Below are 1,132,386 nucleotides of genomic sequence, written 5' to 3'. Positions count from 1 at the left end.
CTTCTCTGGGCAACCTGTTCCAGTGTCCGATCTAAATCTATCCTCTTTCAGTTTTAAACCATTCCCCCTTGTCCTGTCACTACTTGCCCTTGTAAAAAGCCCCCCTCCTGCTTTCCTGTAGGCCCCCCTGAGGTACTAGAAGGCTGCTCTCCCCAGAGCCTTCTCCTCTCGAGGCTGAAGAGCCCCAACTCGCTCAGCCTGTCTTCATAGGAGAGGTGCTCCAGCCCTCTCATCATCTTCGTAGCCCTCCTCTGGACTTGTTCCAACAGCTCCATGTCCTTCTTGTGTTGGGACCCCAGAGCTGGACGCAGTACTCCAGGTAGGGTCTCATGAGAGCAGAGTAGAGGGGCAGAATCACCTCCCTCGACCTGCTGGCCACGCTGCTTTTGATGCAGCCCAGGATGCGGTTGGCCTTCTGGGCTGCAAGCGCACATTACCGGCTCATGTTGAGCTTCTCATCGACCATCACCCCTAAGTCCTTCTCCTCAGGGCCACTCTCAATCTATTCTCCGCCCAGCCTGTGTTTGTGCTTGGGATGGCCCTGACCCACATGCAGGACCTGCACTTGGCCTTGTTGAATTTCATGTGGTTTGCACAGGCCCAGCTCTCAAGCCTGTCAAGGTCCCTCTGGATGGCATCCCTTCCCTCCAGCGTGTCGATCACACCGCACAGCTTGGTGTCATCGGCAAACTTGCTGAGGGCGCACTCAATCCCACAATCCCACAAAACATAAATGGCCCAAATGTGCCAATATCGGATGCTGAATAAACATAATTTTACTTTTCAAAACAGGGACCTAAGTAGTACTTGTTTTAACAAATGTGCTACTGCTTAAGATTTGTCAGTATTTTTTTAATTATTTCTACCTCCAAGTACATATCTAAAAACTGTCTGTTTCACTGGATTACACGGGTAGATTTTGTTTAAATGTGCCTTATTTGACAATGCTCGAGTCTGTTTCTGCTTGTTTTGGTTCATTTGCTGTACTGTACTGGTTTTGTACCAACTTGTTCAAATAAAATTCCATAGATTAACAAAATGTTTTCATTTTGTGGTTATTTGTGGGGGTGGAGGGGAGTGTGATAACTTGCATGTTATAAATCCAATAGGCAGCTTTCAAACTAGCTGAAATGTTCCATTTGAACTGACTTGGCTTTATCCAGCATTAGTTAATTACTAATGTTTCATTATACTCTGATCACAGTTGTGTTAGGATATTGATTATAAAAACAGGATTCCTGCCAAATGGAACTTTCCAGCCAGGTTGCAATTTTTTCGTCAGACCTTGGTGTAGACACCAGATGTGCACTCTGCCAGTGGAGCGCCCTAAACACAAAGCTTGTGTCTTGCTCTCTTCTTGAAGTTTCAGTGAATTTTGAATTCATCTCAGTGAAATGAAGAGCTTCAGTGGTATCAGTGATGAGGTGCCTCCACCTGAAGTTTATGATCTGCTGGCAAGGATGTGAGTTGAGGAGGTGGGAGAGGAGGGTGTCCGTTTCCCCGGACAGAGGAAAAGACTGAAATTTGGTCTTTTGAACTCAGAGTACTTAAGATTCAGACTGCTGCTTTTTTAGAAGCTGGGGGAAGGCAAAGTATGGGGAAGTCCTTATTGCCCCTGCCCTCTGCTAAAGCCTCAGCTGCTGTATGCTCTCTGCAGAGCTCAGCAAATCTGTACCAGGCTGAGTCTCTCTGAGGACGGTGTCCCAGAATTCACTCTGGTTTGCAATATGGGCTTGACAGTTAGTTACCACTTTTCTATAGGTTGTTACCACGGTGAGAAGACACTTGTTGCATCTTTTGAAGGAACTTCAACAGTTTTATATGAAGAGTAGGGACGAGGAGCTGGTGTCCATGGTTGCTCAGTGTTTTAGCCTGTCTTCAGATACTGCTAGCAATCAGTCAGTGAGGTGATCTGTGAAGTGGGCATCTGTTTGGTTTGGTTGTGGCTGTGGGTATTTTTTGCAACTGTACATGATTTCTGCAAGTACAAAATGGATGGAAAATGAAAGCTTTTAAAATGTTTTCAAGGTTTGAACTAAACTTTACTTGGCTTTTACTAGAAATCTTGTGTGGCTGTGCTGCATGTTCCAAAATGCACAGCTGAAAGAGGGTGAAGAAATTATTTTATGGGAAGGGAGAAGGGTAAGAATTGGTTTGTCTATTGTGCCTCTTTAATTCCACCTGTTTTGTTGGACTAAATAGTGGGATTTAACAGACAACCACAAGTGTTGAATGCTGCAGTTAATTAGGTTGTCTGTTTCTGTTGAGCATGATCCTGGCTTAACTCTTATCCCATTGTATTTGCATGTTCTCACCTGTTTGCCTCAAATGTGAAATGAAACAAAATGCCTGACCTGTAGGGTGGTTTGTGTGGTGTTTCAGCCAGGTTAATGCAGCCTGGCTGAGCAGCGGTTACTCCTTAAACAATCCTATCCCTAGACCTCTGGGGTCAATATCTGTCTTTAACTGCTATGAAGCTCATATGTCTTTCTGCCTTTTTTTGTTTATTGTAACTGTTTCTACCCTCTTTAATTGGGGGTCTTAAGAGATTGCAGGGTCACCATCCCTGGAGATATTCAAAAGCCGTCTTGACACAGTCCTGGGCAGCTGGGTCTAGGTGACCCGACTTGAGTGGGTGGTTTGGACCAGATGACCTCCAGAGGTCCCTTCAACCTCAACCATTCTGTGATTCTGTGTCTCTGGTTGGGAAAGATGTACAGGGAGGGGGAAACAAATACAACTACCTGAAGTCTGTTGCTGAAGAAGAGAGGCGAGTGGGAGCTGAAGAAGGAAAAATCTAAAGAACTAGAACAAAGTGTGCAAAGAATTGCAAAGCAGGTGGAGATACCATATTGGAATGAGCAAAAGATTGGACCTTGCTTTCAGTTCTGCCAATACGTGGTTTGTCTCTGGACTGAACCACTCATATGGTTCAATGAAATAATACTTATGGTGGGAGGGAAAAGCAAGTGTGAAGGCAAACACTTTCCCAACAGTGGCCATTTTCGCAACAGCGGCTCTTCTCAGTGACATCCATTGACAGGACAAGGGGCAATGGGTGCAAGCTGGAACACAGGAGGTTCCACATAAATATGAGGAAAAACTTCTTTACAGTGAGGGTGACCGAACACTGGAACAGGCTGCCCAGAGAGGCTGTGGAGTCTCCTTCTCTGGAGACATTCAAAACCCGCCTGGACGCGTTCCTGTGTGATATGGTCTAGGCAATCCTGCCCCGGCAGGGGGATTGGACTAGATGATCTTTCGAGGTCCCTTCCAATCCCTAACATTCTGTGATTCTGTGATTTTCAGCCCAGAGGATTGCCCAAGTTTGTTGTGCTTTATCTGCTTACACCATACGCAGTGGAGTCCTCTTGCAAGCACTTGTCTCCCCTTGAGTTTGTGTAAACCGCTTGCATCTACAACCGTCCACGTTGCCAGGATTTCCACCTACCTGTTTTCCCCAGTGACGGAAGAACAAACTGTTCGTTCATTTGTTCTAAACCTGGTTTCCACCCCTGACACCAGCACACCCCAATTTGTGTCTCCTACTTACTGGAAGGGATACTGAGCTGCTGAATGTTTTTTGCAGCTGGTGTGCTGATGCAGAACTGGTGCTGGTGTGGGCACCAGCTCAGCTGGGCAGCTTTTTTGTCGTGTTTTGGGATTTTGGGGGGGTTTGGGGGTTTTTCTTGTTTGTTTGTTTGTTTTTTGTTTTTTTCAGTGGCACAGCATAAACTTCAAGAGGCTAAAGAAAGTGCTTGAGAGGCTTGAAGTTTGTTGACCACGTGGGTCTTTTTTTCCTTTTCTTTTTTGCTTAGTGTCCTTAGTCCTTCTGCACATTTATCCTTTCTGTTGATTAGCCTGCTTTCCTCCCGGTTGAGAGTCTACAATAAACAAAGTATTGTTGAGATTGCATCTCTCCGGGAAGGTTTATTCATCTCTTCTCCCTTTAAGAACCCGCAGAACATTAATTGAGTTGATCAAGCACTTTATTAGTAGTGGGGGAAATGTGGTTGAAACCACACCTCTCCCTCAGGCTCTACTCTACTAAATCAGCTTTTTGGAGTCTCTCCTATAAATGGATACAAGTGGTAGATTTTGATTTGGTATAGCATACCCATCTGAAATTAATTTAAATGATTGTAAAGTTAATAACTTGGGATGCTTGTCATGTTGAAAGCTAAACATGCATTTGTTTTCTCCAGTCTGAACAGCTGACCTACATGATAGTCTGTGGTCTTTTCTGGATCCAGGCTGCAATAGCTGGAAGTGCTTGCACTCTGTCTCTGAGAGCCAAAAGCCTGGGGTAGTTGTCTGCCAGGTCAGGTTTACAGGACAGAAGTGTTGTACTGGACACATCCCAGTAGAAATCAGCCCACGTTACCTGGTGGAAATGGGAGAGAAAGCAGTAAATTTTAGTTGGTAATCTCAAAAGCTGGGACTACTAATATTCTCAGCAAACTGCAGAAAGGAAACATGAATTGATCTGTTTTGTCTAAGGTGTTTTTTTTTTTTTAAAGCCTACAATTACAGAGCTAGTAATTAGGTTACAATGCAAGGCTTGACTTAAGCAAAAATTGGTTACATAAAGCCCTTGCTGCAAATATTACTTGCATTATAATATTAATCTTTCCTGCTGCTAACTGTGCTGCAGAGAAGTGTTTAATTAGCTGCCACACAGTTTTGGGTAAAAAAGAGGATTACATTTTCAGAGATGTTTTTTTCATATTGTCCTATAAATTGATCAGTGATTATAACCAGAGTTCTAAACAACTCCCATCTGTATTGACTAGTACAAAGGCATTTATAATGTTTTGTGTCAACACACTTCTAAACTGGTTCAGAAAATGCAGATCCTAGTCCTGGTTTGCCTCACTTTTCTAATAGTATGGAAAACAATTTTCTCTTTGCAATTCAGCGACCAATTGTGTATTGGTAAGAGCAAAGAGTTAGAAGAGTGGGGAGAGTTGTTTAGTGGGCTGGCATGAAATCCAGAAATTCAGCAATAGTCAATGATTTTATTTTTCTGGCAACCTGATTGGGACGGGAGAAACAAAAGTTGTACTTACAGACTTCCCTACCAGCCAGTTGCTATCCCCTAAGAAACTATCCAAATCTTTCAGTAACTCAGGGGCTTTGTTGGTGAGGATGTCATCAAATGCTTGTTTCTGGGGGAAGAACGAAACACAAAGATGCACACCAATGTGTAAGCACAACAATCAGCAAAATTGAATTTTTGGCGGTTTATTACTTGTGAAAAAGAAAGCTGAAGTCTGAAAAAGGTGAGAGTGAAATCATTTGGTCTGACCCAAACTTTGGAGTATTCTCAGTTCTCTTTGTCACTTGGATACATGCAAAGGGGCACTACGGAATTTAGGAAAGCTGAGGTAATTACCCATGAAGTGGGTTGGATGCCCAGAACACAGCATTCGTGGCTCAGCGAGCTGTGTCTTAAGCCAATTGCTCCCTTAATGAACACCTGAGAGCTCCTGGACGCTGAGACACGATGTGTGGGGTGATGCTGCCCATTTATCTGTGCTAACAGCCACCCAACTGTGGCAAGACGGGAGCCCTGCCATAGATTTGGGAAGAATCGATCTATAAAATATATTCCCAATGTCTCACGGTCATGTTTTTGGGGACTCTTTTGGATGTTATGTTTTCTAATGTACGGGGTCTCAAATTTCCAGAATCCCTTAAGCTCAGGCTTTCCGTGCTGTCAGTCAGATGCTGGTCAGTTGTTGTCCCTTACCAGCCCTTCTCGTGTGAGATGTGGAACCTGGGTTTTGAGTTTTCGCTGTGTTTACCTTTGAACTTTTATGTTAGTAGGTTATTCTGCTTTTTTTGTTTCCACAGCATTGAGATTTGAGGTGGTTAAAATATGTTTTTAAAGGCTGAATCAGTCTGCATTGAAGGATATGGGCCTCATTATTTGTATGTAATGGATGAAGGATGAGGTTGTGTGTGGTGGTGGTTCTCCGGTAGCAGAAAGTTTTAAGGCTGCTTTTAAAGGGTTAGCTGTTTCCTTTGGAGAGGGGAAACTGTTTCTGGGTTTCTCTTCTCACCTGCATGGAAGCAATTGAGCTTGCAGACTGTTGTGATCATCCAGTCTGACCCGTGTGGCACGGTTTGTGCAGTTAATGTTCTTGGCCTAATTTTGGAGGAACACACTCAGGCTTGGTTAAATAAGCACCACTGTATGGGAATGGAATTATTTCAACAGCCTTGAAATTCAGGTTAACGAAAAAAGAATAAAACTTAGAAGAGGCAGCTGCCTAAATGGTCCCAAAAATGCAGGCTGAAAGAAAATCAGTATTTCTGCAGACACGTTTGAAGATTTGACATCCTTTTCTGCTGTCTGTTAAGAGCTTGGTAACTGAATGTTGTGGCTGCAAGTAACAGCCAGAAGTTTGCAGTCCAGAAATTTCCTATTTGTACCCTGTGCTGTAGAGTTTCCTTTTTTCAGGTGAGTTCCCCTGCCCCGCCCCCCCCCGACTACTGGGTGATCGTGACGGCAATGACGTCTCCCAAATACAGAAATATTCAGTCAACCCATGAAGCTGATGGTGACACGACCTGGATCCACCTTCTGGAGTGGCATGTTCTACTTGTCTCAACCCTGGAGCTCTCCAGCAATGTGTGACAAAGCTGTTGCAACGCCAGCTATTTTTTTGGGGGGGTGTAGGGTGAGGGGAGAGTCTGTGCCTGGCACGCAGGGAGCTTCCATGGGCAGCTTCCACCTCTGCTCTCTTTACCTTCCTTGGTTTCCTCTTTGCTACTGGGTAGATAGCACAGCACATCCTTTCCTCTTTCTCTGAGGGATGTGTGTTCCTGTACTCACTTGTCAGGCCAGGGGAAGTTTTCTGACTTCACTGTGTGTGAATTACTTACATGTGACCTTGTGCTAGAGATTCCCAGAAAGTTTCATGATCTTCCTTGGCCCCAAAACACTCCTTGCATGCATACGTGCCTATAAGCATATAAAGGTTGCCTGTGAACTCTCTTCCTTTTTAAATTAATTGCTGATGACACGATCTGGGTCCTTATTTTGGAGAAGTGCTTGAGTACGAGCTGGACACATGCAGGAGTTCTCATGGGAGTTTCCCTGTAAAGGAGCAGCAGTACTGTGGCAGTAGTGCTCTTCTACACTAACGTGTTAGCAATAGTGTGGCTGTTCCTAAATGATTAAAGATCATGAGTCAATCTCCCCAGCTGAGGAAACTTCAGGAAATCACTAGGAGATTAAGTAATTCACATTTTTCATACCAAAACCTCCAAATGCACTTTCAGATTTTCCCCTGCATGATTTCAGAGCACTTTCATATCGCTTCATTATTTATTATTGGTTTTGGTCAACATTTTGTACTCTGTGGTTTCTGTCCTAAGATACCGTAGTCTATCTATCTGAAGTGTTACCTTTGAATAAATGGAAGATGGCTGTGCTGGTAGTTAATAGTGAGACATACGGCATCCTTGATTTGAGGTGAACCAATGAGAGGCGGCCCATGCTGGCCTCATCATTGCTTCCACTGAGGGTGAAAAAAAATCTGGTGAAGGAGGAGGTGGGAGGGAGCAGAAGGCCTGGGCTGGATTAGCCTGGACGAAGAAGCACAGAGCTCCTCCAGCTCAGCTTTGCTGAGGTGGTGGACCCAGGGGTTGGCACATGGCAGTTTCTCCAGAGGAGATGCTCAGGTACAGAGTCATGGCTTACATTCTATCTTTGTTTAAATTAGTGATTGTCTTACTCTCACGTCCTGGTTTTCCTCTGCCCAAGGGAATAGCGTCATGAAATCATCTATGGTGTCCACAATGGCATCAGCTAGTGCCTGTTCCACAGGCGTCTGACCAGCCAGACCTGTGGGAAGGAAGCAGATGAAGGGAGGTTAGAGGCAGCGTCAGCAGGAATTTTTGATGACCCAAAGGCAAACTGTGTTCTTTGTGAATGTTTCCATAAACATACGTGCTCTCCAGGGCTTTTTTGATGCTAACAACATGCATTTGACTCCTTGCATCCAGATGCAACCTCATCTAGCTTTGCTTTTTTCCCATCCAGCCTCATATAGCCACCTGAGGTAGTGAGTTGTTCTTTCCATCACCCAAGCCCATGTCCTGACTACTGCTTCTTTATCCTTCTCTCTGCTTTCCACCATCCCAGGACATTCAGTGAGGGTCAGCACTAATTCCTTTCTGTTAATCTTTCCCTATCCCAGCTTTCAATGTCCTTCTCCATCTCGTGGTCTTTCCATCTCTCAACACAACCTCTAAAAGTGCTTCTGTGAAAGTCTGCGTCGCTTTCCCTCTGTCCTGCCTGTTCAGCCCCATTTTGAACCTTCTCGTGACATCCTGCTTGCTTTTGATTGCTTCATGGTAATCAGCCACCTTAGCCAAACTTTGTCTTGTTTGCAGATCTGCTTTCCTCCCCTCTTGCCCTTTGGCTTGCCTGCAGTCTTCTCAATGCTGCTACTTTTTTCCCTCGTTCTCATTCCACAGACCTGCGTTCATGCTTTCACCTCTGTGCAGGTTCAGGTCATCCTTCTCTTCCTCTCTCGGTTCTTTAAGCCTCACCTGGAAGCTCTGTGGCTCCCGCAAACCATATGCCCTTCCTCTGCCAAGTCATCTCCCTTACTGAAACTTTATGCTTTTGAAGGCAAGGGATGTGCCTCTCTGTTTGGGCATCAAGTTCTGTGCACCTTCAGTAAAGAGCTGTTAGTGACAGGCACTTAAAAATGCCATTTCTTAATTGTAAAGGCTTAGTGACACCTATGCAGACTTAACAGCAGAAGTAGCAAGTTTTCACTATGAATTGGAAAATATTTTTTTTCCCCTTCCACGCGTGCTATTTTCCCTGCTGTAGCTGACAGTGTGATTAACACCAAAAGCAGGACAGCACAGTCTGGGTGCGCTAGGATTTGCCAGAACCACAGACTGTGTGGCTGTTGCAAGCCAGTGGAAAAGGTGTTGGGGGAATGCCTATGTCAGAACTTCAGACCGTAGAAGGAGAACAGCCCCAGATGAGCCCCAAGATAGGAGATGGGGCGGGAGGCAGCGTGGGTGGAAGGTAGGCTTTCTCATTGTTTTTCGTTACCAGGTGGACGCTCGTCATCCTCTTCTCTTGCAAGCAGTAGATTGTATCGAGGATGTAGGAAATTGGCAGGAACACAGTATTGCAGACATGCTTGAAAATATGTTGTGCCTTGAAGAATAAGGCTCTGCACTTCTGCCTGTTTCCTCAGTTGGAAAATGTGAGATCTTTTGAAAGGCAGGTTGCATCTCTTTGCTCAAAGTGTAAAAAAGCAGGATAGTACTCGCTTCCCAGCCCCCCTCTTCAATTTGCTGACGTTCAGCACACCGTGAACCCGTCCGCCTTCGACCAGACCAGTTTTGCAGATGGTTTTGAATGACAGCTTGCTGACCTAAAGCAAGCTCTGACCACTCTCTTTGGTTACTTGCATTACTAAGTCTTATATCCCTTTATCTAACCCATCGAGTACTTCCGTAGCATGTAAGTATTTAAAGATGCAAGTGATGTCACCATCTGACCTCATCTCTCTGCCATCTCAGAATTGTTGCCTAAATCTGCTTCAGAGTGCTCTGCCTGCTGACCGTGAGAATCTCTAATGCTTCAAAACCTCCTCCTCCTCCTGGTCATCTCTCTGGTTAGCCTGGCAACTCAAAGTGTAGCTCCAGGGGAAATTGCCCCGAGAGCCCTCAGGAAGCCACAGGTACACACTTTGTGTCGTTCAGTGACAGGTGAATAAAGTTTATTGGCTGGAGAAGTCAGCCCAAACCCCGGGTATTGTATGCAGAGGGGAAACTCAATCAGATGTAAGAAGGGATTATTTCTGAGTACACACTTACAGTGCAAATACAGAGCTCAGCCACGTGACTTCAGCTCTGAACATCGTAGTGTTTCATGTTACGGGTTGTTACTTTGAGCCTTCTTTTTTGTCTGGTCTTTTTTACTTTCTACATGACATGGGGGTGACTCTACGCCCTGTCATACAGCATCCTAGCAGAAGTGCTTTGCTCTGTTTCTTCTTTCTGATCTTGGAACCACCAGGGATGTAGCCTGAGATCTCATCACAGTTGCCACAGGAGCCCCAATCCAGCGAGAAAAATTGGCACCAAATTACAGTAAGGAAGGCTGCTGAGCACGGGCATGCCACCACACAGCACTCCCTGGTGCTTTTTAAACCATCGCTCTTTGAGTGGCACCTCTAACAGCATCCTATATGGTACGCTGCATTTCTGTGCTCAGCGCTTGACGCTGGCACACAAACTGCAGATGCAACGAGAGGCTGATAACTATTAGCAGATTGTGCCTGGGAAAGGCACTAGTACCAGTATTGCCACGCTGGTGTTGACTTCTGCTTGGCTGGGCTTGCCAAGCTGGTGGTTTGTTTCTGGTTTTGCTGTGGATGTATGTTTCCTGAGCATTAAAGGTGGGTGTAGAACAGAGCAAGAAAATAGTCAAGTATGTGTTACCTGATTCTCTGGCAAGGTATCTTGCTATTGCCAGGCTCTGGTGAATGGTAACTCCATCTACTTCCAGAATGGGGAGTTTGCCAAATGGGATAGCTTGGAGGAGAAAGAAAAAGGAAAAAACATCCAAAAGTTAAATCATAGCCCTTAACAGTGGGCGTCTGTAATAGCTGCACTTCTACCACTCAGAGGGTGTGCATTGTTATAGCACCTAACAATTTCACAGTATTGCTGTAGGGAAAGGCATGGGCTAAATAAGAAAGAGTAAGGTTAAGGATATAACCAGACCACACTACAAGAAGGCCACTAAAGCACAGAAACCAAGTATTGCATTTCCTATTTCCTAGCCTTGTGCTGTAAAGGCTGAATGTGCTCCGACACATCCTGAATTCTTTATGCAGGGAAACTTTTCCGTGGAATCTTGGTTTCTCCTTCTCTTCCCTGCTTTTTCGGCCCCAGGAGAGTGACTGCCAAGGTTAAGCAAAGTACTACTGAAGATTTTGTAGTGCAGGATCCAGCTGGAGTATGAAGTGGGAGATTGGGTAAAGGCTACAAAGGTGCTTTTTCATTTACACCTGTTTTAAATTCAGAAGCAGTGATTCAGAGAAGTATCTGTATTTCAGAACTTACATTGTGACAAGACACTTCGCTTGACAGTCATGACTAAGAGACAAATACAGCTTTCACACCAAACCACAAATGCTAAGAGATACTCAAATTTACTTGACTTGGCTTGCATTCAAAAAAAATTCAGTCAGTCATGGGAAGAAGCCTCCAGACTTTAAGTATAGGGGAAGCCAAACTAAGCAGGCATCATGGATATCTGTAAGAGTGTTTGAGATAAGAAATTAATCTTATTTTTCAGCTGTTAATTTAGTAGCATAATGTATGTGACAACGTGGACTGCTATTTTGCCACGTTTTGGAGAAGCTGCTGGCGTGGTATCAAACGGGGCTGGAACCTCAGTGCAAAGCTTAAGCTGGGAAAAACTCACGTTTAGGGTGGTGAGAATCTGCTTGTGGGAACCCGGTGCTGTTAACTGGAGGAACTTTGAATCTCTGCATTTCAAAGGATGCTATTTCATCAATTCCAAGTACCTGATTGCAAGTGCTAGTCACAGCCAAATGCTTTGTACCCGGTTTTTATCTGGATTATACTTTATGTAAATAAGATGTATGCCCATCTTAAGCCTGTCTTGCAATGTAAAAGGGCAGTAGCGGACAAGAGAGACTGTTGGCTATTGGAAACACACAAGGTGCTTTCAAACCCGCGGGAACTGTCTTTATGGGACAGCTGGAATGACACTTGTATTCCTTGAGGTTTTTTAGTTCTTCATGAAAAGGGAAAAATAATGAAACCTCTTGCATTTGTGACCTCTTTATCAAGACAATTTCATCAATGATGACACTGCCACGTGGCTCTGTGGTTTAGCACGCAGTGTGTGAATCACATTAAGTATGGGATCTTAGATGTCAAACGTGTATCTGCAAAAGGAATTTGGCGGCTGCACAAGACAGCCAGGACTCCTCTGTGCATTTTTTTTTCTGCATCTGAACACAGTACTCATGATACCCTTTCCCCCACGCTCCCCAAGTTCAGCACACTGTGAAGCCAGTATAAATTTTGATGCTGGTGGCTAGCAGAAGCAAGAGAGTTCCAAGGGCATGAGCTGCTGTACCCCAGGGAGAAAGCGAGCACTCCTAGTTGTTACGGAAACAATAATAGGCTTGTTGCGCAGAAGACTTCACGTGTTTATCAAGCAGAGAGCAGCAAGGTCCTGGCAAGTCCGTGTATTGCTTCATTGAGAAGCCAGAGAGGAAAAGACGCATCCCCAAATGCCAAACTGGATAGCTTTCTGGTTGTGAAAATGAGAAGAGCCTTGGTTCTGTGCTGTTGATTAGCGGTGCAGAGTGCCCTGAGCATCGCTGCCTCCAAAGCCACAGAGAGCCACAGTCGCGGCGGCAGCAGCGACAGCGACTGAGTTAAGTGCGGGTGAGGGTGAGATCGGGCTGTACCGGGCGGGTTCCGTACTCAGGGCCACCCGAGCAGCAGCCCTGAGTCCCGTCTGGACCCGGAAGTTCCCGGCAACGAATCAGGAGAGGAGGGGGCGGAGCCGGAGGCACCATGGGAGATTTGAAGGGCCCCTGGGGAGCGTAAGCGACCTGGAGCACGCAAACAGGGGTGCGGCAGTTCGCGCAGGCAGGGCGAGCAGGAAGGTATGGTTTCCACTCGGCAGGGCCCTAAGTCCTCTGCGGGTGCCAGAAAAGACATGGCAACCCAAACGGACCTGCCGCGGAAGCATGTGGAGGTGCAGGTGTCAGGCTGCAGGGAGTGCCAGAGCCTGGCCCTGGCACTGGAGGGTAACGGAGACCTCACCTGTGTGAGGTGCGAACAGGTCGACGACCTGATCTCCTTGGTGGCCCAACTCAAGGAGGAGGTGGAAAGGTTAAGGAGTACAAGAGCATCCCAGGAAGAGGATGGCGGGCAGTGCTGTTCCCTGCCTGTCCTGGGGAAAACGGACGGGCCTAATGCTCCCCGGGTAGTGGAGGATCCTCTTCCTCCTCCACAAGGAGCAGGAGGAGACCCAGGGGATGGGGGGGAATGGAGGCAGGTCCCTGCTCGGGGTGGCAGGCGAATCCCATCCCGACCTTCCTCCCCTCCCCACGTCCCCCTGCAGAATAGGTATGAGGTGCTGGAGCCTGAGCGTCTTCCTGAGTGTCAGGAAGACACGAATCTAGGTGAAGGACCTTCTACGGGGCTACATAAACAGAAGCAACCAAGTAAGAGGGTTGCAACCAGCTCCAAAAAGGAGAAAAGAAAAGTAATTGTTATAGGCGACTCCCTGCTAAGGGGAACGGAGGGCCCCATATGCAGGCCAGACCTGACTCACAGGGAAGTCTGCTGCCTCCCTGGGGCTCAGGTAAGGGATGTTGCCAGGAGGATTCCTCAACTGGTGAGGCCCTCTGACTACTACCCACTATTAGTATTCCAGGTGAGTAGGGATGAGATTGAAGAGAGAAGTCCCAAGGCTATCAAAAGGGACTTCAGGGCCCTGGGGCGTTTGGTAAAGGGGGTAGGTGCGCAGGTTATATTTTCCTCAGTTCCTTTGGTGTTTGGTGAAAATAGGGAAAAGACTATGAAAGTACAACAGATTAATATGTGGCTAAGAGACTGGTGCCGTAGGTGGGATTTTGGGTTCGATGACCACGGGGCGGCTTTCATGGCACTGGGCCTGCTTATGCCGGATGGGGAACAGCTGAATGAGAAGGGGAAAAGGGTTATGGCCCAGAAGTTGGCAGGGCTGATCAAGAGGTCTTTAAACTAGGTTCGATGGGGGAGGGGGATAAGACCAGGGCAACCGCAAATGATCCTAGGGGCGACAGGCCTGCGTTGGGGGCAAGGCCGCTAGCCCAGCTGAAGTGTATTTACACCAATGCACGCAGTATGGGCAACAAACAGGAAGAGCTAGAAGCCACTGTACAGCAGGAAGGTTATGATGTGGTTGCCATCACAGAAACGTGGTGGGATGACTCTCATGACTGGAGTGCTGCTATGGATGGCTATAAGCTCTTTAAGAGGGACAGGTGAAGCAGGAGAGGCGGTGGGGTCGCGCTGTGTGTTAGGGAGTGCTTGGACTGTGTCAAAATTGAGGAAGATGGTGAGGATGACAAGGTTGAATGTTTATGGGTAAAGATCAGGGGGAAGGTCGGCAGGGCGGACATTACAGTGGGAGTCTGTTATAGACCACCCAACCAGGATGAGCAGGCGGGCGAGGCGTTTTACAAGCGGCTGTCAGAAGGCGCCCGGTCGCCGCCCCTTGTACTCATGGGTGACTTCAACTTGCCGGATGTCTGCTGGAAATACAACATGGCAGAGAGGAAGCAATCTAGGAGGTTCCTCGAATGTGTGGAGGACAACTTCCTCATGCAAGTGGTAAATGAGCCCACTAGAGGAGGGGCTCTGCTTGACCTGTTTTTTTGTGAACAGAGAAGGACTAGTGGGAGATGTGAGGGTCAGTGGCCGTCTTGGGAATAGTGACCATGAAATGTTAGAGTTTTCGATAGTGGGGGAAGTAAGGAGGGGCAAGAGCAGAACTTCTGCCTTAGATTTCTGCCGGGCAGACTTTAGCCTGTTTAAGAGGCTGGTGTACCAAGTCCCTTGGGAGTCGGTCCTGAAGGGCAAAGGAGTCCAGGAAGGCTGGACGTGCTTCAAAAGGGAATTGCTAAATATTCAGGAGCAGGCTGTCCCGGTGTGTAGGAAGACAAGCCGTTGGGGAAAAAGACCGGCTTGGTTAAACAGAGAACTTAGGCTAGAACTTAAGAAAAAAAAAGAGAGCCTATTTGCTCTGGAAGAAGGGTCAGGTAACTCAGGAGGTCTATAGGGACGTGGCCAGGTCATGTAGGGAGAAGATTAGAAGGGCCAAAGCTCAAGCAGAGCTTGATTTGGCTGCTACAGTCAAAGATAACAAAAAAAGCTTTTACAAATACATCAACAGCAAAAGGAGGGTCAGGGAGAGCCTCCACCACTTGCTGAATGAGGAGGGTAGTGTAGTGTCAGGGGATGAGGAAAAGGCAGAGGTGCTCAATGCCTTCTTTGCCTCGGTCTTTAATGTCAAGACCGGTTGTCCTCAGGAGACTTGGCCCCCAGAGCCTGATGTTAGGGACGGAGGGCTGTGTGAACCTCCTGTAATTCAGGAGGAGACGGTTAGTGACCTGCTGTGCCAGTTGGACACCCACAAGGCTATGGGTCTGGATGGGATTCACCCCAGAGTAATGAAAGAACTGTCAAATGAACTTGCCAAACCACTCTCGATTATCTACTGGCAGTCCTGGTTAACTGGAGAAGTTCCAGCTGACTGGAAATTAGCAAATGTAACGCCCATCTACAAGAAGGGTTGGAAGGATGATCCAGGGAACTATAGGCCTGTCAGCCTGACCTCGGTGCCAGGCAAGGTGATGGAACAGATCATCCTGAGTGCCATTACATGGCACATGCAGGACAATCAGGGCATCGGGGCCAGCCAACATGGATTCATGAAAGGCAGGTCCTGCTCGACCAACCTGGTCTCCTTCTATGACCAAGTGACCCGCTTAGTAGATGAGGGCAGGGCTGTGGATGTAGTCTATCTAGACTTCAGTAAGGCATTCGACACTGTCTCCCACAGCATCCTCCTGGACAAACTGTCTGCCTGGGGCTTGGATGGGTGGACTCTTAAATGGGTTAAAAACTGGCTGGATGGCCAAGCCCAGAGAGTGGTGGTGAATGGGGCAAAGTCCAACTGGCGGCCGGTCACTAGCGGTGTTCCCCAGGGCTCAGTTCTGGGGCCGGTGCTGTTCGATATCTTTATAGATGATCTAGACGTAGGGATTGAGTGCACCCTCAGTAAATTTGCAGATGACACCAAGCTGGGTGTGAGTGTCGATCTACTGGAGGGTAGGAAGGCCCTTCAGAGGGATCTGGACAGGTTAGATAGATGGGCCAAGACCAACGGCATGAGGTTCAACAAGAACAAGTGCCAGGTCTTACACTTTGGCCACAACAACCTCATGCAGCGCTACAGGCTGGGGGAAGAGTGGTTAGAAAGCGGCCCGGCGGAAAGAGACCTGGGGGTGCTGATCAACAGCTGGCTAAACATGAGCCAGCAGTGTGCCCAGGTGGCCAAGAAGGCCAATGGCATCCTGGCCTCTATTAGGAATAGTGTAGCCAGCCGGTCTAGGGAAGTGATCGTCCCTCTGTACTCGGCACTGGTGAGGCCGCACCCTGAATACTGTGTCGAGTTCTGGGCCCCGCACTTCAAGAAAAATGTTGAGGTGTTGGAGCGAGTCCAGAGGAGGGCGACCAAGGTGGTGAAGGGTCTGGAGGGTCTGACCTACGAGGAACGGCTGAGGGAGCTGGGGTTGTTTAGCCTGGAGAAGAGGAGGCTCAGAGGTGACCTTATTGCAGTCTATAACTACCTGAAGGGAGGTTGTAGTGAAGTGGGAGTTGGCCTCTTCTCCCGGGCAACTAGCGATAGGACAAGAGGACACAGCCTCAAGCTTCGCCAGGGGAGGTTCAGGTTGGACATTAGGAAGAATTTCTTTTCAGAAAGGGTTATTAGACATTGGAATGGGCTGCCCAGGGAGGTGGTGGAGTCACCATCTCTGGATGTGTTTAAGAAAAGACTGGACATGGCACTTAGTGCCATGGTCTAGTTGGCAGGGTGGTGCCAGGGCAACAGTTGGACTCGATGATCCCTGAGGTCTCTTCCAACCTGGTTGATTCTGTGATTCTGTGATTCTGTGAGCTGTGAAATAATGTTTGCTTATGCAGGACACCAGCGCTTCTTTCAAGTGAGTGCGAGTAGAGGGGATGAGGGCACGCGTGACTGCTGGACATGCCAGCGTGGTCAGCCTACAGCCATCTTCAGGTCCCCCCAGACCACACGAGGCTGTACAGCAATGCCTGACAACAGGTAACAGCAAACGTGCAGCCAGCTCAGGAGCAATAACCGCCGCCCCTGCAGGAGTCAACCAGCCTCCTTCGGGCCCCAGGAGGATTGCCCCTGGGCTGATGCAGTTGTGGCTGGGCCAACGTGACTGAGCCAGCCTCTGTAGCCGTAACTGTCAAAACACGATGATGGATGATGGTCACTGCTCAGGTTGGGAAACTGCAATTGCTTCATCCAGAAACCAAACAGACCATTTTCTGCTGTGTTCACATCCGGGGGAAAGTCTAAAAGCCACAGCTTTAACTGATGTGCAACATGCTCTAGGTGAACCTGCTTTGGCAGGGGGTTGGACTAGATGATCTCCAGAGGTCCCTTCCAACCCTTAACCATTCTGTGATTCTGTGATGTTTCACTTTGTCAGTCACTACAAGGAAAATGAAAGCCGGTTGGTTTGTATAGATATAGGGTTTTTTTAAGAAACCCTTGGTTACAGCAAAAGGAGGGAGATATCTTTCTGATAGTTGAGGAACATGGATTAAGGTGTGAAAGGCAGCTGGGTAGCAGAGCGGTAGTAATCTCTCATGGTCTGTTTCTCAGGAATCTGGCCGTTTCTGGATTCACTTTTTTTTTCCCTAGTAGTCCACAGAATTGAAGGGAATTGCTATTCATTCCTTGAAAACATGAGTAATGCCTACAAAGTGCTTCTTCCTCAGTGCTGAGTTATTTTCATTAAGATCTGGTTATTCTTTCCTGGAAAAGAAGCTGAGTTTACAATTGAAAATATACAAATACAGCTTTGTTTTGTGTGCAATAGAAATATTAATACATTTGCATGATTCATAATGCAAGTATAAAATTAATTAATTGTGCAATGAAAATCTGCTCTCTTGTCCCACAAGATTTAACTGTCCAAAAGGCCTTTATGCTTTGATTTATAATGAGGCTTGGGGTTTTTTTACTAAGAGGCACCATATCTATTGCCATCGTTACTGAACAATGCACTATTTAGAGCATAACAGATGGTAAATGGGAGATGTTCCTTCCTTTCTTGTGTGTTCAAAATGCCATTTGATTTTTTCTTATAAGGAATAGGAAAAAAAAATTGTGATTTGAATATAAAAATGTAGATTTTTTTTTCTTGCTGGTAGAGTGTATATATATGCTTATACATTGACTTTTGTCAAGTATTGAGTTAATAAGCTGTAAATGAGTGCAATTCTGAGAGGTCTGAAGAAAGCACACTTGTGCTGTGCAGATCATCATTGTAAAAATCTGTCGTTTCTTCTTGACTGCAGGACATGCTATTCTTGCACACCAGAAAGTATGGCAGTATGGCTGCTTTACAGCTGAAGAAAATAGGAAAGAACAGTTAAGGGGCAGAAAATATTTATAGTACATCTCCTCTGTATTGGAGGAGAAGGTATAATGGCTTATAAAGTTGCATTTTCAGTCTGGAAAAGTTTAGGGAAAAAAAAATCTCTTTGCCTTTGAAACATCATTATCCAAAATTCATGTGACAAGACCAAAGTTTTTAGTGACCTTCAGTGAAGGTTGCTGAAAGTGACTTTCATAAGTGAAAGTCCTTTTTGCTCTTGTAACTTAAAAGAACAATTTCCTATATTGATAAATTCATAGCAAACCCAGGAGATAGATTGTGTATATATAAGACACAGGCCTTATAAGAGTAAGGCCTGTTCCTTACACTGGAACAGGCTGCCCAGAGAGGTTGTGGAGTCTCCTTCTCTGGAGACATTCAAAACCCGCCTGGACGCGTTCCTGTGTGATATGGTCTAGGCAATCCTGCCCCGGCAGGGGGATTGGACTAGATGATCTTTCGAGGTCCCTTCCAATCCCTAACATTCTGTGATTCTGTGATTCTGTGATTCTGTGAAGTTTGGCTGTTGCGGGCAGGAATGTGTTCCCTGTGAAAACTAGAGGCTTCCTTTTCCAAGTGGAGAAGAGGGGGGTGGATTTGTGTCACGCAGTTCATCCTAAGGAAGGATGCGAAGAGCCTTCCCACAGGATGGGCACAGTTTGACTGCTGGAGGCAAGGTCGGGCTTTGACAAACGACCTCAATGTGGCCCCTAGACACCTTGTCCATAGCCCATTTTTTGAAGCGCAGCAGAAACCACAGCCAGGCCGTGTACTCAGGGGCTCCAAACTGCAACAGAAAACCATCTGTCTGTACATGAATTTAAAGAGCGTTACCCTTAGACTCATGGATATGGGCTTCTGTGGCTTGCTTTGAGCCTCCTGTGGTGCTTTTGGCCCTAGCTCTGCTCATTGACAACACACATTCAATGAACCTCTGAGGATGTTCAAATGTGCCACATGTGTAAGCATTGTATTAAAACTGCTAAATTTTACATATTTTTGGTGACAGGCATGGTTCGTGTGACTCCAGAAGAACAAAGCACGTCGGTCGGTTCCTGCCACGCTCCTACATTAGATGAGCAAGTGAAAGAGGTGGCACGTGAAGCTGGAGTGTGAGAGGGATCTCATTTGGGTAGAATGAAACCTGAGGGGGCAAATCATGAAACAAGATGCATCGGAGAGCAATCGTGAATGAACAGTTAAGCCAAAGTAGTGCAGGCTGGAAGGATGTGCGTGTCACTTTGCTAGTTTTTCTTTACCCTTGATCGATTAGGGGGCTGCTTTGTACTTACGTCAGTTTATACCCTTGTGTACCCATGTGGATGTCCTTTCCGTGTTTTTCAAAACAATGTTGTCTTGCGAAGTTTCTGACTCCCACTTGAGCAAATACATTTTAAGAAAAAAACCTAGAAAAATCTGTTGCCGTCATCGTACAAACAGCGTCATTTCTCAGGCATGCACAAAATATATGACCTTTCTCTTTTAGTTTCTGCTTGCTTTGTTGCTCATCTGAAGTAGAAGGCACTACGAACGCTTGTGTTGATTTCCAGATTTAGATTGAAAACTCACTGAAAAGAGGAAGAGGGTTGTTAAAAAGCAGGCTGCTTGGAGAACTAAACCTGTAGTCTTCTTTAAATTGAACTTTCATCAGCAAATTCTTGCTTTTCCTATTATCTTGGTTATTAATTGTTTTTAGCATTGCATGCTGGAATGAAATCTCCACAGACTTTACATTTACCATGAAGAAAACCTTGACAGAGGGTGAGTGTAAGGCATCAGGCTGGTCTACAGTCTCTCTTCTCGTTTTAGGAAGGACTCACTGAAGTATCTGTGCAGTGTTTAGGAGCTGGATGCATTCTTTTTTATACATACTTTAATTTTGGTTGGCTTTTGTGACTAGAACTGTGATGTTTATGTAGTGTTTGCCGGATACTAAGCAGGGGAGACGAGGCCTGATGTGTGTTAAAAGCAAGGACATCTGTATAAGTTGTCTCCATCCCATGAAACCCCTAAGGGCTGTGATAACTGTTCCCATCCTGGCATGCCTATAGGTTCTTACTAGTGTTCAGGCCTTCCCTTTGACCATGAGCTCCTCGCTCAGCCTCCTGGGCACGACCCCAGTGGATGGTGCTCACGTGGGCCTCTTTCTCTGTCAAGGACGGGGAAGGGAAACACAACACAGAGCTGAGCACAGTTTTGTCCAAGCCTGGCAGCTGGGCTGGTTGGCAGCTGGTGTGGAGAAACCAGAGCTTAGTGCTGTGCTGTGCTTCTCACCGCTGCTCTCCCCCAGCCAGTGAGGAGCCTCTATGCAGATACAGTTTTTAATTTTCTCCTTCCCTTAGCTCTTTCTTCCTTCTCCGCTCATCTTACCTTCTTCATTACTCTTCTCCTCATCATCTCTGTTCTTTCCTCCTCACATTTATCCTGACTCGCCTCAGCTTTGCTCCCAGACGTGAGTTCAGGTTCCCCTGTTTCCCCTGAGTTGACCTGCTCTTCCCCATGTTTCCTCCTGCCTGTATTGAAATTGTCCATGGCCTTGGTGCTAAGCAGCCTGTGTTTAAGCATTTGATTGTTCCTCAAAACCTGAATAATTAATGGTTTTGCAATGAAGCAGCTTAGATTGATACCATAGTAAGGCAGCTGGATTGGTCAAAGATGGGGGAAAATAAATGTCACAGCCATGCTTCTTCCTACAATCTCTCTGTCCAGATAAGTTCTCCTTTGCCTTGAAAACTAACCATAACCGCTTTTCATTTCCATTCGTATTTGAATTGGTTCATCAGGAACAAATATATGAGATACTTTGCATCTTCCAGATAAGAAGTATATGGAAGATGTGGTTTTTTGTAAGGCTGGCAGAGGAGCAAGGCCCCTGGGAAGTGACTGGCCTGCAGCTGGGGGCGTACAGAATCTGTATCTTCTAGAAAGGGAAGATCGGGATGGTGCTTTGATCTAATCGCAGCCCAGCATTAGTGCTGTAGTTACTACAACTCATGTTCTCCTTGGAAGTGATTGCTAAGCCCTACTTTTTACCCCAAGGCAGCTATTTACAAATCTTAGCTAGAGCTACACAGCAGCAAGTCACTTGGGAAACAGAACAACCGCTCCCTTGAGGAATCCTTGTCTGCTGTCAGGTGCCTCTCAGGATTTATCTATTATCTTAGAACTATGTTCAATGCAATAATTAGTCTGTCAAGTTTCCTGAGGACCTTTCAAGCACCGTCCCACCCCTCTTAAACAGTTTATGGGATGTTTACAGCCATTAGTGCAATGAAAACATCCTTGGCTATGACGATAAAGTCTGTGTAATTGCCATGGCTTCAAATTCCCTGAACGAGCCACAGAACAAAAGCTGTCACCTCGTGCTAGCTTAATATCTCGAGGGATGGTTACTTTATGCACCATTACAGTGTATTTTCTGCTATATCATGACTTATGTCAGTGCAAGGATGCTTTTTGTGAGGAGCCTGTTATGTGTCAATACAGATCTTGAATGAGTCTATGATGTGATAGCATATAGATTTTGAATCGACTGCGGTTTAATTGGTGGCATAGTCAAGCCAAAGTGTGTTCAAAAGGAAATGTAAAATGTGAGTTTGTTTACTTATTTAAATAATTATTGACTTACACAGAGTGAAGGGTCATGTAAAGCTTCTACTCAATATTTGTCTGTTTTTTAAAATTCTGTGCTAAAGCTAGTCAATGCTAATATTTACATACTAGCTTGCTTAAGCTTGTTTATGTTATAAACTATTATAAACTACAATCCTTGCCTGAAATCAGCAACTGGAAAATTTACCAAAGATTATTTGATCAGTGACAGAAGAGAAAAAAAGAAATGTTGAGATACAGAAATTTTAATTTCAGAGTGTATAAGCCCAATGGCTTAGGATTTTATGTTACAATATGCCTCCCTCTCATACAAAAAAAAAGCACCACTTAGGTGTAAACAAAGCCAAGTGAGACAGTATTTCTAGGAGTGAGGAAGTACTTATTTGCCTGAAGGACCATTAAGGTGACAGCTTGCTGGGGGGAGCTACATGAAAAATGCCAAAACAAACAACAAAAACCATCACACTCTTCAGTTCAGGTCAAAATTAAACTTGCAGCAGCTGCAAGTCTGCTTTCTAAATGGCCTTTCTGCACATTAATCTTAATGCACACATTTTCTATTTTCCTGTCAGTTTTACAGAACTAAGAAATAAGTCTTTTCTTCAGAATAGTGACAGTATTTTCTGGTTTATATGGTATGATGATTTGGCTGGGAGGTTGGTATTTGTTGCAAAACCTTACTTTAATGTTGTGAAAATGGATGAAGCGAACCTATCCTCTGTGCAGAGACCTGACTCCTTGTGCTCTTAGACAAACCTGAGTTCTTTGATTTGTTCCCTTAGTAGCTCAAGAAACATGAAGTGCTCTCCTTGTCCAAACTTCTTCCCTAGGTATTTTTCTTTATCATACTTCATAATACTTGAAGTTTTTAAAAAGAAGGACATTATGTTGTACTTGCAGACTCTGCAGTCAAAACTGGTTTCAGATCTTTCATAGGCCAGTGGGTAAATGCAAACATGGTGTAGGCAAGCGGGCATAGCAATTTGTCTGGTATTTCTTAATATCACTTCAATATATAATTATGTAATTAGGTCAATTACTTGGACCGATTTTAATGATTTTCGAGGGCTGCAAAATAAGCAGTGTACCAAATTGCTATTACATTAGCTGCTGTTACATTAAACCAGCTGTAATTCCCCTTACCATTGCTAAACACTTACCACCCTTTGGTTTTCACCAGGATGAGACTGAATGGAACCTGCTACTTTATTTCTTTTCTTTCTGAAGTAGATCCAGTCCAGGCAAAACAGGAGAAAAATCCTGAGCTTCATAAGAAAGATTTGAATAGAGAATATGAATGACAGAAGTGTAGAAGATATCTCAGCAGGGTGAACTGTGCCTTTGTATGCGCAATGGGTTGGATGGATCCGCTCATTTCATATTTACTGTTGAACACAGCAGTAACTGAACTTTTTTGGCAAGGATCCTGTTACCTGCTTTCCTGAGGGCTGGTGCTTTTTCCTCCTCAATCCCCGTCTCCATGGAGGGAGCTGAGGCACGTTTTGAAAATTCAGGATAGGAGAGAATGCAAGTGGTTTGTTTTTCTTATGGCAAATGGTGCATCTCTGCTGTATGCAATCTTGTTGTAGCATTAAGAGACACAAACCCCGTACGACCTAGCCCCCAGCTAGGAGGCAACCATTTCTTGTGTTGAGTCATGGGCTGCAAAGTCAGCGTTTAGGTGCCTTAGGGCAGATCGGGGCAGGGGCTATCGGTCTTGTTGTACAGAGTAAGGCTGTTTACTGCAAAGCCCTGTTGCTACATTTTATTTAGAGTTTTGCTGAATGATTTGCTTGTGGGAGATTACTTTGTCTGGAAATACCGTGAGTAAGGATTGCTTCACAAAGGAGGAGGAGGAGGAGGTAGTCATCAGTTAGTTAGTTGATGTCCAGGCAACTTCCTTAGTAGCATTGTGTTGTTATGCATACAAACAAGATACTTTTACTCGTGTTTTAGTTGGTGAACCTCTTAACTTGCATATTGTCTGCAATGCAGATGCCACTGGTGGCAAAAGCCATCATCACATTGGTGCTTGAGCCAGGATTCAGGGAGCTTTCCAGAAGCAAACGTTTAGCATACTGGTATGAGAAGTAATAGCACTTTCAGACATGCATCCGACTGTTTCTTTGTAGGTGTACATTTTCCTGGTCAAATAGCACGATATATTCCAGTTCCCACCCACTGACTGACTGGAAGCATGCTGTCTACAGAAGCCTGAAATTCAAAGAACTCATAGGCCAGCATAAATTTTGCACAGATGATTTCACAAATCTGAGAGCAGCAGCTCCCATGTTTTACTAAACTTCTTAACTGCTTTGGAATTTCATCTAGGGATCAGTCGTAGTAAAGACTGCTATGAAAGGCCATTATGCAGAGAAAATGAAAAATTAACCCTCGCTAAACCTGCTAAAAAAATTTTCACATCGCAGAAAGAGAAACAAAGACATCCAAAAGTTAAATGACTTGACCAACATCCGTTAATGCAGCAGATACAGCTACAAACTGTATGGCTTAGGATTTCCCGGGTGCTTCTGCTCCCAGGGTTTTGGCAATAATGGTGTTGCAGCTGGGTGTACATTGTAGTGAACAAGTGCTGTACATATAAAGCTTCACTCAGAAGTTCGTGATGTGAGCACTGAAGAAAAGCACAGGAAGGATTTTCCTGCATTGTTTCTTGTGCTGGCTTGGACATTGGGGATATCATCAATATTGATTGGTAGATCTGCTGTTAGAACATCTTGTCCTAGGATATGAATGCCTCTGTAACCTTTAAGTCACTATTTATGCTTTGTCTTTTTAATTTGTCTTACTTAAACGTCAGTGTGCAAAACTCTTCACAGAATTATACATTACTGAGCTTTGTTTCAGGACACAGGTGGGTGTGTGTATGTGTGAATATGTGCATAGTTAAGTATGAAAAAGGCCTACGCAGAGCTTTCCTCTATTCCTCTGAATTCTCAATCTCGCCTTTAGCTCCTGCCCTGCTTCCCTGAGAACTGCGGTGGGAGAGACATAAGCTGTATCACATGGTCAGCAGGCTTAAGCTCCTAAAAAGAAAAGGTTTCTGAAGTTAGCCATCCCTAACTGAAAATATCCCGTTTCCACTGCTTCATTTGCACTCCTCTCTGTGGGTTGTTAGCCAGTGGCTTTTAGACTTGAGCACCACAGACAGGCTTCAGCTGCCACTTAGAGAGCAGCAGTGCTTGAGTATTTGTCATTCAACTGACTGCAAACGTTATGGGGATGACCAAATTTAGCTGCACCCTGCATGAATATGGTAGCCTGCTGGCAGGGCTTATTAAATGGTGTGAAAGCCTACCAAGAAACATTGCTTGATTAATGGAAATCACATCGTACATTAGTCATGCATTTTCCCCAGATTATATGATTTATTCTTCATTCCAGATGTGAAAAGCGCCATAGCCTGTGTCGCAAAACACAGGCGAAATCCATGCAGTGAAGACACAGATATCTCTCATTTCATATCCCAGTCTCCAAACTCAAGATCTGTTTCATTTGAACTAAAGTTAATTTAATGAACAGAAATAACAAATAGCTTTAATAGCTGGAAAGAGGTTACTTTTAACTAAAAAGCATGAAATGGAGTATTGCAGCCCGCAGAGTACTCTCAGAAGGGCTGTTGTTAGGAACAATGATATTCTAGCACCTCTTTTGATACCTTTGTTTTATCTTTACTCTATCAACTGATATCTCTTGTTTTCTCTCACCACCTTCCCTCTCTCAAGACCTTTCTGGTTGCAAAGCAATGTCCTGCTTGACACTCATTTCCAATTTGGCTTTCTAAAGTTGGTGTGAAGGCAGTGGTGTGGTCTTTGAGACTAAATTCTCCAAAGAACCTGGGAAGATTAACATGGATTTGGTCAGCTTTAGGCAGACAAAAGCTGAACTGAATTGATGAGGAGTAAAAGCCCAGCTGGATGACAGCAGCTAAGTCATTTTAGACTGTCTGAAGGTTTGGATGCAGACTTCTGTGAGAGCATCAGGAATGACATTTTGGCTGTCTAGGCAATAGAATTCCCACAGGCTTCATTAAACCCAGGAATTAAATGTGTTTCTGGTCATGAAACATACAGTTACCTCTTCACCTGCTTTGCCTTTCGACAGCATTTCTAGCAGAGCTTTGGATCTAAGATCCCATGCTACTTACTTGGTTTGATTTTGGGCCAGTCTGCTGCTTCTATCCTGTGGTCTTCATATTTCTTGCCCGAATAGGCAAACAGGTAGCGGCTGATTTCTGCTCGTCCTCGCAGATTGAAGTATGTCAGCTTGTACCGTGGCATGCTGGATCCCTGGAAGGGAAGACATCGTGTTGCTTTAAATATGAGTAGCACAACTCCTTTTTACAAAAGCGCACCACATGCTTGTTTTTGTAACACATGCTTGTACAACGCAAAGGACATATTACACTAAGCCACGATGTGTCGTACTTTGCAATCGTTGCATTAGTCATGCTGCTTCATTCTGCATTTGTCAACCACAATATTCAGACACGGACAATGACAGTTAAACCTGCAGTTCCTCCTTGCGTACGTCCAGAAAGATGGCTTGATTTTTTCAGACATATTAAGGACTCTCAGCTTTCATTTACTTTTCTTGTGACTCCAGACTCAGGCCAGTTCTATAACGTGTTTTTCAGGGTGCAAATCCAAACTCACATACCGTAACAGAAGATAGCTGCTGTCTTGAGCAGCAGCTTTGTTCAAGCCTGCCCTGCTCAGACTCTATTGCTTATGGAGACCTTCATCTAAGACCAAATCATGAGAATTGTCAGACTGTTGTAATTTTTCTCATTAACTATTACCCTAGTTGAGTAGGCAACTGACCTGAGTTGTTTTAGAAGCAAAAATATGCTATGGAAACTAGTCTATACTGTTGTTTTGAGAAAATCATCAAATTCTCAGTTTCTTGTACAGAAGCCAAAAGAAAACTTGACATTACTTTGTTAGGTTTTCATGTGAATTTATTCCTTCAGTTCTAGTTAGGAATCATGTAACAGGAAGGCTCTGTTTGTTTCTTGGTGTAACAGGCAACAGAAGAAAATACTCAGAAGTTTGATTGTACAAAAAGGATGGCACATGAAAGGTGAACAGCTAAGGCCCCTTTAAGTCAAAAATAAGCTTTTAAACTCTGCGTACCTAGCACCACAGTAAGGGAGATCTATGAACTCAGCTGAGATTTAAATATACTGGCTAAAAGAAACTAAAACAACCATTCATCTCCTCCCCCCAAAGCAAAGTCCTTTCTCATTTTGGCCTTAGAGTAGACTTTCCATGTCATTTACCATTCTTCTATATCCATCAGATTCAGAGTGTTAGTAATAAAGCATGCAACATGGATCATCTGCACTAGGAAACAAAGGTAACTTTTTTTCTTAATGGGTAAGTGCTGCTACATAACCTTGCAATAGAAACAACCCCCTATTTAGTCATCTTGCCTTTGAAAACACACGCTTGAGGGCAGACATATCATCAGCCTTCACTTTAGAGGGAGAGGCTCTTTGTTCAGAAACTGGGAAAGGTTGCACTTCTCTCACACTGAAAAGAGCAAAAATTCACAGCAATTGAGCACACTGGAGGCTGCTTAATTTATCGTGACAGTTACCTGTTCCCCTACAGCACACAGCAGGGTCAGAAGAGATGATTAGTAAATGGAGATTTTTCACAGCTGATGGCCAAGCAGGAGCAGATACAGAGAGTTACCAATGGAGGTATCTACAAGTGCTTCAAAACAAAGACACCACTACGATGATCTCTTTTAACTCAAGCAAGTGTGTTCCTTTGCACTGTATGAAAGAGGGAAGCTACAGTTAAAATGAGTTATATTAGGATGTGATTAGTTTTCTAGATGTGTTAATTACCAGAAAATATGTTTGTCTGCTGCTTGGCAAACACAGCTCGTAGATTACAGGTGTACCTCTTTCTTTCTCTAAAGGGAGAAATTTTGACAATTCCGAATTTTTCGCGCATGTTTTAGGTAACTGGCAAAACCTTGCTACTCTATTTTCAAATTTTGTGCCCAGATTTGTTACTTGTTGTGCTTTATTGTGCTTATATAATAATACTATATATTATTGTACTTTATTTATTTATGTAGGATGAGTTTGGATTATATGTCTACGAAGTTAATGTAAGAAGAAAGGATGAGACTGTAGCGCTTTCTTTTTACAGAATCACACAATGGTTGGGGTTGGAAGGGACCTCTGGAGATCATCTAGTCCAACCCCCTGCCAAAGCGGGTTCACCTAGAGCGTGTTGCATAGGGTCACATCCAGGCGGGTTTTGAGTATCTCCAGCGAAGGAGACTCCACAGCCTCCCTGGGCAGCCTGTTCCAGTGCTCTGCCACCCTCAAAGTAAAGAAGTTCCTCCTCATATTCAGATGGAACTTCCCATGTTTCAGCTTGTGCCCATTGCCCCTTGTCCTGTCACTGGGCACCACTGAGAAGAATCTGGCCCCTTGACACCCACCCCTAAGGTATTTCTAAGTGTTGATAAGATCCCCTCTCAGTCTTTTCTTCTCCAAGCTGAACAGACCCAGCTCTCTCAGCCTCTCAAATCCCGTTTATCCCGTTTGTCCCTGCTTCTGATTTTGTGTGGTCATTTGAGAGCAAGGAATGGCATTTTTAAAAGAGCATGTGTTATCTGAGGTTCAAATTAGACATACTTAGTGATCTGGGAGTAAAAGGGGGGAAAAAAACTCCACTTGAGTCTTACTTTCCAATCTTTTTAGAGGCAAGCGAATACTACTGATTCAATCTACATTTGGGGAGAATACGACCTTTAACCTGCAAACCCCACAGTGCCTGCTCCCTTTCTCCAGGGGTGTCTGCAGAGGTTTTGAACAGCAATAGAAGTTCCAGCGCCCTGGACTTACTACACCCCTTACACGTGGCTCCAGCATCTCAGCTACCACTAGCCCGCTTAGCCCTGTGTTAGTGGAAAGTTGTCGACAGCTGGAAGGCATTAAAAGCACAAGAACAGAAGATTTTAAGGTACAGTCCTGAGGAAGGCAGTAGACAGCTACATATAGAGCGGGCTGGAGATGAGTGAAGCGTAACATTTCTGGTGGTGAGTATTTGGTAAGAGTCTAATTCTTACCGTGGGAGAACTTTATATACAAAGACATGTATAATCAGGAGTAGTGAGGTGATGTAAAGAAAAGGGAATTTTGGCTGAAGATCAGAAAGTCTTGCTGGCTGTTGTGGTAGACTGTGGAATATTTTGGTCTGTCAAGGAAGCAGGGGAAACTATTGTTTGAAATGTCTAAAGCAAAGCTAAACAAATTTCTAATGAATACACCGTAAGGAGTAATCAAATATTTGCAGGGATGATCCACATTTAAGCTTATGACTTTTTTTCCATCTGCAAACAAAAAAACCCCAACCCTACAAGGAGTTTACCAAAAATGCTTGACATTTTAAAGGCCTCTATAGCTTTACTGTAAGCATGTTTTTTGTAAATGTTTGTAGGTTTTATTTTTTATTTGTATTCTTTGTGAAATGTCAGGAGTAGCGCTTCCTAAACAAGTCCACACAGGTTTCTAAAGGAAAGAAATGGTTGTGTTCGGAATAGCTGTTACCGAACACACAGAATCACAGAATCAACCGGGTTGGAAGAGACCTCTGGGATCATCGACTCCAACCATTGCCCTGACACCACCATGTCAACTAGACCATGGCACTAAGTGCCATGTCCAGTCTTTTTTTAAACACATCCAGAGATGGTGACTCCACCACCTCCCTGGGCAGCCCGTTCCAATGTCTAATGACCCTTTCTGAGAAGAAATGCTTCCTAATGTCTAACCTGAACCTCCCCTGGCAAAGCTTGAGGCTATGTCCTCTTGTCCTATCGCTAGTTGCCTGGGAGGCCGACTCCCACTCTGCTACAACCTCCCTTCAGGTAGTTGTAGACTGCAATAAGGTCACCTCTGAGCCTCTTCTTCTCCAGGCTAAACAATCCCAGCTCCCTCAGCCGTTCCTCATAAGTCATATCCTCCAGACCCTTCACCAGCTTGGTCACCCTCCTCTGGACTCAACAAAGTTAGCTGTTGGTCTTTTTCCTTATCTTCCTTTATCCCATTCTCCCAGTGTGTTTTGTAAAGGAATGGATCATGAAGAACAAATGAAAACCATTTTTAAAATATCCAAAATTATTAAATGATTGAAAAATGTTATTTCTAGGGAAAAAGGTCTATTTGGGGTCTTTAATTTTGTGCTTTTATTTTTATTGGGGAGGGGAGGGAGGCAGGGAAATGTTTAAAACTATTTAAAATTATTTTTCTTTGTGTAGGTTTAGTCATGGCTTAAAAGCACTGGAAGACCTTGGAGGGGAGGATATTAGTGCCCAGACTTGCAAACGTTTAGCCACCTGCTTAGTGCTATTAAACCTGTCCAGGTGAGTTTGTTGCAAAGCCAAGTTCTTATAAATGCAGGAGGGGACTGATTTACCATCTACCGATAAATCTGCCATCTAAGCAGTGGTTTTTCAATCTCTAAAGCCATGAATAGATGGCTGGGTCCCACCTGTACACCTGCCCTGCCCTATGTTGACATCAGCACCTGAGGAAACCTCAGCCCCAGTTTTATCGCATGCAACTTTCAAAGCAGTGAACTCGGCTAGTCTAAATTTACTCTTAAATTAGCTTTAATATTTCAAAGATGTTGACCCTCTTAGCTGGTTTTCTGGCTTTCCTCTGTGGCTTTCTTAGAGCCAGCTTAACTGGCTGTAACATACCTTTAAACGAAAGATTAGTGGATCTCGTGATTAAATTCAGCTTGTGGAGCCACTCGGTGACAAAGTCAAACAGAAAATCTGAGAGAAGGTCAAAAGTGTATGAGAGTGGCATCCTCCGTGTTACTCATGAATCAAAATTCAGGTTGAAGCTACAAGTATCTCAGTCACCTTAGGCCAGATTTCAAATAATTTAAGACTTGTTCATGTCTTTATGGAGATACTGTATTACCTGATGAATCTGGGATACTTTTATTCCAGTTGAAGCAGGACCAAGCAGTCAATTTGAAAACTTTAAGCAAGATTAGAGTGAAAAGCCAGAGCCCAGGAAGGAAACAGCATCATTCTCTGAGAACTAAGATGCCAGTAGTACAGAAGAGAGAAAGCACATGCAGACTGGAAACAGTATGAACGTACCGGGAGGATACAGAAGCAAACAGTCCTGGTGGCTGCAAGGTATGCGATACTTTTGGTTTTACTGGATGACACTGTATGTGCCCCTGCTCTGCTTTAAAGGGTAAAACACAAGCGCACCACGTGCATTTCACCTGCTCAAGATGGGTTTCGGGTGTGTGCCCAGTGCAACCCAGAGCAGGCTGCCTCTGCCAGCCGATGCGCAGTCCTGCACACCCAGCCTGAGCCTTTGCCCCGTGAAAGTAAACACCAAAACTCTGCTGGACTTTGTAGAGGAACAGTGTTTCCTCTCTGCTTTGGAAAATCCAGCCCTCAAAGTAACACAAGGAAATATTCCTCACGCTGGTAACAAACACCAATACCTGGATGCAGATACTCAGTGTGTGAAATCAGAAAAAAAAAACACAACAAAACCAAAAGGCAGCACTTTATTTCATTTGCTTGGATAAGGTTATTAATATTTGAGGTGACAGGCAGCAGAGAGCTTTTCCCTGAGCTGGAGGTGGAAGGGGAGAAACCAGCTAAGTTGAGCTATTTGTTGACAACCATCCAAAGTCTGGCAAAGGACCTCATGGTGCAAAGTCCCCTTTAATTGCACTTTGCACCGTGAGAAATTATGAGTTTTCTTGCCTTAAAGTTTCATCATTGTTAGAGGATTTAAAAAAGCTCAAATGTTCCCTCCAAGCAAGCAAGACTGGTAGGGTTGGGTTAAGGTTCATCTGGGTATTTCTAAAAATCTGGGACTCGAACTGTCTGCCTGGAAGAGACGATGCTTTGCACTGTATGTGTACTTATTTAACATGAGAGGTCTTCATTAATTTAGGAGTCACTTAGGGGAAGGACCACAGCTAGCACCTGACACAACTCTGCCCCAATCGTGGGCCTGCCAAAAAGTGGGAGCTGGAGCGAGGGCTCTGCTGCCTGGTGTCATCAGCCTCACCTGAATTGCAACCAGACTAAGACGTGGCCCTTGAGGGAGCTCCGTTTCATTTCCCAGTGCTAATACAACTTAGGGCTGCATCTGTGAACTCAGGGCCTGTCATTGGCCACTGGGAGAGCAGGCTGGACCTTGGGATCCCCTGGAGGAAAGCCAGCATTTGCTGAAGGGCGTGAGAAGGGAAGGTGCTGCCATGTCTGACAAGGAAGGTGAAGTCGTCCCTCTGAGGACTAGCGAGTGATGATTCAGTCAATGGATACCTCTGTTTATTTTATTATAAGATCAAGCTGTTATATCAGTTTGGAGTGTTTGGGTTGCTGGAGCTGGTATTATACATTCCATTTTCATGATTTTATAAGATGAAAGTATAACAACAAATCAGCTCCCACTCACATAAGCCTACAGGTATCTTTTGCCAAGAAGCGTGTTGCTTTATGAAGTGTGAGACAGAGTTCGTGCCCTCTCTAAGCAATAACCCAGCCGAAGCTGAAAAGCTCGGTGGACGTTTTTCTTTCTTTTTGTGCTTAGTGCTGCTTTCAAAGCAGCTGCTATTTCTTTCCAAGGTGCTTCTGCAAAGTCGGCCTAGAAATTAGATGAGTAGGTTTGAAATAGATGCATGCCCCACAGCCTGATGTGGGTGTGCTGCTGGGGTGGAGGAGGCACTGCAGTTTCAGCCAATTCATATATTTACTCATGTATTTCTGTGATGTCCTAGATGTACCACGCCATGTATACAGCTTAAAGTTCTTATAACCAGTATCAGCTGAACATTTTCCATTAATGGTAACACTGGGATTTCAGAGGGAAAACTATTCCTTCTCTTTCCTAACTCCCAGTCACAGGGCACAGTAGTGCTGATGTCAATTAGGAAACTCAATTTAGAAAGGGAAAGGAGAGAAGCTGGCTGGGTCTATGGGGTTTTTTCTTTGTATATGAAGACAAAAGAGTCTTTACACATTAAAGGAGAGTTTTTTTCTTAGGCTATTATGTCAGGAGTGACCTATCCAAGTACGAAGCATGAACTTTTGGTTCTGATCTTTAGGGGTGGGGGAGAGTTGTGTCACTTTATGGAGTATGAAGAAAGATTTTTAACCAGGAGAGAGACTTACTCTGCCTTATTTCACCTGAGAAACATTAGGAATATTAAGTTCAGTTTTGCCTGTCTTGCTTATTGTCCTTCTCAGACGTGTGAATTCCTCATCCCTGTAATTGGAGAGCCGGGTATTAAAGCAGCTTTCTCCTTCCTCAATTTTAGAAAATGTTTCGCTGTCCAAGTGAGTCTTCCTGCCTTCATTTTTAAATTTTCAGTTTTCAGAGGAAGGAACCAGAGAGACAAGACTTAAATAGTTGTTGTAGAAGGCAAGTAAAGAAAAGCTTCCACAGCTATAACTTTATAAAATGCACTTTGCAGTTTTAGCAAGGTGGGAAAGATAGAAAATGTCCATGTCCAGTATTCCTTCCTTTTGTTTAACCAACCTAACATAATGGTCAGAAAGGTTTGGGGAAAGGCACGCTTGGTTACCTTCTCCTGACTGAGCAATGCCTAAAGGGCAGGAGCCAGCTGGAAAGCAGCCTTGCCCTGTCTGTGGGGCATGGTGCAGCTCTCCTCGTTGCTGATCAAACTGGTTGCTGCAGCAATGACTAAAATTTTTTCCCTCAGATGAAAAATTATTCTCTCTAAAGTCTCTCTGTGTTTGTATTTTATGTCTAAATTCAGAGCTGAAATTGCAAACAGAAATAGTGATGTATTGGCCCTTTTTGGAGAGAAAGGAGTTTGATGGTGAGAAATCGATCCATGCCAGCAAGAACCAGCCACGAGGTGGCTGTTGGTCCCCTTCTGGCTCCTTCCCTGTGAGGAAGGTTGGCGACTGCCTGGCAAAGGCCCTGGCTTAATCCAAGCTGTTTATCAGGATGTAAATAACACTAAGAGAAATAACTTTTGCCTTTCCCTGGAAAAAAACTGAGGGGTACGGTAGGTATCTTACGTGCTGTAGTCCCTAAATGGGGAAGCTAATGACTTTGGGATTCCCATTAGGAAACAGAGAACTGAAGAATCAGCATTGTCCTCTCTTATTGCACAGCGAACAGGAGAAATGCTCATTTTCCTTTTCTCGAGCATAAACTTCTCCTGCTTTTAACAAAGAGTCAAAAATATTAGAGAGTTAAGAGGTATTTTCAGCCTTTGAAAACTAAAAATAGTAATGATTTGTTGATTTGTGGTTTTTTTCTGACAAAAGATGTTTTCATGAATATTTTCTTAGTGAATAAAATAAGAAAATTTCTGCCCCCCTTTTGGGGGAGAAGGATTGGAGAATATTGGCAGATTAATGGAAGACTGCAAATCTTCCAATGGAAGGTTTCCACAGCAGTCTGTGTTTTGACAGAGAATAAAACGAAAAGCTTTAAGTAATTCTATCTAATTCCTGTCAGCTCTTAGTCTGACATAAACTGTCTTCCCAAAAAGTGATGGTCTCTTTTCCTGCACTGCCCCAATTATAGAATATAAACATTTTAATTTGATCCCTTCTTTTTCTATGCCAGAGAGCAACCTAGACCTTGCAGAGAAAAGAAAAAAAGTCTGCACACCCTTTTCTGTTTAATACACAAATCATCTGAAATAAATGTTTATGCCATTTGATGTAGGGTTCAGTTTTGAAATAACAGATCCCAAATGTATTGGTTGTGGCCGGATTCTTCTTAGCATGAGTTTCAAGATTAGGTACATGCATGGCTTAAAGCACATAGGGTTTTTTTTTTTTGGTGAGATTTTGCACGTCTTTACCCAGCGTGCTGGTTATTTGCAACCTGTGGTGGAAATTAGCCTCCTAACAGGAGAAGAGTTTTTAAGGCATTGCTGTGGGATTACTGAGGAGTAATAATGAAACGAGTATGTTGAGTGACCTGATGAGTAAATCTCTGCTGTGTGAGCAAGGGCTTTTGAAAGCTTGATCTGTCAATGTCTGGGTTTAAAAAAAGAGGCTGTAGGAGAGCTTAAAGCAATTATCTGTCCAAGGAAGCTCCAGGCTTGGTTTGATGATGTAGGAAATCGGAGCTCTAGAAAAATCCTTCAAGAACACAGGGAAAAAACACATCTCGGTGAAAGAGGAAGAAATACTTATTCTGAGATATTTTTGTGAAGGTGAGAGTCCAATGTGACTAGACAGTGAATGGATGGTCACTGTCAAGACTGCTGTTGGAAGGAGAATACCAGGGTCCACTGGGTTTCTCCAAGCTGACTTCCAAGCTGCTGCTCTTCATGTGACTGCCCCTCAGGCAAGTGCAGTCATAATGACAAGAATTCAGATATTTGAAGTTCACTCCATTCATTTGAACTGGAGTGAATGAGGGAGCGCTTACCCGTCAGCAGGTACAAGGAGGCAGAGGCAGTGATGGCCAGGGCTTCGCTGGGCTGCCTCGGCAGCGTGCTGCTCCTTCTGCCTCACGTGCCAGGCTCTTCGGGTTAGGGCCTGAGCATCTGTGATGACTTTGCTTTCTGTCTGATCCTCAGTCTTTTGATTTGCAGCTACTTGGCCCCAGTTTTATGTAAATTACTTTTAAAATTGTTTTGTGCAGCCTCCCAAGCTGTAATGAACTTCAAATGAATAAATTGCACACCTGAGACTGTGAAATACTGGTAAATAAAATTGCAAGAGGAGAGCTCTAGGAAAGATGCAGACTGAGGAGTGGTCAGGATAATTTTTCAGGAGAGACTATTTAAGTATCTTATTTCCTCCTCAGATGTTTTAAGAATTCCCTGAAGAGTTTTGTGGTAGAAGAAAAGCCTAAATAGTCTTAATTCTTGCCAACACCAGTCATTCCTGTAAAATCCATGCCTTGCGTCTGTCTCTGTAGTCTTCAGACAAATCAGCACCCCCTCACAATATCCCTGCAAAGCAAAGAGCGCAGTTGCGAGTCACGTTGCTGTGTGTTAAGTCGTTTAGTCAGTTCTCCAAAGGCAGCTGCTGGTTTTGCCAGGATGATTTCATGTCATCCTGAGTTGAGAGTTTGTGGGTGCGAATTAAGGGGCAGGCTGGCAGGGGTGATACTGTTGTGGGTGTCTATGACAGGCCACCGGATCAGGATGAGGAGGGTGATGAGGCCTTCTACAGGCAGCTGAGAGGAGTCTCGCAATTACAGGGCCTGGTTGTCATGGGGGATTTCAACTACCCTGATATTTGCTGGGAGGCCTACTCAGCCAGCCATCCACAGTCCAGGAGGTTCCTCCAGTGCATTGATGATAACTTTCTGATGCAAATGGTGGATGAGCCAACTAGGAGAGGAGCACTGCTGGATCTTATCCTCACTAACAAGGAGGGTCTGGTTGAAGAGGTGAAGGTTGAGGGCAGCCTTGGTTGTAGTGACCATGAGATGGTAGAGTTCAGGATCTCATGTGGCAGGAACAGAATAGCTAGCAGAATCACAACCCTGGACTTCAGGAGGGCCAACTTTGGCCTTTTCAAGCAATTGCTAGGGGAAATCCCATGGGACAGGGTACTAGAAGGTAAGGGGGCCCAAGATAGCTGGTTAGCATTCAAGGACTGCTTCTTCCGAGCTCAAGATCAGAGCATCCCAGCAGGTAGGAAGTCAAGGAAGGGTACCAGGAGACCTGCATGGTTAAACAGGGAACTGCTGGGCAAACTCAAGTGGAAGAAGAGGGTGTACAGATGATGGAAGGAGGGGCTGGCCACTTGGGAGGAATATAAGTCTGTTGTCAGAGGATGTAGGGAGGCAACTAGGAAAGCTAAGGCCTCCTTGGAATTAAACCTTGCAAGAGAGGTCAAGGACAACAGAAAGGGCTTCTTCAAATACATTGCAGGTAAAGCCAACACTAGAGGCAATGTAGGCCCACTGATGAATGAGGTGGGGGCCCTGGAGACAGAGGATAAAAAGAAGGCGGAGTTACTGAATGCCTTCTTTGCCTCTGTCTATACTGTTGGAGGCTGTCCTGAGGAGCCCCGGACCCCTGAGGCCTCAGAAGAAGTCAGGATAGAGGAGGAATCTGTCTTGGTTGATGAGGGCTGGGTCAGGGACCAATTAAGCAACCTGGACGTCCATAAATCCATGGGCCCTGATGGGATGCACCCGCGGGTGCTGAGGGAGCTGGCGGAAGTTATTGCTAGGCCACTCTCCATCATCTTTGCTAAGTCGTGGGCAACGGGAGAGGTGCCTGAGGACTGGAGGAAAGCGAATGTCACTCCAGTCTTCAAAAAGGGCAAGAAGGAGGACCCGGGGAACTATAGACCGGTCAGCCTCACCTCCATCCCCGGAAAGGTGATGGAACAACTTCTTCTTAGTGCTGTCTCTAGGCACATCAAGGATAGGGGGATCATTAGGGGCACTCAGCATGGATTCACCAACGGAAAGTCATGCTCAACCAACTTGATAGCCTTTTATGAGGATGTAACCCAGTGGATAGATGATGGTAAAGCTGTGGATGTGGTCTATCTCGATTTCAGTAAAGCGTTTGACACGGTCTCCCACAGCATCCTCGCAGCTAAACTGAGGAAGTGTGGTCTGGATGATCGGGTAGTGAGGTGGATTGTGAACTGGCTGAAGGAAAGAAGCCAGAGAGTGGTGGTCAATGGGACAGAGTCCAGTTGGAGGCCTGTGTCTAGCGGAGTCCCTCAAGGGTCGGTACTGGGACCAGTTCTATTCAATATATTCATTAATGACTTGGATGAGGGAATAGAGTGCGCTGTCAGCAAGTTCGCTGATGACACAAAACTGAGAGGAGTGGCTGACGCGCCGGAAGGCTGCGCAGCCATTCAGAGAGACCTGGACAGGCTGGAGAGTTGGGCGGGGAGAAATTTAATGAAATATAACAAGGGCAAGTGTAGAGTCCTGCATCTGGGCAAGAACAACCCCATGTATGAGTACAAGTTGGGGACAGAGCTGTTGGAGAGCAGCATAGGGGAAAGGGACCTGGGGGTCCTAGTGGACAGCAGGATGACCATGAGCCAGCAGTGTGCCCTTGTGGCCAAGAAGGCCAATGGCATCCTGGGGTGTATTAGAAGGGGTGTGGTCAGCAGGTCGAGAGAGGTTCTCCTTCCCCTCTACTCTGCCCTGGTGAGGCCGCATCTGGAATATTGTGTCCAGTTCTGGGCCCCTCAGTTCAAGAAGGACAGGGAACTGCTAGAGAGAGTCCAGCGCAGAGCCACGAAGATGATTAAGGGGGTGGAACATCTCCCTTATGAGAAGAGGCTGAGGGAGCTGGGTCTCTTTAGCTTAGAGAAGAGGAGACTGAGGGGTGACCTCATTAATGTTTATAAATATGTAAAGGGCAAGTGTCATGAGGATGGAGCCAGGCTCTTCTCAGTGACATCCCTTGACAGGACAAGGGGCAATGGGTGCAAGCTGGAACACAGGAGGTTCCACATAAATATGAGGAAAAACTTCTTTACGGTGAGGGTGACCGAACACTGGAACAGGCTGCCCAGAGAGGTTGTGGAGTCTCCTTCTCTGGAGACATTCAAAACCCGCCTGGACGTGTTCCTGTGTGATATGGTCTAGGCAATCCTGCTCCGGCAGGGGGATTGGACTAGATGATCTTTCGAGGTCCCTTCCAATCCCTAACATTCTGTGATTCTGTGATTCTGTGATGTCCATTTCCTGAACTCTCAAGCTTGTCCAGCACAGTAATTTGTACAACAACTGTCTTGGCCCGCTGGCATCTTTCCTTGGCTGCGAAAAAATGAGCTTTTTTTCCTATCCCAGCCACGTGTACGTGTGTGTGTATATGTACAAGGGGGAGTACAAATGCCAAATCCTGCCCCCTGACAGTCTAAACTACTTTGCTCTTGGACTGTCGCATGTTGTGAATCCGTTGTACAACTTGCCAAAAATAAACGAAATTACAGGCATGAAAGAAAAGGAATTAGGTAGGTTTTTCAGCACAATATATGTTCCCTGTAGCCGGCACGGGTGAGACCAGGCAAGGTTTTATTCACTTTGCAGGGTTCTCCAGCACCCCCCACCCGGTCTTCTGGTCCCAAATTCCTGGTGTCCTCCTGCTCTGCCCTGGGGTGCCTGTCGCATACCACCCTGCCCAGGAGGCACCAGCACAGTGGGCTGGGGCACAGATCTCATGTATTTTCAGATATTTGGAAACTCTTTTCACAGACAGAGTGAGCCTGAGGAGACCCAGGACATCGCTAAAGCGCTCTTCAGGCATTGCCAGTCTTCTTGAGAGGACCAGCTCTGGCAAGTGTGGACCTACAGCCCTGAGCAACACCCGGCTAGAAGCCTGGGGACCACCTAGATTTGGCCGTAAGTGGTAAACAACCAAGAGCCCATGACTTGTGGTCACAAACTGCTTGGTATGTAAAACTGTAACCTTTGTGTCCCTACACTTAAGAAGAAAGTTCTTTCTGGGCAGCAGCTTGCAGCCGATTTCGCTTTTGTTCATGGAAACACCAGGCAGAGTCTGGCTCTGGGACAGTGCCCATTGCTGCAGATTCCTTGCTCTGCCCCAGAGTACCCTGGCACACAAAAAAGTGCTCCTTTACCTGAGGCATACAGTTACAGAGACTGGTGTCCCACATTTGTTCTTTCCTGTCACAGAATCAATCAGGTTGGAAGAGACCTCTGGGATCATCGAGTCCAACCATTGCCCTGACACCACCATGTCAGCTAGACCATGGCACTAAGTGCCATGTCCAGTCTTTTCTTAAACACATCCAGAAATGGTGACTCCACCACCTCCCTGGGCAGCCCATTCCAATGTCTAATAACCCTTTCTGAAAAGAAATGCTTCCTAATGTCCAACCTGAACCTCCCCTGGCGAAGCTTGAGGCTGTGTCCTCTTGTCCTGTCGCTAGTTGCCTGGGAGGAGGCTGACTCTCACTCCGCTACAACCTCCCTTCAGGTAGTTGTAAACTGCAATAAGGTCACCTCTGAGCCTTCTCTTCTCCAGGCTAAACAACCCCAGCTCCCTCAGCCGTTCCTCATAGGTCAGGCCCTCCAGACCCTTCACCAGCTTGGTCGCCCTCCTCTGGACTCGCTCCAACACCTCAACATCTTTCTTGAAGTGTGGGGCCCAGAACTGGACACAGTATTCAAGGTGCGGCCTCACCAGTGCCGAGTACAGAGGGACGATCACTTCCCTAGACCGGCTGGCTACACTATTCCTAATAGAGGCCAGGATGCCATTGGCCTTCTTGGCCACCTGGGCACACTGCTGGCTCATGTTTAGCTGGCTGTCGATCAGCACCCCCAGGTCTCTTTCCGCCGGGCCGCTTTCTAACCACTCTTCCCCCAGCCTGTAGCACTGTATGGGGTTGTTGTGGCCAAAGTGTAAGACCTGGCACTTGTTCTTGTTGAACCTCATGCCGTTGGTCTCGGCCCATCTATCTAACCTGTCCAGATCCCTCTGTAGGGCCTTCCTACCCTCCAGCAGATCAACACTCCCACCCAGCTTGGTGTCATCTGCAAATTTACTGAGGGTGCACTCAATCCCTACGTCTAGATCATCTATAAAGATATCGAACAGCACCGGCCCCAGAACTGAGCCCTGGGGAACACCGCTAGTGACCGGCCGCCAGTTGGACTCTTCCCCATTCACCACCACTCTCTGGGCTTGGCCATCCAGCCAGTTTTTAACCCATTTAAGAGTCCACCCATCCAAGCCCCGGGCAGCCAATTTGTCTAGGAGGATGCTGCGGGAGACAGTGTCGAATGCCTTACTGAAGTCTAGATAGACTACATCCACAGCCCTGCCTTCATCTACTAAGCGGGTCACTTTACATAGAAGGAGATCAGGTTGGTCAAGCAGGACCTGCCTTTCATGATGTCATCAGACATCAACTAACGAAAGACTGTGAGACAGTTCAAACCATCCTTTCTGTATATCTTTCTTTGTTCTTCTTCTCCCTTTGCCATCTGCTACCCAAATCCCAAGCGTAGATGTGTCTGTCCGTTATCACTGAATGTCCTTGTTTTCTCTCCTGTCCCATTTCATGCTCATGCTTTACAGAGTCATTCCAGCAATGTGTTTAGTTACTTCTAAAGAGGTGCAAAATTAAGCATTTCATTTTTTTCAGTTCTTTATTATAGCTTATTTTATGGGAGTTTTAGCAGAATGACTCCAGATAAGTGAGGTTCTTCAAATGGAAGGCACTTTAAAATGTATATGTGGGATCTGGCAGATTCTTTTTTTTTTCCTTCTTTTTTCCCCCCCTCTTAGACTAACTGGCAAAAAGGTGAAAAATTCACCTGTTTGAGATTTGCAGCATATATGATAAGTCTTCAGCTGACGTGAATAAGCACAGCTTTTAGTGGCATGGCATGCCGCTTGCTAATCCAACACCAGCAACATGTCAGTGGCTCCTGGGCAGCGTAATTACTTGTCAGTAAGATTTTGATCAAAGGTATTTTGAAAGTGAGCGCCGTCTTCAATGACTTCTGCCTTCTAACTGCTTAGAAGAAGGTTGTGTATGGCAGACAGGAACCATAAATCTTAAGAGCAAACCCTTAGAGCAGCAGAGTCTGTTCATCAGTGGCACAGGAGTGTGCTGCACTGAAGACGACTGGCTAACATGCTTGCATGTGCACAAGCCCAGAACTCTAAGAATTACGTTGTGTATATTTTTGGTTTAAAATTTGGAGAGCTTCAGTCCTATTTCTATGTAAATAGATCTGATTGTGTGTCTGGACGCACGTGCATCTGTGGCAGGGAGTAATTCACACTATGTACGCATCTTTAGGGAGAGGTGGGTTCTATTTGGGATTAAGGAAAACAAAAGAATAAACAAAAGTAAACTTACAAAAGACCTCTGTGTCTAGGTTGGTTTTTTTTGCTTTACAAAAGTTGCAACTTTTGAAAGTACCAGTGTTTACAAACAGTTCTCAGGAGCATAGAAGTCCAGGAAAAATTCTTTATAGCTACAGTCTGTTTGCTTGGATAGTTTGAAATGAGCAGTGAATAAAGAATGGCTTTTAACAGAGGAAATGTGTGCAGGAGGATTATGCACACAGGCAAATGACAGCAGTCAGAATTTAAAGAAAAAACACTCTGAACAGCTATTCAGAATACCATTTTGAAGTAAAAAAAAAAACCAAAACAAAACCCAGCAGCAAGAAAACTCTGTGAGTTTTGATAAGGAGAAAAATGGAGCGAGTGGAAGCAGATGCAGGAGGTTTTCCTCTATAGAATAATGGTGGGAACTAGGGTGAGAGTATGTTAATCCATTGGTGAACCAGACGACATTAAATCTGACATTAGCCTAGATTTGCCTTGGTTATGTAAGTGCGTGCGTATAAGTCAGCCTTTACATCTAAAAGAACGTTGCTTTGAAATGGTTTTTCACTTACTGAAAACTCCCTGCAGAAGGCCAGGAGCTTCCCCACACCAGCTTTTTGCTGCTGTGCTGGTGAGGTTGTCTTTTCTTTGGAAAGCGTCTCTCTGACACGTACCCTGATTCCCAAAGCAGCTCAGTACTAATAGCATCAGGTGCTGATGAGAAACAGGGGCTTGCTGTAACAACAGGATAGTGATCCGCATTTTTGCCTCTAGAAAAGCACTTCATAGTTTCTGAAGTCTGATTGTAGCAGTGCCTGTGATTGTACAGATGGCTTAAGTACAGCAGGCAGTTCAGAGATGCCTGTAAGCAGCAGAGAAGGTATATAGATGGGGTGCTTGAGTTACACTCGCAGCCGCTGTGTAAAGCTCACGGTTATCCCTCGCTATGGCAGTAGCACTAGTCAGAGACTCATGTTGAATAAACCTCGCAAAACTCTAAAAATGAAATACTCTCAGTACTCGCCCTACACGTAGCATAATTTGACGAGACTAACCCCCACGCAGCTGGTATAACAGTAGCTCTAGGGAGGGCAGAATAGGATTAGAAGAAGAAAGGGGAAAGAGAGGAGCCAGACTGGCAGTAAGCAAAGCCGAAACAGAACTCACTCTGGTGCAGTGATACGTGGTCCCTTCCTCGGTGCTCCCGAGTCCCTCTGAGTGCCAGCCTCGGTGGAAAAGGCTCATATATATGTTTATTAATATGCAAACCACTCCCCGTGACAAGTATGCAGTCATGACTCTCTCTCCCCCCTCTCTCACACACACAGTCACACGCAAAGCAAATGCATCATTCCCTCAGACAACAAGCAACCTTTGTGACTTTTTGGACTAGTACAGCAAATTGGGTACTGCAGTTTTTCAGCTTGTGTTCAAGGGCAAGGAATATTTTAAAGTGCCATTTAAAAAAAGATAATAAAAAAATAGACACTGGGGAGCTAAGTCAGATGATGGTTGGTTTTTTAAAATGTAAAAAGTACGGAGCAAGCCAAGAAACGTCTGTCTTAGGTTATTCCTAACTAATATAAAGCCCTACAGTACCTGATCTAATTATAGAACAATGCCTTAAATAACTACAATCTCATTAAAACAGAGGACTCAGAAATAAAAGCAACCAGAAAAAAAAAGAAAATATAGTTTCCAAGCCTTTGTCAGGAAGAACAAAGTGATTTAAGATTCAAGGAAACTCTGTCCATGAGTAACGCACATTAGTAGTTAGAGCTCTGTGATGTTACTGCTCTTTATCACTCGTGGATGTTGTGCTTTTTTGTTTGTTTTTCTCTTTCTTTTGTACTTTGACCTTATCAAAGTCCATTCAACATTGCTGTACTTTGCTTTTCTCTTTGTGGGTGACCAGAAAGCAGTAGCGTTGGAGCAAAGCTTTCTGGTGCTGAAGAGATAGGTCTGATGTGTACCGCCACCGCAAGAAATCTGCTTTGAAGCCTCGTTCACTTTGTATAAATAAATGCTTGTGGGCATTCTTCTCAGGTGCAGAGAGCAGTGCTAACCAAAGTGCTCTCCCCTGGGATGAGGAGGTGCCAGATCCTTGTAGCTGCACCATTAATCACTTGAGGCAGGTCAACTCATTTCCATGCAATACATGTTTTTCCCTGGTGTTAACAACTGAGTTTTCAACCGCCAGCAGCCTTCACAGCTAAGAGAAAGTTTACAAAAAAAAAAAAAGACCAACCCCCTCAAAGTGTCTTCTAAGTGGTCTTTACAGGATCAGGAGGAAGGTTTCTTCTCCTGAAGAGAAAAGTAATTCTTCATTTCTGCCAGATTCTGCTCAATATATATGTGAATGATCAAATAAATTCCTGCGCTTCCTAAAATGGGAAGTGATTTGTGCCCAAAGGTTTAAAATAGTGAAGTTAGCAATGTGCTGAACTGATCTAACCTTAGCTCCCTCTGTTGATGGTTTCTCAGAGATTCAGCTTTCCATTTCTGTTGCCCTCTCTGCCTGCAACAGCTGTTGATGACATGAAAAACCTGCCGAACTGCCAGTCGTACGTGGTCAGGCAGGACCGTGTATCAGAGTCTGTCGCACGAGGCTCTGCCTGAAGTGTCTGTCGCTTCTGTCCAGCTTTGTGAAGCTTTAGAACCAGGAGAACAAACCGGTCACGATCATCATTTGTTAAACGAAGCGCATATAAAATCTGGAGGGCGAGACACCCATTCGGGTCAGACGCCATCCCCTCAGACTGTGGCAGAGGCGTGTTCGTAGCAGGATCTGCGGTGGAACGCCCCGTGCCCCAGCGCTTTGTGCTTTGTCAATGTGGCCTTTGGTCATGGAGCAACGGCCAGTTTTCTGGCGATTGGCTGAGCCCCAGGGGCAGCTTTGCGGGCGTGTGGCTGGTGATTGCGTGGAGTCGCGTGTCAGCAAAAGATGCTTTCTGTGTGTTTTATACAGGGATGCAAAGGCATTAACTAAAAATGACACGTTTTCTTTCTTGGCCCTAGATGAATGCAGAGGAGCCATGTGGATTAAAATCAAATCCAAGACTTAGCTCAGCAGATGTCCCTTTCAGAGCATTCACAGGCTATCACGGATCAGTGCACTACAGGGCAGACCTCTTGCCCCGCAATTCCCTAAGCATTGCGGGATCACTCGGGCTATTGACTTGTGGCCAGCCCTTCCCCACCTCTTCTTTCCCTGCTTCTTTCCCAGTCACTGCTCCGCCTTCCACCCCAGTGTTAATAGTTAAGCAGAAGATTTGAAACAAGACCCATGCTTTTGCCCATGTTTTGTTGTAAGTCTCTACAGTGGGACAGCTTGCCTACTGTGGGTGTTGGTGGGAACACCTGCAGCAGAAGCGTCTCCCGACAGCTTGTTTTGGGAACAGCGAGGGTCCAGCTCCCCCTGAGCTGAAATGGGAGTAAGTGCGTGGCCACACTGCAGGCTTTTTGCTGCTGGAAGGGAGATCCCAACCAGGCTGTTATGGCGAGCCAGCTTTTGCATTGGACAAGATGTGACCATCTTATCGAGACTGGTAACCTGCCTTTAGCGCATCTACTTGGGTGTCCAGGAGAATAAATCCACTCAAGCCAGAAGTTTCACTATAAATTTAGACACAGCCATCATGTTCACTTCCTTAGCAATTTCCTCACCCTCTCCCTGCCTTTTTTCTTTTTTTCTTTTTAAATTACAGTGTTATGGTGCTATTACAGACTTGAGTAAATGAACATTTAGTATGAGATATAGGAAGTGGATAATGCTATCTTTCATAATTTTTAAGCCCCTTAATGATGGATATTAGGCCTGTATTTAGAAACCTGCAAATGCACCAAAGGCACTTGATCGTTTGTGTTTATATGTAATCAGGCTCAGCAATTTGCCTTCTCTTTCAGCAAGCAGTAAATTTAGCCAGAGAAATTCAGCTTCAGACAGACCTAATGTTTGGTAAATGCAACTTAAGTTTACAAATAGTTTTGCTCAAAGAAATGCTGTGGAGGGATTGAAAATACCAGGTATTTATTTTTGAAAAAGATGACGCATTTAAACTTTTCATTGTGAATTAATGTTCCCGTTGCTTTTTTCTAATTTGTAATATAACCATTAAAAAAAAGGTGAGTGTACTTTAAAAACGCCATCTGTGTTGAATATAAGCACGTTTTAGCATTTGCAGCTTGCTCTGCTCATGCATATTGCATTGCTTTGTTTACAAAATTTTGTAAAAAGTATACAGAAAGGTCATGAATGCATTTGAAAGAAATCATGCATTCTTATTCAAACATCCTTCCAGTGTTACTGTAGCTCTAGTAAAAGGCAATGTTCAATGAGATCACTGAACGAGCAGTAATGAGATGTGCTTTTGAAGCAGAGCAGCTTAGAGAAGTAATCAACTACAGAGAAGCCTGCAACTTGGGGGTTTTGAGTTTAGCTGGTAACTTCTTTCCTCTGCTCCTGGCAGCAGGGAGCTTTTGTGCATAGAAGAGTGAAATGCATCTGCTGAAAGATTCGTCTTCAAATTGAGACATGGAGAGCAAAAGCAGTGCAAAGCAGACCGTGAGAGACAGTGCTTCATGCTCAGAAGTGGTCTCTTGGCTTTATTCATAAGGAGTAGGAAGGTTCACGGGTGTGGGTGGTTGTATATGAAAGACCCTGATCCAAAGTCCAGTGAATCTGGCTTAAGGACTTGTGCTAATTTCAGCGGGCTCTTGTCTTAGGTGCTGGTTTTGCACTTGAGAATACGAGCAGGGTTGTAATGGCTCATTTAGTTGAAGCATTTGGAATTACTTTTTCTAGTGCATTTGCTTCAGCATTTCATGTAACTAATACTTAGTCCTGAGTTAGCTGCAGACTATTTACTTTTTTTTAATCTTAGAACTCCTGTTTATGAGAAACTGGCCAAGGTAAGGAGAACCCAGTTACCCTGTAGAGTGCATTTACCCTAATAGCTTCTCCGGCTTACCAGAGGAGCAATGACACTCTTCCCAGCTCATAGGGAGTTCCATGCATATATGACATTTGAGCACAATTTCTTGATGAATAGCCAGAGGATCCATCTATTCAGAAGATGCAGTTCAGCATAGAGACACAGAGTGGAGGTCTTTGGTATGTCAGCTGACGGCTGACACATACCCATTTGTGATCTCTGTACTGATGCTTTGTTTCCCATTACATCCTGCAGAAATTCCCTCATGGGACTGAAAAAAACCCCACGCAGTCAAGTCAGGGCCAGTCAGCTGCTTTTCTTATTTCAATTGATGTTTTGATATCCCTCTGTAAAAGGGAAGTAAGAGTTAAGAAATAAATATCTGTGTACAAGTTGCAGAACATAGGAGAGCTTTGTTCCTCATTTCTTGCATGTGATTAAAGCATTGATGAAAATTGGAGATGCTGTCTGTCTGGTTTTGTTTGGACAGTTAAATCACGAGGTTTTGTCCCCTTGTGGACCCTTTCAATTGTATCACATTGCATGAATGGCTACGTAAAGGTATCAGATGTGCTTTACGAGTAGGAGAATAATCTGTGATTCACAGGAGGAGGCCAATGCCATTAGTGAAATGTTAAGCCTCGTAATGTAACGTAACATGTGCTGTCTGCCTGGTTCCATCCACATCAGTTTCAGCAGGGATAACATTACACAAATGTGTTACTTAACAAGCAAATAGCAAAAGCTTTTAAAGAGAAGCCTTCTCAAAAACATGAAGTGGCTTCATCTTGTGAACAAGTACTGGATGGTCTCACCAGGAAGCCCCCGGGGAGTCCTGAGCAGGCACAGGACCCAGGCAGGGAGGGCACACTCCCTTTTTACAGATACATGCTGAAAGGCTGAAGGAGGAGAAATCCTTCACTTCAACCTTTTGCAATGTGAGAGTTCGCCCCCCACAAAAAATCTCTCCACACCATCCTTTGTGATTCAACAAAATGAATCATTCAATATCACAATCACTTTCAAGGAAACGAAAGAGGATTAAGAAGAATAGGGTTTAAAAACTTTGAGGGTTTGTGTTTTGGGTTTTTTTTTTCATTGGTTTGTCGGGGTTGTTTTTTTTTTTTCCTTTTCCAGATTATTGCTGTAGGAGAAGTTTTCTGTTCCTGAAAGTATGTGGGGATGATCTGGCAAAGAGAGCAAGACAAAAAAGATCAACGTCTAAGCCTCAGTTTTGCTACCACGCAAGAGAGTTGTAGGTGCTTTGTGAAGCACATAAGTGAAATCCTTCATCCTGCCTGAAAACCAGAATTCTGCTTTTAAAGGAGCGAGGCGTCCACCATGGGTCCAGCAATGACTTTCCAGCAGCAACTGCTCTAATCGCGATGGAAACCAATACTGGGAAATCCAACATGAATGCACTAGGGGAATACTTGCATTTGTTTTCAGATGACAGAACTTACCCAGTTCCGTAGGTAGCCTATATCTAAGGCTCACTGTGTCCCCACTGTACTGGTATGCTGAAGGAGGTTACAGGAAGTATACGTACAACATATATAAAAAAAACCCTATTGAAAATACTAGTTGAGGAGTGAACTTGTTTAGTTGAAACACTGGATGTCTTTGATTAATGGTTAATCTCGAGGAAGAATTAACACCAAGGGACTGAGGCAGTTCTTGGAACTGATTGCAGAGACAGGAGGAAGAAATGGTGAATTTCTGTCTCTATGTGCCAGAGAAAAAATTTGAACTCAAAAGCTAGGGAAGCTTTGAGTGTGGAAGTCAATAGAAAATTAACAGAAGTGAACAGAAAATTGTCTTGGATTTACAAGCAAGGAAATCATCCATTTATTCTTTTGTGCTTAAGGAGAAAGGGACTACTGCCTGTTCTGCTTCTAAAATACCATGGCAAAATAAAAATAATCTCATATTTGGATTACTAGCTGTTCTCCTTCCTCCCTGAATTAAGCAATAGTCTGAAGTGCTTAAACAGAAGTTACTCAGGTTTTCTTTGAATTTATAGTGGTTCTGGAAAAAGCAAAATAGGTAGGCAAAAGGGGTTTAGCCTCCTCTATTCTTTGCCCCATTCATTTGATGGCTTCTGAAGCTACAGACAGACAGCTCTTACCCAAACACAGCTCGATCACGTAGTGTGTGTGTTCCTGGATGACCTGGATGTGCTGTGCATGAGTCACACACAGCATGTGGTGGTGCTTCTGGCTTATGGGGACTTCAGCTAACGTGTGCTGCCCTGCCCCATGACGCAATCACTTGGCCTCCCAGCCTTTCATCCATGTCCTCTTTTGGGTTGATGCTGTGTTCAGACCCATGGGCATGTCTTTAAGGGTGCTTGCTTTCAGCTGCTTGAAGCTCTGGGTGCAAAACTACAGGTAACCCTGGGCGGTAGGCAGCTGCGTTCCTGATTTGCCCATAGAAAGCAAAGCAGCACAAAGCTAGGTGCATAGACCTGGAGGCCATTTCTAAAACTAGCCATAAATATTTTAGTGCCATAAATATTCATCTCTGTCTTGTGCTTGTCTGCAGTTGTTGAGGCCCAGAGGTTAAACATATTAAGGCAGTGTCTTTTGTTCAATGGCTTAAAGTGCAGCAGAAGGGGAAGGGAGCTAGCATTTGTTTGACATTAGACAAGTGTAAACTGCAAGACTAGTTAAAAACTGACAAATATCAGGCATGATTAGAATGAGAATCAGTTGGGAAAAGCTCTGCAGGGAGCGCAACAGGGGTTTCCTTTGGCTTCAGACTCTCCCTGCGCAGCTCTGGAGAAGAGAGGGTTGTCTGCCCTTTTCCTTTTTCTCAGGTGCCAGAGAGCATAAAATAGCCCTGCCAGTGTGGGGCATGGAAGGATGATCTGAGTCAAAATGCAGTTTGCAACAGCACTTGTGCTCTATGTTCCCACACTTATAACCAGACATAGTGGTAATTATGAAAGTGCAGAGCAAAGCTGCAAACGCTCTCTCTTTACACTGCTTCTGTAGAGGCAAAACGGAAGAAATACTGTCTTTCCTGGTAACATGCTCATTTTAGCTTTGGGGAGATATTTGGAGATATTACTAAGTGCCTCGGATACATTTGGGTAGACAAGACGTGTCCATCACAGCAATCAGCCAGAGATATTTGCTCATAATGGTACAGTTTCCAAAGTGACAGAGATGGCACTGTGTAAAGCGACATAGGTGGAAGAAGTAATTTTGGGGTAAAATGATCTTATAGAAAACCAATTCAATTACTGTTTCTGTCAGTGCAAAATTATTCATCAGCTTCAGTGATTTGAGCTTTAATTCATATGAAGACCAGAGCTTGCCCCGTTTAGAATTCCTGGATTTGTCTTTTCTTCTCAGCATAACAGAAAATAATGTGAAATGCCTCCAACTTTCCAGAGCTGACACTTTCAAGGTCAGTATCGGTACTTTTACTGCCTTGCCAAAGTCGGAATACATTCCACCTTCCACCTGCTTCCCTGACAGAAGTCTGAAATGACCAAGATTCCTGTTTGGTGAGCTGTTCCTAAGAGGTTTCTGGTTTTGAATACTTGGTCCTCCATCAAACATGATATCGTGAAAAATGTTTATTTCTGCCCTCCCTCCTCCTTCCAATTTTCTTTTCAGGAGTTGCAGATAGCATAACAGTCTCTGAGAAATATTAAGACTTTCAAATGGCTCCCATCCTTCAGTTATTTGTTCCTCTCCTTTTTTTTCCATGAACTGCAGACTTTTAAGGGGTGAAAATTTGAAGAGAGCCTCCTGCTTTTGACAGATGCTGCCATATAGCCAACTTTGCGCATCCAGCAAATACTGACTGTGAGGACTGTAAAGGGGCTACATATATTTTGCTGTTAAATTTACAGCCCTTTTTTTTGTTGTTGATTTTGAAATACAGAAAGTCTTAGTGGCAAACTGCAGTGGTATTTGCACAGAGACTTGCTCTTTGTGTTTGCTGCAAGTACTGGGAGTGTTACTATCGCACTACTGAGAGGGTCAGACAAGTACAATTGACACTTCACCAGAAATGTTTCTGGATTTGGGTGCAACTGATGTTTGAGAGTCCTTTGTTAACAGAAAGGAACAAAAATTTTAAAAGTTAGAAGTGCCCCATGTGAAAAGACCAAGTTCTGCAGCATTGCAGACATTGATACTTTTGTCATTGTCTGCTGCGGGAAGGAAAAATACTTGGATGTTGATGCAAAACCTTTGATTTACTCATACATATTTTGGGCCATTCCATCATCCCTCATAAGATCGTAGGAAAACATAAATTGCTTGAACTACAACTATTTTGATGTCTTATCCAAAATATTTACTGTAATCTTAAGGCTTTTGCAACATCATCGTTATCTGTAAGCGTGTTTTTCTTAGCGAAAATAGATTTTTCCAAGAGTGTTAAGTACCTGTGTAAGTTGTCCTTGTCTCCATGGTGGGTGTTTTTTACTGTTTTGATAATTAAGATAATTTCTTACCTGCAATTTCTTGCAGAGTGCTGACCTGTTTAGCAATGTCTTACTTCATGGCACATGGTTTGACATACAATGCTATTTTATACCAAGCATCAAAATTGTGAATATACAGCAGCCCACAAGTGACAGAGGCTGCCCCCAGCCCTCTGTATGTTAAATAATCACTGCACTTCTGCAGGAGATGGAAACTGAGACAAGATAACATATCTCTCTGTTTTCTTTTTTGGTGCTCAGCTTTTCTGGAAGTCGTGGTGAAACCTCTCACCCGTTCAGACAATGCGCCCTTTTGTTTCCACTGACTCAGACAGGGGCAGGAGGAGAGGGAAGCAGGTTGCATCATGGGGCTCGGAGGAGCTGACTGTGTTGTTAGGGTGGGGTTGCACCAGGCTGGTTGCATGCCTAAAGATAAAGCGGAGGTATTTGTCCAACCCTAAATGTTACGCTGTCGGTCCGACAGCTTGCCCTCAGGCAGCTTTCTCACCTCTTCACCGATCTCCTGACCTGTCTGAATGAGTGATTAGGGAGTTTCTGCTTATCCAGGTAATCTCCTGAGTTTGTCAGAAGTCACCCGAGCCATCCTCATCTCATTTCCATCTCAGTCTCCCTGCTGATCTACATATAGCAAGAGCTGCTGCTTTCCCATCACGCAGCAAACACCAGTACCTCAGACAGGGCACGAGATCCCTCCTCGAAGGGTGGCACTTGGAGCTGGAGAGACGCAGTCTACACTCATGGCCAAGTGAGAGAAAAGACATTTGAGAGCTCACGGGCTGAGTGCCGTGTCCTGCACAGATCCTCGCCCGTGTGCAAGCAGGCTTGCAGTCATGGTCTGTGCCTGAAAGAGAGACAGAGAGCACTTGCTCGGGTACCACTGTCTCTTTGCAGATGCGATTTTCCCTCTACTCTCTTTTCCCGTTTGCTGCATTCCCCAACACAGGATGATACTGTATCATTTATTTCTGTGCTCAGTGTGAGAAGCGTAGAGTCTCCTGAAGTGGTGAACACTATCTGCTTCTCACTGCAGAATACATAATCCTGATAAATGGATTTCTTGTCTTCAGGCAATAGAAAAACATTGCAGAATATGTTCACCATGCTGCATACGGCTCTTCTTCCGTACTAACACGCTCCCTACTGAGTACTGAGTACTTTCTGCTTTGAAATTTCCACTTTTGTCAAGGTGTCAGTAGACTTACTAAGTTCCTTTTAATTTTTCTTTTAGCCAAACTCTGCTATTATACAGGCTTTCAGTAATACACTTCTGGTTTTCCTCTAAAGAAACAGCAAAATCAGTGGACATTTTTTCTCTGAATAAAAAAATCATCCTTTTCACCACAGTATTAAAAGAAACAAAAGTAGCTTTGTGTTCTTGATAGTTAATATAATATTTTGCAAACCTTTGAAAGTTGTTGAGTTAAAGTAACTGAAATTAAAGTTGTACATCCATATAAGGAAGTCGATATAAAAAAAAAAGAGGAACAGTGTTATCTGCCTACACCTTGCACTGCGGATCTCTTACCATGAGTGAGGATAATTCTGGCCAAAAAGGAAATGAGAAAAGTCCGCAAATGATAAAATCCAGCTAGCGAGGGAAGGATCCCTCTTTTCTGAGTTGTCTGTGGAGATTTCTATCCCCAGTAGAAGCTGAAGAGAGGCATTACTCTGTCCAACCTGAGATGGATCAGTTACCTCCTGACAGAAATCAGAAGGGGTAAGGTCTTCGAGGACACTGCATGAGACACAGTGCAGTGCTCTGGAATGAAAGTGCAGTAAGAGTTTATCTGGGAGTAGCTATACGTGCACATTAGTGTTTGAAAGCAAGGGAGAATTTTGTCACCTGCAGAAGTACATTTGTTGATTTAGTACTCAGTGGCTCAGGAATGTATTTGCATTCTTCAGGGGAAAAAATAAGGTAAAAATGTTGGCACCCATCCTCTAGTTTTAGCATAGTTTACACTTTCTCACGAGGTTTATTTTATGTAGGTCCTTCTACTCCTAAGCAGAGAACTGAACCAAAAGCAATCACCTGAACCAAAGGCAATGCAGGGATTATCTCTTTTAGCACAATGAGTTGCTGGAAAGAGGATTTGCCCTTTGTATGACTTTGGTTGCAAACACTTTAGCCGACCACTAATGCTGCAGATGACATGTTTGTTCCATTGCTGAAGCTATCTACCTTTGACCTCATTTCCTCACATTATCCACCAATTAGAGGCTAATCAATAGGAACAATTTGCAGTTACTTGTAGCCCAATGAAAGCTACAGATGATGCAAAAATCGATGTTATATATGCAAGAACATAGCAGTAATAGAGTAAATTTTTAGTGTTGCTGCTGCAGATTATGTTGTTAATGTTAGAGACATTTAGGTTGGAAGGCACCTCTCGAGATCTTCTAGTCCAGCCCCGCTGCTCAAGCAGGGGCAGCTAGAGCTGGTTGCTCAGGACCATGTCCAGTTGGTTTTTTAATATCTCCACAACGTGTCTGGGCAACCTGTTCCTGTGTTTGACCGCCTTCACAGTAAAAAAGTGTGTTCTTGTGTTCAGATGGAATTTGATGTGCTTTAATATATATCCATTGCCTCTTGTCATATCCATGGGCACTACTGCACAGAGTGTGGCTCCCTTATCTTCACCCCTCCCTCCCCTCAGGTACGTATGTACATCGATAAGATCCCTTGAGCCTTCTCTTCTCCAGGCTGACCTACCCCAGCTCTCTCAGCCTCTCCATGTATGAAAGATGCTCCAGTCCCTTAGTCAGCTTTGTGGCGCTGGGCTGGCCTCACTCCAGTAAGTCCATATCTTTCTTCTGGTGGGGTGCACAGAACTGTGACTGGAGCTGATGAAGGTACACTCACCAGAAGTGAGAACCTAAAACTGTTTGTGGGCTTGTGCTATCCTCTGGGAAAAGTTTTGTTACCTAAGTATATTACGCAAATTTAGGACTTATTCCAGGAAGGTGTTGCACAATCTCAATTTCTGTAGCACTTGATGTGAGCTTTTATCACTAAGCAAAAGACTTTTGAATCCTACACAACAGAAACGTGAAAACAACCTGGTCTGTTCACGATTAAGTTAGACTTAAACCCACTTATTCCTAAGTGGCATCCTTGCAGTGGCCAAATGGTGATGTTAATTTTTAATAAACTGATTAAAGAAGACAGGTCATGGATGTCAAAACCACTGACGTTATGATCTATAGCTATCTTTCTCCTCTTCATTATTGGGGCACAGTCCCGAAAGTGGTCTCTTCTCTGAATTTGAAATTGGTGACTATCTTCGTAGTCACAGGATGGGAGGGTTATTTAGCAAGTCCTGAATCACTTTTTGACTCTGAAATAGTGAAGGCAGAAGCCTGGAAGCAAAGTTTCATGTTCTTATGGATGACAAACAGGAAGAAATGTAATTCTCAACTTATGAGTACTGTATACAATCAGCCTAACTTATGGAAGTTTATGAAAATGCTGTTGTAAGTAGATTTGCCAGAGGAAATATTTTACCTAATTCTTAGAGACAGGTATCTTTCAAGCAAAGAGAACAAAGACTGCTGAATAAGTAATCCAGCTGTATTAGACCTGCACATAGTTTAAATTTAAAATTGATTAAATCCCTCACCAAGTCAATGGGAACTATCAGCAATTTGGTGAGGCCGAGTGTTTGTTTGTAATATACACATCCTTACTCCAGAAGAGTAGTAGTTTTCATCTTCCAGAAGCTAAGGACTTGTCAAATTGGCTTATCTAGTCTTGGGTGTTCAGAGTGAGACTCGTTCCATCAGACCCTGTTTTCCAATGCTTTCCAGCTGGCATTTACTATACTTGTAGCATGGAAGTTTTGCTGCCCTCCCACTCCGGGAGCCCATGGGGTAGGTATGGCTCTACCCAACATGCCAAATATGTCAGGCCCCTTGGAGAGTCAGAGCAGAGGCTGTACATAAGCTGGTGGAACATGTCCTTTGAAGGTGGGTTCCCTAGCAGCAATCAAGCATTGCAGTGTGCTCATCCCATTCACAGGGGCATATCTGCCACAAGGCATGGTCTCCTCATGTGACCTCAACTTATGTGCTTGGGGTTTTCATTAGTTGGACAAATTTGATTAAGGCAATTTCTCAGCAGTTAAGCAATGCAGATAAATGCAGCTGTTAGGGCTTTGTACTGGGAAAGAAGGACAGAGTAGTAGTGAAGAAGCTTCAAGAAATAGAGCGTTTGTGTAAGGGTCACTTTCCAGGAATGGATAGAAATGAGACCCTGACCAGCTGACACAGACCTAGCAGGGAGGACCTCAGCTGCCTCTGTGTAAAAGACAGAGGAACACCTAAAACGTAAGATACCTTAAGCTTGTTTGAGATTAATCTTTCCCCCTTGAATACTTGTGTTCTGGGTGAATGTTACTTAGCTTATTGAAAGCCATGCAGTCACTAGTCACTTGTAATTCCAACCATTCCCCTGCATTGCCAGTAGGGTACTCACCAACCTGAAGTCAGGTCTGTGGGTTGATCGTATTGACTGGCAGGAAATATCCTGCCTGAGAAAGGCAGTGGACTGCCTTTGCGGGTGTCCCAGGGTGCTCAGACATGCCCTGTTACACACCCAGGGCTTTAGGACTCCAAAAAGGGTATATGCTTTTACAGGTAATTCAACCATCAAAAGCTGCCATGATATTGATTAAATGAAATAAAATGTGGGAGCAGACCTAAATCAACTTCTAATTAATAGGGAAAAAAAATGTTCTGTAGGCAGCAAGCTAATCGATATCTGCCTTTTGTAAGTCCTGGTGCACATCCTTTGAAAGAATTAGGGGTGGTCAGTGTCAAAAGTGTGATACTGTACAGGGTGAAACTCAGCTCTGACTACAACTTGTACAGCTTCAGTACAAATAAGGAATGGTTTCAGAAGAAGAGCTGTGAGGTAGGGTTATATAAATTATTGATACCTCAAGAGTAGAGCAAGGTTGAGATAATATCGTTGCGCCACTTCCAAAGAATATTTGTAAATCACAGAAGAAGAGAACACAACAGATTATCAATAAATAAGCTTAAGGAATAGTGGATAAAACTACACTGCATAATTTAAATCCAAAGTAAAAAAATCAAATATTTTTTATAGGACCACTTATTCAGGAAAGCTAAGGCAAAGTGCTCTTTGGAATATGTGCATGACAACTGGGACAAAGTTAAGATGAAAACAGAAATACACTTTTCCAGCCCACACCCACTGCAATGACTATCTGCAGTAGAAAAGATGTTTTCATATTTTTTGTAGGGTTGAAGCTTAACAAAGTCTTTCTCTTATTGCTAGTGTTAGAATCCCGTTTGTCTGAAATGAATGTTTCTAGTGTCATGGCTAAGTGCTTTACTGAATCTAGATGTAAATTAAAATCTTGACAGAGTAAACTATAAATAACTTCCATAAAAATAAACTCCATTTGGAAACTCATGCTTGAGTGAATGATCCTGTGTTCCATAAACATCCACTCAAATTTCCAAGTTGCTTGGAAAATGAAATAATTATTTCAAAGCACCAAAAGAGCCTCATTGTGGCTTAAATATTCCACGTCAAGCATGTTGTAATGTTTGTACTAATTAACTTGGTGTTCCATGCTTAGTTTCAGCTTCTAAAATACCTCCCTGCACTGAAGATGTTTTGGCTCTCAGCTCTAAGGAGGCTGAGCTCTTCTGTGGGGAAGTGCGAGGGCACTGGCAAAAGGTGATGCTGAGGCTGAAGTTGTGAACAGCACTTCTCTCCTTGTCAAAGGCCGTGAAGGCCCTGTGAAAGCAGGGCTTTTAGGGGTGCAGGAAATGCTCCCTGGCTGGTACAAATGACCACGGCACTTTGGATGATCAGGTGAACTCATTCATGGCATTGGTTTATATGTGCTACATCTTTTAAAAATAATGCTGTTTCCCATGCATACTGTTGGGGGCTAGTACAAAATATCCTGACTGCCTGCTAGTTTTTGAATATCAACTCAATATGTTTTATAAATAATACATAGAAAGACTGGGCACTGAAACAATTAATTGATTTTATAATGAAGCATGAAATCAAGTAGACTTTGAGACAAAGTTCAGAGAAGCTGGTGGCTGATCTGATTAAGATCAATGTCATTTTCTGCTCATTAGAGTCCAGCAGCTGCTGGTGAAGAAGTCATTAGTCTTAGTTTAGTGGTCACAGAACAGTTTGACAGGTTTTACTTAGTGATATGCGAGCGACAGCTCACTCTTAGGGGTTGTCAGTGCAATAGTGACGTGGATGTTTTGATGTGGCCAGGTTTATATCATGGGAAGACAATGGGACTGCAAAAAAGTTCACTGGATGCTTTACCTTTTGATCGCAGAATAAGTTCTTTGCTGAGCTGAAATGGGGAGTCCATTGTGTCCTTATGGGTAAATACATGAGAGTACTTTGTAGAAATATTAGACATCAGTAGACTCCTGAATTTCTTGGGTTTTAAATCATTTTGATGCACAGCAGGTCCAAAGAAATTAAAAATGCCCAACTGCTTTTGCCATGGGGTGTGATTTTATTTTGGTTTCTCCCTTGTGTTTTCCTTGCAAATGGCGACCTGGAAAAGATGAGTTTGAGAGGGCACGGCTTCTCTGCCTGGGAGATGTTTTGCATCTACCTGGTGCCCCGTGGACTTGTGTTTGCACTATCAGGATGTAGTTGAGAAATGTCTTTAAAAGATTTCTTGGATTTATAGAGCAATGCACAGAAATTTCAGCTCCAGGAAGTTGTAGTTGTATCATTGAGTAGTAGCCTAGGTGAGGAAGTGTTCTTTCCCTTGAAGTATAAGCAGAAACTGTTAATAGAAGAATTTTTAGGAGAGTAATAACTACACTCACCTGATGCACGCTACAGAAATCTCTCAGACTGAAGGGCACTATTATGAGAGCTAAGCAGGATTTGGAATTGCCTTGCACAAGGAAGTCTGGTGTTTGCATGCAGAGATTTGCTGATATGCAATGCTCATGTTTAAAGGTTTTTTCCTGGGAATCAAAGTCCTTAAAAAATCAAGAATTTACAAATGTAGAAATATTTTCTCTGATGGGGAGAACACTTGGGAGCACTGGGAAAAGCTTAAAAAGAATGCGAGAACTGAAGAATTTATTTGATACTGTTTCCCTGTTACCCTATGCAGCTATATTTCTTGAATTTAACAGTAGCAAAGCTTACTTTACAGTCTAACATCCCATTATGTTCCTGAAAGAGCAAAAAATGTTTCTTTGAGCCTTCTCCTGAGCTCAACAGTCAGATGGAGAGTTCAAAAATGTGGTTACCAGAAGAAATGATCAGTAACGGTACACAACTTCAGCAATGACAATTATTCACTATATTAGGAAACGGTTTTTTCAATTGAAATGAATTTTTATCAAACTGTGTATATGTGTGCACAAGCATGCAGGCACTCCCAGCAGTTTAGGGTGTATAAGCTGAGCTGCTTATAGCTCTAATTCAAAATCTTCTGTAACATTTATGCATAAAATTGTGGTTTAAAATACCATTTTTAAACCATTTAAAAGAAACGTTTAAAAGAAATATGAACCCTGTTTCAGATGTACCTGAAATAGTCCTCAAAGTAACCTATGTAATTCACCACATCTCCTGACAAGAATCTCCTTTTAGCCTGTTCTTTTGATATCTCATTCCATCTGCTTCTCTCTCTGCCCTGCAGTTTTGAGCTTGCAGAAGAGTATCCATCCCTGACACCATCTCGAGCTGATAGAGCTGCTTTTACATTCTGCCTATCCCCTACTCACTGTGTGTTTGGGGAAAAAAGTTTAACTCATTTCAAAGCTTTCTTCATGAATTATTTCTAGAGGAAGCAAAGCTTCATCTCTTTCTCAGGGAACATGTACCTTTGTGTTTTGGTTTCTGTGAGAACTGCGGGAAAGAAGCTCTGGGAGCAGCTGTTCCTGCTTATGCCTGTTGCAAAGGGAAGGAGGACACCAGATGGTGGCAGAAGCCCAGATGCCTCAGCCCCGGACCAGCTTCCTTCATGTATTCATCAAGTCTCCTCATTTGTATGCCCTGCTCTTAGGAAAGGAGTTTTATCCGAAACGTTTCATTTTAGTGAAGTGCTGGATTTTCAGTAATATCTGTTTTGCTGAAGAAGGTAAGTGTACCCTGATGACTTCTGTACCAGATGGGACAGGGATTACAGAAACTCGTGTGGCGTTAGACCAAGGAAAGCCCAGAAATGGGCTCAGTCCATGCGAGAAAAGAGATTATAGACCAGAGATTGTAACGTGAAGGGAAGAACAGGGTTTTCAGTAGTCTTGTTTCTTCTGGAAAAAAAATGTGAATTCAAGTATTAAATCTCTTTCTAAGGTGTTTATTCCAAATTGCTTTTCTTTTTTTCTGTAGCAGAATTGAAATTTGTGAAGATAAAAATCACAGAAGATTCCACGTGAAAGAAAGATTAGATAATTTGAGTTTGTTTTTCTTTAATTTTAGCACCTGCGTTTGAAAACCAGTCTCAGATTCACATCTCAGATTGTCATCCAGAAGGTATTACTGATAGCTTATTTTCAGAGCAGAGATAATTTTCAACTTTCTTCTCACTTCAGGATAAATGTGTTATCGTGCATCTAATTCAGTTACTGCACGCTATTGCTTCTGTTTTCTGAGGTAAGAATCAACAATGGTTTTTGTATGTGCCATTGAGTCTTGAAGATATTCAGGATAAGACTCTAAACAACATTTTAAAGGAGTTTGTAGTTTAAATGCCCTTTTATTCTGGGTCAGCCTTTGGTTTTGGGCAATTTTATGTGAAGAGCAATTCAAACCACAGGATTATTGGGCCTAAAATGGCTGAAGAAATAGTTACGTATTGGTCTTTACATCACAGCACATCTCAAGAGCTTCTGAAATGTATTACTATCACATACCCTTAATTTTAATGGGAACTGGATATTAGTTCCCCGGGTTTGAGAGTTGTCTGGTGGGAATATATCACAATGAAGGGACCTGCAGAGCTGGACCTGGTGTCTGATCAGTGAGTGCTGGCTCTCAGGGCAGAGGTCAAGAAGGTCACACCACACGTGCTTCCATTGCCGCACTCTGCGAAGTGCCGTAGTTAGAACACGTCAGACCGTCACCTGGAAGCACACTGCCTAGGGCACGGAGAGCCGATGTCCCGTATCACCAGGGACTGTCAGAGCTGTGCTGGGTGCCGTGGTGGATCCCCTGGAGCCAACACTTAACAGGGCAGAGCATTTTCTGCTAAGTGTTCAGGGCTGGGACATCGGGGCAGTAGCACAGCTGTTGCCTAACGTGTATTCCTTATGGATTTCAACAGTTGTCCCTCTGGCTCTTCAAGGATGTGTCGGTCATAGTGAGTTTGCATCCAAGTATATTCTTCCCTCCTTTAGCATATAGAAACTGAAGACCTGTAAGGGCTTCCTTGTTTCTGCGTGTCTCTTCTTAAAACAGTTAGGGAGCCAATACCAAGTCTGGGTTTCTTTTTTTTAACCTCATTACCAAGAGCCATTGTAAGCATTGAGAGGACTCTGATGCATTCAGCTTCCAGGACGAAATTCTCCAGGCTGGCGTTTTACGCAAAAGGATTTTGTTTTAAGCATTTAAAGTGTGAAAATGGTTCCATTTATAGAAATAAGTCACCTTTGACCAGAAATGGAAAACTTCAGTATAGAAGATAACAGTACAACAAAAAAATGTCTTTGTGGCGGTCACTGCCATGACTTTGACAGCAAAAGTTGTGACTTTTAGGGGTTTTCCATAAGCTGTTGGAGAAAACTTCGTGATTGAATGGGGCCAGAGGAAAATTTGTGAGTTAGTAAAAAACTAGAATGTCTTTCCTGTGGAAAATTCTGGTATCACTAAATGTGTTTTTCAACCACAATGAGTGTTAGAAGTAAAAATACTGTATTTTGTATACTGAAATTTTGTCAAAAAACTGTAATTTGGTGTACGTTTACAGGATTCGTGGTACAGCAAAGATGTTGATCTGAGGACCCTGTTCCAGGACAGGTCCATTTCCCTTCCAGTTCAAATAGCCTTTCTAGAGGGTACATAACAGTGCTAGAAGCAGCAACTAAGAGTCCAGATTCCTGTCCCCCAGGTGAGTGTCTCCCCAGGGGACTATGAAGTTGAATTCCTCTTCTCTTGCCCTCTGGACCTTTGACACTTGCATTTCTTCCTCTGCTGTTGTTTGTCTCCAATAGAGATAAAACTCCTTGGCTGTGGCTTGGTGCTGAGGCCCCTCTCCTGGGAGGCAGAAGCTTCAAAGGTCATGAAGAATATAAGACATGGCTAAAAGTCCTCTGCTGTAATGAATGTCCTCACCTGAGGAACGAGACTGGGAGCGGATCTTGACTGGGTTGTTCTTTCCACAGAAAGGACTCCAGGAAAGGATGAACCTGGGATGAAAAGTCATGGTGGAGTCCTGGTAACTCATTCCTGCTGGTGAAATAAGGGGATGGATAGGAGGGATATCAGCCTCTATGGGGTAAGGGGAAGGAGGCTGGGAGAAGGGGATAGGAATTATGCTGAAGCCCCTGTTCCAGCAGGGGCCACCACCTCAGGTACCTCCAGCTTCTCCCTGTCTCAGAGTGACAGCAAGTTAGGGTTTCTGTAGGCTTGGCATAGGCAAAGTAGAAAGAAAAGACAAATGCATAATTAAATCCCACCATTGGCATTAACATATGCCCTCTGTTAGTGGGGAAGGAGAAGAGTCAAACTTGTACAGCTTTACACTTTTGCTAGTGAGATGACCTGTAGATAAGATGTATCCTAGATAAACAGTGCCATGTCTTCTTCTTTGTCCCTTGTGAGCAAACTGTAACAGTGAGACACGCATTTTAATCCTGTGATTGAGTCTAACCCATACCTTGATGTTAACTGGCTTCATACTTATCCTAAAGCTTAGATTATACTCTAGATGTTCAGCAATTGAAAAATTGTTGGTTTTCCATGATGACTAACCCTACCAGAGAAGCACTTGACTAGGCATTTTCTTGAGAGCTTTTCCAAGCCCTTAAGTTTCTATAGCTCTTTCATTCACAAGACAAGCTGGCCTGGCCCATGCTAACTCTTCGTTTTCCTCGGCACCTCTTTGGTGATAATTTTGCAGATATTATCTTGATCATCTTCATAACTGTATTCTGTTTTCACCAGCGGTCGGAGGGATGGCACAGGTATTTGCAGTGTACCAAACCTCGCCCTTGCTTCCTCCAGTTCCTCACTAGGGTACAAGTTTTCCCTTTGATGGCAATTACAAGTGAGGGACTGCACTACAGGAGTTGTTTTTTCTCTTTCATGGCAATCACATTAGACGAGCTTTTCTGCAAGAGCTGCTTGCAAGCAGCTCGCTCTCTCTTTCTCTCTCATTAGTTCCTCTTTTAATTCTTGAATCTGAGTTTGCAGGCTGGTACAAGGGCTTGCAAGGCTTGAAGGGTTTGAGATGTACTCCCCCCCTCTTGGTCTCTGGCTTCTACAGCCACGACCAAACTGGCGCCCAAAACAGCATACACTAATGCTTTCCCTTTTCTGACCTTTAACTTTGACTCTGCATGCAGTGAGGTAATTCGGTCGGTCATGCTCTGCAGGTTATACCGACTATCTCGTGCCCAATCTGGCCCCAGAGGCGAGGGTCGTGCACCAAATTTCTCCAACAAGTTATACAAAGCATCTTTCCCCGAGAAAGAACTATTGTTATCCATTTCTCACTTAAGACCATTGAATACCTCCTTTGTCTCAAGGATCCTGTCCGTGACGCCAATTTAATGTCAAGAACCAATAAGGTTTCACCAGAGGGGGGTGTTCTCCAGCTACAACTGCTCAGATCGCAGCCCTCCTCGGTCAGCCCTGCCCAGCTGGCACGGGTCGGATCCCCCTAAAAACTCTATGGTCAGCCCCACCCGTATGGGAAAGAGCCCCCTTAAAAACTATTTCCCTCCCCTTTCCCTCCCGGTGCACTCGGGAGCAGCAAAGGATTCCCCTCCCCTGTGAAAGGGTTCTTAGTTGATCCTTGAGACGAAGATAAAGCACAAACGAGGCATGGTATTGATTCACAATGGGCTAAGTTTACTTGGAGAATGATAATGATATTTTGGGAAAGAGGAGGAAAGACACGGAAAAGAAACCAAGAGACAGAAGGAAAAATATAGTGAGATTACGGACAGTATAGCGAGGACAGGATAGTCACCACCCAGTATCCAGCGGCGTCCCACAGGTCCTCTGTTTGTCTTTGGTGTTCAGTCTTTTGGTGGTGGTCCGGCACCGTGTGTCAGGGGTGGTCTTTCTTTATACCCTGTAGGTAAGGGAGTAGGTTTCGTCATCTTGACAATGGTGTGGCTATAGTTTTGCATATGCACATACGTCTCATGCGCTATTTACACATCTTAGGCCTCGCTTATCAGTCGGAGTAAACGGGATGTTCTTGGCGGGCTGCTTGCTCAGCCCGGACAATGGTCAGCGACTGATAAGCAGAAGAGGGGTGTGCTGCATCAACAAGCTTGTGGATTCCACAGTTCCGCCGTCTTACCAGTCAAGATGGCACCACAAGCAAACTTTGAGACAATCAATCACTTTACATTTCAGTCTCTCACAACAGGCTAGCCTTTCTTTTGGTCCGACAGCAAAGCTGGAAAGGGCTTTGGATGCTATTTCTTTTCCTTCTAAAGCTAGAATATACCAGTTCAGTGGCCATGTATTTCTCTTTCATTACACTTTCTTCTTTCTGCCAGTTTTTTAGGGGTTTTTTTAATTTTTTTTTTTTAATAATCATGCTCTTCTCACCTTGTTTTGCACTCCTCAGTGATCATAGCGTCAGCGGCCAGAAGTATGGCCATGATTCCTTAAAAGGACTGAGATCCCTGACATGACTGTGAGAGAGGGGAGTGTGAAACTTGCTCCCATCCCACTGAATCTGTAGCCTGAAGGAGCTTTTCAGTGCTGTTCTGCTTCCTTTGCCATTCTAGGTAACAGTCCTTAACGTACACTGAATTCAGCCTGCTTTGCTACCCTGTATTGCTAGTGTGCATGGATTTCTGAGGAGCTGGTCAGGCAGGCTGTTGTCAGACCCATGAGCACAGACCCAAGTGCTCAGGAAGGAGCACTTGTGAATTGTCTGTTGGATGTGAAACACCTTTGAACCTCACTGTGTTGCCAGAAGTGATGATTTTTCTGGAGTGCCCGTGTTCAGGCTGCAATGAAAGAAAGACAACCTTGCTGAAGGCTCAGATCAAAGCTGAGTGTTGAAGTGTGCCACGCCTCTCGATTGACCACTGGGTCTGTCTTTGTGCCTGGACGTTTACAGTCAATCTCTGCTCTCTCCCTGTCCAGTGAATATAACACCCAAGCCTTGCAAGGAGGGGGCTATGGGTTGTGAAGGCACCTCGTGCTGAAGCGGGTACCCCGAGGAGCTGGGCTTGTGAGAATGCCTGCCCTGGGCATTGCAGGTCTGCGAGATCTGTGATGAAGTCTTCACCACCAGTGGTAACTGGAGAAATGCTAGCAGACTTTTCCCAACAACTGCTCAATCCAGGATTCAGCACCGGTTCCAGCTGTTGACAATTACACTCTCCCTGTAGCTTTGCTTGGATGCGGTGTTTGTCACAACAGATCTAACCTGTTAAACAGATACTGCTGTTTGCTCCAGAGGGGATGTCTTTAGTGACAGATAAAATGATTTCGGTGTACAGTAGATAATGTCCTTCAATTTGTTAAATTTGCCAACTGCTTTGGGAGCCTGTGGGATGGAAGGTGTCATGGAAATATAAAGTGCTATTATTCATCCTACATGACTCTGCTCCATTTTCTAAAAGAAAAAAGATGTATACTTCTTTCCTGCATTTTGTTCAATGTTTGGTTGGTTTCTTTAAGTCTCCACATGGAACTACTACCATTAGTCCCTTAGCCTAGGATCTCAACTACTCTCAGGACACTTTTCTGACCTTTGTTAGGCAGTTATTTACCTTACCCACTCCTTTAGTTACTTGAGCAGTCTGTTTTCTGTGACTAATTTTAAGGCACTGATTTTCAGTGCTTTTTACTGAAACACATCGTGAGTTTAAGCATGTAAGTGCATTTCATAATGCTCAATGAGTCCAAATACTTTGCCTGGTTGTACTCACTTGATTGATTTACTGTATTTTCCCAAGTCCCAGGATTAATTACAAACAGCTGAAATAGAAAGGCCTGACAAAGAACTAATCTTGGAGTGAGTGCAGTGAAGACATGTGTGAGACAGCAGTCCAGTAATGCGGCGAACTGCTTCCCATTTTTGATCTGGGCTGGATGGAGCTCAGGTGCTGATCAGTTTTTACAGTCTGTGCCTGCTTTGTTCTGAGAGGACACAGATCTAGCTTTCTGCTGAACACCTTCTTGAAGGGTCCTGCTGTATGATGAAGCAGCTGAGGAACGTTGCAGCCTTTGTGGAGAGGAAACAGATTCTTCAGGGTGTGGCAGTTCATCCTCCCTGTCTTGAAGATTAAAATTATCATTCACACCTTGTATAATGCCCTCTTCCTTGTTATCAGAGTTGTTAATTTGCTGTAGTAGCTGTGTAGACTGATGCTTCTGTTGCTGTGTTCTCTGGAACTGTTTGCATTCCTCTTCTACTCGAGCCAGGAGACATTTTATCTCTTGATTGCTAGGACACAGCTGTGTGGCTTCACGTAAGTCAGCGAGAGCAGCAAGTAGCTTTCTGCTCTTCCTCTTGGCTCTTGCTCTAGCCTAATAGGCTTCAGCAGCAGAATAAGGAGAATATCAGGTTTTGTTCTCCCCACATTTCCCCCTTTTTTGTTTATTGTAACATGTGTTTCAAATTTTGGTGTGTCTGTTCAATTATGGCTTGTCTGGTAGGGGTGTGTGGGATACCTGTAACGTGAGACACACCCCACTGTTGTAGAAAGAAGGCCACTGCTTGTGATACATAGGCAGGTCCATTGTCCATTTTTATTTGTTTGGGGAGGCCCATAAGTGCAAAGCACCTTGTCCAATGTTTCTTAACGTCCTGAGTCCGTTCCCCTGTAGCTGCAGAAGCGACAACATAACCAGAAAAGGTATCCACAGTAACGTGAACATGTTTTTGCCTGCCAAAAGGTGGATAATGTGTAACATCTGTTTGCCAAAGTTCATTAGCCTTCAGTCCCCTGACGTTTACACCATCATGGTAAGTTGCAGTATTATATAACTGATAATCGTTACGCGCCCAAATAATATCACGAGCCTGCATTTTTGTCAGAGCAAATTCTTTCTGTAAACTGCGAGCATTTTGATGGAAAAAGAAGTGAGATAATTGTGCATGTTGAAATCGTTGAGTAAGGGAGGATCATGTTATGGGCAAAACAGTGTACTTATCAGCTGCCGCATTCCCTTCCACCAGAGGTCCTGGCAAGCGAGTGTGAGACCAAATATGAACAATAAAGCAAGGATGCTGTCGTTGCTGAAGCAGGGTTGCAACAGCAAGGAAAAGTTTATACAGCTCTTGATTGCTAATTTCTTTGATAAATGCAGCTTATAAGCAGTTAATAGCACCAATAGTGTATAGTGAACCTGACATAATATTAATAGGTTCGCTTGCAAACAATGTCAGAGCTAAATGTGTTGCAGACAATTCAACAATCTGAGTGGACGCTTCCACAGTAATTGCTGTGTGTTGCCATTATGCCTCTTCCTTCCAGGCCACTATGGCCTTCTTTGTTTTACCTGAGCCATCTGTAAAAACTGGTTTTGCATTTGGTATAGGGTGAGGCACCATCACTCTCTGTGGTTGTAAACAGAGGGAAGGTAAGGCTTGCAGGATTTTATTCTATGGCAAAGTAAAACGGATATCATTCAAATAATCAGCCAGAGCAGCCTGAAATTCAAGGCTGTCCCTCATCAGAGTAATGTCGGTTTCCTTATGAAACAGTAGGTAAATAATGTCAGGATCTCAACCTGTCAACTGCTGTATCCTGAACCATCCTTTCTGAATCACCATAATGACCATTTCCAAAGGGGTCATAATTGTTTTTGTAAAGGTGTGTGATAAAGAAAATCCATTCCAGGGTAACTAATTGCTGTGATTCTGTCACTTGAGCAAATAGTCCATAAGGTTGGAATTTCGTATGAATCACAAAAAATAAAAGAAGCAAATGTAAGATTATACGTCCTGCTTGGGAAGTTGTAAGTTTTTGAATTACTAATGCCAATCCCTGTTTTGCCTTGTCAGAAAGGATTCGAGGTGAAGCTAAATCTGAATCCCCCTTGAAGGTGTTAAACAGGGTACTTAATTCTTCAGTAAAGATTCCCAGCATAGGACAAATCCAGTTAATTGTCCCTAGTAGTTGTTGCAAATCATTTAATATAGAGATATTGTTTACCAAACGAAGTTGTTGTGGCCGTAAGGTTCTGGTAAACAGTACCTGTCCCAAATACTTCCAGGGTGGTTCTGTCTGTATTTTTTCTGGGGAAATGCGAAGCCCAAATTGTTGTAAAGAGTCTTTTAGATGATTTACAGTTTTCATCAATTCTATCTGTGTCAAAGCTGCAATGAGAATGACATCCATATAATGATAAATAAGAGACTGTTTAAAAGCACTTCGAGTCAGCTCTATCGCAGTAGAAACCACTAACTGACAAATCGTGGGACTGTTCATCATGCCCTGTGGGAGAACCGTCCATTGGTATCTTTTCATAGGTGCCCGATTATTAATGGAAGGTACAGAGAAAGCAAAACGTGGCTGATCATCAGGATGGAGAGGTATAGTAAAAAAGCAGTCCTTCCAATCAATTATATATAATTGCCAATCAGAAGGTATCATTGCTGGACTGGGTGTGCCTGGCTGTAAAGCTCCCATAGGCTGCATTACTGCATTGACAGCTCTAAGATCCTGCAATAATCGCCATTTGCCAGATTTCTTTGGTATCACAAATACAGGGCTATTCCAAGGGCTAGTTGAAGGTACAATATGTCCAGCCCTTAATTGCTCATTTACTAATTCCTCTGCCCGTTTTTGTTTCTTCCCGTTAAGGGGCCACCGATTTACCCAAACCGGTTTTGTTGTTAGCCAAGTCAGTTTGAGCCAGTGTAAGAGATCAGTGACCCTTGGGTTAAATGTGTCATCATAGCTGACAATACAATTCCCCACTGAGCTAAAAGATCACATCCCCACAATGTAAAAGGAACTGAAAGAACAAAAGGAACTAAGGTTGCTGTTTTTCCTTCAGGGCCCACTACACACAGAGTACGTGCACTTTGCAATGGGATTTGCAACCCTCCTACTCCTTTCACAGCAGCAGCTACTTGTTTAAGAGGCCAATCTGATGGCCAGTCATTTTTGCTGATGATGGATACATCAGCTCCAGTATCTAACAGATCTGTGAATAACCGTCCCATCAATTTTTATTGTGAGCATAGGCTGATCATTAGTTACTTTTTGATTCCACAACACCTGTGGCGTACTAATACTGCACTGCCGGCACAGTATATGGTATCAATAGCAACTGCGCCACACACTGGCCTTTAGGTATATAACGAGGTGGCTGTGATGTCACAGAATCACAGAGTGGTTAAGGGTTGGAAGGGACCTCTGGAGATCATCTAGTCCAAACCCCCTGCCAAAGCAGGTTCACCTAGAGCATGTTGCATAGGGTCACATCCAGGCGGGTTTTGAGTATCTCCAGCAAAGGAGACTCCACAGCCTCCCTGGGCAGCCTGTTCCAGTGCTCTGCCACCCTCAAAGTAAAGAAGTTCCTCCTCATATTCAGATGGAACTTCCCACGTTTCAGCTTGTGCCCATTGCCTTGTCCTGTCACTGGGCACCACTGAGAAGAATCTGGCCCCCTCCTCTTGACACCCACCCCTAAGGTATTTGTAAGTGTTGATAAGATCCCCTCTCAGTCTTTTCTTCTCCAAGCTGAACAGACCCAGCTCTCTCAGCCTCTCTTCATAAGATAGATGATGCTCCAGTCCTCTGATCATCTTTGTAGACCTCCACTGGACTTTCTCCAGTACTTCCTTGTCTTTCTTGAACTGGGGGGCCCAGAACTGGACACAGTACTCCAGATGTGGCCTCACCAGGGCTGTGTAGAGGGGCAGGATAACCTCCCTTGACCTGTTGGCCACACTCTTCCTAATGCACCCCAGGATACCATTGGCCTTCCTGGCCACAAGGGCACACTGCTGGCTCATGGTGAATTTGTTGTCCACCAGAACACCCAGGTCCTTCTCTGCAGAGCTGCTCTCCAGTAGATCAGCCCCCAACCTGTACCGGTGCATGGGGTTATTCCTCCCAAGGTGCAGGACTCTACACTTGCCTTTGTTGAACTTCATGAGGTTCATCTCTGCCCAGCTCTCCAGCCTGTCCAGGTCTTGCTGAATGGCAGCACAGCCTTTGCTGTATCGGCCACCCCTCCCAGTTTTGTGTCATCAGCAAATTTGCTGAGTGTACACTCTGTTCCTTCATCCAGGTCATTGATGAATAAGTTGAACAGGACCGGAGCCAGTACTGACCCCTGGGGAACACCACTAGCCACAGGCCTCCAACTAGACTGAGCACTGCTGATCACAACCCTTTGGGCTCTCCATAACATGAATTTAATTTGACCCATATAACCTGAATCAATAACTCTGAGTATGACAAATATATTTTGCTTTCCAACAGAGGAACGGCCAAAAATCTATCCTACCAATCCAGAAGGGAGAGGCCCACATACATCGGTATCTATGATCTTAGTCCTTTTATCATTCAATTCTATATCGGTGGCTAAGGCCATATCCAACCCAGCGCTGCCGGTTGTGCTGGCAACGAGTTCTGAGACTGTCCATTTATCGGATTCACGGCATGCTGGCAACAGCAATCGTGGCTTTGCTGTTGCAGATACTTAGCATGTGCACAACAGACCCTGTTGTACTGGGGGGCACCGGGCCTTGTGCCCCTCTTCCAGTTTCCCTGTACGGGGTTTCCATCCTTATCAAATTTTGATTGACACTGATTGCTCCAATGATAGCCCTTTTTACACTTAGGACATAATCCTTTGTGTGTTTTAGGTCCTTTTGATCCTTTCTGCTCATGTTTTTTCTTTACTGTCAGATTTGGACAGTTCTTTCTAATATGTCCCATTTGATTATACTCAAAACATTTCACTTCTCGTCCCATGATGAGTTGCTGAGCCAAGGCACTTGCAATTAAAGTAGCCTTATGCTCTTCAGAACCTATGTTCTGACAGGCTTTAATAAATTCTGCTATACTTTCGCAAGAGTTTCTTAGAGGGGCCAAAATTTTTTTACAATCTGCATTTGCATTTTCATAAGCCAATTGTAATAACAGCATTTCTACTGCATTTTCATCATCAATCTGCCTGCTCAATGCAGTTTGTAAACAATCAATAAATGTAACATAGGGTTCTTGAGCTCCTTGCCTGACAGCCGCAAAACAGGGCTGGCGTTTCCCTGCCTCCGGAATGCATTTCACAGAATCACAGACTGTTAGGGATTGGAAGGGACCTCGAAAGATCATCTCGTCCAATCCCCCTGCCGGAGCAGGATTACCTAGATCATATCACACAGGAACGCATCCAGGCGGGTTTTGAATGTCTCCAGAGAAGGAGACTCCACCACCTCTCCGGGCAGCCTGTTCCAGTGTTTGGTTACCCTCACCATAAAGAAGTTTTTCCTCATATTTAAGTGGAACCTCCTGTGTTCCAGCTTGCACCCATTGCCCCTTGTCCTGTCAATGGATGTCACTGAGAAGAGCCTGGCTCCATCCTCATGACACTTGCCCTTTACATATTTATAAACATTAATAAGGTTGCCCCTCAGTCTCCTCTTCTCTAAGCTAAAGAGACCCAGCTCCCTCAGCCTCTCCTCATAAGGGAGATGTTCCACCCCCTTAATCATCTTCGTGGCTCTGCGCTGGACTCTCCCTAGCAGTTCCCTGTCCTTCTTGAACTGAGGGGCCCAGAACTGGACACAATACTCCAGATGCGGCCTCACCAGGGCAGAGTAGAGGGGGAGGAGAACCTCTCTCGACCTGCTGACCACACCCCTTCTAATACACCCCAGGATGCCATTGGCCTTCCTGGCCACAAGGGCACATTGCTGGCTCATGGTCATCCTGCTGTCCACTAGGACCCCCAGGTCCCTTTCCCCTGCGCTGCTCTCCAACAAGTCTGTCCCCAACTTGTACTCATACATGGGGTTGTTCTTGCCCAGATGCAGGACTCTACACTTGCCCTTGTTATATTTCATTAAGTTTCTCCCCGCCCAACTCTCCAGCCTGTCTAGGTCTCTCTGAATGGCTGCGCAGCCTTCCGGTGTGTCAGCCACTCCTCCCAGTTTTGTGTCATCAGCGAACTTGCTGACAGTGCACTCTATTCCCTCATCCAAGTCATTAATGAATATATTGACTAGAACTGGTCCCAGTACTGACCCTTGAGGGACTCCGCTAGACACAGGTCTGCAACGGACTCTGTCCCATTGACCACCACTCTCTGGCTTCTTTCCTTCAGCCAGTTCACAATCCACCTCACTATCCAATCATCCAGACCACACTTCCTCAGTTTAGCTGCGAGGATGCTGTGGGAGACCTTTTCAAAAGTCACTTTTAAAAAAGACTTTTAAAAGACACTTTTCAAGTGTCTGTTTCAGACACTTTAAAGCCAATGTAGAGACCTGCTGTAAACATTGTCAAGATAACCCTGCCTGTGCTTCTGGTGTTGCATAGCGACTAATTCCCAAATATTCATCTAAGCCTCCTGCTTCTATATTTTCCAGATTGTCCAGTTTGTACCATAACAGCCTCCTGGTACTCCGCCAGCCACACTGACTATTGTGCAGGCGTTAAAATCATCCGTAAAAGTGACTTCCAATCATGTGGAGTCATAGTATAGGATTCCCCAATAGCTGTTACTATATTTAAAATATAGTTATTTTGCAAGCCATGATCTCTCACCACCTTCCATACTTCCTTAGTCATTTCATAAGTAAGGGATTGATACTCAGGAGAATGATTTGGGTGATAGATTACCGGCATTGCCGTCAGCATGGTAAAATCTTTACGAGCGGCTTCCTCTCTACAGTTTTCTGCTAGTGGTTTGTATTTCATTACACGAGACTCTGATGTCTTTTCAGAAAAACCAATAGGTGACACGGCAGATGCAGGATACGGAGGAGCTGTTGGTGTTAACTGTGCTCTGGCCGTAGCTGCTGCCGCTACTGCTGCTGGCTGCAAGATCTCTTGCACCAAAGAGACGGCCGCAGCCGTTTCTTTTACTGATGTTAATGGTGGGTATAAATTGGACTGTATCTCTGGATCTGTGAAATCAGGATCGTAAGGACCGTCTGATTCTCTGGAGACTGTTTCATATGCAGGCTCCTTCTGCTCCTTCACATCCACCAAGGTATTAATAGGAGTGGATACCTGAAATTGCAAATGCTCCTCTGCAGGCTGAAGTGCAGAGAATGCTGGAAAAACAACCCTCCATGTTGCTCCTAAATCCTCAGAGTATCAAACTGCAACGTTTTCCGTTTTTGTATTTCTTCCCCCACTTTCACCCAGATCTTTGCATCGTAGGTCCCTGATACAGGGAACCAGGTACAGTTGTCTTTGATCCATACTAATAACTGCACCAATTTCACTAATTGGACCTTATAGCCCTGTTCGCGTAATATATGCTGTAATACCTCAGTGGAGAGCTTATGCTCTTGGGAACTAGCCTGTCCCACTGTCCCATGTTTACTGTGATCGTGGGACTCACCGATCCCTGTGTTTCTCAGCGCGCTATCCCCCGACAAACGTTCAATGGCAGAGTCGCCTCCGGTTTGTTAGTTTTCAACCCTGTTCGGGTGCCATTTGTGGCGAACTGAAAAGACGACAGGACTCTGCTGCTCAAGGAAGCAAAGACCTTTATTGTTATTCTACTACCCTATTTAAATGCTACAAGCAGGAGCTGGACTACGCAGTTCAAGATAACATTCACACGCTAAGCACCCATCACCCATCCTGGCAGGAGCCACAGTGTTCTGGGCTCAAAACATCAACAATCATTCTAAGTTGTCAGTGCTGTGTTCAGAACTGACCTTCAGCACATGTTTACTTATTTCATGCCTCAAAGGGCCCTGTGAACTGGTCACTGTTCCTTTATCTTAAAAGCAAGCAAAAACTATTCTCAGTGCAGTGTTCTTAAGCGAATCCTTTGCTCTTTAAGTAAAGCGCAGCTGTTTGCAGGCTGATGGTCTCCCTCAGTCATCAGTAACTTAAGAGTCTTTGGGGTTCAACATCAACTTTATTCCTTGGATTCCACAACGCATTTACATTTTAGAGACCTAAGGAAGCTTTTAGTAGTGTTGCTATATCTGATGGAACGGTTCCTTCTTCTCCTGAGGAATAAAAACAAGCGTTAGTACAGCTCAAAATATTTCACATAGACAGACAGAAGTCTAGCTTCTTAAAACTGTACAAAACCCTCTACTTGTACGAGTCTGTCATTGATTTGTGGGTCAGACTCAGAGGGCACTTCCTGTCCAACCAAACAATAATCAGCACAAATACATCTTTGTAGTTTAACATGACAAAAAAAAAAGGCTTGTCTGCATCCAGAACCTTTTTTTCAGAATAATAAACTGCAGCAACCTTAATTCACTTAAGTGGACAACACTGTGTGCAAGAGACTTACCTGCATCTGCTGCAGTCATATCTTCTTCTAACTTCAGTTTCTGCTGGCTGATTTTCAGCATGGATTCTTCAATAGTCCCCTTACTGATTAGCTTTATGACTTTTACCTCTCTGGAAAGCACAAAATAGGATAAATCCATTTTAATAGTTTCTTTGGATTAGTGCACAAGGGGAGGATGCTGTGCCTTTGCTCAGCTGGCAGTGGTTTAAAACAAGAAGGAGGAAACGAACAAACGGGCAATACAAAGAGCTGCTAGTTTTTCTGTCGGGACCAACTGTGCTCTGTACTGCCAGAAAGCTTGTTTTCTCCTGCACTCCCAGCCACCGCAAAGTCTGGATGGTCACAAAAAACTCCGTTAATAGAAACAACTCAACTTCCACCTCATCCCATACTACACTTGAAATACCATTTATTAAACATATTCTATTGCTCAGGCTAGCTTATTCTGATGGAGGAGGACTCTAAAAAGACAGATTTGTAAAATTTGCTAAGAGGCTCAGATTAAATGGCCAGATGCTTTACCCTTAGCTTTGCTACGAATATGCATCCAGCCTAGGACTAAAGAAAAGGTTAGTCCTTTTGAAATCATTTACGGTAGACCCTATCAAGTGACAGAAACAGGAGTTGATCCTGAGATCATGGGGAAACATTACCTAAAAGAATATGTTATGTCTCTAGGAAAGGTTTTGTCCTCTCTCCACAGGTACATCACTGTGAGCGCACCATTATCCCTGGACGTGCCTGTGCATCAATACCAACCTGGAGACTGGGTGTACCTGAGGACGTGGTCAGAAGAACCGCTAAAAGAGAAGTGGAAAGGACCTTTCCAGATTTTGCTCACCACCTACACAGCTGTCAAGCTCGAAGGAGTCACTCCATGGATACACCACAGTAGGATCAAACCAGTCTCATCACCAGAATGGACTGTAAAACAAGAGGGACCTTTATGTTTAAAATTAACTTGGGGATCACAAAGTTCTGGGTTATCTCTCTTACAGTGATGTCAGGAAATGCAGAAATTGATACAGATGGAGAGGCCAGTGCAGACATCGACAAGAACTTAATTCTAACTTTGATACAAGGGTTTGGTAGAATGCGCAGTCTTACTAGTGTAACAGAATTTGGTTTCACTCTTATGACAGGGTGGCACTTCAGAGCTTACAAGTCTCCTGAAGAGAACAAACAGCTTTGCCAAACAAACCCAGAGACTTCAGATCTGCCTTGAAATAGTTCCTAGCACCAGAAATTTGAGAATTACAGAGAATTCGAGAGTTATAGAGAACTGGAGAAAGGAGGAGAATGTAAATAAGGTTTCTTCTGGCAGCAAACAGGCTAAGACAATAAAATTACCTACCCCACACACAACCCAGACATGGTTTATGCAAGTCTCTGCTTAAAATGGAAATTTTATTCATAAAATATTGTCTTTTTAGCCTCCTTTGATAGCTTGCCTCCAAGAAAAGCCAAGCATAGTCATTAAAAAGTCTTACCTTGTTTGACCTACTCTATGGCATCGGTCTTCTGCTTGCTTGTCATTGTAAGGGTTGCAGTCAATATCATGCAGAATGACAACATTTGCCAAGGTCAGATTAATTCCTAAACCGCCAGCTTTGGTTGTCAGGAGGAATACAAATAGACCCATATCTGTATTGAACTGATCTATTAGGTGTATCCTGCAGAACACAAGAAAACATGCATCAGTCCTTGTAGAAAACACCACACTGGCTCCCGAGTCGAATACAGAAGTTGAGATGATCCTCCCAGTCAAAGGGAAGGGGACTAAAAAGGACAGTTGAATTAGGCAAATCAACACATGGCTACAGGACTGGTGCCATAGCCAGGGGTTTGACTACTTAGACCATGGGACTCGTTTTGAGAAACCCAGTGTTCTGGCAGCTGACGGGGTCCATCTGTCAGAGAAGGGGAAGACCATCTTGGGTCATAGGCTAGCCAAGCTGGTAAAGAGGGCTTTAAACAAGATTTGCAGGGGGAGGGGAACCTCAGTCCATCCTGATCCAGCCAGTCCGATGCCAGGGCCAGCAATAGGTGCCCAGAGACTGGAGAAGGATGGCAGGTCACCTGGAGAGCGCCGGAAGAGCCGCTGAAAAGAATTTCAGGCAGCAAGGCAGCTTCGTCAGGGGCCCAACTGAAATGCCTCTATGCAAACGCATGGAGCATGGGTAACAAACAAGAGGAGCTAGAGACGTGCACATACCTGCAAGGCTACGACCTTATTGGCATCACAGAGACATGGTGGGATGACTCTGATGACTGGAGCTTTGGAATGGAGGGATACAGGCTTTTTAGGAAGGACAGGCAGGGGAGACGAGGAGGGGGTGTTGCGCTCTATGTCAATGACCAGTTTGAGTGCATGGAGCTCTGCCTGGGGAGGGAGGAGGAGCTGATGGAGAGCTTATGGGTCAGGATTAAAGGGCGGGCAGGAATGGGAGACATTATAGTGGGCGTCGGCTACAGGCCACCTGACCAGGAAGACCGAGTGGATGAGGCCCTCTACAGACAGAAAGATGTAGCCTCACGTTCACAGGCCCTGGTCCTCATGGGGGACTTCAACCACCCTGATACCTGTTGGAAGGACACAGATGGGCACAAGCAATCCAGGAGGTTCCTGGAATGCGTGGATGATAACTTCCTTCTCCAAGTGATAGAAGATCCGACGAGGAGAGGTGCCATGCTGGACCTTGTTCTCACTAACAAGGGGGGGCTGGTGGGGGACGTGAAGCTCAAGGGCAGCCTGGGCTGCAGCGACCATGAAATGGTGGAGTTCAAGATCCATAGGTCAGCAAGGAAGGCGCGCAGCCTGCTCACCACTCTGGACTTCAGGAGAGCAGACTTTGACCTCTTCAGGGACCTGCTTGGGAAAGTCCCTTGAGATAAAGCCCCGGAGGGAAGAGGGGCCAAAGAAAGCTGGTTAGCATTCAAGAAAGTAGCGTTAATTTAGGATGAATGTTCTAAAACTTGGAAAAATAGGGAAGCTTATTTCAGCTGTCTCTAAAGTGACCTGTGGAGGCAGGACTGCACATTAAAAGCTCTAAGTATTGCTTTGCAATACTGCACATGCACTAAATCACATTGTAATACTCCACAAAAAAGCAACTGGGTTGCACATACAGCCAGCAGACGTTAATTTAACCCGTTATTTAGAGCCACCCTTTAGATGGACAGGAAAAGATGAGTCAACCATCTCTAGTACCAACCTTCTCTTTAAGGTCAGAGAGAATGCGTTCCAGTGCTCTAAACTTGCCAGAATCCAAGATCTGATCCATCTCTAACTTGAAGTCATTGACGTAAGAATATTGTTTAGAAAGCAAATGCAGCTCAAAATCTGTCATTACTGTCATATCTTCAAGGATAAGGTCAGGGTTAGCATCGTAATGGGTGGGTTCCTGTTAGCAAAAAATGAAGGCAAATAATGCAATACACAATCTCGCCAGACAGACAGGAAACAACAGAAACACCACACAATAACACCCAAAATTTCTGAAAGAACAAAGTAGCACGACTAGACATGGGCAAATGCCAGAGTGTGCCTCATGCAAGCAACAAAAGATGAACACTGCCACCCCAGGTTTATAGTAGAGGATCATTACTTTGCAATTTAGCTTTTACAAGAACCAAAAACTAAGAAGAATATGCTCAACCTCCATAAAAATTACCTAGTTCCCATCAAGCCCTATGACCTTTGACCCCTGAATCAGACCTCTTCCCCTGAAGAAACGTTCCCTAAAAGGGAGGTCCAATCCTTGGAAAGATGGTAGAAGACATGGGAAGCCCAGCCCAAGATGTAGGGTGGGTAAAGGGATGTCATGCCTGGAAGAAAGAGGAAAAGAAAAGCCACATCTGGAGAGTACAATGGTATGAGTAGGAATAACAAGGGACAAAAATCCTCCATAAACCAATGGGTGACTTCTTCCCTTCCCCCCAGCCTTGACTGGCTTTATTCTAAAACAAAGCTGCAGATATTCAAAGCCAGCTGTAACTTTCTTAGAGCACCTGCTGCATGTTCAGGTTTTTTTTATACTTCAGAAAGAAGCAACAATTTTCCCCCAACTCCACAGGCATTAACCCCACCCAAATTAAAAAAAATAATCCTCCACAGTTCAATACTTACGCCTTTCGGGTTTTACTTCTGTACAGCCTCGATTTCTTGCTACTCAGAAAATACTAGTAAACTCAAGTGCCCACACAGGATTTTTTTCATAAGTACTTTGGTTTTAAATTTTGGGCTGGAGGGATGAGGTGTTAAGTGGCAGCTAATGAACAGGAGATGACTGCAGTCCCACAACTGTTCTCTCCATTCCAATATCTGATACAAAAAAAGCCCACCAGTGTTAAACACAGACAGAGCTTGATTAGAGCACTGGATAGATGCAGAGAAGGTTGTTTTTTTTAAATTAATGTGCTAATTGTTGCTCCCATATCATATCTTCTCTAATGTCACACAGTACTTAGGCACAAGTTTTGAATTGCAAGTACAAGCCATAGTTTAACCGCTTAAAGATCACCTTCTTAAAAATCACAGAATCACAGAATGTTAGGGATTGGAAGGGACCTCGAAAGATCATCTCGTCCAATCCCCCTGCCGGAGCAGGATTGCCTAGACCATATCACACAGGAACGCGTCCAGGCGGGTTTTGAATGTCTCCAGAGAAGGAGACTCCACAACCTCTCTGGGCAGCCTGTTCCAGTGTTCGGTCACCCTCACCGTAAAGAAGTTTTTCCTCATATTTACGTGGAACCTCCTGTGTTCCAGCTTGCACCCATTGCCCCTTGTCCTGTCAATGGATGTCACTGAGAAGAGCCTGGCTCCATCCTCATGACACTTGCCCTTTACATATTTAAATGCTTTTGATTTAAAAATGCTTTTGATGAAAATACCATCTTGGAAAGTAAGTAGTAAGTATATTATTACTGTACCAATACTACAGTGCTAAATGACAATGATTAGAAAAAGAGCCGTAATCAAATTATGATGGAGGTGAGGCTGACCAGTCTATAGTTACCCGGGTCCTCCTTCTTGCCCTTTTTGGATGTAATCAGGCTCTTCTCATTGACATCCCTTGACAGGACATATAATATAATCAGTTTATGAGCGTGAGACATTTCTACAAAGCAAGGGCTTTGTAGTCACATTCGACACATGTCTGGGCATGAGAAAAATCCAGCAAAAGTAAACGAGACCCTCACATACCATTACTGTTAACAGTTTTCTTGACGTTCTTTAAGAGATCACAGTATAGTTGTTCCTGTTTCTCAGACATGGCGCATAATTCAATGAAATATTTTTTGGGAGGTAGTTGTTTAAGGACCTGACAAAATAAAAACATACCGGGTAAAAACTGTACTGTAGTGAGTGGTCAGTAATTCTGTACTATCTTACAAGCCTGCTTTTAAGCTTCGCTGTTCATTCTCCCCATCCCAACTCCTTTCATTGGCTGCAACTTCGCTGAGTCAGCAGTTCGACTTACAAACTCAGAACTCGTTTTGCATTATACATCACTCCCCCCAACAAGTAACATGCTCTGGACATTCCAAAACCACATGAAATAATAATACATGCAATACCTGGAACCTACACTCATGCTAGTCAGAGATACCCCCTTCAAGCCAATGACTACTAAGTATGCAAGTGCACAGAAACATTTTTCGGATCACTACTAAGTTTTCCTTTCTTTTATCTATGCAATTCTAAATAGAAGAATTTAAATAGGGTTTGGATTTTAGAATGAAAGAGAAACATTTTGAAGACACCAAAATAACTTAAAACGCACATTTCTAGTCATACATATGCACAAATGCACATTCACTGCCTTAATCCTTTCAGTTAAAATAAAACATCACTACTCTCAAGTCACAAATATTTTTGTGGTTAATGTGGAGGATTTCTCACCTCTCACCGCTTAGCAGTGCACTGAAACATCTTTCCGTGATCTCTCCTAACTAAATTTCCCAACTGTAAACAGTCAGCAAATAATGAGCATCAAAACCCAAAGCTGCAACAGCTCACATTTTTACTTGCAAACTCCTAAAAGATGAAAGATCGCTTAAGTTTCTTGCTCTTCCCAGACAAACAGGTAGAACTAGCAGTGATAAGATTTGACATTAAATTCTACTGTTAGTCTCAAAGACTATCAGGCCTTTTGATAATATGAAACCATTATTTGAAAGATAAAACATTACCTCATCTTTTATTCTTCTCAAGATGAATGGTTTTATTATCTGCTTTGCATGTACAATCCTCTCCTTTTCATATAGGCTTTGTGCTTCAGCACTCTTCTAAGGAAAATATTGCAAGAATTCAATTACAGCATGAAGTTTTCAGCTGTACCAATGCTGCCTTAACTATTCTAACTTCATGGAAAACTCAGCCACAACAGACAGATCTAACAGGACCATTAGTGTTCTGAGATACCCTGTTATGACACATTTTTACATTAAAAGGTTTATTTCATTGTTTCATTTTCTAGATTTTCATAATCACACTACCTGTTTCCGTAAGATACCAATATAAACCAGAAGTGATAAAGCAACATCAGCGTCCTAACAAAAAAAGTTATTTTCAAGAAGAGAATATATAATACTTACTGCTTTTGAAGAGAACATCCTTCGGACTTCTCTTGTGCTCCTGCTGAACATACACGGCATGACAAAATTCAAGAGGGACATCAATTCCAACAGGTTATTTTGAACCGGAGTCCCCGTTAGCAGTAAGCGATTCTTTGCCTATTTGTCCAAAGCGGAAAACAGCAGTGGGAAACATTAGTCGAATAGGTTAAAAATTAATATTGGCAGAAACAACACAGCTATGGAGAACGGAGAAAATGAGCTTGGTTTAAATTGTAACTATTTAAGCTTTAAGTATATTTAGATCTCATTGAATAATTTCCTGTTTAACTCAACAAAATGGTTTACAGATCTGTGGGGAACTGAACACGTATCAATTTAAGACTATTCAAGAAGTCTAATCCAGACGTAAGAAAAGCCTTCCTGGCTCTATTAGCGTTTTTCTTGTTTGGTTGGTTTTTTTTAAATTAATGTGCTAATTGTTGCTCCCATATCATATCTTCTCTAATGTCATACAGTACTTATGCACAAGTTTTCAATTGCAAGTACAAGCCATAGTTTAACCGCTTAAAGATCACCTTCTTAAAAATGATTTTGATGAAAATACCATCTTGGAAAATAAGTTGTAACTATATTATTACTGTACCAATACTACAGTGCTTACATTAATTGTCATAAGGTGCAGGTAGCGTATGGAGCTCATGTTCTTGAGCACATGACCTTCGTCAAAAATTGCATAGTTAAGCTCCAGCCTGCGAAACAGCCCTCGATCACCTGGGCTGCTAATTGCACAGTTGTATCTGCCAGAGAAAGACATCGTAAAAGACACGTTAAAGGCAAATTTAACATGAACATACTGCTATCGCAATCTTATTAAATTCCCTAAAATCGTTAAGAGCTATGGACAGAACACACGCACGAGGGGCACTATGTCAAACCGCCTAGAAGTAACCAACCATAACACAATTTACTACTGGCAAATAATTACAGTCTACTTGATGAACAGTGCCCTCCATAACACTTTCCAAAAAGCTGTGCAAATCTATCACACAGTAATATGTATCCATTAGTATTTATTAATAGATAGATAAATACTATCTAAAGCACCTATTACACAGTACCTGCTATGGCATTAATAAAATTCCGAACTTTGTTTTGTTGTACCACTAGAGGTCAGCAGGAGCTAACCGAATCTCACTTGTTATTTAATTATTGTACTTACGTAGTTATAATCACATTGAAATCCACAACTTCATTAATGATGTCCTCCCTCAGATCTTTCCGATCTTCTTGGGATCCTGTGAAAGGACAAAGCACACAATGAACACAATTACTTATATATATAATTTATAGACCTATAAAAATTAAGACAGTACACAGAAATACAGTCGGCAATAAATGTGTGTTTAAACAACTGTCTTAAAACAATGCTTCCATGAGCAATTCATCTTTTCTTAGGCTGACCGTGCAAGCAACTGTATCATTGGCTTAATTTCCACATTACATTCCTCACCATGGTAAACAAGGACGTTCAGATGAGGACACCACAGATGAACTTCTCTTACCCAGTTATCTGTAAGACATCATTCAAATAAAAACCAAGTCATTTATACTTTATTACGTCTTACATAACTTCAGACACACCTCAGCATTAAGCTAAACATCTGATTTTAAAGCAAATCCCTTTAAATTCTCCTGAAGGTTAAGAAACTTTCTGTCAAAATGATGGAAAACTGATAATATTCAAGAAAATCAAACAACCCACAAGCGGGCTTTAAATGACACTTGCTTAACCAGCCTGTGCTTCAAACCCTTACAGAAACAGAACCTACACAGTCTGTAGCCACCATGTAAAACAATACAGTGCTGAACTTTTCAGCCCGATTTCTTCCCTAGACAGTTCATTCCTCAGAAAGCAAATCCCTTCAGTTGTCAGTACTTGCATGCAGAAGTGTTTCATCAGGAGAGACAGTGCCTCTGGGATTTGGCAAGCAGCCTGACAGCTTGACCCGGCTCCAGGAGTGCAGCCAGCAGAGCGACCACAGGCAACAATACCGTGCCCAAGGGGAAGCTACCTGACAGCCAACACAAATGCTGACCCCAAAGCACAGCAGAAGGAGGTCTCTGGCAAACGCCACTTGACCCAGATCAGGGCTGAGGAGACTCCTTTGGAAAAGCGTCAGGAAAGCTGCAGGGAGACCGCGCTTCCCAGGCATCCCCATGCTGGTCGGCTTGGACCAGCCTGCCACTGTAACTCATGAGCCTCTATGAATCTCTTCACAAAAGCACCTTCGTTAACACTTTTATGTACACCTCAGCTTTGAAGTAACGTGCAGTTTTAAGAGTTATTTAAAAAAATGGCTTCTAGTGGATTTTAAAGGCACACTGAAAATGGCAACTTTGAACTGATGTTGAACGAGCGGAAGCTTTTCGGATGTTAAGAGAAATTTTTGATGCCCAAATAAGTATTTTATATTAAAAGCAGCATCTTCTGTCTAAATTAAACTTGCCACTTTCTCCTTTCTACAACCATTCAACAAAACCAAATTTAACTCCACAGAGAACTAGTTTCTGCTCAAACTCATCAGCTTCGCTGATGTATTTTATTCCATCATATCCTTCCTGCTTCCCACTGACGTCATTAAACAATAAAAACACACAATAGCTTTATTTTTTGTAAAGCATACAGCGCTTATTAAAAAAAAATCCATGTTAGGTCTGATTAATTCAGAACAAGCATGCCTTCAGTGTGGTTTGCATCCAATTCAAATTACTTAAGGAGTTGAATATCACCATAAGAAAACTAAGTTTTCTTTCACAAAATTATCTTTGTTTCACAGTCTGTCCAGGTTTTTTTTTTTATAACAAACCAATACTTTTGAATCTTGTAACTTACCTAACGTTGAAGCTGGCACAACTATCAAATGGGGACCTCTATTGCCCTTTTGGTAGAGATAAGCTAGAAATGCAATAGCTTCAACTGTTTTTCCTAAGCCCTAAGAGAAAACAAATCCATTTAAACAAACTTACAATCTGTAGAACATAATACTGTTTTGTACTCATAAGACAGTTACAGTCTAGTCAATGTCAACTAAAGATTACAAACGTGGGTAGAAAAATTGTCCTGTTTAACCACATTGTTTCACAGAAGACAATTCCTTCTTAAGTACAATCGCAATCAAACTCAATTATCTTTTCAGCTCAACATTTGAGCATCAGGGATTCATCTTTTCCATTTATGAAGTTTTTCATTTTAGTTCAGGTTCATCCCTCAAACCTTCTTCAAAAATTTACCTTCCTGAAACAGTGCTGCAGACAAATGATTACTTGAAAACTAATTGTTTCTTTCCATTTGAGCCACTTGTACAAAGGATATTCCAGCTATTTCTGAAGTGGAATTTAGTATGGAAATCAGATTTCTTTAAGATAAGCCTGTGTTTCCACCAATGCTCATCTTCCTGTCTTCTGTGTCATGGATTTAAAAATTTATCTTACCTACCACAAAATATGCACATAAGGTAGTTCTTACAAATATGAAACGTACGGAAGTTGAGAAACTCTGCCTAAGTCTTAGTGAAGCAAACCCATCCATTCACTCATGATTTGTCACAGATGAAGAGCAGCCAGGATTAAAAGGAACTGGCAACACATTTAGCAGCTGCATCACTAAGTTTGTTCTGTTGTACAGTTACTGGTGGTGTCAGCACTAAACAAAACCTCAAACCCATCAACTTTTCTCTCTTATTTCAAAGCTTATGGGGAGCATAATGACAAGAGATGGTCAAAATGCTGGAGAAGCAGAAAAGCTTTCTACCTACTGAAAGGTATTGTTAACTACCTGTTTTGAAACTGATAGAGAAAGGTAGAAGACAGGGGCTCACTACAACTAACTGCTGGACAGCAGAATGAATTCTAGTTATGGGCAAGGAACTACTAATATGAATGGTTTGAGGATCATCCATTGTGATAGAAACTGCTTCCACTGCAGCAGAAAACACCATGTGACTTGTAATTATCGGTGTCCATGAATCTTAGGTTACCTTTGACTTCCAAATTGAAAGTGAGAGCTCAGAAGCTTCTAAACATTTGGAGAAACTATTTGCAACCTAAGTTATATTAGCTAAAACAAATGACTTACACTCTGCTTGAGGTTTCTAGGAAATTAAATAATTTAACAAAGTCATTTTTGTCAAACTTTTAACGATTCTTAAACAATCAGTTTCACGCTTACCATTTCATCAGCCAATATGCCATTCACCCTGTGCTCATGCAGCAGCGCCAACCAGTTCAAAGCTATCTTCTGATACGGCTTGAGTTCCAAACTGTTAAGAAATCAAGATGAACGTGTTACCATCTTTTATTTGTTTCTCCATGAAACACAACTTTACACTTATATTAATGACAGAATGGTAGTTTAACACTGCCTATATTTTAATGCAGTCCAGATCTCCTGGTGTAGTGAAAAACACAACAAACTCTATTTAATCAGTCACGTGAATACCAAAGGGCATTCCTGAAATTTCTAAGTAGTTTATCTGAATTTTCATACATCTTAAATGATCAAAACGAATGTTACAATGAATATCTTTCTTCTAAAATCAGTCATCTACAACCAGTTAAAAGCACTTACATAACTGCTAACTTTTAAAATACACAAAAAGTTGAGTGGCATTTAGCAGGTGCATCGCTAATTTTGCTCTGTTGTACAATTATTGCTGGTGTCGGCACCAAACAAAAAAACAAACCCACAAAACCCACAAAACACACTCTACAGCAAGTCACACAGAATCAATCAGGTTGGAAGAGACCTCTGTGATCATCGAGTCCAACCATTGCCCTGACACCACCATGTCAACTAGACCATGGCACTAAGTGCCATGTCCAGTCTTTTCTTAAACACATCCAGAAATGATGACTCCACCACTTCCCTGGGCAGCCCGTTCCAATGTCTAATAACCCTTTCTGGGAAGAAATGCTTCCTATGTCCAACCTGAACCTCCCCTGGTGAAGCCTGAGGCTATGTCCTCTTGTCCTATCGCTAGTTGCCTGGGAGAAGAGGCCAACTCTCACTCCACTACAACCTCCCTTCAGGTAGTTGTAGACTGCAATAAGGTCACCTCTGAGCCTCCTCTTCTCCAGGCTAAACAGCTCCAGCTCCCTCAGCCATTCCTCATAGGTCAGACCCTCCAGACCCTTCACCAGCTTGGTCACCCTCCTCTGGACTCGCTCCAACACCTCAACATCTTTCTTGAAGCGCGGGGCCCAGAACTGGACACAGTATTCAAGGTGCGGACTCACCAGTGCCAAGTACAGAGGGACGATCACTTCCCTAGACCGGCTGGCTACACTATTCCTAATAGAGGCCAGGATGCCATTGGCCTTCTTGGCCACCTGGGCACACTGCTGGCTCATGTTTAGCCAGCTTTCGATCAGCACCCCCAGGTCTCTTTCCGCCGGGCAGCTTTCTAACCACTCTTCCCCAGCCTGTAGCGCTGCATGGGGTTGTTGTGGCCGAAGTGTAAGACCCGGTACTTGTTCTTGTTGAACCTCATGCCGTTGGTCTCGACCCATCTGAACCTGTCCAGATCCCTCTGTAGGGCCTTCCTACCCTCTAGCAGATCGACACTGTGTTAAATATTTGCAACTCTACTCTCAGAGACTACAGTTTTCAAAATCCCCATCTTCAAGGATACCTTATCATCCGACACCCTTCTAAGTATAAAAATTTCGTCACCAAGCCAAGATTCACCTAAACTCTTTTTTCTTGCAATGAACCCATCCTCCTGCGAAATCTATGGAACACAAACTTACACAAATCTATCAGGTCGTTAGCACTTGCCAATACATTTTCACTGGCAGTACCATCATCCTGACAAGGTTTTAGCACCATTCAGTTTCTCCATTTTTGTGCACGTTGATGTTTCAAGCCAGTATTATCCTCATTTTACGGAGGGACAAAGAAGAGAAAATACACAAATACATTTTCTAAATGTCATAGCAAACAAACTGTCAGAGAACAAGTCAAGATACCAGAATCCCGATGCAAATACAAACTAACACAAGGCCTGTCCACCACTCCTGAGTGCGCCTGGTTTACAAAGGTGAAGGACACCGGTGTTTGAATCAAGAGCGTACGGCGGGGCTGTGTGGACAACCCACATGCAGTATCACTGTGGCTCCCCTGCCCGCAAGAGGGTATTCCCTCCTATCTTGGCTGAGAAGAGATCTCTAAGGGCTGTAACTGCTCTGCCACCATGTCCTCATCCTCTCAAAACACGTGTTACCATCTTAACCAAGGCTAACTTCTTCCCCTGCTTTCTACTATGGGTCTGCTACCAAGAGCAGAGGCTGCTTCATTCACGCTTGCTAGAAGATGCAACTAATCTAGCACCAATTTTTTTTTTAAATAATGGCTCCATGTCACAATCCTCCCCACTTCAATCATGAACAAGTGCTTTCTCCAAGAGCTCTTGATCTCTTTGCTGTTGTGAGAATTGCTACCCATGAGTCTCATTCTCACAACCTTGTGTCAGCCACACACCTCCCAAGTAACATTGTGTCTTTAACTAAAACTTAAATTTTCCTATTTCTTTCCTCCTTCAGAAAGTGCAAAACCTTCTAATACATTGACTTCTGCAGTAACTGGGGTTATATTTATAATTATATTGTTTTCATGTGTATTTATGCATGAAGTTATTTCACTGTGAAGGACAGGCATTTTCCTTTCTTATTAGTACATTTAAAGAATTGAAGAATACAAGATCCTTTGGATTTGCCATCCTTTCGTTAAAATGGAAGTAATTTCCACACAGATTTTTCTGAATTTTAAACCAGGGACCTGTTAAAATTTAGCACAAGACGTCACAGGCATATACCCTCCTGGAATTCCTTCCTTAAAAAAAGAAGGGGTCGTATGATCCAGCTATTCTATGTTAAGGAACTGATCAATATTGCCACATTGCAGAGTAAAAGCAAGTTTAGTTAAGGTGAAGTGTACAAGCAGGCTATGCTTTGACTCCGGGAGGCGAGGGGTAGGGGCGCAGAAGAAATGAAGTGATGCCCTCTACTGACAGCCTGCCATTAGAGTTTTGGGGGTTCTTGGTCTTTCTGTGTTTTTCTTCCATTTTAAACAAAACCCAGGAAGTTTACCAACACTCATAGGTTAAACCAGGCTAAGACACACATGTCAACACTTGCAAAGAAGTTTTCTAACCACGCACCTGTATTTAGAAATAAAGAGAGACGTAAAAAACATGATTTTTAATAGGCAATTAAAAAATTTCAACATTTGTTTGTTTTGATGCCTAAAGCTTTGGTTGGCATGAATATAAATCCTGCAATCTATAAAATAAAGGCGTGGAGAATGAAGACATCTGTTATTCACAGAAACTGTATTGTTTCCTGTCAGCACCTTAACATTCATCTCCAAGTTACAACAAGAAAAACTTTAGCCCCTGGTTTACATGTGAAACATACAATGTTGCCGTGTCGTGCAGAACACAAAGCATATCCTCAGATGCCCTTTGGATTATTAGAGGTTCTGACATCCTCCCAGGTTCATTTTTTTCAAATGAGGTCCAAAAATGCGACACCATCACAGACAACTGAACCCATGAGCTTCCACAGCACACTTTGAAGAAAGGTCTACCAGAGCCCCGGGCTGCAGCAGTGCCCCACGCCGCATAACCACCACGCCAGAGCACTCTGCTTGGGCTTACTTTACACCACTTGAAGGTGATTTAGGATTCCACTTTACTGCTTAAGGGTGAAAGCTGGCCTCAACCTCGATCCACAAACCCCAGTTCCACTTTAAGTAGTTCCCATTTCTAACCTGGTGCCCTTGCTGCTTCCCTACAGTTTGCTTTGGTGCAAGGTGCTTCTGGATTTCCTGCTAGTTTGGTTTTCGTAGCAGTTTGTACATGTGCAGCCAAACAAAATGAGAGATGATAAAAAAGCCGAAGCCATCCTCCCTTGAGTCTCTATCTCCTAGCTCATATACCACTGCAGTATACAGAACATGATGGACAAGTAAGTCCGTCTTTCACTGTTCAGTTCTCCCATTCCCCTAAAAGCGATAAGCTAAATATATGCTATGTCAGAATTTCTATGTAATAGCTTGGGTCAGTTTAACTTGCGTGTACTCCTTAAGAATTTGTGATTTTTATAAACAACAGGCATTGTTAAATTCACAGAAAGTCTTTAAATGCTAAAAGAGATAGCTTATTTTGAGATAAGAGTAATACCGTGAATGAGAGAAATGAGAGGATACAGCAAATTTCAAACAGATACCCATGTTTCTATGTTAAAAGAAAATTCAAGCAGTTAACAATTACAAACCTTAAAAATAAGAAACTAAATAGCATTCAACTCTCTCCAGTTCATACCCCTGCATTGACCAGAGGCAACGGGAAATTGCATTGGGCACACACAACAGACCAAGGAACAGAACACCTCCCCAGAGCCCAGCAGCTCAGCTGGGCTCCTTCTGGAGCGAGTCTCGGCTCTGCCCTTGTTTCTTGGCACGCACTGAACACAGGCAGGTATTGCCATTACGTGCCCGTGTTTACAGCCTGTCTGCTGAGGAGATGGCACTGGGAGCTGCCGTTTCCAACACTGGCCAATTCCAACAGTCTGGAAAAGAGAACGCTGTTAAAATATAATTCAGTGCCAATGAGTTTTTTAGAGGAGTGAGGGTGAGAAGGAAGGGCGATGGGTGCCCAGAACTGCTTCCACCGAGGAAAGAAATCATGCTGTCTGCCGGCCTGGCAATGTGTGCCAGTGGGGTGTCACCAGGATCCTGAAGCAAACAGGAGAGGAAGGTGGGAAGCCAGTTTAGGAAAGGGCCCACCAGGAGGGGAGGTATCTCTCTAATGGCTGTCGCATTAGTAATGCATGTCTGTCTTGAGGTGCTGTACAGCGTGAAGCCAGTACAGGGCAGGCTTGCACCAAAAGAGGAAAACATCACTGAACATTGGTCCCTTGCACAAAAGCTACCGAACACATGACATCAGACCAAGACAGAGGGAGCTGAACTTTCCTTTCCACCCTGTCCTGCAGTCTGCTCTAAACCCTCAGCTTCCCCTTGCCCTCCACAGCCAGCCATGTTCCCAGGGCTCCTCCCTCCCTCTCCTCACAGCCCTCACAGCCCTGCTTTCTGCTGACCACCCTTTAGTTTGCCTACCCCTACATCCCCATCTGCTCCCCTCGTGCTATAATCCCCAGTTCTCAGCAGGGCCGAGCTGTTCCTCATGAACTTCTGCTCCAGCATCTCTCATTCAGGCATCACACCTCCAAGCTCCTCTTCTGTCTCAGCTCCACACTTGGCCTTGCTTCTACAGCACAGGCACCTGGGACTGACACCAGACGGTTTAGTAAAAGTGGGCCTCAGAGCAGGCCCTAAAAGGCCTACTCTGGGTAACCTTTAGACAGAATCGACTTCCCTTTCAGTCATTTTCCTTTCAGCTAAAATAACTGCACTTTCTGAAACTAACTGCACGTTTTGCAGGCAGCGTCTGCTTCTGGGACTGATAACGCTTAAAGTTATATCTATCACTGGCTCTTGCTTGCGCTTATACTTAGAGAATCCAAGGTCTCTGTTAAATTCCTCACTAATTACAAAGAAGGGCCAAAGACAAACAAGACTGTGAACAACATCTTTGTAGTGTCTAAATTGACCTGATTCACAAGCTCTGGTGCCAGGAGAAGAGAGAAATCCTGTGAGAACCAGAACAGCATCTTCTCCTCGGAGCCACCTGCACGTGCCAACAAAAAGGCCTCAATCGCGCCTGCGCGGAAGCGGGGTCATACAGCAGACAGTGTAACTATGGGGGGATTACAACCCCCAGAGACCACCCAAGACCCCTTCCCCAATTTAGTACGCATGCGCAAAGACATTACATAATGTATTAGCATACGTATAAGGTTTCTTGGAGTAGGCGGCCTTTTCTCGGAATTGTATGAATATTCATTTTTCTATAATGTATATAATGAGTGTTCTTTTGTGCCTCGGTGGACGTTACGTGGAGCGATCCCCCATGTCCCTCGGCCAAATAAATTAATGCTTGCTCATTAATGCTAAAACCCGGCGTTAGGGAGTTTTATTCCCAATTTCGGTGACAGGACCACCCTTCCAAATCTTCTGCCCTCAGAAAGCAACGTGCAATTTTAATTTGTGAATACGAGGAGTACTCAGAAAGGCGCTCTCTCAGAGCACACATCTCCATCTGTTTTGTTACCTACTACTCTCCCTACGCAGACAACATATTCTGGAGAGAGGCCACAGGACCCTGCACAGAGAACCATCACTTCTCAAAATGAGGAGACAGACACCTAAAGCCTCAAGGACATACCCCAGCGCTCTTTACACAAGTTAGTGTTTGAGACGAGGCACTCCCAGCTAGTCATCTCCAGCAATGAACACTGGATAAAACTACCCTCCTGGAAAATGTAGCTCATTTACACTACGAGCATTTCTAAATTGCCAAAGGAATTACTCCTTGTAAGCAAGAACATTTTCATCTCTCTCCACTTATTTTTCCAAGAACGATGTTAATTTTTTTTTCCATGTATTTTAAGTGTTACTAGATCAAGTTAAACATCTGTCTTAAATATTTGTTCTACAGAATAAGTGTTTTCAAGTATTCTTAATAACTTTACAAGTTTGAAATTTGTTTAACTCTATCTGAAAAAAATCTTAATCCGACTTAAAAAGCTATTTTAATTTACGTTTTCCTGGAATAAGACCTTCAGTTTCCAAATAAGTAGGCTTTAGTCTTAATCGCAGGCTGCAAGCCCTAAGATCTTCCTCAGTTCTTCTAATAATGAACAAGGGGTAACAACTTCTAGTGCTTTACGTTGTGTTACGAGAGATATCATTACGGTAAAAAGAGACCTTAAAACCAAGCCAATTTCTTTAATGCTGAAACTGAATCAGCTCTCTCCATTATTCTACCACTCTTATGAATTAGTAGCGAAACCCTTGGGTCACTGAGCTACTGAATCTTTATAAACAATTAAATCCACACTGATACGAAACATCTGCTAAAACCTGCTGCAAACTGCTTCTCCTCTGGGCAAGTATTCACACTGCTACATAAACATGTGGCTGCTGACAGCAGCAATCTTTATCAAAGACAAATTTTGAAGGCAAACAGGCCCATACAGCTTTTTTTCTGTTAAATATTTTACACAGAGAAAAGAAGAACAGCCCTGTAGCAAATATTTCTGCAAAGAATTAAGCTCAGGCAAAATCCAACAAGTTTAGAAAGGAGTAACTGTATGACAGATGTTCTGTGAGAAGCCAAAGGCTTGGGGCAAAACGGATTTCTTTTGCAGCATACCTGTACCTTGCATTTTTTTCAAGTATCCTCCTCTTGTTTCCCTGCCTTGCAACACAACATACAAAGATCATTTTGTTTTCCTTAAAAATCTCTTTAGTATCTCTTACTGTTTCACAGTAAAATATTTCACACACTGAATAATAAATGTTATTGTTTTACACATACTGAAGAAGTTATATTCTGCTCTGAAAAAATACAAGTGCTTCTTGCATACATCTGTGGAGGAGGTTTCAGAACACATACTGATGAAAAGACATATCAATTACTCTGTAAGAGGGCCTATGCACAGTTACTGCTTTAAAATCCAAAGCACTAACAAATTAAACAAAGAAAATCTGCCATAATGCACTTCAGATTTCTTACCAGAACATTGCTTTTATCAGGTCTCATGTCTTGCAGTTAACTGAAACTGCATGAAACGTGAGGGGAACAAACCAACCACAGGAAACATTTGAAAGTAACAACCCAGTGACAGTAGATAAACTACTTACCAAGAGATATCGTTTTCCCTTCTGTTGTGGACTGTGGTTTAGCCTTTTGATGCTTTACCTTTTATTAATTAAAACACAGCAGCTCGCTCCACTAAAAAATGGCTGCATTGCTCAGCTGCAAAACCATGCTAGAGACTAAGCTGCAGTAGATTAAAGAAAAGACAACAAAAAAAAAAGACGACGACTGTTTCTTGTATGAAACTGAAAATATCCATGCTGGCACCTTCAATCATGGAGCTACCCCAGAAGCTGCTGCTGCTGCTGCTGTTCGAACGTCTGCAGTAAAGGTTCTGCCACGGTCTTGCCTCCTGCATGGGTTTTCAGCTCCCAGAGCTCAGAACAGGCTAGGAAATACCTCCTTCCCAAGTGAAAGCTCTAGTTTCTTCTTCTGAAGTGAAATCAACCAACTTTCTATGCTACAGAGTGAGTGACAGTAATGTCAGCCAATCAGCTTGAGTTTGCCAGGAAAATCACCCCCTAATTCATTCAAAATCAGGTCATATGACACTATTTGAAATGCTATTGGCTTAGGAGGAACAGAGCATTTTAGCCTAATCAGGATAAGGCCACCCATCTAAGCCTCCCTAGGCTGAAGCTACCTTGACTCCAGGCAGGCTGGGGATAGGAAAAGAAGAATGCAGACCTACCAGAGCCTCCCAGCTGTTAAAGGGCCGGAGCGCTATTATCTTCTGAGCCTTTTTCTCAGAACACTGGGGAATCAAAGCCAGTTCGCTCGGGGAAGCATCCTGCAGGAAGGCAAGGATTTTCGCTTTGTAGCCATCCTCCACCACCCCATTGCCGCTGCTGTAGTCCTTGTCAAGGGAGCTACCATCGCCTTCGGAAGCTGACTCGTCCTCCGAGTCTGCTGTTTCTCTGTTAGTACTCCAAATGCTCCTCTTGCCTTTGTCCTTCTTCCAAAAGCCCTTCTGCTCCTTCCTGGCAGATTTCTGCTTCAGCTTCATTTCACTCTTGTCACTTCTGCTGCTGCCAGAGGCTTCAGGCCAGGGGATGGATTCCAAACCTATGCATGCAATATAGAAAGCAACAAGTCAACGCATACTGGTGAAAGGCAAATATAAAAATCCACTGTTCTTCCAGAATAAAACCTATAGAGACATAAAACACAATTCTAGTATTTAACACACAACAACTTAACAGCAGGTGTTACGAACAGAAAAGAGGAGCAAACACCAGGCAAGTCTGTTTAAAACATGGAGATAGTACCAACTGTGAATATAAGACGATCAATGCTGATTTATATACTGCTCAAATAGCAGAAGCTTTTAAGTAACTATCTTAAACTACAGATGATCAACGCTATGTAATACGTGTGAGCTCCGGAAACTCTGAGGTAAGAGCAGGTAATTAAGAACTCCGATGTATTGCTGGGATGAGATACCGGTCCCGCTCTGCCTGACTGCAAAGATATTAATTCTGCTGATTTCAGAAAACAAGCCTACTTTCACCATGGATATTATATATTTTTTCCACTTTAATGCATCTCAGTACAGCACTAGAGGTGGGACAAAAAGAACATGCACTTCTTAAAGAAAGTGGGAGAACGAGGTATTTCCAGTCAAAATAGGGTCTTAAAGTAAGATAGAGGTTATTTCACAGAACGTGATCAAGTCATTTTCAGAAATTACTTGTACGGATTTTTCTTCCTTCTTTGGAAGAAAGCACTTGCAACACTTTCTCTTCCACCCAATGCCAGCTTGATGCTGATTGACTCCAACCCCGATATCTACCTTCTGAGAAGGAGATGCAGTAAGGACCCAGCCTCATGCATACCGATAGTTCTCTCCACTTGAAAAGAATGCAATTAAGAATACTATCGTATCCCAAGAACACTTAAATAGCTGATACAGCAAAACATATATATATATATCTGACAGCTGTCTAACAGTTTAATCAACTCATTAAATAGTATTTCAGTTATAACTCACAGATTTACCTGGAATCACACTTCTTGCTCCCTACCAGATTTAATGCACCGGTATTTATAAATTGGTTGCATAATTTAAGGCCTATTTCTACTATTTTTCTCTCCTATTTCTACTATTTTTCTGAAAATGTCTTCAGTCATGAAAGACTGGTGTTCTTTACTTGATAAGCATACACAGTGAGAAGTTACATACCAAAATATAAATAGTTCTAAATTATCTACTGTGTATTTCTTTAAAATAAAAAGTTAGTAGCAATTCTGGATGATCTATAAGGCAGAAGATGGCAGCGTTAAACAGTCAGTCAGTTAGGTTAGATTACCAAGTGTGCAGTATTTAACCCACCAGAGTCTAGAAACATGTCAACTGGTGTGTTTATATGAAGATTTACAGGTAAAAAGAATCCACAAATACTGTGTCACAGCACCACGGAGTCACATCAAAACCTGGCAAAAGTTTTCATCAACAATAGCTTCACTAACAACTACTGTCAGCCTGAAAAAAGGGAGGTTTTTTATGAATGGGCGCCAAAACTTCTACATGCCACAAGCTGCTCTCTTGTGCATTCACCACAAAATTATGCAAGTTTCTTCTCAGAGCTTTGAATGCAAAGAGGTTACAGATCTAATTATCTACAGCAGAGATGCCAACCGGTTTGATCAATATTTACCTCGCTGAATGATGCTATTTGCTGAAAGAGGCACAAACCACATCACCCAGAAGCACTCCGGGTAACAGGGGACACAGTTCCTTTCCTCAGTGAGCCTAGGGTATTGTTAAGGGCACAGCTACAGTACGTACAATAGCTGGCAAAGTATGCTCTAGTCTTAGGAGTCACCTTAGGAACCAGAGGAAAAGCAATAGCTAGAAAAAAGCCCTGCAAGTTTTCTCACTACAATTCTCTATCAAGAATTCTAAAAACCCGTGTTTCAGCTTTATTTTCCCCAATCCTTCCCCTTTTAACTGGAATGGAACCGTCAAGCACAGAAACCAAACTGTTGCATGAAGCCAGGTCCAGTGAAGCACTGTTTGCTAGGCTGGCTGGGTGATAATTCAGTAAAGTCTCCTTTGTAACCTAACCCAGTGCTTTGGTGAGGAGGAACAAACCCATACCCCAGCAAATCTTGCCTCACAAAATCCACAGCTCTCCTCCAAGAAGCAGAGGAACATCTTAGTAATATTATTTTTGCTTTCATGGAAAACTCTGCGTTTCCTTCATTTTGTTCTAACTGAGGACAATATTTGGTTCAATTTCAACACAAAGATAGTCACCATCCTCCATCCAGCCTCCAGTATTTACTGTAGAATTCCTTTTCTCTACCATAAGTGGCTTTCAAGGATGTCTACTGGGATGCCTGGGAGCTGGCCTCATGACAGCACTGTAGGACTGTGCGTAAGATCTGCCAAATATCAACCTGAATGCACCAGGATCATTTACATAGTCCCTATTTATTAGCAGACGTCAAAGGAATCATTCCTTTAAATGTAACCAATTCATTCCTTTTAAAGATTTCCCTAAGTCATACTTTCAAATATATATGTAACCAACACCACTCCCATAACACAGAAGAACACTAGCAACACATGTTGAACTTCATCTATTTGAGGAAAAACAAGGAATGACCTGAGGAGGCAAGGTGATCGGTAGCCTGTGACTCCCACTGATGGTCACAAGATCTGAATGGTACTCAGCGCCTCACATACTGCTACCTGCCATCGACCACTTCCATGAAAGCAGAGAACAGGCTAGTGGGATGCAAATCCACAAACACTAAAGAACAAAGCAGGTAATGCCATTCAGAATTGCCAGGGAGAAGAAAGTACAAAAACCTCATTCAGATGGCAAGATTTGAATTTGATAGGATTTTCTGACAAAACACACCACGTTCAGGCCACCACTGTCATTGACCAAGTCAGGTAATTCCACTTATTCTACAATGCACAGAGAGAAAAAACGGTACTTACGTAATCAGCTTTTGGCTTTTTTGCGAGCTGCTTATTTCTGGTTTTGCAGTTTGTGGGAGAACCTTTCAGTTTCTTTTTACGAGAAGCAGCTTTAAAAAGAATCGAGGCAGAAAAGAAGAATTAATTATTTCCATTAAGTTCACCCCAAAACAGCAGGATCATTCAAACCAACACTACAGTAGCTACTTATTAACTGCACAAGATGTTTACCAGTCTCCATAATCGTTTCCTGTTATAGTCCACAGATACATTGAAACTTCAAGGAAAGCAGCTGCTTGAAAGTATGTGCTTGTTTACCTCCAAGTTTTCTTCAGTAGTTTAGCAACTACCTCTCATATAGAACAACTGAAATAGCTTTTCTTTTTTATAATTGCCAAGTGTTTTACACGCAAGTTGCATAAAAGTACATGTCTGTCTGTTTTTATTCAAGCTGACTGCTTTTGGAAAGTTGGTAAGTAATCAAGGCTGAATCCCAACCGTGAGCTGGAGCCAATCTGAAAGTGCTGATGCCTGATTTCTGGCTCAAGTGCACACCGGAGAGGTTATCACAAAACAGTTTTCAACATTAAATCCAAACGTCTGAAAGAAAACTATGCATATTAAGTCAGTGATAACTAAATATCACTGATAACCATATTACTTATGAATAGTTCATACGAGCCAGAACTTTCTTAATATCTTTGGGCCCTGGTGATTATCAAGATATTATCATCTTAGCATTAAGACCTGCCCAGTCAGGTGCATTTTCTGACTGACGCCGTGTGCAGCTCATGAAGGCAAGAACACATTAACGCTATTTCTGCGCGTTAGCTTTGCTTGAAGCAGCAACTGTTACTAGACCAAATTACTGTAAAAAGTCCTAGTTCATGATCTGAAATAGTATTGCAAGTTAAATCTTTTTTGGAAGCCTAACTGCCTGCAGAGATCTGATCTCTGATACCAGCATCTCCAGCCAACTTCCCCTCCCAGACTGCCAAAGGAGACCAGTGAACAAGCACACACGGACAAAAAGCACGCTTGCTTTCCAATCCAAAAGAGTGCCTGGATGACCAAAATAGTTTTAGTTGTGAAAAATTAAGTAGCCACATCTTTGCGAAAAAAGACATTTTGTGTGGAAATACTTTCAAGTAAATTTTCTACTAGACTTACTCACACTCTCTGACATCAGAGACGTGACACGTAAATATTTAAAAAAAAAAAAAAAAATCATTAAAACATCCCAAAGGCAGAAAATTAAAGCATCAGCAATTCTTCCTCACATGAAGCATCCGGTGAGATACCAGAAAATACTGGTAAGATTTTTTCAAATTCTACATATTTCTGTACACAGGTATAAATTTATAAAGAGGCACAGTTCAAAGCATCCAGAGAACGTGCCGATGGAGGGGAGGCAGCTCTCCTTCACTATTCAGACCCTGACCTTTCTGCCCAAGAACCTTGTTTAAACAACACTGCCAGGAAAAGCCATGCCACTAGCTTAAGCCTGAGAAATGTGCGTTTGTCTTGTTATCCAAGCTAAGGGTTGTCAGGCTGCTGTTGGGTAAAGCACTAGAAGTCATGGAGGCCTCATGCTATTACTGCTTAGCCTCAATGAAAACTGTGTTCAGGATGAATAATTCTGAGTCGAAACAGTGACCCTGCAAACCTCTTTGCCCTAAAAAATACATGGGCTCATATAAGAGTATTTCAAAGATCTCCCTGCTTTGAAGTCATGGGCTGAGCACTCAATAGTCTTTAAAGAAAGCCCGATCGTGAGCAATTTTAGAGGCAATTAAACTGTAGCAAAGGATCTGGATAACCGTGGTCTCAGGAAACTATCAACACAGAACTATTTAGTAATCCACCTGTGGTCTTTGGAAACCCACCACATCTGCAAATGACAAAACAAAAATCCAACTTTGAAGACATTCACTTTGCAAGGTACACTTAATTATTCCTTCCTGTGCTAAGAGAGCACACAGCTGAGGGGATGAAGAAACTCTGGTACTGCTAGACGGGAACCATCCTTGGAGTGAAGGCAGGGCACACCAGGCCTTCCAGAGGAATACTTGTTCTTTCTATAAATTTTATGATTAACGAGCAATGAGACAAGCAGCTCCAGGGTTTCAAAGTTTAGAGAGGCATCTGTAATTACTTCCACTGTTATTTGCTGCTGCCACTACAAAAAAAACCCTTATTACTGTGACTTCCCCCACCATTACAAAAGAAACAGTCATATCTGACTTCAAATAGCAGTGAACATCAGACAGGTTTACATGAGGCTGCAGCTCAGAAGCACCCTCAACGATTTCATGGTTTTCCAAGATGTACAGAAAACAACACCAGAAACAAATCACAAGCAGCAGGTACCACTATAACTCCACAACTTTCACTCATTCGTACACGTATTTTCAGTGTGTCACATCTAATCTTCATACCTACAAGTCATCTGCAATGCTTCTTGTTTTAGCTATATACAACTACTGAATTGAAGCTATAAACACAAGTTTTTGTCATTTTCAAAGGACAGAAAAATTTGAGGATGACTCGGCCACACTTTTTTAGCAAAGCCATGCTTCACAAAACTGTATCTTGTCCCTGACCTCTCACACAGTCAACACTTCACAAGAAGTAAAGCATATCATAAATTGACACAGATAAGCAGATGTTCAGCAACGTCTCCATTTTTTAAAAACATGTCCAAAATGAGGTGATTTATACCATCGCTTTCAGGCATGCTTACTCCTAACTACATATTTCATACAACAGCTGTGATTAGTGAGAATTTCACTGCCAAGAAGATTTTTCTCTGGGCTTGTATTGAGAGGATGTGAAAGAGCATTCTTAGATCAACACAAAAATGGCCAAAAGGCAGGGCCTACATACCAGAAATCAAAGCGGTTTAGTTCAAACACTGTGACCTGCAACAACATTTAAGGATATATATTTGCTTAAATTGGTTTAATATTAATCAAAACCCTTGAAAAGTAATCATAGTCTTCCAGGAAGGGATTTTCCAGCAGCAGCACTACTCAGTAGTAGTGTGTCCCTCAAAAATATGCCAGCTCTAGTTTTCTATTGCCAGCATCCAAGAAGTCCTGTGTATAGAATCTGATCACGCAAACAGTGATAACCTCAAAACATTGGTCTGGTTGCGTAAGAAAAACCAAACCACAAAAGCAGCCTTTCATTAAAATTAGCCGAATGTTTTAAAGCTTTCCAATAATTGTTAAAAAAAAAAATCTTTGAAGTTGCATACAAAGATCAGAAGATGAAAACACAACAAGCACAACAGCGGGAACTGAATTAGCAAAAAAACTTCTAATTTAGAAAGTGAGTAAAACCGTTCTCCCTCAGCACATGAGCTTCCTAGACACATTGCTTCCAAATCCATAGGATACTGCATGAAACCAGTATCCACATGAACCACTTAAAACAAATAAAAAAATCAAGAGTGATCATAAATAGCTTTTTCCATCGATACCCAACCATGAAGAACTCTCAGAAAAAACACAGACAACTGAACTGCAAACAGATGGAGACTGCTGAAACAGATCAGCTTTTCATAATGACGTTTATATTCATACCAACCTTCCACTCTTCCCCCACCAACCCCAGAAAATCAGTCAAAACGATTAATGTAAGACAAGAGATTTAATCATGGACTTAGGTGATGTCAACAAACAAGCCCAAAGCCCCAGAACGATGACCCTCTTGCATGCTTACCACCTTCTACACATTCCCACATCATGTGCTGGGTTCTTTGGTTTGGGTTTTTTTTGTTTGCTTGGGTTTTTTGCTAACAGCATGAGACAGCATAAATTCAGATGCAGAACAAAAAACGCTAAATAAGCGCTGAGGGCTCAAAGGCATGGTTTGGGGGATGTTTTGCTAGAGAACCATGGGGATTTGTCTAATGTTTAAGACTAATAGTTCTTATTCAGAATTACAAGCAAGTCTTGAAGTCAACCTGAAAAGAAAATTGTGATGAGCCTTGACACAAACAATATCTAGTTAAACATACTCCAGTATATTTTTTCCATACCACCAGATTTCTCACCTACAACATTTAGGACTCCTATTGCTAAACCATTACTATTTGCCTCAACTTCTGGGCAAAGAAGGAACCAGCAAGAACAGAAACACTTAAGGACCCACACGTAAAGTAATCCTGAGGTCACAGAACAAATTCCCCTTTTTTTGTTCTATTTTTGGATTTTGGTCTGCATCCTCTTTTCGTCTTTCCACTTGCAAAGCCTGTCATTTCAGTTTTGTGTTATTACAATAAACAAACAACAGTATAACTTTTAGCGTATGCTTTACCACTTTTTAAATACCAACCAAGTTTACTTCACTGAATTAGCTACAACTTCTCAAGTTTGGTTTTGGTTTTTTTTTTGTTAAACATACCTTTGTCATCGAACTTCAAAGCAGCATCTATTGCTTCTTCTATTGTGCATGTTGATTCTATGAACTGCAAAAAAAAAAAAAAAAGTCAACTGCTAAGTGGTGAGATTTAATCCAGTGGAACAGAGGAGGACAATAATAGATCAGAGTGATTGGAATATACTTTAAAAAACACCCCCAAAATACACGTTTATAAAATCCAAGAACAAAATTAACCAGGAACCAAATTAGCTAGACCGATCACAAAAGCTGTATTTGGAAACACTTTAAACAACCTACTGGAATACATTTTTAATACAATCTCATTTATTATTGCCTTTTTTCCTACTTCACAAACATACCATGCAGGTTTACTTGAAAGCTTTTTTTCAAAAACTATACAATGTTACTATCACAAAACCAGATGAACCAAAAAAGTAATGCCTTAACTCATAAAATGTCTGTATATTATTATGTCACATTGGTCGATTTCCTGAAAGCACATGCATGAAACTTATAACACGCCTCAAAGTTTATCTGTACTTCCTTGCAGTCCTACATTCTTTCTCCACCCACATTTAGTCTCAAAATAGATCATTTTTACAAATTAATTGGATGTTGAGACTTTTAGAATGCTTTTTGCAAGTGAGATAACTGCAACAGAAGCAAATGGCCTAAAGGTTACAAATACAAAAAAACACAAAAAATTAAGTTATGAGGAATCCTGATTCCCAAGTATCTGTCCACATTTGTAAATAGCATCTTACAATTTTGCTATAAACACACAATTTCCTTTTCAAAAGGCTCATGATTTTTCCTTCATAAGTTGAGTAGGGTTTGTCCGGACAGACTGTTCCAGATCCTTCATGAAGGAACCACAGATTTGCCTATTATTCCTCTGTGTTCCTTCAAAAAATGTTGTGGATACGTAACTGCGGTCAAAAATTTGCACAGCCTCTATGTACTGCAAAGCTCTGCTGATACAGGAGCTATCTTACACTCTCTTGAGAATAAATACCATCAGCACTACATACCACTGAGTAGTTAAAAACACCACTGCAGTCACAAAACAGCAGTCAGACACACCATGTGTCATTTCTAGCTAGTTTCTAAGCTACGATGAACTGTTCTCAACCTTTGGTTTAAATACATTCTACGTGACCAAAAATTGAAACTTCATACCTTCTGGACATCTACAATGTAAATTTTATTATCATGTCCAGGAGAAAAATTCCAAAACTGCTATTTGCAACCCCTTCTTTCTTCCTAAAGTAGAAAGCCTAAATATAAAGCTTGATCCACTGGGACAAAAACACCCAGCGAGGAGCACTAGTAAAATTCCTGTATTTCTTTAATGACATTTCAACAACCAGGAAACTTAACAGATTCATTTAAACACATTCAGCTTTGAAAACTAAAGCTAGTGAAAACCTAGTAAACTATCAGCACTGGAAAATAACCTTGCTAAAAATATATTTTACTGTACTGAAGGTATTTTACTCTAATAAGTTACCATGTTACTGGAGATTTGTACTACCCATTGGACAACGGCCAAGCGTTCACAGGTTCATATGTCAGCACAATCAGAAAGAATTGTAGTAAGTTCAAACCTAGTCTATTTTTGCCTCACTGAAGTACGAAAGGCTTTGAGTATTAAAGTTCATAAATGCAAGGGTGCAACATTTCACCTGTTGAAGAAGATGGCAATGATTTTACTCATTCTGCATTTAATCAGTTAGCTGCACTCCAACAATGGCAGTTATCAATAGTTATTAACCAAGACAGATATAACCAAGATTAAACATCACAACAGAAAGAAATAATAGAAAAACTTCCTATACACTGGAATTCACTGTTGCTCAGTTGATCTAAAGGGGGTGTGTGTATATATATATTCATTTCTATATATACATAAGTGTCTGTGTATGTATGCATGGCATACAGAAATGTTCCATGGCTGTAGCTTCCCTAAAATACATTACTCTCATATACCCTTTTGCTAACAAGAAGTAAGGCATTTCTCTCTAATAAAGTCAGAGGCTTAGGAATACTGCCTACAAAATAGTCATCAAAATAAATCAAAAGAACAGAGCATTATTACTTGTAGTAGTTCTTGGTCACTTCTTTGGGGAAAAAGTTCCTTCAGTTTTTGCAGCTTTGCGTCTCTGATGACTTCCTCTACAGACTTCTTCACAGCTGGCAGCTGATGCCCACCATTTACATATGCAAACTGGGGTAGCTCAACTTCAGGCTGTTCATCATCATCATCATCAGAGCTACAATGTACGAGGGAGGAGAAAAAGAATTAAAATTTATTTTTGCTTATGAATGTTTTACTCTACCGCAACGTAACTGTAAACCAAAACCAACAGGATCACACAAAGTGTGTTTAGATGCATCCAGTAACACTGAATCAACTTGTACCCAAAGTGATACCTCCTATTCAGGACAAAATAAAGCATATGTGATTAAGTACAGTCTTCTGTTTGCAGCAAACACATTTCAACTTAGCAAAGGAAAGAAGAAAGGAGGAACAGACAAGGGAAATACCATGACTTACTCTCATATTGTGCTACAGAAGTTTATTTGCCAAGTTAGCAACAACCATCTTAATACATTTCATCATTTCAGCTACCTGAATTACATCAGACCATCTCAAGTTTGACTCAAACAGTCTTGCTAGTATTGATTTGCCCAACAGATAAACAGATGTGGATCAGTTCTTTGTAAATCTTTCCACATGCACTATCAACTCTCTGTTATAGTTCGCAGCTCCCTGAGGAAATTCAAAGATCCTTACGCAGCATCTTAAACATCTAAACATGAAAAGAACCTTTCTGAAAAAAGCAAAGTCCTGAATTTACTGGAAGACTTATTATTAGAGCTAACCTGCAGGAAAAGCAATCCCTATGTATTTTTCACGATATTCAGTTGCACATACAAGACTGAATGTAAGCACAGGTCTCCCATCCTACTGCTCTCCACACACACATAAAAATCTCCTTTGCTGAAAGAAAATTAATCGAACTGTATGGAGGTTTGCCATTTCATAGGGACTTCACCATCAGAAAGGCTTGCCTGCAGGTCTCTACACAGATAGAGGTGAAACACTAAAAATACACCTGTTTTTCCTCACTATGTCTTTCTTTAGCACTTGCAACAGTCAGACTGCAATACAATTTGGAAAAAGTAGTAACATGCCACTTACATAGAAGATACACACTATTTTGAGACAACTGTTCAAACAAGCCTTTTCTCCCTATTCCATTCAAAAGGCACACACAGCCACGGGGACTCTCTGGTTGTGCCTCTTAGAGTGAAAAAAATCCTCAAAACAAAAAAGAACCCAAATTCCTCTACAGTCCACCAAGCCATCTCGTTGTAAGCTTCAGAAGGTGAATCCCTCATCCGCTTCAAAAAGTCTTAGTGAACTGGCATATTAAAATTCTATTAGCATATTTCAGATCTTTTTGCCTTGATAAGGAAAAAAGGTTCTTTATAAACTGCATTCATAAAAGAAAACCAATCCCAATGGAAATGGTGACACTGCAATTACCCTATCCCTTCTTATTGGGGATTAACATCTCCATACTTGTCCACAAAGCCAGAGTCGCTCCCATCATAAATCTTGTCCTCTCTGTATAACCACATTCTTATCAAGCATGAAGAAACACTCATTTAACTGCTAAACGAGTATGACTCCGACCCACAAAGCCTTGTGTTAAGACTTCTGCTTTTTTCCAACAGAGTCTAGACAGTGACTCTGGTAGTGAAGCTTGCAGCACACTTCCTTTGAGGAAAGCCATGCTTTCTGCTCTGAACTTTCTGCTCTCTCTCTTGTTTAGGATAAAGGGGGCTGGGATACCCTGCACAAAGGAAATATTCACAAAACCCCTGAACAGGAGGTAACACATGCACTAAGATGCACAATGCAAAGACACTCAATTGACAGATTCTGTGCAAAGCCAGGCTAAATTCAGCACAAGCCAGAGCTCATAAGCCTGGCCAGATCCAACCTAGCTCCTGCCACGCTCTCAGTGGTTTCTTTAAACCATTCCAACTGCTTGTGTGAGATCTCTGTCTACATCTTGTCTCTCCTGCACTCTCAATGCTGCCTTTTTAACACCCACGCAAGTGACTCTTGCACGCTATTCTCTTCCCTCTCAGCTTATTCAAAAATATACATTTCCAAATCACTAAAACAAAAAATTTTTTTTCACTAAGCATAGCAAACACATCATGTAACTGATACTTAACTTTAGCTCGTGAACTCTTACACTACACTCTGAAGCTCTACTTGCTTTGCTGTCCACTATGGTTTCATTAAAAAATGAAACCAGCTAAAATCAACTCCAATATTGTTTAAAACTAATAAAGCAAATATTTTATGGTTAAGCTTTCAAGTGCCATTAAAAGGACTTCAGAGGGTCAAATGCACAAACATGTAATGAACATCACACGTATCATTCAACATCACAGAACTCCTCCCTCCTAAGTGTCTTCTCTGAGAAAATGGCTTAAGAGATGGATTCTTCTTCCCTGGAAACCAGGGAAGTTTAGTTAGGGGCAGGTAAATCACAAACCAGTAAATCAGAACCTAGCCTCCGATTTTCAGTTCAGTATTTCAATTTAGAACATTACAGCAGGTTGCACAAACATTACAGAAAATTGGCTTAAAGCTTACATTACAGCCGCTTCTCTCCTTGGAGCCTTGTCTTCTTTCGCAGCAATGAAGTTTCTTGGTTCTTCATCTTTGCTGCCTGAAGACGAATCTGGGAACCGTACTCCTCTTGGACGCTTCAAGTAAGACCGTTTCCTTGTCCTCTTGGCTTCAGGAGATTCTGGGATGGCAGAGTCCCCTGTGCAAGCCATTTCAATAGGAGAAAAGATAGGAGACAGTCATTTATGACTTAGGACTTCAAATACTGATCTGTACTTAGAGCATCACATAGCTGTCATTTCTTCTTACACACAGCAATCATTGAAACAGAACTCACATCCTTATGCTTGGAAAATTCCTGTGAGCTGTATTGTTTCAAGTGGTAACTGACCTAGCAAAAGACTCCCATTACATCAAACAAATAATTTTTATGCCACAAAGTTTAAGAGATGATGTATTTTAGGTTTATAACTACTTATAAATACATTTTTGGTTTTGGAAGAATGAATAATCAGCAAAAACCTCTGAACTACTTCCAGGCTCATCAGGACATGGACAGAAACATACTGGTGTATCTGATGGCTCATTTATGATCTGCTTGTCTTGACAGCTTTTCAGAAAGGGAACCTCAGTGTTATACCGCAGAAAATTAGAAAGCTGCACCGAGGAACCTGACAGGGAAGTTGCAACTTACCTGTCTGCACCTTATAGAGATAGAATCTATTTAGCCAGTCTTTTCCACATTATGCTCCAGATGACTCTTAACAGGGAAACTCAGCATATGGAAGGATGTTTCATGTTAGATATGAAGCACCAGGATATACAGAACCTACATACCGTCAGGATGTGTCACTGTGAAGACATCTCACGAATCACATGCTACCTTCAATGACACTTGCAAAATTGACCCACTATGGTGCATTAGCACATATGAACTTTTCAGTTCTGAACATGCTTGTGAGACAACCAAAAGCATAAGCAGACAGTCTATTTATATAATTCCTGAATTAGTCATGAATAACGCATGACTAAGTCCCCCAGTGTCAGCTACACCTGAAACCAACACCATGCATGTATCCAGATGGGGAAAACATGACCACACGGGGAAATCTACACTAAACAGGTCTTGAACCTGAAGTGGAAAGAGGATTAGAACACTGTAAAACAAAATCAAGAAGCCTGTGCTTTATTAGATTTTGCCCTGTCGCCCTCGTGCCGCCCAGCACCAAACGCAGCTAAGGCGCAGGATGCTCTAACTGCATAGATTGTGTATTTCAAAGTGGTTCTAACTAAAACTCTGATGCTCCCATATGAGCCTGGGCAAGGTCAAACATCTGGTTCAATCCTTTGCCTACGGAGGCTAGAACTGTTCTGCTACCATCTTTAGAAAACCCTAAGGAAAAAAAAAACCCAATTTTTAGTTGATACACGAGGACTTGAACATGCAGCTTCCAGCTCTTCTGTTCTTTAAACCTGCATTAAACAGGACTAAATACTTGGATGCAATTGCCACCTCTTGAGTGGGCTATTTCAGGTCAGTAATTGAGGAAAAGCGCTCTGAATAGCCCTCCTGAAAGGGCTACTAAGGAATGCCTGCAACCAGAAGACCAATGTTTGACTCTAAGGCCAAAAATAAGAAAGCACAGAAGTATCCCTAAATGGACACATAAACCACAAAAACAAAACGAACAACAACTGATTTTTGCTATTGTACAAAGAGACACCATGAGAATAACCAGACCAAACTGTCTATGATTACATGGAGACACCGTTCAGTTATGGATGAAGGTACTCAAATGCAACTGTTTTTATAATGTCAGCGCAAATATTTTGTTCAGTGTAGTCAGGAAATGCACAGCTTCAACTGCTCTGGAAAAAACTTCACCTTGACCTTTTTTTTTTTTTTTAAAAAAAATCATACTCACTACAGTCTTTCAGTAAGCATATGTCTATTGCAGAGCCATAACACATTGCCCTATAATTCTAAATATAACCTCCTACACAAACCATACCTCTCACTCAGCCTCTTCTCTCCCAAATAAAAACAAAACTGAGGTAATACTTAGAGGCTTACCACATTTACTACCACTGCACAACAAACACTGTCAAACGGAAAGTAATTTCCACCTAGTTTGGGAAAGCAGGCTCAAATGCGTGCTGCTCAAGTCCACAAGCTAATTCATATGCCATTTTCAAAGGAAAGTCCATTTGCTAAAATAATCCTAAATATCAGTGTTACCCTAAGGCGCTTCTTAAAGAGACCATTTAAAAATGATGATTACTTCAACATAGCTTCCCATGAACCCTCAGAAAACTTCACTAGGTACTGCAGTCATTACTTTTTTTCCAGAAATGCTTTAAGTAGAATTATACTCTGCAAAGCGTGACGTAAGCAAAGGACACGGCTTCCTCAGATCATAAAGAAAATGACAACAGATGAGAACACAAAAGAGCTGCCGCAGTGCAAGCGAATGATGTGACGCTCTGAACACTGTAACCTAAAAGTGCAGTCATTTGCGTTAAATATTTGAATTGTACAGAGAGGATATCAACAAAATCATCCATCAATAACACGATTATACATAGAAGCTTAATTTCATCTACAACTTTCATTTCAATTCATTGCTGAAGCTTTGTAGGCATGCTTTTTGAACACAAATCTCATTTTCAAATTCATGAACGCAATTATTCTAATTTGTATAGTTCCAATACAGTTCTGCAGATGCGGACAATGCTGTTTGATTTTTAAAATGGTTAATTAATTCCTTTAAATGGGTTACATGACAATCATGGGCAAATAATTGAAAAAACATCACCAAACCACCCCATCTTCTTTAAACACTCAATATCTGTGAAAGATGAAGCAGCATGTAAATGCAAAATACTGGGAGTTACATCTCAATTTTGAATGTTAATTAGCACCCCAGTTCTACACCAGCATCTGTGTCCATGGACTCTTATTTAAGTTGGCCACTTGCTGTAATTTTGTCTGCACTTCTACTCTACTCTGTCTTAGTGGCAGCTACCATCATCTCCCACTAGTTTTCCTCACAATTTCTTAGCCTTCCACAACAGTTCCTCCTTTAGGCTGCCCTTCGTCTTTCCTTTTATTACCTCATATCTAAACTCATACTCATGCCACTAAATTGGATATTACATCCCTTCTCTTCCTCAGTTCTATAGAATAATCCGAGGGAGACCAGTATTTTGAAAAAAAAAACCAAGCTCCAAAGTTTGTTGGCCTTGGTAGTTACGGTCCACCTGCATGCTTCCACTGACAAAGTCAAGTCCACGGGCAGATTAAAGGAAAAAATATAATATAAAAGAAAAAACATATGACAAAATAAAGGAAAAAATAAATCACAGAGACAAATAAGCCATAAAACAAACAGCACCATCCATTACTTCACACCTGCATTCACAGTTCAGGAAGGAACCTGCATTCACTAACTCCTACACCGCACAAGACAGTGACTTGTCACAAACATGAAGACGACACCCGTTCCAAAGTGACTTCCTCAGAGTGCCAGTTTTTCCATGTGATCCATTACAAAGCACACACATGCAGAAGTCACAACTAACTGCTGTTTGCTTCTTGTGTTAAGTCCTTCCTGCCACCAAAACTTCCTCTCTGCTAGTGGACAGGCTACTTAACTCCAGACTGGCAACTCTCAAGCCAAGATCTAGAGGGTTTTTGTATTTTTTCAAACATAAAGCGCCGGTTAGTATATACTAATGTAATCATGAGAGCACTCCAGTCAACTGAAAACAGTCAACCTGCACTAAGCCAAAATCCAGGCAATAGTAAATATCAATCTACTATAATATTGATTTGGCTCACCTTTAAAAGGTTAACTCCTCCCTGTACGTCAAAGGTTCTCTGTTATCGCATAGATAAGGTACTGTGATAAACTGCCTTCCCACCAAGGGAAACTTGTATGCAAAACAACTTATATTGTTGCTCCATTACTGACTAAATGCATAGTCAAAGTCTGTTTGATCTCTCCAATAACACTTGTGTCTTGACACCTGTATCACAAGTTATACGGAATGTCTGAAATGTATAAAATAATCAGCAACAAATAATTTTTGTTCTTCCATTCTTACTCCTTCAGTAGCAGAAAAGCTGCTGGTGAATGGGATTATGCAGCTGACAGCCATTACAGTTGTTTATTCGTTTTAACTGATGAACCCAAACAGAAACAGCACCTATCTAGTGTATCAGCCAAACAAACCAATAACTTACTACACAAGCAAGTTTTTCACACTTCCGTGAAAACCACAAGCTACTGCCAGGAGAGAGGACAAACACTGCTACAAAGCTATTAACACAACCAGCTTGCGAGAATCAGCAGCAGGTTTCTCAGCTCTTTACAAAACCAGGCCCATCTGAAAAGAAACTGTTTTCTTTCTTTTCAGTTTTATCTGTGATACGCCACATGGCATAACCCTGGGACTCCAGTAAAAAAGTTAAGTCTGTGTAGTGTTGCGTTTATCGGACAACAAATGGGTTTTTCTCTGAAAGCCCCGAGACACTGTATTAGTGTAAAATATCAGTAAGAAGAATAAATAAATAGGAAACCTTAACACACTTTAAACACTCAAATTGTGGCTCGTACACTGATCTGAAAAAATCATTTCAGCTTTGGTTACCAGAAGGTTTCTGCCTCGGCCATAACCGCACAGGTGCAATTACAGCGAGCACCGTTACACATAAGGATACTTTTGCAGAAACTGCGTGTGCGTAGGAAAGCACATTTGTAAAACAAAGCACCAACCAACACAGACCCAAAAGACAACAACTGCTCATTTCTAGACACCAAGCGCTGACGCTGCTCTTACGCTCCCTGCCCAGCACCCGACTCACCGGCTCTGTGTGTCACACCCGACGGGGCAGCACCTGGCTCGCTGCTGCCGGCGGGAGCTTCATCCTCGGCTCCTCCGGCAGCATCGCCCGCCGCGGCGCAACCAGCCGCCTGCACCTGCGCTGCCCAAGGACACGCAGTTTCCTCCTCCGCGGCTCTTCTCTTCCTCTCGAAGCGGAAGCGGCCCAAGTTGTACAGACTCATGCTCTCAGCCGAGCGCTCCCGGCTGCAGGAGAGGAGGCGGCTCGGCCGGGCGGCTGCTGCGGGAAAAACCAGCGAGCGGAAAGAGGTGGCAGAGCTCGTCAGACACAGCTCGGACAAACGCGGGCGAAGCGACCGGCGGCCGGGGAGCGGCGACAGGGCCGCGCCGACCGGGCGCTCCCGAGCGCGCGTCCCCGCTCCCATGGAAATGGGACGCCCGCGGCGCTGCCAGACAGCGGGGAGGCACCTGCCCACCCCTGCCCCCAGCTGCCCGGGGCCCCCTCCTCCCTCCACGACGGCCAGCACCCCCCGGACACCCGCGACACGCCTCGCACGCACCTGTCGCGCACCAGGGCCGACGCCGGCGGGGCGCGGAGAGCCCCGGGCGGGCAAGGGAGGGAGCGGCAGCGACACCGGCCGTGCCGGGCCGGCCCCCGAGGCACCTGGCCGCCACCGCCGCCGCGGCGGAGAAGGAGGGAGGAAGGGAAGGAGGGAGGAGCTGCCGGGCGGCGATGGGAGCGGCGGGAGCACAACGCTCCGCGATGCTGGCGGGAACAGCGCGCCTCCTTCGGGATCCAACGCGGTGGCGTCGGCGCTCGCTGACGACGTCACCGCCTCCCCACCAATCACCTCGCCCGGACGGGGCGCGGGGCGCCGTCGTGCTTTTTCCCTCCAGACCGGCGCGAGCCCGTTCGGCTCCCGCGCGCGGGGCGAACGTTGGTGCGGGCGGGCGTGCGTGCGGGCGGGCGTGCGGGCGGGCGGGTGTCGTGTGGCGGCCGCGGTCCCTGGGGGTCTCCCCGGGTCCCCGGCGGCCGCACGTCCCCGCGTGGGCGCTCCGCAGGGGCTGGGGCGGGCAGGGCGGTGGCGGGACCCGCCCTGTCAGGGCCGCTGGGCCTGCCCCGCCGGGGGCCGCGCTTCTGGGTGGGCTCGGCTCTCGCCGCCGCGCTGCCGCGGGGAAGAAGGAGATTTGCAGCCTCCAGGCCCTGGTACCGCGCGGATGCCCTTTTGGTACCCAGCGACCGCGTCTTCGGCTCCTGCCACCCCCCAAGTTGAAAAGTTTGGGTGGGGGCCTGCAAAAGGACCATCGTAAAAGCTCTGGAGCAGTAAAAATACGGGATTTAGGGCAGTTCTCAGCCTGGGTTCCTCAGCACACTTCCAGGAGTGTGTCCCTTTGGCAGCACGGATGGGACAGCCCCTCCTCGTGAAGCCTTGGGTCAGGACCCGCTGCCTGGCTCTGGATGTCAGTCGATGCCTTGCGGCAGCAGCGCACAGGCAGGGTGGTCCGTGCAGGCAAAGGCCTGTGGGGTTAGTGGCATGGCACGGAGAACCTTGCTGGGGCTGAAATGGTGTCCTTGAATACCATAGAGCCATAGAATTGTTTTGGTTGGAAAGGACCTTTAAGATCATCAAGTCGAACAGTTAACCTAACACTGCCAAGTCCACCAGTAAACCAAGTCCGTAAGCACCACATCTACACGTCTTTAAACACCTCCAGGGATGGTGATTCCACCACTTCCCTGGGCAGCCTGTTCCAGTGCTTGACAACCCTTTTGGTGAAGAAATATTTCCTAATACCCAATTTAAACCTCCCCTGGTGCAACTTGAGGCAGTTTCATCTCATTGTATCACTTGTTACCTGGGAGAAGAGGCTAACACCCTCCTAGCTACAACCTCCTTTCAGGTAGTTGTAGAGAGCGATAAGGTCTCCCCTGAGCCTCCTTTTCTGCAGATTAAACAACCCCAGTTCCCACAGACGGTCCCTCAAGACTTGTGCTCTGGACCCTTCACCAGCTTTGTTGCCCTTCTTTGAACTCTCTCCAGCACCTCGATGTCTTTCTTGTAGTGAGGGGGCCCAAAACTGAACACAGTATTTGAGGTGCGGCGCCACCAGTGCTGAGTACAGAGGGACAGTCACTTCCGTAGTCCTGCTGGCCACACTATTTCTGATACAAACCAGGATACTGTTGGCTGCCTTGGCCACCTGGGCACATTGCTGGCTCATGTTCAGCTGGCCATCGACCAACACCCCCAGGTCCTTTTCCTGTGCCCCAAGTGTAGGACCCGGCACTTGGCCTTGTTGAATCTCATAGAGCTGGCCTTGGCCCATCGATCCAGCCTGTCCACATCCCTCTGCAGAGCCTTCCTACCCTCAAGCAGATCAACACTCCTGCCCAACTTGGTGTCGTCTGCAAACTTAATGAGGGTGCACTCGATCCCCTTGTCCAGATCATTGATAAAGATATTAAAGAGAACTGGCCCCAGTACTGAGCCCTGGGGAACACCACTTGTGACCAGCCGCCAACTGGATTTAACTCCATTCACCACAACTCTTTGGGCCTGGCCATCCATCATACCATACAAGGCAGAGCGGTACTGAAAATACCTTTACACATCTGCCCTTCAAATACTAGCCACCTGTGAAATAAAGTGCTTCAAGGCCTGGCAGAAATGAATAAGTGTTATACTGAGGAGACAGGTGCAGCAGCCATTAAAAACATTCTGGAGAGGTTGTGCTGTCCAACAGAAAAATATAAAAAAAGCCACTTCCCCATCCGTCGCGCCAGCTGTGTACCACTGGGCTCTCAGAGAGCTTCTTCACTATTGACATTATTTTTCATTTAAATTGCAGTCACCCAAACGCCCGAGCGAGGGTCATGGCTGTGCTGTGCTAGGTCATGTGCCACTGTCAGCGTTACTTACTACCAGGCTGCATGGAGGCAGGGCTGAATGTGTTGTCTGACAAACTTGCTACAGCCTGAAAGCTGGAGGTGATCCAGGTATTTCCAGAAATGCCACCTACGCATACATTACCTCTACCTGCAAATTTCTTTCTATCAAAATTCATTTCTATCACCAGTAGTCAGCAAATCTAGGTCTTGGCTACCTCATACTGAATCATCATCATTATTATAATAAAGTTTGGTTTTCTGAAGGGGACTCTCCTGGAAGTGGTTTGGTGCTCCCTTTGCCACTGTGACTTTTACAACACATTGTGGGGCTTGACAGTTGCGTTCACCCAGCATGAGAAGCTGGTTCGACTCATGTGTGCCTGATTCCAGTTCTCCTGCCCTTTCCATCAGCCAAATGGCAAGAAGTGGTATGGGCTTCAAAAGGCTTTTCCATCTCACACATCTAAATGACAAACCCATCTCTCATATTTACCAGTAGTGTCTCCTCTTACTCCAGCCTCAGGGCTGCAGCAGAACAGTTTGTCATTTTGGTGTGTGCTAGAGCAAGAAAATAAAACTCAGTACTGAACAGGCAGATAAGCTTTGAGAAGCAAAAGGATTTGGAGGAAGCCCTTTCCAAATCAAGCTTCAGTGAAGATGTCTTGCCTCCAAATCAAATACTAATCTAATATTTGGATAGCAGATGAGTTGAAGTTGTTTGGAAGCTGTGTTGTGTTAATCCCAAATTCTAATAATAAGTTGCAGCTGAACGTGTAGATTGAATGGAAGACAGATTTCCGCCACAGAGGTGGATGCCAAGGCACAGGTGGATTTGCAGACGTGGCTGGTGGTAGAACAGTAGATGATGGAGAGATCATCTGAGGTTATCCCCTCAGATTATCCCCTGAGGAGGGCTAAATTGTGATGGAGAAGGATGAGTGCCTGGGCTAGAGACACTGTTGATATATAAAAAGGCAACTGTTGTAGGGCTCTCATAGGAGAATTCTGCTTTGCAACTCAGATCTAACATAAATAATGAAAACACCAGGTCAGTCTGAAAAGGGGAGAGTGATCTGCCTGTCAACACAGGGTCGAGCTACTACCAACTTGAAATTCCACCCACTTGAAAGGCAAGTTACCCCCCAAAATGGGAATAAAGCAGTTCACAGGTACATCAGAAGCTAAGCTGGGTGAGGGTTATAAGAGGACAAAGGATGGACCATGAGGACACTTTCACCTGAGCATGTGGGTTTAGCTCCTACCTGGGACCTGATAACCATCACAAAGCTCATCAGCTTCTTTGCAAAGTGTTAGTACTGGTGTTAGCATTTCTGATGTGATTGCCTCTCACAAACTTATAGCAACACATAAACATCTGTAGTTTAAGAATCCTGACAAGATTTAGACCACTCTTTCTGTGAGGAGAGGATAACAAAATACAGGTGATTGATAGATGTTAAGCCACACTGTTTGACTTCAAGGACACCGTCAAACAAGGATGGTAGATGTACAGAGACGAATAGGCTGTGAAGCTGAAAAACTGAAAGAGTAATAATAGAAGAGTTGAGAAGAAAAAGATGAAACTGGAGAAACCAAGTATAAAGGGAAGCATACAGGTCAGTCTGTATTTGTGACTCAACAAGGCAGGCAGGAACACCGGTCTTGGGGAAAAAAAAAAAGACATGAGTTCCAGAACTTGGGAGAGAAAGCAAGTACAAGCTAAGAAAACAGTGAGACTGAAAGGGATTAAATGCAACGCTCCAGAACATGTCAGATTTTGAAAGCATTTTGTTAACAGGAATTAGCATGAACCTAGAAAATGCTGCAGCAGATTATTTCATTTTTTTACAGTGCTTTGAACTAGAAAAGACTAGCTAAGTGGTAGGTATTATTATTATTAACAAGCTACCATGAATTCCTGGCAAGCAAGGCAGGCAAAACATCTTTTTTGAGGTGCTAATAACACCGGTTGGACAGCTCGCGCTTACTGTAGAAATGACAGATAGCTGTCTGCTATTGTTTTGAAGGCTGATTTGTGAGATTTTTTGGAAGAATGGTAGCAGAAATTTGAAAAGAATCTATTTATATACAGAATTGCTTTACATGCAACATTAGAGCTGTTAAATTTGACTTGTTTTTACTTAAGCTACAGTTTTGTTGCTACGCCAGTGATAAAGAGGAGCATACCAGATGGTATGTAGGCCGCCTGAGATAATTGTGAAGGTTTATAGAGCAGTGATATATAATAACGGCCCAAACACTGAGAGGAGCAAAAGAAAACAAAAATATCAGATTAAAATGACTGTTTTGGGAATTGATGCAAATTGAATTTGCATTATCTTTAGTAGAAGTAAATTCAATTTTAAGGGTTTGATACTAGGAGTTAAAAATCTATCCAGATATGAAGAGTCACATTTTATGTTGCTCTTACAGATTGACAAGGTATTAGTAAAATTATTGTTCATCAGTAAACAATGAGCCAAGACAAAATGTGTCTATAGCCATTCCTGACAAGACCCTTGTGTTTCAACTAGTGTTCTTTCGTCTTTGATTCATGCCCTTTTTGTGCCCTGTCACCTCAAGCAAGAGTGGCAGGGGTGCTCGTTTGTATTAAAAAAAAAAGTGAGGGGGGAAAGTCTACATTAACTACAACGTGAGAATACGCTGAAGCTGTTGTACGGTGGTATGAAGTCAACAGGGTCTGTGACATGGACAGCTCATCATAGCGCATGTGTTGGGACTTGCCCCCAAATTTTGTATAGGATTGGTGGGAAGTGTTTCTGCTTTGTTATAAATTGTGAGCAACAAGACAAGCTGTCAAATGCAGATGGGTTTGTACTTGATCATAAATTAAGAAAAAAAAAAAGAAAATATTCTAATAAAATGTTGAAACTAGTTCAGCTGCAGCTGGAAAAGCGATGGGAGTTGTACTTAGTACATGACGTTGCTGTAGCAACCTCTCCATACCTAAACATATGAATATCCAAACTATTTTAATGCGTGAGCCGCACAGCAGTTACAGAGTAAGGCCTCAGGTCAGAACTGCCCCGGAGCTGCCTCTTTTCTCTCTTACCCAAAGGGGTGTTCCTTTTTGTTGTCTGTTGAATAGACAGCTTATTCTATTCAGCAGACAATAAAAAAGAACACTCTTTGGGGAAGAATAAGAGAGTAAGACTGGTTTTGTAATATGACTGGTTTTGTATTGGTATTCCTTTACATGAGTCTCATTTTTTTTTGTGTCTGAAGATATTTTCAGTGTCTAGTGTGTTTCATGTTTACTAGGAAAGTGTTACTCCAGGTTATTTGGGATAGTTTATTTCAAGCACTATTATTTCAAGATTAATCTTACAGAAAATGAATATTTTTTTGTTTTACTTGTAAAAAAATACACACATCTTAGTTATTTTCATTTCCCCCCCTTCTCTGAAGTAGTCAGTTGCTCTTTTTAGTTTTAGATGTATTTGATTAAGAAACAAGAAAGAGAAAAACTGACTGCAGAATTTAGGACATTCTGCTTGTTACCCATTTCTTTCAGTTAGGCAAATGCTATCTCAGAAATCAAGCTAAACATTTTTAAAACTGGCTAGCTCTCAAATGGCTATGTCTTGTCAGAAACTATGCATCCATGATACTTCCACTGACTTTTTTTAGTGTTTTGAGGTTTATTGTCATATGTTTTCCAGCATGATGCTCTGGAAAAAAATATGCAATATAATTCAGTACTTAATCATAGAATAAGTGGATTCTGCACCAGTAAAGTTGGTGGTTATTCTCCATAGATGGAAATGGCAGCGTGCTCAAGCCTAATATGCAGAACTTTCCAGCCTTTCACGCTGTGCAGCCCTCCTCCTGCAAAGACTTACATGCATGGTAAGTAGTCCTCCTCCTTTGTATGCCATTCTTTTACTTCTCAGTGAGAAGATAAACAACTTTATTTGGGAATAGTAGAGTTTATGAAGCTTGATTTCCTATTAGTTTAGGTCTTTGTCCTCCAGCTCCTTCTCTGTCCCTCTCTACATAGTGTCTCAGCTTCCCATTTAAGTCCCTCATGATCCCCTCACCTAGGAGAGAGCTGCCTCACCATAGCACACACTGGACGTGCTGAGCAGCTGACTGTGGAACAGGACAGTTCTGCTTTGTCCTCTCCAGTGGGTTTCACTTCCAAGGAACTTCTGCTTATTGTGAGGACTTCTACTTCTCTTTCAAATTTGGTTGAAATTTGGATGTCCGTTTCAGAGGTTTTTGTGGGGAGCAGGAAGGGAGAGTTTGCCTGACTGGAAGCTTGTCCTCCTTAGGAAACTGGGCTAGATGTTACATTGGCCAAACAGTCCCCTATAGCAAACTACAGTCATTTGAAGATGCCATTTTGATGCTTGTGAAATTATTTATTTACAATAATAATTATAGAAGGAATGTGCTAAATTTTCTCTAAGTTCTTAGGAGACTTCAATTCTTAGGCATTTCCGTTCAAACTGATTTTTTTTTTTTCCTGTCTAAACTAACTTCATTTTGGTGAGAGGGTTGGGTGTGTATTTGGAAGGCGCAGAGCAAAAGGGTCCTGTTCCCAGAAAACAATCTCAGAGAAAAGCCCAAAGGGCATTTCTGGACTGTTCAGGTGCTGAGAAGTTGCATCAGCACTTGACACCTTACAGAATCACAATAGCGTACAGTGGTTAGGAGTATTTGCACTGTCAGGCTCTCTGGGGCGTCACCGCTGGCCTTTGTACGCAAGGTCTTGGAAGGGACACACAGCAAGATCATGCCTACGTCAGGGGAGTTCTTCTTTGGCCAGGTATTACCTATTAATGCTCCTACATGCTTAGATGGGCTTCCCTCATTGTTTCTGTATCTTGCTCTTCATATGTAATAGGATTCTTACAAACTTTTCTACACAAAGCAGGAATTGCTCCTGAAGCATGCTAAATGGTACTGATCCAAAGGAGTAATGCCCAATCTATTGCTGATTGCACAGAGTAGAATTCCACCAGTTACTTCCCAGAAACACTTTCTACTTATGAAGTAAGATTTTGAAAACATTTATTTCATCTAAACATGGAGACATAAGTAAGTTGTTTGCTTACAAAAATGTGAATATTACTTCTAAAGTGCTGTATATTTTCTCAAAGTGCATTCACGATCTTAAAGTAATTAAACTGTGTGCAATACCAGCACTGGAATAATGGCTTAAGTAGGCGATTCAGTCCAGAGAGTGGGGGGGAAATAATAAACTTTACTGCTCTCCATATCTGTTGGAGTAGCAATTTTATTGTGAGTGGCAGCTACAAAGATTGGTACCACTTCCATTCTATGTACCTCTTGAAGGTGTGGACCTTCTGATATTACAGTTGACATTTCTTCTTGTTGTTCTAAGAAATGAAAGCAGACTAGTCTGAACTAGCCTTGCAGGTTGCCTGATGAGCAGCTCAGTTTCATGAAATACATTTAAACTTATGGTTTATACCAGAGGACTTTCTTCTGTCCAGATCTGTTCCTTACAAGCACATGCTGAGTTGTAGATAAATCTGTCTGAGGCTGGAATATCCATTTCATTGGAACAATCAGGGAGTTTCACATTTCACTCTGCTCCTGCGATACTTGCATTCGGGCACAGCAGATCACCATGCAGAGTTCACCGCAGGACTGCAGACTATGTTTAGATCATTTAAAACATTCTTGATAGGGCATAGTCAAGGATGATCATCTACTGCTGCATTTGCCTTCCCTCAGCACCCCTGATTTAGTGGCATCCTACATATCGTAAAGCACTTAGAGTCAGTACTGGGTCAGAAAGGAAAGCAGTAGTTGCTGTTTATTTAATACTTAAGGAGTTAAATACATTTGAAGAAAATGCAGCTTCATCAAAATCAGTTTTACCTGAACTGCTGAATATATGACCTTTGGAACAATAAGAAGGGACATACATGTCTTATTCCTATAACTAATTGCTGGTGTTATTAACTAATGAAATACACAGCATAATAGAAAGCCTTGCCATTATTTTTAAAACAGCACTGGTCAGGAAGAACACTGGATTACATTTTGAAGATTATTCAAAGGTTAAGATGTTATTTTAAAAACTGGGGACATCTCTGACATTATAGTTCCTTGTATGACAAAACCTGCTGTAATGACTTGGGAACTTTCTTTTAATACAGGTCTGTGGATGACAAAACCTGCTATAACAGTTCCTAAATTGCTTGGTTCCTAGAAACTTGACATATCTAAAAAAAAACAGACATGTGCTTAGGGTTTGATTCCACCAGATGACCACAGGATGCTACGGCAGTGAGCTTAATGTGCTCCCTATAAAGCTGAGAATGGACCCAGAATGGGAAGCTTAGAGAGAATTTTTGAAGATATTTTTGTACACAGCACCTTCATTTGCTAAGTTACATTGGAAAAAATGCCCACAGTTTGTTAATTAGATACTGTTCTTCAGCAAGACAGTTTCCACTGTTTATAAATGCATTTTTTATTTCTCTTCATACTAGATTCAGAGTTTGTACATTACAAGGAACACTACTAGCATGTTAAGGCTATCAATAAAAGCCCAAGTCAATAGCTGATGACTGAAGAAATAACCGTAACAAGGCTTTAGAAACAAACTAGTCAGTATGAGAAACGGGGTTTTACAGGTGATAGCGATCCTGTGGGCATGAGTCTGCCAGTCCTCAGGACTTTAAAGGGAAATTAGGTTCAGAACTGTGTGAACATACATCATTCTCGAGGATCTCGGGTTGGTCACCCGCAGCTGAGACCTCCCATATTATTTGCAGATCGCTGACTAATCACTTTGTGTTTCAAGGAACAGTTTGGTGAGGAGCAGAAGCTCGGAAGTGCATGTCAAAAAATATTTTAGTCCTTCTGACTCAAGTTTCCAACATATACTCGCGTGCTTATTTTTTGGCTTACAGCTATCAGGCTACACTGCTGTAACTCTCCTGTACTGTTGCATTTTTGACATTGCATAGTACATAAGCTGAGAGAGTAAAAATGAACAGGAAAGTTCTTTGGCCCAACGTTCATATATCTGTCCTCATATTTCAGCAAAGCAATGTCACAGGGGCTTGCATAAATAAATACAAACATAAATAAATACACATAAACAGATACACATTGGCACAAACATACGTATTTTTTTTTACAAGTTTTATTTGTAAAACCTGATCCAGCTGTTTTTTCCCAGCTACTTTTAAGAGACAGCAGAACTGAACTGGACTTCAGAAAGAGTATCTTTCAAGACAGAATTTGGCTTTAAGCAAATAACATTTATTCACTGGCACATCATTAATGCATAAGCAGTAACAGAGTTCTGTCCTGTGCTGTTCTGAATCTCAGAGAAACTGGAGCAAGGCATATACAGTCTTTCATTAGATACATTTACATGTTATTTTATGCCCCTTCCTTTGTCTTTAATTCATGCTTTTAAGTTCTAAAGCCTCATTTTACTGCAAATAGAGCACTAAAAGAAGGCTTGTCTTGCCTGCACTGGACAAAAAAATCAACTAACTCTAAATATACTTAGACCAGTTTTTTTTCTAACAGAAAAACTTAAATAGTTCTTTGCACTATTTTTATACTTTCTTCAAGTTTCTTCATAACCTACTATAATTTGTTGCCTCAGTTTTTGATATTTAAAAGCTTGAGTAAAGGTTTGTGTAAATGACTTATTTTGCATACAGGAATAGAATAAATACAGGTGCACTTCCACTCCTAGGATCGGTGTTGCTTCCTTCATTTCTGTTTCTGTAACTGGATCAGTGCATGTTGTTTCATTTTACTTTGCTTTCCAGGAAAATAAGCCTTATTCCTAAAAACACACCTTAATATTAGAAAAATGTTATTACTTCTCATTGTCAAACTTGATAATCTCGTTAAGAAGCTATCTTTAAAACTTGGATTTAGAAAGGCTCACATAGTTAAACTGGGATTTACATAACATTTTTTAATAGTAACTGCTTTTTAATTCACTTTTGTCATATTATTGTAACTTTGCATGTGATGATTACTGTTATTAGGCTGCATTTAACTATTTGCAAACAGTAAAAGTTCACACATTTGGGGAAAGGATGACAATTTTCTGTTGGTATCTGTGTAGTGAGATTTTATATTTACTCTAAAGTGAAAGATAATTTTCAGAGCCACAACACAACCAGCTGAAGCTTGAAACACTTTTAATGAGAGGGAAGGATTATGCCACTAAAATGCCAATAAGTATAAGCACTTAACACACACCCACCCCCCGCACCCCTAAGGAGCAACAGGCAGCATGGATTTGTGAAAAAGCAATGTCAATCCAGTTTAACTCCTTTCGAATCAGAGCAGGAAGGCTTACGAATACGGGGAAGACAGCAAATGTTATATATGTTGACTTCAGTAAGGCTTTTTGCAGTGTGTCATTATGACATATCCATAATTTGGGGTATCCTGTAGCATACCCGTAAGCCATAGAAACACGATCCAGATTAAACTCCGTAACTGGTTAATCATAGAACCGTTTTGGTTGTAAAGGAACTTTAAGACCATCGAGTCCAACAGTTAACCTAACACTGCCAAGTCCACCACTAAACCATATCCCTAAGCACAACATCTACATGTCTTTTAAATACCTCCAGGGATGGTGACTCCACCACTTCCCTGGGCAGCCTGTTCCAGTGCTTGACAACCCTTTCGGTGAAGAAATGTTTCCTAATACCCAATTTAAACCTCCCCTGGTGCAACTTGAGGCAGTTTCGTCTCATTGTATCACTTGTTACCTGGGAGAAGAGGCTAACACCCTCCTCGCTACAACCTCCTTTCAGGTAGCTGTAGAGAGCGATAAGGTCTCCCCTGAGCCTCCTTTTCTCCAGACTAAACAACCCTAGTTTCCTCAGACGCTCCTCATAAGACTTCTTCTCCAGACCCTTCACCAGCTTTGTTGCCCTTCTTTGGACTCTCTCCAGCACCTCAATGTCTTTCTTGTAGTGAGGGGCCCAAAACTGAACCCAATAGTGAATGGGCAGCATAGAAGAATGTATCAAATGGGGTGTGTTCGTACGGCTTCTGTCTGATCCTTGTATTTACAACCCAGGTTAGGGGATACACACTGCACATACCGAATTTGAAGATGACACCAAACTGAGACAGGGCTGTAAGAATGCTGGAGGTCAAGATTGAAATTGAAAGTGATCTTGCAAATTAAAGAAATTGTTTGAAAAAATTACATGTTATGCAACAGCAAAAAGCACAGGTTCCACACAGGACAAAGAGTAGCACAAATACATTTGAGGGAAGGGAAAAAAAAGCCTACATAACCATTCTGCAGAAGCAGATCTAGGAGTGATAACAGGTCACGCCACTATGAAAGATGGAAATGCTATGTTTGGTTGTATGAAAATGAGTCCATCCCCAAGACTGCTCTGCTGTTTGAGTAGAACAGTTATAGCCAGTGCCCACTAAGGCAAGAGCACTGTGTCCAGTTTGGGACATACAGCTTTTTTTGTTGTGGCTGAAATGGAGACAATTCAGAAAAAACTTCTGTTTATTCTCATTTCTCTAGATCATGGCCTTTAAAGAAAGATTAAATGAATGGAACATGCTGAATACAAGGCAGAAAATACCAAGGAGAACATGTCTGCAAGTACACGGAAAGATACTGCAAGAGGTAGAGAAACATCTGTCCCCTATTTTTATGAAAAACAGAACAAGTAGTGATTGCATTAGGCTTAAGAAATTCTTTCAAACAATAGAGACAATTAAACACTGCAGTGTAACATCTGGTGAGGTTGTGAATTCATCATCATTAGAATCTTTTAAGAACCAGGTAGGCAAACATCTGTCAAAGCTGACATAGATATAGTTGATCCTGCCTTCGGGCAGAGAAAGAACTGGATGATCTCCTGCAGCCCTTTCCAACTACGTTTTTTTAATGATTCTTTCTCTCTCTTCCTCTGTTTCATTAGTATGCTTTTCCCAGCTTCTTCATCTGCCTTCTTGCACTTGATTTTAACAAGAACAACACAGGACAATTCAGAAAGTCATGTAGACCTCATGGAGGCTTTCCTTAGTTTAGCCTTTTAATTAATTTTCACCGTGCAAGACAACAATATCACATGAGCAAGTCTGTGCCATTGATTTTAGTACATTACAGTTTTCTTTGGTCAATATGTATATACTTCAAATGAGAAAAAACAATAAGTCTATTTACAGTATGGGTTGTAATTAGATTATTAGGGTTGTAACAAACCCCCAAATTCCCAGCTCCTGCTTTTGAGGTAAGAACAAAAAGAGGGAAAAAGCAAATACTGAATAAGGACTCTGGCTATGATGAACTGAACTACAGCTCCTAGAGATAGATACTACTGCCTCTAGCTACCCGCCTCTTCTTCCCTCCATGATCTCTGCCTCTTTGTAATGTAGGGACAAAAGGAGAAACAGGCCATGGCTTTGCAGGCAGAGTTCACAGCCCCTTACAGTAACTGCAGCTGTTGCTGAGGTCAGATATTTGATGGTTTGCTAAGGGCTGGGGCTGATGAGTGTTCTTATCCCTGCTGCCAACCACACTTTGTGATGGACATCAGAAAGACAGATGGACAACCGTGGCCGGCACTGAAACAGGGTGACTTCCCTTCTCCTCCTGCAGTCCCAGCAAAGCCAAGAGCTGGAGCACAGAGGTCATCCAAATAATGCATCTCCAGCCGCAGAGATGGGGAAATCAAGCTGATATAACAGTCCATAAAGCAGCTATCGACCAATGGACATGACCCCACATAAATGCAATGTTCTCCCTGGTTTGTTCCTGTACGCCGCATTTATAAAAGCTCCCTTTTTCACTGTGAGAACCAGCACAAAAGGAGCTCAGTACCAAACAGAATTAATCCCCAGAGTTTTTTCAGTTTCTGACTTTTTATATTCACTTCTTTTTGGAGAGCAGGGCAAGGGGAATATTTAATAAGTGTTTCTGAAGACATGCTTCACATTTAAGGCTTTGTTGAGATTTTCAATTAAAACAGAATAAACCTTTTGGGATGAAAACAAATGTGCCTTTTAATTGGCATGGCACATTAAACACATTGTGTTGCCTACATTGCAACAGCCAAGAGGATATTTGCTAAGTATTCCCTAGCAAGTACTGTGGTGCCTTATTTTCTAACTCACTGCTATGCTGACAGCTCAGTTTTCAAATACTCATTAAGTGAGGTCATTAACATTTCTGTCACTTCTGTCTTAGGTTTATAAACAAATGAAGTTCAAGTACATTCTCTCCTTTAAAAAGACTAAGAATAATAAAATACATATTCTTAGGTCTTTGTCTTTTCTATGGATATTTGGTCAAACAATCTAATCACGGCAGAATTTTCTACCAAAACAAGTCATCACAAAATTATAGAATCATAGAATGGTCTGGGTTGGAAGGGACCTTAAAGATCATCTGTTTCCAACTCCCCTGCCACGGGCAGGGACACCTTTCCACTAGACCAGGTTGCTCAAAACCCCATCCAACCTGGCCAACTTCCAGGGAGCGGGCATCCACAACTTCTCTGGGCAACCTGTGCCAGTGTCTCACCACCCTCACAGTAAAGAATTTCTTCCTAATATCTAATTTAAATCTACCCTTTTTCACTTTAAAACTGTTACCCCTTGTCCTATCGCTACATGCCCTTGTAAAAAGTCCCTCTCCAGCTTTATTGTAGGCCCCCTTCAGGTACTGGAAGGCTGCCATAAGGCCTCCCCGGGCGCCACTCGTCACTGGTTTCGACTTGGACATCAAGCCGTTGACCACAACTCTTTGAGTGCAACCACCAGCCAATTCCTTATCCACCAAGTGGTCCATCCATCAAGTCCATGTGTCTCTAATTTAGAGACAAGGATGTTGTGTGGGACAGTAGCAGATGCTTTGCACAAGTCCAGCTAGGTGACATCAGTTACTCTTCCCTTATCCACCAACACTGTAACCCCATCATAGAAGGCCACCACATTTGTCAGGCACGATTTGCCCTTAGTGAAGCCATGTTGGCTGTCAACAATCACCTCCTTATTTTCCATATGCCTTAGCATAGTTTCCAGGAGGATCTGCTCCATGATCTTGCCGGGCACAGAGGTGATGCTGACTGGCCTGTAGTTCCCCGTGTCTTCCTTTTTTCCGTTTTAAAAATGGGGGTTATGTTTCCCCTTTTCCAGTCAGTGGGAACTTCACCAGACTGCCACGACTTCTCAAAAATGATGGACAGCGGCTCAGCAACTTCATCTGCCAGTTCCCTCAGGACTCGCAGATGAACTTCATCAGGTCCCATGGACTTGTGCACCTTCACGTTCCTTAGATGGTCTCGAACCTGATCTTCTCCTACAGTGGGTGGTTCTTCATCCTCCCAGTCCCTGTCTTTGCCTTCTGCGACTTGGGTGGTGAGGCTAGAGCACTTGCTGGTGAAGACTGAGGCAAAAAAAGTCATTGAGTACTTCAGCCTTCTCCATTTCCCAGGTAACCAGGTCTCCCGTTTCCTTCCGGAGAGGGACATCGTTTTCCCTAGTCTTCCTTTTATCACCAATGTACCTATAGAAGCTTTTCTTGTTACCCTTGATGTCCCTGGCCAGACTTTATCCTATCAGGGCTTTAGCTTTCCTAACTTGATCCCTGGCTGCTCGGACAATGACTTCTCTGCTAAATTTCGGCCCACTAGCAGTTTTCATTTCTGGCAGAAACCTGGTCGTCAAGCGCCTAAGCAGGGAGAGCAGGATGAGGGATGCTGCTGCCTTCGAAGGCAAAGCAAACTGGTTCTCATGGCCGCTGGGGGAGGAAATGGCCAGCAGGGTTTGTGATGCACTCAGCAACATCCCTGTAAAGACTCACCTCTTTCTGCTGCTAAGACTTTTCAGAGACTTAGATCTGTCAGTTGTGATAGTAGTCATACTGAATTAGTTTTGAGAAAATGATGCATATAAGTTTTTCTTCTCTAAAATACTGTAAAACCCCCATGTAATAAAATTTTACTTAATTAATAAATATAAAATAATTTCATAATTACATGGATTATGTCCTCTCCTTCTGTTAATATTGCATATTACCTTATTTCAAAATTAATCCTACTATTTTTAATAGGACTAAGTGCATAGTAAGATATAATTTAGCAGTAGTAAGTACAGAAGAATATTGCTCTAAGCGAAAAGAACAAATCTATTCAAAGCAACAGTACAGCATAATGCATACTTACACCTTGGCAACTAATAAGCTCCAAAAAAGAATATGAAAGAAAAGAAACATAAATCATTTAAATATCGACTTGATACTCAAGGAGGTACTCTGTGCTCACATTAAATTCAGAATATAAGGAAAGAAGAAATTTAGTGGGGTTCGTATCTTGTTGGAACAACTAGTAAAAATATATTTGACATTTAATGACAATAATGTGAGTTCTTCCCGTGAACCTTTTATGGATATTGTATCTTCTCTCTCTTATTCTGAGCAAGTATTCAGGATGATTTCTTCCTATATCTTCCAACATTGTTTTTTCCACACGTTTACATTCATTGTGGGGAAAAAAAACCCACAGAAAGCAGGATGTACGACACAAAAGCAAGTCCCAGCCAGGAGCTATTTAAACTACAGCTCAGCTGCGCCTTTTTCAGTAGCAGCTGGTCAGATTTAAGAGTCAGCATGAATTTTTAACCGCAATTAGGACTAAAGCTCACTACACTTGCAGTCAGGCTCGCGAACTTAGGGTCAGGACCAGTTTTGGGGTGGTGTATAGGTAGCCCTGAGCTCTGCTAACCAGGAAGTTGGAAGTGATGAACAGCTGAATGTCCACTAGATGCCAGGCTTCCTTTGCGGAGCGGAGCGAAGCGCACTGGCGTCCCGCACGCCTTGTGCAGATGGCCTCTGCATTTGCTCTCTCACTGATGGAGTGGACACAAGCTCTAGTGTTTAGCACCAAATCCTGATCCCATCCACGTTCAATGGCAAACCCTCTGGATTTATCGCTGGTATCTCCTGGAAATTTCTGAGAGAGGGGAAAACACTTTTCAGAAGGATTGAAAATAGGAGTTATCAGTAAGAAGGATTGGGGGTTTCCTGTATCCCTCTTTTCTGTATCAGCAGAAAGCTGGCAGTGAAGAGAATGGGATGAGTTTTGCGATTGACATACTCAATCATCAAACCAACCTAGCTGGACAGTGGCAAGGAAGATTGCTGACTCTGCCTCCTGTGCTCCTGGTGCTGTCATCGACAGGTAGGTGACCTCCAACCTCTGGCTGTCATCAAACAGGCCAGGCAGCAGCTGAAAATATTGACTTACAACTACATAGGGGCAATATTTGCTTTCTGATTATCTCGCTTCTGTAGTTGAGAGAGGCTTCCAGAGTGCAAGCATCCCTCTGTGCAGGGGGAGCAGGGGATGATGGGCCAGTAGCTCTCCCACCACCAGCAGTGCCTGAGGCAAGGCACGCTCCATCTTGCATGATGGACCAGCTAGAGCACCAGCATGGGGCACACCACGCTCCAGCTGGACCGCACACCTCACCAGGAAGTTGCAGACATTTATGGTGCTACTCCCTCACACTGGCACAAATTCAAGCTTTTCTGTTGGGATCTGGGTTACCTCTAAGGAAACAGCATGGTGACTGGAAGCCACACAGGCTCTGATTTCTGAAGAGATCAGAGTGCTTGTTTTCTTATTAAGTGGAGAGTCCAGTGGTTTGATTCCCTCATCATTAGTCCAGCTCAGTAGTTGTTTGCTGTGAGTAGGCACCTTAATTTCAAAGGGCTGCTCACATGGGAAGAAAATACCTGATTTGAATAAGGGCCTCTGACAAGTTAGAAGCTACAGTAGTTAAATTACCTATTGCTAACCTAGAACATTAACTACTCAAAAATGCCTGCCTATATTGTTCAGAAAGCCCTTTCTTGAATTCAAAATAGGGTAACTGATATGAAATCTTTCTGGAAAACAAAACAGACCAATTAATTTGGGAAACATCACTACTGGAAAATAACAACTGCTTTCTTCTGTCTAGGGTGACATAATACAAATTGCCACTCTGCAACAAACACTTTTCTTTAGCTTAATTTAAAAAAAAAAAATCTAACTTCTTTTGTTCATTCATTAAAATGAACTTTGGTGAGCAGAACAATTTACAAGTATTTAGTATTCGTATCCATATTTCTCCTCTCAGATCTCAGATTTTGCCTCTGGCTCTGCAGGTCCTGTGTACCTTTATGGCTTGATTTGCAGAGAGCATCCTGCTCAGCTCCCACAGACTCCGAGCAGAGATCCAGGCGCTTGAGAGTTTTGAGAAAATCACTCGGAGCGGAGCAGTTCCCTGCTCATCTACTGGCTCTTCCCGATAATCCTGCCATACACTACACACTGGAAACAATTAGGGGGGATAGAATAGGGTGCTCTGCCCCTTTGCCTGTCATCAGCTTCCCTGTTGAGATCAAGTTGCATAAATGTTAATGGTCCGGCCCGTCTCATGCTCGTCATTGTCGCATCCCTATACCCAGAAAAACTCTGCGGTATTGAGTCAGAGTAATCGGCGTACATGAAAGGATTGCTGCGGTATTAAGCTTTGTCAGCACCGTGAGCTGGAGATTTATTTTAGAGCTTGGTTTTTCTTGTGAGTAAAAACGAAAAACAATAAAATTGGCTACTAGTATCACACACAGGAGAAAACGTTGTTCTCTAAACACATTAGAGGTACCAGCCATTTTACACTGGGCAGATCCTCCTAGATAGAGACATTTCTTTATTCATGTATCTCAGTGAGCGGTAAATGAGGCATGCTCACAGAAGTTATTTGGGATGGAAATGAGTCTAATTAGTCTATCCAACTCAGGAATAGCACTGTGAGGCAAGTCTGGGGAAGATGGGAGTTAGCAACAGAAATAGCAGGGGAGAAACAGAGTTATGCGCTTTCCGCAGTTAAGCAGAATATTTATTTGAGGTTTCATTTGACAGAATAAACAATAGATAAGGGAACAGTTCAAGCAGGCAAACATTTCTAAGAAACTGGTTTAAAAACATTCTTATTTTAATTGCAGGGTCTGTAAGCAGCCTCCTACATATTCCTACCTTAATTTTCAACTTCATAATTTGTTGTACAGTAAACAGTAAAAAGCTGCTCCCTTACTTCAATGCTTTCTGAATGGGGCAGAGGCAGATGTGCTCCAAACTTAAATTATACTAATAAAAACTAGTGTCTTTTAAGGTTAGCAAGGGCATAATGATGATTTTAAAATAAGCTGCTAGAATATGAACATGTATTTTATATACTGACAAATCTTTTAATCGGCGAGAATCACATCTAGTAACGAATCACATTCTTGGAGTGAATAATTCAGCCCTTGACGCCAACCTCTGAGGGAGAATACTGTGGTCATGGTGTCTGAACAGTGTGGTAGCTATGGCTACCTATATAATTCTTAGCAATGGAAAAAAAAGTGACAATGACATTAAATTTAATCAGGTTCCCCTTTTCTGTGGTTCCCACTGGGATGAGCCACTAGTGTCTTGCCTTAAATATTCAAAGCCTTCAAAGTTTGCATGTGTTCATATACTGGGACAATATCCTGCTAATACAGAACAATGGATCTGTCATGTATTTCTCCTGTGAGTAGCCGTAAGTCTGAATTTAGTATAGGGTATTATGATTGCTGCTTCTTTAGCGATTGTCTTTACATTAGTCTTCACTTAGAACGAAGAAGAGCAGTAATGAAATGTAGGCAAAAATACAATGAACTTGGCTATTTTGGTTTGGAAATATGGAGCAAAGGACTGTGTCTTCTTAAAAAGATCCAGCTTTATTTCCAGTCACACTTCATCTGATATGAATGAGCTGGTACTACATATCACATGGCTGAATACATTTGGGAAACATGACCTAACATATATTTAGGAAAGAAAGCTTAGAATCAAACTAGAGTAGTTAAATGCATGAATTAATTACATTTTCTTTTGGTAAAGTTCGTAAATACTTTTTGTGTTTTGTTTACAGAGCTGAGAAAATGTGACTTTTATTAATAGTTACTTGTTCAGGAACTTTCATTCGGATTTCCTTCACCTGAAGTAAAAGTCAGTATTGAAAATGTTGAGACTGACTGCAAATATTTGTGACTATTGTTTTGAAGTAGATATTTAAAAACACAGTCCTTAAAAACCATTTTTTTTTTTATTTTAAAGTGAGAAAGGAAAAAGGGAAGGGTATTTTTTGCTGTGGATTTGGAGGTAAAAGTTTCACAGCAGGTAAACATGCCACAGTGAAAAACTGATGCCTGTAACTCTCACAGTTAAGCACATTTAACAGAAAATTGTTGCCTTGGTTTGTGATTAGAAAATGATTGGATCTGTGATGATTTTGTATTCTTTCTCTGACTTTTTGGTAGCTTAATGATGGTTACCTCTTTGTCTGGCATAGTAAACACCAGCTTGTTCTTAATACTTTCTCAGAGAATCAAAGCCACGATTTGGAAAGTGTCCCTAGTAAAGTGTACCTTCTCTCTCACACATACTCACAAATGAGTTCCAGTAAGTAAGAGAACACATAAGCACCTGCCGCTATTTCCACGTGCAAACCAAAGCACTTGAGAAGAGGTGACTGCCTCTGCATGCCACATTCTTACAACCTGTATCTCATTAAATGATGTGCGAATAGGATACCTATTTGTCCTGTTGGAACTCAAACTAAAGAAAATGCCACTCTCTTCTACAATATAGTTCATCATAAATGAAACAGGATGTTATCCACCCTTATTTATTTTTCTAGGTTATTATATGGTTGTATATGCTACTCATGATCTTGCTGCCTGAATGCTTCTCACAGTTATGATGTGGCTCATGTGAAAAAAAAAATGTTTCTTTCTCTTGCCCTTTCTTTGCTCCGTTCAGAACAGATCAAGGACCCAGATTTATTTTATTTTGTTTAAGTAATTAATGTTAGAAAGTTAGGTAGATATTGATCATGTAGCAAAGACTACATGTTCTTCCTTTTATTTTTACAACATAAAATCCATTCTCTAGGGAAAACAATTTCCAAAAATCTTGTTTGAGCCAGTGCAGTTTGCATCCTAGCTAGAAAACCAAGCTCCATGGTGTGATCAGGGACATCATTCTCATCAGCTTCAGTCCCCAAAGCTGCAGCACCCTAGGTGTAATCTAACAGTAGAAGTAGACTTTTAAGTTTAATGGAAAATAACAGCAACTTTTTAGGCACAGTCTATCCCTAAGGGGTCACAGAAACGCTTGCCCAAACATTAGCAGGAGTAGGACTGTCTGTATTTCCCAGACACGCTTGCTTTCTCCACATAGAGATTTTCTCCAGGTGGGATACAAAGAATTTGGCCTTTTGTCTAGGTTCTTACAGGCTGCCCCACTCAATGTGAGCCTCTTGTTCTGAATGCAAATTTCACACCAGTGGCTTTTACACATGCACAGACTGATGACCCAGCATGCATGCACTAGTTACAGTTCTTCCTCAATTTAACACACACATGAAGGTCGGATGTCTCGGGCTCCCCATGGACGTGTGCTGCGTAGCACATGCTTCTACTCAGGAGATGACAGATAAAAATGGCAAATCTTCTCAAGGCTTCTGGTTACCTTTAAGGTTGAAGAGAAGAATGAATTCAGCCTGCTCCTCAGTTCCTCCTTGCTCATTACCCAGATGTTCTTGATGATGATTGCCCAGCCCTGCTGCATGTAATACAGATTTTGGTTTGCGATCCATCTACATTTTAATCCTGTGTTTGCTCCTGTTGAGTGGACACCAATTCAGATTTTGAACGGGACTAGATAAATTTATGTTTTCGAACATCTGTAGGGCTGGTAATCCACTTTTATTTTAATATATGTTTTACTTACAATTTTCCTTCAACCCCCCCTCACCAAGGCCAACCTACCCCTCTTACTGCCACTTTGAAAGCTTTGCTTTGCAGATTGTATCACCGATGTGATAATGCCAGAAAAAAGGCTTAGGGGAATAATCACCCCAAACCTGTTGACCCTACAAAGTGGTGTCTGGTCTAATTAAGACCTAATAATAAGCTACATGTTCAGATATGGAACAATATGAAGCAAGTCAGAAAAACCGAAAGAGAGTTTTACCTCTTGCTGAGTCAGAGTTGTTAACTGACCAGCCAAGTGCAAGAGACGACATCTGCTTTGACAGAACCACTTTTACCTCTCCAAAAAAGTGACACCCAAATTTAATCTATTTAAAGGAGTAACAGATCTTTCTCTTAAACAGAGCAGCAGCAAACACCTGAATAGTAGTAGCAAGTTGAACAGATCAGAAGGAAATAAAGGGCTGGGCCAGTCGGTTAAAAAATACTGTGCCCCCAAAACTGGCCACATGCTTCCTACCTCTCTGCTGGCACCTGTGAGCTCAGAGGTGTGAGGTGAGTCAGCTCAGTTTGCTGATCCGACTGAGGCCTAAAATGGACGGCAGGGGAAAAAAAAAATCCCATTTCAGATTTAATCTTGATGCAAGTAGGTGGTGTGTTTTCCTTCATCTGTATCTTTTATGAATATTTGGAAGTGTGTCAGCTAGTTAGTCATGATGCTTTAAACAAATATTTTTATTAGCATTTCCCCTAATATAAATAAAGGGTGAGTTCAAAGTAAATGACTATTAACAAGGCATTTCTTACCCAGCCACGCAGCAAATCTATGAACTGGGACACCTAGATGTGATAACTCCTGCTAGCCAGTATGTGTTTAGATGAACCCAAATGATAAAAAGGTGTTTCCCCACAGAAACAGTATAAACTGGTTTGGGAGCAGATATCACAGAGGTTGAGAGGAACAAGAGTCTTCCATGGAACTGGTGACAACAGGAGGGTTCACTAACAGCCAGCAAGGTGCGAGCACCACACCAGAACTGCAGAAATCCTAAGGGGAATTAGCATAATTATGAAAATATTTCATCGAAAAAACACTATTCTCTTCCCTGGACAGAGGACGTCACTGATAAAGTACCCAAAGTGCTAAACCTGGAAATGTGATCCCCAAAGAGGTAAAAGCAAATGAGATGTACCCACAGCGACTACTTCCAAAGCATAGTAACAGTCTTCAAAATAGTCACGTAATCAATAAAGCCATTTAAACCAGAGGGAAGTCTGATCATCTCAAGATTTGGTAGCAGAGCTGTGTTAATAAAACAACATTACCAATGGATAAAAACACCCAAACAGGAAGAGCCTTTCGAATGAAGGCAGCTAACAAGAGTCAAGGGATTTCATCTTGACCAAATGGTCAGAGATATACACTCAAGCAGAAATGAGGAGCTGGATCCCTGCCATCCCACAGCAGCTGAGACACAGGATAATCTTATGTAGAATACAGATTTCAGATTATGTGGTTAATGGGCCACAAATGAACACTTTTGCCTTCAACTGCTAGCTCCTCCAGCCCATGTTGTAAAAAGCACACATACCCCAGCTATCTTTTGGTATTTTAGATGTATTCCCTTTTTTCATGCAAACTCAGTCAATCACAGAATCTTATGCAAGTATGATTAAAATAGTGGTTGGCCAAAATTAAAAGTTCTTCCTTCAACTTTCTGCATTAACCATGGGGAAACCACCTGACTTGCTTTATGAGGTATAAATATACTAACCAAAAATGATACTGCTACAAACTGGGGCTATGCAGGCTTAATGAAGGTTTGGGTTTTTTGTTGCCCGATTCCCTGGATCCCTGCGATAGCTCTCCAGGGGGGAGCAATGTAATAAAAAGGGTAAGATGATACAGCCCTTTAGAATAACAATCTTCTTAATTGCTTTATGCATCTCTTCCGTGGACTCGCCTCAGGGGAGCACACCCTGTTGGCAAACAGCAGGTTCTGTAATAGAGGTATTAAACGGTGATTCCAAAGTGCACCAACTTGCATGTGCCCAGCAGAGCCCAGCTGATCCTTTATCGGCTCAGCACAGGGTGATAAGGTTGTTTATTGTCCTGCAGCACAGCAAGGTTAGTTGTAGCTAATTCCAAAACATGTTCCTGCAAATCAGTATAAGATCGAGTGTTGGGACCATGTTAAGCCTGGAGCACAAGCTACACATCTGCAGCTCTGAATGTCCTTCTGAGCTAACAAAAATTCCGACCTGGTGCCAGGTGTCTCCCTGTTTAATATCTTGAATCCCTTCAAAATGGGGAATAGCTTTCCTGGGCTGCTGGGGACCCCAGGGATACTATTGTTGTCACAAACTGGAATGTGCGGCGTGACGTCGGTGGTGCCCTCTTTTTGGGTAGGATTTGGTGACAAGCAAATATTGTACCTTTGTCATTGTGACAAAGACTCACTGTTCTTCCCATTGCACTAAAATAAACCAGCTAAGTTGACACAGTTGGGTTTCAGATTCCAGGGGACAATGAGTCTCACTTGGGAGAAACTTTTTTATTTCACAGACTGACCAACACAGACAATATCAGCTGGGGACACATCGATTCTGTTTTGTTTTTCTGGTGTTTGTGAACTGGCCTGTAAACTCTGCTTGCTTCAGAAGCCAGTCACTGCAGAGCTTGTGGGACAGGGATTAGAACTGGTATTACAGGCTAAGGATAATTTGATACAGTTGAAGTGTTGGTTTGTACAGTTTGCACAGATACCACAAACACAACAAATAATTTACAAAAACCATCCTGTCAAATACGAACACCACTGTCCTTCAGGAGAGTAACCACAAGAGTAAGGTCCTTTTGAAAGAGGACACTGGCAAATTAAGACTTTCACACATACTTTTTCCCAGTGTGATTCTATGCCAAAAGCCAGAAAGTAAAACTCATATAATGTCTCTTCTGGGCTAAGCATAATGACTGACTAGATGACTAATGGCTGGAATACATTTGCACTGCTCACTCCTCCCTGTGACCCTGCAGGACTAAGGCAGCTCTGACAGGAGGAGGAGAGGGTTCTGCACCATGCTGGTGGGCAGCTGGCTGCAATCTCCAACTTACTCAACCTTGCACTAAATGTATTTTAAAGGGAAGGAGCAGGTCTTCCCTTTTTATTATGGGTCCTTGTGAGGCTGAAGACAGCATTTCTTTTGTTCACTTTGAGACTGAGAAAGTATTTCATGGATGCTTCTCTCTGGCTTTGGGAGAAAGTCTACTCAGAATTGCATCTTAAGATGACCTGATCGGGATCTGTGTCTGCATGAGTGGCAGAAAAAGCTATGTCTGCTGCTCTTAGAAGCCAGAAATAATCCGATACACATTTGCACTTCCTAATGACGTATGAAGGCAGAGCTGTGACTAAGTAATGAAAGAACCCTTCCTTCATTCTTGCAGACATTTTATTCCCCAGTGTGTACATCAGTTGAATTCTGAAAGATTTTTGCTGCTTTCATAATTTGCTTCCTTGCACCATAGTTCAATATCAAATGTTACATACTCTTTGCTCCCTTTAAAATATTTTCCCTTTTTTTTTCATACCTAATATACTTACAAGAGCAATTTTAGTTGAGGAACAGGCAAAAATTCTCTTAGTAAGGATAAATAGAGAAAAATAGCTTGCTAAGAAAGGTAGACTGCTAAAAACTCACCCAGGGCTCACCAAACAACATAAGGACATTTTTTTTCTTATCTTGTAGTAGCTTGCTAGTTTGCAAGTACATTCATCTTCTTTCCTTTATGTCACTACACATCACCTAAAATATATGTATGTGTGTATTTCCTATATGCAGAGTTAATATGAGCTGATCAAAATTTGTCCCGTTAAGAATCTTTGACCTATTCCTGCATCGTGTCGATACTGTGATAGAGCAGACACCTGTAGACAGACAGTGTACCGTTCCTCAGGTTGTGCCTGTTACAGCCTTTGAACCTGCAACTTTGAAAAAGAGTGGCATGTGGTGATGTGGGAGTACAGTGAATCTGTATCAGTCAAACAAAATTACTAGTCCAAGGGGATTTGTTGTGTGTTAAAATGCACTGACTCTCTTCAACCCAGCTTAGTGCTGTTTGCTTTTGTGTGATGTCAGGGAAATTCTTCCCAGTAAATAATAAATATTTAGTGATCCTCCCTTAGATTAGATATGTCAAGCTTCTAGACACCTGACCATTTTTAAATGGAATAGGAAAGAAGGGGCTCAGTTGTTCCCTTAATAAAATTATGTGTTTCAGAAGACAGCTTAGGTCACCAAAAATGGCAACATAGTGCCTGTAACTTTCTTGACAATCCTTCTGATGGCTTTCAACCTTTTTACCTCTGAAAGGGTCTCCCAAATTGCACAGATTAATGTGAGAAATCCTGCAGCCGAGTTGCTCTGTTTGCGCAAACCCCAGAGAAGCAGGGGCACCTGACTCCTGCCCGCTGCAGACATTGATGGATGTCCCCGAGCAGCGCCGGGTTCAAGTGCCGGGATTCCTGGCGCACAGACTGCGCACCGCTCTTCTCTCAGATGCCCTATCAAGAGCTAATGTGGCGACAAGGCGTGCCAATCCCTAAGGTTCAGTGTCTGGTAGTTAGACTCATTACAATTAGTCAACTTGATATATTGTTTACAATTTACACCAAACAAGCTTGGGGCTAATTATGACTTGGCTAGTTTGTCTCTTTGATGTCAAGATCCCCTGCAGGAGGCCCAGCTAGTGAACAGCTACTACGTTTAGTCTCAAGCTCAGGTACAGAGAATCAACATGGCCTTCAGATTCAATTGTAGCTGTGCAAAGTCCTCAGGCATTAAGAGTTATATTAGCACAGCTGATAAACTTGCTTTGAATGGATTTATTTCTACGCCCTCTTAAAACACCTGCTATCCAGGACAGCAATGATTAAGAAAAAAACCCCACAGCTGTGAATTTCAGCCGTTGCTCAGTGCATTCAGACACAGCAAGACTTCATCCACACAAAATGCAATGAGAGAGCCCCAAATATTGCTTAATTGCACTGAAATTTATGGGTTGCATTTCCAGTTAAATTTGCGTTATTGTGAAAGTTATATCATAAAAGATAGGTGGTTTGACCCTTTCACATAGAATTCTAGGTTTACTCTGCCATTGTGTTGCTAAAATAATATTGTATTAACAAAAGCTACGTGATCAGACAAGCTGATGTATTTATTCTACAATTTCAAATCACAGAAATTGTTAGTAAAGCTTTTAAGGAAGAAACTAGATCTAGTCAAAGGTGAAATAGGAAAGTAAAGGGTTTCCCAACAGAACATAGTGCTCCTTCCCTCGATGAGAATTGTGAGCCACAAAAATCCCCTTTGCCGTGGACACCACTGTCAGATCATTGACCTTGACTCTCACTGTCACCTTTGGCACTGGGTGCATAACTCACGCTACAACCAATTATACCATCGGCATGCTCACAGCGGCAAGAAATGTTGCGGTAAGAAAAGTCTAGCATCACATAAGCTCTTTTAGCTCCTAGATCAAATTTGTACATTTTGTAGCTACAAGGTTGTTTTTTTACCCTTCATTTTTGCAGCTCGATATGGGAAAAAAGTTTCATAGTACTTTTGACTTCACAGCGGTAATAAAGAAAGTGCAGCTAGGTTTTAGCTGGCAACTATGGTGGTGAATCATGAGACAAAATAGCATTCCCTTTGTTCTTGCATACTTGGATGGAGTCTGCCCTGCCTCTTGCAGAAGTCAAAATGTACATCTATTCCCACAGTAAGGCAATGTGCCAGAGTGTGAGTTTATTCACTAATTTGTGGTTTACAGTTCTAACTGCACTGGGTTTATAGACAACATTTTAAAACTATAATCAGAATGAAAATTCTAATAATTAATTAATTTACTACCATATAATCCCTTAAATCAAACCCCCACATCATAATAGTTTATTCACCCCATCTTTAATTGTTTAGTTATAATTTGCAAGTTATCTAAAATAAAATGAGATATGGATCTCAGCAAAGCATTTTTTTAGACTCGATGGAAATTTTGAGTTTCTTAGTTACTCTGAAGGTTGGAGCACTTTTATTTTCATACCTAACCTTACAGAGTCAGTTTTGAACAAAACCAGAAAAGATCCCAGCCTTAGCCTAAAAGGTTGTTGCCTTTGGGTGACAACTGTCACCAGCTGGGGAGGGGAGTGGAGGGAGGGAATTCAGTGGAAAAACTCTCATTTGTCTCCCGGAAAAGTTAAGAAAAATCCAACATTAACAACTTAGGATTTCCAAGTAAACTCTACCCTCTTCCTGAACAGTAGTTTTATCAATTAGTACATAAGTATTTTATAAAATTGAAAGATGGTGAAAACTGGTGTTAGAAGCAAAACTCTGAAAAGTGTTTTACAGTAAATTCCCAGCCACTTTGTATTCTTTTACCTCTCTCTATTTTTCTGTAGTTACAGTAAAATTTGTTTAACTACTGAGGCAAGACAAGATTAATGGATGGAATAAAAATTGTGGTCATGAAAACATTAAAATAAGAGTGAGCAGTCAGACAAGATGATGCCTGTAAATGCCACTTCCCTTGTCTGCCTCCAAAAAACACACTTGTGAGGAGCACTGATGAGGGAGAATCCCAGGTAAAGTCCCTGAAAAAAATACCATGCCTAAAATGAAATCAACCCAATTTTGCAGACCTTATTTTTGAGATATTTCAGTTGTGGATTTATCCCTTCAAGGATTAAAAGAGATATGCCCTAAACCTGCAGTCTGAAATTGGATGCAAACTTTCCCCACAATTTTAGATATCCAGTCAGCTTATCCACAGAGATGGGGATTAACCACGACTTTTGCATTACCCCATCCCCACTACACAGTGAAACCTGCAAATTGAAACACCAATATCTGAGAAAGTCCTAACCAGCTTCCTCATGAGACTTTAGCGTAAAAAAGGAGCTTTCTGCTGGATTCCTTTGGGGAATAGCACACCGTGCCAAATTCTTCACAGGGACCAAACTGAAGTCCTCCTGAAACCTCACATGCATATCTGAGAAGATAACTTGCAGTCACAGCAATTATTTTCAATATTTGAAATGTAATTGCAAATTTACTAGTTACAGATGGGATTTTCTGCTTCTTTTGAAGCTGCGGGACCATTGTTTTGCAGCTGCGGCTGCTGTTATCTGCTATGTTTAGTCCTCTTGAAAATCTCTGACCTCTGCATTCCCTGTGTCATAAAAAGAACAAAGCAGTGAAAATTGATTAATAAAAGTCTTCGACTCTACCAGCAAAGCAGTGATGAGCATCCAGAATTTTTATGAGTTGAAGAGTATGTCCTCCAAGACTAAACACCTCTTATTTCTAGTCTTTTGACCCACAGGAACCTGTTCCTCTCTCCCTCCAGTGAGTAAATTCACCTGGCCAGCTGACAGCAAAATTATATCTCCATCCCTTCTGAGATAGAAGGATAAAGTTAAGGGAATGTTATAATGCCTTTATAACATGAAAACCAGTGGCGAATCTGAACCACCTGAGTTCTGTCTCTGCAGGACAGTGATAAATGTCCACTTGAAGTGCAAAGATCAAGTGCTGGGAGAGCAAGGTCAGATGCTTTACATGACATCTAATGTGACTGTCATTTCTCAGGCTCAGTAGCCGATGGAAATGTGGCGACGGGATGAGCCAATCACTAAGGTACCATGTCTGGCATTTAAATAAAGTGAGTAATTCCAGCAGTGCTAAATGATTAGAGATCTAATTGCCATTGTCTAATGAATTCCTCTGTGGCGTGGCATGTATGTTCAAAAAAGTGTTAAGCTGAGTCTGGCAAGGTACTCACACTAAAAACACATTTTTAAAAGATTAAATTCAGGTTTTCTACTCCTAAATAGTATCATGAATTAATAAAAGGTTCCATGTAGGCGTATGTATAAATAATGGACAACCATTTTGCTGTTTTATTGGGAATTACCTTTCTATACATTGAAAATTTGGCTCTAGGGAAATGCTGTTGTCTGTATTAAACACCCCCCCAAGATCATGAGAATTATACAATTCAATTTTTTGTTTCAAAAATCATTATCAGTTTCTTTTCTTTGAAGAGCATATCACCTTATGATTGTTTCAATGTACTAGTGACAGATAGAAGATATAAAGCATTAATTAAAGGAGTGGAAAATATAATTTATTGGGAGACTGAAGATCCCTGTGTATGCCAGTTAAGGTGGCTTGATCACACTCTGAGTACCTCTGGGTGAACAGGAATTTGGTCATAGATTGCTCTTCAGTTGATTTAACTCAAGCCATTACACCATCCAACGGTGTCATATAACAAGTGTAACTTGGGTAAACTCATCCACAAAATTACATGTCCCTTTTTAAAATAGGATAGTCGTTAACCAGTCACACCGTTCCCAAAGACTGTCATGACCTTTCTGTTCCTGGCGATGTCTAAATACAGAGGAATTTTTTTTTTTTCTAGAAAAGTATGTTCTGTTTCAAAGAAATGTGAACAAAGTCAGGCAATCCAATGGCCTGTGTAACACCAAGGAATCCCGCAGGCTGCAGCGCTGTGATTCCCATCTGCTTGTGCAACCTAAACATTTCCACTTGGATTCAGATTTTGACACTTGCTTGCGCCACCTCCTCTTACAAAAAAATGCTTTTCTCTAGAATCTTGATTTTAATTCATTCCTATTCCTGAAAACTTTAAAAATCATGCAGATAAATGTAAGTCTTGTTAGCTGAACATCAGCTGACACGGGGTTTTATCTGCCACCGAAGTCCATCTTCTTCATAAATGGGGATGTCTTCTAAGTGCCTCTCCACATCACTTTCTGATCTCCTCCTAAAGGTCAGATCAAAGTGAACAGATGTAGGCAGATAAAGTTGAATGCAAAGGGGACTGAGGTTTATTTTTCAGATCCTGTGATTGACAGCTAAGGCCTTGCACAGTGACAGTGTCACTTGAGAGACCCTACACTTTTTTTCCCAGGTTTTCTGCAGTCTCTGGTGTCACAGGGGGACAGCCCCCTATGGTAATGCCAGGCTCCTCACTGTCAGGGGGCTAAGACCTGGACTAATTCATTGCGGTGCAGTTTAATTAAACTGCACCGGAGTTGTTTCCCTGGTAAAATAAGTGTGGGAAGAGAATGTGTGTCAAAAGAGACATGCCTCTTACTGTGTGTGCTTTATTGTTACACCACAGCTAATATATTGTGGGAATTCCCATGGAGTCAATGATAAACTATATTATCAAGCTCCATAAAATAGGCATTCTACTAGTGAGGGTTACTGTAGCCCACAATTCCATTAATCCTCCTAATTTATTATATTATAGCTGTATGTGAGGTCTCATAAATTTATTATACCCCTTTCATCTTGATAAAAATGCTTGTTTCTCCTCTCAAATAAAAACCCTTATTATTTGTTGTGTCTGTCTCTAAAAAATAAATGTATCAGCCACTTGCAAGAAAATATGATTATTGGCTGAGAAATGTAAACTGCACTTGACATGTCTTCTGCCATAAAATTAAAGAATTTTATTAAACCTTGCTTTCTGAGTACAAACACCAGTATATGAAGGCCCATTGAATTTTTATTTGCTTTTGTTTTAGAGCACTCCATTCTCTTTTATTTTTATATATATCTTTACAAGGTTTTTTAATTTAAAGCCACAAAACCTGCATCTGTCAGCTTTGCCTTTTATGAAGAAGGCAATTTTAGAGACTCAACATTACATGTCTCTTGGAAATTGATCTGGGTGGCAAATAAAATCATTCCCTCATTTAGGGCATTTCACATGAGTAAAATATTCATCAGTAGGTTATGTTGCAGTAATCTATACTACAACATTTGATGTATGCTAATATACGTGCTATGTTAGGTAAGTCTATATGATGAAAATAACAAACTTCTCCCCTAGAGGTTGTGTCCCTGAAGGGGATGCAAAGTGGCCTTCATCTTTCACCGCGGCTTAGTGGGTGGGATAGAAAGACTGCTTCAGGCACAGCCTAAAGAGAGGAAGAAGTTCTCTGCCAGGGATCAAAGCAAAATATGAAGATGATCTTGGTTTAGTGGTCTCACCACAAGCAATGTCAAGTTTGGTCAGGGAACACAGGAAAAGGCTTACTGATTCAGCCCAAGGGCTCCTCTAGGCCAGCATCTCTGATGGTGGCCAGAAGTAGGTGCCTGACTGAGAAAAGGCAAAGCATATGACAGGTTCCCCAGCTACTGTCTCAGCCTCAGACTGCTTTCAGCTCAGAAGATTTCTCGAGAGTGGTGTGGTTTGTCTTATTTACTAATCCTCCACAGATCTGCCCTTCAAATATTTCTCCATTCTCCCCTTGAACCCGTGTAAACTTTTTACATCCACAGCCACCTTTGGCAAGAAGTTCTATGCAACTACTCCATGTTGGGGTGAAGAAGCCATCTCCTTGCATTCATTTTGACCCTGGTTCCTCCCCACATCATTTGACAGCCCTAGATTTTGTATTAGGTGAAACAACAAACAGCACATCCCTGTCCATTCTCTCCATGCTGCTCCTTATTTTGTTGATCTCTACTATCCTTCCACTAAATCCCCTCTGTTGCAAGCTGAAGAGTCCAAGACTGCTCAGTCATTCCTCATGCAGAAGCCACTCCTTGGACACCTACATTTTAAGAACAGGATTTCCTCACCCTCCTGTATCTTTCTGCCTTTTTGGATTCTACTCCAATTATCAAGGTATATTATAAGCTCTGTTATGTGATGACCACCTACTAATCCAGCTCTCCTTGTGAGCAGAGTGCAAGAAAAGTGCTTATCCAGAGCATGCAAAAATATGTCAGTTTTGTCAGTAGACGATCTGTCTTTTTACTCCTTGCAACAAATGAGGCTGCCAAGTTAGTCAATATTTGTGCATTTATTACTGCAATGGTGTTTTTTCCCTGCACACTTGATGCTTTACACAGTCTTTTTTTCTAAGACATGTACTGCTGCGGTTGAAGACTTTTGTGAATAGCTTACGGAAAGAATCTCTGGATTTGTCCTCATCAGACCTTAGGTTTACGTCCAAATACAAAGCGGAAGCAATTAATAAGCCCGCTTACTGTCTGTTAAAACCTAAGAAACTCTACAGAAATGGAGGCACCTGTATCACATAAGAGGTACTCAAAGCTGGAGAGTCGTTGTGAGGGCCCTCCAAGGTCAACTCATTAAACTGTCTCAGACTGCTCCAACAGGTCCCAGGCTTTCTGCCATAGCAGTCAGGAATAAACTGAAGCTCACTTCACCCGAAACACAGGTAGCCAGTGCTCTTAATAGTTCTTAACACTGGAAATACCCACCACCCAAGGTACAGCCCACGGCATTCACTATCCATAAACATAGTACAAGGAAATGATGCTGAAATCCTACTGAACAGGAGACTTTAATACTCAAGACAGGATAGTCTAAATGAATCAACCAAACGTAAGTCTCCCCTAGGCCACATTAGGACAAATGTCGAAACTAGCATGTCACCTAGATCTGTAAATTGTAGGGAGTTGCTAGTGTTAAAGATTACTTTTAAACATAAACAAAAAGGCTAAAGGAAAAAGTTTAAAATGTTGTGATGTGGTCTTAAAAGAGGAATAGGGAGGAAGGGTAAGAAGGCTAAGAAATGCTCTAGGCAGAAACTCAAATGTGAAAGAGGATTCAGTGTTACCTCAAAAGCCACACGATATTCTCTATTTCAACACAGTTTCCTGTTCCAAGCTAGAAAAAGTCACTTTTTAGAAGACATCCCAAGAAAAGCGAAGCTGTTATAAGTGTCTGATTTGGTGTAATTAACTGTAATTCAAGAAATTAAGACGAAGCAAATTATTTCATTGGAACCTGGGAGGGAAAAAAAAGTACTGTTTTTCTAACAGTCTGAAAAATAATGACTGACAGGTATTTCCTAAACATGACTTTGCTGAGATCCTTGGGGAAGCAAAGGATAGATTTAAAACCACGTTGAGAGTGTAGCGTCATGAGCCTGGGTAATTAGTAAAAACAGAAGCAACACTAAGAGAACAGTACCTAGTATCCATGCTGGCACTTACCTGGGCTGTGTGTGGGGGGGAGTGGGAGGTGAAAAAAGCTCCCATTCTCCAAAACAGTTGATATGCTTTGTCACCATGGGAGAAAAAAAACTTTCCTCCTTAAGCTGTTTAGAATAACCTGATGGGAGTTGCTTTCTATAAATATTTATGAAAACCCTCAGCTTGGAACATATGTGTCCAAGAGAGGACTCACTCATTTCTGTGATCTGCACTACAGTGCGGGTTCGGACAACGGTACTAAAACTAACAGAACAACAGGATTTTCTTGGGAGTAACAGGGGTAAGAATCTGCTCCATATCATAAAATCTGCCTCTTTCCACAGCAGGCTTGTAACTGGACCAGGATGGGATACTGGACTCTTAGTTGCCTTAAAATAACATCATGTTTGATAGGGAATGAACTGCCACTCATGTCACCACTTTTAGACTGTTTTGTGTCTAAAGGTTTCTGATCTCAAAACAGAAGAAAGAACTTTTAGACAGTAAACCAAGTACATGCCTTGAAAACCAAGAACATGTTATTAGTTCAACGTTTAAACTCTTCGGCCACATTTCTGTGACTAGTTCTGAAACCACAGTGAGACATATCTTCCACAGATGCGTTAGGCACCACAAGATAGAGACATAGTTGTGTAAACCTGAAGTAGGTCGTAGACTGGCTGTGCCATGAAATGTGGTGCTACTTTGGCTATCAACTCTGTTGCTAAAATTTCAACAAAACTTGTAAAGCTAAATAAGAATGAGGTCTTAACCACAGAGCTGGTACATCCTGGGACATCGCTTCATAGAGAAACTCACTGTTGGAATGGCAACGTTTCACACGCTTTTACCCCCCTTGACCATTTACTGTCAAAAGGCGGTCTTCATTCTTCAAATAAATACGTTGCTTGTGATGATTTTATTATGCAGCACAGCCCTGTGCTAAACTGTTTTCTCAGTTATGGACATCCTCCTCCAATGTTAGGTGTGGATTTCCGCTGGCCAGCAGATTGTTTCCTGCCTAAAGATGCCTTTTTTTTAAATGCATGTATCCAAATCTTGCCTGTAATGACAAAAAAAAAAAGCAAACCAACCACTATGAGCTGCCAATGTGAGTTTCTCATTCCAGATTGCAAAAATTTCTCCTTTATCACTGAACAGTGTTCAACAGCTATTCCTGAGGCTGCAATCTTAAATTTGCAGTCCTATTTTCAGTATTTCACTTAGTCATATTTAGCAGCCAGGTGATGAAAACAACTTAAGTCTTTAAACCTCTGTACAATTAGTATCCTCAAACATGAGCAAATGTGTTCTATACTATATTAAAACTATCCATTTTCACAGAGAAAATTGATCCATCAGAATTACCAACCTATAAAAAGTGTGTTTCAAAATCGGTTTTGTGCAATACCCATTAAATACAACCACAGTTTACGACTATCACCTTAACTGTTAGCACAAAAGAAATTTTAAGCAATAGTTATTCACCATCCAGTTGGAGAAGGATGTCACTGCTTTCACAGAGAACATTTACTGCCTGCCTTTTTTTTCTTCTTTATACTATGTGAAATTTAATTCTAGATTTTGGCTAGGCAAAATCCAGTATTTGAGACAGAAGGAATGTGGACCTGAATAGGACATTTTATCCCATTTATCCTTTTAACAATGATGCTAGTAATAATGAGTAACACTCCCCATTATTAATGGACACTGGTTGATTTGGGTGTAATTTACATTGGTCAAATGTTTTGGGATAGCTGCATGACTACTGCCATCACTGTCTAGGAGCAGGGGAAATGGTCTTCACATAAACTGTAGAAAATACTTGGCTTTTAAAGCCAAGTTGCACAGATTAGAGGAGAGTATGAATACACTCACTGACTTGTAGGACGGTTTTCTAAAGATCTAATTTAGATGTATAGACCAGAGTGAGACTAGGACCAGGTGGAGATTAAAGCTTTATCATTTCAAGAAGGAAAGAAAATTTAGTAGGATTTACTGTGCACAGCTACAAAAGCACAGTTAGTGATTTTCATATAAGCCAGCAAGAGAAGGCAAACTCCACATTTTTCACCAGTGTTTAACTCAGCTCACTGACACTTGTAAATTCTTTTGCCTATTAGAACAGATCCTGTTATTAGTTAATTAACTGGGGAAAATGCATGCTTAGGAAAAACATTGCTATTTGCATTTCGTAAGCAACCCAGCTGTGTAGGCTCATAGGACCCAAACTGAAATTGGGAAAAGAAATGAGTAAGACGTATTGGGAAAAGAGATAATCAATATGTCATAGAATTCATCCATTTTTATCTGTAGGATGATTTGATATATTTGGTTAAAATATGAATTAACCTGTCATACAAGACAATTTTCCTTGAACTGCAGTGGACGAGTATGACTCCATCGCGTGTGCTGCACATCTTATCTTATTGACACATCAAGAAACTACAACAGCTGCACGTCTTGTGCAAGAATAGAAATGCACCAACGTACTAATGAAGTCACCTCCAGACCAGACAGCAATCCGAATCTCAAAGCTCACCTCATATATAAATGTTTGGGAGAACTGATTTGAATCATACCCAGAAGGTTGATGCTGGAAGGCACTATGAGAAAAGTGAACGCTAACAAAGAGGACACTTCAGGGAGACAAGCTTGCTACAAGGTTCCTTGCTCTGGAAATCAAGAGGCTTCTGCTTTGAGTCTATAAATTGACTGAACTCAATTGTGACGTGAAGGGGTGAGAAGGGGTGATGCAGGCTAACAGTACAACTTTTATGTTGCTTTCTATTTGGAGTCTGGAAATTTAGTTGAGAAAAAAGATCAGAAGCTTACAACACTTGGCAAGGAAATAGAGATTTGGGGCAGAGAGGTGTGCGGGCAGGGAAAGGGTCCAAATGTGAATTACTCTAATAAAGTTGAGAAACATTCAGTTCATACAAGGTTCTTCCATGTTTATTGGTAGCAGTCTTGAATTGACAGCATATAGTGAGGCTTGGATTTAAATAGCCTCCAATGACAGCCATTTAAAGAGGCTGGTTTAATCTTAAAACAAAACAAAAATAAAGCCATTACACTCTTTGTCTGGAGGAAAGTTCAGGGAAAAAAAAGGATGAGAAAGCTGTGCAGTTGGTCAAGGTTAGGAAGAAGATCTAATAGAAATATATGACCCAGTTTCTCAACCTGGGGAATTTTTTTCGCTATACTTCTGTGGAGACTTTTTTGGACTTTGTTTTTTTTGCGGTACTGCTCTAACTTGCAAGTGCTTTTGTCATGGCTAATACCTAGTGAATAGATGAAGTGAATAAAATTTTACCCCTGCCTTCCAAATCTTTATATTACTGTGGTGGGTTGACCTTGGATGGCTGCCAGCTGCCCACCCAGCCACTCTCTAACTCCTCCTCCTCAACAGGAGAGGGGGCAAAAATAAGATGGAAAAGCTTGTGGGTTGAGATAAAGGAAGGGAGATCACTTACCAATTACCATCATGGGCAAAACAGAGCCAATTTAGGGAAAATTAATTTAATTTACAGCCAATTAAAATAGACTTCAATGGTGAGAAACAAAGATGAGGTTAAAACAACACATTCTCTCCTCTCCCTTTTCCCTGACTCAACTTCAGTCCTTCATTCCCAACTTCTCTCCATCCCTAGCCCTCCTCCCTGAGCAACACAGGGGAATGGATTTGGGGGTCGCAGTCAGTTCATAACAGCCCCTCTCTTGCGCTCCTTCCTCCTTACACTTTTCCCCTTCTCCAGCGTGGGTTCTCTACAGGCTGCGGTCCTGCAGGAGAAACCTGCTCCACCATGGGCCCTCCATGGGCTGCAGGGGAATCTTTGCTCCAGTGCCTGGAGCACCTCCTCCCCCCGCTCCTTATTTCACCTTGATACCTGCAGAGCTGTTTCTCACGCTTTTTTCTCACTCCTCACTGCTGGACAGCCTTTTGCCCTTCCTTAAATACATTTTTTCAGAAGCACAGCTGTGCCCTGCAGTAGGTTCATCAGAGCCAGCTGGCACCGCCTGTGTCCAGCATGAGTTGGCCCCTGGCCTCTCCCCACAATGACCACCCCTGCAGCCCACTGCTGCCAGCACCTGGGCACCTGCACCCAATACTATTACTCATGAAATTTTAGTGATAAGGCCATAATTTGGCCATTTTTTTGAAAAAAAAACAAACACACAGTTAGAGAGAGCAAGGGTGAGTATGCCAAGGGACAGAAACCCAGATATGCATGCGATCTCCCTCCAGCACCTCCTGTTTTTCGTGTGCTTGCCTGCTTACACTTCAAATTCCTCTTAATACGTTAAAAGGGATGTGTTAACATGTTTGCCATTGATAATCAACCGAGGCAAAGCAATTACAAATTATACTGCAGGTGACAATCCTGCCCCTTGGCATTCAAGGAAATATCTCCCAAAGACTTTTTAAACATCTCCGGGTGAACTGCAGTCTCAGTGGGAGGAGGAAGGACTCACCACTAGCAGTTTCTGTGCTGCCCGCAGGAAGGCTCGATTCCCATACTCTGTACAAGCACGGCCTGTCTCGCAATAACCCAAAATTCAAATATGCCCGATGCAACCCAAGTCCCACTAGACATAAATTTTACTTTCACATCTCCAGCCTGCCGCCGGGGCTGGTAGGAGCCTTGTGTCTACACTGAAGATGTGTTTCCAGGGGGTGGTGACAGCTCTCAGAAGAAAGCAGCGAATGAAAGGGGAACATGACAGGGGGCTCTGTCTGACATGGACCTTAGCAGCATGGGAGAGGCTGCAGGGAAAGCAGAGGGAGGCAGCGCAGCTTGGCGGGGGACAGGACGGCCGGCATTAATTCTCACCCTCAGACAGAGCCTTCTACCAGCAGCTCCAATCAAAAAGAAAAGTTTACTTTTAAATCATAAAGAAAGTTTCAGGATGTTAAAAAAAAATAGAAGTCCACCATAAATAATGTAAATTACAATAAAGAAAAATTTAAAATAGACTAAGAGTAACATACATTTCTGATCAAAACAAAGACTATTTACCTCCAGTTACGCACACACAAACCAGTATTTTTTGATAACTAGATCACTTTCTGCCTTGTCTGTTTATGTATTTTATTGATTTTTTTGAAACTCTTGTTGGAGACTGTTAAGAATTTGGAGTAAAGCAGTGTGTTGTAGAGACCAGAAATACCGTGTATGTGAAGTAACTGAGTGCGCCTTTTAAAACTTCAGAAACAGTCTGAGAAATAATGTGAACATTTTCAAATATAAGTTTTATATTTCTGGAATTGAGAGATGAAAATTAAAATGAGGATCACAGCCAGTGGATAGTTAAAAGCTGAAGTTCAGCATTTACGCATGGATTAATTTCATCAGTTGTGATTGATTACCCAGCTCAGAGAGCAGTTTTGCTTCCACTATAAGCTGGCTTTATTGCTTACAGAACTCATCTTTGCTTAAATGAGAAAAATGCCTGTTCACAGGTAACAGTTTAGCCACCCCGTACACACTCTGGAGAGAAAACAGTCAGTGAATGTAAAGGCAACGGCAGCTTTGGGATAGGAGGACTTGGATTCCCTGGATTTCACATCGCTCTGCCTGCTCTCGCAGATGGAGCAGCTGGTGGAGCAGAGGCTACAAGATATACATGCTCCCGTGTTTGTACCGCAGACACACTTGCTGACCAAATAGCAGCCAGCTTTATGAATCCAGCCTTGAATCGAGAAATCTGAGTGCTGTTCCTCTGTTCTTATTTTGCTGGGTTTGGTTTGGGGGGGGGAGAAATACCGATGCAGATGTAGCATTCCTAGATAAAAACTATAGTGCAAAACAGTAAGTAAGGGCTGGTGGTTTTCTCTGCTTTAGTCTGAGAATAAGGGGAGCTGGCAGCCATTTGAAAGAATAATATCTTTCAGAAGCTCCCTTGAAAAATATTGTTATGAATTGGCCTCTGATGACTAGTGAAGTATGTTAAACATAGGATCTGTTCTTCTTTAGAGTTCTGTAAACATAATTGCACAAACTTCAGTAAGTTTTAAGGTCAGGGTAAATTAGAAATATGCTCTTATTCTATCACGAAGTTCAATCAGAAAAAAGCAATGATTTGTCATGAAGCAAACCCACCAGTATTTCAATTTTAACACAAATTCTTGGACAACTAACTGAAAAACAACTTCCAAAAAAAACAGTCTCACTTTCCTCACATATGTAAGAAAGCAGTGAACATCTCTATTAAGTGCAGAACACAGTCTTAATAGGGAGACACTCTTAGCACCACTGAATAAAAACCACATTAAAACATATTTCAGAGACATACTGGAAGTGTCTATCAACAGTAGATTGCGTTGCTACATTCAGAAAGCCAGACTTAATGCCAGTGTTACCAGGCTGGTAAGATCTGTGAACAGCGCCAAGATAACATCTTAAGTTTATTAGGTAAAAAAACACGTCACCTATCAGCTATCATCTTTGGCCAGCACCTGGAACAAAACAAAACACCTTTGCAAGGGGGCTTCATGCAAGTCTCCTCTGCCACAACGGTGCAAACACAAGAGGAGAGGTGTTAGGAGAAGTTGCACAACAGTCTGGAAACCCGTCTGGAAAATAAGCAATTAAGAATAAGAAGCAGCTGTCAGTCACTGGCCATGACATCAGGCCCTTTCTGAACATGCCATTAGGCTCTACATGTCATATCTAGCATCCCTGAGCATTTTGCTTGGCGACATTTTGCTTGGCGAGAATCTTTTAGGGACAGAAATTCAACTAGGACTCCCAGAATAGGTCAGGGTCCGTCTTGAATGAACAGAAACAGAAATACTGTCTCACAAGGGTCATGCTCAGAGGTTATAAGACATGAATTCACAAAAACATGATGCTTCACTGGAAAGGAACTAAAAGACTTGCCGGCACAGACCATCTTGAGAAGGGAAGGGTTAAGAGGAAAAAGTTCTTCCAAAAAAGAGGCTTACTCAGTCAAAAATCAACACAGATATCTTTATAGATGATCTGGACATAGGGATTGAGTGCACCTTCAGTAAATTTGCAGATGGCACCAAGCTGGGTGGGAGTGTCGATCTGCTGAAGGGTAGGAAGGCCCTACAGAGGGATCTGGACAGGTTAGATAGATGGGCCGAGACCAACGGCATGAGGTTCAACAAGAACAAGTGCCGGGTCTTACACTTCGGCCACAACAACCCCATGCAGCGCTACAGGCTGGGGGAAGAGTGGTTAGAAAGCGGCCTGGTGGAAAGAGACCTGGGGGTGCTGATCAACAGCTGGCTAAACATGAGCCAGCAGTGTGCCCAGGTGGCCAAGAAGGCCAATGGCATCCTGGCCTCTATTAGGAACAGTGTAGCCAGCCGGTCTAGGGAAGTGATCGTCCCTCTGTACTCGGCACTGGTGAGGCCGCACCTTGAATACTGTGTTCAGTTCTGGGCCCCGCACTTCAAGAAAGATGTTGAGGTGTTGGAGCGAGTCCAGAGGAGGGCGACCAAGGTGGTGAAGGGTCTGGAGGGTCTGACCTATGAGGAATGGCTGAGGGAGCTGGGGTTGTTTAGCCTGGAGAAGAAGAGGCTCAGAGGTGACCTTATTGCAGTTTACAACTACTTGAAGGGAGGTTGTAATGGAGTGGGAGTCGGCCTCTTCTTCCAGGCAACTAGCGATAGAACAAGAGGACACAGCCTCAAGCTTTGCCAGGGGAGGTTCAGGTTGGACATTAGGAAGCATTTCTTTTCAGAAAGGGTCATTAGACATTGGAACGGGCTGCCCAGGGAGGTGGTGGAGTCACCATGTCTGGATGTGTTTAAGAAAAGACTGGACATGGCACTTAGTGCCGTGGTCTAGTTGACATGGTGGTGTCAAGGCAATGGTTGGACTCGATGATCCCAGAGGTCTCTTCCAACCTGACTGAAAAAAAAAACAAACCCAAAACCAAACCAAACCAAAACAAAAACCTGGCCATTTTCCCGGTGTTTTTCAATACAGGCTCAAAACAAAGTGAATTTTTAAAAACATTACCAGAAAAATTACGAGAGTGGTAATTCTGTGCTTTTGTGCTCCATGAACATACCCTCCATTTGGGGACTAGGGAAAGGGCTAACTCAGTGCTCTGGCAAAACTCAGCACAGGTAACTCCATGCTGACTACTGAATTTCTCTGCATATTGTCAGCTGGACCCTGATAACAACAAGAGACCACAGTCACTTTCACAGGGAGTTCTAGGAAAGATCTGTCTGACTTAGTCTTGCAGGCGCAGTTTGTGAAACTCTATGAGCTCTTCCAGGGTCTCCAGCACATAAATTGCAATATAACTGCAGAGCAGTTGTTGTTAAAGGACAAATAATTATTTAGCAACGAGTTGAAGGCAAAAGAGCAAGTAATTGCTTGCTTTCTTTATAGGTTACTTAGACTATAAAATAGAACTTTAGGCAAAAAGTATCTTTCACCATTAGTTTTTAGCTCAGTAGGTGCAAAATATTTGCGGTACAACGTGAGTGTGGACTCCTTTTAAAATGCAAGATTTTCTCCTGTCTGTTTAAAGGTATCAAAGAGGGAAGTGGAAAGGAGAAATGCCCCTAGGAAAAGCCAGCTAAACTCTGCTTGTGATGAAAAGAGCCTGGAATATAACATGGTACCAGCTCTCCAAACCCATCTTTGTGCAAGGAAGTAAATGTTAAGGCTTGAAATGGGAAACTGAAAGAGGTCACTCTGCTTTTATGGAGCTTTTCCTTCTTGTCAGACCAGCGGGTTGTGTGTGTTATGCTCCTTATGGGTCACTGATAGCCTATCACAAAGCCCCCTCTGTTTGGATACCATCCCCAAAACCCCACCAGCAGGCAGAGCAGAAACACTATGGCGGAGCTACCATCCAAAAAGCTTCCCAGCACAATAGCTGCTGCTGTCACGGTAGGACAATAAAGTGGATTTTGCGCTGGTATATTTTTCTCATCATATGCATGACAGAAAATCTAATGGGCCTTGCTAGTTTCTTAGTGGCTTTTAAGGCCCTATAAAATAGCCTACTATCAGTTTGATCTGTGTTCTCAAGATGTCTGCCTGAACATCAGAGAGCTCCAACAGGAGCTATGTTTTCATTCCCCCAGCCTGCATGGAAGAGATAAGCTAATTAGCTGAGAAATTAGAGAGGGAAACTATTAGCATCACAGAAGTGAAAACGAAAGCACTATGAGAATTTATAGGTGGGGAACACCTACCTACCCACCTACTGCTCTCTAAGGTCCAGAGGTGTTTTGTTAATACACCTTTTATTTTCCAGGGGAAATCTGTTCCTGCCAACAGTCCTGATCAGCAGGGACTTGTTTAATGTTGGTGAATAAACGCTTTGTCCTTCAATAGTCTACTTGCAGTTGATCTCCGACTTTATGGAGTTTCAAAAGGAGCCTGTTTCTAGAGGACAAAAAGATTGGGCTTCAAAATTACTGGTGACAGGAGCTACAGACAGAGATTTGGGTAAACAAGTAGAAGGGAAGATGCTTCTCTTTTGATCAATACTTCATGTCTGGCCACTGAACTCACACCCCTCTCCTTTCTCTCTCCCTCTTGGCAGCCTGGGGCTGTCCTATGTCACTGTGCAGACAAATCACTTCTCCAGTGGGACTGGTACATCCTCATCATTACCGTGTATCCATCATTATCCTCAATCAAGGAGAAAGTACAAAACTTTTTGATTTTCCTTTCTCAGTTTTGGTTATACTCATCTGACCTATTACAGCTATTACAGAGAGAGAGTGCTCCAAGAATAAGACACGGATGGAATGCGTAATGTTTTTGCAGCGTAACTTACATTCTTCATTCTTAGAAAACAAAGATTGATTTGTTGTTTTCAGTTTTATACAGATCCAGATCCACTATCTTGCTCCCATAATCACACCTGACAATGTATTAATGAAAAGACACGAGTCTGAATATATCTGCTGCACAAATACATTCTATCCCTGGCACAGATTCTGCCAGAATCCCTCAGAGTTAGGAAACACCTTCCTTTGCAACAATTTCCCACATATGCAGGAAAGCTTTCCATGGACTAAGCCTCATGCAATTTGAACATCATTAGCAAAGTCAGAATGGTGGTCTGGACGATGCTGAAGTTTCACAGAGAACAGTTAAAACTTGTCTCTGACGTAGCTCATATGCAACTTCAGACTTTGAAAACTCTCAGGTTCAGGTTAATTTCCAGAGAATACTTCCATAACTGGCATTCATCCTATCTGAAATGAAGGCTGCAGAAAATGTTACACTGGAGTGACATTTATCTTACAGCAGCTTCTATTTGCACCTTACAGACTGGTGGCAAAATGTATCTCTATCCTGCAAGCAAGTGCATCTAGAGGCTGAAGTTCTTCAGAGCAAATAGTGTCACATGGGTTTTGATGATACAAAGTAGAGAAAAATTGGAACAATTGAACTTTTGTATTCTCTTTAAAAAATGCAAAATATATTTTAAGTTTTGTTGCCACCATATGAAAAAATATGCAAAAGTGTACAATCAGGGAAAATCCAACAGATATTTCACACATACTAATCATACATATAGAAAGTTAGTTGCAAACCACTCCATTTTAACTGCTTCCCTGGGAGATATGAAAATATCCTTATCTCTGCTGAACACTGCAGAAATCAAGGATGGTGGTAAAAAGGAACAGAGACAGGAGCAGACTTCACTCCCCTGAAGTCATGGGTCTCAGAAGTTTTGTTCCTAGCCCTGACCACAGTTGACTTTTCTTTCTGACTGACAAGGAGATCCCCTTTCCTGTCACACCTCCTGCCACATCTCTTTCCTCAGTTACCTGTCCAGACCCCTAACAGAGGGAGTACTACTAGACCTACTCCAGACTGCCCTAACAGCACTTCTTCATGACTATTCCCATGTTGTCTTCTTGCTGCTGGAGTGATTCTCTTTGTTTGTCTTCTCTGTCTCACCGCAGATGCGTTCCCATAAAGAGGTGATAAGGAAGAAACTCATTCCCTTAATGGAACTTAAGGGGACTATGCTTATGAATCACTCCTTTTTTTTTTTTTTTTTAAACTCAGCTCCTTCTCAGAAACCTTCTCTACATAGCAGCAAAATGAACACAACAATGAATGTAGTGCCCCTTTCCTCTTAACTTTCTTTTAAATACTCAAAATACCTTCCTTTATATATGCCAAGCTTTCTCAGTGCCCGTTCCTGGAATTCCTGTTACCTTCATGCGATCCCACAAATGCAAGCGACCGCCTAGGAAGAAACATGCTCCAAGAGCCATCTAACAGAGGGAAACATACTGCTTCGCTGCAATGGCAAATTCGACTGCAGGGTACCCAGACCACTTCTACTTCAGGCTGAATGGGTGTACCACTGCACTAACCCCATCACTGTGCATGGGATTACTCAGATCAGTGAGGTAATTACAAGTTAATTTTGCAGCAACATGCCCAGTACTTCCCATGTTGTTATATACAAAAAACCCTTGCAGCAGCTACTGGTGCTCTCCCAACAGCGTCAAGAAATAGGGCGCAGGCAGAGATGCCCTCACTCATGGAAGTGGAGAGGTGTCTCGGTTTTTCCAGAGTACGTAGTTCAGAAGAGATGAATATGCATCACCGCCTGGTGTGCCCAGGCCATTTTCAGGACAGAAAACACTTGTTGTATTACCTAAACATATGTATTACAGTGGTAGTCAGGCTCTTTCACAGACATCTGGGAACAACCTGGCTTCTTGCACTCCCCACCCCTCTCCTTTGCATCGCAGTGTAAAGACATGGGATTATGTGGCCATGTGTCCTACAATAGTCCCTTTGAAGAACATGGAAAACAGTAGAAGTTATTAAATCTCTCTCAATAACCTCTTGAAAAGTCAGAAAGTTTTTCTGTCAACTGTTAAGGAAGTGTTTCTTCTGTTAACTAGTACTTGCACTAAACACATATATTTACATAAACATTTTGTATATTTACTGTTGGGTTTGAGAGACATGATGCACATGTCACTGAGGTCAATAACATTTTAATTGCTAAAGAATTTTTTTCAAAGCCACCTGGGAATGGTTAAAACAGGATACGGGGCTTTTATTCCTGCTGGCCTTCACGAAGTGAGCTCTATTCTCTGCTGTACACACGATAGTTGCTATGCATACAGATAGAGCCTTAACAATACTATTCTGACATTTAAGTATTTCACCCTCTGTGCAGGACAGCCTGTTTGTATTTTTAAGCTTGCTTCTTGGGCCAAACGCAAAGAGACCACTGTGTGACTCTGAGCTTATCTTCTGTATTCCCATCTAAAAAGTTAATGCTTGGGTGTGTCGGGTATCACCTGGGGATTTAAGCAAGAGGCTTTTTGCAGTTAACCCAATCCCGTGACCTACTCTGAATCACTTTTGATTTGAAGGCAGTTTAGTTAACTACCAAACTGCCCCTTCCATTAATTGGAATCAAATTCTCCTGAAATGTGGGTGCACAATAATTCCTATTTTGCCTCCTTAATGGCTCTATACATACTCTTACACCTTAGAGCAAAGGTACCGGTGAGACACAGGTGGGGAAGGTTGTTTTGTTGTGCTCACCTTCTCGAATGTGGTTTCCTTTGCTGAACATTTTCGAAGTATCAGCATCTAGTTATCCTGGCAGTTGTCTATATAGAGGTTAGTGCCTCCTATAATACGATCAAACTCACTTTTTTCCATCTTTCAGCATCTGGAAAAGCAGGGTAATAGGCATGAGCCATCTCATTTCTCTTCATTACTCATTGAAAAGTCGGTACCCAGCCTGTGTGCAAAGAGTGGTGGTCCTGGTCGCTGGGCAGGCACTCTTGTCTGGGGGCTAAATAAAACCCTATATATACCCCTAAGTGAAGGGCTGCAATACGATTTTGTACTGATGCCACAAGGAAACTGAGCAGCTAATATAGGAAAACTGTCTTTATAGCAAATTGTACAAAATGGCATAGGCAGCGGCTGAGTTATCAACTGGATTTTAGACTCAGGCAGGGAGCTCTGGGGGATTTTTCTGACAGGACTACTGCTCCAGTGTCCCTGTGAGCCAGGCTCATCATCCCACCCTGGGTCACTCCACGCTGTCGCTGCATTAGCCCACAGAAGGCACCAGCAAAGTGCCTTTTATCAGAAAAGAGGGATATTTGATACATCAGTGCCGGTTACTTTCAACAGTTTGCCAAATTATAACTGGTTTATAAATCCTTGCTTATGGCAAGAATAAATAACAACTGAAAAAGGAGCATCAACCAGAACTGTACCTGGAGAGATGGTATGTTGCTAGCGTCTCCGTCCTTCACTATACCTGCTGGTTTTGTCACTTCCACTATTAGACTATCAGAGACACATGGCACGTATTGCATCTCCTTCTGCAGGCTGGCTTGCCCACTTAGGGGATGATGTACGTGACAGATATTCTGTGTCTTACTTCCACAACTGATGCAAAGACAGAGACTTTACAACAGAATCACTTATGTTGACCTAGGAGACACATGGACATGCTTGTACGCAGCAATTATCATCATTCTGTCACCCTAATAATTCCTTGAGGACTGGTGCCTTTTTCTTACTGCCCCCTAGGTTTTTAGAAGCAGCAAGATTACTGGCTACATTTAAGATATACATTAAATATAACTTTTGGTAAATGAACAACACCTCTTGAAAATCCTGCTAGGAACTGTCCCCAGGGTATTTCCTTTGGGAAAACCTAACTCAATTTTGGTGATTTAAAGGTTCTGTCTAGTTCTTTTAAATATTCCTTTGACATTGTATTGCTCTGCTTGTAATAGATTGTTATTGCCCTATATTGAGTTTGCAGAGTAAGTGTAAATCTTTTGTGATGCGATTGTGCTACCCCAAATTCAATATTGTTCAGAGGTCCTTTATAACTCTCTGGTTTCACTGCAACAAGCGGGACAAATTTTCATTTTTACTCTTTTAAATTTTTATTCTCTGTTCTGAAACTCTAAGGGACTATATTTACAGGCAATGTCTAGTGTGCTTTTCATGAACTGAGAGCTCAAGTGCCATGGTGGGATCGCTGTTATTCCCCTTCCCCAACCACTGATTTACAATATATATAGGGAGAGAGCACGCGCATACATGTCCCAGCATCCTGTAGTAGTATTCCTAATACTCTAGAAAACCAAAAAGCTTCCAGTTCTCATATCAAGTACATCATAGCAATTCTTGCCTTAGATATACGTAACATATACATTTTCATATAACATTACCAGCCTAATTCCTTATATTGGTACTATAGGTATGGTAACTAGCTACATAATACATACTACAAAAGACTTGTTGACGTAGGTAATGAGCAAGTGGCAATCAACATGCTATACAATATATAGCTATGCTTTTTCTATACTGTATCTATACATGCAAATGCATATGTAAACAGACATACAGTGGAAGATTTGCCTGTTTTTACATCTGCCCAAATGTTTTTTTGCGAACCCTTCCTAGATGGACAAGTGGAATTTCACAAGCATGGTGCCAGGTACAAGCACACAATACTGACATCTACAGTCAGGAAACCTTTCCTTTTTGATGGTATGGGCCCAAAATGTCCTGAAAGCATTTGTAGACTCTGAGCACATAGAACCCCATCACAGGTCTTGAGTTTCTTCCTAGATTGCACACACAGAGCCAGCGAGAGCATCCGCTTGGCTCCCCAGCTCCTGCCTCAGATTGCCAAGAACGGTCTGGGTCAGGGAGGGTAGCCCTAAACCTACTTTTGAAGTCGACTTTGCAATTGCATTTCAACAAGTGCGCATGACAGTCCCAACTCAAGGGCACCATCCCTGTGCTTGCTCTTGTTCATCACACAGCTGGTGTCCACAAGGCTCCCTGCTGCCCAATTTCCTCATAGAGGCTTAAATTAAAACAAGCAAAACTTTGGAGGCAGATCACATTTCTTAAATAAGGCAAGCCACACATTAAATTTCCTCTCCCCTCTTTTTATAATATTTGATAATGACAGTAAGTGTAGGATGAGGTTTTAAAATTTTGTCAGGGAATGCGTGTATTTTTGTATGAGGATATTTTCATTTTGCATTCTGCCAAGTAGCTTACTAGGCAGAAAAATAAATTGAAGAAAACTCTCAGCTTGTGGAGGGATCTCTTTAAACATCAAGTGTTCCCCAAGTCCTTGTGTTTCCCTAAATGCTTTGACCCCTTTTACTGTTCAGGTTTAATTTGGAAAGCCACACAGACTGCAGAGGCACTGTTTCTTCTGAGGAAAAAAAGAGCATTCTTTTTTTCCTCATCTTTGTATTAGCAAAAATTATCTGTACCGCCTAAGGCTATTTAGGAAAGAGACTCGACGTTTATGCAGGTTAATAAAGCAAAGAAAGAAAATAGTTTGTCACTATTGTGTAGCTCTTCTTGTTTCATTTTGGTTTCCAGTTGGGGTCTCTTTTTTTTTTTCTGTGAGCACACATAGTTCTGGGGAGGTAGGATTTCATTAGAAATGCTAAAGAAAACCAACCTTAATTAGTCTGAAACACATCAGTAAACTCAAGCTTGCTGGCGCAGAGTCATGTAGTGTGAAAGGCCGATACACTGGGGTCAGTCACGGTGAGTTAGTGGTTTAGTAAGACTCCCATGAGTCTACCTCTCACAACTATAAGCGGTCAACAAGACAAAATAGCCTTGATCAGCATTCGAAGTCATGCCTCTCTGGACAGGATGGTTAGTTACAGTTTTCTGCCTACTAATGTTGCAATTATTCCTGGTGCCCTTTGTATTCCGGCTCTCTTGCTCTAAAATGTTTGGCTCAAACGCTTTTCCCAGGTGAGTGTGCTTTGACTTTCTGTAAGCTAAAGGTCCTTTGTGAAACGTGGCTTTGACTCAGAGAACACAATCTGCAAACATTTTCTAAGACATTTTGGGCTAAAAACTGCTCCGATGTTCAGGTAGACACCCCAAGTAGTACAGGCGGTGCTGGCCGGGCCAACAGATGTACCTGCAGTGTACCAAAGACCTTGGGGTGAACTAGTCTGAATTTTTATTGAGACCCTCAAAACATTTAGAACGCAACAAAAAGTTGTTGGGTTTTTTCATTGGGTTTTTGTTTGTTTGTTTGTTTGCTTTTTAACATGCCCAGCTGAAAAACTGAGACTTTGGACATGTTAGGAATGCTTGTAGGAAAGTGGAGATTGACACTCACCAGGAAATGAAGCAGCCAGTGGTCAGGGAAGTCCCAGGTTGGATGCAGTGAGGGTGTCTGTGTTTGGCTTTGGGCCACAGATGTTACAGAATGGGATAATGTCCTCACCAAGACCAGTAAAACTTGGCTAGATTCAGTCTATTTCAAACACTGGGACTCCATGCCAACAAGAAAAAGGGATTTAAAAACAAGTCGCTTGATGGTATTATTTCTTATTTGGTGGCTTTCTGCTGGTCACAAAGCTGAAGCTGTCTTGGGAGGGAGGACAAGGAGGTCTAGAGCAGAGATTGCTGGGCATTCACATGAATTTTGGAGTAGAGGCTTGGCAAAACAAATGGAAAAAAAAGTTTCAATGCTACTCTCATATTCTGCGTTCTGCAATAATGTGAATCGACAGAAATTCCTGATACAGAATCAAAAAATGTCAACATTGCGAGACACTGAGCAGCACTGCAAAGCATTAGAAGCTATAACCTAAACAGACCCAGCTAAGATAAGCATCCACAAAACCACAAATGTGTTCCAAACCTACCTGTCCTATTTCCTGAACATAGAGCAACAGACTCACCAGAAAATCCCAAAAATATCCTTGCATCCTCAAGAGCTTCTGCTTCCCCTAAGAAAGCAAAGGAAGAAAAGGCATATTCCAGTGTTCCCCCTGACGTGACTGGAGAAACCACAGAAACAACCCTGGAGAGGCTTCAGGGGGAAGTTTATTGGATTATAAGAAGCTGCCCAGATTAGTGCAAGGAACATGATAAAAGTGCGGGATGCTATTGGAGACAAGTCCCAGCACAGTGCAGTGGAGTCAGGCTCCTGGGGACGCAGGGAGAAAAAGGGGCCCCAAAGCCAGTTTTGCCTATTTTGTTGGGTTTTTACCTCCATATCTTTGTGGAGATCTCTCTGGCTGATGTTTAGCTTTCTCTGTAGCGATTTTATTGCTGCTACATAACACATCCCAATGCTTAACAAAAGAATAAAGCTGCCGGGACAACCCAGCTGATCACCAGGCTCTGATACGCCGAGCTGCCATCATCTGTCTTTTCACCGAGTGCCTTGACTAAAAGGAAGCTGGAAATAAGAGGCTAGGAGCCAGTGCCCAGTGACACTGCAGGGACCACACGAGGAAGATCACCTAACGCATTTTGCTTTTCTTATTGTTAGCTTTGTCTGATCCTGAAGTACAGGTGCTGGTAGGTGACTTTTCCTAGGGTCACTCCCTATCTTCACACTCTGCATTAACTCTTTCACTGCCCCATGGCAACAGCTGTCACACACCCCACGTGCAGCATTTTGAGAAATTATGTGGAAAATTGACAAAGAATTTACAAAAAAATCTCCAAATGGTGAAGGATTTGGGATGACAGAAGTACACTGAAAGCAAGACAGATTATACTTTCAGTCTTCATGGAGCCTGCCTCCTTTGGGTCACATATGCACAATAAGGCTTAGTGATTTTGTTTCTTAAGAAAAATCGTAGTGTAATTTACATGAACTGGAATTTCTGAACTGTGGAATTATTCTGTCTGCAATGGCTAGCAGAGAAATAAAATCAAGCATTACCTTTCTCTCCTTTACAGGTCCTTTCCCACTCTTCCCCAGCCTTTGTGGGATCTGTTTTTCCAAAGAGTTAAACTGGGTGGTTCTCAGGGTTTTACAAGAGGCATAACTATTCCTGAAAAACAATCTGATACATTCAACTTAGCAAGGCCCTGCTCTTTCCCTCTAATCTTTCAGCAGGACCCAAGGGAGGCTAAAGCTGAGATCAGCCTATTCTCCCCTCGAACTTTGATTCACTATTAAATTCCGCCTAATGACGATGACTTTGCCATCTCACGTTCATCAGCGGGCTACATGCAGAACAATGCGGGCCCGGTGGCGTATAGAGGGACATTGTTCCTGCCTCCCGGTTGCTCTGTTTGAGCAGCATCACGTGAAAATCCTCATACACGAGAGACATGTAAAACCAGCAAGTGGTATTACTCTCCAGGGTGCGACGGTAACTCAAGTCATACCTTGTGCATGGGCGTTTGTATTTATGTGATCTTCTGTTGAGTTTAGAAGAACAACAACAAAATAATGTATAAATAAATACCGGAGAACTCAGTGGAAAATGAAACACAACACTGACGGAGGAGTCTCATGCATGTCCGCTGCCCAAGCGACTTAGTGATCCGTGCTAAAATCCTATACCTCAATTTGTATGTCTATGCAGGGCAGAAGACTATTTTAATAGACTTTTAAATCCCTGATTCCTTACTCATTTATAAATAGCACTGCCTTTAGCAAGCCAGCATGTTCCCCATCACTACTAAACACTACACAAAAATTGACACGCAGATTTCTATGCCATTTTACAAAAGTGCCCTAGCCAGGAACAGCACTCATTACTCCAAAGAATAACTTAGTTTTCTTTACTGTCCTGAGAGTTTTTCGATTTCTGTCTGAGATTTCCAAGGAGAGACATGTGCATGTATATCTTACGTGATACCCGCAGGGTGCCACAACCCAAGCCGCACAGATCGTGCTGTGGGACGCTGTACGCTTGAGGTCGGTACACACAGCAGCACTGTCCCTGGGACTGCGGGACAGTCAGGTCATGCAGGTGGCCAAAGTCCCCTTCTCCACCCATATTATTCCACCAGGTACCAGCCCTACCGTACAGTAATAAGGACCACAGTTCACAGTGTTTGTCGATCTGGTTTTTTTTTCTTCCCTATTCTGCACTTCCGAAGGCACAGGTAGGCCATTACGGGTGCACATTGTCAGCAGCAGCAGCTGAATCTTGCATGTTACTTTAGGAACACAAGCAAGAAAACAACAAAAGCCTTTCATTTTCTGGACTCACTTCCCTCTTCACACGCTATGTAACTCTTTCACTGTCCTGCTCCGATAAATAACACGCTTGGTACAAGAGCATTATAAACCCTCTGGGGAAAAAAACGACAAAGGCTGGGAAGCAGTAGTCCCGGCATAGAGCATTTTTGATGATAGCAATTGCTTGGAAACTACAAGGATTCTGTGTCTTTCCATCTTTCCTTCAGCTCTGTCTCCGAAAAAAAAAAAAAAAACACCAAAAAAACACACCCATACCTTTAAAAACAAATTAAATTTCATTATTTCAGATATTTTTCTAAACTACTTTTGCAACTAAATTAACTAGTTTAGTTTTCTATTCACTGAAGTGCACACAGCTACTCAAACTAGGTGTTTTTTTTGAGCTGGAGCCTGAATGTGTTAGCTCATCTTTTACCAATCCAGCTCAAAGAGTATCCACTGCAAACATGAATAGTGTGCCCTTTATTTACCTCTCTGCTTTTTTTACAGTAGCAAAGACATTTTTAAACATTTCATATAGAATGTTCAACCCAAAGAAGCTGTTCATTACCCAGAGGCAGCAGCAAAACAAAGTAGAAGGAAAGTAAAAGAAAAACCCTAATACCATGTATCGAAAAGTACTAGACATTTTTAGGTTGCTCTGCATGCACACACATCAGCTTGACTTGGGAACACGATGTCTAAAATCATGCTAGCATCAACATTGCTTAGGGACAAAGAAATCCATTCCCCCAAGCACAAAGCTTAATCTAATTTTCCTCACAAAGGCTATTATGAGGTTTTCACTCGAGTCACTAGAACACAGTGATGCAGACATCAAATCAGGTACTAGACCCAAATTTACTAAAAATCAAATTTTAACGGGTTTGTGGAAGTTTAATATACAGTAATTAATATCCAGAATAATTGATCAGAAGTAACTGGTGAAAATAGAACTTTATTCATGGGAATATCAACATCACTAAAAAAAACAAGGTTGAAGATACCTATTCATTTATGAAAGGACTTCACGTAGGCTCACTTTCACTGAGGGCACTGAAATTTGTGCGCATTAGATCACAAAATACTGTAACGATATTACCCTCACAAGGGAAGAGAAACTGAACTTCAGAAGCTGGATTTTTTTTTATCATTATTGGCCAAAAGGTCTTTTAGTCCTTTTTCTGATTATACCAACAAAAGAACAAAGAAAGATCTAAGTACTGGCAAAGAATGTTTTAACCCATGTTCTCATCAAAGAGAAACAAATTACTCTGCCCTTATCTCTGAAAGGAGATCCAGTCTCAGAGTAACTTGGCCTCATGCAAGGATGTGCCCAATCCCAAAAAGGAGAGCTCCAGAGTGAAAAGGAAACCATTGGGCTTTATTATTATTTTTATTACCTGCTACATCCATTTCCATATCAGGCACTCACGTGTTAGGATTCATTTGCCTAGCTGGTCACAATTTCTCTCCCTTTTCAAGACAGTGATAATAAACCTCAACTCACTTTGCTGAGTCTTTCAGCCATTTTGAAAGATAAGGCACAGCCCTCCTGGGGGATTATCGCTCAAGTGTTTATCAGCCAAATTCCAGAAGAGAGAGTCTGTGGGCTAGAGAGCTTGAGGAGCAGTGCCTCGTCAAAACCTGCCTTCAGAAGGAAAGCGCAGAGCTCCCGTGAAGTGCCTTTGCTTCCGCGGTTGCCATTTCATTCTTCCGTTTGGCTTATTTTGTCCGGTTTCTCAGCTGCTTGCTCCACAAGCCTGTTTTGTACTTTGGAAAGCGACTGCAGTATGTTGAGCAACCTATCTCACCTGAGGTCTTCCAATTATAGCAATTTAAGTTGGACACCAGGCAGCTCTGTTAAAGCAGTAGATCTGCACACCTCACACAGATGAGCCCCTGCTTGCAATGTGGGCAGTTTCTCCCCCACCTTCACTAGGACAAGCAAGTCCCACCCTCATTCCCGATACACCCCGGATTCAACCCCACACATGTTGCTCCCAACATCCTTACTGGTGGCCCATGATGGATTTCACACTGAAAATTAAATTGCAATTTATCTTGCATCGAAGCAGCACCCCTGTTACCACTTCTGCTTGGCTCAAACCATCTCATACTACGCTAACACCTTGACTTATCATTGCGACAGAGGCAGAAAGTGGCATTTCTTTACTACATAGAAATATATAGGCAAGAGCAATTTATTATAACTACACAGATTAATGATTCCTCAACATCTAAAGCCAACCTGCACTGTCAGTTACATTCATGCAATTACACCCAAGCCAGGACAGGTAACAGAAATGTGAAACGACGTTGCTGACCTTTAGGAAACAACATACTTTTAAATATAAGCCACTTTTTAAAATGGTCTTTGAATAAAATATAACTAACTGCTTTGATCAAGAGTATGTCAACTATTTTTCTTTCCCTTTCCCCCTCCCCCCCGCCTCCATTTTGCTGCTTTGTTTTTTTTGGCAGAAGTGTTTACAATCAATGATTATTTCATAAAGCAAATGTTATTTCAGATAGGAAGCAAATTTCAAACCTCCAGCTGGCCTATTAATCATAACAATCTAAAAATTCTAAACTTTGGGTCAATTCTTCACAGTGCAGGAGAAGTAAAAAGATTGCTGTAATATCATGTTTTCTTCCATCTTTCACTCACCTTTCAAAACTCGGATGTGAATGGATTTTTCTCCTCTCAAATCCTCTCCCCTTTAAATGCTTGTTGTCTCTACCACTGATCAAGTTTCTGAGAAATGACTTTATGTAAAAGATTGAGCAAGATAAAGTTGCCACATTTCGTTTTATCTTTTTGGTTGAATTATTAGGACTTAAAGTTGTGGTGACAAGACTGCTACCTTCTAATAGCCCTTGTTGCCATGGGAGTGGGCTTTTTGAAAAGAACAAGGCCCACGGCCACCAAGACCTTTTTTGCTATTATTTCCATCCTCGGCCAACACAGAAATCCTTAGTCACAGACAGGAAAATGCGGTGTAGTATACACGGTAACACTTGCTGACAGTGAAAAACAAAAGGAGTGGAAACTAATACTGCAGAAAGCTGAGTTGCATCACAGCCTACAAGCAAAAGCATTTCTCTGCTGTAAAAGAAACGCTTTGTGCATCCAAACAATTCCCTCTATCTGGGTCTCTTCAGAGATAAAAAGGAAAGGGGGCTGTCATCGTACAAAGTAGGCATTTTGGAACCGACAGGAATTTATTTTCCTCTGGGAAGAGAAAACACCGTGTGGCAAAAATAGGCAAATGAGCAAAAAGCATCTGCCAGTGGTCCACCAGCCCTGGTGCCCGGCCACCACCTACACCTGGAGTGGGATTAGCCACACGGAGTGGATTAATGGGGAAGGATTGCTGTTGGTGTAGACAGGGAGACCTGCTTCTGCCACCCCCATACTGAGAAATGCCTTCAGTCGAATAAAGAGCATTTAAAGCCCAGCTGGAAGACTCCATCCAGAATCACCCATAGGAATACAAAGACCAGGGGACAGGTTGGGAAAATCTGGTGCCTTTCTGTAGGCAAACGTTTCAGAGGCTTAATGTCTGCATTCAGTTAAACCTTAATTAAAGAGGTCTATCAGGTAAAACTCTGACTGCAAACTGATTTTTGCGCTTTAGCATGTTCTACAGGGGTGAAGACTGACAAAAACTACAGACAAATCTGTAGTTGAGCAAAGCACATTGCAGATTTCTGGTAAGAGAGATGTAAATAGAATGTGGTGTCTGATGAAAACTGTAAACAGTTTACCGGTGTGACAGACATTGACTATTATTTTCTACTCACAGCAATTAAAAAAAACCCACTTTATTAATACCTAAGTATTCTTTTTGAGGAAGATACTAATTTAGCTGCAGTCTAAGACAAAAAAAATCAGAAAGGTAGAGAAGGAGATCTCTGTGGATCCCACTGAAGACAGTTATCTATGCATTCTATCCGGTTTTTATATATCTGACAAAACCCATAACTGTTATGCTCCTCAGGAATTTCCCATATCAAAAACCGGCTTATAAAAGCACAAAAATATTTTTGAAAGAATGCATCAGTAGCAAATTGCAACACACACACTGACATAAACACACACACACTTTCCTGAGAAGATGTCTTTCCAGACAAAGGGTAAGAATGGAAATATACAAACAAATTACTATGAAAGAGTACGTTGAATGGTAAAATGCATCTCACTTGCAATGCCAGGTTGCTCTCAAAAAATATTCTGCTTTGTTTATCCAGTCAAGTTTTAAATGATGGTGCACTTATTCTTCCTGTGCAGCCTCAGCACAGATCTGAATGCTTATTTGAAACCATAAAAAAAAAAAAAGTTTCCCAAAGAAACCATCATGTTCAATGCCTTTTGCAATTTTCAGATTCTTTTCAGCAAACTCCCAGGACGAGGGATTTGACACTACCTCACCCATAGTGCTCTCCTGAGCACAGGTTTGCTGTATTGATGAGGCCAGTTAAAGCCCAGTGTTGAAGCAAAGGGGAGCAAGTCACCTCTGCCTCCCATGTCTTCAAGGATGATGGCCTTGTTTGAAATTCAAGCCTCACAATTGTGACAAATGCTACTTTGATTCTGTAGTGCATCATCTCCTGCAAGTACCTCAGTAACATGCTTAGACCTGGGAGAGATAAAGCCTCCACAGGGCAGTAACCCACACACTTTAGCTGAGCTTTATGGCAGGAAGGCAGGGAAACTGCTGATAACACATAACAAGTGACTTGTCTTAAAAAAATAATAAGAAGAAAAACTCAAACCAAAACATCAAGACCAGCATTGTGTTGCATACTGAGATGCAGCAACAAAAAAAACCCCACAACTGACACCATTGCTTCCTCCTCTTGCTTGTGTTACCATCTAACAAACTGATACATAAGTAAAGTTACTGAATAGAAAATGCCTAGTAAGTGTCATCCCTGCCTCCTTGGGAAATAATATTCAAAAATGACCAAAATATCAAGAGTATTTTTTTCCCCAACTGTGGTTCTTAGTCCCCACCTTTAAAGCAACAGCACCAAGAAGAAAACAACCAGGCACCTGTTCTTTACTGTTGCTTTTTGGAGGGTGAAAATTGTTTCACCTATCTGGGACAATCTACCTGAAATTTTAAAACATCTTAACAAATGAGCTCAGTTAAAACCAGGTTTATCAAAAAGAGAAAGCTTGATTAATATAAAAGGAAGAAGATATTCAATGTATGCCACCTATTTATTGCAATGCGGCTCCTTAATGCTTAGCTCTTCTCATTTTTGCTGAGTGGCAATGCTACTTCTTATCAACAGAATGGGATTTTTTTCTTCACATGCCAGAAAATTTACTACCAAGTCCTCTGAAATTAAATCGTATACAATGGTATTACTGCAGTTTGCACTAGAAGAAATTGTTTAGGGTGTCACCAAAAGGCATAGTCCTGAAGAAGAGTTTAATCAGGCAAAATTACTACTTACTGGTAGTTTGTGATAAGAACTGCATGAATGTGTAAATCTGTAGGTAAATGAAGCTGTACCCTTGATACATCTGTGAATCTATACTATGTTAGTTGGATAAAACCTTAGTACTCTGTCTTGAGCAACTTTTATTTCCTATGAGTGAACAAACAGTTACATTGAAATAAAAGACTTGTTTTCAATTGGAGAAGCGAGCAGCTGATACTACAGGTCAAGCTGGATGGATCAAAACATCTCAGCAGCTCTGGAGAATGGGCCAGAGGAAGTCTCCTGGAGCAGAGTCGGGAGGGTGGGTGTAGGTACCCCAGGGGAGGGCCTCTGGGATCACAGAGGTCTGTAGACAAGGTGGTTTCTTTTAGTTTCTCTCCCCATCTCCCACTACTAATCTGCACGGCTCCTGCAACATCATCCTTCTCCTCCTTCTCTTACATATGGGGCACCCATCTTCAGTTAACACCTTTTGCTCAGAAGGTGACTGTATTTGCATTTACACACCTACAAAATGCGCTCTTGATTCTCAGTCACCTGTGCATCCCCCAGGCACTTTCATGCATCCGCCAAGTTTTGGAGAAAAGGGTTATAAAAGGGATAGGGGCTAGGAGAAAAGGACCAGATATACTGTTAAGAGAAGGGTCAGGACCACAGGACTTTCTACTCCTGCATCCATGGGAAAGGGCACATGATAACTATTGATGCTTGGGATAAAATCTGAGGTACTGGTATTACTATCAGCTATTATATATGTGACTAATTCATGCTTCGAGTGTAAATAGGTAGTTCATAATGAAACAGTAAGCTGCCACTGAAACCTTGCTTACTGTTAAATGAATGCAGTGTTTGGTCAAAAAGTGTAAACAGAAAGAACAGGTGCTACGATGTGAAATAATTCTGATGGCTGTCATAATCTATTTTCAGAATAGATTTTGCTTGAATTTTTTTAATAAAATCTAAGTAATGACAAAGCAAATCAAATAAATGAGGCTTACGACACATAGATAGGTCACTCAAAACATACTGAAGAAGGATGCGTATTTTAAGGATTAAAAGATTGAATAGGAATTGAGGAATGGGAAGTGCTGATAAGATATTCACTAGCTAAGGAAAATCATGGTTCTCTGCTTACTTTTTTTCTAACTACAAAGAAAAACATCAATTCATTTCCTGGAATGTCTGTGCATACAGTGTTATTCCTCATATACATAATGCTGGTCTTCTCACTAAAGGACATATTTCATATTAGAAATACTTGCTATGATCAACAAAATGCCAGCAGTTTTCTTGAGGAGCCCTGGGAGGTGCCTCTAATTCTCTAATCCTAAATTACATAGACATCACTTCAATTTAATTTATGTAGGAGAAATGTCAAGTGTCCATAGAGTTGACCTCCTGGGAAGCATTCAGAAATGTAGATGTAAGGCCCATGCCTGTTCCTATTTAATCACGTACATCTTTAGAAGGCGAGACTTGAAATTGAGTAGGGGTATTCTCTTGATCCTCACCTTTTTCCAGACGTTTATTTCAGAACTGCCTTCATTTTTAGTGCTCAACTTACACTTAGTATTTGTCTTCTAAGGTAGTTTCATAAGGATCTGGATATAGCACTTCATAAAGAAAATTGTCAGGCAGACATCTCTATAAATGTCACTGCAATAAGTTCCACCGATATTTCTGGCTATGCTCAGGTGGCTGAACATTTATACCAGACTCTTCCTCGTGGACCCAAGTGCCTCCTGTGCAAGTAAATGGCTAAACAGATCCACATTTCCATCTTACCTCCTGCCTCCACACCCCTACAAGCATGTGTTTTTACCCTGACTTTCTTCTTTCCTCCAAGGGGATGGTGTACTGGGAGGAAGCACAAATAAAAAGCCATGGTCTTTAAATTTGATTTGAAGGTGGCGAGTTTTGTGGTGGTTTTGATCTCCTCCAGGCATTCCATAATCGTGGGCCAAGTTGCCTAGAGATCTTTGTCTCCCACACTTCCAAATCTCTCAGTTGTGGCTGACAGATCCATTGTTTTGGAAGCATGTAGCTGTCATGGGAGGTCATGATCTCCCAGGGATGAGGCAGTCCCTTCCCTACTTTGGGTTGGGCTTTGAAGATAAAAATGGTAAATTTGAACTTGGGCATGAGTGCGTTTGATAGAAAGCCTTCCCTTTCGCTCCTTGAAGGCTTGTGCCAGTAGACAGCAGGCATCGCAACAGCAAACCACAGATTACGGTGATTGTTATTAACATTATGGTTTAATAGCCGAAGTCAACTGGGTCAGGGCCCGTAGTCCTGTGGTACTGCAAACATATAGTAAGTGGCAATCGCTTAGCCAAAGCACTTACATTTGACCTTTATATTCCTTCTGTTGCAACCCCTAGCTTGTCACCAGAAAACCTCCGCAATGACATCAGTGTGATGTCAATGTGATATTGCCTTATAAATTTAATCTGAAGATGAGAACTGGAAGTTCCTGAAAGTGAATCCTGTGCAGATCATTTAGAAATATAGACATGAGGCTCATGCCTGCTCCTGTATGGTAAAATTAAACAAAACCCACACCAAACATGTTTATGTTACACCACTGATGTGGACCCTGCACTTTCCTACATCGTATCTGAAACATATACCATTTCAGGGCATATTACCTTCTTCCGCAAAGGGGAGGTAACATAAATATAAATACAGGCAACATTTGCTGCCACTAATCTAACAGGCACATGCTCAGTTGGCCCCGACGGAGCCCTTCCTTATGGCTTTCTCAGGAATCAACTCTGCCGCTTGTCGTGCAACTTCAGGGTGGTTTTTTGTTTGTTTGTGCTCATGCTCTGTCATCTATGGGTACCAGCAGAGTGGATTAGAGCTGCCTGTCAGCTTTCTCTGCCTGTGCGAGCTCACAGAATAGCCTGGGCTCACAGTGCGCTGGCCCTGCTCATGCTCCTCTTGGCAGAGGAATAAGCTCCGGTTTCTGGCAGCGCATCCCCCTGGCACACGACAGATGTGGGGCTGCCCTTGCCCTGGTGCAGCTGGGGAGCCTAACAACGGGACTGGCTGGGTGCTGCCCCGGCTTTTTTCTGCTGTTATGCTGGAAGAGGAATAAAGCATGTTTATAGCAGTATACCAGCGTGCATACAAAGGGCCAAACCGGTGCAACCACACTGGAGTAAAGCAGAAGAAAATAAATACAAACAAATTCTACAAGGTTTAAAAAAAAAAAAAATTAAAAGCAATGAAGTTACATTGGCTCAAAAACTGGTTAATGCAGCCTGCACCCAACATCACACGTGCCTCCTGCTCCCTCCCCAGCCCGCGTCAGTAGCTGGGGGTTCACTGCATGCTGATCCTTGGTCAGATAACCAGAGAGCCATGACTGGAGAAAAGCAAACTGCAAATGGAAGCATTTGTGCTCCAGCCTGCTCTGAGCCACCTGAAAGAAGCTGCAAGGCAATTCCTGTGCTGGCCACTGTCACACATGAAAGCTGCTGGATCCCTGCTTTCAAAACAGACTCGCCCGATACGCACCCTCTCGTATTGAGGGTCACAGCTATACACATTAATCAACCAACGCTACCTAAAACCTAGACTACTGCTGGAAAAGCAACCTGTTGCTGGCCTGTTATCCTAATGGGCAAACCCCATCCCTCAGGGAGGGCCGGCGTGCCACGCTCGGGGCTGTGGTGGGGGCTGGCAGCCTCCCGGCATGACATCGCTGCCCGGTGCTGCTACGGGCACACAGAGCACCTGCAACAGCCCTGTGACGGAGGCGGCTTTGGGAAAGAGCTGGCCACTAAAAACCCTCTGTGTCCTCAACAGTACCCTGAACTGCAGCATAGAAAGGTCAAAATCTCCCTCAACCTGGTAGCGTTGCTGCATTACGAAGCCACGTCATCTGCCCTCACACCAGGCAGACGGGAACATTTAATTATGGTAGGTAAGCGCAGTCGTCTCAGGGGCCAATTTGGGTGAATCAGGAGGAAAGGAACCTTACTGGCATCTTTCATCCCTTGTTCATCCATGAAAAGTTATATTTAGCTAAGCTGCCAGCCACTACTTATTCACGTGGTTTACAAAATCCATAGATAAGTTGTCATTTAGAGATGAGAGTGTTGTTAATCATACTAAAACCGGAACAAACAAGGCACTGTATCATTCGTTGGCAGATGCTGTAGGTAGAGGTAGTCCAAAGTGCTGAAGGAAGCCTTACCAAGTCAGCTAAAGCCTCCCAGGAGGAGCATTTGCTAAGCTTTTCAGGATTCAGTCTGGTTCTTAACAAGGGGGTAGGTTTTGTGGTGCTTCCCCTTCCGCAAATGCATTTCTGCACAGAGGGAATTACTCTCACCAAGGTCCAGAGCACCCTTTTTCCCCTCACTAGGTAGCATTTGAAGGTCAGCATGTTTGGGATGAGGTGGCTGCACCACAACGGAAATTTGAAACAGGAACCCAGACTGAAACGCCCCAGTCAGTATGGTGGAGCAGACTATTTTGGCTTGGAGACAAACATCGTGGATTTATATTTGAATTTGCTAAAATGTCAAAAATCACTACAGGAGGTGTCAATGAAAATATGAAATCTATATAAAAAATAAAACCAAAAAAACCCCCACCACTGGTTTTTTTTTTTCAAGAGAAGGGGAATAACATAGCTTCTGCCCAGCTTTGATTGCATCGGTATCTAGGAAGCATGAATGGCACAACTTTTCTGCATTTTTTCTTCTGCCTTTTTCTGCTTGTACAGAACAGGAGCATTAGTACTTGCAAGTACAGTAAGAAATAAAGAAATGTTAGTAAAAAATTAATAGCTTACAAAGCTGAACTACTTAGTGCAAAAATTGTAATTCCTACTATCAATTTTTTATTTCAACCAGATTAGGTGGGGGTTTTTTAGGTTAAAAAAAAGGATTGGTACTAAGGTTTAGATTTTAAAAATGAAATTCATCCATTATTCAAGTAATTAATTATTTGATGAGTAACACTCCTTGGAAGCTACTTCATTGCATTATCATTGTTTCTATTTTGTAATCATGCCTTTTCCTGCTCTTTTATGGTATGAGAGCCTCTGAAAATGAGGCAGCTTTGGGTACCCTGGAGTCCAGAGTTTTCCAGATATGGGAGAAGGCAGAAATTATCACCCAGCATGGAAAGGAACCCTGAACACTGGGGAAAAGAGTCCACATATTAGCGGTTGAAGGGCATGGGGTAACTGTGGTGGTGAAGTGGGGAAAAGAAACCTGATGCGGAGGAGATGCCGCCTTTTGTGATATCCTCATGTGTGAACAAAGGGACCGGGGCAGCGGGGAGAGCTCTCAGCTACAGATTCCAGTGACCCACTTGCTCTGGCAGGGCCTGAATTTGTTGACCTCCAGCATCTAATTCAAATGTTAACTAAACACTTAGGCTGCATGTGAGGAGGATGTTTGGAGAGCTTTGTCCTTTGAATTTTTATTTCACCCATTTATTCGGTTCAGTCTCTTTGGGTTTACAGCATGGGTACTTGTGAAGATCAAAACTGACAGGCTGCAGTGCAAAAAGAGAACATGAAAAAACAAATTCTCAAAAACTCTCAGTCTCTGCTTTAGTTTAATGTACATTAAATATTAAATAATTTTCGTAGGTAAAGTCAAGAAATGCCGATTATTTGAGAAGTAGGCTGGGACAAGGGGAAATGAGGTCACCTGACAAAGTACAGAAAGGTTCAAAAAAATACATGAAAGAGGGAAAAAGACCCAGCAGAGGGACATCAGGAGAGGTCTGCCAGAAAGACTGATATTCTAAACACCTGGCTTTTCAGTTGTTGATATCTTTTATGTATCTTCCAGTTGTTTTAAATTCTTTTATAGCCAAAAGTACTTAGGGAGCTTTTCATCCCTAAAACTCAAGGCAGACAAAATGCTTTCTCCCTTTTAAATGGATGGGAAAGCGATGCACAGGTGCAGTCATTTGTTCAAGGTCCCCCAAGGAAGTCACTGACAAAGTCAATTAACATCTTGTCTACTCAACCACAGTGCCCTGCAGAGAAGGCGATTCTACGTGATGTGGGTCAAATTCATTGCACAAGCCATACCCACAGATATTTTAAGTCTGTTCCTCAAAATGATGGATAAAGCACAGATAGCTGTTCACTTCCAACTATTCCAAAACTTCATCCTAGCTCAGAGCTTTGTCTTGTGCCAGTGTTTCAGCATCATATGTTACATTTATGTAGATGTATGTATCTCTCCATAAAATATACTGATGATGCAATATTTCCATTGTTAAGCTGTCAGCAAAATGTTGACCTTTGCTCCTTCTAAAACAAACTTTCCTGTCAATCAAAATCTTCTTATACATGGATATGACATTAGACCTACGAATAACAATCTTGTTGATGGACAGCTCGTCTGCAATGACTCTCTGTTTAAATTGCCCGGAGTTTAAAGCCTTGAACAGCCAACTAACCACACTGCCCTATAACCTGAGAACTATCCTTGAAAAAATACAATTCATAGTCATACAGACTGTAAGTTTCCCAAACCAAACAAGTAAGCTGGAGAGTTGTAAGCATCTGGGGCTACACCTGAAAAGTAAGGGAATCAGAGAAAAAGTGCAAGTAAACAGCTGAAGGTTTGGTAGAGCTGCTTTTTTTTTCCCCCTCCTAAGGAGGCTGAGGTTTAAATTGGGAAGTTTTCAGCACATTACTTTTAGTGACTACTAGTTTAGAAAAAACAAAAGGTGAAACAAATAGTAAAATTTAGATTAAAAAAAATAGCTGATTTCTAAACCAAGAGAGTCAGTGACAAAAATTACAGTCACCTTGGGACTACTACAACTTCCACCAGCTTGATGCAGTCACTCTAGGAGATCTCACAACTTCTTTATCACAAAGGTAGGAGTAAGGAGCTAGCACCATTGGTTAACATGGATTTACCACTCAACAACTTAGTGTGTGTGGTTATAGGTAGATGCCTTGTCTTCAGGTCACTGGGTAATTTGAGTTGGAAGGGACAGCAGAAAGTGTCTAGTCCAACCTCCTGCTCAGATCAGGGTGGGCTAGGAGATCAGACCAGGTTACCTGGGGCTTTATCCAATCAGGTCTTGAAAACCTATTCATCTTGGTTGAAAATTATCTCCTATCTAGAGTACTTTCAGGGAGCCTGGCTTCCAAGGAACTCTTCTTCTTCTACCTTTTACCAAATAAGGACATCAAAAATTACTGTGATAGAGAGGAGGAAAAAAGCACTCATTCATCAGGGTAAATTAGAAAGGATACACTTGTTTGAGCCAATCATTATAGCTTCCAAATAGATACCTGACTGCATTTTGTGCCATTTTGCTCGCTTTGCTGCCAGAAGGGCATCAAAAAGGCTTATCTGTCTCCTGCTATACCATTCATACACTGTTACCATTCTTACAACTAGAAAGGCTTTAGTTGACTTGCCAGCAGTCATTCAGGCTTAGTATCTTACTTTAAAAGCTCCAGCCAAGCGCAGCCACGTAGGAGTGCAAAACCACAGGGGTCCATGCAGCAGAACCCATTCAGTTTTAGTCATGTCCTGGCCAACAGGACTCTGCCAAGTAGAATAATTCTCAAAAGGCACAATGTGGTGGAAAAGATCCTGTCCTACAACGCCTGACTCTTACACATGTAGGATGCTGAACGATGCAGAAGCACCACATTTATCAAGTACCCTATCAGCCTCTCACACCAATATTGTTTACATGTGCCAAGACCATTTAACCTCACAGCTTCCTTTGTAGCGCTGTGATTAGGAAGTGGGTTATTTCCCAAGAGTCCACAGTGTAGCTTTTGCTTCTCTTTTTGCTTTGTCTTTCTCACGTATACTCTCTTAGCTCTAACTGTAGTCCACACTTCAAAGCTATGGGAAGAGAAAGCTTTAGAAAAGAGAACATGGCCTGCTGATTTGCTTTTCTCCCACTTCTGCCAGCTCTGAAGAAGTAACCAATTTTTTCTGTGCTAATGAGGCTTCTCTAGGTGTAGGGGAAGACAACGCTCCTCATCTTTACATGGGAAGAATTAATGTTCTTGGATTCTACAAAGAATAAAGGATTTGGTTTTGGGGGAAGACTGTGAAGATAAACTATCTCACAGAATCACAGAATGTTAGGGATTGGAAGGGACCTCGAAAGATCATCTAGTCCAATCCCCCTGCCGGAGCAGGATTGCCTAGACCATATCACACAGGAACGCGTCCAGGCGGGTTTTGAATGTCTCCAGAGAAGGAGACTCCACAACCTCTCTGGGCAGCCTGTTCCAGTGTTCGGTCACCCTCACCGTAAAGAAGTTTTTCCTCATATTTATGTGGAACCTCCTGTGTTCCAGCTTGCACCCATTGCCCCTTGTCCTGTCAGGGGATGTCACTGAGAAGAGCCTGGCTCCATCCTCATGACACTTGCCCTTTACATATTTATAAACACTAATGAGGTCACCCCTCAGTCTCCTCTTCTCTAAGCTAAAGAGACCCAGCTCCCTCAGCCTCTCCCCATAAGGGAGATGTTCCACTCCCTTAATCATCTTCGTGGCTCTGCGCTGGACTCTCTCTAGCAGTTCCCTGTCCTTCTTGAACTGAGGGGCCCAGAACTGGACACAATATTCCAGACGCGGCCTCACCAGGGCAGAGTAGAGGGGGAGGAGAACCTCTCTTGACCTGCTAACCACACCCCTTCTAATACACCCCAGGATGCCATTGGCCTTCTTGGCCACAAGCGCACACTGAAACTCAAGTGGAAGAAAAGGGTGTACAGATCACGGAAGGAGGGGCTGGCCACTTGGGAGGAATATAAGTCTGTTGTCAGAGGATGTAGGGAGGCAACTAGGAAAGCTAAGGCCTCCTTGGAATTAAACCTTGCAAGAGAGGTCAAGGACAACAGAAAGGGCTTCTTCAAATACATTGCAGGTAAAGCCAACACTAGAGGCAATGTAGGCCCACTGATGAATGAGGTGGGGGCCCTGGAGACAGAGGATAAAAAGAAGGCGGAGTTACTGAATGCCTTCTTTGCCTCTGTCTATACTGCTGGAGGCTGTCCTGAGGAGCCCTGGACCCCTGCGGCCCCAGAAGAAGTCAAGATAGAGGAGGAATCTGTCTTGGTAGATGAGGGCTGGGTCAGGGACCAATTAAGCAAACTGGACGTCCATAAATCCATGGGCCCTGATGGGATGCACCCGTGGGTGCTGAGGGAGCTGGCGGAAGTCATTGCTAGGCCACTCTCCATCATCTTTGCTAAGTCATGGGCAACGGGAGAGGTGCCTGAGGACTGGAGAAAAGCGAATGTCACTCCAGTCTTCAAAAAGGGCAAGAAGGAGGACCCAGGTAACTATAGACCGGTCAGCCTCACCTCCATCCCCGGAAAGGTGATGGAACAACTTGTTCTTGATGCTGTGTCTAGGCACATCAAGGATAGGGGGATCATTAGGGGCACTCAGCATGGCTTCACCAACGGGAAGTCATGCTTAACCAACTTGATAGCCTTTTATGAGGACGTAACCCGGTGGATAGATGATGGTAAAGCTGTGGATGTGGTCTCCTTGCACTGCAGGAACTTAGTCATTGCTGAGCACCAGGACATCATCACCCTTGGTCAAAATCTGGAGTGCAATGACTGGGGATTCTCTCAAGTTTTCACTTGACACTTACTTTGTGATGACTTAGTGGAACTGCTAAGAAACTGGATGTGGGGACAGTCCTGGTTATATTAGTGCAGTTTGTGTTGTATAAAGTACTAAAAGTTGAAGAGTGCTGGGTGCTCTTTGACACTACCAGATCCATCCCTGCTTCTGTGCAGGGCAATAAAAAACATGTTCCATCACCTACAACAGGAGCAGACTCAGGTACAACCAGGTGGCTTGCAGGACAGATTTCCACAAACCTACCCCAGATACTTAGCCACAGGGCTCCTCCATTCACACATTTTCCTTTCTGCAAACCTCTTGTCAAAAAAAAAACCAAACCCATGTCTCATATCTGAAAGAGAATAGGGTCTACATTATTCATCAGGGCCACAGCACAGGTCTGTGTAATTTACAGATTCTGTAATTTAGGAGGAGGCAAGAGAGGAGGGATTGAAAATGGAATTAAGAAAGAAGGAAGCATTATGTTATTCTACATTTAGTAACCATAATGCTACAGAAATACTACTGTAAGCAGCAGTGTTTCGGTGCAACATCAGAGAAGATTCACTTCTACTAAAAAAAGTTTTGAATTCATGGAAATTTCTGATTAAGATAATTAACAACTGTACCCCACACGGGATCCAAAACAAAAAAAGGTGAACACACAGAATGCCGTACCTGAAGTATTAGAGTCAAAATGTTGTTGTTTTTATGGGTGTTACTTTCAGATTTGGGAAATTACAGGCACCATGATAAATATTTCAGGTAGTTGATTACAATGAAAAGTAATTAACCCAGCTACAACAACAGGTGTTGTATGGGGAACTGCTGGCTTTTATCATGAAGTTGTGGGTGCATGTGCTAAGTGCGTTCGTCATTTTCTGCTTTCTTTTATTCAGTGAATGCCCTGGGGAAAGTATTCTAGTGCCAGCATTTATAGGATATAATTAAACGCCATTAAATATGTATCTGACTGCTAACAACTGTGTAGAGAAAGAATAACCTAACTATGGTTATGTAAGGCTGTCTGTTCAGCTGGCTTTGGTGGTAGTAGTAGTCCTGTCTGATCTCGTTTACCCTGTACTTCACTGCTGGTTTTGAGTTGAGCGGCAGAACTGTTATTTTTTTGTGTCACTTTATTTCATTTTCTAATTAACAAATGCACACAACAGGATTCAAAGCTCTGCTTGCTTTAACAGAAATAGTCCAAAATATCCATAAGTATGAACATGGCTGTCCGTATATAATTATGGAAAAAACGTTAAAAGTGCAAACTAATAGATGTTCGGAGAGCTAATGCACAGCACACACAGGGGTTTGAATGGTGTTACACTTGTTCGCTCAGAGCCCGCTCCTGACAGCCTGGCTCAGGCACAGACTCAAGCACTTGCAAAGGGAGGACACTAAAGTCACTGCCAGAATCAGACTCACGTTTTCGATTCTCCTTTCCCGCAGAAGTCACCCTTACATAGAAAATGCCAATGAACATATTGCAACCTTTTTTCTTCCCCCAAATAACGCGAAATAAATGCAGAAGCTTCACTCTCCCGCTCCCATCTGCATTTGGAAGGAGGCAGAGGAGCTGTGTCTCTGCTTTTCCTGGCTGCCTCTAACCTGATATAACCTTCCCTTGGCTCTGAGGGTCTTGAACAGAAGATGAAGTACAGGTGAAAAATGTAGCAGACAAGCGAGGTGAGCTGCTCCTGCAGAACGGCAGGAGGAAAATAACACTGGTTTTACTGACCCAAACTGCCTTCTCTATCAATCAGACAAGACCCACATCCTGTGCTTCTTTGCAAGAGATGTCTTGGGTTGCCTGGGCCAGTGTGTGATTGGAAATGGGTCAGGAGCAGCAGTTTAGCTCAGGGCATTCTCTGTGCATATGGACTCCTCACAGCCCACAGGGAGAGACAAGCTTCCACCTCTTGTAGGGAGGGGAAAAGCCCATGCAGTCAGCACTGGTGAGCTGCAAACTCTCTGAACTCAAACTTTGTATTTTCTCTCCCCTTCGTGGGTTATTTCTCATTAGGAGTATTCAGCAACATCAAAAAGAGAAACATTGTTATAGATTGCTGTGGATTTCCTCACCAATAATAAACTTAGCTGCATACATTCCCTAAGGAAAAGGGCAAAGAAAATAACATTTATGATGGCACTTGTTATTTTTCTCCAGCAGGAATAGATAGAGGGGATGGGTTTGTTTGTCTAGAGATAAACACAATTGTCTCTCTTAAGCCAGTTACATGATTTACAGGGGAAGACTTTTCAGCTTCTAAACAGCCTTAACAGCCTCTAAACATGATCATAAAGTGTAATGTTCCTCCTGTCTGAGGCTGCATGAGTTCAAAAGTCATCTCCCGCTTGTGCAGAGATCAGCACTGCCTCATAAACTGTGAATTTACGGGGAACGGGTTACATCCACTGACCCCCAGAGACAAAAGCTGAACCTGACATTGATTATTTAATATCTTACTGACAAATGCAGCTCAGAACAAAAAAATATTTGACTCCGGGCATTTGTAAGTCTGAGCTTTTGGGTTTGGGTTGGACTTTAAAGTTGCGGGGTTTTTTTTGTGTTGCCTGCCATATTACTTCCCATGATCCAATATAGATATGAACATCTTACTGAAAATAAATTAAAAATAATAAAAAAGGCATTTTGCCTTATCGCAGATGTAAAGCGGTTCAAAAAAGCAGACAACGCGAGGCAGGTAGAAAAAGTATTTGAGGGTAAAAGGCCCATCACCACTAGCAGATTTTTCAGCATTAAGAGCCTACCCTAAACCTGCTACCTAAACAGTGACTGGCAGCTTGCAATCCAAGTACAAACACATTTATCTGTCAGAAAAGGCTTCTTGGGAAGCCTGTGCCTTGACATCTCAAGATTGACTGATAATTTTAATAAAGCCTGTTATCTGGCAGGGAGCCATTTACCCCCAACGTTCGGTAACACCGTGTCAGTGCGTACGTGCGCACGCACATCGCACATGTGCTGAAAACACGGCCGTTTCCTGGCACCGGGAGCCTTTCCCTTGCAGAAATACTGCCGTGCTGACAGAGGCAGAACGACTTTGCCCAGACAGCCCTGCCCATCCGTGGCCGTCAGCGCGGGTCCCAGCAGCCCTGTGCTTGGCACGTACCCCCGTGTCGTCAGCTCCCCGGCGTGCCTGCGGCTGCCCCTGCTCGCCCAGCTCTGCCAGGCTCCCCGGGAAGCTGCTCTCCCACGGGGAGGACCTAGAAACCCAGCTGTGGGGAAGCAGCTCTCTTTTTTTATCCAAATTCAAGCAGTCCCGCTGGAAGGGAAGGATGGATGCCTCCTAGGAAGGGCCCAGCCGCCTGCTGTCTCCTGCGACTGAGGCTGTTCATGCCACACCAAGTAAGGTCTCATGCACATTTCTGCCTGGAGGTTTCTGCACGTCACCACATAATCCCGACAGCTGGAAGGGCTGGTGAATATACTTGCTATTCCTCTCTGAAAAATACATGCACAGAAATTAAACCCATCATCAAGAAAACTGATTTCATTAAGAAAGCAAAGTAGCTGTAACAACAGTCAAACGCCAGGCAGCTGTTAAATAAATTCCATGGTCTGAAGCTAATAAAAACCAAGCAACTTAATAGCTTCAGGAAGATTTTCTCCCCATTTTATGAAAGAAATAGTTACAAAGATTTCAGCTAGGTTCTGTGTTAGTGTTATGCACTGCGTAATTTTGTTTACTTTTCCAGTTTATCTTTGGAAAGAACACAATCCCAAGTGGGATATCTGGCAACAGCTTGAGAAAAAGCAAGACTAAGCATCTTCAGTTGTAGCATCTCTTGCCGTACATGCAAAAGTCCACCTGACTTGACCAACTTATAAGCCACTGAAAAACTCTGCTTGAAAAAGTTCAAATTGTTGACAGACACACTCTCTGAGCTACTGAAAGGTGCTGCATCCCACAGCTCCAGGGTAAATAATCCTGAAGAGGTTCCCTTGCAGCTGCAGCCCTGGGCAGAGGAATCGAGTACAAGGAGACCACGCTTGCTCACACTGCTGCCTCTCAAAAAGCAGGGAGGACAGCAATGAAGACAGCAGGGACAGCAACACGATGGGAGATGGGAAGCCGGTCAAGCACAGGAGGAGCCAGGCTGCTGCAAGGGCGAGCGGTGGGTGCGCGAAGTCCAGGCAGACAGCTTTGGACCTGTGAGCCTCAATGCTTCCCTGGGGGCAGCAATGACTTCTGAACCCTGAGAAAAATGGACTTTTAACCATCAGTAACAACAGTTTCCTTCCAGCTTGAGACCTGACTCCTGTAACCTCTTAGCTCAAGTCACAGAGGATCTAGTCCTTTTGATGGACAACATAAATGTTAATATGAAGACACACAACAGAAACTCTGGTTTACTTTACTAAAAACTTAGAAAAATTAAACGTAGAAATCACAATAAAGGCATTTGAGGGCACAACATCACAGCCTAAACATTCAGGAAATACTAGAGCTGAAGTTGCTGTCACAAACATACTGCAATACCTCCTTGAGTTATGTTAGCACAGACCGTTTTCTTTTTTCTATAGGACAATTGCTGTATTTAATGCATTTGGGGAATGAATCAGGATTGTGTAGCAAGAAAGGCTGTTGCCTGTCTCAAGGGTTGCAGAAATTGCAAGTGGTCTAGAAAGCAGTCAAGGGGTGGCAGAGTGGCCTCGCACTTTAGACCAAGCACCAGAGCGAGCCCTTCCTAGACCGTAGACCTGTCCTCTGCTACAAATGTGCTTAATGCTGGTGGGCAAGGAACACAGCCAGATTTTTCACAGGTGGGATGTGATTTCTATCCTTCTTGGAAAAACCTGCTTCTGAAAAGCTGAGTAGCAACAGCTAGAGCTGAAGCAGCAATAGCCATGATGCCTGCTACAGAACCATAAGCATCTTGGACTGACCACCCCAAGCTGGTCCAGACTTTAGGCACAGGCTCATTATTTCTTTTCCTCCACCTCCCCCCCAAAAAACCCCAAGCACCCCACCCTACTGCCTTATCCCAAAAAGTAGTCTTAGAGTTAAACTGGTCTCTCTGAAGCACTCAAGATACTGGGGGAGGGGGGGGGAAACTACAGAAAAAAATATCACAAATAAAATATCTGCTTTGTGTACAGAGTAGGGTATAAACTGCATACAGTAAGGTAAGGGGCCAACTGAACCACGTACTCAGTAGGTCAGTACATACTCTCACAACAGCAGTTACCCATCAAATGAACTAACTAACCAATATTGGCATCTTGTGCAGAAGAATAATACTCCATGATCATGTAATTAAAAAAAAACCCCTCATGATCATTTATAAAGACACTAAAACCAGCCTTAGGAAGTGCCTTTTTGTGACAAAAACTAGTCTGACACCCTGCAACTTCCAAAATCTTTGTCTTTCCAACTTTTATATTGTTTATAAAATACCTTATAGATGGTTACTTTTTGTACATAACTGAGTGTGCAGAATGCCCTTCAGAGGGATGCATCAGCTCAGCTCCCATACACAGAGGGGTTGTATTGCTTCTGGGAACCAACTGCTAGAAGACTGCAGAACACAGTTTTGTTTTCAGAGTGATTTTAGACATCAGTTTATTTCTAAAGAGACCTGTTTTGCATTGCGTTTTAACTAATTGAATGAAAAAAATCAGATCTCTTCCTTTGGCCTAGGCTTTATTATTTAGAAAAAATAAAAATCAATAAACTGACAAGCAATTCTTTTGTGACACGGACTCTAATTTAAACCTCACTTCAGCCAGGCAGCAGGCACAGAATTTGTGGCACAAGCTGTCGAGAGATGCTGAAAGTGAAGCCTTGGCAAAATAAAGCTTTGAGGGAGTCAGTCTGTAGTATTATTTACAGACAGGACAGCTGTGCCGGTGACTGAAGTAAAACACCCTGACTAAATATAATCTGAAGCCAGAGATAAGTAAGTGTTTCAAAGCTATGTCCCTACAAGAGGCACATGTTTAGCTTTTCATGCATCACAATGGATGTCCCACATGAACTTTTTTCTTCTTCAGGTTTCCTTCAGCCCCCGACTGTCCCTGTCACCCTGTGCCAGATGGGAAGTGAGAGCTAAGCTGATCCACCTCTTTGTGGTGGAAACCCCCCGAGCTTCGGCTACAGGTTACTGAAGCCTTCATGAAAAATTCAGAGCTGGTATAACAAGCTTGCTGAAAGTAAAATGCATGTCACATTATCCACCCGCCCTTTTTGCTAGCACTGAACTACCATCGCTGAGAGGTAAAAAATGTGTATGTAACAAACTTGTACAGGGATATAGATGAAAAAATAAGCATTAAACTCATTCCTGTTTTCACCTTTTATTTTAGCAGTAAAATTAATATAGTGTAAAAACTAAGGAGCAATAAAAGAACACAGAAAATTGATTTATAGGGACACATAGGGGAAGGGGACACTGAAAACTGCTAAGATGCTGAAAAGATTGGGATGTGGAAGTATTTTGTGCCTTTCTCAGTAGGTAAACCTTTATGGTTGTGCATTAGATGTAAATTAAGAGTGGTAATATACCACTTAGTTTCAAAAATTTATTTCAGATGCTAAATTCAGTGCCTTTTAAAGGTGTGATTTGTCGTAAGAGGAAGAGATCAAGCAAAACAGTGGAAAGCAGAACAGCCTGAGTAGAAACTGGCTTTGTAATTCAGCCCAACCTTCCCGTTTGTGCTTTCATTCTGCAAGTGCAAGGAGACACACACTGCCAGCCCTTACGAGCTGGGCAAACATGCAAGCTCGTCCCTGCCATCTGAAACACAAAATACTTGAGATGGGCTATGGAAGTAATACAAACGCAGCCCACGGCTCTGTTCATTAGAGACTGCAGGCCCTTTCAGCTGACTGCCTGCCATGTCACCTCCCCCAGGGAGTTTGCTTCTTGCCTACATACTCTATATTTGAGTATTTGTAGGGAAAAGCATAAATACGAGAGGTGCATAAACCAGAGAGAGGCTGTGTAGGGATATACCCTGGTTGGGATAAACAAGGAGTGTGCAGGACATCGCTTCTTTCCTTATCAAGGCTCCAACTTCTGAGACTTTGTCCCGTATCTGTTTGTCACTCAGTGATATTTTTTCCTGAATTAAAACAGGGTCAAGCATGTCTCTAGATGTCCCATTATACGGTGGAGAAGAAAGCCAAGCGCAATGGGTACTCCACATGCTGCCTCCATCTCTGCCTGCCAGGGGAGTCCCATGACAGGCACGCACCCAGCTTGCCGTGGGGGAAGCAGCAGCATCCCAACTCTGGTCCTCTGAAGGAAACGGTTCCTCAAAGATGCAGTTTGTCCTTCACATGTGAAAATCCCATGCAAATGAAGTGTGGCCAGAGAGATGTCCATGGTCATCTTAACAAAAAATGTACAACAACTACATAATTTGAAAACTGATTCTCAGAAAGTAGCATTAGTACCAACTAGTCATTTAAACAGCAATCACATTATCACAGCAGAGAGAATAATCTCAGTGGAGCTTTAATGGTGGGCAGGGCTTGACCCAAGTACGAGGAAGATGCAGGGAAAATCTAGCATCAACACACAAACACTCTGTAACTTCCTACAGCACCAATACTCTCTTCCCAAGTAAAGAGAAGCCTGTGCTTCATCCACAACCTACACAACTCGCTACTACACACATGGGTGAGCGTTGTTCTTTCTTTCTTTTGGCATTTTAGCCTGTAAGGCTCCATTAAGTGTATCAATACCTGCAGCTTAATTTACAAGCGCTTTTACCTCAACAGTTTCAGCTCTGAGGAGTAAAGTTACAAAATAACCTTTTTATAATGACAAAATTTAACAATAAAATTATTTCTGGTGGGCTCAGCAAGCCATCAAAAATAAAAAATTCTTGACATGTTTAAATGTGCTGTGCATATAAATTGCATTTCTAAACATTCAGTAAGCATCAAAAGTCTTCCCTAACCAAAGAAATAAATACAGGGATTCAGGATAAATATTCGTGCAACAACTTTAATGGATCTCAGAGGGTCTGTTGATGGAATTAGTTGGGAAAAAAAAAAGGAAAATAAAAGACCTATGCAGGGATCTTGTTATTTGCACAGAAGGGCAGCTGCCTCTGAGGTGAAACAGCATTGCCAGTGCTGCAGCCTTGCACAGCAGCTTGGGTCATGACTTACGGATGTCGTATTGATTTGAAACGGCATGGGTAATCAAATAGGTTAAAAACAAAAAAGAAGATGGTAATGTAGCTGCAATATAGCAAGACCTTAGTGTTGTTAAAAATACCAGGAGACCATTAAATACTTGAAGTAAACTGAACTCCAAGTCCAAACATCACCTTATAAATCAGCTCCCACAACGGGGTCCTCTGAGGGCAGAGGGTGCACAGTGAAGTTCAGGAGCGTGCTTCAACTCTTAAAGCCCTCTCTTCATTAAAGCATTATTGAAGTCATCTTCACTTCTCGCAACCCTCTCTACTATGATGTTTTATGCTTTGCTGCTCATCAGGTGAAAATATTATCACCTACAGTCATAACGCAGACCAATTTAATGGAGACAAGAGTGTCACTAAGTCACCTAACATACCTTTTATAGCACTTACACACTAGTGCATGCTACCTTAAACTTGGGGGCTATTGGTGGATCCTAAAATTTCCATTTTATATTTCATTTGCTGTTTAGAAAAGTAAAAAAAAGCCAAACCCTCCTGGGAGAATAGAGCAAGCCTTCAAGATATTTTATGTGCTGTCCCCTGCTGTGCCAAAGCCTCACACTTGGTAAGGGGTTACAGATGTTGAGCAGAGCCTTCTCTTGGGTGTGTGGGATGGTGGGAGCCAGGGTGGAGGGGACCCTTCTTCCACTCTGTCCCCATTAATTCCTTGCAGGGGCCAGCAGCGCAGAAAGGAGTGACCTGTGATGAAGCAGTTGCAGCTGCATGACGCCCCCAGATTTTGCTGCCTGGGAAAGGAGGAGTTCAGTGGGAAGGGGTCACAGGGGTGGCTGGGCATGCAGTGCCCAGTGGATTTCAGTAGCTCTGTATAAAATGTGGGACCCAAGCATGCCAAGTGCAGCATACCCCAACTCCACAGCAGGATAAGCAGCATACACCTCCCTTGCCCCAATCCCTTTTCCCTGAAAGAAAACATGGGTGCACGGGTCAGAAAGGCACATGGTGCTTGCCGACCAGCTGGGCAGTCGGGGCCCAGGGCAGCAGGTCATGCCACAGAGCTCCCTACCTCCCGGGCAGGCAGCAGTCCTGCCAGGCTGGGCAGCCCTTCACCCTACCAGCTTGCCTCAGCCAAGCCAGGACCCCACATACAACAGCAGCCCTAATAGACTCCCCAAACATAATCTCCCTAACTGTTAAATTGTGCATGGGAAGACAGATTCCTGGAAGGCATCTCACTTCTTGTACATACAGGCAACAACAAGTGGCCCTCAATGTCATTTATAGCAATTACTTTCTCCTGGAAAAACCGACCTTCGCCATTATTAAACAGGATTTGGATCAAGGCATAATTACCTGCCAGAATTACATGCTTGCTTGGGGAATTTAGATAAGATTTTTCAGGCTAAGAAGTTGCTTGTGCAGATGACATGTTATTTCTGCACATGTATTTCTTACTTTTCCGATTCCTTTTTGCTGAGAAAACTTGAACATAATCATTTCTGCATGAATACTCACTGACAGGATGCCACACAAGACTGATACGTACACAGGCTACTGAGAGCGTGCAAGTAGCTCAGACACACTGGAAAGAAAACCAGAAAAACTAAAAAAAGTCATATGACCACACCTGTCTTTCTACTCACTACTTCCCCCTCTTGCCAAACTCAGAATTTAAAAAAAAGAATAAGTAAAATCCTAAGCATTTTTTGTCCTAATGAACTCTGAGATTTGCGACATGTTTTTACTCAAACGAGGTAAAAAAAAAAAAAAATACTTGCAACTCTTTCCCCAAATTACATGTCTTCTATTGCTGTTTTGTAAAACTCTGGCTTTTGAAGTCATATGCATCATGTCCAACTCTGTCATCAAACACTGGTGCAATTACCTTAATGAAAATTATTAATAATTCACTGTTTTTCTTTTATGGTATAGGAAGGCTTATGACAGTTGTGAATAACATTCAGTTTTGTTTGCTAAGGATTTTTTCCTTATTTTCCCCTATCTCTATTATCTTACAACCTAATCCTCTGCCTACCTGCCCCGGCTGCTTTTACACTCCCTCATTGTTTACAAAATGAATAATTAATGGCTGATAACCTGCAGCCAAATCCCTCTCACCCTATTTCTCCTGCCTGGTCTACGCCATTTTCTGGTTTATTCCAGCAGCTTGGTTTACAAGCCTTCATATCACTTACATGTTTGAAAGAAAGAAATGGGAGCAAATAAAAGCATAACAAGGTGAAAGTTCATGTTAGCATGAGCTATAATACTTATCTACTTGTAGGTCATTTTTGCAGCATTTGTTACATAGCAAAATTAAATATGTCTAGCCTTATCTTTATGAAGTAATACAAAAACTGCAAGGAACATCTAGTACAGCAAGAAAATCACTGAAAATGCCTTGACCAGTTTCTAAAAACATTTCTTCTGTTTTCCATCACCAGTCTGTGTCATCTCTGTCCCTCAGGGCATCTTCCCAGCATCCACAAGTGCCACTTGAATTCTCCACCCCTCATGGCTCAGCAAAACACTGGTGTCCACTTACCACTTGTATTACCATATTTTGTCTGTCAATGCACAAACATCAAAAAATGATCTCTGCCCCAACCAGCAAGTGACAGCTTACAGAAGTCTATGAAGCAGAGCTATCTCATGGGCACGCACAGCCCCTCCATGCAGGGATGAGCTTCCGCTTCCCTGCACAGCGACAAAAGCTGGGTCAGGGGATGCTCATTTTGACTTTCCTGTGATGGCCCTGACTTCTGAAGACTCATTTTTAATTTAATTTTCCAGCTCAGCATCTAAACTAAGACCCAGCCCTCTTCTTGCTTCCATTACTTTGCACTAGCAGCAGCTTTGTTCAACTCACTTGTGGACATTGGAGCCCAGGTGCTGGCTCTCGGCTTGCAGGTGTGTTCCTCAACACCTGCACAAGGAAGCTGAAGCTGCCCAAACTGCAGGTGAACAATAAAAAAAAAAAAGTACGTGTGTTCCAGGCTAAGCATGCCATGAAATTCAAATATTGGGCATCCATTTTTCTTTTTCAAGCTAAAGTTGAAAAAGCATCAAAGAGGCACCCAAACTTTGGCTACAGCTGTAACCAGGAGTGTTCAGATACTGCACTAACAATGAATACACATCAGCCTAGTTTAAAACAACTGAAGCGGGCTTTTGCATACAGAGTAGTGCTGATGAACTTCATATCATTAACATAATACCCATTCAGTTGGGATTTTATAAACCAAAACAGTAAAGCATGTGTGCTTGGTTTTGTTGACGGTTCAAAAAGTTAAGATGACACACCTTTGCAGTTCTCCCACTGATATACATCATGTAAACAACTACAAATCCTGTTCAAATTGTTAATATATATATATAACAGAATGCATTACATACTGTAATCTTACCGACAAAGAGAACCAGATGATAAAACAAGTGAAATGCAAAAAGTGAAGCTAAGAAATATTAAATGCATGTAAATTGTAAAAACTGGTAATTTGGAGTAGGAAAGCTAAAATCATGTCCACTGACAAATAATTTAAAAATAAAAAGGCTCTCTCACTTACAGTTAATTTGGGGCCTGATCCTCTGTGATGCCCTTGGCAGAGGGCAGAATCAGATTCCTGTGTATTAGCGGCACTTTCGCCAACACAATGAGCTGGTGGTAAATCCTCTGCCTTTCAAGAGGAGGTAATTAGTCAAGCAGGCTTGAAGATCAATGCTTTGAGACTTGATTTTGTTCCAGTGCCCATTCACTTGAAATTCAGAAAGAGACGTGATTTTCAACACGCCACCTCAGAGTTTCTATTTTGCCTGATGCCTGTGCAATGAGAGAAATGGCAGTTTCTGACAGCAGCTGCCCTGCAGAGTCCCAGGCTCTGGGCAGACTGTGCTAGATCCAGACACTGCCACTGCTTCAGATCACTTTTCTTTCAGGCTCCCTTGAGATAATCCAAGACCCCAAAACCATCCCCTATGGGATTTCAGGGTCATTCGCTGTCCCAGGTTAATGATGGTCCTGACATTGGGGGCTTCCCCCAAAGCCATGCACATTGGAAGGTCTGAGTCTCTCTTCATCACAGCTGACTCCTGAAAGGCAGAAGACCTTCAAGGCCCAGTACCTTTGACAGAACTACAGGTTCCTGGCAGCCTGCAGAACCTACCTACATCCCAAGAAATGTTACTTGAAACAGAACTTTTCTGCAGAACAGTTTGCAAAACATGCTACAAAGCAACACTTTTTTCCCCACACCATTAGTTAATTAGAAAATCCTGACAAGTTTAATTGCTTAAAGTTAGGGATTTAACAGAGATGCACTTGAAAAAGTTTCCAGGGCCAGAGGGATGAGGACATGAAGAGTGGCCAGTGGACCATGAGCACCTGGCACTAAGATATGGATACCACCAGTCTCACGGCTAAGCCTGGCAACACAACTATCCCGGCCAAAATACCATTGCTGGTGTCTCACTAGGAGGCAACATCTAACTTCTGATCATTTCTGCTTTCAAAGACTAGCTTGTAGTGGTAACTGAGTCAGGAGGTGTTGGCTCATTCCTGACTGTATCACAGAGCTTAAGCAAGCAGCTCTGAACTGAGTATGTTAATTCCGAACATAATCCAGCATGGTACTTAGGCTTACTTCATCCAAGTGCATAATAGGACCTGCACGTTTTGGGTGGTAAATGCTATGAAGTACACAAAAAAGAGTGAAGAAAGTAGGGTGGGGCTCTGTTGAGATGAAAAGAGTAGAAAGAAGGTAGAAAGCATCCTGCATTCACAGGTGAATAAAATGGGTCAATAAAAGATGGCATAGGTATATGGCAGATAAAGAGAACCTGAACATTTTTTTAAAGAAGGTATTAGGAAACACATGAAAATTAAAGATGAGACATGAGGACATAAGCAGATAGTTGTCATGAGGTAACTATGAAACTACTGCATTAAACAGAGGGGTGAGAAAGGAAACTTTTAGTGGGATTTCCGAATAAGCAACATTAAGTCTAGTCCAAATCCCAGATGGTAAGGAATAAATGGAGAAGAGGAAGAGGGAGGTACACTGGGGAAATAGAAAGGAGAAATTATATCATCACAACAATATAATAAATCAAAGAGTTATAGCTTTCTTAACCTAGCAAACAATCAAGGCATTTTTGAAGGAAAACCTTGTACTAAGAAAATACACAGTTGCTTTATTTCCAAATAAATACAACAGCTAAACCTTCATATTCTTTGTATTAAAAAAAAAAATACTGACAAAATAACTTCTGAGAAGTTTAATACTCTAATCCTCTCAAGAGACTTTTAAAGACTCAGCAGTTAAACAATTTCCACTAATAAGACCAGAAGCATAAAGATATTTTGAAAAATTATATCCACTTTTGTGTTACATTCAGGGTTTGGGGCTTTTTTTGTATTCACACTATTGCCAAAGTAGCTGAGAAAAAACTAACTTGTTAAGAAACTAAATAATTTTCTCTTTTCTTTTTGTGACGCAAGTTTTACACAAAGCTTCAAAAGGAAATTCTGTGTGTTCTATTTCAGCCATAAAATACATGTTATAGTACCACTGAAATGCTGCAAGACACGTTCACGCTGCACTCGTATGGCCTAATGCCACCTGGCCAAGAGACATTGGTAAGGCAGTCGAGCACACACCCTGTCGTGTGTGCTCAGGTTTTATTGCCCCTTCAAAAAAAAACATCATTTTGAAAAGGAACAAAACTAATGCCAAGAAAACCCCAACCTGGGTAAAATTAGAGTCAGCTAAACTTGCAGCCAAAATGCAAAGAGATCTGAATACCAACCTTCTATTCTGGAAAAATATTTAGCTGATGCATTGACTTTTCCACCGTCACACTGTACCTTCCTGTTACAAGCAGGACTAAACCTTTCAGTGCTATCGTTTTCAAGTGAAGCTGCTCTTCATTTGTCCCATTTATCACCTTTTCTTATGAACAAATTACCACCTCTTTTCAGACTGAAAAGGAGCACACACACGTGCAGCTATGCGAATTTTCAAAACAGGCCCAGCAACGGGCTGGGCTCAGTACTGTGCGCCGGGCTCTGCCTACCCTCCAAAATCCCTGTCTGCTAACCGAATAGATATTCATTCATGTAGGGGGCTTTTGAAACACCTCTTATGGCTGCGTAGCAAAGGGCAGACACCCACTTTAAACACCATTGTTTTGGAGCCCTCTAGTAGAAGATTCACACAGAGCTGTAGTAGCAGCCTTTTCAATGGGTAGTTCTCGTGCCAGAAGAAATTGCTGTGCTCGCAAATTAACAGTTGTGTCTGCTACAGAAATGGGAAGGAAGTAAATTTCTAAGTGAAGGAGACGAACTTTCCTATTTTGCTTTCTTTTTTTTAGCAGGGATCTGTTCCACATGACCCAACCAACAGAAATGCCCCTGGATATAAGTACTTTGATACTTTAAGTACGAGTCTGGTAAGGGATCTATTACTTTTGTGAGGGGAGAGATGTGGTTTATGACTTAGATGATCATTCAGTTTTCAGAAACCTAAATGGCAAAGATTAACTTCTACAAGGTTCTCTCAAAATGCACCACGAGCTGGCATTTGTGCAGTGTGAAGGAGACCCCCAGGGCAGTGATCCCGTCAGTTCACCTGCTCTAATTGCTTTCAGATACATTAAGCGCATAAATGATTACGAGACGTTCAAAGCCAGGGTTTACCACCCTTATCTGAGTGATCACATTAGAGTCCTAAATGAGACACGCATATGAGTCCAGCTAAAACACACATATATTTGTTTGTGTGAGCAAGGCTTTGCAGGCCCTAAGGCTACCCACATAAAATCACCAAAGCTAGAAATACATAGTGAAACTTCAAGCACCAACATCAACACGAAACATGCTGTGATTGTTTTAATAATGTTTTATAACAGCAGCAACAAGGGCTCTCCCTCCATGCACGGGATCCTTGTTTTAATTACGCTGGATAGCTTGGTTTAGTTCGGTTTATGGGCACATCCTGTGCACTCTCGCACAGTTGAGTAATCCCATTCAATTCCAAAGGCTTATTTATGAGCATAAAGATGACTTACAGTAATAAAAAGCTACACCCTTGTCGTTCCAGCGCTCACCTGCTTACCAAGAATGTTATCATAATACAAACAATGAAAAAAAAAATCAGATTCCATTTTCAGCCATGCCTGAGCAAAGCACAACCATGCAGAGAAGGATAAACAAGGATCCTCTCACAGCCTCCAATTCCTGCACTGGTTCAAAGTGAGAAAAGGAAATTTGAACTACAGTTCTTAGAAGGATGAAAAGTTCTTGTTTCACTGTGGATCCAAGACACATAATTCTGACATTTTTTGTGTCATAGAAATGAATGCCATATTTCTGGGTTTTTTTTTTAATGCTATAAGCATTTCTTTCTGATTTTATATCAAAACTAAATTCTTATGCAAACAACCTAATTTTATCAAGCTTTCTGCTTTGTAATATAATTGCAAGTTCTTACAGATTATAGTTCCGCAGGAACTGTTTGGGTTTTTTTTTTTAAATACATGCTTTTGTTATCTTTTGGTTTACCTTTTACACCTACTTATGTCAGTGTTTTTATTTCAACCAGCAATAAGCCTCCATGTCTCAGTCTTACTTTCCCCTCCCCCCCCCGCCACGGAAAATACCCCTCACCTTCCCAGTTTTTCATCCTGTTTGCTTTGTGTCTCTCTCAGATAGAGCCCTGCTGCAGCAGAGGACAGGTTAACATCCTGGGGGTAGAGCCAGCTCAGAAGGAAACAGATCTTTCCCTGCCAGCCACAAATTATTGGTATTCTCCCTACACAGAGGCAATTCAGGGAGAGGCTCCTGCCAATATAAACTTACTTGGCCTGTGTAAACAGAGAGAAGGACCAGAGAATATGAGCTCTGTAGGGAGATTACTTCCTTGTGATAAGGAAGATACTTCCTTACTTACTAAGTAAGTTTTTAAAAGACCAAGACCTCAAATGTTGAGAGCTTCGAAGAAGGATCAACTTATGCAAAACTTGTGGGCAATTTTTTGAGCAAAAATGTTACTTTGCATCAACAAATTGCATCCTTTATTTAGGCTTCAGAGACCAATGAGATGGAAAGAAAAGAAAAAGTTAAAGAAAGGAGGAAGGGAGCAAAGGCCTTGCCTATAACTCCACAGCTTACCCTTGCCAGTGCGATGTGCTACACTGGCATGCCAGAGTGACACTGAAAAAGTCTGTCCCCTGATTTTTGCCACCTACTAATGTCTCCTAAGTGATGTTAGCTTACAGCAGAGAGCTGCTGTTTCATATCAGCTAGCAGACTGAGGCACTGAGAAGAGCAAGGACAGACTTGCAGCAATTTCAAACATCTGTGCTGCTTTCTTCATGGGTGGGTGGGGTGTGCTGAATTTTATCTTGAAGCTTTGGGTCTGTCAGTTCTGTATTCTGAAAACGTGGTCCATGCCATGCACAAATAATTACTACAGTGACCAGTTGTGTCCAGTCCTTGTACCTCTCTCTCATGTATACGTCAAAAATCACCCGCTCAATGGCCCAAAGGATTTACTTTGACATGGTATTTTTTTTTTTTTTGGATGAACAATATTGTTAAATTAAATCACCAAACCATAGATCTCTCGATGGACAACATTCCTTAAGATTCAACAGTCTTAAGATTGATTCTTGGCACAGTTATTGTAAGAACTTATCTTTGTATTTGATTGTGAGCATTTATTTTTGTTCAATATTTTATTTCATGTTAAAGCTCATAAATTGAAACACAAATTGGATCAATATTATCTGTTTTCAGTTATATCATAATGAAAATCATCTTGCACAGTTTATAGCAAAGGCAATCTGTACACCCCAGAAGAAATTACTGTGTCACCTGTGTAATGAGCCCAGCTTCTATGCTTCACGTATTACTCAGGTCTTACGTCTACGGATGATGATAGATTAAAAATAAACACTGCATTAACCAGGACAGGAGTGAAAAGGTAAAAAAACTCTCGTGTGGGTTTTTTGTTGTTGTTGTTGTAGGAGGCAGGGACTAAACCGAGGAAACAAACCCGGAGCCAATCAGCAGGGACAAATAAATTTATAAAAAAAAAATGTTAAAAAAAATAAAAAGACACCACAAACCCTAAAAAGAGTCTCTGGAGCCCGCAGCACGGCGGCAGAGCCGGGAGCTACCATGGACAGAGCCTCCCCGGGGCCGGGCTGCCACCGCGGTGAGCAAGTACCGTCCCCGAGCAGAGCAATGCCTACAGGGAAAGATTTCTTCGTGCAAAAATAAGTTGTAGGCACGCCGGCAGCATCTTCGGTGCTGACAAGCGGAGTTACAAAGGATGCGGAGCGAGAGCGGAGCGGCCGGTTCGCTCGGCGCTGCTCCGTGGGTTGTGGTTTGTTTTATTTTTTTTTTTATGGCCATTTCTGACTTAGGTCAGGCTTCGCTCTGTTGATTCAGGGCATCCTTCGGGAACACCTGCCTCGGAGCTATTACCGCGTTGTTATTAGGCGAGCACAAAAGCCATGAAGTTCAGTTGCAATAAAACGTTAATAAAAGAGTTCATTGCAAGGTGTGTAAACCTAAAATTTTAAATTAATCAACAGAGCAGCTTATAGGTAACTTCAAAGGTTATTTTGTTAAACATACCTGTGTCCTACTATTAACAATACAAAAGCTGGAAGTATGTTTTATTTTGGACAAACTATTCTATCTACAGGTTGATCCTGTAGAAGGGGAAATCATGACCCCTCATGGATTTTCATTTTGGGTATACAGTATACTCAAGACGGGAATTCCCTATTACCAATTTTGTAGCCTATTACTTCTGAAGGATGGTTGCCATTAACACCTATTTTTCCCAGATAATGTGATGCTAAAGGGAATTCAGAAATGGCAATAAAAAAGCTGAAATGGATCTGCTGATGCTGCACTTCAAAGAATTTTTCAAGAAGCTCCAAAAGCAGGGCTCATATTTTTAAATAGCTCAGCAGGGGCCAGATGCTAACACTGTTTTCAAACCAATTAAGTATCATCAAAATCTGAAACTGAACTCAGAGGTAGAAATGAAAATATGTAAAGCTGATTAAACTACCTGATGCTGCCCATTAGTAAAATAAAATGTTTCTTGCCCCAACTGAAGATTTTTCTGAGAGTATCAATTTTCTCTCCAAAAGATTAACACTCAAGTAACCTCACCAAAAAGCCAGTGAACTTAAAAACAAATTAAACAAAATGCAAAGGCACATTTAATTATCAGAAACAGTTTACTTCATCTTACCGTTAAGATTTGTAAGATTTGCAGGAAACGCAAATTGAGATTCATGTGCAAGGGGGCCACAAATTTTGGTGGGGCGTGGTACTGCTCAGAATTGTCTCTGTAACTTTTCCTTTCAGTCAAATAGACACCTTGACTTGATGTTTTACGTTTCTTAAATTTTAGTTTTTGAAAATCAAGAGGATCTGTCAAAATTGATGCTTTAATGATAAAAACTGTTCTCAACTTTGATAATACCTTGGGTTTTTATTTAACTAAACAAATTAAAGGTCTGCCAAAGGAAGACGTCGAGCTATTTGTTCCCAATCTTTGCTACAGACTTTGAAGATTTTTATTCAGTCTTGCCTGCCAGTCCTCTGCATAGACCCTGATCCTGCACCACCATCTATTTCAGGAATCACCAGGTCAGGTCCCTACATTATCTCCACCAATGTAGTCAAGGAGTGCAAGTGTAATGAATACAACTGCAGAACACGCCCACAGATACCTTAAGTGATTAAGAGGCTGAGTTTCCCTCCCCTGCTAAGTGCCCAGCTGCCACAGAAACAACCAAAAACCTCTGAACACTCAGCAGCTTTTGAAAACCAAAAGCCTGGCTTTAGATGCTTGTCTTTCATTTTTCTTATTTCTGTTTTGGGGAATAACTTCTCTTGCTCCTTGTTTTAAGAACACTTGAAATTATGACCACAGAGTCTCTAAGGTAAGTTTTGACCCACCGTTTTCAGTTGGGCCAGGAAGATGCTCTTCTATTTACTCTCCTTGATTACTTGGAAAAACAAAAGGAAACCAAAGATAGGAATATTCTTTCCAGACATTACTTCCCTCAAGGGTGGGAATAATAGCGGAAAAACTATAAATCACTTTTTAAACTCTCATTTAACCAGGGATACATAGAGGTTAGTGCTCACTACACACACCTCTATAATTGAATAGCCACACACACACACACAGCCAGGGACCCTTTGGCATAGGAGAGCATCGGGAAGGTTGTGCTCTGGGGCTGCCACCACAAGCTCTGGCTCTGGAGGTGCTGCAGGTGCAGGCCTAGGGATACCTGCCATGGAAGTGTCACCCAAGAATCACAGCAGCCCCAGGCAGGTGTGTGGCATTGCTAGACACTTCCTAGGACACTGCCAGTCCCCCAGAGCTGCTTAAGTTACACTGGACTGTGCCCCAGCCCCTGGAGCAGCCCAAATCTGCAAGCCAAGGTTGTGAAGTTGCCATTAAAACCACAGCACATAATCTTCACACCCCTAAAGGAGCCCAGCTGAGAAATGGGTTCATTGCAAAGATACCTAGCAGCCTTTGCAGGATTAGCTAATGAAACCAACTAAAAATACCTTTCCTCCAGATGTGCATCACTCTTGCAGCATCAGCTTTGAGCACTGCTCACTGCAGTTTCCCTGGTGGGGGGCTGTCAGGGATGGAGTCCACAGTCACAGGCAACAGCAGCATCCAGGTGAAGCAATCCCATTACTTGCTAACCCCAAATTTAGAGCCAGCAATGCTTCCAAGCTTTTTCTATCTTTCTCAACAGGCAAACCCTGGGAACCTAATGGCAATTCAGAGCCCTTCTGTCCCAGTTTCCACCCTCACAACACCAGACTGCAGTTTTTCAAGCCTTCTCAGACAAAAAGCTTTCAGGGTATTCTGCAATGTAGAGAGGAAATCACCAAACTGTAGGGTAGGGAAGAGGATTATTTGGATACTTTGCTAACCAAGTAATAGAAGTATAATTGATTTAATCCAGAAGTCTTTCTATGACCAGAGAAGAACCACATGAAAGCTTGCTATGAGAGTATTTTTGCAAGACGTTCTGGTAAGTGGTGCAACATAACAATGCAAGTCTGTCTGTGCTTATCACAGCTTTGCTACAAACATTGCAGCACTGGTAATTTCAGAAAAATAACAGATATTCTTCCTACCTAAGAGGTGACAGAGGCTGGTGGGACTATATGTTCTGCACATCAGACTGTGCCTTACCTTCTCACACACCCTGGAAAAGTACCTCAAGGCCATACTCTCACCCACACCAGAGAGGAAGCTCCAACAGGAGCAATTTATGCAGCCTGGTTTTGGCTGCCTCACCTCCAGGTACACCTCATCAAACTTAACGAAGGAACAACCTATGGGTCATGAGAACGATTTCGCTCTCAGAAGCCTGCATCCAGTTGCCATCCTTCCCAAGGTGTTGCTCAGCTTCACCATGCAACAGAAACCTCAGCCTCTCCCTCCCTCTCAACCTACCCTAAATAACAGGCTACAGCTGGGGCAAGGCATCTGCTCTGCATCTTGCTTCCCCGGGTGCTGGGAAAGGATGACCCTATGAAGAGGCACGGTGAACCATGCCTTTCATGCTGGTGAAAAGCCTGCTCCAGGCTGAATACCCTTTGCTTTGAACAAAGTCTTGCAACTGGAAATGCTTTTGAAGTGACTGGAAGGAAGTGTGTGGTGTGAGAAGGTGGTGGCACACAGCCTGCACTCATGCCCTGCCTTTGGCCTTGGGCTCCTGTTACCCACAAGTCACTTAACGTTGCTGGGTCTCAGGTCCTTCTCCACAGCCAGGATAATACCCGCACTCCCCCCCTCCCGGACACTGAGGAGTAGCTTAGGGACTGAGAACCGTATAACTAGCCCCTATACAAGCTTTAGTCCATCTCTCAACTGTACTGTTTCTGTAGGGTTGAGTACATATTTATGACAGTCATCCTACAAATCACCAGAGCTTGCTGAGAGTCAGCATTTTGGGAGACCTTTATATAACACTGGCCCTTAGTTCAGCATTAGTACTCGCATGAGAAAAATAAAATAATTATGATAATAGTAATAAAAGAATGTGTGGGTAAATACAAAACAAATACTAAGGTGATATTTTTGCCCACAGCAACTGAAATCCAAAGAAAAGCAGCTGTACGGAAGTACTTAGCCCGCTTTCCATTGCTTTTTTAAAATGGAGTGCAGAAGAGCCCAGTGCCGGCTCTGACAGGGATCCCTACTTCCCAGCTTTGCTCTAACCCTGTGGACAGCCTAATCCCGCTCCAGTGGAAACCAGCAGCAAGCCTTCTCCCAGCCTCACCGCGGGCAGTAACTCTCCCTGTAAAACACTTCGGCAAAAGGACTAGCCTTTCTATGTAAAAAAAAAGACAACACCAAAAGATGCGCCATCACCCCCCCCCCTTTTTATAAAGGGGACTTTAGAAAAAAGATGTTGCAGGAGACATTATCGTGCACGGCTCTTTCAGAAGCTGGGGTGGTGGCTTTAATAAATAAATAAATAACTACAAACTCCCTCCTCGCACTGCTCCCAGGGAGAAGCGGGGGCAGCCCCGGCCGGGGCGCACCGGTGCCCGCCGGCTGACGAGGGAGAGGCGGGAGGCCGGGGCGTAGCTGCCGGCCGCGGATGCCGCCCCGGAGCCAGGAGCGAGGAGGATCCCTCGTCGGGCAGGATAAAACTATTGACTGTAGATAAGCGAGGTGCAGGTGGGGACTGAGGGCACGGCGGCGGCTCCGGGCGGTCGTTAGCGGCGCCCGCTCCTGCCCGGGCCCCCGATGATTGCTTTTGGGGTTTATGGGAAGCAGGTGATGTCGCTAAACGGTCTCAGGCTTATTTCAAAGTGTCCTCTGAAACAGAAAACTTTACACCCGGGAGGGGGGCGAGGAGTAGCCGAGCGCTTCGTCAGGGCATCTATCTCCAGAGCCTGGAGGAAGGAAGCAGAAGAAATAAATAAAAGTCCAGAAACTTGCAGAGTCAAACCCTTTCCCCTGCCCGGGGCCGCAGCTCCGACAGCTCCGCTGGGTCGTTGTCGCGACTCACCCCCGGGGGTCCCCGGGGCTGGCTGCAGGCTGCGCCCGCTCGGGACAGAGGGACCGGCCACCCTCCCCCGCCCCGGCCTGTCCCGCCCCGGGGCGCTGCCAGCACAGCGACCACCGGCAGCGGTGACGGGGTCCCGCAGCGCCGGGGAGGACGCCGAGGGGCGACGTGCCCCCCGCACCTGCCGGACAAGGGCTCGGTTCCGCTCTCAGTAAGAAGATTTTGGAACCGCAGCTTCGCACCACAGACCGTACGTGCTCGCTGCCCGTCTTGTGCACCTCTTGCTTCTGCCTCTGGATAAAACTGTGTTGCTGAGCATTGGATGGGAACGAAAAACCCCCAAACGAAAGATCTTCAAACATAAAAACATTAATGGGTGGTTGAAGATGAAATGATACGCTCTGACCCGGTGGGATCGAGGGATTTGCTTGTCCCACACAGATCTTTTAAACACCGATCTGACAAGTCGAAGAGGGGTTTGCCGTGCCGGTGGGCTGGGTGTCTTATTTCAGCGAGTCACGTATCATTACAGAGGCACTTTTACAAGTTTGCGGTGAGGCGACGAGGCATTAAAACCTGCTCGCTCGGGAGGAAAACCCGCGGCGGCAGCGCTTGGGGAAAGGGTTAACCCGCTGGCCGCCCTGCCTATGAAATGATGGTAAATTACCCGGCGCGTTCTCCCGGGGAAGAAATTAGACTTCAAAAGGGCTGGAGCCCTCCTGAATATATATCAAGCAGATGGGCTGATGCGCTGTCTCGCTGATGTGCAGTTGATTAACCGCCCCATAAAAGTGCAGCAGCCCCTCTCGCCCGCGGCGGGTGCGCGCCGCCGCCCGTCGCTCTCCCGGGCACCCCATCAGCAGCAGCGCGCCTCTCCGGGGCTGCTGCCTCGGTATAGAGCAAGGGAGGGGGGGAAGGGGATGTCCGCCGCAAGGGACCGGGAAAGGAAGAGAAGAAGGGAGCAGAGGGGAAATAATGAGAGGAGAGAGACGGGGGAAGGAAGGAAAAAACACCGAGAGAGTGGGGAAACAAACTGGGGTGAAACGCAAAATCTCGTAAGCAGAGGGGATTTGCTCTCCCACCACCCAAACCTCACTTTCCCTGGCACCGCTACAGAGAGCCCATGCCAGCCTCGGCACAAGCTCCCATCGCAAGCCCCGGCTACGCGCCGTGCAGAAGCGGGTGCGGCGGGCCGGCACCCCCCCACCCCGAGCATCCTCGGTTATACCGAGCTGGGGGGGGTGGGGGTTGGGGGTGTCGCACGCATCCCTGTAGCAGCTCGGTAAAAACGCCTTCTCCCTCCTCCCGGTCCTAAGCGGGGAGGGAGAAAAGCACACGCCAGAAAGCCACCCATTGTAGCGTTGAAATGCTTCGCCGTTCAAACCGCCTTTGACACGCCTTGGCCGGGCTCCCGAAGGCATCCTGTGCCATTCGATAGCACTTCAGAAGAGGCCTCTCTGTCTTCCCCGCTCCGCGGCAGCCTGGAAATGGCCAACGCCGAAAGGGACAGGGCATTCACCGCGCAAGGGCAGCGCGGTCCGCGGAGCCGCGCTCCCACCTAACTCCCCGGGGGGTGCAGCAGCTCTGAAAAAAGGACTTTGGGAGAGTCAGCCTGAAGTTAAACGGAAAGATGGCGGCAGGGCAGCATATGGCTTTCCGGGGCCAGACCCCAGCTCCGGGAGGGCCGCCGGCTGCGCTCCCCGGTCCCGGCCGCGGCGGACACCCAGCCCCGGGCAAAGCCCCTTGCAGCGTCGCAAGGACTTGGCCAGGGCAGGACAACTTGCCCCCTTGTCCCCGGGGTGCGCCGGCGGCGCCTCGCCCCAGTCTGGGCGCTGCGGGGCTGGGCTGCCCGCGGAGCGGACGCTCCCCACGCCGGGCTGTCAGGGTCCCCGCCTCACCCACGCACAAGCCACCCCGTCGCCCCTTTCCCCTCACTTTTCTTCCCCCCGCTCTCTCGGGCAGGCACGTCCCGGGCAGGTCCGACGGCGGGTGGCCGGACCCAAGGACGGCTCCTGCCGGGTGCCGGGGTCGGTACCCGTGGGTGGCAGTGTCACAGGTGGGACCACCTGTGTCGGGGGTGCACAGCGGAGCCCAAGCCGGGAGGTGCCCCACGCGGGGACGTGGCTGTGGGGCGGAGAGGGGCCAGGGCGCTTCCCCTGCCCCTGCAAGGTAGGAAGCGGGGGGTGACTGCGTGTCTCCATCCCTGCTGCAGCGGCTCAGACCACGATGAGCGTGTGCACGCGTGTGCATGAGTCCACGCGTGTGCACGCCCGTGCGCGCCGGCCTCCGCGCAGGCTCGCCCGTCCCTCTGTGGGCTCCTGCCTCTCCGCGCTGTCGGAGCAGACACGCTGGGCCGTTCCTGCGTATCCTTTTCTCCTCCTTTGTCTCCCTTTCTTTGGCTTTGACTCTTTCAGGTGCCCCGGCGGTGCCCTCGCGTGCTGCTGGTTGCTGGGAGGTGGCGTGGCTGCCACTGCGCTGCTGTTGTGCGAGGGGAGGGAGGGAAGGGGGCTTGAATGCTGGCTGTTGTGCTCGGCTGGGGTGGGGGGGCCGCCGAGGAGGAGGAGGCCGATGATGATGATGATGGAGGGGAGGGGGTGACGATGGAGATCACCGCGGGCGCGCAGCTCCCTGGGGAGCCGCCTGAAAGGCCGCTGCGCTCACCAGCTGACAACGCGTGCTCCGCTCCAGACACGGCGCACCGCGGCCGGGAGCGAGGCCAGACCCCCCCTCCTCCGCCCCCCAGCCCCCGCATTGTCCGCCCCATCGCATTGTCCTCCCCGCTCTAATTAAGAAACACTGGCCCCACGGCCAGCTCCCCCCCACCCGCCCCCGTGGTCCGTGCGCTTTTCTGGTCTCCCCTCGCCGGGTTTAACCCTTTCTCCCCTTTGCGTCCCTCCTCCCTCCCCGAGGCCAGAGGTTGAGCACACAGCAGCCGGAGAGCTGCAAGGCAGCGATGCGCTCCGGCCGCCGCGCTGCAAACTCGCCCGCCTCGCCGCGCCTCGCTCCCCACCGGCCCCCCGAAATCCCCGCACTAAGCCCCGCCGCCGAAACGGGCGGGCAGAGCCCCGCACCGGAGTCCACGGCTGCGGTTTATTCGGCGACCGGTTCTCAAAAGGCAACGGAGCCGCCGTGCGCCTCGCACAAAGGCGACCACCTCCCCCAGCCACCCTTCCACACCCCCGCGGTCGTTTTGCACACCCCGGCGGATTTTTTAGCGTTGAGCCAAAATTTAACGCTCGGATAGTGCGCTTCTGACTCGCTCATTTCAAATAAAAGCCCGTTTAAGATGATAAAACCCCAGGAAGCAGCAAAAGGGGCGAAACTGCTTCCAGGGGCTGGTGCGCGTCCCCGCTCTTGTTAAAAACTTTGCGCTAGTCTGTACAAAACAAACACTGTCGCAAGCTCAATAAAGCGATTTATCCATCTTCATTACTTAAAGAAATGTTGTCTCTTTGTTTGTTTGGGAGATATTAAGCATGCTTAGCTTGCAACACATAGTTGATTCCTTTGCTAGTATCTTGGATACTTGGATCTGACTTTGGAAGGTAGGAGCTAATTGCTAATAATGGAGAGAAAGGAACCAGCCAGCATAGCGGGAGTGGCCTGGCATATGGGGAATGAGCAGTCTGAAATACTCAATATTCAAGTTTCCAAAATATTAATGAGATTATAGCAACCTGCAGCTATACGTTACAGCTTGTTAACGGAGTGTAAGAGAGGGGGGCTGCCAAGCGGTTGTTATGCAAACTCTATAGCTGAACCTTAAAATGGAAATGCTGCTGAGTATCTCTTTCAAATAACCGTTTAGAAAAAAAAAAAAAAAAGGCAGAAAAAGACGCTCAGACCGCGAGCGCTGCGCTGTAGCTGCGAGCACCAACCGCGCCGTGCGGTGCCGTCGGGGCAGGGACCCCGTCCGAGGCAGCGGGGAGGATTTTGAGCTGCGCTTTTCAACCCCTCCGCGTGTCCGCAGCCGCAGAGGCAGCGCCCGGGACGGCGGGGCCGAGGGAGGGTGCGCGCACCCCGTCACCCCACGGCCGCCCCGCCGGCACCCCCTGGACCCTCTCCGCGGGGTGCTGCCCCGAGTCACGGTGGCAGCCGGTCCGCCCGCGCTGGACATATACCCCAAACAAAACAAATAAACAAAACAACACCCCCAGCCCCCCCCAAAATTGGTGATATCTTGCTCCGCCGCATCCCTCCCGTGCTGAGAGCCCACGCGTGCTCCCCAAGAAGCGTGACCGACTCCCGGAGCCCAGAAATAAATGCCGTAAACCGAAGGTGACCCACCCCGAAAAAGCTGGCGTTTGTTAGGAAGGGAAATGACCCTACCGATGAACTTTTCACCCCGCGGGACCGCGCACCGACGGCCTCGGCAGGTACGGGGCGGCGGCCGCGGGTGTTCGCGGCGGGAAGGGCAGGGCACGGCAGCAGCCCGGGGTTACCGGGCAGGCAGGTGCCCTATTTCTTCAGGGAGAGCGACACTCTCACGGGCTCCGCTCCCGCGGGGCCTGCTCGCTCCCAGCCGCGCCTGGTTAACTGATCGCCCCTTAGATCCCCCCAGGTGTCACCTGCTGAACCCAGCGGGACCCCGGCACAGGCACGGCTCCTGTTTAGCCCGGGGTCTGGTGCCACAGACAGGCTGGGCAAAGCATCAGCTCCCCCCGGGGCTTAACCCGAAGCCAGGGGCCACATCCTGCTCCCCCGGCGACCCGCCGCGCTGCTCGCGTGTCCCCCAAACCCCACCGGCTTTCCCCGCCCGCTCCCCACCCTTTCGGCACAATTTACACATCCCCACGCGAGACAGAGGCTCCGTGGGGGGACCCGCTCGTGTCCCGACCGAGTAGGGGGCAGAAGGGAACTATGTGACTCGAGCGGCGGTGCCGGGACAAGTGGCTACCGAGCAGCGCCCAGCCCCTCAGCCTGCACTTGTTGCAATTACCCCGGCTCAGCTGGGAGCGGCGGGACGCAGACGGGGCCCGATCCCGGCGGTGCGGGCAGTGGGGGCAGCCCTGCTCCACGCAGGGCACAGACCCCCCCGGTCCCGGGGTCCCTCTGCAGGGAGCCGGGCCGTCCCGCCCGCCCGGCGCGGTCTGCCGGCTCCCAGGGGCATCACCTCCCGGGGGGCTGCCCCGCTCACCCCCCGCCACCGGGTTTTGATACCACCCCGGCTCGGGGCATGCGAGGAGAAAAGCTAAACCCAACCGCATTTTCAGGCTGGTTTTGTTTTGTTTCGTTTTCCCCACGTTTATTTGATCTCAAAAATGTTTTAAAATTAAAATACATAAAACAATGGCAGCTGGCTTTGCTAAAATTAAAATAAACGATTCTCGTCGTAGAAAAGGTTTTTTTTTTTAAAAAAAAGCAGAAATAGTAGCAAACACTCCATAATAAATACGTTTCCTATTATCACGAAAGCAAAATAAAACGGACATAAAAGTTTGACACGACAAGACTGTTTTCGTTTTTAAGAAAGCATTAGGATTAAGTGGCTTAATTAAATATTGGTCTCCAATTGGCAGTTAGTTAGTAGCTTTTCTCTTGAAACCGCATCTCCAGCCGCTGATAAAGTGCTTGCGCCACGATTCCCCCCAAAAGACGCCGGCATGGTGCGCTAAGGAAAATCCACCTTTTCTCCGCTATTTACAGGACCAGACGGTGCGTTATTTACTTTTTTTTTTCTGTGTGTGTGTGTGTTTCCACAACAATACGACACAGGGCAGGATCGGTGTCCTGGAAGGCGCGGGTGTACGCCCGGGTGGGGAGGGCGCCGGCGGCACCCCCGCCCGCGGGCAGCAGCAACAGCAGCGGGGCCGGACTTTCTTCTTATGCATCATGTGCTCTCCGGCGGCGCAAGCCGGGCTCCGCGCTGCGAGGTGTCGTGTTGGCAGGAGGGAACGGCAACGACTTCTAGGCAAAACAAACTTTAAAAGTGGTAACTAAAAATGAAAAAACAAAACCCCAACCAACCCTGACAGATAGGGCGGGTACAGTCACTCGCTAAGAGCCATTCCCCTGGACAAACCCAGGAGCTGCCGGGGGCGGGAGAAGAGGGGGCGGATTTCAAAGCGACCGAGGAGAGCCGATGCCATCCGAGACGGCACCGCGGCCGGCTGCTCACCCTACGGCGGAGTCCGTGCTCCGAGGGGCGGCCGCGGCCCCGGGGGGGTGCTGGGGAAGGTGCCCCCGCCCTAGCTAGCCTCGTCCGAGTCGCTGTAGTGGGATCGGGGCGAGAACTCCCCGTCGCTCCTGTGGGACCGGGGCGACGTTTTGCTCCTCTCTTGCGGCGGCTGCCCGGGCTGCGGCATGAGGAGGGCGGGGGAAGGGGCTCTCTGTCCCATCAGGGCGCCCTCCGCAAAGGAGGGGAAGTGCAGCGGGTCGAGCTGCACCGAGTAACCCCCCGCGGCCGGCGGCGGGGGGAAGCGAGTCCTGCCGTGCCCGGGGGGCGAGGCTCTCGGCGGCCCAGGCTGCGGCGCCGGCGGCGCTGGCGGCGGCCCGGCCACGGCAGCGCAGGGCGGCTCGAAGGGAGCCCCGCGGTGCTCGGCCTTGCCCGGGGTGTCGGGGGGGGCGGCGGGGCTGTGCAGCAGCTCGGCCAGGGCGCTGATGTAGATCTGCGCCATCTGCAGCGTCTCGTACTTGGAGAGCTTCTTGTCGTTGTTGAAGGAGGGGATGACATTGCGCAGCTGGTCGAAGGCGTGGTTCAGCCCGTGCATCCGCCGCCTCTCCCGCGCGTTGGCCGCCAGCCGCCGCTGCTTCTGCACGCCGCTCACCTGCGCCCGCAGGCCGGGCCCGCCGCCGCCCCGCGGCCGCCCGCCGCCCGCCGCCGTGCCCCTCGCCCCGCCGGGGCTACTCCCGCCGTTCCGCGCCGCGCTTCCCTCGGCCGCCGCCTCCTCGTCCTCCTCCCCGGGCAGCAGGTAGCGGGGCGAGGCGGCGGGCAGGCGGGCGGCGCAGCACACGCCCAGCCAGCCCGGGGCGAAGCCGCAGCCGCAGCTGCCCGCCTCCGGCCCCCGCGATGGCTCGGGCGCCCCCGGCTCGCGGCCACCCCCGGCCCAGGCGCCGCGCGGCAGGCTCATGGCGCTAGCGCGGGCGCCGCGCGCCCATGGGGGCAGGGCAGGGCAGGGCCGGGCCGGCTCGCAGCGCGCCCGCCCGCCTCGCGCGTGGCGGCCCGACGTCTCCGGTGTCGGCCGGGCGCCGCGCCCCCCTTTAAGGAGCGGCACGCGCCGGGGTCCCCCCCGCTCTCCCCCTTCCCTCCCTCGCGCCCCACCCCTCCCGCCGCCCGCCCTCCACTCGCGCCGGTCGCGTGTCGTCGCGGCCAATGGCGCGCGCGCGGGGGCCGGCGCGTGCGGGGAGCCAATGGCGCGAGGGGCGCGGCCCGCCCGGCGCGCGGCGCGGGGGAGCGGAGGTTGGAGATGGGGGGCGGGTGTGAGCCGCGGCCGGCGGCACGCGCGGCGGTGCGAGGGGGCGGGGGAGGCCCGGGAGCGCCCTGACCGCGCGACGCCCAGCACCGGGCAGCGGGAACCGGCGCCCGGTCCTCCCGCTGCTGCCACCGCTGAGGACGCTCCGTCGCGCCCGCCGGGGGGAACATCCCTTTCCTTTCTGCCGGGCCGCGGGCAGCCCCCGCCGGCCAGACCCCGGGGGCTCCGGTGAATGCCTGCCTCGGCGGCCACGGCGCCCTGCCTCCCCGCGCCGGGCAGGGGTAGCCGTCGGTGCGTCCGGCGCTCGCTTCGGCCGCAGCGACGCTGCCCGAGCCAGCGGTATGGAGCGCTGCAGGCCCCGGGACGCGGCCGCGGGGTGCCCCGGCGGCGCCCCGGCAGCCCGGGCCCTGCGGGCGGCGGGGCATGAGCCGCCGCGCTGCTTTGCGGGGGTTCGGCTGCGAGGCTGCCGAGTGCGCGCCCTCGGTTTTAGCACGTTAACCCCGGGGACACGCGGGAATCCCTCCCGGGACCCGGTAGGTGAGAAACGGCAGCGTTTGCAGCCGAGACGGCACATGTGAGCTGCACCCGGAGCTGCCACGTTTTCGGCAGGGTCCCGGTCCCCCGCGAATAAGTCCTTTTGTTCGGACAACAATGGCTCCCCAAAGGTGGTGGAGAAGGAAGTAACTCCGTGCACGCATCTTAACTTTCCTTCCGAGCAGCCTGCCGCCGCTCCTGCCACCGCCGCCCGCCCAGAGAGGAGAAGTGGAGGTTCACCCCTGTGAATAGGCGTGTTGAGAACAAAGTGATGGGCACAGTGTGGGGCAGATATGTTTTTTCAAACGTGAATAACTCGCAAGCCAAGGAGGGAGCGAGGGAGCGCAGCAGCTCAAAGCCGTGCGGCGGTGACATAAAATGAGCAACCGCGTTGGTTTATGAGGCTGGCCGAGCGTGGTGCAGGCGCCCGGGGCCCACCTTCCATAAACAACTGGATGTTTTCGAGCAAACAGAACGTTGATGGTTTGCTTTCTTTGAAAAGAAACCGAGGCAAGCCGTCACTATTCTTTTCTGCTTGCAATTATGTTTCAAAGACAAAGCTGCTGGACTTTCTTTTCCCCCTGAACAAGTCATCAGTTTCTGATCAAAATGAAAACGTTTACTTGGTAAGAAAGATGAAAAGGAGCAGAAGTTTAAGCCTTGTTTCTGTATATTATCCATGAGGTTGGTAGGCATCTATTTGTATCTGGCAGCAACTTTTATAAGCTACTATCGTATTACCACACACACACACAGATGCTTTTGTCATTAAAAAAAATGAGAAGTCCTCTCTCCACCGTGCTGAATGGTACTGTTTGCCAGCTAAATACCCAGCCCTCCCTCTTTTCTTCCCATCCCCCGGCACCACGTGCTCCCTCACCGGGTCCTGGTGGTACAAGCCTGCTTTGCCAGGAGCCCCGCTGTACTCTCCTCCCCGGGGTTAAGCCTGTGTGTCCCTGTTTCGAGCGCTGGGCGCTGCGGCTGCGAGCTGCTCGATGCGAGGACCGCAGACCAAAGCTCGGAGATGAGCGTGAGCTTTGCCAAGCGGGAGATGCTGACAGGCGTTTCCAGAAGCCTAGCAAGCTCGCAGGCATGGGGAGAGTGATGACGGCGCGGTGCTGAAGTCTCGAAACACCTTGCCCCGGCCGGTGGGCCAAAGGGCTGTTCCCTGACAGCAGGCCCAATCCTCCAGCCCACAAAGCCACCGACTTTCCAAGGCCGCCTGGCCAAGACCCTGGCCATGGAGGGGAGCGGTGTCCCATTAGCATCCCGTGCGGATGTGGGGCAACTGGTGCCCAGGAGGGGCCCTGGCGCCTGCGTGCCCAACGCTCCCGGCAGGGCCAGGGCTCACAGCAGGTGCCGGGGACTTCCCTTAGCAGGACCGCAGTGATTTTACGGAGCACGGGGGAGATCAGCCTAACCCTGGCACGCTCCCTGGACAGTCAGTCCGGCTGAGAAACACTACCAGCTGCTTATTTTTCAAGCGCGTGAATTTTTCTGAGCACGTGCTTTGAAACTGGAGGCATTTGAGACTCGCTCCACAGTTCGCCTTTGAAAGGGCATGCACAAAAAGCCGTTTCCCCCCCGCACCGCTCAGAGAGGGAAAAAAATATTTCATTGAAACCCCTTGCTCTGCATATGCCCATATTGGCTGTGCGCGTACATGCACTCAGAGTCAAAGGCAAAGGGTGGTTTATGTCAGCGCTGGGGTTAGCTCTGCTCCCCCAGAATAAGATAAATGTAAGTGATGAAGAACTCCTGGGGCTGGCTGAACTCATTTTGTATTCAACACTGCCCGGCCCTTTTCTCTTCCCTTTCTCCCTCTCTTTGTATGTTCAAGCCTACTTGAGTTTCTTTTTTTCTTTTGTAGAAGTTGGTTCTTTTGAAGCGGCTCGAGACACGCCCTGCCGCAAAGGGAACTTCACGGGAGTCGGAAACACAGGCACACCGGTCTGAAACCCTTACTGTACAATAGCAGGAATGTAGGAAGCCTTGAAAATGAATCTGCTCTCTCTAAGAAAGTGTCAAAGCTTTCAGAGGAAAACAAACTGAACTTATCTCCGTATCTTTATGCAGATTTCCCCCTGCTCCTCCATTCCCCCCCAAGTCTGGTTAAGCGCCAAGGCAGCAACTCAGGGTCAGGCACATATTAGTGTTACAGAAAAATGGGTTACAAAAGGGGGGAGGAAACAGACTTGCAAAAAGCCTCCTCTATCATTACAGCCAGAGACATTTTCAAAGCACATGGGTCAGCCCTCAGCTTAATTGTACTCTATAGTCTAATTGCTCATTCAATCCCATTTCAAGATCAGCCGCCTGCTCTGCGGGCATCACCACTGGTTAGGAAGTATTTTATTCCTTCTCTTCCCTTGCCCCACTTTCTCCACACGTTCTCCCATTTCCTCCATTCCTTTCAAAAAGCGGGGGGGAACCCTCTCCGTGTCTCTCCCCAGGCCCATGATCTGGCCTTCAGGCAGTTAAATGTGCGAGTGGATAAAGACAAAGCTGTGAGTGTCACTTACCGAGGTCAGGTAATCCTCGCTGAATCCCAACAGCAACCTGCCCATGCCTTTGGCAAGGGGAGGGAAGGGGGATTCCTGCCCACCTGGTGACCGACCTGCACCCTGGAATGGCAAAACCCATCTAGACGCTACTATGGTGGGCTACAACAAACACATAAAGACAACGCACAGTCTAATCATTCTCAGTCTCATAGACTGCATCATCAGAATATTCACCCAAAGAAAGTGTTCATATTTACATTATTCAGAGCAAGTGAGCTTAAAGCAGAGGAGGGTCCAGCAGCAAGTCTTTCTTAGATGACTCCTATGATCAGTGCCTGATGCTTTGCTGTCAAGTGTGTTTTAAACACACATTAGCAGTGACGACTGCAATGTCACAATGTTTGATGCTTTGCTGTCAAGTGTGTTTTAAACACACATTAGCAGTGACGACTGCAAGGAACGTGAAAGCCCAGGTACCTGGGACATCACTACGGACTCCAACGTTTGTGAAACCTGCCCCTTTCCACTCGTGAATAATCAGGACCACATTGCCGCTGAAGCAGTCGTGCCCTCATTTCTGCAGAGCAATATTCCTGGGCAGATCGCTACAATTACCCAATGGCATTCACGTCAACTCTTTGAGGCTCTATAAAACCAATTCCCGTTTCTTGGTGACATTTACCACTGTAAAGATCTAGTGCAGACTTATGCTCTGGGCTGAATCCTGAAGACACTTTCTGTTGTGTACAGTTAACTCTGGTGCAAGTACTCCCACTGCCTGCAAGAGGAATGCAAAGCATCGCTATAACAATACTTGCCTACCTCCTGGGGTCATTGTAAGGCATAATGAATTCAGCTTTGTAACATATTGGAAATCTTATCTATAGTATTTATAACTACATACACTTTTCTCCTTTATTTAAATGGCTATAACTGTTACTGGGAATTTAATTTATGCTCATATTTTAAAACCAAAAAGCTTCATATTCAAGGAAGTGTCACTAATAATAAAAATTTTCCTTTGGTCACTTTGTTTTAAACACGTTCTTGTTTTTACACCTGCTTGGCAAGGAATTTTCTCTAAAATTGCTAAATGTCTTCAGTCCCACCAAAGTCTCTGAGAGTTGAGGCATTTCTCAGCTGTGGGACTCTTTCAACAACAGGTCTCCAGAAAAAAACCAAAACCATCAAGGACCAACACACAGGGGTTTGCAGGGCTGTTGCCATGCTTTGCTAGGTACTGCCATCGCCCCAGGTGATCAGAGGACCTGGTTTGGAAGGCAGCGAGCAGTTTCCTCGTGTCCTAAGCTTGGAAAGTCTGACCCCAGAGGTCTGCATGTGCTTGGTTACTACTTCGGACAGCAACTGTAACCCGGAGAGCTGGCAATAGCTCAGGACAGGCAGCTTTTGGGTTAGGATCTGCATTACCAAGTACATCCCAGAGCTAAGCTCTTGGAGGAAGAAAAGTTAATGACTTAAAAATAATTATACCCTGCACAGAACTGGAAGCATTTCCTTGCAGTGCAAGGCTGCTTTAATGCAATGGAAACACTAGTATCAGACCCAAGGGATCTGGTTGTGTCAGAGGCTTTATGCCTTCCCCATCCTTGATCTCCTCATCTCTTTAACAGCGATGTTATTCCAGGTGTAGTTTGTTCGCCCTTTGCAGCAGGAAGAATTTTGCCGGGCCTGTGTGCACTCATACGCACCATCCAGAGGTCCATCGTTTTAGTCACTCTTGAAATGAGCAACATAACGCTGTCTCCTGCTTAACATACTGCATGTTAGAAAGTGCTTCAAAAGCAATTGTTGTCTAGCATGCTTTCATTAGGCTGTTAATTAGTATGTTTTAATGATATAAATCACTTAACCAAGAAAATGAGCAGTGCCATCAACAGTTTTACAGTGTAAGAACAACACTTCATCTGGTTTAAGATCGGAGAATTAATATCCATCCATCCATCCATCAAGACAATATACTCCCTTCAGATCACACCTCGTCACCTCTGCTTGCTCTCAATGGCTCTTGCACAAGAGCCCAGGGAGTGTAAGTACTCAGACTTCTAGGCACGTAAAACTGCTGGTATTAGGTATTTTTTTTTAAACTGATTGCCACAGCTTTCCCTCTTTCACTGTCACTTTAGCCACTGCACAGAGTATAGTTATAAAGGTTTGCTTTGGGAAAAGATTCTGATCTAATTTAGCTTGCAGACTCTCTGTGGCACAGTAGTAACATACTTCAGTGGAAAAGTGGGAAAAAATAACATTTGACATGTAAGCATGAGGAAAAAAGGAAAAATCTGACATCTTAAACGGTCTGCATTGCACCGCAACAACAGCATTACTAGAGCAGTAACCTGGGAGTGTGGGGGGAGTTTGCTTCAATCGTACTGGGCCTTCAATACAGGATTCTCACATCCATCACCCACAAAGCTCTCGGAAATTAGGCAGCCCTGTGCTGGAAGGAGGTTTCTTAGTAGTGGAAATGCTAGCCTGGAATTTGAACCTTTGCAGGTCTCCCGAGGAGAGGTGGTCTCTAAAATGCAAAGAGTAAATATTTGCAGTCACAGAAGCCACAGTAATGCAGAGAACAGTGGTCCCTCTAAGGGGAGAAAAGCAAGTGAATGGACCCAAGCTCATGCTGATCAGCACCTCACATCAATCCCGCAGAGCAGAGAGTTTCCCCATGAAAGAAACACTTGTCAGCCAAGAAAAAATACTACCTTGCCATCCACGAGAAATCCTCCTGTTTAATCCTTGACAGCAAAGAGCACAGGGGCTTCTAGGAACAATCAACGTCTAACACAACACAGCACCAACACAACTTTCAGGACCTACTCCTGTGAAAGGCTGTGAAAACAAACCGCTATGAAGACATCTTTGTCTGGTCTACTGCCTCATAAATTAATGTCTTAAGAATTTTTAAATACTTGTTAAAAAAGTAGAACCAGAATAATTAATTTTCTTTTTTTTTTTTTTTTTCCCCTACATGGGGTTAAGACACACATACATCTCCCAGCACAGAAGGATTTTAAAATGCTCTTAAACAAATTCTGTGTATGACAAAAATTAAGCATTTTTTTAAAAGAGGTTTAAGCTCTAGGGGCCTCTCAAGATGCCGAGCCACGCATAAGACTCTTTCCAGTCTATGGGACAACAGACAGCCTCAGCAGAGTGTTGTTCACAGTGTCTGTGATGGGTGTCCTCATTGGTTGTGTTCAGAGACAGCAATACTCTGTTGCAGTCCTATAGCTCTCAGGAAGTGCTTCTCCTGTGGCAGTAGGCTTGCAAAATCCTGCTTGTGGCAAGATCTGTACCACTGGCATACCCCTCACCTGCAGATGTGTTTGCTCCAGAGCTGGAGAAAGACTTGCTATAGTTTGTAAGCATTGACATTTTCCAGGTAAGTAGGATGCTTTGAACTCCATAAAAGTTCTAGGAATTCCCACAGGGTGAAGCCTAATGGTCATCTGCAAGAGCTATGCTGAGGCAGAAGGTGAGGCTAGACACAGCTGATGGCCTGCTGAGGCCAGGCACTTGAGAGCTTTCATCAGGAACCCCCAGTTTTCACTGAGGCTGTTTCACACTGCCTGGGTGTATAGCCCTCGCAGTCCATGTGCCATCCCCTGTGTGGGTCACACAAAGGTTCAGTGTGAGAACCCAAGTGGCTCAGCTTTGGAGGGAGGGATGGCAGGAGTAACCACCGTCCCACCCTGCCTTGTTTGTGAGCATGAAAACCCACTTCTCGCTTCAGCGCAGCTGTTGCATCCGTGCCACTGGAAGTTATTTTTGCTGCAGGCCTGAGGGCATTTGCATCCCGATGAGACTGCGAGGAGACAACGTCTTGCCGGGAAGGCAGCGTACAAGCAACGTCCAGCAAGAGCTGCTTTGCTAATCAAAAGCCTGGTGTCTCCACGGGTCCCCCTGTGCCCCACCACAGCCTGCTGGGCATTTCTCTCCTACCTCTCCCAGCGAAACAGGTCTCCTGGCTCGGGGCACCCGCTTCGGTGGTGCAGTTACTTGGTGGGCACCATTTGCAGGTCAAGCTCATAGAGCCCAGGCCACGCAACCGAAGATGCCCCCCCAAAGCCTCACTCTCGTGAGGTGGCAGCGAAGCCCACCGCCCCGTCCCCGTCCTCCCCCCCGAGCCCCTCGGGCGGGGTGTACGCCCCGGGGCTGCCCCTCTGCCGGCGGCAACAGGTTGGATATTGTAGGTGTGGGCGATTAAAGTGTCGCCGGCACAATGGCGGTCTGTGTCCCATTCGCCACGCCCGGGCTCCTCTTTGGAAAGCGCACACAAGAGGTGACACGGCGCTGGCCCCCGCCATTATCCCGGCGGCATAGCGGCGCGGCCCGCCCCGTCTCCCGGGAAATGGGGCTCCCCCGGCCGCCGCGGCACCACCGCGGCCGCGCACGGCTCCGCGCCCCCCGCCCCAACGCCCTCCCCCCGGAACGGCTCCCCCCTGGGGGAACCGGGGGGGACGGCGAGCGCCTGCCGGGGGAGCCGAAAAGCTGACGGCGGCGCCCGTGGGGCACTTCGCGGGGACAAGGAGCCCCCGGCCGCCGCCGCCGCTGCCTGGGACCCGGTGAGCCCGACCGGGGCCCCAGCGCCGCCGCCGCGCTAGAGGCGGAGGCGGTGCCGCAGCGCCACCATCCGGGCGGCGGCGGGCACGGCGGGCGGGTCTGCGGCTCCCCGCCGCAAACACCGTCCCGTTCCTTCACCGCCGCTCTCGCCGCTGGTTCCCCGCTGGTCAGGCTGGTCAGGCTCGCGCTGAGCCCCTGTCCCTGCGGGGGCCGCAGCCTCCCCGGCGGAACAGTGACTGCTCACACCCGGGTTTGCTCCCACCCAGCCCGCAAAGCCCGTGACACACAAACCGCCGTTCTTTTTCCCTGCGGAGCAGCCTCACCGCGGCTCGGTGTGGCCGCTCACCCCGCTCCCTGCGGGTGGCCGGGCTGTCGGCAGCCCCCGGGCCAGGTTCAAGCCCCGCCACCCGTGCCGCAGGCGGGGCAGAGCCGGGAGCCGTCTGCGGGTCCTGCCTCCGCTCCGGCCGCAGCGCCCCGGCTCCCCCGCGGGGAGCGCAGCCCCTGCGCAAAGCAATTAACGGCAGCGAGGAGCCAGGGGCAGCCGTCCGTGGGTGCATGCAGTGGTTACTGCAGGAGGTGGTAGGCAGAAGATGTGCCTGAGATGACAGATAGATAGATAGATAGATGATAGATAGATAGATAGATAGATAGATAGATGATAAACAGTAAATTCAAGCCAGGCTAAGAGACAGCAACAAATTCAGCCGCTTCCCTCTGCCTGTCATTAACACAAGCGCTCAACCAAGCAGTGCCACTTTTGTTTGAGAATTAACCAGATTAAAGCCAAAACTCTCCATAAGGGAAAAAAAAAATCCATCTATATTTTGTACAAAGGGAGCAGTCTGCTGGGTTCAGCAGCTTCTGACTCCAGCAGCAGAGTAACCAGTGCTAACAGTGTTTTTTTTTTTTCCCATCTTTTCCCCTTTTTTTGGCCACGCTTGTGTAGGTGTCCACCATTCACTCAGGAAGATGAAGTGTGGGGCAATGACTGGAGATATGTGTGCAAAAGCACTGCACCTGCTATCTCCTTGCATGACTTCAACCTATGAAATAGAAGTTCATGTCTGTACTCTGGGTTAAATTCTGCTTATACTCCAGCAAATGGCTATATACCATAGCTAATAACCCACTAGCTGTAAGTTTTAGAAGGAAAGCTGCTTGTATGTGTCAATATTTATAGAATAAATGTTTAGAAATATTTATGGAAATAAGTTTTCCCTTTTCAAACAACCCAGATATAGCAGGCCTAATATAGATATGGATGGGCCTACATTTGTCAGGTGATACAGCAAGCCTTTAAAACTGAAGATCACAGTGATATTTATTGAAGACAATAAATACGTCTTTCAAAAGTCAGATTTCCAGGTGGTATCAGCTCTACTTCTACCTATCTTTTATCTTGATGTAGGAAAAACAAAGCCTCGTGTGTCCCTTAACAGCAATACCTTCTGTATTGTATAGATAGTCTAACAGGATTTTTTTTTTTATCATACAAAGTGTTTTAGGGAATCCTGTTTTGTTGGGGGAGGTGGGGGGATGAGGAGAAGAAAACTTCATCTGCAATTCCTAAACCTGCAAAGATGTAAAACCAATGCAAGCAACAGCAGATATTATTCAGAAGGGTCTGTAAAAGTTAGAGCAAGACAAACCATTCCAGTGTTGCCTGAGCACTATTTCATAAAGCAACATGCTTTTCTGTTACACTACATCAATTTCTTGCTGTGTTTGCTGCCACGCCGCAGAGACTATTCCTTAAAAATGTGTCAGATAGTAGGAGCAGTGAGTAACCACATTATTAGCTTTGTTCACAGTATTTTCTTTCTTTCTCCTGTTCCCTTGTGTGTAAGCAAAAGAATTAATTAGTAACAACATGGGTCAGCTGTGATTAGTCTTACTGTGGTCCACAGTGAATATTCATATGCAGGGAATATTCAAAACCAAACAAGACCTCCCCACTGTGTGTGTGAAGAAGCATGTCCCTGGCCGGTGGGGGAGAAAGGCAAGCTTACCCGCGGTGGCAGGGGGACAATGCACTCACAGGGCTGCCCACTCCCCCCTTTTTTTTTTCCTGGAACTTGACAGGGACACGAGCTAGACTGGCAGAGCGAGGCAAATATAACACAAATAACCTGTGAGAAGGGTGGTGTGTTGTGTTTTTTTCCCAACTGTGCTTTTTAATTTCTAGCAGTTGTCTAACATTCACCACCTTCACACAGGCTCCCAGGCAAAATGCTTGCCACAGCATCTTCTGGCTGCACTGAGTGAGAAAGGAGGGTCCCTCTGCAGTTGAGTTAGGGCAGTAAGCGGCATCTCTGAGCCTTTCTTTGCGTGGCAATAAAAGTTAGATTCAGGTGGGACAATTTCCTATATGTAGAAGGAAAATATGATATTTCCATTCATGAGGATGGTTCCTGTGGATGTTTGCAGATGGGGCTTTGGGCCAGTTGATGATACATCCCGTACATAGTCAGAGAGCTGACAGGAAAACCTGCATAGTTAGAAGGGGCTGCTGAGAAAGTGAGGGCTGGTTTGCATCTCCATGGCTTGCCACAGTTTTCCAGTTATGTCCCATCTATAGTCACGTACCAGCATGAGGGACAGGGATACTGCACTCTGAGTAGCAATGACGCTGCCACAGCCCACAGCCCTGCAGGGAGGGAAAGGCAGGCAAAGCTCGGCTGTCCAGGTGTGAACCCTCAAATTAGGGGTGGGAGGCACCTTTGCCCTGATGTAAACACCGCTTTCCTTTCTCCTGCTCTCCTTAGCCTCCTCTGACTCTGGTGCTGGATTTGCAAATAAAGCTGCAGTTAATTTTTGTTTTGGCACTCCACAGCAGTACGTTATCCCATGTTGTGTTGGCGCATCACCCACTTGGAACAAGGAATAGGTGTCCTGGTTTGGCCCAAACCAGGCCAATTAGCTTTAAAGAAACCAAGGTCACTGCTAAATTCCTCACTGCTTACGAGTGAAGAGCCGAAGGGGGGTCACACCTGCAGGGAGGAGCAGACAGGGCAGGTGACCCAAGATTGACCAACGAGGTATTCCATCCCATACATGTCATTCTCACTTTCCTATTTATCGCTAATGCACTGCCTCCTGGAGGTGGGGCCCAGGAGGGAGGGGTCCTCCTCTCTTCCACTGATTGGTACCAGCTTTGCCAATTCTCCAGTTAAAAGCCTGCAGGCGTGATAGCAGTGGGAGCTACTGCATTTTCCCCTCTGCTGGTGCTGGGGGGAGCAACTCTGCCTAAGGAGGATTTCCAAGCTCTCGATCTTGGTTTTGTATATGTTTGTATATATTTGATTATTTCTATTATTATTATACTCTTTTTCATTACTATAGTTTATTAAAACTGTTTTAACTTTCCAACCCATAAGTCTCTCTCCCTTTTCCCTTTCCCTTCGGGTGGGGGGGGGAGGGTTAACAGAGAGCGTCTGCCATCGGGTTAATAGCTGGCCCAGCTTTAAACTGTGACAGGAGGACGCAAGCATTTTTTTTTTTTTTTTTTTTTTTTGTTGGAAGGGGGAAAAAATTATCCTGCGTTGAAAGAAACATTTGCCTTGCTAGTGCTGGTAGGAATAATTAACTCCAGGAGCACTGAGCTGTCATATTATGGTGGAGGGGTGTCCTGTGCTTGCTGGGCTGCAGGTAGCTTTCTTTTTTCCACTGGTATAGCAGTTATTAATCCCAGGCACTGTGCTGCAGGAATTTGTACCGAGGCACATGCGGTCACTGTGCCTGTTCACGTGTGCCTTGCTTTGGACAGTGTGACCAGCACCTCTGTGGAAAGCTCCCTGTTGTGGGATGCTAACTTGGTGCGCAAAGGCCTCCTGCCCGGGTACGTGGCACTCTCTAGCTGCTGGTGGGCTCACACACCGCTTCTGGTGGGAGCGGGGGAGAAAAGTCTGACCTGTGTATCTGCCTCTGTTGCCCTGCTTAGGAGCCTCAGTTATGTAGGTAACAGCCGCTGCTGTTCTTAAGGGGCCAAACCTGGTCTGAAATGACTGCTGGGGCAGGAGCAGCGATGGCATTGTGTCTCTGGCCTGTGAACAGGACAGCTGTTGCCTCTTCCCACTGTCAACCCACACGGGTGGTGCAACCTTCTCCTTGGCTCCCTGCTTGCCTCTCTCTCACCCCAGTATCCTCAGCTAAAAGTCCTTCTCTGAGGATTCTAGGAGGAAAGATTTATTTTTTTGCCTTACAGCAATGAACTAGTTCTAAGACACTGAATTCTTGCTTCTGCCTCAAATTTCCTGTGACCTTGAGCACAGTAGTTACTGACCTGACAGTTCAGTTTTCCGGCTGTAATATTTTCCTTCCTTCTGATGAATGTTATAGAAATAAATTCTGTAGTACACGCAAAGCGTCATGCCACTGTGATGAATAGGGTGGAGGGGCAGATTTTGTAAGTCTCAACAGACAGTAAATTTATTTTTATAACTATACTTCTTGAAAGGTATTTTTTTTCATGAAATCCATGGCTCCTGTAATTTTGGGACATTCGTACAGTTTTTTGGTTAGGAATTCATTGGGCTGTGAGTCATTCTGCCTGCACTAACCTTCCTTTGGAGGCTATTTCTGACCTCATGAACGACTCCTTGTGTGAGACGTGACAAGCTGGCAGGTTGTGATGATGCGTTTGCGGTTGCCTACCGGTCTTGCCGTGACACGTGGATGCGTGTGTTCGTGTCCCAGTGTTTATCAAAAACTTTGTCTATGACTCATTCTTAGAAGCAGATACTTGACTTTGACACTTATTTCACAACAGCTCTGCAGAGTGAAGAGGCAACACGGGTATCAGGACTGAGAGAAAAATGGGTAAAGCAGGGCTCTGTTGGCATGACACCTTTGTTGTTTTGGAGACTTTTTTCGTTAGTTACACCCATGAGGGTGCATGCAAGAAGCTGGTTTACTTTTCATGTCATCACCTTTGTGCAGATTTGAGAAATTAAATTTATCTGGAGTGTTAACCTCCAGTGTGCCATACGGACCCAGCTACAGCGAGTGCTCAAGCACAGAATGGCAGCTTTGCGTTCTCATCTCTTTGTAGCATCCTACATGACTTGGGAAGAAAGACAAAAAGATACTTCTAAAAAATTTGATCTATTTAGGGAAACGATACTAGCACTTTGCTGTGTGAAAGCAAGAGGGAAACCCAGGCAGCTTTGGCTCTGGTTGTGCTGCAGCTGAGCCAGTGACAGCTATAATCATTCACTTGATTGGCACAGCAGGACTATTGTTTATCTCCAGGTATTTCACCTTTGGTCAACAGAAACATCTCACTGACTGGTTCTTTGAAATCAGATAAATATGTTTTCTTCCACTGCTCACTTTTTGTTTGCAGCTGGTATGTCAAAATGGTTGTGTGACTGGAATCACCACGCAAACAACTCATCCTTATATACAGCTGGCTTGTATTTCCAGCAGAGCTACTGCAGCAGAAGCACTTGGCAGTCTTTCACACTATTACTTCACTGGAATTTTATTTAAAGAAAGGGAGAAGTGTCACATAGGGTTTGCCTTAATGTAGCCTATTATAGAGAGTACATAGGTAGTATCTGTAAAACTACCCAGCTCTAGAGATGTGTGTCTGTGAGCATGACAGGGACAATGCCTATGTTAAAGTGAATGACTTATGATGCCAGCAGGACAGCACTTTCCAAGAGGTCATGATTACTTTACAGATCGGGAATAGCCTAAAACTGGGCCCTTGATCATGCAAGCATCTTTGTGGCTAAGGGAACCCCTGCTAGACACACTGTAATGTGCATAAGGGTAGGGTCAGTGTCTCAGTTTGCCATAGCTCTGCCTCAGAGGAAATAAGTAGAGCTTGCCTCTTGGCTGATTTTTATGAAATAATAAAAGTAGCCTGATTATAAAAGCTTCTGGCATCATGATTTAGTGCCCACTGACGTATGAGCCTGCAGCCAGGCATTGTGCAGGCACCTTTAAATTTTAACCTCAAGTCACTTTCAATAATCTAACTTCCTTTAGATTTTTGTGTTATCTGGATTCAGATTTGTTTTAAATGTAGCAATGAGTTGAGGACTCTTTCCACTGCATTTTTGAAATTATAAAGTGAAATCCCATAAATGCCTGCTAAGCTTAATAGAAAATTGCAAGAGGTCAAAAATATTACTAAGTAAACGAAATATACTGAATGTAAAAAGCCAGCAGACAAACTTTGGATGCTGCAAGTTAAACCATCATGGCTGATGTTATTGCAGTACATTCTGCATGACTTATTAATGACAAGGCCATTAAGTTTAACACATTACTGAAACTTAAGGATTGAGAAGACCATAATGAAATATGGGCTAAATTCTCTCACGCTAAAACTTTTGTCAAATCTAAAGGCAGCGTATGTCCTGTATCAGAGCAAACTAACTTCTGTGCAAATAAACACAGCAGAATGTGATTGTTTAAAAATAATGACCATGTTCCAAGAAAATTCCTAGATTACACTAAAAAGGATGGAGGTGGGATGTGGTATTTCTACAAATCCTGTCCTATACATGTCACTGCCAATGAACTCTCAAATAATTCTCCAAAATGCTGTCCGTATATGTTTTCTGAAATCTAAGCCTGACATTGATAAACATGGTAAATCTTGGTGATTTCCATGGATGCTCTACACTGAGCTGACTCACAGCAGCCTGGCGAGCTTATCCCATCTCCATGGGCTAAATCCCCTTCAGTAATGGTGTGGCAAAACAATTTACGCGTGGACACCTTGCCACAGACCGAAAATCCCACAGCACTCAGCAATTAAACAGGAGGAAACGTGAGTTTAGAAAACAATTTTATTAGACAAATTATTTAGACAAATTATACACAGAAAGCTCTGCCACTTGTAACTGAGGCCTCCAAAAAGTGTTTTGTGTATCTGTATAATAGGCAACACATCAAAATAGGCCTATTTTAAATATCGTACATGGTTAACAGGTTTTTTAATAGCTAAAATCACTGCAACATCTGGTATGTCCCTATGTAGCTTGTTGGAAAGAAATTGTCTTTTTTTTTTTTATTTTTATTTTACTCAGAAGTGTGGATGAGTTCATGAATGTTACAAGTGGGAAGCAAGTTGTGCATGCTTTTAGACACTTGCTACCCTGGAAACAAAATGGCCTTTTGCATGATAAGAATTTGTTCTGCCTTACACAGTAGACAATATTTGAAGATTTAGTACAAAAAACAGTGACAGTACAAGATGCTCCCCCAGAACAGAATTAGCATCAAAATAGAATAGATCCAAAGAATATACCTTTTAATTTATCCTAAAGCAAATCACATAGGCTGATTCCTATTAATCCTAGCCAAAGAATGAGTTAGGTTAAAATAAGTATATGGTTGCATTAAAAACAAAACCAAACCAAACAACTCACAGGATAAACTGCTTGCTTTCTACTTAACTGCATTTTAGTTTTAAGGATTACAAATTGAAAGCTCTTCCTACATTTCTAACAGGTAACAGTGTTACTTTAAAAAGCTGGTGCCGAAGTGGGCACTGGTTTTGCTCTCACTGCTGTTCTTTCTCTTGTTCTATGCAGTTGGCACTAATGTAAAAAATACATAGCTCCTCTAAATCTAACTTAACGCATAAAGGGTTAAAATGAGCGCCTGTCCATATTTTTTTCTCCTTAGAACCATACGTGATCATAATTAAGGCCACATCTGTATTTCTTGAGGGCTTTTTTTTTCTCCACTAATACCATTATTGTATTGATCAACTGTACTGATTTGGGAAATAATTTATTAACCTTTGATCTATGTTTAAACTTCTCTAGGAGTTATACTAGTTGTTCGTGAACATGGTATACCTAAGAGAGAGTTCCATTCGTCTAATTAATTAAAAGTAAAATTATCAAGGTTAGCCTTATAGAATGCTCAATAGCCAATGCAAACCTAACCAAAGGAGTTACATCTAGGTACAAATGTTAAATTGCCCTGGATGTTCTAATAAAAAGGTATAAAATATGCTCTGTTGGCAAATGATGCAAGTCAGAATAACGTTAAAGCAACCTGTCTTTTCTATATGAAAAGACCCCCTGCACTGTACATCTTTCCTGTATACAATATATTTTTACTAAAGCTTTATTAAATGAATTGCAATAGCAACGGCTGCCATTTTATAACTATATATACATGTATATGTATATATATATACACATACCTGCGTGTATATATGTATATATATATATGTATGAGATACTAATTTAACACAACAGAGGCTTCTGCCATATGATACAGTTTACTGTACATAAGAAAAACTTTTAACACTGTACAATCACATAAAGGTCATATGCACTGTTGCAGTGCAAAAGTAGATTTAACTGTAGTCTTTACTGGCATAGTAATGGCTTTTTGTAATCCTACAAAATTGCATTCTCGTATTATGGGGCCTGAATGGTCTTTTAACTTCATTTGTTTTGATTTATTTTTTTTCTTTTTTTTTTTCTTTTTGCCTTTTTTTTTTAATTTTTCCATTTTTTAAACTGCAGGGTTTGCCTTTGGTCCACAGTTAAAAGGACACACAGCAGTGGAGCGCTGACTGGATGCAGCAGAATACATGAAAAGGACTTAAGTTATTGCAATTATAGTAAAAAAAGGCAGTGGGGGAGGAGGAGCGAATGCCCTTCTGTAAAGTAATCCTCAGGGTTTTTCTATGCATGAGTTGCTGTACGTTTCCTATATTTAAAGTATACGAAAAGCCTGAAGTAACCAAAACCTAACGTGGTGATAAACCAAAGAATAAGTGATTCAAGTAATAAAGAGAATAAGCGGAGATAGAGGAGACCAGACTGAGAAAGCAGAGAAGAGGAGGAAGAGTTGTTACTAATAATCCTGATTCTTAAATAAAATAAAAGAAAGGAAAAAAAAAACCAAACAGAAAATAACCCCCAAACAAACTAAAAAAAACCCTCAAAAAACAAAAAATAAGGAAAAGAAAAAAAGGTTACATCCATGTTAGTCCCACAATATTACAGCTGCTCCTTGCAAAGGGAGTCCTAAAAAAGAAACAGTGAAGAAACTTGGTCTTTTGCTCAGATGGAGGTGCCTCGGTCTGGGTCACTACCAATATTCAGCCCCAGAGTAGGAGTTGGTTGGTAAGGGATAGATGACATTGTTTTGATGGGGCTTCTGAAAAAGCCTCCGTTGGGTGCCCTGTGCCTGAAAGGGCCAGTTCGGTGCTCGGGCACACTGCTGAAGGAGAAACCCGAAGCGGCTTTAGCAGACAGCGTGCGGCTCAGAGTCTGGATCTGTTCTGGTATGAAGGTGGTTGTGGTGATGTGAGTGTTTCTGAAGTCACTGATTTGCTCCAGTGCCTGACGTGTGGGTAAAGTGTCAATGTCCAGCGGGGTCAAGTCAATCGACGAGGTGGAGAACTGTTTATGGGGACTGTCGTCATCTGTGCAGAGGCTGTTCACGCGCCTGTGGAGGTGCTCCAGGTCGATCTCCTTGTCGTCCTGGGGAATGAGAAAAACGAGAGGCACCGCTCACCATCGCCATTTGTGCTGGGCTGCAGCTTCACAGTGCGATCAGAACTGCTCGGGAAGCACAATGCACAATTAACTACAGCTGCCTGTTGCCTGAGGGCCTCTCTGAATGTCATCAGCAAACACCCCCACCGCCTGAAGCTGGGTGGACCAAGCCAAATTGAGGCAGACCCTTACACCACAGCTACTTTCAAATCCTGAATCCGAACAACAAAGCTCCAAGCGCTACCAGCAGGTTTCCGTGAGGAAACGCCAGGCCTGGAGCTAGGTGGGTTGGACTAGCAACAGGCGAATAACAGTAAACTTTGTGCCATGAAAGCAAAGCATAATCTCAAATGCTTGGGATGATGCCAGTTCTTCAACTCCGCAATGAGGACTAAATTTGGGTGTCTACATGGGAGGTTCTGAGGGATCAGGTTGCCGTCTTTGTCATCCTCTCAGGGCTTAGGAAAGGGCTAAAAACATCTCAGGTTGTTTTTGCCTTTATAATATAAATTGTGGTGTAGAAAAGCTGAACTTCCAAACAAAAAAACAAGCACTGGTGACTCATTGACATCACACAGAAAGGAGTACACCAGGCAATTTTAAATTACGATGCCAACAGAGGGATTAATTATCCCCTTACTTACAAAGAAGCAATTGCATTGATTCTGATGGAATTACACTCTCGTGAGTGAGAAGAGAAGGTGGCCTGGGGTATTTATTATAATATACCATCCCTCCTCTTACCTCTGTCCCTTTTCCTTCTTAAATCTCTCCTCCCAGAGAACTCAAACAAGTTGGTTTGTTATAATTGAGAATTTAAAAGCACAGAAGTTAAAAAAAGAGGAGAAAGTCCTGGGTGACACAGTAAATCACCTGTATCGTGCATACATATTTTTACTGAACTGCAAAGCTTAATTCAAAGCGGCATTAAGTATACATGTTACAGGGGTATTCCCTTAGTCTAGGTAGTACAACTCACTCAGAACAAAAACCAGTTTCAACTAACCTTAAAATTTACCTTAATCTCTGTGAAATCTACTGGCTCTTCCAGGCCACTAGAAATATCTCACACTCTAGGACCGCACAGAGGATAATTAGGCAGCCGATAGATGTGCACTGATGACTTCCAGCCTTGATTACTGCAATTCAATGACTGGCTTGATCCAGAGCTCCCTGAATCAATGGCAAAACTCCTAGTGTACCAAATGGGCTTGAGATCCCTCCTTTGTCTAGGAATGAAGTCAAGCACTCTGAAAAAGTCCATACCTAGAACAAACTGCAGGAGTTCATCTGCTTAGCAAAATGGATCACCAAATATTTGCACTGGTACCATGCTGAACACAGAGCCCGACTGGAAGGAAACTGACAGACCAGCTTCCCTCTGGGATTTTATCATCTGAGGCCAAGGACAGGGAGACAAACTAGGGGAAAAGGGGCAGGGAACAGGGCATCAGGGATCTCCCAGGGACTGGTTGGTCACTGACTATAGAGGCTCTGGTCGGAGCTCATCACGGGAGGGAAAAAATGCATTGCTCGTTTCTTGGACTTAGCTTTCTGTCTATAGTTTATTCACATGTGGACATAGACATGGATGCACATCACAACCACACAGGTGACACCAAAACCAAACGCATTCACCAAACGCTCTCTCCTAAAACTTTGGAGCTGCATATGGATGCAGGAGAACTGGGCCGCATTGGAAGTTACAGAAATACACAGAGGCTTCGTTAGCATGTGCAAGTCATGACTATGTCTCTGAGGGACAGTCCTAAATATTTTGGGTTTTTCTGAGTTTTTTTTTGTTGTTTGTTTTTTTTTTCTTTTTAGATTTTGAAAAACATACAAACACTGTAATTTAAAATGCCAATCGGGAAACAATTAGAATTTCATAACTTCTGAGCCTCTATAAGTTACTCAAAATATTCCTCTTCTCTTACAGAGATGCATTTGGGGCTAGGGTCAGACCAGTGGAAATATATAAGCAGTGGTATTTTCCCATGCTTAGCCCACAACCCGATCTCCACCCAATCGATACACCAAAATGAGACCCACTCACAGTAAGATTGTGCATATCTCCACAATATGATCTTTCCTCTTCTCTCTTGTGTGATCAGTAGTGAAATATTCAGCAGTTTTCACATTTAAATTATCATCAGGCTTCAGAGTCAACATCCCATTGAGATTACTGGGGCGGTTCATACTTCTCTCAGAGCTACCGTTTAAGGCTGTCTGCAGACTCAGGCAGACATCACTGAATGGATTACTTCTGGTACACGACCAAAATGTTATCTTCACAACCATAAGACAATTTTTTTTTTTTCAGTATAAATGCTTGCATTCTGGAGCACAAGATGGCAGCCACCAGGAAAAAGGGTTGGTTTGCTGACCACAAACTGGCCCAATCTGACCCCCGACTCTGGACTAGTGGCCTGGAAGAGCCAATGGATTTCATGGAAGCTAAAATGAATTTTAAGAAAGTTAGTTAAGATGTATTTCTTTGCTGAATGACCCCCACATCTAGGATAGTGGGGACATTCAGCACATACGTCCACGTTAAACTCAGTTTCGAGCCAAGCTTTTCAATTTAGTGTTGAGATGTAATTTTAAATGTTAAGCTGATGTCCACGTAACAAAGATCAAGGAGGCCAAATTATACCATGTGTGGAAAGTATACACTTGAATTTCTCTGTGTTTGAAAATTGAAATAGGAAATTTTATTGTTATATAAAATATCCAGGTTGTTTTTGCCTTTTCCTTTGTTATTTATTTTTATGTTTTGCACCAAATAAATACAAAGTATCAAGTTCTGAAAGTTTGGGTAAACAGTAATCTAGTAAATTTTATAATTTTTAATAATTTACCATTTAAAACTATATGGTTTCCATTCCTGAGAAACCCAATTTAAAGTCTAGAGATTTTTTTTTTTTTTTTTTTTTTTAAATAGTGGTCTGGTCCAGATCTTGAACAAAAAAAAGCTTGGGAATTAAAACAGGTAAGAAAATTTTAAATGTATTCTAACATCTGTGCCAATGCTGTCTAATTAGGTAGTGTAATTAATCCTGCCTGATTACACAGCATTAGATTAGCAGGAATAAACACAATGGAGAAACTGCAGAGAAAGTGAGACCACCGCACACAAATGAACAGCAATACCTCACAAGCTACACAGATGTGTCTAAGCTACACAGATAGAAAAGCTATAATTGATAGTGCTACATTAAAGATCATATTTAGGTTCAGCTTTGGGCATCGCTGCCAAGTACTTTATAATATCTTTTTTTTTCCCTAATGTTTTTTCTAGTATCTTGTAGAGGTAAAGACTTAATTGTGAAGGTAAGAAATTTGTTGTAAGACCGCATAAGACTCAGATGGCTGGTAAAGGGACAGGTAGATTGCCACGGGAAGGAAAACAATACACATGCAGGTGTAGAAGCAAACTCATCTCCGGCATAAAATAACATATCTCCCCGTGGTCTCTATCCAAGATTTTCTGAGACAAGTCTGCAGTAGAATTCAGACATAAGTCTGGCCTGCATCTGAAAAATCTAACGTACTCTTGCTTCCCTGGACTTCAGATTAAATAACAAGAACTGAAGTTCATGGAAGTCGCAAGAGGTTAACATTTCTGAAAATAAGGACAAGCTTATTTAAGAAGCTAACTGCTGATTAAAGGGCTAACCTTTGTGAATCTATTTTGAAAGACTCAGCCACTGAGCTTAGGGGATATATTTTGTAAGGAGACGTCAAGAAACCTTTGAACTTACTGGTGAGAATTAGCTCTCACCAATGGGAATAATAAACTATATATTGATGTATTAATAATGTACTATTCTACAAGTAACAGTTTGTGTTTTACTCAGAATAGTTGCATATTTATACATCATCAATATATTTTTTTTTTCATTCAAGCTTTTCTAGAAAGAATAGTTAAAGCGATTTTGAGGAACAACATTTACCTTAAAAAATCAGGAAGCTAAGTACATTTCTCTGAATTTGTTTCCCCACCCTCTCTAATGCTATAAATTAAAGGCAGCAATCTTTAGGCATGAAAATTCCCCAGGAGAAATGGAGGGTCTAATACCTCTTTTGATGGAACTCGGGAGCCTTTCCTTTTATTCCACCACGTTTCCAACATTGCAATGAAACAGGATAGGAGAATCCCAGCAGCGAGGATGCAGAAAACACCTGCAAAACTTTTTATGTCCAGGGCACCTCCTTTCTGTTTGGTATCCACAGATGAGTAAAGATCACATTGACCATTCTTTGGCCACCACTTATGCTTCAGTATGTCCATGTCGCCGTTCTGCTGCAGCTCCAAAATCCTTGAGGAGAAAGCACAGAGTCAGGGGTTACAGTGGGGTGGTGGAGGTGGCACCTGAGAGCGTGAGGATGTAATCCAACTACTTGCAACCTTCCCATGTGTCTCGGAAAGCCAAGCAGCTGATGAATCCAGACAGACTGATTTAGTCAGAAAAGAAAGCCAGAATATGGGGTTGTCTGTAAGACTGAGCGCATGGATACCTATGCTCCACTCTAGATACAGGAAAGCACATACATGTCTCTCTCTCTCCTTTTAAGACCCTTAATGAAAATGCTTTACTTAATATACTGTATTTTCTTAACTGGCTTTCACTACAGACTATGTCAATTGACTTTTGCAGTGCATTAGGTACTTGACAATATATATCTTCCATTTTAATCATTGGAGAAGAGACATTTCAACCAAAAAAAAAAAAAAAAAAGGAAAATACAGTTCAGATGTACCACAAGATACACGTTACCTTATCGTACACTGATCTTCATCAGGTTACCTACCTGATGCTGTGGAGAGAGAGCAGAACTGTATTAGTTGCAGTCAGTAAAGACCTAAACTAATCTTGCTCAGTGGGAGCGTGTGACCTGCTTGTAAGGGATTTTCACAGGAAGGTTCTTTGCTGCAGAACTGACTCATCCTTGTACCTACATACCCAGCCCACTGCCAAAGATTTACTGGGCAGCTTGCAAGGCCAACGTATTTAGCTAGACTTCCTGTGGGGTGAACAGTTTGAGAAACGAGAATTTTGTTTGGAAGAAGATTTTTGTATTTAATTGATTTATTCCTGAGGAGAGTGGGTTTTTTTTTAAAATCATCCGGAAGTGACTAGACGAGCAGCTGGGTGCATCTGGTTACCCAAAATAAAAACTTCAACAATTACACTTAGAAAGAATAAAACGGGGGGAATGTTTTCCTTCATGTAATAAATTTGTTTTTCATTTCAGTGTTGAAAGGCAAACAATTACTTGTGCAATCGTTTGACACAGCATGCAAAAAATCCAAGTGTATACAAACTGGCAGAGGTCTGGGATGTTGCTACCAGAGACTGTACTGCATCGAAGCAGGAAGAAAAGCTGTCCCACTGACTCAGGGCTACCATAACAGCTCACTGCAGTGCTCTACCTCAACCTCAGAAAAATAACCTATTATGAAAGGGAGTTTGAATGCACCTCAGAAGCACAGGGCAACTGCTCTACACAGACATCATTTGACCTCTAATGCCACTTGAAGGTAGTCATGTCAATGAAGCCACTAAATTTTCTAAATGACCATATACTTATGCTGTGGTCCTACCAGGAATGGGAGACTTCATGCAGCCATCAGTGGCTTAAACCCCAGCACAGCTCTGAAGTGAGTTTCTGCTTCCTACCTAGGAGTACAGAATCACAGAATCAATCAGGTTGGAAGAGACCAACCATTGCCCTGACACCACCATGTCAACTAGACCATGGCACTAAGTGCCATGTCCAGTCTTTTCTTAAACACATCCAGACATGGTGACTCCACCACCTCCCTGGGCAGCCCATTCCAATATCTAATAATCCTTTCTGAGAAGAAATTCTTCCTAATGTCCAACCTGAACCTCCCCTGGTGAAGCCTGAGGCTATGTCCTCTTGTCCTATCACTAGTTGCCTGGGAGAAGAGGCCAACTCCCACTTCACTACAACCTCCCTTCAGGTCACCTCTGAGCCTCCTCTTCTCCAGGCTAAACAACCCCAGCTCCCTCAGCTGTTCCTCATAGGTCAGACCCTCCAGACCCTTCACCAGCTTGGTCGCCCTCCTCTGGACTCGCTCCAACACCTCAACATCTTTCTTGAAGCGCGGGGCCCAGAACTGGACACAGTACTCAAGATGCAGCCTCACCAGTGCCAAGTACAGAGGGACGATCACTTCCCTAGACCAGCTGGCTACACTATTCTTAATAGAGGCCAGGATGCCATTGGCCTTCTTGGCCACCTGGGCACACTGTTGGCTCATGTTTAGCCAGCTGTCGATCAGCACCCCCAAGTCTCTTTCCGCCGGGCTGCTCTCTAACCACTCTTCCCCCAGCCAGTATGTCCCGTGGCTGAGATCCTGACCTTTTCAGAAGGGAACTGCTCATCCACCTCTGTACTGTAAGGTGCACAGTGCCCTTGAGGAACAGACTGCAGGTGACACCTGTGGCTTTGGAGATGCCTGAATCACCTTGTTCACATACATAGCTTTGTGTTTATAAGAAGTGGGACAAATTCTGTGCAATGCCTGCTGACAAAACATTGCTGAAGGTCCAGCCCTGGAGAATGGCGAACAACATTAGAGTTGCCTGGGCTATATTTTGAATTGTCCCAAACCCAATGCCAACGTAGGGAAGCCCCATCCCGAAGCTTCCGGAGTGGGCAGGGATAAGCCAAGGATGGCAGGAATCTCCGTTCTGTTGCAAGAGACAGAATAGCTGTTATGAGACATCCATGTTCAGAGGAGCTTTGGAGACACGGAGACCATATGCAGGATTGCTGTCATTGCTGCCTACAGCTGCCTGTTAGGAGTCTGTAGAGAAGGTGGAGCCAGATCCAGTGACAGGAAGAGATACAACTGGGACAAACTGGAACACGAGCAATTCCAACGGGATAAAAGGAAAATGGGAGAGGTCAAACACTGGAACAAAGAATTTGTGGCATCTCCATCCTTGGCGATACTCAAAGGCCCACTGGGCAAGGCCCAGAGCAACCTGACCCAACTGGACCTGCTTCGAGCAGAGGGCTAGGCTTGAGACCTCCGTAGGTCCTTTCCTACCGTAATTACTTCTCTGCAACTGCAAACACAGTCCATATGCTACTCTCTATCATGGCATGCAGTGCTTACAGACATAACTCACTTGAATTCTGGTTCCCACTGCCCTAGCATCCTGCATTAGGACTTAAGTGAGTATTTTGGCCCAAATATTCCAGTCTGTCAGGTTAGTTGGAGCAGCAGATACTCAGCATAAACATTTGTACAAGTTCTTGTGAAGTAATAGAAGATTAATTTTTGATGCCCAATCCAAACCTGTGGCATATGTGTTTGTATTTAGGAATTGCTGTACTATCTACGCAAGGCAGTAACAGACGACATTGTGGGGCTTATTTCTTCCAGCAGCAGCTCTAATCCCTGAGCAGGGCTATTTTCTCTCTTTTATTCAGTCAGTAATAGAACGAACCATCCAAATGATTGCTCTGTTCTCACTAATTAAATGATTCTTCACTTGTCAGGATAATTCCTGATTACACAAGACATCTTTTCAACAATAGGCATTTGCATAAAGACACTGAACTTTAGCTTGTTCCTTAACAGAGATTTATTCCTAATTGTACCCCTGGTAATTATTGTCAGTTTTCTTTATGGATGTAACAAGTAAGTTCAATTATTTAAGGAAAACATAAAAAAAGGAGCAGAGACCAGGGATAGTAATTGTATCATTACATGGAAAAGCTTGAGAAATGTAAAGCTTATAATGGAACCTTGTAAAACTGCAGCTGAAAACAGATGTTGAGAGATAAAATACATATCAAGAGAAATTATAAGAGTATGACTATCTAACTATATTAACTTCATGCAGAGAAAAAGGGAGATCCCGCTTCTGTTAGACTTTGTAAACACTTTTGTTTCTGAATTCACTTGTTTGTGGAACCAAAATAACAGTTAACATATTAAGAAGATTTAAAACTACCAACCTGCTCCTAGTTATGAAACTTCCTATTTTTGTAGCACATTTTCAGAAATGAAAATCGTACTTTTATTGAAATTCCATGAAAAACAACACGAGAAAGGGAGGTTTCTTGCAAGGCACTGCTAGGCTGGCGTGCTGCAGGAGCTGCCCACACGATGGCACTCCTGCCATAGAAATACAGGGTTTTGCTGCGGTTTCTGGTGGGTGCCCTTCTACGATCTAATCAGATACCTATTGGGTGGCAGACACTACGATCAGTTTGATATTTGATTTTCAAATTTAGTAAATGACTAAAATAATAGTACATTAACTAAATTCTCTGAATGACAATGATGCGCTAAATGCCATAATTCCAGCAAATACCTATTTTCACAAGTCCCAGATTCTTAAAACTGAACTTTTCCTCGACAGCCTTGGCTCCTTTGAGCCTACTGTATTGGTGTGGAGTAGTATTGCAACACATAAGCCAGTAGTAAGAGTGGTGGAAAGTAATAAGTAGAGTGCATGAGTTCCTGCTGTTTTGAAATACCATAGTCTTAAGAAGCTTACAAAATAAGCCTATATATTGAAATAAACTGATTTGTCTGAAAAACATGACCTTTAAAACTTGCTTATGGATAGAGTGAGGTTTTTAATATATTTTTCTCTAGCAGGCAAACTGTTACGGTAACATTTTTCAAGGCAATGATGTAAAGTTATTAAGCTGCACAAAAGAACATTTGCATGCACTTCAACTAATTTGGCCCTGAATTCACAGTGCCGAGTGATGTCTAGTGGATATAAACGCAGAAAACTAAACTGCCTGTGGTTTCCAAATCTGACAGTGATGTGAACAAACCCTACTGCATCAACGGGAATAGGGCTGGATTCAACTCAGTAACTACGTACTTTGCTGCTGGCAATGAAATGTAATTACTCCTGCAAAATACCCAAAGATTAAAAAACCCAACTTATTATGATAGCAAGGTGTCACAAATGCTACAAAATTGAGACATCTGTGACAACACTGTTTTTTTGATTTTCGTTTACTCTGAGTTACCAGTAGTGAGCAAGAGACACAACAGGCCATTTACAATGAGATCAGAAACGCCAGTGCACGGTCTGAGATGCTGAAGGTTACCGACTATCGTCTTCCTGCACCAGGAACGTGTTATCCAGAGGGATAACGTCACCATCGGCACTGACAGAGAGGATGAGATGATGTGCTACTCTGGCTCTGGTTTCCAGGATCAGGCTGCTGCAGAGAGGGGGTGCACAGAGCTGTGCAATGAGTGCCCACTGTCAAAAGGGGGAGACAAAGTAAATTAAAAAAAAAAAAAACAAAACTATTTGTGTACCTCAGTGGGCTGTGCCTTGGGGGCCTGAGGCAAGGTCCCAGCCCTTGTGCCAGGTCCCAGGGAGCTCTTGGGTAGCTGGCACAGGTCACGTTTGGGAGGGCTTGGTGCCTGCAGATGGGTCCAGGTGGTTAAGAGAGCTTCAGTAACTTCTCCAGTGGCTAGCCAAGACTCAAACTCCTCGGGCAAAAGCTCCACACCGGAGCTTTTCTAACAAAAATCTGGTGCCAACTCTTTGTAGAGTTTAATTTCCTTCTTGTAAAACAAGTTATAAAACTAAGCTGATTTGTGACCGTGCTTCAGTTATCAAAGTAGACAGGTAGGAACACACCGGAGAGGGTGGTGGTGGTGTGTGTGTTTCAGTGAAGTGACTGCCTAAATCTTTCTTATTCACAGCAATAACTGGAGTGGTTGCCAACTCCCTGTTGCATCCCCCTGAGCAGGTTTTAGGCAGCAGAGCAGCTTTCACCAGTGCCACCTGTGAGGCCTTGGTGCTGGAGAGAAATGGCTGCTGCCCAGCTTGGCTTGCTGCCTCCTGCCTGGGGAAGAGGCAGTCCCAGCCATGGGGAGGGAAACAGGGAATAAGGACACATGCAAGTAGGAGGCTCTTGGGGGGGTCCTTTTCACCTCCTCCCCCACCAGTGGCACCTCATTATCTCACTGAGACCTGATGAGTTTTCATTATTTTGACCTTATCCATGAGGCCTTGCAGGAGATGCACATTGATCCTCAAAGCCTTGACTTTGATGCTATCCCTAGTCCCAACAAATATTGTCATTCCTCAGCTGCCCAAAAAATCATTTTTGCATCATATTACAGCCATGGACCATTATGAAGCTGCTAAGGAGAGTGAAGGATGTATCTGTATTCAGTAGGGGAATATTCCTGTGCAATTTTGTCTTGCTAAACACACAGAATAAAGAGATAAGGAATGGTCAGAAATAAACTCGTGTTTAGAAAGCTGGTGGGAAGGTGTTCATCCAGAAATGGCTGCTTACCCAGCACCAGCTGCACTACCCAGTTAGCCATGCCTAGACCTAAGCCTAGAATTAAAAGGGGCACCAGATCATTGTAAAATACAGCCCAGAGGTGAAGGAGGTGTGATAAGGTATAGGTCAGAAGTAGTTGTCCTGGGGTGAAAGAAAGAGGGGAGCAGTGCCAGTGCCTGCTCCTGAGAGGGCTGAGGCGATGCTAGGGGAGCTTGCAAGATGAGCAGAGCACCTGGAGGCAGACAGATCATTGCTATTCCAGTCCTTCCTTTGACTACAGGTCTTGATATCTGTAAACAAAAATGCTGGTTTTGAAGAGACTGTTTTCTGGTTTACTGTGTGGTTGTTTTTTTTTTTTAAGCCAGTATTTTAATGAGCTGCCAATCACGAGCTCCATGAAAGGAAATTTTTCACACCAGCCAAATGCAGCTTGGGCTGCCAGATTAGACGAAGTCTTGCTTCCTCTCCACCCATTCCCACTGCTTAACCCAGTGAAAGAGCACCCTTGGGGCCAGCTGTGATGCCAGATTTCTGGCAGGGACTCCAAGCAGATTTAAACTCGAGTAACTTGTGCTCCACGAGGGCAGGCAGGCAGTCACCTTCCGATCTGCCCTTCAGCAGTGCTTGGTGTCACTCTGCTGTCGCTAGGAAGTGAGTAAGCAGAAACAAGGATAAGCGTCTCACCTTCTAGATATGATATAAGAAAGAGTAGTAAACCAGACCTGCTGTTGAGCATTAAGGATTTGCATATCAAACAATTTAAAAAGAGAGAAAGCAGCAGACCTTCTGTTTTGCTCAGCAATAAACCGTTAGCTTCAGAAAAAGCAGCACTCATGACTTGGATCCCATAAAGTAGTATGGCTTTGTTCAAATTAGTGAACTTTTTACTTAAATCTGTTAAAGTTACATAGACACTCTCTCTCAAATACAGAAGGCTAAACTTACATGAAACAGCACCTGCAGTAATAAGAAATAAGATACTAACTATATTTATTATATAGCTGTGGTGGAATTTTATAAGGATGGCTCTATAATAGTTTTATTAAAGCTGCATAGTTTTGCTGAATACTAACAATTCAGAAACGTAGGTAAAGACAAAAATCAAGATATTCAAGGTCTTCTGCTTACTTTTAATACAGAAAAAGTTGAGGTGAGTTTAACTGCCCTTTCACTATGCAGATCTTTCCTGCTTAGGAGCAAGTGGCAATAAAGTATTAGTACCTATTTATAAATCCTAAGTGACAAGAGAACATCTACAGACAGTCGCATAAATATCGAGTTCATTAAGCTCAGTGCTGTTATGGTAAACACCAAATTAAGTCACTATGGTGAGTGATGGTACCTTATTAAAACAAAGGAATGTGCTTTCACAGTATATTGGTTCCTGTGCACTACCTGTATTCCAGTCCTCTTTTAGAAAATTACTTGAAAAATTACAGTTACTAAGCTTTATGAAAATTCAGTACTTCATGGCCACATGAATGCCTGGGGCCTAATTTTCCTCTTGCTTTCATCACCATAAACCAAAAGCACGTCCATGCACGTGAAGGCAGGGACAGCTCATGGAGTCTGCAGAACAAAGCAGACTTTGATGTGCTCCCTGCAGCCAGGACAGCTCTGCACCTCCTCTCCTCAGTTTGCACTGGGAAAGGCTGTCTTGCTAACTGCCATGCTTCCAACATCATTTCCGAGATCCAAAGATCAGCTGTGATGTTGCACGTGATTGCTGCAGAACAGAGATAGCACTCCTTCCTAGAATGACACTGTCTTCAAACTGTCCCCTGCAATAATGCTTGTGCAACACCAGAGGCAGTCATAAATGACATGTTGATTATACAAGGAGACAGTATGATTACATACATACAACTTGAAGACTTGGCTCGCAGGTTCCAAGCTGCATGTAAGCAAATCGGTAGCTCTTTTCAGAACTGATTTCACACAAAATCAGGAAGCCCCAATGTCCAAAGTCAGCGGGAGTTTCACTATTAACTTACAGACAGCAGAGACCAACATAGAGCACACTTGGGGACCCAACCCTTCTGGTTAGGCTGTCACAAAAGTGGCATTTGTCTGCATCAGTAAAGGATACCTGGATTAGCCAAAAATGGAAAGCTTGGACAGTGCCCTTTCAGTCACCACACACTTCTTGGACGTCTTTGTCCCAAAATCTCAGCTGGCTGAGCATTTTCTCTGCTTGTCAACTGCCTCTTACCTGAGAAGCCCTGTGGTTCACAAGCTATGTAAAGAATTGCTTTCCTGCTTAGCAGGAGAAAGCAAACAATTGAAAAAAGTACTTTAGTTTGTTGGTTTTTTTCAAGAGTGAGATGCAAACGGACACTTATTTGAGTCAATTACTATTTAATGTATCTCATTCTTAGATTTTTTTGAACACAAAGTGATAAACACCAAAAGTTTTCATTAAGAAAACAACAAAATGAAATATTAGAAGATTTTTCTTGTCTTAAGGAAAAAAAATATTTTTTAAAAAATAGATCATAAGGAATAACTAACTAATCTGTTTAGACTATCTGTTGATGTCCTATGATGATAAATAAACAAGGAGTTCACTGAACCTGACCTAGCGCTGAATGAATATGCAAGCCTCATCTTCAGCTAAGAAGCAATTACATGAGAAATCAAATTACTAACATGATTAATCTTAAGAGTTGTGGTGACTATTGAACTTTAATTTTTATATATTGTATATGTTTATGCTACCTTTAAAAGTCCAGCGCTCATTACAGCTATGACAATATGATCTTTGCTAATATCAAAGTTGGGCTCCAATGAATTGATAACAGGCAGAATGAAAACAAGCCAAAAAGATTCAAGAGAGCTGAAAAGGAAAAGACAGTAAATCCCAGAGAGACCCAGGGCATATCTACAGCCAGAAAGGGAACACCTTGGGTGGTCTTTGAAAATGTCAGCATCATCCTTAAGCACACTGTGATATTTGGGTTATTGGGTGCAGGAAAAGATCTTTCACGTTAGTGCAAGAATCTGGAAATTATCATCTTTGCTTGGAGTCATGCTTCAGGCAGGGCATTCTTATACAAACTACCTATATGCACATTTTGAGAAACAGAAGACACATCAGTCACATTAAGTCCTGTTAACTGACAGTCTAGAACAGCCCATTTTTAAAGTAAGAGATCTAGATGACACTTGCATATTTAACATTTATTTGACATTTACTTAAGCAAAAATGATAAAATACATAGCTGATGATTCTTTCAGTTTTTAAAATTGTTTGTCCAGTGCTTTTTTTTTAAGCCCTTAAAAATAAAAACCAAAACCTTCAAAATTTTCTTTTAGATAGTGTTTAAATGAATTATTTACATGGCTTGATTTAAGTATCATAATTTGGATTATAAAGAATCCAAATCAATAGTTCAAAGCAATCTTCAAGGTGAACAGAGTTGCTGATAGAATAGGAGAAGCTAGTCAGATAAATACAGAGTCTGAAGATCAAATCACAGTAATATGCTTTGTGTCTGAAATTTGACATTTAAAAATATCTCAAAGGCTTTTATCTCCTAGGCACCTGGTTATAGTAGTAAAAGCTTCCCAGATCCATTCCCATCCAGGGTTTTATACATACTGGGGTTTGAAACCAGTACTTCTGAACATGAGCACTGCACTAAACAGCCTTATAGATTAATGTTATACTGAGGAGAGTCCTCTCCAAACAATCCTTTGGACACTGAAAGTGAAAAAAAGTTTAAGGTATCCCACACAATATATTAGTGCTCCAAAATTTATTTCGTTAATTTTATTTGTTCTCCCAAGCAAAAGTGTTTCATAGAAGTACCATTTCTAGAGACACCCCCAAAATACGCTCTTTCTTTAAAGCCTCTCTCAAATCATACTAATGAATACTCTTCAAATCTACACACAGAAGTATAGTAGCTATCTAGGGAAGCCACAGGAATTGCCACAATTCTGCTTAGGAAATTGAGAGTCCCTGCCAAATTTACAGAAGACACCGAAGAGCGAATTCGACCACCCTTAAAGAAAAAAAAAAAAAAAAAAAAAGATTTCTTGTGCTAAATCTCCTTGCAGTTTGAGAAATGGTATCCCTGCTGTTCAGGCTAAACACGTGCAAACCACACTTGTGACACAAGCCTGGCCCAAATTACAGACAGATCTGCCTGAGATGGGGGCCCCTGGAATTATTGCCTAGGGCACCTCGGCTGCTCTGGGGCTAGCTCTGCCTACTTTCCCTTCCAAAGCACAACAGGTAAGCCTTCCTCAAAGACACGAGATCATAAATTTCTCTACCTTGATGAGCATTCAGATCTTTTAACCTCCCCTGGGTGTAGAAGGAAATAATGGAAGATTAATACAGCTCTGCAAGCAAAGCAGCTGCCTGGCTGCTGTGCTACACTCAGTCTGTGCACAGCCCTAACTGATGCAATGCGTTGCTGCTGCCTTTCACAACCACGTTGCTCTTATGTATGGGGAGATAAGCTAGGAATTGGTCTAGTTGCTCTTCTTCACCAGACCTAGTGATTACCTTCAATAACACATCAGCGTGCCAGACTGCTGACCCTCTGTCGCTTTTCTGCCGACAGGAGAGCTTGCTGACAGATATTGAAGACAGAGCATCTTTCAGTGCCCTTGCAGGACTACCAGCAATACACAGAGGTGAAGCCTGGCACAGAAGCCCTGCTAGCTACTGGGGATTACAACAGTTAATAATTGGTGGTTTATTGCCCATCTTCTACTGCAGTGTGTGCCTTGAGGGGCTGCAGTCTACTTTGCATGATAGGAATCAGGGCTTTAAGCAGCATGGTGTTTACTTGCAGGATCACACTATGTGAGATTTCCATATTACAGAGGAGTGCTTTGATAAGAACAGAGTGCCATACAATCCGGATAAAAATCTGCGTGAGGACCGAGTGTTTATTCTGTTTATAAAGTCATTTCCCTGGTGATGCTGCAGTTTTGCAAGAGCTGCAGCCACCTAGCTTGGCTGTATTCTTGTCTCCCTAACTTTGCCTAATCAGGTGCTCTGGTCCCTTCTGCATGGCAACAAGCAAGGGCTGAACCTGTTCACCTGCGTAACGTCTTTTTTTTTTTTTTTTGCCTCTGGGTTTTAGTGCTTTGGAGCAAGGCAGCACAATCCAGACCTACCATTACTTTCGCTGCTGGACGAAGCAGAGCAGAAGGAATTGGCAGGAGGATCTGAAGCTTTGCATTTCACCTTGTACTTTTTTTCCCCTCAAATCTAGGCCCATATTATTCACACAGACTTGAGGGATGTCTGTTCTGTGCAAACCAAGTTTGTTAGGCAAAATATACATGCAGCAAAGCCACTAGCATACCTAAGTCTCAAGTCAGAAATGGCAGCCCAAGCAGAAGCAGGAGGAAATAATTGCTTTTCTTTGCAACTAATCCATCCAGGTCAGAACTGAGACTTTTTCACAGAATAAGAAGAGAAAGAGAGTAAGAGTAAGCAGAGTGAGATTAAGTTCTTGCCACCTCCAGGAACATAGCCCTCATGCCCTATATTTCTAATATTTCATATTGGAGTGTCTAATGATTATATTCAACAGCAAACATCCAGAACCATAAGTTAGGAACAATGTAAACAGGAAAAGTTTCAAGGAGTAATCTCAAGCTCAATTTTTAAATGGAATGTTTTTAAAAAAATAAAATCAGCTTCCTGACAAATCAATAGTACAATCTGTTTTTTTTTTTAAAACTCCAGAATGATTTTAAAGCATTTGACATTGTGACAAAATTTAGTGATTTTCATGAGGAATTCTGCCTTCTTTCACTGCATATCTTGAACATCAAAGCCCACATGGTTAAACCAACTAGTTTTCTTACATTCTGTTCTTAAAAGTAAGCAACACAATTTCAGTATTTATTTTTTTCAGTCCTAGAGCCCCTAATTGTTTCTCAGTGTTTGGGGGTTTTCTATGTTTTTAGAAGTGTGGGGTTTTTTTTCACGTCTCACCAATCTATTGGCAACTGACCTGAAGATTATATTCCATTCAGCTCAGGGGAATAGGAGACGTACGAAACATAAGCTTGCACAGCAATGACAGCACACATCATTTGTACCCTAAAAGTGTTTTACAGCTTGACCAACCAAATCTGCAATTACAGGAGATGCTTTGAAGCAAAAATCTTCCATAGTCAGCCAGACCGGATAATGGGCACACTTACCCTCCTTTGTTGTACCTACTGCCACTTCTTTTATAAAACGATTAATACCCCTTGCAGTCATGCAATTTCTACCATCCAAATCTCAGAGGAGGAACCTTGGGAGCACTAAGTGAACCTTTCCTTCTTTCTCCCTTTCCTCTCTTCCCAGCAGGCACAGCCCACAGAGCAGCTTCCACAGGGGCCACTGGGTTGGGCTTGCTTGTGCTCTCATACACAATCCCACAGCAGACTGGTGTGGTTCACTGCTACTGACAGAAGACAATGCCAGGGTTTGCCGTTTAACATTGCAAAACTTATCCCATCATTTTCCTGTGCTTTGTGCCAGATAAACTGTGGCCAAAAGAAATAACCCCAGAAATAAAACACAAGGTGCTCCCAGGTGCTGTTCTATCAACACCTCTCCACAGAATGCCAATGGCTTTGTAGGGAATTTAACAATTTTATAGTGTAGGTCAAAACCAAGTGAGACTTGGCATTGAGATTTAATTTGGATAAGCCAGTGAGCCTGCTCAGACGATCTGTGCATATCTTTTTCAAGATCAAGGGCACGAGGTCAAATTCTGCAGCTTCTTTTTGATAGCACAGAGAAGCGAGCTCCTCCTTTCTGCCGGCAGAGGCAGATCCAAGAGCTGGACGAGTGCTCCAATTGCTGCATCGCTGCATGTTGCTCGGCTCAGAGCACAGGGCAGGTTTGGTGGCAACCAGGTCCCATCAGAGAGTCTCCCTAGCAAGGTCTGCTGCAGTCAAAAGTAGAGTTTGGAGGAGAGATGCAAGAGAAAGGGAGCCATATTAAAAAAAATAAAGTCTCCAAAGTTTAGAGGAAGAATCAAGACTATCCCAAATTCTCTTGAAGAGCTGTCTGGCAGGAGAGATGGGAGTGTGAATGGTGGGATATTCCCAACCCTCATTTCCCAGTTTCAGAAAGTAAAAGTTTATTTGTGGGAGGGCAAAGGAGGATATTAACAGGTTCTTATTTTTATCCAGCTAGTTCACATTTCTCTACCTCTGTGTCAGACTGAAAATTAGGATTCCACCGAATGGACCTGTCACCATGCTGCAAATTCGCAGCTGCAGAAGATGATGCACAGTAAATCACTGTCCTCTCACTGAGAGCTGCCATAAATAATGCCACAGGAGTTCTCCCCCTGCAACCAGCAGCTGCCTGCAACTGCTGGGAGCAGAGCTGTAACACAGCCCCCAGGTAGGGAATGGAGAGAAGGTAAAACAGAACAGTCTGAAAAATAAGATCCTGGCATTTATCATCACATTAACTTGTAAGCCTTTCAAAATATTTGTCTCTTCTCTCCCACAGGATAATTTCTATAAGCACGTTGTCATAACTTCAGGCAAATTTCAGGAACGTGCTATCTTAATTTTCTAAAAGTACCTAATCTTAAAAGTATTTTCATTGACAGCAAATATTATCACTCTGTTTTTACAGAGTAGAAAGCTGAGGCAGACCCCACGACGCTGGTACAGCAAGATCAAACCGCAGGTGAGTGGTGGAAGCAGTGGCTAAACCCAGTCCCTGCTCTCTCTGTTCCCTTTTGCAGTGGGTATATTTGTTTGGTTTTGTAACAGAAGGGGGAAAAAAAGAGAAGGCAAGGAAAAAGAGAAGTTTGGCAGGCTACATGACAGGTGGAAAAGGCCAAAGACCTGAAAGTGTATTAGCCGTGACTTCCCGAGCAAGCAGTTGGCTGACTCTATTGCTCACCCTCTACATCAATGACAGCTTTTGAAGGCTTGTGCTGCAGCGCAGCCTTTCCTGTTGGTCATATGCAGGCACAGGCACAGCCCCAGGGTTACTGGCAGGGCTGAGGCTATGCAGAGCTCAGCCTAAAGGAGGACCCCCAAGGCAATGGGCTGCAGGGTAGCTGGAAGGGACATGGCCCTCACAGCAGCCGGGCAGTACTGCAGCCCCTCTCCAGCTCTGGGGGGATTAGAGCAGCACCAGTGGCCAGGAACATAGCTGGGTGATGGAAGAAGGGACTGAGATCCTTCTCTACATTCCCAGCAAAGCTGTAACATTTCCCAGCCCTTTCCAGCACCACTTGGCAGCTTGAAGCTTTGCACCATTCATACCTTGCATAACACACTGTCCTTACCTACAATTTCTTCATCTAATTTGGGTCAGACCTCACAAATACCTGGAGACAAACTTCAGGGGATACTTCTCTCCCTGGGAGCACTTGACTGAAGAGACAGACCAAGGATATGTATTGCAGTACATGTCATGGACACTGGCTGCAGCTAGGAGTAAATAGCTAAAAACCCAAGGTAATCTCAGATTCATTCTTCTCATGCTTGGCAAAAAATAGCAGCAGGGGCTTTTTGCAGTGCACTCTTGCTGCTCTAAGATTCATATAACTATGATCAACTATATAAAAAAGTTTTAATTAGGATTTTGCTAATCATCAAGCATCTGGCTAAACTTTCCCTTGAATATTTTTCTAGTCAGCATGGAGGTAAAGTGGATTTGCCAGAGTTCTGTAAATACCTTTTTTTTAATAAAGATGTACCCAACCTCTGAGAACTGGGTAAAAAAAACAAAAAAAAAAGACTCCAGGAACATTCAGGAATGGCTGTGATTGACTGAGGAGATAGCGATGCTAGAGGGAGCTTTCCATGGAGATTGCTATATGGATACTTAGGGCTGAGCAGATTCCAATGAGGTTTTTTGTATAGGCTAGTTTCTAATTCTGATTTCAATTACAAACTAAGATTTTTTTTTTCCTTCCAATCCTTCCTTTTTGGTTGGGCTTCAGGTCAAATTGGATATTCTGGCCAAATTTCTCAGAGAGAAAGATATATACATAGAATTTAGTCAAACTGGGCTCCTACCCTGTTTGCCCAATTCAAGTCAGGACTGGAAGACAGATCTCCGTTATAACAAGGATTATCAGGTAGAGAAGACAAGTCATGCCAGAGAAAGTGATAACAGACTCCTGCTCCTGCAAGTAAATCTCTAGTTTAGGAAGCTACTGCAGAGTGCAGGAAAATCAGATATAGGAACCTGCTTGTATTAAGGAGAGCTGTAAGCCTCTGTAAAAAACAGACACCAAAGCTTAGGTTTCTCCTCGTCTTGCCCCCCTCCGAATGAGAATTTTTGCTTTCCAGCCAACTCTTCCAAAAACTGGAATTAAATACACAGCACAGCATTTCTCTGTTGGAGAGGACCACCTTCAGCTGTATTGCTGTTGGACCAGAGCCTGCCACTCATCACCCTCTCTAGCATATAGAGGACATGTATGCAAAAAGGCAAAGCTCACCCACACTGCCTGCTCAAGAAAAGCTCTTTATACCAGTTGGAAAGATTATGGAGGGCTAGCAGCAGCACTAACTACTTTTCAGAAGTCAAAGCAAACCCTGTGCCTCCCAACACGTACCTTCTCTCCATTCCCATCTCTTAGGATGGGCAGAGCGCTGCAGCCAGAGATCCCAACCAGCAACATATTGAGCATGAGGCCATGACTGCATTGTAGGAATGAACCAACTCATGTTGCCCAAGGAGCCTGTAATTATGGGCTGTGTCTTTTTATTGTGTGAGTCCAATTACAGGTGAACGGGATCAAATAAAATGGAACCAGCTGCAGAATAGCGCAGCAGAGATTTTACCCTTGCTGGAAACAGAAGCCAGCACAGCAAGGCAGCAACTAGTATAACAGGGGTGAGAAGTGTATTTTGTTTTAATGCCACTGCTGCCAGAGGAGAAAGCCAGGCCAGGCAGCCCAGCACAGAAAGCTTTTGCAGGCAAAAAGATACTTAGACTTGCTAATTCTCTTCTTACACCCATTTTACTTTAGAGCAGTAATACTGACAAAACTGTTGGTTCTTGTTCACATCTACAAGAGAAGCCAGGCTTTACTTCTTTTCCTAATAGGAGAGCTTCTTAAGAACCTGCATATTTGCAATTTGAATTAATATTTAACGTGATACACTATGGATTTTTAAAACTTATTTTTAGTACAAACTTTGAGTTTATGTTTCAAGTGAAACCCTTTAGAGTTAAGAATGAAGTTCAGTTATTGCTTGCTTTTTGTTTCTTTTTCTTAAATAAATAAAGCAAAGAATAAATCCCATGTGAAGACTCACCAGCTGATAGGGGGTTTCAGTAGAAAGAGAGATTCACATTTAATTTTAAAATAATTTTTGGGATGCACTATGTTTTCAGGTTTCTCTTTTGTAATGTTTGCTCAGAGGACATGAACCTGTTTTGCATTTGGCACTATCGCCTGTCTTCCCAGCCCTGTGCATGACCCTGGAGCTAGAAAGAGACTTTACTGGATAAGTGACCACGTTACAGTGGTTTCTGGGATGCTTCAGCCTTGTTTACCCGCTTAGATTTTGAAGTCAGGGGAAAGAGGGCTGTGCTTGCAAGGGAGAGATTTAGGTTCACAGGGTTGCTTGAAGTCTTATGTCCAGAAAATGCATGGAGAAACCTCCATGCTCCTTGGACACGCTGATCCTTTGCATTGGCAGCATTTCCAACTATCATAAGAGAGCCTTTTCCCTAAAATGCATGCTGAGAAAGGCCAGTGAAAATTTCAGGTTTGCACTGTGTTAGCCGTTCATCGCTTGCAGTCTGCCTTGCTGTGGGGAGAACTGCCACAGCGTTACTCTGAGATGCTTAAAAACCAGAAAGGAAAATGAAAGACATTTCCTTCTCTTTAAATGTATCCCTTTTGAAAGGCTATTATCCACTTTTGGGGGCTCTGATTCACGATTTTGGGGTGTGCAGTGCTGTAGGCCTTCACTATTTCTCTTCAGCCTGCAAACACGGGGATGCAATACACTCCCGTTTACCTCATAATACTACTCGACTTCTGCTTTATAGATCACAGATTAAAAAGGAGGCAAAACAGGTCACACGCAAAGCCAGGAAGGATTAGAGGATAAAGGGTTATGAGCTGAGGTGGAGACAAGCAGTCATACATTTAGGAAAGAGAGGTGGAAATGGGATGTGAGCGGAGACTGTAAATACCTGGCAAGTAGCAGTGCAGGCAATGGGAGGTGATTAGGCTGGTAGAGATATCTGGGAGGCTGATGTTGAGGCAGGACATTTTACTGAGGCCACCTACAATACAGGAAAGAAATCCTGGCAGGGGGCGGGGACCTGCGGCACTAACCCCGGTGAAGTCCCCCTTAGCTGCAGGGAGACGTCCCAGGGCTGGGAAGGTTGGTGCACTAAAGGGACATGGTGCTGGCAGAGTCAATGACAAATCTCTCCCTAACTGGGGCCCACAGCCCCGTGGGAATTTAGTGCCTAATTCCCTGTCAAGCATGTTTTGACCTTTTGTGCCTTGCTGGAGCTGCTCTCCACAACTAAAGGTTTAGTGGGGGGGCGGGGTCATCAAGCTGATTGACCTTATTTGGCTGGAAAGGGACCGGTGACAACATGGGTAAGTAGCCAAGGAAAGCAAATGGGCTGATTTCATGGTCTCCCTGCCTTCTATCTCAGTAATCATGTATGAGGGCTTTTATGATAGTCTGATAATAAACAGAGTTACCCGGTAAATGGCACTGGAGAGACCGGTACTCGTGTGCTCTGTAGAGACATGTAAAAATGGCACAACGCTTGTTAGTCATGGGGCCTTAAAATGTAATGAGTTTAATTTCTTTTCATACTGACACACAGTTTATAACATCTGTACGTTTTCTTCCAAGCTGAGAATTTCAGGCAACGTTTTCCAAAGCAGCTAAATAACATCAGAATCTCAGGATTTTGCAAATATAGACCATAGGTTTGGGCAATATTTTCTTTCTTGACACATTATAAACAGTGACGGTGAAGGTCCACCCAGTCCATCTCTAACCACCAGGACAAGCCTTGCCCATCACTGAATCCCTATTTGAATTTTCCCTTCCTTGCATCACAACTATACATATATATACACAACTATATTCATGACTTGTATCTGACTCCATCTTGTATGTTGCTCTACTGTAGCAATATGCCAGTGGAGTCCCAGCAGGTTTGGGGAATGCCAGCATCTCAAAAGGGATGCAAGTAGATCACAAGGAGCACATGTTGCAACATTTTCTCATGTGCAGGTGCTGTTCAAAGAGAAATGAATATTTCTCTCGCTGGTGCTTTTTGCTTTGGTAGGATACGAGATCTCAGTGCGGACAGTCAGACCAGCAGACACACACACACGGCTGTGTTAGAGAAGGGTAGCAGGCAAATTCCATCATCTTTATGGAGCATGCAATACTGCACATGGCAGTCGGGCAGCAAAGCTATTTTTCCTCTTGTAATTACTTACAACAGCACTTAACCTGTGCAGCACTGCCCTGCTCCCCATCCTGCCCTGCTGAAATGCTACAAACAGCAAATGAGGTGTGAAGTCCCCACCTCACCTCAGGAGCCATCAAGTATGATAAGGTACAGAGAGCTCTTAATTAGGTTACCATGGTTTAAAGGAGCAATTTATATGGAAGCATGCATGAAGCTTTTGAGAGACGCTGAGATGTCCCTGTCTCGCAGTGCTTGTACAACATGAGCTCCAGGTCATTACTAACCTTGACAGAAAATACAAGATGGCTACCCAGCTCCCTCTTGGTTGCAAGGGACAGGAGGGAAGAGCAGTCATATGAAGCCATACTTACACTATCAGACTTTCCTCCAACATACAGTACCCACCGTGCAGAGAAAAAAGTGATGCAGCCGTAGCTATGTCGCTTATAGCTCAATGCCCTTACTGTGTGCATCTGATAAGATGCTGGTTCAGAAAAGGTCTCCAGCACAGCAACTTCATTAGGAATGGAGACCACGGCCTTTCAAACATGGGAGTCTTTCTTACTCACTAGATTATTATCTGTTCCTACTGGGCTAAGTTAAGCAAAAACACCCCTCAGCTGACTCATTTCAGCAGCCAGCAGTTGCTTAGTTTTCCTTATTAGCACCTCGTAAAAGATTTCCCAACATGTTCAATTTCAAAAACTTAATAGTTGAAAAGCAAAAAACTAGCTAGAAAAATAAGATAAAAGACAACTATAGAAAAAATCATTATCTTAATTACAGAGCAGCTTTGTTCTCTAATGGAAAAGTAATTTTTTCACAAGACAGCATTGTTCTAATGGAGGATGCACTTTAAATAGGACTGCGGTTTGCACACTGCACTGAACTCCTAACCCCTCACAACTTGTATTTACTGCATTTCAGAACTGTACTAGTGGATAAAAAACCACCCATTTTTTCCCCACGATTGCAGACTCTTTTTGTAGAGCTCCCCTGCTATGGAACTAAATATCCCATGATATTCAACGAAGTAAATCAATAGCAATGGACATTTTGCTCAGTGGGTTTTGGGGATTTTTGGTTGGTTTGTTGTTTTTTTTTTTTGCCATGGCAGGCATTGCTCTCTCATCTCTGCAAATACAGCAGACAAACTTGCAGAGATGGAAACGTGATCCTCTGTCTTCTGCTCCCTATGTGGCTGTTGGTCTGCTAGGTGGTTCTAGGAAACTGTAGCTGAGCCAAAAAGAGGTTGTTCATCCCCGAGGAAGTATTACCTGCACCCACTCATGCTTCTGAGATTTGGTGCCTCAGCTGCAAGCTGAGGGAATGCCCTGGAGCCCAAGCTCCCTCTTTGCACTCAAAAATGGTGCCACCACTCTGCCCTGAGGTGGCAGGCTGTGCATTACTGGCTGCTTTCTTCCCTGCTCCCATCCCCTATGGTCCTATTATTCTGTCCGTCTCCAAGGTAAAGCCGAACGTGGTGGAGTACTGTAGATGCCTGCTACACAGAAGACTGCTGAAAAGGAATTATTGGCAAATAACCTTTTTGTTCTGTGATAGCTCTTCTGTGTTCTTGCCACCAGCAAAATAGAAAAAAAAAAAAAGTGAAACACCACAACCCTTCTTGATGTAGGCAAGTATCCCTTTGCTAATACCGTGTATTGCACTGCACTATCCAGTTGGAAACCGATCTTTATGTTAATTCTGAAAAATCACATGAGCTGAAATCACATAACTTAGAATAAAGTTGTCGCTTTGCATGTTTGGAAATTCATTAAGGGCATCCTACCATGCTGAATACTCAACTGGCTCTGGCCAAGGAAATCTGTAGCTGATTCTGAAGATATAGCACTATTTTACACAGCTCATATCCTAACAGAAACATCATTACAAGCATTTCTCTGCTGCATTTTTCCCTTCAATGCTCTAAATACTCAATCAAATTCTCCAACAGGGTTATCCTTTTAGATGGGAATATAGAACCTGTCCCTTTCAGATTTTGCACAGAAGCATGCTTCTCCTGGGTAGGAGTAAAGACTTGGAGAGCATTAGGTTAACTCTGAGACTTCAGGCCATGTGTCCTGGATGAGATCTCGTAAGACTTACAGAGGACATACAGGATGGAAGATTCATGCAAGCCTTAAGCTGAAGTCTTTACATGGGAGGCCCTTCTGATCAACAGTTGCTCCTGAAAGGTTCAAGGGCAGTTTATAAAGGAGTATGCCTCTTTTACAGAGACAGAAATGCGCAACCAATCATTGTCAGGGAAATCATTATCAGTGGGGCAAGAAAATTCATGTTCATGATTACAATGAGAAGGCATGACAGCTATGAGGACTCCCGAAGAACACTGAAGTGACTTAAAAATAGGAAGGTACTTGAAGATTCATAGCACTCTATAGGTTGGAAAAGATGTTTTGTTGCCACTAGCTCACTCTGGTAGTTGACATCACCACCAAGTTGCCTGCTTCCAGCAGACGCACATGTCCTTTAGCTAGCAGAAAACACATCCTATCTGCTTGTTTGGATGTAAGTGGGACAGAAAAGAACACCAGTGCTAAAGGGCAGAGCCTAAACTTCCCAGTAGTATCTGTAACGCCTGTAATACACCAAATGAGATGTTAGAGGTGTTGTATGATGTTATTTCTCCTTGAAGCTAGAAAGTATTTCATATTTGCCCCAATAGCTCCTGAATACTCTCTGTCAAAGTGGAGAGAGGGCCAAAGCACAGATCTGATCTTCTAGGGGTATGCCAGTGGGAGGATTCTGGATGGATGGTCCCAACACTGTTGCCAGAAGTGCTCTTGAAGGTTTTGAAAGTGTCATTGTAGAGTACCACAGGAACAACTGAAGGCTGAAGGAGGCTAAAAGTATATTTCCCAGCACGCTTGTGGTCAGGTTTAGTAATTCATGCTACTACATCTTTCTTAAATATCCAAGGAACTAGGCTGAAGTATACCCCCCTGGTGTGTCACTAGAAGAAGAAAGGATCATTGGATTTGGTCACGAAGGTGACCAAAGCTATCATCAAAAAGGCTGCCCAAAGAACAGCAGGACTCATAGAAGCATATTGGCAGCTTTCAGACTGGCAGAAGATCTGAAGTAGGGTCACTTAGCTCACAAAAGCATTGCCCACGCAGCACGCATGAGTGGCATGGCCACAGCACTGTCACGGGCAGAGATCCCATACCAGAATCTCAAGCCGCTCACCTCTGGCAGACCCTCAGAGATGACAGAAACCGTATTTCCACCTTCATCGAAGATAGACACAATTTCAGGTGCAGCACTGCGTAGAGGAAGCGCACCTCCTGAACGTAATGAGAAGAGTTAGGCCCAAAGGTCTTTTTCCACTCATATTTAATGAATTAGTTTTTTTTCTCAGTGGTCCACTTCAAGTTCACAAGATTAGTTATGACAAGGACATTTCCTTTTCTGTCAAGAATACATCATGCACCATGGACCCATTCTTGATATGGAGAAACCATAATAAGATTTATTTCTGATCCTAAGCACTGCTTGAGAAAGTAGTTGCAATTCTCTTCATTTATCTATGTAAAAAAAAAAAATCATTTACCTGCTCAACATCTGTTCAAGATTCTTTTTGGTAAAAGCTATATGTAGTGCAACATAAACAGGAAATCTAAATATTCTGTGCAAATGTCAAGACACACTCTAAATATTATGATCCTACACAATGCACCATGTCAAACGTGACAATGAAGGCAGGATTTACTGCTCACAGTCCAAATACATAAGCCACCATTAATTCAAGTGCTGCCAGTAGCTGATCTACTTTGTGTAGAAAAATTACACTCAAATGTGAATCAAAATTTGAGCTACGCAAGCTCAGCTTTCAAAAAAATACTTGAAAATATAGCGCTGCAATGGGAAAACAAAAACTACAAATTGTGTTTTCAGCATCCAGCTTGGCATATATAATTACTCATTTCCGAGAAGGCAGTTTGGTTCAATTTTTGATAATTTTAACTCAATATTTTATTCATCATGGTGGCTTGTGGAGTATCAGTTAAAATGGGAATGCTCATACTTGCAATTCCTCTTTTTGTTCAAACAGAACAGCTCGTACTTCGGATTCCTGTTGTTGTTAATGCACTTGCAGTCCTGGCTTTCTTGCAACATTTTTTCCTAGCGATAGGTGTAATATTTCTGAACATTACCATCCATCGGAGAAGAGCTGGCTTTGTGTTAAAGATTCAGAAGTAACAGCCAAGCAACACAGATTCAGTTCTTCACCAGGCAACAGCCGTCCTGTGCTCTCACAGGAGAACCTGATTTGCAACTTCATTGAAGAGGAGGCAAAGTAATGCAAAGTACAAATTTATCTTTTATTCTGAGCTGCCAGGGAAAAATATATTTCCTCTACAAAAATGAATGCCTTTTGGAGTTTCTCATTCAAATACAATGAATAACCAATAGGCTATATCTACTCTTCTGTCTTGATCCATAAATATCATTATGGAAAGTGTTTCTGCAAAAGAACTTTGTCTAAGGGATGCTGCAAAGCTTGACTCTCAATTCTAAAAATCTGGTTGCAACCCTTGGAAATTAAAATTAGGTCTGTATAACTTTGATATAAATTACTTCCTTTCTTTCTGTACTAGAATAACTTAAAAACACGTATCTCCAAAACTGAGAAGACAGTCTCTTAAATCATGAATCAAGTCCAGGCATTCTTCCTTTAGGCAAAAATCCAAGTTTTGACAATAAGTAACACTGATTTTAGAAAGTTAATATCCCATCAAACTTTAAGGCTATTGAGGCTAGAAAGGATCATCATCACAGCACGGCCTCCTGCAGAAGAGAGAGAGGGAGAGACAATTCCTCCCACAGCTCCCACCGCAAGCCCAGCTGGTGCTAGAGTGAAGGCACATCTTTCTGAAAGATAAGATTTAAAATCTCCAAGTAATAGAAAATCCTTCATGCCCCCCTTCCCTGACCATGGAATTGTTCCAAAACTTAATTACCATTGTTCAAAAGAAAAACACAAACAAAAAAACCCAAACCCCCAGCTTTAACTCATGACTGAGTTCATCTGGCTTCAGTTTCCAATCTTTAGACTTTGCTATGCTTTTCTCTTCCAGATTAGAGCACTCTGTTATCAAAATTTTCTTCCCAAGTAATCACACTATAATCACACCGTAATCACACCACAGCTGATCACCTTTTCTCTCTCGTTTTGATAAGCCATATAGCTTGAGCTTCTAACATCTTTCATGACAAGTCATGTTTCTGAGATTCCAGGCTGCTTTTATAGCTCTGAATTTTTATGACGTCTGTACCAGAAATGAACTTAGTATTAATGACCAATAAAAATCTCACCAGTGTTGCATATCAACAAGTCCTTTTTGCGTGCTCAGTAGCGTCCAACTTGCATATTCAATTCCCATTATTTCTACTTAGGACTCTCCAAATAATTAATTTTAGGGGCTGTTTGTAATAGAAAAAGATAATTTGATTTCTAACCAAATATTTCATCTGGCCTGGAGTAAAATGCTTTGTTTCAGATTTAAGCACCTAAGAACTTTCATTTTTTAAAGCAAAATGAGAGACAACTAGATATAAAATTAATTTTGAATAGAAAAAAATGTTATTAACATTTTTATGTCAATATTTAACATTCATTTTTGGGCCTAGTCTCTGAAAGAGAAAGACATTTATGACACCATCCCAGAATATTTTGTCTCCTCTTGCTTCCTTTTCCCTCCTGAAATCATCTCAACAATTTCACAATTTCTATGGGGACGAATTTGGGTTAAGGTAAACTGCAAAACTGAGACACAGGGACTACAAAGGTCTCAATTCCATGCAGTTTATTCCACTTCAGAGCGAACCAAGTAAAGTAAGAACACGGTACTCTTCTTTCTGAGAAATAATCTTTACACGCACAATTATTTAGATGACTGTGGATTGTAACAACCTGAACGCAGGACCCCAATACATGCCAAAAGAAAAGGAGAGTGCCCTGAGTCACTCAAGGCAAAATGCAGCTTGGAGAAACTTTATTAACCGTAATGCAAAGTTAGCACTGAGTGGCGCAGCTGGCAGCTAGGGAAGCAAAGAAATATTCCTGTTTGAAATGTGAATACCATTGATGTGAAAATTTTTGAAACTAGAAACACTGGACCCAGCGATGTCATTTTAAAGTCAATTTTCAGAGAGCTAACACAAGAGCAGTCAATACGTGAATAAACCAACACATCTCAGTGAACTATTTATTGTCAGAACAATAGCTATGATACACACTGCCACTGTTCTGGAAAACAGCCTTAGTATTACTTTTTAAAAGGGAAACGAATGCAATAAAAGGTTCTCAGCCACTGCAAGAGCAATAACAATATTAATGTCATTTGAAAAGATGGTCAAAGCACTCTGCTAATACTCATGAATCATCAGCTGCTTTTGCAATGTAAGTGCTGTGTTTGGAAATTGCATTTCCCCACTCATTCATATTATTCTAACCATTCTCCCAATCTTTTTGTTTTTTAAAGAGTCACTACATCCCTAAGAAAAAGCAAACATGAGCCTTGGATGTACTTTTTTCCTGCTTTCATTATAGAAAGGAAAAATATGCTTGCAGGTGCCCTCTCTGAGCAAGAAAGACTGTCTCTCCTGACAAGCAGCTCTGCAATGTGACCATGAGCAGCTGATGGAGTTGCTATGCTTATAAAGAGGTCCCCTGTGGGAGACATCTTCACTTGTGATTAGGTTTTGGCAGAGGCAGAGGGACCCGTGATGTAGGAAGGAATAATGAAAAGCGCTTCAGCCATTTTACCCACCTGAAAACCGAGTTACACTACATCTGAAGTGTTTTTGGAGAAAGCCCTGTTTCTCCAGGAGAAATGCACCAGGACAAACCTTGTTTCTGACACACAGCGGATTCCTGTACAGGCCAGAAGTGATGACCGTCTCAGAAATAAAACAAGCAGAAGTGGAGCTGACCTTGATCCATGGATTTTCCTGCAATCTTATGCAAGAGACCATTATCTTTCTAAAGGGCAACAAGACTAGGAAAAAACCTAATATATGAGTGAGGACCTGGATGGAACAGGTCCTTAGTGAGGTTTTGTGCCCCTGCATCAGAAGCACTAAAGGAAAACAGCATTTGGGCTTTTCATCCTAGCTGCTTCTACCTTTGTTCCCGAAACTATGCGCCTCCTCGCTAATGAAGGCTGCAGATGGGAGCTGGGGAGAGTGGCGATGGACTGCCCTGCTTGGAGAAGAATTCAAAGGAATAAAATGTTGAGCATGTGACTGCAGCACTTTCAGACTGCTAAGGAGACTGGTTAAATCACCAAACAATAAAAAAAATCCCATTCCTTTGTCTCCCTCCACCTCCTTTCTGTCCTTTGGGATCTAGCCCCTTCCACAACAGTCCTCTCTTCCTGCATGCCTCTTTCATCTGTCCTGCCAGCCCCTGTTGAGAGGGATGACCATCTGAGATAGGGCTGAGGGGAACCTACGCTCCACTTTGCCATTTATTAAACCATTTGCCTCATAATATAAAATGTGTGGGTTTTATTCCCTCTCCCCACATGCTCACCTTAGATCTTCACAGCAGCCTTTTCCATAGGAGGATGGTGTGGGGGAGCTACATCTGCTATAATGTAGCTCCCTTGTAAAGGGGAAAAAATCAACTGAAATCTTTATTTCAGAATGCCAGGAGAGCTCAAATACTGACAAGCAAAAATCCTTCCAAATGAAGTTTTAGTGAAACAACGAAGGCTGCCAAAATGCTTCAGAGTGTGAAAAATTGTGAATAATAAACAAAATGAGTTCTGTTTTACTAGCAAATCTCATCACATAAAAAACATCTGTCCTCTGAATCATCCTGCATGCTGGCTAGCAGACTCCACGTTCACAGCACGACGTCTGCACTGTCTATAAATATTACTACGGCCAGTAAACTCAAGGCAATGGCAAGGGGGCTGTAAAACTATTGAGGGTACCACACACTGCGATGGTTGTAAAAAATGCCGTAAAAGAAAAATGATTTTTTATTAAATCTTTTGTTTGGGAGGAACTTTGCATTTTAACAGGGCAGTTAGCAATCAGGATAGCTTTTCAAAAGCAACAGTCTCTCTGCCCACAGATCAGATTTGGAGGCCCGTGAAGTCCTAAAATGCCTTCAGCTGAGAGGTGAGGGCCCATCTCCATCTGACGAAGTAGGACGTTTAGTGCTAACACAAAGCTCAGCTTGCCATCCCCTCCTCTCTGGTCTTTTACAGCTTTTATCACACTTCATGTAAGGGGGAAGGCGAGATGCAGCAAAGAGCCTAAACCAGCCTTTTCTGATACAGTTTTGCTTTCAGCAAATGGAAACCGCAGTTTGCAAACTCGCTCTCTACCCAGATGATGCCCAGAGCCAGTGTGAAGCTTCACTGCAGTCGCAGGGGCAGGACCTGGCCCCGTGGTGTGCTGCACAGCGTGAAGGGCCACCATTGCTGGTGAAGGAGCTACTCTGAGCTGCTGCTCACTCTCAGGACACACTTGACAACTCAGGGTCTGTGGATGGCTGATGGGTCACCTCTGTCTGCTGGTACCAATCTAGCCATAGTCAGTATGGCAAGGCAGCGCATGCCTTTCACTTGCAGTGAATTCAAGTGAGAGTGTAGACTGCCAAGTCTGCCTGTAGTTTTATACGTTGTCAGCTGAGACCAGACCTCTGTTGCCTCGCTCAAATATTTTGAACTCAAATACACAGAAGTTCAGGAAAAAAAATTATTTTCTTCTAAAAGCTCAATACGCAACTGCGAAAGCTCAGTATGGAACTGCAAAGACTGACATCTAAAAAGCTACACACAAGGCAGCTAGAACTAAACATCATCCATTTTATTTATCCCATGTAGCTAAAGACAGTGGCAGTGTAAGAAAGTTGCATGGGACCTGATGAGCCAGCTGTTGTGCTGTAGTGTAATACCACAGATGATGACCAGGCTTTTACTATTCTTTTCCTACAATTGGATACAAATCAGAATGGTGGGGGGTTCTGCAGTGCATCTATCTTATGAGATGAGACAAGACTTTGGTCTTGACCTCTAGACAGTTTCCTGATCTTAAGGCAAATCCTAAAGGACCTGCAACGCCCTGGCCAGGGTGGAGACAGCTCACATGAAGACACTGATATTATACAACTCAGTGGAACTACCTTCAATTCAGGTGTCAGGACTGTCAGGATTATGACCAAATTGAGGGAACTTTAATATTAGAAAGTCAGACACAGTATCTTCTCAGACTAGATAGACAGATATGGATTATTTCAATGGAATAAAAATAAATATATTGCTTACAAAATAACTGAATATTTTAGAGGTTTAATATCACTTGTCAACATGCTCAATCATAACAAAACACGATACACCCTAAAGATTAAGTATGACACTTGCGTAATGCCAAATGAGTACTTTGGGAGTTGTTTTTACATATCAGAGGTTTAGAACTTGGCCCTAAGAGCATTAATATTTCATTTAGGAATAGCACGTTAACAGCAAGTCCAGCAAGACCCTTCATGGTACACTATAAAACACGTCTAAAACAAACTCTACCTCACCCACAGAGAGGTTCAATCTTTGGATAATTTAACACTTCTCATTGCTATTAAAAATAATCCTGCAGACTGACAGAAATTCAATCTGTATCATCTTTTCTATTACAACGCAGTCTCTCTATATCAGGACATGCACAGCCTAATCAAACACAAATGTTTACTTAAACTAGTTAAGCTCTGTGTATTTTGCACTAAAGCCAGCATATCGCATCTAATTAACCCTTCTGCTTGTCTGGCCATGCTGCTCGGATTGTATCTAGCTGAGTACTAAACCTGTTACACTGGAGTTTAAGTAAATAGCTCACGAGGGAAAATTTGCACTCTGATCATCTTAGCCTTTTGTCGTATCAGCTAGTAACATTTTTAATATGGCCTGTATTCCACAAAACACATCCCACAAATACCTCTGCAGCTGCACTAAGGGGGAAGAGGGCAGCACTGCTTCCATCCAAGCAAGGTTTGCAGAATCACACTATAGGATATAAGCGCAGTATTTGCTCCTGCAGGCACAGTAACTGAATTTCCAGGCTATAATTGGATGATGTGGTTTGCAGCGTCTCCAGAATCCCTTGATGGAATTACATCTGCCTGATAAATTATATAGTTTTCAGAACTGTATTTTACACAATGCACGGAGCCCTATGTCCTAAAGTCTTGATGGCTGCCATCTACCTTTTGCTCCTGACATGCCAAGAGAGGCTTAAATTCAATGAGCCGCCCTTTACTCAAACACCAGGCAGAAAGGGAATGCCCACGAGCTAATGGGAGCCTCCTCCTTGGCCAAAGCACCTTTTTCCTTTCACAGAGCGCCATTCCTTTTCCTCCCCAGGCTAATGGGAGAAACAGGAGGCGGCAGGGAAATGGGACATCTGCTGCTGTCTACAACTGCTTTTCTACCCACAAAAAAGCAGTACAAACCTGCAGAGCCTCAGCCACCAGGTTTTCATACATTCGGTAAACTGCAAACATGATTAGCATCAGCAACAGGCTGCTGAGTCTGGTTTGACCCAATATGTCTTTATTAAAGAACCCCAGCGATTAAAGAATCCCAGTGTTCTTTTACAGCTGAAATTTTAATATGTTGAAACAAAGTGGGAATGAAGAATTAAATTTTGTGTTCCTCTGATGCCTTTAAGTAGAGGATGGTATATGCTGAGGGAGTGGATTTCAATCTGAGAATGTAGAAGGAATTAAAAAATAAGCTATATATAACTGTAGTAGTCCTAATGGCAGGCTAAGCCCCCAAGAACAGATGAAAGAACAGGGTCTGCCTTCCTCTATCTATCCCCTGACTAAAAGATAATACACAGTCAGGTTTGACAGAGAATAAATGAATGAGAAAATAGGATACTTATTTAATTAGTTCTTTCTGCTTCTAATGGTAATGTGGCAGAATACGAGACTGAACAGAACAAGGTAGTTTCCTATGGCATAATTAGGCCTTTTAAGGAGGGGGAGAAAGGCATCAGTCAGCCCAGGCTGGCAGAGAAGGGAACTTCAGTGAGCACCCAATTTCCATAGCTGGAAACTCACAGCTTCTTTAATTAATGCATCTGATAAAGCATTTAGGATTTTTTTTTTTGTTCTGTTTTGAATTATTAAATAAAACACAACCGTTACCTGTCAGTTGAAAAATACTAATTGGGTGTTCTTTACGTTAGATGATAATGGAGTTCCCAGACAAAAAGATGCTCCCTGGCCCTGAATATGTAAAAGATAACCTTAAGTTTTAACACCTGAAAGCTTTTTAAACAAGAAGGTGAGTAGGAACAGGACACAAGGAATGGAGGTCACCAGAAGGGAGGACTGTCCCAAACCTCTCCTCTTCCTCCCCTTTAGAGACAAAAATAACCACTTTGGTTTTTAACTGAGTGCCCTGGAGCTGGGCGCTCTCCCTTTTCTAACATACATAGCAAGGGGCATCTTAAGACACAGCCATGTACACCCCACTGCCACCCCTCACCCAGGGGGAAAACTAGGGAGAACAAACACCTTTTGACATGTCATTCAGCCCGCTCAAGACACTGCTGGAAACACTCAGATAATTTGGTTACCAGCAGCTTGTAAAACAAAAGTAGAGCAGGATAAAAAGCGGACCTTGTCAAAGAGCACTTGTAGATATGTGAGACATGTTCAACACATACACCCATGTATCATGAGCAAACATACTGTCAAAAATTCTAGTTACAATAAAGACGCAACCTTAACTAAAATTCTTTAATTAAAAATACTATTTTGGGCAAAACATAAATATTTTCATTGGGCCAAAACGCATATGCATACTCACATATACTCATCCCCAGGTGAAGTGTAACCCTATTATAATCCTACATCTGCAGCATTAAAATCCAGAGGCTCACATAAATTGATTTTTTAATGCATGTTTGATCTCTTCAAAGAATCCTGCCCCAAATCTCTCTCTCTGATGAGACTTCTCCTAATGTGTCAAGCCTCCAAACAGCTTCAGTCTCTGTCTGCAACATACATCGCAGCTCGGCAGAACTCTTTCCCTTAAACTAATCACAGTTTTGCTCTAACCTACACTTCTGTGAGATGTAGGACAAGCATTCTCTTAAGTGCATCTCTGTTCATTTAACAGCCTAATTTAGGGTACAATAAACACACACAAGCACAGATCAGGATCATATCTGGTAAGAAACTGCTCTGACTGAAGTTGACAAATACCTAGCAACTGATTTTAGTTGGAATTGGATTGAACTACCCAACAGGTCAGTAAAATTAGTTATCTACCTGAAAATTACTATAGCTTCTCCAAATTGTCTCACAGAATTGCATAAAAATAACACACAGGCTCAAATGAGGAATTCTTGCCAGGACACTGAAAACAGCCTAGAAAGTAGTGTTAAAAAAATGTGGTCTGATATTGATGACAATACTCTATTTATTCCTAATCCAATGACATTAATGTTTATGTCTTTCTTCGTATTAATAAACACGCATTTCCTTGCAACACACAGAGACACACTTCACGGATCCTTCAGTCTTATTTATCAGGTAGATAAGCATTTCATCAATTTTTTTTGCTTAGCCACGCTTTGCACGGTGTTGCCCTCTCATCTCTTGCAACAGTCTAATTATGCAATTAGGACGTTTTTTCCTTTTTTAAAATTCAATTCAGCCTTGTATTTCAGCATATTATCTTTACCTGGGGTGATGAGTAACACCTCTATTTAACTTTTATGGTTAAATTTTCGAAGTCTGATTCTGTTGAGGCCATTCCTGGCAGATGTTTGGCATTGGCTTGCTCCTGTAGAGCAGGTATCTAAGTTTATCAGCCTGCAGGATTGCAGCCAGCCTCCCCAGCTGCTCATAAAGCATTGTATCAGGTACTTCCACACTAATCTGCCCTCACATCCCACCACTCCGGACTTGGACTTGACATTTTCAGTCCAGTCCGTACAGAGGTGCAAACTGCTGTGACCATACAGTGTGTTACTTGCACCTTCCCGCAGACACAATAGATATTGGTTAGACACCTGGGGGTCTGACTGCACTCCAAAATCAGTCTCTCTGAGTGTCCTGATGATGTCCACCGTGCCTCCACAGGAGCAAAGACCCAGAGCCAAAAGGGGGGTCAGCCCCCATCAGGCAGCTGGCAGGCACATGAGTGCAGCAGCGCTTGTGGCAACAGACTGCTTCATTTTCAAGAACTCAGCTTTGTTTTTCTCGTAAAGGGAAAAAAAAATCAGCAAACCAGCTGAGAGGTGACAGGGGACTAAGCCAATGTCTACTAAATTCCTGGGAAGGAATAACTGGCTTTGGTGTGTTTTGGATCTCTCCCTCATTTTGCGGGATTATTATTTTATCTCACATATGCATTGCTTTATATGAGCTTCAGTGCCACTTCTGCAAATACCCCGCTACACCTGATTTTGAAAAACCAGAGCAAAGTATAATATCTTTGGAGAAGAGAGAGAGAGTTGATAACAACACTACAAAACAGACTTTATATCTTGCAAAAAACCCTTAGTATCTGAAGTCATTGCTATTCCTTTAATCATTCCAGTTAAGCTGGAACAGAGAGTTAGCAATTTTCTGAGCAAGATTTGCTCACTGCTAGGAGCAAAAAGTGAGCACAGCTAACATTAGACTGGGCAGTGCACCTCCTGGACATGTTTGTAAGCTCCTTATTGGAAGAAAATAGTCATACACTTTTCCAATAGTGCTCCTTGGACAAGGAGAAGCTCGTTCCCCTTTCAGATGGGTTTTACATACAACCACGTATTTACGGTTACGTGTACCAAAGGGAACAAAATAGTAAGTAGGTTTTTTTTTGCCACTTCCAAAGAATCACTTTAAAATCGCTGCACCTAGTATCACTTTAAAAAACAGAACAGGTGAACATAGCATTATTGTTTCCAGACCCATATGCATTTATCTCAGAAACTAGAATATTGGGTTTTCTTTATAAGCAGAAATTTAGCATCTCACCATTCTATTAAAACTGGGATTTGCTAGATGAATTAATGGATTTTGTTTACAGTTTCTATTCAGTTTATTTATTCTAAATAAATACTTATGAGAGAATGAGACAATATCAGCAAATTGAAGTGATAAATTTCATGGTTTGTGGTCATCATGTTACTTCTTTTTTACTATTAATTTATTAAAATGGTAACACATACTATATAAAACAAATTAATATATGACATGTATTTTTTTTTTAAATTTACATAACCGTTATTATTTATACCAGCAAAACCAGCTGTTTTCAGGGTTGGGTGCAGAGCCCTGACCTAAGCTGAATCACTAAGCCCGGATAACTGGCAGCAGCTTTCTGAATATGCATCATTGATACCAACCCAGTATGACGGTACAGGAACCCTAAAACTATTACTCTTTGAAAGGAGTTTGTTCCATAGGTTCCACGCAGAGTGTCTCCACTTCTGTCCTTCTTTCCATTTTCTGCTCTTGCTGCCTGCTAGAGCCTGGCAGTGCATGTGATGTGGCTGTTCAATAGACCAAAGTATGAAAAATACTTAATAATGACTTTTTCTCACCATGCTTAGCATGCATGAAATGAATGAGGCTTCCTGCACAAGGGATAAATCTATAACTAAATGTCAAAAACTATAACTCTCTCTGAAGGTAGCTTATTAAGAATTTGCTATGGTTCATTTTACAGTGACACTTCCATATTCAGGAGTGTCAGAGTACAGAGGAGCAGCCTGGGATCAATTCATTCTGACATGAAAAAAAAAAGAAGATTAAAAAAAAAAGGGAAAGGAGGGAGAACAGAACTGGTATCTAACAAAGCATCTGGACTCGTTCAAAGATAAAGCAGATTCAAGATTCATTATCGAGCCCCCCAGTCCCCATCAGACAGGCTCTGTGACACAGTCAGGGTGATTATAGCTCACCAGAGGAATGCATGGCAGTCCTAAAGCCCCATTTGCTTAAATAGCGTGATACAGTTCTTTCTCCCAAATCGCATATTAAAGCTCCATGGAAAAATAGCATAAGTGAAATACACAGTATGCATATGCCAGGAAAGACCAACATCAAGGCTTTTGGAGGAAAGTAAATTAATGACTATAGTAAACTCAGGTTTCTGATACTATGAGTTTTTAAAAGCAATACTGGAAGCAATACAAGGTTTTGCTTAAAAGCAATAGCAAAATGCAGCTCTAATTCTGCAAACTGAGAGAAAGAGAGCAAAAACAGAGGTTTGAGGTTAACAATAAAAAAAAAAATATCAGTTCTAGGGGCTGGCTAAAAAACTGCGAGTGAAAACTTCTCCTCTGGAAAATGACATCTCTGTAGCAGTGTGCCAACCTCACCAGAACACTGCTGGGGAAAGCTTCAATACCACTGGAAAGGGAAATGCCTCCCCCAACACACAAACTGGATTACTGTTTGTCATCATCTTCTGATTGGAAAACGAGGAATGGGCATTTTCCACCTTTAGAGAAGGTTTTAGACCTCTCATACAGAAAAATTGCGAAGGAGGTAAGGTGTGGCTCGAGGGAACCAGCGCTGCTCAGCTCGTTTGCTGCCTCCAAACTGCTGCAGAGGAAAAAGGTGAAAACGAAGCAGGGAACATGAAAAGCTACAATGTGCCCCTGCCAGCTCAGCGGGACCCTTGGCAACGTGTGTCAACAAATGCATAGTCCTGAAGGTATTTATTTATGAATTTGCTTTCACAATGGCTGTCTGATAGCTGAGATGGGACAGCTACCAAACTATCTGGGTGGTTATTAGCTAAGTACTCAATAAAAGGGGTTAGGACGTGTTCTGGCAGCTCTGTGACATATAGCAGTATTCCTGGGAACATCTATTACTGCCAGAAGTTTGATGACACTTGTTTGCATTTAAGTGCAAACTCCTGGAGCAAGCCTGAACCAGAGTTTGCAAAGCGCTTTGGCTTTGTTCAGCTCTCAGACTTCTCCAGTTTTGGGGCAAACAGTTTATCCACTTACATATCTTATTTCCAAGTTTTTACACTAAGCTTTATATCCTAGCATTTGTAAACAATAATAAAATAAACAAACAGCCCTCTCTTCATCCCTTTTATCTTTTGGGGTTATTTGTGATGCCACATCAGAAATGAAACCTATCTTCTAATGAACTAAAAGCACCAGCACCCCGAGACCTATGCGTCTTTCATAGAGGCTGGTCTGTAAGAGTCTGTTTATGAGGAAGAAAATTACTGCCTGGCCCAGAGCTTGGACTTTTACGTGCTCCCTGCCTATAAATTTGCAGGCTGTGCATAAGAAAAAACCATACGGAGAAAAAATTGGGATGGTCTTAAAGGCTCATGAAAGGAATAGTAATTGTAAACCACTCAACATACCTTTATGATCTTGGGTGGGGATAACGTTATCAGTGAAAATGCACAGGTATCTCTAGTAAGCTAGCCATTTTCTCTTGGGGCTTCCCGTCCCATATTGGCAGCATCTCACCTCCACAGCTCTGGCTTTGGGCATCAGTGAGGCTGGACATGGCCTGGAAAGGAGAGATGGTGCAGGGCTGGGGGAGGCCTCAAAGAGACACGTCTGGGCAGAAAATTAACACTGGGGGTCTCTTCTCATCTCCTTTTATAAAGCTGTGAACAAATGTAACTACAAGGAAAGGCCCTTGACTTTCCAAAATATAAAGCCTGGTCAAGGCCATGAGAAATTACCCATGATTTCTAACAAGTGGCTCTTCGCTCTCTGTTGGGGAAGGTGCCTCAAACTGATCAGAGGCATTACCCGGGCAAGAACAACTCAAACGCTGCTTCTGCTGATTTTTCCCTCCTTATGAAAATGAGCAAAATCTGACGTTAAAGAGTCGCCTGATATTTCTAAGGTACTGCTGCTGCATCCAGGGGCAGTTTTCAGATGCTTTATACTTTTTATTAACAGAGAGAAAAAGCTGAACAAGTTTGAATTTTAAACAATGAACAAGCCAACAACTCACCATTGCAAATAGATACATAGAGATCAAATGAAAACAAAAAGATTTTAAAAAAATCACTATTTAAAAAAGGATATTTAAAAATGTTGCTAAGGAATCTCCTGATTCCTGGGACGACTCTGCATGCTGTCATAGAGGATGCCAGCAGCTCTAGCACCCAAGTACCTTGCTGCCTAGAGACTGTTGCTATGTGAACCATACTTAAATGCTCCCCATGTTTATTCTCGCGTGTGTAAGTACAGTAAGCTTGGCTTCCCTTTTGGTGACATACTGCCCTGCTTATTTGCTCTGTGCTCCTTGGCGGCTGGAGCTGACTGATGGGCCATCAAATGCGATGTGAAGGGCAGGGCTGGTCAGGGGGTTGTCTCAAGCCCTATGCTTTTTGCAAAACTCTTCCTGAGAACATCCCTGCACGGCAGCGACTGTACCCACGCTTGGGTCCTGAGCCTGATGTAAATGAAGTGCTTGGAGAGGGACCACCATGGTTTAAATCAATGGGAGTGCGAACACTTCTAATGCCCTAATACAGGATAAGAGGCTTCTTTAGTAACTGATGGAGTTAAAGGATGATTCACATCAGCAAAGTTAATTACATGAGCACATGTTTCAGGACAAAGCTGAAAAAAATCAGATACTTAATTTCAAAACCCTTTCCACTTGTGTTTTTTAAGTGGCTACTATCTAACACTTTTGTGCATTTTTAATCGCACAATTTTTGAGTACAGAGAAACAGGATATGTAAGTAATATATATTACACATATATTACATTTTATATTAAAAATGATTTAAAAGACACCTCTGATGCATATAATGCAATAGGGAATCTGTGCTCTCTCCAAGAGACAAAGCAGGAGGTTTCTTCTGGAAATTTCTGTGCAGAAGACATTCACATTTGCAAAGGAAAAAAACGAACAGTTCTCCTCTCACCTGACATCATTTTCTGCCTTCTTTCTTCTCCCTGTTTTAGAAGAGCTACTTTCTCACTCACATAAAGAAGAGATAATACCTCTTATCCAAAAAAGCACCCATTTAAATCACATTAGCATTAATTAGCAGAAAAAAATTGATATTCTAACGATGATACTAATTACTTGCAGAGATCTCAATACCTTCAAAGCATTGCATGAGAATGGGTAATGTGTAACTGTGCATGCCTTTTATCAACTCCAATAGTATTTGACGTTCATTAAATATTTTCTGTAATTAAAATGCACGGTACTTTGTAACTGAAAGTCTATTTGTTTAAAAGACTAGAAGCCACAGAAGCAGCTTTCTATGATGGAAGAAAGTTTAATTTTCTCATCAGAAGAATAAAACATGTTTAGCTTAGCACGTTTACTGTTTATCTTATTATTGGAGACAGCACTGTACCTTGCAGTTGTGTGTCTGTTTTTCAGAGGGACTGTGGATAAGTACAGTTTATTAAACCCTGCTGAGACAATCTGTTGTTTTTGTCTGTTTTAATGTTGTTATAAGTCAGTTAAGCATGTACCATACTTGTTAGCTGCATATATACTAATTTGAAGTATTGATGGGCTGTCAGTACAAATACCTAATGAATATTAAAATACAAACTCAGATACAGAAATGCAAAGCAGAGCCAGCATGTGGTCAACATTTTGAGCGACAGGCAGAGAAAGGAAAAGACCAGAGTTCAGAGTAAATGACAGTAAACACTCATGAAATGAACCTGAAAACAAATCACTAGCAGCTTCCCAGGAAAGATGTAGGAAAATAATAATTAACGGTCTCAAAAACAGGGACTCTAAATATATACTGTGAACTTTGTCTTCTGCCAGCTGATTTCAATATAAATGAAACAAAGGATGGTTAAAGGACCAGTATGCCAATAAGACAAAGAGAACTAGAGAAAACAGAATAAAGACACTGTAGCAGGGGAGGGAGGGGAGGGGAAAAGGAGAAATCTCCCACTGTCTCTTCCGTGATGCTAATTTTCTGTTTAACAATGGCTCTAAAAATGGATAGCAGTCAATACTTTGCATACTCCGCATAATATAGTCTTTCAGTAAAAGCATGTACATACAAATGTCTCCTGCTTCAAGTGAATGTGGCAGGAGTTGGGCATGTTTCTCCCTATTAGATCATATTCAGAGCTGCAGCCAGCTGCTTGTTAGAGATTCAAAGCCCTGTGCACCATTCAGTCTGCGTTCAGAGGCATGCTGTCTCTCCTTCACAAGGTTTGAAGTGAAAAGCGAATTACAAAGAGAAAGCCCTTGGGCCAGAGGAGAAAATATCAAACCCTTGTGAGTGGGGAGGCAGCGGGGTAGAGACATGTGAGCAGCCACAGGGCTGATGAAATTAGGAGAAATAGCCCAAGTCGTGCAGGATCTGCCTGGAGTTCGGTCGCTGCTTCCTTCTCCCTTTCCCACCTCTCTGAAATCACAAAAGCGTCTCAAGGGTGACGTGAAACTGGTACATCCACCAGTTGCAGAAAAGGAAAAAAGAAAAGAGCAGTTGAATAGTCTGGAGCTCGTGGTAGGGTCCCACCTGGAAACACCCTGCCAGCGCAGAAGGGACCCCAAAAAGGGCCCAGTCCGAAAAGCTGCACCCAGAGCTGGTGGCTCCTTCACGGGTGGAAAGCCTGCATGGACCTCCTGCTCCTGCCCTGCAGAACAGTGACCCACCACTGCCCACCCAGCAGGGACTGCAGGGATCTGCAGCATCCCGGGGATGAAGAGACTGCAATGCAGATGCTGTGTGCTCATCAGTGTGCGGGGCCACGTGGAGGCGTGGGGAAAACTCTGCCTCCGCAGGTGACAAGGGAGATGCAAAGCCGAAGTGGGCTCCATCTGTGGTCATTAGGGAGAGTGGTCAGTTTTGATTTAGAGGTGAGTGATGTTTCTCAGTGGAGACCTTCGTGCAGGAGACAATGGGGGGAAAATCTGCAGATTTATCTATGGCAGAGCATTCCTAGTTTGCAGCCAACAGCTGTGTTTGCTGATGGGGAAGAGAATATGCCTTCACGGATCATATGTGCAAGGGCTTGTCAAAATTTCAAGCATTACATAAACACCTAGTGGAAAGACAGACAGCAAGCCTTTGAAACGAAAGGGAAAATCAGTGAAATTGTAAAATTACGTTAAGAATCAGAATCCCACATTACATTAAATATACGCTTCCCTAGTGGTATCAGTCACAGAAAGATTTAACAATAATCTTCTGATTTAAATACAACTTAATATGACCAAATACCTTACCTTACTGGTTGAGCTAGAAGAGAAGGGTAAACATATAGGTTTCTTTAACATCTCTCTGCCCCCTTTGCTGCTCCTCTTCCCCGGTTCCTCTTCAAATGTCTTCAAATGTACCCCTATAAAGCTATGAGGTGTGAAAAGCTCTCTGCTTCCCCGATCATTTGGGCTCTGGCTGCTGCTTCTCCAGCCCAGGAGAACACTCACAGCGGTGGCTCTCAGAAATATGCTTGAGGAACTGTGGCTGGGTGACAGGCTGGGATAGTAAAGCAGAGGAGGAAAGACTAATCATAGCTTGGCAAGAGGTACTTCATCACCTTGACTTTACAGGTAAGGAATCTCTTGGGGTGAAGCAGTATGGGCAGGGACAGTGCTGGTAGAAGAGAAGAACAACCTGCTGGGAAACTTCAGGAAGAAATGACTTTTTGGTCCACTGGCAGACGTTGGGTAGATGATGGAAACTCAACTACAGAGACCAGGCGAGGAGAAAGAGCACACGTTTTGAGTCCAAGGGGACCTACGGTTTTGGGACGGTGTAGAGCTGAAGTTTGCACTCATTAGATCTTTCTTACTCTAAGCAAAATGTGTATTGCAGAGAGCTCAGTGCAAAGCCAGCGCCAGACTTTTAGCGAAGAAAAGCGGGATCTGGACAAGCACTACTGCCTAGGTCCAACCAATTTGCAAGTCACTGTTCTCCTAATTTCCAGGTTTTTTCTTTATTTGCTTTCTGCCATCAGAATAAGGCCTGGTACACAAAGGTAGATGTCAAGCAAACATTCAGTTCAGTTTAATATGATAGAGTGTAAACAACACAGACTCTACATTCAACACTCACTAAATAAGACTGCATTATTCCTGTCTCTTGTGGCTTTTTTCATTGTTTCTGGCAGGAAAACAGAAAGGCAAGAAACCACTCTGAGATAGAGGTTTTGTTTTGATAATAACTCACTAAAGGCCTAATCCTGTTGGGTTTGAAAAATTTTGGTGGGACAAAGGATGTTTAATTTAATCAAGTATTAAGGTCACAGGCAAAACAAAAAATAATGCAAATAAAGATGAAATAAAATGGAACCCTTCCACCAAGAGGCTGAAGGCAAGAAAAAATAATAGTCTAACTGATGGCTTCATGGATGAACAGCTATAAATATTTGCTATGTCCAGGAAATATCTGAAACATCTGAAATCACCCTTTAAAACAGAAAACAGCTCCTATTGTGGAAAGTGGACATGCCTGTAAAATGCTTCACTGTGCAGGAGCAGCGCTGAACTGAGCAGGGGTACAACTGTGAAAACAAGGCTGCACGCACTAATTTCCCTGAAACTAGGGAAGAGAGGAGGAATGCAGGCTCAGCTCCACGTGCCTCCGCCCGGGGAGGAATGTTGGCTGCAGTCAGCTAGCACGGCTCCTGGAGAGTGGGGCTGGAGGGACAGGAGGCCAGGGCACCGTGGGGATGTGCTGAATGAGGCAGAATAAATCCCCGCTCAGCTGAAGCTGACCTGGTGAGCACGGGGAGGTGTAAGTCTGCCCACGGGGATGAAACGTTTCTGAATTCAAGCAGCCATCCACGCATCCATCACCCAGGCACCAGGGCAAGGAAAGCAACCTCATAATGACTCACCCATTTCCCTTGCTCGGTCAGCTTAACAGCAATGACAACAGAAGAAACCACCTTAGCTAATATATGCAACCTCGGGTTCCCATCAGTGTTGCTCCTGCCTGCTGCCTTCTTCAGCCCTGCCACGTGCCAGGCCCCCTTGTCTTGCCTTGCTATTACCTGGACGCTAGGCATACAGATTAGCTACTGTACAATCCTGCTGCTTCAGCTGCAGACTCGAGCATCATCTGCTGAGAGTTTTCGAAATACCGCTTTTTGCACTGCTCTGGTCTTGCAGTTTCCGTGTTGTTAAAGGTCCATGTCTTGGTTTGGCCTAAACCAGGCCGATTTTCCTTTCAGTGATTTTTGCTTTCAGCTAAGTCTCCTCTAAGTAACTGCACTTTCTGAAACTAACTACATGTTTTGCAGACAGTGTCTGCTTCCAGGACTGATAACGCTCGAAGTTTGTAGTTATCGCTGAGGCACCGGTAGGGATGTTGTGCAGTAAGGCTCTTGCTGTACTTTTTCTTAGAGAAACCAAGGTCACCGCTGAATTCCTCACTGCTTACAAGTGAAAAGCCGAATGGGGGTCGCAGCTGCAGGGGGGAGCAGACAGGGCAGGTGACCCAAAATTGACCAACGAGGGTATTCCATCCCATACACGTCATTCTCGGTATAAAGCGGGGGGATCACGAGGGTCTCTCTCCTCTCTTGCTCGCTCTTGCTCTTTCTGCTATGGCCGGTGTCCAAGGAGGACTCCGACTGTTTTCCTGCTGCCCCCGATCCCGATCTGTGCATCCCTGAATCCAGCTCTCGACCGTTGCTAGGCCCAGCCTGGGCCTTCCCGGAGCCTGCCCTGCAGTGCCGGTGGTGATGTTGCCGACATCGGGGGAGCTCGATCTTGGTTTTGTATATATATTTGTATATATTTGATTATTCCAATATTATTATTATACTCTTTTTCGTTATTATAGGTTTATTAAAACTGTTTTAACTTTCCAACCCGTCAGTCTCTCTCCCTTTTCCCTTTCCCTTTCCCTTCGGGTGGGGGGGGGGGAGGGTTAACAGAGAGCGTCTGCTGCAGGTTTAATCGCCAGCCCAGCTTTAAACCGTGACAGTCCAGAAAATAAACTGGTCTCTGGCACTGTCTTTGGAGGAATTGAGGAAATGGAAATGTATCGCAACTAAATTTCACATTTGAAGCTATGTAAAGTTAGTTCCAATCACGCCATCATTTGTCAAAAATTAAGAGAAGGCCATCATTAGGCCTCATTTCAGCTGGTTCGAAATCAGTAATTAACTTCTCAGAGAAAACAGATATTTTGCAGGGAATCAGAGATGGCATTTTTATGTAAGATGTACTTTTTGAGCCAAAGGAGGCTGCACATTGACAGTAAACATTATGCCAACAAACCTTAGTAGGTTGGAAGAATCTTCTTCTACCCTAATTGGGGATGGTTTTCAACAGTGGGGAGATTAAAGCTGAAGTAAGGCAACACATTTAAACTGCAGTAAGCAGAGCATTAGCAATGTGAGATGTTCCTAGTAACCACTTGCAGAAATGACGGAAGAATAACGACAGCAGCAATCAGCTCTGCCCTGCACTGCTGCTGGCTGAGGAACCTCAATCTGGGAAGAAGAAAGCAGGGAGGGGGGCAAAGTGACATTAGCCCATCACAAACCCTAAATTACGGGGCCTCCAGAGTAGGAACGCTCTGGCTCACAGGTGCTTTGCTCTTGCTGGGATCTCACACAGACCAGACTGAGGAGCAGTTGCAGGCTACGTAACTGCTAGCAGACCTTGCTGGGCGAGCTGCGCCAGTCACAGGCGTGGAAAGGCTGGGTTTGTCTGCAACCACAGTGCTCAGTGGCTTTTGCATTGGTTGGTTAGCTGTTCCTTGTTCACTTTTTTAAAAAAACTGGGAATTTGGGAAATGATAGAAAGGCCTGTCTTATCTCACACCAGAAAATGCTGACACAGGCTAAAATCAGCAAGCTCTGTAAAATACTGCAACTCATTTAAACAAACACATCCGCACACACAAGCATAAGTATTAAGAATAAAGCTGACAATCATAAATCGTGCCAACCCACTGTTCATACAGGAAAGGAAAAGAAAGCTGTCACTTTGGTGCTCAGACACCGCAGTGATGGGCACCATACAAATGGGTAGTGCTCATCTACTATAAATTAGATAGCGGTTGCCTAAAAAACGACCATCACAGAGTACAAAGCACTGAAACTTGGGTAAACCAATAATATATTTCCTGTAGCAAGACAGACAGGAGTGCCACAGGAGAGTGAGCTTTTTCTTATTAATGACTAGATAAAATACTTGATTCATTCCACTTTGAAAAAAACCAAGCTAGCAGAAGCACAGGGAAATGAAGAGGACAGATGAAGTACCAGGAAAGGCAGAGAACAGATCTGCTTTGTCAGGGAAATGAACTGAGTGATCTAACAAGCCTTTTCCATCTCCAGCTCCTGTTCCTGTCTTAAGGGCAGGGTTTTCTTCAGTTTGCAGAACCGCCTCTGCCCCAGTCAGGGCAGCGTGGGAGAAAGAATGCAAGGGGAAATTTCCTGGCCTCTTTCTTGAAGGGGTAAAGGCATGCAAACCTGCTAAGCTGCACCCTTGCCTCGTCTTGGAGGGTCTCAGCTGCCATGGCTTTACCCAAGGACTAGTGCAGCATTTGCTGCTCCAGCTAAGAACTAAACTGGTAGCTTTTATGTTATAAAATAAATTTAATACTACCAGGAAAATCAATTTTATTTTGTTTTGTTCTAAACTGGGATCTACTTGCTGACACGGATCATTAGGTAAAGTAGAACCAAAAGGACTGGGAATGAATGAAAACCTATTTAACAGAGCAGCAGCACTACCTGTACGGAGTAACAACAAAAAGACAAGGTAGAGTATTTAAGGTGGTGGATGACATTTCATGTTCATCTCATCATGCCAGCATAGTTCAGCTGCTCTGAAATTTGCTCATGTAAATCAAAAAGACAGACACAACATACTGTGGCAATATGCAATTTGATGAGAGAAAATTAAATTCCATACAATAGCAGCACCCATCACTGCTATGGATGTAGGCCCTTGGCACGTTTTTTATTATAATCTCTGTTATACAAGGCTTTGAAATGTGGCCATAAAAAAATTGCTTCATAATAAGACTTGGCACACAGCACAAGAAGATCTTAGTCCAGAAAAGAGTTGTTGATTTCCTTTCTTCTCCCTGCACAGACCAAATCCTAAATTCACTTATAAAATGAAAACAAGTAAATACATTTCCATTAAAGAGGAATTAAGCATGACAGTTTGGCCTGTCTTACACGCAGAAGAAAGTAAAGAAGGTTGTTCCTCATTTAGAAATATACTGTCTTTATGGGCCACAATACCAGCTGGGACCTAAGCAATGAAATCTGGCAACTCTGCAAAGTGATTTAATTGCTTAGGGTATTTTAACAAGTTCCACAGCATACAGGATAGCTATCCTTAAAAATAGAGTTTGTTTTCTTAAAGCTCCCTATTATGCTTCATCTAAATATGTAATCAGAACTGCCCCAAAGCCATTGGAGCTTGTACAGCTATGAGTTTTGTATTTCCACTGGGTCATGTGGGTAATTCAGCCCAAGCAGACCTTGCAAAACGGGCGAGGGAAGGTATCTCTGAGATGTTGCTGAGACACAAGAGCTCCACAGATCCCTCATGGTAGTACAGGCCTTGTTTGGTCTACTTTCCCAACACGGACTTTTTGCAGAACCTGACTCTTTTCTCCCCACAGAAAGGATGCTTGGCATGCTGGAACAGATCTGTGCCAAATGGCAAGAGATCTTGAAGGAATAAACAAACCAGGGAACAATGGTTTTTACAAACATCCTCTGTGCAGGCTGATACATACAAAAGTTCTGGTTTTAAGATGACAAGAGCCTGCACACTGCTAACTAAAAATGAAATTTGAGCATATTTGTACTCACTAAAGAAGTAGCTGTCAAAGGCAAGTATCAACTTCAGCAAATACTTGGTTCCTTCAGTAACAAATTGCACAAACAAAAACCCCCAAAGTTTGCTGCAGCGAGGGGCAGCGGTTGGACTCGATTATCCCTGAGGTCTCTTCCAACCTGGTTGATTCTGTGATTCTGTGATTCTGTGGTCTACTCAATGACTAAAAATAGGTGAGAAAAGACTTGCAAAATTCTGAATTATCCCTGCTTTTTCTCCAGTCAGTCTGGAAGGCAATGCTTTAATGAAGTCTTTTTTAAAAGGCATAGAAATAAAGCTGATTTTGCAGGACATATGGAAAACTGTGAAGTTTGAAAAATTAAAACACAGCTCTCCTTTTTACAAATGTGACAGTGCACAAAGTTAAATGCTTTCCATAGTTATTCATGGATGATTACAAAAGATTTAAATAGCAGCTTTATGAGTTTTAATGAAGGCAGAAGGCATCCAACCTGTGAGACTGCTGTGTTAACAATATTGGCAGGGACTGTACAAAAGCAAGCATTTTTTAGTAGGACTGGGTTGCTCGGTATACGTAGCTCAGACTTTTGAAAAACAAAACAAAAAACCTCTCTATTTGGTGAATTTGATTCCTGGCTATTGTCTCCCAACTTTGCCAATGGCTATTATATACAAGTATCCTTTATGTAATAGATCCCTCTATTATGTTTTATTTCCTTGGCTCCCACCAACAGTTTCTAGAAAGAATGCGCTGTTATTCACTTAAATTGGACAATTCAACAATAGTGGAGGGAATAATGGAGAGGAACCACAATCCCTCAAAGTGATAATAACCTGCAGAGATATTTCACTGCTCATTTTTTAACCAAAACCTGACATATCTCATTATTTCAGAGTGCAGACTGCCTAATCCAGAAGTATATCTATCACAGGTAATTCAGGTACAGAACTGACATTGCAACTATTTTTACTAGTACTAGCCAAAAATGAACTATGTCTCAATGATCACAGATCAAATCTCTCCTGCAGATATAGCAGTACACCTGCATTAAAAACTTCCAGTTACTGGAATGAAAACATGCAGCTGTCGATTCAAAGAAAGTTTAGGGAAGAAAGTGTCTCTGTTTGACTCCATTTATTACTTTCCAATAGCCCATCCCTGCCAAATAACAACAGCAATTTATATGTTATTTAGCATGTAAAAATCCATCAGAAAGCATAATGAATTTATCTATCAAGCAGAGATAACAGTAGTTCTAGTGCAAAATTTCAGTCCACAGGAAACGCACTGGAGTCTGGCTTTTGCTGGAGAATCGAAAGCAAGCCCAGTTTTGCTAAAAGGTTCAGGACCCAGGTGAAGAACACTGAGGCAATTTATGTTGTTCATCTCACAGCTCTTACATGAAACCAGGCTCTTGGTGGCAATCACAAATACTACCTCTGACTACAAGAAAAGGAGAAAAATAGACTTTTTTCTACCTTCATCAAGGCTGTTCTGCATTTTTTTGCAATGAAGTGTAGTAAATCTCAATAGCACCATAGAAAAAATCAAGATTCCTGTAATTGCCCTGCTACAATGAATAATCAGAGGCCAAACGTTGTGTTATTATCATCAGCTACCTCTCTGATGCAATCTGCATTTTTATTCTCCAGGTTTGCAAAGAATAGACACTTGCTTGGAAGAACTGTAAGTTTTAGTTTACAATGGCATTTTCTTCTGTGCTACCATTATCTTTATGCTGAAGGAGTGTGGGTGTGAGACAAGTGAATGGAATTGATCTCCCTCTTAAAAAAAAATTGAATAACCAAATAAAGTTTTTTTGCTGAACTACAGAACACATTCACATGAGGCCCTTTCCTACACAGATGAACAAACTTGTAATATTACATTGCTACTAAATGACATGATTGGGATTTTTCTACCAAAGGCCACCTTCAGTTTCAGAGTAAAGCCAAAAAAAATAATACCTCCACCCAAAAGAGAAGAAAAAAAAAAGAGAAGGCAGCAGTCCCAAAAAGTCAATGTGGCCTGGCCATGGTAATTACCTCTATGAATTTTACAGGCACTGAAGTCAATTTGCCAAGGAATGGTATCTCCATCTGAAAATTACTTCCTTATTTATCATTAAAATTCAAAATCTGACAAGAGTTTCTTCAAAAGTTTATTTCTTTAACTTATAAATACATAAATAACAATAACATATGTTTCTTTCCTGATTAAAAGTTTGCTGCCTGTTGTCTTGTGGCTGCCTCCTAATTTATCATTTTTACGGAGGTTTCAGTAAAAATTATTTACCACGTTGAGGGTTGGAGTGCACAGCTGATAAGGAACAGTACACCATATCAGCTGGGAATTCATCACCTGGACATGAATGAGGACAACAAAGGTTGGGGTGTAATAGTGACTAACAACCACCAGCATGATGAAGTTGTGGAAGAGGCAAACGCTGTACCAGAATACTCGGAGCAAGGTATTTCTGATTCAAATTGTGGAAGGTACAGGTGCGATCTCATGTGAAACACTCTGCACAACTGCCCTTACCCACCTTCAAGAAACCAGAACTGGTGCAGATATGAGATACATGGATGAACAGGAGAACAGAGACCTTAGGAGAATCAAAGCTTTTCTGACTTGCATGAAGAAGAGGAGAACTGAGAGTGAGTGAAGGCAGAAACAGTGACAGAGAAAAGCAATATGAAGGAATAGCCAATGCTAATGAAAGCAAACAGTTACACACTGGCTATGAAGAAATCTGGACTGTGAAGAATGCCCTGGGAGCAACACCAAGGAGGAAAAGCTTCCCAACAGGAACAGCACCAGAAAAACAACAGGCCTCGCAGGAGAAAAGAGTCAAGTGAACAAAAATCCCCCAGACTATTACTGAGGTGGTGCCTGATGAAGTTATGAAAGGACTTATATGGTATGCTTGCCTATCATAGCAGGATAATGAATTCAGTGACCCAGCAGATCCCTTTGATTCCTACAGTCATACAACAGCAATGAAGCAAATTGCCTGTAGCTTTGTCACTTGGGTTTTCTATCAGACAAATGAAGATCTTGGACTGCAGATCTGAAACAAGGACGCCAGTGCAACAGTAATGGGTTTTGGCATGCCCCATTGGTGTTCCCCCAATGGTAAGGGGGACACGTGGTGCATGAAGGACACTAGACCTCTCATCTCACCACTCCTCCCCTTCTCCTCTCTGCCCTCCTCCTGCCAGTGACCCTTGGTATTCCCCCTCCACAGGCCTGCCTGGGAAACCTGGTGTGGGGCACACAGCTTGCCCAGTTGCAAACCCCAAACCTAGCTCCCTGTATAGCCAAAATGTGAGAGGGACCTCTGCCCAACGACCACATCAGAGGCAATTCAGAGATCCTAAGGTAAAGTAACCTCTGGAGACTGTTGTGCGGTGCACAGCTGCCAATAGCTGGCTTTTGAAAAAGGTTTAGCTTTCAATGGTCTAGAGTAAGTGGTCTTTCTAAATAAAAACATCTATATAATAGTAATGAACCATTAACTTTATTAATGCCAACCAGGCTTACTTAAAATATTATTATAAGTGAGCATATAAATAGCTAAGTAAATGCAAAGTTATTTCAGAGCTCCACAGGGGATATTAATAATGATAACTTCACTACAGTGAGACCCTGAAGATTCTACTCAAAAGTTAATCATAGAATAGTTTGGCTTAAGAAGTTATCCTCAATGCACTTCAGGTTAAGGTAATTCCCGATCCAGCAGAGATTTATTTACAGGAACCCACTTTTAGTACTCAGAGCTTATAACACTATTACTCTGGTTTTATTATTAATGGGTAAAAAACAGAAGCTAGAGAGCTGAAGGTCAAATCCAAGTGTTTGATGGATGGGTCGTTCAGGGACCAGCCCTCCTTCCTGTGAGGATTTTACACTTTTTACTCTGTGCTAACCTGTGATACTGGGAAGCACTTTCTTTCCTCTCACTCCTTAGATGTCCACAAAGGAATATAAGATTATCTCTCGCTTCACCAGCCCTCTAAATATCCATAATCTCAAATCACTGTCTCTAGTGCCCTTTGCTGATAATAATCCTTGATACACAATGTCAGCACAACTATGAAATTAAAGCATATTATGGCAAAATGCCTTCCAACACTGTTAAAAGTTTTGCCCTCCCACATGAAATGAATCATTACAGTATTAGTTTCCTTTTGGTTTTGCTGTCAAGTTCTCTGTAGCAAAAAACTGCCAAGGGTTTCATAATGGCTCCTGTCACCTTGCATCCGATCACCTCGGAAACACGTACAGTTGACTTCAGCCATTGCTTTATCCATAATTTTGTCCTAAAAAACCCCAAGCCCGTAAAAGCCACAGGAGAAAAATTCCCACTTTATTATCCTATTGAACATGTCATGTTCTTGAAATAAACCAGCATCATGAGGCTTTAATCCTCTTTCAAATTCCCCTAAATGCCATCAATCAGAAAACTGTCAGCTCAAGTGTGACAAGAAACCTGCTTTCATTCCCCTGAGACCCTGGAGAAATGAGTATTATTAGCCCATTTTTTCCTTTAGAGGGGTTCATTACAAAAGAGTGAAGCATCGAGAAATGCAGTCTCCAGCACAAGATCAATATTGATACATCCCCTGCTGAGAAGTTTTAAAATGCTACCCAACATGCAGCAAAAACCTTTGCTGTTTTCCAAGGCGTGTGGTTCAGAAAGGTGCTGGAAAACTGGCTGTGCGACTTGAGCAGGCACGTGACAGAGCCTCCCTGCAGCAAAGCTGAAACACCTGTGTGACAACCTGTGTGCAGACTCCTCTTGACCCTCGCTTAGGAAAGACAGACTCTCAATAGAGAAGCAGACATCTCTCGCCCAGATTTTTGCCAGTAAATAAGCTAAAGATCCTTCTTCTCATCTATGTCTAAACATAAAATGACCATCAGGCAGCTTGGGATATTTCAGAACATCTCTGTTTGTGTCAGGTTGCTCATCAAAATAACAAATTCATACCAAGATGAGCCAGAGACATAATCCTGTCCTATTAGATGTATCTTACTTAAAGGGCTGTGGAGCATTTTCTCCAGATTTTGACAGAAATGAATTTGATCCTGTCTATGGAGCTATGGACTGAAACAAAATTAATAGGCACTTCTCCTCCTTCCCAGACTTGTTTTGCATGGAAAGAGTTGTTTTATTTTAAGAAAAGAAGATCCTGGAAGAGCATATTTGAATAGGTATATGTTGTAATAATGCTTCAAGTCCCTGCTCTACTAATGTTCTCTGTAACTGTTTTACCGAAAAGAGCATTGATAGATTACTCTTATGAACACCTGGCGTGTTTACATATTTTTCTGTATCTTTTATTGTGTCTATCAATTTCTGTCTATTTACAAGGATTTCAACTTCCTCAGTCAATACAGGCAAAATTCCAGTGGGGGAAATTTAGTGGGTGGAGAGGTTTAGTAGTTGAAGGTATGAAGCCTTCTGTTTTGTGTTTATAATCTGGTAAAAATATTCATAATTCAGTTAGTGGTAATGGCATGCTGTTATCACGCATGGATCTTCTTCAAGCTCATGCAAAGAAGTTTTCAGACTTAGTTCTGCCTCTGCTTCATAAAAAAAAAAGATAACCAAACCAATCCACCCATGTTAGAAGTGTCAATAGGCAGGCCCAACGTTCAAAAGCACTGAGACAGAAATAACAGCCTGTGGGCCCCATCCACAATGTAACACGATCAGATGATGCGAGATGTGCGGTCAGTCTCCACTTCTGTAGTCTCTCTTCCCTAGAGCATAGGGAAGCTGCAGCTAAGCGCTGTGGAGAGGCTAAAGCACATTAATGAGAGTTCATGTTATTTAAATATGCTTTGGGGCTCCTTCGTAAATTATTTCCCACTAGAAAATGGACAATCCGCATGGAAGATGGGCATATGTATGACTACTATAGCAACTGGAAGAATGACTTCATAGAGAATGACCCATTCCTTTTATCAATCGTTTCAAATGTCATCTTGATTATTAAAACCCAATAATATTTATCTAGGAGGTCACATGAAAGACACACAGGATATTGATTCAAATCAAATGATCTACCAACCACTACAGCCCCAAACATTTTGGTCACTAAGCAGTATTAGTAACTGATATTTTATGCTTCTTTGAACTGCTACTTCTTCTTCTGGCCATCAGCTTTCCTACCCTCCTCCAAGCATACAGGTTGTAACCATCTGACAGTAATTGCCATGACAACTGATGCTGGTCCCAAGAGTATGAAAGACAACACTGTCAGCAAAATTCAATAAGCAGTGTAATGAAGTAGAACAGATCATGGGAAGTTAGTTGTGGGTTCATGGTATGGACAGTGAGCAATGTGGGTGTCCCAGGGCTATCCACGTCCCAGGCTGGAGCATTCACATATGCTGCTGAGAGCGACCTAAGTGCCCTGAATAGGACCGAGAGATGCTGCAAAGGATCAAACTATAAGCTTGGAGGAGAAAAGCAGCAGGCTGATGGCAGGGGAAGAGCAGTTTAAAATGAAGTGAACAGATTTGCAGACAGTAGGGCCAGAAAGGCCATTACAACACCTGGTCCAGCATCCTGGTCCACAAAGGTTCTCACACTGATGTAGGAAAAGCCAGAGGAAGATTTTCAGAGCACAAATCAGGATTAGGCACCCTTCTCCCAGTCATTTTCAACTTCCTAAGACTTCAGCTTACTCATCTTCCCATCCCTGCCACCAAGTAATTATCTGAAGACAAAAATCTAACATGTTCTTACAAAATTGAAAAGAAATAGGCACACTTGGTTTTATCTACTCAAGTTCTAATAACCAAGGAAAAGCTTTAATTATAAGCATAGGTTAACTGCATGGCATCATTATAGGGCTGATTTGGAGCTGGCTGATTGAATTAATTGCATCCCTTACCTTCAGGTTTCTTTGATGTGGAACCTTAATTCAGACTTTCCTCATTTTATGATGACTGATTCTGGAATTATTATAAGCATTCTTTTCTGTTTCTTTCTATCAAATAATGGGTTTCTACTTTCAACTTTAACAAAGATTTCAGTTTAAGAGTTTCTAATGACATTTAAGTATCTAGCTAATACTAGCTAATTTGGCTAACTACAGTGTTATGGTGTAGCCGACAGGGTAACATAGGAGAAATGGTTTGCTAAGAGCAGCAGTTTTGACTGACAAGGCCTTGAGCAATGGCCTTATAATTTTGTAACTTGTTCCCTATTTTGGGTTAAAAACTAATCCCTGAATATCATACTATTTTCTCCTTCAACGACAAATCACTCCATTTCATTAAAATCAAGTCCAAAACCATAGCTGAAATTTCTTTGAAAGCAAGCCTTTCAGTGGCTCAAGTTCAGAGTGGGTAATAAACCTCCAGACAGGAAACAATCCTGTAGAAAAGCAAACGTTGCCAAGAAAGCTTCCTGCAACTCTGCTGTCAAAGCACTATGACTCAAGGCAAGCACTACTAATGCCCCAAATGAAAGCGATGCAGGCTGCTGAAAAGAACAGCAGACAGAAATAAGGAACTTTCTCCCCTAGAGGCAATGTTTACATTAGCGCTGGCAGTATAGCAAGAGGCTCATAAAGTCCAGCATTAGGCCTACGGAGAAAAAGACTTTGGTTTGTAGGCAGCACACCAGGTATATTGCCTTATCCACAAAGAGTAAATAATCAGTTTTACCTGCAAGCTTCACAAACTGAACTTTAAGAAGGCACTTCCAGATAGGAATAAACTACCCTGTTTATCCAGATCAATATATCAGTTGAGATCTGCAGCATTTCTCCTGCTGAATAAAGATACTGCGCTATTTACACAGAGGTAACTTGCACCATTCCTATTAAGATTCAGCCCTGTGATAATTCCAGCTGTAAAGGATAGGCTAGATGTATATTAGTGATCTAAAGGGCTGTAACATTCAAAAATTTTAGCAAGGAGCTTATCATGGCCTAGCCAAGATGAAGGGCTGGCATCTCTACTTTTTCCTCAATTTGAAAAAAAAGATACTAGTGTGTATGCAAGTGCCTGCAGGGGCTGAGAAAACTTCTCTGTGAGCAAGCAAATCTTCAGAATTGAACCTGAAATGCAGCACTGCAGGAATTGTCTTGAATTGCAAGAGGCTGAAAGGAGCACAGCATGGTCTGCTCCCAGTCCTGCCAGCCCGGTACAGAAGTCTCCCGGTGAGAGTCGCTTACCCGGGCTTTATTTCAAACACAAGCAAAAAGATGACGACAGTTCAGCCCAATGAACGGACAAACCACTCACACTTCCTAGAAACTGGGAAAAAAGAGAAATAAAAAATCCTCTCTTTCACAATGAACAGCAGTACCGATCCCAAACACCAGTTTTGTTTTTGAGGAGGTTTTGAGGCCACCACGCAAGGGGGCAAGCGCCTACAGCCCCTCTGCGCCCCGCGGGCCCAGGCCTTGCCCAGCCGCGCCGGGGGCTGCTGCCTTGCACCCACCCAGGGCTTCACCCCGCGGGGCTCTGCTGCAGACCACCACCCCTGTTAGGCAGTGCAAGGGACGACAGGTTTGTACACAACGCTGAAGCAGCTAAAGAGGTCTGTGTTAACTGAGCCAGCAGTAGGAAAGCGCTTTGGGCAGAAAAAAGGAAACAGCTGGTGGTGCCAAGGCAGCAGGTAACTTGAAATAAAGCTGGCAGGAGAGAGAGGAAGGATGCTGTGCCCGCGCACAGCCCGTGGCTGTGCCGGCTCCGCAGCCTGCAGCCTCCCTTAATTTCAGAGGCTGCTTCTCTTAGCCTCTACCCTTTAAAAGACTCCAATGCCAAAACCACCCTGGATTTCTTCTACAAAAATAGGGCTTCGGAGCAAGTAAACAGTTAAGCCATGTGGCCTGTGCTAGGAATAAAGAAGAAAAAGCTGGGAAAATGGGCAGAAAAGGGGTGGTGGGAGAAGCGATGGCTTTGCTAGCTGGCCGAGTGATTTGCGGCATTACCTTGGATGTGCTGTTCATCCCCCTGAGCTTAGTTTCCCACTGCAAGTTGGAGTGACAGCCCCTTCGCTTGTAAAGCAGAAGGAGAGGGTATTGCTACGCGTTATTCCTCTGCTCTCTGCTGCTGGCCCAGCTACGCACACAAACATTTCATTTTGGGATGAGGATAAAATATAAACAATGCTGCCAGCACAGTGACCTACTTATATATGCAGCCTTGGATATATTTGTTCTTGGGTTAAACTCCTGTCAGTGGCTCTTTCTAAAACCCCTTATTTTCAAGAGGCCTTATATATTTTATTGGGAGCAAGATTGCTACTCTTAAATTAAAAATGAGCGTTGTAGGTGTTTCTAATTTCAGAGGGACATAAAGAAGATCAACAAACCTTCACTTCCTCTGGGTTTTAACCACGCTTCATTTTCAATTGCTTTTCTTGTATGGATTTTACACTTTCCTCCAGATTTATATAAAATGTTGGAAGAACGCAGGGGAATTTGATGCTGCGAGTGAACCCCAATGACGTTTTGAAAGCCCTGATTGCTGCACAAGTGTGACTGTCAGAGCTGACACCTTTCTGAAGCTTTGCATAGTACTTCACAGGCAAAAAAAGAAATGAACATAAATTCCCTGTTTCATGGGGATGTTAATCTTGAGCCTTACATCTAAATTATGCCAAAGACGTATTTATAGGATTAAATTCTCCTGTTAGGTAAACCAGTATAAATCTGGTGTACTTCCGTGATTTCAAGTTCCATTGCTAATTAACTAAAGTCCCTCCAAATCCAAGGAAATTAATACAACCAAACAGTATTAAAAATAGAGTGCATACTTCTCAGCTAACTCAAGGCTCAGTTCTGCATGCTTCCCCTCATGTGCTGCTCTAGGAATACCCCAAGAAAAGCCAAAAAAATTCAGTCCTGGGTCAGGAACTTCTAATCCCTGCTCTCAAGGCTGCAAATCCATGCTTACTACTCTGCTACTTTTCTCTTCAAATATCAGTGTCATGGAGTTTATTTGGTTTTTTTTTCATTTAAAAATTTGAATTTTTAATTAAAAAAAAACAAACCCAAAACAACAGCTGTCTTGTCTTATGGGCTTTCTGTAGGAATCTGATGTCTTTGGAGATACCGATGATGTCTTCGGTCATGTTTTATCATCCCAGCTATGAAACTGCAGCCAATAGTTATTTTGCCCTTTCATGCTTGTTACCAGTTGAAACCTTTCTGCTTTGGTGGAAGCAGCTGTAGTACGTAGTTATCCACAAAGCCAGGTAACTAAGTAACAGCTTTTCTTCACTGCTTTGGAAATTCACCTATTGTTATACTATTCTTTCAGCTGAAGACAACAGTAGCAAACATAAGGAAAAAAATATTTTTTTAATTACAATAAGCATAAAAGGATCATTACCTTTCCAAACAACTGTCCTTCTCTCCAGGGTCAGTCCCAAACTGTAAGGGCTTTTAGAGCGAAACAGCAAAGCCTCTGCATGCTATTAAGCATATGCGAGAGAGAGAGGTGTGCCCATGTGCCATGATAAATTACTACCACTAGGACTTAATCAGGAGTGTAAGCACCCTCTTGGGCTAGGCCAAAGCCCCTCATTATATTGTGCTGTGACTATAATGGACTGATTATTAAAATCCTTCTGCTGAGTGTGATCATTTGATTAAGAGAAAGACATACTTTACTAACTCACTACCAGGCAGCAGCAAAGAGCAATTTTCAATACCTTGCATATGAATTTAAAAAATCAGATTTTTCCTGATTAATTTTGTTGTGTGGGATTATCAACCCTGCCTTGCCCTCCTCTCCTCCTTTTTAAAAACTTTTTGGCTGGTCATTTAAAGCATCTATTTCTGTTCATTTAGTCTAATTTTATTCTGTTTTATCTATTGTTTTATTGAGCAATTTCAATATTCTGGTTCTATATAAGACTTCTCCCTTAGTTAGGACCTGCAGTCTGTAATAACAGCAATCAAGGCAGTTCATTCTGACAAATGTATGTCAGAAAAAGACTGCTGTGACTTTGAAATATTGAAAGTGACTGATAACATAATGTGTGAAGCAGAATAAATGCATACAAATGGAAGTTTTAGCTGAGCATTCAAAGTATGCACTAAATACAGTGTCAGAGCTCTGCACTGAAAGCTCTATGTGCAGGTGGTTACAATGGCAAATTACTAACTGCATTTTGCAAAAGTGTTTTATGAATAAGGTGGCAAGCACAATTTTTCCTCGGCCATATCATCCTTTTTTTCTGCTTGCACTTAGTCATAAAGCAGAATGAAACCATATTTAAGTACAAAACCTGGGTCTGGAAAGGCACTTGGTTTTTATTAAAGTTATCAGAGCTATGATGGCTGGGATCAGGGCCCTGCTTTATTTTGGGCTAACCTAACCTGATTGGCACTAAAGTAGCAAATAAAACACATTGTGCAAACAGGAGTCCCAAACATAGCCGGCTGATTCATGTTAGCAAAATGCTTCTATCTGTTTTGACCCCTCAAAAAATTACAAAGCCAAGGTGACCTTTTTTGGGACCCTGTTCTGAACCATGCCGATGCTATGGACTGGGTCTGTGAAATATTTCAAGGGAAATTTGGATTCAACTGGTACAGCCTAGTTAAGCACACCCGCTGCCTGTGCCTGGGTTTTGATGTCTTACAACCTTGTGCTCCTTGTTGTGCTCGTGCCAGGACAAGCCGCAGCAGCACTGCTTCTCTGCCTGGCCTGGGCACAGGCTTTGTAACACCTGCAGCAGCGGGGCAGCTGGATGCATGCTCCAGGTGCCTACGTGTCTGCTTCCCACTCAGACCTTCGGGGGCTTCAGTATGCCACGCAGCCCAGGTGGGCTATGTGCTAACTGAAGCACACAGCACGGAAGTTTTCCAAAGCCGCTTACTGTTTGCACCATGCCAGACAAAAATCTTGACACCAGCCCCTCTGCAGCTTACTGCCTTGGTTTCTTTGCCACCACCAAGTCTTCTCTGGGATTTGGACAGAGGTCCTTAAGACCTAATGATACCTCATCCCCAGAGCATTTTTTCCTGAAGGCTACTGAGGTCCCATACATTCAGAGAGTAAAGGCTCCCCCAGCCCATCTTCACCTTCCAACCAATCCAATCCTCTCTAACCACTGCGCTCAGACATACTGGTGACCCTGCTGGGGACACTGTCCGACTCCTCCCCTCAGTTTCCACCTGACTGCTCTGGGGAGCAGGCTACCCCACGGGCTTGCTCTGAGACACAGCAGAAAGCTTCTCTGGGTAGTTTCCTTAGATTTCTCACTTTGCTAATCTCCTCACTCCATGGAGCTGAGCAATCAGGAAGGCTCTATTTATTCACCCCCCACAATCATTCACAAGCACCCAGCTCCCTCTCGGTCCCTCTCCTCTCACTCTCTCTGTCCCTGCCACCAGCTTTCTTCTTCCTCACATCCTATTTCAGCAAGGACAGACATCGCTGGTACAACCCTGCTACCACTCTTCCTTGGCTCTACGCTCTGGAGAGTTTCCACACACTCTTTTTTCCTTTCCCTACCTCTGAACTTGACTGAAGTCATCAAACAAGCCTGGCACAGTCCTTTGCCTACCTACAATCCAAGGATGGGTGACAAACAGCAGATAAGTGTTTTATGGCAGAGGAAATCTCTGCAGGCTGAGGCAGCCCCTGCTGCAGCAATTCCATGGATGGAAGCAAAATTCTTAGCTCAGGTATGGATCAATCCTTCCAGCTGTCATACCATCAAGTTCACTATTTACCAGAGCATATTTCAGCTTTGAAAACAAACTTTATTTTCAGGCATTTTTATTTCATTTCATTTTTATCTGGAAAACAGAACCAGCTGAAGACTAGCTTTATGGTCCAGCTAAATGTTAATTACCTTTTAAGCCAACAAAATGGGTTAGGAAAGATCTATTATTCTCTCCTGTTTTGCTACTCTTGTTCCTTTTAACTGAAATATGTTGACCAGTGCTTTGAACAACTTAGGTCAAGAGGCAGGAACATTTGGCAGGTAGTGCTGGTACGAGGTAGGAGAGCTAAACTCTTATTTGTGGTTATTGCAGTTTTGTTGTCAAGAGAGCTGCATGGCTGGATCCTTCCTATTTGCAGGGAAAGCTTTGCACTCACTTTCCACCCTGCTTTAAAGGCAAGGCTGCTGCCCAACTGAGTCGGACTGAGTAGTGAAACTTGCTCCCCTAGAGACTGAAGCACACTAATCTCAGAGAAGGTAGCCACAAAACCAAAAAAGTACCACAGGAAAGTGTGTGTTAACTGTAAACCTAACCTCTTCTTCAGTAATTCATAAAAAGGCAAGTTCTTGGAGGGAAGCCACTCGCTGAGGCTTCTTTTAGCTTTACTGTCATCAGATTTACAACTAAGCAGTTTCAAATTCTGCAACCATGCACTTACTCACTCTATAAAACTTTAAAACACATGAACAACTCAGCTTACAATAAATGTTGCTTCCATATAGCTGGATGAACAACACTGTTTCCACTGACTGTACTGCACACACATCGCTGGGTAATATCTGGTCATTTTACACGCCAAGTCTGAGGTGCCTAAGGCTACAGAAGTGGATAGAAAGTAGCAAGAAATAGCTTGCAAAGCAATATCTACTGGCAATTGAACACATTACATTAGACTGTTTTCTTTGGGGTGGTTCATGGGTAATGATGGGGAATAAATATGCATAAACAGCCTACCTGGCTTGCCTTTCCAAAACTTTGAATGCAGTGCCCTTTCTGAAAGTGAGCACTGATTAGGAAAAAGAGAAGGCATGAAGCTGTCTTTTTTTCATGGCATCTCTTTTCCAATGTGCAGCAGCTCCTTCACCACAGCATTGTTTGGATGCAGAGGTGCCTTCCCATGACGAAGCCAGCAGGCAGTTCTCTGATTCTCATAGCTCTATGCTGTATGAATGCAAGAAGATCTAATGCCTTTCCCTTATGATTTTCTTTCTCGTGCTTCATCTCAGTGCTGCTACTTCAGGATCCTTTAACTTACCCCATCAATTAATATTATGGTATATTTTAAAAGCCCATTAATCTGCTTGCTGCCTTTATATGTTTTCATTAATTAATTTTCCATTATGTGCATGTTATAAACTTCAGACTTGCTGCAGAATCTTTTAACCCATCTCATCAGTTAATATTACAGCATATTAAAAAGTTGCTAAAGTCTGTGTTTCTGTAGGCGTCTCCATCTCTTTCAACTTCTAATCATGACTCTACTATGCGACCTGCAAGCACCAGAAGCACACCATCAGGAATCAATAAAACCATTTTTCATGCTCTCACAATGCGATGTGTGGGAGCCACAGCTTCTCTGTGGTCCTACAGCCAGCAGCCCCCGCTAGCAAGTGAGATGCAAATGGATAACAAAGCCAGGAAACAATTCTGATGACAGTGCAGGAATCTTTAAAACCTGCAGCTCTGCATTAGGCAGTTAATGGAGTAGGATGCAAAGGGACAACGTTAGATCATTTGGTCCTTAGGGAGAGCTATTAGCAATGTGCTCATACACGATTACAGAAAACTGTAAATTGATGAGATGGTCGTGGGCTTGGTAGAAAAAAGAAGAGACAATAGCAGTGGGACAAAAGCTTTCTGCTAGGGCTTTATATGAAGTAATGGATGCCATTTTTAAAAATCAGATTGAAGCTACATGGTGTCTCCCCATGAGTAAGAAATCAAGCAAAGGGGGCAGGAGACCTGCATGGATGAGCAAGGAGCCTCTGGCAAAATTCAAATGGAAGAAGGAAGCTTACAGAATGTGGAAAAACGGACAGGCCACTCGGGAGGAATATAGGAAGGTTGTTAGAGTATGCAGGGATGTGACGAGGAAGGCTAAGGCCCACTTGGAATTAAATCCGGGAAGGGATGGCAAGGACAACAGGAAGGGCTTCTTCAAGTACATCAGCAACAAAAGGAAGACTAGGGAAAATGTGGGCCTGCTGCTGAATGAGGTGGGTGCCCCTGTGACAGAGGATACAGAGAAGGTGGAGTTACTGAATGCCTTCTTTGCTTCAGTCTTTACTGCTAAGGCCAGTCCTCAGGAATCCCAGACCCTGGAAGTAAGAGAGAAAGTCTGAAGACAGGAAGACTTTCCCTTGCTTGAGGAGGATTGGCTTAGAGATCATTTAGGCAAATTGGACACCCACAAATCCATAGGCCCCCATGGGATGCACCCATGAGTGCTGAGGGAGCTGGCAGATGTTATTGCCAAGCCACTCTCCATCATTTTTGAAAGGCCATGGAGAACAGGAGAGGTGCCTGAGGACTGGAGGAAGGCCAATGTCACTCCAATCTTCAAAAAAGGGCACGGAGGACGACTCAGGAAACTACAGGCCAGTCAGCCTCACCTCCATCCCTAGAAAGGTGATGGAACAGCTCATTCTGGATGTCATCTCTAAGCATGTGGAGGAAAAGAAGGTTATCAGAAGTAGTCAACATGGATTCACTAAGGGGAAATCATGCTTGACCAATCTGATAACCTTCTATGATGGCATGACTGGCTGGGTAGGTGAGAGGAGAGCAGTGAATGTTGTCTACCTTGACTTCAGCAGGCTTTTGACACTGTCTCCTGTAACATCCTCATAGGAAAGCTCAGGGAGCGTAGGTTAGATGAGTGGCCAGTGAGGTGGATTGAGAACTGGCTGAATGGCAGAGCTCAGAGGATTGTGGTCAGCGGTGCTGAGTCTAACTGGAGGCCTGTAGCTAGCGGTTCCCCAGGGTTCAGTACTGGGTCCAGTCTTGTTCAACTTATTCATCAATGATCTGGACGAAGGGACTGAGTGTACCCTCAGCAAATTTGCTGATGACACAAAACTGGGAGGAGTTGCCGATACACCAAAGGCTGTGCTGCCATTCATGGAGACCTGGACGGGCTAGAGAGCTGGGCGGAGAGGAACCTAATGAAGTTCAACAAAGGCAAGTGTAGGGTCCTGCACTGAGGGAGGAATAACCCCATGCACCAGTACAGGCTGGGGGTTGACCTGCTGGAAAGCAGCTCTGCAGAGAAGGACCTGGGAGTCCTGGTGGACAACAAGTTCACCATGAGCCAACAATGTGCCCTTCTGGCCAAGAAGGCCAATGGTATCCTGGGGTGCATTAGGAAGAGTGTGGCCAGAAGGTCGAAAGAGGTTATTCTCCTCCTCTACACTGCCCTAGTGAGGCCATACCTGGAGTACTGTGTCCAGTTCTGGGCTCCCCTGTTCAAGAAAGACAAGGAAGTACTGGAGAAAGTCCAGTGGAGGTCTACAAAGATGATTAGAGGATTGGAGCATCTCTCTTATGAGGAAAGGCTTAGGGATCTGGGTCTGTTTAGCCTGGAGAAGAGAAGACTGAGGGGGGATCTTATCAATGCTTACAAATACCTTAGGGGCGGGTGTCAAGAGGATGGGGCCAGACTCTTCTCAGTGGTGCCCAGAGACAGGACAAGGGGCAGAAACTGAAACACGGGAAGTTCCATCTGAATGTGAGGAAAAACTACCCTGAGGGTGACAGAGCACTGGAACAGGCTGCCCAGGGAGATTGTGGAGTCTCCTTCTCTGAAGATATTCAAAACCCGCCCAGTCGCGACCCTGTGCAACCTGCTCTAGGGTAACCTGCTTTGGCAGGGGGTTGGACTAGATGATCTCCAGAGGTCCCTTCCAGCCTCAACCATTCTGTGATTCTGTGAAGCAATTTTCCTTGTGCTGGAGTCTTTGGACATCAGTGACCTCCAAGACACAAAATGAAAATCTAAGGAGAGAGAATTAATAGTGAGAAGACAGGAAGAACACATATTTATGACTCAGGGCAAGAACTTTCCAAAACTCAGGGTTTTGCTGATTAGATAACAAAAGGACAAGAGAAAATCCATACCATTTATTTAAGCAAATCATTAGCGATATGCTTAAGGGGGAGTCTGAAACACTACCCGATGGCTCTCTTTGCTTCCAAAGTTTTGGACATCTGAAAGTGCAACACTTGCTTCTAGTGAGGTGTCTTTAGGCTTGCCATGGGGAAACCATTACAAGACTCCATTTCTTTTCCCCCCAAAGACAGAAAGAAGTGACTGGCTTCTCTAGCAGCAACATAAATTCTTTGTGACTTTTTGTGATTTATGCCAAATTCAATCTGAGGTTTCTGCAGAAGCTGTATGGTAGTTGTACCTTCCATACATTATGCCATTGCATACCCCACCTCTCACAGATGACTACCAGGAGTTATGCAACTGCTGCTTCTTTTGGCACACAGACAACTTCGAGTGTCCATAAGCTTGTGCTTGGGCGGGGTGAGTGCCATTCGGGGAAACACAGCTGAGGAACAAGCAGCAAAAGTCCCACACTGTGAGCTCTGAGGACAATCTTGCTTTTTTTTTTTTTCCCTGTTGTCACTGTTCCCTTTTATTTCAAAGTGAAGTCTTTGGGGCAGAACGCACATGGATGCTCTTGGGACATGAGGAATGCAAAACAACTACGGCTTGATTTTTCAGCAGTACTGGGTGTTGACAGCTTCTAGTTACCTTCTAGTTACCTAAGTGAAAAGCTGGCTGCTGGCCTTTGATGAGTATGAAATTAGTGTTTCCTCTCTCTCTGCCTCTAATGCACTGTGTGGCCAGGACTGTAGTGCAGAAGAAAGCCAGTAGAGGAAGTGGGGATGTGAGCGGGATCTGAGAGCTTTGCTGCCACCCCCTCCTTAACCCCCACCAAAAACCAGCCACCAGCACAGTGCTTGAGCCATTGCTGCTGCACTGTAGGAAGCATACACATCCTATGAAATACTCTGGAAAGAGTTTGCAATTATATTTATACCTCCCAGCGGTGCAATGGAAGTCTTAAAGTTTAGGGCTGAAAAGACTTCATAACAGGTGTCAAAGTGTCAGCACACAGTTCCTCATGAACCAAATGACACATCCTCTTCAAACTCCCCTAGGACATTTGGCAGTTCCTATTATTAAAGCCTCTGTCATTACCTTCAAAGAAAAATATATATATAGAGAAAACTGACATGCTGTCTGGAGGCTGCTGGTGCTTAGAAGGTTAAGTCTCATTGGCAAAGAAAAGAGGACAGCAATCTACCTGAGCACATCAACTGGCTGCCTAATGGCATGGCCAGATGTGTTTGTTAAGGTCTGCAACATGTGAATGAAGCATCAGGATGCTACAACAGGTCCATCATTCAAATGTTACCCAAATTATTTTCTGTATTATTTGTGCTACAACCACACACCTATTTTCAGGATGGACTTGAAGCACCTGCTGTTGGAGAGTTTGGCAGAGTGGTCATAGGCACTATGTGGGACCCCAGCTGGCCACTTTGACATCCCAATACAGCAAAAAGCCAATCTCATTCTGCAGTCAGACCATTCACTGCTGCTCATGTCTTTGTTTTGGCCTGGAAGAGATTTTCTGCATGTGAAAAGGAAAGGTCTCAAAGACCAGTTTCTTTACAGTGCTTTCAGTTGGTTCCCCTTCTCCTTCACTAAACAGTACTTGCACAAAATGTTTTTTTGAAGGCATGTTGTACTTTGAATGGTATAACTTTTCTCATCAAAAACATTTTGTTCATCCCCAAAATGTTAGACTTCCTCGAGTCTGGAAAGAATAATCCCGAATAGGGTTTCATCTTCTGTGGTGGGGCTGGAATTGATTTTTTAAAAACCCAGCAAATGTACACGGAATTTCTAAGTGATGTGCACTTTGCCACACTCTCCACTAATATTTCACCATACCCAAACTTGCATTTGTAAGAATAATTTTGGTTTTAAATTGCATCAGTTCAAACATGTGGGAGCACTCACTCTTCTCTCTAAACGGTATAGGCATTACCTTACACTTGTAAAATTATAAACACAATATGGACCAAAGCAAGCAAGTGTACCTCAATGGCAGCACATTCCTGTATGATACTTGCTTAATCGCATCAATTTAAAATGAAGTATATATTGAACCTTTTTTGTTAATTTAGCTGTAGCCTAATATAAGCATTTTCACTTTTTCATTCCTGGGTAACAGGAGGCTCATTCCGTACTGGTAGGACTACATCCCTTGCAAACACATGGGCACTAGCTGGTAGCAGCAGTTTGAGGCTGGGAGCAGGGTGGCTGTCAGCACCAGCTCTGCACCGTGCTCAGGGCACTGCAGCTTGTGCACCCCTTCACTGTGGTGGGTACCAGATAACCAGGTGGTCATCAGCTGCAGTCCCACATTCCAAATGCAGGTACGCGGTCACTAGGACCATCACCACAGCTTTGGTTCTCACAATGTTCTCAGTTGTTTCAGGCTTCTTTTTAGCACCTCACAAAGTGCCTGTGGTATAAAGGGGCACGCCATCACGATTAGTTACAGGAGGAAATGACATGAGGGAATTTAATTTTTGCAAGCCCCCCAATGTGTTTTGATGGCACCTCAGCATTTCAAACTGGTCACAGGTTTAATGCCTTTCTTAAGTAGCCTATCTGACAGGTAAACTCCCGTAGAGACTAGAGTACTTCACAGAGGAGGTGAATATCATTGCAGTCCCCAAAGGCCACAGTATTTTGCATGTGTTAATCCCCTGGAGAGCAACAGACATGCCAAACATAGAGTGTTTTTGGAAATCCCAAATGCCTGAACTTTACCACAGTGTTAACTTGACTGCAACTCATGCCCTATAGCATTGGAGAGAAGGGGTGGGTGTTTACACCTCTCTGTCTCTTTTCCCATTTCTCTGGGAATCACCTGAATGTACAGAAACGTAATCAAAAGCCTTAAAATCGTGCCCGTGCTTCCTCCACTGAGCCCAAAATCTCCTGTAAGCTTGTCAGACCTTTTACAGCTGCACCCTAGGGATTTAACACTGTGCAGCTTAGGGGTTTATATGAAATTTCATAAAAGAGAAGCTCTGTATTTTCACATAAATATATTTATTTTGGGAAAGATCAAGAAATGCCAATATATTTCAAACCAGTTCCCTACTACATTAAAGAATGTGAAATATTCATGTGAACATTTCCTAAACCTATACAGTGACATCTATTTCTCTGTTTAGCATGCAGGGTGCAGCAGCTGAAGGTTGTTCAGCCTTTTCATTAGGAAGAAAAGTAAGGATGATTTGTGAAAACCAAATGGAAGTAATCATAAGGAACAGTACTGAAGGATTTTTAGAACAAAACCTTGTAAGCTACCTTGTAAACATGCTTTCTCTTTCATGTGTTTGTTTCTTGTGTTTCACAGCTTCAAACTGTAAATTTATATTTATGGACATAATTAGAAGTGCAATATAATATGCTTTCATAATACAGACATAAAAATTTAAGAGGCAGCACACACATTTTCAGAATATATATCTCAGGCTCTCTAAATTCTCCGGTAGGTAACATCACTCCAAGCAAATTCCAATTTCTCTGTTAAACCATTACTCTTGAAAATGTAATGAGTTACTTTCTCATCAGTGCTAAGTTTTGTGTATCCATCCAGACCCTCCTGTGGCCCAATATCTCACAAATAATCCTGTTTTTCATCCACCTGAACTCTGATAACTATAGCAGAAAACAGAAAGTGAGGAAATCTGGGTGCCTATGATCCCTGATTCCACCAGGGAAAAGCATCTGACTTTGAGAATTCATTTGTCTCCTTATGCTATGGATTCCCTAAGCATTAAATGGAAATGGCATTTCCTTTCCACTGGAGGTGCTAATATTTAAATATTGCTTCGAAGATCCTCAGATAAAAAGAGCTATATATGTGCAAATTTTTTTGCTTCTTTCTGCATTCCTACACCTTCAAGACATAATAATACACTGAAATGCTGAAATTTTGTTACCAAAATAAAATTGTACTTGGAAATGTCAGTCCTGCATAGACCAATGATCCAGAAGTTGCTAAAGGCAGTGTATCAGAACAACTTGCAACCTAGCCTCTCCAGGTACTGAATACTGGGATGAAGAAGGTAATTGCCTACCAGAACCAGCCGTGACCATTTCCCCCATGTACCGAGAACTGTAACAAGTATATAAATGATGTCAGAAGCAGTCCCTAAGGAGGGGTTTGGATACATCCACCTTGACTGGAGAGCAGTAGCAGCAGGGATGAAGAATGCTCAGCTGTGTGGGCACGAGCCATGCCATGCCACTTGGCAGGTTAATTGTATTTAGTAATAAAGACACAGCCTATGAAACTCCCCTATGTCTTCAAATTTTTGTACTCAAGCTTGCATGGATAATGACTTAACACCTTGACTAGCACCTGAGATCTCCAACAGCTGGAAGCATTTCTCAGAGACATTACAGGAAGAAATTTTATTCCTTTGTTTTGCATGGAGACCCCGAACATTACAGAGCCAGAGATTTTTAGCAGAGCCAGCCTGGTCATGACTGGAATATTAAAGTATTAAAGTATTCAGTAAATAATTGCCTATAATGCTAATGGTAATGTATAAAGCATATATATGTTTCATCGAAATTAAATTTTTCGTTGATCCTGTGAACTTCTGTATTATGTTACTGCAATGTCAGCACAAAACTCAGCCAAATCACTCCCAACATAGAACGTATTCAAAGAATTCAAGCCTTCTCTGTTCATGCAGTATGTGTGATTCCTCTGAATCTGCACATTGTTAACTTATTGACTACTTTTTCCACCTACATCATTCTATGGACTGAAGGCAAAGGCAGTAGCCTGAATGAAGCATATTTATATGACATAATGGTTCATGTTCATTATGGCAACCACACAAAAGAAATTCCATCACAGCAACTGTAAAATTTTGTTACATGCACCTAACAAACCGTTAGAAACCAGGTTGAGAGAAGAGGTTCAGAATGAAAAAGGATCATGAGATTAGCTCACATCTTCTCCTAAAAGCCAGACTGCAGATATTACACTTTTCATATGTTTGGTTGTTTTTTATATTTCACACACATCCTGATTTAGGAATCAATACTACAGTGAAGCACAAATATTGCAAAGGCACAATACATACAATTAATTTAGTATTTCCGATCCTAGTAGAAACACAATACCAGAAGCACGTCTAGAGATCTCACTTTCGTAGCCCAAGAGATCGATTAGTATTGGGATAAGCATCTAAGCGTTTGGGTACTAATAGGGGTCTTTTCACTGAAACATCAAATGTTCTTGTTCATCCCCTTCAGTTTTCCCACCAGTGTCCAAGTTTACTTTTTTCTCTTTAAGAAAAGGCTTCTGTAACAGGGAGGGTTGAGTTATGCTGTCCCTCTATAACAAATGAATCAGCTCTTTCCTCATTTTCCTGCTAATGAAATTCAGCCTCTCTCATTAACGTTTTCCAAAAGAAACAAGAACAATTCAAATAAGAGCAACAGGAAGTATTTTTAATGCAGTTTCTAGAAAAGTGAATAATCCTATGTCTCCGAGGAAATGAATGCCTATGTAAGAAATGAAGTGGATTGCAAGCACAAGATGTTTTCACTTCACAGAAAATTAAATTAAAAGAAAGGTCCAGAGGTGAGAGAGACCTTCCCTTAGGACCTGCTCCTCCTTCTCCAAACCCTTACCTTTGTGAGAAAACGTCTCGATAGGGGCTACCGTGCTGCAGTGCAATTCCATATCCTCTGTCTGCAACAGTGTTCCCGACTGTGTAAAAAGAGCAGTCTGCGTCATTGATGGCCACATACTCCAGTACCGCTGCATCCCACACAAAGGCGTAGTTCCCATATTTCACCTACGGTAAACAGAGGAAAAGCTCAGACTACGGATGGTGAAGTCCAAAAGGATGTCAGTGCACCTAAAAATGTGGCAGTTTCAGCACAGTCTGTTCTTTAAAGAAAGTGAACCTTGGGTGCCCAACAGCTGGAATGGAAGAAACATCATCTGAGAACAACGTGCCACCAGGGATACAGTGCTGTGCAGGAAAACTGTACCCAGGGAACAAAGGAAACATCACGCTCCCTCCATCAGTACTAAATTCCACCCCAAATCCCCCACTAAGTTTTTTCTTTGAGTCATAAAAACAACCATTTAGAGGGAAGGTAGGTATTCACATAGGGAGAAAAGCGTAGAAGGGTAGGCATGGCTAACCAGATGGAAGACCACTGTTCAAGGTGGTCCACATTTCAGTCATGCTTCAGGTTGCCATAGATGTCATGAACACCTATTTGTCTTTTGGGCTCTGTGCATGATTGTGAGCAAGATTACGCCAACTAGATTTTTTTGGGATTATTTTTCTCAGCATGAAGGGTTTTCACTTATCTTAAAAAACTTTCATACAGCAAGTTTATGTAAGCCATTTTAACTGTTTGACTAAGATAAATCCAGAACAACTCATTATAATGAAAAGCTTTTAAAGTAATATTTTACTATCCATTCATATTTGAAACAAATCCAGATTTTTCTTTTCATTTAAATATATGGGATGTATACAAAATTTCAGCATTTATTCATAAGCAAGCTTTTAAAAACAGAAATTCAGTCTAAACAAATCCTTCCCTATTTCAGTGAATTTCTACTTTCCAGTCAAATCCTGTTTTTCTGAAAAAAAAAAAATAATCTCTAGCGGCTCCACAAGATCTTTTACCAGTTTTCTGTTTCGTTGGTCTCTGTGTCACACCTGAAGAATCACATTGCTTTTTTCCTGACCCTCTGCTTGGCTTCACTCAGTGCTTTCCCTATGCCATATTAGCCAACTAAGCTGTAAAACTAGGCTGAACACATTGACTTTGTACATCTAATGGGAATAAATATGTGACAGCTAAGTGAAAAGTAAACAAAACACATAAAGGCCATCTGGGGCCAGGCAGTCCAGAGAGAATTCAAAACCAAGTCAGCATATCAAAATAAGCAGTGTCAGTACACCATTTAGATTAGGCTTTGACAATGTAGATTATGTTTTTAAAGACTGTTTACATATAAAAGTTACTGAAGCAAACCACACTGGCTGCTTGCTCACAAGATGTAGTGCACAAGGAACAACTGCATTTGGGACACATTCCTTTTCATGCATAATCAAACTGAATTAGACACTGCAGGCCTGGAAAGGGAATATTTCCTATTTTCCATTTGTAGGCATGGTATGGGGAGGATTTGTGCAGAGTTTGGAGCAGAAAGGGAGTCGTATTATCTGTGGACTCCGCATGATTGGCAGGATAAAAATTTTTTTTCAAAATACACATACAGACAAATTCAGGACTGGATCAGTTTTAATCTTCAGGCTCTGAAAATGGTCAATAATGGGTTTTTTTTGCCTCACAGTGGAGGTTTAGGTCTATCTAAATGGCCAGCGAATAAGAGATAGAAGTGAACTCGCTGTTAACAAACAATACAACTTGTATGCTTGTCTTACAGGCACTGCAATTCACAGAGCTCTTCCTAGCTTGGGTTATTCTGATCTTCCTACAGGCACCACTTGTCTAAGAAATAGATAGCATGACTGAGAAAAAAGCCCTTCCTAGGAGCATTTAAAAGGATAATGACTCAGCCTGAAAAAGAATCATGATGTGCAGACAGCAAGGGAGGGAAATAGGAGACAAAAACAGAAGATCAGAAGCAGGGAAATGAATCCTGAAAAGGATCAGATGGACTTTCCAAACAAAGGAATTAAGGAAAGGTGGGGTTCAAAAGATGAGTAATGTGGGGAGATAACCTTTGAGGTGATGGCAACTGCAGAGGGTTATGTTTTGACACCTGCTTTTGTCCTAACCCGCCCTTTTAACATCCTAGTGCATTGAATTCACCTAAGTGCTTGTAAAGAGACTTATCAGCTGCTGAGCTGGTCAGGAAAAATTCTCTTGATGTGGCTGCCTTGCTGTAAAACAACTCACAACAGTGAGAATATATAAAAGTGGTAAAAGCACTTACTGTCAATGTCTGTGATGAAGCAGTATATATAAGATCCTTAGAGCAGACCTGATAATATCAGGGTTCAGGTTCCCATAAAGATATTATTTTTCATAGATAAGATCACAGTGAGCCTGTGTTAAAGCGCACAGGGCAGGAAAGAGATTGAAGAGCCAGAAGGGATCATCCCAGCCATCTACCTTCAACACATGATTGCTCCATGCAATAAAATACATCCTTTTTAGCATTTTTGCCCTATCCATTTACAAATCTAGGGAATTCAAATCCATGGAGCAAACCTAACTTGCAATTGTCATGCTTGCGATCACTACCTTTATGGAACTACTCCTCAGTCTAACAGTTTTCATTGCTATTCAACGTATTTATTTTTATTACTTATTTTTTTAAAATAACTTTCTTATGTCATTCCTAGTTATTTTTCCTTTTGCAGTTCTAAATACTCTCACTTTAGGGCTGACACCTTTCAATTATTGATGAACCTTTCTGCTACTTAGCTGAGCTGGATATAGCTTGCTTTAATCTTTCCTTGGAAATCTGTAATTTCAGTCCTCCCATTAGCAGTGACACTACTTTTGAACTCTCTCCAATTCTTTATTTTTACATATGAGAAAAACACCTGTCTCACTAAGAGAGAATCAGTTATCTGGCAGCTCAGGAGGCATATGATTCCCTTTTTAGCATACCCTTCTTCTGAGATTCATAGTCTAAGCCGTCTGCCCATGGATCTTTCACAGAGCTTAAGACTGGTTTTAGCCTAAAGATCTAAGAATAAAATTTTGCTAGAGTATGGCATATCTGGAACACTGCTGATATTTTACAGATTTGCACCTACAAATAAGGGGTAGCTACACTGAAAAGGGGGAATGATGCTCTCTGTGAAAGGAGAAGGGAATTTCAGAACAAAATGTCAATTAAAAATCTATATCCTTCTCTCCCTCTCTTACTATGAGAAGCACATGTTTTCTAGCTTTCCAATAGCTATGCTGAAGACTTCCCCCTTGGGCCTCAAAACGAACAGCAAAAATTCTAGCTGTGCATTATGAGAAAAAGTTAAGGAGCTTACAGTCAGTCAGTTACGGGGTCTAAATGAAAGCAAAATCTCTTTCGAAAAAGCAGTGGTTCTTTGTAATAGATAAAACTCACTAGTCGCAGAAGATCTACATCCCTGATTCTATGTTCCCACATCATTATATTGACAATTTGTGTCGAGATAATAACATTTCAGGATGGTGGCAAATCTGAATGCCATTCATAACACGACTGTGCAGCCCGGGATTGCCAGGGAAACGTTTGTAGCAGGGCAGTGTACTATCATTCAGCAGCAACCCCAGCTTTCCAGTCTGCCAGGGTACAGAGAATTGACACTTCAAATGGTCTCCTTCCCTGTGGCATCCTGCCTGTCAGCACAGCAGAGACTAAAAAGATTTTTGGAGTATGTGATGACCATTGCCACAGAAAAAAAAGAAAAAATTACAGGCAAAACTGAATCTGTGAGTTGTTCACCAGGGTATTTTGAACTCATGTGCTATGCTGGTTGTTAAGTGAAACTGGGAGGTACCCTACCAGACACAAACGCTTGACTTGACTTCACAGTTTTGTGAGCAATTCCAAAGGAGTTACTGTAAAAAGAGCTGTTACACAGAATAGGGGCCATCATCGCATAGATGGTGTAACTATTCTATACAGCTGTTATATTTCTATTTTCTACCACTGCACATTTACGAGACTTTTATTTGCTGAAGCCCTGCCTGTAGATATTAGTTAAAATTTATCTTTGATGACTCCACCAAAAAACAGCTGAGTTATATGAGGAAAGCATTTAAAGCCATTACATTGTTGCATATGCACATATTTTATGCCAACACAGATATGGATAGTATTTCTTCTTACAGCTAACCTGTTCATGCAGAGTAGGCTCAATAATGTATATGTGTACAACTCCAGCATTCTAAAAATACATTTCAAGGTCTAGAAAATTATAAGTTTCAGAAAAAAATAATTGTAAGTAAACAACAACCAACTACTGCAATTTTTCATGCTTGAATTCTTGGACAATATCTTCTCTGTATTTTAAATTCCTCCTTAAAAGAAATACAAAGAACCCTTGTGAAAGAAAAAATATACACAATAGGGTGCAGGTTAAACAGAACTGGTAGTTATTTTTCCTGCAGACATCTTTTAAATATTTCATCATACATAAAATGTGTTACATATTATAAAAACAACACAACTTTTAAGGCCAGGGAAATCTTAACTTTCAACTGATTAAAATGATATTAATCTTCTGGAAGAAAATCTGAATAATATTAGATAATGCTGATGAAACACGTTTTCTGAATATCCTGTTCCTACACCCTGGCGACACAGCGGTGATGCTTTTTTCTACTCTTTTCCATTACAAGACAGGCACCATCCTTCCCCTTCAACTGTTGTACACCTTTCCCTGCCTATGAAGTTGTCAGTTGCATTTTAGCAAGGAACACATGAGCAGAAATAGACTCTTCCATAGTATAGCAGCAGCAACTCCAGCTCTGACCTAAAACCAATCAAGGACACTGATCAATCACTTGCTCCTTACAGCGCTTTGAGGGTCATCTTCTCCAATATGGACCATTCCACTGCACCGACTACACAGGGAAAAAACACCATCCGACGCCGCTAGCTCTATGCCTATCAGAGTGGACCTGAGACTTTAGCATATACAAATACAGAAATTAAATTTTTGACATAATCTTTGCATATTCAGCAATCATGCAGTAGCTGCAGACTGCAAAGGGCTGTACTCCATTCTACAAAACAGTCTCGCCAAGGCTCCTATTACACTAGGAATGAAGAAGAGGGAACAAAAATGAACGAACATTTGCAAACATACGAGTGAAAGCTAATATACATAAGGTGGATATTGTGCTCCAAAATGGGAAAAGGCAAAGATAATGTTTGTTGTGGAAGTTTAAAGCTAGATTTTCGCATTGTCAGATGTTGCCAAACAGCTTGATGACATTCACAATGGAGGTTTTTTTCAGCAGAAAGGAATGGAGACACGTTGATCTCCATAGTCCGCTTGCAAGAGGCCAATGAAGTTGCTGTTTATCGGACTAAAGTAGAAGTCAGACCTTCTGCCTCAGAAAAATTCCCATTTGCTAATTTGTTTTCCTCCAGGGACAAAAGCTTCAAGTGTTGGTTTTGTTCACAAAGGGTACAATTCTGGCTAACTTCCATTTGGATCCTAGCGAAATAAAATCTCACATTTCAGCTTTGTTGAATAAAACTAAACTGACTTATTTAGAGTTCTCTCAAAACTAAACTTTCTGTAGTTCTGAAGTACAATTTTGGAGCTTCTTGCCCCACACTCCCTTGCAGGCCAGCACGTGTGGCTGATCTGCGTAACTTCAGAGTGAAATGCAGTCATGCAATCAGCAAGGCAGAATATGAATCTGTCCGACAGCTCTCTCCAGTGCATGATGGGAGCTGGATTCCCATGGTGGTATTACAGAACAGAATAAAAATTTCTATATATGTAAAACTCTATTCAGTCATCAAGGCAAGCAGCTAATTAAATAATAATAATAATGACCCTTTATGATGTAATTTTGCAGGGTCTATATAAAGCTATTTAAATTCAAGGGGAACTATTTGACAAACACTGAAACTTACTCCTTGTACTTATTGAAACGGAAAAGTGCAGAATCATTTCTAAAAGCATTATTGAGCTAGTGCCCAGGAGTGAACAGCAGCAGGAAGTGAAACACTGGGGAGCTTAGGGGAAAGAAGAGGAGGTTAGGAATCCTAGCCTCATCTCCTCTTCAGTATTAAGTTTATCTTTTATTACGTTGTCATATCAGCTTCAATGCAATATCTATTTGCTCCAGACAAAACTTCATCAGGAAAAGCCTTAATTCCTCATATGCAACTTGCCACCAACAACTTAAGAAAAGCCTCATGATCATACATTCACTTGTTACGCTGGGCAGATCTTGAATAATTCATGTGGAATTAGAAGAGTTACTCAGGTATGAGAGGTCTGTAATAAGAGGGCGCCTTTGTGTTAGAATTTTTCCACTGCTCAGTGCATTCACATTTTGCCATTGTAATTAAACACTTCTTGTAAGTTACAAGAAAGAAAATAACAAGCAGAGCAAAACAGAGAAGAGGCCAAACAAAGGTACAATTTCTGAGGGCGATGGGAGGACGGAGCCAGCTGCTTCTCCAAGGTAATCAGAGCAAAGCACTAAAAAGGCAGCAGATCACGCTGATTGCTGGTATGCAGCTGAACCACAGGTTCATTACAGCTAACATTAATTTCAGATGGAAGAGGAAAAGGAGAAAAAAAACAACAGAAAAAAATTAAATCTCAGCAAAGCAGAGAAAGGTAAGGAATTAATTTTTTTATGCTTCTAATTTGTTTTATGACAACTTAGCGGTGCAGATACTAATGGAGACTATTTTAAGGGTATCAGCAATGAAGGTCACATACATAAATGATATGAAAGCACATCAGGTTTCTCAAAAACTTAGATCTGTGGTAGCCAAGTGGCAGTCTCAATAATGAGGCAAATTTAAACCAAATGTCACTAAAATGACTCCCCCCTCCCCTTCTGATATATTTGTATTTTTGTGGCAGCTAATTCCCAACAAAATATTTCCATGAGGAAATGCACACAGACCAATCCTCTTAATTTGGGTGAAAAAGTAAAATTCTGTGGATTAAAGTATCAGGAAGAAGATAAATGCAGGTCAATTTAGAGAAGCAGCATCCCTCTTTAGATTAAATCAATCCAGCATGATACTAACTGAAGGGTTCTTGTCCCCATTCTTTAGAATAGAAGCAGAGTCAATCTAACTGCAATTCTTGGGTAGCATTCCTTATTCAAAGAAATACTTATTGAATACCAACTGCAAGGACAGAAAAATCATCAAAAGTCAAAAAACTACTCATCAAAACCATTCATCATCTGAAAAAGAACTTTCACCACAAGGAAATTCTTTGCAAAACTACCATTACTGAAAAATCCTCCAGTAAAAGCTCATTTGAAACAATACAGTTTCATTTTAGAAACTTATTTTAAAGAAACTGTCTTAACTTTCAGTCTTTTATATTCCTTGTACAAGAGCTCTGACCACTTTCATAGTGGTAATAGGATTCAGGATGTCCCACTATTCATGCAAAAGAATTTAACTGTCTTCTTTTGAATCATTTTATCCTCCTCTCTTTGACAAGCATCTCCTGCCCAGGTTTGGATGGAGCCAGCTTGGCACTGCAAGTCTAGACACAGTATTTTGAAGCTCCAAAAGAAATAGAAATGCTTCTCAGCCCCTCTTTTTTCCCTCTCTGAAATTACATTGCACAACAATTTAGCATGTTTCACCTCAATTTGGGACCCTGCAGGAGACAAGAAGCACTAACTGCTGACAACCTGCACTGCACCTCACAAGCTTGGGGCAGGAAGGAACAGCTTTGGACCATAAAGCTCAGTGCTTCCACATCAGTTTGCTTTCATATAGACTTTGGTGGTCTTGAAAGCTACTTCTTCCTCTGGAAAACCTGCACAAATCCATCAGTCATCTTCTCTAGCAGTGAATTGTCCCCTTAAGCACAGTGGTTCATGTGGCTGTGAAAAGAAGCAGTCTGAGATTTGTCCCAACCCCTTCAGGCTTCTACCTTTCAGAGATACCTGGCATCCCCTTTCCTTGAGAGTTCAAGAAGCACTACCATGGGGTGTCTCTATCTAAGTATTTCTTTCGGGCTGTAAGTTCAGGCTGCTGCACAGACTGGTGCCACAGACATTTCCAGCACAGAACTCCGGAAAAGCTCCACAGAGGACTTTCTGCCCTATGGTATTTCCAGCTAAAGCAACTGTTTTAAGCCAGATCAGGTCTCCTGCAGGCATGTCAGTCCCTTCTGACCACGTGGCCCAGATGGCAGATGCTGCACAAATAAATGTTCCTGTATCCCCAGGTCACTGCGTTGATAAGAGCCATTATTCCTCTAACATGTGTGTTCCTAATGCCACCACACCAACCCTTGTCACTGGCTTGTCAGGTCTTTGGAGATCCTGCTGCTGAATACATTTTAGTTATCACAAGAAGGTACTTTGAACCCAAAGGAAAGGAAAACATTACAGATCTGAGCTAAGGTTTTCTCTTTCTCTTGCAGTTTAGGACCCAGGGAAAACATCAGGAGCTGTGGGAGGAGGATGACTAGTGCAGTGGCATTTTCTACTCATTTCAGACTGCCTGCTTGCTATCACCATACAGACAACTGAGAAGATGACACAACCTAAACAAGCTGTCACTTATTGTCCCCATAGTCTTAAAAGCTGGCTCCTCTCTGCTGCTGCCCGCCCCATAGCAAGCTGCTGGGGGAGCAGGGTGCCAGGGCGAAAAATACAGACAGCACATCTCCTGCAATCCAAAACACTCAGCATTTCGTGGTCACCAACTAAGAAGTCAAATCCCTCATATAAAACAGTTAATACAAAGAGTACAGTTACAGTCATTTCAAACGCACAACTAAGCCTCTGCCAGGCAGAGCAAGTCCAGGTAAAGGAGCAGGCACCCTGGTTCTTTATGTGCAAAGGTAAATAAAGATGTAAACAGTGTCCAGAAGGAGTTTTAAGCTCAGACAGCACCCTAACCAGTGTAACTTATGCATCTGAACACTTTTCACATCCAGCTAAAGATTTTATATGTTTATGGCAACTCTAATTTCAGGTGATAGTTGGGCTTTCGCATCCTTACAGAGTGAAATACTTACAGCTTTTGCCTTAAAGTGTATACAAATTAGTTCATCTCTGGCTACAACCTGTGCAGGCATTTCCACTCATCTAAGTCTATAACATCCCTTTTGCGCACCTTTGTAAATAACAAATGAAGTGCAAGTCACAGGCTCCCATTATATTTGTTTCTAATTCATCCTGACCTGCCCACACAAGAGCTCAGATGCCAGAAATGAGTTTACAGTTGACAGAACTAGGAAACAGCAGCCAAGCATCAACTGAAAAAAAAACGTGTTGTAAAACCATCACTCGATTCCTTATTGTGCTGGAGGATACATTCAGGACTGATATTTTTCGTGAAAGATTTCTAATCCTTTCTTTCTCCTGAAACAGAAATAAACAGAAATTCCTGGGCAGTACACATGGCACAAACTCAGAGAAATAATGTTAAACACAGAGCTTTTGCTTGATGGAAGTAATAAATGGAGATGGACAGGAACTAGTCATCTTTCTGCACAAGGAGTTTCAAGATTTTGAATTAAGGAAAAGTATCACAGATGTTGGGACCAAAACTATTAAAAAAATCCAAACTGGAGAATATTTTATTCCAAAAAGTTGACTTCAACCTGAATTATTTTCCTTGCAATGGATTAACATTTCAAAATGAAAAAACATTTTGATCAATAGTTAATAGTTCAATATATAAATATCCTATGATGACATGTTAACAGTTTTAGAGCTTTTAAAGATAAACAATGTATTATAAAAATATCTCCTTACTTACACAGTTTCAGTTTCAATTACTGTAATATTCCAGCAGATAAACCACTAATGACAACTCACTCTGGTTTACTTGATCTATGTTTGTAGGCACCTTAAAAAAATCTAAACATATATAAATAGAATCATTAATACAATATGCAGTTGTATTTCCTGCTTCACTTTTGATTTTCCATAAGTCTGGGAAATCATGGAAACTTATGTCTCCTTACGTTTTGCCCAGGCCCCTCAGATTCAAACTTGGACAAAATATGCTGTGAAATTTCATCATATCATAAACAAGAAGAATAGTTTTTTGGTAAATATACAATGCAAGTAGTCATCCAGTCTTATTTATTTTCTTAATTTGAGTTTGACGTGTATACCTTGTGTCACTGGCATTTTTTTTAAAAATATAATACAATTGGGTGAAATTTAAGTACTTGTTCTAGTCCTACCACATTAACAAAAATGCCAAGGCGTCTTTGAGATGAGTAGTGAGAAAAGTAGAGTTGAAATATTTATGGAATGGAAAAAAGATGGTACAGGGGTTTTTCAATTTTAATCATGATGATACAATGCAATCAGCTGATTTGCCTTCTTAAAATGAAGTAGCATTTCACCTAGAATTAGGAATGTCAGTTGAGATTTTCTTAGTTACGTAATGCACTTGCAAATCAGGTATTTGTGCATGCAGCGTGGACAGCTAAGTGCCCAGCTAATCATGCACACCAGTAAATATCTTACTTGAGTGAATGAAATAATTTCATTAGTTAGCACCAAACAATGAGAAAGGAAAATGAAAACCACAAGCAACAGCAACATAAAATCATCAACTTGATATTCTGGCACTTCATGCAATGTGTGGCAGGTATCACCCAGCATCTGTGTGGGGATGGCTTGAAAAATGACAATACCTTGTTAGGAAATGTAATCTCATTCAGTGGCTTCTTATTTATTTTACTGAAAACCAAACTGGACCATGAGTATAAGAAGAATGAATATCTAAACCGATGGTTAGTTGTTAGTTACATTTGTATCTTTACCTAACTTATATATAACTTTCAGAACTATGCCATTGAGAGGGATAGTACATTGGACATATATATACTAAATGCAGTGAAGAACTACAGTTTTTCTCTGGCTTTGGAAGAATTAGAGAGAAGCCACAGTACTTCACTGCACCTGGGAACATGGGAGCTGACAGCATAGTGGCAAGGGTGGAGAAAAGGCCTTAACTGGCTGTCAAAGCAAAAAAATAAAAATTTACTTGCCCAGGTCTCTTCTATTGGCATGCTCCTCATTCCTTCAGTATGTTTTTTTAAATGGAAAACAATGAACACAATTTTCTTCTTCACTTGTTTAGGGAGATATTAAAGGGTGCTACACAGCTTCTCACAAATTGGAACTGTATGTCTGACCAAGTTCTCAGGAAAAGCAGCTGTGTGCCTGCATCTGTACGCATAACCCACACAAAGAGCTATGCAGCTGCGCGGTGCTCTGTGTGTAGGTACATCTCCTTTCTGTGTTCGGTTACATTAAAACATCATACACAATGCAACTGCACACACGTGGGTTCTTCTGAAAATACAATCCCTTCAGACACAAATGGAAAGCATAATTCCTACTGATGGACATCTACATCAAGCCCAATGTAGTATCTTTGTTGCTATATCATTCATGTTAAATTTCAGAAAAAGTTTAATTCACAAGATGTATACAAGAAAGCAGAAGAAATACAATGCCAGGAAAATATATCCTCCTTTGTCTTATGTATGACATATCTATGCAGAGCGTATTTTATTGTAGCTGAAGAAGATAAAATTACAATACTATTTTCTTGTCTCTTTTGATTTCTTTTTAGTTGTGTTTATTCTTTTTGTCATATTTCAAATTATTTAGAACTCAATAAAACAAGCTCAATGGGAATCTACAGCCCAGTACAGGCATCTACATTTGGGAGCTACTGAATAAGAAATAGTCAGTTCACTGGACTTACTCTGTACCTACACGGGGCACACACTCAAAGGAGAACCTAGGCCTAGCAATGTTTGAGCTGAATGAACAAAGAAATAAAACACAGACATGTAAGGGCATAAAATATGCAAGAGCATAATAAAACTAAAAAAAATCTACAGATTGAGTATAATATGATAAAGATTAAATAAAAACTGCAGTCACATAATGAACATAAAACTTGTCATAGGGTGTTAGAAACACCTCACAGCTTACAAATTTTATAGAGTAGTAATAACTAAAACATGCTGAAAGCTGTATAGAATGTGTGCAATATAAATCATGAAAGGATACAATACAATTTGACACACTGTTGCAAAAAGTGTACCATGCAAAACTCTATGGGGACTGAAGAAACTCCACCAGGCCTAGGACTACTATTAGAAAGAAATTCAAAACAAACCTCCCGCAATTTTCTGTTATTTGGATGTAATTTGTCTTTGTTCAGCTAGGAATGGATCTGGATGTTATATAATGTTATGTAAAGTAATTCTTACTCTTATGAGATTTTCTGTCCACATTACTCAGTTCATGAGGTCTGGAACAGTCAAGTCAGCTTCCAAATTGGTGGATGCAAATACAAACAGATGAGGTCTGCTGCTGACTGTTTTCAATGGATGCCAAATTTGGGCTAATAATTTTTCATGATGTAGGGAGCAATTAACTCTGAAGATATGAGAAAGGGTGCTGTAGAAAGACAGGACAAACCTTTGATGGGATGTTCTAGGAAGGTGGAGGAAATGGGCGGAAAAGCCAGTTGACGAGAGACTGAATTGGGCGATTCAAGATTTTGAAAAGCGGTACGTTAGTTTGAGAGTGGAGAACTACAGCAAGAAGGGTAGTAAAATCCATCACATGCAAAGAATTTATGTGATCTTGAGTTACATGCTTGGCTGATATTTCTACTCCTTTCCACTAAACTTCATTTTAGTTTCATGAAACAGCTGTCATGTCTGATAATGCGGGGAGACTCTCAATACCACAATATGAGAGGATGTATTCAGAAGTACAATTCTCTAAATCAAGATCGTTATTGGCATCTACAGAAAGACAAAATAATACCCTGAGTATTTTCCACAACTGTTGTCATTCCCAAACATATGTTATATGTCGTTATTTTAGCCAGAATTTTGGCATGAGCTCTTTTGATTTACTTTTGGGTTTGTCTACTTTCTCTTCCATGATCTCATATCATGTTTCATTTTTTGTTGTTCTGCTCTCTTTGTTGTGTTCCATCTGCCACTCACTTTGTTAAATCCAAAATGATTTAATGATTAGCCTAATCAAGAATAAGATACTGTTTAAAGAAAACCATCTCCTTCATTTAGCTTTCAGCACAACTATAGCATAAGCAAAGATGTTCCATTTAATAATAGCATCATCTGAAGGACTGAAAGCGTTTTGCAAACACTCATTAACTGATGCTCACTTTTTCCTTTTGTGAGAAATCATTCCTGCCTTTGCTGTTTACACATGCCTGATCTGCACCTACATTATTGTGTGCTGTCTTCAGACTATGCCGTGAACTGCAATGTTTGGGACTCCAAGAGAGATTCAGATAACAACTTGTGTGTAAAGACAACACTTGAGCAAAATTTTAGCACTTGAGGCCAAAATTTTGATTCTGAAGATACTGCTGCTTATAAGCACCTAATTTTTTCATGCCAAATTCTGCTTTTGAGCAAGCAGTAGCTGTGTGCCTCTCCTCTACAAGGGATGAGCAGACTGGTATCCTCTCCCTTACCAATGCTCAGTGAAGACCCATGAATGATGTGACAGGGTACCAGTGCCCATTGAGAGGCCCAGTCCAGCAGCCTCATACTTGAAGTGTCACATAAAACGCAACCATGCTCAGAACTCCTGACACATGTGAAACATAATTTAGAGGTCTTCAAATTTGGATTTGTTATCTTCTTCCGACCACCTGCAGGGTAGGAAGTTAGCTCAAGCCATTTCTCCATGCTGCAGGAGATAGATTTCTTTTTTTTTCAGTGTCTCCCAGAAGTCACAAATTCAGACTGTTTCGGACCAAGGTATGTTGCAGTATCTTGGATCAATCACAAGAAAGATGTCCCTGCCATTCATCTCTTACACACAGGAATACTCGGGACCTGCAGCCAGCACTTAGTGGAAGATTGATGAAAAATTTTGAGGTTTCCTGGGTATTTGTATCCTGGTTAGGGACAAGACTCACTAGTGGGAAGGTGCCATGTCCTAGATTTGTTTACTCACAGGTTAAGAATTCTTCATAGAAAGATATTACAAGGAACTCCCATCCCAAGGTCAGAGTGATAAAACAACAAAAGCTTCTGCTCTTTGATTGATGTTATGACCAGAACCCCTTGGTACTTACAGACTTGTATAATACAGCTGCTTATTTACTGTTTTTTTTCATTACAGATGCATTGTATTTTCCACCCATCTTGATACAGTCCTTGGTATTTATAACCCTCCCTCCGTTATATTCAGCAGGGAATGGGGTCTGTTTTAGTTGATTAACTAGCCATCCTGAAAACAGCCACAAACACCGATCAATCCCTGTGCAGTGGGAAAACTTTAGAGCTGGGAATGGTAAACAACCCTCTCCTGCCATTGCAATCCCAGCGAGGGTGTTGTGCAGTCTATCTAGATGGAGCATTTTATGCAAACTGATGGAAGAATGAAATGTGATTACAGCCTGGTTAAAATGCTTCTTAAAATACTCCACATGGCACTTTAATCCTCTCCTCCCATAGCTTGGCTATTAAAAAGAAGCTGATTTATTGTAGTCACACTTTCAAACCGGACAACTCTGCCACCTAATTCAAATACAAAGAGACATAAACTGCTTGCTGGCAATTTAACTAAAGAGAATAAAATAGTGGGAAAAACACAATTACCATTACTCTTCAGCCTAAGGAAAGATTCTGCTTATTTAACAGAGGAATTTTAGCTTTATTTTTAGTTGACACACTTTAAGAAAGCCAGATTGCCTACCTGGCATACCTTCCTCAATGCCATGCTGTTACTTCTAAATTTTTAACTTGATGGCTGGAAAGTTCACTCCATCTACATTTCTTTCCAAGAAAAGCACTCAAGGAACATCTTCTCAGTTGCTTGAATCAGGTCAGAAAAAGACAGTAACAGGAGGCATCATAGTATATGGTGTAGGAAAAACACATTATTTTGTTTGGCTTTCTAAGGATTTTGTTGCATATGAGAGGTGCCAGGCTAATGCCAGAGAAGGAAAGGTCTTTTATCATTTTCATTTGTTACTGCCTATGCAAGTACACCACTGACACATGCCAGTCTTGCAGGTTTAAGTAACAGAAGAGAGAAAACTATTTTTCTACATCCATCTAATCCTCTACTCTACCCAGCTGGGACTGCCATGTTGACTCTAATCATGCAAAACCTGCAGGAGCTGAAAATACTGTTTAGGTGATGTTTAGAAAAGCTCCTCTGCACATCCACAAAGGAGCTCAGAGAGACAACGTCAGCAGGGAGAACCCAAATAACTTTCTGCCAGGTTACTCCCTGATCCACTGCAGGAGCCATCCACAGCCCACCCAATCCCCTACATCTCAACCTCAGGATTTTGTTGGCATGAGTATGGTTTAAGCCCACAAAAGTTAATCATATATTCTGACACTCTGCTGAGCAGGACACTAATTATTTTTGTGTAACAACCATCCAGTTTGAACCACCAGATCTGGTGCTTCAAACTGGTCCTCCTCCTCCTTGCTCCCTCCTTAAACACAACATAAACATTTTTTTTCCTCAAAATACTTGGGCTTCAATAAATTGATATATTGCAACAAAATGCAGTTTTAGTAGAATATTTCCCACTATGCATAATCAGATGACTGAGGACAATGTCAAAAAGCAGCCAGCAGCAAAGTCTGCTTGGTCCAGATGGTTTAAGATTGGGCCTTAGAGATCTCGACAGCTCTACAACCTGTACTTGCATTTATATGCACATAGCTATTTAGAAGCACAGATCTGAGTCTGTAAACATAAACACAATTTTGGGGATGCATAGGTAAAATTGCGGATTCCTCTTTTGTATTGAAAAATTAGCCTTTTCTGTGTTTTATTTCTCTAAATGATATCTTAAACCACACTGGACTTTCTCCTCCCTCCTGTTTTGAGACTAGGATGACTTGAAGGGCAGTCATGTGTTTTGATTAAAGCTTCTGATACTTAGATACTTGATGCTTATATATGTGAGAGACTAAAAAGGTTGATTTTCCTAAGTATTCTGCCAGTGCTTTTTAGTTTATAATTTAATTTTCCTGCACCATCCTTATTACTTCACTAGCATTTCATTGCCTACCAATATGCTTATTAAGGTATTGATTATTTAAGGATGATAGTCTAGAAATTTGCTATCAGAGCAGCTGCAGGTTCTCTTTGAGCTATACTCTTTTGCTTTCCTATTACTTACAGCTGTAAGAGTATTAGAATAAAAAAATTCATAATGATTTCATGAGGGACTATTAAATGTCTTACAGTGGAGACTTGTTACAGATCTACACACTGCAATTGCATTTGCTCGTTTCTGGAACAGCCTTTTCGTTTGTTTAGTAACAAGTTATTTAACAGAAATTACATAAATCTGTCAAACTGTTTTATGAACGATTGGTGTAGCAGTTCCAAAAATACGAAACAAGATCTCTCTGTTACCTCTTATACCTCTCTCACCATCTTAGACTTGCAGCCGCAGAGTCCCAGCCATGCTTTAGAGCTGGAATATATAGCACATTTTATACACCCCTTTCTCATTACTTCTATTCACGTCTTTTTTTCTGTTGCTTATATCCTTTAAACAACCTTACATTCAATCCCATCATTTGCATTTGTTAATGCATCACAATGTATTTAGGTATTATTAAAATATGTTAATACACAAAAATGACAGCTGGAAACCTTTAAGCAAGAAAGTGAATACATTACCAAGTTCTGTGCCTGAAGCAAGAGTGTGCTCTCCTGTCTCTATCTATTGATCATTAGACAGAGCCTGCATTTCCCCTGATCCGTGTGTGATACGTCCCCAGTGCAGCCCACCACACTGTGAGCCTGCAAGCGGGCTTCAAAGTGACAGTCAGAGGTTTGGAAAGCTTCATCTGACTGCAAATTGAAAGTTGCAGAATTCATTGCACAGATAAACAGTGAGACAATGTAAGCCGATGGAGATATCAAAGGGGATGTGTGACTGCATAGCGAGGTGAAGAGTTGAAAGAAGAAAGGCTCAGAGAGCTGGGAAAAAGTTGGAGTAGCTGGTATCTAAACAGAAAGGACAGAGAGTCAAAAGGCAGAAAAAAAGAAAAAGTAAGAGGGAGGGAACAAAGTGAAGCAAGAATTCAGAAGGAAAAGAATGAACCGAGGTTGCTGGAGCTGCGTAGGAGTCTGTGTAGTCCCCAGACCCCCTCAGTATGGTGGTGTTATTCATCTTCATGAACCTGGAAATGTTATAGAACCTCTGTAGGAAAAGCACTAAGTTAATGGAGATAAAATGGAGAAATAAGAGCTCACAGGACCAGAGTAATAGATGCCTAATACCTTTTGTGTCCCCTGTAGCCAAATGAGAGTGCTCCAAATGCCAAACTACTCTTCTCTGTCACGCACTTGATAGAGTTTTTCTTTCTTAGGATAATGAGAATCCAAACTGAGGAATCAGAACATGGACACGTGTCTCTGCCATGGCAAGGGACGTGAGCCACAGAGACGGTTCGGTGAGGGAGCTGCTGCTTTACTACTGCTTTTGCATGAGTGAGTTAAAAAAAGCAGGGGAAGGACAGGAGGAACCAACAAAGGAGGAGACATAATTCAGATTTCTATTTCACCCTTATGCAGCAATTTTTGACAGACCTTTTGCAATGATGGTTTTGAAAATGGATATGGAACTAGATCTGGGCACAAAAGAAAACGTGTGGTTGTTAAACTGCACAAATTCAAATCTTTTCATCACCCTCCCATAGGAAAATGGCTACAAGAAGTGACCTGAAGAAGTAACAAAAAATACTTCAAGGAGGACATTTTACTCATCCCAAGTTTTTCTTCCCTGTAGGTTGCACAGAAATGGCCCACATCTGATGCGACCAGACTAGGAAAGAATATTTGTAGGAGTTTATAACCTCCATCAGGAGTCTCTCTTGTTTAATAAAGAGCAATCTCAGAGGCCTAAAGGATTACAGGACTTGTTATGTCATATTCATTCCAGTTCCTGCTAAATCAAAATAAATGAACACTTGCCAAAGTGGAATGACATGCAAGCAGCACATCCCGTTTCTGAAGACACCAGGCGCTAATAGAGCAGAGCAGCGAGTGCTAAGCTCAAAGTCACCCCTCAGTAGTAAAACCTGAGATAACGTACGTTCTACTCAAAAATCCAAAGAAGGGTCTATCCCTGCACAAACTACTGACACACAAGGGGGTGTTCACTGCTCTGCTAGCATCCCAGCACAGCTTGCTTGTCCCTCTACAGTTTTTGGTGATTTAAAGCTGTTGGTCATACTCTTTTTTGGCAAAACAATGCCACAGATGGAAGAGCCTAGGAAGGTAGCACATACAATTTTAGCAACTGCATTAGAAGTAGATTTATTGGTTGGAAAAAGTAGCAAAAGTTTATTATCTAGCAAAAGTTTCCCTGTATTGCTTTTTCATTGTATATACCCAACATAATTCCACTGTAAGATGCCACATCAGGATCAACATCACTGTAGCAGCAGTGCGCAAATGACAACTGACACCCTACAAAACTGGCCCCTCAGTACCTTTCTGCCCCAAGGAATCTACCTCTCCTGATAAACAGAAGGGAGAACATAATCTTGTTTTGGTTTTAATTGAGAGAATAACAAGCAGCAGAACTTGCGTTTTGCTGCAAATATATCCATAAAGACATCTGTTTTGCGCTCTTTACTAAAGCCTGTATTTTACTCATGAGGTGGTTTGTAACAGCACCCATGAGAGCTGTTTCTCTTTCAGATCTCTCTGGGGCTAATGTATAATAAATGCACTCATCACATAGTAAATACTCAGAAACCTTTTTCTATGGAATATGACAATAGCATTGCTGTTAGACCCAAATATGCACAAATTAAGCTACTCGTTTGTAGGGGTGGGTTCAGCATCCTTTTCTGTTTATGCCACCCTTTCTAACAGGTGCCTCCCTAATACTGAGTGTGGCCAGCTGAGAAAACTTCAGCAACAAATAATGCTAGCAAAAAATTTCCTTTGAGCATTATCCTGACATGCTCATGCTCTTCTTTTACAACACTGACTGAAAATGCACTCTTTTTCTTAAATTATTTCCCAATTGTCAGTTTTCTTACTCCCTGCTCCCTTCCAAAATTTCCCATCCCCTAAAAATCCCAGCTTCAGGAGGGAGCTCAGAATTTCTACAATTAATCACTTGCCAGCAAAAATGAAAGCAACACTCATGCTGCTTAGTTATTCAGAAATTTAAAGTCTCTCATATATGAAGTTTGGGATTATGGTATTCAGATGTGATATGGCCACAGAAACAAACGGGGATACATACTACTCTGGCAGCAATTCCCAGCGTTGCACAACACCAGAAAAAGGCACAAGGAGATATAAGGAGAATAAACTAAGTATTGCCAGCTACAAACTCATACAGGTAGCCATGAGCAGTTACTCTGCATGTTGTGGTCTAGCTACACTCACTGTTAGAGCGTGATGTTGCGGTCCTACCTTTCCCACCTATCAGAAATATCCAAAGCTCTTCAGAAATAAAAAAAGAAAAGGGAAACTCCTATTTGTTATCTCTACAGGTGGAGAATGGGGGTTATTTAACACAAAATTAATTCTACTTTTTGCATGTGCGTAAGGATTGCATTAGACCAAATGCCTGGCAATGCACCACATGCCTTATAGTGGCAGCTACCTGCACAATTCTACAGAGCTGGTCTCCTAGTGTCAGGACAGGGATGCACTCCGGGTGTTTCCCTCATGACACCATCCTAATTAGTCCAGTTCTACACAAGAGAAACCCCAAGGGAAATCTCCACTGACAGAGGAATCAATTTTCCTTTCTGGACTGTGTTGCCATGTAAAAAGATGAATACAGGGTTAGAAATAGGCTAAGGTGTGAAGTACTTAGCTTTGTATTTGTCCATCAGGGTGAAGGGTGGTAACCCTCCCTATCTCATCCATGCTCATTCCTCAAAGGGCTGTCAGCCATCCTTCAGCTGAAAAGTCAGGCCTCAGCTCTCTGAAGAATGCAATTCTACAGGATTCAAGCAAAATTGGTTCCTCAATTTTGCTTTTTCTTATTTTTGCCATTTCTTATTGCTATTTCTTATTTTTATTGCCATTTCTAGCCATGGAATATGATCTTGTTTTGATGATAGGTACTGTACAAAATAAGCCACCAAGAAAAACAGGTTCCCAGCTTAGGCACTCCCAACTACTCTCTAGAGAAGGAAATTGTTTATGATAGCTATGAAACAAACTTGGGCACCTAAATTAGGCACCTAAAGTTACACACGATGGGAGTATAGCCATGACGGTTTAAAGATCTAAGTGAAGCAAGGTTTTAAGAGAGAATTACCTTTAAACAGAAGGGATATATCTGGGGGGGGACACCCCTAAATAACCAAGCTTTCAGGCAAACAAACCTTATCTGAAAACAAGCAGAAAACTTCAAGATTAGAAAACTGTCTCTGAGATTAATGCAATTATGTTAATCAGTGAGACAATTCAAGAGAAATGTAGCTGGTACCATTGAAGCTGGAGAAAATGAGAGATAATAAGGACCAATTGCTCAATAAAATTCCCCCCCCTCCCATCTTTTTATATTGTATCAGACTGTTATGAACTTTAGCTCCCATGCTCATCTTTTGAAGTTATGCTGTAGCATTCCTTTGAGGATGAAGGCTGAAAGGTCAGACACAGAGAGGTGTTTTTGTAAGAAATACTCTTCCTCTGATAATGGTCATGTTCATTAACTTAGTTCATTCTGGGGTATACTGGTTCTTTGATTTCACCCACATCACACTATGATGGTATTTAGATGACTATAGTGTGAGTTCCTCTCTCCCCTCTTATTTGGCAGCTATAAAATAAGCCAAATGAAGGGAAGGTGCATAAAGAAAAAACAAAACAGTGCTGCTCAGTTGATGGATAGTGATCATAGTACACCAGAGACTAGCTGTCAAGGTTTTTGTTAGTGTAATAACAAAGGAGAGTGTTACAGAGTTTGAAGAAAAGAGTGTCTTGAGGGAAAACATACTTTACAGAAGAGTCCTGGGAGAAAGCATAAAGATGCTTGCTTGAAAAAGGAGTTGGACTGGAAGCTCACACGAGTGATTTCCAGTTCAGAAATGAGAAAGCTACAGGGAGAGTCAGAATTGACCATGAAGGGCCTTGAAACTCAAGACAACTTTTTTTTTTCCCCCACTTTTTTTTCCCCAGGAGCATTTTCAATAGAACTAAATGTGGAAAGAGTGCTTTGTAAAGGCCAGAGAAAACAACACTGAAAACTACTGAAGCGATGGACTGGAGGTTGTATGGGTAAATCATAGATGTGTTATGGAAGGTAAATCAGTGAAACTTAAAGAGACACACAAGATTAAGGAATAGAAAGCCACAGGAAAGAAAATCAAGATGAGGACATAGCTACTGTAAATTTTAGGTTGAACTAAGTTAGTGGTCAGGCATGAAAAGATAGTAGAGGAAAACACACCAATTTTATTTCAGATAAAAGGAGCTCAATTCAGTGTAAGAGAAGCAGAACTGCAAGTTGTATCCCTAGAGCCACTAGCTGAAGTGCTAAAGTGACTAGCAGGTATATGCAGACTGACCTTTGAACAGGTCATGAGCAACTTGGATGGCATTTCAGTGAGAGCAAAAGGTGGAAGGTACATTCAGGAGCACATAAGATGAAACAGGAGAAGATGAACTCAGGTAAAATTTTCAGGAAACTTTGGAGACTAAAGGAATATGGCAGTAGTTGGCTTGCTTAGTTGTTGGATGAACACATGTCCATGTAGATCCATTTCTTGATATGTAGGCTGACTCAAATTTTGTCTTACATTTTCGTTTGAATAAAGCCAAACTCTGCAGGAAGTAACTTTTACAGGTGTTCTACTCAAGATAAAACCTGTGAAAACTCCCTATAAAGTCAAAGTTAGATCACATTTTAGTGTATGCTTAGGAGCATTTATGAGGGAGAGCAAGCCTTTTGTTGAATCTACCTTGAATTTTGAGAAAATGAGGCAGCAGTAAAACAGTTTTGCATTTAATTTTTAAAGCTATGCACAGAATCTTCCTCGCACCCTGTTAACTGTCACAGATCAGTCACTATACATCCAAAACACATTGACTCCCTAAGCTAATCCAGATAACTATTAGCCTTTTGATAATACCTGAAAGTAACACCACGCTGCATTTGTAGTGTTTTCTGGTCACGATTCTAAATTTTTGCACCACTGCAAGTTTGTTTAAGCCCTAGATATGGAAGCAAATATACACAGGATTATAGGAGAAAAAAAAAAAGAAAAAAAAAAATCTTTTTCCAGGCTGATTATTCTTTTGGCTCATCCAAACTGAAGCCAGTTTGTGATAAGGCTATGAGAAATATGCTTTGCAATGAAATATACTCCACTCTCCCACCCCCATAAACTGACATGTTGACAAGCTATGAGACATTAAACATGCTAGTGTCAGTGGATCAGGCATTTCTTCTGTCATTATTAACAGCACTTCACTGGTAAGCCTGGCTCAGGTTTTATGTTAAGACTTGCTTTCCAGGAAAAGGATGTTATATATAATAAGATGGAGCCATACCACTCATGAAAATACAAAGTGAGGACAGCAGGTGCATTTGGTACCCCCAGGCACCTGTCAGCTCCAAGTCGTGGACTCTGCAGGAGACAGTAATTGAGAAAGAGGTAAACTGCACCTTCAGCTGTGGGCTGAACATGTCAAGGTCTTAAGGGTACTCCTGAACCTTATTACTTGTAGAGCAGCAACACAACATCTCATCGGCCCAAGAAGCACTCTTCCAGAGGCAGAGGGGAACCAAGGAACCAGTGTCTGGGTTGATAATTAGTTTGCTAACCAACAGCTGCATAGCATAGCTGATCCCCTTGTAGTGAATTAAGATACATGGGGGACTGGAGTACAGTTCCATCATTTTTGTATGCTCTTGCCTTTTTTGTTTCCTATCCCTTTCTTAGCCACTGTCAAACTGCTGAATCACAGTACAGATCCAACATCCAAAAAGTCTGTCTTGGTTATCCCTTGTTTTCGGTGTCTTTTTATTTGCCAACTCCCTGGTCAGAAATGTTAACAACAAAGATGTATGGACTTGCATATATTAACTAGATCTTTTTATGGTATGCTCAGTGTATCTGCCACCAGAATGGCAATTCCAATGGCAAATTTGTGAGTAAATCAGGATAATTAGTTAATTCCGGAGTTTTTTGGCCCATCAGTAGAAATCTTCATGCTGTTGCTACTGCTGAAAACAAATTAAGAATAACCATGTCCAGTTATTAACAATTTGTTCTAGCATAGAATCGCAAATCGTTATTACCCCTTTCTTCCCCAGACAAATCACCTTAGCAAAGCTTTGCTATGGCCTATTCATAGGTAGTTTAAACAATATTATTACTGTTACAGTATTCTCAGGAAGGTAAAAGTGCCATCCACAGTGTCCAGGGAAAACAAATGGGCTCAGCAGTTGCTAGCATGTTTCCACTGGCAATGTAAGTAGGATCACAAAACCCCAAAATCTCAAGACCAAATTCCTTTTGATACTGTGTGCAAGTTGAAGAGGAAATATTAAGAGAGCCTAAGAGGAGTTTCTTTTAATGCACCATCCAGAAGCATTATTTTCCCTGGCAGTCATTCACAAGTTTCCTACTGGCTAAATATTTTGCAGACAGTGGTTTCAAACACATTCGGATTCTGCCTGTGCAGCCTGGGAAAGGAATTTTCCACTTTGTACTGCTGAGAAAAAAGTAGATGCTGTAGGCTGTGGTATCATGTTCAGAGGAACAAGGTGGGTAGGACAGGGCATTAGGCACTATTATACTCTAGGGAAGAAAGAGCAGACAGGGGCACAATGGAAGTGCTTCATTATATTTTAAATGGGAATAGTTCCAAGGATAGGAAAGCCTGTGGTGCTTGTAAAGGATTAAGCAGGGTAATGTGCTTTTTAAGAAGACATAAAGAGGTATGTAATGTGATATGTTTAAGCTTAAATGATTTTTCTTGGAGTCCTCAATGAATGTTTAAGCAGGCATGACTTAGGCCTCTGTAAATCCTCTCCAAATAAATAACTTCTGTGAAAATAGAGGTACCTTTGACAGAGTGAGATGCATATTTCATAACCTATGCAAAAATGGAAAATCAATTCGAGATACATAGAACACTTAGGAATATTGAAGAAAAAAAGAAGATAAAAGTGAATATTCTCCAGAATAATCCAAACATATATAGGAATACAGCTACCTCCTCATCCATTTTGATTTGACAGAGCAGGAAGACAAACAACTGAATGCTTCCCTGCCCTCAATTCACATCTTCAGCTGCTTTTTGTTGCCTTTTGAGAAGGGAAGAGACAATAAGTGGCAGAAAATACCTGAAGTGCCAGCATTTTTCAGGCTGTCTCCTATTTGAGGTATTTAAAACTCAGCTCTCTCTTCAGGGTAAATCTATCCAGCTGCTCTCTAACCAGACCTGATGGTGTAAATTGCTGTTCACTATGGATGGAACAGAAGCACACACCGTGATAGGTATGCACCTGATTTATGAGAAGAACAGGACCAATAAGTATCAAAACCTGAAAACTTACAACGGCATGGTCTTCCCATCTTATTTCTCTTGCCTGTCCCGCCCTCCTGCCAGGAAAAGCCGGTCAAAGTGTTAGATTGATGCAAAATGGGACTACACAATCATTGTCATTTGGCTGTATTGTATTTTCACTCACACAGATGCCATTCCCCATGAAGTCACTGGTACAGCAAGCATGCATTCCTGCTGGGTGAGCAGGATGATGCAATGAGTAAATCAGCAGTTGATTCCCCTCCCCTTCCCTATGTTTATATATATATTAAACATGCTACTTTCCTCAAAATAAAAAGACTGCCAGCTCCACTGTAATTTGCAGAATAAGAGCAAGACAAAACTAAAGGACAAAAATGTTTGGCAAAGCCTCTTCTGCAACGGGTACTTGCAAACCCCATTTAACCTCGGAGAGGGTGCAGCAGGGAGTGTTGTTAAAGAAGAGCATGTCCACTGTGTCCATAACTCCTTCCTGCACACCTCTCTCCCATGGTGGTCCCTCCTACCATGGTCCCTTCATAGTCATTAGGCAGCCTAGTGGAAATCCCTCTCTCCGTACCCATTTGGAAGCACTCAAGTCTCAGCCCTCACTTGGCACTCCAGGAATGGGTGACAAGGTAAAGGCCTCGGAGAGCTTGGACAAACTGCTGTTCAGTCATACTTTAGTGCTGATTAATGGCAGAAACAAAATGAAGCAGAGAGGGAGACCTGTTGGCTTAGCTTGTCCAGAGTTATAATCTGGTTGAGTTAATAGCTCTTATGTGGCCAGTTAAATTCATTCAAGACCCTGAAGAACATTACAAAGTATATAAATAGACCGAGGGGACCCATGAATTCTTTCCTCTGAAATGTTTTCATTTTTTTGAAGTATGATACAGAGATTATAATCTCTGCCTCTTATGAGCTACCTTTTTAAATATTGATTTTTCCTTGCCTAAGATTAGCTTCTAACATCACATTCTTCATCCAGCTTTCTTCCTGAGCATGCCAAATACAATCTTCCAAAAGCTTCTGTGTGAACAGCAGCTGGCAAATAATCTTTTTCTGTGTCATTTCTTCCTGTAAGGTGAAAGAAGGGAGAAAATGCACACACATAGATGGACGTGTATGTTCATTAGAATCAGGCCTGAGCCCTCTGGTATATTAAAATTGGAGGGTGATTGGCTTGCTCACATGCTGAAACTTGGTTTTCCAGCATCATCATTTGCAAGTGCTTATTCCTGGGAAGCAGAGGCATAGGAAATTAAAGAACTCAGATATTTCTGGTTTTGTAGGTTTTAGGACAGCAACTGCCATGTTTCCAGGAATGTGAAATCAAAGACTGTAAACTGGAATTACCTGCCAGCATGATACACCAGTTGTTTTTTTTCAGCTAAAAGCCATTAGTCAAACGCAGCTGTGTTTGACGTGCTCTGGTTTTTGATCCTTCTGAAATCCTTAGTACAACTGGGGGAGGAAAACCAGAAGGAGGGCAGCTTTTTTTTTTTTTTACAAAAGGCAAACTCCAGGTTTATCAGCCCCTTACAAATCTTCAGACTGTCTTTTTTCCTTGCTTTTTCAGCTTATGACTTTATCTAAAGAGGTTTCAAAAGTGCAGTTCCCCAAGGCCTCTCTTGCCTCTTCTTTCATGCTGTTTAGTCCTTCAGAGGAGCAAATATGATCTCAGTTATAGAGAAGGTGGATTAGTGATTTTTAAAACTCCAAAGAATCTTTGTTATTTTATAGTTCTTTTACTATCAAGACTTCACCAGTGATCTCATCATGCTTTTTAACATACTCTTTTCTCTTATGTATTAGTATCCAGTGTGAAAACACCAGAAATTACAGGTTTTCCTGGCAAATAGGTTTTGGTGGAGACAAAAGGCAGAGTCTGTCTGGATTTTTAGAAGTCTCTAAACCAAGCTTCAAACAAGTGAACACACAACTTCATGGATATTCACTCTAATCAATTTTCACATTTTGAAGCTTAAAATAAAATCTATAAAATATGATATTTCTCAGATTTGATTTAAAACTCTGAATATGAAGATATAATGGTAGGGAAAAAGGTTGTATACAGTCACTTGTTAACTCATATTCACTCTCATACTGAACTCTTTCATGGACTACTGTTCTTATAAAGGTTTTGCTGTCAACCAAAAACATGGGAGGGAAATACTGCACTCACAAATGTGCCTACAAAAATTGACTCCTGCTCTCAGTATTTCCACACTGCTAAACCCACTACAGAAGATGGCTGTGAGACTCTTCTTTAAATCCAGATCATCTTTTTCTGCCTGCCTCTCCCAAAACATACATGACTCAGAGCTACAACTGAAAGCCAAGATTTTCAGTGTCAGGCATCTACAGAAATAAGTTAATCAATGTCTTGTAATCAAAGTGCTTTAAGCTTTGTCCAGTACATTGCCACATCTTCTGTCTTCTGGGGTTACAACTCCAGTGCTCCTATTCTCATTTTGCATCCTGATAAATGCGTTCATCGCTCAAACCTATAAATCCTTTTCAGAGCAAACACTCTAGGTACTTACATTTTAAAATGTCATTGAAAACAAGCTACATAGCTGAGAAGCCCCAATCCTCCACGCTGATGCAATGGGCTTGCAGAAATTGGTACCAGGCATCATCATTATCTGGGTGCAAATGCATCCCTTATAGTTAAAAGCAACAACTAAGCAAATGTGGTGTTACAGCAGAACATCTCCAATGGGAAGGAAAAAGTAAGTCATACCAGTACCTTTTGAATGCCTGCAGTCGACTCCAAGACATTGTTCTCCGAGCCATTACTTCTGTTAATCATCCGCCACATTTGGGAATACATGCTGTCCCTCTCAAAAGGATTCAACCCTTTCACTCGGACGTGCTCATAGACTGCAGAGTCCAACACAGTGCCATAAGGAATATCCGTCTGCCTTGAGAGATCCTGGAGAGACCTTAATTGTAGGTGAAGAAAAGAGATACAGGAGACTTGAAGAGTCCACTTTTTCAAGAGGAAGGAGCTGCAGGCAAGCAAAGTGCAACACATAGGAAGACGGCTGTCAAGCCAGTTTCTTTCGTTTTTTTTTTTTTTCTTTTTTTCTTAAAAGACACAGTAAGACTGAATTTTTTTTTTTTTATGCTTTAAGACACAAGGAGGAATATGAAGTAAAATGAAGGGGTGGAAAAAATGAAAATGGATGAAAAGGGAACAATGGAAGGAGTAAGAGGACCCTGTGAAATGCTGAGCTCTTTTGAGCAGGGGCAAAGGAGAGAAGGGAGCATTGCAGTCCCTCCAGCCATATGCAGCAAGTTCAACAGAAGTTGGGTAACCAACTAGGAGAGTACAATGCCACCACACACCCCGCTGCTGGGGAGCGGGATTATTAGCACGAGAACTCACCAAATCTAGCCTAAAGCACCTGGGCTGAGTACCTCTATGTGCTACTGGGTTACAAAGTGAAGAGCAGCTTTTTGGTGGTATTCCTGCACTGAACTGTGCACCCATCACACAGGTCACATGCTACATTATTTTCAGCAATAGGAAGATTTCTGTTGTGATTTCATGAACTGCCTTTTCATCACAGTTCATGTTATTCAGTTCAATAAATTTGTTCTACTTTACATATTATCTAGTCTTATCTGTTCCCTATAAGCAAGAAAAACTAACCAGTTTAGAAGTTTCTGAAGCATCATAAATATGGTTTTGTCAACCCTGCTTTGGACTTAAAAATGTATAATAGAACCCTTTAAAGTCTCCTTACCTCCTGGTCTTTATTCTTCTGTCCTATAGAATTTCTGTCCCGTACCTTTGGTTCTTTAATGGCATTCATTAAAGTTTCAAAATAACTACTGCAATATGTCTACTGCCTAAAACCCATTACAGCTTTCCTGGTACAAATTAACTTTGTATAAACTGCACAAATCTAGTGGATGACACCTAAGGACAAATCAAGGGGCTGAATGCTGCCTTACAGTAGGCAATAGCAAATTGTAAAAGCTCATCGCAGCCACAGAAAATGCAAACATAAATGTAGGAAACTCATGAATTTCCAAGTTGTGTCTCTGGAACACGTAAATATAGAGGCTAGTGAAAATGGCCCTACAGGGGGAAAAAAACAGGAATTGTTTGGTGTTCCAGGGATGGCACTGAAGAAAACAGTAATCAGATCTCAAAGGATATGTATGCCTCTGAACACAACAGAAAGCAGGAAAAGAAGAAATCAATAGAACTCAATGGCAAGGGTTTAGACGTTAGTTGAGTCAAAAAGAAATCCTTTGAAATTCAGACATATGGGCTTAGACAAACATTGAACGAGAGCTAAATTCTAAGCAGATAACATATAGCAAATATAAGGAAGGAATAAATTTAATTTTGAAGAGTAAATAACTAATGGTATTAAAAAACCCATAATCCTTTCCTCTTTCTCCAACAAGATGGCATTTCTCTTCAAGAACGTAAGCAGCAGGGAACCTGCAAAGAATCAGTACTCATATGGGATCATCAAAGATGAGCTGCTAGATGAAGCTTGTCCTGAAATCAAGTATATTGGCCTTCTACCGGAGGACTGAGACATGCCCTTTTCTAAGAAGAAAAATGTGAGACTCTAGTAGACTAAGGTATCAGGAGAATAAGCTCTGCAGCTAATTTGTACTTGAAAAGTAAAAAAAAAACCAAAAAACAAAAACCCTATGAGTTCTGAAAGATTAAATATGAAATCGCTGAGCTGTTAGCAAAAAAGTGAAACCTCATTACAGCCAGTGTGTGAAAGGGAAGCAGTAAATATTTTTGAAAGCCTCTAGTGGTAATCAGGGGAATTATGAAAGTAAACTACTAGGATGTTATACTTAGGTTTAATAAATAAACTGAAATAAGAATTGATACAATTTTAAAGATCACTCCTGAAGATTAGACATAGCCACCAGGTACCTCTCTCCAGGGAAAGCAATTCAATCATCTATTACACTTTGAAATTACTAAAAAACCCCAAGAATTTCAAAAAGGTCTTCATCTCATCAAACAATATACAGAAGGTACAAGTATGGACAAGCTACAAAGGAGGAATTTAGAAACACTTCCTGGCAGCTCTGGATAGCATGAGGAAAGCCAATACTCAGCTAGAGTGGGTGCTCTCAAGGAACTTCAGGGGTAACAAGAACAGCTTTTGCAGATCTAAAAGGCTGAACAAGGAAAGTGTGGACCTGTTGAGGGGGACAGCAGGCACAGCTAAGGCTGAGGTGCTCAGTGCCTTCTCTGCCTTGCTCTTCCCCAACAAGGTCTCCCAGGTCTCTGTGACTAGAGACAGGGTTCAAGAAGGCAATGAACAACCAGCAGTAGGTAGTCAGGTAAATCCCAACCAGACAAGGCAGGGATTGACTGAGAGCACTAGATGCATAGAAGTCCAAGGGACCTGGCAGGCTGCATCAAAGTGTACTGAGAGAGCTGGCCAATGTCCTTGCAAGGCTGCTTGCTTTAATTTTTGAAAGGTGAAGGAGATTGGAGGATATCCCTGACCACTGGAGAAAGGAAATGTCCAAACTATATTCAAAAAAGATAAAAAAGATGATTCATGGAATCATCATGGCTGGTCATCCAATAGCATGGAGTGAGTCCTCTAGAGCACATTTCTGAGCACATGAAGGAGAAGCAGCTGACTGGGAGCAGTCAACATCCATTTACCAAAGGTAAGTCATGCCTCACCAACCTGGTAGCCTTCTACAGTAAAATGACTTGGTTTGTGGATAAGACTGAAGAAATAGATGTCATTTACCTTAACTTTGGCAAGGCTTTCTATACTGTCTCCCACAATATTCTTGTATCCAAATTAGATCATTGGGTCTGGCTAAGTGAGAAACCAGATGGATAAATTCCTGGTTGCATAATCAGGCTCACAGGGTGGCTTGTAACAGGTACCACAGAGATCTAACCTGGGACATGTCTTTACCAATAACCTGGAGGAGGTGAGTAAGCACCCTCTTGTCAAGTTTGCAGACGACATGACATTGGGGGACCAGTTGATTGCTCAAGGACAGGTTGCTGTTCAGATGGACCTAGAAAGGCTGGAGGAACAGGCTGACAGGAGTGGTGTGAAATTCAGCAAGGACAAGTGCAAAGCTCTGCATCTGGGGAGGAATAACCTCCTGCAAAAACCCAGGCTGGAGCACAGCTCTGCAGAAAGGCACCCTGATAGACAGTGGTGGGCCTTGGTGAGAATTTCTCTCTGTTTCACCATTAGGCAGAGTGTTGTGTAGAAGTAGGTGTATTACTGTTGCATTGATAGTCTATCTATCTGTCAAAAGCATCACTGATGAAAGGCACTAGATAAACACAACATGCTATATTCATCCATTCTGTGTTACTGCTGCTGCTGCATATACACTCTGTATCTCCTGGCAGTGCTCAGAAGTGCAATGAACTGCCACAGGATGCATATTGTAATGTCCTGTAATTGCTCTGTTATTTGTCACACATATTGCTAGAAAAGTATACAAAAAGTATTTATTGAGTCTCCAATTTCTAGTGACAACACCTAGCAAAAATTCAATCATTACTTTACAAGACTCTGTATAGCCTTATAATTTCTAATATAACAAGCAACAAAGCATTTTTCTGAAATATTATTGCTAACTGGTATACAAATGATATGTTAGCTGCTGCCACAAAACAGTATGGTTAGAAAAAGAACAGAAGAAAAACAGCTCCTCTGTATATCTTGTGGCTATAAAAGCAACCTTGCTATTTTCAGAAAGGCAAACTAACACAAGACTCGAGCTCTTAGTCCAGAAGAGTACTACAATCAGGTATGGGAAGCTACTACAAACAAGTCTCAGAAGCAAGCAAGAGTGCCATCACACACAAAGGCATCACCAGCAGGGAAATAACAAGGAGAAGAATTATGTCGATGCCTTCAGGAAGGCATGTTGTAGCTGCCAAGTCTGGCATTAACTACAGTCTGCAGTTCTTTACTGTTTGCTGTGCTATTCCAAAACACAGTATGCCTCTCAGCTGCCCTGCTCTGCATCTTTACACAGTTGCAGGTGATGCTTTATGCTGAGAAAATGATGGCAAGAGGACAAGAGCAAGACAAATATGAGTGTAAACTCTATGGATGTGCTAAACACTGTTGTCAGCAGTAAAGCCCAAGTTTTGGTTCGTCTGACCCTACACTGAGGAGTGAGAAAGAAGTTTTGCAGCCTTTGAGGTGTACACGTGTGTGTGCTGCTGTGTAGGCAAGCTGCAAAAATGTAAAATACCTATCACATCAGTGACTTCAACCCCTTGCACAAACATGTCAAATGGGATCATAATATATATAATGTCCTTCAGAAACTGTTTTTTATAACTTGCAACTCTGCAGACTACTGGTATGAGATACACAACCTAGCAGCTAAGGTACAGCAAAACAAAGAGAAATGACAAACCATGACAGAACTGATAAAATTATTAAACTATTGAGGTTCCTTTCCAGAAGAAAGAATTTTTATAACTACTTTGCCTCCAGCCTAGTTTGTAGGTTACACATTGTTTGATGTACCTTTATTCCTGGATTAAACAACTCATTCTCTGCTCAGAAAAATGCGTTCAGAGGAGACATAAATCCCCAGCCTCACTATGTCACCCATTCTCACCACACAGTTGCCACACCAGATCTCAAAATAAGGAAAAAGTATTTGTCAAGCTGACTAATTCCCACGGGGTATCCTTTGATGCCCAGAATCTGATACCGTTATCCACCCTGGATAGGAATTTAATTTTGCAATAGTTTCACTGATCTCAATTGAAGTACCTGCAAAGCAAAGTACACATCTAACAGGAGTAAGGGAATTATAATCCCAGATTTTAAAACATTTATCTCTTTGGTTTATAATTTTGAAGCAATAAGGTAATGAATGATAAAAACCATTTAAAAATAAAAAAGCAGATATAGTTGAAAAAATTGTTATAAAATAAAATACCTTTAACTGAGCTTGCATATAGACAAATTCTACTTCCAGGGAAGTGACCATGCAGTCAGGTCACAGTTCAGCTTATTTTTGGTTATCACTCGAAGCATTGTGGGGAAAAAATGTTATGTGTGGTCTTTATGGTAAGTTTTTTTCTCATTGCAATTACTGGGATAATACCAATATTATCCCATACAAATTAACTACAATATAGGGCTATTCTGAGCATGAATTGAGTCATTTGAGGATGAATTATTAACAGATACATGTATTTTTCAGCATTTGTTGATTTTATTTAGTATTCTGCTCCTTAATTAGGCAGCAGTTGCCAGGTCACATTCATTTTCTGCCTTAGTACAAATAAATTACTTTGCAATTTAAAAAATTATCTCTGCTTCTAGTTTGAAGAAAAAACCCCATATTACGATTTGTGTATATTTCTTTCCCCAAAGCATACCCTCTTCTCTAAATTAAAATCCTAGACTTAGAAATGGTAACATGATGTTCATATATGTCAGCCAAAAGCGTTTAAAAAGTGCACAGAAAATGTAGAAAAACAAAAGGTCAGCTCCATAAAGAAATAACCAAATTCCATTTTAGGTGATTAAATACCACTGAGGTCAGAGGCTTAGGCATCAAAGTATATTTGTAGATCTGGGTTACAGATTGATTTAGGCTAGCCATGTTGTAGACTTGCAAGAAGTTGTCCTAAATTTTAGGAAAAAATAACTGATGTCATGACTTACACTGAAGTCTTTATTTCTGACTAATTCAGATAAAGCTTTCCAATGCTATTTTTTTTCTTTTTTCTAGGACATTAAAGATTAATTCACAGCAGGTTTAGGGAACAGGCTACAGTAAGCTGAGAGATCTGACTGTTGGCAGTGAGAGCTGTGTCAGGAACTAGTAATACCACTTGCTAGCCTGTTTGAGGATCTGGGTGAACCACGTTAAAGGAAAGGTTAAAGAATATTCTGTTTTTCAGAGTAGGGAAGTATCTACTCCCATTACTGCATTCTTGTGCAACCTCCCTTGCAGAAAACTTGTAGGTAGTTGTATTGAGCAGTTCAAAGCCTTGGGGACGTCTTAGCTTCAAGTGAAACATAGAATCACAGAATGGTTAAGGGTTGGAAGGGACCTCTGGAGATCATCTAGTCCAACCCCCTGCCAAAGCAGGTTCACCTAGAGCATGTTGCACAGGGTTGCGTCCAGGCGGGTTTTGAACATCTCCAGAGAAGGAGACTCCACAACTTCCCTGGGCAGCCTGTTCCAGTGCTCTGTCACCCTAAAAGTAAAGAAGTTCCTCCTCATATTCAGATGGAACTTCCCATGTTTCAGCTTGTGCCCATTGCCCCTTGTCACTGGGCACCACTGAGAAGAGTGTGGCCCCCTCCTCTTGACACCCACCCCTAAGGTATTTCTAAGTGTTGATAAGATCCCCTCTCAGTCTTCTCTTCTCCAAGCTGAACAAACCCAGCTCTCTCAGCCTCTCCTCACAAGAGAGATGCTCCAGCCCTCTGATCTTCTTTGTAGCCCTTCGCTGGACTCTCTCCAGTAATTCCTTACCTTTCTTGAACTGGGAGGCCCAGAACTGGATGGTTTAGGAAAAATGTTTTGAAAAGAATGACTAGGCAAAACAAGGATGACAAAAGACATGCTTTACCGTTAAATCTCCATTATTCGGAGGCAGAGATGTCGCCTATCAAATAAGACATACTACTTATAACATGGAGAATGTAACGTGAAGTTCTTATTTTACAGAAGACACAAGATACAGACTCTCTGCCATAGTGCGTACAATGTAAAGTCTTAATAAAGCTTCCACAGTTCTGAAAGTGGACTAGGTTTAAATTTGAAACCACCTAACACCTGCCTTTCATATGACAAATCCTGACTTCCCCTCAGCCCCCTCTGCCACTCCCCCAACTTTCCTGCAAGATTTCAGTGCCTGTGAGAAGGTGGTGACACTCTCCCTTTACCCAGGAAAACAGTGCAGTGCAGTAGGCTGAGTAAAATCAGTCTCTGCCAATGGACACTAATTCTGTCCTAAAGGAATAATAAAACATGTTAATGGCAATACTGGCTCAGTGAAGAAATTCACAACATCAGCACCTATGAGAAATAGCTGGAGACCTCCAAATTTATTTGGCATTTACCAAGAAAAGCCACTCTTAATTACTATTCATTCATGTTGCATTTGAAACAGTGATCCAAAGATTTAAGGAACATAGAAACTATGCTTTGCTGCCACAATGTTTTGTCATTTCAGATACTGACTGTCTTGATTTAAATGTCATCTGCAATGCGGGTCAAGTGTGAACAAAAGATGCATCTAGAAACTACTTTATGACTTGCATGCCTCTACTCCTGATATTTGCTGGCAGAAGACGAAAAGCTGAGCTCCCAAAGGTATTAAGAGTAGCCATTTTTCTGGAAAAGGAGATTAACGCCCACTCTTATTCTTCTTGTTCCTCTAAATTAATTTAAATGTAACAACTTGACCCAAATTAATCAGTGAAGCAGAGAACAAATGGCATCAAGTGAGGTTATACAGCGAATATCTACTTCAAGACTCTCTAGGGAAAGGGAACAATTCACTAGTCCTCTCTAGTGCATTGCCTAACAAAATTTGTTATGCTTTTCTTCTCAAAACAGGCTTCTGGACACCATGAAGCACTGACTAGGAAGAGAGACCCAACCTTCATACCAGCCAAGAAAGGGAAGCTGCAAGAGCTCTGAACACAAACTGGCTACATATCCAACAGCTGAAATGCAGTAACTACCAAAATATTTCATGGAAATGAATCCTCCTATCTTTCATAAAAGATATCACAAGGACCATACCTTCAACAACACACCGTAATATCTGATGCTAGCTGGAAATCTGAAATGAAAACCTATTAACTACTTGTTACATCTGTGCAAACCCACTGACTTAAACTTCTTTCATTTTTCTGATTTCTCTGAAGCTGGATGGATAGCACTACAAGCAGAATCTGGTTTATTTTCTTTAAATACTTAAATTCATTTCCATTCTGGCTTTCAAAGCTCCCCAAGGTACAATTTGATCTGTTAAAAAAAAAAGAGCATCAGCTTTTTTCTTTATTGCTTATTCATGTTTCCCCCTTTGCAGTAATTCAACATGGTAAATAAACAGCCTCTCTCTTATGTGCTGGTTTGAGTTGCAATTTTGGCAGTTTTGTAAACTAAAGTTTTACACTCCCACAGTAGTTAAGAGAACTTCATTCCCTAATGGATACTTAACACATCTAATTACTCTATTTTCGAGCTGCAAGCACTGTTGAAAAATATCTCCATTTTTTCATTCCAGGAGCATTCCAGCAGCAACATTTTCTACTGAATAAAACATTTTCAGTGACTTTACTCATAAATAATACAGCACAAAGACCAATGTAGTCCCAACTGTACATAATAACCTCAGAATTCCAGGGTTTTCTAGTGACATCATAATAAACTGCAAGAAAGCTGAAGATGTATTAAATTATAGTTTGGGTATATTTTATCCTTTTTTACACATGATAAGAAAGCTCAAGACATTTGTCACAGTAATTTGAACATTTTCTGGCCTACTTCAAAACTAGAAGGGACATAATTTCAAAGCAGGATGCAGAGGCATATTTCATATTTGTAAGGACAAACTGAATGACTGAATATATCATTATTATTTATTTTGCATATACAAGTTCCCATGTTGTTTCTTCACGCTCCTTAGTCAAATGTAAAGCTTTTTAAACTTAAAAAAAGAAAAACCAACAACCTCCCTCAAAACCTCAAGATCAAGGTTGACAAACATTGACGCAGAATATAATTTTACTCGCCTAGACATTGTGAAGGGATTATAATTGGGACTACAGAGTCAAGCAGTTGGGTTGTGTCAAAATATCCCTGCAGCACTCCATGATCTCCAAGTCTGTTATTAAGATCTCAAACGAAAATGATAACTTGATTTAACTGGTAATAAAACTCTATCAGAGGAATGATTTGCTCACGTGATTTTAGTCTGTTTTACATGTCTCTGTTTTAAGAGTGCTTAGCCCTTTAATAGACAAAAGTGTTGAGGTGGTTAGCCCAGAAAGGAAGGATAACAACCATGGACACTTCATTTCCAATTGGTAATGAATAAGGAATGGTAATGCCTGGGTAATTTGGGCCACAGGACGCTAACTTCCCCCTCCGCCCCCCCTCACCCAAGAAGCAGGGAGTACAAGAGGATGCTCCTAATCAGGAGAGTCAGGAGATAACCATGAGGGCTCTTGGGTCTGAGCTTCAGCTTCCAATCGCAAATAAAACTTGATTGCTATTGCAGATGTTTACTGGCCTATGTGCTGGTAATGCCTGGATTGGTTTTAATGTATAGAAAATCCTCACCTAGAGGAAAAGTGCCTTAGTGAGACTGTGTGTGGTTGGCTGGCATGGAGTGATGCTTGAACCTAACCTACAAATTCACAGGAGGCCAAGGATCCCCCTGCCCAGCCTACACTAGTGGCTCACTGTCTTAGGGGGCATTTCAAAGTGGTTTGGAAAGCAGCTGAATTAGAGACAGCAAGACCTTAGGTGATGATACACAAAAGAAAGAGACTTGAATCAACAGCTGGAGTGAGAAAACTGAATTTTCCCTAAGGTCAGCATTGAGCCTGACTTGAAGGTCATATTCTTACCTTCCTGGAGGAAGAAATACAGCAGAACGGGCCTCTCTTCTTTAAAGTCACTCTATCATTTTTGTGAAGAATGATTTATAGGAAAGGCTGACTTTGTCACTCTCACATACTTTCATGGAGTTGTAGCCTCAAGATCAAAAACCTACTATGGAAAAATGACCAGCTGCCCCTTGGAGTGCTTGGCTACCTAATGCTTCACTGTATTTTCTAGTCTATGCTTTGACCCAAGAGGAAGGATTTTGGGGTGGGGGAGGTCACTGGAGCAGTGGGAGTGAGGATAACTCAGCATGCAGCTTGCTGAAGGAGAGGAGACTGGATAACAAAAGGGCAGAGAGAGAGGGTAGGAGACCTAGAAAGGTGCCTGTGGTATGGAGAGATGAGGTGATCTGGAAAAAAGGAATGGAAGGTGTGGTAGAAAAACAGTTCACCATAAAAGGAACGAGAGAAGACAAGGACATTCACGTTAGGAAGGCATGAAGCAAAAGAACCAACAGACAGAAAAAAGAGAACAATATGATCTGTTAATGTAGTAAGAGAGCACCTGGGAGCAGAAGGAGCAAAGATGAGTAGTAAGTGAATTTTTATTGTTTGTTACTATTAGCACATCTGTGCCTTGCCAAGAAAAGGTAAACTCAGCTTTGAGCTCCTCATACATTGAAGAAGCATTGGGCTCCTCCTGATCAAAGTGTCAGAGCACAAGTGTTGTGGGATGCATTTGAATGGAAAGCATAACCTGAAAACACACAGCAACAATTTATACTTTCCCATTTCAAATACTGATACACTGGTGTCACGGTTTAAAGCTGGGCCGGATATTAAACCTGTGGCAGATGCTCTCTGTTATCCCCCCCCCTCCCCCCAGAGGGAAAGGGAAAGGGAAAAGGGAGAGAGACTTCCGGGTTGGAAAGTTAAAACAGTTTTAATAAACTATAATAATGAAAAAGAGTATAATAATAATAATAGAAATAATCAAATATATACAAATATATATACAAAACCAAGACTGAGCTCCCCTGAAGTCAGCCACGTCACCACCGGCACTGCAGGGCAGGTTCCGGGAAGGCCCAGCCTGGGCCTAGCGATGGTCGAGAGCTGGATTCAGGAATGCACGGATCGGGATCGGGGGCAGCAGGAAAACAGACGGAGTCCTCTTCGGACACCGGCCATAGCAGAAAGAGAGCGAGACCCTCGTGATCCCCCCGCTTTATACTGAGAATGACGTGTATGGGATGGAATACCTTCACTGGTCAATTTTGGGTCACCTGCCCTGTCCGCTCCCCCTGCAGCTGCGACTCCCCTTCGGCTCTTCACTCGTAAGCAGTGAGGAATTCAGCAGTGACCTTGGTTTCTCTAAGAACAAGTACAGCAAGAGCCTCTCTGCATAACATCCCTACCGGTGCCTCAGCAATAACTACAAACTTCGAGCATTATCAGTCCTGGAAGCAGACACTGTCTGCAAAACATGCAGTTAGTTTCAGAAAGTGCAGTTACTTAGAGGAGACTTAGCTGAAAGTAAAAATCACTGAAAGGAAAATTGGCCTGGTTTAGGCCAAACCAGGACAACTGGTTATCTCAAACTCAATTGCTTCTTTCAAAATACATATGTGTGCATACATATGTACGTATATGTGCCACAGAAGAGTATCTGCCAGAGGCAAATAATTCTGATCCTAAAGACAAAGTACCTCCAGGGAGACTGGCAGTCTATGGTATATTGCTATTTTTTTAGCAATAAAAATTTCTTCCTTTTCTCACATTTAAGTACAACATTCATACTCCTTTACATGTATCTATACATTCACCCTCCTTTCCCTCAGTTCATTCTTTATCAACTTACTGGATGGAGTTCTCAATGCGTGTGATGGTGAGGAAAGCTGCGAGGTTTGCCGTGTAGGAGGAGATGACAATCAAAGCAAAAAGCCACCAAGCTCCCATCATCAGTCGGGTTGCCAGGGTTGTGTATGGAACCTCTCCTCCTGTGGGGAAGAAGGAAAAGCAGGAGTTTTCATTTGTCAGAAGGAAACCCAGATCCTCACTGCTCATGCATTGCTTGGGAGAACTAGGCCCCAAGGTCAACAGGATAAACCAGTTTACTAAAGCAAGCTGTTTTAGTAAACTGAGCAGGACTTGGAGCCACACTTTCTATGCAATGAAAAGTACTGAAAGAAGCCCACACTGTCAGCTGTCATTACTGTATTTAATCTCTTTTGCTATTGTGCCTTTAATTGCAATTCATCTGCCAGTCCTGTCCAATAATGGAAATAGACTTCAAGATCTCAGAACAACACCAGCAAAAGTAAATTCTTACAATGTTCTTTCCTTAGAGATCTTATCTACAAACCTTAATTAAACTTTTCTTGCATTTATGAGAATATAAAGTTAAAAAAAACCCATTAAAACACAATTGCTTTTCACAGTTCTGTAGGCAGGCATATGCTCATGAGAACCATATGTATGTGTACAACTTGCTGTAAGTGAACTTGGACATGCAAAAAAAAAAATCACATGTATTGAAGAAGAATGCAAAATTGTTTTGTATTCCCATAGTTGCTTTCCTTTAAAATCCAACTGCCATGTAAACAAAACATTAGCAGCAATTAAACCTACCAGGATGAGCTGCACACCACCGCTTGTGTGACCAGAGCCCAGTTTAGCAAGCCATGAAAAGCATTATTTTTTATTCAAATAGCTGCCCCCAAAACACACTAGTTCAGAGTCTTGGAAAGAACTCTTTCAATTAAAAACATATGAATCACAGATTTTTAGATGAAGGAAAATTCATTGTTTTAAAAATATACATTTTGTCTGCAGTATAAGTTTGTCGCAGTATAAGTTTGTCGCAGCTACAAGTAACTAGGGGGGGGCATGTGAATTCAGCAAACCCACAGCCAAGATGTTCACCCTTTCCTCTCCCTCTATACTCAGCAATTTGAAAAGCTGTCATTATTTTTGAGGTAGCTTTCTCAGATGCATATTTTGAGGTAGCTTTGTCTGTAAGTATTTTGTGCTGGATCTTCACTTACATAAAAACTCCTTCATGTTTCCCCAGCAAGTAGGTTTAAAGGGAATACAAATTACAATTATTCCCATCCCAAGTACAAATAATTTTCAATTATGTACACAAACTAGATATTTAATCAGCTCTTGAATATGAAGGATCACCTTACTGTTTTGTTCAAAGTTTGTCCTACCTATACAAAGCATTGGGAAATCTGCATCACCATACAATAAACAAATTTGAAGCTTTTTTCCTATTTCAGTGATACGGAGTTGTACCATATGTGAAATAATAACTGACTCCATTCATTTACATTTTTGGTGTATAAGTATTTAAATCCTTTTAAGAATTCCAGTATTGAAAGACAAAATCTGTATTAGACTGGGCAGTCAGAAATAAATTTCCTTTTATTTCCAAGATGTTACGTAATTATCTGAAATAAGAATCTACTGATCACATAGGGAGATATTGTTTCAATATAAGGACTTTCAAAGATGAACATTAACTTCAACATCTGAAGACTTGGTTTTCTTTCCCACATAAATTTTGAACTATTTTTGACACAATATTTCTACTTTACAAGAGTTTTTCCAACGTCTTCGGAATACTTAATTTAAAAATGATTTTTAATAAAATGAAAAGAGCAGATAGCTATATCAATTTATTGGAAAAGGCTGTTTGTTCTTTTAAGTTTCAGGTGCCAAGCCCTGCAGATAATCTTCATATTGAATTGAAATGGGTAGAATGGTAGAGAAGAAGCCAATTATCTCCTGGACATCCTTGCATTTTCATTTTTCAGCTTAACAAGTAAAACTTTAAGTTCTCACATTTTTTTTATTGAAATGAAATGTCAGAAAAGAGAGGACCACTGAAAGTCACACACCCGCCTTCTGGTTTTCAAGCGAGGACACTGTGCAACAAGTGACCATGAAAGCCATCATAGACCCCTCAGCCACAGCATTCTCCTACTGCTCATACAGTGTAGTTTTCCCATACATCGGTAAGGTTGTCCCCACTATTCCCTGTTAACTTTTCTTTTTTAACACCCATGTTAACAATATACTAAAAAACAGTGAGTGCTGCTGGTCATTGCAAGTGCTTCTAGTCCACCCAGGTGTTTGTGAATCTTGTTCTTAATTCACAGTTGTACCTTGTATAACAGCAGTCAATAAATGAAGCTTAAAGACAAAGCTTGCATCCAGGTACACATACAATAAACACGTATCAAAATAATTCATCGCTCCTCCCCCTACTCTAAAATATTTGCACTGATGCTTCTTAAACCACAATTTCTAAAGCAGGAATGACACCACAACTTCATAGGTGCATGATCTTTGAAACAAAGAAACAAAAATCAAAGGAGGTCTTTTACTGCCATAGTATCATTTCTTTGGCATCTGTTAGGAGACTTAATGCGATAGAGTCTTGTTCCATTGTACTGTTTGCTAAAACACTTCCCACACCATGACAGCTCACCTTAAGCACCTCTTTGCTCCCTTCCCCCAGTTTTGTTTCTAGGGTTAAAGGTTTCCAGAGTTTTCTTTCAGTCCAAATTTACGTGTTTTCTCAGTGCAGAAGAGTACCAAGTCATTCAGGAGAGCAACAATCACTGGTTTTCCATTAATGTTACCATGACAAAGAGCTACAGATCTAACCATTGCTATTGTGGACTGTAAATTAGTATGCAGAAGGGACATGCATGTAAGCCTCCCTGGGCTCTGCTTCCCAATATTTAGTATGAATTTCGGGTGCTTGGACATCTTTATGGATGACAGCATATTCTAGTTATGAATGGCTATGCACAGGACACACAGTGTAAAGGAGGAGGGAGCCAAGATGAAACAAGCCTTTCCCTGTTATTGTCTTTCATACCATACCAGCAAAGCTTAACAACCCCTAACAGCAAAGGGGGCCACCTGATGCCATGTAAACACACTTTGGTGACCAGAGTAAAATCTGTCCTATCACACCTCATTCCTATAGCAAAATCCATCAATGGGAATTGACATGCTGGTTGTGGTTACGCTAAAAACACTACTGTTGTAGCATGCTGAGCAACACTTAAAAATACTGAGCTCCACTCATGAAACAAGTGAAAATCAAAGAAGACACTCAGCAGTCCTGGAGTTGCTTTGTCATATTAAGAGACAGACCTCAAATGAATACAGAGGCTGTATTATTCTTTAAACTTGGCCCTTCCAATGCACTGGCAGAAAGGTATAATGTGACACCAAATGCCACTACCTGTAGATCACCTATGTTGTGGCCACAGCTCCTAGTATAATCCATCTGACACTTTTGATGTGTACTAAAAATAATTTAAAAATCTAATCTGCCTTTAAAATTTTCAGATTGCATGTGCAGAAAGGAAAAGATATTTTCCAGAGTAAACTGAACTAGCAAAAAGCAATCTTATTGGGAGTTTTCTGAAAGAGTTGAATTACCGTAGAAGTGACAGTGAAAGAAATTACTTTTAGTTCTCCCACTCTCATCCAATGCAGCTCTCCTTTATCAACCCTAGACCAGTTTAATGCTGGCCTACTTCAGATGACAGGTTTAAACTGCATTTTATGAATTTTTGCTTATTCCTATTTCTTTCCAAGTGCTTCAAGCTAAATATCAGAAGGTAAGAAAAATAACGCAGTCTTGACAATGCAAACAATATAATGTATAATTATGACAGACCTAAATATCAGGAAAAACACACCTTAGGAGATAAAATGTGAACCTATACAATTCCCATATAGATTTTTAATACCTTTTAAGTTATTGTCCCTTGTCAGCAGTAAGTTTAAAGGTTTCTTCGAGTCAAAAATGGCAAGAGGGGATTACAGGCAAGGAGGAGGAATGAAATAATGAGAAAAATGGGCAAAACAAGGAAACTGAGGATCACAGCCTGGTGAGATCTTGGTATTCTATAATTCTGGACTAAATTTGAGTAATCCAAAATGCATAAGCTTTCTCCAAACATCTTGTTCTCAGGGATTTTTCAATTGTTTGCCTGAATAAAAACTGCATTCATCTGCGTAGTCCAGAACTACAAAAGTGTTTCAGATAGAAATGGAAAAAATTCTTTTTTTTGTGGACAAAAAGAAATGGTGAAATGTTTCTTGGAGAAGTTTTAACTGCAGTTGGCATTTCTGAGATCAAGCCTGGTGGCAGCCATCTTGCTGAAAAGTGATGCAATTTTTGTTACTAGTCATCCAGGCAGTAAATGTGCAAGACAAGGTCTCTCTCTGATTTAATATCAATTTAACAACTTCACTGGGAATGCACAATATTTATAAATAAAATTCATTTGCTTAACAGCTCAAAAATATTTTTTTTATTATTACTAAAGCAAATAATTTCACAGCATAAAGCCCACAATGTTGAGAAAACTCAGAATTGATTATTGAGAACAATAATGCCTTTTGAAGATTAATTATTGAAACGTACTTTATAAACAACTACCCACACAGAGAAAAGCTATAAACCACCATTATTCTATGCCCTGAATTGGGTAACTTTACTAAATGATGTTTCTGGGAGGAGTTGAGAGCTGGATTGGGAGTCTGCTGCAACCACTCCATACGTGAAGAGAGAGGCTTAGATGAGAAGGCTCTGCCCTTCTCCTACACAAAGGGCACTAGGGGAACCACAGCTGCCAGGGAAATCCCAAAGACCAGGTTCTTATAACAGACAAAACTCAATTTGTCACCAATGCTTACCATCAAGGCTATCCTACCATTCTCACTTTAAGAACGTATCTCAGTTGCAAATAACTTTGTCAAATTTCAACCACTTAATATGCAATAGTCTCTGCCAGAGGTCTGCAGTGAGCTGAATTTTTGGGTAAGGAGTTGTAGCCAGATTTTTTTCAGGTAATTTTGAGAACCATGACAAAGATGGCAATTGTAACTGTTTTGTTGAGGAACTCTGATGCTATCAAACTTGGAAACAAGGATCTTGATTGTGCTTGGAAAAGGAAGTTAAAGAAATAATAGGGTGGGTTATCTGGGGACAGATTTTGGTTTTGCTTTTTCTTGCAAAAATTCTGTCCACGTTTAGTGAATTATTGGCCTTTGGAAAAAAAACAGAGGACTGGGAGTTGGCTGCAGTTTAGCCTTTAGCTTGTTAGAACAGTCACATCAATTATGCTGTGCATCTGCAATTTCCATTTGCACAAATATAAAGTGTAGAGTTCTGTTGCAAACAGTTTAGATCAATGTATGTCTTATGTTGTCTTTGTGAAAGGGACATTTAATAGAGAGTAGGTGTAAGGAGAGTGGTTTGTATTAACAAAGAGGCAAAAGCATTTTATATTTCAGCTATTTTTGCCATGAGAAACAAAACCTAAAGTTTGACTGAGCTCTGTTATCTTTACAAAACTCTGCAAAGTAGGGCTCTTCAAAAGCAGAATCTTTCAGGGCATTAGCCATTGCTATTGTTCTGTTAAAAACTTTCTTGACAATATAAAATCTCTCCTGTTTTCAATTGGAAATGTTCAATTCAGTATAGGACAAAAAAAATACTTCACAGTCAATGAAGCCTGTACCTATTTATACCAGCTGTGAAATAAATGCAGCTTGGAAGTTGTTGGAAAATCTCTCATAATGAATTTTTCTTCCTTTATTTTCATTATCCACCCATACTTTTCCATTCTTCCTTGAACTGTGCAGAGTGCATTCATTTCCATAACACATAAGCTGGTATGTCATAACCTGATTTTGTAATATTACATTGTGTGCTGAAGTTAAAACCCATTGATCACAGCAGGCATGCCAAGTATTCTTCAACAGGCGAATGCAACCCTTTGAATCTGTAATGCCTTCCAAATACGCTTGTAAATCAGTGGGTGAATTCCCTAGCCTTGCAAATATTGGCAGATTGCAGGGGATTGAGATAGGGAAGGAATTGAGCATGAGGCAGGGCTGGTAGTCAGATTCTACAAACTCTGGACAAGTTCAAGAGCCAGCTATTGCTTTTATTCACCACACCACCTGTTTCTCTCCTAGCATTTTGTTTTTATTAAAATATAGTGTTTTTTTAAAAAATTTATATATGAAAAGAGACATTTAGATATTTTATTTCACACATGAAACATTTTTTCAGGTCTTACTTCCTATAAAGAGCGCACTGCATCTGGGTAGTATTACTATTAATACTGTGACAATACTCCAAATATATTAGGTAGTAAGTTATGGGAATTGCTTTTTTGATTTGATAGCCTTTTATGAGGATGTTACCCGGTGGATAGATGATGGTAAAGCTGTGGATGTGGTCTATCTCGATTTCAGTAAAGCGTTTGACACGGTCTCCCACAGCTCTCCTTATTTATTTCTTCCCTTTCTGTTACAGGGAGAATATCTGAGACAATCTTTTTTTCTCCTTCAGGCTTATTTCAAATCACTCCTAGTCATCTGAAACCTGTAAAGGACTTTGAGAAGCTGCATCTTATACATGCTTATAGGTCCTTACCAACAACTCAGGAAGCCAGCTAACCTGAGGGTATATGCATAACCTTGTGCAGGTAGATGTAGGCTCCCTCTAACCTCCTATCAAGGAGGCCAGGCATGAGCCAGCTCCAATCTGAGAGAGAGATCACCATGCTACCTTGTCACTCTTGGTTACTGCTGGCCAGTAATCACCCTCTGAAAGTCCTCCATTTGCTACTGCTGTGCATCTGTTTAGATGTGCTTTTGGCATTTGACTTGCATACTAAGGCTCATTGCTCAGCTCCGTTTCCTCATTAATAAGAAGAAAATACCCATGCTGAGATTTCAAATGCTTGGGCTAATCAAGGACCAGTGGCACTGCCACTAAGCCCTCATCAAGTTGTGGCCCAGTGTACGCATCTCATAAATCTGGTCAGAGGGCTTTGACACATAACCTGATGGACAAATAGAAATATCCAAAAGATGGCCCAAATGACTACTCACAAACTATTTCGCTTGAAACACAAGATACTTGGTCATGTTCTTTGAAACCCTCCTCTCTGAAGCTAGAAAATGCTGTAGCTGCAAGGAAAGAGCTAGTGCTACCCAGTGCAAAGCATTTCAGCCTGCTACAGTGTTGGCTCATCACTGGGTTAGCAAACTACAGAGTGTTTATAAGTTTTAGTCTCTGCTACTTCTATTGTCAAATTATTTTTCTATCTGTCTTCAAAAGCCAAGCCTGCCCAGTTTGCTGTCTCTACTGCAACGGCTTCATTCTAGTAACAGAGGGCTAATCATTTGGCCACCAGCCTCCCTTGTAAAACTCTGCCAAGATACAGCAGGAACTGTCATAGACATCCTTGATTAAAATTTTGTTGGAAAATTAATCTATCTGCAAAGTCTGTCAGACACAGCTATTCACTACATGTTTCCAACCACTTGTTTATGCAGAGCCCCCCTTTTCTCCCTGGATCTAATTTATACACAACAGTAGTTAGAGGCTCTATAAAGCTGAAAAATAATTTGTGACAATATCACTAATAAGGGCACATCAAGGAGGGCAGCCAGATACAACATCCCTTTAGGTAAATGGGAGTTGTACCTACAAAGGTCAGCTTTAACTCTGTCTTAATCCTCAGGTACTACATACAGGCTTTCTGTAATGTTCACCATTTCCATCTAAAGAATGAATGGGTCAGAGACTCTTTTAAATCACTCTGAAGCTGTGACTAGACTGTGCAGGATTCAGCCTCAAAATAATCTAGATAGAATTGTGCTCTGTCTGCTACTACTTTAAAAGCTGCTGCTTTTTTATAGCTGTAAAACTATTCCATAAACCAAACCCCTATTCATCCTAAAGATAATGATCAGGTTTGCAGAGAAGAAAGCAGAGAATGAAAACAGAGAAAATTTGTTTCATGGGAGTAGCAATAGCAAGTCAAAACCAAAATCTAATGGACTTTGTTTAAGGTTATATTAAACAGAAATTCAAGCCTCTGATTAAAAATGAGAACAGTACAATGATCAACATTTTTAATTACTTTTCCATTCAGGAATTTTTAGATAAAACCCAAACATTTAAATATATACTGAAAGTATAAAAAAGGGTCTAATAACTGCATTCCAGAAGAAAGGCATCTAATGTGATAATGGAAAATCTAACCTCTTTTCAGCTGAGCTAAGATTCCAATTTTCTGCATCACTAGCAATGATAATGTTACACAAACAGTGCTCAATCATTAAATAAATTCCCATTAAATCAATGTCCTTAAAGGCCAAACAGTCCTTTAATAATTACCTGATTAAAATGGTGTTAGCGTAACATATTAGTTATAGTATATTTATAATTCCCTTCCCAACAATAAATAATTTCTTTCCACCCATCTTGTGAAACAGTGACAATGAGGCAAAAGTTGGGAAGGGAAGCATGTCATGTCACTGCATAGCAAATGGCTATGGTCTAGCTTCTGGTATCGGTGATACTTCAACAACATGCAGTAATCAGATTTACATTGCTATTATGTAGTATTTACAGCATGAATCTTCAAGAGCTATAGGAATTAATTCCTGGCTTTTAAGCCTAGACCCACAAAATAAATGACTTATTTCAGACATTAGCAACTTTGCAGTGGTCAAATTCCATCTTTCTGTGGAATTAGCAAAAGATTATGTTTTCAATTGAAAATCAAAGTGCATCATGGATAAAAGAAAATGTTACAAATAATAGTGTGCAGTAATTTAATGCCATTACCTTGTAATGACTTGTGCAACATAATTACACTGAGACAGGGGATGGACAGACTTTACAGTGCTTCTAAACTTTCTTGAAATGTATCATAAAAGTATATTTTGTTTTTCTCTTCTGCTGCCATTACAAAAGAAGAGTAATGACTGCAGCCAAAGTTTGAAAATAGAGGCGTCTACTTGTAGTTGGTGAAGTTACTGGGAGCTCTTAGATGAAGCATTACTAGACATACACTACACATATCCAGATGATGAAATATCATGCAAGTCTTGATATTTGAAAGTAAATCTTTTGCTTGCTCTAACTATGACCAGATTGGAACTGTGAGGCTTGCTGCTCACCTCTAATGAATAAGTTGGCCAAAATTTCTCATATTAATGCTGCTGAAATGCATTTTTTTATCAGAAGACTTAGCAGGGTTTCAAATTTAATTTTGGGGTTACCAAATACAGTACCATTCAATTACATAATCATAAGCAATCGTGCAATAAGCCTAGCAATTTTACCAACAGCAGTTTGCTCAAAAGAAGCTCTGACCACGTAATCTTTCATTACCACTTTTACAACACAGAACAATAATTTTACATGATATAATTATAAACATACACACATGCGGAGGCAAACGCAGACTAGAGCTCCATGTACATGTGTAACAAACACAAGGAGCTTCTAGGGATCCTCTTCTATAGCACTGTGATGGGTGCTGTTAAGATTGTACCTGACTGCATGGTCCTAATAAAGGCACTATTTGCAGCCACTGTGAATGCATCAAAATGATATATGCTTGCTATTATTTTAGAGAATATTGGCTCCTGATCTTAAAAAATAACCTTGCACACTGGTAACCTTCTGATTAGATTTCAAGAGATGCTAAAACCCAATCTCCCTGTTACTAATGGTTGGATTCAAATTCTTTAAAGCCTCAAACAATCAACCACAATTATCATCTATGGTACATATTCTTAAGGGCTAAGAAGCTAACTGTAACGTACAGTTTTCATAGTGGTGGCCTTTCCATAGGCTACTGACCGTGTTATATGCGATATCTTCTGGGATGGCAAAAAGAACTGTGCACAATGGACTGAAAATAGGCCATCTGTACATACTATTAACATTAAACTGAACAATGTCATTAATGAGGTATTAAAGTGCTGCTTTAGCTAAGAGCCTGTCAGGGAGGACATTATGAACACGAGGGAGAAAGAGTCCCCTATGACTGAAACTGAGCAACTATGAACAAAACAAAACAAAAGACAATTCAGTGAGACCATAGGGACAAACAGTAATTCCAGTAAAGCCTCTGCATCTTTTGACAGGTACTTTTCCCCATCATCTTTTTTTTTTTTTTTTTTTTACCTCTACACAGCTCTGTGATTCCAGATTTTGGAGGTAGTTTTTTCTTGAACTTTACAAGTATTATGAAATGCTTTATAAATCTATTCTTGCAAGATTTCCAAGCATCCATCATCACAGAGTTGCACCTGACCACTTCAGAGGGAAGTGAATCACTGACATCTCAGATACATTAGTTTAGTTTTCATGTCACTAATTCTAGTTACCCTTTAATTTTCAGAGCGCTTCTCTGCAATGAATTCCTAACCTTATGGAATTCAATCATCACTAAAGCGGGAGCTCTAATTATGTTCCTAAATAACACATTCTAAAATTTAGACTACAATTCTACTTCAGGTACATCCTGTAATGTTATCGAAGTGATCTCTCAAACTCAGATGACCTAAGGTAACAGTATGACAGTTAATAGTGAACAGAGGAAAGAAGAAAACCCTCACCCTGTTAAGTTTCACTGAGAATAATGCTATAATTTCATTTATCAATGAAAATCACTAATATAAATGCTTATGTTTGAAAGTTGAGTAACCTGTTTTTTACTGTAAATCAGCTATCACCCTGATTCATGACTCAGATTTGTTAGAAGTGAAAAGCGACTTCAAAGATTACTTTACTGGATAGCAAGGATTTTCCTCTTTGGGGATAGATATAGAAAAGAAAGAAGCTATTGTAAGAATGGAATACATGCTTATACCTAAAAATGCTCTATTAGCAAGTATATCTGGGCAAGAACAACAAACACTCCCACTCAACAGAATTATTATCACCGTTCCTTAACAGCCTGTTTGCAGAAGATTTTCTGTCTTTTCCCTTCACTGTTATCTTTAGTCTATCATAGTGTGGGGGAAGCAGACTCTTCTGTCAAAACCACACGTGTTTCTTCATCTCAGTTTTTGTCTGGTACATGAGGTATTACACATTTTTAACCCAACACCATTTAACTAACTTCGAAAGCACTGGAAAGGTAAAGTCCTACTTTATGATCTCTCCCTCCCCTATTGACAGTGGAAGAATAAAAATTAAGCAGCAGGATGTTCCTACACCAGGACACTGCTGTAATGAAGGCAATCCCCTTAATTTGCATGCTGGGAAGCTGACTAAATAAAAATACAAATAAAAAACCCCAACAGCTCTCATTTTCCCATATTTGCTGAGAGTGGACCTTCATCTCAGCAATCAGGGAAAGCAACGGGTTGGTTAACTTAATCAAAAGATTCATTTGGTATCATTACTTGATGATCTTAAAGGTCCTTTCCAATCAAAACGATTCTATGATTATATGATTATTTGCTTCCTTTCAATAGTAATTTTAGCCTACTCCTTTTATGTAAATTTTAATATTACAAGAGCTCTGAGGAAAAAACACTCAGCAGCTGAAGAAGGGAGACTTTCCTGTCAGCAGCTTCAAAACCTCTTTGCTACTCCTTCCTTTACAGTTTGCAGGCAATTTTCCTGGCACCTACCCATCAGTTGGTGTTGTGAAGAAGAACTGCATGGGTGAATAGAGCTATGGTACAGCTGTTGCAGAGGCGGGACTCCCCACAGACCAGAAAAGCAATGGAAAACTACCATGGGTTCCTCTCTAAACCCATGTCCATCTGGTGCCTTGGATATCCTCTGCTGAAAAAGGCTGATCAGTTTGTACATGAAATTGCTGTCATCCAAGCAGAGAGGGAGTACTTTTAATAAAGCTAAAACTCATTTCTCACTTCCTCCCTACCATAACTGCCAAAATTACCAACTTAAGTGTAAGCTTCTGTGCAGGAAAATCAAATAGCAGGACAAGTAAGGCTTGCCTCTTCAGCTTCTAAACATCCTTGCAGATAAAAATATGGGTTACAGTCCTCCTCCATGCAAGAAACATTCAATTCCTGACTAAATTGTTCTTCCTCATTCCCTCAATTAAATATATATTATACACAGGTGAACTCTGAAAAGTCAAAATTGATTACTTAATCTGAATCTAACTTATCCAGCCTTTACCCAAATATAGCATAAAGTCATATTAGAAATCATGAAAATTAAAGAAACTGTTTTGAGTAAAATATTCACCTTAGGATGCTTTTGAAAGAACACAGAAAGATGGATAGATGCCACAGACATCCAATGCTACTTTCCCTTTTGCCTCATTTGGTCTTGATCAGCATTTATACTATAGCCAGACAGACATTACGTTCTCACAGTCAATTAATCAGGCTTGGAGCTAGTCCTAGGGGAATGAAGGTGATTTTGGACTTTCACACCACCATTCATTCTTCACCTCCTCACAGAAGGTGTGTCAGACACAACATCTCCAAATATATTGCCTCATGTACACAGTGCTATTACTCAAGTAAGCAGGTGCACACAAGATATAGCAATCCATTATTTCAGATGCCTCTGAGAACTGCCTGAGACAACTTCAATTTAGGGGAAAATCCAAGCATATCCCCTGGCAGTTCAATGCTAGTGATATCACATTGCTGCAAAAAACTGCCCACGTTACTGAACATTTTACTTGGAGCATGGTTATTCCTTGGAATTACATTTTCAAAAAGAGGCAATCAAATAAACCTCTGAAAGTGGTATGCACGTAAAGCTACGTCCAATGTTTGCAAATGTGTACTGTACACATGACAATAATTCTTGGTATATGTTAGTTCCAATGATCACTTGTAGTTTCCAAACACATTTGAGAAATAGGACACAACTGCCAAAATTTAGTTATTCTTTGAGGCTGTCAAGAGGGCTGGCCAAACCATTGAGACATGTGGAAAAGGAGCATGGGTATGACAGGGCTGCAGTAACTCTTTCAGAGACATGACTTTATGAAGGTACATGTACATATTAATACATAAGCCTAGATTTAATATAATAAAATGAGAATTTGGGGGTTTCATGTTTAAATATGGAACTATAATGTCACAAATATACCTGCTGGTGTATGTGCTAGAAAAATGTGGAGACATAGTTTGTTTCCTAATGTGTTTGGTATCTGACCTTCATTTTCCCAACTTAGTGCTGTGCATTTTAGGCTCAGCAAGTCTCTTCCCCTTGTTACAGGAATATGTCAAGACCTGGCATTAGTTTGAAGAGCAATTAAAATTGCTAATTAATGAGACTGGCATTTAAGTTTTGCTTTCTATCAGAAGACATAAAAGATGTTTTTATGAAAGAAGATAGGTAATATTTCAATTTTACAACTGAGAACTGATATACAAGATATTAAAAGAAGTTTCTATGGTCAGACAGCAGATCAGATGCAGAGTCCGAATTATGAATTAGGTCTTAGTCCTAAAGCCTTTGTACCGGATCTATTCTGATTTGCTAAACTTAAAAAATAATTAGGCTTCATCACTAAATATCACATGTGAAGATATAATTGATTTCTAACACATTTTTTTCAAAATGCTTTCAGAGTTTTCCCCTGAATATTAAATACATAGAGATTGGTGTACAGTTAATTAAGAGAAAATGTCACAAAGAAAATACGTTGTTACAGCATAATGGTTTTCTACTGATAGGGGTATGCCGGGAGTGAGATAAGCAAGATGGAGTAATTTATTAAGCAACAGCACACTCGAGGCAGTGCATTTCAGGAGGATTATATCACCCCTTGGGTGGTAATACAAGGAACAAGACTGAGAAGTCTGAGTGGCTTTAACCATCTGAGAAGTATTATAATGACTTAGAAGTGCCAAGCCTTGAAGTCTATTTTATTGCTCTTCTGAAATGTAATTTAAACAAGGCAAACAGTAAGATTTGCTCATTTACTGGGCATTATGAACATAATTGGCCATTACTGACACCACTGATGACCAATCAAAACCTGCAGTAGTGACTAGAATTTTAAACTAACCAAAACATTAAGGATTAAAAAAATGTCCCACTAGTGATGTTTTCACATAATTCATTCCATAACTTTGCTAGGTTAAGCAAGAGTATTAAGATCTCTGAAGAAAATAATATTTTTGCAGGTAATACTTTAACCACCCATTATCCTATGGTCAAACCCTATTTATAAAGCTATAGTGAATGTTTGTTTTGCTGCAATCACTGAGAAGTGATTAAATCTTGAATGATTCAGCTATTTTAAAGGTATTTCCTGTTATAGCAAAAAAAATTCTCCCCGGTTCTCTTTCTTACAGACATTTCCAAGAGAAACAGAGACTTGCATCTTTACCTGCATAATGTAAAATCCTTCCAGCCCCGTTCAGAAATACCTCCTCTTACAGAAAAATTCAAAGTAAAATGAAGAGTGGGATAAGAGGGAGACAAAGTCTTTCTATTGTGTCTTTTATATTAAATACAAAACATTGTAATTTTCTATATAACTTCATTATTTTGTCTACATTTAGTTGAATTCTATTGAACTAAGTAAGCTTTTCACTGTATTCTGAAGCAAAATTTGAGAGGCTGCTCTCAAAATAAAATCCTCTAGAACATTCCTTTGCAAGTTCTTGGTAAAACTTATGCAGAATTTCACCTGTCTCAAAAACCGATCTATTATACAAAAAGGGCTGTGAATAACTAAATCCTGAACTTCTGTTTCTGAAATCATTGGTTTTCTCCAGTAACAGTGACAACAGAATGCTCTCAAGAGTACTTCATAACAAGAGCCCGTAAAGTAGTAGGAAGCTAATAGAAAACCTTCATGAGATTAAACTAGGTTCTCAGCAAGTATAAATAGACATTGTGCCATTGCGGTGGGTTGATTCAGTTAATCTCCATGAAGTTTTTAGCAAAGATTTTAGTAAATCCAATTTCCTCTCTGAGACAGTTCTTTGGTCCATGTTCATATAGCAGGTTTCCAACATTGGCATGTTCTAATGAGGGCAAAATTTAAGGGAATAGCAACAATACCAGGGCTGAAGAGAAAGAAAAATGTGGTTGTACAGAATACAACAAAAGTTGAGCAAAGACTATATGATATAGCATTATAATATATCACTCAGACTGGTTGAGGTAGGAAGGGACCTCTGACAGTCATCTTGTTCAAACATCCCCTGCCTAAGCAGGGCCACCTAGAGCCAGTTGCCTAGGACCATGTCCAGATGACTTTTGAATATCTCCAAGGATAGATATTCCACAACCTCCGTGGGCAACCTGTGCCAGTGCTTGGTTAGCTGGGTGGCCCCCAGCATGCAGTGGTGTATGGAGTTCTTCCACCCCAGGGGCAGGACTTCGCAACTCTCTTTGTTGAACTTTGTAGACTATATAATAATAGAGGCCTGGGCAGGAGCCAAGTCAATGGGGAAGTCCAGGAGCAACAGGACCAGTGAGGTCATGAGTGTTACCTAAGAAGAAATCTACAGCAATGGTGACCACCAGCTGCAGTGTGAGGTAGGCAGACAGCAAAATCTGTGAGGAGTGGATTGAGAAGCCAAGGGGAAATATGGGAGGGGAGAGAGGAAACCCACTGAAAAGCAAACCTTAACAACATTTTCTGTTCAACTGGCAAAAGCTAATTTTGAAAAGAAGCAAAATACAGAGCTTTTGCCACTTAGTTTTCTAAGATGAGCAAGTGGAAAAGAACAAATTCAGAAGTCATGACACTAAATTTCAACATAACTGAAATCCTCCACACTATGAATCTACAAATTTGCTTCATCTTTAGACATAAATAAACAACTCAGAGATAACAGATGTGCATTACAGAATCTCATGCCTGGATGAGTAGTTCAGAGCCAGAAACGTTTGTTTTTAATATAATCCAGAGTACTGCATGGCCAAGATCACCGAAAAGTGCATTACAAGCGGCTGTCAGAAGCCGCCCTGTCGCTGGCCCTTGTACTCGTGGGCGACTTCAACTTGACGGATGTCTGCTGGAAATACAACATGGCAGAGAGGAAGCAATCTAGGAGGTTCCTAGAATGTGTGGACGACAACTTCCTCATGCAAGTGGTAAACGAGCCCACTAGAGGAGGGGCCCTGCTTGACCTGTTGTTTGTGAACAGAGGAGGACTAGTGGGAGATGTGAGGGTCGGTGGCCGTCTTGGGAATAGCGACCACGAAATGTTAGAGTTTTCGATAGTGGGGGAAGTAAGGAGGGGCCAGAGTAGAACTTCTGCCTTAGATTTCCGGCGGGCTGACTTTAGCCTGTTTAAGAGGCTGGTGGACCGAGTCCCTTGGGAGTCGGTCCTGAAGGGCAAAGGAGTCCAGGAAGGCTGGACATGCTTCAAAAGGGAATTGCTAAATATTCAGGAGCAGGCTGTCCCGGTGTGTAGGAAGACAAGCCGTCAGGGAAAAAGACCGGCCTGGTTAAACAGAGAGCTTAGGCTAGAACTTAAGGAAAAAAAGAGAGCCTATTTGCTCTGGAAGAATCGTCGGGTAACTTGGGAGGTCTATAGGGACGTGGCCAGGTCGTGTAGGGAGAAGATTAGAAGGGCCAAAGCTCAAGTAGAGCTTGATTTGGCTGCTACGGTCAAAGATAACAAAAAAATCTTTTACAAATACATTAACAGCAAAAGGAGGGTCAAGGAGAGCCTCCACCACTTGCTGAATGAGGAGGGTAGTGTAGTGTCAGGGGATGAGGAAAAGGCAGAGGTGCTCAATGCCTTCTTTGCCTCGGTCTTTAATGTCAAGACCGGTTGTCCTCAGGAGACTCGGCCCCCAGAGCCTGAAGTTAGGGATGGGGGGCTGTGTGAAACTCCCATGATCCAGGAGGAGACGGTTAGTGACCTGCTGTGCCAGTTGGACACCCACAAGGCTTTGGGCCTGGATGGGATTCACCCCAGAGTAATGAAGGAACTGGCAGATGAACTTGCCAAACCACTCTCTATTATCTACCGGCAATCCTGGTTAACTGGAGAAGTTCCAGCTGACTGGAAATTAGCAAATGTAACGCCCATCTACAAGAAGGGTCGGAAGGATGATCCAGGGAACTATAGGCCTGTCAGCCTGACCTCGGTGCCAGGCAAGGTGATGGAACAGATCATCCTGAGTGCCATTACACGGCACATGCAGGACAATCGGGGCATCGGGGCCAGCCAACATGGATTCATGAAAGGCAGGTCCTGCTTGACCAACCTGGTCTCCTTCTATGACAAAGTGACCCGCTTAGTAGATGAAGGCAGGGCTGTGGATGTAGTCTATCTAGACTTCAGTAAGGCATTCAACACTGTCTCCCACAGCATCCTCCTAGACAAACTGGCTGCCAGGGGCTTGGATGGGTGGACTCTTCGATGGGTTAAAAACTGGCTGGACGGCTGAGCCCAGAGAGTGGTGGTGAATGGGGCAAAGTCCAACTGGCGGCCGGTCACTAGCAGTGTTCCCCAGGGCTCAGTTCTGGGGCCGGTACTGTTCAATATCTGTATAGATGATCTAGACGTAGGGATTGAGTGCACCCTCAGTAAATTTGCAGATGACACCAAGCTGGGTGGGAGTGTCGATCTGCTGGAGGGTAGGAAGGCCCTACAGAGGGATCCGGATAGGTTAGATAGATGGGCCAAGACCAACGGCACGAGGTTCAACAAGAACAAGTGCCGGGTCTTACACTTTGGCCACAACAACGCCATGCAGCTCTACAGGCTGGGGGAAGAGTGGTTAGAAAGCAGCCTGGCGGAAAGAGACTCGGGGTGCTGATCGACAGCCGGCTAAACATGAGCCAGCAGTGTGCCCAGGTGGCCAAGAAGGCCAATGGCATCCTGGCCTCTATTAGGAATAGTGTAGCCAGCCGGTCTAGGGAAGTGATTTTCCCTCTGTACTCAGCACTGGTGAGGCCGCACCTTGAATACTGTGTCGAGTTCTGGGCCCCGCACTTCAAGAAAGATGTTGAGGTGTTGGAGTGAGTCCAGAGGAGGGCAACCAAGCTGGTGAAGGGGCTGCAGGGTATGACCTATGAGGAACGGCTGAGGGAGCTGGGGTTGTTTAGCCTGGAGAAGAGGAGGCTCAGAGGTGACCTTATTGCAGTCTACAACTACCTGAAGGGAGGTTGTAGTGAAGTGGGAGTCGGCCTCTTCTCCCAGGCAACTAGTGATAGGACAAGAGAACACAGCCTCAAGCTTTGCCAGGAAAGGTTCAGGTTGGACATTAGGAAGAATTTCTTTTCAGAAAGGGTTATTAGACATTGGAATGGGCTGCCCAGGGAGGTGGTGGAGACACCATGTCTGGATGTGTTTAAGAAAAGACTGGACATGGCACTTAGTGCCATGGTCTAGTTGACATGGTGGTGTCAGGGCAACGGTTGGACTCGATGATCCCTGAGGTCTCTTCCAACATGGTTGATTCTGTGATTCTGTGAAAGTCTCTGCCGTCTTAGTGGTCACAGTATATTGCAGATTCAGTGGGTATATTGGCTAGTAAGACAAACCGTTTCAATGCACTGGCCATCATTTTATGTTTAAATGAAGGGCTTGAAGACAGAGTAAAAAAATACCACTTCTCAGTTTATACACTTCTATATTAATTGAGCCTCCCCAGTTACATTGCACCTCTATCCTCAAAATTGTCTCTTCTAATAAAAAATCACATGTATCTTAAAATAAGAAAAATAACTTACATAAATAAATGCACACTGATCTCTGTAATGAATGAACATAAAATTAAAATGACATCTGAGACAAAATATACCTTTGTATTACAAGAGTCTCAAAACGGTACCTAGACTGGTCACTCCAACATGGGGAAAAAAGAAACTGAAAGCTAAGTTCAAGACCTAAGTTTAAATTATATAAGAAGCAGTGACATTAAGTTTCAGTTTACCTTTAAGGAAACAATTAAAAATACTTAGATTTTGCTACTGAGTATGACAGTAATCATAGACCTGCCTTAAAAACTATTGGACTGGTCTATGCTGACTTTAGTCTACAGACAATGACACAGTATTTTTCTCTGATGTTTCAAAAACTGCAAAAAGTTAAAACTTGTTAATAGAATTTGATCAGATCATCAGAGTCAAGGCTGAAAGAAAATATGAAGTGACACAGTGGACCAAAGCTACCCGCAAAAATCTGCAGAGTTTTTAGCTATTTCAGAAGCAACAAGCAAAAGAAATCCTTTCTGTTTCAATCAAAATAGGTTATGAGTTTCCTTAAAGAGTTACTTCTGTGTTTGCACCAAAAGCCTCTTTTGTCTTCAGAGCTGCGGCAGGTCTGGAGCTACCCTGTTTGCTTGCAAATCTTTCCTCTAGCTCAAGGAAAGAAAGAGAAGATGATGCCAGAATGTGCTCACTAGCCTCAAAGAATCCAGAACTATCAAAGCACTAGCAATCCTTGGTTCAAGCTGCTTTGTTTCTCTCAGTGCAGGATATAAAAACACCTTTGGCTGTATGTTTTGATAACAGAAATGAGTACCTTGTGTTCTAAATCAGCAGCTGAAAGACTTCTTAAGCGAACGTGACAGTATTTGAAATGTCCCATGCTGCCACACTTAAGATATGCCAATCACAATTAATAGCAACAGATTTGCTATTCCAAAACAAATAAAACCTGCAGAGTTTTTCTGCTGAATGAAGAGCTGATGAGTGAAAACAGAAGCAAAATTACCACAATAGCCTGTCAATGGAAATTACTTTCATTTGTTTGTATTCACAAGGGTTACTAAGCAATAACGCTTCAGCTAATACAGTTTTTGTTATATTAAAATTGAATGTGAAATACAAGCTGATGTTATAAATGGATCTCTTACTCTTTTGCACTGGATTTCTGAGGTCTTCTGAGTCTTTATGTTTAAATTGGTCTGTAAATTTCATATATTTTGGTATCAATCCTATTAAATTTGTGTCATTTTTCCTTCTAGCAAATTAAGGACTACCCTCTTGTTTGAAGGAGAGATATATCTACAGCTTCCCCTCACTCAGTAGGAACCAAGTGAAGATTTTGTATTATTCTAGTGTATTCTAAAGAGTTGTGCTGAAAATCCACTTGGTAGGGTGGTAAGATTTCTCTCTGTAAATAAATGTCTCTCACCTTCCAAGTTATGTGAATTTCTTTTTCTGAAGTCCCACAACAGTTTTGGTGTTCCCAGCTGCCATGTCCCACCAGCAGGTTTTACTGAGTTGCGCCTCATGACCCTCTTACCACAGGGCGTGGATGAAGAGCTCCTTGAGCAAATTCCTTTGCTTTCTCCAGTAAATTCTACTTTTTTGTCATCTGGCCCCACTTCTTCTCATCTAATTTCTTCCTCATGTTCATGCTTAATTCAAGGCTTCCCTCTAAGCCCTCCTCAAGCACTCGTTTTTACTGATAGGTCAGAAAAACCTTTTCTTTGTAAGCTGAGTATCTATTGAAGGGCTCCCTTGCAGGCTACTACTCTGGACCTATGACTTTGGGACACTGGGAAACACAGGCTTACTTCGATAGACATATGGCAAACAATTCAGATAATAATTAATGAGATTGAAGTGTGTGTTTAAAGTAGCTTTTCCTCCTTTAAACCTTTGCTGGGCAGTCTCCTATAAAGCTTTTAGGGACTAATGATGTTGCGAGTACAGCAGGGATGCTAAGGCTAATACCAAGCAATAAACCTATGTAAAATTACTTACATTTATCCAGTAAAAAAACTAATTCACAAGTTTTAACCTAACAGGCAGACAGATGTAATGAGTCTAGTTCTGTAATGGCCCAACTGCTCTCTCACAGTTGGATTCCCTAAACAGTTACACTGGGAATATTTTGGACAGAAAGAAAACTTTATAAACCCACCCACATATATTCAAAAAACTTTTGTAGCTCTCAGCTGGCTCTGAAGTCTCTGTTTTTCTTTAAGAAAAATCCACAGCAAACATGAAACAATCTCTTCAGCTTTGCTTAGCTAGCCATCACTGCTCAATGCAAATGATAATTTTAAAAGTAATGTCTCTAGGTCAATGTGTTCAAAATCATACCTCTTGTGGAAATCCTCAGCTTCAGCTTTTCTTCTTTTTACGGATGGTGGTGTTAATTTAGCTTTTTTTCCCTTCTAGGAGTTTCATATTTGATTTTCATGCATACTTTTAGCTTTTATGGATGTCATCTGATTGTATAACAGAGAATAATATAATTTCTAAATTACATGTTGCCAGTGTTACATAAATATGATGCTTTTACCTACAGTGTTCCATCCAAATTCATGTTAAAATCCAAAAAACTATCTGGGACTTCTGAGGCTGCAGTGGCCATGGCTCTTTGTAGAGCAGATGCTCCATGCAATTACAAATAGGTGTACCTGCAGTGCCAGTAGTGACTGACAAAAAATTGCATGGATATGCCAGAAGGTATTCATTCTGTTTTCTTGTGAACTGTTATTATCTAAATCTTCTTTGTTCTCATATGAAGCTGTGTCTTCATATTCCACTTTGTATTACAATCCTAATTTATAGACCATCATTTTAAGTAGTATACACCAAGCCAAGACTTGTAGTCCCTGATGTCTTTAGGATGCATGGTTAAAGCTCTGCCAGAAGAGGTAGATTGTGAAGTACTTGGGAATATAAACAGAATTGGGCAATTGCCTGGGCTACACCAGATGCTAGATGGGATTGAGAAAGCATCCAGGAAGGCCAGAGAAGGTTGAGTCTAAATATTATACAGGAAAATTGAGATAAATCAGAAGAAGGAGGAAAGAATATCAGATACAATAAGACCATTTAGTACTGGTGACTAGTCTAAGTTCAAAAGCCAAATCCCAACATTTTCTGTCTGACTGTGTAAGAACATAGCACGCACAGTAACTACGAATAATTCTCCATCAGATGATGAGAAATACTTTTTTTTTCCTCCAGAGAAAATTCTAATTAGACAACTACAAATCAAAACAAGCTGTCATGTAGTGCTCCAAACTTCTCAACAGTTCCCACTCTGGGCAGCCAAATGTCTTAAAAACCTTATCGCACAAAGCTTTCCAATGCTCCCTGTCCCTCGTGGGCTGTGGGAGGGAGGCAGGGAAGAGGAAGGTCTCTGTAGCAATGGGAAGGATATATAGGCTTTCTTTCAGAGGCAGAGTCTCCTTCTGTCTCTTACCTTGTTGCACAAAGGATCCATACACAAACCACATGGAGTTGTAGAGGGTTGTGGAGGTCATGGATCCCATCTGAAGGCGCGGGGGGTTGAGCCAGTTCAAGAGGTAGACCAGTAGCCCTACTAACAGCACAGTGCCAGCTATGCACGCCCACAGGGAGAGGTCAAACGGTGCCAAGCAGGCAAACATGTCCACTGTCTTCTCTGCCTTTCGAAGCAGCACACCCACTGAGTAGTCCATGTAACGCGTTGTGAAGTCCACTACATTTTCCCTGTCGGGCGTAATGGTTAGGGCAGAGATTCCTATATCAGCTTTCTGAGGAAAGAGGGAGAGAGAACAACATGCATAAGTAGGAGCTACAGAAAAGATCTTCATTCCTCTTTGCTTTATGGTAGCTGAACTTATGGAGAAGCAAATGCCAAGGCCAACGTCTTGAGCATCATATATGTGAACATAGAAATGTGACTAGGGCTTGAACAGAATAGCTGTACCACGTGTCTTAGTTTCTGTAAGCAAACCTCACTTGCTGGACTCAGGCACATTAGCTGTCCACGTTGTTATTTTCCAAGGAATCAAAATACACTGAATACAGATAATAGCTGGAGGAAATCTACTTCTGGTCATTTTTCTCAGCCTGGCTTACCGAAGCTATCAGTGTCATTGTGGCAAAAGGCAGACCTTGTGTATAGCATTTCCAGTCAGAGGAAATTAGTTGCCTGACAGAGCCACATGATATCCCACATTTTGATGACATGATGATCATGACAAAGGGGATTTCGGGGGCACTTGAAATTCTGAAAAACAACAATTTTGGCTTCAGAGTCTGAAGTGCAGAAGAGCAGATATTCCATGCAGTTCCTTTACTATTTATTCCTCTAGATCCTCCTGCTAAGCAATTCCTCTCTATGCCTACCCGTCCTGCAGCTACCTTGGACTTGCTTTGTGCCATTTACGTTTTTTTGCAATTTAAAGAACCCATTTCAGATGAGAAAAGGATGAATAACATTCCTTGATCTAATCATTGTACTTCACAGCATGTCTGGGTATTAGGTCTCCAGAGGCACCAGTGACAACTACAGCAGGTGCTATTTTACTTTTCACACATACAGTTAGAACTGTAGTGAAAACAAGAAAGGGTATTTAAAGGAGACACATTAACACCATTTAAAAAAGCCCAAATACTGAACAAAAAGACTATAAATTCTAGATATTTTTATATGAAAAAGAGTATTTAAAATACTTTAAGCTGTTACTAGTTTGATTTAATCCATTTCTGTTCTGCCTAAAGCAGTGTGTGATCCTTTGGAAGTGGATGAGGAGAGCACAAAGGCTTGAAAGTCTCAGTACTGTGTCATATTTTATTAACTCTCTTGAATTTCTTTCTTCTTGCCCAAAGAAGGCAGAGATTACTAGTTCCTTAGAAATGTGATGTGAAACATTAAGTGAAAAGGTATGGCAGCTGAAACTGATTAAAATCAAATTTGCAAATCATCTGGGCTCTTTTAATACAATCTGCAAAACACTGCAGCCCATGATACAAACATAGTTTTAATCACTGCATGTAAGATTTTGGTTTAAATGATGTTACTTTAACTTCATATTAATTGTTCACTGGCTTGAGAAAGCAGTGGAAGATAGCTGGAGGCTGATGATTTGTATGAAAAAGTGTTTGAAAATATTGATTTGCTTAAAAGCCGTGAATTAGAGCATCAGCTTTAATTTGTGGGTTAGATTCTCTAGTGTCTTAAGTGAAGCTGTGTTGATGTGCACAGCTGAAAGCATGGCTTCATGAATTCACTTCATGTCCCTTCCTAACAATGTTTTGTGAGTGATGATTTAACTGCCCCTTGCCCACGGGCAGCAGCAAACTCAGTCAGTAACCCAAGTGAAAATTTCATCAGAGTTGTCCACGGAAACATTCAGATCATCTGAGTCTCTATCCTCTGATTATAAAACTTGCTAGTCAACAAGTGACTCGAGTAATTCACAGTATCTGCTAACAGTTAAGCCCTAGCTCCAGTGAGCAAGTTGCAGTCATAATTTGAACTCTTTTCCACAACTGAATATAAATGTATTTTAAAACTAATTTACAAATGTGAAAGCCCAATGCTCTATACTAGTTGTCAACAGTTGTCAAACAGGAAAACATGGTTATATTTAATGAATAAGGGTTATTTGTTTTTTTTTTCCTGAATGTACATCAAAAAGTGAAATAGGAATTCAGGGTTAAAGGAGGACACATGGAAACAAAAAGTCCATAAATAAAGATACTTTTACCAAATAATAGATTACTATAGGACTGAATGACTAATATATTTTTTCTGCTTTTTCTGTCTTTTTTTTTAAAAGTGAAACATATTTCTCCATGAAATACATTGAAGGGCATTGCATGAAAAAGCACAGTATGTGGTATTTGTGGAAATACTGCTCCTATTTTACATTTCTGGGGAACAGTCTCTCCAAATTCCCCAGCATTATGGTACCACTCAGTTTATCAGCTATGACAGAGGAACAATGTTGTCCTAATGGCAATGTTGCGTTTCCTTTGTCATACTGCAGCAGCAATCGTGATATAATTATGTTTTGCCTTTAAAGAGTGACAGTAAAGTAAAAAAAAAGAAAGGAGATAAGTCCCGACTTCTCAGTACTGTGAAATTCCACTGGAATATGACAACTAGTATTCTTAACTTAGTAAATTGAATCATAAACACCACTTTACCAGAAAACCATATGTTTAGCAGAAAACCAAGCTTAAGCTTAACTTAATAGTTGATCTACTGATGGTGAGTATTCTTAATTACATATAGATTCTGTCAACTTGTATCAAAATTGGAAGATGAAAAAAATTAAGTGCTTGTCATTAACATGTCAAATTGGATCAGAGAAGATATCAGTTTGAAGAAGTCAAGGTTTACTTAGTGCTTCTGAGATAGAAAGGCAAATGCATGCGATTATATCAATATTTAGATGTAAAGCTGCCAATCATCTGAATTATAAACACGTAAAACTCTCTGCTCACTAAATTTTCTCAGTGCCAAAATCAACCATCTATCAGCATCTTAGTTGTCTGTTTAACACATTTCTGACGAATGAAACTGTGACTCCTGAAACTGACTGACTGAAAAAAAGAGCGGACGGCATTATTTTTCTTTATGTGACCTGCTCAGGAATTTATATTCCTTAACAGCAGTTCTCCTGAGGTCATTGTAGAGCAGCATCACCAGAATCAGAAAATCCAAAATAAATGACCAAATGGGTCTGATAGCATTGTTCCTGGTGTCACGAAACCAGCTCATCAGCAAAGCCTGGAAAACCCTGAAATGCCCCTATGTTATTGCTTAAGCAAGTGCATCTTGTACACATAGAAAGAAATCTTATGATTCCTGTGGTTCATGATCAAGAACAGGGAAAATAAATGAATCTACTTTAAATTGCTCCTGTGAGGTCTTTAATTTCATCTATTTTCGATGTTAAATCAACTTTCAAAGAATGCTGGAAGTAATAAACCACAGTCCCACGTTACACAATTATAAATACGGACATCGAAAAATTAATCAGACAGATATTTTTGCTCAAGTTAACACACATACATCCAAATAATTCTCCTTTTACTCAGCTATTATTTTTTCTTCTCACTTTGTCCTCCCTGTATGCTTGCTTCCTTCCTACGCTACTCTCCTTAGGAAGATGCATCAAAAAAAGAGCCTTGTAAGAGGCTTCTACTTGTCTTGCAGTTTCTCTTAGAAATGTTTAGGCATGTATTTAGTTTTCCTTTTCTGATGGACCTAAGTGGAATCAGGCAGTTTTCCCTTTGCTATTTGCTTCCTGATGGCTACGCACTGGAAAAAAATCCTAGCAATCAAGGTAGTATAGTGAAATGTGGAAAATAATGGTTGATGGATGTGAATATCACTGGGAAGTCCAGAGCCATGCTGGAAAGCCTACTGTCCTCTCCCAGAAGTGGCATTAGCCACTTCTCTTGCCTGCCACACAGGCTCATCCCTGTGGTAATGCAGACTTGAGGGCAATGAAAGGAAGTGCTGTGAAAAGACACAGATAACTAACAGCAAGAGAAAGATTTGTGGTAAAGCACTGCTCCCCTGAGATGGTTTTAGCCTCTCCACAGAAAGCTGCTGCTCTCTGAACTAATACTGTTTGTGAGCTGAAGCTCTGCAGGATGAATTGAAAGCCTTGGTCATTTGACAGGAGAAGGGCAAGAGCACCACGTGCCTCTCTCAGAGAGCATTTCTCCTCTGTAGACCTTCTGGTTCAGGTACACAGCAAACAAAGCTTTCCATAGCATGGTTACATTCAGTTTATTTTGACAGGAGAAGGTGCAGAGAGCAAAGGTGCACCTAATATAGGTCTCGACAATCAAAGGAGGGGAGGCTTGAATCAGTTTCCAAATTCAAATTAAAGACCAGTTGCTTTGATCTGCTATTTTCAGCTGCTATTTTAGCAGCGAACAGGGACCTTGTCTTCAAAGCTGGAACAGAGTGAACTTGACATAGTCTCACATCTGTGAGGCCAGCTGCAGACCTAGGTCATACACTTGGCACCACAGGGCTTCTGCCCTGCACTGCAGCTCAAGCAGGGCTGCTGCAAACAAGAGCAGGCTGGGACCGCTCTCACTGGTACCAGGACCTGCATCAGAGCCCACCACACGCTGGATCATGTTAATGCAAACAGTATATGTTGATCTTGAACACAGAAATTAATGTGCTTGCTGCAGCAACTGCCATTTATTTCATATGGCACATCTTCTATAGTGGCCACAGACATCCTTCTCAATGAGATGTACTCAAAAAAAGAAAGCAGCTATTTTCCATTACCCTTGAGTGGGACTTGTCTTTTGCAGAAATACATTGTTCCCAACTCATTTCTGGCTCATGCACTAACAGAAAAAGAGCACTCCCTCTGTTTCTGGATCTCCTCCACATGTTGGCCAGACTATCGCGTAAGACTTGGTCGGGAAAACAAGGAAACACACTGTTTTAAACAGGTTTGACCTTTAATTTAAAACTATTCTCTGCTCCTTTGCTTCCCCTTACAAAGTTGCCAAGCAAATAGATATTTGAGTTCTGGAAGCAAAACTCAGTTCACAGTAAATAAGAAAGCAGCCCTGAAAGCAGCCTTTCAAGAACAGCTTGCACTTGGTAAGGGGTAGACATACACTGGCTGCTCGCCCAGAGGTTCTCTTTTACCTCAAGAGGGACAGAGAATGGGAGAGAAGGACATGGTGAAGCTTTACTGTTAATTATATAAGGCTTAAGGAAGATAAAAAATACACTGCTGTAGTATTGTGAAAACATGTTTTTTGAATTCCAAATGCAGTTCCATTAACTCTTCATACTTTCTAACTGCACAGAAAGATTTCATATCTGTTAAGACTCATTTATAGCAAAATTGTAGCAGACTAGTAAATCTGTTCCACTCATGACCTCTATTTACAGAACTAGGTGGTTATCACCTTAAGGGTGATACATATTTTTCAGTGAACCATTTGATTTCAGTTCTCATGAGTTCTGCCTTATGAATCATTCATTTCAAATAAATAAAAAACGTTCAAGACCCACTTCCATCTCCAGAGCTGTCTAGGACTAAAACCCCTCCAGCCTGTGTTAGGCAGTGGCCTGCTGAGTCCTTTGCAGAGTACTGTAGAGAGCAGGGTATAGTATAACATCAAATTTAAGGAGCAGAAAAATGACAAAGAATAAATCAATAAGCCATTGTGGTGTTACGTCTCATAATCAAATGAGGGATTTTTAGTTGTTAAAGTTTAGAAGATGGAGGAAAATATACTCTTCTAAGTGGCTCCAGCTTACCATCTACGATCACATCTTCCAGCTTTGTAAGTGCATAGGGAAATGGCAAAGAAAGTTAATTACTACAGTGTAGATGCATGAACCGTGCTAGGGGTATGGCATGGGTAGTTGTTTTGCATTCCAACAGGCTTCCTACTGCTCAAGGCAGAGTAGGTTAAACCTATCACTATTTTTTTTTTTTCCCATGGGGATAATTTTTTTGGTTTTTGATTTTTTTTTCTTTTTGTTCCCTTTACTGTAAGACCTATTTTCCAGCATTTTGCTAACTTTTAGCTGACGTATTTAATGATTAGGACCTGTATCTGACCACATTGCTCCTTATTCTTTGCTGTGATTATCAATTAAATTCCACCTGCAGATTTGGAAAAGCACTTCCATAAACAACCAGTAAGTTATTTACGCGAATGTTTACTGCAGTTATTTAAGGAAAACCAACAAATGTAGGTCTCTATAGCTGTAAAAGCTGCCTTTACAGTTTACCTAAGAGGAAATAAAATATATATGCTCATAGCACAAATGAGACATCAGCAGAATAGTCTGCATAGTCCTGTCTTTCTCCCTTAATGGGAGAAACTGCAAACCCACAAGATGTGAAGAGTGGAAAAAAAAGAAAAATATGGCACATTTATTTGGTTTAATTTATTTATGATACAATATTGAAATTTAATGTAAAATTAAGTAGACTAAATGCTTTATTAATTACAGAATAGAGAACATACTACTCTTGATCCACACATCTACATAATGTAAGTGTTATTATATATCAATAAAATATGTTCTGTTGATTATATACTTCATGTATTCATCACACCAACATTTTTCTAAGTGCTATACATTATTTATGTAGTGCATCACTGATTACTGCAACACCAGTCTTTCCTCTTTCAAACAGCCTCTTCAAGTCATTCGTGTCAGGTCTTGCCAAATTAATTAGGACGCTGTGCATCCCATTATTTGACTGTATTCAGTTTTCGTACTGCTGTACTTTGGTTGGAAAAAAGAGATTGCCCTGCTTCTTAAATAGTTACCAGCAAGGAGTATTTCTAGCTTTTTCTTTACCACCCACCCAATGCACCTGGGCATACTGTCAAATGGTGGTGACACAGGCACTGACCAAACTGCTATCACTGATTCGTTAAAAAAGGTTACTGGCTGATGAAAACATAATCTATCACATATTATTTAGCTTTATCACATAACCTTATTTAGTAAGTTATTAATAACCTTACCTTAAATACCAGTTCTCCTATCAGTCCATTCCATGACCCATCATCCTGAGGACTCCCATACTTGTGATCCGGTGCAACATAGATTTCGTATTTAAAGCCGAGGTAAGTGGCCAAGGATTCCAACACATCTATTGAGAAGCCCTGATACTTCTTTGGTTTTCCCAGAACATTTTCAGATACCATGACAAAGGGCTCTTCCTAAACAGAAAACAAAGTAGGCAACTGTTGGTGAAGAAATTACATTTGTGTGCTGTTTTTTTTAAGTGTTAAGGGGGAACTATTTAAATACTGCTTATAAAAAACTTTCCTACAACACATTGTTAGTGGTGCCTCTTGCATTCTGTGAAATGCTATTTTGTTATGTATTTACTTCAACAGAGAAATTTTCTTCTCTACTATGCATTTCAGAAGTAAATCTTCTGTTGTAACGTTACAACTGAAATGCTTTTCAGTAATGCCTTCTGTCTGCACTTGGCAGAGCAGACAAGCACTCATAAGTCTCTCCATAAATATGGAGGATTCTACAGCACTGCCAGCTTCCACTGGCTGGGCAAACACTGTATCTGACAAACACAACTACTAATTCATGCTGTAAGGAATGAAAAACATGGCAAAATAGGCTGTGCCGGAGAAACACGCATTTCTCGTGCCCTACTGTAATCTGAATCTGAATACAAGCTGGTTGAATTTAAGTAGTTCTATCCAAAGAGCATCTGTTTGATTAGTTTAGGGATAATCAATCATGGGCCTTAAGTTTGCCTGTAAGAACAGTTGGTGACTGTTCATCAAAAAAGATGACCATAATAAAGGATGCAGATACTCAAAGTTGGAATTGGTTGGTAAGATTTCCAAACAATATGCTTTGCTTTTCCTTTTTTCCAAGATCTGCAACTGTTCTCTCAATTTTTTTATTAATATTTCTAATAACGTTCTCAGAAAGAGATGATTTTTTGGCTAACTTTAATCTCTTCCCCCCCTCCCCCTATTATTCTTCCTGTTGAGCATTTAATTTCTAGACATTCTACTTCACATCTTTTTAAAGTGAAACACAAAACCAGATCATATTTCTGAACACAAAAACCATGTTTGCCATAGATGGATCTCACTTAGGCTTGTTCTTTATTTTCTCCAAGAACATCTGTCTGATCTACTGAAGTAGAGCAAAACTATCAAATCCCCCAAAAAAGCATGAAGGCACTTAGGTATTTTTTTGGAAATATGCTACATTTCTTCCTTTTAATTCTTTCATGGTGCTGTTAGTTAATATCAGTTCATCAGAAATATATATTCTGATGTGCAAAAAGTTAGTTCTATCCTGTCATGGTTTGGCCATGACAAGCACATGAAACCACGTCCTGACCACTTCCTCCTAGTCTGCATAAACCACAACCATACAGAAGAAAACAGAATTGATTTTCCATAGTATTTGTGGCCCAAACTTTAACTGTATCTCCACATGCATTTTTGTCGGTGTTTAAATATTTTTTAATTTATTATTCTAATAATAAATTGAAGCCAAAGCACTTTCCACAAATTTTTCACTAATATTTCACTAAATATTTTTAGTTTCTTAGTATGTCACTCCATCTGAACAGGTATCACTGAACTGCAGGCAGGATGTTCTCAGAATAAGAAAGCATAATTTGTAAATGCTTGAGTTAGCATTCATTAGGATAGCTGCATGCTGAGGATGCTGCCAAAGAAGCAAGGATGTAACCAGACCGCACTAGCAGGATGTTCTTTTCTGTCTGCAGGAAATCCAGAAGAAAAACCTAATCCCCCAAAACCAAACCAAAACCCAAACCCAAGCAACCAAAAAACCACTAGGGAAAAAAAAAAAAGCTGAAGGGTCGACTGTCTCAAGTTATTATTTCCCAGTTGCCACACAGAATTTCTTTCTTCCAAATTTTCCAAGATCAGTCAAATGGAATAAAAATGGAGGACAGCAAGTGCAAGTGAATTTTTAAAGTAGTTCTCCAGCATCTGGGTTCCAAGAACAGTGAAGGAATGGAGACTAAGTTGATGAAAGCCTCTCCTAAATGAAAACACAGAGTGAATTCAGCTTTGCTGATCACTTGGATGAGAGATTCACAGAAACACAGAATCACACAGAATCAATTAGGTTGGAAGAGACCTCTGGGATCATGAGTCCAACCATTGCCCTGACACCACCATGTCAACTAGACCATGGCACTAAGTGCCATGTCCAGTCTTTTCTTAAACACATCCAGACATGGTGTCTCCACCACCTCCCTGGGCAGCCCATTCCAATGTCTAATAACCCTTTCTGAAAAGAAATTCTTCCTAATGTCCAACCTGAACCTCCCCTGGCAAAGCTTGAGGCTGTGTCCTCTTGTCCTATCACTAGTTGCCTGGGAGAAGAGGCCGACTCCCACTTCACTACAACCTCCCTTCAGGTAGTTGTAGACTGCAATAAGGTCACCTCTGAGCCTCCTCTTCTCCAGGCTAAACAACCCCAGCTCCCTCAGCCATTCCTCATAGGTCATACCCTGCAGCCCCTTCACCAGCTTGGTTGCCCTCCTCTGGACTCACTCCAACACCTCAACATCTTTCTTGAAGTGCGGGGCCCAGAACTCGACACAGTATTCAAGGTGCGGCCTCACCAGTGCTGAGTACAGAGGGAAAATCACTTCCCTAGACCGGCTGGCTACACTATTCCTAATAGAGGCCAGGATGCCATTGGCCTTCTTGGCACCTGGGCACACTGCTGGCTCATGTTTAGCTGACTGTCGATCAGCACCCCCAGGTCTCTTTCCGCCAGGCCGCTTTCTAACCACTCTTCCCCCAGCCTGTAGCGCTGCATGGGGTTGTTGTCGCCGAAGTGCAAGACCCGGAACTTGTTCTTGTTGAACCTCGTGCCGTTGGTCTTGGCCCATCTATCTAACCTATCCGGATCCCTCTGTAGGGCCTTCCTACCCTCCAGCAGATCGACACTCCCACCCAGCTTGGTGTCATCTGCAAATTTACTGAGGGTGCACTCAATCCCTACATCTAGATCATCTATAAAGATACTGAACAGCACCGGCCCCAGACCTGAGCCCTGGGGAACACCGCTAGTGACCGGCCGCCAGTTGGACTTTGCCCCATTCACCACCGCTCTCTGGGCTTGGCCATCCAGCCAGATTCCCTACATACAGGCTCAAAACTGCTGGAAAAAAGTGTTTCCACAAAAAAAATAATGTTGTAATGTATCCATCTAAGCACGTGATGCACAGAATTCTAAAGATTTGTGTGTACAAAGGGTGTTTTAGAAGTTGATAAATTTTCATATTAGAAAGGATTTATTCTTATCACTTCTAAGTTATTAGAAAAGTTGCTCATGAACTGAATTTTTATTAAGTTAGTTAAAAAGCAATTGCTAATTGTACTGATTCAAACACTTTAAAATGCAGTTTGTCACAACTAATTTCAGTCTTTTATTAAGCTATGTAATATTGTTTGCCATTGAGAAATTTTAGAAAAAAACCCCATGTCCAGTGTGCTATACACAATATAATCAGCTTTATGCAAAGCAACTAACACTTCCAAATTTCTGTTGAAGCCTGGAGCAGCAAAATATTTAATCATATCCCCAATGAAACAAAAAAACATCTATTGCTATGTTTTTTTTAACTGTTTCATTGCTATGTTTTTTTTTAATTGTTTACATTTCTCAGAAGACATTGAAAGAGGACAAAAACATTTGTCCTGATTTTTCCCCCCCATAAACGCTGCAAACTGAAACTATGCCAGCTGTCTTTTTGTACACTGGGAGGGTGTTATGGGAGCTCCTATGGAAAGACATATACATCCTAACAATACTGATGTTAAAACGATTGTCTCCATCCTTAAGAAAGCAGATCTTGTTGAAAGAAAATACACAAAACAAAATACAAGAAAGCTGGAGAGGGACTTTTTACAAGGGCATGTAGTGATAGGACGAGGGGGAATGGTTTTAAACTGAAAGAGGGTAGATTTAGATTAGATATTAGGAAGAAAGTTTTCACTGTGAGGGTGGTGAGACACTGGAACAGGTTGCCCAGAGAAGCTGTGGATGCCCTCTCCCTGGACGTGTTCATGGCCAGGTTGGATGGGGCTTTGAGCAACCCGGTCTAGTGGAAAGGTGTCCCTGCCTATGGCAGGGGGGTTGGAACTAGATGATCTTTAAGGTCCCTTCCAACCCAAACCATTCTATGGTTCTGTGATGAAAACAAAACCAGCCAATATATTTTTTAACTACTGAACAGAAAAGTAATGTGAACAAAAAAATAAGCTCGTAGAAAGTAGGTGTCAAAAACTCACAAGTTAACTAACGAATTTGGAGGTGGCAAAATTCACCTGGATAATGAAGCTTCCATTCAACCTCAATAGATTCATGAAAATCCTGATACGCTTGCTCTCCAAAGCAAGTGGTAATTCAGACTATATCATTCTTAGAGAAGCCATACAATTGCCATCCTTGGAGATACTCAAAACTCGCCTGGACACAGTGCTCAACAACGTGCTCTAACATTAGCCCTGCTTCACACAGATGCCGTCCAAGGGTCCCGTCAAACCTAAATTGTTCCAGGATGCAGTGAAGTGATCAAAGGAAGGCCACTGTTTCTGCTTCTCCTTTTATTCCACTTTTGGAGACACCTCTCTAGGGGACTGGTGAGCCTCTATGGGGCAAGAGCAGACTTGACAGCCTGTAAAGTCAGAGAAGTCTGGAAAAGCAGAGAACTCACAATGTGCATGACTGTGGAGGAAAAAAAAAAAGGAAATGAATGGATTGCTTGCCCTTAACATCTTGGTTTTGAAAGATGGATGATCTGCCTCACTGGGCCCTCTAGCCATCAGATATATTTAGGGGATGGCTTTGCATCCAACCTTAATGGAGATCCTTTAAAAGAGGAGCTACTTTCCTTCTACTTTACCCCCAATGTGGCCCCTTGTCAACTGAATGCAGCACTACTAAGCCCGTGATAAGGGCTCCTTCTGAAAATAGCTCCATGGTTATCACTGTTTGGTTTCTTCTTGGAATCCAAGCTGTGCTGCCCTGATACAGAGTAGGATGTGTTTAAGACTCTATGTGGATCAAAGGATTTTACACAGTGTTGCAGGTTAACCCTGGTAGACAGCTAAGCACCGCACAGCCAATACTACCTGCAGCAAAATGAAAGTCAGCAGCAAACAGGTAAAGTTTATGTTGGGTGAAGCTGTGCGTATTGCTTTTTACAGCTGTAAGTAGGCAAAGTCTGGCTCCAGAGATGATTACCTCCCAAGCAAGAGAAGCTGCAAAATGCTAGCAGACTGGTACATCTTAGGAAGGCTAAAGGCAGACCCAAGATCAAAGCAACACAGTGTAAAAAAAGGAAAGTGATGGGAAAGATGACATGATAGTACAAGTACGTTGGAGAAGTAGCTCACAAAAACACTTGTCTCCATTCATTTGCCTAGTATCACTAGGTTTAGAAAACTTTTTAAGGAAGAAGTCACACATTAAGACTGACATAGGTTAACAACATGCTACATATTAAAACTGATATAATTTAACATCCTCCTCCCACCAGGGCAACTAGCTGCGTTCTCATGCAAAAGCTCTGGTGATGCTTGCTTTGTTTATTAAAGTAATTCTACAGTCAACCATCACAAATCTAGTCAGTTTTTGTCAGGTGAGTTGATCTGATTGCAAGGGGTCCAGACAAGTGTCAGAGCCAGGACAAGCAATGGAGTAAGACTGTACAAGCAGAAGTGAGGAAGTACCAAGAATATTCCCTTTTTGGTATCAGGGGATGGTTAAGCAGCTCAGAAATCTCACCCAAACCTGTCTTCTGATGTGCAACACAATATTATTTGAGCATATTTCACAAATTAGAGTTTATCACCGAAATACTTGGTTGAGTAAGAAGAGTTATCATCACCATTTTCCATGTGCAGAACTGAAACACACAGATTTCATGACTTGTACAGCTGAGAAGTGAACCTAAGTGTGCTGGGTCAAGGACAAATGCCTTAACCATAGACTGTTTTCCCTTTATCTTATTTTAATGCTTTAAAATATTTGTACTTACATATGTATCTGTGTTCTGGCAAACCATGAGTGTAAGAGCAGGAAAACCAACAGAGGAAAGCAAGCATTAGATGAGAACAAAGGAAAGTGGGATCCAAAAATGAGATGTCTAGACTCAGGGAGAGAAAAGTCTTACTCTTGAAAAGACTGCTTGCCAGGGAAGAACTGTGAGTGGACAACAGAGACTGTACCGTGCTCTAGTCCAGGGAGAACTGATAGCAGGGCAATACAGGCACGAAAAGAAAAGTCACGCATCCAAAACCTAGCCCTCAACCCCTGCCCTGAATTTTACACAGTAGAAAGTAGTGGATAGAGAATTTATTTGTTCTATTTTAAACAGATCGGTAGAAATCAGAGGTTGATAGTATAGAGCTTGGAGCAGTCTAGATTCAAGATTAGTAGGAAAAAATGCTCCACTTGATTGCTTATTCCAACAAGATAAAGGGCTAACAGTTTTGTCTATTCAGGACTTAGGTACTGGTGCACCTAAAAATGAAGTAACACAAGGTTTTTTAAGTGCTTTAAGAGTCTAAGATTAAAAGTACAAAATATAGTTTTTATTTACCCTCATGAAATTCTCAGACATATGCTGATAATTTGGATGTAATAGTTTGTCTGAAGTAATCTTTTTATATCCTTTCCTAGACCACCTAATAAAGTTAAAAATAAGAAAGAAGAAACAAGCTTTTGGGCAGAGAAGACCTTCATGTTTAAAAACAGAAGGAGCAATATTCAAGCTAAATAGCAGAAAAGAACAATTACTCAGAGTTTAACTTGAGCATGCTAATTAATCAGACAATCAAAGAGAAACATTGGTTTGTAACTGTGCTACAGAGGTGGGTGATAAATTTAAGCAATAAATTCAGGCCTTAGAGGAGGCAGGGAGGGAGAGCAAGAGAACACTGCTTGTGAAGCGTTCAGGGACAACTTACATGTAGGGAAATAGTATAACCCTAAACCCAGAGTCTCTATTCGGGATGATTTTTAGCAGACAGTAGAATAGTGACTTTAAATTCCATGCTTTGATAGTAATTTTTTAGTTCTTCAATGAAAACCAGGTTTTGGAGGTTCTGGTATTTTTGTACAGATTCTCTCTTTTTGGACAAATTACAGAAAACTCTCTGCAAAGAAGAGAAAAAGCACCATTCAAGTCTTCAACACAGCACTCTAACTAAATATGCGAGAGGAAGAAAAAGTTGCATTCAGTGGCCTCTTCACAATGAAGTGGTGGTCTCAGTCCAGCTGTTAATCATTTTATGTGCACACCACAACATCAGGAGATCGTTGAATGGGCAACAAGATAGATTTTCTCTGTAATTACAAGGGTGGATTCTGTGGCTTTGAGACTTATTTCAGGATAGAAGCTATATGGAGCCATGACACATTTATGAGAGTCTTATGCTTCCAATAAGATAAAAATGCTTAAAAAATGCTAGGACATACTTTATAAATGGAAAAACAAAAGCAAAACAAAATGTTTGGGATTATTCTCCTGCTCAGCCAAATCCTCTTTTCCCCTTAGCATGGGTAGAAAAATTTCCTAGCCAGGAGGCTATATAGAAATTATTAAGTAAACAAAAAGTTATTGGCTTGTGAGATCAGAAAAACTGATCACTGCTGGGATTTACAACACACACTGGGGCTTCACTCTAAAACTGCAGATGGATGGCCTTATGTGCTCCTACTATGTTTGGAAGAGAGTTTTGAAATCAGGTAATTATATTGGTGATTAGAATTCATAAAACACATGAAAATGACCTCTGTGTCTACTCATTAGAAATTTCTGAATGCACTGGGATATAATACTTTAATATTGACACTCTGTATTCAGTAAATGGGACTCAGTATTCATCAAATCTTCCCTTCTTCTCTACTGAAAGTAGGAGGAGAGAGGGAAAAACAGAAGCAAGAAATGAAGCTCAGTTATGGGCAAGTCAATCTGTGCTCAGCACTGATCCTAGAAACAGTGGACATTAAATAATTTACATAGCCCAAGCAGAGCCTTGGCGATCACATGAAGTAAATATTCACTCTGACACTTTAAAACACCCATCACCTACAAACGCTAAGAAACTGCTCCCAAACGTGAACTTCACTCTCATTACTGGATCTCTCAACTGCCTTACAATGGCTGTTTGGATGGCCAAGCACAGCCATTATAACCAAGAAGAAGCAGTCAGTCTCATAAACTATAACCAAAACGTTTTCAAGCACAGGATGCTATTGTCTTGTTGCTGGGCATAATTACTTTTTTCTTGACTCATAATTAACCCCCCCACTTTTAAATGTTAGCTATTTTGCATTTCTTACCTCAAAAGATTTCAGTGAAATAGGCAGGCCCAAACACTTAATTTCCTCAAGTGCTTTGTTGGCCACTGTTTTGGGGATTTTATTTGGCTAGGAACAGCACAGCAGCTTGCTATTTTTAATTGAACAGCAATGTACATTACTTCATGTTAGAATCAATGACCAAAATTTAATTGAAACATTTCATTCTGTCATTACAGAAATTCTCCCACTAGCAACTGTTATCAACGTTGCTGCAAAACATAACACAATCCCCACCCCTTAATAACACTAAAACAAAGATATAGGTTTCAAATCTACAAAATCTTGGATAATTAAGTTGTTATACTCATTCAATATCCTATTGTGCCAACAGGCTGCGTAAAAGTATGGGCATCTAAAACCACTGTTCTCAGATCCTGTGCTTTTCAAATGCACTGATTAGAAAGTCAGTTGTACTAACACAAAAGTCGCCTTGCCTGCAGCAAGAAGTTAGTTCATGACCCAGAAGCTGAATACAGTATTAAAGGAAGGGAATTTTAAATTTGGCCTTTATTTACCACTGTACTTATGCATGTGCTTTGCCTCTCCTTTTTTTTTAATGACAGCTTTATTGTAATCTTCAACAAGACACGAGTTTGTGCTTTCAGTTACAGTACTTTGAACAATATTTTTTTTCCTGAATCAAATAGCGGCTTCTGGATTTATTATGCTATTTAGTTAAGTGCTATTTAGAAGAAACAAACAAAAAATACTAGCCACCCTCCCTCCCACCTCCATCTCCCATTGCTCTGCAATGGGTCTAAGGTTTCTTTCAAAGCGATCTATGGCAATGGTCTATTAGGATGCAGCCAAGCTTTGTGTATTGATTTTGATTCACAATAACTTAATGCACCTAATAGCTCTTTCTGAACCATTATAGTTATATGATAGGAATATGGATTGAGAATGGAATCGATTGGAGTGTTTTAGAGTATGTCTAAACAGCACAATGCTAGCTTTAATGTAGGTAGTTCAGATACTGGAATTAGCAGAAGTGTAGTATAGGTATATTAACCTGCTGGGAGCTGCATTATAGTTCTTCCACCAGTCATACAAGAGCTCCTATTCATAATGAATTCACATAATACTTCATGACATTGCACTGTCATGCAGCTCACCTCCTTTTTTATCTCACATAGTATGGAAGGATAATTACAATCAGACTAAGAACCTCTTTCTGTTTAAAAGCCAAATTTCCTGTGTGCTCTGTGAACTACATGAATCACTCTGCAACGCAAATACACTGACAGAGCAGAGGGGTAAGTGTCAGTGAGAAGATAAAAGCTAAGGAGCCTTGAGAGGTAGCCCTTGACATACAGATGAGTTAGGTCAGTCCTACCAGGTTTTGCATTGCACCTACCTTGCTGTCAAACTGTGGCCCCAGCCAGGTCCCAAAACATTTGAATTCCTTGACATTCACCTCAACTAGTATATAGCACCTACTACTTTAGAAAAATGAATTGGAAATACTAGTTGAAAACAAAAGGGGCTGTGTTTCCCAGCAGGCTCCGAGATTAAAGCTTGTAAAACAAACGATCACAGTAGGCATGTGCAGTGTGAATAACTGTAAGGTTTATGACCTACCTGTTTTAATACAAGCTAGGTATCTCAAAGGGACATAAAACAGCTATTAAATGTAACCTGTGCCCAGTCACTAACAATTTCAATTTAGCCCTTGTACAGGTGTGGTGGAGGAAAGAGGAATGGAAAAACAGGCTCTGCCTCTATCAAGGGGTATTAGCTTCTGTTGTCATAATAATTTTAATTATTAATATTTTGAGGAAATCTCATCACAGTACAGTGCCACTTGAGAAAGAAAAAACAAAGGATTTTCCAACAGAAAACCAAATATATATGCAAATGTTTGCAGACAGAGGAAAATGGAGTGGAAGGATTTAGGGGAAGAGACTACATCAAACCTAAATCTCTGGCAAAGAGAGGAATGCCTAATTCAAGGCACACTGTGCCAATGGGTGCTTGCGCTCAGTTATCAAGACAGATCAGTTGCAAGGGAACAGCTGAAATGGCTTCTGTCCCCATTTTCTACTTAGTAAAGTAACCCTAAACAGGGCTGGCAACCCTCAGAAGAGAAGCAGGGTAGATGGCTGAGGGCAGGAGGCACTTTAGGAACCTTATTTATGACCCATGAATAGAGATGGGTCTATTTATGGGTCATCGTTCTTAGTCCGCAAGAAAGAAATGCACAAATTCCGCTCCTCCTCTATGCCTTGTTGCTTTAATACTGCCACTTTCTCTGCAATGATATTAAAGATTCAATTTTTTTCATTAAGCAACCAAGTATATTAAATACATTGATGTGCATGTAACGATGGCTTGCTGTCTTCATATATGGAGTGTAGAAATATGGCCAATATAATGGCAGAGACAGGTCTGCGGAGGTCTGGCAGGCATTAGCATCCCAGTTGACTAGCAGAGAATAGAAAGTTTGGGCATAATTCAGTGTATGGTACTAATATGTATTCTGGAAGTTTGTGTCTGTGCAGTAAGCTAGGATATGTACAGTCAGCACCAGTAGGCACCAGAGATTAGGGAGCAACTTTTATATGCTAATAGCTTCTGAAATGCTGAACAGGAGCACAAGCTAGAAAAATAGTAGGTACTATTTGCTATGCAGGGTAAGTAAGGAAAAAAGGTGAAGAGGGAGAAAGACACATATGAAGTCTTCTCTTGAATGTTCACAATAATTATCACTGCCACATAAAGCAATTGTTACCAACTTTTACTCTTAAAGTTTCTATCTGCTTGAAAGCAGATGCTAAAAACTAGGGAAGTTCAGGAAAAAGCTGTCTCACTGTGGAGCTAGTATTTCCCAGCATTATTCTCCTTGTTTTCTAATGATACCTGTCTCAACTGAAGACCAGATATCTTTCCTTATTTTCAGAAATTAAAATCTCTATGTGAAGAGCATGAGATAACATAATCAGTCTTAGAACTGCAATGAAAGTGCCTGTTTTTCATAACTAAATTGTTTCTAACCAGTACCTTCATAAGATGAAAACTTTACTTAAGAAGCAGTATAAAATGCACTATATAGAGTCTGGGGATAACAACACTATTACATTTCCTGCACACTCTGTATTTAAAAATACCTAAATTACAAATAATTCTGACTAAAGTTTCTGAGAAGAGTTAGATCAACACAATCTGCTCCTGCAAACCCCTCTCCTCAGTTTGTAATTCTCTATACATGTTACTATGTTCTTTTCTGCCAGTAATACCAACCTATTTTCTTTTATTTGCCTAGAAATAGATGGTTCTATGGTTTCATGGAAATGCAAGCTAGAAAGAATCTCTAAAAATTTCTTTCCTCTCTCTGACTCAGGATAAAACTACCTAGACTAAGCAAGACAAACATGAACCTTCTTTTTCTGGACACACCTCTGACAAAGCAGAGTCCACAGCCTTCTTACAACTGGATGCCTAAGTATTCTTAGCATTAGAAAGTGTAATAGGAGCTCTGAGAGCTACACTTACCTTGTAATGGGAAACATTTGCTGTAACTATTAATAGTTTGTTTATCCTTAAAATAATTGATAAAACTTTTGACCAAAGAGTAATTAGGTTCCATTTTTAATTTTAAAGATATGATAATAACTTTTTAGAAAAGTAAAAAGCGATTCAGAACCCAAGCCATTTAAAAATATCCTCCTTACATTAGCAAAAGCAAACTATTATTAAAACCAGTAAAAATAAATAATTTTTTTAATGTCAAAATTACAGTTTCAGTAAATACTTGTCTAGAATCATGCCCTGAAATCTGATTTCAAATTTCCAAATTGGAAAATCTGCCTCATGAAAAGATATTCCAACACTAACTGACTTTTCCATAGGTGAAAGCCAGTCACATCATGCATATCTCATACCGAATGACAGCTGTCATGTCAACAACCAGGATAACTACAAAGAATAGTAAATAGTGAGCCTAACTCTGCCATGCATCCTTACTCTTGATTTCACAAAGTCACAGAATCGTCTAGGTTGGAAAGGACCTTTAAGATCATCAAGTCCAACCATTAACCTAACACTGCCAAGTCCACCGCTAAGTCATGTCCCTAAACAATATCCCTAAGCACCACATCTACTTGTCTCTTAAATACCTCCAGGGATGGTGACAAAACCACTTCCCTGGGCAGCCTGTTCCTCTGCTTGATAACCTTTTCCGTGAAGAAGTTTTTCCTAATATCCAATCTAAAACTCCCCTGGTGCAACTTGAGGCCGTTTCCTCTTGTCCTATCACTTGTTACCTGGGAGAAGAGACTAACACCTGCCTTGCTAAAACCTCCTTTCAGGTACTTGTATACAGCAATAAGGTCTCCCCTCAGCCTCCTTTTCTCCAGACTAAACAACCCCAGTTCCCTCAGCCGCTCTTCATAAGACTTGTTCTCCAGACCCTTCACCAGCTTCGTTGCCCTTCCCAATGAAATGAACACCTCTACCACTGTTGCTATAATTTACCACCATTTCACTGAACATTTTTCTTGATGTGTTTGTCTATAGAAGATCCATTCTTTCCAACTTACTTTCAAAGGTGAATGTGAGCAGCAAAAAGGAAGAGAAATCAAGACACAGGGATTTGTTGCTGCCTAGGAAATTATGCATTCTTTACAACTAGCAATGGAATATTCTAAAACTTGAAGTATTTTTGAAGTATTTTAACTACAGCACACATGGTATATACATCACTTATAGCTTTTCTGCCATTCAAATTCAGGTGCATAAATGGCCATCAAAGAAGGATTTATCCCTTACAGGTAAAGAATAAATATGTTTGTTCAAAACACAAATACTACAACTGACGAAGATAGTCAAGTAATGTTTCTTAATCTCACCACCTCCTAAGGTATTTCTGTTGCCATAGGAAATTCACTACGGTGCACTATAGTCCAATATGCCGATAATGTTGAGACACAGAGCAACATGTAATCCAGTAGAATACATGCCTTAATTAAAATTATTTGTTTCTTTTTAAAGATTGTAAGCACTGGTGCATAGAAAGTGCAGCCTGACAGAATGAAGAAAGATTCACAGAATTGCACACCATTCAACTCTGAAAGTGGGGAACGGGATCAGGACTACATGAGAAAAGTGAGCACCAAAAAAATGGGAGAAAATAGAAGAGGCATTATCTATCAGACTATTCTGATTGTATACTATTATAAATTATTTATTCATTACTTCCTGAAGTATCCCATACATAATCTTTGCTGCAATTGATCTTTATTTTACAGTCATTCACTGATGTTTTTGTCCTGCTATTTTGTTATCCTTTATCACTTATGACTGTTTGTTCCTCTGCATGTGCTTAAACAGTGTCTTATTTCATCTCTCTCATGCCTTTCCTTTTTCCTATTGCTTTGAAAGCTACTCCAGCTTCTTGGAAAGACTTTTGTTACTTTATTTAAACCAGCATTGCAAGTCAAATCCCAAAGACAGTCTCAGCTTTTAAAACTAGGACTTAGCTTCATATCTTACTTTTCATCTTTTCTCTGAGTGGTAAAAGTTCAATAGAAAAAGGGGACTGAAGATGTAGACCTCCTGCCAGCTTGTGTCCCTAAAGATATTTTCTGCTCTCGGGTTTGTTTCTTTCCTAATCTCGGCAACAAATGCTCATGCATTTAATTCCAACCATTGAGAAATAAACTAGTCCACATATGATAGTATTTTCCCTGGTGTAAATCACGCTTTTTTTTTTTTTTGCTATGCTGGTCTACCCTTCTGCCAGCCCTCTCAGTACACCATGTCCCACAGTGCCCACCTGGAACCAAGGGTCATCAAACAGCCTCAGGTCCACCTGGCTCTATGCAAGTAACCTAGGTAATAACTCTCAAGAAATAATACATATGGATGTACAGCAAAGCATAGTTCAGTATTGCTTACTATTGTTTTACTTTCCTTCATCCTGCCTGCATTTCCAGAACCATCCAGATATGAAAATACATGCCTCCTGTTTGGGAGCGGTATCAAATTTTCATGTAAAGTCACAAATATATTTTGCACCCTTAGGAAGTTATACCTTATGCAGTTTCAGAAAAGGCTCTGTACTTTTCAGTCAAGGTGTTAATTCTTTAAAATGGGGAATTTCAGACTTTTTCCTTTTTCAAACAACAGGGGCTTTTCTAGAAACATGATTTTGCGAATATCTGCTGGCCTATTCATTGTTAAACAGGCCAAATCTCATTCCGTTTCTGACAGCTTAACGTTCATATGAATAATTCATTAATTGCCACTGCTACTAAAATGATATTATGAAAATATCTGCTGTATACTAGCTCCCTTTCAATAAAACTGAGCAGCTGAAAAAGAGGAGGATAAACTGAAATACCCAAAATGGATATCTAGCTAAATTTGTTCCTGGACAATTGTTCATTCAAGACACCCTGAATTTTTTTGGAGTTGTTATGCTGACCTTTGATTGAGCTACATTTCAGAAATTCACCAGCAAGTCTTTTAACTTAAAAGTAACTTGTCAAACACAAAGTTCAAACTTCGGTTGCATGTGGGGAAGCAGTCCAAGACAGAGACATTTGATATTTAAGTAAGACAAAATAAACCTTTTCTAGAAGTGTAGAAAGTGTGGTACTAATCCAAGTCAGATTAAAATGTTGAATCACATGTACACAGACATGACTATAGTTTCCCTCAGAATAAAACACAAAGAATTGTTTCTTACTCCTATTTATGCAAAGGAGAGAATTCCCATTAACTTCAGAGGAGCCAGGACTCACTGCCAAATGAAACCAAAGATTTCCAATTTGGGGACATACTGTATTCTGTCATATTCACAAAGAGATTTTGTTTTGGATCTGCAGATACGTAGCCCATAATTATTAAATTTAACTAGGGAAAGAAATTAGTAGATGGATGCAGATGACGGGAATTGTTCAGCACTCGCTTTTTGAAGGACTGCTTTTGGGAAATTAGTCACAATCATCTATCATTTTCAGACTGCAGACTGTTTTGTTTCATAATAAGTATAATGCAATATAACCCAGGTGTTGCAATTTGCTATCCTCTCAAATTCTACTGCAATTTTTAGAACCAGTCCTTTTCAACCTGAAGGCATAACAATATGAAATTGGAAGAGGAGAACGGGTGTTATCTAGAAAGACACGAGAGAACTGAAGAGTTAACAGAACAAATTAACAAATTAATATTAACTTCTCAAATCTCAATGAAAAAAAATCCATTCATATTCAAAGGTATTATTATTTAATTTAGCATACACATTCTTGTTTCCCCAGATCAAGACCTTACTGTTAGAAACTGTCAGAATTAATAACAGTAAATAATCATTCATAGTCAATAATAGATTCTTTGCTTTCAACAGAAGGGTATTGACTTAATTGAAGAATTCTGAGAAAGGCAGAAAACTATGATAAAGAACATCGCTAAAATAAAGTTGATGGGTGAAATCCCTCCTGCACTCACATCAAAGGCAAGAATTGCACATTTTCTTCACACAGGTTAAATATAAATCTCCAGTTTTGTCCTATCCAGCAGATATAAAATCAGATGAACACTGCACTTCCACATATTACTATGGCCTTGCTTTACCTGAAAGAGTTCTGTTGATTTGTCCAAACTATAACTTGACATTTTTATTCTATTTCACAAAATTAATGGCCTTAACTGCAAATATTCTTTGATAATAGCTGTAAAAAGAATAGGACCTAATGAAATTCTAGTCAGTGTCTTTGTTGATTAAGTTTTTCTAAATTGAATAACAACAGAGGGACTAAAAGTCTAATTTTAAAATGAGAGAAAACAAGTATTAATATTTTTTTATAGCTTTGCTTTATTTCCGGTGTTATGGCATCCCAGCTAAGACTCCACTCAAATTCAAATATTATACTTATTTATTCATTCCATTCTAGTAAAACTAACATAATTGCACCACTGTAATAAGCTATATGAATAAAGATGGGAACCAAGTTATAATTAGCAACAAGTAAAGCCCTATAAATTTATCGTATAGCAACATATATGTTTGAAGTAATGATATGCTAATGACAGCTATATTTCAAGTCTCAGATTAAGCTAAGACTTAGAAGCCAGTATATCCTCATGAATAACCCTTACTTATACATAGTAAGAGCAGTAAGAGAAGCTGCCAGAGGGTAAGCACCCTAAATAATGGTTTGTCACCCACAAGGGTGGCAGCAACATCTGTGGATATTCAAAGATTAGAAGAGGCTAGAAATAATTAGCACTTTGCAATTCTGGCATACACACTGTCCAGCTTCTCTTCAGGCTTTTGGTTAGTAGCTTGATTTTCTGACAGTGTCTGTCTGCCTGCCTGCCTCTCTTAGCCATTAGAATTTGTGGATGAGGGAGAAATGGTATTTTATCTTCCTGATTTCTGGCATTTGTGGGGAAAGTACCATCAGTCAAGGGGACTGCTGGTGAAGAATATTGTTTCTGGCTCGTGAGTTTAGGTAAGTATTTGCTTCCTCCTTTTATTCACACAGTTTACAAAATCCTTGCCTCTCATCTTTGCTGAGCAAAATCAAATGAACCTTGATTTGTAGCATGGTTCACAGTCAGTTTTGTCTAGATTGCACTGACCAGCCATGCAAAGCTCTACAATTTTAAGAGAATAAAGGAAGTTTTATGCTATGAAGCCAATATGAATCGTTTGCATCTTCCCCATATATTGCCTTCAGTGCACATTCTACATAAAACGAGAGTCAGTTAGCAAAATAATAGCAGATTTTCACAAAGCACAATTCAGACTAATTGTGTTTTTCACTAGTTGTACATGGAAGTTGTCACTGGTTGTGCTTTAAAACTGTCAAAATCAAATGGCTTTTGTGTGCTCATGTGAGGCAGCACGCGAGGACTCTGGTATGCTGTGTGCTGTACTTTAAATGTCTGCCTTCTGTTTTTATTATTAATATAGAATCCTATCAGCATAACTAATGACTTTTTTTTGTATTTTTGCAAGTTGATAAATATTCATGCTATAATGACTTGAAAGAAGAATGCTCTCTGGCAAGCTAACTGAAATAACTGGGGATGAAATTAGAAGAATAGACTGAGGAGTGAGTGAAAAAGGAAGAAATAAGAAAAAAAAGTCCAAGACACTAATTGGAATTTATTTTGCTAGACAACATCCACAGATCATTTTTGTCCACACAAAATTATACTCAATCAATTAACACGAGTATCAGGCAAAATACGACCAGCCACCGCCACCATGATGTTATTTTGAAGAACATGTAATTAAAGTGTAAAAAACCCCACCCTACTGTTTTGTCTTCTTCTGTGCATTGCACTTATTTGGTTGGGTTTTTGTTTGTTGTGGTAGGTTTTTTTTTGTAGATACTACCACAGGAAGTTCTCTAGTGTACTAAGTTGGAACAGACTGGACACCCTGACAGATAATAGCTTTTAAAGACTCATAAAATAATTGGAGGGGCACAAAACTGCTTTGTCTGTGGCACTGACACTCTCTTGTGATTTCACTTTCCACCCCTGATGGAGCCTTTTCTTTCATGATGTAATGTCAGCAATGCAAACCATGGAAACCAGTCTTGCCTTGCTCTTTATAAGCAAGCTGTCAGGACCTCAAACACCGCATCAGTAATGAAAAACACAAGTAGATAGTAGAGAGAGGGAAGTAGCTCAATATAACCTTTACAGTTCTGCAGCCCTGGGTCAACTTTGTGTTTGGGCGTCGGTCCAAAGAGGCCTATACTTCTCATATTCTTGTATTTCTTTCTTTCTTTCTTTCCACTCTAACAATTTCTGCTCAAGCAGCCAAAGTTTATGACAGGGAATACACTGGTCTCATATCACAAAATACCTTCCTATTCTGGTAGACATTTTCTGTTCAGCTTTAAACCAACAGCTTTGCTACAGCTGCTTAATGCAATGTGTCCACACAGGGGAAGAACCTGGCTGAAGAAGAGCTAGGAAGTGACAGTAGATGTTCTACTGAACTAATGTAACTCACCCTAAGTTGATCTTGAATATTTTCCAAGCATGACAATTTGTGTCAGACTGCATTCAGTTTGGCAAGGTAATTGGAAAGCAGCTACATCTTATGAATCTTTTAGAATTTCAGCTAGGTAAACTTTAGCTAACAGGGCACTTGAAGTTGCCCTTTATCAGTTCGTATGGTTGTGTTATCTAATTTAGTATGTGCTCGTGGAAGAAATGGGTTTTAATGTGTTTGTTTCACTCTCTGAAATGAACTGTACTGATAAATAATTTTATTTTGTGGAAATTGCTCCAATGCTCTGGTATTGACAAGCTGAAATCAGACACTCGAACACCGACTAAGTTCTTGGTAAAATGGTGTACTTAATAAAAAGATGAGGCAACAGGGAGAAATACATTCCTCCTATTGCAAAAGGACGAGGATCTGCTTACCAGCACAGTCACCACACGCAGTACCACTCCTCGCATGTTATTCTCCAACTTTCTGTCTGTTAGTGACCCATTCAGACCAGTGATGGGATTCCAGCAGCCAAGCTGAAAGAGAAAACAGAAATCATTTCCTCATTGCCCATAAAACTTTGCCAGTCATTTCTCGTAGGCAGCTTTAAGCAGGAATGTACGAAATAAACAGAACACCTTCTGGAATCAATGGGATGGAAAGTCAGGGAAGGGCTTGTGCACAGATTCATCTTTAAATTGCAAATGAAGCAATTAGGGATATCAATTTGTGCTTTTAGATACCAGTGTGCAATGGATGACCGCATCCAGGGTTTGGGGGTATATGTATTGCTTTAGAAGAGCTCAGGGAGTACTTCTACATTAATGAAAAACATTTAAAAAGTGGTATGGCTGTAACGATACTTCTGCCTTACTTTCAGTGATACACTAATTGGAGAAATAATAGCTACCATAATTTTAGCATGCTGTCTGCTCCAGCCCATCTTTCCTAGTGGAACTCTGATGAAAGGAATTACACTAGTTTTAATTAAAGCTTATACTACTCATTGATAATGAAACAGCAGTGATTTTTAGCCAGGTTAAAAGTCACGTTTAAAGATGACTGAGGAAAAGACCACTGGATAGGCACATTACAGTATTGAGAAAGGACTGCAACAGATAATCCAGAAAAAGAATTTCAGCTACAAGATGCTTTGCATTGGTGCTATTGTATTTCTTGGGCTTCTATGGACAGAAGCTTTTTCTCAGCGATCTCTCTAGGACTAACCACCTTTCAATCTGAATTTAGTAGATACTGACCTGTAATTTAGCTTCTCTGAAAATATAACTTCACAGAATCACAGAATCACAGAATCAACCAGGTTGGAAGAGACCTTGCCTACATTCTTACATGATGGTAGATGCTTATCTTGAGTACAGAGAAACAGGCCAACCAACCACTCATCCTTTAGCACCCCTTACAAACTTTACTGGTTTCATTTTTGGAATTCATTACCACATTCATCTGACCTGTACAATTACCAGTGTTAAATCCAAAATCCAACAGAAGGACAACGACTGACTTCAGAGACTTTGGAGCAGAGACTCATTTATGGTATGTAAACTAATTACCCATGGAAACCTGTTACACAAAGAGGTAGGTACCTGCAGGTACCAGTTCTTGTTCTGAATTGCCTTCTCCATGGACTGTGCATGAAATCTACGGAGGGATGCTCATCTTCTGACTCAGGTAGCTAACTTAAGCCTCTAAACCCAGAAGGTTTTCATGTGCCTATTTAGAGGCATGAAAGATCTTGCTCTGACAAAACCAAGATGAACATCAGTAGGTTTCTGCTGGGCCCAGTGGCCTCTACGAAGACTAGTCTCTCAGAGAATTCAACCCTATAGTCTGTAAGAAATATCAACTGTAAAACATCCAAAACATTACTGTGCTTTAATGCATAGTCACAGAAACGGCAAGGTGTCTGAATCAGCTGAAGGTGACTGTGAAAGAAGTGGAGTACCTTTGCTGACCATGACTGAAAACAAATTTACAGAAAGCATTATTTTCAGTCCTTTATGGTAAAAGACTTTGTATATGTGTTTCATAGATCTTTCAAAGTGAGACAGAAAACAAGGAACAAACTCCACGTGCACACTTTAACAATTTAAGAAGTGGACCATTTGAACTATTTGTTTTCTTCATTACACCCATCGGGCTGTTTTAGAGCAACTTCTAAATTATTTAATTTCAATATATTCATATCAATTCTTCGAGGATGTCTCCTTAAGAAATGGGTGCCTCAAAAAGTAAAAAATCCAGATCTTTCTGCGATGATATAGAGGTTAGGTTTGACTTGATGATCTTGAAGGTCCTTTCCAACCTAAATGATTCTATGATCTTATGTTTCCTGAAAGAAGATGGCCTTAAAACAATGTAATCATTTCTCTCTGCCATTTTCAGAAGTGCTCAGAGCTGTCCTAATTCTTCCCACTTTGAAGTCAAGGTTATACTACTGTCAGGGAATAAGCAAGAGTAATGCTGAGCATACTTTAATCTCAAGTAATAACTAAATCAAGGACTTAGTGGATTCAGAACTCCAGCAGAAATCATTGGTAGTAGCAACAGGATACAAGGAGGAACTGAAGTATGAGGCACCATATTCATCTCTTGCAACTACTCATCTTTCCAATAGCTATTTCTAAATAAAAGCACAAGCTACCACTGGTGGTTTCCTCACTTCACGTTCCCATCTGATCACAAAGACCAGTCACTGATTATAGTAGCCATCTCTGTTTCTTCTATACCTCCACAGAGTGTCTAGCTGTTCACAGCAGTATGGATGGACTGCTGACACATTCCAGGCCCTCCTCACTCCTCTGGCAAAGCCCTCCAACACTTTGAGCTGCATAACCTAATTGCTGAAGTGTGGTACCTGTAATAATGCAGTGAAATGTAGTGAATGTATTTGAAGTGTGTGCACTGTACACTATATGTGATAAACTACTACCATCCTATAAAGCACAGCATTTGATGGTCTACGTTGTCTGTACTAAAAATACTGAAAACGGCACTAAGTTCAGAACAAAAGTGCATTAAATTAATTCGTCGATTGTCATTCTTAGTCACATAAAGAAACTAATTAGAACTTAGATCCAATTAGCATATCCAAATGTATTGTAAGTATAATTACCACAGAAACTGTACTGCTTTTGCCAAATTTAAAACCCTAGGAAATTACTGAAGAGCCTTTGTATCCTTGTGAGGTTAAAGTCCATTTTTAATTATGTACATTAATGTGTACATATTTATATAATTAACTTTTTAGCCTAACCCATTCTACCTTTCTAAGGAAAAAAAAAAAACCAACATAAGTGATTCCTGTAAATTTAGCAGCACTAATTTTCCTTTAAAAAGGTAAATTTTTTTTTCAATTATTCTTCATTTAATTTTCAATTCAATTGTTCCTTTATGCAGCACAGTCATGGCAAAGACAAACGTGCAGTGCCTTGCCAATAAAGTTGAAATTGATTTTGAGTGGGAGCTGCTTACTGTTATTAGGTGAAAATGAATCAACATTTAGTGATGACAATTTGAGCTTGTCATTGCAGCAAGGAGCAAATGTAACTATTGCTGAAATAGCAAGGTGGAGGTAGTATGAAGCTACTTCTTCAGCTCTACCTCTCGCTTAACCAGTTCTGCAAAACATTTGTTGCTTCTGCATTTACTTACTTTTTCTTTTGTTCTGTCTCTGATAGTTGAAATGAGAGAATAGACCAGGCAATAATAGAATATCACATTAATTCTGGTTGATTTGTGTAGAACATTATGGGTGATGGGAACTCTATTGAGCACAGTACTTGTCGTCTTCCTACCATATGAATTTTGTCATTTATAGTGCTTTGTACTTCAGGTGCAGTTTCTTTTATTTATTCTAATGACAGCATTCACCCTGCCACATTCAGATTTAAAATGATGAAGATGGAAAAGTTGTCAATGTTCTGCTTCCTTTGATATCCAATTTACAATCTCTTTCTGATCATCCCACCTCCCATCTTGTTATCCCCTCTATCATCATTATTAGAAGGGGTTTTGCTCTCCTGTTTTGCTGGCAGTGCCAAAAATTGACCTCCCTTTGCAGAGGTGCTTCTTCATTAGCATTTTTTGCCTATATGAACTATGCATTATGAAAGGTCTGTAATTAGTATATCAATATTAAAATAGGCAAAATCTATTTTATGTGTATGTGCAATTTCCAGACACTGATTTATAAGGAATTTGGAACTCTAAAATCTACAATGCCTTTATGACAGAACTTACAGATAGATTTTTTTCCCCTACTTCCTACGAAATCAGTGAACTCTTCTCAATATGTGAAAGCTTTCACTTCTTTTTTTCTGTCAGAGTAAAATGCAGATTAAAACTGTGACAATTAATTGAGAAAAATACACTGGCCTGGTGTGATCACAGTTGAGGACAATCACAGAACATAAGTAAAACCAGAATAGCGATACAAATGCATTACTTAAGTGCTTGTCGCTACAGGAGAGTGTAGAGCGTTCTGTTACTTCAATTAATATAGCAAATATACAGGAAATGGTTCATCCAGCACTGCAATACAACCACCTCTGAACTCAGACTGCATCACAGCAACACTGCAAAACAGTCAGGTGCAGAAAACACTCTAGAGAAGCTGCAAAGGAAATCTGAAAGATAAAACACCATTACATCTGCAACTGGAGTTGATCAGGACACCAGGATTACTATCACTCCTCTTTCCTTTATTTTCCTGTCATTTAAAGAAAATAAAAAAATAAAAAAAGAACAAGAACTTGGTTTTACTACAGACAGTCTGACAAAACATTTCCTGTGGAAATGCCCACCATAGAGCACTGTTGAGAAACTGCTCCATCAGCAGCTCATAAGAGAGCCAGTCACCCACAGAAATACCAGCCTCCTTGCCTGCAGTACCCATATGTTCTTCAGAAACTCCATTCTCAATTTTCACCCAGGTCCAACCTGCTTTAGGAACTGACTTCTTCCAAGATATGACTTCAACAGAAGAAAGGTGCATTAATAATGCCCTTTTCCATTCCAAAGCATAATAAATTCACACGACTCAGAAAGACATCATGAAGCTGTCATGAAACAGCACTCAGCTAGGAGATTCTAACTCCTAGGTGTGCTGGGAAGACTCTAAATGGGGTACACAAAAAAAACACACCACTAAGAAAAAGGGTTTTTTTGTGATGTGTGGATTCAGCATTTACAAAATTTGCTAGCACACCAGTTTAGGCAAGATTCAAGCAAAAGAACATAGAAATAGTTTTGCACAGAGTATTCCTGACGCCTCATCAGCTGTTGTTTAGTATGTCCAACAGTGACTGGAAAATCAGACACCAAATTCCATAGATGAAAGACTATGTCTCACAGAAGAAACACCAGAAAATATATTTCAGTTGTCATTCTGATACTATCAGTTATGAAAAATTTAGTTGGACACTCTGTCACCTGGTTAAAGAGTCCTTTCAGTTCAGCTCCCTAGCTGGCACCCAACAGTTGGTCAACCAAATCTGCAAAAAGTCTGATGGCCAGGTGTTCACTGAGGGCCTTTGTACTCCTCGGCTGATGAAAGAAGCAAGGATCATTTTGTTCACAGCAGTTTCGACTGGTTAGCAGGAAAGCTTTCTGTGTTTAACTTCTCCCTTCACCGGAGCTTAGGTAGTAGTCAGCAAATAATAAGTTGTTAAAATCAATAGAAAATACTGTGTTCGGCAAATTGGATAATGTACAGCAGCACTTGTTTCTCCTACATTCTGTGTGGTGAAACCATATAGTTCTGTGCATTCAGTTAACTATTTTGTACAGTACGTTCTATTGCTTTAATTTGTCTCTAGACTAGAAGGAATGACCTGCCCCTAGACTCACTCTGTTATTTTCAAGCTATGTTAGGAGAATGTGAATACCCAAGTTTAGTTTTATATCCAGTGGATTAAGGATTATAATTGCATCAGTCAAGGTGGCCTATTTGTTTTATTAACCGATCATAGACACAAACGCAAGCAACTTAAGTAAGAATTTCTTTCCTCAAAGCCAAAGCACATGGCAAAATAACGCTGTGCACAGCTAATGTTCTGCTTTGGGGACTGCCCAAATTTCCTTTTCTTATTGAATTGAAATAAAGAAGCTAATAGCAATTTACCTGCTGGTAACCTGCTGTTCGTTTACCTACCAGCTCTTGACTCAATATTTTCTCAAGGACTCATGCACCCAGATTGGTGTCAGAAGTTATAATTGGATGTTTCAGACCACTGACAAATGTTGAATTTATGGGGAAAAAAGCATAGACTGCATAGCTCTTCTTACACTGGGTGCTCGACTCATGAAGCTCATGCTTAGCACCTAGGCCAAGCTTCCAGAGGAACTCTAATGGTATGATTATTGGAAAGTATAGTAAATCACCACACCTCAAAGATAATGAACCATCATTATCAGCCAGTGAGTGGTGTCATTCTAATGGTCCCTCACTTTTTTCACCTTCTTCTCTAGCTTACTTTCTCTATTACTACTTTCCCTTTCATTTGAAACTTGGTGGTTTTAATCTATCATTTCCCACTTTTAAGTGTCTTCTCTTTTATCTTTGGAAAACACCCTTTTTCCCTTCTCTAGTCCTCTCTCTGAATTCAGTACCCCCAACAGTTCCCTAACCTGTGGTTATCTTGCACTTTCCTATATTGCAGTGCCTCTTGTCATTTCTCTGTGTACTTTCAGCATACTTTCTTTCCTCTTTGCTTTTCTTTCCCTTGATCTTCCCTGCTGTTTCCTGTGCCTTTCTCCTGTCTTGCTCTTTTTGTTTAGGGCTTGAGTTGGTAAAGGGAGCTCAATTTTCACTTCATCCAGCTTTGACTCATCTTTCAAATCACTTTGGGTCTTTCTCCTTTCTCTTTAGCCCTTGGATCTACTTTTCTCTCAGGCAGTCTTCTCTCTGAGGAAACTTCCCCTCCACTCCTCCCTCTCCTCTTGTGTTATGAGGGAGATGGGACTTAACAAAATACATTACTGTATGGCTCTGCTTCTCTTGCTTTCACCTTTCGCATTTTTTTCACTCCTGTCCCCTGAAATCCTTATACAACTCTGAGGAAAAGATCCAGACAAGGTTATCAATGAGCCAGATGGTGATCTCTTTCCCACTGCCTCCATATTTCAATTCAAGTCAAATACTCAGAAAAGCCTGTTCTTTGACCCAATGCAAACATTGCCCCTTTGCCATTAGGTGACTGCACTGTGCATGGCTGTGCAGGAAAAGCTCCTGTGAAAGGTCATGGAGAACAGGAGAGGTTCCTGAGGACTGGAGGAAGGCCAATGTCACTCCGGTCTTTAAAAAGGGTAAGAAGGAGGACCCAGGCAACTACAGGCCGGTCAGCCTCACCTCCATCCCTGGAAAGGTGATGGAGCAGCTCATTCTGGATGCCATCTCTAAGCATGTGGAGAAGGTCATCAGAAGTAGTCAACATGGATTCACCAAGGGGAAATCATGCTTGACCAATCTGATGGCCTTCTATGGTGACATGACTGGCTGGGTTGATGAGGGGAGAGCAGTTGATGTTATCTACCTTGACTTCAGCAGGCTTTTGACACTGTCTCCCATAACAACCTCATAGGAAAGCTCAAGAAGTGTGGCTTAGATGAGTGTACAGTGAGGTGGACTGAGAACTGGCTGAAGGACAGAGCCCAGAGGGTTGTGATCAGCGGTGCTTAGTCTAGTTGGAGGCCTGTGGCTAGTGGTGTTCCCCAGGGGTCAGTACTGGGCCCGGTCCTGTTCAACTTATTCATCAATGACCTGGACGAAGGAACAGAGTGTACACTCAGCAAATTTGCTGATGACACAAAACTGGAAGGGGTGGCCGATACACCAGGAAGCTGTGCTGCCATTCAGCAAGACCTGGACAGGCTGGAGAGCTGGGTGGAGAGGAACCTCATGAAGTTCAACAAAAGCAAGTGTAGAGTCCTGCACCTTGGGAGGAATAACCCCATGCACCGGTACAGGTTGGGGGCTGATCTACTGGAGAGCAGCTCTGCAGAGAAGGACCTGGGTGTTCTGGTGGACAAGTTCACCATGAGCCAGCAGTGTGCCCTTGTGGCCAGGAAGGCCAATGGTATCCTGGGGTGCATTAGGAAGATTGTGGCTAACAGGTCAAGGGAGGTTATCCTGCCCCTCTACACGGCCCTGGTGAGGCCACATCTGGAGTACTGTGTCCAGTTCTGGGCCCCCCAGTTCAGGAAAGATAAGGAATTACTGGAGAGAGTCCAGTGAAGGGCTACAAAGATGATCAAAGGACTGGAGCACCTTTCTTATGACGAGAGGCTGAGGGAGCTGTGTCTGTTCAGCTTGGAGGAGAGAAGACTGAGAGGGGATCTTATCAACACTTAGAAATACCTTAGGGGTGGGTGTCAAGAGGAGGGGACCAGACTCTTCTCAGTGGTGCCTAGTGAGAGGACAAGGGGCAATGGGCACAAGCTGAAACATGGGAAGTTCCATCTGAATATGAGGAGGAACTTCTGTCCTTTGAGGGTGGCAGAGCACTGGAACAGGCTGCCCAGGGAGGTTGTGGAGTCTCCTTCTCTGGAGATGTTCAAAACCCGCCTGGATGCAACCCCATGCAACATGATCTAGGTGAACCTGCTTTGGCAGGGGGTTGGACTAGATGATCTCCAGAGGTCCCTTCCAACCCTTAACCATTCTGTGATTCTGTGATTCTGTGAAAAATCCCGGTGGTGCTCAGGGATTGCCATGCACCCTGTGAATGATTTGCATCCAGCAAGCATTCACAGGGAAAGTATCCGTTCTTCATTTCCCCTGTACCACAACCCAGAGCACAGAGAAAGCACATGCATGCAGGCTGCTGGTATGTTCTGGCACTGCTTGAATGCCAAAATGACCTCTGAGAGGAGGCAGGTTTTGTTCTCCTTTTGCAGAAAATTGAGGTAAGAATGTAACATCTGACAAGAGCTTGTTGCTTTTTGGTCAACAGCTGCAGAGAGGCCAGTAACTACCTGAGATGAGTAACACACTTACTTTTCAGACTTTATGATTTGACCTGACTTGGCCATATGTCACCTAGGACACACTGTGAACAACAGGAAGTTGGGAAGGAAAAGTAAAGCTTCACTGAAGACAGATATTAGTCATTGTCTAACATGTACCTTTATGTGATTTTTTTTAACAGTATATTTTACTATCTAGAGTCCATGTTATCACCTTGTTATACTTTATCAGGTGACGTAAATAAATTAACTTAAAATGACATAAATACACTTTTCCTCCTCCAAAAGAAAGAGAAAGTAATAATCTTTCCCCAAAACACACATACGCACGCTTTCTTTTCTCTTCAGGATGCAAACCCTCCTTTAGACTATCAAAGTTCTTCATACTGCCAGAGTAAAACTCATGAATATCACTTTCATTTTACACTGAAAGCTTGCTCACTGATGTCTGAATTATTCCAGGGAAATTGATAATACCAAGTAAGTTCAGGTTTGTGTGCACTTTAAATACAGTCACTTAGATTTTTAATTGCAAATCCTCACCTCCTTTCTCATTAAACATTTTAAGAGTTCAAAAGGATGTCCTTTATCTAAATCATGTAAGGTCTGGAAAAAAAATTTAAAAATCAGGGTTTATAATTGAACTCCATCCATTTCGTGCTGGTTCACCACTGCATCTTTATGAAATCAAAGAGAAAAATATTCAAAGTTACTACTCCAGCTCATAGCAGACCACAATATATAAGATTTTTGTATCATAGTAAAACCTTTGATCACACCTGACCAGCAACAAATAATGAAAAATATTGTTTTCTACTGGGTTGCATGAAGCTCCCTCTCTACAGGTAGCAACAAAATGTGAATGGCATGTTTCAGCTTCTCATCAGTTCCCTGGGAGTATACGAACATTCTTCAATAGACTCCCAGCTTTGTCTTCAGCTTAGTAAGGTGCTTTTTCGTGATTTGATTTTTCAGAAAGGGTTTGACAAAGTGCAATATGAACAGAAAGATTTGCGCTGTTGCAGGGCTCAAAATTCTGGGGGCAATGTTCCAGAAGTAAATCAAAATTGTAATAGCACAGAACAAACCCAGCACTATTTCCCTCGGAGAGAAGTGGGTTTAGGTAGCAGGATTCTGAACAAACCCAGTCCAATAAACCACGTAAGTGAAGCCTTCAGAGCAGAGTAATTTGGCCTATGATGAACGCCCTGTTTCTGCAGCAGACCGCTGCCAGTGCTGAGTTACGTGGGTACCTCGACACTGCATTGCAGTTAGCTCTGTGAGCTGGCATGCTGAGAAGTACCTTGGCTTTTTTCTGCAATGAAAATCTCCCCTTGAATATAACCACAGAATTAGCAGTCTGGGAGTCAGTTCTGGAAGTAAATCCACATGGAGATTGTGTATTGGCTGCATCAGTCTCCAAGCTGGGAAGAAAAAGAAAGGCTGTTGTCTAGCTCCAGCCCAGAAGCTGCAGTAGTAGAGCAGTAGTACAGACCTGTGTTTGTACTAAAAAAATCTGTGCTTGTTTTAAAGGCAGCTGACAAGGAATGCTGTGTTTAGGTACACATGGGGTCCAATGAGGCTACAGAACATCTGGACTAATCTCAGTGGCAACTCTTCAGTCCCGTTTTTGAAGTGCAAGCAGAATTATCACACCACTGCTGGCAGAAACGCATCAATGAACTCTACATCTGGTTATCTTTTCATATGAAGCACAATGTTATGAACTATACTTTTTTTCAGGTATAACATACGGGAATTTCCCTTTTTCTTTGGCAGGCTAAAGGATTTTAAATGAAGCAACACTCCACCACTACTTACTCAAAAGTAGATGTATTTATTTATTTAGCTACTGAATGCTCCTTGAGCAGTACTACTGCTGTGGTTTTCCTGATGCATGAAAAACAAGACTTGCATTCACAGGACTTCGATAAAAGGTGGGAAATGTTCCTAAGATGCACATATGGAAATACATGTTCTGAAAACCTTTGAAAGAGAACACCCTCATTTTTAAATATACACTTACACTTAGAATGTTTGGCATTGCTACATAATTCTTAACTTTAGCATGAAATACAGAGTAAGAAACAGATGCAGAAAAACACATCCCTGCCTTACTCCAGGCTCTGACGTACTGGCATGAAAACACTCCTTCCACACCCCAGATACAAAGTCAAAGAGAGGAACATGTGATAAGATACTGTTTTTATCCCAAAGACTGTAGGTCCCTGTCTCCTCAGACACGTTCACCCTCGCATCACCAACATGTGAGGCAAAGGAATTAGTACGGAGGGAGTGTGACAACATGCACCACTATTCAGTACCGATGCTATGTGTATCTTAAAGCGTATTTGTACCTGTCTAGAAGCTGTTCAAACTTATACCACATCAAAGTAGCTTATGCTCTCTGTTCAGCACCGAAGAATTTGCCAGCTCCTTCTTAAATGCAGTACAAAGAAAGAAAGATCCAATGAGAACATCTCCTATTCATACATGCCAGTGCAACATGCTTCCCAGGCACAGGGACGATGAAACACCTGCTCACAAAGCATCACCACCACCAAAAAAAAAATTTAAAAAATGCTGATGGAGCATAAGCAATTAACTCATTTTCATTTTATATGTGCATATGTGAAGGCACTCCTGAGAGTGCCTAAAGAATGGAGACCTTTGGTGAAAAGGGGCAGACCAAAACAAGTTGTTACTCAAATACGGCCTTCAGGTTTCTCACTACAGAGAAGCTAACAGGACAATGCAGCAAGTGTAGCACTAGATTATAAACTGTTTTCCGCCGATTCTCCAGATTCCTGTGATGCTTAAATGGGAAATGCAGAGATTGAAACAATCTTTGCTCACACATAGATCAATACTCCGTTCCTAAATCCAGGATTTGTTGTCAGTGTTGGCAGAAAAAAAAGAGGCTTGCTAAGTTGGATATGTCACAAACTTACTAGCTTGATGCTGGCTAGTAAATTAAAGCAGCATTTTGTCACTGACTTGTCAGAAAGTATTATTCCGTTATAAACCATGCTCACAGGGTGCATGGCTAGAGTGTCACCAGTTTTCAGTGCATTATGGACCAGATACTACAAGTAATTTACTGAATCATATATTTTTGAGAGTTTGGTAGCAAAGTAAATAAGGTTGTGGGATGTTTTTTCCAGTCCCTCAGCACAGAGCATCTTCTTAGGAATCAGAACTGACAATGAAGAAATCAAAAAACAGCACAGCAATGACCAAGCAGAGTACCAGTACCAAGCAACAGCTGAGAAGCAGCAACAGCTTCTTCTGAAGGCTGTTTTTGGACCATGAGGCTTGGGACAGTGGAGAACAGAAAGGACAAGAGTGAACTTGAGGAGATGATTGTGGCCAACAACCTAGATTATGAAAAGGAACTTCTTCCCACTAAATGCAACTGAAATGAGAGCAGGTGTGTTCACCTAGGGTCCTAAAGATCTGCACAGGGGCCAGGAGCACTGAGAAATCTTTGAGGAACTAGATCATGGTCCGTCTCATACCAAGGGTCCCTCTTTCCATTGGGTCCAGACAATCCTTTCTAAGATTTTTGTTTTCAGATGATCTAGCCTTAGTTCCAAAGCACCGCCCTTTTCAGCATCAATAAACTGTTACTGAAACTATTTCTGTGCTAGAGGCCCTGACAGAACTGCTACACTGATAACCAAATGTTACACTGAAAATGTGCAAAAGCAATTTCCTCTCTAACTACCAGCACTATAAACTCACCTTCTGCACAGACAATACATTCAGCTTCCTTCCTCTCTATATACCACAGGACATCTGCTACATCATTATGTAGAAGAAAGGCTGTCCCTAAAACAGACCTGTGCTCCTATGGCCTTCTGATGATGCCCTCAATGACACCTCAGAGGCATCATCATCTGACTAGCAGGAAGAGTGTAATTCTGATTGTACAGTGGTTTTTGCTGGTGGTGATGCTGTATGCAATCACAGCTGAGAGTTAGACTTTACAAAACTGTTTAAATTGTTACACTTGTGCACGTTACAGAACATATATGGTTTAAGGCAAGTTTGGAGCCCACTGTATTTACTACCAATCAGGGCTCCACAGAAGAATATCTAAACTCCAGCAGGATCTGTTAGTAGCTAGTTTAATGGAGCCACATACAGGAGTGGGTGCTTCTGTATTAGAGAAATAGAGGCATGAGTGAGCATAAATTTCACATGCTGAAGTAAGGGTGGGAAAAAAGGCTGCCTGTTAAAGAAGGGCTCAGATGAGTAGTATAACATTCTGTAAAAAAGTGAAACATTTTTATATGCCTATTATTTACTATTGAAAACATAAAAAAGCAGCACAATAAAATAACATTTCAGAGGCAAGCTATGATGCTCTGATGGATAAAAAACTACTCTGACAATTAGATACAAAGTTTCTAAGTCATCTTTGAGAAGTGCTGACAACAACAAATCTCATTTACCATCAGTTGGACAAAACTGGAAGGTTAAAGAATTTTGGGAAGGAAAAAGCTGAGTTTTGCCTACCAAGAAAAACCATTTTTAGTAGATTGCTCTGAAGAACCTGAATGGCTGACAGCGTGAGTGATTTTACAAACTCATTGCTCCATACAGTGCAAGTATTTGCTTTTATTATGGTAAATAAGCTTGTCAGAACAATCTACATATCATAAACATTTAAATGGCAAATGGTATCTAGTAAAATACCCAAAGGCTTAAATAAAGGATCCTTGTGGAAAACACTAAGCCATTAGTTTAAAAGATGAATTGACACTTCTAATAAGCCCTCTCTAGAATAGCTGAATTAGTAAACCAAATTTTTATTACAAATGAAAATCACTGCTTTAATGACACTAGAATTTGCCACAAAAATAAATTAGCCATATATCTTTGTAATTAAAACTACAGAAACACATTGTAAATCTATCTTGCAAAGGATGGGAATTATATTTGCTACGACACTATATTCCCACAATAGATCCTGTTTAGCATACACAATGCTGAAATTGTATAAAGAAACTAAGAACTTTAAACCACTGAGATTTTTTAAAATTAGTTTAATATTGCAAAGCTTCTTCTAAGAACATATTGTGGTATATATGGAAGTGATTATTTAACCAGTTAAGTAGTTATACTGTGCTGATCACTAACGTTTCTAGGATTTAATTTTAAGGGATAATATCAATTTTAAAATAGTCTTTCCATTTGAAAAGATCTACTACTTTTAAGAAGGGACAAATGTCTACCTTAAGGTTATATTAACAAATGAGTAATTGGGCTCAAATTACCTTCTTGAGCACATTACAGCTACTATACTTGGCCTGATCTCTTGTTGCTTCCTATTTTCAACAGCACCCACTTGATGTGACTGTAAACAATCCGAGGTAGGAACTATGTTACCGTATGCATTAGTAACCTGTGCAATGGAGCTTTTTACTGTAATCATAATTATCATTAGAGATATAGCTGAAATCAAGTATTTTATCCTCATTTTTCCCTGAGTTTCAGCTATACCTTGTTTATGTTGCCTGCCTGATAGCTACCAGGCTGTTTCCCCTGTATAACCAATTACTGAGGGGTTGGAAACGTCCAGAAATTCTCTCTCTGTATGATCTACCCGTGCATATGCCAGAATCACAGCCTTTATGCTATGCTGATGAAAGTAAGTATATTAAGCTCCTTCCCAAGACAAGAGAGAAATTTCTTCAGTTGGAAAGGTGACTTAAAAGTATTAATATCCCTCCAAATGTCACACAGCCCAGGAACAGAATCCTCGAGTCCTGTTTCTCAACAGCCTGTGGGTACCACTGCACTATCTTCCAATGCACACTCGAAGCTTTTCATTAGGGACACTAATTATCTTTCAATCAGTAGGCCCTAAGGTTAACAGCCACACTAGAGAAGGTGTAAATACCTTCAGGGCTAAGAGTGCTTGCTTGAAAGCTGACTCTTGTCTGTACTACTCTTGTCTGAGTGCTCGTCTCCACTAGTTGCGACAGAGAATTTTACTGTTTTACATAAACTTAGAAAGAAGACATTATTACTACAGTTTCTGAATTTACACAAACTTCCCCTCTTTTTTCATTTTTTTTAATATCATGGTCTTCTAAAATTTCACTGTCAGACTAACCTCCATCTATGCAATCACAGGTAATATGCTGTAAGTCTGCTACTTCAGGCTGAAGAGGAGGAAAAAAAAAAGTCAAAAGAGCCTATTACCTGGTGTGGCATCTATCCATTGTCTAAAGTGGAGATGAAGGCTATTAGCCCATCAGCATTAGTTCTGATTTAAAAGCTTTACTCTAGACACTTTCATTAACTGTGTTGACATAGCTATATATTATTCATTTAACCTGCACTTCATTGCACTCCTAATATGCAATCACGTCTTGCAAATGTGAACCTGAATATAAGGCATTCAAAGCTAGAGTCTTGGTTGGTGTAAATCAGAGTACTTTAGTGAAAATAAGCCTCATTAGTTTAGATGAGGATCCAACCTTATCTCTACACCTGCAAATGCAACTATATTTCTTCCTAGAATAGGTCCTGAATATGTCTCCATTTTTAGTACAACCCCTGGGATTTATGCTCAGCTCACTTTTCGTTGCATTAAAACACTCATTAAAATGAGAATTTGTAATGTTACAAGAAAGGTAAAATGCTTCTATGCAAGATGCACTAAAACTAAGTGAATAATTCATCTATTTTTCATATACAAATTTATTCATGGAATAATATCCTCTAATAGCTCTTGTTATGGAGATTACAGGCAGTTTCTCCACAGCATTCAATGATCAGAAAGCTATGCTGGTTTATTTGGCTGGACACATTGCCCTTACAGAACATCTTTGTCTCATGATTGGACTGTCAGGTTTCTGGCATGAACATCTGCATTTATTACCAGCTTTAGAACCCATGAAAATACAGACCACATACATACTTTCTAAAGTAAGCATTAACAGTAACTTAGTGTAAGCATTACACAGCACATGATAGTCCTGCTCTCAGTAATTGTCATTCTGAGTTTTTAGCAAATTTAAAAACCTCGAACAATCAAAACTAAGTCCTTAGGCAAACAAGTGGTAGTAAGTCCAAGCCCCTAGCACTCAAACCAGTCTGTCTACTTGTTTTGTGGTTTTCTTTAAAGATAGATTTGAAAACTCAGAGTACTATTAACAATGTGTTAAACTATAATATATTCACTAATATCCTTCTCCTCAAGCTAATGGGATTCATAATTATCTCACTTCAGTAGCTAAGAGAATTTCTTCAATATTTCTTTGCAGTTACTTCTCATATGTTATTTCCCTGATGAAATCAACGTTTAAGCCACTCCACCAGGTCTATTCCTACCTTTAATACACTGGCATCTTCTATTCCCATCTCCAGATAGCTGTTAGGGTCATATATCTTTAGAAAAAAGTTCTCTAATCAGCCCATTCTCTTTCTGTGCTAATTATCACTACGCTTAGACTGACTATATTGCATAGACATATTTTGAATTGTGTAGGCTTCTGTCTTCCTGCTCATACAGAAGTGTCATTTTAGCTCTGCTGGTGTAATTCCATGAAGGGGCTAGGCTTGTAGAGAGAAGTAATATATTTTATTAGACCAAGAGATACAGTCAGGGAGAGAACAAGCTTTGGGCTTAGAAAACTAATGAAAGGCCTCTGAGACAAAAAAGCTTTCTTGTTTTTCCTCCAACTGTATTATTTGGTCTTATAAAAGATATAACCTTTTCCCTGTGAGCCTGGCTGTCCTTGGTTCTAACAGATTACTTACGACAGAGACAGGTCAAAAAGGAGCTGTAGAACAAAATACAGTAAACCAAAAATCCAAAAACACAGTTAGGGAAGGTAAAATCATAGCCTAGATAAATAACAACTCCTTACATAAAATTGCCTACCTGACAGTCATGAAGATGGTCTCTCAACCTCAACATCATGATAAGATTACTTGCCAAGACTACTAACCTCTAGACCAAAACACAACAATCTGTTTTTTGGAGAGAGCACACAGGTGAGTTGCTAATTAGCACACAGTCAGCTATCTGCAGAAAGCAGGCAGGAAATTGGACGGCACTCAGGTGAAGTTATGTGCGTCTAAGAGATTCAAGGATATGAAGGGACTGAAAGAAGGTCTCCCCACGTATATCTGTAGCAAAAGGAAGGCTATGGAAAATACGGACTTGCTGCTCAATGAGCAGGGGATCTAGAGACAACAAACACAGAAACAGCTGAGGAACATGCTTTCTTTGCCTGAATCTTTACCGGTGAGGTCTGTTCCTGGGCTTTCCAGCTCCTGTTCCCGGTGTCAGAGTCTGAGGGAATGAAGACTACCATTGACTACCATTGACATTGTCTACCCATGACACAGAGAAATTGATGAGGGGATGCTTAAACAAGCAAATGAGTCCATAGGACTACACAGGATATATCCGATAGGGCTGAGGGAGCTGGTGGATGTCACTACAAAACTCTGATGTCTGAAAGGTCATAGTGACTGGAAAAAGGCAAACATCACACCCACCTTCAAAATGCCCAAGAAAGAGGACCCAGTGAAGCAAAGACTGGCCAACCTGACCTCAGTTCTTTGAGGGATTATGGAGCAAACCCCTTTGGGAGCCATTTCCAAAGACACAAAGAACAGGGATGTGCTGAAGAACAGCTGGCAGAGATTTTTCAGCCAAATCATGCCTGATCTGCTGTTTGCTTTCTGCAGTAAGGAGGACTGGCTTGATGGATGAGGAGATGGCAGTTTGTTTGACTTTAGCAAGACTTTTGACATGGTCTATATTCTTGTAGCTGGGGCTACTTTAGCAACAGCATAGCCAGCAAAGAGCTAGGTTTGTTCAGCCAGGAGATGAGGATATGAAAAGGAATCTTATTGCTGCCTACAATTGATGGAGGGGAGGGTTATGGAGAAGATGGAGCCAGACTGCTTGGTGGTGGTGGACAATGAAAGAATGAAAAACTAGTCACAGGTTGCAGCAAAAGCAATTCTTTGCTGTTAGAGTGACCAAACACTGGGAACAGAGGACCAAAGAGGTTTTGTTTAAAAGAAACAGCTTTTGTGTCACTGCAAACTATGATTTTCCCAAGAAAGGAAAATCGTTGTAGATGTCATAACTCAAAGGCCATATAGTCAGCATGGTTAACAAAACTAAGAATTGAGGGAAGAAGGGAAGGACATGATACAGGTTTCCAGTCAGACAGCAGTGAGATGCCAGGCATAACCTAAAAGAGAAGTGAAGGACAGCCCTTTCCATCTGAAGGTGATGTTCCCTAGGGATCAAGTCAGGACATCTTGTCCATGTGCTTCACAGGCAGTTGATGCCTTTGAAAGGGGAAAGCAAACTTCTGTAAGTAGAGTGAAGAAAAACATTGGAGATTTTAAAGCCTCTCCTTCATCCAAGCAATTTCTATCTCTATCTTCCATTCAAAAAAATCCTCTTTTCCTATAAGACTTTGATTCTTCAAATCCCAGCTTATCAATTAATCCAGATTGCTTTTTACAGTAGACAACTGCTCCTCTAGTTATCTGCAAATTTTACCAATGACAGTTGTCTAATTTCTTGAAGAAGGCTGATAAAAATATTTAAAAGGAAAACAAGCCATTTTTCGTGAATACAAACAGACCTCAGTATTAACAGCAGCTGGAATACAGAATCATAGCATAAATTGATGTATTACCAGACAGGTATAATAGATGGAGGTTTAATCAGTAATTATTAAGATCACCCTATGATTTGTGCTATGAAGTATCCTTTTTTTCATTTATTTGATATGGGCAATTTGAACTATATAGGCTGAAGTTTTCCATACCAGGTGTCAGTTCAGGGTAAAAGAAACCCTGTCGTAACTCATACACACATATCATTTGAATTAACAAAGCTGGTGTTCAAATAAATTGGTAATTTTCTAATTTCTGAGTAGTATTCAACTTTGGAAATGTTTTAAATTCTTTTTTTTTAAGTGATAATACAGTAGGTAGTGTTTTAGCATAACTTCTACCAAGTTCCCCTCCTATTTTTCTACTTGTTTCACACTTCCTAGCTGGAAGTGTTCCAGGTTTTGTCTTTGACTGACATTTAATTTATTTTTTTTAAACTAGGGCAAAATTTTTCCAACTCTTTGAAAAAGGAAGATTGCAGAAAAGAAAGTATCTGCAAAATTAAAAAAACCCCTAAAGGCGTCATGACCTACTGTCCCGGTTTTAACCCAGCAGGTAGCCAAATACCATGCAGCCGCTCACTCACTCTCCTCTGCCCCCAGGGAATGGGGGAGAGAATCAGGAAGGTAAACGTAAACAGACTCATGGGTTAAGATAAAAACAATTTAATAATTGAAATATTATAATAATAATAATAGTATTAATAATAATAGGATATACAAACAAGTGCTGCACAGCGCAACTGCTCACCACCCACAGATCAATGCCCAGCCTGCCCCTGGCTAGCGATCCCCGAGGACAGAAACCCTGAAGCTGCATCCTGGAAGAGAGAAAGCTTCCCAGCCAACCCTCATCTATATACTGAGCATGATGTTGCATGATATGCAACATCACCTTGTTGTGCACCTGCACACTAGCAAAGAATGGGAAGTCCTTGATTTCTTAGCAACAACTAAAAATATCAGTATATTATCAACATTCTTCTCATACCAAATCCCATACTCAATCCAAAACACAACAGTATTGTAGCTACTAAGAAGAAAATAAGCCCTATCCCAGCTGAAACCGGGACACCTCCTTTTAATGCTATTTGGGATAGGAAGCTCAATTCATCAAGAAAACCAGCATTCTGTGAAAAGTTTTCATATGCCAGCTGAAGCATTTCTGAGATACACAAACAGCTCCGTTTGCTATTTTCACTTTTAAACCGACCTACAACTCAGGTGCTAGATCATCTTGGCAAAATCTGCTTTATACAAATTTTAAAATCCTGTTAATATGCCTTTTCTTGACAGAATGGGAGAGAAGTCTTAATACATAGCTCAGAACACTAGAATTAGAGCTTTAGATTTTAGCAGGCTTTTTACAGATTGTTTTCAATCAAACCACAAAAGGCACTTTTAAGAGTATGTATTACTAGCATTGAAAACCTGAAATTTCCTGTGGACTTCATGAAGCTGTTTTTGACAGATTAAATAATGGCTTGCTACTAAGCAGTCATAAAAAACCCCACAAAACTATTTTATTGGTTTGGTTTCTGCCACTTCTTCTTTGATGAAACAATTCTTTGAGCATCGGGAATGACTATTTTTTTTTTAAAGCAAAGAGCTCTTTTTTCTTTTTGTTTAGTAGAGCACAGTGTTCTCATGTAAAATACCTAAGGAAAAATGCCTCTTTGAATAGGATAGACTTGTCTTTTCTAACATAGGCTTGACTCAGTGATTTATAAATTCTTGAGGCATCTGGCCAGCTATTTTATTGTAACTCAAACTCTCCCACTTTGAAATCAATCTTAGGCACATATTATAATTTGAATTAATACCTTAAAAAACAACAACAGACCCTTCCTTAAACGTAGAACAACAAAAGATAAAGCAACTTCTGACACTCAAGAAATAATATATTTTCTATTCTTTATCTAGTACAGAAATCACATTAAAAAACAACTTGTAAACATCTAAGTCTTTCACTCAGGTCCTAAATCAATGACCCAAGAAACTGATGAAAGCCTACTGACTTCAGGCATTTCTGGATCTGAATGCTCTGGCTTAGATGCTCAGCCCCATTTTTATTTTGCTCTTCTCAAATTCTTAAGGAATGTAGCTGAAAAATTCACTGTGAATAAATTATCTCACAGAATGAACTGCCTCAGTTCCTGGTGATTTGTTCATGGATTTTAGGTATTCACAGGATTAATAAAAAACAGAGCCTCAGACCGCCACTTCAGCATTTCACTTTTTTGACTGAATGTCTGAAACTCTTTATCAGATCATCTAATAGGAAAGGACTCTGTGGCACATCCTTGGCACAAGTATTTAGCAGAGAATTCCTAGCCAAAGAGAGAAGATGAGCTACAATGGATGATTTCAAACTGTCCCCAAAGACCCGCAGCTCTGGGCAGTGCCATGGGCCTGGCAATGGCATCAGCATTTCTAGCAGTCCATGAAGGCTACAAAACTACATGAAACCAAAGTAATATCTTGAAATATTAATTTTGGAGTCATATATTGGTTTTAATTTCTGCATCTCTTAGTCCCAGCATTCCTAGACAAAACACATAAGCAAAACCTTCAGCGTATTGTCAGAATTTACGAAATGAGTCAATAAGCAACGAGAGCAAAATTCCATAAGAAATAATGGGTGTGAAGTGGACCAAAAAAGGATGGGATTAGTTGCAATACAGAAAGGCTCTCTCCTGAACCTTTTGTGTTAACAATTTTGTAAAACCTCTAATTATTATAGCACAAGACCTGCAATTCTAAAATCTAGAGTTTAATATCAGGCTTCTCGGATTTGCTTTTGTTCTTATGCCAAGCAGATGTATTTGCTATGTATTTGCTATTTGCTTTCTCTGCAACAGTGAAACAGCACAAGAAAAACCAATCCAAAAAACCAGAAGATGACAGAAAGGATACTGTGTGTCATTAGAATAGTAAAATTCATTGCAGCTGCAGAAATCCATATAATCTGAGTTCATCTGTAGAGAATGCATGGAGGAAAAAACCCCAAAGCCAACTTTTTTGGCTCAGAGACAGGTTGCACAACATGTAAATTAGCTAGTTCTCACAGACCTATTCCTAAAGCTTACTGCTGCCGTATCAGGTACCTCCTTAAAATTTATGGGTAATAGATGTAAGTTAATGCAATTTACAATTTTATCTTGCCTCATTCAATTACATGGATCCAGCTAAGCCCATAAGCACAAGAGAACTGGACTTATAAAGACTAAGTTAAAAGCAGAGTTAGGATTTTTCCTGTAATGAAGCTACTGTCATCTTCCTCCAAAACACAGCTAAGATGAACATGAAGCCTCTTCTGTAGCACAGAAGTTTCTACACTTGCAATGCCTGTAGTCCCAAGTGGGATATGTGGGAGAAACTTAGGGTGATGAAGAGCTTCCCATTGCCCCATACCCAATATCTTGTCCAAATGACCAGAATCAGACATAAAGGTGTGATCTTGCAAAACAGGAAAACACAAAAAAAAATAACTCAAGGAAAGACACGAAAAATAGACAAAGGTCCTGGCCAAGCAGTTCTGGGTCCAACTAGCTCAATGAAAATTCAGTATCTTTTCATAAGTCTTCATTACCTCCTTTGATCATTATCTGCCTCTTTATGACCCATTCTAAATCTTAAAGGGTAGATTATCATCAATGTCACATTAAAGAATCACCGTTCTCTTTCCACCTCACACTCCTACCTTTCAAATCATAGGAATATAATGAATCTCTTAAAATGTATATAGTCAAAGGTAAAATGTTGACAGCTGTGATGAGAAGAATGAATTTCCCTTTATCTAAAAGTCATGCTTTTCAAGCCATATATATCTAAGAGGAATATAAGTGTTGAATTTCTTCCTTGACACAATGTTCATATAAGAGGAGCAATTCGAATAGCCATGGTTGATGCTGGTCAGAACTGTAGACAAAGTTCCAAGTATACTTCTGTAGGACTCTTCTCATTCTAAGTGATCTTCAAACACAATTCAGTAGGAACACGTTGGTAATGATGAGTCAAAAGAAAAGAAAAGAAAAAGGATAGGAAACAAATACTACTTTTTAAAAAAATTCTCCTCTTAATGCTGTCCAACACACAAGGATCTCATTGTCAAAGATAAACTGAGTGATCCCTGTTGACTGTGGCCATTACAAACTATTACATCATCTTGGTCTGTATTCAAGTAATATCAAGGGATTCCAACAATTTGAATGGGCACTAAACTTAGTGCCTGAATTCCCTTTCTCTAATTCAGGATAGATTAGCTACCTTACCTCATTAGGCTGCTAGGAGTAAAGTTTCATAAATGCCTATCACCATTTAAAAGAAATAAACTTTTATGAATACCAAAGTGACAAGTATTTGGTTAGATAACTGCAGGCCTAAGTCTAAACAGGAACAGTTCAGAATGAGACTCCAGAATTCACTTTTGTACCAAAATTTTCCATCTTTTTAGAAGTTTGTGACATTCCAGCACTCCCTTTGCCATAAAATCAGCCCTGAGCTGATTGCCTAGAGTCTGAGCACTCCTTTACTTCCCACATACATTGACAACGGTAATACTGACCTGGCTACCTTTCAGTACAAACTGTCTTCTGTGAAGCTGACTCAAGCAAACATTCACACAAGTTCTATTCACATTCACTGCACAAAGCACTCACAAGAACACCAAACATCCTATGGTATGATATTTTGGTTTCAAGCCTGTGGCTCTCAAAATCTCATGGTTTATTATGTGCTGACAGGCAGTTGATGCTATGGAAAACACAAGTCAAATGCCAGATTACTTTTAAGAGAGGCTGAAAACTGATAGATAATATAGATGGAATTCTATTAACACAAGGTGTGAGCTGGCCTGTAGAGTTAATGCAATAATAGATTTCTCTTCTCCACCCTGTAAATTCAGTTCCCACTGCTGTTAATGAGAACAGTACATTTAATTTTCTTTGCACCATATCAACAATCTGATATCACAAACATGACCAAATTAAATGCTTTCTACCTTGAATGCTGATTTATCAAATACACAAAAACATATCTGTAATATGAGACTAGCTTAAGTGCTATGTTTAGTAACGCAACAATATTTTAAAAGGCTAAATCAAACAGGAATTGTGAAAGAAATTTCAATTCAGTGATGCAAACTGAAACATGATGTAGATGTACTTAACTTATAAATTCCTGAGCTACACAAGCTGATATCTATTATATCTGTACTTTAAAATAAATGTCATAAATTGCTATGGAGGCCAAGGAGATTTCTGAAAGTTTCTAGAGACAGTTCTAATTTTGTCAGGAAGTCAGATACCTTTCTTTGCAAGACTATGATCCATCATCATACATGAAATCCCAAATGGTATGCATTCTCAGAAATAATGATCTAATATTAAATATTTCATTTACGTACTGAATTACTTGGAAGAATTCTATGTGATCACCAAAGATTATTAATCATATCAAGTTGATTAATTTTAATGTGAAACCAAATAAATCTTAAGAATTTTGGACAGCGCTTCTATTTTAACACAGTGATATTGACTGAACTCTCTTCTCCACATCCTAAAAATAATAATACTGATGGAGAAAAATTCAGGGATCAATACGCATAAGACTGAAGAAATTCATGACCCAGCACCAAATGAGCAGTCTTGCAAGAATTTTGATACCACAAATTAGAAGGAAGTGTAGAATCATAGAAGTGAAACCCAAGTAAAACAGAACATGGCTTTACTTGCCTTAAGAAAAAGGGATTTTTGTTTTTTTTTTTTTGATATGAACACACACTAAATCACTCAAGCAAGACCTCAGATTCTATCTTGACTATATTTTTGAGACATAACTGATTTGTGTGATTATAGTCTTACTTCAAAGCTTGATGTAAAAAGCAACTAGGATTCACTGGGTTTGTTTCTAAAAGTGGGTGGAAAGGAGTATTATTGGCATGTTTGTTGAGACATTCCTCTATTTCTCATTATTAGATGTAATTGGTAAGAGTACTTTTTAATGTAAATTACTACCTTTGCTATTTATTATGTGATGGCATTATTATGATTATTGTTGTCGTGTTTAGATACCTAATCAGTAGTAATATTATCATCATAATGATGACTGGGAGAAGAACTAAAGCTTCCATTTGGTGAATTAAAATACAAGAAGAAGCAACCTCTGTTCCTCTATCATTTTGAGATGTCACTGTCAATCATTGCTGCCTTACAGTTCAGCATCTGCTGGAAATATTTTCCTTTTCCACTCAAGCTCAGCTGCAGCTCAACTATACCATATGTGAATTTTTAGATTTTTCTCATTCACATTCAAGAAATATTTCATTTATTAAATTAAAATGATTAGGACCCTCTCCAGTTTCATAAGGGTTATTTAGGGGTGACAGTCAGTCACTAGCGGCTTGGACTGGATTCGAATCAGTGACGTAAATAAGGGACTTTCTGTAATTTGTTATAATTTCCTAGGCCAAGCACAATGATATTTTACATGTTCACGTCAACGAAAAGCATGTAATTTGATCAAGCTGCAATTGTAAACTTCTTGGCAGAGCCTGAGGGAAAGCAACGACAATAATAAAATGCATAGGCAGGTTGTCAAGAGAAGTGAAAGTACTTTCAACTGCACACTTCTAAAGAAAATCCTACAGTGAAGGGGCTGAAAATGTTGTCTACAGCAGTGCCCATGCCTATCCTGGAGCTGAAGGATTAGTTTATGTACTGTGGACATGCTATTATTAAATGAACTCAGATGAGAGTTAAATTCATTCATTTACTTAACTCTATTGTTGGCAGTGGAGCAAATCCTCAGTGATGTAAATTGGAATTGGAGCTGTGACAATTTCTAGCAGAGAGTGTCTGACCCTAGAAGTATTTATTTTGCTTGAAAAAGTAAAGACAGCTTATACGTAAATGAGATGCAGCTTTCCAGCTCTGTATAATTTGTCAATATAGATGTTAATTTCACAAAGACTGAGCAATCTCTCTTCTTGAATAATAACAGGAATTGATCCCACCAACCCTTACTTGCAGCAGTAATCTTATTATGGTGGTGGGACTAGAGGAACAAAATAAGGGCTACTGTCATGAACATTTTCAGGTGAATGCATATCATACGATACTTTCTTTAATATAATTTCTTTGATATGTTTCCTGGTCTCTTTCAACATAATGAGTGATGCTAAGAGCTAAAATGAAATGCTAGGGCACCTATTAAAAGTCAGCTTTTCGATGGATTTTCAGGGAGCAGTACTTTTGCAATTTGATCTGGATGTACGTAAAAATATGATTTTATAGGGGAAATCTGATATCAGAACTACTGCTACTCTTTCTCCTCTTCATTATTAAAGGATTTATACCTGAATGCAGAAAACATGGAGCTTAAACCTGTCACATGAAGTGTTTCTTGGGAGAATTTTCCCTCCTGGGAGTTTCAGGTATAAATTCAGATTCTCTGATTTATTCCTACTCTCGATATCACTGGTCTCAATCTGCAGACTCTGCTTTTAAGGATTTGAAAAGAGCCTTAAAGCATCTTTAAAGTCAAGAGTGCTAAATCCATTTCAAGGTGTGTCAATAAGATCATAATACAGGCTATAGACGTAAAATATTTTTCAAAAAGGACACATTTAAAGTGTTTTCTCAGACACACCACCGAATTAAATCACTTCACCTGAGAACTACCAAGAGAAAAATGTCAGGTGCAGAAAATGAATAACAGCATATTTCATTTCACCTTCTCCTTAAAACATCTAAATTTATTTTGTTTTCATTTTCATCTGACGTAATTAGCATTGACTTCAGGATTTTCAGTTGACTAACAAACAGCTCTATCCTGATTGTAACATACATGTTGTGAGACTGTTTCGATAACATTTCCTAATAATCTTTCTCCAAATAATTCTATTTGTAATAAAGTTTCTAATAAAAACAATGCATACTTTTGCGTGATACTTGCATCCTGTGATGTAAGTTTAAATTACCTAGAACTCATCTCAAAATAAAGCTTGGAAACACCTGTTCTATTTCAATAACTATTCTAAGCTTTTGTGTTTGGAGCACTAATTTAATTGGTGAATTAGTTAGCTTAGTTAAACATACAGTCTTGTTTGATTTTTGCTATGTTTTGTTTATTCCAAGTTCTTTTCTAATGTGCCAATATTATTTCTGTCCTCTTTGGGTCTATGACTCTCTTTCATTCATTCTTTATATCCCTTCCTCTTTCCTTTCTTATTTCCTGCTGTTTGCTAGACACAATCTCTCTATCCCTGCAGAAAGCAGTGGATATTATTCAGGAACATAATAAAAGCACACAGTGAGGCTTGGCTTCTATCTACCAAAAATGCCATGAATGTCACTGGAATTTTAGCCTGTACTTAAAAATAAGAAAGTGCCAAAAGACTTGAGTGTTTTTCAGACTGGGATGATTAGAAGATGGTAACTTAGGAATCACAGCAGTAATAACATTTATCTGGACTCAAAAGTCAATTGTCGTAATTAAAAACAAAGGAGTTCATTAGTTTGCACTGAATGGAGAATGGTCAACTTGTATCATACCAACTACATTAAAAATGGACAACCAGCATCTTCCAGAAAAATTTATTTTTCATATTCTTAATGACACTTAAGTATGTGTAAGGTCATTCACCGACACTAAGACAGGTAGAGTAAATAAGTATCTGCCAGCCCCAAATGGTTGCTTGAAATATCTACAGAGCACAAAGCCAGAATGCAGAAAGATGTATCAACTTTTTTCTAATACTTTTTCCTTGGCAGTGACTACTGCCACTGTCAGAAACAGGCTATAGGGCTAGGTCGATTTTCAGTCTGACTTCGTACAGCAGTTCTTGTCCTACAAAAGAAAAAGACCTACATGCCATATCACAGAGCATTGTCAAAAGAACCTCACTGATGTTCAAACCTCATCTATCAACTTTATTTAGGAAACTAGCTTTATGCAGGATAGCACATACCACATAGGCCTGCTTAGTCCTATTAGAACTGGGACACATTTTAAACAACTAAATACGTGTTTCATTGCTCTATTATTATTTTTAGTAAGGATGAATTTAAGCATAGCCTTAACTGTTTGCCTGAATCTGGCCCTGTACAAATTTCCTTCTAACATCCATACTTGAAACTTAAATCACCCATAAACAGCCTAGTGCCTTCAAAAATTACAAAACGTGAAGCATATAATCAAACATCAGTTGCCTACATCACTGAGACAAACAATGTTAAATCATGCCCAAAAGCAGTTTTAAATAAATACATAAATAAATAAAAGCTTTGTTTCTTTTCACTGAAAAAGGTGATTTGTCCAGGGAAAATCTGCTTCCCTTTTCAGGCCCCTCTTCCATTGCCTTCCCTTCACTCCACAAATAAATAAGTAGCAATTATTTTGTGCAGTTTGCTGCACACCTCTTCGGTAGACTCCTTTTACATATGGAGCTATGGAGTTGTAGAACTCAGAACAGGGATTTATGAGCCATGTTGTCTTCGATTGGGAAAATCTTAATAGCTTTTAAAAAAATAAGGGAACGCAAGTATCTTATCAAAGAGGATAAAGCTAGAACTTCTATGAGCCATGCCTGTGCAAAAATATTCTAAGGGTGTAAAACCAGAATTCTGGAAATCATTAAATAAGGCTACTTTTTTCTTCTTAATTTATTGTTCATTAAATGCATTTTTATTTCTTTGAAAAGTTACTATAATGCTGTCTTAGCAGGCAGTGCATACCATGTTTGTGTTCTTCTCTTGTGTAGACGTAGTGACCATGGACCCACACAACATATATTTTGCAGTCACACTTACAATTTTCAAGTTGTCAGATCTCTGTATTATTTATTATTCCTGCTATCATTTCAGAATATTTTTATGAGCCAAGACACTTTTTCTTTTATCACCAGGAAAAAGAGCCAGAAAATATACTAAAAGCAACATTCACATTTTCCAAGACAGAAGTTTCACAGAATGCAGATAAAGGTGCCCTCAATGTTTCCAAAATGCATATGTTCCCTTGACATTCAAGTTTCAGTATCAACTAACTGGGAAATAAAAATGAAAAACCTGATGCTTCTAAAAAGACTTTAAAAAAATATATTTGTTGGCCAAAGATATACTTTAGAAAAACTCTTATCTTACTAAATTTTCCAGTGAATGAAAAAATTATAGACATTGCCTGCCCTGACAGGTTATCAGGCCATTCAGTTATCCCATTCTCTGATAAGTATAAATTACTCTGAAAGAAGAAAAATAACAAAGGAAAAAATTTCTTGGTTTATATCACGTATTTCACCAACATATAGCTATTTGAGCATCATGTAAGGAAGTGGAGCACAAAATCATTACACATACAAACAGATGAAAATAAAAGAAATACAGATACAATTTAATTGACAGTGCTGAGGTTTACACTGTTAGATACCTTTACAAGAAAGTGACTGACATCTATTTTTGGTAGATGGGTATGGAGGTGGCTAATAGGGTCTAAACATCATTACTTTTATATAGATGCCTCTCTCTTTTTCCAAAAAATAACATCAAGTCAAATGTTGCCCAATTTGATTGCAGATGGTCAAATGTAGTTAGTTCCATCTTTTATTTGATTTCTGAGAAAAGCCTGAAGTAGATATCTTAGACCATATATATAAAAGACTGGATGTCAGCACTGCAGTCCCCTTTTCTCCCTCCTCTCAAAGTCAGTTTGCCTAAATTTCTTTAAGTGCAAGATTTTTCAGTTCACTCCATTGATTTATCTTTTTTCTTAAGTAAACGCTGACCTTTCCTTCTACTTCCACCTTTTCTCTCAAGGTGTTTTAACATAGCCCTGTCCTTGGAAAAGTAAACTTGTTAATTTTAGCCAGAACCAGACAGCCTGGCATTTCCAAACTAATGATCTAATAAAACAGGCCTCTGTGGAGTGACTACTGGGGGTACCTTATTGAAACTCATTATTGCAGGCACACTTATTGAGAATAACTAAGTTATATCCATATCCTACAGAACTAAGAAAGCATCCAGGATAGAACGTGGTTGGCATGTAAGGAATCTGCTCTGTGATGGTTCCGCAGGCAACCCAGCCTGCATTCTCAGATGTTCAGTGCCATGAGAGCTTGGTGTGTGTCCTGGTTTGGCCTAAACCAGGCCAATTTTCCTTTCAGTGATTTTTACTTTCAGATAAGTCTCTTCTAAGTACCTGCATTTTCTGAAACTAACTGCATGTGTATAACTGGCCCAGCTTTAAACCATGACAGTGTGCTAACTCTGAGAGAACGGAGGGTGGAACAGTGTAGAGACAAGCATGGCCAGGCTCTGTACTAACAAGGCAGGTACGGGAACTCGATGGTACCTCATAGCAGATAAATTACATAGCTACTGTCAAATGACAGATAGTACCCCGTTCCATCCAGAATGCTGGTCACTGAGCCAGCAATTGCGGTGAAATCGTGCCCGTGGATGAACTTTGCTCATTATAATCTCATTATAATACCAAAACACACCTCTCCCCCTGAGCATGCCCTCTGAATTTTTCTTAGCCTATACCTTTAAATCGAAGCGAGAGAATTTTGCATCAATCAATAGAAAAGGTATGTATGACTAGAGTCACTCAAGCTCCACCTAAACATAGGAAAATAGTATAAAAAATCCTTAAGAAAGAGGCAAGGTGAGGGAAGATACCATCACTGAGAAGTCAGGGAGACATCACTATGGACTTCTGGGAGCAGTCAACGGGCTGAACCTCTCTTCCCCACCCATAGGGATGCCTTTGGGTAAGATTCGTACACTTGGTTATACCAGGTGCTTCCCCGGGAAACTTAGAAATCAAGCTTGTATTTGTAATCATATTAATAGTGCTATATAGTCATCCTGCAACATATATATGCTCATAGGTACCTAAGCATGCTTTGCAGACAGTGTATTCATCACTGACAATCTAAAAGAATCTGTATCTGTTGCTTGAATAAATGACCTTAACTGTGGAACTGGTCGCGAGGCTTTTATTTTGGTGGCCGCACGATTTACGGCATAATCTGGAACCGTGTTAGTTCATCGACCGTGACTGGGCCCTGCACTATTAGGGCATCCGGATCTGTGTTAGTTCAACATATTAGCTGTTGAATGCAGTCGGACTGATAGTGCTGATTTTAGCCTATTTCAGCCAAAATTTAAGGTGTGACATTGGGCATCACTCAGAGGCTGAGCTCAAGCCTCCCCCAGCCCCTCTAATATCTGAGGACAAGCTGGAACACAAGGGGGTTTAGCTTCTGCCAAATTAGCCCTCCTACACACAACACACCTTAAACACGACAGCCTCTAATGCTAAAAGAGTGATGACAAGTAACTTGGTCATTAGTCTATCTGTTTGCATTTTGCTTGCATTTCTTCTGGCAAGCATTTCAGGTCAAGTTAAGGGGTATGCAGCTCTCCCAGTCTGAATACCACTCAGTTCTGTGGTTGGGTGGGAGATATATGAGGAAAACCCAAATTGCATCAGGAGATGGAAGGCTGGTCTTCAGACATTGTTTGGAGAGAGTTATCAGTATAATTTCCAGCACTAAATTTGCATGGACATCCTTTAAACAGCACTGTGCGCTAACTTTGCACTTTTAGACTGGCTTTCACTGTGTTGAGCTACTTTTTCTTCTACTGATGTTTGCATCTTACTTTTGAACACAGATTGCTTCAGCATATCAACGAGAGTTTTTTCTTTTTTGCAAGTGGGAGGACACTATGTTTCTAACAGGATGTGGAATAATGACCTAAGTACAGTAAGGGGGTTACAGATAGGAGTGAAAATCTCACCTCAGAACTGCGATATATCTGGGTGCAAACCCCTCTCACAGTATGTCTGTGCATCAGGCTCACTAGAGTGAGGAGACAGCTTCTGTGTCTAACACCCTTCCTGAAATTGGTTCACAAAAATATAAGACAGCCATTTCTGATGAAAAAAGATCAACAACCTCTTTTGCACAGGCTGCTAGAAACCCATCAAATGGTTATAATTTCTGCAGCAGGGTCTGAGCCAGGATTTGACCATAGGCTAAAAGAAAAGCTCATGTTGACATTCCGTCTCTAACATAAAATCCCAATGCACAAGGAAAATGTTTACGTGTATTTCTTGGATACAGTCTGTCTCTTATTTAATCAGTGTAAAACTTAATATCTCTGGCAAAAATACTCTAAGTACTGTAAAAGGACAGATTTTACGTTTATATTACCAATAAACCTAAGACAAATTTACACAATTGCAGTTGTGTCTCACAATGAAGCATTTTCACCCAAAACTGTTTAAGGAAAATATAGACAATTCTTCATCTATAGTCAGAGAAATAAAAGTGCATTTACAGTAAACAGGCAACATAACGTATTTAACGGCAACTCAAAAAGAGGCTATAAAACCACCACTTTCAACTTTAATGGAGAAAGAAACACTGATTTCATGATTAGCCATAAATGCCATGCAGTGCAGAGAGTTTCTTTTACAAAAAAAGATGACTCAAAATGAAACACAAAGTAATTCAGACCACAGCTAAGAGGAAAAGACAGCATAATAAGAAAATGAGAGAAGAATCAGATATACAGTAAAAAAAGAAAAAGAGCAAGCCATTTAGAAAAGGAAATGTAGATAGAAGTTTGATCTCAAGATATAACAATGACTTTGCTTGCACAACATCAGGATGCCTTAGGACAAGGAAGAGATCACAGCAAGCACTGCAACAGGCAGGGGGGGCTGCTCCACTCCACTATGCCAGAAGCTGACAGGAACCACAAAAAATGCTCAAAAAAGACAGGGCCACTCCACTGCTCCGCACTCCACAATAACCTGAAGAGCTAGCAGGCTGCCTCGGCTGCAGCTTTATAAAGCTAGGATTGCCATGTTTCTCCTGTGTTGAGGTGTAACGTCCTTCTCTTGCCAAGGAGGATCTTGTCTAATCCTATTCTAGAGCAGCTTCCAGGCACTTGACCTTTTTTCAATTTATGTATTATTTATTTTTGGATGTCAGTTCAAGACTTATGGACAGAGCTATAGTTGCACCTACTGTATTCCGGCCCCTCTTCCTCAAAGTCTTAAGCAGTCACTGCTACATTGCTGCCAGCAATCTTTCCTTTTTGGGTATAGTAGCAGTGAAGCATGCATCTGGTGGAGCTCAAGAGTATTTGCTGTCTAGCTGGTGCCCTCTCTTACCTTGCCCTTACTACACTTTGCTGTACACATACTGTACAAATCAGCATAGTACCTAGACTGCCTTCTGAATATTTTACTAGCAAAAACAATATTACACAGTAATAATTCTTTTCATACAGTTCACAAGTGATTATCAGTGCTCAGATTTAAATCCTGTTATTATTAGTGGTAGGACAATGATTGCTGACCACAAACGTGTGTTTGTGCACACAGGTGAATGCTTTGACGTGGAGCAATGAGGGAGAATAAGTGAATGTAAAAACATATAGTAAGAAATTAGGCCCAGTGGAACATCAAATTTTGCAACCTACCAGGTACAATTACAAAGGGATGAAGATCTTCGAAAAAGTAAAGCAAGTACAGCTGAGAACTGTATTCCGTCTTGCAGCAATATCAAGTTCTTAAGGTTGTGGTTTAAAGCATTTGACTTCAGTCATTCATAAATATGGTGCTAAAAGCCTGAAGCCAAATATTACATTTATTACTTATGTGAATAGTTTCACTGATTTTGACCACTGGAATAAATGAAGATAAATAAATGAATGAGGATATGCAAAAGGGGTTACACTGTTACATGCCTGCCTCTCATCATACTTTAGCATTTCTGATGTGCTACATTACCACTCAGTCTTAAAATTAAGAATTGGGGTAAAAAAATAAAAATCAATCTTTCAAAATAATTTAAATGGAAGTTTACATGAACGCACATGTCCATGCACATACACATACAGCTATATTAATACACATTTGATGATCATGAGAAAGTCAAAGACCTGTGCTTACAAACACGGCCACAGATTTAGAGTGCATACATTTCCAGATACTAAATTTCCACAATCTAGGCCTGATTTTTATACAAGTTCCATGAAGAGACAATATCAACTGAAATCAGTGCCTCATTAGATCAATCATCACTGGGTAAAACAATTCAATCACTTTACAACCAGAGGACAAAACATACAGCTTTTTGACCTGTAAAAAAACCCTGAAAATCTCTAGTGGTGTCCACAGATTTGTAGTTCTAATTTTATTTAGAATAAGCACGGAACAAGCAAGACACAGCGCATAAGTCAAGTGAACTCAGGAATATGGTATCCACAGAGACAAATTTCTCCTACCTTTCTTCTACCCATGTCAAATAGGCGGAACTCACATCCAGGAAATAGGGAAAAGGAAGAGGCCAGGTTGACAGTAACCAGAAGAAAAAGAAAGAGATAGAAAGATTATTCCCTGCCTAAGCATTGAGGGAGGTAAAGAAGAAAATAATTGAAGAAGAAAGTGGAAGAGAACTTGCAAGGCCACCTAACTTCACCAGTTTTTATAAGGCAAAGGAAATGTAACTATACAAACTTTAAAGACAGACCTTTGGTCATATGAATCTAGCAAGTCATCATATTCCCATGCAATTTTGCGAAGCAAACTGCTGTTCACCATCAGAGTACAACATGATGCACTTTATTTTAAAGCTCTGTATGACCTTACTGAATGAAAGGGTTGGCTTCTAGCTGTTAAAGGTCTACTTTAAGTACAAACATCTACTTTAAGTACAAGTCAAGGGAGTTGAGAGCATTCTGTGACGATGCACTGAGCAGTAAGAAAAATAATTTTTTTTTTTTCTACCTGGCTGTTTTTTTTCCAGGGACTTTTCACACTAAGCGTCAAATCTGAAATGACTGTATTCTTTTCCTCTTATGAATTAATGTTAGAAAAATCATGAACAAAACCGTATTGGGCATAGTTCCTTCTTATATAGCACAATATTCAAGTCAAATGAATGGAAATGTCTACATGAATAAGGCTTGCTTATTAAAATACTTCATTCAGTTAACAGGAACACATGACTTGATTTATTACAGTCCCACAGCACATCAGTAGCCCACAAGTGTCATGTTACAATATTTAGCAAAAGATATACTCTTAAATAAAGTATTTGTGAATAAATCAGCAGCGATTTCTCTGCGGTGTCTGAGCAAAGTATTTGGCTGATGACTTTTCTTCTTTTGGTACAGGATGAAACTGCAAAATACATTTTAAAATCTTCAATTATTTTGCAAGTTGCAGAGTTTGTCATTGGCCTTATTAGTCTGACATTTATCCTTTTGTTCAAATAGCGCTGCCTAATAAAATGTCCATATCTTTTTTTAACTACATAGCTTTCCTACACTCTTGAGGCTTTAAATACATTTTAAATATTAACAAAGCTTTCATAAAAATGTAGAAACAGGGGTGGGGGAGCTACTAGAAAATGCTTTACTCTGTCTCCTTTAGTTTTGTGTGGAAGTATTAATCGAAATCTTCATTAATATTGTATGAATTCAGAGCCTTCACGCAACTGGAATGCACATTACTTCTTACTTACATTACTTTTACTTTAGGGTACTCCATTTAACAAAAAATTTAGGAGTCTGAGGATATTTATGCACATATAGAAAGTGCTATATTGCGGAACTCATGTTCCAGGCAAACTTCTGGATTTACAAAATGGAAAATTGAAATTCAGTAGGAATGTCAAGGAGCATTTCCAAAAACATGTGTTTGATATGACAATTTCAGCTCTGGGAGAGACTGATTATTGAGTGCTCAAGACTTATGGTTAAGGTTTCCTTCTGTCCTTCCAAGACTCAGGGTGAATAAACGTGCACTGTTCACAGATAGAAACATCCACAGCCTCCAGGAAACTGGGAGAGGTTAAACAGAATTATCAACTGTGCTGCTATATACAGAACTATGGGGGAAAATAACATGCCCGTTATAGGTTAAAGTCACAAATAGCAGAAGCTGTCATGACATGTAAGGGAAAGTCCTTTCTTAGATAAACTGTTAAAGGATAAAAATTGTAAGAAGAAAGGAACAGTTTCATATTAGCAGGATATTACTAATATCCTGGTATCTGTACTAATCTCCTGGGATCTGTGCTGTTTGACATATTCATACATGATCCAGAAAAGCTGATGAACAGCATAGTGACAAAGTTTGCATATTGTACTAAATAATTCAAAGGAGTAAACATGAAAATGGATGACAAAGAATTCAGATAGATCTCATGGTACTGAGTGACCATGATACAACAGATGACATTTAATGTTGATAAATGTGAGGTAAACGACATCAGAAAGAACTATTTTAACTACAAAAGGATAAAGGGGGGGGGGCATGCCAGATTTGCATGAATATCAAAACTTTAGAAGGCTTGAAAAAGCATGAAGAAAAATCCATTAACCTAGGTTCATTAAACACAAAGGAACTGTCTTGGTCTAAGAAGTCTTTAAAACCTGCACTGCTGAAAGGCGTGATGGTTTATGGAAGGACTGCAATGTTCTTCTATTTTTCCTTAAGCATTCTTCATCAGTCTTTAACAAAGAGTATTGGAATAGAGGACCTTCCCAACCCCTTCTTATATTATCTGAAATAGGTTTGTTGCAGCCAAAATCAGACCTTTCTTATTTATTATTAAATACTACCATTATCTTTTCGTGATAATATTACACTGGAAAACACTGAAACAATGTGCAAATACTCACACTCACTCCTCCTCCCATTAATGCAACTCTATTCATTCGCCTATAGCACTGCCTCCCCTCCCATGCCTACAAGCCTTGCGTACCCAGACAGAAGCTTCACAAATTGAACAGTAATTTTTTTTTGACCACACTGGTTCTGCTAAATTAGTCCAGCTCTATATATGAAGAAAAAGTCAGAAATTACTAGTTTTGAAAAAATTTAACCTGAAAAAGCAACATCCTGTGGGAATTCTGCTACTGAACTTCACTGAAATCAAAATTTCACTTATGGACTCAAACAGGTACTGAAGAATTTCAACAAAAGGCTTTTTGGAATCAAAGAAAAGAGAGGAATTGGGATCACACTTCTAACGGACATTTTCTACACAATAAGTAGAATGCAGCAAAATTTACATGAATCATAGAATCATTTTGGTTGGAAAGGACCTTTAAGATCATCGAGTCCAACCGTTAAACTACCACTACCAAGCCCACCACTAAACCATATCCCTAAGGACCACATCTACTCGTCTTTTAAACACCTCCAGGGATGGTGACTCAGCATAGATTTTTTTATTTTCAATAAGACTTATTCATATCTTCTGGCTATGACATTTTTGATTCCAAACAGTAACACAAAAATAGATAGATATAAAACCCAGAACTAATCTGTGAGCTCCAGTCAATATTATGACTGTACTGAACGAGCCAAATGATATAAGTAAGCATATTAAATTTATATTCATGGTTCACTTGTATGGTGTAGACTTATCATTATTCAGTATGTGACTTTTATAAACAACGTCTCCAGTTATCTGCCTCTGCTGGAAACCCACTTCAGTGTTTTCATTATATGTATTACACACAATCAAGTTAAAGGACTTTTCAAAATTTTTTTAATTTTAAGTGTCATCATATGGGGATAGAGAGCTTCTCATTTTCAGTATTTTTATTTGCTTTTATCAATTCTCTAAATACATGAAGTACAAAGCTGATCTATATATTTACACCAGATGATGTAAGGCAGCTGCTTAGCTCATGCTCCGAGATTAAAAAAAAATAGAAGAAAATTGCCTGTATTAGGCCTTCTCCAGGACTTTTACTAAGAATCAAGTTTACTTAGTTTGGGTTTGACTGTACTCATGTAGCATATGGATATTTTTCAGTTCAGAATGAGTTTATATTTGCCTACAAGACTACACTGTAAACATAATGATAAAATCTCCATCCCAGAAAGCAAAAACTAAACTAACTTAATAGTGGTTCCTCTTGAAAAACTGAGCTATTATGTTAGTGTGAATAAGATGATTAAAGGAGAAGTCAGAACTTAATAAAATCTTTGAGAGTTATATAATTTGCCTTCTTCTACAAAAGATAAACGAAACTTTCCTACCCAAAATGAGCACTACATTCTGTAATACTTGAAATGCATTAAATGCACTTTGTAATTTCTGGATTATAGTTGTCTGTCTTCTAATGCACATGTCCAATGTGGTAAATTTGCAGGCAACAACTTTAAATTTTAGTGTTGGAATACATCCAAGTACCATGCCTGTTGAAAATGAAACTGGAAATCTTTTATAAAGCATGTTTGACTGTGTAAAGTTTGCAGAATTTGTCATTTGAGATTGTTTTTGTAATCTTCAAACCAGAGGTTACTCTAATTCAAGATATACCAAATTGCTGATGTTTGGGGTGGAGAGGATATATTTCAAGAAGGGACAAGACAGAAAAGCTCCTTAAATTTATTCTAATGGAACTACTGACATTCTGTACATGCAAAATCAGAAAGGGCTTGAGGGGGTCACTTGTTTGAAGAAGCTACAAACCTTGTGGGGAACAATTAGTGTCATGCTCCAGTACAGTCTCCTCCCTTTGCTTCGTTATGCCCATCTATTTAGAGTTAACTATTTGGGAACCCATTTCCTGATGTCTTTCTAATTACACATCAGAGCCCTCACAGTAATGTGCATACCAATTATGCATTCGAAAGCACTTCTGCATTCAGTGACAGCCTAGTAGGCAGAGAAATGAAGTAATAAAAATAAATGTGAAGAAGGGAGATACAATGTTAGGACTTAGAAAAGATGTATTGCACTAAAATAGAGGCAATTTGTTTCTCCAGTCAGAATAAAAATACATAAAAGTATATTCACATAGTAAATAAACATCAAGTGCTATAAACGCTAAGGCCAAGGAATATGAAGATATACTCTTATCTATTTGTGTGTGTATATATATAAAACTGACTGCAGATATCAATGAAAAAGGCATGATACACATTCTGGGAATTATGAAGTCTATCCTACGTAAGGAATTTGCAAGCTCCCATTTTTTTAAAATCAAAGTACAAAAAGGAAATGTCTCCACTCCAGGCTGAAGTACTACCTCAACCTGATGCTGAGGATGTTGCTTATACCATCTGATACATTCTTGCCTCTGATACTGCTGTGTAGATACTAACCCATACTGTAGACTTAGAAATTTTCCAGTTCTCTCTCTCTCTACAGCAGATGTCTTGCCCTGTCTTTACATCCCATGAATGGCGTAGTTGTATAGCTGGCCTTCTTTGCCAGTCATCCAAGGTTTTACTATATGTCACAACAGACTTAACAGCTAGCAGCTAATTATCAGGCAAGATAGTTCAGGCAATCAGCTCAGTTCCTTAGAATAATAATAAGAAAAAAGACAATTTCTATCGAGATGTTAAGCTGCACAGAAATTGTAGCGCAATAGAAGAACAAGAATAGGATTGATTAGAAGCTATGATATGTTCACAGATCATGCTGGGAAGCTCTGGTAAGCACAATGCATCTCTAATGCACATCAATATAGACAGTCTGATGATGGCCCTTGAGAAGGGCAGTGTAATCAAGCTGCCGCTCCGAAAGACAGAGCCAGTCCAGCAGCGAGCACATGGGTTCTCTCTTCTCAGCACCACTGGGAGCGAAGAATTCATCTGATAAATATGGCTGTTCAAATGATTTTTGCTATTAAGTAGGCTGTGAAATTCAGGGAGATATTCTGGGTTTTGCCTTATAATGGCACAATTACTCACTGACAGAGCACAGTAGCACCATTGTGGTGAGCCGCTAGCAAACATCAGCCTCAGAAGCTGCAGATGACATATAATTTGAACAGAAGTTGTAAAGTTTTCCCCATATTGTCTTGGGAGCTTCAAAAACCCACTCTCAAAACCATGAAGTTTTGCAGTAGCTTTTTTAAAGAGAGAAGTTACAAAATGAAGGCACATATGTAACTCTAAACCTCCAAATCTTATTTTCAGATGCTCAGCTGTAATCGTGTAGGCCCTGTTCACCAATGAACAGTAGGTGGGTAGTAATTTTTACAACATTTACCCATTTATTTCAACACAGTGTCTAAAGTTATACTTCTTTCTATGAAAAATCTTCAACAGTCTCACTAAGTCTCTCAAAAACATATGGTCCTAATCCTACTCTTTTTAGTAACAAAATGAAGTGGGGGGGTAAGCAGTGATATTCAGCAAAGGAAAAAACGCTTAAGTTGAAAAGTCGGTAAACTTCTAAAATGTAGTTTACATTCTGCGTTAATTCAGGACCTTGAATTAAATATAGATTTTAAAAATAGCTTGAACAAATTTCCCCTATCCCCTGTTCTCTGAAAACTCATATGTAATTGAACTTGCAGGATTTTGAAACTAAAATTGGAAGAAAAAAAAAGCACACTTCTCCACTAACAACCACACTTCTGTCTGAAAACATTGATTTCTTAAAGGTATTTCACTGACATTTTAAATGTCATAAACTATATAGAGGTACACTGTTGGCAGCAAGCTCTGCTCTTGCAGACCAAATGCAGGAGGAGATGAGAGGGCTTGCACCAGCCCTTGCGAGAGATGGCCATGGTGATTAACTGACCCTATCCTTTTGTCCCCCTGCGTGAATAAGTGTGGTGGGGTACAGGAGTCAGGAGGGGCACCTCTGAGATCACTTCACACAGGTCCAGTGCAAATGGTTCAAATGAATTGCTTGTGCCTAGGCCCTTAGATCATGAAGAACAGCACAATCCCCGAAGCAGATGAAATGAGCAGAAAGCTTTCCAGGACTGCACTGCGCATGCACTCTGCACACCATGTATCTTCACGGGAGGAAGCATGCAGGGGGAGAGCAAAGTTTAATTACTACCCCAAGGAGTAAAACTCACTCCATGCGATCTTTTAGACTAGGGGCTACAGTTTCCCTTTGTTTTTTCCAACATACTACGTCAGCTTTCATAGGGTGAGGCATCTGAAGATGTCAGATGATGGTAAGTTAGACACTCAAATTCACAGGAAATAGCTTTGCTACCAGAAAGCACATTTGGTTTAGAGCAGGTACTTTTTTTTCATGGTGAAAAAAAAAAAAAAGCCACCAGACAAGTAACCAAGAAATCACAAATTTATACATAGTGCTTAAAATTCACATGGATAAATCATCCTTGGAGCTTAATCGGCCATACAGTTGTGAACATTTTGTTAAATGAATTAAAGACCTGTAAATTTGTAAAAATGCCTTAATTGTTATTACTTCTGCATCTAAATTTAGGAACTTAAATCTTTAATTGGGCATGTAAATTCAAGTGCTTTCATCTTCCGAGATGCATAAGACTCTCAGCTCCCATTAACTTTGTAAATTTAGGTTGTCTATCCCCTACGAAGCAAAAACAACTCTCCATGCTTCTAGTGTTTTCATCAAGTATACTTTTAGTGTGGGTTGATATTTCCCTCTCTGAGGAACAATTATGTAAATAAAATTAACATATATGCATTTATTTACATTACACACTTAAAAACACAGCTAAAATTGCTTTTACACAGTGTACTGTTTCATCTTACAGTGTTACAGTTTAATGATTAATATATACATTTTTTCTTTATTTAATTACTGTTGTGTTAATTATATAAATATCCTACCACAAGAACGAATGGGAACTTTGGCTATGTGGGCTTTTTTATTTAGTATATATTCCACCACACCATTTCTAAAGTACCCTAAAGGGTCATAAATGAAAATTTACACCTAAAGGGTATCTAACATATCTAAAGGTTTTCAAGCAGCTTTTCTGAATTTTCTGGAGATAATTTGGTCTTGTTGGATGAAAAAAAAATGAAATGAAGCATTCAATCAAAAGTATATATATGTATGTATGTATTTGTGTGTGTGAAGAATTCTATCTAGCCTACAAGAAGATAAAAACAGCTTACTGTGAAGAGGATCTATCACAAAGAATAACTCAAGCCAATGGAAAAATCAATCCAATATGCCACAGATAGAGCATGCAGTCTAGCAAATCCACTAATGCTCAAACATCAGGAACAAAATTTGAAGAGTAAACATGAAGGAGTACCACATGACAGAAAAAACAAATCTGAAACAAGATAGAAATGACCATAATAAATGATATCCAATCATAACCAGAGACCATAGCATGACATAAGATAAAAGCATAAAATAAAACAATATCCTCCTCATAAATCTGTTGTCAGGACTCATGGTAGCTCTAATGAACTGCTCCATCAAAGCCTAAAACCAGAAATAAATGGCAAGTGACCCTCTTCTAATTCCCCATCCAAGTCACTTGGCTCATTACACACCTACATTAGAGTGATAAAAGTCTGGTAAGTGAGTCATTGGGCAGAACAAGAAGAAAATACAATTTGATAGCTTCCCTGAGTCTGTCTATCTATCATCATATTAGGGAGGGGCAAAAAGAAGGAAAAAACTGATGACAAAAATATTAAGAGTTAAGAAGGTAAGGACAAAAGTGCTGGAGGTTAAGAAGAAAAGAGAAACCAAGAAGTAAAATGGCTCCCTGTAAAGCTATTAATCTCAGAAGTTAAACCCCAGGCACAATTTCCTATGACTGTCTCAGGCGTAATGTATTAATTATTGCTATAAAGAATACTGTGATGGCAAAGCTCTGCATTTACCATTGGCACTTGGGAAGAGAGGAGATGGGGTGACTTTTCAGTCAAAGAGGGGTTAACAGAAAGAATAGGAATAAAAACAGAGAGGTAAATAATACGTGCTACTGTCCACAAGCAACCCATGAGTCTCTTGCAGACTTGCAGCAAGTGATCCCTCCCAGGAACTCAGGCACCCTCTGAAACAGAGATTTCCAAAAGATGTATGATTGCCAAGAGGGAAAAGCCTCAGGGCTTTAGAAATAGAAAGACCTGGAGTCAGAAGTCCATCTCACTTTTGGGGCATTCAGGATTTCTGAACACCCTGTATTTGAGGCTGGGCAATCTATTTTCACACAGAGCGCTCTGTGGCCTAGGGCTTTATAGGAAAACTGTAGGCCACCAGCTTTTGTGGGCATGCACCTATATGTACATACGTATATGCGCATACATATTAATGAGCTTCTGAATGAGCTTAAAATGAAACAGCTCAGCCAAAAATTTTTCTCAGATATCCCAGGTCTTTCTAGTGCTCTGTGCTTTAAGAGAGGGGTGCAATTTAAAGGCATTATAACTATTTCTACATAAATAAGATATATGAATAATAAATTATTTGAGTCTTAAAATTACAAGCAGGCACTGCATTGAGAATTCTCTTCACTAGTTGAATTACAGGGAGAAGTCCAAGGGCAGTGGCAAAAAGCTAATGATAAATGTTTCTTCCTGATTAGTTTTTTGACTTATTAGGAAGTCAGTAGTAAAAGATGAACAGTGATCTTCTAACTGTAAAGGGGAGCAGAGGAGATATCTGTATCCAGCTTTTGGCATTTCACACTGACCGCATGTACTTGGAACCCTCAGATGACATAAACAAAGCAAAAGAAACAACATGGAAAGCCAGCATAAGAAGCAGTCCTATTCATTCCCTTCCCACACTTCTCCTGAAACAGCGCTCCCTCCCCAAAACTCAGCTGTTCCCACATTGACAGGGACACAGGACAATGAACATCCTTGCTGTTGTATCACCCAGTGATATCAGAAACTAAAGAGGAAAAGAGATGTCTTGCCATTCCACGTTATTGAAGGGCTCCTCCCTACCACCCACCTTGATCTCCTATGTGTTTGCCCCATACTCACGTCTCTAATTTGCACCAGTTCTCAGCCAAAAACTCACCTTCAAGTGGTGATTGTCCAGACCAGTCAAATACCATACACGGGCTATGTGGAGAAATGCACCAGCCAGCCAGGTTTGTATTTCCAAGTTAAAAGGTTGGCCTTTCTACTAATACAGAAATAGTCAATAAAGAATACCAGCTAGTCATGAGTCTGTCTCCTTCAAAACTGCAGTAGGGGATGGGACATATCCCACAAGACTGACTTGAAATAACAGCTACACGAGAAAGAAGGCAGGGAACTGTGTGGCAGCCCTGAGGCACTTCATAACACCGTGTACCAAGATTGCTGCATCAAATATACTGCATTTTTAAAACATGTCATGATTCCTCTTTTTCTGCTGTGTTGAAAGATATGATTGCTTCCCCTTTCAGTAAAGACACAGACAAAAAAAATTAATAGCAATCTCTCAGCCTGGTTCTTGAATTGTTTTTGCTCCTTCTAATTTCCTGCCAAAGCGTGTAGTCAGTTTGCAAGGTGACATTTGCAGAAGCTCCTTACAGACTGATTGACTAAACTGCTGGGAGCTGAGAGAATTCATATAAAGAATGACCTTCATTCATTATAAATCTAGACTTGCTGATATTGCCACATGCCAGAAAAGCCCACCCACTCCCCACTTGATGCTCAGAGAGCGTCACTGCTGGATGCAGATCAGGAGCAGGACAGCAAACAATAGGCTGGATGATCTGCAGAGTTCCTGATAACCCTCTGGTGAAAAGTCAGGTCATGGCGCTGCCTACTGAATGCTAGACAGGAAAGGGTAAACTTTTCCTGGCAGACATCCTACATAGTAAGAAAGAGTTACCTGGAGGGTAATAGCAACTTCAGGCAGAAAACATGCAAATCTCTTCTCTTTGTGAGCATCTGCAGGCTCTCCTTGTGAGCATCTGCAGGCTCTCCTTGTCTTTCCATTATGATTTGCCTCCCTTTCAGCCTCTTCCTTGGAAGCTGCCACACTCTGGGTGTACCTCAAACTTTCTATCACTGACATTTCTACTTCTCTGTCATTTCAAACCAAGCAGCTCAGGACAGGGGCGCTCGCCAAATTTGCATTTGGTACAGAACAAGTCATTGCTCTGTATAAAAACATCTAACACAGATTAATAACTTTGCTATGCCACCAACAATGGCAAATTGTGTTTTAAATATTTCTTAGTACAAAGCAGCATGTCTGTGCTTCGGCAGCCGAACAGACTCTGAACTGCTTGCGTGGCTCCGGACATGTACCAAATTGTTTTTATTTTACTTCTTTGGCTTGAAAAAACACATTGGCAAAAGACATGTTTGGTTATTGTTACCCATTCACTCCTTCATAAATACTGCCATTACATCGACCTCCTGAAATATATGGCAAAACATAACTTTCACCAAAAATTATCCCTTTGGGAGCTGCAAGCTATATATACAAAATCTGTGGCATTTCTAAATTACAGACACTCCTGCAGTATAAATTCACAGCCTTTCTGAACCAATAATGCTATCATTGAAGAATTTGCTTGATTACTTTGAAGTAAAACACAGAATTGACTGAAGTTCAACTACAGTCCTTGATTTAATTTAATCAGATTTAATCATGGCACAGAAATCAAAGCTCATGTTTTTGTGATGTGTTTCACAAAACCTTCCATAATAGCATGTGGTTAGGAAATCGATCACAGTTTAAGGCTCCATGTACAATTTCCAAGTGCTCCCAAATACCAGGCAAGAAGCATTGGTTCAGGGGTAACTCAGGGAGCTTGCAAAACTTGTTTTAGAGGGAGATTACTAGTTAACATATGCATCTGAGTTAGCTGCCTAAAATTGATAGGTTTTAATAAAATAGTGACTAGCTCATTATTCCAACAAGCAACTAAAATGTCATTAGCTTTTTCACTGCTCGCGAGACACACAGACTTTGTTTAATGTGTTTTTAAAACATTTCTATAAAATTAAGGAAAAGGATATATTGTCATGATGTTTGTATAAGGTTGAATACATAAATATTCCTATACGCATATACCCACACATCATAGATCAAACCAGTGAGCTCACTCACAAACTTCAAGCTGAAATAAACAGTAAAACCATCACAAGCTTCATGGATACTTATTAATCCACAATACCCAAAACTTGCTCTGATTTCCTAGCAAATAACACTTGCACCAAAGCAAAAAACCTTTTGCTCTTGAGTTAAGGTTTGTGAAAAAGAGACCAGTTCTAACTCTCGCCAAGAGAGGGCACTGAAATATCTCAGATTATTAGAGGATCTCATACAAGAGCCTTACACCTTTATATCAAGTATGATAGCAAATAATCTCTTCAGACATTTAATTTTAAATTCTGTGGAGCATTCAACTGATGATGTATTATTTTTAACTAACATCCTCCCACCCTTGAGTAAGCGTACTGTTGTGTTTGGAACTGGAAGAAACAGAAGAAGATTATGGATAAAACTATCAGTCCTTATGAAATAAGATTTTACTTTTTTTTCTACTTCAAACAGGTTTTTCAAAGCAGAATACTAAGAAACACCTGCCTTCTACAGCCAGGTTCATAGCAGTGGTAAGTTTTATTTTCAATTTTAGCTGACTTCTTCAGAATGTGGGGACTTTACTGCTTAGCTCTATCCCATACTTTCTCTTCTTTCAAAACCCAACACAGCAAGTCGGCGGGCTGCTTTTGTTCCCAACTCTTAATGATCTTGTTACAGGTAAGAAGCTGTGCTGTGCTGTTCAGGACTATTAATTTTTTGGAAGAAGTCAGTATATCCATTTTTTTGCCTAAGGTTATCTCAAGACTTTTAGGTTGAGATGTTTAAATTGTCTTACTCCAAAATTTTTCATTAAAATATCTGACCTAAGTCTGCTATATGTGGTCTCCAAAGGACTGCAACATCTTCAAGTCAATGTCATCTTGCAATTCTGAGTCTACTGCTATCCTCACAGTTTGAAAAATACAGCTGCCAAAAGCCAGCACCTTTCTCTTTTTCACACCCAAGTGCAGATTACTGTTTTGCCGAGTTAAGATAACCAACAACTGAACAAGTCACCTTTCAATGGACAGATGTAATACACAGGAAAATATTGTGTCTTCTACAGAAAGATTTTGGGGTTTACGCTCAACAGAATTTAAGAGAGAGGATAGAACCTGGCCAATCTAGCATGATTATATATATTTGCGCTTGCCAAGGTACCTTTCAAAATATATGGTAAAAGTGTTTCAAAAGAAAAGAAAAGAAAAAGAAAAAAGAGAGACACACACTTCCACTTAATTTTCTCAATGGTCTTTGAAGGTTTAGAGCAGTTTTAAGTCCTTTTTTTTTTTTTTAAATGGATTTAACTAGACTAGACACATATATGGACTTTGCCTCTCTTTGTGAGGTAAGTGGAATGAATAAGTAAATATAAAATAAAATAATGATGAGGACAAATATTTCTTTACCAAGGTAACATAACATTCTGTGGTTTCTTTATTGATGTTTCCATTTTCTCTTGCAGAAATTATTTGCCTCAATATGCTAAAGCAGCACAACATAGAAAGCAGCTTCTAACGACTAATGGACTGACTGACAATTTAGATGTTACAAAGCTGTTAGAAAAGAGCCTAATAAAACTTAGAAAGAATACACAACTGAACTAAAAAAGAATTCAGAGGAATTGATCTGTAATACATGTGGGGTATGTTGTTACATACTGAACACATTAAACAAATGGGAATGCAGTACACTATCAGAAAAAGATCAGAATTTAATAAGAAATTAAGAAGTTTCCTATCACGTTTGTCCTCATCCCCCGCAAACTGTAAAAGCAGAAGGAAAATCTTTGCTGTGAAATCAGTTTGATGTGAAATTTACTCCCCTTTGGACTGAACAGAAATGCTTCAATATGTAGGGATGCTAAAGAAATTTGTATTCAGTGCATCAGTCCCTGTTTAATGCAATCTGTTGGTGGCCTACAGTCACAAAGAGACATAAAGACTGTATTCTCATGGGGGAAGATATCCATCACTTAGTTGGTCTTGTCATGTTTGCTTTCCTGCAGACACAATAAGTGGCAAAGCTAAAAGCAAGCAGAGTGTAAGGTCTTCAGCAGTAAAGTTAGTAGCAAGAGAGGACAATAACTTCCACATGCTGTTCAGCATACAACAAGCCCCAAGGCCAAACACTGAAATCAATTTAACTATCCAGAATCAAGCGTATCAAGAGACTCATCATAACTTTACTGTAGACCAAACTAGCTGTGAATTATTCTAGTCTTTCAAACATATTTGAAAAGGTAATTTGTGAACAAGTAGGTCACAAAATATTGGGGAAATACAATTTACCTTAGTCTACACTGACCAAAAGGTTGTACTTTAAAATCTTTCTGCTAGCAACCAGACACACTGAGTATCCAAGTACTGTAGATTTGGCTTCTGGATAAAATATTTCCATATATCATCACCATTGTAGAACAGAAAGTCCACCTTATTTGTTACTTCCTCTGCTACAGACTGTTACACAGATAACATAAAAATCCATCCATGTGGCACTTTGTTTTCCAGGTTACAGCCCCATTCTGGAATAAACTCCATTGAATTACACCCACCGACGCCCATCACTAGCTAAAATTCACTGTGTGAACAAAATCGCTCTGACAGTGAACTGCACCCCCTCTCTAATTCAAAGCTTGGAAGGTTACTCTTCCTGCAACCTTTTCTGAGCAGATATTTCCAGTGTGCAAATGAACCTTTCATGCCCTTTATGCCATTCCCTGCATCCCTGCAGCAAAGCATGGAAAGTCTCAGACGTTATTCTTTGCTAATGTAACGTTACTCGTGACACACTTTGCAAGACAAAGCAGGCTCATGCAGTCTCCAACGTCAGAAGCAGAACTTGTAATTTGAGGAAAAAAAATGAATGAAGCAGGAAGAAACATACACCTAGCAGCAGGCCTGAATGGCTGGTCCGAGGTTTGCAATGCCAGGTAGTTGCTGCAGAGCAAAGACAAACAGGAAGATGAAGATAACTCTTAATGAAGACAGGAATGGATACAAGGAAAAATAGTTTATAAAACTGTTTAACTTCTGTGGCATGAGTGGAACTGATACCCCCTTTAAGAAGATAATAAATATTTTAACAAAATTGCATTAATTGACACTGTTCCAGTGAGTGATGAGTGTGATTTAATCATGGATATACGCTATTTAACTAGATCATAACTAAAATATTTAATTTCTTACTTCGTATGTTTATGTCAAATATTTGTCTCAAGTAATATAATACACAGCTTAAAATAAACTGACTAATGAGATCTCAGACATGCATTTCAACACGGAAATCACACATTTTTTCAGTAGTTGATAAATTCAGAGAGCTAAGAGCACCCAAGTACTAATTCAGAATACCAATAAGTTTAGAGTACTGAAACATTCTAGAGCCAAACTAATGCAAAACACCAGTATAAAGGCTTTAAAATATAATTCTATTATTTTTAAAAGCAATCAAGTTATACTGCAAAATCAGAAGAAGTGTATACAAACTGCATGTTGCATGAAAATATTCATATAAAACACTGATGGCTCATTATTAATGCACTCCATTAGAATGTATACTTTAAATCAGGATTTTATGAGCTGTAAGTACATTAATTATTATAAAAGTGCATTTAAAAAAAATCCAGCATATCAGACTAATAGCTTTATGACTAGACAAGGCACAGAAGCAGCCTGGTTCAGCATGGATCAGGAAAATGCAGCAAAGATTAGAAAAAATCTGAGCTTCAAGGGACACAAGGAAGCAAAGAGGAGATGGAAGAAATACAAAGAGGCAAAGCAGCAGGTAAATGAATTGGAAGCACACAAAACTGCCACAGACAAAACATACGAAGGGTAATATGATTAGCACAGGTGAGCAGGGTGTGGCAGTAACAGAGAAAAGAGAACTCTGGGAATATCTGCAATAACACTGAGATCGCTTGTGAAACTGTGAATGGCCCAGCCATAGCAAAACAACCCTTATTTCTTGCTCTAGCTATTGGCTTGGCTCCTTATCTCTGGTTTTGCTTTGGCTTCTTTATCCATCTCTCCTAGATAGAGATGTCGGATAAGTCAATGAAAAAAACAAGGGTCTTTTTTCCAGGGGTTTAAGGGACACACCATTTCCTGTAGCATATCATGCACTTTACTCTTGATATATGTTTCTGCTGTCTGCAAATATGTTAAAGTTATTAGTTATACCTAGTAAGTTATTAGTTTAAATCCAAATGTTATCAATTTCAATTTATTTTTTTAAATCAAACATACCAGTTTCGATACATTACACTACATTTTTCTAAACCAAGTCATAATATGCTTTACATATATGACAAAATTAAAGTTAATTTGAGCTGAAATTTCAATAGAAGCCCTTCCGTAACTTATCCCATCCTACCCTTTTCTGTTAACACTTGAAAAATATTCTATCCACTGCAATACTTGAGATAGAAATGGCCATAATAAGTTTCACAGGTTATGAGAAACGGAGAGAAGTACGATTGGAAGTAAGGGTGAGACTATTTTCTAACAGACTTCTCCCACAGGTGCCAGACACACCTTGCCAGATTCCTTAAAACATAATATTTCCTCCCATTTACTTCTAGCCTAAAGAGTTTCAAAGCCTTGTTAGTACTTACAATTTCCTGAAAAGCTTCATTTTTCAGAAAAAGAAGTTCTGTCAAATTAAATTTGTTCTGTTTATCGAGATGAAAATGTAAAGTATTTCAGACTTAATACATATCACTTTTTCTATTACTTCTGCTGTGCATTTTAAAGCAGGAATACACCATGACAAGAGTATTTATCATTGATTTTTATTGCAACTTACCCTTTGATTAAGGCATTATATCATAACTTTAGAACAGGCAAAAATCTGAGCACTGTAATTTTAAGGCTGAATCATAAAAATCCTTCAACACTATCAAAGAACTATAAATATTACGAAATTATCAAAAGCTTCATCATCCTCATCTTTATAATTTGTAAAGAACTCAAAAGGTGCAAGGAGGTGGCCCTTACCAATTTACACAGAAGTAACTTTTATCTCTGGAAATCACTTTTAAGACTCTCTTGATTGCAGGATACAGCTATAACCACTTTATGGAAAAACATATCTCAGCATTGCCATAAATGTAATATTGAGACAAAATGAAATACCACTTCTACTTCTGAAGTTCTTTTGGCAGATAAGAAAAAGTAATTGAAAACTTTTACTTTACAAATGATTATTTATGCATAGTAAACTGCCATATTTTGAAATACGTAAACTGAGTAATTTAGCTAGAAATGATACAGCATCCAAGTTGAAATCACAGGGATGTTTCTCTTTGTCTTAGTTTCTTATCTGTCTTAAAAACACCACAACAAAGATTTACTGTGCTTTCAGCTGTGTTGTGCTAACAACAACAGAAAGCAATTTCTACAGTTTGACGCGTTATTTCTCCTTTTTCTCTTTAACAGTTAACCACTGTACCCATGTGCATTTTCTGTTCCAACCCAAACGTGAGACTCCCTGTCAACTCAAGCTATTCTCCCTGGTTGGGCACTACTCTCCTCTTGCCAGGCAACAGCTGACCCTTGACTCTGCTAATGTAACTCTTTCTGACACTTGCCTATAGATGTCCATGTCCTTCTGATGAATTTGAGAGCCTTTAGCAGCTTCATGGATTTTTTTTCACATTCCTTCCCACTGTAAACCTACTCCCATGGCTGTGGAGGCTGAGGGTGGTAGATATTACATAGAGAGATATGTAAAAATATAGATATATAGAGGATGCTCTCAGTGGAAATCCCCAGGCCCTGCATTTTCATTGAGTTCAATTACCAGTTTCCCAATCAGCTTATGACTTGGCTAGCTCCCCTAGATCCCACATTCCGCGGATGGAGGACTACAGGAATTAAATGTTTGGGTTTGGGTTCTCCCTGCTTTAGTAGAAAGTGACAATGAATACGCTGTGGCCACCGAGGCAAGGGTCACTGGGCTTATCAGGGGCGCTTACGCCACTGCAGGAAAATACTGCCTACTGCTGTCAACAAAATATCATTCAGCATCATGCTCAATGAAATACAGTCTTTCCACAAAAAAAAAAAAAAGAAATCACAGCCTTCCCAAAAACTAAACAAAAACCAAATCAACTTGCTTTCATCACTGCTATACATGAATATTCAGTGTCTAATAAGACATGTTTTCATATTTTCCTGCTAACAGGCTAGCTTGGAACAAAGAGATCTTACTGCGAAAAAAGACAGTTCTGCCTACTTTAAAACTTGTACCAGCAAAGTTTTGATCAACATAAGCCTTCCAGTCCTTTCAGGTGTACCACAGGGGCTCATCCAACATTCATCAGCCTACAAGACAACACAGCCTTCAAGGAGAAGTCCCTCACAAAATGTGCAAATTAGAAACAATTTATTGAAAGGTCGGACCAGGTGATCTCTGAGGTCCAACCTGGGCTGTTCTACAATTCAATGATTCATTATTGTGGGAAAACACAGTTGGCAGAACATAGTAGGCCATCTAATTGTGTCAGTCTTAGCTTGTGGTTCTTGAAGAAAAAAGCACAATTTACCAAATCTTGTGAAATCTGTGTAGATCTACTACCACATATTACGGACTAAGATCTGTGTTATAATCCTTAGATGTATCATCCTTCCGAAGGCTGTGTATTGAGCTCTTAATTCTGAGAACTCAACAATACTCTTTATCACCTGCTTAAGCTAAATGACCCATTTCCTACTACCATCTCTTCATGTCTCTTGTTAAAAGTAGCAGCTCAATTTTTTATCATCCCTCTCTCCTGTCTACACGGTTTTCGAATTACTATTAATTTTTGACTAGGATACCCAATTTACACCCAAATTTGGATGGAAATATTTAACTTATTGAACATATAGGTATTACCTCCCTCTTCACATGATAAATTAGCTACAACACCCCCTTCTTTTGGATTAATGGAGGATTAAACGCACTTATTACTTCTTCCTACTACTGGAAAATATATCTTTGCTTCAGTTACAAGTATTCGTGAAATGAAGCAATTTTCATGAGATGATAGCTTTGATGGAAAACAAACCAACTCTAAAGAGCAAAAGACAAGCACTGAAACCTTTTGAAAACTTGAATTCTGAAAGGTACCTATAATTCATTGAGAATCCCCACCTTAAAACAAGTAATTCCAAGTTGAGCTATGTTTTATCTTATGAATTTCAAGGATGATGAACCACATTCTTGAATGAGCACCCACTGAGTGCTCCCTTAAAGGTGAAGAGAAGTCCCTAATGGGATTTCCAAAATTGCATAAGAAGCATTAAGACCATTCTTAAATCATACACAGTTCCTTCTGACATTATTCAAAATGTCAGTTTTGAGGCACTTCAAAGTTCCCAAGCACTTCAGCTCTCTGAAGTGAGTTACAAAGCTAATTTGCTCAGCTGAAGTATTTGAGTATAAAAATTCACCACAACTTGCCAGCCAGTTCTGCAGATCCATGTTCACTGGGAGGCTTTCACAGCTACTCAAGCAGAAGAAAAAGCCATATAACCATAGTAAAGGTATTTCAAAAGTAGCCCAACCAATCATACTGAGAACTGTAAAGGGTTACTAACTGTAAATACCAAGTTTGGAAAACCAAAAATGATATAATTCCTTGGCCTGGTTGACCTGCGGCCAACTGCAAGTAGTTGAAGAGGAAGAGAGGAACCCAAAAATGAAGGAAAAATGTCTAATGGATATGAATTAAGTTTTACATGCTACATTAACCTGACCAACATTCAAATCCAAATTCTCTTTCCCACTGTAGTTATTAAAAACCCACCACGCTATTTCTGCTATTCAAAATTTTTCAAGACAAAAAAATCTCTGCTGCAAAAAAGAAATGAATGAAGTTCTGTATCATTCTTTGCTCTTATGCCCATTTTGAAGCACAGAATAATCACACAGAAGCCTCTGTGGTTCAGCACTTGCCTAGCAGCATCAACCGAAAACAGGAGTTACTGATACAATTCCTAGCTTTTTTTTTTTATTTTTTTTTGACTGATCTTTCTCAAGTTTCCATTGTCATAACAAGATATTAAAGGAAATTAAAACTTTGAAAGTGGAAAATATTTCTCCTGTTCGTTGCTGTCAAGACAACTGCATTTCAACAGGAGATGGGTAAAATGTAACCTCTTATCCCGCTGAACAAAAAATGGATAAAACCCATGAAACTATATAAGTTAAGGTGCATAAAAGAGATTTGTCTCTTTCTAATGAAAATCAGTCAAAATAGGCAGTTCCCAATCCACTGAAAGCAGCTTTCAGTAAGAACATTCATATTAGATTTGACAAGAATGGAAATTCTGAGCAAAAGAGAGACGGACTCATCCCTGCCAAAATTGCCAGGAGAAATAGTACAGAGCACCAATGTCCCAAGGGGAATTTCTGTTTGACATCAGTGCTTCTCCCCAGGGTCCCATTGCACTCTCCCCTCCGGCCACCTTGCATTTTCCCTTTTTTTCCCCACTGTTCCCAATGCAGAAGCAAACCCCTCTTCATTCCAGAGAGCTGCAGTTACTCAGAGGCTTGAAAGATTTTTTGGGGGTTCAAATCCCACGCCTCTCCTCTAGCCCTATAACTGTCACAGTTAAAAGCCATCCACCTGCATGCTGAAAACTGGATAAACCTGTGTCTTAATTGAGTTGAATTTTAACCCAGGCACTTATCCTTATTATTCTAGACTGGGAAATCTGGACACCTGCTTGTCTTACAGCCTAAAATCACATTTCTGTTTTACAACAGGTCCTTCTATGTTCAAATGCCTGAGCACAGGGGAGCTCAGCAGACATGGCTGACTGTGCTGCTTCTAAGGAGAAATGGGTGGGATAATATGTCTCTATTGTACTACAGTTGCCTTGGCTTTATGGGCATTAGTTTGGAGTTTGAGAGTTTGTGTTCTGGGTGATTCCACTCATAAACCTGATCCTGGCTCTCATGTATTCCTAGTGGATGTCCTGCTCCACGGGTGAATAATTCACGGGGAACAGGTTGCTCATAACAATGCCTGTAGTAGCAGCTCTGCTCAGCACTTATTAATGATCCCTAGAAGAGGGACTTGAACCTTGATCTTCCATATTCCTGTGGCAGCATCCACCAAGCCACTGAATCCATCTCTGGCTTCTTTACTTTGCACTTGTTATGAACACTGAAATACTCATGCGTCCAGACAAACAGCCCAGGGTCAGGGCAGGCACCTAGACAGTCCAATACTAAGATTTAGATTCCGCCCCCCCATCTGATTCAGAGAGTCCAAAATCTGACAAATTCTCCAGCTGGTACACTACTGTTTACTTTGAGTCAGTCTGTCTCTTTTTCTGCAGTCTCAGATTTTAAAAGAAAATGCTTTATTCAAAAGCAGAGAGAGGGAAATTTAAAAAATTTTTATATTTTTTAAAATGCAGGAATATAATTATGGCTAGAGGCATTTTTTCCATTAGACTCAAATATGCATTGTTTGACTTTAAAGCTAAATAGAAGTGCACTTTCAAGTAAATCACAGCTTGCTACTAACACTAGTTTCATTGTGATAACATGCAAATTCCCAACACTTTCCAGTCGAATTAAATTTCATTGAAATTTCACAAAAGATTTCTGCTGTAGAAGCTAGCAGAAAGTAAAGAATTGGTGACCACATCTTCATCTATTTGCACAGCACTAAATAAAGAAAGAAAATGGCAGTCTTCAGCAGGTTTACAGCAGATTAGAGTACTGTGCTGAACTGGAACAGTAGGTCCCAGTTCACCAAGGTATTTAATTACCTCTTTACCTTTAGTACTAGAGTAGTTTATTTCATTTCTAGCAGGCTGCTTATGTATTTAAAGTTGCTTTTAAAAGAGTATCATGTTAGTACTGTGCCAGGTCCATTTTTTCTATCAACACTAGAGGCAAAGCAGTCAGACACAGCAACATCTCTTTTCAAATCACTAGAAAATACACCATCAATAATGTATCTGTAAATTGCAAGTATATCTTTCACTCACATCATAAATTGCATGTCAGTCTTTAGAAACAGCTGAAACAGATCATAGCTTAAAGTATCAGGTGCTGATATATGTAAATTTTTAAAATCACATTACAGAGCTCTTCCTTTGATCACAATCACAAAGGGAACAGGTGAACCCATCATTTATCTCAAGCAGCTAATGAAGAAGCTAAGTAAGAAGAAAATACTTTGTCTGCTCTTGGTTACTAAACAGTGTTAGTTAGTAAGTGTCAGCAGAGCTGTATAACTTCTCTTTTTACCTAATGAAGCAAAAGGGAATAAGAGATAAAAGGTGCAAAAAATAAGCTTTAACTTTATAAGAAGAGACAGCAACTTCCCCAAGATCAAAATCTACACTTGGAATATATGTCGCTTCATGATGCACATGTAAGAAAAATTTATATACCGGATAACAAAGCAATGCCACTGTTGTAATCAACAACTGTTCTCAGATGAAGTGGAAGTAGCAATTCTTTTACCAGATTGAAAACAAAAAATGCAATACAATTTTCCCATCTCTGAACAAACAACACAACTACAGAATGTTCCACGTAACCCTTAATAATCTGTGAAATAAAAACCTGCATGCATTGGCTGCATGGGGAAGGTTCCTGCCATTCCCACTGTCAGGAGAGGAACAACACAACTGTCAGGCTTTATGGCCAAAGACCTTCAGTCACATTCATATAAATGCTTTGCACTACAGATATCCCTCGGATTAAAACAGATAGCATTTCCTTCTTAAGGTCATCAAATTAAAATCATTTAGAACAGAGCCATACAATCCTACCAGACAAATATGGAGGGCTCAAAGCATTCTGGGTTACCCAGGTGCCTCACCCAGTGTATCCGTTTTCCTACATGCCCACAGCTCTGTCCTTACTCTGAGGCATCCTTAGGTGTCATGAATGCAAAGAAAGCCTTGACGCAGGTATCCTGGTGCAGAGAGGAAGAGATGCAAGAGCCTGACATGTCATCTCCTTTCCCCACTGGGAGGAAACAACAGAAACCATCTTCAGAAGAGAAGAGAAATGCACAGGAGGTGGGTGTATGCTAGCAGGGATATGGAGGCAGAGCAAAATGCACCATGGTCTCCAAATGTTCACATGTGGTAAGAAAATCAGTGTGAGAACAGGAAGAAAGTCCTTTAAACCTCAAAAAATGTAGCACAGAGCCTTTGAGGACAAGAACATTCTGAATTACAAGGACCGCTGGAAGAAACATGAAAACCATTTTCTTTCTGCAGTTCTGTTTTCTACCCCACTAAGATATGAGACAGTGCTCCTCTGAGCTATCAGCTCCCTTTTGTTAGTTTGTTTGTTGGATGGTTATTCACAGGAATGGCAGCTTTTGTTTCAACAGTATAGATAAAAGTATTGCACTGAAATTTAAATGTCAAAGAATACATACTCAAATGCCAAATACCAACAGACAAATGCCAACAGAGAAATGTCAGAAATATGTGTCTCCCACTGAATATAAGTATATCTGCACAAACACAAGCCACAGTATGATATGTAAAAGCAAGCGTTTTGCTACAGTTCCTTTAGGACGGTAACACCACTGGTGTCAATAAAATCAGTATCTGGCAGCGATCTGACTGTATTACTCCAAGTACCTGACTCTGCCAACACATATAACCTAAGCTATACGCGGTCTACAAGGTGATGGATGGCATTTACAAACATAACGGTACAAAATTTGTGTTTCAGGCAAATCCCACTCCTGAATTTGCTAACTCGTCACTAGATGAAAGACCACAACACAATGAACTTCCACATGAATGCGCCCCACTGCGTTCCTCCAGGTATGACAGTAGCCCATGAAAGTTGAAGGAGGGGACATACAGACAGTTTCTGCTAGATACATGGCTTGATTTGGCCAATAGAAACAAACACAAACATGAATTCTTGGTGTTTCCTAAATTGTTTTCTTTTTTGAGTCCTAGGAATATTAACCTGTGAATATAAGTGAGCTTTTCAGGAGTAACCAAATGACTCTGGAACGCAATCAGAACTGACTTCAAGCAGAATTTGGACTCTTGAGAAACTCGAGTGCATTTTACAATTTTACTTGCTTTAATTAAAATCAACTGATTGTTCCTCAGGAAAAAAAAAATTCTTTACACACTTGACTTGGTGTGAACTTCTAGTTCCAATGACTTCAATGGGCCTTTTCTCATGATTTCACCCTTCATTATCTCCCATAAAAGTACTTGGAAACACGTTAATTAGGGAAGATGCATTTGTTTAGAAATTTCAGTCAGTCTCCTAATTGCAGCTGCTTCCACTAGAGTTGAGAAATAAAAAAAGTTAGCTAGTTCTGTAGTCAGACCACTAAATACATGAAAATCTGAAGTGCACTTTAATTAATGTAGCTAACAAAAATATGTCTGACTCCTGTAATTATTGTGATTTGCTTCCAACACTAGTGGCTCATACACTGTAAAGTAAAACCTAATCAAAGATAAAATATGTGGACTTTTGTCAAAAGAGTAAAACCAACATATGGCATTTTCCCCTTAAAAATTTTATTCTCTATCTCTGGTATCAATGTTTTAGGTTCCCCAGCTTGTTTTTTTTAACTTTGTGACATTGATTATAAATACTATATTTATTTTAAATCCTTTTACTATTCAATTTAGTGTTAAAAATTTACAATATTTAATTGGAATTATTTTGAATTATTTTTGAAAGATACATCCAGGAACAATTATCACATTCTTACAATATACACAGAAATTTCTTTCTAAAGAAAATAACTTTCTCTACACCAGGACTCTTTCGAAAGCTGTCTCTGGATCACTGAATGCTGTTTAGAAAAAAAAATTGGGACAGATTAAATCTGTTCTGCTCTGGACACTTTCTTCTTTTTAACCGGCTGCAGCACATCACAAAACTCTAAGGATAGACATTTATAGTGCAGCCTTCAACAGGAGAATTTTCTTATAATCTCTATATTTAATTTTTAACAATCATCTTGGCAAACATAAAAAAATTACACACTTTCAGTGTCTTACTTTTCAACTTTGTTTTTCTCCTGAACAGGGTCTTGTGACACTGAGTTTCATGGTCTAATTATATTCTGTGCAAAACTATTCTCTTTGACCAACTTCAAATCTATTTCTTTTGAAAGACAGTGAATGTCTCTTTGTCCTTGAACTATGATAAAGGGTAAACAAGGAAGGTTCAAAAAGCCTGTTTTTACTATTTCATTGTTTTGTACAACTTATGTGTGCCCATGTTTGTTAATCTCTTCTTTAAAAGTAAACTGTACCATAGTTTAAACATGCACTATAAATCTAAATTATAACATTGGAAAAGAGTTAGAAAGACTAGGGAGTCTTTTTGTACTTCTGTATTTCCAAGACCTTTCTGTGGGTGTCTGTCTCTCTTCTATCTTTTCGTGAAATGGAAGAACGTAATTTAATGCTTCAGTCGGGCATTCACCCAGACAGGCCTGAAGTCAAAAAACAGCCAATCAATTAAATTAAATGCAAAGATACAGATTTGTCTTAGGAAGGACTACCTGGTTGCTCTAAAGAATAAATAGCTCCACGATGCATACCATGGAAAATAAATCAAGTCAAAGTATGTTGAAACAGACTGAAATTATAAGTGAGGGAATAAGGAGTCATCCAACATTCTGGTTGCCTAAAGACTTTGCGAAGTGCACCTCCACATACCAAGAAGATCCAGCTCCGTTTAGTTTCTGAAGCTTCTGTCAGGATCTCTGCTCAAGGTGACACAGCTATAGGCATGTGTGTGTATTAAGGTATTGACAACAGATGAAACAGCAGGAACAGAATAACAATTCCAAATAATAGCGGAGGAGAAATTTCAGGAGTTTAGAGACACTTTTAACTTCTTATTTATCTCTCCCTTCTTTCAGAGCACTTATCTGTTACTGCAGACGGTATGCAGACAAATGATGTACTTCATCATATAGTGACACTGACACATGGAACCAGTTTACATACATTAAGATAACTTTCTCTGTCATTTGCTTTCAGACAATCACCTCAGGTTCCTCACATAAAAAAACTAATGTGATCTGATACACTAAATGAAGAGAACTTGGTATTATCTTTCAGGAGGTCTGTCTTTGAAGGAGACCTGCTCCTGGAAAAGTCTATGAGTCTTTTTATTTCCTAAAAGGTATGATTTTTGCTACTTTCACCATCCCAGATAGGCAGTTGTCTGAAGTTAAGGGTATGCGTTGCAAATAGAGACCTGCTTCCACCATTCCTTACACAGGACTCAAATTTATTTTTACAGGCTAGCAAAAGTGAAATACCAAGAAAAAGTAATTTTGCTGGAGATGTACACCATTTCCTCAAACAATCTAAGTCCAAGTATCTGGACTGTGTCTGGCAGCTGAATACACAACATTATACTTATTCTGTAAAAGTTAGTTTCTACTAAAACATTGTGTACTCATTTCATGAAGACAAGAGATTATAGAAATTTTGTCTATGTCACAACAGATTTTCTCTTTCTGTACCTATGAATTTTAATCATCTAAGGGTTGCAGCATCCCACATTGACCGTATCGAGTGTCAATCTGGGTGTTCTAAACATAATTTAATGTAAAATTTGCTATTTTGGAAATGGGTTGCAAGGGTTACAAAACAACAGCTTTCACTGTTCTTTCAGGACACTTGACCAGCATTCTGTATTACAAAAACCCTGATCAATAGAACCTACTGCAAGGACTCTGCAATAATAAAATAGATGAGTATCTAGAAGTTCAAGACTTTTCTTCTATTTCTTACTCCTCTTAATGATACACAACAACACATTATCTGCCATCAAATGCTTTTCTGTTAACATGGAACACAAGAAAAGTTTTTAAAAAATCAGTAAAAATAGTCTCTTGTTTAAATACATGTAGCCTCACCTTGCGGATGCCTCTGCCAAGATCTTCTCCATAATTTGTCCCCAGAATTTCAAAATGCACATTGGGATTCCCCCCATTTTCTGCAAATTCCAGTTCTCCAGTCAAGCCATTCACTCCACCCTATTGGAAAAAAAGGAGAATGGAGTGAAAACGCAGAAGCAGCCAATTATAACAACCTTTTGTTTCTCCAGTGGATCTGTGCACTAACTATGCAGAATACATACACAACTACCAGAATTAGCACAGTTTTCCAAAGACCACATTTCTCTAAGAATTCTGAAGCCTAAATTGTTCCTGCATCACTTAAGCTCTTCACAGAAGAATGAAACTCAGCAATGCTAAGCACATGCAATACAAGCAACAGTCTTGCTCTTAGTGTATTTACACTCCAATTTTTGCTCTTTGACCCATCAGCATATATGTATAGAAACTCTAGCCCCATTAAAAAAAAATAAAGCTTTGCAACTAATTTTAGTGGAAGCAAAACTAAAGACAAATATATAAAAGAAATTGCACAAAAATTAGTTCAGTTTGTTTATTTTTGGTTTTTTTCCCCCAAAATGCTTCTCACACAACAGAGATTTCCACATAAGATCAGTTTGAGTTTTGGATCAAGTTACGTGTTTTTTGAGCCCAACACAAGTGATCTGCACAAAGGAAGAGGGGCTTGTCTAGCTGAATATAGTGATTTTTCTGTTTTCCTCCACAACGCTTCTCTACTACTAAGAATGCATGAGATGATCAACAAATGCAGCATATTTTCAAGCTTACTTTTACTTTTTTACAATTTAGTCAACAGGGGTTAAAATACTAAAGATGAAACAGTGAATATTTACTATAAAGTATCAGAGTTGAAAGGGCTACACACGCCACAGCAATACTCAAAATATATTCCAGGGTTAATTCAACATGACACCCATTTCATCTTTGTATAAGAACGGTAATGATGTGAACTGTAAAATCAACAGAGCCATGTGAAATGCCTACAATGAAAACCTTTAGCCTTAAAAAAATTCTTCAGTTTCCAGATTCAGTGAAAATTATATGATTAACCCACTTTCTCCAAAAAACTTGAACAATATTTTAAGTATGCACACAAAAAAAATCTGCCTCTGGTGTTAAACCATAGCTTTTCTTCAAAACATAAGGCAAGAGTTTTGCAGTTGTGATTGCTTTTTCAGTTAAGGGCTTTGTTATTTGAACTGAAAAAAATGGAAAATAAACTCTTGCAATATAAAGTACCTAACCAAGCACATGAGCCTTGCTGAATCATTATTTTAAAAGCTTTATTCTCACATCTTCGGTTTGGAGAAGATCCACGAAGAAGTACAAAATTTGCCTTTCCATTGCAGATTAGTATGAATTAAAAAATGTGGTCATCCTTTTATAAAAAATTAATATGATTATAATAAAAATAAGGAAGTTGATCGTTGAGATAACACCTTTAAAACTTACTAGAGACTAAGAGACTAGTATCATCAGGGAATAACACAAAAATATTTCATGAAATGCTACTTTCAGTTAAAAACAAGATAATACTTTGTGTATATTTATATTTTTAACTTTAAAAAGGTCTTTTCTATAATGTTTACTTTTTGGACAAGATACTAGAACAAAAATTAAAAAAAAAAAAAAAAAAGGAAAAAACAACATCCTGATCAGGGGTACATCTGCACAGTCTTTTGCAGGAAGACTCCAGGTCATTTCACCCTTGTTGAGAGCTGGCCAGGCAATTTTGATGCATGTCGCTATAGTTAGCATGACAGGTTACTAATTAGCTTGAGCACAATCCTGTAATAATCACACCTTCATGGCTTTTAGATTGGGGCTAGCACACCGCTGGCTGGTTCAGAGTAAAGACAGAGTGAGTTTGTCTACCTGCAAAATCATTTGAACATATCCTTAGGTAAATAACCAAGTTTCACAAATATAAACCTCTTCTGCTAACTTAAATTTGGCTACATCCTATTCACGAACCATAAATAAAAACCTGTTCCATATACTTTTTTTCTCATATGGTCTCATCTGGCTTTTTGATTAATTAAGCTAGAATTTCATGGTACATGTGATGCAGAAATGCCTGCAAAGCAGCGAAGATCTGCAAGGCTTGGGATCCCCATCTGATCCCCAAGAGCCTCCATCTGGCTGACTTGCCCTCCCTGACAGTATACACCTGTTCCTAGTCCTGCACCACTCTGACCGCTTACCATATACTGCTTTTATTATATTATACTTCATATTTCCTGTATTACTTCCTAAAACGTTTTCCCCCCCAACGTGAATTAAAACTGTGGGCCTGAGGTAGGTAAAGTATGAACATTGTAATTAAACTGTTATAGACCACCTGAGCTGCACTATGATTTCAAGTGAGCCACAAGCAAGGTCTGGAAAAAGGAAGGGAAAAATCTGGAACAAAACGATAAAAGAAAGGAAATATTCAACAAGAAAAGAATTAAAATCTGTTAACACAGATGCTCTGTACAGCAAAAAGTGTTTTCCTTTTTCTTATTTTGTGACAAAGTAGTTTTAAAGTGGGAACTATCAATATAGAAAATTAAAGTGACTTTATTTTCCAGATTGAGAGTTCTCCTAACAATTTATGGGATACTAAGACAGACTCATGTCTAAAAACTAAATGATTTTTTGAGACTTGAGACAGCAATTTAACATTTTAGCCAACTTTTAAAAAATTTTTTATAATCTTTGTCCTTATTTGAGCAAATATGATAAAAAGGAAAGATCATATGAAGAAGAATTTCACCTCAGTTACAGAAATAGTAATGAAGTAATGAAATCCACTTTTTAAGAAAACATAGGATTCTTTGGAAACACACGGCCCCTACCATATAGTACAGGTTAACAGTACTATATGTATGAATGAATTCCAATTCCCATATTTTGGAATTCAATCTCTATCCAAAACCATTGTATAAGTTTATCTACCTTGATTTTTAAATGGCTGCAACTGTTGGGGCAAGGTACACACTGTAAATCTGTTAGTTATTTTCATTTGTCTGAAATCCAGTGGTAACCGTTGCAACAATTTTTCTCGTTCATCTATTTTGGCAATTTTATAACACTTTGAAAATTTCTCATGTAAGACTGTCTGTGATTAGAGCTTTCTTTTCTAAACTCTGTACATCTGCAAACAGCGTAATAAGAGCTCAGATTAGATGGGAACGCTCCTGACTTGGAAAGAGCAGAGGCAGAAAGATAAAACAGTGAAGACAAAACCGTCCATATAATACCAACAACAATACTAAATCTGATAGGAAACTTCTTGAAGGTCCTGATGCCTCCTTGCTGCCTGGGACCTACCTTGCTGGACCTGCAGGCCAGGCAATCCTGTTATTGTTCTCTACTAGTCCTCACTGTCCCACACAGGCCTTTTACAAGACTTACACGAACCTGTTTCGTTGCTTAGGGCTGATGCAATGGGACAGCATATTGCCTAAGAAAAGTTTCAGGACACTGCTCCATTTTTTCTGCATAGCCTTTCACAGTTTGGATCCCTCTAAAACACTTGATTTATGGCATGCATTTTATCCCTCTGCTAATGTATAGTGGAAGGAGATCCCATAGGAAATGGCTATCTATATGACAGCTACTGATCCAGTAACTTCCTGATGAGATTTTTTGAAGTTATTTTAGCATTAATTATGGTAATGGGTAAGAGTCAAAGAACTATTTCATTCCATTTAACTTACAGAAACAATGCTATTTGGGGAAAAATGAAGACAGATTTATTATCTACTCTCTCAAATTCCTCTAAGGTTGAGCTTCAACCATGCAATTTCCTGACACATTTAAAACTGAAGAGTGAAATGTCAGTTGTTAGGACAAAAATGTTTTACTTAGGTTTCTGATCACTGCTCTGGGCTTTGCAGTTGTTATAAAGCTTGGCCATATAGTTAAAGCTTACTTGAGTCCTGTCTAGACTGGCAGATAAACAACAGTTTATATATGCTTAGGCACTACTATACTGTAAATCCCTGAAGAAAGCACTATTTACCTAGCAGTCAAGACCTCACTTGGGAATGTCAGCTTGCCAATCATCAGTTATAAAGTATTGCACTTGCTCTCACAGTTCCTGTTCAAATTTCCTCTTTTTTCTTTTTTTTTTCAAAATTTGGTTATGCTCAGACACTAGCTACTTTGTAATTACGGAAAAAACTGTGGTTACAGGCAGAAAAAAATGCTGTAAACATTAAATAAGTGTTTCACATTTCATTTTTGAAAAAAATCCGATACTGAAAACATTTTTGAGTTTTCAACTCAACACACCATTTTTAACTGCTAGCGAAGAGAGCTTAATCTACTACCTGAAAAACAATTCAGCATCTTTTTTGCACATCACCACTGAACATCACTGACATTTCTGAGACCAGAACTAGTCGACAATCCCACCCATGATTCATGAAACAGCATGAGGTACAACTCTTTTTCCACAAAGAAATAGGCTCTATGTTGCTGCTAGCACTAAAAATTTGCTGTTTGTCAGTAAGCTAAACAAATGTGACTGGGAAGAGATCAGGTAAGCGTGAGAGAGGATATATGCAGTTACTTGATGTAATTTTTCTGAGTTGATCCTCCATATACTGCTGCTTACATTTATTTTCAGACTATTTGGGAAGATTAATTTTTCCAACAGTAGAATTATTTTCTAGTAATACTTATTTCTCTCACTGTGACATAGCTTTACTGAGAAATAAACAACTCAGCATGTCTTTGGGGATATTTCCTATTACAGAAGTGAATTTATAACTAATTGCTAGAGCTGGCCAAATTCATTAGAAGGATTATATTTCCTGATGAATTTAACTATTCAGTTCCAGAATGCATAGAAACAGATATTAGATTTTAATAATTGTGGTTGGCTTAAAATGTTTTTTCTTTAGGCTCTGTCCAATCAGCTGAATTCACACAGAATTTTGGAGTTGTTTGTAGAAATAGTGACACAGGAATCAAATGTTCAACAGTGAAAAGTAACAAACAACAATAGGGAATGATTCAGACACCTATTTTGCCATCTCAATAAATGTTTGAAACTCTAATACCCCCTCATTCTCTCCTCTTCCCTATTAGCTCATTAGCCATAAAGAAATCAGTTTATTTACCACCAGAGTTCTCCTATTTTTAACATGTGCTGCTGTAGGTAGAACATCAGCACCCCTTTCTCTTACCTTCTTCAGTGTGTAGCTTACAGAGATTTCCCATCTCTCTCATTTTTTCCCTCCCGAAATCAGAGGGATTCCCTCTGCAGCTAAAACACTGCCAGATATTGCTGTTTCTGGATCTCTGATTCTAGAAAACAGTTTTTCTTCTAGAAAAATCTTCCTCTAGAAATAGTTTTTCCTGCTTTTTTAGCACCAAGAGCTCAGTTGTGTGCAGCAGTAGATGGCAACATCACCTCCGCTTTGCTGCTGCCAGGAGAACAACTACTTCAGTTGCTAGTCCTTTTCTAAAGCAGGCAGGCTGGAATCTGGCATCTCTTCCTTAACTCTTTCCCCACCACCACCATACTTGGCTACAATGCAACACCCACTGGAATTACATTGAGGTGAGGGACAATCTGGGACAAGATGGTGATTCCAGCTCTACGATACAGGTCGTTATGAAGTTAGAGTTAAAGTTGTGCAGGGGATGGAAGTTCTTTTTCCAGGAGCATTTAAGAAATCTCGGAACGTATCTTCACCCCCAACTACAACAATATCTTCTTCTTATGATATTCCATTATACGTTACACTGTTGAAACAGTGGTGATTTCAAAATGAAAATGCAGAACACCTTTTATTCAGAAATGATTTAAATACCACATGGTAACTTTTTCCTGTTTTCTTTCAAAATTAAGGAAAAATCGTATGTTTTTGAGAAAAACTTATTTCAGTTGGTTTTAGAGGATGTTCCAAGATGACAGGAGAGAAAATACGTTTAAAGAAAAAAAACAAGATGGAAAATGGAAGCGTTCTCAAGAAAAGGGATGAAGTGGTTTTTATTTTTTCCTTTCATTACTTTTAAATTTTATTATTTTTCTGATATGTTGTCAGACATTCATCAATGTAAACTTTTAAATTTCAGAAGTACACAGCTGTGATCCTGAAGTTGTTCTACATAAATGCTTTAGTGAAACAAAAGGGAAGGTAGTCCACAAAACTAAAGCAGAATTCCTTTTTCTCGTGCAATTCCAGCTCTCAGCTGCAATCTTTAGCTTTCCTCTGCCTAGGGATTGAAACAGTACGGACATACATACACAAAGGAAATTTCTGTATTCCATTTTGGGTTAAATTTTGACTCTCAATTTTAGCATGTTACTTATAGAAATTAATCTCTGTCAGCACAATGCAGTATAAGGAGTATGTGGATTATTTATTCAATTTACACCAATAAAATGGCTTCTTATCAAAGCCATCTCATTCAAATTGCAGAGAAACCCAAAAGCAACAGGACGTAAACCTGGTTAGCTGCACAGGTCAGGAATCCCCTTGGCATTTGGTTCATTTTCTAGCAAACTAACTCAACCCTGGAATTTCCACTTGCTCCTGCCTTCTTGAATGCTTTCATATTTCTCCTGGCCATTTCTGTTCATGTTTCAGGGTTAAGAGCTACATAAATTGATCTTCAATACAGTGCAGCTCTTCTGTGAAAGGTCACAGAAGGAGTTTGTTTTATTAATCACATCATTTTAGGAGGTGAAAATTGGAAGAAGATAAACTCGATAGCTAGGATGATGTGGCAAAGAATGGAATAAGCTCTGTTTGAGATGCAAAGAGACAAGATGGTGGTAAGAAACAGCATAAAGGATGTTTACGTAGGAAAACAGGATCAGTCTCACATCCACAAACACCACAAACAAGCAAATAAACGTAATGCAAAACAGTCAGCAGCCCTTTCCATGGTGGAGTGCTTCTAAATTTAGAGATGCTAGTAGGGCTACCAGACCTTGCCTGAAATTCCAGCTCAGATAGTAAATTCTAATTCTAAAGTGGAAGTGGGTATTTTAAGTTTTCCAGCTCAGGCATCCTATTCAGATTTGAGTAAACAGAAATAGCTTTTAGTTTATTAAAGAAAAAAAGTGCAATAGTATTTACAAAATGCAAGTTGAGAAGAAAAGTTCCAGAACCAACCTTGCCTGAAACATAGCCTAAAATACGTGGGACTGCCAAATGTGAATTTGAAATTGCTCTGGTAAGTTAAGAGCAATACAGAGTCTCTTAAAGCCATATCCTGCCCCTGAAATAAGAAATGTGTCCTGGATTACCCTTGCAGTCTCATGACTTCAGACTATTGGAATGGAAACTGAGGACAGCCACCAAAGTAAGCCTTGAACTGTAATTTTGGAGCTAATGCAGATTGACCCAGGACTGGGGAAAAAAATAAGCAGTGTTCAAAGGAGTCTTACATTTTGCCTGTATCGTCATAATTTCTGGTGTAGTTAAAGACCTAATGCAGAACAGCAACTTATTGAAACAACATTATATTTTAAATTATTTTTATGTCCTTTTAATGAAAGCCATAAATAAAGCATCATTTAAAAAAAATTTTCTTAACAGTTCCCAGGGTTTTTTTTCATTTACACTGTAGGCACTGCCAGCACTTTAAATATAAGTATACATTACCAGCAAGTACATGCAGGCAAACGAGAAGGCAGTTTTATGACAGACATCAATAACATAAGGAAACTGAACCAAATAAATTATAGAGAAGAGTGAACTACCACTCTATGCATATTTTGACTAAATACTGACCCAGAAAGATGTGATAATTGTCTCTAAGTATGTGGAGGCTGTAAACATCATGAAGAAAGGGAATAACTAAGAAAAAATATCTTTAAAGACTGAAGAACAGGACAAGCATCTTGGACATGAGCATGATTAAGTTATGCAATAATAATCACAGGGAAGCAGCAAGAGCTTAACACTGGACAAAGCACTGTAGAGACTGTTGCAGGGAACAGTTCTGCAATGGCAGGGTATAGACTACATGAGTTAGGGTTTTCCTTACTCTCATTTCTATTATTTCACTATATTAATGTCAACAGCAGTGCAACAGCAAATTCCACAGAACATTACTCAAGCATAATGATGCAACCTTTTTCTTTCTTTTACAAATAAAACAGTAAATTTATCTGCTTTACCTCTTAACTGTGACACTTTTACAACAGGATATTATTCATACTTGAAAATTCTACTTGTTTGGTAGTTTTGGTAAACACACTCATCGACTTCATTTCAAATATGCTCATTATGACATGGAAAAAAAACCCAAAACAATTAAAGAATATTTTCATTCAGAAACTGTAAATATATCAAAACTACTGCTTTGAAAAGACACTGCTGGTACCGGCAAGAACAGCACGCACCTCAGAAAGAACTACTGCCTAATACAAGTACTTTAGAAATGAAAGATGAGGAAATACAGGGAAAAAGTACCTTCTTGATGGTTTCCAACATGGATCGTCCTCCTTGCCAGGGTTTAGAGTTCTTCCTGATGCAGGTGAGGCTGGCCATGCTGTGCCACTTCCTGTCCTCCAGCTTCTTATGAAAGGCATTTGCCAACAGGAGGACAGTGTCGTATATATACAGGTTTGAAATCTGCAAAGACATTAAAGGGGAGTATTAGCATTATTATTTGTGGTCTCCTGCCAGCAGCCAGAATTATAACTTATTTTGCCTCACCCATAATCTTCTGGTAATTAAATGACTTATTTGGTATTAAGAAGAAACTGTAGAGTCAAAAAGTCATATCTTTGGCTCTGGTAAAAACTGCAGCTAGGAGCTGACATGCTATAAGTGATTTGCAGAAACAAACTACACACATGTGAAGTACAGGCAGCCCAATCATTGGCACAGCTCCATTTGCAGGATTTAAAGCCCTACTCGTGAACGTAAACAGACTTTCTTTTATTTTTAACCAGTTGCCTACAACTTACAATTTTTCAGTCACCAGATATTTGGACACCATTAAATTATCTTCAAGATTGTTTTGTTCTTTTGAAAAACAGAAACTCTGAAAATTTAAAATAAATTATTTCATCGTGGTTTTTGTGCCTGAATTTTGCAGTCTATTCTGATTGAGGCAATTTCTGGAATGAAATATGACCTGTTGAAATCTTTCTCAGTGTGCAGTTGCATGTTGATTCTGCAACTTATAGTGTTTCATGTCAGAGTATTTGGCAATGGCTGTTAATTCCTTCCAGGATGAAACTTACTGAGTAAACGTGTGTATGTTTCACTGTGAGCATAGTTACACACAGGGTGCGAGAAAGTTTCAGTTTGGTATCAAAGAGAGAACAGTTGAATTCAAGAAATTACTTGTGTGTCAGTTCCACTTACCCATGTACTATTTCTGTATATGTATTTTAAACACTCACAGGACAAAGTCAGATGTGAAAGATACAATTCAATGTAAAAGAGCAGAAGCTCAGAATTCATGAACACTTCTGAAACAAGTAATTTACAATACAGCTTTGTTTCAGTCATTTCTGCCCTCAAATGTCAGGAACATTTAAGTTACTAACAGTGTCATAAAGATATACCTCAGCTCTCCTGAACAGAGGTTCTTGGGAAGAGAAATGATGTTCAAAAATGAGAAGGACCTTTGGGAATATTGTTTTTAGATAACCTTTTGGTCATTTGAAGCCATGGGGCCTGAAGTTATTGAGGGAAACTCAAGTTTTCTCAGCTGCACTATGAAGGGGGCTGTAGAGCATCCCTAGTGCCTGAAAACAAATTAGTCAGCAGCAATTTGCTAACTGAGGCAAGGTCGTTATTTTTTTTCCTCCATCAGTCACAGACAAGTCAAAAGACATTTCCCAGATTTGTGGAATACGTTGACTGCTCTGTGTAAGCATTTCTTCAAGATGGTCTGCTCAAAAACCTTAAAAGAAGAAGGAAGCTTACAATAGGAAAGTATGCTAAATTTGTGGAGAATGTCCCTATTGTGCCTCAAAAATATCCAAAGACTGGGAAAGTCCTGCAGCTATTCGGAGGGGGTGTATGCCAAGAAAGCAAAATAATGCTGAAGATCTGAGACACTGATTGGTAAATCCACACATCACCTTAAAAAAAAGGAAAAAAAATAGTCTCTCTTCCTGCCTTACTCTTTTCCATTTAACCTATTTTTTATGTTTTTATTTTCTTATGTAAATTTCATTTTTATTTTAGCTTTGCCTGTGTCATCTGCTATCTGCTCTGTACAGTTCTCACATGAAGGTTTTGTGACAGACTCCTTCCCTGCCAAGCATCCAGGAAAGAGATTGTCTTTCTCCTTACCTTGCCAGAATTTCCTGGGGCATTTTGCCTTCTGTGTTTTATTGAAGGAGATCTAATGGTCTGCTGCTTTCCCTCCTGATAAACTCCCAGGATACTCTATTGCCATTACAACTCTTCATTGTTAGTGCCACAAATGCACAGAACTTCTGATCCTTATTTCGGTTTTCTTTAAACGACAATGATCCTTCACTCTCTCTTTCTGGAAGATGTTTCTTTATTATTACTTGAGCTTCTCCTGTGACTTTAGTGGCTGTGAATATTTCCATTTCAGTATTCACCCAGGAGCTAATTTACTTTCTGCAGATGCACAGTCCAGGCATCACTCTGCATGATGGGATTAAAAGCATGGATTGAGGATGTGGGTTCTGATTAATCAAGCATTTTTAAAATAATTTGGATGATTTCTCTGTGTATTGTAAACCTACAAAGAATTCAAAGCATTTCAGCTAAAACCGTATTTCCCCAAAGAAGTCAGCACCACAGGGACATTTGTTTGAGGGAGAGAGAAGGAATTATTACTATGCTGTGAGGCAAGTTTATTTTACATAAGCCTTTGCCAAAGGAAAAACAAAACCCTCGAGCGAGCAGAGACAATAAGGTCACTAACGAGACTAAATTGGTACATGAAGGGCTACAGATGCCAAGTCATCATTTCCCAACAAAATGACATTGCTTTCAAGGTAGCTTCTATAACCTAATATCATGGGAATAGAAGACTGTTGTCACAGTTCATGAGGAAGGATGCACTCACTAATCTAAGAGTAATATAGCTGGGCCTTCATCAAGTATTAACAGGGCTCAGGAGTACACAGTTCATCAATTATTAAGCATTGTTATTCCTTCACTAATAGTTCAGCTCAACATTTACAGCAATCAATCACTAATAATGCAATGATAAAGACACTATGATTAATTTCTGCTTCTCCAAATCACCCTTCCCTATCACTACCAGAAGTATGCTTCATTAGTAACTGTCCCTATGCACAGAGTGGGGCTGTAACTTAAAGTCACTTTACACTTTTATTCATTTCCCACGTAAATTCACCGGGACATTTAATGCATTGCCTGGTATCCATTACTGATCCTTTATTTATTCCAAGTCTCTGACTAATGTCTGGACACTGCATTGTCAAGCAGTATCTAACTGCATAACTTCCTGTTGATGCAATTCAAAATTCAGATGTGATTTTTTTGTTCCACACTGTAGAAGAAAGATATTTAGCAATCAGATTGAGTATGAGTGATTAATCTAGATTAATGGTGTTTATTTTACGTTAGACTACTGCACATAGTTTTTAGACAAAAGGGTCATGGTATTAAATACTTCTGTGAATCCAGTTTTTAAATTCCTGCCTCCAAAACGATACAAATTTACGGAAGTTGTTGTTTTGACTTGGACAATCCCAGAGACACAATGAAAGATTTTCACCAAAATATTTTTCAGTGTTTTAATAAAGATGTTGAAAAAAAATAATTATTCACACAGACTTTAGGGGGAGTAATTCAGAAAAAATAAATCAAGAAATACACCCTTATAGTTTCCAGAGCACGTCTGATTAGTCACACTTTGATGGCACAAAAAAAAGCATTAGAAATTTCAATTTATAAACTGTTCCAACTCCCCACTGGAATAGAAGTTAATTTATAACATTGTTGAGGAGAACAAAGAAACAGTGAACAAACCCCACAGCTACTAAAAGGTCTGTGCATCGTATGAAGACACAGGGGAAACTGTGTCAGAGTTTTTCTTCCTTTCATTTTTTACTGTTGTCTCACTCAGCTACTAATGAAGTGCAGCCTTCTCAGGGAAAGCATGAAAAAAGCAACTCAACTGTGCAGAACAGTTAAACCAGTCAAGCTTCCATCATTCCTTTGAACCAAAACATTATGAAAGCTTTCAATAGGAATATTACAGCTCTCCAAGCTGTAAGTGGATCAAGAAGCACAGGTTGAAGTAAAAGGTTCAATCTAACACATTAAATGGAATTTGCCAATTTGTAGAGAATAAACTTTGATTTCCACAAATTTTCTTTCCTACAGTCAGTTCACTGTTGAAGCGAAAATAAAAACAAAAGTGAAGTTGAAGAGAAAAATAAATCAAAACATGAAGCCTCCCATCGATACATGATTCTTGTTTTTTGCCTTGCTGTGGTTAGTAACTTTGTTCATGAAAACTTCTCTTTGCAATTTCTAGTGGCTGCACGTAATCACACCATCAGTTTTTATGCATTATCCATAGACTACAAAAGTTCCTCCTAGGACCATGCTGCCATAACAGAATGGCACAACCCAAAGAATTTTAACAGTTCCTAAATAGTCTCTAGAGATATCATAGACTCATAGAATAGTTTGGGTTGGAAGGCACCTTAAAGATGATCTAGTTCCAACCCCCCCTGCCACAGGCAGGGACACCTTTCCTCTAGACCACGTTGCTCAAAGCCCCATCCAACCTGGTCTTGAACACTGCCAGGGAGGGGGCATCCACAGCTTCTCTGGGCAACCTGTTTCAGTGTCTCACTACCCTCACAGGAAAGAATTTCTTCCTAGTATATAATCTAAATCTACCCTCTTTCAGTTTAAAACTGTTCCCCCTCATCCTATCACTACATGCCCTTGTAAAAAGTCCCTCTCCAGCTTTCCTGTAGGCCCCCTTCAGGTACTGGAAGGCTGCTAGAAGGTCTCCCCAGAGCCTTTTCTTCTCCAGGCTGAACAAGCCCAACTGTCTCAGCCTGTCTTCATAGGAGAGGTGCTCCAGCCCTCTGATCATCTTTGTGGCCCTCCTCTGGACTCACTCCAACAGCTCCATGTCCTTCTTATGTTGGGGGCCCCAGAGCTGGACACAGTACTCCAGGTGGGGTCTCACAAGAGCAGAGTAGAGGGGGAAAATCACCTCCCTTGACCTGCTGGCCACGCTGCTTTTAATGCAGCCCAGGATACGGTTGGCCTTCTGGGCTGCAAGCGCACATTGCCGGCTCACATTGAGCTTCTCGTCAACCATCACGCCCAAGTCCTTCTCCTCAGGGCTGCTCTCAATCCATTCTCTGCCCAGCCTGTATTTGGGCTTGGGATTGCTCTGACCCATGTGCCTGACCTTGCACTTGGCCTTGTTGAACTTCATGCGGTTCGCACGGACCCACCTCTCAAGCCTGTCAAGGTCCCTCTGGATGGCATCCCTTCCCTCCAGCGTGTCGACCACACCGCACAGCTTGGTGTCATCGGCAAACTTGCCGAGTGCGCACTCAATCCCACTGTGCATGTTGCTGACAAAGATGTTAAACAGGACTGGTCCCAATACCGATCTCAGAGCAACACCATTTGTCACTGGTGTCCACTTGGACATCGAGCTGTTGACCACAACTCTTTGAGTGCAACTGTCCAGCCAATTCATTATCCACCGAGTGGTCCATCCGTCTCTCCAATTTAGAGACAAGGATGTCGTGCGGGACAGTGTCAAATGCTTTGCACAAGTCCAGCTAGGTGACATCAGTTCCTCTTCCCTTATCCACCAATGTTGTAACCCCGTCGTAGAAGGCCACCAAATTTGCCAGGCATGATTTGCCCTTGGTGACGCCATGTTGGCTGTCACCAATCACCTCCTTATTTTCCATGTACCTTAGCATAGTTCCCAAGATGATCTGCTCCATGATCTTGCCAGGCACAGAGGTGAGGCTGACTGGCCTGTAGTTCCCTGGGTCTTCCTTTTTTCCTTTCTTGAAGATGGGGGTTGTTTCCCCTTTTCCAGTCTGTGGGAACTTCACCAGACTGCCACGACTTCTCAAAAATGATGGATAGTGGCTCAGCAACTTCATCCATCAGTTCCCTCAGGACCTGCGGATGCACCTCATTAGGTCCCATGGACTTGTGCACCTTCAGGTTCCTTAGATGGTCTCAAACCTGATCTTCTCCTACAGTGGGCGGTTCTTCATTCTCCCAGACCCTGCCTTTGCCTTGTGCAACTTGGGTGGTGTGGCTTGAGCACTTGCCAGTGAAGACCCAGGCTACCTGCCCTTGCTTCCACCCTCTGTAGGCCTCCTTTTTGTGTCTGATGCACATCCTATGCATCTATTGACCTTACACAATCCTGTTTATTTTAAGAACTCTAACAGGATCACCGTGCAGTGTGCTGTGGCCAAAGTTTTTCATGCTATCAATAGTTGCTTACTGGCTGCTTTATGAACAATTAGTGAGGAAAAGGCTCTTACAGCTAACCTGAAACAGGGCAAGGCCAGACACCTTTTCCTCCTTTTCACCTTACATATTTTCATTTTAAGCAAGGACACTCTTCAACACCTTCCTGTTTCTCTCACTCCTTTTTTTTTTCAGCATCACAAAGACGACTGCTCTTTGCTGCTAAGTCAGATATGCTCCTCCTGCACCGCTGCCAATACAGTAATCTTTCTACAACTTCATAAAAGACCATGCAAAAAAAAATCCAAAAGTAAAATTGACATCTTAAGCCAATTCCACATTTCTGATTTGCCATAGCTTTGTCATGACGAAGCCTAATCAGATATATCACAGAGATACAGGTCTTGCTCTTGAAAAACTATGTGAAGTCAGGAGGAAAGTGACCATGATCCTGTTGCTAATTTCATGTGGTAGGAAGGCTCTTATAGTTTAATTATGATTTGTAACTAACAACCCTGAAAATAAGGTCTCTTTGGAACATAGGCATAGATTTAGGTGCATGCACCAAGACACTAGAAACAGATGATGCGGGTGCTCCTCAGGAAGGCTCTTCTATTGACAACACATTTGAGGCTTAGAGAAGCATGGCAACTCAGGAGACATTGGCTACAGGGAGGAAATTCTCAGTGAGATGACAAAAAAAATGTAGCGGGGCAACAAAACAACTACCCCACTGACTGGAGATCAGGTGTCTTTTTTGGATTTTTTTTCTCAGTTGCTGTGGAGTGGGAGAGTTGTTCACATCCATTCACATCCCCACTCAAGTATTTTCTTGTCATGTCATGAGCCATTAAACTACATCAGAGAGGACAGGAAAAATAAACATTAAATAACAGTAAGCCCCTGAGGAATAACCTTGAACATATCTAGAAAGACAGTTCCCAGGTGAGAACAGACTGGTATATGAACTACCTCCATGCTTTGAGAGAAAGGGTCCTTCGGATCACAGAGTGATGAAGATATTCTGTGGTTGCCACGGAAACAGCGCTGACTTATGTTTTGGGGGACTGGAAATGTCTGTCGAATAATTGTTAACCTTCCAATTGACCTTCTCACCAGCTCCTGCACATCCACATCGTTTATTTCCTGGAAGATAAGGCAAGGGAGAGCATATGCATAAAAGTTAAAATACAGAAATGCTACCACCAGATTATAAATAAAAAATAAACTGAGAGGACCAAGAGGCATGTGATTGCTACATGGCTATTGTCGAGCTCTGCCATAGCCTCAAAAAGAACATATGCATACTCATTAAAACAACTGACATACCACCCTTACAATAATTGCAAAAGCTTAAAATGTACTGTGCCCAAACCTCACCAGATCTTTGTAGATGTAACTGGGCTTAGCTGTTTCATTTTGGCTTTTCTCTCCCTCTCCTTTTACTTTTGATCTTTTACTTAAAAGTGTTTCATAGCATCCTTGGCAGATAATGTGTAAATCAGTAGGAAGTCATAGCATGATGTATTTCTAAGTGTAGCATTGCTTAGGAGCTGTGAAGGTACAGACAATTATTCAGGCCTTAAGCATTCATTTTCTGGAAACAGAATATCAAGAACCTATAAACAATGTGCGAGTTAGTAAACGTTTACCAAAAGGACAATGAAGATGTATTAGAGCATTCTAGGTGTGTATGTACTTGCTTATAGCAAGACCTAATTTAAAAGCAACTTTTTACTCCACAGGGTACCTATTAAGGTTTACAGCTGAACACTCAGCTCTACGGACACACACTTTAAAGGAAAAAATAACTAAGTAAATATATCGATATGTGAAATATTAAGCTTAAAATATTAACTTTAAGACAGGTTAGGGAAACCAGAAAAATAGTTCTTTACATAGTATAAATTCCTGCCGTCTGGGAACACAGTGTTTTACACCACTGAACAATGAGGCCCTCGGGGAACACGGAGCAAGAGAAGCATTGGCTCACAAACAACAGCAACTGACTCCAGCCTTCACATAAAAACATGAGCTTTAGTTAAACACAGGCTTTTTCCTGACGACTCAAATAGGGTCAGCTGGTAGCTTTCAAGGCAATTCTGTGTCTGTATTTTTCTGTAAAGCAGGAGAATGAATCTACAAAATTGCTCAATCTTTTTAACTAGAATCTATTGGTCATCATGCTGAACTGTTTGTCCGTAATCGTCTCAACTACAGAGGCTGGAGCCTCAGACTTTCTAGACGTTTACATCTGTGGATATTCCCCTAGAAAGGGAGGTGCTTGAGGAGCTCCTATTAGCAGCTTGTGTTTAACGTATCTTTGCATACATCCACAGTTTATTGAATATTTCTGATTCTCATTTGTGTATTTATAGCTTTACATTTTTTGAAGGATACAGCACATCTCTACTGTTTTACCTATAACTAAATGCCATAATCTTTTTTCGTCTCTAGCTTCCTGATCTACACCCATAATCAAGAACTTGGGAGACACCAGCAGATAGATTTGAACTCAAATTACAGAATCTTTCTTGCGAAAATGAAGCCAAGCTTTTTGAAAAAGCAGCTCTTGAAATAGTAAGACAACTATCCCTGTAATTTTGGCTTTTTTTTTTTTTTTGAGCTTCAGTTAACATTCTTTAAATTAATTATATTGAAGCAACTTCTTTGGATATACTGGTATTTCTTTATTTCCCTTAAATTTTCGAAGGAAAATACGAGATGTAAATTTTAACTTCTCTCTTGACTACAGTAAATGTATTTTATTCTTCTTCACAGATTGTCATAGTTTCTGAATTCATCTGTTATTAATGTTATTTATGAAATATAGATTTTTTTCAAACAAAAATAATACATGGTATCAGCTGTGTCCAATGCAATATCTTGTGTTTCTGGTCGATTAATTCTTAATGTACCACAGCTTAAGATGCTGTCTTTTCATTTAGTCTGTACCATTTCACTAGCTGCAAGATAAAAAAAAAAAAGCTGTTTTAGCAAAATGCATGTAATTTTTTTATATAATACTTTCAATATAACCAGAAAGGAGAGCTCAAGAAACTTCTTATGTTGGTTTTAAACTATATCCTTTCTCACAGGATTTTAAAAAAGTTTACCTGGTTTCATTATACATTCATGCTCAAACTGTAACAGCAAGACTATTAGATTCGTTCTAATAATGTAAAAACTGATACCTGCATGGCCATGTTATATTGCTAAATAATACTTTAAAAGAGATTTTGACTTTCAGCTACTCAAACATTTATCTTTTCTGCCTCAAAAGTGTATTTATTTTTCCTGTATTCAGCATTTTTTGGTGCATTTTAATTAGAATGTTCTTACTTTAACCTTTAGGTTACTACATCATATTTTTATACATCACCTGGGAACTAAGAGAATCCAAACACCAAAGAGATTTTTGTATGGTTGCCAAGGAGGTATATACATCAGTAGATTAATGACAGCTATTATTTTAAATGCTGTGAATTCCACCAATTATATAATAAATTCAGATTTTAGGTTAACAACAAAGCAATGCCATGCAAACCCAAATTCAACTTGAGTCATTTGCTGTATATTTCTTTGTCACTTTTTTAATACTTGGCATTGACTGAGTGACGAGTCTTTTATATAATGACTCTAATATCATCTCTCATTCTTGAATTTTGGATCTGACTTAAGAAAACTATATAAAGCAACTATTGTATAAGAGGAAACAATTTTCATTTGCACTTCAAAGGAGGATACAGTATAATGATATAAGGATGGCAGATGATCTGTTATACAAGCACCAAATGTCAAAAAAAGTTACAAAGTTGGCCAAGTTGAACTGAGGTGGCACCTGTATAAATTTAAGCTAGGTTATGTGGGGTTTTCTTTGGAAAAATCAGAAGTTCAATATGTAGTTCCAAAGCTTTCTTTTGTTGGTCTGAACTTGGAATAAAGGGGAAGCTGTCCTATTTGAAATGGGACAAGGATAAAATTAGATGTGCATTTCATCCAAGTAGACAAATAAATAAGGAATGAAATGCTATTTTAAATTAATATCTCTTTACAGATGAATTAGAAAAAGGTAACTGAAGAGGATCACCCAGACATATCAGGCAGAGACTCCAGTGGGAAGCAAGACTATGTACTGGACACCTAATATACATTGCCATTCAGCTTTGTCTCATTAGGGGGCCTACAGGAAAGCTGGAGAGGGGCTTTTTACAAGGCCAAGTAGTGACAGAATGAGGGGGAATGGTTTTAAACTGAAAAAGGGTAGATTTAGATTAGATATTAGGAAGAAATTCTTTACTGTGAGGGTAGTGAGACACTGAAACAGATTGCCCAGAGAAGCTGTGGATGCCCCCTCCCTGGCAGTGTTCAAGGACAGGTTGGATGAGGTTTTCAGCGACCTGGTCTAGAGGAAAGGCATCCCTGCCTGTGGCAGGGAGGTTGGAACTAGATGATCTTTAAGGTCCCTTCCAACCCAAACCATTCTATGATTCTATGATTACTTTAAGATAAACATCCTAGGCAGAGACTTACTATTCACCACAGAGAAACCACAGAAGTAGTAGTGAGAAACATGGAGGGAAAGAATTTATTCACTTGCTCCTGTAATAAGCACCAAACAAAGGCAGCAATACCTTTTCTTATGGAAACATCTTAACTTTGTGTCAAGAAGATGATTCTGGACATTCCCTATTTTCCAGTGCATGTCTTCATCACATCCTTCATGACACTCAGAAAGGGGAATGTTTCTTCCTCCTCCAAAAGCCAGCAGCAGTGAGCAGGGGACAGAGTGGGAAAGGGTGGCCACTGCATGCCCCCTTGAGGCCTCTGGGCTGCCACTACCCATGCCATGGCATACTTGTGCTATGCCCTTCCTGAATTTCTCAGCACTTCCAAAAGAGGAGTAGTTGAGAGGAAGACATAACTAGATGAAGCTCCAAGACAAGTAAAGGGAGATCTTGAACTGCATAATCATTTGCTCCCTTAGGTTTCTTAGGTTCTGGGGAGGATGATGAAAAAGAGAAAATTGATAGGAGAAGGAGAAATAAATTTTTAGCTTTCACAGAGAAAAAAAATCCAAGCGTTTGGAGAAAGCAGAGCTATGTCAGTCTGTCCATTGGCTCTCACCTGTCTGAAAAAAAAGAGCTGGCAGCTTGGGCGACGACCTGTACCACCTGACCTGCTGTCACCATTGGAAAATGTAAGGGTTCAAATGACTGTCTAATGCTACTATTAATCAATTATCCATATTAAAACGTAGAATTATGTGAGCTCCTGAAACTGAGCTGTGATTTTAGGACCTGATCTAGCTGCTCGAGCTCAAAACATAGTCATGTTCTAGCTCTTCTTCATGGTGGAGTGCATTGGGCTGAACAAGCTGAATGCATCGGTCAAGAACTAGCCCTCTCCTAGGAAATATGTGTTCATCTGAAAGTAGCCTTTGAATATAACCTTGTGGGTCCGTCTGTCCTCTCTTGTGCTATGATGGGCAAACCTGTTGGATCTTTTTCCATGAACTGTTCTTTAAAAGAGTTTGGGGCTTTTCTAATTCTTTCCTCAAAGAGGGAGTTTTTCTAGACTCTGATGTCTCTGGTAATTAGAAACCTTCTACTAACTTTTGCCCTCAATTTATTCATGGGCAATTTGGACTCATTTATTCTTGTGCCAACCTTGTCCTCTAGCCCTTGACAACGATGCATTTATTCACACTCTATATGTGTTTATAAACAGAGAGCATATCCTCTTTCAGTCTTTGTTTCCACAGACTAATCTAGCCAACATTTTCAGTCTCTTCTCACACAAATCAGCTTTTCTGTGCACCCGTTCTATTCTAATTTCAATAGAGCTGGACATAATTGTGCACATTATTGCAGAGGAAATCCAACCAATACTTTGTACAGTAGCATGAATATTTTCATCTCCTTTATGGTAACTGTAGGCAGTGGAAAGCGTTTTGGGCTGTCCTTGAGTAAACAATAGTCATAGAGAACTGGTGGTAGCCTTGGGCATAGTAAGATGACTGAATGTTTTAACAAAGGAAAATGCTAGAGAGAGACATGGATTTAAAATAAAAAAAGGACATTTCTTTCATTTAAAAAGAACAAAAGAAAGAAAGGTGATGAAAATAATACAAATGCCCTTCTTCAGTTCCACCAAATAAAATCTAACCTTACTGTACACTTGTGATTTAAGGGTTGTAGAAGAAATATAATTTGACTGTCCTGGGCTTTTTCAGGTTATATTTACTATTGAGCAGAGAGAAAAAAGCAAGCAGAGACAGACAGACAGAGGGTGGGAGAGCGTGAGAAATCCATTCTCGCATTTTGTTAAGGCATATTTGATCATGACTACATTCAAATCTATGACTCCTGCAGAATTTAAATAAAGAATTGCACCATCTGCTTTAAGGCCCTGAAGAAATAGGAACATTTATTTGGAGAGTGTTTCCTCAGATGACTGCACTGATCAGAAGAGATTTGTATAATTTGCAAAGGACTAATACAATGTATTATGCTTTAGCAAATTATGGATCCTTTCATTTTATGGGAACAACCCCCCTCCACCCACACATGCATTTCCATTATGATACACAGTCTTCAAGCAAATTTTCTCTATTACATAAAATAGCAACTAATGGGACAATAAAAATTAAGGAACTCTTTCCAGGCATTATAGCATTTAAAGCGAGCAATTAAAATAACAGATGTTACCTCACAAAGCCTAAACATATTCCTGATCACAAAACTGAAGGTGTTATTTCCTTTTGCATTACTATACTCAGTAAGTGTGTTGTATCCCCTTGGCACAGTGATGGAAAAGGAAAGACAATTCCAGCTTATTTTAGTATCTCAATACAAGGAATTATTTGAATCATAGGTGGATTTTGCAAAACAATGCATTTTCACTGTAACAGATCATCTTACAATTTCAAATTAGGAGGCCAGAGAAACAGTGTTACAGTTACTTAGTTTACAGTCTTATTTAGCCAATACAGGCACACACACACAGATGTCCAAGTTGTCTAAGATATCACAAAAGATTCATGTAAGCAACAAAACAGGCAGAGCTCTGAGATCATTTCACAGTCATATTGAAGTATTGTGGTCAGCAACAGCTAACGGACAATTGTATCTAATCGACTTGGATCTGGACATAGCTATTTTACATACCACACAGTAAGGGGCCCGTAAATCACTGCATTTCCAAATCTTGCATTGCTGAAGTGGAGGCATTGCGATCTCATTACTAGACTTGTAAAACGTTGCAATAAGCAAGTAATGTTATGCAACATTCACCATTCAGGAAATATTTAAATTTCTGTTGTAATTTGAACATAGTGATAAAGAAAAATATGGCAAAACATTATTCTTTCCATTATCATTATCTACAAATCTTATTTATTGCTAACCTGATTTTTGCGTCCGCAAAATATTGAGATTATTAGCATTTTGAAACAAACAGAACTTGAAAGTAAATTACTTAAGTGGGAATACAGATTTAGGTCCAGAAGCAGATTAAGATGAGATAGCATTAAACATGTTCACCTTCTTTAAAACAGACAGCAGGAATGACTGAATGAGATACAGATATTTTAATGACTATGGTTTACAGCACAATTTGTCAGAATTAACTTAATTGTGGCTTTCACCCACTTCACGTACAAGACTATATAATTTAGAAGGGACAATGTAAGCTTCTCTGCATACATCATTCAGCTCTCCTAGCTGTTGGAACTGCAGTGCAGAAAAAGAGTTTTGGAGTTGAGAAGGCAGCTGAGTGGTACCACTCAATTGCTCTGCTGTTTCATCTGCTGCAAGGTGCAAATAACAATGCTCAGAAAGCAGATTTTTTTCCCACAGAAACAGTAATTTCTGAATAAAAAGCAAAGAGAAAGCATGTACACTAGGAATGGATCATCAGTTTTATTTTATTTTTGAGGGTGGAGGAGCTGACACAGCTAAAAGCAAGCACCTTCTTTTGAACTTTCCAATTCAAATAACATTTAAAATGAAAAATCAGCGGCAGTGTCTTTAACTTGGAACAGCAAGCCACTATCTGGGCTCTGCCTAAGAAATTCTTAACTAATCTATTGGTACTGAGGTTAATGGTGGACTGCTTTAGATTTAGTTAATGCTCTTTTTAAAATAATAAGTGTTAACTCTGAAGAATAGAGATGAGCACTCTACCTCAAGATTCCACTCATAACAAGTGTATTCTAGTTTAATATAACAGGAAATAGAGAACACGTATGTTGTTCACATGACCGCCTGTAGCTTAAAGCTGGGTTCTCAACCAGTGAGGCCTCATTCAGTGCTGGAAAACACAGACATTACCGATCAGGAGCAATGCAGGGCCCAAACTAATAATTTCTATTGAACCTGGGCTGTCTTCACAGCACTTTCTGAGGCATAATTTTCTCCAAGGAAAACTGGCTACAATCTAGTTTAAACTAGTAGGTCAAAGTACAACCCCAATGCAACAATGTTATACCTTACTATAACCTTGAAAAAAAAATGCTTTGGATTAAATTACCTCACTATTAGCACATTGTACTAATGAAAATCTGGTAATTAAGCATGAAAACAGAAGTGCACAGTAAATCCAGAAAGCAGACCTGGACTTTACATTCAATATCTCCAAGCAATCTTTTATCCTGAGAATATATAGGATTCACATGATCTACATGTTAGGGGAAAGTTATCTCCCCAGGGAATTCAGCCTTTCTGGACATAAATTGCAGTTCATAAAACAAAAGAAAAATCTGAATGTCATCAAAACTAAGACCAACTGCATTGTTCAACGTTTTATATGCAAAGCTACCTCACATATTGACTTGTCATATTTCATCTGACAAGCATTCATGGTAGAACCTATTTCACAGTTTAAAAATAGGATATCAATTTAACTTTTTTCCTTTTTTCCCTTCATGAACATTCATATATGACCTGATCCAGAAGTCCATTAAAAAGCCTTCCACTAATGTCAGTAGGTTTGGGTATCAACCATGACTGAATTCTAGGGGAATTCTTAAAGCAAAAGGAAAAAACGGCATTTTGTTGTTATTATTTTTATTAAGTAAAATATAAACACAAGCACACCACTACAAAAGATTACATATGAAAGAAGACCTTAAAAAGACCCTCTAAAAACAGTCAGCTCAAGTCAAATGTGAAATCTCAAGATACTCAGAAGGAAAGTTTTTTTTCATTTTGTTTTCCTTTTATTCATTCAAGGACTTCTGTTTAAAATAAGCAAGACAAAGCAGTGAAGTCCAAGAACTTGTCATTCTATATTTATTAAGGAACATCCACTCCCTCAGAATGCCTGATTTTTGTCATAGCTACTGCTTCCTGTTGGCAAAGTCAAGATCAGCATGAATATTGTCAGTAAGCCTGAAAACAGGATTCATGGTTGACAACAATGTTCACTTGACAGTTACCTCATTTATAATGATCCAGTGACAGTCAAAAGCAACCAAATTAGTCTCCACGACCTGAAATAGAAAACAAACCAGCTATCAGTCAGCTTGCTTATGAAAGTCAGAAAAAAAAAAAAACTAAATGGATGCTCTCTGCAAATGACAAAAACTGAAGCACGTGCTCTTGAAGACCTTTATTATTCAACTGAGGATAGAGAACCTTTAGCAAAATTCTGCAGAAGCATTTGTGTTATTGTTTGACTTGCTAATTAAACTTGGAAAACACATTTCATTGCCGGCATCACAGAATAGAATATGTTTCAGTTGATTGAGGAGAAAATGAAATCATTTTTGTCTTAATATTGTGTGTTGAGAGGCAGCAACAGCGAGGAAGGCAGAAAATGAATATCAAGTAACTCTTGTCAGATTTCTTCCTTTAAGGCTTTTCCAGTGTACACCTACCCTGGAAGCCTGTGAATTAAAAAAAATGAAACAAACTCAAATAAAAAAAATCCACACCACAAATGCTGGGGGCTCACAGAAATGCAAAGACCAAGGAGGAAACGGTTCTCTTGAGAAAGAGGGCTGTCACAGGGATGATGAATGATGACCTGTCCCAGGCTCCAGGCACAGAGGGCTTCTAATCCTCCTCCCACACATGTTCTCCTTTTCTTTTCTGAAAATTATTCCAGGAGCTGCCTCTGTGCTGGACTGAAAACGTACTTCCTAACTCATCTTTCACTCAGCCCTATTCTTTCCCTCCTTGAATCCACTAGACTTTTGTGGTGAATCATGTTTGATTCACCTTCACAGCTGAAACAAAGAGGGGAAAAAATACATTTGGTCAGCTTTGATTAGCTAGGAAAGATCATCAACAGGAGGGAGGCCAGAAATGAACTATAGAAAAAGCTAGTCACCTTTACATTTTTTTTCTAAATGAAACTGAACTAGCATTGACACTGAAATAGTTTTAAAACCAAATTAATACCATTTTATTTGTGTAATCACCATGCTCATCTTGATTCACAATTCAGAACTACTGGATATTTAAAACTGTGTTGAATCCCAGAAAAAAAAAACAAAGACAAAAATTGAAACAAGGCTTGAAACTTACAATGTTTTAACATTCAAGTAGATGACTAGCGCTGGGCTGTTATTACTTGGACCATTGCACAACAGTCATGTTTGGCTTTTAATGATGACCAACACAAATAGCAGTTGCCAAGGATAATCGCAATTTATACTGTGAGATGTCCAAACGATAACAATTTAACTGGCTACAAGCCTTAAGTGCAGCAGAAGACCCCATATTGAAAACCTTCATTATTAATTTAAAGGCCATTAGAATTAGGGTCACCGCTTATTTACCAGAATGATAGGCAAGATTGGAAATTCTGGTCTGGAGAGACTGGGGAAATAAAAAGCAAGAGCAGCAGTATATGAACTGACTTCTTATTTGAAACTCTCACAGCACCAATAAGAAATTAGGGGAAATGAAAGCCATAGCTGCAAATGTGCTCCTTGAAAATTTCAGTATTATTAGCAGTAGGAATTAGGGTCCTCACTTTACATGGAATTTAGACTCACTACGTTTCTCTGTGGTGACAACAGTACATTTTGTCATGTTGCTTTGACATTTTCTTGCATTCTTCACAGTAGGTGTCCACATGGCACAGATAAAAGAACAGGATAGAAACTGAATAACTACGTCATGGGAGGCATCACAACAGGCCCAGCCAGGATGCTTGAACTGGAGCATAGCTTTTCTAATCAGATCTCTCATATCAAACCAGTTGGAACACAAACACATTCAGGAACAGAGAAAGGTTAAAAATGGACAGAACAGTAACAAAGTTCTGAAGGGAGCATTTGCTCCTTATATAAGGTTCCCAAGCATAGAAAGTTTATGCAATTTACAACATAAGAAATGCCATTTAAATTTTCCATAAGACAAAACAAATCAACACCTTGCTGAAGCAGAAACAATTCTGCTTGTCAGTGTACATATATTTCTGCTGAAAGCAAGCAGAATTTAAAAAAAAAATGCAGCACATCTGACATATTTTCTGGTTTCTTGTCAGGTTGCTGGCAACCTTGTCCCTCCTAACTCCTGGCTCCAGGATGTCCCACTGGGAATGTCTGCCCTGCCCTAACTAATCTGCTCAAGATGAGGTCTCCTGAGGTTCCTGTGGCTCTGAGGCAGCCTGCCAGAGGGACGCCCTTGGAGTCAACACTCCCAGTGGTGTTAGGGGAATGACAATGATAATTAGGTTCCACAAAGGGCTCCTAAGCTCTTTCTCTGCTTCAAAATGGCAGTCAACTAAAACTTCAGAATGAAGGAATCCACAAAATGAAAATTCACATTTTCTGTTCAGTTTTTAACAACACAGTAAAAGTGGGGTTGATCACTTCTTTGCGCCTGAAGCTTCGGCTGATCAGATTTTAATGCACTTTATCTTCCATTAAAACTTCAGTTTTAGTTCATTTATTTTCTTTATAAATACTTGGTTCTGTGTATCTACTTTGCCCAGGCTCTCAAATTTCAATTAGACAAGGCCTTTTCAACAGAGTATGGTTCTAAGTGTCACTGTTTTTATTACGTACACCTCACAGACCACTTAAGCCAGACTCTGGAAGAGGCTTACTGATCTCACAATTCACTCTTATTATTTCAAACAGCTCAGGCTACCTGTGACAGATTTATCCACGACTTGCAAATAATATGATGAAATGCATCTATTTTTCAGTCACAGCTGAAACTCCTCAACAGAAAGATCATATTTTATCCATTAAAGTTTATGCATTCATGAATCTGCTTAATATTAAAGCCATTTTCAAAAAGCTTATGTCAAATTGAGATGAACTTGTAATGTACTCAGAGACATTCAAACTATTATACTCTAAGTTTAGATAGGCTGCAAATAGCCCCTGATTTAAGAATTCACTGTCCCTTTCAGTCTGCCAGAAGCTGCTTTTTGGCATTTTCTTTAGCCCATCCACCCATAGCTTGTTCTAGTATTGACAGTGGTTGCTTAAAAAGATGACTGATGATGCCCTGAGAAAGGGGCCAGATTTTTTTTTTTTACATTTTATTTTATTCTATGAAATATAGATTTACATCTAAACTAGGACTCAGCATTAAATTGGGATTTCAAGGTGTGGTGGTGCAGACCCCCTCCCCGGCTGCATTATAGCATCAGGACCAGCCAACATTAATCAGGGAACAGTGAGCGGTCTGAGCCAATCAGGCACTCTCTGATCCTGCCTGCAGCTGCGGTGAGCAGTCTCAGGCAATCAGGCACTCCCTGATCCTGCTTGCTGGTGCAGTAAGTTGAGATGACCTCGTACCTCCCTGTCCTAGGCACAAGTACAGTGAGTCAGTACAATTAGGCACCCCCTAACCGCACCAGTACCCCCAAAGAGCTGGGATAACTGGGCACTCCCCAACCATTCCTGACTCCTGTAGGCTGTGAAATGTACACAGACTCCTCCTGCACTGGACCATCTCCTGCTCTGAATGGTGCCAAGACTGCCTGGCAAGAATTATGGCCACCTTGAAAAAAAATACTGACCAAAGTCAATCATCTTGAGATCCTGTAAATACTGATCCTAAGTGAGGCCCTTTGAGCTCTCTGGGATCTTTGCAGGCTTTGACTCTGCCTGTCCCCTTGAGTTGGGACACCTCTCAGGGCCACTTTCATGACATCCAGGCTTGAGTCATGAGATAATTTCGACCATCCGCCAACAGAAGCCAACAAAGGGAAAGAGTAATTCATTATTACTGTTTTTTTTTAAATATAGTGAGCAATTCACTATATTTCAATTTTGCGAGACTTTGAAAGATTATTGGATTCCAAAATTTATGATCCGAAGAAAAGGAAATATCTTAAATATACGTTAACCTCTGTATCTGTCTCTATTTATATCTCTATCTGTTTGTGTATCTCTGTGTGTATATGGATATACAATTTGATTAAAGTAATTTTTTTGGAATCTGGAAACTGAATCACTGTATCAATGATAATAGATTGTTGATTATTAATTGATTAAGTATTAATTAAGAAATCCCTGTATCCAATTCCCTTAGACATAAACTGTTGACCAAGTCTGGGACTAGAACTGGATCCAGCCGCACTTTGACTCCTCTTTGTGAAGGAGTTTAGAAAGCAAGGGGGTCCTTTCTGAACCTCGTGACTCAATGAGAGGGTCCTCCTTACTCTTTTCCCTTTACCTTTTTCCCTCTACCCCTGCACACTCCCAATCTCATTATAAACCATTCTAGCCCAGTTCTGCCCCAATTTCTCCTTTGTAGTAAGTAATGGAATGAACTTTGCCATTCGAACTTTGTTAAGTTGTGCTTTTAACAAATTCTCATTAAAATCACTTTTGCTAATATCTTTGGTGGTGATCCTTTAAGCGACCTAAAACATTCCACTCTCCCTTGTGACACAAGGCTATCTTTTCATCTTTGGGTCATTCTGTCTTACCTGACGAAATCCTAGTCCCACTGAGAGCACTCACAAAGGAACTGCCCATTTCAGCAGGATCAGGATGCTGCATCTCAGTCCCTCGCCTCTGAACATTTTTTCTCCCAGTACGGCCTATATTGTCCATTTAATTAAGGTTGGGCAGTGCACATTCTGACTATGTCTGTTATGAATTGCAGGGCACTATACTATTATCATCATCATTAATAACATTCTGATATTTTCCAATTATTGTGCTTCTTACGTTTTTCAGTGTAGAAAAATGCACAGGCACATCCACAGTTTTACAGAAAATAAATACAATACTATGTAAACCTTCGGTTCTGATGCTTGAAGAAGAAGGTGGTTCAATCCTAAATTTTTCTTCAAACACTGACAGTAATCATATGCATAATCTCACAGTCAGAAGATTCTCTTGATCAGCAGTTATTAAGCACAAGTTTACAAGTTTGAGATTATATTAAATCAGTCCAAAAAAAAAAAAAAATCTAAGGACAGCAGCAACACAACCTAGACCCAATCATCCATCAGTAAAACAGTCATTACTCGGACACAGTAAGCCTTTACAGTCATGACACAATGTTCCACAATGCCCTTGTCTATCTACTAAGTTTTCTGTTTTGTTTACTTAAAAAAAGCCACTGCATTTTCACTTGGAAGGGATGACAACAAATCAGATCAAAGTACAAAACAAAAGAGCATGGCTGGTTCTGCTTAAAATTGATCATAACCTAAAAGTGCATATAAAATGTCTTCAATAGAAGTATATAATGCAGTTGTGTAGAGGGTTTCTATGACTAATTTGTTGAGAAAGTTAAAACACTTGTTTGTTATCTGAGTGATGATTCTTTTCTGGTTGAAATTCATATCTGCATGCACGTCAAGTGAGCTGGCATGAATTTGTGTTCTGTGCCAGGGAATAATAAATGTACAAAATAATGCTTGCAAAGGCATAAAGGCAATAATGAAAAAGAAATCTGACACCCTGTATATCAGAAGCAATAAACCAATTTGATGAGGCCATGTAGGAGGTAGGGGCTTCAAGACCCCAAACATTTGAATGCAATGCAAGTTTCAGATTCATCTGCTGGTTCTGCTGGCTCCGTGACAGGAAGCAGCGCTGTGCGCTCCTGAAAGGCAAGGGACAGATTGGAAATTTCCATACAAGACAGAAGGCAGGTGAACATATTGTTTATGCAGCTCACCTCTTAAGCTAAAACTGAGAAAAACTAGAGTGTGCTTTCATAATGAGGGCTGAACACCAAAATTCTACACAGATTTTCAATGGAAGAGAGCTGACCCTTTCCAAAACAAAGAAAACCATGCATGTATTTGACAAATTCTCTTTTCATTCTTCCTCTAGGGAAAATCCTACTCGAATTCTGCTGTGGGTTACTAAACACCCAAAGCTATACTCAATGCCAAAAGCTCTCTAAAGCTAAACATAGCTGCTAACTGGCAGAGTATTAGGAGACAGTATCATATATGCCTGCCCTGTTCTTACTGCTCCCTCAGGCATTTGCTTATGGCCACCTTTGGAGATAAGACACTGAAACAGTCTTTCATCTAACCCAAGATGGCTGCTTTTGTGCTTCCAAATATATTTTGCTTTCTTAGCTGTGATGAATCATATTAGCAGTAGCTAAAAGAAGCATAAATTTATTAATTCTGCATCAACTGTTGTGCAGTTCAGACTTTTTTTATTTACTGAAAGGGTAAATATTTGAAACAATACTAAAAAAAGCATTTTGTGTTGTTGAGATGGCATTTTTGCTGTGCCGTTGAGTACCGCCTACTATGCAGGAACATACAGAAGCAGATGAACTCCAGTATGAACTGGGGAGCTGCATCCTTGCAGTCTAACGCCTGTAACAACTCACGCATTCCCGTCTCACCCAACTAAATTGGTGTCAGAGAACAAGCAGAGCACAGACAATATAGCCAACAACTTAATAATTTTTCTGAATTCAGCATTTTTTCATCTATAGGCTGTTAGTATTCAGTTATTTTTAATGTCATATCACATAATTCTCCAGTACTAAGACTCAAAGCAGCAAGTTAGCAGGCCAGTTCCGAAACAGACTTCATGAAATCATGGAAAAACTGAAAAAGAAATTCACTCTCTACCCACTCAACCAGTGCTCAGACTGAGAGTTCACACCTGAGTATTTGAAAACATTGTGTCATTAGTTGCATAAATCCTGCAGCTAAGGATACAGCCTGATGAGTATGCAGTGCCATTCATACACAGTCATAGAAATCCACAGCAATAGATATAAAAGATCATTCTTAACATCTTTATAACTTTAGAAATGTGTTCATGTCAAACTCCAGCAGTTCTCCTAACACTCTATTAAATCAAACTTTGGCTTCATGAGGAAGGTGTTCCACTTAGTCAAACACAGATGCTATTGAACTGATGAGCAAGAACATGGATGAAGCAGAAAATAATTTTCTTTTTCTAAAGGATTCAACTACACACCAAGGGAGATTTTGCAGAGAGCAGAAAAATGCTGTCAAGAAGACAAGTGATGAGCAAGGACAAACCATCTGTCATTGGCAGTAACTCCAGAGCTTCTGAATCTTTGGAAGAGCCTGACAATTTATCACAACTATTTCTATTGTTCATGCTCAAAACTTCAAGTGGGCTAAATGCAAGACCATCGAAAGCAAATAAAGCAGTAGTAGTGCCAGCATACAAGCTTTTCGCATGTGCAACAATAAGCGAGAAAGCAAAATAGCTTCCCAACAAAAGTGTGTGTAATTTGATGGAAAATGACACAAAAAGTTCTCTACATCTCTTCTTCCTTATAGATATGGGCGCACAGGTGCGAGCCAAAACTACAAAATACAGATCAGAACCTTTACAAAGGAAACCCAGGAAAACTGTTCTGGATCTTCAAAATTCACCTCCACACATATGAGAGAAGTTGGACAAGTCTTGCAAACACCTAATGAGCAGTAATGTTGCATGTATGAAAAGACCCATACAGAATCTGGCCATCTCAAGTATCTCCTGTTCGAAATGTAGCGGAGAGCTCCTGGGCTTCAGTTTTACCTTTGCTACAGTTGGGACTGTTCTACAACAAGCCACACAGATGCCATGACTCTTCTCAAACATGTTGAAGAAAAGTTTCTCCAACTAGAGCTGGCCTTCCTGTCAATTTTCTGCTCCACCAGGAGCTGTGGTAGTAAACGTGAATCTCTTTCTGCTGGACCACCACCAAGCAAACCACATTTTCCATTTGATTTTTCACAAAAGCCACCTGGTTGCATTGCACAATCCCTTGTTTTGGAAATGGCTGGTATTGAAATAATTTAGAAAATGATTTAGGAAGTTAGTTTTCCCAAGAGTTGACCTGGGACACAAACTCCCTGCTAAGCTCTTCCAAACATCCTCTGTCTACAATATGTCCGCTTTAAGTGGTCTTGTAATTTGAACTGCACTCTTCCAACTGGAAGAATGGTAAACTGCTTTTGTTCAATACCACTAGATGTGTTGCCCGTGTCTTTTCATAGACCAGCCTCTTGGAGTCACCACTGCTGTTTTATAGGTGAATATATGCCTTGACTTAATTCTCTCTCTCAGGTCATAGCAATATGCTGATCACTAAGATATGATAAAAAAAAAGCTTTCTGTACACATATGTGAGACAGGAAGCCACCCCCACCACACACACACACAAAAACCCCACCCAATCCAAAAAACAACCACCAAACAAACAAAAGTCATCAGAGGCCATTTCTTAACATTTCCTTTAACTGAAGAGATGTGATTTGACTAGTTTGGGCACCTAGAGCAGTCTCCTGTAGTATAGATGTCTCCTCAAGCAGTAGTATGCAAGGCAAAATATGAAAGTTAAAGACTATTAAATAGCTAATGTACAGGTAGTACTAAAAGTTAGGTGACTACCTTAACTGATCTGAAGTTTGGAAAGGTAAATGCATGCAGTTGTACTATTTAGTATATTGTACTATGCTAAATACTGCAGGATTTGTGCATGAAAATCCTGAGCTTGTCTCCACGTTCTCCCCCCTACCTTTTTTTTTTTTCCTTCTAGCTGCTCATTGACTAAACCACCACCATTTTATCAGGCTATCTGTACCATTTCTTCCTGCTGGTGCCACAGCAAGACCTTTTCTGTATCTCTGCTCTTAGCCTTTGAGCTTCTCAGTAGGGAAATCAGTTGCTGATTTATAAAGCTCATTCTTGCACACCAAAAACTAAAGCTCATAAAAACCTCTCTTCACCGAAGGCAATATTTTTGGAACCTAATTTTAATCTCTACCCATTTCCACTCTTGAGAAGGAAAAAACCCACATGTGGCAATACTTATTTTTATTCTTATGGAGCACCATCTCTTTCTGGGATTCCTTTCCCTCAAGTTCTTTCTAAGCAAAAAAAGAATACATTGGGTGAAACCTGATAGAGAAATCCGTAGGCCACTAGTCATCTAATGACCAAGAATTAAAAAGCAAGCTTCTACAGCACTTGGGGGAGGAAAGACATCTAGTCTCCTCCTAAGGACAGGTGAGATGGCTGGCATGGCTTCATTTGCTTGTCTCATGACAGTGTATTTCTTTGAAAAAGGAACAAGTGGTTGAAGTACTTGATCAGTTTTCCCTTTTTTTTTTTCAGATTTATTTCAAAAGATGATACTTTTAAACTAAAAGAATTGAGTTATTCCACTAAATAATTAGTTTTATATTGACTCGACTTGCTATCCTAATTATATTTGAAACAAGTCAAGCTCCAAGGGAGATTTCATCTCCCTTGCCTTAAGATTTTAAGACATAGAGGCAGTTCAAGTAGACAAGTCACTCCCATGCTAAAGAAAACAAGTCAACAGTTAAATGTTCAATAAACATAAACAAACACAGCATTAATACTTCAGTGAGTATGACCACAGGCTTGTATTGAGAACACAAAACAAAAATGAAATCTGTCTGATAGAAATGGCCATTTAAAGTTTTTCATTTCCTTCAACGTTGAGAAAAGCTAATAATGTATTTATTTTATAGGGATCTAAAACCATGCACCCTCCTCTGAGGTTAGCCTGTAAATTATAGTTTTAAAACAATACCTATAAGTAATTTAAACATATTTCATTTTAAGGATTATTTTATTGTTACAGTTGGTTTTGCTATTTCCAAATTTATGTTTTGATTTATATTCCGATTATCCTTGTCAAAAATGTTTGTAATATCTACTCTGAAACAAAAAAATAAAACCAACAAAACCAGCACAGATCTGTTCTCAATCTGCTTGGCTTTAACTCAGAAGCATAAGCACATTACACTACCTGCACCAGAAGACATTTCCTAGAAAGCAGAATAGTATTCTCAATGAACAATAACGTACCTCCCACCTAGGAACTGATTATTTCAGAGTACAAAGTGATTCAAACCCTCATGTAAATTCAGATTCACTACTGTTGTACAATTGCCTGTACCTTCCCTTCTTGTTAAGAATTTCTTATAATCTCTTTGATACATAGCTAGATTTTGTTCACAGTGATAGTACTAAATCAATGCCTGAAGGTCTCTTGTTCTTTATCTGTTATTTTTTTTTTTTCTATTTTGAAAGCTGAATTCCATTTGGAAGTCTGAAATCTAAGCAGAAAACTTGAATATTTCAGTTGAACACAGGCTTGGAATCAAACTGGTTGTCATCACCTTTGAAGGTGAAGAATCAAACATAAGAAACCTAAACCTATGCTAAAGTCTCAAAATTTCCTCTTCTGTATGGATTAAGACCTGGAATCAGAGATTTCTCCAAACTCTTTTGTTTGTTTTAAACACGTTACCATCTCCCACACTTGAACACACTCATGACCTACCCTTTGAGTGAACTTGCTCTAGATGGAAGGCCCTTGACAAGTCCTCCAATAGAGGGAAAATAGTTGCCTTGCTGATTTCGACATCTTTGTAACCGACTCCACCAAGGCCAGAATTTCTCCCCAACAGGGAAAACTGGGGATTAATGAAGCTTTTTCATAGATTTAAATTTATTCTATCCATACACATAAGTTATTTTTCTAAGCAGAATGAAAAGTTCAATTCCTGTTTTTAACCCTTTGCTGACCTTATAGGTAGCAACAGGTTTATGCAAAGCCTTATTGATATGAAGAAACCCTTCAAACTGTTAACATGACATGAGATGCTCAGACAAACAGCCATTAACTCTAGGCTCTAACTTGTAGAGAAAAAAGAAATGTCAGTTTGACAATGGATCATTCTTAATGTACACTTTAGGTAATTAGGCTGCTAGTGAAGAGAGCTTTGGACGCTGCAGGAAAAAAATACAGGTGATAAAATGGTATCTGTCATAATTTCAACATATGCTCTTTTGATAGCTCATATAAAAATATGCAAATTCATATTTACTACCTCTTTAAACCTGTTGCCAATATGGAAACATACACATAACATTTCTAATTGTGAATCATGATTAACCAGATAAAGTTATCACTTTAGTAAGGCAGTGAACAGTTAAGACTGAAGAAAAATACACTTGTATGGCACAAGATTCATTCCCAGTGTGCATTAGTATGGGTTGGCTGCACTCAGCAAAAGGACATTGATTCATACAAAACTTGTAAAGGAATCATGTAGGGGTAGAATTTTAAATAACCTTGCCCTTCTCATCCATATCTGATTTTATACCTGAGTAGTTCTAGAGATTGTAGTGCAGTTACTCTTGCTTTACACTAGTTTAAATGAGAATAAGAATAGTTAATTAGGATAGAAACCACTGTCAGAAAGAGGGTGAAAAACATGGGGTTTGAGGAAGAGCTTGAAGGAAGGAAGTGGAGAACAGCAATACAAGAACAGGTTGACTGATTCAGAAAGCTATTTGGTAGTGTGAACAAATACTTTTAGATTGCCACTATTTAAAAGCAAGCAAACAAAAAACCCAAAGACAAAATATCAGTTTTCTTAATAGCAGCCAATTTCCATAAAAATCCTCCTGTCCACCCCAGGTACCAACAACCCAAATTAATTAAAAATAAAAAAGATTAATTTGGCCAATTTTTGACAATTGTTTTCTGATAGTAGGTGTGGGTGCTGTTGTTTTTAAAAGTTTGAAAGTATTTCATCAGGAGAACTATCAAACATATAGATTGAACTTACATCTCCAAACTGAAAACGTAAGGCTTAGTTCACCTTCTTTTTCCAAGAGTATCAAGGGCCAAATATTTTAGGGCCAGACCCTCTGAATTGCTCACCATTCATAAGTTAGCCAGATTTTCTTCAACAGGGGCTGCAGGGTGCTGAGTGCTTTTGATAACTTGCCCATTCCCATTCAGGTTTTTAAATATAAATTGAGTGCCTTGAAAATCCAGCCCTGATTATGCTGGCAGAGTGTTGTGTATTTTATTAGTGATATGGAAATGTGGTTTCAACTCCTTTTGCATCTGTTAGCAAACTCAACATCTAGTCTGACTGCATTGCAGGGAAAGTATTAAACATCATACACTACAGAATATAACTGTGCTCCTCTTTTTTCTTCTTCACTGTCCACCTTAAAAGCATTTTTTGCCAAGCATCAGATTGACATTACTGAAACAGAAAGTAACAGAAAATGATTTTCCTATCATAGGCATTATTAATGAAGGTCACCGTTCAAGTGACAAAATATCACTAAAGCCATCAGCTCTTTTCGCTTTTCAGCTTTATGGTGGTGCCTCTCCTGTCATTCCACATATCTGTAGAGAACAACAGTGGCAGAAGTTCAAGCGAGATAGCCTGCACTTCCAACTTGCACATAAACTTAGCATTCAGCTCCTCTCCAAGTATGCAGGCTGAAAGCATTTTTTCTGGTAATAGGAGTTCAAGAATCAAGAGCAGTTTAATAGAGTTCTAACTGGCTGCAGGCTTGAAGCTCCCTATGAAAAAAATCCTCTCAAAAGCACATGTACCAAGACAAAATCTATTCTAAAGTTATTGAAAATATTCTGACCACTAAACTGTAATATCAAGTGTGAAGCCCATTGGACTTTTTGGTTTCTATGCTTCACAACAGATCAATAAAATGGATCACTCTTACTAAACATCCAAAGGCATGGCAAGCCCAGAAGATCTGCACAAGGACTCACTGAGCTGAGAGAGGGCATGGATTGAAACAGCAGCCTTTTTTCATAATGGTTCTAAATTTTCCTAATAAAGTCCCTCTACATTTTGGGGAAATCTGCTATTAACCGGCTTTCAGCCAGTCGACTACATGAACCTAAGACATAATATAAAGATTTTTAATATTACCATAATGTATTTATGATAAGCAATGTCTGTCCTAACATCAACCATGCAACACAGTTCAGATTCAGCTTCTTCCCAAAAAACTGCTGGCCAGAAATCTGTTTGCATACCTTAGATCTGAAATCCTTCATATATATCATTGAAATTTATTAACAAAATAAGGTTCAAGGTGAATACAAAGTACTCTGTATTACCATTAATGGTTAAGCTAACAGAAGTACAACTCAGAAGAAACTGATACAGGTTAAACTATATTCCAGACCTAAAAAGAAAGAAAATATGTATTTTTTTTCATCATTGTTTAATGTTGATTTAAAAGCTGGTTCCACACAGTACTTGCATCCAGATCTGAAGTGTCCAAGCAGCATCTGTTTTTTTTGAAGGACAGACATTGGGGATACAAACATGTCACAATTGCAGGCTCAGGCACACCTGAAATACAGCTGCAGCTGGGACATCAGCTCAGCTCTAATACGGGACAGACCCTAACAGATTGGAAAGAACTTTATCAGTGAAAGAACAGCATGACTGACCAACACGTCTTCATTTACAGAAGAACATGAAACTTTCTAGCCATCAAATATAGGCGGATATTCTAAACGACTTCTATTTTAAGGTATTAAAAACAAAATGCAGAAGTGTAACAAAATGCAGAGGTAGTATAGGAGAGGCAAAAGCTGCAATCATAAGGAAACCAGAAAACTATCAGCATTTAACATACACAGCGTTATTTGAGCTATTCTGTACAGTTCTTTAATAATTTATAGGGATTAAGTTGCTAAGAATTGTTTCTCAAATTTTCCTTGTGGAAGAGTTGCCCCTTTCTTTTGGCTTACTGAACAAATAGGCTTAAATTAGATGCTTCCTATCATCTTTCAAAAATAAATTGGAAAGCTTTGATGGAGAAAAATGAAAAGAGTGGGAGAACTTTAAGCGGATGTGAACATTCCAGAAAAGGGAAACAGCATGCACTTTGTTAAAAATACAATTAGTTCTGCGTTTTAAGTTTGTGAAAGTGATGATAGCCTTAGCAAAATGAACTATAAAGAAAAATGAAGACCTTTTTAACTTTTGCAAAAAGAAGCATTGAAGACCATTCTAGTCTAAGCCTGGATTCCAACTGTATTTTTTCATGGAAAAGAAGCTAAAACCACAATTTTTAATTGCTTTTTTTGAGTTTAGATTGATAAACATCAGTAACTCGACTCATACTTATGGTAACAGTCCCTCTAAAGTCAGTGTAATTACTGAGTTGATGAAATTACTCATGTGAGGAAAATAATTCATCTGTATAAGAGATAACCGGCACAGGTACCTTGATGTAAATTATGAAAGACACATTACAGAATGTCATAAATTTTCTAGAATCACATTTCTTTTTCCCACAGGTACTGTCAAACATCTTTTTACCTTTAAGCACTGCATTTTTGTAGCATTCTTTCAATCATCCTTTTTGACTAACCTGAACAAGAACAGTGATATATCTCTCCTATTCCAACTATTAATGTTATGGGCACATGGTCTTTGCTTTTGGACGTTGATAGAAGCAAAGTGACAGAACCAATAGCCAGACAATCCTTGAAGTGATACATGAGTTTTACAAAAGAATGATCAACAAGATAGAGCACTATTCTCACCAGACTGATTGATAGGAAAAACAAGTTGGCTATAAGGCTGTCTTTTCAGCTGGGAGTAAGTATATCAGAAGTCCTCTGTGGGCCTTCAAGTATACAGAGTGCAAAGCTGAGCCAGTCAGAAGAATAACAAGAAAGAAAAAGAAAGAAAGGCAGAAGAAAAAAAAATCACAATAATCTAGGAAGTTCATTATCTGGTCTATTATGCAGGAAGGAGGAGAAATACACATCTGTCATGAAGAAATAAATTACAGTGAAGTTTGCTGTTCACCTAAGCAAAATTCTGAATGTGTGAGCATAATTATGGCCCATCTCAAGTCCAATTAAATCCCAGCTTACCCGAGGAAGACAGGCTGGTACAGCCCAGTAGAGCTGTGTCAAATGTCAGGTGGCTCCCTGAGCCATTTCCCAAAGCTAAGTCAGGGAGAGGATGGTGCAAAACCCTTCCCATGTCCCCCATCCCTTCGCCATCCAGGAACCTCACCCGTGAGCAAGAAGGGACAGTAATCACTTCACACTGCCATGCAATTAAACCTAACTGCTCAGATACTGCTAACTGCCTGCAACTAAACGCATTTCTGTAGCTGCTTTTAGGGGCACACCGTACTCCCTCTAGGTGCTTCATATATGGCGCTGCCTACTCTGATGAAGGGCACTTACGTCCCTGTCAGCCCCAGACCTCTGCCTGGAGTCACCATACTTTCTCATCTGCCAACGCCATGTTTGATCTCCATCACTGAAGCACCATCAGGATGAGAAGAAAGATTTCAGAAGCACAGGAAAACTGTACCAGCAGAGCCTTTGCTGGGTATTTTATTGCTTTTTCTGGGTATTCCCCTCCTCTGTTTTTTCAGCTGCTGGCCCTCTAGTGAGCAAGAGGCCTTCTCCCTGGCTGTCACAGCAAGAGCAGCCAAGGAAGCTGTGACACATTTGCTCTCACTTCTTGCCACTTGGATAGGCAGTACCTTTGTACCACATCTTTTTATGGTACTTTTTCTTATGCAAATGCTACTTTTTCTTATGCGTACACTAAGCATTTTGTCTAGAGGAGTTAAGAGAATTTAAAAAAAAAATACAAAAGAAAAAATTAAAGGGAAAATCTCTTCTGTGATCAACCAGAAACTTGGAGAAGGGAAAGGAAGGGATTTTCTGTAGGTATGTATTAAAGTTCATGAGAGACAGATATGGATTAAAGCTCAGTGAGAGAAAAGAAAGCTCTAAGGAACCATGAGAAATTCAAGTTCAAATCATTTTCTGCACTAGCATACTGGAAACATATTAAAAGCCTTCATTACTGCAACGTCTGATGCTTGCAACATAGGCTACAAAATACAACTATTTGAAAACACAGCATTGTGTGAGCTAAAAAACCCAAGCTTATTTCCTTTTGTCCTACAACACGCAATTCATGTATGCATATATGCATGCATCACACATTTATTCCTATTTGTTTCATCTACCATGTCTTGTCCTAAATGCTGTCAGCTTTTTCTGAGAGATCAGAAATGTATCTTTGTACATGTGAAAATGTCCTTTACATGAGTTATAAATCCAGCCCCTAAATTTATTTCCCAAACCAGGCATTTTCCAGGATCCTGGAACACAAAATATTTTCCTCATGAACATCACAGAAAATTTCTTCTACTGAAAAAGATTCAGACTTTGATCCATGACCTCTGTACGCCATAACATGTCTCAAAAATGCAAGAGAGGCCATCAAAATTGTTTATTGTGTATTTATTTCACTCTCCCCTGGGCAAAAGAAGCTAAAAGCAGAAGAGGACCATATTTCTGTTAAAATATGAATCTTCCTGAATGTATGTTTCAATAGCCAACAGGTGACTTTTTTTTTATATTTATGGCAATAAAAGATACTTTTATCACTATTGTTCTGTGCTTGTACGATATCTAACAATGGCATACTGGCATGTGACTGAGCAATAACTGAAACAAATGAGATACCTTTTCTAGCAAGAAATTATCACTGTTCTTATGATTATACTTTGACATTTTAAAGAAGGAACTATAATTTTTGCCTTTACTTTGAGAACAAATGCCACAAAAAACTTGGAATTAAATATGCAGTACTGTATCTCCCAACCTCAAAATCAAATTTGATCCGAGCGTAGCTAGGATTAGAGGTATCATGACAAGAACTCCTGCTTTGGTTCAATATGAGAAGGGATATGTGGAAAGAAATGAAAAGTCACACTCCTTCACCTAATGCAATGAAAATAAGGGTTGAGATCTTGAAATATTTCATGTTATAAGCACAAAACCTCTTTTTGGAGGCAGCAGGCTTTTCATTACATTCCAGGACCAACTCCGTTTGTAGTATACCCTTATACACAGACCAAGCTCCCCACAGCCACCCGGAGCTGTTTCACTTGTTTAAAGGACATCTAAAGCATAAATGTACTTGGCATCACCTAGCTGAAAAAACGTGCATGGACTGCCTCCTTTGGAAGGCATTGTTCAGTCTGTGGATGTATGCTTCTTGAAACCCTATGGCGTTTTTTTGCAAGTGCATACATATTCAGGGAGATGGAGGCACTGAAAACATTATGCTACATTAATCAGATCTGTGAGTTAAAGTCCCTACAAGCGAAAATATTGCTACCACATTTTTTTCCTCTGCTCTTTCTCTGGACCAAGGGACAAATGGAAAACACAGGAAGTGTCACATCATGCTCCCACATGCTGAATGAGCCCATATTTCATGTGCAACAAGTTTCCATCTGTTGCGCTTGAGACAGGGCAGTGCATTGCAGATATGCAGGCATGGTGAACATGCACCGGATCTGCGTATTAGCCATGGGTGCTCTTTCTCAGTTGGGCATAGAGCCTGGACTTTACATCACTTACAACTGTCACAGTTCATTACCGAGACACTCAAAAAGGCTCTAAGTAGGGGTGCTAGTTCCCCTTTGCTCACTTCAGATTCTGTCACATTATCCCCTTACTGACCAGAGCACATAAATGGGAAAGAGGAGGGAGGATGTATGGCTGTACCTTCCTTTCCAGGGCTAGATAATATTGAAAGGAACAATTGTGAAATGTGCTACAACAATTACATGGAACATAACATAATAGGGAATGGTTTTTGTTCATTTTTAATACAGTTTTGTCCTCGATGAGCTTCTGGTCCTAGACTCAGCTGGAAAACACATTACTACAAATAAACGATAATAATGGTGAGGTAAAAAAAGAGACTGAATTTTCTGAAACCAGCCTCCTGCTTTGAAAAGCAAGAAGGAAGGTATTTTCTACCAGCTACATAAGCAAAGCAGGACTGTTCTCACCTATATTCACACCAGCAAAAGTAATATCCAGTTTCCCAGCACTGTTGCAGCTGAGCTGGTGGGCACAAGTGAGCACTTAAATAGCACTTAAACCTTGATAACGCTGACCTAACACTGCCTGAGGCCCGTCTACGTTAGAGCATGTGTTGGTGCTAGTATGAATGCACCTACAAAATTACTAAATCAGATAATAAGTTGACCAACATTGATGCAATCATAATGCATTTTTCTATATTTTAGTCCGGAAACCTTCCTTTATAATCTCAAGCACGTTAATTAACTGGAATTTTACCATCTCAGCTGTGTAAGCATGGAGGAAACTTGAAGGAAGCCACAAGAAAAAGGACAAGGATGAAAATGAACACAGTGATTTGGAACATTGCCTCTGGATTAAATGTACACACTACTAAACCCCTGACAGCTGTTCTGTATAAGCACTACTGAAATATTATTACTCAGTATCTATAGTAAGTGCCATTAACTACAGATGTGAAAGAATACATCCAAAAACCTATATCTGATTTAAAAAAATGTGACCTATATAATAAAGCAAAAATGGCACCCTTCTAAAAGGAAGTAAACGTCAGGGAAAGCCTGTGGATATTGAATCTCAGAGCACTGAGCCTCAGACAACAAAATACCTCAGAGAAGAAACATTTGCAGTTTACACCTACTTGGCTTATTTTGCATCGTGTTTCAATCTCAGGAAGGCAACACAAATCTTTTAAAGTCTCCACCTTCTTTTTCAAGCCTTTACCTTCCTCTTTGCTCAAAATGATGATATAAAAACAACAGAAAAAGGATACATGGCCATATTAAATTTGATCCCAAATTATATCCCTTTCAAAGATAATTTTAAGAAGCTTTTATTCACAGAAACCAAAATTATGTTGTTTCCATGACAGCACAGAAAAACCTAGTAAAAGGAGCTTATATTATTTTATGCAAATTATTTATAACAGTGTCCAAAACTTAGAAGTGAAGGATCTATGTTGGCTAGTGAGATAATGAAGCCAATATAAATTGATTCAGCCTTTGTCCTTACATAACCTGGAAAACTGCTGTGTAATGTTCATTGAAACAAGTGACTTCTCTTTACCACAGTACTGTGCTGTAAAATAGGTCCAATAAGCTCATGTTTTACTATCTGAGCTTCTGGTCCCCAAAAAGAGAACTAAGTCAACAGACCGCTGCCAATTTATACTTGCTGAGCTTACACACCTACATTTTAATATGCATATTTGAAATGAGATAAGATTTTATATTTTTTTAATATTCTATACATTTTATATTGTGGAAAGTAGGCGCAAGAAAATACTTCCCCTAAAAGTCTATTTGCTGCCTCAATCTTAAAGATAGGAACAAACCTTTATCTACAGCCTCAGGACCTTTGACCTTGCTTCATGCAGTGGAAGCTGACTGTTTTCAGACGATTGCTGTTATTTGCCAGTGCTATCACTTCATTCCCAGAATGATGGGATGATATTAGGGATTTATTAGGGTAGAAGCACAACTTGCTTATGGGAATGAAGAGAAAGTGTCTCTGAAAATAATCATATACAGATACTTAAAGGACTTTTCCAAATAATTTTGAAAAAAATAGAGTTTCCGTGTGAAGGGCTCTTATCTGCCCCTGCTTTTGTGACAATGATACTTTCCCATGCTGAGATACAGAGAAACTCACCTTCCTTGTGTTACTGTGTCTTTTCTTCATAGATGAATATCAATGCAAATGACTAAAGACAGAAGGGACTACAATGAATTAATTTCTTGAAGTGTCTCTAGCTCTGTAATTAAGGCAGGTAAATCATGTAACAAGTACCGACAAAGAAAAGTTAGCCTCTATCAAGCTTATTTTAAATAAATAAATAAAAATCAGTCCCAGGCATACACATCCCCATGTGGCTATGTCTCATTTTATTAGGTTTGTGCTTTTTCACAGTTTATCCAGTTTCATATCGAAGGCACAAAATTCCTGCAAGGCGTTGAGACAGATGGTGATACATCACCACCACTGCCCCCCCGAAACAGAAATAATGGAAACTTGTTATTATATTTAAACCAGATCACATATAAGTGCTACAGCAACAAAGGCAGCACTCTTACAGTGATCACAACTAGCCTGATGTTAAGCCCCTGGATAGAATACAATATTCCCCATGAACCACTTTGCAATGACATTTGAAGCTGGATGTGAACTTTGAATTCAAGAAGCAAACTCTTTAGCTCATGGATTGCAGGAAGCTGCACATCAGAGCCCAGAACAGTATCAGTATAGCCGTTTAGATCTTACAAAATAAATCAAGAGTAATGTCCTCAGAAGGAGGCAGTGTAATAACTGATGTACCATGGCAATGCTTGGGAGACACAGAGATTTGGGCAAAAGCTGTTTAAGACCAGTTGAGTTACTTGCAGTTATTCATTCCTTTCTATTCCATCACTGTGCTAAACAAAGTCCTTGGGGTGAAGCATTTACAGTTAATTATGGAACTGGTATAATCTGTCTTGCTTTCAAATTAACAATTTATCATAGCAACAAATTAATTCTCCCTCTTTTTTTTTTTTTTTTTTTTTTTTTAACAGCATATTAGCACATCAACCATAGCGGCTAGCCTCATTTCACTCCCCCTTATTAAGACAGTTTTTCCTTTTAATTTAGAGAAAGCATGAAATTTTACCACTGGATCTACATCTCAGCTATGAATAAGTTATTGAGAAAATTTTAATTTCAAATACAAAATGAGTTACAGACACAAATTTAACCAAGGCTAAGACACTGTACATAGTGCAGCTGATGAAATCATTAACTTTTTGGATAATAGAGTTTTTTTATTTACTTCTTTCTTAGTTGCTACTTTCACACAACACTCCAGTGATTCCAATAAGCAGACAATTAACAGTTCTCCTAATAAAATATTTCATTATGGTTCTTTTCACAAATTCATTGCCTTCAAAATCTGTAGTCCTCACTATTCATAAAAAAAAAAGAAAGAATTACAGCAAGCAAGATGCTTTCATGTAACAAGTTGTCAGTCTGATTGAATCAAAGAATGAATGGAACTAAATTAAAATTATTCCATGAAGTTTTGAAAAGAGTTTTCTTCAACAGTAGTTGGTTTTCAGTTCCCAGGATTTGACTGAAAATAAATTTTAAAATACACCCTGAGAAAACACAGTTATTCTTGTAGTATTTGTGATCATGTGAGAAACTAGGAATATTTCAAGAGTTATTCAAAACTGATTCTTAGGTGTTTTCCAGACTAAAGACTGTTTAGTTAGCTGGACATGCCCTCCGATGCTTATTTTCACCAAACTTTGGGACCGTTTGTGTTTCCCCATTCATATTACTACATACTGAAAAACACTGAGTAATCAGAGAAAATAGAGCTTTATTTCTAGGTTTTTCTCCCACCATGATAATTGCTTCTCAGAGTACTCCTGCAGGAGAATCAACAGGGGCATACCGCTGAACATGGAACAATGGCTTCGATGTTAGAGGCTCTGAGCACTTATGAGGACCAGTGGACAGTCAGCACTCCAAAAAATCAGGCTACAGAGAAGTACATAAGCTATCCTAACTAAATGCAAACACATTAATGCTAATTATGTTTGCTAATACAAGCATGTGAATATGTTGTCAGAAATGTATTCTTTTGCTCATAGGCAATACGTACACATGTCCCGCAAAACTATGTTTGAAGAAGTGTTTTGATACACAAACTGAAGTATTATGTTTTTAGGTAATATTGAGAAACTGAGCTTTTTCCAGGATAAATTATAACCGTTTTATTTTAATTTTACAGCTGTATGCTTTTGAAGATAACCTTTCAGCTACAGGGGAAAAAGTAGCTCTGCATATATATATATATATATATATATATATACACGTAGATGCGTTTTACGCTAAACAATCTATTTTCTGTAGTATACTTTCAACAGAAATGGAGAAAAGCCAAAAGAATAAAAAAAGTAATTGAATTATGATCTATTTGAATGAAGCACAAAAAGCAAAAATCTCACATGCATCCATACATCCTTCTATTCAGAAGTCTCTCTGGGGCCCTGAGCCAAAATGAGTTCTATGTAGAGTCCTGTACATACTCTACAGCCCCACTGAATTCTCACGGCAGATGGTTAATCTGCATATAAGAATATATTATCTGGGGAGCTTACTTTAACCTCTCTAACAATTCTGACAAATAAAACAAGAAGAGAAGATGACAGACACCCCTCTTGGCCCAATGCCTGAACCAAACCCCTTTTAATTATGTATAATGACTTTTGCCTTGGCCCACTTGCTCTTTTATAATCACAAGGCTACCTGTTGCTAGGGTCCTCTCTTATTTGCTCCAACCAGCATGCTGCACTTTCATGTCAAATTATATATATCCAAAAATGAAAATTCCGTAGCACCTAAGGGACTGATTCCCCACAGCTTGAATCAACGATAGCAATGCTGAGATCTTCACATATAAGCTTTCAAAGGGCATCTTAAATAAAACTACCTTCAAAACCAGAAATGAACTAGTATGAAATACAGAGATAGTTCCACAACTGCATGCAAGTGTATGTGCACTTGCCTTTATGTGCATACAAAACATTTAAACTTTCAATAACAAAGCAATTGGAAAACATTGGATGTACGGCCAGTACACCCTGAAAAATGACCAAGTCCCTCACCCTCCCAGATAGCCTAAATAAAATCAAATAAGAAAACACAGAAAAGAGCAAAGGAAGCCATGACTGATAAGAAATCAAGATATGGGGCAACTATGACACTGACCAACTAAGAGGGAGGAGGACTGACTTCCCCTTGTATTATCTACTTGCATGTAATAATTCCCACAGGTTTGTTATTAAAATAAAAGCTGTTAGATAATTCACAGTGACACATATGAAAAGACAGATTTCTGTATTTATGGTGATGTTTACTAACTGCTAGATGCCTTTAGCCACTGCAGTGATGCTCTCCCCCCACCTCAGAGCTGATGTTGTCAGAAATAGACAGGCAAGCAGGGGAAGCTCAACAGAAGAGATGAGCATAATTGTGTGGCACCTCAAAGCTCCCCCTTGTACTTTCCAACCTTTGCTCTTTTCCTTCCCATTTTCTATTAGTTTCCCTTGCTGTGCTTTTCCTGAACTCCAGCTCAGCATAAAATCCCACTACCAAAATGTCAAGGCAATAACCATATCTTTATCTCTCTCCTTCCTTTTTTTCCCCTGCAAAATATATACACACTGAAGGTGTTATTATGACTATATTATTTTAGGTAATTAATAGTTCCAGTTCAGGGTAGGAATCGATTATGCTCCATATACTGTAGTGCATTCTGGAGAGCTCGCAGTCCATGTTCATATACAATGTACATTACCAATTATATGTAAAACATATAGTTGCTATTCAGTGGAGAAATGTGGAAATAACAGTATGCCAACTATGAGGCTATTTAAGAATCCTAAATCTTATATAAATAATAGCAGGTACAACTCAAATGTTTAAGGATCTGTAAAGTTTATTTGCTAGAATAGACAGAGTTATGAAAACTGATTTCTTGTGCTTTGCCTCAGACATTCAACACAACCTGATAAAAGCCTGTAAAAAGTCCTTTTTTTTATGCAGGAGAAAAGGCACTTCTGGTGGTCAGTGGCATGTTCTCGATCACTCCTTACACACACACATCCTGCTGACTGCTATTCATTAAACCTCCAAATACAGCCCCAATCTTTCTGTGATACCGCTAATTGACAATTATGAAATGGGAAGGATCCCATCTGGCTGCTCAGTTGCATCAACGACACTTGTTCATGAACCTACCCTGCTCGCTTTTGAGAAAGTCTCCTCCTAAAGTGCCTCCTCTCACATCCTACTTTGTTTGGTGGACAGGCAGAAGAACTGATTCAGGTTTAAAATGATGACAGAATTCTTTGTGTACAATTTCTAAGCAATCCTTCCTTGTTGTTGTGGTTGATTTTTTTACATCTTTTCCCTACACAACAGGTGTTTGTGGGTCAGCAGGCAGAGACTGCATTGGTCAAGAGTAAATGGCAGAGTAGACAAGGCCAGTTTGGTATATATAGATCTTTATTATATACATATATAGACAAAGTCCCACTAACTTCTATTGCATCATGAACGCATAGAATCATAGAAATATGATTATATTATTATGATCATACGCATATTCTATCATACTTCATAGAAATGAAGTATGTCAAAAGCAGGAACCCAGCAGCAGATATGCCTGTCCATCTGCAATAAGTGACAGCTTCAAGTATTTATACTGCAGCTTTCGGAGCCGAAACAAGAGATGGAATACAGCCAATTTTCTTGATCATTAGTCAGCTGTCCAGACATCGGTAATGAAGACATTTCAGGTATACGTTTTTTTCTCTCTTTCTTTTTTTAAAGTAATGGATATATCCCTGAATCCCTCCCAAAACAGGTGCCTCATTCAGTGCAAGGAACCTGTATACAATTCTACTTGAAAAGACACAGACACACCATTGTCAGTGAAGCATCTCTGCTGCCTCACGTGAACAAAGACAAAACACCCAAACCAGCAGAAAACGGGGACAAACTGTTAATGAGGAGCAGCAATCATATTTTTCTGGCTAGCTTTACAAATTATAGACAGAGGGCAAGTCCCTTCACCTTTGAAAATGACAGCATAAGCGCTACCTGGCAGAGCAGGGCAAAGAGCCAGAGTACAATATCTGTCATTCCTTCTTAAAAAAAAGGAAATAAATCAGGATTAAATCCATACCTGAAAAAATTAGGTTTTTATTTTAAGATAGGCTTGCAGTGTTGAGATTGAAACACTGTTCTGTGCCAGACTACCTACTTGTAATTCCTGTAAACAGTGTGAATTGACATCACTCCCCCCCACCACTCCACCCCCAAATATCAGTGCCAAGAAATGCTGCTCTTAAAGGTCTAGCCAGCAGCACTGTAATGTGGAAAATGAACAAAATGCACCAGTGATCCACCTCTCTTTTCAAACCCATGGTTTCTTTGCTTTGCTTACAAAAAAGGAACCATTGCTGGTCCTACAATGCAAAATCCCTGGTGCATGGCTCTGTCCCTCTGCGGACTGCATGGTCCTGCTCTCTCTGTGAGCACTTGGAAACGCGGCCCTCTCTTGGGAAGGCGAAGGGGAGCGAGGGCTCCCAGGGCAGTGAGAGTCTGCAGACTTGACTGCCTTCTCTCAGCACTGTTTTGTATTTTCCAAGAATCAAATGCTGCATCGAATTTGTTGCACAAAATGACAGCTGAGCAGCTGAGCTACTCCTTTCCCTTCACTGAGTTAATAGCATCAGACACATATGCCACTGCAGAGCGCAGTCTGGTTAGTGACTGATTTAAGTCTCTTGCTTTACACATTACCTGGATTTTTAAGGCTAAAAGGCTGTCACACTGCAGGGACTATGTCATTCTTTGCATCTGGTACAGAAGCTAAAGTTGGCAGTAAATTAAGCACAAGACAAGGACAGGGGCAGGATGTTGACAACTACCTGTTGTCAAAAACCTCACCACAATAATATCCTTTTCTGCTAAAAAAAACACCCAAACCTACATATTTGTTTTAAAACACTTCTTTCCATTTTCTATTATGGTCTTTAGGGATCATATACACCTTGGAGCCTCATTCTCTCAGCTGGCACGTTCCTAATAAGGCTGCTGATGCAATCCATATTAAAACTAAATTGTTTTAGGATACCAGGAAAACAAACAGAACTGCAAGCTGGGGATAAAAATAGGCTATGCAACTTCAAGGGACCAGCAAAATTTCTGCCTCTAATGTATGTTTATGAAAATTCACCTCAATTCCCATTCTCTCCCACCTCTTTCTTAGTACACTGTTTGAATCATAAATGCCAGCAAGCAACAAAATTACTATCCTGAGAAATAAGGAGGAATCCTCTGTAGCAACAGTGATTTCTTTCAGTTCCCTGGCTCATTAATTAGCAAATATTTTCTTCTAAATGCCCATACACTATGTCCAGGAGAGTGTCTAAGAGCAGAGTTTAAAATAAGCAATGGCAGAGCTGCTGTAACACCAGCTAATGAGGTGCCGTGGAGCAAACAATTCCCACTGTCTGCAGTTTGAATTTACAACGATTTGTAGGATCAGACCTTCTATTATTAGAAGCCATAAGCTATTAGCATTTTGAAGAAAGTAATAGCAAACAAAAACTTTCAAAGGGTTTATTCTCCCATTTCATCATGCGCTGGTTGTTTAAACCTTATTTTAAGGACAGGGCATCTCAGAAGCCCTGTCGCCTGGCCAATTTAAAGCAATTGTGAAAGTCTATTCCCATATTCCCAAGAACTTAATTTCACTAATGCTTAGGTGTTGCAGTAAAAGCAAGCTGGGAAGCACTTTTCTAAAATATTTACAAAGCTGGGTGGAAAGAACTACTGGATTTCAGAAAGGAGACCTGTATTGGCCTCTGTAATGCTCCATATAAGTATCAGAATGAAGAAGCAGTTTAACAGCACAAGTATTTGCTAGTAAAGCTATAAATGATAAAAAGAGGAAGACAGTTATTTAGAAAAGCAGTATTAAGGAAATTATAAGAAAAGTTTGGAACTGACATCAAATTTTCATATGGGATGAGATAACTTCATGTGCCCTTACACTGATGAAGTTGTCTCATGTACAGGCATTAGTCTCTCATATGTTCTAAGACTCAAATTATGTTTCCATAGCCAAAGTCCTAAACTGACCCAAATTTAAAGTTCCTTTCACTTTAAGATAACTGGACTCAGCTCAGTGGAATGAAATAGCCAACCATGAACAAAAGTGAGGTCCAGGAAAATGAAATTCAGTGTATTTATACCTGAAATTCAACTAATACTGGGTTCAATGTTTTTTAAAAAGCACAACAGATACTACACCTCAGCATGGCTCTAAGAGTTAAGCCCAAGACATGTGTGTCTTCATCTTTGGTTTCATCAGAAACCTTTGCTTTCAGAGAGAGTGAATTTGTAATAGAATAAAACATTCTATTCCAAGTAGAAAAGTGGACTGTAGAGAAATCATTCTAGAATAGCTTTTCTGGAACACAGATCGAAAAATCCTTATTCTTCTCTCATACAAACTACGCCACTACCTTCCCCTCCTACATTTTCAGCCACAACTGAGAAAAGAAACTGAATATCAAAGTAAAACTAAGCAGAGTGACTTCAAATGTAAATGAGAGGAGGTAAAAATACAGAACTTGCCTCCTAAAAGTATTTCTCAGCTTTAAATACAGTTGTACAATTAGATAAGGAAGTTTGGTGGGGGGGGGGCAGGGAAGAGAAGACAAGAAGGTGGTGTAATTTCTGTAGGTTCTTGACAAATCCTGGCAAATTCCTTTGCTCATCAGATAGAAACCTAGGATGGTGAAAAGGGTACTTCAGTTAAAAAGAGAAGGCTCTTGTGTTCACTTTACTAAACTGATGTCCAAGGAGAGAGAGGGAGATACAAGGAGCAGCAGAGAGGCATGCTAAACACAATATCCCAGGACAATTTCATAGTTATGCCAGGCACAATACCATATTATAGCTCATAGACACTTGACTACCTCTGGGGTAGATCCCTTGCTTGTGCACTTCTTTTTTAAAAGTTGTATCCTGGTAAAGTCAGAATGCTCATTTTCTAAAAGTAGTAATCATTTGCGTCAGTATTTAAGGGCGTGGCCACGTTTTCTAATTAGATTGTAAATGTTTTACATACAACTATTTCAAATGGTTTCATGCAGCAACTCATTCTGTAGTCTAGGTACTTTTCATTACTCTAATTCCACTGGTTTAATATTTCAAAGTGATTCACTCCTACTCTCTCATGAGGTGTTTATTATATATATTTTAATTTTTGCTGATAGTTTCTTGTAAAGTATTGCCAATTTCTGGGCAATAATTTTAGCCATTGCTTAGCTGGGATGCTACAAGTGAAGCCAGGAGACCTCAGAGGAAGATGCAGTCATTTTGGCCTTTCTCATCTGAGAATCTGACAACCAAATATTTTTCAAATTATATTCAGAAACATTTGGCTTGCCAGATAGGGAGACTACTTTTTCTGTTTGGCAAATCTCGCAAGCTATTTGCATCACCTGAATTGTCCCTTTCTGAAATAAGGAAACCTCATGAAAACCCATTACCTAATTCCTAAGGCCTTTGTATTTATACCATAACAATATAATCATTCCCAGCTTACTGACAGCTGAAAAAGACAATTATATGAACCTGATGTTCTGATCTGAGTAAAAATCCATTATGTCCAAATGTATGCAAAAGGTTATTTTTCTCCTTGACATGTGGAACAATTCTTCAGATAGATTTTTTTAAATGTCTAAGGACAGGACTAATTCATACAACAACAGAAATCCCGACTTTTTGAATGGCCATTTGCATCTACATTGCTATCTTTACATCTTAGTCTCCAAAATTATTTGAGTTGAATATGAAAAAGTAAGAGGTAGTGTCAGTCTCATCAGTGCGCCTCATTGCTGGTTCAGTTCATCCCTCTCCACTGCCCAGCTCCACCAATAACACACCAAGCTTAAATTATAAATTATAAATTATAAATTATAAATTAGCCAAGCTGAAAACCTTTCCCAGGGGCAGAACATGTTGCCCTCCAACCCGCCTGCCCCCCAACCCCCCACCCCCCCCCAAATTATTTCAGTATATATACAGTGTTTTCTGTAATTGCAATATCTGGTTGACTGGTATTCTTCAGAGAGCATGTCAGCTACATGTCTGACTTCTCCTAAATTCATCTGCTGTGTTTGTGAGGGAAAAAAAAGCAATATATACATCAATATTCCATGCAAAGTTATTGCTTTGATTGGCAATATTTTGACATTTTGATAGTATAGATTCTATATAGTATAGTATCTTTTTTTAGAATACTTACTATATGGTAATTTCTGGGTAAGATATAATCCATACTACAAAAATATAGGAGGAGTGTTGCTTTTAAAAACATGTATTAATAATATCTCTGTAGCTTTCTGCTTGCAAAAGCTTCTTACGTGACTGCTGGTAAGGGGATTATTTCTTGCTCTGGATTTGCATGTTTCTGTTCTGTTTTCTCCAAGGTACCAAGGTATTAATGAAAGCTTCTTTACATGACATTCATTACCAGTTTACAGGATTTGTTTAGGGTATTTAATGTGAATATAATATCAATATTGGTCAAAATTTAGATCATATGCAGAAATAAACTGCATAACTACTCAGCATTTTACTTTTGCATAACTACACTTGCTAGAAGGAACTGAAAACAACAGTTAATAACTGCTCAAATTACTAAGAAGAATATTTTTTATTACCTAACATGAACAGCCAGATTAGACAATCCACTGATGTAGAGGATGGAAAAAGAAAGACATATAGAAGAAAGGAGAGAAGCAAAAGACTCATTCTGAAGGGACTGTTTCAGTTCATAACCCTCTGTTCCTTGAACAAAGACAAGATAAGATAAAAGAAGAAAGGAGGACCTCTGCACTGCTGCTTTCTTCTCTACCTTTACTGGGCACAGGTGCAATAGCTGACCTTTCCTTTGATAGTATAAAACGCAGGATGAAATTCTAATAGCTTATATGCAGTACTTGATATCAGTAAGAAACAAGTGCTGTTTCAATTTCTAGTCCAACTTCCCCTCCTCCCCAAAACAACAAACAACAACGAAAACCCCTCAAGAGTGATTATAACTTGCTAGGAGTGTCTCAGCACATTGTTTAGGCAAGGACAGCAGGGACTCCTCTACCCATCATACTTGTGTCTCTTCTCCCACAGTGTCTGAGCATGTCATGAACACTTCTTGTAGCCCACTGTGCTAGCTACAATCAGGTTAAAAGAGAGGGATGACCCAGAAGACCTTCTTCCCCTTCTTGCTTAGCTCTTCTCTCCACTGGGAACAGCCACTTTTCAGATAAAGGCACAGCGGGGCTTTCTTTCACCTGGACCTTCCAGTATTGCAGCTCAGCATTTTCTTAAGATGGAAAGAGCATTATATAGAAAAACAGTTAAGCTGTTAGCACTGTCTCTACCAGGTGCTCAACTCAACTGCAAATCTGCGTTTCCTCTAAAATACTAAGCCTCTACCAAAAAGGCAGCTATCAATCTTTTACTTACTACTGTTTCTGAGATGACCTTTCAATTACTTACAGGAGCATGACCTCTGTGTTCTTGCTGTACAAAACCAGAAACAGAAACACAACAGAAATGCCAGAACAGGGCCTAAGAATCCCTTCTTTTTTCCATTCTTTTGCTTGCACTGTAGAAGCCATGCTATTTAAAAGGAAAGGAAGGGAAAGAAATGGAGGGGACCTTTCCATGGAAGTGCTGGATTTCATTCCTCATTCTGTAGCCACCGAAAACACATTAGAGACCTAGCAAAACACATTCCCTTTCTGTAGCATTCTAGCCTGAATCACCAAGTAAATATCTCAAATGCTTTTTACACTTTAGAATACTACACTCTTCAGACAGCAGGCTAATGAGACATTCCTCTGGGAGTTTGTTAAGATGCTAGAAAAGTTCCTGAATTACAGTGTTAACTTAAGCTTGTTAAAGCAGCTATTCAGTAACTTTCCAAATAAATGATTGCACTAAGCATTCTAGCTAGAAGCAGCATTTACTGGTCCATTTGGACTACACACACAGTTCTGACTATAAAGTTTAAACAGTTTTTTTCCTGACTGTTCCAAATACTATTTAGGAATATGAAGTGATAAAGACGATATATCACTAAATTGCCTCATTTGAAGCACAAATCTTGAAAACTACACGAGAAAAAGGTGTCAGATAAGTTATCACAAGACAAATGATATTTCACATGCTTGTATTATTCAAACACCTGGAAGTGGAATGTAAGACAAGGGCACTTTGGTAGAATGTAAAACAGTTTTTGCATTAATCTTGGTCTAGTTTCTTCTGCATGGCAAAAAATTGGGACTGAGATCTGTAAGTCACCTATGCTTATTCAGTGGGAGATACAGCTGAGGGTCTGGCCTTTTGATGGGGTTGGAATCAGTCCAATTTGAAATTACTCAAGCAAATGTCATTTAAGATCAATCTACCTTCCGCATCCTCTATTACCCTTGAAAACAGAAACATGCCCCTGCATTTCACAGCACTGAACGTCTTTGTTATTAGGTCATTTTACCTGAGCTAAACTAAGCCAAGTGGCTAAAATCCATAGCAAAAAGATCCTTTCCCAAGTACTTTAATTTCAAAAAGACAAACATGTGGCAGCCACCAAGAAGTGAAGGGACTTGTCCACCTTTACTGAGCAAGTAGTTAATAGCAGGCATAGGAGTTTAGATTACCGTCCCCTACAATTAATGCAAGAGGTCATCATATATCTTCAAGGTTTCTTTTCTCTATTTTATTATAAATCCCCCCTGCTTCCATGATGACGGAAGTTTTCAATTTTCCTTGGAAATAAATTTTAACTTCTGGTTTCACATAATCCTGAAAGCCAGGGCTTGTAAATGGAAACATCAGCAGACACTGAAATGCAGCAAAGCTATAAGGCTTCTTTAATGACTTCATCTTGGCTAATACAAGGTATTGCTAGTCAACAGAGGGTAAAATTTCATTTTGTTATTTATGCAATACGAATAAAAAAATAAATTAGTTTTTTGCTCAATGGCATAAAAGGAAAGTGCTGAATTTTAAAGTCCACAAATCTCATGCGGATTTCACCTCGACTCAGATACTATACTGGTATTTGGAAGTACAAGCTTTTCTGTGAAATTTCCATAAAAATCCAGTTTACCTACTTTATAATTTTAAAAGCTTAAACTATAGTGCAAAGTTTGTGTTCTCTTGTCCTGGTTTGGCCCAAACCAGGCCAATTAGTCTTAGAGAAACCAAGGTCACTGCTAAATTCCTCACTGCTTACGAGTGAAGAGCCGAAGGGGGGTCACACCTGCAGGGAGGAGCAGACGGGGCAGGTGGCCCAGAATTAACCAACGAGATATTCCATCCCATACACATCATTCTCACTTTCCTATTTATCACTAACCTACCGCCTCCTGGAGGTGGGGCCCAGGAGGGAGGGGCCCTCCTGTCTCCCACTGATTGGTACCAGCTTTGCCAGTTCTCCAGTTAAAAGCCTGCAGGTGTGATGGCAGGGAGAGCTACTGCATTTTCCCCTCTGCCTGTGCTGGGGGAGCAACTTTGCCTGAGGAGGATTTCCAAGCTCTCGATCTTGGTTTTGTATATATTTGTATATATTTGATTATTTCTATTATTCTTATTATACTCTTTTTCATTACTATAGTTTATTAAAACTGTTTTAACTTTCCAACCCCTAAGTCTCTCTCTCTTTTCCCTTTCTCTTAGGGTGGTGGGGGGGAGAGGGTTAACAGAGAGCGTCTGCCACCAGATTAATAGCCAGCCCAGCTTTAAACCGTGACATCTCTGTAGCCTTTAAACTGATTTGGTGTTTTCCTAAGCTTTGTCGAATAGTTTCTGACCTTCTTCCTCTCCTCCAACTGTCTCTTTAAAATATTAATACTCAGAAGTCAAGGGAAAAAAAAAAAAAGCATGTATGTTTGACTAAGAGATAAGGACAGTAGACCATGGCTCCTAAGATGAGAAAAAAAGACTCCTGTGAACAGCTTTAAAACACATTGAAAAATAAAAAAGCTACCTAATGAGCAAATGTACTCAAAAAGAGGCTTCCTCTACTTCTTTCTACATTATGTAATTGCCCAGTTTGGACTTACAGCATAACTTCAAGACAGAGAAGTGATCTGGGGAGTGGGGGGAAATATACACATTAAATGAAATTGTGGTATTGTCCATTAGGTATAAAACCAATTACTCAATTGGATTTCCAAGTTCTCCTTTCTATTATAACACATTACCTCCCAAGACTATAACCATTTCTGTAAATATGGATGAATATGTATTACAAGAATCAAGACTTGTAAAGTGTTCTATTCCTGAAAAATGCCACTGAAATTTCCATTATAAGTACACTGGTTCTACCCAGAAGAGAGATTTAAAAACCTGGAGGAAGTGTGATCACGTTTTATCTTTCTCTAAAATAATAAGACTATCAAATATCCATTTAATCTCATCATAACCTCAGTAACCCAAAGCCATGTGTATTCTATTTCCAAATGGTATTTTGATTAATTTCAGGCTTTGCAGCTGCACAATATATTGTAAACAAATATGAGCTTGCTCCACCCATGCTCTGACCTGAAAGTCAGGAGAAGCACACACTCCATATTAATACACCCTTTCTGTCAGCAGAGGCAATTAAGTGATATTCAGCATTATACCATCTGAACTTGGTTAGCTTCCTACCTGCTCTAACTGTGGACAAAGAAAGCTCATGTCTGCCTAAAATGTATTCCATAGGCACAATCCATCAGAAATTCATCTGTTACCAACCTCCTGCCCCAAACATAAAGGCAGTTACCTGCATTACAAAAACTCCTATGTGTGTGTGAACTCACAGGTTTACGAGAATGTGCAAGTTGTAATATGTTCTCTCTAGTGAAATATCAGAACAATTTAATTTGACTTTTTCATTTCATCCACATACAAACATCTTGATATTGTTGTTGCTAGGGATTTATGCTTTTATGCTTGTATATCTATTATTCTTCTTATTAATATGGTATTATATTTATACTTTTAGTTATATTTTAGCATCACGAAATGAAGATGTTTCAGAAGCATTTATTTTCCTAAATTTACATTCCAAAAGAAACTTTCAAATACTGGCTTTTCGTTGCAGCTCATTAAAGTTTAGAGGTCTCAAAAATTCTCTCTTCTGATCAGGTCCCTTGACAGCTAAAGTTGAAAATATTCCTTTCTTTATATACACTTAAACACGCAATGGAATTCTCTTTCAGATATTCTGAATGAGTAATTTATAATGCAGATAGTTGAACTTGCTTATTATTATTTGAGGACCATCTTTTGTCTCTCCAGTCTCTGCCATCTCCACACATATTGTGCTGTTGCTTGATCAGATGCTGGTACAATAGTAGAAGTTTGAATGCATATCCTTACAACCTGGGATTTGTAACCCCATGGATTTCACACCTACATTACATGAATTGTCAATAGTGATTTTGTTATAAACATAACTTATACGTATTACGTATAAAAAACAATTAGATACACCAAATAAAACACAGGAGTATATTTAACTCTAAGAGATACCTAAGGCATGTATGATATTGTATCGACATCAAAATATTATACCATAAAGTCAACATTTTTAAAAGAGTGTAGGCAAAACAATACCTAAAGCATACACTTGAACACTAACCCACGTGCTGGGATTCAAAAAGATCTACATCATATAAATTTCCACTGAGGAAAAGTGTGAGTAAAAATCAAAGGGAATTTTAAACATCTAACCTCCCTACATGTCAACGATTGATTTTCAGGTATCAATATACATTTAATGGCAAAATTTTGTATGTCTAATATATTTAAGAATTTAAACTGAACGTTGGCATTCATCTCAAGTCATTTTGCCTTCAGATTACGAAACTAGATTTAGCCTAATCTATATGAATAGCTTGATGGAGTATTGCTGTTTCATCATACCAGGAGCCCACCGCATGTATATAAATTTAGAGTCAAAGCCCACTTCCTTCTCTGCCTCATAGAGTAGCAGTTACCTTAAGGACTGATAACACTGATATTGGAAACCTCACTGCTCTGTGAGTCAAATGCAGGAATGTATCTTGTCCTTTTTTGGTTCTGAAATTAAAAGCATGACCTGTCTTGATCTTCCTATTGCGATGTCAAAGCTTGTTGAATTAATTGTGTCTGACATTTTTTAATGAGTCTTTGCTTACAGCTCTAAATATTTTCTAAACTAATTTCAAATGACGTATGTAAAATCATATGAATGAGACATGTGAGAGAGGTCCTGATCATTTCTGACTGTGAAGGACAGATTCTTCTAGGAACCCCAAATGCTGACTGGTAACTCCCAATTTTAATGGTAATCTGATGCCTAATTCTCCTAGGTTCTTTAAATTTGATGTAAAATTTCAGTTTGAGTCACCATCTTTTTCCTCTACAACTTGAAACAATCAGAATATTTCTGACTTTCTGCTACATGATACTGCTCAAAACAGCAGACCTCATCTCAGGGATACACACTTCAGTACTTCTTGAAGTGTCACTTTTGACACTTAGTAAGTTTTAATTTTTGTTGCTGTTCAATTATATAAAGGGCAAAGCACAACTATTAGAATTATAATAAAGTTAAGGACAGTAGTAATTATATTAATCAAAATAAAGACCATTTTACATTTGCTTACTATTTAGATTGCATACATTTGCATGTTATGTCTAAGCATAAAAACGAAACAAAAGCAGTAAATTAGTGACCAGGAATGAGCTTCAGCAAAGAAAACTGCAGGAAAGTATATATGAAATATCACACGCAGCCTGAGAACTGTCATCAGAGTAACTGTTTCCATAACTATTTCAGACTTATGAACAAATCTCTCTTTGATATTATTCCATACTCATAGAATAACTCTGAAAAATTGAAATGAATTTTTCATTTAATAGTTCTCCAGATCCACTCTGCAGTCTCAAAAGAATTTTGAAATTCTCAGCTCCAGCCTAGAGATTATATGCATCTAATACAAGATCACGGGCACAATTTACTGTTGTAATCGCGAGGTCTTTTACTGGTTCAACGACTGAGGCAGGGTAATACAATTCTGAGTTACCATATTTGAAACAATGGAAATCTCATGTTTGCTGCTTTTATAATGAACTTTACATTTGCTAAGTAGCTGTGTCACATGTTCTTGCCCTCTTTTTACTGTCTTTTTCCTAACGCCTCCAAAATCGGTTTCTATTATACAGCAAGAAAGCTGCTACAACAGCAATGCAAAACACTGAATTTCTTAGTTAGAAACATTAATGCTAGTGAAGCACTTTGAAAATGTAAAAAGCCATGGATATGGAAAGTAATTTTACTAAAAATAGTAAAAGGGCAATGGATATTGGCACTCTTTATTAATATAGAATATTTTCTTATTGTACAATTATTTCAAAAAAAGACATTGTGAAATCCCTACGTAAAATGAAAACCTTTGTCAAGCCTGTGTTTAGAGCTGCATGGGCAAGAAAATCAGTTCTAGTGTCACAGGGCACAATAAGCCAAACTGTCTCTCTCCAAAAGACGGACATTGTCTGAATAACCTCCTCAGCACAAGGGCTCCCTGTGCCAGATGCTAACTGGCACAAACTAATGGCAGAAATAGCAGTCGCCTCTTCAGTGTGAATGGGCATAGGTTAACACAGCTCCAAGTTCACAACAGCAAAAGAAGCGCGTGCTCTCTTATCAGTCAACAACGTGGCAAGCATCTTTAGGAAAATCAGTTCAACACCATGTCCTTGAAAGAATTATTTTTTTGTAAAGCAGCAGCCTATTTTGAGGCTGCTCGTGCTACCAGAATGAACTTTGCTTGCTTACATTGTTCTCACTGTTTTTGCTAAGTTATGTATGACTCGGCATCACTAATGCCACATAGACATAAAAGTAAATGACCTTTTATTTATCAATTCTGAATTTTTTATTATTTTCTATTTAGGCAATAAAGATTTATGTTTTAGGCCATCTTCCATTCTCTTTCTCATACTGGCAAGTAGTTCTTAATTGATATGTTAATCTCACAATGTACTGTCCTATGAAATAAAGAAACTGCTTTAACATTATCAAGACTGATATAACTTGAAAACACTTAATTGTTACCGAAAACAAAGGTACATTCCTTGAAAATAATTTAATAAACTGTTTAGGTTATTATATATATATGTATAGGCAAATAATTTGTTCATACAAATGAAAGATATTCCACTGTACAAGCGGAAACTACAGTGTGAGAGAACATGGTCCTCTGCTTTGGCGTGTCATGTAGACTCAGGTAGTCTGTGATACTGACTTCCACCTCTGATTAATGTCTCCCTTAGAGTGACTTTGGTATTTGAGATGGTAAGTCTACTTCAGCATTGCTGAAGTTTACAAGCATAAATGCCTGTCACATTTCAAGGGAGACTTAAGGTCCTTTAACACCTTACCACTTCTGAAATTTTTTCCTAGTCTTACTATTCGAGTTCCACCTTGTTCATGAGATGGAAACAGTATAGAAAGTTTAATAAAGATCAAAACATGTATGCCTCAAAAGAGTTTGATTTAAAGACTGTAATTAAATGATGCCCCAACATGATGCATTACCAGAAACATTTGTTGTTGGTTAACCGAGGAAAAATATTTACCCATCTGTCACACAAAACAGTGTTCCTGACATTCTATGAGGAACTAATTGCTATGGATAATTTGATCTTTAAAAATGCAAGATTTGTGGTTCCATCATCACCAAAACTGGAAATGTTAAAGATAATTCATTTGGGATGCAAGAAGGAAGGAAATGCCACCTTAGAGCCAGAGACACATTGCTGTCCCTTTAGAGGAATATACAAATATTGAAAAACACACTCGTTTTTGGAAAATGTTAAAAATAAGAGCACAAAGGCTAATTTCTCTTTCCAGAGAATGTGTGTATTCAGAAGGCCAACTGTAGAGGTAATGTTGCACTAGATAAATCAAAATGTATGCAACAATCTACAGAAGACTAACAATAGAGAGAAACCCACATGTAAGTAATGTGTTCAAACTGCAGAAAATTAAATGTTGTTACCTTTACCAATGACTTAAGAAATTCTCTACAATAGCTTGGTTTATGAAGAACACCTAGGATTCAATGTGAACAGACATTTGTGGCATTTTTTTTTCCTTTCAGTAATCACAATGGATAGAAGAAAGACGTAGACAATAATTTTGCACCTCAGTGGCTATGGCTGTAAAACAGCACAAGAAATTAAATTAGGATATGCACACTGAATAACAGTTTATATCCAGATATAACGTTCTGATGTGTACAAATAAGGCAAACCATGATTTAGATCGAAGTATTGAACTAAGTCTTAAAGCAGAAGTACTTTATTCCTCCTATGCTTTTACATTACCTAATGCAAGTAGGCACTCAGCAGACCTAGTCTACAAATATTACATATGAAATTGTAACAGGTAGTGTCTTCTGTAGCTAAAATTCCCCCCAGAGCAATCAGAGTTGACAGAGTATGCTCTTGGAAGGTGAGGAGTTACGAGCAGGTCAGGTACCAGAGAGATAACTGTCAATGAACAAAACCTTAGTAAATTAGAAAAGATGCAAGTTGCATGGTGCAGTCATTATAACTACATGTACTTATGCATTCAGTATTACTCAGCTCTTTTAAATATCACTCTTTATGTTACAACATATTTGAATGCATTAACTATGGGAAACAAAACCTCATTCCTTCTTCACAACGGTACAAGAATTTAAACTGACAGTTTTACTGGAATTTCCTTTCACTTTCAACTATAAGAGGTTTTGTCATATTTTGTGTTACCTGAGATGATTTTAGATTATCTATTTTATTTCCAAGGTTTTCAGCAATAATTCAGTTTGAGAGTTCTACACACATTTTAGTAATTCTTTGTACCAACCAATTGATACTAGAGCTACATTAGATATTCTTACTATTTCATGGCTTTGTGACAACGTCAAGAAACACCCTTCACATTTCAAGTTTTAATTGGTGATGCAGATGCAGTAAGAAAAGGCATTTCATCTATTTGAAGACTGTTAATAGAAAGTAACATTGTAGCCATCTTACATGAAAAGTGGATCATTATCTGCTAGGTTAGAATAACAGAATCATAGCAATTTGCAACAACTAAGCAAACAGCCCAACAAGTGGAAGAGTTGGCACAAGGGAGCTGCAACATTCAATTAGGAACAGAGAGGAGGGTGGAACCACAGCAGTCAGAAAATTAGGCTAGTGTGGGACCTCAGCACGAATAAATTCTTAATGAATGGGTATTGATGAGGAAGTCCTATAGGTCAAACCCCATCTGGGCACATGCATAAAGATGAGAGAGAGAACCTGCCTTCTGAAAGTCAGCATCTGAAGTGTGAAAACAAGATAGGTTATGTAGGTAGACAGAGAGATAGGTAGTCAGGTGTATGAGGAGTACAAAGAAGCAAGTGAATGTTAGTTACCAGAGGCAGTTGTCTCAGCATAACAGCTGCCTGTATATTGTCAAGTTAATCACAGGTGAGGTAACAAAAAAGTTTGAGGAAAGGTTTGAAGCAGGATAACGAAGTGGTTTAGTGTGAATGAGTAGTGTGCTCTTTCCACGTGCAAGGGAAAGTCATGGCAGAAGCAAGAGCACTGAGAAGAAAAGCAATGAACAATAATAGACGGGCAAAGCAAGCAAGAGCTGACACATGACCACTTAAAATATGAAAGGCAACATTCAATACTTTAAAAAAGGCTCTGGGAAAAAGCAAAATCTTGTTATTCTACACCACCAAGAAGGCAGACCTGAGAACAGGTAGATGATTAAAGCAAAAAGCTAAAAAAATAACATTTCATCAGTATTTTGAATAGCTTCAAGCTGGGTGAGATTGTATTTATCAAGACCAGAGAAAGATTTTGCAACTGCAAGGAACACATTGTAGCTGTGCACCTTTTATTGAGAAAGTCTGCACACCTTAAAGTTACTTTCTAGACAGAATTAGCTATATTTAAACACTGGACAGACGTGAAGATCCTGAGAAAGGGCAAAACTGAGCAATAAGGCATGGATGAGAATGTAGCAGCTTGTCTGGAATGACTAAACAAAGAAAGAATAAAAATTGCTTAAGTTTAGGTGATTAGACACTGAACAGATGTCTGAAAGACATGGAACACATTGAAGTTGGAGGAAGATCCAGAGAGAGGGTAAATCTGTGAGTCATCAGCACAGAGCAGATCCTGAATTTATGTTTGCAAACATAATTTTCCAGACATTACGTACACAGAGAATACAGCAGGAAATAATGATGTCCAATTGCAAATCACCAGCATCCATACTGTGAGAGTCATCCATAGGATGAAAGCTTGGGTTACTGAGAAATATTTGATTGATAAAACTCATTGTAGTAACCTTTGAGAGACAAGGACTTACTGATGTTGACAAATTTTGTTGACTAATAACTATTGCCATCAAAATCTTAATGAGAAAAGAACTTCCATTTCCATCCTAAATGTGATTTTTCATATTTCAAAATTATCATGTAGTGAAGAAATGATGCGAATATATATTTATACCTTTGTTACCATTAATAAACAGAGAACTTCAATTCATATGGAATTATCAGTATGAAAAAACATAATACATATCATTAATGTAGAAAAAATGAAACATCTTTGTGTAGAATGTGCAGAAATGTGCAGAAGAATCAAATTCTACACATTGAACAAAAGACATTAACAGCAATGCATTGTGTCAAACAAATCCACCCTACAGCTATCATGTGAGATAAGAGCTCCTTGAAAAAATAAGCACCAACAGGAAAATCAATTAAAAGTCATACAAAAGGAATCAAGGAAGACTTTTTGCGAGAAACACATTAATTGTGGAAAAGCAGAAAAATGCTATTTATTTGCACAGATATGCTTTGGTGTGAAACATGCTTTTGTGAAAAACATCTAATACTCTATTTGTCTTAAAGTCATCAATTGCCTTCTGCCTCAGAATAAACTTTCACCACTAAGTGCTGCATTTTAAGGCAAAACTGGTGAAATTTTCCTTGCTGAAAATCTGGTATTTTTGTATATCACATAATATTAAATCAAAATAGCAAAACCCATCAAGACAAGAAGTGAAATCCTTGAGCAAGCTGAAGTGCAGGACTAAGTGAACTGCAGAATGAACTCAAGTCAACACAGTAAAGGAGAAGCAGGCTGCAGCGGAAGTTGAACTATGAGCTGTGAGGAGGTTACAGGGTTCTCCACCCTGACTCCTGAGGAATATGTAAACAAGCATCAAATTTAATAGGTGGATCAAACAAAGAAAACCAAAAATCTTCAAGCATCCTGAAGACAGAAGTCCCACTTCAGTCTTACTGAGTGCAGGAAGTGTGATTGCATTGGACGAGCAAGAAATGTGCACAGAAGGCAGACACCTCATCATCTTCAAATCCCAAGCCCTCTGTCTTGAGGTCAGATTGACTGAACTGGATAAATGCAAAAAGACAAAGTAGAATATTGATAAAGTTTGCAGGGACATCATAAAGCAGTCACATCTCCACACTAGCAGGCTGTGTGCTACTAAGGAGGAAGGGCAATTCAAGTCATCAGGGCATTGACTCCTGGCAAGGTGAAAAAAAAAAACAAACCACAAATGGGACTTTGCGTGAACACAACCAGATCATCTCACGAAGGAGGATCTGACTCATGATACGGAAAATTTTACTGTCAGATACAAAATAAGTGGGAGTTGCATGCTGATTTTCCCCCGACAATAGGTGGTAGGCTCCACAAAGAGAGTGAGCTATTGGCTGTGGTCCCTATGGGCACCAGCAACAAAAGGAGAGAAGGCAACACTGTGCAGAAAGGAATCTATCCACAGCAATATGGAATCAAGCAGTAATCACTTAAGACTGAGAGGCTGCAAATGATTCCACAGAGACAAAGACAGAAAAACTCTGTATTCCTCAGAAAAGGAGGTGGCAAAAATCTTCTTTAAAATTGGTATACAAAAGGAATGAGACCATAGCCATATTATCTGTATGTTTCCATGCAAATATTAGAAAGTCAACAGGGCAAGAAGGATGAAGTGATACACCTGATTTTAAGTAACAATTGCTGTACAGGGCATCTCAAAAACCTTGCTCAATGGGAGATTTACCAGGCTAAACATTAACGGAATTTCATAATATATTGTGGTAAAGGGAAAATTCACTATGATTTACCTTAAAAAGAAGAGGTAAATATATACAAAAGAGCAGTCAAATGAATAAAATGCTCTTAAATGGAAACTATATGAATCGTACTGAAGTATAAACTATATCAAGTGTTGAGAATGCAAGCAAACTATGGAAATACACTTATTTTGAATCTGTTCACTTAAACTGATCCTCAAAAATCATTAATTTTCCTTGCCCTTCACTGACACTTTCTCAAGTCTTTATGCAACAGAGTACCTCAAACAGAAAAGTAGCTTTTCACATCAAGCAATATTACTTCCCAGTCCTGTGAGGGAATGCACATTTGTACCAGGCTTAAAACTGTATTTCACACTCTTACTACATATGTGTATATTTGAACTCAACAAATTTAATTCTGTCGAATTTACTTTAAAATTCAAACAAAGCATTTGTCAAAACTGAAAGCAGCTCCAACAATTTTTCCCAGGGGAATTCTATGCCTTTATTCCTCTTCTCCCAAGGGAAAGCATTATGCAAGTGAGACATACCTCTTTACTTTTGTAAGATACATTAGAAGTATCAAAAACTTTTAGTATATGTATCTTCCTAGTATTGTACAAACTTAAAAAATTCCTTGAGCAAACACTAACAGTTATACCTCAGGGAACATCACTGCCCTGATAGAGAAACAGACAATATACTGTAAAGCCTCTGATTTGGCTGCTTGATATAGCAAGAATAGTTAACAGAAATGACAATGTGAGATTAAGTTTTAATTTTGGATTAAAATAAAAATTCAGTTGATTTCATATATTCTTAATAGTTTTCTGGAAATAAATCTCATCTCTCAGATCTCCAGACTAGAAAAAAAATTAGCACAAATAAAAGCATCTGTAAGTTATCAGAACTGACCCTGTGTTTCATTACCAGTTCTTTTGCTGAACTTCTGTACTATTAGTACATACACCTACATAGATTATACGTAAATTTGCTTGTGGAAAAATAGCTGTAAGAAATCAGATATTAATGTCCTTGCTTCTACCTATCAGTTTTACCTTTAGACCTCAGGCCTAAACAGGCACTTTCGTATTCTTTTCTTCAGTTGATCATTTTCCTTTGATAACGGACAGAAGTCAGCTGACGGCACTGATTTTTGGATGTGTTAGCAGTCTTTGATGTGGTTCACCAAGTTTCCCATGGCTCATCTGCATAGACAATGGCAAAGGTAGGGAATATAGTCTGAGTGGTTTGTCTTTTCACACACTTCAGGTGTGATCAGACAGCTGGGATGGGAAAGTGTCAGTACATTATGGGAACTCTCACCCTGTTCTGCTCCCTCTCTTGTTCAATGTGCTTGTGGTGGATCCAGCTGCACTTTAGCCTGCATAAATCTGTCAACTAGTTTGAAGACAGCACTTAGCTTTCTGCGTCCTCTTTGAACGCTGGTTTGACAGTCTGCTTGGATTCACTGTTGCAAGCCTAATTAGGATCCTCAGTAATGGCAGGCTGGCAGCCACTATCTGAATGAGATCAAAATGAAGATTGATGAAATGGACAATGAAAAAGTACTTTCAGCCCAAACTTAGCACTTGGCAATATGGATACTTAAACGCCCTAATCTGGATGCCTTAACAGCAAAGACAGTGCTGTTCTCTCTGTAATGAAAGACCCATGACCGTAATACACCAGGCTGAAATGTAAAGTGCTTGGCTTGGAAGTCAATTTAAAAGCTAGTCAGAAGAGCAGCATGGAAAAAAGTCACATAACTCTGCAGAGGATGTAGACATTTGAAAATCTGGTTTTATTCCAGCTTGGAATGAAACCCAAGAGTTTTGAAATTCTATGAAAGATATTTCAGAGCCCAGGCTCTCAGGTAGTCTGCCTGACTATCTTGGAACCACAGACCATAGGAAACTTGAAATTTTTTGATGTAAAAAAACCTCTTAGCTGGCTTCAGTCAGGACCTGAGCTCTTAAAGTCAATGAAGCTTTTTCCAACATTTAACTAATTTATAGAACAGAAACCACAGGCTTTATTCCTTAAATATTGATTCCAACAGCAGCGTACTGCTGGCATGATTTCTGCACTACAATCACACTTTTTGGCTTATGTATGTGTTAGACGAATATATGTGAAGCAGTATATAAATAAAGCATGTTTTTATTTTATAATTATTAATTTCCACTTCCTAAAATTAAGGCAAACTGTTTCCAAAAATAAAAAAAAAAGTAAAAAAACCCAAGAAGCACAAATCAGATCCACATTTGCATTGCTACCATGAGGATGTGCCAAAGAATTAACAGGAGATATGAAGTGTGGTGTAATTTACACATTTTAAGTGTACATTTTAACCAACTGGTAAGTGTATTTTGCAGGCTCTTCTCTGTGCTGATCTGCAGAATATGGACAGGCTCTGTGACATGGCTTTTCTAACACTAGCTAATGCTTTTGGCTCTAAGGTGCACAGTTCAAACACGGTTGGTGGTTACCACACACTGGTTCTTCAAAGTTGCCCAATTTAGAGTCTGACAGACAACCACATTGATAAAGAGCTGAGCATGCACCACCTACCCTCCAGACTACCATCTAACTCCATCTAAGACCAAACCACCAGAGCATTCAGAGAAATAGATCTTCACTGAGAAGGCAAAAATGACTCAAATATTTTATAAATCACAAAACAGTTTACAGCCAGACTGACACATTGAATCACACTCTGAAGGGGACTAAGAGCTACTGTACAGCTCAGGTTTGCAGAGCTCACATCAATTTGCAGCTAAAGAGACAGAAAGTTATATTTTGCCCTTAACAGAACATCAAAGCACCTGCAAAAGTTCTGACCCAAGCACCCTGAGGCTTCCACGAGGTACGTCTCTACCATGTTATCACCTGGGGATGCTGGAGATGCCATGGACCCCATGCTACAGGGTTTTCCATGAAGCAAGAATTCTGTAGACCCAAGAGCCCTTCTCTCCTGAGAGAGGAAAATTTCAGTACTACAGTGTTTATTTATGAAAAACATATCTATATCTGAAAGCTGCAAGGGCTCTCAGGACTCATTATCTCTCTTTGTTCATACATATCTAGGCAATTCAAACATGAACTCTGTTTTAAGGAGATCACACATGAAAAGCTTTCATTCCTCAGAGCATCTCAAAATTCCAAGTATGTTATTTTTGAAAGTCTCTGTTTAAATTAGAGCTTGTGGGAAGCTGCTTTCATCATTGGTTGACTGAAACTGGAGAAAGCTTGAATAATCCACTTCCCTTTCCCTTTTCCTTCTCCTACTTCCCTCTCAGCACGTCTCACTTCTTGTTCAATGCAAAAATGGCAAATAACATATGTAATAACCTGTGGGATTTTTTCCTACTATAATCCCCCAGAGAAATGCTCATTCACACAATGAGAATCAGTCTATTTCCCGAAACTAAGGCAAGATGGCACTGCCTGAAGACCTTCTTGTGGCCTGTCTCCAGCTACCTGAGGAGTTAAAAGGAGTCCCTGCTCTGCTACCTTTATAACTAAATGAATGTCTTATGTGAACCACTCTTTAAGGCTACTTCATTTACCGAGTTCCTAAACAAAGCTGACAAAAATCTATCTCTTCATTTAATCTCTTCTGAATTTGTCCATCTAACTCCTCTAATGCTGGCTCAGAAGCCAGATAAAGCACAAAAAGACCAAACAAAACAGACTTCTTTCCTCTTTTAACACAGCAGGCCAACAGTATCATCTTGCAAATTTCCTTTTCCTCTTTTTCTTTCTTCATGTGTTTTCATGTCCAGCCACTGCTTCTTAAATTAATTTGTGCTGACAGCGTAAACTCCTACTGCTTCTCATTCTTTATTTGCTCTGAAAAACAGGAACTTCTCTAAGATAAAAATATTTGTCTATCCTATGATAAACATTGATTCCCTTCCCCAGCAAATGTCATGTAGTTCTCAAGATTACGTTTCAAGAAAACTCTAACAGTCTGGAGTATGGCATCACTTTTCAGATTTTGTTTCAGAAAATTATAGAAATAATAGAATGGTTTGGGTTGGAAGGGACCTTTAACAATCATCTAGTCCAACCCCCTGCTGACCACCTCTTCAATGTTCAGGTTCATCGGTTATCATGTATCTATAATGTAACTAGTGCCAGAGCTGACTGATGGGTCACCAGTGAACACGCCAGGAGAAAAAAGGATGCAGTCTAAATGCCAAAGAAGGGCACTCAGTGACTTCGGGGCAAGTTCTGTCCTAGAGGATCCTGAAAAGGTAACATCATGTGATGTACTAGCTACTTTTTCATATTACCACTCTTTTTTGCATTCATCAGAGGACAAGTTTTCTGGCAGCTTACACCAAAGAATCTGGTCTCAGGCTTAATGTTACCAACATCCCAAAAGCAGGTTAGCCTAAGACACACACTTTAGTACCTGTGTAATTAGCTTTTCCAGGAGCAATACTGAGAGGTGTCTGGTTTTTTTTCATTGCAGAATTTGGGTTTATTGACAGCTTTAGTAGCGTTGACTGCCCAGTCACTTGCAAGTAGAGATAAAATGAGTGAACCTTCAAGAAAGCATAGGGCTCTTACTAAAGATAGGGCCCCTAGCATGGATGATGTAGGAAACCAGTAGACAACAAGTTTTTACAAAATCAAAGTGATACTTTTTACACCTATTCTCACAATCAGCAGAAGCAGCTGTTATTTTCATTTATGGAAATACTGAGATAAATCGCAACCATTAATTTTCCATTTGAAATGAGAGCATCTAGGACAAAAAAACCCAAATCTTTTGAAACCATTTATAAATAAGCTTAATAATATAAATCCTAACTAGAGAAAAATTATGTGGGGAGGTGAGAAACTAATATTGCCTAAAGCTAAAATCAGCTCTTGATACCAGCAGTCCAGAATTCCTCATGCTCTGTGGAGACCATGAAGTCAGCTACTGTCTGCTAAGTACTTCCAAAATAGAATAAATTATCTTACAAGAGTCTTCAAAAATATCACTACTGATTATGAAGTGTCCACAAAAGCAAGCTGAATCTTGAGGTATCCGTTGTTATAGCAATTGTTTCTAATGTTTTTCTCATGTACTAAGCATTTTTATTAATGTGCTGTTAATCTATTTGCAGATAATTATCTGGTTGGGTTGTCAAAATTTTAAAAGAAAGAATTTAAATTGTCATGAAGATTACTGAAGCAAAACAGTGGCAAAAACATTACAGCCAGAATAAAACTACAACACACACACTGAACAAAAGCAGAAAAACATGGGAAACCCTGCTCAGCTGAATTTCATAAGCAAACTCCCAGCAAACACTATGAAAGGGGTAATCACAGAATCACAGAATGTTAGGGATTGGAAGGGACCTCGAAAGATCATCTAGTCCAATCCCCCTGCCGGAGCAGGATTACCTAAATCATATCACACAGGAACGTGTCCAGGCGGGTTTTGAATGTCTCCAGAGAAGGAGACTCCACAACCTCTCTGGGCAGCCTGTGCCAGTGTTCGGTTACCCTCACCGTAAAGAAGTTTTTCCTCGTATTTATGCGGAACCTCCTGTGTTCCAGCTTGCACCCATTGCCCCTTGTCCTGTCAAGGGATGTCACTGAGAAGAGCCTGGCTCCATCCTCATGACACTTTCTCTTTGCATATTTATAAACATTAATGAGGTCACCCCTCAGTCTGCTCTTCTCTAAGCTAAAGAGACCCAGCTCCCTCAGCCTCTCCTCATAAGGGAGATGTTCCACTCCCTTAATCATCTTCGTGGCTCTGCGCTGGACTCTCTCTAGCAGTTCCCTGTCCTTCTTGAACTGAGGGGCCCAGAAATGGACACAATATTCCAGATGCGGCCTCACCACGGCAGAGTAGAGGGGGAGGAGAACCTCTCTTGACCTGCTAACCACACCCCTTCTAATACACCCCAGGATGCCATTGGCCTTCTTGGCCACAAGGGCACACTGCTGGCTCATGGTCATCCTGCTGTCCACTAGGACCCCCAGGTCCCTTTCCCCTACGCTGCTCTCCAACAGGTCTGTCCCCAACTTGTACTCATACATGGGGTTGTTCTTGCCCAGATGCAGGACTCTACACTTGCCCTTCTTATATTTCATTAAATTTCTCCCTGCTCAACTCTCCAGCCTGTCTAGGTCTCTCTGAATGGCTGCACAGCCTTCTGGTGTGTCAGCCACTCCTCCCAGTTTTGTGTCATCAGCGAACTTGCTGACAGTGCACTCTATTCCCTCATCCAAGTCATTAATGAATATATTGAATAGCACTGGTCCCAGTACCAACCCTTGAGGGACTCTGCTAGACACAGGCCTCGAACTGGACTCTGTCCCATTGACCACCACTCTCTGGCTTCTTTCCTTCAGCCAGTTCACAATCCACCTCACTATCTGATCATCCAGACCACACTTCCTCAGTTTAGCTGCAAGGATGCTGTGGGAGACCGTGTCAAATGCTTTACTGAAATCGAGGTAGACCACATCCACAGCTTTACCATCATCTATCCACCGGGTTATGTCCTCATAAAAGGCTATCAAGTTGGTTAAGCATGACTTCCCCTTGGTGAAGTGAAGAAAAGGGGAAGTCGAAAACGCGGCTCACAGGTGCTGGGCGACGGTTCCGGAGTAACGACACAATCCCAATATGAGTATGGAAGTTCTCCGTTTAATGATTACACGTACAGGATATATATAGACTGTAAGCAGAGAGCACGCTGATCACGCACAAAGCCCGCGTTTCCATTGGTAAAGCCTTGCTGTCCACGCGTACTAGTAGCATATATGATTGGTCTATATATTTAGATACACAGAGCGATGAGCACCCCCCTCCCCTTTTCCTGTTTCTCTTATCTGTTTGTTACAACTGCCAAGTCCTTGTTTTGTTGCATTTTTGCAGTGTTCAAGGAGAGTCCAAGGTGACTCGCTCTGGGCCTAACTCTTGCTCAGAGCCTGGATTGCTCAGACTGCTCAGTGGCATGAAATCATGCCCCTTCTCACTTAACCAAGCCTCCACAATTCCCCCTTCTTGTTTTTGAGCAAGCCAGGCCTGATTAACAATTTTTGTTACAGATTGCTGCAAGCAGGAAAATAAGCAAGGCACTATTAGCAGAATAACCATGATTATAAGCGCTCCCATAATAAGCATTTTTATCAGGTCCATCAACCACCCTCCAATTCCAAAACTGCCAAGCCAATTTTCCAAAAACCCATGACGTTCCTTCAATTTGTTCGTCGAGCTCATCAAGTCTTGAATCTGTCTATGAATGGACTGCGAAGAGTCATTCAAATCCATGCAACACATCCCATCAAAATCCTGACATCCATGTCCATGCATAAGCAAAAGAAAGTCTATGGCAGCTCTGTTTTGCAAAGTTGCATGCCTAACACTATCAACATCATTTGCCAAGGCTCCTAAGACCTTGGAGGTCTCATTGACCCTTTTTCCACTCCAACAAGTCAACCTTCTTAACTGCGCTATTGCATGCGCCGAAGCAACCCCAGGCGCAAGGAAAGATGCGAAGATTGCTTCCGTTTTTGACCATAATTCTACTTCCTCCTGACAGTCCTCACTAAAGGAGGACGTGCTCCACCTTTGTCTAAGGCGATGTAATTGAGTGTGATTTAATATTAATTTCTGCGAGGGCATTAGTAGGCTTAATTTGCCCAACGTGCATGGACCTCCCACCTTTTTACTAGGTATACCTGGCCAAGCTCTATCTCCACAAATTAGGAATAGGCCTTTGGGTAATTTTCTGGGTAGAATCGGTAATGTTTGAAGTTCAAGTCGGTCAGTTTTCTTACACCAGATTGATTCATTTCTCCATAACTGTTTGATAGGTGTAACATCCACCTTCCCTGTGAGATTGTTCCACTTCGTATGGTTGACGTATTTAAAATATCTACAAGCTTCAGCTCCCACAGTTCCCAATATATCTAATTCTTGGGGTTCTAGTGGACTGACTGGTAAGAAGTCATCCCATACATCCCAATTGTCAACACATTTTACTGCTGTCTTACAAACAAAGTGTAAGGCCTCACTTTGTCCTGTTAGCACCTCTTTACTCTCTGATCTGTTTAGGGGCATCCCCACTAAACAGGTGTGGAAAGGTTGTTCAGGCTGAGCTAAAGAGGCACAAAATTGCGTTTGATTCAGTGTTCTCATTAGTGTAATCCAGATATTGTTACTGCCTTCCCAAGGTGTTTTAGGATGATACACAGTATCATGTGTCACTAACAGAGGTAACAGTATTAAGAGGGACCAGACCAGTCGGAATTTCTTTTGGCCCATTTTGCCCTTCGCTTCTTACACTCCTTTTTCGTCTTCTCCCACTTCCCTCTTTCTACTTCCCACTCCACTGGTATACAATTACCGTTACTACATTCAATAGCCACCAGTAAGACTATTCCCCCAAAAACACACGTGTTAGTAAACCACCCTGCTTGACAGAATTGGTATTCCTCCTCCGTTAACGGTTCTGTACCTGCTTTTAGCACTTCGTTTCCCAATTCTATCTGTTCTTTCAGACACCTCCTACACCATCGACATGCATGTGATGCTCTTTTCCAAAACTTCTTATCACACGTAAAACACCTACGCAAAACCCATGGATCACATTCAAAACCCCAAATATTACTCATACACACTGGACACTTGATTTCCCTCCTGTTTGTAAATAAACTGTAGCTTTTTATCTTTTGGCAGATGTGTTAACAATTGTCCAGTAAAGTCCTATAAGGCCATACACCACTCAAAGTATTGAGCTGCAATAGGAACGGTTAGTGATGCAGGATCTGTGGCCACAAGCTCTCGACATCGCATCCGATCTTTGATGATAATCTGTGCCAATAGCTCTGTAACGAATTTGATCATTCTGAATTCCATTGACCAATTATTGCATACGGAATTTGCCTGTCAAACAAAGTGATAATTTGTATTTCCTGATTCAAATCAATACGATGAACAAATTTGGAATGTAGCCTGCTTTCTATTTCTGTAATCAGTTGCTGTACCTCTGCGCTTCACTGTGGTTCGGGCTGCGAGCTGACTGCTTAAGCCTGGCCTTTCTCCAGTTTCCCTGCACTCTGCAGCTGGTTGTTATCAGGTGACCTTGAGCATTATACTTGGATCTGCACAGTTTCACAAAATGCCTCAGCTTCTCACAGCAAAGACACATCAAAACACAGTTATCTCTCCCACTCAGCTTCGACTTCTTAAGGCAGTTTTTCTTAAAGTGATCTTCTTGCTCGCATGTATAACAACGATGGACTACCTTAATTGCCGCTGCAAAAGTTTTTGCTAAATGTTCCATCTGAAATGTAGTGGTTTCTACCTTCCCGCAAGCATCCATTAGCTCGGTTAAGGTGGGGTCACTATTTGCCATCCCTGCAGCAACTTTCCTGCAGTCCTCATCTGCGTTGTCCCTTGCTAACCGTAGTAACAATGCTTCTTTTACAATTTTCCAATCTAATGGTTGCCAAATATTTCTTCCCTCAGGACTCGCACCCACAATCACCAGATACGCTTGTGAAATTATAACTCCTTCTAATAACGCATCTCGAATGCTCCCTTTCCATTTCACTCCTTCCCCCTCTTCCCCTGTATTCGCGGGCGGACGCTGACCCTCTCCCTCACCTCCCACATTACCAGATGGATGCAAACCTCCCCCCCCGCCCTGATCTAAAGGTGGAGTAGGGAATTGCAAAGGAGGTTGAGGTGGCCCTAATACTTGTCCCGAACACAGAGGGGGGTTTGGGGGAGACAGAGTCACGTGTCCCGAGGCGTTGGCTGAACGATGCTGCTGCAATTCCATCTTTAATTCTTCCAGTCCTCTACCAAGCTTTGTCATGTCAAGTTCGTGTCCATTTCGTGATGGTAACAGTCCTTTAAGTCCTTGTGATTCTGGTACTGCTGACTCCATAAATGGCAACATTAACAGTGGTCGTTTAGTGCCGGAATGTAAACTTTGTTCAACAGACTCAGGAAACGGTGAATCTGGTAAAGGAGGATATGAAGCAGGTTTACCCTCCTTCTTGTTCTCTTGCTCAGTCTCAACTGAGGAATAATTCCCCTGTCCTGTAAGAATGTCCATAGTTACACCATGCAAGGGGTCATTCGGATCAGTCCTTCTCCGTGCAGCTTCATTGACTGCTCGTTGTGCCCATTCCAACCCCCACAAAAGGAATTGGGTAGGTGTCAGCAACAGTTTCATTAAATTCCGGGAGTCACGTGGGCATAAAAGATCAGTAGAAAAAATCCAGGAATCTATATTCCTCGTAGCGTCCGATTTTACTCCATATTGTGTAACTGCCGCCTTTTCTTGTTGAAGAATTTTCCAATCAATCGGTTCCCAGGTAGCTGCTCCATTCTGTTGTACCACAGGGAATGCTCCTATTCCGCCCAAATCGGCTACTGCGTTCCACTGTCCCTCCAGGATGGCATCACGAATCACTCTGCTCCACCTTGGTGCATGTGGTGCAGGTGGGGGTGGGGCATTGCTGGTATTGTCCCTGTTTTGTAATCCTGGAGCAAACGCTCCTGATTGTTGCGGCTGTATCTTTAAATCTTTCAGTCCCTCCGTCAGTTGTTGCAATGCTTTAGCAATGTCCTTTTCCGGGTTCCCACGGTCATGTGGCGGTGGCATTGCAGACCGCGATGAGTCAGAGTATGAGGGGGGTGGAGGGAATAGTGGGGGTGCGGAAGGAGGGGGCCTGTCTTTCTCTCCTCCCAGACCCAGCAACTGGGCAGGGTCAGGAGGAGCCGGCCACTCCTCCCTCTCCTCCTCCTCTTGCACTTCCTTCTTTCTGTCAGTTGAGCTGCTGGCTCCCCGAGCACTAACTTCCTCTTTCTCCTGAACTTCTGCTTTCAGAGTACTGCTGCGTAACTGCTCAATGCTAAATCCCAGTTCTATCGCAGCCCGAGCCGCAGCGACAGATGGCTGAATCGGGGCCGACATACCTTTAACCGGTGGTAGCCCAAAAAATCGCGCTACAGCCCCAGGAACTTTCACCTTCCTTATAGGGGGAGTAGGGACTGCCAGCATCTGAGCTGCTGCACAGGCGACCTCTCTCTCTGCCTTCATGCTTTTAAGAGTCTCTATCACATTCTGCCACAATCTGCTCACTTCCTTCACCTCCTTTTCTTCAGGATCTTTATCAATAGTCCTTTTCCACATCATCTCCCCCATTTCTTTCCATTCCTCCACAGAGAATACAAGCGCTGTGTCCTTAAAACGTACCCAGCGCTGTCCCGGCTTTATCAATTTAATCAGTTGTTTTATCGTTGTCTCATTTCCTCTCTTAGAGAAGATACTAATGAGCAACGCGGAGGCAGCTTCCATCTCCATAGCTGCCCCCCGTTTCGGTGCTTGTGTGCGCTGCACAGCACCAACCGGTGTCTGCTCTACCTTTTCTTTCAAGCAGCACCTATTCCTGGGAGTGGAGTGGCCAACTCTTCCAGTGTCTGCTCTGCCTTTCCGACCCAAGCAGCACCCTCCCAGCCATCCTTTCCCAGCACCCTCCAAAAAATTCTACCTACCGCAGTTATGGAATTGAGCTCGCGGCAAGAAGGATGTCCTTTTGCTCCGTGGTAACCATCCTCTGCTACCAGTTGAAGGAAAGGGGAAGTCGAGGGCGCGGCTCACAGGTGCTGGGCGACGGTTCCGGAGTAACGACACAATCCCAATATGAGTATGGAAGTTCTCCGTTTAATGATTACACGTACAGGATATATATAGACTGTAAGCAGAGAGCACGCTGATCACGCACAAAGCCCGCGTTTCCATTGGTAAAGCCTTGCTGTCCACGCATACTAGTAGCATATATGATTGGTCTATATATTTAGATACACAGAGCGATGAGCACCCCCCTCCCCTTTTCCTGTTTCTCTTATCTGTTTGTTACAACTGCCAAGTCCTTGTTTTGTTGCATTTTTGCAGTGTTCAAGGAGAGTCCAAGGTGACTCGCTCTGGGCCTAACTCTTGCTCAGAGCCTGGATTGCTCAGACTGCTCAGTGGCATGAAATCATGCCCCCTCTCACTTAACCAAGCCTCCACAGTGAAGCCATGTTGACTGCCCCTAATGATCCCCCTATCCTTGATATGCCTAGAGACAGCACCAAGGACAAGTTGTTCCATTACCTTTCCGGGGATGGAGGTGAGGCTGACCGGTCTATAGTTTAAAATCAGATTTTTGCATCACTTGTCCTGTCTAGTGAGGCAAAACCCCTGAGCTTCTTTTGACTTGCAATCAGAGAATCATAAAGTTATTTAGGTTGTCTGGCACAATATCCTTCTCAAAGCTATCTTCAAAGTTATATCAGGCTGCTCAGGGCCACCTCCCCGGGTCCTCCTTCTTGCCCTTTTTGAAGACTGGGTATAAACTTAATAGGGTATAAACTTCTATCTTTACTTTTGAGCAAACTAATGAGATAGCTTTTTCAGTGCCAAAGGGAACATTTTTAAAATAGAAGAAATAATGACTATTCTCCTCATTTCAGTCTAACAGATGGACAAAATTATTTAGATATTAATTGATTATGAGTCAATTAATTGTGCTTCATGGTTAGAAACATTCAACACTGAATTTTCCTGGTAGCTAGGAAATCAGTTATATTTTGGGGAAACCTAGGTAGGCTAATGCACTGGCTACAGCTCTATTTACTGGTGGGAAGAAAGGAGGCAGAACAGTTCTGCCAACCAGGCAGCATGACTTTGGAGGAAGAATTGGATTAGAAATAGTTATGTCAGATCTTATCTCCACTTTAAGTTAATCCTCTCTAGCTGTCATTTTGTTTCAAAAAGACACTCATCCTGTGACAGTCAATTGCATATTAGTTTTGCAGATGTTCAGAGTGGGCTTTTAATAACACCTACATGAATCAGCCATCCTCAGTTATGTGAAAATGTGTACTTTAATACACTGACTGTCTCTACCAATGTGTATATAATAGCTTTGTTTCATTAATGTGTTTTATATCTTTTTTAAAAAAATTTATTTTGTTTGGCTGGTTGAAGTAATTTGCTCTCTATGGGAAGACATTTGTCTCTCAAGAGGAACACAACCGAGTTTATGGTGAAGCTATAAAAGCAGAGAGGAAGGATAAGCAGTAACCAAGACTATCAGATCCAATTAAAATCACTGGTTTAACAACAGGAGAATAGAATTAACTATGATAGCAATTTAAGAAAGCAGGACAAAGAATAGCCAACACAAATAGAAGAAGAAAAGAGTTATTACATCTTTAAAGACCATAGGAGGTGAGCCCTTCAGTTATTTGTTTTAGTCCAGAAAACAGCATACTCAGCAAGACCCCAAAGAAGATTAAGTCAATGACTAAGTCATTAAAAGCCATGTAGAGTAACAGAAAGAAATTTATAGGAAAGTATAACCAAACAATTGTCTGCACAACAGCAAATATTATGAGATTCTCATAGAGTATATAATGCACCATCTACTCAGTACTTAATCACTAAAGCACCTCTTCTCTCAAATAAACACACTAGCAGTTTAACTATAGTTTTTGTAAATATTTGTAATAAATTACTCATGAAATTCGAATGGAATTAGAGAGTTGTACTTAGACTCATAAATCTGCATTCCAAGTTACAGATTGGGATAGAAAGAGAATTAAGGATAGAAGAAGAGATTTAAAAGCTCATTAGGTAGTTCCAAAATTCAAAGAAGAGAGTAGGTTCAGATCCAGAACACTGGTCAAAGCTTACTTATAGCAGGGTATTTTTCTCATTTTATTATATTCCAGGATGAAGAATTTTATTGTATAACTACAAAAATTTTGATAGTGTAAATATTTGTACTGATAAGAAGACACAGAACAATTATAGTCATGCATACATCTATATAATGAATGTACGGGCATTTTTTATTAACTAAGTACATTTTATTTTTATAAACAAAATAATACACTACAGCTTTTGCTGTTGACACCAGAGAGGTAGACCTGGTTCATATCTTGCAATTGTGCTACCCTCTGGCATAGGTTAGAAACAAGCATCATGTGAATATCCATCTATAATAAATGTCACATCTCTAAACATCACAAAGCCAAAACAAAGAAAACACAGAAAGAAGAAAAATGCAGAGATATGATGTGACTTTCTTATGTTGTAAAATGCACAAAAGCTCCAGTTCATATTGGCTTCAGACACAAACTTCAATGAGGGTCTCCGTGTAGCATCAACACCACAGTAAAGGATGTAAAAGCACAGACAACCGTTGTACGATCCACAGGGTGTATTGGTACCACCAGACTTGTAACATCAGGCAGGCTTTTGTCTCACTTTTTACATCACAAGCATATGAGGTATGGCTGATGGCAAGACGAGCATGCCCGTATCCTGCTTCATCTCAGCTGCTGTTATTAGCAACCTTAATTAAAAAACAAAACCAACACACAGCCAGCACTAATGTGCCAGCTGAGCTCCAGCCTACTGATATGCAACCTTACTTTTCAGGAACAGCAAGGTACAGCCCTGGTTCTAAAATTCGTATCAGTGCAAAGGACCTGCCCATGGCCGCCAGCTCCTGTTCTTCTAGATCTAGACCCTCTGTGTTGGGATAGATTTCCCATGATGTTTCCTCTTCATTTTAGATACTAAAATAAACCACCTTGGCTACAGCAAGCACTGCATTCTGCCCCAAGCACCCCAACACTACATTGCGAACCTGAAATTCACTCTCCTCCTGATACTTTCCTGAAAATACAGAAACAGAAGGGATTGCTTTAGGTTACAGTCATGGTTACGGTGCATATGATACAAATCCCTTTGAGGCTGACTTACTTCACCAGTGAGACTTACTTTCCTCTTTCATTTTTCTGTAACTAAATGTTTTATCTTTTAACTTGTACCCTATGGTAAGCAAGTGCATATAAAATCTATGCCAACATCATTCCATTCATCAAGCACAGAAAAATGACAGGAATTTTCACATCCAGTCATTTAGCCATCAGCTGGATGACCTATATGCAAGGCTCCAAGAACACAAAAAGTCAAGGAATTGGACTAAACGGTAAATCCAAGAACTTCCTCAGATTTTTACTGAAAGGTAAAATCTAGGATCCTCCAAGACCCTGCTTCCCTTCTTGCAGGCTAAGAAAAAGCCAGAGACTCTTCTGCCACATTTAAAGGATGAAAGTTTCAACTTGTCCAGCATTCTGAACACGTTTTCTGAACATCCCTTTACTATGTATTTGGAAGATACTATGAAGTAAAAAAATCCTTTAAGCCTCTAGCTCAGTGTGCAACTATAAATTCTGTGTTTAAAGCTGGAGAAAGACAAAAAAAGAAGATATATTTCATTACATTGTCATTAACAACAACAAATTACCGTGGAGCACGCTGAATGGGATTTATTCCACCACAAGCTATGTTGTAGAGAATAGACTCAAAAAAGGCAAGTATGCTTTACAGGAGAGTGCAGGTCTAAAGAGCTCAACCACTCTTAAAAAAAAAATTGGTGAGAAAGATGACCTTAAAAATTAGAGCATTCAGCTTACCTATAAGAAAGACAGAGGAGCAGAATCACTGACAGTGCAAGATCTGATTTTAGCCTCTGAAGACCATCTCTCCTAGATAAATTCCAGTACAATCAACACATACACTTATGATAAAATGTTAGGAAAAGGAGATAAAAATAGCAGTAGGCAAGTTCATATGGCTGCTGGTGATCCTTCACCTTCATCACTGCCACCTAAAAGAGAACTGCTTGAACAACTGTTGCCTTTAGAGACTTCAGACTTGTATTTTATGTAAGTAGGATTGTTTAAAAATTCCCAGAGATCATGAATAAACTTTCACAAAAAAACCACTGAAAATCTCTGAAGGAAATGATCCTTCATATCTACATGATGGAAAAAATACCTTTTTCATTATTATTAGCGTCAACTAGCTGTGAGCTACTACCACATTCAGTAGTGCTCAGAAAATTATGATGTACATACAAATGTGATAAACTATCAAATCACTCCTCAGCCTAATGGGATATCCAATAGGCTTCCCATGAGACCTGTGGACGCTTTTTCCCTCTGTCAAGGGGAAGAACTGACAGCTGGAGGTGGCAGTGTCTTCAGCTCACAGACCAAGGCCTTCCAGAGCTTGTCTGTCATAACTCCAGAAAAAGTCCCTGGCTGATGCTAGGGCTCCTTCACTCATGGCTGACTGTATTTTCAATGTCTAAAGTCTTCTGCTAGTCAACGTAATTTTCCTCTTTATCTGCAAAAACGAATCAGCTCCATCATCCCTCCCTTGTAGTCTTGTTATCAGCTCCTGAATTCTTTGCACAAAACAACACACTCATATTTCTGCACACAGTTGATAAGGCAGTTTCCTTAGCTAAACAGAAATAAAGTTGTAAGCAGAAATGTACTGACAGCATTTTGGCTCCATTGAGGACACCTGGTTTGCTTCCTGAAGTCTTGTTTCCCAAAGCTGCTTTGTTATCCTCAGAACCTCTGTTGCAACCTGAATTTCCTGGCCTGTTCCTTCTCCTACCCAGCCTTCTCACACTTGGCTTTAGAAGTCCTTGCTTTGCAAGGCAGGCTTAACACAGGGGTGGTTTCTCTCTTCCTTTTCCTAAACCTTTCCTACTATTGTTTTGAGATGCCTTCCTGCCAAGGCTGACATGGTGATAGAGACTTTCTTGGCCCAAAGAGTCCCTGCTCTTTTGCTAAAGCACCAGATGATTTTTTTCCTCTTTTTTTTACTTTTGTTTTCTGCCACTTGACCCTGGATTTTTGCTCTCATGCTGAGGTGTCAAGGATATCCTATTCCTTTTCCCCTATATGGCTTTTCATATCCTGCAAGTTCATCACAGATCAGAACAACACATGCAAAAAAACCCCACCCAAATATAAAAAGCAAACAAGTGGCACACAGTTCACATCAGTCACCAGTGCTGTCAGACAGCATAACAATTTTTGTGCAAGATGGTTGGTTCTGAGGTGCTTTTCAGTAATCACAAAAGTTTCAGTGGAAATATTTTGCTTTACTTGTGGGCCTGGGTGATTATTTGCGAGTACAGAAAGACCTCACCCTACTGAAAAATACTGAACAAGTCACCAGTATAGCCCTGGCAAAGGATTTTCCCAGATGCTGCCACAAACTGATCTGGGGAGAGGTCCCAATCTCTGCTAGCTCCACACCTCCACACTCCTTAGCCCCAGTGAATGTCACTATTTCAGCAGAATTTTTTCCCTTCTGCCTCTCCATCCCCAGCTCAAAGCAATGAAGGACATAGAGAATTTGGCTGGCTCCTCTGTCGCTTTACATTAATCCTTTAGCCAGTAAGAAGAGAAGCTGTGATACCTGCTCCCAAGTCTTCCTGCCTTTCCATGCCCCACAGAGGGTAAATTAATACATACGGTTAAAGAGAATGTTAGTTTTTATCTCCATAGCCAGAACAGTGGATTTACACCTTAACCTCAGTTTTCTTGAGTATGTAAGTACAGATGTCACCTCTGAAAGCTCTAGAGATACAAAAGCTGGAAAGAAAGAAGGGATCCAACATAAAAAAAAGCAATGCTGCTTTAAAAAAAAATTCAAACCCAGAATGTACTTACTTAAAAATAAGAATTTCAAAGAGTCAGAACAAAGATAAATTCTACCACAAGGAATCTCCAATTTACAGACTGCCTATTTACACAGGCCAGTGTCAGACAGAGTCTGTGATTCTGTGATATTTACCCTGGAAAAGTTGTTACTTGCATAGTAATGAAGCCCACGCTTACTACAGCTGTTGCAGAGTGAAAGAACCCTCTTCTCAGCTAAACAATGAGGGAGTTCAGTCAAATCAGTCATCTAAGAAGGGACCAGGCAGCAGAGACTATGTAAGGTCTGGGGAGAGAGGCTTAATCCAAACTAGGCAGCCAAAAGCATCTCCTGGGCAGAAAAGCTGTTAAAAAACCAAGGGCTTGTCTACATATGCAGTTGTTCCTTATTAACTTTGTAAGGTTTACATGTGAAATCCACTAGGTTAAACTGAATTTCCAAGTTAAACTGATCACACACAAGGCACAGTCTTTGGAATAAGCATGTTCACACTTGAATGGTTGAGGAATATCTTAACCCTTTGGCAGTCCAGAGGTTTTATAGCTTGTTTGCCCATACAGTCCAGCTGCTGGCTGAACTGCAAAACAAGTTTTTAATATCCATGGCAAAGCTATCCCAGCAAATTGGAGAGCAGTTGTCTCGTAGTTCATTTCCCACCACCACCAGAAATAAAGTACGGCAGCAATCATACCTCCATTTCGGTACCTCTTCCTATTGAGAGGCTCCTGCTGTCAGTTTTACCAGTCACAACATCATACTCCAAATAAATGCTGTTATGCTGGCAAAAACTGTAACGTAGCACCTGATGTGAGACTCTTTGAAGCCCACTCACGAAAGAAGATAATGACCTTTCCTGGTAGTCTTATAGTCTCCAGAAAAGGAGAAACATTGGGAGTTTTTTGTTGTTGGGTTGGTTTTTTTTTTGTGTGTGTGTTTGGTTCTGTTTTTTTCTGGGGAAGGGGAGGGGATTGTGGGCTTGGTTTTGTTGGGTTTTTGTTGGTTTTTGGGTTTTTTTGGGTTTTGGGTGTCCAATGCTGAAGTGAAAACTCTAAAATAAACTGTTAACTTTCTTGACAACACATACATGGCAACTCTAAAAGATGACAATAACTTTGTTACTATGCTCGACTGTGTAAAAGTAAATGATAAAGAAGTGTTGGTTTTTTTTTTTTTAAAAAAAAGAGTGTTTCTCTTTAGGAACAACACAGGAGTTTTGTTTCACTGAGTAATTGTAGTTAGAGCCCTGAACCCTGCTGCTTTCAGGTTGAAATGTGAAATATATTACAATGCCACTTCCTGAAAAATAAAACATTTGTGACTTGAGTGATGAAAACAGTGCAGAACAATCTAAAACATGCCCACAAATTGTTTACAACTTATAAAGCACTGCAGACATGTGGATAGAGCAGCAAACCCTCATTACTCAGAATTAGCAAGCTTCAGTGTGTAATGAGGACAGCAAAATGCCTAGCCAAAAAAAAAACAGCAGCAAAAAAAATTCAAAAGGAAACAAAAAAGCCATCTTCTAACTGATATTCCTAAAAGATTCACTTAAGACTACATATGCAGAGTTATCTTTTAAGCCTCAATTTCTGAATACCTAGGCAATAAGAAAATACAAAAGAAAAGTAATGTAAGTTACAAACAGATCCAAAGAGAAATTATTGCAGAGAGAAAGTGCATTTCTATGGAACAGAAAACAAATATATTTTAAGCCATTGGTTGATGATGAAAAGTATACATAGATGTAAAAAAACACATTTGAAACAGTACAGTGTTTTGTAAAAAAACCCATGCCGCTCATTTAAAAAAATAACACAAGTCAGAGTTGAATGCTATATGCAAGTCTTCTGTCTCTAAATCCTAAATAGCTTTTTGAAAATTCTGTCTATATTGCTTGCAATTTTTGTTTAAATACATAAGCATAACTTTAGCCTACCATCTTAAATTCTTCATTCATATCCAATCCTTCATAAATTCCATTACCTTACTACTACTCAGTGGTAGATAACAGATCATTATCAAGAATTATTTTATATAAAAAATGAAATGCCAATCAGGTAAATGCATTTTATCCACAAATACATATTATATATATTTAAATAATAATAAAATTGTCAATTGTAAAGATTTTTTAGTGATGGACACAACGAGCAAGGAAATAACAATACAATATCCACAAGCTTCAAAGAGAATTTTGAGGGCTAATTCTTTGGCATATTTCCTAAATGCTTTTCCTCATGCAGCATGTAGTTATATGTTCTGTATGCACATTTGTGAGCATGAAAAAACACCCTTGCATGATGGGGTGTTTTTTCATTATGATCTTTGAAAAGAGAATATTTACATTTTTAGTTGGGGTTGTTTTGTTTGTTTGTTTGATCGATTGTTTTTATGAAGTCAAATAAGCTGAATCTTTAGACAAACAGCTGCAGTCTTTGTCAACAAAACAAGAAGTTACCAGTGGCAAACACATACCTCTGTTATGAATGATTTGGCTGTCGAGGGGTTCATTATAAGAATAGCCCGTCTCAGAGTATCCCGGTAGCGGTTCAGTTCTTCTATTCGCATAGTAGCAAAGAGCCCCGTGATCATTTTATTGATGTTGTTTTCTACTTTCTGCAATGCTACATCCATTCCCTGTTGAGATACTTTGTCCAAAAACTCTTGTATTCCACGGATATCTAGGAAAATCAAAAGCCAAACAAGGTGTTAATTGGTAAGTGGAAAAAAGACACCAATAACTGTTCAATTCATCTCACAGAAGCGTTTTGTTCAGTGTCAGGTAGACCCTTATGGGTTTTCACTTAATATTCATTGGAGCTCTTCCTGAGCTATGCTTATGGCATTCCTTAAAGTACTAAATCAGGAAAAAGAATAGCCACACATCAGCTACTGTCCAAAAGAATCACTAGAAAATAAACCTACAAATACTTCTAGCAACTTTCCTAATTTGGTCCAATCACCACACTTGGTCCTTATTTTTCTTAAAGGACTTTCATGCTAAAATCTATAAAGAGCAGTGAAACTACAATGACTGTAACACACAGTACTGCCTTCAAAAGTGGGTTGTTGGAGGGCAACTGAGGGAGAGAAAGGTAGGAAGAACATTGTTTTGTTTTGCAGGACTCGAAATTATGTTATCCACTGCAATGCTATGTAGCTTAATGTATCTAAGTGAAGCTTGGGCTGTTCACTCAGCAAAAAGTCTTAATGCTGTTCTAAATTGCACAGCTATTTATTTCCTTCAAAACAAAAGCCAGACATACAGTTGCAATGGAACCACCTGTTCTTGTCTGGTACTGCTGCTGCTGGCTGAATTTAACAAATTCTTCCATAGCAAACTGCTCTAGTAGAGCTTTCTGGCTCACTTTGAGTAAACCCTTCTTTAAAAATGACTTGGAAAGGAAGAATTGATCAGCAAAATGCTAACTGTGTTCATCACCTAGCTTGTAATATCTTTAATGTCTCCCAAACTGAAATGCCAGGGTACTCTCACATTGTGAGTCTACCTCAAGCTGGTCCAAGTCTTTGAAAGGCCTTTTCCAGTGGTGAATTCCACAAGAGCGAGCAAAAAGCTTGTTTGTTTTTTTCCCTGCTCTTTTGCATAGCTTTAAAAACCCAGACTCTAAGCTTAAAATTTAAAACCATTCAATGACCTCATAAGTCAGAGCAGGGTCTCCTGAACCTCGGGAAAATCCCTCCAGCTTCACTGAGTCCTCACTGTCTGACCCGTACTAACCACCACAGTTTCTCAGTGGTGAGTTTTTTCTGGAGCTAAGTCACCAGTTCCCCGATGTGACTCCTCTCCCCAGCAGTCTCTCAGACCTGCTCTCCCAGAGGACATTCAGTAGGACATCCTTCCTTCCCTGCTGACATGCCAGCCTCCCACACATCCATCTGATTTCATTTAGAGGAAGACACGGTCTTAGAGTCAACAAAACAGACAATGTCTGACACAGGCACTAATTATAGGGGGAAAAAGAAAAGGAAGCCAGTAACCCAACATAAAAAGAATTTCTGAAAAAACATTTCTTTAAAAATAAAGGTTCCTCAGGTTTAGGAGGGCATTTCTGATTAAAACCCATCAAAAAAATATTTCTCCCATTAGAATACTAAATCTGGTCTCTCCTAGGTGCGTGGTGTTCAATCCCATCCCTGGGGGATTGCAGTTCCTCCTCTGCTTCCCTCCTACATCCCTGGTGCTCTATCAGTTCCTTGTTTCGATCACTTGTTTTCCAGGGGAATGGTCAGACCTGAGGCCACAGGCTGATCAGGTGTCTTTCTTCATGAAACATCTTATATTTGAGAAAATTTCCAATTAGATTTTCACAACTGCTTGGCTACTCTGAGATCTTTCATCCTCACCTATCATCTTCCCCTACTCCCTGTCCTTCTTATACAGGGGGATTGGGGGAGAAGTCTGGTCAATCCTAACATGGGATGAGTAAATATGGAATGAAGAATCTCAAAAGCGTTCATACTACTGGAAGCACCTTAGATGCAGTTTGCACGTGATGCAAGACGACAGCAAAAGGCTGGAAAAGCAGACTGAAAGCAGACTGGAGGGATGCCTGAGCACGATAGACTCTGAGGCCCTAGAACAGATGTTACCCGAACAGCCATAAAATCTACCAGGAAAGGGCTCTTGGCCAGCCCTTAGGGTGATCTATTTTGCAGCTGATACAAGTGACACTGCACTGGTACATTGCGATAATAGCTCAGGGAAACCCCAAGACAAACCACAGAGAGAACAGTGGACTATGTAACTGTTGTTTATCAGGATTGCAGCAGCTACATTCTCACAGGGGTACACTGACAGGTGACAGCTTTTAGAGGAACTGAAATTCATTTTAAGACCAGAGGAAATAAAGAAAATCACTTCTTTTGAGAAAAATATTGTGAGGAAGTCTTCTAAAATTTTTCCCCCAAACTGCCTAGACCCTGGCATCCTCTGCTAGCCGTCGAGAGAGCAGTGCTACCAGCATTCAGCTGCGGTCAGTCCTGCAAACATGAAGCAAATGTGGCCGGAGGTCTGGGAGAATTATGTGACTTGCCCGTCCCAGCAAAGCATCAGCAACACGACAGAGAAACGTGTGTGATACATCCTTGAGAAGATTATGGAGATGTCACATATGGATTTAATATGGGAACTATGACAGTGAAAGTATAAGATCAATGCAACTAAGGTCTGGCTAGTAACCATGGCAGACAAACATTACACAGCCCAAAGGGATCCTAGCAGGAATACTCCCAGCATCCAGAACTGGCCTGATAGGCCTTCAGGGAAAAGCTGAAAATACCTGAGCTAGAAATCTTTATGCTGACTTTGCTGGAAAAACTGTACCAAAACTAAACTCAAGCTTTCCTCTTTTCCAAGCCTGGTGAATACTCCTTTTACTGAGCTATACATTTGAGGATTTGAGAGGACTCAACATACTCTGAAGTTTAAATTTCTAACAAACACAGGTGATTTTGGCATTTGACTTCAGGTCATGGCAAAATAAGAAATCTGAGAAGTTCTGGGTTTCACAGAAGTCCAGCAGTCCTATCAAGAAGATCTGAGGTTTAGACATTCACACCTTGATCTGCTTATTTTTGACCACAAACAGTAGCATAAGGAAAACAAAGTTCAGTCTCCACAGTAGAGAAAACACTCTGCCTGTCTCTCCCCAGCAGAGGTGTACTAACTACAAAGGATTACAGATAGCCATCCTCTTCCAGGGCCAGATTACTGAGATACTTCAAATTATAAAGAAATAGCCATGTAATAACTTATAATCAAACAGTCCTCAAAAATCACAGAATCACAGAATGGTTAGAGTTCGAACAGACCTCTGGAGATCATCTATTCCAACCCCCTGCCAAAGCAGGTTCACCTAGAGCACATTGCACAGGGTTGTGCCCAGACAGGTTTTGAATATCTCCAGAGAAGGAGACTCCACAACCTCCCTGGGCAAACCAAAATAATTCAAGAGGGTTAGTCTTGGAAATCGGACTGTCACAATCAGCAAATTGAGTCTCTTGTCTAGAGCTTTAAAATACCATGAACTGGAAAGAAATGGTATTTTAGGCATTTAGGCTATTTTAGGCATTCAGCACTGCAACCCCATCCTTCAGACACTGCTGAAATACCAGTATTACTAAACACTTGAAGAATAAACACGAATAAAATACATGCTTACCCTAAAAATAAAGTTCCATAAGAGAATCAGATACTAATTACAGCTTCTATTTAATATCTAAATCAAGAAAATTAAATTCAATCTAATCAGAGATGTTAGAAATTTTTTTTGCACTTTAAATACCAATTTAAGAAGCAACAAGATTATTTGAACTGCTATGAATATGCCTAGTTTTATGCAAATGATAAAGATAACTTATTTCCACTTTAACCCCTTCATTCTAAAGTTCCTGAGGCTCACCCTCAGGTATCTGAGAGTTACTCAACATCCAGGCAAATGGAACAAAAACTGGATAAAACTGACCAGTTGGAGTCAAAATTATTGAAGTACAAGGAATACATGTAGATGGAATCTAGATACACTATCAAAATATCAGGGGGGAAAGGTTACTCTAGGCTATGAAAGCCTTTCAAAAACTTAAATTCTATAGCATATATCCATATATTCTTCTCTGACACCAGAACAGGGTAAGGAGAAATGATCAAAGTTTTACTTCTCCTTTCAAAACAAGAACATAATTTCACTTGACCTGAATTTATAAACACACTGGAGTTATTGGCTGATATTCTGTATGACCTGTGTTGTCCCAGAAGTCAGATTATAGGATCAAATGGCTTTGTTTGCCATGAATATCTGCAAATATAAACAAAGAAACAATTATATTTAATCTTCACCAAATGCAGGGACAAAAGGGACAGAAGTCCAGTATTATCCTACAGTTCTACATTTATTAGGCAACCATGCCAATAGTACAGTATCTGTGTGACATGCTTTTAGGAAAATGGCACCATTCTAATGGAAAAGATACCAAACCAGGATTCGTAAAACTTCTTTACTGCTTCTGCCTTTGGCATTCATACAACACAAAGGTGTGGGCAGGAAATAAAACCAGACTTTGCTTATACCTCAGCTTACCCAGTAGAAGAATGGAAGTATTGGTGTTGCTCATCTGCTGCTATGAAACAGCAGAGAGCACATAAAAACATCCTGCTACTTAAATGCTATTTAAATCATGATGGTGCTTCCAATATTTCAGCAACAAGTCACTAGCAATGATCGTATTCAAAACATATGCCAAAGAACAGATGCTGCCACTGAATAAGCAGCATTATCTTTCCTGCGTGGATTGTCTGAAAGTGGCACATATCCACACTGCACTGTGGAATCATCTTTCTAATAGATAAACTCCTCCTGCAGAAAAATCTGGCAAGCAACATGTGGCACAGATGGCTCTGCTGCGGAGACACAGGACTGTTCATGTCTGGAACACAGGTGTTTCTTGCCCTGAAATTTGCTAGCCAACATGTTGCCCAGCCAGAAGACGCATTTCTATTTTCTATTTAAATCAGATGAGTCACAGTTATTTCCAGAAACGCAGAACTGCCCATTACCATCAGTATTAATTATCCTCCATACTGATGAAAGCCAAAGTTACCACATAGAGGCAGACCAATGCTGGAGCCAAAGCTGCTATCTCCTCTCCCAACTCAGTGCCACTATTAGTATTATGCTTTCTGTTTTTTCACTGTATAGCCATCACTTCTACTCTACACTTGCATACACAAGACCATAGTACCATTCTGCAGTCAGATACTCAGTATCAGCTTTAAGGTTGAACCAGGCTAGAAATTTAAAAGAAACATTACCAAACATTCTCTTTTTAACCAAAATTGTGGCTGATTTAAGAGATTGTGTAGTTGGCTTGGAAAGTCAAATACACAAAGAGCAAGGCAAGCAAAATTTATCAAGGAATCTTGGAAACAACCTTCCCTGACTACCCATACATAACCATGCCATCACACAGCAGAGGTCTATAGGAAGGTCTTATGCTCTGCAACGCTGGTGCACAGAAGGTCCAACACTGGACACATCAGCCTGGTTGCAGCCACAACTGAGGTGCATCTGCAGAGCAACCTGTGTGGGTGAGCGCAAGGCCCACACCTCCTAAGCTCTGAAGACCCGACTGATATATTCAAATAGAGGTACTCAACATAACACTAATCAAGCTGAGATCTGGATTCAGGTGCCAGTTTTACCACAGACTTGTCATTACTGTGTCAGTTACTGTGGACCTGACCTAAGAAAGACCTTAGGAAATGAAGCGCAATTCAAATTGAATGCAAATACTTAAACTCACATAGTCTTTTCATTGAATAATCTTTGACACTGGAGAAACCACAAGAAACAGGTTAAGTATCTCAAATGCTGTTGCAGAGCATGCTCAGTGCAGAGCTAAGCATCCTTCACAGACTATGGGTCCTATATCTAAATGTCCTCAAATGACGGACCCAGCAGGAACACTTGGACCTCACCTAACACAAACAATAGCATCATTTAATGGAAAGCGCAGCAGTTGCATGGCAGAAAATATGCACAGATAAGAGACAGGGAAAAGGAGCCAGTATTTTCAGGAGATCAGGAGGATTTAAAATCCACAGCTTTCCTCGACACCAGATTGCAGGAGAAATTGTGTCTTTGCTCTTTTTTCATTGAGGTCTCTATACTGTATACATGATAAACCTGGAACAAGAAGATTATTGACTTCCATAACCTGATTTTAATATAAAAAAATAAAATGTGTTCCTTCCACGAGGGTCTTTTAATCACTGGGTCAGTAGTTCCTCTCAGTTCTTTGTTCTCTTTGGCCCTATGTAACTTTCCTTTGTTATCTCTGTTTCTATGCAGAGGCATAATTTCAGAGGGAGCAATTTCCCTAATCCACCTTGGGGAAGTCTAATGATCAGGACATCCTAGAATTAAATATGCTGGGGTTCAGGCATCTCATAGGAAAACCAGCATGCATATGCAGTGAAGATTTTATAAGCTGTACAAAATGAACAGCAAATATTAAATAAACAACTCACATGCTAAGTACCTCTTATACCCTTATTAAAATTGAGAAATCTGCAAGAGAGAAGTAGATGCAAAGTTTCTAAAAAATTTCAGATCACACTATGATCACGAGAAAAGAAATATGACACTATTCACCAATGGTAATAAATTAATCCATCCACCTCTATCGCTGTATTTCACTTAAATCACAAGGTGCTCACTCAGCACTTTGGTTATCTCAAACCTGGTTTACAGTCATTAGCTCATCCTCCCTCTGATACCATTTTAGATCTGAGAACATTTTTCTCACAGTATCCAGATGATAAATACCAACTGATTCAGCTGTAGCAGTAAAGGTGAATGCACCTGTCATAAATATTCATTGGTTGATTTACACAAAAGACCACTTTATTTGTACAGTTGATGAGAAAAGCATTGTATAACAAATGACACTGTTCAAATTCTTATCAAGAAAGCTTTATAAGTCTAGCACAGAGATTCTTCCTTACACAATGATGGCTAACATGACAGCAACTATTAATTATGGAAATGAACTGTACACAAGGGAGATGTGCAGTTCCAGTCAGACTCCGATGGTGCCACTGCTCTGCTTAAAGCCTTGAGCAAAGTGATTGCATTCCTGTGCACGTGTTGATATTTATTAACATGGTTAAGATCTAGACTGAGGAAAACAACAATTTAGCATGATGATTCAATAACAGTCCTTCATCCTACTTTCACAGCAGTGGGATTCCCTCTCATTAGTCAGCCTAAATGTAATTCAGCGATCCTCCAAAGTAAAACAAAGAAATAATAATAAAACAAAACTACATTAGCTCTTTCATAATAGCATTTGGGAACTCTGAGTAGTTACCTGAACTATTTCAGCTAGATGATCTAGATTCAGAGAATATAGCACTAGTTCAAACTCATTATAAGTAAATTCAAGCTCGAGTGTTTAATTACATATGAAATCTCATTTATATTATCAAAATTTCTGGAACCTAACAAGTGGGGATGATATTTCTTGGGGGAAATTGAAAAATTGTAAATGGTAAGAATGACTGTTTTTTCCTCCCTTGCTTGCAATTTTCTGAAATTTCACACATCAAAAAAAAAGACAACAAATTTTCTCAAATTTCTTAATATCATCCAGTTGAAAAAAAGGAAGAAAAATATACTTACATACTTTTTTTTTTTGAAGACATTTCCATCTCTAACAGTAATAAAAACAAGTAACTTTTATTTTGTTGTTTGATATGAACTATTGTGGCACTACCGAAATGTCTATGTAATCCTTATTTTAAAGGATCATCCAAATGTCATTTACATTAGCTACTTTTTGTTTCATGCCATATATCAATTATTAAAGAATATCCCTTAAATAAGAAAAGTCAATACGGACAATCTCACATAGCTGAATCAATGTTGGGGGAGAGATATTAACTTTCGCAGTTTTCACATCCTGAAAGACTTAAGTTTCCAACCTTACTGGTGACTGACACAAGATTTTTCCTTTGAGTTTCTCATTTTTTTAACTGGAAAGAAAGAGGAAAAAAAAAATCAAAGGATAAAAAAAGATAAATAAAATTGAAGCTGGAACTAATCCTTAAGAGTATCAGCTGCTACCTTAGCTTCTCAAAAATAGAAAGGGAGTCAGATTACGATCACCCCTCACTCGTAGAGCCTGACAATGCAATATGTTCTATAATCACATACTTTTGACTGTGTAATGTGCTTTCTACCTCTTCGTTCAATTTTTTTTTGACTAGTTTGCATTAAAGATTTCCAAAAGACTTCTAGGAGTTGCCTTTGAGTAAAACAACCTCTTGCAAAGAAATAAATTTTCCTTGTCTAGTGCCTCTGAAGATGATAATGGCTTAGAGCCTAGTGATGCTTATCCTCAGCATTTACTCTCCTGTTAAAAACATGCCAAACTTGAAAAATTATACTTAAATCCAATACAACTGTTCAACAGAGCTCTATAGCCTCTGCCTAGATATATGCCTTAATTTAATAGCAAGTAATCCATACTTCTGTCTGTATGATACACCAACCCTGTAGAACACTACTGCTCCCTGTTGGTTTTCATAAGCATGAGGAACCATGCATCCCTTTCCAAGGAGGTGGTGAGGAATAGTGAAGTGACTATCCTTGCAAACTTCCTTGTAATAAACCAAGTGTGACTATGTGTGTTATAAGCTTACATAAGACAAATTATTCTCTGACTGTGCATCAATCTGCTCCTCAGTAATTTTTTTTCAGTTGATTAAAAGTTTACACTACAGAAATAAGACTATTTTATGAGTGGACTGGTGCTGTGAAGAACATAAGCTAAGAAAGTGATGCTGATAAACTAAGATTTAGAAATACTGCATAAATATTTTCTAGCCTTTTCCTGTCTCTCTGCTTCCTCTTTTTCTTGACTGGTTAAAACTCTTAGTGAGAAGTTTTCTTTTCAATTTATGACACTACCTGACATTTATGAAGTTATTTTGCTTAACTCATGCCTTTTTTCCAATGGTGGTGTAATTTTTTCCATTCAACATGCAAAGTACTTTGTTCAATAGTTTCCTTGTTTGATAACTGTTCATTCATTTAGCTGCCAAAATATCAGTTTACAAACTCAATTTTAATACTTCTGAAAAAAATACTAAAACAATGTATTGAGAGCTGAAAAATACTTAGCAAACAGTAGTGGAGATCAGTAGAAGGTTCATGTATTCAAATAATCTTAAAATAAGTCACTTTCCTTCTTGCTTGCAGACTGTGCATGTACAAAAGAAATTTCAGACCTCTGCAAAACCTTGAGATAGCACCTCGTTTACAGTGATCACCCATTTGACAGATATTCAGAGAACATCTACAGTTCAATTTTGACCTCAGCACTGAAATTCTAGATATAATAAAGAATTTGGTCTTCCTTCCTTACTAACACAACACAGTTGGCTGCCAGGCCAAGCCTTCAAATACTTTATCCATTCCATCCTTAAAGACAGCAACATGAGCGAATGACAAAGCCTCTCTTGCCTATCTACATATTCACTTATAGCTCCTGGAATGCATTTCCCCAACTATTATGTGGTTAAAAAGCAGAAGCATGGCCATTGTTCCACCAGAGGAATTTTATAGAATAGTTCAGTTATCTCAGAAGCTGAATAATTTTAGGATCAAACAAAATATATATTCAATTTCCAGTGGTACTGTCAACCAGAAAAAGCAAGTTGTTATGAAAGTTCTCACAAACAGCTGCTAACTGGCAATATAGTTAAGTGATACATTAAAGTTACACAGATGAAAAAATACATGTTCCTTTCCTTATCTGGATGACATAATAAACACTAATGGAAAAAAAATTTCAACAATAAGCTTGAATTAATTATATGTTTATTAAGGCACAGTGAAGTAAATGAGTATGGGAAGTTGGCAAGGAGCCAGATGAGTAATAAACAGCTTTAAGACTGTCTGGAGACAGACTTGAGAATATTATAGTCATCAGGCAGCTGAAAACAGCCTCAGGGTAATTATAAGCATTTGCAATTGATTAAAGAGAGCATGGTTCTTTTACAAATCTTTATTAAACTTGCATTAGAACTTTAAATGATTTGAAAATGTTATGGTTTAGAGCACACCTTTGTCAGTGGTCATCATGTATTTATTTCTGGAAAATGTGTCTGCAGGAAAGCATCAGTGGAATTACTTACTCTATATGGTTTTTAAAGGAGATACTAGGTATCCAGGGTCCATACATACAGATGGGTATCATCTCAGAATATCACCCCTCTTACAACACAGGAGGCAGCCTCTCTGCAATCAGCTCAGCCTTTCGAGTTCCAGATATAATCCCTTCTTTTCCAAGATCTTTAAAGAACAGTATGCCAGTCCTATAGCATTATACTCAATTTATTTGAAAACAACCACCTTCCTGGGGCAGGGATAGGGAGAATGTTCTCTTTTATCTTCATAGTTTCACAGACCTCTTGACTTAGGCTGGAATCATCAGTAGTAGAGATCTCACTGCTTTCCTCCTTGAGATTGTATTTTATTTTGTGTCTTTCTCTGAAATCCCCCCTCAGATTGAGCTTGAGATATCCTTTTAGTGATGTGACCAGGTATGTCACACCACCGTCTTCATCCTTTCCTAGTGCACAAATAATCCGAAACCCCTGTGTATGCTGAGGAGCAAGAGGACAGACCCATGACAATGTTTCTGCAAGACAGATGGCCCCTAAACTTTTTCCTACTGCTAACCTCCTCCCTTCCCTTTCAGCAAAGTCTTCAATTACTTCTTCAACCTCCATTTGCTATGCGAATGCCTCCTTTAGCCTCACAGAGCAAATCCTCTTCATAGCCTTAATGCTTATTCTGTTTCTTTTCTGTACAAAAGTTAAAATTAAATTACCACCTAAGGGAACGGCAAATATCCATTGCCAAATACACATAGTATTAGTAGGCAGGTAAAAAAACCTGTAAGTGAAGATATGTTAGTCCTGGAATCAGTAAATATCGCATAAATCAACAGTCATGGTTGCATATCAAAGGCATACTGGGTTTAAAAACACAAGGTTAGGCCAGAAATTTGGACAGAAAAGTGTGGTTTCTTAACTTTTTTTTTTTTTTAATATAAAATACAGAAGGGTTTTTAGATATTGCTGCCACCACTATAAAAGAGAATGGGAAATAGGGAAAATTCATTCTCCAGAAACAATTCCCCCACCCTTCCTAGATAAAGTGCAGAATCTTTCTATCTCCTTTGGCACCAACAAAACATTAAAAATAAATGTTTTCAAACAGCTAAACTTTCTCCCTTTCATCTTAGAAATGCAGAGATACCTACACTGTAAATCGCACAAAAGTCACAAGTATGTTCTTGCAATGATTGACCAGTTTCTTCATAAAGAATTTACTACTACAGAAAAGCATCTACATATTCCTGGAAAATACAGTGAACTGTAAACAGCCTGAATAGTAAGACTTGAATTACAAAAGTTTGCCCCTTGTTGATACATCACAGAGATAAAAACCAACAATATGCTGGGATTCTAGGTCAGTTACTCTGCTTATATAGCCTGGGCTTACACATTCAGATCTCAAATGACTAATTTCTTTTCCTCTGCGACTGAATGTGTAAGGGTCTTTTTCATGTTACTATTTGGGGACTGGCCGTTGTCAGATGCCAGTCTGTGAGTGAGGCAGGATTTGCTGCTTCAAACTGTATTTTGTTTGCTTTGAACTTTAAACCATAAAGTAAAGATGGAATAACTTGCAAAGCTTGCTCAAAATGTTTACAGATGTCAGTGTCTCTCTTTACAAATCTAAACTTTGCAGTTTCCAAAGGTATAAGTTATACATTTATAGTGCCCAGTCTGAAAAAGCCTCTGCAGCACAGTGATCCTACAGTTTGAGCTGAGCAGTCAAGAGTGAAAAGAGGAGGATCTGATTTGGATGCTTAAATGAAGTAAATTTGTCTTGGACATACTGTGTGAATAGTAATTTTAATAGCAGGTTGAGAAAGACATCAATCTAATGCATAATTTTGCTGCATTTCATACCTCCTATTCTTTAACTCTGCAAGAAGACTGTCCTTAACGGCATTTGAAGCAGCACAGAATTGTCCTTGAACACTCTTAATATCCTCATATGGACAAAATCAGATTTCGTGTCCTGGGCAGGCCTTTATCTTGTTTTACCTCAAGGAACAAAACACACTGAAGGGGGCTGACTGCACTGTTTTCACTGGGAGTTTGATCTAGATGATCCCAGCAGAGAGCAAGGATGGGGGAAAAGACGACTCATCTCATTCTAATTTTCACAAGTTCATCTGAGTTTATACACTAATAGTAAAGATACAATTGTAGTAAATGAAATGCAAACAAACATCGCCTAAGTCTGCTCAAGTTAATATGTTCTCTTTTCTCACCTCCCCGCTCGTTAACTGTTACTGTGTGTTAGCCTCACATTAGTTACTGGCAAGGCTCTACCGCTGACAGAAGACTACAGCTTTACTAAAATCTTTCACTAGTTTCTCAGCTTAACTAAGTCAACAGCAGCAAAATACCCTTTGATTATTATCAAGGTGTCTTTTGTTTTGTTTTGTGTTAGAATAGTCAGCCTACCTACAATTTTATGTGGAAAAAGACTATCAGTTAACATCTTAGATGCTGATTATTTCAGAAATGCATTTCCACATCACTTCTTCAACACCCAGCTGGTTATAACTTAATGAAAGAATTGCTTCCTTCAAAGACTTTAACTTTCATTGTTGGTAAAGAACCTTTAAGTAGACTTGAATCTTCTATCATTTAGACAGAAGAAGTGTTAAAATGTTAAAACTGGATATACTAGTCTACTTATATTCAAAAAAGAATTTAGTAGTTTTAAAAAAGGATAACATTGGGGAAATAACTCTCAGCTCTGTAGAAAGACATTTCCAATTATAAACAATTCTCTAACTCTCTGATAATTAAAAGGAACCTATGATAGACTACAAGATAAACATCAAAAGCAATTCAATTCATAGGATTAAAAAATATGATATTGATAAATTGACACATAAATGCTTGCAGACTCTTTTAAATGTGTAAGGGTTCTGGTTTAGCACAGCATTTACTTTGGATATGAGCCCAATGTTACTGTAGGAAAATTTATTTTAAATATGAAAGGCACATTTTCTTTCACAGAGTGACATTATTACTGGAAATAATTTCCGTAATACAACCAAAGTATTTTGTTATAAATCATTAAATTAAAGCACTATACAAAATAATTTCTCAGAAAGGAAAGTACTGGAATTCTGCTGGTTTCTGGAACCAGTCTAACAGCATTTTCATCTTTTCTAACTTACAAAAATATGGCAACAATGGGAAAAAATAAAGGATTAACACATATCAGAATCTATATTCTCATTACTTCTCAAGTGCCATTTACTGCTATGACATCACTTAATATTAAGATACATACCTTAAGAAGGAAAAATCACCACATACAAAAAAACCACACCAGGGCAAGAAATTGCTCTGTTGGCACAAGTGTCAGTTCTGCAGAGGACCGTGCAGAACATAGCAATAATCTCTTCCTAATGTCAATTTAATTCTAATGCAATTGTTGATCTCCCACCTACTTTAATTTTTAATACTAAATGTTATATTAAAACATCTAATATTAACTGCTGCAAGCAGTTAAACTGAGCAAAGCTTCCAACCAGAATTTGATTTTAGGTCTGTATGAGCTGAGAAAAAGAAATAAATCTCACATTGCAGCAAATCCTCTCAGGCAAGCTGAGAAATGGGACTGGTATCTTCCAGAGGAAATGGCAACCACCCTTAGCTGCACTGACACTTTGACCAATGGGCTGGCCTACCCCTGGACTTCCCCCCCATGTCTGCATGCCCAGAGTTCATAGAATCATAGAATCATTTTGGTTGGAAAGGACCTTTAAGATCATCGAGTCCATCTGCTAACCTCACACTGCGAAGTCCACCACTAAACCATGTCCCTAAGTACCACCACATCTACTTGTCTTTTAAATCCCTCCAGGGATGGTGACTCCACCATTTCCCTGGGCAGCCTGTTCCAACATTTGATAACCCCTTCAGTGAAGAATTTTTTCTTAATATCCAGTCTAAACCTTCTGTGGTGCAACTTGAGGCTGTTTCCTCTTGTCCTGTCACTGGGAGAAGAGACCAACACCCACCTCGCTACAACCTCCTTTCAGATAGTTGTAGAGAGCAATAAGTTCTCCCCTAAGCCTCCTTTTCTCCAGACTAAAGAGTCTTGATTTCTTTTTAAAAGAGGCACAGAAGCTAACGGTAATGTTCCATTCCTCAAGCTCTCACAGGTTCTCAGGCCAACTGTCTTTTACAAAACACGAACTGATGCTGGGTTTTTTTTCCTCCCCAAGCATTTCACATCTATAGACCCACCTAAATGAATGGCTTTCTCAAACATCACAGAATAATCAGAGTTGGATGGGACTTCAGGAGGTCACATACTCTAACCTCCTTCTCAAAGCAGGGCAAATACCAAATTTAGTCTTCTCCACTCTATTAACAAGTGATTTCAGCTCCTTTTTTCTTGCCCTGAATTTCTCCATTCCTCCCACTGAGCAAGCCCCTTTTTGGTCAATACTGAACCTGGGAAGAGAAAAAGTGCACTGCTAACATACTGGAAAAGCTTTGAGTATATCAATAAAATAGCAAGAAAAGGAGATATAATTTGTTAAGATTTATAATAAGCTCCTGGCAAGATTGCTCTCTAGGGACTGCTAAGAAAACAATGTCATCGCGGGTATGAGGAAAACTACTACTCTAGATCAAAAATGGGTTAAGAGAATTAAGAATAGGCAAAATACTATGTCAAGTCTAATGATTTCACCTGAAACAGGGTAGTGAGGAATTAGAGAGGCATTCCAGTATGAGCAAGAAGAGGGATTTGAGAGACAGAGAACAACTCTCAGAGTAATGGAAATAACAAGAGGCCTCAGGTTAGAGATAGTGATCTGAAACTTCTGCTTTCTTGTTCCTTATTAAAAGTGAAGGAGGAGATAGTCAATGAAATCAGCAACATAAAATTTTATAAAGAAACTGTAGGAAGCAAAAGGAGAATATAGAAAGTGCTTGCTGCCCTAGAATGGCTGTTGAAATCAAGGATATAGCTCCATTTAAAGAAACTTTATACCTTTGCACAGTTAATAGCCCTATTCAGAATTGCAAGTTAACTTAAAACTCAGGTTGCATTTAAAATCTTACTAGTAATGGTATTAGTCCCAAACTATGCACTAAACAAAAAAAAGACAACACAACCCCCTCAAGAAAACACAAAAACCCCACCCAAAAGACTCAAACCACACAAATGCTTAGAAAGGGGTCAGACTGCTCAGTATATACTAAATGCAGAATTATTTTTTTTCACCTTTTCCTGATGTACATGATAGTGATCACTGATCAGAGTCAGATTACCAATCTGTCTGGCCAGTATGGCATTACTTGTGGACTACTGAAGTCAGAACACGATAGAGGCTGGTAGAAAGACTTAATACCTGCCACATGTCATGTCTGGGCATGATGTGTCACTGAATGAGCTACTGGTCTGAAACTTATTCCTTGCAGGCAGGCATCCATGTTACATAAGTCACACTGTAATGAGATTCTTACCCAGAAATCAAGGACAAAATGACATGGTGCCTGAACTGCATTCTCAAATTAAATACTGAAACTTGAATAATTTAAAACTAGCATTTACAAGTACAATTACTCAAAATATTGATTATAAAATGTGTCTGATATTTTTAAACTTAAAAATACATGTAAAAAGATATCTTTTAGATGGCAAGATTATGGTCGTCTTCATAGGTACACTGGTACTTAAATGCACAAACTCATAAAACATGAACAAAAATACTCTGCTGCAAGCTTTCTGGAATATTTTTGTGTGTGTGTGTTCCTTATCCTATGGCTGGTGTTTTTAGGTTCTGCTTTGTTATAAATAGGAATTCTCCCATTCATCATTTTCTATCGTTCTAATTTAAGAATCTATTATGCAGCCAGGGAACAAAAATCAATAACACCTGACCTGAATGAACCACATATTATGCACAATAAATTGCTGAAGTGAGCGTTTTTCCATAGCTTAAAGATTTAACTTTGAAAATAAATTTTAAAATGTTCATCCAAACCAGTCATGATTACTTATGAATAATGGATGCATCTGAAGAAAACAGACCTGGTTTCAAAGCAATTCTCCATAGAAAAAAGATCATAAAATTATTTAGATAATGCACCTATACTAGAGAAATCTGTCCAGCTCTCCTCTCAGCTATAGAAAACATCTGTACCAAACCTGGCTGAGTCACCGAGCTGAATGGCATAGTCTTGTGATGCTGCTGTCTGTGTCGCAGTTACTAGCACACAACCACCATCAATTCAGCACCTTTCAGGAACACTGAATGAATTCAAAAAAGAAGGAACATTGTCTTCTCCAGGCCCTCCTCCTCAAGTTCTGTGCTCTGCATAAGTTATCTCTACAAGTTTTATATTTATGAATAGCAGCTCATTCTTGCTGAGGTCTCTGACCTACATTCACCACTGCTTCAGCTTCTGGCCATCAAATATATGCCAACACACACAAGAGATTCACCACGCAACAAACAATTCTACAGAATGTAGAATCTTACATGTTGCCTCTTGAATTGTCATCTTACATTTATACAGTCCAAAAAACAAGAGAACTTGCTAAAAATGTTTATGCTTCATAAATACTGGCAGAATTGAAAGCCAGGTAAGTTCTCCATTTATCAGCTAACTCTAACAAATTATCAAATAAACCTGTAAATGTTGATGGACTTTAGAAATAGATTTCTCTGAGGTGCTGTGAAATGCTGACAGAACCATAAATGTTCATAAGCAAAACATAGTCTATTGGAAGACTATAAAGATGTATTATGACAGCTTTCAACAGAATTATGGATTTGACAAAAATCACCCTGCTAAATAAATACTTACCGTAGTCGTTATCATAAAAAATAATGAATTTCTGCCAGGCATATTCTGTGACCACCCTCAAGATGACATCATTTAAGTAGACGGGGGGGCGGACGGAGAGTGTGTAGTCATCGTTGCGGTTGCTCCTGGTGAGCCCGCAGCCGCTCCTTGGCGTTCCTGCCGTTGAGCGCTGGATGAAGAGGTGAGGGATATGCATGGCGTCTGCCAGAGACTGCAGGGATCCTGCTGACGTGCAGCCAATGGAGCTGACAAGGGCCAGGATGCCTTGGTTCATCAGGTCACAGGCTGTAAGAAAACACAGTGATATTGAAGGTGAGAGTGGTTCAGTGCACAGGGCCTATTTTGCTGTTGAAACACAGATACTGGAAACTGAAAAGCAACGGGTTTAATCAAGTGAAATATGGATAAAATTCTGCACATTGAGTAATTGAGACCTAAAATTCATTAAAATCACAAGGCTTCTCTATTAACTTTCAGCTGTCTTGTGGTGAAAGCTGGGAGACTGCCCTGTCTACCTTGCCCAGAAATGAATTATCCCTTGAAAACAACACCCACCCCTGGGCCTTCTGAGGAACATTAAGAACTGATTCCAGCTACCGAATTAACATAACCACCCAAGGAGACAAGCACTCTTCAAAGTCTAGCACAACAGCTCCATGAATAGGATCTTTGCATTACACAGAGAAAACTGAAAGAAATAACAGCTCAGGCTTGCTGTCAACCTTTGAAGACAACTGAATATGATTATGTACATTAACTTGTCCAAGCAAAAACTGAGTTGCTTTTGGGTTTTAACAGATATATGCAATAATCTTATGTAACTTCCTATTTCTCTTTAAAAAAATAAAAACAAAACAAAACAAAAAAGCTAGTCTTATAAATAGCAAAATGTTTTCAAAATTCAGTGAACAGTTTACATACATTTACTCTCCTCACTTCTGTAAGAAAGGCATGGAGTTGTTTATGAAAAAAATAACACCTTGTAACTAATGGTCCTGTTAATGAGGGCTGAGTTACAGCAGACAGTCTGAAGTACAATACCAATGACATCCATATTAATACCAAAGGTGTTTATCATGATTAATGTTAATGCAGTTAATAAATATCAAAAGAATTAATAATGATTAGGTCTGTAATTGAAGGATCGCCCAGTGAAATAAAGCAGAGTCAAGTGTTTATATTGGGTTTCTAACAGACTTGAGAGCTTGGATGAAGAAACAAGGGCTTGTAGCATAATTCCCCAGAGCACACCCAAGGCTAAATTCTGAAATACTCAATTTGCCACTGGCAAAGCTACATGTGCATTTAACCTGCATTTACACATGTAAGTTAGGTAATGGGACAGTAAAGAGTAATATGTATTTACATATGAGTATCTAATACTAAACTGTGCAATTACTTATTTTACAGGAATATTCTGCACACACAACAGGTGCAGGCAAAACCAAGAAACCCACATGTGAGAATACATTCCTGTAAAAACACAAAAACATATTTTAGCGCCAGACCTGTTGTCTCATATGATATGGCTCTTACTCACAGTGAATAAGGATTTACTTCACACTTATTGATCTCAATGGGAATATTTACAGTGGGAGGAACGGAGTTCCACATTCAGGCCCACGTGGAGATTGACTTCGTAGCCAAAGGACAGCACCAGAGGTCATGAATGCAGATAACCACCCTCTCATAAAGCCAATGCATTATTCTCATTAAGATACAGAGATCTGGAACATGCCACGGTGGATTCCCAGGGCATACCAATGCCACTGAGGTTCTGTCCGATGGGAACACTTCTGAATTCCTTCATGCAGGTAAATATGGGAGGGTGAGGGTTCCCACAGAGAGGTTTCAAAGTGTTTTGGCTTAGGATAAAGTGTTCATTCTGTATATGCTCTGAACATAGCTCAGCTTCTGGGCTTCAGGTTAAAGGTAATACGTTTTCAATAACCACAAGTATCCTTTTTCAGAAAAGTACAAAATATCATTGGTAATTGGACAAAAAAACCCATCAGTATCTCACAAAACTCTAATATTCAGAACATTTCAAAACAATCTTATTAGCTATTCATCTTTTATCTTGATTGTTACGTTCTTTATCATCACTTTCAACAAAGATAAAGACTTGTCAAGTTATCTTTTTAGGGAGATGCTGAATCTCTCTCTTGATATGGTTTTTCTGCACCAAGTACTGCAATATCTAGGTTGCATATCCCAGTGAGAATGTTACTGCTTGAGAAAAACTACTTTTATTGATATATCGATCTATCCATCAATAAATACCTGTAGCTATTTATATGTCAATATATATCTTTATAGCTAGATATCAACAGACGAATAAAATTGATGTTAGATTTTGCAAAAGCCTGCTTTTAATTCCATGAATATTTAAGTCTACATGGTCCTGATGCCACCCGTTCAAATAAAATATGTAGTGTGACCCTCCAGTCTCTCAAACGTGACTTTAAAAAATATAGCAGAGTCGAACTGCATTACAAAAATTGCCTGAAAACGTCTAAATTTCCACGCATGCTTTCAAACTGAGAATAACCAGTACACTCCCTGTAATGCTATGAAGCGGGAAACATGCTTTTTGTGAAAATTGTTATTGAAACATGAAGGGGAAGAAAACAGCATGGAACATTTAGCTCCACAGGGTCGAATGCTAATACTGGCAAACAAACTGAATAATGGATTAAAATCTTCTCTCTTGACACTGCACCACATTTGTTACAATAGCCTCAGGAATGAAGTCGCTCATGTGTCTCTTTCTTCCATGATATGCTTATGAGAATTGTCTGTGCTGGATTGGGGCAACATGCACTTAATTATGCTCACAAATGGACCTTATTCCTGTACACTTAGAGACTATTTAATACACAGAGTTAGCTGCTGGAGAAAGGTCTGTTAGCTCAGAAGCAGGCTTTTCTAGAAAACGAGTGCATGAGTTGCAGAGTTCACCTCTGAGCCAGTCTGACTGGATTATTCTTTGAACAGAAATATAATTTCTACAATATATACATATACAAAGTAAAACCTATACGATATGTCAAACTATCATGTATGATATTCATATATTCCTTAGCCAAGCAAAACTTCTGTTGGCTCCAGTGAAAGAGTTGATTGGTAAAAAGCATAAGACTGAGGTCTACATGTTTTCCTAACCCTTTTTTCCCACCACAGACAAAGGCTCTATTAAGTCCTTTTCCTAGTGAACCAAATCTTTCAACTGTATCTTATCAATTGACTGAAAGCTCTAGTTCAAACATATTTGAAATCTCGGTTGCATTCCCTTCTTGAGCCTGAAATATCCAAGGTATATTTTGTCCTATCTGGGTTGAAAAAAATCCACACACTCACATATATGTATAACAGGACTTAAATGCTATCTTGCCATTCAAAACTCTGTTGCAGTTTAATTTACTACAACCTCCTTAGAGATTGTATTTCCAAGCTGGTACTTAGTCTACTGCCAATATGATCAAGGAATACTATTTTGCCATCAACTAGAGAAAGAAAAATATTGCCATGTCTTTTAAGTCCCTCTATCAGGACAATAGAAATGTCAAATTCAAATGGACTTGTACACAGCTTCACTGCGAGTTTAACAAAGAAGGAACAGAAAATTAGTAATAGTGTTTATAAAACACTACTGTTCCATACAGTAAGTTTTGTTTAAACATAAGCTGTCCAGACATTAATTTGCCCTCATAACCACCAGATAGCAGATACTATTAAAAACTGGATCTTCACCAGCTAAAGGAATAAAACCGATCATAGAATTTTACACATTGCATAGAGAGAGTATCAACAATGTCTATGAAATAAGATAATTTAAAATGTTTCTCCATTGTAGATATACATCGCACATATGGCACATAGAATGTATAGCAGACACTGGCATGCACCCAGGATTACATTTACCTCTTCAGTTTATCTTGTCTTTCTCAAAATGCAAAGTTACTGAATTTCCAACACTGGTAGGTCGATTGCCAGTAACAAAAAAGTGATCTTTTAGAGTAAAATCTCTTCTAAGTTAGTTTGGCACAGCATCTAAAGAAAATAAAAAACCTAATTTCATGTTCAGTATGCTATTTTTGTTAAAATAAAGAGTATAGCCAATGCAATTTGAAATAAATAATTTACATCTAGGCTATCAGCTTGTATAAGCACTTCCAGCAAAGCAGAATTTAAATGGTTATGGTTACAAATGTGTCCTTAAAACGTGTTCTCTGTAAAATGGAAACAATGGTAGGTCCTTAAATAACTACTAGTTGCTGTAATTTAGGAAAACAACATAACAAAACTATAAATAAAAGCAAGTTTAAAAACAGATTCAGGAATAAATAAGAAGCACCAAAAAAAAAGGACTACTAAGATTTAACTATTGCTATGAATGTGAACATTTTCTTATTTTTTTCTCCATTTTTCTTCCTAACAATAAATCATACCAAATCACCCTCATACACCACAAACTGACAAACCAAATTGAAAAAAATTAGAGTAAGATCTCTGGAGACTTCAGTAACAGCCTAATTTTGCTCCCATTTAAATTGCTGGTTAAACAAAGTCAGACCAATTCTTAACATTATTTTTTTGAAATTGTTAAGTATTGTGCATAAAGAGTGGGTAGTATCCCTTTAAATAATCAGAAATGTATTCTAGGGTCCTTTCCATCTTCTATAATTTAGAAACTACCAGGTTCCTTCCAGCACTGTTGTGTTGCTTGACTGAGCAGAAGTTAGAGTTAAACCCTGTTCCCAGAGTCCTGGGTCCCATGGGCCTGACTTGGACACCCCAGTGTCATTCCCCTGGATGTCCTTTTCAAAGCTGGTATCACTTCAAACCCACTGCTCGTGGAGGTTTTCCACATATTACCCACAGAGAGTAGTGCCTCAAAGCTATTTAGCTGAATGTGAAGCTGGAAAAAAAGAACTCTCTTCACTCATATCCCTGGTTTGGGATGGAGGGTGAGGGGTTATAAACAGGTTTTTTTCCAGTGCATCTGCTCTGTGTTTTGGAAGTGCTCCAAGGACTCTGAAACCAGGAGGGCTCCATACGATCGGGCCAAATTATCTTTCTCTTGATTTCTGTAGAAGGTGAGTAGTGCATTTCCACAGAAACACTTTTTATCTTCTTACTCTCTTTTGGTGCCTGTACGATTCACCACCAGATGGATCAGAGGTTCCCTGGAAGGATACTCAGATTCGTTCCCTATTCCAACAAAATAGCCAGGAACCTACAATATGGTCAGAGGTCAGGGAGAAAAATCTAGTCCATAAGAACCTCAGGTTTTTGCCATACGTTAGCCATGGAGAGAGTATTTACAGATTTATTAATGTATTCTGGAAATTCATCATCCCTTCCATCACCCTATTTGTACTAATCCACATCCAAATCAGGATAAACAGCTGATTCAAGAGGCAAAATACAACATCAGGTGACTTCAGCACCTATAAATGGATATGAAGCAATCAAGCTTCTATGTAGCTTTGAAAATATAAGCTATATTTATTTTTTACTTTGAGAATAACACAGTGCTCACTGCTCCTCAAATCCTTTCTTAGTTTCAGGATGCTGATGAAGACTGAGGGACTGTAACATGCAAATTCCCTGTTGCAAAGGGTAAGGAATAAGGTTAAAGTCTGGATTTCTTTCACTGAGATGTTCTGCTCCCTCTTCATCAACTGGCCATGCTAAGCACAATGCAATTATTTTGGTCTTGATCACCTTTAAAAAACAGTCCCAAAACTTTAACAAATTAATTGAGGAAAGATATTGCATTCACAGGAAAAAAGCCATGAAAACTTACAAAAAGTTCAAACAGATAAACTACAGGTCTTTTTGTTTGGTGTTCATAATCTCAGACACAAGAAGTAAGGATAAAATATGTTTGAGACCCATGATCAAGTGAACCTGGCCTCAAATTTTCAATAAATCTTTTTAGTCACTTTTGGATAGCAATTCTGCTCTTGCAACTTATTTTTCCTTCATAACACAATGGTTCATCCCAGACTTAGAACTGAATTATTTTGAGATGAACACATTTTTAATATATCCTGAAAACTATTCAGAAGGAAATAAGTGTAAGATGGGGGGAAAAAATATTATTGACTGGATTTTAAAAAATATTCTCCTCTGCAGTGCAGATAACAGTCTATCCTGTTCCTTTTCTTGATAAGGTTATAGAAAGCCATTTCATTTACATATTCTCTGTAAACATTAGTCAGTCTCCCTCTCTACTACATTATACACAACTTGGACTGCTAAGAGTATTTTAAATTCACTTTAATTAACCTTTAAGGGATTTTAGTTTGTCCTGACTGTAAAACAAACTTGTATTTGAGTCTTAACAGCTGTGCTTCCTAAGCCCTGGGATTTCTTTGTTTGGGAAGAATAATCCAAATTTCTGATATCTAAGAGTAAAAAATATTACCAGAGAGCACATTTGCATCTCTGTTGTACAAAACACCACAACCACTTCTGGATGATTTTATTGAAAAGCATTTTGTGACAGTCTTTTCTGGGTCAGATTTCTTCCTGTATACAGGCTTTGTCGATTATGGTAATGTTAAATCCACCACATTAAAATTTAATAATTCATCTGAGCCTTGAAAAAAATAAACTAGAAGTCTCACAAGTTTGGAGGGAGGCAAGATTTATACACAAAAGGTATTTCTGACACCATCTCTTGCAGGATGCAATGGGAGAGCTTGAAAGAAACACAGCTTGCAAAGGCTACTAAATGAAATGCTCTGCAGGTTCTGTTTTTGGACAAAAGTCCAGATTTATTTTTTTTTTCCTGCAAGCCAACCTACAGCTCTTCTGTTCAATTCTACAGAGGCACACAGAGGGCATGTGTCTTGACAGATTAGTACACCAGGCAGAGTAACAGCAGTACAACTTCCTGTATTTTTCAGATCTGGTTTCACCTGGTATTCAACAATTGCACCCAGGTTTTGTCTCAGAGGAGCGATGGTCCTAGCCCTTCAAGAAGCCTGAACTGCTTTGAAAAACATTAAAAAACTCACAACATTTTAAAGAAGTTACACATCCACAAATCTTCAACTGAAGAATTGCTTTAGCTTCCATCTCCTCTAGCATGTGAATATGAGTATAAGCCCAAAAAAGTTGGCACAGCTTTTCAGGGTGCTTATGGTTGAGAGGTAAGAAGAGGTTGTGGTGCTGACAGACCTGGAAAGAGAAGACTGTGCCAGCCAGCATGGTTGTATCACAGAATCACAGAATCAAACAGGCTGGAAGAGACCTCTGGGAACATCGAGTCCAACTGTTGCCCTGACACCATCATGTCAACTAGACCATGGCACTAAGTGCCATGTCCAGTCTTTTCTTAAACACATCCAGACACGGTGACTCCACCACCTCCCTGGGCAGCCCATTCCAATGTCTAATAACCCTTTCTGTAAAGAAATTCTTCCTAATGTCCAACCTAAACCTCCGCTGGCGAAGCTTGAAGCTATGTCCTCTTGTCCTATTGCTAGTTGCCTGGGAGAAGAGGCCGACTCCCACTTCACTACAACCTCCCTTCAGGTAGTTGTAGACTGCAATAAGGTCACCTCTGAGCCTCCTCTTCTCCAGGCTAAACAACCCCAGCTCCCTCAGCCGTTCCTCGTAGGTTGTAGAAAGGTTTGATACGAGTGCTAATGAGTGAAGAGAGGCAGGGAAAGAAGGAGGTTAAATCAATTAAAGCCAGGCAGTGACATTCACTGGAGAAAGGGCTAGAGACGCATCACAAAATTGACCTCTAGGATCCTGGCATCCCAACAGAGATGTCTATCTGCAAAGTTAATATAGTCCATTGAAAAGTCAGGAATGCGAGGAACTCCAGGCCTAGATTTCAAGAATGACTCCAAAATCCTCCCTTTTCTTGTGCTGATCCCCAACTGACACAAGCCAAATCTCACCTACTGCCAGCATCCTTGCTAAAGTGTTGCATGAGCAATTTCCATTCATCCATTCAGCAAAATGACAACTTTTCATTTAATGTGTAACCACTGGTAGATTACACTTGATTACCTATTTAATGATGAAGCATATATTGCTTTTGTCTACTGTGCAACTTCCTCCATCCCTTACTTTGTTCATCTTCACCTTTGCACAGTTTCTGAATCTTTTAATTTCCCTAACCAGCACTGTTCAAGAAGTTAATAAGCAGCACATAGTGTCTGATACCCTTTTTAATAGCGAACTTGCCTGCTGCAGAGGAGACACTTGCTGCATAGCAGCAATTATATGGGAACAAAAAGGCTGAGTCTTAAAGCAGCTTAATATAAAATTAAAGGCAATTTTATCAAAAGATAACATCCTGATAAAATCATAGGGATTTACTCTAGTTCTGTGTTCTCTGAAAGCCTGTGTAGAAGTGTTGGGTAAAAAACATCAACAACAAAACCTGTTTAAACCGTGAGCATCAACAATTCTCATTTTATGGACTTGCTCAAAACAAGCCAGGACAACATTCTTGTTAAGAGAATAAAACTCTTGATGCCATTTGACAAAAATTACTTTCCTTGCCACCTATCTGTCAGATTGTCAGGCAAATTTCCCTTCCGGTCTTTTATCTTGGATCTAACTCCACCTTCCTATCCACTTTTTCTTCCCCTGAGCATTGCAGAGCATTTGATTTCATCCTCCCATTTGCTGTTCTCCCTCTCTCCTCAGGATCTGGCTCCATCCAGGCAAAGCAACTTGCTCTCCCCTCTTCATGTTTCCTCCTCCATCTCTTCTTTTTCAAAAAATTTTTCCCTCCCCACCTACTTCACCTGATCTCCTCCAATGTCATAAAAAAACAAGATCTAGAGGACTACGCACTGAACTGAGAATCTGAAGGCTCATATCTTGGTCCCACCTCTGCCATTGCTCGGTTGCATGACTTATTTTGGATGAGTAGTCTGATTTTTCTCATGCTTTGGTGATTATGATACTTTGACACCTTTGTAAAACACTTTTGCATGATCTAAATACAAAGGATTACATTTGTGTGTCCCCCCCCCCCATTTTTTCCAAGGTTAGAAGGCCCATTTCTTAGCATAACTCACATTGCCAGAAGTCCCTTTACATCCTCTCTTTTCTGAATGCTCATGTTTCGTAGCTCCCCTTTCTTGCCCAAACTATTAGCATGGAGACAACAGGCTCTGCTGGAGAGATGCAGTGTGAAGCACAATACCACAACCTAGTCCAGGGCAGACAAAAGAACATACAGCTGGTAGCATTAGTTTAATTGGAAGCCCTACAATGGAAAGAGCTGCCTGTGCTGCCCTGGATAAGCTTGGCATTCTCCCAAGCATAGATATTACTGAACAATACTGCTCAAAATAAGACCATCCCCCAAAGGAAAAGAAATCTGTGAACAGCAATCTGGGAGAGCTTTCTTTCCTACAGTGTAAACAGCAAACATTCAGGGAATGTTCTGTTAAGGGGACAGTAGAGTAACTTTTTGTGGCATTGTAGAGAGAGAAAAGTATTTTCGTAAGGCCAAAAAAGTCACATATTTAACTCTTAAAAAAAAAAAAAAGAAAGAAAGAAGGAAAAAAGAGGCAATTCTACTAGACAAGTGAATCTAACAGAGCAATTTTAAGAGCAAACAAATACTAAGGCCAAATCTTGCATTTGCCATGAAAGAGGGAAACAGACTTTACATCAAGATAAAAGAGCTTTGTATGAGAATAGAAAGAAAGCAAGACAGTACATCAGTTGCAAAAAATACATGGGTGTGAAAAAACGGAGAAGCCTGTAGGAGTTCAGAACATCAGTTCCATTAGCAACTTAGCCACTCAAGAAAACCTTAGACGAGTCAAAACAACTATCACCATTATTATTTGCTAAGAATAGACATTGTGCTTATTTCGCTGACTGACACACAGAATAACAATGATACGAATACAAATATCAACTACCTTTTATAGAACACTTTTTTATTTGTAGCTCTGAAAATGCTTTGCAAAGCAGCTCAGCATCTTCATCTCTATTTCACAGAAGAAAAAAAAACCAGATGTGCCAAGAGGAATTACTTGCCCAAGGTCTGAAAGCAAAGCAAGGAAATTGTTTTCCATGCCAAGCTAAAACATGCACAAAGACTGAAAACAAACTTTTGTTGCAGCTTTTCATTGTTTGTTTTGTGCATTAGTGCGCCATTGAAATTGTTTTATGTTCTGAGCCCAATATAACTAAGCTTTATGAAGACGAAAGAATTGAAAGGCAAGGCGATGTGGCCTACAACAACGTGATTAAGTGACAAAGAGTTCCAAATGCATAGCTGCCCCGGAGCAAGAGCACGGTTGATTATGAGGGATGGGGGACCTGTGCCGCAGTACTGAGACACAGGCATGTATGTAATGGGGAGTGAATGAGGTAAATAAAAGCAGATCTGTAGGTGGGAGACAAAGTCTTGATAGGTAACACAAAATGCCAGCAGACATGGGAAATGTCTTATAAGTATTTAATAAAGGAGTAATCACGTCACAAGGAAAATTATAGATACAGTGTTCAACTGAAGAGAAATCATAAAAGTATTGAGGTAAGAGGGGGAAAAAACCCATGCATGGAAAATTCACCTCCTGGGAAATAAACACTCATGATCAGGCATTTTGGAGAAAGGCATATACTTGTATCAGACTAGGTATCTGGCACTAGCAACAGGAATCCAGCATCTCAGCCTGTATTACTCACAAACATGTTTTCATATCTGACATGCAGCTTGACTGGTTCTAAAAAACTCAGATAAGCTACATACTCAATGACAACCACTTAAGACAGTGAAACCCAGAACAAGACGTTTAAAAAGGTTTGAGAGTACAAAGCTTATATAATGAATATATGAATTCAGAAATGTTAAAACAGTACTAGCGGAAGGCATAGGGGTAGCAAAAAAGAGAACCCACAGGTTTTCACAAAGAACAACAATAAAGGAATATGAAGAGTAAACGGATGTAATCACAGCTTTGAGGTCATGAAGAAGGATATTAAATGTCAGCTGATAAGAGATGAGGCAGTAGCATTTGCAGTTGGGAAATAATAAACCCATTTAGACATCAAGGAGGAGGATGCGGGTTGCTGCAATGTGGGAGTAATGGAAGAGAGCAGAAGATACAGCAAGGAGGCCAGTGACAGTGATACCGTAACAGCTGAAGTGGTTGATAGCAGATGCATTGACAAATGTGTCAGTTAAAAGGGCATTGTGGAAAAATCAGCTTGGTGCATGTTACAGACAAAGCAGCAGCATGGCTTGGCAGCAGCCTCAGCGTGTGACGAGGAGAGAAAAGACAAAACGTGCCTAAGTCTGAGAGTCTAATTTTGCTCTCTTACTCCAGGAATAATAATGGTGCAGTGTTCGTTTGGTGCCAGTTGCAGCCTTTTACTGAGATTGCTTTGACTTTAATGGTTGCAAGAGACGCCAGGAAAAGGAGGCAATGCAGCTTTTCTTTTCCCTTGACTTTTTCCAATGTCACAGAAAAAGAAATTTGCATAACTCAGAAATGGAAAACTATACATTTTCAATAAGGAGCATTTGGGTAACACTAAACACTTAGCCTTAACTGGAAGCAGCAGTTGTTCTAAACCAGGCACACGATGGTAAAACAGGATTGCCAGGAGACTTTAAACCCACCTATGACAATGAAGAGACACGTGTCCAAAAGACATACCCAACCAACTATCAGAAATCAATTGGCACAAATCCTATTTGGAATCAGAGGCAAAACTTCCCTTTGCCTGTAAGTAGCATTTTAGAACGGTACCTCTCCCTGACAAACACAAAAACATGTGAGGAGGCAAAAAACAAGCGGTCTCAACTTCCAAAACTGGTACAGAAGAAGTTTTCCACAGCCTGTATAGCACAAGGCAGCAGTGCCACATGCAGGAACACCGCGTGGAGTGAAGCAGTTGAACTGCTGAGTACACTCGCTTGCTTTTCCCTCAAATGGAAGTTACAATTTTCTTCCTAGCTCTCTTAAAAACTTTTAATTGCTATTGGATCTAAGCAGCAGAGCTCACTGCATTACTTCAGATACCAGAAGCTTTATTCCTTCATTGCAGTCTAATTCTGTGGGTGCAGCATTTCATGTAGTGAATGATGTGATTTTCTCCCCTTCTCCATCTCTTTCATGAAACACACTGCCACAATAACTCCATAAAACAAGAGCATTAACTCCACTACAGGATTCTGCCTTCTTGGCACATTTACTCCTTTTGCATTGGTATCACCTCACGAGTTTCAAGTGAGTTGGTCTGATGTGATTGAGAGAGGAACCAGGCTTACTGCGTACATTGAGAGTTCCTAGTTGTGGATTGCAAATAGTGTAATTCCCTTCAGCTTGCTTTTTCTACGCAACATCACAGGGGAGGCACAAAACTCAGGGGTGTTTGCTTCAGATGTCAAATGCCTCTGGGGCATCACGCCTGTGTGTTTAGCTCCAGTACTGAGTTCTGCACCCATGTGGAAAAAAAGAAACCAGCATCACTTAGCTTGCATAGCTTGCAGGGATGCCCCGAAACTGGTGCTAAACCAGAGTACTACATACCACCGTCTGATCTGCAGTACTACAGACATCACACCGTAGGAGAGCAAAGAGGCAAAAAAGAGAAAAGAACTGACATAAACAGTATTCTTTTCATTCAGGCACGTCCAATACTTTATGAAAGCAAGGAAGTATAGTTATTCCCATTTTACCCCAATACCTGAAGGATATAACAGATTAAGCAGCCCATCTGAAAAGCTGGAGTTACAAAACACAAGTCTCTCTTTCTGCCCAGTACTTAGGTAAGCAGCAAGAGGCTGGTCCCTATATATGTAGGTGGCACTCTAAATGCCCCAGTCTGCTGTTTGAATCCTGTGTGCACAATAGAAAAAAACGCTGAAGTTTCAAAACTGTTTCTTTAGGACTGAGTAAAGCACAATTTTCTTAGTAACGTGAGCGCACTGTCAAGGCTTTGTAGTAATGCCTACATGGTCTTTCTGCCATTGGGCTGGTCTGATCAAAGAACAGACACTGCCTGCCTTTCCCACTGCATCTCATTAGTGTGCTGCAAGAGGAGTTCCATGGAAAAAAAGGAAGAAGGTCAGTTTTCAGAAATTTAATTACAGCTGACTAGCTGCCCAGAGTAAATAATTTCCAAATGCATTGTAACGCATGAGTTCGCATAATTCTAGTACATTATTCCATTGTCTAGAAGTCCATTTCTGCAGAACTTGTATAAAACAGGGGACTTAAGCTTAGCAAATAGCCCTGATCTCACTTCACCAGTTTTGAAAGGTGTGAAGTTTTCTGACTTTTCCAAGAGTTATGCCTGATCTTTACCTGTGAATTAGTGAGGAGAAAGTCAAGTACACTTTGCCATTTCCCAAGTTCCATACAATCAATTATTTTCCTTTGTTAGCAGGGGAATTTCAGACTTCTATATACTAAGGCACTGTTAGTTAGCCTGCATTTTTCTCTCATTCTCTCACCCTTGCTGCTTTTGATACCAGCTTATTTTTAATAGGAATGTAGTCGATACACCAAAATTTTTTTTTATGAATTAGATGCAAGCATTTTCTTACTTGGTATGTCTGCAGCACCCATACACACAAATATCTATGTATACACAGAAAATATCACATGACTGTCTCCAACTTCTCCTTGTGCATAGCAATATTCTGGTACAAGCTGCATGGACCAAATGCAAAACCAAGAGAAAAAGACAGGCTTCAACTTTAAGAACACATTTACCATCATTTATGGAAGCTCCCTGCATTTCTAAGCCTTTAAATCATCCAACCACAATAGAAAATGAAAGCCTTTTCTAGACTGAAATTGACATTTGAATTAATGCAGCTTTCATTCCTTGTTATTTTGTATGAAGGCAGATGAGCAATGTCAAATGCCACAGAATAAGATGATTTGTGCAGAAGTTTGAAACATATATAAGGACTGTTAAATTACCACATTTCCCAAAGTAAGAAATAAAAGGGGATACAGAGTGGGGAGGGGCGGGGGGGGGGAATCCTCTTATTCTCAGTATCACTGCCATTTCTAGAGCCAAAACCAAACACTGTTAAAATCCAGGGATGTTAAATAAAGACTGGTAAAGAGTAAGCCTAGTATATTCAAGCACCTCTAGGATTTGCAAACAAGAAACTGGTAGAGTATTTAAAACAGAAAAAAAATCTCCAAACAAAAAAACTGCCACCCACCCCTGTTCTCAGTCTTTATCTATTTAAAAAATAAGGACACAGTCTTGGAAATGCAGTAAAAAGCACTCCTTAAAGCAATTTTCCCACTAATTTAACAGCCTCAAAGTTTCTTCCAGTAAGAAATGCTTTTATCCCCTATCACCTCCTATTTTTTGGACTGCTTGGTGGCCCATTTTTGACAAAATATGTACCTACCCTCCACAGTGGAACAAACTGCAGTCACAGTTTCACCATGGAACTTGTGTGTTAACCTCACTTTCGACATTTGCCATAAAGACAATCACCTATATAGATATTCCTCTATCTACACCATGATTTGCAGTAAAGTCCTCTACGTGAACTTCCACAGAGGAGCCTGGGAGCTCTGTTCCCTTGTATTTCCATGTACAGATTCTTGGGAAGGTCTCCAAGTTTACCACCAAAATCCAGATTTGCAGATCTCACTGGAGAACAGCAGTGAAATGTACAACAAAAGCTCTTATGAGGTGGGAGGAAGTTTCAGAGGGCTGCAGATCTCAAGTCATCCTCATATATCACCTTTTCTAGGATCTGATTCAGCTGTTTCTCAAAAACAATAAATATGCTGTTCAGGCCATGGTTAGTTCTGAGATACTATCCCCAATCAACCATATCCTACTGCCTTGTAACCACGTATATACTGAGATGTCACTGTATCGCATGTTTCTATCAGCTAAAGGACAGCTTTCTTCACATGCAAATTTTTTATACCTGAGAGTATACAGAAATAGAAACTCCTCTGGCTGCATAATATGTAAACTGCCCACTGCCTTTGGTTATTGTCTTTTTGCTGTTAATAGGAGCTGGCACAGGCTCAGGATTCACACTAGCACATCCTGCTGCAGAGCTAGGGACTACGGTTATTAGTGAAGTGTTTTCTCCTTGCACAAAGAAAGACTATAACACATGATACTGTTTCAGCGGACTGATACCATTGTTTTATTTTTAATAGATACAACTGCAAAGGGAATTGTTAACAGTACTGTTGTTATCAAAAATAGATTAGACAAAACAACAGACTTTATAGAGAATGCTGCTCATGTGAAGAATGATAAAATTAGCAGGGCAACTGCTTTAAAATACAGGCTATGACCACTTTCCTGCAGCTGAAATAAAGAGCAATTCTGTGAATCGGAAACCTGACCACTTCAAGTGAGGGGATTTTTAAATAGCACATCCTTATGATGTTAAGCAAGCCTGGACAAACTAGACCAGGGAAACCTTACATAAAGACAGACAGCCTGGAACTGGGGAGGTAGACAGCTGTGAGAGAGAAGGAGGAACTGCTGGCTGGCAAAGATCTCTTTTTGTCCAACTTTGCCATTAGTTACAAACAGCCATGCTTCTTTCCACATTCATTTAAAACACCAGCCAAGGGGAACTCCATCTTTCTAGATTTTATTGTTTTTACCCCATAACTTCCATTACAATACCACTTGGTTTTCCAAGCTAGTATGAACAGTGAACAGGAAGGGGTCACTGCCAGATATACTATAAATTATGGCAATTTAAACAAACTAAAGACCAGGTCTTCCAAACAGAACTAAGCTAGCACATACCAAAAGCAATCTAAATTACAGCGAAAAAAATTCCAACCAGTCCAATGCAGGCACACTGTAGTATTTTGTTTACTTTGTATGCCATGCATTTACTCTATAATATAATATTAAAAGGACGACTATTATTGCTCATAACAACTGCATTATGAATTTTACCAATTCAGGTCAATCAGTACAGATGTATTTAAGGCTATATGACAGAAAGTGGAATTGAAACTAAAGCCTTGACTTCATCTTTTCAGGAAATCTGTCGCTACCAGAATTCCAGAATTAAATTGGTTCACCTGAATCTGGGCTCATAAACCCTTCTCTTTACCCACTTGCTCTGCCACAGTGCCAAATTACTTTACCTTTATGTGATACAGCCCTTGCAACCCAAAGGCAGACATTTGTTGAAGGCCTGCAGTACTGGGAACATTTTTTTCATTAATTATAGGTTTGCTGGAAAACACAATTTTTGTTGCCCTGCTTACTTGGAGACACTTACCACTTGTGAGTAATGTCTACACACATAATCAACACATAAGTGATTAAAGCGATCATTCAGGATGTGGAGGATTTAGACTCAGTTTTCTTCTTTACTTAACACCACCACATCGTGTGCCCCAGTCCAAGGGAGCCTGTTACTACTCAGACAGGAATATACTGGATGGTGAAGCCCCAGACTGCCTCTCTGACCATTTCACTTTGTGTAGGTTGTCAAACATGTAATGGAACAAGGATGGTAACCCAAGGAGTCCAGCAGCCTCCTATTCTCCCATCAGACACTCTCTCCTTGTAGTACAGTGATTATGAGAAATATAAGTTGAAATCTTTTGTGGCAGAAAAGAATTTGTGCCTCCTATATCCTGACTGCAAGCACATATCACTCAGCTATCTTGCAGAAGAAGAAATCTCCTCCCTTTGGAATTCTCTGAATCTAGACTCTCATCCCCCTCGCTACTTCTTACAAAAACTTCAGACAAATCATTTTGCTTCGGGTAGAGAAGATACCTCTCATCTACTGGAATAAAGTTTTTTTTTCTTATTTTATTCTTTTAATCTCTTATTTTCAGCAGCCAAACCAAGTAGTCTAATTGCACACAGGCATGAAATCCCACATCATCCAAGTTGTCTTTAGTAGACTGCTGAGAAAGTATATGGAACACATATTCAGCAAGCATCTTAAAGGAAAGGAATTACAATTGTCTCACTCCTCTTAAGGACAAGTGCTACAGCACACAAGTGAGCTAGGATAAATGCACATTGCTACTACTGTATTTCATGTATTTAATCTTACCCCATTGTGACCTGTGAGAACAGCAAGGGAACTTAACCCCTTTACTGCAGATGGTCCCAGAGCATTTCACAAATCAAAAATTTACACTATTCTAGAGCCACACTCTCATAATCTTTTTTTAAAATGTAAATGAGATGTCCCTCTGAAATCCATGCACAAAAACCCTGATATAGAATCTTTATCCAGCAATATAAAGAATCCTATGGTAATACTTTACATAGAATTCAAAAGACAAATGTGTATTATTTAATTTAATTTAGGGTAGATGTCATTATAAAATCAAAATAAGTACACACCAGGATTTCATGTTTAACCAATATTTTGCCATTTTTTAGATTGTCAGAGAGATTAATACTTACGAGGAATTGTCCAAGAGAGGTCACTTTTTTGTGTTATTCAAATTTAAAAACAAAAACAACAAAAAACCCTCGAAACCAAAACCCCCAAAAAACTCAAGCCAACTAAAAACCTGCCAAGCAAACAGGAAATGCAAACAGGACAGTAAAATGTCTGAACATAAAAAAACCCCAAACTAAAACCATATAATGCTTCAAGGATTATATCTTAAAATCAAACCCTTCAAACTTTTGTTCCATGCCAAATATTGTCTTACAGAAACCAGGGACACTTTTTGCCATACTACAAACAAAAACATAAACATGAAAAGCCTCATTTTAGGCACTGATGGGAATCTACCCTGTACTTCATCTAACTCTGCTTTGCTTTCATTCTTTCCCGAACGGAAATTTCTTGGCTGTACTAGTTTATGGGACAGATATGTTGTTAAGCAGGGGCCACAAAGGAGCACAGACAGCTTTATTCATGAGACAGTGATAACAGATATTGAATTTAGAGTTACATGGAAGACAATTTACCTCGCCCATGTATTTTGAGATCTCAATAATGTCTATTGCTTTGCATCTGAACAAAACCAATACATCTAAAAATTTTGCTATCAAAACCATTAAAACCACAAAAATGACAATGACCAGCCTTCAATCTTTGTCTATATTTAGTGAAAGAGTGCAAGTGAAAAAAAGAAAAGTTAAAAGGATTGGTAAGTATTCAGTTTTACAGACCAAAACTGCTGCAACAGGAAAGACTGAACCAGAGTTGTTCCACGGTAAGCTAGATATAATGTTCAATGCACTCATCTGCAGTAAGGGGGAAACCAAAAGTTCAACGTGCTGATCTAAAAATCACTGAAAACATAAATAGGAAGGCAAATATTCTACATCCTGTCACCATGTCAGCCTGTCTGGTTACTTTGGGGCAAAAAAAAAAAAAAAAAAATCCATTGTCAACCTGCATAAATATTTCCAAATAAGTTCTGCTGCAGCATGCACAATAGCTCCATTTTTACATACAATAGAAAAAAGTGTCAGTGTAACTCCCATTAGCGAGGGCGGCATCGGGCTGTAACCGGGCGGTTTTTGTACTCGTGACCCCCCTGGAGCAGCAGCCCTGAGCTTCTTCCCCCCCACCCCAGACCCAGAGATTCCCGGCAACAAATCAGGAGAGGAGGAGGCGTAACCAGAGACACCGCGGGCGATTTAAGCGATTTAAACGCACCACCCCCTGTTAATTGGGTGATTGATTGATTGATTGGGTGATAAAGAGCCTCCTGGAGGACAGGGACTAGTGCCTAGTAGAGGAGAGAGGGAGAGTCAGCAGTGACTGTATGAGTCAGCAGTGACTGGGTGTGTCCCAGTGCAGGAGAGGCTGCAGTTGTTTGCAGCTCGTTGGGGAGGGTGCTGACTCCCTCCCAGTGCACAAGGCAAGGAAGGTGCCAAGAAGCTGTGAACCAGGGATATCACCAACAGGTATTTCCCAGCTCAGTGAAAGAACAATGGTATCTACCCGGCGGAAGAAGACCAAAATGGATGTAAGAACCCAGACAGAGCTCCCACAGAAGGAGGCGATGGTGCAGGTTGGGGGCTGCAGGGAATGCTACAGCGTCTCTGTGGTGTCAGGGGGCTGTGTGCGCTGTGAGCAGGTAGATGATCTGCTCGGCCGAGCGGCACAGCTGCAAAGCCAGGTTGAAAGGCTTCAAGCCAAAGTAGAAAGGCTTAGGAGCATTTGGGAGGCTGAAATGGAGATAGACTGGTGGAGCCAGGCTTTGCCCTCCCCCCAACAAAAATAGGAGCACCTGCCAGAGAGCTCCCAGGATTGAGGGACAACTGTATTCTGCCCCTCTCAGGTGGAAAACAATAACCTAGAGGAGAAGAGTGAGTGGAGGCAAGTCTATGGCTGTGGCAAAAGGTGAGTGTCCTCCTTGCCTACTTTGCCTCCACAGGTGCCTCTGAGCAATAGATATGAAGCCCTAGTGGAATACAGCCGGTCCAATGGGGATGTCGTGGAGAGGCAACCTATATCAGAGGTCCCACCACAGTCAGAAAAACCTGACAGGCGTATAGCTACCTCCTCCACAAGGAAGAAGAGAAGAGTTTTAGTGGTTGGAGACTCGCTCCTAAAGGGATCTGAGGGCCCAATATGCAGAGCTGACCCCCATCACAGGGAGGTCTGCAGCCTGCCTGGAGCCCGAATCAGGGATATCACCAGGAAACTCCCCAACCTGGTGAAGGCCACAGACTACTACCCCCTGCTGATCTTCCAGACAGGTGGGGAAGAAGCTGCATCCTGGAGTCTGAGGGGGATGAAGAAAGACTACAAGGCCCTAGGACGGTTGGTGAAAGAGTCTGGGGCACAAGTTGTTTTCTCCTCCCTCCTTCCATTTTCAGGTGATGACGTGGGATGGAATAGTAGGATTCTCTCTATTAATGCCTGGCTACCAGACTGGTGCTACAGGCAGGCCTTTGGGTTCTTTGATAATGGCTGGTTTTATAAGACAACAGGCATGACCGTAATACATGGGAAAGGTTTATGTCGTAGGGGCAAAAGGGTTCTGGGACAGGAATTAGCAGGGCTCATTCGGAGAGCTTTAAACTAGATTCGAAGGGGGATGGGGTAGTAGCTGGGCTTGCACCACTGGGGCAACGCTCTAGTGTTGAGGTAGACCAGGAGGCCCCCCATCCCCCTGGGGTGAAATCAGTGTGCTCAGCTCGCTCCCTGAAATGCCTGTACACCAATGCGCGCAGCATGGGGAATAAACAGGAGGAGTTGGAAATCCGTGTTCGGTCGGGGGGCTATGATTTAGTGGCAATCACAGAGACTTGGTGGGACACCTCGCATGACTGGAATGTGGTCATGGATGGCTATGTCCTGTTCAGGAAAGACAGGCCACTAAGGAGAGGTGGTGGAGTTGCTCTTTATGTGAGTGAGCAGCTAGAATGTATTGAGTTCTGTCCAGGGGCGGATCAGGAGCGAGTTGAGAGTTTGTGGGTGTGAATTAAGGGGCAGGCTGGCAGGGGTGATACTGTTGTGGGTGTCTATTACAGGCCACCAGATCAGGATGAGGAGGGTGATGAGGCCTTCTACAGGCAGCTGAGAGCAGTCTCTCAATTACAGGGCCTGGTTGTCATGGGGGATTTCAACTACCCTGATATTTGCTGGGAGGCCTACTCAGCCAGCCATCCTCAGTCCAGGAGGTTCCTCCAGTGCATTGATGATAACTTTCTGATGCAAATGGTGGATGAGCCAACTAGGAGAGGAGCGCTGCTGGATCTTATCCTCGCTAACAAGGAGGGTCTGGTTGAAGAGGTGAAGGTTGAGGGCAGCCTTGGTTGTAGCGACCATGAGATGGTAGAGTTCAGGATCTCATGTGGCAGGACCAGAATAGCTAGCAGAATCACAACCCTGGACTTCAGGAGGGCCAACTTTGGCCTTTTCAAGCAATTGCTAGGGGAAATCCCATGGGACAGGGTACTAGAAGGTAAGGGGGCCCAAGAGAGTTGGTTAGCATTCAAGGACTGCTTCTTCCGAGCTCAAGATCAGAGCATCCCAGCAGGTAGGAAGTCAAGGAAGGGTACCAGGAGACCTGCATGGTTAAACAGGGAACTGCTGGGCAAACTCAAGTGGAAGAAGAGGGTGTACAGATCGTGGAAGGAGGGGCTGGCCACTTGGGAGGAATATAAGTCTGTTGTCAGAGGATGTAGGGAGGCAACTAGGAAAGCTAAGGCCTCCTTGGAATTAAACCTTGCAAGAGAGGTCAAGGACAACAGAAAGGGCTTCTTCAAATACATTGCAGGTAAAACCAACACTAGAGGCAATGTAGGCCCACTGATGAATGAGGTGGGGGCCCTGGAGACAGAGGATAAAAAGAAGGCGGAGTTACTGAATGCCTTCTTTGCCTCTGTCTATACTGCTGGAGGCTGTCCTGAGGAGCCCCGGACCCCTGAGGCCCCAGAAGTCAGGATAGAGGAGGAATCTGTCTTGGTAGATGAGGGCTGGGTCAGGGACCAATTAAGCAATCTGGACGTCCATAAATCCATGGGCCCTGATGGGATGCACCCGCGGGTGCTGAGGGAGCTGGCGGAAGTCATTGCTAGGCCACTCTCCATCATCTTTGCTAAGTCGTGGGCAACGGGAGAGGTGCCTGAGGACTGGAGGAAAGCGAATGTCACTCCAGTCTTCAAAAAGGGCAAGAAGGAGGACCCGGGTAACTATAGACTGGTCAGCCTCACCTCCATCCCCGGAAAGGTGATGGAACAACTTGTCCTTGGTGCTGTCTCTAGGCACATCAAGGATAGGGGGATCATTAGGGGCACTCAGCATGGCTTCACAAAGGGGAAGTCATGCTTAACCAACTTGATAGCCTTTTATGAGGACATAACCCAGTGGACAGATGATGGTAAAGCTGTAGATGTGGTCTATCTCGATTTCAGTAAAGCGTTTGACACGGTCTCCCACAGCATCCTCGCAGCTAAACTGAGGAAGTGTGGTCTGGATGATCTCTGTTGGAGAGCAGCGTAGGGGAAAGGGACCTGGGGCTCCTAGTGGACAGCAGGATGACCATGAGCCAGCAGTGTGCCCTTGTGGCCAAGAAGGCCAATGGCATCCTGGGGTGTATTAGAAGGGGTGTGGTTAGCAGGTCAAGAGAGGTTCTCCTCCCCCTCTACTCTGCCCTGGTGAGGCCACATCTGGAATATTGTGTCCAGTTCTGGGCCCCTCAGTTCAAGAAGGACAGAGAACTGCTAGAGAGAGTCCAGCGCAGAGCCATGAAGATGATTAAGGGAGTGGAACATCTCCCTTATGAGTAGAGGCTGAGGGAGCTGGGTCTCTTTAGCTTAGAGAAGAGGAGACTGAGGGGTGACCTCATTAATGTTTATAAATATGTAAAGGGCAAGTGTCATGAGGATGGAGCCAGGCTCTTCTCAGTGACATCCCTTGACAGGACAAGGGGCAATGGGTGCAAGCTGGAACACAGGAGGTTCCACATAAATAGGAGGAAAAACTTCTTTACGGTGAGGGTGACCGAACACTGGAACAGGCTGCCCAGAGAGCTTGTGGAGTCTCCTTCTCTGGAGACATTCAAAACCCGCCTGGACGTGTTCCTGTGTGATATGGTCTAGGCAATCCTGCTCCAGCAGGGGGATTGGACTAGATGATCTTTCGAGGTCCCTTCCAATCCCTAACATTCTGTGATTCTGTGAGTAAGTAATTTGTTCTGAGTGGAAAAACTGGATCAAATTCAAAGCTAGTATGAGCAAATGGAACTCCATTCTGTTACTGAATAGTTAAAAAAACCTGCTATGCTTTCATTTGCCCTCTATTTCTTTGGTACCAGTTTTCCTAGGGGAAAGTTGCCTTATCCCATAACATTTACTAGAGAGATAAGAGAACTCCTAAACCTACCTGATAGTACTGCTCTGTATCAGTTGGGAGGTACTTTTCAGTACTCTTGAGGTTAAGAAAAGCACTGCATAACATCAGGAGAATCACATTACATTGCTGGAGGTAACACAGCTTCTAATCCTAACAGAGAGGCTTCATCACTCTTGCTTATCCCTCAGGAAGCATGGGATAACAACATCAAGGATGCTTCCCTCCATACTTACTACAGACAGGTCATTTCAATTTGCCGAGTCATTGGATAGGATCTAAGGCATCAGATCATCCTCAAAATATCACATTTAATTAAAACTTTCTTGTCCCCTTACTTTTGTCATTCTTCTTTCATCAAATGCAAGCCTGGATATCAAACCTCAGAATGGCATCTTTCTTTGCTGCTGCCAAAACTAACCCTAGTACAAGGGATATTTATGTTTCTAAGTGACTTGGCATGTCACTAGACTGAATGTACTTATAAAAAAGGTTACAAAAAGAAGCAGCAAATTAATCTTGATTTTTTTTATTTCCTTAAACAATTGTAAGGTACTGCCACATCTTATTGCTTCATAGAATCTCTCTCAAGGACTTGTAAAGAGAATGTTGTTAGAGACCCACGTATCTAAACAACGTCTGCAGGTTGAGAGAAACATAGGTAAGAAAAAAGTGGAGCAGGGAAGAGTGTGTTTATTTTTTTTCCACTCCCTTTGGCATTTGTAGGGAGGCTTTGGAGCTATCAAAATTCTCAGATTTATAAGCAAAGCAAGCAGGAGGCCCCAAATTTCACAGCCTTTACAGAAGCAGACTTCCTGTTAGCTCCACCAAGGAAATATCAGCTCACAGTGACAGCTCACATCAGCAGCTACCTGAGAGCCATCACACTGACTAAATAGCCTGGAAATGGGGAGCTGTGAGTCATCAGCTAGAAAGTGCTAAGAAGCTGTCAAGAAAAAAAACCCCTGAACCCAAAACACATACACAAGTTACTACATTGTTTTTAGCCAGAAGTCAACATAGAAGTAGGTCTTCTAGTTATAAATTATTTTTGGTGCTAGAGAGAAGCGATGTGCAAAGGTGATCTCACTAGATAACAGTCCCCCGCTGAGCAAATAGAGACAGTAACTACTCTTGCTAGCTCACTGGCCGTGGGGTGACTGGCCATAATGTGCCAAGGCCAACTTCAGGAGAAAAATCTTTTCTGTGGGAAACAGTGACTGATGTTTGACCACAAGCACCATGGTAGCATTATTATAGAGAAAGCAAACCGGAGAGATATTGCATCCCTTCAAAAACAACTCAGAAAACTGCATTGATTTTCAGCTTATTTAAAAGAAAGAGGGGGAAAAAGAAACTGAGAAAAAAAAAAAAAATCCCTGTAGATGCATATTAGTTACAAATGCTCTATTGGCTCATCTGGGCAAGAACTGCAAAAATAGGAACTTGTGAGAATGGTTGTTGGACTGAGCGCAGGCCAATCAATCCATTATCATTTAAGTGCAAGCTGCTCTGATAGAGGCATTAGTTCCCTGCTATGTCATATTTGCCAGTTTAAGGGAAGGAAAAAAATAATAAAAAAAAGATGTTGGAACCAGAGACCTCTAGGATTGGTGTTCCCCAATGCCTTGCATATGTCAGAGAGAACTTTGTTCATCGGATGCAATGATTTGTCACAATGTCCCATGTTTACAGCACACGAGAAATGTTCACTTTTCAGAACAAGTGATTTCCTAGGAGTAGGGGCATCTAGATTACATATTCTCATAACATCTAGGATGGAAGAAATTAAATTAAAAAAACTGTTGCCAAGCCAACGTGTAGTAACTCTCATCAGAATGCAATTTTCAAACAGCACACCCATCATGCTGTGAAATATGCAATAGACTCCTTGCCAGAAAGACAGACAAATATTTTTCTTTTAAAAAGAGAATTTGCAGATGGGGAAGGGGAGTTGAGATGAATATAAGGAAGTAAACATATATATTATCCAAAAACTTCACTAAAATCAAAGTACAGAAAGAAACATCCACATGCCCAGAAGAAGATGGCAGTATACCCTGCATTCATTAACAGCCAGCTTATGGCTTGCCAACTACCTGAACTTTTTCCAAATGCTTTAGCTAGCTCAAAATTGACTGCAATCCATTTTGGCTGCAAATTTAAAAATATGTCCTTCCATTCATGTATATTGCAATCATTTTGCCGGTGCTAAAGCTAAGCATTACAATTACAACATGCATTACTCAAGCATTTATGTGCTCTATTTGGTTATTTTTATCACATTCATGCATGCAAGCATACATCTCAAATTATTCAGACCACATCAATTTCAATTCATTTAAAGCGTAGAAAACCTCTGTGTTCACTCCAGAAATTAATACATCTAAGAGACTCCTTATCCAGAAATGGGAAACATTTCTTTAGCTGCCTTATTTTTAAGGCAATCTGTGTTTATTCTTTAGCTTAACTGGCAGCAACATTAGTTTAGTATGCGAAAGTTGTTTTCTACCATCAAAACACTTCATGAATGCTACCAATCTAGGGTCATTTTCCTATCCAACTTTGACTTAGGAGGGAAATACAGGAAAAAACTCAGATTATTTTCATGACACTATTTCATACTGCATGGAAACTTGCACAGCTGAACTGAACTTGTTTTCTTGACGTGGCAGTTTCCCAGTGTACTTCCTAGACTGAAAAACGACAGTAAACTAAAAAGATAGCACCAGAAAGATATTTCTTGGCTTTTGTATATCTGAGAACTTCTCCTTACTATTTTTTTTTTTTTTTTTTTTTTCATCGACGAAAGTTATATTATCAGGATCTACCACTCTGCATGATTTGTGTGGCACAGGCGGGAGGAACTGTATACAAAAATACATACCTAGTCCCATTACTTAATTTAGCAACTACAATGCTGAAAATACAATCCTGGACACTTACCTGTTTGTCAATATCCTCTGATGAACGTGAAGAACAACTAATATAGTCATTATAAGTGCAAAACACTGTATTTTTCAGGGTTGCCTGTTATAATTCCCCAAGGGCATGCTATCTCCATCAGCAATACCAATGTTGCGTCTTGCGTTTCTGTGTCTGTGTGTGGGTACACACATGCAGTTACCTCCCATATCTTTTGTCAAACCAGTGATTCTCCTAAGGAATTATTTTCTACTTCTTTAAAACAGCAAGGTTGCATTGGAACAGTTTTCCACTAATGTAACTGCTTAAATATTCTTGTCATACTCTAAAAAAAAAACCAACACAACAAATCATAGAATCATAGAATGGTTTGGGTTGGAAAGGACCTTAAAGATCATCTAGTTCCAACCCCCCTGTCACAGGCAGGGACACCTTTCCACTAGACCTGGTTGCTCAAAGCCTTATCCAACCTGGCCTTAAACACTGCTGAACAGCCCCAATTCTCTCAGCCTGTCTTCATAGGAGAGGTGCTCCAGCCCTCTGATCCTCTTTGTGGCCCTCCTCTGGACTCGCTCCAACAGCTCCACGTCCTTCTTATGTTGGGGGCCCCAGAGCTGGACACAGTACTCTAGGTGGGGTCTCACGAGAGCGGAGCAAAGGGGCAGCATCACCTCCCTCGACCTGCTGGCCATGCTTCTTTTGATGTAGCCCAGGATACGGTTGGCCTTCTGGGCTGCAAGCGCACATTGCCGGCTCATGTCGAGCTTCTTGTCAACCATCACCCCCAAGTCCTTCTCCTCAGGGCTGCTCTCAATCCATTCTCCGCCCAGCCTGTATTTGTGCTTGGGATTGCCACAACCCACATGCAGGACCATGCACTTGGCCTTGCTGAACTTCATGCGGTTTGCACAGGCCCAGCTCTCAAGCCTGTCAAGGTCCCTCTGGATGGCTTCCGTTCCCTCCAGCGTGTTGACCACACTGCACAGCTTGGCATCGTCGGCAAACTTGCTGAGGGTGCACTCAATCCTACTATCCTACTAATCCTACTCAATCCTAGTCCATGTCGCCGACAAAGATGTTAAACAGGACCGGTCCCCATACCAACCCCTGAGGAACGCCACTCGTCACTGGTGTCCACTTGGATATTGAGCCGTTGACCATAACTCTTTGAGTGCGACCATCCAGCCAATTCTTTATCCACTGAGTGGTCCAGCCATCAAGTCCATGTCTCTCCAATTTAGAGACAAGGATATTGTGCGGGACAGTGTCAAATGCTTTGCACAAGTCCAGCTAGGTGACATCAGTTCCTCTTCCCCTATCCACCAGCGCTGTAACCCCGTCGTAGAAGGCCACCAAATTTGTCAGACATGATTTGCCATTGGTGAAGCCATGTTGGCTGTCACCAGTCACCTCCTTGATTTCCCTGTGCCTCAGTATAGTTTCCAAGAGGATCTGCTCCATGATCTTGCCAGGCACAGAGGTGAGACTGACTGGCCTGTAGTTCCCCGGATCTTCCTTTTTCCCCTTCTTGAAGATGGGGGTTATGTTTCCCCTTTTCCAGTCGGCAGGAACTTCCCCAGAGTGCCACGACTTCTCAAAAATGATGGATAGCAGCTTAGCAACTTCATCCGCCAGTTCCCTCAGGACCCGTGGATGCACCTCATCAGGTCCCATGGACTTGTGCACCTTCAGGTTCCTTAGATGGTCTCGAACCTGATCTTTTCCTACAGTGGGCGGTTCTTCATCCTTCCAGTGCCTGCCTCTGCCTTCTGCAACTTGGGTGGTGAGGCTAGAGCACTTGCTGGTGAAGACTGAGGCAAAAAAGTCGTTGAGTACCTCAGCCTTCTCCATATCTTGGGTAACCAGGTCTCCCGTTTCCTTCCAGAGAGGGCCCACATTTTCCCTAGTCTTCCTTTTGTCGCTGACATACTTATAGAAGCATTTTTTGTTGTCCTTGACATCGCTGGCCAGATTTAATTCTATTAGGGCTTTAGCTTTCCTAACCTGGTCCCTGGCTTCTCGGACAATTTCCCTGTATTCCTCCCAGGCTACCTGCCCCTGCTTCCACCCTCTGTAGGCTTCCTTCTTGTGCCTGAGTTTATCCAGGAGCTCCTTGTTCATCTATGCAGGCCTCCTGGCTTTTTTGCCTGCCTTCCTCTTTGTCGGGATGCATTGCTCCTGAGCCTGGAGGAGGTGGTCCTTGAATACCAACCAGCTTTCTTCGGCCCCTCTTCCCACCAGGGCTTTATCCCAAATAAAATCACATGAGCTAACGGGTGCATGTCACAGGGCACTGGCAGCAGAGGGGCTGCAGGGCGGCCTCTGTGAGGAGTGGCCGGGGCTGCCCCAGGCCGGACACAGACGGTTCCAGACGGCTCCAACCAACCCATCACAGGGCATGGCTGAGCCCCGCAGCCAAGATGGTGGCACCCCGGGGAAAGAATATTTAAGAAAGGGCAGAAAACACAGGATAGAGAAGGAGGGAACATGAAGAGGGAGAGGGGGTGATGAAAGTAGCAGAGAAGACAAAGGTTGGAGCAGGAGGAGGAGAAGGTGCCCCATGGCAGAGCAGACATTCCTCAGGGACTGTGGCCCATGCATCCATGCAAGATGAACATCTGATACCTGAAGGGATTGGATGGGAGGACAAAGGTCACTGCTCTGGGTATATTTGTAGCCTGCTTCCTTGTAGCAACAGATTTACCACAGCACAGTAGCAGTAAACATTCATTTTCGTCACGTGTATTGTTACAAATCTCACTTCAACATGATTCTGACATTTTCTAGTAGAAATGCTCAGCTCTTTACAGATCTCTTCCACATCAATAATGAGTTTCAGCAGTGACAAATGATACCCTCTGCGTTTTTTTCTCACTCATCTTCTCAATACCTATTTTCTTCAGTATTCCCTGCTGAGTACCCTTTAAAGGTTTGAATCATCTTTTGACATAATAGACAGGCTAGTGGTTCAACAAAAAAGTAATAAATCTTGCAGGATCAAAACTCCAAATACTACTGGAGGAGGGAAAGAAGCATTCAATAGGTGGGATGTCTATGCCAAATCAAGTTATCTTAGCTGAAAAGGATAGTTAGGTTGTTGTTGAAGACAGAGGCTGATTCAAATCTTAAACAATTTTAAAAAGAAAGTATTTCTAGCGGTGAACCATTTTACTTCAGAACTGTCTATTAAAAGACATAAATGTCTCCCAATAGAAAGCTATGTATTTTGTTTTGCTTTGTTCAGTCCTTACATGTACCTCTTTTCAGGTATGAGATTTAATATTAGGAACCTGTGTTTCATATTTATACACCTCTCATTCTAACAGCTAATATCAAAATGTTTCACTTTTAATTTTGAAACATGATAGCAATTTCAGAGTTTCCAAAAACTCTGTAGAACTAATTTTGCATATGTTTACCTAGAGGTCAGATACTTACATGCGTTTCTTTCTGTTAGCCTGTCTCCTTTGCCATACATCATTCCAAAGAATATTTCTACCAGCTGGCAACAAGCATAAAAATTTGCTGCAATGTACCAGACATTGATATCTGTCAACCATAATCACTTAACCAAACAGCCACAACTCTTTTCACCCAGATGAAACTTGCTATCTAAAACCAGTTCCTCCTTTTAACAAATAGCACTTACCAAATACAGAGCAGGCTAGTACAGACAAGACCATAAAGAGTATCCATGGTCAAATTCCTCTCAACCTGGGGCAAAATATGGATACAAAGGCCCCAATTTCCCTTCTTCTGTGTGAACACACGCAGGGTGTCTCACTGCCTGACCACCTAATTCTCCATACATGTTTGATTCAGAAAGAGAAATGCCCTACTTTCCTGGTGTCACTTTGGTTCAGTCCATGGCATACATAGCCATGACAATAACAGCAATCTGGAAAGTATTTGACTAGAGAGGGACTTGATAGATAAAAGAAGAAACAGAAATCAGACAACAAAGCTGTTTAGAGTCAGGTTTCTGTATTTGGACATGAGAAATCCTGTAGCAGTTCAGTAATAATAAATGTATTAACTAGCTGTATTATTATATACTACTGCAACGTTTTACAATTGTTTAATTTGGTGTTATTAATGATATCATGCAAACACATCAACGGTCATGAAAAATGCAGTTTTTCACAGTCGGGCTGTAGCACTTGGAAGAAGATGAAGATCCATAGAGAAAACTTAGTTCTACTGAAGGCAATGGCTAAACTCTCCTCCTTTGTAAATCCTACTCCTAGGAGCAACCTCCCTTTTCTTGGAAAGCAAGGGACTGTGTGCCTACTGTCAGACTCTTACAAAGTTTTATTTTATTAGAAGGAATGTAAAAGACTTCACAGTCACCTACTCCAAAGTATATCTGAAATGGCAAATTCTGCTTTTTGTTTCAATGACATCAGAAGTTTGACTGAGTTAATTAATTATTAAGGGTAGAAGAGGAGACTTTTGTAAACTGCTATTGCTTCTGAGTTTTAGTGGTGGCCTCTCCCTCTTTACAGTAGCCCTCTCTATAATGAAGAAATCTTCTACTTTTTACATGGTATAAAGCTATGAAATATAAGAAGTTTATGTCGATGCCAGCAATCCTTCCAATATCTCTGGAAACACTAATTCACCTGTTAAACAAAAATTTCTAAAATTTTACCATCATTTTCTATCTCTGTTTCTTTCACTCCTCCTCCTCCTTCTACTTTTTTAATTAAAGCTTCTGAGGAGCACTGATTGAAAGGTCTTTTATCCTGTTATTGCTTTTTTAATTCTTTACCTCAGTCCTTTTATACTCCTCCTTAATCATGAATGCAAATAAAATTCAAAGTGTAATCAGCAGCTGCCTAAGGAGAGCACTGAGCTCTGTTGCCATGGGAACAGCCAAGTCAGTCCTTGACCAAAGGCAGAATCACACCTACCTTTTTGCCTTATTTTCTTCATCATCCTTCAATCCCTTCAGTTTCAAACCACACATGCTTCCCTGGAACATGCAATATCTGACAACAAATATTTGCCACTGATCTGACAACAAGTGATCACCAATATGAAGGTCACTTACGTACAAAATCAACCACCCGCAGCGGTGGCTTACGTGCTGTTCCTCCACATCAAGCATCATCCTAGGGCTCATGGGAACGGTGTAAGGGTCCTGGGTGCCCAGAGATAACCACTCACCCAGACCTTGCATCTCTAGAAACAGCACTTCCTCAGTGAACTTTTTCACTTCAACATCTAGAGAAATTACATTATTGCCTTCCTATCAAATGTCTCTAAAAAAAGTCTAATTGACCTGTTAAAACAAACTTAAAGGATCCAAGACAGAGGAATTTTCAGATAAAAATAGGAAAATTCTCATGAACTCATGACTCCTTTTCTATTCTGAGTTTATTTGTCAAAGTATATCATCATTACATCAACAGTGTCCATCCCATTTTAGGTGCAGCTAGCAACTAACGATGCCACCAAAGTTACAGAGCACTAGATTTTAGTCCAATTATTAACAGATGAAGAAACTAGACAGATGTTCCTGCAACATTATAACACAAATGTTTTTAATTTGATAGATGCTTCCAACTACCTTTATCTTGGGTGTTACTCTATGGAAAAAGAGGAGCAACATATAACAAAACTGCACAGACAAGGCCACAGTACTGTTCCCCCCAAGTCTGATGGTGCCCTCATGAGGTGGGTTGACCCTGGCTGGATGCCAGGTGCCCACCAAAGCTGCTCTATCCTCACTCCCCTCCTCGTCTGGACAGGGCAGAGAAAGTATAGCAAAAGGCTCGTGGGTCCAGGTAAGGATGGGGAGAGATCACTCACCAATTACCATCATGGGCAAAACAGACTTGACTCTGGGAAATCAGCTTAATTTATTACCAATCAAATCAGAGTAGGATAATAAGAAATAAAACCAAATCTTAAAGCACCTTTCCCCCCACCCCTCCCTTCTTCCTGGGCTTAACTCCACTCCCAATTTTCTCTGCCTCCTCCCCCCGAGTGGCAGAGGGGGATGGGGAATGGGTGTTGCTGTCAGTTCATCACACGTTGTCTCTGCGGCTCCTTCCTCCTCAGGGGGAGGACTCCTCACACTCTTCCCCTGTTCCAGCGTGGGGTCGCTCCCACGGGCGACAGTCCTCCATGAACTTCTCCAACATGAGTCCTTCCCCACAGGCTGCATCACAAACTGCTACAGTGTGGGCTTCCCACGCGGTCACAGCCTCCTTCAGGGATCCACCTGCTCCAGTGTGGGGTCCTCCACAGTCTGCAGGTGGATATCTGCTCCATGGGCTGCAGGGGGACAGCCTGTCCCACCATGGCCTTCACCACAGGCTGCAGTGGAATCTCTGCTCCAGCAGAGCACCTCCTCCCCCTCCTTCTTCACTGACGTTGGTGTCTGCAGGTTTGTTGCTTTTGTGTATTCTTACTCCTCTCTCCGGCTCCAAACGTGCAGGTTTTCTTCCCCTTCTTATATATGTTATCCCAGAGGCGCTACCACTGTTGCTGATGGGCTCAGGCTTGGCCAGCAGCAGGTCCATCTTGGAGCCAGCTGGCATTGGCTCTATTGGCCATAGGGGAAGCTTCTAGGAGCTTCTCACAGAAACCACCCCTGTAGCCCCTGCGCTACCAAAATCTTGCCACACAAACCCAATACACCTCAAAACCTAGATTTTCTGTGTAGTGGCTCTTTCTCACTAAAGAGCACCATGCCCCTCAGCAGTGCTGACACGCTACAGGAAAAGTAATATATTCAAATAAACTTACATTATACCAACTATTTATATGATTTCCAGGACAATTGTTCTAACACCCTACACTTCCACCTGCTCACTACTTTGCTGAGGTTCTTGCCATACTTTGATACTTAGCATATTTTGTCAGTATAAACAGCTTAGCCCACTGTTTCCAAAAAGGGGGGGAAAATGACTTTGGATTGTTTCTGAAAACCCCCAACAGGGCTGGTTAAGATACACTTTAGATAAACTACAAAAGATCTGAAGAAGAAGTATCTGATAATGATGGCCAGTTTTGTCTTATTTCTACATGCTTCACCACAGCTGGAGCTTTTGCCCAGCATTTGATAAATGACCAACTCTTCCGTTGTTTTTTGGTAAGCGCACTGGGACTCAACAAATTGTAAATACACTTGAGTCATTCAACACTAATTGATCTTTTCAATAAATAAGAAACCCTGTAATCTCATAAACTCAGACAAAATCCTCAAGGGACAGCCATTGTCCTGACTGAGGCAACTGGATATTTAAAGCACTTACATGCATACATACTTATACACAAACACACATATATATACACATATACACACATTCAAGAAAGTAAACGGAAACAAAATAATAAATACAAACATATTAATTTATTTCCTTTAACTTTTATCTGGAAACTACACGAAACGGCCAAAGTCTAGAATTTCATGCTTATTTAAGATTTGGTTAATCACACTTTTACCCCTTGGCATTTGTTGAATGCATGTTCATTAAGTGGAATTCTTAGTTAAAATGTCCCAATTAGGCCACAGTTATCTCCATTCACTCTCATTATGCCAAATCAGTCTCATCAGAGATGTCCCACTGATGTCCCAACTCTCCTGTCTGTTCTAATGAAACAAAAGTAAATCACACAGGATGCCACTGCACACATTTGGGAAAAGGCAAAACCGAAATATATCGCGTTCCCCTGCAGAGTGAATTTCATTCTGAGACATTCCCAATTATATCTCTGGGAACAGAGAGAACCAGCTTGCTCCTTCTTTTTAAATTGAAATCTGACAATTAACTGTACACAGCTACTTTCCTATAACGTCTTTATTCCTCTTTCAACCATTTGAGAGCTGAGTACTGCACACAGCATACTTGCAAGGAAAACAAAAAGGCAAGTCCTTGAACAGAACTGTGTTCTTTCTAACCCTTCATACAATTAACTGTCACATTAAGAAACTAGGAAGCCCTTAGGTATAAGCAAAGCTTGACATTCAAAATGCTCGTTAAACGTTGGCTACATAAAGCCTATGAAGCATAGTACGAGGTCTATGTTGTGGTTATAGACAGTATTTTTTGCTGGCAATTGTCAACTCAGTTTGCTTATTGAAACATCCACCATGGCAAGAAGTCTTCAAAAGTTTATTTTGAATGTTTATCTTATTTTCAGCAAAGAATGCAACAGAGAAACTGTCACTAAAACAGAATCAAAATAGGAGATAAACAAAAGATAAAAACTAAGAAAAAGAAAAGCAACCTGAGAAGAAATTGCTTGGATACCCTATTAGAATGACACTTGTTTGGCAGCATGTCTTCCTGGATTTATGCCAGGTGCTTACTCCAAATAAAAATGCATTGGTATAAGACTTGAAGTAACTATGAGCAACTAACCATAATATAATCTATCAGATGCATCTAACATTGCAGTCTCTTGTGGACAGCCATTGTCTTGATTAAGAAAGACAGATATTAAAAAAAATAAAGAAAATTAATTAAAGGGAATGACTATAAATGGTAATGAGGAAAAAAAGGAGTAAATGGGAATTACATAGAGTGTATGACTTAATTCTTAATTTCTTTGATTGGGTATGATTCTCCAATGAAGGAAGCAAAAAATATTATTAGTATAAAGGACTCCTTGACATGGTCAGGTTTCCTGTTTTCTGGCAGAGTAGTGAAGATGGGGAAAAAGGTGAAATAGGTTGAAAATACATTTTATCTTCCAGGTTTTATTAAAAAAAAAAACAAACAGAAATGCAGCAATGCACCAACCTCTTTACACATATTTGGTTTGTTGAGGCAGGGCTAAACTGGGAAGTCCAAACTCTACTGACATTGGAAAAAAAAATCTACCTATTTCAGAACTGGTAATCACAAAATAAACAGGGGCACTCTGCCCTCCTCTTACAGCCTATGATTCTTTTCTATCTAGAACATTAACCATGATAAAACACGATGTCTGTACCTACAATTATGCCAACACTGCCTCTGGAGGGCCCATGAGTTCTTTTTCTCTCTTACTGTTTACTGTGCTGTGTATTTGTAATTCATGTCCTTTAATCACACTAATATATTTTATCCAAAGGTTGCTATTGTTTCTCCTGTTTTTTTTACTCTCACTCCTGCTTAATACATTCTTCCAAAACCAAACCCTGGTGCTTGTGTCTCTTTCCCAGGTATCTAATTTTAAATCAGGTTCGCTTAGCAAGCCTCTGTTAGCACCGTACATTTTATGCTCTCGTGAACATGACATGTAGCGCACACTCAGCTCTTGCAAGGTCTTTTACCATTCTGTTGCTGTACATTCTCTAAAACCAGCCTTGTGGGAGCACAGAGAAGTTCCCTACTCTAAAAGAAAGCTGTAGAGAACCACATCACACACTGCCCTCTGGAAATCACCTGAAGCTTCAATTGGATGATAATGACAGATTAGATAGATGGGCCGAGACCAGCGGCATGAGGTTCAACAAGAACAAGTGCCGGGTCTTACACTTCGGCCACAACAACCCCATGCAGCTCTACAGGCTGGGGGAAGAGTGGTTAGAAAGCGGCCTGGTGGAAAGAGACTTGGGGGTGCTGATTGACAGCTGGCTAAACATGAGCCAGCAGTGTGCCCAGGTGGCCAAGAAGGCCAATGGCATCCTGGCCTCTGTTAAGAACAGTGTAGCCAGCCGGTCTAGGGAAGTGATCGTCCCTCTGTACTTGGCACTGGTGAGGCCGCATCTTGAGTACTGTGTTCAGTTCTGGGCCCCGCACTTCAAGAAAGATGTTGAGGTGTTGGAGCGAGTCCAGAGGAGGGCGACCAAGCTGGTGAAGGGTCTGGAGGGTCTGACCTATGAGGAACGGCTGAGGGAGCTGGGGTTGTTTAGCTTGGAGAAGAGGAGGCTCACAGGTGACCTTCTTGCAGTCTACAACTACCTGAAGGGAGGTTGTAGTGGAGTGGGAGTCGGCCTCTTCTCCCAGGCAACTAGCGATAGGACAAGAGGACATAGCCTCAAGCTTCGCCAGGGGAGGTTCAGGTTGGACATTAGGAAGCATTTCTTCTCAGAAAGGGTCATTAGACATTGGAATGGGCTGCCCAGGGAGGTGGTGGAGTCACCATCTCTGGATGTGTTTAAGAAAAGACTGGACATGGCACTTAGTGCCATGGTCTCGTTGACATGGTGGTGTCAGGGCAATGGTTGGACTCGATGATCCCAGAGGTCTCTTCCAACCTGATTGATTCTGTGACTAGAGATTTACTCTTTCCCTTTCTACACAATACGTAGAAACTGAACCCCTTACAGTGCTTTGCATCCCGATCCCATTGGTTTGAGGCACAGGCAAGCTCCTGAGTTGTCTCATGGTCTGAGAAAAGGAAGTGGAAACACTATTTTTTTCATTTGAAGCAATGAAGTCCCAAGACTTCACTTGGTCTTCAAGAAGACTAACTCACATGTCATTTAGCTACTGATGTAGGAGCTAAACTTTAAAAAACTTAAGTTCTGCATGTAGAATAATTTCCCTTTTGTTTGTTGTTTACTTGCAAAAGACAGATGTGAAAGATGCATTGTTCACTTTATTGAATATTTTCTTGCATTGTGAAAACTTAAAATCAATACCTGGGGCTTCTTTTAGAACCAATCTCTGTCTTTAATTTGTACTAGTGTTGTGTTATGGCACATTTCCCCCAGAAATGTCTCAAAACTATTTAATATTGCTGGAAGTAATGCACAGATACAAAATGTATATTCATTATTTGCTTTCTGTGCGTTGGGATGGTTATGAGGTGAATAGAGAAAAAATTATTCTATACTTTTTTTTTAAAAATTTATTTTAAGCTTAACTGTACTGTGCCCTTTTCAGGTAGCTTCAGCTCATTTAAATCTCACATAAATATTTATTTATTCCCATTAAATTTTTTTTAAAAGAACCCTCTATTTTTTCCTGTAAAATCTGATTAGAAAAATTCTCCATCTTGCATCGGAATGTGAGATAGGCTATGAATTAAAAACACCCTTCAAATTTAAGTCAGAATGTAATAATAACTACAACAAATGCATTTTAGTATACAATTGCCCAAATAAGATGTCAAAAGTCACCTCATCATTAATTGTTATATATCTTCAATTTTAACTTCTGAAACAGTTTTGCTTTCCTTGTCAGTACCAAAATAAGCCAGTTACTCTTTTAATCTAATAGCCTTCATTTTTTCTCTTGAAATAAAATGTCACTTTAAAAGCAAAGGTTAGTTTGATGAAAAATTATTTTGTTCTATTTTTCCTTTCTGATCAAGCAGCCTCTGCAATTTCAACATGAAATTATCTTCATCCTCCAGGAGTAATCTGCATGAAATGGATTGTTTTAAAAATAATGTATCTATCATTCTGACTGTGAAATGTAAAGAAGGATGGTACAGCTGTCAATTTTCCAGTGCAAAAGAATAGTGTGTAAGGTACTGAAATACTTTAGTTAACAAACAACTGTGATATTACTTCAAACAGCATTACCTGATTGCAAGGTCAAACTACAAAACCAAACCAAACCAAAAAACAACCGAACACAAACAACCCACACTCCAAACACTCAACTTCAAATCTGTGTTTGGCAACTACTTATCTGACTGATTCACAAAAAATTGCACCTTTCACTTCTCTCTTACGGCTGAAAGCTGCTTCTGTATCAGACATCATTGCCCCTTTCTCCTTCCCCAGAATTAAACAGGATGAAAATATATTGCACTCTTGGTAACAAGACAGCTGATAATCAACACAAGCCGTAACAATGTTAGAACTCCTAGTAGAGCAGTATGGGGTTTCATTGCCGTTTCTGGGAGGTCAGAGCTGCAATAAGTACAGCCAATTGCAATGTAAGTAGCTTAAGTAATTCTAGTTTAACAAGTCTAGTTCATTTAAATTAAAATTTTTCTAGTCGCTTTTTTTAAGTCAGAGCTGGGTGGAATTATTTGATATAAAAGTAGAGTTTAGGGACACGTCAGCATCATAACACAAGTTTTGGGCATTTAAATGGCTTTTATGTTCTCCACAATTATTGCTAGTTTGTTTCAGCTTGCGTTTGCATACCCTCAGAAGAGAGAGCTCTAGTCTATGCGAAGGAGGAAACAAAGCAATTTATTTGCATCTTGTTTAATGTGACTATAGAAACTACTAATATGTTTCCATTGTGGTTGCCTTTCTAGGTTTCTTGTTTATATGCTTCAGCTGTTGTCTTTAATAATAAAGTTAGTCTCTTATTCAGGAAGCAATGTCTGAATATGAAATATTATGGATCAGATTGCTTTTAATGCAGATAAAAGCATGGCACAGTAAAATAAAAAAATAAGTTGTAGTGCCTCCAAAAAAAAGGAATTTATAGCTCAAAATCACACTTTGCAGATAATGTTTCATTACAGCTATATTCACTTTGTTTTAACTGGAAATTAAAGCAGTGTTTAAGCAATAAAAATAAAAATTTCATTACAATCTAAAGAAGTAAGAAAAGAACAAAGACCCTAATGACAAATCAAAGGAATCCAGAAAAAACACACTCTCCTTTACCACAGAAGGAGACTTTTAACTTTCATCCCATTAGTAAGTTTTCCTTCACTTGCAAAATTTCTTGAGATATCTCCATTCTCCAAAAGCTTCATTCCAGAATATATGATTTCATAACCTCCCTGGTTACAGGAGGTGATTTTTTTTGCGGGCGAGAAAATACTAAGATAGGTACTACAGACTTGTATTTCCCAATTTAGAATGGAGTGATTTTCAGGTTTTATTTATTTGGTTAGTTAGTTAAATAAAAGATGTCACTTCTAACCTTATGAATGCTTAAGGTGTAACTCTTCCTCACCCCTTTAGAAGCAGATCCAGCCTCCATGGCTTTCCTCAAGGGTCTGAACCATGCATTAGAGGAAAGAATAAAAGGTTTTCTTCTCAAACAACAAAACAAGCAGCAAATCTGCTTGACAGATTTGGCAACTTCTCCAAGTCAGAAATACTTTCTCTTAGGGTTGACATGAGGATTTCTTTGAGTACCTGGTGTCCATCCTCGATCAACACCTTTATTCAAAGGAAGGACACAACACAACTTCAAGTCAAAATGGTATTCACATTCATAGTCTGTCAGACAAAGTGTAAGTCTGCACAAGCCCAGTAAAACACCTGCATGGTATTGACAGACAGTGAAGTACTTGAGGTAGGAATGAAATACCTTGGAAATTATGAGTTAGCCGGATATTTTGTGGAAGACAGCCTAAAACCAGAAGTCATTTCCCCTGCGTATAAGTATGGTGAAACCCTTTGTAAACATTGATACTATTACATGTACAGGACTTAATGCTTTCTTAGTTTACCATAGAATGGTTTCGGTTGGAAGGGACCTTAAAGATCATCTAGTTCCAACCCCCCTGCCACAGGCAGGGACACCTTTACACTAGACCACATTGCTCAAAGCCCCATCCAATCTGGCCTTAAACACTGCCAGGGAGGAGGCATCCAGAACTTCTCTAGGCAACCTGTTCCAGTGTCTCACTACCCTCACAGGAAAGAATTTCTTCCTAATCTCTCACCTAAATCTACCCTCTTTCAGTTTAAAACCGTTCCCCCTCATCCTATCACTACTTGCCCTTGTAAAAAGCCCCTCTCCAGCTTTCCTGTAGGACCCCTTCAGGTACTGGAAGGCTGCTATAAGGTTTCCCCAGAGCCTTCTCTTCTCCATGCTGAAGAGCCCCAACTCTCTCAGCCTCTCTTCATAGGAGAGGTGCTCCAGCCTCTGATGTGGTGCTTAGGGACATGGTTTAGAGGTAGACTTGGCAGCACTAGGTTAATGGTTGGACTTGATGATCTTAAAGGTCTTTTCCAACCAAAACAATTCTATGATTCTATGATTTACAGATAAAAATGTTCTGCAGATTTCTCCAGCTGTGCTCCCTTAGCAGATTGTGCGATGCAGCAATCTGTTTGAGAGCGGCTGTTAGTTCACATGTAGTTTTATTTGCATCAGTGTAAAATAGCAGCTTGCTACTTTAATAAAACATGCTTTCTCTGCCCTATTCTGCTAGAAAGATTTATCTATTTAATTTAGTTTTACATGGAGAAGAGTTTTATTTTTAAATAAATGATTTTATTTTTTAAAAATTAAAAATAATTTTCAATTATATATTTCAGTAGTCTGAGAAGTCCATGTAGTCTTTTTGGAATGTGTGGGCTTTCATTTTGTTCTGAACAGAATTTTAAGTAACATCAGTTGAAGGAACCAGAAGCATAACATTTCTACGGAAAGCCCTATGAGATACCTTTGCAAATAGATTTAAAAGGGTGTTCAGTCTGTACTTTGTTTGAAAAATACCTCCATGCCAGTCATCAAAATGATCAAACGCACAGTACACTTTCAGAGTTATATGCAGAAATGTGCCATCTTTGATAGCAATGGTAACTACATAATACGTCGGAAATTTTCAAACAGTTAGTGGCTAATTTTAAATATCTAGGGAGATATTAATGATGATCTCTTACCCCAGTGCCACAGCTGCAAATCAGCATGTAATTTCAGTTGAAATAAGTAAGCTATAGGAGACCTCTGAGAGAGGTTTTAAAGTGTTTAAAGCCCACTTAAATTGTATTTATGCCCATCACTTCCCAGTGGGACTGACCCTGACCTTCTACACTCAGTGATGTCTGTTAATACAGAGAGGCCTGCGCTGTACAAGGCCACTGATCTCTCCTGTAGCTTCCCTAGTTTTCAGTCTCTCCCATCATACTCTGCTGGGCACCAGGCTCCAGCCAGGAACCTAAGAGAAACACTCCAAACAGCAGCTCTTGACAGCTGTGGGCCATTTTCTGTGCTCTCCCTGAATGCTTTCAAAACACCTCTGTTTTGTAGAGAGCACCCACCCTACTGGTGCCTTAATTTCTGTCTTCTTTCTGTCTTAGGCTTCTTTCTTAACCCTGCCTTTTTACTGTTTAGGTAGAATCATTTAAATATGCTGCTCCATAGTTCCTTCCTCAGTTGAGGAATGTTTTTTGTCAACAACATACAGGGTTTTTTTTGTGTTGGGGGGGGAGATGGTGTTGTGGTTTTTTGGGTTTGTGTTTGGTTTTTTTTAACATTCTTTTAGTGCTTAAGTGAGTTTGGTTAAATATAACTTAAGACCACACTTCCACTCACTGCTGCTGCATGTCAAGAGCAGCTGAACTCACGTCATCTCCTTTATTTTTAAAATTCAAGGACCAAATTTTTCATAAAACATTTTAAAATGTATATAACACTACCTATTTGTATAAATGTGATTTCTCAAAAGAGCTGGAGAACTGAGGGTGAAATTAAAACATGAGCTTTACTGCACCTGCATTGACCTTTCCTCTAAATGTTGTAAGAGAGAGTAAGGAGGAACGATCCAATACGCTTAATTTCAGACACACCTCTTGAGAAACACCAGGCCCCAAGAAAAAAGAAAAAAAAAAAAATCAGTGTTTGTTTGAAAATGCTTCAGCAAACTGCAGCCAAACACAAAGGTCAGCATCTTATTCTTTTCCATATGAAACAAATCATAGCTTTAGCTGATTTCATCAGGTATTCTCCAATGTTTCTTTTATTTTTTTAAGATTTCCATTCTGCCTCTCAGATTGCAATTGCTCTGCCATTCATCAGATTAAATCTTTACCAGCTACAGCCTCACCAGCCTTTACAAAGGCTCCCAGATAGTTTCCACAGATACAGGGCACCAACCATTTGTCACTTTTCTGCAACAGCTGAACTTTCAGATCGATTACAAAAGGAAGCAGTCATAAAGCAAACAAGATGTGTCACCGGTTTGGATTCGACGAACTAGATTTTGCCACTCTGACAAACAGCATTAGTCTTCCCCCGGGGGGATAACCAGGTTATTCATAAAGCAAGGCACCAACTACACCGAACAAGGGTAAGGACCAGACTCTACATCATGCATATATGTACCACTACACACACAAGGACCCCTCCAATTATTCAATTCCCGTTCTTACTCTTCTTTCAAATTCATACAAACCATGCCGTATCTATTCAGCACACTAGCTGGTTGCAGAGTGTGCCATCTTTTCATATGCCTCATTTGTCTCCAACTAGATTTTTGAATGGATTTAAAATAGGCATTAACACACTACTCTGAAAAATATGCTAGACTGTTTGGATATGGTTATGGCATATAAATGGGATAAAAGCATTAACTTACTCCCCACTTCACTACCTAACAGGCAGATTTATTTGCTTTTTCCCTGTGCTTCTTCCCTCTCAGGCAGTGGGAAGTAAACCAACACGAGTGCAAAAAAGCCCCACTTTCTGAACTCACTTGAACTGGTTGCCTACAAAAGTTCCTGGAGCAATGAGTCCCACTGCCTGCAGACTGTTCTTTTGTTTCTGTAGACACTGAGATGATTTAATGGACTTTTCTCCAACATACAACTCCCATTCAAGTACTGTGAGAAACAGTGAGTGAATAAATGAATAATTCTTTATTCATCTTGTTTATACTGCTCATGATTTTTGACAACACGATTGTATTCTCCTCAAGAATCCTATTCTATTTAAACTCTCTGTGCCTAAAAATTGCAGAGTTCAGCTAATCTGAATTTCAGCTGACCATCTTTTTAATAGTGCTATGTTTGAAAAGTCAGTCACAAAGCCTCAGCTGAACCCAACTGCATTTGTATACTGCCACTACGGATTTTACATTCAGTTGAAATATCTATAAAAAGGCTTTTCCCATTTAATCGCAGTAAACCTTAGGCTAGTAGCAAGAAGTTGGTATATTCAGTCCCCTGTCCCTTCACTGTTTCACAAAGGAAATACACTCCAAAATAAACATCTAAGGTAGAACAGCGAACATGATAGCAACGGCCTATTAACATCACTAAGAGTGATGGGAACAAAACATAATGGTAACTTTATGCGAATAGTGAAGGATAGGCATGAATTAAGCTAATTGTGGCAGTCAGTACATCAGAATAAGATGAAGTTAAATATGAATATCCATACTGAGAAAAAACGACTGGAAAGCAGACAGAAAAACTAATACAAGTGAGCTAAGGTTTATCTTACTGAGGACAAAGATAAGTCAAATCTTTTTACCAAACCCCTCTCTCATCCTCACTGCTGATTCTTTTTGCCATATTTCTCTACCTGCAGCATTCAGCAGGCATGAGCTGTAGAAAGCGATCTGTGGTTCACTGAAGCAGACTAAATGCCCAAAGCCGCTATTTTCAGTTTTCACAGCAGTTTTCAAAGTCATTTCTTATTGGTATTAAAGATATAGCTGCTAAAAGTGACTGAAAATTAGTTTTTAAAAATAACCTTTATTCAAAGTGCTCAGGAAATGTAACGTCCTCAAGAGCCAGACTAAAAGAAGAGTTATCATACTTAGTCCTTCTCCATTTTTCAAAGAAAAGGCATTACATTTTAATTCCTGGCTCCAAATAAATCATCTGGTTTGGATTTTATGAAATCCTATGAGAAATGAATAACACAGTTTGAAGCCAGATAGAACTCAAAGTAACAAAAATCATGTCGAACTAGCTCACTGCATAGACTGACTGACATTTGAGCTGAAAGCCATCAGAATGATGCAAGAGATTTTTGTGCCCTCCAGATTAGACCACTGACACTGATGTTCAAATAAATTTAAATACAACTATTCATTTCTCATCTGCTCTCACTTTTTTCCTATCTTCTATTATTCATTAGCAGCCAGTCCTGTTTTGAAGTCAGATTCCTGCCATAGAGCAGTGTGACTCCCTAACAGTTGAATGGCAGGCTTGCCCATTTAATGAAGTAAGGCATTAAAAAAATATTCAAGTGTTCTTAGAAAAAAAAACAGAGACAACCCTCAATATCAACCACATGCCAATGCACTCTGAAACAACCCAGCTTGCCAGACCTTTACTGCAACATGGGAGTTATGTGGTTTTCCCCCAACCTTGTTAGATCTCAGTATGGGTGCCCTTCAAATCTCCAGCTCCTGTATACCTGAAAACAGACTCTATGCCACTGACATCCCATCCACCATATTCCCCAGTTCTTGCAAGAGGCCAACTACATGAGGCATGGTTTGGAAATGATAATGCAAAGATAAGAAAGACCAGGAAAATAGTGTGCTAAAGCCAGTCTTTGCTGCTTTCTGCCTTCGGAAATGATCTAAAGCTCTTTCATCTTATGCACTCCACTGAAATTCAAAAAAAGCTATTCTGACAGCTTGGTTTGGTAAGACAGCTGGCTATTGTGGCTGCAAGACTGGAGGTAGAGTGGTTGGTGTTGACAGAAGGAAAGTAAAAGCCCTACAAAATTACTCATTTTCAGTCTTCCTGTAATCACCAGGCAATCTGAAATATATCAACAGACTCCCACAAATAATTTTAACCAGAGAGAGAAGTGGCCCTATGTTTTACATGATACCGAGCACAGGAAAACAGACCACTTTATTTGACCTAGCACTGGTAGAGCTGCTGCTTCTCCCTCCACTACAGGTTTTATGAGAACGTTTGTAGTTCAACAAAGCACCCAGCCATAACATCCTTAGCGGGGGGCGAGGCATGAAACAGAGCACCTCAGTTCTGAACTCGACTCTTAAACCCTTGTCATAGGTCCAGGTTTGCCCCACAGCAGCCGAGGGACATTTCCTCCTGCTGTAGCCTTTGCCATTTTTCTGCTGCAGCTAAAGTGTAAAGATCAATGTCAAAGGGAATATCTCAGCCAGCAAAGAGAAGATGATACTAGTTCCATTTCCAGTGGCGAGATTCTGCCACTCTGCATCAGAAATAATCACGCCTTTTTACTGTAGAAGACCACGAGGCCATATATAAGCTCAGGCACAGCTTGTGGCAGAACTCTGCTTTTTGGAAAGGTCAGTGAGAGATGTGTTACTGTAGGCCCACACAGGCTCACAAAACATTAACTTTTTTTTTTAAAGGATTTCTTACAGCTGTACTCACAAATAGAGTAAATTATCTTTTTTTTTTTGAAAAACTACACAGTAGCAATGCTGCAAAGCTATAGACACTGCAGAGCAAAAATGATCAGAACCTGCAAACGATCCTAAAATCCACCCTCTCCCTCAAAGTTAATTTAGTAAAGTTCTCACAAATGTTCGTGTTTCTATAATTAAATGGAGTATAAAAAAATAATAAAACCTGGCATAACTGCAGTGCCAAAATAATCCTACATCTGCCCAATGAACTGCTTGGCAATCAGCCAGATGTTACATTTTATTTAAATGCGTGTACCACAACACTGACAATATCCCCATGTAACTTCTCCTTTCTTTTCTTTCTCCAATAGCACCGAAACTCTCAGAATACCTCCTGTGGTTGATTCCAATAGTTCAACATCAGCTTCTCAGTTGTGATGACTATCTATTAGGCCTGGATCTCTGCCAACTTGAAATTATGTACAAAAAGTGCTGTATGTAGTAATAGGAGAATGAGACAAGCACATGCTTTTCACCTTAGGATATAAGGTTATGTATGCACTGCTACATTTTATTACAATACCAATGACTTTCTCAGCTATAGCACAGCATCCTTCCCCTCAAGGGATGTAAAGACATAAGCAGAAGATATCAACCAACAGCCCTTGATATTGCAATTACTTAATAAGTTTTAACTGTATAATTTAACAAAGCAGAAAAAAAAAAGTAGTATTTGGAACTGACTAGAATCCATACATTTCCTCAGTCAGCAAATGTGCGCTATATGGGATCTTATTTCACATCATTCCATAAACCACACTTTCCCCCTCTGTTTTTCTCATTACGACGACGTCATTGTGCTTTTGTCTCAATATTTGTTTGAATAAACATTACTTTTATGGTTTGCAAATGTGGGCAACAAAATTGAGCCTGAGAAAATGCATCTATCTTCTCAAATGGCCTTTTCATTTTCGTGTACAATACAAGAATATTCTCCCAGAATTTTCCTAAAATAAAAACTTTTGGAAGACACTTCTCTGGGATTCAGAAAGCTACCTGTAATGAAATTATTGCAGATGGCCACAATGATGTGTTCACACTGTAATGAAAGGTAAGTTATTACAAGGCTTAAATCGCCCCAGTCCTTTAGCTAAGATCAAGTTGAGCAACAGTATAATATCAGATACACCCTCTGTCTGAGGGACAGCAGAAAACCATATTATATGTTCTAATAGTTTTTTTCCCCTTCTCCAAATATTTTATAATTCTAAAGGTTCAGATTCAATGAGATTTTCACCAAGGTCAAGTATCTAAACTGAGCTATTATGAAGCATTTCAGAAGAGTCAGTCTTCCTTATCATGTCAATAAACTGTGCATTAAAAAGGATTTAAGACCACGTGCAGACTGAAGGGTCAAATCCTCATTTTGTAAGGGAAAAAGTGTCAAAATACTGTCAGACTATAAGTGTGAACTTTGCTGGTCCTCAAACTATTAGAAAAATTATATACACTCTCAAAGTTGTATTTGTGCTTGTTAACAAAAAGAAGGAGCTATTTTAACCAAGTGAGGTATTATATCTATATATTTCTCAAAAATCAAGTGAAGCTGCTCTCTGCCTACTGCTGACTTTATAATATTTTTATCAAATATATCTAATGTTTTTATTTGCCCAACATGAGATTTCATAAGGAAGCTTTGTCTTCAGGAAGTGCCAGGTACTCCATTTCCAAAAACATAGGTCTCTGGAGTTTCCTGTGCTACCTACTCTGAGAGAAGCAATGAAAAACACTAGTTAACTTTTACCTCTTCACCACTCACACCTGTGCTATCACTAAAGCATGGGCTTTTACAGGTCTCATTATTATCTGGGACTGCCACAGGTATTTCATGACAAAGCCAATATAAACGAAAACAGTGTTCTTTTCCCCCCTCAAACTAGGATCCTAACTAAGAAATATCGAGCATATCAAACCTTTACCAGCAAAAGCAAGCAAAACATTTCCCCTTTCCCCTCTGAGTTATTTTTCTAACTACACTCAGTTTTAAAATGGCACAACTTAGAAAAGGTAAAGTACACAGCTACTGATAAACAGTGTATTTTTATACTCGTTATGCCCTTTTGTTCCCCCTCCCACTACTTATAATAATATTCATTAATGCCCAACCACCCACCTGCTGATCCGAGAGTGCATGAGGGAATCATTGTACCTACACTAGACTCTGAGCCACAGTTTAACAGTTGCAAGAGGTCCAGCTGAGGTATTACAACAATAACTTCACACAGTACTTTTAAAAAAAGAAAACTAAACAAAAAAGAGAAGAAAATCCCCTTTTCTGTTCCTCACACTGCAGAGAGAAGTGCTGCAGCTGCACACATACTGCCATCATCACAAGATAAATATAGCAAAACATGTGCTTTTGCACTTTATACGATCACACATTAGTATAAACGTTTGAATACATACTGCCCGGTACTTAGGTAACTGTATTCTTGCTGCCAACATCTTCAGTTTCCTGGCCTGGAGGACAGAACAGCCACAGAAGAACTCTCCTCCCACACCCCTGCTCTGCTCTTACCCAGGTCTATGGGTCCACAGCTGTTACACGCTAAGAGAAGACTTCAGAAAACATAGGAAACTCCAAATGGCCAACTCTACGCGTTACAAAACCCATAACCACCTGGACCACCGCCTGGCTTGCTACTCCAACATCGTATTTTGCACACTAAGACAGTACTTCTTTTCAGAATACACAATGGCTTTATGCAGCCCAAATGAATTGCTCAATTCTGGTTGTGGTAAGACATAATGGACCATAATTTATTTATTTTCTCAAGATTTATTGAAAACTATTTTCTCATCTCAGAAACAAAGATCTAAGTTGCTTTTATCTAATTGGTCTCCTGTAATTTCTCATCTAAACCAAGAACCTTCTCTAAGCTATTTCATTATCTATTGTTTTTTTCCCCCCATAAAGTTCTCTCTCTTCAGTAATTCCAGCAATCAGAATATGTTAATACTTTTGATCTATTTTAAAATATTTTTTGTAGTGAACTGTATGTTTTGCTTTTGATTACTGTAACAGATTATAACTATCTCTTTACCATGCCTCTGTATTGCAAACTTCACACTAATATGTACTTGTTAAATATGTAAAAAGAGATTAAGTTACCCACACTCAAATCTTCCTGGATTTTCTTAAATCCATTACAGTACCTACTACTTCATAATCCTATTTCTGTATAGCAGAAAATTCACTGTAAAGACTGATCATTTTACTATTAATAACACTCTTACACTCACTTACCTTCTAGGAAATTTTTCATATATGAATGCATCAGAAAGTCAAAAGTCAACTAGCTTCCCCCCCGCCCCCATTCCTTACTTCAAAAAGGAAAAAGAAAACCAGCTTTTGAAGAACCAATTTATCTATTGCTTCATTTCCTGGTACAACTCAGAACCTGATAAACCCAGGTAAGAATCTCTAGAGGCAGGTGTAGAGATGTAACAACACTAATGATCTACAGAAAAAAAAAAATCACAGGAGAGTAACTTTAATGAGCCCATAAGAAAAATTCCTCACAATCTACTTGCAACATTTAATGTTTAATTGAATGTTTTCCTAACAACATGTGGAAAATAAGTGAAAACTCATAAAATAAACATTTTAATCTTAAAATTCTGTTTGTTCACATTCACTAGCTTACATTATTAATTTCTTAATTATTCCATCTGTAGCACCAGCACTGGCTATTCTGTTACTATTCAAGGAGACTAAAGAGACTGACTTGTTTGAAAGCGACAGTCTGAAAGGTGAAATTGAAATTGAAATGCAAACTATGCACTCATTTGGGAAAAACAGGCTTAGCAGTCAGTGTCCTAACTCAGTGAACAGCTCTTTTCAGTAACACATATATGATGTTACATTAAAACAAGATCATGTCATTGCATTACATCCAACTGTTTCACTATAAAACAATCAAGAGACAATGTGACCAGGAAAAGAAAATGTCCTAATCTCTACTATGAAAAAGTTGCCTTTACTGATTTTCACAGCTCTTTTTTTTTTTCTTAAATCAATTGTGTCGTATTTTGACATATCAATCACATTGTGAACATGTCAGAAACCATTGCTGTATTTTATGCTTTGACTTATGTCATTAAATGCCACACAAATGAAAGAGCAAAGCCTGGAACTGAAATGAAACTCTGCTTGAACTGAAATATCTTAATTTTCACATTATATTTCTCTGAGAGAATTTTAATCAAAGTCCATACAATATAATCAGAGGTATATGGATTTTTTCCGTAACTTTTCCCACTGAAAATTTATTTTGACAAAAGCAGTCCATACCTTTCTACTCTTGGGTCATATTAAATCATGCTTTCCCTGCATCAAATTTCTTCACTGTTAGTATTTAGCAATAATTAGTGTTATCAATCCAACACCAAACCGAACAACCAAACACAATATGACCAAATATAATACATAATCCACTGCATTTTTGATTGCACCAACAAAGATAATATAGAAAACCTGTGTTTCATCAAGCATCTTGAGAATTCTGCACAAGTCATACTGTTTACAAAGAATCACAAAAAGAGCTGGAATGGATCTTAAGAGGTAATTTCAGTCCCTGCAGCAGGACCAACTATACATAAACTATTCCTGTCAGATATTTGTCTAATCTATTCTTAAAAACCTCCAAAAGTTGGAAATAATGCAGTATCCCCAGGCAATCTATTTCAATGCTTCACAATCTTTACAGTCTAAAAGTTTTTCTTAATATCTAACCTCAGACTCCCTTGCTGCAATCTACTTCCATTATTTCTTGCTCTAAGTACATTTGGAGAATCCTTTGTTCCTACACTCTTCCAGTCATTTTTGATGTCACTGAACAGTGTTGCTGTCCTCAGTTTTTAAAGTTAAATAAACTCAATTCCTTCACCTCGCCAAATATATTCATATTTCTAATATTGACAATCCCTTTTGTTCCTCTCTTCATCCCCTACATAGTAGTTCAGTGCATGGAAGAATACAACAAAGGACTCTTCAAACTTATGCAAAAGCGTTCAGTGATACAATTTACTAGACCACTAACTGAGCTGCATTTCTGCAAAAGGAGCATATAACCAGCGACAACATACTCAAGCAAGTCTTGTTGCTAGTTCGTACCTTCTTTTCACTTCTACTAAAAACTTGTGAAGGGGTTGCACTAGTCAAAGAAGGAAAGGAAGAAAAATTGCAGAGGTACACCCACGTGCTCCACTGAATGTGGTGCCTTTGCTACAAAACACAGTTCCTGAGGCTTCTGTGAAACACAGGATCTACTTCTCTCTTACAGTGAATTATGGAAGTCCACCCTGGAGCAGTCTTACAGCTTCTGTGCAAGTGAGAATCAACAGCAGCAACAGGATGCCTTGTCTGAAGGACCAGCTTTATACTTTAAAGCTTGGAGGTGTAACTCTAACTTAGAGGTGTGAAAGACTTCTAAAACCAGGGATCTTCTTAACTGCTTAGAAATTCTATCTTCAATGAAAGGCTCTAAACCATAAATTTTACTGATCTCTTAAATGCCCTCTCCACTTATTAGCTGGTAACAAGCTACAGAGCATTTTTAGGTTGATAAAAGAAAGGGAATTGTGAATGGTGTATACCTACTTCTTTGCTACAGTAGATACATTTCTTTAAGGTTAACTAAAAGTTCGTTTCCTCCACCTCTTTTGCTAGCCAACAAAACTAGCAAGTCACATCCTCGAGACAGCTCTACAAAACTGCGATACAACATCCTTAACTTATTTGTAAACCACCTATTAAAAACATTATGAAAGCTTAGATAGGGTAATTCATTAACTGTTCTTTAAGCAAGTTGATAAACAGTTATCTGAAAGCTATTAATTACAGGAATACTGTATACTTGCACATTAGAAGCAAACAGAAAATATATTAACATGTCAGGTTTGTAAACAAAACAAACTAAACAGTTGTCATCATTCCCAATTTCTCTGGGTTGGTAAAAATGAAACAGATGATAGGTGGCAGAAATTCCAGTCACTAAAGACATCAGCTCCTCCTTTGTAACCTATAGTCATGCTGTTTTAGCCCTAAACCATCCCAGCCCCCTATTTGTCTGTAAGTCTCATTCCTTGTTTATGTATTTAAAAATAGTAATAAAAACTTGTCCTAGAAATTAATTATATACTCCCACCACTCACTCCTATGCCAAAATAGATCAGCCTCAGGACTATCTAATATCACCTTTAAAATTATCCTGAAAAAATGCAGCTCATCTGTAATAACCACAGAAAAGCAGAAAAATGTATGTTGGAAAAGACCTTTTAAGGTCACCTAGTCCAACCCCCTGCGCAAAGCAGGGCTAACTTCAAAATTAGATCTGGTTGCTCAGGGCATCATCCTGCTGAGTCTGGAAAACCTCCAGGGATGGAAATCCCATAGCCTCTCTGAACCCCTCTTCCAGGGTTTGACCTCCCTCATAAGGAGGATATACGGAAACATGTTCCTCAATATAAAACAGGACATAACATGTACAGGAAAATAGAACTCCAGCTCTTAAAACCATCGAAGTTATACAAAGGCAAAAGGAGAAAGAGAAAAATTTTCTCATCAGAGCATGCTGCCAGCAGCAAAAGAAAACATAATACATAAGTATTCCCGTGCAAAGTGTCCTTCCCTGTAGCCAGCCTGCAGAGGATGGCAATGCCATTCATTTTATAGTGCCCTAACATCATGTTTGAATTGTTTCTTTTCTACAGATACAGCAAATGAGTCTTAGAGACATTTATCATAGTCTCAAACAAGATCTCCTTCCCTGTTAGACATGCACTCCATTTTACACTAAATGTAATTTGGACAAGGCTGAGATGGTGGGTGAAAGAGCTGCCCTTGCTGTTAGGTCTAAGAAACACCTGAGAAACTTCCCCACAACTGTGCCTTTGGGAGTTACTCAATAAATTGCTGACTCCACAAGAAGCATAACCCTACAAGTCGAGTCTGCTTTTTTTGTTAAAATAGCTTCCTTACACTTATGGACTGATTAAATACAGAAGCAAAATCTGTCTGCTTTTATTTCTCTTTCTACAGCCTCATTTTATGTAGCACAAAAAAAAAAGTGAAGCTTCATTGCTTTCTTCTTTCAGTAGAAGAATATGAAACAATCTCCGAGCATGACAGTTACCACCATGAAGAAGAGTAGCTAAACTGTACAAACATTGTAATAGAAAGATGATTTCCTGAATTGAGACAACAATTATGCCAGCCTTAACTATGGAAATTATAGTACACATAATCTAATTCCTTTTATTTTACAAAGGAATTCAAGCCACTGAAATTTATGTAATTCATCCAACTATTTTATTGAACAAGCTCCTATATTCATCTCTTTTGCACTTGACAAAGAGATGACCCTACTTTCCATTTCTGCTTTCAAAATTAAAGTTACTGCAGGAATGAATTGCAGTACTCACAGCTATTATTGCCTCTCCAGCCCTCCCTATGGAGGAACTAAAAGCAAAAATCTGCTCACACACAGAGAAAACTTTATGCTCAGATACGACTTTGTGAAGCAAGCAGGCACCGCCAGTACACAGAGGCAAAGGCGGCAATGTGTATATTCAGAAGCTGTGCTATCTTTTCACTGAGAGAACTGAAAGTATTTCATTTAAACAGAATACGAAATCATTCCAAATATCGGGCAGAAAATTAATACTGACAGGATAAAAGTAATGGCATTTACATAGCCCCATTTGCCGATTTTTTCTAAACTGCAGACTAAAATACAAATTAAAAATAAACTATCTTTGAAATATGATCCTTGAAATGTTGAACACGACAGAGGCACATTAACCAGCAGCCTCAGTAGACTAGCCTGCATTTAAATCTATTCAGTTCTATTAAAAAAGATAATACAGCTCAGGATGTATCTAAATATATCTCCAAACTGTTTGGACAATTCAACAGATAATGTGGGTGTTCTAAGGATGCCCTTAGTTAGCTACATAACTATACTTAAATTTCAGCTTTCTTATTGCTGTAGAATCAAAGGTGTAAAGAAATTTAAAACCAGGTATTTTTACCACAAACTTTTCAACACCGGGTAGTTCGTTAAGGCTGGGATCATACACAGGTCTCATCATAACTTTTTCTAACATGAAAGATGAGAGTGTTCAAAATAATAACTGCAGATAGGATCTTGAAAATACACATTGAAAAAGAGTAAACCAAAAGTATAAACGTGAATGGAGAGGAAGAAAATAAAAAATACTCCTTGTGATCGTCCTACAGCTATGTTTGAATGTGCAGGATTGATGACACTGAGTCCATCTCTCTGATGCATCTTCCTGGAAGACTTGCCATCAGTTTGAAATTAACACAGCAAAAGCTTTGCTGTCTTTTTGGGAAAAGACCTTTTTGTTTTTCAAAGCCCCTTCTTGTTTTAGCTGTCTTTCCACTAAGGATTGGTTGGACTGGTATTTTAGTTATACAGAAAGCAGGAGGAAAGGTGGTTTCAAGTAGGGTACTTGGTAGAAGAAACCACCATGCTTCTACTAAGTATCGTCCATGAACCTACCTTCTCTCCTGCTTTCCACATAGCTAAAATACTTCTTTATGTCTTCATCAGCATAAACTGAGGTTACTGTAAGTTCTCCCACTAGGGCCCTCTCTATCATCTGTGTTGCTCTGCTTGTTCTAATGAAATTTATCTATCTGTGAACTTCAACTTTTCTGGAACGTGAACAGCTCCAAACTTCAGCACCTATCTTAGGCTACTTTCCTTTAATCCTTCTGGCCATCACTAGCCAAGCTCACTACAGGTCTTGCTTTCCTAACAACAGGAATTGCCTAATCTTGCCTAATAATGTTGCCTCATTTCCTTGTCCCCAGGCTCCTTACCGTTTGGGCTACTGCTTCCACCACGTCAGCCAAGCCAGCATCTTCTAGTTTTGGCCAGCTGCTTACACAATCATTTGCCTGGATTACGATAGCCAGGAAATGTAAATTAAGCTTTCTGTTCTCTTCAAATAAGCCAAGGGAAAACTGAAATCTGCACAATGGCAGTATAAACCACTTGACTAAATCTTTCTGTCTTTAGACTGGAAGTGTTTTTACAGCCACAAGAAAAACCTGTGACTCTTTGGGAAATGCCACTGAAATTGGTTTTCTACATACAGCCTTACAAAGAATTGTAATAACAACAGATTAAGTTCAGCTACTGTGCTAGGTAGCTATCATTATCATTTGTTGAGTGTAATAAAGATTTTTGTATAATTAATCAGTCATGAATTTGTTACGCTTGGTTTTGCTTGTGTGTTTTTTCATTCAGGCAGACTTTTGCCCATGTACAAAAGTCACAGGCTATGGCTGGAATTCCAGTGCCATTTTTAGGTAGAATTTCAGAGGATGAGAACTGTCTATCATCACATCTTCTACTTGGTCTTCAGAATAAATATTGTAATACTGCATCCCGCTACACACGTGGGGCCTATGACCACAAATTAACATCGGAGTAGTAGCAAAATATTTTGTTTTCTGAACAACTCATGCAACCTAAATCTATATTTAATGATACTGATGTAAATAAAAGAAAATGTTGGCCTCATTTGCCCCAAACATCTGTTATTAATGTCATTATTTTTTCTTGAGAAAAATTCCTTGCTTGCTCTAATCATATTCAACAAAGTTCTTATCTGATTTTTTCCTATTTTATTGTTAAGTAATATTCCACATGATTTGCCATAAAATGATAAATTAGCATCAAGAAAAAAAAGGGATATGCTGCTTAGCCCCTGCAAAATTGAGAAATGTATTTCAAAATCTTTGGTTGATGACCAGACTCTAATATGGAGCAAGTCCTACTTTTATTTAGAGGAAGGAAAAGAAATAAAAAGCCAAACTCCTTCATTTTGCACATAAGGCTTGGAAGTTGGCGTAGCCGAAACATTCTGAAGCCACAAGGAAGAGATGTGGGGAAAAAAAGATGTGGTGTAGAGGATGAACAGTGGGAAAATGAGTAAAAAGTTATGAGGAAAGTGAGATCAAAACAGATGTGAAAGTGAATTTAGGAAAGTAATGGGACAAAGAAAGAGACACATACTTTGAAAAACAAGTAAGAGGATATAGTATTGTACAACAATGAAGAAAAAGGTATATAGGGTATAGATTGAAGAAGAGTCGATCATGAGAAATCATGGCAATTGAAACCCTAGCAGCCAAAGCAACATCAAGAAAAAACAATAAGAAAAAGAGCTGGCATTCAGACAAGCTAAAATTAAGAAGAAACGAGGCTGTTATACTGAAAACAAATGGCAATGAAGCTATTGCAAAGTGCTAGGAGAGGGGAAGATGTAGAGTGGGAGAATAGAAGAGACAGCGTAGAGACAATCTAGACTTTCACATTTAAAGTGGTTCGATTACTTTTGAAAAGGAAAAGCATGGATTTATTACTTTCAGTAAGCAGAGGAGCTGGGGGAAGCTCTTCAGAGCGGGATCAGTTCTGAATCTGAAGAACAGCAGATACAATATTCTAGCAACAATTAATATATTAATCATTTACCGCATCACGCAAGAAGTAAAACCAGACAATCCTGCAAAGTGAAGAATCCTATCTGAACAACCAGGGAATCTAAGCATTTAATATAACACATTCAATGTCAATTCATCAGGCACAATGGCTGTTTGTTTATGTAAAATAATGTATCAAAAGCTTTATGAATTTTGGCTCAGGGACTTGGAATGTTTGATACTTGAAATTTTAATAGGTTCGAACGAAGAAAACTCTCCAATGAATAAAGCTGTTTTATCTTACAGGCATCTAATAAACTGTTTAAACAGAATTTAAAATATATTAGCTATCAGAACCAAAACTGTTTTAAAAATGAACATATGATGAGTTTAGGGATTAATTTTCCTGACAAGAATCTCAAATACATCACAGAAGTATTGTATAATGTATATAATGTGTCAGCTGCTTTTGTAGCTTTCACTAATCTATTTCTTAGCCTTTAGAAACCTTTGCTCCTGAAGCACGCACTCCACCTTTACCATAATGCCATCTCTGTATGCCAAGCATTTTTACTATGGGAGGAAGTGGTGATGCATGCGGAATTATTATGTGGCTCAATGAGCTGTGACACAAGGTACAACAGTAATACACTCAGGGTTGAGCAGTGAATTTTAAGGAAAAGCCTAGACTTGAGGGCAGTTAAGAGCCTTGTCACCACATCAAAGAGAGGTCTCGGTAGACGTAGGTGAAAGGAAGTTGGGGTGCACTGTTTGGAGGTCAGGCACTGGCCACTGGCAGTGGCCAACAGAAGGTGATGCTCACCAAGTTTGACCTTTTGCTGCCAGGATTATACATGCTTTTGGGATGGTTTAAATGAATAACACTGCCTTCTGCTGCTGGACTCCAAATAAGAGCAGCAACAGCTCTTCCTTAGGAGATGAGGAAGTGGACTGCATCTGGCTGGGACAGAATTAACATTTTTTGTAGCAGCCCAAATGGAGCTGTGCTTTGGATTTGTGGCTAAACCAGCACTGATAACACACCAGTGTTTTGGTTATGGCTGAGCAGTGCTTGCACAGCTTCAAGGCTTTCTCTTCTACCCACTTTGCCACCCTGTTAGCAGGCTGAGGGTGGGCAAGAAGTTGGGAGGGGATTCAGTTGAACCAAATTGACCAAAGGGGTATTCTATATTGTATGATGTGGTCAGCAATAAAAGCTCAAGGAAAGGTGGAGGAATTCACAATGTTTGTGGGTATGGCGTTTGTTTTCCCAAGCAACTCATGCTTAAATCTTGCTTTCCAGGAAGTGGCTGGACATCTGCCTGCCAATGGGAAGGGGTGAATAAATTCCTTATTTTGCTTTGTTTTCATGCACAGCTTCTGTTTCACTTACTAAATTGTCCCTATCTTGATCCCTCAGTCTTCTCACCTTCCTTCTATTTTTCTCTCTATCCTGTGGGAGAGGGGAGTAAATGATGGTGGATGATTGGCTGCTGGCTGGGGCCAACCCATCTGAGGAAGAATTTTTTATTTCTCACAATATAGCTTGAAATTATAATCAGGAACAATTTATATCCCTCACAACCACCATGAAAAATACAGGAGCTTCTCTCATACCCAGATGCTGCAGCACTAACATTGCAACAGGCTGATAATAAGAAGTCCTTCCCTGTTCCAACAGGTTGTACACCACAAGGTGCATGGTTCCACTTGGGAAAATAGCTTTAGGCTTTTATAAATATATTTAACTTTTCTGACTTGTTTGACAGATATTTGACTACAAGAGCCAGAGGTAGAGGAACAGAACACATGATTAGAAATTTTACTGTGCTTACACAGCTCTGAAATATGATATGTGTTGGTGCAACCTACGGGCTCAGACTCCCAGTAATCTATCTGAAATACTAATTAATGACAAAAACATATGAAGCCAGTTTAACATTCCTCCTGGGTGGACTTCCTCAGACATAAGGATTACTACATCATCACTCTGATATATTTGTATTTCTCAAAAATATGGCATCTTCTCAAAACTAAATAGCAGCTTGCTGTGCTTCTGTGAACCAGTGCAATTTTGCCTGCTGCTGTTTTCCTAGGAGAGGAACATGATGAAACACTGATTGGAATGATAGATCAATGTAGTACTCAGATGAAAACCAGTTGAAAACAACAGTTTCTCACCTCCACAGTATCTGTGCATTGATCTTAAAATTTTAGATCCTGGATTCAAATCTGGAAAGCACTTTAATTTCTAAATACATCTGTCAGCAGACATCTGCCTTACTTTGTATCGAAGACAGCTGTGGAAGAGTTAATAACAAGGAGAAAACATAAAAGTAATAAAGTCCTCCATCATGATTAAGAGTCAAATATTAATATTTTCAACTACAGACAAGTCCAACAAGCTATCTCTTTTTATCTCTTATTGATCAACACAGTCTTAATAAATCGTAGGTATGAAACAATGGGTAGAAGAGACAAGGAAGGCCATAATGCTATACATTTAGCATTAGTCTAAAGAAAGAGATGAAATATGTAAATTATGCTGCTATTTTCACTGGATCTTTTGTCATTGTTCCTTCAGTGAATATGAGGGACAGAAGTGAGGAACTTCAAAAGAACAGATAACATCTGAAGAATGGACAAGCTGACAAAAGAGATTACTGATGAGATGTGAGAGATCAGCCCAGCACATAATCCTCAATATCTGTGTAAGAAATGAAGGAGAATGTGAAGGTTATGTACAGGATTACTTTTACTAGCAAAAGTGTCTGAAGGACAACAGAAAAAAAGTTAGCATTATAGACAGTTACCATAAAAAGGTTACCATTAAAAGTCAAACAGCAGTCACTGCTGCTTTATAAAGCGGAAGCCACGTGCTACATGAACAGGACTTCTTACAAGGCAAGAGGTCTGTTCCAGTATGGAAAATGCCACAAGGAAGAGAAGGAAAAACAAAATAAAAATCTACATGTCAGGAGGTTGCTAGTCTTCACTGTCCCTTGATATTAGGCATCTCTCTCATCCACTAAGTCTTGGCTGTATTTCATAGACTTTTCCTGTTTTCTTTCTTGTGTGATTTTCTCAGTATGCTCTGGTGCTCACACTGACTTCTGGAATCAACACCTTACTACTACATATAGGATAATTTTATACTTCTCAAGATTAGTATTTTGAGCTGTCTGCAGGCTTGCCCAAACACCCTCAGTTAGGGCATATGCCTTTTAGTTTATCCTAAAATGGCTATTTTGCAGTTGTGTGAGATACAGGTCTCTTAGAAATGCATAGTTTCTGCTGTACAATGCAGCTGCTGCACAAAAAGTGATCACCGATTTCCTGAACTACATTCACATACCAGGGAAGTAACAGAACTTGCCCATTTTGTCACCACCACATATCACGGTCCGACATGCTTGCTCTAACTAGAGAGAAAGAGCCACATAAAGTGAGCAAGACACTTGGAAAAGGAAATCTTGTGATGTTGCACATGCTTAGTGCTTTGATGTGCATCAGTAATTTGAGGCAGGTATCCAAATGAAGTTGTGAATCAATTTAGGAATTACTCTTTAGAAATGATGTGGGACTGTAATGTCTTTTCTACTTTACCAAGAATAACAAAACTTTGATCTTATTGACTTCTTACAGGAACCATTTACACCTGCGAGAAGAGATTCTCATCAGTCCCAAAACAGAGCCCACCGAGTGTTGCACATGCCTTGCTCAGAAACCTGGGTCATGCTATGTTACTAATCCATAAATTTTAATGCCTGCCTGCCTAACAGGTTTTTGTATGACTCAATGCACTAGTGTTCTTATCATCTGTGAAAGGTACTGAGATACCTTGGTGAATGCTGCATTTTAAAAATATGAATAGGGAGGCAGTTCGATTATTTAGCATTACATCTCAGTAATACCCAAGTGCTTTGGAGTTTCAGGGAAAGTTTGCATGTGAAGAAACCTGTATGAGTGTTAGATGCAATGCATTACCTTGAAAAATTACTTCTGTAGCAGCAATCAGATGCTGCTATATCATCTTATAGCTATCATCTTTCATTTAATTGTTGCAGGAACAAGTTCATCAGACCATCAGAAAAACCTCTTTGAGAAGCAGAACTGATATAAATCAGCGTAGCTCTAGTGATTTTAATAGAACCACAGCAATTTATGCTAGTTCAAAGAAATAATTTAGGCCTTTTGTTATTATTGAAACTTGAAAAATAAATAATTTTACATATACGCTGTAAGCTACAAGGACTAGAATCATACCACATACGGCAGACGGAACTGGGCTATAGTCAGGCCACCCAAAATCTCTAGTAAATCTCACAATGCTACAAAACATCTCAGAGTATAGCCCACTACTAGTGTTTTTGTTGTTTGTTTGCTTTGTTTTCAAATATATTTGAAATATGTTCATCACTAGTGTTATTTATATGTCAGCCCATACAGAATGCTGTTAAAGTTTTTTTTCTAAACATCTGCAGAATTCCCCTGGCTGTAAGTAATTGCTAGTGCTACATTAACCTCTTTTCAGTGAGGTACCTTACATTCAGACATTAGGTCAGTTACAGATAACTTCCACTATTGACTTTTTTCCTATGTCTGTGCCAATACCTGAAGCAGAACTACAGATTCCTACTGTATGGAAATACATTTGCGACCTTTTCCTCGTTAGCTGGAGCTACCTTGATTCTATCAGCCTTGGCTAGCAACACTTTCCAGCTCTTTCAATATCTGACTACTGCTTTAAGAAGGGAAAGAGAAGGAGGGAAATCTAGGATTTAGAAACAGTTGTGAACCCTCTTTTGCTTCCACTCCAAAGGACTATTAAAATATTTTAAAATGAATGTCTGAAAGAAATGTCATTGATGCACCTATAGCACAAGCATTAAGATAAAATACAGAGGCATCTGGAGTGTCCATTGACCATATTTTCAAGCAGTTACAAAGACTTACTTTTATGGGTGAACAATCCCTGGCAGAAGAATTCTTCTGTACAGGAAGAGTAGAGAATAATAAAGATGATTTGCTTTTTCTAGGACTCAAGCTTGTGCCTTGCCATACTGTGAACCCAAAACACACTGTATAAACTGTATTACTGTTTCCCTAAAGGATCTGATTTGCCACAACAGGTAAGTATGTGCATAACCTTGATTCTAGTCTCTCCTACTGGTGTATCTTTTTTTCTAGATTTCTGAAAACATGAAGATTGAACATTACCCAGTAATACAGCACCAATTTGTTGGAGGAGCTATCTGTGGCTAGAACAGTTTGAAGATTTCTTAGTAATGGTTTCCAAGCACATAAGTAAGGCAACACCGAAGGCCAGAAGTTTTTAGACAATGAGAAGCAAAGAGGGTTCCTGTAGTCCAGTATATTGACACAGGCTCATACAGGTTTACTATATAATTGCTTTCACTACAAGCTTTAATTCGTAAATGAAAGCCTCTGTATTTTCTACATGCTGATCATGAATCTCTTTATAAGTAAAATGATCAGAATATGTAAAATGATCAGAATATATAAAATGGTCTGTGCATAAGAAAACTGACTAGAAAAAAGAAAGTTAAGTTTGAAAATAACAGCTTTGCCTGAACCCCCAGATAAATTATTTCTCTGCTTTTCATTTCTATCCAACTCTAATTTTTATTTAGATTGCTTTCTTCAGAGAACCGGAATATTATCTCACAAAGGCTTTTCACAATCTCAGTGATCTTCATTGCTGTTCCTCCATAAACTTTCTTTTAAAAGTTATTATTATCCTTACTTTTTCAAAATTATTTTTCCCCGACAAATTCCCCCAAACCCTTACATATTCTTTTTGTGAACATTAGTGTTCCATGGTAAACATTTTATCATTAAAAAAGAATAAAAGGAAAATAATTAAAAATTAGTAAATTTTAGAGAGGGAAATTTCATTGTATTATACACTTATTATATTTTGAAGAACGTAAGGGTAACAGAGAGAGAGGATGAAAGTCTTTAGACCTATCAGTCTTGCTATACATGTGGAGCTCTAGCAGTGTCATGACCTCAATTCCCCCATGATATTTCCATCAATAATACTAAGGATGTGGGTAGAGTTTTCAACCTCTTCATCTCTTTCTGCTTATTTGTGACTCTCCAAATCCTGGAGCTAAGAAACTCACCGGTTTTCTGTCTTCTATTCATATTTTATAAAAAAGTTAATTACAAGACTTAGAAGTCAAAAAGCTGAATGAAGCTCAGCTGATTTTAATGTAAGGACAACGAAAGATAATTATCTAATCTACAGCAAATTCACTGGCATGTTCAGCAAAATAAAAGGTTTTAAATATGTATTTGAAAGTAGACATTTGTTGGCCAAATACTGATTTCTGAGAATGCTCATCTGATGCAAATTAATTACCCAGTCTATACATTTTCAGTATTTGGAAAATACATTTACAATAAAATAAAAATATATTTTAAAGCATGCATCAAAAACTCACTATCCTCTTTACAACTAAGTAAGCATATACCAGCATAGCATCCTTTTTTTTAAAAACATCTTCTCTGATTTCTGTCTTCTACTATATTGAGGTACCAGAGCCCTACATTTTTAATAATATTTCTAGATGTAACTTCAGATCTTCAAAGGTGTTTAGATACCTAATTCTCTTTGACTTAAATGAGACTTAGGCAGGTAAACAATAAAATGTGCTTGAATATGAAAAAAAAGAAATTGTCATATTTTTCAGGAAAATATTATTTAAATGTTTAAAATGTACCTTACATAACTACAATCAAGCAAACAAAACATTATCACAACTATATAGGAGGAAATTTTCAGCTGGTCAGGATGCTTTCTTTACTGAATTCAGTGATTATTTAAATGGTCATTGACACCAGGGCTCAATTTTGGGGGTAAAATGTCTTGGAGACTGGTTCGGGGAAGGTCTGGATAACGACAAATGGCGCTACCCCACTACCTGTGAAAGTCATCTTCCCTTCTAATCTGCCCTCACCTGAGATGTCCTCCCCTTTCTCTCTTTCCCCAGTCATCTTTGTGTTACTCCTCCCCTAGATTATGCCCACACTAGGATGTGAAACTGTCCCCACACCAGCTAGCAGCAACTCCCAGTCATTGTGCTGAGGTTAAGAAGTTCCAGAGGCCAATTCCCAATGGGTGTTTTTATCCAGTGCCCTGATTTTTGAAGACAAAGTGAACTTGCTGGAATACATGATGGCTATTCATGTCAGTCGACTCAGTGCCTGGGGACACAGTGTCAGTGTCCTTTACGTCTCTGTCTACGTTGACACTATTTCTGCTTGCCCTGCTTCTTATTTCTCCCATTAAGTCAGCTTTTACAGAGCCATGTCTTTCTAGCATGGGAAAGGGAAAGGAAAGGGTGAGGATCTGCTCCTGGGCTGCAGTAGGACAAGCAGGACAGGTAAATTGAAAAGAGGAGGACTGGGAAGTACTAGAGGTGAGATGAATAGAGCTTTCTCTTCCTGCTGACACTGGTAAAGAGATGACTATGGTTTCCTCAGAAAAGTTGCCCTCTATTGCTGCACAGACATGGGCAGGTACAAAGGGTTAACCAAAGACAACATTCAGATTTGTCGCTTACTTGAAACATCTAAAACTTGTCTCCTTTGGCTTCAACAACATAGTCAGTCTGCTGCTGTCTTTAGTGCTACTGCCTATTTTGTCTGCTGTTTGGAACCAACCCTTCATAAAGACAACAATGACAGCAAAGATCTGAGGACTGTAGGAAGGCTCAAGTGTCAACTTAAGGTAAATTATTTCTTTTTTTTTTTTTTTGTTCCAGAAATGAGTACTGCTAATGAAATCACCTTGATTAGTCTCACAAACAAAGTGTCAACATCTGAATGATATCACGAATGGATGTTATGTGAGAAAATTTAAAATGTACATTTGCCATATTATCTTTCAGTTACGTAAAAATGACGGCAGTTGAATGTGAACCTCCTAATGTATGATGAGTAGGGGAAAACCACCGTTTGAAAAGTTCCAAAATACGCATTAGCGCTAATTAGTCTTCTGTAATAGGATTAAAGAGCCACAGTTAAGGAAAATTTAAGCTTATTTCATAATGATTTATTCTTATATGGCATTTCTCCAAAGTGCTGTTTCACCAGCAACCTCTCAAGTTTGGTCAAACCAACCCAAAGTAAATCTTTACTAAACAACAAAAGAAGTTCAGTCTCTTTCTTCTTGGCATACTAGTTATATGCCTGAAGAACACACAAAGTAACTGAAACTGCACTATTGGAATCTGTGTAGGTGTAGAAACATAATGTTAGGAACGTACTTTTGTATGACAACAAGGTATAGGTCCCACTGGTTCCAATTAAACTTCAAAGAAAGCCTAAGATTACAGAAGATATTTTAATTTTATAAACCGTGCCTAACACTTGTTCATGAGCAATATTCAGAAGTGGATCTAAGCAAGACTAAATAAGTCCACATAAAGAATCTGAAAAGATACGATCTATATGTTTTTTCAGCCCTCAGTCATATGTGAAATCAGCTTGGGCTTCAGGTTCAAATTCACTTGTTAATGATGCAGGTCATCTGATCCCCTTGCCCAGGCTGGTACACAGTATGGAAAGCAGTACAGGGTGGACCACAGAAGAAGCTTAAGGAAAAAATCCAGGCATGATTAAAACAAGTAGATAAAGCACACATGAGAAGAGTGGAGAACTGCCTTCTACCATAACTTTAGGGTTTCTTTTTTTTATGGCTCAAGGGCATATAAACAACATTTTGATAAGTGGAATTCATTGTAATATTGGAGTCCAAGTCTTTTACTACATCACTTTCCATATAAATTCTAAATTCAGCCTCAAATGACTACTGTATTATCATAGTCTTCTATATAAAATATAGCAACTTTCAGAAAAATACTGTCCTACAATAATTTACTCAATGTTTATATACTGTTTGGGTTTTTCAGAAAAAATTTGCAACAAGACTGAGGTATGAAACAAACATTCTCTTTTTAATCTGAACATACTCCCACAGCAATTCCTTTTTTAAAAGCAAATCTGGTAAGTCGTATTTAAAATGGGCCCGAGCTATATAAATCCTTCTAAGTTTTTGAGTGACAAAACATCTAGAACAGTAAATCACAGGAAGTGTTGGGTTTTTTTTTAAGATTCAGGGGAATAACTGCCTAGCTCTTTCGCTTAAGTATGCAAAAAGCACAAAAACACATCAATGGTTGAGGAAGCAATATACAAATCCCTTGCATTTGCATGTAAAGTACTGGGGTTTGGATGTGCAAATATCTGGAAAAAAATTCCTGTTTGTTATACCATAAGTAACCATTGCATTTTCTGAAAATGAAAGCATGATGCTTTCGTGTCTGGCCATATTCCAATTTGGGTAATTGCATCCTACCTGCATAAATTGCATTGGCAGTTTTCATTAGGCATGATATTATTCTTTATTTCCAACCTTACATTGTTGCTATATGCTATTAACACACAGTTTTTTGTGCTTCAGCCAAGAACTGGCTGCATGTCTGTGAAGAAAATCTCACATATTCATTGTTTCTTTTTTATTCATCCATTCCCCACTGCTCCCCAAAAGCAGTATTATGGATAAAGTTAAGAAGCAACTGTGAAATCAATAATACATTGCATTACGTCTCTAATTTTACACACACCTGCCACCTTTTTTAAGGTTATAAGATAACCTTAAAAAATAAATATTTTTTTTTGTTGTTTTTCAGACAATTGTTGAGGTAGTTATAAGCTTTTGTGTGTTTGGTTTTGTTCTGTTTTGAATGTTTAGGTATTTGATTAGCTGACTTTCATCTGAAACTAAATAATAAGGTTTGGAAAAACATGCAGCCCTGATGCAAGTCCTGATGCAGAACCCGAGAAAACCAGCACCTGTGTTGATGGACTGGAAACAATAGCAGTAAGGCTGTGTCTCGAATGCAGAATCTGTCCTGAGAGAGATCTTTCTGTTTATTTTGATATGGCTCTGTGGATTTATGTTCATTTGCAAAATTCTGCACCAAGCTACTCTATTTCTTTACAGTTACAGTACAGTTCCTTTTGCCCATAGTTTGCTAGTTAGTGTTTATCAAATAATGGTTTTCAACTTTTCAAAGTCAATTAATTAAAAGAATAATTAATTAGATATGCATTAGCATCTCTTCCAAGATATTTGTTGAGAATAAAAGGCTGAGTGGATTTGGTTCAGAAAAATTGTCTGTCATGATGTAGGAAAAGTCAGAGATCTTGGTAATAGAAATAGGAAGGCAGTTTGGAATAATTTGTTGCAAAGAACAATCTCCCTAGCTTTTTTGTTTTGTCTTGTTTTTAACTCTACGGCCTCTGCAATGGAAGATAAAGTATCAAGACAGCAGCATTAGCCCCATTTTGCAGTATCAGTAGCATAAATAAAAAGACAGCTTAAGGACGGTGCTCAACTGTACATTCTTCACCGCCTTTGTTCTGCCTGAAGTAGAAGTTAGATAAGGTAAGGTAGTTTCATCTTCATTTATCCAAAGACCTTGTTGACATTCCATAAGCTAGACTCTTGGAAGACATTTTGTATACCTTCAGCCTTGATGAGCTGAAGACAGGAACAAATGCTTTCTTCCGTGGCTGCAGAGAGTTTTTCAGACCATCTACCACAATTCCATCATAAATGATAACCAGGAGGAGGTCATTATTCTCTCTCTTCAAAAGTATGATTATCCTAGAAAAATATTTTCTTATATGTTAACGTATGAAACCAGTAATGGATCTGGGAGAGGAGGAGGGGAGAAGAGGAGGGCTGCAAAGGACAGATTATAAAGCACAGTCAATCAAGTCTTTATGCAATTGTACTGAAAAAAAATAGCACTCTAAATGGACTTCCATCAGGCCTTGAATTTTTTTTTTTTAATTTCAGCAACTTTATAGGATCTAACAGAACAACTTAATATCTTTTGGAAGTTAAAAGAGCTCCATAATGACATGACATCAAAAAGGTAATTCCCAGGGTTGGAACTAACCCCAGGTACATAACATGGATCCACATTGGCAAGACTGTGGCTGTTCATTGATTTCTGATGGATACCTGAAGAAATAACTTTTCTCTTAGTGGCACAAGATTACCAACACCACAAGAATGCCAAAGGCATTCTCTCACAGCTGCACTTTGCTAATTCACTATATCTGACAGCCAAGGCAGACAAAGAAACTGTAAATCTTCTAGACAAATTTTTATCTTTGCCAATACCTCCTGAAGATTTCTACGAGATGGAGATGCCAGTGAAGAATGGTCATCATCATACTTAAGAATTGCGATTAGCCTTTCCGGAGACACACCAAACATTCCTTAAAGTGACGAACCTAGAGAACTTAATTGTATAGCCTTATAAAGACTAGCTAAGATGTTTAAAGACTAGCAGACAGGTTGGGTATTACTGTGAAGGCTCCATCCTCTGTTGTAAAACCAGATCAACAATGATACTCACAGTCAAAACCAGAAATCACTTCCACTGATACTTGAATTGACTTAGTACACACATATGATCAAAACGAAAGAAAAAAAAAAGGCAGAAAATGTGCTTGCCGAGGAATGCTGTTTCATAGCTAACAAGTCAGTTGAGCACTAAAATTTGTGGTGGTATGAAAAGATGACTGACAGCCTGAAAAATCGCAGTGACTTGGTTAGAAATCAGTTGCAGTGCCATTTGATCCGCAAATCATTTTTTCTCCCAGTTTCAAGGAGGTGACCTTTCCTTTGTTGTTTGCCTCAAAGGTGATAACGAAAGAGGACAGATCTCATATTCTAAAGGTTGGAAAACACTTTAGAGGTGTTCAGTGTCTGACATTTTATCTCTTTTAAATTAAGACTACATTTTTTATCAGCAGAGATCTAGCATTCATAACTATAGACTTCCACTAAGTAATCAAATAGCTGTTCTTTTAGCAATGGAAATAAATTTTCTGGTTTTCTAAATCTTAAAACTAAATATAATGAACCTATCCCACATTTAGGCCCATGCTTTCCTAAATTTTTTAGTGGAAAGTAAAGCTTTACATCTTGTATTTGTACAGCCAGTGCAAGTCTCCACAGACTGTGCTGGACAGAGAAATGAGTATGGCCAGGGTAACCCATCCAGAGCATTGTTGAAATCTCTGTTGCATGAAAATTTTAGTTTTTCTCTGCTAAAGCCAGGAGCAGAACTGTGAATATTACTCATCATCTTGCACACATGAATCCACAAGTCTCAAGTGCCTTCACTGACTCAGAAAGGATGTGCATTTCCAACACTGCTCCAGTGGATGTCAGTGGAACTTACAATTTGTTTTGAAGTTATTTTTCTATTAAACAGTCTAACTCCCAATTTTTCTGTGATTTCCAAGCCATGATCTTCTGAGATTACAGTAAACAGCAGAACCATTAAAGTATTTTCAAGTGCAACTCTGATAATGGTTTATGGTGGTTTGAATATTTTGTTTGAGAACCGATCATAGTCCATTGATACATAAAGTCAGGAATCACAGTTCTGAACAGAAAATGCTTTTACCACAGATAGACATACTACTTCTAGTACTATGTGCATCCTTTATTGGTAACAGAAAGGAATGCTAGTGACCTATGAAGTACATAAAATATGACTTAATATCAGCAGACAGCATCTCTACATCAGTGAGATGGAGCAACATTACAAAAAATGAATATTCAGGAAATGTTTCAGCAGCAAAACTTGAAAGGAAATCCTTCCCTATCAAAGAAATTTTGGTGCACTGAGTATGCAAATTAAATTCCACAATGAAACTGTTATGACAAAAGCATCTTAATGTTCATCTGAACTATTAAAATAAACATAAAATGTTTCGATGAGACACCTTTGTTACTCAGTGTTTTCTTCACATTCTTGCCATAAATTAATCCATTTCACTGTAATTCCCTGACACTGCTCAATTTAGTGGCACCGTAGGTAATATTAAGAACTGCTTCTTACTTCAGGACATAAAAAAGTTGACCATTTTTACAAATAGGGAGTAATACACTTGCATCTTTCACTACAAATTCTCTCCATTCCATTTGTGTTTTATTTCCATTTAAACCTCTAAGGCATACTGTCTGCACTGTCAGCCTACACTCTAGATTTGATGCTTGGATTGAGGTGAATTTAAAAAACAATTCAAAAATATATCCCTAACTATTGAAATGTGATTAGCCTGATGCAAATCCCCCTCTTCCTCCAAGTCCTGACATGATCTGACTGACTGCTCTTGAGGGTACTGGACTTTTAAAAAGCAGGTATTAAACCATTTCAAAGCACTTTTTTTGTCTCTTTTGGGTGCCTCTAGAAGGAATATCCATCCCAAATCAGTAGCACTTTTGGTCTCAGGCCAAATACTAGAGCACTCTTTATCTCCCACAGCTTGCAATTAGAGCATCTTTTTCCTCTCGGGGAAACTAAACCCTTGGCAATGGATGGAACCAGAGCAGTTCCAAGGCTTCCTGAAGGTAACTGACTGATCAGTCGACCTATGGTTTTATAAAATACCTTTCATCTTCAGAAGATGGTTTTCTTCACCAACTGTTTCACTTATATTCAAGAAAAATGAAGTTATACTAATTCCAAGTAGATAGCAAAAGGAAAGTTTCTCTGTCTCTGTCAAAGTTTACAAAAATCTTGAACAATAGTTTTGCTTTGAATCCTTGACATTTATTAATGTAACAAGTTTTCACAAGCTGACTGATTGAAATGCTTTGCATCCTATGTATAGTAATTATTTTAAAGATTGATGATACTATTTTTTTATTCAGCCATAATAACTGTCTGTGACAAAAGCACATTGATTTCAAAGAAGGTATGAATTCTTCATGTGCATTTAAGCTATTACTGCTTCCTGAGGTGTAGTGGGGATGTTGCAAGATTTTTTGAGACAACTCTCAGGCAACAGAAGAGCTTCAGATCTTCTTGGACTGTCTAAGACCATGTGTATCAGTTACTACATTTCTGTCAGCTGTCCCTGTCAGTGTCCTTCTAATAAGGGGGCAATCACCATCTGCCTGTGCTAATAGCATCACAGCTAAGTGCTGCCCTATGACTGAATAAGAGACATCGGAACTTAACTGCAGTTATATATGGATGTAGGAGGAGATACCCTTCGTGGTTACAATTTCTGACCAATTGAGAATATCAAATAGCACTCACTCACTAACGTGTTCCGTCTATCCCTCTTACCCACCTTAAAAATCACATTATCTGGAAGAACGCCATAACAACGTTGCTCTCCCTCAATGCTCAGGAATAATGGAGCAAATCTCAATCCAGATAAGGGATATCTCTTATGTAGTCAAGCACCACCTCTTTGGTTATACAGCAGTACAAAGGTGCTCTTTCTTCTTATTTTTAAAGCACCACACTGTATCTGATCGAAACTGAATTGTAAGATATCTGGCAAGAAAAATTGATCAGAATATAGAAAGGATAAATACACAAAACCCCCACATTTTGTCTCATGCCTGCCACCATCAGATAAATAATGTTTACTAAACATATTGATGCTTATACATTTACTATTGCCCACTGTACAAGCTGAGAAGCACAGACCAACATAGGCAAGCAGCCATACAAGCAATGACAAAGACAGACTAAAATATTTTTCAACATAACATAGTGGGAAAGCTTTATGCACTCAATATACTACAGTCCCATTTAATTTCAAGAGTTTTGTTAAGCATTGCTCTAATTGTACATCACTTACAGTTCTCGATATGGGAAGGGGGATAATAGATGTCAAGTCATTGTGCTAGTAGCCATTCATTCAATTTATATTTTCAAAATAAAAATCATACACGACTCAAAAATTCTTATGAGCACACTAAAAGCATCATCACAAAGCCATCTGTTTTAGGCCATGTAGAGCTCAGTAACAAAACAAATGTTGCATTTCATTTTCAGATCTGGGCTTATTGATTATTTTATCTCCTGTGCTGCAGAGTATGCCAGAAGGCCGTGCTCTGGAGGCAAGTTGCAATGAAAAGAGACAATAATTTTATTAGTGCTAGAAGATGCATAGCTCTGCTTTGGGAAAAATTACACAGCTCTCCAATGAGAAAAAAATAATAAAAATGAATGAGGCCTGACAAAAAGCAGAAAAAAGCTTGCACCTTCCATAAAATTGATAAATGCTGAAAAGGATCTCAAAGACAAGTGTAATGATGCTTAAGCCGATGACATTTCATTATTATCTCTCTGTAGTTATCTAGGAGAGTAGGTGAGTCCTTGATGCATTCTATACCATGCTGATCACTATTTTGCCAACCGAATTAGAGATGAATCATCCACAGGATCTGCAGAACAGTCTAGTGCAGCTCCTTTTGAGAGAACAGCTCCTTTTGACAAAGCAACACCTCCAGTAACAGCATTACTGCCAGTTTTATTGCCTGTTAACAGCACCTAGAGAATTCAATGTTTTTATACATCCACATTTTTAACAGTTGGGAATGGCACAAGGAAATGTTGCACACTCTCTCAGTGGGTGCTGTTTGCGGCACTGTGATCTTTAAGAAGATGTGGCAGAGTCTCTCTGCTTCACATATTTTCCGATAGAAGAAAATAATTTGTCTGGAATTGTTTTGACCCACTGTTTTCCACTGACAGAAAGATGTCTTCAACTGACATAGCTGGGAACAGCAAATGGACTAATGACCACTGCAACCCATGCAGGTATTCCCTCTCCATCACCATTTGTGAAAGGGCAAAAATCAGTGTTGTCTCAGCTGGGAAAGAAAAGGTATTTAGGTAAGTGGGTATATACCCCTCATACCCAAGTAAGAGTAAAGACAAGTTGCTCTTTCTGTCTGTTGTGCAAAGGGGACTCTTGGACATCAGCACTAGTTTTAAGAAACCTTCATAAGTAGCAAACACAGCTGTACAAAACCAAATTTGTCCATAAGCTCACTTTTTCAAAATCTTGCTCGGCTCCCTTCTGGACCAATTTACTGAACACTAACTCAGAACATTGGGTTTGTTTTTCACCTACTCTCTGCATAGAGAAAGTGATTCAGTTTCTTATGAATTAATTTCTTCTCACTCCACAAATTCTTAGATCTCTTGGTGGTTTAAATTACTTATCTCTAATACTAGCATATTAACATCAGTCCTGTCCCTTCTCTCCCAGGGTTTTATATACCTTGATGATACCCCCCATATTCTAGTACCCCTAGAACTTCACAAATCAAATTTGGCTAATCTGTCACGTCTTGCAGACTGTAAATTAGAGGTCTCTGCTGCAACCTAATCTCAGCAATGTCCTTCTTATCATAAGGTAACTGGAAGTGCACAAATTACTCCAAATGCAATTTTATTTATATTATTTCTTAAATTTGTGCCAAAGTAATTTAAAAATAATTATAAGCATAATTGTCTATTTACAAACCCATATCAAGACTTGCCTCTTTTTTTCTGCTGCCATGTAGTATTCTATGCAGACTGCATTTTCTTAAATTAAAGTCTGCATTGCTCTCTCTTTTCCTGTTGTAGTGTGTGTATCATTACAGAAAGCAGTGCTGGATTATTTTAATGGATTAGAGACATACTGTATTTAAGGACACAACACAAAGTCTGAGTTATCAGCATCAGCCAAAGTTTGGTTTTGCAAGTGGCACAATCATTTTGCAATATGTCCTTCTCCAAGGTAATTTATTTACAAGGTATACATAATTGTTTCTAAAAATGATTGATGCTGCCTAGAAATTCAGCCAACATTTACTGTCATTCACCCATTAAAAGAAACAACAACCAAACCCTGCATTTTAAAGCACTTGAAATGTTCCCATTTGTATACCTTGACTTACTTTTTTATAGCAGTCACTTTTCAATTATAGTAACAAACATTTACTTGAAATTTAGCTGATGAATACCGTATGAAACAGTCCTATAATATAACAGCAGGGCTCTGTGGAGAGGTAAAAATGGTTTTACAGACACCAGAACTGAATGATTAAATTGTGATAAACTTTCTCCAGATCCTTTTTATGATTCTCTAGAATCTAACAGGAGGGATTTAATTATCTATTAAACTCTACATAACAGTTGAAATATTTGGGCTGATGTACGAAGCACACTTTGAATTATAAGTGAAATGTCTTGCCATTCATCAGCAATTATGCCCTTAATAAGTTCTGACTATTGTCAAACCTTTCCAGCTTGTCAGTGAAGGTGTGCAAGAGCTAATCTCTACAGGAAGATTTATGAATTCAAAAAACTCTCCAGAAAGCTCTCAGTAAAATCAGCATTTAGGATCTACCAATAATTTTTTTGCACAGTTTCATGAGAATCACCCAGTCTGGGATCAGAGTGAATAATACAAAGCAAATGCATATTATTCATCTCTCCAGGAAAACATTTGTAAGCAGATCACAGTTCCTCTGAATGTATTCATTACCACACAAAACTGCAGTAAGCACAAACCCTTCTATTAATTTTAGTGGGCTCTGGATTAGGTCCTATTTTAATTTCCTCTAAATGTATTTTAAGTAGGATTTTACTTGCTTAGAAAGAAACTTCTATGCAGAGCTCATTTACAGAGCACTGAATATTTGCTGCTTGGTTTATTTGGGTATCACGTTATTGCTCACGTCAACATGAATGACATGACACCATTCTTTCCCATTGCAGGAACATGACTCTGATCCTAACGAAAGGGAGCATGTAAAGGTAATGGGATATTTTAATCTCTCTAGAGAGGCTAGGGGATGAACTGTATTAGGGTGTTTCACAAAATTCCTACACCAAGCCAACAGTGCTTATCCCCAGAAAAACTATGTAAATTGTACTTACATCACTATATGATACTGACAGTCTGCAATCTTTATTTTGAATTTATTCTATCCTTGATGGGATTTCGGAATCACAGAGAAAAAAAACATAGAAGCAATGGTAAGACTATGTCATTTCTCGGGTGACAGCATTTGAGAGCTCACAGATAGGACTTTGGGGTCCTGCTCTTTAAGCAATATCCCACACGGAAAAAAACATCATATACTTACTGATTTTTTTATTTTTCTCTACTGTGAACCTAATAGTTTCTTACACAGATTATTAGTATGCATAAAGTATATTGGTTAGAGTAGACAGAGGAATACTAATACTGTCGTAGCAGAGTTCCACGACGCAATCCACGAGAGGGCTCGGAGTAAATGCACGCAGACCAATATGGTCGTTAAGCAAATCTCCTTTATTCGCATATCTGAGGGTACATTTATACTATTTCACTACCGTGCACGCTCCGTGTGCGTGTCATCTTAATCCTAATTGGTTAACATACCTTACATGTACTAATACGATTGGTGAGCATGCTTTGTCCACGCGCCTCTATATTAGTTCTGATTGGTTTATGCTAACAGGCCATACTATGCTGTCATGACATTCTTCTTGTATCAATCTTGTTTCGACTTCTACATATTTCACTTGTCTCAGTAGCCAAGGTCCTTGCTCGTCGTTATGATTGGTCAGTTCATCACCACCTACTACCACCCCCTTGGACATGGCTTTTTCAGTACGTGACCATTGTCTCGTAGAAACCCCACAAATACTATGCTCATTTATGAACTTGGTGGTATTTTCAGGTTCCTATCAAAATCTTTGTGTGTGCCTGCAGTACACAAAGTGTACCTCTATCTCTGTATAATCTTTGAAGGAAGAAGTTTATCATTCTAGTCTACGAGAACAGCTGTCTATGCTACCATCCCGGGAACACATACACAGTATTTACCCACTGTCACACAGGATATACTACAAAAGTTGCTTCTTACTTACATTAGTTCTGAATCAGAAAACTTCAGTGAGCAAGTAATTAACAACTCAGTAAAACTACTCTTCTCTCTATGCCCTCTTGTCAAATGTACAGAGACGGGAGTAAGGGCATCACCAAGTTACATAAATGCAGTCTTGACTATCCAATATAAAGCTGTAAGCTGGTCATTTATCCACTAAATTTTTAAGATCACATATTTTGCTAACTACATTGTGTTTCTTAAAGATTCAAGAAATCTTCCTTTAATTTAGCTTTTAAGCTATTTGCTTATTCTTTGTTGTTCTCCTATACAGAATCATAGAATCAATCAGGTTGGAAGAGACCTCTGGGATCATCGAGTCCAACCATTGCCCTGACACCACCATGTCAACGAGACCATGGCACTAAGTGCCATGTCCAGTCTTTTCTTAAACACATCCAGAAATGGTGACTCCACCACCTCCCTGGGCAGCCCATTCCAATGTCTAATAACCCTTTCTGTAAAGAAATGCTTCCTAATGTCCAACCTGAACCTCCCCTGGCGAAGCTTGAGGCTATGTCCTCTTGTCCTATCGCTAGTTGCCTGGGAGAAGAGGCCGACTCCCACTTCACTACAACCTCCCTTCAGGTAGTTGTAGACTGCAAGAAGGTTACCTCTGAGCCTCCTCTTCTCCAGGCTAAACAACCCCAGCTCCCTCAGCCGTTCCTCATAGGTCAGACCCTCCAGACCCTTCACCACCTTGGTCGCCCTCCTCTGGACTCGCTCCAACACCTCAACATCTTTCTTGAAGTGCGGGGCCCAGAACTGAACACAGTACTCAAGATGCGGCCTCACCAGTGCCAAGTACAGAGGGACAATCACTTCCCTAGACTGGCTGGCTACACTGTTATTAATAGAGGCCAGGATGCCATTGGCCTTCTTGGCCACCTGGGCACACTGCTGGCTCATGTTTAGCCGACTGTCGATCAGCACCCCCAGGTCTCTTTCCGCCAGGCTGCTTTCTAGCCACTCTTCCCTCAGCCTGCAGCGCTGCATGGGGTTGTTGTGGCCAAAGTGTAAGACCCGGCACTTGTTCTTGTTGAACCTCATGCCGTTGGTCTCGGCCCATCTATCTAACCTGTCCAGATCCCTCTGAAGGGCCTTCCTACCCTCCAGCAGATCGACACTCCCACCAGCTTGGTGTCATCTGCAAATTTACTGAGGGTGCACTCAATCCCTACGTCTAGATCATCTATAAAGATATTGAACAGCACTGGCCCCAGAACTGAGCCCTGGGGAACACCACTAGCGACTGGCCGCCAGTTGGACTTTGCCCCATTCACCACCACTCTCTGGGCTCGGCCATCCAGCCAGTTTTTAACCCATCGAAGAGTCCACCCATCCAAGCCCTGGGCAGCCAGTTTGTCTAGGAGGATGCTGTGGGAGACAGTGTCGAATGCCTTACTGAAGTCTAGACAGACTACATCCACAGCCCTGCCCTCATCTACTAAGCAGGTCACTTTGTCATAGAAGGAGACCAGGTTGGTCAAGCAGGACCTGCCTTTCATGAATCCATGTTGGCTGGCCCCGATGCCCCGATTGTCCTGCATGTGCCATGTAATGGCACTCAGGATGATCTGTTCCATCACCTTGCCTGGCACCGAGGTCAGGCTGACAGGCCTATAGTTCCCTGGATCATCCTTCCGACCCTTCTTGTAGATGGGCGTTACATTTGCTAATTTCCAGGCAGCTGGAACTTCTCCAGTTAACTAGGACTGCCGGTAGATAATCGAGAGTGGTTTGGCAAGTTCATTTGACAGTTCTTTCATTACTCTGGGGTGAATCCCGTTCGGGCCCATAGCCTTGTGGGTGTCCAACTGGCACAGCAGGTCACTAACCATAGCCTCCTGGATTACAGGAGGTTCACACTGTCTCTAACTTCAGGCTCTGGGGGCCGAGTCTCCTGAGGACAACCTGTCTTGACATTAAAGACCGAGGCAAAGAAGGCATTGAACACCTCTGCCTTTTCCTCATCCCCTGACACTACACTACCCTCCTCATTCAGCAAGTGGTGGAGGCTCTCCTTGACCCTCCTTTTGCTGTTAATGTATTTGTAGAAGCTTTTTTTGTTATCTTTGACTGTAGCAGCCAAATCAAGCTCTAATTGAGCTTTGGCCCTTCTAATCTTCTCCCTACACGACCTGGCCACGTCCCTATAGACCTCCCAAGTTACCCGACCCTTCTTCCAGAGCAAATAGGCTCTCTTTTTTTCCTTAAGTTCTAGCCTAAGTTCTCTGTTTAACCAGGCTGGTCTTTTTCCCCGACGGCTTGTCTTCCTACAGACTGGGACAGCCCGCTCCTGAATATTTAGCAATTCCTTTTTAAAGCACGTCCAGCCTTCCTGGACTCCTTTGCCCTCCAGAACCGACTCCCAAGGGACTCTGTCCACCAGCCTCTTAAACAGGCTAAAGTCTGCCCGGCAGAAATCTAAGGCAGAAGTTCTGCTCTTGCCCCTCCTTACTTCCCCCACTATCAAAAACTCTAACATTTCATGGTCACTATTCCCAAGATGGCCACCGACCCTCACATCTCCCACTAGTCCTTCTCTGTTCACAAACAACAGGTCAAGCAGGGCCCCTCCTCTAGTGGGCTCATTTACCACTTGCATGAGGAAGTTGTCCTCCACACATTCGAGGAACCTCCTAGATTGCTTCCTCTCTGCCGTGTTGTATTTCCAGCAGACATCCGGCAAGTTGAAGTCGCCCACGAGTACAAGGGCCGGCGACCGGGCGGCTTCTGACAGCCGCTTGTAAAACGCCTCGCCCGCCTGCTCATCCTGGTTGGGTGGTCTATAACAGACTCCCACCGTAATGTCCGCTCTGCCGACCTTCCCCCTGATCTTTATCCACAGACATTCAACCTTGTCATCCTCATCATCTTCCTCAATTTCGACACAGTCCAAGCACTCCCTAACATACAACGCTACCCCACTGCCTCTCCTGCTTCACCTGTCCCTCTTAAAGAGTTTATAGCCATCCACAGCAGCACTCCAGTCATGAGAGTCATCCCACCATGTTTCTGTGATGGCAACCACATCATAACCTTCCTGCTGTACAGTGGCTTCTAGCTCTTCCTGTTTGTTGCCCATACTGTCTGCATTGGTGTAAATGCACTTCAGCTGGGCTAACAGTCTTGCCCTCGACACAGGCCTGTCGCCCCTAGGCTCATTTGTGGCTGCCCTGGTCTTATCCCCCTCCCCCATCGAACTTAGTTTAAAGATCTCTTGATCAGCCCTGCCAACTTTTGGGCCATAACCCTTTTCCCCTTCTGATTCAGCTGTTCCCCATCCAGCATAAGCAGGCCCGGTGCCTTGAAAGCCGCCCCGTGGTCAAAGAACCCAAAATCCCACCTACGGCACCAGTCTCTTAGCCACGTGTTAATCTGTTGTACTTTCATAGTCTTTTCCCTATTTTCACCAAACACCGAAGGAATTGAAGAGAATATAACCTGCGCACCTACCCCCTTCACCAAATGCCCCAGGGCCCTGAAGTCCCTTTTGATTGCCCTGGGACTTCTCCCTTCAATCTTATCCCTACCCACCTGGAATACTAATAGTGGGTAGTAGTCAGAGGGCCTCACCAGTTGAGGAATCCTCCTGGCAACATCCCTTACCCGAGCCCCAGGGAGGGAGCAGACTTCCCTGTGAGTTGGGTGTGGCCTGCATATGGGGCCCTCCGTTCCCCTTAGCAGGGAGTCGCCTACAACAATTACTTTTCTTTTCTCCTTTTTGGAGCTGGTTGCAACCCTCTTACTTGGTTGCTTCTGTTTAGGTAGCCCCTTAGAAGGTCCTTCACCTAGATTCGTGTCTCCCTGACACTCAGGAAGACGGTCAGGTTCCAGGACCTCATACCTATTCTGCAGGGGGACGCAGGGAGGGTAGGAAGGCCGGGATGGGATTGGCCTAGCACCCCGAGCAGGGACCTGCCTCCATTCCTCCCCATCCCCTAGGTCTCCTCCTGCTCCTTGTGGAGGAGGAAGAGGATCTTCCACTTCCCAGGGAGCATTAGGCCCGTCCGTTTTCCCCAGGACAGGCAGGGAACAGCACTGCCCGCCGATCTCTTCCTGGGATGCTCTTGTGCTTCTTAACCTTTCCACCTCCTCCTTGAGTTGGGCCACCAAGGAGATCAGGTCATCAACCTGTTCACACCTCACACAGGCGACGTCTCTGTTACCTTCGAGTGCCAGTGCCAGGCTCTGGCACTCCCTGCAGCCTGACACCTGCACCTCCGCATGCTTCCACTGCAGGTCCGTTTGCGTTGCCGTGTCCTTTCTGGCACCCACAAAGGACTTAGGACCCCGCCAACTGGAAACCATTCCTGGACTGTCCTCTTGCCCCGATGGGAGGGAGACCGCACCTTCCTGCCCGCCTAGCTTGCACAAACTGCCGCGCCCCTGTTTGCGTGCTCCTGTTCGCTGCGCTCCGTGTCGCTTGCGCTCCCCAGGGGCCCTTCAAATCTCCCGTGGTGCCTCCGGCTACGCCCCCTCCTCGCCTGATTCGTTGCCGGGAACTTCCGGGTCCAGACGGGACTCGGGGCTGCTGCTCGGGGAGGGGGCCCTGAGTACGGAAACCGCCTGGTACAGCCCGATCTCACCCTCGCCCCGGACTCACCTCAGTCGCTGTCGCAGTTGCCACTGCTGTTGCTGCTGTCGACTGACTCTACGTGGAATTCCTCTCTAGATCTCAGAATTACCAACATGTGTTGATGTTGATTTTATCCCATTTGTGAGTATGTCCCATTTCATCTTGTAGCAGGATATTTCTTGATCCTTTCATCCTAAACTCCTTTTCCCCTCACCAGTAATGATTTTGGATATACATATGACAGATAATCAATACTCTGCAAGCGCTGGTCAATGCAAACTAAAGTGCATAATGCTTCTTGAGTCACCATCCCCCAAATCTCAAAGCACTTACAAAGAATCCAAATTCTTTATCTTATTACTTATATACCAAATCTGTGCATTTGGTTCGTTTGAACTTTCCTGCAGAGTTGAAGGAAAACTGTGAAGAAACTTTCAGCTAGCCAAAGCCCACTAATTGCACTGTGTTCCCAGGATGTGATTACTGAAGTGGAGTGTAGGAGTAGAGTAGCTTTTGTTAGTTTTATTTTCATAATCACACTACTAAAGAACCATAGCTAACGTCCACTTGCATTTATAACTGAAGACTACAATTCATGTTGGAAGTCAGTAACAGCAGCAATAAAGGAAAGCATCATTAAATGGATGTGGTTTGGTTTTCCTCCAAAGCTACCATCCAGCCATATTTCATAGCTAGATGGACAAGATACAACCTGCTACAGTGCGCTGCAGTTAGATCGGCAGCAGGCAGCACTTCTTGAGTTTATGATTTGTCTGGAACAACACTACACAGATTTTACCACAAAATTAGGAAGTGATTCAGAATTATGCAAGATTCAAATGTGTATATATGCAATACATATGCCTTTATGTCACAGGACTAAAACTGGGTAAACATACACAGGGGAACAGTGGGGGAAAAGTGACAGAGTGAATGAAGTGCTCTGGAGATTTTGCTCTTTCTGCGTGTATGAGAAGAGAGAAGAGAGCAGATGCTAAAAGTGATAATGGCAAAAGAAAAGCATGAGACAGGCAAACAGCCCAAACAAATTATGTTTCAAATTCAGCAACTCCTCCTATACTTTGTGGATATTTTTTAAAATGGAGATTTACTTAAGAGTGTAAGAAATATCTTACTGGGCCTGCTCTTTTGATCAATGATTGCTCTACCCCACTTGAAACTGAGTACACTGATCTACACTGTTTCTCTGATGGTGGCAGTAGAAAAAGCTATTTGGGAGCAGATATCTGCAGTCTGTCCATTCCTACCTCCCCTTCGCAGGCGACTCCAGTCACTCACCCAGGAATGCTGGATGGAAAGGGCTTCCCTACCCCTTCCCCGAGATGTCTACTATGAAACTGCTGCCCACAGGTTTGACTAATCCTCTGTGAACCTCCCACTCTTGTCTGTCTGCATTTTCTACTCTGGCAACAAATTCTAGAAATTCAATACCACTGTTAAAGAAAACAAACTTTCTCTTCTACATTGTAAATGGATTTCTCATAGTTTTGGTGCATGCAGTCCTGTTCTACTTTATGATATTTTTATCTCAGTCATATCCTCACCACAGCATTTTCTTCTCCAAACCAAAGAGCCCCAGCCTTTTTACCCTCCCTTCAATAGCTCATTTCTTATGCCAAGATTACTGTTACTTGGCTTTTCTAGAGCTACTAACAGCCTTGCCACATTCTGCCTACCATGGTCCTAGCCCCAGAAAGTGTGTTTATTGGCAAAACAGAAAATACTATGGTCTGAGACTTGTACTGGAAGAAGATTTTTTTTGAAAAGTCTGATACTGTTTAAGAACAGAACAGCTCTGAAATATCAGATCTTTTTCTGATACCTTGGAAGACAGGACACACAGCTTCATGGAGCAAATTAGAGTAATACTTTCTGAAGGCATGAAATGAAGCATTTAAAAGTAAGATCAAGCAGACTCACATTTTCAAGAAATAATTGTTATCCCCAGAGTAACTCCAAATCCTCAAGAGCTCTGTACATTTCTCATGCAGTCCAAAACAGGAAAAAAGGCAGGTCTTAGTAATCCTAGTGAAGGTGAGTGCTACAGATAAGAACTTGGTAAACTGCATTATTAGTGTCAATGTTGATAAATACATTCAAATATTTTCTCATTTTTGTTGTCTCTGTAGATTTCACATTGCTATAGTAGAAGGCTAAGCAGATACCATATCTGTAGAAAACAAAGATTATGAAAGATACCTGAAGTGGATCATTATAACATAACAACTGTGGGTCCTCCAGGACAAGGATATATTACTGTGATAATACCTGAAATCCTAACACTTCAAGATTTATTTAGCATTTATGGAATACGACACAAAACCTGATCTCAGGAGACCTTTTCAAGACCTCAGCACTTTAACACAATCTACTTAATAAGTAAGAAATAAAAATAAATGTTAATTCTGTACTACTTTGAAAGCAGAGAACTGTGGGACAGATCAAAAAAAAATTCAGGTGCTTACTCTGTCAAAATCAATGGATCCATGTAAATGTTAGCCTAAGTGTTATAATTCGGCAGTTTATCAAATATATTTTGTTTAATGTGAAATTATAGGTAGCATTTAATTGGTTTCTAAAATCAATGCAAAGTATTTCTGTAGTCAACTTGCCATTTTGTGAACTGAAATAAAGAAACACAAAAATGGTAATTTGGGAGAACTTTGTTTTGCAGGTTGTCAAAACTGGATATAATTTTCCTTAATTAAATGTAATTATTAAATTATGCAGTTTTAATTAGTTACAGATTTCAGATAGCTGTTCTCACCAATGTTGAAAGTACCCAAACCATGTAACTCATATATGCATTCCTTAGTACAAAATTTGTCCTAACTAATGACAGCTCATAATAACATGAAATATTTTCTTTCCCTCTCCTTTTTACTGTAAAAAAAAATGGAAATTCATTGCTCTTTCCAGTTCAATATGGTGACTTCTGAAAGTAACCACTCGACAGACACAATATAGTACAGAGGAGATCATGCTCTTGTTTTTTTTATTCTTATCCTCCACACAGACTCTTGGGCTTTACTTAATTAAACGTCCACTGTCTCTCTCTTTGTTAGCCAAGGGTGATCTTGAGTAAATTAATATGACAGACACTTTCCATGAGTAAATAAATGAAACTCCTGAAGGCTTCAGTACAAGATACAATTACATACTTACCCAAGAAGAAATGGTTTGTTCCGTGTCAAGATTAAAACCAGAGAGTTCAGGAAGAGAAGAATTTTAAACTAGAGACAAAAATGACAAACTTCACAAACAAACCTTCAGCTGAGATTTTCCTCATAACAACAGAAGGTCTTTTTACTTGTGCATTTTACCATCCATAAAAAGTCACTGGTTCTAAATATATAGCATTATTATTGTTATAGACTTCAATACCTTCATCATGTCCATGAATTAAACAGACTAATGGTGACACAGCAGACCTGAAACACCAATCCACACACTCTCTTCAGTATTTGGAAAGAGACACAAAGGAATACAAATAGGACTAAGATAAATTCCTTCATTAATTTCATTAAGATTTTACAGAAATCTGACCTATTTATTAGACTGAAGCATCATAGAAAAATGAAGGGTTGGACCATCAAAAAAACCCAGAGGGCCCATATCCAAAATGAAGACCATGAAGTTGCTCTATTTTTGTATTATCTTTAACAAAAGCACACTGTTTTCTGCACCCATTCTACCCGTCCACGACTGGGCTCAGCTGGGACCCAATTAAAGCTGAATATATGCTTTTTCAATACCCATAAGTTTGACCTCAGGCACACATTTCAAAGCACTAATTTTCATGTTTTATGTATTTCTAATTCAGTTTCAAGTTTCAAAATAACCTAAATAATATACCCTCTTTTAAAGTTGTTTTTGTTTTTCAAATGAATTTGTTCCTTTTAGCAACTGGTAATCCAGAAAAGAAAAGAAAAGGGAAAGGGACACTCTGGCCTTGATGATGTATATTTAGGAAAGAAATGGCTGAGAGCAAGCACTGTGCCACTGCGATCTGCTTTCCTGAATCATCACTTCTCAACAACTACATTTGTATGGGAACATACATGTGTTGTAGAGCTACAATTTTATGCCTTTCAAGTGCATGACATTCTAAGTTGATCAATGCACTACATGAAGGTAGGATTTCAGCCAGGAAGACAACCCCATATTAGCTTTCATTTAGCTAGCACAAGGACAGCAAGACCTGGAGAGGCTAGAGAGTTGGGAAGAGAGGAGCTTAATGAAGTTCAACAAAGACAAGTGTAGGGTCCTGCACCAAGGGAGGAATAACCTCATGAACCACTACAGGCTGGGGGTTGACCTGCTGGAAAGCAGCTCTGCAGAGAAAGACCTGGGAGTTCTGGTGGAGAAGTTCACCATGAGCCAGCAATGTGCCCTTGTGGCCAAGAAGGCCAATGGTATCCTGGGGTGCATTAGGAAGAGTGTGGCCAGCAGGTCGAGGGAGGTTATCCTCCTCCTCTACACTGCCCTAGTGAGGCCACACCTGGAGTACTGTGTGCAGTTATGGGCCCCCCAGTTCAAGAAGACAAGGAACTACTGGGGAGTGTCCAGTGGAAGGCTACAAAGATGATTAGAGGAATGGAGCATCTTGCTTATGAGGAGAGGCTGAGGGAGCTGGGTCTGTTTAGCCTGGAGAAGAGAAGACTGAGGGGAGATCTTATCAACACCTACAAATACCTTAAGGGTAGGTGTCAAGAAGACGGGGCCAGACTCTTCTCAGTGGTGCCCAGTGACAGGACAAGGGGCAACAGGCACAAACTGAAACATGGGAAGTTCCATCTGAATATGAGAAAAAAACTTCTTTCCTTTGAGGGTGACAGAGCACTGGAGCAGGCTGCCCAGTGAGGCTGTGGAGTCTCCTTCTCTGGAGATATTCAAAACCTGCCTGGACACAACCCTGTGCAACGTGCTCTAGGTGAACCTGCTTTGTCAGGGGGTTGGACTAGATTATCTCCAGAGGTCCCTTCCAACCCTAACCATTCTGTGACTCTGTGACAACAGCAAAGTCAGAGGTGTGGCCTTCACTGCATCCATCAACCTGTCAGGTACTTCAGGCTAGAGATTACCAAAATCTGTGCTCTTTCAGTGGTCCTGTTCCCTTGGCAGGCTAAAAAAAATGAACACGTAGTCCCACATGTGGTATCGTATATTCATTTATTAGCTAGACACATCCTCCAAACTGAAAAAAATCTGCAGGAGAAATGGACATCTTTGCCTCAGATATGCACTGTCTTTCCAAATGTTGTAAGATGAGCTAAATGTGCCCAGAAGTAACAACACATGGATGATCCTTTATCTAAAAAATCCCTGTAGAGTCTGAATTTGTATGACTGTGTATGGTAAAAAAGGGAAACACTTTTCAATCGTCATGTACATGATACACATCCTTTCCTTTCTTCTTGAGGAATTAAAATCTGTGATTTTTACAATTCAAGGTAGTCAGTACATTCACCAGTTTTGGATAACCTACCTTTCAGATCTCTGCATCCAAATTTAAGTAAAGCCTCAATAAATCTCTGCAAACTAGATAGTCGAAAACCTCTTATAATAGCAAAAAAATAGTGCCTTCCTCATATAAAGCTATAGTTTTGCAATGAAATGTGTAAGTCTGGGGTTATTATTCCAACAGTAGCACCACGCTAGTGCAGCTGTACTGTCTCTCCAGTCAGCATTAAACTTATTGCCAAAGTTTTGATCAAGATGCATTCCGCTGTACGATGCCATTTTTATACAATGTCTTTCTCACAGCACAACGACGTATTCTGACTATAGGTCCTTGATGGGATTGTAACTAGGTCATTTTCTAGCAATTAAAGTGTTTTCACAGAACAACAGCTTGTTGACCAAACCAATCCTTTGATACTATAAAAAAAAAAATCCTCTAAGAGTCAATAATGGGAAACTATACACTATTCTGTATGTAAACAAGATATTTGACATATAAAACGCCCTTAAAGTAAAGGGCTAATGGAAATAATCCAGTATCTCTTCAAATCTCTTATTTTTACCTCTGTTTTGGTAGTCTCAAAGCATGAATTGAAAATAAACTTGTATGAACAGTACGTTTCAGTCAGCAACCTGGTTTAATTTTATTATTTAGACATACAGTAAGATGTAGCTATAAACTAGAAGTGAAGTTCACAAGCACGTTCACACGTGAATAATGCTTCAGTAGTCTCGTACAGACTAACTGACTAATAATGTCATGAATTAAAAGCAGTAACAGTTTTAATAGAAACAAACCTAGCTAAGGGTGTACATTAAAATGCTTCACGTGTGGCATCACCTCTTCACACACAAATTGAGATCATTTTGCCATTGTTTCATAATAAATAGAAAGGAGGGCAGGAGGTGGAATTGCAAAGAAATAAAGACACTTAGCACTGAACTGTTTCATACAAAGCGGGAAACACTTTCTTTCTGGAAGAAATACTTTTGTGGAACACAGATGCCATGCTGTTTATCTAATGACAAAGCAGTTGAACCAGAAAGATGGATGGATTCTCACTGGCATTTCCTGCTGACCGCATTAAGTACCATAGCTGAGACATTTTTAGACTTTCCTGGAATTACTTTCGTAAGACTTGATTGAACTAAGTGTGGTCTATGCAAATCTCTGACTATAATGAAAACTGGAATCAGCAAAAAGTTTTCCTTGCACTCACTCAAACCACAGCAAACATAGCTATGTAGCCTAAAATGCAGAAATAGTGCTTGCACAAAGACTTCATGGTTGATAATAACCTTTCTGTGCATCATCAGAGGATTTGGGTGTTCTTAGATTTCACTGTGAATTACAGAGGAAATGAGGTTAAGTTTCCACATTACTCAGAGTGCAATCAATTATAATACTTCGAATTAAAGCAACTGTCTCTACAAATGCTCATCACTACCCTGCAACATGAACTAGACATGCTAATTTCATTAGGACATTTTGAAGCCTCAGTTATACGTCTCACAATGCAGTCCTCCAAACGAGCTGCTCAGATTTGCCTCAAATTGCCGAGACAACAGTCAAAGGCAACTTTGCTACTATAAAGCTTAAATAGGATTGAACGATAAACTGGGACTACCACACTGCTAAGGTCTTCAGCCAGCCAGCAACCCCTTCTACCCCCCAAAAAACAACAAAAAAACCCCATGTACAGTTTAAATTGACATAAGCATCACTCACCACTTTGTGGCTAACTCAGTGGCTAAAGTAACAATGCAGAAAATTATCTCAAAGGACTTTCAGAGAAGAAATAATATGATTGCTGTCATTTTTAGTCTGTTGAGACTATTGTTCTCAGAATAATTTAGCCTCACTCAGATCTACCTTTCTGTGTTAGTTTTTAAGTTCAATTTCTTTTCTTTTGTAGCTGTAAACCAGTTTGCACAAGCCTGTGCAGCCCTTCTCAAAGCACTGAAGCTGTGCAGATGAGCTGCACTGATTTACATCATCTCAGAATTGGACTCAAAGACTTTAAGTAGCATGCTGAGACTGGATATGTAACATCGACACTAGAGCATCTAGGATTTGATTGCAATATAATGAAGAGTCATTTAAGTAATTACTTTTGCATAAATTACTCTATGCTGGTATGTTCCAATCTATAATTGCTGCACATTGCAAGCACCATGGTTACTAATCACGGGGAGAAAGGAATTCAAGACCTGGAAAGAGCAAGAGAAATTAGGTAGAGCAAATATACCATTAGACTAAGGAACATATTATTCATCTGCCATCTTGACATGTAGTATGTGTATAAGCAGGAGGGTAAGAAAAAGGACCCAAAAGTGACACACCTACCTACCTCAGCCCAGGTAACACTTCATTGTGTCACAGAAACTATAAGCAAACTGACTAGATTCAACCAGTATAATAAATTCCTTCATCATGGTTTAAATAAAAAGATAAATCAAGATGCCACAGTAGCAATGTTCCATAATTCCATAAAACCCAATAACCTTAAAAGAAATTGTTCCATTCATTAAAGAAAACCCTGTGTCCTAGATGTAGCAGCCTCCCAGCTCACCCCTGTTTTAGGAAAGGAGTCTGTGTCTGTAGCAGAAGTCCTTATGCTGATTTCCAACAGCAGAGGAAACTACCACACAGGACCCCTGACAAATGCAAGGAGAGTAACATGAAGTAGAGCACTGGTAACTTGAGGGAAAGCCCAACCATTCCACAGATAGCATGAGAGCAATAGCAGCTACTGACTTCTGATGCATATGTGTAAGCTTTTTATGATCCTGGCCTGAATTACAGGTTTTGCAGTCAAAGACAAAGCAGTTTTGACTGGTACTCATTTTTTGTTAGGAGCACTTGACACAGCTGCTCTCTTATGAAACTAAATGTCTCGTGACAGTAAGCGTAGCATGATGGAGGGTGTCTGGCAGAGATGCCGAATGATCTTTGGCCTTTATTTATATGTGACATTTCCAGAAAAAACATTTTATTAGATAAGCCATTAGGGAGCAATCCTTCAATAAATGGCTACAGCCGTGTTCTTCTGGCAAAGATAAGCTTCTGAGAATGCAAACAGCAGGTTAGGAGAATACATTCTACAAAACAAAGTAGAAATGGAAGAACAGGAAGGAGAACCCTTAAAGGGAGTCATATTTGGACTGAATGACTCCTGAAGTGTCACCACATTAAGAGCTGCCCACAGCACTTATCCTGGTAAAGCACTGGCACTACCACCAACCTCAGCTGTCCCACAATTCATTGACTGATATTAAGTAAACCATCTGCACGTCACCGTTGTCACAAATAATGTTTACATACCCTCAGACTGCGTTAAAAGCAGAGTGGAATTTGATGTAAATACAGGCAAATTGAGAACAAAAGAAGACAAACATGATACACCGAATTTTCCAAAACACCACAACTCAAAATAGTTTTCTTTCACAAATTCCATCTACAGTCCTGTCTCACATAAAAGCATGCAAGTTACAAAGACTGTAAGTTTACAAACTATGAAAAATAACATGTGGGAGAACATATCATGTCATTGATAACAGCTTCAGTCATCCTCAGAAAAAATCGTGACCATATATTCAGGAAACTGGGGCAAAATCTGAACTGCTTCCCTATCATCTGAAATGAAAGCACATTCAAAGTTTCCGCATAAGGCATGGAGAGAGTAATTAGTAATTGAAAGACATAATTAAGGAATACAACATAGAGTGAGGAGTACAGGAAAGAACAGCATTTTTTTTCCCCCACTGCTTAGAGGTTGTGTTGGTGGGCTATGTTATCTAGCAATCTGAAGTTAAAGCTAACAAAGTCTTCTCTGTGGGAATAGATTTATATACACATATCACACATATAGCTACATAAACACATATGCCCAAACATAAGCTAATCCCTTTAATGAATGCAGCCCACAACAGTGTAACCATTACAAATTTTCTTTATAACAGAAGCTATATTCAGATGCACAAACACAATGCAGTCTTGCTTGTAAAGTACTACAAGCTTTATCCTTTCAGAACTTGAAAATAAGGCCTGGTTATTTTTTCTCCTCAAATTTCAGGTCTCCTTGGGCCTAGATTTTAAATCCTCCTGATGTTAATTTCTGCAGCTTAATTATGATACCGTGATACTTCTTCCCCACTAGACATATAGTCTACAAATATACAGAGAAAACATCAGTTCCTGGCAAGAGCTCTTGGCAAAGATCTTGGCAAAGCTCGTGGCAAAGATCCTTCCCCCTTCTCAGAGCCATTTTGAACATTAAGACTATGCAAAGAAATACTAAAATTTGTCATGAGATGGTTAGGATTTGTTGAAGCCCCCTTTGAAACCCTGTTGAAATGTTTGAGTCATGTTTTGAGCTTGGCCTTCTCCCCGAGATGAACAGAACTGCAACAGAAAGATGCAGAAGAAACAAAAGAAAACTACAGGAATGGAAAAATATGTTAGCAGACTAATCCCTCCAAACCTCTACACTTCTAAAACTGTTCTGAAGAGATGAGTAAATGTGTATCAAGACAAAGGTGTTACTTTGCAGGAAATCTGCATTAGATATAGAAGTTTCTGCTGCTCAGTAGTACTGCAAGTTGCACAAAGAAACGGCTTGCGATATACTTATATGTCTGAACACAGCTGCCTAATATTGGGTATAGACAGCTATTAGAAGTTTCCGGTTGGGATTAGTCTAAATACTTGATCTATATATACCAGCTGGTATTATAACCTATATGATATGAAGGAATTTTCTCCTAGAAGGTAAATAAGTAAATGGAGTAAATGAGATAGACAGTGGCAAAAACAAAACTTCATTAAGCAAGTTACAGTTATCCAGTCATTATTCCATCTTGTAAAATTATCTTTCAATAAATACAGACTTCTGAAAATGAAGAAATGAATCAATATGGACAGATGGACAGTCATGTAACCTTAGCTCTTCCCTCTACTCTCCAAAATTAGTGATAACCAGTGTGGTGTTTTTTTTTGTGAGCCTCCCAGCTGCATTCATTGTTACTCATATTTGTATATGTATTGAATCATGAGTAATTAGTTGCAACCAGCTTAAAAAAAACCCAGACCTAAAAATGAGGCTATCAGGCTATTCATGATCAGTGAAAATCATCACTGAGATAAATATTTCTCTCACAACACCTCTGCCTATGATATGGAAAAATTCAGAGAAATACAGCACTGTATGTGTAGATTGTGCCAGTTGTCAAGTAGAGGAGGTTGTCAGTAGCTGAAAGGGAAAAAACCCCTAAGAATCCCAGCTTCTACTAACAGAAAAATCCTTGCTTTCATTCTTCTTTGAATGAAAAATACTACATGACAATCCAACACTAAAAAAAATGTTTCCAAAAGTACCAAAATCACTTATTAGAAGAAAGGCATTTATATAGTCAAATCAGGGTACAAGCAGTCATGGAAACTGTTAATTGTCCAAAAGGACACACCCCTTGTATCATCTTTTTCATCCTGAAATATGGTCTCTTCTGTAGACAAATAAATCAGACATTATGGGGACTAGTTTTACCGCAGTTACAGGAAGAGCAGTATTTGCCTTATAAATTCTTGCAGTGCTCTTTTCTTCATCCCCACTAGCTAAGCACTGGCTAAACAAGATGAAATACTGATATAGTATGGCTACCTTCATATTATTAAGGCACTAAAACCCTTGTTATTACTAAAATGTCAAAATCAAGACAAAATTATTTTCAGTTGCCATTTATCTTTCAGTGGTGGCAGTAAAAGCTGCTGAATTTTCTCGCAAAAACAATTTCAACTTTCAGATTAAGCCACTACATACTGTTGCCTATAGAGCATCTATTGTTTTTGATACCCACAACGAGCCACAAATGCTTTTTTGGCCACAGATGTTAAGGGTACCTAAGATTTCATTTTAGAAGAGCACAGAAAATAAGCTAAGGTTTTTCACCTCTGTCTCCCCAGAGAACAGCCAGGCCACATGTCATCTCTGCTCACCTCAGTTGTGAGTAGATTTTAATACACTGTCCATGTTACACCTGGGACACATCTTCAGTGGCCACACAAAATAAATTTCTGTTTTTTTCTGTTTTATTTTACATTTTTATATTATATTTATACGGTCTATTACTAACGTAATAGTTTGGTCTGACCTACACAAGGATATGAACTGTCCATGTCAGGTGAGCAGAACAGATCAGGGACCAGACATTCCCCCATCTCGTCTGCATTACTCACGTGAATCCAGCATGTGACTGCCAGAATAAACCACAATTTCCAGCTTATGTGAGATATTCTTTTTTCCAGCTCTTATTATTAACAATTATGGCTGTTTTATTTAAAATAAGATCATGGAGTACTCGGAGAGGAAGCTATGAATTAGATTCAAAGTGCTTGGTTTCTCACTAAAATAGTTTTGAATTTTTATCAGCAAACAGAAAGATTTATCACCTAACTCTAAGAAGCAGGACTGAAGTTTTACTTACACAGAGACACACGGCCAGACCCCAGAGCTATCACATGTGTATTTTAAAATGCACCACTGCTAGAAATTGTATCGTAATAAGTCAGTATAAAGCATATTCTTTATAAATCTCAGCCTGGGAATAACTCAATTCCTCAGACTCTCCAGTCCCGGCTGGTTGAAGATTACTGCACAGCAAAAAGGCTTGCTGGAGATTTTGTTGGGGTGCTGCCAGTTTAAGTTCTGGTGCAACAAAAGGTGTTCTTTGCTATGAGGGACACAAGGACAAGATGCAGCACCTGATGTGATCATTAGCTGCCTACCTGTTTGCTTGCATTCCCCAGCAGCACGGGAGGCTTGATACAAAATGCAAGCTTCAGTTGCTGTGTAAGTGACTGTCAAAAGATGAAACACAGCTGAAAAAAACCCTGCCTTATCTGTACAATTCCACTGCAACTAGAAAAAGCAGCTATACAAAAATGACATGGCAGCAAGGAAGGAAAGAGAAAACAAAGAAAGAGTGCAAAAAGGTAAAGAGTGTGAGAAAGATCACTGCAAAGGGTACCTTTAAAACAATAAAGTGAACTGGATGTCCAGAATTGCTCATCTAGAACCCTAATATGACCTGTATGTTCAAAATCTGTCTAAAACTGCTTGTGGCTTTAGATCTTTCCACAGCACTAATAAGCTGGAAATATGTGGCTCTCATGCCTCTTCTTTCCCCTCTATGAATGGAGACGTATAGCAGATGAGTGAAAACATCTAATGGAGTTACTAGGTTTTGCGCGGGCAAACAACTGCTGAAGATGCAAGGAAATTGAAAGATGAGGACAACCAACCACAGGAAAAAAACCCATATCACAATCAAAAGAGCATAGTCCAACTATCTATCATGTTTTAATATGTCAAAACAATAATACCTCTATTAACCAGTCTAATCAGCTTCCAAACTAGAAATATTTCCTTAAAAAATATTTATCAGTGTTAAGGGAAGTTTCTTATTCAAAATTGTAAGGACTTAACACCAGACAGAGAGAGTCTATGTTGCAAAGAGAGTAGAACTATCGATCTGAAAAATATTTGTGATTCCTAGTTGAAGGTGATGTTTAATGAAGCAGTAAAAATGCAAAATTATCTTCTGTCTGCAAACTCTCCAAAACATTTCAATGAATTTATGTTGAGAACAGGCTGCTTACAACAGTTACTAATACAAACCATTTCATTGCAGTCTTGGAAACAGGCATTTCAGACTTTTATGGCCATATTTTCCAAGTCATGCACACTTTATGCTACAAACACATCTGTTTGAAATTAACTCATGAACATGATTATTTAATGTGCACAATAAAGTCAGAGGGTCTAGCTGGCCATATGCTAACAACTGAACTGTACACCTGCCCTCAGTTTCACTATAGATCAGTTTATGCATCAAACTAGAAAAGCCTGGGGAATTTTGGCTTTTTTTCTGGTTTTATTTTTCCTTCTGTATTTGTACACCACTGACTTACAAATATAACATACTTTGTGTCTGAGATAAATGTTTTCTTACATGTTGTTCAGCACTTGGAGAACACTATCAGGCAAGGCTTGCTTTTCAAAGCAACTCTGACAAATAATTGCCAGCACGTACTTAAATGTGTGTCGATAACGGCAAACCTGACACTCCTAAACATGTAGGAAGAATTCATTGTGTAATTTTATGTGACCCTACTCAGGATTCACAAGGAAACAAAAACAATGCCAGAAAAGCTACATCCTGTAATGATCTACTTTCCAGTTACAATGAGTCAAATGTAACTATGAAGATTTATGCTGTGCTAATGTTGATGCTTCATGTCTTTATGCTGCTCGTAATGAATTTATCAGCAATATTCTTTAGAAATGCTGGCGCTATGCTCAAGAGCTTTGTTCACCTTTCACTGCTGAACTCTACATTCCTAAAAGCATAATAAGCAACAGTTTGATGTCTGACACAATATATAAAATATACATTTTAAAAGATTTGAAATACCAGTGTTACTTGTGGAGGCAGAGAACGAACTGCAGAATCTTTGGGGGTTTTATTTTAAAAAAAGAAAGTATCACAGGAGTTACTTGTCAATATTTCCATTAAATTTATCAACTGAATCTGAAATATTTATGCCTTCAAAGTACAAATGGAATCTTCTTATTTCATGAGCATACAAGGCAATCAGGAATCATATCCAAGTGTCTAGTATTTTAGATAATGACTGATATCATACTGAAACAGATTTTCTAAATACATATTTTTGGTATAAACTGGGGCACCCCTTGCTTGACTTGAAAAATTACTTTAACATTATCATTTGGAAATGAGAGCCAGACAAGCCCAGGACACAGGATAATTAGAAACACCCTGCTAGTATATTTGCCCATCCTTCCACTACTGTTGGCTAAAATCAGAATTCATGGCCCTTAGTTAATGGTCCTCTGGAGATTGTTTCGTCCTTGAATTTGTCTAACTGCTTTAGGATTTTTTTTTAAACTATATAAACTTTAAGTATCTACATCATGTGGCAAGGAGATGCACAACAGAAATATTTGTTGTGCAAAGAAGTAACTACATTTTGTGTACAAAATGTATTTGTGTTCAAGTTAAGTAAGTTCTTGGCTATTGTGTATAGGATTCTGAACACGCAACTGAGCCAAATAACAGATAGTTGAGATAATTTGAGTTAATTCCATTCTGGAGAATATCTTCCTATAAACTACAACGACTAGGAGACTATAGTTAATACCTGGACCTGAATTGTGTGATAAGAGTAAATTTTCTTTTCAAAACTAAGACTGAGGAAGATCTTTTGTTTGAAATTATGGCTATTATATGTGAAAGAAAAATCATAATATTTAGCTTGCATGAAAATAAATCTTGAAGAGTCAATATTTAGTAAAGACAATTCACATGTGCTGGAGGACTGATCCTTTCATATTAGAAAAAGCCACAGATCTACAAAGCCAACTACAAGTCTTGTGGATTATAGCTACACACTCTCAGCTGTTATGCTGCAGAGAGGACAGACTTGTTTAATATTCATTACTCCTCTTGTTTGCTCAGTAGAGAGGGTATTTGAACCCTACAGTGTTCAAATGGACTTTACAGACTAATTTCCCTTGGGTAGTCTTTTTGTTGAAATTCCTATAAATTGATATCTAATCAAGGGAATAAAAGGGGATGGAGAGAAGTAAACAGTTGCAAAGCTTACTAGGGTTCATGAACTTAAAAGTATTTTCTTTTCTGAGAGCACTGAAGTTTCAGACATAGGAAGATTATTTGAATTTCAGCCCTAAATTAATTCTATCAGATAGTGTTTTCTTCTTACATTTGCACAGGTGAGGAGAAGACCAATTTTAAAATTATCAGTTTCGTTAATATGAATAAAATGTACATTTATAAATGAGACAGTCTGTTACAGAACATGAAAAACTCAGAAACAGAAGACAGTCCTGCCATTCTATTGATCTCAAAGAAACAGGATTTGCGACAAAATATCATCTATTGAATGAAGTAATGCAACAGGTTGCCTCTGGCAGTGACCAATAGCTGATGCTTTATAACACAGTAAATAAAACCAAAATGCATTTAGCCACCCGTGCAGTGTTGTACATAGAGGAGGATAGGCTTTTTTTTTAAAAATTTATTCTTGCATCAATTGGCTTATATTTTCTAACGTGCAATTTGTTTATTCTTACTTTTACACAAGAAACAATATACTTATCTTGGAGGTGGTGGCCTAGAACCGACTTACAAGATGCTGTCTTCTATAACACAAGAACAACCCAAGGCAAAAAAATTAAAATGATAATCCATAATTAACAAGGCAACAAACAAACACAGCTATATACCACCTTGAACAGAGAAAATAATAATACTTTTAAAGGCTTTCTTGGTTATCTTAGCCTGATGGTCTTGTGATTGTTCTCAGCTTCCAAGTTTTAGTGCTATTGTTTCATAATCTATCATTTGCCTTGGAAAACAATTTCTCAGCCTTTATAATGCTCCTGCAAGCACAAATATTGTTCTTTGCTGTCTAAGATTAATTTTTTACTTCACCAAGATAATCGGTTTGAAAGAAGCAAAAATTCTCTACAGATCCATGGTAAACCAACGGGAAGAGAAAATGGCAAAATTGAAGACAGGGCTGAGGTGACCTGCTCAATGAATTACATATGTTTAGTTGGCAGAAGTCCAAGGTATTATACTGAAGAGACCCGTCTAAGTGATGAGATTTCCAACGATTGCTATAAATTAAGTGAAACACACTGAGCAGATTAACACTGAAACTTCTGCACTGACTTGTAGACAGTTCCTTATCCCTAGATTTCCAAAGGATATAATGGATGATATTGGAGCATACTGAACAGCACAACACCGAAACCTCCATAGTGGTTTACAGACAGCGCTTCACCCTCCTTTACCATTCAGATCTTGCATTAAAAAACAACCAAAGTATACAAATAAAACCCAACAACAAGTAAGCAAAAAGGCCAAGTAGCTAGGGTTGTAGTTTTCAAGTGAAAAGATGAGGAGGCTCTATCTTACTTTAACACCAGCTTTTTGTATGACATGAAAACATCACACTTCCCCTTGCTCCTATGTCTTCTCTCACTCTCTGCTTGAGCTACATGTTCCTGCAATGCATTTGTGTGATGTCTGCCTAGAGCAATGCGGTCCCAGTATCAGCTAGGGCTCTGCTACCTTCCACTGACCCTTTACTCATTCATCACAGTTTAGTAGTGACTCCAAAGTTTGGCTGTGAGTAATAACAGGAAAATACCAACAGTCTGGGAATTGATCTTTGATTTGAATAAAAAAAAGTTATTTACCAAGCTGCATTAACCTGAAAAAGCCCATGAGAGCTCACTCTTGTGTAATATTAAGTCCTCTTTTTGACCTACAGTCAGAATCCAGAGTTGGATCCATACTGATCTTGTCAACTCACACTACTTCTTTAGAGGATCTTTGACCAAAGATTCACTTTCCCAGAAGGACCATGCCTTTTTTTGTTTGGGTTTACCTTTTATTACTATGGTGAAGTTGGTAAAGTAGTTCTGACCCTGGGCTGTTAATCTTTAATGAAAATGCTGCAAAATTGATTTCAGAGCTGTGTCAAACATTATATGAAGGTTAACAGGGTTTAATAATTTAAACCAGTCATTCACCAAACATGATATTACAAGTACTTTTGCTTTCCACAAATGTGCATCGTGAGTCTTACATAAAATGCACCGGTAGCTCTCTTTTTATTTACCAACATCTCTATTGCTCATTCCACTTTCATGTAGGCATTTTTCAAAACTGTCCCAATGACTGAGTCATCAGGCTCTCATTTTCAAAAGAAACTTCAAGAGAAATTCTCAAAATGTGACAGGAGAATTTTGGCCCAAACTACTACTAATTTAAATCTGAGCTGGCTATCGACTGTCATTCAGGCTGGTGAGAAATCTGGATAGTTAGTCGTGGTCTAGAAAGCCATGATCTGACATGCTCACAGCATGGTTAGTACTACATATGACTGACCCTGGAAAGCCCTACAGATGGCCAATACAATAACGTTGATAAGCCCTTACTAAGAAGGGCACCTTAGCCACACAGGCACCTGTGTGGTGCAGTTTCCCACTCCTGAGGCATCTCAGAGAATAGCCCACATTAGCTAGCAGCAAGGCCCAGCAAGTGTCAACCTGAGAAGTTACACAATTAATGGTGTCCACACTTCCTATATTTCAGGCAGGGGTTAACTTGGAGCTGTGCTGGACCTGTATACTGCATGCACTGCAGTCAATGGGGTAGATCTGCCAGTTGAAACTCACTTGAAACAAATCTAGTCAGGGTGCTCCAAGTTTACTCTAGGAGGTGGGTGGGGGTGATTAGAAGATGGGATTCGAAAGCAAAATCCCCATTCAAATTGAAAACTCAGCCCTGCACAGCTCCCCACTGTCCTCCACTGCACAACGCAACCATGCCTGTATCCTTTTTTAAAAAAAACAACCTTCAGTTTTCCATATTCTGCAGTGGATTTACAATTCACACTGACCTCATGAAGTATAACCAATTACCAAACAAGCTCAGGTCCATCTACATGAGCTGTAGTTGCTGTAGTATGGATCCACTTAAGATTATGGTGGATAATTGAAGGCAGTTCCCTAAAAAATGTTGAAACTTGCATATAAATAATGAAATAATATAAAAACACGCAAAGTTAATCACTTCGTTGTCTGTAGGACCAAGGATGGGGGTTAGATTTTTCAGTAAAGTTTTAATATCTGATCCAAGTTCAACCCAATGGGCACAGTTCTGCAAATGCCTCAAACAGAATAAAGTGCTCTGGTGAGAAAAGTTGTGCTGTTGGAAAGCATTCATGTGACAGGGCTATGGGAACTGTGACCCATAAATTAGACGTCACTGAGTTTATCCAGAAGAAATCCTTCAACATAGGAGTATATCACTGCTGGAGCAATTACTTTTCAATGGCTTGTTGGGGAATTTTTTTGTCTTTTAAAATTATTTTCTAACCCAGCAGGGTCACATTAACACTGAGTGCTGGTTCTGTTGGAGCTTGTCCAATTGTAAACTGAAATTCCCTGACCTTTGAGGCTCAGAGAAGACCTGTTAACATAATCTGAACTGATCACTTTTCCTAATTTAAACTGTTGGGGTTTTTAACTTCATTTTCTGAAAAACAACCACAGTGTGTGTAACAGACACTTTTGGACTCTATAAATTAACCTGGCTTGACCTCCAATAGAGAAAAATGTTTTAAAAGGGAGAAGGAGTAATTATTAAGCTTTTTGTCTGTGCTGCTTGTCAATTTGCATAGTATTATCTGTAATGCTTTGCAAAGCTTTTTTTGGAGGTCATCTAATCTTGTTAAATCTGTCGCATGGCTGCCACTGTATCAGACTTAGACGATACATTTGCACGACACAAGTCCCTAGCAATGGTGATAAATGTGTTTTTCTGGCAGTCCGACCACGCAGATGCTTATTATATATGTATGCATGCATTTACATTATTTAATCAGCTTCAGAAAGGAGAAAAAGGTCTCAGGCACCCAAGATATTGTTTGCTTTTGTATGCACTTACAGCTTGCTCATGATAGTTGTAAGTAAGCATTATTTGCTAGCTGATCCAGAAAGATCATGAACTTCTTAGGGATTCCACACTGTTAGTATTGTTACTGTTTATTTACATGGAGCTAGCCATGCAGATGGAATAATAACCAAGAATATCTTTACCCTGTCTAAAACACACCAACTAGAAGCTAAAACATAATAAGTGACATCCAGTTCAGGGGAAGACAAATGTCGCTAGCTAGATTATTTGTATCACAAATTTCCTGCGGCTAACAAAATACAAGAAACTAGTAAGTGGACTGTACACAACTCATCTGCTTTTATAAAGCACGAAGGATTGAATTCATTTTCACTTTAGGAATCCAGTCCATATGCATGCCAAGATCACAAAGAGTTGAGGGGAAAATCTACAGGCAGAGATCAATCCTGTAAACCCATAAAGACAGCAAAAAAAAGTTTCAGGCACATGTATGACTAAAAAAGACAGATAAAAAAATACAGACACTATTCAGAAGTTGACAGTTAAAAGGTAAATTGCAAGCAAGCCATTTATTCTCCTGAATATGAGAAAAAGGAGCATATCTGTGTCTCAGCATTTCACAAATCCAAAGGCTAATATTTATAGACTTGACGGATGGACCACTCGGTGGATAAAGAATTGGCTGGATGGTCGCACTCAAAGAGTTATGATCAATGGCTCGATGTCCAAGTGGACACCAGTGACGAGTGGCGTTCCTCGGGGGTCGGTATTGGGACTGGTCCTGTTTAACATCTTTATTGGCGACATGGATAGTGGGATTGAGTGCGCCCTCAGCAAGTTTGCTCACAACACCAAGCTGTGCGGTGTGGTCAACATGCTGGAGGGAAGGGATGCCATCCAGAGGGATCTTGACAGGCTTGAGAGCTGGGCCTGTGCGAACCGCATGAAGTTCAACTAGGCCAAGTGCAAGGTCCTGCATGTGGGTCAGGGCAATCCCAAGCACAAATACAGGCTGGGTGGAGAATGGATTGAGAGCAGCCCTGAGGAGAAGGACTTGGGGGTGATGGTTGACGAGAAGCTCAACATGAGCCGGTAATGTGCACTTGCAGCCCAGAAGGCCAACCATACCCTGGGCTGCATCAAAAGCAGCATGGCCAGCAGGTTGAGTGAGGTCATTCAGCCCCTCTACTCTGCTCTCGTGAGACCCCACCTGGAGTACTGTGTCCAGCTCTGGGGCCCCCAACACAAGAAGGACATGGAGCTGTTGAAGCGAGTCCAGAGGAGGCCACGAAGATGATCAGAGGGCTGGAGCACCTCTCCTATGAAGACAGGCTGAGAGAGTTAGGGCTGTTCAGCCTGGAGAAGAGAAGGCTCCGGGGAGACCTCATAGCAGCCTTCCAGTACTTGAAGGGGGCCTACAGGAAAGCTGGAGAGGGACTTTTTACAAGGGCATGTAGTGATAGGATGAGGGGGAATGGTTTTAAACTGAAAGAGGGTAGATTTAGATTAGATATTAGGAAGAAATTCTTTACTGTGAGGGTAGTGAGACACTGAAACAGGTTGCCCAAGGAAGTTGTGGCTGCCCCCTCCCTGGCAGTGTTTAAGGCCAGATTGGATGAGGCTTTGAGCAATGTGGTCTAGTGTAAAGGTGTCCCTGCCTGTGGCAGGGGGATTGGAACTAGATGATCTTTAAGGTCCCTTCCAACCAAAACCATTCTATGATTCTATGATCAACCAATCTGTTTCAAGATCAGCATAAGTCCATAAACTGCTACCAACCGAGATAGAAAACTTCAGTTTAATTATTGTCCCGGACTAGCATTTCTCACTGCTAAATTATAATTGCTTGACCATGCTGATTGTTAGTATTGAAGATGGTCGCTTTTATTTGGTCAAACTTACAAAACCAGAAAATGCTTATAAACACAGAGAATTAGGTTCGGTATTCCTATGCCACAATGCAGTTATAGGTGAACTATGTCTCAAAACTCATAACTGCTTGGAGACAAACTTAATATTTCTGATATCTTCCATTTCAGATCAAATTCATACAATAACTAGAAAAATTGAACAATACTAGCTACTGTATAGGAAAAATATCACATACATGTAATGCTGTCAACAATGAAAAATGTTTTGATGGGCAAGTAAACAATTAATTTATTGCTAGTTACAGTCATGATAAAGAGTGGATGAATTAAGGGGACACATTTTCATTTTGGTGAACTGCTGAATTAATGTAATTACCAAAAGTATTATCTTAATGTAACCTATAATTTAAACGGATTTTGCAATTTGAAAGGCAATTTATTCTTGTCAATTTAGTGACAGAATGTGAAGAACTGAAAAAGACAAGCTCGGGTAGTCTGAATACTGACTCCTGTTCCTTCATCTCCTGTGAGGAACTTCAGCAAATATACTGGTGGAACAACTGTTTTGAGATCGAATGTTGTTGCTTTCTGTAGAAAGGTCTATTTGCTGGGCTTACTATGGAGTTAAATTTGTTTCACACTTGGTGTTAGATCTTCACTTTCTTTCTGGTGGGTTGACCTTGTCCAGCTGTCAGCTGCCCACCCAGCCGCTCTCTCACTCACCCTCCTCAACAGGGCAGACCAAGAAAATAAGATGAAAAAGCTTGTGGGTTGAGATAAGGACAGGAAGATCATTTACCAGTTTACCATCACAGCCAAACCAGATAGAACATGCAGGAAAGCAATTTAATGTATTGCCAATTAAAATAGATTGGGATGGTGAGAAAAAAACTAAACCACCTTCCCCCACTCTCACCTTCTTCCCAGGCTCAACTTCACTCCTTCATCCCCAGCTCCTCATCAACATCTTAGCTACTTACAGCAGACACCAGACACGTTTAGGTAAACAATGACATCATATTTTGCAGGAAAACATTGATCTATTAATGCCAGTTTATGCTAGACAATTTCCATACTCACATTAGAAGATACCTCTAAATGACAAGCGGCAGCTTGAAGATCAACTTGACTCTGAAGGCAGTAATAAGTTATCAAAGTCTGTAGATTACTTTTACTCATTTATCTTTTCAAATCAAGACCCACTGTCAAGTAAGAACTTACCAAAATTTAAAGGAAAGCAAAATTAAGAACTCAGGGTTCATATTACTACATCCTGTTAATAACAAAAGTGTACAGCGATGATTAACACAAACACTACATACAGCCATCTTCCCTGAAAATATTACTTTCCTTTATAAATAGAAAATGAGTGTTAAAAGCAGCATGAATATTTATATAATTTATACTTAAATGGTGTAGGTCTGGCAATTTCAGCAGATTTGCCCATATTTTACAGTTGACACATCTAACAGTTCGTTCAAACCTAACTTACCAATCTGCATAATTGGTTTTGAAAGAATAAAATTCACAACTAATCATTAATTTTTATGGCTCAAAATGACTTTCACTCTATTTCTAACATACAGTAAGTTATTTTAGGTAATACGGTAATATCATAAAAAGAATTTTGACCTTTACTCCAAAAGTGAATTTTTAGTGGCAAATAATTCTTTGCCTAGAATCTTGCAAATGTAATAGATTTTAGAAAAAACAAGTTCCTCAGATGGTATCATGCAGTGTCACGCACAGATTGCCAGAAAGAGAGGATGGCAAAGTGACCAAATTCACACTTCTGCTGGTGAGCTGATCTGCCAAAGATTGCAATAGAAGCTGATTCCCAGGTCTGCAACTATCCAAATAAAATATTAATTCATGTCGCAAGCTGAGTATACTGTAGAACAAGACAGAGATGCATTCTGGCTATTTTTATACAGGTTAAATGATCAATAAGTACGGACTGGAATCAATCACTTTTCTACTGATATGGGCCACTGTATATTTCTACTTGTACAGCACAAGGAGGTGGATTTTCGAAAGAGAACCGGGAGATACAGATCATCAACAAATTCTGTTAAGTGACAAGATATGACATTCCTCTCAGCACTTTGAAAATTGCCTACATCAAGTGTTTCTACTTCTACAATAAGAAGTGAAAATTATAGTGTTTCCAGTATGGCCTTCAATCTTTCTCCCTTGGTTATGATTACAAATGTCCAAAATTTCTGGATATATTTTCTCAAGCGAGAAAACAAATATTCGTTGGTCTGAATATATTGGCAAAGAGAGACATATAGCACCTATCATTTGCCAAGAAAAATATTTTTAATATATACAAAATATGTGTATATCTCTCAGATGGTGGACTATGCAGCATACTATTTATATTATTGCTGCTTCTGTTTAAGAAATAAGCCAATGTATTCAGTACTAAGTCATTTCGAAGTCTTCCTTGACAATCTTATTGATGGTTATTATACTAATATTGGCTCAAATTATCTCTTAACAGAGCTTTTCAATCTTTTCAATATTCTAGAAATTAAACGTCACAAGAGAGAACAAATTATTGCTCAAGAGTCTGTACCTTTGTCCTCATTAAGGCCTGAAGTGGCTAAAGAAGGGAATGGAGCAATTTGCCAATCATTTCAAGTGTGACTATTGTTTAAGAAAGAACAACTCCAGTTTGCTACAAGTCAACTTTCGTCCAGTCTCATTACAAAAATGCTGGCGTGTCTGCTTCTCTAAAGAAAGGAAGCAATGAACTCTTAACAGCAATGGCAATATAATGATACTAAGCAGACAAGATATTTTAAAGGAAAATCCCAACTAGGGAAAAAGCTAAGTACTTACCATCCATTTAACAAACTCCTTTTGAAATATCTATTAAAGCAAAATTAGGTTTTTTTTTTACAATTACATCAAAGTAATCACATAATTTTACATGAATGTGAAAACAAAGTGGAGTACTGTATAACTCCAGAAAGACTACTGTTTGTCTGATGGGGAGTCTCCTGTCTTGCACAGCATCAGCACCTTACTTTTCAAATGAATTAACCCTCCAGGCAAGAAATTCACAGAATCACAGAATGTTAGGGATTAGAAGGGACCTCGAAAGATCATCTAGTCCAATCCCCCTGCCGGAGCAGGATTACCTCATGCCACACAGGAACGCGCCCAGGCGGGTTTTAACAGATAGAATGAGGGGGTGGGAGAGGTGGAAGATAGTACACGTGCTTAAGGAGGCATGAAATACTTTATTTGAAATATCTCTGTACCTTTAAATAAGAGCTGTTTGACAAAAGACTTGATCCAAAACTTTGATCACATATAAAGATCATTTTTTGCTCTGATCTGCTCAGAAGCACTTACAGGACAATCACCTTTGACTTTTACTTTGGGGCAATTTAGGACATTGGTTAAAGAGTGAAAAAAAAAAGTTCAGTGTTAAGCCACGCGTATGAAAAAAGAAAAAAGTCAGCCATTCGACATTACTAACACTTTAAGTGGGCTGTGAACTAACGTAGCTATAGGCAAGTCAGAACTCTGGGCCCGGACATGCTTTTTACCCCCCACAAAGAAGTTGGCTGAGGTGAGGGAATAGGCAGTGGAGGTGGAAAAACACTGAGCTGTAGAAGAGACGGAGTTGACTTTTGCTGGTAACATGATCATTATCTCACAAATTTAGTTACTCCTAAAACTCTGCTTATACCTGAATCAACCCACTCCCAGTAAACAAACTTGATAGTATTTCTATAAGAATAAAAAACTAAAAGGGTGGGGCAAAAAGTCCCCTAAATCTTCCATTTGTTAGAGTACTACAGAACTGATTCCTAGAGTAGGCTTATGAGCCGTCAGCAGAGCAGGGACAGATTTTTTTTTTTTTTTTTTTTTTTAAAAGTTTGCTTATGTTACAGGTTAAAATATACACCATCTCAATTTCAAGGTCTCCAAGGAGACAGGAAAAAATATGTTCCACTTTCAATTCCACAGATATAAAAATGTTTGAAAGTGTAAACTTTAAGAAAACTTTAAGGATGTAATCTTTAGATGATCTGAAAATCATCTAGAGAGAGATCTCAATTTTCTAAGCTGCTACACTGGGGGTGATATAAATTGATGAAGTATGTTCTTTTATGATTTTGACAACATCGTATCTTCCTAAAGAGGCCAGGAAGAAGAGAAGAGAAATCTCATAAGAGAAATGACAGACTCTGTTATTGATCAGCTTGGTGAAGATGCTACCAAAGTGAAACAGAAACTATGAAAGATTTACGAACAATTTCCAATAACGCTTTCTCTACTATAGAGATGCTCCATGGGATTCATCCTACATGGGCTCAGGTAGAAAAAGCTATTTATTCATTCCAGAAATATAGCACAATCCATACATAAATCTTTAAGAGGATCATGTAAAATAAGTGAATAATTGAATGAAAAGCCATTTTTTTTTACCAGATGGCTTCACAATGAAAAAACTGGAAACTGTAAGAAAGCAGCAAGAACACGCACCTCCATTTAAATATTGTAAGAATCAAGCCAAACCTTACTTCAAATTACTCTGAGATTAAAGAAGAAGTCTAATTAACTTAGCAAATATTTGTGCTGAATCAGGTTAGCTGCGGTCCTTCAGGGGAGGACAGGCTGATGAATCTGTTACCATCCTCCAGGCTCATGTGTGCTCAGTGAAAAGTGAAAGGTGGTGTTTTCAGGAGAAGGGCATAGCTCTGGCAGGGAGAAGGGGGACTCTTAGCAAAGACACCTGCTGATAGTCATCCAAGTTTGACAAAGCAAGGATTTCAGAGCTGGGAAATTCCTAGTCTGAACTCCATGAAGCTGGAGAGTGTCTCTATGTACTTAATTTATTCAATATATCCATGGTTGGACTCGATGATATTACAGGTCTTTTCCAACCTAAATGATTCTGTACGTACTGTGCAGCATGAAGTACATATATCTCACTATACACAGTTGCCTTTGAACACAAGCCACTTTTGAACACTTGGGACAATTCGTTTCTGGGTGCTAGGAAAAAGCCCTGATGCTGTAGGCTCACATATAACAGCATCTGTTTCCATGTACCATGTGCATATTCTTTCTTACTATGTATATAAGTTCTATTACCCTAAGAGAATGCATAATGCCGTACTCCTTTGCATTTTCTGTTTCTATCTGAAGCTTAAAAGCATGGGAGGGGTGTGGGGGGAGGGGTAGGGCAGGGAATCCAGTCTCAAATTTCCTGAAGTAACAGGATCTCTTGTTTACTCTTGTTACACAGGGCTCCAGGCCACTCATTGCTCTTTTATCACAGCATTCTTAATTCTTTTCTTTCAATATGTCATTTACATTTATATTTAAATATGCAAATTTGAAAGCTAGTAATGATAAGCTGGAAGTATCAGTGGTTTCCACTAGTTAGATCTAGTTCTGTATCTAGAGTCAATTACATAGGTGGTGGAACCTGCCGCTTCCCTAAACAAATGGCAGACCTCAACGATGACCCCCAGTTACAGAATCACAGAATCACAGAATGTTAGTTCATGTTAGGCTAAATGAATCTTCACATACCTTCATAAAACATAACTAAAATTCATTGAAGAAGACTTCCAATTCACAAAACCACAGATGTCTGGCCTTAGATCAGATAGAGCTGAAATCATCACGAACAGGAAATGCGTATTTCCACAGCATACAAATTCAAGGACCTTCACCACCCAAATAAAAATGATGCTGTCTGTTTCAGCAGCCCCTCTTCAACAAAACATAGAACGCTACAGGCTGACATTTTGAGGTTACGAATTCACAATTCTTGTGAAGATTTTTGTCTACTGTCTATCAGTAGCTGCTCTAATACATCTTCTATAGCATATGTGCAATTGCAGAGTTGCAGCTTGTCGAGCATTTGGAGATTCTTGACTGTTAGCTTCTAGAAAGTGCTGCCATAGTGTAGTGTGTCAATAATCCATGTTACTCAGAGTGAAGCATCAACAGATTAAACTATTCCCCAATTACGCCATACAGCACAATGGACTGTAACAGCGGTGAACGAGCTATTGTGTCACTATTAATTGTTTTGTCATGGTCTGTCAGAGAATACTAAAGAAAATTCAAGTCTATAGATTGCTGGTAAGATAAAATGCAATGTCTCATGCGAACACATATGAAATCTGCTTGTGAAAGATTTACATGCAAAACTCCTCTTAGTGTCATGCGAATTAGCTCTATGAATTCCCCACATGCTTATGGCAGCAGGATAGACCCTTGCGACAGCGTGGCAACAAAGGATTTGGAAATTTGTTACTGCAAAAGCATTGAGAATTTACTGGTAGGTAGGCTTGTTGTCTTTCATTTACTCTTTTCTTCAAATGAAATAGCAAGTTGTTTTTAATCCTTTTATACTCAAACACCTGAAAGGCACTGGTATTTATCTTGCAAAACTTCAACTAAGTAATTTTTTTCCACCTCAAGACCTCCTTTGAAAAGCATCTATACTCCTAAATCTCTCTCGCTTCCCCCTCCTGAGTATAAAAGGAAACATTTGTAAATGGGTATATACAAACTTATTTATGCCATTTTAATTCTCAGGGCTTCCAGCAGCAACAGAGAGAGAGGATTTCCTGACACTTAATAGAAAACAGGACTGATGGAGTCACCCTACATCAGTGAAGCATATCTATGACACCAGTGCAAGCAACTCTGCCAGTATCAGGTTTATGGGAAGTCCAGGTTGACTGTGCACATGGCATGTTGTTATGAGCCTTTAACTGGTCCCACTAAAGGAAGACACAGAAAGCTAGGGTGTACGAAACATGCCAAAGTAGAACCCAAAGTCATTCCTGCAATGCCTGTGCTCTAAGATTACCACTGCAACAGGGTACGACAACCCATATTGTCAGAGGCAAATAACATTCCAGGGAAGAAGTCAGCAATATTCAGAGATTTAACTTTTTTTGTCTTCTCTTTGCTATTTTCAGATACAAAAAAGCAGCTATGTAAACAAGTCTTTCATATGAGAAAATATTGGGTTAGTCCTTGAAGGCCTCGTTCCCACTCTCTCCCTTTCAATTTATTCCTTTATACACTCATCTAATATGTTGTTTCATACCATCAGAGGCCTCCAAATAAGACTTAAAATTACATATGACACCTCTAATGTAATTTTCTGTCTTCGTTTAGACAGATGGTCACACATTACAGCCCACTCTGTTTAGATTCACACAAAAACTAAATAAATCCTGTGCATCGTACTCACTTTAAATAGTACCCAAGCTTAAGACTAACTGAGCTAAGGTAAGACATAATCAGGATGATGTTATATACAAGATACAACATGGCAGGGCACAGGCAACATTTTTACCAAGTCTACAACTCACATTGGGTTAGAATTAAAACTGGGTGGTTTGCTTTGGGCACCCTTTATTATAGTCTTGTGTTTCCTTTTAACAAAGTTTGTGCTTAGTCTTTCTGTTCAATTTTATGCAAACCACAAACAAATATGTCACTTTATTTTAACTTGCAGATTTTTGATTCACAAGAACAATGGAAAAAAGAAACTTAGATGCCAAAAGCAGTCTGACAACACCAGACCATCAGAAAACACATTAAATTAGAAGTTTGTATAGTTTCTGGCCTCACATAATGAAAAAGAGAACAGCTTTGGCTGCAGGGCCATTCTAATACAGAAAGATGTGTTTTAATAATGGATGCAAAGTATTTTATCAGCACAGCAAGGAGGGATGAGGGTGGGAAGATGATGAATGACTTAAAATTCTGCAGGGGGTTTCTACTGATGTAGTTGTTTAGAAAGATGCCATGCTCTGTCACACTGCTTTCCCTTTCTCCGGGCAATAATGAAATGAGTGCAGCTAGGGAATCATAACCTCATGCAAGAGCATGGCATGGTCTTATCTGTCTTTAAGATCTAGTGCTTTACTATCTGCAGTCATGTGGCATCAGCTCAGAAGATGAATTTCTTCAAAAGAACCAAGTCTGAGTGCAGTCCCTTTGCCTGCAAGAAACACAGTTTGGTTTAGCAATCACAACACGACCTTTTCACTGCACTCAGAGAGATATTAGGATACCCCAGGTTTGTTTCAGACTCTTTACTGGCATTGCAAAACACTAGGACCTTTTTGTTAACTCCCTCAATGCTAAATATTCATAGGACTAATTATCTGTAATTACCATCCATGAGCTATTACAACTACAGTAACCTTACATGCTTTCATCCAAAGACTTACTTTTTTTAACAAAGCACTAAGGTGTACTCAATCTCTTTCACAATTTATTTCATGGTGCTGTTGCCTAGTGCCTAACCTAGATATTGACCCTTAATATCAGCATTAAAAGCAGTTGAACTTATATGCACGTACATATTCTGTTTAAGACCAATTCACATTGCTGCCAGTGATCCCAAAAACACACACTTACATTTTACTTTCTCTAGTACCAAAATAAAATGCATAAATTAAAAGCTAAAACTCCAAATAGAAATACCTGCAAGTTGGATGTGGAAATTTAAGCCTCACTATTCTTTTGAAAGTAACCTGCTTCTGGAGAGAAAACGCACTGGTGGAACATGGGGATGCTGATACCATTTTAGAACCAACAATTTTGTATTTATTGCATAACAGAAGTCACAAGGGCTTGAAACCATTTTTTCAGCTTATTTTTGCTCATTGTTTCTTAAGGAGAGAGTACTTTGCTAACTTTAATAAGACTGTTCCACAGGTGTTCCAAGAAAACAACTGGAAAGATACAAGACTAATTAACTTTGGAATGTGTAACCGAATAGACAGCTTCACATACAGTACCTTGGAGCATGTCACTGTATTTAATGACACAGGCAACACTCCTAACAAGTAGCAAGCTGCAAATGCTGTGGCTAAAGCACATAGACAACAAATTAAACCAGAGGGAAAAAAGCAATACTTGGTCTTTAGCAGGGAGCAAACCACAGGAACACCAAGTGTTGCATGCAACATCTATCAGGTGTCAGGGATTTCACACAGCATACACTAAATGCAAATACTGGTGTCATTATATAGTATCCCATTCAGCTGCAAATCAGAGCTAACAAGAAGATCCTGAGTCACAAACCACAGCCCCCCTGGCAAATTACACATAAAATATCCAGGAGAACACCATCACAGAAGACAATTTAACAATATTGGAGATACAAAGATATAAAATTAAGATGGATTTTGAGTCCAAGACCTGGAAACTACAGTAAAAAGCTCATTACAAACAAGTTAGATACAGAGAGAAACTGTAACGCACAGAGCCGGAGCCGGCTCTGCTGCTCGTGCAAGTGAGTGTAGTTCCCAGTGTTTCACCTGAGCTGGGACTCTTGGCCCTCTTGAAGGCAGGAGATCCAGCCCATTATCTCCTTTGTACGCTTATCTTGCAGAAAGAGCATGAACAATGCAGACTCTCTAGCAACAGGTTGTGCTTTTGAGGGTCTATCTGGCTATGTAGCTGGATATTGCTGACTGAATACATTGTGTTTAACTGGCTTCGAACACAGCAGAAGAGGCAGCATCACTCAATCTATTGAACTGTTAAAGGTCATTTATTGCAAATTTTGGGAAAACACATGCTTATATTAGATTCCAGAGAGTAAAAGGATGCATTGACAAAGGGCACATTTATTAGAGAAGACCTAATTGCGTACTTAACCTTAGGTACATGCTGTCTTAACGGCAAATGAAAATGTGCCAAGCATGCTATATTTTTCAGAACAAGGGCCAAAGGCAACGGAAGAATCAAACTCTCAACAGAGAAGCCTCTTCTTTTTCCCCATTTCATCATGGCTAAAGCAACCTCTGGATGCCCTCAGATTAAAATATCTGCATACTAATAAATAAGATGCTTCACAGAAGAGAATCTCTGCTCTCTGCCGTCCCAGTTGTCCCACCCACCGCTCTGCATATATATATTGCATTCTTATGCATTATCAATGGAAAAACAATTGTCCTTAGAACTAGTGGACAATATTTGGTAAAAACAGTGTTATATTTAACCTGTTTGGTTTGCACCTTCCTATCTCCATTTTGTGGAAATTTCTATCAAACCTTGCCTTCTTACCAGTGCACAGCAAAGCAAAATGTCACACTGAGGGAAAGTGCCTCCAATCATCTCCAATTAACCACTATGCCTCTCAGTAGCTGCTAAAATCACAGGGTCTACAGGGACCTAAATTGTCCTCCAAGGCTTTAGAGGGAGATGGTGCATGATTATGTATTGAAAAATCCTCTTTGAGAGTAAAAAGGAAACAAAACGACATCCACATGTGCCCAGGAATGGAAAACTGAACTGGGAGAAAAAGCACAACACTGATTTCTCCTCTGCTTGAAGCTGATCTCCACAGTCCCGTACCGGGGAAGTGACTCCTTGGTCCCAGAGTCACTCTGCTAGTTTTAGAAGTCTTTAAAGAACTAGTCCTTGGGGAAATGAAGGGGACAAAACCTCAGCCTACAATCATGTCCATCTCCGCCCAATAACAAGGGACAAGAGTGGATATATGAAAGGAAACCTGCCTGGAAGGTGCATGGGCAGCCAGAATTTTCCTCCTACAGTGAGAGGGGAGGATGTTGTAACAGACAGGGTTTGTATGCCTTAAACAACTTGTTTGACAGCTCTGGCTGGAGGAGGGGATGGGTGCTACAGAGGCCTGCAAGTCTGGCAAGAGATAAGGGCCTTGGGAGCAGAACAATGCCTTTGCTGTGCCTTAACTGATGTGATTTACAACTCTGGCTGGAGGAAGAGAGAAGTCCTGTGGAGGCAGGATGGTATCTTTTCCTTGGGGCCAACCTACATCTTTGCAACATGAAGGCATCAACCACACTTGCTCAGAAGAGGGTTCATACAGTGGACACCACAACTAGGGGGGATCATGACCATAAGACACCCCTTGGGGGACAACCAACTCATTTCGAGAACAATCTAAGACTACAAATGCGCAGGCATCCCAATTATCATGAGAAGCGAGCAGAGGGGGGAGACAGAAGATAGCAGAGATGTTACCACCCTCTCCTATCTTCCATGCAAATGACCTAAACTATTTAGAACTTCTCGCTTGGGATGTTGCTGCTTGTGCTCCCGCCTGCCACCTGAGGACCAATCCTGCAAGCGATTTACCGGAGGAGCAACTCTGCAAGCAATTTACCAACTCTACAAACAACTTACATAGCTGGATCCAAGGGTGGTGATCTCTCTTTTCCTCTCTCTCATATTCTCTATCCTCTTTCTCTTTTCTCTTTTCCTTTTCTCTCTTTTCTCAATGCATTTAGAAGCCGAAGACATTGACGACCATGCTACTTTCCCTGTATTAATATATTGTCCTTAATTTCATACCAGTTATTTGGTGCCGTTTCACCTTAATTTACTCCAAGGGATTTATGAACTAGTTGCGACCAGGTTATAACAGATGTGAACTGCTTATTTACAGAAAAAACACTGTGTGCTCCTTGTTCTGTGAGCAAGGATCATGTCAGTGACAAAACAGAAATGAAATCAAAAATTCTGTGGAAAAACAACTTGTGAAGCATCAGCAGCTGCGATGTAAGACAAAACCCATGTGGAGAAGCATGCGCGTCTCCCTGATTTTGCAAATCAATGGTTCCTTGGGGAGAAGAAACTGTTGTTACATCAGCCCACCATAGCTCCTGACAACCTGGGTGAAAGAAGCCTGAATATAATTCAAAGCAGACCAGCACAGAGGATGGGGAACTGGCACACGCAGATTTGGATATTCACCCCAGTACATCAATCTTTAGGATTGTTCCAGTCTTCATACCACATACTAAAGATTTATACCAAACCTGGGGCTTGGTCCCAGAAGATATTTGTCTTGCTGAAGATCTCAGAAAAAAAGAAAAAGAAAAACTAACAAAACAATAAACACTTTTTACTGTATTTCCTCTAACCAATCCCTTCTTGTGCATGGGTGGTAGGGGGTCAACAGTAAGACTACTGTGAGAACATGTGATTGTAAACCCTCCTGAGACTGTCAAACGCTGAGCAGGTGTGTGCTGTACATGCACCCTCCTCTGTTAACACAAGAAACCTAATGGCATAGTGACATATTTGCCACAGTCCAACATTAGAATATAAAATAAGCAGGCATTTTAATACTAGCAAAATAATTTAAGATCCCAATAATTTATCCAAGTGAATATTAACTATGCTTCTTCCTGTGACAATAGCAACCTGTACTAAAAATAATGTTTTCTCTCCTTTTGCAATGCTGTCAGCAGATATACAGAGACTGAAATTTCAATATGTGACAAGTCGTGTTTTTTGTATTCTCAGAGGTGTGAAAGTATGGAAAACAATAAGATTCACAAGATAATATGAAACACCAAGAATATCTGAGCCTAAACCAGTGTTTTGTATTGTGAAAATACTGCACAAATATTATGTAATTCTAGCAGCACTTTAATAAGCAAGCACATATTTTCCTTCACAATTTCAGATGAGAAATGCAGGAAAAGAATTGTGCTTTTGAAGTTGGACAGAGACCTCCAACTCAAGTCTTTTCAAATATCCCAATCAGGTGTGTATTAACCAATACCACACATTTATTCTATTATCTTGTATTTTGAGGCTTCAAGTGAAGGAAGGATTTGCTTGCTGTTAACAGCATTCTGATACAGTTGGTTGGGCTTGGTTTTTTAAAAGGATTATCTGTGATTTGCATTTATTCTTGTAGATTTTATCAGTGATGTTAGTCACCTCTTCCATTCTGTTCATATACCCTTCTAGGTTTACCATGAATGGATGGGCAGATCATTTAATTTACAAGAAAAAGCATGGACTATTCCCAAGATGAGGAGTGAGGGAAAGACTGAAAAGCCCTTTATTAATGATCCATGCATTATTTATCACTTTTATAAAACCAGTCCAAACTGTTCATTAAGATCCAATGAAATTTTAAGGTATTCTGAGAAAGGTGAATAACAGACTATGCAGAAGACAAAATGGTAAGGTTTCCACACTGTGGAAGAGTACATGAAGAATATAGAACAGTGAAAGGGGATTAAGAAATAATTTACTTAAGAGAAGGATAATTTAAAAGTGGACACGTGCCAAGGCTGGAACTGCAGCTTATCTGAACAGTCTTAGGCTCCTACAAATAAACAATCAGGCAAACAAAAAAAAATCTACTTCTGGCAAATTCCTAATCCTCTAATTACCTGAAAGAAATCTGTTCCCTCCCTGAAAGTTCACTTAATAGCAGAATCTGTACTTTGTGGTATAAAAGCATATTTTAAAAAATCTTGGAGTTATGAGAGTAACACTGAACACATTTGATAGAACACAGTGTGTAATGTACTGTCTGAATGAAAGACGACTCTAAGCAACTCATTTCAGATACTGAAGGGATGGCTGAAGAAAAGGAAGTTTGACATTTCTCAGAACCTCAGGAGTCCCCAGAAAGATGGTCTGCAACAGGAGAAAAGCTTAATTTCTCTGGTCCTTTCTCCCTCCTTCACCTCCTTTAAAGTTTCATTCAAAATAAAACTCAAAGCTAAAACAACTCCTCAGTGGGTTAAAAAATGCTATGATTTCACCAGTCAAAATGGCAGAGCTCTGTTATCCCAACCAAGCAAAATGAGCTCATGATTTGAATCCTCTGAGGGCAACTAAACAGAACCTGTAACCAGGTGGATAGCTTATCTGAGTTGAAGCCTAATTTAATAGCCAGTGTAGCCCTCCTCCTTCCAGGGGTCAGTCTGAACTGTGGATCTGATTTTGAGAAACGGCAGTATTTCATAGTCAATTGAGTGGAAGCAATATTGTGAGGTTAAAAATCCCCACTCCAGGAAAAAAAAAAAGCAGCTTTCAGGTTGACACATTACCATTTCTGAAATACTTAGCTACACAACATCCGCATTTTTCTTTTTACTGAAATTCAAGCATTAAGGAAGAAAAAAACTCTTCGGTTTATCCCTCCACTAAGTGCTATTTTGTAAGTTTTTTTTATTCTCCCAACATTTTCCACCTGCTTAGGTCCAGATTCCGCTGCTAATACCTACATTTTACATTTTGTCACATAGTAGGGTACAAACACCAGCATCAACAGAAACAAGGCAACTAAACTGTTCTTATAATGAATGCTTTGCAGTATTAGATTTTAAAAACTTGTCTGTACCTTTGTCAAATTTCAAAATACACTTTAAAGGACTTCTACTTTTATTGCAGTTTTCTTCCATGAAGTATGTGTTCAGGCTAATTAAAGAGGCTCCAAAAAAAATCTGCTTCCACACAGTAAAAAAGTAGGTATAGAAAGCTTGCAGAAGAAACCTTTTTCTCAGTGATGATTACAGAAATCACTACATCACATACGATTTTTCAAGGCTGCAAAACCAAACCAGGAACCTCTTTTTTTCCTTATGGAAAACATCTATTTAAGTCTAAGTCAGAGAACTTTAGGAATATTTTAATTAAAGTGTACTCTGTATCACAAGCAGTCTGAACATGTAAATTCAAGGATAACTGCTGAAAGTAGGAAAATATGCTGTAGAACATCTTTGATGCTTAAACAGTCAATAAGGGTACAAGCCTCTTCAAGCTATTTAATTGCAAATTGCAAAAACTGCTTAATATCGTCGCTATATACAGTAAGTTCTTTTATGCATAAATATGTCAAGGTCATTTGGTGCTACTACTGATATAAGAAGCCATTCCAGTATAAATGTTATTAATTGGGGGATTAATCAGTCATACAGCAATGCTTAAGCAACTTCTTCACAAACCTTGCAAATTCAAGGGTCACCTCTCCAAATATTTAAAAAGGACACTTACTTCTTTCCCCAGTTTATAAATCTCTCAAGGACAGTAACTCGGGTCCCAGCTATTAACTTACGAGGAATTTCTGCCTCCACAGAGGAAATCACCTCATACCCTTCAAGCAGCAAATAAAATGGTGACTGTTACTATCACTCTCTGTCCTCAGTATGTTATTTCTTGCACATTACTAAACAAAAACCCTTACTATGATTTCATAAAATGAAGTACATTCACCATTACCCACTTTAGCTTTTCCATGACAAACTAAAAAGGATCGAGTGTGGCAAAGCACCTTTAAACAGTGTACTGTTTCCAGGTGAATAGTCTCTATAAATTTAAAAATAAATAAAATCATAACTAATTATAAAAAAAGCTTATCTTAGTTTAACTACCCTAGAAGAGTGTCGCTATGTGAGGCAGTCCTGTTTAATGGCACAATCATGACAACAAAAAAAACCCACTGTGACTAAAATAATGAAAGATGCATTACTGAGATATTTAAGAAATGACTGAAACTTGACCTGTCCTTTATGTTTTGATACTATTTAACAGTTTGTAGCAAAAAAAAACCCAAACCCCAAGAATATGATGTGAACAGAAGTCTCTAGAAATGAATGAGAACCTTAGGACTTAAAAAAATATTTTATTCCTATTTCTAGCACAAATAATTCAACCTCTTGTTTCTTTTCAAAGGCTACTAAAATTGGAACAATGAAATCAACACAGATGTTAATCACCGGTGTTAACTTCCAAATCTTATGTACTGAACTAACACACTCCCTAAGATACTAGTTTAAAATGTAATCCAAAAGAAATTACTGTTCTGATTACTGGGGTTTGTGTGCATCTTTTTTTAAAGCTTGATAAATTCTTCACTTTTCCCTTTACATCAGGACATCTGATACTGCTGTGGGAAAGGAATAGCTTTTGGGTTGAAGAAGATTACAAAAAAAGGAAGAAATTTTTAAGCTGCTCATACTGCATTTTTAAAAAAATATATGAGAAATTTTAAGATATTTGATAATTTTTTTTCAGAACCACAGTCACTAAAGACTTACCTGAAACTAATCAGAGTAATTTGAATTAACACCTAAAATGAGCGATAAGGATGTCATTAAAGTAAAATTTGAAAAGATGTGTATTAAGTTTTGGAAATTAATCAAAAGCCTATTGTCCTTCCAGATTCCTACCATGTTTGCCATTGACACAAAATGGAGATGAAGAAAACAATATTAGGTCAAATAACAAGAAGAGGAGCTCTAGTTTTTAAAGCTTAAAAAAATTAACAGATATTAGACATGAGTTATTTAAAGTTATCCATTCTATTGCAAATACCGTTCACTGAAACACTATTCATCTGCTTTTTTTTTCCTTCACTAGAGTAACCTTCTCCAGCTAGAAAGCACAGACTTGATTTAATTGTTTAGAGATTGAGATGAAGCCCGTATAAGTTCATGTTTTCTCATGATGCCAATAGGCCGTGGGTTGGTTCATCTGGAAATGTTAAATCAGAGGATTTCACGTCGCTCAGAAATGAGTCATTGGGTAATGCACAGAGTCTGTAAACATTGGCAGCATCCACCCATACAGAATACAAAATCCCTTAAGAAATGAAATAGGTTTAGTATAACAGTAATACTTTTATATAGAATTCATATAACTTTGTATATACACACCTGTACATATATATAAAAATTTATACACACACACTGTATGTACTATCATCTACTTACTGTTTCTTAAGAAGGCTGTACAGCTGAAAGTATTATTTAATTTGAACTCTGCTAGCAAAACACATCTGTCAAACTGTTACTCCCTGACCATTTTTCTTCTACTGTTTACTCTTGCCTGTAACACCACAACAGGTTCGATACACACATATTTACAAAGGCTGTAGTTTCCAAAATGGCCTGTTTCTGTTCCTCTCTTTTCCATCCTGTATCTATTGCAAATGCAAATCCACAACTCTTCTATAGGTGGCTTTATATAACCGCCTCCTTTCCCTTCATGCAGCTGAGGAGAAGGCAAGGGGTGAGTAAGCAGAGCATCGACTCCTATCATCAGACACAGTTGGTGGGTCAGCCTCTCCATGTTAAGTCTCTTTGTAAAATGGGGCAATTGGCCCAAAATTTGCTGTGTCATTTTCTAGGCAGGAAGATACATAACACATGTGAACTATTACCTAGATACGACAAGTGCTCCGAATGCTGTCTTTCTTTGGTTTTATGACTGCAATCCTTTTTCAAGATCCACAGCTGAACTCAGCACAGTAATTCATCTGCTATTTTAGACAGGAACTTCACCAGACACAGCTTTACCTAAAAGAGAAGCGATACTGGCAGCACGAGTCTGCTCTTCTTGGCGTGCTTTAATACATGACACCATGACATAAAGTGCCTTTTTCCTCTGAGGTGGGTTCGTTGTTTTTTTTTCCCTGCTCATTTCACATCTACTTTTTATACTACTTGATGAGTCACAGCAAGACAGACAACTTAGATAAATTGGATCATAGCCAGTAAAACCCATCTCACAGCTGCTCTCTACCTCTGCAACAGAAACATCCTTCATCATAAGATCTGTTAAAATAAGCTGTCAATAAAAGAGCTGTTGGCAGAAAAGGCCAGTAGCAATAAAATCAGAGATAAGGCACTGCAGCATCAGTCAACATTCAGTGAGGAAACAGAATCATACCACTGCTTTACATTTAATCAGGATTAGGCAGAAGAAAATATGGTGCCAAATATTCAATGTTTGTAAATCACCTGAGCTCCACTGAGCTTTACCTATTGACATCCACTAAAAATACAAGTCTCTTTCTCTGGAAATGGAATGATATATACACTGATCTGGAAGAGAGAGGAAGGTGTTTACACACTTGTTAATACCTTGTACATCCTGTCCAACATTTCCCTTTCAATGCAGTGCCACATGGACATATACCAGCCTACCCTGAGCAGGTCAGCAATTTCTACACAGAAAATGGCAGCCCCGGTCCTTGATGTGGTATCTAGCTTAACTGCAGGCAAGAAGCTGTACTGCCTGGGCTACTCTAATGCTGGGTATGAAACAACACACTATTTCTCTTTGCACTGCACAGCCATAGGAATAACCTTAATAGTCATTCTTGTTGCAAAAGCACTAATATAGTCATTTTACATGTGATGGAAGTAAGGCAGAGAGACAGTAAATAAATTGTCCAGCCACAGACAGAGCCTGCAGTACAAAAGAGATTTTCAAGTCCCAATCCATTGCTGCCACTTCTAGACTGTATTTTCATCTTCTTAATGGTCCACTATTGATCGCTGTATAGAGCTCCTTTCAGACTCCATATGTCTTTAGCAGAAAAGACAAAACCAGCTGATGTTTATTGTCACGAAGGCACTCCATTGTCTCAGACTGATCTACTAAGAACAAAACAATGTTCAAAACAATTCAACACAAGGCACTACATCTGAGTAAAAATAATCTTCGGTTCTTCCAAGGTTTCACAATACTTCTCTTTGCTTATAGAAAAATACTTATACAGCATGTCTAGAATTGCATCACTACTGTTTAGCTGAGAGCTAGGAAGAGGCAAAAAAAATTACCCTCAAAACGCCAGTTACAAAAAGAGACTGTTTCAGACCTTTGAAGTACCTTGTTATTCCATATAATCTTCTGAGGTCTCAACATTCGAGTAACTTATCCACTTCACACAAGTCCTGTCAAGGCCATTCAAATGGGGTGGACAGAGGAGGTCTGGTTCTTTAAAAGGACCGGGCAGAGCTGCAACTCTCCATGTATAATATGTAAGTCCCAGTGAAATCCTCAAAATCGAATTTAAATTATACTGAAGCGCACAGATCTCTTGCAGGCTCCTTACCAAGGGAGGCCTATCATTCAAACACCACAGAGGATTAGTTTGATTAGCTTCCAGCTTCATACTCAGCTTCTCTAAGAGCCTGGACAAGAGGGGACATGGCATTAGCTAGGAACATCTACTTCCCTTCACTGAGGACTGTGGAACCTAGTGAAACATGACTGCTTTTCATCACTTAGGTTGTAGAAAAATTTTTTCACTTCTGAAATTAGCTGCTAACTGAAGCCATATTCACATGATAGTTTGAAACCAGATTTTAATGTTTGAGGTTTAATTGCAAAACTGTCACAGATGATGTTGGTTGGCGCTATTTCCCACTGTCAATAGTTACGGCGCTTGCACAGAATATGAAACTCAGTTTCTCCCCTTTTGATCAGAGGGAGTTGAAGCTGTATCCCCCACTGTAACCATCTGGCTATTTCACAGGCTTGGGCAAGGTGCTCCCAGTTTCTCCCACTGACATTGTTGTTTAGAAAAATGGGCTTGAATATTTTAAAGAAAAAGGACTGCAAGTCTGCCGCTCATCTTCTATTCCTTTTAAAGTGACTATGGATTTGGTCTGTGAATTTGTCTCTGGGCATCCTGTTCATCCAGAGATGAAACACTGCAACCCGCTCATAGTTTGAAACCTCTATGTATTCGTTTCTGAAGAGCTTCAGTATAACTTGGTTTTGTTTACCATGAATTCCTTTTTCTAATCACTGATCTGAATCCTTCCCTCTGTGCATAATCCCTACTTGAAGAGAAAAAAAAATGTTTCAGTGCTTTCTTGTCATGCTTTTTATTCTTGTACTGTGAATCAATACATTTTGCTTTAAGGCATTTTCCTTCACATTCTTTTAACCAGCAATGAGCTGAATGTTCATCAGCAGCTGTGGGATACAGCAAAGAGAGAGCAAAACAAAGTGCAGGGCTATCAACTGCTTGCTTTGGGAATGAGAGATCAAATCCAATGAAGGACTTACGCATCTTTAATCTAACTTTCCAATGACTGTGTCACAGAGCACAAACAGCATTCAGGGTACCCTACCCCGGAAACTGTCAGACTTCATGATTCCATTGACACTATGAACTGAGCAAGAAACAGCCTGAAGTCTGCAGATTGATCGTACAACTGCCAAAAGTTCACCAGCAGAAGTACACCGAAAAAGGTGTCAATCCTTGTCATGCTGCATCTTCCATAATGTGAGGCACCTTGAAATGACACAGTCTACCAGTCACAGCATTCTCCTTGTAAGACACCTACCCATTCCCTGTTTGCCCAAGACTGTATAATGTTCATTCGTCCAGTTTCATAGCGAAACACAGCAAAGAATGGAAGAGGCTGCAGTGATGCTGTCCTTAGTCCCCTTGCATAAGCAACAACCTAGTGTTGAGAATTCACAGAGGGGAAAGGACAGCTCTTGGCTCATTCTTGCTCCTCTGCTACAGTGGGCCTTACCTCTATACCCACCAAAGGAAAAATGCCCCATGCAGCACACTGAATAAGGAGCTAGGAGGTGCAGTACAGTGAAGATAAATCAAGGTTTACAAAGCAGAGGAAGGAGTGCAACTTCATACTTGAGAACTCACATGAAAGAGGTCACCCTAATCCCTTTTCCTTGGACTGCCCACATGCAACATTCAACAACTGATTACCTGAGAAGTTTAAAGCAAAGCCAGAATAGCTGTCAGGCCTCCTTGGTGCTAAAAATCAAGCACTAGTCAGTGTGTCAGTGCTCTTTTCCTGCAGTACTGTTCCACCCTGCAGTCTCACTAAAGCCCTTCAAGCCTCTTCTCCACTGGTCTGAGTGAGGTCAGTTCCACACTTGCCTTCCAGGAGCCTCTTAACAATAACGTTACTCAACATCCATTTTTCCCAGTAAAAGTTTGATGGACTTATTAAATGAATTTTACAAAGCTTACTGGAGAAAAATATTATGCCTTTGAAGTCTACAACATTTCCAGCAAATTCCTTTTGTTATGCAGTATGCTTTCTACTTCATAATTAAAACAACTTTAAAAGTAATCTGCTGGTTTTTATACTCAAGCTTTCTTAATTGTTATCTTTCTTTATGAGTAATAACAGCCTTCCATTTATACAGCATTATTATATGAGAATTTGCATGTTAAAAGAATATGTACTTTCCACAAATGCACGGGCATTTTTTGTCCATATACCTCATATGGGAAATATATTAAGTTTTCATATTGAAATTCGGTAGGTACCAAAAATGCTGATGAGGATAGTTCTTATACTGATAAAAGGAGGTTAGGAAGTTTTACTTCAGATGGGAGTAGTCTCTTCAATCACTCAGCTTCAGGAGGCTCCTTGTCTCCCAGATCAGGTCAATAAACTGATGGACATTTCAGGCTGGGCGACCGCTGTACTCTACTGACTTCCACTTACTATAGCTGGCCTAAGCTTCCTGAAGGGCATTGGATTTATTGGACTGCTATGACAACGGTCATTCAAATTTTTTACCTGCACTACTTTTCTGGAAAAAATAAAAAATCAACTACCTTTCATATGACATTTTTTTTGGCCTAGCTGTACTCAGCCTGGCTGGGATGGAGTTAGTTTTCTTCATAGCAGCTCCTACGGTGCTGTGTTTTAGGTTAGTGACCAACACAGTGCTGTAACACACTAATGTTTTAGCTGTCGTTGAACAGTGTTTGCACAGCATCAAGGCCTTCTCTGCTTCTCACTCTGCTCCCCCAGTGAACAGACTGGGGGATGTGCAAGAGGTTGAGAGGGGATACAACCAGACAGATGATCCAAAATAACCAAAGAGATATCCCATGCCATATAACGTTATACTCAGCAAAAATGGGGAGAGAAGGGGGTTTAAGAGAGTTAGCATCTTTTGCTTGAGAACTGGCTGGGTATTGGTCTCCCTGTGAGAAGTAGTGAGTGATTTCCTTTGCATCACCTGTTTTATTGTGTTTTCTTTCTCTCTTCTTCCACTTCTCCACTTATTACACATATTTTATCTTGACCCACAAGTTTTTTTGCTTTTACTCTTCCTTTCCTCTTCCCCCGTCCCAGTGGCAGGAGGGGTGGTGTGTGGGGAGGTGAGCGAGCAGCTGTGTGGTGCTTAGCTGCCTGTCGGCATTAACCTCCAACATTAGTGTAGTTTCCTGCTCAATTCTGCTACCCGGAACTTAAGTCAAAAGAGAGGGAAGGATTTGCCTGTTCACAGCTGTCATAGTGCGTGACAGAGAGGGAGAAGAAGAAAATGGCGAGAGGTTTGGTGCAAGCCCTCTGTCACTCTAAGCACCATCGAGAGTAGCAGACTTAGACTTGCAATGAATAACTGACTACTACTGCTACACATTTTGAAACAGCATCTAGTCCTGTGTGAAGACATCAAGACAGTGGAGATTTCCTTATTTTGTCTAGTCGCTTATGTCACTGCTGAATTAACACATTATCATTAAAGCTTTTTAATTTACCTGCCTTTAGCTCTCCATCTTACTTTTTGTTATGCTTTCTTCTTCTGATTAGAAAAAAGATATCCTGTATTTTCCTTCTTGAGAAGGTGTTTCTGCTTTGTACTTCTGCTTTACTTACCTCCCTATTTTCTTAAAAAAAAAAAACAAACCAACCTCTGGTGATATTTATTTTATCACCAAAAATATTTCTTTCATTCTTTCAACCTTTTTTTGAATCTCATTTTTGGAGTTAAAAATGAAGTCATCAGTAGACTGGAAAACAGTAGTTGTCAAGGATTCAATGTAGTGATTTAAAATATGAGTCAGGAGATGCTCAACCTGGTACACAAGAAATATTCGTATTTGCTATTCCAAATGGCTAATTTCCCAAAACTATTCAGTATTATTTTAAAGAGCTCTGAACAGAAGGAAAACTTTAGAAATCTCTGACTTCTTTAGAATGGTTTATTATATGACATCCTAAAATTTCTGATGACTTTCAAATAGCTCCATAATACCATACTGATGGGAAACATCACAGAGAGGTAGGCGGACAGAAAAATGTATTTCAGATAGCAATTTATTCAAACTACTTATGAATCGTTGAATCTTTTCACTTACTGTCTCCATCCTTTTGCTGGAAAGACCTTATTTTCATGGAATCATAGAATGGTTTGGGTTGGAAGGGATCTTAAAGATCATCTAGCTCCAACCTCTCTGCCACAGGCAGGGACACCTTTACACTAGACCAGGTTGCTCAAAGCCCCATCCAATCTGGCCTTAAACACTGCCAGGGAGGGGGTATTCACAACTTCTCTGGGTAACCTGTTCCAGTGCCTCACCACCCTCACAGTAAAGAATTTCTTCTAATATCTAATCTAAATCTACCCTCTTTCAGTTTAAAACCATTCCCCCTCACCTATCACTACGTGCCCTTGTAAAAAGTCCCTCTCCAGCTTTCCTGTAGGCCCCCTTCAGGTACTGGAAGGCTGCTATAAGGTCTCCCGGGAGCCTTCTCCACGCTGAAGAGCCCCAACTCTCCCAGCCTGTCTTTATCCAGTTTCCGTGGGGAGTCCATGCTAATGCCAGATCAAAATACTCAGTAGAGATTTTTGAGGCCTTCCAGAACAGGTGGAGCGCACCATGAGGATATGTTGCAGAGGGCACCAGCTTCAGTATAGACATCCATCCCTTCAGTACTGCGCTCATCAGTTGTATGTGGAAGGGATACAAGAAATGTCTTTGCAGCGGGGGGGCTGCAAGTAGTCCCCAGGGACTTCCCCAACAGGTTAAAGAACTGCTAATTGTATTTTGACCACAAAGAAGGAGGAAAGGAAGATGTGAAGAAAAGTATTTCAATCTCTGGGCACACACCCACATCCCAGTGGGCAGGACGTTCGCCAAGCCTTTGACAAAGAGTAATGCTACAATGAAGCGGGTCAGTATGATCGGGAAATTTGAGATTCCACCAGTTTATGGCTGTAAGAATTTCCTATGACCATCCTGTGCCATTACCTTCAAACATATTGCAACACTATATATATGTAGTGACGCACTACACATCCATGAAAATTCAAGAGTATTCAACATGAAAATACTCTTTGCTATCATTTTTCAGCATTAAGAAGAGTATTTTTGATCTCCTAAACTGAGAGCACAAGTTGGCGTGAACTGGCTGGTGTACCTCAGGGACTTTTTTAACTTGAGGGCAGAGAGCGAAGTATTTGAGCATGCTCAAATTTCAGAGCTGCTCTGCATTTTCACAGGAAGGCATCTGAGCAACACTGGCCCATCCAACTGCACTCTCCCCAGTGCTGAAACAGCCTTACAAAACAACACATTTTTTTTTGGGCAAGAATTCTCAGGGACTATCCTTTGATCTCTCTTAAAAATAGATGAGATACTTCAATATTTTATATCTTAGCCTCTTCCAACCATCTTGTAGTGTTCAACTTGGATGGCAATTTTCTTCTTGCACACTGCAAATATACACTCTATGAGTATATAAATGTGTATTTCCATATATTGTGCAATACTTGGTTATTGACTTTGCAAAACTAGTAAACTCTGTTTCTTAAATTCTACACAAAAAAGCTAGCACTCAAATTACAAGCAGTAGAGCCTACTAGGAATAAATTACATTAAATACCTTCTACTTAGGCTAATGAATTATACTTTCAGAAAGAGACCATTCAAAGGGCTGCCTGTAATTGTTTCACTGATAAAAAAGTCTCCACTCATAAAATGGATAAGTCTACAGAGAGAACAAGGTAGCTTAAGGATTCAAACAAAGAATTCTTTCCAAGAGAGATTCAATACCAACAAGCCATTACTATAATCTGTTATTTGTGCTTTCTAAATGGTGATTTTTCCAATAGATCGGTTTACTGATTTGAAGCTAAACCTTCTGCACTCTTGAAGTCAGAAACTAATTTTTAAATGAACTAAACCTTACATACATTTTTCTAAAAGGCCTCTTTCAAAACAGAGGAGGGGAAGAGTTGACTGGATAAATGAATTCCGTTACCCAAGAACAAACACAATACAAAGCTGTTTATACTACCTTGCCTACACAACAACTATAATATTTTTCTTCTATATAATAGCATATTCTGCATTTACAGAAGAGAGATATTATATGTTCTGACAGACCTGTTCTATCCTGTTCAAAAAATGACATGCATCAATGGGAAAATATCAAAAGAGCACAAGAAGGATATTTTTTATTATTACAGACATGGTAGTCTGTTGTAAATTAGCAAAGGCCATTATCAGCCAGAGCACTGATATATGCTCCCTGACACGAGCTCATTTTGGAAGCTGTGACATCCTGATTAATGCTATATATTAGCACTGCATTTTACATGCTATATATCTTTAGAAAAGTGTATCACCTTGGATAGGATTTCATTCTAGTTCTTGGCAGATGACATTCAGGAGCTTGGTATATGCCTCAGTTAAACGTTTGATTGTGACTACTAATTATCACTCAAATTAAGACAAGGAGCAAAAAGCCTAACAACTGCTTTTTGGAAGAAAGGGTTTCTTATTTTTATAGTATCGAAATAAATGTACAAACAACATCCAGTGAACTTAAGGCGTTAATAAGACATAATAGCTTTTCAGAAGTTAAAACAATTCAGTTGCTTGCACTAAACACTGCTTGTACTTGCAAATTTTCTTAGATGCTGTTTGCTGGAAACTCTTTTTTCATAGGTGATCTGTTTCTGCAACAGCTTCGTTGTTTCATCTTTCATACAAAAGCAAGTCAGGGCCTTATGAGAAAAGCTGCATTGGAGATGAGGCGTAACGCTACTGGGTCGCAAGCACACCATGTTTTGTAATGCCTGCGTTGACTTTGGAATTACTTTTCTGCTTTACAAATGTGGCTGAGCTTAAGCTACAGAGATATTCATCAAAACCAGGTAGAAAACAAAAGATAGCTGCCATTTTTTAAAGAATATAGAAAGAGATATTTAAAAAGAGATTTCCTATTTACATACCACAGCTTTTGGGAAGGGGTTCCTGCTATATCCATTCCCATGTTAGGAATAACTGACAAGGAATGAGAAACAGTGTGCCCAACGCCACATACAAATTGTGGCTTAACAAAACCAGTCAGAAGTAGAATTCCATAATTTATCTGCCTCCAACTTTCTAAACCATGTCCCTGATCCTCCCTTCACAGCAACAGCACTGCACCAAACTTACCTCCACAGCTGCCCTTCCCACCTCTCAGTCTGGATGCTAGAAAGGCAAGATCAAAAACATACAAATGCTTTCATCATACAGGTAATCCACCCAAATTCAGGAGAAAATCTAATTTATTTTGCTGAAAACAAGAAGAGAATGATATGCTTTAAAATAATACAGCTTTCAGATCCCTTCAGCCAGCAGCCAGAGTAAGGCACTACCAAGAAGCTCAGACACTTCTGTGGGACGTCGATTCAAGTGAAGCCAGTGAGACACATCACTGTACCACAGGTGCAACTTCAGCAGACCTGCATGATTTTCATTTGGCTTCTTTACTTTTAAGCCAATTGAGTTGATCAGTTTTGAGAGACAAATTGCCTTTATGTAGTGTAATTTATTCAGCTGGCAGGTACAGAGCTCCAGTTGTATTCAAGACATGCACAGTACAGGTTATGTCCAGAGATGGCAACGAGGGTGTGTGTGGTCTGTAAACCTTGGAAATTCATGTTTCAGTAAGAACTGCCTGAGAAGAGAGAAACAACAATCAGCTCGCCTTCAAGAGTGATTCCCAACCATACGATGTGGATGGCTGTGAACATCTCACACATCATTTCCCTTACTGAGGACCAGAGGGAAGAAAGTAGACAGGAAGAAATTAATTTCAATCAATACGGAAAGCACTGTCCGGGGAAGGCTGATTTTAGAAATATAGAGGCATGCACCCTCATGGTGCTTCTTTTAACTGCGGCTTTGTTTGAAATACATTTGTTACTGCTTTGTGGGACCTTACAGTGGCTCAAGACTTCAGTTTCTTCACAGCTTCCCCCGATGATCTTGCCCTTGGACACATACTGGCATTCTCCCTCCTTGCAGCTTGTTCAGGTAGGTCAAATTCCTTGTGTTTGGTCAGCCCAAGCCTGTGTATTTTGATTTTTCCTGGGTGGATAGTGTCAGACGAGGGGAGACTAATGTATTATCAAACAGCTTTTGATTTAAAATTAGCTTATCTATTGAATCTCTTTCAACTGGCCTTTTGAAAAGGATAATATATTCCAGCCACTGAGCAAAGGTCTCTTCTCTGGCATTGATTGAAATAAAAGAGCAGTTTTGCTTGAAGAGGATTCCCTTTCTGACCCTTCTTTCACTTGAGACTTTTGCATGCAATTTCGGTGACCCGAAGCAAATCTCTAGCATATAGTCATTAACCTCAAGAACCAAGGAAGAGTGAAACTTGGCAAAAGACATACCTATTTCCACACTTTCCCTCCACTGGCAAATCCCCCATTTTGCTCAATTTTCTAATCATTGTTCATTTATGCCTTACCAGCTAATCTCTCTAGTCACAAAAGAAATAATTAAAAGATTGCATTCATGTACAATTAATGTTCAAACTGATTGTGACTGAAAGTCAGTTTTTGCTTTGACATAATTATGTAATTGAACACTAGAAAGAGGCAGGTGAAGACCACAGGGTTTGGTAGGCAAACATGTTGGCTTAACCCAGCTGGGTTTCTTTTCTGCTTTGATGCACCCATATAGAGAACTGATAATTATTTTACAATGGAAAGTCCTTATTAATCCCATTACAACCTATACTGCCTGCTCATGTAGCCCAGAATACTATACACTGGGAATGAAGACTATACAAACAACGTGAGCTATATCAAAATTAATCTACCACACCAGAAAGGACTGGTAATTAAATTTGCATAGAATCAAGTCAAAACTCTCACAGATCACATATGCCCACAACTGCACACATACTTTTATAAAATACAAGGGAAAGCTCTACTTCAGATCCTGTACTTTTGCCGTACAGCACTTGTTGATGATTTTAAAGATGAAGGTTTCCTACTGGCAAGTGATTTAGGGACAGAATTAACACTAGGTCTGCTAAAGAAATTCAATGAAAATAGGATTTTTAGAATGCCTTTAAAAAAATCAAAAAGGGCACACAGTGGAGAAGTGTGAGGTACAGCATTTTTAAGATCTTACTAAAACCTCCTTCAGACTCTAGCTAATGTTCAAGAGCAAGTACATTTACCACTCTTTCAGTTGCCAGCATTATTGTAGCTGTTTCTCATTGAAGCTACAGAAATCAGAAAGTGCCTCGTTAGGTCATATCAGCAGGAAATCTCCTTCCCACAGTGAAACTCTTCTATTTGCTTTGACAGACACAGATTCAGAAAAAAGAAAGCTTGCCATCACTGACTCTTCAAGTGTGCGCAGCTCGAGTGAAGGTGTGCCATTCAAAAAGCGATGCCCTGCAACATTTTTTTTTCCAAGTAGACTGAGGATGTGCTGAATGCTTACATACACTGCGAAATATTCGTGCTTGCTTCAGTCGTAGTGAGCTAGTGAGGTTCAAAGGCCCTCGGGTCTTAAAAGATCATCAAAAGAACTGTCTAGGAAAGGATTTTATTGCTTGGAAAACAGACCTCCCAGATTCGCAAGTTGCTCAACATAAGAGAGCACAGAGATCTACCCCCACTCCACAATATCTGCCACGTTTTTTCAGTAGATAAAACTGTTTTTCCTTCAAACAGATACACTGCTAATGAGTTTGAAGTTTGAGATGTTTTATCACATGGTACGATGTAGGCTTTAGCATTTTTAATGGAACAGTTGATTTCAGATGGTACACAGTATTTCCTCTTTATCATAGCCTGTAAGTTATAGGAAGCTCATCTTTGATTTTAATACCTGTTTTACTGTGATATTTTCCAATTATGTTTTTTTTTAAATCTTTCATTTCCAGCATTTTTACAATTATGTGTTTTAAGATTAATGTGAATTACCATATGGTTTAAAATGCAATAGACTTCAGTGAAGATCTGCATGAAGCACACCTGGCTAAGCTTGGATAATAGCATTTTTGTCTGTATCATATTCAGTGCTTAGCTCATAATCAAAGCCTAGTACAGATCACATAAAGCTCTTGATGAGCTGTAAATGAGCCTCCATCAATCCACAACCCTAAAAGCAAAACCCACCTTGTGGCTTCAATATTTTCACATGTGCCACCTTATGTGAGAGTGGTAGATTGGTGATAGACCCTCTCAGGGTCAGGTTCTTCATGCTAAGTACCTTTGAGACTCAGCAGCTGACTTTAGGAGCCAGAGACCTAGTGGTTACGTGCAAAAGTGCATGTGATACTGCTTTCTCAGTTTGCACCCACAATTCATATGAACATACACACATACTATTTCCTCATGTAGAATGACTAGACCTACATACAGAAGATCCACTCAGATTTTAGCTGTCTTAGTAAGTCTTATACACCAGGTTAAGAAACCTCCTGCCCAGACACTTATATGCCAAAGCATCTAAAAGTGCCTAAAACTGTTATGAAAATCATACTGCATTACAAGACATTTTGTTGTTGCACATGACTGCAGGCACTGCAATATTGGCCAACCTGAACACCATGGTGCTTCTACTGCATAAGGCCAGTTAGGATTCATAAACTATGTGCCACTGCACTTACACCCTGTGAGTAGCTCAGCACATACCTAACACAAGCTCACAACACCCAATTAAGTGCAAAGCAGAGTAGCAGAAACACAGTAGGAGAAAAAGAAATATGCATCTTTACAGTAACAACCTATTGGTAGCAGGTAAAGGATTGCAGGCTAAACTTTTCCCTACCAGGAGCAGTTCAAACCTTCTGATTATTCACTCTTGGTCGATAAAAAGTCTAAACTGGGTCCCTCAGTGCATTTTCTCTATTAGGAGAATTATTTTTATCATTTATTCTATTAGGAATAGTGTAGCCAGCCGGTCTAGGGAAGTGATTGTCCCTCTCTACTCGGCACTGGTGAGGCCGCATCTTGAGTACTGTGTTCAGTTCTGGGCCCCGCACTTCAAGAAAGATGTTGAGGTGTTGGAGCGAGTCCAGAGGAGGGCGACCAAGCTGGTGAAGGGTCTGGAGGGTCTGACCTACGAGGAACGGCTGAGGGAGCTGGGGTTGTTTAGCTTGGAGAAGAGGAGGCTCACAGGTGACCTTATTGCAGTCTACAACTACCTGAAGGGAGGTTGTAGTGAAGTGGGAGTTGGCCTCTTCTCCCGGGCAACTAGCGATAGGACAAGAGGACATAGCCTCAAGCTTCGCCAGGGGAGGTTCAGGTTGGACATCAGGAAGAATTTCTTTACAGAAAGGGTTATTAGACATTGGAATGGGCTGCCCAGGGAGGTGGTGGAGTCACCATCTCTGGATGTGTTTAAGAAAAGACTGGACACAGCACTTAGTGCCATGGTCTAGTTGACAGGGTGGTGTAGGGCAGCGGTTGGACTCGATGATCCCTGAGGTCTCTTCCAACCTGGTTGATTCTGTGATTCCGTGATTCTCTTGAAATTGAACAAGTGCCTGAGAAACACTGCAAAATTCAAAGGGACAGAAAGAAAGAGGTGACTTAGCACATGAAGAAAAGGAAGAATCCAAGGTGCACGCCATCCATCCCATCTCTGTGAAGGGCAGAAGCAACAAGAGACCTGCTGGCCTCTTCCTGGGGACAGGGCTTTATCTAATGGACTTCAGTCATGCATTTTCACAGCCATTCCTATCTTTACTGGGAGGCATGCTATTCACCACTCTTAAATAATGATGAAATGAAGTAAAAACACTACTCTGCAGCAAGACTCTATCGCTCCTAATGACCTAATCACAGATGACCGGGTAAAGCTTGATTTTAAATTCTACATTACACCAGAATAACCCCTGTATGTCCCAAGATCACTTTATAAGTGAATATAAAATCATAAACTTAGGCAACAAAATTTTACCAGGTCAGTTATTTTCCTACCAACCATTTCTGTAAGCTGGAAAAATTAAAGTAAAACTAAACATTAAAAGCCTTAACCTGTTTGTCTGTACAACAGTTGGAGACTTTCTGCCAAACTGATGTGCTGACCTTTGAAATGCAAAATAGAAGGAGGAAAATACAGGAAAAATTATAGGAAGTTGCAATACATTTAGGCTATCTCTACTGTAAGTGAAGCACCATCTAAGTTCCTATCCATATTCCATCCCACCCAAGTCAGGTAACTTTTGCCATTATCAATCTCATGAGAAAATGTTTTGCAGGACTAGACGTGCTCCAGCGCAAACACCTCAGTAAGGACGAATAAGATCTCCACAGGGAAGGCTCCTCTTTGTAAAGGAAAAAGTTAGAGCACTAAATTTTAATGCTACTCTCATATTTAAATTGCTATCAAGAAAGAATACTTTGCATTTTCATAACACCTAATTTATAGGAATTTCAAAACATTCCGCAGATATGAATAAATTTTGTTACTTGCCTCCTGTGAAGCGTGAGCACGTTATCCCCATTTTAACAAACAGAAACTTAAGGTGTTGGGATTACGCAATTTACCATGGTTACAAAGGAAGCCTAGGGAGGAGAGAGAACAAATGCTACAACCCTCTCAGCTTCTCTTCCCCTCTGCTCCACACAACTGCAGCTTTGCAGAGTAATTTTAAAATGTATCTCTATTTAAAAAAAACTAAATTGAACTTTATGTTTGTTCTCAACATTAAATGAAATATCCCTCTCACATAAAGGGGAATACACACCTTTAGCAAAGGGGAGGGGATATGTCAGCATGTTCTCAAGGTCTTCCTTGCTGCACAGTTCATTTGTCTTCAAAATATTCTTCCAGCATAACTGACTCCAGACCACCCCATCTGCTAAACAACAAACTGTTCTGTTTCTTCTCAGTGGGAACACTGACGCATAAAAGTCAAAGGGTTTGCAAACATACCCCAGGACTCATTGTGAAACATGGGATTAGCTAGAGTTAAACAAATATATTTTTTTGTTTCAATGGTATAAGTGAAAAATACGTAAACTATTTTGTGTGTATGATTTTAGGGCAATCTGGGTTTCTTTTTTCCTCTATTATTGTAGTGGGGGGAAAAAAGGCAAAAAGAAATAGTCCTCCTCACCTGAAATTAAATGATACTTCATTTCAGTTGTTAGAACTTTTTTCAAATTTGACTTTTTCCAAAATAAAAAAATGTAATTAATTAAAGATGGAATGTTATTGTTTTTTCAAAACATAAATTTAAAACTAGTTTGTAAATAAACAATATATTTTAAAACATTTCTGCCACCTTCACTCTAGTTTGCAGTCTGTCTGCAAAGATTCAACTTTCAGACACCACCTTCAAGGGTTATGCTGACCAAGGAAGTAGGACAGTCACTGAGTAAAAGAGGCTCCTAAGTAAAAGAGGCTCCTGTCATAGCTCAAAGGCCACCTATGCTTACCCCACAATTTCCTTCTTAGGGCCAGCTGTGAAAAAAGGAGAATTGGTAACATATGGGCCTTCAGCTCCACGGTTCCTGCATGGAATATAGATCTGCTAAAACAACCCTGTGCTATGCAAGCTTCATGGTCCCAGTGGGATGCTGGGTTTTGCAAGGGAGAGAGTGATACAGCAGTTTGAGGGATGCACGTCAGCTGCCAGCCACCACCGACTGCTGCTGCAGCAATCCTGCAGCCTCCAGGGGAGCAGAGCACACCTGAGCCCAAGCCCGAGCCCAGATGGCTCTGAGGGTGCTGTGATCTACACCCACCACTGCAAAAGCTCCCACTACAGCCCACGCAAGCAAAGTGTGAAACACAACCTGAATAAGACCTACTTGTCTATTCTCCACTCTGATGTCCTTTCCCTTCTTCCTACAGGGGATGTGTTAACCCAGAAAAAGAATCCAGGGTGATATTCCTTAAGGAAAGGTGGAACAACTGCCCCTGAATTCTTCTGAAAGGTGGATGCACAGGACCTTAAACCTCAAATTGATGATCACCAACCAGCTGGCCACAGCACTTCAAGCAATGGTGATAGCAGTTGAAATCCCAACACATGACAACTGGACTTTGTTCTTTCAAGAAACTGCTCTTTCTCCACAGAAGCAGATACTTTAGTTCAGGCCCAAAAGACATTTATCTTCAAGCTAACACAAAGAATCCCAAACAGCAAAGAAAATTCAACAAGTGGAAAGGAAATATCATGGGTTTTCAGAGACTCCAGCCCTGCAGAACCTACCCGTTTCACAAGACTTGAAGGAATATTTCTTATTTGCACAAGTGAGTCTTAACAACAGACGAATTCAGTTATTGCCCATTTAACATCTCTCCCTCTTATTTATCACTTGTAAACCAGACTGCCCTTTGAGGTCAAAAGCAGTTGAAAAAAATTTTATTTCCCAGTTTGCATTGGTGTTAAAGCTCCCCAAAACACAGTGAGTTCCCTCCCTGAGATAAGTCCTGGAGTCAGCAACTGAACTGTATTCTCTTAAAAAATAATTGGAAACTCAGTATCATTAACTTTATGGAGAAAACCCTTAAAATAGCAATACTACAGGTTATTAGAGGTGAAGAAGTTTTAAAAGCTCAGTGAACTTTTCATGTTTCAACAAAACATCAGTTTTGCTCTTGATCTGCTTGGCTCCAAGCGTGCTTGAATGGTTAAGCTAGCTCAACTCATTGTCATTCCTAGATACAGGTACATTCAATTTGCATGAATAACGCAGCGTTAGTCATGCTAGAGATCATACTAACGTGTCTATGTTCAATTTTTTTTAAGTTCTTTTCCTTAAAAACCAAACCTTAGCATTTTTATATTCTTTTTGAACACTATTAAAAAGAACTTTGATATGTTATTTATTTAAAGAAACACTGTCAAATTAGGATTCATGTTTTAATGTAATTTGCATCCAAAGACTTTGATAATACAGTAAAAAGGAATGGACTGAAAAACATGCCTGGAAAGCACCTCCTACTATTACACTGGTAACCGTATAATGTCCATAACTTCCTAGAGGTAAGGGGTTTGTGCTTTTCTTTAAACCTAGATGGGAAGCTCTGTTTTTGCAAGCTTAAGTTATTTCACTCTACACAGGAATAATTCTGGGAAGTTCTATAACCAGTATTGTACAGAATGAATGACATACCAATCATTTTTTCTTCTCCCCCTCCCCCACCTCCTTTAATAAAAAGGAAAAACATGCATTTAAGTGTTTGCTGATTCAGGACCAATTTTACTAACTCAAGACAAAGTGTAACTTGGAAAAACAAAGCACGACACATGTGGATTTGCAGTTTTTAAATGGTCTCTACTGCAAAGCACAGAGTGTCCAACGTACTTCCCGTGTACCGTATTACACTACGTGAATTTCTCAAAATATGACCGGGGTGGTTGTTTCTTGTCTGCTTAAATACATCTCAGGTCATTCCAAGTATTTAATGACAAGACATAATTGGCAAAAGTAGAAAAAGCTGTATAAATATTTTAATAGAGTACCATTTTTATTCAGTTTTGAAACTGTTTATTTTAGCAGGTGGTAGGACCCACCTTTTTCTCCCCCCCGCCTTAAGGGTAAATTATAATTAAATCTGTCATTTAGATATGAGAGTAAACCAAGGATATTTTGGTAGGAAAGATACTGTTCTGACAGCTAGGTGGTGTTCCTTTAAACATCTCACTTGTTTTCACTTTCATAACCTACAGTCTACAAAACAGAAACACGAGGACAAAAAATGCCATTGCTATAATTAGTGAGAAAGGATTTCATCCTTCATGCATCTTAGACCTACCCTGCAGGAGTTGACATCAAATGCCTCTCAAGAACTGCATCGTGCCAGCAATCCTCACTGATGTCATGTGGATGTTGCTACCACTCACCACCATTCAGGAGGGCATCAGCACCTTTAAGGAGTGGGATTTTCATGTAAGTGGGAAGATGATTTTCTGTATAGCACCCACTTTCCAGGGGCAGTGGAAGGGGTGGAGAAGGAAAGCAACATTACTACTGCATTCTGCTCTCCTGATGGTTTATGCAAAGAGGAATGGCATTTTCTTTGCAAAATGGAAACAGCCAGTCAATTGCAGGAAAACTACTTAAGCCTCATGCAGCTGCCAACCATATCCTCTCGGGACAAACATTTCAATTCAGTCATGTTTTGTAAATGAGCAATGACGGTTTGGGAGGATTTTTTCTTCTTCTAAAAACCAAAAATTTCTATATAAAGTCAGCTACAGAACTCTGCAATGGGCTTCCTAATATATGCTACCAATACCTCAAAAGCAGCTAAGGAAAAAAGAAATTAACCTGCTATGTCTCATGAATTCAGATGTGAAGACTTACTAGAAAAGGCTTTCATTTCAGATTCATGAAACGCTTTATGAAATAAAGGCTTTCCAAAGTTCTTTTGTGTGATCCCAGTTTGTAAGATGAAGCTATAGGGATGAGCAAAAGGGCTGCTGAATTGGTTAAGAAAGTAGCTAAGAACATCCTTTGCTCACCATCCTGACTTGTCATAATATGTCATTACTTTAGGAGGAAGAAAACAAAACAAAACATGTCCAGTTGCATTGTTGATATGATTTTAACCTCAGGATAAACATGTGGACCAACTCTCAACATCATCATTATTTGTTGCCACTATTATTCCAGAATCTGCAGTTCTGGAGCAAGACCACAGCAATGTTAAACCAGTGTGTGTTGGCAAAATAAAAAGGCTGTCTCTTTTCCCAAAAAACCCAGAGAAATCTAAACAAAAGGACAGAAATTATTAAAAACCCCCAAACAACAAAAAAAATCCCCAGTGGCATAATACCGATGAGAATTGTATATCCACTCCCTTTCTATTGTCCTCTTTTAAATAATCATTTGCATCTTTTCATGTCTCTTCCTAGTACACAGAAGGGCATTTGTAGTTGAGGAGGGTCTTTAGGAAGCCTTCTGAAATAGCACAAATTTTACTGTAACTTCCACTGCACAGAAAGAGCCTATTAACCACATCCATAAGCAAAAACTCCCAAGAAACACATGAATCCTGAAAGGATGAATGTGATTTGACTCAAACACCAATAGGGTAATGTGCCCGTTCCCTCTCCCAGAAACTGAAACCAAGATATAAACCCAAATTAGACAATCCAATACCAGATATTTTCATCAGTCTCTTTCAGTGTTTGTTAGGCAAACCTTTGCTAAATTTTCAAATCAAAAGCTGAACAGCCCTTCTGCAGAATCGCTTCTGCAGACCATAATTACAATGTGTCAAAACTGTGACTTTAGCACATGATCTCCATTAAGTTTAAAATACAATCTAATGTAACAGTAAAATTTGCTCTTATATTTTATCTATGTGATTATCACCAACACTAATGAGAAACTGTAGCCAAATTCCATGCAACTTCTTTCTTTAACATAACTTGAGACTGACCCCTAAATGTAATGAAGCCCATTGGCATAACAGAGGCTCCATCGTAACACCCCGCCTAAAGAAGGGAGAGGTGGAAAGTTTGTGCCAGCCTCTGGATTAGGCAAACCATAGAACTGTTTTGGTTGGAAAGGACCTTTTTAGATCATCAAGTCCAACCGTCAACCAAGCACTGCCAAGTCCACCTCTAAACCATGTCCCTAAGCACACATCTTTTAAATACCTCCAGGGATGGTGACTCCACCACTTCCCTGGGCAGCTTGTTCCAATGCTTGATAACCCTTTTCGTGAAGAAAGCTATTTGCCTCCCTATATTCAGGGAGAATGAATTTCTCAAAAATATACAGTATGTTTGCAACAAGTTCTATTTTGAAATAATTGTCCCATTAAAACAGTAGAGATTTATCTTTACAGATAAAAGGTACATTATACATTATAGTCTTCCTCTTATGAAAGAGATCTTGATTTGTTTTGAGAGTTTTAGGTTTTGTTTTGGGGTTTTTTAAAGATTTTTCCGAGCCTTAAAGAAGATTTGTTTTTCCACCTTTTCAAGCTAAAGGACAATGAGATCGTATTATGTGTTTTGGAAGCCTGTATGCCTTCCTTTGGAGAAGCATTCAGTTTATTCACAAGCATTGAACAGTACCAATTGACGAGTTTATGGTCAACAACCTTATTTTCCTCTCAGCAGGTCTAGCATAGGAATGCAGCTACAATGTAGTCCTTAAGTCAACTGGGATTCAACTGAACTGCAAGGGAACTTGGGAATCCATGTACTATCATTATTATGAATTTTCTGCATCACTGACTTCCTGAGTTTTCTTTAAATGAAAAAAAAAAGCATTAACTTCTTCCCTGTCCCTCATTTCACCTACACACAGGCCAAGCATCTTTTCTCTGGCACAACAGAGGGCATGGCAACTCAGTTTTGTCAATTTTTTCTGTGAAAATGGGATTACTTTAATCATTAATCGTAGGACCAGCGACTGTCTCTGAAAGAATGCTGATATGTCTTCATTAACATGCCTCAGAGTACTGAGAAAAGTGAAGGAAAGTATTCAAATGGCTGTTTTGTTTAGATGTATGTGCTTCTCATGCTATTTAAAATTAAGAATGATTGATTTCAGAACTTTCACAAAATTTGCAATTGGGATATAATGGGAAGGAAAGAGAAATACTGATCTTTGAGACCTAGGCAAGTAGGATCCATACCAGTGAAAGACTTGTGAGTCACAGCATGCCTTAAAAGATAAGAACAAGGGCTGCAGCCTTCCCTGATGAAGGACTGTTGTAAACACATAGGCACAGCAACACGACACCCAAGCCAACGATCTGGTGAGCATGTAGTGATAGATTTTCAAGTGGATTTATGACTCCTTCTTACCTAAGCAGTACATCCTAAGCTCAAGAAAGGTTATATGGGTGGTCTAGCAGGCTTTATTTCTTATATAGCAGCTCTGAAATGATGTTCTTGAAATTGAATTTATTTCTTTAAAAAGTTTTCTAGCTTTTTCTTTTTTTAATGTTCCTGTGACACTATTTGTGTGCTGACTCCCATAACTTTTGAGCAACACCACCTGTGTGACACAGATTACAGAAGGTATGTCTACTTCAAGCAATATGTCTTCAAGCAAGATGGGTTTCCCCCATATGTTGCACCTCAGAAGTGGTCTTCCCCCATATATTCTATGCATGCCAACCACATTGCAAATACTGCTTGCCAAGGCGACCGAGAGCCAAGGTACTGTGATCCCTTACAGATGTGTTAAGTACGTAAATCTACAGTAGCAAACAAAAGGTCAGGATGAAGCTCCTTTGCTGCCTAATCTTGTTGACATTTAAATCATTGCTGGTGATGGTGCTTGTGTAGGTCACTGTGGCAGCTCATGAGAAGGCATATCACCTAACTCACAGAGACAGATCTCAGGCACTTAGCTCCTGCCTTAGCAGGACATCAGCATGAAAGGACATCCACTCTGAGTCATGGTTAGCACTTCACAGAAAGTCTGGCATCAAACAAGTTTCCCTAGTTACTGAGAGGGAGCTTGCAGGGAAACATTGCTATTTGCCTCCTCTGTTCTGGATGGAAAATACCTTGTCAGTGCTGCTGAAATGAGGTAACTATTACCACTACATCATATGTGCAATCTCATTTCAAACCACACTATCTCTCCTGTTCAACAGCAAAGTCTAGAAGGGAAAACAGGAGACCATGAAATAAGTAGTACTGACAGGTTCAATTTAATAAACAAGAGTTTTGTGAGTATTGTAAATCAGAGTCATTCAGACTTTGAAGACTTCTGACAAGTATTTCAGGCCTCCAAAAAGAACACTAGAAGAGATTAATCAGATGAAACATCTTTGTGAGTTCTGAATACAAACTGATCATTATATACAGTGGTGGGGGTGTCTCTTCCTATGTCCACAGACACACACTTCCACGGATATTAATGGAGAGAAGAGCAGTCTCATTAGTGTTGTATACTTATCTATTTTTTTTTTTAGTCTGGGGATTTCTTGGATAAATTTAATTAAACTGTTCATGTGCTTTCACGCTTTGAGAGCTTGGCATGGGCAGTTGAAACGTGTGTGCTTACTTGATAGTGTGTTCCATTTGCTTAACAGACTTGGAGGGAGGCGGAAAAAAAAAAAGGGGAGAAAGAAAGCATGTCCTCCAAGTCACTTTGACTAAAACCTGCATTTCTACTTCACTCAACATAAAATCATTAAACGTGCTTGTCTGATTATAAAAGGACAGAAACTGATTTTAATTCCAATACCCTGGTCACTCTACATTAGCACTATACAGAGAAGACATGATGACACTATTTTTCCCTTTATTTTGTGTTTTGCAATGTAAAGTAGGTTACATACCATTGCATGGGACTGTAATATATCAATACCAGCCTGGAAGCTGAAAGGATAATATGACCTTGGCAAGCAAGTAAGAATACACAACACAGTTTTTAATTCATCGTTATCTAATTGCTGACTCTTTTTTTCCGGAACAGCCGTTATTTCTATTTGTCAGGTTTTTTCAGTGTGAACTCTAAAGTGGGTAATCTCACGTCTGAACTGCTTATTTGGGCATAAAAATTGAGGATAAAATGTAGGTCCTGCTGTAGTTGAAGGGAGTTTTGTCACTGACTTCAAAAGTGTTATAATTTTCATCCTTGCCTAGCAAATCTTGCATACGTTTTCCATGAATACCCAATTCTGTCAGCTCTGAAATGCTAAGTGTAAGTATAAGGGGATGCTGCAGGAAAAGTATAGGAGAAAAATGGAGCACTCGGTTTAGATCTATATGGAGGACTTGAGTGAGAGGCCAAATTTGGGGAGGCTACAAAAGAAATAAGGGAGAAAATAGAAAGGCTGTAACAGCAGCATTTATGATGGTTTAAAGCTGGGCTGGCTATTAAACTGGTGGCAGACGCTCCCTATTAACCCTCCTCCCCCACCACAGAAGGGGAAGGGAAAGGGAAAAAGGAGAGAGATTATGGGTTGGAAAGTTAAAACAGTTTTAATGAACTATAATAATGAAAAAGAGTATAATAATAATGGAAATAATTAAATATATACAAATATATACAAAACCAAGATCGAGCTCCGCCGATGTCAGCCACGTCCCCACCGGCACTGCAGGGCAGGCTCCGGGAAGGCCCAGGCTGGGCCCAGCGACAGTCGAGAGCTGGATTCAGGGATGCACGGATCGGGATCGGGAGCAGCAGGAAAATGGACAGAGTCCTCTTCGGACACCAGACATAGCAGAAAAGGTGTGAGACCCTCATGATCCCCCCGCTTTATACTGAGAATGACATGTATGGGATGGAATACCTCGCTGGTCAATTTTGGGTCACCTGCCCTGTCTGCTCCTCCCTGCAGGTGCGACCCCCCTTTGGCTCTTCACTCATAAGCAGTGAGGAATTCAGCAGTGACCTTGGTTTCTCTAAGACTAAGTACAGCAAGAGCCTTTCTGTATAACATCCCTACGGGTTCCTCAGTGATAACTACAAACCTTGAGTGTTATCAGTTCTGGAAGCAGACACTGTCTGCAAAACTTGCAGTTAGTTTCAGAAAGTGCAGTTACTTAGAAGAGACTTAGCTGAAAGTAAAAATCACTGAAAGGAAAATCGGTTCTGTTTTAGGCCAAACCAGGACAGCAATTTACTCAACTATCAACTTCATGTATGTAAGGGAAGCACACAGTGTGTGAAGAGCTATACCATTTCATAAGCTGGTAAATTCTGCTACAAAAAACTTTAAATGTGGGTTTTGATTAAGATCCTTTTCATCACTGAAAGCCACACAGAACACAGAAAAGCAGTTTTAATTACTGCCACCTTTCTGTTCATCCTATACTTTTCAGGGAAAACAATATTGCAATAATATTTTTTGATATTTTACCTCACTTAATATGATGAGTAAATCTTTTCAATGCATAATCTCTCTGCTGTAAATTTTCACCTAGGAAAAGGCTCTGGGGAAAAAAAAAAAAGAACACATGAGCAAAAATTCACTAGGCAAGAAACACAACCCTACTTTCATCCAAAAACCTGAAAGTATTCAACCCAGATGTGCAACACCAGAGTGTAAGCCGTTCTTTCACTTCATAGTATTTGAACCAGTCTCCCACCTATTTTGGTTTGACTGTGGTAAAAACAAAATAATACTTTCATAGCCCTATTCAGTAACTATAGCCCTGCAGACTATAGATTCATATAGGAAAGGGGATACAAGAGTGGAAAGCAAGCTAATCCCACATTTATTAACATAAATAATTTACATTTAGGTGGACTGCAAAGTGAGTTGCCTAGTTTTGCCCTGATTTCACTTACGTCATCCAGTCTAGCACCTTTAGCACAAGGTCAACCAAGTTTTGTGTGTAAGCATCGGGTATGACAGGCTAAGTTTCCTTCCTTCTGTCCTCAAATTCAGCCAAACTACTATATTCACATGTCCCAATGGCAAGACCTTTTGTGACGCCAGCACACACGTCTGCCCATATAGATAACTAAACACCTGGAGCACACTATATGCAAACACAGAATAAAAGTGTGCAAACTAACCTTTGCGTTGTATTCTCATAGATGCAAATTATAATCACCTCCTCTTTCACCTTGTGGCAAGGAACAAGGACACCCCTGTGGAATCTGGTCCTTTCCAGAAGTACAGACAATCCTGATCTCCAGGCACAATGACTGCACAGATTAGCTTTCTCTGGGTATACTCCTATCAAACTCAGATGTTTCTCAGTTATCTGTGCAACTTAGCTAGCAGTATCCCATCAGAAGTATCTTCCCCTCAGAAAGGTGCTGCACCCAATATCCATTCATCTCCGTGTTGCTATAATTAATGCTAAGCTCCAAATTGGATTAGCCGTGTAAGGCAGCTCCGTAAACAAGTTAATAGGATCTCTCTGCTAGCAGTGCTGTTACCAATATCCAATTACTGTAACCAGGTATTAATCTAATGCTGTTAATCTGTCAGATTCTAAAACTTAAAGCACACCACTGCAACATTTTAATACAATTAAAAAGTAATTTTTCCCCTTAACTAAAATACACATACTAATTAACATTTTATTTTGATATCACAGCAATGGATATGTAGAAAATAAACAAACAAAACCCCCAAATCAGCTCAGGGCCTGGGACTTCCACTACTGCATTAGTCAAACAGTGATTTTGACCTTTTTATTTATTTGCCTGTTAGGTAGAATAAGACCAATGTGTCCAACCCACTTCTTTGGGTGGATAAATGGCAACCTGTTTCTAACAATTCCTCTACATTTCTTTAAAAACAATTAATAAAAATAATAAGGATTACTATCAGAATCCACTGTGGAATAATAAGGAAAAAACTTGCTCATTATTTAAAACTTTTCTCTCCTAGTTTCTTTTACCCAACTCTTAAATACAGTCTATCAAACAAGAAATGGCAAATTACTAAAAAGAGAGCCAACAGCTCATTTAGAATAGACCACACATTGTGTCAGCTAACTGACTGTTTTTGATGTTCTGTATAAGAAAGGGACCAACCCAACAATCACTATTTCTGGTTTACACACCATAGTATGGGTAAGGGATTCAGCTTGCCCTGAAGCAGAAAGAGCTTTTAACTTAGCATTGCATCAAAAGACTGATCTTCTCAAGAGTCTGAGGAATAAAGGAGACATTAATTAGGGGTAGAGCAATAGATGCCACCTTAGCTACATTGTGATTTTTCTGTTAACTTTAAGCATGAGAAAGAAGCATATGAGAAAACAGAAACTAGACTGTAGTTAGTAAAGCATAAAACAATAGTGTGAGGCTGGTGTACAAGCCAGAAATGTGAGGCACAAAGTCATATGCAAGTAGAAAGAGAGATCAAGGGTAAAACGAAACTGCAAGAAGTAGAAGGAACTAACATAAGCAACATCAGCTTCAAATGTGTAAGATAGAGAAAGAAAAGAGCATGTTAGGGGATATATAAAAAGGTTTCCAGTCCAAAGGTAAAGACACCTTTGCTAGGCACTTAACTGACAGAAGCACTCTTATGGAGAAATGGGGAAACAGTGGAAGACAAAGAATGATCTCTAAAAGCCAGGGACTTACAGAGCAGCAGCATGAAGGAGCACAATTGAATGGCAAATGTATAAGCCCACATAGACTCAGAAGTTGCAGAGTTACATTCTCGGTGTGGTGAGCCACAACTAATATTTCCCAGCTGCCGATTTACTTACTTAATGTGGCTCTAGTGCTTCTCGACCTGAGTAGGCATATTCACTTTAGCACTTATTCTTCTGGTACAGAGTTACTGACTCAGGTCTCAGCTTGATCTTGAAGCACAAACTTGTGCACCAATGCACAGCATTGATATGTCCTACAACTCTTTATATGGAAAACAACTCTACTCATGTCTACATTATATTTCCCTTATGAAAAATCAATAATTTGAGAAAGACTTCAAAAATCAGCAATATAAAGATAATAAACATGCCATTCATCAGCTTAAGTACTATTAAAATGGTACATAATGGTATATGCTAGTAAATTCCAGAAGAAGCAGCCCTAACTTTCTCTTCCATGGGAGAAACTGGCTAAGATTTAAAGACTGTAAATAAAACATTATCACGTTACTACAAGTCTGAGGTACAAATTATCAGAGGTCCATCAATTTCTCCTTGTACAACACAAGCTGTAAAAAACGCACAATTACAAGACTGTGACTTGTTAGTCCGCCCTTTTCTGACACCCCACATAAACTTGTTTTACAGTAATAGGAAAAACCCTTAAATGACGGAACTCCAGACCACTCACTGGTCCGCTAATAATGCTCAAGTAAATCTTTCAGAGAGCTTCTACATGCCTTTCCTCATATGCTATAGCTCACACTGCTTGTATAGTACTATAATAAAAAGTTATATATTTTTAAAGGCCTGATAAACAAATCCTCCCGTCTCTTAAGAACACAGCCCAGAAATCTTTGTTTCATTTTATACTTCCTTAGATAACATAGCTAATTGCAAGTGCACCTCATTTAAAAAATAGAAGCATATAAACTTACAGTATGTTCTAAATAATACCAGTGAATTGTTAATTAAATATAATTACTACTTATTCAGGATCAAGAGAAGGACGACTTTGGAAAGCGTAATCAAAAACAAGCCAGGAGGATCAGGACATGCAGGAACAGAAACATAACTAACATGTCGTAGCAGAGAGAACACAGGGAGATTGCCACATTTGGCCATCAAGCATAGATCTGACATGGAAAAGAGACTTCATACTCCAACACATCAGTCTCTGCTGGACAGCTTTTACCTTTATCTCTGTCACTCAGTAATGAGAGAGCTTATATTTTCTTTCAAACAGTTGCTACAAAGTAGAGCCACTGAGACACCCACGTTCAACATATCCACACACACGTATATAAAATATTGATTCTTCCAGGTTGAATGAATAAACTGTATAGCCAGCAGAAGTTCTCTGAATTTGAGATGTCTTGCTGTCTGGAACAGAGCAGGTCAATGGTTCAGAAATCTTTTCTTAACCCTTCTACAATCGCAAAGCGCCCTACATAAGAACAGAGAGGGCAAGCTGCAACACTTGCCAGTGCTTGAGCATTTTATTTTAGTTTTTTCCTTCTCCAGGCTAAAAGGCAAGCAATGGGAAGACAGATTGCTAGATATCTAATGATTTTGCAACATAAAAATTGAGACGTACCAATGTTGTGTAAAGTTATCCTTTCTAAATAAATCCGTGTTATTTCCCTACCCATAATTCAATTTGCAATAACTCTATTGGCATGAGAAGTTATACAAGTCTTGACAAAGTTAATATATTGGCTTTGGCTCTATAGGGAAGGTATTATAGTGGTAATGGGTTAGACTGTCTTATACACTATCACAGCTGCAACATCCTGGAAACATTCTGCACCTCACCTACTGTTAAAACTATGACCACCAAAGGATACAAGTCTCCACTGAATCCCACTTACCAACAGCTGAAACCTAATATCTCCAATCCAGGTGAATATTAAACATGTTATATGCACTTGCTAGAGCCACAAAACAATAAAGCCGATGTAGGGTTGCATTTTTTTTTTTTTTTCTGTAAAGAAGTAGATGTGAAAAGTAGCCCGTGAAGGTATGGAGCACAAGACTAGAGAAACATGATACCTTCATCAAAACACATTTTTGTTGGGTGGTAAAGAACAGCTAGGAACTGATTCCTAGTTCATATGCAAATGAAATTGGCCAGGTTTCTCTTTAGGACCACAGTAAAGATAATATGGTCTGTGGACTGGGGCTATTAAGAGAAGACACTTCCACTCCGTTTTGATCCTCAGACCCTCCCCAGCTAACAGGAAGATTCATGCACAACAATATCAGAGGCAGGCAAGTTATTTACATGAGACTGTCGTGCCTCAGAACTTCACATGTTCCTCTCAGGACACACCAGGACATGGGTAGGTACATCAGGACACCTATTGCTACTGCCACATTATTTTCAGGCCTCTCTTGATGGCCAGAGTACTCAAGGAAACCCTAGCCAAGAGTATGTTTCCTGACAGATTCCTAAGTGGTACATCATCCAATACTGAGAAACTTCCCAGCACTTCTTGACTCCACCATCAGTCTTTGCTGGACTTCCCTGCCTGATCTGTTAAAAGACTTCCTTGTCATGCATCATAAATATACCACACGAAGAGCACTTCTTCTCTTCTGAGCTACTTTTTAACCTTCTACAACAGGGTAGAGGCCTGCTTGTACCCTTCCCCCTTATATTCTTCCAAACACACAGACAAAAATAATTTCTCCTAAAAACATAGGACACCCTGCAGTGCCTTAGCCCACGTGAGCCTGTGTCAGGATGAATACTCTTTTCTAACACAAGACTCCTTTGTTGGACTTCCTAAGAAGTCCCTACCTCATGCACACACCTTCCCCGGCCTTCTCCTACTCACCATGTTGGTAGCCCATGGCCACAACAGAGGTGCTGGAGGAGGAATGGGAGAGTAGGGGCACAACAAGCAGCCTGCCCACATACTCATTCACCACACAGTCTGTGTACAGTGCTACCTATACACTGAACAAATATTTCCCTACCCACAGTGCCACCACATAGTCTGGACACAGGTGGTATTGCCCCTCCTCAGCATTCATTCTTCTTTTTCTCTCCTGCATATTCCCCATCTCTGTTGTCTCTGCTCCTTTTACCCAAAGTAGTAACTTGTCAGATACGTTAAGTTTAACTTTCTTGAGAGCAGGTGATCTACTACTCAAGCAGAGATGTGCAGAATTCTTGGGAAACACTCACTTGGGAAACACAAACACACAATCCCGGCTGTTCAGCTGCTGGGCCACAAGCACTTGGGAAGCTGGGGTACTTGAAGCCCATGATGTTTTGCAGCTTCAGCTTAGCATATGGCAAGACAAATCCTGCAACTCCTGGTCTTAGACCTTTTATCGCTCCCTGGCTTCCAGGCCAAGTCCCTGCTGGAAGCTTCTGCAGTTGTAAAGTCCCATTGGGGGTCATCACACTTGCATACAGGGCAGTAAATCCAGAAAACGTATTATAAACCATAGAAACACTTTGTTATCAAGTATAAAAAAATATCTTGTTAAGTGCAAGCAAACTGTAGTTGCCTTGCAAAGGGAGTACTTAACCTTGACAGAGGTTCTACATTGAGCAGCACTGCATGGATTTACCCATCCACTGAGAGAACAAAAAAAAAAACCAAATACAAAAAGGTAAGTCTCTTTGCCGTGACACTGGGATATTTTACTCAGAGCACAGTCAGATTACCTAAATAAAATTATTTTTTATTCTTCTTACTGCACAAGCACACAATATTCAAAGCACACTTATGAAACACTTTTATACAGGCCACTTGTATTTACCGTGTCCAATACAAACTGATACTATTCTAAAAGAGAGCATTCAGCCACAGAAAAAGATCCCTCAAGATCTTTTCAGATTTACTTCTATACTAGAGGCTATTTCCATGGAATGGCAGATAACTCAGAAAAGTGACATAAATACAAACTATGTCTGTCTTGACCCTTACAGGAAATTGAAAAATAAAGCATTTCTTGGAAAGACTGATGGTCTGAAAGACCATCTAACTATGCCAAACAAAAATTAAGTTACTAGGCTCCCCTCGTCTTTTTCAGTCCTTGCATCAAAATAATGAGCCATTTCACATTACATTACAAAATACAAGCCATGCATTCAGAACACGTTTGTTATCAGATTATTCATCCCTGCTCAGATGTGTGTGGCATAATGACAAATCATGATCACACAGCTGAACTCAGATTCGGCAGCCCAGAGAGTGCAGGACATAGTCTGGGAGAAAGTACAGTTGTGGTGGAAGAGGAGATGATGGCTGATCTCCCAGTCCTGACCACAGGTAGCCAGAGACTCAGAGTATTATGTCCCAGTGCCAGTTTAGATGCTGAGGGATTTCAACCTCCAGCTACCACTCCAGAAGGGCAGGACAGTTGGTCCTATGTTATTGCCTTCCTTTGTACCCTAGGCAGTCTGAGACATTCTCTGAAGCATCTGTAATCTGGGATGTAGCTCTCCGTCTCTTATTTCCAGATTAAAGTCCACCCTGAGTCACAACAAGCAAGGAGGGCACAATAAGGAGACACCACTTTTTCTTCAGTCTTTTCCTGCACTGGAGTAAGAAGAGATGACAAGGTCAGCATAAACCTTTGTTCTCAATATGCAATATTGTGGAAAGAAAAAAAGATGAAAGATGCTGTCACTCCTTAAACAGGTCACCAGTATTCCTCAGCTTTTTTATTTTTATCTTTTTTAAACCATATGTCAGTCTGGAAGACGAGCACTTACGTGAAGTTTGGGTCAGGGAACAACCCTCACATAGTCACTGCCTCTTAAGTCTATCCTGCAGTCCTCTTTCAAGATCCCTTAGCTAATTTCAATGCATTCATGATATAAGGTAATCCCGAAACGGATTCATTGACATGTAGCTCCTACTCCTTAAGGGGCTGGTGCAGGTTCCCTAACAGAGGCTATTGATGCAGGCCTTCCCTGCTCATTCAGTGTGAGAAAAAGGTATGGTCCAGATAAACCCTTGTCGCTCACTGTGGCTTCCTCCTGGCTACCTCACAGCTTTAGAGAAGAACGGGTGAAGATATTTTGGCAGCTGCTGGTCCACAGATAGACCGAGGAACATTCTCCCCAGAAAGAGGCTTTCCACTGGCCATATGATATTTCTAAGGCTAAGTACCTGGTTAAGGGAAGCTTGAAATTGTACAGATGTTTGAGCACTTTTCTTACAAGACATTCCTCCATTCCTGAAGTCTGGTGTGCTTCCTTTTCCCTCTCTGTTCTCCTCCCAAAGAAGTGCTGATTCCACATGTCAGGCTGCAGCCTCTTTGTCAAAGCCCTTCTGGATATTCTCTGCAAGAGGATTACAGAATCACACAATGATTGGGGTTGGAAGGGACCTCTGGAGATCATCTAGTCCAACCCCCTGCCAAAGTAGGTTCACCTAGAGCAGGTTGCACACGGTCATGTCCAGGCAGGTTTTGAATATCTCTGGAGAAGGAGACTGCACAGCAACCCTGGGTAGCCTGTTCCAGTGCTCTGTCACCCTCAAAGAAAAGAAGTTTTTCCTCACATTCAGATGGAACTTCCCGTGTTTCAGTTTGTGCCTGTTGCCCCTTGTCCTGTCACTGGGCACCACTGAGAAGAGTCTGGCCCCATCCTCTTGACACCCTCCCTTAAGGTATTTGTAAGCATTGATAAGATCCCCCCTCAGTCTTCTCTTCTCCAGGCTAAACAGATCCAGATCTGTCAGCCTTTCCTCATAAGAGAGGTGCTCCATTCCTCTAATCATCTTCGTAGCTGTCTGCTGGACTGTCTCCAGTAGTTCCTTGTCTTTCTTGAACTGGGGGGCCCAGAACTACACACAGTACTCCAGATGTGGCCTCACCAGGGCAGTGTAGAATAGGAGGATAGCCCCCCTCGACCTGCTGGCCACACTCTTCCTAATGCACCCCAGGATACCATTGGTCTTCTTGGCCACAAAGGCACATTGCTGGCTCATGGTGAACTTGTCCACCAGAACTCTCAGGTCCTTCTCCGCAGAGCTGCTTTCCAGCAGGTCAACCCCCAACCTGTAGTGGTGCATGGGGTTATTCCTCCCTTGGTGCAGGACCCTACACTTGCCTTTGTTGAACTTCATTAGGTTCCTCTCTACCCAACTCTCCAGCTTGTCCAGGTCTCCATGAATGGCAGCACAACCTTCTGGTGTATCAGCTACTCCTCCCAGTTTTGTGTAATCAGCAAACTTGCTGAGGGTACGCTCGGTCCCTTCCTCCAGGTCATTGATGAATAAGTTGAACAAGACTGGACCCCATACTGATTAACTCCATGAACAGCTGTTATTACTCCAGAATAGACCTCCTTGACCTTCCACGTGACTTTGCGGATAGCTCTGTTAAAACTGTTTTGCATGTACACACTCTATATTGAAAGGATGGCATAGATCTTCTCCCTGAGTTTTGGGCAGAGGAACTCTCCAAAGAAGCATGCCATGCATGGAAGCATCCCAGCAGCAGTGGGAGATGGATGGTGTGGGCCATGCCATATGTACTTTAGAGAGATGTGTTTGCAGAATTGGGTCATTCCAAGTGGGTCCCTGTGAGGTGCAAGTCATCTAAACTGCCTGCATACACTTTGGAGGGTGGGTGCTCCTGAGGTTTCACCCACACACACCAGATGGGGCACCCTACCAGCACCACTAGGCACTAGCCAGGGAAACTGGATCCCTAAGGAAGCCTATCAGTGCAGTACAGATGTGTCCACGAACACCTAAAGTCAAAGTAGACACACCTTCAAGACTGGTGGATCGTAATGACTGATAAGAATTCATAGCTGCCTTTATAGCATTTCATAATATGATAACTGCATGGCACAAATATCAAAAGCACTTTTTCTTGGGCATTTTCCCAAGACAGTGATTATGAGCATGGGATAGACTCTAATGTCCAATAATGACAGAGGTTCACCAGCTATACATGCTATTTTTTAAATAATTCTTCAATATCTGAAGGCTTTAGTCAATAAATGTTCTAAGTTGGCAATGTAGCAGTTAAGATTGAAAAGGGGCGTTTTTCATGCTCTTATGTGCTCTTAAAAATTTCAGTTACCCTCTATACCATTAACAGAAAATACATCAAAAATCATAATACTCTATGCATCTACAGATGGCAAATGTGTAAGTCCAATGTTCAATGCATACAGTATGGAAAAAAAAAAATCAGTTTTCTAGTGGCTTGCTGTCTAACATGATGAATTAATCACTTCTAGGATAAACTATGGAAGTTCCCTTCTGTAAAAAACAATAGTGTTCACACACCACGGTATGTAATGGGAACTACAGAAGAAACTGATCTATGCAAACACTGCATGGATTTATTGAGACTGGTTTATCAGTTTTAATTCATCTAAGCTCAAAAACATCCTGAGCTCTCAGAACATATGAGAAATTACTTCTATTTGGCTCCAAAAGAAAACATTAATTCAGGTCAGTTTTTCTTGAGATTTGTCAAAATAGTTTTATGACCTCATCAATACTTATATTCATTCAAAATTAAGTTAAAAAGAAATCCCTGAACACAGGTGCATTGTACAAGTCATACCAGAACTTCAGGAAAATGGTTTAAATTACTCATACCGGAATCTGTCAAGGACATTAGATTTAATATACCTTTTCTTGCAAAAGTACCACAGGGTTTAAAATGGTCTGCTCAAATCTTTAGCTTGACCTCTCACCATGAGCACAACAGTGCAAGCAGCATAGTACTTTTAAGCCTCATTACTGTATAAAATAAAAAGGAAGAGAACACCTCACATTATTTCCAGCAGTGCTTATCAGAAGTCACGGCTAAACCTTGTTAAGCTTATGAAATCCCATAGAAGCACTACACAGATTCGTAGTAGTAAATATAGTTATTCTGTGTACAGAAGTATACTTCTACTCAGAAGTACTTTTATTCAGTTAGATTAATTAATCAAAACTTCAGGTCATTTCACTGGTTATACACGGTTTCTGCCTAAGGTTTAAACTGGTATTAAAGATTTAACATATAAGCTGCAGTTCATTTGCTGTTTGTACTCTCTGGTACCAGCTCATGGGTGTCTCTAGGTCACCAACAACCAAATGTTCAGATATGTACACAGAATTTAATTCATTAATTAACTGCAGACTTTAACATAAGAAGAAAAAAACATTATATTAATTGCAAACAAGAGCGAATCAACACTATTTTTTCCCCAGAGAGCTTTATACTATTACTCTACTTGTCTACCACTTGAGATGGCAATTACCCTCAGGAATTAGATAAGTCACTTCAGTTCAACAGACAATTCATATTACAAGGAACAGTAAACCATACTTCAGCACATATGAAATATCTTACCTCTGGGGTTTTCCTCCCCCATTTTTTCCACCGCTAAACACTGGATACAGACTATGAAAAATGTAAGTTGAAACTGTTCTTTTAAGCTCAAATATTCACAATCCAACTATAAAATTTACAGTATGGGGAACTTTCCTGTAAGGCATTTACCATTATTGATCCCAAGATGTGCAAGCTAATTATAACAAAACTGTGTTCATCCTACTCACCCATGGATGCTCCTAATGTTGCTTTTTGTCGCTATTACATAGTGTATATAGACACAACATCTGTAGAAATGACCATGATGTTCCAGGAAGAAAGTCACTACAGGAACAGCAGTTAGAACAAAAAGTCTTGAGTTATGTCTCTTGAATTTTATCCCTAACTATAACACAGTGTGTCAACTACTATGAAGCATTTAATTGTCTCTCATTTGAATTGAGGATGAGTACAGTAACATTTACATGCAATATACCCACATTAATCATATACACACATGCATTTTCTCCACATTTATCAACATCACAGATTTGTTACCAAGTCTTGTAATCAGTATCCTTGCCTAAAGCTCCTATGCGGACATATAATTGTTATACTAACCAAGTAGGCCTCCAGAAATATTATACATTATATATATATTCAATATAGTGATTGAAGTTCCATGTAAAAAAAGTTTATTTCAGTACACTACATGAACCAGATGAAAGAGCGCAAAAAAACCTGTTTTGTCAAGTTCTGACTTGGATCATGACTTCCATCACTAATTCAAATATTTTTTTTTTTTTAAAATAATATTGCAGTCCCAATGCAGTATTCTGTATTGGTAATAAAACACAGATAATCATGTGCTGTTATCATTTTGCTATTTATGTGGTGGCATTAAGTATCCATAAGCAACAGTAACTGTTGTTGCAACTGTTTGTTTGCTGGAGTCTATTTAATAAAAAATGTGTACAGAAAATATCCTAGACAATGATCTACTCCTGCTGCCTTGGCTCCGGATAACTAAAAATAATAATAAAAACAAATATCATGACTTTGTTAGTGCAACGATAAGTACATAGCAGGTCTCAGCAGATGACAGGGTGGTCATAGGACTTTGGTTCAGCTGCAAAACCAGCTGGAACATACTTGTATTTACTTGGAATACACCATTTAACACACCAGAAGTGTAGTGACCCACGGGGGACCAGCAAGTGACGAGTCATCAGCAAGTGATGCTGTTTACACAGATGCTGAAGAACATCAAGTGCTGGCTTTGACTGGTTTCAGTGACAGAAAACCCTGAGTCCAGAAGGGCCCTAAAGGCAGAAAGCAGAGTCTGAGGACTCAGAAAGCAGAGGACAGTACTTAAAAGCATTTTTGTACACAGAGACCCTGATGGCTTTAGTCCAGCTCTCATCTCTTTGACTCACCCATCCCTGACTCTGCCTTGACCCCCCATATATATTCCAGTCTCGGTTGTATTCCTTGCACAATACCTCTGCTTGCTGCTGCCCTCTAAGTCTCCTCAACAGAGCTCACCAGCCACGTCCTCTGGGTATCACATTGCACACAGACAGTTAGATTTGGGTTTTTTTTGTAGTTTATCTAAGCAGTTAACTTATCTGAAAGTCTTAAGTGATAGCCAGTCTAATAGATCTGAACATCCTATTGACTGGAAAATCTACAGGGTTGTTTTCAAGTTTTGAATCTTGATGAAAATTCGTTTGGCAAACTGATTTAGATTAAGCAGTGGTCTGAGTGCCTGAGATTCAAGCTGTTTTCCCAACATTTCCTTGACACAGAATCTATTATTATCAGGTCCTTGGGGAAACCTGAAGGAGACCAAAAACATCACATCTTTGTCTCTCATCTCCAGACCTTAAATGCTCCTTGATGGGCACTGCAAGAGAGCAAATTGTCTCAATGTAGAAGAGTAAATCTGTGAAATCAAGGCATGCTTCATACAATAAACAACAAGAAACTACCGAATTTCTATATTTAAGTTACCTTCCAGGTATTTAGCAAAAGAATTCATTATTCAGCTCTGTTATTGAAACATTTTCCCTTGGTACTATCATTTTAACATTCTGTTTTGAATTAACTCTCAAGGCATATTGATTCTTTTTCTCTTTTTTTTGTCTGCATTTTCCAGATTAGGAACTGTTCATTGCTAATCTCAAGTCAAAGTTCAAAATAAAAATAATACTAATACTACTTCTGCTAATAATGTCAACTTCTTCCCAAACTCTGCTACTATAAACCTTGTACTACATAATATTCACAATAGATGTCTAGATTGTGTATAACTTCAGAAACAGTTGCTATTATTGCAGAAAGTATTTAAATACATAAGCACACAAATGCACACATACATACGCAAAAAAAATATTTCAAACTCAACAGACCTGCACTAAAAGAACATTAAGGATGCAATGCCAAGTCCTCAAAACCTAGGCAAAGTGCCTGTATTCAGTTCTCTAGACACTATCAGTTTTTAATTTCACAAAGGTACTTTCTATTCCCCTTCTACAGGATGAGTGCTTCATCCAGTGTATAGCGTTGGACCACATGACATGAATGAATCAGGGCTGAGTAGTGAAGGTTGTTGTCTATGCCTCATTTGTTGCCAGTGCTGCAAGGAGTTAATAAGTGGAGTTGGAGACAGAAGAGAAATGAGGGTTTGGTGGTGAAGCCAATTGAATGCTACTCTGGAGAATTGGATTCCACCCCATCTGCCATCGAGCTCCAGTGTGATGCTGGGCAAACATTTCACAGATGGCTACTAATTGTGTCTTTCTAATTTCCTGCATGCACAGTGGGCAACACCTGAGGCCAGATTTACAGAAGTGCTAAGCATCCAAACTGCAACTGTATTTGACTGAAGCGGTTTTCTGAATGGAAACACTACCGTAAAAACAACACTTCCGAAAATTCAGATCATGCCTCTTCAAACAAATGTTTGCTTGACAATTTTGGTCATAACCCCCTGAAGAGTCGAGCGTGTATTTGTAAAATAGAAAGGAGACAATAACTTCCGTTTGGGTATGGTTAGGACAAATTCATTAAAGTTTATGCAGCACTTCAAGACCATGGCCCTCTAATACAAAATTCCCACTACAACACTGATAACGATGATGTAGAGTATTTCGTGAGAAGCTCCAATGAAGTGTACTAAATACAACATTCAGATATACGTTGGAGAAGATTGAAAGTACAAGTACATGCACTGAAGAACTAACAATTTCCTCACTAAGTCAGTCTTCTGAGAAAATAATGTGCGACCCCACAGGAAAAACTGTTTTACAATATAACTATACACAAAAAGGTAAAAGATTACTGATAGAAGGCAATTTTAATTCTGGTATCTCCTATCTTTCAAATATTTGATTTCTGCAATCCTAACATTCATATTTTCTTATACAATTTGTACTTATATGAATGCAGACATATTATATAAAGATTTCTGTCAAATTTCATAACAGTTTGTAACTGTTGCCTTGGCAACTAAATTTAAACAGATCATCTGGCTGCAATCTTGACCCCTTCTTTCTGAAGTTGTGTTGAAATTTAGTTTTTCAGTACTCCTCAATACCCTTTTCCTCTGAAAATGAAAATATACCACAGAGTGCAGCAATAAGGGTTCTATGAGATTATGGGCAATTTACGTCCATTGCTGTTGTACACTTCAAAAATCAGGCTGGTTGATAGTAGAAGTCACACAGGTTTCCTGTTCTCGTCTAGTCCACTTAAAGAATTATTTCTGAAATTAGCCATACCCTCAATTCACACTGAGGAACAGGTACGGAAGTTTTAGCTCTATTTTTCAAACTTTGTAACTGAACTCTATACTTTTGTCTTTACGGTTTGTGCACGCTCTCTTTCTACACATATGTTCAATAAATTCAAGATAAATGTTTCACAGTAGGGCTTATCCTGATCCTGTTGATGTACTGGTGGTTATACCTTGGCCTTCCCCTTTTCCTTTTATCATTAAATCACAAATTGGAGCCACCTCAAGGCTGCTCTAAATTGTGCTCAAGTGCTATAGAGTAAACAAAGCCCTTCTGGACTCTGGGATTTACTCTAGCCAAATTTTTTTCCCTTCTCCTGCTCCCCAAGGTGTCCTCTGACACATACTTCATATTGCAGGCTGCAAAGAGGAGTGAAACAAGACAGCTCTCCTGGCATGATGCCACCAAGGGATTTTCTTCCCTCCAGCATACTCCCTGGGCAGTAAGCTGTGCCAGCTGCCCTGCTGCCCTTATCTGCCAGAACAGCACAGAACACCATGAAAGAAGACAGAAGATCTAGGCCGTGATACCAAAACTTCCATTCTGCATTTTGTATTCAGGGTGTTTCAGATTAATGCTTTTAAAACCACAGCTCTCAGGTTGAGAAAAAAGTTTTGTGCTCTCCCTGCCCCTTTGACTGCAATAGGCTAAAGTTTAGGGACTTAGAGCACACAAGTCAATGGGTAATTACTGGCAGATAATGAACGCAGATTTGCAAGAGTTGGTTATGCAGTTGTCAATCTGTCACCAGCAGCAAGAAATACCACCAGCAGTTCCTGCATCTAAGGTATTTTTTGAATGTTTCTGTAAAGAACTTTCTTCCTGTAGAAGGAGAATCACAGTTATTTACATGCTGTTTATGTCTAAACAATTACTTTTGCAGGCTATTTTAAATAATATCAGGAAACTTCTATTAAAAACTCAACAACCTAAATTTCTGCTGATAATAGTGTTCACCAAGTGATAGTTTCTGAAGAAGCACTGTGTGAAGAACTGTCAGTTTTCATTTGAGTTTTGCATTAGAAGGATGCATTTGGAATGATAAATTGTAAATTACAGCAAACTGGAACAAAATTTCATAAATACTAGTTATATTAACCAAAGCATGATTCTGACACACTTAATACGAGACAATCAACCAAGCTCAGCTCCAATTAAGCTCAGCTACTAACCAAATAGCTGCCATTGCCAGAAATGGTGATTGCTTTTGAAGTTCTGAGTTACAGGTGGGAAAAAAAGTTTTAGCATGTGGTATGTCATGTGGAAAGGGAAAACCTTGCGGCTGGGATACACTGGGAAATGGAAACCCATGTGCCTAAGAAACACTGAGCAATGCTATTAAGATACAGTTTATGCATATTTAAACTTCAATCTACATCACTTCCATGTGATTTCTTTTTCGTGGCTTGATGTACGTCTCATTACACTCTTCTACCTTTTTACCAAGTTGCACTCAGCTGAAGTTATGCACTGAGTGAGATTTTCTGGTATGTTGCCATTCTGGCCATGGAGGCCCACATTTGCCAGGGGCAGTGCTGAAAAAGACATCAGGCAGATAGATATATTTCATTCCGAAAGGAAAAACTTCAGTGAGAGGCAAACCAGACACACAGTGTGCTATTCTGAATTTGCATTTGATATCTAACTCGCTACACACCTAGAAACCAAAAGCCACTTAGAAGTAGAAAGCTGGCTTTGGAGATAGCCTTTTTTATTAGAGGGCAAGACCTGCATGCTTTGATTAATTTCCCATTCATTCAAAGGGAATAATAATAATAATAATTAAAAAAAAAAAAATCCAGGACTGTACTGTAGTATCAGCTATTTTAAGACAATTATCTCTGGAAGAAAATTGAATGATGGATGTACTGGCAACAATTCCTCCTCAGATTTACACACACTTAACAGCAAAAGTGGCAACAGATCCCCAGCTTCACGATTCCATCTGCAGCATTACAAATTCTTGTTTATGCTCCTTACAGAGAGACACACATAGAAGTGCTGTGCTCATCTATCAACCCTAGTAACCTGTGCCATAAGCTTTCATAATACAGTGCCTGATCTCACTTATTTACCACAGTTTAGTCTTGGAGTAAATTCTATATTCTTTTTAATTTTTTTAAATGTTAAATACACTTAGTTTTAGCTTAATGCTCATGTTTGTGACAGTAGACCTTGATCCACTTCATGCATGCCTATGTTGCATCAATGAGAAGAGGGCAAAACTACCTGAGTCAGTACATCTACGTACATCAGCTTTAGCATAATAGTGTTGCTACAGCTGTACCTCCTCTAGTGCTAGCTTGTCTTCATTTACTTAGAATTTAAAATTATATTCTAATTCCACATTTTAAAATAAGAATCTGAGCTTTCCTCATAGCTTTCCCCGTTTAGAAATGTAGTTCTGTATCACCTTTAAGTATTTCTTCCTGGCTACATTAAGGATTTATCTAAATTCCTTCTGGCTGTCAAAATCTTACAGCAACAACTTCCCATGATATTATTTCCTTTTATGCTGAGCTTCTATGCTATGAAGATAAATGGGGCATACAAGAAATTGATGCCAGACATGCATGCAATCAAATTATAATTATCTTCACATGTACTATAGCTCTTATTTAAGTCACTGTTCTTTCCCAGATGAAAACCGCCCTTCTCAGGGCAGGGGTTATTTGCTGAGGTTTCACACCACGCTAGCACACTCCTACCACTTTTTTCTCTTGCTTCAGTCACTGGAAAAGGTAGCTGCTGGGCAAAACAAGCTCAGACAACCATAGATCTGTGTGCTTTGTTCTCTAGGCTTCCATGTTTGCACACAGAAACTACACAACACTTGAACATAAGCTCTGTCAACAAGAAGATCTCATCACGCTAAAATTAATAGAATTTCCAGAGCAGATAGAAACAATAAAGCTTCACAACTTTTGTTTTTATTTTAACTTTGCATCCTCAGGAAATGAAGCATAACAGTATTTATGCTGATATTTCGTATTCCATGTTCATTCAGATCGAAGGAATCAGGTTTCCCTGGCAACTTCCATTGCTTTGCCCCCACAGGTTGCTTTAGTCTACCATCACCTTGGCACCTGCGACATAGTGTGACTAGTATGGCTCGGATAGAACTGTACTTGCTCATGCCAGTACCCCGCAACAGCCGCTGACCTTCAGCTGGCTGCAGAGCCCATCACCGAAGGACCAAGGCTCTGAAGCCTGACCTTGCCTTCCTGGTGGAAGCACAATTAATTCTCACAGATCTTTCCCACAGCTTCAGGTTGTCAAGCCACAGAGCACCAGACTGGGTTAAACTGCCCCCAAAGAGACAGCAGCTACAGCTACAGGGCAGCTCTCTCGTACAGCTGGCAGTCTATTTAAATGAACTGATATTCAAGAGCTGAAGGGAGGGAATTTGAGAGCGTGACAGACAGACGCAGGGTGAAGTCTTGGCTTCCAGAGGAATTGCCGTAATGTCTCTTAGCAGGTGGTAACAACGAGAAGGAAAACCTACAAGAAAAATATGAACTTAATTTCTATCACTAGTTGTTAATAGTAGCTGAGGCGCAAGCCCTTTCACAGCTGAACTGGCATTTGGATTGATCAGTATTGACAGCTTGTTTACCGGGAAGATCTCAGGAACTAGAAGTGTTCACCAAGTAGCTTAAGCTTCTTCCTTCCAACACAGGGAAAATACAGTGAGGGGGAGGCTAGCTCCTCACACTCTGCTGCTGCAAGAGGAAAAGAAAACCTTTTACTTTCTAGTTTTGCATTGAATTTAGAAAATTTGACTTGCTAATCTTTTATACGTTGGCATTCTTTCATCTTCTTGAGAGATAAATATTTTTAATCAGGCAATTCCCTTCAGGATAACAATGATTCAAATTATACTGATGAATGATATAAATCAGTTATTAGGCATGAAAAATGTGTATATCAAAGCCTAACAATGTTTATACTAACAAGAGTGCAAAGCTTTTTTCCCCTTCTTAAAAAAAAAACTCTAATAGTTTTCTTGTACACTCAAGAGGGGTTTTTTTTTCTTCAAATGTTAGAATAAATCCAGCAGTTAACTGGTGAGTTCTGTTTGCAGTAGAACATTATTAAATGTGGAATTAATCAAATTAATGGGAGATACCATGCTGTATCCCTGCAGATATATAGAAGAAGGTGTTTTCAAAGGCTGCTTTTTTAAATAGAAAATTAACATTAAAATGGCACTGTTGACTTTAAAGCCCTAGACAGGGTTGCCTTTACTCCCCCATTATTTTGCCAGATATTCATCTTGACTCAGACAGCATCTGACTTTTAAGGATTTTAAATGATCAGCACATCAGGCCTTCTCCCAGGGGAGTTCAGGCACAGAGCTCTTCCTCTCTCTGTCCCTCATCCTAGGAGTCTGACTGTGACCCTTGCTGCAGAGAAGGTGGCTTTAATAAACCAGGATGTCTATCAAAGCTGCCCAGCACTCAGCTTCTTCATGCAGCAAGGGCAATGCCTGGATGACACCATGAGGGTTTTACTGGCAAACACCATGCCAGGCAAATGGCTGCTTCAGGGCACCTTAGCTATATCTGGCCATTTCGCAAACCAGCTAAGAATTTGTTGCAGGCTGCTGCAGATGTTGTAGTGAGGAGACAGTGATTTCAGGCAGAACCTAGGGACAGTATAACCACAGGCCTTGCTTGTAGAGACCCATGTGTTAGCACGAGTAACCACTATATAACCTGACCATATACCATGATTGCCTTTAACTTGTTCCCATGGAGACATACAGGAACACGCTGCTCTCAGCAGACCTTGGTGGCTGCTGGACAAACTTAGCTGATGAATTTGTAATGGAGGAGCCTTTATGTGGTTCCCACCTAGTCCATGTGCATGACACAATCTACATACCTTGTCTTACCTTTAGGTTAAGCGGCATATCTATACGTAACACTCCTTTACCCGACAACAGAAACTATGAATACATTTGTTTACTTTCAAGAAAATCCTGTGAAACCTCCAAAGACCACAATGCCCACAAACCTCATCGTGGACGGGAGCTGCGTAGCATGATAAACTTGAAGGGGTTTGTCCGATGTTGTGATAGCCAAGGTTCCCAGCATCAGAAGGGACTTAAGCTTGCTATCACTCTCCCCACTATTTCTCTTAACATCAGAAGGGACATAAGATTGCTATCACCTTTTACTTTTATTGCTGTCACCTTTTCTACTACTTCCATTCTTTATGCAGTAAACTTGTTAATCAACCTTGAGTGTCTGTGCTTTTCCTATTGAGATCCCAAAAGAACTTGCACACCCTCTGTGAAAAAAAGAATTCATGGTGTGTATCAAGCTATTCACATGCTTCTGTCAGCTACCATACTTCCTTAAGTTAGGAGGAAAAAAAAAAAAAAGAAAAAAACCAACTCTCATTAGCCAACCCATTTGTTTTGCGGATAACACAAGGACTAAGATCTGTAACACAGGGCTAGAAAACATACAGTGCAAAATCAAGTATCAGACCTGTTCTTTCCAGCTGTACTCATCATGGTTTTCTTTCTGCATAGGACCAACATCAGGAGTCTAATCTAAGAGCCCACTTGTGCTTCACCTACTGTTCACAGAAGTCTTGTCCGTCCCCATCTCCACAGTCACCAGTATGTGCAAAGTGCTCCATGAAAACCAGATTGACTATTGCCATTATTTTAAGCTCCCTCTCAAGATAAACAAAATTGAATGTCAGATCTTCAGCGTTCAAAGAAAGGAAGACATCTTAATCGGTGTTCACAAAAGGATCCCAGTAGAAGATGAAAACAGCAAGAATCTACAAAAAAATGACATTCTGAAAGTAAGTCAGGAAGCCCATTCAATATCCAAGCAACTCCCTACAGAAGGGCGATAGAGGACAAATAATGCTGATTTAAGTTATAGCAAAATTAATTCATTTTGTAAACAAAAAATTCATATCAGTAATGAGCAGTATAAACACCTAAAGCAAAGCAAGATGCAGCTGCAAATTATGGCATAACATCTTTTTTTTACAGCTACTTTCTTTGTCATTATGGAACTAAGCATATTGTTTAGCTGTTGGTTGCATTACAAATATTGCAACAATATTTGTTTTATGCACAATACATCTGGTGCAGAAGATAAAAATTCAATATACAAAGCATATACATGAAGATATTTTGTTTAAGTTAACACAGTCACATGAAACATCCCACCTTCTTAAAGGAAACCAGAAGAACTTCCAAGTTTAATTTTCTGTGCAAAAGGTAGGTGTGTTAACAGGGATTTCTCACAAACCATAAATCAGAAGGTGTTCGAAGGAAGGTATTTGGCATGGAGAAGTAGTAAAGACGACGACCAAAAATTCTTGCTCAGAAACATTTTAACCTAGTAGTGTAGAAATACAGAAAATACAATCCTGTGCACAAAGTTCATTTCCCAGCAGTGGGTAAATGCCTAATTCAAATTGTTTCTGGCCAATATTTCATGCTTTAATCAACAAATATATGTTTCAGAAAACTATCTGGGGGAATTAAAAAAGAAAGCAAAACATAACAAAGCATGGGTCCTGATCTGATGTCATGAAGGATATTCATTAATGCAGCAACAGATGGTTAATCTGCAGACTTAAAATATGTCAACTTCATTTAATTAAAAGTCAACATTATTATACTATTGCCATCATAAAATCAGGTTCTGACAGCATGCCAAATTATATTGCTGCTTTACTTTTAAGCAGAAACTTTTTGTTGAGGAGCAATACACTCACCACTTCTCCTGTGAACATTCACCTGTCTCAATAAATACAGAGCAACTTCTCCTGTGGGCTTCCTCCTGCAGTGGCTCTCCCATGCACAGCAGGATTTTGATACCTCTACTCCTACATTCGGTAGCATTTCAGGCTGCAGCATGTTCTGGAGCTTACACAGCTACGCTACTATTGGTACTCAAGCTAACGGGTTTTGTGTCAGATTGAATAGCTCAGCTATCACCCTGGAATTTGCAGAGTAAATAAACAGCAGTGGGTCTGACTGTAAGTGAGGTGTAACTCCTTGTAGGGGTATCGATAGCTGGCTTACGTTATTTGTAAGGAACTTAACACAAGGATGCATCTGACACCAAGTAATACTCATTCTTTAACATCACATGCCACCAAAGTAAATTGGCACTGAGGCATGAGGACTAACTACTAGAGCTGGCTGTTAGCACTAGATAGAGCAGTCATTACAAAATACCATGCCACCAAAGTTACCCTGATCTCAAGTCCATTACATGACCAAAATTCTTCTAAGGCTTCTCAAATATTTCATTGAAGAACACCTCAATTCATCCCCTAATATTTCTGGACTTCAAATCCCAGATGGCAGGGACTGTACCATTGAGGGACTTCAGCCTGTGCTGCACCTATAAGCTCTGCAGGAGTATTATCTTGAAAACCTCTTCTCCTTGCACAGAAGACTCCAGGTCTCAATGGTAGAAGAGCATGAGATACTGGGCCCAGAAGAGAGCAAGCACTCAGCAACCGCCAGTACCAGAGCAGAAAGGAATCAAATCCTGACGTGTGGGCCCTGCTGACATCTGGTTACGAGTTGCAAGCCCTGCTATAAAAGTGATAGAGACAGGCAAAGTCTCATCTGGTTATAGAATACTTCTATGCTCTGAGGTTTGTTGCAGACCCAGTTCTGTTAGTAATATGAAATATCATCTTAATGGCTTGGATTAATTTGTCACTATCCCAAGAATAAGAAAATAAATATAATACTTTTATCTAGGAGAATACCAAAGCTTTCTTTTTTTTTCTTTTTTTTTTTAACCTAACAAAAAAGCACCCAATAATTCTGAAGTATAACCCCCCATATGTCACTGACCCACAAATATAAAGTGTAAGTAACAGCAGCACCAGGACATACCAGCTCAGGGGTCAGAGCATGAGAGCTTATTTTTTCGTTCCAAGAAAAAACCTATAGGCAGTCTTTTAAAACCATTACAAGAGTGCATGGTCTGCAGAGAGACTGTGAAAAAAATTCAGAATGTTGTTTTGCTGTATGTTCCCAGACATCAAACAGGGAGCTAAATTCCTGACAGTCGCATCTGCATAATTAACCAGCAGCCATCTAACCCTTTGCTAGCCCCTATGGACATTTTCACAGCTGCTACAGTTCTGAGCAGCAGAGCTGGACAAGAGGTCAGAGAGGAGGACAGAGCCAATCACCCAGATGCCACAGTTGGAAACAAGCAGCCGAAGCCTATGTTTTGCAGCTCCTAAGCACACCTCGTATTTGAATGCAGTGTCTGTATTCAATCAACACAGCAGGCAAATCAATGTAGACAAATTCATCACTGCTCCAGTAAAAAGGTGTATAATGACAATGAATAATAGAGTATTTACACGTGCCTCAAAGTATTAAAGGATGCTAAGCAGAACTTGGTAGATGCTACAAAAACTTGGTAGATACTAACTTCTTATTTACATTTTCGTATCTGTGTCTTTTCCTCCAGAGTTTTTAAAGCTTACTCCTTGCATGCACATAAAAACAGTGACAGACACACTCTTATTAAAAATATAAAAAACCCCCACCATACTAAATTCCTCAAAGCTGAAGGGAGAAATGGGCTGCAGAGTTGTCTTAGCACTTTGTATTGGTTCTTATCTTATTTAGAGACTAGATCAGCCACTCCAGATGCTAATCCCAAATCTGGATGCCACAAGAAGAAAGTATGAGAGTTACATACATAGATGGTAAGAAGGCAGGCACTAGCAAATGCTGGTATTGCAAACCAAGTGGGAAGGCAGAAGCTGCAGGGAGCTGATGCATTCCTGACTCCTCTTTCCCATGCACCAAACTCACCTTGGGTGAGTTTGCTGTTAACAGCTGTAGAAACATGGCCATGCAAAAGAAGAGGTCTCTTAGGTAGCCACATCCTAATCCACTTGAAGCTGTAGTTTCATGTAGATACTTTCCATTATTATCAGTGGACACATAAAAACCTCAGTGGAAACACAATGTACAAATCTAAAGACAGAATACAGGTATAAACCAAACATGATTCTAACAACCTCACCCAGCATTCCCTGAAGTCCTATAAAGAGTGGAATTCAATTGGGTCCAACTGTGAGAGAAATATACTTGCTGGTAGAAAAATATGCAGTGAACCTACAATCTCTCTATTGTAGCTTGTGTGCTAAATAGCATGGAATTTCAGTAAACATGATGCCTTGCTGGGTACAGAGATGTACTCAACTTTTTCTGATATTCAAAGCAGTAAACCTGGAGTGAATGCTAATTATGAGTAATATTGCTGTTTTCACAAAGAAAGCATTTGGGGAAATAGGACTTTTTCCTTTTTTGTAATTGAATTTTGAGCACTGTGATTTACTTCAGTGTAAGAAATCATCAGCCAGTTTTAATGGCTTAAAATATTTTTTTTTTCTTTTTAGTCAATATGATGAAAAAATGATAGTTTTCATATAGATAGCAAATGTTTACACCAAAAACCTCACTGAGATCAACTACTCTAGTAACTCATGTCTGTGGAACTGGTTGATGCCCTGATGCTTAAACACTTTTTTCAAAGCAAAGAATGAGAGTCCAAGGACATCTCCAGTAAAGAAAATTTTTCAGAAGCAAAACAGTTCAGTTCGCAGAGCACTTCAGGATATGTCCCATGTATGTCACTATGTCAAAGAAAGAAGAGAGAAATTACAGGAAAACAAGAACTGCTTACAACCTGATCCAAAGGTCACAGGGATCAAAGGAGACACTCATAAGGACTTTGGCAAACTTTGGGACTTGATCATAGTTAGTCAGAAAAGGACATTTCAGAAATTTTACTATTTTCTTATGTTATTGCCAATCTAAAATCAAGAATAAGTTCAAAGAACTAACAATAAATACATACAAATATTTGAAACACTCAGAGCTGGTCAGTGGTAATACACTATCATTCTCACAGCATCTCTCAGTAAAGTACTGTGAGTATTAAACTCATATAACTCCTATACATTGTAAGTACGATAAAAAGAGATCATATTCAAAGATAAAACATATGCCGATTACCTGATATTTTTGGATATCACAAACTTCACTTTCTAGTTCAAGTCACTTATTTTAATCCTAACTAAAAATAGCAGACTTGCCAATTCTCTCTGCTAGCCTGATAAGTAGTCTAGACATGGTTAGATAATAGCATTCACCTTTTATTAAACATTTGTTAATAGTTTAATAAATCCCAGTGAAATAGTACTTTAGGACAGTCACATCAGTTAATAAATTACAAGATATTTATAACTACAAAGATCAGCTTTGTCCTGAGACACCTGAATTAGCATAAATTATGAACTTACATATTTTATTGACATATGGAATATAAACATAATTGATTAAAAACATACTGGAAAATTCTCTTCATGCTCTCACAAATACAGGCAAGTAATAGTTACATTTGTTATGACAGACACTCTAATGAGCAAGTAAACATCAAGATATTTTGTGCCATTCAAGAAACCTTCAGTTTTGCAAAAAGATATTTACAATTTCCCTAATATTTTTCAGCATTCAGTAATCCTCATGTGTGAACAGCTTTAATGAGAGGCAATTCTCAGTAGTACTTAGAGCCACAAGTCTGCCACACGTTCCTCTACATCTTGAAGTATTTCCTGAAACAGTTTCTCTTCTCAAAATCCGTATATCCTTGCTTTTCTAGAACTACTTACTGAAACTACACCCACTATCTCTGAATACCATGCAGCATTTTACAAAGTGAAGATACAGTATATTTTCTTACAAGTACACCAATTCACACAGCAAAGAAATTTTTCACATTAAAAATATTTGAAGCATGCATGCTATTTCCAGGTTATGTATTTATCTAAGCTTTGTCCTTCAGCTGTCATATATAATTTGAAGCCATCACTGCCTGGCACAAGGTTTAACAACAAGGAATGAAATAATGCCTCTATGTGGCTCAGGAGTGTACTAACACAGCAAAATATAAATATGTGCTGACCCTAAACCTGCAAAGAGCATGTGTATTAGTTGATAAGGGATCCATACAATCGGTAAGTCACAGATCATTCTATTGAATGTTTCAGTTTGTTGCAGTAAACCCTGACAGCTTCAGCGATCACAAATGCTTTCCTAATTCTACAATAAAGGGTTTAATATTGCCAAACACATTTATTCCCTCCAGCTTTCTTTACCTCTGTCACGGTTTAAAGCTGAAAGGAAAATCGGCCTGGTTTAGGCCAAACCAGGACATTCTCCCAACACAGTGCATGAAAAACAGCAGCCTATACAGTATGGCTACAATGAACGAGCATATGGGCCTCCATTTAAGAAGGATAAATTTGTTCTCTGCTGATTACTTAGAGAAATACAATTGGTGTCCAGCTTCTGCAGCTACTGCAGAACATTTGGGTTTCCCCTACCTCTCTTTTTCATAGACAGGAGAAGGATGAAAATTCCCTTTCTAATGACTCTGCAGAAAGGTGAACATTGTTGCTGTCTTGGTGGGGAAGAAGGAAATTCAATTTATATGTTAATGTGACAAGAGCTTTGGTTAGGATTGTTCCCATCTATTCCGAAAAGACTAGGCAGGGAAATTAATCCACTGGCAGTTAAACTGAGAAAAGCAGAGTCATAAGTGATTTCCTATACAATCTTTTGTTAATTTTTGTACTCGGCCACAAATCAAGACATCTGATCATAGTGCTTTCTGTTTAGAGAGTCAAGGCCACAGCTTCTATCAATGGCCAGGCAGAACCTCAGTAATGAAGAAAACAGCCAAGAATTGTATCCAAAATACTGTACTGTAATACATTGCCAACAGTCAGGAAAGAAGCTCTGTACACCTGAAATAACAATGAGTCTGTTATCCTGGGAGCACTCCAAAACAGTTCCATATGTCTGAATTTTTCCAAGTAGACCATCAGACACCAAAAGTAGAGAATTCCTACCCTTTGGATGCTAGCATGCAGCAGAAAGACCGAGACTCTGGGGCATGACCACATTTGACAGACAAAAACTATCTGCATTGGAGAGCTCTAGCCTAGGTTTACATACTAAGGGGATAGGGGCAGGGAGGAGTGCTGCAAGCCTGGAGATGTGAACATGAGAGATGTACATCATCAGAGTGGAATAGTTCAGGGCAATCTGCTCCAAACATAATACGAAGAAAGCGCTGACATGCCTCCCCTGCCGTGATCAAGCCTGCTTAGAGCCCTATCTAGACACCATACTAGCAGAGCAGGTTTTGCCCTTTATTTGAAGGGCAAGCGATTCTCTGCAGATAACACTCCCCCTGGCACATACTCTGCGGGGAGTGAAAAGACAATTTGCCCCCTTACACAGTGCCTGCTGGGTCCTGCTGCATGGTACCCTGAGATCAGCATGCCAGTCACGCTCTGGATCTAAATGCTCTGGTATTTCCTGCCATCTCTTCCTGCTCCCCCCTCACATGCTTCAGAAGTCACAATAATAATAATGCTAAAATGGAAAGCAAAATATCCTCATTTAGACAAATTTTAAATACTAATGGCAAGGGATGCTGAGGGGAGACCTTATCGCTCTGTACAACTACCTGAAAGAAGATTGTAGCGAGGTGGGTGTTGGTCTCTTCTCCCAAGTAACAAGCAATAGGATGAGAGGAAATGGCCTCAAGTTTCACCAGGGGAGGTTTAGATTGGATATCAGGAAAAATTTGTTCACCTGAAAGGGTTGTCAAGCATTGGAACAGGCTTGCCCAGGGAAGTGGTTGAGTCACCATCCCTGGAGGTATTTAAAATAGGTGTAGATGTGGCACTTATGGACATGGTTTAGTGGTGGACTTGTCAGTGTTAGGTTAATGGTTGGACTCGATGATCTTAAAGGTCTTTTCCAAGCAAAATGATTCTATGATTAACATCTGAAATTCTCCTTCGTGGCTTCCAGTTTCCCTCCTCCCCATCAACATCATCCTCTGTTTCTCCCCACCACCACCACTGCTCCATTACCAACCCTACAGGGCCAGGTTTTCCCTTTCCATCAGGCCACTATCTTTCACCCCTACCTTGGCTGGATGCTCCTCTCTCCTCAGACCTACATTTCTCTTATCCTTCACCTGCTCCACTTTCCCTCACTCTTGCTTTCTCCTTGCTCTTCTCCAGAGCTGCCTCAACACCACCCTTCTTATAGCACTCAGTAGCAACAGCACTGATAAAACACAAGTAAATTATTAATCTTTTTGGAATCTGTGATGTAGCTAGGTATGCAACGTCTCTCAGGTGTTAGCTAATGCCTGACTCTTCAGATTTTATTCCTCAGTAACTCCTGCGCTATAAAACACATGATTTACTTGCATGCATCTCTGTTCTTGCTTGCAAGTTAGCTATATGCAAATGTGAAGTCAGACATTGGCGTAGGTTTCTGAATTTTGGGATTCTTTTTTCTTGGAACTTATTTCTACAGATGAACAAAACACTCAAGACAAACGCCTTCAGCGTATTTATAGTTGAATATATTGTACAGTTCACTAGCAGCTACTCCCTGTGGCATTTGGTTAATAAAAGCTAAGCAGCTTTGTTTGCTTTACCGCAACCCTGTCTTGTTTGCCCTTTAATGGCTTTTTTCTGTGAGGCTTTTTTTCCTCCACCATCACTCAACAAATAATTTTAAGACAGAAAACAAAACCGACAATTCCTAAATGTTCCTGCACCCAAAGGGGAGCTTCTCTTACTGTCATGAACATTTAACTGTCTCAAAAGCGCAAGGCAATTTTTGCTTTTGTTTACTAGAAAAACATATTAAATACATGATAAAGTTTAAAAAATTAAAAAGAATTTTTAAAAAGCAATAAAAACTACCAAGATCCTATCCTCAGGAAAAGGAGCAACTGCACTTTGGTACATGTTTTGGGAATGATAATGGGAAACTTAGTTAACAAAGCTAGAAGTGAGACATTTTTGCAGGTGCATAACTGATGATTTGACACAGACACTGAATGAACAGCAATTTTCCAGACATTACGCACCTGAGTCCCCAGCTAGAACTCGCAATTGCATGCTTAACTGGGAACAGGCACATTTAATGTCTTTCCTACACAGAGCACAAAATATTTTCCTTGCCTTAAAGCAATCTCTGTTACTCACAAATAGATTTGAGAATGTATGCAAGCATAGAGGTAACCATGCAGAAGTTACATATCTTATTTAGGTGCTAGAAGACTGATCTCAAGTTCCTGGTGAATGTTTTTTTCAGTAAAGAAAACTTGTGAGGGTCAGACCCTAGCATTATCAGGTAACTCCTCTGGTTCAATATAGAAGTGTACTCATCATCCCTCACCTGTGAGTTGCAGATGCTGAGCACTTCTTGGGGGCTGGGGGGGCAGGGCAGGGGGAAGTCTCCTCTAAGCATAGTATGGAAAGTAATGAAGGCAAATGCCTCTAAATTCACCTGGAGGAAGAGATATTTACAATTATATATTTTCTTGTATTCTGAAATGGTTTTTAATTCTCCCTATCCATTACCTCTGAAGGTAAAAATTCATTATTAAACAGATGGCATCAATAGGTCTTATACTCCCACTGAATAATTTATTCAGAGCAACACGAATTTAAAAATCAAGCAAAGAAACAAAATTAATGAAGAAAACACTAAGACAGAACTGGACAAATCACTGATAACACAAATTGTAAGTTATCTGGTTGTCATGTATTACTTCTCAGGTAAACAATCCATGAATATATATTGCAGGTAATAGTTTTGGGGCTTCTCTACAAAGGATAAGTTTGCATATAAATAGGCAAGGACATCAGTGTGTATCACAATTTTTCCTCATAACTACCTTTTTTCTTCTAAGGATTCTTACTGCAATTATAAAGCATGCAGTAAAGAACTGAGACTATCTACACTGAGCACAGCCACAGACTAGCTAGTGAACTACATATTTACCCCTAATTTGCCTGGCTGTAATTATTCTTCCCCAGCTAGAGAGAGGGGAAAAAAAGAACCAAAACTTATCAAAATCCCACCATCTCACAAAACAGGAAAAAGCTACCACACTTCCATTTCCAAAAGAAAAAATGTCACAAGGCTGAATATAAGGAAAATAAATTGTTTTCATCAAATTCTCAGACCCTGGGGAGTTTCAGGCATAGCACTTCTAAAAACCATAGTTGATATTTAGCAGGTGTTCTGTGTGATTTTGAAGAAAAATTATTAATATTTTCACGATCACTGTCACTAGAGTTTCACGATACTGTAACTAGAATTGATATTTTCTGCTAATACAGTATTCGGATGAAGGTGAAAGGTTGTCAAAAACAGGAGAACCAAGGCCATACTGAAAGCACAAATACTCTTATTCAAAATGTGTTGGGTACCGTATTTTGCAACCGAATTGCCTAGAGAGGAACTGAACAACAGCTCAGTCAGTTTTCTCTTCTCACCCAGTTCTTAGATTATTTCTGAAGTACATCTATTCATGTGCAAACACCAAGCTAGGGACTTCATTAAATGATGCCAAGTTCCTAAAAGGGACTATCTGAGAAGTACATCACTTTGGTTACTTTTTCGAGGAGAAAACACTCCTCTTTAGACATAATCCCAGAATAAATCCAGCAACGTTAACAGAATGCTTTTTGATTTGCATCGCAGTACTGAGTTCTGACATGTAGCCCTTGTTGGCACTGGTGTATTTTAAGGACTTTTACTCTATCTGGAGATCTAATGCATAGTGGAATGAGAAGATAAGGACAACAGACCAAAGATTTCCCAACACATTTACCTAAGAACTATCAATGAAAGACAGGTTTTCTTTATTGTGTCCATGGCTTTGTGCTCAATTCCAAGCCCTTCACTTACATCTAAGAAGACAAAAAAGGATCAGGGACAGGATTCCCTCTCCCCGAGGTAATTTCTGAAAGTGATTTTATTTAATTCATTGCATTAACTGAGCAATAGATTCCATTTTTCAATAAAGCACTGAGCCATTCTCATGTAAAATCAAAAACGATTTCCTATACTAAGCCTATTATCTGCAATGCATCTGGTTGGCATCAGACATTTTTAAACAATATTTATCATGTCAAATGGTAGGGTGTAGCTTCAGTTTTTATTCTTAGTTTTTCCCTTGTTTGCCAGTTCACTAACAAAATAAAACCCCCAGACCCAGACTTTCTCTTTTTTTCTTTTGCAGCATCAAACTTTTCCATAAGATGTATTATGAAACATACCTGGAGCCTTTACAATAACATTGAGCTGTGTTATGTTTCTAAATCAAACTAAGGAAACTCATTAGAGCTATTCAAAGAGTGCAAGAACAGTTCTTCAAAGGAGCATCAGTAAATTCTAAATATACACATGCTTACTTCAAAAGCTCTCAGTTTAGCAAGAATTGGATATTCAGAAATACTTCAGGATCTAAGCAATGTCAAGGAAAGATGAGAAAGATGGAAAAAAGCAGAGTGTAGCTTTTTCTAAGAAGTGATAGGGAATCAGACTTAGCAATGCAAAATTTTCAGAACAAGGCCAAACACCCAGGCAGGAGAGAGCTGCTTTCCCAGAGGTGAGAAAAAGACTAAGATTGCCTCCTAGGACTTAGGCATCCTAAGGCCAGATTTTTTGTTTTCATTACACTGTACTGATGTAAAGATGACAAAGAAGCCTCCCATGATAGGTTTGCTACTCTCCTATCAAGTTCAGTAGTGCCTATCCACACAGTCCTGATGTGAAATCACTTCTTCAGTGCTTCATCAGTGTAATGCACTTAAAATATCCCTAGACAATTTAAGGTGTTAGGATTTGGGGTTTTTTTGGTTGTTTTTTTTTTTTTTTTTTCAGGGGGAGTGTCTTGGCTTGTAAGATTTTTTTGTACACTGATTTAATTTAATCATAGTCAATATTATGATTCCTCCTCAGCTCATTTGCAAATTAAACTAACATTGCCTCTGCGACATCCTCCCTTTGCAGCAGTTTGTGCACTACAACAGGAGCCATTCACAGCCTCTGGCTCTTTCCAGGCTTAGATTTCCAGACCATTATGCATCTCTCTGTTCCTCACAAAGCAAATCCTGAAGAGAAACTGTGTTTCCTAACAGAAACTACAAGCCATGTTAGAACATCTTAACAATAGCCACCCATGTGAAAAAAAAAAAAGAGGGGAAAAAAAAAAAGTGTCTGCCCAACTGCAGTAAATACGAATGTTTCCATGCAGTTGTTCAATTTAATCTCCAGGTGTGCAGTTCTGCCGTCTTCCCACTCGCCATAGATTACCTGTAAACTGAGATGATTATTGGGTGAAGGAACCTGTATTACATGTCTGTTAAAGAAATGTCTTCACCCTAGGTTTCCTGCAGCAGAGTCTCAGATGCCAATTACCAGCAAAATAAATAATTTAATTGAATAATGTAGCCATAAGGACAGCTCAAGCTGGGTGCCTCCAGGGAAGGACCCAGAACAAAAGAAATCCCTCGGCATTTATATACAACCTATGCACCCGCTGTTCATGAGTCCCTTGCTCCAATGGTAATTAGTGGTCTGGGGTCCTTCTGTTTCTTATTGGATTCTTGGTCTTCCAAGCGAGATGTGAAACTTCTTATTGGCAAGAGTTACAGCTTCTGCTGACAGCTGTAGCCTCTTTATCTTCCAGTTTACACTGGTCTCAAGGCCATCCTTCTCAAATCCAAGCAACAGTTCAAGTGGGTTTCAAAAGTTTGCACCAGTTGCGGCCCAGGGCTTCCGATGCTAAGCAAGACTATTCAGATAAAAGAATATAGTTAAAAGATGCAGTTAAAAGAATTTAATTAACTAAAATTATTCTACAACAATGTCCACGTTACAAGGGGCTGCGTGCAAACACAACAGTGACCAGTCAATTTAGCTGACACTGCACTGAGGGGATCAGTTTCCAGGACTTTGATTAAGTCCTGATGGGAAGGAAAATACTTGTACAACAAGCTGTTCTGACTTGCAAATGTGGAAGTAGTGAAAGTAGTCAAATTTTGTCTCACAGTAAAGTATGAGAAGAAAGATGCAAAAGGCCCAGTTGCAATGCTGCTTTTATCACCCTAGGGAAGTGGGCAAGTTTCAAAATTTCCATGTATCCAAATCAGAAAATTACTTCAAGATCTGAGGCTGAATTTGAGCTGACAATTAATCACCCATTATTTCCTATTATTATTTCATCCCGTCCTTTGCAAATAGCTCGATGAATCATATTATCCTGCTGCACAAAATAACATACCTGCCATGAAAATACATTGAAAATTTAATGTCTTCCCATACAAGAAAGAAGGTGCGTGCATGAATAGTGCTGCAAGTACTTAATCTAAATTAACTTTATACAATTTATAATTTATATAATTTTATTCCTCCCATATTCATTACCACTGATTCCTTCTCCTTCAACTTTATTTTGACTGATTTTTCATCCAATATCTCTAACAATCCCTGTAGGGACTATAGCATATATTGAAATACAATCTGGGCTCTGCAGTACTGTATTCTGAGTCACACAAAGCCTTTGTATCTTTAAAACATTGGGGGTGGAAGAGCATGTATCAGAGTGTCTGAAAGCTCAGCAATGTACAAATTAGTACAGATGTTCTCCGCCAAGGATTTACTGACCTACTAGAAGGCACTCCAAATACAAGTGATAGCTATATAAATGGAGAACTGGTGGTCTTCCACATCTGGCCCAGGTTTCAAGTTCACCATAGTTGCAATGCAGATTCTGTTAGGAAGCAATTTCAAGGACATAGACCTAGAGTTCAAACCCATCTTGTACTTGCCTGAATAAATCCTTCCCCTTTTTGTGATCTCCAGTCACTGGGACTAATCAACAGTTTCAAATATGAGACATTGTCCAAGCTCAAATCAAGTCAAAGAGGATCCTTCCAGGCCCAATGCAGGTACCATCTGTGATGCCCAGAAGCAGCAAGCATGCTGTAAATACTAACAGGGTAGCCTCCACAGTCAACAGCGGTTTTACTACTCATTTAAGAGGTGCATGATAAAATCCCACAGGTGCTATTGCAATCCCAAAAAATTAAAGAAGGGCACAACCTCTTGGGGTTTTTTTTATTATTACTATTATTAATGATTGATCATCCAAAGCACATTGTAGTAAATAGAAAATCACTTGAGCAGGTTTTCATACGTATGGATTTACATATTTAATGTTTCTACAGACCTACCAGTGTCAAATTATATTATGCTATAATCCAAGCTCAAATAATTTCAAATACTGGCACACAGGACAGAGTTAAGCATTCCAGTAAAAATCTATTGTTGATCATGAGTATAGGCCTCCTACTGAAGTTTATTTTACCTTTTAAAACGAAATACAGGCTCAGCTACTATGTAGTTAAAAATAAAGCTCACTTTTCTAGATACAGCCAATGTATTCATGCAACTATTTTATATATGCACAAAATGCAAAGACACAAACCTTGGTATTTTTGCTTAAGATAGTTATTCTAGTAATTCCATTTCTTGACTAGGGACAACTGGGAAGTGCTGAATTCACTCCAGACTCTGCTGTTAATGATCACTCAGTGGCAGTGGTACTTTCCGTGATGTTCTCAGCAATTACGTGCCTGGGCTCAAATAGCAGCATGTAACAATAACAGCTTCAGGGCCCTGCCCAGATTCTGCCTGGAAACTTTTACTCTTAAAAGAAGATTTCTCATTAGTGAAAGATTTGGCCGGGCAGGAAGATGACCCACTAATGGCCACCCTCATCAGAGCCCCAAAAAGAAAGGTGATTGCATGCTAGGTGCACAAGAATACATGTCTGAACTCACCTGAGCTGGCAAATTGCCAAAAAGTAAATAGCAGCTCCTTTGTTCAGCCTTAGCAGGCCATAAAAGAAGCAGTCTCATCTGTGTTACCAGAACATGGTCCTGTAATACAGCAGAGGCCAGCAAGATTGTTCTTTCCTGATGAACAAGGACTAAACACATACTCCTCTGCAGCATCAGGAGAAACCAGAAGCTGCCCAGAGCAGATGTTGCTCCACTGTGTCACAAAGTTAGCAAACTGTTAAAAGACCTAGCAGGTTAGCTTTAGTTATTAGCCCCTGCAATTAGCGGATCCAGAAACAACCTGATAGCTCTTGAGCCATGACTAAGAAAACCCATTACAGAACCCAAGCTGGCAGACCGTGACTTTGGAAAGGAGGAGAAAACCACTTCAAATTCAGCTGAATGCGTCCCCTTGTTTTTCCCCTGTGAAGGATTTTTTTAATATCCTTATATCCATGTACTAAACGCAACCTACGCTCAATTACAGTTATGTCAATTACATTGTAAAAATAAAGCTACAACCTTAACATCTGTGTCTCTGTCATCCTACTCTGTGTATCTAAGTCAATGAAGCCATGGTTTTTGCAATCAGGAATTCTCCATGTTATTTTTTCCCTAAACTAACATTGAGAATCTCAATCTCTTTCATTCACACACACACTTAACTTTACCTTGTAAAACCCTCTTAGAAATGTTTGAGGAACCCTCCCATCATTTGCTTGTATACTTATAGGAAAACTTCAGCAAGTTAATTACCTAGGAGGCCCTCTATCACACTACCAAGTCTGGCAGTAACCAGCCAGATATACACATAAACACACCAACACACACACATCAACTACAGTGTTCTATAAAAAAATCACTTTAACTGCTTCACCTTTCAAAATTGCTTAATTTCTTCTGGTGAAGGAGACTGTATGAATCACTGTTGTAAGCCCATTGACAGAATGCTCAGCTGACACTTGCTCAATTGAATAAAAACATAGAGACCAATAGAAGTTTAAAGTAGCACAATTCAGAACGTAATTGTCTAAGGTCCTTTTTTTCTTAGTCCCCCTAAATCACAGCAGTGCAAAGGTTTATGTTGCTCCAATTCATATATCAAACTATCAGATCTGAGACCATTTTAAGCTGCGCATTGTTACAGTTACTAATACTTCACACAAATGAAGAATTGTTTGTAAGCTGCAAACAGTAATAAACCTTTATATGAATTTCTTGCAGTCATTTTATTTCAAGTTGCTTAAAAGTTAATTATCTACAAAGCATTTTCCTATTCCTATAGGCATTCTGTGCTCAGGACTTTCTTTGAAGCTTCCCAGAAGGATGTTACGTGAAACAAGAATGCAAGCAGAAAGAAAATACATGGACTGGAGACCACCTGACCACTTTTAAATGATCATGTTCTGAAAAGAGAAGCAGAAAGCTTAGAGATATATGTATTGATTCTGGCAGTAGTGCTTCATTAACAATAACTCACAAAAGTGAAACAGGATCAATAATTTCTTACGAAAAATGTAGGTCTTAAACATTAACTCTTCAGGCCCCTTATTGAAAACATCACCTTTAATACTTCTACATTGTATGTAAATGAAGCTTGGCTTCTGACAGAAGTATAAAACAAGGTACGGCTATTTGAAAGTCCAACCCTCCCAGCAGGGTTTGTTAATTTTTTGTTGATATCCTTAGGTCTAACAGGTTGCTTACTTCTTGTCATCACTCTGAACATTTCCCCTTCGTCAGATTCCACCACCACCTTTAACTCAACTCAAGGAAAAGCCCTTCATCTTTCATTTTCTCCTTCATCTTTGCATGTGATATTTTTCTTTGTTCATTGTTCTTTCTAGTTTTAAATATTCATCTGCAACCCCTTCAACAAGCTGCATTTTTTAAAGTCCAGAGTAGAGCAGATTTGCATCCAGCCACTGAGTTAATTCTGCTAACGCAAGCATAAATCCTTCTTTAAAGATGTCCTACACCTGCAACAAACATAGCAGTAGCTTAAAATTACAAAAGTCCAAGAAGCTTCAATATAGGACTTAAAAGAAAGAGTACCACTGCCCTACCACATTCATCGCATTTATTCAGTACCCTTCTCTTCATCTGCAGCTCTGCCACAAATCACCTGTCGGCAGCTTTAGAACTAAATCTATTTGAAATCTTTATCCTATGTTTTAATTTCTACTCCTTCCCTCCTAACCTCCCTTTGCCCCCTTTCTTGTCTTCAGTCTTCTCAATCCCACTATAAGAAGGCTTTCACATTCTTGTAAGGCCAACAGTGCTACTGTTTCATCATGATTCTGTTCCAAAACACAGCTGTCAGAGGAACTTGAAAATTCATCTGCTAATTCACCAAGTATTTTAACATACCATGATGTAAATAAAACATTGGTTTCCATATAAATTGACTGTGGTCTTTAAAAAGATGTCATTAACTCCCTGTTTTGACTGGATTAATTCTTTTCAATAAATCTAATATTTTTAAATGTCATGTACATTTTAGCAACGATGTATTGAAAAGGATTATTACTCCATAGGGTTTAATTTCAATGAGGACACTACATGAGAGAGAGAGAGTGATAGAAAAGAGAATGGACTGGCAGAAGAAGGACATGAAAGAATCTATTATCCAAAAGACATAATGAAGGTAGATTGAACTCACATACTAGGCATATAAATTTCAAAGCAGAAAATATGATTTCCAGTGATACATATTTTATAAGTCTCTTCTTAGCTAAGCCAAATTTTCAGCCAAAAAAAAAACCAAAATCAAAATGTAAAACAAAATTGAATGAGACAAAGAAATAAACTAAATGATGTCAACTCTTCTCCTGAGCAGCTGCTGAAACAGTGAATTTAAGCTTTTCACATTGAAGGTCAGGATACAAATTAAGTTGGATTAACAGATATTAAAACTTGAAATAATTTTAAACTGAGAAATTTTACAAGACGTGTAATCTTAAATATCAAAATACATCTCCCACACACCTTATGCAACCCTAAATTCCTGGGGAAATATTGTTCTATTTTACTCCATCTGCAATTTCTATTGCAACTACAGCAAGAGAAATTGTAGCCAACACAAAATACTTTGAGAATCATCAGTAATGGTACGCTTTGTCTTTGGAACCACATCTTTAACATTAATTAACAGGCAGATAAATAAGAAGTGAGAATGCAACTGGATTTCAACAGCCCTGAATCACCTTTTTCTCTTTTAGGTTGTCCTACCTGTACGTCACTGAGGAAGGAAAGGAAAGGAAGCACAGGATATGCTGTGCTGAAAGTGTTTTGGATTTCTAGTTTTGGTTTTGTTTGTTTTTTTTTTCCTTTGAATACCTAGATACCTTGTTGGAGTCGCCTTGTTGGTTGGGTGGGTGTGTTGCCAACCCTCTTTTGTGTCAGCTTATTCAGGCATGTGCAAAGAAACTGCACCAGCAGTATATACACAGCTTAAAAGTACAAAGCAATTTTTTATTGATGAGCGCACACACAATACAGCAAGTTTAAGAGTCACTAGGCTACTCACTATCCTGATAAAAGACTCAAAGGGTTTTTGCTGGCCAGGCAGATACAAGCCCAGAGGAGAGAGGTCAGCCTCCGGAGCTCACTGGAGCAGTTTCCCCATGTGGCCAAGCTGCCACCCTCCACCACCTCTGCTGACACCAAAGACCTGACTGGCTCACAGCTACTTCTGCTGACCTCCAACCAGCCTCTCCATTTTCTTTACTTCAGTTTTTTATACTTTTCCACATCGTCTCTTTTCCTCTCGATTCTTTGAGATACTAACAATCCTTTTTTCTATAGTTCTGCCTCTGCTTGTAATTTTACCTTTTTTTTTTTTTTTTTTTTCCTTACAGGCTTTCTCACAGCTCTTTCTCATAACTTTGCAATTTTCTCAGACATCTGAGTCCACGTTATGTAGCTGGGCTGTGATGGAGTAGGATCTTGGATCCCTGGAAGAGACACAGCTGAACTGGGTAGGTCAGGAAGAAGTTACAGGGCAGATGCAGGCAGAGGAGGTTACAGTGAATACTACAGGGGTAAAATTCTCATTTTGACACAAGTGTCTAGATCCAGCCTAAGACAGAAATAAAAGTACCTTGATTGTTGCACTGGGGAAAAAACAAACAAACAAACAAACACCACAACAACAAAACCCCAACAATTAAAATATCTAGACATGGCCTAGGCTCATATATATTGCAACACTTGATCTTCAAACTTCAGCATTTATTAAGTTATGGAACTTTCTTGTTAAAACAATTTGCCACAAAGGACTGATACTTTCCTCACCAGCACTGGAAGACTTTTGCCCTTTGGCAATTTCAGTAAAATATCAGAGCTTATAATGTTGTTTGTTACCTTGCCCTGATTGCTTATCACTGAAAAAGTAATCTCAGAAACACTTTCTAGCAGTTAACTTACTAAACATAGATGTTAGTGAAAGAGTTAAACACAAGGGCTTTAGAAGAGCATTTTTTGCCCTTCCTTATGACCCCATCCTCTGTTGAAAATTGGTTAAATCTTTACAGTATGTGGTTGGATTTGTTTGAAATCATATTTCTCTTCTTTTGTGATTTAATCTTTACTTTAATCTTCAGAATTCCATTGCCCTTCTGCCCTGTAAACCCACTTACGATTGCACACCAAAGCTCTTGGGGTACCCTCACATGCTGTGCCATAAATCCCATTTCTCAATATGCACACAGGATACTTTTGTTCATCTTATTGAGGCAGAACAAGTCTAATTCTGTGCATTAACATATCCTTATATTTGGGAAGCTGCTGTTTAAGTATCTCATGTAGAAGTATCTCATTTCTTTATTTCCTGGAATGGAAGTCTGAATGCTCTGAAGACTGAAATGCACAAAGCAAGTCCAAAGCTAGAAAATAAATATAACACCATGTGAATAAATACAAAATTATGTTTTCTTCTTGAACTACCATATCTCAGCTCTTCATCAGCTTCCTGAAATTTTTTCAGAAAGCAGTAATAACTTTCTATATCATGAGAACAACTTCTAAGTTTCTTAATCACACGCACAGATACCCTGATGCAAAGTCAAACCAGTCTACCCACTTCAAAATACACAACTTGAGATGTGTCATCTCTTCAAATACGACCAAACTGAAATCCAAGTGCATACGTACTTCTGACAGTCCTCAGAAATTACAAAGAAAAGACCATATCTGAGATCTCAAACTGCCATGTTTCCTCATAGCAACACCTACACGGATACCGAAATGTGCTATTTTCCCTGAAAGGACACCCCTTTAAATGCCATAGACAGGTAACAGATTTGCCTAGAAGGCACTGTTTTCCCATTATGTATCTGGCTTTCAAAAGAAGAGGAAGTTGACACAGTGATCAGCTGAAGTAAAATTTATAATAAATGATGCTTTCTGCAACTTAGCCCCAAGCATTTATGCAGTCTAAAATATCAATACATCTCAGAATTCTTCCAGAATGAATAACCATTTAAGAAAGGATGCAAATATAACAAAAGTAAAAAAATTCTGCTTTCTAGACAGAAATTAATACCTTCCCTTTATTTTCAAGTTGAACTTCAGGGCTTAAAAGCCTTTAGCAGTGAGAAATATTTTTTTCTATAAGACTAACTGACAGATACACAAGTTACATAACCAAAATGACAGAAACACTTCAGAGATTCAGAATAGTAACGTACCTTTTTAAAAGGTACCCTGTCTGTGCACTTTAATATATAACCGATGAGATTGGTGTTTTTATGTTCAACATGTGCTCCTGAGTTTTATTAAATCTCAGCAGCAATTTATTTATTTTAACCTCTGTCATATTCCTTGTTCAAGAGCATGAAGGATTTCTTTTTTTTATAGTATCAGTAGCCCTTTCAGAACAAACATTTAAAAAATATATGTAATAACTACCCAAAATGCCTGTCAATTTTTTCTGATTCTCTTTCTGAGCACTGCATGAGTGAATTAAAATTATATATCACAGCTATACTTGCAAACCTACAATTAGTATTTCAATTTTTAAGATAGTCTAGAGAGGATTTTCAGAACTCAGATTTGTTATCGTACCTAAAGAAAGATGGAAATTTTCAGCTCCCCTGGCCATTACTCTGCAACAAAGATCCCCAAATGACATGTTGAAGTAAACTTCCAATTAATTTTGGGGTCACAGTTTCTCAGTAGGGGCTATCTGGATCTTACTTCAGTATGGTATATGAACACAAAGGAGGAGAGAGTATATGTTCTCATTTTTAGTTGCCCCTGAAGCTCAGAAACACTGAAGTTTAACTTAACATTGTGTAAGTTATCACCCAAAACCTCCCAAGCAGCAAAACCTGCCAGTTAACCTCACTGGCAGCACTTCAGTGCTGCCCTTGCTATTGCTATTATCCTACACGTTTTGAGAAAGGAAAGTCAGGCTTTGCGTCTTATACTAAGACAGAATGTAATGTATTTTAAAACTGGGCTTATTAGGTCATTTCTCTTGTATGAGGGTCAGCAGCACTAAAGCACTATGGGCAAGTAATATTTGTTTAGCTGTTCTTTCATCAAAAAAGCTCTTCGATAGCAAGACTTCAGTTGCTGAAAAGGATAACAATGATTTCTAAGTTACAAGAATATGAAAACAACTGCAAAACAAGTTTACACAGTTACACATTTTACATATGTGGCTGATAACTTTCACATTTGAGACCATAATACCACGAAAAGCGCTTGGGCTAAGAGGTCTTGCTCATACCACAAAGGAGTTGAAATTTCCCTAAGAAAGAAGTGATGACTACCAATGTTTTTTTGACAAACTCTTACAGTTCTTAACCCAACATCACTAGCAGATGATCCAACAGACAGAAAACAATTCACCTGTGTTACTGCAAGCAGACTCTGCTATTTCATTACACATTTAACCACACACAGAGTTAAAACAACATGTTTGCATAATGTACAAAACCAGGTAGATCTGTGAAGAAAGTTTGTTCTGGTCTTTTAACCTAGTGCAGTAATTCACAACCATTGACAAAGACAGGAAAAGCTATTATCACACAGTTTTGGGGTTGGTTTTTTTTAAACATAACTTTTTCGAGGTTCTGTTGGGTTTTTTCCCCACTCTGTTAACCTCTAACTTTTCCCAAAGTCACTATTTCCTATTTGGAGAAAGCAGCAGAAGCCAGAAAAGAATTACTGTTCCTCATTAACAGACTCATCCCAATAAACACTAATCACTCCACTTCTATAGATTTCCAAGGCTGCCTCAGCTGGAACTGTCAATGAGCTCTGAGAATGCAGAACCAGACAAATGAAGGGAATTAGAGTTTGTGGAGGTGAGTATCATCCATGCTTATCTCCTGCCTAGGCTCTGGGGAAGACTTAGGTGACTCCAAAATGGCAGGAGCAACAGCCAACGCATAACCAGGACACTGCTTATGATATCCAAAAATAAACTGGAGAAAATAAAACCCAATTCCATCAAGGACATGTTCACAAAGAAATGTAGAGATTTAAATATTATTTCAATATACTTAATCTCAAGACTAGTTAAATAATCAGTAGAATCTGAGCTCCAATACCAGGATGGAGAGAGATGCAGAAAATTTCAGGTTGAGAAAGCCTGTAACTTTTTGCCAGAGTCAAGTGCTTATACTTTCCATCTAAAAAAGAAAAGAATGTCACTCTTCTTCCTTTAAAATATCTAATAACTCAGTAGGAAAAGGACTCATACCAAACACAAGACTATAAGATTCAGTTTCCTCCTCAAACTTCCCGTCTTCTCCCATTAGCCTTAGGAATACATCACCATAAAATTAAACTTTTTAAATGACTCATTATCCAAAAAAGGACTGCAGAGTTCATAGGCTATTTGCAGTGTCCATGGTCATCTAGACTTTGTCATTGTCTTCACCTTATCTGTAAGTATGCTAGGGTACGCATCCTGTGCTGCTTTTATCTGTTAAATTAAAAGAGATAATGGCCAACATACGGGTAGAGATCAGAACAGATGCACAGAACAAGTCTCATTGTCTGTGGATATAGATTCATGTGTGATGGTTGTGTCTGTTTTAACTTATCTAAAGAGACCTCTTCCTTCTCAAAGACATTTTTCTGCTGAGATTACATTGTTGACATACCAGACTTTCACAGCAGTTACTTACTAGGGAGCAGGATGTTAAAGATCATCTCTGTTTTCTACTGGTAACATAACTGAAAACAAAATAACTTTCCCTTTTAATTTTACAGTCACTCAAACTTAAAGAGTTTCTCCTTTGTTTCTGGGATGACATCGACATGCTTTATTTTTACATGACTTCCAATTCATTTTTATGACAAAGCCCTTAATATTGTTAATTTTCTCTCATTTTGTAAAAGCCAATGTTATTCAGACTGTTCCAGTTCTGAAACTTTAAGTACAGCATTTTAATGACATTTTCATAATTTTATGAGTGTCATAACTGGCAGCTAATCACACAAATGACATGAAAAACTGAGTAATTCTTGTCTTTCAGCTCAGTTTTAACCATCTCACCAAAAGCTATGGAATATAACTTAAGTCTTCCATTGCAAATAGACCTACCTCTTTAGTTCTTAAACCTGCATCTCATATTTTAGCTTGCCAGAAATAAAATGCCAGTAATTCAGTGGGAAACTCTCTTAATAGTGAGCACATTCCATATCTCTATTGTTTGTTTAAAATTCCAACCAAACAGCAACTTCAATTTAAGTGCACCCTGTAAATGCAGAATCTCAAGATGAGAGTAAGTTCAGCCACACCACTACAGTCAATAGGCTTTAGAATTAAATCAATGATGTCTTCCATGAGCGGTGAAGTGAATAATTGCCAGTGCCCTACTGTAGTCAAAAACACCATTCGCAGATTCATTTTAGCCTTCTCTAGAATAACATAGCAAGTAAATCTCCATCAAGTCACCTAGCAATGCATTCCAACTTTTTTTAGCCCTTGCAGCCCCAGGTGAAAGAATTAATTTAACAACAAAGCACTCCATCTGACTGGGAAATCATTGCGTCATTGATTTTTTATCACTTCATAGTATCACACCAATATTTCTTAAAGAAAATTTACTAAGCCTTGGAATGGCAAAGTGCACTGGGCTCAGCCAGGTGTGCAATTCTATTGACATCTTGTGTTTGAGGTTCAGATTAGAGAGACTTATTTTTCTAAATAAGATAACCTCTCACAGAAAATAATTATGATCTCATTTTGCTAGTCTCACATTTTACATGTCTTCTTTTTGGTTTGTGATCCCTATATCCTTAATGCTTTAATCACTGCCCAGCAAAATTCCCACTGATAACAGGTTTCCTAGGCATTTCAAGCCTGAAGTAGCAGCTTAAACAGATATGGAAAACAAATGTCAACTTTACTTTGAAAAGTGAACCACCACATCCTCTTAGAGATTTACCTTTCCCCTCTTCGGGCAGTCCAGCTCAGGACTCATTCATGCAGCATCCCACCTTTATGGGATTTTGTTTTGAAAAGGCACAAAACATTTCTCATAGTAATGCTACTAGATCTCCTAATGGAAATCTTGACTAGGAAGCCATTGAACAATCACCACAGAGCAGAGGAGGAAGATAAATAGGATCTAAATCTATCATAATCAACTTCAAGAGGGCCAATTCTTTTGCTCTCTAGTTATTAGAAAGGAAATGACACATGCATATGTCTGTCTTTCTATCCAAAGTTATTAACAGTCTTGGTCTAGAACCTGCTTGTCAGCTAACAAGTCTGAAGTATTTGTACACAACTAAATTAATTTAAAATACACAAACACATAAAACAGGAAGATGCATCTTTGAGAAAGCAGAGGGAAGATTTTCATTTTTTATAAACAATAAAAGTTTTATTAAAAACTTGACTGTATCAATTTAAGGAATGCATTCTGACAGCAACAATTAATTTTTAGAGAGCTTCCAGTTAGCCAAACAAATTGCATTTTGGACATTTACCAGAACAGTTTCTACAAAAGATTACTATCTGTTTAGAATAACACATTCGTAATTTTCATTATCATCCCACTAATACAAAATCACCAGTCTCTTGATCATTTATTCTCCTCTTAAGATCCAAGGTTTTCCTGAAAATTCAACATTATAATCCATTTACTTGAAACAGATTTTTCTGTTTAAGGTCTGTCCAAAAGCTTGTTAAAATAAGATTGGAAAACTAAACGCTATCTAAGCTCTCTAATAAAATCATACTTCCATTTGTTCTCATGATAGACTAGAGAAGCGTTGTATTAGAATTTAACCTATCAAGTTTCATGTAAGGTTTACCAAAGCAAACAGACGTTATCTTCATGTGCTAACTGCAAACTACTCTTCCCTTCTTGTAAAATTAATGAGACAAAGGCTCAGTGGCTCTCCTCTCTCCTCTCGCCTTGACGGAAAGCAATTTTCTTCGTGTTTCTGGATCTGATAAACATCAAATAATGAAAACACTCATTTGTTCTGAGCTGCTTTTTAGCTGGGCAGGAATACGGACAAGCAGCTCAATTAGAATAAAAAAGACTGTGTTAAAATCTCAATGTGAGTGCAACATTAAGCACATTCTCACAAAACATAGGGTAGCAGTTCCCATGGCAATCATAAGTCTCACTGCACATCTATTAAAGTAGGGCCTTTCTTCATATAAGTGCCAAAAGCACAGATAACTTGCCAACAATTTGTATGGTATGTATTTACATGGGTGTATATGCCTCCTCTATTGCATTAGTGTGAATCTTACGAACTACGATTAATGTCACAGTTGTGGTCTTCCCCATGATCACTGAAAAAAGCCACTATGGAAAATTGTTTATCATGTTATACGCCATTTCTCAAATATTTTGACATGCCTGTCATGATTGTGTGACCTTCAAACCACAGACACTCTTTAAACATCCCCTGATGCCAGTTAAAAGGGTCAGAGTCAAGATTTCAGAGTAGCTGCTAATACTGCATGCCCCGTCCTCTTTGCAAATACAACTTAATGGTTCATACTCCACTAATATTGTTTTTGGTTCCTAAGAACCTTCCTGCTTTCTCCTGTCAACTTCTTTTCCCGTTGACAAAACAATATTTCAATTAGTATTTAACCAAAAAACATAAGGGTCTCAAGTCTCTCACCACCATCACTCTGACAGCCCAGATCTCACTCCTGGAGCAAGTACTCCGGTTTTGCTACTCTTCCCTCATTTCGCTGCTAAATTTTTGTTTTCTCTATTGCTGTCTGCCCCCCAACACCCTTTCCAGTCTTCTACAGAAAGCAGAAAAAATATTCATACTACTTTCTGAAATATACTTTGTAATCTCCGTTACACAGCAGAAAATGCTGGAAAAAGCTTCAAGAGATAACGACAAACTTATATCTGGGTCAGGTTCAAAATGCAAAGTGTAGGCCTGAGTATTGGCTTTCATGGCAAGGTTTTGGTAGCAGGGTGCGGCTACAGGGATGGCTTCTGTGAGAAGCTGCTAGAAGCTTCCCCCATGTCCAATATAGCTAATGCCAGCTGGCTTCAAGATGGACCTGCTGCTGGGTCAGGGCTGAGCCCATCAGCGATGGTGTTAGCACATCTGTGATATTTAAGAAGGAGAAAAAAACCTGTGCAACAGCAATTGCAGCCGGAGAGAGGAGTGAGAATATGTGAGAGAAGAAACTCTGCAGGCAGCAAGGTCAGTGAAGAAGGAGGGGAACGAGGTACTCCAGGCTCTCTGGAGCAGAGGTTTCCCTGCAACCCGTGGTGAAGACCATGGTGAGGTAGGCTGTCCCCCTGCAGCCCATGGAGGTCCACGGTGGAGCAGATATTCACCTGCAGCCCATGGAGGACCCCATGTTGGAGCAGGTCCTCCTGCTCCCACAACCCTGAAAGAGGCTGTGACCTTGTGGAGAGCCTGTGCTGGAGCAGGGTCCTGGCAGGACCTGTGGACCCGTGGAGAGAGGAGCCCACAATGGAGCAGGTTTGCTGGCAGGACTCATGACCCTGTGGGGGACGCATGCTGGAGCAGTCTGCTCCTGAAGGACTGCACTCCATGATATGGACCCACGCTGAAGCAGTTCATGAAGAACTGTAGCCTGTGGGAAGGACTCACGTTGCAGAAGTTCATGGAGAACTGTCTCCCATGGGAGGGACCCCACGCTGGAGCAGGGGAAGAGTGTGAGGAGTCCCTCCCCTGAGGAGGAAAGAGCGGCAGAGACAATGTGTGATGAACCGACAACCCCCATTCCCCATCCCCCTGTGCTGCTTGGTGGGGAAGGAGGTAGGGAAATCAGGAGCAAAGAAGGGAGGGTAGGGGGGAAAACGTTTTAAGATTTAGTTTTTATTTGTCATTATCTTACTCTCACTTGATTGGTAATAAATTAAATTAATTTCCCCAAGTCAAATCTGTTTGGCCCATGATGGTAATTGGTGAGTGATCTCCCTGCCCTTATTTTGATCCACAAGCCTTTCATTGTATTTTCTCTCCCCTGTCCAGCTGAGGAGGGGAGAGATAGAGTGGCTTTGGTGGGCACCTGGCATCCAACCAGCACCAACCCACCAGTCTGGACCAACTGTCTCAAATGCTTTCGCACTCCTGACTAAATGGCTTATTTGGGAGCCTCAATTCATTCAAGAGAGAAATCTGTGAGATTATCTAGATTAGCTATATGATATGTTATTATAATCTCAGTGCTCTCATCCCAGTTTGCATCTTTTATAAATACTGATGCTCTAGCGAAATCTTGAGTTACGTACGGCATGAGTAAATTTTGAGAAGTTTTAGTATGCAGTTACGTTTCAGTGCTTTTCCAAACAAAGTCTATACAAAAAGATGGAACTTACCTAACTCTCTGAAATCTTACAACCTCTTTCTAGGAGTATGAAGCAAAAGGAAGATCATTATTCTTTAGGACATCTGGAAAGTCTCACCACTGGATTCATTTAAAGCATTAACAGGAATCACACACGTACCAGAAAAATCACCCTTTTAAGTCTGTCCCCAAATAAAAAGTCTAACAAACAAACAAAAGCCCTCTATTCAGAATGACATACAGACCAAATCCAACTCACTAGACATTTTGAAGTGCTAAAAGACTCAACTATTTAGTTCTAATTTTGAAAACATGCTGGGATGTACACTGGAAGTCTGACCCTGAAGTCAATTATCTGCATTGCAGATATGAGTAAAGTCATGCTTTTGAGAAACGTGTGGTATACATATTTCACTGGCTATGTCTTAAACTAAGGGTAAATAACTTGGTGACACTCACCTTACCTAATCATTGCAACAACAGCTGAAACAGTGCACTGATACTTCTTTAAACTAGTAAAACACACATTTCAAGATAGCCGTATGAAAAAAGCTCTCCAAACAACTTTCATTCCTAGCTTGAAGTTTATCACAACAGAAGTTCAATATTTAATATAAATAATCCAGAAACTCTAAGCAGTTAGACACAGTTGAAATTGAATAGGCAGGCCTATGGTACAGTAATAGGATACTAAAAGAGAACTAACAAGATTTGCCTTCTGTGTTTCACTTCTCTGAGTCTTATTTTTCCTAACACTGAAAGCGAGCAAATTTGAAAAAGGTAGATGAAGTTCTCTGCAAGAGGACTTTATGAACCCTGAGTGTGCTGTCACTGTGACAGACTTAGTAGCCTGCAACTAGTCACGGTCACCTGTCCAGTGCTCCCTTCACTTGCCATTTACCAGTTAAGTAGGCTCCTTCCTCACTGCCAAACGTCTGACATATAGTATTTCTGAACTCGCCTTCATAGATATCTTTCCATCTACTGCCTCATACAGCTCTGCAGACCTTCACAGGTCATCTTCACACCTTATGGAGAAACAGAGCTAGCATGTTCGATACCTAGTTTATCCCAGGCAACTCTGGCATCTATTTTCAGTTTCCATCCATCTCTGAGTTATTTTTTTAGAAAAATGAAACAATTATGTGCACATGATCTCTTGAGCAACATGTAAGACATTTTGATGACTAGAAAGAGTTCTTTGAATATGTTTTAAAGCCTGAAGAATCCTTACTGATCCAGTCTGCACTCACAACCACACAAGGACTTAAGTAGTGCATTCTGGATGACCAGCAAATCCCAAGCATTGCAGAACTTCAGTCTAGATGTTCACTCAGAAATGCTTGGGATATAATCTCTCCTGTCTACAAACCCAACCTAGAATTGAGAAGTACTTCAGACCTGTCAAGAATAGAAAATGTGGGATCATCAGAAAATAAACAGCTGCAAAAACAGTGTAGCATTTCCCTTTGTAAGCATAAAGTCAAACAAGCTGGTTCCCATGGGTAAAAAGTCAAAACATTCCATCCACTGGCCTGAAAATACACAGCAATAACACTAGCACTTTAGATAACAGCACGCTGTGGATCTTCACACCTCTGCACACTCATTAATGCATTCTCAAGAAGTGTTCAGATACAGAAGTATGACTAACCTTCTTAGTGGATTAGGAAACAAGTATGTGGTAAATTTCTGACTTTCCAAACTGTTTATTTTTAGAATCATAGCCTTACCCAACAGAGATGGAAGACGTCTTTTAGGAGACACTAGAACACAGATTTATGTAAAAAACAGTGCAAGTCATCACTTCTAACATCTGTGCTCGTGAGAAGTTGAAAACGACAATTTATAAACCATACCATACCATACAAAGCTTACAAAAAAAAGAAAAAAAATTGTCAAGAAGTGAGCTTCACTCAAAGAATTTCAAGCATGAATTGTGCAAGCTATCAACACATGGTGATAAAAAAGTTATTGGGTTTATTAAACAAATAACGAAGAAAGTGATTCCAAACAGGGAGGAGTAACAAAAATAGCACAGTAAACCTTCAGAAAAAAAAAAACATTTACTGTTAAAGAGCTTCAGATATGGCAGATAAAAGATAACATACATATAATACAGTTGTGCTCATAATTAATCTGTATTTCTAATATAGCAGAATATGTATACTAGGAATGTATTAAGAGATATTGCCAAAGTTCATATGCTGCATAAAAGAACACTCAGATACATATTTTCTCCTCATCATCTCTGCTTTTTTTTTTGCAAGCTATTCTCCTGATTTCCATTTTTTTTTCATCTCATTTACTTCTTACCATTCTTCTCAGTGTAACTTCCCCCAGCTACTGACCATCATTTTTTTTTTCCTTCTCCCCCATTAACCAGGTGAAAACATTTGGAAAATAAATAGTGATACAAGATGTTTCTGTAGTGAAGGTCATAGGAGGATTACAAAGCTGTTCATTAAATTTAATTAAACTTAACAATGTTCCTTTGCCTGCTGAAAAGGATTACAGTAATGAATTCAAAGATGGAAAAAACGAAACCCAGAGAAGGTAGGGTCTGTCCATAGCTCCCAAAAGAGAAAAAAAACATTTGGTGTGTTGATTAGAGTTGCTGGTGCCTCAGACTTTCCATTTATTTTTGCAAATTCACTGCTCGCTTCCCTCCTATACACTACGCTGAGCACCAGTATTCTTGTAATGTAATGGGCGTATGGAAGGAGGCTATGCAAGACTAGACTACAAACCGAAGTTACATACTGCCGGAACTAATTCTGAGTTAGAGGGTCCCAATTCACTAACAGAATTGACAAAGGTATAGGATACATCACGCATTAAAGGTAATGTTCTCCATTTAGGAGAGTTGTAAGAGCATCATACCCTGAGGGCTGCCAGTCAGGCTTTGCAGGGGTGGAGTACATGAGGCCAGAACTCAATATAGAAACTTCTGCTACCTAATTCACACTTAGTCATACCTGCATAGTCACAACGACCTGAACAACAGCTTGGCTGGCACGTAACAGTCTAGAAAGCTGAGAACCTTTCATTACAGATAAAATTAGAAGTGGAAATAAGATGCTTCTAAAGGTTCAAACATATTTGATCCAATCATTTGATCTGGGAAATTCTCCATGTTCTATTTTAGTTTATTTTATTTCAGTTTAGACTAAAATTCCCTAAAAACTCAAGCTGCAGCAACTCACAATGCACTTTTTGGATTAACTAAGTGGTAAGTTTTCGAACAGGGAAGTGAAGAGCTATTGAAGCTATGCAAACTGGTGAAGAGTTATGAAAATCTTTACGGGCTGTACTGTAGAACTTCAAATAATAACACATTTAATACTCAGTGACACTAGCCTCATAAATCACATCAACTAGATCTTATTAAAAGGGGAATGATCTTCACTTTATACATAATCAGTATTGACACTTGGTCAGAAGAATCTCACAGCAATGGGAGACTTTACCCAAAGAAGGACCACAATCAGACATTTATTCTAAAATAAAGTCAACTGACAAAAAATAAATAATCCACACTTTTTTTTTTTATGGATTTAAAAGGAAAAAAAAGGTAAAGCTTTCTATACTATAGCACAAAAGATTATTTACCTTTTTGAATATTCTAATATTCTTCTGTATAATTAGCAATTATTTTTGACTTATCCAGAAAACACAGAGGGTTCAAATAAGAACCATGACTGAACCCACAGCTGATTTCAAAATCAAAATTGGGATGTCTTCGTTCCCCGATCTTTGTATTCTGTTGTCATGTCTTATAGGATCTTGATTAATGTCATTCATAAATGAATGAAGGAACCACATCTATAAGCAAGGGTCCTATCTTGTAAGGGCAGTATGTTTGACTTTCAAGCAGAAGTGAAATGGAGCTTTGCTTTTTCTGTATAATTAGCCCATTGATCTTCCAGGAAATATCATTCATCTAGTTCCATCCTGTCCATGTCCTCTTAGCCAGAAGTGTAATTAAAAAGCCAATTCCCTCAGGTACTGGTAAAATTAAATGGAACATGGGATCTCACAACACAGGACATTTTCCAAAGCTAGTAAATAGCAAAGAGAGGTTAAATCTTTTTTATGCTCTGAATATTATGGGTCAAATTAATTCCTAAGGTAGCTGTGTGGAAGTCATGGTAATTTGCCCCAAGGGAAGATTTACAGAAGATATAGGACTGTCTTAGTGTTCATAATTTCCTAAATTGCAAAGCAATGGCTGACATACTGCAGGTTTAAAATTCTGAAACTTTTTAAATGGGTATTTGTTGCTCTGGAAGAAGGAAACAGCACTTGTTACTCTAATAAGTATGTCAGTGCTATGGTCTCTAACAAGTCTCTAATTAATATATTTAACTATAACAATGCACAATCTGAAATTCAGCTGCTTAGTCTTTATTGTGATGTGTACATTTTCTTAACAGAAGTGAGGATAGACAGGAGGACAAATAAAAAAAGATAGCACTAATACTATTAAGGGAGACTACATGATGCTGATAGGGCAAAAAGCTGCCTAAATTCACAACTTAAGTGTTCAATCAACTTGGAAGTGATATGGTACTTGAAGTGAATGACACCAAGTTATAGTGAGAGTTTATGTAGCTCATGTTCAGCATTGTCAATTTTGTAAGGTCCATGTCTTCTGGAATCCAACTGATATTTCATTTCAAGGCTTTCTCCTTGGAAATTTGATGCTAAATATTAATGCATTCAGTCTCTCTCAAAGTTTGCAGTCAAGGGCAGAAAGCCTTAATAATCTCTTTTAATAAGCTGTGATGTTTTCTAAGAAAAAAATAAGAGCATTTGGTAGATTTCCACCACCTACAATCCATGTCCCTTACATGCTTACCCTATCTGATACAGGTTTGTCTGAAATGGGGCAGAAAAAGTGAACATCATGTTCCACAGAATACTGCACCAGTGATGTACAGGACAGCTTTGTAATATTTTCAGTATTTGTCTCTATTCCTTTCTTAATGCAGCCTAATGTTTTGATGGTTCTTGAACACTAAGCAGATGTTTTTACTGGAGTAGTGACAATGATGTCTAACTTCTGGGGAATAAAGGAGGTCCCTGACTAGTTACCTTTGATTAGAGCTTCTTAATGCATCAGAGCTCTTGTATTATTATTATTTTTGAGTTATTTAAAGTAAATCTGTAAAACAAGTTAATTTCCAGATATTATAGCTCTTTCCCCAAATTTCTGTCCATTTACCAGTATTCAAGATACACCCTGAATGAAGAAGACTGTTTCAAGAAGTTTTTCCAGACGTATAATTATCACCATATTTTTGAGAGCTGTTTAAAATTCTTTCTCAGCTCTCAGAAGTTGTGTACGTACACAACCATTCAGTTATGAAGAGATAAAAATGTTCCAATTAAATACAATTCCAAAAGCTTTCCATGTAGATTCGGTATAGTGTCTAACATGTCTCACTTTGACCGCACACTGTACTATGGCCCACTGATGCCTCTCCCTACAGCTCATTTTTAGTAATATGGTATGTACTGTAATTAGATAAACGAGTTCATATGTCCCTCTGTTTTCTGGTGCTCTGCCTTTTGTTTCACGTGATTCCTTCTCTCCATTCATACAAGATGCTCACTCATCTAGAGTCTAGAAATATTTAATGTCACATCCTTTCCGGTTTGCTCCAAGATTTCTGAGAGCATATTTTTCTATTGTCATCAGAGTGTATGTTACATTTGTGCCAAATATGAACTACATGTACATTACACAGCATTACACAGGTAATACGCTACAAAGCAGATGCTTATGGCTGCTTCCTTGACTGTTCCACCATCAGAATTTCAATAAGTGTAACCCAGAGTAAGCACACAGAAATATGGCCCTATTCAACATTCAGTCTGCTTCAGGCATCCTAAAGTAACAATGTACATAGATTGACTTATCTGGAACAATTACAATGAATTTTCTCAAACTGGTGTTGATGGTCTAAGACAATCACATCTCAGTTTCAGATGTGCAGTGTCACTGGGGAAGACTAATAATATGAATGAATAGCAGAAAAAGCAAGTACCCTCCTATTAGCTGCAGGACATCTGTGCAGAATCTGTAGTATTTTATATGGCACCTTAACACTGTGTATATAGGATGTATACAAAATTTGGTATAGATGCTTATAACGGCTTGTACAAGTTTAAAAAAAAAGAAAATTGGTAATATATGTCATTATTAAAATGAGTTAAAAGTATAGCATTAGGTGCTACATCTGCTCTAACACCTTTCTGCCAGAGAAAAAAACCTGAGTAACACTATAGGCACTGGCTAACTGCTTTTTATGATATACAATGAATTCTGAGATAAAAAAATACCTGTACAGAATCTGTCTCTGTATTTACACTGATTTTACTAAGATAAGAATTCATCCTTAGTTATTTAATTTAGGAGAAGTCCCTGTTTTAAAAGAAAAGGTTTAAATGTTGTACAAACTGCCTGAATAAGTGACAGGCATCCTTGGACTGCATCCAGGGGCAGCAGGCACATCTGGGAAAGTGGAAGTCAAAGAGCATTAGTTATATTAGAGGATTTTAAAAATAAACTGACTTACAAATCTAAGTGGATTGTTATTTCAGACTGCTATAAAGAAAAGCAGGAAAGTCTCTCAGAACTGTGCAATTCATGTCAAATTCTGTCTGGCTCAGATACATTAATCGGGTATTAGTCAATTGAAGAGTACACAACAGTTTAACCTAGTGCCAGTAATAGCCAAAGCAGGGTTCCTGTGCTTTGCCAATGAAAGTGCCTGCTAAGAAATAACTGCGAAGAACACTAATAATCTATGAACATACTTATTTTCTCTTACATACACCTATATCACATCCCTTTAAGTACCTACCATGTGAGAGCGCGAAACCTTGGCGAGATGAAAGGGTAGAGAGGAGTTCAGGTACAGGGAAACCACACACAAGTAAAATTCTAGTCCCAGTAGTGTTAATGTAAATGCTTTTGTGCCTCTAATAGGATCAATTAATTTTACTCTAGTAAATTTGCAAGAGTGAAAGAGCTACTAATTTCTCCCTTCCTAGCTGCTCAGTCTGTTATATACACATGTATATTTCTTATTTCCGTGATTTTCAATTACAACACTTTGCTCTTTGTCGTCGGAAACATTTCTTTTTCTAAAATCTAATATAAAATACATAGCTTGCAGCTAAATATTTTTCTACAATATGATTTGCTAGCACAGTCTTTTCAACAGAGCTTTTTCATTGCTATTGCTGAAGGAAGAACAATTTGCCTCAAAAATGCTTCTGTTTTTCAGTCTGCTGTTGGACTGACCACCATATAAAAGTGTACTGCGTGGCAAGGTTTTGGTAGCATGGGGGCTACAGGGTTGGCTTCTGTGAGAAGCTGATAGAAGTTTCCCCCATGTCCAACAGAGCCAATGCCAGCTGGCTCCAAGACAGACCCGCCGCTGGTCAAAGCCAAGCCCATTAGCGATGGTGGTAGCACCTCTGGGATAACATATTTAAGAAGGAGAAAAAAACCTGCACAACAGCAATTGCAGCCAGAGAAAGGACTGAGAATATGTGAGAGAAGCAACTCTGCAGGCAGCAAGGTCAGTGAAGAAGGAGTGGGAGGAGGTGCACCAGGCTTTGGAGCAGAAATTCCCCGGCAGCCTGTGGTGAAGACCATGGTGAGGTAGGCTGTCCCCCTGCAGCCCATGGAGGTCCACGGTGGAGCAGATATTCACCTGCAGCCCATGGAGGACCCCATGTTGGAGCAGGTGGATCCCTGAAGGAGGCTGTGACCTGGTGGAGAGCCTGTGCTGGAGCAGGGTCCTGGCAGGACCTGTGGCCCTGTGCAGAGAGGAGCCCACGCTGGAGCAGGTTTGCTGGCAGGACTCATGACCCCATGGGGGATGCATGCTGGAGCAGTCTGCTCCTGAAGGACTGCACTCCATGATATGGACCCACACTGGAGCAGTTCATGAAGAACTGTAGCCCATGGGAAGGACTCACATTGGAACAGCTCGTGGAGGACTGTCTCCCATGGGAGGGACCCCACGCTGGAGCAGGGGAAGAGTGTAAGGAGTCCTGCCCCTGAGGAGGAAGGAGTGGCAGAGACAACATGTGATGAACTGACCACAATCCCCATTCCCCATCCCCCTGTGCCACTGGTGGGGAGGAGACAGAGGAATCCAGAATTAAGTTAAGCCCGGGAGGAAGGGAGGGGTAGGGGGGAAGATTTTTTAAGATTTAGTTTTTATTTTTCATATTCCTACTCTCATTTGATTGGTACTAAATTAAATTAATTTTTCCCCAAGTTGAGTCTGTTTTACCTGTGACGGTAATTAGTAAATGACCTCTCCCTGTCCTTATATCGACCCATGAGCCTTTCGTTACATTTTCTCCCCTCTATCCCATTCAGGAGGGAAGTGATAGAGCAGCTTGGTGGGCACCTGGAATCCAGCCAGCATCAACCCACCACAAAAAGAAACCTGAAACTGAAGAACATAGAAAGCTTCCAACACAAAGAATATTAAGAAATACAGTTGAGTATTTGGATATTCTACGAGAAGCCACATCTTAATGTCAGATTTACATAATCTGTCTAAAGATAAAAGTAAGTAAAAGTCATCTTTTATCTGATCTTTTTATTGACCTTCAAGCAGTGATGTAGAAACAGTAAAAACTTCATGGCACTATTTAAATGAAGGCGAGCTGAATGCATAAAAGCTTGTGCTAATCAGTTACTGCAAAAAAACATTCAGTTTCAGGCTTCCTGGAAGTAGTTATCCAAACTTTTTCCCCATCTTAGCATATTTAGATTTTTGGAATGAGTTTGCTGATGGCTGGATGCCTTTCTAAATAGGACCATATTTCATGCTTGGTCCTTAAGCTCTTTAAGAATTGAGGTAAAGAATTATTCTTGAAGACATTCAATGAATAAGTCTGATTTGAACTATTTACCAGTGACATCAATGAGCTTCACTGTCTGAGGATCATGGATCACTGCAGCCTAGGATTAGAGTATTTTGTCACTGCACATGTATTTAAAAAGGTTGAGCCTGGAAGAGTATGATAACCTGATTGCAAAACTTCTCTGACTATCAGCATTCTGTACCGCTCTGAAATGTACACGTTAGTCTATAGAATGAATGGCCATGCATTTGTGTGCATAAATCTTACCTGTTCCAGGAGAAAAGTAAATCTCCCTAACAAATTCTTCAGCAAGGAGAGACTGAAGTTATGGGAAAGACAAATCTGTCTGCTGAACGGAATACAGTTTTTCTGGTGCAAACTTAATTTTATTTATATGTCCATAAAACCTGTCCTACAGGGAAATCCACCCAGCATTAGACTATTACTCTCTTGAAAAAGAACTGTCATAAACATGTAAGAGTGTAAGAAACATCAGCTCTAAGCTACTATCAGTACTACTCTCAGAGCTAGAAATTATTTTACTATAATCAAATAGTACTAGATAAATGTGAACATCAGTGGGATATTATTTTGGGTGGGCAGAACATTGAGAGACTGAGGCTTAATTTATTTGAGCTAAATTAGTGCACCAAACACATACTTTTGTTAAACATTTCTTGTTATGTCAAATCTTTCCTCTTAAAAAGTATAAACCCCACAAAAAGTATATTCTTTTTGTGCTTATGGCAGTAAACATAGCCGAGTAGGAATGGCAATCATATCCTCCTTAGCCTTATCGCACTTTTGCTAGAAAAACATCTGCTAAACTTGCAGCATAAAATAAGTCCATTGATAATGCTTTGTTGAGCTCCTTAAGTTAATAAGCTTATTGTTTATCAATTGTCTAAAACAGCCTAAGTCTTTAACTGATCACCAGTGAGCACTTAGTCTGCAAAACCACTATGGTTCTTCCTGATCATACACGTGGTCACAGTGAAAATACCTGGACTAGCCAATGCTGAAAGGATGTTCTAGTATTACCATTATCACCTAATTCAGAAACCACAGGAAGATGTTTTCCGCTCATGATGGTGATAGCACCTATATGAGCTCTTGGGCTGCTTTTGCATTCTTATATAATGTACAACATGGATCCCTGACCACCTGGGATGTCACCCATGCAAAGTGACACTTGGGCCATACCTTTAGGTTTTCTGTGAAAAGCAACCAGTGTGCAACAGCAATAGGGGCAGGAAGGGAGGGTTTGTGCACATTGCAGAATCAGGACACTGCTGGATGCATATCTGGACTCAGATTGGCATAAAATAATTTGAAATAATTTGCTCTGAAATATATAGTATGAAGGTCTGCCAACTTCTCAAACAAGTATCCCAGAAGCATATACTTTCTTAACAACAAAAATCATCTGACAATTATATTATATACCAAACCAATTTATAAGTACTTGTGAAGACAGTACAGATATGGGAGGTTGACTGGGAAGATTGGACAAAAGCATAAAAATAAGTGAAGTAAGTTTGATATCCCATTATCACTACATATGGATACTACAGATATACACATAAATAGAACTGTGTTCTTCTTTAGCTAAACAATAACCTCTCTCAACTAAATTGTCAGGCATTTGGACTGTACAGTAATACATTACTGTATAGTAATACCGTCCAAATACAAGCACAGTATCCTTGTTTCCTTTCTGATACCTATGGAGGTAAAATAAACAACCAGATGAGAACAACCACAGTAACTCATTTGATCAAGGTCATAAACTGCTAGGGCTCTAAATATAAACCTACTTTGAGGACTAAAAGGTCTGTAGATTAAGTACAATGGTTAGCTGACCTTGAAGTAAACATGTATACATTCAGCAATTGCGCTGATAAACCAAATGTGATGATGTTAAAAAAAAGAGCTAACTAGCTTGTAGCTCTAAAACAATAGACAACGACTGAGAGAAAAAAATGTATTAATTCTATTGTTTTTAATGAACCTGTAGCAAAAGTTGAAAATGCAGAACTTGAGGTGTGATTGCATGTAAGAGAGAGAGAGACTGGTTCAGCTAAAATGAGGAACAACACAGACCATAAATTACCCATTTTTTTAAATTTAAAAAGTTCAGCTTTAGAGGTTTTTTTCTGTTGCCTGATTTTCCCAAGTGAATTAAAATTTGAAGAGAGAAAATTATAAACACATCTGAAAAATTCAGCAGTTTTCTGCTCCGTTTGTGATTTTAAGAAGCTATCAGAAAGCTTTTTCCCAGGAGATTTCTCATTATTTTTCCAAGAATCAAAAGTCTCAGGATAAAATTTGAGATTTAAAAAAAATCCCTTAGTATCTTATCAGGTGCCAAAAGCATTGCTGTTATATGTGCAAAAGTTGCCTATTTTTTAAGAGGAGAGGGGTAAAGAATGAAGTTTAATGCTATACAGTCCAAAGTCAATTAAGAATAAAACCACACTAAAATTGTACTTGTATGTCATTTGTCTCCTCGAAAGGGCTGAGGTGGCAGATTCAATGCAAATACTATCTGCACTAGCCGGCCTCTGTCATTCAGGACAGGGGCATCATGTCAAATGCAACCTTTAAGGAGGAGGAGTGGGGGACCAAAGCCATGCTTTGGTGCACACAACCAGATTTAAACAATTTAGTTACATGTCTAAGAGTTAGTTGTTTAAATCTAAGCTACTCGCACAGATACTCTTTTTGTCAAAGGAAGGAAAGAGGAAACTCCAACGGACTCTTGAGTTCATCTGTCTTAACATAGGATGAATTACCCTTGGAAGGTATCTATGTTTCCATTTATTTTAGAAGGGCTTAGACAACTATCTTACATGCTGAATTTAACATAAAAACCATTGTATCAGCTAGTGAACAGAAACAGTCACCCCAGCTGCTATTATACACTTCAGGAAAAGGTAAGCCTGCAAAAATTATCAACATCTGGTTTGTAGCACATAGGCTTCAACTCTGCAAAGCACAGGAGCTATACCTGTAGGTCACTGAAGTTCCCCTTACACTGTTAAATGGTAGGAAGCCTTTTTCCGGTCCTCTTTATGAAGAAGAATTTCACTTCACAGGAAAAAAAAAAAAAAAAAAAAAAAAAAAGAGTGGAAAAAAAATCCATTATGAAATGCTGGAATTTGGAATTGCAGATCTGTTGGCCTGTAGCAATGAACTTACAGTGCAAGGCTGGGCAGATCAAAGATAGAAACTGAAAACATCCAAACTGTGCTGACACTTCTAATTTGATCTGCTGCTGAGAATAGGCTGCTTTTGACGGGGCTGTGTAATTTCCCATATAAAAGGATAGAGAATGCCCAAAATGAGGAGCGTACAGTCTTTAATATGTTTTTCCTTCCCAGGCTTTAAGATGTTGTAGCCCTTGCAGACATTTGGAAATACCCTGCTTAAAATGAAAGTAGTAAACAACACTGATCTCTACCAATTTAGCAGTATCAAGAAAGAAATGAAAAAGCAGCTCAAAAGGCACCGGGCAGTTAGAAAAATAAGGCTGAAAGGGCCATTGTGGACCAGACTGTAGGTTATAAACTCATTTTTGAAGATTAAAATGCATCCTAAAGAGTGCAAATAGATTATTATTATCTACTCTAGATATTTGCTCCTTATTGAGAAGCTCCATTCCTTGCAGCATATTACTTAATCTTTTCCAGCAGTGTCTCTTCATGCTTTCATTGGCTTTAGTGAGAGCTAGTGTACATTAGGCATGACTTATATGGGAAAAACCCATAACTAAAATGCTCATGGCTACCACTTTTATGGGATGCTGCCAGCAATATAGACATTTTCTCTTGCTTGTTTGTATTAGGTCTCAGATTAACTTGCCACATTCTAGTTGAACAACCACATACGACCCTCTGGCTACCAAAAAGGGGAAAAAAGCCCAATTTTCATTAACTGTATTATGATCTATTAAGGACATTAAAGTGCTGAAGTTTGTTAAGGTGAACTTTTGATAAAAGCTGACAGAAGGCACTTTCTGTTTAGATTGTGAAGTGATGCTGCTTTAGCAGTGACCTTGCAAGCCCACTGTACTAACAATGTATGCTGGGAAAGAGAACATGCTTGACTAGATTTTCTTATTTGATTTCAATCATGTTTCTTTTAAATTTGACTAAGCCATGTGCTGCAGCATACATTATTCCCATTTTCCCCCTCACGTTTTCCCCGAGATCATAATTTTTGGCAACATTAGGCTCCTACCAGTTCCTTCAAAGTCAGAGTTGCTGTTTACTGTGTGGGAAAACAGTAAGCATGACTCCTCAGCATCCCTGCAGCCGAGGCACTGGCTGCTGTGAGATGCCAGGTAAATCACACGCGCTCCCCCTGCCTCATGCTCTCCACCTACACAATGGCGATAATTCTTTGTACCTGCTTCAAGTGCCGCAGAGATTAAGTAGGTTTTATCGGGAATGGCCTTTTGGTTCCCAGGACAGAATTAGTTCTGCGTCTTACATTGACATTTTGGTTGATTAGGGGGCTTTGTTGTACTACTGTGAGCTGCTATTAAGTAATGTTTTAATATGATCCTAACGGGAAGTGTACCAAATTTGCTGCCATTTCATCAGCAAGAAGCAAACAACAGCTTCAGCCACTGCCATCCTCCAGCTTCAAACAGCAATTTGGCTAGCAGCAGGCAATGGGAAAGTAGGGACAATATTATCAAGTATGTTTGAAACAGCTGCCTTTTTCGATACTTCCCTGAGGGGATGGAGCATATGATTTCTCAGACATACACATGCTCCATTGGCCCAATCAACAGCAGAGCAAAGTTATTTCTAAATTTAACTTTTGTTTAAAATAGTAATTCTATGTTTTTCTATCACATATAAGAATAATTACATTTTTTAGAGAACCTTAAGCATGGTTTTATTTTTCCTGAGCATAAAAATATTTTAAAATGTCTCTGCCAAAGAATAGTGGTGACAGGAAAAAGCATAAGATCAGCAGATATAGAAAAAAAATGGAAGGAGAAAAACCAAGAGTAAAGAACAGAAAAACAGCACCACAAAAAGTGCGTCATAAATGCTTTGTTTCCTAAACAAGGAGAGAGAAAGATGGGCCAAAAAGAGAGTAATTTTGCAGACTTCATTCAAAAAGAAATGTATAGAGTTTGGGTTTTTTTAACTGTGTAAGTAAAATTCAGGTGGATTCTGCTGATTGGTGATATTAATACAGAGCACACAGGAGACAAATGGCTTGTATCCGAAATAAAACAAAACATTACTTCTTGGCAAAAAAGTCACAATGCAGTCTAAAAAATAAATCAGGCTAATTCATTCTCAGAATGATATGTCAGATTTAAAATAGTTACTTTCTGGTATCATTACGATGAGACAGGAATCTAATATCTCCATCATACTACAGAACAGTGATGAGCTTTATTGGCAAAGCTTTCACTTTATTTACTGTAAAATTGTTAGCTTGCTCTTTTCTGTAGACAGCAAGACAGTTTGTGTATGATTCAAAGACAGACAACATTTGCCCGATAATTTATTGTATATGGTTTCAGTGAGTTTTTCTCTAAGGAATGGAAAGTGCTGTACCCTATCAAGCCTTTCTCTCTCCTCTGCAAGACAATCGAAACAGTTTTCAATGTGGAAACAAAACTGATAAAGTCAAAACATCCTTTTGGATTGTATTATCCAGTTCCAGATACAATACAGGGGGAGAAAGGTATTAAATGCCCCGTAATTCACAATTGCATTGATCAAATTTAAATTGCTTAAATCATTCTGCAGAAAGCTATAATAGCTTACATCATGATCCTTCAAGTATGAGTTAAAAACCCCAGTGTCAGGAAAAAAGAGCTTCAACATAAGTATTGTGTGGAGTCATTAATTGTATTATATATAATTTCCACTTTCTTTGCATGACCGGCTCTATAAAGTTTGGCTAATGCACTTGTAGCTATATTTCTTGAGTTAGTTCTTAATTGCCAAATGGACCTCCTACTACTCTGTTGCTAAGATTTAGTCCAGCTAATAAATAAGATCACAAGCTCCCTGGAGCAGGACTCACCTTATTATTTGTGTAAAACCTAAGCACAGTGATAACACTACAGTTAGAAACCAATATTATCTATTCACCACAGTCTGTTCCAATGAGCCACTCAGAACTGTGGTCTTGCTTTTATTTTCAAAGCTTCAAGTGTTCCAAATGTTCAATATGTATTAAAAACCACAACTGTAGCTGTTTGACAGTTGAAGAAATGAGGTTCAGTTATTCACCATACTACAAAAACAGGACAATGTGCAAATTTTTGGTCTGAGGCTTGGGAGTGGAACAGAGAAATGATGAACAGTTGTGCAGAATTGCTAACTGCAAATTTCAGTGACTTCTAATGTTTACTGATAACCAGGATCACCATCAAAATTATACATTACTACTGAGCAGTTTAATATGCCTAGATTCTGCTTGGCAGTTATTTCAATACATCTACAAAATCGCATGTGAATGTAAATATTTTAATTCTAAACACTGAGATGACTTTTGTGATATGAAAATCTTACAGACAGCCATAACATTGTTAGGTGCTCTCAAGCACCTTTCCTTTTTCAATCTCAAAATGTATTAAAAATAACGGTCAGTTTTGAAATGTCACCATTATTCTTTTTAGTAGCTTTTAGCAGCAGGGCAACATCCAGTCAGAAACTAAGAGTCAGCATTGGTTTATATAAGGATGATAGCTATATATGGAATATGTCTGAAAATAGCCCATCATCATAAGGAATCCACCAACAGAGAGGCACTTACACATACATATACAGGATGGGAATCCAAGTAGATCCTGGAGTTCCTCTCTCCTGCTTACGGTAAGGTAAGGACAGTGTAACACATCAACAGTTAATGCAAATGTTTGATTATGACTTAGGTGTTAAGAAGCGAAGATATTTTAAGTTGGAAGCACTGAAAAGCACCTGTACAGCCAAACTTACAGATCTGTTTATTTCAAAGCTTCTGAAGCTGAGTGCTTCAAAACCATGTCATGAAGCTGAGCTAGCCTCACCACCATACCCTCACAACTTCTGATGTCAATACTAGAAGGCACAGAGGACTCTTGGTCTCATCAGTGGGAGTTGGATACACCACCTACATTCAACAGAGTTCTCCCCCAACAGAATGGTATTAGTCTTGCTCTCCTCCAAAACCATTACACTTGGACATTATTAATGGTTCCTTCAGCTACAAACAATTTTTCTGAATATTTGCAATGATTAATAACTAAAGGGACATAATGCACACCCTCACAGATTAGCCATTCGATCCTTAAGTTGTCAGGTATGATGTTATTTTGAAGTGAGATAACACAACTTGGGTATTTAGGTGACAGCTGAACAAACAGATGATTAACATGATGTGCCAGTGTTTAAAGCAACAAGACAAATAGGACACAATTAATTTTTCCTTTCTTTCAAAAATCAAAACATTAAAAGGACTCATGTTAATATCTGTGTGTACAATTTACAAGAGCATGTAATGATCTGACTATGGGTTTCTTTTTGATAGAATGAGAAGAGAGGCAAATGTCAATAGGAGCTGGAGATTCTCTGCAACTGAAAGTCAAGCCTTTAATTTTCAAATTATTGGCACTTTTTTTGAAAGATGTAATTATGTTTTAAAATCTGAAGGTTTTTTTCAAGCACAGTCATCTTGTTTAATTTTTAAACTCTCTTTTCCAGTTCTTTTCTTCCCCCTCTCATCAATTCTATTTCCCTCTCTTATCCTACTTTACAGAGGGAACTACTTCAAGGGCAGTTATGCACCTGGACTGCAAGAAGCCACTCAGAGCTCCTGCTGTGAGGAGATTCGAATGAAGAGTCAGTTTAATCTGTGCATGTAAGATAGGCCAGTGCTATTTAAAATGACAAATTTAGGCCTTGGTTCTGTAAAAGAATTATGCATATGCCTAACAACACACATGAGTAGCCCCTTTGCTTGAGTTTATTGTAAGGCTAAGAACAGTTTTCAATGGCTTAGAGATTTAAATTCCATTTTCAACTTTGTCTTACACACCTATAAGACTTCATGGTTTTGAAAACGGAACTCAGCCTTGGTTGTCATTTCAGTGGTTCATTTTATATACTAACTGAATATATATTGTACAGTACCTTCTATTCATTTTTCTTATTTAGCAATGCAAAGGAGTGAATTTTTAAGACAGCACCTCTTTGGAAAGGGACTGCCTACTGTAATAAATAACACCTAAAATCAATGACAGTTGTATGTTGCTTAAAAATGAGCTCCGCTTTTTTGTCATACCTTTCATCATTTTCAGGCTTTGGACATTTGGTTAGGAAAAACTTGGGGGTTGTCTGACAGATGAGGCTGTGTAGTTAGGTTCATGATTAATACGACAATTAAATGAAACACACTGTATAAGTTCTAAAATTTAATATTCAAGAAGTGAGTTAAATTAGGTAGGGGGGAAATAGAAATGCATATATATATATAGGTATATATATATACAAAAAAATCTTAAACTGTTGAAAACATCATATTGGCAAAGATCTAGGATGTGTCAGACACTTCTGTGCCCAATAAAGAAAAGAAGTTTAACGAACGTATGTACTTGAAGTCAATTTCAGTTCCCTAGGGTACTTTTACTGTGGATTATGTGTTTACAGATGAAATACATAAGATAATGTAAAAATTTAGCAACACCCGTAATGGCTTGGGCCAAAGGTCCATTTACCCAGTGTGCTGACTGTGATGTGCAAAGATGCAAGATACCACAAAACTGATACCTCCCCTTCAGCAGTCCCCTTAGCTTTTGGAAATCAAAGATTTAGCGATATCAAGAGCAAAAATCATGCAAGTCATCTACACTTGGAGAGTTAAAAAATTTTGCATGATAGACAAAGGACGAAGGGCCAGATTGTGTAGCATTTATTTGAATATTTCTTTATCTCAATGAGTTCTTGTGATGCCCCCTAGTATTTTGGAGCACATCAGATTTCAGTTGCATGCTAGCTCAAAAATATATACAAGTAGTGGCCAACACCTCATTTAACTTGATTAGGACATGTAGAATTGATTGCTTTTGCAAAAATAATGCCATAAAAAGTGGCTAATACTGTAAGAAAACTGCACTTGTGGACCCTACCAACCTCTTGCATTTTCAGCTAACAAAACACACTGCTTTTTCTCCTTTGCAAAGCACAACACCTGACCTGAGCCTCCCAAACAGTCACTGAGATGAAAACGATAACAGGCTTACTCAGTAAGTGGGGCACTGCTTCACCATGCCCATGGGGCCCTTCAGCAGGCATGAGATGCCTGTACAGGGCAGAAAGAATCCTGCCCCCTCAGCTGCCATCAGTGACAGACTGGTGAACCCCCAAACACAGGGTATAAAATTCTCCCTTTTTTATTTTTAGTCATTAAGTGTTTTCTTACTCCGATGTCCATCCCCATCAGGGCCCCAGCATATCACACTTCTCCAACCCTTGCCTGTGAGGGACAAGGAACAGGAACTACCAAGTTGGCCATTGAGACAATCCTCTACTGATCGTGCAACGTAAACAGTTGGGTAAACAACCTCAGTTTTTTCTCCTTTAGACATGGTCCATGAGCTTGATCATTCACAGGAAAATTTGTGTGAATTTTGGAATTCCAGGAATTCTGGAAATTGAATTTCCTGAATTCAGTGGAATTAAATTATTCAAAAACTTGATAAACCTCCAGAAACTTGATAAACCTGAAATACCGACTTCCAGACTGCATATGCATTTTGGCACCTCTCATTCCAGCAGAAATGATTTTTAAAAAGCTTAGACCATGAATAGATTATACCATTTTGTTACACAGGAGATTAGCAATGATACCTCATTCTCACATAACAAGAATTAAATTCAGTTTAAAATGAATTATGAAAAACAGTAAGCTGCATAGTGAGTGAAATTTTCCTTTCACTGGAAATTCTTTTCAACTTCCAGTTGTCGCTTTGCTGCATTATGAAGGTCGAAGCATCTTCAATTCTGCAGCAAACCACACTGTAAAAATGACAATGTGAAGGCTAAAACGTACCAAGCATTTGCCATGTCAACACATCCCCAGTGAAAATCCCTTCCACTTCATGAACTGGACAAGCTGTATGTTTCATTAAGTCACAGACAGCACACTCATTAAAGATCGATGGCATCTTCCAAATGCATTTTGTTTTTCTTTAGTCCTAACATATGGTCATAATAATGCATCTAACAGTAAGCTTGGGCACTGATTTTTAATGAAAAATAATGTTCAGACTGGCCCATGTAATCTGCTTTAATGTTTCTGACCTTGTTCTGAAATGAATCCCCATAGTTCCAAAACATTCTCATTCCAGGTTCTCAGTTCTCTTGCCAAGAAAGGCAGATGCCATGTTTGTAACTTACAATGTCTCCATTTAAATCATACCCCTTCATATAATGCTGGTATTTGTTTCCCCTTCCTATGTGCACAACTCCCAAAGAAGAAAAAAAAAGGTCCAAAGCATTACCTGTAAACTAACGCTAGTGATAGCAATGCAGATATCCCTCACAGAGGTGCACCGTGCTTCTTTTTAGCATGAGAAACGCTGTCATTTCAGAGACATACTACATCAGCCTATTTTACCATCTGTGTAGGAGCTCCGCGAGCCCAGAAATTATCACAGTGAAAAGTGATCAAAGGTCTGGCAACTATAGCGACATATTTCATTTTTGAATGGAAAAAAAAAGCCCCACCACATTTGCTGCTAAGGCACTGCAAAGAACAGCTTCATACATTGGGGTCTTCTACCACGTGTACCAGTCTAAAAGCACAAACTCTCAGCTTACGCTTGCACTTTTGTTTCCATCACCTTTGCTGATTACATATACAGGCAGTGTCAACCTGTTCTCCACTAATTTTCTTTTCTGGCATCCATGTGATGGTGAATGCTTACATGTGTACAGTCAAAGTAAGAGTGATACAACTGCAAGACATCAAGTACATCATTTCAAGGCGTCTGGAGTCTGTACACAATATTGTTGTTCATGGATGATTTGAAAGTCATTTGTCTCTAAGTTTCTTCAGGGCTGCATCCAAGTGGTAGGCTTATTTATTTACCATCATATTTCTCTTCGGGTAGAACTACACACATTTTCCGTTCAACCACCAGACTAAACTACCTACTCAGTTACTCAGATTTTAATCAGTCTTTAGGTACTATTTAACCTTCTATTGAATCATCAGTAAAATTTAAACACTTACTTTCCCTTGTAGAGATGCTGGCTTCAAGAAGAAAAAAATTAATGAGAACATGTTTTTAGTTCCACATTAGCTTAGTTGAACATTACTCTTTCCTGAAATACTCACCGAGTCCATAAATGCTTGGTCTTCAGAGCCTTAACTGCAACTTTGGCTATAACTAAAGTTCTCCAGCCAACATCTTCACCACAGCATGCTTACATTCCTCCAGGCTTTGCTCAATAAACTGACCTCCTAGACTTTTAATTTCCCCATCTCCAACCCTGATCCAGAAACATACTTGTTCCTCCAACACAAGGACTAGGACCAAATGTTTTGGATAGTCCTACAGCAAAGAGGCACTTCAGTCACTGATATACTGTGCTCTGTCACTAACCATAACTCCGTATTTAATCGTAGTCCATTGGCCACACTTCTGCACCAAAATAAAGTTACACAATCTGCTTTCATATCCATCTTCATCCTACGCAACTACTACATGACTATTTTAAGTCTTCAAATTCCCAAATTCAGATTCTAATCCTAGATTTAAGCACAGTTTAGTGACTCATAACTTCACCAATACAATCATTAAAAAAAATCAGCAGTCCTTTGCAGAAGGGCTTATCTCTGTCCTGTTGATTTTTTAAATATATCAATGACAGGTGTAATGTGCAAAAAGCTGAGAGAGTTGACTCCATCATTCTTCTTCCAAAGAGATTTCTAAGAGTCCTTTCATAACAAGATGCCACTAAGAAACGTGTTAGAAGTATAAAACCAGGATTAAAACCTGCTCCCAAATTCCACATAATTTTGATCAGTTAATGCCTTTTATTCCTGATTTTCCTACAAGGTACGTGTCTGTATTTAACTTTTTTATTACATGTCATTAACATTCAAAGCTGCAAATGAAGTTTGTATCAGAGTCAAATGAATTAACACCAATCCAAGGAAGAAAAATGTTCAATTAAATTCCAATACTTCAATTTTCACATAGATTGATTTCAAGCTTACATGTCACAATAGTACAAAACAGACAAGACCTAATTAATCACTTTATGTTTTTATGATGAAGTAATATTTGAGTAGAAAAATCCTTCACCAGTATGTTTATCTTCAAACTCAGACTGTTTGGACAGTCTGGAGTTCACATATGGCAAATGGCTCGGATATTTTGCTCAATTGTCAGTTTTGCTCGAAAACTATTTGTCTCTTCTATCTAATTGTGTCGCAGAAATCTGCCACTTTTCATGTATGGATGTCTTTTTAGTAGTGTTGTCATGAGTTTGCAAAGCACTTCAGAACTGGGGGGCTGGAAGGCACTATGCATATTCAACTTATTATAACATTTTGTTATAATAAAATTTATTCTTGACAAAGGTTCTTTTGTGGTTTTAATATTTTATTTTTTCTTCTTTCCCCCGATTTGTACTCACTTCCCTAATCCTTCAGCTGTCTAGAGGTTTTTCTAAGCAGCTGCAGCAACTGGGTATTGTGACATTCCTTTATGTTTTCCTATAGCTAATGCTCAGCTTCACTCACTTTGTTGCGTTTTAAATTCTGTTAGACTTATTTAAAAATACACTTGTTTTAGACCTTAGAGTGGTTTACCTGCTGAGTTAACAGTTATTATTACCTGTAAGGGGAAAATGTATTTTGAAAGAAATGAAAAACACACATTAGTGAAGAAGCTTTTATATCAGCAATTAAATAACTTATCTGAATTACAGTGACAGATTTGCAACTAAACTAAAATGCCACTTAAAAATGACACTTATGAGACCATCAACGTGGCACAATTACTTAACTTGCTGTAAAGGAACGTAATTCCTCTAGGAATGAACAATACTGTAGCAACCTGAAGTCCACATACTTCATTATTTTAGTAGAGATGAAAAGACACATTTTCCCCTCACTTTTTCATATTCATTTAACAAAAGACATACTTTGCAAATGTAAATGTGTTTCTTTATTAACTGTTGGGTAAGATCTTGGTGAAGCCAGACATGAAGCCAATTCTTAGGTTTAACAAGAGGAAACACAACTGATGAAACAGCAAAGACGACTATTGCTGAAACGTCCTCAATCTCAGAGACAGTTTTTGAGGGTGTCTTCAAGTAGTTGGCAAAGAACCAGAAGTACTAGCACATACAGCTCCCCCGATGGCAGCTGGGTGCCAACGAGATTACTGGTACACATAAGATATCCAGCACTGGCTGCATACCGTTGGTACTGACATACGCAAATCCAGTGCAATTTTTCAGTTGTAATTACACTGACTTCACTGAAACTGTTTAAGTGCTTCAAGTTAAGCATGCATTTAATCACTGCTGCTATACTAGAGTAATAATTTGTGAACTGTTCTGTACCCTCCTAGGATTAAGGATGCAGCCTAATTACAAAATATACTAATACCAGTGGTAAAAAGTATTTTTGCATTATTCGCATATTGCGTAAATAGCATATGTATAATTTCACTGCAATCAATGGAAATCACAGATTTCCATATCATATGCTAAACGCTGAGGTTGATTACCATTATATTTAATTTATACTAATCAGTGTGAGCCAAGTGGGGCTTTAATGTCACATGGAGATTTATAGCAATTATCTCTTTTTTCTTCTTTTTTTTTTTCTTTTTTTAAAAGAGAAAAAAGCAAATGTACGTAGGGCCAGAAATGGGTGTTCATGTACAACACACACAATTGGTGCTTAGAAAAAGAGAATATGTATTTTAAAACCATTTGCATATTGCTATTTGAAAATATTTCAATAAAAAGCTTTGTCTTTCCTCTTGGAGATTACTCCTGATCACTGACAAAAGAATTTAGTAACCATTTTAACCCCATTTATTTCTAAAGGTCTCTAGAAATAGTTTATTATCTTTCTCAGAATTCAACAAAAATAAAACAAACTTCCACATATTTTTTATGTTGGAGAAAATTACAGATTAAAATCAGATCAGCACATGTCAGCTTATGGTATGTACGTATGTTACCTCAGTACAGTTATTGTTTTATTTTATATACTGACAGTTCTAAGGTTGTATGTGTCTTGTATTGCATGGACACAGGAGAAAAAAGAAAATAGAGTGAAATAAAAACAATTTTCTACCATGCTAGCACAAGACTTCCGATCTTTCAAGGGATACAGCTGAAAGAAAGGAAATTTCATTTGGAATGACAATGCCAAATCTCTGATTCTCAAAATACCATCAAACAACTGACAACTCTCACACAACTGAGGTGACCCCTGGAAGTAATTACCTAGAATACAGAATAAATCAACACTGGCTTTTCATATTTTATAATCTGTTTGGCTGGGGCTTTTTTTGTTTGCTTATTTGTTTATTCTCGGGGAAGGCAGGAAGTTGCACTAGCTGTGTAGGGAGGACAATGAAACAAGAGGTCTATACAACCTTCCATGCTATCTACTACTTCTACAGGAAAAGAAAGAGTCTGGTTTTCCTCTTTGTGCTTTGTTTCAAAATGAAGTGTTAGTTGTAATGCCATACTAAATGAAAAATAACAATATGTGTCTCTTAATACATCTAGATTTTCCTTTTTATTGAACCAATTCCTATTTATGACAATAGTATTACAGAAAAGAAAAATCAGGTCCTATTGTTTTTACACAAGCTTAAAATCTGCTCCCATGCAAAATAAGGTGAAGTCATCTGAATTAAATCAATTCTGAGGTCACAGATATTAAACATTAATGCTGAAACTTCAATAGTTTAAGAAGCTAGAGGGTCACAGAATCACAGAATCACAGAACGTTAGGGATTGGAAGGGACCTCGAAAGATCATCTAGTCCAATCCCCCTGCCGGAGCAGGATTGCCTAGATCATATCACACAGGAACACGTCCAGGCGGGTTTTGAATGTCTCCAGAGAAGGACACTCCACAACCTCTCTGGGCAGCCTGTTCCAGTGTTCCGTCACCCTCACCGTAAAGAAGTTTTTCCTCATATTTATGCGGAACCTCCTGTGTTCCAGCTTGCACCCATTGCCCCTTGTCCTGTCAAGGGATGTCACTGAGAAGAGCCTGGCTCCATCCTCATGACACTTGCCCTTTACATATTTATAAACATTAATGAGGTCACCCCTCAGTCTCCTCTTCTCTAAGCTAAAGAGACCCAGCTCCCTCAGCCTCTCCTCATAAGGGAGATGTTCCACCCCCTTAATCATCTTCGTGGCTCTGCGCTGGACTCTCTCTAGCAGTTCCCTGTCCTTCTTGAACTGAGGGGTCCAGAACTGGACACAATATTCCAGATGCGGCCTCACCACGGCAGAGTAGAGGGGGAGGAGAACCTCTCTTGACCTGCTAACCACACCCCTTCTAATACACCCCAGGATGCCATTGGTCTTCTTGGCCACAAGGGCACACTGCTGGCTCATGGTCATCCTGCTGTCCACTAGGACCCCCAGGTCCCTTTCCCCAACGCTGCTCTCCAACAGCTCTGTCCCCAACTTGTACTCATACATGGGGTTGTTCTTGCCCAGATGCAGGACTCTACACTTGCCCTTGTTATATTTCATTAAGTTTCTCCCCGCCCAACTCTCCAGCCTGTCTAGGTCCCTCTGAATGGCTAGCAGGGTCCTAGCAGGGTAAAACACAGACCAGAGGTGGAAGGCCAATCAAAAATAACAAAATTGTAGGATGGATTTCAAGTCAAGCAAGCTTACATGGCACATAAGATGATATAGTCCATTTCAGGCCGATGAGGCAACGTGAAAAACAAACCAATGGGTAACCCGTGACAAAAGCTTGCTCACTTAAGACAGGGAGGGTAAGGATGACAATTCTGAACTAAAGCCTGTGGAAGGAACTCAAAGGAAAAATATGGTATCTTCTCACCATGAGAACCTGACAACCTATACTGGGATCATGAAAAATTGTTTACATTCATATCTTTCTACTGAAGCCAAAATAACCATTTACTTTCTTCAGTTACTGACTTGCAGAAAATATGCTAGACTAAAGACATATGAGATAAGGCTAACCTAATTATCTCTTTGAAATTGAACTATCATGAAATTCTGAATTTAGATCCAGAGCTCTGAATTAATTCTGTCTTTCAAATTATTGCTCCTTGCAATGCTCATCTAATTTAATACTAGCAATAGATGAATTAAAAAAAATAGCAGAGAATGTTAGTAGAAAATACTATTCAAGTTATGTCAGAAACTATTTTCCTTGGAAAAAAAGTAAGAAAAATCCCATGAATAGGCTACCTGAACATTTCAACTATTCGAATGGCAACAGTAATTGAAAAAAAAAAAAATTGGGTAGCCTTTCTTTGGGACATCTTTTTAAAATCAAGATTCCAAAGCTAACTTTATGTGAATTAGTTTATGCCACTCTGATTTAGAGATGGACAGAGTCAAAGAAAAGGACAGCTGGCACAGAAGGGGGGGAAACTCTGATCAATCCACAAACATTTCCTTCAAGAGGAATCTCGGAAGGCAAAGGCAGAAACAGAAGGTAAGGCATGATGAAAATCAGAATCATATTTCAGAAAAAGATTTGCTTCATTAAACAACACGATGCTCAAACTCATCCATTTCAATTTCAAATGCCAAACCACTACAGTTCATCACAGCTTCCACACTCTGTCACGTCAGCTTTTGAAGGGGATTTCCAAGACCTAACAGGCTGCAGAAGACATTTCAGAAGCAAAATGTTTTCCATAAGGAAATACTTTTTTGTAGTAAATAAAGAGCAAGGTATGGCAAGATATTCCCCCAATCCTCATCCCCCTACACGACTCAGTGGGGAAGGAGGTACAGGAGTCAGGGATGAAGGACTGCATTTGAACCCGGGAAAGTGGGGGAAGTGTTGCTTTAATTTTTGTTTATCACTAGCCAGATCTATTTTAATTGGCAATAAATTACATCAGTTTTCACCAAGTTGAGTCTGTTTTCCCCTGACAGTAACTGGTAAGCAATCTCCTTGTCTTTATCTCAACCCACAAGCTTTTCCATCTTATTTTCTCCCCCTGTCCTGTCAAGAAGGGGGAGTGAGAGAGTGTCTGGGTGAGCATCTGGTAACTGGCCAACATCATCCCACCACAATTGCAGAGGCTGTAGTAACAGAGACAAGAAAAGTGCAGTCAGCAACAAAATATTCAGCAGGTACCTTAATGTGTTATCCTGAAATTACACGTCTCAGGAAAGTGAACTATGATGAGAGAAAAGGTGCTTACATTTTTAATGCCTTCCCCTATGCAGGTTACCTGGAAGCTAAAGTGACTCACAGAATCACAGAATCAACCAGGCTGGAAGAGACCTCAGGGATCATCGAGTCCAACTGTTGCCCTGACACCACCCTGTCAACTAGACCATGGCACTAAGTCACTCAATGTCAGAAGGCATCATATCATAACACGTGGTTAGTGCTGAAAGATTGGGCGATGTTAGTTTCTGCTTAACATTAATAGCTGCGTTGGTAAGGCAATATCAGGTCAGGTTTGCAGGTCCACGTACTACCTACACTAGAGCACACGGTTCTGAGAGTTCCTATCTGAAATCTCCATTTCTTTGTTGTTTAGAAAGACATCGATTTCCTTATGGTGATTCAGTGTCTATCATCACAAAGTGGAAAAGCATGAAACAGGCCCAACACGTAATGTAATTTAGGTCATTATTTAGAGGTTTAAAATTATATGCAGGAATGCAGAAGAGCTGTAAGCTTTTTAAGGGCAACATGCCATATAGACCTGTATCTTACTATAAAGTGATAATATCAAAACAGATTTATGATTCTGTAAAATAATTAGGAAGCGTAGATTTTGTATAATCCCTTTTACATTTATCAATGTTAAAATGAATGCATAAAGTTCATTGTACTTTGCAATACTAAGCACAAATGCAGATCAGCTCTTTCATCAGAGTATCATTACATTGTATTACCATAAAAGCTGTTTTCTTATAATATGCTTTTTGCTCTTTCTTACTGCTAGAAATTAAAGACAAAATTACCTTCCTGAAACCCCTTACAAGGGACTGAATCCAATTATTACTCAACCAGTGAAGTCTGAAACTTACGCTCATGCAGAGAAAACAGTACTTGGAGTTCAGGTGCATCAAGTATGCCTGAACTCAGAATTCTCTCTTTTTTCCTCATGTCACTACATTGTAGATAAGATTCTAACCAAATTTTCACTGAATTTTTTTTCAAAGATCAAGAAGAAAAAGGGTAGGGAAGGGAAGTGGTTTTGCTTAGGTAGTCTATAAGAGAACTCCAGACACTCTTGCTTTTAGGATGGGTATCATATTCATCACCTCAGAAGTTAAGCATCCAATTCTTACTTTTATTGGAACGAGAAAGAGAAACTCAGGATCTTGGCTCAGATTCTGTCCAATGAAAACAATGCATATCGAGACAAAACACAAGGCTGTCTTCTCAAGGATAGAAAAAGAGTAGTTTTACTGCTAAAATTAATTCAGTCTCAACAGAAAGAAGCATCAACACTGCTTGGGCCTATTTCTGTCTGAATAGTTTGTTGATTTTGAAGATAAATGTAAAAGGAAAGCAGTAATTAAGATTTATAGCAGCATTCTTTGTTGCTGTATCCAGTTGGATATTTGTCTTTCAGTTTACTTATCTCACTTTTGTTTCAATCTCTAAGAATATTAACAAAGGCAACAACTAATGCACAAGTAATGAAGAGCTACAAGTAAGATCTAGAAGTGTGCAGACAAAATTTTATACTCAAAATTATTACCTCATATACCAATCTCAGAAATTAGTGTCTGGAATGACTAAAGCATAAGTGAGACCAGAATTTGTCCAATTGCTTTGAAAATGAATGCATAAATATAAAATTGTGTTAGCAGTTTCACACAACACTAAATTTCCTTCCCTTACGTTATTTATTCTTAACATTATTTTCTTCTTGAAAATGTGTTTCACAATTGTGTTTAACTAACAGAAAATTCAGCTTGCAGTACTGATACTGAACATTGACACTGAATTGTTATCATTGCACTGCCCACTTGTATAACCACAGCACTTTTCATGGTGAGTTACAATATATAAAAATAAAACTCAATTTTTGTTCTGAAATTTATCATCCAAATTACAGCAAGAATGAGAGTCACAAACCAAAGAAGAAACTAGAAGAAAGTAGATTATAATGGTTATTAATATACAAATGTGGCAGAGGTTGGGTGAAACCTGTCCAGACCTTTCCCGTGATTCTGAGACATTGAAACTTTCATAGAAAGTAGAGATGTAGGAAGGGTAGTAGTGAAGCTCTTCAATATTATCAAAGAATCAGAGGAAACAATTCTTTCGCATTGCATGGGGAAAGTCAGGAGCATGACATCTTGAGGAGAAATGCTTCTTCATGGTTATTCAGATATGCTGTTTGAGATAACTAGGCTTGTGATCAAGTGCTTTTGATCACACAATCCAACAACTAAACCATGGACTCAGTAGGAGACCAGGGGCAGGAAGATCACACATGCCTTGTCCAGATTATATAGGAAAAGCAGGCCAAAATTCCCACTGAATCTGGCTCCATGCATATAACCGGAGGACAGAGAATGCAGCAGATACAGTCTGTTCCAAACAAATGACAAATGCAGTTTGACTAACCTGTTGTTAGCCACACGAATCCTGCTCAAGAAATCTGCAGAAATCTAGCACACAATAGTCAATGATAGCCAGCTGAGTTAGACATTTTCCTGTTTCCAGTGGTATAACAACACTGTGAAAATCTAATACTTCTTGGCACATTCTTACTGCTTTAAACACTACAGGCGAAGGGGGAAGAAAAAAAAAAAACCAACCAAAACCCACAAACCAACAAACTGGTTCCCAGCCAAATCCTATTACTTGGAAACATAAATTTACATGCTGAGCATGTTTTTTTCTTTCTTATCTCCATTTTCTCATTTTGCAGCACTAAAAGTAGCTTCAGGGTGCTTTAATATTTAATTCCATTGAGAACCCTCAATGCTTATATCTAGCCTTGTAAACTTAAAAAAAAAAGCTAAACAGAAATATTGCAAATACCATTGCCAGCACTTCAACATCAAGAAAGATCAAAAGAGAACACATGCATTAACACATCATCCAATACAGTTTTTGATGTTAATAATTACCCAAAAAAATGATTGCCACACACAGTGTTTTAGTAATTTATCTAACATTTAACTTTGACACAAGACAACATATCTGCACGGATAAGAATCAGGTCACACATCAGAGCAACTGGGATGCAATTAATACACTATATTACTTTTGGGTTTCTTTTTTTTTTTTTTTTTTTGCATAAGAGATTTTGAAGAACCCAAGAACATTCTCCAATCTAGGGGAATTCCATAGAATACTTTTCTAGATTTGAAATGAGAGTCTATCATCAGAGATTTATCAGTGCTCTCATCCGGGTCACACTAAGGAATTTTTCCAAATACCATAACTTTCTTAGGGCAATGATCATCCATAGTTGAGAAAGCTGGTGACCATTTAGCTGGGAAAGTTCCTGGGAATAACTTTTCTTTACATAGTGAACTTCATGATCTTAGTTAAGTTCTAAGTTAACTTCATGATCTTAACTGATCTCAGTTAAGAAAAAAAACGGACTTATTCTGTGTTTATCCCTAAATGACAGAAATAAAAAATTTGTCAATGCACTCTTTTAAAGGAAAGTGTTGCAGAAAACATATACACCTATTATATCAGCAGTTCTCCCTATTTAACTGCGGAACTTTTTTACCTTCTTCAAAATAAATTTAGACTATGCATTGGCTTCTCTACAAGTCTACATGTTTTCTTTTCCAAGTGTAGCACGCCTTTGTGCCCTAAAACGTGAAATTAGTTTTAAAATAGCAATTCTGTAAGGTGCTCCCTTTTCAACAAGTTTTATGGGGCTGAAGGCCTTTCAGCCCACCACCGTCTTCTTTTTTCCTTTGCCTTCCAGACTTAACAAAAGCATTCACACTTTCCTTTAGAAAAGAAGGCAGAAACTTTATAAAAAAGCACAGGAGAAAAAAAAATAATCTACCTTATTTTGAAAGCTATCAGTTAGGAAAAATATCTGATCCATTTATAAAAAAAAACCAAAAAACTGCAATGTATCACACCCTTCTCCTTTGCTGCACTGTTAAAGAATCGTACTAATATTCGTCATTCAATATCTCCAAGTTTTATTCAGCTCCTGAATACACTGACTGAACAAATTTCCCAATCAGTCAGAGACTTAAAACATAGGATATCAGAAGTCATATTGATTGAAGTCAACAAATACCACATGCAACGCACTTGTCTCTGAAGTGAACAGGAAGGTTAATGTTTTGTACATTGTTTTGGCCTTAAAGGTAATATATTTCATTTCTTTCCCCTATTTTTTCCCCCATAATCAAAGTAAAGACAAGCAAATTGTAATCATATTCCAAGAATTAAATCAGTAATTTCAACACTGGCAGCATTAGAAGGGAGCTTGCTAGTCAGGCCTGGTTCAAAGAAGCTGTAATCACAGCAAGTTCCTTTTTCTTGAGCTGGGTGTGGAAGGGTTCGCTTTCTCAAACATATTCATGAAAATAGGACATATTTGTGTTTAAGGAAAAAAAAAACTAAAGACTTGGTTACAGTTAAAAGTACTTATTGAATTTGTAAATTTGTAAGTATCAGTTCAGTCTGAAGACACAGAAAAATGTTTTCACAGCAGATAAGTAAATCTTTATTTGGTGTCTGTATTGAATGTTTTTTTCTGAATTTTAAAATATTTAACTGTAGTTTTTTTATCTTCTCAGTTTTAAGAAGATAGTAGATCAATTTTCCTATGACTGAGGGTGCAACCATCAGCTGAAAAAACAGGTCAACAAACATATTCATCAGCCTGCAGGCAAAACATTTTGACTAAAACAAAAATAAAGTTTGATAATATACAGACAAGCACTATACATGGTCCCCTATGAGCCTTCTCCAGCATTTTTCACAGAATGGATGGCTGAAATGATATTAGAAATGCTAAGGAATATTTATGCTTAAAAACTTTCACTAACTTCTAATTAATGTCAATTTACTGCAACAAATTGCTGTCTTGCAATGTAGGACAACCTCACTGAGGACAATGCTAATGCTCATCAGAAAAATGTTTTCCCTTTAAATCAGAGCAAAGACATATAAAGCCTAGCGAAGATATATACAGCATAGGAAAAGCTTGTAAAACTTCAAATGTCAAGGAAGGTGCACCTAAGAAAGAACTAACAATTTAAACATCATCAATTTCATGTTTTCATCACAGACCTCGAACTCCTCCCTAATTTAGCAATCTAAAGGTTGTACACAACATAACTGATATGAAATAACATTTTCCTTTAATGCCAAATCATGTAAGATTCTGTAGTTTTAAATGGGGTTCATTTTTCAAATGTGAATGTCAAAACAAAGCTCAGTTGGTTTGAAAGAATCAATTCAATAAATGAATACAATGTAAACATTAACCCTAAGTATGAAATTTGAGCAACATCTGTAAGAATGTATACAATTTTATTAATTGATATAATTTATGTATTCATTCCTTTTCCCACTCCATAGCAAAGCAATGGCAAGATTAAAGCAAATATGTCTATACAAGTATTTGAAGTATAAAAATTATCTTGCAACGGAGCTTATGTATCTCAAACTGTTTCTTCCGAGCCATAGCTGTAATTTTTCTCACTAAATATGACAGCACAGCAAAGCTGTTAACATAACATAAAAATTGTTAATAACTAGAACTGAAATGCCCCCACTACAAATCACTTCAGGCATGGGCAGATATTTGGAGATATGGCTATGAGATACTTCCACTTCTGTCTCTCTAGTAGACTTAAGCCCACTTTAAAAATCTTACCCACAGATTATCAGGGAAATAACCAGCTTTTTTGGTTCTCAAGTATTTTACAGATAGGAAAAAAAAGTCCCAATGAAAAATGACCTGGAGCAGTTTATTCTGTCAAGCACATGGTTTTTCTTCACCAGGAAGGAAATGAACAATGAAGAAAAAAAGAAAAAAAAAAAAGAGTAGACAATATGGAATTTACTGAGATCTATGTTTGCTTAAGTGTTAAGCCTGACAGCTGAGGATTCCAGTTTTGCAAGAAACCCTTCACCTCACATGACATTACTGGGAACTCTCACAAGCACAGACTCCAAGAGCAGGGTCGGAGCTAGCACATGAAGGTCTGCCTATGCAAGCCACAGGAATATGAAAGCTATGGAAAAGAAATGATCAGTCAGTCACCAGCACATATAGAGGGTCTCCTGGGTGGCACTTCAATGCTGGAATAACCAAAAGCAGAGCAGCAAGATGCTGTTTCTGTGGCTGAGTTTTCTGCCTATGCCATGCCATTGTGCTAAGCTGCACTGAGCACAGGCCAAAGTGCATTTAAACACCAAACTGCTGAGCTTTCAATCTCATTTGCGGGGCCCCAGGGTACCAGGGCTCCTAACCGAGCTGCACTCGAGGAAAATGCTCTCTTCCATCAGCACTCCCTGACTAACTGATAAGGAAAAGGGATCTGTCTACTTTGAGCACACCCAGAGTGAGGTGGCTGCTCCTCTGAGATGCGTTGTAACAGCATCTTGAGCGGTCGTGTTATTTCATGCTAGGATTCCTACAGCATCCCCGTTCTCTGAAAACATTCCCCTCCCATAAACTGACAAGAAGGAATGACAAGAGAGAGATACAGGAAAGCATAAGCAGAGATAATAAGCATATGAAATATTTCCTCCTTTCACCATTTCTCCAAGTGTGACTCTTCCTCTTACCCTCTTTTCCCCTGCCTTGCATTTTATTAGATGACCTTCCTATTCCAAGTCTTGAAGATTATAATAGATTGAGTGCAGATAATGGAATGAGGATCAGTATTTCAGCTTCCTTGGGAATCTCATATTCTGATTTCCAGAAATAAGATACCCTGTAGATGAGCTCCTAAGTACACACTTAGCTGCCAAAAGAATAGGTCTGACTTTCAAGTATAGAGTAACTTCACCTATGAGCTGTTGAATATTCAACTCTTTTCAACGTCAGTCTATTTACTTAAATATTTTTCTTTTAAAATCTCAGTCTACTATGTTCTTAAAATCATTCCTCACAAATACCCACAGGATAAAGACCACAACCATACTTGTTCATTGACAAAACACCAACAAGTCCACGAGATTTACAGATTCCCGTTCACCCAAGGAGACCAGATGGGAGAAGAAGAAAAAGTTGTGACCATGTCCCAGATTTCTTTCATGGTTACAGGTTGTTAGAGAAGGCTTGGGGCTGGATTTTTATCTTGAAATGGCGAACACATCTGAAGACTAGAAAGCCCTCTTGGGTTCAAAATTACAGGCACAGTCAGAGAGAGAAAAGATACACTTCAAAGCTAATTGAAGTCATTAGCAGTAGTTTGAAGACAATAAACTGTATTTAGCAAGATTTACAAAACGATTAATGAATCAGTCAACACACTGACTTCCCTGGTTGTTTAGTGTTTGTTTATTAAAGAGGAAGTGATCATTTGCCATGGAAAATGAACTTTTCCAGGATATCACTCTATAACTGAAAATTAATTTTTCTATTTAACATCATCTACTGCATCTACTGTTTATTGCATGCTTTCAGTAGTAAATTCCTAATTGTAGCAATTTATTACAGGTTATACAGATTTTAGATGGAATTAAATAAATTAATATAGCTTTACTGATGAGTGCACCCATGCTAAGTATCATTCTTCATATCTACTTCTGTGAGCTAAAAACACGCATCACTGACGCATACATTGTCTTTTTTTTTTCTGTTTTTTTTTTAATAGATTCCATGCATAGGTGGGGGAGAAAAAGATGAAGGTTAAGAAACCACTGTTCCAAAAGATGTATTGAGCGTCTTTAGCTAGTCTGTGAATCTTTTGTAAATATTCTCATACAGACAAAGAATTTGAACTAACTGATGTAACGGATTAATTTGCTTCAGCAACTGTGTGGTTCCAGACACAATCCATCTAAAACATAATTAAAATATATTTGGTAGATTCGAGGCTAAGCTTTTTCAGAGCAACAGATTACATTAGAAAGATTTTAATGAAGACAGGCCTGATTAAATCCATGCTTCCTCTTTCGGATAGGAACTGGGGAATCCTTTGAATGAGGTTAACATACCATTTACCAACTACAAGCATATGGAAAATAAGAAGAAAGGAAGGAATAAAATAATCATGTGGTCTTTTGAGTTTTTAGTAGCAAAAAATGAACATGTCTAGCTTGTATTCACTTCACTAGAAGAAAAGCAAGTGGCTGTTATGTATCATTGTCACCAGAGCACTATTATCTACATATTATTCCTGTATCACTTCCAAAAAGTACTGCTGTTTTCCTATTATGTCAGGTATGTTTTAGCATGCATCAACCTCCACAGCTGAACTAAATGCTAAGTACTCTGTGAAATAAAAACTGTTTAGGTAGAAATGTGCCACACTTGTGAAATAATTTACATGAATTAGAATTCACATTAGCAATGTTAAATACTGTCTGATACCTCTAGATGAAAAGAAGAGTGTTGAGTCTCCTGTGGGATGACAGGATGCTTTTATAATTTTCAAAACTTATCGAGGAAGACAGAAGTAAGGTCCTCCCCAAACCCCAAATGTTGTGGGTTCATTTCCCAGCCTTGTCACATATTTTCTATTTCTTTCACTTTAGGCAAATCACTGATAATTACTGTCTTCAGCAGATTTGGGAATACAGCAATACTCAATATTTATTCTCTGTCTGCAAAATGGAGATAATTTTTTTTTTACTACCATGCTGCATGGATGCATTCATTAGCACTTGGGAGACATCCAGATGCTAGGGTGGCAGAGATCATATTAATAATCTCAGTGTTAATGATCTAACACTTACAAATTTCAAAACAATCACCTGAATAAATGTCCAGATGTTCAAAAGGATTTACCACCTCAGGGTTCCTGTTATAGACATCTTGCCAGCCCCTCCATCCCCCCAGTACTAGAAACACAGTCTATTAATTTTGGCCTCTAACTACGAATTCAGAAGACCATGTTACTTTTTTAAAGATCCTATACTGAGCCATCTTCATTTCCCAGAAAGAATAGGTGAAATAGAATATCTGGAATAGAAGATTCCCCTCCATCTTCTTCTTTTAAAACCTGCAGGAAAAGTGAGGGCCGTCACAAGCAGTGAGCTGGGACTTCATCTTCACAGGTTCAGAGGTGTTTTAACAATGTCATCAGGTTACCAGGCAATAAATCTTCACTGGCTCACTGTAATACTTTGATTTCCTGTTAGGATACTTACCTAGCAAGATGAACATTGCCTGATGTTCACCTGACCATTTAAACTTCCCCACTGTCATCACACACAATCCCTTGAAACATGCAGCTACTACAACCTCTTCAGTGTATGATCATAGATTTGTAAGATATTACAAAATTACTACTTAGCACTCAACGTTGCACCTAGTTACTATTTAATGTGAAAATTCTATTGCAAAAATACCTTTTGTAGATCAGTTAGGTAAATTATCTAATGCTATGTACAAAAAGCTTAGTGCTGTGTTCCATCTTAAACATTTACACCATGACTCTGTTGTAAATCACCACAATGATACGTTCACTTTGCATTTTAAAATTGAAGCAATCTTTCTAACAGTAAGATTCAGATGAACATGCAGACAATATCACTTATGGCTGTTTGAAAGATTAAATGTTTATTATGGTAGTTAAAAAATAATGCTAAAAAAGATTACTGAGCTCCTCTGCAAGCAGATCATAACTAAGGGAATGTATTTCTCAATGTTAGTTTGTTAGATCACTGAAATTAGGTGTAACTGAAATACCAGACACACACATACTGCAGAAGAAGTAAGTTTATACACAGACCCTAGTTAGAATTGGGATCTTTTAACAGTATTTTTCAGACTAGAGCTAACTGTGAATGTATTCTGCTAGCATGAAAACTGAACTTCTAGCAACACTTAGAAATGTGTCTCAAGAAATAAGATGATTTTTCAACAATACAGTTGAAAAAATTAATAAAAGCCAACAGATTACAAGAGAGAGGAATAGCAAAGACCTTCAAATACAAAGATATATTCTAATAACCATACATACATACTTAATGCCAGTTGCAAATAATCCAAGCAAGAGTTTATTATGTTCATGCAGACTCAGTGTCAGCGAACCCAGAATCACTCAGAATAATACTGAAGACAAGGGAGCAAATTCAGAGTGACCCAGCGTGTGACACAGTCACACAAAAAAATAGACAGTATTTTTCAGATAGGCACACGCTTGCCCCGTGTGCACTCACAGTTGACCAAATGAGTGAGACTGCCATTAGCAAACCCTGAGCACAAGGAAATAATCTGTTCAAAGAGATGGGGTATTCTAGCCCGGGTTCAGAACTGTGCTTACCACATTCACACAGCCTGCAGGTAGCTCCGAGCACAGGCTGAGGGAATTCACATCTCTCCGCACAAAGCTGCGCTAGCACAGGCACAGATAAAGACGTGTCATAGAAAGAACTGAGCAAAACAAGGGAGCAACGCACAGGTCAGAGTGTGAAAGAAGGACTGCCAAAAGAAAAATAATCGATTACCTAGGACTCCATCAGCAAACCATCATGCACATCCTTTGTTTTTCTACCATGAGCTTCTAAATTTCTCAATTCAACAGACTATGACCTTAGGATATGCCTTATTTTTAGGCATGCCATGCTATACAGAATTACCTCTGCTTTTAAAAACTGCAAGAACAACTACTACAATGAGAATTTTCCCATTAAATATTAAAGTTTTTCTTTACTATAAATATTTTATATTTTAAAACGTTGCATAATACTTTTAGTACTGAAATTCCACAGCCACGAAGACTTAACGTTATATTGTATACTTAGAGGATTCTTTCAATCCACTTTGCTCAGAGAAATTCCACTTATCCTCTTTCATTTAATTAGTGATTCAAATACTAAACTCGTTTATTTTTCTTCTGGGGAATCTCATGTCCAAAGTGTTTCTAATGATATAGAAGTGTATTAAAATATAATAATAACAGGTACGTTATTTTTTACTGGGACTAGTACATCTTTGAACAAAGCTAAGCCAGTCAAATGGATATGATTTAAAGGCTTAACATGGTGCATAAAGAATAATCCTCAGAATTTTGGATTTTATTGATTCAAAAGCTATGCATCCTCCAATTTTCACTTCATTAGGCTATTTACATTTCATAATTATTTTCTTTTTTATATTTTAATTAACTGACATCCAAACTTGCCTTGATTCCTGATAGCTCTTTATGAACGGCAGGATTCAGGCTGTGACTGACTGACTCTCTCCTGCAAGACTGAAACATGAAAAACTTGTCCTTCGACTCCACTGATCCAGTGTGTCCTTATGGAAACCAAATCAAAGCACACTGGCCCTTAATTTCAGTCTTTTGTAGCAACATGAGCACTTTATACTGGGTCACTCTGAGAGCCTTCATTCTCAGTATAGCAAGTGAGTATGACACCTTTTTTGAACGTGCAAGATTTTTAATGTGGAACACTAAAATAACATTAACATAAAGCAACATATAGCAACATGAGTTACGAAAAGTGAAATGTTGGGAGAAAATCTGGCATGTATGCATAGTCCAGTGACATTACAAAAATAGCACTCACTTCCACTTCGTTTTCATTAACTATTTTCCCGTTTTGTTTGTTTTCTCTGTGAATGTATGCTGTGACACATACTTACTTCTCTTCATTTACAAGCTCTCTCATCAGTTTGAACTACATACTTGTACTTCAGTGGGGCACTCAAGGAGAAGGAGTGAACATTTTTCATTTCAGAAACTTGCAAAGATCTTTTGTTACAGTATACAAATCTCAAAATACAAAATTGCTTCATGAGAGACAGGCAGATTTCTGACATTCCAGAGAATATAAAGCAGCAGTTGCTTCTTTACATTTCACCTCAGGGAGACTTTCACACGTGACACATTCTCCTGTGCAATTTATGCAATGGAGAAAGCCCAGCCTACACAAAGAAAAATTAAAAAAAAAATTGCAGAGATTATTTCAATGACTACCAAGCACTATTACCAGTATTTTTAGTAGCAGTCCTGCTCAAGGTAAGTGATGTGCTATTCAGGAGACCTCTGACTATGGCCACCTAGTCTAGCACTCCCAGGGTTATTAGCAGTATTTAGCTAGATCGAAGTGATGGCTGTCTTTTTAAATAGTATTGCTAAGAAGGCATATACATAGCACAAGTGAAAAGGGGGCTGAAACGGAGCACCCATCCTGTAGCAAATTTGATCTCTACAGAAGGAAGGGTTCCCAGAATTGTCTTTCTAGAAATTGCACATAATGTTTCAAGTCTATTTCCTTTAAAAGTAGAGAATTACATTTTGCAATTCCTGCTAATAATAGAACTAGAGAGAGAAAGGAGAGCTACAAGGAACAGTTCACATAATTAAAGATTTTCATAAATAATCCTTCAGCTTGCTACACAGCTGAACTTTCCTACGAAGTTTGAAAGGGAATTATATCCCTTCCACTGAGCACTGTGGGAAGGTTCAAGAAAGCTACACAGGGTGTTATTCTCTATTCAGCTTCAGAGGTGTTCTGAATTGTTTCTACAGACCCCTGTTACATATATGTATAAATCAATTTATAGACCTAATATATGATATAGGTTTTTTGTTCCTTGGAATTATGTGATAGAAAAATCTTAATCTTTGAGATTATTACTATTTGCATGGAGTTATTTTGACACTAGCAGTTTTTCAGCGTAAAGTCTCCTTGCTGATAAACGAGGCTTACCAGTTTGGGACGATGAGCTGAGCTCCACTACTGTGCTGTGAGAATTTCCACTGCTCAGTACAAAAGCTAAAAGGCTATGGAGGTTCCCATGCATCCATGAAGATATCTTTGTTGCATAAAGCAAAAAGAGCAAAGCCACACCACTAAGAAGAAATGCCAATCATCCCTCACTCACCTGGGAGATCCCAGGCCAAGGCCCTGAACAGCCCAATCTAGGCTGCACTCGAACCTACGTCTCCTTCAACAAACAACAGTATTCTATCTGCTGCGCTGCTGCAGGGATGGACTTTTTGTCTGTCTGGCATTATTGCAAATAATTAAACATTTAATGCCATTCACCTATAGCATAGGACAGCAAAGCTGAAACTCTAGATTTAACGAGTAGTTAATTACTAGTACAATGTGGCACACTTACAAATGAGAGGATTTCTAAGAGCACAAAGCAGTAATGGGGTATATTCGAGACGAGGGTTTGAATCAGGCAGCACGGGAATTTGCATCTTGGCTTTCTGTATCTGTAGTTTTGGGCCCTTACTTTTGATGAGAAGTCTTGACACTGCCAAAACTGGCAGGAGTATTCCTACAGAAAGTTTTGGTTTGACAAACCTGTCTGATCTTAGAAGCAGAAGCAATAATTTCTCTCTTCTCCAACTTATTCCAAACAATCATTGGGAATTGCAAGAATTAGATACTTTCTGGGATGACTGTCTGACAAAAAGGAGATACACACTTCAGATTAACACAAACAACTACCAGCACGCCTAAAGAATTTAAACAGAAAACAAATTGAACTGGGAAGCATTCCTAATCTCAAATGAACATGAAGCAAGTCCCATGCCCAGATCACACAAGCAATAAAGCAGGTCTAGTGTGGAGACCAGAGAAAGAGCATCTTTCTGAAGAATGCAAAAGATTTGAGAAGTATATAAGCAAGAGGAGGGGGTGCTCCTGACTGACAGGAACAGCAGCTTGGTCAGCAGTTGACAACCAGATATCACTAGTAATGACCTGGTATCTAATGGAACATAAAATATAAAGACAAAATAACACATACATGGTGCCAATGTAAGGTTTTGTATTTACAGTTTCGGAAACCACATTGGGCCTAGTACACAGAAGGCCACGGGTACACCTCTTGAGCCGATGGCACACAACAGGACATTTCTGTGATTTTTTTTTTACATGCTTTTCACTATTTTTTTGAAAGATCAGATTGAAATTGCACATTCTCATATAATAAATACAGCCTAGTTAATTTCCTCCACTTCGCTACCCATTCTTCATTAAAATTGATACAATGTAGACATTCAACAATAATTGAGAAGGAAAAGAATTCACAACCATCGCTTTTGTTTATAAATACCCATCTTATCTTAGAAAAAACTACTTGTCCTCCTGTCTGATACACATTAGTTTCCCTGTGGAGAGAGAGCATCTGTCTTTGAATTGTACAGTGCATATAACCGATTCCTCAAGAACTGATTCCTAATCAAAGAAAAAATACATTTGCAGCATTTAGCTGTTTCTGTAGAAGAGTCTGCATCTTTTCATTGCATAATCTCTGTGCACACATTTAAGCTCTTTATGATACAAAAGGAATACATTCTGTCACTTTAAAAATCAGTCATTGGGAAATGGGTAATGTAAAAACACGATAGGCAAGCAGTGCAGTGTAATGGAATAAGCAATACCCAGAGACTGTGCTACTCTGAATTCCCTAGCACTTTGCTAGCATCAATTCATAAGAGCTTATCTCTTGCCCTGTGTTAATCAAGGCCTCTGACACTGACTCTGCAGAGAGTACTGATAATAACAATAATAATAAAAAAGGTTCAGTGCTCGGTCCTGCGTTTGCTGTTGTACTTTTGTGACAGGTATGACACACTCTACTTCCCATGATGGCTGGGGTTAAATAGCCTACAATAGATGCAAGTTCCAATGCACTGCTAGAACTGTTCAACCGTAAAGCAAATACTGCTTAGCACGTTTTAAATAAATACTAAAGAATTAGAGAGCACATGGTAGAAACATTAATCTCATAATCCTCCTATCATGTCCGCTGTTTATGTGTACACAGACAGGTGGTTCGGGCTGGGGCTGATGCCTGCCATCAGCTCCAGCCCTGAAATACATGCAGGTCCTAAATTTAAAAAACAATGAATAATCACATTCTGTCTGAAGTTGTTGGATCTGGCCTGGTTGTTCAGGATAGCCTGCTAACTGATGAAAGTGAGACGTGCATAAACCCAGCCAGGATACATAGCAGATAAAAGATGCAGTTCTTGTGCCCAGAGCCCCTTATATAAAGAGAATAAGCATCTTCCTGCTTTCTGTTTGGAAAAGGTGCAAAATACACAACTGACAGCTATATCCAGATTTCAGCCTGTAAGACATATCACACAGTAGGACTTCATTAATCATTATTTTTCGCAATCCACCAATGCTGCTCTTTCGCACCTTTTTCTAGAGAGCATAAGCAGCTACTTGGTGTGACACACCAAAATCACAAACGTCCCTAAAACCTGACATGCAGTAGCTAAAGAAAACTGGTTTTCCTCAAATCAAAATCAGAATGTCACAAAACAAATGTACAGTCTAATTTTATTTCATTCAAAATAATGGCAAACAATGAATGCAGCACAGATCAGATTTCTGTTGAGACTTAAAAGTCTTTTGAGATCTTTCCTTATCCATTAGCTACCGTCTATCAAAATACTGGATGTGCTGTGCACAAATGCATGCAGGAGGAAAAGCTGCAGCTGATTTATGTTTTTATTATTTGACACTAGCAGAGTGTACCGCAGCTCAGAAAATGCAATCTCTAAAACGATTTAGGTCTGGATGATTTTATGTCATTAGCATATTATAACCAGAGCTCAAAGGTGATCTTTGAACTGGAGGTATTATCTCCAATTAAATGGAAACTGACATCCGTTAGACTGGAAAATAAATTAACTCCTTCCATAAGGAATGTAATTCCACTTCTACCTGTAAACTACACAAAAATTGGTTCCTCACAAGTGCCAGCAAGATTTCTACAGTAGGACTAGTTGATCTTTTTAAAAATAAAAAAATCCCCCCCTTTTTTATTTTTTTTTTTTAATGTATTTAACAAATCCCCAAATTACATGCTAGGACACTGCAGGAAGATTGTTACATGTGCTAGCTCATTTTGACAGCTGGGTTGCACTACCTACAGCAAATACTGATGGTAGGAGCCTCTCAGAAGCAGATTAATTGATGAGAATGGGAGCAGAACTGGTCCTACAAGAAAACTCTTAGTCACTGTCAAATCCAGGAGGAAATTTAAAATTAAACCCTTAGAATTTTTATTGTTATTTAAAAGGCAAAATATTTCCTTACTCTTACACAACTCCATTATACTATTCATTATCAGGGCTTCACTTCGTTTATATGCTTCTGACTTCATGACTCATCCCTCTAATCCCTCTCTGCTTTGTTTTGTTTGTTTGGGTTTTTTTGTTGATCTAATGGCACAGGAATAAAACAGGAGTGGAAAGAAGGAAAAGAAACAGAGGACAATTTATACAGAGTTCTCTTTCAAACTGAGTTTTAGGATATGTGTGGAAGGAGAGGGAGCAGAGAGAGCAGTGATAGCAGGGAGAGTGGTGGGAATTGAGGAGTTGTCAGTGTAATAGTTCTCTTATAAGTGATGAAGTCCACAACCTTTTCTCTTCTCTACTGGACCTAGCAATGCTTGCTCTTTCCATCAATATTGTTCTTTCAAATCTGCACTGTCTCTCCTTCAACATAAGTTTGCTCAAACCTTCCACTGTCTGGAAAATTTGGGTCAAGCTTTGCATTGCATTGCAGTTTTTAAAAATCATGCAGCTTTCTCCATTCCTTGCCAACTCTCCCAAAGCACAGGAAAAAAAAAAAAAAAAAAGAAACTGTATGTTATTTTGCAGAGGCAATGAGACCCTTTTAAAGAAAATAAGTATTAAGGCTTTAACAGTAACGTTTTAAAGCAGTTTTTAAATCCTTCCTTTTTATTCCTCCTTACTGTTATTTCATCCCCAGAAAGTTCTATGTTGGGAAGAATTATGATCTTTACAATGAACTTTCCAGTGTTACTGAGGTAAGATTTGAATATGGTTCTCATAACAAATAGATTGCTTTCTAGTTAACAACATAGCAAAAGACCAAAACATGAACCAAGTCTTAAGGACTCAAGAATGTTCTATGTTTATCATTCCTTTATTTTGATGAAACTAACTACTGCAGCATGCATTATAGAATCAAACAGTGCACGAGCTCAGCAATGGGTGAATTTGGTCATACAAGTATATTGAGGTTAATTTCTTCCATGCAGGAAAAGCAAAATACACACTCCAAGAGAGTCTCTCTTTTTCCACATTCCTTAAGATTAATTAAGTGACTCTAAGACTGTTTACTTTTTACAAAGCCTGTGATGTTTCACTGGGATTTTAAAAAATGCCTACATGACATGGTAGCACAACTCCCATTGATTTTTCCAAGAAACTGCTTCCAGATTACTTGCATGCCTCTGAAAATCCAGAGTCCTGTGCTTAAGCCTCCATTCTGTTCCAGTCAAATATATATGAAAGCTTTTGTGCTGCAAATACACTGTGTGCTGCCTAGGACAAGCAGTGATTAAAGAGAAGCGGGGGGGATGAACCATGCTAGGGGCATCCCCAGAACTGAGAACCTGCAAAGTGCATCTCACAGGTGAAGGCTGCTCGTGAGGGAAGTGTTTAATTGCAAAAACCAACAGCACAGTTCCTGCATTCTTTTCTAAAAGGATACTTTCTGACAAGAGATGCCCAAGAAATTCAAAATAAGCTTCCCTAAACATTATACACCTAAATGAATCATGTCCTAGTCTCTGCCAGCCCTGGTTGGCCAAAGTGAGTTGACTTTTCCATAAATATTTGGAACAGTATTTTGGCTGGTAAAAAGGGCTGAAATTTTATTGATGTGACAAATCAGTAAATACATATGTGAGTGCATCTTTGTTTCTAGTTCAGGACCTGTGATTCTCAGTACTGCTTTGAATGAAATCCTCATTTCTGCCATCTGAAAACATGTGGAAAGCCTGGGTGTTACTTATCTCCTATTTCTTAAATGCATCCTGAGGGACTCTGAAAAAGTCTGAACCGAAATCACTGCTTATAATTTAGCTATTAAACACTAACATATAGAAAAGTAAGTTTCAGAGAAAGTGAGCTTCATGCGCTTATACACAAGCCCTCATAATACAGAGCTCAGAATATTCCAGAAATGACGAGCCACATCTTTCACCGCATTTAAGATTCAGCTTTACTGTTCAATCGCAAAACGTGGCCTTGAAGTGTTTCAGGAAGAAGTAAGGAAGATGGGAAAAGGGGATGCGGGTGATGTGGCAGCACTAGGTCTCACCAACACAGTTGATCTAGTGAAGTCCATACTGCTGCTCAGCCTGAAATCACTGGCCATTTCAGCCCCAGTATTAAGAGAAAACAAGAATAAACTGCAGGCCACCTGCCTCTACATATCACAAGGTGGGAACAGTTTTGCTCTCAATATACAGCAGTACTTCATTTCTCAGATGAAGCATGGCTATGGACATGCTGCATTAAAGAGTAGATGCCAGCAATTAGCAAAAATGAGTCCTATTAATTTAAGTAATTTTTAAAGTATTATCATTATCACTATTATGGACCGAATGGGGATGAAAACGCTTAACAATTTAAATAACACATTGGAATAAATAATTTTCCCATGTTTTTTTCCAGCCACATTTCAAATGGCAATATTATATATTGGAATGCCCCTTGCTGTATGTGTGGAAGAGACGCTTAAGTACTACACATGGGTATCATTACAAATCCACACCTGTTTACTACAATGATGAAAAATGTAACAGCTGATCATATGATCTACTGCTATAACTAGGCCTGAAACAGAAATGCAACTTCATACTAGCAAAATAATACTGCAAGCACAGTAGCACAATAATTTTAATAACATGAAGCTGTCTATTTCCCTGGTATAGGAAATGTAAAGATAAATCACTAAAATAAAATACATTCATTTATTTTGCAAGTACACTGAGATAAGATTTACTTCCCTTTTGATTTGTTTTCTACAGAAAATATTCATATTATGAGTTTGTAATTGGTAACTTATAAAAATAGAAAACAGGTTTTTTTCATTTTTTTCAGTTAAAGCAAGAAAGCTGGAGTGAAGAGGCAACGTGACATTCTTGAGTGTTAGCACTTCATCACAGAGATCACAAAGGAATACTTCCTCTAGAAATGTCTTCAGATCTTCAGCAAGACACAATGTCATTCAGTATTCAGTATGTTTTCCTGCCCCGTTTACCTCTGACATCGATGCAAGCGGAATCATGACCTCAACAGGCCAGTTGCTTTATCTTGTACAGCAAGTCACATAGTTACTCCAGTGGTGGTGAAGAGCAAAAAGATAATTCAAAAAAAGCTGGAGAACCCTGAAAAGTGACATTATATTTGATAGATTTGAAATATCACTTTAATTCTGTTTCCAAGAAGAAATGAAAACAGCAACACTGTGGCAAATTATTGGAACTTGAAAAAGTGGATGGATAAGAAAAAGATCGCATTGCAAAAGAGAAAGACTCGGGGAGGTAAAAAAATAGTCTTGGGATTTAGCTCAAAGATGATGCTCATCAGTAAACCCCACAAGATGAAGAACTGTATCATCAGTGCCTGGCTCCTAAGGCTCCAGGACCCCAAGGAGAGGTCTCACTTAGAAAGCTCAGAAAGTAAAAAGCTGAAAAAGCTCAGTTGTGTTGATACTTACACTTGGAAGACAAATTTAATTTGCCTGAATTATACCCTGTTTTCTTTTATTCTAAGTGGATATTATTGTAAATAAAACTTTTTATCAGATTAGTCAGAACAGTGAGCTCTAACTAAGTATTTCCCAAGTGCGTAATCAAACAAGTTTTCAACAAACATCTGGTTCTCTCAAGTTATATTCTGTGCAAAGCTATAAGTTTGATGCAGTTTTTCAGAGTTCAAGGAAAAATTATGTGGAACTTCTTTTACAGCAATTTCTAAGCTTTGCAAGTTTTATTTCTTTACTTTCAGAATTCACTTCCTTGCCCTAACCTCAAATTTTAGAAATCTATCCAACAGGGCTTTTTTTTTAATTCCTCCTTTTCCTTTTTCTGCAGAAAAAGTTCAGCCTGTAGATATGTATTTAAACAAGGCATACAAAACATCTTCTTAGTAGATATAGATAACAAAATTTCAAAGCAATGGTAGTGCATGAAAAGGGGAAAAGACAAAGAGGAAAATTATCCATTCCTCAAAAGTAACCGACTTTAGAGGCACAGCTCTTCTGTTAAAAGCAGCCATTATATAATTACCAACTTATATATTGGTCATTTCCAATATACATAATTCCTGTATTTTTATCATTTTTTTTATCCTCTAAGTGGGAGCCTTTCCTGAGTCCCTGTCAGACTGCAAACACAGAATGAAAAGGACAGTCTCTGCCCTAAAGACCTACCAGTCCAAGTACAAGGCATGAGACAACTTACAGAGAGAAGCCAGTGAGAATATGAAAACAACAAGATACTGGTGGTCAGCCTGACAGGCACACCAGTTGCCTGACTGTTGTCCAGCTTTTTCTAGAGTCAAAGGGTGTATTAAGGAAAGATGTAATGGAGAAACAGGGTGGTGGATGTTTTTGTGTGTCGACAGAAGCGCTTCCTAAGCTAAGAGGAGGAGGCGTACTAGCATGCTAACATGTGGGTGACAAAATCCTTACATCATGGTCTGTCTGAAACAGGGTGCAACGATGTGATATCACACAAACAATATACAGGCTGGGAAAGGCTTTCAGCATCATTAACAGAAAAAATAAGGATCTTTTTCAGACATGATAGAGAGAGGGCCATGAGAGAGGTCAGCTGAGAGCAGGCAAAATGCTCTAAGTCACAGGTTAAGAAAAATATTTTGGCTGCAGCTCTGAATAGATGTAGATCAGAAAATACGGCATCTGCCAAGACCTGGAAACAGAATATTGCATTATTAGGATATGAAATGTTATTACTTTTAGATTTGTGAATGGCTAACAAAAGCTGTATGTTAGAGCTGTCATGTAAGAAGAAAATCATGTAAGAAGAAAGCAGATGCCGGGATACAAAAGGTAATCAAAACTGAGAATGAGACCAAAGCTATAGGCCAAACAACAGAAAAGAGATGGAGCTAATGGAGAGGAGATAAAGAGGCTTTATCCCCTCTGAAATGACAACCAATGCCAGGTGAAAATTAAACATTTCCTGAAGACATCATCACTGTTTAAAAGGACACTAAGAAAGAAACAACACTGCTATCAATGTGCTGTTTCTCACAAAAATATCTTTCAATCAAAGCAGCTGTTCTAGATGCTACCGATATCTCAACCACTAGCTGGGGACTGAGGGCGTGCAAGGCAGTTCCTACCCACCCCTACTTTTAACTCAGATACACTGCCTTCATGTTTTTCAAAACATCACAGTATCTCCAAGCTAACTCTTTCTCAAGCTGATGAGGGCAGGGCACAGCATCCTTATGATACTTTGAAAAGACTCAAGAGCACTGACTGCTTCTGTGTGATAGGAAGTTATTCTCAGGGATCGTGATTACGATTTCCAAAAGCACCACCCCGCTGCTCAGGAAAAGACAGCATTAATTCTGGGAATCCAAGTAAGCTTGAGAAAAGAACACCATAAATGCAATTTGTCAAACAAACAATCATAAATACCTCATAAAACCCAGGAGACCTGAGGCAGCTAGACAGCAGATTTTAAGAGATGAATAAATTAAACAAATGGAATACCCCACAGATTGTTTTTCTTATACTCTGTAAGTACTTAGGCTTCATTAATACAAGACACTATAGAAAAAAAAAAAAAGAGAAGGAGGAAAGGAGACACTTCCTATTATGCCTTTCAGTTCAGTAAAGCAAATGTTAGCTTAAGCAAACTCTCCTTTTGAGAAATATGTGGAGATTGCACTGTGTGTAAGAATGGAATGAAAAAGGGGAGGGATAAAATGGACAAATGATAGACAGGTGGGATTAATACTTTCACAAGGGGAAGTGAGCAAGTGCAAGTCTAGTCTTATCTGTCTATCTATAGTTCTGACTCCAGATAATGTCTAATTCCACTTCATGAGAGTTTAAAAGAAACCTCTGTTCACAAGCCATACGATATCAAATGTTCATGCAGATTACACCAAAAGCGTTCGTACTTGCCTAGTAAAAACCATTAAGAGCTTGGGAATTAAACATTAATTTTCAAACACCAAAGGAACAAATCATCATGCTTTTAAACCCACACAATTTTGTGCATCTGTAAACACACACCCACACTGTTCTGTACATATAGGAAATTCTCATTAAATTAAATCTGAGCCCACTTGCAGAGCGTGCAATGGCACCACAAACAAATTGAAAGGTATTACAGAAAGTTCATGAATAATTTAAGAACGGCACAAGCTGTCTTAAGTGTTGCCAAAATGCAATAACACTAATTTTGAAACTGGAAGAAATATTTAAAACAATGTATTCTTAACTAACTACAGCACAAGCCACACTGCCATACTGAACCTAGATTTGTAGGTGTTTCTGCCTGTATAGAAGTACAACAAGATATTCTAAAGACTTGAATCTAGGCATTTGTCTTACCATCAGAAGTAATTATAGATACACTTGCTACAACACTTCTGCATTATCTTCCCACACAAAGGGAAAAGATACTCCTCTTTTTCATCATCACTGCAAGACATTTTCAAAGGTACCTTTTCACACCGTGGGGATCACAGAATCACAGAATCAGCCAGGTTGGAAGAGACCTCAGGGATCATCGAGTCCAACCGTTGCCCTGACACCACCCTGTCAACTAGACCATGGCACTAAGTGCCATGTCCAGTCTTTTCTTAAACACATCCAGAGATGGTGACTCCACCACCTCCCTGGGCAGCCCATTCCAATGTCTAATAACCCTTTCTGTAAAGAAATTCTTCCTGATGTCCAACCTGAACCTCCCCTGGCAAAGCTTGAGGCTGTGTCCTCTTGTCTTATTGCTAGTTGCCCGGGAGAAGAGGCCAACTCCCACTTCACTACAACCTCCCTTCAGGTAGTTGTAGACTGCAAGAAGGTCACCTCAGAGCCTCCTCTTCTCCAGGCTAAACAACGCCAGCTCCCTCAGCCGTTCCTCATAGGTCAGACCCTCCAGACCCTTCACCACCTTGGTCGCCCTCCTCTGGACTAGCTCCAACACCTCAACATCTTTCTTGAAGTGCGGGGCCCAGAACTGGACACAGTACTCAAGATGCGGCCTCACCAGTGCTGAGTACAGAGGGACGATCACTTCCCTAGACCGGCTGGCTACACTATTCCTAATAGAGGCCAGGATGCCATTGGCCGTCTTGGCCACCTGGGCACACTGCTGGCTCATGTTTAGCCGGCTGTCGATCAGCACCCCCAGGTCTCTTTCCGCCGGGCCGCTTTCTAACCACTCTTCCCCCAGCCTGTAGAGCTGCATGAGGTTGTTGTGGCCGAAGTGTAAGACCCGGCACTTGTTCTTGTTGAACCTCATGCCGTTGGTCTCGGCCCATCTAACTAACCTGTCCAAATCCCTCTGTAGGGCCTTCCTACCCTCCAGCAGATCAACACTCCCACCCAGCTTGGTGTCATCTGCAAATTTGCATCAATCCCTACGTCTAGATCATCGATAAAGATATTGAACAGCACTGGCCCCAGAACTGAGCCCTGGGGAACACCGCTAGTGACCGGCTGCCAGTTGGACCTTGCCCCATTCACCACCACTCTCTGGGCTTGGCCATCCAGCCAGTTTTTAACCCATCGAAGAGTCCACCCACCCAAGCCCCGGGCAGTCAGTTTGTCTAGGAGGATGCTGTCGGATAAATCAGTGACTTTTGCAATGTGGTCAGTTCTTTGCAAACAATTTGAAAATCACCAGGGGGTTTTGAAAAAGTTATTTCTTTAATAAAATATTTCATCAGAATATGAATAGGAAGAAAGGCTCTGCATTTCAAATATTCGTTACCCAGGTAGAGATTTAAGGTCAACCAAAAGGACCACATGAGAACCTAGATTGTTTTATTTCCTCCATGCATATGTTTTTGCTACCAGTTACTATGTTTCCTTCTTTTCACTTCATGCATGATCCAGCATTTTTATATTTCTTATGTCATATTTGCACCTTCTTAACAAGGACCTTTCATAACAAAGTAATCCTATTTATTTGTTTAGCCATGTTGACCAAAAACTCTTTGTGGTTACATTTGACTACTACATGACTGCCCACATACTCACTAACCACACAACCTCCAACACACCTGGCTATACACAGAAGAAGAAAAATCACATTGTCTTTATGCCAGGCAGCATGTGTGATTATTTACAGCTTTCTATTTCAACACAATTACTTTGTTAAGGCCACTGTGATTTTCACTATTAGGCCAGTTATCTGTATCTTCTGAGTTTTATTTGCTCTAACATCTGGCAGGATATTATATTGAGAAAAGATATTTAGGAGCCACTCAACGAATGGCATAGAATTTAGATACAAGATAAACAAACAATAGGCTAACCATAAAGAAGACCAATAACTTTCATAAGTGAAACTCACTTAGTACCATCAATTCTCATAAGTAAATAAATAGAAGTTATGATTATTATTCACTGACATTTAATACCTGTGAAAGAACAAACCTTGTTCTAGATTGGAAAAAGCGTGACAAATGGATTAATTCTCTGTTTTGGAAATGAAGGCAGACAGTTCTTAGTTGTGATGAAAGCTGTAAGAGTCCCAAATTACTTAAGAGTGAAGAAGTCACTCAGGTTTCACACTCCTGAACTTTCCTGGACCAAGATGTAAGTCTTTGGGACTAAGCAGATAGGCATTTAATTTTTCAGATATAAGACATAAATGTCAGAGATTCACAGCAGAGAACTGATCAAAGACAATAGGAAATGGCCCGACACTAAAATCTTAAACCCAAGCTAAAAGTCCAAAAGGAATAGTTTTTATGTTCCCTCACATCCCTAAACTGAGCTGATCTTGGAAATATATTTTTCCAGGGCGGGGAGGAGGGCTGTTTGGTTTTTTTTTGTCCATGAAATACTGCGGCAAGTGTAACGCTCAACTGGACAGCAAGAAAACTGTTCCACGAGGATGCATAACCAAGGCCATAGTTTGCAGGACAACAAAGGCAAGCTAATGATTTTAGCTCTGCTCTTATGTACCAAATCAGCAGTTTCAAACAGTTACAACTACTCATCTTGACTGAAAATAACAGGGCTGCACAGGTGTAAGTGGAGGGCAATTATACAATGAAAAATATAATTTAAGCACAGCAACATCATTAAAGTTGCAGCACAGCCTGATTTACAGCTCCCAGAGGTACTATGTAGGGCTGGCAGTTTAGAAAACACATATTGTTACTTGTAAATTGAGAACACTTTATATGAAAATCAGTGAAATATAGAAATGAAATTCTAAAATGTCATGGTTACAGATCCACTTCTTTGTCTTGGGCTTTCACCCTCTGAATACAGTACTGATTGAAGGAAAGGCGTGCATACAGAGACGCGAGAAGAGAAGAACAGAAGGTTCCTAATGCATAAATGGTGCTTGGACTTTGACCAGACTCAAGAGGCTTAAAGCCAATTTAACATATCTTCCTAGATGTCTTCCAAGCATGTGGGAACATCAGAAATGCATGTCCTCCCAGCAATGCTGGTGAACCACGTGTGCCTCCCTCATACATCTTCAAGGCCAATATAGCCTATATTAAAACTGGTTTCTTCTGTAACAAGAAGAAACCCGAGAGCAATAGCAGTGGATCATAAAACACTTCAAGATAACTTAAGCATCATCAGTATAACAGTTTTTGTCATTCTTTAATACCTCTCCAAAGACTGTGGAAGATGACAAAGCTTCCAGAAAGCAAAATCAAAAACAATACCAAGGATAAATTAAATTTTGAATTTATTGCTAGGCATAACCATGAAGCATTAACTATGTACAAAATTTCATTTAAAGTTATGAAGAAAATGACCAATCTCCAGTGTTTTTTAAAGAAATTAAGCAATAATTTTATTCTAAGTGAATGTTCCAGAGGGTAAATGACTTCTGCAGTGCAATAAATGGTACAGCAAATTGAGGAGTATATTTTAAAAGTAAGAGCAATTTTCCTTCTATAACCTTCACTTGAAAGAGCATTATTGCTATTTTATTAAATGGACTAAATGAAAAATAAATTAGAAGGCATTTTATAGGGTTTAAATACACTTAATATCACAGTAAGATATGTGGATTTAAATGGCAACTTTCTAAATAATACTGCATTGGCAGCACAGAATATACAGAACACTTCAAAGAAATAATCAGGCAACATGACGGGACATTCACTATTGTTTCCTAGAGGACCCATGAACGCTATCAAAGATCTATTCCATCTCTGCTTATGCAACTCATCATTCAAAATTCCACTTCATATAAATCCAAGATTTTGGCAAGTTATTTCTCCCCTGCTAAAAAAAATTGTGGTAAAATCTAATATCTTCAAGACATACAGTCTGTACAATGTATGTATGGGGGAAACTGTTAGATAAATCTTGCATGGCAATCTGATACATTTCCCAAACAAGAGAAAGAACATACCACCGATGTGCCAAAAAAGTTGCTGAGCAAGGTTATTTTCTTAATATTAGGAGAGAGATTCAGTTATCAGAAAATATTGAAGGAGTTCTTGATGTCACAAGATGTCCTACAACATAGCACAAAATAATTAGGATAACAGACCTTACATTGAAGCTGCACAACACAATAACTTGTGATATTTTGCCAAGTTGCCTAGTGGGAATGTCAAAATTAAAGACTTTTGTTTCATTACAAGAACAATGCCTGACATATTTATCTAGCTTGTAGGTTAACTAGAGTATTCCTGTTTCCATGGATTTAGTTTATTTTAATAATGTAGTTAATAAACTTATATAAAATGGCCAAAAAGTATGGGTCTCACCTGACCCTAAAAGGAAGTTGTTGCCTTATGTAGAAAGAGAAAAGCCACTGAAAAAAACTATGTATTGCCACTGTATGGTATTATTTTTCATCAGCCCATATTTGAGTCCCTGAGGATTTTCCAAGCTGTTACGTGTCTGTAGGTTGACTCTGGAACTGTTGCTGAGGTTGATGGCAAAGCTAGGAGCCCTCGGGTGAAGAACTGCGTAGCCAGGCACAGTTTGCCTTTAGCATGTGTGAATAGAGAGTGCAGTGTCATGGCATTTTACTTTCTCACAACACTCATTTCATTTCTTTATAAACCTCCACTAAAATGTATTCAGTTCCTTTTTTATATGTTGGCAGTTCAAGACTGCCTCTTTACCTCTGTTTTGTGTATTTTCTTGGCTGAAAGTTTTCATATGATGCTTTGTGAAGTTGCATAAATATGAATATTTATTACTTGAGCTGCACACAGTGAAAAGGCATGTGCAGAACCATGTGCAGCAATACTCATTGCTAATTAAAAGTCTGTAACTCTGATTACTCCAGGCATTTTTCCCTGATGGTGCTATCAGTTTCTTGTTAGCTCCCACCAGGATATTCAGCCTACTTTTGGCACAATCCCAATTTTGCAACAGGGTGCAGATCTTTGCCCTTTTATGCAGACTGAAGGCATAAAATTTTGACATACAGAATGTTTTCTCAGTATCTGAATACCAAAGAAAAATGCTCACAGCTATGAAAACAAATATTAAAAAAACCCAGAGCAACATGCTTAGCCTGATTTTAAAGAAAAAGCATAGGTTCACTATCACTCTTTCAGCCTTTCCCCATTATTTTGAATTCACTGGCCAATGCATTCTCAAAAATAATGTGCAATGCCTACTGAAGGATAGAGGAGGACCATCACCGAGAAGCCAGTCTGGGAAGGTTTCTCTGGCCCTTTGCCACTTGGGTATCACTCTTCATCACTGATAACAAAAAGTTATCACCCACAGGCTGAGTTCCATGACCTGAAGTAAGGCCCTTTGCTGTAAAGTCAAATAGTACCTTTGGAGAGAGGGATGAGAGGAGAAAGTTAGACAAACTTTATTAATTCTTTCAACCTAAAACCTCTTGAGATATCATGATATTCAAACAGGCTCTGACTGAATCCGACAGGAATCTCTTCATAAATCATGGGTTTATTCAAGGTCTTTTGAGCTAATACACTTGAGGCACAGGTTTTCCTGTTGTACAAAAATGAGTAACATCTAGAATCATTTCGAGACTTCCTCAGACTCCCAGTTCAGAAAAGTGAATTACTAGTAATAGTTTCAAAGCTCAAACTCACTCCTCTCAATCTACACCGGGCTAATTGAATCACTTTCCAATTTCTCTCACAGTGCCTTCTTATAACTCTTCCTTGCAAACCCAAAATTGCTCCAAATCTTTCAGAGTTCAGGCACGACCTGTGCTCCACAAATGTATCTTAAACATGCTTTCAAGTCTGTCACAATACTTTCCAAGCTAGGGATAAAAATCATACATATGTCAGGAAGAAGCTTAATTCTGTGGAACAGCTATATTTGAAAAGTATATGCATAAAGCTTTTTAAAGATATGTGCATTTTTAAAAATTTATATTCATAGTTTAGGCAAATATTTGCTTTTTAAAATTGCAAGAGAGAAGTTTGGGAATAAAACAAGAAGCCTTGAATAGCCTTTGTGAACAGAAAAGGACTAGTGGGAGATGTGAGGGTCGGTGGCCGTCTTGGGAGTAGCGACCACGAAATGTTAGAGTTTTCGATAGTGGGGGAAGTAAGGAGGGGCAAGAGTAGAACTTCAGCCTTAGATTTCCGGCGGGCAGACTTTAGCCTGTTTAAGAGGCTGGTGGACAGAGTCCCTTGGGAATCGGTCCTGGAGGGCAAAGGAGTCCAGGAAGGCTGGACATGCTTCAAAAGGGAATTGCTAAATATTCAGGAGCAGGCTGTCCCAGTCTGTAAGAAGGCAAGCCGTCGGGGAAAAAGACCGGCCTGGTTAAACAGGGAACTTAGACTAGAACTTAAGGAAAAAAAGAGATCCTACTTGCTCTGGAAGAAGGGTCGGGTAACTTGGGAGGTCTATAGGGACGTGGCCAGGTCATGTAGGGAGAAGATTAGAAGGGCCAAAGCTCAATTAGAGCTCAATTTGGCTGCTACAGTCAAAGACAACAAAAATAGCTTTTACAAATACATCAACAGCAAAAGGAGGGTCAAGGAGAGCCTCCACCACTTGCTGAATGAGGAGGGTAGTGTAGTGTCAGGGGATGAGGAAAAGGCAGAGGTGTTCAATGCCTTCTTTGCCTCGGTCTTTAATGTCAAGATTGGTTGTCCTCAGGAGACTCGGCCCCCAGAGCCTGAAGTTAGGGACGGGGGGCTGTGTGAAACTCCCATGATCCAGGAGGCTATGGTTAGTGACCTGCTGTGCCAGTTGGACACCCACAAGGCTATGGGCCTGGATGGGATTCACCCCAGAGTACTGAAGGAACTGGCAAATGAACTTGCCAAACCACTCTCTATTATCTACCGGCAGTCCTGGTTAACTGGAGAAGTTCCAGCTGCCTGGAAATTAGCAAACGTAATGCCCATCTACAAGAAGGGTTGGAAGGACAATCCAGGGAACTATAGGCCTGTCAGCCTGACCTCGGTGCCAGGCAAGGTGATGGAACAGATCATCCTGAGTGCAATTACACAGCACATGCAGGACAATCGGGGCATCGGGGCCAGCCAACATGGATTCATGAAAGGCAGGTCCTGCTCGACCAACCTGGTCTCCTTCTATGACAAAGTGACCCGCTTAGTAGATGAGGGCAGGGCTGTGGATGTAGTCTATCTAGACTTCAGTAAGGCATTCGACACTGTCTCCCACAGCATCCTCCTGGACAAACTGGCTGCCCGGGGCTTGGATGGGTGGACTCTTAAATGGGTTAAAAACTGGCTGGATGGCCGAGCCCAGAGAGTGGTGGTGAATGGGGCAAAGTCCAACTGGCAGCCGGTCACTAGCAGTGTTCCCCAGGGCTCAGTTCTGGGGCCGGTGCTGTTCAATATCTTTATCGATGATCTAGACGTAGGGATTGAGTGCACCCTCAGCAAATTTGCAGATGACACCAAGCTGGGTGGGAGTGTCGATCTGCTGGAGGGTAGGAAGGCCCTACAGAGGGATTTGGACAGGTTAGATAGATGGGCCGATACCAACGGCATGAGGTTTAACAAGAACAAGTGCCGGGTCTTACACTTTGGCCACAACAACCCCATGCAGCTCTACAGGCTGGGGGAAGAGTGGTTAGAAAGCGGCCCGGTGGAAAGAGACCTGGGGGTGCTGATCGACAGCCGGCTAAACATGAACCAGCAGTGTGCCCAGGTGGCCAAGACGGCCAATGGCATCCTGGCCTCTATTAGGAATAGTGTAGCCAGCCGGTCTAGGGAAGTGATTGTCCCTCTCTACTCGGCACTGGTGAGGCCGCATCTTGAGTACTGTGTTCAGTTCTGGGCCCCGCACTTCAAGAAAGATGTTGAGGTGTTGGAGCGAGTCCAGAGGAGGGCGACCAAGGTGGTGAAGGGTCTGGAGGGTCTGACCTATGAGGAACGGCTGAGGGAGCTGGGGTTGTTTAGCCTGGAGAAGAGAAGGCTCTGAGGTGACCTTCTTGCAGTCTACAACTACCTGAAGGGAGGTTGTAGTGAAGTGGGAGTTGGCCTCTTCTCCCGGGCAACTAGTGATAGGACAAGAGGGCACAGCCTCAAGCTTTGCCAGGGGAGGTTCAGGTTGGACATCAGGAAGAATTTCTTTACAGAAAGGGTTATTAGACATTGGAATGGGCTGCCCAGGGAGGTGGTGGTGTCACCATCTCTGGATGTGTTTAAGAAAAGACTGGACATGGCACTTAGTGCCATGGTCTAGTTGACAGGGTGGTGTAAGGGCAACGGTTGGACTCGATGATCCCTGAGGTCTCTTCCAACCTGGTTGATTCTGTGATTCTGTGAATACACAGTTCTTTGCATGTGAATGTAACAAGCTGCCCTGTCCTGTAGAATTCCCCACGGTCTGCTGTGCCAAGGGCAGCTTTCTCTATGCTGAGACAGAGTTTACAGTGGCAGATGTCTCACCCTTGTAGTCCAAATTAGTCTGGCATAGTGAGTAAAGGATGCAGTCTGAGGGGAAAAAACAAAGTTGTTTCTAAGGCAATTTTGTAATACACAAGTTGTGGTTTTTTTTTCATTTGGGTACCTTGCTCTTCTATGCACTCTGCCTTTTTCTCCAATAAACTTCTCTTCAGGATTAATGACTCATAAAAGCTATTAGCCTATGATTCATAAAAGCTATTAGCTAAAAAATCATGGCCAAACGGAGTGGCACTTGCAGAAAACTGGTACAATTTATTTATGGACACGTGTAAAGCAATACTTTGAAAGTATAAAGCTATCTTAAATCATGGTCATATTTTGTTATGCTGAACTTTGTCATTCCTCCCTTCTCCTATTTTTTAGTTCTAATTACTGCCTTTTCCTTTTAACAGGACTAAAAGACTAGATGGCTCATTCATAGGCAAAGGCAGCTAAGCACAGAACAGATAATGACAGCTCATTTCTGACTGGGGACCTTTGGTGCTATTGCAAACAAACCCATAAATCACTACCAGCATTAAAGAAAGCAACAAAAAAAATCTGTCTCCTTTCAGATCAAAATGATTACAGAAAACCTACAAGCTATTGGAGTTATGTGAATAACACAGCTGGTGTATTTCTTCAAACATATAAACAAATGCAGGTAAACAAATGTCATTTTTTTCACTGTTTTGTGTTATTTCAGCTTCTTGAAGCCAAAAATGAACATGCATTCCCATTCCAAATGGCAATAATTAAATATCACACCACAAAGGTACCTGTCCATTTGCTCTTTGAATAGAACTGAAGAAATACAGTACAAAATGCCTTCTTGATAAAAATCTTCACCTGAAATGTACATCCATGAAAATTAGGATATTAAAATGTAAAAGCTTCTCCAGATATGGGAACATAGTCTATCAGGTATTTATTAAAGTAATTTAGAGGCACAAATGCAGTAACAAATATGGCTCTGTGCTACAACAGTAGCTAGTGGGCTGAGTTGCAGCAGAGAGGTGAAAGTTCGAATTTCCAGTAGAAAGGAAATTGCTACAAATGGACAATAACCAAGATGTTGCACAGACAAATTATCCGGTTTGTCAGTCAATAGTTACATATTTTGAAAAAAACTATATTAGAAGATCACTTATACTCCAGCTTGATTGATGATTTGTCACTTCTGCTACCCTTTTACTGAGCAGCAGACCAATAAATAGATAGTGACTTTGAGTGACAGTAAACCCAGAATTTCAAGTAAATTAGAGAAAAATAATCTGTATGGATAGGAGTCAAAACAAATATCAAAGTGTGATTTTTTTCTCTTCTCATACAGAATTGGGATGTAATTTATTTTTGTAATGACAGCTCTGAACTAAACCATCTGCTTTTTTTTTCTTTCCTTATTTTTCTTACTTTTTCATGTAGACTATTATACTCTCGTGTTTCTAGGAGTCAGCAGCGAAGGCTAGATTTACTGAATGGCAACACTCTTCTAGGGAACAGTGTCTGAAGATGAAGATTTACAGGTCACAGCATCTAGCCAGATGAACCTGTGCAACTGTCTGCAATGGGGTAGGTCAAAAAATGAGCTTGGATGTGTACAAGTAAGCAAATACTGAGTGGGCTCAGGAGGGTCCTGGTACCTCTGCATCTATCACTGAATCAAAGTGCTACTAGACTGCTGGGTCCTGCCTGGCTGTTCGCACTTCAGAAAAATTGTTGAAGACTGAAGATTCAAAAGGTAACCTCAAGCCCCGAGTGTAAAGAACCGGGAAAGGTATGCCATAAAGGAGCGGTAATTTGTTTCACTGATCTAAAGGAACATGAAGGAGTGACTTGATTACAGTCTTTAAGTACTACATGAAGCAGAAAAATTTGATAATGGAAGAATCACAAATGAATGGCCAAAACCTGAAGTAAGATTAATTCAGTCTAAAAATAAGGAGAATATTTTTAACACTGGAGGCAATGAACCACTGAAGCACCTTATCATGGGTTGACATCAGCTCTGCAGCATTAGAAACATTAACATTAAGGTTGGCGCTTTCCAATAAGTGGCGCTTTCCTATAAGTTCTATAGTTTAGCAATGGCTCCTGGAAGAAAGGTCTCTGGTTAAACAGCAATAATGACCCCTTGCAACCTCCAACACTGAACCTAGAGAAATGATCAGGGGGTTCAGAGGGAGAAACAACTGCAGTGAATGGGTCTCGATTAGCTGACAGTCCTGCACAGTGAACTCTTGTAGCTGAGCAGATGATAAGAAGGTAAGATATGCTCAGTTTCCAGGAGATAACATAAACAAATTGTTATAGCATCTACTACTTAGTAGTTTTATTTGAAAGTATTTCAAATTTAGTGACACCCCTGAATGATTCCTATTCAGGAAAAAAAAAAAAAAAAGGCAGCTTAATTAAATTCTATGAACTCAAGAATTCGAACTGACAAAGGCGGCCACAACCAAGATGTGTTGTCAAGGCAACATGGGCCAAGAATTGCCTTTGATATCTGTTAGACCTGACAGTTGATAATATTAGGCGTCATTTGTACAGAATACTGATGCATCTAGCTGCAATTTTAATTTCTAATGAGAGGTGAAAGCAATGCCTATAAGCAAAGATAAAATCTCATGTTTTAGAAATGTGATGTAATTTTTAGTTTGATTTTTACTTATGTCAATCAAGCAATACTGAATGTAACCCCTCGATGTTGGTGTCAGATTCAACAACACTGGTAAGGAAGTGTTATCTCTGAGGGCTCAATTTAATTTTTAGCAGTTCAGGGTCTGATAAATGTTGGAAGTTAAGCAAAAATGGAATTCTCTCCAGCTAACTCAGATAGTTTATTACAGCATTAATAACTCCATCTTTGTCATGTAATTAGAAAGTAAAATATAGAAAGGTATTTGAAAAACATACCCTCATGAGCAACCCAGTTTCTAAAAATGCATAAGAAAAGATAATACAGGAAAAATTATTCTAATTTGTGACCAGCACTTGAGCAAGCCAGAAATAAAATCAAAGACACTTAACATACAGAAGTACAACCATTTCAAGTGTGCTTCTATAGGCAGAAGACAAGATATAACCCAGACCATTATGGTCAGGAAAAAAAAAAAAAGACAAAATTAAAGTGTGAATATTTGCATCAGAGTCCTGGGGCATTCACTAACTATTTTTCTTGCTCCATCGGGCATATCAGTAGTGCTGGACAGCACATGTCTCTGCTTTTACTAATTATTCATTGCTAAAAGATCTTACTGGAATAAGCACAAACCTGGAGCTATATAGTTGTCAGAGAACTTCTGGTTTTCCTCTCTCCCTCTTCCCTCTCTATTTTAGAAGAAAAGCATGACTGACAAAGCAACTGATATTAGTATCTCTCTAGCATTACTCTGTTCCAATTGGTTTAGAAAATAAGAAAAATCTTGTAGAAATTCAAGAATAGGTGAACAGAGTAATTCCCAATATTACTATACAGATTCATCTGTATCCAGATGTTCTTGAACACCCTCAAACTACAGTTGCTTCTTAAGAGAATACAAATTAAAAGTAGTTCCGTGAAGCTTTTCTACTGAAGTTTTTTTTGTTACTCTATTCTCCGACAAGCAGAGACATTAGAAGTTCATTATAGCTGTAATCACAGTTTCCATAGCTCATATTCAGGGAAACATTTTGGAGTTTCTACTTCAAAATACTACTTCATTAGAAAATGAAGGTTCTCTGAATCCCCTTCTATCATAAAGCACATTCAGACCCCACCACATTTGTCATGCAGGTCTGCAACACATCTGTTGCAGTTCTGAGATCAGATCCCCAGGTTGGATGGGGAAGGTGCATCCCTCCATGATCCCTGCATATTTTCCCAGCACCTTGTACTTCTCTACTCACTCAAAGGGCAAACTGTGCAATTCTAAAAATAACTAATTTTACAGCCTGTGGTGGGTTTTACCTTGGCTGCCTGCTAGATGCCCACCCAGCCGCTCTCTCACTCCCCCTTCTTGACAGGACAGAGGGAGAAAATGAAAAAGCTCATGGGTTGAAGTAAAAACAGGGAGATTGCCTACCAGTTACCATCACAGGTAAAAAAGACTTGAGTTGGGGAAGGTTAATTTAATTTATTGCCAATTAAAAATAAACTAGGATGGTGAGAAATAAAGACAAAAAAAAAACCTAGAAGACACCTACACCCAATGTACAACCTAAAGGCAAAACAACTAAAGAAAGCACAGTCTCTGCATGTCAGACATAGCCATAGGTCCATAATTGTTAGTCATTGTCCAAATGTCACATTCAAAGTGTCCCATCTCAGCTAAATGACAAAATTCAGAAACTATTTGCCATAATCGCAATGGACTAGGTCTTCAGCTTTTGCAAAATGGTTGCATATATCTGCATTGCAAACAATAGAGAGCAAAACACAATTTCTCTCCTGAGCAAACTAGTGAGGAGACAAAGCCCTGGAAACTGGAGTCTCCTGAGTTGGCAAAAAGGAAATGTTCCACCTTGTTGGTTGAGCATTTGGTAATAGTGGCAACCAGCACCAAAGCAGTGAGTGGAAAGTTATGTCCATACAGCCCAAGGCTTGATATCTAAGTATTTATTCTTGAAAAAGTTCCATATAGGGTTTTGGAAACAAACAAACAAACAAAAATACAGAAAATGTGGACAACAGCCTTGCATATACAGTACTGTGTGAAAAAAATGTGTGGAAAAATAGACTGCATTATGGAATATAAGTGAGATACAACTCATTAGAGGATAAAAAAACATATGAAGATTGAGAGAGATGATTCATTTCTATGAGGTAAATTGAACCTCTAGAAATTTATATATTTCTAATTAAAAGTCCAGAGAAAAGAATCAATTACGTTTCCAGCCTGGTCATTAGTTCTTCTCTGTGCTTTTCTTATTGGATCTGATTGCCAGTGCTATCCATGTAAGAACTTTCATTATTTCATTGTTTTAGCAAAGTAGTGTGAAGATGAATGGCCCTTCCCATGCTACTGAAAGAAGATTAAATGAACAAAATAAACATGCAGCTGAAAGTTAAAAGCATGTAAACGTATAACAGACTAATTTAAGGATTATCACAATACATGAAAGAAAATTACTTTCATGAACTATGCTTTTCTTAAAGCCAGGCAGCATCCTAGAATTGCATTTAATTACCTGAAAATGAGCACAGCTATCCACAGTATCTCTAACACTCCACTTTCATAGTGGTGTTTTAGATGTAACGCCCGGAGAAAATAAGGAAAAATGAAAACAGAACTGTTTATACAAGACCAAAGATTCACTTGGTACATTCACATCTTTGGAACAACATCAGTCTGCTTAGCCCATAATGAGCACACCTATATGTCCTAAGACCTCACTTTCAACTACAAAATACATGCATGCAGATTTTCAAATTGATCCCTAAAGAACTTACAGCTGAGTTTCTGATCCTTCTTGCTTCACGTAACTATGAAGCACACTCACATATTTTTTGCAGATTATATTTTAGGTAGAGAGAGGTAGTTTGGTACTTCCATCAAATAGACAGTAAGTTTTGCTGTCTTGGAAATTCACAGCAGAGAAACTGAGATGAGAAAGGAATTACTGGGAATTAAGGATGTAATAAAAATGCATACTTTGTTTTTTTTTATTTTGGGTCATTTTTTTACAAGCTACATATGCAAAAGCATATGGGCGTTCAAAAACAGATTAACCAATTTCATAGAAGCCCACCCAGGCCTCCAAAACACAATGATAGAGCAGTAGCAGGAAGCTTGGAGGACAAACCAAACAAAGTACTTGTCTATTCTTTCCCTAAAGACCTGCCACTACCGCTGCCAGCAAATGACCCCATGGGACAGTCATGTTGTTGCATTTAATGAATTCTCTAAATTGTTTTGATTTCTTTTAGCATTGCTAAATTAGTTTTGGCATCCAATTCCTCTTTTTTAAACGGGAACATGTTTGAACCCTCAAACGCCAGCTCTGAAACCTCATAACGCACTTAAGACTGCCAAAAAACCCTACAGTCTTACAAAAGAACCGCTCTGATATGAAGATGAAGGTAGGCAAAATACAGCAGAAGGAAGAGAGAATACTTTTATTTGTAACTTTTATCAAGAATATAGAGGGAATACATTATCCTCCTTAAAAATAATTCTTTGCTAGTGACATGCAAATGCCTGAGCATTACAGAATCACAGAATCACAGAATCAACCAGGTTGGAAGAGACCTCAGGGATCATCGAGTCCAACCGTTGCCCTGACACCACCCTGTCAACTAGACCATGGCACTAAGTGCCATGTCCAGTCTTGTCTTAAACACATCCAGAGATGTGTGGTGACTCCACCACCTCCCTGGGCAGCCCATTCCAATGTCTAATGACCCCTTCTGAGAAGAAATGCTTCCTAATGTCCAACCTGAACCTCCCCTGGCGAAGCTTGAGGCTGTGTCCTCTTGTCCTATCGCTAGTTGCCTGGGAGAAGAGGTCGACTCCCACTCCACTACAACCTCCCTTCAGGTAGTTGTAGACTGCAAGAAGGTCACCTCAGAGCCTCCTCTTCTCCAGGCTAAACAACGCCAGCTCCCTCAGCCGTTCCTCATAGGTCATACCCTCCAGACCTTTCACCAGTTATATGGCAAAGTGTTCAGTAGTTTAAGAACTGTGAGAAAAGAAAACCCACCATATACCTAGCCCAAACTTCTGCTGCCTCCAGCTGTGACTGTGAATTACAATTATATGTCTTCCTTGCTATTAGAAAAGAACAAGTTATATTTCATATTCTTTTACAGGTGTGTAGAGAGAAAAAAATGAGGTCATCTCTCAGTCTCTTATCTCTGATCTAAACTTTTATATTTGCACTTTTTTTTCATAAAATACATTTTTGTTACCTGCATTGACCTGATCACCACTCATGTATGGTCTTCCTTTTCTACTTGCTAATATATAACACATGGTTATATTAGACAGCCAAAACCATACACAGTATTACAAGTCTGAGGTCAACAAGACTATGTGTCATAATGCTAAATACATTTCCACTTTGTTGATATTTTCTCTTTTGTACCCACTTGCACTATCCTTTTCACTGCAGCTCTGATCATTCTTTTTATTCCTCAGGGTCTTTTAAGTAAAACTAACTAAGGTCAAATCCAGTTCTAATGAAATGTGGAAAAGCTTTGCCACTGGCCTTAGTATTACCATGAATTGACCGTTAGTGAATAAAAGCTATGAACCTTTTTATCCTCTGTATAATATTCAGTCTCCACAGCACATGCAACACTTCTAGACTTTTTCTGATTTTCTAATGTATTTACATTCTCCTGCAAATATTCAATGTCTTGCTGTGATGACCACCATCTGTTTTATTTTTAATTTGCCATTTACTGTATAATGTACATGTATATTGTATAAGGTATGTTATAACATAGCACACTGGGGGTGCACATTAGGGACAAAGCTGTTATTTACTTTGTACTGCTGCTGCACATTGGGTCATGATACAGCTTCTGAGCACAGCAAGTATTTCCTTGGGGCTGAGATGCAGGTGAGTGAAGAGAGGGGAGGAAGAAGGTCTGTGAATGGGAAGCTTACCAAAGGGTCATGAGCCTGGACAGCAGAAACAGCTGAGAGAAATGAGAAGCAGACACATAGACAGGCCTCAGAGGTGATGGATAAAAGCCTTTATCTGGAGACCGAGAGGAGACCACATAAACATTGCTCTCTAGCCACAGAATCCATGCGATGAAACCAAACCTGGAAGAAAGGCTGTGGTGGTACCAAGGACGGAATGTAAAGACTGCAAATGGAGAGAAGTCGGGCAGAGTAAAATTTGTAACATCAGTTTCAGTTTACATGGCTATTTTGAGGGTTTTTTCCTGCTTTAAAATATTAATTGCTATAATTTATATTCAAGGTGAGCCTGGCTTTTGGATTTAAAGCCATTTTTGTCTTTTGGGGACACTTGCTACAGAGAAAAGTCTAGGCAAATCGACCTAGAAGATGTATCTGACTCAGTCTCATCACACCTACAGAACGCCAAATATTTGTGAGACTTTTCTATCACGCAAAATATGAACTCATGAGCTCTTGTCTGGAGACTGAGAAGCTTTATTACCCACACACAAACTTGCACTTCTGCTTGCACCCTCTCTTCCATAGATACCACAACTCTGCCAGGAAGCCTCCTAAAATTCATGACTGTTGCATGTAGAAACTGCAGTCATGTTTTTAAAATTTATTATGTATGCTTATTGGAGAGCTAGCTTTCTAAAAATGGGTTTGTGTACAGTAAATTTTAATTTCCAAGACACTTGCCCTATTCTGCTCAGTGTCCGTCTCCTTGATGACTTACTGTTATTAAGCAGAACTCCCTGGCTCTTTCCTGCAGGTAACGCTTGATCTCTCTCATAATTTCAGCAGTAGTACTGGCTTATTTTGCATAATTAAAAAACCGCTCTAGTTTATCAAGCACTTTGATGAAATTCATGTTTATATGAACTTACAGCGAGGTGTTCTCTAGAACTTTATTTGCGCTTCAAGAAATTCAGTTTGAGACATTATCCCCCTTGTACTTGGTAGATATTCTTCACTATTTGGTAAATACACCAAAACACAAAATACATCAAATAGTTGTTTGGTAAGTACAGTTGAGTTTTGTCTGCTAAGTAACTGAAGTGTTTTTCAATAAAAGGAGAGGAGATGAGAGGTATATACAAATGTGAAACTACTTTATACCTGATCTGTTTTATAACCTCTCGGAAAGATTTTATTCGTACATTATCTAAATGCTGCCCAAATCCATTCATTTTCCAGACAGATCCATGGCAGTTTTTGAGGAATCTTTGGCCCTTTACCTTTCCCTGCCTTCCAGGAGGCTTACAGAGTTCCTGGAGCATGAAAACTTTTAAAATGTAAAGCTTTTACCATCATCTAAAAGCTCTCATGGAAGCTTTCCTGATAGTTTCCTGCAGAACTAAAAGAACTTTTATTTTTCCAGGTTTCATAAAAATCATCCAGGGATTTGGAGCACAGTCTTCTCAGTGGTTCAAGAGATGGAGATACAATAACTAAAGTTTTGAGGTTTTGCCTCATTGAAGACTAAGAAAATTTGGATGAAACATTAATCAGATGAAAATTTTAAATGGCACAGACTATAAAACCTGTTCAGGACACTTACTGCTACAAGGGGAACTGTCCGAGTACACCAGATGTACTGCCTTACTTTCAGATTCAGCCTCTGACACAGTAGGTTATGCACAACACCAAAACCCAGTCCAGACACCCACTGCCCAGCTAACCCTCTTTCAGTCAGTCTGCTGAGGAGTTGAAAATACCTGCCTAGAACAGAATAAAATGCAGGCATCAGTCTGTGAAAAGAGTAGGTAGGGAAAATATCTTGGCAGTAGTGACTGGTCACTATTTAGTTTGTAAGAAAAGCTGAGGAAAACCATTACAAGAATGAACAGATTCCTGCAGACTCTGGACTTAGATGTCAAGATGGGACTGCTCCTCTATAGTTTCGGCCAACTAAATACTCCCAAATGGTAATGCCACTTGCATGTACAGCTTTTACAGAAGGAACTGATTAAAACCCTTATAACTCAAATATTAATCTAATCGAAAATTCCATTAACAAAGAATATTGGAGTGGTAGTGTATTACAGACTAATCAGAATTCATTACAGCTCTCTCCTGTGGTGCTAATGATTCATTGGTTTTCCAGTAGAAAACTGAGGGAAATCTCTAGCAGCTTAGAGGAGCTGAGAAAAAATGTAATAGCACCAGCTCATACTAGCAAAACGCTGGCGAAGTATTCCATCTTACAAGGGAAATACCATACTGAAGACTAAGCACATATCACCGTGGTCACACATACAAAGAAAAGCAGGTGCTTTAATCACTGAATTCTCTCAAAAATTAAGAACTCACTCAATTCCCTCAGTAGTCTCAACATAGCAACAAAAATCATAATCATATTAGAAATCAGCTAAAAGCACGGGGGAAGCAGGGAAGTGCATATGTGCAAGTTCAGTTTTCGAGTCCAAGTGTTTACGTAAATTGTGGAGGAAAGCAACACTAAGCATGTGTGTTTTGTATCTGAGGGTTTTCTTTTTTAGTTCTTTTTCTCTGAGGCAATGCACATTTGATTGTAGTGGCATGCCTTTTAATAATTGAAGGCATTTAACCTGAGTTGCAACCTAATTTTCTGCAATCTAATTTACAGCTCTTCAAGGCACAAGTTCTTTGCACAAGAACAAGCAAGAGGTGCACTGTGGGCTGCCACAATTTTGCCATTTGTTTTTTATTCTTCTACTTCAGAAAGTGTCAACTATGCAGTAAAACTAGCTAATATTTTGTGGCAGATTATACAGTCTGTGGTACTGTTCCAGAGTTGACAGTGACATGAATAAAGGCAATTTGACCTTCCCTGGAACACATTACAGCAAAAATGGGATGATAACATGAATCAACACTATATTCCATTTTCCTTCTCCATCCACAAATATTTATACTTTTAAATGCTACATTCTGGTACCTGCAAAAATAGTAAACAAATAGCACATCGAACATAAGAAAATGCACTTTCTGTATGCTTTACGCAAGGGTGATACAAAACCCATGTAAGCACCTAAACTACTGTTCTACAAAAGACATAACAGGATACCTGTTTTTCATCATCCATCAACATATATTTGCCAGTAGTGTGGAATGATATAGGAAATACATTTTTATAAGCCATATTCTGCAGCTACTATATCAAAGTTGAGGCAGTGCTGAAAATATCAAGGATGAGTAAAGGCCAGATTTTACGTTCAGATTATATGTAACATGCAGCATGCATGAAATTCAACAAGGCCAAGTTCAAGGTCCCGCATGTGGGTCGGGGCAATCCCAAGCACAAATACAGGCTGGGCGGAGAATGGATTGAGAGCAGCCCTGAGGAGAAGGACTTGGGCGTGATGGTTGACGAGAAGCTCAACATGAGCCAGCAATGTGCGTTTGCAGCCCAGAAGGCCAACCGTATCCTGGGCTGCATTAAAAGAAGCGTGGCCAGCAGGTCGAGGGAGGTGATACTGCCCCTTTACTCCGCTCTCGTGAGACCCCGCCTGGAGTACTGTGTCCAGCTCTGGGCCCCCAACATAAAAAGGACATGGAGCTGTCAGACCGAGTCCAGAGGAGGGCCACGAAGATGATCAGAGGGCTGAAGCATATGTCCTATGAAGACAGGCTGAGAGAGTTGGGGCTCTTCAGCCTTGAGAAGAGAAGGCTCAGGGGAGACCTCATAGCAGCCTTCCAGTACCTGAAGGGGGCCTACAGGAAAGCGGGAGAGGGACTTTTTACAAGGACATGTAGTGACAGGACGAGGGGGAATGGTTTTAAACTGAAAGAGGGTAGATTTAGATTAGATATTAGGAAGAAATTCTTTACTGTGAGGGTGGTGAGACACTGGAACAGGTTGGCCAGAGAAGCTGTGTCTGCCCCCTCCCTGGCAGTGTTTAAGGCCAGGTTGGATGAGGTTTTGAGCAACCTGGTCTAGAGGAAAGGTGTCCCTGCCGGTGTCAGGGGGGTTGGAACTAGATGATCTTTAAGGTCCCTTCCAACCCAGACCATTCTATGATTCTATGATTCTATGTCCTCTCACATTTAATCCTTATTTTGCTCTCATAAACACAATCCTTATTGCGACATCAATTAACACACATGCTGAGGAATGAGGCAATGAATAGATGCTTGTGAGGCCTAGCAGAAGAACAGACTTAGATGGCCTGGTATGTCTTTCCCAACTCTGAATTCTCCAAATCTTTGAACCATTACACTTTACTTCAACTTGCATGTCAGTAAGAGAAGAAAAGAAAGAACATAGGATATCTTAAGCAAGCTTGAGTTCAACCTTAAGCAAAGAAGCAGCTGAAAATAACCTACATCAACCTTACATTTAAGAGACAGAATCATACCCAATTAATTTTAATTAAGTTACTCCATTAGCACTGATTTTCTTTGACACTGAAGTGCATGACCTCCTCTATACTATGGGTTAGCACCAAGGCACAGCTTCCATCATAACAAACTACCTCACTTAAACTTCATTACGTTGTTGCACTAATGGAGTGGAAAGGATAAAGAGAGCATCTTACACTTCTTTTGCCAATATCTTTGCCCTCAGAGAGGTATTCTGCTAGTTCACAAGCTCATAGATGCACTATAAAGATCACAGAATCACAGAACGTTAGGGATTGGAAGGGACCTCGAAAGATCATCTAGTCCAGTCCCCATGCCGGAGCACGATTACCTAGATCATATCACACAGGAACGCGTCCAGGCGGGTTTTGAATGTCTTCAGAGAAGGAGACTCCACAACCTCTCTGGGCAGCCTGTTCCAGTGTTCAGTTACCCTCACTGTAAAGAAGTACTGTGGATCATTTGCTGGCAGTGGTAGTGGCAGGTCTTTAGGGAAAGAATAGACAAGTACTGTCTGCTACAATAACTTCAGTATAAACTTCTATCATCTGCATAACTTATTTCTATCATAATGTGGCAACAGGAGGCATAAGATAGCATATCAATTTTTTCTTCCATTTCAGCTGCTTTATTCTAATCCATTCATAGCAATTCCAATTCCCCTGCCATCCCATGTGCCTCTCCTTTCCACTCCAAACCTCCTCCCACTCTTGTATGGAGTTAAAATTTAAAAGCATTTTGAAGATAGAATTTAGAAGAATACAAATATATCCCGCTTCTGTTGTCATCTTGCAACACGTCCCCTGAGCAGGAGACAGTAGGCTTCACATTGTGCCCTACAGGCAAAAGAAACATTCACTTGCAGGAGAAAAAGTACCTTTCTATGACAAATTTCTATATCCAATTTAGTGACAACAGAGATGATAAGCAAGAGGAATTTAGAGAAAAGACATTGGCCTCCTTTTTCTTTCAAATATATTTACTCAGCGCACTGGCAGCTGATCTAGGTGCTAAAAGGGTCCACAGATTTTAATAAGATCTCTTCGATGGAGATAGTGCTTCCTGAAACCTAGTAACTAATGTAATATTTTAAAGCTCAATCTAAAGATAGCTGAAGTCTGTCACAAGAGATTGCTTTAGACCACTGTGGACCTCCAGAGATAATTTTGATCATTTGACTACTAGGCTTTAAATAGCAAAGAATGCAATTTTGAAGGGACTGCATTCTTAAAAACAACACCCAAAAGTTAAATTATAGGCAGAACTTAATGTTAAAGCCCTGGAGACTCTTTAAAGCCATTTCTCCTAAGAAATGAGCCAAATCCTCTCGAATTATCAGAGGTGTCAAATCTGCTTTCAGTAGAAACTTTCCACAGATCATTTCATTAAATCATTTGATTTTGGCTATTAAATAAAAAGGAAACAATTTTGCAGGAGAGCAGAGAGGGAAAAATATCTATAATTAAGTATAGCAATTTGAAGTTGCATTCTTCACACACCATTACTGTCATTAGCAACATACTAATATGCTAGCAAAGTCACGTGCTAGAACTAGTGAATAAGGAAAAGAGGATACAGAGTTCATTTGAAGAAGTTCAGCAAAGTTCATTTATCCCCACAAACATCTGAACTGCTTGCTCAGCTTTATATGTGGAAATAATGAAAACAAAAATGTTAATCAAGTGGTACCTGTGGCCAACTTTCTGTACATCTCCATCACTATTTAGTCTGGGATTACTGAAAAAAGTGCAGAAAAATATTTTAGGATTTTGATTCATCTTCTGCTTGGTACAAATTGTGTTCTACTCTCCTTTTTAAGAACTTGATCCAATTTCAAATAATTCATATTATTTGTACATATATTAACAAATTGAAATGGAATTCATACATTTGTGGCATGACCTTGTCTTCCATTATACAACTCTGGGTCACAGAGGGCAGTGATAAAGCACCAGTACGCCTGCTACATTTGCAGTAATAAAAACTGGAGAGAGATGAGGGAGAAAAAGAGAATTCAGCTGTGTGTATGAAGGGAAAAGAAAGGTGACTGTCATGCAGAGAAAAGGAGATTAAAATTTCCTAAAATGAATAATTTAAAATTACACAAAAATGCATTTAAATAAGTTTTTCCTTAAGTGAATCTTAAAAACCATACAGCAACTGCATTGTTGAAGTCTTCAACAACACAGAGGTTGCCAGACTGCATCAGGGTATTGGTCTATGAAACCAGTAAGCCAGTGACAGAGGCTTCAGGGAGCTTGACCATGCAGCATCGACCCCATTGCTTTGGATAATTCTTATTTTCTTCTAGTATTTATTATGCATCCTGAAAGACAGGTTTTGCTTATTTTTTCTTAGTATATGGAGCTATAAATGTTATTGAACGTAAAAAGAACTCCTTGTATTACAGGCTGATTCTGTTTTGCCTATCTTCATTGCTGCAAAGCACAGGAGAACAAAGCAGACTGTACTAGATGGATGATGACGACTTCTGTCTTCACCAGACCTTTAACAGATAGCTCAGAAGAAAGCAAAAACTCCATAATACCTCCTATTGTACATCATTATAGTGTTATAGAAAATGTCTTCATACATGTTGAGGCTGTTAATTCTTTCAAGTATGAAGACTGAAAGCCTAAGGCAGTTTTAAGAATCAACATCACTGTAGATCTTCCCTATGCATATGTAAGGAAAATCTCTTAACTTCCTATTCAAAGTACGGACCCCATACCAACTGAATTAATGTACACGACTCCCTGTGTCAAAAACATTTCATGGGACTGCAGTCACATCCAGAGCTTAGTAACTCTCATAATAATGTGGAGATTTTCTTAAATTATTTTTTAAAAGCTAAGCAAGACCTAATAAAAACTATTTTTATATAAGCCTGTACTGCACTCCACTGCCAGGAAGAAGAGCCCTGCTGAGCACCCTAGCCATGTGCTGAAGCTGTGACTCCTGAAACTGCTGTGAGCATGAAGTTTCAAAAGAGAGCTGATCCAACAAGCTGCAGTTTATGAAAACAAGCAGTTATCAAATCCCAGTATCCTGGCTTCATACTCACAATTATATTTCCACTGACCAGGAGACTCACTTCTTTTTGGCTGGCTTTATTTTCTCCTAGATTGGTAAACTGAATTGACTTGCCAAAGGAACGAGTGACCAACAGAGATCATCCAGGGGAGGGGAAAAAAACATGTGGCCAGGAGTGGAGGGAGGAAGTTGTTAGATCATACAACCTCACTTGTGCATTAAATGTCATAATTTAAGTCCCAGTACTCCCAGACCAGACTGAAATAACACAGAACCACCTTCTGAGGTAATAACCACCTCCTCAAAGGAATGAAGACTGTGAGACCTGCTTATTTATCACCTGGCAGTTTCTGCATTCATTTACACTTGCACAAAGGGACTGCCACCAAGTTTAGGGGTATTTTATATTTCTTCTTCAAAATTTTAATGATGGTACAGGCATGTAATGCACTACTCTGGACTATTCTGGTAGGGAATATTAAATATATATTTTTAACAAGTCAGCTGATGGATTGTATGACAAAGCTGCAAAGTCTGAATACTAGAAATATGGAACTCTGAGATCCTGACCTAGGTGACCTGGCTGATAATCGAACTGTCACTGATTCCTTCTTAGGCACTGGAAAAGGACAAAAAACCCCAAGAGCAATCAATCAATATAAGCATTCTGCTCAGTTTGAGATATTTTAAAATTCTTACCTACAAGTCAATAAACAATCACCATGAGTAAAGAACCCATCTTGAGTTTTGGCAAAACTTTTTTATATGGGGATTTTACTCATCCGCTTAAAGCCCGATGATTCAACATCCCATCAGCAAAAGGTCTGGGAGGATGCCATTAGAGCATCAGATTGCAATACATTCGATTTCGCAGCCACTGGCCTAAGGCATAGGGCTGTAATCTTATCTTTGCAATTTTTTCACGTTTTTCATGTTTCAAAGACTTCCTGGTCTGTGCCACCATCACACCTATGCAAGATAATGCAAACACCTGGATAGGCTACAGAGTCATTCCCCTTAGTCCTAATCTGCTTTACATCCAACAGAGAAAAAGGGTACGTACTTGCAATGACCTGGCCTTATTTAGCTATTTCTCACATTTAGTTCATAGTTTGTATTTAGTTTGTTGAGACAGACAGATGACAGACAGAGAGACAGATATTTTAGTGCCTCTCACCACAGCATCTAATAATGGATCTAAATAGCTTTTTGGGCAGAAAAAATGAAATGAAGGTTGAGATGCGAGAAGGATGAGATTGAAACTTCTTGACCTCTGACCTTTTAAGCTGAAGAGTGATGTGTCCTCTAAATTTCCAGCCAAGGAACATAAAAGGAAAAAATGTGTGCTGCCACCGTGGTCTAATCATGCATACTTAGGTGTTCCTAGCCATCAGCACTTTAGCATACTTGACTAGTGATGTATGAAGTAGGCCACCCCTGAAAATTGGTTTTCTTGCCCTGTGTCCGGCACCCATGTAACTAGAGGCCATAAATACTTACGCCATTCAATATCCTCTTACTTTTATTTTTTTAGAATGATTTATTCACGTAACCAGGTTAAAATTGCAGCAGTAATTCAGATTGGGGATTGAAAAGCTGTCTGGCTTCAAGGCACTTGGGAGTTATTACCCATTTAGACTACAGGCAGAACAAGCCCTGTAGCCTGATTTGCTGACATTTGTCCAAAAAGGTTTCAGCACTGCTGTGTTAATCGACTGGCCTTGATTTGGGAAGGGGACAGAGCACAGATTTACTCCTCTCTTTCACCATAATCTCAATTCTTACTTCTGCCCTCCTTTGGACCACTTAAAATCTGTCACCAGAAATAATTAGTGATACTGAAATGAAACATTCCTGTTGATTCTGTTACACAAATTGTTTTAAGAATTGTGGTTCACTGGAATTAGCCATTAGCTACAAAGTACAGTAAAACAATGTTTCTAAGATAATAATCCTGTTCACGGAGTGCTAGCTATTGGTCTCGAGTTGACCCTAGAAGAAATAAAAGATATTGCAATAAAAAGGAGGTGCCTGCTTCATAAAAACAGCCCATCTTAATTTTCAGGCACGCCACACCTAGAAAGCAATTGCTCCAAAATTTTCATAATTTTTAGACTATATTCCAAAAAGTGACTTGCCTTTCTCCCTGATACAATCCTGTCACCACAGAGCCGATTTTGAAAGCAGAATTACTCACGCAATTCACAGCAACATAATGACACGATATCTGGATTATATCCCCTGCCATTTCACCTCCTGGATTTAGTGAGCTTTCCATGAGGCGACCTAGAAAGTGAATAAAAGTGTATTTTCTTTTCTAAACTGCAAGACAATTTTGATTCTTCACATCTGCAAAATAATATTATTAGCTGAGTTGGGACAACAGTCCCGAGAATAGCATATCTAAGGGAGCTGGAAAATCAAAGAACATTCAAATTGATTAACTACCATTAATTGCTCTCACTCCTGCTTTAAAATTGGATGAACAATAGATTATCCCTTCCCACCAGTGATAACACAGGAGCAACCCAAATGTAGTGAAATTATTTTATAAATATGGGCCTATCAGTTCATGGTTCTTGCTCTCATCTCAACATGGATCCCACGTTGATTAAACACTTTCCTAAGCAACATGTTAATGCAAGTGTGAAAAAAAGCAAAAAGCAGTGAAAGATGTTAACACATTTAAGACCAAAAGCCAACTTGACACACAGAAGTACACTGAGAAGCCCTTCACACCTGCTTGCCTGGATGCTGGGGTAGCCATCCTGAGGAGCACAACAGATCTGTATCATTTCTCCTTCTGTCACCGCTTCCGTATTGCTGACATGCAATCAGTATTTGCCCAAAAAGCACATAATTTTTCAACTGAACACCAGAGAGCACACACAAATCATGCAGAACTGGAAAGAATGGGGGCAATATTTGTTTTATTTTGTACAAATATTACTTCTACCTCGGTTTTCCTCCTTGATGCTGAGCTGGCTAACTGCACAAGTCGCAACAGAGGAGGGGAAAGATGATTCCATCCCAAAATGATTTCTGAAGTATCCTGTTAACCTGACCTGAAATATGAAATTTCTGCGAAGCTCTAAATCTGGTGACTGACATCTCCTTTATGTTAGCACAACTTACAGAAAGGCACCTGGGAGAATTTTCGCTGGCTTCTCATAGCTTACAAACTTACTTAGCATCGTATCTTAAGACATAATTGCAGAGCTTACCTGCAGGTATTCCAAGGCTACCTGCTTGAAGTGCAAGTCTGTAGGTCTTTCCAAAGGTTACATTTTTCTCCTTTCATTCTGAATGTATCTGATCAAAGAAGTTATTTTAAGTCTTTTTAATCAGACATTGGTCAAAGGCCTTTATGCTGGCATGCAGAAATTAGGAAGCTGAACCTCTGAGATCCGCCTACGATGGAACAGTTAGCTTCAAATTAACAAATCCAAATAACTGTGATGGCACAGAGATCAGTGAGCAAGACAGATATAAATACTAATTCAGTACCAGGCAGCTCTCACAGGTTCTGCTGAGCTTCATCCTCATGCAATCTTCAGTATCAGCAGGTTCTGCGCGTCGTAGGGTAATAGACTTTCACTGGGAGGAAAGAAGGGAATAAAATGCAACAGCTCCCATCACCTGAAGGATACAATGAATATGGAGTTCTGTGGCAGGACATAAAGCAGCTTTCTGTGCCAGGGCAGTGGAAAAAAACCCTGCACTCTGGAAAGGGCATGTGTGAGTTCACAAAACTGCAGTCCAGGCAAAGCACTAAGAGAAACACAGGGTGCGCCTGAGCTTCATCGTACCCTGTCTAAAACCCTGGGTGAACTTTGCAATAGCTACAAATGTAAAAATACCAGCTGTCCCTTGACAGCCTGCTCCTCATGCCAGAGGTAGCAAATATTAACGTTATTTACAAATCTCTTGCAAACCTGCAGGCATTTGTGCTAGACATAATGGGGTTTCAATTCATTTTGTGAGGAACACTTGGCTGGACAGTGTGAGAAAAGCTAGAAAGTCTGTGTATGTATACATAAACAGAATATTAAATACTGCAGTAAACCACAAGCATTTCCAATTATTTGTAAAATCTTATCAATCACTGGAATATAGAATCAATTCTAAAAAACAAACAAACAAACAAAACGACCCACCCCACCATCAATCTCACCAGCTGGTAAGAATGCTTTAAGTGCTTTCCCTACAGTTGATTGTGATTGCCAAGTTTGCTTTTGCAAGAAAATAAAGATACTGTAAGATTTTCAAGTGTTCAGCACAAGATGACTAAGGAACCCTGAACTAACATTCATTATTTCTGTCAGCAGCCAAATTCAAAACTTCTTAGCTCCTCTCTAACTTCAAGGTGTACCTTTCTGTCCTTTACAGTTTTAGACATGGACAGAGTATCCTGCACCTTTGGACCAGCATGGTCGTTACACTATACAAAAAACATATCCGTGAGAAGCACAGATTTATAGGGTATATATTCTTCCTTCTTCATTTATAAACACAAATGTATTTTGCTGCATGGTGCTGGAAGGAAGAGCCTGCTAGAAATTTAACCCTAAGTACTAGGTTCACTATACGTACAGCTGCAGATGCTGGAAACTAAAAAAGAAAGTAACGGTCAGTGCCATTTGTCTTCTGATCTGAAAATCTAGAACTGAGATTTTCACCCAGACTACACTACACAACTCTACACAGGTTGAGTTGCCCAGTTGCTTATGACAGCTCACATTAGAAAGCTCCTTCAGATAGAGTGAATGTAAAATCCAAAATAAATGTATTTTATTTACATACATATAGGATATATGTTATCACTTCTTGCATCTTCTAATTGCTTCTTGCACCTTTCTAATGACAGAAATATATTCTCATTCTTACCTAGTAGCTAGGATAGATAAATAAGCCACTTTACTAATTATTTTATAGCAAAAGGCTCCTGTCTTTGGTGCTTTGTTGGTTGCAAAGCAAACTAATCTAAAGTCTATGTGCAGATTGCCAAATGAGATGGCTAACGAGAATCTATGAGACACACAGTAGACAAAAACAGTGCTTTACCTTACTGGCTCTCATACAAGATTGCTTTTCTTCTTTCTGAAGAAACTGTGAGCTTTTTGAGTGAGAAGGAAGGATGCAAAATCACCACTTAACTAGATTTAATGAGCCTTTGCTTTTCCCATTCAGTAATTTTTTTCACTGTGGATAACTTGGTTAGCAATACATCATACAGTCTACACGATATTTGTGCTGTTCTAAATTAAACTTCTTTTGATGTAATACGTTTCTTATTTTCCCAGCCTAAGCAACTTAGTCAACAAGAAATACAACAAAAATAAGGGATAGAGACACCACAGCGGGGGAAAAAAAAAAAAAGAATTTGTGAAATTCTCCACTTTTCTCCACTTTTTTATATGGTACATGAATTATATCTTCTTGATCTGTCTGTATATCACATTAAGAAGATTCTACTCAATATACAGTAGATATAATTTATGCATAACCATCTCATAAGAAGCTATGTCACAGATTTTCAAAGGCCTATCACTCATTCCAATACCCTCAAAGAATATTAGTAGAAATTAGGAACCTAAATACCTTACAGGATCTGAGCTTTTACCATTATGTTCGGCAAATATCTAACACTCATTTTTTACAGTACAATAGATATATTCCACAGTACAACCAAATTATCTGAATCATGATGCAAAGATTTTACACATTTTGCTTTTCTTAACATGGTCGAGATCTGTTAAGGCTTATTGTGTTTGTAATAATAAAGGAACATTTTTCCTTTATAATTTATATTTCTTAAGGAAAATGGGCAAGAAAGAAACAACAATAATCAGCAGCAAAGATGATGTAAACAAAAATTAACATTTAAAAGTACCCTCTTGAAAACTTAACTTTTTGCATTACATCCCAAAGGAGAGAGATTAGTACTAATTGAGAGCAGTATCACTGCAGTAATTCCAGGAATAAATTACATGGTCCCGGTTCAAAACTAAGAGAAAACTCACTGATATGTAATACACAACACACAGATTAGATACACTCTCAAAAAAGAGAAACTTTTAATCTTAGGCCTCTCATATCTGTGGTATGAGGTCATGTTTATCTCTGCCAAACACTGTGTTCATTCCTCTTGTCATTTCATTTTTATATATAATTTCTGTTTTGCTTTTGCTCTAACTGCATTTTATAAGTTTATTGAATGTATTACCAAAGACAAACTCAATTTAATGAATTATTTTGACCTAGCCACTGGGCTCAGCAATGTTCATCCTGTCTTTCTCATGCCCCATCAGTGTTCATAACAATATCATTGCTCTCCTTTTGGAAGTCACAAACAGAAAAAGCATCAGATAAAAACTAAATCCTACTTGGCAGATATATCAGACATTTTTCCACTGGATCTGCTGCTCATCTTTGAAATTTCCACCTTGGCTGACAGCAGTCGATTTTCTCCTAATTAGCACCTGTGTATGGTCCTTCACAAATTATGCCAATTGGATCAAAAATACTATCATTTTAATCTGGTAATGTTTTCCATTCAGATTTTGCAAATAATTAATTTTGAAAGGTTTCAGAGAAGCATTGATTTCTTTTTTACCTGGTATGTCTCAGTCACCTCATGTAAATAATTCTAGCATTCCCTTGTTTTATTATGTGGAGATGTACATAAGTAATGCAAGTCAGCAGACAATCACAGCCATACATATGGCAAAGTTAAGGGTATAAATAAGGGGCTCAATAAGCCACAGACATCGTATTGCTTTTCAATCACAGAGCAAACATTGAGTACATTAAATGGCATTTATAAGATTTTTGGTTGGGGTTTGGGTTATAGAGCTCAGCTATACAAATCTGAACTTCCAAACTGGCATACCGCTCAAATGAACAAAATCTCTTATCTTGGAACAGGGCCTTCTCTAGCTGGGATGCAGACAATGCTGCTATTTATCGTGTATTTGGTTACAGTTTGTATAACGAAAAAAATCCCACATTGGTATGAAAGGTCCATACGGAACGACAGTAAATTACGATTTGTAAATCAAAAAACATCCAAGCTACTGAAAAGGAACATGGAGAAATAGCAACTCTTGCAATGGTTTGGGAAAAGAGGAAAACACTTTTATAAAAAAAATTCTCACACCAGACTTCCAAGAAAGGAACTGCATATGATCGAATGAAAAGCTAATAATTTCACTGGAAATAATAGTGAATTTTCTCATGAGTTTAATTTATAGCAAGTACAGATTCACACACATACAATAAAAAAAAAAGCCAATTTGGCTAAGGTCTATTGATTGATTAGGTCACTGTATAATTCAAGAGGAAAAGAAGCTTTTGATTATTCCACAGGAATAGAGCTGGATTACATCTTCCCTGTTTCGCCTCTATCTGAAGCTAAATGCACAAGGTGATGGGCAAAACAGAAAGTAGTCCATAATGAACACGGACTTTGTGAGTGTGTCTGTAACTTTGTAATTGCAAAACATTAAACTGAAAGCAAAATACTACTACAATACTTTTACAGGCAAATTTTGCAGTGCACTGCATTCCACTCTGTACTTTCCTGAATCTGATGGACATCTGTTTGTAAATAAGGACATTCTCCTTCTTTACAGCAATGAGGCTGGACATGGAACTTATCAAACAAAAGAAGAGAAGGAAGCAAACACTCTTTCTTAGCATCTTTTCATGTAGGTCAAGAAATCATAACTAAAATTTACACCTGTCTCCTCCCTCTCTCTGGAAAAAAAAGTATAAATAAAATCCAAGAAACCCTAAACTTACTCAAAACCAAAGCACAGTGTCTAGCCTTTCTGTACCAGAAGAACAATGGGAGAAACAGAGCTGCTAAGTGAGGAAACACTGTAGGTCAGTGGAAGAAACTCCTGCGAGGCAGCCACATACGAAAGGACAAATGACTTGTAGAAGCATCCTTCTACCAGTGTATTTTCCCTCGTGCCAGAAGCTCTCCCAGCAGAGCAGAGGTGGATTCATTTTTCTTTCTCTGTATGGTTCACTGGCTACTTCATGTTGTTGGAAGACTTCTAGTACAGATTGGCTCTCAATTATTTCTGGGATACCTCAACCTACACTACAAAGGGCGTTTCCCTTGCAAGAATCACACATGATTTTGTATGAAAGCAGAAACTTGCCTCTAGATGTAGTGAAGGAAAGAAAATAAGGCTTTAGACTCTTTGGGTGTGGGACTTTACAAAGGCACACACAACTGTCAGAATACTCATTATCCAGTGATGAAAAGATGCTCCATAGAAACACGGGTGCTTTTCTACTACCTCACTGTGAAATCTGGCATGAGCCTCAGCAAAAACTTAAATTGCCAGTGCCGACAACTACAAAAATAAAATTAAGTATAAATCCTTCTACTAAACAGGTGTGAAGTTCTGCAAGTCCTGATACACTCTAAAAAATCCCTTTTTACCATAAAAGCACACAAATAATAAATTGACATTAAACAATAAAAGCAGGTTTTTAACCATTTTGAAGAAGCGTCATAATTTTGCTTGTACACTAGTCTGATGAGCAGAAGTTGAGCTTCTCACTACACTCAAAGCTGCACCATTAACATAAAAATGTATGACATCTATAAAAGTTAATAGGCATAACGCTAAAACCTGCCAAGTATAAGAGCAGAATAAAAATGAAAGCTCTTGCCTTCAGAATCCCTGTAACTGTGAAATCCATACCCATCACAGCACTGTGCCCTAGGTTTTTCTGCTCCAAATATAACACTGCCAGAATGTTATTTAAGCAGTGCTGTGAGAGCTCATTACATTTTAGAAACGCAGCCACTCGTCAATAGACAAACTAACCAAAAAAAAATAGATATACATAGTAGGCATATTTCACAAAGGGTGGGAATGAATAAGTCTTCCCACTCTATTTTAAGTACTACTGTTAGCTTGCTTAAATGAAGTCTGGCATCATGCATTATCTGTATTCATGCTTTCAGACTCATAGCAATAGCAAATAAAGAACAAATTCAATAAGTCCATTAACAAAGGTTTTCTTATTACCATGCTAAAGGGGGGAATGGTTGATGTCTGCAGTCTGTCAGTTCCTCCAGCAAGATCTGATCCCTAAGAAGAACGTATAAATTGCTCTCCAATTGACCTACTCATCTGTAAGTAGGCATAAATTATCTCATTGAAATACATGCAAGATCAATAACAATAAAAATTGGATTTTATGCATGTTTATCTCATTCCCCAATTAAGCTTCAATTGTTCTACATGCCTATAACAGTGCTTGATGCTGTCTCTGACAAGAAATATAAAACATAAACTCAAGCCTAACTGTGTTTAATTAAGAAATCCCTACACTCCAAAATAGATGGTTGCTTAAATTACTTATAAAATCACCATGAAAACTTACCAGTGCAGATGCAAAGACTCATTGTTTCCACTTATAATGATTATGAGAAAAGAGGATCATCATCTTAACAACAAATCAGAAAATGAGAATAAGCACATGCTCATTAACATCACATCAAACAAGTTAGATGAGGTAGGTTGGGTAGGCTGGCTGAGTAGAATTTTATGATCCTTCTAATAAAATACTTGTTGAATTTCCCGATACGTATTAGTGGAACAGACACTCAAGTATGAAAGTTGGCCATTTGGTCAGGCAAAAAATGTTTTCCATTTCACGTCCCTGTTACTAACCCAACAATATCATTCTCCTGGAACCATTAACAAATTCCCCTCTGACTATTATATTGCAAGCAGAAAAGGAAGAAACCAGTTTTTACACATCAGTAAAGCCCACATGATCTGCTTCTCTCTGCATAGCTTGTCTCATCAAATAGGATCTCAAATACAACCTAAACCTCATATGGTATTAAAAAAAAATTACTGTTCAGGGACCAGTTTGTCTAATTCAATATCCATCCACCTGTGGATAAAAACAAAGACACTATTTGATAATATACAGTAATCCTTTACAGACTTCAAGAGGCATAATTCTTACTCTAGCTAATCACATATGGAGGTAGACAAGATGATCTCAGCTTATCCCTTCAACCAGTTTGTCTTTTGCTCTTTAATTCCAGAGAGAGTGTGACAGGTAGACAGAAAAAGTGGACAAATAGAGTTAATCGAGTCAACAAACATGGAAAGTCCAGAGCAGGCAAGCAGAACCAGAGTCTCGAGGAGAAAGACAGAGCAAGAACGCAGGTCATGGGGACTTGCCACCGAAAGCTCTGCTCAACAACCACGAAGAGGAGCATGGGTAACAAGCACAGGAAGGCACGTGCAGCAAATACAGGTGTAGCCCAGCAGTTCTGCTCTATGCACATCTGCTGCTGAGGTGTCTGTAGAGCTGAGACATCTATCGCTATAAAGCTTTGGAAGGAGTTCTTGATTTAGCACCATGTTGGTTTGATGGCATGAAAAAATTACCTCCTTCCCAGTAATGCCAATTTCAGTAGCATAGCATGTACCTGTGTCAGGACATTGGACATTTGTACCTTAGTGAATGGAAGAAAGACATTATTTGTAGATTTTGAAAGTGGAAATACAATAAGTATTCTTAACAGTTTCTCATCAGTCACCATTTTATACCTCCTCTTCCTTCTGTTGCTGGAATTAAGACATTTGATTCCCAGTACCTCTTCCCCAATTCTTTCCACTTGTCTGCAAAAACTCATATGTCATAGCTCTCTTGTCCTCTTCTCTCACACTATATAGGGAGAATATCAGAGACCTCTTCAGTTTCCAGCAGCTCTTTGTATCTTCAGATGCTTGCCCTGTGCTGCCAGGTATATGTGTACCAAGTTGAAGTCTTCCTACAACCACAGAGCAATGAATGAAGTGATGAGATGAAAGGAAACAGCAGCTCCTTCAGTGTAGGAGTATCAAGAGGTGGGAAGGTATCATAAAATATGTTCCTCTAGTCTAAAACTCTTGCACTGGAAGAGTGAGATAACAGAAAGTTGCTTGAAGTTACATTTAATGATATCCTGAATGTCAGTCATTCACAGAAAGTTGTTATACATCTCAAGCTTTGGGTTTGGTTCTTTCCCAGGGGTGTGGGGCTTATTTGGTATGTGGATCTACAGTGACAGCACAGGCAGAACTGTTCCTCGGATGAGAAGTTCTCATCTCTCATCCTACAATTCCTTATGGAAATAAATAGATTCCTGTTACTGTATGTTGAACTCACACAAATTACTTTCAAATGTACCTAGGAGAATAATAGTGTTGGGCACTTCTGTAACTTTCCAGGTATGAAACCCCAGCCTGCTGAATCACACTGTTATGATCTGCAAGCATCAGCTGGGCAAAACCTACTGCCATGGGAAGAAAAGTCTACGAACAGTTGGTCTCCCTCCTCTTGCAGCCAACAAGCCACATGCCAATTCCTCTCCTCCTTATCCCATCATGCTTTCACATTTGCTGATTTAGCCTATTAACATAGTCTAAGTAAAAATCTTAGCTGGAAAAGTTGTTTAAAGCACTACAGATGTATGACAGATAGTGAAGTAAAGCCTTAAGACACGTACCAAGCATTACAAAATGTTGCTAAGCCTCCTGTTTACTGCAATCTCACGTTTTATTTATATACATTGTGCTGTACAAAATACATGCTCATAACAAACAAAAGTACAGAAATAAAATATGCCACAAAAAGACAAGAAATTATTTGGTGTCAAGATTATTTGGACAGTTTCAAGGGCAATTCTCAGTAACCACTCTTTACATGGCTCTCTCTACATGTTATAGTTATTTAATAATAGATATTGTTAAAGCTTCTTGCTTTAAGAGCTTCTGCTTGAGGCCTTACAACGTTTTCTTGTAAAAATGTTTCTAAACGATAAAATCTCCTGTAAAACTGCATTTGCACCCAGACAATTTATCAGAGACCCCTTTGGTTATAACTGAGCAGGGTAATCTCAGGGGAAAAAACCTGTATCATGAATGAAAGAGCCTAACACTGGCTGTCTTTTGGCAAAATACCATGTAGGACTCTGCTGCCTGTTTTAAACATGACCGTGACATTCACTAGTGCAATTTTTTTCACCAATGCTTCAGACCTATAATTATTCTTTCGCTATAAATACAGAACCCCCTTTGCACAAGTGATTAACCATCTCTGCGTGGTTCCCTTCAGGCCTCTTTTTGTATGGTTAAATTAAAAATAAAAGAAAGGTACATTTAAAGCAGCGCTGTGTCTGTAAACCCTGGAGCCAAATTCCCACAATTGCTTCTTTGGGGATTACATGCTCATTTAGCCAGTGGATGCTCTTACCAGGGCTCCCAGTGCTATGCGGAAGTTGGCTGGAGAAAGTTATCACTTGTGTTGTGGAGTTACTTGGTGAAGTGTCCTGCTTTTCCTTCACAACCCTGCACTGCAGTACACACAAATGAATAACACACTCTCTGACCGCTCTTCATCTGAAAGCACTAGCTCATCACATAAAAAATTACAAATGTCAAATAGCGTAAGTGTAATGAAAATAAATTTGCTCTCCCTTGATTTTCTCTTCATATTTTTGAGTAGGTTATTGTACTGTATATGCTGTAATAATACAACTTCCGATGGTCCTTGATAACTTGTTAGTAGAGAAAAATATATTACATTATGTGGTAATGTCTTGCAAAGACATATTCTTGAGGGAAAGAAAAGGAAAGAGTGATAGGTAGAAGAAACTATAAGTAGGCAATAAAAATTAAGTAACTTCCAAAAGAGACCAGTGACTTAGGAAAACAAGCACAACTGAAGACAGCTTTGACTGGATTTTATTACCAATGTACCTGTAACAATAATTTTAACCATTGCTAGCAGGTGGGATGACACAACAGTACTAATATAATTCCCAATCAATTTTCTCTCCTCCCTCTCTACCTAAATCTGGACATTAAAAATGATGCTGCAAATCTGCGTTTTGTTAAGAGAAAGAATAACTGAAAGAATTTAAAAGCCTGGAAGGCAAATTTCTTTGAAGTTTTCTGCTCTAAAGTCAAATACTCGAATTGACTCCAACTCACTACAACAGATAGATGGATGAACACAGAGGCCTCTCAGTGCTTTCTTGGCATGTTGCCATTAACTGAACAGGAGCTGGTATTTAATAACCTTTATCTAAACAATAATTCATACAGGATTAAACTGCTTTATAAATGCTATGGCTTGATGCTGCTGAAATTATTGTGACCTAATTTGAAGTCAGTGTTTTCAATGAAATCATCCCCTGATCCATTCTATGTGTATGTTTTGGCTTACATGGGGGCAGTAGGAGGTTGCAAGGATATCTGATGGAGTGAGTCGCAACGCACCCACCATTTTTTTGGTGATTCTTATGTCAAATACATTACAGAGTTAAGCAGCCTAAAAATCTGCCTAACAAAGAGAAAGCTAATGAACAGAATGCCAACCTCCTGTACATTGTACAGAACATCTTCATCAACTCCAGATAAGTAATAACAAGTACATTTGTAATTCTGGCTTCCAAATGGTAAAAAATACATCAGAAGAACAAAAATAAAAAAGAAAATATATCACTGTAAGAACATGAAGGAGAGGAATCTTGGGAAGATTCACCCACTTCAGGTAAAAAATTTTGGTTTAGACACTGGCTATTTTCATATCCATGTTGTAACTACCAACTTCACACTAAAAAAATCTTGCATTTCAGGAACCCATCAAAAGAATTTAAGCTTTAGAGAAGAGAAGAAAAACAGTAAGTGATGTGTATTATGCCCTAGCCCAGAACTAAAAATTGAAATGAAGAAGTAGAAGCAGGCTTGGAAGAGGAAAGTATATGTAGTACTGCTGTATGTATGTAGTTCAGTACTAGGACACCAGCTCTGCTGACATATTTTTAAGAAGTCTTACATCTACCACCAATGGTATAAGCAGTACAAAAAAAGCAGGCACTCAGCCATATTGAAGAAACACTATAAAAATAGTACCTAATTTCTTTTTTAAGTGATCTCTATTTTGGTAATCACAGCTTGATAAAACATGAGTGATACAACTACATACTATGGATAAATAACCTCTTTAGATCAACTTTAATTACTTTAATTTTATTAAAGACATTTTTCTGTATGAGTTTGCACTTCAGAACATTTATTAGCTGGTTGAAAGTATTATCACCTCAGCATCTAATTTGGAGAATGAAGATCCTTTTGCTTGATAGAATTGTCCCCATCTCTTTAACTCAGGAACAACATAGCAAAAGGCATACATGAGCCATTAGGGTGTATTTGTCTTATCTTATTTGTGGTATCTTTCATAACACGCAATCCATACAGGTAAAAAATGCAGTATTAAAAGCCCAGATCCTGCAAGCAGACACTGGACTAGGAGACATAAATTTCACTGTCACAAACTTAATATACTCCCCTTTAATGTGGGCCACTTCTTATTCCTCCATTTCTCAGGTGCACAAGTAATAACTTCAAAATTATAACCTCAACCATTTCCAGTGATGGACAAATTGAAGGAAGCATTCAGCAGTGTTTAGTATGCCTTGGTAGCCTCTATTCATCCCTTTAGATTTTATTTCTCCTCCTACAAACATTTGAAATGAAATGAACAGGCAACACTGAGATAGCTGTGCAGTTGTAACTCCCTGCTACTTTATGGGGTGAGAGTGATAGTTTAATACAGCTGAGCTTTTGACTGGTACGCTTGTTTAAGGCTCTGCAAGATTTCCCAGTGAAGCCATTTCTGAGAATGTTAGGATTGCCCTACAACCAATTAAATTACCATGTTCAGCACTGCTGAAGTTGTTATCCTTCACCTTCGAAAACATTAACAATGCAAATTAAATATACATTATATTAACTGAATAAAACATTATGCTCTCTTGCCCTCTTACAATAATGCAGAGCAAGGAGCAAAAAGTGAATTGGGCAATAAACTTGGGCTTGTTTATCCTGTATTCAGAGTTTTAGTTGGAATAAACAGATTTAATTTGTTTGTACAGCTATTGGAAACAACCAGAATGTGATGCCACAGGAAGTGGGTGAAGGGAATGGAACAGATTCGTGATGCTCAGGGATGTCAAATTCTTGCTGCTCAGGTACGGTGCCTTTCACATGATAGCAATTATCATCCTCTGAAACCTGTCCTCTGTCCCATCCCTGGATTTCTCAGCGTCCAAAAACACACATTATGCTAAATATCACTCTTGGGAGCCTCCAAAACTTACGAATGGCAAGCAGTATTAGCTCAGTCTGAGGAATGTTTCTCTCTTCTACTTAGACATCTGCATTGCATAATCATAGCCTTGCTTTTTCTGATGCATCATCATCACACAATGCAGACAGCCCAAATACTGATGCTGTAAAACAGATAGGAAGGCTGCGCTGCTGGCTGTGGGCTGCTGCGAAGAGACAGTGGGGAAAAGCAGCACTACCATTCATAAAAGGATGCACTTTCAGTATCTGTTTACATAATTTTCTGGAAAATCTCATTCATCAAGGAGAAATGCTTTCAAATCAGTAAAGCTAAATATCTATAATCCAAGAACCCTAAAAGTTAGCTGAGAAAATAATTGCTTATATCCTGGTACTAAATTTCAGAATAAAACTTGAAATAGTGGAGATTTTCTGCAACACTGAAAACGTTACTATTGCAATACTGAGGGAGGGCGACCACATAACTATAGGCCTCTCACTGTGGTATCAACCATCACAAACAGAATAACGAAGAATTATAGAGATATAAAGAATTAGAGGATAGGTTATAATTGGTACCAATCAATCTGATAACAGTATAAGGCTGAGATATAGAGCAGGTACACTCGTGGGAAAACACAGATTTTATAATATATTTTAGAAAATTCAAAATTAGGCTTTGTATAAACTGTTATTTACCTGGAGAGGCAAAACTGCATGAAATGGCAGTTAGGGAGGCAACTAGGAAAGTTAAGGCCTCCTTGGAATTAAACCTTGCAAGAGAGGTCAAGGACAACAGAAAGGGCTTCTTCAAATACATTGCAGGTAAAGCCAACACTAGAGGCAATGTAGGCCCACTGATGAATGAGGTGGGGGTCCTGGAGACAGAGGATAAAAAGAAGGCGGAGTTACTGAATGCCTTCTTTGCCTCTGTCTATACTGTTGGAGGCTGTACTGAGGAGCCCCGGACCCCTGAGGCCTCAGAAGAAGTCAGGATAGAGGAGGAATCTGTCTTGGTAGATGAGGGCTGGGTCAGGGACCAATTAAGCAACCTGGACGTCCATAAATCCATGGGCCCTGATGGGATGCACCCGCGGGTGCTGAGGGAGCTGGCGGAAGTCATTGCTAGGCCACTCTCCATCATCTTTGCTAAGTCGTGGGCAACGGGAGAGGTGCCTGAGGACTGGAGGAAAGCGAATGTCACTCCAGTCTTCAAAAAGGCCAAGAAGGAGGACCCGGGGAACTAGAGACCGGTCAGCCTCACCTCCATCCCCGGAAAGGTGATGGAACAACTTGTTCTTGGTGCTGTCTCTAGGCTCATCAAGGATAGGGGGATCATTAGGGGCAGTCAGCATGGCTTCACCAACGGGAAGTCATGCTCAACCAACTTGATAGCCTTTTATGAGGACGTAACCCGGTGGATAGATGATGGTAAAGCTGTGGATGTGGTCTATCTCGATTTCAGTAAAGCGTTTGACACGGTCTCCCGCAGCATCCTTGCAGCTAAACTGAGGAAGTGTGGTCTGGATGATCGGGTAGTGAGGTGGATTGTGAACTGGCTGAAGGAAAGAAGCCAGAGAGTGGTGGTCAATGGGACTGAGTCCAGTTGGAGGCCTGTGTCTAGCGGAGTCCCTCAAGGGTCGGTACTGGGACCAGTTCTATTCAGTATATTCATTAATGACTTGGATGAGGGAATAGAGTGCACTGTCAGCAAGTTCGCTGATGACACAAAACCGGGAGGAGTGGCTGACACACCGGAAGGCTGCGCAGCCATTCAGAGAGACCTGGACAGGCTGGAGAGTTGGGCGGGGAGAAATTTAATGAAATATAACAAGGGCAAGTGTAGAGTCCTGCATCTGGGCAAGAACAACCCCATGTACCAGTACAAGTTGGGGGCAGACCTGTTGGAGAGCAGCGTAGGGGAAAGGGACCTGGGGGTCCTAGTGGACAGCAGGATGACCATGAGCCAGCAGTGTGCCTTTGTGGCCAAGAAGGCCAATGGCATCCTGGGGTGTATTAGAAGGGGTGTGGTTAGCAGGTCAAGAGAGGTTCTCCTCCCCCTCTACTCTGCCCTGGTGAGGCCGCATCTGGAGTATTGTGTCCAGTTCTGGGCACCTCAGTTCAAGAAGGACAGGGAACTGCTAGAGAGAGTCCAGCGCAGAGCCACGAAGATGATTAAGGGAGTGGAACATCTCCCTTATGAGGAGAGGCTGAGGGAGCTGGGTCTCTTTAGCTTGGAGAAGAGGAGACTGAGGGGTGACCTCATTAATGTTTTTAAATAAGTAAAGGGCAAATGTCATGAGGATGGAGCCAGGCTCTTCTCAGTGACATCCCTTGACAGGACAAGGGGCAATGGGTGCAAGCTGGAACACAGGAGGTTCCACTTAAATATGAGGAAAAACTTCTTTACGGTGAGGGTGACCGAACACTGGAACAGGCTGCCCAGAGAGGTTGTGGAGTCTCCTTCTCTGGAGACATTCAAAACCCGCCTGGACGCGTTCCTGTGTGATATGGTCTAGGTAATCGTGCTCCGGCAGGGGGACTGGACTAGATGATCTTTCGAGGTCCCTTCCAATCCCTAACGTTCTGTGATTCTGTGATTCTGTGAAATGACAACTGTCCCTAGAGCAGCTCCTAGTAAGATCACAAGACAGTTTGTCTGTAATTAAATCTTATATAAGTTACTTATTCTGAAGAAAACTAAATGCTATCCAAAACCTCATGTTGTATAGGTAGAGAGCCAAACAAAACACTAAAACAAAAAACAGGAAAATTCCACCTCCAGGAGCACTAAGTTTTCTTCTGCTCCCTCTTGACCCTCTTCTTCCATCTTCTCCAAACCAGATAAGTTGTTTACACACATGAGAATACTAAGGAGCAAGAAAACAAAAGCAAATTGTCCTAAACGGTAAGGGTTTTGTTCGTTTGTTTTTAAACCTATACATTATGGTGAATCTCTGTCTCAGTCTGAAATTGAATACCTTAGATTCTACCTGCATGGAAATTTGTTTCAAAATAGATATTCTTAAGTAAATAGCTTCATGGACATTCATAGCCAATAGTCTCTGTAGACCAGAAGAAACCATAAAAATATCCTATCAGAAACAGTTATTTCCCTTTTAGTTCATATCCTAGCTTAACACCAATAAATTTCTGTGGGTACAAAGTAACCTTCATCCCACTTTGGCCCACATCAGATTTCTTGTTACTAGTGCATACAACCACATCCCTGCAGATCTGTAATGAGGAGGTCTGCCATAGGGAACCCAGCCAAGGAACATGCACTCCTTCCAAATTTAGTGAAGTCCAGAGCACAGTATACAGAACGACAAAACTCAGTTCAATTTTTTCAAGAGGCAGACTGGAAAAAGCAAAGGTAAGCCTCGTAGAGACCATTTAAATTTACACTTTTATACCTATGTTCTATATAATTCTCTAGCTACAGTCAAGAAATGAAACCTTATTATTAAATTCAACTTACATGAATCTGGAGATAAAGAAAAAATTTAAGAAATAATCAGACTTCAGACTCTGAGTGAGCTCTAGGAAAGTTGACAGAGAAGCTACCAAAAGCAGGCAAACATTTCAAAGCTCACTTTCATCCAAGTGTAACATACAATCTGGGAATCATATTTTACTTTTTCAAAAGTTTGATATTTCCAAAACTGCAATTAATTTTATCTAGATATGTATTGCAGCTACCAGATGTAATGACTGCATGACAGGCACTTTTGCAAAGTAGTTTTTATGCCAGGTAAAGCTTTAGAAAATGTCTATTTCACATGCTCAAGTTGCTGCTACAATGATAGGTTTAACAGAAAAGATTATTGATGTACTTTAAGATGACATCATGTACGTTCTTGTAGTCTTGGTAACTATAAGAATTTTATTACAAGTTAATATCCTGTACGTACCCACATACACCTCTACCCAAAACTATTCTTTTGTTTGTTTTTTTTTTTTCTAATTGCAGTACTTTCTTTTCCATTAATGCATTGCTAGGTATAAATACCAAGAATTTATACACATGACTGATTTGAAGAAATATCCTCAGATTCCCTACATAGGCTGAAAAATGCAAACCCATCCCTTTCTTGCAATGTCACTGTTCAGGCTTTCTTCAGAGTCCAACAGAGGTTACAGGCATGGGTTTCTACTCAATTCCTATTTTGAAAGTGAGAACTAGAGAATTAGGCTTAAACCCTTCATATCCATTTCTGTGATCTATGCACCAATTAAAAAGATATACCCTCCCCCCTTGGGAGATAACTCTTCAACTCTATTAATAGAATTTGAGAGTCCTCAGTAGAAACTAAGAGAAAAAAAGAGATCCTGGGTTAGTCAGCCACTAATTTAAACTATTCAACTCATTACAAGTAGGTGCATTTCATATTTTTCTAAAGGTTTCTTTCATTTCCCATTACAAAAGAACCAGATACACAAATACGTTTTAGACCTTGGAATGATATAATTTACTCTTGCTTGATAAATATTTACATTAAAAATAAATTTGGTTAATTTTGCATAAGTTCTGTGTGTCGCAGCTGAGGTCCTCAGAGGCTGCAATCCTTTCTTCTTCAGGTTCCACAAAGAAACAGAAATAGCACAGATTTTTTTGTACACGAGAGTTTCTCCAGCTTTTCTGTAGTCTTTATAGAATACAGCTCTCTACAGAAAAGAGATAACTACTTAGTACTAAACTCTTCTGACTGAATTGAAAAGTCTGTTAACCCCTTCAGCAGGCACACATGTACCCCCCAATACTTCTAAAGCTCTCCGACTCTCAAGTCTGAATAGTAGTATGTGTGTAAAGACTTACACTTATCCTGTGAAATCAAAACGGCCAGCTTAATTCACCTCAAGAAACAGACCAATTTAAAAAGCTGGAGAAAGTGATAATTTCCTAGGATAAGGGAACCTTCATTCACTCTGTAATCCTGCAGCTGAGTAGTAAGTAGAGATCTCCTGTGACACAGAGATCTCACCAAAACACGCATTCAAAATCTCTTGCTTCCAGCTGGGATGTTTGTTTCTCAAAACTGTACAAGCCCTCTTATATAAGTAATACGAGTCTTGCAATGAATCCTGCACGGCTTCCCAAGTGGCTCCATATCACCAGTAATGTTCAAAATCTGAGAAGGTTGCACCAAAGGAAGACTTCAAGTCATTTTAATTGTGTTACAGTCAATAAACACATTTTGTTTATTTCACTTCTGCATCTTCTAGAAAGTAATAAAAAAGCCACCATGAACTTTTTGCATTTGCCCTTTGGATAGTTTATCAAAATCTCTAGTATTAACACCACTGCACTCTAACAGGCATGATATTATGCATGTTTGGAAAGGCACTAACAAATCTTTAAATGTTACTTTCACATTTTTCACTTTGTACTTTCCCTCACTATTTTCCCACACATCAGTGGCACAGTTCATCTTGCCAATTTGTGAGAAAGAAGTCTTCTCTGAAAAACTATGATGGCAGTCTGTCTCGTTTGCTACATTGCTTCTGTGGCTTTTTAACAAACCTTTCTTAAATTTCCTATATTTCAGCTACTTTTTTTTTTTTTAATAAAATTGAACACCCCTTTGCATTGTGAAGAATCTGAGTTGAACTTTGAAATAAATTCTGCTGAAATTTTGAAATAAATTCTTGCATCCACCAAGATCTCATACAGCAAGAAAACTTTGCAAAACACACAAAATATACAGTAAGTTGATAACTTATGCTGATTCCATTTCGTTTCTATTTATTTTCAACCTTAACTTCAAATAAAATCACTACAACAGACACATTGTTGAGTCCATGGATTTTTTACATGTAATATTTTCCAACTTGCTATCGTACGACTGTTCTCACTGAAGCTGTCAGAAAGATTTGCTGAACCTGGTGCTTCCAAGCATGAGCAGCCATGCTGATTTTCAGAGGTAATTGAGAGTCTGGAATTTTGATTCTTTCATAATGCTAGCTAAAGCCGAGTACTTTTCTTCTAGATTCTTGTATATTCATGTCATAAAAAATGGCCAGATAAAAACAAGCACTATCATAAATAACAAGTGACTAGCCAGAAATAACCAACAAGAATAAAATGGGCAAGGACAGAGGAGCAGATATGTTATGGTCATCCCTTAAAGAAAAACTCAAGCAATCCTGTAGAATTTTTTTGTGGAGGAGGATACTATAGTTCAGCAATACAAGAAGCATTCACGTGAAGAAAAACTACTCAAAATTCTGCTTTTCATTACCAAATCAAATGTGAAATCACTTATCCACAGACAGTTTTGAACTCACTTTTTTTAAATGTTTTAAAATAAATTACTTCTTCAGTTTCAGATAAGAAAACAGCATCTGCTGATTCATAGCAGCTTCTAACTTTCACATAAAGTTAGATTGCACATGAAATGAATGTCTGAAGAGCAGAAAATCACCCAAAGAGGAGAAATGTACGTGAACTGGCAAACCTATCACATGCATCAACCTAGTTTAGGGACTTGGCACAAAAGACAGTGTTAGAAATTCCCCAAGATATGGTCTTGGCATGGTCAAATACATTTAACAGATACACTTCATTTAAAAAAGTGATTTGAGCTTTGGAAATAGTTCTGCTCAAATTCCAAGGAATCTTAGGATTACAGCACTTGCTAAAAGCAAGATCTTAATGCATTGCCTTTCTTCCTAAGTTTATTGAAAGAAGAACAGATACTCGTCATAACCAGCCCCATTTGTTACATCCACAACTGCTTTTTATATGTGGAAACCAATTCTTAAAAAATTTTGATGCTACATACCACATTGCACCCTGTCAAATTATTTTTGATGGCATTTTGTCTGCAAAGGATCAGAATCTACCTCAAGCAAGCCTTACTGACCTAAAGGTGCAGCTGGCAGAAGGTTTAAGTAGCACTTTACATGAACTATGACTGCTTATCCTCCCTTCTGACACAAAAACACCCTTCATAACACATTTTAATAATATATTTTCAGGCATGAATTGATGAGGGTCAAGGGATCCTATGCAGAAAGAAACAAGAGAGTGTTACAGAAATTCTTCATGCTGTATTGCAATATAAACAACTAAATGTTAATTTCCTCCAAGGCTCTCAAAAAAACTAGTTGACAAATATTGAAAAAGAAGTATGTTTTATACTTATAAAATTCTGAATTTAGTGTGACTCATAGGGCCAAGCAATAACTTTGCACAGGGCTTCCCAAGTCAATGAAAAAAATATTCCAACTATGGAATTCCTGTGACCTATCAATATAAAGCTGTTATCTGGTATTGAAAGATACAATTTACCTATTAGGAAAGAAGTTGTTGTTACTAGCAAAGACTATAAAGAAAAGTCTTGCTTTCTGGCATACAGAAAAAATGCTTTTCTGAATAGTTATATATTTTTTTCAAGATAAAGTTAAGGTAGCACATCTTCTAATGCCATAGGTGAACTAACACAGCAAAGAAAATGACTTAAAAACATTTTTCTTAAGTTAGTGTTTTCAGAGGTTTGTTTTACACTCAGTTACTACTATTCTAAATCAAGGTCACTGTGTTTGTCTAATACAACTGAGTTAGGCAAGGTGCTACTTGCTCCTATGCTGCACAGGTATCTCTAGACTCTCTCCCCATCTCATCAGAGGAAGCAATTTGTACCCCATGATGCATGGAACTCAAGCCAAGCGCACAGAAGAATACGATTTTGGCTCAGCATTTGATTCATCAGTGCCAAATTAAGATGAAATAAAAAATATATAAGAAAGAAAATATTGGAAAGGCAAGAAAACCAAGTGGAAGTTGTCTTCTTCCTTCATCTATACCCATTTACTCCCCTTTCCTTTCATCTATCAGTGAATTAGGATTAGCAAAGACTTCTGGAAGAAACTCAAATTTCATCTGTTTCAAGTAGAACTACTGAGCCTTTTTACAAATGTCTTGACACATCTGTCTTTTTGCATCACTTCACACTTGAGACTGCAGCCATTAGAGAGCATGTCAGCTGTTATACTAACAGGTAATTTTTTTTTTTAAACTCCTTCTGGTAGACTGAATGGATTTCATCTTCTCCAAATACTCCTCTTCGCTGTTCAGGAGACAAAGTTTTGGCATCCCTTTTCACTGGAACGGCATCTCAGAAATGCAAAAGTCTCTTCTTTTAGGGCAGCTGGCTGCTTCTCTATTTGACCAATTAACAATGGTTTGCTCTTGGCTTCTGGTGCCCAACATTACAGCAAAGCTGGTCCAACATCTGGCTGCACCTGGAAAGGGGATATCACACTCCCCCTGCCTTTTGCAAGGGCTGGCTGTCACAAGGCTTGCCACTGAGCCACAACTTGGTGCTAAAGAGACATAACATAACATTTCTGAAAAAGAAAGTAGCTTCTTGTTGGCTTCCTTTCCTGCACCAGGTCACAAAGGGATGGGATGAACATAAATTGTTTACCTGTAACATGAAACTGCAGTTTCTGAGTACAGCTCGCTGGTATTTCATGATGACTGAGCCCGGTACACCATAACCCTCTTGTCATAAAATATAGTGTCAGAAGCAAAACCTCTGTAGACTTTTACTTATTTAAATGCTTTTTGTGGCCTGGCACTCTGGAAGATTTCTTGTGACTTCAAAAATTTTTCCTGATACCACAGGGCACAGCCATCACCTGCAGCCACATTTTCTGCTTTGAGCAATAGCAGAGGGGCTACAGCCACCTGGTGCAGCCATCCAGGCAACCAGGGGTGCAGGACACGAAAATGCTGCTAAGAGCTACAAGTTCCTGGAGAAAGTATGCCCTTTATGTAAACAAAATAATGAATACCAGCTGCCACAGAAAATTAAGTCACTGATTTGGAGTTGCTTAAGTATATCCCTGCTCAGGAAAGCCTTTAAGCAGGTGCTTAATTTCCACATGAAGTTAAGTCCCATGTGTTAGTGCTTTATACGCTCACATAAAGATCTGAAATCCAAACTCCCTCTTGTGTGTCAACAGCACATGAGAGGCTGCAAGGCTCCCATGTCTATTTCAGGCTCAGAGTAAATGGTGCACAGGGATGTCTTCTGATTGCCATCAACAGTACCTGTTGCATCTCCTCTTGTGAGTGCTCCGCTAACAGCTGCATCCTTCAGACTGTCTTAGCTCACCTCTATACTCTTTCAGACTACAAAACAAAGAATTGTAAAAGATTGGATTTTGAGGAGAAAAAAAAAGTTTCAGAAGGGCCAGTAACCACAGAAGCTAAAGGCACACCAACAGTCAAATAAAAAATCCCACAGTAGATATCCTTTCGAAAAGATAACATGAAAGGTTAAGGTTTTCTGATGTGATTCGTGTTTTAATAAAACACTGCCTAGTTTCAAAATCTGTCCTTGTAACTGCTGTATTTTGGTCAGATAATTTTTCATAAATTGATATTTAGTCAAAATTACTTGGTAGTGTACAATATAAAGGTTCTAAGTAACAGGGAACCAGGCTAAAATATAATTAGTTTCCCCACCTAGGAGAATGACCTTCATCATTCACTTCAAGCTTCACCTCCAGAGTGTCATGGCTCATTTCCTCATGATCAGAATTAGATTTTAAAACACTACTGTCCTCCATAAAGTACACTTTCTCTCTGATTATATAGAGAGAGGGGAGTTTTTTTAAAATTATTTGCATCACATAAATACCCAATTGTCTCAAATACAAACCAGAGCACTTACTAAGAATACAGCCTGTGCTCAAAGAGCAGATTACAACAACAAAAGCTTGTAGATCAAACAAAAGATATTTGAGAAGGGAAGGAAGAGAAGCAAGGAAGGCTCAAAGGGTAGAATTAAATTAATTAAGCAATTAAGGAATTAAAATTAATTACATTGACTTTTTTACAAACACAAATATAGATGCATAAAGTAAATACTGATCTGTATGCAGTCGGATACATATTTGTACCTAAACTGCCAGATGAAACAAAGACTTAGTGACTTTTGCTTAATTCAAAGAATTTAGTCAGGAAAAGTAAAAGCAAAATCCCAAATTAACGTTATTTTACGAGAGGATTTGAGAGAACTCCATATAGCAGAAAACAACTGAATGCAGCAGTTTATTGCTTGGTATTTGCCAAAACCTGCTGCAAGCTTGCAGGCTGTGAGGCCTGTCTGGGAATACACATTTCTGGTTTGGCAGTGAAGATTGACTGCTGTAGTGATTTTGGTTGACGTTGCTTCACAAAAAGACAGGAAGAAATCTGTATAGGGTGTCCATTACTTATTTAAGCAGATTACTTTGGGGGACTGATAGCCTAGGGTGCTAGCTAAATAATTGGCATCTAGGAAGATGAAGCATCTCTCATTTGTTTTGTCTCTATACTTCTGTTTGTTAAAATACCCCAAAAGCCTTCAGGCACAGTGGCTTTAAACATTTAAATATACTACTGATATTATTTAATCACATGACAATTTGTAAAGCTCTCTTAAAAGTAAACCACGAGCACTGTGTCAGAGTACTTCAACACAGCAGACTGAAGCACTGTGTTTTATATATGAAAACATATACTGGGCACTTGTGAACTGCAAGTGGAAATACACATATTGCAAAATCAGAAATTATCCAATCTGGATTTAAAGTGTGAGTACTGCAGAATATCAGCCTATCTAGCTACTCCTATAGTAATGCGATAACATTCACACCGCACTCCACCATCAAAGGGCATCACACTTGTCCAGTTATTTATTCATTTCTTTGATTCACTTTTTTAAAAGAGGTAAAGAGGTTAATAGCCTGCCTCACAGTCACCTGCTTTTTAAGCAAAAGGCTGGGAAGGAAATTCTTTCAAGCCTATTAAAATTCCTGTCTGTCATTTGAAAGTTGAAGCTCTGATAGAAATCTCAAACTCTGCCATAAAAATTAGATGAGCCAAACTTTGGCAACTGGCACTGGCAAATGGCATCATTGTTAGGAAAATCACTCTTGCTGTTTTACAGTCATTGGGAAGCAGAAGGGAAAAAAAAGACTGCAGAAAAGTAGTGAAGTAAGTAATGCAAACTCTGAAACACTAGTCCTTGGTTTCGTGTGTGATCCCACGTAAATACCTCCAGCCATATCGTTGCACCTGATGGCTGTGATGCAGCTGAGTATAACAGTGGGATGCTACTGGGTTTCCTGGTCACCTGAAGAAAAGTGGTTTCCATGGAAACACTACTATTCTTTCTTAAAACCACAACAAAGACATGCAGCAGTCACAAAGTGTACGTTCGATGGGTTTTAGGTACTATGTGAGACAATGTGGATAGCAGTAACTAAAAGATGGTAGGCTCTTGCCCTAGCCTGCACTGTAGAAAGCCTCTTTTTTCCCCTCTTTGGCTCAGTGATTTGGAAAGCATACTTCAGAAAAGCTTATTCAGCTGCAGTAATATCTGCATTTTAAATTTTTTAGATTTGCCATCTATAAATACTAAGGACTGTTGAGGTTTGCACCTCTTTTCCTGAACCTCACATTGCTTAAACAACCCTGGAGAAATCCATTCTTGATGTTCTGGGGTTTTTTTTTTATTTATTTATTTGGATTTGGGGTGATTTTTTTGGAGCTGAAGGTAAAGGATTTTTCTTATCTTCAAGGATCTGAAAGTCTAGTGCAGCTTACAGCTGCCAGAATTTGCTTTTAAACTGCAAACAAGATAATAGAAGGTGTCTTGCAATTGGAGAAAACATTAGTACAGAAAGAATTAGGAACTAGAAAACATCGGAGCCCAAAATTCAAAGACTGGAGAGCAATGGAAGTCTTGCAATTACTGTGAAAGCTGAAACAGTATGAGGCCTTACTCAAAATAAATCTGATCCCCTTTTACGGTTTGCAGTATGCTCTGGGTAAATTACTTCCAGGTAAAGGAAGGTTACAATAGCTTTAAAATTGTTGCTGAAAATGGGTTAAACATGCATCCTGCTCCTCATAAACTAAGCCTCTATTACACATCCCTTTTTTAGTTCAGTCAGTGCTCACTCTCCCCTTCTCCATGATCTTCTCCCATGCAACCACTGTCTTCCCAACTGTCATGAAGTTATCACTAGTGTTGTAAAATCTTTTTTTTTCTTAAGCTGCCAACACTTGGACTCCCATAGCACATTTATGCAAATTGGAAATCTGATTGATTTTGTGGGGTTAGAAGGACTAAAATGAGAACAAAGCCTGTGTAAGAGTACCAGGCTTCTCACCCAGCACTTTGGGAACAGGGCACAGTGCCACCACTGCTGATACATTATGTGGATGCACAGAGGATAGGTAATTCAAAAGATTTTTTTGTCATATTTTCTGAAGTACTGATGATACAAGTAATTTGCAATTGCAAACATTTCCAACAGTTTCTGATTTTACAATGGAGTTTTATATCACTATTGAAATGCTTCTCCTTCTCTTTGCCCTTAATTTTTATAGTTCAAATCCTAGTTGAAAATGATTTTTTTCCTACTCAGTAATATCAATGCACATCAAAATCCATTTTATTGGGAAATAAGAAAGCAAACCTGGAATGAAACAGAAGGGCAATAAAGAAGTGCAACCCTGTAAAGGTTTAATCTCAAACCAAGCATGTACTGGGTTAATAAACAGCACAAGGAATGCTGAAAAATTTGGAGAAATAAGTGATAAAAATGAAAGAAAGTTTAGCAGTCCATGAAATCTGTGGATTTAAACAGGTTTCTACAGCAATCAGAAAAATAGGAAAGGACAATCTTATTACATTCGTCTAGTCTCAAAGGTCAAAGCAGATGTATCCATCAGGCCGTACTTTCTGACCATAAAACTTTGCTTGAATAAAATCCTGCATGTGACCTTCATACATACTGCTGTCCTACAAACCTCTGTTACTCTACAGCTGAATCCCATTTAGTTATGACTCACTGCCTTATTTACTTCACTGATCACAATAAGCTTTCAAAAGCCATTACGAAGGCTTGAGTTGGTGTCTGTAAGCATACTCTGGTGACTAACCTGAATGACAAAAAGGTTGGTTTAAAAAAAATAAAAATAAAACTGACATATATATGATTGCAATAGGGAAACTTGTCAAACAAAGCAGATTTCAAACAGCATCAGTCAAATCTATTTGTCATGCGTTGTAGGTAGCCTATAGAAGAAAACATTGGCCTACTATATAGCTATTATTTAAGATAGGTAAAACATGATATTGTCAAAAAAAAAGGTAGGAGAAAGGAACAGGATAAAAAAATATTAGCACCAAATAGAAAAAAAAATGTTTGCCATGAGGTTAAAAATATTGGGAATGGATCTCTGAGGACCCTGCACATCTTTGGATGTCTGTCCTGCCGAGCTCCAACAGCCCTCCAGATGCTGCAGATGCCTCAAGCACTGCAAACACCTGCAGAGTTTGCTCTGTAACTCATAGTGTGCAAGTGGAAATGGCAGCATGGGGGCTGTAGAAACTGTGCTGCCTAAGGAGGCAGATCAGCACGAGCCAAAGCATTACCTCTGGTTCAAGTTACCAAAGCCCCTGCTCCCTCCACTTGGTTTGGGATAGGAACTACATCAGACAACAATACCTGCACCAATGGAAAGCACCTTCCCCCAAACATAAGTAATTCAGTATTGCAAGAATACGACCTTGTGGAAAACATTTAGAAGACAAGGAGGGTTTAAAGAATCATTAGCAGTGGATTGAAACAGATATTTAGTAGCCTGTCTACCAAGGTAACTCAGCAGAGAATCCCACAAAAACACACAGGCTATTGCATATTTCACATTAGCCATTCAGCAACCATATGATCATATTATTAATGAGAAATTAAGGATTGGAGAAAATAGCAGGCTTTGAACCATAAAATTTAGACTTTAATTATTAGTGTATTGAAGTAAGCACAAGAATAATAAAAGTAAGAGAAAGATAAAAGAACAAAAACTGATTTTCTGACAAACAAGGGAAGCAATGTATTTATTTTGACCAAATTTCCCAGTGAAAGGAAAAAAACCCCAGTCCACTAAAAAGAAATATAGAAACATGACTCTATTCAAAATAATTACAGTTTAAGTATATTGTAGAACTCTAAACCTTTTGAAAGCCTATCCCACCACTATTTAAACACTGCTGTAAATTGGAGTCTCACAAGGAAGAAAGTAAAGTTTACGCTAATATATATTATTATTGCCACCTAGTATGGATATAGCATTGTAACTCCTTGCTTCGTAGTGCTAAAATACCAACTTGCTACCATGCAAAAACTGACTATCCCTACCTTCCTTCATTGTCTATAAAAAGAAAACTTAAATTCCTGCTTTCCCTTTGTAGCACCTGACATGGGCATAGCACAAAAAAGCCAGGCATGATATTCTTCCTCTCTCACTCATACAAGCATACAAATATTTTGAGAGATCAAATAAAAGAGTATTATAAATATTGTGAAGTATTTTGTATTGAAGAAAGAAAGGAAGAGAGAAAGGAACATGCTGTGTTGGACATTTCCACAGGTGCATGTCACTGACACATCTCAGCGACCTGGCTGCAGCTGTTGTGAGGGCCTGGGATGCACCGTCTACGCATATCAGTCATCCTTCTTGGCCACTCTCCTCCTCTGCAAAGTCTTCCCTGTGCCCATCAGGCTGGAGGTACGCACACCTGGCCATGCACCTTGCTGGTCCTCACCTCGACCTACCAACCGGGCTTGCCCTGGACTTGAAAGGGGCAACCTCAACCTCATCCCATCCTGATGGGTGCCCGTGCTACCCCACGATGCTGACATGCAAACATGAGTCACACAGTAAACTGCCATGCATCATGCTTGCTGTTGGCCCTCTCTGTCGGAGCATACACCAAAGGGGAGAAAAATTTCCCTAACTTAAAGAAACTCAATTTCACCTCCTATTTCCTTGCACTATAACATGCCTATAAATTGTCCCTGAGGGCACTTCCAGTGATATTACAGGGCATGTCATTCACAGCTCTTCTAGGATAAACCCACTCAGCTTTGCAATACAATCTCATCCCTCCAATCAGAACTGTTAATGAGATGCCCTAAGGTACAAATGGAAGACATTTCAGGACACCATAATAATTTATAAAAACAGATTCTGAAGGAAGAACAGTAAGTACCACACAGCAGCTGATCCTCTCAAATTCACTATCTTTACATCCCAAAATCAATATTAAGTATCTGAGTGATCCTGTTTACATTGTTTAGGAGTTACTTGCTAATTTTGCTAATAAAATGAAATAAAAGGTAGAAATAATACATGTTGCCTATTAGCGGATCATTATGAAAAATAAACTTGTAAATATCTCCTCTGTACATAATGTCTTGTTTTATCAGATCTTTGCTCATGACTTCTTGTTTTTTGAAATTCAAAATCCTAGGCAAATATTTTAAGAACTTACTCTAGTTACTAAAAAGGGCATATTTTAAACAAATTTAGACCAATCTAAAGTTATTATTATGGCTCTAATGCTTTAAGTTAACATTTTACCAAACATTAAAAGCTCTTTTTTTTAAAGGCTATTCTATAGTTTAGACAAGATGAAAAAAACAACAGATATTGTGAACTAAAACAAAGCAAACTATATAATAAATAATATAAATAATATACATCAATAAGTAGTAGAACATAATAATAAATAAATAATTTTTGCACATTAGGCTCTACCTGATAGGAGAGGCCATGGTACCTTGGACTCATATCAATGTTGTTATGCTTCCAAGGAAAGGGTCACACTGGCATGGAAATGGCAAGTTTGGGCATACTGAATGCCATACACGTTTAAAACCATGAGATTTTGCCTCATTCTAGTATTTCTTTTTACAAATAGAACACAGAAATAGCCTGTTTAAATGATATTTTTCTGGTGTTAGTATAGTGCATTTTGGCTACGTGTTTTTCTAAGGCATAAACCATGAAATATGTGGCAGTTACAGAGGTCCTCTTCACTGCTACTAACACTTGTAAGAAATCCAATTAAGAACAAGGGGCAAGTGATGTAAAGATGTGGAGGAAAGGAGAAAGGGAGGAAACTGGTGCAAAGTAATTGAAACATTACAGTGCAGCTTATCCTTATATTCAGTTAAAACAAATAAAAGAAAACACATTAACTGTGGTAAAAGTTCGACAGCAATATTTCACAGAAATATGCATGCAAAAGATGCAACCTTTGTTCTTCACTCAAATTATGCCAAACAAAACACAGGGTACTTGAAAGATAGTGAATGTGAGGCTTTGATAGCCACGTAGCTATATTTCACCATGCATTTACAAGAAACAGTTTTTACTGGCAAATACTTTCTGGAACTCATCAATATCACAACAGACCTTTTCGCCCCTAACACATGGTAATAAAATTTATGTTACATGTACTCCATTCACATTTCAAATATTGACTATACTAAGATATTTTCAAAAATGACAAATGTAATTTTTGCAAAAAATAAGCAAATGAATATTGAAATATCGGGTCATTAACTCCTTTGGAATGTCCTACTTCACTAGACACTCCTACTTTCTTTAAATTAGAAATAAATAAATAAGTTGCTTAAAACATCATTCTGTGAAATAATTTGCAACTGCTTTAACACAATGAGAAAGGAAATTAATTGCTAAGTGTCAGTGTTAATCAATGTTAACCACAGAACGTCATCTAACATCATGCATCCTGGATGAATTTGAAAAAAGCTTAAACAGTAACAGTGCAGAAAGTATCTAAAAAAGATTGACCTCACTTATCCATTTACCCCCTGTGGATTCTAAAGGTATCCAATAGTTTCAGTTTTTATGTTGGTCTTTTCAGATTGAAATAGATTGAGTTGATTCTGATTGGAATACTTTCAAAATAACTTATTTTTCTGCCTCAGCCTTATCAAGCCCACACTAACGCTTCTCATTACACAGGTCTATCCACTTGTAAAATTTAACAAAACAAAAAAATTCCTAAATTCTCAAAAATTAAGAATGATGCTGATAAAAAATTGTCATATAAGCATTAAAGACCTTTTCATTAATATTGTCTTGTCAATAGTTCATTGAAGACAAACAGGTTTTGACCTTCGACTTCACAAGTATCGGAGCAACTGTTTGCAAGTTTGCTGCTTAAAACTCAATTTATACCTTAAGTGTCAATAGAGAGCCAATAAGGATATAGAAAGTCACCAAAATTTTGTTTTCTTGTTAAGAAAAGTTTCATAATATACCTACAATAACCATCAGCTGCATCTCAGAGAGAAGTTAGTGTGCCAGAACAGCAAAGAAATAATCAGTTTAGGAAACAAATTTGAATCCATATTTCTCAAGACTTCATATAGCTGTCTCTCCAGACAACTGCTCAGTCACACCAAGGATATACTAATCCAGCTCATAGGGATTTGAGATATTAAGTCGTGTTATCATCCTACCACTATCACAGGAGACCAAAGCAACATCCTCATCTCTTGTTCAATAATTGGGGAATGACAAAGGATGGACTGAGCACAAAATCATATTGGACACAGGTGGCTTTCTGAGTTACCAGGTTATCTCTAATCCCTCCTATAAAATAGGTAGCTTTTTCAGGTGTAGGTGCTGAAAACGTTATCCACACAACAACCTATGTTTTTCAACTAAGTGCTGTTTGTTACATGAAATGAAACTGAAAAGTGATATTAAGAGGTCATAAAGTAAGGACTATCAGTTTGACGATAACTTCAAAACAGCTTGCAAAACAGAGAAGATGTAGGCAAACTTTGTCTGACTTCTCTACTATTTTTCAAGAGCCTCTCCTTACAAAATAGATAAAAGCTAAGCTATAGCTTGAAGTCACTAGACCAACACAAACTACAGCAGCTAAATCCAAAATTAAATGCAATATTTTATATTCTGTGTAAAAAGAAGCCCATAAAAATTACAAATTTCTCACAAAGCTAAGAAGCTATCAGGGTAGTATTTCACATGTCTCTGCAGAAACAACAGCAGGAAATCTCTTTATATGTCCTACCTTCTTGAACCGCCTGAAACGGATTGTTGCCATCCACAAATGTCACTGAACACGTGATTTTCTCTGTTTGTAAGATTTCATCATTCTGATTTAGATCAGCAACTGCCATTCGAAAAACTTCCTCATCTTTTTTGGCAGATTCATCAAAAATTGCCCCTGGGGGGAAAAAAAAAGGAAAGAGAACAGAAATCACATTGCACCTTTCACCTGTAGCTTCCCAAAGCATTAATCATAAGCACTTAAGACATATTTTTTGCTATAACATCATCCCGTCACTCACTCCTGAAGAGCAGTTGTCTCAACACAGAGCCCAGAAGCTACTTCACAATATACAGAATTTCTACATTTTGACATAATTTAAGACATAAATTGAAGAGAAACATTGATTCCAGCTAGAAATATTGGGGAAATCTAATTAAGCACAAAACAAATTACCTATATAGCAACATGGCCAAGAAATGAGAAGTAATTACCTTTCCAAAGGTGCCATTTAATACATTGAATGACCACAACAGGCTAGGATATACGTTTAACATCATGTCTAGTGACAATTAAAAAACATAAAATTCAAATGAGGTGAGAATAAGCCTAAAATGGTAGCAGCACTGGGAAAATGAGTTAGAATTGACAATCACAATCAATAGACAGGTCAGCAGCTGATATAAACTATTTCAGGTCTAATTCCTGTTGGATTTGTAAAACAACCACTCCAGCTAACTGTCTGACTCTTGAAGTCAGTAAATTAAGTTTAAGCAGTTAATTAAAATAATTTCTGCCTTTATAAATCTGACAGAAAGTGACTGTTTTGCCTTTTCCCCCAAAACACTCAAGCAGAGCATCATAAACAGGAAACCATTAAACGCAGGAGGAGTTGGCAGAGTGAGGGCATCCAACCCTTGCACAGCCAATTCTTCATGTGTATTGAAAAAGAACTCCAAGGCTAATCCAAGCCAAGAAGTTTTGGGTGGTTTTTTTTGCTTTCTTTAAAGTACAGTGTCACTTTTAGCATCACTAATTTCCTATTATTTTACATTTGCGTCTTGTATCAACTATTTATGCAGAGGTAGCTCAAATTACAGTTATAGTCCTATGAAGAATGTGATATTGTTTAAAACCCTCAAACCAGAGCTGTTAGATTTTCAAGCACCTTTAAAGCTTTCATTTCCAGGCAGTAGATTAAAGAGACAGAAGGGATGCTTCAAAAACAGACTTTTGAAAACTATATTTAGTCATTATGAAATTTCTTCAGTTTTCAGGTTGGTGCATTCTTGAGTGTCTGCTATCAATACAAAACTCAGCTACGGCAGCATATGTGGCAAGGCAGCCAAAGATAACAGAAAATGCTGATCACCGATCGTTTCGGGTAAATACCTGCAATCAGTGCTGAAAAGAACTGAAAAAGATTAATATACAGGCAATGGCCACTATAAGAGAAATAAACTTCATACAGTGTTTATCATCGTTTTCCCACTGACCTCTAATTATCAACTCCCTGCCAGCACCACTCATCCTACATGAGCATCATCTCTTCCTACAGTCTGACCGCTTTGACTTCAGCATTTTCCCTCCTGAAGCTGCTGCCATCTGGAACAGCTGTTCTTTACCTCTCCACCTCATTCACCTGTCATCTGTGTGCAAATATCAGCTGAAAACATTTATTCTCTCCCTTGCCCCCATTTCTATTTCCCTTGTTTTATTTAGCTCTATAAAGCAAAGCCACACGTGGCCAAGAATAGGCTTGGTATGCAAGATGCTGCAAACCGTGTCTTCTCCACAAAAATGACTATTTGTGTACCCAGGTAGCATTTAAGGGTATAAAAGACTTTGTCCAATGATATACCTTAAAACATGATTGTTTCTAACCTCATGGAACAGTTCAAACCAAAACCACACATGCTTCATTTTGGGGATACATCTATACTGACAATGATGACATAGCCCAGCAATCATTGTTAATAAATATTTGAAGGAACAATTTTACATGGTTACTAAGTAACAAGGTTAAAATTAAGAAGAAAAAAAAAAAGGAAAATAATGATAGTAATTAGGCAAATTCTATCCCTGTAGAGTAATTCTGTAACAAATGCCATACTGGAAGGAAGTGAACACGCACAGGTTTTGTGCACACACACAGGGCAGCTGTTGATGGTGTTGCAGAACAGCGTGGCAAAACAGAGACCTTCCAGCCAACACTGTGGAGTACAGTTTATTCTACAGCTGGGAAATGTCATCTCAAGCCTGGCTTTGTCCGCAATATAATCCAGATCATTTATTGAGTAGAGGATACAGAAAAGTCCAAGTAATCTAGTGTTTCTTTTGCATCTGCCATCACAAAAATCCACAATCAGCCCCATAGCCCTTCCGCTGGGCAGCAGAGAACTGCTCCCAAGACAGTGCATTCACCAGTCCAGCATCAAGTTTCTCAACAGATGAACCTTCTTGAGAATCTTACTTGTTTCTTTCACACACAGATATCCCTAATAAACTCCTATGCTTTTTCTCCCATGTCTCAGTCTGACACAAATCCTACCCCTGACAGCATCTGGACATATAAGGAACTGGATTAGATGAAATTCCATGTAGCCTTCACAAATGATGCTTTTTCTCACAGTAGTACAATTACTCCAGTTCTGCTCTGACCACTGCTTATTTTATTTACCATTCCATGTATCGGATGCAAGTTTCAAAATTTCTCCTCTAACCAATACTACATCTGACATTTTAAACAAGCTACCTCACAGAAATGAGACATTACCCATGCTCTAGTGTGGAAGTATCTCCATAGGTAAAACAAATAAATATATAGGTGAATTGCAAAAAAAAGTTGTAACCATAGTTCCTGCCTGAGCATCCTAGCAGGAATTAGATTGTCTTCCTTCAGAAAATAAGGCCTTATTCACTAGAGTATCTAACTTAGCTACACAAAAAGCCTTTTAAGATATCATAAAGATGACACTGTTCCTTTCAGGAGATGTCAGTGCACAGCAGCACATGCACTACACTTCAAACAGTGATAATGAAATTTTATTTCATAATTGATTCTCAAAGTTTAATTTCAGTTGTTAATTAAAATTAGAAAACTAAAAAAAAATAAACAAAAACCCACAAAACAAACCACAAAAACCCTGTTTCATTTTGAAATTGTTCCTATTCCGATATATACATTTTTAGGTCCCTGTGTTTTATTTCAATTGTATTCAATTTGTTTATCTATCTCTCTGTGTTACACGGGTGGGGGAGTATTATTTTTATTCATTTTCTAAAAGAAAAGCCATTTCAATGAAAAGGCAAAAGGCATTGTTCGGATTGTGCTGATGTGGCTGGAATATTTTCCTTTTCCTGTGGTTTCAGGAATCATCCTCTGGTTGAGAGGAGTGAATTTTCTGATGTGAAACAGGTCTACTGGAATTTTTACAGCTAGCTCGAAATGCAGCCTTTAACTACTTTTGCATGTGGTATGATTTTCTTGTATGAGGTATGATATTCTTTCCTTGCTGAGGCCTGAAATTACACTCAAGTTTTGATGCTTATTCTTTCAGACACAGTCTTTTAACTAAGTCAAACAAACAAACAACCCAAATGAGCAAATAAAGGGTAAAATTACTTTAGATTACTTCTATGGTGAGAGCTACATACTCTCTCATTTCCTCATGTACAGCTGCAAAATAAGAGAACTGAAGTGATGGCAAACTTATTTGGAGTATGCGTCCAAAATGAACCCTTTGGGCTATAAGAAAAATTGTCACAGAAAGTAATGAATAGCTGAAGAGGAAAAGCAAATTATTTCTACAGATACTGTAAGACACTTGCTCTCTAGAAAATGATGCAACAAAACTATTTACAGAGGGGAAAAGTCTTCAAAATTATACAAAAGTAGATGCTGTTCGTTTTTCTTCCGACCCCACTGCTCACCTCGGCTGAAACAGGCCTCACTAAACATGTCATTTCTAACTATACTCAAGGAGTATTCCCATGATTGCATCAGGAGCCAACATGCTGACACAGCAACTACTTGGCACCAGTTTCCCCCTCCTGTTTTATTAGCATGTCATTACTTTCAGCTTTATTTCAGAATCTGCATGAGGGCAGCACAAATGTAACTCTCTACTGGCTTTTTAAAAACACTCAGCACATCAATAATGTCCTGTATCTTAGCGGAGAATTATTTGTGTTTAACTATCTCATTCACACTCCAGCATGTCACCAGAAATCTGTCAATTTAAATGAATATAGACCAAATCATACAAATGCTCAATAAGTTCACCAAGTACCAATGACATCATTAGAAAGGTTCTTCAAAGATCACTTGTCCTATTGACCCATACTTATAAAAATATAATTCAAATTAGATATTATCAGCAATTTCTAGAGTAATTTGCGCAGTCTACTGGCATCAGCCCAGAAAACGTAAAAATGGGAGAGAAATGTGTCATGACTGCAAGGATGAAGTGTGAAGAGATTTAAATCAATGTTCATCTTCTATTAACTAAGAAAGGACAAAGTCCACTCATTGCAGTGTTTTCAAGTATTATAATTTTATTATCTATGAAAGTATGACATTTCTGGACCTCAGCACCCCATTTTAGTCTCAGGAAATTAAGTACCTCATTTCAAAGAGGAGGGGGAGTACATGGATTAAATGCCATTGCGAATTGAGGTCACAGATCAATTTCAGCACATAAGTTTGATCTTCACTTTATAACATTGCACACACATACTTCACCAATAGAAGCAATATACACTTTGCCCAATTATTTACTAATTCACAAGTCCAGGAATGTTCGGAGAGAAAAGGAAGAAAAAAGGGGAAATGTAAAACACAGTAACTTTTTGAGCAACTATCCAATGTCCTCAGTAGCTGCTGATACTATGAAAATTCTTTGTCCCACTGATATCGCCAGCCTGTTCCAGTGTCTGAACCCAATACCACTGTATTTTCTCAACCGCTGCTATTACATTATTATTATGAATGACAAACTGAATGCAGCTGCTGGGAGAAGTATGACCATGCTGTTAACACTCAGAACTGGAAGCTGAGGGGTTTGAGTCCTCAGGGCAAACCCCATCTGAGATGTCCTGCAGGGCTATGAGTGCACTGCCACAGGTCTAGCTCCCCAATGGGAAATCAGGTTAGGAGACATTAATTTCTTGGGGCTTAAATCAATGAAACTGATATTTGAGATCCTGAGATACATTGTAGAATAAAATCCCATGTCATATCTAGGCCATATGAGTGTTCTGGTTGGGAAAATTTTTATAGAATCCATTCATTTTTAACTATAATGGCAAATGCCTGGCTATACCGCATACTATCATGTCTGATTGAATGAATATCACACACAGCTTTAGAAGGCCAACTATATTATAAAGGAATTATTGTCAACAAGAACAAGAGGGACTTGACATGTTTGAGAGTCTGGCTGTGCTCATGTAGGAATTTAGAAAGTCACATACAGAGACCTTCCCTTGTGTATGCAGCTCCCATTACCATGGTATTCAGCATGCACTACTGCAACTGGACCCTAAATTTCACTCGTGACACATTTAGAGCTGCTGTTAAGTTTCTCTGTTGACTGATAGGCAGTCGAGTACGTGCAATCACATCTTGATTTTGTCAATGAAGGGAAAACATCAGCATGCTTCGCTTTTCTCTTTTAAGTTGACTAAGTTTTGGAAACTCTTTAGAAAGGGCACAGTAAGCTTGATTTTGTCATAGCACAAAGTGAGTGGAAATCCACTGTCTCCTCCGTATCAGGAGGGAGTTTCCAGCTGATGTGTCCTCAGCTACCTTGCATGTCACACTGCAGATGCCAGGCATAGCACAGGGCTTGGCTGTCAAGCCCCCCAGCCCTCGGGGACCACGGCTGGCTCACATGGGGCCAATGTGGGGCTCTAGCTCAGGGTGGAGTCAGTCCCTTGCATCTGAAGTAATTGGCCTCACGCGTTTGCTCCCCAGACGCTCCCTGCTTTGCACCACGGGGATCTCAGCATCAGAGTACACCTAGGCCAAGTTGAAATTCTTGACTACACTACTTGTTAGTTCATTTTAATTTTTCAAGATTTTCACAGCTCCCATGATGACGGTGAAAGAGACCGCAGGGTAGGCCTAGGAGCAACTGTGCCAGATCCTTCTGTGGAGAAAGTAACGTCCCCCTGCCTGCCAAACTGTAAAGGCAGCATTTCTCTTCCTACTTTATATATCTTGTATTTTTACAAGCACAGCTCAAGAAACTGAACAATACATCAGCACATATCTTTCACTAGTTATCAGGAGACATGTAAAAGAAAAAATAATCAGCTTAACAGAATGCATTCGTCAACACTAAATCTACACATAGGTATGGAAGATCCACTTGTGACTTTAAGTGGTACATGTGAGACCAGAGAATGTGCAGTGAAGTTTCTGGATTACCACTGATGGAAGAATGCTCAAGCAAAAGAAGTATCAGGACTACTGTCATTTTTTTTTCAATGGACTTTTGTAAAGGTCTGCTTCTGTTAGAGAAGGGTTGATATTTTTCCAGGCTATGCCATAAGCAAATGCCAGTTTCCCTGAGATCACTGGCAGTGGTTAACCATACATTACATACCCTTGCATACAGGTCGATGCTATCTCCAAAACACATTCTTTAATCAACCACAACTGCATCCATTTTTAATCTAATAAAAAAATAGCAACATTAATAAATACACAGTCCACATCTAATCAGAATATATGAAAAAAACCCACCGCAAACCCAAAAAACTCACACTATATTCAAGGGAAGCCACCGTCCTTGCAAATACTGCCGTCTTGTTCTGCAGTCTGGTGGACAAAGAAATTGTACGTTACTGGTATTTAAGGAATTAGAGAAGCTACACTTTTAGTTGGCAACAACAATTCAATCAAAGATTAAAGAGCTGGATTGGAGAATGAAAGAGTTTTCCACCATGTTTCCCCATTCACACCCAAGTTCAGCAAATGCTTTGTATGCACGAGCCTAACTTTAGGCATATGAATAATCTCAAGTCACACCTTAAAATGAGTCTCTGTTGAGCTTAATACGGCACTATCAGCTTTGCATGGCACCACTTACTCTAACCACTGCAGAAGGGACCTCTGCTCACTCTGAGAGCTACACCATAAAAATACACAGTCCATTTCCGTTCCTTTTATAAGTGATTATCCCCCTGTTCTCAGTGCAGCTATATGGCTGGAACATCACGTAAATGATACAGGAATCCCTTCTCTTCGATGCTTTTTGTTTTCTAACTTTACACATTTGAAACAAAGAGGTGTAAAGAGCCTTCTTTGCCTCTGTCTATACTGTTGGAGGCTGTCCTGAGGAGCCTCGGACCCCTGAGGCCCCAGAAGAAGTCAGGATAGAGGAGGAATCTGTCTTGGTAGACGAGGGCTGGGTCAGGGACCAATTAAGCAATCTGGACGTCCATAAATCCATGGGCCCTGATGGGATGCACCCGCGGGTGCTGAGGGAGCTGGCGGAAGTCATTGCTAGGCCACTCTCCATCACCTTTGCTAAGTCGTGGGCAACGGGAGAGGTGCCTGAGGACTGGAGGAAAGCGAATGTCACTCCAGTCTTCAAAAAGGCCAAGAAGGAGGACCCGGGGAACTAGAGACCGGTCAGCCTCACCTCCATCCCCGGAAAGGTGATGGAACAACTTGTTCTTGGTGCTGTCTCTAGGCACATCAAGGATAGGGGGATCATTAGGGGCACTCAGCATGGCTTCACCAAGGGGAAGTCATGCTCAACCAACTTGATAGCCTTTTATGAGGATGTAACCCGGTGGATAGATGATGGTAAAGCTGTGGATGTGGTCTATCTCGATTTCAGTAAAGCGTTTGACACGGTCTCCCACAGCATCCTCGCAGCTAAACTGAGGAAGTGTGGTCTGGATGATCGGTAGTGAGGTGGATTGTGAACTGGCTGAAGGAAAGAAGCCAGAGAGTGGTGGTCAATGGGACAGAGTCCAGTTGGAGGCCTGTGTCTAGCGGAGTCCCTCAAGGGTTGGTACTGGGACTAGTTCTATTCAATATATTCATTAATGCCTTGGATGAGGGATTAGAGTGCACTGTCAGCAAGTTCGCTGATGACACAAAACCGGGAGGAGTGGCTGACACGCTGGAAGGCTGTGCAGCCATTCAGAGAGACCTGGACAGGCTGGAGAGTTGGGCGGGGAGAAATTTAATGAAATATAACAAGGGCAAGTGTAGAGTCCTGCATCTGGGCAAGAACAACCCCATGTACCAGTACAAGTTGGGGGCAGACCTGTTGGAGAGCAGCGTAGGGGAAAGGGACCTGGGGGTCCTAGTGGACAGCAGGATGACCATGAGCCAGCAGTGTGCCCTTGTGGCCAAGAAGGCCAATGGCATCCTGGGGTGTATTAGAAGGGGTGTGGTTAGCAGGTCAAGAGAGGTTCTCCTCCCCCTCTACTCTGCCCTGGTGAGGCCGCATCTGGAATATTGTGTCCAGTTCTGGGCACCTCAGTTCAAGAAGGACAGGGAACTGCTAGAGAGAGTCCAGCGCAGAGCCACGAAGATGATTAAGGGAGTGGAACATCTCCCTTATGAGGAGAGGCTGAGGGAGCTGGGTCTCTTTAGCTTAGAGAAGAGGAGACTGAGGGGTGACCTCATTAATGTTTATAAATATGTAAAGGGCAAGTGTCATGAGGATGGAGCCAGGCTCTTCTCAGTGACATCCCTTGACAGGACAAGGGGCAATGGGTGCAAGCTGGAACACAGGAGGTTCCACTTAAATATGAGGAAAAACTTCTTTACGGTGAGGGTGACTGAACACTAGAACAGGCTGCCCAGAGAGGTTGTGGAGTCTCCTTCTCTGGAAACATTCAAAACCTGCCTGGACGTGTTCCTGTGTGGTATGGTCTAGGCAATCCTGCTCCGGCAGGGGGATTGGACTAGATGATCTTTCGAGGTCCCTTCCAATCCCTAACGTTCTGTGATTCTGTGATTCTGTAATGAGAAATTTTACAGGTTTTTCAATCTGGCAAACTGCTAGAGGCAAAGTCTGTTTCACATACAGTGAAAGTAAGAACAGTGCAGTTATCACCTAAACACAGAAAAGTCTCTCTATTCTTCTGCTGAAGCACGGCTGTTTTTTAATGTTCCATTGTCACAGTAAAACAACCAATATAGCTCTGCTTGTTTCTGAAGTCTGTTATTTGTTTTAAACTATTTGATTACAGAAGGGTATTCCACTCTATTACACCTTTTTTTAATTTTCCTTTTTTTCTGTCTAGAGTATACTACCCATTTTGGAAGTATTAAGGTGGCTTGACAGGTTGACAAAGAAAATAAAGACTCATTTTTTATGAGCTTTTCTGAATAGATTTACATGCAGTGAGAGCCAATGCTTCAGGTATTGTATTGTCAAACCTATTAATTACAAAGAAATATAGAATTTCTAGGAAAGCTGAAACACAAGACTGAAGGTATGGAATCAATTGTCTTTGCATTGCCTTTACAAAATTTAATTTTAATATGTTCAGATGTAGTCTGGGGTCAATTCATTTGTCCACAACAGGTGCTGGAGATCTGTGGAGTTCTTAGGAAATTTTGAGAACTACTGCTCTCACGGTTTGCAGTACTTGTACACATAGTGGATTTTTTTTTTTCTACTTAATTCTATTGCAACATTGTGGATACACGTCAGTGTCGTTCGGAATTGTGTTCACATTTTGAAAGAACAGACTCTAAGATCTTATCTTCCTTATTTACACTGTACATTGTGCATGTATGCCCAAGTACAAACACTTCCCAATCACCATTGATTTATTTTAAGCTCGTCCTGACAGACATTTCTAATAGTTCTCAAGTTCTAAACCACCATTTTACACTTATATTTAATAAGAAAAATGGTACAATTTGTCCAAATCATCTGCTGTGTCTCATTAATCTCATTAAAAATACAGCTGTCATTTGCCAGTCCCTTTTAGGAAGTATTGTTGGCTAGAGAATACAATGAGGAGGAGGGCAGAGGGAGTGGAAGGCAAAACATCGGGGTCCTACTAAAAAATGCATTTATTCAGGTGCATTTTTTTTCTATGCAACATATAATCAAAGGCATCTTAAAAAGACAATTCTAGAAAATCTCCTGGTAAATAATAAAGTTCCTTCTCAATTGCTCTACATTCTCATTAACTAAAGTGATCCTTCAGTAGAAAATGAATGTAAAAACTACTATATCAAAGGAATAACAATTGACATACATCTTGCATTTTTTAGCTAACTAATGGATTGCACAAATTGCAGAGCCTCAAAGAATTTGTTCCTGCAAATTGAAAAATACTGCACAAACACCTGTTGTGTCATTGGAGACTGCTATCTACTTCTGTAGTTGTAGCAGGACACGATATTATCATCATATAAACAATACATTTTATACACAATGTACCTTTCACAGGATAAGAATTAAGATATCTTCTGTGCACTGTTCCACTATAAACTTGATGTGGTGATTAACTACAGTGATATCTTCACATTCATTATGCAACAAATGAGCTGATAATAATGAGAAGCTTTTCATGTTTTCTGTCATACCCATAACTATCATGTTGGGGTCTAGCTGTGAAAAGCATCTGGTTTGGTAGATATTATTGCCGTATTATTAATATCACATACAGAGAGTTAGTGTGATGATCATAAATTTGCTGAATAGTATCTGCATTCTTGAAAAAAATATTAAAAAGAAACCTTATAATGTACTTTCAGAGCTTGCTTATATGTTGTTTTAGAACGAGAGCAAACTCTCATTCGATACACTATTTCATCATTTTTATTAGCCTCTACTTGTGAATGCAAGAACACTTCACAAAGCAATGTCAACAGGGATGACTGCACCCTAAAAAACCCCTAAACTGTTGTTAAGCATTTGTCATTGCCTAATGTCTTCCGCTCTCATACTCATTTTAATTCTCCTTTGTAATTTTTGAAAGACAAACTAATACTTTAATTAATCAAACGATGCAGACTGATAGGTAGAGATGAAGGGAAGACTGCTGCCAAATCATTTCTTTATGACATGGAGCAGCTGCAGTACCTTACTCCACTAGCACCTGAATTTTGCAGAGAATGAGATTATCAATATTCTAGAGGTGTTAATACACCAACATAGGCCTACATACACACACAGAGACATAAAAGTGCAAAGATTACAGTGTGAGATTTTTCTGGAGGGCATTTTTCTGCTTTTTCCCTCCTATTTCACTTTAAAATCTACACAAGCCTTTTGCGACAAATAGTTTAATCATTTCATGTAGTAGAGCAGCCTGGCTTACAACACTGAAATACAGGTATTGACATTGGGAGAGTGTTACAGGAATAAGACGCTATTTCTTGAGCACCACAGTATAAAAATCCAGTCTTCCATTCATTGTGAAAAATAAGACAGAGAGGCGCTGAGTCAGCATATCATAGCCTCACAAGAATGGCTTGGGTTGGAAGGGACCTTTAAAGATCATCTAGTCCAGCCCTCCTGCCATGGACAGGGACATCTTTCACTAGATCAGGTTGTTCAAAGACCCGTCCAACCTGACCTTGAACACTTCCAATGATGCGGCATCCGCATCTTCTCTGGGGATCATAGAGAAGTACAGACAGATACCTGTTAATTATAGTGCTTTAAAAAATCTATTCGATCCCACATGTACTGCTATGAATGCCACGGTCAAGAATTAAATAACAACAGGGAGGAAAGCAGCAGTGAAAAACTGTTTTATGTGCCTGTCTAAAAATGCAAAGGCTGACTCTGAAATTAATCCTTTTCTTAAACATCTTTTCTATTCTTTAGAGCAGGTTTTTATTCTGCTGGAGGAGAGGCATTCAGCAAACCTACGCACACACACGCTCTTTGAATGGTGATGGAAGAAACCATACAAATTAGTCTCATAGTCATCTAGCCCATTTTCTTGCAAGGCAGGACTGTCCTGTTGAGTGCAACTTACATTGCAGTTGAAAATAAAATATGTAACCTCTTTCACTCTTATGTCACACAGAGGGTAACAACTCTTATGTAACACAGAGGGCCCCCAACATAAGAAGGACATGAAGCTGTTAGAGTGAGTCCAGAGGAGGGCCACGAAGGTGATCAGAGGGCTGGAGCCCTCTCCTATGAAGACAGGCTGAGAGAGTTGGGGCTGTTCAGCCTGGAGAAGAGAAGGCTCCGGGGAAACCTTCCAGTACCTGAAGGGGGCCTACAGGAAAGCTGGAGAGGGGCTTTTTACAAACAAGGGCATGTAGTGACAGGACGAGGGGGAATGGTTTTAAACTGAAAGAGGGTAGATTTAGATTAGATATTAGGAAGAAATTCTTTATTGTGAGGGTGGTGAGACACTGGAACAGGTTGGCCAGAGAAGCTGTGGCTGCCCCCTCCCTGGCAGTGTTTAAGGCCAGGTTGGATGAGGCTTTGAGCAACCTGGTCTAGAGGAAAGGTGTCCCTGCCTGTGGCAGGGGGGTTGGAACTAGATCATCTTTAAGGTCCCTTCCAACCCAAACCATTCTATGATTCTACGAAATCTGGAAGCAATTGGTTTCTAATTTCAACACAAAAAATACATACAAAAATGCCCTAAGAATTAGCCACTTTCCAAATAGGGTACAAATGACCCTGCTTCTACTAACATGTTTCTTATTTACTTCTCAGTACAGATTTTGCTGAACTAGTGTTACTCCCCTTAATTGTAAACTTTGTATTTTATTATTTTGGTAAAAGGACAATCCATGCTGCTCTAAAATTTGCTCTCCAAACATTCAGGGCTATGGGCTCAAAGTGACTTCACGATCATGGATGTTGAATATTTAGATTCCTTGCCATTTTTTATAGAACATAGTGCCATATCATCTTTGTAGTTCTTACATTAGAGAGAATAATTTCTACTTTCACAACTCATAATTTACATGTGTATAAAAAAAAATAAGACTCTCAGAATATAACTCACCGATAAGCTGAGTTAGACTTTTTATTTCAAAAATTTCATCCAATAAATTCTGGTAATGACGCTTCTCTTTCGGAAAGGGCAAAAGAAGTAGAGAGTAAGGAAAGCTTCATGTCATTCTACAGGATACACACCAAATATGACCAATAAGGCCTGCTTTAAATTATTTCAATTCTCTGCTGCAATTTGACTTCATGCTTTGTTTTTAATAACCCTACAGTTCTTCAGCCATATAAAGCTCTGTGAAAATTATAACACTGTGATATGAAACGCTTGTGAATTTACATTTCCCAAAGCCTCACTGCAAGTCAATTAAATGTAGTCAAGTTCTGCTGAAGAGTAGTTTCCAGAGTATGTCTGTAAAAAAAAATTTTTAAAATCAAGTCATAGTTTCTGATTTTAAGACAGAAACTGTGTGAAGAATGAAGAACAGCTGTTTCTTCCATTGGCTTCTATTATTTTTGTGCTCTTAGAAAGCAAGCTTAAAAGGTAAGAGTGAGGCAGCAGTTGAGCTATTGCCATAAACTGTGGTTGTGTCAGACACCTCTTTCAATCCAAATATTCCCTTCCTCTTTCCCACATTTGTAGAAGACTTCCTAAGAAAGTGCTATACAACAGGCTACTTACAAACCTGAGGCTGAGAACCTATTGCTCTACCATTTAAAGAAATAACCATAGAAGAAATAAATGGAGCATAATGTATGTCAACCTCCAGCTCCAGCTCCACAGTTGCTATAAACTCAAATCACCCCAAGTTCACAAATATTTTTGAGAAACTGGCCTGATCTTTGATTTTTTTAATGAAACCTAGAATCATGCATTTGGTTTAAGTTATCTCCTGTCAAGAACCAGTTATAAAAAGACATATGAATGTGAATAATTATATTCCCATTTTAGAGATTAAGGAATATTAAGCAGATGTACAGTGACTTGCTCAGACACTCAGTAATTAGTTGCCTGTCAAAGCTGGAAGAATCTAATAAAAAACTGATTATTCAAAGTACCTGTCTTGATTTCTATCATTTAACACATATAATCTTGGGACACTGATATTAAAATAACAGTAAGTATGCTATTATTATAGAACCCCCACCTTATCTAAAAATTTCATACTAAAAAGGAGTTTGTTTTTTTTTCATTTGGAGGGGTTTAGGAGTGGAGGCTGTGGGTTTTAGTTCGTTTTCTTGGTTTGGGTTTTTTGTTGTTTTGGGTTTCTTTTGTTTGTTTATTTGCTTTTAAGTGAAGTGGCTGTAAAATGAAGGTGGCAAAACTCTTGTGTGCAATGCCTTGAAAATCGTTCTAACTTGAATAGACTTGATATTCAGTAACTTAGACAAAAACTTTTTTTTAAACTTTAACATCTTGAAATTGGAAAAAAAAATTGCGAACTGGAAAGTAGCTAAAGAAAATAAAAGTTACAATTATACAGGAAAAACAAGAAAAAATACTGTGTCATTAACCATATTCAAATTTAAACATGCAATGTAGAAACTGGAAAACAAATTTTAAAAAATTTCAGAAGTGATATGTGTGGAGGGATAAAAATTGTTGTTATTATTGCATGATGTCTACTGATGAATTCAAGTTTGTAAGGGTCCAATCAAAGTGAGAAAGAAACAGTTTGGCAGCAGCTGGTTGTAGCCAGCAGATAATTTTGAGAAAAATTTCTTATTAATTTACAAAAATGATAAAAAAGAACAAACAAAACCCCCACTATCATAAAAAAAACCCCAGATTTTCTTTTTAGCAGAACACTAATACAACCTAAAATATTTCCTGTTACCAACATCCTGGAAACAGCTCAAGGTTTTGTTTTCCTTGAGTCAGCAGAACAGTACCTGTAAAAAATGTGCATTTTCTTTTCTGTCACATTTGATAAGTACCCAAGTGATGAATGCACAGGGAACCCCACGCAAGAAGCATAACCTTCATACTATTCTTCTTGTAGTCATTTTTAGTATTAGCAACTCTCCCAGCTCAATAGTTTAAGACAAGACATTTCTTATAAACTACTTCTGCAACTTTGAGAAAACAACACCAGTAATCACTGTACACAGGAAATATGAACATTAAAGGAAATTCGGAAATTGTTTTACAAAGCAAAAGGACACATGTTATGTTCAACCCTACAGTCCAAATTCTGCCCCCTCCTTTGCACTTAAAAACTTAAGCAGATACAATTAGCTCCATTTTCCAGTTACTTGTGCTTTAATCAAGTCTTTTTATGGTTTGAGAAAAGATGAGTAAACTTAGCTTACATTGACTTTGCCTGCAGGCCTATCACATGATTAGACATAAAGCTTTAAAATTTGTCTGCAGGTTTTGAATCTCATTATTACTGTATCACTTAATTATTACTGCATCATTATTAATTAATTATTACTGTATTATTACCAATACATATAGAATACTTTGAGTATATTGTGGCACATTTTATCTAAGAGAATGTTGAATTAATTTGCCAAATGACTCCACAAGACTACACCAGAATTCTACCTAATATAAATGCTTCTTGCACCCATAACTCCTGGTACTTGATTTTCTTACCAGAGGTTAGTAAAAACCCAGAAAATTAAGCACTGCTACATGGATATCCCTGCAGACTGTTCCAAACACAACTGGTTTCTTTGAAGATTTGGTTTTTTTTTTTTAATATACATATTTTTTTTTTTCTTTTGTTGGCCTGCTTCCAAACAAAAGAGGGTATCTAAATATCCTATATTTAATAGTAACAGAAAAGACCTTTCTAGGAATTAGATCACAGCTGCAGGCATGACCACAAATCCCTCATTTTTAAAAGTTGGTATTTCTTTACTGAAGGCATGATTTCCCTTGCAAAACATCTTAGACACCATTCGTACATAAGCATTTCCACTTTTCTCTTTTTTTCCCCCCACGCACAAATAACACTATTTTCCTCTTTGGTCTTAAGAAATAGGATGCCAAAACAAGACTTCCTGAAGCATAACGTAAAATTTACACCAGGTAGTGAAGAAGGGACAAGAACGCAGAACCCTGCCAGATGAGTCATTACCCTACAGAATCTTCCCATGTTTTTCTTCCCATCCCTCCTTCAGTTTCATGGGCTTTATATTAATAAACTTTCAATTATTTTCTGTACTGTAGAACATCTTCACCAGTGCTGAAAATACATCTGCTGCAGAGTACCAGGATGCCTTGACAGTGGCCGGGACGTTTTCATGGGACATAGTCTAAACTCCTGAGACAGAAAAAACCTGAGCAGAGATCTTGAGCGCTTTTTACTAGTTCTTAAATAAGAGGAAATTGCAGGACCTCCTTACATTCCACAGTGTTTTGTAGGTAAGGGAGTTCATGCATCTGACTCCTGTAGAAGATTCAAGGCTGTAAACCCCAAACGACTTTCATACTATACTTCTCTGCTTCTCACAACTCAGGAAAAAGCCAGGTTTGAAAGCTCATCTTTGTCATCAGCTATGCTTACAGAAACCAAGGTGTATCGTGGCTGAAGTTTCAGCTTTCCTCTTTGGTCATCTCAGAACAAACATAACCACAATACACATGTGCAGACCATGAGTGTTTCTGATCTGAGTCCCAGTAGCTGATACAAGTTTGATGACTGGGTAACTTTTTACCCCGTTGACTACATAAAGCTGGCTATTTCACCTCATATAAACTGGCTTTGGAATAATTACTTATCCTCAGAAGGTTTTAGTCTCTATTTCTGCTTATCTTATTTCTCTGTGTCTGAATACATACGTGCAGAAAATTGGGAAGAAAACGATTACTTGGGCTTGAAGATGAATGACTTACCATATTTTACTTCTCCAGTACTTTAGAAAATCCCTCAATATTTCTTTATGTAAGGTGGCAGGGAAGTTCCCTTTCCTGTCTATGTAGGGTATATAAATAAAAACATCACTCTAAAAGGTTACATTATTATATTTACAGTCTGCAATAAGCCGGCCTGTAATATGAAATTCATGGAAACTTTGATTAAAAAATGAAAACACATATACAAGCTCAGAGAAGGGGAACACCATATAGAATTATCATCTATGCATACTCATGCATACACACTCTCTGAAAGAGAGTGAAGCAAAAGAACATGTTTCCACAAAGAAAAACGGCACATTACATTTTCAAAGTGAGGCAGAGCCTTCTAAGAGTATAATAAAAATTGGTCAGGTAGAGGTCATTTGGGATTTATAAGCTATATCCTAGAATGTATAAGAACAACAAAGCTAACAGAGACTAACTATTCCATTACAATTCTTCAGTGTTAGCATATCTAGTCCATTATATATGAGTCCACATCTCAAGCTTCATTTTTCGGAGATGGTTACAATCCCAAAGAATAAGGACCCAAAAGTGAAAAAGAAGTGAATTTGAGATAAAAAGCACTTGTGGGGTTAGTTCTGCTTCCTTTAAGTAAACACTTATGCTACTGAGTCATTATAAAACCTCATAATTTTCACCTAGATTTCCATAAATAAAATCTTCCAACTTCCTCTTCCATATGACTGTTTACCATACTACAAGAATAGATTTGCATATTACCTGCCTTTTTTTGCACTTGTTCTTTTTTTATTAGGTTACTTTATTCTCAGAAATATGCAGAAGAGTTAGAGAGAATTCCAGGAACAAAAATAATACCTGAATTCATCTTGAGATGGGAAAATTTATGTACAATAAGATCATCAAATAATGATTAAGAGTGATTGAGCAGCCGTAATCACTTCTTAAATGCAAAAGGGAAAATATTATCTAATAAACTCCCATAACGAGATTATTTTTTCCAAGAATCCAGCAGTAAATAGCTATCCATCCAACCTTCATTGGCAGTATCTTTATCTTGTAACCTGTATTTCCAAAAACATTTGAAGAATAAATTGCAATCTGCAATTCTACTCTCTTTTCATTAAAAAATAAATCTACTTTTGAAAATATCTTCCTGTATCTCCTGGGCTGCTTTTTGCAGCCTTTTCACTATTGAACACTATATTCAGTTTTTATCTACTGTATCAAAATCTTGGTATCATCTTCTGAAAGTAAAGGGGAGCAGAACCAAGTTTCAATGAGTGACTGCTCTACTGCAAAGCACGCAAGTACCAGGTTACCCTCAGATAATGGAAATAGTAACTGTGCTTTTAAAAAATATTTATTACCATTTCAATAAAAAGAGAGCCTGTAAAAGAGTCGTTTTAAGCAGCAAGCAGGAAAGCAATCATGATAATCACTGCAGAGAGGCTAACCCACCTTTCACCTACTCATGCTGTTCATGTACTGAAATAATCTTGGTAGGGATACAACCAAGTGCTTCTTTGAGAAACTAGAACTAATTTTCAGAAAGGTTATTTGTGACACATTTCCTGAGAAACCTGAAAAACTCTGTGGGTTTCAGGAAGAGCTTGACACTTGGCCCACATTCTTCAATAGATTATCAACGCACGCAGGACTGCTCAGTATCTCCACACAGCTCGAGCACAGATCATCATCTTTAAAACAAAACTATTCAAAACCAGATTCTCACCAAGCACTGGAGACCCAGTGCTGGTAGGGCATGGAAATTAAACAGACAAAGGTTTTTATCAGTCATGGGAAACCAATGCTAAGAGCTTAGCTCTTACTCCAGGAAGCAACAAATCACCAGTAGATATAGACTGAAACCCTTCATCAAGAATCCTCATACATTCATCAGCTTAAGCTACACTACAAATGAATTGAATACAATTGACTGTATATTTATATATATCTATTTGAATATATATTCAATATATTTGCTTTTTTTAATTCCAAATCCTACAAACAGGAGTCAGTGTGAAAAGAGCAGCTCTGGAAGCTGCAGATGAGATTTAAAAAAAAGAGGCAGAAATGGCAAGTAAGTTACTAAAAAAGAGTTTCTAGCTTTGCATTACTTCCCATGGGCTTGCAGCGGGGTTGGAGGCATTATCCAGGCAACCTGAAGTGGCTGCAGTTGTTTTGCAACAGAATGCTATTGTGCAAGTGAAGTACTGTGCTGAAGTACTGCAAATATAGAGTAATTGGAGGTTCACTTTTTACATGTCATTTTCAAGCATCTCTCTTGCCAAATTAAAGGGCTTGGCAGGTGATTAAATAGTGGCCTGAGGTTGTACTTAAAGGAAAATGTGGCACAGGCTGCAAGTCAGCTGCAAGGTAAACACATTCTTGAAGAGTAGCTGATCACGTGCCACCCTAGGACTCAGTGTAGTTGAAGTAATCGGAACTAGAAAAACAGCATTTATAGGGTGCAGACAGTGTTTTTCCTACACATTTCAGCAGGCCCAAATTCTGTGCTGTGCAGGACAGGAGAAAAGCTTACCCAGTCAACATTCACTAGGCTGATTTATGTAACAGGCCTTTCTCATGGATGCATATTATTCTTTATCAATAATTACTATTAAGCTACCAGACCTTTTAAAGCTGCTCGCTAATCAAAAACCCACCAGGACCATCCATTTGCAGCTGAAGAATACAGTGTCAAGGAAATTTCTCTTAATATTGTGTGAGGAAGAGACACTTCCTGCAGCTTTGCTGCCTTTGAGAGGCAGGCGTGCCAAGTGCTGACAGGAGAATGAATAGAGCCAGTCATGCTAAACATGCATCCTATTATTTTGGGCTGTGTTGGTCAGATCCACTGTCAACACATTTTCTGTTTCTCCCTCTGCCTCCCCCCACCACCATCTTTTGTTGCTGTTGTTGGCAACTGACACTTATCCCATTGGATTCAAGAATAATATGCTGCGAACCATGCTGCATCTGCCGGAGTCGCTCTTTTAAAGAAACACATCCATGTTTAATTTATTTTCTTTTCAAAAGGACTCCAGAAATAACCCCTTGGGAAGCAGGAAGTGGTTCTCCCCTTTTGAAACTAAACCAGTCTCTTGGGGAAATTCACTGTGTTCCCTCCTCACCACAAGCATGACAGAGTTTCAAAAGAAGGTGCTGGCTGGGGACACACACCTCTCCAATGCATGCATGTGTGCTGCTATGCACACACATATACATGTATACACGTAGGTGTGTGTTTATTATCGCTTTACAATGACTAGGTTCTGAAGGGAGCAGTCTCCCAAAATTTAATCATGTTCTTTTTAAAGACAAGTAGCCTCACCAGCCATCTGATCAATAACTCAGTCTAAGTCAGCTCTCTGTTTGTGGGCAGAAAGAGCTCACATTGAGTTAGAAACCTCAACACGGGACATGCAAGTTGGTATTCAAACATGGGCAAAGTCTGAATCCACTACAGGTATTTGAGACAATTCCTATTCTACCACTTTTAATGAAAAACTGCAGCTTTTCTACAGTTTTTTCACATCTAGGTAAAGAAATAATTCTTTAAGCCAAAATAAAAAGTTAAAAAATGAAATGAAACGAAACCTAGCAAATGCTAATGAAAACTGTTTTATCTTGTAAAGAGATTTACAAATGACGAGAGGAAAGCAAGGGGGAAAAAAAAGGTGTTATCCTCTAGGAAAATATTTTACCTGCAGTGTCACAAACAGACACATTTCCTGGAAAAGCACTGTCCAGGACTTCAGTAGAGTCTTGACCTTATTCAGATGTATTTTTCTACTTGTAAATGAACATGTAGGTGGAACATCCCCCAAAAAAGCATGAGGTCTAACATAGATTCAAACTCAGAACTTCTGGACCAAAGACAGTGACTTGAAAGACCTCAAAAGCCAATGACAAGCCAGAAGGCAGCTTTCGTTTTGTTTCATTTTCAAAATAGATTAAAAGGCAACTAGCCTTGAGCTTAAAGAACAACAAAAAAATGTGTGCACACTGCAAACTACTGCCTTTCAGGCTTCCCCTTAGGGAAAACAACACGTTTGTCAGCATAGGGAATGCTACCTCTTGCCTTCCCTGTGGACAAGTAATGGAACTGCCTGAAGAGATGCTAATACTGCAGCCACTATGAATGAAATCAAAAGATGACAAAAGGAGAAGTTGCCAGGGTTCTGGCCTACACACATTTGAAGGAAGACTGAAATTGCAACCTACAGGGAGAGGCTGTCAAAGGGATGGATGGCAGAAAGTCACTCTGCTAGACAAAATAGGAAAGACTGCAGTATCTATTCTTTATCAATCAGATTGCATTGCATTACTCTTTTTAACCCTCAAGCTTCAGGAAGGAAGACAGGCTTCTAAGGAACCCCAGGTTATTGCAATAACAGGGAATCAAAACGAGAAACAAATCGTGTTATGGAGACCAAGATCAAAAAAAAACAGAGGTCTATTAATCTGTTTCAGGAAAGTCTGGACACCTGCAAAAAAAAGAAAATATTGTCTAAGCTGCACAATATCTTAAAAGTGACATCCAGAAGTTGAATAAACAACATAGCTCCTCCTAGGAGGAGGGAGGGAAGGAGACGTTCACTTAAGGTTATCGGACTTAACAGGCTACCCCTGATCAGGAGGTTATACATCAAGAGATTTTTCAACTCTACTACTGCTTCCCAACCTTAATCTGCTTCTGATGACACCACTGAAGTATGAAAGATTTGCTAGATTATTAGGTAGTCCCATTTTACTTCAAACTCTACAAATTTATGAAGAAATAAAAATGAAATGGCTTGCCAAGGTTGAGGTCTTTGACAAATGTTTTGAATGGTATTAAAAGACTGGACAGTGAGTTCTGCATTGATCATGACCCACTGCAAACGATTTAAAAAAAACCCCAACAAATAAACAACAAAAGTCCCTGTATTTTTAAGGGATTATTGAGCAAAATATCCTGAAATTTCTGGGATGCACCATCTTCAGAGCTTGGAAACAAAAGAACAAATTCCCCTTGGCAATTTTTCACACCTGCATGCTTCAACTTTAACTTGCTAACTGGGTAATAGTATTGATTACCAAATAATACCGTTTTCATCCTGTGGGAAATGTCCATGAAAAGAAACTTGTTATGTGTCCTCAGCCTACAGCACAATCAAGCATGGGCCCTCTTAAAAAGTCTCATTAATTTCTTCTTTAATCTTGCTTTTCAGTGTTCTGTTTACTAACACCTGGATCCTTTTTTGTACTCTCTCTTCTCATCTCCTCTCTTTCCCTTCCAGCCTTAACTCCAGTTTTTTTCTCTGCTCCATTTACCACACTATCTCCTATCTATTCCTAACTTCATCCGCTAAGCTTTTCCATTCCCCTGCATTCTCTCTCAGGAACATGGTTTTCAATCATAGCTATAAATCCTAGTCTGCCTTTAGAATATAAATATAACTTTTAAAAATGAAATAGGAAAAGGTAACGAAATAAGTCTAATCACTTCAATATGTTTTCTATTTTCCATCCCAAACTTTACTCTCAGTTACACATTTAGAGTGACTTCTTCAAAACAAAGCTATTTAAAAGAAATTCTGACTTCAGTTTCCCTGGCTTCTAGCTGTAGTATTACCTTAGAGTTGCATATCTATTTATTTTCCATGACAAATCCTAATTGCTGCACTCCTTCTACCTCCACTTTCTTGCAACCTAAACACAAATAAGTAGGTGGAGAAGTAAATGGTGGTTACAAGAAAGGAGTGCAAGCATTAAGAGAAAATGCACTCTATTTTTATAAATCAACTTAATTCAGAAGCCTACATCAGATTAAAATCAACATAATTATCACTGGCTGCTTGCAAATGGAAATAAGAGCAGAATAGGTCATCATTTATATTTTGGCCCTATTTTTTGAAAGAAAAAATAACATTTTTCCAAAGGCTTCTGATAAAAGTCACTTTCCAATCTCACAGAAATTGCATGAAGATAAGTACATGAAGAACTGTGCACTATTTTGATACTACAGTGGTTTGGACTAAGTATCATCCATCACATTGAAGCGCTAAGGTGGAATTTGTCTTGACTAGCGACTCAAAGAAAATCAGAAAATGTCTATATTTTAAGTGAATGCAAATGAATCTATCAAAGTGAGAATTCAGGAAGTCAGGAAACCTGAGCCTGGATTCCTCTCTGGAGCATTTGTTTGCTGTTATCACCCAATAGCTAAAATCAGAAAAGCTTTATCATAATTCTCAGTTTTCTTTTTTATAAGTGCACTAGACCAGACTTGCCCCATACATGAACTTCTAGTGATTGCGTACTTGCCATTTTATCAGGAGAAGATTTTTACTTGTAATAATTACTGTTATGACATCCTGCAGCATTGCTAATCTGGTTACAGTTTAGCTCAATGATTCCAATATTAAGTATTAATAATGAAATAAGTTGTAAAGATTTTTATATAAAGACTTAGTAACGTGAAGTATACTTTTTCACTTATTCTAGAAGGACTTCAAAATAACATTTTACATCATTAGACTTGGTCTGGCCTTATTTAATTTAAATAGAAATACCACATTAAGATTGAAATCAATCAGTCCCAATGCAACAGCAAAAATTTCTATCATTTTGCAGATATGTTGTTTCCAATTTCAGAGACGTCATTTCTCTTTTCTGAGAACAATGCTGCTAATTACAATAAGCAATAAAGAGCATCTGGAATCTAAAAATCAACTTATGCCTGTGTAAAGACATCCATTAGCTTCACTGGGCATTGAATCAGGCTGTTACTGAAGATCAGTCCATGTAATTCTCCTCGATGTGTCAGACATTAATGAAGTTAACATGGGAAAGAACATCACACAGCAAACAGCTGATGACAAAATTGCCCAAAGCGCTCACCTACCACTGAAGCCTGCCCATCAGGCACAATTTCATAACCTTCTGAAAAGCTTTCAGACTCCAGACAATATTCTGTTGCTGTCATTAGAAGCGTACTCGGTGACTTTTCTTAATCCCTTAAAGGTTAGTACTCACTGTTATTGCTGGTTACCAATAGGCAGCATTCTGGCACTCATTCAAAAACACGGATTCCAAGAGGGAACTTTTCAGCCCAAGTTTATGAAAAGTTTCATTCTCTGCTGTCTACGAAATCAAAGTAACAACAGGATAGATCTTTACCACCTCCCAAACTCATCCCTCCAGCAGACAGAAGAGATTAAAAATTCACATCTGTATTTCCTCCTGGGGGTGTGCTGGTCTAATAGAATTTATGTCATCAGCTTGGACACCCTGCATTGCATGAATTTCACCTCCACTCATTTGGGAACAGATGATTTTGTTGAAAAAGTCATACATATATATATGTAAAAATAACCTAGGTACAGTTAACCCTACAAAAGTGAACTTGCCTTTGAAGACAAGCTTTTAGATTACTCTCCCAATAGCTACTAACTTTATTGAAAGCCTAGTAATATTAACCTCTGCAATCAAGAACCTACAGTCTTCTGGTCTACTGATAATGTACTAACACAGATGGAAATTAACTGCAAGTCAGTCAGCCTACAGTCTCAGTACAGGCTACTAGCTCAGAGTATATACTTCCCCAGCCAGATTAACCCAAATGAAATATTAAAACAGGTGTAAGGCTTTTAGTATTCAAATTACCTCATTTAGATACCAAATAATCTCTGGAGCACTGCAACATGCTGTCCGGACCCTCTCTGCTTTTTCCTTATAAAATGCCTTCATCTGCAAACATTTTTGCCACTGTTCTCTGAAATCCCTTATACTTGGAACCTGAAAGTTCCCTTGCTCTGCCCTGTGTATGACAGATGTGAACACAGACTCAGCATTTTATTTCCTAATAAGAAAGGATAACATGTACTTAACTTCATGTAATGATCTTAGTAAGATCAGTATTGCTCTGATTTCTAAAGTGAGGCATACACTTGTATTCAAGCTATGATTTTAGAAGGCATTTGAGATGTGCTCCATTCACCTTTTCTGTGTGAGATTCTGGGTACTTGGCACCTCTAACCATCAGATCAATACCGCATGCTAAACAGTTTCTTTGTCACAGCTCCTCTGTGCTAGTACACTCAAGAAAGTTAAGATCAACATAAGTAATTCTAGTGTGAAAGATTTCTTGCAGAGTATACTTCTTAGAAACTTTCTTCTTCTACACAGCTATCTTCCAGTAAGGACTGAATTACAGAAATTTAAACTCTTTCATTTGATTTAGGATCATTTTTCACTCTCCTCTTGCTTTGATTCACCTTAACTCTGCTTCCAGTCAAAACTAAGTAGCTGCAAGAGATTTATTTCTGTTCCACAGCAGACCTAGCTCACTGCTCTTTGATTCCCCTAAGTCAAGTCTTCAAAGACAGATTCTGGGGAATACCTCCACAGTGCTAGATTCTTTTGGGTTTTTATTTTTATCCTTCTTGCATCATTGTCCAGAGTAGGTGTAGCAGTACTAAGACCACCTCATGCACCTCTTTCTTAAAAATGTACTTTGTCCTACAGAGGAAATGCAGAATATCTGAAACAAACTAGTAGGTCTTCAGATGGGAAGACCTTGGGTAAAAGTATTACTGAACATAAAGACTAGAGAGCTCTGGCACCTTTGGGGAACTTTTTTCTTGTCTGAGAAACAGTGAGCCTAATGATTGCAAGGTCTGTGCTTTGCATCAGTAGGGCATGGAGGTGTTTCAAGGAACTGAAAGCAAGGTTTCTCCACCTAGAAGAATGAGGGGTCATGGCAATGAAAAGCAGACACCCACTAGTTCCAGAAAAGGGCTCATAGATTAGAGGAACATATAAGTGAAGGAGATTGGCCAGGATAGATTTGGATGGTGACAAAGAATAAACTCTGCAATCATTCAGGCCAGTTGCCAAGCATGCAGAAAAAGAATTGGCAAGAAATGAGGCAAGTTTCTGACAGTACCTCCTCTCCAAGAGGAACGTTTCTGTTGGAACCCCGCCTGGCTTCTACGCGGTTTTCATCACCATCAGTTTCTTATCAAAATTGAAACACTTTGCAATTGGCTGGTTTCTGTAGAAAATACTAACTCTGAGATTTTTTTTCTTTACTCTAAATGAAAGCCAACCTGATGCTGACTGGTACCAAGCCTCAAAATGACTCAGCCTGTGAATTGCTCTGGGTTAGAAATATCTTTCTGCCCTCGCTGCAAAACTATTTTCCCTTTGTACAGAACAGAATCAGACTGAGACTTGCAAGGATTCTGCATTAAGGTGAACAAGTACAACTTCAACTGACACAGCACACCATTCTCTATTCAGTAAATCCCAAAGATGTTTTACGATTCTGAAACTGCAGAGTCTAAATTACCAGTCTTGCCTTCTAGCTCAAGAAATAAAGGCTCATGTTTCCAGACAAATGAGCTAACAGTTCTCTCTTTTCAGATGACCAGTCCAAGGAACATCATTACAGTTTGAAGATGAATTAACCTTTAGTCACAGTTACTCATTTACAAACACACTGTATTGAATGGATTTTCTTCAGTTAAAAAAGGCTGATGTTCATTTGAGGAGGTGAGTGCCACTTTACTGATGTTACAAACATACTATATTAATTGTATCTAAAAATACTGATGGAAAAAAACCCCAGGTATTCTTTTATTCCTTACATTAACTTTATGAACTACACATATAGTTCCTTATACAGTAATTGTCAGACCTCTTTTTATAGTCAGCTTTCATTTTCATTGGTATATTACTATTTTAAACAACACAGCAAGGGAGATAAAACACATGAAATTGCATTTATAAGAACACAATAAAATTGGCAGGGTGGCCCAGAATCAGATGAAGTTTCCGAAACCACTGTGAAATTGATCTTTCTGAAAATGACAAGATTTTCAATTGTCAACATCCCTTTAAAGTACCACTGCTTATAAACACCTGTTATAAAGGCACAAAGAAAGAATTACATTGTAAATTAATGTCACAGTAAGGTTTAAAGGGGAATCAAAGTTAAAAGTAAAAGAAAAAAAACACAGAGCACAAGTAATCAGACATTCAACATTACCCAGCCCCAATAAAGAAAAATGGTGAATGCTTTCATATTGCTACTTTCATTAGACCAGCAAACTGCATAATTTATGTCCAAGACAGGACAAGATTTGCCACATAGTGGGATGTGGTTTTTCATAAGCTTCAGAGAAGGTAATTTTACCAGATTATATAATCCTCCATTGCTGTTTTAACAGTATAAAAAAATAAAATATAGTCAGACATAATTATTCTACTGTTGAGCTATCTAGATGTCTGTACACTCGAGGATCTTAAATTATAACTTCTGTGATCACCTGGGATATACTGTTGATGGTTTATTTTAATCCAAATAAAAATGAAACATACAAATTGATGTCAATTATTCAGGTCTGATTGCGGTCAAATTTTGAGGGACTTAATGTCACCTGTGAAGTCCTGGTGGCTTTTTTTTTTTTATTATCACAAACAGGGAAGACTAGATAAAGATCTGTCCTTTGAATTCAGTTGCTTATAGTGGTTCTTTATAACAAGCTGAAAATAATATACAATCTGATTTTGCTGTTCTTCAACCACACAAAACTTAGGCTACCTTCTCCTGCAGAATGTTTCTAAAATATCAAGTTATCTTCATTCACTTACAATAAACTGAGTATCCCATTTATGGTATCTAGCCATACAGGATTTTGGTTTCTAGTTGAAAGAATAAAATAAGCCTAAAAAAAAAAAAAAGGAAAAGTGCAGCCAGAAGACCTGCGCTTCTCATGCGGATGTTAACCAACCCACAGCAGTTCAGGGCAGTTCCCATGCTGATAAAGAGGAGGTTTGCCAACAGATTACAGCATGAAAATATTCATAGCACTTCAGTTTTCTCTCATACAATTTATTAATGAAGTAAAAAGGCCTTTATTTTCCAGTTAACTGTGCTGTTGTGGCATGTGCCTTTCCCATTAAAACATAATTCAGGTAAGAGTAAAGCAAACACCTGCTACCTGCCAAACACATAATAACCAGCATAAAACTCAGGTAACATCCCTTTCTGCACTGCAGAATGTGTGCAAACCCTAGGAGGGGAAAATTACAAGATTCACTCAGATATAATTAGCTCTTCAAAGGGTGGATATTAATAAAAAAGGGGGTTATAGTAAAGCCTTATAGTAAAAGGTTTATAGAATTCAGTTCAAAACATCATGAGGATATATTTTCTCTCACCCTACAGCCTAGATGAATGTGTAAATCCTCACCGTAACATATAAAAACAGTTTAAGAATGGCTATGGTTGGGTTATCCAGATCATGAATAGCCTTCTCCCTAGAAATACTCCTACATTCACTTCACTAGCAAGCCAATGTCAGAATTTTGGTCTCTTGTCATATTAAAAAAAAAAAAAAGCTGTGAGTCATAAACCAGAAAGTAGTTGGGTACTCAGCTTACCTGAGCACTGCCATGACTGCTAATGGTCTGAGAAAATTTTTCTTCTCCATGCTATGTGTCTTGAATGCTTTTGTCACCCAGTTGGTCCAAGAACGGATCAGGAATGCAACCCTGCATGGGTACTGAATTTAATATTACAGCTGACAGCCAACAACAGTGACCTCTAGAGATGGGCCTGGAGGGCAGACGTGCCTTTTTTAGAATAAAAAGAGCTATTTAATTGCGTGCGCAAGCAGTCCTGCTGTCAGCTCTCTCTTCTAATTGCCTGCCATGGGGTGTTGGAACCAGAAGCCCTTACAACTGCACTGAATATAAAAGCTCTTATGTCTGGGGCGTGTACAGCTTCAGTTAATGGATAGGCATGGTCAGCTTGACCCTAAGTCACCCATCTCTCTGTCTGATTCTTTTTCTCTATGTTTTTTGCCAACTAACAAAATAGATGTGGGATCGAGAGAAGACTGCTGTATTATAAGTATATGTTAGCACATATGTTCTTAAAGTTAAGAATGCTTGTCTCTCAAAACTGTCTTCAGGTGAGAACAAAAATCTCATTTTAGGAAAGTCAAATTTTCAACTGGCTGTACCAGCTTCTTGTTAAGTTATTGCACTGGTACCAGATAATACGCTCTGAACAAACAACTCAAAAGGTGGAAAATTCCAATAATAAAGATCATCTTAAAGGTCAGCCTAACAAACAGCAGATAAATCTCTTCTTCCCCTTTCTCTCTTCCTCAACAAAAGTGGCTTGTCATCAACACCAGTAAGCGATTAAGGATGATAACTGTCTGCTATAATAGGTAAAATTTTGGACATCTGTTCAGGTTAACAGTCTGGTGGGTTGGAAGGGTCACAAAGAAATTTGTTGAAAGGGTGGTTTGCATGCATCGATTAGGGAGGGAAATTGGAGCAAATCAGTTTGAGGATTAGCTAATGATTTTTGTTTGAGAAGCCTGAAATGTAGATAAACAAGAAAAGAAAAAAGAAAGAGCCATATAAACTTTAAATGACATGAGATTCTGTAACACCAAGCACAAATACTTAACAACATAAAAACAATAGTCTGCACGTATTCAATTCCTATCTTATTAATTGTATTAACATAAATCAAAGAAAACTCATTTGGTGTGAGGATATGCATCACAAAGGAGAGATGCCTGTGCCCTCTCTAAACTTATGTAGGTTTGTAATTAACATGTCTAACTGGTAGTAAATACTATAATGAATTCTCACCTGCAAAGCTCAAAACTATAGCTTACAGTCTTACGCAGCAAGACAAACAATTGATGCCTGAACGGTAAGCCAAGTCTGGTCTTGATGCCTGAACATTACCTTCTAACCAGAAATAAATGACCCCCAAAAAAAGAAATCAGAACTAGGCTCACTTTTGTGTAGAAATTCTTCTATAGATATGCATTAATTCGGCATGAATATTGTACAATCTTTCCCTGTGGCTGTTTTCTGAGAGATGACCTTGTGCAAAAAAACAAGAGGGTAAAAATAGGACAGCTGGAACTCTGTGTAGCACAGGAGTGCTAAAAGACCAAAGCTGTTCATGGAAACTAGGAATAGAAAAATGCTTTTCTCTACTGTTCACAGAGGTAAGTAGCGGCCCTTGTACTTGTTTCCCGATCCAAACAAGATGATGCTTGCCCCTGTCATAATTAGAACTGTAAAGCCAAAACTACCCTTTCTATTTAGCTGGCTTTTTGATATCAACAGTGTTTCATGGGGATAAGGAAGATCACTGGGAAAAAAAATAAAACTCTTATAATACAGTGCACTGGACTTTTCAGGTGAGGCGACTTGCTTATTTCTGAAGAATCATTAGCATCGTTGGGCACCAGTATCTTATAACAACAATAAATGAAAAATTCCCATCCAAACTTTCAAGCAGGAAAAAAGGTGCTGTTGGTGGGGGACGGAAACCTTAAATACCAGAGACCTCGATGATACTGCTTCTACTACCACAGAAAGGAATAAAAGTCAGAGTTATAACTGAGATCTATTTTCTTAGTTCCTCCAGCAAAATGTCATCAAAACTGACTCAAATCACAGTGACAGTTGCTAAACTTTTCTTCAAGGAGCAGTTCAAAGTGTCAGTGTGAAACAAACAGGACTCCAGTGTTTTCTATACTAATGCTCTTTGCCTTTCTACTGTACAGGTTTTTTGTTCTCTTATGTTTTGGTTTGTTTGTTTGCTTTTGTTTTTTTTCCCCCATTCATTTTCAGTACAGCCACACTGACAGGCTAAATTCTAGGTTGAGGAAAACAGTGAAAATGCTTCTGAGAGCTTTTGAAAAATACCAACAGAACAAATAAATTAGTGTCTTCACAAAGCTGTGTCTTGAAGCTCATTCCTCCCAATCCCAGTACAGCTGGGAGATGATCTGCTATTCATTTGTAAGAATGGACACGGAAACACACAATTTTCTGGAAGACCACGAAAAACATTTTATACCTTCACAAAGCTGGTGTTCAGGTAACTTTTGAGCATTAGACTAGAAAGTCTGCAACCATCACGGGGTTGACATGAAGCTCCTGCAGCTGGCAGAATGCCACAGAAGGTGGACACACAGGGAGACTGGAACCTGCAGCTCCCACATTCAGGAGACAAACTTTAGTTCATCTGTATTCAAACCTGAACAGCATTAACACCTCCTTTAGGAGTCCCACAGACACTACTGAGGAGAGCCTGTCTCCCGACAAAATTTTATGCCAGCGATGTGCCTACCTCAACGCTACAGATGTTCTCTTGGCATGACAAGAGGCCAGGAGGGAGCTGGCATAACATCCAGAGTCTGACAACAAAGTACCCGACCTTCCTGCAAGCCAAGATACAAGTGCTCGATGATTTTTAATTACTGAGGCTGCACTCGAACCTGGAAATCCAAAAAATGCTTTGAAACACCAACCAGTTTTAATCTGCTAAGTGCACCTCAAAGCAACAGTTCCCTGGATTTAATACTTGACATGAGAAGCAACAACATACAAATACTATCACCTACTCTGATTAACTTAGTTGTATCTATTGTACTCCCCTGCTGTGTCTCAAAGTTTTTCAATAACAGATTTTCCCCAAACAGTGACAGTTCTTCAGATTTAATGCCTTTGGACAACAATCAGTCAAGAAAGCTTCTGAAGCCCAGGATGAAAATTCTGGTTGAGACAGAGCTAAAGACTCAGTCCTGATTCAGAACTGGATCCTTCACATCTCAAATGAAAACAATATTCCCTACTGGTTACCTCAAAATGCTTTTCCCTTTCTTTTATTATTTTATTTCAATATGGACTGAAAAGAAATACTAAAATATGAAAGATTTTAATGATTTAAAATGCCTGATTCTTGTTCACCCTATCTTTAAGAACTCTGGGGGACAAGTCTGCTTAATACGGTTTAACTTTGATGGTATTTGCAAGCTGAGAAATTCCTGTGGCAAAGATTTCCCCATTTTTTCACATGGATATCTAAGTGATATGCAGAAGTAGGAAGTAGCAAATGATTTATAGCTTTCTGTATTTTCAAGTGCGTCAATAATAAGTGTATCTGGAAAGATACAGAAAGGCCTCTGAAAAAAAAAATTCTGTAGGATTTTTTTTCCTCAGATGAATATGCACTGGAAATCTTGTAAGAATTATGTCTTCAGAGCCATGAAGAAGTGATATTTGACTTAAGTGTCCTGGTTTCGGCCGGAACAGAGATAATTTTCTTTTTAGTAGGTAGAATAGCATTGTGTTTTGGATTTACTATGGAATTTTCATGTGAGAACATTGATCCATCTAATATGAGGAGAAACTTCTTTACTTTGAGGGTGACAGAGCACTGGAACAGGCTGTCCAGGGAGGTTGTGGAGTCTCCTTCTCTGGAGATACTCAAAACCCACCTGGACGTGACCCTGTGCAACATGCTCTAGGTGAACCTGCTTTGGCAGGGGGTTGGACTAGATGATCTCCAGAGGTCCCTTCCAACCCTAACCATTCTGTGATTCTGTGATATACTGATATTTTTAGTTGTTGCTAAGAAATGAAGGACTTTTCAACTTCCCATGCTTTGCTAGTGTGCAGGAGCACAAGAAGCTGGGAGAGAGCATATCCAGAGCAACAGATCCAAATTGTCCAATGGGATATTCCATATCATGCAAAGAGTTGGCCAAGAAGTCCATCTCTCTCTCTTCCAGGCTTGTGATTTCAGGGTTTCTTTCCTCCAAGATCACTAGCCAGACACAGGCTGGGCATTGGTCAGCATGTGGTGAGCAGTTGCACTGTGCATCACTTGTTTGTATATTCTATTATTATTATCATTGTTATTATTCTATTTTATTTCAATTATGAAATTGTTTTTACCTCAACCCACAAGTCCCTTTACCTTTCCGATTCTCTTCCTCCTTTCCCAGGGGGTGAGGGGAGAGTGAGTGAGCGGCTGTGTGGTATTTAGCTGCCTGCCAGGTCAAACTACGACAATAAGCAAGAAAGTGGCTTTTGTTCAGGTTTCTTAAATACTCTGTTTTGGTGAACACATTTAACTTGGACATCTGGCAAAGCAGTTGGAAGGAAATCCTTGTGATTAAGGGCCAAAGGAGCTATGAGCACTGGGAAGATCTCCAGCAAAAGAACTGATAAAACTGGTAAGAAAAAAAATAAAAAAGAAACTAAACCTTCTAGGCCTACATCATAAAGAAGTAGAATAAAAAAAAGGAAAAAAACAATACAGCATAGAAACTCTACATTCTCCTCCTTTAGTTTCAAGTTATTTTCATCTCTTCCTCTCAGTCTGACCATCTAATTTTTTTTTTTTTTAACATTTTTATCACTGGTCTTTGGATTCAGATCAGGCTTAATGTCATCACAGAACAGTGCAGCCCTAAGGACACAGTAGTACATGGTAAAACACTTTTCCTTTCCCTTCAAAAGAATGGCAGGAAACAAAACTGGCTCACCCTTTTAGTGTTTTTCTACATGCATCACTCAAGGGTTGTGTGCCTCATAGGATGAGCTGTTAAAAGCAAGTAGTCTCTGCTCTTATGTACATATTCCATTAAGGCATTTAGGGTTCTGAGAAATTAAATTCAGAGTCGACAGTCAAACACACTGTATGTAAATGTGAACATGAACTCTTCAACCCAGCTGTATTTTAGACTGTGAAGAGGATGCTGCAGCACCTTAGCTGAATTATACTCAGCAAAACCTCAAGACTCTCTCTTGTTCAATTTAATTCTTAGTTTCTTATATTAATAAAAAAAAATAATGAAAACCAAAACCAAATACTGTAAGAAAGCAGCAGGGAACTGCTTTTAACCGTTCACTCCCTAGCTGTAATTCACCTTCTAGAGCTGTTTTTAAAACTCTTTGACAGCTGAGTTCTAGACTTGATAGGCTTCTAAGAGCTAACTGTTCAACTCATCCCCAAGATTTCAAACTGCTCATTAAAACAGGATGGCTATAAGCAACAACAAAACTAAAAAAGCACGCTACAATATGGTTGCTTGAGGGAAACCAAGATATCTTTGAGAAGCTCAAATCCACTAATACTTGAGAAAGAAAATAGTTCTTTCTGGACAAACTTTGAAAGTTATAGATCAAGATCATCATGTTCTTTCTCAACTTTTTTTTTCCCCTCATCCCATGCTTCTCACTGTATAGGCTTACCATAATTTCTTATTTCATGTACTTAAATTAGAGGAAAAGATCTCAGAGCAGTAACTACTTGCAGCTAGGAGAAACTGTGACCAGTGCATATTTCATAAGGGGCCTTTGGAAATCTATTCCAGATGTCATGTTGCCTATACTACCATGTTGAAAAGCTCATCTTTGACTTGGTCTGTTTTTCTGTTCTGAAAGGATAATGGCACAGGGTAGAAGCAGACAGGAGATATTTTACTCATTTGTCTGGAGTTTTTTTTTTAATTAGTGGACTAACGTCCCATGTTCTAGATGAACCCTCATGTTATTTTTGAAATTTAAAGAACTTCTTCCCATAAAGAGTAATTGCCACAACATACATATGTATACAAGTCTGTTGTCAGAGGATGTAGGGAGGCAACTAGGAAAGCTAAGGCCTCCTTGGAATTAAACCTTGCAAGAGAGGTCAAGGACAACAGAAAGGGCTTCTTCAAATACATTGCAGGTAAAGCCAACACTAGAGGCAATGTAGGCCCACTGATGAATGAGGTGGGGGTCCTGGAGACAGAGGATAAAAAGAAGGCGGAGTTACTGAATGCCTTCTTTGCCTCTGTCTATACTGTTGGAGGCTGTCCTGAGGAGCCTCGGACCCCTGAGGCCCCAGAAGAAGTCAGGATAGAGGAGGAATCTGTCTTGGTTGATGAGGGCTGGGTCAGGGACCAATTAAGCAACCTGGACGTCCATAAATCCATGGGCCCTGATGGGATGCACCCGCGGGTGCTGAGGGAGCTGGCGGAAGTCATTGCTAGGCCACTCTCCATCATCTTTGCTAAGTCGTGGGCAACGGGAGAGGTGCCTGAGGACTGGAGGAAAGCGAATGTCACTCCAGTCTTCAAAAAGGCCAAGAAGGAGGACCCGGGGAACTAGAGACCGGTCAGCCTCACCTCCATCCCCGGAAAGGTGATGGAGCAACTTGTTCTTGGTGCTGTCTCTAGGCACATCAAGGATAGGGGGATCATTAGGGGCACTCAGCATGGCTTCACCAAGGGGAAGTCTTGCTCAACCAACTTGATAGCCTTTTATGAGGATGTTACCCGGTGGATAGATGATGGTAAAGCTGTGGATGTGGTCTATCTCGATTTCAGTAAAGCGTTTGACACGGTCTCCCACAGCATCCTCGCAGCTAAACTGAGGAAGTGTGGTCTGGATGATCACGTAGTGAGGTGGATTGTGAACTGGCTGAAGGAAAGAAGCCAGAGAGTAGTGGTCAGTGGGACAGAGTCCAGTTGGAGGTCTGTGTCTAGCGGAGTTCCGCAAGGGTCGGTTCTGGGACCAGTTCTATTCAATATATTCATTAATGACTTGGATGAGGGAATAGAGTGCGCTGTCAGCAAGTTCGCTGATGACACAAAACCGGGAGGAGTGGCTGACGCGCCGGAAGGCTGCGCAGCCATTCAGAGAGACCTGGACAGGCTGGAGGGTTGGGCGGGGAGAAATTTAATGAAATATAACAAGGGCAAGTGTAGAGTCCTGCATCTGGGCAAGAACAACCCCATGTACCAGTACAAGCTGGGGGCAGACCTGTTGGAGACCAGCATAGGGGAAAGGGACCTGGGGGTCCTAGTGGACAGCAGGATGACCATGAGCCAGCAGTGTGCCCTTGTGGCCAAGAAGGCCAATGGCATCCTGGGGTGTATTAGAAGGGGTGTGGTTAGTAGGTCAAGAGAGGTTCTCCTCCCCCTCTACTCTGCCCTGGTGAGGCCGCATCTGGAGTATTGTGTCCAGTTCTGGGCACCTCAGTTCAAGAAGGACAGGGAACTGCTAGAGAGAGTCCAGCGCAGAGCCACGAAGATGATTAAGGGAGTGGAACATCTCCCTTATGAGGAGAGGCTGAGGGAGCTGGGTCTCTTTAGCTTGGAGAAGAGGAGACTGAGGGGTGACCTCATTAATGTTTATAAATATGTAAAGGGCAAGTGTCAAGAGGATGGAGCCAGGCTCTTCTCAGTGACATCCCTTGACAGGATAAGGGGCAATGGGTGCAAGCTGGAACACAGGAGGTTCCACTTAAATTTGAGGAAAAACTTCTTTACGGTGAGGGTGACCGAACACTGGAACAGGCTGCCCAGAGAGGTTGTGGAGTCTCCTTCTCTGGAGACATTCAAAACCCGCCTGGACGTGTTCCTGTGTGATATGGTCTAGGCAAACCTGCCCCGGCAGGGGGATTGGACTAGATGATCTTTCGAGGTCCCTTCCAATCCCTAACATTCTGTGATTCTGTGATTCTGTGACATGTTGATATAATGATAAGTAAAATCTGTACCTGAGTGCAGAGATGGAGGCTGGTTATGTGAAAAAGGGAAATCAGTCAATTATTCCAACAGACTTTAACCAATGGAGCAAGGCTTGACTGAGAGGTTTAGCCCACCATGATTACACATAATCACAGGATCAAAAAGGCACAGCACTTGCTTTGAGCTTTCAGGTCTGGATATGCTTCAAGTCCCAGAAGCAAGACAACTTTGCTCTTCACTTTTAGCTCAGACACCTCTCTGTTGTCTCAACACTCAGCCCAAAGCAGCTATGAATGAAAATGACATTAAACTGAGCAGTTGTCAGCTAACTTGCACCAAATTATGTAATGACATATAATCTGAGATGCTTGAGATCCTGGTGGTTGCCCTATGAAAAACTGATACACCATTGTCCTGGTTTGGACTAGGACAGACTTTTCAGTTAAGTTTATTTTAAATGACTACTTTTCTGAAGTTGACTACACACGCCTGTTGCCGTGGGAACGAGGGTCCCTGTTGAGTCTCTCTGTCCCACAGAGGAAGGGGCTGTAGAGTGCCACACCTGTGGGGAGGGGCAGATAGGACGGGTGACCCAAACCTGACCAACGGGGTATTCAATCCCACCCACGTGATATACTCAGTTAAAAGCTGGGGGGACCACGAGGGTCGTGCTCTCTTCCCCTACGGCCGACATCCTGGGAGGGCTCTGCCCATGCTCCTGCACCCCCTTCCCGCCTGCTGCTGTGTCTGGTTGAGGAACGCCCCGTGCCTGCCCTGCAGCGTCAGCGGTGATGTGGTCGTCACCGGGGGGAGCTCAGTAGCAGTTCTGTATACAGTTCATTATTTATTATACTCCTTCTTTTCACTGTTATTATTAAAACTGTTTTAACTTTCCAACCTGTAAGTCTCTCTCCCTTTTCTCTTCTCCCTCTCGGGAAGGAGAAGGTTAACAGAGAGTGTCTGCCGTCTGTTTAACCACACGTCCAGCCTTAAACAGTGACAACCATTAATTACTTCAGTTCCCGGATATTTGAAGGGACTGAAGCAACTCCAAAGAACAAGGCAGAAGGCAGAAAAACAGAGTAGATGGCACAAACTTTCCAAGCATTAACAAGTCTTCCATGCTACAAACAAGAACTCAACCATCCCTAATGCCCGGTCAACAAGGAGTGAAAGGAGAGGACATTAGATCTTGATAGGTAGAAGAGAAAAAAAAAAAAATTCTGAAGGAAGAAATGGACACAACTGTATCTGGGAAACAAGAATGGTCTGTGACCCGACATCTCAGTCCTTTAGACAACAGTTTCTCAACAGTTCCTCAAATTTACACTAATATTTATAGGCACTTCTTCCCCTAAAAGTGTATTAAAACATTAGACATACTTTCATATGAAACTCTAGGGAAATCATCTGCCAAGACTGTCAGCAAAATTTGAATGAATCCAATATTAATAAACAGTATAGCAATAAACACTGGTCATTAGCTTAGCTACATTTATTTCCTCTGTAGATTTTATATAGGTACATTTTATTCCATATTTTAAAAGCATAATAAAACATTTACTGTGAGATACACCAGACATGAATTGTACAAATACTGAGCTTTTGCTTCATTGTGGTTTTGTGGTTTTTGGTTTAGTACATGACAGCATGAAAGGGCCTTTTCTAATTTCTGGTTTCTCTCTCAAGATGACCTTATAAATATCCACATTTACTAATTTATTTCAATTTTATACTTTTAATTGTAGCTTCTGCCAAGGAAAATTTTCTGCTTAGAAAATTAGCACATAAATTTGCAACAATTCAGGCCATTTTTCAACTTTAGTCCAAAACACAGTGTTTCTCAGGCCTCTAGGCTCTTCAGAACACCTGGAGAGCAATCAGAAACAATATCTAAAGAAAACTTACATAGAGAATGAAAGAAAGGGTCAGAATACCTAATATATCTTATATATTGTTGCTACTTTAAAGAGCCTCATCCTATTTTTTTATCATTGCATTTGCATTAAAAAACAACTTCTGCAGAGAATGTGCTACTAAGAAACACAACCCAAGGGGTATGATTAAAATATAAAATAAAAGAGAAGAGAAGCTGATTTGCCCGGGGATTGAAAATAGCTCTCAGCTTTAAGCCAAGATTCTTCTCCTATAAAGCTGTATCTTAATTCTAGCAGATTTCTCTATTAGATGGTTCCCCTAACAGTTTTACAACGCTTGTTCAAAGAACAGTCTGCAAAAGTTTCTCTTTCTCTACACCAGGCTCCCTTCCCTTTGCAACTGGCTGACTCCAGGGCCAGAATATAACATACCAGAAAATCTTAATTGAAACCTAAAAACTCTGTAGCCCAGCTACTCCACTAGCTAAAAAAAAAAAAACCACCACACCAAAAAAAACCCAACAAACCCCACATTCTTCAACATGTGAGTTTATTTGGCAAGTACGTAGTAACCAGAAGCGTTTCAAGACGTTAATAAAGGAAAGGCAAAGCACAGTATAAGAAAGACAACCGTCTTCTAAGCAATTAATACTAAATGGAAATAACTCACTAAAGTATGTTTGGTCTGGAGAGATTGTAGTATTGAGAAGAATGGGGAAAATACTATGGTGAACTGTAAACTACTTGTAGATTATTTATAGTCATTAGATTTATTCCTTGTGCTAGCCTGAAACCTGTATGTAAATTTAATGACTGATATTGATGACATCTTGTATGGCTCAGCTAAACCAGATTTTGGGCCAAAATTTTGACTTGCTTCCTCTATTTAGAGTGGTCTGTGCTGGGAAAGGAAAATTATTCTGTGCAGAAAGTCATTAAACTATTTACATCCATGAAACATTTTAATAAAATGCAGTTTAAAAATACCCAAATCTTCCAGTGTTGAAAACCTGAAGCTGAAAAAGCAGGAGATAAACACACAGCTGAGTGTATGGTGCCTAAGCAACAAGAGAAATGTCGTTATGCAGTGTTACTAGAGCCCTCTCCACAAAACATGGCAAATATTAGGCTATCCACACCTCAAAGCACACTGTACTTTTCATCAAACCAGAAGTCTTGGCAGTTAGAAATACTTAAGTAGCACTTTACTCTCTCAGGAGTTCAATAATACCACAAAACAGGTCACGTTCATCATCACCAGATTTTAACTTTCTATGATACAGACATCTGTGCTGGACCATATCTAAATTTGTATCTTTGGGTGATAGAAAACGAAGATATACTCCACATTTTTTGTCACAACACTAAGAAGGTCCACTGTTGTTTGAATTTTTAATCACATACATATTCTGACATGTAAGTGGACATAAAATGTGAAGAGAATACAAAGTAACACAGTTGCATAAATGCATGCGTGCCAAATAAACTGACATTCATGGCTATTGCCTCTGCGTGAACAGGTAGAAAAATTGGATGTGCTTACTTAACGTATATATTGTTCAGTTATGATCTTAACTAAGAAGAGAAACAGAGCAATTAATTAACCGCATGCATGACAGTTCATAAGAAAACCCTTCACAAAATCTTGACAGAATTTTAATTATCAGGAGGCTTAATGCTACACAAAGAGAGAGTGAAGGTCATGAGAACAAGTAAAACTGAGAGTACGAAAACAGTAAAGACCTAATGAAAACCAATAATATCTCACAATATGTAAGGGTAAGTACTATGACTAATTTTGCAGACACTGTCCTATTAGGTTGATAAACTGTTCTTGTGCAAGTTACAATGACTGTTACCTTGTCACTTTGCTGTTTCTAGAAGCTTCCACAGTCCCAGAAAGATCATAAATTTAACCACAGATATTAAGCACTTGCATGATTCACAGATATTGATTAGTTACCTAGACCACCCGATTCACGTTAAAATTGAAACCTCTTTTCCATCAGTAAAACTTCATCAAGTGAACTACAGGTTAGTTCCCTTGATTTAAAAACACAGGTTTTTATTCCTTCATACTAAGTGAGTATAGGAAAGTTCAGGGCAATATCAAAACAGCCTCTAGTTATAGAGGCTCTAGCCTCTTCTCTGACCCATAATTACTTTATCTGCAAAAAAAAAACCCAAGGTGCTGTGCCAGAAACTCAGTGGTAGGCATGACTATGCATCTACAGAGTTCACTTATCAATATCTGAATGCATAGCGTGGCACATGAACGCCAAGTTACCAGTTAACTGCATCCAACAGATTGATAGATTTCTTTTTTCTCCCTCTCTCATTAGACCTGGAAGTTGGCCTGCATATTGAATTGTGCATACTAAACCTAGAAAGCTTATTTTATCTTGTAAAGGTCATACAAGTACTCAAATTGGTATGAAAATTTAAAACACTACATTACTGCATTTCATTTTCATAATTTATAATCTTTACAACTCATTTAGTACTATTTAGGAGCTACAAAGAATATATTCATGACACTGAAAAAATTCATTAGGTTTGGACGACAGACGATGGATCAGCAGTCATTATTTGATTTTTTTCCCCCTTTTTTTATTGTCAGACTTGTCTTAGACTTTACTTTTGTATCTTGAAAATGCAGACTTAGCCCTAAGCGTGACAGCATAGAGTTAAGCACACTGTCCATGATGCATTAAAGTTACAAATCAGTTAATTTTATGTGCATGCTACATTGTTGTGACTTAAAGAAACACCAGAAAACAAAACAAAATTGATTGGTTGAAATATTGGCTTGAGAAAAATCAGATAGCACAATCCTGAGGTTGAAATACATTACACTTGCCTGGATGTCCCTGCTAAACCCCTCTTTCCATCACAGGAGGCAGATTAAAAAAAAGAAGAAATAGAGAAAAACTATATGATTTGCCAAAGGTCATAAAACACATAAGAGGCTCAGTGGGGAACAGATTTGAGAAGCTCCAATGTCATTCTAAAACCACGAGTCAACAGTATCTTCTGGGTGTTCACAAGGGAGCGTGTGGTGCTCCCTTCAAGAGACAGCGCAGTTTGTCCCTAATACTGAGAGTATGCTACACATAGCATAGCCTGGCAGCTTGCATGCTAGTGAAGCATGCTAAAATTATACAGTAGGTGGAGATACCTCTTCCACAGAGCAGAACTCAGGTAGCATCAAGCTGGCACCATCAGTGTCACTTTGAATTCAAGAGCCAAGGTAACCAAAGGCTACAAAGAAGGAAGTAATAGTTCTAATTCAGGCTGTGAGTTACTTTACTTCAGTGTTGATTCTTTTAATATTTTATTGCTCTCGATACCTTCTCGGTCTTTCAAATTATCTGTTTCTACTTCTGAATCCTTAAAGGCAGCTCAGTAAGAGTGTCAGGATCTGTAAATAAATTATGCACCCCTGTATTTATTTCTCTGATTTCTGAAGATGCCTTTTGTTTTAAAAAGCTGCAGTGCTATAAAACAAGAGATGATGGTGTAATTAATTTCAAGGAAGAAAGCATCACAATATTCAAAACAAAGCTGGGAAAATTCACTGTAAGCCCTGAAAAATACAGCGTATTGTGTTACTTTCTACAGAAATAAAGACAAGGTGGGATAATTATAAATAGATTTAATTTATTTTATTTCAAGCTGATTGGACAGCATCAGGGGCTAACCCAGATCATAGTCTACAATTAAAAAATATAAAACAATATACAAGTGCCAGTCTCAGATGTCATTCAATGACTGACCCAACCCCTCAGGAATGAAGCAAAAACGATCTGTCTGTACAAATATGTCCTCCCTCTTACACAAAAAGATAGCTGAAGAGTCATCATTAATTTTTTTTTAAAGCTCAGCATACAAAACCAAAATTCAGTGAAAAATGCTTGACAGTAACTGAAGGTAACCAATCGAAATATCCAGAGGCAAAAGTTATAACCATGGCAGTAGAAACTGAACTATAGCTCCTGAAGAAGCAACAAAGCTTCTTCAGTGGTGGAAGACAAGTGGGAAAGAAAATGCAGGGCAAACAAAGTATACTTACCAGATACATGTCAGTAATATAATACAGGATTATTCAGAAGTGTGGCTTCTTAGCCATTCAGAATTCTGTGAACCTTCTTTAAGAAATAAAGATACAGAGTATAATAAAACTGAGTAGCTTGGTTATGCAAGTTGCATATGCAAGCAACTAAATCCTCATATACTTGTTGGAATATACGCAGACCTCATGCAACAGCTATGATCATAATGTTCATCAAGCCAAAGAGATGGGCTTTTTTATGTAAATACAGAACCACGAGAAATCAAGTACGACCAGCTCAAAAAATTGTCCAACACTTCCAACATCTAAGAGAGTCATTCAGAGCCCAGACAAGATTCTACTCTGCTTTTTATTTTCCCTGCTGTAGTTCACACAAACCTATCATCAATACTTTCAGAAGACCAGCATTATTATTTTTTAGAAGGCAAACAACGATTTGGCCCTCTCTTCACAAATGAAATTTTGTCTCACCCTAATCCATGGCAAGACTCCATTGATGTCAATGGAATCAGGATCTGAAATCACACCTTTCCTGCTCATCCTCTAGCAACTGAGCTATTGATGCTAGAGTTACCAGCTATGGGAGAGGAGCAGGAAAGCAGCTGATTGGGTTTTTTTTTTTTTAAATCAAGCAATAGGTCTCAAAGTAAAAATCAAAATAAAATAAAAAAAAAACCACAGCTAATCACACATGTGAAAGACTGACTAATAATCCAGATCCCCTACTCATTTACACAATAGCTCTTCTGTGTGCTATCTTGGCTGAGATCAAAAGTATAAGAGGAAATTCCCTATGGTCATTTAAGTTGTAAGAGCCTCATTTTGACTTTTCAAATGAAAAATCCTAATCTTCAAAACAAGTTTACGAGCAAAAGCTATCTTGAATTCTGTCTTCCAAAGGATAAAGTCCTCACGGTCATTGGAAAGCTTTAAAGGTTTACTCCTACTGGAAAATCCATTTAAACAAACATGCAGGCAGACTTTCCTTAGTGCAAAAGGAGTTTCTGAAAACTTTAAAAATAGTTATAGAGTTTTCAGCCTCCCGAGGTCAGTCTGCCTTGCACTGTGACTGCAAATCTCAGTACCAATCTTCTTTGTAACTACCAAACCTATAGCACTACTTGAGAAGTGCTCTGCCAAGTGGAAAATATTTCTCTTGCAACACTGATAAACATAAGCACTACATAAAAATCAGTTAACTTTACTGCAACAATTTAAATATGAACAACTTACCAGAGACAGACATCCACTATATGAATGATATCACAACTAACCAGCATTGGTCTATTGCTAACTACAGCAAAAGGTTACCACAGCCTTAAGCGCAGACAAAACTTATTATAAGAATTGAAGCAGCCAGAAGGTGAAGTATTTAATTGCAGGACAAAACATAAGTCCTTGAGAGAGAACGGGAGAAAAGGGGTGCTTGAACAACCACGTGAATGAAGGTTGCTGTTAAAACAAAGTTTGCCATGTTTCAAGTAACCCTTTCAGAAATGGACTACTAAGATGAGTGCCAAACTAAAACAAATTCATTTACCAAAGGATATGTTATTTCTGTAGTGTAAATGTGTATCATACTTAAATGCTACCAGAAGAATTCCTTGTTCTTCATAACTTTTCCAAAACAGACTACAGTAGCCTTACTTGATTTAGAGAGGCAGATTCTTACAAAACATTGAACTGACATTTAAAAGAAATCTATAAGGATTTTTTTTCTTTTTATAAAGGTTCACATAAAGCTATCCAAATGACTTACAGCAATGTAATCTTATGCTATTAGAACATTTGTCTCAACTCAACTAGAAAAAGGCAAAAGTAGTAAGCACTTTATTCCCAGTTTTCCACATTTGCAGTGTTCTGGGTTAGACTTAGTGCTTTTTCAGCAGTGTCAAAGAATGTGTACTCCCCTGGGCCCTTATACAAATCAGTTATTCCTTATTTTCGTTTGCCTGCTGTGCCAATCATGTAGGTTATCATAATCGTAAAGGATTATTCAAAATTCTTCATTGCTTCTGCCTCAATGATCCTTACTTCAGGAGTACAGTTATAAATACATCTCTTTCATATTTTATTCAAAATAATATCATGATTCTGTTGTCTTGGTATTTTGGGGGAGTAGAGTCTGTGCTGTAATTTGTAGTATTCTAACTTGGTCCCTTCCTGACCTCCTACTTCCCAACATTGAGTGGGGAGTTTAAGAAACTACAGTACCCCTATGTTACCCATGTGGCCCATAAATATTTCTATTACACTTTGCTCATTAAAATTAACAACCTTTCTGATATTTCTTTGCAATTATTCTCTCATTTCTTGTATTTATTTTCATTTTTGTAACGTTTTCTACCTTTCCAATGCAATCCTTTACTGAAGCCTTAAGCTCTTTCTGGATGCTTTATTTTTGCCTACAGGAACCCGCTGTTGAAGCACCATTAGTATGTATTTTCTCTTTATTTCTCTCACCATCTGTATGTGTATGTAGATATAGATATATATACACGCAAAAAAATGTGTGCATATGTATACACATGTATACAAACACACCTGTGCGTGTATACGTGTGTGTGTACACATACATATTTTATTGTAGTACACAAATTTCTGTAGTGTGAAAAAACACCTAAGTAATTTCCATGTTTTGTCCTTCCTAAGTTTACTCTTTAGACCAGATACACTTGACAGCTTATGAAGATGTGCTGGCAGGTTCCCGTTATCTAGCAAAGACTCCTCGTACTGAAGCTTCTTAGCAACAATGCCCCATTTAGCATATTCATCTTTAGACCTCCCCTGAGAGATGAGATAAATGCTATTATCCACTTTCATAAAACCAAAACAGAGAGGTTGCATCTAAACTGGTCTGTGAGTAGCAGTGGTGATGACCAATTTGCCTGGCTGCCTAGATTCAGGTCTTTGTCAGACTTTGGCTTTCTGATTTGGTGGTTTGTAGTAAATTCTTTCCATCTCCAGAAAAGATCTCTCCCTTTTCATTTTTATCACATTCCATAAATATTCAGTGTGTCTAGCTCCTTCCCAGCTCTTGCTCTCAGATCCAGCACCTTGGCTGTTGGGGTTGGGGGGAAGCTATGCAGGTCCTCAAAAACTACCAGCAAAATGTTGCTTTCTAACTTTGCATACAATGATTCTTGCCACTTCCCACTGCCACTCTGTGAAGAGAAAGAAATTGAAGTATAATGGCAAACCAAGAATGCAGAGAAAACTAAAATATAAGCTACAGTTACAAAAATGTTCTCTTCCATGAATTACAGGAAAAAGCAGGTTTCTCGTCCTTGGGAAGGCATTCAGATTCTGCTTCCGTGGTTGCCGCAGGGGCCAACAGAATTGTCATTGCAACAGGAAGTTATTTTAATACAAAAAGCCATGCTTTAACTGAATCTAAAGCAGATTGCAAAGGTTTTCTTCTACTGTGCCTTCATTGTGATTCTTCTGAGGTACAACACAGTTGAAAGCTATGGAGGTGCCTTTACAGAAGAGAACAGGTCAAAGCTAAGATTTCCATCAGCTCTGCCTATATGCACCTAGCAAGTGCTATTAAAATAGGGAGTGCTGACCATCAGCTGTTTAAAAAAAAAAAAAAAAAAGACAGACATCCACCTGGAAAGCTGCTCATGGCAGAGGCTCTCAGCAACAGCATATTCCTCCTGCCCCCATGCCAATTCCAGCTACAGTGATCTGCACTCAAGGGTCAACTCATATAATCAAGGAGTAGGAATAAAAATTCAGAAAAATGCATGACCCTCAGAATGAGAGTTTACCAAATTGTATCTTCTACTTTGTTTTTATAAGTTAGAAACGAAAGATAAAGAAGCATATTGCTAGAAAGTACCTCAAATAACTTGCTTCACCGATCTCCCTCATAAAAAATATCAGAGAATCCTGTGCTTGTTTTACCCATCCTAATATCCCCTCCTAGCACAAAGAATTCACAGCCTAGTCTAGTACTTTGTCATTCTTGCACCAGGAAAGTCTCCTCTTTATGTCCAGTTTCTCCAAACTAGAAGTTTCCTCTGTGTGGCTTAACTAAATCTTGCTTTCGCTAAGGCAGCCGATTTCTTGAATATAAATTTGAATACTTCAATTTTTGCAGAGTTTTTACACATAAGAGAACCACATCTCATCTCAACATTTTTTATACCAAACTCTTCAAATGCAGATATTCCAACAATCCACAAAAAAACCACATTTTGTAGCACTCATACTTTTGTCAACTTCTTATGGACTTTGTCCAACTTTTTCTTAAAGTCCAGAGGCCAGAATTAAACAGAAAATGCTGCATAAGATTTTCCACTGCTGATGAAGAGAATGTAGTAAGTGTTTGCAGCCTTACACTTGACACAGCAGTCCTTAATTAAATTCTTTTTTTGTTTGGTGGTGGGGTTTTTTTGCCATTGCCCTGTTAACTTGTCATGCAGTTTCTGCTCTATTATTTCCTTTCAACACCAGGTCCCAGATGATTTTCTATCATACTGTTTTCAACCCAGCTATTCCATTTTCCAGACTTGAATCCAGATTTTTATTCCTAAGTAGGAATATAAATAAACCTTTTATATTTGCTTTTATTCAATTTTATCTTCTTGATCTCAGATAATATCTGAAAATTTATAACAATATAATTTTACATCCTTTGGGATTCCTGGTTCTTAATGAAATGACAGAGAATTAGTGATAATTACTGTAAACGGTTACCAATAAGGCATAATTATCTTAGAATCATCTTGCATTTGTATTATTTACTATTTTCTTTTTTTGAAAATCATATGCAATCACCACATCACATATGCTAGGCAAACTTTCCTACACAGAAGCAAGTCACATTGGTTTGATATGATTTTTTCTTTGTAAAATCATAATGACTTATTCTTGTTCTCTAGGTTCTTAAGAACTCATTGTTTGTTAATTTGCTCTAGCCTCTTTTCGACTCTTGAAGTTAGGAAAGAAAGACTGTTAGATCAGTCATGCTCGCTTTTCCTCTTTTGAAAGATTAATTACTATGTTTGCCCTTCTTCAGCCCTCTGGGGCCAACCCATCCTCTATGAGCTCTGAAAGATAAACACTGCTGGTTTCTGAGCCATTGATTCGGTTAGTTCCTGAGGGATTGTAGGTAAACCTCATCAGACCTAGCTGACTTAAATACACCGAGCTGGGATATTCCTTGCCTTGTGCTTTTCCACTTCTGGTCTATGTTCTTATCCTACTGTTGATTTTAATTATGTTAAATTGTTATAAATAACTTTTTTTAAAAGGCCTGAAACACAGAAGAAAAAGGAACATTTTAGCTTCATTTGAGCCATCCTTTTATTTTCTCTTCTTCCCACGTAAGCAACGGATTTATGGTTTTACTTTGTTTCCTTTTAACACCTAATATGGTGAACAGAACACTTCTATAGCCTTTTAATGTCTTTTACTCACTGGAACTTTCTAAACCTTTTTAATTTTGCCCCTATATGTTTGTGTCACCCTTTTATATGTGCCATTAAGCAAGATGATGCTATTACCACTTACAATACAGTTGTTTCTGATTTTAGAAAGCTCTGATTAAACTATATTTTTCTCTTAATATACTTCCTATCTGTGTTTTACATCAAAATCAATTTTGTGTTGTGCTTTTGATATTGCCTCTTTAAGGAGCCTTTCCCAAGACCTTTATCCCTTAAACGACTACTTCTATCTCATTATTTTATAAGTTGACTGAGGTCTACCTTCCAATGCTCATTGCCGCTGATTTTCTGCCATCATTCCTTCTTTTTCTTATGGTCAAAGAGCTGGTACTCAGTGGTCCACGTGGTCCTTTGAAGTATTATGTTTCTAAGGTGTTTTCAGAACACTTGCATCCTAATGACCTGCTTTGAGACTCTGATCTCTATCCTCACTATGTGTTAGAATCTATTCTGAAATACTTGCTTCCTTGGTTATTTTCTCCACCTTAGCAGGTCACTCTTGTTTGCTGGAAATATGGAGAAAATGAAATTTATTTCAAGGTGCTTTAGCAAACACTGATTCTTTTAGCATATCGGATACTTTAATCTCAGCTGTACACGTCAACTATACTCCCATGTGCAAATTTGTTATGTTTCCACTTGTTATTTCAATATATCTTCATTTTTCAAATCAATCCCTAAAACTGTTCAATGTGGAGCCAGCTTTAGAGTGAAACTCTGCTTTCACAGTATTTAGTACACTTCTGCAAATGTGTTTACACAGTGAATGCATTTTTTCTGCTCCTGCCCTTCAGGTAGGAATTGACATAGTAAGTTCCACATATTTAAAGAAATCATAGAAAACTGTTTGAGGGAAAGCTGTATAACTTCCTACTAAAAACTGCATGAAACCTCCCAGCACACAATATTGTGGCAAGTTCTATGAATACATCAGCTCAATAAATTCTTCCGACAGGAAGAGGGAATAAAACAGAAATTATTTTCATATTCTGCAAATCCTTGATGTAGCCACTTAATGAATACTGCATGCAGCTGTGATCACGATATCTCAAAAAGCCTATCCTAGAACTGAAAAAAGAAAGATCCTTATATCATGAAGAGTTCATTGGGGGAGAGGAGGTAAGAACAAGTGGATGTAGCAGATTAGGCGACGTGTTCACTGAAATAAAAATGCAAAAATCAAGCATTTGATAACTACTATACACAACTACATGAAATCTCTCAGTTGTTTTTTGGTTGGTTGGTTGTTTTTTTTTAAGTTGTAATGATGCACATGTGGGTAACAGTTAAAGACCACCAAAGAATCTGTAATGAAGTCTGATCTAAGTTTCCCTTGAGTGCTTTTTTAAAATCACAAACTTATGTATATATTTGAGAAAATTATCATATTTTTAAGAAGCATAGCATTAAAAAAGTATTTCAGAATACTGGAAAATAAACAGTGTTCAGCCACAAAGTATATCTTTATCATTACAATTTGCATCATCCCTAAAGTGGAAATGGGAACTCTTCAGCTAACATACAAAAATGGTATTACTGCTCTTATATTTTTTGGTATTAGTTGAAAAAACTGCTGTAAGGCCCCACTTGGAAGTGCACAAAGTTAACCCACCTTGCTATACCTTCCTTCAACACTGCCTTACATTGAAGGTCAATCAAATGAGACACCTCCTGAAATTTGGAAACTTCTGGCAACTTGCCAAAGAACTCCCAAGGAAAGAAAATTTCTGATACTTAGTATTCAGAATTTAACAATGGCTTCTTGTTTGAGTAATCTTGTCATGGCATGTAGTATATGAAAAAGGCAATTATCTATAAACAAACATTTTTTTCCTATGACACTGTAGACAAGAGTGGTATCTTTCAGAATTAATCTGTGCATTATCAGCTGCAAGTAAAAGTGCATCATTGAAGTTCAAATGTATAACATTTATTTTTTCAAATATTCCTAAGCATTTTACTGTTCAACCAGTAACATTTGAGCAAACAATATATTAGTCCCATTGCAACTGGATAATGCTGAGCAACTATGAGAAATATTTTGTTGTACTAAGGCACCAGGGAACAACATATTCTGTCTAGACAAGTCTCAAATGTTTTTTTCTAAATTTGCCTAGACTGTGAATAGTGCAGGGCAGCACCCTCCCTAGCTACTTGAACAGGACCTAGTATAATGAAAACACAGCCTATGTGCAGGATTTATACCATAAGTAACAACAGTAAAAATAAATATTCAACATTAACAAAGATTAAGGCCTGAATTAAACATTACTTAAAGAAAACTGAGAAAGTTAAAATACACCTCATGGGAAAACTTGATTAGAAGTAAGTAGATGCAGTCTGAACAGGCATGCTTTTGCTACCACTTACATTTTGCTGGATTTATATCACCAGAACTTGTATTTTAAGTGTTTAAATTACAGTCCTGTCATGTCAGTGCCACAGCTTTCTAAATTAGAGAAAAGACTGGAATCAGAGTGCCATATTTCACTGAGCAAGAAACATCTCTGGTGCATTCTTAGTCAAGTATTATTAAAATGTAAACTATTGTTTCAATCAATGTTCCTTTCGTTGCATGAAGCCCTGTTACATTGATAAGAAAATGCATTTGAAGAAATGCAGTTATAACTCCTAAAATGACATCTAGAAGATTTCACTCTCGGTATCAAACAGACTGTTCTCTCAAGTGACTACAGAAGAGACCACAGCTAGACCTCTCCAACACGTCAAGTCTTTTGTATCTTCTTTAGCTAGAAGTAATGCAGAATGTCAACAAAAAACCTAAAACTTAATGCAGTTCAATATTTATTGCCTTCTGCACTACTCGAGCAGTTGAAACTTTTATCCTTGATGAAGGAAGTGTGATGACACAAATATCAGATAAGGACACAACAGACCCACTATAAATTCCACAGCATTTTTGGGGTAGAGTGAGAGATTATAGTAAATAAGGATGGAAGAAGATTAGAAGAAATTTTATATCTCTGACAGAATAACAACATTTTGGTTTTCCTAGACAAAGCCCAGTCCATATAAGTTATTTGGCACATTAGCTGTGACATTATGGTGGCCGTTCTTGCTTTGAAACTAAAAGAACCTTTAGGAAGAAAAAAAGAAAAAAAAAAAAACAAACCAGAAATTATAACCCCTCCACAGTTCTCAAAAAAAAAAATAATTAAAACCCCAAGACAGGTTTTAAGAGGGTTTGTTTTTTTCTTTGTTAATTCCATATTTTCTTTGCTGATCCAAGATGTTCAGAATGTGAATTCTGAAAACTAGACATTACTAATGATTGATGTGATTAACAATACTGAGATAACAATCACACAAGCCTCTGTAGTTCGATTTCAACTGCTAGAGAAGCCTTTACAGAGGTATGATCCTTTCAGCTAAGAAAGATTGTTTTCTACGACTAATCTTGTTAGCTTCACTAGGAATAAAAATGATGCTAAACTTCATAGATCACTGACTAATGCTAGACAAAATACGGGAAATTGTTTGACCTGTTTGCACTCAAAATAAAGAAACCCTTTCCCCTAAGGAGCTCGAATCTCTATAAAAGATTTCAGTGCTGAGGTTTCCTAGTTGATGCTTGTAAAATGCGTTGAGGTCTGTGATGGGAGTCACTGCAGAACCACAGCATAATTTCCTATGATAAAAGATGAGGGAAACGCACAGAAAGTTAGCCTCTAATCTTGAAAGCAGAAGTGTCATAGGAGCTCTTAGCTGTTTAGCATAATTATAAACATATGAATTCTTAAAAGACTATTGCCCCATTGGGTGCAGCATATTTTCTATAATAAAAGATGAAAAATGACAAGTTAGGTAATATTTTTGTAGAACACAATTTACATATTATAATGCATCGCAAACTCAACATAAGTGAACACTGTTATGTTTTTACAGAGAAAGATAAACATCACACTGAGATGTGCAAAGAGGTGTTTAGCCTATAAAAAACATTAGTTAATTCTTTCATTCTCTGCATGGCTCTCAAGGAAGCTGCAGGAGTGAGTTCCTCTTTGACACCCCACTTAAAGAAAAATACAAGTCCAGTGATGGACCATAAGATGGTCCTCCAGAAAAACAAACAAACAAACAAACAAAAACCCACAAGAAAACAGGACATCAGCGAGGACAATGAGAACTAGAAAACCTGATCTGTGAGAAAAGATTGAAGGAAAGACAATGTGGTGGTAAAATTATTAATATTTAATATTTGAGAGGTCGGGCTAAGAAGTTATCTTTACTAAAATGACATTCCTTTTGACTAAAAGCTGAGTCCATGATTGTTTCCAACTCCCCATTTCTGAGCTAAGGTAACACTGGGTGTTCCACTCCATTCCACCAAGAGCCATCTCCCCACACTGTCACATTATTTACTGTTTGATTCTTTCTTTGAACTGTGGCAGTTAGCAAGCTACTTGGGGGATGAATACCTGCTTTTGTTAACACTGAAATGATTGTTTTTCCTCATCTCTTTCTATTTTTCTGAAACAGTCCACATGTTGGGTCTATGCAACCACTTAGCAGAGGACAGGGGTGCAGAGGGGGAGACGCTGTCCCAGTGTTCTCTCACTATGACCATAGTTAATAAAGCTTCTGTCTGACCTGTCCTAATTTGTACTTGCGTTGTTACGCACTTGAAGTACACAGATTCTCCGACAACAGCATTAATCCTGGAGAAGGAAAAATAGCCATTATCTGTGGAGGAAAACAATTCTGGCTTCCCTGACTTCTGAAGACAGAACAGTAAGAGCTTTTCACTGGGTTTTAACAAAATATGGAATTCCCCTCACTCTATTTGTTATTTTTATTTATTTATTTTCAACTTGCTTTATCTACCTAACATAAAAATGTAACAACTTTTGTGTTAGGATTCAGGAGGGATGAGTGCCTGACCTCTTTTGGTCCTTTCCAACCCTATTAATTGTGATTTTACAAAATAAAATCTGCTTTGGGGTGAAGAATAGAGAGTGATCATGAAACATTCATTTGCTGGGCACTGACAGAATGGCCCAGGACCCTAAGACTGACAATAACCATTTTGCACTTCAGAAACAGAATGCCTTATAGCCCGTCTCCCTTACCCTGAAATCACCCCCAGGGAAAAACCATCTGAGATTAATTCACACAATCCAAATACTGACAGCATACTTACAAAAGCTTTAGAGATCCCTTAAAATATCTAACACTTGATCTGATTAAAGATGAAAAAGCTTCCACAACAGTCATAATGGTCTCAATACCATGAAAATATATCAAAGCAAGAAAAGAACTAATCTTAATTTTCATACAACCATTCAAAGCTTGCAATTATCATATTTAGGACTTATATTGGAAAAATCAAATACCTTAAATTAGTGATACATCTAGTTCAAATCATAAATAATTTTATCATGTCTCCATTAAAAAAAAACTTTGTACAAAAAAAAATCTAGACAATATTTCTCGCATTTTCTTTTGATTGGGTAATGATTGAAAGGAAAATCCTTAGAAAAATTTATTTTAGAGAGGAATTGTTAAGAAAAACTGTAGATGTGTGAAAAGTGAGAGTTACAAGGGAAAGTATTTTACAGCTGTTGCTACTAGCAACTGATACATTGTTTCACACACTGTATAAAATTGCTGTGTTTTAGTTTTAGATATCTTCCTATGAATATTAACTTTTGTATTATAACTTTTACTATCCTTTCTACCTTCAAAAAGAAAATTAAGAAAGCAAAGACACACCTCGGGAGATTATAGTTTTAACTATTCAATTTCCTAGTACATCCTTGGAACATATTTCTTCCTTCTCCCCCCAAATATTTTGATGAGACACAGAGTTAAACAATAATCCCACGGACAAGTAAATGATACTTAATTCCTAAAAACACCATAAATAACCTCATCGCTAACCAACTTCAACATAGCTTACTTTCCTCATCTTGAAATTCCAGGTTTCAAACACGATTGTTCTATTAAGTGCATGCTTAATAATTTTGGAGTTCATTATCAGTTTTGAAGAATTGAGTAAATAGAAATCATTTAGCATTGGGCTAAAGATGACAATTTTGACAGCTCAAAAGCAATTGTTTTATGTTAATCTGATTTGTTTTGCTTTCAGAAATTGTAAAAAGATTTGTTAGCTAAGATAATGGATTTTGGAAATCACATAGCTCTATGTCATAAATAAAAAAAATACTAAAATGGAACAAAGCATTGGGGGTGAACAATTTACTGAATTCATTTAATAGGAATTAATATCCTATTTTCTTTGAAAAAAAATCTGCATTTTTAAAGAGCAAATAATTTTGTACTAACTTTTTACCCAGTTCCATTAGTACACTCTGAGCAATCTGGCCACAGCTCAGAGAAAATTAGAGAATCATAGAATCGTTTTGGTTGGAAAAGACCTTTAAGATCATCAGCCATTAACCTCACACTGCCAAGTCCACCACTAAACCATGTTCCTAAGCACCACATCTACATATCTTTTAAATACCTCCAGGGATGGTGACTCCACCACTTCTCTGGGCAGCCTGTTCCAATGACTGACAACCCTTTCAGCAAAGAAATATTTCCTAATACCTAATCTAAACCTCCCCTGGTGCAACTTGAGGCCGTTTCCTCTCGTCCTATCACTTGTTACTTGGGAAAAAAGACTAACACCTGCCTTGCTACAACCTCCTTTCAGGTACTTGTAGACAGCAATAAGGTCTCCCCTGAGCCTCCTTTTCTCCAGACTAAACAACCCCAGTTCCCTCAGCCGCTCCTCATTAGACTTGTTCTCCAGACCCTCACCAGCTTTGTTGCCCTTCTTTGGACTCGCTCCAGCACCTCAATGTCTTTCCTGTAGTGAGGGGCCCAAAACTGAACACAGTATTCAAGGTGCGACCTCACCAGTGCCAAGTACAGGGGGACAATCACTTCCCTTGTCCTGCTGGCCACGCTATTTCTGATACAAGCCAGGATGCTGTTGGCCTTCTTGGCCACCTGGGCACACTGCTGGATCATGTTCAGCTGGCTGTCGACGAACACCCCAGGTCCTTTTCCGCCAGGCAGCTTTCCAGACAGTCTTCCCCAAGCCCGCAGCCTTGCGTGAGGTTGTTGTGCCCCAAGTGCAGGACCTGACACTGAGCCTTGTTGAACCTCATACAGTTGGCCTTGGCCCATCAACCCAGCCTGTCCAGATCCCTCTACAGAGCCTTCCTCCCCTCAAGCAGATCAACACTCCCCCCCAACTTGCTGAGGGTGTACTCAATCCCCTCATCCAGATCATTGATAAAGATATTAAAGAGAACTAACCCCAATACTGAGCCCACATCACTCTGAAGAAGACTGTTTACGCTGAAGGGAATTCAAAGCATGGAAAGAACTGGTCTGCAAATGGTTTTCATTACAGGAAGCAGTATAAACTTGTCATAAAAGTGAATTGAAAATATACAACAATTAAATTTCCGTATATCAAGGAGGTTTCAAACCAAAAAAGCAAACAGATCAGTCCCCTTTCTGCTATGATATCCCATGAATATGAATATGCCTATTAACATTATGCACACTTAAAATAGAGACTCCTACTGGGAAGTCATTAGTATAGTCAATTATTAGTAAAAAAGAAAAAAAAATCCTAATGCCTGAAGTTAAGATTTCTATCCACTCAACTGATTTTCAAAGGTTATCCAATGACACTGAAATTAGTAGAGCCTCGCCTCTGATTTCCATTAGACTAGACTGAACTATTGGAGTCTTAATCACTGTGCTTGTTTTGGCTGGGATAGAGTTAATTTTCTTCATAGTAGCTCATATGGGGCTGTGTTTTGGATTTGTGCTGAAAACAGTGTTGATAACACAGGGATGTTTTAGTTACTGCTGAGCAGTGCTTACACAGAGTCAAGGCCTCTTCCGCTCCTCACACCACCCCACCAGCAGTGGGCTGGGGGTGCACAAGAAGTTGGGAGGGGACACAGCTGGGACAGCTGACCCCAAATGACCAAAGGGATGTTCCATACCATATGGCGTCATGCTCAGCATATAGAGCTGGGGAAAAGAAGGAGAAAGGGGAGGATGTTCGGAGTGACGGCATTCTGTCTTCTCAAGTACCCATTATATGCGATGGAGCCCTGCTTTCTTGGAGATGGCTCAACACCTGCCTGCCCATGGGAAGCAGTGAATGAATTGCTTGTTCTGCTTTGCTTGTGCGTACAGCTTTTGCTTTGACTATTAAACTGTCTTTATCTCAACCCACAAGTTTTCTCACTTTTACCCTTCTGATTCTCTCTCCCATCCCACCAGGGGTGAGTCAGCAAGTGGTTGTGTGGTGCTTAGTTGCCAGCTGGGGTAAACCATGAGAGTCACTGAAACCTTTTTCTTTCTGAACTAACCTGTTTCTTCTGCTAACAGATTAAACTATGGTGTAGACCTCCTGCTTTCTCAGCAGAGTTGCAATTTTGGATGAGTCACAGATGCAGTTCAACTTCTTTAGCTTCAGTGAACAAATTGCACCGGAGTAGTGTGCTAATTAGTGAGGACATGAATTATACTGACAGGCAAATATCAGTCTAATTACTAATGATGAGAACAGAACTACAGAAAGTACCCTTGTGGTTTAACTGTAGCACCATCATTGATGAATAATATAAATCCTATTTAACTATATGAAAGTTGTGCATGGAGTATTCTCCAGCCCCTCTTTTAATCAAAGCAATCACTACAACCTCTTACAGACTTGGCTCTTCTATGATTTCCTCTTCTGGCTTCAAAACTACAGAAAAGCCTGAGTCACCCCGCCACCCCTTTCAGTAACAGGGTGCCTTAATCTCTCCTCTGATGTTTCAGTGATATCTACACATCACATTTTACCCACCCATCGAGCTTTTTCTAAATGGCTCTAAGCCCTGACTTTGCCCATTCCCCGACTTTGCCCATTCCCCAATCCCAGACTAGCTTTCCCCATATAAGAGGGTGGTTGTATCCAGTAGTGAGGAAGTGAATTTTTTTTTTTTAAAAAGCATATATTTTAAAAATATATGCTGCAGCTGAAGAAATTTATAGGGAGGAGGTACAGAGAGTGACTAACCCAGGCACAAAATATCATAGCAAGTTAGAAACCTGTATTTCACTCCAGCCTAAAGCCCACATATTTCCAGACAAATCTACAAAACTTCCTCCTACCACCTTCCCATTTGGCCAGAATTGATTCAACAGGTAGATTAATAAGAATTTATAACATGCTTAGAAAACAGAAAATCAGATCAATCAGATTTTCCACATTCTACTTTGCTTTTTTAAAGTTCATGAATGATAAAAATAGATCAATCAATTTATCCATTAATTTTATTTTTATTAGTTGGACACTCCTGTATCATCTGGATCTCAAACACTCGAGGGAAATATTTTAAAAAGCTGAACAGTGATTATGTACAGGAGTCTGTAGTAGGGGTTGTCTGCCTCTTTAAAAAGTTATTATAGTACTTGGCTTAATATCGTGTTATTTCAATTTTACGTAACCTACATTTCAGGGAAAATCTGACCGTAGCAGCCCCTCTGCAAGAGATACTAAGACATAGTTACACAGTTTCTCTGCTTACTCTGCAGAAACATTTGTTTGATCAGCAACTTCCACTCAGAATCTTAATGCCTCTCGTTACCCATCTAAAATAAACGGGACATCCATCCAAGCATCACTGGACACCTAAGAACCAACTTCATATCAATGATTTTCTGTTGTCAGTGTAGCAATAATTCTTACTTGCTGCTATTGTTGTTTTTCATGCATACCTTGAGACGTGTTCATTTGAGAGAGCTCAGCACTTATACATGAATAAAATTATCTTGTTAGCAATTCAGTATCATGTCAAACATACAGCTCCAGGGATGGTCACGACACCAAGGCGACTAGTTAAAACTGCAAGGAGCTACAGCAGAAAGCTAAATGGTGATACAGAGTCCTCAAGATAAGCAGTTATGCTTAATGACCACTTACAGCGTTAAGCAAATACAACCCTATTTAAGTGCAAGAGTTAGAATTAAAAAGCCAGGTATGACTTTTGATGTATAGTACTATCCTCAAGAGAATAAAAAGAATATGCTTTGAACGAGAAAAAAAGAACAGACATCAGCATGAGACACTGATCCAGTGACAGTTTTCTAAGGCTCTTCAGTATTCCAGTAAATGTAAGTCAAAAATTACCTTGACAATAAGCAGACTGCTGCTGAAAGGATGTCCAGTGTTACAAAAAACTATTGAGAAGTAAAACTGCATCCTCTGTCTCACTTCTGACAACCTTAACCTCCTTCTGCTAAACTAAATGCACGCTAAGGTCTTTTGCCTTACAACTTTAGAACTCCTTCATATAACTTGGTGGGTTTTAATAACTAAAGTTGTAGGGGAGATTACGCTGGTGGTTTGGAAAATTAGGTGGAGTTGTTGATGTTCCACAGATTTCCTTTTAATCCTTTAGCGAGAAATACAAAATTCAATACAATCAAAGAAAATAAGCTGATGACTGCCACTGTTTTTCCCTTCTTTGGAATAAAAAATTAAATGGTTTCAAAGAATTGTTGGGAATTTCATCACATCAGAAAAGCTGTTCTGGAGAAATTTGTTTTCAAAGATGATCTATTTCATTCTAACTCTTCCATGGTGAGTTGATTATGGATAAGATAGTAAAACTCTTGCCTTCTCTTGGACAACACCAAACCCCCAGAATTCACTTTTTTTAGTCAAGTCTTTGAGGTGGCAACTTCATTTTTAGCTCTGCTGCCATATTTTCACCAACACAGACATCAGAAAGATATATTTCCTTCTCTTATGCTTAAATTAGTTCTTGGTCTCAGGAACCTTAACTGTACAACACTTCTGCTCCCCTACACTAAAGCAATCCATCTCCATCATAACCCTGTCATTCTTGGAAACATTAATTCCTATTCACAGAGCAAAAATCACTCTTTTCACCTGACTATGTAGTCACTTCTTTCACCATCCCTTTCTCCTTTTTAGCGTGGAGCATAGCATTCTCAATTATGCAGAATTAATTAAAAAAGTACACAGATTAATACTGAATTAAATATACAGGTGCAGACCGAAAAGGTCTACAAGGTAGAGGAGGAAAGAGTAGACACAGCTCTAATAAAAAAGGTGGAAGGCAGAGGGCAGCCCTATTAATTATGGATGACTATAGTTCTAAATTTCTTTGCTCTTTTGATATCTTTCCACACAGTTACATCTAGTCCTAAAGCTACAGATTGTTTTGTGATTACATTTGCATGAAAAAATGCAAAGCTAAATGAGGTTGCACTTGTTTTTTCCATGGTCAGCTGACACATCTCTAGGTTTCAGTACCTTTTAGTCTTCATGTGAAGACTACTCACTATGCAGTGCAGGCTCTACATAGCAGCCAGACTTTCACACACATACTATCCCCTATAAGCCCAGGAATCGAATGGGTCATTTCATTGGGCTTATATTACTTGATTGCTTCACAGTTTCCTAATGATCTGCACACTGAAAGGAGAATCCAAATATTGCGAGAGGAATGGCAATGACGTCGTGCTTTATGAGACTGTTCAGAAGTGCCTCTAACGTACATAGCTCAAAAACGCCTAAATCTTTGACATTAGCTATACTGCCCGCTACTTTCTTAATAATAATGGGGGAATAATACCTTCTAACCCTTTTTGAAATCAATTGAATTAACCAGTTATCTAAAGCTGTATTTGAGACAGCTATTACTGGTGTCACTGTCTTTCCCTGGAATTTGGGACCTGGATGCCAGAATGCATTAACAGAGATGAAAGCACAATTTCATCCCACTTTGTTGAAGTGAAAGATAAGAATCTAATATTAGCTGATAAAGGGGCTAATTATTTCCTAAACAGGTATCTTACATAGCACATATACTTAACCCTTCTGAGCTTTTGTGAGTAGTGCACATCATTTATTTAGATTACATTTTTATCTATCCCATAGCTAGCATGACTTGCCTAAAGGTATATTTCAATCAATAAAAAGATTTTGGTTTACATATACATATATTTGGTTTATATAGACATGTATACACACACAGAGAGGTGCACATGCTTACACACACATACTCCTTTTTCCACAAAGCAGAAAATGTACTTAGAAAGCAAAACTACAATTAAATATACAATTTTTTTAAAGTCCTCTCTTCGCTTTGTTCTTAGTTTTTTTAAATTCATTCTTAGGAAAAAAGTCACACCATTTCCATTGACGCTTAACCTAATATGTTCCTATCAAAGAATATAGGAGTTTTTTTCACATGAAAGAAAATCACCCTAAGAGCAGAGTCACCAAAGGAAAAAAAAAAATCACACACACAAACAGATTAGATTCAGGCAGATGTCTAGAACTATCTCTGAGATCATTGAAATTAGGAGTCTGCAGCATGCATTAATGAACTGCAATCCTACACTACATCAAGTGCAATACATACATTCTAGGATATTGTCTGTGCTTTTTAGTTGTCACTACACTACTACAAACAGGCTATGAAGTGTACCTATGTTGTATCTGTATTTGCAGACTCAATTATATTTGATATGCTGACAGGTCTACAGTGCTCATTCAGGGAATTATTTGCCACCAATTTATCATCTAACTTTCCTTTTTTTTAAAACTAAGAAGGAAATAATAGGTTGAGGAAATAAAGTGTTCTTTATTTCTGCAAACTAATGAGATCTAAGCAAGGTGTAACACTTAAGTTTCATCTAATGGGAAAAGAAAAACCCACATCGATAACACAACACAAATGAGTCTAGTTCTGTAAAAGCTTTGGTGACAGATGCAAGCACAGCACCAAAACATCTACTTTGAATTTTGGGAGGTTTTTTCCTTCCTTTCTATTTTTTTTTTTTTTTTGAGAATTAGAGAATTAGGTTACCAAGTAAACTAAAAGCCAGCCACTGAAGAAAAGCTAGGTGTGTGCAATAAGGCAGAGCCATCTCTACATTCTCCGAGTAGAATTAGCATCTATTAATTTAATATGCATCAACTACTTGGTCACTTCTTTCCAATTTCTACAGACAGGCAAGTGCCTTTAACTCATGTACTAAGGATAGTCTGAAACTGGCAGGACCTCCATTACTGGAAATAAAACTGCCAAGTATGACATGGTTTACTGTTTTTTTCTGTGCTGAGATTGAGAAACTTTCTGAATCCTTTATTATACTGGATACCTAAACCTAACTCAATCTTGAGGTTCTATAGTCAAAATAAGTTAATAAAAATATCGATCATCTTCATTATTACAGTTTTGTGACTGTGTTCTTAACAAAGCTAAATGCAACACTAAGAAAGGCTGACACTTCCCACACTGGAAGCCTGATAAGAAGAAAATTGTACTGGATATCTAATAAAAAGCATTCTTCATTACCTTCCCAGTTTCTTTAACAGCTTTGGGAGGTCTGGAGACCATTAAAATGCTTGGTAAAGTTTAGCAGTTCTCCAGTACTGATGCTTGCCCAACTGTGGCACAAAGTTGCACTTTCTTCTTACTAAAAGTACCTGGGCAGCCAGCCTTCAACTCACTTTGGTTTACTTCCCTTCTCGCCTCTTCCAGCTACTTTGACGACAGAAAGGCAACTCTGTTCAAACACATGCTTGGTTTGGAAGATACCTAATAGAAATACGTATTTCAATTGCTTGTCCACCTCAGAAACCTGAACGGACAAACCAAGGCATGTGAGCCAATGCATATCTGTCATATCTGCACACTTAGACAGACAACTTCCATTTGAAATCCCACCATGACTGTAGAGCATGGCCTGAGGACTGAAAGCAGTTATAACACTTTCATTCACTTCTAGTAGAAGGCCTGGGACACAATAGGTCACTTACAGCTAGCTTAAAAGAATCTTCTATGAAATGGCTTTAATAAATGTGAGTAAAACCATACCTTTGGATACACTCATGGTAAATACTCTATACTAAGATTTAAGGGAAACCAGCTTTCTCCTCCCTCTGGTTCTAAGTGCTGAGAGAACTGCTGACTCCCACACTAGGAATCCTTTACATGCAAATGCCACAACTAATTACCACTAAAAAAAACCCAAAAGTATTGAGTCAAGTACAATATTGATGTCTACGGACATTTAAACTCTTCTTCCTACAGTAGGTGCTTTTCAACTCCTGTGTCAAGTTCTCTCATTGACAAGACGGCAACCTGTTTTCTGCTGTTGCTCTTCTAGATCATCAACAGAAAGACTGAGATTTAAGTTCTTTTAGGCTTAAAAACACAAGTTGCTCTTTCAGCTGGCTTCCAGAACTCCCCTGCTCAACCACACTTATAATGAACGTTCCTGTTCCAGGTGGGTATATGCAACGGAAATGCAACCAGAGCCTCCTACTTGGAATTACCATTACAAAATATAATCATTACACAGTCAATTTTACATCAAAAGGTATACCAATACCTTTCTGAGATTTCAAATAACTCCAAGGAGAGATGAATATACAGAATCTAACTTTCCACTGCTTGTGAGGTCCTCTGTACTCATGTGGAATGATCTGCAGTCCCTTTGTGCACATACGCCATGGTAGAAAATCAGACCCCAAGTCCTTTCTGAACCACTGCTGCTTCCTTATCCACGTCTCCAAGACCAAGCTCCTTCTAGGTTTTTCCCTACAAAGGGCTTTCGTACTTCCTTTCTCTAGATCTCAGCTTTCACTGCAACACACTTCTATTAGCCCTGCCCATCATCCGTAGGTAACTAAGTGTACCAATATCAATGAATGATATAGGAATTATCCCACCAGCAACATTGTCATCAAAGGAGAGGAACATTAACGTAAAATGATAGGTACCTAACCTTTCAGTTCCTTAACTTTGTCTTAAATATGAAGCCAAGAACAAAAGTTAAGCTTCTCATCAGTACTTTCACGTGTCATTTATGCTACATGGCTACTATTGCTAAAGAGCCCAGCAGCATAAAAATAAGCCTAGTAGACTTGCCTTCCTGTCTGTTTGTATTATTTATACTAATTGCCAGGGGATGGGATGCTAACAAGTTCTTTTCACAGTTTGGCCATGGGCCCTGCCACTTGATAACAGTAACAAAGTTGAGAGTGTTGGAGGAATTACATTGACTTTAAAACTGCTTTGAGATCTTTGTGCTTTGATGAAAGCTATCCAAGAGAAGCCAGTAGTTACATAAGGCACAAATTAAATAATTGTGTTTAGTATTTTTACCTTGGCAATAAGGTGTCTGGATCAATCTGCAATTGTAAAAAGCTCTTACAATAATTTAACTCCTTCTGAAAGTGTTCTACAAATTAGTAGAGTAAGACCAAACTCAGGAGCACAAAGACAGATGAAGTCACTATTAGAATTCATTTTCTTTATCAAAGCAAAGTGATTTTAGGTGGCCTATGGCACATAAAAAGTAATATTAAAAAAAATTTTCAGAAACTTCAAGCAGCAGAATCTCAGCAGGCCTCAGAAATGATAGTCTATAACTCACAATGAAATAATTCTAACCAGTTTGGGATGGAAAAAGAGCTGATTTCCTGTCAGAGAACAAAAATACTCTCACTTATCCTTGATATTTTTTCCCCAATGGAAAATACTTTTATCATTATTATTATTGGTAATTTTTACAAAGTTTACTATCCTACCTGTAGTACTTGACAAAACACAGCATCGCATGAAGCGCTCTTAGAATCAGTTCTTTAATTTTGGGGGGGTCCTCTAATAGAAAATTGACTGCACAGAGCCCACACCATGAAAATGTGAACAAGAAACAAATGGCAGAGGAATGCAAGGGATGCAGCCTCTCTAATAACAGATACATATGTTTTGAGTTACTCCCCCTTCAACTGGCTGCAGCTCACTCTTACTCTCATTCTTTTTTCTTTCTCTTTCCATAGCACAGACCAGTTGTAAATGAATGAAGATTAATAAAACAGGCTTCAACCCCATAACTACTCTTCTGTTTTCACAGTTATATCTTAAAACATGTATATGTTCTCAAATTCTATCCTGTACATATCCTGTTATGTATTTTATAAGGACACTTCAGTAAATCAGGATCCCCTCCCACAGGATTGTTCTATGACTACCTTTATAGAAGAATATTGATAAGTACGGATTCTGAAATGGATATACTGATGATGTTCTTGAAGATAGGTATATTAAAAAAAAAAAAAGGAAAAAAAAGAGACACAGGCCAGAATCTGAACTTACCCTTTGCAAGAGAAATGGTTAGTAGCAGAGAGGAAAAAGAAAAATATATCAGAATTCTGACTTTACATTTATTTTCTAGTGTCATTTAGACCAAGTTAGTATCAAGGGTGAACTGTACTAACATAAGCAGTAACAATTCCTGACACACACTACGATCAAAAAAACAGGATAATGAAACCATAATCAAACTTAAAGAAAGCTGATAAGTTTAAAATCCCAATCCATTTCCAGTCTCTGATAGGCTTTTCTGAGAAATAAAAAATGAAAGTCATAGGCAATTATTGTTTCTGCAGCAAAACCAACACACAGAATGGGAATAGCCAGGTGGAGAGGAGGAAGACAAAACTATTCACATGCTGTTTTTATTTATTCCTTGGAGAGCACTGCAGCTGTAGGGAATCCTGAGTGGATGTTCACTTCCAGAATTAATGTTATGTAGAAAGAACAAACATGGAACTCTTCACTCTGTTTTGCTGCTAACATGCATCCTTCACATACCTCACTGCATGTGGCCATCATTCTTTTAAGTACTTGACAAACCACTAAGCACAATACCTTATCCTTCACTGAAAACAGCTCAATAAAAAAACTGACAACAGTTGGTTTGTAAGTATAGTCATCAAATTAACAAAATGTCTTTTTGTTCAGGAAATCCTTCATTTAACGGGAGGCAAGCATGTAAGCATAACTACACATAGCCACTTAATTGGGACAATTATGTATTTGTATGAGTGACTCACTGCTATTCATACCTAAGTGCACATTGTACAGATGGAGTAATCCATTGATATTCAAGCTTTGTGTGTTAACATGCATCCTTTTCAACTAGATTAGAATTTAAATCAGTGAATCATAAGCGATATAGGTAACTGGTAAAGAAGGAAGACTGTTAATGTGGCTAGTTATAATGACTCCCTGTCCTTCACAGGAAGGATTCCCATCCACAACAGTTAACTTTGTCAGAATAACAAGTCTACTTCCAAAAAACACCCAACCCAACCATAAACCCCAGGTAAACTAATAATACAAGGAGTAGCATTGTAGAGCATTATGAGAGTAAAACCTTTATATTCTTACCAGGCCTCACTATCAGCATGTCACCTATCTTTACAGCACAATTGCTCTCTGCCTTTTTTTTTTTTCTTTCATTCCCCTCCTTTAAGATTTGAATTCTTCTTGCTATAGACTGTTGTCTTCTGTGTGAGCAGATTTTAATCCAGCACATTTTAGCCACTACTAGAAACTAGAAATCAATGGTGATGTCTCTGTAAAACTCAAAAATACACTTTCGTTTAAAGAGTGTATTTGTATAAGACACTACATTTATCACATTTTACTTCTGAGTAGTGCTACTATATTAGTAGTTCAATAGATTCTTGTGAGATCATTCCCTAGGTTTCAGACACTAGCTAGAATCAAGCCCTATATTTTTATTGAGTTTTGTTTCTATCCAAAACAGCCATCTTGTGTGAGATGACTAGGACTGATCCTATTTATACAAGGGAACCTGGACGTGTATATATATTCTTTATGGTTAAACATAGAGCCCATGGCAGAACTGTAGACAAAATAAGTTGTACGACCCTGAATCCATGGGATAAAACAGGGTAAAACTGGCAGGACTAAAAGAAATCAAAAAAAAAGAGAGGAAAAAGGGGAGACACTGTTCCCTATTATCTTAACTATTTCTGATTCCTTACTTGAAGTCACAAAGCTGAGCTTGCACTGTGGCATAACCCAAGCAGTGTACCATGAAGGATATCCAGCACAAATAAAGGACTGAAAAAGGCTGAAGGAACCAAAGGCCTAATAGTGTGCACCATAACAGAAGAATAATTTTCAACATAATTTAAAATAGCAGTAAGACCCACTACAGAAGGAGATGCCTGAGACTATGTAGACCTCTGACAACTATTAAGACTCTAACAACTCTAAGACTATGTAGAGCTAGACAACTACTGGTACCACAACCGAAGGCAAATGTGAAACTGACCAGAGACCTAAAGCACGAGGTACACATGAAAGCGAGCAAGAGAGAAAGGCAACTCAGAAGAGAAGAAAAACAAAATGAAGAAACAACAGAAAAAACTAGGAAAAGTCCAGAAAGAGACTGTTGGTGTATTTTAAGACAAATGCTTCCTGAAAAATGCTGGCTGATGTCAGCAAAGAAGCTCCCTCTTACTTGATTTCACTAATGCATGGAGAGATTGGACTTAATATATCATCTGTACTTAACTAGGATTGCATCAGAGATACCTGCTTTCAGCAGCAATTTCTCCTCACTGAAACAATCCACAGATGATGTGACTAGGCTTTCTTTTTTTTTTAAATAGACATAGGAAACAATCATGTGAGAGGACACAGTCTCACTTTGTTAGGCTGCACTAATGCTGAGGCCCTTCATTCTTGCTTTGGTGCTAGAAATAAGTAATCAGAGGAGACAGAAAAAGTCTTACGTTCTAGGATGGGGCATTTTTATCCATGTAAGAAATAACATCTTAAAGGTGTCTTTTGTAATAAAATGACATCTTTGTACTCCAAGACTGTTTCAGACACCCCAGAAGTTCAATTGCCTTCTCTCAGAACTTTAACGCAGTGAAATAATGAAAGCTTCAATTTGTATAGCCATGATGTCTGCTACTGGAAGCAGAATTTTCCAGTTATTTTCCAAGTTATGTTTGGTTATATTTCCAGTTCTAGAAGAATTGAATTTCAGTTATCTGCAAAAGCTTATTCTTTCAGCCCAATATTGTGAAGAGCTTCTGACAGATGGCATGACAATGCATTTTAGGATTTACTGCGTAATATGAAAAATATACCAGATACATCAAACGATTTTTGCTGGATAGCTTTTATCCAAAAACCAATTTAATGTTACTTAAGGAAACTCAGCTGGTAGGAACTACCCCATCAGATTGTCAGCTAAGTCCACTTTCACAATTGCAGTCTGAGGATTGCTATCAAGACTGATGCAAACCTAAGACACAATGACCACGTACTCGTTATCAAGCACCCCTTTTCCTCCTCCCCTTACAGTGGGATATAGTTTTAGTGAAAAAGCCAATGACATCACAAGCATTGTTGTCAGAGGCAAGACTACAAAAACTGACCTTTAAATGGAAAGAGGAGATTTGGACAGAGGTGACCAAATACAACTCTGGTTGCACAGCGTGCAGCAGTGCCTGAACTTGGAAGTCTGTTTTGCCCACCACTTTCTCTGGTCCCACACAGCTATAAGGAGGGATTTCAGAAGCGGCTGCAGTTTCTGCTGAAGCTTCCATATTTCAAATGAAGGTATTAAAACTTCCTCAAATAGACTGAGCGTAAAAAAAAAAAAAAAAAAAAATCCACACACACCCCCATGTATTTGGAATCGATGTCTCACAAGGCACAGAGTACGTGTAGGTGCGTGTGTGAATGCACACTTGCATTATCCATATGTGAATTCTACCTGAATTTAGGCTCTAAGTATCTTCCAGAAAAAAATAAGACAGAAAAAAATAGATGTACATTTGAGGGTGAGGGAGAAATGTTTGCTCACCTCTGCATACAAACATTTCATAGCTCTCTGACTTTCAGGTTCTCATTTATGGGATTTACCCAAAATTCAAAGTTCCAGAAAAAAATATGAGACTTACTATTGCCTCAAAATGTTTCTCTGTCTCCTAGTTTCAACTCTAGTCAAAAAGGAACCTTTTTTTACTATTGATCTTAAAATAATTATAAAAATCCTGATGTTTTACACGCTTGTGTTTTTCTCGTCAGTATTTAACTCAGGAATTTTTCTGTAAGGAACCCCAGTACTACTTCCTCAAGGGAAAAAAGACATTATGATTGACCAGCACCTTGTCACTTTAGGAAGCAAAAATGTCTCCATGCACTTGCTTTTCCCTTAACTTAGTAGAGCCATGACTTCAACGATACACCTTTAATACATATAGATGTTTCTTTCTCAAATGACACTTGGTATCGAGCTTATTTTTTTCATTTACACAGACAACAATGGTAATTTCATAATCCTTAGAACATAGTAGTTCGCTTTGTATTCTGCAAGGATTTTTCTTTTGATTTTATTCTAGCGCATCTTTCTTTTGAAGTCACTATAATCTCCGCACAACTGCAAACTACTAGCACGTTTTTCAAATTTCAAGTTCCGTGAAAACTCTATTAAAACTATCACCTTTTCATTTCACATCTTGGCATCTTTTTATCCTCTACCTGGCTTTTTATGACATTGTTCGTCTTTTCAACATCTCTTGCCACAACACTTTCTCACAAAGCCCTACATTTTTTGCTGTGCAGCTGAGTTAATTCAACAGCAACAATGTATTTTAATTTCACATGGATTACAATTCATTAATTTGAGATACTTTTTTAGAATAACAGAAATAACAGAATATACAGAAATAACAGAGACCAAGAAGGCCAGGAGTCCGTAAAAGATTATATTTAAATTCCTATTTAAAAGCAAAAAAATACTGCATCCTCCATTGAGGAACTGTTGTCAGTCACCACAGTTTCATTGGTATTCATTTGGGGTCACGAAAGAGGCAAGAATTGCAGACAGAAGAAGAGGAATACGGTTTGCATGCAAAGGCAAACTACTCTCCTTCAAGGTTAAACAAAGATAATTTTAGAAGCCATTCCCAGTAATGTATTTGTGCAGGTTTTACTAACCTAAGTGAAAACCTTAAACCAAAAAAACCCTGCAATCTTTCAAAGACAGGGGGAAAAAAAAGGATCTTGGGCATTCTTACTTCCAGCTAAAGAAAAAGGAATTCTCTCTATCCACATATAAATGAAGTAGCCAACAGCTTAAGCATGCAATATGAGAGCTCTCTGTAAGATTAGTCTTTTTAAAATAACATTTTATTATGGTCCACTTATTAATATAGACAGGATCATAAATACTGGTTCTTTTATACATTTAGATATATAATTCATCCCATAAAAAACATGCTCTTTCTCTTCCCCCTACACACTCTATCAATTCAATTGAGGTCTTCATAAATCCCAAAAGGCTGCAAATATGGACAGATATTAGATAATATAAGAGACAATCCAGAGCAAGTCAATTCTTTACAAAATTTTCTTTTTCTTGTCAGTACTGCCAAATTCTGATTTCTAGTCATCCATAATCCACTTACATCCATATATATATATATGTCATAGATACCTCCATGGAATGCAAGTTCCAAACCGCTTTTTCCATCCAGGTCTGGCATTTTGACAAACCACCAGATTTCCATCGTGCTGCTGCTGTTGTCTCCCAAACTGTTATTTCTACTGAGAAAAAGGACTAGCACTTGTCACTGAACCTTACTAAATATATATATTTCCTGGAACATATCTTCAGTAATGATAACGAGAACCATATCACTTCTAGGTACTTTAGCCATCTTTAAAATGTAGATAACATGCAACACTTAAAGTGTCTCTTACTGATGGGTAATGATAAACATCACTGATGTCCTCAGATGAAAGCCTGTACACACACACATACAAGCCAGTATCCCTGGAATCACAGCTGGAAAAATGCATTTACAAAATTGCTAAAATATTTTATTAATATGTATACTATTACATTCATTCCTAGTTATCCAGGTACTAGAAACCTATGACCAGGAAAGTCCGTTCTGCAGCTTCTGCTGACTACATTAGTAATGAAGCAGGGTAAGAAGCTCCATTTCAATGCAGAAGAATGCAGTATTGCACTTCTCTTGGCAAAAATGATGCAGAAATCAGCAGTCAGACCACAAGCATCTGCATGGCACTTCATGCTGCCTACTGGTTCATATCGCCCTTAATGTTACCTTATTCTGTGACAAAGCAAACATCAGTGTTCAAAGCCAAGACTCTAGCACTCAAAATTTTCACACAGTATTTCACCAGCTGCTTTTTCAATTAATTTTTTTAGCAGTACCTTCAAAAGTGGTTGGACAGACCACAGCTTTGGGTATCCAACTTTCTCCACATTCACATAATATTAATTTTGGATAACTCAAGTCTTCACCAAAAAAAAAATAGAGTGATAAAGTATTTTATTTCATTTAACTAGTTATAAAATTGTGGTGTGAAAAAGTGCTAATAAACACTTCTGTAAAAACTAAATCAAGGATTCTATTATCAAAAAGGAAGAAGAGAGAGACTTCTACATCTCAGTGTTCTCATTCAGAGCTGTATTTCAAAAACAACCCAGTAATTCATTATCATGTATGAATAGCATTCAAATAATTTTCATAAGAAAAAAAAATGAGCCTATACTTCCCCCAGTGAGACTGAGAAGTCCATCATTAAAAGAAAAGATCCCTCTTCATGGTTTTGTAAATAAACACTGCAGATCACTGATATACCAGCTTTATACACCACTAAGTTTAACAACATTTTACAATAAATTCATCACACCGGAATGCTGGATATCTTGGCATCACCACAGAATACTGAGCAAAAAGTAAGTAACAATCAAACCTTACTAAAGTTATTTTTTTTAATTTATAAAGGAAAACATCAGAACTTGAAGGCCTGGATTTTCCTTTCTTTTTAAAAAAAGACATCCATAATAATATTGACTCTCTTCCATTAGCCTACTCCAACCTGCAGCCTAGATACAACTTCAAAGCCTTGAATAAATGAAGGCTATAGCCAAGAAGAATAATTTTCAATTTTGTGTTCATCCTTTCCATTATTTAGGAATGAGACACAGTCCTACTGTTTCCATAATATGACTCTGTGATTTTAATATATAAAAAGAATGAAGGACAGAAAACTAGCCTCTAACGTGAATTTGCTCCAGTTAGCCAACGTGTCATAGAGACTTACATAATTTGGAAGAACTTTTGATGGTTTAATCCTTCTATTTTAATGAAGCTTTACCCTTGAGACGTTACTTAAAATCTGATTTGGCGTCGGACCAAAAAGTACTCTGCTAATGCAGAAGAATAAGAAGTTCCATATACTGTAGCAGGAATTTCCTTGATACATTTTCCATACATAAACTTGACACAGATTTATAGTGTTGACATACTGCAGAGAATGAAAGTAAATGTGTTTTTCATTTTCTTTGTCTTTAAAAAAGAGAATGAATCATACCATTTTCACTGGATGCAAAGGGGGAATGGGTAAACAGGTCCTGTTATTAAAAATTCATCAAAAAGGGATCTTGAATGGTATATAATCACTAATTTAGGTCTATTTCAAAAAAAAGGAACAGACTGTATATCTAGATTCGCTAAGAGGACCAGCATTCTTCAAGACTTGTGATAGTATCTGTGTGAAGGAACAGGTCTTCCCGCTTGCAGGCAGATGTCTGCCTACTAGAAGCTGGATGTTGCTGCTGTATTTTCAGTTTGCCAATAGCAGGTAACTGTATTTCTTGTTGATGGTGTTTCATTTCTTTAAGCCCCAGAGTTGGAGGCTTTCTGTATGATTTTTTTTTTTTTTGCAAAGATGGAGGTTAATGGAATCCAAGCTTCTCATTCACACACCAATTTACATTTGAGAGAAACATGAACCAAGAAACCATCCTGATGGGTTAAAAAAATCAAATTAAAAAATCAATTATTCAGACTACACATTTGGAAAGGCAGTGTGTGCTAGCTTTACAGCCATGTATGCATCCAAAAAATCATAGCTGTTACCATAAAATAATTTGCAAATCCTTTAAAATTGGGATTGGCCAATAATCACCGTGGCAGACTGGTCCCTTCTATTTATTTTAGGGGGAACTCCTGTTCCTACCCATCAGTGGAAAGGCTAAAGCAAGAATCCAACAGCAGCTTTCTTAGAAAGCTGCCTTTCATAGAATATTCCAACATTTCATTTTTTTTCTTTGTTTTGACTCCAACAAAAGTAAAAATTTCCCATCAGATTCTATTTTGAAAATATTTGTATTTTTTGACTACTGAAATGTGAATGTAAACTTGGTATTGTTGAATCATTCAATTCAGATTAAAATGTTATATTTCAGTAGGTAAAACTGCTGTTCCTTCTGTATATTTACAATTCATTTCTTTCTAACATTTTTACTAAAACATTTTTATTTCATTTTAGTCTGGTTATTCTACATCTACTGGCATTAAAATATTAAATGTTTTATCAGAGGAAACTATCCTTTTTCTCTCAATACAGCTTCTCAACTCATTTGCATGTTTTTTTGCGATTGAAAATTGTCAAAATTACATTCATACAAATCATGCAGTTTTTTAGATGAAATATCTTTGAAAAGAAACTATTCTGTTTGAAAGTCTGAATCAGTTCTAGGCATCAGGTGCCTGCTCTGGAAACAACATGGAAACTTTTACCCTGCCGTTGCTACACCCACCCAGTGCCAAAGATTAGAACAGAAACATCACCCTGCCATAACAATGGCCTTCACAGGGTAGAAAAAGCAAGCTAGCAGATAAAGATTGCACAGGTTCAGCTCAAAAGTAGCTAGAGGAGAAAAAGAATATAAAGAAAGAGGGCAATAAACACACGCCTGAAAAAACTACATTGTAGGTATCTCAAACTTCCTTAAATTACTTGGAAAATTTATTGAATGCTGATTCTTTAGAGGGGAACAACAGAACCTTAAGGTCTTTATTTAAAGTATGATGCATTTAAGTTTTTTAAGTATGAGTTTAAAGCATTTTATTAAGAAGTCTGCACATCTCTGTGTAACTTTTTATTTTCTGACAGAGGGAAGCAAATATCATTCTAACAGCCTTTTAAAAGCTGGACTTTTAAAGTGAAAGAAGGACAGGTATTTAAGCTGTGATCATAAATTTATGTCTCAACAATATAATATCTTTTTGTGTTAGTGGGAGAGAACATCTTTGCCTCCATATAAGATGTACTAAATTGTAACTTCAAACGACAAAATGATGAGGTGGCAGAACAGAAGCAGCAGCAGCAAAGACTGGTAAATTGGACTGTATGTTTAACTCCAGTCTCAGCCGACACACAGAATAGGTGGAAAGAGACCTGTATTGTTCCCTTCTGGTTCATTCAATCAGCTTCCTTTATAGGTTAGTTTTATTATTTTTCACAGCTGCAAAAGTTCAAATATCCTAAAGCAAAAGAATGTGAAATTACTTGGAGGTCTTTAAATGGAATTTTGGGATGAGTGATCCCCAGAAAAATTTCCAGTGCTCCACCCCAAAGGTGATCCACCAAAGCAAAAAGATGTATTAGAGCTGTTGGCTAAAAGAGAAGTAAAATTTTCTGATATACTCAAAACATTCAAAAGTGGTCAGGTTTCTATTCAGTGCCGTTTAGCTTGAAGGGAGTTTAAAAAGATTTTTACTAAGATAGCTAGATATAACTGAAAAGATAATTTTAAAATTAATTTATTTATAAAAATATTCATAGTGTGAAAAGAGGAAATACTGGGATTCTCATTCAGTTGTAATTTGAAAGTCAGCCCACCTTTATGAAATTGTCTGTGAAAAATTTCAAATAATTTTCATTTGCTCTATTCCACCCCACTTCCTGAAGAATAAGCTGAAAACTGTTACAAGCTACTGTTTCTAGACACATCTAACATATCAGTAAAATGCTAGTTTTATATAAACATCAGTAATACTGAGGTCTGCTCTATATGTTGAGCTAACCTAGGCTAAGCAATGAATCCATTAGCTTTCTTTGATTTTCTATTGCCAGAATGGGAAAAGCAGTCACCCAACAATAAACACATCACAGAACATTGTTTGCTCCTGATCAGAGTGCTTTTTTTAAAAAAAAAATATATATAATTATTATTATTAAAATAAAAGAAACCAAAAACATACCACACACAAAAAAGTCCAAAACAAACTGAACATTGACAAATTCCCACCCTGGGGTCAACAACAGCATCTCTAGCTGTTTCCTAAGATGCAAAGACAGGTGGCTGGAGAGGTTATAAGAACGACTTCAGGGACACTCACTGCTAAGAGATTCTCTCTTTTAGGAAAGAATATCCATCACTGCTGTTATTGTGCCGATAACATTTATATGAAAAACACAACATGGAAAGAAGCAAGGTCACTCCTCTGAATCACTAAACTCCCAAATGACTCTTATATAATTTTCATGACTGTACCACTCTGATTGCTGACTTGCTGTTAAACAGAAATCTGCAAAGTGACAATAAGAATGAACAGATATGGGTTTTGTTAATGAAACTTTGTATCATGCATCACCATTTCTCACTCTTTTGTATGGTATTTTCTTTTAACATACATGCACATACTGCATGCACTTGCACATTTTGCACACACATATATATCTATATAGTCACTTTTTAAAAATATGAAATTTGTGTTTATGCATAAACAAAACATGGAAAGCTTTCTATTTGAATAAGCAGCGTTAACCTGTTTTGTTTGAAAAGTAAAAAGGTTAGAAAATACCAAAATCAGGTATAAATGTACCTTGTACATGCAAATAAAAGTAATTTTCACTCTTCGCAAAGTTTATAGTGTTTATCTCTGAAACACTGAAGTGTACCAGACATGTCAATCTGAAGCAACTATTAGTCAGGGAGGCATTGCCCCAACTCTGACTTCAGTCTCATTCAGACTGGAGACTTGCTCCTTTGTAAGTTTATACTGCAATGCTAAATGTGCAAACATTAACTAGTATTAGCAGGCTAAACTGAAATCTTAAGCCTAGTTTCATCCGTGGGGTGGACAAGGTTGCCAGATTTTAAATTCAGTCTCTATGGGTGCTCTGGGAATTGCATGAGGAGCCAGTGCCATGTAATATTTGGCCTTTTCTTCTGACAGCCCATCTAGAAAAACTACAAGAATCCTCCTTACAGTAATTTGCCACCTGACTTCAAATTTCTCGCTGCCTAAAAACTGTGTGCATTTTAAAATGAAGCCTTGACCACACAGTGATTTAAGAAAAAGCTATAGACAGTTAATCTATTCCCATGGAAAAACTGAAATAAGATGGCTACTAATTAATGAATTATAACTGGAATTTATAGAAATTTTCCACAATTTAAGACTTTTAAAGGCAATAACAGATTGTAGATTCAAACAACCTACAGCAATCTCTCAGTTATCATTTCCATTACAACTAATCTTACAGCACTCAATAAAAGATTTTGAAGTGTGTCATAACTTCTAGACCCTCTTTAAAGTTTTGCTTGTTTCAGTTGTAAACTGTGACAAAAATATTTTGGTAATGTACTTGCAAGTAAGTATTAAATTAAGGACAAATTAGTACTGAAGACCATTTTCTAAATTGTCAGTTTCACTTATGTGGACTTGTACTATTTTATTTCACTCCTTCCAGTTATTTCATTTCTTCTCCATTATAAAATAGTCTTTACAAGTACAATCTGAATGGAATTTTTCTCTTTTTTTTTAAGTTATTATTATTATCCACATACATACAAGTTGCCTGCCTGCATTACTAACAGGGTAAATACCTCACATCTTTAACGCACGAGATGAAGAGATCTAAAGCATCTCTTCATTGCTGATACAACATTCTGGATTCAGCCTTTTATGAGTTAAAAGACTTCATTTAAGCACAGTATTTCAAACAAAGCCTTGTCAACTTTGGACTATGTTAGTCACCACATCATGCCCCTAAGATACAAGAGTTCCTCTCTATGCACTGGTGTTCCCAGTCTTTGCTTTCCTACTTCTGCTCTGCTTCCTGCTACATCCAAGTTTCAAACACAATCCTCAAGTTTCCCTTTTTTCATTTCCATTAGGAAATCACAGAATCACAGAATCGTCTTGGTTGGAAAGGACCTTTAAGATCATGAGTCCAACCATTAATCTAACACTACCAAGTCAACCACTAAACAATACCTCTAAGCACCACATCTACATGTCTTTTAACTACCTCTAGGGATGGTGACTCCACCACTTCCCTGGGCAGCCTGCTCCAGTGCTTGATAACCCTTTCAGCAAAGAAATTTTTCCTAATACCCAATCTAAACCTCTCCTGGTACAACTTGAGGCCGTTTCCTCTCGTTCTATCGCCTGTCATCTGGGAGAAGAGACTAGCACCCTTCTCACTACAACGACCTTTGAGGTACTTGTATATAGCAATAAGGTCTCCCCTGAGCCTCCTTTTCTCCAGGCTAAACAACCCCAGTTCCTTCAGCAGTTCCCAGATCCTTCAGCAGCAAATAATAATTAAAAAGAAAAAAAAAACAGCCTTAATTAAAATATCTTAAAACATTACTTCATTTCAAAATTTCTTTTTCCTCCCCCAAGAGAAATATTTAGCACGAACACTACAAAATTGTCCTGACACCTTCAGGCCCTGCAACAGGAGAAAAGGTACCATCCTTCATCAAGCACAGAAGAACCAGTCAGATCTCTTCTCCCTCCCTTCTCAAATACATTCAGTACGTAGCATAATGCCCTCAAAATGGCTCAGAGTGGAGAGAACTGTGTAAATTAGAGAAGCAGTATGAATAACAAAATCAGTCAAGTATTCTAATCTACGAATGTGGAGGGCTGCACCTAAGACTCACTGGCATCCCCAACCAGAAGCCCTACACAAATGCCGTGAGTTTCTACAGCTTCCCCTGCACACCCTGATGGTTACTCCTCAGCAGCAGAAAAACCTGTTCCAGAGTAGCAGGTCTGCAAACCAGCAACCCCTTTCATGTTAAACTGGTAATAATCCATCTTAAAAGCCTTGTGGCATCATATACAGAGACAATGTGATTCATATATTAAGGTCTCAATAAAGTCCTCAGAGATCAAACTCAACACCCTATTCCTATACACAACCCTGTTGACTAGCTACTACACTAGGAAGTACTACTTCTAATTTGGCATACCACAATTTCTATACAGGTAAAATTCCAGACTAATATAAGGAATTACTGGGAAATAAACTACTCAAATTCCAGAAAGAATAAATGACAAAACTCTGCCCTCTCATCTAATAAAAATACAGTGCTTTGGTACATGACCTTTTTTCCTTTTCTTTTGCTCTAGATCCCTCTTTTGTCTCCTGATGAGCTTCAGTAAACCACTTGAAAAATCATTTTCCGTTAAAATATCAATAGCTGTAAAATGATAAAAATTTTATTGGGGAAGGGATCCAATTTTATAGGACACACCAGTTTAAAAAAACCCTACAAACCAAAAAACAACACACCAAAACAAAAAAAATCCCACAACCAAGCCTAGGAAATTGTAGAGACAGGCAAAAAAATACCGCATTGCATTTTGTTCACACTGACCATCACTTTCCCTGATAAAAAAAAAATGAAAACTGCAAGTTTTCCAAGTGCCCCTGAGGAAGCTTATTTCACAGTTACCATAATCTGCCATCTGTAGTTTCCTTCTTTAATGAAGTCTTTAGAATAGACTTCATTGCAAATGAGTAGGAACTGTTAACTCTTCATTGTGGGGGTTTTGACAGCTTGTGCAAACTCTTCTAAATTAGAATTTTTTGCATATTAAAATGTAGGTTTATCCTTTCCTATATGAATCATTACACTCGCCATTTGTTAGCCTGTTAGTCAGGAAGAACATACCAGTTGCACTTTGAAAGCTGCAGATTTTATTACCATCTAATCATAGAATATTAGAATCATTTTGGTTGGAAAGGACCTTTAAGATCATCAAGTCCAACCGTTAACCTCTCACTGCCAAGTCCACCACTAAGCCATGTCCCTAAGCACCACATTTACACCTCTTTTAAATACCTCCAGGGATGGTGGCTCCACCACTTCCCTGGGCAGCCTGTTCCAGTGCTTGACAACCCTTTCAGCAAAGAAATTTTTCCTAATACCCAATCTAAACCTCCCCTGGTGCAACTTGAGGCCGTTTCCTCTCGTCTTATCGCTTGTCATCTGGGAGAAGAGACTAGCACCCTCCTCACTACAACCTCCTTTCAGGTACTTGTAGACAGCAATAAGGTCTCCCCTGAGCCTCCTTTTCTCCAGACTAAACAACCCCAGTTCCCTCAGCCGCTCCGCATAAGACTTGTGCTCTAGACCCTTCTCACCAGCTTTGTTGCCCTTCTTTGGACTCGCTCCAGCACCTCAATGTCTTTCCTGTAGAGAGGGGCCCAAAACTGAACACAGTATTCGAGGTGCGACCTCACCAGTGCCAAGTACAGGGGGACAATCACTTCCCTTGTCCTGCTGGCCACACTATTGCTGATGCAAGCCAGGGTGCTGTTGGCCTTCTCAGCCACCTGGGCACACTGCTGGATCATGTTCAGCTGGCTGTCGACCAACACCCCAGGTCCTTTTCCACCAGCCTGTAGTGTTGCATGGGGTTGTTGTGCCCCAAGTGCAGGACCCAACACTTAGCCTTGTTGAACCTCATACAGTTGGTCTTGGCCCATCAATCCAGCCTGTCCAGATCCCTCTACAGAGCCTTCCTCCCCTCAAGCAGTTCAACACTCCCACCCAACTTGGTGTCGTCTGTGAACTTACTGAGGGTGCACTCGATCCCCTTGTCCAGATCATTGATAAAGATATTTAAAGAGAACTGGCCCTAATGCTGAACCCTGGGGAGCACCACTTGTGACCAGCCGCCAACTGCATTTAACGCCATTCACCACAACTCTTTGGGCCTGGCCATCCAGCTAGTTGGTTTTTTTTTTACCATGATGCATTTTTTTTTTAATGATACATTCAAACAATCTGCTACAACTGAGTACCCATAACTTCATCTTCAGGAGGTATGCTATAATAACATAGGCATGACTGATGCTTCATGTATTCTATTGTTCACATTACTAGATGAGATAAATTTGAACAAATATGGAAAAGATTCTCTTAGCTTAACACTATTATAGGTTGTTCTTGTATTTTTTGGCAGTCAGGATTAAAATCATCACTTAATGTTTTATTGAATTATGAAAAAAATACTACTGAAATAGCTCAAAGACCATTTGACAAGTAGCATATATTACCAAAATGAATCACCTGCAATTACTTTAAAGCCTTATTTGCTTTCTAAATAAGCATCTGCATCAACATGAAGCTGAGCTGAGATCTATGTTCATTGCTTTATTGTCACCTCAACCTTTCATTCTCCATCTGTCTCATTCATCTTTTTTCAGTCTGTCATGACCTATACAAGGAGTTCTTTGAGGAATATCCTGTAGCTAATACAGCAAACTAAAATGCATAATAATGTATACAAGTAAAATATGAACAGGTGATATTGAAAATGATGCAGTTTAATATGTTTGTCATTTAAGTGTTCAAGTCATGGTCACTTCCCTGTATTTTCACAATTATGATCATTGGCACATTTGTGACAACCCTCATTTTGTACCTGTGTCTCATTTACCTACAATGTCTTCCTTATCTGCAGACTTAACAATCTGTTAAATCCACAGGCTATACAAAGTCATGAAACTACATGTAAGTAGAAAACCTGCTTCCTACACAAAAGTATTGATTTACTGTATAGTCAGCATGCCTCCAATATATCAATTAAAGGAATAAAAGAGATAAGCAGCTAAATTATTGAATACTCCACTTTCTACCCATCAGTTCCTCTTTCCAATCTCACCTGTATCTTTTTTGCTCCCTCGCCCCCATCTACATCTTTCAACTCCTACCACCTCCTGCAATGGTGAGCCTGTTTTATGAAGGCTTAGACTAAATCTGCACAGCTGTGTATATATTTATGGCCCAAGTTAAAGCTATATATTGGCTGTTTACGAGGAAGAGTGGTTTGTCAGACTAGCATTATGGAGGTTGAGAATAGGAACATGAATGTGGAGTAAAATGGGAAATGGAAAAATTCATCAAGTTGCAGAATCTCAATGTGTAACATAACCAATCACAGTCATACAGCTAATAAAACTTAAGCGGAAATACAAAGAATCACAGATATTTTTTAAAAAATATGGCTAACCCTAGAAGGCAGTTTCTTCCTTTAATGAAAGCTGTACATTTAAGCAAACAGAAGATATCCTCCAACAACTTCGTATTTACAATTTCTGGAATATAATCTAATAGCCAGCCAAATATGAACTATAAAATATGCAATAATAGTTCCATGGCAGTTTTTAAAGCACTTGCTTTTAATAATACCATTTTCATGATTTACGATCAAGACAGTGAGATGTACTTTCAGTGTTATCAGTACTATACTAATGTAAATGTAATTTACCAAAACAATTTAAATATACCATCCAGTTTCAGAATATGGTCTTGTAAAATATAATGTCAGAAGCAACCTTTTATCTGTGCCATTTCTTCTGATACACTATGTATAATGAGATCGTTTATAAAATTCTAGTTTTACAGCCACTTTTCATACCAGTATTTTCATTTACATTAGTAACTAAACCTGAACTTTCAGCAAGATGTTACCTTTTTGACACCATATGCTTGAATTTCAATTAATGCCACGTAAATGAGAATATACTTCTCATTTTCCTTCCTTTCCTCTTGCCAGCTACAATGAGAGAACACTAAAGAATGTAAAGCATCATAGTGTGTGAAGCTTTATCCAAATTTCAGTTTCTGAATATACAATTTGATTGCCTAATTCCCAATAATTTTTAACTTCCAGAAGTTACAATGACTGTGTTTCAATATATGCATGCTGTCCTAAAAGCATGGAGGTTAGGTGGCTGAACTCCATAGAAAATGCTGGTTAAATGTCAAAGTTGTTCTCTTGCATGGAAATAACACTAACCCAAATAAGAAACAAAGGAAAGTTTATTTACAGTAAGGCAGAAAATGAGACTTCTTTCCCTTTTTTTTTCTTTTTACTGGACTCAGACATTGAACGTGTTATTCCCAGGATTCCAGAACTAAAACACAAGCAAACTTCTAAATGAAATATAGCTTGAATACAGCAAGTATTATACTTTGAGAAACTAATGTCTTCTTAGTCAGCCTTCATCACAGAGCCTAACATGGTCTCTGCATGGGAAAGAGTGGGGACAATTGCACAGCTTGCACATCTGCAGCCATGTCATGATATACTCCTCAATACCTTGTGAAGTGCTTGAGTAACCCAGAGCAAAATCCAACTTGACTTGCTATGTTTAAGTAAAAAAATACTGTAACCTCACATTATGTTAAGCATATCTAAGTCTCAAGGTTAACTTGATCAATATCTGCATAAGATACTTTGAGAAAAGGGGAAAAGTGCAGAAGAAATCATTTAGGTTAATTATTCTTTCAAAGATCTAATAATGAGAAAAACTGTGTTCTGCAAAATGGCAACCCTGAACTCCTACTGGTGCTTGAAAGCTTTACTATCCTATTGCACTTCCTGTAAAATCTTCAGGTTAGTATATTTAGGGCCTATTGGTAGGATGAAATTTATAGACATTCGTAGAAAGAATTTAGAAACATTTATGGAAGTTACATGTAGTATTGAAACAAGGATTACAAGATGAAATAATAAAATAATTTAAAAAATCAAATATCAAAATTAATTTTTATAAAAATTAAATCAATTAAATAAAATCAGGGGAAAAACAAAAGACAATTTTCTCCAGTGTTGTAATCATGTTCCAACAGTAAACCAAAACAAACAAACAAAATATCACGTTTCCCTTCTTATATCCTTCTGAGTGAAGAAACAATAAATTTTTCTGTAGGGAAAGAGTATACATTATATATACTCAAGCAAAGGAGGTACTTCCTGGTAAAATAGAGAGTGATTAAAAATATTGTGCCTTTTATGACAGAAAGTTCTATAATTATTCCTTCATTTCAATGTTAATCTATTTTCTTGTTCTAGACTATTTTGGTTTCCCACAGTCTTCCTTCACAAGCCCTCTCAATTCACAATTCATGTCAAACAATGAAATTTCTCATTTTGTGTAGCAAATTGTAAGTAGATCTATAAATCAAGATCTATGCAAATAAAATTAAAGCTTTTCACATCGGAATAAAATAGTAGTAAATTGAGCAAAACTCTATATTACCTTTTCCCAGGCTCATTATTTGTAAAAACAACAGCCAGTTTAGAACCATGAGAAAGTGGAAGTACATGTCAAATACAAGTACAATGCTCTGTGAACTACATATACATATTTGACAGGAATATGTTTTGAAGATTTTTAAAAGCTTCAATTAACCTAAAGCTGATCTTCTTCCAGTTCAAAAAGAATCAAGAAGTACTTTCACATTTTGGAAGAATTAAGTAAAAAGGACACCTTGAACAGCTAGATAGTTCCTGAAACAACCCAAGCTTTGATTAAGCCATCACTGTCAAAAAAAATTGAAGCTTCTTTCCCATTATCACTTCTCTGCTAAAGTCTGCTTGAAAAAAAAAGACACCAGCCTGCCCTTAACCTCTTTATTGCCATAAGGAGAACCTCTAGCATACCTTAATCATAAATAGAGAAATTTTCTCAAAAAAGAATCCAGAGTAGAGCATAGAAAGAAAATCAGGCAGCAACAGCTAGCAGTAGGCTATTGACGCATTTTTGTTTGGTATGCCAGTCCTTTTCTAAGGACCCAATCATGCTAATTGTCAAGTACATCCTGCAGGGCTGAGCACCCCCAGCTCCTCTTTGGATTTGGGCCTCTTAACTGCAATGCTGCTCTCTGCCTGATTCGGAAATATGTGGCTATGCAAGACCAGTGTACAAGAATAGCATACGAACATGTAAGAATCCAAGAAGAAAGACTTGGGAATCCTGGTGGACAAGAACATGAACATGACCCAGCAACATGCCCTTGCAGCAAAGAATCCTGAGTTGCATTAAGTAAGACGTTGCCAGCAGGTCAAGGGAGGTAAGAGCTTCCCCTCTGGTCAGCACTGGTGAAGCCAAACCTGGAATGCTCAGTCCAATTCTGCATTCCCCAGTACAACACAGACGTGGGCATACTGGAGTCCAGCAAAGGACCTCAAGAGAAGGCTCAGAGCAATCTTCTGGATGTGTATAAATACATGATGTTAGGCAGTAAAAGGATGGAGCCAGACTCAGTGGTATCCAGAGAAAGGACCAAAGGCAACGTGCACAAATTGAAACACAGGAAACCTCATTTAAACATAAGAAAACACTTCTTCACTGTGAGGGTGGTTGAAACCTCTGGGCACAGGTTGCTCAGAGAGGTAGCAGAGTCTCCATCCTTGGTGATATTCAAAACCTAACTGGACACAGTACTGAGCAACCAGCTCTAGCTGACCCTGTTCTGAGCAGCGGGTTGGACTAGATGACCTCCAGAGGCACCTTCTAACCTCAACCACTCTTTGACTGTGTGTGTGATATTTTGAAATCAAAAAAAAAAAAAATTGGGACTTCAGATGCTATTCTTTACAACCTTGTATATTCACATTTCTGGACTAGGCCTTAGAAGAGTAATTTTAAAAATCAAAGCCTGCAGGATTAATAGTCTACAAACATTGCTTGCAGATTTTTGCATGCTCTTCACTTTCTTAGGACACCTTGTAAAATTCCCCCATACTTTCACATGCATCAAAAATACTAAACACCACCATTTTAAGATCTCGATGTTCACAGAACTAAGGTGCCATCCCTTTTTTGCCCCAATAGGGAAATACATTATGTTAATCAATCACTCCTATTTCCCTCTGAAGAGGAACAGTGAGTGCTAACAGAAGAGAGTTCATCAGCCGAGTTTACCTTTGACACAAAGTACTTTGTTGGACTTTAAAAGGCAAGCCTGGCTTTTAGTCATCTGGCTGCTCTTGGCCTATTTTACTGTCAACAGTGACACTGTTTGACAGTTCCAACTCAGAAAGCAGCTGATTCATCTACAAGCCAGAAACTGGTTCAAAGCACAAGGTTAATTAAATACAACATGTATACAGGGATATAAACAATCATTTAAGTGTCCCATAACTGGGACAATCCCTGGAATATGGTGGGGGGCAGGGGAGGTGAATTGTGGAATATGGAAGAAAAAGTGTACCCAGCATTGGTATTTTTATCTTTACACTCCCAGAAATTGAATTCCCACCCGCTGGAATGGAACAGAGAGACAGCATTTCTTCCTTCCCGAGCTCCCACACACTGAAATCAATTATGTTTTGTTTTAGTCATCAGTTGCTATAATGCATATTGCTATTTGTTTCCCTTTTCAATACAACAAAGAGGACTACTTCCTTTTTAAAAAAAATAATCTGCAGAGTCAGAGGAGGAGGAGTGGGGGACAAAAGTGCTAAGAAATTACACACATTTTCCAATCTGTCAAAAATAGAACTTTTAATTTGTAAATGCCAGTATATACAAAAATAGCTAACTAGGCAGAAGAGAATAAACACAAGCTTGTTACGGATAATGAACTGAAATTGCCCACTGTGTAAATAGGGCAATACTGCTGAGTCAATACAGCATTGGTAGAGTGAATAACACACCCTCATCACTTACTCAACATTTTAAAGCTCTCAGAAAAAGACTGCCCTGTAAACCACAGAAAGTCAATTCAGACATACTGGCTTTACAGGTGATGGCTATTGTGAGCTCTGTCTAAGGCTTCTGAATTAACTGACCTCAAAATTGATTCAAACCATAATCCTTTATGAGTCCATTTGAAAGTACCTTCCCTCCTCCTGAGTGGGTTTAAAAGTGCCTTATAAAATGACTTAAAAAAACAACTTTAGATCAAGTAGGAACAAATAATCAGAAATCAGGATACAGCAAGAAAACCAAGCACTACAGCCATTACAGGGAGGATTTTCTCTTTCAAAGAGAGTAGCACTCATTTTCTGAGTAAGTGACTCTGTTCCATCTTCAGAGAGTCCTACATGTTAGCAGTGAGTAGTTGTGTGAACATGGGTGCCTCCAGGACGATACAGCCACTTACGTGGAAGACTTAGATCCTTCTGTCTAGCAAACATCCACTCAGTTCAGTTTTCCTTACTTCCTCCCCACCGCCCCCTTTCCAATGACAGCAAACATATATAGTTGAACATCTTTCTTTCAAAACATCCCCCCTTTCCATCAGAGGAACTCCTGGCTGAATAGGTCATACCTGGAGTTAAAGCAAGAGTAACACATGGACTAAGTTCTGCATTAACTAATCTGTTCCTGAAGGGATATTCTTACAACCTTTGCCACTGCTATAAACTGAAAGGTGACTCAACTAAGACTCACCGACCACACTTTGCAAGGCAGATCAGTTACTGTAAATCTTACAATAGGACAGAATCTGTCACAAGTACATTGTACCATGTCTGTGCAGTCTCCAATAAAGACAGAAGGCAAACAAGAGTAGTTACATACAGTAGTACTAAGATTTCCAAGTGGACAAGGAAACCTAGTCATATATTTCTGTAAAAAAACCTAGCATTTGAGGGGATATTAATCACTATAGGGATGATATAGCACCTCTGACATTCTTTGAAATGGAAAAAAAAAAGTCAAAGGAAAACAACTGGTTATGCTAATGACTGTTAAGGTCAAGCGGAAATTTGAGAAAAACTGTGGTTTAAAGCAAGAAGATGCCATAGTTCTACTACTTGTTCAGTAGAGATGGCAGAAGGAATGTCATGCCCCGACAACACGATGGAAAAAAAAGTGAGAAATGCAAGCAGAATCTTTGTTAAAGGCAGATAATAGGTCCATGACAAGCCACAAGTCTCTTAATTTGCAAGCGAATGTCTTATCTACTAAGCCATTGTTTCTTTGCCCTCATAATGATAATGGCTAATATGCAGTATTATAAAACATACAAATGCTTTCACAGTTAATGCATATTACTATATTAAATTTTAAAAAATAGACATGTGGTGTGTCTCAGCATCACCACATAATAGCATCATAATCCTGCCCCAAGCAGATAGAACAAATTGGATAACTTCTTGAGATTTTTCCTGGTCTACCTTTCCATGTTTTTTTGTGAAACTAGATTGTAAGACACACTATACGGCAAAATATAAATTAATTAAACAATACACTGCTGTTATATAAATGAATATTGCATGAAGAACCTCATGAAATTCAACAAGGGCAAAGCAAAGTCCTGCACCTGGGATGGACTGACCCTTTCCACTCATACTGCTGGGACTGAGTGCCTGGTTAGGAGCTCTGCTGAGAGGGATCCAGGGGTTCTTGTGGCTGTTTTGCTAAAGATGAGTCAGCAGTGGACTCTGGAATAAATGAAGGCTGATAGCCCACTGGGCTGTAACAAGAAAGATTATGGTAAACTTAAGCAAACCCACTGGAGGGTGTCACGGTTTAAAGCTGGGCTGGCTATTAACCAGGTGGCAGATGCTCTCTGTTAACCCTCTCCCCCCTCCAAGGGAAAGGGAAAAGGGAGAGAGACTTATGGGTTGGAAAGTTAAAACAGTTTTAATAAACTATAATAATGAAAAAGAGTATAATAACAATAATAATAGAAATAATCAAATATATACAAATATAGACAAATATATACAAATATATACAAAGCCAAGACTGAGAGCTTGGAAATCCTCCTCAGGCAGAGTTGCTCCCCCCAGCACAGGCAGAGGGGAAAATGCAGTAGCTCTCCTGCCATCACACCTGCAGGCTTTTAACTGGAGATTTGGCAAAGCTGGTACCAATCAGTGGAAGACAGGAGGGCCCCTCTCTCCTGGGCCCCACCTCCAGGAGGCAGTGGGTTAGTGATAAATAGGAAAGGGAGAATGACGTGTATGGGATGGAATACCTCGTTGGTCAATCTTGGGTCACCTGCCCTGCCCTGTCTGCTCCTCCCTGCAGGTGCGAGCCCCCTTCGGCTCTTCACTCATAAGCAGTGAGGAATTTAGCAGTGACCTTGGTTTCTTTAAGACTAATTGGCCTGGTTTGTGCCAAACCAGGACATTCCACCCCTTATTCCATACCATTCACGTCATACTCAGATCACCACTACCTTTTCATTTTCAAATATATATACACATATCACTAGTTTATGATTCATCTCTATACAAAAAGTTCATTAAGTTCATTTGGTTCAGGATTGTGGGTTTCCATCTGGCTAGCAGTCTCTCAGCAGTCTTTCTGGCTAGTAGTCTCTCTTTTGTCATGGTTCGTGCACACGGGTTGCAGGTTAAAGATGTCAGTCTCGAGGAGGTTATTGGATGCCACTTGATGAAGCTAGCTCCGGTCTCATCACCACTGTCTTAACCTGAAAGACACTTATGCAGCAACAACATACAGTTCAGAATTAAGTAGTCTCACCCAGAATCAGATCACCTTCAGGGACACATCGGACTTCACCATCTTGCAACATCACCCACCAAGTACATCCAGGTCCCTGAGCAAAAGCAATCCCACGAATGGGTTTACCTTTGCCCGTTGCAGGAAGAATCCAGACAGTTTTTCCCAATAAATTCCTTTCATGCACCACAGGGACTTTATCTCCTTCTACTGTATGTAGAAGGTCTGACTGAGCAGGGCCAGCTCGATTGATAGATCCCCTGGTGTTAACTAACCAGGTAGCCTGTGCCAGATGTTTATCCCAGTTTTTAAAGGTTCCACCCCCCATTGCTTTCAGGGTAGTTTTTAACAGCCCATTATGCCGTTCAATTTTCCCAGAGGCTGGTGCATGATAGGGGATGTGATATACCCATTCAATGCCATGCTCTTTGGCCCAGTTGTCTATGAGACTGTTTTTGAAATGAGTCCCATTGTCCGACTCAGTTCTCTCTGGGGTGCCATGTCGCCACACGATTTGCTTTTCGAGGCTCAGGATAGTGTTCCGGGCAGTGGCATGGGGCACAGCGTATGTTTCCAACCATCCGGTGGTCGCCTCCACCATGGTAAGCACATAACGTTTACCCTGGCGGGTTTGAGGAAGTGTGATATAGTCAGTTTGCCAGGCCTCCCCATATTTATATTTCAACCACCGCCCCCCATACCACAAAGGTTTTAACCGTTTGGCTTGCTTAATTGTGGCGCATGTTTCACAATCATGGATAACCTGTGCAATAGAGTCCATGGTTAAGTCCACCCCTCGGTCACGAGCCCGTCTGTATGTTGCATCTCTCCCTTGATGACCTGAAGTGTCATGAGCCCACCGAGCTAAAAATAGTTCACCTTTATGTTCCCAGTCCAAATCTATTTGGAACACTTTAGCAGCCTGATCCGCTTGTTGGTTGTTTCGATGTTCCTCAGTTGCCCGACTTTTAGGTACGTGAGCATCTACATGACGTACCTTCACGACTAGTTTCTCTAGCCGAGCAGCAATATCTTGCCACAATTCAGCAGCCCAAATAGGTTTACCTTTGCGCTGCCAGTTGCTTCGCTTCCACTGCTTTAACCACCCCCACAAGGCATTTGCCACCATCCATGAGTCAGTATAAAGATACAGCCTTGGCCACTTTTCTCGTTTAGCAATGTCTAAAGCCAGCTGGATGGCTTTTACTTCTGCAAATTGACTTGATTCACCTTGTCCTTCTGTGGCTTCTGTGACTCGTCGTATGGGACTCCATACAGCAGCTTTCCACTTCTGATGCTTTCCTACAAGACAGCAGGATCCATCGGTGAACAGGGCATACTGCTTCTCATCCTCTGGTAGTTCATTATATGGTGGGGCTTCTTCAGCACGTGTCACCTCAATTAAGAAATGGATTCGTGCTGCTCACAGGGACTGGACCTTCATTTTTCCTATTCACACTTGGGAAAAAGGAATTTGAAGCCCATCTACCCTGGCTGCGGTCCTGCTCACTGGTAACTGGAGCAGCCATCCTTCTAGAAAAATTCTCTCTGGTATTTCTTTTAGCTTGCAACTCACGTACTCGTGCCTGTAGGGTACTGGTAGGTTGTCCATGCCATCTGCTCATGTCCTCCCCATAACCACGCAGGGCAAACCACAGGATACCTCGCGATGTGTTCCGTTTCCTTTGAGCTGGTCCTGTAGGAGAGCGTTTTCTCCTAACAGCTGCAACGCGCGCCTGTGTAGGTAGAGAGTCAAGTTTATTCTCGATCCTGGACAGTTTGTCTGACAGTTGTTTAAATGAGTCCTTGTTTTCCTTAGTCAGTTTTTCCACAGCCGAGATGCGTGCCTGCAGTGGGGAAGAAATACTATCTTCATACTGTCGCATACAGTTAGCCATTTCGCCCACACTAGATCGTGCCATAGCATCTTCTCCCCATACTAATATTGACAATGTATGGGTATATGTCGGTGGAGCATTCTTCACAACCTTCCGGAACATGGATCGGTTGCATTCCACTTCATCAGGATCTACAGGATCTACAATGTCTACAGGGTGTCTATAAATGATCTCTTGCACAGCCAGTTCTCTAAGGTAGTTAATACCTTTTTCTATAGTGGTCCATTTGCTTAGGTGGCTCATAACATCATCTTTATAGGGATACCTGCTCTTTACAGCTGACAAGAGTCGCCTCCAGAGACTGATAGTGTTTGACTTTCTTGCGAGCGCCTTATCAATACCACCATCTCTGGACAGGGATCCCAACTGTCTGGCTTTTCTGCCATCCAATTGCATGCTGTCTGCCCCATTATCCCAGCATCGGAGCAACCAGGTAATAATAGGTTCACCGTCATAACGGCTGAAGTCTTTCCTTATATTTCTCAGGTCCTTCAGGGATAAAGAGTGGTAGGTTATCTCTACGTCCGAGTCCCCCTCTTGTGATAGTTCTGCTTTAGAAGGACCTTTCTTCTGTGATGGGTCTGCTTTAAAAGGACGATTGAGGAAACCCCCATCTGTGTCAGGCCCTAACTCTGCCTGAGAAGGGCCCTCACCTGGGTCATATGATGGCTCTGCCTTAGAAGGCTCTGAGTCATCATCCTTCACTTCACGAACTGATTTCTTTTGGTATTTCTTCCTGGTTCAGGAGCAATTGGTACAGATTCGATAGATGCTGGAGTCTGAGTAGATGCAGTGGCTGTCGTGGGAGTGCTGAGAGTCTGAGTAGCTGCAGTGGCCATCTTGGGGGGTGTAGCAGCTGTGATGCAGGCTGCCGAGGTTTCAGTGGATTTAGTGGCTGTAGCGGCAGCACATGCTGTAGGATCTGAGGTGGCTGCATAACACCTACAACTGTCCCTGCACCGATATTTAATCTTATCCCACATCAGAAACACATTCAGGACAACCAAAAATAAAAACATGCCACCTAGACAGCACCATCCTAATTTCGCAAAATCTGGTGGAATCAGCTTGGCAGAAAAGGAGAAGGTACTATTTCCCAAAGTAAAACTGGAAGTGTAATCATTAACAGAATCAGCTAAAGGACACCTGGAGCGTGCAGATGAAGTTGCTGCTACTGATTCGCGATTAAAGCTGCCCATCATTGTGTCATAGAGATAAGAGATCGGAATATTAACTGCCCAGTTTATCACAGCATAAATCAGTATCAAACCCCATACCAAAACAATACATTTCGACCAGCGCCCACTGCTAAACTGCATGTAAACATTCATAAGAAGCAAGCAATAACACAGTGCCCACGGCAGGTAAGGCATCATTGCAATACTCAATTGTGAAAGAAACTCCATAAAAAGATGAGATAACACAGCATTCAAAAATGACATCACCATCTTCACTATCTGTTTTAACTTTCCAACCCCTCGTAAATCTCAAAGGAAGAAATCTGATATTCTCTCAGCTGAGCTCTCCAGGTCTCCTCCCACCAGAGCCAAGATTCAACTTATCAGAGCAACCTGTTGGAGCTTCTCTCGAGCCCCACGTTGGGCACCAATGAATCTGTCACGGTTTAAAGCTGGGCTGGCTATTAACCAGGTGGCAGATGCTCTCTGTTAACCCTCTCCCCCCCCCAAGGGAAAGGGAAAAGGGAGAGAGACTTATGGGTTGGAAAGTTAAAACAGTTTTAATAAACTATAATAATGAAAAAGAGTATAATAACAATAATAATAGAAATAATCAAATATATACAAATATAGACAAAGCCAAGACTGAGAGCTTGGAAATCCTCCTCAGGCAGAGTTGCTCCCCCCAGCACAGGCAGAGGGGAAAATGCAGTAGCTCTCCTGCCATCACACCTGCAGGCTTTTAACTGGAGATCTGGCAAAGCTGGTACCAATCAGTGGAAGACAGGAGGGCCCCTCCCTCCTGGGCCCCACCTCCAGGAGGCAGTGGGTTAGTGATAAATAGGAAAGGGAGAATGACGTGTATGGGATGGAATACCTCGTTGGTCAATCTTGGGTCACCTGCCCTGCCCTGTCTGCTCCTCCCTGCAGGTGCGAGCCCCCTTCGGCTCTTCACTCATAAGCAGTGAGGAATTTAGCAGTGACCTTGGTTTCTTTAAAACTAATTGGCCTGGTTTGGGCCAAACCAGGACAGAGGGACAGCAAGATGGTCAGAGGCTGGAGAAAACAGGATTTGTTCAGCCTTGAAGAGAAAAGGCTCCAGGGGGTTTAATAGCAGACCCCTGGTACCTACAAGGAGGCTATCGAGACAACAGATCCAGGTTTTTCATGGTGGTGCACAGTGGAAGGCTGAGAGACAACAGTCATAAACGGGTAGTTCCAACTGGATAAAGGGGGGATAAAAAAGGGTTTCACCATGAGGATAATGAAGCATCAGAACCCAGAGAGGTTGTGGAAGGTCTGTCATCAGATACTTTAGAGCCCTGGACAACACGGTCTGAATTCAGTGCTGACTCTGCTTTGAGCAGGACCTTGGACTAGGGATCTCCTGAGCTCTCTTTGACCTGAGTGATTCTGCAATTCTACACCACACAACCAAATAGATACACAGAAACTCCTTAGAGAGCACAGCGAGAAAATCCTTTCCGCATGATTATTCATATAACCTTTGTACTGCTAATGAAGCTGTCTTTTCAAATGTCTGCAAAACTGATTCAGGGACTAATGTATTTGACTATACTACCATGGAAATAGGAGAAGAAAGTTGCTCATTTCTCTAGCATTATTTAGTTTGGAGAGGCAATTTAGCAAAAAGCACCGTTAATGTTGTAAGAAGAACAGAAATATCTGCATCACCAGCAAATACAAGCAGCAAGTTAAATTTCCTGTTAACCCTAACATGCTACATAGCTTGGTCACTCTCAGGAAATAAACAGTCTAACACACAAATAGATCTCCTTACTTGAAAGGCCAGTAAAACAACAAGTAAACTGAAAACGAAAAAAAAAATTATATACTCTTATTTCACCCCAAACTATGACTTTTTTTTCTTGTGGGATGCAGGAAGGAACAGATACGAATGAAAAAACAGGAAGTAAACTTTGAACTGTTCATTTTAACTAAAACTGTTTTTCACCTCTCTAATACTTAGCTCCAATTGCTACAACAGTGATTTTTCTAGAGCTGCTTGCAATACTGCACAAGTCAACACTATATCCACAGAATTCCCCAGAGCATGTATGTAGTTATTCTATAGGAAGATAATAGAATCCCCATTATTCAAATTCAAAAATGCTAAGGCTGTTCTCAAACTTTAATCAGCGCTGACATGAGTTATTCCTGAAAAGTACCAAAACACTTGCTTTTCCCAGTGCTTTAAGGTTAGTTATATATGATATATATTAATTCACACAATGACAAACAACGAAAAAAAAATTCTATATGCAACTAGTAATGTATCACTGAAAACAAAACAATAAGGTTCCCATAAGTATAAATGAATGCCTTGTCCTGGCACTGGCTTCCCTGCAGCAAAACGCAGAACATGCCTCTCCACAAACACACAAATGCACTGATTTTACATGCTGTGATAGTCCTATTGACATCAAATATCCTCCTCATTCCTACCTTCCTGAAAGCCTCACATTTTTCCAGTAATCATCCAAAGAGATCTTCTCATCCCAGAAAAAAAAAATAAAAAAAAATAAAACAAACAAACAAACCTAAAGCCCCAAAACATCTTCTCTGATACTTGAGGAACACTGTTGCCATCAGAAATCAAAAGACAGCATTTACGTGGCAGAATCTTTGCATTATAAGGAGACTGAAGTGCAGTAGCTAAAAGATGTCACAATACCATCATGCTTGCTTGGTGAAAAGGAAAATTTGAAAAAGAGAAAGATATAAACAATCATTCTTGAACTACTTTCATAAAATATTACCATTTCTAAAATCAAAATGAACTTGCTGGTGACAACTCTCACTTCAAGGCAATAAAAGTAATCCTTGTGAATATTCTCCTGGAATAAATATCCCCAATTCCTTAGAAGAGAAATATATTTCTTATGCTGCCCCGAACACCAATGTTCCTTTTCTCAAATGGAATAAAAGCCCAATTGCCTTGCCCTCGAGTATAAGGCTCTTCAGCACGTGAAATCAATTGGGCTGTTCATGCACTTAAAATTAGGGAGTTGCTTAAACACTGCTGAATTTAATAAGCCGCTATCCATCAGTTTTGAGAAGTCGTGGCAGTCTGGTGAAGTTCCCACTGACTGGAAAAGGGGAAACATAACCCCCATCTTCAAGAAGGGAAAAAAAGGAAGATCCAGGGAACTACAGGCCAGTCAGTCTCACCTCTGTGCCTGGCAAGATCATGGAGCAGATCCTCCTGGAAACTATACTGAGGCACACGGAAATCAAGGAGGTGACTGGTGACAGCCAACATGGCTTCACTAAGGGCAAATCATGCCTGGCAAATTTGGTGGCCTTCTACAACGGGGTTACAGCGCTGGTGGAGAGGGGAAGAGCAACTGATGTCATCTACCTGGACTTGTGCAAAGCATTTCACACTGTTCCACATAACATCCTTGTCTCTAAATTGGAGAGACATGGACTTGATGGATGGACCACTCGGTGGATAAAGAATTGGCTGAATGGTCGCACTTAAAGAGTTACAGTCAACAGCTTGATGTCCAAGTGGACGCCAGTGACAGTGGCGTTCCTCAGGGGTCGGTATTGGGACAGGTCCTGTTTAACATCTTTGTCAGCAACACAGACAGTGGGATTGAGTGCGCCCTCAGCAAGTTTGCTCACGACACCAAGCTGTGCGGTGTGGTCGACATGCTGGAGGGAAGGGATACCATCCAGAAGGACCTTGACAGGCTTGAGAACTGGGCCTGTACAAACCGCATGAAGTTCAACAAGGCCAAGTGCAAGGTCCTGCATGTGGGTTGTGGCAATCCCAAGCACAAATACAGGCTGGGTGGAGAATGGATTGAGAGCAGCCCTGAGGAGAAGGACTTGGGGGTGATGGTTGACGAGAAGCTCAACATGAGCCGGCAATGTGCGCTTGCAGCCCAGAAGGCCAATCGTATCCTGGCCTGCATCAAAAGAAGCGTGGCCAGCAGGTCGAGGGAGGTGATTCTGCCCCTTTGCTCCGCTCCCGTGAGACCCCACCTAGAGTACTGTATCCAGCTCTGGGGCCCCCAACACAAGAAGGACATGAAGCTGTTGGAATGAGTCCAGAGGAGGGCCACGAAGGTCATTGTCCTGGTTTGGCCTAAACCAAGCCAATTTTCCTTTCAGTGATTTTTACTTTCAGCTAAGTCTCCTCTAAGTAACTGCACTTTCTGAAACTAACTGCATGTTTTGCAGACAGTGTCTGCTTCCAGGACTGATAACGCTCGAAGTTTATAGTTATCACTGAGGTACTGGTAGGGATGTTGTGCAGAAAGGCTCTTGCTGTACTTAGTCTTAGAGAAACCAAGGTCACTGCTAAATTCCTCACTGCTTACGAGTGAAGAGCCGAAGGGGGGTCGCAGCTGCAGGGGGGAGCGGACAGGGCAGGTGACCCAAAATTGACCAATGAAGGTATTCCATCCCATACACGTCATTCTCAGTATAAAGCGGGGGAATCACGAGGGTCTCGCTCTCTTTCTGCTATGGCCGGTGTCCAAAGAGGACTCTGTCTGTTTTCCTGCTGCCCCCAATCCCGATCCGTGCATCCCTGAACCCAGCTCTCGACCGTCACTGGGCCCAGCCTGGGCCTTCCCGGAGCCTGCCCTGCAGTGCCAGTGGTGACGTGGCTGACTTCAGGGGAGCTCAATCTTGGTTTTGTATATATATTTGTATATATTTGTGTATATTTGATTATTTCTAATATTATTATTATTATACTCTTTTTCATTATTATAGTTTATTAAAACTGTTTTAACTTTCCAGCCTGGAAGTCTCTCTCCCTTTTCCCTTTCCCTTTGGGGGGAGGGGCGGGGGGGGATAATAGAGAGCATCTGCCACAGGTTTAATAGCCGGCCCAGCTCTAAACCTTGACAGTCATCAGAGGGCTGGAGCAACTCTCCTATGAAGAGAGGCTGAGAGAGTTGGGGCTCTTCAGCCTGGAGAAGAGAAGGCTCCGGGGAGACCTCATAGCAGCCTTCCAGTACCTGAAGGGGGCCTACAGGAAAGCGGGAGAGGGGCTTTTTACAAGGGCAAGTAGCGACAGGATGAGGGGGAATGGTTTTAAACTGAAAGAGGGTAGATTTAGATCAGATATTAGGAAGAAATTCTTTCCTGTGAGGGTGGTGAGACACTGGAACAGGTTGCCCATAGAAGCTGTGGATGCCCCCTCCCTGGAAGTGTTCAAGGCCAGATTGGATGGGGCTTTGAGCAACCTGGTCTAGTGGAAAGGTGTCCCTGCCTGTGGCAGGGGGATTGGAACTAGACGATCTTTAAGGTCCCTTCCAACCCAAACCATTCTATGATTCTATGAATTAGATGCAAAAAGAGGTAAATGTGAGAACTAAAGTTTCACTTTCACTCTAGGGCAACATGTTTGGTTATATATTAGTTAGGCCCACTTATTTTCTAGGCTGGGGTGCTACTCAGAGAAAAGTTTCCCCAGAGATCTCTTGCAGCAACTATGAGAGCCACCTTTTTCTACACAGTATTTATTCCCATGCTTCTGCGGGGCAAGTGATGAAGAAAACTGATTTCCAGTAAGCTTTATCAAAAAGCAATCCAAAGCCCAGCACTAAGAACAAAATTGCTACTGATTAAAGAGAAAAGTCATTCTAATAAGAACCTGATACACATTTAATTGTGACTTCTGTACAAAGCAGGGATAAAAAAAAAAAAGACGAAGATCTGGTAACAAGAGAAGAACAAGAGATTGGAACAAATATAGGCAAAACTACAATTTAGTCCCAAAAGTGACATTTGAAAGTCTCAGTCATATCAGAACACATTTTTCATTCTCAGAAGATGGTAGGTGCTATGTTCAAGGTACCACCAAGTAAAACTAACCTCACTGTATTAAGATCAACAGTGACAGTATTTAAAATCTCATTTAATTTAGCTTAACTACGTTCTTAATCCAACTAGAACTCTGCTGGCAAATTTCTTTATTTTGTACATCTCATATATAAAACTGAAGGTGGAAGAAGAGGTTTGAGTAAAGCATTTTCTGAGGACATGTTGTAGCAGAGCAGAATTGAATTTATGGCCAATATTTCTCCTAATCAAAATGTTTCATTAAGCTGAGGTAGTACACTAACCGAACAGCTCTAGGAACAGGTATTTGACAGCAAATACTGTCTACTTGGTTTTTTAGATCCCCTTCAGAAACAAGGAAGCATTATATCACCCTATTTAAAAATACCATTGGAAGGAGACTAGGTTTTCTTCTCCACATCTTTAGGGAACTGTAATCACTACGTGATGAATCAGAAGAGCTAGACAGAAAGGATGTTAGTTTGAACTCCAAAGCATGTTCCTAGCATTGCACTACCTGCCCATGCAAGATACAAGACCAGGTCCAGATAAGACAACTAACTCAGAAACTTGAAACTTGAGCCCACGAATGGATTGAAAGCAGTACCAAACTGACCCTGGGTGACTGTGGCTCATACAAAGGAACAGAGAAGTCATTCTTGCCTTGAAAAAAAGAATCTTGAAAAAAAGGTGGTTAAAGTGTTTAGACTCAGTTTGAATGCCTGGACCAAAACAGGAGAGCTCCTTTTCGAGGTCTCTTTTCGAAGTCAAAGAACCAAACTGAGCCAAAATAGCCTTGAGTAACTGATTTAAAGTCCTGTAAGAACTTAAACTTAATTCAGCTGTAATCTAGGTAGTGACGTTAATTATACTGCTGAGGCAAAGCAGTCAGAGGATGGGCACAAATGGCAAATTTGGCATGTGAACAATGTTTCTGGCACAGGCAAGGAAGGCAGGGGAAATAGTAGCAGGAAAAAGCAAATTAGCTTGGCTTACATACCATTCCCACATGCCAAGGCCAAACACATCTTTTGTGAAAGTGCCTTCCTACTCCTACTAGTTTAAACGCCAGTTGTGCCATTTACCAAAGTGCTCAAATTCAATCAATACTGTATTTTGGTCATGCAGATTACGGAGTGATGGCTGGAGTGCCTTATATGCCCTTGGCATAAAGTCAAAAGCCACTGTCCCACCAAGTCTTATTTTGCCTTCACAAATAGTAGTACAACTAGAGATGAAATCATATAATAACTAAGTTCACATTCTGCAGCAAAGAGGTCAGTAAGATAGATATCAATAATTTCATTTCAAGAAACAGTTTGAACTCAGACCTGACTATCTCTAAACAAGTACAACAGAGTCAAGCATCTGCTTTATACATGCTAACATAATAGCTAGTACTTTCGGTAGGGTTAACTTTCATTTTTATTCATATGTACACAAGGTAAGTATAAGGTCTTTACTGGAAAAAAAAAGGATTTCATATACTGAACTGAGGCTCAGATATATCTAATTTTTTTCCCCCCAGGACATGCCTCCCTCTGCAGCCTTCGCCAAAAGACTTATCTCTCAGACAGTGAAATAAATAGCATCTGGGAATGAAACTCACTTACCATAAATAGGTTGTGACAATGCTCATATAAATGAGCTAACTCAGAGATGTATTCACATTACACCCTCCTCCCTTCTACACCAGCAGAAACTCTGTCCTCACAGAGAAGTCACCATAAAAAACCCCTAAGACTTATCCCAAAGGATCCTCCTCCACTATTTCTACAAAGCAGAAACTGCTTCACAGGCACTTAATGAAAAACTGGTGTGTACCATTTGACCAGCATGTTTCCATCACATTCCCTCTTCATACAGCAACACCCACTTTTTAGATGATCTCTTACTTTCTGGATAGGAGTTGGAAATAAGTTATAGCAGGGAGGTGCCCTCAGAGAGGCCCTTCTACCACATGCTATCCATCAGGTAGAAGATGAAGCTCAGCTGCTGCAATTTTAACAGTTATGGAAAATTTGCACATTGTTACAAATACTGTTCTGTTCTACAAGGAACAAGTCATCCTTACTTTCTCTGATTGTAAAGTGGATAAATTCCTGCAGCAGTGATACGGATAGGAATGGTGCAAGGTAATTTTACATTAAGTAACATTCATCATAAAACTCTTTAACACAGATGACAGTATCCAAGTCTCTTGTTAATTACTTGACTGTAAACTTTAAGAGCTTTAAGCTGATGAGTGTTCTCAATGGAACAGACATAATTAATTCCCTAGGAAGGAAAAATAAACAATATTTTAAAATATGCATACTTCTATGTAACAATGCAAATGATGTTTTTCGAATTTCCTACCTCTTCCTTCCTATCCCCTCACAGAACAGAAAACATCTGTGAGATTTATAACAACATTTTAAGAGTATAAATAAATGTAGAAGTTAACTTTCCAAGACTTCAACAACAGCAAATATGAGGTATGAAACAATATTTAGAACTAAGAAAAATGTTATTTTAGGGAAAGGTCTGTAACTATTGTTGAAACAAAGAATATATTTCATTAAAGTGAGACCAATTTCTGTTACTACTAAATAGTTAAGTCTTTACTAACTGCTAAAAAACAGAACAAAACAGAACAGGAAAACCAACAAAATAGGATCTTCCAGGTATGCCACGTATTCTCACAGGGCTTTTAGATTTAGTAAGTAAGGGGTGAGGAAAACATTAAAATCCATTCTTTTTACTATTTGGGGGGGGGGCGGGGGGGGGTGGGGTGGGTTTGCAAGATTTCTAAGCAACAAGACCTAACAATGTACTATAAAGAAGTTAGTTGAAACTGAATTAATTAAAGCAGCAATATTTTTAGAGAACCTGTGAGAAAAATAGAAGGCAATGCTTGCTGTTAGCAAACTAAAGACATAGGATTTTCTTTTAAATAACAAATGGATATCTGAAGAATACTGCAATGTTTTAAGGAAGATACTAAGGGCTAGGTTTCCCTTAACAGAAGCAAATCTCATTGTTTGCAGCGCGTATTTTTTAAGGACAAATCAGAAAAAAAGGTCAATTTTAACTTTTTATATAATAAGGTGTGACAGAATAATATTCTTCATGCTTTGTATAGGAAGAAAAATGTACTGTCGGTTTTTCTTCCTCTTCCTTAATTTTTTTCTCCTACTCTGTAATATACCATATTGGCAAATAGAGTTAAGAAAAGCTCCTCTTCCTTTCTCTTCTCTAATGTCTTCAGAAAAGAGCCTGACTTTTTAGGAGCCTCATCACATTGGGTGGAAGAGGTCATCTATTTCTATCCTACATATTTACCCCATTTAAATTTTCAAGACACATTCAACAGAGCTTGGAAAACTCATTGGGCTTTTCAGTCTATCATCAAGCTTATATTACCAATCATGACTATATTATCACAGAACTGAGCTCCTGAGTCCTGATCCTCTAATTTTGCAGACTTAGAAACTGTCTTTACAAGCAAATCAACCACCTTGCTCTGAGGCAATTTTGCTCCAGATACTATTCCCCATATGCAGTATGGACAAGATTACATCTCATGCGACCCCCCCCTCCTGCACACCTGGAACATTTTTCCAACACTTTCCCAGTGAGCTCTCTGCCTTCAAACACACTCATGCATCCTTATACCAAGTCCCATGGCATGTAACACCTACCCTTGTTCCCTTGCTTCAAAAATACAACTTTAGCAGACTGCAACACAGGCTTCATGTTGTTTCAGTTAGTCTGTACCAAAACCAAACCAAAAACTCCACCCAGAAAAGACCAGAAATAATCATTATGATAAAGGGATGTAGAGATCACCAAGGGCAAGCACTCCAGAGTGTTCACTTTGCTCTATGAAGATAAGGACAAATGCAACTTTGCATCTGGTTTGGGAGTCAGCCATAGTGTGGATTTAAAGATGACAGCAACAGCTGAAAGTGCAATTCATTAAGAACCAAAGTAACAAATTACTAACAGACTAGAAAATCCCTATTCCATTTCCCATAGCTAATAAACTTTAACTTTTTCAGTTTCAAAGGGGCAAAAATTAAGGCTGAACTGTGAGTAGTTATAAGGCAACATAAAAGCCTTCTGGATCACTGAGCTGCTTCTAACAAAGCATTCCAATAGATGGGTTATCTAAAACTCATAGTAATTTGCAGGACGTGATACTGGTTTTGGATGACAGCTGGACTCACAAAAGCTTTTTTTCATCTTGACGCTATTTTACCCATAACTTTTGCTGGTAGACAGAACAAGACAAAGATGCTGATGAATGCAAAGGGCAAACAGAGAATGATCCTTCTTCCTTTGCATCTCCTTCCTCAGGCTGTTCTTGTGATACATTGTGTGTTTTAAACATCAAAGGTTCTTTCTAGTCCTTCAATGCAATTTTGAGACAGAAAATACAAAACTAGCACAAGCAGAATGTAAGGAGTATGTCTTTGCCCTTCTCCTGCATATTTTTCCCAGAGCTTTCACGTATGCCAGCGTTGCGTGTCATGAAGTACTATATGAATATCATAGTGCATGACAGAGTTACATAATTTTCACATTTGGAAAAGTTGCTGTGCCTGTGGCATGAAGTCATTTTTTCTTTAATCAGTATACACTTAATACAAATTTTGAATAAAGATGATTATTTACACAGAATGCTATGAGCAGTGTACATATCCTGATGTACAGCAAATCAGCAATATGGTTGGTGTTGAGAAAGTACAGTCAACTGATTATAGCTGGAAACTAAGGTTTAGGACTCCTGGATTCTTTTCCTAGCTGTGCCACTGATAATTTTACAGCCAAGTCTACAGTACCTCATAATATTGCAAAGAATCCTGAGGCATAACTAATACTTATAGCATAATTTAAGGCTCCAGATGAAAGGCATATTCATCAGGATGTAGGACGAAACCTGCTAGTTTAAAAAAAAAAAAAAGTCATTAGTGATATAAAAATTCAGGGTAAGTGTGAGGTGACCTGGGCTTACTGTTTCTGAAGGAAATCTTCTGAATCATGCCAGATAAAGATCTACCCAAGGCACTTGGAAATGTATGCTAATAGTTTTTCATAGAATCATAGAATAATTCAGGTTCAAAGGGACCTCAGCAGGTCATCTGGTCCAACCTCCTGCCCAAAGCAGGGTCAGCTATTCTTTAATCCTTCATAGAAAGCCATTTATCATTCCTCAGAGTTATCAAGAGCATCGTGAATTGTTTAGTAACCTGATCACAATGATGAATTAATCAAGCCTGAATTTTGCTAATCCAATTACAGTACCCTCAAAGAACTCAACGCATGTTTGGATGCACAATGGAGTTACTAGTGATACAGGGTAATTCATAACATTTTGAAGATAAAAACAGCGTGGTTTATTTAGCACTGACACTGCCAAGAGAGTGTAGACACAGACATTCTCTGTTAAGGAGCCAAAGGGTTTAACACTGTGTCTTAAGTGTATAGAATGGGAAAGAATACTTAAGACGGGTCTGCTATGGATGGGGAGCCAGAGCTCAAGCAGCCATTTGGAAAGGGGAACGTTACTACAGGGCTGAGAGTGAGGGTGCACTTCACTAGCAGTAGCTCGTGATTTATACACTGGGGCACATGGGTCACAAACAGCACAACTGGCCACAACTACCTGTTAATACAGAGCTGGTAGAGAGCAGCCTTGCCCTGAAAATATAGAGAATCACTTAGAATATATTCCCTCCGTGCACTTTAGGAATGGCTGTGAATGACAATCTCTTTAATTTGAGCTAATGTATGTATTTATTTTGGGGGAGAAGGACAAAAACAGGAAGAAAACTAAAACTTATCATCTTGTCTGATTGACAGAATTCAATATACACAAACCTTCTTTTTTTACCTCAATATGTCATATATCCTATAAGATCAGTACTATTCTGGTGTTTCAGTAAGACAATATTATTAGCAGAGAGAAGTTATGAAGACACAGCTTCTGTAAAGATTTTTCCATCTACTTGCAAGTTAACATACGCTAAGTCTTTACCTAGTCAGATTTCTGACAAGGTTCTTCAGCTGGCATAAATCACCACTGTCCTACTGCAGATTTCTATGTTTTAAATTTAGTCCACCAGAATCCAAGTCATATTTTTCACCAATATTTTAATGTGCTGTTTATACAAAATTGCATTTGTCCTTCAAAGAAAAGAAGAAGATGACACACAAACTAATAGATGATGAACAAACGCTTATTTGAACTGGCATTTACATTTACTTTCTAATCCTGCAACCATTAGGGATCTAAACAATTGTGACCTGATCACAACAAGCAACCATGAATATAAGGATCTCACTCTAGCAGGAATACACCTCCTGAAATACACTTATTTACCATGCATGTTTCATAACAACTGTTCTTTTTGTGCAAATAGGAATTGAGACATTAGTTAAATTTTATTTAAAAAAAAAAAACCTTTAAAATAAGATACAGAGTTGCAAGGTTTGATTTAACCTACAGTTACATATAGGTGGAAAGTTTAATGCATATTAGCCAAGGCACAGAGCAGGTGACAGAGCAGTCAGCTAAAAATGAACCTGCCGCATGTGGATGCAAGATAGAGATTTGTGCGTTAGCAGAAAATAAAATACATTACCTGACCTGAGGTACAAACAGAAAGGCAGAAAAGACAGACTAGCAGAGGTACTCTATACCCTTCAGGTGGTTTAGCCTGAGAATTCTTCCCAAAACTATACAGAAGGTCTCCAGCACATCTAGATAAAGGCTACTTTTAAAACTGTTACCATAGATATCTCTGAAGATTTTTTTTTTTATTGTTACATCTGGTCATTTCTCTCTCCCTTTCTTTCCCTCACACACACCCCCTACTTTAACTCTCTTCCACTTCCAAGTCCATGCTTCTACTGAAGGTAGCCTTCTCTGGACTTCAGTGACAACACACTGAATCTAAAGTATCTTTATTTAAATAATGTTTTATATTTTACTGTACAACCTGCTGGTTTGCTTCTGCTCCTGGAATGTTTACAATTAACCAGAGCATAACGCTATAATGTCATCCCATTCCTAAATTCAAGGGTGTGTGAAAAGAGCAGACAGGAATGCATGCTTTCACTCCAATACATATATTATGTGCTCCCCAGCCCCCAAGTTTAAGGCTACATTCAAAATCCTCTGTAATACTAACATGATTAAATGTCTGTGTTTAAAGGCTATAAGCTCATAAGCTGTACTGAAATCGTTTGTGTAGAAATGTGTACCATTTCTCTTCCCAATCACAAAACTTATCACACTCTATCAAGAAAAAGCAGTATTTTTCATTATTTATACAAAGGAAGCAATCTTCTTAACCCTCTAAGCACGTAAATGCTACATATTTAATGCATATCCAATACAGTTGAAGAGTGGGGACACGGCAAAAATATCAATTTCTGGGTCTGTAGAATTCCACCAGGCAAACAGGTAAGCAGTGCTTTGACTGGCTGGGGCACTTTGAGCAAAATTTGCTCTTTCCCATCCACCATAATAAATCAAAGTATATTTTAGGTCATGCCCAGCTCCATTAATATAACTATACTTGCAGCTTTATGCACCATACGTAAAATATCCCCATAAAGCCAGCAACAGCAGCAGTGGCACTATGCTCCTTTGCATAGTCATTCTGCCCTTGCAGATTGGGTCTTGTACAGTCATAATTAAATTCAATCAGCACTAATTTATCTTGTATTTTAGCCAAAATTATTATACTGAGATGGGCTGAAAGTAGCTGCAGGGCTTTCTTTATTCAGTTATTACAGGAATCGCATCTGTTTCCAACAACTAATAAATGGTAGCCCATACAGCTAGAGGACAATACAGTGGCAATGATGCCAAGCTATGTAGGTTAAAAAACATTTCCACATACAAATAAGAAGAGCACTTAAGAGTGGCAGAAATACAAACTTTCAGTCTAAATGTACTGTTAACAAATTCAATCTTTCATTAACTAGGGCCAAACCAAAGACTTCCAAGTTGTCTCTTACTACCAGAAAGGAAAAGATTGCTCAGCACAATTTAGAAGGGTCACAACTATGTGAGCTTTATATATACCACTCAGGCAAATATCTAAAATGGAATATATAACTGAAAACAAGCCAGTGCCAAATGCTGAACAATTACTTTGAAGTAACAAATAGTCTTGACTTCAGAATTAACTTTTCTGGCTCTTCCTTCCACCCATGCCAAAACAAATTAATTAAAAAGTAAAGACAACTGCACAGCAAATAATAAAAAGGCACATAACTAAATACTTCACTATTTTGTTATGTAAAAATAAGTCTGGTAACATTAAATAATGTTCTATTTTGATTATCTAATGCTATTGCTCTTCTGCTGTATGCTAAAAACACCTCCACAGATACAGAATTCTTTTTCAGCATCTATATTACTGTTCTCCATAGAGCTATACTGATTTATATCAGATGAGGGTCTGACCCTGTTATCTTTCCTTAAACAAATCCAACAATTCACATGAAATCCATTTTGCAAAACATCTGTTTACTCTTCAGTATTAATACATGGTCATCACAGACCTGATTCTGTTATCTTCTGTATAAAACTAGCATCATGAAAGAAACAGCTCATTTGTGAGGATTTCAACATCTTAAGTACATTCTGCCCTTCCCAAGCCATAACATTTTTTCCTAACCAGACGACCAGTCTCCTCAATCAAATTCTATTGTAATAATATCTGAGGTAATTTTTCCTCTGAAATTGGTGTTTAGGCATTTTAAAGTATGATTAAACTCATAGCGAGATGCTGTCCTGGTTCAGGTGAAAAAAAAAAGCTTTCCCTAAACCTACTACTAGGGAGGGAAAAAAAAAATGCAAAGAATGCTCTACCACCAATGCTTAACATTTACCTCATTACGCTGACAATGCCTTTTAAAAGAGTTCATAAACAAAAAATATACAAATAGATCAATTAATGAGAGGAAACTAAGGACGAGAAGCTACAGAGAAGCATTTCCTATTCTCTATCAAAACCACATAAAAAAACATTAAAATAAGTTGGGTGACCCTACATAGCATCATTATTATTAGATACAGCTTCTGAATATATGTAAGTGATGCAAATGATAAGCTACAGCTGAATGCAGGTAAAGAAATATTGTCTTTGGGAAACGTTCATTTTTCTGAGATTTTTGCTGATACAGAAGATCCCATAGCCAAAGACATCCCACAGCCTCAATGGTTTAAGTAGACCCTATACCTATCAGTCAACGCTACTTGGCAGTAGTGTCACAAGTACTAGAAATTCCGACTGAATGCTTTCCTCAACAGATGAAAAATCTTTCAAAAATTGCTCTGTTAAGTTTCACCTATTTTTTCTCTCCAGATTGTGGGGAAGGGCTTTCAGTTCAAAAAAGAAAGAGCAGAAAACCATAAATAGAAATCCATAACTAATGGAAAGAATTCAAAGTTTCAGTAATGAATTTTATATCTTCATTAGAATAGGAAAAAAAAATAATTCTAATACAACCTCCAACATGTTGGATAAAGTCTTAACCATCAAAGCAGCCCCACATCATGAACATATCACCAAGTGCTTTTAGTCGTTTATCCATAAACTTCTAAAACTGTCTTGTTTTAATTGTTTTGAAATCTTTTATAATCAACTATTTTTTCTGTTAATAAAGAAAACATAAATGTCAAGGCTTCATATTTATTACATGTCCTGATAACAATAAGCAAATAACCATACTTCTTTAGATATCTTTTTTCTCCCAAAATTGTCACCTTCCCTACTAGTGTTATAACTTATATGCAAATACATCTAGAAATGCATGACTAAAGTGCATTTAATGTATATATTAATTTGAAACATGTAATGCAGATGAGTTCTGATCAACATGAAGATTAATATAGAAAATGCACATAAAAATATGCATATAAAATTATGCTGCTTATACTCTGCTTTACATCAGAGAGCATAATTATCACTGATAGACAGGTTTGTTATAGGATTACTTTTTCATAATAATACTGATTTTTTTTAATATACCAGTATAGGAAATGGAGGCATTAATCTACTGCACAATTTCACAAACAAAATAATATGGTTGGGGCTCAGTTCTCATTTTTTTGCCTTCAGACTTAACCAGAAGAATCATTAATTTCAGGATTAAAACAGAAGTATTTTGTCTTCTGTCTAGAAATAAACATGCTAGAGCTCTCTGATGGTGATGGGAGAACTTTAACAACTTTACACACATTTTGGACTGCCAACACATTTTTGCACATGCTTTTTCATTGAACCCTGTGCATCTGGCCAAAAACATCATCTTGTTTTCCATTATCCTTCAGCCCTTCCCACCCAAGACTGGGATATCAAGCAGTACCCTGACCTGTACCTTGCTGTACTCTGAGTACAGAAACTTCTGTCCATTTTAGGTCCGACTGTCCAAAGCTGGGAAGAGAAATCTTGCCACCTCCCATAATAAATCCATATTAAGGACTACTCGGAGAAGAAATGACAGACTATAACTCTTAATTTTGTACAGCATTTGTGATACTAGAAATAATGTTATTATTTTGATAACTGCAGTTACTTTAAGGTAAAATTTCTTGAATCTTACTGTGTTGAGTCAATGCTATCTGCTTTCAGTGGAGAGGAAACTGTCAATTTCTAGAGTTAACAATTAATAATTCACTTATTGCCAATTACTTAGGAATTAGGTTAGTTCAGGAAACAACAATTCTGCTGCATTCATAACTAAGTAGTTAACGTTTGCAAAGTATAAAGGTTTTTTTTTTCACATAAAATCCCCAATATCCTTTTCTTCTGGAGAAACAGCCAATATTGACACAGCCCTGCTGAAGCCCAGCAAGGGCCCAGACGCAGCACGATCTCTGGCATTTAGGGATTCAGCTTCACAATTTGATTGTGTCCTATGGACAACATCTATCTACAGCTATTAATCTGCCAGTCATAAAGCAGTTGTTGTAGTGATGGCCCTGTTTTTTTCTGTAAAAAAATATCAACATAATATCTCAACTCAGTCTTTCCTGGGCAAAGCACTGAACAGATCGGAAGACTTGGAGGAAATCTTCACAATTTTTTGCATCACCCCAAGATAAAAGTAGAGCTTCACAACAGTATTTCATTTGTTGAAATCGGAAATCTTAATAGTTACCTCAAATATACATGTGTGATTATTACTGCTTTGGTCAATTCACTGGTGATGCTGTCTTCTGTACTGCAGCTTCCATTGCTTTGACAAGCCAGTGACACCCAAGCAACACTACTTAATAGTGTTCTTTCCCTTCCAAAAAGAAGGAAATTATTTCTACCCTGTCTCAAAAATATTCTCTGGTTGCCTTCCTGATGTCCAAAACACCTCAAAAAACACTCCCGACCTTTGTCAATATGTGATTACGCAAAAACAAATAAATACAGAGTATATTTATTTTTTACACACTATCAGCTTGCTTTTGCTGTTGTCAAATCATTCTCTGAAAGAAAGATTTGGTTTTGTTCCCCACGGTACACGAATACTTAAAATCAGGACCACTTCATGAAAAACTCCATAACAAAATCTACGAAATAATAAACTGCCAGCAGACGGCAGAAGGGGTTGGACGCTGTACCCAGCGCAAGCGCCCAGGCACTGTCAGCAGGGGGGCTGCAGGGTGGCCTCTCTGAGGAGAGGCCAGGGCTGCCCTAGGCCGGTTCCAGCCGGCTCCAACCGACCCACCGCAGGGCAGAGCTGAGCCCCGCAGCAAAGATGGTGGCACCCTGGGGAAAGCGTATCTAAGAAAGGGCAGAAAAAAGTTTTTTTTAAAAAAAAAGTGCAGCACTTGGTAGAGAAGTGTGAGGGAAAAAAATGTGTGAGAGACCGCCCTGCAAACACCAAGGTCAGTGAAGAAGGAGGGGGAGGAGGTGCTCCAGGCACCCGAGCAGATACTCATGGAGAGCCCGCACTGGAGCAGGTTTATCCTGAGGGACTGCAGCGCATGGAGAACACATGCTGGAGCTGGGAAACAGTGTGAGCATGAAGGAGCAGAAGTGAGGAGCTGTTATGGACTGACTGCAACCCCCACTTGCCACTCCCTGCACCACTGGGGGAGCAGAGAGAGGAGCTGGGAATGAAGGAGTGAAGTTAAGCTGAGGAAGAAGCTGGCGGGGGGAAGGTGTTTTAATTTTTGTTTTTCTTTCTCACCATCCTACTCTATTTCTAATTAGTAGAACATTAAATTAATTTTCCTTAAGTCATGTCTGTTTTGCCCATGACATAATAGATGAGCGATCTCCCTGTCTTTATCTTGACCCGAGAGCTCTGTCATCTTGTTTTCTCCCCCTGTCCTGTTGAGGAGGAGAAGGAGTGAAACAGGGGCTGCGTGAGCATCTGGCAGATGTCCAAGGTCAACCCACCACAGACAGAGTAGTAACATGAAGGGTGTATGCTGCAGATACAGAAAGACAAATTCTCATTGACTGCAATACACTGAGGAGAACATTTCTCTTCACAGAACTGCTGATACCTTTTTCTCCTCATATGCTGCCCAGTGTGAGCACTATACACATACAAACGGAGTACCAGACTACAGATTTCCTGTGTAAAATTGAAAATATTACCCAACATTGCAGCCATGGCAAATTTTTTCATACTTATGTGAAAGACATACGTAATGGATATGAACTTCACCTTTGAAAGTCAGAACACTTCAATGACACAGGATTAATTTTAAGCACATAACCCCACTTAACTTCAAAAGAACAACTCAACGATTCAAGTTAGCTACTCAAAATTTAAGGTAAGGCAGATGATTATGATTTGATTCTTCATTTCTTAGAGATACCTGGGGAATGTCTGGGGAGCGGTTAACCCAGAAGTAAAAACACAGAACTTAACTGTTTTAACCAGATATTTAAAAGCACACATTTTATTCCATTTTTAGGTCTATTTTCTTTGTTGACTATGGAAAGTAAATTTCTTCCACCACAACAGAATGATTCTACTCTACATGTGTCTTATCAATTGTCATTGGATTTTAGTTTTCCTATACGCTCTACTAAACTGCCCATTAGGTAGGAAAAAACTGTACAAAAGTGAGTGTTAAATATGACTTGAAATTGAGTTTTACCAACTCCCTGACAGTGTACTGCAAAATATAAATTCCCATCTGCAAGAGAAATTAAGTGTCCTTATTCCAGGAAATGCAGTTTGGTCATAACTTTTATACCCTCAAAAATGTGTAATTTACATCCTTTCAATTTAAAAAGGCTACTGTAAAAGGTGTCACCTTTATAAAAGCTGTTTCAATAAAACTTTACTTCCACAGTATATTTTAAAAGTAATTTGACCTTGAATTCTAAATTTCAGAAAGGTGAGTATATAACACTTCTTTCTGGACGACCATTTAAAAAAAAAAAACATATAGATATTTGACAGTATATCTACTGCATTTTAGACCACAAATTAGGACACTTGGCAAAGAAAGATGTGTTCCATCCTAGCTTTTAGGCCAGTATATGCTATAGTTTGGAGTGTATTAAATCGGTTCACTTAAAACAACTGCATCTTTTTTAACAGTTAATTGAGAAGTTTAACAGACTTGCATTTCTGACTTGCCAAGATGGCAGAAAACAAACCAATTATTTTATATAATTATGCCAATAAGGGGAAGGATCTGAATCTCTTCAACAGTATGAGTTTAACCCCGATCTCGTAAGGAAATGGATAAGGTACACGTCAATATAGAGTAGCAAAGCTAAGATCATCAAATACTAGCTTAATTTAAAAACCAAAACAAAAAAAAACAAACCAGAAAAACCCATCAAAAACCTAAAAGAAAATCAGCTTCTTGTATTTCTTATAACATATATCTCTTGAGACAGAGATCAACTGTCAACTCTAAGTTAATACCTTCAAAATATCACATTACTTATTACCCCATAGCATCCAATATATGTGCAGTGAAACACAGTATCTCTTGCTAAGGTGTAACTCACCACAAGACAAGTTGTTTTTATGTCTAGCCTGCCTCCTGAGGTAGTGTAATTTTGTTCATTTCTTAATGGTACTCGCATTATGGGCCAACACCTTTTCTTCAAGAATCACCAGATTTGCACTCTGAAGTGTTTTTCTCTACTCAGATATTTAGCTTTACCCATATTATTTTACAGTTAGCATCTATCAGCTGCATTCACATAATTTCTTTTTGTACATTTTAGTACAGAAATTATATATAATGTATCGCAAGTCTTTGCATGCCCTTTTCTCCTTGATACAGTCTTACAAACCACTAAGTCATTCTTCACAGTTATCTGTTATCTCCCTACCCACTAAACGTGACACTTTATACCCTTAGTTTAGTAATTGCGCTCATGGCTTTGTCCTCAGCTGAAAGACATCTTCTCAGCAAGTTTTTCACATTTCAGTTCTCTCAAACTTTTAGTAGCACATGACATCATTTGTGAGAACCAGAGCTGGCAAAATGACTGAAGTGATTTTAGACTTCAATTTCTGTGGCTCACTTCTAGGATATATCTGACAATATGTCTCTCTTGGGAACGGCAAGAGGAGCACTCTCCTTAAGATTTAGGATTTTTCTCTGCTTTCTTATATAGGCTGACAAAGTGACGGCATTTTGTCCTATGGTCACAAGGAAAGCACTAATTGGAAAAACAGTCAATAGCAACAGACAAACAGTGAAAAATACCTGCCAGTTGAACTCCTGTTAAGCTGTTTAATTCCTATTAGAGAGAGCAGGGCATCTGTGAAGACAGGAAGATTTTTTTTGATTGAGCGCAGTGCCTGTTTGCAATTACTGCCCTTCTTATTAGCAGCTGTGTTTGCAGTTTGAATGTATGCTATACTTGATGTTTTCATAAATTACTGATCTAAATAATACATGTGAAAAGCATGGGAAGATATTCCTGAGGCTTACAAAAGCATATAAATAAATATGCTATAATATACACATTATTTTTCTTAAATATTTTGTTCATAGTGCTCTCAGGGTTATCTGTTTGAACTTTATGAAGTGAAGTACATTAGTCCGCTATAAACATCTACAGTAAATATTGTATGAGACTACTTTCAAATGTAGGGCAGATTGTAAAATGTACAGAGAGCTCTACATTGGTGGTATTAATTCAGGAAATACTTGATGGAATATTTTATTTTTATCTTCTTTCTCTGTATAATTATGCATTTACTATATCTGTTGTAAAGCCTATTCAAATGGGGGAAAAAAACTTTTGAAGCAGAACTAGCATACTTTCTCAAACGTACAGAAAGAAGTGAAAAGTTGAGATCAGCACACAGACTCTGCCAAGAACACCTAAGTGGCCTAGTTTCCCATTCTGTAAAGACTTACGTATGTGCATCATTTTCTACACATGTGCAGATTTCTCTGTAGATACCTGAGCTTCTCACATGCTTGAACATAAGCATGATATGTGAGTCTTTGCAGGACTGGGATCTTTTCCAGCTTCTACTGACTTCAATGGGAATTAGTTTATCCTTCAGTATATATTGACTAACAAAAAGCATGTTAACATAATTAGACTAAAGATAAGAATAGATCAGCTAGAAGTATCAATAATAATTTGGGCTATTTCAAATGCCGCAACACCTACATTTTCCTACAAATCATTAAACTGAGAATTCCTTAGCTTTCAATATTATCTTTTCTCCCTGGTTTTTGTGTTTGCAAATGCAGGAAGATTTAACTTCTCCATTTTCAAGTAATGCATTTTGCACATCCATACAAACACATGGTAAAGAAAAGATAGATCATCCTTATAAAAAAGAACATGTCAGCAGTTTATTTTTCTCTGCTTCCTGAATTACCTAGGACATTACAGAAATACATTTCTCCTGTCTTACTGGAAAAGAAGATTATGGTACAAGTTTGGACTGTGAAGACAGTCTCCAAATTGAGAGACAATCATCTTTAAGATTGTTGCTACTGAGTCATAAAGAGAGGTCAGGGGGTTTTTTTTTGAGAGTGAAAGAGTTCAATACTGTTTTTATGTTAGAATCAAGACAACACCGTTAACGAGCTAAAACGAATCATACTTCTTAAACACTGTGCTTAAAGGCAATGGGCTGAGACTGTCAGCCATTTCTTCATATCAGCAAAGAATCCAGCTGTCGTCATGAAGACCATGTAGAGCAAAGAAGCCCACAGACTGGACCAGAGATTATATTATTTCTTGCTGAATGAGCGAGGCTCTTAACAGAGATAGCACTTAGATTTACCATCTGGGTTTCTAGAAAAATTGAGGAGGAAATTGAGGTTAGGAGATGAAGAATTGTCAAAAACTTCTTCTCTAAAATAATAGGATAATCCTAAAGTTTATACAGTAAGCTAATATATAATAATCCTAAATTATTCCTAAACAAACTGAATGAAAGATTTATTGAGTGGGGTCATAATGCAAGTTTGATTTTATTATATTACTATTATATTACTACAGACTGCTCATGACTCATTGCTAGCTGAGAAGTGGGAAGTAAGATCAATTGCAAGGTGATATTCAAAGCATTTGACAGTAGAAATTTCCTATATATAACAGTCATCCTTACTCCCTCCTCTATAATAAACTCATAGAGTTGTTCTTCACTGAGATCCCATCTGGAAAAATACCTTTTCGCACACAGAGTAACAGTCCAAAATTTCTGAACCACATTGTCTCACTGCTGCAGTCCTTGAAACAGAGACAAAGTCTGACCCAGTGGACTATGAAGCGAATAGGCAGGCCTTCATGGGCAGTACAGAAACATGAGCAATAAAGTGTCCACCCCTGTACAAAAGTCGTTGTAGCAGGTTATTGTAATTGGGGATCTGCATGAAAATGTCCAACTATCCTGTCAGATTTTTGGTTTCAAGCCAGGGCTTTGTCTATATTGCCAAGTGCCACCCCTTTCCCACAGATTTCTTTGTGCATGCATGCATGTATACACACACACAATTTAAAATACTCTATTCACAGGTCAAGGAAGAGATAATTGGCTTTCTGTCAATGTTAGTAGAAGCAAAATACTTAAGCAGATCTAAAAAGCAAGTAGACAGTTCTGCTGATGTGGTAGAACAAATTCCTTTTCTGAAAGTGACAAATTCTGAAAATTTTTGCTGATTCTAGCACTACTAATCTCTTTACAGTTAATATGTTTAAAAACAGAATATCAAATAATAAAGATGCTTTATTCAGAAATATTAATATAAGCTTTTGGTTCATTACACTAAGCCTTTTCTCTGACACAAAATGGACATTACCAACTTGGAAAAAAAAAAAAAAATCACACTTCTGTCTACGTATTTTGTGTCTTATTTGCAAGAAAAAAACATGAAACACAGAGTTTTGCTAATTGAGATTAAAATCTTTTCCTTATCGTCCATGGAGTGTATTTTGTCTGTGTGTGGTTAAAAAAAACTTTCTTTTAAGAGCTGAATAAAGTTGAAAGTTTCAGCACTCAGACATTTTGTTACTCTCTTTCAATCGCAATGCATGGTCTTGCACAGAATCCGCAGGAATACTACATTTGTATTCTCAAAATGGCTTCTCTATACTGATTGCCCTAACGATCAAGAGACAAAAATTATTTGGAAGAAAATAGGAAAAAGAAGTGGTAAGTTTTTCTGCAATGAATGTCTCTAAAACATATAAGAATGGGACATCATTTCACCGAAACAATCCATCTGTGAAGTATGCTAAGGAATGACTGTGTTTGGATACAGCAATTAATCACCACATTATTTATAGCACTTCAGAAGCAGCTTACAGTACATTAATCAGGGATAACTTCTGCTTAATTAACAGAGCTGCCAAAAATGTCAAACAAGACCATAAACATAGAATTGAGTAAGAAAGAACTAGCAAGGGACTGGTAATCATGAAATATTCGAAGTTCCTCTTCAGCAAAGGTCTTCTCCCAGTTTCTCTTCCCACAGAACGGGTAAGCAACAAATTCCACCTACAAACAACTACACTGGGTGACTATATTAGTAGTACTAGATACTTGTGGGTAAAAAGAAAACAAAGCAACAAGCAGTTGACTGCACCAGTTTTAGGGCAGTGCCATACACACAGCCATGTGGCTGTGGAAGACATAGGAAATGAAGAAGCGACTTTTTTTTTTTTTTTAAATCTTCCTTTGTGTAATTAAAAGGACCACTGAAGAGAGAAAGTGAGCGGATTATGCCTAAATTCGTTGTCTCTGCTACTGCATAGACTCTGTTGGAAGGAAAGAAGAGGAGTAGCGTGGGCTTTGCTATTTAATCTGCTTTTCAAATCATGATTCAATGGAAGTCTCTTTATTAAGTAGAGGCTCATAAAATAAAATCTTATTTGCCAGAAATGTGAAAGACACTGTAACTCTGTAACTCTCCCATTCAAAGTACTTGAAAAGAAGTTTAGCAATTAAACCTAAGTAAAACATTAGTGAGATATGAGGAACATGAGTAATTTGTGTGTTAGGCATATGCAAATCAGAAAAAGACAAGATCTGGTCTAAAGGAATAAAGAACTTCATAAAATTATATGGCTACTAAAAGTAGCTTATTTGCTAAGAAGCATTCTGAATTACATAAGCAAATTTATTTCAATTACTACATGCAAATGGTAATTATATCAAGTAAAAACAATTTTTTATTGAAAGCACATATAATTATAGAAAACATTAATGAATCTTTCAAGTTTAGGTCTTCAGTAAGAAGGGATGATGAATAACATATCCAAAAATGCTTTTATTATTCAGTGTACAGCTGAAAGTTTAACTATGAAGCAACTGTGATTAGGTTTCATCAGTCTTTTTTAGCACGGTGTCTATAGATCTCCAAAGGAATTAAGATTTCCACTGGAAATATCAGTGAAGTGTTTATTGTTACTTGCTGTACTTTAACATCTCAATACAAATACTCTTTTTCTCTGTTGAAACTGTATCTGTCCTTATGTAAATAAAGATTATCTAAATCTATTAGTCTAACATTTTACAAGTATAAAAATAGGTACATTTAGGAACTTGTCTTTAGACTAAATGCATTCACAGAAGTCTTCATGTCACTCGACACCAGAATATGCATGCACAAAAACCTCTTTGATGTGTATGTTTGTATGTATATTGTGTTTACAAAATGGAAAAAAAAATTGAAAAGGACAGAAATTAAATTAGAACCCTCTACGTTTTAGAAGCAGTTGAAGAAAGATCCATCGATTGATGTGAAAGAAATAATTTCCGTGCCATTTACAGCTGAAGGAAAAAAAATCATAGGAGCCAAAAAGACAGAAAAAATGCCAACAAATTCATTTGCAAAATATAGAACTATGTAAATCCCACACCAAGCTCTCATTGTGCAACCCTTGGTTAAAAGTTGATTGTCCAGTAGTAGAATATTGGACAGTATAAAAGAGCACTGCCAGCGCTTCTGGTGTAGTCGTTTCGAACAGTATCATTCAGATGGTTATCATTTGTCTTAATGGGTCTTGACGTGCATTTGTCTCATCGCACTGGTAATAAGATTGCCATGAGGTCGCTCAAAACACACTTAAAGGGCTCAAATTAAATATTCAGGTTACCTGGTAACAGTAACATCTCCAGCCGCATCATTTCAAATTATTCTGGAAAATAATATTCCCCTCCCAATATTTGTGCTTTGATGATGTCACTGAGCTTTCTTCTGACAACTCAAGTGCATTTGAGATCAATGGGGGCTGGCGGGCAGGGAGTGAACCCTGTATAGTTACTTACTGAAAGGATTAAGAAATATGGTTTACACTAGTTTGTCACAATACTGATTAAGTGAAACTATCAATCAAGAGGCCTATACATTACTCCATTTTTTTTATGTAAGCACTTTTTTCTGTTTTGTTAGTACTCGTTAAATGAAGGATGACGGCACGTGAGCACGTATAGTAGCGTTCCCTGTCAGTGATTCAGAGCAATAAAACACTAGATAAGTCAATTCTCAGCAACACTGGGCAGATGATACAGATCCTTCAAACAGGTGTGAGGACCTAAAATACACCTCTACCTTTACACAGTAATAGTTCACTACAATGAATTGCTTAAAATAAAGAAAAAAATCTAAAGTGGATGAAACAACCTGACTATTCTTCAGGCATCCCAGACTCAGAATGACTTAAATGGTAGATCAGTCTCTAAGGAATCTTACAATTCCTACCTAAAATGCAACTCAGTGTGCTACTTCCTGACAACCCCTTTATGCCTGAAACCAAACACTATTCATCTGAAGTCACTATTTCAAGAAAAATAGCACCAGGCCCCAGAATCACAAGTACAAAACATACTCCTGAATATCTCTACAACTCATTGTAAAATATCCCTTTCTTTTCTGCAGGAGTCCTTTTATCACTGATAACTGCTCTGAGACAGGCAATGTTCTTTCACCACTGATAAGTACTCCTAGACGGACAGACTATGCCAGACAGATAAAACTGATGCAGATACGCAGTTTGAGCATTTTATAGAACCACAAATAAAAAGGTTTCTAGAAATGAATGATAACAGAAGTAACACTGCAAGCCCAGTGAAAAACCTCTAAACACAATGAAGGATTGAGTAATTGCCTTCACTTTACACAGAAAATGTGAAAAATACAAATATATATGACAGATAGAAAAGGCTCCATCTGTAGAAAAACAGCATTCTGCTTCAGATCAGAATGCATTTAAAAACACAATGTAAGAAAACTCAATCAGGCAAAGACCTAAGGTCTCTGTAAGTATACCAGAGTCAAATGAAATAACTCACCAAATTTGTCCACAAAATCAGACCTGAAAACTGGTACTTTTATGAAGGCCTATCTGAGGAAGTAACCGTCACCAAATGGTCTTGTGAAAGGTTCTGTATGACTATGAAATTAGATACGTGCAAACCAAATGACATGACATCAGCTTTCATTGACAACCTCAGAGACGTTCACGTCAACAGGAGGATTCTCCTAACTTCATCCCTAAAAAAGGGACAGATTATCTCCGTATCATATGCCAGCTCTGAAACAAGAAAGAATCTTCAGACAACCAGTGAAAGAGAAGAGGAGGGAGATGGTTTTGTATCTCTCAAGGAAAACTCAAACTCACTGAACCTCCCCAGGTTGTAGAATAGCGGCTGGCATTTATATAGGCAGATAACTATCAGCTACCAGGTAACTTTGTCAGGTTGGCCCAAAATCATGACCACAGTCCATTTGAATGACAGTTAAGACATAAGCCTCAGGGAGATCTCCCTTTAGTGTGAAACACTATTGCAAAATGGTTATGCCTCATTCAAACCTGGAAAACCCAGGGTTACTTGCATTTTCACATGTAATCCAACTAGTAACACTGAGACTAAGCTAACTGCAGTAAAAAACAATCATCAGGTAAACCTTAGGGTTTCTGTGGGTTCACACTTTGCCTTTAATACCTGTCCAACACATAATACAGCATTTTCATTCTGAACCAGCTCCCACTACAGCGGGACAAATAAATAACAGAACTACTTAGGAGTCATGTGCAATGCATTCTGCATAGAATATGAGGTTGGAAATTAAACCATGCATGCTAGTAATCAAAGGAATCAGCTTTCAAAGGGAATCTAATCCTCTTTTAAATCTAAATGAGACAAATAAATCTAGCAAAACTGTACCCCACAAAATCTTTTTCTTTCACTAGCAGATATTAGAGAGCAATTAAGATGATTTAGCAGCGTTCCTGGAACTGACGTTTTACGGGATAATTTCTGGTTTGTACGAAATATGTAACTGGGAAGTACTCTGCATGTCTGAATTAACTAGACTAACTACATTAAGGATTAACCAGTGATTTGGGGAAAAAAAAAGCTACTTGGTAAGCAAAATGTCCTCTTCCCTGCTTCTTTTATTAGCTATGACTTTGAGCTCAACTTTAGTGTGCCTTTGATAGCACTGTGTTTATCACCCTTAATTTTATGTCTCAGCTTAATGTGAAACATAGCCACTTACCTCATACTCAGTGGCCTTTCCTGAGCCTCTCTGTAATCAACTCTTTGGAAAGCTTATCATATCATTTCATTCTCTGGGGAATTTTTTTTTAACAGAACATGCAGCAGCGGTGTTCATGGAAATTCACTTCTATGTTGTTTTGCTTGGATAACTGGAAGACTTTGATGTTTCTGTTGATCCTCGCTATGCTAACAAGCTAAACGGACTGTGCTCTGACAAAAAAAAAAAAATGAATAAGAGAATAAAACAACATAAAAACAAAATAATGTTTTTATTTATTAGTTTATTAGTTTTATTAGTTTACTACTAATATAAGAGAGGTCTATGACAAGACCAGGAATGAAATTACAGTATGTGCTCTGCAAATTTACTAGCTAGCTGATGATCCCTATTTCATTATCATACATGTGAGAAAACGCTTACGTACTTAAGGAACTTTCACTGTATTTGAATTTACATCTCAACACAGTTCTGATTCTCGAACTTTCTTATGTTACCTTCTTTAAATACAACAGCCTGCAAACATCTTAAATATAATTCTTGTACTTTAAAAATATTCAATCAATCTAATATTTCAAATCAACTAACCTACAGTGTTACTAGTAAATCAGGATCATTAGGCTTTCTAACAGTCAATCCAAGAAAGAAATATTGCTATACACACAAAATGTATGCATTTTCAACTCTCTTCCTTTGCCACTCTTGTGGTTTTCATGCCGCTCCTTTTCTAAATGACATCAGTGCTACTCAGCATAGGTGCCAAATTCCCATTCTTTCAGCCCCCTGAAGTTTCCACCAGCTCTGCTCACTCCTCTTCCTCTCTGTCTCCACCCTTTCCCATATAACACATTCACACCTTCCCATTCTTCACCACTGTTATTATTTGCTTCCTTCAATCATAAATCCACACTTTGTCTTTCCTTTCCCATACTTGTGCCACCATTCTTAGCTAAGAGGATATCTGCCTAGAATTATTCATTGCAGTACCTACACCTCGTTCTTAAAAAGCAGTAATTAATTGGTTACTCATCATTGTGTATGATTGCAATTGGGATTTTTTTTCTACCTCCTGTGCACCTCCTCGCATTTACTTAAACTGAATTTCCTCTGCTTTTTTGCTGCTCTTGGAAGTTGCTCCTTCTTTTCATTATCCTGACTAGCCTGACAATCTCATGAGAATTTCATCAGTAGTCACTATAAACCTAATTCTCCAGAATATTTAGACCCTTGTGCAAAATCCTATGACATCTTCTCCATCAAGAAAATGGAACACTAATTCCCACCTCGTTATTTTGGGGTTTTTTTTTACTTATTTATCTATATCGAGTACCTCTCATTTTCTGTCATGGCTAGTTAGTTTTCTCAATAGTCTTTTTGTTGAGAAACCTTTTCAAATACTTTCTGGAAACCTAAGCAGATTGTATCAACACAACTACTCTAGCCCCCAGAGGCTAACGGTGAGGAATGACTAAATAAGCCATGTGGAGTCTTCCCCAGAATATCATAGTTATTTATACATCCAATAACTATTCCTTGTTATAGTTTCTATCAGTTTGCTAAACACAGGCCTACTGGTTAGTAGCTCCCTAGATACTCTCAAGAAACCGTTTTATAGCTTGACACCACATTAATCTTATTCCAACTCTTTGGTACAAAGGAAGTGTTAGGCAAGAAGGAACACCAGTAAATACAATTCAATTTAACTATTTCACCCTTAAAGGTCCTCTAGAACTCTTGGGCAAATGCCACCGGTTTTCAGATATTTTTAACCAATATTTACTGCTTATTTAGTCAGTTTGCTCTGTTGCCTTTTCTACTGAATTACATTCTCTAATCAACTCCGGCAAAAAAGAAAAAAAGGTGTCACCATGTGGGAATTTGCCCAATTTATTTTGCATTTACTGTTACTACAAGTCCTTTTTGCGTGTGTGTGTGTGTGTGCACTGTCCTTCAACTTCTTACACTCTCATCATCCACTGGGGCCTTACAGACCACACGACGGGCACCCAACACCTGATGTGTTAAGTCTTTGGGAGTTCTTCCTCAGTCATTTGCTCTGCCTTACTGCATTTTTTACATTTCACCTAACAGATTTTGCTTTCTTTTTTATTTTTGATATCTGAATGGAAATTCAGTTTTGTGAAGAACTTTCGCGTACTTAGTAATGTCTAGAATCTTGGTGCTGAACAATGATGCTTTTTTTAATTTGGTCTTTTGAAAATGCTTTAATGCATTTTTTTTTTAGCTTCCAATACAGTGGCTTGAAACAACATCCATGTCATCTGTAAAGATTATTTTTTAGCTGTTCTCTTAGTTTCTTTTTAGCAAACATCCTAATTTTTCTAAAACTCCCTTTTGTGGAATTAAGTCCTGCTGTATTGGTTCTTCTGACTTCTGTTGTTCCTGAAAGGATGTTGATTTAAGCACATAATTACAGAATGTACTTCTGTAATAACACTGTGTCAATAAACTGCCCCTCTATTGATTCTCTGATTAGCTTCCTCAACGAAAAGTCATTTATAGTGTCTAAAAGTTTAGTCTGAAATGACTTGGCAGCTACTACCCAATTGACCTGGGGAGGCAGCAATCATGGTGAGCTGAAATAAAACATTTCTCTTGTCTTCCTGACAAATGTCTCTGACGTCTCCTGGTATGCCACGTTCATTGTCTCCACTGATCAAGCACTTACCAACATAGCCTTATTACTTATACTAAATTTAGGCCTGGAAATTCAATAGAGATTCTTAATTACTCCCTGACATAGTTAATTTGTTTATCTGATATACCCTTGCATTTCATTTACTGCATAGCACTATTTCTCCACGTGCATGACCTACTCTTTCATATATTACCTTCTTATTATCCTAGTACTCATTTTCCTTCCAGAAAATTCCCAGTATCCTTTTTACAGCAATAGACTAAATTAAAGCTAGGCATCCTATAAAATGAATGTATCATGAATTTTACAACCCCCCACAGAAACTCTTAGCATTTAAAGAATACAGCAGTGGCAAATACCCCAGATATTGGAAGATTCCAGAAATAAGCCTGTCTAAACAAACTCTCCCTGACATCCTTGCATGCATATGGCATATTCTCTATTTACATTCAAATACTATCTTTCTACAGGACATCTGTTTTGTTCAAAGCAGGGTATAGATAGTACTCAATTGATAGTTATTCTTCTTTTCTGTCCACATTCACTACTCAGAGTGTAATCCCACAGTGTATTTACTGGGCATGATCCAAACCCTACACTGAATACAGAATTATTACTTTCCTCAAGGGCTTTCTATGGTTCTCTTATTGTATTATCTTAGTGTGCTCCTCTTTTAAACAAACATAATTAATACAGCGTTATAACTCTCCCATAAAACAAGGTGGTCCACATTATAGACAAGGAACAGAGAGGTAGCAATTAAAGGTAAAATGGTACATGAGTCAATTAATGTAGCTGGCTAATTAGAAAACAATATCTTAGAAATCACTATATATCTCTATGAAACACATTTCCAATGATATGATTAACGCTATAACCACCGAGAACTTCTTCAAGTGCAATCTCATGTATATCAAGTGGGGGAGACAGAAAAGAACAAGCATGAAAGTTTGTGTGACTCATTGCATATTCAGCAAATGATGGTCGTCTATAGCGAAGTTTTCCAGACTATTTTGCTTTCTGTTCCACTGCCTCTTTTCCCATGCGCTTTGCATCAAACAAAGAAAACAAAGGACAATCTATGCAACTTCGCTTCATTCCCATAGCACAGGTTGTCATCTATACAGCCTTTAAAAACCAAAAAACAACAAACCAAACAAAAAACACCAGCTCATATAATTAGATTAACACAACGAGCTTATAAAATAACTGTTAACAAGCACACTGTGATCCTCTCTGCAGACAACCTGTAGAAGAACATGAGATGTCAACCCTACTATTAGGTATCGCAAATCCTCACCATCAGCTGTGAACGACTTTTCAAGCTCAGGCTCTGGCGAATAATACATACAAGTTCCCTGTTCTCCCACTGCGCCCCAGGCTTATTACTGTCCTCCTCTCCTGCATACACCTCCTTAACACCCAAGCTCATGTCACCGGGGCGGAGCGGGGGGGTGAAGTCCAAGGCTGCCAACTACCGAAAACCAAGACAAGGAACCTGAGAAAATGGAATTGAGGATGAAATAAATCAATTCGAACAATCCTCTTGCCATGCAAATCATGCAACAAAATGATTAGCTCAGCTCACAGGGTGGAGAGCATTGAAAACAAGTGCAGCAGGCCCATGCTGCTGGGCAAAGCGATTGAACAGACAGTTGTGGTGCTTAGACACCAAAGCTACATTAAAATTTAACTCTTCGTAGTGTTCCCTCACATTGCTTGAAAAATGTAAAGGAGCTAAACAGGTTATACCCTCTGTGGTTTGTTTGCCAAACCATAACAATTTCACATATATAAACAGACATTTTCGTAACAATTGCTTTAAAATCTTTTTTTTCTTTTTTTTTGGAGGAAGATGTAGAAATGTTTTGTCTAAGCAAAAAGTTTTTCTTTTAACTTAATTCCCAGTTACTTATAAAATGCATTGAACTAATTATGCAGTTACAGAAGCAGGAACATCTTGACAGTCTGAATTTAAGGCAGACAAAAAGTCACCAAAAAATCTACAACACACAGTGGAAAATAGTCTGTTAGGGACAACAAGTTGAGCATGAAAATAGTCCACAGAGATCTGAAAGAAATGTAGTAGAGAAGTTTTCTTCTAGGTAAACAAGGAAAGCTTTTTTCAGTCATTTAAATCTACCCATCTGCTTGACTGAATATAGTATCTGCCTTTTCAGAATTTCAGATAAGCTCCACAAACAGTACTTAAGTAGCCAGGATAAAATTCTCTCATTTGAGATCTCAGCGATTAGCAAAATAATGTGTAGCAGCATTGAGGACAGGCTATAGATAAGCTAGAAGAGATGCAGGTTGATAATCCACAGGTACATAAAAGGCTGCTGCAAAGAGGATGGGAATAGCCTGTTTCCATGTTCATTAATGGATTCAACTTGCAGCAAGAACAATGCATATTAAACATAATGGAAACTTTCAAACAGTGAAGAGTGACAGACTGTGACAAATAGCCTGGCAAAGATGTGGGAAGTCTGTAATTAGAACAGGCAAGACAGATATCTGCTAGGATGATACATGTAAAATTACTTGGGGCAAGAGGATTACCCCTTGAGGCCCATTCCAGTCCTAGTTTTCCACTTTTCCTTATACTCTGCAACATATCAAAATTAAAACTATTTCCCTAAAATTCTCTCTGTAAGGCATGTATATTTAAAAGAATTCACCTCCCCCAGTAGCCAGTATAAAATTGCTATTACTATTCAACAGGAAAGGAAAAAAATGAACATTTCACATTTCCCTACACTAGTCTGTATCAACTGAAATACTGAGAACCTAGGAAATGCTTCTGCTTTTACGTGTACCGACAACAGGAAGAGTTCTCTGTGCACAAAGAAGTTGGGTAGCTGCATATATACAAAATAATAACATGCTAAGTCAAAGTACAGTGACACAAGAGCATTAATCTAAAAGTTGATTACCTGATGCGAATATGCTTCACCTACCTTTGGTCGTTGGGGGGAAAAAAAAAAAAAAAAAAGCCGGGCCGGGAGGGGGCAAGGGGGAATCTGTAGCTAATAGTGTCAATTTTTCACTCAGACAAATGTATTCCGATATGACAATTATAAATTCCTTATCGTTGTTATAACCTCCTAAGCACTTTTTTCCTCTAGTGAGTATCTCTCCGAGTCAGATTTATCTTTTTTTAAACAAAGGCAATTAAACTGGTGCTGTAAAAGAGAAAGTGTTCCTCATGTTGCTGTCTCAGCATCCTTTCCCAGTCCCCTCAGGTTTCATTTCAAAAGTATGCCACAGCCACTCTCCTGGACCACTGACACAAGACGATTCAAATGTACACTGACATCTGATTCACATCTCTTCCGATCTGAATTCACTGCCTACTCCACACTGGTGAGCTCCAGCCCAAGATTGACTGAGACTGTCCCTGAAGCTGCAGCTTTAGTAGACTGCAGGTAAATTAGGCCTAGGAATTGGAGCAGAGAACAGGCAGCTCATTTCTCCAGTACTTTTTCAAGATTTATTGGAAGAGGAGGACAGAGCATGGAGAAGGAACATTCATGACAAAAATACAAAAGGAGAACAAGAAAGACAACAAGAGGATTATGGGTGAATAAGGGAAAAGCTGAAAAAAAAGTGATAGTTGTAAGCTGGCAAGAAAAGTGACTAAAGAAGGAAACTGGCAGTGAGACCTCGAAGGGAAATGGTGATGGGGGACTAAAATTCAATTAAAAGATGCTTGGGAAAGGCATCCAGAATGGCTCTGTGCGGAAACTGGGACTTCATTAGGAGCAAAGGAAGCAGGAATGAGACAACACTTTGGATGAGGATAGGGGCAAACAGGAATAAGAGTAGTGGGATATTAGAAAATGTAAATGATTTAGAGAGTGGGAGTCTGAACTTGCTTTGCAAGAAACCTGAGAAGGAGGAGCTGTGGGGAAGAAATGGAACTGATATAAAGGAAAAAAACAAACATCTCACCTAACCCTAGGACTGTCGGAGAGCCAGAGTGGTGGTGGAATGGGACAGTAGAACGGGAATGAGACAATGAAGTCTGGGTATGGATCCAAAGGATGGGAAAAATGGAACAGGAATCTCATAATGAGAACTGGAAAAAAAGGAGTGGGGAAAAAAAAGAAAAATACTAACTCCTACAATGGTGGGAGGGGGAGAGAGAGACTCACTGGCAACAAGCCTAAGTAGTGAAAACAAGGTCTCAGTAAGTAAAGAGAAAGAGCCTAGAACAAGAAAAGGAGAAAAGTGGAATCAGACAGGGGATAATTTGAAGTAAATGGAGTATACTCCACAGCAGACCCTGGAAAGCAACCAAAGAATCCCCAGTCTCACCAACACTCTGTTGTCAGTGTGCATCTATGAATCCTATCTGAGAAAAACCCACAAGTAGTGGGCTTTCACAGATAGTCAGCAATTGCATGCTCTCATTTTCTGGTTGCCTGCCTGGAAACCCTAGGGTCTGATTTGCAGAAGTGCTGAGCACTTGCAACAGTGACTGAAGTCAACGGAAGTCACTGTTGTGAAAATAAATACATTAATGTTTGTGATGCGCTCAGATACTATGGCAATGAATGCTATGGAAAAGCTCATGAGAAAATGACTAATTTTGACTTCAGAAAGAATTTATTAAATGGAGCGCAGTAAATAAGATATAGGGACAAACATTGAACATAAAGGTAAAAGTATCAAAAGAGGGAATCCATTCAGTCGATACAATGCCCTGTGAGGGAGAAGCTGTATAGAGCAAAAAATAGAATAACATAATAAAGACTATGAATGTAGGTACACAAGGAGAGTATTTGTCTAACATAGTGAATGCTTGACTTTTGAAGCTACATTAGCTGTTTGCCGTTATTTGTGTGAATGTTATCTCATACTGCACTCACATAGACAAGTAACTGGTATGACCTCAACATACAAGCCACACCTAAAGTACAGTCTTGCAGACTTATTAGTCGGGTCATACACACTTAAAGTCAAGGGGCAGTTTGGCGATGACTTCCATCAACATGACTTCAATTCCATGATTAGTTCCATTTAAAGTAGTAATACAAAATGTTTTTTTCTCAAATTTGTAAATACCCTGAAAAAGGATAGTGCTTATTGGCCTATTACAACCTAATACACATTAACAGAAATTAAGTAAACAATTATTATAGCATCCTAAAATACTGAAGTGGCAGTTTTAACACTGTTGGAGGAGTTTTATTCTGCTTAGTACTACCTGATTCCTCTTTTCACTGTTACCAATTTGGCTAACTAACAAGGCCAGCATCATGCCCACACTTCTTGAGGCTACTCAAACTCATACAGTTTCTCCCATATTTGTTTGCTAGACTGGGGCTCAGGTCAGTTTAAATTTTGACATTGTTCACTGCTAAATTTATTTTCTTTTTTGTATTACAGTCAGTTCACCATTCTGGTTTTCAAATACTGGTACAATTACTGTTACATGACAGTTTTCCAGTAAACAAAAACTTAGCTGGCTTAAGAACTAAGTAAAAGATTAAAGTCAAGATTTCTGGAAGGCATTATTGATTCTGCCCAAACCTATAAGGCAGATGGCTAGCACTCCTGAAAAGCAGAATGTATTGAGTCGGGTAACCCAAATATTTACCAGCTTAGGAAAAAATTTCCATCTGATTGCTCAAATACAAAATAAGCTGGAATGTAAGTCACATGTAAATCCTATTCCTTCACTTTCAAAAATCCAACACTTTGATTTGGAATGGAGCCAAATATGCACTGCTGATCCAACTGAATCATGAACAATTTAGATCCTTATCAGGATCAGCATTTTTTCAAGCTACAGTCAAGGCCTATTAGTTTTTCACATTATTGGATAATTTTTTATCTGCTTGACAAGACTGCTTACATGAAATATTCCTGTAAAAGCAGTAAGTCCTGTGCTATTTGTATAGCACTGGAACTTTGTACTTACACATTGGGGACAGCTTAGAAACCAATCTTAACTCCTATGATTAATCAATGATAATGCCATTTTCCTAAATGCTTATGTAGCATCTGCATATGGGCAAACACAGACCTACAAGAGAAGTGTCTTCCTGCTACTTCCACGAAGCAAAATTTCCTGCTACTAGATAAAAGCTTTTGTTCAGAACTGTAAAGTGTGCTGTTCCCTAACAAAGCAGTCATTACATCCGTACTTTATGGTTTAGTTTTTTTCTTTAAGTACAACAAAGATGAAGGCTCTCATGGAAATGTTCTACACAGTAATTTTCACTCTGGATGTTTGAGCAAGTTCAAATAAGATATGAAAGAAACTCCAATTGAAAGATTGTTGAAATTCCATTTTTTCAGCACTTCCTGGTTCTCCCCAACAACACTCCTATTTGCATTGCAGTATCACCCAGTGATTCCTGATGTGGATCAGGACCCAAATTAACATCAATATTACTTCAGAACTTTTACATTTCATTTAATAAAATACATACTAATCTTGCTATCTATCACAGGTGTCATCTAGCAATCTGTGTCTTAAATGTACACACAGCTAAACAGAGAGATCAGTAGCCTTGGCAGCCGTGAGCAATACCCTTGCCCATCAGTTCCTTGTCATCTATGACACATATACATCATAGATGTTCTCAATTTTTGAGACTTCAGTCCAATTCTATAAGCTGTTGGAGTTTTTATCCTTGCCCACAGGATGAAGTGGTTAAAAAGGCCACTGTTCTGAAGATATTTAGCAGATGTAAGCAGCAATATCACATTAGTTGCACCTGATCCAAAACTCAAAATACATTTTTTTATGTTATGGCTAACCATATCCCCAAAGATTTTGTTAAATCCCCCAAGGAAATTCAAAATGGAAGCAAACAATGAAGAAATGCTTGAAAAGGTCTAAGGTCACCCCTCAAATCACAAAAGGAATATGACCGAATAGATATAATTTGTAAAATTAAAAATAAATAAATAAATATATTTTCACTCCTGGTGGAGGCAGGAGGCCCTCACTAAAAAGCAAGATAAAACTTAAAACAAATTACAACTTTAAAATAACAAGATTTACCACAATTTGTTTGCTTCCCACTTTAACCTGCTATATTAAAAGGGATCAGGATTCAGAATTTCACACTTATGTATCACCTGGTTAAACAACATTTAGTAGCACAGCACCAGGGAGCTGCTGTGCCACTGAGCAGAACACAGACTAATTCTACCCTGATCAAACAGCAGTCATTGCATCTCCATGTCATTAGGTTACCCTTAGAGAGATATCCCAGTACTGTGGCTATTATAATTAAGTTTGTTATGAGTAAGTGAAGTGTGGTGCATAGTAATTCAAACATTTCTATGGCAGAACTACAGAGCATTTCAACAGGTATGCAAAGAAACCTTTTTTTTTTTTAACCTGAAAGCTCACTATAGCTCTGGTGTGCAGCTATCAGAACGAGAAACATTCCAGATTTGCATCTTCAAATCTGCCTTCAGAAACCCAGGACTGAAGTCAGCTGATAAGCTTTAAAGCTTAATTGGAAGGAAAGCCTGTCATTAGCTTTCAGGCTCATTTTGCTTCTGGGTAACAGACTCAGTTTTAATTTGTTGTGCAAGATGAGCATGAAAAGGTAAGACTGGGTCACCTAGTGAGTCACTACACAAAAGAAATGACTAATGGGTCTATGCACATGTGACAGAGTGAGGTTCAAATCCTTCTGCTCCTTCAGAAAGGCAGATCTACTGCTTCAAGGAAAAGGGGTTCACAGCACAGGTTATGCAGACAAGATTGGAAAAAAAAAAGCCAGCCACTTTCTACATTCTGCATTTAGAAAGTTCCTGTTAACTTTGTTTATTAAGAAAACATGATTATTGTGTGTGTAACCATTTGCATCCGCACAAAACCTTGCACTGACAGATACCACCTTCTTAATTCTGCTGATGCGACTCTGTGGCTTTTATCTGCCCCCTCCATTGACTGTCCTTTGTACAGTAGAGATTAAATGTCTTCGTATGCTTCCCTGCTTGCCTATACAACTCTGTTTTCCTGTTTGTTTCCCCCCGCCCCCCACGCTAAACCAGTCTGTTCAGTCTCTGTATCTTCCTTTCACTTTTGCTTTTCTCTCAAATTTTGAATTCATCCCTACAGAGCTTTACCAAACTTTCTTCAAATCCCTTCTCAGAAAGTTTTGCTTATCATATACATTGACAAGTATTTGCTAATACCAAAGCGGTTTTTGAGGTTATGTATTTAATCTCATCACGGCTTCTTTCCAGTACTGAAGCGTTACACCCAAGTTACACACAGAAAAGAAAAAAAATAAAGTAACCAAAAAAAAGTAGAAAGAAAAAGGATGGTTTAGAAGACCTGCAGCAGTCCAGAGAACCAGCAATCATACCTAGATTAACACCAGTGACGGTTTCCAAATCTGGTGTTCAGACCATTTTTTTTTTTATATATATATATTTTCTGGAAGGGAAATATTTTTTGTGCATACACACCAATCACTCTTAAAAGCCCACACAATTACCACAGTTATTTTCTGTTGATTTACAGGAAACTATAATCTCAGACATCATTGTTTTTAAAAAGTTGCTCATTTTTAATAGAAGCAACTTGAATATACAGGTTAATTCAGATCACAGAATGGCTGAGGTTGGCAGGTACCTCTGGAGATGATTTGGTCCAACCCTGCTGCTCAAGCAGGGCCACCTAAAGCTGGCTGCCCAGGACCATGCCTCTAGTTTTAAGGTGCTCATTACCAGGTTGGCCAGCCTTCGCACAGATACTTTTTCCCAGCTTTGTAAGGTGGATCCTATCTCTTCCAAGTTGCCCTCAGAAAGGGTCCCATGGTCATAAAACCCAAAATCTATCCACCGGTATTTTCCTTTAGAGTGAATAAGAGGACACAGATGAAAAAAATCCCAGGCATAGGTCTAGTCATCCTGTTCAGGTGGTCAGCTTACTCAGACTTCTACTAGAAAGTTTTAGCTTGATAAAATAAATCAGCACTGAGCCTAGAAAACTACCAGAATAGCATGTCCTCTCTTCCTTGTACAATTCTTTCAATTAGAGAGCTATGTGTAATTCTTGTTGCTTCAGTGTTCAAGCCAGAACCCTCTAGTGTCAGTGTCTACCTCTTACATCAGCTCTGATTGAAAGTACTTTGATATCATTTGCTTTGAAGTCGGTAATATTTTCTTTTAGATGCCAACCTCACTGCAGCGGTTCAGGACACTGCTATGACACAATCACAGTTAAACATTTGAGACCAAATGAAGCCTTTCGTTTTTTCCAAAAAGGAGGAGAGCAGTGCTGAACAATATTTCTAATAGACATCATCACCCCACTGCACCTGCATTAGCAGCTTGTGGGAGGAAGACAACTGGAATGAAGTGAGGAAGATTATAGCTAATAGTAAAGAGGAAGAAACAGATCGATGACTTATGTTTTTGTTTCACTGCCTGCAAAGGCAGCCTGAGACACTGCTTTATTCTAAAACAGCAAGTGTTTCTGTTTAATTGGAGACTTAGATTTTCCTGGTTACACAAATCTTTATGATTTGGTTTTATTTAATTTGCTGGATATTTCAGAGATTTGACCAAAATACTGTTTCATTCCTCCAAATTGAGACAAAGTAGTGAATTCATAACAGAGACAGCTTCTTTCTTTTTTTCCCAACCCTAGCGCTTTAATTAAATAATAAGAAAAATTTCAAAAGATTAAAATTTGATTCCTTTCACAGTTATTAAAGTGTTACTTGAATCACATCTTATGTCAATGCTTTGTTAGCCAACTGTACTACTTACAGTGCAAATATGTAACAAAGACATAATTTACTCTAATAAGCTTGTGAAGGATAAAACTACCGATAACAGCTGGGTATAATTAAAGTACAAAAATGAAACTGGTATCTCAGAGTTCCACAGTCAATCAGTTCCACAGTACATCAAGGTCTGAATTTTTAATTTAAAAAAAAAAAAAGATAAAAAAGATTTAAAAAATAACTCAGACTTTTCTTGCATATCACAGATCCAAACAGTGCAGAAATTCATTGGTGGCAAGAAAAAAATTCATTCTGCAGTGTCAGAATACACATGATACATATCAGCAGGAATATGCCTAAACTAAGAATGTGAATTTCCACCTGCCAAATCCACTGAGCTGAGTAGGCAGAGTACTATAGTCCAGACCTTTAAAACAGGTATGAGTACAGCTTTGCTCATCTTTAGACTTCTGAACTCTTTCAAGGCCAGTAACTTCTTCATCCTACCTTGTAGAGCAGAGTTACATTACTAGTTCATAATAAAGAAAAGCCAGTGTAATACCAATTGCCACCAGAAAGCAGAATTCAGTTTGAGGACTCATACAGACTCTGGGGTCTCAGTCTGAGCAGGTCTGAAAGGCTCATCTGCCTCAGGGGACTGAGCAAGCAAAGGCAGATTTGCCCATGACAAACGGTAGAAATTATGGCACTGCAGAGGACTAGATGCCTGTGGAAAAGTCACCAGCATCAAAGTAGGAAAAGGTGTTTCAGCCTGCTGGACATAAGCAATTGTGCTCCAAGATCCTACTATAATGGCTTTTTGTTTTGCTCAGGACTTGTAGTCAACTTTGGTGAAGTAGGACAAAATACCCAAATGAATGCTTCAGTGCTACCTGTTGACAGACTCCATGAGGACTGTCAAACTAATGAACAATGAAGAAAATACACTACTCCACCATCTGAAGTTCCCGTGCTTGTCCCTTCCTTCTCTCTACATGAAAAAAACATCATGCAGTGTTAAATTCACCCTCCATTCTCCCTGTTGGTGTTTCACTTGAACTCAGCAGCTGTATTGCAAGGCAGGTTACTGACACAGACTGCAGTATTAGCACTCTTTTGAGAAAGTGATGCAGTAAACTAACAGACTCATTGCAGCTTAAAGAGTTGCTTAAAGTCAGTGACTCCAGCCAACCCAGGTTTATCAACTTAAAACAAAAAAAAAAAACCCCAAACACTGTTAACAGTAATTGTTTCCCAGCTTTTCACTGGCAAATTGTTTAGAACCTAAAAGAGCAAAATCAGAAAAAAGGCACATCTAGATAGTCACACAACCTCTATTTTCTAAATCCCTCCTTCCCCATTATTTTATTCCTTTGTCATACTGGCTTGTAAAGCACTGCACTCTTCTTGGCCTGCCTCCAAGAGAACATTGGTTTGAAGGTAACATTTCTATGATTTGACTGTGAAGGACATGCCCCCTTCCAGTCACAGTGTTCCCAAGCTTCTGTCAAAATAATCTCTTCCTTTATTATTGGACACTGACATTCTGGAAAACTTTATTTGAGAAAAAAAGGCAAAAACACACACACGTACACATGCTTGGGAGATGGATTTGGGTGGGTGGGAATATCTCACGAAAACAAAAGAGCACAATAACCTTCCATATCAGTGAATTTGAGAGGAGTCCGAGGCTCAGCACCATTATAAAACTGCTTCAGTTTCATTTGGGGAGCACTGATGTATGGTTTAAAATTACTTTTGAAATGTTAAATGGATAAAATAAGTTGTTGGGAAAACAGCATATCTCAAAAAGCGAGTGTCCAGTCCTCCATGCGTGAACATCTCTGTTCCTATCAATGTCAATTCAGGGTACGCTGCCACATTGCCTTTCTTTCACCTCTGACAATCCTGATAATAGCAGGAAGACACAGTGCCCACATCAGTGGTGCTTACTTGGTATTGACAATCACTAATTGTAAAGGGTCATAAGGTCATTTGGAGTGAAACACATACTTCCATTTTCTCTGTCAGATTAGAAGACAGCATTTTGGTGTAATCTTTCCCACTTACTCATCCTTTGCTACTAATAAATAATTCAAGCAATACTAGCAACTAATGTCAGTTCTGACGCTTCTCTGATGCTCAGCTAATTAAAAAACCCCCACATTTCCTTTTTTTTTTTTTTTTTTTTTTAAGAAAGAAAGTCTGGACCTGTTTCTCCTCTCCCTTCTCAACATTACTGTTTCTGGGACTGCCTACAAGGCTGACTAATCCAATCCCACAGTACCTGTCAGAATGTAACTGCCTACATCCAGCTGTTGCCTCATCTTGTATTCACACTGTAGGTGCTTTAGAATTTAAAGTTATCTTTGTTCTTTATCAGTTTAGTAGTAACACAATAGAATCCCTGGTAAAGACCAAAGTCTCCAAGTGCTACAATACTGCTACTAAGTCCAGTACCTGCAACTGTTAACTGGTTTAATGGCATTCTATAGGGTTAGTCCAGATTTCTAACACTACAAGTGTAAATAATCAGGTATACTCTATATAAATGCAGTAGTTAACTCCTGTTGTCTGGGCTACTTTGAATGCACTATACAATGGCTCTGTGATTCAGAAAAATGTGCCATTCATAGATTAACTTCTAGACAGATTTGCCTCAAAAGAGCAGAAATGAACTTTTTAAAGTAAGATTTAAAAATTCTCCCGTTTCCGCTAAACGGGATAATCACCTCACAGACACTTTGACAAAGATGACTGGTGACTAGAAAGAGACAAATCTTTTTGAATTCCATTCTATAGAATGTGTAGACGTTATTCTTATTTGTAATATGCAACTAAGAACGGTAAAGCTACTGATAAAAGAAATATCCAAACAGCATTTAGAATCGAATATGAAAATGTGTATCCTCCAGTTCTCCGCCCACTCTACCTTATAACTGAAGGAGTGTTTAATTTCTCATTTCAGTCAAAGCAAAATTAAACCCTCGAAACCTCCTGAGAGTATATAAGGCACTGTTAGTGCTGGGAATATATCTGTCTGGCTTACAAACCAGAACAAGCGCAACTCCATTTTTGCCAGCACCATAAATGTTGCTGTAGATCCTTACGCTAAGTCCAAGGCAAGGATGAGCCCTCTCATTTCCTAGAGTACTTCTTCATGACTTGGGTCAGAAAAAGACCAGGCAGGAGAGCTCTGAATGCCTGAGAGCAGACCTGAACATCCTGCCTGGGCACAAGCCAGGCTTTGGCTGCTGAAAGCCTGTCATACCCAGCCTTGTTCCTCCTCTTATGAACCAGGTTGCAATCTGAGTTGACATCTAACAAGTCCCATAGCCATATTGTCAGACCAAGTCTGGGTCCCATGGAAGTCTACTCACCTATGGTTTAGGTTCCACTGTTTGCATGTGACTATCCTGATTTAAGAATACACCGTTCATCTAAGTGTGAGCACAATGGTAATGTAAGCAGTAGAAAGCAACTTTAAGCTCTCTCCACATGTGTCAAAAGAAACATCTGTCAAAAACATCAGAACAAAACATGAGGAGATACTAGTAAGTCTAGCTGAAAACTCTCAACAGTCTTAAGTTTCAGTGACTACAGCTTGTACAAATTAGTTCAAAGTACTTCCCTGGATATCCTTAATAGCTAGCTGCTGCTGCAGGAGAATGTAACACATACCAACCGCACAGAAGGACAGCTAACTAGGATAGGCTTAAGGCGCCATGGTCATGGTCTCTGAATTCAGAAGCCTCGGCACATTCTGGATATGATGTTATAAAGTGTGAGCGTACAGAAACACTAATTTTGTCTCTCAGTAACTTTTGCTGGAGTATTTAATAAGGCATACGGTCACTCATAAGCACAAATGCTTGAAGTATTAAGAATACTAAAAAAAAGATTGTATATCCAGATTTTTATTAGAGGCAAAATAACAACAGGTAAGGTCACATTAGCATATTAAAGGCAGTCACACTTTCAGAAGTCCCTGGAAATGTCAATAGTCATTACCTCAGTTTTCAATGAAGAGGGAAGATCTTATAGGACAAAACATGTCTATTGATTAAGATTATTACTGAAGAAGGGCTTTGTACCTAACGAACATAGTGCACTTATTTTTCTCCTCAAATCCCTAAAACTCTACCAACTTAGAGGTATTTGTTCATGCTAGGCTCCAGTTCTTTCTTATGGAGTCTATAACCTTCCTCTTTTAAATCTATGATTTATATTCTTAATAATTCTTCTTAACTTCTTTCTTTTGTCATGTATAACTTATATTCCTTAGTCATCTACTTAAGTAGCAGATACCCTCTCATAATACTATCTTTCTTTTCGTCCAAAAATCAAGGCAGTGAAGAACTTTTGCTGTACGGATGATAAGCTCAAAGACTTTTTCAAACACCAACTGACTATCCATAAAATTATTTCAACATAAACCCCCAAATCCCTCTGTCAAGACAGCAATAGATTTGAGATTTCACACAAACATGTACACATAACACTAAAAACCACACTAAATCTGTTTCTTTGAAAGAGTATTCCTCCTCCATACAGCTGTCTGAAAGCTTTTATCATTCCTAAGATCATCATAGGTTTCTTACTTGTAACTAAGATATCTGAAAGCTAAAATTTTACCTAATTTAAAATAAAAATAAGAAAGACTGACAGCAAGTACATTACATGCTTTTCTAAATTGTTTAGTCTTGTGTTGCAAATATAAATTTCTGTAAATACGAGGTTTATACCAGTAGCGACTCCAATGCTTTTTAGCCCATAAGGATATCAAAAAAAAAAAATAATCTATCCCATTCAGCTTCATCATAAAAACAAGAGCTGAAACACACAATTGGATAAAAAAAATCATCACCATTCACCTGAGAAATGAAACCATAGGGGAGCCAGGCTGCCGGGGCCTTGTAATGCATCCCCATGCATCAGATTTTCTGCTCAGGTTGAGTTGTAGCACGCCAGTCTCCAAGACTGTGAGAATAGTCAGGGAAAGCCTCACTGATGCACTGATGGCTGCTGATGGTTTGAGGTTCCAGGTTTAGTGCTAGCATATGTGTCATCCACAGTTAACAAAGGAGGGAAATAAGGCTCATAAAAATAATAAAGGGTTATAAAGCTCTGGTGGTATTAGACAACACTGTTCTCAAGGTAGCAACCTCTCTGGTTTTAATTCAGACCCATAAACTCATCTTCATCTACTCCTTTGAGCTCAGAAAAGGTGTTTGGATTGCACCCTATCCCTAGGTTCCTGCCCACAATCACTATTTTGAATATATTCTTCCAAATGGTTGGAAAAGTTTCTTCCTTCATGAGATCATCTATTTTATTAAGCAGATCTCAGTGGTTTAGCAGCAAATGCTTGTTCTATTAATGTAATAAAATGTAACCTCTTCAGCTGTAGGATTATAAATTACCCAGTCCCTGATCTCATTAAGAAATGACTCTGTAGAAGAAGTGTTAATGAAACAAAGGAGAGATACCAGTTCTCTGACACGTGTTACAAAAGCCAGGCAGTTAGTGTTTGTCCAGAAGGGGGTCAAATAAATTCAACAAGGGCAAACTGATTTCATCTGGGTAGCATCCACTTAATGACTGTAGAAGAGGAAGTAAAAAGAAGTTTTGTTTTCATTATAGTACGAATCAGCAAGCAAGAAAGAAAAGGGGAATAGAAGTTAAGGTTTCTGTTACATTGTGCATATATCTCTGAAACTCCAGTATAAAGGTCAAAGGTGTGGTATTCAAAAGGAAGGAATTTTGGCACAGGGAAGACAGCCACATAAATAAATTAGATGAAAAGAACAGAACAGTGTGCATATAAAGTTTATAAGTGAAAAGGCTTGTTAACATGAAACCAGAGAACATGCCCGGTTCTTATAAGCACCTTTAATAAAGACAACTTTATCCATTTTATTGTCCACTGACATGCAAGTCACTTCTAATTAAAACAAAATTTAGAACTCTAAAATAAAGCTGGATTATACGTCTTTAAGCAGATGCTACATGAGCACCCACCAGAAAGCAGAAGAATCTGACTCTCATAACGTGTAACCGATATAATTTCTGCACAAGCCCATATGGCTCTCAATTTTGAAGTTCAAATATAGACTATTCAATTCCTATTCAACAGAAACAATAAAACTGCACATTTACATGAGTACTACTCAATATTCCTAATACTAATGGTACCAATACTAGAAATATCTGCAACTGTGTGCTTACCCTAAGAGCCCCTCACCAACTCAGAGGGCAAGACATAACACAGGAAAACATCATTGTCCTGTTGTTTTGCAAAATGCCCTACAGCCAAGTCCTGGAGCAATGCTGCGAGGCTTTGGAGACCTGTTAAGGTGGATTTATTGTGGACTGTTTAGTACCGTTACAAGGAAATCCAGCCAAACCAGGAGATGCTGTTTGGAGGGACTGTCACACATCAACAGAATTGCATATATGAATCAATATGCATTACTCTGATTTGATATAAATCAATAGGGCATGCAGGAAAGTTATATGCTTTATACTTCCTAATCTATAGTCTTGTTTTAAGCAGCATCAAATAAATGTTATAATAGCATTTGATTTCCTTAGCTATCAATTGATTACATGTAACCAGCCCTCCACCAGCATTTCATTCACACAGAGAATCTTAAGTAGCGATTTACTGTCGTGCTCCAGTGGGGAGGCAAAACCCTGTATAAAGAGATAGGATGCTTAGCGAAATATTTAAGTTTTAATCACACTTAGTTCTAGCTGTCACACAGAGAAATACATTCAATACAGTAAAATAACAAAGCTAAATTGTACAAGTGTGACCATGCTTTCATCCTTGGCCTTGAATCTTGTCAAAGCTTGAGCATGCACCCCTGGCCTTGAATGCTGCCTGAGCTCAGCAACCCTGAAAACTCCTCTCCTTGAACAGGACAAGCTGAAACACTGAATCCTGTAAGAAATTGCCACTCACTAGACAAAGAACACCGGCTCATGGTATGACCCGCACTGCCTGCCAAGAATCCAGCTACAAATACAAGCTTGCTTTGCTAACCCTTCGGGCTGGGAAGAGGCTGCTGATGGCTGTGCTGGAGGAGCTCCCATTACCCTAACAGGCAGAGTCACCTCCTGTTGCTGGAAACACCTACTTCTTCCTGCAGCATTGAGAGGGCAGCAATTAAGACTGGAGGCTCAAGAATTTGCTACTACTTGGTATGGAACAGTTCTTACTTGCTGATTACAGATTATTGTTAATCCCAAGTGAGCATGTGTGTGCAAGATCTGGTCCTTTCACTGGGGAACCCATGAACCCAAGTCATAAATCATTAAATGTGGTGCGACAAGTCACTCAGAGCCTTGTCATTCTTACAGTAAGCAGCACTGGGTGAGATTCAGCACGGTCTCTAAGCGACTTTGTAGTATTCAGACAGTTTCAAGTCTCTGGAGAGCTAGTTTTACCCACAGTGGGATCATCCTCAGTGGTCATGTTTGTGGGGCAAGCTACCAGGGTGACAACTGCAAACATTACTGTCACCATTCCTCTGAAGCTTCATTTACACCAGCCACTTTCTGAAATTCATAGACTGTGGTTTATTCACTTCAGACATGCGAGAAGTTCTTAAGCAATCCTTGACCAGCAAAATTCTGAAAAAGCAATTCAAAGTTGTCTGTCTTCTTCCATACCATTTCCCCCCAATTAATGCTTTCCACTGCCAGGAATTTTAGCTTGCTAGGATTATTTTGTTTTTACTCTACATCAGCAAATGTGGCACAAAAAGATAAAACAGCTGCATGCTACTTTTCCTCCTCTCTGAAGGGGTGTATTTCCCACCTGGAAACAAACAGCACTGTACAGAAACAAAGCAAAACACAGCCTTGCTGACGGAAAAAATCAATCGTCTTCATACACTTTATGCTTTTTATACATAGTGCATTTAATTTCCTGTTTAATTCAGCAGAATGTTTGCTTTCTTCTCGACCAGTTCATCAATTCATGACGCTTGCAATGCATCTAAAAAAAGTAACATGATCAATATAAAGCTTTTTTTTTTACAAAAGATATACACAATTATAAAAAAAGTGATTTAATTTGGTTTTGTGTTTAAATTTATAATCACATTAAATTCAATTTGCCTGTCAGCAAATTTATAATCTTTGAAGTTCTCTGAAAAGTGTTCTGCGTAGATATGCATGCCCCAGTCCGTTCCAAAATCAATACAGCTGAACATTATGTTGAGAGACAAAAGAGATCACATTTCTTAAACTCATGAAAATTACACAGAAAGGGACTGTTCAAGAAGCAACAATCCATGGCCTTTTCGAGACCCTCTGATAAAACCCAGTGTCTAAACCCAAATACAGGATGATCTGCATATTTCCTATGCTATAGTGACTTTTGTTCATCTAACTTAGCTGCATTAGTGATAGGAGACCTTTCTAAAGAACATCAGTAATGATGAGAGAATACTGTTAGGAGAGGTTTGAGGAAGTGGAATAAAGATTTTTTGTTTCCCCCAGGATGGAGGTATATTACTTTTTATCCAGAGACTGCCATAGGTAAAATATATACTTGCAATTAAAATTACAGCACAACAGAAACAAAAAACCCTAAACTTCCGATAACTGAAAGTATATATTCATTTCCTTTTAGTTAACCCAAATTACTTTTATGTGAATAATGAATGAAAGTTTCCTACAGTTTTATGTTATTTGAACCATAGGAAAAATTCCCACTTGCAGATTCTTTCCCCTGAGTACTGTGAAAGATACAGCTTGAATAATCTTTTCCAAGGCCAGAAATGACCACAAAAACTCAGCCCCAGCCTCCTCGCTACAAGCTAAACTTGGTTCCCAGGCCATTAGATCAACACCAGCTCAGTCAATAAGACACCAGTGGAAAAGGACCAACTTGACCAAGAATATTCATCACCACCAAGTAATTTAAGCAAAGTCCTTCACTGTGTGGTTCCCCTGTATTTCTTGGGCTAGTAAATACATTAGATTACTGAAGTTATTGTTATTTTTTAACAATAAAGTTAATAATATTATTTATATTTCAGTTGACTTCTTGTCACTTAATTTTACCACAGCTGTATTCACTTCTGCCTCTGCTAAACTGAGGGACTGGACTAGCTGGTCATCCAAGCTGAATCAACGCATATTCCTTCCCTACATGCCAGTGATACCACCACAACTTCTTGCATAAATGTCAACAGTTAACAGTAACAAGTGGAAATAAGATGATAGGGAACCCAGATTCACCTCAGATACTTGGAGGCTACTGGGATACCAAACTCCGCCGGGTGGCTGAGCGAAGTGTCTTCATCCTAAAGCACTGTAACCGTTCAATGACTAATCTGGTAATTATTCAGTGATTTTCTACATGTACATAAAGAGAAAAAGAGACTTTGTAATTTGGCACATGCTGTGGACACTGAAGCCTTTTCTTTACAGAAGCATTTATGAAATATGCATGAAGAGTTTAACTTGATTTTCAAAAAGTCCAAGATTCCACTGATTTTCTAGCAAGCTACCTCAAAGCTATTGCCCTCAGAGGAACTAACTGAACCAAGAAATGATTCTGAAGAAACCACAGACTTTCTTTAGTACAACACATTGAGATAACCTGCTCCCTCTGTCTTCAGCTACCATTTACTTCAAAAGCAACAATTCTCCTTGGAAAACATCACAACAGAGTGAAAAGGCAGCAGCGGCCTGGCACCTGTGATTAAAAAGAATGTGATACTTTACAGAGGGCTGTACATAGAAGGGAGAGAACAACTAGAGTCCTCATGGCTTTTCTTTGTTTCTGCTGCAGAGAACTCTTTTGAAGGGCATTACTTGCCAGACAGGGGGGAAAAAAAAAGTTTTCCTACCAGAAAACAACAAAAAAAAAACCAAATTACTTCTGGCAGAAGTTGTTCAAGCCAGTAGTTGGAAGTCAAGGGGCCCATGGAGTCTGAATGAGATGCTGTGAAAGCTAGGTTTTGCTCACATTTGACTGCAAGCAGCCCAGAAGCTATCACAGGCAGCAAACACTGTGGCAAACAAGTACTAGAATGCAATATATTCACATTTTGAAAGTACAGATTGAATAAATGTATTACTTGTCATGTATTCATCATTCATTTTCCACACCAATCTCATGTATGGTAAAACACATAAATCAAGCAAACAATTCTGCAAATTGTATTTGTCTTTTTGCTCTTCATAACCTTAAATTCCTTTGCCTTTTGCAGACATCAGATAGCTGCACAATGGCATGGGAGTTAGGAAACCACAGAGTAGTTCTCTGTAGCACTTTAAGAAATGTTTCTAAGCACAACAGCTAGCACAAAAACAAATGTCTTACTGAAGGCAAGTGTCTGAATCATAATCTGAAGTCTCCAACTCCTTAAGTGTTTTTCAATTGCCACAGACATACGTGTTGATGGAAATACATCACCTAATGAGTTTCCAGCTACTTTGACTGGTCCATCAGCCCTGTTAATAGAAGCGTGTTTCTTTCTCTTTTTCACATTGCTGATGTGCTAAAGGCTAAAATTTATCATCCTCCAGCACAACTCTGACCAGCTGATCTAACAGCTCACAGTACAATTCCAGAATGGCTTAAAATTTTAAAATAGATAGGCTCATCTAGAACACTCATTTTCTTCCTCTTCAGAGTTCAGGGAATGTATTTCTTCTATCTTTTTATATAGCAAAAAATACATCTTTTTTCCATTCAGAGCAAAGCCAATGGGCAAAGTTAACACAAAGTCTTGTAGGAAGTTTTGAGAACTGTTGTGGTCCAGAAGCCAAATTACTTGCTTCCTACAGAACTGGATATTGCATTAGGTCTAGTTCGAGAATATCAGCAAAACATTACTAAAGCAAGTAGGGTACACAAAAATAACAATATTTACACACAGAAGGCCAAGTTACCTGCTAATGCTACCACCTACCTGCTAATATTACATACACACCCCCCTCCAAAAATAAACACTATGTTTAACTGATAAACAGAGTTTATAGCTGACTGTCCCTTTTAGTAAGCAGCTATGGATTTAAAGAACAATCAACACACTATATTTCTTCCCTCATCTTACTCATTGTTCTACATAGTTACAAACAATGAATAAAGAAGAGAAAAATTAGAAGACAAATTAATCCCTTAATCTATGAGAAAACACTGTAGGATTATACAAACAAATACAGAATTACGCATACAAGAACAGCTACATACGTATATTGGAACAGAAGGAAAAATACTTGGTATGCAGGAAAAATAAATGTTAGTAACCAGAAAGAATTGTTTACCCTCTACAATAACAACAGTCTTAACATTACCAATTTGGATAGTAGATATCCACATAGCCAAAGTACTCAAGTCTCAGTCCAGGTTGAGGCATCATTTTTAAACATCACAACATAAAAAAAATAATGTTACATGGAAGTTTTCATCAAGCTATAAAAACAGCCAATGCCCACCAATGTAATTTCTTTGTCTTTAATAGACTGAAATGAGTAAGGTACGGGATTTTTTTCTTTACATGTAACTCCCTCACTTTTGATATCAGCATGTGAGTCAGTCATGGTTCTGTAACAAACCTTCAATCAGAAATAGAGAAACTCTTGAAATAATTATTTTCAATCAGTTGTTGAAACAGCAGCAATATTCCATTTTCAGTAATGGTGCAAGTAAATCGTCTCTCTGAATGTTGTTGGGGAACAAAATAGTAAAAGTATGCAGTTGCATGTGACTATGTAAGTAAATATGTGTATGAACAGTCTAGGAAGTATTCCCACTGCCACACTAAAACATTTTATATATATGCTGTCATCACCTTGTCAAGATCTGGCAGTACCATGTTAGTTACATATTACAGATCACACCATTCAAAGGGAACACAACATTCTGAGTGTGCCTCAAAGTGACATGGAAAAGCTCAAGGCAGGGGCTTTTGTTTGTTTTGAAGTTCTGGATACTGCTTATCTGTTCAGGATGCCCCATCTTTTCCATGTTCCTTTATAAATCCTAATAATCGCAAAGTAATATTCAGAAGATAGCGATAGAGCCAGCACTACTCACTCTTATTTACACAACGAAACAAGACAAGTGACTTGCCCAGTGTCACCCAAGAATTTGTGGAAATGTCAAAAAAAAGTGCTTTAAACACAGCATTATTCTTACTTCTAAAGTGCACTACTAATCTGACCTTATTTGCTCAGAAGATATTCCTAAAGATAAAATTCTACAACTGAGTGCTGACATTTCTTCCTATGAGTATTTTAAATAGGATTTGACTAATCCAGCCACCATAATAAGCAATCCAAATCTTCCTAAAATATGAACTTATGCTTAACATTTAAGACTTACAATTAGGTAACTTTAAAAAATCCTACTTTTACACTGCTTGGCCTGACATGAAATACCATAAAAATACTCATTATTTTAATGAGGCTTCCAGATGAAGACTCTGAACTACTTTAAAATAAGCTGTGAAGTACATGAACTCTTGAAAGCTTATTCAAACTGAATCCCTTCAAATATTTTAAGTATACAGTGCTGCAAACCCCATGGACTTCAGGGTACAGACATCCCCATGAGGTAACAAATAAAGGAGTACACATAAGACATGCCTGTACCTGTACACCTCAGCTACCTGCACAACGCAAGTACAGATGGAACAGGGAGAGAAAGTTAAGGGGAGTTTGCTGCCTTTAAGAGATACAACTGGAGAGACTGACACATGCACACGAGGACAGCCAGATGAAGAGGATGAATTCCAAATTATAGAAACTCCAGGCACAAAACAGGATAGTAGGACATCCTTCAGAACATAGCAGTGGACGTTATCTGAATCACAGAAAAGGTGAAGCTGATCAAGTGACAGAACACAAGTAAGGACATGCAGAGAAAACACTTGCCTTGAATGCACCCTGTTCAGTGGAAGAATACATAATGTTTTCTTCTCTGCTCAGGCAACAGGGCTCATCTCTTTTTTTTTTTTGGATACCTATGCCATCTTTGAACTGATTTTTCCCCAGAAAAATATTTGAAAGAGCAACATGAGCAATGACCCTACAGACGATTTTTAGGGCCTGCTTGTGGACAATTTTTAGATATACATTATTCTGAAAGTCAGCTGATCACTAAGACTGTTTTACATGTTGTATACATTTTGCAGGGCACATATCAACTTAGAGGTGCCCTCCCTTCAAAAACAACGAATGTATGCAGTAAGCTATTCCTGGTAACTGCTATTACAGTGTGTTCTCTTAATATTTCCAATGGATGTGTAGTTCCCAAAAATACTTTTACATTTGAAGACAGTAGCTTGGTAAGAAGAAAAAAAAAAGGTGAAACAAAAGAAGCTTGTAAAGCCCATCTGAAACATAACCAGAAGTTCAAAAACAGATGTGCACCTCTCTGCACTAATACTTGCTTTGTATTGTAGAATATATGACAAGGTTTTAATTAGCCCACTACATGGTGGATTTACAATGCTGGAGTACTGTATGTCAGAGAAAAAAAAACAAATTCAGGGAATCATTTACAATTTTTGGTTTTATGTTTTCAAACTGGATATTCCAGATTCTAATTAAAAATATTGCGGCAAATGCAAAATAGAGCAGTTCCTTCAGATAACAAGTTTGTCTGCAATAGCAGATAAAAGTACGTAAAAAAGGAACAGGCAGTTTCATATGCCTGTGGAGATGCATTTACAGTGCCATTTGAAACATTGTCATAGCTACCTTTACACAAGCTGGAGCTTGACTGCTTTTGTAAATACACGTATATATTTGAAACTTGCACCTAAAGCCCCGATTTCTGCCCGTAACAGTAGCAATCCACATCAGCACTTTCCACCCTCCAGTATAACTGAGTAAACAGTCCTGCTCCATCACTTGCAAATAATCATCTTGGAAGTATATCATAGAACAAGCTCATTGCTTGCATCCAAATTTTGCATTCCTGAAACAGAATAGCTTGTTCTAGTCACTGATGCAAAAACACATTTTTACAACAAACAGTTATACAGTAAACTTCAAAGCTCTCAGCTGAAATGGTGTCATTGTGATTGGCCATGCAGATACAAGATAGCATGAGACAGAGCTCTACCTGAAGAGTGCAAACTCAGCAGACAAGACAAAAGGTGTTCAGTAAGGGGATATAACTATTCATATGGAAAACAGAGATTCAGCAAGTCAAGAAAACAGCTGAACAGGGTACAACCCTGCCTATGTAACTCTAGCTCATAAGGAGCTCTGACGGTTTCATTTTGACAGCTTGTATGCTTCAATCATCGTATGTCTTCCTCAAGGTCAGAAAAGAGTCCAAAACTGAATCCACCTTTCACAAAATCTAGTCTTATTCCTTAACTATAAAACTGGTTTTTGTCTCCTTTCTTATTAGTGGAAATAAGAACAAAGCATAGAGCAGGAGATATATGGGGTTTGCCCTGGGCAGACATCAGTGTAGACCAATGGTCCATCTTGTCCTGTCTCTAGTAGCTGACAGTGATCGATGCTTCAGAAAAGCATTAAGCTCACTGAAAATTAACTACCTTCTGAATAAGGTTTTTGCATCTTGAGACAAAAATACTTAAAACCATACAAATAACATTTGTTGCTTATTATAACAATAATAGGAATAATGTGTCATTGGGATTTTCACCTATGTTTAAATCCGGAAACGTAAAGGTTTCCCTAATCAGTCTCCCTCAATTCACACACGCATGAATACTCCACATGCATTACTGAAAGGCTGCTTATGAGTATTGGCAGATACTAATGACTTTGAATAAAGAAAGGCAAGGAAGTAGTTGATGGGAGGCAGAAGGGAAGGATAAAAGGACAAGAAGGAATCAGATAAACATAGGTGTAATCCAAAGTCCAATAAAGTCAATGGAATGATTCATACTGACTTCAGGAGTCATGCGAGACGGAGTCTGAAAAGGCAGAGAAGAGATTTCAAGCCTAACGGTAGACATGTTATTTCTCCAAATGTTCTACAACAGAGGACATGATGTTTACTCTAAAATAATCATCTGTAAGAAGAGAGTTATAGCCCATTTTGTTTCCTTTTAAATGGCTGTCAGCTTTTTTGAACATGTGATACTGGAAATCTTTTCTTTTTCCCCCATCATGCCTCCTAAAAAAGATACTATCCACACACACAATCTATCAGACCGTGTTAGTGGCCACACAACCACAGCCCTCAGGGATTATGAAAATAACATGAGCTATGAATTACATGCCCTGCTTGAAAAAGTGGCAGTCAGTGACTACTTTGAAAATGCTGTTAGCCCTTTGTCACATTCCAGTTAGAAATGCAAAAAAGGAGCATGGCCAGGAGTCTTTATCCTGATGACCATTCCAGTAGGAGCTATTACCTAGAAAAGAAATAATACAGGAATAGAGCTCCATCCAAAGCCAGCAATACATTCAAATGCACACTATGGTCTGGGTTGCTCAGCAGGTGAGATGAGATGATGACGAGTTCTTTCCGATCTTTACAGAATAGGAAAAAGCTAAAGTCTGAGAATATTTCAAGGCTGTATTCAGTCAGCAGCCTCAATGGTCAGCAGCTGAAGGCAAAAATACTGTTTTGCATGACATAAAAACAAATGCATGCAAAATCCTTTGCTGTGCCACTGCATAAACTTCTTGGCTGCACAATTTATTATTATCGGTTAGAAAAAAAATAGAATTTCTCTATCTGCTTTTCACTTTTGATTCTGTATAAAAGCAGATGAATATAGACTGTATACTGAACAGAAGACCAAGGAAAAGTGAGTTTGGTGCTGTGCCCAGGCGAGTTAGCCCTAGGACCCAAACCAATGCCATTTAAAGGCATTGTAGTATACTGTGGAAATTATACCAGCAAGAACCCAAAAGTCCTGTTTTACAGAATGATAAATAAGCAATTTAAAGATGATTTTAGTAAGTATTTTGGCTCCAAAAATTATGTTGTGCTAATAAATATAATCTGTGGGCACAGATGGGGAAAACTAAGAAGTAAAAGAAGCAGAAACATTTCCCACATAGTTTCAGGCTAAAACTATTACTGAAGCTTTCCCTTGCCCTTCTGGTAACATGAACACAAGAGCACTGTCCTGGGGCATGAGATCAAGTAAAAGAAACTGACAGGAAACAAGACGACAACAAGATTACATAAACTTCACCACAGGCTGCTTTTTGCTACATACACAGACAGCACATAAAACAGGGCCATGGATCTCAGATACTATTGACACAACATCGATACTAAGCAATGCTATTAGATGAATAGCACCAATGAACACAAGGTACACTTTTTATTGCCGTTAGCTATGAATTTCAGTGGCAGCTGTTGCCTGAAAAGCTGTTGCCCCAGAAACTTCTCCATTTCCTTCCTACCATTATGCCAGATCCCAACATAAATACTTACATGCATCCCAAATTTGCCAGAGTGCAGGTAAAGCCTTAACCCTCCCCTGGAAGCGGCTTCTGTGGTAAAAGGATAAGGGCAAATTTGGGATGGAATGAGATAAATAAAACTTGCTGGGAATGAGAAAGGTAGACAGTAGCATACACACAAAGCAGGACCATCAGGGTGGCCAGGAGCATGTCCTAGTTTATTTGGTGAAAAAGTATTGAAAGGAGGGCAATATGACACCTGCCCTGTATTACAGGCAGCTTGACACAAAGCTATGAGCTGGCTTAGCTACCATGAGTGGCTCCTCAGCAAACTATACTGGGATATTCCTGGGCTAACTCTCAGTTTTGTCTCATTTAGGCCCCTGACATTACTCACTTTCAGCCAGGTTGCTCTACCTTTTGGCAATCATGCTTTTTGAAAGACATTTCCTTACCTATAAGTAGAGGTAGGTACTGAGGAGGATTCACTGTAAAGACTGTTTCTGAGCACTTCTAAAAATTTTTTTTCACTCTCACAAAGCACCTTTCTGCAGTTTTAAAAAACGTTTAAACCCCATGAATCTAAAGGAAGAAACAGACAATGAACATGTGCACTGTACAACATTTCACCATTGTTATACTGGAGGCAGCAACTCCATGATGACCTGCAACCAAACCACCTCCTCCCTTCCCTGTCCCTTAATCTTTGGTGCTACTAGAACAAGAGCTTCCTTCCCTTACTCCTGGTGAAACCCATTCCATTCTTTGTCAGGTGCTGGGAATGAGAAGGATCGGTAAAAAGGTAGCTGCTAGAAATAGCTATGAGTCTTTCAAAAAATAAGGGATTTGAGAGACGGAAATTGCCCTCCCCAGCCCTATCACGAGTTGCCTCTTAATAAAGTTCAGTTCCTGCTCATATATGCTTTGAATCTGTCAGTACTAAAACAGGTTTTAAGAGGAAAGATAAACATTTAAGTATGAGACAAGCAGGGAAAATTATGTGGGAATACATCTGACTTTGTTCTCATGCAGGGTCACCATGTGGCAGACCTGGTAGAGATTACGCAGCACCCAGTCATGATAAATGGAGATCCCTCAAAGGGGCAGGTTTACTGACTGACCACTGCAGACCGGCTAATCCTATTTCACCCACCTATTATTCACTGCAAATGTGGAAAATCCATCTGTTCTTACTTCTCCGTATACACCAGATATGAAAGGAAACAAAAGCCTGTCTGAGCAAAAACCAAGAGCATGACAAAAATACCCTTAAGATAAGACCTTATTACCACAGTACAAACAGTCTCCATTCCCTGTGCCTCAGGAAGGCATTTGTTAACACAATAGAAGATCGCTCTCTGTACTACCTCTCTCACACCGGCTAAACCAAAATACCTCTCAGTGATAGTACAAGACAACGTAGTTGCTTGGATTGAGCAACAGACAGCCAAGAAATCTTTTCCTTACCCTGTCTCTACAGTGACTCATCTCAAGCAAGTAACTTCGCAGGTGATCAGTCCATCTACATGAAAAACAAGGAAAGCAGTGCAAGTTCCTGAGGGACACTTTGGAAAAGGTGAAATTCTTTACACCTAAAGTAACAAGTGAAAGAGACCTGACTCTTCAAACAAGCAATCAGTTCCAGTAGTACTTCCAAAGATGGAAAAATAATAAATAAGAAGAATAAAAGGTAGAACTGGTATATCGACCAGGAGAGTTAGTCTTAGTATGTCTTAGCTAGGTGGACCATATAGCCATTGTACCAACAGACATACACACAGAGACACACACTCCCCCTGAACACCAGCAAGTCATATTGATGAAAATTATTTCAGCTAAAGGCATATGAGAGACATTATCTACTTCTCTGTGGAGCTAGTTAAGAGCATTACAGTCCATGCAAGACTGCAAATTCTTTTTAGGAGAGAAAGACACCAAAAATGTGTCTGGTTGGCCACATTTTCCTATTTCTTCTCAACTAGAGTTTTTATAAAATGCATCTTTTAATATGGATCTCCAAAATCCTTCCTAAACTAGGTGATCAACAGCTACATGTAGTCTGTCATTACTAGATTTCTCTTCTGCTCCCTTCTTTAAATATTGTGCAAGATTTAGCTCTTCGTTAATATGAGTAAAGCAGCCTTAATACTGTCACAGAAAGCATTTCCTAACAGATATTAGTCAGTTACACTAGTTTTTGGAATAGGATCAAAACTAGTCTGACTCTCTTCTTACTAGATGTTGAATTATTTCTGCATGTTCAGCTGAAGAAGTCTGGAGATGGAGATCTTCTGCTACTGAGAACATCTCCAGCAGCAGATTATCCTCTAAGTGTAAACTGACTTTCACATACGGAAAGGACTGAGTTCAAGGTGGTGTTCAAAACTCCATAGGAACACGAAGCAAAGAACTGTTTCTCAGTCCATGAAAGCTAAATGATAAGGAATGGCTCATAATGAAGCTTTCTAAATACCATGGTGAGCACATTTCCCTTGTTACTTTACCATACAAATTGTATTTGTAGTTACCACTGAATTGTTACTGTGATGTGAATGAGAAGCAGTTGTAAAGAGAAAGGATTCTGCTGCAAAACTGGGGACCAAGCTGGAAACTGTTAGAAACAGGCATCACTCTAGTCATATACCACAAATATTTACTCCTTCATATGAGCTGAAAGTGTGACACAAAATCTCTAGTAGGCAGTGATCCCCACAAAGAGTTTGCAACTCCTTGAACTAAAATACTAATTTAGAGTTAAGACTTTTCTTCATGACATGACTCCCCTGTTCTTTCTGGGAATTACAGAGATTTTTAAATAGTACTAATCCTCACTAGCAGATGGTAGTAGCACTTTGTCAGAGCATTATTACATTTAAGTTAACACTTTGGAATTTTAATGCAACAGTTCCAAGACATACTCCTCAAACCCCTCCATAAAAGAGCTATTTCAAAGCTTACATATACATCTGCTGCCATCCACTGACTTCTTACCATCATGAGAAGTGACCTTGGAAACAGCAGTATTAAAAATTATAAAATACCTTATAATCCAAAACAGTCAGGGGGAATTTGTGAAACGAACCGCAACCGGTAACCTCTGTTGTACTGCTGAAGCAATGCTAACAACAAAATACTTCGATGTAGGGGCCTGGACCGTGGGAAAGTTATAGAGAGAACATACCAGTACACTGTTATGTAACAGCATGAGTTAGCAAGAAAGCATAAGGATGTGGCTTGCTTAAGTTTATAGTAAGTATCCAATTAGAACAGTAGAAGTGGCACGCAGCCAGATTGTGTACAATACTTGTAGCCAATAGCTTAGTGTGTAACCGTTACATAAGAGAGTATGTAGGTTATAAAAGAGTGTGTTAACCAAAATAAAGGGGACTATCAGAGCATCATATTGGTGTGCAGTAGTTCCTTCCTCACGTGGACCCCAACACTTCTCCATGGCACTTACTCCTGAACCTGCCTCAAAAACCCAACACTGGTTGTTCCTAAGTAGCAGACATTTGATAATTCACTGCAGATGCCTGGGGGTGAGAGGGAAAGAAAACGGCACATGCTTGTTCTACAGGGAAGGTTAGGCAGAATGAAGGGATGGGGGTTACAGGGATGACTTTAACAGCTTCCAAAGCACTGACAATTTCAATATTCTATTTGTTACTCCAAGCTAGTGATACAAAATGACACAAGGACTTTGTTTATATAAAGTTAGCCTCTCTCTCCCTTTCATATTCTGGACAGGAGTCTGTAAACCTAGTATTTTCTGAAAACAGTTGCACTCCTTACTTGACACAACACAAAGAGCCAATTAATTCTAGCCTCAGGGACATTTGGCAGTCTTACAAAAAACGGCAGAAAAAAAATGCATCCCTTAAAAAAAAAAAAGCTAAAAAAAAACCCATGGTACTTTAATGAACAGCTTTTTTTTTTTTTTTTCCTCCTAAATCCTGCAAAAGATGATTTTCAGCAATAGCAGTTTTCAAATGCTATCATTATCTACCTTCCCCTGAGGAAGTATTTACCTCCTTCTCCCATACATCACTCAGCCCTGTTATTAGAGATCATTGATCTCAAAGAGAAAAATATTTTAAAAGCTATTATCTCCAACTCTTATTATATCTCATTTAGAAGAAATACAAGTCCTTGACTATCCCTCTGCTACTTTGAATGGGGGTTGGTCAAGGCTGGTGTTGACAGAAAACCAGACTTCAGCCTCAACAGCCCAAATGAGGACATATGTCATAGGATAACCATGAAAGCAGATCCACTCACCACTCTGGAGCTTCACTGAAGAGAGGTCTAACTTTTAATGAAAGCTATGCAGCTATTCAAGAGTGGAGAAGAAAGCTAGAGCTCTCCCTCTCACTCCACAGAAGGCACCACAGGCTTTGAATCCAGAAGCACGCTGCATTACTTTCCCTTTCCTTCCTTCTCAGATCAGGTCAAAAATCAATAGAGCAGAAGCTGTGGCTGTGTGTATCCCTTCCTCCCACTCACCAGCCACAGAAGCTGAGCTTACATAGAGGCACAGTACAGACCAGCAATAAACTGCTTCACAGAGGACGCAAAGGAGGATTATTTAATCAGAGGGATAATGCTAAGGCACAGGAAGGTATGGTATGCTCGGAGTTATCCTGGGAGCAAAGGGGTGGAAGACAACACTTCAGCACTCATTGTTTGCATCTGTGTACAACAGTATTAGACAATACAAAAATGAATCTCACTTTTCTGTGAAGTAACCAGGCACAATTATCAGCTACAGAAAAAAAAAATTAATATCTACCAAACAAATCAAATGCTTTACAGAAAAACTATAGAGGCTGGACAGGGAGAAACAATCCCATTTTCTAATGTATAATTTAGTTTCTTTAAAACTTAATATTATCTTCTAGATACATTGTTCTCAAAACATGGTTTGCATTATAGTATTATTCTTTTTAGTAATATTTGGGCCATTGCAGTGCTTCACTCCTTTGGATTTCCCAACTTTCCTCATATGCATACACATATACCTCCTCTATACGGCCTGTCCCAAATGTTTAAAGCCCAGTCTCCAGCCCACATAGTCATAACTTTACCTGCTATTCCCTAGAAGTATCCTGTAGTCTTACAAAGCTAGCCTGGCCCATCACTCAGGTTAGCCCCCTCCAAAAGTTTCCTGCACCCCTTCAACACCCAACCAACTCCCACCACTGCTAACCACAATCCTCTACTCCCTTCCAAAGCTGCCACATAGAAGGTACCACCAGAACCTTCCCCACAGTGCTCCTGTTCCCAGAGCCTCCAGCTGCAGAGAAACCCCTGATAACTCTTTGTTTCCTGCAGACTCATGCTGCAAACTCCTCCTCTCCTTGCAGCTAGACACAGCATCAATGATGTCCCTGAGACATCATCCTCTGTGATGGTGATGCCAAGCGCTGCTGATCATTCCCTGTCTAGCATATACATTATATACGGGACACACTTTTCTCCTGCCCATTCCCCTCAGCCGTTTTATTTGACATAGTCCCTACACTCTTTGCAGTACTGGCAAAAACGAGAGCACTTTTTTCAAGTAGATGGGTGTTTCTCATATATCTCCAGAATGCAATCCAATTCCATAACAGGAGAGCTACTCCAAGGAGTTAGAAAATCATTTCTCTAGACCGTTTCAATAATATTCCAATAACATTCTAGAAACTCTGCAAGGCTAGCTAATGAGGCTGCAGATGCTTTCAGAATCACAGATTATATTTAAATATCTCTTTTAAACAAAGTAGGGCATTTTGCAACATATATTGTTCCACTTTCCCAAAAAGGGCTCTTTCCTTTCTACCTAGACGTCTTTCAAAACTGTACTATGGAATATTTGTCCAAACAAAAGAGACAGAGAGCATCCATGTGCATAACCATGCATTAGTTCCTGTGCTAGGTAAAGCCAGAGAGCAATATTTTGGCAGCTGATAAGATAATGACTGTTTTTATTTTGCCAGTTAACCAATGTTATTGTCAATAAAGCATTGTAGGTAATGATTATACATACATTACTGCCCTTCATTTGCCGTCAACTTCTCCTAACCTCACAGCACTGTAACTTCTGTTATGACGTGCCCCAAACCAGGAAGCACTGACATCAGCCACACCGCACCTGCCCCCCTCAGCACATCCCTGTAGACATATCTATGTGCTTTCATTCCTTCGCACCCAGAGTGATCATTCACGAACATGAATAAACAAATCTGTCTCTTAAAAGACGCCAAAATATTTGTAGCTTTGTCTCCTGGCGTACAAACTGTTTGCACAGTTGGAGAGATCCAAGCCCTTTCTTTTGCTTCATCTTCAAATCTTCTCACAGCCAACTTTTTGTTTCATATTTGTACAGCTTCTAGCACAGTGGGGTGCCATTTCATGATTTGTATTCATATTATGACTTCTTGTCTGTAAGTAAAAAGCTTCCCAAATCTCTGTGTTGTTACTTAACGTGGAAACTAATGTAATCCCAAATTAAAGAAAAAAAAAAAATCAAATATTTAAAAAAAAAAAAAGAATCCCTCTGATTACTGAAAAAGTGTGTGTTTACACTTCATATATGCATACATTAATATATACCCCATTGCTTGTTATTAACCTGTAGCATGGAACTGGAAATTTAAGTAGTACCTGAGTAGTACATTTTAAAAGATATTTATAAGTAAATATATCAGTGGATATGCTGCAAATACTGCTTGGGTCTATATGTTCACAAAGGGAAGAACTGAAGAAAGACTAGCCTTAAGCATGATAACCAACTTTTGGAGGTATATTTGTTTCAAAAGAGGTCAAATAAGTGGAACTCCAGAGAAATAAAAAGCAACTTTATCTGTCCAAATAACAGATATTTGTGTTATGGTATGTTTAACTTTATTCTTCCTGGACAGAAAAAAAAAATATATTTAAGAGTATAGAACATAGCAACCATCACAACTGCTTGCCATGAACTTAGAATACAAGAGAGAAAGAAATTAATAAAAACAGTGAAAGGGAGATGTGTATTTTAATACAACCAATAATAGCTATCACCTTTCACTTGCCATTTAACACACAGTCTGTACTGTACACTAGCTGTATATGCCAGTACCAGATCTTTTCTACTGTCTTTTTCCCTTTAACAACTCTCCAGTACATGAAATGGTTTAAAAACATTCTCAAATGTTTAAGCTGAACGCTAGAAAGACTGCAAGAAGGCAAAGGGTATACAACAACGAATATCCTTGCTTAATAGTGTTTGGTCCGGAGATATCCCCACTGTGTGCTTTCAGCCTGTGGTATACTGCCAGACAACTTTTAATACTGGTTGCAATCAGTGCGGTAACTCTGCAATAGTCTCGTGTCACCTGAGAAGGACAACTGACATCTTCAAAACATCTCAATGGCTCAGGAACCTAAGCTCGACTTGCAGTCAGTCAGACTTCAGCTCCTGCGCACTTTAAAAGAAAAAAGTCAAGTTACTGTCTGTCATCAGGTCTGGGTCCCAAACACAGGTTTTGAGTTGGAGTCCCAAGGCAGGGAAGCGTGCCCTTTGCACATTTTCATTTCTCTGTTTAAAACGGATTTGCAAGAGTGGTCATTGTTATATCTGTACACGTTAAAATAACGCACAGCAAATCCAGGCCTGACATCCAGGTCTGCTGCTACGCCATCCTCTGCTCTCTCCAGAGCTCTCATCTGGTGCTACTTTCCACAGCACCAGAGTGGTGCTATTTGATTCTGATTTATCACAAGTGAATTATTTTAATGAAATCACCAACTCAATTTAAGCCTCTGAGAAAGATATGGTTGGACTAACAAAAAAATTGTTCTGCAAAACAAGCAATTATTGTTAGGTCACTGGATATTGGCCTTAGCAATCCAACTGATTAAAGAAAGTTAATGATTTAAAAAGCAATGAGGAAATAAGAGATTAAATTCTTTAAATCTCCATGAAAGACTCCAAGAGGAATTTTACAGTGATTTTCACTGCATATTTTATTAGACATGTGATATTTTATTCATGGGTAAAACAAACATAACAATTAGGAATAATTAGCATTTCAGCACAGAGTGTTATCTAATAGGTTAAAATACACTTATAATTCTTCATTTAAATTCTGTATCTTCACATTTTCCCCTTTCTGGTTCAGAACTTTTCCATTTAGCATAGCACTTACAGGAACATTATACAGCTCGTGAAGAAACAGAAACAGAGAGAACTAGTGGCTCTTGCCTTTGATATCTTATTTTCCCCCGCCTCCTTGCATTTTTACTCATTTTTTTTTCAATTTCCTCTTAAGCATAGCTTGTCAGATAAAACCAGCAAAACTTTCAGGAAACATTTCCCTTTCATCTTTTTTTCCACCCTACTCCCCCATCATTCCAGAACTAATGTGTGCAATGGAAATCTACTTTAAATCTAACCCTGCACTTCCAAATCCTTCAGTTTACAGTTGAATAGAACTACTGTATTTGTCTCTGTATCACCTGTTCCACTGTAACTTTAAGGCTACACAGAAATGCTGTAGTTACTGTATTATCCTTTCTCACTAAGTAAGTGTCACTTTTTATGGTTTTTTTTTTTTTTAAATGCAACACTTAGACCTCACAGAATATGCCTTCCTTGAGCTGATGCAGTTACCCAAAGCAGGAACAAGACTCTCCAGCTGAACTGCACTCTGTAGTACAATACAGGGTACGAAATACCTCTTTCTCTGAATTAAGTATATTGTCACTGCAACTAGGATATAAATTTTGAACCTTACAAAATTACAGCACTGCAAAATTTCAAGCTCATTCCCTTGCCAAGTTTCATAACCGTCATCCAAACGCCGGTACACTTCATCTACTAACCTTCAATTTCAGCCTGTGTCCTCCATGTTACACAGATCAGTTACAACTCTCCAAGTCATATAAACCATTATTAATTACAGTGGTTGCAGACACAAGAGAATCTTTCCCTTACTCCATCATCTCACAACTGCTTGGCCAACAATAACCAGAAAGTAAAGCCTGACTCCTATAATGAAGAATAGCAGAGGAAACTGCCTTGCTGGTGCTCATGGGAAGAGACTGAAGTACAGAAAGATACGGCAGGAAAGACATCTTTCCTCACCCACTCTTTCTCTAAGTGCTTCCATTTTAGCCTCTATGTTTAAATTAGTGTCAAGAATACACAATTAAATTCTACTTTGTAGTGGGAGACAACAGTACTTCCTCTTCTCCGCACGCTGCTTCAAATGCACGAGCCAGCTAAGAACTGCGCCCAAAGGTTTTGCTCAGGCCTTCCTTGCCTGCTGTTGAGGATGGTTTAACCAGCACAGCACCACACTTACTTAACATGCATTTAGCACATATTCCGTGCCAAGTATCACTTTGCACTAGCTCAGTATTGCACCTTCTCCAGTACAGTCTAGTAGCCTAGATGGGCAAGGAAGGCATGGTCAGCATCACTCTAAAAAAGGCCAATGTCGCTCGCTTTGGTAACTACTGCAAGCAACAGGTCAACTCCTACTTGCTAATGGACATAGTAGATAGTGCAGAAGATAACACCATAAAAGGAAAGGAATTGCATCTGTATCCAAGAATCTCAGTAGGAAGCCAGTTGCTAGACAGCCAGTCAGTCTAGGGTACAAAATGCCCCAGAGAAACATGAGCTTTCATGCTTCGTTAACAGTGTATCACCTGAAGTCAACATTTTGCACATACCAAGCTAACATTTATCCTAATATACTTACACAACATGTTTTCAGAGTTTGATTATTTTCTCATATTTGCTCAAAATATAGATCATTTTATGAATACTGTTTCCTTTTCCTAATGGTCTCTCTTAAGTCCAAGCAGCAACAGTAATTGTCTATGTCTAATAATTTTTTTAAACACTGAAGATATAAAACACAAACCATGTTTGGAAAATATGTAGATGAAAAGAGGTTTACCATGCTGTCATATATAATTCAGGTAATCAGGAAAATTAACTAGAAACTGATAGCCAAATAGAACTACTCTTTCACATGAACTATTTTTAAAATCATTGTTAGTGTGCTAAAAAAAAAAATAAAAAATCAAGCAATGGAGTAGCAGTGACAAAGAGAAAAAATACAAACCTCAAATAGCAAAAGCCTCCAATAAATTTCAGCCAAAAACAGACTGTCATGGCAGATTATAGATAGCTATATATCAAATGGAAGAAAGTGATGTAAGTTCAAGTCTATATCTAGGGAGTAACCTAATGGCATACAAAAGTCATCTCCTGCCAATACCACTTGCTTTACAGTGCCAGGGAGTGGAAAAGAACCATACTTAATGCCTTTGTTCATTAAGTTAAATGAACCTTAGTTGGTAGGTTTATGTAGTCAGAGTCTTAAAAGATTTTTCTCCAGTGTGTTTTTTCAAATATGGCATTGTGAGAATAAAGACTCTGCACATCCAAAAGTAGTCATCTGAAAGCACACAGCAGCAGCAGTGATTGTCATGTCAGGCATTTGTTAGGACACCACTAGAAAATGGATGGCTGGGTTTTTTCTCTGTCTTTATCAAGGACAAAGCACTTGAAATAATGCTAAGAATTATTTAAGAATTATTTAAGAACATGAAAAGGAGCCGCTTACAACTCACGGGCTCAGTTTAAAATCTTCTGAAGTCAACTAAGCGACTCACCTGGATTATGACAGACTCTGGATCAGGCCCTGGTGATCCCTAAGAAACACTCCAGAAAGCAGTGACACCTAATGGCAAACATGCCTTTGGAGGATAGCAAGCTGTAATCTATGGCATGGAAAATTATCCCTCTTTAGCTTCAGAGTAACTAGCACTAAAACACATTACAGGGACCAAAATACTATTGCAAATCTAAGCACCTGGGAGAGTTTAAGGAATAGCGCACATAGAAACACAGAGTATGTCACGCATGCTGTGCATTTAAGTAGAACATAGTTACTAATAAAACCTACTGGCTGCTAAACCACAGGCACACTGTATTCCAGGTCTTTATTCATATGTATGTTTAAAATAAGCAAGTAACCTTGGCAAATTCTAGAGCAGGGAAAACAGAGACCTCGGAGCTCATCTGTAGACACTATATGTGCATAGAGACTTATTTGTTTTTAATAAATCTGTTTTGCTTGCTCGTCCTGTGCTAAACAATACACATGTGAGAGTACTGTAACGAACAGTTAGTGACATACACTACATACCTTCTAATGAGGCTTTACCAATAGCACAGCAAATTAAATTCCTATTACCAACACACAACACAAGCCAACCTGCATTGTAGTACACCAGCTTACAAGAAGAAATGTGGACATAGATACCACCAAGCTAGAAGACTCCCTTTCTCTTACAAAAAAATTTTACATTTTAAGGGCACTACCAATATCCACAGAAGTAGTAAGCAATAAACCCCATGTTGGAATTGAAGAGCTTAAAAGTATGAACGAAAACTCAGGACCCAGCAATGCTGGGACCTTGTCTAACACAAGGAATGCAGCAGTCCTGGCCCGCGAAGTAGAAAAGCTGAGAGGAGTTAGGGGAGAGCAGATCCAGTTTTTCTCTCAGGAAAAAAAAACACAGTATATATAAAAAATATATATTAAAAGCATAGGTATAAATATAGTAAAAGCACATATAATATATATAACTATATATTGTATATATTTCTGAACTTGTTGAAAATAAAAAAGCTAAAAGGCAGTACGCAACTGGCTGCATATGACTGAAGCCACTGATGAACGTAAAAAAACAACTTGAAGTAATCAAGGTGCCTGAACTATTGCTGCACACCAGTGCGATGAATTAGCCTTTAAAAATACTTTAGTGTATTTTTTCAGCAAAAATTCTTGTACCATAGTATGTGACAGCTGCCCTAGGTGATTTTTCTGCACCTAACACACACATATTTGCATATATGTTTCTATAGGCACAATAAGAAATCCATATGCACGTACAGATGTATTACTATGTACATGTCAAGGGAAAAAAATGAGCACAAAGTACAAAATATAAAACCGTGAGACCATCAGCTGTAGAAGATACAAAGCATACACAAATTGTGCAGTTTACAAGGAATGCCACCTAATCCCTGCTTAATTAAAGCACTGTTCTAAACTCCTGTTTAGGGAGTGAGGAGTGTGGGACAACTGATGTATGAAGAAAATATCAGGCAGCGTGGCTAATCTCAAAGACTTTGGAGCTTTCAAGCTACATAAATCAGAGCGACTTTTTGAATAGCCTCATAAAACACAATCATTGCCATTCCACTCACGACTTTCAGATTCTTCCTACAGCATACAGATCATTAGGAAACTTCTAAGCAATCAAGTAATGTGGGGCTGATGAAATTACTCAATCAATGCACGGGCTGAGAGAAGCAGCATAATACAGAATTGCACAGTTCTGACATGGTAACCCTGCCCCTTTCTTTTTTTTATATAGGGGTAAGGAAAATTACAGTGGAGTCGATTCATTTCAACATTTTCACAAGAGTGCCTAATGTAGTCTTTCTGAACTGCCAGTTCCTATTTATAATAGCAGGGCAGCAGAAACGTACAGGCTATAAGCAGCCCTACCAACGTTTAAAACATGATATAGGAAAACTTTTATTTTTAAATGTGTGCATCTACATACACACAGACTGGCTCTAATGATCAAAAGCAGCAGCTATAATCATTCAAAAGACAGAAATATGAAAAAGCGTATCACAGCTAAATACCAGTCACCATACCCCTCCCACTGCCATCACCAAGTCGTTAATCTCTACTCACTAAATGGTAACATTTTCTGTCATTGTCTAAGAGAGAGCTGATAACATAATTCGATACAGAAAACATCCCTTTACAGGAAACACATCAAATAACACCTAGGTAAGCAAAAGAGTTAGTGCATTATACTAAAAAAGTAAGTGCTATCAGAAAAAGGGTAACGCACAGGTAACATGTTATTTCTTATGACCATCTGCCCCTCCCAAACATGGGAAAATATTTTCCACTTGAATATCTTAACACTGTAGAATGAGAAAAAGATAATGCATTTATTTTGTTTGTTGCCTAAGGCATCACTACTACCTCTGGCAGTATTTCTTTTCCCCTGAGCTGAGCATTTTGGTTTCTTCTTTGGCTTTATGAATTCTTCTGTAGTTAATTTGTTCATAGAGTACCCTACTACTGCTTTTCATAACTCATATAAATAAATACAGTTTATTATTTATGCCTAAACATTTTATACATAAGTTTAGTCAGTACAAGTGGAAGAAAACAAAAGGGGGTCAGAACATCCAGGTCACAAAATACAGTGGTGTTACCAGGGGCCAAATTTTCATCTGTGAGCTGTACAAGTTAGAATATTTAGCTGTCTACCCATTCCGTGTTAAACTAGTTCTAACTTCAGGTCATCTGTTTTCAGTGTATCCATTCTAATAGATTTAAAGCTCTGTGTAACAATTATCAGTTTGCCATTTTCATGGCAACATAAACCAGTCTATAAAAGAGGTAATCCCCTTGTGAAGTGTACTAGTTGTCTCTCAAGACAAACTAATCGTGTGAGAAGCAACTACTTTGTTTTTTTTTTTGCTCTTGATGAGGATATACTGTGTTGATACATCTAATCACTAACAGCATTATAAAAAACATCAGTGGTAAAATGTGTTGCATTCATCATATGTAAACAAGTGAAACAAACAAAATTGTCATTAACACTAAGAGAGAAAAGATACCGTCTCCCTTGATGCTAGTGCCAAGGCACACAGCTCACCCAGCAACGCTCCGTTAGCCAGGAGGGTGGGAGACAGGTGACAGCAAAGAAACTCCTCATCTGCTACGCAGTCAAAATTTCCCCCCCAAATCCTAAGATTTGATCGGCTTGTTACAAGCTCCTAAGAAAGAAATCGTAAGACATAACCGTCTCCTAGTGTCGCTTTGACAGTCTACAACTGGGAAGAATTTAAAAAAAGTAATTCTTCCTTTAAAAGGAGGGCTTAAAGTGCTGCCTCCCCTGTGCAGTATTTGATGCTCTAGTCGCACACAGCCAAAGGACTGACCCCTATAAAGTTGCGGTACCTAAGGGAAGCGGTAGCCCGTGGCCTCCGGGCTGGGGGATGCTACACGACAGGCTGGCGCATCGCTGCCCAGATACCGGTGTCCTTCCCGCTCTTCCCGCTTCCCCTTTCACAGAAACCCGCTACGGATCCCCCCGACAGGCACCAGCAGACATATTTAAAAAGCCAACCCCGGGGAGAGCGGCGTCTGCCCCACGGCCGGGGCCGGCACCGCCCCGGGGACCTCCCCAAAACCCCGGCGGGACCCTGCCCCCCCAGATGCACCTTCCCCGGGGCAGCGCGGCGCCGGCCGGCCGCCCGCCCCCGCTCCTCCTGCGTGCGGTGCCTGCAGATGGGCGAGCGGCCGCGGGGGAAGCGCCCTCCTCTCCTCTCCCCACGCAGGGGGGGCGACCCGCTCTCGCCAGTCGCGGGAACAAAACGCCGCTCGGCAGCCGGGGTCGGCGCTTCCCAGGGATGCGCCCACCGAGGGGGAGGGCTGCCGGGCCGGGGATGGCTCCGGATAACGGGGAGAGAGGGGAAACGGGCGGCAGGGGGGAAGCCCGGCTCCCTCTCGCCCGGCCTGCCACGCCGCCGCGGCCGGGAGGGGGGGCCCGCCGCCGCTGCCAGCTGCCCCCCTGCACCCGCCGCCGGCGGGGGAGGCCGGTACTCTTCCCGGGCGCCGCGGCCCCAGGAGGCGCCCGGCCGGCCGGCGGGGTGGCGGCCCGGGAAGGGGGGGGCGCAGGGCAGCCGGAGCACCCCCACCCCTGCGGCCGCCCGCCCGCCCGCGGGAGGGGAAGCGCTCACGTTGCCAAACCACCTGTTCCTCCGCGGGAGAGGAAGGCGGGATGTAGGGGAGGTGAAGGAAGGAAGAGAGGGGGCTTTGCGTTGCTGTCACGGTGGTGTGGGAAATAGGGGGAGGCTTGGGGTCCCCCCGCCCGAGGGCGAGCCGGGGCAGGAGGAAGGCAAGCTGGAGCTGACGGGCTGCGGGGAGGGACCGGGGAAGAGCCCTAGCCCTGGCCCCCTCACATCGTCAGCCGCGCAAAACGTCTAAAGGTCTAAAGCACACACATACCCCGCCGACAAGAAACCTTTACACAGAGCAGCAGGAAGAAAAGAGGACGCGTAAGATCCTGGTGGAAAGCAATTGTAAAAGGGGAACAAGCAAACAAAAAAGCAAGCAAGGGCTAAAAGAGAGCAGGGGCTGCGGAGGGAAGGCTGCCAAGAGGGGGAAGGTTGCAAGGGAGAGCTGGAAAAGTGTCCAGCAGCACCAGCAGACGCAGCATCCCCTTACCGATATGAATGATTGAATCTGCAATCGCCGATTTCCAGGTTCGAGTCCAACAGACGGACACGACCAGGATGATGGAGAAAACTTCCATCTCCTCCGCAGGTCCACGTTTTGTAACAACAGATCTCTTCGCCGAACGGTGCCACCGCGGAGGATAGCGCGGCGCAGGAAACCCAGGAGTTTGAGATGCCGCCGACGGAGCGTGTAAATCCCGGTGGCTGGCGCACAGCCGCGGCTGGGCAGGGAGCGAGCCCGGGGCTCCGAGCGCCTCACTCCTCGGGGAACCCCCGCGTCACTTCGGGGGGCTCCTGGGCAGCACCAGAGTTGCTGGGAGCGCCGGCAGCAAATCCATCCAGCCCGGGCGCCGCCGCGGGCAGCAGCCGCCTCTGCTGGTCAGACAATCCCCATCCTTCCGCCGGGTCCAGGGATCCGCTCGGTCCCGGCTGCTGCACAGCAACTTCCAAGCCACACCACGCACACGCTCACACACGCACACACACACACAGAGACAAACCCTCTTGGCCAGAGAAGCCCCAGGAGCCCGCAGCAAATAGCTGGCCTTCAGCGAGGGAGGAGGAGCGGGCAACCGGGAGCGCAGGCGAGCCCGCTTCCAGCAACCAGATTCCTGCAGGAAAAGCCCTCCCGGAGGCCAAAAAACAAAGTGAACTTCAAGGTAATGCAGATAGTAATGCAGAGATTTCCCCCCACCCTTCGCTTAAAAAAATTGCTTCCCACAACTGGATGAAAAAAAATAAAGAAATCTGCAAATCAAGCCCAGCGTGCTGTCTCTGTCGCGCAAGGTAGTGGTTGGACAGGGCAGGAGCGAGAAGAGTGCCCGGAGCAAGGCTGAGGAAAGCAGATGATGATCTGCAGGTTGCTTTTGGAGCTGCCTTTGCTGGTGGGATGCAGAGAGAGCTGGCAGCTCCAGCACCAGCCAGCACGTTGCCTAGAAATGGATCACCTAGGAGAAGGAGAGCGAGCGAGAGATAAGTGCTATCAGCCAGAGCGGGAGAAACAGAGAGCGAGCGAGTGCGCTTCTCTCTAATAACCACCTCCTCCCCCTATCTGCAATGCAAGGGAGAAACAAAATAGAGCTCTCATCTCCCTTGAAATCTTCAGCTGGGACTAAGGAAGAGACATAGACAGCAGTGCATGCAGCCTAAAAATACGTTAGGGGGAGGAAAAGGCGGGGGGGGGGGGGGGAGGGGGACATCTTTTCAAAGTGTTATGCTTAGCTTAAAAAAAAAAAAAATCCCATTTCTTTAACCTTGTAACTCCACTGCGGGTATCAAGTTCAAAGCTAGATGGGCACTTTTGCATCTTGGTCTTTGACAACTGAGTCAGGGACATTGCTTGAAGGGGAAAAGGGAGGAAAAAAAAGGAAAAAAATCAGGGACACCTGGACTCAAGGGGAAAATGAAGACCTAAAAATCTATTAATATGACTTTAATTATCTGTGTTCTTGATGGAATTCTCACAATTCTTTAAAGCAATGAATTGGCTTTTTTCTTGCTCTCTCTTTAGGTAGTGGAGAAATTTATATGGGGAAACATTTAGAGCGCACTTTTCATGCTCAGGGTACTATGAATTCATTAACCAATTAATCCTCAGACTTCTCATGCTGTAGTTAAATACGTTATCCCCATTACACAGATGGAGAATTGCACAGAGGGGTTAAGTACATTCCTATAAACTAGCCTAAATCCCCACTTCATGTCTTATTACACTTCCTTCTGTCTTCGATTTTTCTGGTCACACTAAATACAGGATGCAGAAGTCAAAAAATTCCTCCAACATAGTGGTTATATCCTAAACTCACATAAGCCATTAATAAGACCTGGTAGTCCTTTTAGAAGTCTGAATAGAGGTTGATCAACCCCTTTTCTTCAGAAAAAAACTTTTTTGAAGGCATCTCCTTGCACATTTCTCCCAGCTTGCATATGTCTTCTTGCAGCCATGGGACTAGTTAGCAAGCACACTTGTACACCTACAAAATTAAAGGATTTCGTTCAAGAGGAAGAAATAAGATTTTTAAGAGCTCACCAAAAAAATGTTAATTCACTTCTTCAAGGGGCATGTCAGAGCAGTACTCTTTAATAATGTACAATGCACAGTAGGCAGAATAGGAAATGTAATGGAAACCCTTGGAAAATTATAGTTTTTTAATCCTCAGTTTAGATAATACTAAGAATTTTGAGGCCTTATCTAGAAACCAGCTATCCTTACTGACTCTTTAAAGCATCCAGCACCTTGAATTGGCCACACTAAATGGAAATTTTCACTTAAGTCTGTAGATGTACTGAACAGGACAGGAGGCACAGCCAAGAGTTTGTAGGCTCACAAATACCCTCCAACTAATAAGAAATGCTTTTGGAGTGTAGGTCTGGATAATAATTCCAGTAGTAGAGAACACTACCTGAAAATTTGAGAGAGGAACAAGACTAAAGTAAAGTTAAAAAGTAAATTCAAATAAACTTACTTTAAATAATGAACGCATTATTGACTTAATATGCATCCGCCACAGAGATTAAATGATTTGCACTTCCTCACTTTCATTCTCTTCAATTCTTATTCATTAAGAACAAAAACTGGTGTCATCCATTTAAATAGACTGAAAAAATCTTATGCTATGTGGTTAGTCCAAGGTATCAGAAAAAAATGTTGAAAAAGGATAAAGGTCTCTTCTATTCAGTTTATGCTAAGTATTTGCAGAAAGTTAAAGTGAGGAAAAAAAAAAAAAGAATACCAGAACAGGAGTTGCTGAGACTGTGAAAATATTATCAAAAAACAACGACAAAAAAAAAGAGACTAATAATCAGATCTGGGCAAATGCAGGCCTCCAATAAGCCACGAGCACCATTTTCAGGACTTCAGTGATTGCTGCCTCAGGCACTTTGGCAACTGAAGTCCTGAAGGTTTCAGCCACACTGCTCTTCCTTCACTACAGTTTCCCTCCCAAAATGTCCTCAGTTACATCAACATCACTTCAGCTCCACCATTAGCATCCATGGGAGAAGCACCACCATCGACCAACCAATGTTTTTAACAACAGGGAGTAGTTGTCTTCTTTCTAGTAGTCTAACTAAAATGTGGTTAATGGTTGATGTATCTTATGTTTCCACTGATCAGCTATTACCCGTGTTGCACATTAATGCAACCCCTAGAGGAGCAGCAAAGAAAGGATGTTCTTGTAAAACAGATGCAGCGGGGGGAAAAAAAAAGTGTCCATCTAACATTTACTTCCTCACATCCACACACAACACACTGCTACCTTAACCAAATCAGCTTAGGGCCTGAGCTTCTATCTACAGAGGAAAAATAGCTAAGTACAGAAGTCTCACATACCTTTCGCTCATCTAAAGCCTTAATTTTGACAATGCTATGCCCCTTTTCCCATCTGGTTCGCCATACAAACAGATCTGACCATGCAGAGGTCAAGTTTTGATTTGTTTAATTGTAAGTCCCAGGAGATCCTGCAAGTATTTGAAGAAATTAACATAGTGATAAAACAGTCCCGCTTACAACCTTCAGTTTTGGGAGGTAAACAGAATAGCTACGCCTTGCAATGACAGTCCTAAATTACATAGCAAGTATTTGCCATTCCCACACATGAGCATTAAACATGCCTTTTGCACATTAGAATTCAATATTTTATATTCAAGTGTTCTGCTTAAACTTACAAAAATTTAGATGAGATGAAATCAGATCACACCCTAGGTTAGTCCACCAGTCCATTTGCTCCAACACCGTTTTCATGAAGGCCTGTAAGTTATTACTTCAGAGGAAAAAAAAACAGTATGCCCCTATCCCACTATTCTGTGCTGTGCACAGTGGGAAAGGGAGATAGGAGAAATTCTTTCCTGACCCTACTAAGCCATCACCTCCTATCTTGAAGTTTGATATCCAATTAACCTTTTCATCTTAGCTTATATAATTATAAATCTTGTTAACAGTCACAGAATTATCCTAAAAATAAAATAAATAAAAAAGAAAAAAAAAACCCACCCAGCAGCATTAAACTCTGTGACCTTCTGTAACAGTAAATTCCAGCAGTGCCAACTGGCCATGAAAAATAACATTTCTTTTACTTGGTTCTAATATACTCTCCTCTCTTTCATAAGATAGTTCAATATTATTGCATTAAGGGGTAGGATTAAGAAGAACTGATCATCTGTTTCAGGAGAGAACCATCAATCACAAATACATAACAGTCGTACCCAAATTGTTATTGATGCCATCTGAACATGGGAGAAAGGCCAGGAAGGCCCACCTACTATTGCTAAGATTGGTTTCTATTTCTGGACTTTTCATATAATTCGTTTTCAATTTCAGCTTCTCGTTCTTCTTCTTTGAGTCTTTGTGGGTCATTTTTTAAATGAATGCTCCTGACAGGGGAAAATTAACAGTAATTCTCTGAATCTCCATTTTTCTTTGGTGGCTATACAGAAGCATGTGCTTTTTTTCTCTCTTCAGACAATATTTGGAAGTTCTAATTTGTCACCAGATAGTAACATTTTAGATGAAACACAGGACCCTGTAACACCCTCAGTACTACAACTCTCAAAAGGTAACGAGCAGATTCAGCAACCAGATCAGCATAGGTACCTCCGTGCAGAGAGCCATTTCAGTAGGCACAGGACCTCTCTGTAAGGATGCCATTCCCAGATCATATCCTAATTTACACATCAGAAGGCAAAAAAAAATTTATTAATTTAATTCTTGTTACTTGTAGAATCATAGAATTGTTTTGGTTAGAAAGGACCTTTAAGATCATCGAGTCCAACCATTAACCTAACACTGACAAGTCCACCACTAAGTCATGTCCCTAAGCACCACATCTACACATCTTTTAAATACCTCCAAGGATGGTGACTCCACCACTTCCCTGGGCAGCCTGTTCCAGTGACTGACAACTCTTTCAGTGAAGAAAATTTTCCTAATATCCGATCTAAACCTCCCCTGGCACAACTTGAGGCCGTTTCCTCTTGTCCTATCGCTTGTTACTCAGGAAAAGAGACCAGACCAACACCCACCTCACTACAACCTCCTTTCAGGTAGCTGGAGAGAGCAACAAGGTCTCCCCTGAGCCTCCTTTTCTCCAGACTAAACAACCCTAGTTCCCTCAGCCACTCCTCATGAGACTTGTTCTCCAGACCCTTCAGCAGCTTCGTTGCCCTTCTTTGGACTCTCTCCAGCACCTCAACATCTTTCCTGTAGTGAGGGGCCCAAAACTGAACACAGTATTCGAGGTGCGACCTCACCAGTGCCGAGTACAGGGGGATGATCACTCCCCTAGTCCTGCTGGCCACACTATTTCTGATACAAGCCAGATGCTGTTGGCCTTCTTGGCCACCTGGGCACACTGCTGGCTCATATTCAGCCGGCCATCAACCAACACCCCAGGTCCTTTTCCACCAGGCAGCTTTCCAGCCACTCTTCCCCGAGCCTGTAGCATTGCATGGGGTTGTTGTGACCCAAGTGCAGGACCTGGCACTTTGCCTTGTTGAAGCTCCTATAGTTGGTCTTGGCCCATTGATCCGGCCTGTCCAGATCCCTCTGTAGGGCCTCAAGCAGATCAACACTCCTGCCTCACTTGGTGTCATCTGCAAACTTACTGAGGGTGTACTCAATCCCGTCATCCAGATCACTGATAAAGATATTAAAGAGAACTGGACCCAATACTCAGCCCTGGGGAACACCACTTGTGACCACTAATGATGATTATGATGTAGGCTATGAGAAGATCTGCCTAGCTTTAAAACTTTGTGTGCTCAAGGGTGACTAGGTAAGTATTTAATGATAATAAGACAACCAACCATAGGCCTCCACCCCCTAATTTATGTAGGACAACATGTTCCATTTGACAATGCTATTTCAATCTAAATAGCACTGAGTTTCCCGTTTTAAAAACACAAACTGACAAATATCCCTCACCTTGCATTGCTGTATTTTTTTTAAATAAATGCATCCTTAAAGCGCTGATATTAGGCAACTGGCTGACAGACCTATCAAGAGACCATGTGCCACAAGCAAATGTTCCTCTGCCATGGAGCTGGTGACCAGACTCTCAGGGAAAGCTGCTAGCTCTGAGAGGTTACTTCAGTTGACGTGTACTCAGACTTTGCTTTAACTAGCATAACTTCAAACAAGAAGTCATCTGGGAGGGCTTTAGTTAAGAGGACATCTGACCATTAGGAAGCACACTTGCTTCAGTGACCACCAAATGACCTTTAAATGAAAGCTTTACCCTACTGCCAACTTTAAGATTGTTCTCTGTATTATGAAAGAGGTCCAGGTTAATAGGACCATTTGAATTCTAAGTAGTGGCCAAGACATTGACTCCATCTGTCCTGTCACACTTTGAGTGAAACATGCACTCTTGGGCCTCTGTCACCACTTCTGAATGATGAGGATAATCTTGCCTTTACTTAATGGAATAGCTTGAGGACTTTATTAGTTCTTTTTTTCAAATGCAAAGTATTATATCTTTCTTCTGATTTCCTTCATTCTGTTTCTCCATGGGCTTAAACATGTGAATGTGTCTATATCTGCAAGAGACAGTATGTATGTATGCACACACACATATAGATAAATAGAAAGTATTTCATTTGGCCATTATACAATTAAACAGAACATTAAATATTTACTGCATTTCAACAGACAGTGCATGTTGTAACCTTGAATATCTTATTGCAAAGGAACAAATACCAAACAAGAATCAAGAGTTATTCTGCTGGGCAGAAGAAATAAAAAAATTTTGTACAGTACATAGCAAGGATTTCAAAGTTTTTGCTTTTTTAAAACTATATTGTTATTGAGTTTAATTGAGAGCTTGTGTCTTATCCTTTAGCCTCACTACACGAAACTCAGAAAGTGGCTATGAAGTAAAGTCAACCCTTAGAGCAACCAGTTTAGCAGGGACTGCTGCTGAGATAGATTTATTTTGCCTCCCTTTAAACTCATGTTATAGATTTCCTGTGTTGCTTGAGCTGTGCTGTTATGTACCTCGCTTAGAAGCTGTTATGATACTGGAGGGAAGACACAGTGCCTAAGAGCAGTAAGTCTTCTTGGGCATGGTTTGAACATAAAAAATGCTTGAGAAAACAAAACAGAATGAAAAATGGTGTCAAGTCATTCATTTCATTGGCACAGGAGAGAATGTCATGCTCTAAGATATCTATATATGTAAAATCTTTTCAATCTTATCTAGATTAAAAGGAAACCAGAGAATAAATTCTCCCTTCTCTTGCTTCAACTGCCCAGTGAGCACTAAGTATCAAGCAAAATTTTTCTAATGCCAAATCCTTCTCTGTCTCTGTAAGCACCGAGCTAGTCACCCTCCTTCGTCTCTGAGAATCTCTCTCAAGCTCCCTCTTACTCACCACTTTGCAGAGCTGTTTTCTCCTCCAGGACTTTCCTGGTTCCTCCTGAAGATGCCTTATCGTACCTCAACACTGTGTATATAGAGTTTCACTCTTCTCTCCTGTTGGCACTTCATGCTAACATTCTAACATAAAGGCACATCTTTCTAACATTCGTCCTCCTATTATTCACCACATTTCACAATCATGGCTCTTGCTGCTATCTTCCCTTTACCCCTTCTTTCCTTTCCCTTCAAGAGTTACAGAAGGGTGAAAGAGATGCAAGGCATTTTCTGCCAAAGCCATCCAACAATTATGCCAGGTGAAAAGCAAGTCACAAATGGTGGAGAAAGCCAGTAGGGGAAGCAAAAGAAGCAGGGGATATGCTGACACCTGCAGCCACAGCTACAGTTTCTACCTATGCATCTTCTGTTGACAGCAGGGGAGGAGTCACTTCAAGTGCTCAATCAGGTCTAAGAACTTGGGTAGGGTATGAATGAAAAATGCAGAGACAGCACTCTTAGCAAGTGGTAAAAGATGTGTATGTTTTCTGTGTGATGTCTGTCCATCTCACTCTGAGCTCCTCTCCCGATAACCGTTATGACTTTTGGCTCATTCTAGCCGCAGGTTCAGGGTATAGCTAGAACAAGGGCTGCTTATGTTCTGTGGAGAAGCCACCAAGCTAAATACACCAGTCACTGGGGATGGGGTGCACAGAGAAGTCGTCATCAGGAAGGCTGAAAAACTAGCTTTGAGAACAACACGTTATAGTGGAGAAGAATCTGTAGAAAAGCTCTGGTGAAAGACAGACAGCAGAGTGGTGGCAGAGCACAATGAAGTCACAGTTCAGATCCGAGTAGCTCTTCATGTAGCCTTTTATTGTCATGCACCTGAAGGACTCTGACTATTCTGGATAGTATATGGAGTGAAAGAGCCAACCAAGTGCAAACCATTTTAACTGATCTTACTCTACATCTTCACTGCTGCTGAGAAGAGAGGAGAGAGTTTCAACTATGACAGTAAAAGAAAGGCCAGTCAGAAGTCATCACTGAACCAGAAATGCCACGTGCTGTCTGTCTGCTTCATATCACACAAGACCAGAATCAGCCGAGTCTTTACTACTGCAGGTGGTAGAAGAGATAGTCGGAAAAAGCTTAGTATTGGAAAACAGAATTATTGTTACTCTGTGAGCCCATGGTTCAAACAAGGGAAAACCCAGCACATTAGATTCTTTTACCTATTTGGAAAAGTTAGCAGGAAGCCTGTTAAATTTGGTGGTTTAACAAAAATATGACTTGATTATTTGTGAAAGACAAATAGTGCAGGCATTACTAGTTATTTAACACTGTAGTTAAGCTGGCACCTGCAAAGCTGTACATGTTTTTCTATTGCAACTTTATTTAGTAGTAATCATTAGTGTTATATTGGGACTTCTAGCAAGACTAAGATTTCATTGTTGCAGATACAGCACAAAATGCATAGCAAAATAGTCCTCACCACAAATACAGTACAGTTTGATTGCACAAGAAAAACAAGAGTCAGGAAAGGAAACAAGGAAGTCAAGCATATTCCCAAGGTCGTACATCGTAAAATCCGAAGCAGAATTTGGATTTCCCAAGTTGCAGTACAGGAAACTCCCCAGCAAAACTATCCACTCTCTTTCCTGGGTGCATTTGAACACCATCTGGTCTCTCTCACACAGAGACAGCAACATGAGAAAAAGTACTTTTACCTGTGAACTTGCACATGTTTTTAGTATAAGGATCCCATAAACTTTTGAAAAGTTGTTGCAACACAAGATTTGAACCATGGTGTGTGCTACTTTCTGTGTGCTGTCTTTTAAAAAAAAATTCTCAGTACAAAATAAATCTCATATCTTGCCTAAGATTTGCTATCCAATACAATTATTGGTGCTGGGTTTTTACAAAAAACAAGAAGTTAACTGAACCAAATGAAGATCCAGGTAGAGAAAGATGACTGTTAAATTTAAGAACTGTATAAATCACTACTCTTTATGTGAAGAGTTAAATAATTTTCCATGCCAGAAGGTACTAATTAGTCATTACATAGTTGGATATTAGTATGTCTATTAGTCTCTGAAGGAGTTCATATACCCTTCATTTATGAGAGAAATATGTTTCCATATCTAAGAGTCCTTAACCATTCTTTATGAAGCACATTTTCACACTGTTATTTTCAGTAAGAATTCCTCACCTTTCCTTCATTCTTTTTTCCCCCCAAAGAAATACTAAATCAAGGTAGCTGAAATAACCTATTTGAAATTTCTTACTTTGATGCATTAAATATAATTTCCTTCTCTCTGTGTTTTCATCATAACAAACAGCATCATTATAGTTGACATTTACCTTATTCCACAGTATTTTTATCATAAATTAAGAAAGAACCATTAGATCTGATGACACGGCAAGGAAGAAAGTACCTAACTAACATGATAAATTATTTGTGGTGATTTTTAAGATAATTCAATTTTGTCTGTACAGTACCTAAAATTAAAATAAACAACCTGTTTTTCTCAGTTGGACCTGGTTTCTGCAAGTATTTTTCACATAATATTTATCCTGTATAACCATTCCAACAGGACTGGAAAGCCCACACAACTCTGGAGTGCTACTATTTCAATGAAAGCCAGTCAGAAAGACTTCATTTCAAAGAGCCTCTTGAAAACATACAATTCTAATAAAACCCTACAATAGATGGAAAAAAGGAAACACAAAATAAAATTATCTTCCTATTATGACCTACTTTTTGTTGATGCCTACTTAATTTGCTTAGAATTACTAACAAGTGAATTTTGAAAACAAAAAAGCTGCATTTTCCATTTTGACTAGGTTATACATTTTCTTCACATTAGTGAAGTCATGCTGATAAATTGAAACAATTCTTATTAGTATGACTGTAAAACGTGTTTTGGATGACTCCAGATATTGAATGGTCCTGCATCATCCCCATCACATACAAACAAAAATTCGACACTATCTATTTATATTGCAAGCTTTCCAACTATTACTTTCTCTCCATGTTCTTTAATCTCTTTTCACTTTTCATCTTTAATGTTTACTTTTCTGGTCTCTGTCTTTTTCATTATCTTAAGTCACAAAAGATAAGAAGATGGTCAGTATACATTTAGGTGACCAGTGAAGTATAAGATATTTCTGAGCACCTACCTGTTGGGTGAAATGCTGAGAACAATTCCATCACTGGGGATAATGACAAAGTGCCCCATTTTGTCGTCCTTTGCCTTTCAAGTTTGTGATCTGAAAAGGCAAGTGATAACAATAATTTAGCTCTTTTAAGTGTTACTTGCACTGAATACTTTCTACATCTCAGCAATTAAGAGCATAACCAGCCCCCCGTCCCCCGACCCACAAAGTTACTCTGTAAAGCCTTATTTTAATCATCAGAAATTAAGATATTGACAGTAATATTGTCAAAGTGTAGTGAATGGCTTAATAACATTCAGCATTTCTATTGGTCATTTGGATATGGAAAAAGGGGGAGGTGTTCAGTAAACAGAATGCTTGCATATGTTACACTATAACAACAATATAATTTGAATGCTTAGCAAGATCTGAAAGAAAAAGCTGAGCACTTTACGCACCTTAAAAAGAACCCACCTTCTAGTTACTTTATTAGACAATTCTCCAAGTAGAGTAACACTGCAAATGCATATAAGTGTGCACTTGCAGCCCAGAAGGCCAACTGTATCCTGGGCTGCATTAGAAGCAGCGTGGCCAGCAGGTCGAGGGAGGTAATTCTGCCCCTTTGCTCCGCTCCCATGAGACCCCACCTGGAGTACTGCGCCCAGCTCTGGGGGCCCCAACACAAGAAGGACATGGAGCTGTTGGAACAACTCCAGAGGAGGGCCACGAAGATTATCAGAGGGCTGGAGCACCTCTTCTATGAAGAGAAGCTGGAGAAGCCTGGAGAAGAGAAGGCTTCAGGGAGACCTCATAGCAGCCTTCCAGTACCTGAAGGGGGCCTACAGGAAACCTGGAGAGGGACTTTTTACAACGGCATGTAGCGATAGGACGAGGGGGAATGGTTTTAAACTGAAAAAGGGTAGATTTAGACCAGATATTAGGAAGAAATTCCTTACTGTGGGGGTGGGTGAGACACTGGAACAGGTTGCCTGGAGAAGTTGTGGCTGCCCCCTCCCTGGAAGTGTTCAAGGCCAGGTTGGATGAGGCTTTGAGCAACCTGGTCTAGAGGAAGGTGCCCTGCCCATAGCAGGGGGGTTGAAGCTAGATGATCTTTAAGGTCCCTTCCAACCCAAACCATTCTATGATAAATTATTCTTGTAGATAAGTAATTACATGGTTTATGATCCTCCTTACATGCATAAATGTGAATGGACTTTTACTGACATGTGAGCTACTTATTTGAAAAGATGTAAACCATTTAGCCTAAATATCTGTGGCCTGATTGCATACTTCTCTTGAGTATCAAAAAGTTATTCAGGTTCAGTAAGTTCTGCTTCACTGAAGGCCTGCTGTAAATATTGTGGTATTATTTCCCACTTTTACTCCTTTTCACCTATACAGACATGGTGACACATTTCCACAAATACATAGAGTTTTGGTCCTTTAATATACTTTACTTCTCAAGTTATTGCAGGGAAGCGTAGTGGAATTGCTTAAGGAGCAAAAGACTGCTGATAGCGATATGCACATCAGGCTGTGACCCGTGATTGTCCAAGTTAATTGAGCTGCAGCTCCAGATTTTAAACTGCCACTCTCGCAAAGGAATTTCATACTGACACAGGAAGCACACCCAGTAAGGGGGAAACAATAGTTGCATTAAATCACATTTAAAACATTTGTGACAGGTGAAACTTAGCACAATTTGGAAAGCAGGAAACCACCTCAGGGGTTTAAAACGCTGAATGTATCCAGAAACTTGTGTTAGCATCAAGACTTGGTTACCTGGTTCCCTTTCAAATAATTTAAAGTCTCGACTAGATCAAGGATAAACACAATCTTCTCAACTCTCTGCTTCAGAGAGTTTCAGTGAAATCAGAGGCTTTTCCCATATACAGAAAGCTGAACACACAAATAGAAGTTTGAAAGACTGGAGTTTAATGGCATACGATTTGTCTATCAGTTCTCCATAGCATTTTTTTACCACTGTTCTTAACAAAATGAAGTATAAAAATCAATAATCCATAGGAACTGCCATGTCTCCTTTTTGACTGTCAAAGTTAAATGGAAAAAAAAAAATATATGTACTTTAGTAGATGACAGAGTGTAGAGGTTTGGTTGAGTGAGAAGGGGCACGATCCTGTGTCAGTCACCGAGCAGTCTGAGCAACCCAGGCTTTGAGCAAGGGTTAAGCCCAGAGCTAGCGACCTTGCACTCCCCTTGCACGGAGCAGAACAAAGAACCTCGTGGTGCCTGCTTCGCAGGAAGCAAAACTACATCCGGGAGGGGAGGGGGCGGTCACGGCTCTGAATATGTAAACCTATGGACCAATCACAAGTGCGATCGGGGCGCACGATTAACATATGCATAGTCTATATAACCACTGCTTTCTTTGTTAATAAACGAGAAGCTTCCATACTCACATTGAGATCAAGTAGCTTACTCCGGACCGATCCCCAGCACCCGCGAGCGCGCCTCCCCCGGTTTTCCCTGTACTACAACTGGTAGCAGAGGATGGTTCCCTTCGGCGTGCTCTCTCCGAGACTGCGGTAAGCAGCGAAAAGGAGGTGTTGGGAAAAAGACGGCTGGGAGCGGTGATGTTCGGGTCAAATAGGGCAGAACAGACACTGGAAGGGTTGGCCACCCAGCTCCCAGGGTTCAGGTGCTGTTCAGGTCAAAAGGGCAGAGCAGACACTGGAAAAAGGGCAGCCATGGAAATAGAGGCTGCAGTCATGCTGCTTGCAGATATCCTCTCTAAGAGAGGGAGCAAGACAGCGGAGAAACAGCTAATTAAGCTGATAAAGTTGGGCCAGCGCTGGGGACATTTTAAAGACACAGCGCTTGTATTTTCTGTGGAGGAATGGAGAGAAGTGGGAGACATTATGTGGGAAAAGACTGTTGAGAGGGACCCCGAGGAAGAAGAAATTAAGGAGGTGCGTGAACTCTGGCAAAACGTGATAGAGACTTTAAAAAATATGAGGGCAGAAGGAGAGGTCGCCCGCGCGGCTGCTGAGATGCGGCCGGCGCCGCCGGAGCCCAACCCCCCCGCTAAAACAGAGAAACCTGGGGTTCTGGCTCGTTTCTTCGGGTTACCGGCGGTTAAGGGCATGTCGGCAAACATAAAGCCATCCGTGGCTGAGGTCCGTACGGCGGTAGAAGCGGCGAGCTCCCGGGAGAAATGGCGTGGTAAGAATTTAGAGGAGGAGGTTGCGAACAAAGAACCACGTGGCGCTCCTAGGACCGCGTGGCAAAGGGAGCGGAAACAGGAGGGGGAGGGGTGGTCAGCCCCTCCGGACGCTGCACCGCTGGCTGGCGGAGAGGCGGGCGGGCTCATCCCCTCTGCGCCGCCGGAGTACCCGCCCCTTCTGCCCTCGCCCTGTCAATCAAGATCCACACCACCTGACCGTGGGAACCTAGAAACGGATGTCACGAGTCTCCTGCAACAGGTTTTGCGGGAATTGCAGGATTTAAAGGTACAGCGACCCGAATTAAGAGCATCCGCTCCTGGATTACAAAACAAAGACAACTCCAGGGATGCTCCGCTTCCACCTGCACCTAGGGCACCGAGGTGGAGTGGGGTGATTCGTGATGCCATATTAGAAGGACACTGGAGTACAGCAGCAAATCTAGGAGGAGTAGGAGCTTTTCCAGTGCTACAACAGAATGGAGTAGCTACTTGGGAACCACATGATTGGAAAATTCTCCAACAAGCAAAAGCTGCAGTTACCCAGTATGGAGTAAAATCAGATACTACAAGGAATATAGTCTCCTGGATTTTTTCTGCGGATCTTTTATGCCCGCATGACTCCCGGAATTTAATGAAACTGTTGCTGACACCTACTCAGTTCCTGTTGTGGGGTTCAGAATGGGCACAACGAGCAGCCAATGAAGCTGCACGGAGAATGAACTATCCAAATGATCCTTTACATGGAGTTACTATGGATATTCTCACAGGCCAAGGAGCTTATTCTACGGTGCAAGCACAGTTACAGTTACCAGCAGTAGTACTACAAAAATCTGCACAGCTTGCATTTGAAGCATTCCAAGCCTTGCCTGGCTCCGCGATCCCGTCATTCGGATCGGTGGTTCAAGGAGCTACGGAGAAATATGAGAACTTTATTAATAGACTATGGGAAGCCGTAATGAATCTTCCTGATCTTGATGAGGATAACAGGCAGCAGATGTTAAAGATCCTGGCTTTTGATAACGCAAACAGACAAACTAAACAGTTGCTCGCTAGCTTACCTAAAGGTGCAGGAGTGGAAGAAATGGTGAAGCGAGTCGAACGTGCTGATATGCAGAGAGCTAACAATACTATTGCTGCTGCTGTGCAAAGTGCTGTTAAGGAGGTGGTTCAACCTTTGGCAGCGCTGGTACAACAAAAAGGGACACGACGACCAACGCAAGCGGGACAATCCTTTCAAGGAAATTGCTATCGATGTGGAGAGAACGGACATGTCAGAAAAGATTGCCGAGCTGCTGTCTGGTGTGATACCTGCCAGAGGAATAATCATTCAACTAAGGCGTGTCAGGGAAACTTCCAAAGGAGTGCGGAGAGGGGCCGCGTGAGGAAACAAGTCAACCCATCATACGAACCAAAGGTTTTTTACAACAGCACCAACCAGCAACCCGAGGAAGCCTGGGGTTCGACGTGGAAATTACAGTAGATGTCACCTTGCGAAGTCAAGAAGTACAGAAGGTCCCTACTAATGTACAGGGTCCGCTAAGCGGGGATTTCGATCCCATGGGAGGACTTCTGTTAGGACGATCTTCTGCTGGTATAAAAGGACTTATACTACTTCCAGGAATCATAGATGCAGACTATACCAGGATCGTATATATTATGATGTATACGCTTAATCCACCTATGTTTGTGCCAAAAGGTAGTCGAGTTGGACAAATAATCCCCCTTTCTGCCTATCAACAAGGTGCTAATACGACTACCTACCGTGGAGATCGTGGATTTGGCTCCACAGGACCAGCGGTATGTTTTACCACGAGAATGGACAACAGACCAAATATGTCAATCACAATGTCTCAGAACAACACTCATATAAAGGTACAGGCCTTGTTGGATACAGGTGCCGACGTCACCATTGTCAGTCGACGCGTCTGGCCAAGTAATTGGACACTAGAAACACCTGATTCACACATTGCTGGCGTTGGCGGGAATTCTATGACAGCTGTTAGTCATCACCCTGTGACCTTACACTTTCCAGAGGGACAGCGTGTAACTTTGAAAGTTTATGTCTTGTCCTTGCCTGGGGTTTTGGAAGCACTCATAGGGCGAGATGTTTTAAGTCAGATTGGTGCGGTTCTTACAACCACCCATTTTTGATAATGGCCGCTGGAGAGCAGTCGCCCAATCCACCCTTAACTTGGTTATCAGATGAGCCTGTGTGGGTTGACCACTGGCCTATGACTGAAGAGCGACTGCAGATTACTAAGGGACTGGTGGAGGAACAGTTAAAAGCAGGACATATCAAACCCTCAGTTAGTCCTTGGAATACACCCATTTTTGTCATCCCTAAGAAAAGTGGAAAGTGGAGATTATTACATGATTTACGGAAAATTAATGAGCAAATGCAAGCAATGGGAGCATTGCAACCAGGTATTCCATCACCTAACATGTTACCAGCAGGATGGCATATATTGATTGTAGACTTGAAGGACTGTTTTTTCACCATATCTTTACATCCTCAGGACACCATGAGGTTTGCCTTTTTTGTTCCTGTTATCAACAAAGCGGAACCAGCTCAAAGGTATGAATGGGTAGTTCTGCCACAGGGCATGAAAAATTCACCTACGTTATGTCAGCTCTATGTGGCATGGGCACTGAAACCATTGCGCCAGCTATGGCCACAGACTATCATCTATCATTATATGGATGATATTTTGTTATGTCAGGCCGATCCTTTTTCAGAAGAAAGTCTCCACAAACTAACAACAACGTTGGCGGAGAAAGGTCTCGTGATTGCACCAGAAAAGATTCAACGAACTGATCCCTGGAAATACTTAGGATGGACAATTTCGGATGCTCAAATCCGGCCTCAAAAGGTGGAGCTACATACAGATTTGAAGAACCTGAGGGATGTACAAACACTTCTCGGAGATATTCAGTGGGTCCGTAACTGTGTCGGTATCTCGAACACCGAGATTGCCCCCCTCACCGAACTGCTGCGACGATCACACCCTGCTGACACCATACAGCTGTCTGAGACTCAACAAAGCGCGTTGCGGTCAATCATCGCCAAATTACAAACTGCATGGTCGTCGCGACGCATTCGTGAACTACCTGTGTCTCTGCTTGTAATTAACAGTGAAAATATGGTTTGTGGTGTCATTTGTCAGTGGCAAAACAAAAAGGGGGAACTCCCCCAGGGTTACAACCAATGCCACTACAAATGCCACGATAAAGATGAAGCTTTTTGGGTGTTGGAATGGGTATTCCTTAGTGTACAACCAAAGACAAGCATACAGACTAGACCAGAAGCCATAGGGGAACTAGTGAGAAAGGGTAGATCTAGGACTGTAGAATTAACAGGACTGGATCCAGCGGACATTAGTATTCCTGTTAATGCTGTAGACCTAGAATGGTGGTTCCGTAATTCTCGACCCATTCAGGAGGCGTTTTTGGGGTACGAAGGAAGAGTCCATTCACAGCAACCGAAAGGTAAATTATGGCAGATATTACAGAAAAATCAATGGATAGAAAAATCTAAAGTACAGAAAACACCAATAGTGGAAGGGTTAACGGTCTATACAGATGCGGGAAAGAAACAGCACAAAGCGGTGTGTGTGTGGCAGGAAAAAGGAAATTGGGTACACCACATGCTGTATGGTCAGACCAATGATACCTTACAGACTCTGGAACTATCTGCCGTAGGCTGGGCCTTGACAAATTGGCTGGATGGGGCTATAAATATAGTCACAGATTCTATGTACGTAGCAGGTGTCATCCCACGATTGGAGGAGGCATTGCTCCGAAACACAAAAAATCCCCGCCTTGGGCAGTTATTCTTGCAATTACGGTCTATTATGCGACAACGCAGTGCGCCTTGTTGCATAATACATGTGCGGAGTCATCAATGGGATCTTGGTCTGGGGAAGGGCAATCAGGTGGCAGACTCTCTAGTTAGCCCTGCTTGCCATATTCCTCCTTTAGACAAATTTCAACAAGCTAGACAAAGTCATGAGCATTTCCATCAAAATGCAAAAGGAATACAGAGACAATTTGGAATAACAGAAAATGAAGCAAAATCTATTGTTCAGGCATGTCCGAGGTGTGGGGCTCAGGGACCAGGCATTGGTATTGGTGTAAACCCGAAGGGCTTGGCAGCACTTGAGCTATGGCAGATGGATGTAACACATATTCCAGAGTTTGGGAGACAAAAATATGTACATGTCACAGTAGATACTTTCTCGAGGTTAATCTGGGCATCTGCAATGTCCGGAGAAAAGGCGCAACAGGTTTGTAAACATTTGTTGGCGTGTTTTGCCATTATGGGGGTGCCAGAACAGATCAAAACAGATAATGGGCCAGCATACACCAGCCAAAAGTTTCGTGTATTTTTAACACGCTGGGGAGTGAAACATGTTACTGGTATACCACACTCCCCGACAGGTCAAGGGATCATCGAACGCACCCATAGAACCATAAAGGAATATTTAAGGAGACAGAAGGAGGTAGATACTGATCCAACATCGCGGTTGCATAAAGTGTTGTTTACTTTGAATTTTCTGTGTTTAACAGGGGACCGAGAAGAACCACCGGTTGTTGTACGTCACCAGCAGTTGAAATTTAATAACACCACCATTATACCTCAGTTACAGGTGATTTATTGGGAACCTGCTACAGGGGAGTGGAAAGGACCGGTGCCAGTGATCCTTAGTGGCCGGGGATATATGTGCGTGGCCACTGACCAGGGACCACTTTGGGTGCCGAGCCGATCAGTAAAACCACACCTCCCCGAGAAATCGCATGGGTGATGGAACTGGTAAAAATGGTTCTTACAGGAGTTCTTGGGATTGCAGTTATATTGTTAATGTTACCATGTTTATTTTCTTGTTTGCAGAAAGCGTTAATGAAACTTGTGAATCAGGCCTGGCTTGCTCACAAACAAGAAGGGGGAATTGTAGAGGTTTGGTTGAGTGAGAAGGGGCACGATCCTGTGTCAGTCACCGAGCAGTCTGAGCAACCCAGGCTTTGAGCAAGGGTTAAGCCCAGAGCTAGCGACCTTGCACTCCCCTTGCACGGAGCAGAACAAAGAACCTCGTGGTGCCTGCTTCGCGGGAAGCAAAACTACATCCGGGAGGGGAGGGGGCGGTCACGGCTCTGAATATGTAAACCTATGGACCAATCACAAGTGCGATCGGGGCGCGCGATTAACATATGCATAGTCTATATAACCACTGCTTTCTTTGTTAATAAACGAGAAGCTTCCATACTCACATTGAGATCAAGTAGCTTACTCCGGACCGATCCCCAGCACCCGCGAGCGCGCCTCCCCCGATTTTCCCCGTACTACAACAGAGCATAAGCAACTTTAATAAACACATTGTCAGAGAGATTCTTCTACCCCCAGCTTTGGGTAAAACTACCAGGGACAATATGAAGTAGAAGTAGTCTGATTTCAATCTCACTATGAATAGAAAGTGAGCAGCTGCTCATTTATAAAAGAAAGAGGCTATCAAATTTAAATAGTCTTTAAAATGGTTACACAGATGAAGTCCAGCAGGCAAAACTGAATTTAAAAAAAAAAAAACAAACAAACCAAAAACCAAGTAATGAATTAAGCACTTTAGACTAATTAGTTCCATCTTCTATCAGGATAGGTATAAAATGAGAATTATTTCAATATGAAAATCAGAATGAAGTGAGAACTGAATTTTTGGGTTACTCAGCAGAGCAGAAATAAGGGAATGACCTTCCTTATTTGCTTGAGAGCCATCTTTAAAGAAAGAAGGAAAGAAAAAGAAGTCTGTAGGAACTTATAATAAAAGCATCCATAGAAAGCAAAACTAGATTCACATGTGGCAATATTATATTTTTCCATCATTTTTGACTACAGGGGGAAAAAAAAAAAAGTAACATGGCCTCCTTCTTCTGGATGACTTTTTGATATCCAGACCCATGTATATCCATAGCCCTGTGCTGTTTTAAAGACTGAAGCAGGAGGAGACTCTTGTAAACCCTATGGGAAATAATACTAAACCAACTGATGGATATGAATTTTGAATCCCAACATCAGTTTCCTATGGTATACAAAGCAGTACAAAGGGACTCATCCAAGAACAGTGTACCTTTGAATAGATGGTTGGAGTTTTGACATCAATTTAATTTTTATTTAAAAATACCCAAACAATACAAATATTGCAAGTTGAAACAAAAAACTTTGCATGATACATTGCTATCCAAAAAAAACCAAACAAATAAAAAAAACAAACCCCAGAAGCAGAAGTATCATCACAGATGATTAAGCTCTAAGGCAGCACAGTGGCTGGAACCTGATTCTTTGTACATCAGGTGAGTCCCTGAATTATTGGGCTATAAATAAGGTCTGGCTGAATGGTGCTCAGAGCTCTCAGGTCATGGTGCTCTGAGAGGGTACTTGGCCAGAACAGGAACATTTTCCTTCCCTAGATAACCAAATCACTGGCAGGACAGAGGCTCTAATACATACCTAGGACTAGAGCCTGACACAGCGAGGCTGAAAATGCAGTGCTAGGAGCTCAGAAGTACTCCTTGGCACAGCAATTTAAACAATGCACCTGAGCTTCTCCTGACAGAGCTGTCCCACTTTCTATAAATAATGCTCTAGCTAAGGGAGATTGACTCTCTGCTCAGGCCGTTCTTGCATATAATTTAATTTGGACCTTCTACTTTTGCAGTGAATGGCCTTGTCCATAGAAGTAGCAGTTATTCTGAGATGTCTGTCTTTTTTGTTTTTTCTTTCTTTTTCCTTCTCCTTTTTTTTTTTTGTTGAGGATGCACTTGGTAAGATTTAAGAATAATTACAGGAAGGACACAGATTTAAAAACTTTGAAAACATCTGTGAAATAGATTGCTACCAAATCCATGTATATTATAAATGGTTCCATAATTTTTTTTAAGGTGTTACACGGAAGTTGCCATAGCAGAATGAGCCAGTGGCACTGAAACTGTTTTGTGCTTTCAACTTTGGTTTTAGAAGTGCTGAGGGACATCAGGCAAAAGACAAAGATGTATACACATCTTTGTTTAAAAAATAAAAAAAGAGGAAATGAAAGAATATGAGATGAAAGTGTCAAAGGTATATTCAGCTGGTCGTTATAAGAGCTTGCAGTAAAAGTCAGTACAAGCAGAAGAGCCCATTCCCAACTCGACACCTCCCAGCAGGTCATAACTATTCAAAGGAAAGCCAGCATATAACATACAGACTTCTTCCTGAACTCCAGTCTAATATCAAAGCAACTACCCTTTGTTTCAGCTCCTTTTAGTTCATCTAGAGGAGGAACAAGAACGTTTTATAAGAGGGAAATCGCCAGGGAGACAGAGAAGCAGGGTCAGTGTTTAGCAACCAGTAACACTCCCCATTCCTCTTGGCCATTTGTACAATTTCCAGCCCTTGGTAGAAGTCAGTCTGAAAAATCTTTAAAGAAAAAAAGATAAAGAACAGTGCCATGGGCAGAGCTAACACTGTGCTATGAAAAAAAGTGTGCTGGCTTTGGCTGGGATAGAGTTAGTTTTCTTCATAGTAGCTCATACGGGGCTGTGTTTTGGATTTGTGCTGGAAACAGTGTTGATAACCAGGGATGTTTTAGTTACTGCTGAGCAGTACTTACACAGAGTCAAGGCCTTTTCTGCTTCTCACACCACACCAGCGAGGAGGCTGGGGGTGCACAAGAACCTGGGAGGGGACACAGCTGGGACAGCTGACCCCAACTGACCAAATGGATATCCCAGACCATATGGCATCATGCTCAGCATATAGAGCTGAGGGAGGAAGAAGGAAGGGGGGACATTTGGAGTGATGGTGTTTGTCTTCCCAAGTACCCATTAGGCGTGATGAAGCCCTGCTTTCCTGGAGATGGCTGAACACCTGCCTGCCCATGGGAAGTAGTGAATGAATTCCTTGTTTACTTTGCTTGCACACGCAGCTTTTGCTTTACCTGTTAAACTGTCTTTATCTCAACCCACGAATTTTCTCCCTTTTACTCTTCTGATTCTCTCCTCCATCTCACCTGGAGGCGGGGAGTGAGTGAGTAGCTGCATGGTGCTTGGTTGCCAGCTGGGTTAAACCACAACAAAAAGTTAAAAACTATTAATAAAGGTTAAGTGTTAATGATAATACAATAGCTGTCAGGCAACTTTCAGTTGTTTGATTTTTAACCAAAGTAATTTTTTGCATATGCATCCTCACGCAACTGAACCTCCCCACACACATTTCCAAAACATGCATCTTAGCCTCAAATAAGGAGGAAGGGGAGGGAAACCTCTGAAACATTTCATCTGGATAGTGACATTTATGATACCACTTAGACTATCACATGGGAGACTTTTAGCTCTCCTGTTTTCAGGGAAACACTCCACTTGATGATTTCTAATGGGCAGTTCTACTCCACGTCGTCTCAGTTACTGACACATACTGTTTGTGAAAACTATCTGTGTCAAATAAGATTCCGTGCTATTCTTAACAGTGCCTGCTCAGCATAGTAAGCCATCTTTTTATCATAACGGTACATAGCAGATAACACAGTGATGTAAAAGACAAGGTAAGTTACTTCATTAGGTTTTGTCTGTGTGATTAGGAAACATGAAATATATTCGCATACGTTCAGATAATTTGCTTTCCAAGTATGTCATGTTTCATAATTCAATTATGAAGCAGATTAAAAAGGAGGCAAAAAAGTGCCTAGAGTTGACAGGAAAATATCCACATATATTTACCTCCAAATCAGTATTTATGTGCACTTTGAATTAAAATTTACATGTATACTGATACTGCACTTTTGAGAGTAGATCTGAGGTTTCTTTAAAAAGAAAACCTATTCCCAAAGTACAAAACTATTCTAGTTTAGAGTACTAGCACTGAACTGTAGAAAACTTCTGAAGATAAGGTAACTTTACCTGCACTGTTTTCATATACAGTATATAATATAAACACAGTTTGTTACTGGTTTTGCATTTACTTGGGGTAGTTCTGTTTACATTGAGGTAGCTTTCAGTTCTTGCTAAAACTTCTGTTAATACTCATTTTCTTTCTATGCTTGATGCCTTGGATATTTATAGGACAAAATATTATGCCATCTGACTAGGGAACTGAGCAAAGCCCATTTCCTTTGTAGAGAAAAATCTGCAAGTTCCTTGAAAGATGCATTTTTGAAACTCCATCAAAACCTACCAAACAAAATTCTGAAAAGCCAAATACGTGCTTATATCATTTTGAACTAAAGAAGCTACCAAAAAGACAGAAGAGCAAAGCTACAGCCTGTTATACTAGCAGCAACGTCCTCTTCAGTAACTCTCATTTGCTTTCAATACAGCGTATAAATATTACTTTTATTGCATATCTTACATAGCTCCAAAAATAGTAAAGAAACAAAGTAAAGAAAAATCTCAGATAAAGCTGGGAGCATTAATAGTCACAAGTCAATAAACAGTTTTTAAGTTTTAACTTTACATATATATACAGACACAAATATATATATTAAAAACATACATACATATATGTACGCACACATATTTCGGCAAACAAATTTTCTACGAAGCCTGGTTAGTTTTCACTCTAAGAAACGTCTTAATATGATCTGCCTTGCAAGGGAATATTCAAAGTTTTACTTTAAACATTAATGAATTCCTAGAGACATTAAGGTTTTTATTTGAGCTGCGGACTTAAACTACTCCTCTTCAGAATATCAACCAACTATTTTCATTAATCAGCAGTAGAATGATGGAAGTTAAAAATCCAGAACAGGATCTCTGTATCCTGGAAAGGTATATAGTATATACTGAAAGGCAATGGGATACCCCTGAAGTATTTAATCTCTCTAAAAGAAATGTCTTATCTCAGCTGTTCTTCCATATCATGGAAGTTAATTATCATGGCTATAATAAATGTACAACATCAATCAAACAGCATTTAGAAAATGTATGATTTCCTTTCCTGGTCTCTTTTTCTCAGCCCAGGAATTTTCCTGAAGGCTTTTCCTCTCATTAGATTAAAATTTGCCAAGTTCATCTTATACTTACTTCAGAGCTTGTACTCATAATTTTGGCTGAAACACAAATCTACTCTGGTCAACAGCAAATGACCATCAAGAATATAGATGAATCATAGGTCCACAAATCTTTGAGATCACTTCTAAGAAAGAGCTTGGAAAAAGAACAAGCTAGTTTGATGAAAACAATCAAAAAGATTTTATGTATCAATTTGTTTTTTTCTTGTAAATTTAATGATGATAGGTACATATCGATCATCCCTTATGATAAATAAAAATCTTCTCAATAGTATCTAACAGATTTATTTTTATATATTCTGTAGATTTGTCTTTTATGTCTAGCAATGTTACTTTGATCACCAAGAATACTTACAAGTAGGTGTGGGACCCTGACAGCTATGAGGATCTGTATTTTGCTAATGTAATACTCTGCTGACAATTTAACAACTTATCTAGATACATCAGACAGTTTCCACATCATTTGTTCACTTTCAGACATTCTGATTTCTTTCAGCTCATGTATTCATTTCACTCAAAGCTGTCAATTTGTGTTGTTCCTTGAGTACACAAAATTCCTTTAGTAATTGGATCATGTATTTTTACTTTCCATTTTTTTAAACACACACTTTGAAAACTTACTCCTTCTCACCTAGCATTCACTTAGTCTCAGAAAGGTGTATGTCTAAACTTTGTGCTTTCTCCAAATATTAATTCCATGCCTAATTAAAACTTCTCAAGTTGCCACAGTCAGTCAATATTTTCAATAGATTCGCCGGCAAAGAAATTTCCTCCTTGACTGCCTCATTCCTACAGAGTTTGGAAAATACCAGAATCACAGAATCACAGAATGTTAGGGATTGGAAGGGACCTCGAAAGATCATCTAGTCCAATCCCCCTGCCAGAGCAGGATTGCCTAGACCATATCACACAGGAACACGTCCAGGCGGGTTTTGAATGTCTCCAGAGAAGGAGACTCCACAACCTCTCTGGGCAGCCTGTTCCAGTGTTCGGTCACGCTCACCGTAAAGAAGTTTTTCCTCATATTTATGTGGAACCTCCTGTGTTCCGGCTTGCACCCATTGCCCCTTGTCCTGTCAAGGGATGTCACTAAGAGCCTGGCTGCATCCTCATGACACTTGCCCTTTACATATTTAAAAACATTAATGAGGTCACCCCTCAGTCTCCTCTTCTCCAAGCTAAAGAGACCCAGCTCCCTCAGCCTCTCCTCATAAGGGAGATGTTCCACTCCCTTAATCATCTTCGTGGCTCTGCGCTGGACTCTCTCTAGCAGTTCCCTGTCCTTCTTGAACTGAGGTGCCCAGAACTGGACACAATATTCCAGATGCGGCCTCACCAGGGCAGAGTAGAGGGGGAGGAGAACCTCTCTCGACCTGCTAACCACACCCCTTCTAATACACCCCAGGATGCCATTGGCCTTCTTGGCCACAAGGGCACACTGCTGGCTCATGGTCATCCTGCTGTCCACTAGGACCCCCAGGTCCCTTTCCCCTACGCTGCTCTCCAACAGCTCTGTCCCCAACTTGTACTCATACATGGGGTTGTTCTTGCCCAGATGCAGGACTCTACACTTGCCCTTGTTATATTTCATTAAATTTCTCCCCGCCCAACTCTCCAGCCTGTCTAGGTCTCTCTGAATGGCTGCGCAGCCTTCCGGTGTGTCAGCCACTCCTCCCAGTTTGGTGTCATCAGCAAACTTGCTGACAGTGTGCTCTATTCCCTCATCCAAGTCATTAATGAATATACTGAATAGAACTGGTCCCAGTACCGACCCTTGAGGGACTCCGCTAGACACAGACCTCCAACTGGACTCTGTCCCATTGACCACCACTCTCTGGCTTCTTTCCTTCAGCCAGTTCACAATCCACCTCACTACCCGATCATCCAGACCACACTTCCTCAGTTTAGCTGCGAGGATGCTGTGGGAGACCGTGTCAAACGCTTTACTGAAATCGAGATAGACCACATCCACAGCTTTACCATCATCTATCCACCGGATTACGTCCTCATAAAAGGCTATCAAGTTGGTTAAGCATGACTTCCCGTTGGTGAAGCCATGTTGACTGCCCCTAATGATCCCCCTATCCTTGATGTGCCTAGAGACAGAACCAAGGACAAGTTGCTCCATCACCTTTCCGGGGATGGAGGTGAGGCTGACCGGTCTATAGTTACCCGGGTCCTCCTTCTTGCCCTTTTTGAAGACTGGAGTGACATTCGCTTTCCTCCAGTCCTCAGGCACCTCTCCCGTTGCCCACGACTTAGCAAAGATGATGGAGAGTGGCCTAGCAATGACTTCCGCCAGCTCCCTCAGCACCCGCGGGTGCATCCCATCAGGGCCCATGGATTTATGGACGTCCAGATTGTTTAATTGGTCCCTGACCCAGCCATCATCTACCAAGACAGATTCCTCCTCTATCCTGACTTCTTCTGGGGCCTCAGGGGTCCGGGGCTCCTCAGGACAGCCTCCAGCAGTATAGACAGAGGCAAAGAAGGCATTCAGTAACTCTGCCTTCTTTTTATCCTCTGTCTCCAGGACCCCCACCTCATTCATCAGTGGGCCTACATTGCCTCTAGTGTTGGCTTTACCTGCAATGTATTTGAAGAAGCCCTTTCTGTTGTCCTTGACCTCTCTTGCAAGGTTTAATTCCAAGGAGGCCTTAGCTTTCCTAGTTGCCTCCCTACATCCTCTGACAACAGACTTATATTCCCCCCAAGTGGCCAGCCCCTCCTTCCATGATCTATACACCCTCTTCTTCCACTTGAGTTTGCCCAGCAGTTCCCTGTTTAACCATGCAGGTCTCCTGGTACCCTTCCTTGACTTCCTGCCTGCTGGGATGCTCTGATCTTGAGCTCGGAAGAAGCAGTCCTTGAATGCTAGCCAACTATCTTGGGCCCCCTTACCTTCTAGTACCCTGTCCCATGGGATTTCCCCTAGCAATTGCTTGAAAAGGCCAAAGTTGGCCCTCCTGAAGTTCAGGGTTGTGATTCTGCTAGCTATTCTGTTCCTGCCACATGAGATCCTGAACTCTACCATCTCATGGTCGCTACAACCAAGGCTGCCCTCAACTTTCACCTCTTCAACCAGACCCTCCTTGTTAGTAAGGATGAGATCCAGCAGCGCTCCTCTCCTAGTTGGCTCATCCACCATTTGCATCAGAAAGTTATCATCAATGCACTGGAGGAACCTCCTGGACTGAGGATGGCTGGCTGAGTAGGCCTCCCAGCAAATATCAGGGTAGTTGAAATCCCCCACGACAACCAGGCCCTGTAATTGAGAGACTGCTCTCAGCTGCCTGTAGAAGGCCTCATCACCCTCCTTATCCTGATCCGGTGGCCTGTAATAGACACCCACAACAGTATCACCCCTGCCAGCCTGCCCCTTAATTCGCACCCACAAACTCTCAACTCGCTCCTGATCCGCCCCTGGACAGAACTCAATACATTCTAGCTGCTCACTCACATAAAGAGCAACTCCACCACCTCTCCTTAGTGGCCTGTCTTTCCTGAACAGGACATAGCCATCCATGACCACATTCCAGTCATGCAAGGTGTCCCACCAAGTCTCTGTAATTGCCACTAGATCATAGCCCCCCGACCGAACATGGATTTCTAACTCCTCCTGTTTATTCCCCATGCTGCGTGCATTGGTGTACAGGCATTTCAGGGAGCGAGCTGAGCACACCGATTTCACCCCAGGGGGATGGGAGGCCTCCTGGTCTACCTCAACACTAGAGCATTGCCCCAGTGGTACAAGCCCAGCTACCACCCCATCCCCCTTCGAATCTAGTTTAAAGCTCTCCGAATGAGCCCTGCTAATTCCTGTCCCAGAACCCTTTTGCCCCTACGACATAAACCTTTCCCATGTATTACTGTCAGGTCTGGTGTCTTATAAAACCAGCCATTATCAAAGAACCCAAAGCCCTGCCCGTAGCACCAGTCTCGTAGCCAGGCGTTAATAAAGAGAATCCTACTATTCCATCCCACGTCATCACCTGAAAATGGAAGGAGGGAGGAGAAAACAACTTGTGCCCCAGACTCTTTCACCAACCGTCCTAGGGCCTTGTAGTCTTTCTTCATCCCCCTCAGACTCCAGGATGCAGCTTCTTCCCCACCTGTCTGGAAGATCAGCAGGGGGTAGTAGTCTGGGGGGGGGAAAGGGGGGGGGGAAGGGGGGGGGAAGGGGGGGGAAGGGGGGGGGAAGGGGGGGGGAAGGGGGGGCGAAGGGGGGCGAAGGGGGGCGAAGGGGGGCGAAGGGGGGCGAAGGGGGGCGAAGGGGGGCGAAGGGGGGCGAAGGGGGGCGAAGGGGGGCGAAGGGGGGACAAAAGGAGAAAAAGAGAAAAGAGGAAAGAGGAAAGAGGAAAGAGGAAAGAGGAAAGAGGAAAGAGGAAAGAGGAAAGAGGAAAGAGGAAAGAGGAAAGAGGAAAGAGGAAAGAGGAAAGAGGAAAGAGGAAAGAGGAAAGAGGAAAGAGGAAAGAGGAAAGAGGAAAGAGGAAAGAGGAAAGAGGAAAGAGGAAAGAGGAAAAAGGAAAAGGAAAAGGAAAAGGAAAAGGAAAAGGAAAAGAGGAAAAAAGGAAAAAAGGAAAAAAGGAAAAAAGGAAAAAAGGAAAAAAGGAAAAAAGGAAAAAAGGAAAAAAAGGAAAAAAGGAAAAAAGGAAAAAAGGAAAAAAGGAAAAAAGGAAAAAAGGAAAAAAGGAAAAAAGGAAAAAAGGAAAAAAGGAAAAAAGGAAAAACAGGAAAAAAGGAAAAAAGGAAAAAAGGAAAAAAGGAAAAAAAAGAAAAAAGAAAAATAAAGGTGGTCGAGCAACAGACTATCAATCCATTGCTTTACTACAAAGCTGGAGGAGTCTCTTCCCACAAGGCATGCACCATTCATCAATATTGAATTTCAAAACCTCAGGAAAGCGCATGACTTCAGTTTCTTGGTGGCTGTCACGATTGATTTTGTGTCAGCCTTACAAGATCTGCTAGTAATCCTGTGCAGCAAATCCCTTCTTGACATTACTCTATTTTTCCTCAGCTGTACAGAAAACCCCATGAACAGAGCTACATCAAGAGACACATCATCTGACAGTTAGGGTAGACCTTGGAAAAAGGACACCTCAGTGTTCCTGAATCAACACAGGCCTTTTATTCCTTGTGTACATATCTCAGAAAAGCATTGTGGCCCACAAAATTTTTAAGCAGATGCTGCTTTCAGTGTTTTGTGCTTGATTGTTTGCATTTGAGGCATTCAGCTGAGGTGTCAAAGTCAGAGACAAAAACCTATGCCTCAATAAATGTGTAAGTAATTATACAAAATAAGATCCCTGCAATTAGAGCCATGGCATTTGTCTGCTGCTGAAAAGCACATCTCTGGGGTGGTCCACCTTTTATTGTGCAATATAAATATCCAGAGGTGGCATCTGCCAGAGGATTCCAGTCATTTTCATGGTAACATTCAATAGCACCATGGGAAAAGCACCCATTAAATTCAAAAGCTGTACCACCCAATCAGTGTCTACACAGCCATCCAAGGAGTAGGATCCTACTTGATATTCTTCACTGTGTAACTCATGATAGATTTGAATATTTTACTTTTTCAGCCACATATATAAAACATATATATAAAACATTGAATGGAAGGGGCTGAATATCCCCCTTTTTGCTCCAATGATAACCATCTAGAGGAGAGGAAGAAGCACAACCACATTAGGCTTAAGGAACATAAACAAGTACATGGACATACAAGTAGAAGCCAGCATAGTATCCTGGAAAGGGATCTATACAGCAATAAGCCTTCACCTTTCCACTGCCCTCTTTCTCACAGGATGTGCATTGGGTTATTCCCATAATCCCTTTCCTGTATGATTTGGAGGCAATAGTAACTCCGGCGGTTTTTTTGCAAGTCATCAGTGCTGAAAGAATCGGGGGAATAATCTTTGCAGCCCTCAATGCCCAAAGTGTGAGGAAGGCTGCTTAGTTTCATAGGTAAAAAGTTTGAGGGGTCTATGAAACATATACTCAACCTGAGTACTTCTATGTCACATGAATTTACTACCTTGTGTGATGATTTGCACACCCAATTTTTCCTTCAGAAGCTGACTAACAACAAAGCATAGGGGCTCTGAGCAACCTGATCTAGTCTAAGATGTCTTTGCTTATTGCTAGGGGGGTTGGACTAGATGACCTTTAAAGGTCCCTTCCAACCCTAACCATTCTATGATTCTATGAAAACAGCCATTTTGGCATTATATGTGAGGAAAGCGTAGCCCCAAAACTTTGTGCCCATAAACAACTGAATAAAGTCCCCAAGACCTGCCATCTCCCCGTTAAACTCCCATTCTCGTTCGGTTTTCCCTACTGTCTCTTCTTCATCCTAAGGGGTATCCAGTAATAACTCCATGGCAAAAATGTAGTTTAGGATATGCAGCCTGGTCTCCTACATACATTCCACATCATAAATAATATAGTCCTGCCCTTTTTCTGGATTTTAGACCACAGGCATGAAACAGTGGTGCTTGTTTACATTACAGTTCTGTTCATAGCACATCTACACTTTCAGCTTTCACATTCATGATGTTTTTCTACATAGATGTTAGACTTTTGACAGATAATCACAGTGAAACAATCAATTTCTTTTTTAAATGCTTGGGTCTTGTGCCTCTGTAAGCACTCCCCAGACCTGCACAACAGCCTGCAGCTGGGGCACCTTACCCTTGTCTCCAAGCCAACTGCACGGCCATGATACAAGCAGAGCTGGCAAATATCTTCCTGACATCTTTAACACCATAATAATGTTAATCATGTAAAAGGAGGAAACAGTGCTTAGAATATGTAAGACTGTCCTTGGTCTTAAAAATCCCCCAGCCCTTTTTTCCCCTCAAATATGAAGATGGTGCATATATTAACATGTAGCAGATCCTCAGACAATGGGATGTCACTCAGCATGACCTTCCTGTGCACAGACCAACGCTGTTTGTCACACAGCTTTTTTACTCTGCATCTGTGAGATCCCTCAATGCTGTAAGCGCTGCGAGACTCCCAGCAAAACAGAGATTGTCATTGTTATTTTGATCAATTAAATTTTTGTCTGTAATTTCAGGATGGAGGATAGACTGCAGAGTTCTGCATGCCCTGTTCCCATGGGCTTTTATAGTAACAATAGCCAGTCAGAAAGTCCGATCAAAACATAGTTCTGTCTTACTTTGCGGAAGAGTACTGACACAGTCTAAAAATTTCACCACTTTTATAACATTTAAATTAATAGCAGGAGAATATAAAGGGTCACACAAGCTGACAGTTTCAAGATGGAGCTGAGTGTAATCATAGTCAAACAGGCGGCATAAATGATCAAAAATTTGCTCTACACCCTGAACAAGTGTTTCATAAGCTCCACATAACGCTACCTGGTTTAAATTAATAAATCTGTATTCTTCTAGCCCCAAACCTCTGGATCAGCCATTCTCACCGCTAAACATGCTCCATGGAAGCCATGGGATGGTCTTAACAGTAGCTTGTGTCTTGCACAGGGTAGCACTCAAAAGCTGTCAAAAAAAAGCCCAAACTAAATATTTAGAAGTCTGAAATTTTGAATAAAGGGGAGAGAAAGGATAAGAATAAGTTGTGCAATGACTCTTCAAACAGAAGAACCAGAAACGCAGCTAATATCCCAGTTCTACAGTCACAACAGTAAAAATGTTTCTTTCCTCAGATACAGCACCCAGACTTGTGCAATTCCAACAGCTGCAGGAAAATGCTTTATGTTTCTGGAACAGATAATTTTCAGCTACTCTCTAGAGATTATTTGTAAAGAGTCTGGTGATTTCTGGGTTCTGCTAGAAGCCTAAATAGGTCATAATCTGAATAATTTAGCTGATGAATTCTAAGCTGAAAATCCAGTAAAGATTTACTACAGTTCAACCTAAAATAGAGAGAAAAAAAAGCTAAAAAAATGGTGTTTTCCAATAATGTACTGTTGCACTTCAGTATAAAGACTGTACTTACACTGTTGCTTGTTTTGTCTCTTGCAGTGACTAATCAGAATAGTTTAGGTTGGAAAGGACCTCTGGAGGTCATCTGCTCCAACCTGCCTCTTGAAACTAGGCTAATAGTTTATTATTTCTGTGTATTTTAAGTGTTACTTAGGCTTTAAGCAAATGAACAGTAGAAGGCAGTCTGAGAGACCTTCACTTTCTTAAGAAACACATCCCTCATTTTATCAGTATTCATAGATGAAATATTCTACTGAAATGGAGCAACAGACCATAGAGACATAGTGTTTCTATTTCATGGAAATACACATTTCTCTCTACTCCCATTGAAATTAAAAGCAATCCTTACATCCTGCTTTACATATGAGAATGGATACAGGCCAATGTGAAAGTAAGGTGATCTCTACACAGAAGAAAGGTGGCTTGTACTTGTAACCATTCCCATGTGGAATGAGGATTCCATTTTTACTTTGCAGTCCAATATATTTTCACCACAATCTCCCTCTACTTCTTCTATCATTTAAAGACAAGAAACCAAGATCTGCATCATCTTATGCTTCTTGACACAGTGGAATACCTGGATTTATCTTCACCTTGTAGGAAAATGGGTTCTTATGTCTGACATGTGACTGTCTTAAACAGCTCTACTCCTGTCTGCCCAAACTATGATGATGGCCTAGTTAATTAGAAGTTTCAGCCTCAGCTGATGGGGCCGAATGACCCATCACTTAAAAAAAAAAAAAAGGTAGTATTTCTCTGCAGTTTGATAAATTCTCTTAGCAAGTCTCCCTGGGGCTCATTTCTTTTGAAAATGATGGAGAGAAAGTGACCACTGATATTTTAGGTTAATATGGTGCATTACCTTGGGTAACTGTGGAAAGAATTCTAGTACTTTTAGTATTAAAAGATTTTTTTAAATTATCATTAGAAAACAACATTTACCAACACCTTATATCTCAAGTTTCCTGTTTGCTGCCCTGTTAATTGGTGGAATAGCACTGTTTATTCAGGCAGATAGAGTACTGCCTATCCTTTGGCAGATCTGAGCCCTTTGACTTGCACGTGCAAGTAAATGAGAATCTTCCTTTTCACTGCAGTATACTTCAGTTCAAACACTTTAAAGGCATTTCAGACAGAGAATTGACATAATTTAAAAGACACTACTAGCTACCTACTCAACAGTACACTGTGTTACATACTGCCTTCCACTATTTTAAAAACAACAAAATAATCATCAAGAAATACACACCACACACATGAACACCCAGACACAAAAAGGAGAAGGGAGGACAAAATACATCACACAAATTTGTTCCATCATTGGTGCTTCCATCATTCTACATAGGCAGTGAGCAAAGCTAAGAGCTGCTTTCTGCAGGACTTCTGTAGAGGGAATTTTTCTCACAAGAGGATTAAACAAAAATGAAGTCACAACGCCATGGGATTTTGTTGGTCATAATGGAGCAAAGATTACTTCACAGACTTACATAATAGAATAGATAGTCTTTTTCTCAAAAGACTGTCTACTGACATAAAAGACTGGTTGACATAATTGCATAATTAGGATTCCACTGGAATGAGGGAAAAACCACATCTAAACTATCAAAATCTACTACCAAGTAGAGAATTTTTTCCCTTTGTATAGTAAAATAATTATATAAGTGAAGTTCTTGCCTTAAGGATGACACTGAGGTGCTCTTCAAATGAGCTTGCAAGTGAGTAATGGCCAAAGCAAAATGACTTCAAAAAGTCAAAAACCACCCTGTCTCCCATCAATGTAAATGCTAAAAGCTTAAAATGAAGAAAGTCTAAGCTAACGTGGTCTCTTTTTAATATACCTGTCTATGTAAAGAAAAGTAAGTACTCTTCTAAGTGCAAAGGGGAGGAGACATCAACCCCCATAGCATACAGGGAAATTTGTTACTGTTGCATTTTGTGGCCAGGTTGTTGGCAGATGCTATCAATTTAAGCATTTCACAAGCACAGTTATTCCCAATGATTTCTCTCACTCAGTATTGTTAAAGAAAAGTAGTAAGAAATGAAGGTGATTGTTGAGTATACTGGCCTACTACTTGAATAAACAACAGCTCTGTGTTTATTTCAACATGTCACAGAGCAGCAAGAAAGATACTAAAAAGCTCTAAGCATCAAACTGAAAGATTCTTCATGTTTTCAAGAAAATTCTGTATATCAAAAGTCCACATTGTTAACTGCTGCGACATCACTAAGGAAATAGTTCTACGTGCCAAATCAGAATCTGCATTTCCATCTAGACCCTCTTCAAGTTTCTGAATACCTATCTGCTACAGAAATTGCACTATGTCTTTCTTCTACAGGATTCGCTTCCCTTGGAGGATTTTTTCCAGACCACATTACTTAGAATTAGAATTGCAAGCGTCAGACACACTCAAATCTATTGTGTTTTAAGGCTACAACGTGTCAAGTTCAGTGAGATTTGTGGCTGCTTATCTATTTGTGGAATCAGGTTTTTAAACGCAAGGGTCATATCTACTCCTCATACTACAGAATTTTATTATGTATTAATATTATTGTTTCATGCAAAACACTAGTAAATTACTTTATGTAGGTTACAGGTATTAAATTATATTCTATATTAAGTTACTCTATTTACTGTATTTTTTTAGTGCTTCCTTTCTTGAGAAATTATTTCATTCTGTACACTTGCAAGGGGAGAAATCTTATTTTTGCTTTTGTTTTCTGTCAGTAGCAATAATACTTAAGTTACATGATTAAGCATCCTCTATAGTATTTCAGCAATTATTTTCGTTCTTTTCTGCTTTAGGTACTAACTCTTAATTCTCCAGTAAACCTTTATGGATAGACAAATACTGTAAGCTATCTTCTGGCTAGAGTATATATTCCAATTTAGTCAGCAATCATTGGTATACCTGTTCTCTTCAGCTTTCAAAATATATGTATTCCCAAAGACCTTTTAAATTGTAAAGCTAGCTCAACTGTAGATTGAGGCATCATGTGTCAGAAGTTTCTTTCTTATTTTACATTGTTATAATTAACTTTTGGCTTGTTGAATAAGAATTGCTTGTTGGGCTTTTTATACCATAAACAATACAGAGATATTCTGTTGCCATAAACTGTAGTTAATCACATGAGAAGACGAGTGTCTATATTAGAAAAAGCTGCATGGTACTATAAACATAATTTGAAAAAACATACACATCATGATACACACATGCAATAGTTGCAATAGATAAAGTTAATGAGGAGCATGGAATATTAACTTGATAATTTCCTCCTATATAGATACTTTCCTTGACAATATAATTTTTAGTTTAAGATAACAACATAAAATTAGCATTATTTGTGTTTTGGAAACAAGATTTTTTGGCACATTCCAATTAAATGTTTGATCACTGGAGCATTCACTTGACAGATTATAAACTACTGCTCATTATGAGTTACATTGTTTCAGAGCTATAATTGCTGGGAAAGTTTTAAAGTACTTTGTTTTGAAGTAGAGAAGTAATATTTCATTAGTTTCCTTGTGTTTTAAAGTGACTGCTTGAAAGAGCTGATCAAAAGTTATCTCCCCAAAGTGAAACTATTCAGAAAGTTTTCAGTTCTGGTGAGGGAGTTAAACCAAAACCTCAATTATACTGATCACCACTGCTCTCACCAGCTCACTCTTTGGTAAAGATAACTGGCAGGCGTTTTGATTGCTTACATACCTTCTATATTCTGTGACATACAGAGACAACTAACCTGCTGCTGCACAATCCTGTGCAGAACTTCAACTGCTAAGGTTTTCAAAGGCAGAGATTTTTATTTTTATGTGTATGCACATGTTATTTTTTAAGCTCTGTAAGAAAGAGGGGGAAACAAAGCAAAGAAGGAAAACATGTTTGAAGTAACCGGGAGGCATCACCCTGAAATGTGGTCTTTTGTTGTTTTTTTTTTTTCAAAATGATGACAACATGGGACTCACATGCTGTTAAGAGTATTGTTCAGCTACCAGTCAGGAAGAACCAGATTGTTACGCTTCAGCTACATGCATCATGATAATTCTGCAAGTTACAGTCTGCAACTTTGAAATGTATTTCTAAGACAAAGGCTGCAATGAATTATCCCTTTTTAACTTGACTAATTACCTTCACTTCCCCTGAGTCCCTCTTTAGTAGTTTCTTTTAACTTCAATGTCACCCTTTCAGGATGACACCACCAATCCACATACAAACCTATTATCACAAGTAGGCTCTTGTTTCAATGATTAGTACAAAGAAGGAGAGGGAATGAACAACAAACAGTAGTATTATCTTGACAGGTATAATAAATGAGAAGAGTCTTAAAAAATAAGGATTATATCTGCCAGCAGAGATCAATCTTAAAAGGTTTTAACCTTAGAACTTGGAATACAAATATCTTATCTTTCACTTTCTGGTACATGAGAACATATATTTATATGAATGTATGTATTATATATTGCACTGAAAGTGGTAAAAAATTATTCCTTTGCACTTTGTCTATAACAGTACTGCATGCTGTCCTAATCTAGCAACATTTTTTTTCTATTATTACCATTTCAAATGGTCAGTAGTTTCTTTCATTTACATTCATTGTGTTCACTTATCTATGCAGAACCTTTTCTACAAAGTATACCTCTACTTTATATTTAGGGCTTTCCCTCTCAAAGTGTACTTTGATGGCAGCAAGTGTCTTAAAGGTTCAGAAAGTAACATATGCTTTTATAACCACTGGAGTTAATTGTTGCTATGAATTTTTCTTCTATTTGGTAAAATTAAAATATTTTCTACACCTAAATGAGCTACAAAGACTGTGGTATACAGTAATTTGTTATTTCCGAATACACAAAAATATTGTACAAAAATAACAATTCCATCAAATTAATCTGTTAGAATTGTAATTTATTTGCTTATTCTTTTGCTCTCCAACTACTTGGGATCTATTATTAACCTATTAGATATGTCATTTTAATCATACACTATTTCTTTATTTTGAGAGGCTGAGCTGACTTCACACAAGGGGCTGAAACTACTGTTTTAATGCAAACTGCCCTGGGAATAGAGAAAAATTAGAATGCCTGAGTTTCTCTCACTCCATGTGTGCCCGAGAGCAGAAATAATTTCTTCTCATCTGTGGAAAGACCTGCCTACCCTCCTGCTGTGAGCAGGGACTGAAGTCAGATTTTTCTTGTGCTTTCCATTCCCTGCCCCCCAACCTATTTACTTTCAGGAAGCTGGAAAATCAGAAGAGACATTCTACAATTCAGTCGTAGTCACAGAGTTGGCTGGGGTAAGCCAAGTGCCTACTCCTTCATATTCTTCTTTACCTCTGAACAGGAATAGAGATAGTCTGTCTTTAACCATTAAAGTTATTCTACCTACAGTCTCATTTTTCACATTTTAGAAGCAGTCTCCCTGGCAAAATATTGTCCTCACTACAATTATTAAAAAGCAAATGGCCGTAACACATGGACAGGAAGCAAAATCTTTAGAAGCGATTAAAACATCCAAAAATAAGGGTTTTTTCCCTTGCCATTTTTTACATTCCAACTAAAAATTCAGTTCAGTGCTGCTCATTCAGCTGAACGCCTGATCCAAAAATTTATTCAGCCACTAAGACGATCTCAGCTGTACTAGAGTTTGTATTCATCACTAGTGACTTAAAATGCTGTGTCAGGGTTATTGTGCCTAGTGGTTTTAGACTCAAGGAGGGTGAAGCTGTAAATCAGATACAGGTTTTTTTTAATGTTTGAAAGGAATTGCCTATGTTTAGCCTGCACCCAGGGCTAAACAATAAACAGTTTTTCTGTCACCGAATGTCCCTTCCCCAAATGAGGAAGGGAATTGGGAAAAGGAGGGAGACTTGTGGGTTGAAGTTAAACAGATTTAATGAAATAAAGAAATCAATATAAATGACAACACTAAAGAGACAAAATTATACTTATCTATAGAGCACCAGCAAGTTGCTCCAGGAATCACAATTGTTGGAAATGAGGAAGAGGAGAAGAGAGGCAAGGAGAGCAGGAAGAACCCCACTTCTCCCCATCAAGAGCTCCCTTTTATAGCCAACTTGATTGTTAATGATATAGGATACACCTGTGGGCCAGCCAGGGTCAGCTGCCCCGGTTTTAACTGCTGAGGGCCTTGATCACCATGGCTGGCCACAAACTGAAACCAAATCCCAGTGAAAACCAGGACAAGAATTCACAACTCCTGTACAACGCCAAGGAAAAGAGGAGCATTTGAGTTTTCAGAATGAAACTGGGTGCCTTTCTGTAGGTTAGGCATGATTGAAATTTTAAAAAATAATATTGACTATTACACAGTTGTAACAGGGCAAAATGAGGAAGCAGCTTGTAATGCAAGAGCTAAAACCTAATTGCAGCTTGTGACTCAGAATGCACCATGTTGCTACTGTGTTATCAGTATCTTCAGTTCCAGTTTTTCCCATCGTGCTCAGGCTTTCAGTCAGTCCATTCAACCTGTCACCTCTGAGCACTGTGTCCTCCACTGTGCTGGTTCAGGAGTTCGCACAGATCAAGTCTGTGAGATGAGCTCCTATCCTCAAGTAGGGGCCTGCTGCTCCTCAAACAAGTAACCCAAAGAAGTCTCACTGGCATAAAAATGGTCTTGAGGAAATCATGCAACAGGGGAAACAACAGAGGACAGGCAAAAAGAAGATGTGCTAATCGATGACCGAAACATGGAAACAGGGCACGCAGCTCTATGTTTTAGCAAGAATAATCAGGCATGTAGTAAAGAAGATGCATGTGAACATGTGGGAGTAAACATGCAAAAACCAATGAACAGTGTGTGTTTGTTGAAAACCTAGTAGGTCCATGCCAAAAGAATCTAATAACTGGTTTGTGTGTATGTTTATTTCTGATTTTATTTTAAAACAGGAGCAGTAAATACCAAAAACTGAGTTGGGTTTGGATTGGACCATGAGAGCATTACAGGGTAACAGTATAGTACCATATCATAGTGACATTACCTTAAGGTACAATGGGATTCAAGTGTAATACTATGTAACATGCTCTAACCATTGTGTAGCACTGCATATGTTTCAGTGAGAAACACACCCTTAAAAAAAAAAAAAAAAAGACAGCAAACCAACAAATAAATGTTATTTTGTCAAAGATCAAAAATGTCCCAACAAAATCCACACTTACTGCATCTACTACCTTCTCTTATCTGCACAATCAACTAATTACTGAATGTAAGACAGAAGTTTGTTTGGCACGGCTCAGTTGAAATGTCAAAAACTCATGTTGTTTACCATTTAGACAATTTTTCATTCAGAATTTTTATGTGCTGCCATGTACAGAAATGGCTTTAGTCACCAGGAAAGTATAATTGGTCACCCAGAATACAGCTCATTTACATTGAGATGTAATGATGAAGAATAGTGCATCAAACTGAAACGACAAAAGAAGTGGTAAGCAGTTGGACTCTAAAGAAGGTATCTGAAATCTCCCATGATTAGAGCATTTTGATGAGAAATTCTTAATTCATTCTATTTTTTAGAAGCAGTGAATACCTCAACATTACCTCTCAGATGAAAGTCAGTATCAGAAAGTTGTATGTTATTTGGAGAATATTATCTCATGGCACATGGTCAGAAAAATGCATCTTTAGCAGCAGATTTGTCTTAGTAATTTTTTTCTGTTTTTAATGCAAGCATCAAACAGAACTACTCTGCTTTGCTTAGTTTTATTAGACAATGTATAGGAACTTAGATTTGCATAAGAGTGCACAGCCTATTGCCTTTTAAAAATACTAAGTGATTCACAGAACTAAACCCAACTAGACTGAGACAAAGAAAAACAATAAAGTAAATACAACTGGAATGCTACTGTAGTGAAGTGGTAATGTAGTGTTACAGGAACAAACCCACCTATTTTTGGAATTATAAGCAATTATGTATACAAAGAAACTATTGGAGCTATTGCTTCAAGTATTTACTGATTGTGTTGCATTGTCTCCTACACCTACACACCTTCTACATGATCTCCAACACTACATTGGTTATTGTTTGTGCTTTCTGGAAAAGGCTGAAAAGTATACAAAAATGTTTTTCAAGATTGTCACCAAGTACAGCATAACATAGTATATCCTATAGCTAAAAATGTAAATTTTAAAGCAAAAATGTCGATGTAAGAATAATGAAGCAAACATATATATCTCTGAAGTTTAATCCAACTTCATGAGAAAAAATGTGAAAGCATGAGGAAAATCTAGGAGAGTCCCACTGATGTATGTTATTTTAGGGTCTTTTCCACATTCAAAGGCATGCTGTATATAGCATATTTATGGACATATAAGTATCCCTCTCATCTCAGCTATCTTAAAAGGAACACTCTGAGTAGCATGGAAGAGAACCCAAAGGAAATTTACCAATCCCACTAAAATATATGCTAAAGGTCCTATTAATTAACATGTTCTTCAACCTTCAAGCATAGGCCCCCAATACTGGTTAATTTCGTAAGTACTACAGAATTCTTGTGCACCGAATTTTCTTCAGAAGTGGGGTGTTTGGTTATGTCAGAGAAAGCATATACTGTAATAAAATACATATTGCGATTCAGCTGGAACATTCCTTCCTGCTATGACAACCATCAGTTCCTGATTTAATACTAAGTTTGTAGTTGCATCAAACTTAACAGGTAGCAGCAATTTGTTCTGCCCAGAAAATCAGAAAGTAAATTTGACAAAGATTAAATGTCAAAGCTGATGGAGCAAACTGAACCCCTAAGAACAAATATGGGACAGAACCATGGAAAAAACAGTCATCTTTACCAGAATATTTCAAATTAACTGCCTATTTAAAAAACAATAGGCAAAGACTGCTAAAAATATTTCAGGTGACAATGTTATCCAAGTGAGTAAACACACCTCTTATTTAATGTTAACATGACACATGAGGAGGTGTGGATCTAAGCTCTCAGTGCTTTTACTTTATGTATAATACAATAAAACTAGTGAAGAATAAAAGGCAATCAGATACTCTCTGCTTAAAATATGACTAATATACAAAACCTTCAAAATTCAGTTGCTCATATGAGACACAAGTTTCACACCATGTGTGCTGGTTTCACTGGGATAGAACCACAGTATCAATGTGTTCAGGGAAGCTACAATTTTGAGAAGACCGCAGCATTCGATACAGGGGGAGTAAAGTTGATAAGACACTTTGTTGTAGTTTATAGCCAGCCATGGCATCTGAGTTTCCATGGTGATCAAGGCCATGAGAGATTTAAAGTTAGACAGGTGCTTAATCTAGGAGAAGCAAAAGCCAGGACAGCTGACCCTGGCTGGACAGTGGCAGTATTCTATACCATAAAACTCATGTTCACTATAAATTGGAAATTTTGTTGGGAACAGCCCTCTCTTCTCAATGGTTGCCATCCCTGGAGGGTCTCGCATGTCATTCTGCTCCCAAGACCTGCTCTCCTGTTTGTCTTGACCATCGCGCTTTCACTGGAGCTGTGGTGCTCGCAGTGTTTGACATTGGGCATTCACTGCTGGGAGCACGCAGCTCATGACCACTGTATGGACTGAGTATAACTCTGTATTTTATATTAGTATTAATATTGGTTTTCTTATTTTATTAAATCTGTTTCCATTTCAATCCACAAGTCTCCTTCCTTTTCCCAATCCCTTTCTCAGCTGGGGAGGGGTCATTGGGTGATAGAACAGCTGGTTGTTGTTCAGCCCTGGATGCAGGCTAAACAGAGACACCATGGAACAATATTTTCTATTTATCAGTTTTCAATAATTCCTGAAACCAGAGAAAATAGGCTTTTTTTGTGTGTTCTGCAAATTCCTTATACCAAGGAGATAACTGTAAGAACTATCTCCACAAGAGAGCACGTGGCCAGGCTCCCTGACCTTCAAATGAAGAAGGCAGCAGTCTCAGTTCTTTACTAACTCTGCTATTGACACAATGGCTTTGCAAGAAAAACAGCCTCTGGAAGAGGGAAATTCAATATCATTTAAGGGTCTGCAAATTCCTAGCAAATTCTGTTTGTAGTTCAATACCTACTCAGCGCAGATTCAGGACTACCAGTGTGGTTTACATGTGGTCTGAAACAGCACTCTCCAGATGGAAGTTAGATGAAAGGCAGATTAAAGTTAGAAAAGTAAAAAATTAAACAAAAAATTGCTCCCAAAACACACACAACCAAACACCACACCTCAAACCCCCTTTCTTGTGTGAATAACAATCATTGTACATACAAAAGTATCAACTGCAACAGAAGATACTCCTTGATTGTAACTAAATGATAATTGAAATAAGGCCTGTGACTATCATACTGTGACCTACAATTCCTCATTAACCCTCATTAACCCTTCCAGTCATTCGACAGAAACATTGGAGAAAACTGGGGAGAACACTAGCTAACCAAATATAAGAAATTTCTTATGACAGAAAAGAATTTTCCCAAAGTTTTTCCCAATTTTCTCAGATTCTGAGACAAACATCTTTGATAGCCAATGTTATCTCCTCCTCCTTCTTTTCACTGTTAACTCTCTTTATGATCAACATATATAAGATAGTACCTTATGCCCATATTTACACAAACATATGATCTCTTTTCATTGTAAGCAGAATATTACCTACCAGTTTCTGAACCACCCCCAAAGAGTCCTAAAACTGATAAGTATTGTATTTGAAACAGAACTGCTCTGAATACATCTTATTGAACCTTTCTCCTTAGCGCAAAAGGGAAAAGATGGTCATAAAACAGATAATTTACCACAGGAACACAGGAATGCTCTTTGACAATGTGACTTTCCTAAAGTATTCACTGACATACGCTACAGATAATAGAAATATTCTCCTTTGGGAAAAGTAATGTAAGAAAAAAAAAATTGAAGCATTTAATAAAACCAAGTTATCAGTTGCTAATGTGCAGCACATAATACAGCTTTCAATCTGTCAACACTCAGAGGTATCACACAAAAATTCAAGGGCAGATGCACCAAAGACCATGACAGATCTTAAACTTCCTTCCCTTTTTGTCTCTTTAAAATTCTATTGGAGAGTATTTGCTTTATGAGACCTGACAGCCAATACAACTGCTTTGCGATCATGGCACAAAGATATTCACCTATTAAGTGGACAGGTATCTTTGAAGGGCAACTTACAGAAGAGACATCTATCTTCATCAAATTTTGCTTCAGAAACTGTTTCTAAAAATCACAGTTCCTTCACCTCTGAGCTTTCACTTGAGCTTTCATCAACTTTCATAAAAGTTAAGCAACTAGGGGGGCAAATTATCCCACAGCATGTCTTATTTAATCTGACCTTTTAAATGGTTGAGCCTTTTCTAGCTGCATTTGGTATTTTTGTGTCTTTATTTGAATGACCTTTATTTTTTCTGAACTAGCTTTTCTTTTCTAGCACCTGTTAAACATTTTATGAAACTACATAAAATAGTGTAGAGATAAGTGCAGGAAGGCAGGTGACTGAAATTCAAATCAACAGCACGAATTTAAGCTTGACATTTGACTAAAGATTCAGCTACCTTGTCTAACTTAGTAAAGAACTGTATCTAGACAAGGTTTGTAAGCCTGAACTGAAACATAACAGACAATCATGGATTAATGTGATTGTGGATTTAGGATTTGCTGGAAAAAGATGGGAACAAAAGGCAACATGTGGTATAGCGTGAGAAAGTATTCCTTTGAAGAGAGAGGTTGGAAACATAGTGGAACCTTAAAAATGAGTAGAGTTTATTTCCATTAGGAATTGGAAAAGATTAGTTTTTACCCTTTTACTTGCTATCGTCAGGACATATTATGTTTAAATGTTTGTGAACTTGTTTTTATTAAGTAGGATTTACGCTTGAGCGAATACTACACTAGCAGCACTTTTTCACTTAAAAACATTTTTACCTACACAATAAAAAGGAAAGATCACATAAAAGTAAGAAAATCTGGAAGTGAACAGGGAGGGCGTCCTGCTGACCATTTCACTGCCCTATAATCCTTCAAGTGTCTGTCATCCCAACAGATTAAGTATGTGTCCATACTGCAATAAGTGAAGAGTAGCAGGCTTCCCCTCTGGTAAACCCCATCACAAGCAGGGAGCAGTTTATTTGATTAAAATTCTAGGGCAAAAGAAGAGACAAGCTTTTTATCATATTTTGCAAGGAAGACCAACTTGTCTATATGTTCCTCAAAGACAGGATGAGCAAATAAAATCTGCCACTTGGCATTTACAGATAAGACAAAGCATTTCATTCAGTGGGAAAAGCTTAATATTTGATTCAATATAGACAAAGGTTGCTTTTAGCTCTTGAGAATCAATATAATCAGACCTCATTACAATCATTACAAGCATATTTAAGAGGTTACATTATGATCTCCAGAAAGTGTTGGTTCTCTCCAATATCATGGTAGCAATATTGGCAGTGGCATCTTCAGAGAACTTCAGCTTGCAAGTCAGACAGGACAGATGCCAGACCTGTACCACTAAAGTGCCTATTTAAACAGAGGGATGGGATACTGTGGGCCAAGTGAAGTGCTTTAAAAGAAACCTTCTCCAAACTTTAAATTGAGTTGCTGCAGGAGAGTTTCCTATCACCACTTTCAAAACTAAAGTTTTATCTCTCTACCAGGTTTCTGAACTTGTATTCTTTGGAGATATCTCAAAGTATATGGAAAACAAGGTGGGACAAATTAAAGAAGAGAGTGAGTGCCTTCTCTCCTCCTTCACTGGTAAACAGAGCTGTCTCTCCTCTCCAAATGAATAGTTCAAATACAAGTGCCAGTACCACTGGGAAGGCACATGTGCCTTCTGACCTTTTATGCTATAGTCATAAAGCGGTCCATAAGAAGACCAGAATGCAGGTCTTGGGCTCCTGCAGCTAATTATCCCTAATTATGGGATAATTAGCTGCAGGATTGAAATGCAGGATTGGGCTCCCCAGCTAATTATCCCTAAGCACATATCTGTGAGAGATTTATGTCTATGTTATTCACTCCACACCAAAAGAACTTATTTAAATACAAATAGCTTGCTAAAAGTTATCTGGGAAGCATAGAATAGCATTTGTGAGGCAATGTAGTTACAAGAACAGACAAAAGTATCAAGTTATATCTAGACATAATACTTAATGTTTTGACATAAAATATTTATACATCAGTTGTTTCCACCCCCCTTTTTTTTTTTGCGTAAGCTCTTCTGAACACACACTCTGTTCAATGAAAACCCTCCAGAAAATAGATACTTATTCTATGGGTACATTTATTCCAAGGTGGAAAACTCCATTTAAATTTTCTCAGAAAACACACAAGAACCCAAGATGAATAAGAAACACCTATTAAAGAAATCTTTAAAAGTGAGGAAGAAGCAGCAGATCTATTTGTTTTGCTGGCTACATAGATACCAACAACATCTAAAGGAATTAAGAATCCCATAAAACAAGAGTTAAAACCTCAAGAAAAACAATTACCTGCATTATAGTAATTGGTAATTTTGTCAGTTAGTGGCTTGCATTTGGTGGATACAATAAGTGGTAATTTTGGTAACCCACAATTCATAAGCACGCGAGAGAAAAACCCAATTCCCACAGAATGGTTAAGGGTTGGAAGGGACCTCTGGAGATCATCTAAGTCCAACCCCCTGCCAAAGCAGGTTCACCTAAAGCATGTTGCGCAGTGTCGTGTCCAGGTGGGTTTTGTATATCTCCAGAGAAGGAGACTCCACAACCTCCCTGGGCAGCCTGTTCCAGTGCTCTGCCACCCTCAAAGTAAAGAAGTTCCTCCTCATATTCAGATGGAACTTCCCATGTTTCAGCTTGTGCCCATTGCCCCTTGTCCTGTCACTGGGCACCACTGAGAAGAGTCTGACCCTCTCCTCTTGACACCCACCCCTAAGGTATTTGTAAGTGTTGATAAGATCCCCTCTCAGTCTTCTCTTCTCCAAGCTGAACAGACACAGCTCCCTCAGCCTCTCCTCATAAGAAAGGTGCTCCAGTCCTCTGATTATCTTTGTAGCCCTTCGCTGGATTCTCTCCAGTAATTCCTTATCTTTCTTGAACTGGGGGGCCCAGAACTACACACAGTACTCCAGATGTGGCCTCACCAGGGCCGTGTAGAGGGGCAGGACAACCTCCCTTGACCTGCTGGCCACACTCTTCCTAATGCACCCCAGGATACCATTGGCCTTCCTGGCCACAAGGGCACATTGCTGGCTCACGGTGAACTTGTCCACCAGAACACCTTCTCTGGTGTTCCACCAGGTCCTTCTCTGCAGAGCTGGTCTCCAGTAGATCAACCTCCAACCTGTACCGGTGCATGGGGTTATTCCTCCCAAGGTGCAGGACTCTACACTTGCCTTTGTTGAACTTCATGAGGTTCCTCTCTGCCCAGCTCTCCAGCCTGTCCAGGTCTCGCTGAATGGCATCACAGCCTTCTGGTGGATCGGCCACCCCTCCCAGTTTTGTGTCATCAGCAAATTTGCTGAGTGTACACTCTGTTCCTTCGTCCAGGTCATTGATGAATAAGTTGAACAGACCGGACCCAGTACTGACCCCTGGGGAACACCACTAGCCACAGGCCTCCAACTAGATTGAGCACCGCTGATCACAACCCTCTGGGCTCTGTCGTTCAGCCAGTTTTCGATCCACCTCACTGTGCACTCATCTAAGCCACACTTCTTGAGCTTTCCTATGAGGATGTTATGGGAGACAGTGTCAAAAGCCTTGCTGAAGTCAAGGTAGATAACATCCACTGCTCTCTCCTCATCAACCCAGCCAGTCATGCCATCATAGAAGGCCACCAGATTGGTCAAGCATGATTTCCCCTTGGTGAATCCATGTTGACTACTTCTGATGACCTTCTCCACATGCTTAGAGATGGCATCCAGAATGAGCTGCTCCATCACCTTTCCAGGGATGGGGGTGAGGCTGACTAGCCTGTAGTTGCCTGGGTCCTCCTTCTTACCCTTTTTAAAGACTGGAGTGACATTAGCCTTCCTCCAGTCCTCAGGAACCTCTCCTGTTCTCCATGACCTTTCAAAGATGATAGAGAGTGTCTGGGCAATAACATCTGCCAGTTCCCTCAACACTCGTGGGTGCATCCCGTTGGGGCCCATAGATTTGCGGGTGTCCAGTTTGTCTAAATGATCTCTAACTTGATCCTCCTCAACCAAGGGAAAGTCTTCCTTTCTCCAGACTTTCTCTTGTACCTCCAGGGTCTGGGATTCTTGAGGGCTGGCCTTAGTAGTAAAGACTGTGGCAAAGGCAGCATTCAGTAACTCTGCCTTCTCTGCATCCTCCGTCACCAGGGTACCCTCCTCATTCAGCAGCGGGCCCACGTTTTCCCTAGTCTTCCTTTTGCTGCTCATGTACTTGAAGAAGCCCTTCTTGTTGTCTTTGATGTCCCTTGCCAGATTTAATTCCAAGCGAGCCTTGGTCTTCCTTGTTGCCTCCCTGCATACTCTGACAACCTTCCTATATTCCTCCCAAGTAGCCTGTCCCTTTTTCCACGTTCCGTAGACTTCCTTCTTTCATTTCATTTTTGTCAGAAGCTCTTTGCTCATCCATGCAGGTCTCCTGCCCCCTTTGCTTGATTTCTTACTCACGGGGATGCACTGATCTTCAGCTTGGAGGAAGTGATGTTTGAATACTGACTAGCTCTCATGGACCCCCCTGCACTCGAGAGCCCTAACCCATGGGATACCCCCAAGAAGGTCCTTGAAAAGGCCAAAGTCAGCTCTCCTGAAGTCCAGGGTTGTGGTCCTACTTATTGCCCTGCTTCCTCCACGCAGAATCCTGAACTCCACCATCTTGTGGTTGCTACAACCCAGGCTACCCCCAACTTTCACATCTCCAACCAGACCTTCGTTATTTGTTAACACAAGGTCTAGCGGCACATCTCTCCGCATTGGCTCCTCCACCACCTGTGTCAAAAAGTTACCATCAATGGTCTGTAGGAACCTCCTGGACTGTGGGTGCCTAGCTATGTTGTCTTTCCAGCAGATATCGGGGTGATTGAAGTCCCCCATGAGAACTAGGGCCTGCGATCGCGAGGCTACTTCCAGCTGTCTGTAGAAGGCCTCATCTACTTCCTCTTCCTGATCAGGTGGCCCGTAGTAAACCCCCACAAGAGTGTCACCCGTGTTAGCCTGCCCCTTAATTCTTACCCATAGGCTCTCTACTCGTTCTTCATCCTTCCCTAGGCTCAGCTCGATACATACCAGTTGCTCTCTCACATAAAGGGCAACTCCACCTCCTCGCCTTGCTGACCTGTCCTTCCTAAAAAGTACGTAGCCATCCATGACAGCATTCCAGTCATGAGAGCTATCCCACCATGTCTCTGTAATTGCAATGAGATCATGGCCCTGCGACCTCCCAGTCTAGTACAATAGAAATTACAGCAGAGATTTATAACAATCCCAGATTTAGAACAGACCCAGATTGTTAGCCAAGGTCCTGAGAAAGAGAATAACCTAAGCATTGCATAATCTATCTTTGTAGATATAGATGTGAGCTTACTCTAGTATAATAAATCCAAACATACAGTAGTTGACATAATGCCTGAGCACTTCAGAAGTAGATGGGTGTTAGTAAGCAGTGCTGATTAGCTTATCCTCTAGATAATTTTAGTTCTTTAGTATAGTGGACAAAATTCAGTGACATCCATGCACTGAAATTCGGAAGGTAATTGGCTAGATACTATGGTCTTCATATTATGCATAGGGAAGACAACAGCGAAAAAAAGCAAAGACACTTGTTCAAGACTACACAACTGGCTCAATGCAGAGGTGAGAGCAGGAGCAATGATTAGATCCACACTTAGCCCATCAGATCAAACGTCTGTAAGTATCTTTTGAGTTATTAGATGCTTGTAGAGCACAACTACAGAAATACGGGATTTCTCCCCACTTGCAATTTGGGGGGGACAATGACATGCACCTTTCATTCTGAAACGTTGTTGAAGGCTACTGAAAGGGTTTCTGAAGTTCATCTTTTTCCCCTGGAGTTTTCTCATAAAGGACAGAGAACCACGAGTCTTTGTGGAGCAGTCTTCACTAGCACAGTCCCTTTCCTCCTTCCCCACATGCCATTTCATGATAAAGAATTTTTCCTGTTTCTCCCACCATTTCTTACTGATGGCATCCCAGAGTCAAACCCTCCCATTATCCAGAATAGCTGGCCTGCTGCCTCAGACGTCTATGCTGCACCAAGAAGCAAGCAACATCTACTTCAGGTACCAAGTCTGAAATGATGAGGTGGGCAGGAGAGAAATCATCTGTTGCATCTAGACAATCCTAATACACAACACCAGAAGACATAAGCACTGTCATGATTTTCAGCTTGGCCTCTCTCTTCCCTGCAACACTCTTGCTCCTGTAGACCTCATCTTAACAGAGGTTATTGGGAGCAGAATACCTCAAATGTCTTTCTGCAAAAAACAGAAAGGAACAGGCTGCCCAGGCAAGTGGTTGAGTCACCACTCCTGGAGGAATTTAAAAGACGTGTAGATGTGACACTTAGGGACATGGTTTAGTGGTGGACTTGGCAGTGCTCGGTTAACGGTTGGACTTGATGATCTTAAAGGGCTTTTCCAACCTAAATGATTCTATAAAAAAGGAGTTGTGACAAGTACAGCAAACAGTGGACATCTATGAAGAAACCAATGCAGGGAAAGGATGGGAGCCCAGAAATGCACTTTGTAAGTCAGGCTCCTAACTGTTCAAAGTACAGTACATTAGATATACAAGGGACATGTCTGTCTGGGCCAGGGAGCTGAATCAATATTAAAAGGGATCAAGTAGGAAATGTCTAACTGCACTTTGAATAGCTAATTTAAGGGAGATTAATCTTATCATTAGGGCCACATTTCGCATCCTTTCTTCCTTCTGGGTAGTACATTGCTTAATCCAAAATGACTATTTGCAAAGTGTACATCTTTGCAAAATGAGCAAGGGTATTACAAGTTGAAACTTAAACTATGTAACTCCAGAGCCAGGGACTAGCTTTTGTTGTATGCAGAACAAGCTTTGTTTGTGCTGGTAGGCACTACTGAATATCCAAATATTAACTAGGTAGTAAATAAACCGTCTAAGCAAGCAAAGAATCCAGAACTTGATTCAGAATTTGTTGCTGAGTTCTCCTATTGACAAAGTGTCAAGTGAGGAAAGATAGATTATTTTTTTTTTCCTCCCCCTAAACTTTTCTGTTTCTTACTTCTGCTAAACTTTTACAGTTGAAAAATGCTGCTATATTCTTATACTTACAAAAGGACAGAGAACAATTGAAAAAAGACCTTTGTTATAATGACTACAGTCTTAATGACAGTCAGAGTTTACAGGAGCCTGGCAATGTGAAAGTTGTATGATCCCATTGGGTTGATTACAATGCTCTGTACGCTATAGTTGGAGTTAGAGCACTGAATTTAGTACTGCACAGAACGTTGGATTTAATATTGAACAATAAAATTGCACATAAAATTTGTAGTGCAATTTACAGGTGAACTTTAAAGACCAAAATCAAGATATCGTAAAAGAAAAAACCCACGTGTTTTATTACTTTCTATTACTTAAGTAATTGACCAATAATAGCATTAAGTCAGGCAAGGTGCAAACTACTAAACAGATGTAATCACACCGTTGCCATCTCCTAGTAGTAGCTGGATATGAATTTATATATTCATAGTCTTTAAGGCATCATTACATCATCTAATCTGATTTCCACTATTTCAGCAATTAAAATTGTGCCCATTTTCCCTGTAGCATGCCAATAACTGAGATTTAACTGTAGTCAACAGAGCAAGAAAGAAATTATGATCTATGCTTATTTTGGCCCTCCCACATCCAAATTCTGAACCAGTGCTACTGCTTCATATGATCCACTGGTTACACCTTCTGCTTAAAACAGGGACCAATACCAACTAGACTCCAAAAGGAAGGTCAGTAGGTGATACTGTGGTCCTAGCAAAGTGAGTGGAAGCAGCCAAAATTCACTGGGATAGCTGTTAACGAAAATAAACCAAAATAAACCAACTCCCCAAACCCAAACCAAAACAAACATAAATTCCACTTCTAAAAAAGATTAGACTATTTGTGGACTGTTACCAAGTCTAACTGGAGCCTAACTGGCAGAAAGAACATTTGGTGTTAATTTGAAATCTTCGGGAAACACACAATCCACGCTTCCCCTTGGCAGTTTGTTTCAGAGGTTAATCACTCTCTGCATAAAAATCTGTGTCTTATTTCTAATTTGAGTTTATGCATCTTCTGCTTCCAGTCATTAGTTCTTGTTATGATTCTTCTATTAAATTAAAATAGCCCATTAGTACATTTTCTCAAGCCTGTCAATCATTTTCTATGGCTCTTTTCCACGTTATCTTCAGATTGTTGTTCCATTAAATACTAACATCAGACTGATTCTGTTGCACTGCACATTATTACAGAATAATGTGTAGTAAGGGGAAAACCGGGGGAGGCGCGCTCGCGGGTGCTGGGGAACGGTCCAGAGTAAGCTACTTGATCTCAATGTGAGTATGGAAGCTTCTCGTTTATTAACAAAGAAAGCAGTGGTTATATAGACTATGCATATGTTAATCACGCGCCCCGATCGCACTTGTGATTGGTCCATAGGTTTACATATTCAGAGCCGTGACCGCCCTCCCCCCCTCCCGGATGTAGTTTTGCTTCCCGCGAAGCAGGCACCACGGGGTTCTTTTTTCTGCACCGTGCAAAGGGAGTCCAAGGTCGCTAGCTCTGGGCTTAACCCTTGCTCAAAGCCTGGGTTGCTCAGACTGCTCAGTGGCACAAGATCGTGCCACTTCTCACTTAACCAAACCTCTACAATAATGGAGGTAAAAATCACTGCTTTACTGCAGATCTACTGTCCTGTGTAAAAAAAGAGAAAATATCCACAAGAGACCATCTCCTGATGGCAAGGCAGTAGCTAGTATTTCTATATTGTTTCTGCAATGTCTTTCTAAAACCTCTAGTCATAGAGATTCCTCAAGCCTTCCTTCCAGCTGCTTCAAAACTTCTCCTAGCATATGGCAAAAAAAAACCCAGTCTTTATTCTATGCTCATCATACTGCATTTGATGCATAGGAGAATATGGAAAATACTTAATTCAGTCACTGCAGCTAACTCGCATACGCTTGAAAATTATGGCCTTACCTCCGCTGTCTTCTTTATATTCCAGAATTCATTGCCTTCAAGACTTCTCCAAACCTTACAGTTTCCTAAGCTTCCTATCATTTTGTCAGTAAAATTTTCTAGACTTTGTTCACTTAGTCACAAATTCCATAAAGTACAGTTTAAAAAGTTAGAAACAATAATTAAGCTAAGGTTTCACCACCACTGATAAAGCAGTAGGCAGGTCTTGTTTTCTCATCTTGCTGATGATCAGCATCTGTGTAGTTTATCTGCATTTAAGTACAATCACCAATAATACCATGTTATTCCTCAGAGGGCTACGTGTATGTCATTAAAGATAAGCCCAAACGTGATGCACATTTAAATAAGGTTTATATAAAGTTAGACTGCATTCAGCAATACCCATGACCAGCATGAAGACTCTGTTCAGACACAGTTCTACAGATTGGTGAAAAGGTATTTTTTACATTCGTTGAAGAAGCGATGGCAGATGTGAAATAATGAATGGGTTATGGGCTCTATACCCACTATTGTTACATGTCACCTGGCACAAAAGCTGTATTTGCCCTAAGCAAGTGGAAAGTTTAATATGATATGACCTTAGTCTTTGTGTGATATATTACCTCTGCTTTGCATATTCTTTGATGAAGAATGTGCCTTTATGTAGTTTATTCCCTTTGATAGCATTAGATATGGGTTCTTATCCATGTCTGGATCATCTTTGTATTACTACAACTACAATCAAAAGTGGCATACCTATAAAAGTGTATGACTTATGTCATGAGAAGCACATGGAAATGAAATGCAGCATTATCAAAATGCCACTGTAACAGGTCTGCGTTAGAGATATAAAATAGCAGTTTCCCAGGATAAAATTTCAGATTTTTCTAAAGCCTGGTTATAGATTTGCTATTTACAATACACACAACAGAAGTCTTGGGTGGATAATGAATTCCACGATTTAAACATATGTTGTGTTATTCACTGCAAAATGCTGTAATTTTACCCTTTCCCCCAGTTTTAAAAGTAATTGAGGGAGAGTTTCTCTGTGATATGTTTCCTCTATCATCTTCTATCTTTAATATAATGTTGAGTACCAGGTATTGTCTTTTAATCTTATGTCATTATTATGAATATTAATAGTAGAAAGACAGTTACTACTTTTCTTATAAAACTCCATTTATATAATGAGCTCTCAACTGAAGTGTAACATATTTTCTATGTTCAGATTTTCAACAAGTACCTGTACTTTAACTGGAAATAGTTTGCACACATGACTTTTCTTCACAAACACAACTTTAAACTGCAGTACATGTGAAAGAATATTTTATATGTGATAAAGACACTAGTTTAAAAAAACAGATAGGTACAAATATCTAGGAAATAAATAAAGAACAAAGAAGAAAACCATTATAACACTCTACAAACTCATAGCAAACTTGCATATCAAGGACTGTGCAGCATGACAGTCTACACGGACTCTACTAAAACTAGTAGAGTCTTCAAAAAAGGAAGATGGAAGGATTACATGGATTCTGTACAAAGAAGTGGTGTTAGACTTGAAGACCTCCTTAAATCCTTCCAACCTGAATTATTCTATGAATGAATAGGCACAAGCTTATTAAGTCTCAGTAAAGAGAAGGATATGCACCAACCATCTACTAAATCATGAATGCTGTGGAGGGAAGAGGTATAGAATGATCACCACCTATTCTGATAAAAGAGCTAGGTTGTCCCAAATGAAAATTCCTAGGTGACAATTTTAAAATAACCAAAAGTAGGTGGTTTATCACATTGCTTGTAATAAAGCTGTTGTTGGATTCCTGGCCACAGGATGCTGAGAGTTAGTACAAGTTCAAGGAGAGTCTGGCTATCTTCATGGAAGAGAAATCCTTTGAGGGCTTAAAAAACACACAGAAAGCCCTTCTAGCTCAGTAACTTTTCAAGTTATAAATGGTTTGAGTCTGGGAAAGTAATGAAGTATTACTACGCACTTGCCTTAGCAGCCTTATACTCTCCCTTAAGCATTTGCATTTCCCCCCCAGCCACTATCAGAGACAACATAGCAGGATAGATAAATGTTCAGCCTGTCACAGTGCAACCATTTCATTATATTACCTTCCTTTGTCCTTAAGCTAAAACATTGACTTCTAATGTTTTAATTTTGCTCATGAATTTTTCTGCATACCCCTTCATTTGCCCACTTTAAATGAAAACAACCCCCCTGCTAAATCTTGTCTCGACTTTGATGTGCAAGCGAAACGTTCTCTCTTGAACCAGGTTTTACAAATCATTAGTATATTTTAATTACATTTCTGAATTTTCTTAGAGACTACTTATCTGTAAATATGAAGGCCTGACAGGTTTTCGCAGTATGCTGCCTAAAGAGTATGTCTACCAGACTGCCACAGTTGTCAAGAAACACTACTCTGGCACAGCTCACTCTTCCTCTCAGTGGAGTGTGTGTCAATCAATAATAGGAGGTGGATCAGGCCCTCAGAGTGAAGTACTGCTCTCATTAATGACAGAAGAGTCAAGTCACACCAGTGGTTCTGCCCAGGGAAGACTGCTGACCACAAGGAAGCTGAACTAAGCATCTCCAGAGTACCATTGCACAGCATCAAAATGGACAGATTTGCTTTGACTGCCTTCCATGTTTCTCTGTCCTGTTTATTGGGTCTTTAAATTTACTTCTATTGACCACAATCTAATGGTGATACCACCGTCAGGCTTTTCTGTTCCTCCACAGCATGCCTCCTGCACATGAGAAAAAATTCCTATGGAAGAGGTATTCAGAAAAACCCTCCTTTTAGATCTCTTCTTAAATCCTAACTTTACTGTGGTCACGATGCCTAGAAATTATTCCTGTCTGACTCTAGTTAAATAAAACACTTTATTTAAATGGAATCCATTATTCCATTTTTTTCTGCCAAGCTCTATGTTTTGTAAAGCTTACTCTGTTTGTGTGATTTATCTACGCTGTCCTTCTGATGTGTCCTTTTGTCTCATCAGGAGAGCAATTATATTAGCATTTTCAGTAGAGCACGTAGTACAGAGGTGTCTTACTCCTTGCTGTAGTTCAGTTGCTACACTTAACATATACTTCGAAAGTCAACTTTATCTTCAAATTCTTGTTGGAATGGATATAGAAATCAGATATTTAATACCATTTGACTATCTTTACCAACAGTTCAGTCCATCTCAGCTTTGGAACCTCTTTCGAACTTCAACTTCAGTTCAACTTTTCAGCTTCAAGACTTCTAAATTCAGTCCTCTTAAGACACATACAGCATTTAAATGGCACTTAGTGATATTTGAAGGAGCAAAGCACAACTCAGAGGGTTTGATACACACATGAAGTTTCACCTTCTAGCAACATCTAGCTATGCTATCCAAGCTCTTCAGAATTGTTCTTGACATGAATGTATTAGTCTTGTCCTTACATGGTTAAAATTTAGAGTAAAATTGTGTGAACAGTTACTAAGATACTATTCAAATCTAAGTCTAAACTGGCTTTAGGATCTCTCTGTTAAATTCAGTTGACACATCTGAGCAGTCAAAATAGGTTTTACTTAGTTTGCATTAACTAAAATGTCACATTCTATACCATTTTGCCCATTTTATGTTTTGCTTTTAAGTCTGCCTGAGTTCTGGGTTTGTTCCTTCCCAGCTAATGAAGGAGGGAAAAAAAAAAAAAAAAAAGGAAAAAAGGAAAAAACCCACAAACCAGGAAAAGAGACAGCCCTGCACTAATAGTTCCAAAGTCTAATTAAGACTTAGCTTCTATTTTAAATCCATTCTCAAAGAGTGCAACACCCTTTTTTATTTTTTCACAGACCAATGCCTTTAAATATCTTTGAAGGAAGATGACAAAAACATGCTCTGTAAACTTACAGTGGAAAAAAAAAAATACAACAAACCAACTTTCTTTAGTTTGCACCATAAATTACAACTGTCTTCTGCAGAAAGGTCTAATCTCTTTCCTGGGTCATCTAATTCCACCACCTTTCAGATATCTCTTTTTGATAAGCCTAAGAAGCCTCTGTAACTACCTACAGTTTCTATGATGCTAAGCTATAAATACAGAAAACTAAATAAAACTGAAGTACTGTACCTGCAAGTGAAGAAACAGTATTATCCACTTAGAAATTTCATATACTCAATTGTACAGAGACTACATTAAACGCTCAGAGCACAATGATTCAGGTAAAGGCCTCACATATGACTGCTGTAACAGGTCAGTGGTTATTGTGGGGTTTATCCCTTCAGTAAATTCTAAGGCACAGAAGTCCAGATATTTAAAAACAAATTGTCATTCTGAATACTGGGAAAGTTACCACTTAAAACGAAGCAATCTTTCTAGTAGTCAATCTCTTGTTGCCAAATGTACCCTGGTAGACAACAACTCAGACATGGGCATTTTAACATATAGGAAATACAAACTTTGAACCACATTCAATATCTAAAAACTCCACATATCAACTTTCTAATTACAAACCAATAATTTTATCTGAAACCATGATCTGAATAGCAGCTTTTCCTGGTAGAAATGCATTTACACTTCTGGTGCACTTAATTTCAGGTTATAGAAAGATCCTCCAATGTTGTAATATCTCTAATGAATACTATGTCTTTATTAGCCTCTGATTTATTGACTTACCTTCCTGCTATAGTGAAGGAAAGGTGACACAAAGTCACTTCAAATAGAATGAAATATGCATTACGGGAGAAAAAGTGAATAACCAGATACAAAAAGTATATAAACAGACATATTTACATTCTATTTTCCATTTCTGAAGACAAAAGTAGTTCAATTTTCCTCTGCATGGTGATGCTTTATAATCAAGTTAGTGCAGAATAAATACTTTTCCATTCAGATGGACAAATCCATGTTATGAAACAAAAGGAAGCGCTCATGATTTTGGGGCAGACAATTAGAAACAAGAATTTCTACTAGCAACAATTGCTAGCTCTCAATGTCACATTGATGTAAAGCCAGGAAAAATCAGTGGTTACCAGATTTTCTGTAGTCCTTTGCCTGGTAGCAAAGTGATCTGTGAAAATAATAGTTAAATTAAGGCTAAAGGAAATAATTTGGTTCCATTTTTTATAAAACCCTGAGTGCTAGACAGCTAAAATTTTCTTTCTTAATTTGCAACATCAGCAAGGTATCCAAGCCTTTTAAAGTAGGAATTGATGCTTTAAATGCAAGTGATTCTCATAATCATACCCTTCTCACTTTTTGGGGCCTGGTAGAAGGAATACTTTAGCATAGAACATTACCAACAAGCACCCTTAACAGAGAGAGCAAGTTGCAAGGAAACACTACAGAAAAATTATAAAAGTTTTTTTAATCTAATATTTTTCATTTTGGAATTATTTTTCCCATTGCAGTCATCAGACTACTTTTGCAATATTACATTAATAAAATAAAACTGTTTGCAGGTTCTTGGCAGTTCTTTTGCATCATGGGGCTTTAATAACACACATGGATTCAATTTAGACTAGAGTGTTAATGCAGTCATTTGGAAGACCATGGTTTTGAGATTTCAACAGAAATACATATTGTGAAACCAACTCATGATGAAAAAACAAAGCTGATTTATATGAGGGATAGAAACACTCTTTTGTTGTTAACTATTTTATTACTGAGGAAAATGAGCTTCAGAGAATGACTGCAACTCTTACACAACCATTAAGAAGAATGAGAAACACAAAAGGTAAGAGAAATAAAATAAAGCCTTAGATAACATGAATAAAGCACACGTTCCAGTCATTTTGATATTATGCAGTATGACATAGACCTAGAAAAGCCACAACTTTTACCAACTGAACAGTGAAGACACGATGGCATTATAGCTGATCATTATGACATCACATTCAGTCTGTTGCCCAAAGACAAAAAAAAACAGACCATTGAAAATCCCATTTATCTTTGCAGCGCTATTAAAAGCTTAAGAGGACTCAGGTGGATAAGATCAATTTTAGGATCTCAGTGCATGCCTCTAAAGTCCTAAATTAACTAGCTAGACTAACACATAACTTCATTCCTGTAGTTTTGAATTGCACTTGCTGAATATTACAAGCTTCCACGATTTTGACTGCCGTTACTACAGGCACTGGTGTGGTTACCTCCATTCAACAGTGTTCAAGCCGCAGCTTTGTCTAAGACTACCCATATAACTGAGGGCAATTGGAGACCTGGCAGGAGAACACTGCTTCCTCCTCCATTGTGGACTATATAGATTATAATTTCACAGGGATAGTCTCAAGCTCATCAGTGGTAGCCGAGATGCTTATATGCTGCTTCATTACGAATAGTAATATCAAGTAATTTCATGCGGACATTGCTTCCTGTTCAGCACAGAAAGCCAAATGGTGTGTTGTTATAACCTACACTGCCTGAATTTACAATGACTTAAAATGTTCTTGCATTCAGTAATGGGAGGTCATGTTGATGAAAAAAAACTACTCATGAATACTTGAGAAAAAAAAAATTGCCAGTTCTGAGATTAAGTTACTTAAAACAGCAATTAAAATAATTTCTCTTTTTTAGACAGTTCCAATGCTGGTTACCCTGAAGTACTTGTAAATAATTGCCACCTTCATTGGAAAGCTCTCATATTTCTATTACAGCAGATAGTGATCGTATTATTATTATAAACCTCTTTCCTAGTTTCACAACACACACATGAGCTTAATCATGTTTTAATTTGTCTAAGCTAGAAGGTTTCTATAGCATGAAAATTACTAGGATAAAAATCTTTATTAGACGAAACAGCAGAGTATTTTCATTCCAAGAATTTAATTATTTTCCTATAGTTTCTAATTGTTTTCTATGCTCTAATATTTAAAGACGTCCTTTGGAGGGAGAGAGGGAAGGGGAAGAGAGAACTCCATTTACTAGAGAAAGAACACTACAAAAGGAGTAGCAAGTCCCAGCTAGTGAGGGCCTTACGCTGCAATTACTTATAATATAGTACAGAATGTTACATATGATCATAGCGATTTGTGATTAAGGTTGCCCAAGGAGAGCATGACATGTCTGCAAGGACAGCTAAGGAACATTTGTAATGCTCATTTTCAGAGATTGTTGAAATCTTCCAAAGAACTTGCATTTTGCACATCAATATTTTAAAAGAACAAACTCCACACCACTCTCTTGAAAGATAAATAATTAATCTAAACCATTATTTTTACAGATTAATAATTATCTTTTTTGCTCAGTTATGAAAAATAAACTTAGCATATGTAATTTATTACTTTTAATGTCAGTCCGTTGACTTAGTAAGATAGTTTCTCATAATCAGAACAACAAATTAAAACATTTGTGATTTATTAATTGGTACATCTTAAACTGCAAATATTTCTGAAGATAACGCATAGAACAGCGCCTCATTATTTTGAATATACCTTGTTGAAGTGCCAAGGTCTTGCCTCTTTCCCATGAGGAAATTGTCACTTCATATTGTGCACTTGAATTTATAGAAGTAGTAACTCAAGTGAGCCAATGTTTCAATTACAGGGCATCATACAAGTAGCAAAGTACTTTTTCTCTTCTCTCAAGTTATCGAGGTTTCAGTCTCAACGGGTCTGTGACTTGCTCTACATTGCACTTCCTCTTCTCATAAGTTATATTCTTCAAAGTCAAAGTTCCATGTGAGCAAAGTATATCTAGGTCACAGAAATAACTGGGATAAAACACGTGGTATAAGATAGTTTCACTTGACATAATCAGTCCAAGTCAGGCAAGTCAACAGTATCTGTTCAAAACAAAACTATTAACTTATGTTCCCAGAGCCAATAAAGTTGACCTGGGCCTAATCAAACTTTATGTCAGTGCCTTTCCATCACAGAAAAGGAACATTGTAATAATTTACTAGCATATACCATATATGACACCTAACCTTTACATTCTGCTCTAGGATCATACTCTAATCATCATCATTATCCTCCTCCTTATCCTTAAGGCTCCCTGCATGGAAGGACTCCCCTAAGTCCTTCCCTCCCTCTATTTTGTAATAGTCTTCCAATCTGTCCTATAGAAATAACACATTAATCTCTTCTCAGTATGTCTGGGCTATATCACTGTGCTTTTCAAGATTTAGCATCTGTATCTGGATTCTTTTTTATCTCCTCCCCCCTCCCCCTTGTGTTAAGTGTCTTCAAAAATAAAGGGAAAAACACCTGAGGAAAGTGACACCTGCTTTACCCAGATTTTCAGTTTTGTGGTAGTTACGGTGCAGATACTGTACTCATGCAAGTCAGTCATATTTTCATGTAGAAAATTCACCAGCTTAGCCAAAAATGTCATATTACATTCATATCTGTTATCTCATCCTCACCCACACATGGTTTTTCTGCTCAAGATGCATCTCTCTTTTGCTTCAGAAAGATGACTTAAAGCTGTGCAGCATGAAACAACCCAACCATCAAACAAGTGGTTCCTAATCACTTCGGCAACTCTGAAAGTTTACCAGATGTATAGTCTTACTTCTGATAGTCAGTGTTCCATCCCATTTACCTCTGTACATCAACAGAATCCCTAACATAATACTGAATAAAAATGGAGAAGTAATTATATGTGGGGGTCTAGGTCAAGAAACTTAAAACAGAAGGCAGGGGAAGCTGTTATTCTAACTACTCAGGGGGAAACCATTACAATGGCAGCCCTCTGTCCTGGGGTTAATTGATACTGGTATCTCCAGTATAAATAAAAGTACTTCAACTCAACCTACCAGCACCTCTCACTTATTTTTTATTAAACAGATCACCCATCCTAAAAGGTATTTCTAAGCATTCTAAGTCATACTCTTAGCTATACTGATCTGTCTTCTTCATGTTGCTCTGAATGTTGTGTATATGAAAATCTACATGCTGTCTGTAAAGCAGGAATAAGTACTAGAAGTCTGAGTGGACTTTGCTCTTTTTGATAATGTCATGTTTTCTCTTTTGTTCATGTGGAAGTAAGAAGTCCTTTTGTCATTTTTTTTCTCATGAGATTTTGAGCTTTGATCCAGCTGGAATTCAGTCTGCAACTTTCATTTTGGAAAAGTAAAAGATTTCACTATGAGCTGGTACTGTACAGCCCCCAATAATAAAATATCCTTCTGGAAAGCATTTTAAACCTTCTGCTAAGTAGTAACACTTATCCACAAAAAAAGAATATAAATTTGTTGACCTGAATATAATAGTCTCTGTCATCTTGAAGAAGCAGCCACAGAGGTTTCTAGTAGTGGGATGTGTGTTCAGAGAAATAGTACAACAAGATAGAATGAAAAAGGAAGTACAGATCACACAAATCATTGAAGGTCAAGCATTACGTATAGAAGAGTAAGACCAAGTGCTGCATAGCCAATTTTCTCTATTTCATCTCCTTTTGCTCTGATCTGCTTAACTTTATGAATTTTTCAATTAAGATGTGAAGAATTCTTATTTTAAAATGTACTACTATATAGCTAGATTAAATAGTATTGACTGAGTTTCTCTAAAATTTGGGTTTGATTCACTCAAAAATTCAGAGACTAAAAAAATTTTTAAAAATCACTGTTGTGGCTTGAAACAAACCAAAAAGCGTTCAATAGCCCTCAGCATAGCAAAACTAACCAAGATCCAAAACAATGCTAACACCTTTTTTTTTTTTCCCCCAGCAAAGCCTGCTTACTGTTTTTGAATTCTATTTTTATTACCAACTGTTAGATGACGAAATAATGTAATTATCCTGATATCCTCTGTAGACTATATAAATTTATAATAGACTATGTAAATAATGAATTAAAATGATGAAATAAAGAATAACTGCATATTATAATTTCTTTCCTTCATCTGAACACTACTTTAAAACAACTGTTTCAGATCAAAAAATTATACTCATTCTTTTCATTTTCATTCATGTATTAGGGACAATGGGATGTAATTTGAGAGCTGTGACCATTTTTAAACCTTACAATTCTAAGCTACAATTTTGTAACAAAATAGAATTATTTTCTTTAGCAATCCTATCTTTTGTTGCACTGTTAAGCACTTTTCATGCTCAATTGCCATTTTGTTCCCTTAATTTGAGTGTCAGATAGCCTCCATTCATTTCCTATCACACCATATGAGCTGCAACAGATTCCCTGTAAACAACTGTTTGTCCTATAGGTGTGTGTGCTACTGAGGTTCTGTGACATTTACGAAGTAAACTAACTCAGATGATCTAATTAAAAAAACTCAACCATGAAACACCATTGTTGTCCAAGGTCTTTTCATACAAGTGTGCTGAACACATATCAAAACCATTCCTTTTAGGTACCAGCGCTTTTTATGTGCATAAGAGCAAAAGGAACGGTCTTGGTCATCAGATAGCCATACCAAATAATGTATTTCCAGATACTAAACAAACTTGATTTCAAAGTCAGCTAGAATTTGACCTTTACCACACATATATGGTGAGACACTGGAACAGGTTGCCCAGAGAAGCTGTGTCTGTCCCCTCCCTGGCAGTGTTTAAGGCCAGGTTGGATGAGGCTTTGAGCAACCTGGTCTAGTGGAAAGGTGTCCCCAAAGGGGTTGGAACTAGATGATATTTAAGGTCCTTTCCAACCCAAACCGTTCTATGATTCTATGATACTGGACAGCCATTCTAAAGATCAGTCCTCGTTCTCAGCAGACAGCACACCACCTTATTTTGCTCTGGTGACAGGCCTCTTCATGCTTCAACGTTATTGATGACACCTCATCTTCATACTGGTATGAGTCTCCTGTCTTCTCACATGCATTTTTGTTTGCCTTTCCTCAACTCTTTCACTCCTCTCTCTTCATCTACTGTCCTTAGTCTTTGTCTAACTCATCTACAAGTCCTCTGTTTTTCTCATGTTAATTCGTTTCTGCTCTGTGAGATCTTCTGTCAAGCCTTCACTTCTATTTGTTCCTCATTGAGGAAGCTTATTTGACAGCTATATTGTTTTCTCCTCTAGGCAGTCTCTTCTTTTGACTTGTCCTTAACAGCATGAGCGTCTATGGATTGCTCTTCTGCTCTGGAGTTGTGTCCCCTTAGTACTTTGTTCAGTAAGCATTTGCAAGTTTCAAGATGATCAGCTATTCCATTGTGTTCCTTAGCTGGTATCTGGGGTGCATTAGGAACAGTGTGGCCAGCAGGTCAAGGGAGGTTGTCCTGCCCTTCTACACTGCCCTAGTGAGGTCACACCTGGAGTACTGTGTCCAGTTCAGGCCCCCCAGTTCAAGAAAGACAAGGAATTATTGGAGAGAGTCCAGCAGAGGGCTGCAAAGATTATTAAAGGACTGGAACATCTCTCTTACAAGGAAAGGCTGAGGAGGTGGGTCTGTTCAGACTGGAGAAGACTGAGGGGTGATCTTATCAATACTTACAAATACCTTATGGGCGAGTGTCAAGAGGATGGGGCCAGACTCTTCTCAGTGGTATCCCGTGGCAGGATAAGTGGCAACAGGCACAAACTGAAACATGGGAAGTTCCATCTGAATATGATGAAAAACTTTTCCTTTGAGAGTGACAGAGCACTGGAACAGGCTACCCAGGGAGGTTGTGGAGTCTCCTTCTCTGGAGATATTCAAAACCCACCTGGACGCAACCCTGTGCAGTGTACTCTAGGTGAACCTGTGTTAGCATGGGATTGGACTGGATGATCTCCAGAGGTCCCCTTCCAACCCTAACCATTCTGTGATTCCATGACATTCAATGGCTTAATGGATGTGGCAAAGGGTAAAAGTCTGTTTAGAATTTGTAAGTATCAGACAACTTCTCATGAGTAACTGGCTTCCCTGAAATGCCTATTTATATGTAACTCTGCATCCTCTCAGAAGTGAGTGGGAACCCGAAGAAGAAGGCAACTTTATCAGCTGGTGTAGTTGTGACCCTGAAACTAGTGCACTGTTGCACACAGTTAAACTATACCCATATATATTTATCTATCTAACCCGTGTCACAAAAACTACTATTTTCACTCATAATTTTGACTCTCACAGCTTGAATAGACTGTCTGAAACTGCCTCTGTTTCACTGCTCCACCACTGTTTTCTTTTTCTTTTCCTTAAGTTTAAAGGGGAGAATAAAAAGAGAATTGCCTTTTAAGTCTAGCAAAGTTGCTCTTTTCCTTCACCCACCTGGGTCCTGTCATTGCTGATTCTCTGGCATTTTAGGCTTTTTGTCTAGTTCAACCTTGTTATACCCAGAAGCCCATTGTTGTGGTCAAGAACAGGTAATCACCTTCACCGCCAAATAACTGAGACATCTAGAGGTGCCCAGGACAGGAATTGTTGTCAGCCCATATTGTGCATGCATATACAACCCCTGATTTCTACTCAACCTAATTATAAATGTGAAATTAATTAGGTACAATTTCAACTATAAGAAATGGAGAAGTGGTGGTGGTGGAACACAAATATTCATTCCTTCCCATTGTGGATGTTCCAGCTAACCATCCCGATAAGAATTAGATAAAAACATACTCTGCTTGACAATCCAAACATGAAGTCTTTAAACTATGGTGTTATGGCTTATGTTTTAGTGTAGTAACTCAGGGAAAATATCTACACCTTGATTACTATATGTGAATATATTAAATCACAGGAGAGGAAGCTCAAACTCATTTACATCCTTTGCGCATCTATTAGACTACTGAATGTCTGTTGAGATACAGAGAAAAGTGTCCCTTATGCCTTATAATCTGGACAGAACAAATTACATTGAAGGTGTGTCAATACATAAATCTCAATTTATTAATATTATATTTCTAACTCACTTTAAGATATCGGTTTCCCCCACTTCCACAAAGCAAGAACTTGAAATACAATAGTATTTGCACAAGATTAACAATTTAGGGTGATTCCAATACCCTTAATCATGTTGAACAACACTGCGTTGCTAGTAGGCTGAGTTACTGTTTGCAGAGAAAGTTACTACCCAACAGAATAAAGAATGGCATAATTCAGATCTGAATTTTAATAAAATCCAAATAAAAATAAAAGAGAAGAAAGTTATATAGTGTACTTACTATCAGGAATACTAACATGGAAAGAATATTTTTTATACTTTTGTTAGGTAGATAGCAGAAATTTAACATGCATAGGTTTGTTACATTTGCACTGAGCTCTAATGGAATTTGTTGAACTTTATTGCAGAGAAATTAGAGATTTGTTTCCCAAACAAGGCTGAGTCCTTAAAAATCAAAGAGAAGTTGTGCCCTGTAAGCCTGGATGTAAAGTTACCACTGGAGGTGAAACAGCATTTTTCTCTGCAATAAGGGCAGCAAGAATAGGTTTGGTGTAGGAGGTCAAATGAAGTTTAAACTGTATGCTTTATTTTTCAAGTTCTGGTTTGAAAACATTTATGTGAGGTTGAACTGTCAAACTAGCTGCATCTCCTTCCTCAGTTCTTTGCTTTTGTTACTTGCAGAAGAACTAAATGATAGTTCTCAATGGTTACTTGCATAATATACCTTAATGAGACTGAAGAAATATTATTAACTGGGAAGAGAGTTACAACTGGAAACTGGTACACCTTAATTGAAAAAAATCACTAATATTCACATTACATAGCACATTCCTTAATAAGGGCATAATGAAATCTCGTATCATTAGCTGAGTGCCCTGCAATGATCCTTAAGACTTCTGTTCAATAGTATGCATCATTTTCATAGGAATTGAGATGGCCACATTTGTGAACATAAATGTGTCATTACCATCCAAAAACAACTACCAAAAAAGGGTAGTCAGCTATGTCAAAACACAAAACAATCAAGTTTTAATAATTATTCAGGAAGTTATTGCTTGCAAGTACATTCTTTCCTGCCAATTACTATTTTCAAAATAGGTTACCATCCATATCTAAAGTTCCATGTGTTTAAAATTATCAACAGGCCTAAAATTCTGATTATGCTGGAATAGTTTAAAATCCTCCAGTTTTATGGAAGTAACTAAATACTAAACAGAAAAACCTTCAGAAAACAGAGGTGCCTTATCACCCTCAAGAAACAAAGCTGAAAACTTATGTTTTTTCTTATACCAATGAAGATTTTAAAATTTATAAATCTGGGAAAGCTATAATTTACAAAGTTTTTTAAAAAAAGTGAAAAGAGAAACATTACATAATTCCCTCACATTGCATATTCTCATTGCGTTCAGAAAATGAAGGCAAAAGGAAAAACTGCAAATGCCAACATGCAAAATATATATATATCTATTTTAAGAGTTGATGAAAGTGTTAATCTTTACTGTCATCTTTCCAAAAGAAATAGAAACCATGGAAGTTGTAACAAGAGGACATTCAATTATAAAATCAAGCACTACAATAAGTTGCATCTTAATCCTACCCCTTTTAAGTAGGTATTATGCTGCAAACATTCATTAGTCAGTCATGTCCTCTTTTTCTTTCTTACAAAAGCCGTCCTACCTTTGGGACGCACACAGAAATAGGGAGAAAAAAGTCAACGTGTAGATTAGCGTTCTTGCAGTTAGTACTCCTGCATTTTCTTACTTTCAAATACTTGACACTTGATATTTTTTTTTTGAAGATGATGCAGGACTTAAGCTTTTTAGTCAGGAAATCCATTAAGGACTCACCTTAATTTAAGAGCTTAGAATTGACAACATCTGCTTTAAAGAGTTACCTTCCCTCAAGAAATCCTGTATCTAAGAAACCAAAAACTGGTATAAGGACAGTTACCAAAGGCGGCTTTTTACAGAATCATCTTTGGGTAGGTGAAAACTAAACTAACTCTTCACAGGGGTTATGTCACTATGAAGTTGCAACTAAGTCCTGCAAATGGAGGTACCATGCCAGTTACATGCATAGAAACAAAAATGAAAAGTACCATGGTTACTACCTTGCCCTGTGCATATTCTAGGGTTCATAGAGGGAGGGGAACAAACATCATTGCCTGCAATATCTCTTTGCAGACCTTGAATGACCAGTCGTGCCTCCAGAGTAACACCTCCAGGGCCTTTTTAATGCACTTGCCCCATCTTTCTGCAGCTAAAGCAAGCAACAGAAAACCAAAGGGTAGAAGCAGCACCCTGAAGCCATGGTGTGTTAACAGGCTGCTTTGGAAGACCATGGAGCCTTAATTAACCAGCATGGTTCCAGCAACACCAATGCCAGCTTGCTGGTGGTATGGATTTGCAGTGTTTTCCTGAAAGCTCTTTACCAATCAATTACAAGTATGTAGAGCATGCTGTGGTGGAGGGTGGTCTCAAACTATCCATGCATGACAAGAGAGAGGAGCAGAGATGCTGAACTGGACCCACCAGTATGACTTGAAATGTTACTCATTAGTTCTGCAAGGATTGTTATGCTGTTTTTACCCTTTAGCAGTGCTGCACTGGCAAGGCGTGCTAGGCCAGGATCCTGCAGAGCTCTGATATACTCAGGATTGCTCAGGTTTGTGTTCTTTACTGATGAAAATTGTAATACATTACTAAATTAATTGATGCTACTGTCAGTAACATCCATTTGCCTATCATTCTTTCAAGAACTTCACTTATTTTCTACTGTTGTAGATGATGAAGCTGCATTCGTACCACAGTTGGGCCAAGTACAAAATATAGTTCTATGCTAAGCAGTTAGATGAGGGTGATTGAACAAGCACTTGAAAGGTTGAAGGCAAGATGGCACTAGCTCCCAGTTTGGATGCAATGGCTCAAAATGTTATAAATAACTCTCACTGGCTACCTATTGTTAGCACAGCTAAAAGTGGATATTTTTGTAAGGCATGTACCCTGCACACTGATTATTTTCTTTACTGGTTTGTCCAACTGAAAATCAACACAGCTAGCAATATCAACCCAGCTGCAAGAGAGGCAGTCAGTGATGGACATCATATGTGCACATTTCCAACAATATGATTTACATATTGTATGTACATCTTGTCTTGTGCATTACCATGGGATATACTATATTTTCATGGTGCAAGAGTTTAAGACCATAATTATTTTAAATTTCTGGGATGCTGTGAAGTGTAGTATTTGCAGAGCACGTTGTGCTTCAGGCAAGTACAGATGTGCTGTTTAGAGATATTCACATCAGAATTCTGATAAAATTATTTTTTACAGGTAATTTAATATTCTCACAAAACTTTTCAAGCTTTTGGCTTAACATCTGTGAATTTCCTCATAGATATGCTAAAGACAGCCAGCTAATAAAAGCAAAACTAAGAACTTGACTTAATATATTGAAATATCATGGAAAAGGAAGTTCCAGCTTATCACTAGTGATAATAGTACTGTTTACTAGTAATCATTTAAGATGAACATTCAAACAAAATTTCACATACTAAGAACAGGTACAGGCAACTTTAACATCAGCAACTTTGTATCTCTAGTCTGGTGACAGACTGCTTTCTCTTATTTCTTTCTTCACATATGCTGCAAGAAGATGGAAAGACTGTCTGTCTCCGTACACACCCTGCAGTCACCAATGGCTTAGACCCCACACGATCTGCCTTCTAGAGCAAGGTAGGCAGAGCACCTCATGCTGGCAGAGATCCTTGAGCAGCAGCATGGGCCGCTCCAAGGCTCTACATCCCAACCACTGGCTGCCCAGCAGGTATTTCCAACTGTCACTGTCCTCCAGGTAGTGACTACAGTTCATGGGAACTCCTCAAGCCAGCTACCAAAATTGCACATCATGAGGACCTTTGCAGTTTGGCACAGTAGAAGTCATCTCAAAACCCAGTGCGACAGAAATAACATCTGCAGTCTAGCATTGTCTGCAAGGAAAACGAGACTAAACAAGGTGACATAGCATACCATCCAGTTGCCAGAGAAGCAGGTGGAAAGGCTGGAAGATGCTGGCACAGAGTGGGAAAGACATCACCAAATGTGTGCCTATAGTCAAACAGTGTTTTGCTGGGATCAAGACAAAACCGTGCATCTCAAGCTCTTCTTTTTTTTACGCTAAGTGCAGTAGAAACCAGGGAAATGAGCACAAATGCACAGGTAATTTGGCATTGTTCTTATGTGATAGATTGACAAACATAGAAAAGAACATTTTTCAGAATCAAGTTTCACATTTCATTCCTTTTTTTTAAAAAAAAGTGAAGATAAGAAAATTTTAGGAAATAGTGTTATGTTTCTATTGGTGAAAGAAATAATTTTGATAAATTTCTCTGCTGAGGTGGGAAAAGTACCTATAGGATCATCTGCAACATTATTTAATGAGATACACTGAAATGGAACTATTTAAATGCAAAACCAAGCAGGGGAGCGGGAGAAGAGGGAAATTGGCCCCTCAGAGAGATAAAGAACAAGTGACAAACTTACTATGTTCAATTATAGGTGACTACTAGAGAGTGTCCAGAGCTGCAGAAGCATTTTACACAAAGTATTCATTTACAAAGTGACCTTTAAGAAGTTTGGAGTTTTTTCTCCCCCTGAAGGCAGTGCCCAAAAAAGTTAGTTACTTATCTAGGTACAGCATTTACTTTCTGAGAGCAGTGCATCTTGTCATGGTTTAGCTCTAGCTGGCACCTAAGCCCCACACAGCTGCTCTCTCAGTCCCCTGCAGTGGGATAGGGGAGAGAATCAGAAGAGTAAAAGTGAGAAAACTCACAGGTTGAGATAAAGGCAGTTTAGTAGGTAAAGTAAAAGCTGCACATCCAAGCAAAGCAAAACAAGGAATTCATTCACTACTTCACATCAGCAGGCAGATGTTCAGCCATCTCCAGGGAAGTAGGGCTCCATCATGCATAATGGGTACTTGGGAAGACAAAACGCCACCACTCTGAACGCTACCCACCCCCCACCCCCACCCCCTGTCCTTCTTCTCCAGCTTTGTATGCCAAGAATGACATCATATGGTATGGAATATCCATTTGATCATTTGGGGTCAGCTATCCCAGCTGTGTCCCCTCCCAACTTCTTGTGCACCTCCTCGCTGGCAGAGCATGGGAAGCTGAAAAGTCCTTGACTTAAGATAAGCACTACTTAACAACACCTAAAAGATCAGTGTTATCAACATTATTTTCACACTAAATCCAAAACACAACACTGTACCAACTACTAGGAAGGAAATTAACTCTATTCCAGCTGAAACCAGGACAATCTGCAGAAGGCTGTATTCATTATGATAGCTACAAGTTCAAAAAGCCCTTAAAAACATACATAAGCCTGAAGAAATCAAGCAGTGGTTAATCCGTGGATCTTTTAAAACACATCATAATAAATTCCAGGTGTGAGTTTACAAGGAAAATGTTTTACACTAATATGTTTCTTCTATGTATGACCTTACAGAGAAAGGGGTTTGTCTGCATTCTAAATAATACCATATATAAATAATTCAGATGTTTAATTTTGGACTACACTGAAACGAATGCCACAGTCCACCTCATGGGCTGGTGCACAGCAGTCTGACAAGAACAAGCTGTGGATAATGCCAAGAATCCACATTTACCTGCAGGCTTCATAAAAAAAAAAAAGATGTTTGTCTTTTTTTGGGGGGGGGGGGGGGGGGGGGCAGGGGAGGGGGGGGCGGTGTTGGTTTGTTTGTTTTTAAATTAGGGAATTATAGAAGGCACTACCCTACACAGAGCTCCTTGACTGGCATCCCCAAGTCTCCTGTACATCGTGAAAGCAATACTAGCAGAGTTCCCCTTCCTGCCAAAAATTCTAGCCTAAAGAAGGAATGTGAGACCTGACCTGAAGTAGTTATTTCCCCATGGGCAACCCTAACTTCCTGAAGATCTCAGGGAAATGGTTTTATAGCTATGTAGCTTTGCCACTGAACAGAAGAAAAGCCTTCCAACTCCTCACGTGATGACAAAGTAGAGCTGATTTCTATGGAGGGATCATTCTTTCCAAGCTCTTCTGAGTTTTATAACAGAAGGAGTCAAACAGAACAAAAAGCACTGTGTAGAAGTGCATACATACTGGATACTGAGCATCTTCCAACAGTGTTAGCTCAGGAGAAAGAAGGTCTCATAAAGTCCTGATTTAAACTTTAAAAATATTTTATTGTTCTTTCCAAAAGTATGACTTTTATATTGGTGAAAACTAAATATTTTACCTGAAAAATATGAAAACCAGATAGTTCCTGGAGAATTACAAAGTTGGTATTCATATACTTAGTTGAACATACAAGTAACAACTTGGAATAGTTTGGGAATTTGTGTTGAAATCTACTGTCGATATACTATAGAAAGTGTTCACAGGCTAACAGGAATTAAAACACTGATTAGAAAGCCAAATTTCTAACTGATTGTCATCTTTCAAATTTGCTGTGTAAGCTTAAAACTTGAAAGAATTTCTGGCAAAAAATAATTTATTTCCACTGCCACCATTAATAGTGGTCAAGTAAAATGACAGCCAGTGTAATGCAGTCTCTTAAGAGGAAGAAAAGCAAGAAGAAAGCTCAGAAAATTTGTCTGAAATGGAAAGATGCCAACAGCCGTGAAAATCCTGGTGGAGTGGGGGGAGCCCGAGACACCACACTTCAGATTTTGCGCCAATAGTTGTAACAGGGCACCAGAATAAAAATAAGGATATCCACACTCTGTATTACTACATTCTTCACATATACAATAGCATTCACTAATTAGCGTTCTGATAGATGTCACACCCCTCTAATTGGGACTCCTGCCAGAGAGCAGATTCACCACAGTGTATTGGCATGGCTCTAAACAATAGATAAATGGTACACCTGCCTACAAAGGACCTTAATTATAACCCTGCACTAGGGACAGCACTAGATTATCATTATTTATCCACAAGGGAAGAAAAGCCTGGTGATATGATCTAGTAGGTTGGAACATGGTTTGATGTAATGGATCTGGCTTTAATTTCCCTGACACAGAGTGCTGAAGGTAAAGTGATTTACAAGAAGAATAGCATCTGCTCAATAACTGCTCTTGTTTATTAAAAAAATTATTTAAAAAAGTGAGGAGCCTTGCATTAGTACAAGTTAGATACAGAAACGTCTGAGTTTTTAGGGGATTGGCCTCTCAAGTAGAATCAAACCCAGTGTTAGGGGCCAAGGTTTTGCACACTATGTATGGGGAAGAGTTGGGCACCTCAAAAACCTGTACAAGATGTGGCAAGGACTTCAAACTAGTCAATGTAAAATGCTGTGCTAACAATGTCTGTGAACTATTTCCCTTCCCTGGGCCACCAAACCCTGAACTGGGCTCACACTGTGCCTGCCTCTGAGCTGCTCCAGCCCCAAGTCTTCCCCAGGATTCAAGGGGCAGAACTGTTCACAAGGACCTGATCAATTTTTCCTCTCAACCAGGTACTGGTTCTGGTAATGCCAGCAGTGGTTCCCTTATTGTGTTAAAGATGGGTTATTAGTATCCTCAACTCAGGAAACTGGAGACCAAGTTCAGTTTCTCTTCTAGAGCCAGAAAGAGCATGATGCTATCGATGCTGTTGCATACCAAGTAGTGTGCTCAGCTTGGGGGAGAGGGAACATTCTGTTCTCTTTTCAAAATACTTTTTATATATATATATATATATATACACACACACACACACACATATTTATAGTGAGAGATATATATATATATAGTGAATACTAAATGTTTGGTAAAAACAGTTTACAGAGCAGTGTCCAGAACTCCTCTTCTCCCATCTGAATGCCTTTGTCACCAGACTGCACACCCCTTATTGCTTCTTCCTGAAGGGCTTAGCATGCAGCTACACAGTAGATATAAGGTACAGTTCTATGTTAGCTGTACAACTTTTTCCTATCAGGAAGCATTTAAGACATTTTTGTATCTGGCTATCAAACTAAGTATTTTTCACTTCCTGATGTCTATCGCTGTACCTTCCAGAGGGTGCTGTAAGCACCAGGAGAAATATTATATGTTTCTTAATAAGTATTAATACATTATTTCCAATTTTGTGACTTAACTATCCCTCAGTATCTTTTCTGACTACCAAGAAAGAGATCTAAACCAACAATTTGCCCATATGTTTTTGTTTCAATACATGCTACTGTCTTTCTGTATACCAAATATCTGCAGGTAGACTGTAGTAAAGACATTGATAATAATGACAAACTAGAAAACAAACAGCTTTGGCAGCAAGTAGAAACATATGTAAATATAGAAAGGGACAGTAAGTTCCCAAAACAGTTACCAAATTATAAAATTGAGAGACTAGCTCTTTCTTCTGTTAACTGCAGCTTTCTTTCTCCTGCCTGAGCACATTAGTGAGCCTCAAACATTATGTAGGGACTTGGGGCATGTAACTAACCTACAACTAGGTCATAACAGAAATAAAATTAAAACAAACAAACAACACAGCCCCGAAGTGTCCACTAGAGTAAATAAACCATTTCAGGGTATTTTAAAGAAGATTTGGGATTTAGCTCTCAAGTAGGAGAACTGCACAATTGCAATGATCTCCTATTTTCTGCATAGAAGTGCTTGGGATCCAACAGATCACTTTCTCAAGGCTTAAAACTTTGAAATATTTTTTTCATGACTCTGCAGTTGAAGAGGTTTGTCCACTGAACTTGAGCAGAGTTAGACCCCTACAGAACTGAGAAGAGAAGGGCTGGAGAAGCACACATAGTGACATGCTCGCTCAAGGCCCTGCATGGAAATGCAATCAGGAGACACTGCAATGACTGCAGATCCCCTCAAATACTTTTCACAGGTTCTGTCAAAACGTTGGGGAAACCTCAGATTGACCAAAAGGTCATAGCTATCATAGCATGGAAGAAGCACCTTGCAGCTATATAGACGGAAAGGTTTATCAAAAGGATGTAAAAAACATTCTATTTTAAGGAGATTTCTCATTGATCTTTCATGAGAGGGAGAGGATACTCTTCTCAAAACAAGTCTTTGGGGCTAGGTCTTTTGAAAGCTCCTGGCAATATTCTTTGGCGACTCATCTCTGTAGTAATTTGTCACAAATAAGATAAGTGAAAATTAAAAAAAAACAACATCGCAGACTTTCTTACCCTATTATAGTCATGAATCAGAAACAGAAAATATAGTTTGTGGTGGTTAACAAAATATGATTTTTCTAACTGTGGTCTTTGTGGAGTTAATCTCTGTCTACAAAGGCAACACATGACCTTGGCTTGATATCAGAACTTGAAGGAAGATATATTAATTCTCACTGCAGAGTAATGTATTCAGTTCCAACCCAAACTAATAGTTCAAAATCGATTAAGAATACACCTTAAGAACTTTATAGCAGTCTACTAGGAAAGGAATTCTCCTTCAAAAAGAACTGTTAATTTGCAGTCCCTCTTCAGAAAAATGGCAATGTGAAAATGACAACTTTCAACTTTCTTCACAAGCAGCCAGTCTCACATCATCTGACTTCAGGTCAAGTAAAAGATGATACATTTTACTCCTCTTTGTCCTACAATATTGGGATAGATGGAATAATCTGCATGCTATTTCTATACCTGACTGACAAAACAGTCACTAAGTACTAATCAATTGCACTTTGCAAATGTGTCATGAAGTGGGTTTAAATTAGCTGGCCGAGCTCTATTTCCAGCAATCAAATGGATGCTAGAAAGACGTAATCATAATTGTACCCATAGGTGTTAACAGTGCTGGCTGTTAGCTTGCAAGATGAATAATTTCTAAATTAACTGTACTCATTTAATAGAAACAGACGTAGTTAATAGTTATTTAAGTCAGTTAATAGCTAATTAACTCAGTCAATAAACAGATGTATCTAGAATAGATATCTTTCTATCAAAGAAGCCAATGACAATGATATTTTAACTATAAGTCTGCTTTTGAAATAAAACTCCCCTTTACTGCCATTGTCAATATTTAGGTGCTGAATGAAACAACAGCCTTAAAATGCAATTCTGTAGATCACAACATTTCTGAAAAACTGTGTGTATGATAGATGCAACAGACAGAAGAGTCAAGCAGCAGCCAAAGCTAAAACTGGTAAAATCCCAAGAACCTTCCTCTAAAGTGTTTTTCTTGCAAGAAAAAGCAACAGTTGATTTATTTCATTTAGACAACATGCTGGAACTGGTTGAACAGAAGTGTTTTGAGCATACAAGACATAACCATACTGAAGTTTCCCCCCACTTTAGGATAGGCCAGCTAAATATTATTTTACAGATGCATTCTTAGGGTTCACCTTTCTTTACAAGGTCACCTTTTATAATTAGTGATAATTGCAAGTTTGCAAGTGCTCCATCTATGGAAGCATTTAGAACTGTACAGGTTTTAATACTGGCACAGCTTTTGCTATCAAATTTCTTGCTAAAGAAAGACTTTCATATGCTGCCTTCCTCCTAGCTACATTTAACTGTGATCATTGACCTGATTTAAGGAAGCAGAGGCTAGACCATTTCATACAGAATTATGCCTTCAGCCAGTAGACTGAACATACTGGACACCACAGGTGTGGTAAGCTAGGTACCTACATTATCCTTCATGTCCTGACCCTCAGGTGCATTCACACTGCGTAGTCATATAACCTTCCAAATGTCTCTGATGTAGAGGCCCCTGAACTCAGCAGATCAGGGGCACAGGCTTTCTTACAGCAGGTCCCACGTGTTCGTGCTGAAGTGCCAAGAGTACTTCAAATCTACAGGAGTGGAAGACACAGGATTCAGAGAGACAGCTCTGGATGCCAATGAGACAGGTTGCACTGCAGCACCATCCAAGAAACCCTGAAGACCACTTGTGATACTGAACACGAAACAGAAGGAGACTGCTGCCTGCAAGTACTCTGAATGGAAGTGCAATCATGAAAACAATAACTTGAGGAAAATACTTAATTACAAAATTGAGATTCTACCTTACATTTTGCTTTGCTCATGGTAATAAGCATGTCTAATGCATCTACGTGATCCAGACTGGACGATGGCCACATACCATTAATTCATCTGTATAGCTTGACTGTAGCTAACCTGAGCTACAAGGTAACATTCAGCCACGTTGCACAGAGCTCAGGACGAGATAAATGACTTACCTGGGAATCAACTTGCCATTATTAATCTACTTCTGGGACCTGACCTAACCAAGTCATATTTGCTGAAATATGCCTACTGACCCAGGTCATTACTTGGCCTGTAATATTAGCCTAGCTTTGAAGTGCTGTCTGCCCTTATGTTTAGAAAATGAAGGTGGTGTCTGGTGCTTGACCACACCAATACCCGCACATAGCATCCAGATAAGTTGCTTCAGAGAAACTTCTACAGGATGTTGACATTTCTGGTCTAAAGTAAAGCATGCAGACACTACAGAATTTGGACAGAAAGATAAAGAATAATGAAGCATAGAGATGTTACAGAAGTTAGGGGAGAAAAATACTAGAATAATATAAAGATTATAATCAACGTATAGAATTCTACATGGGGCCACAATTTTTATAATACTGACAATTACCTTATTTTCTTGCTCTGATTTGTAGTACTGGAGTCAGCACCAAAATTCTGCTTCACTAACATTGTGTCTCCTAAGCTGGTACTAGATCCAGACTACAAACAGTTACAAGGGAAGGATCTAATCTTTAGATAAATAAACCTCCCCAGCAATCCACAGCATGGTAAGCAAGCAGGAGCTGTGTTACTCTCGCATCATATCTTAAGCCTAGTTAGTGATAGCATTGACTGTAAAGGAAAGTTATAGTGCCTTCGTGCTAAGGTACCCTAAAGGCTGTTTTGATCCCAAAACAGCCTAGGGCTGAGAGGGCATGAAGATGCTGTAATGCTAAAGCCTACTTTGCCTGCTACTCTCTAAAGTTTTATCATACTGTTCTGGAAAAGGCAGGGCAAACTTCTCTTCTATGTTTTTTTTGTTTTCTTTTTTTCCTTCAGTGACTGGGATAAAACTGACATTGTGCAATACAGATAGGACAGAAGAGTGTTTTATACTTTTCTAAGAGCCCAAAATTCACATGGCTCCAAGCAGTGGAGGTACAAAGGCAGCACACCAAAATTAAGTAGTGGATATAACCTGGCAGTCAGTTGACTTGAAAAAGCTTTTTACATCTGCCAATATATCATGGCTCATTGCAGGTGAGCATAAAGAAAAGCTTTTAGATATTATAGCAGCACCTGCAGCAAAAAGTTATCCTCAAAGTATGACTCACCTTCACAGTTCCATTCATAATGCGGCTAGCACCTACTTCTCAAGTGCACGGCTTTGAGAAAAGCACATGCAGCTACAGACAGCTGAGCAGAACCAGATCACTACATAGCCTGCAGTCAGCAGAGGGCAGTGGAAAGTATTTTCTTCTTAGAAACTTCATTTCTGAATGTAATGCTGCTACTATCCTCTGCATTTAGAAACATTTTGTGATGCTTTGCCCTGATACTGATATCCCATGGTTTTATAATGAACTGGGTAGAAAAGCTCCATGTGTTTTGTCTTATGCCTTCAGGCTTTTGGAAGGTATTAGTCCCTCACCCCTCCTTGATTTTAAATTCTGCTTCATAACAACATATTCTGGATAATAAACCTGCTCAAGTATTTATTTCACCACATACTAAGTGAACTGATCTTAAAAGATACAAAACTTTATATCTAAAACAATTCATGGCTCCTCAGCAATCCACAGTAAGCAGTTTCCCCAGTTTGATATTGTCACAGTACTTCCACATGCAGCAGCAGAGAGTGTATTAGTTTAGACAGGTCAGATATCATCATCAGCACAAGCACTGCTTGATTGAGATCTGCTTGAGCTGAAGTCCCATCCCAGCTAGAACAGCAACTGCTAATTAAAATAGATCAGTTCGTCATACAAGGAAATACTTATAAAGCATTATTTCATGTTATTTGGCCAAATTAGCTAGCTGCATTTAGTAACTCCAAATTTTAAAAAAAGGACAAATTAAAAACTAGAGCAGTAGTATTGCCTAATCCACGATTCCTATCTTTACTGCATGACAGCACATAACCTGAAAACCATTTTTCTTCAAGCTTCCACATCGTACTCCATATTGATAGATCATTAATTTTAAAAATCTGGTAACTTCTATTTTTTTTTTAACCAGACAAAAGGTTAAAAGGCAAGAAAAAACTCACTTTGCAGCATCCAAATACCATATTAATTGCATTTCCAATAAATATCCTTTCCGTGCTGAAATGCTCTTTGAACATTTTGAGAGGAACAGAATATTGCTACAGCAAGAGTAAATTATTAAAGATTTGCAGCTAGTTTATTCTTTCTAAAGTGGAAAGATACACAGCCAGAATGGCTAGAGCCACCACAAACAAATCTGCACCCCTGGAAAGAACCACAACAGCTAAAGGGCACTTTGGTTTCTTAGACTTAGAGAAGACTTACTGTACAGTAAGGACACTATCTTAAATGCAGGCATCTGCTCTCTGATAAGCCTTTAGCATGTCTTTTAATCAGAGGACCATTAGCCTTGATTTTATTCATAAGCTGTAGAAGGGCCAAAGCAGGGAAGACAGAGAGGGAAGACAGATGTACCTTACTGGGAAATAAAGCTACCACCAGGAACTTCGTAGTGTTACTTTTAGGTGTTCAGTTTCCTTGCAAACCTTTATCCTGTTTCTAGTTTCCAAACAACTAATAACTTATGGAAAAGTGTCTGAACAGACATTTAGCATCCAAGTTCTTGTATTAAGATTGGCATACTAATTTCTTTCTGCAAATGTCTTCTAAGTCACATGAACAAAACTAAAAAAAGCAGCATTGTGACCAAAACCAGATAGCATGTCCTATTAAATTGTATTTTATAATATTTACAGCCTGTACCAATAAAGCAGTCATAATTAAGATAGAAAACTATACCATGAAAAGCATACTCTTCTTACTAATCTTTCCTGATGACAGGAATGTGTCCAGTAGTTTTCAGCCAGGACCACATGGTGCTAAAGCTTCCATAGTCCATATTGTAGATTGCCCTTAAATTGTTACACTATCACCTGCTTGCTATAAACCCTAAAGACAAAGACAAGCTCTACAATGTTTTTATTTTTCCTCTAGCTTTTTTCTTGATATTGAGATAGAAAAAATACACTATGTCTTCCTAAAACTTAGTCACATTCCTCTAAATTTCAGATGTTATTGATAGCACCTGGAGATAATTTTATGTAAAGTATCTCAGCTTGGTGTGTGTGGGGGGGGGGGGGCAGCAAATACAAATACAGTTTCTTTTATAATTATCATCCACTGCTGATACCCCAATTTATCTCAGAGTCATAAAGCAGCATCAAAAGCTTGCTTGCCTACTTTCCTGAGGTTTTGCGAGTTGTTGGTATTTTTAAAAAATATTTATATGTATATAAAAATTGACATTATGTCAGAACAACACAAATAGCAACTTACAGAAAAAGCTCTGTAAGGATATCAGTTGCTGACAAGTAAATACAGACTATGAAGTCTAATCTTTACAGCAGTATAATACCTCAGTGGGGACCACTTTTGTGTCCTCAGCAGCACTGCAAAAAGCACCAAAATTAACTCAGCCTAACCTTTTGAAGTTAAGCAGGTAGAGACAAACAACTCAAAACTACCCCCATACTGCCAAGTATTAATGTTTCCAGTAGTCACGTCAACATCACGATTTGCACAGAAATGCCTATGACCTGATTACTCAGCATCTAGTTACAAGATCCTTGAAAGGCTTTTCATCAGGAAAGGAAAGAAAAAGTTTTAGCATCCTAAGAGCAAAGTTAAAATTAATGAAATGTACCCAATAGTGTTAAGGCTGTTTACAGTCACAAGGCACAGAAAATAACAGTAAAGGGAGCACAGACAATCCATCCCCTTTCCACAGCTGGGTGCCTTATGCTCCCTTTGAGGAGTTATCAGCAGTCTGATCAGCATTTAGCACAGCTTTACCCAAATCTGACCTTGCTGATTTTATAGCAAGTCTGTATGAAAGTCCTGCAGCTTGTGGACCAGCTCCAGCTAAATAACTTCACTAGCTGAGGACTTCAAAGATATACATCACACCCCATGATCTTGCCCTGATCTGAAAGAGGGTGTAGGCACTCACCTGCAAAGGAGATTCAGAGTTATAGCTCCAGACTTGAGCTTGCAACCCTGTGAAAGAGCTTAGAAAGGTCCCCAGTCAATGCTTATTTATCAGAGCTTGCTGTTTCCCCTGCCTACAAATCCTGGAGATTTCGCTTTACTAAAGTTTAGACCATTGTGTCTTTGATACCAGGGTTCCTACAACATTGTAATACGTGAGTGGGGTGTGGGGGGTATTGGTCCCCAAATCAAGGTTTTAATTAAGGTGCAAGAAGGTGCGCGTGAACCTTTTTCACTATGCCAAGCAATCCTGTGCCCAAAATAGTTACTGAGAATTAACTGCTTTCCAAGCTCATGGAATTTACACAACAATTCACAACTGCACATAATATTTCTCATATTGAAACAAGGTACTTTTTCATACAAGTATTTTCCACTCTCTAGCTTTAAGTTTAAAAGTTTCTTTTACTAGGTGCTGTCACATTGCAGATGTCAGATTTTCTCCATTTCCAAGCATCTGGAGGGTCTTCACACATCTGAGTAGGCAAAAGATTCTCTCAACAGATCTTCATATTTCAGGTAAGGCTGAGAGGAAAAAGCTCAGCAGGTTTATCCTTCCCAAATGGCGCAAGTCCTCAATTTTCATGCCAGCAGCATTTGACATTGCCTATTTTGGGGCATTCTTTGGGGACTATGCTATATAGGAACCTAGCTCATTTTCCTGGCAAGTAAGGGATAATCTCCTAATACAGTCTCTGCAAAATAATCGTATTTATGCTGGGAACAGTAACAAAATTTAAGAGTTTAAATATGGCAACACATGAGTGCATCTCTAAACTCTCTAGAGTTTCACAGCACAGCTACACAGCTCTCACTGGGAATATTCTTGCCTTTCAGGTTATGAACTGCCTGCTGTGGCCAAGTTGTACGGCTTTGAAAGGCTTTGTGTTATGGATTATGGCAAGCCCAGGATATGACCCGTAGACAGAAATATGAGAATTCACTAGGGCTCAAGCTTATGGGTCTGGGTTTTTTTTTTTTTTGTACCCCCCAACTCTTCTTACTTCATATGGGAAATACAGCATATAAAACAAATCTGACCCAATGTTATATCATCTACTGGAAAGTACCTGTACAAGGATATATTATAATATATTATTATTCAGAATGGGTCTCATACCCTTGTCATAAAAATGCTAAAATATTAAGACTGTTGTAAAGCAAATTATTTTGTGAGTTACAGAACTATCTGGCACTAGCTCTTTCCTTTGCTCTTGACTTGTCTCGTCTTTACCCTTGAGTAGTGTCTGCTTACCAAGCTAAGCCAACAGCTGTAGCTATACCTTCAGCAGTGAACACAACCTGGATTTAGATGCCAAGCATATGAATACTTTGCATTTTACTCCACCTCTCCACCACCCTCAAGAACACACTCAGGGTCTGCAGATGGCCTTTTCTGATCAGTTACTTGACAAGGTCTTTGGCAAAAGTTGGTTGTTGACAGTAGCACAGCACTGACAGTAAAAAGAGCTACAGAAGACTCAGAGAATTGGATTGGGTTTGATACCACTTGTTTAGACCCTGTGTCCAACAGAAGATGTCCTACCGTACAACAAAGTTCAACAGTGTCCTCAAGCTTTTATTACCAAAAGAAGAGAGTTTCATGGTAAATCGCTTTTAGATGCTATGCCTGATTCCAACACAAATATTTCTCTTCAGTTGACTCAGTTGGCAAGAGTACACTCCAGCCACAACATTCAGTCTTGCACACTTTATCCAGTGCTAGCTGACCGATTCCCTTCCTAGAATATATCCCCAACCACAACACTCAGGGCTGATGCTGTATGCAGTAGAATCCCCATAATCCTATATATTCCCTGCCCCAAAACCTAGGAGAAAGACTAAATGGGAAACACCAAAGAAAACAGTAACCAGGATTGCCATTTTCCTCTCATTTTTGGAATTAGCCTGGCTGACTGGGTCTGTACGCTGCAAAGGCATGTGCAGAATGGGAGAGAAGCAGTCTTTGGATGTGGAAAGGGCTTGGTAGTAGCCGAAATAACTGCTCTTTTTTTACAGTGACTGACAAGCAATTTGGTAGGAGGCATTTTAAACAGCAGGCATTTTAAAGTAGTTGCTATAATTTAAAAGCTCATTCAGTTGTTAGAGGTAGCCAATATAGAGCAGTAATGGGATCTGTGCCCATAGTCATGTGAGAGGGCTGATAAGCACACTCATAAACCCATAGAGAACTATCTGGCAGCATTGCATCCACAGTCACAGCTAGTCTATTGCAGCCATGGAGAGACAGAGCTACATTGTGCCTTTCTGCTTTGGATTCTGAAGCAATTTTTCACATACACAGTGCAGTGAAGAAGATATATAAAGCATTCCTCATGTTCCACAAACTTAAGTGATCTCTGTGTGCTGATGGAGTCCATGTGTGCATGCAGTCCATTAAACGAAGAATTCACAGCAGCACTGACACAGGTTCTTTTTGCACACAGTGTTATCAAGTCAGTTTTAAATAAAGGAAGAGAAAGACTCTGAAGGGATGGATTTGTACTCAAGTATCTTCATCAGAACCTTTGGGGGGAAGTTTGTAAATAAAGCTCATTTTTCATTTTAGCAAGAAAACTATCATCCCATTGAGTCATAACAGCATGGAGTGACTTGTTGTTTGCACACACAAACACTTCACAGTGAAGCACATTAGTAACAAAGGAGGAGACAAAGCCACAAGCAACCTCTGATAAAGTAGTGAGTGATAAGTAAGAAGATGTAAGTAAGCCAGTCTACCATGAGATAGACTGTAACATTATGACTCAAAAAATTCATAAAACATAAATAAGTTAAAAAAGTATTTCAACCAAAATGGGGAGGCCCTGCTGCAAAGAAGCAGCCTCTGAGTGACCCAAACAGCTACATAAAGGGGAAAAAAAAAAAATACAAGACTATTTCCTCTAATGATTATATTTAGTTTTATAAACTATATTAAAATAATTTTCAGAATAATTCTTCCACTGCAGTATTCTAAGAGAATAGAAATATACTAACTGTTCCTAAGCAAGTGTTAAACGGTAAACACTTTCACATCCCACAAGTCATTTGGTACTTGACACAAGAACCATTTTATCGTAAACAACACAAATACAACGCTTCTTAACACTCTGCTAAGCATCACCCAACAGTCACTTAACAGTGAAAGCCACAGGTCTAGATATCAACAAGATGAAGCCTGACCTACTTATTTACAACTTGACATAACCCATTGCAAGACATGGGGTCAATTTTACATACTTTGGGTAAAACTCCCATTAATTTCTAAGGTGGTTTCACCTCTCAGGAAAGATCAGGCCCTCTATTTGCCCAGGAAAACATATGGAAAAGGAGGCAGCTTTATCACAACCAGAAATAAATGTCTTCAGTATTAACAAAACATACAGGAGAAATTCTTTTAAATGGTTCAACTACAGATAGTATTTGTTGAGAAATAGGGAGTAAAGAGAAGATGGGTGAAGGTTAGGAAAAAACAGAGCAAAAGGACACTGATCAGCTCTGCTTCATCAAGATCTGATTTGTGGGTGCACCAATCAGAGCACAGCTACACTTACCTGTCTTAGGAATCTGACTTAGTCTTCTCTCTTGCTTTTCAGGTGTTTCTATTTCATGCATTGGGTTTCATCCACTGGAGTTGCTCATAACATAATGTCAACAGCACCCTCCCTTCAGAGTCCTTTACATTCTTTCTGGGTGGAGTTCCTGTCACCTAATGCTCTCCACCTGCTTCCCCAGCACACAGGCCTCTCCCATCTCTCTAACAAAGAGGTATCCACAGCTGTCACACTGAAGATAAACTATGCCTATGTTCAGTAACCTCAAAAGATTTTCCTGCATTTTGTGTACTTTGTAAACTTTACATACCTTTATAAATAAAGCCACTAGAAGCCTGGTCAGTGGGATGTCTTCTGAAAAGCAGCAAGGCTTGAGCACATTTGATAGCTGTGTATGCAAGCACCTGAATTCTAGCATAGATAAGGGAGCACTTAGGGAGGGACAGAGAAACCACAGAAAGCCTAAACTATATTAAAGCAACCTACATTACCCTTTCTACAGTAATAGAACAAATAAAGTATATAGACAACATTTATACTGTAAGTAGTATTCCAACATCAATACATACAGGTATACTCAAACAAAGTTTATTTCTCTCATAGATAAAGAACAGTTCTCAAACTCACACTATCGACTGCCTAGAAAATTACCTTAGAAAATGATCACTCAACCTCTTTCTTGTCATTAGTCTTTCTGGTGTATAAGCCTCTTCCTATCAGCCAGAAACCACAGTGATGCAGGCTGAAGCTCATTGAAAAGATACTGAATGAAATAATACCAAGAAAGAGCTGTAAAATACAAAAAAAAACCCCACCAAACTGATCAAGTCACTGTGACCAAAATAAAATCCATAAAGCAACAGATGAACTATAATAATAAATCATCTATCACTGAGACCAGTGAAGACTGCATATTTGTTGGAGGGAAATAAACTTTGTTACAAAGGACAAAGCATCTGTGATGTCTTCCATGAGACTGAAGAGGATCTCTACCTGAAGGGCTTCCCAGAAGAGCTGTGTGGAGCACCTTGGGGAAATGCTGACAGTGAGAGCTTTAGAGAAATCAAGACAGAATTGCATGCAAGACTAAACCAACACATGGCAGTCATCAGCAAAAGCCCAGCCAGCTTCCAGCTAGGAAAACATGCCTTATCCACAGGTTCTAGAATAAACACAGATGCAGCAAAATGAGTCACCAGAGGAAAACAAAAATTTAAACTGGAGGCCAATGAAGCTTTTTGCACATGCATGACAAGAAATCCATTGAGCAAACCTAATTTTATGTCTGTGCTGGAATAGCTGTCATGCATGTTAAAAATAAAAAGACTACAATGGTAAGAAGGAAAGTACCACATAGCCTCATATTCTAGAAAAAAAAAAAAAAACAACAAAAAGCCCATCCAAATAAAAATGACCGTATATCCCAGAAATTTATTTCATAAAGAAAAAATATTACGAAAAGAATAAAAATAATTCAGCATTGTCAAAAACGGTATGAAAGGAAAAATTATGGTGCACACAAAATAATCATACTTTTTTATTCATTTCAAAAAAAATAGGCTCTTTTCATGGAGCCTTAAGTTAATATATTTTACTTTCTATTTACTGCAGGCTAAGAAGATACCACGGTCATTCAATGCATCACAGCTGATAGACAGTAGCTCATTAACCCACAATAACTCGACTGTGGGTCTAGTATGCATACTGTGTCTTTTCACACCAATAAATCTTACTTTGTTTCAAATGACAAAGCATGACTAGTATCACCCTTTATCCTGAGGCATACAGAAAATAAATGGTTTCCAAAACACATAAATACATGAGGAACACATTTAAAAAAAAAAAAAAAAGAAAGAAAACCCCCCTCACATCATAATGATTTTATTTTCTTTTTAATGAACAGCATAATTGGTCATGGAATCAGACCCTGATTCCACTTGCTGCAAACACCAAGTGAAAAGCCAGGTTCAGTTCCAGTGAGCATAGTTCAAATTTTAATCAGGCATCTTCTGAAATGTGTGTTAAAGATAACAAATATTTTCATAAAGGCTCAAGCATGAGGGTTGTTTCAGAAGAATGCCATGTGTGCTGTGGGTGCTTCATGCACAGCGGATCCTAACCCTGTACTCTATCAAGGGAAGTGAAAAATGCTTCCAATAATCTGCGAACATTTCCACTATAAAGTAAACAGGATTTATAAACTCTTTGAAAATAAAGAAAATAACCTACAGTTTCTAGAAGTTTTTTTTGTACTATTACAATTTTATATCAATTTATCTCCTGTAATAACCTTTCTAGCAAAAAAAAGACCTATTCACAGTGTAAGAGCCAACTGTTTTCTACAAGCCAGCTCTGCAAAAATAAGTGCTGTCAGGGGGCAAAAGAACTGTTTCGAAGTCAGGAGTCACAAGTGGGTTACCCTGTATTATTAAATGGTTTTAAGAATTTGCTCAATCTTTTGGTGGACATCTTACCACCTATATATATTGGGGCAATCCCAAGCACAAATACAGGCTGGGCGGAGAATGGATTGAGAGCAGCCCTGAGGAGAAGGACTTGGGGGTGATGGTTGACGAGAAGCTCAACATGAGCCAGCAATGTGCGCTTGCAGCCCAGAAGGCCAACCGTATCCTGGACTGCATCAAAAGCAGTGTGGCCAGCAGGTCAAGGGAGGTGATTCTGCCCCTCTACTCCGCTCTCTTGAGACCCCACCTGGAGTACTGCATCCAGCTCCGGAGTCCCAACATAAGAAGGACATGGAGCTGTTGGAGAGAGTCCAGAGGAGGGCCACGAAGATGATCAGAGGGCTGAAGCAACTCTCCTGTGAAGACAGTCTGAGAGAGTTGGGACTGTTCAGCCTGGAGAAGAGAAGGCTCCGGGGAGACCTTATAGCAGCCTTCCAGTACCTGAAAGGGGCCTACAAGAAAGCTGGAGGGTGATTTTTTCACAAGGGCAAGTAGTGATAGGATGAGGGGGAACAGTTTTAAACTGAAAGAGGGTAGATTTAGATTAGATATTAGGAAGAAATTCTTTACTGTGAGGGTATTGAGACAGTGGAACAGGTTGCCCAAGGAAGTTGCGGCTGCCCCCTCCCTGGCAGTGTATAAGGCCAGATTGGATGAGGCTTTGAGCAACGTAGTCTAGTGGAAAGGTGTCCCTGCCTGTGGCAGCGGGGTTGGAACTAGATGATCTTTAAGGTCCCTTCCAACCCAAACCATTCTATGATTCTATGATATGCTGATTCTTGGGTATCCAACAAGAGAAGGAGCTGAATAAATATTTTGAAAGTGATCTGCCATTCTCAGATAAAGGGGGACACACAGCCAGATTTTCAGAAAAATGCATGGATATATGTATACTTACATTTGTGTGCATTCATGCTTTATGTTTCATAAGTTCAAATACTGCAGACTTTAGAATTGTAATCTAAATAAAACAAAAATACTTAGTTTGTATAGGAAATGAAGGAAGCTCTTAACTCAAATATGTCACTTTATTTTAAGACATGTAAAATCACAACCAGTGAATGAATATAAGAATAGAGAGTATTCAGTTAGGCATGGATAGCTGGGCCTTGCAGAAAAATGTGTCTTTTTATATGGTAATGCGTAGTGGTGTACACAACGTTGTAGTCTTGATTTTGGGCATGGACCCATAGGAATTGCCATGCGTTCTGTTACAAGGCAGCTCTGAGATTTGCAGTCTTTCTCTTTTGTTTGTTTGTATTTTAAATGGAAAAAAAAAATCCAGACAGACTTGTTTGGAGATATACTTGCAACAAAAAAATATAATTGAAAAGAACAGTAAACGCTAGTTGCTAAGCAATACACTTTTCATAGTCCAGATGGAGTCCCATCCTGCATGGGAGTCTTACTGTTTCCCTTTAAATACTATATAATAGCATCAGTTGAAAACGTACTCTCCAAATGGCATCCCGTGAATCTGCAAAGTGGAGTGCTTGATTCAGCCTCACTGAAGTCATGAGTGCTGCCTGAGGAAAGCCCGGCTGTCAGGCAGTTCCCGTGCCTGAGCCATTCAGCAGTTGTCCCATTAGGAGCTCATTGCATTTATGGGGAGAGACAACTGCATTTGTAACTGCTCCAGGTTTTTTTATCTCTGTGTCAGGTGTAGAGGGGGGTAAAAAAAAAAAAAAAGGAGACAGAAACTCCACTGGTTCATGCTTATGCACTGCCCGCTGGAATAATCTTTCTTGCACCTTATTTCCACTCAGGACAAAACTAGAAAGAAAAACAACCCTAAACACACGCAGACACACACAGGCAGACAAACAAATCAAACTACACAAACAGGAAAAAAAGAAAAGAAAATCAGCAGTGGCAAAACAATGATTCATCATAGTTCAGCCTTGTGCAGTGCAGGCACGACCACAGGGCATCGTACAACCCCTAGGTTCAGCCAGCTCCACCAACTTGCTTCCCAAGTTGAGTATGGCCCCTAACTTGCTATTACAGCTCAAGCGGAGCAGAATAGACTATGCATTTGTACTTGCACAAGCATACAAGAAAATCCCTTCCAATCACATTTTCTGAAATATGGATCAGTATTATCAAATTTCCAAGCAGATGTACCAATAAACAAGTTAAGCCAAACACTCAAATATTTATTTACTGAAAACTTCCAAATTTCCTGAATATCACTCAGACAAAAATAACTATAAGATTTAAATATCACAGTGTTATTGCTGTGAGAATATGTGTAACAGCTGGCAATCTGCATTTTCCGGGTATTAAATATTACTGAACAACGTTAAAGAACAAACATACTGTTCTCATAGGGCCTGATTTGAGAAAATGAGAAGCTCTGACTCCCACTCTCTTTTCTGGGAGCCAAGAGAATTCATCTCAGAGGAATGCTTTGGAAGGGTGAGCTTCAAATTAGATTATTTTTTTATCATTATTATGTTCTGGATCTATAATAAGCACAGCTGTTTACTTATGTGCTAGCTGTGTTTAAATAGACATTAGAGGTTAAAATCTAATTTTCTAATTTTGATAGTATATGCAAGTGGTCTTGCTGCTGCCAAAAAGTCATAGGATGCTATAAAAATCCATAACAACCTTCATCTCCGTTTTCATAGTGGACATGTATGTTGCAATGGATAAATGTGCTGATATTCAGAAGCAGTGATGAGCTTTTTGAAATGTCTGCTCAAATATGGATACTGTAGCTGGATGCATATCATAGCCAATGAAACACATTTGAAAAGATTATATGGTATTTTGCTTTCTTTCATGTTTACCAGATATTTTGCCAAGTGAGACCAAAAGCAAACCAGGAGGAGTTTCATTTTCCTTCCAGTTTCCTTCCATTGCTATGCTCATTCAGAAAATCCATTGCCACCACTTGTAGCCCCTGGAGTTAGGTGTAGAGCAGTTCTTCACTGTATCACAGTAAAGGCATCAGAATAACGCTCTTTTTTCAGAAAGGGGGTGTGTTGTGCCAAAAAAAAAAAAAAAAGAAAAAAAAAAGAATATTTGTTAATTTCCCTTTAGCTTTAATGCATTTTCCTTATTCTGCATGTTGTGCCTGAATGTGTTATAGTCTTCTCGTTAAATAAGGTAATCTAATCTAGTGAATGTGTATTGTTTGCCTTTTTATCATTAGAAACAATTCAAGCAATTGGAGGAAAGAATTTATTCCATCATTTCTGCTGCAATTGCTGGTCTTTTTCAAGTTATTGATTAAAAAAGATGTTTCTTCACTTACAATTCTGTTACACTTTGAAGAGCCTGTAGAAAGAGTTTTGATATGAGCTCCTCTCTTTTTTTGTGAGCTGCAGGGATATCTTGGTTGGATTTTCAGCCTTTGATAGATGTGTCATTTAAAAAATATCATGATATGTGTTTATTTATGTGTAGATATACAGTAGGTAAAGCCCTAAGTTTCTGTTATAAAAGGGTAAAACATAACAAAAATAAATGGCATTATGCAGCACTGACAGGGACAGCCTTTGAATATTCATTGCTTAAGTATGGAAATAAGACTTTAAAGGATTAATTATGCTATCTTACCCTCCTCAGTGTTGTAACATTTCCACTCTTTCAGGACTTACGAAAGCTTCATTTTTGTCTAATGCCAAAAGCAACATCACAGAAAAGTAAAGAAATATGGAAGTAGAGCAATGGAGAGTGACCTAATGTGGGACCAAACATCATCAGAAAAATAAGAGAGATAAAGCAATCCTTTTTCCACATACATGAGCATGCTTAAGCTACGACTGTATTCTCACATCTGTGCTCTGTAGTAGAGCGATGGCTTCAGAGTCGGGCTGTGCAATACCAGGAAATAGCAGTCAGTTTGCGGCTAATGGTGGAACGATTTAGTTCTACCCCAGAATAAGGATGTTAGATATGGCCATAATTAATAGTAAGACTGAGAGTGGCCAGAATGAAGAAGCTGTTCTCCAATAAAGCCATGCCACTTGGAGAAGGCATTAGCAAAGCAGTAATTGGGTTCTCTGAATAATTTTCACTTTATCAGTAAAAAGAACACAGAACCATGCAGTTCTTCACATACTAATACAGTCCTTGAGACAAGCTGTGAAAGAGATGAAGCATCTCATTGCTGGAAAATAGTTATAATTTAAGACTTACTTATGCCAGATAGAAATACAAACTCTTAATTTCTTTGCAAATATAAGAAGATACTCAAGATTTAGAGATATTACTTGCAGTTGTTTTAAAAAATTTCCAGATTTGGGAGAGGTGGGCAATTAAAATAACTGCAATTGTACTTGGTTTAAAAAGTGTAAACTGATTATTTTTTTCTTCTTAATTTATAACTGTGTAAGATGTTGGCCATTAACATGGAAAGTAAAAAAAGTTGTGCAAACTGGCATAGCTTAAATGAAAACAAATGCCAATTCCTGTCAATGTGCAGGAAAAAGGTATTACAGCCAGAAGAATGTTAGAGATGTTCTGGTGAAAGGTGGTGACTAGCAGAGGGAAAAATGACTGCTTACTGGTATTTTATACCATGCTACCCTCAGATTTTAAAGAAAAAAGAAAACCAAACCTCACTGAAGCTTAAAGTAGCAACAGCTTTCCAAGGGTTTAAACTGTTTGAAAAGCTGGCTGTAGTGAACACTGTTAGAAGGCACAAGGTGCACCGGAGGGGTTTGCAGTAAAGCCAAAACCAAAGTAGCTTTCAAGATCAATCACACAGTGCTGTTTCAGGAGCTGTGCTAGAATTAATGCCAAATAAAATGCATGCTACTCTACAGAGATTTTAATGAACCTGCTTGGAGGCAACAGAATGAAGGTGCTGTTGGCATGGAGCAATATTTCAAAATAACCTGGAGCAGGTTGCTTAAAGTCCCAACATTTATAAGAAAACACGAGCAGAAACCGGGAAGAGGTTAATGAAGTTCTGTAAGCAGCATCAATCACTTCCTAAAACACACAGAGAAAACAAACTATGTTCAAAATTTTTTTAAAGCACCATGTGAGATACATTAACATCCTTTAAAAAGAGGGAAGTTTACTTAGCTCCTCTGAACAACTTCAAGCATTTACATTGAGTAAACAAGACATCTAGAGAAAAATTCTAGTCAAGTCATCCTGTCCCTCCAAGCTAATTTCTTTGGTATTTGTCTCTCTTTTTCTTCTCCATCCACCCCACACTCCTTTTCATCTGTGTTTCACTTTCAACATACCACTTGGGATCAGTACACAGCAACAGCCGCAGTGTTTCTGTGTAACTGTGCTGTGCCAGAGCTAGTCATGAGTTTATTCACCCGTATGCCTGTGCAGCAATTCCTAGGCATCCTTATTTCAGGTTTTTTGTGTTAGGAGATTTTCTCATTATTCCTGGAGTCTGAAACATGTTTCAGTCAACTATGTCATAATTAGAAATTGTGTTCTAATAATCAGTACCTTTTTCAAGCATCTCAGTGTTCGGAAAGTGGATATTTTCAAAGCCAGGGCTGGAGAAAAAGGGGTGCTTCTCTCATCAGCTATAATATATTTTACTCTCTTTTTTATTCTCTACTTATAATGTATGCATCCTGAACCTAAGAGGAAATGACCATTACCACCTGACTCTTACAGAGCTGAGCTGCTGCTTCTAGGATGAGGGTGCTGCTTGTTTGACTTCTGAAGATTGGGCCAGGTTATTGTTTTGGTAGTATTTATTAATGATGACAAGTTCCAGTTGTACCAGGCACAATGAATGCTGGATCCTGGCACAGTCCTTGGGATAGTTTCTTTGTAGTAGTGGTCGCCCAATGGTATGACACTGCAGCTGAATTAGTGAAAGCACGGGAGAAAAATCTTAGAGGAAGAAATGCCAGGCCATAAGTTCTCGCTTGTTAAGCTACTGCAAACTTTCTGGTGAAATCTGAGCTTTTCCAATGGAGACTTTTCAGAAACTTATTTTTATTTTGAAGAGAGTCTCTTTCCTTTTTATTTTTTTGCTGGCAGCTAGAGCGGATTATATTAATGCATATGGCTCTGATGCAACAATTTGTTTTAAGAGAGTTTGATAATTAGATTTTTCATCCCATTGGTAACTAAGATGATGTCATCAGTTTCAGACATCAAAAGGACTCATAATATACTTGAAACAAGTAGAGAACATGTCCACACTTCAATTCTATATTTTATTCATTTTTTTTCTCGGTAATTTTGAACCAAGTGTTACAAGGGAAGAATGCATTAGAAAATTGCAATGTATCAATGTTACCATCTTATCCAAGTGCAAAAACAAATAACACAAGTGGCAAAAAAGGTAAATTAAATCCTTGAAAGTCCTTATTATTTAGTACTCACATTGATAGCAACACTATTGATGACCATTACAAATGTCACTCAGTGCCAGTTCTTACTGCACTCCTGTACCTGAACCTGGGCTAGCTGGAGTTAACACTCTTCCTTAACAGTAAGAAATTACAATAATTGATCTGTGCAGCTATTCAAGCCTGGCTGATCATGGTAGGGATGAATGTGTTTGGAGCAGGTGTTGAGCAGCTCACACATAGCTTGTTTGCTCAGAAAAAGGGAACCTGTGTCATTAGTTTTATGCATTAGGAACACTTAACTATAAACAAGGAAATACTCCCAATACCAAACATCCATGATCTTGGCTATACCTGGCAGACCCAGGGCATTCTGGTGGGGGGTGTGTGGGGAGTTTCATTCTTTCTTTCTCCTACTTTTTTAAGCTTTTAGAAGTGCATTAATAAATCATAGTTTGAAAAGTTTCTGGGGTATTCATGTGGCCCCCAGCAAAGCTGTAGGAAACAGCAGTTTCTGGCAAGCAGTAAATGTACCAAAGCTATGAACATCTTCAATAACTGTTTTCCAAGCCATACAAACAAGTATTAAGCACAGCTGAAAATTGCCATCTTCTTTGTGTTTGGATTCATATCAAGAAATCTCTTTTTGTAGACGAGACCAGGAGGAACAAAAATGAGCATAACGTAGAAATGTTATGTGTGTGATGAAACAATAAGTGACTGCCAGCAGAGCACCGTTTTCATTTCTCTCTTTCTTTTAGACAGTATATACAGACATAAGTCTTGCTGCCCAGCGAAAGTCACAAACAGTGATGCTGAAGATGTACATGGTATAAACAAAATCTTTCAAAAGAAAGAGTAGGCTGGGTGATATCACATTTAGGATCTCAACAGTCTTTCACCACAAACCTCAGGGATTTCAGGAGTAGGCTGCAAAGGCCTACTGAAAGAAACATTCATTTTTTATGAACTTGGATAAGGGTAAATATAAACAAACTACTGACAAACAAACAAAAATCTCAGCAGAAATTATACCATGTGGTTTTACTACATTAGGAATTTTGTTAATAAAGTATGTTGGGTTTTTTAGCACCAGTGTACCAATTTAAAATAATAAAACCTAATGAAAAATTAACAATAACATGAAATGTTTCAGTAATGTTCCCTGTAATGGCTGTTGACATGGGAAATAAATCACCAAAAGGATTTCTGAAGAACAAAATTAACAAAGAAATATGTAATGAGAGTGGCTTAGATTGCTATATTCAGTACATAGACTTAAAATGTAATTCTACATTCTCCCACATTAAATATTTAGATTCTCATAAGGAGTAAAGAGTGTGGGACTAACTCTCTCTTCAGGCATATTACATTTCAAAGCAAGGATGTCCTTAGAATCCAGCTAAAGCCTGGATCTGTGACTGTATTCTATTGTTTGGCCTCAAACTAATTGTAGCAGAAAATTAATTATGTCCAGCATTTCAAACTTAAGTTTTTAAAAAGCATCTTGATCGTGAAGAGCAGGAGTTGCTCAGCATGTTACATATTGAAGCTCTAAGTGGCCTGATTTTTCAGAACTGCTTGACTTGTCTAACACATTAGCTTTTGATAGAACCAGATGGTGTTTAGATTGCAGTATTTGAAGGCACCTTGACACAGATCCTTAAATGCATTTCTATATAACTCAAACTGATTTTTAACACCTCTGAGGGTCTTGCCCCTGAGTACATAATGGCAACACTTGGAAACTGCAGTCTAAGCATTAAAACTGTGTGTGTGACTGTGTCTCTGTAACACATGTGCAGGACAAACACAATTTGAGGAGTAGAGAACAAAGGAAATAGGTCTTTTTCTATAAATCTAAAACACAAGGGAAAGATTGTACTAAAGTTCTGGCCTATTTTTTTTTTTTCCGTTTTACAGTCTGTGACTTGTAAAAGGACTCCAAGGTTAACAATCTGCTTAGTTATCTCTAGCTGAAGATTACAGGGTTTTTTTCAGGGATATCAGGTTGTGTATAACAAATAACTTTTATAACACATAACTGGAATGGTGAAGGAAAAACAAGGAGAGAAATCCTATGTATATAATAGATTACATAATATTTTTTATTACCCAAACTAGACAAAAAGCCTGAATTTTAATAATTACAAGTGAAACACCTTGAAATTAGGACTTGTTGACTTGCCATGGTAGAGTGAAAGATTTTGCTTCCGAAAGGTGGGCAAATGTTGCGTGGGAAAGCCTCAGTTCTTCCACAAAGGCTCATTGCTGCAAGGTGGTTATGCTGAGTATTCTGTAAAAGGACTGACGTGAAATATAATGTCCTGTCCTTGACTTGTATTGAAACTCTGATACTTCCTGAAGTTTATCACAAATGCAAACGTTGCTTATACCTTTTGGAGACTTTGAGGATTTTATGAAGGTATTTATAAACTGTGAAATAAAAAATAATGTCAAATACAGCACCTACTTTGTAATTGAACCCCATCTTCTTTTATGTAACTGTTTACCTCAAATACCATTTTCTAGTCCTCTTTGGTTTAATATTTGCCTATAGCTTGACATGCTATTGTGTGAATTTAACTAAAGCTATCAGTGAAGTAATGCTAAGGTCAAAACCAGAGCAATCTATGACATCCACCACACACCACATATACCCTATTCATCTTCATTTTCTTTTGTGCGCTACACTAGTCCAAATATCTTCAACAAAATGACATCTCCTTCACCCCACTGTGAAATGAGCTGTATGACCTTTACGGACTTACCAGGGAGAGTGTGTAGAGGGAAAAAAAAGTAAATAAAAATAAAAAGCCCTACTGCATTTTAATTCTTCTATTGGCCTTTTAAATACTCCATCTTCAAAAATGGGGCAGGAGTGAGTGTCAAAGATAGTAATTTCCACAGCTAGCTGTATTATTCACAGCATTGCAGATTGTGTGAATATCTTGCTTTTGTTACAAACTGATACAAATGGATATTATTTAGTTTTATTTCATGGTTTTGTTTTTGACATTAAAAAGCAAGGAGGAAACAGTAGGCTGCAGAGGAATCAAGATGAAGCAGCAACATGTGCAGAGCAGCATGCTGAACTATAACCAATCCCACTTTCAGTGCAACATCGGAGGCAAGACTTAGCGTGAAATAAATGTCTCACAAGAGTCGTCAGTGGGATCCTCTAGTGGCCCTGAGGGGACAGGGCAAGGAGAGCTCACCTCCTTGTTGGCTTCCCTGCTGAAGAAAATCCAAATGCAGAAAGGCTGCTTGGGTCTGTCAAACTGTTTCAAGCAGATTTCAAGGCTGACAGACTGTCAGTATTCAAACTTTTTTTTCTTTAATCTTTCTGGATCCTTTTGGCCCTGTGAGCATCTTACTTCTCCAAAGAACTCTGCCAGAATGACTTTAACCTCTTCTTTTACTCTCAGACTAGTCAGCAAGTATTTTATGTTTTTTTAAAAAAAACCCATGTCTTCAACTTGTTATTTACTCAATATCCTAGCAGGAGAGAATCCATTGCCTTATTTTGTTTTCATGAAGCCAATTTCTTTAAGCATCTGTATATTCATGTGTGGTCATCTCCTATCAGGTCTGTTTTTTTGTTGAAGATACAGGCAATGTAAAGGCATTTTACAATGTTTATCCATTTAAGCTTACCATCAAAGCACCACAGACATAAACAGTATTTTCTTCTGAAACATAAGGATTCATGTTTATACAGAATGACCTGCAGAGCGTGGAGGTTTTAAACTAACACCCACTTTGTTTTGAAGGAAAATTATGGAGGCACTTGGAGTCTCATTGTAGAGGAAATTAAGTAGTTGACCTTTTTTATGCTTTTCAGTGTGATCTTTACTGTGAAATAATAATGATAATGATGGCAATGATGACAACGCTTGCTGATTTGAGCTACTCAGAATGGTGAGGAAAAACGTGTCCTTAAACCTGACTTATAAGTAAAAATAAGCTGTTAAACCTCACAGGATCCCTCTAGTATACAATCAATAAAATTGCAACTGATTTTTTCTTTAAATCCGTATTCCTCAAAAGAAGCAATAGACAAGATGTAAACAGAAGAGCTAAACGCATTATGAAGTATTTGCCTAAGAATGCCACATTCAAACCAACTTTTGGAATGAATAAATACAACAGTATTATTGAATTAAATACAATTCAATCTTATTTAAATATAAGATGCATTTGAATTGTTCTGTCTCTCCTCTCGTGAACACTGATAAAAATAATTCAAAGCAGGGGGTTCATTGTAAAACCAGAGACAGGCCAGAATCAGGCTCTTGTCACTAAGTTCTGCAGCCATACAACTGATTGTATATATTAGACTCTGAAATATTTTTTCAGTAGAGCTTGGTGAGAGACTGATACCTGGCCTTTGCAAAGTGATAAAAGGAGGAGCATTGAAAGACCAGAGAGATGGACAACATTAGCTGACAGGTCTTTTCAGCTTTTACCTTGTTATCTTATGGGTCTTTCATAGAATCATTTTGGTTGGGACCTTTAAGATCATTGAGTCCAACCGTTAACCTAGCACTGCCAAAATATCAATAAATCAATAGGAAATGGAGAGAAATCCAGTGGCTTTCCCAGCCTAAGGATGTTGTTGAATATTAGACTCCTTAAAAAAAATCACCAGTCTTTAAGTTGTGAGAAGCTAGAGTCACAGAAAGATTTCACTGTTGCAATTCTTTAAGCTAATTATTATACCAGTTTCCAATTCTAAATTTGGTCTTTTCTGACTAAAATAATGCCTCCTTCTTTTGCTTGGGAAAGAAAATGTATGGGGCAAAATTCTGCTTGATGAAGTCTATTGCAAAATTAGACACCCCTCCAAGAGAACCATGAGTTCACAGCAATGATGTCAAAAGTTTTGGTCTTCTGTTCCTTTTAAAAAATCTTAAGGTTTTTTTTCTGTATTGTATTGAAGGCATATACCTCACCTATAAAAACATACAATACATCTTTAGCAATTGGACTGAGCAGCCTTGTAGCATGAACATCAATTAGGCTATATTTAAGCTGAAAAAAAGTGTTTTTCATCTTTTAATAAGAAAAGCAGCGATTATTTATATCCATCGCAGGTTTTCCTTTACATATTGCTTAATACCGGTTCTACTGAGAGGTGAAATGAGCTGGATTTTGAGGGAAGAGAGGGCATGCAGGGAACGAGATCTTCTCAGTCTAGGTTTTTACTGCCAATGCATTCTCTGCACCAAAAGACTGTCCATAGGTATTCTGATTAAAGAGAGGATCCTGACTGTAACCTAGCCTATTCAAAACTTTATAAAAGAATCAAGTTAAACTACTTAACTGCAAAGAAAGCAATGCAAGATAAACATGATCAAAACAATCAAGCTCAAGGGTGACCATTCCACTGTATCCTGAATGAGCAAAAAACTGACATAAAGGGTACATGGCAGTCAAAGTTTGAAGTTGCAAGAAATGATCTGTGATGTCTCCATTGATACATAAATACATAATATATGCAAATTACCTACCTAAAGGTGTAACTCAAGACAGGTATCTTTCTATGGATAATTTAATCACTGAAGTCTTTTAACTGGAGTAGCAGCCTTGAAGAAATTTACCTTCATCTACATGTCAGACAAATTATTCTCCTAACAAGAAACAACTCCTGTTCAATACCGTCAATTCTATCTGGTCTCAGAACTGGGACAGCAACTCTGTAGCATCTGGTAGCAACATTATTCAGGTGATCCCATGGATCCAAAACCAATCACCACAAGATTTTTGTATTGCAAGCTGCAAATCAGGCATCCTTAATACATCAATGATCTACAGGCTTCATGGCCATATTCCTAGCTGAATACATTGCACCAGGCAGGCAATGAAATGGACCCTTTTGAGGTACACCACCAGCAGTTGATATTTAGAAGTCTGGCATGATATATCATATTCAGAATAATTTACAACCTGACTGGTGACTGAATGTCATTTATACCTTATTAAAATGCCACATAGCAAACATTTGGCGTAACTCAGACATGGCAGGCTACGTACCAATAGGAGCTAGCTTACATTAATGTTTGTATATTCTCACTCTTGTTTGTTCAGCCTTTCAAAGGCTGAATATCATATCGCTCACTCACAATACTCATTAATTACCTATTTCCTTGATACTCATTAGCATTTTTTTTTCTTTGGTGATGGATTCATATGTAGACATCCTCATTTTTTTGCTTTATTATCTTGCCTGGAAGACTAACAGAATAATATTAGTTACAGAAAGAATACCATGATTTAATGTATGAAAACAGATGGTTATTTAAAATTACTTAGTTCTAATGTTTAATGTTAAGAAACATGCTTAATAACCATAAATGTGATGTTAATTAAGCATAATTTATTCATATATCCCTCTGAATCATTGATGACAATTTATTTGAGAAAACTAGGCTCTTCTGCATGTTAGTTTATTTATATACTATAGAACCAAAAAGATTTTTAACCGTATCTATTACTACAGACCTATTTTTACTCTTATTCAGAAGAAAAGAATAACACTTCTATCTCAGCTTGAAAATTTTTCTGCTGGTAAATGATTTTTGTAAACTGGCAAAAGAAAAGGTAACTTCAAATAAAATCTCATTTTTGACAACATAAGAAGAGAAATCAACGTATAACTTAACATCCATGGGAATATATATCTGCTCTGAAAACTCCTTCAGCCAAATAAAGCTGCATTCACGTGATCTTAAAATAATAGCCAGGCTAAAAATGTATTAGCAGTTTAATTAGCTTTAATTTCAAGAGCTATGTACATCACTGAATAGTATCTCTTTTCTGAAAACACCTCTACACAGCAGCAGTTTCAGTTATGTTCCTTGAAGTGCATTTCTGTAAAATCTTTTCCAGAACTAGCCACTCCATGTGTAAGAAATGGAATGACTATTGGGCATGTTAACCCAGCTAATATGTATTTGATAGATATGTAAACCAAAACCAAGCTTCATATTCCCTCAGGTGTCTGGATGGGCTAGTATCTGTAAATCTACATATTCAAAAGTCTAGAAAACTTAATATCAAATAAACATCTAAAACATCTGTTCTTCTCAAGTTCTGTTTTCACATGCCAATAAAAGGCTCTCAAAGTTTATTTGAAACAATATGCTTTATATTACAACCTTCTATTGGTTGCACTGTATGTCATATCTAATAGCCTTGAAGGTCTTTGTTGGCATTACACTATGCAGCAGGCATTTTTGTTAAGGTCAATTTTCTCCTGAATGATATATGTATTTATTTCACATCTGAAAAAAGATTTGTGACTAATAAGAAAAGAACGGACATTATTTCTTCTGGAAAGCAAATAGTTTTACACAAACTTTGCTTTTACTATGAGGTAACCAAGGGCAAAACCACAGAAGTCTCCTCAAAGGAACTGAAGTCCAGCAATGCTTTGTATTGCCAGAGCTGTGTTACTAGTGTTAACAGTCTTTACTGTGTGACTAAAATAGGGCTCCAGAGCACACAGAGAAGTCAAGGAGTCCAAGAATGACTCAGGCTTAAAGTGTCAGTGGAGCCTCACAGAGATATAAAATGGCAATGATGATGAAGTATAAAAACAAAGAAACAAAATAGCTAAAATTGTTAGTGGGTCACAAAGCATGTATAAGGCAAAGAGCATTAGGATTCTGACCATTTTACTACAAAGTTTTCAAGTTGGCATCTTCTGCTTTTGGGGGAAAAAAAAAAACAACACAAAAACACAGACAAACAACCAACCCACCAACCAACTACAAAAAAAAATCAAAATACCCACAACATAGATTTTCTGTTCTTAGTCAGCCCTGGGCATTTCTTGGCACCTGATAAAAATGAATCTAAAGTTTAAGAAAAAAAAGTTTAAGAAAAAAGCTCAAAACAACTTTCTAAAAAGCTACTGTTGAGAAAGTCTAGGTATACAGAAAATTAACAAGGAAAGGGAAGAAACTTTTCATTGTCATAATCTATCTGTCATTAGCAAAAAGCCATGGTATGAGAACAATATTTGCTTTAGATAAAGCATTGACAAGATATCAACATCCGAAATGAGAAAGCATTATCATTATTACTATAGTAGCATTTGGATACGAACATTGTATAAAATGTACATGCAAAGAACAGGGGTAACAAGGCCTTCCAAAATCCCTGGTTTTCATACCCCTCTACAAATGACTGAGCTAGGAAAAAATTTCTTCCAAGGGTACCCATCATGCCGAAATAGAGGCAAACCTGCAATCATTACAAGCCTGTGCAGCCACGAGATGGCACCCAGAGCGACAGTTTGCAAAAGGCACGTCAGGACTATGGGGTGCCTACGCTCTCATTAATTACAATTTCCACTGAACCATACACAGTGCCTGTTTAGTCCTGGCAGTTGCACCCTCTGACATGTTAATGAAGGAAGACAGGAGTACAATCTTCAAATACTTCTCAGAGACAGAATACCAAGTACGAAGGGAAGGGGAAAAAATAAACAATTGCAAGCAGATGGTGAGATGCATAAAGAGAAAGGAATAAGCAGTTAGAGAGATTAGATTCAACCTTTCACCTCAGTAATAATAGTTTAAATCTTGCATATTCTAGAGTAGTACCATTTCTGAGACAATAAAAATAAATATAAGACTGAGCCTATGGCTTTATTATCTCTTGTCACAGCACTGGAGAAGTTATGCCTTTGGGAGTCTCAGTTCAGTGATAAAACTGTTTATTAGGAATTTAATAATTACCAAGATGGAGGGAAAGAATAGAATATCACAATACACATCGTAATCCCAAAAGATAATTATTTCAAACCTTGATAAAGATAACACATCATTGATGGTTTTAGTTTGAGAATACAATGACATGATGTACCAGGACATGCATTGCCTTTACACAGAAAGTGGAAAAGAAAACCACTTTTTAATATGTGTTAGTATGGCTTTTAACTATTAATATACACTGCCTCTGCAGCAAGAGTCTGTTCCCTTATCTGTTTGCAAAGTATCAGCCACACAAAGGATGCTGTAAAAATGAAAACAGCAACCATGGGAGAGGTAAAGTAATTCAGGTTTCATTGCTAAGCTTGACCATTTGGTAAGTTTCAAGAAAGAAATCCAAGTACTACAATATCACCTCACATGAACTCTTCCCTTGCTGACTGTGCCGTACTCTATAAGGTTTAGGTGCAGCTTTAATTTCCTCTCTATAAACATCAATAAATCTGGCTAAGAAGCCTGTCAAGGATTACTCCTGAATATTGTAATTACAGTGGCCTTTGTATCGTCTCTTGTACTATCATTCCTCTTGCACACTGATGCAAGACAGCTGGAAGAGGCTAATCTGTGCTAAAATCATTCCTTACAGGCTGCTTACAAATGGCCTGAAATCCAGAAAAGATACAGGTGGCTTAAAAATACTCAACTTCAGCACTGCTTTTCTGCTGAGCAGAGATTGGACAGAGGCAGTGTCTCCTGGGGCACTTTTATCATATCATGCTACATCGGTTGTTACAATTAGAGGTATAGCAACACTTTTCAATACCAGTTGCTCTGTAATAGACCTAGCATCCACAGATCTTCATTAGGAACAGGAAAGAAATTAAAACTAAAAAGAAAAAAAACATGAAAAAGAGGCCTAAGTGAAGAGATGAGTTCTTCAATAGAATAATTAAAAGAAAATCCGTTCTCCTCCCAAAATCTGCAAGATTCACACCAAATAAGCCAAGTCAAACTAAAGGATGATGGAGGTCCTGCTTATTTCCCAGCACAGTTGCACTCCCTCTTCTGAAAGAAAGGCTGGAGCTAACTATCTGAAAATACTCATTTTGTTATGATGTAATGAAACAAATGTCAGACCTTCTGAATGTTGTCACACCGGTGAAGTTATTGAAAAAATATTTTAATTGAAAAAAAACCTGATAGTGTCCTAAATATTTGTAAATTAGAGACTTCTTTTTCTCCTTACTTAAAAAATAGTATCAGATTCAAAGCTACTTTTGTGTTTCAAACTTGTATGAGTAAATCATAGACATACAACATCTGGGCCAAGAAAACTCTTCTGAGTTAAGGCCCAGTTCATTTCACAAGATTGAAAACAAACTGAAAAAAGTTGCTCAACAGGATTAAAATCAAAGGACAATTTTCCACTGACTTTTATGAAAACCCAACTTTCCTAAACAAATCAGAATACTTGTCTACCAAAGAAGACAGTCACTGATTTTTAAAAAATAAAATTATCAGTATGACCATCCCAAGAGACATTTTGGTAGTCAACAGTCACCTAATGCCTGTAGAGAAATAGACTGTTCTTTTTGCAGTAGCAACCACACATCTGACTGAGATTATAGCTGGGTTTCTGTTTATATGTGGCACTCAGGAAAAAATAACATTAAAAACAACTTGTCCAAGTTATCAGAGCAGTACAGTGATGGGCAAAAGTAAAGAACTGGAGGCCTTACAAATTCTTTTCCAGTGAATCAGGCTGTCTTTCAAATATATCTGCCATTTAGAGGGTAACACCTTCTTTTGTGTTTCATTATACTAATTATTTCAAACAGCAAAAGCTTTCCAGGGAAGTTCCTATCAATGAGAAATCAAAGATGTGCAGGGTTGAAAGGTATCTAATGGGATTACCTAGCTCACCATCCTTCTTTGAGGCAAGATGATGTGCATACCTAGGACATCCCAGGCAGATGTTTGCATGATCTGCTTTTAAAAACTCCTGACTTACCTCTTTACATAAATCTTCTGTCTACACATTAAGATTGTTATGTCTTATCCCATGTACAGAAATGACACAAATTCCTGGTAACAGTTTTGATGTGCTGGAGGATTTTCTGTTACCCTATTAACACTTTCTCGTATTAATAAAGCAAACCCAGCACTTTCAGCTTTCTAAATCGAAATTAATTGTTATTATTTCAAACCTGTTACTCTCCTTTAAACACTGCGTCATTTTTAAAGGGGGATATGTGGGAGGGGTCGTGATACTCCCAAGTATAACGTATCTGCTATTGTGTTCCTTGCAAAAGGGAATGGAAACAGTGCCAGCATCAGCAGCAACAGAATCTGTTTGCCTTCTTCCTTCGGGAGCAATCCAACATGTGGAAACATGAGGGCTCTGTCATTTGCAGAAAGTGTGGCAATTTTAATAAGACAGAATCCATCTGCTTCAAGATGAGCAGAAGATTGTTTGCATGATAATAACCTCTTTGTGTGTTGCAGATCTCTGGTACGTTAGCAACATGGAGAAGATGTACAATACTACATTTAGCTGTAAGTAATAGGTGACAATATTATGGAAGATTTTACACATGGTTGACTTTCATTTAAAGAAAAGATTACAAATAGAGTTACTTGAGGTTTGGGAATGGAACTAAACTAACCGAGCCTTTTCTGTTGAAAACTCTGCTTGGCAGTGGTGGTTCACCTGTGAAATTTTCACAAAACTCAAACTTTTAACAAATGTCAACTAACATGTTTAACATGGACTGAATGTCAGATATTTCACATACAATGTGGAGGATCTTATCTCAGCAAAAGCACACTGGATCAAACATGAGTGCAGAAGACATATCTTTTATTTGTAATGTGGAAATAAGAGCAAATACCTATTTTCCAGGTTTATCTAGCTTATTGCAGACTTTTTCTCTGTTACAATAATCTTCTCTTCTCTCTTCATTGATTTATGCCCATAATTAACTTGTGTCTGGTAATTATATGAAATGGTATGGAACACTCATATTAAAACTAAGCTCAGTGTGAGTTTTAGTAATAGATGTTAAACATGTCTGATCAATCATTTTAACCCGTAATAACAGGTAAAAGCCTAGAAAAAACAACTAAATGAGCCACTGAAGACTCAAATAAGACACCACCAAACAAGTGACCAAAACCAGGAGATCTTACCTATAGCTAATTTATTTGAAAGTAATTTCTGAGATTTTTCTCAGGAGAAATGTTATTTAAAATAATTAGTGCATACAAAGTATGGAGTGTAACTCTCTTCCACCAAAGTATTAATGTAAATGCAATGATTAGCAATTGTTGATTTGGTGCTCAAAATATTGTCACTTTAAGGTTGTGTTCTCCCCCTTCCTTCTTTTCAGAAGTGTTTTACACAGTAGGTTTGGGTGCATTTTTCTTTTTTCTTTTGTTTTCTTTTTTTTTTTTGGCAACTATATAACCTGGCTTTTAGCTACTGAAATGTGGTTCATAAAGCATAGATTATGCTCTTTAAAATACTTTGCATTAATCCTCTGCTGGAATATGGATGAAACTCATGCATAACTATCCCCATTGCTGGGAGGTTATCTAGTACTGTAAATTTAGAATGCCTTTGATATGGCACACTATGCCACCATGGGAAGAGGCACGGTAATAAAAGCTCAGTCTAGGTAATACTAGTCCACAGTTTCACTGTTCTCCTTTTGTTCCACTAGTAGTATGCTCAGATAAGAGTAGCTCTCCGGTTCTATCATCAGGGACTGGCTCTACAATTTGCTGTGTTTTCCTCTGTCCTAGGAGAAGACCCGATTTATTCTGCATTTTTATTTCTTCACTACATTTTATTTTTTTAATTAATAAGACTGTGGAATAGCTGCATGTCTCTCTTTTCAGGGCATTAGCTGCTCTTTCAGCATCTGTTTGTGATTCAGCTCACTTTCCATTACTAACCTATGGATGAGTATTTCCTTGCATACAGAGTATCAGTGGAAGCTTGCTTGCTTGTGGATACCTGAACAAATACATTTGGAATATTAAACACCTGCTAATTAGAGGCAGATTTCCAAAATCAACATGTGTGCCTACTTATGTGGGCAAATTGCAAATTCCTCTCCAGCTGGACAAGAGAACCGGTTCAAGGATTTTGTTTTCAGCAGAGAGATAATAGTTATATTTGTCCGGAACTCCTTTGTATATAAGGATGCCTCTAGACAGGATAACTGGCCAATGTACATGATTTAGACCAGTTATTTTCTAATAGCTATGCCAGCTATGCCATTAGACTAGCCAAGTATGTGGCAGGTTTTCCTCACAGCTTTACGGAATATCTTTATATAACCATTCATTTTCACTGTCAGACTGTATTTCTTTTATCTTAGTGTTCTTCCCCAAAGGAGACCTAATCTTAAAACATAACAGCAAAATGTCAGCTTGCACGGAGGTACCTAAGACACCATTTGCTGCATGGAGATTATGAGAAATAGCAATAGCAATTCTGCCTTTTAATACAGTATGAGACAAGTAGCAACAGCTTAAAATGTTGCCTTTAAATAACCTACTGTTGTCCACTAAGCTTGTATTAAACTAACAGAACTATAACTGAAAAAGACATTATTTTGAAATAAGTTTCTAGGACTAATGTTGGCATAGTGTTTGCCTTAAGAAAAAGAATTTGCCACGAATAAAAATTCAAATCACTTTTGAATTCAAAAATATTATAAAATTATCCTGTGTTAAAACTACAGGAATATCCTTATCTCTGTGTTACTTCTCATTTTATTTCTTTTTCAACTTCTGGTCATACATTCCTGCGTGCTATTGCTAAACAGGGAAAAAACAAAAGCCCTGGTTTGTTGTTTGTTTTTTTTTTTTCTTTACAAATACACTCCAGGAGTATAGTTTTCTTACAAGTAGACTTGTTATGAATCTTTTTATAGTGCACTTTTTTTTCCCCCTAGGATGAAAATATACCTGAAGGAATACTGGTCTTATCTAAAAGTATTTTGCAGCATTTTTATAACATGTGCCAAGCTTTCTGTGTACCAGAATGACAAAAAAGATTTTACAGAAGAAAAAAAAAAAACAAAACCAGAACAACCTAACAAAACATTTTGGATATGTTCTTCAGAATAAATCTGATTAAAAGAAATCAGTTATTATCAGTGGCATGAATTTCCAGGAGTAAACATTTCCCATCTCCGAAAAGAAATGCCAGCAGAAGTAACTGCTGTCTTCTTGCCCACAATTCCAACTCCAGATCCCTAAGGAATGTTCTTCAGAAACCTAAAAATTTCTGGTCTTACTTGTCTCCTCTCTCTCTCTCTTGGTACCTCTTACTGCCTATTTGCTGGTAATTCAGCATGGATAGCAAAAAAAACCAAAAAAACCCACAACCCTAAAAACTGAACATACTTAAGAAGATGTAGAAAATGTGAAATGGTGCCTTAACTGTTGGGAACAAAAAGTAAATGACATAGACTAATGTGTGAAGACACAAAACCAAGGTGTATATAAAATGATGGATGAATTAAAATGTTAAAATTAGAAGAGAGGGGAGAAAGATGGATAATCTGTCATTTTCATAATACCTCAACATTTGCTCATGATCAGTGGTTTTTTAAAGCCCATTTTATCACAAACTTCGAACTTCTATTTGACTTAGTAACAAAGCTTCTGAATTGAGGGAATAGAGTACAAATGTCTGAACAGCCTTAAACAGAGCGTTACAATTGGATGTTACTATAATAAAACTGCAACACTGCTCTGAAGCTGAAACAGAACCTTATTGCTGTTACTCAATAAATTTCTAAAAGATAGGTTCAATAAAAATATATCCAGTTTCTGCACTACAGAATCTCACAAGGCCACAAAAGCTTTATATATTTTATTGAATTATGCCTGAAGCATAGATTTGTAAATGAGAAATTATCTGTTCCTGAAACCTAGCAAGAAGATATAATTTTATTCACCAAAGATGATTGTGTCCCTCCCTGACTACCCTTTTTTTTTCCCGGAATCTAAAGAACAGGCTAAAATAGCAGAAGATATTGAAGACTTTTTTGACTGTTTAAAATACTTACCTGCATATCACAAAAAAAGCAGATGAGTTTTTAAAAATTAACAGTGCCATGGGATATTGTTACACTGTGATAGGACAGTCTTTTTAATGTTCTTGTTATGATTTTAAGTAGGTAAGATTATTGCATACAGCACTTGCTCTGTTACTGAAGCATGAATACAAAGACTGTTGCTGAGATACAATTACTTTTTTAAAAGCATCTAGGAAATGCTTTGTGTTCATTTTGTTTCCAACCCTAACATGTCTTTTTGATACACCTATGGGTTATGCCTATGCAAGTGGGCACAGATGCCCACTAGAAAGCAGTCAAGGTTCCTCTCCATTTTGAATAAAATAATATTCAAATTCTTTGTTTAGTCTTCATTAACTCACTGCCTTGGGGTCAGTAGATAACATGCACTTGGAATAGCTATGATAAATCTGCAAGAAATATTTGTCAGAAGTCATTTCACCTTAGCTACTAACATAATAAGACTTCACCTTTCAAGAAAACCAGAGGAGGAAAAAAAATCATCTAATGAAATTTGGATGCATCTTTTCAACAAACCCAGAGTTTCTAAAACAGTGTGTATTCTTTATTTTTATAAGCCCAGAAACCAGTGCTGCAGTCAGAGATTGCTGCATGTCCTCTGTAACGTCACCCAGCGAGGGGCTGCAGAATTTAGAAGAGCAAATCAGAAGACTGGTGCCTCCCTGTGGAAACATTACTGTATTTTCACAGACAAATGTCAGACTGATCCAGCCATCAAAGGTAATGCTGCTGACTGATGTCTGAGTCAAAGACAAACAAAGACAAACAAACAAATCTAAAAATAACAGTGGAGCAAATATAAAAGGATCAAAGACATAGGGGAAAGGAGGTGCATGCAACAGTAGCGCACGTGTGGAGTTAAGCTGAAAAACAAGGAAATTCAAAGAGATTTCCTGCTTCCAAAATTTAGACATAAGCATGGCACCTAAAAAAAGACATCGAGACATAAATCTAGTTCACTCCATCACCAGAGTGAGCTTATGGCAGCAAAGCCAGCAACAACCCCACTGCACACTCTGGCAGTGTTCACGCTGACTGCAGGGCAAACACTGTGATCCTAAAAGCATATTGAAATCTTAGCTACTACCAACTAAACGTTCCACCAAGCAGTCCTGCTGAGAAGTCACTCTCCAGTTTTCCACAACTGACATCCATTATCATGGGGTTAAGAAGCCACTTTGTTCTTTCCAAGCCAAGCGGTACAGAGTTTGGTGTGTAAGGACCATGAGAAGTAATGTTGAATAGATGATAAAGATGGACAGTGTCTGGTTAGTGACCGGGTAGGTTTGAAAATGTTTGTGGACAGGAACAGAAAAGGATATAAATGGAGTCAAAGCAACTTCTAGGAGTTACCAAAGCATGAGTTGTTTAAGGACTGAATTCTTCTCCTGATTCAGGAGATTCACAGCAGCAGAGAACTGACTCCAGCTTTAGATGATTCCTGCACAGCCCCTGCTGATGAGGGCTCAGCTTTTGCTCCAGTTAATGCCATCTGAAGAATGATCTTTTAAGGTCCAAACTAGACATTGTCAGGATAAACTAATCCCCTCATCTCTATCTATCTCCAGACTCATAGCAATAGAGACCAAAGCTTATATTGTTATATTAGCTTTATTATTATTTATAACAGAAAACCTCAGTCTCTTAACCTCACGTCAACTGCACTCTGCCTAGCTCTGCAGCTTAGATTTCCCTTACCTTACCAGTAGCTATTTAGCTCTTTAAATAACATACACAGTCAAGTTACAATAAAACCAATTTGCAAGTATTTTTATTCCAGTAAGCAACTGGAAATTTCTTCTTACAGATTTAGTGCGTTTTTTATAGTAAGAAGAGTTTTTGACAAGTCCTAGGACAACATCAGTTTGTCATAGTCAGTAAATTGCATCCCTGTCACTGAATTTGACATAATTACTTCAGCAGAAGTTACTACAACTATTAACTTGAGTAACTCTTCCACAGTTCAATGAACAGGAAATCTCTCAGGTTATCTCTAAAAATAAGCAGTTAAAGTCAGCAGCTTTCCAAAGCAGTCTACAATGGAATAATTGCAGCTTACCTTACTATGAACATCAGCTAAAGGTACTTCCTCAGAAGTACCAACAGGAGAAACCCATCACAACATAGCTGCCAACTACTCATTGACAAAAAAACAGGAAAGCAGGTAGGAGTACCTTTTTCTACCCTAAATGTGTTAATTCCTGCTCCTCTTTCATTAGGAAGAGCACTTCAGCAGGACAGGTTGTACCTTTGTGACCTTAGGGACACTAATAAGCCACAAATCATATGTTGGGTATTAGCCAACTCTGTAATCCGCATATTCCATCAGCTGGAGACTGGGAAAATCAGAAAATTTCTGTAAAATAAACCTTTTATCAGGACAGGAAGAGATCTTCTGAACTCTTTTCCTCTAGTTCCCATCAAAATGTTTTGAAAAAAGACTCTTTTTGAACAGGTCTACTATGAATATCTACATATTGCAATGATGTCTCAGTAAAGTCCAGCTCCCCTAAAGACCATAGCCAGAAATTAGCAAATTTTCAATACTTGCCCTTCTTGGTGCTTTAAAAATAATTTTAAAATCTGTATTTAATCAGGAGAAGGGCCTACAGCCAGGTTTATAGAAAGCCACAAAAGAACAAGTGAAAAAGAGAGTCAGAGTCTTGTGCACAGAGGATGATTTTTTTTTTTAATACATTTTCAGGAACATAATGCACCAAATGAAATTGAAGATAGTCTTTAAAAGAGTGTTGATTTCAAATTAAACAGTTAAGCTGTTAAGAAGTAAAGCATGAGGAAGTCAGTGAGAACAGAATTGCCAATTACCAGAGAAGTGGAATCTGAAGAGAATATTAGTTCTTATTTCCATTTTTCATTTTCTACACCTGTTATGTACTATGCAGAATCCAGTGGCTGTGGTGCTGTTTGTGGCACTCTGTGCTACCACAAACATTCAAATATTACAAAATGCATTTATGCACGATTTTCATTATCTATCTCTATATATATCCACATATAGATACTACTACCTATCATGTGTCTACGATGTCATGAACTTTTAAAGTTCAAACTTCCAAGCTTTCTTTAGAAACCTGAGGTCCAGAAGTGTATTTAATGAATTTCTTCTCCTTTAACTAGATGTCTGGTTGAAAAACAAGAAGAATCAAAGTGTCTTTCATGAAACTGGAACCATCTCTAGGGAAAACAAGCACAGTAGGATAAGGATTCTGACTGCTTCTTTGATTAAGCCTTGTCTTTTGGGATGAGTTTTTTTTTAACTCAGTATTTCCATAGATTTCTAAATAATTCTATAAAATGTATAGTTCATACTATACAATATCTTGATTAAATGCAATACCATGTAAATAGAAGTCATGGGGTTGGGGGGAGTAAGATTATCATCATAGGCTCATGTGACTTCAGGAGCTGCCAATTTAGTATTACCAAATCTATGGTAAAAATTGCACAAAGAAACCATGCTAGTTCTGACCCCTCAGTTTGGTCCTCCGTTTCACACTGATCTTCATATAGTCTTCAGTATTGCCTTGCTTGGTCATATGAAGACATAACAATGACAAGTACAGTAGTTCAGAAATGTTACCTGTATACAATAAAAATTAATTAAAATTGCTGTGGGAACTGTAACTTTGATTAAACATTGTACAGTATGATAATGTTAAGTAGTCCCTTTAGGTATTTGATGCTGAATACTTAACACTAAATTCCCTTCAATTACTTTGGCTAAAGCATTTCCATGATTCTTTTCCAATTAGATTTTGTAAATTTTGTGATATAAAGAAATAGGCTGAAGTTCTGATAATAGTTTTGTACTTTTTAATATACCCATAAGGAATTAACAGTATTTTTACAGGTCATATTTCTTTCTAATTCCACATAATGAAGCTGTTGTGAATGCTGTACCACTTATGGTGAATAAGACAAACCTTTCAGAGTAAAAAAAAAAAAAACAGTTTTCTGCCCTTATGTAAACATAGGAAATTGGGATTAAAATAAGATATGAAATTAAAAATTTCAAATGTATTATCAACCTGTATTTTGATAACTGCTACCAGATTTTTGAAACCTTTCAGCACCTGACCTGAGTTTTGCTGAGTTTCACTTCAGCTGTGTCTGCTAAATACTTGAAACCCTGGCTTATCCAGCTATCAAGCCACACATTTATGTTCATTATAAACTGAGATTACACTTTGTCTGATCATTATAGGATCTGCCTAGAACAACACCCCTAGCTAATGTTGCTGGAAATTTCCCACAGTAAAAATTTCCTTTCTGTACACTAGATTGAGGATATGTAGAAACAGTAAGAGTCTAGAAAAGTCTGTGTGTTTTCCCCCTAAATTACTTTTCCATACACAGTTTGCATCCTTTGTAGCCTAAATTAACCTAGAAACAACAGCAGACAAACTTAAGCTGTTCAGACTGAAATTTTCTATGTTGCATGCCTACCTCAGGCTGATTTCTCTTTCCTTCAAGTTTCATTTAAAATAGCTCAGCCTACTTTTAGGGGACAAATATACAGTGCTTTACACTACACTGGAAAGCTTTCATGCTTTGAAATGAAGGCTTGAAATCAGCATGTGAAATGTCTGGGTGTCAAGAATGTGCCCTTTGCAATCCCTATGAAAATCCAAGCAAAAAAAAAAAGTGGCAGGGCAATAATACCCTCTCTTCATCCACTCAGCTAAATGAGCTGCTCAATGTGGAGCCTATGGCAGGACAACATGTATTTTTTGCATGGGAGGCAAAAAATATCCTAGTTCTGACCTTTCCATAGCAAAAACATGGCAACTTGAGCCTGGGGAGGATAGATCTTCACTCAAGTGGTTTGTGTAAGAGTTTGTGTCCTTTTCAGCAATATTGAAATCAGTGATCAGAAATTTGTATTGATTGGTGACAGTTCAAGTAAAATTCCCCAACTTTCCTGAGCTGTGTTGCCCACAACACTGTCTCCTAAAGAAGGAGCCCTGCTCTGCCTCTGCGCATTAATACTGCCCTTAATACTACTGTGCCCACCCAATGAAACGAGGCAGACAAATGATCTGTGCTCAAAGCTAAACCAGCCAGATTTATTTACTTATTCATTTATGCAGAGCTAACTTCCAAAGAGAAACTGTTTCTTTTAGACAGAGGGGCAGTTTATGCCAATTTAAAGGCACACAAAACTATGGCCTTAGAATCGCCTTTCAAGGAAACAAAAATCACATTTTAAACAGTGTTTAACCAGGCATTAACTAGGTGTGAAACTCTGAGCTAGTCTATTAATAATGAAGTTGCTGACTAAAAATTTAAAGAAGCAAAGATCAAATAAAGAAGAAACAGACTGAATCTCATTTTTATTCTTACATCTTTATACAGTGGAGTATTTTATGTCATTTAGTCTTTTTAGACTTAAAGGAAAAATGACCTCCTACTGTTTTGAGAAAGCTGTTGAACTGGACCAAAACTGTCCACTGAGATATTGCCAATTAAGGAGATATTATGGAACTGCACCTTCAATTTGGTATTCTGACATGCAGTCATATGTGTGGAAGTGGTTTTCAAGAGGAAGACCCAGTTCTCCACAGTTTACAAGAAATTTATTCATTAATATAGGCACAAGAGGATCTTCTGTGTAAATGAAATTCCTCATAGGGTTGTATTTCCATTGCAAAGGTAGAAGTGAGAATCAAGATAATACTTTATAAATCAAGGTGTAAGTGCACTTTCAGTTTTGGCTTTCTATTTTTCATGTTAGGGAAAGGAATGATGACATGATCATAACAAAATACGTAATGACAAAGAATGTGCATAAGAGCACAGTTTATGGGTTGCTTTGTGAGAGCATGAGCTGGTCAAAATTACTGAAATAACTCCCAGCTTTTTCTTGCAGTGAAGATATTGTGAATGATTTTTTGGTTTGCGGTTCATTTTCCTGTCCAGACAATAATTTCTCTGCAACCTTATTTTCCCTTTCCAGACCATTTCATACACAAAGAAAAGAAGGCAAATGCAAAACCAAAATATTTATAAACATAATATGTTATGCTCCATGTGTTATATTCAAATGTATTGCATTAAAAATTATATTCAAAATAAGAAATTTTAGAAGTGAAAAATTTTTGTAACCATTTCAAAGAAAAAAATAATTTTCTGGTTCTTCTCAAATTGTCTACAAATATTTGACATGTCTTCAGTTATAAGATTTCAGTGTAAATTTACACATTAGTGACTTATTGTTTACATTTGCATTGCAAATATGCTTTTATAGTGTAGTCTAATGTCTTGGTTTAGTCTATTTCGTAACATAATTAGTTGGTTCTAATAATCCTGTTTTTTTAGAAGATAGCAAAATATTTTGTAATCATATAGCAGAAGACACAAGAATTCTGTGCTTTCCTATGTTTACATTCTCCTTCCTTACAAATCTATCCATTCTGACAGCAACCAATCCCAATTAAACTGCTTGGGAAACCAATAAAATGTCACTGATGTGGCCTTAACGGAACAGAGTAACAGGCATATTCACTTCCACAAGGATGCTTTAAATTTCTACTACCACAAACAAGACTAAACTCAAGTGCTGACTCTTTTCAAATATGATTGCCATTTACACTAAGACCTCTTCACACAACTCCTGCTTTCTGAACTAGCATTCGTGCAAAAGTGAATCAGATCCATTAAGTCAATGAGCCAGTAGTTGATGTATTTAAACTTTTTGGGGGGCTACAATTGACTCCTGTGGGGTTTTCTATGGTTGTTCCTTTAGATGTGTGAATAGTTATCAATTATAAGAAGTAAAACCGGTTATGTGGCTCTTCCAGGGGCATTTCTGTAGTTTCTTTGGGTCTGTCTAAATAAAAATGAAAATAAAATATGAAAGTTTAAAAGAGCCTCCATTTTAAGACATTGTGATGATCTAACCTGCACAGGTTCAAGTAGGATTTATTAATATGATTTTTTAAAATATGTAGTTGTCTAAAATATAATTAGATGCTTGAATGTGTTTTTGAATGTATGTGCTTGCCTCATGACCATTGAGATCACATGAAATGGCAACTTCTTTCCCAAAATCTAGTATCACCGCCAGCAAAAGCACTGACTTGCATTCTGGATGACTAAGCTCTATTAACAGCATTCAAACTCTTGAAGGAGAGCATCCCGCGTAAAAGTGTCCCAACTGATTATGACTTCTGGAGGGTTTGGTGGTGATAAATTAGTAGCTAATTTTCTCATGTGTTGTGACCAAGAGCTGTACTCGTAAAACAAGTGTGTACTCATAGGAAAATATTACCAAAGAATCTACATCCAGGTTGCTTATTTATAGCTCTCAAAACATTGTTAAAGAAGGGAAGTACTGCTATCCCCCATCTTCCAGATAAGAAAACTTGAGAGTTTTGCGACTGAATAGTAAGGAAGCAAGGCGAGTATTAAATTTATTTAATTTTCAATTCAAGTGATGGGGGCATTGCTCTCCATTAATCTACATCCCATATTCTTTTTTTACAGCAGGAAGCCATGGCTAGTATTAGATTTTTTTTTTCTGCTCAGAAATTACCTCATTGGAAAACTGCATAATAATACTTTAAGAGGAATTAAACCCTCCTAGCTCTTCCTGTGTCCTTGGCTTATGTCAGAGCCTCAGCAGCCTGCAAGGTGGTGTAGATGTACACAGAAGCCAAGTAATTATGGCTCTGTTAAATGGAATTCTAAAGAGAGCTCATCAGGGATGTTTAGAAATTAACTAATCCACCAGATAGGCTTGTGAATCTGTTTACCATCCAAATGTGAATAAAACCATTAAATAGATGATGGTAAACTGCAGCAACTGTTAAATACTATTGTAAACACTGAAAGGAACAAGTAATGGCAGGAGCAGGGCCCAACATTCATGGGGGAAAAGCATCTTGTATTTACACCCTTTCAGCTGAAAGGCAATGCGTAAAAGTTACCAGACTAGAATTTGGCTCCTCTTCCATCAGCTCTCCCATTCCAGCCTAGAAAATTAGCCAGAAAAATTTCTTTCAGCAGTGCAGTGTTTACACAACATGGCCATTTTCCTGCCCCATATCCTCAGACCATTAAGATAGCTAAGATGCTGTTGAACCCTGGGTCTCAGTAAAGAAGCAAAGACTAAAGAAACATCTGCTACTATACTCTGAAAGATCTCATCTCAACATCGCAAGGCTCAACTTTTATTATTACCTTTCCTTTCCATTACTGTAACTCATCTCAGTACAGAGGTACAAAGAGGTGACAATAACATTTGAATATATTTTATCCCTCTGGTTCTTCTCCTTTTTAGCTCTTTTCTTGAAAGAATGATAATTGTTACTGCAGGAACATCAGTATTACTTCTGCCCAAAGTAGATTCCTCCCAAATGTAAATGTTTAAATATTAGCACATTTCTACACTGTAAAATGGATCATGGCTGCATGTCATCCTACCACTCCTGAATTTCCAGCAGTGCCTTCTAGCAGAGCACTGCCTCTGATGTGCCCTTCTCCTTCGTGCCCCTGGTGTTTGCTACGGCAAGAAAAGGCCTATAGGAGTTACTCAAGCACCAAGGAAAACCAAAAATCACTGAATTGTCTGTACGTGGCAAGGTGGGTTTTTTTTGCGGGGGGGGTGGGGGGGCGACGGGATATGCTGCAGGGGTGGCCTCTGGGAGAAGAGGATCAGGGGCTGCAATGGAAGCAACTTTTCTGCCTCCTGTGATATCCTTTAAAAGGATTTGTACAAAGTTGGTATGTTAAGGACATCTAAGAAGTAAGGAAACTTAGTTACAACCAATTCCACAGATTTCCAAATTTCCACAGACCCCCACCCAAACTACACAAGCTACCAAACATAGTGTATCTCATTATCAAAACGCCTCAGCTCAGATCTTCCATTAAACCTGAATTGCTTACCTTTATAATGCTGCTGCTCCCTTACAGTTTCTGTCAGATAGATTTCTTTTTTTTCTTTTTTTAAATAGCTAATTACCTTGTTAGCCTACAGATATATCACTGACCCTTCTTGGCCTGAGCAGAAGTGCTTTGGGTTCTTTCTGTTCACAGAAAACATTGCTGACAAAAGTCCTGTATTTGGAGAAATGCTGTTGTTTACACAGAAGACACAAACTGTCCTTTCCCCTTAAACATAAAGTAACAAATTAAGCAGTTTCCTTTCCCAGTAAATATTGCCCAAAGAGACATTACTGGCTCTCACTTCAGGGTGGTGGCAGCACTTGAGGTACAGCTGAGACCAGCTGACCACTCAGCCTCAGCTGCATCTGCTGTCAGACGCAGGGCACTGCCTTACCTCTTGGGTTTTACTGTTGAGCCTGAATAAGCTAGGGCTTCTTTTTGTGAGAAATGGGACTTCCAAAGGCACTAGAACAGCCATCTAAATCCTGCTGGGGGTCTTAAAAATAAACCAAAACCAAAAAAAAAAACCCAACCTACAACCCTAAGGACACTGCTCTGGTGGTGACGCTGTTTGGTGCTTGGAAAGACATGAAAGAACTACCCTTTGCTTCAGCACACGTACACCAGTGGTATTCTTCTCCAGGCAGAGAGGAGAAAAACAGCTCTGTTTACTCAGACGAATTCTTCCGGAGACTGGTAGACTGCTTCAGCACAGGGTAAATGGATTTTTGCTCTGGAACTACTCATTAATTTCAAGTTGGACTAAAGGATATAAGTCAAAAATTTGTCAGCCACACTGATAAAAGCATCAAAAGAAAATCCATAAGTCATAAGCACAAAACAGAGCACGACCATATGTTTTACAGTGGGGCTAAAGGCCCATTAAAAAGTGCAGGGGAGGGGAGGGAGAAAAAGAAGGAAGTAGTGATGATAATGAATCTCTTTTCTTACCTTGGCTGCATGAAAGAAGAGCTCACATGATGTATTTTGTGATTAAAAGCTTTATTGCTAGAGGAAAATAGAGAAAAGAGCTCAAATTAGTGCAAGAAGAGAGTTACAAGTGAAATGACTTTTTAGAGTAAAATTTCTGAATAAGCCTTGGAATAGTAAATGGAAGATAGGATTCTCCTGCCCAGTTATGTGCCTGAGACTATGATATCATAATCTCCCTTTTTTCTATTCATAGCTTTCCCTTTTCTCTTAATATTAAAGAAATTATGGAAAATATCTGCCATAAAAATCGCTCCAATCTACCCAACAGTGGCATGAGAATTGCCTCAGGTACAGAACAAAGCTGAACTGGGTCCCTTACAGTCATGTACAAAGACATTAAGCATGGCTATTGTATGAGCAGAGAAAACAGTGAGAAATATTCCTCTTTCTCTCTTAAATGATCCGTATCCTCTAGTAATGGCTACTGTGTTAAGATCCATGAGGCAGAAATTGGCAAGGGAAGAAAATAATATAGCGACTCTTTTTAAGCATGAACTAGAAGAATGAATCCTATCAAAATTGAAGCCTTTTTAGGCATGAACAGAAGCAGTCTTCTATGTGCTTGTGGAAAATTGAGATAAAAAAAAAGTATGACAGTATTAGAAGAGTAAGGCTGGAGCTGTTTGAAAATGTTTAGGTTTGCAATTTAGGATTTATTATTTTTTTTTATCTCTGGCTTTAATGGGTTTGAAATATGGGATGTGCTTTAAATGTACTGACACTAGCTTCCAAGTCTTGGTCCAGAGGTCTTCCAAACTTTTAGAGGTTAGTGTTTGTACCAAGTTTTGACTCTGAAGTTTGTTACCTGAGCCCTAGATAATATTCTCATAAAGCAACAATGAAAGTGAGTCCTACTTTCAAACAGCATATAGCTTTATTCTACTGACAAATGTGTGCTTAGTCACTGGGACAGGGAGGTGGACAGGAATGGGAGAGAAGGGCATTTAGTTCCTATACTACTGCTTTCAAAATAAGTCCGACACCACATCTATGCTACACAAGGGACTACTGTTTTAAGACCTCTGCCTTTCCACTTATTCAGCTGTTATATCCACATGATACTGTGAATATGCCTCCATCATACTGTGTCTGGAGAAAAGATCAACTCACAACCTGGAATCACTCTCCCTGCACCCACACAGCTTCTCAGACCTAGAAGCAGCATGGTTGGTACTAGACTCAGTAATCTCCAAGCAGAATAGACATGTCTTTGTTCTCATTTTTAAACTCAGTTTGATTAATGAGCCTCTACATCCATTATGAAGTACCAGATAACCAAAAATCATTTAATCAGTGGGTAAAAATGTCTCTCTCAAAAAATGCAGGGAAAGCAAGAATGGGTGGGAATAAAGAAGGTCATCTTTCTGCAGTTATGCTCAATGATGCCAGAAGGCTATTTTCCCTGACTGCTCTGGGGATTTTTCTTATGCTTATCTACATAGTAATCCCTGGTTCTGGATGGGGAAGGACTGAACAAAATTGAAAGTGTCCAAGTAAGAAAAAAAGTTGATGTTGGGGGTGGGTAAGGTGATTTCAGGCCATTTATTCTTTTTGCAAGGCAAAGTTTGGGACATTTGGTAGACAGTCCTGAGACTTGCGGACTTCTTTTGGATGGTTTTGGAGCTCTGAACCAAGGAACAACAAAAACCTTGACTTAATGAAATGCAAAAAAACCCCCATGTTATGCAACCTTTAGGTATACCATATGACCAAAAAAACCTTTGAAGTATTGCCATTCAAAACGAGCTAGACGTACTAGACAAACACAACTAGCTTGCTTTCCCAAGACAAGAACTCATTATAGCTGGACCACGACTCTGAAGTCAGATGAAATAATAAAGGTAGTTATTAACACCCTGTATATAAAAAATTAAAAGAAATTTTTCAAACTAACAATAGCTTTTATTAGTAATGCACTTCAAGAGAGATCACTATTGCTGGTGTCCCTGCAGAGCAGAGCCAATCTCTTCACTTTATGGTTTATTAATAATCTCAAAGTTTCTGCCAAGATAAGTTAATTTCTCTCATGTTTTACATTTAAAGTTTTTTGTTTTTCTCAAGAGTTCATTAATGGACACGGTTTGGAAAGAAAGCAGCTGTCAGTTACATTTTCGAAAGTGGTTTTGGCAGAGACATTTATTTTCTGAGCATTGCAGTCAAATCTGTCTAAGAACTGACAGGCCAAGGTCAAACCACAGTAATCTTTGGAAAGCAAATAAAGAATCTTTTCAAGTATTTTGACAGGAAACAAACTTTTCCAGCTGAAGGGCCATGGAGATACAGTGCATGGAGAGGTATGCATAAATCTCTCTCTCTCTCTCCATGTGTACAAGTCTGTGTATGTGTATATATATATGCATTAAAAGCTGGAAACAATTGTGGGTTTTGCCTCTAACATCATAGTCAGGGGATCCTTGCTGAAGTATAGGCTTTACACTATTATATCCTCATTTCTATAGGAAGTAGAGAAAATGTGTTTAGGGTGCAGCTTTCAGATAAGTACTTATTTTTTCAAAACTTCAGGGAATAGTGCATCTCCTGCTACAGTGGGATAAATAGATTTGAAAGATTCACAGTTTACAGCATTTAAGAAGTGATTGACGAATCAAAAGGATTCTGGGTTAAGTACAGATATGAATGAAATCTTCAGAACTTACAGATCCTGAATATCTGTACTGTAGTTGAACACAAGACATAACAACAAATCAATGGATGGCAGTTCTGTACTTCCAGTCCACGATTCTTTGAGGAATTACATTAACGTATTATTGATAATTCTGCTGCCTTCCCAGAAGAACCACAGATGATAACGCTACTTACTAATGAGACCAGCAAAAAAAGAAATGCCTGGGAGATGAGCTCCTATCCATCCATTCTTGCCTGGGACTGCACTTCCGTGCAATCTATTAGTCTCCTTGCAAACTGTTGTATTGGACTGCCATTGTCCTGAGGACAAATATGATGAATAGGGTCCCAAACTTCTGTTAGCAGATGTAAAGTTTAAATTTCATTTCCTCCTAACACTCAAAAGCAAAAGTGCCATTTTCCCAACACAGGTTGGTTAATTTAAATTTTCAGATGGAACCAATACTAGCAATTTTTCTGTTTTTCCCCTATAACCAACACATAACAGATCCCAGCTGGGGGAGAGGAGAAAAACAAGAAGAAAGTATCTTGGCAGTTAGTCAAATCTAGAAAGTGATAGAATGATGTCCAGCCAGCTTTTGAAGAGAGATCATTGTTCTCAAGGCATATGAGATGTCTTTTTATTACAAGAAATATGCATTTACATGAGTTAAATGCAAAAAAAAAAAGTAATATAGACGTTTTCACCTGAGAAGTGAGCATGTTGCTCCCTTTTTACCATGGCTGTATGTAAAATCAACATTAATCAAGTTTCATCTTTCAAGTTTGTTCCTGAGACCTTGTCCTGGTTTGGCCTAAACCAGGCCGATTTTCCTTTCAGTGATTTTTACTTTCAGCTAAGTCTCCTCTAAGTAACTGCATTTTCTGAAACTAACTGCATGTTTTTGCAGACAGTGTCTGCTTCCAGGACTGATAACGCTCGAAGTTTGTAGTTATCACTGAGGCACCGGTAGGGATGTTGGGCAGAAAGGCTCTTGCTGTACTTATTCTTGAGAGAAACCAAGGTCACTGCTGAATTCCTCATTGCTTACGAGTGAAGAGCCGAAGGGGGGTCGCAGCTGCAGAGGGGAGCGGACAGGGCAGGTGACCCAAAATTGACCAACGAGGGTATTCCATCCCATACACGTCATTCTCGGTATAAAGTGGGGGGATCACGAGGGTCTCGCTCTCTTTCTGCTATGGCCGGTGTCCAGGGAGGACTTCGTCTGTTTTCCTGCTGCCCCTGATCCCGATCCGTGCGTTCCTGAATCCAGCTCTCGACCGTCGCTAGGCCCAGGCTGGGCCTTCCCGGAGCCTGCCCTGCAGTGCCGGTGGTGACGTGGCTGACTTCAGGGGAGCTCAATCTTGGTTTTGTATATATATTTGTATATATTTGATTATTTCTATTATTATTATTATACTTTTTTTTTCATTATTATAGTTTATTAAAACTATTTTTATTTTCCAACCCAGAAGTCTCTCTCCCTTTTCCCTTTCCCTTTCCCTCTGGGGGGAGGGGGGGGGATAACAGAGGGCATCTGCCGCAGGTTTAATCGCCAGCCCAGCTTTAAACCGTGACAGACCTCATGGAAAATGTGCTTTATAAAATTCTCAATGCATATTTGAAGAAATAGTCAGAGTAGTCATATGAATATTAGAATCAGCAGTATGTTTTTGTATCTAGATTGTAAGGATACTTGAGGACTTCGGATGTTGAAATGTTACGCATGTTTTCAACACTATTTCACCCAGTATCACTGTCTGAAGATCTTGTGACTGTAAAGAGTTATTAGACGTAGTTACAGTCAAGGATCACAGCAGTATTAGAGATATGCATTTGTCCTTTTATTGTTCTGTTGTGCTCAAACAAGACAACCCTAGAAACAATGGTCTTTAAAGACCTCTCATCCCTGGCATGTGTTTTCAGTTTTCTGAAGCCCTCTTAACTTTGGCAGAGTTACAGCTTTTTAAAAAGGTAGATTTAAAAAAATAGTCAAGTTTTATTTAACATTTGTCTCAGAGTGTTACAAAGCCTTGGTCTGTCTTTGCGTGAAACGATGAGTAATGGGCTGGATGGTGTTAGAATCCATTCCTCTGAAAAGAAGCACACTGATACAAAAGGAAGAATTTAACAGCAATACCGCCTGAAAGGGAAGACAAAACCAGTTTGCAAATAATGTAGCTATGCTTGCATTTACTTGAATTATTCAATCTACATACAAAATGCAGCTGAAGATGGAAAAATAGAAATTCAGATTTACAGGGTTTTTTTAATTCACATAACAACGATGATGAATGCAGTAACAGCATGCAGAGAACATATTGGATAAATGACACATTTTGAGATCCAGGTTTGAATACCTTTTTAGAAAAAAAAATATGGGAATGAGACATGATTTCAGAAAATACATAAAATATAGGTAGCAAAAAGAGTAACTTAATTATTATGAGGAAACAAATTATGTGGTTTTTTTCCTTGATACTACTGGATATTGAAAAAATATTTGAGTGTATTTGCACTTATGAGAGCAGGGCAGGATTATGATTTCCAGCTTATTTACATTACAAAATAGAGCAGGTCTTCTACTAAAGAGGGAAATAGAGCACCTTAATATTCAATTATTGAAGAGCTTCTGCACTTCTGCAAAATGCAAAAAAAAAACTATAACAGAGAAAAAGAGGAAAATAAAAAAATCATTCCCAGAAAAGTGGATCTTTCTGTAGTTCTCCCTGTAATTGAGGCACTCAGTCGTACAAATATTTATGTATAACTAACTGAAATGAGGAGGAAACTTTATTTGGGCTTTTCTGGGATCAAGATTCACTGAAGCAGCACAAGTAAGGATGGGAGACAGTAGACTTGGAAGAGGTGTTGTCTTCAGTTTTCCCACTCTGCTTCTAGTTTATGTAAGTGTACCCCACTTATCCATACGTCAGCCATTCAATTCTGTGTTCAAACCATTAAGAATAAACATCTACCACATTTCTCAGCCTAAAAGCTAGCCTAATAATTCAAATTATCACAACTCATGTATGTATTTCTCTCTAGATTCACATATGTATACAAGGACTACTGCCGGATGTCTCACTTCAAATGACTCTCTAATTGTGAAAAGATGCTGTAATAAGCATTTCAACAGTAGGAAAAAAAAATTTTCTGCTTAGAATTTTTGTTTCATCCATTTAAAATCTTAATAAGAATATATCTGAAAATTCTCCAATTTTTACATTTCTAATTCAGGCAACACTTTTTCCTTAGTTATCAGGGCTGCAGAATCAAATGCATTCCTATTGCATTATTTCCTAGGGAACATGTAATTTGCTCTCAGATTTCAGCCTATATGCATATTTGGAGAAAGATGCAAAGGAAAGTGATATAGACCTTGTTTTTAAAACGGAAGAAGGGGCTAAATGGGGTCCCTAGAACATACACCACTAAAAGATAGGCAGGTTACATTCTTTTTCCTCTACACTCTCGAATACTAAGGGGGACATAAAGAAATTTAAGTTGTTGTGTTTCCCCCTCCTTTTCTTTTCTTTGAGGCTCAAGCAAATACATTTCATTAAATGGGAGGCTGGAGGAAAAAACCCTAGAAATAAAAGGAAAGATAATACCATGTAACTTTTTGGGGTTTTTGTTCCCTCCACAACCAATTGAATAAAAAGAAGTCCTTCTGCTGAGCTCCCTGGCTGTACTCTAATTCAAACTTGTACTCTTTTGGAGTTAATCATTAATTTATAAACTGACTTAAAATATTAGAAATAACCAATACAGAACTCTCATGGAGAAAACAAGCCTTGAAGAAAAACCTAATAAAGAGAACAGGTCCAGCATAAGAAAAGAAAGGGCAGGGAAGAACCAAGGGTAAGGCTTTGTCAGACACACTGTGGCCCTCAATTATTGCGTGCAACATGAAATAGGGTAGTGCAGGTCAACAGTATGCTATAAAAATTGATTACAGATCAAAGAATCGTCAATAATGCAGCTGCATCGCAGTTTTCTGTATAAGATTCCTTATAGAGCCTTCTTTTTACCAATGTCAGGGGGAACACACTAACTTTTGTCTCCTCTTAACTTCTTCCTCTACTAAGGAGTAGCATCAATAGTTAAAATGCTGATTTTGGCACAAATGACATCGCACTTCCGGATTCTTACCTCATCCTGACCCACACAGGCTGCTTAATGAGCCCTGTATATTATATTTTTCTGTTTTCACTGCCTCTGAGCAATAAGCAACCTTGCAGAGATTCTGGTTAAGCCAAATTTTCTTCCACAACTTTTTTCTACTTTATGTAGAAGTGTATCTATCTACTTTATGTAAGTGATAGGCGAATTGTATCCAGCACATTTAGAGATCTGCGATACAGATGGCAATTGTAAACAACTGTTTTAATACCTGAGATAGTAAAACAGGTCAAGAAAGAGGGCATAGACTTTGTCAAGTCTTCTAAGAGGGAAAAAGGTAAGGAAAAAATTCACAGCTGAAGTCACAGGTCTTTAACAAAGTATAAGGAAGAATAGCTCCTTGAGAGGACAAGAGTTTGATGTAATCTCATGGATGAAACCTTTACTATGGCCATTATCATCACTTTTTGGCCTGCCTTTTTAGGTGAAACCAGCAACACCATATTTAAATCCGGTTTTGTTGTATTGGTTAGTGGTGCCTTAATATTTAAAAATATCTGTCTTATTCACAGCCTCAGGATGGTATAGTCTTATTTTACATGGGCACACTGTAAACTATGTGAATACCACTTATTCTCAGTTTAGCGGTTAGAGTTTATGTGACGTGCTGTCAGATGCCTTCCAGATTTTGAATATACGCTGTCTACCATGCCAACTGTTAGGTCTGTGATAATTCAAAAGAGCTAAGATTTCTCACAACTGCTTCAGCCTCTAGCCTCAGTAATCAAATTTCAATATGTGTATTTGGAATGCCTAGGTATCTATATCCGAGATTTTTTTTACTTGCCCTTTACGATGAAAAACTCCGGTCTTTTTATGTCTCGAGTGAAAATATTTCTGACTTTTTAAAAATCCCCTATATTGCATGCCAAAATCTCATCATATAATTAAATGTGACTGATCTTCTGCCAAGGCCTGAATAGCAGGGAGAACTGCCTTCAGACATGTTTCACAATTTCTGTTGTGAGCACTTCACTCAGAACAATTTCTTTTTCTGTGTTAAAACTTCATTCTGAAGTTGTGAAAAAAAAAAAATCTGATGCTTATATTAATTACAAAGCAAACAATTTGATCAAGACTGCAGCATAGATCTGTCACACACCTCACTACAATTTCAAATTTACACTAAGTTAACCGTAGTTTGCTTTGGTGGCTTCTTACTCTGTTTTCTTGCCAGTAAATTCACTGGTACTACTCTGAAATTAGAAGAAGCAGAATCTGTTGTCTGTATGAGTGGTTGGCTGTTCAACAGGGACAAAGCCAAGACCCCCACATTGGACACCTACAGTTTTACTTAACTTCTAATTTTTGCACAATAATATTATTATTGCTCCCACCCTCCCGCACAGCACTGCTGCTGCCACATGCATCTTTTATACAGAGCACACAGAACAAATCTGGCATGCAGACCCCGGCATTTAATGGGCATACAGCTCTCATGGATGCTGTCTGAGTCTAGAAATTTTAACCACGATCTTTAAATCCAAGAAAATCCTGCTACGCTCTTATATTCCAACCCTTACTTAATTCCTGTTAGCAGTAAATTGTTGCCAAATTTGAATGTTTCCAGCAACTTTTGTTTTGTGAAGCCAGAAGCCTGTGTTCAGCTACAGCAGTATCACTGAGACTCTGTACTTAGTGATTTCTGTAGAATCACAAATAACTGTCTTTTTTGCTCGTAAGCACAGATTCTTTGAAGAGACTATTTGGGCATGCTGGAGTGAGTGATTTCTGGTAGATGGAAAACAAGCAAAGCCATCCTCTCTGTCACTACTGTGGTAGGCTTCTGAAACAAGAGAGGAGCTACTAAGGAGATGCCATCCACTTGCTTTAATTATACAACCCTTATAATTCTCTCTGGTTCTACATAAGAGGAAAGGAAACTAGAGCGGGAAATCTGCACTGATCCCACAAACAGAATTCTTGTGAGCTGGTTCTGTTTGTTGTGAATCAAACTTGTATCATAAAATTAAACCACAGTATTTTCCCTTGATACGCCTGCTAGGAATTGTATGACTGATATGTTTCTCCCAAGCGCTGGTGGACATCTCACTACTAGCATCCCAGAGGAAGACCTGTGCCTACACATCTAAGGTGAACAAATTCATGCTACTGAGGATGGGGAAGATGATCCTATGAGCATCCCTTTCTCTATGAGACAGGAGGAAAGGTCAGTTTGGAAGCTCTCCTGACCTGGTTAGTGACAGCACAACAAAAGGCTAACTTGGCCATAAAAGTTTCAATATCAGGTACTTGCATATGCATCCTGTCATCATTGCCACTCTGTCTCCTGGAGTAACAAAAACTCATGGGAAAACTTTATTTGGAAAAAGATTCTATTATTGTATAGTCTCCTGTCTCTAAGATCAGAAGATAACAATTTAAAAGGCATGAAAATAATTTCAGAAAGTTGCATTACTCAGTGTGTCTTAAAAGCATATTATAAATGCTAAATTGTGCTGTCCATACAGTTTCAGCTCACCTTGGGACTAACAAGGTAAAATGTACTTTACGCTATACTATATTTATTAAAATCAGTTCCATATAAATATCTAGGTAGCTTCTTTATCAAACTGTAACATGAGCTAATCAGAGTATTATACTGGCATAAATAGTCTACAATGACTTATATTTCATGTCGCACAGCACTTAATAGCCTGATAATAGTAATATTGGGATTCAGCTAGAAAAGAAAAGGCTTTCAGAAAGAAAACATCATTGAGTAGGCTTCTGCTGAGTGGTTCTGAGAGACCTCATGTAGACTGGAAAAAAGAAGTCATATTTTCTGTATATAATCAATCCCTCATCCCCTTGTTTAACGATTTGAAAAAAGGGAGGTTTCAAATGCACAAATGCCAGCCAGCTGTTCAATTCACCTGAGAATCATAAGGAGTATGTTGACTGTTTTCTATTGTGCTTTTTGAAGTCCTACTTTGCCCATTAAAATAGAAGGTACAGTTCCAAAAAAAGATCATGGCACTTAACTGGCCATCTGGGATCCAACGTGACAGATCACCAACATCAAAAAGAAACAAAAGAAGAGGGTGGAAAATAGAGTCCAAAATTGGGAAAAGGTCAAATGCAGAAAAGGAGTAGAAAAAGTACAGTCATCTTATAGGAATTTTACCTCAAACTGAAGAAATTTGTCTTCTTTCTCTTGATAGTATGAGACGAACCAAAGTTTGGGAGTATCTTTGTTCTGGGAGCTAGAGGTATCACAAGGAGTTCTTGCAACAAAGGAGCATGTTGTGATGCCAAAGCAAACTGGTATACGAGCACACCAGAAATCTGGTTGAATATTACAGGCATGAACAATTCATCCCCAACTCTCACTCCTGACCAGTGAATGTGTGTTGCTGACAATAAGCTATACAACCCCCTTCTTTACTGTTCTGTTAGATTGCCAAGTGGTGTGAAGCGCTTCAGATTATGCATAGCTCGTGCTCGTCACCTACGTGAAGATACAAAAAAGAAAAAGGAACTCCATTGTTCTGCCTGCCCAAACACTGGATCAACCTGCGACACCTATGTACAAGGGGATCACTGAGGAGATTATGGCTAGTGGTTTCTATTTCATGCTGTCAGTGTATTGCTGTTCTAAGCAACACAATCAGAGCAACATGCGTCTTTTGTTTTCTTTTTTTTTCAATAACTACATTACCATGTCAAAACAGGTCAAAAGAGAAAACACAGCCTCATTGCATTTGATGTTTCCTAGACACACTGCAAAGATATTCTCCACCTTAAAGGGATAATTAGAACAAAACACAAGCAGATGAACAGAAATGAATACTGAAACTGAGCAAGAGAGGAAAGAAGGATCCAGGTTTTCTTAGTGTGTCAATACCAAGCAGGTTCAGAATCAAAGGAACATAGAATCACTTTGGTTGGAAAGGATCTTTAAGATCATCGAGTCTAACCATTAACCTAACACTGCCAATTCCACCACTAAACCATGTCCATAAGTGCCACATCTACGTCTTTCAAATATCTCCAGGGATAGTAACGCCACCACTTCCCTGGGCAGCCTGTTCCAATGACTGACAACCCTTTCAGTGAAGAAATTTTTCCTAATATCCGATCTAAATGTCCCCTGAGGCCGTTTCCTCTCATCCTATCATTTGTTAATTGGGAAAAGAGACTAACACGTTCCTCGCTACAACCTCCTTTCAGGTAGTTGTAGAGAGCAATAAGGTCTCCCCTGAGCCTTCTTTTCTGCAGACTAAACAATCCCAGTTCCCTCAGCTGCTCCTCATGAGACTTGTGCTCTAGACCCTTCACCAGCTTTGTTGCCCTCTCTTTGGACTTGCTCCAGCACCTCAATGTCTTTCTCGTAGTGAGGGGCCCAAAACTGAATACAGTATTCAAGGTGCGGCCTCACCAGTGCTAAGTACAGGAGGGATGATCACTTCCCTAGTCCTGCTGGCCACACTATTTCTGATACAAGCCAGGATGCTGTTGGCCTTCTTGGACACCTGGGCACACCGCTGGCTCATATTCAGCCAGCTGTTGACCAACACCCCCAGGTCCTTTTCCACCAGGCAACTTTCCAGCCAGTCTTCCCCAAGGCTGTAATGTTGCATGGGGTTTTTGTGCCCCAGGTGCAGGACCTGACACTTAGCCTTGTTGAACCTCATATAGTTGGCCTTGGCCCATCAATCCAGCCTGTCCAGATCCCTCTACAGAGCCTTCCTACCCTCAAGCAGACCAACACTCCCACCCAGCTTGGTGTCATCTGCAAACTTACTGAGGGTGCACTCGATCCACTCGTCCAGATCATTGATAAAGATATTAAAGAGAACTGGCCCCAATACTTAGCCCTGGGGAACACCACTGGGGAACATCATATAACACAAAATCTTTTTAATGTCCATTTTGCACATCATCTCCTCAGTGCCAATTATTCTCCTTTCCTTTTCCCAAGAATCCAGCCCTTGACCTACAACAGTATGGTGATTTTTAATGTTCTGCAGGAAGGTGGGCTTAGTTAACCCTGATGCACAATGACGCAAACAAGGCATTCCTAATGGCGACATGAAGAGTACCCTACTGAAGAGCATTTTAATCTCCACACAACAGTTCATTGCAAAGTTTTTCCTCAAAGGACAAAGCCTCAGATTTTTTACTACTGACACCACTTATGTAGAGCTATTGTTACACTGCTCCTGAACACATTCCCATACTCTTGTTATTTCCCTCTGTAACTAGAAAACATAAACCTATGTGTGTATCTTTACAAGAAGGTAAACAATCTCTATAATACATTTTTTGGCTGAAGGCCACCTATAAGTGACTAAGCCAAAACCTCTGAGCAATGTGATTTAGAACAGAAATGCTACTACTGTAGAATTGAATCTTAGTCTTAGTAGTGTGAACAGGAACTGCTGTTAAACGAATCAAGGCAGTAATCTGGATAGTTTGAGAGTAATATGCTTTGCACTTTTTGGATCATTTAATGAGGTCTATCCTGTCTCTTCTATACTTGAAATTGAGAGAGAATTTTTCCACAATTTACAAATGGGGATTTAACTATTTCTATAACCTCACTGTTGAATGAAATTTTGTCGCTATCCAATTTTACATTGTAAAATATCCTATAGCCTGTGAGACTGTTGCTGCTAATGGAACAGATCATGTTATCTTTTCATTGCTATTATGGACAAGCATGTGGGTAAAGCAGCAAAACCAGTAGCATATTAGAAGTCAAGCAGACTTGTGAAAACTTATTGTCGTGAGAGGAGATGCTAAAGCACATTATTAGCATGATATGAGAGAAGCAAAATGACTCATTTTGTTCACACACGATAAGAGAGCATTTGGATATCAGTAGATCTGTATTCACTTCTTTGAAGGTTACATATCCTAAAGGAGCTCTAGGTTAGTGCACATAGGAGAGATTTTTCAGTAAGGACATATGTCAGAGAGGAACTGACATCAGAGTGACATACCTTTAGTTATCCTCAGGTAGCAAAACAAATTTCTTTAAAACAGGTCGGGAATTCCAGTTGTGAAATGGGGCTCTAAAAATCCCACTGTCCAACATAGAAGCATGCTTCTAAGGAGTTGTTGCATAAGTATTGTACCATCTTTCAGAATTTTAACAGAAATATTTTCAAGAAGATGAGAGCTAAAACTCTTGTGCAATTTTTTCTCCTGAAAAAATGAAATATCTTATGGGACCACTAGTAGATCCCCACAAAGACAGGTTGCCCTTCTACCATGAATATGAACTTTCTGTGTTGAGTTTGTCTGTAATGCTATGGCATTACTAATGCTTAGTACATCACATTTTTTTCTATTATTGGGATGCTGAAGTTACAACTTGACAAAGGACAGAGAAAGTCACACGTACAGGATAGTGGTTGCCCATCTAAGAAATTCTTGCAATTTTCGTCAATTTGAGAGCGTGGCTTGGCATTACACTGCTCAGTCCTGTGACCCTTTGAGGCAATCAGTGTTCACTGGGAGGAATGCTGTTGCCAACACGATTCCAACGTAAAATTCAGCCCATCCTTCCCACTTTTAGAATGTTAGTCTTTTTATTGTAATTATATCCTAGAAATTACAGTGCAGAATATATAATTTCCTTTAAAAGTTGTTAATGAGATGAATGGCAGAAGAAACACTATCTTGCTTACTACAGTAATCTATGTTTGACATACTTTAAACCAGCATAGTTAGTTGATGTGTGTTGCTACTTGCATCCAGTGTAGCCTCTGCAATGGTCATCACTTCTGTTTCAAGAACTTAGTCTCAACTACACTGGTTTTACCACGTACCACTAACATACATTAATTGCTGCAGAGGCTTTTTCTTTTTTTTTTTTTTCCTCCCCCCTCCCCCCCATCAACCCATATTCAGTTACTTTTAGCACAAGCTATAGAAAATCAGGTTTCCACAGAGATTTCCATTACTTATGCAGCACAAACAGCAACAAGTATAAAAACGGGCCCAAAGAAACTCAAGCCCCAGCTTCCTCTTTTACAAATTTTATCCAGTTGCTATAATTTGTAGCCCAGATTTTCCTTCTAATTATTCTCTCCTATCATGTATCTTCAAGAGTTGGTTAACTGATTTTTCTGTGAAAGATGCACTGAAAGTTCCTTACATACTGCATAAGGACATTTACCAGTTTGCACATCCTTATTTCATAATGCCAGTGCAACCCTTCATTAGGCTGTGAGATAGTGTTAAAGGTACAAATGGGTGTCAAATGAACTGTCAGTTAACTGATGAACTGCATCTGCTACAGGAAAATTCCAGTCGGCTTTGACTTCTGTTGACATTAGTTGTTAATTTGTTTCCTAGGAGCTACAAAATACCTCGATAAAATGCCATTTCAAAAAGCAGAATAAAGAAGGAAATCTGAGTACATGGAATAACAAGAGGTTATGCTATTGCTTATCTCTACTGTGGACAGCCATAGCACAAAACGTTACATTGTATAGGAGGTTAGATTTCTTTGGTTGTGCGCTTAAATGGAAGAGCAAAAAAGGAGAGTTTTCTATGGCAGTCAGAGGATAAGAGAAAAAATTGTCTTATCTTAACATAGGGAAAACTGAGGTAGCAACTGGAGGAAGAATGCTCTTTAAGAATTTAAGAAGTTTTATGTTCTGCAATAAATGCTTCCCCTACAACAGGGGCCCAGAAGCTGTTTGAGCTTACAGGAAGGTTATTTACTGTTGTCATTACACTGCCACAGTTTGTTACAATTACCAGGTGTCTGCCTGTCTTCAAAGCCATGCAAGCTTCCAGGTGACTTCCATGGCACAGAAAGGATGTCATAAAAGATTAGAGGGAATAAAATCTTGACAATGCATAGCAGCTTTTCCCCCTCCATTCTGGGATAACAAAACCAATCAAACAAACAAACCTCAAAACCCAGAGAAAACAGTTGAGACACTTGTGGAAAATTATTAGTTTTCAGTGTCAGAACATTTCTCTAATATTCAGCTGAGAATCACTTTCATCTACCTCTAGATTCAGACAGCAATTGATCAGACTCCTAAACTTTCCCTTTGTTAAGATAATTTCTATTCTTATAATAACATCTTTAATATTTTGGTTGTTCAGTATTGTGGTCCTATTTGTTTCCAAAGTACATTTATCTTTGTCAGCCTTTTCAAGTAATTTTATTCCTGCAGCCCACCACTGTATGTACATAAAAAGATCTGCTGATTTTTCGAATTTTTAGATGCATTTGCAATACTGAAGGTATTATACATATAGGCAGTTATTTTACTGAATCCTATAATTTTCCTGCCTTCTGATGAGAAGCATCCATAATGTGTTTGGACGCTCTACCTCATCCACAAATACATACAAATCATTTCAGTAATTTTCTCTCAACATTGTCTTCATGCGTAAGTATGGTGAAGAAGAGGCATACAAGCCTAAGTCACCAGAAAGTAGGGAATCTAGTGTCAGAAAAAGGGGAAAGAGGAAAGTCCTAAACTGCTGAAAGTATTCAGTGGTGCCAAATACTCTCTTAAGAAGATTTGACACAAAGGTTTCTCAAGGTAGGTCTGCAAAGGCATGTAGCTGGCTTAAGATTGTATGTGTTGATGTCATTTAGGGTCTTTGGAAGAATCCAGTTTGAAATGTGTTTCACTTTTTGGTGTGATTATCAGGTGTGTCTTGACATCCATGTCAGAAGTCAAACTCCATTGATACTTTTGCATATATAGATAGAAATAGTCTTACTACCAAAGCAGCGTCAGTTTGGGAAGGTTTGAAAGTCAGGCAGAGATTGTAGTTAGTTCAGTTCCCAAGCCTGTACATGAGTAGTGCTAAGATTTATACCTTACAATAGCACTTTTTCTATTAGAATAATTTTTTTTCGCTATTTTGCCTTTAGTTTTAGACTATTGTTCTTGATATTTCACATTAACTGAAGCTGTATCATGGTTAGAAATTTATTTCTACTTTGAATCGTTAAGGCCAAGACCTTTATTTGTTCCATCACAGTTCTCCAATATATCTCTAAGGAATTGTTGCAATTTATTTTGGAAATTACAGATCCCAGGATGTTTTATTTATTTATATTTTTCCTCTATATTTTAATTAATTTCTCATGTTAACTGGATATTTTTGTGAACTAAAAACACAGTTTTGTTGAGGACAGAAGTGTCTTTTGCTGTGTGAAGTTATCTGCTATGCAAAGTTACTGTTGAATTCCTGGCCATCAAATCTGTACGCGTATTTATCACTTGAGGGCGATACTTTGCATAGCCTAGTTATGCATAGTTTTACTCATATAATTTTCTTTTGAGTATATTTTCTTATCACTATTTGTGCTTCCATTTAAGATTACTTTGGAAAAGGTGTTGGCTGTTTAGTCCAAAGTCTTGACTTCCTTTACAAAAATCTATATTTGATCCCCTTCCCTCCTTTTTTAATATCTCATGGTTCATGATTAGCGCATACAAACTTCAATAGTATTACTCAAGTCAGTGGGTAGTTTACACCATTAGAGGATATGTAATTCAGAAATATCTAAATCTACCTCATAGCCTTGAAAAAACAATTAAGACTTGTCCCAATATGTACTCACTGCCAAAGGAAAAACTCAACAAGATTCAATTGTCCTTTGTAATAACAGGGATATTTTTCATGCTATTTAGATTGGAAATACAGTATAGTGGATGTATTAAAGTGTTTCTGTGTCCTACTTAGGCAGCACAATCTATGCCAGATTGCATAGCATATTTGGGGACTGTAGCTGGCATAACGCACGTCAGCAGGGGATTCACATCTCAGCTTATATCGTTGATCGAAAGAGCGCATGTACACTGTTCTGCTCACCTCTAGTCCACCTCCACCCTTGCCTTGGTCCAAATAATTGTGCAAACCAAACTGCAAATCACATGGGCAATGATGTAGATTAAAACTGATCTAGGCGAAAATAAAAATCATAACCTGTAGTACGGGGAAAACCGGGGGAGGCGCGCTCGCGGGTGCTGAGGAACGGTCCGGAGTAAGCTACGTTATCTCAATGTGAGTATGGAAGCTTCTCGTTTATTAACAAAGAAAGCAGTGGTTATATAGACTATGCATATGTTAATCGCGCGCCCCGATCGCACTTGTGATTGGTCCATAGGTTTACATATTCAGAGCCGTGACCGCCCCCTCCCCTCCCGGATGTAGTTTTGCTTCCCGCGAAGCAGGCACCACGAGGTTCTTTGTTCTGCACCGTGCAAGGGGAGTGCAAGGTCGCTAGCTCTGGGCTTAACCCTTGCTCAAAGCCTGGGTTGCTCAGACTGCTCAGTGACTGACACAGGATCGTGACCCTTCTCACTCAACCAAACCTCTACAATTCCCCCTTCTTGTTTGTGAGCAAGCCAGGCCTGATTCACAAGTTTCATTAACGCTCTCTGCAAACAAGAAAATAAACATGGTAACATTAACAATATAACTGCAATCCCAAGAACTCCTGTAAGAACCATTTTTACCAGTTCCATCACCCATGCGATTTCTCGGGGAGGTGTGGTTTTACTGATCGGCTCGGCACCCAAAGTGGTCCCTGGTCAGTGGCCACGCACATATATCCCCGGCCACTAAGGATCACTGGCACCGGTCCTTTCCACTCCCCTGTAGCAGGTTCACAATAAATCACCTGTAACTGAGGTATAATGGTGTTGTTATTAAATTTCAACTGCTGGTGATGTACAACAACCGGTGGTTCTTCTCGGTCCCCTGTTAAACACAGAAAATT

The 1,132,386-nt window shown here is 39.9% G+C and overlaps 5 protein-coding genes across 6 annotated transcripts; all 5 read right to left on the bottom strand.

Annotated features, from left to right (window-relative positions):
• Positions 1-4,204: 4,204 nt before the first annotated feature.
• Positions 4,205-42,976, bottom strand: LOC137665122 (hematopoietic prostaglandin D synthase-like). The gene is made up of 6 exons (XM_068403930.1): positions 42,899-42,976; positions 26,065-26,206; positions 10,486-10,578; positions 7,746-7,855; positions 5,070-5,168; positions 4,205-4,384 (listed from the first exon to the last, which is right to left on the bottom strand). Exons 1-6 carry the CDS (start codon positions 42,974-42,976, stop codon positions 4,220-4,222), a joined length of 687 nt encoding a protein of 228 aa, XP_068260031.1. The 3' UTR covers positions 4,205-4,219.
• A 30,374-nt stretch (positions 42,977-73,350) lies between these two features.
• Positions 73,351-74,474, bottom strand: LOC137665026 (SWI/SNF-related matrix-associated actin-dependent regulator of chromatin subfamily A containing DEAD/H box 1-like). Its single transcript, XM_068403790.1, has 3 exons — positions 74,414-74,474; positions 73,761-73,870; positions 73,351-73,464 (listed from the first exon to the last, which is right to left on the bottom strand). The coding sequence occupies exons 1-3, from the start codon at positions 74,467-74,469 to the stop codon at positions 73,403-73,405; spliced, it is 228 nt and encodes a 75-aa protein (XP_068259891.1). The 5' UTR covers positions 74,470-74,474; the 3' UTR covers positions 73,351-73,402.
• Positions 74,475-77,077: 2,603 nt separating this feature from the next.
• Positions 77,078-110,662, bottom strand: LOC137665296 (SWI/SNF-related matrix-associated actin-dependent regulator of chromatin subfamily A containing DEAD/H box 1-like). Its single transcript, XM_068404169.1, has 19 exons — positions 110,511-110,662; positions 109,973-110,230; positions 105,130-105,304; positions 102,547-102,721; positions 100,470-100,533; positions 96,077-96,169; positions 92,820-93,193; positions 86,036-86,134; positions 84,973-84,983; positions 84,574-84,664; positions 83,239-83,338; positions 81,856-81,915; positions 81,565-81,640; positions 81,007-81,142; positions 80,364-80,501; positions 79,959-80,054; positions 78,970-79,087; positions 77,435-77,588; positions 77,078-77,164 (listed from the first exon to the last, which is right to left on the bottom strand). Exons 2-18 carry the CDS (start codon positions 110,172-110,174, stop codon positions 77,473-77,475), a joined length of 2,124 nt encoding a protein of 707 aa, XP_068260270.1. The 5' UTR covers positions 110,175-110,230; positions 110,511-110,662; the 3' UTR covers positions 77,078-77,164; positions 77,435-77,472.
• A 95,465-nt stretch (positions 110,663-206,127) lies between these two features.
• ATOH1 (atonal bHLH transcription factor 1) lies at positions 206,128-207,009 on the bottom strand. The gene has a single exon (XM_068404108.1). The coding sequence runs from the start codon at positions 207,007-207,009 to the stop codon at positions 206,128-206,130; it is 882 nt and encodes a 293-aa protein (XP_068260209.1).
• A 17,008-nt stretch (positions 207,010-224,017) lies between these two features.
• GRID2 (glutamate ionotropic receptor delta type subunit 2) lies at positions 224,018-998,110 on the bottom strand. Of its 2 annotated transcripts, XM_068403567.1 has the most exons (16): positions 998,023-998,110; positions 836,403-836,558; positions 544,638-544,922; positions 527,600-527,805; positions 466,098-466,151; positions 457,631-457,804; positions 450,689-450,850; positions 442,260-442,379; positions 382,351-382,452; positions 363,576-363,773; positions 356,524-356,836; positions 334,433-334,571; positions 322,734-322,929; positions 295,415-295,581; positions 228,537-228,777; positions 224,018-224,440 (listed from the first exon to the last, which is right to left on the bottom strand). In XM_068403567.1, exons 1-16 carry the CDS (start codon positions 998,108-998,110, stop codon positions 224,018-224,020), a joined length of 3,024 nt encoding a protein of 1,007 aa, XP_068259668.1. The 2 variants fall into 2 exon arrangements, with proteins under 2 accessions (XP_068259668.1, XP_068259670.1); XM_068403569.1 differs by lacking the exon at positions 544,638-544,922.
• Between the last annotated feature and the right edge of the window lie 134,276 nt (positions 998,111-1,132,386).

The sequence above is a fragment of the Nyctibius grandis genome, chromosome 6 (genome assembly GCF_013368605.1).
Source record: "Nyctibius grandis isolate bNycGra1 chromosome 6, bNycGra1.pri, whole genome shotgun sequence".
NCBI lineage: Eukaryota > Metazoa > Chordata > Aves > Nyctibiiformes > Nyctibiidae > Nyctibius > Nyctibius grandis.
The sequence above is the reverse complement of the archived record's forward strand: the minus strand, read 5'-3'. Positions and strand labels throughout refer to the sequence as shown.

Coding starts and splice junctions, on each gene's coding strand:
- LOC137665122 (XM_068403930.1), bottom strand. CDS start 42,976: ATGAGCCTTTTCCACCGAGGCTGGCACTCAGAGGGACTCGGGAGCACC. Junction 26,207..42,898: donor CCACGTATCACTGCACCAGA/GTGAGTTCTGTT, acceptor CTTCCCTTCCAG/GGATCCAGCATGCCACGGTA. Junction 4,385..5,069: donor ACTGGCTGGTAGGGAAGTCT/GTAAGTACAACT, acceptor CATTTCCACCAG/GTAACGTGGGCTGATTTCTA.
- LOC137665026 (XM_068403790.1), bottom strand. CDS start 74,469: ATGTACCTGTGGAGAGAGGACAAAACCTTTCCTAGAGACATAACATAT. Junction 73,871..74,413: donor GACATAACATATTCTTTTAG/GTAATGTTTCCC, acceptor TGTGCTTTCCAG/AGAGGTAAAAGTCATAAAGC. Junction 73,465..73,760: donor TATGACTGCAGCAGATGCAG/GTAAGTCTCTTG, acceptor TTTATTCCTCAG/GAGAAGAAGGAACCGTTCCA.
- LOC137665296 (XM_068404169.1), bottom strand. CDS start 110,174: ATGAGTCTGTACAACTTGGGCCGCTTCCGCTTCGAGAGGAAGAGAAGA. Junction 81,916..83,238: donor TGTGCCAGCTTCAACGTTAG/GTAAGTTACAAG, acceptor GATGTCTTACAG/ATAACTGGGTAAGAGAAGTT. Junction 81,143..81,564: donor TTCAATGTGATTATAACTAC/GTAAGTACAATA, acceptor TTTCTCTGGCAG/ATACAACTGTGCAATTAGCA.
- ATOH1 (XM_068404108.1), bottom strand. CDS start 207,009: ATGAGCCTGCCGCGCGGCGCCTGGGCCGGGGGTGGCCGCGAGCCGGGG.
- GRID2 (XM_068403567.1), bottom strand. CDS start 998,110: ATGGAAGTTTTCTCCATCATCCTGGTCGTGTCCGTCTGTTGGACTCGA. Junction 457,805..466,097: donor ACTGGATCATTATAAATGAG/GTAACTGTCAAG, acceptor CTTATCTTCCAG/GAAATAAACGATGTGGATGT. Junction 442,380..450,688: donor TGTTGGAAACCATCAAGAAG/GTACTTTTTCCC, acceptor TTTTTCCAATAG/GGTGGAGTGAATGGCTTGAC.